The sequence below is a fragment of the Typopeltis vanoorti genome, chromosome 10, assembly GCF_054136105.1.
Source record: "Typopeltis vanoorti isolate ZY-2024b chromosome 10, IOZ_Tvanoo_1.0, whole genome shotgun sequence".
NCBI classification, from domain to species: Eukaryota; Metazoa; Arthropoda; class Arachnida; order Uropygi; family Thelyphonidae; genus Typopeltis; species Typopeltis vanoorti.
This window is the reverse complement of record NC_143558.1, coordinates 44,636,901-45,790,333: the sequence shown is the minus strand read 5'-3', so window position 1 is coordinate 45,790,333 and position 1,153,433 is coordinate 44,636,901. Positions and strand designations below refer to the sequence as shown.

The 1,153,433-nt window shown below is 36.2% G+C and overlaps 6 protein-coding genes, 1 long non-coding RNA gene, 2 other non-coding genes and 1 pseudogene across 9 annotated transcripts; 4 read left to right on the top strand and 6 right to left on the bottom strand.

Annotated features, from left to right (window-relative positions):
• Positions 1-100,074: 100,074 nt before the first annotated feature.
• LOC150102385 (uncharacterized) lies at positions 100,075-212,258 on the bottom strand. Its single transcript, XM_090399569.1, has 21 exons — positions 211,694-212,258; positions 150,273-150,418; positions 149,775-149,880; positions 143,564-143,727; positions 136,806-136,941; positions 135,531-135,782; positions 130,002-130,175; positions 129,030-129,155; positions 128,227-128,934; positions 123,929-124,177; positions 123,486-123,830; positions 120,119-120,364; positions 115,808-116,071; positions 115,458-115,697; positions 115,117-115,350; positions 105,721-106,039; positions 103,631-103,974; positions 102,633-102,843; positions 102,202-102,323; positions 101,853-102,067; positions 100,075-100,134 (listed from the first exon to the last, which is right to left on the bottom strand). Exons 1-21 carry the CDS (start codon positions 212,256-212,258, stop codon positions 100,075-100,077), a joined length of 5,226 nt encoding a protein of 1,741 aa, XP_090255695.1.
• A 22,756-nt stretch (positions 212,259-235,014) lies between these two features.
• On the bottom strand, positions 235,015-279,838 carry LOC150102384 (sperm-specific sodium:proton exchanger-like). Its single transcript, XM_090399688.1, has 24 exons — positions 279,612-279,838; positions 270,845-271,099; positions 262,881-263,021; positions 261,566-261,682; positions 259,591-259,861; positions 256,126-256,269; positions 253,928-254,099; positions 252,626-252,707; positions 251,483-251,670; positions 251,184-251,324; positions 250,850-250,947; positions 250,674-250,734; positions 250,272-250,550; positions 249,981-250,187; positions 249,475-249,660; positions 248,079-248,243; positions 247,765-247,890; positions 240,536-240,634; positions 239,618-239,797; positions 239,375-239,512; positions 238,488-238,685; positions 238,064-238,252; positions 235,567-235,758; positions 235,015-235,477 (listed from the first exon to the last, which is right to left on the bottom strand). The coding sequence occupies exons 1-24, from the start codon at positions 279,727-279,729 to the stop codon at positions 235,259-235,261; spliced, it is 3,966 nt and encodes a 1,321-aa protein (XP_090255814.1). The 5' UTR covers positions 279,730-279,838; the 3' UTR covers positions 235,015-235,258.
• A 25,116-nt stretch (positions 279,839-304,954) lies between these two features.
• On the bottom strand, positions 304,955-342,990 carry LOC150102383 (uncharacterized). The gene is made up of 4 exons (XR_016548944.1): positions 342,576-342,990; positions 330,419-330,565; positions 316,007-316,110; positions 304,955-305,215 (listed from the first exon to the last, which is right to left on the bottom strand). It is a non-coding gene; the product is annotated as an uncharacterized LOC150102383 (long non-coding RNA).
• A 50,718-nt stretch (positions 342,991-393,708) lies between these two features.
• On the top strand, positions 393,709-443,282 carry LOC150102381 (sodium-dependent glucose transporter 1A-like). Its single transcript, XM_090399567.1, has 4 exons — positions 393,709-393,780; positions 412,630-412,756; positions 423,881-424,039; positions 442,249-443,282. The coding sequence occupies exons 1-4, from the start codon at positions 393,709-393,711 to the stop codon at positions 443,280-443,282; spliced, it is 1,392 nt and encodes a 463-aa protein (XP_090255693.1).
• On the top strand, positions 432,206-432,320 carry LOC150102382 (U4 spliceosomal RNA; annotated as a pseudogene).
• A 5,200-nt stretch (positions 443,283-448,482) lies between the features above and the next one.
• On the top strand, positions 448,483-448,554 carry TRNAA-UGC (transfer RNA alanine (anticodon UGC)). Its single transcript has one exon. It is a non-coding gene; the product is annotated as a tRNA-Ala (tRNA).
• Positions 448,555-464,762: 16,208 nt separating this feature from the next.
• Positions 464,763-512,422, bottom strand: l(3)neo43 (cytochrome c oxidase assembly protein COX16 homolog l(3)neo43). Its single transcript, XM_090399484.1, has 4 exons — positions 512,129-512,422; positions 490,744-490,818; positions 473,702-473,779; positions 464,763-465,085 (listed from the first exon to the last, which is right to left on the bottom strand). The coding sequence occupies exons 1-4, from the start codon at positions 512,177-512,179 to the stop codon at positions 464,951-464,953; spliced, it is 339 nt and encodes a 112-aa protein (XP_090255610.1). The 5' UTR covers positions 512,180-512,422; the 3' UTR covers positions 464,763-464,950.
• A 35,577-nt stretch (positions 512,423-547,999) lies between these two features.
• On the bottom strand, positions 548,000-548,121 carry LOC150102378 (U6atac minor spliceosomal RNA). Its single transcript, XR_016548970.1, has one exon. It is a non-coding gene; the product is annotated as a U6atac minor spliceosomal RNA (small nuclear RNA).
• A 20,645-nt stretch (positions 548,122-568,766) lies between these two features.
• On the bottom strand, positions 568,767-1,048,646 carry LOC150102377 (glycogen phosphorylase-like). Its single transcript, XM_090399808.1, has 19 exons — positions 1,048,286-1,048,646; positions 987,493-987,594; positions 962,954-963,136; positions 956,277-956,411; positions 937,040-937,151; positions 909,100-909,182; positions 854,786-854,929; positions 835,178-835,270; positions 781,779-781,925; positions 753,717-753,880; positions 728,782-728,896; positions 692,430-692,531; positions 689,692-689,898; positions 675,815-676,036; positions 667,629-667,756; positions 638,521-638,655; positions 621,709-621,775; positions 607,335-607,521; positions 568,767-569,743 (listed from the first exon to the last, which is right to left on the bottom strand). Exons 1-18 carry the CDS (start codon positions 1,048,529-1,048,531, stop codon positions 607,357-607,359), a joined length of 2,550 nt encoding a protein of 849 aa, XP_090255934.1. The 5' UTR covers positions 1,048,532-1,048,646; the 3' UTR covers positions 568,767-569,743; positions 607,335-607,356.
• Positions 1,048,647-1,098,629: 49,983 nt separating this feature from the next.
• Positions 1,098,630-1,152,904, top strand: LOC150102376 (diablo IAP-binding mitochondrial protein-like). Its single transcript, XM_090399791.1, has 5 exons — positions 1,098,630-1,098,716; positions 1,115,060-1,115,207; positions 1,131,381-1,131,512; positions 1,142,795-1,142,926; positions 1,152,008-1,152,904. Exons 1-5 carry the CDS (start codon positions 1,098,631-1,098,633, stop codon positions 1,152,254-1,152,256), a joined length of 747 nt encoding a protein of 248 aa, XP_090255917.1. The 5' UTR covers position 1,098,630; the 3' UTR covers positions 1,152,257-1,152,904.
• Positions 1,152,905-1,153,433: the final 529 nt, after the last annotated feature.

Sequence of the window (1,153,433 nt, the reverse complement as noted above, 5' to 3'; positions counted from 1 at the left end):
CTGGGCGACCAAAGCAAATCACCTACCGTACTGCTACATGGCTCCTCTGACCCTTCGCCAAAAAGGGACATCAGGAAAACCCTCATTAACCTGATACTAATCACTCTCCTAATCTTGGTCTAGATGGTATTCCTCCAGTTGTGCTCAAGACTTGTGGTCCAGAATTGACACCTATCATGTATCGCCTATATAAAGTTTCATATTCTACTCGCATCTACCCAATAGCATGGAAGAAAGCCTACATGCAGCCTGTGCCCAAAAAGGGAGACAAAAGTAAGCCATCTAACTATCGCCCCATTGCTCTCACCTCAGTACTTTCAAACGTGATGGAGAAGATTATCAACAACCAGCTTATTCATTACCTGGAGACTCAACACTTAATTAGCGATCACAAATAAGGATTCCACCATTCTCGTTCCCTAGCTAATCTCATCCGCCTTTCGACACACGGAAAATTTGAAGAAACTGATGTTATCGTTCTCGATATTTCAAAGGCATTTGATCCTGTCTGCCACCGAGGCCTCCTGAACAAGCTGCATATTATGGCTTCCCCTCCTGCTCTCTGCGTTTGGATTGTCAGCTTCCTCACTGGTCGTCCATTGTGTGTCATGGTGGATGGCTTCCTGTCATCAGAGTTCTACATCAATGCTGGCGTGTCCAGGGCTCTGTACACTCATCCACGCTCTTCATCCATTACATGAATAACTTCATTTTTCTTTATTCAAATCCTATTCACAGCTTCTCTGATGACAGTATAATTTTCATTCCTCTTCCTCATTCGATAACCATGCAGTCCTCTAATGTTAAAAGCCTCATGATCTTCCATAACCAGTGACTTGAACACTGATCTCCTCAACATCCTGAAACGGGGTGAAGACAATTTAGTAAATGTTAATGCCAAAAAGAATTTTTTTTTAAATTCAAGCCTTCCTTATTACCCGCTAGAAAAATTTTACCTCATCCCCTTTCATATTTTGTCAAGTTTCAGTTTCCTTTCATGATCAACTTTTTTTTCTTGGGCTGACTGTCACATCCAGTTTACACTAGCGTAAACATATTACTTTTATAGCCTTCTTGGCCTCTAAAAAGCTTGGTTTTCTTTACCGTTCCGAACATTACTTCTCTTCCTCCCAACTCCTAATACTTTATAAATCTCAGATCAGTCCAACTTTGGAGTACTGTTACGACATTTGGAGTGAAACACCCAAGACCTCTCTAAGAATTCTTGATCATATTCATAATAATAGATGACTCTTCCCTCACAGACTCCCTTCAAACACTTTATCATAGGCTCTCTGTATGTTCTACAGGTACTTTCAAGGGCACTGCTCCTCTGAATTGGCTGCTACAATTCCTCCACTTTTTTCCTAACCATGTAAGAACTAGAACAGCCACTGACCAACACCCATATGCTGTCCAGCTCTAAACACACCGAACTAACTTCACATAAGCTTCCTTCATTCCGTCCATTTCTATTCTTTGGAACCATCTCCCCCGTATTGCTTTTCTCACTGAGTACAACTTTCTACTCTTTAAGAAACACAACAACAGGCTACATTTTCTCCTTAATCACTTTCCCAAACATGGCACTATGTTATAGGTCTGTTGACCTTTCAAGTGTGGGGATCATCATAAAAAAACATCCTGAAGAACGATGTACTTTTGAAATGTACATCGTACTTTTGAGAGTTGAAAACTCTCTCCAGAACAGAAATCTTATAGATGATTATAAACTAGAGCGGAATTTAGTAACAAGTGAAGTAAGAAACGTCGAAAATACTACTACCACCCTTACTAATAAAAAATATTTCATCTCACAGATTTAAACCTATCGATCGCCACTAATTTCAAAAAACTCTTTATGAGTAGTAGTAATTTTGCAAAACTAAAACAAAATAACCCCAAATCTCTCATTTAAGTAAGATGGCCTCTGACAGTGAAACACACTGAATGATCTTTTGTTCAGGAACTATAGAAGAAATAGTGTTGGCGTACTTAATGCTCCAAACTCAAGCCAATCCAGGATAGGCTTTGATAGAATCAAGTCCGTCTATGAAAAAAGAAAATTAGCTTTCTAAAAAACATCCTTCACTATCTATCAATGTATAATTCGAAACAGGAAGTATTCATCTTCAATTAAAAACACAGTTATCATTACTTTATAAAAGTAAAGACAAGAAGGGCATGAATTTTCAATAAGAATTGTCAATAACAGCTTCAGTACTGCCTTAAAAAATCAAGTAATAAGCCAAGAATAGTACTCCAGGAATTTACACACAAATAACTCTCTTGAAAAGTACGTAATACTTTTCTAAGCTCTGTGTCCGCGCGGTTAACCTAGTGGCTTTGCGCTTCGCAACCATATGACTGGGGAAGGAGTGTCCTAGGTTCGATTCCCGTCGAAGACACGAGGAATTTGAGGATCTGCCATAGCCAAGTTAGTTGGTCTTGGGCGCGGGCAGTAGGGTTTTTTCCGCCAGTTTATCTGGCCTTTTTCATAAGGCAAACCGGCACCGTGAACATACGCTGCTACAGTCAAAAATATATACCCCACAGTGGCAGGCTAGGCGACAGGTCGGTTGGGAGTGGTACTAACAAGAAGTCGCATCTAAGCATCACGCGGACCCTGCATAGGAAGCGGGAATAACGCGTAGTGAAAGAAGACTTTTCTAAGCTCTGTAGGTTTGAATCCAGGATCATTCTGTAAGATATCATTGCGCAAGAGTCACGAGGAAACTCAGTACATTAATAGAAACATGCTGAGGCTTGGATGGCATTCATGTAAATATTAATCAACCATTTTTGTCTCTTATGCCCTTTAATATTTACATGAATGCCATCCATATACTGTCCATAAATGGCAACTTACTTAGATATGCAGTTGACACGGCACAGTTGTAACCTATACCAACCTTCAAGAAACAGTAAAACAAACATAAAAAGATTAACTTTACTTTTCAAATTGGTTTCACAGCAATCCATTAACCTCGGCAAAGGATAGACAAAAATGATGTTTGTTAAAAACTCCAGATTTCAGTCATCATTTATTGAAAATCCAATAATTTACCGTGAAATAGGCTACAGCAGTGCAGCAGAAAAATGCTCATGTACTGCCATAATGCAGGTAAAATATCTCTATCTGCACGTAGATTACGATTTAAAGTGGACTAGCCACGGCAGCAAAACTATTCAAATTAGATATATAGTCCTACCTACCATCAAAACTCTGATATAAAACTGAAATGACATCCTTTTATGAATCAATAATCCGCTATGGTCTGACTACATAGCAGAAACTGAATAACACCTGTGTGTGTGTGTGTGTGTGTGTGTGTGTGTGTGTGTGTGTGTGTGTGTGTGTGTGTGTGTGTGTGTGTGTGTGTGTGTGTGTGTGTGTGTGTGTGTGTGAGAGAGAGAGAGAGAGAGAGAGAGAGAGAGAGAGAGAGAGAGAATTATTGTATAATTGGCATATTACACATGTGTAACAACTCTCGGCGGTCGTATGAAGCATTCCAGAGAAAACAGCAGAGTCTATATTATTCGTTATATTATGTGGCAATGCTACGGCACTACTACAAAACTCAAAAATACATAAATATACAGCGCAACACAAGAATCGACTTAACTTTATTTACTTAACTTCTTTTGTCACTACACAAGGCAATACATTTCCATGACCAAACAGTAAGCCGCTACTATATACGCTGCTTGGAAAGAATAGGCACTCCCATGGGCAATGCGCATCGTGCCATGTAGCAAGTCACATGTTTGTAGCTGGTAAAGAGGCGTTGTGATAGAATGCCATGTTGCAGGCCTATCTGTTCGGCAAATTGTTGACAAATTGGACCATCCCAGGTCAACAATCATTGATACCGTACTGAGATGGAAGCTCAGGGAGTCAACTGCAAGGGCTACACTCAGTAGATACACCACACGCACCGAACGTGGCCGTAAGGTGCTACAAATAATAATGTGTAAAAAAACCAACATTCGTCAGCCGACACGTTGAATGCGCGCAAAAACATTCAGATCCTAGGCTCACGACATGGATTTCCATAGTAGGACCGCATTGTGTGCAAGCCGCATATCACCTGAACCAACATTTCCTAGTTCCTAGATTTCCTAGTTCACAGTGGGATGTGGAAGCATGGAAAGCTGTGATATGGAGCGACGAATCAACCTACCTCCTTGCAGAGCAAACAGACGAGTGTGGGTGTGGCGGATGCCCAGTGAACATCTCTTACCAGAGTGTATAACCACAACTATGAAATTCAGAGGCGGCGGTATAATGGTATGGTCCTGTTTTTCCTGGATTGTCCACCGGACCTATGTTTGTGGTGCCAAGAAATTGAACTTCGAGAGGTATTTGAACATTTTGGACATGCAATGCTTCCTACTTTGTGGTGTTTCTACGGAATTGACCATTGTCTCTTTCAGCAAAACAATGCACCGGGTCATAAGGCGGGTGGCTGTAACTGCGTGGTTTGTAGACGTGAACATCATTACACTTGACTCCCCCCCCCCCCATAGAGCACTGATCTCAACTCTAATGAACATCTGTCGAATGAACTGGAGCGTCGGGTGAGGTCAAGGGACGTCCGCCCCACAATAGTCCAGAACCTCATTACATGTCTACAGGAAGAATTGTCCAAACTTCCCATTGATCGGTATTGCATGCTTGTAGAAAGTATGCCCAGTAGGATTGCTGCAGTCACCGCAGCGAAAGGAGGTCCTACATCTTATTAAAGTGGGCGTCATGGCCGTTTCTCACACTATGGTGTCCGTTGACTTCTTTCCAAGTAGTATTTTGTATGTCAAATGCATCTCCAGTGAACCAACAAACGATCTACACTTACATAGACCTTTAAGATTACCCTGTAGATTCTTTATACAGAAATTATAAATAGATGAGACATCCTGAAAATTACATCGTGCAATACGATTAAGTGATAATAAATTGTCAATTAATTAATATTTTCATCGAAAAACTAACCAGTAGCTTCGAGGATACTGTTTAAAATCGTGCTTATAATAAAATTACGCCACATAAATGATGCCACACATTGTGCGATACAGTTAAATAAGAATAAGTCAAATTATTATTTATTATTATTAAATTGTCATTATTCTGATGCATTATTGTCAAGTTGCAATTATTTCAGCTCACGTTTTTTATTTTAACTATTCCGACTATTCAATATATTATACCTTGACCCAACCATCACTTCAATATAGTTATACGGAAGTAGAAAAATTGATTTTTGATCAAGTTTCAGCTTTTGCAATGCTTTTTGAGTGTTAGAACTCATAATGAGTTCTTACACTCAGAAAGTCTTGATTTCTTCTCTTTATTTGAGTATATTGGCATCCATAGTTTTAATAAGAATTGGCACAAATAGCGTTTAATTTCTCTATTTAATGAACTAGTTACGTTTAATAATGTTTAGTATTCTAACAATTAAAATTTTCTAAATTTAGTGCCAGTATTTTAGAATTTTCATTAACATCATATATCACATTTTATGTATAATTTATTGTAACTTTTCATTGCGTTGAATGACCTGCCTTCTTGTAAATGTTGTATTTGAGACAACTTAGTGTTTGTAACTCATATTAAGCTGGGTACACACTTCCTGTACTAATCCTTGCAGTTTCTGACTATTGTTTGCAGTACGTTCATTCAGTTCTTCGCTTCTGTACATTATTCCTCTTCGCTTCTGTACATTATTCCTCTTCGCTGCCTTTCAGATTTCCTAAGCAATACCATCTTCACAAGTATACCTCATGGTAGGCCAGCGGTCTATAACCGTTCTCTTAGGAACGAATGTAAAACGCACCAACAATTATCCACATGCAACCTTCATTCTGGTACAACTATGCACAATATTCATATCGCACTCATATAGCTTACAGGCAAATATATTTTGCATGTGTGCTATTGAGAGTATTGGGGAAAAACGTGATTTGGATATTTTGATCATGTTCTTGGGGCTCCACAGTTGAGTATACATTAGATCTGCACGTTTTGATGGATTTTTTCTAATGTCTTTAGGTTTAATATAATTTTTCTTCGTTGTTTTGTGTACCATTGTTTGTATGACCACTCTTTGAATGAAATTTACTTTGATTTTAGCATAATTTAACTTTAATATGTTCGTTTTTATAATATTTAGTTACTCTTTCGATTTAATATTTTAAAAATTCACATACAATTTGTACTGAAATTTTTAGTTTAATGTTTCTGTTGTTTATTTAATTCCCTTACTACAGATTGCCAAATAAAGTTGAGAATAACAAAAATAACGGATTCGTTGTAGTAGTTTTTTTTTTTTTTCAGATCTAAAGTAGCAGAGTTTTAGCTTACTTTATTTAATTGTTGTTCTACTTTCATTATCTCATGAAATACGGAACTTCAAAAGTTTAAACAATCTAATAAATATAAATTTAATATTAAATAAATAAAAAATAATTATTCCTCACTCCATAAAATAGAAACTACCATTTTACTTCAATCAGCAGTAATATTTTTTTCAATGCACGATGTTAGGAATTTTGAATTTTCTTCGTTTGAATCATTTATTTTTTCATCCCTAATTCGGTTCATCTTTGAATACAACTTAGATATTGTTAGTAACACGCAATATTACAGTACTCTTATGTATACCTGTACTTTGTTTTCTACAAGACTCATAGTTTCTTTCATCCGACATTTTACCGCCAGGAAAAACGAAGAATTCGTTTTGGTTTAGCCTTTCCTGACGTTAGAGGCCTTCCTTCCTGAAGAGCTGCCAAGTGATGGCCGATAATGAACGCTTTCCTTGTAGAACGGTGGTATGCTAGTGCCAATGTAACGCCTTCTGTTGGCTAACATTTTCTGCGCATGCTCAAAGACTGCTATCAGGTTGTTCATTTCGTGGAAGATGCTGTCTTTTAGTGCATGTTGCTACAAGGACTAAGAGGGAGAGTGAAAAAAAAATGGAAATGGTTGTGAATCATTAGTGAAGGTTCGCTAAGCATGAAGACACTATTATGCATTTGCAAAACAATTGGCGGACAAATAAAAGTCGGCATTCTAAGCGAGAGATTTCGTTCGGATGGGATGACGTCATCCACTATAGTTTCCACCATGCAGACATCGTGTCTAAAAGGTCCCCAAAACATTCCCCGCTCTGAAAATAGATAAGACACTTACATTCGCTCGCGGGTTGTTCTGCAAACGCACTGAATAGAAGGATCTGTTATAAGCTCATTCTCAGGGGTTTGGTACAACAACGAAGGGACATTTGGAAATGTTTCAAGAACTATAATAGCTATAATTACTTCTGCTAAACAGCATAACAGTCCATTAGAAATATCTAGAGCACTGCCAGTTGCATGATAAATGCCATTTTTTCATATTGAAATAATTTGAATAACTCAACGATAGTTGAAAAAAAAAAACGATTTATAAGACGATCCCGAAATGAAATTCTATTCTGTTTGCTATAAAATACATTAAATGGTTTATAATTTCAATTACAATGAATTCACGAAATTGTTATTGTAGTACAAATATCTGCCACTAGAGTGAGCATCAATAGTATGCAAGTGCATTTCTGTTACGTATGTGATACCTTAAACGTCATCTTAAAACGCAGTTCTTTCTTTAAATTGTTTTCTAAGCTTTGTTGATATGTTTCATCTCAGTAAGCTGGATGAGTTTTTCATTATGCAACTTACTGAGCATCTTTTTACTATTTAGATTAAACAAAAAAAGAGAGATGAATAAATAGAGAAGTTCTGTTGCGCGTTTTATTTTAAATATTATTTCTTTATTTAATTACATTAAATTTATTAAAAATATATGTTTCTGTTATTTTATAACATCGTTTCCTTTATGTTATCGGAATGAATACAATATATTAAGTCAAATACTAAAATCATTCTTATATATTTTATCTTATATAGTTCATTCTGCGCGATCTTAACACACGATAATGTTACCTATACCTTTGTGTAAAAACAAATGAAGATCATAATCAAATATGCAAATTTAATCGATTGAGCAAAGAAGTTAATTAGCGACTTCGGCTGTTAGAAGGAAAACTTACAGATCACATACGTGCTAATTACATTAGCAGACGATCGAAAAGAACTGAATAAAAAAAAATCTTGCGGTACCAAAGTAATACCACTAAAAAAAGGTGATTAGTGTTCTAATTAAGGCGAAACGTCAAACTGCTTGAAGATTATTTGAAAATTTTACATTTCATACCTCCATATCATTAAGTTTAAAGAAAAAATTCTTATTCTTCCAAATATATTTTGGCTCACGAATTCGAATTATGACTTGGAATACAATAGAGTTCTTACCAACCTTTTTCGCTGTGTTGCATTTATTTTAGTGAGCTGCCATTGTACAGGGAGTAGCTTCCCCCTACAATTCCGTTTCTTTCCACTGTTGTTCTTCCGTGAAAGCGTTAGTTATTTTATCGTGACTAGTATTGTCTTCCTGCTATGCCCCTTTAATCTTGATCTTTTGTCATTGAACCGTTTAGGTAGACGTTTCAATGTAAAGTTTCCATTTCTAGTTTTGGACGCAACGAACATGTATTAGATTCTTTCCAACTTAAGATTGGTTATCCGTTTCCATAAGGAGAGTTTCGATTACAAGAATCTTCGATTTTTACTTTGACAATTTGGATAAAGCAGCCAAAGAACATACCCAGTTGACAGACATAATGCACTCTCCTCATAGAAGTAGTTCGTTTGTCTTAATCTAAACAGTCCGGCAATAATATTCGATTAAATATACAAGTTAGTTAAAAGTTTTCTCAGTAGAGATTGTATAACGTAGCACACCACAGAAATTTATAATATAATAATAATAATAATAATAAGCTAACGCCTTTTTATTTCCTTATAGGGAGTAGGAGAGGCCTTTTAACCCTATTTAGCCTTGATAGAAATTTAAATAGAAATATTATACCATAGAAATTTAAATGATTCTAAAATAATCTTATTACTACGATAATGCTTTTACTAAATTATTAAATTTGGTAACAGCATTAGCCATTATTGAAGAGAATGCTTCCATCCTTTAATTATCATTCAGGCTATAGACACAAGGTGCATTTTGCAAAATGCGTAAACATCTATTAAAGTGGTTTTTTTTGTTTCTTCCTCCATCTTACACATATTAATTCCCCTTCTGTCTGGAGGAATTTTAGTCAAATTAGCTATTTAAAATGCTTACAAAAATGTTTGTGAACATTTAAGTTCGAGTTTAAATCTGACAGATTTGCAAAATAACACAAAGCTAATACAAAATAATGATTCCGCATTTGAATGGACGGAGTCTCTGCTCAAATATTTTTATGTCTATCCCATCCACAGATGGTTGTAGACTTATTGCACATTTAGTACTTAGCTTGGCTAAGTATAGTTAGATAATCTTCATCATCTGATCTAAAAACCAAACATGGAACTTTATTTCAAGCCGCTTTTGGCCTCCAATAAGCAGGATGGAGGCTTTACATACTCTTCATTGAAGAGAGAGAGAGAGAAGCTATTCACACAGCCAACCATATGCCGACAAATGAAGAGATCACGAGTCAAAAATATGTGTCATAATCTCATGATTTTTAATTGGATTGCTTGATGTGAACAAAATCAGAGACAAACCTAGGAAAATTATACAATATTATTATCTCCTTCTCATATACATAAATGACTTCAAGCCTTGTCCACAGTTTTGTTCGTGATAGCTTTCTCCATTCCATCTACTAGTACAATAAACCCTGCAATGCTCATTTGTCGCAGTCTTCAAGATTATCTCTACTTAGTGTCCTAAACTCATTTGGTTGTTTGGGATTTACGGCTAATTTCCCTTCAGTTGAAAAGCCGTCATTAAGGTTCTTTGTGTCCTAACCGGAACTTTCCAACCAATATGTGTCATAATCTCATGATTTTTAATTGGATTGCTTGCTGTGAACAAAATCAGAGACAAACCTAGGAAAATTATACAATATTATTATCTCCTTCTCATATACATAAATGACCTCAAGCCTTGTCCACAATTTTGTTCGTGCTAGCTTTCTCCATTCCATCTACTAGTACAATAAACCCTGCAATGCTCATTTGTCGCAGTCTTCAAGATTATCTCTACTTAGTGTCCTAAACTCATTTGGTTGTTTGGGATTTATGGCTAATTTCCCTTCAGTTGAAAAGCCGTCATTAAGGTTCTTTGTGTCCTAACCGGAACTTTCCAACCAAAAAGCATCGCCAATGTTGATTCAGCTATGGAGGAATATCTCCATATTATACTTAAGTGGGAGTGATGAAAACTTACTTATCTTAAATGCTGCCAAAACAACTCAGCAACTTTGTGTTTCTTTTCTCGCAAAAAAGACCGCAGTTCTTCTCTCCTTTGTCTTTTATAATGTTCGTCTTAACGATCAAGATCAGATCTCTCTTATTACTTTTAGTCTTTCCAGGTATAATCAAGTAACTTCTTTAGCTTCCTCGGATTCCAAAAAACTTACATCTTTTTTTCGCCCAAGAGGCTACTTTTCAGCTGTCCAGCTGCTAACTTTCCACAAATCCCAAATCCTACTCTCGTGTGCTCTTTACATTTAGAGGAGGTCCACAAAGACATCTTAAAGTTCCTGATGCTGTTCAGAAGAAGGCAATTAGGCAAATTGATTACCTCTTTCTCTCTCTCTCTCTCTCTCTCACTCACACACACACACACACACATACACACACAACCACACACGGTCAGTTTCCTCATTGTACACAATCTCTTTCACAGATATATACATGGGCGCAGTTCAGTAGAACTGACATCCATCAAATACTCCTATTTCTATTAAATCTAAAGTAACACGAGCAACAGTTATTACCCAATATCTCTTTACAAGTTATTTGCTGACTCAGTGAACCTCTTTCTCCACATTCGCTTTCATTCCATCTTTTTATGTTGCTCCCATCCACGAAAGGTTATTCGCAAACATACAGCACATTTTGTACTGTGAGTGGGCTAAAGTTATTTTTCTTTAACAATTTTGTATATTTTTGTATTTTTTTAAAATTATTTTTACATAGTCCGAAAATCCTGTCTAGAGTCCAAACAGAACTCTTTCAAGCCACTCTAGGCCTCGAATAAGATGAGAAGTGGTCTCACACCAGGCGATACAACCTATCTCTCATCCGTCTCTCCTCTACCTGGATTCTGTGGAACGACCTTACCCGTGACATAGTCCTTAAAAACTACAATCTTCTCGAGCTCTTCAAGAGGAATATTAACAGATAACTTTTCTCCTGAGCGATGCCCAAACTGACGGCATACATTTACTATAGGATTTGCAGCCTGTCATGTATTGAAGAGATATAAGTAATTTTTTAAAAAATTATGTCAGTCCTCTATCCTAAAATGATGTTTATCTTACATCGGTGGCTATTTATCTGTACTTTTCCTTCCTGAAGAGAAGATGACGAGATAGTCGATTATGATCCCCTTTCAGTTGGCAGGAAAGGATGATTACTGAGAGAGATGTTATTTATGATCTGCAGAGTTTAAGTCCTTTTATTATGTTTCTTAAACTTATTGATTATAATTTTGGAGTAGAAATATGGTGTGATATCATATTGAATGCGACAACACGATGTACTTCATGTTTATTATTTCTGCTCTTTGGTTCAGAGGTTGGTTAATTTCAAAGTAACAATATGAGTGGTAGATGATATTTATCGTCCGGAGGTTCGCTACATGTTTTCACATTATTGAGCCAAAAGCACAAAAACATATGTTCATGTACAGGCGAGGGGAGGATGTTCCTGTTAACTTGATCCATCAAACAAAACAAAATAAGCCAAATCTCTGTAATTTTAATGCTTAGATTTCAGAAAAAGAGAACTATAGTTTAGAAAAGAGAACTTCCACTATTATTATTACCTTGATTGTGGAAGATTTTAGGATTGACATAATTCTAAAACCTAAATATTGTAACAACAATACTTTTCATCTCTGCGAAGGTTTGGATAATTCAGGCTTAAAGATCGTTTGTTTATTTCATTAAATCCATACGAAAAATTAATAAAGTAAAAAAAAAAGGCAATGCTCAAATAATAAACATACATTCGATTATGTAATGGTCTTAGACTTCCGACTTTTCTATTCTTAGGAAATGGTTCGTTATTTGGCATTTGTGTAACAAAGGCTGGACAATCAACGCAGTGACGGTTCCCTAACGAGCTCTTGCACGTGATCGCGAGTAGTGAGGACGTTTTGTCAATATATATCCTATCCTGTGCTAGTGGCTTTCGATATATTTCTGTTATTCTTCTCTTGACGTCGAATCTGAAACTTCATGGACTCATTCTGGATAACGCTAATCTGATTTTCCAAGTTAATATGATTAACTCCGTTTCTGAGGATTGTCGAATTACGGGAATTGTGGGATTTAGGACAGTGTCAGTTAGTTGCTTTGTAGACCTCAAGTATAGCTTTTTGTGTGTGTATGTGCGTGCGTGTGTGTGTGGGGGGGGGGACATTGTGGTGCAGTTACTCACACTTCGTTGGATTTTATTGTTACAGAAGGCAGAATTCTATTTTTTATCTGTTGTTGTTGTTGTTGCCACTATATATTGCATATTGGTTAGTATATTGTTATTGGTTTATCCACCGTTATCATTACCGAGTAAATGATTCATCTGCTGTTCGATTTTTTTCAGCATTCACTTATTCTGTATTGTGCTGCGGCTTTAGGAGTTTGGTTTTTCTCCTGATATTCCGGTTTTCCTCTCACAATCATAAAATCAACCTCTAATATATCTGCTTATATATACTTTTATGTATACTATACGTTTGGTATATAGTAAGAGATTGATTATTCGTTGAGTTTATGCCGTCACTCTAGTTGGATTTAAGTTTGCTGAGAAGGCTAACAATAATAATAATAATAATAAAAAGGAAAAAGAATGATGTTTGTTGGCAATATATGCTTATTGTTTTTCCCAGCAGTATTTGAAAACGATCATAACAATAAATTAAGCCTTAAGATTATAATTTATTTCTAATTACTATGTAATAGTAACCGTCCGCGCGGTTAGCCTAGTGGCTATACGCTTCGCCACCATATATCTGGGAAAGGAGTGTCCTGGGTTCGATTACCGTCGCTGACGTGAGGAGCTTAAGGATCTTTCTCAGGCATAGTCAAGTTAGCCGTCTTGGTCGTGGACAGCAGGGGTTCTCTCCCCAGTTTATCTGGGGTTTTTCCTCCCGCAAGCAGGCAAACCGGCCCCGTGAACACACGCAGCTACAGCCGTAGAATATACCGGGAGGCATAGGACTAGTCACCTTAACCTCGGGACGGGTACGACTTAGAAGGGCTTAAGATAGCTCTGTAACCGGCCAGTAGGCCTAACACGTAGAAGGTATAAGAAGAAGAAGAAGAAGAACATATCACATTAGAATAATAGATGTAAGAGTAACCACCAATTTGGAGATTGTTGTTATACAGATGAACCAAATGACCTACTAGGATTTATTTATATACTCTTTCTTTTTTGTCGTTTCCTGAGGAATATATCCCATATTTGTCCTTTACCCTATTTCTTCAAAATTCTGTAGTATTCACAGTTATTTTTTTTCTGTTGGAATATTTTTGTTTGATATAAAAATAGTTCACTAATAAATAAATAAATAATAAAACAAATGAAGATCACAAAGATAGTAAGAGATATTCAGTACCTGTTTTTGTAAAATAGAAAATCAGATGCATACTGCACATTAAATTATTCTCTTCATTCTGTTCCAATAACCTGAATCTTAAATTTTTAATCTTAATTCTAATAATAATAATTCATGGTTCTAAATTCTGCATTTTTTACTTATAAATAACATTTCAATCGATATAATTATAATAATTATAATTATTTACGAATAATTATATCTCTATTGAATAAGAAAACATCCAATAATTCAGTTTCAAACTTATTAAATAATTTTTTTCTGGAAGTGAAATTTCTGGAAAAGCGAAATTTCACTTCCAGAAAGCGAAAAACATAGAAAAATGTTTCATTTAAGCATTTTCTCCCGATATTTAAATAAATAAATGAATAAAAAATTCTCTAACCACCATATTTTCATATATTTCTTCAAAAATCTTTGAATCTTTCGTTGTATTTCTTACACAAGTATCTGAACACAGAGGATTGGTTTCCATGAGTTTGAACTGTTCGTACATAATGTAAATTGCAGTTCAATTATTTTGCAATTTACAATTTTCGGAAAACATAACTTTATGACACTAAAGAAGTTTGTTTCACTTCGTACTATATACGATGGCCTTCGTTATTATTTCCTTACGAAATCTATTCCAAAAGTATTCGAATTAGATGTATATTCTGATGCCAACCAGGCGCTCTTTATTAGACAGCTTAAACCAATTAACTCTTGAGTTGTCGCTTATAGCATGTCGCCAGTAGCAAGCCAATAATACTAAAAGGTTTTGTTTTTCTTGTGTATGATGTCTGAAAGCATAGGACAACGTATTTTTATTACATCTTATATTAAAATTCGTAAACTGGCTAGTGAAACATTTCATTTACTTAACGTAGCACGTAGAAATGCTTCTATAAGATATGCCCAAGTATTTGAGGTTATTTCATCGATTGCGAGAAGGAAGGTAATCGGCGTTCTTTGCAATCATCTACTTTAACGAAAGGACGAAATTGTGTTAAAAATGCGCCAGTTTAATTAGAGAGAATCGATTATTAACTGTACGCTCAACAAAATATGAGATTGAAATTTTCATGCAAAGTCTACTGCAACCCGATGAGGACTTTTTTTGATTAAAAATGAAACATCGCAAGTACAACCGTCTCCATGGTCACCAGATTTAATTCCTTTCCCTTTTTTGTTCCAGTGCAAAAAAAAAAAAAAAGAAACACCACAAATGCGGTAATGATGAGGATAGTAAACACTATTCTACAAAACACTTTTGTGCATCCTCAAAATCGATTTCGACAAATGTTTCTAACAGCGGCAATGATAGACAAAGTGTTCTGTTGCAGAAGACACTTAACGGAGTTTCGCGAATGCTCTGAGTCGCTTTTTTTTTATATATAATCGTTCCGATCACTGTTCGAACAAACCTCGTAAAATGTAATCTCTTTTTCTGTGTTGAACCTTCTCGCAATCGTAAATGTTTCTTGTCTGCTCTTGTAATAAGTTCTTAACCCCGTAACACAAGCATTAGTACTTTTAGGGGCGATGCGAAACCCTAAAAGTAAGAGAAGTGTAGTGTTGCGAATTACCAGATGTTTAATGTCCTAAAAAGTAGTCTATCACCTAGATGGCCTTCTCTTCAATCCATCTCCGACTTCACCCTGTTTTATTTTACGGACAGTATATGAAAACTTAAATTATGTCGTGATGAACGCATTATAAAACTGCATTATTTCTCTTAAAAATGTTAAGATAACTTTTATTAACATGTTTAAGCAAATGTTCATTGGCCTGACGGCTGTTTTGAACTGTCGATTCTCGTTCAGAGGCCAACTGAAGCTTAATGTATATCAATCACCCATGTTTGAAAGATGTATTTTCAGAGCTCAAGTATCACAACTGATGGGTTATGCCGGCTATTCGATGAGAACCAAAAATTCAAATCAGCAGTCAGGGCATATATAAAAGGCAAATGTTGGTACTGCTGGATGGGTTTCATTTGCTTTAAATAATACATCAAGGCAACTCATATCAATGGTTTGTATTTTCATAGGCTCTTGCTTTCGAGCCTCCAAGTTTAAAAGGTAAACTTTGTTTTCCTCTTTAGTATAAACGTATAATAAATGTTTGTTATCCTTCTTCTGAGTAAGATTTACTGCCATATTAAAACCATTCCGGCTGTTTTCTTCATTAATCAGAATGTCTATTTTGTTCAGCTTAGCGTCTTATTTTCTATTGATCGTCGACCAGTCTAGAGACATAAGATTTTGTTCACCCAGAATTACACTCGAAGCAACGAAGACTATGAACCTTTGTTTGTTAATTGTCTGTAGTCTTCTGCTCGGTTTGCCTATTTTGTGTGTGTGTCGGGGGAGGGGGGAGAATCAGAGAGAAAACTTCTAGCCATCTCCGTATGAGACCAGCTTCTATTCAGCTTGGAGAAACCCTTATAAAGTTTTTTCGTATCCTAAACGGGATTCTAACTCAAGTTTTTTTAACCAAAAGGCAAGATCGATATCAACTAAGTTGTAAATTGTTACAACTAAGACGTTTAAACATAATCCCTCTTTTATACCTTTGTTTTGAGATTTTTCGAGCATATTTTGATAATATGATAATATAGATAGCATTTATATAGCCTCCTTAGCTCAGTCGGTATAGACGAAGCCCTTCAGTCGGAAAGACTTGGTTTCGATTTCCGTCCGAGGAAACTTTATCTGGTCTCTTTCGACCAAAGGTGAGTTAGCCGGTGTCATACGGAGGTAGGGCCCCCCCCGGAAACTCTGGTTTTTCGTCCCCCAGAACAGGTAAACTGTCCCCGTGAACAACGCATCTACAGACATAGGATACACCGAGAGGCATCTTATCCTCGAGGCAGTCGCGGTTTCGAATCGTAATAGACCATGCCTAATATGAACATAAGGGCCGCTAGGGCTTAATATACGTATGAGGAGGAGGTGATAACGTTTATATAGTTAAGTTTATAAGTTAATTCTATAAAAATTTGGTGCTCAAGGAATACAAAATTTCATATATAGTAAAAAAATTATTTGTGATCCTCATAAAGTATAGGTTGCGAAATATATAAGAAACTAATATTAGAATAACTTTATGTACCTCCATAGCACATTCGGAAAACTACGGAAATATCTTTCTTTTCAATTAAGAGAAAAAAATTGGTTCAATTGAAATCATTAGGCTGATCTCATACGAAAGTGGTAGGACTTTTATGTTTCAGAAACATGGAATTTTTATGTCACATACAAACGAATCGGCCAGAGAACACACGCAGATAACGGGGAGAAATGGTGTTAGTAGGCAGTAGTTAATAGTGTGTAAATGATGGATAGTGTAGATGGAACTGTGATTCGCCTTTGGACTCCTTGGAAGTGTCACGTAATAATAATTAGTACTAAGACTCTATTAAACCTTAGGATACATTTGCGATTAAGTTAATTAAAGTAATGGTGAATTACATGATCATTTCAAGATTTTCTTTTCAGTCTTGATAGGGGATCTTATTTAAGCATTTTTGTGTTAAAATTGAAAGCTCTGAATTCATGCAGATTCTGTGATTGTCATTGTGATTACGAGTATCTGATTTGTATAAGTGTTGGGACCAATGTTAATTTTGGTATATTTTGGATTAAAATTCTTAAGTGATGTTTCTCATTTACCATTTGCTCTTTTGGTTCATAATTTCATAATTCGCTTTCGTAATGTCCTTGATTTATTGTCTGAGTTCAGTTTTTTTTTTTTCTTTTCTGAAACATTATTTACTTGCAGTGAAGTCGAGGGGGGGACATAATTAGTTTTTCCTGCTGGTAACTAAAATAACAGTACGTTAAAATTTAGAGATTCGCCATCAAAATTGCTAGCATAACTTAATATGACTATTTCTCCCCGAGCCGGGTGGATTAAAGGCTCCAAATCCCACTGTAACATTGATGTTAATGAATGTGCTAGATTGTTGTTTCATCAACGGTTTTGACACCGCTATATTACTTATTGGAACTTAAACTTTAGTATTAATGAGGTATGCGTTCCCAATTTTCACTGACACGATTGCCAAAAACAAAAAGATAAAAAATCATGGAGCTTGCGCTAAATTGTCTTAATTAGAATTATTATCTTCCTTTTCTTCTTTTGTTCTTGGTATATACTGTATGTTACATTTTGCTTTGAGTTTTATATATGATAGATGGATGTAAATAATTATTTTTTTCTTAGCGAATTGATTATAATCGTATAAAAATGGTTATTCCTTAATATTGTTTTTACAGCGAAGGACATTTAACGTTATTGTGATGCGATGTGTTCTAATTTTTGTTTGACGGTATCGTCCATCCAGTTAACTGCATGGTTAGAATATCCGCTTGGTATCCCACCGTGAGCATGAATGTTTTGTGAATGGCTTCAGGTGGTAAATGAATTTCACCCCCTGTTTCATTACTGGAGGAGAAATTTGAAAGAGTTCTGTTTTCGATCTCTAAAACAGAGATCACGAATTATCTAACCCGCTACTCTATAAATTTTTTAATGAAAAAGTTGGTTAAATTGTAAAGACAAATGATATCCTAATACATTTATTTATAACAGTATATTTTCAAATAATTTTTCGAACAATTTCAAAACCTACGAACATTAATTCATAGGTTTTGAGCCACTTCCCAATTTCCTTGTAATATCATATCATTCAAAGATGTTTGCAAGTAACTTTGCATTAACCTTTGTCAGTATTGTTTCTTCTTAAAAAAATGATGAAGTAAAAGAATGAAAAAAAATTAAGTTTCAAAGTTCATTTATATATCTAATTGCTTGGAAGTCTCAAACTGTAGCATGAAGAGATTTAGAAACAGCGCCTTCTTCTTGCATGTCTTGTTTAAATTTTTGTTTTATACGAAATATAAGAAAGCAGTAGATTGGTGAAGGGAAAAAGACAGTTCAAAAGTGGATGCAGAACAAGACATATTTTACTTTGTTATTACGCTATTGTACATGTAATCATATTATTAATATATTATTAATTTATTAAATAAGAGTGTTGGATTTGATTATAGTGTCAGAGGGTTTCAGTTAATGGCGTAACTAGTCTGCCTCGGGTTGATGACAGTGATCATGTAAACTCACTTGGGAAGTGACTAAGTTTATGAACGTTCCATTCAGAAAAGGTTACATGCTAAACTACAAAACAGGAAACTATAACCAACTGAAGAGTATACTAAGTTCAGTGGAATGGGATTCGTTGTTAAATGGGAAGCATTTAAAAAATACTTAAATGATGCAACATCAGAATGTCTCCCGAGAATTCGAAGAATAAATAGTAGTCAAATGGATGTGTAATCTTCTTAAGCAAGAGATTCGTAAGACAAGGATGCTGTGGAAGGAATACCGTGTGCATAAGGATGATGTCCGTTATGAAAATGATAAGCAGCAGGCCAGAAGAAACACAACTGTTTTATGGAAACAAAAGTCTGAGTATGAAAAGAACTAGCTCTGCGTGCTAAAGACAACCCACAAGAATTCTGTCGACATGCTGCAAGTAAAAAAAAAAAGAATGAATATGAAAGAATAACTCTTCTAAATGTAGAGAGCATGAGGGTGACCGATGCAGAAAAGGTTGTTCAACTGAGTGTCCTAAAAGCTATCAACCTGGTGTACGCGACATTGAGTTCACTGCTACTTCTTCACTGAAAGAAGAAACTCTAGTGTATTAGAGCAGTTGCACAAATTGAATAAAAGTTCAGAAATATGGACTGATAGGATATCAGCACTGTTACATAAAATGTGTTCAGCTGAACTGACCATTCCACTGACCAGCCTATATAATATGAGTCAGAACAGGGAAGATTCCGCAGGAATAGAAAGAATATATGGTAATTTCATTGCACAAGGGTGGTGTAAAGACCAATATATATCCAACTATCAACCAATTAGTATCTCAGAAATGGTGGTGAAGATTTTGGAAAAATTGGTTAGGGCTTATATTCAGAAATGGGTTGACAGTGAATCAGTGAATGTCATTTTGCCTCTTTGTAAGGTCTTGATAAGACTTCACTTGAACTATTGTGCGCAGGTCTGGTTTGCTGTTTTCCGTTCTGATTCATATACAGTGGAGAGAAAGTGCAGAGGAGAGTGTTAAAATTATATCAGAATTGTGGAATACTTATTATAAAGACAGACAGAATTTGTAGACTGCAGACACTAGCAAACAAGAGAAAGAGGAGTGATATGATTGAGACTTACAAACTTCTGAAAGGGTCATACAGGATTTCAATTGATGGAGGGTGAGGAAAGGACAAGAGGACATCCTTGGACGCTGAGAATGAATACCGCTAAGAAGGGAGTGAGGGCTAGATTTTTATCTCATAGGGTGGTGCGTGAGTGGAATGGATTGCCATGGGATGTTGTGTGTGTGCAAGCAGCGTGAATGAATTCAAGAACAAGTGTGATACCTGGTGCGTGTAGTATTTGATCTCCCTTGATGAGTCCCTGACTCCCTGGAAGTCTCTAATAATAATAATAATAATAATAATAATAATAATAATAATAATTGTTTTTATTTTTTAATAATAATTTTATTGATTGCTAAAATATTTACACACACACAATAAACATCTTCAGTGACATTGCAACTTATAATTTTACAGAATTCTGCACGAAGTGCTGCATTATCTACATTGGATTTCAATTAAAATTTTTAATAATACTTTTTTGCCTCTATATTATGTATTTACAACACATGTTCTTCTAATATTAACAATGAAGATTATGCAGAATTTTTTGTATTATAATAATAATAATAATAATATTATTATTTTTTTAAACTGTAATAACATTTTATTTATCATCATACAAAGTATTTACATATATACAATAAAGTATACTATTACATTTCCTGTTCAGTACAAATGTAGAGTACAGTGAATTTTTTAAATATAAATGTACATAATAAATTTAGTTTAATCCTTTATCCAAGTGTGAGCAAACAAAGTTTGCATCTGGAAAGATCTTCAGGACTGGAGTAAGATAGCACAACACCAGGCAAGTCGTAGCAAAGGTGGACCAAGCTAACATCACTCCTATCTCAGTATCTCCCATAATGCAAAACACATCTCCTTGCGGATATGTATAATGTTATGCATTAAGGGAAGGGCCACTAGCCAGACTAGTTTCGACCTTTATTGAGGTCTCTTCAGTGGGAGCCAGGCCCAGAAGTGGAGATACCAGGCAGAAGCAATGGCGAGGTCATCTTTACCTATAGGAGTTGCCAAATAAAGAGATAGATGCCAAAATAAAGAGAGAAATAAAATATGCCAAATAAAGAGATAGGAGTGATGCCAACTTGGTCCACCTTTGCTACGAGTTTCCCAGTGTTGTACTACCTTACCCCAGTCCTGGAGATATTTTCAGGCGCAAACTTTGTTTGCTCACACTTGGATAAAGGATTAAACTAAATTTATTATAGTCTAACCAAGTGAAAAATAAACTTTCAAAATGTACATATTTTTTTAATATCATAGCTTATTATTATACAGCATATTTACATATACACATTATTGTTATACACTTTACTGACTGTTTTGTTACATAATCTGCATTCTTTGATTATAAGGATATTTACAGCATATATTATACAGCATATTTACATATACACATTATTCTTATACACTTTACTGACTGATTTGTTACATAATCTGCATTCTTTGATTATAAGGATGACGTGTAGGTGAGTGAGTTGCATTAATCCCACCTACTTCGAAACTTGGGCTAGTTTTTATGAAGAGAGTGGGATTTAGCCTTCACTATTTATGTTGTTGATACTGTTTATGTATGGGATGTAGGCATTGGATGCTGGTGATTTGTGATGTGTATATTAGTGCTAATGGTATATTAACTTTGTTGGTATATTTTCCAGAGTTCTCGTTTAAATGTTCTGTAGTTATCTATGTGTTTTAAATTTCTTGGTAGGTTGTTGAGTTGCGTGGGTATATGGATGTGATCCACAAAATAACCGTATGAGTTGTTGAAGGGTGTAGGGATGTAGAGAGTTGTTGTAGGTCGTGTTATACGATATGTGTCTCTGTTGTTCGATAGGTGATGTTGAAGTAATCCCTTGTTAATCTTATGTAGTGTTTCAGGTTTTTTATACTCAGGATTCTGTGTGTCGCAATGTGCTGGTCAGATGTTGGTTGTTGCGTGTGAGGTGTCCAAATCACTGTCGACACAATTTTCCTATGTAATGTTTCTAATTTTGTTAGGTGGCTGTTTGATGTGTTTGCATAGACTGTTATACCGTATCTGAGTAGGGATTCGCAGATACTGTGTGATATAGGAGTTTTTTTATGTTGGATAGAATAATGTCTTTTACTTGGAAGAGTTTTGCTGCGATGATCCGGAGTTTGATATGTAGGTATTCTATATGTTTTGTCCATTTAAGGTGGCAATCTATGTATAGACCTAGGTATCTTGCATGTGTTACAGGTTTGATTTCGGGACATTAGCAGATATTTTTGTTATTAATGCAGCGGTATGTGTGACAGTGTATCGATAGTGGTGCGGGGCGCATGATTCTTGGGTTGTGTATTATCAACATCTGTGTTTTGGTGCCGTTGTTTAGAATTGCGTATTGGTAGAAGTATGTTGTGATTTCATTTAGGTCTTGTTGTGCTTTGGAGAGAGCCGTGTTGATGTCTGTGTGGATTGCTAGTAGTGCGGTGTCATCTGCGTACTGAAATATTTGACTTCTTATGGCCAGGTTATGAACATCGTTAATGTATATGTTGAACAGAGTGAGTGATAATACGGCGCCTTGAGGGACACCATGTTTTTTTTTTTTTTTGTATACCCCGGCTGTGACATGTACCTATTTTTGTTACTTGTGTTCTGTTTGAGAGGTAGTTCCTGAACCATGTATGCAGTGTTTCTCTTATATCTATTGAGTATAGTTTGGTATGTTCAAGTGTATCAAATGCTTTGGTTTAGTCAAGCAGTATAAGGACAGCGTACTTGTTTTTGTCGAGAGCTTTGTTTATTGTGTCGGCGATATCTTCTAATAAAGTGATGGTGCTTTTTTGTTTTCTGAAAGCCATATTGGTTTTGTGAGATGATGTTGTACTTCAGTAAATAGTTCTGTAGTCTGGTGTGTGTTATTTTTTCTAGAATTTTTTGAAATTACTGGTAGGGTTGCTGTTGGTCTGTAGTTCTGATTATCGTTTCTTTTACCATGTTTGTAAATTGGCGTAATTATTGCAGTTTGTAGTTGTTGTGGAATAATACCAGTGGCGAATATTATGTTTACGAGTCTCAAAAGTATTGGATTTATTTGTTCAAAGTGTGTTATAAGGTCTGTGAGTCTTAATTTGTCTATTTCTGGAATGATCTTTGGTTTTAGTTGTAAGAGTACTTCTTTCAGTTCCTGTTTTGTTACGGGTGGAAAACATAGTTTGTTGTTGACTTTGTGTCGGTAGTTTTTTGTTTATCGTTGGTAGTTTGTCTTTTTTCAGTTGTGTGATATTGTTTGTGAAGGCATGGTTGAATGAGTTTGCTAGTTCCTCTTGGTTTGTGTCCTGACCCAAGCTTTTTTGCAATAAAATCTTTTGCTGAAGTTTTCTTTTTTTGAGTTACTAATTCGTTGCGTGTAGTCCATGTTTCCTTCATGTTGTTGTTATATTCCATGAATTTTTGGAAGTAGTAGTGTCTTTTTGCCCTACGAATTTTTGTTGTTAGTTGATTTCTTGTGTTTTTATATAAGGTTTGTAAATGGGTGTCACTGGGTGCCTTTTTTAGTTTTTTCCATAGATTGTCTTTTACAGTAATACTGTTTAGTATGTCGTCATTTATCCATGGATTGTTGTCTGTTTGTCACCTCGTTTGTGTAGGCTTTGTTGCTTTTTTGTATATTTCTGTGAACGTTAGTTGAAAATTCTCGTATGATGTTACAAGATCATTTATTTTAAGTAGGCAATTCCAGTCAGTATTTTTACATGGTTATCGACAATGCGCTTTAATATGATCGAATTTTGTCGACTTTTGTGGTGGTGGTGGGGGGGGGGGGGTAGGTAACGTAATAAAACGAAGTTGAGATAAAGTAGTGATCGGCCATTTTGACTTTAATTACTGATGATGTATAATATATGTATGGATGGGAGCCCGTATGTTGATATGATCAATGCATGACTATTAATAGTTAATGATTATTAATAAATAATAATAATATATTATTATTATTTATAATATAATTATTATTTATAAGTTATAAATTGAGATGATATATCATATAAAATACATCGACACATTTAAAGAAAAAATTGTTAATCGAAAAAATATATTCAACTATAATACAACTATATCATCATCATCATCATCATTAGTGTTCTGTCTCTTGACAGGTCCAACGGCATCGCAGCGATATCTCTTTCTCCAATACAACTCTATATATCTAGTAAAACTGTTACTTTAGTTTCTCTTGTAATTTAATTCGTAACATAATTTTTTAGAAAATTATATTTTTTAGAAATCAAGTAATTTGTAATTCAAATGAATTCACCAATTAATTTTAACACACATACACACGCACGCATGAACAGAGGGAGAGAGAGAGAGAGAGAGATGTCTCTCTCTCTCTTTCTCAATACATGCTCAACTATGTATTGCACGACGACTGTATTTCTGTGAAACGTAAATTGCACATATGTCAACAGCGTATAGTCCATCTTTGATCACACGTTCCACTCTTCAAAAATTCCTATTATTACACTCGTTATGTCCGCGCGGTTAGCCGAGTGGCTATGCACTTCTAAACCATATGCCTGGGAAAGGAGTGTCCTGAGTTCGATTCCCGTCGCTGACTGAGGAGCTTAAGGATCTTTCACAGACATAGCCAAGTTAGCCGGTCTTGGGCGTGGACAACAGGGTTTTTACCCCCGGTTTATCTGGGGTTTTTCATCCCGCAAGCAGGCAAACCGGCTCCGTAAACGCACTCATCTACAGACATGAGACACATCGGGAGGCATAGACCAACCATCCTCGAGTCAGTTGCGAAGTCCAAGAATACTTGGAAAGGTCGTGGGCGCTTAAGCGCCAGTTAGGACCACTGATAAAAAAAAAATACACTCGTTATTATATTCCTGTTATTACACTGGCTGAGAATGTATCAACATATTTTCAGTCAATGGAATCGAGAATTTTGAATTATTCTCCTTTCAGGCGTTGCAACCATTCTCATGCTGGCTGTTGGACGCACTGTCTTTCTCTGGTTCATATTCGTCATTCTAGTTTGTTTCAAATGTGTTTGTTCTATTAGGGATGGGACTCTGTGTAGAAAATCCACTTAATGTTTTCATATAATTTTACTTACATCATACCGAAATAACCTTCAAAATGACTTGGTGCATCATCTTGTTGATAGAGATACCGGTCGGTACTATAAAACTTCCATAATATGTAGGAAACATTACGAACAATACTACTTTTCAAAATGTTGCGCATTCCTCAGTGTTCATTATCTCAGGCAAAGCTTCGAATTCATACCAAAAACAAAACCTCCATACATTATACTTTCGTCTCTAAACTTCGCAGTTGGGATGAAACACACGAATATAATCGTTCCATCATACCCATACTCATCCACCGATCGAAAAACAATTTAGCGTGATTCTTCATCCACATCACGGACTTTCAATGATCTACGGACCATTGACGCTGTCCCTTATACCAGTGACCTTGCGTTGTTGATTTTCATTGTGGATATTTCAATTATTTATAACTGTCCTTCCTTAGAAAAGGAAACTGTGTAGTTCTTTATGTAGTGTCGTACTACTAATTTGAATCTCTATAGATGCTTCAAACTCAGGGTTGATTGCTTCCACATCGGACTTCTGAAATTTCAGAATACCACCTATTTGACACTCTTTGTCTGTTGGTGTTAGCTAGCTACCGTCCCCATTTGACTAAAGTCTTTTATTAGTGTTAAGAACAGATGGACCACTGATGTGGCATCCTATGGTGGTATCCTAAGGATATATCTGTTTGCTTTATGTAGTAGTACAAGCGACGTGTGATGACAAGAACATGCACAGCACATTATAAACACGGAGGGATCCCTATATTCATTTCAAATGTTCGTACATTGGAAGACGAGCTGGAAGTAGCCTCTTAATGTAAAAAGGTATAATTTCTTATGTGATACATCCAAACTTTTCTTAGTCAAATTTTTTCCACACAGAAGAAATAGTGCTGTTTTGCATTTGAGATCCAGAATTCCACTCTTTTCGCTATATTCTTGATCACATAGCACGCGTGCGCGCGCGCGCACGCACGCACGCACACACACACGCACACACAGAGAGGGGGGGAGCAGGCAGGGATAAGTACAGGCATCATGTTTGAAAGTTTACACTTCATTAACGAATGTCAAATTTCACAGCTATTTTCCAAAACTTAAACAAAAAATCTTTTTCGGCACCAATGTCTTGATTTAATTCGGACTATATAATTATTCCTTTCTACCTACTTTTTCGTCTTTTTTTTTATCCTCATTGCTCGCTTTCTTCTTCATACAATGGTACTGATAATAAATAGAATGGTGTATGTAATCGTCCTTATGTGACTACTTCTGGCTCACTTGCTCTTCGCAGTTGGATGTTTACAGCAATTTTTTCTGACGTTTGAAAGCTGTTATTTCTTTTATTATCATGTCTGGATAAATTCTTTCGTTTCAGAACCCTAGACCATGTCAAAAATAAGAAAACAAAAAGTATTATATTACGTCATACTGAGAAAGATGTATTTGTTTACTGCTTGGCGCCTTGGTTCTTAGTGTTTCCCCATTTCCAGTGTTAAAGCTGCACTCAATAACTAAAGAAATTGTCAATCTCTAGTACACTGGAAACGTAAATCCTGCAGTATTATGAATTAGTGGAATGCTACATTAACTCTTGTGAAAATTACCTTTTCGCTACTAACTCATTCTAAATGAGAATACTGCACTTCAAGGGAGCACAAAAGAAATTTTAAATTTAGGAACCAGCCATAATATTGGTTTTATTGAATCTTGTTGCAGTTATCAGTAATTGATTCTTATTCCATAAAACTTTAAATATACTTTTCGTTAAATGTTTAAAAACTTTCGATTCGTTTAAATCATCGAAATATCTTTGTACCAGGGATGATCGTTTCATTTTCTTTGTAGAAAGAAGCTGAAAATAACTGCGTTTTAATAATGTTTATCTTTAAACTATCAGCTCAATATATGGTGTACAACATCGCAATCAAAATATGATACATTATAGAAAACGAAACATCGTATTGTGGAATTTAAACAGTTAAGCTATAGTTCTTATTCATTTTGCAAAGTAACTTAAGTGATCAAGAGGCTATTTCCTATCTAATAACTGGATGTGTTTTATTTCCAGTTTGTGGGAAGAAGAGCCGCCATTTTCGTATAAGTCAAGAGTTGAAAATCTCTTGTGCATGCTTATTGTGTCTTATATAACATTTCGCACCCAGATCTTTCTAACTAATGGTCACCATCCTTTTCCAGCTGCGCTACAGGAGCGTGCTTAGGTTACAGAAGAAAAGAGTTATCAAATCCCAAGGTGGGTCTCTCCCTCTTAAAAATATCATTTTTTGTTTTAGAAAATTTTAATTACTTGAATTAGCATAAAATTTAAAGTGTAACTTATAATTCTGATTTCTTTTTTTAAACGCTTCAAAACATTAACAGGGATTATTATAATTTAATAATGTACCGTTCTTCATTCCATATGAACTTTGTTAATCTCGAATACCATTAACTAATTAATTAAGCTGGTTATTTTTTAGCGACATCCACCCAAGGAAGGTTGTAAACGTATAGTACATTAGTTCCGTGAGTGGGCTAATTTCTTTTATTATATTTTTTACTTTTTTTGTATTTTTATTAATTTTTGCCTTGGTCTGGAAACCCAGCTGTAGAAACCATACTATACCATGGGACTTTTTCATGTCGCGTCAGTCCTACAATAAGCCCGGATAGGCTCCCCTGGGCCAGTCACAAAGATCCATATGAACGATATTGGAGCCTGCAGCCTATTAGTTCGAGAGCCGATACACTAACCCAGTGTTTCTGAACCTGGTCCGCGACGATGGGACAGGTGGTCCACAGGCAGACTTAAAATTAATTAAATAAATATATATTTTTTAATTATCCAAACAAAACAAATTAAAATTGAATAAATAAGTAAAAGTTATTGAAATCAAATGGAGACTTAAAAAAACCAACAAATAGCGTCAGAATATTCAAAGGCAGAAGCAATAAAACTAAATTGTTGTTCACTTCACCCCTATTTTATTATTCGACATTCTGCCACTCAATTTGTAGCGGCAAAATGACGAATAATAAAAGAGGGGTGAAGTGAACAACAATATAGTTTTATTGCCATAGACAGTATGACAAGATTTCTTAAATGCCAAAAAAGTGCCGCCCAGGGCGGATCTCCCCCCCCCCCCAGCTACGCCTCTGTAACTTAGTGGTCCGTAGAATTGTTTTAGGCATTTTACTGGTCCTTGGGCTTAGGAAGATTGAGAAACGCTGCACTAACCTATCGGTCATCCCAGCCCGACGAAGTTAATTACTTAGCCCACTTTTTGGACTTTTTCAAGTGTAAATGAGTTAACCAATCTCATACAGAGGTGGCAAGGGGGATTTTCAGGAAACTAACTCGGGATTTTCTTCTGGCAAAACAGGCACGCCAGCTGAAGAACACGCATAATTAACATATACAACATATTGGGCTCATAGCCTTACTTGCTTTGGTCGTAATTCCAACAACTCAACCAAACTTGGTTTATTCTACGAAACAGTCAATGCTCGAAGTATCCGTAGAATATCGGGCTGTACATTGTTGCTGGTGATATTTTGAATGCAAAGAATCACATGAGGTTTAATGTTCAATAATATTTAGCTACATTTCTTACAAAGCCTAAATGTAAACATTTTGTTATCTTATATGATCCAATACAATTGTTTGACTTCATTCGACGGAAGCAGGCTTGCTGAATGAAAAACCAGAGTTTTTCATCCCGCAAGAAGACAAACTAGCCAGAGGATGCGGCAGGAGAGTGACAAGACGGGTGTATTAAAATTGCCTCTAAGAGAGAGATTACTATACTATATATATATAGATAATGCAATCTTCTGTTGCCATGGAAACAGGAAACATTACGTCAAAATCGATGGAATATGCAGATAACAACGTACCAAAGTATCAGAGTCTGATGCAAAGTATAGTGTTAGCTTGTTTGAAGTATCAAACAAACAAACAGCCACTATCTTATTATATAGAAAAGCAAACCAAAATTCTTTTGGGTCAGCGTTGTTTACTGCATTGAACAATTATGGAGAAAACTGTCGCTGGATTCATTTTCGACGAGGAATTGATACGTAACCAAATATTTGTTGATTCGAAATCGACTCTTTTGCAATGAAGCAAAAGGAAATGCTTTAAGTATCCGGTGGACAGATTATTTCTTTAATGTTTAGTGAAATAGTTTGTAACATGATCGTCGTAAACCAATTTGCGTAACTAAAGAATAACTTCTTTCTATAATAATAAATACTTATAATTACAAGTATTTCTTTATTAATCCTCAAGAATACTTCATTCTCTTTTTGAAGCTAATATCAAACTTAATTTTAGTCATTTAATTAATGAATTCATTTATCTGTTAAGAAAATGGTATTTTTTGAGGTTATTATCTGAGTTTATGTTGCTATCCAGTAATTTCTTCCTCCATTTATATTCATACAAATGAAGAAAAAATGACTGAAATATTTACATAATAGGAATTTTTCTTCTACAGAAACATTATTACATGAACACAGTTAGTAACCATCTCCCTTAACGAGTCTCATTAAATCCAGCATTGTGTTGTTTTCCCTTCTACATCTTTGTAAACCTCTACACTCTATAGATTAATAATAGTTTGCTTAATAATTTCATTAATGTTAAACATATTCTTAGTCCATTTAGTTCCTTGTGTTAGTTTTAATGGATATTTCGAGCTATGCATATTAATTTCTCAAATATTCTATTCACTGAAACTACCATTAGTAACTTGCTTTATCAAACCTGAAGATGTTTATTTCACTGCCTCCTTTTTGTGTTGTATATTAAACTTTACATGAGGAAAGAAATATTAAAGATTTATGAACTGAACAAAAGCTAGGTAATAAATTTAGAATTTCATGACTCTCTCTGTGTGTTAACGTCTTTTCATTATCGTGTGTGTGCGTGCGAGAGAGAGTGTAAATGAAACATGTAAAAGTCCAATGTCTACTATTTTGTTGATTAGTGTCTCATGCCACAGTCCGAAAGGACACTGTCGGTTTGTTTTCATAGGTCTTTTCGATCGAAACTGTTAACTAATTTCAGTCGATGAATATATTTTCCTCTTAAAGATATAAAACTCGAGTTTTTTTTTCCAGCAAATCTAATATACTAGGAATTTACTTACATGTCAAACTACATAGACATTGTTTTTAGGCGCCTGCACAGTTATCCGTCCAATCATAGCCGCTGTTTTAGGAATGATTCACCGACCCCTATAGGATATGATAATTAAGATTATTTTACCTATAGAAGGATATAGTTAAATAGGATTATTACATATAAGTACATTCGATTTTACTTCCTGTCTTTGTCATCGCTACTCATTCGAAGTGTGTTAATAAATTTCTTGAAATTAGTCTTCTCTTTGAGTTATTATTTTTTATTATTATTAAATATATATTTCTCTCGTAAAATGAAAGGAAGTTCATTCTGTTTGATTTAATTTGTGTAAAATAGTATTCAATATTACCCGTAGTTCCTCTGCTTTTGAAATGAAGCCTAAGGTTTCATTTTCTGGGCGTATGTCTGATTTAAAATACATTTGAAACTATTCAAGTTATCAGTACTGAAATGTAGATTGCATATGAATTGCAAATAGTTATTATAATATTGTGTAGTTAAAAATAAGAGCTATTGTGCTGGTATTAAACTCGCATCTCTCTAGTAGCAAATGAAAGTGATTAGAACAGTTTGCAAAACTTTGTTTTTCTAATAACGTACGTCAAAACTGTAAGTCGAAGTTTAAATATTTCTTTAAGTACACTGCTTTCTGAGTTTTTAATTGTGAGAGCGAATTCAGCCTTAGCATGTAAGTGATGCCGCTGATCACTTACACGCTAAGACTTAATATACGACCTATTTGTTTTGGAGAACAGCTAAGGTTTATAAACAACTTTTGGCATTGTTTATAGAATCAAAGTAAACGAAAAACTGAAAGACTAATGTAATTTCCAATATTTACTCAAAAACGTTTTTTAAGGTTTAGATGTCTTGTTATTTTGCAGATAATTTGATTGTTAGAAAATAATACGAGGGGTTTCCGAAAATCAAGGTAACAGTTTTTTTTTCTCTTTATAATGGTGAAAGGGAGTGAGATAAAGATGGACAGATAAACCTGTTAATAATGTTCAAAAAGGCCGCCATTGTAGTGTGGCGCTACTGTCGCCTCACAGCTAATTGGAGTTATAACTTTGCGAGTGTGGTCCAAAACAGATGTCGGTGAAGTTATTCGTTTTTTGCAGGCAAAAAGAGCTTCATCAAATGACATTCATCGTGAACTGGTTGCTGTGTATGGCGAAAAAGTGATGTCAAAGAAGCAGATGTGCTTTTGGTTTTTGAAGATCGACATCGGACGGGCAAGCCTTCATCGAGCAAGATAGAAGACAACATTTTGCGCATTAATGGCATCGTTATTGAAGACCGGCGAGTGAAATTGCACAAGTGGTGAACTTGAGTTAGTCCACTGTTTACGAAATTGTTCATGATGTCCTTGGCTTTCAAATGGATGCTCCTGTTGGGTGCCCCGACAAGTGTCAGAGGAGTGCAAGGCAACACGTGTAGGAATATGTCTGGGGAATCTGTTGTGATACAGCAACAAAGGTGAGAATTTTCTTGCCCGCCTAGTCACAGGAGACGAAACGTGGCTTCATCACTTTACTCCGGAGAGGAAACAGGACCACATGACCTGGAAACATCCACAATCTCCCGTGTGCAAAAAATTCTAAACTGTTCCCGCTGTCCGAAAAGTCATGGCTACAGTGTTCTGGGATCGCCATGGCGCTCTGTTGGTGGACTTCTTGATGGAAGGAACAGTCAATGCATAGCTTTACTGTGCAACGTTGGACAAATTGAAAGCCAACGTTCGATGCAATCGACCGGGACTCTTGACAAGGATTTTGTTGTACTACAACGCGGCTTCACACAATACGCACACCACTCGTTGGGAAACTCTCTCGCATATCCTCCTCCTTACAGCCCAGACTTAGCGCCTTCAAACCTCCATTTGTTCGGCCCCTCAAGGAACATCATTTCGGAAGGCATTTTACTACGGATGGGGAAGTTCATCAGGCTGTGCGATGTTGATTAATGGGTGTGGACACGCACTTTTTCACTACTCGTATCGATAAACCGATCTATTGTTCGGACAAGTGCATCAATAAATTTACAGACTTTGTGAAGAAGTGGTGCATGTTCACTTATTTCTTGATGTATAATTTCAATTTACTATTTTAAACATCCTCAAGAGAAAAAACATGTTACCTTACTTTTCAGAAACTTCTCGTATTCATATTCTGAGGTGTAAATAGTTCTTAAAATTAACAACAAAAAATACTAGAATGATTAATTTGGGATCTAAAGAAAACACAATGATATAAGATTTATTTATTTTTGAGTAACTGAAGCACAATGCGACTCTGACATTTGTTGGCGAAAAAGATATTTGCTTATAGAAGGCAAAATATTTAAGTCTGGCTCAGTAAGAATGCAATATCACAAAAATAAATATTTTTCTATGAGCTATTTCTTTCTGTTAACGAGATTTGTTAGAGCATCCTAGTTTCATTTTTTTTTCTATTCAAGGTATAATTAAATATTTTTTTCATAAATACTCTAATGTGATCGTTGGTTTACGAAACTGTAGCGATTAATGAATATTTAATTAGAACTGCCTGTGAATCTCACATTATTTTTTTCTGTTTCGATCATTCTGCTTCAAACTGCGCTACAATATCATTAGTCTGTCTTTTACTTCCTTACTTTACACTTGAGATATTTCCATTTGCTCCTTCACCTAATTATGTTTTGGAAAAGTAGCTTACCGGAAGGGCGCGATGATGTCATTTTGTTTACCTCTACTAACCTTGTTTAGTTCAAACTATTAGTCGCCTACCACCATGAAAAATTAAATTATTCTACCGATTTAATCAGCATACCGCTTTTCTTCTCTTTCTCGCCGTGTTATTCACATACTCACACATGCATAGTTCAAAGCAAAAGTACAACTCTAAGGCTGTTTAGTTCAAAGGCAAAACAGATGACACGCTACACTTTCTCCTCTTCTCCACCTCCTCTTTGTTCCTCGATGCGGCTCCCCAGCATTGGTAAGAGGCCAATATTTTAAGCGTTGCTTGGACGAGCCATGAGGGAATAGTACGGCAACGAATCGATCGCTAGCCGTAAAGCCATACTTTTTGAAAGGGCTAAAACAACAAAGACGGGCACCACCAGCAGCAGCAAGAGCAGCATTAACCAAAGAAGACGCTTGCGCAGTTGAACCGTTTTACATTTTCCTTTGCGTTCATTTACTGATGGGTTTAAAAGATTAGATATAAATTTACTGCTGTGTGCCGTTTTTCTAAATGGGTTGAGCATATCTACCACTAGATGGCGCAACGTTGGTAGATGTCAGTATAGAAATTTTAGCTTAAAGAACTCAAAATGTAGAAACTGCAACAATGGACTTATAAATACATGATCTTAACAGATCGCCAATAATTATAATGTAAATACTCTAAACAACTGGCTTTCAATAAAGGAAACAAAATGGTTTTAAAATGCCAATTTATTAATCTCTCCTAATAGTCATATTTTTAAATCCTTTAAGATACAATCATAATTCTATATTGTTCAATTATTTGATTGTAGTCTCTTTTTATTCCTTACTTAAATAATCCTTGTTTGAAATGTATACTTTGATCTTCTTTTCCTAAATAGATTTCTGTTTAACACATGAATAGCATTTAAATAGCTATAAATGGGGTACTTTTTTTTTCTTACAATAAATGATTTTCTGAATGCAAAATATCGCCGAAGCCACGCTGTGTTTCGATACATTCAGTTTAATACTTTTTCAGTGAAACTGTAATGTTTGGAATTATAACAGAATAGTAAATGCTTAGCACTCATGCTCAGTTGAACAAGAAATCGAATTTGAATATTGTAATATCTCGGAAATTTAACATTCAATAGGATTCTGTATTCCTTTTCTCTCATGCGAAAACTAAAATATCTATGCATCTTTCATACATAGTTATGCCGTCCTCTGTTTTTATTTTCTAAAATAACAAAATATATCGATTGTAAGGCATTTTATGCATACTACAATACTTAATGTTCTATGCTGTGCTTAATTTCTCTCTCTCTCTCTCTCTCTCTCTCTGTCTGTCTATTTTCTTCCAGCATTCTGCTGAAATGCTTAGCAGTTGGGACTGCTTGCTTTTTTTTTAATGTTAAAACGATCTCAGCTGTGTAAAAACTCATTAGAATGTTACGATGAAACTTTGTCGCTTTAAACAGGCTTCATATATTTGAAAATTACAAAACATTTTGCTCTTTATATTTCCATCGCTCTCTCTCTCTCTCGCTCTCTCTCTTCATTTAAATCATTTTCAGTTTCATTTTTAACGTTACTATTTGTTTTTTTGCTCTCTTCTTTCTCGTTGTCTCCCTTCTTTCTTTTTATTCTTAATAGTAAGGCATGAATTTATATAAAAATAAAAAGTGGACATAACATCTTAGTTATAATTCTTACTGTTGATCATGTACAGTTTATCACAGATTGCATCGACCTTGAAATCTCCTTTTCAAGAAATTTCAAAAACCACTTTCCACGTATAAATTATACAGCCGTTTTTTTAATAGGGATCACGACGAATTATTGAAGCCGACACACCACTCTTCCACTGCATCCCTTACGGACAAGCCGGGCCCGAGAATATATTGGTGACATCAGTAACAACAGAGAAGGCAACTCGGACCTAGCTTTTATTCTCCTTCCACACACACATACACGCATCATAACATTGAATGAATTAAGAGCTCCATGCTTTACATAGAGGACAACTTCGCTTCTTCTACCATAAATGAATTTGGAAATCGCCCGTTAGATCTTTCCACATATCAGACTTTAATTTTTCGTCCAACTGTCCTCACACTTTACTGATTACAATATAAGTTAAAGCAAAACCACCTGGAACATGGGAAATGGCACGAATTAGCTATTGTTTCAATTATATTGTAATGGATCCTATACTTATATTGTAACGGTTTCTACAATTCATATATATATATATATATATACAGTAAAACCCGCAATATATGTTTTCCTGCCATTTACTTCATTTCCGTTGGTCCCGTCTTAAGGCCTATTCATAAGAATAGGCCTTAAGACGGGACCAACTTATTCTTATTTTCCCATCATTAACAACTTGATGCGGACATTATTTCCCGTGATTTGCGGTTTTTTCTCCGGTGGCAACAGTGATTTTCGAATCGATTTCCTCTCATTCAAATCGATTTCTGCGAAATCTGCGCATTTCTGTTCCCAGATGGCGTTGCTTTCGGCTGTAGTTTCGTTTCCGACATCACGGTGATTTGCACGCTTGCAGCAGTGATATAGTGATGAGCGATACCGTGATTTTTCAATCACAGTACGAATTGATACGTTGACGTTTTCATATCAGTAATTTTAAACTGTCAGTAGCTCGTGGCACCCTTAACGTGTTGTGATGTGATTTCACATTCGCAGTGCTGTATTGAAATCGGGAACAAGGATCATACACAAATTATGAAATCACATTCACACTTCTACCAAGTAACAGTTGTTACTCGTGAATATTAGATATCAGTGAATAAACCACAGTTCGTGAAATAGCTTCCAGTGTTGGTGTTCGTAGTCGAAATTCAGAAGCACGTGGTATATTGCAGAATTTCTGCCACGTAATTTAGAGTTTGATAGTTGCTTTCAAGTTGCGGTGGTGGATGATCCATGTTAGTAACATGGAGAAAAAAGACAGAAAATGTATTTCGGTAGAAGAAAAGATGGAAATTCTGCGACGTGTAGATTTGCATGCCGGAACACGTGTGCAATTAGCAAAAGATCTTGAACTCTCCGTGTGTCCACTTTGAACACGATAATAAAAAACAGATCAAGCATTGAACTCAATACAAAGCAATCTGGCACTATGTCAAAAAAAAACGAAAATAAACCGGACATCGACATACGATGAATTGGATAAACTTGTGGCGGAGTAGTTTGTTTCTACGAGAGCGTCTGGTATTTCAGTCGATGGTACTGTTCTCCGAGTGAAAGCTCTTGAATTTGCTGCGAGGTTGGGGATTAATGATTTTACTGCGTCAAATGGATGGATTAATCGTTTCAAGACTCGTCACAATATTGTATATAATCAAGTGTGTGGAGAAAGTAATAGTGTTGCAGGGGAAACTGTAAACCAGTGGAAACATGAACTAAAGACTATTATTTAGGACTACGAACCAAAACATATTTTCAATGTTGATGAAACTGGGCTCTTTTATAACATTCTGCCAAGTAAAACATTGTGTTTTAAAGGAAAGAAGTATCACGGTGGAAAACTCAGCAAGCAGAGGGGTAACTGTTTTGCTCCTGGTCAATGCTGATGGGTCAGAAAAATTACCTCCACTGGTAATTGGTAAATTTAAAAAGCCAAGGTGTTTTAAGAACGTGAAAAATCTGCCTACTAAGTGTGATGCCAACAGCACAGCATGGATGACCAGCAGCATCTTCACATCCACCATGCATGCTCTGTATTCTAAAATGGGGGCAAATCACTACTACTAAAAGACAAATGTCCTGTACCCTAAAGATCTGCTGCTCAGAAACATTAGATTAGTGTTCTTTCCCCCTAATTGTACAAGTGAGCTTCAGCCATTAGATCTGGGCATCATCCATGCATTTAAATGAAAATATAGAAAAATACTTGTTGAAAAAGTTGTGTTTATGCATGATAATGGTATGGACCCAAAACAAATGACCACATCAATCCTTGATGCCATGCATTATGTGACCAAAGCGTGGTTGCATGTTACTACTGAAACCATATCCAAATGTTTCCGGAAGGCAGGAGTTACGTTTCTGGAAGAGGAGGAACAACTACAGGAGGAATAAGAAGATATGTCAGAGCCCAACAACTGTTATGTGATGGATGAGTCCTCATTTCAAGACTATGTTGACGTTGATGCTGGTGTGATCACATCAATGGTACCAAGTGTAGAAGACATCCTTTCCAAACACTCTGGTGAAGAAGAAGAGGAAGAAGTGGTTGAAGAAGACTATGATCAAGAACCTACCGTCCCTACTAGTAAAGAATCAATGGACGCTATCTCTGTTTTGAGGCGGTAGCAAATGCATCAGGAGACGATGGGGCATTTAATGCCTTATACAGTGTGGAGAGGTAGGTGGAACTAATAAGAGTGCAGAAAAAGCAAAAACCATCAACAATTAAAGATTTTTTTAAGAATAGATAAATGTAAGTAATTGTAAATTCACTTATTTTCAGTTATTAAATTTTGTAATCTTGTATGTGGAGTCACATACTTGGAGTAAGTCATCTTTTAGCCTTTTTTAATATTTTTTACATTTCCTGCTATTTGCACTTTTTTCTATCAGTCCCCTGGAAAGTGTAAAAAAGGGGTTTTACTGAATATATATATATATATACAGGGTGTTCGGGATAAATTTGACAGTTTCGTAAGGAAAAAGAAAATCTTCTTTGTATCTATTAAATTTAATGAATTGACAAAAAAACATTACAGGCAGAGTTAATTACAATACTATCAACAAGATTTACTCAAAATAACCACCATTAGCATCGATCACAGCTTCAATTCTGCTTCGGAACCTCGAACAAGCTGATGCTACAGTCTCCCTGGGAAGGGCCGCAAAAACGTTTTTAATTTTATCCATTAACTGGGCTTTTGTATTACTGGAAGTGCGATTGGTGTCTTTTTCAACTGCGCCCCATACAAAATAATCCATGGGGTTAAGGTCTGGGGAGTTTGGAGGCCAAACATTTGGACTGGTGAAGTCGTAGAAATTTTCAGACAACCATTTTTGACTTTTCCCAGAGGTGTGGCAAGGGGCCGAATCCTGCTGCCATACATACGGCCTACCATTGGCTACCCTTGTTATCCAGGGCTTGACTACAGTTAGCAACTCCACGAACAAAGCCCGAATTCCAATGCCAGGGTTCTTCAACACCTGTTCCTGCAGATTTGCGAGGAATTCTGCTGTACGAACGCAATCAGATCGTCTGCTAGGGATCTTTCTTCTTGCTACATCCTCGTAGTCACCATTGCAAGTCTCTAGTTCATGCCTGATTGTTTTTACTGTATTCAGGGAGCATTGGGCAGCAGTCGTAATATCTTTATTTTGATGGCGGGCACGAATCATCATGATACAAGTTATTCTCTTCCATGATTCAGGTGGGTTCCAGCTATCCATCCTTTCTGACATCTTGTATATGAATGAAGAAGGGTCCAAACTTTTAAATGAAGAGAAGTGTGTGTTAATACATGTAACTTACGGAAAAATATAATTAATTATAAATATGTCAAATTTATCCCGAACACCCTGTATATATATATATATGTTTTGTTTTAAAATTTTAAAAGCAATTACAACAACACATTCCAAATGGTGAATGCTCTTTATAATATTATTTATTTATTTGAATTGAATTAAATACTGTTCAACTGTTCCTTTCCGAAAATCACTTGTTCAGTCATTTGTGACTGCTGAGCTGTTGAAATGTTCAGCGGTCTTTTTACAGACTCCCAAATTCCATCAGGAACATTATGGGTCTGTAAATTCTTTGCATTGGTTCATATCCTTGCTATTGGTCTTAGCAAAAGCTCTTCTTGTGGGTTGCATCCTAGCTGAATGATAGATTTCTGAACGATTTATCCTAAGCGTATTCCCGATCTATCTGAATTTTGTTCTTTTCTAGAGATCTTCGTTAGCAATAATTTGAGGCCATCATATTCAAAGAATACTCCGCAGACATCAAATTATGAATTTTGCAGATTCCTTTGAAGTCAACCATGTTTCCATTCCATCTAGAACTGACTTAATACACGCATTAAATATTTTTATTTTTGCATGTGTGAATTTTGCATTTTCTATAATCTATTAAGTTTAGCATATGCACTCCTTGGCTTTTGAATTCTTATGTCAAAATCTCTAGCTGCTCCTTCTGCGGATAAAACACCACTGTGATATGTAAAATTTGAAATGGTTTCAATTTTTTTTCATTTTCACTTGTACTTGGTACGTTGTTATTCACATTCGTTCTAACTTCGTTTATATTTTTGTATTTATTTTCAAACCAACTTTCGTCGATTTTTCTTGAAATGTGGTTATATTTCCATGTTTAAATTTCCGTAGCTGTTGCTATTATTCGTGTCGAAGTTTCCGAAACAGAAAACTACGTAGACGACATGTAATGCAGATAAATAATTTACTAGCTAGAATTAACTATTTGCAAGCCGGCGTTTCGCTAGCTTAAGTTAGCATTATCGGAGGCAGTTCAATACTACACACTCATTGAAGACACCTGCCTAAGAGAAATCAAGGAACAGTCTAGACCTATTTCCTTCCCAGGTGTCTACATGTGATGGCATTCCCTGCCAGTGGAACCGAATATTTCGGACAGATTGGAAGAACTACTTTGGTCAGAAAAAAATAACATAAAATACATATGGAATGGAAAATCAAAGAGTGAACTATCTCAACATATCTTACAGAAAGACCATTTCATAATATGGAAGAAAGCTAGGCTACTCCACAAATCCACAAACTCATTTAATTCGGTGAGACTGTTTCTGGAAGCCGCACAAGTTCTGCATAACCCAAGTAACTGTAAAAGAACGGACGGTATGATTTTACATTGATTTTGGCGCAACGCCCTATCTACCGATCAGCATTTATTTATTTATTCGTATGGGGCTCCTCCCTTTCCCCCTCCCCGTCCCTTTTGGGTGGGTTGAGCCCTCCTAATGAGGGAATAGGTATGTATGTATGTATATTGTTATTCCCTCATTATATTGTATTGTGACTCTAAATCCGTGTGTTCACGGGGCCGGCTTGCCTGTTCTCTGAGGGACGAATAACCCGACTTACCGGGTGAAAAAATCCTACACCTCTGTATGGGACCGATTAACTCACCTTTAGTCGAAAGAGACCAACTAAAAGTTCTTCACGTCATAAACTGTATTTGAACCCGTCTTTCCGACCAAAGGCTTCGTCTATACCGACTGAGCTATGGAACGCTCTTCCCATTAACATTAACAACAGGAATCACCACGACGAGCGCCACTATCGCCCTCCATCCACGTGACTATTCTTGTTATCTAGGTTATTTAGATTTGTGTCTTCAATGAGTATTTAGTATTAAATTGCCTCTGAGAATACTAACTGAAGGTAGCGAAACGTCGACATGTAAATAATTAAGTTTAGCTAGAAAATTTTCATTCCATGTCTACTTAGTTTTCTGTACCTGAAACTTCAACATGTAACGTGTTTAGTTTATTTTAAATATCTACACGTTTGCGAGCAATTAGACATATATTATCTGAATAGTCTAGATCACTCAGTGTTATTGTTATTTGTTTTCTATGATATTTCTCCGGTACGCGTAATTTCTATCTGTTGACATCTAGGTTACTTTATGTATTCTCTTAAGCTGGAAGATAGGGCAACCTATTACTAAATTATATTTAACACACAGTTCCATCATTAATTCACAATTTACATTCCTTACTCCCAAACAACACTTGCTCATTATGTCCTTCACTCCCTCATGATTTGTACCAACTTTAGCATTAAAGTCACCCACGAAAAGCATCTTTAGCATGCATCATTATCATAGTCTTATCCAATAGACTATAAACATTTTATCTTTCTACAAAAGATACATACTCTTGGCCTTCCAAATGTAGTTTTAAAATTAACTGTTAATATTCATTCTGAAGTTGGTTCCGATTCTGTCATTGCTTGACTAAATCTTTTGCTCATGAGGATTCCAACTCCATATTGATGTGTATTTGTTATATTAGACATCCCTGAATAAAGAAACACATTCCCATTGGAGCATTTTATTCTACCAGTACCATTCCATATGACTTCAGTAATCTCCTAATAATTCAATCTTATATTTTTCCATCTTATTCCTTAGTACTAATTTTCCTGTTTGATAGAGTGTTTAACATAACATTGCCGATTCATCTGGTAGTTTTCCAAGCTTTATTAGTCATGAAGGAATCCGTCAGATTTCTGCACTTATCTGACTTGAAAACAATATTTAAACTTTCAGAAACCTGTGGGTCATTATCCCGCAGAGTTCGTATTCTGTTGGTGACACTACTACCTTTTACAGCTTCCCGACATGCATTTTACGCACAAGCATTTCCTCTCGTGCAGATGTTTCAGTTATACAGCAGATACTCGGTTACGGAAACATGTTTTATTGATAACAAGTACTATCACGAAAGAGAAGGTTGGTATTCGAGTCGGAGAGGCTATATGTTATATACCATGAAATCAGGGACTTCATAATATTACGCATCACTAGCCCTTAGTATCTGAACGTTTCCCTAATCAATTAAATTTATAGCTACCGACAAAAACTGTTGCTGTAGATTAAATATATAAGTGACCCACTCTCCATAAATAATAGATTAATTTATCATTTAAAATGAGTTAGTTTTTGCAATGTTTATATGATCGCCGAAAATGGCACTCTTTTGGCATAAGATTTATTTCCTTCGAACTTGGAAATACTTGCTGTGATAATAGATATTGCGGCCAGCTAATGTAACGAACCTTGTTCCCCTATTTCATGCTTAATGGATCGAATAACCAGTCAGAATCAATGCTGAGAGTGCTGCTTTTCGATGTGGAAAAGATTGGTTAAACGGTGGTCATTTACCATGTCTTCCAGTGAGCAGTGTGTAACCATTTAGGTAACTTAACTGTTAAGAAACCATTGGCGCTGAAGTAGTTATTTTGAGGAATTCATATGTAAAAGTTTACTTTTTTACTTTTTGTTTTTAAAACAAGTTTATATTCCAGACTCACAACATGAATCTTTAGATATTAAAATTTATCGACTCATAAATTTCCTCGGAATTTTAGCGAAATCTTTCATAAATCTTTGCATGATGGAGGATTCAACTCTTAAACCTGTGCCATTCAGACTTTGATCAAATAGCTGAAAACATTTATGGGGGTATATCATTAAAGATGGGTGATCCTTACTTACAAACAACAGAGAAAATTCTATAAACAAGAATAGTGTTGGAGAAATATGATTGAATAGTTTGCAAAAGTCCCTGCGGTCCTCATAAAAATTTACAATGTATTTTATCGCAATTTCTATTCATTTTGTCGCAAATAATATTAGTGTGAATAGGTATGTGAAAATGACAAATGCATTTTGATGTAAATAGCTAATCTTATTTAGGTTTTTTTGTCATATAATCTTATATTATCCATGAACGATAAAAATTAATATACTAGCGCTGAATGTAAACATCTCACTTATTCAACACACCATTGATGTTATCCTGAACTTTGTTTCTTCTGTCTAACCTAACAATATCTGCTTGGACAAGTTTTCTACGAAATCGGTTTTGAAAATGATTTTAATAAAGTGAAAATATAAGCTTGTTTTCTGTGTTGTTCATTCTTTGAGAACAGTTGCTCGCATAGATAAGTAGTTCTGAAATCTAACATCATTATCCTTGCATAAGCAAGAAGATTGGGAGATTATAGATTTTTTTCATTCAATTTCTGTAACTATTTTTCATCTCCGAAATACAAGTACGTGTAAAAATACTGAATATATAAAGGAATGCAAATTATATCATAAATAAATCAAACTCGCTATGCTAAAAATTTCGTTTTCTTGTAGCACCATTCATAGTTAAATATAATACACTATCAGATAAGTAAACTTCTCAAGTCCGTCACCGAACTTTCAAACAAGGATCTTTGCTTACACATTTGCAAGCTTGCTTAGGTGAGAGATTAAATTCATCACAGGTGATACCACTACTCTGCTTATTAAAACGTTCCACGTTTTTTCCACATTACTAATGTGCTGTACGTTTACAACATGGGCGGGGAGTCACACAGAAAAAAAATTGAATTAATTATATAAATACTAAACTGGAACATGAATAAAAGCGAAGAAAAGTATCGCAACTCTTGCTAAAAATTAGCACTGAATTCCAACTTAAATGGTAACTGTTTGGTAACTTTAGTAAAATTAATCACCTAAGGGAAAAATCTAATGGTTTTCGGCAAAGGAAAGGAATATGGACGACTGGTTCTGGCTCAGTATTTGGGTATATCTACTATTAAAGGCCCTCTTTACTAATTCACTTCACAAGCTGAGTTCTGTGCATATATATTTGTCAAAATTGTTAATGTCATCTTTCAAATAGCTGTATATTACCGCAGCACAAATGTGTAATGCGGCATAGTGGTATTTACAGGCTGACTTAATGTAAATCCATTGCATTTCTGTAGTTGCATTAAAAAATCGGCTATTCATGGAAATGGCCAACTTTGACCTCAATAAACTCGTACGCTACTCATTTAGTTCCGATAAAATTTCATTGACAACATTGTGAATTTTCATGCCTACAATTAGTCCCACTGATCCTGTGTGACACATTAATGGGCATTCCATCATGGACATTCGATTGGATTTGATGATAGCTTTCAGGCAGTGCACCTAATCATTTCGGTCTGATAGAAACAAGTTGGGAGGACGTGAAGGATGGGAGGACGTGATATTTCGCGTAGTGATAGACAGCATGTACGATCTATTACTCACGTACAGGCACGAGATATCGTTGGAAATTTGTAATGCGAAAGATGCGCGAAAGTTCTTAGTACCTGAAAAGAGAAAGCTGCTCAGCTTCCAGCCACCTACCCAAACAACATTAATAAGTCTGAAACGATGCACTTCGATATTTATAACATAACCAAGTCCAGAAGACGTGACGCCGTTGCGTTGCTAATATTTAAACCTTTATTGCCACCATTTCCGCCTTGGATTGACGGGTCGGTCGCAACCCAGTGCATGCACAGATCCCCTGAAGAAAGGGCTAACGTTCATTATCATAACAGGCGTATCTCCTAGCGCCGAACCTATAAATAACAACCGGGGTGTCTACTTTAGAACAATATTTCTTGATATTTGTACCTTATAAGACAGAAATGGAAAATTGTGTGTTTCATTCCGACTTTTTAAGTTATTTTCGAATAAAATAAATCGAATCTCTAACATGCAAAATACAGTGCATGCAGTCTTGCTACACATTAACGCGAATGGCCATACATTTACTGCATTATGGACATTGCAGTGTAGTTATTTGTTATATATATATATATATATATGTTCGCAGATACAACTAAATAAAATATTCTTGTTTATTTATTTATTTATATTTTATTAAATAATTTTTCCATATAGAATTCGACAAGGCTCGTTAGCTACTAGTACTACTACCCACTACTACTACTGCTAATAATAATAATAATAATAATAATTATTATTATTATTATTATTATTAAATGAATACATTCAGAATTATATCTTAGTTGTATATAAACCATACTATGTATGCAACATAATGATAAAGATGATGGATTTTGAATTGCAATATAAATATAACAAGTATTTGATTGTACATATATGCAACGTATAAATTGTAATGGTACGTATGAATATTACGAAGATTGAAAAACTATTTAAAAGTGTTATTAATACCATTAATAATAATTGCATGTATTAATTTTACTGTAACAAAGTACTTAGCAATGAAATCTTTGTATCATGTGTTAAAAAAAGTGTAACTATTTTCAAAGATCGATAAGAGTATTTTTGTTATTGTTATTTAAAAAAACATTATTTAAAATTATTACCGATTTTTTTAATGTATTGTGAAAAAGTGAAATGGATGCATTCAGCATTCCCTACTGATAACAAAAAGAAGCTCCAAACGTCAATTTTGAATTAAAATAAACTGCAAATTGAAATATAAATGTAAATGGTAAAATGCAGAAATACTGTATAACTGTTTTAAAGTAAAACTCGTAAATTGTTCTTCTTGGGTTATTGAAAAATTTTGATTATCTTAATATTTTGATTATCTTAAATTATCACCAGTTGTGAATATTACTATCCTTGTTTTTTGAGAAATATTTGTAATTATTTGGCGCATCCAACCGTGGGCATGGAATTTCGTTATTGTCTTTAGGTGGGAGATACATTTTTTTTTAAAAAAAATCTTTAGCTCACCCACGGTACGCATGTACTGTAGGTTTACAAAAAACCTTTCTTGAATGAAAGCCACATAAAAAATGTCTTATCTACAACACTATAAAGTAAATTAATTTTAATTATTTATAACTATTTTGAGCCTCCTCAGCTCAGTGAGGATAGAGGAAGCCCTTTGGTTGGAAAGACCTGAGTTCGATTCCCGTCCATGGCGTGAGGATCCTTTATCTGTCTCTTTTGACTGAAGGTGAGTTAGCCGGTCTCATACGGAGGTAAGGTTTTTTTTTCATCCGAAACTCTGGTTTTTCGTCCCTCAGAACAGGCAAACCTGCCCAGTGAACAAACATAAATGTACAGTAAAAAATATATAGGGAACATTTCCCCTGCATTTGGTTCTTGGGGCTCCTATGCAGTATTAGCCCCAGTGTTGTATTATGGATAGATCCATAATTGCGAACCTTCAATATGAAGATGCCACCTAAGATGATGATGATGATAACTATTTCTATATATATATACACACACTAAGAATTCTGTCAATTTTGATGGACCTCTGATAGTAAATACAGAATTGCCAACATTATTTGCGTAACATTTGGCTGGTCATAGTTTTTATTTTAATCCAGTAACGAAAAGTCGAGAACGTTGCGTTACTTGCTATTGCTTGGAATTGCTTGGAATTATTGCTTGCTATTGCTTGGAAGCCTTGCCTTGCCAATTAATAGACTTAATAGGTGTGTTTTGCGGGATGTAAAAATCCAAGTTCGGAAGGATAAATTTCTCCACCTCGTATGAGATTAGTTAGTTCACCTTCATTTGAAAAGCCCATAAAGTATTCATCGATATCAACTAGGTAGTGACGGAGACCCCTGGTATATTAGTATTAGTAGTGTGTGTGTGTAGGATAAAAGTTAGCTAATCCGGAAACGCTGCTCTAGAAACAAGTCATGAAACGTTTTCAAACCACATCACGTCTCCGATAAGCACTGTGGCATAGATCGTGATATTTATAAATATCTTCAATACAGAGATTGAAGATATTCATCCGAACTCACGCTGTAATTATAACCCACAGTCTGCTGGTTGGAAAGCGGGTACCCACTTAGCCATATAAAATATATTCAAAAACATAAAACAGAAGAAACCATCTTAAAATATATTGAAGATTAAATATATGTATAGCATATTTAAGTTTCTTTCAACTTTCTTCAAAATTTAAAAATGTACTGATTATTCACGTCTTAATTATAGGATAAGACAGTGCATCTTTCGGATATTAATGAGGGAAAAAATGATGTGTGCGCCAAAGCACTCCACGGCAGCTTTAATGGACTGATGTCGGCTTTATTCTAACAAGTAAAATTATATATTAAAAGTTCTGTGCTAAACTTTCAACATGTTTCGAAAGGTAAAACATTTATATTCTCCAACAGGAAACTTTGTTGCTCTAACATCCTAACAAGACGATAACATTAAGATAACATAGGATTCTTCATCTGTGTCAAGAGTTACTTCGGTGTCAACACTCAGAAATCACCTTGCATACTTCTTAATTTTCTACAGAAGGTAGACACGAAACATCAATTACTACTTAGCATTCTGTATCTTTTGCCTAATAGTTTCCTTGGTTTCTTTTCACCGACTTTCCATCTTTTAAAGACGTTAGCCTGAGCTCTAATTGTACTGCAACCGCACACATCGATTGCCGACTAATACGGTGCGTTACGACATCTCGCTAAAAGTCGGTTTACTCTAAACTACCCCTTATTTCCAGTACTGCGTGCAAGTTTCGTCAATTGCCCTTAATGCCCTTGCCTTTATGCCTTTCTCTGTCACATGGTTTGTCACTGTAGACTGAATTTGAGACACTTGGGGATACTCATATAATTTTTACTCACATTAGCTCCTCAGTGACAGGGGACAGTAATTTGAACGTTCATTTTTGAGGACAGACAGCAGCAAAATATTTTTGCTGCGTCTCCCATTAAGCTTGGAAAGATAAATCAACTTATTAAAGACTGGTAAACGATGCTGTGGTGGTTGTCTCGTAAAGGAAGCTATTTTTGGTCCACAAATAAGACATGTTATTAGAGGTTGTCGGCTGGTTAGTTGTTGGTTTAATGTTACAAAGAGTCAACTAAAGACATGAGCCACATTGATTAGAGATAATGGCATATCACCAGGTTATGAAGAAAACAAGGAAGGTGCATGTACTCGTTTAAAGGCGGTGGTCGAGTGCTGAGAAATAAGAGCCCTGTTATTATATTTAATTAACTAATCAGCAGTTTAAACCGAAGGAAGACTTAGGATGTAACATGTTAATTAAATGTTAGTTCAGAGTAAAAGCATGGTGATATTTGGTAAATACAGTGTAAAGTTTCGCCAAAATATTTCTATTGAAGTAAAAATCGTATAAAAGAGATACATCCAAATATACTTGCTCCAATATTCTAAGATTTATATATGTTTGACTACTTCTTTGGGCATTAGTGTTCGGTATTGCTTGGAAAATCCTACACAATATAAACTGAACTCGACGATCATTACACATGAACAAGTTGAAATGTTAAGAGTATTTTAATTTTGTCAGTCCTAATAAATTTTACATAAATCTTAAGATCATAAAAGTACTAAAAAGCAATTCAGTTTCAATCTCTTCCCATCTTTCCTTTCTTGTTAGGCCCAATGGCCTGTCACAATTTTAGTTTTAATTATATTTTAATTTATTTGTAGATGTTGTACATTCAGGTTTGAATCCATCCCACCGTGAGCATGATTTTTTGAGAAAATCTTTAAGTGATAAGTGATTTCGTCACTACGCTAATAATACCACCCGGTTTATTGGAGGCCTGAGGTGGCTTGATAACGTTTCATTCCTGGCTTCTAGGCTATAACAGTTATCCCCTGATTTTCGAAAGAAAAGAAAATTTTCAACTCAATACCACACAGAGAAACATAATTTTTAGTTGGATTGTAAAGTCCGTAATTGCTTTGTGCACTAGATAGGACTCATATACCCAATTCTTTCCAACTAATGAGCACATGAGCACATGTTCGTCAGCGTTACAGAGACCATATAAAAAAAAAGTATTATTTTAATGGATGATGCACCTTTAGCAGGTGTCTGGTATATATAAATACAAAATACTATTGACAAGTATCTCTGTTTTTAGTATCTTATTATTACTAACGTCTTTAACTGTAATCATTATTTATTTTGAGACCGAGACAACTTTTATGACTTAATGCACGCCATTACATTAAGAATTCTTGAAATTGTACGTATGAGTAATTATATATTTAAAAGTAATAATATGATGACTTCAAGCGTACAGACATAAACACAGTAGTTTCCCATTCTCAACACATGAAAATGTTTCGTTTCCGCTTTTCCTAATGCACGTTGAAGCCGTTTGCCGAGTTTCTGCTCTCTTCCATTCTCTCATTAAAGCAATGATGCAGATCAAATTATTTCCGTCGCTGAATGAGAATTCATTCTCTTCTTCAACACCCTCTCGGCGTATATTGATTTTTATTAATGCAAAATACGTATAAATTAAAAATAATTCGCTACTACAAAATCCTTTTGGTGCCTCCGAATACTTTTGCTTGCACAATCTCTCTCTCTCTCCCTGGATCGTTGGCTGTGTTTAAATGCATACAAAGTACGGCTCATGCTTTTCATAAATATTTATGAAAGGAAACTAATAAGTTGTAATTAATTGCTAAACTTTCTGCAAAATATAACATTAAGTAAAGAAAGAGATGCTGTAAGAAATGAGAGCGAAATTTTATGTAACTAAAAAGAAAAAAAAATTCTAGACAAATTCAATAGCAGTAAAAATAAGAAACTATCCAAAGAAGAGAGGAAGAGAAAAACATAAAAAACTATATAAAAGAAAACATAAAAAGTTAACTAATGAAGATTCAGGTTAATGGTTCTCGAATTCATTACCGCGATGCCCCTTATGTTGAAAATGCCATATCATTTCCGCTTTTATAAATATGATCTTACACTTTTGAAATGGTGGTGGTTGGTCCGTTTTGCAGAAGAAAACAGCGAAGTTTTCACAGGGAAAAACTTCCAGTTACCTCCATCTGACAGAGATTAACTATTAACTTAGAAGAGTGAAAAATCCTTCACATCAATTGACAAACCTTTTCGTTTACTGATGTTTTAACCTAAATATTTCTAACCAAATGGCATGCATTCTTCTTATCGTGTTCTGAAAGTCTGATTTGAGTAAAACAAAGCCCCAGTAAACAAAAAAAAACTAAAACATTTTGTTTACAATTTAACTGTGTTTCCAATAGTTTAAGCATATTGCTGGCATATTTAATATGGGAAAAAACCATGATTTGAATGATTTGTATATCATAAATTCAGTCTTAAATTATTTCCGTTACTTATTTTCACTCATTTATGTAGTAAGTATTCTGCAGTGCTGAAACTCTTTTCCAAAATCTTGGAAATTCTGCATTAAGTAACTGAATGTCTTGGCAAGTAAGAGAGAATCTAGTTCTTTAGTTGATACAAAATATCCCATGAACATAATTTATTATTACTTTAAGAAATTTGAAAAAAAATTATGGCCAGTTTCAAATAAGTTATATAGATTTTTTAGTTTATATTGTATAAATATATTGTTTATTGTATATATTGTATATATTGTTTATTTTATATTATTTATATTTGCTTTAATTTTATCATACTATTATTTCTCCAATACTTACATGTGTATCATATAATGAAATAATTTTTGATAATAAAACATTTTAATTTTAGATTCCTGTTGTCACAGGACCTTTTTGAAGTTACATAGGTTCCTTCGACATATTATTAAAAGTATAAAGATGGACAGTTGACTGATTCTACTAGAGTTGGCTATTCATCTTTATAGGAGATGCACGTGGAGAATAACTTATTGACTTCGAGAACGGTGAGTTACCATAGGACACCATAGCAGTATCTCATTCCTAGCATTGGTAGAAGGACTGCATCACTCAAGCGTTGACAGCGTTTTCATAAAATGGAAGTGTGATCAAGAAACTTAAACCAAGGACCAAACGCGCAATCGAAATGTTGCCACGGAAATCTCTGAGATTAGATGCGAAAACCTTCAACCAGAAGTTTAAAGATTCTAAAAGAGATCGTGTTGGTGGTAGAACACTACTACACTATAAAAGCTTCAAAAGCTCAATTTCTACAGAAGGGAAGCTACATATGCACATACCATGCACTAATAATTGCTATCTCGTGGAAAGGCTTAGACTTTGGTTATGCATTTTCACCAATACATCCACTCTGGTCTTGCATACCATGCGCTGGATACCCGCCATAGAATACGGTGGAAGAAAGCCACGATAATACACCGTAGTAAATTCAAATACGAAAGGCTTTTCATGGAATCAGCTTCAGCCCTAAGAAACAATCCAAACCTCAACAAATTTGGTTGCATGAGACTGCCCCAAATTTGGGAAACCTACATCAGAAGACCTCCAGCCCAATCGCCCAAGAATACCAACATTGTCCGCTAGGGGGTACCATCAGGACTTTTAGGAGACAGAATAGCTTCCTGCTTCGTCCTCATTTACTGTTTGTTGTGCTTGCGTGCACATGTCTTGTTTTTAAGTTCCTGTGAAAATGGCAACGTGACGTTGCCGAAATATTGGAAATGTATTAAAATTTATTTTAATGTATATTCTAGTATACGTTGTAATTTCCTTAAGCTATTTAGTAAAAATATCAATAGCGTAGAATACACTATTATGACGAATATTGTAAGTTCTCCATAGAGCATTGTAAATCTGTATTCCGGAGTGACGTGACTTTTTTGAATCTGATGGTTGGGTGTAAGGATGTGTAATGATTGGAGCTGTTTCTGTTGGTGTGGACTTGGAAATTTTGTTACATTGCGTGAAAGTGAGAAACTCTGTTTTTTTTGTTCTGCAGCTAGGCAAACCTGCCAGAAGAACACACGCAATTTACAGCAAAAGAATTACTTATACGCATAGGGCTGACCGTCTTATCCTCGAATTAAGGTTACGAAATCCAAGGATACTTGGAAGATCGTGGACGCTTAAGTGCCATTTACAACCACTGATGATGATGATGATTCTTGGAGGTGAGCCCTAAACTACTTTTGGATAATTCATTACCTCATATATTGTGAAAAGTTCATGGAATAGACTCATGTCTCTTTGAACACGACAATTCATTATTTCATCAATACAGATGCTATTGCAATATGGTTTAAGGAAAATTATGTGAAAAAACTTGCTTGGTTTGCACGAGCCTTGATTTAAATCTAGCATAAGATACTGGAACGCCATGTACAGACAGGACCACTGCGCACAACACCTGAGCATCGAATGATAGTCATATTAGAGGAAGAATAGTCCAACATATGACTGCTATTATTGCAAACTGGTGAGCAACATGCCCAAAACAATGTAAAATGTGATCATACGAAAAGAAACATCCCATACAATTGGCACGTTGCGATTTTATATTTTTTAAATAAAATACAGTGAAATTCCAATATTTTCTACTGTATCTGTTTTTAATAGTAATTATTTTATCACAATAAGATATATGGTTGAATTTCATGGTCGACCCAAGAAGTCAAAGAAGCAGTACTTTTAATTAAAAAAAAACATACCAAAATCTCCTATCAAGTAAATTAGTATGTGCCCTGGGAGAATAGAAAAGGAAATGTCAGAACGCTAAACCACGTATAAAAGTAACAAAGCAAAAAACATTGGCAAGATAATAGAAGATAAATATCACGATTGTGGCGAAAATATTCTTGGATGCTATTGAAAAAGCTTAGAAAGGACGGAAAGAATACTGCAAAAAAGAAAGCAGCCATAAAAGAGACATAACTGAACATACAGATATTCTGGATGTCTTGAGTAATTACTTTGAAAGATTGTTAAACCAGATAAACAGTTACCATAGTAACCGATTACATTCCTCTTAAGTAGAAAACTACTCAAAAGGAATTCAATCAAGAGAACATATCAATAGGTGAAGTAGAAAAAGTCATCAGGAAACTGAAATGTGGAAGTGCAGCTATAGTAAGTGATATTCACCAAGAAATGCTCACATATGAAGTATAAAAGTTCACTTTTATACTTCATATGTGAGCATTTAGAAGGATTATTCATTAGTTGCATTTAGAAGGACCAGTCAGTAGGTCGAAATAACTGGAGAGCTATCATAGTACCCATCTATAAAATGGATATAAAACTGAACTTTAGAATTACAGAGGAATTGCCCTACTGATTATTCCAAGGAAGATTTTCGCAAGCATACAGAGGCTCAGAAAAGTTGTGGAAGAGAAACTTGGGGAAGAATAATCCTTTTTCACTTTAAGACAAATTGCTGAGAAATCATGGGAATATAACGAGGATCTGTTAATTTTTTGTAGATATGGATAAGGCATGGAGTATTCTTAAGATCAATGGAAAGTGTATATTTAAGTGTAAACCGAAAGTTAGAATAGATTGATGTATAAGAAGATGGTTTCCCGTAAAAGGCAAGGCAAAACAAGAGTGTGCTCTATTCCATTTCTTCGCAATCTATATGGACTATACTACGAAGGAAAGTGGCATTAAACCCTCATATCAAAAACCGAAATATTAAACTTGTTTCCTTAATTTATGCAGTTGATTTTATACTCTTAACACTCTTGAATAAATCCATGCAAAGTTTCCACGACTGGATATATGGCTGAAATTGAACTGAAACTAAACTGAAGAACTGCTGTAATAACAAATTTGATATAAACATTAGCAAATATATATATATATATATATATATATATATATATATATATATAAGAACCGTGAAAACAAATAGGAATAGAAACATCAGCTACATGGTGAATGGGAAATCCTGTAGAACTAGTAAAATATTTCATTATTTAAGCACAATTCTTAGTGAAGATGACAAGTTAAATTTGGAAATAGATAATGGAATAAGAAAGCTGGGATGACTGGGATTCACTTTTAATACATTTATACAGAATAAGAGAGAAATTAGCCAAAACACTTAACTCGCAGTATGCAATACAATGTTAAACTATTTTTAAAACTTACTCATTTAAGAGTAACTTTAGAAATGAAACATTCGATCAAACACTAAAAATTTCAGATATGATAGCTCTGGAAGAAATTAGGTGAGCAGATGATGTATTTATTTTCGTATTCAACAGTTTCAGTTTATACCATCATTCTTGTACTAATCCAAATCTATATTATGTTTAATACTAACTCATATAGCATTAGTGTATTTAATTAAAAATAAAAACAAAATAAATCCTCTAATGCCTTTTATTCCTAAAGAGAATTGCAGAAGATCCTTTAGTCCTAATTAAGTTTTTTTACAAGATTTTAATACATTGATCTCCACCCTTAACTCTCGGTGATAGCTGCATAGCTGATAGCTCATAGATGATATCAGAGACATTAGGGGAGACTACAGCAAACAACTGCTGCTATCTCGTGATCCTATATATCAACATTCGTATTATTGCCTGAAGTAGTGTGAGTTATACGGTAGATTTTCCTGAGCTGCGCAGTATTTTTTTTTGTTGTTTACACGAGGAGGGGAGTCTATTTGCCTGTGTGCCACAAATCGACAAATATGGTCATCTGAAAAAAAAAAGACTTAGTTCCTCTGGTCAGCAACTAGCGCTAACGTTCTTTCTTCTGTCCATCTAACGTTATGAAACCAGAAACGTTGTCGCAAAGTTACTCAAGTGTATGATGCAATTTTATCTGAATAATAACAAAGTAACAGCAAAATCATCAAGCGCATGATGAACAACATCAAAATATACGTCTATTCAAATCACACAGCATTGGTTTTTGCAGAATGCATATTTCCATTGAAATAATAAAATTAAAATTTTTTTTCTTAATAATTTAATATTTCTTCTTGAACTATTAAGATCTCAATAAAAAACCATGAACTTGTTATAACTCAGTCAACTTCATCCATATTTCACTCAGTACCAGCAACCAACATATCCTTCAATTTCTGTAAAAAGTAACTGAACAAGATTATCAAAATTTGTCCTCGGAAACCTTACGTTTACACCTTTACTTTAATAATTTACAGTATTAATTTAATAGTTTAAATTATTTCAAAAACAAAAATGTGTGCTTACCGAAGTATATTCCCGAGTATTTCAAGGTAACGTCAGAACTTCAGTCCCTGTTATTCAAGTGCTTCTTTATATCCTTGCGTTAATTTGTTTCGGTTTGCACGCTAAGCTTCGCATTACTCTTGTCTTCAGTGACATTCATTTTTGTCATCTAGTGCATGTTTCATTTCACTTTGGTTGTATCGTGTTTCCCTCTGAATATTTCACTATCAGTCATAAAAAAAAAATCTTTCGTGTTTCCATGATGTTCTCCATTGGAGGTTTTAAAATTGCAGTTATTAAGGATTTTGTTCAACGAAAAGACGCTGCAAATCGGGAAACATCAACTCTCTTTCATTATTCTGAAAGTTAGAAATAGCAGGAATAGATGAGGTGTCTTGTTATGTATTCTGAGAAGATAAATTCTTGAGAGTATTCGTTCTCTTTCAGTTCAGCTTGAATTTCTCTTCTTTCAGTCATAAGTGCTTGAATATCTTGGGCAAAGTTCGAAGAAGTTTAGCACAACTCAGAAACTATTCGTTGTATCGTATCTCATTACTGAAAGCTCTCTTCTTTAATCATCGATATTGACACACACACACACACACACACACACACACACACACACACACACACACACACACACACACACACACACACACACACACACACACACACACACACACACACACACACACACACACACACACACACACACACACACACACACACACACACACACACACACACACACACACACACACACACACACACACACACACACACACACACACACACACACACACACACACACACACACACACACACACACACACACACACACACACACACACACACACACACACACACACACACACACACACACACACACACACACACACACACACACACACACACACACACACACACACACACACACACACACACACACACACACACACACACACACACACACACACACACACACACACACACACACACACACACACACACACACACACACACACACACACACACACACACACACACACACACACACACACACACACACACACACACACACACACACACACACACACACACACACACACACACACACACACACACACACACACACACACACACACACACACACACACACACACACACACACACACACACACACACACACACACACACACACACACACACACACACACACACACACACACACACACACACACACACACACACACACACACACACACACACACACACACACACACACACACACACACACACACACACACACACACACACACACACACACACACACACACACACACACACACACACACACACACACACACACACACACACACACACACACACACACACACACACACACACACACACACACACACACACACACACACACACACACACACACACACACACACACACACACACACACACACACACACACACACACACACACACACACACACACACACACACACACACACACACACACACACACACACACACACACACACACACACACACACACACACACACACACACACACACACACACACACACACACACACACACACACACACACACACACACACACACACACACACACACACACACACACACACACACACACACACACACACACACACACACACACACACACACACACACACACACACACACACACACACACACACACACACACACACACACACACACACACACACACACACACACACACACACACACACACACACACACACACACACACACACACACACACACACACACGACAAAGAGATAGAGAGAGAGAGACGTACAACATTTGGTATTGCTCTTTAACGGTTTTAAGAACCGCCTGCTCTTGTCAAGAATTTCGAATACTTCTTAAAAACACAACAGCACTTACCTAGTTTCATCCTTGAGAACACAACACTTAATATACGATAATATGAACATAAGGCACGCATTTGCTTATCATTTCCTGAAACTCGTGTTCATTGACATACTTCGAGGCAAGACTGATCTTCAAAAATGGCTTGATATTCATTATAGAAAAAAATTTGAATAAAGAGGCTGTTCAAATTCATTCCATATATCGCGATTGTTAGTGTGCGTTTCTATATTGATCCCTTCTATAGAGAATATTTTGAAAACTAGTAAAAAATGAATTATTCCTCTCTCTTTCTTTCTTTCTGTCTTATCACTCTCTTATTTCTCTCATCCCTCTTTCTCTCTTATTTCTCTCATCCCTCTTACTCTCTTATTTCTCTCATCTCTCTTTTCTTTTTCATCTCTTTCCCCCTTTAAAATGAATTACGAAGGGGGGGGGTGAAAAGTTCTGATAAACGCCAGAACAAAAATGATATTAAAGCAGCTGATATAACCACAAGAAAAAAATATCTCAGACCCCTTTAACACTCATGTAACATCAAATTGTAATAATTTATTCTTTTTCTTTTAGGATATATATATAAGAAGAGTTGCTTTAATATCATTTTTGTTCTAGGTGTTTATCAGAAGTTTTCAGACCCCCTTCCGCCCGGTATATAGACGCAGGCTGTATATTTTTAACCATGTGCGAGCAAAGCTCTTTTTTGTCAGTTTTCTTCGTACACTGCATCTTTTACGAACCAGTTCTCGTTCCAGGCAATCATGCTGAAGTGAGGAAGGCAATCTGGTAAATGCGGACGTGATTAAGAACAAGAAGATTAACACCAGCGAAACGCTTATTGCAAAAGACGAATCCGATTCCTTATCCAGACGGGCGCTGCTTGCCTCGGACAATAAGTATTTGCTCATTTCTCGAGAACAGACACATTGTAACCATGCGACCATGCGATGGATACGAAAAAAAAATCCCTCATCGCTCAGGACGTAAATTAGTTAGGATGTTAGAAGTATAGAATGAGACAGGGAACAACGAGTCATGTCAAATACAATCAGTGATTGAGTTTTATTTGCACGAAGGACTTCCAACACATTTACTGATCGTGACACGATTGTATGTTGCACAGAAATATCTCAGTCTATTGTTATTGCCATACCCGATATTCCTCTTTGGATTTAGTCAACAAAAACACAAAGAAAGAAATATTTTCGAAGTCCAGAGATATTTATGCATTTATATGGTTAAGTCTGTATGCAAAGTGTATTTTTCCAAGAATGTGTTCCCTCTTGTCGGTTGCCAAATTAATTTTAATTTTTCGTAAATTCATCTCTCACCTAAAGACCTTTACAAGAATCCATGCCCACAGCTTGATTCGAATCTACAGCTTTTCTTTTAGATACATTTAGAAAACGTGCGGGTTTTAAAACATGCGTTTTTGAAAACATCCAGTTCATCCATACGACAGTTATTCCAGGATTCTGGGAAGAATGTTTACCAAATTACAATATCTCGAACGCTTGCAAAATTTTGTCAAGCTTTTTCAAGTTTTGTTTTCATTCGGAACGTCGAAAAATGCGTCGAAAATATATATTCTAATAACTTTGATCGTTTGCCAGATGGAATTTAATAAAATCTAGTATTTTGTCAAACATCAAAATAAGTTTACGTAATTCAATTTCGATTTCAATTGCAATATTTTAATGGTAACTTTAGCAAAAGCTATTCTAACGGATAGTAATAATTCCACATAGGGTAGGTGAAGTTTAATGAATTTGGTACTTATGTTCTCTATTACATTTTTTTCGAATAATTTCAGTTTTAGTTTCAGTTGGTTCATTTGTTGTGTCTCTGTGTTAAAATTCGACCAAATCAAATTATTTGACTCGCTGATCTATTTTTTAAAAGAATATCATCATATAATAGAGGTTTTTTCAGCATTATGAATTTATCACAGATTATGGCAATTTTCGCAAAAAAATAAAAAAAAATATATCGATAATCGAAAATTTAAAACTGAATCATTTCAGACTCTACTGTGTTGTCAACAATTACAATAATCACACGAGCCTGCTGATGGCGATGCATATTTGGTCACGTGCGTATGTTGTTATACATGTATTACAGTACACTCTTAGGTTCGAGATGGTTAATAATTTTCATTATAATTGGATCTTTTTATTAGTAAAATTTAACAAAAACAAGTGAAATTAGTTCTGATTGATCTAATTTAACAAAATGTGCTGTTAAGATCTCTAGTAAAATTTGCTGATTCTTTTCACTGTTGCAATCGAATCATCTCGTTTAGTTTAGTAGGGCTTCTTGAATTGCAGTGAACGCAAACTAAGGCAATGCATTTAGTGTTAATTATATGTCTGTTAATTTAGGCATTTAAAAATGCTGGTGTTAATCAGTTTACTTGTATTGAGAGATAAAAACTCATCTTCTCTCTCTCTCTCTCTCTCTCTCTCTCTCTCCCTCCCCTAGAGGCCGTTGGGATCCTTAGTGGGCTGGAATGGATCATCTAACACTTATTTTCCCCACCCACCCATCCCCATTAATGAGCTGAATAATGGATAACCGGTATTCGGCACCACCCCTCCTTCAACTCGAAATCGTTTCTACAGTGGCCGTTGACTGTGGTCTGATATATCATTTCAATTCACTCTAACCGATTCATTCGAAGCAGCATACATACACACATTGAAAGAGTATAACTGTATGTATATATTTTGACAGTGTCAACAAACAAGGTTTAAACTTAAGCACATTAATATCTTTAATGACACAAGAGCTACATAAAAGTGTATCGTATTTCTTCTGGATAATGACGAAATAGTGTTGAAGAAGCACTAATGTTTCTGAGATGCTTTAAGTGTGAAGGCGTTCTTTTTCTGTGTTGATAATTATGTAAGTAATTATGCTATTTTTTTTTCATGTTTCGTGTTTTCATTTGATGGGATTACTGTCGAGAAATCCATATATTAATTTTTCAGGGAGAAAAAAGCATTCCCAAGATAATTTATTAACACATAACACTGCAAAGAATGCAATCGTACAAAATGAAATAAAATTATGTTGCTGGAGTATTGCGGAAAACGTGTAAAAAGAAAATGGACAATTATAATTTGTAATTAAAATCTCAGTTTTAATCGTAAGTGGTGCGCATTAAAGCTTGCATTTTCTTGTTATCCCGAGGATTACATCATTTAAAATTTAAGTGTATTTTCTCTTGTTAACAACTGTATAGTTTTAAACTAACTTAAAAATATCTAACGCATTTCTTAACCAGGAAGTAGCACTTTTTTTTTTGAGCGGAAAAACCGTCTGATTGACTGAAGAAAAATGGCGTTGATTTTGGCATCCTGTTCGGTAGTAGAAATTCTGCCAAACAGGATGCCAAGTCAATTAATTTAGTGAGTCTCGTTGAGATTACTGGTCCTACTTTAGATATCCCTATTTTAATGGTGTTCGGATTATAAAACAAACGAATTGTATTTAAACTGTTCCTTCCGATGGTCTAGGAAATTTCTGTAAATTAAACTGTTAGGAAGCAGTGTCATGTATACTGATGAGTGTCTCATTATTGTCAACTAACAATATACTTAAAATTAGAAAAAAACCCAGTATACTTATAAATTAGAATAAACAGTGCATTTATAAATGAAATCCATAATGAATATAGAAACAAATATAAGCTACAAATAGACAGAAAAAATAACGAGGCTAATATTTTGATAAATTCACTAATTCAAATTGATGTTTGAAATCTGAAACACATACACACACACACACAACCGTTCAGGTCTTTGTTTTATCTTAAGAAACATCATTAGCATCTCTTAAATAATACCACATATACACAAATACGAGCTCATCACGCATTGAATGCGTCCGGATGATTACCACACTATTCTAGTTCATTTCTGTACTCAAACTCAGTTATCCTCGCTAAGCCAGTCTGATATGTTGTTAATAACATATGTACCACAAGGATGTCTTTGTTATGATGATGGAAGTCGTAAAGTTGGCACTGACGTCAGAAAATATCCATTATTACAGAGGATTAAACACATTTCTGTAGCTCTCTATACTAATGTGATACTCATCCTAACTATGGAATAAGCAAGGAAATATTTCACTCATTATTAATGATTTATATCCGAAATCTCGCATGCCATTACCTCGCTTTCAAAAGTCCTCTTTGTACTCGAGTATAACAATTTCTCCTTCATGCATACTTTCAATTTAGTTGTAAATCTTGGCCACAAACAAAGCTCAGAATCGGAATCTTATAGAGGAGTTAGAAAAGGGTTATGTCTTGCATAATACAGTATTTATTCATTAATCCCTAAGGAGCGATATGAAGCCTCGTATGTGTTTACTCCAACGTATACACTAGGTTAAAATTAGTATTGGGACAACACTGTATTTGCAAATATCGAAAGCTGCACACATCCACCTCACAGCATACGGTTCTTTCTTTGTCTCCGATCACACCTTCCATACCTCCTCATATACCTCCATCTGGCTCTCAGAAATGAGTCGGATATCTTGGACCGTTCTTCCTTTTATATGACCATCAGTCCATATAGCCCTTTGGAGGCACTCGACGTTATTATTCATTCTTCAGAGTGTTTTTTTTGGTTCATATAGGAATTTTACTTTAGGAGGGATTGCGTTTATTTGGAAAATTCTGTACATCCGCCTACATTAATCCTTTCAGGCACCAGAACCAAAGGTCAAAATCAATACCAAGAGAAACAGTCTCCAGATACACCTGTTTCGCTAAATTTCATAGTTAGGATGCACTATAGTTAAAGCATATTAAATATCACAAACTTTCAGTTCTCTACCGAACAATCACAATGATGTTCTTTACATCGGCGTAGTTTTAGTTTTTCATGGTTAGTTTTCCATGGTTGATGCTTATGTGCAGATGCACTTGTAGTCGACACTATGTAGTTCGTTTCATAGTGTTCCACGAATTTGCTTTTGTTTCAACATCTGATTTTTCAAGATTTCTGCGCACTCATTATTCTCTTGGTGCAGCAATATACATACCAGTATGTTTCATTTTAAAGCGAAGAGGTGTCCATTTTTTATGTCAATGGGTGTGTTTTGAATTTGAATATTTTTCTTTGTTACTTCGAATTTTTTTCTAGTATATTAATCCATGCTAAAACTGTTGCTTATTTTTATATAATTCTTTTGAAATTATTATATTAATGCGTACGTAAATATGTAATAAAATAGTTCAAGAATTCTCTTTTGAATTGCTTCTTGTACAAGAAAGATATTCTCTTGAAGATTTTTCATGATTTAAAAATAGCATTAGTTTTGCAAAACACACGTATTATCAATCCTGCTAACAGAATTTTGCCTAACGAAGAAACGTACATCTTTGCACTGCCGTGTAATGACATGACGTAGCTTTAAGGTTTCTTATATTTAACGGGCTTCTTAATTAAGTTAACTGACAAGCTTTAAGAAGTCAAACGTGTGAGTGAAGGACTACAGTTGGAACATTTATTTAAAAATGTTTCATAGTTAGGATGCACTCTAGTTAAAACATTCTTATCACAGGCATCCGGGAGATAATCTGGGAAGAAAGAAACTGCTATATACTGAGTGATTGCTACAAGTAAAGAAAAACTGTAAAGAAAAGAAAAACAAAAAATTATTACAATTAGCCAGTGGGTAATTTCTCGTACTTTTTTCGTTTTCTACCAAAGGTTTTCAGCCTTTGGTAGAAAACGAAATCAATTTTTTTTATCTGAATCGTACCCAAGCAGGGTTGTAGACCTATGTATATTACCATCGTGGTGTTGGATATGGTTCAGAACCTACAGAAGCTCTCTTCTAGAGGTCATCCACGGAACTTCCAAAACATAGGGATGGACATAAACTTGAAATTTATCTGCTACCTAAAAACATTCAAAATCATTACTACGGTGGAATTCGAATCCAGAGCTTATTGTTGGAGAGACAGACAGACAAAGGAAAGATGCACCGAAGCTATGTGTATCATATTCGCCTTTGAATAGCTGTAAGGCAATACTTCGTAAATTCCTGTTCGCTGTGCTCCAATTCTAGAAGTCGTTTATTATCAGATCCAATTTCAGAAGTACAATAACTGAAAGTCAAGTTCTGAAATTGAAATCAATCCGTCGCATTTCTTTACCTACATGCTAATGAAAAGTTGGTTAGAAACCCTTTTATCTAATTCTCTGTCAAATGCATAACCAAATTTTTCGCTGTGAAAGCAAAAACGCAATCTAGTATTTTGTTGGCTTTCTAACAATATTTGTCTTTGCCTTTTCTAGGAATGTCCTTGGCATTGTACATGACACAACAGACTTCTTTATTTATGGAAGTGTCTCGACACTTTCATAAATAAAGAAACTTTTATCATTCTTCATATGATGATGAGGTTATGCCTGAGTTTAGAGGATTCCGATTTTTTGTAGCGAAGAGTGAGCAACTAGAGTGAATAATTGCATCAGTCACACAACTCTGTCCATTGTTCTAGTGATGCACGTGACAACCAGTGTACAATACTTCTAATTGCATTGATGGATTAAATCGCGTTCTTTCCAGGCAGCCGACTGGATTCAACTTTGCTCTACGCTTCTTTATTTTTCGCTTTTAAGTGGAGAAAGTTGATAGAAAATGTTAATAGATGAAGTAATTCCGACATGGTGTATCAAATAAATATGATCACATATTTATTGTAGGATGAGGCCCCATCTTCTACTAACTCTTTGTAAATATTTATGAAAGATAACGGAACAAAACAATTGATTGATGTGGGTACAGAAAATGTACATTTCTCCACTCCAGCAATTGATTTTTTTTTATACAGTCACCTAATGAAATAATGCAGTCACCTAATAATGAAGTCGCCTAAATAAAACTTCTCTGTATATGATATTCTTAATTACTTATTTCCATTTTAAATGCTCCATTCTTAAGACTGATCAGTAATCCTTAAGAGATATATCCTAGAATTAGTGGACGTTTCGACACCATCTAGCATTATGAAATTTACAAAATACTGATACTGTGTTTTTGAAACTTGTCAAAATACGATCCTAGCAGTAGAAATTACAAACAGTACAACAATAAAAACAAAACTTATTTTTTCAATCGAGGAATTTCTTGTTCATTCCCGTAGTTGTTTTTCCAAATTAAATATATTTATTTATATGAATTAGCTGGTGTGACATAAGCATTCATTCTTTATTAAAACATTTCTCTTTCTTTTAGAGTTGTCACTGCTCTTGTTTGCTCAATATATTTTTCCTTTGGAACGTACAAAAGTTCCATTAGGAAAAGGAAATTTCTATTAGCCAAGAGCACTTTCGCTTGAGTTGCCGGTTACTATGGAAACCGAGCACCGAGGATAATACATAAATGACGGCATGCAATATTCATTTGATAATAGCATTCAAAATAACGATTGTTGAAGTTCGATTTAACTACATTAAAGTGAAAGATGGAATTTTAAACTAACTCAGCGCACTTCTTTGTAAAATGTACCTTTAGGGAACATCATTATCTTTGCAATGATTTCATATGATTTATATAATGTTTATATTTTAATATCTTAAAACTTGTCTTGTTTCATGAGAGAAGAATATTTGAAATCCATAAAATAGAATTTTTCTGATTGGTCCCTTTCAAACTTGATGTCACTGAAATAAAAAAGAAAAATATATATTTCACCCCGCCTTCTGTCAATCATGGAAGGTTTGTGAGACTTCCATATCAATAAAGTGATCATCCGATGGAACAACTCACCTTCCACTACGCGTCAAGTGCAGTCACCTTGGAAGAAGTTTGTAATTACCTATTATTCTTGGCTCTTTTATATTAATAACACAGACACACACACACACAAAGGACGGCCCTCTTACAACCAATCTTTCCCCCTAACTGGCCTCATTAAGTAAATTCATGAGTACACTTGAAAAGCAGATTATTGGCACTCATGTTCAGTGGCAAAAGTTTCCTTCCTCCGTTCGTTGCGAGAAAGACGGAACACTAGACGATCCACACCTGTCTAGAAAGAAAGTCATGTCTCATCACAGAGGATGTAATTAATTCTTGCCTTTACAGGAAAGCGGATATAATTTCTTTAAACGACTACATGGGATTAGTACATGGTATTGGATAAAAAAATATATTCTTTCATTATTTGTTATCGGTTAACTATAATGAAGCTGTCATCCCATTAACCGTATTTCTATGGAGAAGGATCAGGGACAATAGATAAACAGCCAATTAACAATATCCACAGCTAGATTCGGCATAGAGCGTCATCTAGTAGCAAATACTGCAACAAATACTCTTAAATTAATACACAGTATGATTGGCAGGATATTGGTAATACACTGCAATCACGTGATTTGGTTTCTTTTTCTTTACAATGAATACCAGTTAAACTTTCAGATATGAAACGAGATAATTACGCTGTCATTTGTGGTGATAATTAAGCTGAGACTTATGCAATGCAATGGATTTTCTTTTGTTTATTCACTCATCATTAGCTGTTGTTCTGTTCGTTGTGAGGACGGCAGGATGATTTATAATGTTATCTAATTAACCAATGGTAAAGTTTGAGTTAAGTTTGGATTCCCATAGGTAGCACCATTTTTAATTGTTTTTATACTTATTTACAATTATAAAAAAAACTCTATGTTATTTAGATATAACATCAATAAAATGTATTATTTTAGCGTTTATTATAAAGTATAAACTATTTAAAATTAAATAATTCTAAATTTTATATTTTTTTATATAAATATCTTTTATATTAAAAAACTTGTTTTAGTGGTTACCATGGAAATACCCAACATCCAAACATCCAAGCTTTCTAAAAAAAATATTTATTACTAAATTATTAAGATTTTTAATTTTTTTTTAAATATATGCAAATTTCGTAAATTCTTAGCTTTAAAATATAATTATAATTTTAAAGGAAAATTATCAAATTAAAAAGACCAATAAAAACAAACCCTTTTTTATCTTCATACGATGCTTATTCATAACTCTTATGATAGACACGAGCTTAAAAAAATGAAATTGTTTTGAATTTCCCCCCTCCTTTATAAAATGTTATTAGTTATGCATCTAGAAAATTTTACACAAGCATTTTTATCCGAAATCGACTGGTTTATTTATTTACTGGTTCTATCATTAGTAGGATGTCGCAATTGGACTTTGACCGCAGTTGACACATCTGCTTATGATACTAAATTCGTGTATGTTTTTGGCAGCCAACCTAGTTTACAATATTTATGAAGCTGAGCTATCACTCAACCACTGGAAAAATTAAACTTAAATGGTACTGAAAATAATATTGCTCGGGTGAAACCAAATCACTACGTATATGCGTATCAACAATGAAAACTTGTTTTAGTGGTTACCATGGAAACATCGAACATCCAGAAGTCCAGGCTTTCTAAAAAACTTATTCATTACTAAATTATTAACAGCGCTTCTTTATAATTGATGTCTCTGTTTACTTTCTCAGCCCATTATGCGGTAAATAGCCTTTTGCCTTCTATTTTCTTTTGTATCTTAAATAGATTTAATGCTAATGACACCGCTAGAATAAACTTATATGAATAAAACCTTCAAATACCTTAGCGGAAATTACTAGTAATATGTTGTCTGCTTACCGAAGATTAATGACATATTTTCTACCACATCACTTTCTTTTTTCTATTAACTGTACATGACTAGTGTTATAAATATACTCTGTTATCTTTTTTTTTATATTTTATAGTAATAAAAAAGTTATCTTTTCTAAGTACGTGTTTTATAGTCATAAAATGCTCATTTGTAACATTTTTTTTTAAATTTCTTGAACGCAAATTCATTATCGATTTTTTCATTTACTTGAAAAAAGAGGGGTTTAAGCAAAACTGAAGTAATTAATCTATATTTAGTTTACGTTGTTGGTGTCGTGGTGCTTTGATAAACAGTACATTACCTCGAGCAGTAATGATAGCAAGAAAGTCAACAAGGAAGCATTTAGGGATATTTGTAGACTGCATATCTTGCCTTAGCACGAATTTTTTTTCTCATTAATGGATATTCATACTCATCCTACACTTTCAAAATCCCATGCATTCATCCACTGTCATTTTAAAAGTTAGGAAGTTAAAGATGTGTGTACGGGCCCTTCGAAAAAATAAATATTTTTATCACTTATAAGATAAATGAAGTAACCAAACTACTCAATGTATTTTAATTTTTTGCAACTTTTATATGAATTCCGCCCATCAAAGGATTCAAACCTATATCACATTATTTATAGTGTCGTGGTTGATCCAGAAGCCATGATCTAGAAACAAAATATGGCTCTTTTTCACGTGTGACGACAAGCATACAACATACCAGTATCTTTAATCCTGAAGCAGGTAACAGCCCATTAATACTGAATTCCGCGTAATCAACATATTCCTTTCTAGAATGTACTTATCAGAGATTGTCTTACGTTATAAATTCCTTTTCTTGAAATTACTAAAATAAAAAGCCAAAAGTCTTCAGTTCGACGATGTAAAATTACATAAGCAAAGCGGATATTATATCCAGCATGATATTATACAAAGCCGAATGTAGAAACTATGAAGTTTCGTAAGAGAGCTTGGGAGAATATATTCCTCAGCATCTTCGAGTTGCCTTAGTGTGGACTACTTAAAAGACATGGGCGTAGCCCAAGCGTCTATATATTCGGCTTTTAGGCCAATGAAACCTTATCAAAATGGACTAATAAAAGGCGAATATATAGACGCTTGGGGCTGCGCCTATGTCTTTCAAGTAGTCCACACCAAGGCAACTTAGGGATGCCGAGGAATGTATTCCTGCAAGCTCTCTGGTCAACTTACGAAACTTTCATAGTTTCTACATTCGGCTTTGAAATAATGCCGGGTCTAATATCATTCAGAGTAAATAAAAAAGAGTGAAAACGTTTATAGAATTTAACAATTAGGTTACAAAATATCAAGCAGTATTAGTTGGTATTTTGGAATCCCAGGAGCAAATTCCTACAATTCCTTCAGTTAAATTAAAAGCTACACTAGGCTTACTTTCTTTCCCCCCCCCCCGGCTATTAGAGGCTTTTTATTTACCCGACGCATATAAATTGAGGAAGGTTTATACCCTTAATAGGTCGAAAAACATCCGATATTTTTATTTGTATTTTATTTCTATTTCACGAGATATTTTACATTGTTTTAGTAAATGTAATTTGAAAATATTTATTTTAAATTTCGTCTTATTTTGCTTAATATTTTTAGAATAAGTTACTGATATTGTAAGTTAATAGACAAGATTATCAACAAGTATATTCAGCAGCAGTTCAGTCAAGTCGTGAAAACATGAAAGCTATTTCCTTGGTGTGTCTTAACTGTTGCTATGGGCAACTGAAGACATATTACGTGATATTCTCGGTTTATGATTCTAAAGATATATGTAAGAGCTTTCTGTCCTTATAATGTTTACTCTTTTCAGCAGTTTCTGAAGAGATTTACTGCATGCTTAAGATCAAACTGCCTTACCTTTCCATATATTGCTGACAACTTTCTATAAGAAGCGTGACAGACAGAGAATACCGAACTCAATCACACTTGTAGTTACGATCATGACTAGGCATAGTATTGGCTGAAGGTGCAACGGTGTAGTCAGCGCAAAATGCAGCTGAAAGTTTCAATGCGGTTTGCCACTGAATTTTTAATGTTTTCGACTGTGAGACAGCATTTTATGTGCGTTACCTGTGGATGATTTCCAAAATTTAAAACTCCACGTGCAGCTCAAACTGGAGATTTTTTGACCATTAACTGTTATTTAGTAGGGAGACACACACACACACACTACTCATTCAGAAGATTTGATTCGTTCGAAATAATTAATTATTTCAAAATTTAATTTAAAAAATAGATAAATAGGTGTGCCCACAAGACATATTTTCCACTCATCCTGCGAAAAAATGATAATTAATTAATACTACTTGACTAATTATTTGTTGTTGGAAACAAGGGAGACTTGGAAACGATAATAAAGATGGTAATATACTTTGATTATTTTAAGCGATAAATGCAAATATTTTGCTTCCTTTATTTTGTCATTTGCACGGCACTAATTTAATCTCATTATTATTAAACTTTAATACAGTATATCAAGATACGAGCAAACCCACCAAAGAACACACGCAATTTACAGACAAAATATTATTTGGACGGTAAGTGGCGTTATGTATAGATAGTGGTAGAGACATTGTGTGTAGATGGAGAAAACTAAGCAGTGCAGATTAAGTGAGGTGTGTGTAGTAGACAATCCTATTATGAGTTCTGGATTATTTTAGGTGTCATGTAATAATAATTTGCCAGTTTCGCTGAGTGGATAGCGCCTCAGCTCTCCAAACCAATTGAGGAGTGGGGATCCTAGTGTGATATGGATGTTTGGGGATGGCTTCAGGTCGTGGATGATTTTCATCGTCCGGTGTTGTAACACCACCCTGCTTATTGGAAACTTTAAATGTCTTGATAAAAGTACCATATTTGGTCACTAGAACAGTTTCGTGATAATGTAATCCTTAACACACACGCGCGCGTGCGTGCGTGTTATTAGTTTTCAACCTTCCTTGGGTAAAATTCACATTAAAAAAAATTCACGAACGAACATTTCTCGTTCTTTATGTTGCATATCATTATTTAGTTCTCTGTTATATTAAAATACATTAATATTGGTATTGAAACCGATGTAAACGACGCCAAGCTACTATAATATCGAAAGCAAAATGCAAACAAAAATCACAATTCAAATGTCCTGAGAAGTCCGAAATATCCGAAATTTCAGTTGAACCATCTAATCTCATAGTACTTGCAGGATTTTGTTAATGATTGACTGATCTCTCCCGCTCAGACAATATTTCCTTAAGCACCAAGTGATCCCAGTATGCATTTCCTGATAAACTATAAAAATATTCCCATAATTCAATTTAGAACCATTTATAAATGTCACTCAAGTCATTAAGTCATTTTTTTCTAAAGTTTCTTTCTACACCTAATCCTTTCCTTATAAAAGTATCTGCATTTTCTCCACCATATCAATGTTCTTTCTTACGTAGTAGACTCTAAACTGTGTATATTATGTGAATCCAACCCTCGAAAGACTCAGCCTAGAATGCATTTCTATATTTGTGTATTAGTACTTCGGATGGAAGTAAGGAGTAAATAATTGGAAATCATTCTCTAGAAACCAAACATAGAACTTTCACAAGCTACTTCAGGCCTCCAGTACGTGGATTAGTGGTCTCACACTTGGCTATAAAATTCAACTCTCATGTAACGTACATGATATTTGATTCAAAGGCCTATTTATCTCGGTCCGCTCTTATCATGTAACTGATTACATGCTTCATTAACACGAATAGCGTGACTGGTGGAATGTGACCAAGGGCAACAATTGCTATCCATGTATATAATAATTTGTATTCAGCGCTGATGTTAAGCTTATAGGAACCGGTACCACAGTTCATTCAAGGATCTTTCGTTTTCTCTCTATGTCAGTATATGGATTAATTGTATTTCATCCGGTAATATGTTTGTCTTGAACTCATAATGTGTGTGACGTCTGTATAATCCTGTGGCACTTATCCTTTTGTACCATGTCCTTCTATTTTTTGCGACTTGATAATTCTGGATATTTTAGTACAGTGTAAAGGTGGTATACATCTTGAAACCTTTTAATTTTACAGTATTTTGATATTATAATACTCGTACATAAGACAGTGTGTGTGTATGTGTGAGTGAGACAAGACACACACACACACACACACACACACACACACACACACACACACACACACACACACACACACACACACACACACACACACACACACACACACACACACAGAGAGAGAGAGAGAGAGAGAGAGAGAGAGAGAGAGAGAGATTTCTCTATTTAAATCGGCATTTTAAAAATGTCACATAAGAATGACAGATAATTCATACCGAAGCGGCAAGTCTTCGTATATACTCCGGGAATGAGACTTAAGTTCAAATCCTATCTGACAAAATAATGACGTAGAGAGATCCGCGTGTCACAGTGCAGCAATACATTAGAGTGAAGGGGAGACAAAACTTGGAAAGCACGCGATACAAATATATTGAACAAATGCTGTAATATATTTGTTTCCATTACTAGATTTCTATATTGCTTTACGTTTCCGCACTGCATGAAAATAAAACAAGTGTACGTTACAAATAAAGGGATATTAGTAAGTTCTTTAGACAGAAGTGCATTACTAAGTTTCCTTAACCTTAATTTTTTTTGTTGTGTTAAAATTTCCAGACTCAAAAGTCTAATTGAAGGCAGCATTCCTTAGTTATCTCAGAGAATGTCAGCAAACGAATGCATTGAAATAAGATTAGCTCAGGATTAAACCTTTTTCATTACCAATTTAAGTATAATTATTTGGCATAATTAATTGTATGTATGCATAATTTAGTGATTGTTATTAACCAGTTTGGTGAATTGGTTAATAACATAAAAATTCATCGCTCGCCCTTGACCACATGTCCGTATGTGGAGGAATCGAGGCTTACTTGTGGTGGGAAGGATCTGATATATACTGCTTGTGTAAAAGTTCCATTTTTCCACTACGTCACTGTAACAGTGGAATTTCATATAGATCTTTATCAGCCAAGGATATATACCAAATACGTTTGTAAACATAATACATAAAATATGCCGTTAGCAGCCTAACGGCATATTTTGACTCGTGTTGTTGACTTAGTAGTTAAGTTGGAACAGTGAGTCTTTGTAGATGCCTCTACAAAGATTGAAGCATTCAGGAGAATGCTTCAATCTTCTAAGACTAGTGAAGTTAATTTGATGCAAATTAAGTTTTGATTTTTTTTTTTTTTTTAATCCTGAGACCTGAGTAGAATCTTAGCAGCTCACTTGAGTGCTAATCAGTGTGTCAACTTCCTGTTACTTCAGCTGCGAGCCCGATCGTAGTTTTATTTTGTTCTGTCGGAGATTAATTATCTCAAACAGCGCGTCACTAATCGCTATTCACAGGTCACAGGACCGGATTATAAGAGCACTCCCTCCCCCCCATCTTTCATTTCCCTACACCCGGCTCTTTCCTGTGCGAAATCTTTCGTTGGGGTTGTTGTTGCGAAAGTTATTTTGACAACGCCGAGATACGTGGCGTTCTAATAGAGTACGTGCGAGAAATCACGGGAAGCTACCGGAATGCGCAGTCATGGGAAATAAGAAAATGGCATGAAAATATTTTATTACAACATCAATTAGCGGTAATTATTAACGTCTTATTGAATTATGCCTTCCTTATAAAAGCATGGAAACTGTTGAAGCGAGTCATCATAGCGTATATATAATTCGAAATAATGCTCTTAGAGACTGAATAATTGACATTATTAATCAGCGTTATGGAAGATTTATTTGAAGATCTTCAGATGTTAAAATTCTCTTTTGGAATATTTGTGTGCGTGTGTGTAGAAGAAAATAGAAAGAAGGAGAGACTAATTTAATTAGTATATTTTCCATATTATCAGAAATGAGTTCAAGTTAGAACAAGGATTGGATTTCTGTGAGAAGTGCCCACTTATATTACGCTTAATGCAATAAGTTAAAGAACAAAGCCGATTATTTTAAATGGAATATTTTATTTACTATTAAAAGTGAAAATAATATCGAGTATTTTTTTTTTCTTTGTCATCAGAAAGTGAGTTATCTGGTATCAGTATGAACAGGATTTCTCCTTCAGGAAACTGAGATTTTTTTTTTATTCCGAAATATACGAACTAGACGGAGAGTACATGCCATTAACAGACAATAAACTAACATTTGATTTCACGGTCTCCAGTAAATAGAATGCAGGTTCCCAAGTGAATAGAGAGCCAATTTATCAGTGTTTATAGAAAATTAAACTGCTTTGGCGTCTGTGTCTGTCGAACTACAGGGCCACAGGGAAGTGAACTGACTCTTCTCCTCTTTATCTCTCTTTCTGCTATCGGATGCAAATCATTTACCATTTAAGAACTTTTACAAATATCCATGATCTCAGTGGAATTCAAACCCAGCGAAAACAACACGGCGTGTTAATTGCAAAGCGAAGGCGCCATCCATATTAGGTATATCACTGATTACAAGATTCCTCATAAATGTCAAGAAAGAGAATTACAAGTCGCTTGTTGAAGAACATTTCTATGCATACAAAGGCAGGGAATGTAAATTGTCATTCCAAATTCATATTTTGTACTGATGTAAACTTTTTATGAACAATCCAACAAGCTTAAACACTGATAGTAATCATAATAGTGATAGGAAACAGTTTCAATTGAGACACATATTCACGATAGAGAGCAAATGCAGAGCCAGGATGTTAGCCGATTTGTTTTTTCCATTGGTACAGAATGTGCCTCTGCGATAAATTAAAAATTCAAATGCATTATCATGACAATGTGATTTAGTTGAATTCAATATGCAGTTTCAACTTTTTTTTCCACCCACGAAGGATTGAAACCTATAATACATTATTATCCTGAGGCTGTTTTCTTTTTTACTTTACATTATATATATATATATATATATATATATATATATATATATATATATATATATATATATATATATATATATATATATATATATACAGGGTGTTCGGGATAAATTTGACAGTTTCGTAAGGAAAAAGAAAATCTTCTTTGTATCTATTAAATTTAATGAATTGACAAAAAAACATTACAGGCAGAGTTAATTACAATACTATCAACAAGATTTACTCAAAATAACCACCATTAGCATCGATCACAGCTTCAATTCTGCTTCGGAACCTCGAACAAGCTGATGCTACAGTCTCCCTGGGAAGGGCCGCAAAAACTGTTTTAATTTTATCCATTAACTGGGCTTTTGTATTACTGGAAGTGCGATTGGTGTCTTTTTCAACTGCGCCCCATACAAAATAATCCATGGGGTTAAGGTCTGGGGAGTTTGGAGGCCAAACATTTGGACTGGTGAAGTCGTAGAAATTTTCAGACAACCATTTTTGACTTTTCCCAGAGGTGTGGCAAGGGGCCGAATCCTGCTGCCATACATACGGCCTACCATTGGCTACCCTTGTTATCCAGGGCTTGACTACAGTTAGCAACTCCACGAACAAAGCCCGAATTCCAATGCCAGGGTTCTTCAACACCTGTTCCTGCAGATTTGCGAGGAATTCTGCTGTACGAACGCAATCAGATCGTCTGCTAGGGATCTTTCTTCTTGCTACATCCTCGTAGTCACCATTGCAAGTCTCTAGTTCATGCCTGATTGTTTTTACTGTATTCAGGGAGCATTGGGCAGCAGTCGTAATATCCTTATTTTGATGGCGGGCACGAATCATCATGATACAAGTTATTCTCTTCCATGATTCAGGTGGGTTCCAGCTATCCATCCTTTCTGACATCTTGTATATGAATGAAGAAGGGTCCAACCTTTTAAATGAAGAGAAGTGTGTGTTAATACATGTAACTTACGGAAAAATATAATTAATTATAAATATGTCAAATTTATCCCGAACACCCTGTATATATATATATATATATATATATATATATATATATATATATATATATATATATATATATTGTTTTACATAAACTGGAAACTCTGCTCTCGAGATCAAACATGGAACTTTTAGCATGCCACTTAAGGTCTCCAGTAAGTAGGATGGTGGTTTCACACCTAGCGAAGAAATTAATCATCTAAGCATGATCGTGGCAGGGTTCGAACCTGTAAGCCTTTGTTGGAGATTGGGTATACTCTGAACTCGGTGAACCAGGTCGCATGTTATTAATTCTTTAAATTTAGACCTTTTTTTTTTTTTTTTGCTATTGATGAGTGGCAAACAGATATTGAGGTCAATGCGAACTCATCTCTGAAAATTCTCCATTTAACGTTGTAAAGTAAAGTTTTTTTTTCATCTGATATTAATTTTTACTGGACAATAACAATGAAAATATTTGAATAAAATGCACCTAATGGAAGCTGAACGTTAGTGTGATAGAGCAAATGACTGAGTTGGTAATTGTTCAAAAAAAAAAAAAACAGAAAGAAAGAAAGAAAAGAAAATAATGCCTAGATCGAAAAGTTATAAAAAGAAGAAGACACAAGCCAAAAAAATTTTTGGAAGCTTAGGAATCCACATGTCGTATGATTATGTAATGAAAGATTGGACTGTGTACAGCTGTGCATGACAGTCGAATTGCACGCCAATAGCAACTGTTTTACATAAGAATCAACCAGTAGTAAATCCTGTCAATTTACTACTGGTTGATTCTTATATAAAAAATAAAAAAACGAACACACACATCGCGAACAAGAAAAGTAAGTATGGTCTTGAATGAATGCAAGTTCATTCAAGGCCAAAATCCACATTTCTTATTTCATTTCGATATTTTTCTTGTTTACTATGTTTACTAGTGTGTGTTCTTATTATGAAAAAAAAAATAATAAATAAATAAATATTATTAGTCAAATGTCATACGGGTTATGTCTCGTATACATAGAGACAACCGTGAGTAATTCTAAATAACTGTATGCCAGTATGTCAATTGTTCTCTAATAATAATCCTCATTCTGATTTACGCTCATGCGTAAACCCACACTTCACCGTGCAGGCATTCGAAACCGAAATCCCTTGGTTACTCCTTAGCCCATGAGTGTCTTATATCTGTCTTATGTGTGTTCACGGGGCCGGTTTACCTGTTCTGAGGGACAAAAATCCTGAGTTTCCTAGTGAAAAAATCTTCTACCTCCGTATAAAACTGGCTAACTCACCTTTAGTCGAAACTAATAATAATAATAATAATAATTTAATATAAATATCATAGTTTATCATTATACAGCGTATTTACATATATAAAAATAAAGACATTATTATTACATTTTATTACTACAAAAATTTAGTAACATATATATATATATATATATATATATATACGTTAAAGATACCAAGCAATTTTAAACCTGGTTTTTACTCCATTTCCCAAGTAAGCAAACAGACTAAAAGTCAAGTTTGCACCTGCAATTGATGCAAGTCTAACTGATCCCACAGGCAGTGCAGGACCAGGGCAACTCGTGGCAAAGGTGGAACAAGTTCCGATCACTAATCTTAATATTTACCCTTAATTTACCCTTAATGCCAAAACACATCTCCAAGAAGGGGATGTATGATGTTTTGTATTAAAGACAAGGGGCCACTACCCAGACCGGTTTCGACCTTTATTGAGGTCTCGTCAGTGGGAGCTAGGCTAGAAATAGAAATACCAAGATTTATACCAAGATTTAGTAATACAAAGCTTGTAAGTATTTCGCCAAAACAAGTTACCATAAGGTGTTTTAACCTTATTAAATAAAAATCTCTGGAGGAGATATAAATGTAGAAAGTATTTTTACCTTGGGTATAAATATGTTAAAGATACCAAGCAATTTTAAACCTGGTTTTTTACTCCATTTCCCAAGTAAGCAAACAGACTTAAAGTCAAGTTTGCACCTGCAATTGATGCAAGTCTAACTGATCCCACAGGTAGTGCAGGACCAGGGCAACTCGTGGCAAAGGTGGAACAATCTTGGTATCTTTAACATATTTATACCCAAGGTAAAAATACTTTCTACATTTATATCTCCTCCAGAGATTTTTATTTAATAAGGTTAAAACACCTTATGGTAACTTGTTTTGGCGAAATACTTACAAGCTTTGTATTACTAAATCTTGGTATTTCTATTTCTAGCCTAGCTCCCACTGACGAGACCTCAATAAAGGTCGAAACCGGTCTGGGTAGTGGCCCCTTGTCTTTAATACAAAACATCATACATCCCCTTCTTGGAGATGTGTTTTGGCATTAAGGGTAAATATTAAGATTAGTGATCGGAGCTTGTTCCACCTTTGCCACGAGTTGCCCTGGTCCTGCACTACCTGTGGGATCAGTTAGACTTGCATCAATTGCAGGTGCAAACTTGACTTTTAGTCTGTTTGCTTACTTGGGAAATGGAGTAAAAACCAGGTTTAAAATTGCTTGGTATCTTTAACAATTTTATACCCAAGGTAAAAATACTTTCTACATATATATATACATATATATATATATGTTACGGTTAAAGTGATAAATCCGGTTATTGTTAATAATTACCGGTTAAATTGAATAATTCTTAGAGGAGTCTGGTACATGTAATAAAAACATGTTCATAGGTTTTCATTCTCAATAGAAATTATAACAGCTTAGGTTAGGTTAGTTTATAATGAAAAAAGTAAGGAAAGTACTTCTTTTGCACTCAATGAAATCAGAAATCATTATAAACTAACCTAATCTAACCTCCATTTCGCATGGATAACTTGGATAGACGTTGTTGTTTGTCGAGCTTAATGATTGCGGGCAGATAAATGGGGATAACAAAAGTTGTTGTGGGCATATGATTGGGATAATAGATAAACATCAATGGAGAAAAACACTGATCATTTCCTCTCTGATTTATCTATTATCCCCATTCATCTTCTCGCAACAACTTTTATTTGTTATCCCCATTTATCTGCACGCAATCATTAAGCTAGGCTCACAACATCGTTTATCTTTCATCCCCATTAATCTGCCCACGACAAACTACGACTACACTCTGGTTCGACATGCGACATCCAGTTTAGATTAGGATAGGTTAGGTTACGTTAGGTTAGTTTATAATGTTTTCTGATTTCATTGAGTGCAAAAGAAGTACTTTCCTTACTTTTTTCATTATAAACTAACCTACCCTAACCTAACCTAAGCTGTTATAATTTCTAGTGAGAATGAAAACCTATATATAAAACCTATAAACATATTTTTATTACATTTACCAAATTCCTCTAGGAATTATTCACTTTAACCGGTTAAAGTGATTAATTCTCGTAAATTATTCACGTTAACAGGTAATTATTAATAATAACCGGTAATTATTAATAATAACCGGATTTATCACTTTAACCGTAACATTAAAGTGGAAAAGGGAGGGTGGATAGGGTATTTGTGTTCTTATGCTGATAAATGAGAGGAATTCGTTATGTTTTGGGAGGGGGGGGGAATCCCTCTCATTTTCCATCCTGCTATGATATCTATATAGTCTGTTTCAGCTCCGTCGGTCCCTAGATATCCCTTGTCAAATGGCAGTTTGATGACCATATCAAGTATGCAGAAGTGATTATTATACTTATATGTTATGTAGTTTGTTGACTGGGATCATATAATAATAATATAATATAAATACAGTAATCCTTCGATTAATGCGTTTTCGATTAGTGCGTCATTTTTTTTTTCGATACCCAAATTCGATTAGTGCGCCTATATACATCTTAAAAATAGATGTTACAGAATTTAAAAATTTTCTATCTATACATTTTTATGGCTAACTATTTTAAAAAATCACTCACCAGAATGAAATAATTTATTTACCGATTTAAAACATTTTACAAAGTTATTTTTAATGGCATACTACACTACTTCCATGTACACTATGTTCCAAATTTTTACCGCCAAAATTTATGTGGTCTGCTATAGTACGCCCACAGATTCGAGACCCTTCGATATTTCTGCTCATGTCACAAAAAGGAGAATCTATTCCGATAATAGGGTAATCAATCCATCTTCTGGGATGAGTTGTTTATTATTACAAGTCGGAAAATTAACTTCTGTTTTATGATCATTGTAGTTTTTAAAGTGGTAACTAGTTTGCTTGTATAACAGTTGGGAAATTTTATCTATAAAGTACGTGATTTCTCGTGTTGGCGACCAATTCGTACGTCCTTCATTTCTTCAGTGATAACGTCCAAGAGTTCATTAAATCTCATTCTGAAGAATTGAGTGATTCCGACCTGCTAAATTTAGATGCACAGCGGGAAGATCCCGAAGAATATGAAGAAAATTTAACCACTGATAGTCAGCCAAAAGAGATTTCACAGAAACAGTTTGAAAATATTTTTCGTACAATCGAAGTTTTTAAGCAGCAATGCTTGGAGGCTGACCCTGATGAAGAGAGAAGCAGTAAAATTTGCAGAAGAGTAGAAGAGGCAATAGGGCCATACCGTCGGTTGTATGAAAAAAAGAAACAGAATGCCCGCCAAATTACGTTAGCTCAATTCTTTGTTAAGAAGCAGAATAATAAATTTATATTCTGAATATGTTTTATTGTCTTTCAGCTTCATGGTTTCCTTTAACTAGGCCCTGAGTCATACCCTAATTCTTTTATTTAAAAAAATTAAGGATCAAAAAAGAAATCTGAGGAACGAATTATACATTTCCTCATAGGTTATTATATTCGATTAGTGCATTTCGATTAATGCGCCTGTTTTAAAGAACGCATTAGGCGCACTAATCGAGGGATTGATGTATCAACATATAATCACATAATAATATAATAAACGTGTGCGTGTGTGTGTGTGTTTGATAATGACAATTTTTTTTTATTCTCATCACAAATACAGAATATTTACTAATATACAACTGAAGTATTACTATCACATTTTCTGTTCACTATAAATATTCATTATAGAATGTTAAGTAAATAATGTTACATAAATAATAAGAAGAAATAAGAAAGAGAAAAACTATAGACAACAATCGGTAAATTTTAATAGTCGTCCTAAACAATTAAATACAAATTTTTATTATATTCTATCAAACCAGGAAGGAGTTATTATTATCATTTCGATTTCTTTTGACAATAAAAACGAAAAATAAAATAATCTTGCAACAGCCAATCTTGAAGGTAGGATTACTTTAACTATAAATATTATTGCATTGCATTGTAGCATATGATTGAATAAACATTCACCTCAAAATTATTTATTATTATTATGTGACACCTGCAGGAAGTCCAAAGACTCATCGAGGGAGGACACCTGCTCTATAACTCTCCGTCTCCACCACTCCACTAACCGCAGCTACCTTTATCATCTACACCAGCGCCATCTACCGCCGACTGTCACCACTATTTTCACAGACAATCACAAACATCCATGCCCGTGCGGGATTCGAACCCGCAGCCTTTTGGCTGGAGAACGGATACGCTAACCAATCGGCTATTTACACATAATATAGTTTAAAAACTATCATTATAGAATATTCGATCGTCGATATTCTGTTTTTTTATCGCGAGAACTATTATCATTCCTTTCTTCTTTTTATTATCCCTTTTTATAAATAACCAAGTTTCGGCTCTGGTCCACCTCGAACCTTGTGCTGTCAGATTCATTCGACAGAATCCACATTTTTTATGGTTTTCCGAACTTTTCTTTCATATGATTTTCATTGTGCTATAGTTTTGTTCCATCTTAACTTGTCATCTAACACGTCCTCTGCCAGTCATTTTAGCATCCTTTCTTCCACATGAAACAGTTTTAATTTGGTTTAATATCCCCGTTTCCTTTTTCTATCTTTTAGTCTAATATTTAATCTAATTCTCCATGTAATTCTTTATTTTTTTATTTATTAATTTATTATCCATTATTCTTTAGTAATTTGCCATATCTCTACTCCATAAGCTATGGAGTAGAGATATGGCAAATATTGTCTGGCCATTCCATTTGGTATTGTTTCAATTAGCCATGTATAGGGACGAAATGTGTGGAAACTATTTAATGCCATAATAACTCTGTTCTAGCTAGATGGAATTCAGTTTAATGTGGAATTTAGGATATACCTAAGTACGATGCCCATGTGAAGAGTTCAGTTTTGATTACAATCAGCGCATTTCATTGACAAAGTTTTAAAACAGTTCTGATAATAATTCTGTAATGACTACGTGGATTTTAATGGCATTTGTAAATTTAATTTCGTAAGGATTAAGAAGATTTCATGAGGTTGAAGTATTGTTATAATTGTGTTTTATCTCTTTTCAACTATATTGACGGCTAGGAAACCTGACCGTCTACAAATATTAAATAATATTTTCCTAACACGAGTATCATTACATTACTTTATAATTTTATCATTATATCGTCCGCTTAAGACTCGATATTTAGATCTAATTGATTAACAAGATGTTATTAGTTCGATTTCTTAATGGAACACGATGAGTTTTTAAAAGCCATCTCGGAAGCAATAATTTAAAGAAGAATTCTGATAACTTCATAGCACATGAAACCCAAAGGTATCGAATAAACAGTCCTTAATAGCATTTAATCATTGAGCCAGAAGAAAATACGCCATTGCCTGTTAATTCGACCCTTAAAAAAAGCTTACGGGATTCTTTTTAATTTGTAAAACTCGTTCACGACGTTTCGGAATTTAGTTTATTCAATTTTCAAAAAACGTTCTGTCGAATTAGCAGTATTAATCATCTAGCGTCTGTATAGCCATTTTCAACTTCATGGTCTTTGAACGGTACATAAATCCCAAATCTCACAATAGTTGCTAATTAGGACAACGCTAAAGACATTCTGTTGGTTTTCACACACACACACACACACACACACACACACACACACACACACACACACACACACACACACACACACACACACACACACACACACACACACACACACACACACACGCGTACTTACAAATACAATAAGCGATGCATGGCGGAGTTTTTTAATTATTTATGGCTTATTACGTTATGTATTTCTACCATCAACCGATTTAAGCAAGAAGAATCGGGACAAATTTATATCTGCAAGAAAAGTCTTGATTTATTAAGCTGTTCTCTGATATCATAAGCCGTCACTGGGAGAAAATATCTAGAGAAACAAAACAAATGAAAAAATGAATTAGAAGTACACAAAATTATGCATTCTACATAATCTTTCAATATAATAAACAGTTCCAAAATGCATTAAATTTACTAAGAAATAACAACAAATAACTGATATATCATCAGTTATTGCTAATTTTTTTGAATTAAGTTTATTCAAAGAAGTCTCCGACTATGTTATAAGAAACCTGAAATCCATGAGAATGCGAAAACTTTCTTGCTGCATTATTCTGCCGAAACCCTTTATTCAAGAATTGCCTTTCCTTGGTCAAAGCTCATGTCTTTCTCAACTGAAGACGTATTCACTCACATCCCAAAGCTCCCGTAATGATTGATGAGGGCATCTACTGCCTTTCAGAAGAATGACAGTAGTGAAGGAAGTTGACGAAGTGCTGTATAACAGCTACTCAGAAGGAAGCGATTTCCAATGGAAGTTGCTGGATGGGAGAAAAAAGAAGACGAAAAATGCCATTTGTAGGAGACTTCGTTGAAAGGGAATAAGAATAAGAAATAATGGGTAGCATTTTGTGATAGAAGAAAAAGCATAAGTGAGCGGTGATGGCCTCTATGAAGCTTTATTTGACGTGGCTGTTCTGTTTAGAAACTGGAAATTGTAGCTTATTAACCTTTAAAGGATTGCCTTCTATTGCACTGCGATTGGACACGATATTTTCACTACAGTTGGTAAAATCTGCTTTCGAATCCAATCTGGGATGCAAGGAACATTGATAGAGTAATTTTTTCAGCAGAAGGTAAGTTGCTAACCACTATATGCTTTTATTTTTGCTCCCCGAAAAAGACAAACTGGCTAAGGTTACCAAGTTTCAGAGCCTCATTGACTTTGGCCGTAATTGAAACTAATATAAACGACTTCAAACGGTCTATTTGACCTATTATTTATACAGTAGATGGTTTTCTTCTTTTTTTTTTTGTAGAAATGCTGTGACAGGCATAGCATTGCACTGTGTTTGAAAGTAAGCATTATATAATGTCATCTTTTATACGCTTCTACCAGGAAGTGTGTTAACCATTGACATTCGGGTATTTTTCTATATTGATCCATACACGAGAGATCGAAGAACCTATAAGCACATTAGTGCCGTGTGTGAGGTGCAGGTGAGGATTGATAAAGAAGGTTATTGACATTTTTCGTGAACAGCTGTTAGTTGTAGTTGTTTGGGAATACTTCATGAAAACGGTTCTTCAGAGAAGTAGATGGATTGCAAAAAAAAAAAAAAAAAAAGAGAGAGGGAAGCAGGTTCAGTGTGTTTGCAGTTGAACTGACAATGAATGTTAGGCAACTGACACTCTTGTTTTAACAGGCCCAGCAGAAAATGGTTGAATGATGTTTGCTAGCTCAGTGGAGAATTGAACATTACTTATGAGACAGAACTTGAAGTGAGTCTGTAAAGGAGAAATTACCGTGAGCTGAATTGCTTGCCTCTGATCTATTTAAGCAACTCGATTTCTGATTTTTAAACAAAATTAGGAACAAACAAATTAAAGAAAATTGTAAAATATAACTGGATAATATAAAAAAGCGAAGCTAAGATGGAGAGATGGTCTTAAAAACAACAACACCATATGGAGCTAAGCCTAATAGTGAAGAGAAAAATAAATTGTAATTATCATGCAATCTTTACCAGTCCAGACTACCAAAATATGTTTCTACATTCAATGTATATGACAGTTTTGGGCTTATCTGAAGAATATCCTTTTACTGTTTTATATGTGAGCAAGCTATGGCCCCCGACGTCTTGAAGATGACACATTAGTGTAGAAAAAAACTTCCTACCATTGGTAACAATATTAACCATACAAGCGGTTCTTTCTCTGTCGTGAAAACTATTTTATTAACACTAAATTTATTCTACTGCTTGTATTTCGTAGTTAGTTCCGCTAGCCACAGACGGAGAATGCCGACTAGATTGTAAACACTTACTTTTGCCACCTTGTACGGTTGAATTGTTTCTTAAGTTTGTTTTCGTTTTTTTTTTTTTTTTTCCTCTCCCTGCCATTCTGTTAAATAACCTCAGCATATGTACCGAAGTCCTGCTCAACTGAAGGTTCAAATGTTTACTTTAGCCTAGCAGCTGGGAGTACAACGGAGACTAATTTTAGTGTTTTCTTCCCTCTTAATTAGGTCTCGGCCCTTTTGCAGAGCAGGTGCTGAGGAGCAGCCAGAAATAGGCTTTTCTCAGTCAAGGGCTATTTTCTCTAAAGTCACGGCTGGAATGCTGGCTCCGAGCTTTGTCGTAAAGGCGAAGTTAAGCGAGGATGAAACCAGTCGCCAGGGTTGTTCGCCGTATTTAACCTTTTGCCAGGTCACAAATGAGATGAGATATTTATCACATTTCTCAAGTAGCTACTCGGTATTTGTTTAGTTCAACCTTACGGATGATGCACATGCGGCACACAAAGAATTGTTTCGTTGTATACAAAGCGGAATTGAGGAAATTATTTTAGAAGAGTCTAAATTTTAAGTTGAAAAATCAAAACCTTCCCACAATAACCTTCGGAAGACTTCGCTTTGAAATCTCTCTCTTCCTTCGCTTCCTCTTTCTATTCCTGGTTCACTGACCTGTATTACTTTCTCATTGAAAATTTTGAAACGAAGAATGATTCTCAGCAACATTTTTTTTTTCATTTAAGTTTTCTTTTATCTCATAAACCAATCTCCGAAAATCTCTTTGAAATGCTTAACCACAGCATTATAAACACAAACATTAAATATTAAAACTCCTGCTTATTTTGACTAAGCTATCTTTCAAACTATCTTTATTTCTAGTCTCTTTTAATAATTGAATGGATTCTGTTTGCTTTTACGACACATTCTGAAAAGAATATTCTTTTTTCGCTTCGCTAAAAAAAGCTACCGGGAGTTCATTTTTCACTTTGAATGTATTTCACTGCTGCTATCACTTGTGACTTATGAATCTTGTATAGCTTTCGCCGAGTTCTTCCGCATTTTACATTCTTCAAACTCGTCAAATAAGACAATAAGGTTGACAGTTCTCCAGTACTATTTCGATTTTTCTCTTTCTCATCCAAGTCCAATTTTTTGTTCATTTAGGCGATAGTAGTTGGAAATGATATAGCTGTGGTACGAGCTATAAATTCGTCTTTAGTGCAGTAATTTCAAAACTTCTATAAACATTTCTTCATGACGTTTTTCATTCTCTTTAAAATAATGTTCTAACTTTAAATATTTAATGGTAGCCTCCATTTTTAATAATGTAAGTCAACTTTCATTATTTCTGCTATTATGGTTTATATATATGGTTTATATATACTGTATATATAAACTTTTAATGAAATTGACTTACACAAGTGCCACATCACGCTTCCATGTTTCTATGGCAACTTGTTACGAGAGCGCAGAAATCGGTGCTATCTTTTACTGCTCTCAGAAAGATACAGTCAATAAAACATGCTCATTTTAAATAAACTACGTCATAAAGAAGAATATGCAACAGGAATTGTGTGCGATGAAGGATTGCATTTTAGTGCGATATGCACGCTAAAAAGCTATTCACAATATTAGTTAAAATAAAAGGAAATATTATTTCACGTGTTCTTAATGTTCTAAATGAACAGTGTATTTTACCTAATTCTGTTAGTGTTTCATGAATTAAGTTTGCTGTTTTGCGTATTTTTTTCTATATCGGTTTCGACCACTTCCTTTTGTAAAGATGTGAATTCGTATCCTGTCTAGCATACGAAGAACATTAATAAGGAATTTTTAACTGAAGGTGTCAGCCAGTCTCAAACTGTGGTGGAGTATTCTACCTCCCCGAAGATCAGATTTTTAAATCCCAAAAAACAGATAAAAAAGGCAGTTTAGCAGACATAATGCAATGGCCTCATGGCTTTACTTGCTTGGGACGTAGTACTAAACCACAACAGCATATTTTCTTGCAATTCGTTTCAGTTTATTGCATAATCACTTGAGAAAAGAATCATCTCTATCAAGATAGAGGAAACATAAAAAGGATTTTCCTTCTTTATCCTGATAAAAATTCATAGCAATTCATAATACGTGCTTATTTACATCAATTTATAATAAATGAATTATTTCAACGTTCAGTATATGTTAGTTTCACAAATCTTTCAAATCATCCAAAACTAACAACAAAAAAGTCTATGGTCTTAACCCGCTATTTATATTTCTTTCAGTAATTTGAAACCACGGAAACAAAGGAGAAAAAAATATTTTCTCCTTTGTTTCTGTGCAAGAAGCCTCTCCATATGAATCATTATGTCAGAACGATTTCGTACGCATCAGTTGCATTAAAAATAGCTCAGGATTTTGATAAGTCATCTGTGAAAAACTATTCTCTAATACGGGAAGCTTACATCTTTCGCTGAAATAGCAATCGAAGAGATGTGAACTATGAACATACTCGATTCACTGTATAAGAGATCTCTGGGAGAGCATGACATTTAACTGTTCTGTATGTTTAGCTGTTCAGATATGTACAGTTGGTAGTAGGAGGAGGATTGATCTAATGGTATCATACAAAATGATTGATGATGCGAGTAAAGTCGTGGTCGAAGTGGTGGTGTACTTTCAAAGGATCAAGCAGAAGGTAGTTTTAAAAACTTGCGAATTTTTTGCTACAAGTATTAAAAAAATAAAACTCACAGTCGTTTTGCAAAATATAGTTCGCGTATTTTATGCAAAGGTTAAGCATCTGTTATAGGATTTATTTTTAAACTTAACTTTCTGAATATTGAATTAACTCTTTCGCAATATGCTTTAAATCTGTAATATTGCAACAAGCATTGTCATTTTAATTTATAAAAACATTAATTAACAAATTGATTTGCAATTTTTGATATGTAAATTCCTTCTCTCTTGATATTTAAAAACCGGTCTGTGGTAATGGTCTATATCAGTGGTTTGAATTTCTTTGAAAAATTTATATCAATAAACAACCCACGATATAATACAGTATAATCCAATGAAGTAAATAACTAAATAATAATTAAGGATTTGCTGAAGATGACGAAATTATATTGTTTTTCATTTCGACAGATGGCGCCACTGAACAACACTCAATTCTCATTTTAAACATGCAGTTTAGCAAGTAGGTACAGGTTATCTGTCATCTCCAAATGGTGCTGATTTATTAGCTTTCTTCCAGAAAAAGATCTCATTAAGGATATTTGTTAATATAATGCAGAAGATAGAAATCATGGATCTATCATTTCTAAAATATCTATCATTTCTAAGTTTCTTTTCAGTATATCGTAACTAAGATGGATGCGTGAGAAAAATATTACCCGTAAAAAATTTCATGTATCCGTTACTTTTCATGGTTTTCTTAATCTGTTTTAGTTCCTTTTATTTGTTTTTTCTTTCTGACTTTGTTTCTAAGTTTGAGACATTGGTATGTTTTCTATGTTTAAATATGCCTTCTTGGTTCATTAAATAACGTCCACAACTACTTCTACAAAGCAGAATAGAGGTGGTTCCCAAAGGTCATGTACTGCGTGACTTTTTTTAAAAATTACTCATTTTATGGTTTTTAATTTAGAACGCATACCCATGGGATGGGGAGAGGATTAATCAAAGATTTTGTTATGACAAAACTAATTTTTTGTGTCTATTTTGAATGCTGTGAACAGGGCCGTCGCCAGAGTAGATCGCACCCTCAGGCAAACAATTAAATATCGCCCCTGATGGATTATAAGACAAAAATATAAGAAAATCTCCAATTGCTATTTTGTTTTTATTACAAGAGAAACATTAATGCAAAACGACTGCATAATAATATTAATTAAATGTTTGCTCTACGGGGATATCGTACAATAAAACTGTTTCTAAGTTCTTCTAAATTTAAATGATAAGCTACGTCCGCCTCTATCGATATAGTTGCTAGACCAACCAATCTTTCTTGGGTCATTGCTGTTCGCAAATAATTTTTAATCGGTTTAAGCTTGAAAAAACTTCTTTCCGCACTTGTTACGCTAACAGGAATTGTTAGCGTAGCGACGGCATTTACCGCAATATGGCTGAACGAGTGCCCTTATTAAGCCGCGCCGTGAGACAGTCTGCCTCTATGCTACAACCTGTCGACGGTACTGGACTTCACTTGAAAAGAAAGGGGGAAAAACAGTTAAACTGACAATGCTTATTATATCTATGATTAGGAGGAGTCCAATCATAGTCTAGTGACCAAATAAAGCGATTTTTTTAAAAAAATAATTTGATATGTCTTAGTGCATTAATAAGATATAGGAAGATCATATTCTGTAATAATGACCTTAGTAAAGAATGGAACTTTGGTCTATGCAGGATTCTGCAATGAATATCTTAATGAAACGTATAATTCTTAACGTTTATACAAATAGAAATTATTAGAAAGAGTTTTAATAATAATTAATTGTCGTATTAAAATAACTACGAGGATGGTCTGAAAAGTTCTCGGCCTAACAATGAAAAAACGAATTTATAATTTTAAAATTATTTTTATTTTTCAACATAATCTCCCTTAAGACTAATACATTTATTCCAGGGATGCTTCAGCGCCATTATCCCGTCCCTGTAGTGCAGTGTTTCTCAAAGTGTGGTGCGCGTATCCCCGAGGGTACGCAAAAGGTCTTCAGGGGGGTACATGACAATTTTCGACTATGCATCATTAACGCATGGAATCATTATTCAGAAAAAAATAATTATTTTAAATGTATATATCTCTCAATAAATTATATATTATGTGTGTAACTCAGTGGATGTGGCGTCTGCACACCGCACATTTCGAATTTAGTCGGCGACTAGAAGAAATTTTTCTAAGCCTTTTTTCGACCGATTCCCGAGTTCGTCGATCTCTGGCAGGGGCAAGCGGTTTTTTCTCCAGGAAACTCCGGTTTTTCTTCCCGTAAACTCAACAAAATCGACCGTAGAACCCACATTATTTCAGACATTAAATATATTGTTAGGGACCACGAGACGGCGGCACTTGTTAAGCCGTCTCTCTTCACTGCGTGTCGCTTAATTAGTGATAGCCTTGGGCCGGCTATCTCTGATTGGGTACCAGTAGAGATTGAACTGCCCACTCAGTCTCCAAAATTTAGATAGGGCTCACCTACTCCCTATACGGGAACAAAAAAAGGCGTTAGCTGATTTTTTTTTCTCCTATTCAAATTGTTAGTTACTATTGCCACGACGTTCACGTCCTGTAGATGGTAACTCGCTCCCTGCGGTAAACAACACGTCCTCCCCAACAGCGTCACTATACTAATGATGCAAGAAAAACAAGTAGTTTTATTGTATCACTGAATAAGGTACAGAGACATTTGCAGTCTGTGCAATATATTTCTCAACAAATAGTGCAATTAGAGACAACTGGGATAAAAACAGCACTAACTAATGAATCACATCTCCCCTCCAACAGAAATTGGTGTATAGACTCAAGCAAAAACCATGTTGCCAGTACAACATATGGTTTTCTTGACACCACCCCGTCGTGAACGTGTTAAATCTAAAATATATATAGTGAATGTGTTTCAGATATTATGGAATTCGGTTGAAGAGAATTAGCATTTCAACTGAACTATTGGCTTGCCTTTGTCTTTGGTTCGCGCGATCTTTTGTTAATTCCTCACCAATCATATGCACTTCTTGATAGCTGCTCTATCTCAACTGGCCTACCATTGCTGTCTGTTTCGTGCTCTCGTTTTACTTCTCATTAGTCATTTGTGAAGGATTGTTCATTACGTATCTCAAGTCTTGTAAATTACTGGTAATTTTTGCTTGAGATAATGGGAAAGAAGATGGAGCTATTTGGGCAGATGACTTTGATGGTGCACACAAGGAAACTATTCTCGATGCCAAAAGTAGCAATAGCCAATAGAAACTTCTTGGTAAGTCACACCATTTTAGTTTTTTTCTGAAAACTTTAGTTTCCAAAAATCTCCACATATATCTCGCACCACGATTTTTTAGCTTTAATTTTGGGAAAAAAGTGCGAGTTATATTCGAGTAAATACGGTAATTTTTTAGCTTTCAAATTCTAAAGTATGGATCACTGGTTAAAGATTAGATTTATAAAACGCACAAAAGAGAGTAATATAGCAGATACAAGTAGCTGTAAGTTGATATTGTATCTGGACCAAATGAAATTGATAAGGGTGTGTCATCTGACATCTCTAGAGAACCAACTAGGAAGAAGATGAAAAATCTTCGTAAGTCTGTTATGAATTACTTGAAATGTGGATTTTAATGGACGGGAAATGAAGAGGAACCTATTCCAAATTTTGTTCGTTTAAAAATAAATCATACTTTTCGTTTACATCAACATATAAATTCAAATAAAATAAACATTTACAATGAAATATACTTTATTTATTTATTTATTATTATTTTGATAAGGGGAATAATGGTAGTAATGAAAATTTGAGAAGGGGTACTCGGATATCTGATGTTTGAGAAACACTGCTGTAGTGGTTCTCAGTAAGATCTGCAAAATACCCCCCCCCCCCCCTACAGCTGCAATCACCTCTTGATTCGAAGAAAAACGCTGACCACCGAGGAAGAGTTTTGGGAAGAGACGCAAGTCAGGGGAGCCAAATCAGGGTGGATGTTCGAACAATTAACAGTGCAGATCCCTTAATTTTCCCATTGCCAAAACACCTTTGTGGCCAGGTGCGTTGTCCTGATGAAAGATGATTTTTTTCTTCTGCAAACCGGGTCTGTTTTCACGAATTTTTTCGTGTAGTCTAGTTAAAAGATCGGAATAATATTCCCCGGTTAGTGTTTTACCCTTTTCAAGATAATTAATAAACAAACTGCCTTTAGCTCCCAAAATACCGATGCCGTGACCTTTCCTGCTGATCGAATCGACTTTGTCTTCTTTGGTGCCGAACAACTGGCTTCTGTCCACTGTTTTGACTGCTGTTTGGATTCTGTTGTGTAATGGTGAATCCAAATCTCATCCGTAGTAATAAATCGATGCACAAAATCAGTTTTATTGCTGTTAAAACGCTCCAAGCACTGTTCAGAGATTTTCATGCGAGTGCGTTTTTGATGTGTTGTTGAGCAAGCGCGGCACCTATCTTGCACAAAGCTTTTTCATATGCAATTCTTCATGCAAAATATATCCTACACGTCCTTTTGAAATGCCTATAGTCTTAGCAATTTCACTCAATTTGACTCGCCGGTCATCCAATGTCATATCGTGCACTCGATCAATGATTTCTGGTGGCGTTACACTTTTTGGACGTCCTTCACGTGGATCATCTTCAAGGCTGTTATGGCCACGTTTAAATTAGGCAGCCCATTTCTTAATTGTCGACAATGAAGGAGAAGAGTGCCCATAAACTTTTATGAACTTCGAATGAATTTCGTTTGGCATTAATCCTTCTTTTACAGAGAATTTTATAACCTCACAATACTCAATTTTATCCATTTCAAGGGATGCAGACAGCACTTTGGCTTCAGACAGCTGTATAAAACAAACTACTTGATAGAATGACTTGCAATTTCATATAAATGCTTACGACAGATATACCAACTTTTAAAAAAAAAACTCTTGCCGATAGTGTTGCTATTTATGATCGAGGCCGTGAAATTTTCAGACCACCGTCGTATATATTTTTAATGATATAGAGCAGGGATGCACAAACTTGTTAAGGCCGAGAGCCGCAAAGTTCCACTGTTACTTATGGGAAGGCCGCCAAAAAAAATTTTTTAATTATCTACCATATATTGTTTATTTTATTTATACCTATCGTACTTTTTTGTATTTATACAAAAAAGGTAATAAAAAAGTAAGTGAATTTAATTTGATGCGTGACATTGCATTGATTTGACAATTGTTTTGATATTTGGTTCGAGTTTTGTAGTAGCCAACCGCAAAATTGATTCTAAATTTTCATCAGTCAAGCGGTTCCTATTTTTCGATTTGTTAATATTCATGACTGAAAAAGTTTGTTCACAAATATATGTTGAGCCAAAGAGGCTTGCACATTTTAATGCATTATCTAGCAACTATTTATAATTGTTTTTATCGACACAACGATAGAAATTTAATAAATTGCCTTCGTTAAATTTATTTCGCAGGCTCTCATCGTTTTGAATGTCGATGAGTTCAAGCTGTGCTGATTCGGGTGCATTTTCGGGCAAAATGGCAAAAGGATTGCTAAATAAATCTTGCAACGGTTTCACTTTTTTAAAATCAGAAAACCGATCCTTGAAGGCTGATATCAAGTTATCAATCTTTTCAACATACACAGTTTTGAAGTTGACATTGAACTTTGCAGAAACTTTCTTATAATTAGTAAAATGGATGCAATTCCCTGACTTCAGTTGGATTTGAAATAGATTTAACTTGCACTGAAAAGACAAAATGTGGCCGTAAAGTTGAGTAACCAATTGATCTTTGCCCTGAAGTCGCGTATTTACGTATTTAAATGATTAGTAACGTGAACCAGAAAGGCTAAGTCACATAACCAATCCGGATTTTTTATGTCAGGGGCGTAATTGTTTTTTTCAGTCATGAAGATTTCAATTTCATCAATTAAATTTAGGAACCGCTCCAATGTTTGTCCACGACTTAGCCACCTCACTTCGGTGTAAAAAATTAAGTCACCATATTCACTTTCAATGTCTTCAAGAAACGTTTTAAATTGTTGGTGATTAAGACCACGGGATTTTATAAAATTAATCGTTGAAACCACAACTTTCATGACATGTTCAAATCCGAGTTTCTTAGGGCACAAGCTTTCCTGGTGGATTATACAGTGGAATTGTATCAACTCATCGTCGTGCCGTCCCAGATGCTGTTTCAATAATGTTACCAATCCAGAATTAGTTCCTATCATGGAAGGAGCTCCGTCAGTCGTGATACCTGATAATTTTGTCAGATCCAAATCAATTTTGGAACACTGTTCCAAAAGCCCAGTGAACATGTCATTACCTTTCGTTTGATCTGACAATGAACTCATTCCAATCAGCTCCTAACTTACCTCAAACTCTTGCGTTATTCCACGTGCAAATATTAACAACTGGGCTGTGGAAGTAATGTCAGTTGATTCATCAATAGTTAATGAAAAATAGGCAAATTTCTTTGAATAAGATGTTAATTGGCCCTTTACATTTTCCGACATTGCAGTAATTCTTCTTTGCACAGTCATCCTGTTTAACTGAATTTTCTCAACATTTTTGGCTGATTCAGGAGAAAATTTTAGCTGCTATCTCAAGGCAATCTAACGAAATCTCCGTCTGTAAATGGTCGGCACCTTTTTGCTATAAGGCGATATATTTCAAAACTCATTTCTGTTGCGATTTCCGAATCTTGAATAGGTTTTGTAAACATCACTTGCTGACCTGTCAATTCTCGTTTCAAAAACGAAATCTTTTGTTTACGTAGTTCTTGGTAGATTTGAAAATATAGAATGCAGACTTTCATAGTGTCTCCTTATATTGTATTCTTTTGGTATGGCTACAGCACTTTTGCAAATCAAGCACACGATATTATTAAACGACTGCACAAAACCATATTTTTGGTCCAGCAATCATGAAATTGCCGTTTTTCATCCTGTAGTTTGCGTTTCTTACTTGGCCCTGCTTTATCCATTGTAGAATTTATTTTTTACCGTTTCCTAGGGGTGATAATTAATTGTAGCAACCGCACCTACGAAAACAAAATACTCATATGACAAATAGACGAATTATAAAATTTGTTAACATTATTACTAACCGATTATCGTAAGTAGACAGGCAACCATGACGTCACAGCTACTTTGCTTTGCGCATGTACCATTTTTAAAAATTACCCATCGTGTTACTTGTTAAAGTCAAAATAATACACGATGCGGCGGGCCGCCAGCAAATCAACGGAGGGTCGCATGCGGCCCGCGGTCTGTGCATCCCTAATATAGAGTAATAATCGGCGTTAAGTGTAAATAACTGAACTAAAACTGCTTAAGTCTGTGCATTCAAAATTTATTTCGTTTTCAACCAACTTTATGTATAGTTTTGATATCTTATTTCTTATAATCAGCATTCATCACCTAAAGCGGGTCTTTTCCGTGACTCAGTAAATTGCGATTATTTCAGAGTATGCCTAACACGTTTTCCTAACGGGTGAATGAAGATTAACGGTATTTTTATTTCTTATTTAATTGTATCCATTTTTCAGGACGCAGACTGTCGTCTCAAGGGCCACATATGACCCTTATGCATGTGATTTGATGCCATAATCTGTATACTGTTTAGCGGAGCAGTTTAATACCCCCGATGATTCACTCTAATTAACAGGATCGTGCTGTGTGGAGAAGCAATTAATAAGACACGAGTCCCCACCTTCCATACCAATAAAGGATAGCATCATATTATTACGTATTTGCTTTGCACGATATGCCCTGATAATATCCAGTTAACATTGCTAACGTATTTAAAAAAATATATATAAAAAAAGAACTTCGCTGAACACATTTGTGGTGATTTATTAATTTCCCAGGAGGCTTTTCTGGTTGTATGAAATTTGTTGTGTAGATTATTGTTATTGTCTACTTTAATTGAATTACGGAGTTTAAAGCTATTTACGCTCGAACATCCCTTGAGAATTGCATGAAGTCATTACTTAGAGCCCATCTTATTTCGTCTTGCTTTAAATATCAGGCTCACAGGCCTAGTTTACGATGACGTAACCAGGCTATTCATAATCTTACTCTTGGTAATGTTAGAATGGTTAATCTTATGTGCACAGTCTGTGTCCGTTAACGAGTGTGTTCTTTGGCTAGTTTGTTTCGCAAGAAAAGCTCACCGGTTAACTCATCTTCAGTGGAAAATCCTATATAAATGCTTCAGTTATAATAAGCGAATTGAATCCAAGTTTTTCTAACTCGAAGACACCACTGTTGTCTGTGTTACTGGAGACTCTCCAGTCAGAGTTAAAACCACTCCATTTTTTCCCTCCAATATTTTTAAATTTCGATGGACATTTCTAATGGTTAGAAATAACAGCTAAAAAAAAATTAAATAAAACCATTTTAGTTGAAAATTTTAATGTATAAATTTATATTAATTTTCTGCCAAGATGGTGCTGTTATAATGTTGTGCTTCTTACTTGATAGCATGTTTTCTGTCGAAGGTAAAGAATTTGTAGTCGAGTACTTTAATTGGAAATATAGAAATACCATAAAATACTTTAATTAGTGGGACGAATGTTAGTTTTTATTATTTCTTTCTTAATCGTTACTTTTTTTTTCTTTGTCTGATTAGCAGCTTGCATTCCCATTGGTAAATATTCCTCTTTTTTATTTTTTTAAAAAAGCTATCTTTTATTTAATTTTTCTGATCACTGGGAAAAGGTAAGGTTTTGCGACTGACTTAATATAATCTTGCTATCATCCCTACAATACCTTGCCATCAAAGACAGTTTGACATGTCTGTTTTAGGCAAATTACCACGTATGGATGAGTGTATACTAGCGCTTCGTGGGGATCACTTCAACGTAAAAGCTGGCCATCAGCACAGTGATAATTTCAATATAAAAATTTTAATTGAAACATTTAATTGAAAAGAGAAATCATCTCAAAGTATTTTAACATATTGTATACATCCTGTAGTTATTTAGAAATTATATATTACCACTTTATAACTCAAGCATTTATTCCATCACAGATTGTGGTGTACATTTTACTGAGAGTCGATTCTGTTTATTTCCTGAGCGCTGAATAAATTTCTTCAAATGTCTAGTCATTCTGTATGGTTGGCCGAGTGGTTAGCGTATCCAGATGAAGAGGCTGCGACTTCTACTCCCGCCAAGGGGATGGGTGTGATTGTCCTACTAACCAGTTACCACACGTACTGCTGTGACCTGCGTCTTTGCGCAGTATGACCTTTGATGTCTTTGCGCCATAAAAATCAAATCAAAAATATCATTGCGCATCCTACTATTAAAAAAAAAACCTACCAATTGCAACTCTCTATCTCTGGCAATAAAAGCGACCACATCCCCCCCCCCGCCAAAAAAAAAATAATATTTATATTTATTTATAATATTAATAACTTTAAATTTTAAAAGGAAACAAGTGGTTTTATAGAGTGAGTTTTTTCTTTTATTATTCTCAAAAACTAGAAATATGGGTAGATTCTCGTATAATCTTATAATCTCAGGTAAAATCTTATCAGTATCTCATTAAAAAAAAAAAAAAAAGAAAGAAACAAAAGAAGAAAAGAAAATATCGTCTCTTGGTCAGTGACTTTGGCTCTGAACATAAAAAATCGAAGTGCTCCTTTTTTCAGATATTCAGCTTCAAAACAGAGAAGAAATTACATTAACTACTCTTGCATTCGATATAGTAAGGAGATGACTAGGGGACAGCTACGTGCACAGGCACTGTGGAACTGCACACCCCCAATTTTTCTCGATATATAAATATATTTATTAATTTATTTATATTTGCTTGTACTATTTAATTTCATCATCAACAACAATCCTATGCAATTCTCTTATTTGTGTAAAAAATAATAAAAATCCAACTTGTAGCACTTAAGAGGGCGAAGGACGCTAGTAGCACAGGACGCTCGCAAGCATATGCACATCTCACCATGACGTGCATATGCTTGCGAGCGTAGCTTTTAGCGTAATGCGGCACTGTCCGTCGCGCAGTTCCACTGTTGTTTATATGCAGTTTACGCCAGTAGTAGAGTGTTCGTAGTACTTATCGTGTTTACTCCGTCTCTTTAAATGTTTGGACATTAAAATTAAAGGATTTAATTGTAATGTCCAAAAATTGTAAATCCATTCCTTTAATTACAATTAAACGAAGGATTTTATTTTTAAGTAATTTTGAATTATACTAAGCTGTATAATTTTATCGATAATAAACAATATTTTTTCATGTTTATTTTTTTTTTTAATTTTTACCATAATTTTGATGTTTTATCCAAACACGTATTTACAGTGTGTACTTACAGTGTGTTTGTATATTTCAAAAGTTGCAGCAACCCCACGATTTAAGCCACGACGAGCCGCCACTGGAGGTGACTGATCCAATTTGTGTAGAAATGGTATGAATGCGTCAATACTCTCGGGATTTAAGATAACACTCAAACCTTTATTCCATCTAAACGAGTTATCTGTATTTATCTGATCTGAAAGTTGTTTTTTTTAGAGTTAATCCACTGAACATGTCTTTTTTAATGTATCTTTTTCTTCTACAAGGGTATCGCATAACAACGCTCTCTTGCCTGGAGGATTTTGATATCAGTGTTTGCGATCAATGTTGTCGCGAAAAATTGTGAAGCCCACTTGCACAGTCTGTGCGAGAGACTCCTATACGAATGGGTTAAAAGTTATGATTAATTTGGCCTTATTTAAATACATATAATTACTAATTATTTCATTATTTTCATATTATTACATATAGTTGTATCTAATCGCAACCGATACGGTTAACTAAATTTTTTTGGAAATATTAAAAAAATGATTGTTGGATGCAATGTTTATATAAATATAAATTTAATTAACGTATTTTTTATTATAATTTTTATGCCTTCATTAGGATTAGAATACTATTAGTCTAATAATATTTAATTGAATCCAATAATATTCTTTTTAGGAGAAATAATGCTCGTGTTTCACGTTTTTAATTTCCGAAACATTCCCCAGGGTGTTTGAATTAAAGCACGCAAAAAGATTTAGATGCAGCTGTAATAGACAACCATCTCCTGGAATAACGTGTTCTTAAAGGTGTAAATTAAGAAGGCCCAATCAATGAAGCAAACACTGAATAAAGAAAACTATCTTTTTACGATAAAAAGAAAGAAATTTCACCTGATGGTTAAATATAATTGTAAAATATTTTTTTACGAAGTCGGCATTTTTGGATGAGAGCCAGAAAGAAATTTTATTTGTATAGGTCGTTTTTATTGATTGATTCACGTCTAGCTGCATTCTGAACTGAGTTCAATGATATTTATATAAAATATTGAATATTCACATTATTATATTAAAATGAAAGACAAATCGTTCAAATTCCTTGAATGATTTGTCTTTCATGAGAAAAAGGACATGTTTCCTCAGATATTATGGGTACTCACAGCAGCTTAGGCATGGACCTCATTCTCTGATCCTATGTGGCTTGTTATTGGATTTGACGCTATCAACTATTTTTTACTTTATTTGTTTCACCGTAATTTCTCAGTTGCTATTTGCTCTTCATGATCAGGTTTTTGCTTCATATTTTAGAATTTTTTTATAATCTGCAAGCCAGAATTTTGCCAAATTTCATTGGTATGTGACAGTAAGAAAAATCAATTTACATCATGTTCTCTGAAAGTAAATATTTCAAGTATCATCTTTTAATTTTGCTTTCATCAAACTTTCACTTGATGATGTAGTAGAATCGTATTTTTTATATTAATGGCTGTAATGACTTTTTAAATAGGATATTTTAATTGGATGGAAAGTTAATTATTACAGTTTTCAGGTATATTTGCCAGAAAATCCAGATTTCTTTCTTTTGTTTCTTCTTTTTTTTTTTGTAAAAGTGAATATTAGTTCATTTTGACAATTGCATTATTTTAAAATTTATTTTAAAAGTCGACCAAATTTTATCGTCTTATAAATCACTCGACTGCATTATTTCAGCATGGATTCTGAAACTTTTTGATTCTGTCAAAATCGGTTCGAGATCAGCGTGAAACTCGTTTAATTTTATTATGATTGGATCAATGGATTATTTGGTCGTTCTATCAAAACTTTAATTTCAAATTAAAATAGCGATTAATATTTAGTTAATTCTGATTGCATAGTATCGAAATTAAGATATTTGGAGATTTCGTGTTAGAAGAAAGAATAAGTGAGTGAATAAAGAACTCAAGTATGGAAACAATCATAGTTTGGTTTAAATTGCCAAATATAAAGTGTGTGAAATCTGAAACCTATAAATAAATGTTGTTAAAGATTCCAAATTTCACCAAAATTCGTCCTCTTGAAGCCAAATAACAAGGTCATTTCGTTTTTGCAGACTTTGCCTAAAAATGTCACTCAGAATAACAGATTAGAAAACTTTTGTAAGTTTTATGATTATACAAATACCTTAGAAATAAAACAAACACGCACAAGTTTTAAATGTTTATTAATATTGCCACTTTATACAATTGATAAAATGTATACAAAACGTTCTGCTCTTCATCAACAGTAATATATTCACTTTTTTAGTACTATTATTACAACATGTCACATAATAACTGTCAAATAGACATTTGGCTTGTTCGTGTTCCCAATCTCTACATCTTTCTATCAGGAACCCGTTTTCAAGAGTAGTTCAAATCACGGACGGTAGATGGCGGTACGTTACCGTTAATAAGTAGTGCTTTACATATTGCTGAAGTGAAATGGCAAATTTTTTATGATGTTTATATACACAACTACATTGTTCCTCTACTACTCTACAAATGATGTTGTTCAAAGTCCGGATACAAGTTCTACTTAAAGAGCGTTCTGCTTAAAGACAGTATAACCACTGTCACGTCTCAATCGTTTTCTACTTTTTTGCTTCTCCGAATGCATTACTACCGGACCGGACCTTGTATTGCGATCTGTGCTTAAATCAGCACACGGATTCAATTCCGATCCTGGAATCTGAATCCACAACAATGGATATAAGTAGTGCGTGCGTTCAACCTCTCATTCCACCCTCCCCCCAGACACTAAATACTGATATTCCTATCTGTACATTTAAAAAATAAAATAAATTCTTATTTTTTCAATATAACACTATTATTTGTTTCTTGCTGTGACCGCCCAGCTGGTCTTAAAAATATGCTATTTTGACCATCATAATGACTACTAAAATGAGCAGCCATTTTTGCCCAAATAATTGGTATTTTTATGCCATTTCGTTATTTAAACAGGAATATTATATGTCCTGATATGAATTTTTAGTTTGTTTTTCCCCCTTTATTTTTGTCTCTTTCTCAAAATTATATTTGTTCGTGTCGCCATCTAGCGTCAAAAACCGAATTAGAAAAAATATTTCTGTCTTTTTCAGACAGAATTCTGCAATTTTTACTGTAATCAAGAAGACAGAATTATGATTATCCCTGAAAGTAGCATCTCATTAGTAGGAAGATATTAATTAATCTTCCTAAATAAATTAACTACATAAATACTATAAAATAATGGTGCTGTGTTGCAGTCCACTACTCATCTATTTTATTTTAAATAAAACTCTGTTAGAACAAAGTGCTAGAACAGTTATATATATTATAGATTCATTTGTGATATAATCTGAAAAGTCTTTGTATTGGTTTCCATGTACATTCCCGGTAATTTCGCTTTAAAAAAATATGTTGATTAAATTCTATCGTAGTTCATAATCAGAATGAATTATTGCAATTATCACTCTTGTGACCTTAACATAAAAATAAGGTAAAAAACAATTTTGTTCTTTTGGCAAAACAGTGTCTCGAGAAATTTACAAAATCAAAGTCACGTGTATAAATCACGTGAATGCTTAACTCTTTGAAAAAAAAAATGTTGCGATTATCATTGTTCGAATCATTATAAATTTAAGCACAATTAATGTTTTAATTGTAACAAAATTCGAGTGAAATTTTGAAAATAAAATGGATGAAAAAATTCGTTACATTATTTCAATTTCACGTTGTGTCACAGGTATTGTGACAGAGAATTAAATAGTTACAGGGATTTTTTTTTATATAGAGTTAACAACAGACTCCAGCGTAAAAACATTAACAGCATTACGTAACAAAACGAGCAACACTCATTACAGATGTGCGGTACAAAAAAGTTTTAAGCAAAATATTACTTTTTAGTGACAAATAACAAAGTGTGCTTCTGTAGGAGAATGTCTTCACATTAGATCGAATCGTAGAAAAAATAGACTTTCACACCACACGAACTATATACAGGTTTGTTGAACTTCCCACTGGAAGATCTTGGCCCATTTTTAAGTACTTCACGCTTTTTTTTTTTTGCTTTCATGTTTCTTTATTGTTTTTTTTATCTTAGTTTTATTGATTATTACACTGTTGCACAGAATTCTTGTCTTCAAATCGCTCCACATCATATGTCTGTAGGAAGAAATATATTTCGTTTTAATAAATATCTTCTTTATAAGTATAACAGAATTGTAAACAAATACGTATTTGATTATTATGTTCATTTATTTGTTATATACAAAAATATACACATTTAAATATTATTTGATCAGCAAATTAAAATTTTCAAAAGATATCGTTTTGTGTATTTTTAAAAGAAGTCTGTTAAATTGTATTGTAGCAGTTGAAAATATTGTTTTTACAATTGAACTAAGTAATCGATGAATCTGACAGACAAATAAATATTGAAGAAAATAAATAGCGTATCTTTTCTCTCGGTATATTTATTCGGATTAGCTTACAAATAAAAATAATTGGATATAATATTCAAAATGTCTTACATGATCAAAATATATAAGAGGATTTGAATTCTAGAGTTTATTTCATTATTTCTCTGTTGGTTTACGTAAGAAACTAGAATTGCTGATGGTGGGAAAATAAGCGGGGAACACTTCTTACCGAGTTCGTTTCTAGATGACGGACTCACTTATCCTTATACACAAGCAGATAGATATTAAGCAGTTACAGTCAATAGCTTCTAATTAAAGCTTTCTAGGCGTTACCATGGTAACCAATTGGATTGTTTTTCTCTGCTCTCCATTTTTGATGTCCAGTAAGCCGCATGCACTGTTTATGAAATTCAATACTCTGGAGTATGGTTAATTATAGTGGCTGGTTAAATGCGGAATGTATTGCGTAGTTACGGCCAACAGTAGGTCTGTATTTCACATTATAGGTGAAAAATGTGAAATACAGACCTACTGTTGAAAAACCAAGACTTCAATCCCTAAGGTTAATGCTAAACAAATTAAGGTCGGATAAAATATGTTAGCTCAAAGTACAAGATAAATTGTAATGCGATAGTGTCAGGGTGGAGTCTTGTGAGTAATTATTTACAAAAATGTAAACATATATCGTATTCTGTTAGTTGCGTTCATATAAATTATGAGTCATTTGTCCTTTAAACTTTTAATATGCTTATGAACAATGATACGCCTCTGGCTATGTTTAGATATGATTACAGAAACATGTAAAATTATTTTACATGTTTAACAAATGAAAAATCCCAGTTTACGGAAAAGGACATCGTTAATACTCTACGGTGTTCGCAGTGGTATTGTGATTGTAAAATCCTGACTCAAAAGGAAGGAATGAAAAGAAAAGCTGTTCCTTGGTAATATACAAGGACCCAGTATCCTTTTATCATAGGATACGGTCCTTGTATTGTCTATGCTCTCTAATAACCAAAGATTCATACTATGGTATTCTAGGTAACGCAGCACTGGCTGCGTCAATGCAGTTCGTACGAGAAAGACCTCATGTTTCAATAGTATAACTCTCCTCAGGTGGAAACTGTGACAGCTTGAAATGAAAACAACGACATGATAGTAATGTATTAGCCATCTCATAGTCCAGCTTAACGTAATTGAATGTGTATGGAATGAATAGATGAGGAGTGTGAAAAATGACCCATGGAGATTGCTGGTTGCATTAAAAGATGTTAACATAAGGGAGAAATAGCAAACTACACGAAAGTAAGCTAATAGTTAGTCTATTAGCCACTAATAGACTAACTCCATATTAAGAATACGCATGTAGCAATGGATCTGAATTTGTATTCTAATACTTTTGGAAACATCATGTATTATGAATCGATGAAAATGAATGAATTGCTATGAGTAGAAACTTGCCTTGTAAGTGGGATTGTCGTAAGCAGATTCCGATGTTGTTCTTGTGATTGGAGCTTTGGCAGTGGATTGTTTTCGTAGTAGAATTATAAGGAGGACAATAAAGCCGAGACCAGCTACGGCTGCCACTATAGCCACTACGATTAGGGCTATATAATAAGCTTTGTTATCTTGCTCGTGACTTGCATCGGGACTTTGGAGTGCTTCGGCTATGTTAGCTGGAAAAAAAAAAAAAAAAAAGTTAATTAATAGTAGTGGAGAAACCATTTTCAAAGCAACATCTTACAGTTTCCACGATACTTAAATTTCTTTAAGCAAATCATAAATCACTTTAAAATGACCAAATGCCTACCTGTTGTCATTTCTTCTTTTTTCTTCCTGGCTTCAGGTGGCGCCACTTTTGTAATAAATTGAACTTCATCTGCAGTTAGCGTTTTGCCGTTAGTCAAGTACAAATCTACAGACACTTTATATCTAAAAAACAAAAAGAGATTATTACAATTTTTTAACAATTATTACAGATAAATTGACTTTATTAAAAGTCTCATGAAACAGTTCAAGGATTTTAAATCTTTGAAATTTTTTTTCAGATTTATAATCAAAAGAGATTTAGGTTGCTGGTAGTGTAAAAATCGATATATATTTTGCCAATATTTGGTGAATGAGTTGTTTTTTATTTGATCTATGATGCAAAACCTTACATGCATAATCATGATTGAATTTTATTTATTTAAGTATTATGGTGAGTTGATATAAAAAAAATTAATAAATAAATAAACGAACCTTTTGCCTGGCTTCAAACTCTCCAGTGTAATTCTACCATCCTTGGGAATCTTAAAAACTTGGGACTGTTCTCCATCAGGGTCGGATTTATAGGTAACTTTGGCCACGTGTACATATTTAGAAAGTGGTTCTGGCACTCCATGTAATGAGATTTCAGATCCAAAGGAACTGATCTTTTCTTGTCTTAAAGATACGTTGAAGTCATAATCATCTGTAAGAAACAGAATTAAAAAATATTCAAATCTTGAAATGTTTTATTCGTCATTTAAATTTAAGCTTTACATTCACTCATGAGACCAAAATTATTTACGACCACCAGCTTGTTTGCAGCCAACTAGACTGCACAGCTGGCCAAAAATCTGCTGGTGGTGGCGCTATTCTAGTGTGGGGATTATTATCCTGAACATCACTAGCTCCACTCATCCCCATTGAACACATCGTGACCGCTAATTCTTATCTGGAGATTGTTTCGGACCTGATATTGCCCTGCTCGTTGATAGTGTGGTCCGATGCATCTGGACGCTTCCGTTAAGACAACGCCCAGCGTCACAAGGCTCGCACTGTGCAAGCATGGTTCGAAAAGCAATTCATGCATTTCTGTGTGCCCCACTGGCCTCTAATTATCCTTATTTAATCCCATCGAACATTTTTGGGACCGTGTGGAAAGCTACATTTGTCAGTAGATGCCAGTGCCTCTCTCGGTCGAGAATGCCTCGCTCCAAAATACTTCAGGATACCGTCCATGTCTAGCGGAGTCACTACCAAGATGGGTGCTAGGTTATCTCGGCCAACGGAGGTCCAACGCTACTAGGTAGATGGTCATAATGTTTTGGCTCAATAAGTGTATTCATATATTTATGGGAGCAGGAACCCAAAGAGTTGACTTCGCTATCAAGGATACTTTGCCCTATAAAAAGTCCAGTATATATATTTATAGATTTATTTTATTGTCCATTACCTTTTGCTACTAAGAAAACGTGTAATAAACTGTTACTTACCTTTTCGTTTTGCTGCTGTTTTTGTTTTCACAGGATATCCCGACATTAGATGCGTTTGATAACCTTCCCTTGTGGTGAAGTCGAGATCAATCATATACGTTTCGGAAGGCATAAGGTCTCTCAATACGTATGACGTCACGTCCCGATGAATCATGGGTGATGTCTTCCACTCATCCATACTTTCGTCTACCGGTTTGTACTTGATCCTGTAGCCATCAATGAGTTTCTTCTCATCAGCACTGAAAGGCCTCCAGGTAAGCTTTACACTGTTCGTTGAGACGTTTTCTAAAGTGAGCATAGCATCTAACTTAATCACAGGTGGAAGGGTGGTAGTTGTCGTTGTGCTAGTTGTGGTGGTTGTGGTTGTAGTGGTAGGAATGTTTATAGAACTGGTGCTCATAATCATGTTGCTGCTGGTCGTTGTCATTACTGGAAAAATAAGAAAAAAATAATTAAAATTCATGGATATATCGTACTGTGTAGACCACTCCAGTATAGATACAAATGTTCGATGCTATAGAACATCGTTTCTCAAACTGTGGTACATGTACCACTAATGGTACATTACGTTATTTTTGGTGGTACAATTTTTACACAAAATATTTAAATAAATGTTCAGAAAAATGTATTTATTACCCACCATTTACTATTTCATTATAATGTAAAAGTTTCATTTACGAATATAAATAAATAATATAAATTTAAAATGTTTTATTCTTTGATTATAAACACTCCATTTGGGATGTACTGATTTTTAATCGGGAAATGCTTTTATGGTGGTGCATATATTTTTTAATTCATATTTATGTGGTACAAAATTTAAAAAGTTTGAGAACCTCTGCTATAGAAGGTTTAATCGGATATTCTTAATATCGTACTCAGTTTTCTCCAGATACATTTTTACTACTGAATAGATTCTGGACTGAACACTTTCCTCAATGACTGAATCCTCTATTTACCTCATTTATTCGTTTATTTCAATCCTGAAATGTGCCAAAAGTTGTGAAAAATTTTATAGACAAAATAAACTGCGTGCAACCTGTGTAGCTTGTTCGGTGTTATCGCCTAAATGAGGAATTTATCCTATTTTGGTTTGTTCATTTTGTAGGATACGGAAAGTGGGTTGGAGTTCTTGTATCCAGTAATAGTAAAATAAAAATTTAAAAATTGAGTGTAAGGTACGGCTTGCAAATATTATTTATTCATTATTTACCTTTGGCTGAGAAGAATTACTTTTAAAGAGAATAAAAAAGTTTATTCTTCGTTTATTTGATCATTTTAGGCCAGAGACATAATCCTGAATAATCTGGAGACTGATGATTGAGATTCACTCCTTGCATGAGGGGTGCTAAAGTAACATTCATAGTAAACTATTAGTTTGCTGACGTTGCATACTACTGATATTATCACAATAGTTTCTGCAGAAACTTAGTTTGACTTATTAACGTAACTGTAATGGATAATAAAGCTCGAATAGCCTCATGGGAGTTTCTATGATGACAGATTTGCAATCGAATTTTGTCATAGACAAATTGTGATTTTTTTTTTTTTTCAGGAAAAAAAAAAAGCCTACTTGCTGGAATAAAAGCTTGGTTTGTTAGTCCAGCCACTCAGCAACCTTGACCATAAGAACACACATGAGCATCATTTACAAATAAATAAGAATTAATATTAGGAACATTGCGTCTTATCCAGCATGCTATTGAAATGCAGTCAATTTCTGCAATGGTGAAAGGTAGAGAATGGTTAATTGCGATTTTCATCAAATTAGGGTTAAAAGAGTGCTACCATCTTTTTTTTGACAATAAAAAGGTGTTAGGATAATACTAGATCATTAATCTGTGTTTTTTTTTTAATAAATTATTTTAATGTTTCGGAAATCGTAAGCATTTAAATGAGAAGTAATACTTAAATATATTAGTATGTTTAAATAAATAATTTTAATTTATATATTTAATAACATAACTTGATAATTTATATTTTTAAATTATCAGCAGTAAATTACGATAAACATTGTTCTATGTTTCCTTATCCTAAGTAATATTTTCAGAACACTTGCCCACGCATCCAAAACACGTACTAAATTCTACACACCTGGTGGCATACGCAGTTTGTAGACTTCACTCTCTGGCCCTTCTCCTAATGCCTCGACCATGATGAGTAGTTGGAAGAAGTAAGTGGTGTCAGGTCTCAGACCTGACATGTAGTATTCAATATTGGCGGTGTCAAAGAGTCTCTTCGGCCTTGCAAATTTCTGCACATGCCATTCGCTACGAGGAATAGAATGATCAGTTGTGAAGTGTAGTTCGGCATGACCTCTTAATCCTACCATAAGAGAAGGTAAAGTGAATCGAACCCGGATCGTTGTTGAATTGAGAGCGACTACGCTAACATTCTGTAGTTCTTTGCCTAGAAATGAATGAGATAATTAGTTTAAAAAATGCAAGGGGGGGGAATGCTAATGTGAACAAAACTGTTTAGAAAAATTGAAAAAAAAAATTCCATTTGTAATTAATTTTTGTCTTTCCCAGTAATCAAAAGCATTGTCAGTATCTTTATAATACTCTGCTTGTGTTTTGCAAAAAGTAATACAGTACAACCAGCACTTTTATTTATTTATATTTTATATAAATAAGCAATAAATTTCCCAGTATGCAAAACGGCATCCCAGAATATCTTGTTCTAGATGTTACTTGATTAGTTATAAAATAAATATTGTTTAAAACGTGAAAGATTCGATACTGTTATAAGCAGCTGGATTGGTTGTTCAAAATCATCCCTAAACTGTCAGGTGTGCTTATTATGGGATAATAAGCAATCGTGTAAGTTGCACGAGTCCTAAGCAGTGGTGGCGCGTGGCTTGAAATCATGGGGTGCCGCAACTTTCGAAATATACATATACACTGTAAGTACAGTGTATACGTGTTTGGATAAAATATCAAAATTATGCTAAAAATTTTTAAATAATTAAACATAACAAAATATTGTTTATTATCGATAAAATTATACAGTTTGGTATAATTCAAAATTACTTAAAAATAAAATCCATTCTTCTTGTTTTGTTTCGAGCGAAAAGGTAATTAACTTTTTCCTTGGTGTTCGTGTGACTGTTGAAGAATTTTTTCTCCGTCGAAATAATCGCAAGTGCATTTAACCTATCCTGATTCTTTAATTGTAATGTCCAAATATTTAAAGAGACGGAGTAAACACGATAAGCACTACGAACACTCTACTACTGGTGCAAACTGCTTATAAAGAACAGTGGAACTGCGCGAAGGACAGTGCCGCATTAAGCTAATAGCTCGCATCTCACTATGACAGTGTTTCTCAAAGTGTAATACGTGGACCCCCGGGGGTCCGCGAAAGGTCTTCAGGGGATCCTTGGCAATTTTCGGCCATGCATCATTAACGCATGGAATAAAATTTAAGTTTGGGATAGTAAAACGTTCCTATTGTATCACTGAATAAGGTAGAGACATCTGCAGGCTGTGTAATATGTTTCTCAACAAACAGTGCAATTAGAGACAACTGGGATAAAAACCGGCACTAATTAATGAATCGCATGACCCCGCCCACATAAAATGCTGTATAGTAGACAATCAAAATCATATGGTGCATCGGCAACATATGGTTTTGTTTGAGTGAATGTGTTAAAACTAAGAAATATATAGTGAATGTGTTTCAGATATTATATAAGGAATTTGGTTGAAGAGAATTAGCATTTCAACTGAACTGTCGGCTTGCCTTTGTCAATTAGTAGCGCGATCTTTTGTTAATACCGCACCAATCATATGAACGTCTTCATAGCTGCGTTATCTCTACTGGCCTACTATTGCTGTCTGTTTCGAGTTCTGCTTTCACTAGCCATTTATTGAAGGACTGTTCGTTAAATACAGTAATTTTTTTTAGCTTTCAAATTCTTAAGTATAGATCACTGGTTAAAGACTGGATTTTTAAAATGCGCAAAAGAGAGGAACATAGTAGATACAAGTAGCTGTCAGCAACAAGAAAATGTTGATATTTTATCTGGATCAAGTGAAATTGATGTGTGTGTGTCGTCTGACATCTCTAAAGAACCAACTGGGAAGAAGATGAGAAAACTTCGTAAGTACGATATAAATTACTTGAAATGTGGATTTTCATGGACGGGAAACGAAGAGGAACCTATTTCATTATGTGTAATTTGCGGTGAAACTTTAAAAAATGAAAGCATGAAACCATGTAATTTAAATCGCCATTTTGAATCAAAACATAATGAATGCAAGGACAAACTTGTCGAATTTTTTTCAAAATAAACTAAAAAATTTTAAAGAATCTCAAAGAGTGATGTCGATCGTGTCAGGAGGTGAAAACATGAAGGCTTTAGAAGCTTCATATCGTGTGTCGCTACTAATAGCAAAAAGTGGTGCAGCGGAAACAATTGGTGAAACTTTGGTCAAGCCTGCAGCAAAAATAATAGCGGAAATTATGATCGGAGATAATGCAAAAAGATCTTTTGATCGGATTTGCCTTTCAAATAGTACCGTTCATCGAAGAATCACTGAAATGGCTGAAAATATAAAACAAACATTGTTATCCGATATACGTAAGAGTCGTTATTATGCGTTGCAGGTAGATGAATCCACCGACATTACAAATTTTGCAAATCTTCTAGTGTTCGTTAGGTACGAAAAAAAATCAAAAAATTCATGACGACCTTTTATATTGCCAACCCTTGCTAGAATATACAACAGGAGAAGAAATATTCAACAGTATAAATACCTTTATGCATCAAAACAAGCTTGATTGGAAAAGTTGTGTTGGAATAAGCACGGACGGAGCGAAATCCATGGTCAGATCTAAAAAAGGGCTTGTTTCAAGGATTCAAGCTGTTGCACCAAAAACCAAATGCAAAGTCGACACACTGCTGCATACACAGGGAGGCTTTGGCTACATATATGATGTCTACAGACCTAAGAAAAGTTCTTGATGAAGCTGTAAAAATCATAAATTATATTAAAGGCCGCCCTCTAAACGCCAGATTTTTCTCTGAACTTTGCAAAGAAATGGGAAGCAACTATACACAACTTCTTTTCCATACCGATGTTCGTTGGTTTTCTCGTGGAAAAGTCCTTACTCGTTTATTTGAACTTCGGAATGAACTACAAGTTTTTCTTGATGAAAAGTTTGAATTGAAAAATCATTTACATAATTGGAAATGGCTCAGTCAATTAGCATACCTGGGAGATATATTTACTGTATTAAATAGTCTTAATTTATCTTTACAAGGCAAGGAAATTTCTATATTTCATGTCCAAGATAAAGTGAACGTGGCGTTCACTTTATCTTGGCAAAAATGAAGTTATGGCAAAAGTGGTAATGGAGAATTTGACGCGTTTCCATCGCTTCATGAATTGCTCGCACATTCAAATGAACAAATTGATGATAATGTGAAAATTACTGTCATGCAGCATTTAAAAAGCTTACAAATGAATCTAGAAAAGTATTTCCCTGAATTGGAAATTACTATTGAGTGGATAAGATACTCTTTCAGTAAAAACAAATTTATGCCAAAAAGAGTCTATCGTCAATAGAAAAAGAACAACTTTTAGAACTAGCTTCTGATGGTTTCCTAAAAAATAAATACACCGAGAATATGTTATCATCATTTTGGCTACAAATACAGAATGAATTTCCTGAATTAATAGATAAAGCTCTAAGGTTCATTTTTCTATTTCCAAGTTCATATTTGTGCGAAGTTGGATTTTCGGCCCTTGTAGATATTAAGATGAAGAAGAGGAATCGCATTATAGATGTCGAACCGCATCTGAGATTGAAATTAACAACTATAGAGCCAAATTTTGCTGAAATTTTATCTCACCAGAAAGCAATTTCATTGATGATAAATTATTTCAAGTAAGTAAAACTTTATAGTATCTTTATAAAGTTTGTTCTATTAAAAATAAATCATATTTTTGTTTACATGAACTTACATGAACATATAAGTTCAAATAAAATAGATATTTATTTTTTTAATATTTTAAATTAATTTATTAATTTAATTAATTAATGCGTTTTAATTAATTAATTAATTTTTTAATTAATTGATTAATTTATTTTAATTGATTAATTTATTTTTAATTCATTGATTTATTTTTAATTAAATATTTACTTTTTTTATTAATTAATTAGGGGTACTTGGTAATAATGAAAATTTAAGACGGGGTTCGCGGATATCTGAAGTTTGAGAAACACTGCACTATGACATGCAGCGCTGGCTCGAGCAAATTTTTGAGTGTGGGCAAGATTTTTTTTTCCGCCCTTCGGTCGAAATCGTATATGTATATATAAAAATTATATATATATATATAATATATATAGTGAATAAATAAATAATAATAATAAATAAATAAAATATTTTTGGAAATATTATTATATAATGAGTACATAATTTTAACACAATTTATAAATATTACATAAATCACATTAAATATGACAAAACAAACATGAAGAAATCTAAATTAAGAATTAACAATTTTAATTATTTAAACAAAAAAAAAAAGAAACCTTTCTAACCTTAATTTTGGTAAAAGACTACTACTTCTTTTAGATCTAATATCTTGGCTGTCACTTTCAATAGATAAAGTGGCTAAGCCATCTAATCTCTCTCTTGGGACACTGCGGACCTCAAATAATTTTTAATAAGTCTTAATTTAGAAAAACTGCGCTCTGCACTTGCTTTGTAGTGATGTGTACACATTAGGAAAAAGACTTATGCAGTTATTTGCACAAATATGATTTAATACTTCTTTGGGAGAATAATTATTTGATATCTTCCGAGATAATATTTTTAATTCATCTATTTTTAAGTCGAAACAAGCTTTTTTTACTGTATCATTATCAAATTTTAAGTTACCAATGTTAAAGAGAAACCCAAAAATTGATTCATAATTATTTAGCTGTTTAAATCTCTCTCGGTAATTGATGTTACTGCTGAATCAAGAATTACATTAAAAAAATTAATTTGAAATGTCGCTCAAAATTAGTAACTGATTCGTCAGGACATACATAATCAAATTGAGTTTTTACATGTCGAGTTCGTGTGCTGTCGATAGTTGGGAAATCAGCATTTGACCCAATATTTAGAGCAAAGTTATGGGCTTGGTGCTTACCTTTCAAAAAATTATTTCGCTTCTGTATGACACGAAGAATTTTTTCTTGACATCTAATGATTTCAAGGCTTCCATAATATTGCAAGAGATATTTTTTGCAATTGTTTGCTAGATGCATTGACTTCACTTAGAATGTCATACCAAACAAATGTGCCAAATATAAACTTAAAAAAGAGTTATTATTTTTTTTTTTTGCTAACGAACTAGCTTCCAATTTTGTTTTAATGCCTTGTTGCCCAATTAAGCTGCCATCTTCTGTGATGAAAATTAAAGCTTCGTGTATTTCTTTTACTTGATTTCGTATTGCTTTTACAGCTTCAACGCGACTTTCCCATCACATCGTGCATAAAGGTTTTAAAGTAAAATGTTGGACGTGGTTTAGAACTTCCCATCGATGATTCGATGAAGAAAAGAAATTATAGATTGACTGAATAATATCAAAAAATAAAACCGTATCTACATTGCAGCTTGCTGCATCGCTCAATACCAAGTTCAAGGAATGCGTACAACACGGAACAAAAAATGCTCTAGGATTTTTGTTCCTTAAAAGTGCTTGTACCCTTGCATTCTTCCCACTCATATTTGACCCGTCGTCATATCCCTGACCACGGATATTTTAAATATTTAAGTTTTTTTTTCTTCTAATAATTTTAAAATTACTTCAGCCATACTACTTCTTGTTGTATTATTCATTTAAAGAAATCTTTTCTCTATTTGTATAATATCTTGGGTTTCTTCATTTTTTTTCTTTTATAGAGACATATCTTACAATTAAGGACATTTGCTCCTCCCTCGGAATATCAGTGGTGCAATCAACAATTACTGAAAAATACTTAGCATTCATTATTTTTGATACTTTTTTTTAAAATTCATTACTCAATATATTAATGATTTCGTTTTGTATTTAAATCTTATTTTTAAAAAAATCGATTTAAAACAGTTGCCTTCTACGGATTTTTACTATAAATAATTAATTTATACAATAATTTGAAAATTTGATAACTAAAGGTAAACTATAATTATCTAGGGCAATGTAAGACGTAAAGTATGCTGCCACGAGCGATTTTGGCATTTTAGCAAAATGCTCCTCTGGTTAATATGTTTATAATTTATAAACTATTGTCTTTAAAATTTTATGTCTATCAAAAAAATGTCTATCAAAAATCAAAAATAAGTACACAAATAAAAACAAAGTCAAAACTTGTCTCCAAAGTCACTTAAACACAGACTACACAATACACTCAGTATGTTTCACATTCAAAATTGAAATGACGCTGAAAAAAATGTAAGTGCATATCACGTTGTTTCGTCTATCCAAATTTGAAGCAGAATTTAAGAAAACGAACAGCGTAATATACACCTATGTTTCAGACTAAATATTTAGATAGATCAGTGTTTCTGAAACTTCAGATACCCCCTTCTTTAATTTCCATTATTACCAAGTACCTTATCAAAATAATAATAATAATAAATAAAAATATACTTCCTTGTAAATGTCTGTTTTATTTGAATTTAGATGTACATTTAAATGAAAAAAGAAAGATTTATTTTTAATAGAACAAAATGTATACAGGATACTATACATTTTTACTTAATATAAATAATTTATCATCAATGAGAGGAGTGAAATCCTGTTTCTGCAATATATTTGCTGTTGTGGAGGGCATATTGTTTACTGCAGGGAGCGAGGAGAATTCATGCATAATATAATTTTATATATATATATATATATATATAGACTATAAACGTTTATGAGATGCACATCGTATTATACTTTATGGGTTGTTTCCTTCAGTATCTAATAAGTGGGTTCTAAAATGTTTAGTTTTAGTATGTATGACTGTAATTTTTTTATTAATAAAATATAATAATCACATATTTAACTGTCAATGAGAAATGGCGCCTTTTTATTTATTTAGTAAACTAAATGCTGTATTTTTGTAAAATATTGTTGCCGTAATACGACTGAACGAGTGCCCTTATTAACACTCAGGAGCTCGCAGCGGTAATTTTGCAGCCTACGACGCGGTATATCTAAGAGATACAGTCATCACTAGTATGTGCTAAAATGCAAAAAAACATAAAGAAAAAACACCTGCAAATATAATGCATGATGGTACAAATTAAGTGAATATTGAATCCAACATTATTTCATAGCCGAATATAGAAACTACAAGAGTTTCGTGCCGAATATATAGAAACTAAACGTTTCGGCGGATGCAAGCATAAGTAGTGCCTTATGGGCAACTCGTAATAAAAAGACCCCAGACCTTAGTATTTTCAATAAATGTAAAGCACATCTTCTAGAGCAGTGCTTCCCAAACTTATGGATGTAAAGTCCCCCCCCCCCTTGGAAAAATTAAAATATTTCACGGCCCCCCCATAAAAAAAATCGTAATACAGACATATATTATTATATTTATTATATTTATATTCAATACAGTTCATATTCAAGATTTTGCGTTTGTAAGCTTTTTTTGTGCTTCTTATCAATACCTTTGAAATGAAACTTATACGAATAAGCATATATTTACTAATATTCATTAAGCGCCGAAATACGCAGGAAGCAAAATTTGTGAACGAACACCAATGTGTGATTTTTTCCATTAAAATATAAAAAAATAACATAAAAGAAATAATAAAAATGAAATGCGTTTCTTTTAAGATTAAAAAAAAAAGAACTTCTTAGTCTTAAAACATTAAAAATTTGTTTTCATTATTTCACGGATCCCTCAATAAAACTTGCGGCCCACAGTTTGGGAAACGCTGTTCTAAAGGACATGTATGATAAATAAGCCCTTTGGTTCTCTATTTCAGTAATACATGATGATTTATTTATTTTCAGTTACAATCTAGAAATTATTGAAACAAAGAAATATAAAGAATAAAAATGTTTGTTACAAAGTAACGCAAACATCGATAATGAAAGAAAATAAAACTAAACAAATGCATTTAACATTAATTAATCAGAATCTTCAATAGTTTGATTTACAAAACTGTCATAACAGTCATCGCAAACAATATTGCTATACTGAAAGCATAATACTTTTTACAATGCTTGCAAAAATATTTTGATAAGCGACTCGTTTTGGATGCATAGCACATAAAACATCTTTTTCTTTTTCTGTTTGTCGAGGGAGCCGTATCTATGTCGTCATTAGAATTTCCTTCAAATTGTGTCTGAAATTGATGAAGTTTCAGGTGTGAAGCCCTATTCACACCTGTAGAGATTTGTGAACGCCTTTTTATTTGTTCTGGCACTAACTGCATTACGAAATTTCTAATAAATATTCTGCGCCGTATTTTCACATTGTTGTTCAGCATATGAATAATCTGACCATTTATATTTATATTTATGAGCTATACCGACATCGGAGCTCGCGGTCTCTCTCAGATACAATTTACTATCAAATATCATAAACCTTTACAAAAAAAAAAAAAAAGCGTGTTCAACCAAACTGATAGCAAAAAAAAAAAAAAAGTGCGGAATGTCACTCGTAACATACGCACGCGCAGGTAGTCATGACCTTCAACCTATACAATAAAATATCTCTGTCAATTAGCAAGTATCTGTCGGGACCTCCACAGGGTCAAATATCACAAATCTTTTCATAACACATATTAAACCAAACTGAAAGCAACAAAAGTGCAAAATAGCACTCGTAATATACTCACGCGCAGCTACTCATGACCTTCAACCTATACAATAGATAGGTTAAAGAATATTCATGTGAACAGTTAGCATGTATCTGTCAGATCAGATGCGAGCGTCCGAGTGTTAAGCAGAGCCATGAGGCAGGCTGCCTCTATACTACACCCTGTCGCGGTACTGGTCCCAGCGATTATCAATATAAAAATAATTATTTGGAGCTTATATAATTAGAATAAAATATAATTATCTTTATAAATTTAATATTTTTTTTAAAATTTTTTCTGCCTCCAGTATAATTGTAACATAAACTCCAAGTTTTCCGCCTGCGGCCTTCGCCCATTTCGCCCCTGCCTCGCGGCGGGCCTGATGACATGCATATGCTTGCGCGCGCGTAGCAATTATGACACTGTGGTAAACACAGTGCTGCTAGCGTTTTACTTGTCTCATGCGGACGTAGCAAGGTTTTCCTTTGGGAAACTCTGGTTTTCGCTAGGACAAATTGGCCAGAAGAACACATGCAGGTGACACACAACTCACCGACCTCGTGGTCTCAGTTGCTTCGACCTTGATTTCAAACAGCCTCCAATTTTTATTTGCAAACACAGAACAATCAACTTGAGAGTTAAATTTGTGATATCTAAATGCATTTGGCAAATATCTGTTAGATAAAATAGTTGAAATACCTGGTTTTTCGGGTTCTTTGCACATCCAATGAAGACAGCAATCATCTCCTGGTAAGTGTCCCTGTTCTGCCATTTGAGGAGGACAAGGAAGAGAAGATGGAGGATGATCTTCTAGAGGAGGACATTTGTTCTCGCATGTTATGTTTCCATGAACACACACGCATCGTTTACTACAGTTTTCTGGGATTGCTTGAAAGTTGCTATATTTCTTGCCATTAAATAAGCAGGAGCCATCTAACAAACAAAAAGAGAAAGAAAAAAAGAGAGATTAAGACATTGGCAAATAATACCAATAAGCAATGAAATCAGTTAGCTCAAAGGGAATTTCAGAATATTCTTACCGTGTTTGCATTTGGTTGGAGGACAGCAATTGGGTGGAGTTGGTACAAAAAGTGGGTCTATTTCCCACTCCAAACATTCGCTCATGTGTGGTGGGAAATCCTGCGGACACTCCACATTAGCGCAGTCTACCATTAGATTTTGGCCACAGTGACACACAGCACGACAGCCATCGTAGAACTCTTCTCCAACACGATAATACTGACCGTTATATTCACAAGTGGCCATGGGGAGAGCAAGAGCTAAAAGTAATAGAGAAATTATTCATTAGTATTGATACATGAAAAAATCATTAGACAAAGAATCAAAGAATATAAGGATAATCCCTGTTACTTACGGTGAACAGAATTACTGCAAACGATATAAGGACAGAGGCAAGGATTGTTTGGAGTGATTAACAGAGGTTGTGGACACTGAGGAGTTGGATGATGTACGTTTTCTGGCAGTTCGGGACATCTTCCATTGCAGTCAACAAAAGTAGTTCCATTGGGATGCATTAAACAAGTACACATATGACTTTTGCAGCCATCCCCTAGCTCCCATTTATCTCCTAAATGTCGAACCTCGCCATGATTTAAAACACAAATGGCCTCTTCTACAGGAAACTTGGGCATTTCTGTGAAATTAAAGAAATATTTGTAATTTTTAGAAATAATGAGCAAAATATGAGCTACAACTTCAAAATTTATGTTTGCTTCAAACTCTACATTTCATTCAGTCAAATTTCATTTAGAAATAAGCCCTTAAGGAATGAACTTCTAGTTTGAGTAAGACGGGCGTGTAGTAGTTGTTAATGTTAGCAACATTCATTATCTCGAATCTACTAGTACTGTTTAGAGGAGAGTTTTGGAATCAAGGAATCGCTTGTCACTTTAAGCGTAAAAAGTAAGGTCAGCAGGTGCAACTTTTCACAATACCTTGTGAAGAATACTTCCAAAATTTTACTGCCAGAAATAGCTATACCAAATGAAAGATTTTGTAATTGAATGCGTTTTCGTTCGAAATAGCAATTAAACACCATAGTTCTCTATGTGAATTACAATACGTAATTTAATCTCCTTAATCTAATTTTACCTCTTTGAAGTAAAAGAGTAGAAGTCGGGTAATTAAAGTTAACCGAAAACGGCACTTTGAATTAATTTGCTAGATAAATAAGTGTTATTTGTGAAAATAAATAAGACAGAGGCCTAATTTCTCAAGATTTGATTTTAGGTTTTTTTTAGCAAATCACAGTTTATGTGATATTGATCCGTGATTGTAGACTGATATGAAAATAGAAGCCCTCGTAGTTCAGTGGCAACGACGATGCCCTTTAGTTGGTAAAAACCTGGGCTCGAATCCCGTCTAGGATAGGAGGTGGAAGTGTTTTTGATCCTGCAAAACAGGCAAACTTGTCAAAACTAAAGCTATGCGTACACTGTACTCATGGCCTCAGTTGTTTGGCCGCAATGCAAAAACAATCCATTTATATGAAGATTCACATAAAATATACGACATGGTGAAATTAATTTCCAATACTAGCGATACTTAATGATTTACTACAATCATGACTAAAACAGGGTTCTTAGTGTTCTTAATATTCTATACCGGGACATCATATAGAAGAACTTACCCCATTTCGCTATTCATGTTAAATAATTTGTTTATTTTCTGGGATGCCTATATCTACACAATAACTTACCTCCTCGGTTATATCCTTTTAGTTCTATTTTTCTCATTCCATAAAACTGGTTTTATATTCTTTATTAATCCTGCATTGCACAAATTCTTAGGCGCTCTTATTTTGTAGTAAAATTGTGTTTTTATGATTATTTATCTTTTGTTGTTGTTGTTGATGATGATGATGATATTGAAGTCTTGTTACCATAGCAATTCCTTTCGAATTGTCTTATTATCCCTTTACTCATTGATCATTAAATTGGACTCACAACTTCAGTATAAACATGTAACCCAATAATATGCTGAAACATGCTATATGATTTTATAATTAAGAATAGAATTGCATGTTTTGTGAAATTTATCGTCTTTTTTGCTACACAGATTACAAACTTAGAGTATAATCCAGGAACTTGATACCAAATATGGTGTTTTTTTCCCCCTTAAGTCACTTCCAGACTCCAATAAATAGAAGTGGTCTCACCCTAAGCAATGAAATTACTATCATCACCTAATAACTTCCTTAGTGGGTTTCGAACCTGCTTCCTAAGATGGAAAGCAGAGATGCTACTCGCTCGGATGATTGCTCAAGAATATCACCTGACATAGTGGATAATCATCGAAAAACATTATAGAAAATAAAATGTAAATATAGCTTGAATAAATTTTACAGACGCTAATAATTTAAACACCGCCTCCGTACCGGCCACGAAGGCGATGCAACATTTATCCTTCAGTTGGAAACACTTGGGTTCGAATCCCTTTAGAAAGCGAGGAACTTTATAAGGATTTTTGCATTTTTAATGAAAGTAAGTTAGTCGATGTCAAACAGGAAAGGATGGATTTTTTCCTCCTCTAAACTTTGATGGGTTTTTTTTTATTCTACAAAGCAAACCAGCCGCAGAACACACGCATTGTTATCTCATCATTCTTCCTCTTAACGTATTAGATTCTCAGTAGTCTGCCGTGGCCTAGCAGTTTCTTTTAGAAATCTAATGAATGCTACGATAGCGTAGCAATCCTATCTGCTTAGTCTAATTAGTATTCCTACTACGTCCTTATGAGACCTGCTAATTTTGAATCAGATGAAAAAAAAAAACCTTATAAAGAAGTTCTTCGCATCCTACAACTGATTCAAATGCAAGTTTTTGCAACAAGGGCATCGTCGATACTAGCTGAGCTATGGAGGCTCTAACACACGCAATGAACAGACATAATACACTGACCTCATGACTTGAACAATTCCAACTAAGGCAAGCTAAGAATTTAAATCATATAATACATCAATATTCACGTGTTCATCACGATGAAGTTCCTTCTTATAGCAAAAAAGTTGCTGGCTTTCTTCTAGATGGGAAAGGGTCCGACAAAGTGTTATCAATTGATTAACAGAACAGGTACAACTGGAATTGTCTGAAATTATTATGATGAATCATAATTCATCATATTCGCTTGGCATTTAAGACATATTTAAAGGAAATGTCAACAAAAAAATTTAAAACTTTGTAGTGATTAAATGAAAGAAAAAATAAGTTACAGTGTGTATCAAACCTGATAAAATCTCCCTAAAGGTTATCCTCATAGATTAAAAAAAAAAAAAAAAAAAAGTCCGATTCTTGTAATGCACTCCCTTTTTCTTTCTTTTTTTTTTCCGCTTTTCTCTAAGCTCACAATTTGTTCGCCAAGTCCAAAATTGGACCTTTTGGCGGGAAAATTGTGTGAGCAATTTATATGCAAACACGAAGGTGGCACACCTGACAACACGTAATTAATCTTTGTCCATACGGACGAACAAGAGACTCCATGTCGTCACTTCATACAAAGTACCTAAGATAACAAAGCATCTCTCTAAGAAAATAAGCAGTGAAAATAGCAACAAGTCGCCTCTAGTCGGGAGCCAACAGTAACCTCTCCTTGACCCTTCTTACAACGAACGTTGTTCTTTGAATACTTAATAAAATCCACCACACAAAAGATGGAAATCCATTAATAACAGCTCTGGCCTTAAGGCAGTTCCTCTTTCGAGCCGTTTTACAAGCGGATTTTTGTGATTTTTCTGTATCAGTTCTCTGAAATGTTTATTAAAATACCAAAGTCACGAGCGCGTTATCTCTCCTCCCTCTGACCTTCCCTACAAACGAAGAGTAAGACATCATACTTTCTAGTTTAACTCAGCATGTACGCCATGATCCGCTACTCTCAGAGCCCACATTACAACACAGCTGTGGTAAAATTAATGGAATATTAATTTAATATAACATAAATAACAAATGCATATAACTTAAGTATATAGGGAATATCCATATGTCGAGAAAGGTATTTAGTGCATCCATGGCAACCACAAGATTTTGAACTATTTATCTATCAAACTCTTTATAGCTATTTATTTTTTTAGTCGCACGGCAGACATTATCAAGTTCTGTTATGTCTGAAGAATATTTGGTCGTGTTTTATAATGTTTATCACAACCTCAGCCACGAAATTTTGTTAATGGGTGGTTCGACCAAAGCAATTAAGGCTGGGAGGCCAGTATATTCCACCCTTAGACCGGCTGAGTCCCCTAAATCACTCTAAGGGTAAGTATTTTTAGGTCTGATATGGGTGTTCACGGGACCAGTTTGCTTGTTTTGAGAGACGAAAAGTTTTGAGGATTGGAACCGACGTCTTTCCAATCAAAGGGCTTCGTCGAAATCCACTGAGCTACGGAGGCTCAATTACAACATAATTTCATAACTTTTGAAATGTTATTATGTGAAAAATAAATGTGATTTATGATTTAAAGAAAAAATAGGGTATGCAATGCAGTAAAAACAGGAGGGGGAATGGATACTCAAACTGTGATAAATCAACTAAGTTTTTAATTTACTTTTTAATGCATTTTAAACATCGAGTATTGCGATCTCTCCTATGTTTTTGTACACATTGGTTTATGCATTCTCTACAAACATCCCTTCAAATATTAATCTATCTTTTTAATAACAATATCACATATTTTACGTGCACTTACCTGGTTCTTCTTTTGCAACCTCGTCTTCCTCGCAGTGTGGTACGAAGCAACATGAATCATCTGGTGCGGGCCCCCATTGACAGTGCTCCAGTCCTACAGTATCGACGTAAACATCACACCTTTCTCGACACTCCAGCAATCCAAATTCGTGGCATATGCACTTATAATCGCATCCATCATAAAACACTTCGCCAACATCGTACGTCATGTTGTGATGAAAACAACCTTTGAATGAAGCCTTGACAGCTGCAAAAAAGAGAAAAAGAAAAACTGTGATGTTTATACTTGAAACAAATACCAGTTGATGACAGCTTTTGAGTCAACAACAGATGGAATCCAATCCATCAATTGAAACTGTCTCATTCACTAAGTTATGAAATTTTCCTAATTTTTGTAATTACAGAAAACGCTATAATGAACATTTGAAGAAACCACCTTAAACTAATTGTAAAGGCGAGGGGAAAAATCGGAGAAATTAAAATTACGCAACCTAAAAAGAAAAATGGGTTGTTTGTAACAGAGATTTGGCAAGCCATTTGAAATACAGTTCCGTGTTTGAGCAACCCTGTAACAATGTAAATGCAAATATGATTAATGGAAATAGAGAATATTACAAATCCATCCTAATTTCATTTTGCCCTCTTAATGCCTGATCTCTGATGAGAACTAGCAGTTGCAAACAGCTGTCAGACCAGTGAAACCTAAAAGCACTAATAAAAGGAGAATATACGGCCTTTTTATGCAGAATTTTCATGTCTTTTAGGTAGCGCAAGTCAGAGCAATTCCGATGCCAAAGTTTATATTCCTATAAGTTTTGTGGTCTATTTTCCATCCTTATTTCACAAGGATGGATAATAAAAATAATAAAGGACACAATGGATATTGTAATAGAATAACTTTTCTCATTTTCCCATAAGTACTATAATAATAATAACCGTGAAGTTTTTTGTTTGTTTGTTTATTATTATTATTATTCACATCACGTATAGAAATTATACATATTATACCATTCAACTTGTATAATTATGACAATATTTCACAATACAATTCAATGCACAGTACAATGTTACAAAATAAAATTCAAGTATTACTATCATATTCTGTTTGTACTAACACTTATTATGGTAAATAAAAAGTTTTCTCATATATGCAAGTAGAATATAATATATTTCGAATGGTTTCAAAGTTATGATAAGTAATTGGTTTAGAGTAATGTAAGTTAGTTAATGCAAATATGTGTAACCTAGGGCCGTAGCCATACTGGTTACTAGAAAACTAATTAGCTTAAAACAGACACTGAGAGTCCGGGGACCGCATCTAAGAGGGCTACCTTACCAGTTATAATAATGTACATGTTGATATTTTAATTCCTAATTGAATGAACCAATTTGTAAATCAATACGTTATGATATATGAGTTATAATGATCTCTTATACTATACGTTTAAAATTATTGTCAACATTCTTTAATCCCATAAGGTAGTTTCTCAATCTTTTTCTGAATACATATTCTGAGGTTATAGATTTAATTTCATTCGGAAGTTTATTATAGCTGCTCGTCGCAATGTACTCGAAAGATTTATGGAAAATTTCTCTGTTAGCCTTAAGTACTTCCAGCGTGTTTCGACCGCAGCGCAATCTATAGTCTACATTCTATACCAAGAAACTTCAGTGTTTCTTTTTACATATAACAGACAACCATCGAGATATAGTTTCTGAAATGGTAGAATATTATGAACGATATACAGATTATTAGTTGAATGTGCAAAGTCGGTAGTAGTTATGGCTCCAATTATTCTGTTTTCTATTCTTATTAATGGAAGAGATTGTTATAATAGTCTCCTCCCCAACAGGTAATGCTATATTGCAGTGAAGAATTTACCCAGGAATAGTATAAACATCTTAAGAATGCTGCATTTACAAATTTTTTAACATAATATATTCTGTTAATTATGAAGCTAAACTTATTTGTTAAGAAAGTGGTGTGGGAGTTCCACTTCAAATTGCTATCGATATGGAGGCCCAAATACTTGACGGTTTTTGTTTTTTTGATTAAGCTACATTTACAATTTAGAGTATCACTACATTTCCTTTCATACCATTTTATAGTTATACTGTGATCTAATTTGTCTGTTAATGTAAAGTACATATATCTCGTTTTGTCGGTATTAATGTTAAATCCGTTGTTGCTAAACCATATACTTAGTTTTAATATATCTATTAATCCGATTTTTTAGATTTTAGATTTTCAAGGGTTGTTTCGGTGTATACTAAAGCCGTATCGACAGAAAAGGATATCATTTTGCCAAAAAGGTTGCATTCACGTAGATCATTAACATATAGTATGAATAGGATGGGTCCTAGTACCGACCCTTGTGGGACTCCTTATTTTATTATGTTTGTTGTGCTTTTAAATATATCATAGCTGGTATATTGAAAGTACTAATAAAACTATCAGACACTGAACAAGAGAATTTTTTTTCTTCTAAATTTTACGTTGCATGCAATTCATAAAAACTGTCTGGTTCATTGTTCTGAATGTTACCATACCCTGCCGAAATAGCTAATAGCTCACTTCCTTGGATTCTCAAAATGCTATCCTTATGACAGTCGCGTAGGTACTAGTTTCCTGTTCACGTTAATTAACCGTTTACTAAGCTCCTATTTACAGTTTCTTAGAGGTCTCTGCAATTATTTCAGCCACTAGCTCTTTACTCCTTCATCCTACCCCAATATTGAGTATCCTATGTAATATTACGAACTTCGTATTGATGGTATAGAAATCACGTGATGTAGAGCTGAAGAGGATTTCGAATCTGACAGTCTACTTTTGAAATGAAAAAAAAAAAGTTACTGCATCTGCGAAGAAGTAGTGTATACAAATTTGAAGAAGCAACCCTAATAATGTAAACATGTTTTTTAGAATTCGCAAGTAAATTCTGGAGAGTTCCCAATTAAATGCCGTTAGTTGAAGTTTGAAGACTTGCATAAATGCGCGTTTGTCTTGAGTTAGCCTTGATCTGAAACAACAGCGTGACAAGGCTTGGTTCTATCTAAATGGCTTTTTAAATTCTCAGAATTCTTGATAGCTGATTACAACCTCTGTCACATTTTATTTTTTAGACCCTATAAGACGGGGGAAAAGGAAGAAGAAGAAGTAGAAATTCAGTATTGTTCTTCAGTGAGACACTATGAATTACAAACATTATCTCTAATTTTCTCAGACCATTAAAACACTAAAATTTTAATCCTAAAATATTAATAAAACTATTGTTAGCTTTCTTTTTTTCACTGTAAATAAACTGGTTTCGATATGCAAAAATATCAGCTTCAAAATATTCTAAGATAAGAAAACTAATGATTTCTACCTGACTGGAATGTTTTAACGCTAACTGTGTTGCTGAACACTGGTGTAGTCTCTCCATCCTTTCCATGAGTCGGCTTCATCACTTTAATGAAATACTGTGTGTTAGGTAATAGACCGTGCACAGTTACCTCGAACATATTTGGATAGACATTGCGTAGCTCATTTAATAGGAATTTCTGTTTGGTCCAAGCAACATTGCTGCCATTATTAAATGGGGCGTACCACACTTGAATGATGGCGTGTCCCATGTCTGCCCTCACTTCATCATCTCTCATCTGTAAAGTCATACGAATCCTGACTGAGGTTGCATTTTGGGCCAAAGCGGATTCCAGTTTTATCTTGAGTCCTGCAAAAAATGACCACATTTAGAACTAAATTCTCATGTAAGAGAGAGAGAGAGAGAGAGAGAATGTGCTGAATGTTTTCACATCAAACGAATTTTACCTTCCAAATTCTCCACTGTTTCTGGATCTCCTGGTGGCTCACAAAGCGTTATCATACAGCAAGAATCATTTGGATCTTGAACTTGCCTACAGCTGTCTCCAACAATGGCGTTGGAAGGACATCTTGGTTGGCATGTGATGTGACCCTGACCATCACAAATACATCGCGATTCGCATCCGTCAAAGAAATGTTCTCCGATGTTAAGTGTTTGATTGTTGAATTCACATCCTTCAAATCGAACAGGTTGGTCTAAAAAGAAAGAGTAATCATTAACATAATAGTTTAAAATTAACTAGAATTAAATATGGCATGTTAGGGAGACGCCATGAATATGAAGACTTAATTGCATCGTTATGTAACTTGTATAAGAATCGACTTTATTTTTTGTTAATGTAACAAAATTCTTGTTGGCGACATTTCACAGCTTATACACACCATGGGTGCGTGGCCAATTGGATGATGTACTAGTTTTCACCTTTATATATCAGTTGCAAGCTAGATTAAGTTAAAATGTTCATCCCTCCATGCAGTCCTGGCATGAGTTCTCCAGACTTCGATCTGTTCCTTAAGTGGAAAGAACCACTCCGTGAGAACTCTTCACCACCATCGACGAGATTTCGACTGAAGTGACCCGACTTATCAAATATATCAAAGCAAAAGAAAGTTTGCTGACAAGAATACGAGACCCACTTATACGTTGGACAGTAGCAAAATGGATAAATATTTATCCTTGCCACTAATAAATAAATGTTCGGTTTAATAAAAGAACTAGAATGCGCATAAAATTTGAAATGACCCTCGTATTGAAAGTTAAGGAACTTCACTGCCGAGATTAATGGCCGCTAATAATAATAATAATAATAATAATGAAGTCGTGTGACTCTTTCTTTCATGATGATAATAATTTTTTAGCTGATAATTTTTAGGTGTTAATTTTATCTTTGATCAGAAGCTAGATTTCACGTTTAATTGTTAAGATTTTAGATTGTAAACAATGTAGATTTTTGTTATTTCTACAATGCTGAATGTACTCGTAATTGGTTTAACCTGTACCCTAGCAGTTCATACTAAATGACCATGAGGCTTTGCAATTCATTGGCAGGTGTACATGAAAGGCCACACACACACGCGTGCGCACAACACGGATAGTCGAATGTTTTCCAATATGATCAATGTTATCTTGCTCATCAGAATTTACCGAAGCTTATTTACCAAGGGAACAAATGGGAGAAGTAGATAAGAAGATTTATAACTTAACTGCTATACACTCTGTCTAATTTAATCACACAACATTGCAGAGTTCGATTTCGACGGGTGGAAACTTGACACCGAGATAACATATGAAATCCCTAATGATTTGAATTTGAAGACATTAGAGGTACATTACCTTATGATATTAGAAGATAACTTCACACAGGAGAATACGACGATGAAAAATCGGAACCATTCTTGCACCTTGAGTGGATTAAAGTTTGGGAATATAGAAGCCATTTCAAAGCAACCTTAAATGTCCTTTGGTTGATGGCAAGTATGATTGTTTCGGAATAATTTTGCAAATATCATTAATAGATAGGCCACTTTTCACGAAAAGAATATACATCGTATCAATTCAAAGAATATACACGAAAAGAATATACATCGTATCAATTTCAATATAGCGTATATACGTAATTACTGCTTATTTGCTCGTATTTGAATATGGAGGAATTATTGATGCCATTTCAATTGAACGCTATCACAGAATATTCTAAAAAAAAGCATGGCGTAGAAATTGTATATACGTGAAGTGAGACAGAAAAAAAAAAAAAAAGCCAGAAATTAACCCAATTCTTTTCTTTGGAATCGAACCTTTATACGAGGTTTAAGGCGAACTTTCCCATACAGAAGAATATATTCGATAGTAGGAAAGACACGGGATTTATACAAAACAAGTCATCATGGAAAAGTGGGAAAACCCAAAATTCACTGAGGTTGAGAATGTTAAGTGTAAATGTCAGTATTTTTTTAATGTCACTGCCGCGCACAAGTTGTAAATCTACAGTACATTAGTGTCCTGGTAGACTAAGGATTTTTTTAAATTAAGTTTTGCAATTTTTATATTTTTATTCATTTTCGCACATTCCAGAAATCTTACTCTAGAGACCAAACATGGAACTTTGGTAAGCAGGTTGGTGGTTGTCTGACACTATACGATGAAATTTATCTCTCACCGAAAGTCAATTACGAATTTCGAATCCCCCCCCTCATTCCCATGGCGAGATTCGAAATCGTAGCTTATTAGTTTTTCTGGCGGATACGCTGACCACTCGGCCAACCAGGACGGAATGTCAGTATATAATTTTTTTTTTACTTCAGTGCCACTTGCGGAAGATAGTAAATCCACAACGTTTTAATAACATGAGCGTGGTAATAATTAGTTTCACACCGGTAGGTGAAAATCATCTGCCTATGTTAAGACGAGATATTTTCCACCGTCTGGTGCGCTGGGTGATATCGCAAGCAATGCACAACTTCATACACTAGGAATTTAGTTCTATCTGTCATCCTACATAATGCTTCATGGGAAGAATAATCTTGAAAATAATCTTCATCTTTATATCATGAAAGTTCACATCCTTCGGTGACTATCTCTGTAATAGCATGATTTTAGAACCCTTCAAAACCTTTTTTTTTTTTTGTTGATTTGATTGGTGGATCTTTCATACACAATTCTTTGTTAACAACATACGAGTTCTGTGAATATACTATCTTGACATGTGTTTTCAAATTTACATTTATTTCTTATAAACCTATCAAGATTTCTAACTTTTTTCAGTTATTAAAAATAAACGAAACCAACTTATGTAAGTCCCGCTGAAAAGATAATTAAATGACACAATTAGGCTTTGTACAAATCTTCAACCGCTGTAACTGAACTCTGACGACGTGAACCTTATCTATGTCGATGAATGATCAGTCCTATTTTTGCACATACTTCTGAGGGTTAGGTGCGCGTTTTTTTTTTTTCTTCTTTGTTTTAATTTTTGCTTTCATAGTATGGTACATAAATGGGAGAAAATTTGAATCAAGTAAATACATTTAAATATCTAGGAAGTGTGATTAGCAGTAATGGAAGATGTAAAAGTGATATAAAAGTAAGAATAGCGATGGGAAAAGATGCCTTTAAGAAAATGGAATTTATTCAGAAGTAAAATAGACAGAAACCTAAAGAAAAGACCAATAAAATGTTATGTGTGGAGTGTTGCCCTCTATGCAGCTGAAACTTGGACATTGAAGAAAGAAGAAATTAAGATTTAGGAAAGCTTTGAGATGTGGATTTGGAGAAGGATGGAAAAAAATCACATGGACAGATAAAATAACTAATGAAGAGGTCTTAAAAAGAGTAGAAGAAGAAAGAAGTCTGTTAAGGAGGATAAAAAGAAGCAAGGGAAACTGGATCGAACATATTCTGAGAGAGAATGGAATCATCAGAGATGCCATCGAAGAAAAAAGACGGAAAAAGACCCAGAGGAAGAGTAAGGAAAACAATGCTAGATGACATGCTCAATGGAGACAGGTACACAACCTTGAAAGAGAAGGCTGAGAACAGAAGAGAGTGGAAGGAAAGTTTCTGCTACTAAACGAAGAACTTGCTCAATTGCAGAATACTCAAGAAGAGAACAGTGCAGTGCACGTGCACAGTAATTTTCTTGGCGATTAAAACCGCGCTTGTGTATACAAGTTATTTCGACATTATAACAAAAATAAGAAATTATTATAATTTTATGTACGGAATTTATCCACAATTTAGCGAGATTTTCCCTTGTAAAATTTCGCTGGGCGCTTGGCTCGCAGCACACCTGGAATAAACCTCAAGAGGAATTACCATCGAGTTCAGTCCCATCCTATCGATCTATAGGGCCTTCATCGATGTATTCTTAGTGGAGAAGAAGTGGATACTTAGCTCTATAGGATGTCCATGATAGTCTTAGAAATGTTTCATGCGCATGTAAAAAGAAAAAGGATACAGAAGAGAAACAAAAGAAAGCCAAAGGAAACCAAACATGATCTCAGCCACTTGATTCTTCTATTTAGCGAGATGGAGACACAACAAAAAATAAAATATATTACTAAGAGAATATGGCGATTTCTTCTACTTAAAAATGAAAATTTACAGAGGTTTAGGTGTTTGGTCATTAGAACCTTGTTAAAATTATTGAACTATTTAAGACTACATAGGTATGGCGATAATATCACATTCAACATGCTGCCACTATCACTCATTACATGATAAAAGAGGAACTAATTAATGGACTTACCTTTCTTCATCCCCATCTCGTTGAGCATCGAATTATTGATGCCTTGCATGGAGTCATCTTCGTTCATTCCACCATCCTGTCGGGTTTCATTACTCATCATCATTCCATCATCATTAGACAAGGAATGCTCTGTCATTACCTCTTTATGAACTTTCCCAGGTATACTGTCACTAGGAGGCATTGTATTTAGTTCCGGTTTTTCTTCTGGAGCAATTTCCAGTTGTTTACCCTCGGTAACTACTTCGTTTCTAATTTCTTCGTCTTCCAGTCTTCTCATTTCTTTACCATCCGTCTGTGGAGACGTAAAAGGCATTATTGTCGTGGATGGTGTAGATGGCGCTTCAGTAATTTCCTTTTCCATTGTTTTTACACCTTCGGTTGTGTGCATTTCGGTTCCCAAACTTCTTGCAGGTTCTGTCGATGGGATGATTATATGTGGGACTAAGATTGGGATGGAAGTTGAGTTTTCAGGGCTGGATTCGCAAGCAAGGACTTTGCAACAAGGATCATTACTGTCTTGGATGATTTCGCACAGTGGATCATTCGTAGTCATGTCGTGCATGTTAAAGGGACATCTATTGTGACAGATGGTCTCCAAATCTTCTCCACAAAAGCATCGATGCTCGCAACCGTCAAAGAATATCTCTCCGGGACGATAGCTCTCATTTTTGTAGGTACACATGTTAAGCGCTCTACTTGTGGCATTAGCTGAAAGAAGGAGAGAGAGAGAGAGAGAAGTATTATTGTGTGTCAGTTGGCCTTCGCAAGCGATGATATATTAGGACAATGTTAGCATTGCTTACCTTTCTTGCATCCTTCACTAAGATGCATGGGATCTCCAACAAATCCGTGTAAACATTCACATGTTGGGTGTGCACCTTCTTGAACACACACAGCATTGGGACCACAAATCACGTTTTCACAGAGACCTACAAATGGACGAATATTTATAATTACACTATCTTATTTGGTATATATGTACGTACTATTTCCTATGACAGGCTACAATAAAAAAGAAAAAAAGTTATATTTCAGTTGTTTGGTTTTTCATTTTTAATTCAAATTTTATTTTTCATTTTAAATATTTTTACTTCTTTAATTTTATTTATTTTTTTAATTTTATCTAATTTTTGTAATTTAATTTAATTTTAATTGTTACTTTAATTTTTAATTAATTTTTAATTTTTAATTAATTTTTAATTTTTAATTAATTTTTAATTTTTATTTAATTTTATTTTTTATTTAATTTAAATTTTTTCTAATTTAAATTTTTTATTTAATTTTAATTTATTTAAATTTTTTTAATTTTAATTTATTTAAATTTTTTTTAATTTTAATTTATTTACATTTTTTAATTTTAATTGTTAATTTATTTTTAAATTTTATTTAATTTTAATTGTTAATTTAATTTTAATTGTTAATTTATTTTTAATTTTTATTTAATTTTAATTGTTAATATATTTGTAATTTTTATTTACTTTTAATTGTTAATTTATTTTTAATTTTTATTTAATTTTAATTGTTAATATATTTTTAATTTTTATTTACTTTTAATTGTTAATTTATTTTTAATTTTTATTTAATTTTAATTTGTACTTAATCTTATTTTAATTTTTAATTTATATAGAAATTCTCATTGCAACTTTCTCACGCGTTTAGCATGGACTCTAATGGTAAGACGATCCTAATACACTAAACAAGAAAATTATAAAACAACAATAAAAGAAATAAAAAAGAAAATGTATAAATAAAATGTTTGATGATAGTACCCTTACTTCTTCCTCTGTGAGGTTCCACACATACATCTCCACCGCAAGAAATACGACAACATTTCATAGTTGAAGGACAATCCCGGTCATGAACACATTCTGAGAAACAGGATATTGGATTGACAGTCGGATCCTCGAATATCTCAGGACATTCTCCTTCTTTGTTAGTATAGATGAGCGCTGTAAATGTATAAAAATGGAAACCAGTAAAGAAATGATGGGAGCATCACAAAAAGTGCATTCCCAAAATGGCATTATTGTATAGTAACAGTATTCATCAATCCAATAATTAAACCTAGAGCTATTATTAGTGTATGTATTGTAGATATGTTTTTTTTTTTTAAATTTCGAGGAAAAAAAGTCCAATTTTAACGAAAATTGAAATGATCCGACAAATTTTAATACTGATCAAATGTTAATCTAGAAATTCATTAAATATCACAAGTCCCTATGGATTATTACTGTCGATTCCAATCATTATGTCGAAAGTTTGTCAAATAGTAATGTGCCGATTGAAATCAAAATTTTAACCCACAAAGAACTGTTTTTTTTTATGTCCTTATTAAATTACAGAGTGCAACTATTATAATGTATAATGATCGATATGCCTCACCTGTTTGTGCTACTACAGATAGCACAAATGAGCCCTGTAAAAAGTATGGTGACTGTCAAAAGCTTTTATTACATAAATGACTTTTGGAAACGAAATATTCTCCTTGTTTCTATTCCGGTTTAAGATATTTTATCCTTCGGTATTAATAAATAACATTAATTTCTGGTTCCCCTCTCCTTATTTATTTTGTTTTGTTCTATTTGACTGGACTGTTGGCATCGTTGTTACCATATGAGTAGTTTGTGTGTAAGTCAGTTAAGGAATCACAACCACCATACTGCGAGTGTCACGTGGTTTGGGTTTTGTATGTGATTACATCGACAGTGTTCTTGTTGTTCTGCATGCTCATTAACCTAAAATGATAAGCGAAGGAAGGCAGCTGTCACGGAGAAGGAAGGAGGAAGAAACTACTCTTTCCTTGCATGGCTTTCTCTTTATAACAAAGTTCAAAAACATAAGAAACATGTAGATTTTTTTTTGAACTGCACGAGCCTGGGCGCCATAACGTCTTTCCTTAACACACTCCAAAATCATATAATTATTTTGCGACCGAAAATTCAAGCGATTAGGTAAATACTAATATTATAAACAACACACCAAAATGTACTCCATTATCATTAACATTTCATGTTTAATTTAATTTTATAATTTTCTTTAACATATATTACAAAATATATTGCACGAATTTAATTTAACTTTATTACTTATTTCAACAATCATCAAAAATAAACCGTTATCTGAACCTGAAATAGCATATCGCATGTGAGGAGGCGCTATCTAGTATCAGAAATCAATATATATATGTAGAAAGTTTTTTACCTTGGGTATATACGAGGTGGTATCAAAAAGTTTCGGGACTAGCTCTGTTTACGAGAAATTACTTTATTTATCTACGTTTACACACTATCACCTTCAAAACGGCCCCCTTGCATATCAATACAGCACTCCCAGCGTTCTTACCACTTCTGGAAGTCTTCTTTTCGAAGCATGTCAAGCACCTTCTGCGATTCGAGCTGGATCTCCGCAATGGTGTCAAAACGGTGACCTTTGAGCTGGATCTTCATCTTCGGGAAGAGGGCGAGGTCTGCAGGAGCCAAATCTGGCGAGTTGGGTAGGTGGGGAAATGAGATCATGTTGTTTCTGGCGAGAAATTCATGTGTGAGGAGAGCTCGGTGACAGGGTGCATCCAGTTTTTCGCGCACCACAGATCTGGTCGCTTTCTCCGAATGTCCTCTCTCTCAGACGCCTTAAAACCTGGTAGTAGAATTCGCTATTGACGGTCTGGTCCCTAAGGACGAATTCTCGATGCACAATGCCGCGAATGTCGAAAAAGACGATGAGCATGCACTTGGTCGAGCTGCGGACCTGCCTCCCCTTTTTCGGTCGTGGAGATGATGGGCTCTTCCACTGTGAAGACTGTTGCTTCGTCTCAGGGTCGTACCCGTACACCCAAGTTTCGTCACCGGTAATGATCCTCGAATTTCACGTTTTTTGAAACATGAATTTCGCGTTTGCTCTTTGTTCTAATTTGGTGTTCATGATGAAATCGCAGATGTGGTAACGCAGGTGGTCAGAATAGCATCAGTTGCACAGCCTCCCAATGTGCACAGGATGATGTCTTTTGGCACACTGACTTATGAAGGTAGGTGCTCCCTGTGACTGTGCGTGCAGCCTTGTGCTACCATCTGTTGGCGTGTTACAAACCTAGTCTCGAAACTTTTTGATACCACCTCGATACCACCTCGTATTATGTTAAAGATACCAAGCAATTTTATAAGCTAGGTTTTTAATCCTTTTTCCCAAGTAAGCAAACAGACAAGTAAGTCAAGTTTGCAGCTGCATGTAGTGCAACACTAGGCAACTCGTTGCAAAGGTGGAGTAAGCCCTGATCATTTTCCTTAGAATTTTCCCCTAATGCAAAGCACATTTCCTTGGGAAAAAGGATTAAAAACCTGGATTATAAAATTGCTTAGTATCTTTAATATATATATTATTTCTCAGTAGGTGAGAAATAATTAGTAGGTTATTTCTCAGTAGCTCTTCGTAAATAGCAAAACAAAAAGACTACTGTGGAAGGGAAATCTTTTTGTAAAGATTAAAGAAAGACAGCAAAATAATACGATACTGATAACTTGTTTACAACATTTATTGTTAAAAACGATTTTGCCTATTCAAGGATGTAATTTACGATAAACGTTGATGTCAGAAGCAGCTAAAAATAAGCAAGGATTCGCATGAACGAAAGCTTCCATTACTTAGTAAATGGCTTCAGACTGAAGCCAAATGATTGGGAACTTTCTGGTCGAGCTAACACAGAAAAACGATTTGTTGGCCAACTGATACGATTTAGTTTTTGTAAATGTGTAAGCAAGCATCTCTACCATTATTTTCCTTTATTTGATATCCTGAGTTATTTAGTGTCATTATCTTTTGCTCACTGTGTATATGATATTCTGAAGGGAAAAAAACATGCATAATTCCGGTTTGGGGATTTAAGGCCGAAGCAACTCAACCTATAATGTGTATTATGTCTGTTAATAGCGTTTGTGTGTTCTTATGGACAGTTTGTCGTTTTTGTGGGATGAAAAACCAAGTGTTTCGAGAGAAAAAAACTTCTACCACTGCTTGAGACCGGCCTTCAGCTGAAATGCCCATATAAGGCGATTCCCGTCCTAGAAGAGTTCGAACCCAGGTCTTACCAACCGAAGAGCGGTTCAGAACTCAATAAAATTTACTAAAGAGCAAGCCTCTGTTTAATTTAAAAATAAATAAATAATAATAATTACAAACGGTGGTAGAAGTTTATGTTATTTAATTTTTGTTTTATGTAACTCTCACGTACGAAAGATTTTTGTAAATTTATATAACGTTAGTACCGTAGGTGAGCTAAGGATTTTTGTCTTTTTTATATACAGTATTGTTTGTAGTTTTATTTATTTTTAGATTGTCTGGAAATCTTACTGTAAAGAAAATGGAACATTTACTTAGTTGTATAGCCTTATACTAACTGTCACAAAACTAAGATCTTGGATTGCGTGATTTTCTTATGATATAAATGTGTAGGTGTTCGATAAACCATCTGCAAAGACACTCCCATCTTTCAAGGACAAGCATCTATGTAGAGACAGCAGATGGTACAGAAAAAGTAATGTAAGAATGTAATGACTCACTTGCACTTGATGCTTTTATTTTTTCAACAACAAGAATTTTTCCTTAAGCAGAGTTCAAGTTCAGCGGGCGAATAAGATGCAGAGAGTGATCTGTTCAACTGGTGAATCCATTCCGTTTCTTTCGTGAACAATTTGTTGACAATTTGCAGCAGATTACTAATCGTGGAAATACAATACAGTATTATATTATGAACTGTACTTACTGCAAAGAATAGAACGCAGATTTCTTTACCATCATATGCCTAGATATAGAAATCAGCCCATGAGTGTCTAATGTTACTCTTATCAATACATAATGATTAAGAATCTTCACACACTCAGGCTAACTACCGTGACAAATTGAAGAAGTTCTAACCCTCCTCCCCTCGTCCCTCACCAAAAAGTGCCCTGTGTTATGCATGGAGTGGTTGACTTCATTGTCAGTCCAAGTGAGACCTGGAACGACGACCAAAAGTATCAAGATTTGAATACTTTGGCAACACCCTAATCAACAATGAAAATAATCAGCAGATATTTCGTATGTGCCGTCGTCTCTTTTGTTAGTGAAGGGTCATTATCATAAACTAGATGGCTACCGGTATATATGGTGCATCTCTAACAAGATGTACCATATTACACTTGTTATCTTCCTTCGGCATTTTAAATATAGCAATTACACGCTTCGTATGAAGTAAAATAAACGAGGTGTCCTATTCTGAGAGTTTGATTTTTTCACAACTCTTTTCATAATTTCAAATGTTTACTCTTCTGTACTACTCATGGGAGCCTTACAGAGTATGCATTACCACGATATTCAACTACGGTACTATGCTACATTTTCACTACTTGATGGAAATGGAAGCCAAAAAAAGTAGAAACTGACTTTTGACTAAATGTATTCACAATGTTATTAGCAATAAAATAAGTAAAAATAAAAAAATATTTAAGAAATGATTTAAAAGTACTTTGTTTCCTCTTGTAAGCACCATGTCATCAACAACTTTATAATTTTCACTTATGTTGTTGCGTCAAACCCATTTAACTATCTCTGAATGATTTCCGGGCTTCTGGCTCTGTTTTTATTGGTATCTTTTCGAATTCTTCATCTCAGAATTCTAAAAGACTGAGAAGCCAGTTATGCTCACTGCTTTAATAATCTTTTTTGTAAGCTTATCTCACCATCTTTGAAGGCTATATGATAGAGAGACTAGCTACATATCTATCTTTCCAAAGTTACTTAGGGCTAAAGAAGCTAAGCCTACTTCCTTTGGGGTATAAATAAGCATTACAGGATTTTTTTCCATCATTATATATAACCTACATAAATCGTTTACACACGAATAGTTGTTACATAACTGAAAATAATTCACCGCTTAGTATTTTAAAACAATTGGTAAAAATGTTATCGTATATCTTCATAAAACACAGTAAGAACTTAAACTAAAATATTCTTTTAATATACATTTTCCGAGTTTTGTAACACCTTTATTTTAAAAACTTTATAATAGAGAGTGTTATAGGCGACTTTTTGAACACATTAAAAATGATAATAGACTTTCATAATTTCAAAAGTCGTAAAATTGTTATTATTAAATAAAGTTCCATTTTTCTATTTATCTCGCGACAGTGATCGCTAACTTGATACAAATGATGAGTATTTATTTATCACCGAAATAGATTAAAATTCTCCAACGAAAAACTTGAGGGGGGGAGGAAGATTGTGCTCCCCGCAGCTTCAGAAACTAAGCGATCTATATTTAAATAAGTACTCACCATCTTCCCCTTCAACTTCCAAATCTTCCGACTTTCCTTCTGCACATCGGACGATGACGCAACACTCATCGTCTTCGGAAGGCTGTTCGAAACACAAGCGGTCAAGCTGCCGCGCCCCTCTCCGGTAATACGGCAACGTACATCTGTCACGGCAGTTTCCCTCATCATTTCCTTTACATAAACACCTCTGGTCACAGCCTTCGAAAAACTCCGCCCCGACGGGGAACGTGTGGTTGTTTCTCACGCAGCCATCTGTAAGGAAACACAAGAGATGCAGCAGGGAAGTTTGGGTGGGGTTTTAGGGAGGGGGGGAGGGGAGAGATGAACATAAGATGGAGAAAAGATCAGGGGGTTACCTCCCTCTGGCACTAAACTGTAAATATGTGTGCGTCATACAACCGTCGTTCGCTGCGACGACCTTAGACATGACATCAAGGACCTTGAGGTCAACTGCAATAAAACATGTGCACATACAATTACAGACACTGCGAGTGTCGGAAGCCTTTCTCACAACCCAGGTCAAGGAGTTCCCGCTATATTGAAAGGGGAATTTGAGCACAAAAGCACCACTGGTATACATGAAGAGAGGTTGAGGAAAAAATCCAGCACTGAAGGAAGAAAATATTTCCAATCTTTTTTTCTGAAAGAAAAAAAAAATCTATTTGTAGAGTTTGTCAATTCGGCCAACATTGCCTTAAAAGGTATGCGCACTGAGTAATAGCGGGTTAAAGACCTTTAGTGTGATCCCAGTCCACGAGACCCTTGAAGAAACTAGAGTTATCAGGAAGTAATCCCCAATAAGTGCAGGTTACTGCTTGTCTCCACCTTTCTCTGCAACCTTGATTTTTTTTTTTTTAACAAGTAGATTGTTTCCTCTCTCGCATCTGACACACTTTGGGAAGAAGGTTTGATATTTTACCATAAACAAACCAGAAATTCTGGTCCTCAATGCATGTCAAGGTTCCCGGTTAATACAAACTTAATACACTCTTTCGCATTCGGGATGTCTACAGGAATGTTATCTGCTCATCATCTCCAGTATTAGTGGCAGCCACATGTAGAAAATTACAAGACAATGCTATTTCATGCTCTTATTATTATATTATATTATATTATGAGAAAGAAAGAAACGACTTTGAATATGTTAGTGCCTCAAGGAGGTTAAAATTACATTTAGTTAATAATTTATACGAACTTTATTAACAGTTTTAGTTACTCTTCCTGGTTTGAGTTCGTTAAACTGATTTTGGTGTTGCACCTCCGTGAGGAGCTTACCTTCGGTGAAAATGGCAACAACCTCGGAGGAGGTTCCTAATTTCTTCGCCTCCATGTCTTCCCACACTGAGACCCGCACTTGGTAGGCAGTATGCGGTTTCAACTTAGTGATTGTCATCAAAGGAATGTTGCCAGCCTGGAACAAAGCAAGGTCATTATTAAAAGGCTTGGAAAATAAATAAGAAAGAAGCAAGTAAACAAACGGGACCTCTAAACTTATCAACTTCCTCTGAGTATTGTTGCTGAATGACAACTAATTCTACTTTCCTATAGGGCAATATTAATATTGCTAGCTGTTATATAACATAAAACTAATATTACAAATAGCAAATGTAACATTACTACTCATTATTAATAGTATTTGTTTTACTAGCTCAAATGTTATTATAAAGTGTGGAATATATTTTCTATACATTCTAACATTTGAATTATCCTAATCCTTAGTCTGACTTTAGTAAAAAAGAGAAGCACTTAATCTTAAACACCAATTACTATTCTAGACACATTACTTATATATATCTCATACCGAAGGGAGTGTTGTCAAAGTTATCGATTTAGTCTTAAATCTCCAGACAACAAGTCTGAATGAGAGTATTGTTTTGCTGAAAAAAATTCTACAGTGCCTTTAATGTCTAAATTTCAACGTAAATGTAGTTTAATGGTTATAACAGGATTATCCCCCCACCTCCCGCGACAATTCATCTAAATGCAAGTTTTCTTTTTATATTAGATATATGCAGTGGCAGCGCCCTCTAGTGCCTAAATTTCAACGTAAATTTAAAACATTTTCCCATAAATTTACACATTTTACAAAAAAAATTAAGCACGTCTTTTATTTTATTTTTTTAAATATGACTTTCTACTTTATAAAAGATATTTTACCTATTGTTGTTTTTTTCTTCGAAGTTCAGATACTTTTCTCTCTCTCTTTCTCTCTCTCACACACACACACTCACACACACACAACCTATGGCATATAACAATACCCTGCCCTCAAAAATAAAGTGAAATATGTGTAACCTCCCATCTCCTGAGCCATAAGTTTTACACACACACACAAAGAGCTCTATTAATATTATTTCACCACTTGGTTTTATAACACCAAATTAAACATTATTCAATAATAAAATCATTAATAATTATCAGTATTACTATTAAAATATATTACTCTGTATTGTAGTATCAATTATTTATTATAATTATCATTACAATGCAGTTATTAATATTATGAGAAAATTATAATTACGTATGACAATCACAAATATGATAATTACTGATCTTGAATGTATTATGCCTATTCCATCTTATATGGAGGTAATTGGGTTTTTTATCTCGCATGCAGACAAATCGGCTTTAGTACACACGCAGTTACAGACAATCAGATGTGTTCTACCCGATGGAATGTAAGGTGTAAATAGTGCCGTTATGTGTGTATATAGAATATAATGATAATAATAATCTGATCGTAGAATATTTAAATAGTATCCCATAATACACTGATAAAATATGTCCTACATGTTTTCTGCGTTTTCAGTTTAAGTATCTAAATATCTTGTTTTTATTTTTCATTTTCTTATATACTTGGGAATTAGTGTCAACATATACTTTTTAGATTGAGATTATGCTCTCGTTGATACCTTTAATCTGTCAAATTTATATTAAGTACATGTTTATTCATTTTTCTTCAACAATCAATTCTACTGAAGATATATTCACAGACTTTCTTGGATATTCTTGTAATATAGATTTTATGTGATGAGTTATATTAGTAAACAAATGGGGGAAATGATTTTGAAATTGTTATCTTAATGAACGCATCCTATTATGTTAACTGATATTTTTATAACTTGCTATGTTCTTTAGTCGGAAAAAATCAACACACATTTTGAAAATTAAAAAAAAAGAAAAGTTAAAAAAGAAAGAAAAAAACAATCATGTACTTTTGAAGACAATGGTTCTCGTGGTATATGTCAAACCCACATAAAGATCCAGGAGAATATTAAAAAAAAAAAAAAAAAAAGTCATTGAAAATAAACAGACATTAATCTTTGCTGTTTGAGAATGCAGTTTTAAAAAAGACAATGCATGGCACTTGTGGTCTCAACCCAACAATGTTTCAAATGTATGAATCAATCTACATCGTATCATTTGAAGGTCACGTGTCAAACAAGGCAAACTGCTTTTGCGTGCTATCATTAAATAAATCACTTCAAAATGCATCATTTTGAAGTGATAATGTCACCAGGTCAAAAACCTATTTTGGAATCCCCCCCCCGCGCGCACACACACACACACACACACACACAACCATTACAGAACAACAAACGCATATCTCCACGATATTCTAAAGAAGTTCAGAAAGAGAGATAATACATCTACTCAAGGATCTCAGTAACATCATGATACCAGAGTAATCAGCTACCGGAACGTGTCTGTATTATTTAATGCAAATATCAATTTAATGTTTTCTTTCCGGGTCATTATTCAGTCCACAAATCACTGAACCGCTTAAATGAAATTAGAACTTGACAAATGCTGTTATTCATAATGGTTTACTATCTACTTATATTTATGACATAAACTGTTTATTATTTATACATACACTTGCGTAAACCTGTGTAACTAGCATGCTGATTTAACAGTACAGCAGTTTGTATTTTGAATAAGAAATCTGTCAAGAACATGTATGATCCTGACATTTATGTGTGATAATATCTGTCCCATAAGACTTGAAATCTAGTATTTGTTCACGATATTTCCGACTTCTTTCCTTCTTCTGAAAGAAGCGCCCTCTACCGAGAATGTCCTGTATTGTCAAGACAAAAAAAAATTTTTTTTTTTAACTGATAAGTTAAACAATTAGTATTTCTACTAATTATCGAAACAAATAGTTCTAATTAATTTTACTGTTATTTTATTCTTTTTAATTATCTAAATGTTCAAACTAAACTCGTGTGTAATCATTATTAGAATATGTTCAATAATTTCGTTTGAAATTATCACTGATTTTTTTGAAAAATCGTTTAACTCCTTAATATTTCTTTATTGTGTTATAAAACAAGCCCACTTGTCGATTAACTTTTTAATACTTCTACGCACACATTAAAAATAATTTTTAGAAACATATTGAAAATATTAATTGAATAAAAAAAAAGAATTTAATCTAATCTATTATATAATATCATAATATTATATCATAATATAATTCTATCTACAGTTTCTTTGAAAGTTTCTTAGCTTAACAGCTTCGCTAAACAAAAGATCGAAATCTCAGTAACACTCTACAGGTTTTTTTTTTTTTTTTTTTTGCATTCTTCTTTACTGAATTCGCATTTAAACTGAAGGTAAGAAGGTACGCGGAATTATGCCGAAAAAACTAAGACTGTGCTGTAGTGTATTAATTCTGTAAATTGCATGTATTATTCTGGTGGTTTGCCTAGATTTTTCTGAAAGAAATCTCTATCATCTCAGTAGTTTAAATCGAAAGATTATTATTATTAAATTCAGTAAAAAATAGGCTGGTGGTAACAACAGCTTTGGTCTGCCAAATAGTACTTTCCAACCATTAGTACGAGTATATGCGAACAATCGATTTCTGGCCATTCCAAATCTCAGACACTATGTTATCATAACAAGACATTACTTTTCTAAAACGTACCCAACAACAATAACTATCCCGTATCAAATCGGACCTCAGCTAACATAACAAGTAGCTATAATAATGCATATAATAAAGCAACTGAGCAAAGTATTAAAATCTATCTATTACAAAAGTTATTATTAGTCTAATTGTATACTCAGATGGCACCTAAAATATCTTCATAAAAGCCAAACACGGGTTTGGAAAGATGTGAAAAAATTACTACTAAATATATTACTAACATTATTGCATTATTGTCATTATTATGTATACTTATATAAAAATGTACTCAGTATTCTATATTGCAGAAAATATAATATCTATATATTTATATACGAGGGTGGTCTGAAACGTTCTCGGCCTCGACCATAGATGGCAACACTATCGGCGAGAGATTTTTTTTTCTAAGTTGGTACATCTGTCATAAGCATCCATATGAAATTGCAAGTCATTCTATCAAGTAGTTTGTTTTATACAATTGTCTGAAGCCAACGTGTTGTCTGTTTCCCTTGAAATAGATAAAATTGAGTAATCGCATGGTTAAAAATTATTTCTAAAAGAAGGTTTAACGCCAAAAGAAATTTCGAAGTTCATAAAAGTTTATGGCCACTCTTCTTCTTCGTTTTCGACAATTAAGAAATGGGCTGCCAAGTTTACACGTAGCCGTACCATCCTTGAAGCTGAGCCACGTGAAGGACGTGCAACAAATGTAACAACACCAGAAATCATTGATCAAGTGCACGGTATGGTATTGGATGACCGGCGAGTCAAAGTTAGTGAAATTGCTGAGATTATAGGCATTTCAAAAGAACGTGTAGGATATATTTTGCATGAAGAATTGCAAATGAAAAAGCTTTGCGCAAGATGAATGCCGCGCTTGCTCACGGCAGATCAAAAACGCACACTTGCATGAAAATCTCTGAACAGTGCTTGGAGCGTTTTAACAGCAATAAAACTGATTTTGTGCATCGATTTATTACTACGGATGAGATTTGGATTCACCATTACACATCAGAATCCAAAAAGCACTCAAAACAGCGGACAGAAGCCGGTTGTTCAGCACCAAAGAAGACAAAGTCGGTTCCCTCAGCAGGAAAGGTCATGGCATCGGTGTTTTGGGATGCTAAAGGCAGTTTGTTTATTAATTATCTTGAAAAGAGTAAAACAATAACCGGAGAATATTATTCCGCGGTTATTGTTTTACTAGACAAAAAAATCTTGAAAAAAGACCCAGTTTGCAGAAGAAAAAAATCATCTTTCATCGGGACAATGCACCTGCCCACAAAAGTGTTTTGGCAATGGGAAAATTAAGGGATCTGCACTACGAATTGTTGGAACATCCACCCTATTTCCTAGATTTGGCTCCCTCTGACTTCAATCTCTTCCCAAAACTAAAACTCTTCCTCGCTGGTCAGCCTTTTTCTTCCAATCAAAAGACGATTGCAGCTGTAGAGGGGTATTTTGCAGATCTTACTGAGAACCACTACAGGGACGAGATAATGGCGCTGGAGAATCGCTGGAATAAATGTTGTATTAGTCTTAAGCGAGATAATGTTGAAAAATAAAAATAATTTTGAAATTTTAAATTCGTTTTTTCATTGTTAGGCCGAGAACTTTTCAGACCACCCTAATATATATCAAGGCTCTGTATGCATGATGGTAATAATTATTATATAACATTATTATGCATATAACCCGTGCACGTCTATGTAATGTATGTACTCATTTGTCATTCACCATCATGTACTTCATGCATTTAGGCCAACTGTTGCCTGCTTCGGTCTCAAAGCCATCGGCAGGTCTACTCAAAGGCCGACCTAGTCTTCTTCTTTTTTCGGATAGTTTATAATGAAGAATCTGTCAGTTATATTTTTCATTTCTTTTATGATCAAATCGGGTATATTTCGATGTTTTCCTCATAAATTTCATTTCAGCTGCTATTAATCTTTGATTATCCTTTTTGTTCTATGGGCCAAATTTCACTTCTATCTAATAATATTGGTAAAGCTAGGGTCATAAAGTTTTAGTTGAGTCTGGTGTTTTACAAAGTTAGGTTTAAGCACAAAATTTATTACGCATGTTATTTTTAGATATTTTGTAATTAATTTTCAATGTATGTCCTTTTCATCTTCACATGAAATCATGAATCCTAAATATGCAAAACAATTAACTTATCCCATAATTTTATTATTTTTGCTTATTTGACTTTTCTTGACCTTTAAGTCATTGTTTTGATTTTTCTGTTGAAATTCTCATTCTGAGATCTTCGCTCTTTCTTTTAGATTGAGAACAGCCTGCTGAAGATTGTCCTCAGAATCTATAATTACTACCGCCGTTAGCAAACAAGACTGTTCAAATTTACATTAGAGAATAGTTTATTAACTTGATATTTTTTTTTCTCTTTCATTTTATTACGATTTCATTTACATAAACATTAAATCGGGAGCATGTAGAGGACATTTCTGTCTAACTCCTTGGTTTATTTCTCTCCATGATGATAGCTCGGAGTTCATTCGTATCTCTATTTCATTATCTTCATATATGTATATATAATAGCTCTGGGAATGCTGTTTAATATTTGTCTTTCATGCATCTTTGTGCGCATGCATATATTGTAAATAATGCGTATGAATAAAGCTTGAACCATAAATCTAGAATTTTTCAAGCTTTGAAAGTTTCATACACGAAGCCATTTTATAAGATTGAATATTCGTTTTCGGAGACCATACGCATGTCTTTTACTCAATGGCGCCTGTCTTTCTTCTGGACGGGGAAAAGGGGGTGGAGAAGAAGGGTTCGCAATTTCTTATCGTGATTTGCACGGAAAATATTTAACGTATTATGTTTAAGGTTTCATATATTTACATAGACACAAGCATAGTAGCTGTTACTGTTTATACAATAAAAAAAAATGTCGGTGTCGTTGTACTAGCCGATAAATAGAACTGTTTCTCATTCGTAAAGAGGTTAAAGTAGCTTGACGACTTTCCGGCGACCTGTTAATTCCCCTCTGTGACCTCCCCTCCCCTCTTGTAGGTGTGTTCAGAATTGCGATCGTGTCGAACGACCTAAAAACACTCCGAAATGAAGCAGAGGTTAAAATCCTATCTACCTGCACTTGAATCCAGTCTTGCTGGTAAGAAGGATCTTCACTCTGGGGTCGGTATTCTACCACATAGCCAGACTCGTAACTTGGTAGTTTAAAATCGTCCCACGCAATAGTCAAAGAACTTGGTGACCTCTGGGTCACTAGAATTTTAGGTGCTGTTGGAATGGGGTTATCTGAAAGACAATTTAGACATATAAGGATTTGTTAAAAATTTTACAAAACATTGATTAGTATTTTTTAAAAGATGAAACATTTTGAATTCTTCGTAAATTTGAAAATATTGTACATTTTAAAGTAAAATTATTAACTCAAATCTACAAGTTAGATAGTGTATAATTATTCAGTTAGATTTAAAATATGACTATTCTGCACTCTATAAATAATAATAATAATAATAATAATAATAATAATAATAATTATACTCAATCATTAATAATAATAATTCAAAATATTAGAATCTGATATTTTGTTAAATTCAAAAGATGTAAATATCTTTTTCATATAAATGTGAAAAAAAATAGTAGTTTAAATTTTAAACTACCATTTCTGAAAATCATAAATAATTCGATTTAAATAATAAATAATATTCTAAATATGGATTTGTGTTTTCTAAATTTTTATTTCGGGTAGAAAAACATTCTTATGTACGATCTGTTACTTAAAACTGGTCAGAAAAACAGGAGGAAGAAAAGTTGCTGTGTTGTGTCCGTTTGTGCTGATTTATAACCAGCGGCTACTAAAATGAGCTACAGGGAGAAGCACCATAGTGGTTTCCTTTAAGTTGTTAGTCTATTTACAATGATGAATCTCCTTAGTTCATTTCGATGTCGTATGCGATTACAGTATTCCTGCATAAAAACAGTCACCCAGCATCGTTTACATTTTAAATTATGGTTGTACAGCGTTCTACTCGCACAGTTACACGACATTATATGGCAATCTCCCATCCACAGTCGTGAGGAGTTTTTTTATTATTTTTTTATTTTTGTGCCTTCATTATAGCCTACACAAAGTGTCTGGATTTTATCATAAGGAAATTATCTGAGAAAAGTGCCTACTACGACCAAGCTAAGTACTGCTATCAGTTCCACAAGTCTTATACCGTCTCCGTTTGTCTTCTATATCTCCCCCCCCCATCTCTGTCCCTTTTTTTTGTATTTTCTACTTACCTTTGCATTGATACTGAACACAGCATGGATCATTGGTGTCCGGAATTTCATGACAAGAAGGGTCACTGACAGAACCCGGTCGAAAATTGCACCTTTCCCTGCATTCAGTTTTACCATTTTGCATACATGTGCAAGTCTGATCGCATCCAAGATTGAAAGTCTCGCCTAATCCATACGAAGAAGTGTCATTCACTAGACAGCCATCTTGAAAGAAGTAAAAATAAAAGTTGAAATTAATATTAAATAAAAAATGGTACAATCAAGAATATTACACTTCTATTGTTTATCACTAATACTGAAGGATATAAGATTGTAATCTAAAAACAAATAGGTACTTAACTAATATTTATTATTTTATCGTTTTCACTGAAATTTAAGTATTGTAATTATGTTCATCATTAACGCAATAAGAAAATATCGGATTCTTTTTTATCTATTAAAATTTAGATTTTCGTCAGTTTAACAGTTTCAGGCGGGTTTGGCATAATAGCTGTATACAGTTTAGTTATATAATTCGTTTTATTTCTCTTAGTAATAATAGAGTAACTTATACTTTACTTATAGCTTACGATTTAAAATTGTAATTCGCTTAGTTTTTTTCTACAATTCTAAAAACTTATCACACACCTTCATGTATTCTATATCATAATAATACAATTAGGTGGTAACAATATCATTGGCATATTTTGGGGCGGTGAAAAAAAGGTATGATTCATTACCCTTGGAGGGTAATGGATGGCAATGCTGTACCAATGAAGTTTTAACTGAGGTTCGGCTGTTGCTGTTACCCTCCTGCCATGATCAGAGCTTTAATAGCTCATTAACACCTTATCCCTACACTGTCCTCTACAGATAACGGGGAATATGAAAAGCATTCTTGCTTCGCCCCTTTAAGCCAGTCCTTATAAGGATTGGCATATTTTATGCTTTAGAGCAGCGATTTTCAAACGGTGTGCCGCGAGATTTGTGAAAATAAATTAATTGAAAGAAATAATGTCGTAATTTGCGCATTCATTTATTAGTTTAAAAACGAAATTTTGAAGACAATGAAGAAAGTGAAGCTAGTTTTGCCCAGCATATCAGCAGCTGATACCATATCTAGTACTAGTTCTTCTAAAACTAAATTAAAAACCAACGTTCGCCATTACGACGAAAATCATTTGTCATTTGGCTTTATTTCCAGTCAAGAAGATCCGCCATGTCCTACATGCGCAGTTTGTGGCGAGAAATTAGCAAACAACGCTATGGTTCCAAGTAAATTAAAAAGACATTTACAATCTAAACATTCTCACTTGAGCGAAAAACCGGCTGAATATTTTACCGGATAAAACTATTCAAGCAAAAAGATAGACTAAATTTGTAACTGTGTGTGTCCGAAAAAGCCCAAGAAGCCAGTTACGCAATCGCAGAAATTGTTGCTAAAAAAAATGAAATCTCACACAATTGCAGAATCTGTAATTCTGCCAGCATGCTGTAAAATTGTTAATATCATGTTTGGCGAGGAATATGAAAAGGAGATTTTAAAAATTCGTATGTCAGATAACACTATTTATCGACGTATTCAGGATTTGGCCAAAGATGTTCAGTTGCAAGTGGCACCTCACATTAAAGAAGCAGATGTGTTTGCTATTCAGTTGGACGAATCAACTGATGTAACTGGTAAAGCTCAACTTCTAGCCTTCAGTAGATTTATTTATAAGGAAGATGTTATAGAACAGTTTTTATTTTGTCGACCATTCCCGGAAACAACGAAGGGCTTAAGATATTTTTGATGTTGTTGATAATTACTTTAATTGCCATAACTTGTCTGGGGATTCTTACATCAGTATTTGCACGGATGGTGCCCGCTCGATGTCAGGAAATGTTAAAGGATTTGTTACACTGGCTCAAAATAAAAATCCTAGATTTTTTTTACACATTGTTTTCTTCACAGAGAAGTATGCTTTAAAATCATTGGTACCCGAGCTTAAAAAAGTACTAGACGAGACTATCAAATTGTCAATTATATAAAAGCCAGGCCGTTACAGTGGAGATTGTTTGCAGCACTATGCTCCTCAATGGAAGCTTCTTACACGCAGTTGTTAATACATACAGAGATGAGATGGTTATCTCGTGGACGAATTTTATCAAGATTTTATGAACTAAAACAGGAAATTCTAATTTTTTTTTGACAACTCAACAATCTGAGTTATCAGATTTTCTTAGCGACGAAGTTTGGTGCAGTAAGGTTGCATTTCTTGCTGATTTATTTCAATCTTTAAATACACTTAATAAAAGAGTGCAGGGAGACTGTGAAAACATTCTTACTTCCACTGACAAAATTAACGCATTCAAGGAAAAACTAATGTTTTGGGAAGAAAGAATCAGAAAAGAAAATGCAGTAAATATGTTTGAACTAACGAAAAAGTGTAAACTGGATGAAAATGTAATAGATCTAATTTTACAAACCTTAAGATTACTAAATACAAATACTGAAAAAAATTTTCCCTGACTTGACATGTCATCCTTCGATTGGATAAGAGATCCATTTGTCATAAGCGCGTGTAAATTGGGAAATTTAAAGATTACAGAAGAGGACGAATTAACAGATATAAGAAATGACAAAAGTTTAAAACTAAAACATTCAACAATAGATACTACTTCGTTTTGGTTATCTCTAAGAAGTGAATTTCCCAATCCAAAAAAGCAATAGAAGTATTGCTTTTTTGCATTCTCCACGTCATATTTGTGCGAATCAAGCTTTTCCGCAATGAATATTATTAAGAACAAAAATAGATCGTGGCTAGAAGCCTTGGAAGATGATTTAAAAAGTATGCCTGTCTAAAATTCGACCTCGCACAAAAGACATTCTGAAACATCAAGCTCAGATATCTCATTACAATTAACTGCAAGTATGTATATTATTTAATACATTTAATATTCATTTGAAAAAAATCAATAAAAAATTTTTTAAATAATTTTGAGTATTGTTTTTCTTACTCAAAATGTCAAAAATATAGTTTATATTTTTTGGAGCAGAAAGGATAAGTAATTACTATTATTAATATCTTGTGTGTGTAAATCAATCAAAATTATGCCTATTTTTTGCCAGATCGTCAAAAAAAATTAAAAGAATATATTTTTAGTGTGCCGCAGAATTTTAATAATTAGTCTAGGTGTGCCATATTATGAAAAAGGTTGAAAATCACTGCTTTAGAGTAATGGTTAATATTTATGATTGTAAAATAGAAAATCGTTTATCTTTCGGTTAACTAACATTCATGATTTTAACCTTCAAAGTAATTACGGTCTCTGGTTGTAAAATAACTGGTTAATTCTTTTCAGCGGCAATTGTCATGCATCGCGAGAAATATGGCACGCGTGGGATTTGTTAATTGGTAGTTACATGAATATAAATGAGTGTCCTACATTAGAAATGCATTTTGATTTGCTATATTTATGTACATAAATATGCAGGGATTTTCGGGTTTCTTTTGATAAATCTCATTGTGCAGAGTTTAAATAGCACAATGATCTTATGCCTTTAGAATAGTGGAACTGGAATTGAGCTAATAGTAATCTTGATACTGGATTTTTATTACAGTTGAATAATATTGAATTGTTGATTCACAATTTCATTTTTTTTTTGTCTGTGAACATGGAAAAGATATAAAAAAAAAAAAAAACCAGGAGTGGTATTGGATAATTTTGTATGAAATAATAAAAAAAAACTAAAATTTATTATCCACGCTGAAACACATATTGCCTTTCATACGTAACTGATATAGGAAAAATATTATTTATTGAGAAACACATTCTAAACTTTGAATAAAAGCCTCGTGTAGGCTTTTATTCAAAGTTTAATTTATTTGTAATAAAATCCAAAAACATTCACGGCCGCTATGGGGGAGAGGGGGTACGCTATTGGCCAGTGGATTAAATTTTATGCCAGTTATACACAGTACATTTGCTAAATATCAATTGATGTCCTACATCCTACATTTTCTTTCTTTGTTTTTTGTATTTGTAATCAAACTGATTTCAAGTTGAAATTTTTAAATGACTGATCGTAGCCCACAACAATGGAAATAAAATCTCATAAATAACATAAAGCTAATAGCTTGTTCTGTTTTACATTTGTGTATTATTTATGTTCAACTAGTGACAATTTTTTTTATCACAAATGATCTTTAAGTTTCATTGTCGACTGAGAATAAAAACCTTAGATTATACTTCCTGAAGAAACAAAATGAAAAAGAACATTTGATTATACATGTAATTTTACTGACTTTTCAATGTACTTATTTATGTTTACTATTTACGAGACCTTTTCAGATATATTTTGAGCCTTTTTTTTATTTTCTTATTGGCGAAAAAAAAAAAAAAAACATTCGCCACAAAACGTTCACGATATTTTCAAAAAAAAACTGAATGTTATATCATTTTGAGTTTCCTTTCTATATTCGCTCATATTATTAAACCGACAGCCAACCAGATTCTTTAGGAAACCGCAAAGAAAACAACTAAACACCTCGCACAATCACAAATCCAGTTTCCCACACCTTTTCGAGAAAGGTTAAATCTGAAAAGAAAAAACTGTCCAATGAGAAGTTAGCAAAAGACAGCATAATGGGACACACCATAGTATTGCACAACCACCACTCCTTTTCGCTCAATTACAGGTCTTTGAACTACGTCAGCCCACAACATTGACAATATTTAGATAATGTGTTCCTTTCCAGGTACTTGCTGAATCATTTAGACGTGTTGATGTACGCCCAAGAAAAGGAGGGGGGGGGGGAAGCATCTCTCCAGAGAATTATTATTCCTTCTTTTTGAAACAAAATTAGATTCAATATCGCCTTTCATACGTAACTGATATAAGGAAAACATTATTTATTGAGAAAAAACCTTTTAAACTTTGAATAAAAGCTTGGTGTAGCATAATAAAAATATTCTTTCTTTTAAGTCAATGTTCAACGACTGTTTTTTATGCCAATGGGTGTATTCCATAGAGGACGTGGTGAAAGTTATATAGGAATTGTTTCGTGAAACACAAAAAATAAACTTACCTTTAGTTTTGACTATTATCACCTCTTGTTCACCGTTTTCCTCGACTTTTACAAAATATTGTGTGTTCGGCAGTAAGTCACTCAGTTTTGCTGTAGATTCTGTTGTCTAAATTCAGGAAAAATAAATAAATAAATACTGTTGAAAGTTCTTCGGTATGCTTTATTAGTTCATAGAGGTTTATTACTGAGGGTTTTTTAAGGAGTATCTTCGAAGATATTTTGATTACATAATTAACTTTCATTTTAAAAAATAATACGAATAAAAGAAAAGAAGAGATAATCTGTTTCCGAATTACTGAGTTAGTAAATTTGTTACCCAATCATTTTCTTTTATAAATATAATTACAACACACCGGAATTCCCTGATGGTGTAATGTTCATAATTATTTTAAACACGTGTTTTTCCTAGGGGAAAACTTAGTTGTCTTCAGAAACAATTAAAAGGTTGTACTACGAAAATTGCTGTCCGGTTTGACCTTCAGATCTCATTGAACTTACCTCCACTTCTTTCCAATCGGTGTGGCTTCCAGCGTACGATGTTGTATACATAACAGACGCTTGAGGGATTTCCTCTATCCGAGAAGAATGCCATCGAAGCGTTACTGAATTATGTGTGACTTCGGATCGTTGTATGAACAGTTTTCCTGCAGGTACGAACAGAACAAGGTTAGCATTAAAAACGAAATAAATGCCACAACTTAAAATGTTCATGTATTTTTTGTTGATTGGATTATTTTATTATTTTTTTTTAAATACAGATTTCAATTTGGCATAAATGAGATATTAAAAATGAAAAGTATTATGAATCCATCCATATTTTATAGCCATATATAGAAATTAGCTTAAAAGTTTCGAAATTTTAGAGCACTTATGAGAATAAGCTCTTCAATGACGAAGGTTTCTCATAAGTTCTGTGATCCATAACATCCTCCCTTTTAATATTTTTTTAAATTCATATTAAAGAAAGATTTGTGAAAAATTCGAGATTTTCTATTGTGGAAGGAAAAAAAAACCCTAATGTTATTGTTCAATAATTAGTTTAGCGGCATGCTAATATTAGATTTTTACTATTACGGTTATTTTCTTTTGATACGATCGTACATGTTCGCTTCGAAAAATAAAATGGTGTATTTGTTTGTTATTGTTTTATACGTTTGCTGATATTATTATTAAAAAAAAGAGTAGAAATAAACTATCTTTTTTAAATTTAAAAAAATCTGATAAAAACATACCCGATCGTTTCTAAGAAAATAAACTGTCTTTGTAGCTGATCTAACCTATTCATCAAATAACCTAAACCAAGCGAAGAAAAATAACGAAGAATAGCCACCACTCACAATGACAGTGGAAAAAAAAAAAAAAACTTGAGCAATAATTCTGTCAAAAGATCAGTAAACCGAAACGAGATTTGTTGCACTGTCATTCTGACAAATTTGGACATTACATTAAACTTCCTATTACTAGTTTGTAGAATATTGATAGATAATAGTACGAAGGGGGGAAAAAGTTCGTATAAACAAAAATGAAATTCCTTTCTTTAGGAACAAATCGAATTAGCCACGTTAACTGAAAATCCTATGAAAATACTGACTTTATCGCAGTTAAAATATAAAACGTCTGTCTTTAAAAATCCATTATTTATTGACTCTATTAAAAAGAACAGTCATCGTTAAAATGCTAATACTTTCATTAATCTTCCACTGTTTTGGAGATCTCTAATGTCTGGGCAAATACATTTAATCAATCCAAGACCGGCTAACTCGCTTTCAGATTAAAAAAAAAATTTTAAAAAAAAAATGAAGGCTCTTCCTGTCCTAGACAAGAATCTAGATCTAGCCAAAGGTCATCGTCGTAACCGAACTACGGAGGCTTTTCCTCTTCCTATCATAAATTTAGGCCAATTGGTCCCTTCAAATTCATGTCATCGCTTTTTTTTTTGGTCTTCCAACTCCTTTTTTTTTTGCATCTTATTTATACCTATACAATAATTTTGGTCTGTTATTTCCGTTTCTGTTAGTGTTACATCCATTTTGGTTTATATTATTTTTACATTCAAAGATGGTAAAATTGCTTCCTTTTTTTTTTTAATGGTCCCGCATGGTATATCCAGCTGTTTTTCCGAGAAATTTCATTTTTGCTTTGAATTCATTTTTCGTCATTATAATGGTCAGAATTAAATATTGATAATGGCAAATAAACATGTTTAGGTATATTCCAAAAACAGTTGATGAAAAAACGGAAACTACAGAATAATCAAATCATACAAAGGAATATGAAAATCTGAAATCTTGATAAAAAAATAGCACATGGCTTAAACAGACTACAAAAGATACGGGGCAATTTCAAAAAAAAAAAAAAAAGGAAAAAAAATATAGAAAAACTCAGATATTCTTTATTTCGAAAGATCCCAATCTTTGCATCGGATTAATTTTTATCTTAAAATTAATTATTGAGAAGAGAAGAGAATTTCAAAAAAGAAACAGGTAGCCTCTGTTGATTACGAGAAAACCATTTATAAAGTTAATTGCAAACAAAACTTTTTTTGAATATTAGAATTCAAAAAATATGTGAAAATATATGCTTAATTTTCAAATTTATCTCCAAACCTATTTAGAACAAAACAAAAATAGAAGTTATTAGTTTCAGAGGGCCAAATTGTATTAACTGCACTCAGAAAATGTTTGTAAAATCATCAAACGAAATCTCGCAAGTGCAATATGAAAAAAAAAAAAAAAAAAAAAAAACCAGGATTACAGTTTCTTATAGTGTTTATTTAAGATTTTTGATTTATCTACACTACTGAAAATCATATTTAAATGACGATTTTTAATAAGTTCTAGTAAACTAAAACAAAGGAGCTTTTCAGATGCCTGAAGTCCTGTTTGTCCTTAAACCTTTCTCTCCAAAACTTCATGAAATTGATTTAATGAAAGACCAGTTTATGACTAAGAGAAAATAAAAATCTCTAAAACAAACTATATATTCACATGAAAGAGCAGGATTTCGGCACACCTTCAAGTATTTGCAATTCTTATCACGTACTTGTGAACTTCAAATATATTACAGACGGTAAGCATTTGTGGGAGTTGAGTGCATTGTAGTGCTTGGTTAGTGCTGCAGTCTTAAACAATTGCTAGCTGTCTGGTCATCTGGCAGGTTTTTTTGGTCAAACAGGTTAGATATCATGACTATTATCGAGTTGGCAAAAGAAATGGAGACTTATGCTCCCTCGTGAGACACCACAAAAACTGGAATCCTTAGTTTATAAGTTATTCATCGCTTTACATACGTTATTACACATTTATATGTTTCTCATTGCCTACAAATATGCATTTTTAAACAGTTTATTTTATAGTTATTTTAATGCGATTTTAGAACATTTACATAGACGGGCACATGCAAAATGCAACACTGGTTAAAATTGTTGGTTGGTTGTCGAATGTAAATACGAATTGCTTCAGATGGCGTTGTCTTAAAATTGATATTATTTTCTTTAAATTTTTTTCTTTCTGAATTTCTTTCCTAAGGATGATTTTCCTGCTTGATAAATGTTTCTTATGTTCACTTCATTCTGAAAATGAAGGTTTGAATAAGCCCTGTATACCTTCTAGATATGATCGTTTTTCGTTAATCACGTACTCGGTCGAGGGTCGAGTCCCGCGAGATTTCCCCCCCCCCTCACGGTTCGACTTAAGGAGGCGATTCAAGGGAGCTCAACATTAAGCGAGCACATTGTAGAAATGGGAAGTGAGGTACTATTAGATTCAAAAACGAAGCTATAATATTGCATACAATCGATTTGGAGATGAAACGTAGTTTCATTGATTTCTGTATTATAATAATAATTAGGATTAATAGCGAAGAATTAATAATAAATACCAAAATGATTCAATATTTAAGTGATTTCCGAATTAAAAGTTGTTTATTAACGTAAAAGAATTAACTTTTGCACATCGTAGTCCCATAAATAAAAGAGAGAATATATATTTAAAAAAAAAGCTCTTTATACCCGTAGACAATGTTTTGAGGCTTAAAACTCTAAAAATTTTAAATTTTTATAATTTCAAGGCTTAAAACATTGTCGTAATCATTCCTCTCCTCATAGAGCAGATAGAATAAAATAAATCAAAATAGAGAGAGAGCAACTTTTTTTTGCCTAGTTGGCATATAAAACATTTGTTTTATTATCATGTTTTTAATACTATCCACGTGAAGAGTAGATACATGAATTTGCTTCTATTCATTACATAGTAAGGCCTCCGTCGCATAAGAGATATCAATACTATTATGTGTTTCGGTTTCATTATTTCATTTTTGACCTTTTTTTTTTTTCAATAAATCACGCTTGTAAACACTTTTTTTTACTTACAAACTCTGCATGAATTTAAACTTAAAAGTATATCTTTCCATATTTAAATTTCCGTACTTGTCAGTAGCATTCTTGTCGAGGTTTTTAAGAAACAAATTACGGAATAGGATTGCAATACATTGCTAGCAAAATGTTGGCTTCGAGTGATCAGGACTCTCAAAATACGCGACCTTTGGACTGAAAGGAAATTAAGACAGTGCAACAAAATTATTTAAATATTAAGGCATCATTTTTGTTAAAGAGGTTTGTATTATTTATACATTGTCTGATTTTTGTTGCATCCGATGGAATTGTAATTTTGTTTGTCAAAACAGCTCTCCTGCAAAATATTAATTTCCCTTTAGCCCACTAATACTAAAGACCAGATATCACTTACTAGGAGCACAAGTCATATCTGTCTTCAAGCACGTGACACATGACTTTTTTGGTCATTTCATATATGTCTTCAGTGAGTTGTCTTTGAAATGCATACATAATGCTTCCTTGAGCTATTGAAACCGTGGCTTAATGAAATTTAAACTGAAACAAAACAATCCTTTTGCGTATGTATTTTTCCTAGAAAACATCGATATGAATGATTAAGCAATTATGGAAACGATGCATGCTATAGCTTGAGGTTCATACTGAACTCCGAATTAAAAATTTAAATTCATCGTCACTGTCATTCTGCTCTTCCAGCATAAACTGCTAAATAAGATGTATCAAAGTTTGTTTGTCTTTTTAACGATCTTTTTATTCTTTCGGTTTTTCTTCACGATTAGTATCTCATTTGTGATTGACAAAGATTTCTATAACTTATCAAAATATGAAAGATTTAGCGAAGTCCATTACTGAGTATGTACCATCCGAATATTTAAATTTCTCTTTACATATCGCGTCACATTTTACAAACATGTTTGTGAGCATCTTTTCTATTTTTATCTAACATATCCAGACATTATACATATACCTGTCTATCCCATAAAGCAAACCATTTTTGCCAATTAGGAATGCAATTCGCTAACGTTGGTGAGTTTCAACTTTGTCCAATTATCTGTGTATATATATATATATATATACACATAAGCCGGTGCATGTTTCCTCCAAGTTGGAAAGACCTCGATTCGTATCTTTAGGACACGGATGAACTTAAACTTTATAAGATTTGCAACTGATGGTGTGTTCATCTCTTTTGCCGAACAAAATATACTAATCGCCTTCTTCTAATGAAACTCTAATAATCCTCTCTAAAACTTGCCTCCATTTATTTCTTGCTATTTTTTTTTAATTTTTCTTTAGTTACACATTATTATTATTCCTCTTTTTTTTTCTTTTAATTTTCTTTCTCCTTTATATTAATAATCATAATTTAAGTGCTGACATTGAAATCCACATTCGAAAGAATATAGGATGGCTATCCTTTATTCCTGTAGTTTATGTTTGTGAATTGACTGAGTTCTCCGACGCGCGCGGATGCGTTTTGTGAGATGAAACACTCGAATTTTTCAAGTTCGAAAAACCTTTTGTACCTCTATATGAAACAGTCTTCGCCATCAAAGCTCTTATAATCAGTCCGGGTAAATCTCAACTTTTATTGGAAAAGTCTAATAAACCTCCCGGCAAGTGGATTCCAACCGAAAGCAAAAACGCCTTAAATTTGAATCCTTCTTTAAATCGTTAGCACCTTCTTTACATCTTTTCGGAGGCATCTTCTTCACATATTGGTCAATCATTTGTCTTCTCCAGTAACCTACCATGCATCTTCTTCTTCCAGGGCCATTCTCAGCATATTAGGCAACTATTGTGCTTCTGAGTCACTAGTATTATCTGACCACTTTCATCCCTCGGTCGATCCCCTGCCGTACGTAGGTCTTCGCACTCATTTCTGTTCCTGTTTGTATTTTTTTTTTAAGTACTGTTTTGTAGTCTTCTGACTCTTCACTGATGAAGTTATTCTCTTCATTTATTGAAAAGACTGGTTGCTCTTCAGTGTCCCTCTTTCTATTCGATATTAGTTCATATAGAGAATATCATTTTTTCGTTCACAGTTTTCTCCATTTTATACGAATATGAATTGAATTCAGCTTATTTCATCAATGGACTTTTTTTCGTCTAATTTCGTTGATTATACTGTGTAGTTGTCCACCAGTTGCGACAAGATTTTCCCTTCTTTATATAAATACCTTACTTTGGGGCTTTAGCTCCATTGAACGCGTGCTTCCATTTTTTTTTTAATTTTCAGTATTTCTTCCCACTCTTTTTTTTAACATACATTGTAAACATGACAAAAAGTGTCCATTTAAACCATGGACATTTTTAACCATTCACCAAACTACAAAAGATAGAATTTTTTTTTCGGATCAATAAGAAATATTTCAGCAATGTCCCATTGAATTCTTTCTTTTGCTAAAATCCAAGCATATTGGCACTAAACTCATCTCTTATGTTATAAAGATAGAAAACCTGAAAACGCCTTCCTCCATAGGAAAAAGATCCATCAGCAAGTCGCGACAACTATGGCCGAAAGTTATTGACAATGAAGCCAGATTTATGTGCCTTAGTGGCATTTCATTAGCCATACTACTAGCAGATGTCTGATTACACTCGGTGTGTCGGCAGCTGATTTTTTTTTTCTTTCTAAGATTTGTTATCAGGTGTTCCACTTTACGTTCCTTTATGGAGAAAATACAGAAACGATAAGAGCGACATCTATATACTATTTTAATGTGCAATTGCAATGATTAATGAACAGTCTTAGCTAAACTCCCAATCGTAGCTTAGCATACAACGCGAATAACATACGCCATTCCTCATCCCAACTTGAATTACAAGTAACCCAGTCTTTCCTGTTGCACACCCGATTCATGTTACTGAACGAATATGTCTTGCGCTAGCACAAGAGCTGGTTTGACTGGTAAGAAAATGTCAAGGAGTTCACTGCTTGTAAGGCAGATAAACATAACAAAAATCTCGAAGACCTTGTAGCGTTTAGTTTATCCATTCATTATATAGATAGCTAATGATCAAATAGCTGTGATTATAGTAAACACTTAAGTTGAAATAATGAAACTCTAAGGACTTAATTTTAGGCCTTATATTATGTCGAAAATAATAGCAACAAATGTGGAAGCCATTGCAAAATAATCATTAAAAAGATGCAGTTGGTAGAATAGCATCCTTGTGCAGTGAGCACTACTCATTATCATAACAAATGAACTTAGAGCCGTTTTAACATATGTTTTGTATGCATAATTGTGTATATGAATTGAATCCTATCTAGGTGCCAGATTATTGCAATCAAATTGAGCCATATATGTATATTATTTGTATTCTGCAACCCAAATTTTGCTAAATTCGGCCAGAGTAATATACAGCATATAATGTATATATTTCGACACATTTGCCCCTTTATTCCCTGAAAATAATCATTAAAACAAAAGTTGAAATAGTCCGACAGATTTTTTTGTAAGAATTTAAAACCCCTAAATGCAATAAAAATCGATCTAGTCAGAGTCTCGAAATAATGTGCATACGGACGAACGATAAATCTATTAGTTTGCTTACCTATTTTACCAAGCGCTTCTAAAAATCATTCAACTATGTATAAATATTAATTTTAGTGGGTCCAATACAATGTTTTTCGGATCATGCCCCACCTCAACGCCTCAAACATTTTGATGCTTCCCCCCCCCCCCTCTAGCATGATAGTCAGCCAAGTTATGAAAAAGTATAATATAAATATGTACTTTAAATAAAAAAGGAACATAGGTAAAACTGTTTTTAATTTGACTTGCTTCAATGAATATACATTTTATATTACACTTTGTATATTATAAAACAAATCGAACTGAACTCGGGAAAATAAAATCCAAGTTAATGCGATTCTTGAGCTTGATGTCTGCTGCAAAGAGTTTTTACTTGAGGTACTAAATTTAGTCATTTTCAATCTCAAATAACCATGGTTTGTGGTATCCAGATGATTTCATTTTTTCAGTAGCAAGTCATTTACAGCACTAAAGCCACATTCAACTAAATATGACGACGGGAAGGGCAACAGTAATTTTCTTGCAATACTTGAATTTCGGTATTTCTCTTCTGTCTAGTCACAAAGCCATGCCATTGTTCCTTTTATGTTAAATAAATTTCTAATAGACGCATTAGTTTGCTTCTCTGAGAGTTCTTCTTGATACTGTATTTATGTTGATGCTGTACTAGTGATGTCAGCTTTTTTTCTCGGAAAGTCAGGATTGCAACATCGACAATTTATCGCCGACAGTGGTGATTTTTTTGAGTATATCGGTGATGAGGTGACGAATGCAACATCATTTTCTAATTGCCCACCAAAATATTCAAATTGCCCCACGTTGGGAAACACTGGTCTAATACAAGTATCTCTTGATTGAACATGATATTCACTTTAAAATATTTCTCTGTACGACGAAAGTAAAAGACAAAATACTGTCGACAGGTGAAGAAAGATCCAATTCTTCCTTTAACAAGTGAACTAAATGTCTCTGATGATGTGCCGACAACTTGTATTGATTCTCATTCCTTAGCTTGTTTTTTGCAGAAGTTGAACCAGTTTTAACCCCTTCATCTTCCCTGCAAACTTATCAGCATTGATAAAAACAAGTTTTGGCATCTTGTCTTGACAGTCAGCATCTTAAGTTAATCCTCTTCGACCGTATACATAACACTAAAACAGTGTCAAGGAAATGGAATATATAGGTCAATTATTTACTGGATGTATTTGAAGACACGCGTTAGCCACGTGTAATCATGTGTGTGTGTGTGCGCGCGCGCACGCACGCACACACACACACACACACACACACACACACACACACACACACACACACACACACACACACACACACACACACACAAAATTGCTACTTGTTAGCCATCCGTGGACTCTTATTATCTACTGACAACTGCCCCAAATCCATTCAGTCTTTGTATAGTGGCTGATGATTTACTTTGAAACCTGAATCCAATTAATTTGTTTCTAGACCAAATGAGGTGTATTGAGATTTAAAGAAAATAAATGAATAGAATTATATGTTGACTTGTGCTGACTGCACGCTATTTAACATATGAAGAACTACCAATAGATCAACACGGAAGATTTTTTTTTTGATGCACTAGAAAGTCCGGTGCTACTGGTCGGTTTGTGATAGACCGCTCTCTCTCTCTCTCTCTCTCTCTCTCATTTCTATTCCTCATGCTTTATGGAATTTCTTTAGTCGATCTAGTTCCGTCGTAGAATAATAGTTCGATTATCAGCGAATATTTCAAATACTGTTAGTACGATTTATTATGCTAAGTGATTTCTTGATCTGTGGTGCTTGGCTGTAGATGCGAAGTCATTAATTGAAATCGACGAATATTCTATATATACTATAAAAGGCATTATCTCTTTCTTTTGAAGTATTATTTAGATAGACAGCTTATATTCTGAAAGCCATATCGATATATTTTTGACATCTTCACGATGTCAAAAATATATGGAAAATTACTATTAAGCACAGATCGAATATGAGCTCTGGTGTTGGAAGGATTTAGGTTCAGTTCTCGTCATAGAGAGAGATGAATGATTATAAGAGATTTTCACCTAAAAGTGAGTTAGCCATTCTCATCAAGAAATAGTACGTATTTTCTCCTACATTGAAAATAACCACAGAACATACACACACTTTACAGGCATAATACCGTTGGCTGGTTGGAGTTATTTAAACTAATCAACCTATCTTAACAAAGTCTTCATTAGAACAGCAATCTTTTTGTCTCTTATTGCAGTCGTATCATCTTTTGTTGGAAGGACCTATGTTTCATTGTATGACAGACGCGGAGGAACTTTGATCAATTATTTTTCAACTGTAGCCGGTCTTAGATGGAAGTAAAAGGATTTTTCTTCCTTAACCAAAACACACGTAAATCGATAGATGTAATTAGTCCGCCTCATAACTAGAGCTATCTTGACATTAAGTCTAAATAATCACCTCAGTCTTACTGCAAATCAAACAAACTCACCTATAAATATTGACGGTTGTGACACGCATTTCAAAGCCGTAATTGCCAACCATAATAACAGAAACGGAAACCATTTATTAAAAAAATTAGACCGTAATTATTTGCATAAGATTCCGTTAAATCGGTACAAAACTCCTCATTCCCTCGACTTCATACGACTGGTGTTATCCAAATACACATATCACAAATCTCCGCTCTCAGGAATAGATTAAACTGTTGATACAACTAAATTTTAATGTAAATCGTCACCGACGAAAAGTTTTAAACGTTAGAACATTTAGCTCTGTTGGCAAGTTGGGGATTGCATAGTTCTGAAACCTTGCTCCAGAGCCCAAACATGGAACCTTTTGGAAGCCACTTCAGCCTCATAATAAGCGGGACACTGGTCTCGCACCGGGCGCTGAAATTCATCTCCCATCATCATCATCATCATCAGTAGCTTTAACAGGCACTTAAGCGCCCACAGTCGTCCAAATATCCTTGAACTTTTCAACCGTAATACGAGGATGAGGCGGTTACTCCTTTGCTTCTGTATTCTTGTCTGTAAATTGCGTGTGTTCTACTGGCCGGTTTGTCTGTTTTGAGGGACGAAAAACACGAGTTTCCGGGTGGAAAAACCCTCCGTATGAGACTTGCTAACTAATCTTTGGACTTGCTAACTAATCTTTATGAGACTTGCTAACTAATCTTTAGACGAAAGAGACCAGATAAAGGTTCCTCACATTCTAATCCAGGGCTTTCCGACCAAAGGGCTTCGTCTATACCGACTGAGCTACGAAAGCTCGAAATTCATCTCCCACTTAAATTTCTCATTTGGCCTTATATTGTTACAATATACTGGAATATTTTTTCAGACTGATTCATAAATTCCATTTGTAGTTATTTTGCTTTTTCTGATATTTTAATTTTAGTTAATATACAAAATCTTAGAGTTTCCAGGACGCGATCGGAAAAGTGATACGTGCTGATATGCCCTCTGACTGAAAACCTTGTTTCGAATCCCGAAAAAAGTGCGAAAAATTTTCAATTAGGGCTGAGTTACGCAATCTCAGATGAATGAGATTTTCTTTTTTCCGTTCAGCAATGCTGGTTTAGTATCTCACAAAGGAGACAAACCAGCCTGTGAACCCATGCAGTTGATAAACGTAATGCAGTCACTTCATGACTAAGTTTGTGTTTAAAAAATCCAATTTTCCTCTCTTGTAAGCAAAGGTAGCAAACTAATTCTGGAAAATGAGTTGGGGAGTTTGGTTCCTTACCACACTGAATTACACGGAACCTCAGTGACTAAGAAGATATATGTATTTAGATATTGCTTTGATAACAGATTTATTAAGTGTTTTAATCATCATTCAGGTCACTTTACTGCTTAAACGCTACCAATTGGTTGGCGTAAACATGTGTTTAATACAAATGGTGGTGAAGGTTCAAGGTTCCATATTGGCCCATTTATAAAACCATCATGTCTAAAACCACGTGTTTATTCATAACTTTATTCCTGAGAAATTTAGTCAGATGCTATCATTAAATTCGTTATGCGTATGATGTTCTGATACCGCTCTTGGCAGTTGAAGGGGAAGAGGGGGAAATTTTTCCGCTCCCGTTTAATTAAGATGACCACCAGGTGGCGTTATTGTGCACTTGATGACAAGCCGAGGATATAGAGTAACGCGATAATTTGCGATCACCAAGCTATGTCCAAATAACCTAGGTTCAGGATGCAACCTCTTTCTCTCTGTCTCTCTTTACATGATATTTTAAACTCGCTATGTGAACTCTGTATCTCTTGACATGCCTTAATAGACACTACATTGCAATCTGATACACATTCCCAATGCCTGTTTTCTAGCATTTGGCACTTTTAGCTGTTGTAAATGTAGAAATCATCGTTGTTTTATAAAACTTATGGTTATCATGAAATCCACACCTGCGGTTCTCATGAAAGATTCATCAATCACCATGGTGATTGTATAAAACTGGGTATATTTCAACGAAAGTACTTCTACGAAATTTGAACTAATTCTATGTTTTGTTTTATTCTGTTTTTGAATAATTATTGCAACCAGTTAAGCAAAAGAAAACTAATGTAGCTGTATATTCGATTATCTAGGCCTTGGTTATCCGAGGTTCGATATTATCCAACTGAAAATCTGGGTTATAAAAAGTTTTACCAGAGAAAGAAAATAACAAATAAAAAAATAACCATGAACCAGAGGTCAGCTACTCCCCTTTCCCCTCTTAATAAAAAATGCTCAGTGGAACACAAGAAACCTGTTTTTCGAGAAAGAACTTCTTTGTGTCAATACCTGGTTGTCACATCAAGACATGAAAAATAATATCCAATCATTTTTTTATTCCTTAGCTTCTGATTTTCATGCATGCATTCATTTTTTCACGAATCCATCTTTAACATTTGAAAATTAATATGTATTTTATTATATATTTGTTAACTACGATGTATATATATATTATTATTATTTTATTTATTATTTTTTTTTTTTGCATGTGTCCCTATTTACGCCTTTCTTGACTCATGAAGCTAAAATTAAAAAAAAAAAAAAAATGAAAGTATGAAATTCTCTTCATACAATCCTTATAACATTTTCATTTTAAATTCGTGTGATGAATGCTTCAGTGTTTCCATGACAACAACAGTACGTGCAAATTAGTGTGAGCGTATGTTTCATTAGTCGGCAATGTTAGTGATCAAATATGTTGTTATTTTTAGATATTCTACGTTTGAGTCTATCTTCCTCTACTAATTTTTTTTTCGTCCAGTATTTGACAGTTTTATAAAGTTTTCGAATAAATTTAGGAAGAAATATAAAGAATTAAAGGTTTTAGAGAAAAGACAGAATTAAAAAAAAAAGCATAAAAGAGTTTAGAATGGAGAAAGAAATTCAATGATAAACGCATAACTTGTAAAAATTATTAAAAGGAAAGAAGGTCAGTTGAAATAAAGAGCCAATCGAGATAACTGGTAGGAAAAAAAACAAGCTCCGTTAATTGGACCTTGGGGACAATCTTGAAAAAAACAGAAGGCATCTTGAGAGGCTTCTAAAACGTAGAAGTCAAGGGGCCATTAGGGCTATTCTTCGTTAATCAGTGCACTAGACGCAAGAAAAAATTTAAAAAAAAAATGAATGAAATAAGAAACAAAGAAAGAATAAAATACATGAAAAGAAAGAAACTAAAGAAAAAAAAAAGGCTGACCTGGAGGAAACCAGAAAGGATGATAGAAAATGACAGAAAAAAAATACAAGGAAGAAGAAGAAATGAGAGAAAAACACACGGGGGAAAAATTGAAGAATTTTTAGGCAATTTCTTTCTCTTCTAAATTATTTCGAAGTTAAAAATTCTTGAACATGAAATCAAACTTTCGTTTTGGTATGTTATGTATCCATAATATAAGATAAGTAATAATTTTTAATAGAGGTAATATATGGAATATATTATCTTTATTTAAAAAAAAAAAACAAGTTGTCGAATTTGATCAAGTTAACTTCTCAGTGTCCTTCATCTGAAATGAAAATTAGGAGGTGTCATTCATTTTATACTTGGAAAAGTGCGGGATAATCTGCAAGGGAAAGTCAGCAACAATAGCCGGAAGTTATTTGGAACGCGTAGCTACTCATGGATAACTGAGTTCGCCACGATCATCGCTGCGAGTATAAGACTGCAGTAATCACACTCAGAAGATCATCTGTTTTGACTGGATTATTTTCGATTTCCTGTACGTTTTGTGGTTATTATCGGTAACCATGACAACCCAATGGGACAGGAAAAGAAAAAAATTTCTGTGTTTCTCTGGCAGGCTGTTGAGGGAAGTGAGTTTGCTTTCTCCTATTCCTAAATTAAGTCCAAAAGAGGGGAACAACGATCTAGAAAGCACTTCAGAAAAAACTTTGCATTGCCCTTATGATTCAAGTTCTCTCGTTTTTATTGGTAGATGTCCAAAAATCAGCACATCCGCACTCCTTGTTCACACATTGTAACACCCACCACATCCCTATAATTAATATTCCGTGCGAACGTGTCGTGAGTCATTTGAAGTACGCCAACGTGAAGTAACACAAAAATGGCGCCAGAATGTCATTGTTGGGAAAGTTTGGAGAACGATGGGGGGGGGGGGAGACAAACAGGAGGTAAGTGCGAAGATGAAGGGGAAACTGCTTCTTTGTAGACATCTTTATGAAGTCTGAAGGGTATTCGTTCAGTAATTGCTTCCTTTTGTGGACTTTCCATTGACCTTAGTAAAAGGGAGTGAAGTGGCTTGAAGGGGGGGGGGGGGAAGGGAACCGTAGATATGAGAGTTTTCTAAGAACGTAATACAAAGAAGTACGTTTGTAAATAGGGTAGATGAAATCAGTGAATGAACGATGATAATATGCATATCTATAGCTGTCTGCTTTAGCAAATGTATTCTTCTAGTTTAATAGTTTCTAAAAGTATTTATTATTACCGCGTGATCCTCTCTTCCCTTTTCAGTAATGCTTGCCAAGCCGTGTCATTGAACATGATTTCTTTTTTTTATTTTATATTATTTCTATTCTGTATGATAGGCTTTACGAGAAGCGATTTATAAAATAGGAAAACATAATAGCTCTCCTCTTAGGTAATAGATGTCGCTGAAGTTTTGTTTGCAACTCGTTTCTCTTATTATTAAAAAAAAAAAAAAAATCTAATTTTCAACGAATTCAACGAATCACAGTGGCCTAGACGATTTTGCACACTGCACCAAAATGTTCAGCTACAATCTAATACTTTACATCACCGTATCCTTGATGATTACTTCATATTCAGGCTCTTATCCTGCTCATCTTTGCAACTTATCTCATACACTAGTTCAAAAGAAGGGTCCCAATCTCTGAAGCCGCATATTGATGTATCTCACGACTCTTCATCAGTGCAGTAATTCATGGTGCCTCCCTCCTCGTCGTGTCAACTCGAGAGGGTACAACACTTCAAACTGGAATATAAAGTCGCATCCCAGTGTATTTGCGTTACTTTTCATCCGTATCTGTCAGCACAAAGAATAATAATAATATCTATTGAATGTTACAAAAAAGAAGTGTTATTGGATTTTACGTGATACCTGGGCATCCTAAATCATTCTACTTAATGCTATTAACCTCTCCTGAAGAATGTTTGAAGAGTGTCAAATTAATTATTATTCTTCAACACGAGGATGCTCTAATAAGATTGCTTATTTCTTTTCTTTTCTTTTTTTTTTTTTTCGTACTAACATACTGGCAGTGGTAAACTGCTCACTTTATTTAAAAATTGTTCCATAAAGGGGTGCTTATTTCTAGCATAAATGAAACTGTCTTGTACTGAAGATAGATCATTAAAATGGATACCAGTTTGTCGGTTTTGTAAGGGGAAAAAACTAGTTGGTTTCCACTCTGCCTGAGACTAGTTTACTCAGCCTCTATTGAAAATACATAGAAAATGTTTTTTAGCGTCCTGAGCGGTATTACCATTTGGTACTTGTGAACCAATGATCACTAGATTCCAACTACCACGAATGTTCCAAGTTCTATTGTCTATACGATCGACTAATCATTCCAGGTCTTGTGCTTCCTTAATACACTAGAGGAGCATCTTAGCGATGTGTACAGGTGGAAGTTGGATTACCTTCTCCTCCTCTGACTACTCACGAAGTCCCTTAGGCTAGAGACAGATGGACTTTACAAACCTCTTAACCTCCTTTCTTGATAGATGACCATACAGATGTCTGCCTTATGACGAACGCACACGCTCTTAACGTGACTGCTGTTCTAAATACGCTCTTCGTTACATTCTCGTATATCGGTAGACGTAATGAATTTGCTTTATGCAGAGTGTAAATACACGCCTCCATGCAAAAGCCTAGTGGGAGAGGGAACATGACTTCTAACTATCGCACGTGTATGTTGAATTGTTTCTTTTAGTTTCATCTCGCGCTGCCTATCTTGACTGCAATCATGAGAGACGTGATGTACATCGCTTTCTACATGTAATGTTTCTAGACAAGAGCAGGGTAGACTCAAGCGACAGTGGTAGGCGTGCATTCTACATATAATAGTCAAAGAAACACTCCCGACTATTCCAGAGTAGAATAAAAGATTATGATCCACGTGACATTCGTAGATATTTAAAAGTGGGGACATAAAAAAATGGATTTTATCTACAAATAGGAATTGCACAGATGTACACTATTTCCCTCGAATTGTGCACCGCCCTGATTTTACCATCTCGTTTATTATCCAAAAAATATTGCATCCTTACACAACATTGCCCAAGTTCTGAATGATTAGGTAACATACTGTCTCTTCAAGCATGACTAGTCTTTCTAGTCATGCTTGAAGTTTGCTAAAAATAAAAAGTGTGCTTCCATGTCACCTAAAGAAATTTCATCATCCGATTTTTTCCTATTAGATATCTCATGAGAAGAAAAAATAAAAAAATAAAGTTCTGTCATTCTGAAAGCGCCTACAGAAAACAAGATAGATGTATAGGAAGGCATTTTATACTTGGTAGAAGAAAAGAAAGATAGAAGAACAATAAATCCCTATGATATAAAAATGCATGCAAGATAACACTGACATCTAAATATAGAAACATTAAAAAATCATTTTTATAAAATGGCTAGAAATTCAGGATTATAATGGTGTATACAATCAACCAGTTTAAGTGTAATGGAAATAGAAAAGAATTTGGAAGATCTAAAAAACAAATAGTGGTATAGAAAGGCTCCAAGAAGAAATGCAAATTTGAAAGAATAACTATGGATAGCACAGTGTAGATGTCAAAGATCGGGACAACAGAACAGTTTGATATTATAATTAACCTATGTTTAAGTACAATGATATCGAGTTTTGAATGCATCACGCTATTGAATCCTTTTCTTCAGAAAAAACACCTTCGAAGACTTGAACTATGGTTTGCAGATGGCTTGGTTGTTCCAAACAGACACTGGTTGAAAAACAAAAGAGATTTGATGGAAACAGATTAAAAACGAAAACTTGAAATTAATATTCTGAAAATAAGATAGTCGTAGTTGGAGAATTAAGTAGTAGCGGTGAGGATGAGATATATTTAGCGAAGTAGTGTGCCCTCCCACGATGAGTCCTTGGACTCCCTGGAGGTATCATGTAATAATAATAATAATAATAATAATAATAATAATAATAATAATAATAATAATAATAAAAAACAGGAAAAGAAAACTTCTAGATAAACTAGAGAACGTTTTGCAGGACAGAAATGGAAATGAGATGTGAGTATAGATTAGGTATAGGAAGCGCCGTATTTGTATATAAAAAAGTCTTTGCACGTGTGTGTATAAGATGGAAAGAGAGGAGTTTTGCGTCATAAAAAAATCATAAAAATTTCTGCAGTGTGAGAGGATATTTAGAAAGGTCAAAAATGAATAACCTATAAATTCACAATAAACATTAAGAAGATAAAATCGTAAAAGTTGGCTATAAGGAAGCAGGTAATCAGTAAATAGTTTTTAAGCAAAGGAAGTGTAATTAGGATTAGTAGAGCACGTCTAGAGATGCAACGAGAACAGACGGGAGCAATTAGAAAAGCCATGAAATGAAAATGTAGGAGTGAAAGGTGAAATAATAGAGTTCACCTAATATCTAAAGATGTGTGTGTCGCCATAGAAGGCGTACATACAGACTAAAGAAATTAGCCTAATACTATACATCATTATATTCAGGGCTTCGACTATCCTTCCTGTTTAAGAATTTGTGGAATAAACCACTAAAAAGATATTTGCGCGTACTAGAACTTCAGCGCGCATTAGCAGACTAAGTTAAGTCATTATGAAAAAAAAAATAAGACAGTTGTTGCAAAAATATGGTCATCCATCATCTATTTCGTTCTTTACTGCATAATTTAGTTGTACATTTCATTTATTTGAAGATTTTTTAATAAACGTGACGTCGGCTTAATCACCAACAAACAAAATTATTTTATTCTTTGGAAAGACATAAAACTCATTCAGTAGTGCTACGTATCTGTACATAAATTGATTGAGAATATTGCATCGAACAGTATTCCAAAAATGAAATCTGCATCCCTTGATTTGGGATCAACACTCCACTCTGATAAAACGTGACGTTGAAGTACAAACTAGTCACTGTAATTTCTTCGCAAACAGCACAATAAGAAATCGACATCGGCAGCCATATTGATGACGTCATCGAAACTAGATATGTTGGTGGCCTATTTATTCATTAGTAGTTTTGTCATTAGCATTACACTTAAGCTACTTTACTTACCGATGTCTGTCCCAACTGGAAATATCTCACACGGTCTCACCGGTAATGGTGTCATCATCCGGAGTTCATTTGCATGATGAAAATCTGGATTGATGTTCTCATTGGTCGTTCAACATTTTCTCTGCTACTCCTCAGTGGAACAGCCTAAGGGATTCACGATGTTAGTGCACTTCCGGCTCATCTTCTTTTTAGATCGTATTACGAAAGAGATAACCAGCAAGTCCATTGTATGCTTCGAGCGGATCATAAACTACATGGTTTGGTTCCTCATATTGTGATTTATGGAAACAAAAACCACATACAGATAGACAATTTTAAGTACGGAAAAAACAAGTTCTACTTTTTTGTAAAAGACGTTTTACAGTTATTTAAATAAGCCACACAAATATAGATAATATTACTAATGCCCCTCACTCCAATCGTTTTTTATTAAACTACTGAAGTATGACTTGGTAATCCTTTAACCATTTCGGAAATCGTAAGCCTGAATAGAATTAAGTGACCTGCTTAATCTAACTATTTCTATTGTGTTTTCTCTCTTATTATTTTTTTTCTCCACAGGAAACAATAGAATCGTGCTCTTAGAATGTCACTTTCGTTTATTTTTCTTTTCTTTTCGTGCAGACCCTCGTGGTTGTTAAGGCAACTCCTTCTGTGTGGGAGTAAACATTAAAGAGGAAAAAAGACTGCAATAGGAAACTCGTGAGGGTCTCTATTCTTAAAAGTAATTGTCAAAAGAGAGAACGAATTAGTTTCAAAGGAATAAAAGCAACTAACGAGATCAACGTAGATTTTTTTGAGGTCAGTAAAACTTTATTTTTTCTGTCTGTGGTCAAGGACCAGTTCATGTGTGCTTTTTTAGGGTGTGACTATACGTTGAACTTTAACATTTATATCGTAAGACGTGCAGTTATTTATTTAATTAATGAAACATTCTTTGTGTAAAAAGAAGCTAAGTTAATCAGTTCGGATAAGACATAACCGATATCCGAACAACAGAAACTAATTGAAGATAACAGAGTTAGTCGAGCAGCCGACCGACTCTCCCATCTTGAATCTTTTCAATGCTTCCTTTTCAAATCTTAAGTTAAAAGCAAGAAGCGACTTCCATGAAGAGAACGGCTTATGTAGGAGAGATAGAAGAGAGCTAACCAAACCACCCGGAACCACTGGTATGTCTCATGGCGTAGTTATAAACCTCATTTATGTCCTCTCGCCAAAGACCGGTTTCTGGACTTCATGCGAAGGTCAGAAGCCCACGTGGGTGTTGAGATCTGATAGAAGCAGCTTCAACCCTTAACCCTCGTCCACCTACACGGGTTAATAACCGCACGTGTAAAGGAGCGTAAAATGAAGAGGAACAAATTATCATCGTGTGCTAAAGTTTGGATGTCCAGGAAACCGAAATAACAAACGTCTCCCTCAGTCGCATGTTAGATGTAATTCCTCCATCCCTTGACCTACAAATATGCAAAATTCAGTTCCATTTCGGTCGCGGGGTTTAAACTAGGGTGTTGTTTATTGTGCAATCAAGAATTTTACGAGATAAGTACTGTGGAATCTAGAAGAGATCTCCAACTATTAATAATCCGATTAGAGGCATTTTTTCTAAGAGTGGTCGACAACAGAAATGACGTTGATGGGTCTAATGCCTGAAAAAGACAATGTCAATAAACACCATATATCATCTTTTCACCTTTCTTCTTTTAATTTTTGAAAGTTAAAATTCTGATTAGTTTAAGCTTCTTTTTTTCCCCTTTTATTTATTCAAAAATTGGCAAACTAAAAATAATTAAAAACAAAGGCACTTTTTAGAAAAATCCCTAAAATTTGAGTCTTTAAAATATGAAACATATTTTAATGAATATATTTAATCCAGTAGCTTTAGACTGCAATCTCAAAGCGACACCACCGGAAAGTTTTCGAACTAGTGGCTAATTTATGACTGTTTCTCCATAATACAGTTTTCGCTCTGTTTCATTCATTTATTAATGTGATTTTACGGACTAATATACAAACTAGAGGAAGTAAATGTGTTCTTTCTCCGTTTAGAATTGAGTAAAACATTTGTCTATTAAGTAAATCATCTACTCTGCCTTTGTTTATTTATGTATATTATAATTACATACGTTATGGAGTGTATCTAATAGGACATTCCTCAATAGCACGCATCAATTCTGTGCTAGCATTTTCACAATACTGAAAACTTGTGTTCGCATTTGGATTTATTTTTACTCCTGATAAATGACTGACTTCCTGTCATTTTGTTTTCCTTGTGTTTTTTTAAACCTCAATCTGTTAACATAACATGACCCGAAGAATCCGCCCCCCCCCCCCCACTATTATATGAGCAACTATCCTTTTCAGATGGTAATGGGACGGATCCTATTTTGCAACCTATTACCTCATGTGCACAGGCCACGAGTTGGCCATTTTTCCGGGACTCAAACATTAATTGCTGACCACCCCCAGGGTATTTAAAAGTAGGTACCGTTTTGTACTTCTCCGCCTACCGAACGTCGCACATGCCGCTGACTGGTAACGACCTTCCAAGAAACACGTTTTTCTTCGGGCAGACGGAAATTTCTGGTCTATCCCAGAAACATTGACTTACAGACCTGGAAGGACAAGAACTTTTCTCCTGCGGGTGTCCTATCTACGTAAGAAGAGATTCCCCTCCCTCCCCCTGTTTTTCTCAATTGGTTGCGTAACAGGTGTGAAGAGAACAAGGGGAAAAAATAGAGGTGAAGGGAAACACAGGAAATGATTCCATAGTAGACCCAGCAACACTTACCCACAATACTCCTGTTATCCGTGTCTGGATCTCTCCCGTCTTTCATAACAAGTTTAAATAATTTAAATCATTGCCCATTTCATCCACAAAGAGGGTACCAAATATTTCACACCTTTATCGTTTCATTTTTAAAAATGCTAGTTTCCCATTGCTGGTATCTCATTGGCATCCACATCAAAATCCCAGGTTGAATAGTAGAATCGGACAATCGGAATTATACAAAAATAGGTAAGCAAAAGGCATCTGAAATTTTTTTTTTAATATACGCTACATAAGAAAATGAAATTCTACACATAATTTCATGGACAGTCTTCTGAAATTGATGCTGCAGAAATTAAACTTTCTTCAATTAAGTCTAGTTTGATGGGCAGGAAACTTGTACAAATTATTACATAGTTTATTGATGGCGAAAACTTCGCTCTCGTGTAAAACGATAAGAATTATTTCATCTTGATTGATTCTATACGTCTTAGTACTAAGCTTTTCTTATTGATCTCAAGCAAAACCAGAATAATAGTTGGCTCATTGCAATGCCTGTCCAAAATTTCTCTAATTTGGAGAAAAGAACGTAAACATATGGAATGGTATCGGATGATCTTTGAAGAGAGTTTATCCAACTGTTGATCTCTTTGAATTAAAAACGGAATTAAAAAATAACATCAGATCTTCACACTGTAAACAACTGTTTATGAAATATTTCAACGTGTAATGCATTAGACAGTTAACTTACGAGAAAAAAAAAATGTAATCCCAAATTTTGTCCAATCCTGGGGAAGAAGATTCTAAGATTTTAGTCAATATTGTCCTCACTCCCTAACCAACAAACTGTGAGTTCAAATCACATCGCAACATGATTATTTGTGATGATTTTCAACCATCCTTCTTATTGGACGACTGAAGCGAATTGAAAAAGCATCACGTGTTAGTTCATGAGCTGGGCTAATGGATTATCTGAAGCCTCTCTAGTTTACTTAGTAAAAGCAATGTCCAATGATTGGGAAAACCTTGGATCGAATTCGTCCAGGACCCAAAGAACTTTTATAAGGACTTTTCAACTGAAGCTTACTGGAGGTCTGAAGTGACACTGGGCTATGTAAAAAAAATAATAAAATAAAATAAACAGCGAAAAATGCTTAGTACCATAGGTCACTATGGTACTATAGGCTTACTGAAACCTTGCATGTGCGTCAGATTAAAAAAAATAAATAAATAAATAAAAAAGAATGATAACCTACTATAATAGTAGGCTATTATCATTCTACTGCATTTTTCTATTATCTGTCTTTCTTGTGTGCTTTGATTTACTCTATATAAAACTACTGTTGAGTATTTTTAATGCATCCATCCTATTGGTTCCTCATTATTTACTTATTTGTTTTTGTCTGTCTATATTTAAGTTTTTTTTTGGTCTCTTAATGTGTTTTTGGTCTATTTTTCTTACACTCCAATGAAAACGCTTCTTTTAAGTTTTTTTTTTTTCTCGCTGTTATCACTTACTTATCAGGTGGATAATACACCTGGTAGTTCATCGGATGAATCAAGTGGTGGCAGTCGGGTCATGCACAGGGCAGAAACCAGTCCCGATCATTGAGAATGTTCAGCTTCAACCAGCTGCTCATAGAAGGTAGTTTGTGGGAGGTTGTGTAAGTCAGGAAGTGGAAAAATCTGAAATGCTTCAGGCTCCGGTCAACGTTTAGTGTAGAGTAGTTTATAAAAGGCGTCGGATGTGTGTGGACTCGCGTTGCCACGGAATTTAAACTATGTTTGGCCCACCTGTGGAACTGCGGTTAGTGAGGTCATCGAGTTCGTGTTGTTTACGGAAATAATACCGAAAATCAGGCGGGGGAATGCTACGGGACGACCCACTTTTGCGTGCTTTTGTTAATACACCAGTCTGGAAATAAATTTGAAGGTTTCCCGTTTTGGATGCGGCTAAATTTGGTTTGCTGTAAGACTGACTACACTCCTGAGCTTTCTGAAGTGTTTCAGATATTTATGAATGAATTCAATGATATAATTTATTTCTAACTTGATGTGTTTAACTGTAGTCGAAAGTTTAGGCGCCGATGTCGATATCCTTCGTTATTTCAATCGTAAAATCCTCACCGGAAATGGTCAAGAAAATACCCTGCTAGATGCTGACTGTGTGCTGCGCTGTATCTTCAAAATAGATTGTAGAACATAATTGTATTGCATTAGTATGATCCGCTATAGAAAACAGGTGTATGATTTTCGATGCTACGTATCTTATGCAGGCTGGTTTTTATTTTTTTTTAAATTAAAAGTGAATACGTCAATAATTTTGGCCACTCAAATTTTGCTTAATATCTATGTATCGTTCTAAGCCATCAGACATTGATCTGCACAGAATATGAAGTGATTTGTATTGGCAATAAGACCACTGATGTTATGAATGCTGGATTATTGCGTCTAGCATTTATATGTATGCTGAAGCCAGTTTGTCTGCCTGGAGATTGAAGGAAAGTTTCGCTGAAGAAAACATCTGATATTCTCCGACGCTTTAAGGGATGGGGGGGGGCTAGATAAACGTTTTTATCCTTAGAGGAATTGGATATTAATAAAAAAATTCTTCGTGAGTAAATATTGCATTATTTATGGAAATTCTGTAATTTCCATAAATAATGAATTTATTTATGGAAATAAATTACAGAATTTTAAATAATGCAATATTTACTCACGAAGAATTTTTTTTATTAATATCCAATTCCACTGAGGATAAAAACTTTTTCCATAAAACCTATAACGGTTTCGTACAAGACTTTTGGGTTGTTTTGAATTATGGCGGAAGCAACTAAAGCTATCAGACCATTGTATTAATTCTGTTAATTGTGTGTGTTCTTCTGGCTGGTGTGTCTGTTTCGTGGGATAAAAAAACAATTAATAGGAGGAAAAATCCTGCACCCTTGTATGAGGCTGGCTAGCTCATTTTCTGGTTCTTCACATCATAGACAGAATTCAAACCTCTAGGTCTTTCAAACTATTCGCAACTGAGCTATGATAAGGAAATCTAATAAGGGAAAAAAATCGTTTGTCCTTCCACTAATGTTCATGTTATAATTTTAATTAACTAGCATGAGCAAAGACAAATGTTTCTATGGTGGGAAGTATTATACAAGGTGGTTTCCGGTTGCCTTCCTTGTCCAATAGTATTTTATATCTATAGATGTGAGTTCACGGAACCTGTTTGCCTGTTTTGAGAAACCAAAAGAAAAATGAGTTTGAGGGATAAAAAAATCCTTCGGCTTCGTATTAGAAAGGCTAACTCACCTTCCGATGAAAAGCCCCGATAAAGGACCTTCGCATTATACACGGAATTCGAATCTAGGTCCTTCCAACCAGAGGGCTCTCTCGAAACATCTGAACTGCGAAGGCTCAATAAGAAATTGTGCTTTCTAAAAACTATCATTCTGTGTCTAGATGGGCAGCGATGTATTTCTGGAAGTTCCATTCACCAGTTAAACAAAGATGCATACGCATAGGATAATCAGGAGGCACAGTAGCATTTTGTTCTGTCTAGTCCATAACAGATGTGCCTCCAACTTGCACCAGTGAGACAACGCATTCTAGATAAAAAAAAGTAGAATGCTGTAGATAACAAGTTGAAAAGTTGAGCTCCTAACACTCTTTATATGCAGTGTTTCCTGTTACTCCCAGAAACGGAAACAGATCGAATATCTTGTTTATGCAGTTTTTAGATATACAGTACAATTATCATTAATTAAGTGAACTATTGAAAATTTGAAATCCTTAGTAAAAATCTCTTTCATAACTCACCTATTTCAAGAGACAATTACTCTAAAACGTTGATGATCTGTCATTCACCTATATTTCACTCGGGATTATTCTTGTTGTTGCATGCCCTACCTGTCTGGAAACACCTTAGACACACTCTTCACTGAAATGACAGATAATGTCATTGCACCTTTAGAATTGCTCCAGATAGATGACTGTCTTACGAATAAGGGCATTTTGTACAGATTAGTACAATAACGTATTATATCTGCGTATGTGCTTTTATATCCAGAGTGATATGCAGATTTTAGAGCACACAAATTAGCGAGAATATTCTTATGTCTTCAGCTTTGTTTTTTATCCAGGCATTATATGAACCACAGTGACTAAACTAAAACCCATGAAAGTTTTTTTTTTGTCATTTCAAAAGAATTACCAAATTTTTCAGTATTCCTGTTTTTTAGACATTATTATTAACGTGCTTATTATTAAAAGTATGGTCTACTTATTGGTGGCATTGTGAACTCATCTGGAACGCAGAATGTTCAAAAACGGACTCAAGTATGTGTCTTATTACTGAACCACAACCATAGCTCGCCTATTTCATTCTTGAGAACGTAACTTAGAGTTGTCTTGTAAATATGGAAGCATTAGGCCATACATTCGTCTTCAACAAACTTTTTTGTCATACAGAGTAGATTTATTCAGTTCACTTATGAAGAGAAAATAGAAAAAAAAAGAAAAAAAAAATCAAAATTCCTTCATCTGTTTAATATATTAAATAAACGATAGAAACAAAGTACTCTTGACAATAACATTTCTTTGATAAAAAAAAAAAATCTGCCATTATAATACGCCTGTGAGCTACTTAACAATATCGAACAATTTTATACTACATCAATAATGATATAGTGATAAAAATTTTCTGGGCTGTTAATGAAAAATTCCGAAACAAAAGCATCGTATTTATTTTAAGATATTTCGAGTATGTATTTACAGTAAATGTATTGTGGAGATAATATTTCTAGTGAAAATTGCGTTATAATTAGATCACGCAGAGGCAAACACCACTGACTCAATCATTGGCTCCTGCAATTTCATGTGTTGGATATACTACTTGGCATCGCCATCCACGTGAAGCTGCTTTTTTTTACTAATTTATTTTTGTAATTATTTTTGTAATGGGCACATCCAGCAGGAATAGCAGAGTGGATAGTTCTTTGTTAAGGTTATTTGTTATTTGTAATCCTACAAGTAAAAAATGCATGAGTGTGTACTTCGCTAGCCTAGTTGGCCCCGCTCTCCAACCAACAGGTTACGGGGCCAGGTAAAAATGAATTTAAAATATTAAGAAATATTTTAAATTCATTTCTTTAGCATGCCTTTTTAAGCAAAGATGCTTGACTCGCTAATCTTTTCATTTTCTTTAGTGTTTAACGATTAAAAAAAAAAAGAGGGAAAAGTTCATCTCCATTTCATCAATATGGTACGGAATTCGAGTGATTAATAAAAGCTGGAGTTTTACTCTTCCGCATCCATCGAAATATCGATACCCGTGCTGGTAGTGACATGCCCTGATGACGAACGACTATAGCTGTAGCATAACATGACGTCATCAAGCAGGTTGCTAAACACGGACATACCAACACCAGCCTTTTATTGCCTACCCGAGCAGGCAAACTAACATCGTATTGCTATCAGATCCACTGCTGTTCCACCACACTAATTCTCGCGGTATCCTAGACAACGAGGGAGGGATAAAGTAAGATAGAAGAACCGCAAACCATTTGTAACGCGGCAAAACACCTGGCCTCTATGTCTGCGTATAGCGGAACGCAAAGACGATACAGGTCATCAGTTAAGTTGACTCCCCTACCCCCGACCATCAGTAACAATCCCCTCGAATGGTAGTAATGGGAAGTAAGTCACGTATTCCTTTTAGTAATGGCCAAATAGTCCCGTAAGGGTGACACCAGACTAATATCGTGCCATCGCGACAGTAAAGCAAGCCCGTCTGTCTGGATGTGGTTTGAGCGGTGAAGGTCAAAGTGACGTAATATATGTCGGAATGATGAAATGTGACCTCTTTTCTTTTTTCCCTTCTTCTTCTGACCGAATAGTTCAGCTTGAAGTAAATTATAACAGACAAGAAATAATATTCTGGATTTAAAAATTTAATTATAATTTACTATTATAACTAACTGCAGAGCCTCCGTTACTCAGTTGGTTTAGACGAGCCCTTTGGTTGGAAAGACCCGAGTTCGAATCTCTTCTCTGATGTGAGGAACCTTTATCAAGCAAATGGTGAGTTAGCCGGTCTTATACGGAGGGTGAGTTTTTCGGGCGGAAACTAGGGTTTTTCGTCCCCTCAAAGCTAGTAAATCGGCCAGAAGAACACCCATATACAAACCTAGGGCACTACGGAAAAGAGGATCAGAACCCTGCTCCGTCAGATTTAGTTTCGAAATCCTGCACGAACGTGTGGGTCTATGCGTAAGTCGAGAAGGGAAGAAACTACTTAACCCCCCCCCCCCAAAAAAAAAAACTTTCTTAAGTTAAGATAATTTTTTGATAGTCTGTGAAATGGCTTCTATGGTATATTGTTCTAACTACCATGAAATGAAGAATAGAATGTTGAGTCACTCAAATGCATTCCTCTCTCTCTCTCTCTCTCCCTCTCTTTTGGAATCAAAACAAAAAGAATATCATCCTTGAGTTTTTAATGAATTGCTTCATTATTCTAATTTTAATTCACTCCAAGACTTTTGTGGTCCGGGACTTTTATTATTGTGGTTACCAAGTGCTTATTGCATTCTATGATATACAATGCAATATGCACTTAGCTACCACAGTCATCTCTCTCTCTCTCTCTCTCTCTCTCTCTCTCTCTCTCTCTCTCTCTCTCTCTCTCTCTCTCTCTCTCTCTCTCTCTCTCTCTCCCTGATGATTCGATCACGATTCTTGGATCTCTAGCAAAAACAGGTGGTGTCTGAAAATAATGATTCTGTCTCTTGTTCTCCACGAGTTGTTTTTTCTTTTCTTTTTTTTTTTTTTCAAAACTTGTCTATCTTCTTTTCTCTCCCACCTTCTTCCGTTACACTAATAACCTGGACTACGTCTAGAATTGCGTCTAATGCAACGTGATTACTCGCATATTTAGCACCTGCCCTCTTCAAGGTCAAACAATAATCTTTCGTTCGCTTTTTTTTTTCTTCGTTTTTTTTCTTTCCCTTCCTAAAAGAAGGAAGTTTAAAATACAACGAAATAAAAAAAAAAAATCAGTATAATTTGATAGCAGATGACTTTGATGGACCAATTGTCACATCAAAAAGACAACCGATCAAGTCATGAGTCCTTGTATTCTAGTACAATGTTTCGGCTTTTATTCATCTTTCTGTATCTGTGAAGTGTGAATGCCATCCCCACGGTGTCTGCCGCACCTCTCCCATTTGGAGGACACGGCAATAAAACGGTTCCACATAGTGCACTATAGAAAACCAAACAGTAACGCACTGACGGCTTTTGGATTGGCTGGTAATTAATCTCGTTGCCTAGAACTCCAGTACAGTGCATCTCGATTTTCATACTCACCATATAACTTAATAAACAGTTAATATGATTTTTTTTAATATTAGCATTTATATTTGAAGAGGTGACACTCATCTTGGTTCTCCTTCTTTCTCAAACTTATCAACGAACAATGTGCACCTGTTTTGGCTAGAAATATGTTATATTCATATAATAATTATAATGATTTATCGCCACTCAATAGATGTTTTAAAAAACTTTTCTAGTATTTCTTCTGCAGCAACTACAGCTTTTTCAAAGATTAATCATAAAGTTAGAACAAAGGCACACAAAGTATAATTTCTTAAAGGAAATCTGTATAACTCGTGCGTATTATGCTTTTTTTTTTTAAACGTATTAATATAATGTTATTGTTATCGCTGTTCGAACGAGAGAAATAAGTCCAACTAAGCTGGCAACAACAAGAATTTCCAAGAAATATCCACTTCAACTTTCTGCCCAAGAAATTCCATGTACTGGTTTGTTAAAGGATGTGAGCAGAAATGGTGTCGCTGTGAAAGAAGTGGTCTTGTTTACAAATGTTACGAGTGTTAAATGTATTTCGAAGGACATAAACTTACCCCATTCTAAAACGTAAAACAATCAAATTTGGAAGCATGCTGGTTGTCTAAATATACTAATAATAGTAGGATAACTAGAACAGTATCGGGTACATATTATGTTTCGTGGTGAATGATTTTCATCGTCCGGTGCGACATTACTTTGCTTATTAGAGATCTGAAGTGGTTTAAAATTCTGTTTACCCATTTCCAAATTATCTAATCCCTATCTATACACGGTACTAATGCACGTACCAGTAGAATTACAACAATTCGTGAGTAGGATTGGTATGAAATTTTTTTTGCAGCTTGTGTTTGTAGAAAAATATTGTGAGAAGCTTTTTCTACAGCGCAAAGACGAATGCGTGATGAGTGGTTAGTATGATGAGCGTCAAGTTGAACAGAAATGGATGTTGACTCATTGCTGTTCTATTTTTTTAAAAAAAGGATTGGCTTGTTAAGGATTGTGTAAGGCAATTTCAGGTCGCGAAATGAATGTGTTATGTATACGAGTCAATGGCATGCAATCACTGACCAGTTTGTTTTACGTAAGAGATAAAAAATATATATATATAGCCGCCCTATCAGGGACTGTATAAATCAACTTTATTTGCATATTAATCAATCTTCTAAGTTCGATTTCAGTCGCTGATTAGAAGAATCTTAGGTTCCTATAATCGGCGACTGAAATCCAACTTATGATGGTCTTTCTTCGGGCGACTCTAGCGCTATGGGGCCACATAACACCAATAATTATAATAAATTATAATGTGGTGTATATTATTACTACATAATACAGAGAATATCTGTCCACTGAACGTTGTAGTTATCTTGCTATACTAGAAAGGCAGCATCTAAAAGTGTATCCTGGCATGCTTTCTCCATTTCATCTCGAAGAGTAGCTACAATAATTTCGTTATCTGTTGTTGCAAAGATGCACGAACTTTATTTTGAGGGATTAAATTTATGAGGGAAAATAAAATAAATAAAATGTGACATTTAATCAGTCTTGAAGTGAAATATCCCCTCTATGTTTTGAAACTGTTTATTAAATTTCAGTGTTAAATGCTTTTCGGTATTTGTTTATTGTAAATACTGTATATATTTTACTTCTTGGTAAAATGGATAATCCAATTTTATTTCGTTGTCCGAGTACATTGTTTTAGAACATTAATTTGCTAATATCTGTTCTTAATAGAACAAAAAAAAAAATCGAATTAGCAACGAATAAACTCTGAGGGTGTTAATAATCGGATTAAGTGGATTACTGACATCATGATTATCATTATAATATTACCCAATATTATAGGAGAGGTATTCTGAAGATCGATTCGTAAGATGCTGATTATTACTCTGCACGTTACATTCGAATTGTATTAGGAAAGTTAATATTAGGATAATTTTCGAATTGCGATGAATTAGAATTGTATTTAATTAGACTTCAAAGTAATTACAACGAAATTTGTTATGAAGTATAAACTCACTCCATATTGTTGAAATTTATGTCTAAAAATATAATATTCTTTATGTTTATTATTCTCAATATATTTATAAACTAAGCGAATTCATTCGGAATCAACATCATAGTGGTAATTGTACTAACGAATTTTAAGGTTTAGTACAGAATTAGATCTGATTGACCGGGTGGTTGGTGCATCCGCTCTCAAACCAACAGTGAATTCGAATTACTTTCTCTTGAGCACGTACTGTATGTTTGTGAATGCCGTTAAGTGGGAAATGAATTGCATTTCTTGGTATGAAATCATCATCTCGCTTACTGGAGGCATGAAGTGTCTTGAAAAAAGTTCTGTGTTTGGTGAGAGCAAGGTTTTGGGATTAAATAATAATAATAAATAAAATAAAACAAAATTAATGCTGTTTAGATCGTCACGATAGAAGTGCTAGAGAGAACATGAAAAGGGCTGGGTTACTGACTATAGATATTTTCGCACACAAAAAAAAAGTAGATTAACATTCGGGTCATAAATAGTTCAGAGAAAACTCATCGATGTTAATGGAATGTTATGTAGCGTTTATCTTTTCATTTGTATAATTACTGTGTGGACACCCTTATCTCCACTATAACCTAATATCTGCATCCACCATCTCGTTTAAATTTGAATCCTCTCTTACATCATATTGAACATTTTTGAGAGGCGCTGACGTTCATGACGAAGTACGTCTAAAGAGCGTTAGAGTTGGTTAATTTATTAACAAAACTGAATTCATCTTTCCCAGGCTCTAAGTGGAGACGAATTCAATTAAATTTCCCACAGTGCTTCTCTAGTGTTTCAATCTTATCGCAGTAAATGTTTTCTGCGGGTGAATTCCCTGAACGATCTTTTCATTGTCTGAAAGTCTGGTTCATCCCGCCCACAGACATTGCTAACACAAAACAAGTTGCCAAAAATAGCACCATTTTGACAGCATAAAATATTGCAATACAGATAGAGCATCATAATTTATCATACGGGCAGCTTTTCTAAAAGAGCCATAAAATTTAGTATTCGCGATCTTTGAACTTTGCCTTGAGCTAAATGACTTGCACCACCTTTCATAAGAAAAAAAAAAAAAAAAAGTTTTGTTTTATTCTCATGGTGAATTCTCTCTGTTCGGGACCACGTCTGCAGCCGTCCCCAAAGTCACAATTCAAATAAATTTGCTATAAACTTTATGGATGTGTAAACAAATTCATAGGGATGGTCCATTGCATAAAGTAGAGATTTATAGACCGGTTAGTCTTCTTAGTATGATAGATTAAGTAATAGAAAAAATAATTAGGAATAATGTTCAGTATATCCTTACTTAATATGGATCGCTTCTTGAGCAAAGTAGCGTAATTTTTGTTAAAGTAATTGATTGTGACAAACTTGCTTACTTTTAGGGAAAAGCATGAGAGGAAAAATAGTGGCTTTTGATGCGACATTTGAATTTCAGGAAAGCTTTTGATAGAGCCTCCGTAGCTTAGTCAGTATAGACGAAGCCCTATGGTCGGAAAGACGTAGGTTCGTTTCCCGTCAGTGATGTGAGGAACCTTTATCAGGTCTCTTTCGACGAAAGGCGAGTTAGCCGGTCTGGTACGAAGATAGGGTTTTTTTCACCCAGAAACTCGGATTTTTCGTCCCCCAGAACAGGCAAACCGGTCCCATGAACCCCCACATGGATTACAGTCATGAACACGTCACAACCATGTGCCGGTCTCGAGCCTGGATAAAATTGGGGGGTTGGAGAAACTGCCCTGTAAAAATCTCACCTGGAATACTTTGTTGCCAATGCCTACAAAGTCACTTACGGTCATAAACGACTGAAAGGGAAAAACTAGAACTAGAAAGCTATTTATAGCGTTTCACATACGAACTCACTGATTCAAATTCGCCAAGTAATAGTGATGATGGGTAGGAAATTGGTTGACAGACTACAGGAAGTAATATTAAAATGGAGTGTTTTCTAAGAACTCTTTCTGGTAACCCATGGGTTTAGTGTTAAGATACTGATTAATAAAGTCATAAATGATTTAAGTTCAAATATTAAATTAAATATATTTCGGGTCTTATATTTTACTGGATAATCTTAAAAGATTGAAAGAATGGACGAGAGAGTGGAGTTTAGTGAAAAGTACAGTATATTGTGATTTGGTAATATTGGTACGGTATTTGAGGGATTTAAATGGACACGCTTTAGAAAAAAAATGAACATTAATATCTTCAGGGATTTAAGTTGAGGAATTGTATCATGAGCCTCCATAGTTCAGTCGGTTTCAACAATACCCTTTGATGGAAAGACCCCGGGTTTGAATTCCATCCAGCACGCAAAGAACCTTTATCGGAACTTTTCAACTGGAGGTGAGTTAGCCTGTTTCATATGGAGATAGAAGAGTTTTTCCCTCCGCCAGTATTTTTTAATCCCCCGAAACAGGCAAATCACAGAAGAACACGCGCAATTGCCAGTTATAATACACTATGTAGATACGATTAACCGCCCTATCAGTGCATTAATTAGGTTGCAAAGGAGTCAAGTTAATTGACTATGACAAGCCATTGAGCTTAACACATGGGAAAATGGGGTATTGTATCATGCTGGTATGATGTTCGTTCGAGTTCAGTCGAGTGTATTTTTAAATAAAGGAAACTTCTATTGCAGAAGAAAGGAAGCTCTGATATCGTTATAGAACTCTCTGGTCAGATCAGTAGTGAATTTACTGATGACAACTTTGCTCATCTAGATTTTTGATGTCAAGAAAATCAGACACGATTGAGTGGGTAGAAGGATTGTATTATGGTAGCTATCAGAATCTGTTAATTGTAATCTGACTGGGAACAGAGTGGAGATTTCATTGAAGTTTGTAACTTAGTTCATTGAATATATGTGGCAGATAAAATAACTGCACTTATTCGTTGCACTTGACTGAACCAGGTTTTATTAAATAACATTAAATGATATTCCAGTTTATTTTTACTGCTAGTGCTGAACATATGTGGAATGACTTTCAGCAACTGGTTATAGAAGCGATGAGTTTTTTGGTAGTTGTTGTGACTGGAAAACTGGTTCATAAAAATGTATGTGTAATAATTATCTCGTGTAATAGTGTTGAATTGGTCGGATTGTTGTCATATGTGTAAAATATGCATGCAAAAATATTTTAAAAATATATGAGAGAGAATTTTAAAATATATGAGAGAGAGAGAGAGAGAGAAAAGCGAGCTATGAGCAAATTTGCATTCATGTAATGTAACAATTTCTCAAGGTTCTTGTTCTCCTTCAAGATGTATAACCACTGTTTTTTATTTGGCACTAAGTGCCTATTAGGTTGGTTTTGTCCGTCCATCCGTACACAAGTAATATGTAATAATTACATGTACTTTCAAGGTATAATGAATTAGGATAATTTGTAGAGTTCATGTAGTTATGTAGTTATGTATAGTGGCATTAACATTATCACAGAATTTGAACCTAGAGCCGTTTTTCGCTTATGCAGTTTTTATGTGAATCCCGCCAACAAAAGACTGTAAGCCTATAGCAGATTGGTATCGCAATAATTAGCCTAAAGCTAATTGATGCGATAATACAGTCTCTAAAATCCTGCTTTAGAGACTAAACAATACTTTTTAAGTCATTTTACAGGCCTTCAAGAAGCAGGAGATATAAATGTTTTGCCTAATTTTGCCATCAAAGTTGTCCGGTTGAAACAACTAATCCTTTAGTACCAAATATCAATAAAATGTCTCCAGATAAAATCCTGGAGAAATTTGTGCACGGACGGACGGACAAAACCAACCTAATAGGTACTTAGTGCCAAATAAAAAACAGTGGTTATGCATCTTGAAGGAGAACAGGAACCTTGAGAAATTGTTACGTGAATGCAAATTTACAATTCAAATGTTGCATCAGCAGAGCATACCTTAATATACACTACCGTATGATAAGTGTATATTACCATTTAAAACAAAAACACTGCACTCCAAAAGGATTTTTATATTATTACGTTGGCCTTCAAAAACCCTAATTTCCACATAAACATGCCATTCACTCCTCCTCAAAGACGTCCAGGGCTGTAAATCTCCATAGACTCCGACTATTATTTTGCATCATGGGACAAGCACAACGGGATGAGACGTGATGTGTTTTTCCTTCATGTCTCGGATGAATCGTCATTAATATTCTTGTCATGGACTGAACAGGTCACGTACTATCCGATGGAGCAAGAAAAACATGACTTTAATGGTGAAAGATGCGACACGTGGCTTCAAAAATGGATGGTTAAATAAGTCTGAAAGATATCCACCGTCTGCATCTCCATGCAAGCAGAGGGTGAATGAGATTTTTGCGACATATTTAGACATATGCTCGTAATATGTTGAATAATAGTTAAATGTTGTGCAAGCTTGTTGCATAAAACTGATTCTTCCTTTCTGTTGATAGTCACTTTTTATTTTTTTATGAATTAGCGGGGAAAAAAAGGACCGAATAAATGTCTTGGCCTAAAAAGTTTCATATGTTTTGTTTTCGTTCTAACCCAGTGACCTGTGGATATTCTTTGTTAATGATAAATGCAGGTTATTAAATATTAAATATTGAATATTATAATATGGTTTAAATCCTTGTTTTAATCTCCTTCATTCGCGGTTTTAAACACCGTCCAGAGACCACCACCACTCTGCGTACTGAAGTGGCTTAAATAAGATGCGACACGTGGCTTCAAAAATGGATGGTTAAATAAGTCTGAAAGATATCCACCGTCTGCATCTCCATGCAAGCAGAGGGTGAATGAGATTTTTGCGACATATTTAGACATATGCTCGTAATATGTTGAATAATAGTTAAATGTTGTGCAAGCTTGTTGCATAAAACTGATTCTTCCTTTCTGTTGATAGTCACTTTTTATTTTTTTATGAATTAGCGGGGAAAAAAAGGACCGAATAAATGTCTTGGCCTAAAAAGTTTCATATGTTTTGTTTTCGTTCTAACCCAGTGACCTGTGGATATTCTTTGTTAATGATAAATGCAGGTTATTAAATATTAAATATTGAATATTATAATATGGTTTAAATCCTTGTTTTAATCTCCTTCATTCGCGGTTTTAAACACCGTCCAGAGACCACCACCACTCTGCGTACTGAAGTGGCTTAAAATTTCCATTTTTGGACTCTAGAGTTGGATTTTTGGATTATGTCAAAAAAATTAAATTAAAAAATGATAAAGTTTAATCTACTCGTGCTACCAAATGTACTACTATTGGTGTACAATCTGTCGTGGGTGGGAGTAACAAAAAAAAGTTTAATTGCCTTAAAATCTATAAATAAGAAGAAAACAATACCTTGAATGTAATAATAGTTAACAATTATCGTGTAATTCTACCTTTAAAATATTGCTTATTTTTATACGTTAAATAACAAAAAACATAATACCAAAACCAAACAGAAAAAAAAAAAAAACTTCCCAAAATAGATAAACCCATGAAGAAACCATTGAAGTATCAATGAAAGCTTAATGCTGTAGTGTAGACCGAGTTAAGCCTAAACCTCTCACCCTGACGTCATGAACTCATTTTGAATAGATTCTTGAACATTCCCAAATGTTTAACTGCTTAATTCACTCGTTAAGCAACACCAACATTCTTTTGAAAAGTAAGAACGTGAATTTATAACGTCTAACAGGAAGAAAATTCCAAACCAGTCACGAATCAGCCTTCCGATTCAAGAAGTGAATTCCATCTTACGTATATATTTGAATGCCGCCATTCCTACGGCAAACACTTCCCACTAATCCCAACAGCGGCCCCAAGAAGGGCCTCTAGTATCTGTGTTGGGTCATCGGCATGCTTATGACGCACTTCACTCTACCCCTACCAAGACGGGATGTCGTTGGCCTACCTCTCTTGAACACCTCAGCTCGCACTAACCGAGCCACGTGGGTAGGTTGATAGGGGTGGCCGGTTGTACCAGGTAAAGACGCTCCACTCCCGGATGAAGTATCGCGCGCGTTCCTGCACGTCAAGGTAACGTGTCCTACATAGACATACTGTATATGCATCTTCTTTACTTCCTATAGCCATATTTGAATTGTGCGTCCTTGGCCTTATATGCTGTACCATATAGGAACGAATGGAAAAACTCTTCTTAACATATTTTACTGCCTGGACATCAGTTTAGTTTCAATGAGCTTCACAAAAGAAGTCCTTCGACCCATAAATCCCATCATGAACATAGATTTAATGGTAGTTTCACAACAGGATATAAAACTCAATGTCTTTAGAGACGAATCTTTACTTGTAATTAGCTCTATTCATTATTATACGAAGAGAAATTGCAAGATTCACATGATTATTATTTTAACTCCTTTAATGACTCATTCAAACAGTTATAAACTTGTCCTTTACCATATTTATAATTTAAGGATTGGGTTACAGTGCAACTTCTTCGAAGTGGTTTAAATTTTCAAAGATATTTTACAAAAAGGTCATCTACTATTTGGAGTTATGGCAGAAGAAACTAAGTCTATGATGCGTTATATTTTGTATTATACATCTGTTAATTGCGTATATTCTGGCCGATTTATGTGTTTTGTGGGATGAACAATCTTTCCATCTCCCCCTCCCTCAATATGAGACTGGCTAACTTACCTTCAAAAGGTTCTTCGCGTCTTAGACGCATTTGAATCAAGGTACTTCCATCCAAAAGGCTTCGTCGATACCACCTGAGCTATTGAGGTTTACCAAAAAGGAGTAACCTCTCGAATACATGATGTTTTGATTCGATCGCGCTCCAAACATTGCGTCTGGGTCTCATTTTTAGAAAGGACATTGGTTTGTTATAAAATGCACAATAAGAACAATTAACTGATGAAAAACTAAAGGCGTGATAACAGATTTTATTGCAAACGAGATATTCTTTGTGGAGCTATAGTACAACTGTAGAGGTTTGGGGAAATATTGAATGATATAAAGCTGGAACAATCTAAACACAAACAGGATGGTATGTTTGAAATTAAGCAAGGAGAAAATAGCGAGAATAAATTGTCTAATGAAGTGGTTAATATGGATCGACCAGAAAAATATTTGAGAGGTACAGTACTTAAGAAATAAAGGTATGTCATTACAGTGCTCTTATTCAGAATTTATAGAATTATTAAGTAACAAAATTAGGCAAAAGTTTTCGAAATGGTGATCAGTCCGCAGTTCCACTGCTGTACCTGAAAGGCCTCTCTTACATATTAGAGGGTTCGGTCTATTTTACTCACAGGGACATCTTGGGAGAGTGTGGTTATTTTTCACACCGTGTGTGAAACATAACCACACACGTCCATGCCCACGGCGGATTCAAACGGCTTGTTGGTTGGAGAGGTGATCCATTAACCACTCAGCCAACCAGGCCAGCTTTGAAATTATACAAATAATTATATTATTGTATCATTTCAATTATATTACATTATGTTATATTAATTGCAGCTAAACCAACCAATGAAATGGCATTTCAGTAATCGTCTACTGAACATAAGTCAAAATAAATTGTGATAACTTGTATCGCGATACAAGAATGCTATTACGAAGCCCATTTTGTTTTATGACTGTCTACAATCATTCCTGTGCTTGTTTTTTTCAAGCTAATTTGTTCACTATCGTCTAACGATATTCAAGTTTTGCTTTTCTGGTATCTATTTTTGCTAATGCTTACGGAACAGGCTGTTGTGTTTTAATTGAAATGGTTGATGCTGGCAAGTATAATTAGTCAACTTCACCCTGCTTCTCAAAGGGAAGATGACTCAAATACAGTTCACGCATTTTTTTTATTAACGAAATACTTTAATACAAATCTCTTGCGATCAGATGTCACGGTTGAGGTATTTCTAAATTCTGTGGTCTTAAGCTGGTTAGTCTGTTTTGACAGAGGAATAGGGTTTTCTGAGATGAAATCCTCACTCCACCGTTTGAGACCGACTAACCCAGCCTCAATTGCAAAACATATAGAATGCAATTAACGCCTTGCAAATGGAAACTGAATTGTAAAATAAAATTCTCTTCTACTGTCTTTATTCGTATTTTATGCTCTACTTGTTCTAATACCATTTCGTGTTTTGTGAAAAAAAAAATATGGAATTACTAGTGATTGAATAACACGTTTGTTAAATACAGTTTGTTAAGAATAGTAGAAAATCTGATCGAGAGGTTGCTCAGTTTGGAAAGGAAAGTGGAAAAGATGGTAAAATTCCTTTTCTGGGAAATTGTAGGTGAAAGTTTGGTCAGAGAAAAACTAATAGTAGCTTAAAATGAGCTTTTACAAACGACTTTATTTGTACTTAGATGTGTTTATCTGGAGACTGGTTTCCTTACAAATCTGTTATTTGCTGCTTCCGTAAATAGCATCGAATTTCTTCTTTTTTTACCTGTTTTTCCTCCTTGCATACGTCAGGTGAACACATTCAATTAAGGAAAGTTCAAGGGTTTTTTTTTTCTTTCTTTCTGGGAATTTGTTAGAGTCAAACCTACGCATAAAAGATGGTCATAGGAAACTGTGCAAGATATATATAAAAAAAAAGCCGTAGGGTTGTATCCTTCATTTGTATGCCGATTGTCATCTATACAAGTCATCCTCCTTCGTGTGGGCAATAATAGAATCTATTTGAAGAATATTGAAGGAGTAATTCATTGCCTACGACATAGTGACTCCTGTATGAGCTCATATGTCCACTACGTGGGTTCGGATCTCCACCCAATGGATGTGTAATAGTGGAAATTACGAAACAGGTTGACCTTGTATAACTCATTATAGTCTGCTTTTATAGCAGAGTTCATTGAAGCTGTCCGAAGAATTGACTGCGTTTTGTACTATCGGAAACTTCAAAATACTTCATTAAAATAACAGAACCTTCAGTTTCTGCTGATTGTGAGCAAATAATCGTATATTTTGCACTCCTTTCTACTAATTAAAAATAAAAATATATTCAAAAACTGCTAAAAGGTTTCAACTGGATCTTGTTAATGAGATAAATAAGAAATTAGTTGATTGGTAGATAGCAAACTCTCCTCGCTTAATATAGGTCGGAAATATCTTAAAAAAAGTTACGTTTTTATTTTTTTAAGCAGGATTTCCGGATTATCAAACCCTTAGTCACCAATCACAAGTTGAAACCTAGTTTTATTATTTCCATTTAGATCTTGCTTTTGGATGATCTGACTCATTTAGAATGATCCAAAAGAGATATAAGTCGTAGAGGAAAGTGGAAATTCACATCGATATATTTACCACACATTATGATGTTGGAACTTATACACAATTCTTAAGTAACGAGGATTTAAAAGAAAGCTGAACGCGTATTTTAACAAGTTCGTCATAAAAAAGAAATCCTCGCGTAATGGCGCTGAATTCTTGCTCTAACTTCAGAGATTGTAGCAAACTTATTTTGAGCATAGATTAATATTATAACAGTGAAGTGGCATTTTTCTGAAAGAGTTACTAATATAAGTATATTAGTATATATTTTGGTTGGTAATGAATTTACATGATATATTAGTAAAAACTGAATTTAAATAAATACAAGATGGAGAAGACACTTAATTGAAATTAATTCAGGAATCGTTAGATAGAAATATATTTTGCAGTTGGCTGAACCAAGCTCTACTAGAGAATATCGTAAAAAGATGGTGAAGAAGAGAGAATGAATTTCATTTTTTACTGCTAGAATTCACAATATGCGGAATGCCCTTCAGCAAGTTATGGAGAATATACATTTAGGTAGTGTTTAAGACACATTTAGATAATTGTTCTGGATTTGGGTTCAGTTGAGGTTCATAATGTCAGTTATATCGATCAACTATACCAATGTCGCTATTGTGTTGCAGTGGGGTGCCTTTTCTCGCTTGTAGATTAAACAGTAATAAATGAAATGAATCATACAACATGAACTTTGATTGGTAAAAAATAACAGATTTCCCATAACAGCAAAAATTCGATGTTTTGGGAGAAATAAGTTAGATTAAGCCGAACGCTTTCTGCCTAAGACTGGTAGGCTACAACAAGCAATGTACTGTTATCGCTGCCATTTCGAAGGATTTCAACATTCTATTGACATTTGGAATTATTTTGTGGAGTATAGTAAAAAAAAAAAAAAAAGTTAATTTAAATAAAGTTAAATCCCCTTAGCAGAATGAGAAAGTGTATACCCTTAAGAATTTCAAATCCCATTGACTCCGATTTTTGAAAGGACCCCACTCAGTGGCGTATCTCAAAGTCTGTGCGGAACCTTTTGATTACAGTACGTGAGCCATAGGAGGCCAGCCTAATCGGCCAAGTGGAGAGTGTACCCGCTCTCCAACCAACGGACTGTGAGGTTAGAATCCCACCATGGGCTTGGATGTCTGTGTTATTAATTTTGCGTGGAAAGTACACATGCGACCAGTGGCGCACCCAGAAGGGGGCCAAGGGGGCCCTTTCCCCCAAAGAAAAAAGGAAAAAAAAACACTAGAAAATTTTCCAAACATCTTTTCCTAATTAAAATTCTTTTTTTTTTTTATTTATGTTGTGTCGTGTCTTCTATTTCTGTACTTCTTATGAATTAGCGATCATTGCAGATGCTCAATCATAGGTCGGATGCGATGCGTCGTGTGTATTCTCAAATCGTCTACTCAACCCGGTCCCCCCCCCCCAAGATTAAACTCTAAGTACGCTACTGCATGCGACCCTACCACTTCTTCACAGAACTAACTCGGTGAATACGAGAGGGACTGTACACTATTCATTACGAGACATCAAATGTGAACGAAAAAAAATCAGTGGAAGAGAGGGTCCCAAAAAAGTGGGAGATCGTGTGTGCATGAACGTACATTTTTTGCATAATCAGAGTGTATGCTTCTCGTCTACATTTCACAAAAAGAAAGCAAAGGTTACTGTTACTATTATGTTTGCATATGTTTATTATTTTTTAATGCGTCCGCGCGGTTAGCCTAGCGGCTATGCGCTTTGCAGCCATATGCCTGGGGAAGGAATGTCCTAGGTTCGATACCCGTCGACGACGTGAGGAGTTTAAGGATCTTCCTCAGCCATAGCCAAGGTCTTGGGCGTGGACAGTAGATCCCCCCCCCCAGTTTATCTGGGGTTTTTCATCCCGCAAACCGGCCCCGTGAACACACGCGGAAAAGTCAGGAATACTTTAGACAATCCCTCCAGCCATAGGTCTGAATTGTTAGCTATGCCAGTCCCAAGCACGGATAAAAATGGGGGGGGGGTTGAGTTGGTGCCGTACCTGCCCGTAAAATAGGCTCACGGCCTTTGAATCACCATACGAAATGAATGAATTATTTTTAATGATGCATTTCCCAAACTCTAAAACGTAATCTAAGGTCGCGTAATCTCTTTCCAAGTTTAAAGTTTAGAATCTTAGAAAACTAACCCATTTGAAACAAGACGGATTTAAAACATTTTAGTTGGAAACGATTTGTTTCATTTATGATAATTCCAACCACAAAAAAAAAAGAGTAGAGAAATTTATCATACATCAGTACCTTGAAAAAGAATACAGTAATTGAGGTGGTAGTCTCACTCACACCATGCGGTGGAAATCATCTCTCACCTCAAGACCTTCACAAACATCCATGTCAACAGTCGGATTCGAAAAAGATTTCTGAATTAGTTAATAGCATAAAAAAGCCAAAAAAAAAAGCATTTAGTTATATCTGAAGTCTATACAGTATACCTATTTTAAGGAGGTGCTTTACAAATAACCTTGTGGAAAAGGCCCTGATTGTATATGCAATTAAAAATAAATAAAAGTCTGTGCAAGAGGAATGAGGTGGGAGAACTTAAGCTAGGTTGTGTTATATTTGGCAGTGCTGTAACGAGGGCGTGGCGAAAAAGGCGCCTGCCACGGGCGCAACTAGGTTTGGGGCGCAAAACGTAAAAAATAAAAATAAATAAATAGATATAAAAGTCCGCTATTTTATATTGTATTTTTAAATTTCGGCAATACGCCACTTTAGACACACAAATACTGCAACACACTTCAACTCATTTTGATGGTGTTAATAGTAAGTATTTAACATATTGCATTTAGTAAAATTTAACTTGTTATATTTAAATTTTTCAAAATTTTTGTCATTTTTGGGTTGTGGGGCGCAAGTTAGACACTTGCCACAGGCGCTTCATACTCTTGTTATTGAACTGATTTTTGGATTTATATATAAACAACTCAACCCGAAGCAACCAAGGCTATGAGATCAGTGTATTATATCTGCTTAATTTCGTGTGTTCTTTTGGACGATCTGCCTGTTTTGTGGGGTGAAAAAAATGTTTCCAGGAGGGAAACTCCTCTACTTCTGTATAAGACGGCTAACACCTTCAGTTGAAAAGCCCTTCCAAAGGTTCTCCACGTCTTAGAAAGGATTCCAAACCCAGCTCTTTCCATCGACTGAGCTATGAGGATTCTAAGAATTAAACTACAAGATAAATTGTGAATCTTGTTCATTGTGTTCATTTTGTCGTACTAGGGTATTTTTTAGAATGTATCTTCTCTTCGTCTTTTTTTTTTTTTTTTTAGCTCAAAATGAAATTAACGATTTTTTTTTTTTTTTTGATACTCTGGTTGTTTCTTCCCAATGATCAAATGCCTTAAACACGTGAAAAATGGGAATATACAATCTATGGAGTTCATTCCACTGGCATTCGAAATGAACTATGTCTTCCTAAAGACTGATGATGAAAAATTATCTCCTTTGGAAAATACTTCCATTTTTTGAAAAACTATTTTTCTAATACAAAACTCAGATTGTGGTGCAGTTAAAGTTTGCCTGTTTAATTTGGTAAATCATTTTGTGAAATGTTTTTATCGATGACAACTCCTTAGCTTTATTATTAAATATTCCATGAAGGACTTGAAATCACGACTTTAGAAAATTGCTCCTCTTTGTGTATTCCAGTCAAATTTTTCGACTAAATTGAATGTTTGTTAGTTGAAGATTAATAATATATCAAAGTAGATCTGAAATTCGTATTATATATATATAAAGAGAGAGAGAATTACGAAACAGAATTTTATGAAATTACGAAAACTGAAGTTTATGGCAAATCAAAGTGGAATTACTTGTGGATAAGAAGTCGTTTGACCGAAACCAAATCTGCAGTTATCAGTTAACTTTATTTAGAATGGTTTAAACGTATGTACTTGTATAGAAGAATAAGTACTTTCCGTGTTTAACTAATTAAAAAAAGGAAGAAAATGAACCGTTTTCAAACTCTTCATGCATAAGAAAATTTTAATAATCCGTAAAAGGATAGAAAGAAAGAAACAAAGGCAGCAAAACACCAAGATGAAGTTGGCATAAACCAACCGGGTTAATTCTCAAAGGTCATTCTTGAATAACCATAAGAAATTCAAATATTCCACTCATATGAACAGGAAGTATACTACTGGGTCAGTTGATTTTACATCCCTCCCTTTCAACAGCTTCTCTCATCCCCCCCCCTCCAACTCCAATACCTCAACTCACCGGATAGGTAGGTAATTGTACACTGTGGTCACATCTCCAAACAACCGGTTTTTCTGTGGCTTTACCGCTGTGGGAGAATCTTTGCTTCCCATGGTTGACGCTTCCACAACTTCAACAAGAACAAAAATTCATTGCTCGCTAATAATTACAGATCACATTCCCCCTCCAGAGATACTAACTGAAAAAAAAAATCTTAGGTATTCAGCACAGCCAGTAGTGAGGACTGAATGGGACTGTCATAAAGCGAAAGTATTGCAGCATTCAGAACCACCTAGCGAGATGACTTTAATCACCTCTTTGCCATAGGTCATTGCACGTCATTCTTCGGTCACGCTATTCGGTGAATTGCAGTCCCCATGAATGGCGTATTTATAGGCTTAGTGAACTGGAAACATGTTGCTTGTATGCAGAGGGTTTCCACTTCACTTGCCATTTCGTCTGTTGGTAGGCCGAAGTGATGTAATATAACATTTAATATGTCTACTATAGGCAACCATGTCTAAATGGTATACAAACTAAGACAATAATACAATTCTCAGCTGACTTTCATCTGTTGGATTCGCACAAGTACTGTTTCGATATTTGGATGATGATGATGGATATTTGAATCAAACATTTACTGTAAATGAACTTTTTTGTTGTGGTTTCTGAAATGAAGTCTTTGCAGACCAGTAAACATATTGAATCGTGATCCGTTTCTAAAGTGTAAACCAAAAATTCCAACTTGCATAATAAAAATTATATCGGTCATGTATTCTAATCTCAAACTCGCCATCCGAATTACATGCCGGGGCTATCACGCCAGGTCAAAGAAAGCAAAATGTGTCATAGTACAGCGTGCAAAACCACATACTGGGAGTAATACATTGCTGACTGCTTGACTTGGTATGCTGCTTGAATACATTCCTCTCCCTTATGCTCTACATTTCGGCTTACTTTCCTTTCCCGCCCACATAATGTCCTTCGAAGCAACGGGGAGAGAGTTACACAATCATCCGTAGAAGATTGCTATAATCTTTGATAGATACCGGAGTTAAAACATAGTTCGAACTCCACCATATCAGTGAAACCCACAAAAGCACCACCCATCTACCACCCACTCAGAACACGGGAACTCTTCTGTTAGCATCAATCAAATTCTTCGAGTGTCCTTCACACTGGGGGATTCGTAAAGTGGGGGGAAGGGTTGTTCATGGCTAGAACGTATCAAACATTAAAGTTATCCAGCCCTGCAAATAGGAAGACCACCCTTCGTTAACTCAAGGTCATAAAGCTTCTGTTTCTAACGTCTGTCGGTGATAATCAGCGTCTGGTAGGCTAACGAGGTACCAGCATCTCTTGCAACCATTAAAGGCGTACGCTAACGCAGGAAAGTTTTATCTCACCTATGGATCACGTGATTGCATGACGAGGTGAATACACGAAAAGCAGATGTATATTCCTAGTGAAAGGCATGGAGAGATTTCAACAGAAGTAACTCCACCTGTCTAAACACTCAGCTTTAAATATGTACAGCGACTCACAGAAAACGAAGTAAGAGGCAGTAAGGAGAAAGGTGACATTTGGTAGTTAAGGTGAACTATATTAAGAGCAAGCAAGTCGTTTCACTCTAACACAGTTTCGGATCCCGAATAACCTTTAACCCGGACATCATTGTTACTGTGTTTAAAAACGGCACTATCGGGAGAGGCCTTATCCCCGGACGATAGCAACGCCCTGGCTAACGGATCCACCTCAGCTCAGATTCAAGGCCACCTAATTGATGCCTACTCAGAGGCTGCACCTGAATGCTCCAAGAAGGCAACTACTGACTTTGTCTCCCTGACTGCCACCAATCCCAAAGCGGATGCAATAGAAAGGATGGTGGAGGAGTAGGGGGGGGGAGAACTAACGAGCGTTGCATTTCGCCTGACCGTCCCCCCCCCATCCTACCTCTCCCTGATACTGGATTGGTTGACAGAACACCGCTCCTCCAGACAAACGAGGTCATAGTGTTAGCGGGCTCGTTGTCCTCTTCGTTTTCAAGGCTAAGGTCATTTGGCTTTGATCAAGTGAAGGGCGTTAAAAGAGAATGCATGGCGAACCACCAAACAATGAGTCCACGTGCGAATACTAGATCTGAAAACCCTTACGCTCTCCTCTGCCCCCCCCCCTCGGACAAGTCACAGATAATTCAAACTGTAAAATCGTTATGGAGGTCGCGTTCGGGGAAGAAACAAGAAGTCGTAAAATATATATATATAATAAACTGCATCGCCAATGTAAAAAAAATAGTTAGTGAATGACACATACAAGTGGCGCCTTTCAATTGAAGAAAAGTGGGAGGGAAGGGGATTTGGAAGATAGATAGAGAGAGAGAGAGGAAGTCAGAAATTAAACCATTCAGTGATAACATTAGCGGCATGCTGACGAAGATGTCTTTGTCGCAGGCTTTGGATACTTAGTACTTTCTGTTCTGCAGATATATATGCACAGAAAACACTACATTTCTGATCCGAAATTGAGAAAAGACAGAAGATAAGAACGGTGCCAAATATGAGAAAGATTACTGCACACAGACTGTTATAGTCGAGAGAAATGGGAGGTATTGATTACCAAAAATAAAGAGTAAGCAAAACTACTGGAAGAAAGATGCATACAAACTTTTGAAGATTTAAAACATTTAGTATAAATCTAAATTTGACTTGGCGAGAAAAAGATTATATAACGAGTTGATAACTTTTGTTTGGTGTCGCGAAAAAATCTTGAGTGTGGTTTGGTTTACTTAAGAGTTAAGATTTTTTTTCCACAAATACCTTTCTGTTATTAAAAAAGACAGAATAATTTATATAAACAAACATTTATAATAAATTAAAAATGTACAGTATATGAAAAAAGCCTCAAAATCATATTAACGTAGTTTTTCTCAAAACATAAAGCTCCGAAAAGAGCAAATAAAATTGGTCAATAGCCCCTATATATAAGTAATTAACTAGTCGTGAAGATACTTCATGTGCTAAAATTTGCTCACCCTTGGAGGAAGGATAAAATCATGAATATAATTTCTAGTCAAGTTTAATTTATTTTCTGAAAATAATTAAAAAAATTGCAATATCTTACTCATTTCTAGGTATTTTAATCATGTGGTGAAACACCAATTTTCCTCTTGTGTATGACAATACTAATACCATTAGTGCTATACTATTAGTTATTAATTTGCATTCTTATGAAATTTTTCACTTCAGTAATTAATATGGGAGATGGTATATAATATGGGAGATGGTGTATAATGTAGGCAGGAGTCATGTATAGTGTTTTGTTAGAAGTGTCCGAACTGGAATAGTCTTTCTGGGTGTTAAATTTCTACACTTAAAAGCTAAAGTTTCCAGTACCAATGGATCAGTTTTCTGTTTAGTGGAAATCCCGAGCAGATATGCCAAACGGGGTAAGAGGGTTGCTTCTGCATTAGTCTCAGAAATGATATATGATAACGAGTATGAGGCTGAACAATATTACTGGAGCTCAAAGGACGTCGTACCTCAGTTCTGTTGTATATAGTTAAGTGATCTTCAGTCAATTTTTGATGGTATACAGAAGTGGGAAATATGCGCTGAGTTACTGATTGAAAGCAAAAAACACATGCACTCATAAATAGACAGAAAAAAAACAGGTTGATATACAACTTGGCCCGAAAATAGAAATCTGTACCTAAGCCATGCAGCCTATCCGGCCTTAACGACAATTTTAAATTCAAGAGAGTAACTTTCATGTTCATACGCCACATTCTAGTAGACTTCTATAAATCACTTGGAAGCCTGTCATAGTAGGCGGGGTGATCTACATGCTTTTAGTGCTGCTGATAGGCTGAGAATTTGAATACCATAGTTAGCATGAAAAGATCCTTTCAAACTTCTGACTAGTGGAGAAAAAAAATTGAGGTGTTACCCAGGACTGACTCAAAAACAATTTTTTTTGTTTTTGAGTCAGTGCTCAACTTAGCTAGTGATCGTTGTTGTACTGCAAATTGTATACTCAATAGGCTTATCTCATAAATGAAGCATTACAATAATACCCAGGAGAAGCAAGTCGTGGTATCAGCAGTATATGTGTGTTCTTTGTAGCTATTCCCCAGAATTTTTTGAGTACAGTATTATCTCTTCTTTCTTGAAATCTTTTCTCTGATCTGTACAAGCAGTTAGTTCGACACCCGCTCGAGAATTATTCAAGCACCGGAAATACTAAAAAAAAAACATAATACATTTGAAAATCAACGGACTAAATTCAAGCCGCAGTATCCAGTCTCTTGTTTATGCTGTAGGCTTGCTATTTCGTTGTTGCAATTCGTTTACTATATTCTCCTATGACCATCTCTTTCTTCTTTAAATCTTATTTATATGTTGTCTCTTTGGTCAGTAATAAGCCACACATACCGGCCGCTGAATTAGAAACCTCGCAGAAATCAATGGTTTCCGTATAGGCATGCGACAACGATACCGATCCTCTTCAATTACCTGCGCATAGTTCGGTGAGATGTGGGTGGCTGCTTCATTAAATGCTTCGGTCAATTGCTGCACGCAGGAAGTTTGTCCGTAAAAGTCTTCTCAGACGACGGCGATCTCTTTCCTGACAGACTGTCTGAGGACCACAGTTACATCTCTTAGACCAGTAATGCGGGTTATTTTTCTACTGATTAAACAACTGGGATATCTCACCTTTTGAGGAACCAGTCAGCTCTGCTCTTTTCAAAATTGTGGATCTAGCGTTTTCCCATTGTGATCACCACTATTGACAATTACTGAAAAGCAGCATTCTTAAATAGTTACCTAGAACACGTGGTCAATCACATGACCAATTATTTTGAGTATACGCTGAGTAAGTGACTGTTACGTACATCTGCATAAAGGCTTCTAATTGAGTGACCGATATTTGTATGAAGTCAGCGTCTGGACTTACTCAATCCACCGCATGAGATTTAGTAGCGATCTGGTAATTCAGGCCTCAGTATTGTTTTTCGTTTATAAGGTAACGTGTCCTAGCTGATCGCACTGTCTGAATCATTATACTTCCCCCCCCCCCCCTCCTACCAACTGCAGTATTTTTGGAGAACAAAGAAATATTGACAGTTGGTTCATATAAAAACCTGAATGTTTTAATTTAGAAATTAAAACAACAAAATATTTTTGCAAGTTATTAATATCATGCTAATTAGCTTTCGGTTCGTTGTCCCCAAGTGTGTTGAAAATATAGGAATTAAAGTTGGCTCTGAAAGATCGTTAAGAGACATCAAAGAATCTCCCATTTCATTTATTCAGGGAATAAATAAATAATAATAAATAACAGATAATCAGGATAATTACTTTAACAGTAATAATAATAGTAATAATGTCTGAAGAAGTCGTCTTTATAAACTAATTTTTGCATTGACGTTGTCGCCCATGACTAAGGTCCAGCAGTATATTATAAACTATATCTGAATCAAACAGTTTTGGAATCATATTAAAAAATAAATATTTTGTTATATCCCACTTTTATGCATTTTTTCACAAGTAATACGTTTAGCCAAAAACTTATCGCATTTTGATTTACACAAGTGTAGCCTTAAAACATTTTATTTTATTATTATTTTTTATTTTTTTTTTTTTTAGGAATGCGTGTCCGGTAACTCCACTCCTTTCTCAATACGTGTAATCTTTGAGCAATTTCCTGAACACAAAAATTGTTTCCCTTTTTACAAACAGCAAACCTATCCTCATTTAAACTGATTAGATACGAATATTACTTCTATGGATGCATTTCATAAATTGAGATAGGTGTCTAAACAACAAAAAAGCGAAACGATAGTAAATATTATCTGGAGTAAATGCGAACTTTATTTCAGTACAATAGCCCTCTATTTATATCTAAAATTCGTCAAGTTTTCGATAAGAAAAATGGACAATAGAATGTGTTTTTGTATTTCACAGCTCGTAAATTGGGGTCGACCTCTGTTATGGTTGTCTCAAGGACTCCATCGAACCGGTATTTTCAGTGATTAAGAAGCGTGAATCCTAAACAACATGTAGTTCAAGAAAGTCATTGGTACCATCTTGATAAAACGCTTCATGGCATTTTCAGGAAGTTGTACATCATCACCGGACAATTCCTCCTCCTGCTTTTCATGGCAACAAATATTTTCTTAGTATTCTAGTTCGTGATTTCAGGTTATCAGCTTCAGTGACATTCCCCTCAAACAAGAATTGGGAGAAACCTTTTCCTTATTAGGAAATTTTTTTGAAGAGAATCGAAATTAGTTAAGAGTGAACTAATTGCCCATTGCTATTATTATTATTATTATTATTATTTACTAAAAGAACGCAACAAATCCTAGAGGGGAAGTTGATCGTTAAAAGTTATCACCGGGAAAGTCAAAAGAAATGTTTGTTTGTTTTTTTGAAAAAAAAAATATTGATTTTAAGAATAAAAATTTTTAAAAATAATACTAAAGAGAAGGAGAGGGATATTTCTCCTACTCAAAAGGTTTGCTATTACGAAATTTTCTAATTATTAAATAGCCTCTGCATGCGTGTTACTAAATAGCTGAGTATCATTTTTGAATATATGGCGCATAAGTGTTTGATGCAAGACTCTCGGTTGTTTGGAATTAATCTTGAGGCAAGTAAGGCTGTGAAGTCTGTCTAGGTGTCTCTTAATGTGTTTTTCTGGTCGATTTGTCTGTTGTGTGGGAACAAAAACTCGAATTTGTGAGATGAACAAATTCTTCCACTTCTGTGTGAGATTAACTAACTTACTTTCAAAAAAAAAAAAAAAAACTTATCAAGGTTCTCGATCTACACAAACGGGATTCGAACCAGGTTTCTTCCAAATAAAAGGCAATTTCAATAGCGACTTAAGCTATGGAGATTCCTTTTGATTCACATACTTACGGCTTATAATATATTAAACCCTAACCATTGGCGATAACATCACTGCAAAAAATTAGTTTTTGTTTTTAAACTTCACACACTTTTTTTCTGTAATTCATCATCATTATCACGAACCATGGACTCACTGCCCGTTGGTGTCCGATGCCTCCTTCACTATCTTCTTCCACCTTTCTTTGTCCAGTGCACGGTGTTGCAGTTTCTGTACATCCATTCCATACCAGTCCTTTATATCGTCTATGCATTCTCTGTATGGTCTACCTCTTCTGTTTAAACCATCCAAAATACCAAACATAAATGTCTTTATCTTCCGGTCCTCACTCATTCTGCAGATGTGTCCAAATAATTTCAGCTTCTGTTATATAATCTTCTGCATTAGATTCTGCTTTGGTTGTATCTTCCGATAGAGCTCTTCATTTGTGATTTTCTGTACCCATCCTATTCTTAGAATCTTCCTGTAACAAGTTCTTTCAAATGCCAAAATTCTTTTTCTTGATTCCTTATTTATTACTTATGTTTCAGATCCATACATTACACCACTGAAGATGTATGTTTCCAGTACTCTTAGTTTTGTTTGAGGCTGATCACTTTACTTTTCCAGATGTTATCCATGGCCTTCGGATTTGTTCTCCCTTTGCAATCCTGATCTTCATTTCTTTTTTACAGTCCAAGTGATACGTCAGTTTACTTCCCAAATATGTGAATCGTTCTACATTTTCTATATCAATTCCATCCACTTATATCTTTTGTTTCATGTTCTTCTCACCAAATACCCTTGTCTTCGTTTTTTCCAAATCCATAACAAGTCCAAATCTCTTCCCTTCCTCATTTAACAGTTTTCAATGTTTTTTGTAGTTCTCTTTCGTCTTCTTCAATAATAGCAATGTCATCTGCAAATCTCGCATTGTTAATTCTCATTCCTTGTACCGATATTCCTTTTGCATCTTCCTTCAGTTTGTCCATTGCTCTTTCTAAATGTGCGATGAAAATGCTTGGTGATATTGAGTCCCCCTGTCTAGTACTTCTGCTTGTTCTAAGCCATTTCCCCAAATCATCACCTATTCTAACTGCTGCAACTGCATTCTAATAAACATCTTTTAATATGTCTATTAGTTTTCTATCAATTTTTTCCGTAATTGTTTAGCGTATTTATTCGCGCCCGTATGTGTTCACTTTTTTTTTTTTTTTTTTGCAAGGGAGGTAAAAAAAATTGCCATCTTCGTTTCAGATGAGATTTGAACCAATGGTCTTGCCAATCATAAATCACGTGTTCTTCCTTAATAGTGTCCTGTCGGTTCCAGATTAAATGAAAGTTGTCTTAAGCATTTCATTCGGAAGATCCCAGACCATGTCAAAATAAATGGCATAGCAACACCTGGAGTTAACTGCAAAAAACTTCGAGGAGAGGAGGAGAGATATGGTAGATATTTAAAAGGAGTCCTTCCCTCGATGAGTCTTTGGACTCTCTTAGGAGCTGTAGAATAATAATAGTATTAAAATATCTCGTGGACCCACATACACAAAATGTATTACTATATGTAGAATTTGGAATCTCCGTTCAACATGCAAACTATTCATGCTCAATGCATTTCATATTTGCACAGTGTTTAATGACGCCTTCAACATCAGCCTACGGTTAAAGTCGATCTGCCTTGGTATTTACAGTAGAAACATGCACTAGTACAAAATGAGATAGCTTAGTGCATTGAGGAACTTTAACAACAGGGATAATCGCCATTTGAACAAAATTGTCTGCTCATAGTCCATAAAAATGATCAAAGGTTACGATCAACAGGAAGTATGCAGCCGTGTAGTGACCTGTAGGCTACAAAACCCCCCAAAGAAACGTCTCGCACATTGTAAAGTTATTCCTGACTTCCTGTGTCATGTGCACCGCTCGCCGAAGTTAAATTGTTCCACATCCCTCACCAGTCTAACAGGTGACACGCGACGTCTAAAACTCGCGTGGAGATTCGAGGTTACACGAGAACTACCGTTGGAACTCGTTGAAGCATACCTGCACTTTAAAGGGACACGATCAATCAGCCAATCGTGTTTGAGATTGAAGCCAGAGAAAAATTCTGAGATTTCTTTCCCCCTTCTCTTCTTCCTAAACCTAAATCTTAGCTTCGTCGTGCATATCGAAAACTTAAATTATTTACGGAAGAATTATGATTAGAAACATACGAACTTTTGAAATTGCCAAGTAGCAAAAAATTTGAACTTCCGGAACGATTATGAGCTTGGAAATTCTGGTAATCCAAAAGAATAAGATATGTGAAAACGTCTGTAAAGGTAGAAGAGTGAGAAATATCTGGAAATACCGATTAGCAAGAAATTTGAATTTTAAGAAATATGAACTTCCGGATATACAGAAGAGTAAGGAATTTTATCTTCCTGAATTACAGAAGAGTAACAAGTTTGAACTGGAATTACAGAAAGAGCAAGAAGTTTGAACTTCCGGAAATGCTGAAGAGTAAGAAATTTTAACTTCCGGAAATGCTGAAGAGTAAGAAATTTTAACTTCCGGAAATGCTGAAGAGTAAGAAATTTGAACTTCTGGAAATGCTGAAGAGTAAAATTTGAACTTCTGGAAATGCAGAAGAGCAAGAAAATTGAACTTGCTAAAAAGCGGAAGAGGGAGAAATTTGAACTTCCGGAATTACAGAAAGGATAAGAAATTCGGACTCCCGGAAAGGCATATAAATATGTCATTTTCATGAAGGTCTTTCATCAGTCAAATCAGTATTCTCAATCTTGTATTAAATGTGAATTCATTACTTCATAAGCTAATTGACCTTATACGCACTTCCGGATAATATAAAAAAAATTAACAAAAATCTATTGTAATTAAAGATTTTGCTATATTTAATCTAAGAAATAGGAGATCAATGAACTGCTGTTCCTTTTATATGTGATACACTAAACGAACAGGTGGGTGCCCCTGAGTTAACGTACCCGTTTCTTTAATCAAACGAATATTAATTGGCCAAAGAAGCCAGACCTGCTTGTTCTAGTTGTCTCAATAGTGGGTCAGTAGATAAAGGAAGAGCCAGTTCTGGCTGGATATCGCAAACCAACGAATGACATTAGACATTCATCCGTGTAACATGCGATGATAGTTCGTTTGTAAAGTTAAAACAAGAAATGACGGAAGAAGAAAAATGGGCTAACGAATCGAAAATAAAAGAAAGCTAATCCATCACAGCTCAGAGAGAAAGACTTGGTAATAGAGACAGAGGGGGGTTGACTAACTGGACAGTGAATTCCACCTCTTAAGGACGTTACCATTCTTTTCTCACTCAGCCTTTGAATAGTGATCAAGAACCGAAATTCCTTAAACCTATCATTCTCTCTCCGTAGAGGTCACAAGCAACGAGTCATTCCAAACACAATACCCAAAGAACAACTTGAAAAACCCACAGTATAATAATATGCACGTGTTCCTTCCCTGTCCATTTCGTATGAAAAGAGTTCTCTTTTACATGTAGGTTACATACGTGACGTCACAGGGATTCCATTCCATTCTTCCATTGTTGCAAAATTAGTAGTCATAGCAACCCAAGAACCAGTAATTTAATGTCGTTTTCACAAGATGGCTATCATGCGTGAGTGTTGCTATATTTATATTGAAACAATACTTGTATACCATAATAGTCAACGTGGATACTGAAATTTGGGAGGATACTTGGAATTTGTCAGTGAGGGAAATTGTTATTATTTTACAAACCGTATTTCCTACAACCTTGATGCTTTCTTTGCCATCATCGCCATATGATCTGTTTCTGGGTCAGTGGTTAAATCTGAAAGATCGTCCTTGGGGGTGATTTCCTTTCTTCCGTGTCACTCCTAAGGGCGGGCATTGACGTCTGCTGGGCGAACAAAAGAAAAGGAAGGTGAGACGTTATATTGGGAGAACTCCCAAGTCTGTTTATTTTTTTTTCTCTAAAAATAGCTTGTGTGTCATCGTAAGACAAGAACGGAACAAAAAGTGAAAAAAAAAAAGAACTATTTAAATAATTTTTTTAAATATTTTCCAGCAACATTTTTAAAATACTTTGTTGCATTTCGTTGAATTTTCATTGTTATTTTCTTTATTTAATCGCCATCTTGATACGCATGAGTGCAAGGAATAAACACCATCTGATCAAGAATAGACTACCAAGTCGGAAAAAGCCAAATCACGTGACCCTATCTTAGCTGTATATTCACCTAATTATATGGTATTATCTCTAGAGCACTTTACGCCTACAAACAATTTTAATAAAGCCGTTATTTCAACCGTTACTTGCAACCGATCGGATATCGATCAAGCAGATACGTTCGAGTTATGATAGAAACTTATAGGTCAACAAAAGTTACAATAATAACACACCAGGTGGATAATGCCAGCTGTACAAGTAATATTCTCGCTTGGCCTCAAAGTGAAACTTGTTAAGGCTGATCGTTCATTTTCCTCGGCTGCCACTCAAAGCGGAACGTTCTATAATTAATCGCCTTATACCCACTACCCCCCCCCTTTCCATCAAACACCGATCAGGTTAAACATGTTAAGCAAATTGATCAGTGACTGATGAGAAACCTATACCTGTTTCTCATTGAAACTAACTCAAAAGCAAAAGCTAGAAGAATACATGCGATTCTTATAGCATTGGTTGCTTGAGAACTATTATTGCAAGCAGTCCTTCCCAACTCATCTTGGAATATTTATTCTCTATAATATCCAAAGTCAAAGAACGCATAATTTTCGGAAGTAACATATGCAACCTTAGAGGATGTAGTAAGACTGACAAACTGGTTGCATTAAACCAATAATCCCTAACCTGGGATTAACCTATCCTAGTATGGAAAAGACGAAAAAGAAATTTCATGTTGTGTGTTACGATAGCATATACTGGCGCAGCTAGCTAGTTGTAATATTTATATTCACCCAATATTTTCTCTTGATAAATACTGTCCAATTCGATATATATATATTGACCTGATATCTTATTAGTTTCTAGATTTGGGTGTTGTCAAAAATGTTGAGGTACCTTACTCCAAGAAACTTTTTTTTTGGTCATTGGTCCTCTCTTCAATTCTTATAATAATCTATTTCTTGACCTTGAAGGAAAAATAAAACTGTCCAGTTTACTCTTCGAGTAGTTTCATACGATAGAGGGCGCCTACATTAGTGACGTGTGCTAGTGTTCTACAGGCAACGTACTAATATATTTATCAATTCTAAGAATGCAGATTTTGAAAAGCTATTCTTGAACAGCTCACATCATTAATTCGGTTTAAAAAATTTTACTTTCAATAAAAAATAAGATAAAAATCTAGATAAGATTGTAAAAACTTTATCTAAATCAATAAACGAAGTGTGTTGAAAGATAAGAAATGGTTATCGAGGTAACTGCTTTTGTGACTGTTTAGGGCTGGCTTAATGTGTTTTCGCCTTTCACTAGTTTTCTATTTAACAGGGAGGAGAAATTAGACCTTTCCACGTCACCTTTGGCATTAAGCTTGCGTTCTGCCCTACATACATAGATTCCACGTTAGTCTGGGTTTGTCCCACCCTTATCGAAAGGCAAATAGCTGGGTGGGATTTACCAACAGTGAGAAGCATACTTTTGTTCGACAATTACATATTAACTGCAGTGAATGCTTTCCTCATCCTGGTATAGAAATAAGAATGATTATTCTTTGTTCTGTTCTTCTTACTTATTTCATAAGTAGTATGTATATATATATATATATATATATATATATATATAGGGAAAAAAAACGATTTGATATTCATTATGGGTGTGGGATTGCATAATGGTAAATTGTACGTAAATTAAAAGATTTTAAGGGTTTTTTTTTGTTTGTTTCTAATCACTGAAAATAATTATTTTTGCGAACTGCTATTATTGGGACTGTAATGGCTTTTAACAAAGATCCTTAAAGTACTTGATTATAAGTATGTTATATAACCTATTGGTCATGTGTGTAATTTTGTCTTTAAGTTCACCCCCCCCCACACACACACACCAATGATGTGGTTAGGTTTTAGGGGGGGGGCCTTGTTCCAGTTAATCGATATTTCACACATTGAAGTCTGTTTTTTTTTTTAATCCCACGATTCATTAAAATCCCACAACTCAGCAAAGTCTATTAGACATGCATTCAACCTCGGAGACTGGTTGCTTATATCTTTGTACAGTCCGTGATAATGGCTTATGCAAATTATAAAATTAATCATAAAATAAAAGATAAGTAGGACAAAAAACACTAAAGATGAGGACCGCATATTCTGCAGTGATTTGGAATTAGATTCGCTTCACAAACTCATGACATCGGTTGTAGATATATATAAAAAAAAGCTTTCTGCTTGTAAGTTGCCATTGGAGTGACACGCAACATGCGCACCTGGTGACCAATGTACTTAAGGTGTAAATTTCACTTCTCCCTTTCTTACTTTTTTTTTTTTTTGCAATAAATCTTTCGTGACATAAAAAAGAACAAAGATGATATCACGTAAAAATTTACAAATGAAAGAAATTGGATGAAAAGATTGATTAATATTGAACATCTGTCTGTATCAATTTGTCATTTTCTTTATTTTAATTTTTCTTAGAATAATCAACTTTCTGACGATTTCGACGATTTTTTTAAGTTGGGCTACCTGAGTGAGTAGGTTTACCTTTCGTTGGTTTTCAAAACTTAAAACCGACTTTTCGCCCCCTTTTTCAGTAGTCGAGTGATTTAGTTTCATGAATAATAGTTGGACAATCTCAAAAATTAAAAAAAAAAAACGAAATAAATAATACTAAAAATAAAATAAAAATCTAAAAAAAAAATCCAACTTAAATCTTTATAGTCATTACGATGAAAAATATAAAAGGAGACAGAAATGAATAGGATGAACAATTATAAAATTGTACCATTTTCCGAATTTGTTGTCCAAAGTTTCAAAAAAAAAAAAAAAAGAAAATTGGATCATTGTATACGTGGTTAAATATCTAAATCGCATGTCATAGGCTCGGAAAAACGAAGCCAACAGGTAACTGCAAGGTTTGGTTTCTTTAAATAACCTACAAAAAGAAATTAGTACGAACCATGGGCAGAAACTGGAAATTCTTGATTCTGGGTTTTAAGACCTTGTCGGTCAAGAGGGGATCGGCCTGCAAGGATGACGGGTGATATTACCTGTTTGCACCAGGGTTTAAAGGAGATCATGGAAATGCAGAAATATTAACAACTTTTTAATCTGTTCTCCTCTCATCCCTTGCTATTACCTAATCTATCAGTAATTGTAATATTGATGGTGATAGCTTATATATAATTTTTATCATTAAAGGGCGTACCAGATATTATGAAATTCAAACACTATTAATATTCAATGACTAATTTTTGATAAGTTTTCTTCTGGAATGGTCAATTGTCAGTGTTTACGATGAGCTATATTGCATACCATTGTATCAATCCACCGATATATTGGACTACCTCTGGGTCTTTTTGCTACTATCAGTCACGTTTTACTATCCTTTCCTCTTCCCTTTGTTAAAGAGAAGACACCCTTTAATTAGTTATTTTCACTCATTCCTGCATGCATTTTTTACATGGTTCCGACTCATGAAAGATAATATGACTATAGCAAATTAGTATCGTGAGTAGACTATGGATTTTTTTATTTCTATAAAAAAACTTCATATTTATTATTTTTATAAATTATTATAATATTATAGACTAGAGTCCGCGCGGTTAGCCAGTGGCTGTGCGCTTCGCAACTATATGCCTCGGGAAGGAGTGTCCTAGGTTCGATTCCCGTCGGTGACGTGAGAAGTTGAAGGGTCTTCCTCAGCCATAGACAAGTTAGCCGGTCTTGGGTGGACAGTACGGTTTTTTTTTTTCCAGTTTATCCTGGGGATTTTCATCCCACATAGGATACACCGGGGTGTAAGGCTGACCACCCTATCCTGTGAACAGTTTGAAGTCCTCGACACCGCAAGATAAAAGAGGATAAAAAGAAGATGAGATTATAGAATAGAAATTTATTATAGAATTATTTCTATAATTCTATTTTTTATTAATTTTTATTTTTGGAACTTTTTCCATGGAAAAACGTTTTCATGCCACTTCAGCCCTCCAATATGCAGGGCTGTGGTCTTGCACCGAACCATGAAATTAGTGTTCAGTTCCTTTCTATTATCTTCATTTATAATGCGATTCTGGCATCAATGCATCTTCCAATTCCTCCTCGAATTTCCTCAACCTCTCATTTCTGTGATGATCAACTGTTTTAATTCTCTCAGATTCAAGTTAAGACTAATTCGAAAGCTGTGTTGTGTACTACTAGTTTCATGTTTCGACTCATTTATCTCTTACGCAACATACATGACTTTCCTCCTTACTTATTCTATTTATCTTGTTTCCATATTTAATTGCCTATCGTTACTAAAAAAAATTATACCTCAGTATCCGAAATGTTTTACTTGTTCTATAGATTTTCTCCTGAAAATACAGTTGGTCTATTTTCACAGCTTTACTCTTTTAAAACTGTTGATTTTCGTACTAAATTTGTGGCAGTAATTATTTAATTTGGCTCAAGACTTGTACGACAATTATTACATCATCTGTATAGAATAAAGAGCTCAGATAATCCCTTCCAAGGGATTATGTGAGTTCTTTATTCTGTACAGATGATTATTATATTATACTGTACGATTGATTTTACATCAAAGAATCTCTGTATATGTCCTTCCATTCTAACGTTTAAAGATCAATGTTGATTGGAAAGAGATAAAAACATAAGGGATTTAGACGACATATGAATAGAATTTGATACAGTGATAAATTTTTAATTATATACACTTTATTAAGAGACAATTCTTACACACACACACACACACTCATACGAAGATTGAATCAGCATCTAAACAATACCAACAGTATTATTTCCGGCTAGATTATCACAGTTTAGGTATCCGCAAAATAACCTACACATTCATATAGAAGTGGAGAGGAAGGTCTGCAAGTGTTGTCGAACTGTCTGCACACACACACACACACACACACACACACACACACACACACACACACACACACACACACACACACACACACACACACACACACACACACACACAGAAACCTGTTTGTGGTTATTGGAGCTCTGCTTGAAGTACCGCAGGGTAGCGACATCCCAGAAGCGGTGCATGCTTCGGTGATCACAGTCCAATAAGATGCGTTTATTTATTTTTTCTTATATACTAGAAGTTAATGGTTTAATTGATTCACTTTAGAGTATTAAGATTTTGTACTTTGATTTCCAGAGTTCGAAAGACAGAAACCAGGAATTAAATGAACATTATCTCTTAATAGGGTACGTCATTTATCTTCCAGCTGTTTGAATAAATTAAAGGGTGACGCTCTAAAACTATTCCAAGTGGAATTAAATATAAGGTCGAGAAGGCCCTCTTGTTTCTTTGCAATCAGTAGTTAAAAAAAAAAGTATTAAATGAAAACTTTGAAATAATTTTTTTTTTTCTGGAATTCTGATCATTAGAATCTTTTACAATATTAGTATTCTCTTGTCTTCCATTTTTTGAAAATCTTTTTTGCTATTGGGACATAATGATTTCTGATCGTTTAAAGCGATTAAGGGAATACTGATCGATGAAAGAAATAATCGAGTCAGAAAAACGTCAGAACAAAGAGGAATAAAAAATTAAGAAATCTATCCTTAAGATTTTCGATGAAATATACAGTTAAATGCCAATAAAAAAAAAAACAATAACTGAAATAGATAAATGCTATTGATCAAAATAAAGTGCAAGACAATAGAAGAACGGAATTAGTCTGTAATCATAACCAGAATGAAGACAACAGAAAAAAGGAAATAGTTTAGACTTCGTTGTGTGTATGTTAAGACTTGCAGTTAGAAATAAATTATGAATGGCTTTGAAATAAGTGCGTTCACAGAGTTTAGTTTAAAAATTAAATGTTTAACCTCAGATTATAATATAATGAGGAGTCAATTGAAAGTCATCATGAAAATAGTTTAAAGCATATAATACGTAAAAGAATTCTGATGATTATATTAATATAAGAAACAGAGAGAGAGAGAGAGAGAGAGAGAGAGAGAGAGAGAGAGAGAGAGAGAGAGAGAGACTGAATATCCTTAATATTCAGTACCGTTAATAGAGTTTTTTTAAAGTGCTAAAACTGTGTTTTAAGTTTTGAGAAATCTTTAAGGAATGTATCTTTCCTCTTTAGAAAGGATTCAGTCCACTTTTGAAGACAACTGGTAAATAACTCGATGGTAACTGAGATTTTTAGCGATAGCTAGTCAAATTTATAATGTGCATTATAACTAATATATAGAAAATCCGACCTTCACAGTGCAATACTAGAACAAACAGGGGATTAAACTATAAGTATGAGAATATCGCAATCATTGCAAGTCCGATATCCGAAGTAAAAATAAATAAATAAATAAAACTTACAAGTTTGTAAGTTAAGAGCGGTAATATTTACTCATATATTTGTTTACCTTCCAAAAAATACATTATAGAAAAAAGTGACTCAAGTGATGGTTACCTAGGCAACAGATGTTGAAGAATAGCCGAAGTAATATAACTGTTCGTATTTTATCATCTACTAATTATTTGCCTGTCTAAATAACTCAAAACTTATCTTATGAATAAATAGTTCAATATTTAAGGAAGTTTTTTTTTAAGACCTTTTACCTTGACAAATTCGTGTGTTATCATCACAGTGCAGTCCAAATTCGGTGTCACACGGTTGCGTAGGAGAACATGACTGCCCCGCTTGACGAACACAAATATGCCGACAATGACATTCGGGATCCATCATCGTCCTGTCACCAACACAAGGGACAAGATCTCCGGACTGTCCCATAATGGGATCACATTCACAAAAAGATTTTTCCGGCTTCACTTCCTCATCCAGGGTGAGCTTTTTTTCTTGTCGACCGTCTTCCACAAAACGCACGGTGGTGGTTTGTTCGTGATTTTGCTGTTCACTCGGGGGTTCGGTTGTCATGGTAACCTCCGACTCACCCGCGATCACTTTTGTAGATGTCTCCGTAGTTAGTAGGGTAGTCTGCGTACTCATGTGCTCACTTAAAGTTGTTTCTTGCCGATCAGGCGACTCGAAAACAACTGACGACGATGAAAGAGAAGAATTCACATCTTCGGTTGTGGAAGGTAGTTCCGACAGTTTCGTAATATTATCATGCTCCGTAGTTGCTATAGTGACTGTTGTAAGTAGTTCGGTTGTTTCTACGTTCATAGTACTCTCCGTCAAATTTTCTACGGTTGTCTGTGCAATTCCGTAAGCTCGTAAAGAAAGCAACACACACAATCCTTTCAAAATCCACATTTTTTTTTTTTTTTTTTTTTTTTTCAGTATCGGCGCGAGCTTACACGTAACCCTAGTTCGACGAACAGGGCAGAACAAAGGCCATCAGGAGACGCAAATCGTCCCGGCACCAGAATCACTATTCAGAAGAGCTCCTACTCCGTCAGCGTTCCCTGGTCGACTGGCTCCGTCGAGCGGTAAGAACAACTAGCAAAGCCTCTCAACGGCTGTCGGGATAGCCTGCAAAAGGAGGACTTGGGCGCTCGCCTGGTAGGTATTTGAACCCTCGGGCGTTGTGTAAGAAGCTTGTCCAAACCAGGATTCAGGGGTGGTTTTTCTACCCAGGTTTCAACGTCAGCTGCCGATACTGCAACCTACATTTTGCTCTACGTACTCCCTTGCTTTGCAGCTCCTGTCAGGTCAGTTGACGGAGATGGGATGATATCGATGTCCGGGTATGAATTTCAGATGGCGGAGTACTCGATACATTTTTTCGGATCATCTACCGCACGAATTAGCTCAACTAGGGAAGTCACAAAGGAGGGGGGGGGGTAGAATATAAGCTCTACTTATAACACCTGCGAGAAAGAGACTGACTATCTTTTCTGTTTCCTGTTCTGAGCACTAGATGCCAGTGAACGTACCCATAATCCATAGCGTTATAAACACGCACGCACGCACACACACGCACACACACACACACACAATGCATAACAGTGACTGTAAAACTATCATTCAAACCAAGTTTACCTTTAGCATATATTCCTTTCCGTATTTGCTTACATTTTTAAATAAGTGACTTGTATCGTGCGGAAATACGCGACAAGGCAAATTCCGTACTAATATAAAGTAATTCCTGAATATTAATAAAGCTATAACGTATCAAATGCAGAACGAATATTAGGAACTAACTTGCTCAGTGCTCCAATTTATCTTCGTTTAAAAGATCAAACTCAAAAAAATGAAAAAAAAAAGAGAAAAAGTGAAAAAAAATATTTAGAGTGAGGGGAAAGGAGAAATTCTATCAGATAATGGATAAAGGTGGGTATTTAAAAGATTGAAAAATAGTGTTACTTAATTTCATTGGCGTAGCTATGGGGGGGGGGGGGGTCCGCTCCGGGCGGCACTTTTCACGTGAGACACAATTCTATTTTTCGACAATTCTTTTATTTATGTTAACTAAGTAATTTTTATTACTTAATTAATAATTAGTTTTTAATAACTATACTTACAACTAAAATAAATATTAGCATAGTGTTTTAATTTATTTCCCTCTACGTCGTTTTGATTTTTTGTGGTATTTTTGATGTATATTGAGAAAGGCGGCAAACTCAAGAACCTCCCCAGGGGGCAAAAGCTCTAGCTACGCCACTGCTTAATTTATATGTACTAATATAAAATAATATATATATATGCCCATATAAAATAGAAAGACAAACTACTTGAGAGAGAGAGAGAGAGAGAGAGAAATAAAAGACAGAAAAGATAGAAGAGAAGTAGTGTGATAGAAAATGGGTATTACACCCACATATAGATGGAGTGACAGAGAAATACAATAAATGAAAAAAAAAAACCTCCATTAAGCCAACTATAACCTTTTTATCTTGGTTGCATTCTAAGGAAATACGATATGAATAAAGCCATGAAAAAACATTTAGTAGCCACTGCTGGATAGCTTGTTTGTAGAGTGAAGTGGTCATCAGCTGCTATTAGTGTAAGTGGGCAATAAGTGACCAGGAAATTTAGAGTGACCGTGCCCCAGATAACACTCAGAACAGGAAATGCTCTCTCCACTCTTCTCCCTGCTGTAGTTTTTAAATAGGATTGAATAGAAGGCGACCCACACATCCCCCACTTTGAATCCCTTACCCATCTTGTTGTTGACACCTAGAGCGAGGAATAGTGGTGGTAGGGGGGGGGGATCTAAGCTGCATAAAGCGCAATGACCTCTGATGAGAGTCCTCGTAAAGTTGGCGCAAAACAAGACTGATGACAGGCAATTTGCAGAAGTGTTTAAGGCAGCGAGAGGTGTCGTGTCCCTTTGTTTTCAACCCATACTTCCTCCTCCTTTATACAGATGAGTTCCCGAAAGTTTTACGTTATCAGATCTCTCATAAAACATTTTTTTAGTTGGCTGCCCTTTGTACAAACAAAAGCGTTCTATTTTTTTTTCCAACAAAATACGAATTGCCTAGTACGAGAACCATTTATAATGGCATGAAGTAGTTGTGTTGGCCTTGATGATAGTCTTTGTATTTATTCGTTTACATGTTTACATGGATAAACTAGTGCTTAATCAATCAGAAGCAGTAATTATCAAAATTTTCCTTCCTGACCTAAACAAATTTATTTATTTATATATTTCCACCTTTGATTATTTCAGCGGATCCATCTAGGTTTTGCTGATATCGTTATCAGCAAAAACTGGATCGGCAGTTTTATTAAATTATATAAAATATATAATTTAATAAAAATGTTCTTCTATTAAGATATAATTATGCATGACGCCTTTCTTCAATTCCCCTTTTATATTGTTTACAATGAGGGTTCCAAAATCGTCGAATTCGAGAACTTTTATATCGAAGTTTGAATTTGTGAATTCTGCAGCCAAAGTCAAAATTCTGTTTAGATGAACGTTGAACATTTGACTGGTTTAAGAAGACTTGAACTAGTTGGATGGTTGTTTGGTGGGAATTGCGGTCTAAATAACCATCGAATATTTTAATATTTTCATTTTCAATAACGTTTCCTAACTTGTAAAGTCCTTTGGGAACATACAGAAAACGTTATCGAAAATGAAAATACTAAAATACTATATTAGTTTAAAATTTAGACTGGTGGATATTTGGGACACAGTGTGCTGAACGTTACTATAAGCGAGCAGTAAGTGTGTAGTTTGTTGACGTGCTATACCAGAAAATAGTTGAATACAGCAGAAGAAAAAAATGCATGAAAAATTGATAAAATATAAAGTCTTAGAGACGGAATTTTCAATGAATTTGGAACCAGGGAGTAACAATAGTAACAATTGTCATAGGATTGCTAGGAGCAATACAAATACAATTTATGAAACCGGAAAAATCGCCTTGGTTGAAATATGAAACGGTACTGTTAGAGACATGTCATATTTTATATCGATATTTAATCGATTCTTAGCCTTTGACCTATTCTAGCTACCACACTTGTCAAACACGTCATTATAGTATTTTTTGTTACGTTTTTTTATTTATTTATTCTTTGATTGCAACTATTAACCCAGTGTAGAAATAAGAACAGCAATAATAATGGATACGCTAGATATGCCTTCTGTAGAACGAGGATGGAGTTTTCTCTTGAACTTCTATTGAAATGAAAAAATAATCAGGAGTAAGTGGTTCAATAGTCCATTTAAAACGGAAAAAAAAGTAAAGTTAGAAAAAATCTCTTGTATCTCATGTTGCGGTCCATAGTTAGATTTTCGCTCTGTCATTTAGGGATCCCTGGAAAATATTCGAGAACCGAGGATGTCAATGAGTGATATGAGCTTTCATGGCTCCGGATCCCTCTCTTAAGAGCAGCTGAGGCAAGCTTGCATTCCTGGATAAAATACTTTTTTCTCCATTTTCCTTAAAGGAGATAGGTCAGGGAGCACAATTTTGAGTATATCTTGAAAATCGAAACCATTTCTATAATGTTCTGTTTAAATATTCTTTTTATGCAATAATTATTTTAGTTTTGCATTTTGTAAATTTCCTTATGTCATATAATAATAATAAAAAAAGCTTGATCGTATGTTTAGTAGACCCGCTAATAATATTTAAATTCTGAGGGTTACGAGCGCAAAACATTTTTACAATGTTTACGTTCGGAACTTCTCACTTGATCCAAATCAGTTACAGGACGACGACGACGAAGAAGACGACGATTGTAACGAATAGGGAGTAACATAAGATGATGAATGTTAATAGGAACAAGATATATGGCCTAAATGACTGATAGGAAGAAGAACAACAACAAATAAAGTGCATAATGATGGAAGTTAACAGGAACAGGACACGAGGTCTAAATCAGTAACTGGAATAAGAAAATAAGAAGAGATAAATATAAATATGAACAGGAACAGGATACTTGGCATAAATCACTTTTAGGAAGAAGTACAAAAATGTGAATAAGGGTGATGAACATTTACAGGACACTTGGCCTAAATCAGTGATAGGAACAAGGAGGAGGAGCATTAATGGGAATTTGACATTTGGAATGGGACTTTTGGCTAAATCACTGATAGAAAGAAGAAAAAAATTAAAAGAAGAGGATAATGAAATGTTAACAGGAACATGACACTTGGCCTGAATCAATGATTCGAAGACAAACAGGACATTTTGCCTAAATGGTGGATGTCAACAGGAATAGGACACTTGCCTTAATGAACGATAATAGGAAGAAGGTGATGAACTGGGGCAGGACAGTTGGCCTAAATCAGTGCAGAAGTAATGATGATAAATGTTACCAAGCACAGGATACTTGGCCTAATTCAACGATAGGAAGAAAAACAGGATGATGAGTAGGAACACGACATTTGGCATAAATGAATGATGGGAAGAAGAAAAAAAAGATAATAATGGTGGACAGTAATTGGAACGGGACACGGTGTAAATCAGTGATAAAAAGAATAAAATAATGATGAACGGATACAGCATATTTGGCTTAAATCAATGATAGGAAGAAGACGAAGAAGAGGAAAAATAAGAACTGGATAATGTGAATGCTAACAGGGCACTTGGCCTAAATGAGTGACGGGAAGAAGATGATGAACCGGAACAGTACATTTGGTCATCTTATTATCAGTGATAATAGATGACGATGAACACTAACAGGACACTTGGCCTAAATCAGTGATAGAAAAGATGATGATAACAGGAATAGGAAATTTAGCTTAAATCAATGATAGGATGAAGAAGAAGAAGAAGAAGAGGAGGATAATAATGATAAATTCGATAGGAATAGGACACATTGTAAATTGGTGATAGGAAAAGAAGAAGAGGATGTGTACTGGAACAGGACATTTAGCCTAAATCAATGATAGAGAGGAGGAGGAGGAGAAGAATGAATGAGTGAACATTCTCGATAAACACACCGAAATTTGCTATAAATACTAAATACACTACACGTGTTTCGTTGTTTTATTCTCGTTTCTAATAGGAGTAATGCGGAAAAAGTAGTGTCATTTTGAGTGCTTAAATTTAAATGTAATTTTAGCATTGCCTGCGATTATTAAATACTAATTGATAAAAGAAAATAAAAACGTCTGCTGAAATATCATATCGAGTTGATGTTTAGGAAAAATGCCGTTGTAAAGAGCTCGAGACCTCAAAGATTGACTTTTTCTCTTTTTTTTTAATAATATGGACCATGAAAAAATAAATTGGTAGTCCGAAAGCTTGGACATCGTGTTTTTAATATCTGCGTGAAATTTACATCAGTATAGTGGCATACCCAAAAAACTGACGTTTTCTGAATTCACAGTTTTCAAATATTACAGTGCCAAGGCATCTCCTAGCCGAATATCACTTTACTAGCTACCGATAATTTTCAAAACTTAAATAAAATTTGAAAGCGCATTGCATGCCTACTTAATATTTAAAACAGTAGCTATTTACTACTGTATGTATACTTTCTTTTTTAATCAAGTTCTTTCCTAGATATGTGAGTACTGTCTGGATCCAACTCTGAAAATTATTTCATACGAGCAATAAGATAGGATTGAATTTTATGAACATTGAAGTTCACTAGAATATCCTCCACTGGAATTGTGGTGAGTGCTGGTTGATTTTGTAGACGCTGTGTTTCTTAATACGATTGTGAGCAAATAACAAAAGAGCGAGTGAAAGCACAAAGCTCGAGGTGGTAGAACTTCCCACTAAAGAACCTGTTGTATAACAAGAAAGGCAGATGATGTTTTGGAGTTAAGGCTGAAGCTAATGAAGCCTATTTTTTATTTCTGTTCATTGCGTGTTCTTATGGCTTATTCTGTTCTTCAAGATGAACTAACTTAGGGAAACTAAGTTAGTTTCCACTACCCTAAGAGACCGGCTAACTCTCCGTTGAAAAACCGCCCATCTATATTTTTATTTATGCGTGAAGAACAATCACAAAAACCATGCCCAAGATAGGATGTTTGTGAGCGGATTTAGCTGGAGACCGATGAGCTAACCAGTCGGCCAACCAGGCCGGCTGGGGTATGAGATGTTACTAACCAAATAAAATTGCTATCTAAATGAGCCCTACTTCAGAAAGATGATTAGGTATTTTAAGATAGTGGCTTCACAGAGAAAACATAGGTGTGATATTAAAGATTTTTACTTGCATATTACTTTTAGATGATATCTCTTATGCACGTAGAAGTGTTGATGTTCATGTTTGAGTGGAGGGGGGGGGGCTAAGAACATCATTTATCTTTTGAGTTAATGAGTAGATTACATGCAACTTAATCTCGATTTAATTAAGTTATCCTAATACGTTTAGTCGTTCATAATATGCCATTAAATGTTTTTTTTTTCTTTTCTGTAATTTTTCTGTTAAGAAATTATATTCGAATTCTCCAGTATATTCGAACTTATTTGTTCTGGTAAGGGATTTATCACGTACTTGTTACTATAATATTCAAATCCGTAGTTTTTCCCTATAGCTTTATAGGGAAAAACTATAGCTGCCCAACCTTTACGTCTAATTGCCAACGCTCTATTTAGCAACGCGTGTCAACTACAAGAAGTCTTTTTATAGATCTGTAATATCTCTTCATATCGATTATTGTCGATATTTAGAGATGCTAATATTTCACAGCGTACTATTTGAATATTAATGTATAATAAAACAAATTGCGTTCTTAATTTGGTCATAATGGATAAAATATTATTTTTGATGGACAAAATGTCTTTAATGGTCATACAGGACAAAATTTGTTCTTTATGTGGTCATATTAGACAAAATATTTTTTGATGAACAAAATGTCTTTAATGGTCAAAATTTGTTCTTTATGTATTTAATGGACCAAATGAAAAAAAATGTATTTAATGGTCACAGGACAAAATTTGTTCTTTATGTAGTCATATTAAACAAAATATTTTTTATGGACAAAATGTATTTAATGGTCACAGGACAAAATTTGTTCTTTATGTGGTCATATTAGACAAAATATTTTTGATGGACAAAATATTTTTGATGAACAAAATGTCTTTAATGGTCATACAGGACAAAATTTGTTCTTTATGTGGTCATATTAGACAAAATATTTTTGATGAACAAAATGTCTTTAATGATCATACAGGACAAAATTTGTTCTTTATGTGGTCATATTAGACAAAATATTTTTGATGGACAAAATGTCTTTAATAGTCATACAGGACAAAAGTTGTTCTTAATGTGATCATACAATTTTTTTTGCAACTGTTAGAATTTTATTCTGCAATCCAGTGATGACATTCAAATTATCTTTGAGAAAAGTAAAAATGCTGCTTTCTCAAATGATCATTGGATTTGCATTACGATAAATTCACGAAACCAAAATAGTTAAAGTGTGTGTCAGTCTATCTGGTTATCTTGATGCTGCACAAATTAAAATATTTAACATTCCATATCTGACTATGAACCCTAGATTGACCACCGAAGGCAACAAGAATAGAGCTCCAGTTGTATCGCTACAGAGAGCAGCTATCTAGAAAACAAGTCCATGCACTGATAAAGTTAACAAAACATTCAAAAATTATTTCACCTTACGTTGAGAAGTGCATGAAATAAGCATGTGTTGCTATGGAGACGTCAATAGACACTAATTAATATGGTTATGAAATATTGGTAAGCTCTTTGCTATCCGGTGTAACCAACACCGGATAGAACTGTAATTAATTATAAACTTGCACGTGTATTCAGTTATTTTCATTCGTATTTTCAATGTAAATTAATTAGAATAAATATTATTCAGTGAAGCTTGGAAACTTGTAATTATTAAAGACATTTTGTACTACCGTCTGCACGACTATTATACTATACGATAAATTTTAACAATTTAGTTGGAACAGAAGATTTGAAGCTTTAGAAAATTATAGTGAACCAAATTAAAACTAGAGTAGGTGTCTCAAGGAATGCACCTGCTCGCTCACAGTTTCTCCCGTTTATGATTCTGGTAACACTTCCAGTAGTGTGCCATGCTAGCATTGGTGATTCATGAAAATGATTCATAGAATACGAAAATGATTTAACCACACTTTTTGTCCTATTCAATCGTGGAATCTCAGCTCTATTTAGTATGTATTTTTCATTGGTCATAATGTTCAAAGACTATGGAAGAATCAGACTACTTTCAGGGAACGATTCACAAATAGTACACGAAAATTGAGAGAACTTAGGGAAATTAAAAAAAAAAATAAATAAATAAATAATGATAATAATAATAATAATACCACTTTATTTTAAACAGTTCTTGTTTTTGTTAATCCAGTTCGTTTCAATTAAATTTTACATTTCAGAATTTTAATTTGTATTTTGGTTAAAATATAAAAGGTTTCATTTTTATTCTAAAACTGAATATGTATGATTTTTTGTTTCCGTTTTTTGGTGGGAGATGATCATTCAAATTACTTTCCAAACGAATCTGTCCCTCACTAGACTGCACAGATTTCTACACTATATTGACTATTAAATATTATTTACTGCAACATATAATAATAATAAGTTTTTATAATAATTTTTATAATAATAATAATAATAATTTTTATAATAATTTTTATAATAATAATAATAATTTTTTATAATAATAATAATAATAATAATAATAATAATTAACAATGAAGATTATATAGAATTTTTTGTATAATTTTTTATTTTTTAATTTATTTTTATTTTATTATTATTTTTTTTTAAGTTTGAGAAAGAGTGATTATACATACAAATTTCTGCATTTGCTTATAAGGATTACGTGTTGATGAGCGAGGCAATTTAATCCCACCTACTTCGAAGCTTGAGTAAGCTTTTATGAAGAGAATGGGATTTAACCTTCACTATTTTCAGCTTCATTTCAATTCATTTTCAATTCATTCGTTTCAATTCATCTTCAATTCATTTCAATCACGCCTTCACTTCAATAATAATAATAATAATAATAATAATAATAATAATAATAATAATAATAATGTACCTGAGACAAATAAGGCCCACCTTATTTAAAATTTGTATAAGTTAGACAATTGTTTAGATTAATTGAACAACAGTGTTCATATTACATCTGTGGGATTGGATGGTATACCAGCTCGTGTTGTACGAGAAGCAGCTAAAGAATTGTCAGTACCCTTGACCATTTTGTTTAATTTGAGTCTCGGGTCTGGGTTAGTCCCGAGCGGGTGGAAAGAGGGGAAAATAGTTCCACTGCATAAAGGTGGTTCCAAGACTGCTGTTGTAAATTACCGACCGATTAGCATATCAGGAATCATTGTCAAGGTCTTAGAGAAATTAGTCAAGAAAAGAATACAGGATTGGATAGATGAAAATGGGATATTGTATGGGGGACAACATGGTTTTGTGAAGGGTAGATCATGCCTCAGTAACTTGCTCACGTTTTATAACACAGTGACGGCTGAACTGGATAGGGGTAATGGGTTTACAGTGATACTACTGGACCTTGCCAAGGCCTTTGATAGGATACCACATGGAACCCTAATCAGTAAACTGGAACAGATGGGTATAGATATAGGGTTGGTGAGATGGATAAGAGGGTGGTTGAAGGAGAGATATCAAAGAGTGGTTTATTCAGGAGTGGAGTCTAAAAGACGTCTTGTGACTAGTGGAGTGCCACAGGGCTCTGTTCTTGGACCACTGCTTTTCAATTTGTTCATCAATGATATTGGAAAGGATCTGAGAGGAAGTGTTCACTTGTTTGCTGATGATGCAAAGTTGGGTAGAGCAATTGTGAGTGCACAAGATGTCAAAATTTTACAGGATGATTTGGATAGTTTGGAGGACTGGGCTAGGAAAAATGGATGTCAATTTAATGTGGCAAAGTGTAAGGTTATGCACTTTGGGGTGAAAAGAATAGCAGCAGTATATCGCATTGGTGGAATCATACTCCAGGAGATTGATGAGGCCAGGGATTTGGGAGTGTTGGTGGATAGGGAGTTGAAGTTTAGGGGGCACATTGCAAAAGTAACTAAAACAGTTCACCAAATCACTTGGCTTCTGAAAAATACTTTAACATGCAGAGACGAACAAGTTGTTGTTCCTCTGTATCGAGCCTTGATAAGACCCCATCTGGACTTCTGTGCCCAGCTATGGGCACCAGGGTTTCTTCGTGATGGGGAGGAAGTGGAGAGGGTCCAGAGACGAGTGACCAAGATGATAGCAGGTCTGTGGAATGAACCTTATGAGAATAGGTTGAAGATTTGTGGGTTGCAGAAATTGGACGATAGGCGAAGGAGGGGTGATATGATTGAGACATTCAAATTACTGAAGGGTTTTTATAAGATTGATCCAGAAGATATTTTTGAAAATATGACTGGTGGTGGGAGGACTAGGGGCCATGCATGGAAGCTGGGAAAGAGATCCAGAAGATATATTTGAAAATATGACTGGTGGTGGGAGGACTAGGGGCCATGCATGGAAGCTGGGAAAGAGATCCAGAAGATATTTTTGAAAATATGACTGGTGGTGGGAGGACTAGGGGCCATGCATGGAAGCTGGGCAAGAGCGTGGTTGACAAGGGTGTTAGAGCTAGGTTCTTTAGTTGGAGAGTGGTAAATGAGTGGAATAAGCTTCCAGAGTCTGTTGTGGGTGCTACGACCGTGAATGAGTTCAAGGCAAGGTATGATAGATACTGTATGAATGTTGAATAGTTGTTCTTGACATGATGTTAGGGCCTCCCTCGATGAGTCTGTCGACTCCTTGGAGTTTCCCGGAACAATAATAATAATAATAATAAATTAAAGTTTGTATTATCACTAATTTAAAAAAATACAAATAAGAACAATTCTTGCAGTAATTTACATTTTAACCAAGTCTTTAAAAAAACACCTTGTATGGGCCTTATTAAACCATAGTAGTTTAATAAAGCCCTTGAAAAAAATTAAATATTTAAAAAAGAATATAACAATTATTATTAATTTTAATCATAATTATTAGCTTAAGAACAGTCATGACGGCATACAAATCTGCCACATTCTTCTTTGGTGAGACCAACACACTCTTCATGGTACCATTTAAGACACCGTGTGCATTGTCTCATATCAGCAACCTTTTCTTCTCTGCATCCATGGCAATACCATCCCTCTTTGTTCCTTTATTTTATTTTATTTTTATTTTTTGGTTCTTCCTGTTTTTTAATGGCAGCCTTCTCTTTCTTACTATCCTTTTCTTTGAAAAGATCTTTGGTCACCGGCCCTTATAATTTAACGCTTTTCTTCGTGGTGTTGCCTTTACAACTGCATAATTTGACGTTGGCATTAACTCCTGAAACGATGATTTCAAAGAGTTCTTTGTTTTTAGATTTGCCAATGGAATATCATCATCGGAGTTATCTGAATCACAAGATGGAGGATTAGGACATGTTCTTACAGGTACTGTTATTGATGCCGCCTCTTCTGCTGTTTGTTCCCATCTTGGTACTGGCTCAATTGTCGGAATCCGAAGATGTTGAGAAGTAGAGTCGAAACGGATGATGTTAGTCTTGGCTGAGAGACATAAGACTTGGGTTCGGTGTTAGAAGAATCGGAGTCGTAGATAATTGGACGCCTGCTAACATTCAACACAGAAGTTTAATAAGGCCCCATCAACAAATTTACTGGGCCTTATTAATTGCCGCGAACTAGATTAGATCACATCTATTTTCACGTAAAATATGAATTCAAATCAATTAAAGCATTTTTTATCATAAAACTGATTGTTGAAAGAACAATTTAAATATAAAAACAATGCGAAAAGAACAATATTTTTAATTAAAACTTATGAATTATTGCGGCGTAATATTATTAAACTGGAAGACACAACCACCTCCCACAAAGGTCAAGCTGACACAATACAGTCTCTAGACAATATGGTGCCACTGATTTGCCATTGTATTGCGTCCTTTGTGTGTGTGTGTGTGTGTGTGTAAGAAACCAAACCTGCGCAACTTACCGTAAATGTGATTTTTTTTTTTTAATGGGCTTTATTAGACGTTGTGCCTTATTTGCCTCGGGTACCTTAATAATAATGATAATAATAAAAAATAAAATAAATTTAGCTAATTCAAGAGCTAATGTTTGTCATATCAAAAAACCTGTAAGGAGTCATATTTCATATACCTTAATGTAAATTATTTTACAATGATTTTTATTGTGAGTAATATTAATAATAGAATATCATCTTCATTATATTCGGAAAATAAAGCACTCTTTCTACATTACCTGAGCGTGTCTGTTCTCTTTTATTTTGGAGTTTCTTATTGTTGGCTTTCAATATAGGAGGTCCGTCGCTGTGTAAACTAGTTTATACGTTCTGCACTACAGCAAACAGCAAACATTGTTTGACAAGTCACTGTATTTAAACAAGTTAAACTCTTGTTTAATGAGAAACACAAACAGCAAACAACGCTGTGAATTGAAGAGTACAGCAAACTGAGCAAAGTACGCCATGTTGTTAGCTTATTAGAAAATCTGTTTACCTTGTTCGCCCACGTTGTACATACTCGAGTATTGTAATTTAAAATAAGTTAGGTTAAACGAAGTCTATCAAGAAAACGATTCAAGATCGCATTTAAATTTTCCAGCTCATTGGGATTAGTGAAAACTGGAGATTGCCCACAATTACGTTCATGTTATTTTTATAACTTGGGCCAGAGACATTGCGTAAGCTTTCGCTGTTGAAGCGAAGAGCATCTCACACTTCCTCCATTCACTATGATTACTGACTGTCATTAATTCAATTTGTGTACTTTTCTCTCCTTTTTCCTTGTCCACATACACTTTTCAAACAACAGAGATGTTATTTGTGCTCCGACGTACCAACCCATCTTTAAACCAGAAATTTGTATTTTTTCTTGGAATTTTCACTTTTATTGTGCAAGTGTTGTGTTAACCACCCTTTCTTGTCTTTAGGCTATCAGAAATGACTGTCGAAAAGAGACAAAATATTTAAGATTCCTCTTAACAGTCTGTAACATATGCTTTAGGTTCGTTCCAGAAAAAATGTGTATGTGCGCGCATGTTTGACCTTGTGCATTGATTTGTAGCTTTTTAAGAAGGAAGGAAGAAAGAATGAGAATAAACCATTCTATTCATTCGCTTTCTTTTCTAAATTTTTTAGCCTGCAGACTACATTACAGAATTCGTTTACTAACAAGCAAAACTGGCCCAATTGTTTAACAAACCACCTGATCAAACTAAGACGTTTTTCGATTAAACCTTATTTTGAGATAATAAAGTAAGTTTCTATGTTATTTACTACTTTTATCAAAGAAATAGAAAAACAGCATATACCAGGGGAGAAATCTCCACGCTTGCTATGCTTACTGCGCAAGCTCATTAATTGAGAAAGCAGTAATATTTATTTGTTAATAAATGCATGCATTTATAAGCATTCCATTTAGGCTTTTATTTTTGTAGACAAAAGACGTCTTAAGCTTGCGTGGTAATAATTGAACTTTGCGTTGTGTATCGAAGGCCGGTGTTTGCTCGTCTAGTCAAAGCTACCTTGGCTTGCTCGGTTGTAGGAGCTTCCAGGTTCTCGCTGCAGCACTGTGATTTCATGCGCGCGCATAGCCATTTCCGCTCCCTTCACGTCGTATTAAACACAGGCCATACGCAGTTAACGTAGCTCTAGCCAGTGAGCTTCAGCCAGCCTTTACAAGTGTGCGTGTTGCTTGGGAAAATTAAGTTGCAACCAACTTTTTATGACGATGTTATTAACCAGTTCATAAAGAAGAACCGTAGGGTAGAATTTGTATTCAAGTAGCTAAATTGAAAAAGATAGAATATCATTTGTATGATTAAATGTACATAAATTTCTAAATATATAGTTTTAAATGGTCAGTAATTCATTATTCCTCTAATCAGACTTCAATCACACCTCTCACTCCCTCAATGATAACAAGAGCAAACCGGAATTTCAAAACCAGCATTCGCCCCTGGCATATACATACTACAATCCTCACTTGATCGAAGGACGATTGCCACATGAAAACAACTTTCCCCCTTTTATATTGAGACTTTTGAAGGCATGGGGGAGATGATTCCCGCGAAAAAAAAAGATTTAGTACCAAAAGTCGCCAATAGGGAAATTTTGGCGCTGGCGGAGCCGAAAACAAGCGGATAATTACATTAAAGGCAGATAAAATGGAATAATAATAACAATATTCTGATGTATATATATATATATATATATATATATACACTGTATAAAAATTAACCCATAATCAGGATAATTGTGGATACGTGAAATGAACAATATAGATATCGAAGTATTCCATTCTACTTAGCAATATCACAAGCAGATATGAGTAAGTGCTCACGTTTCTCTCAAGATCATTTTGCCCATAATATTTTTATATTATATAGAAGAACAAGAAAAACTGAAAAAAAAACCTATTGCAAACAAATGGTATGAACGCTTAAATGATTAAGTATAAAAGGGAGTTTTTAAATAAAGCTGTATTAATAAAGAAATGTTTCTATTTTAAATCCAGGCAACACAATTTCAATGACTAAAATGCAAACACGAGTTAAAACTCTGCCATTCACTCTCGTTCAAAACGAGTTTACAGATATGACAGATAATAGCAACAAACAGCGATATTTGTTCGCTGTGTTTCCTCTGATGTGAACTGTGAAAAAGAGATGTTTGAACTCGGTGATGCTAAAAGATAAAATTCCCAGAACTGAGATAAATAAACAACAGACTTGACAGTACACTGCCTAATGCGAATGGATTGCAATGGATCAAGTTCTTAGAATGGTTAAGAAGAACCAAAAGTCTTTGAAGTAATTAAATGTTCTAAATAGTTTTATTTCGCAAGTACAATACGTCTGCCGAGTGTTCAATATTACTTAACATCTTAAAATCAAATTTAATTAATGCAGATATTTTTCGTGAAGTTTGGATTCTTCATCAGATTTGTTTTTAAATAATTTCTATCCAAACTACTTGAATGAAAGAATCGTCCACTTCGAAAACGTGAGCACAACAGCTTCGATTGTTTCTCACCAGGAGGCGGGACATTTGATGATAACAATCGGTAACAAACTTCAATTAAACCAATATGGAAATGATCTGTGAAAAATAAATAAATTGAATTTTTCATATGTACATATATCCTTTCCAATTTTTAATTTCGATAAGATTTGTCCTGCCAGACCTAATTTTTATATGCGCGTAAAACAAAAGGAATCTAATACATTTTTAATGTTAATACATTTTTGGAAATGCATCTAACAATGCTAATAATGACTTTGAAAATAAAATCCTACAATAATAAACTGCGATAAAAAAAGAGATAAAACTGTAATGAACTCCTAAAATTTTAATTGCATTTAGAAGAGCACATTTTTTTAAGTGTGGTACTTCATAAATATAGGTCATTCATACCACAGCGTCTTTATGATACTGCATTATTGCGTTTCTCTTACGAAACAATCAGCAACTGAACATAGGTAATAGATGCCTCGATGCCACGTCTTGGAATTGTAATATCTTCACACATGCCCATTGTTCTTTTCAAAAACATTACCTTGCCAACCTGGAATAACAATTAGCTCCAAATGCTACGTAATTCAACTACCATCTAGTGTATATTATGTAACGGTTTGTAAGTATTGTATCTAACAATACTCGCTACAATTGAACTCTTATATCTCGACTGAATTAATTTCGTTTCTTCAAGCAGACATTTGTTACTTCAAGATGGGAATTTTTTAAGTTGTACAAAACATACTTGAGGAGTTAATGAGCCCCAAAAAGTTACCACAAAAGCATAAAGTCACTCCGAACGCAACGGTAATAATCATAGTTGTTCGGTCTTTTCACAAGCAAGCTAGTCAAGCAAGTGTTTGCGTATATCTGTGCGTTGACTTTTTTTGGATGAGTGAGTCTAAGCACCTTTGGTATTCCTCTATGGAACCATCTTTAGTGTTAGTCAGGGGACAACAATGCTTCTGTCACCGGAAATACGGCACACTAAACACGTGCTTCGTAAGACAAAGACCAGAAAATGAGCGGACGTTGTCCGTTGCAGTTGTAAATGGATTAGCTTGTCTCGTGTCCATCTCATCGGCAATGGAGAGAGGAAGGGAGGGACTCTATTATATATTCCAAGGTTGAAAGGTCACAACAACTTTCTTTAAGGTTAGCAAAGAGTAGATAATGACCTGCCTCTGCGTTCTTAGAGATTCAAATTTCATTTTTCTTTTTTGTTTGTTTCATTTAGGTGTAGGCGGATGGGCTGATGGGTGCATATAGAGGCATAACAACCGATAGATTGATTTTCGTAATCATTGACTTTTGCTCTCATTATTTCAACGGATTCTTTCTGAATACATCGTCCAATACTTCTATTTTAGGTCGTTCCTACATTTTGATTTTTGTGGTCTGCAAATTACTGGGAGGCAGCGCCCTCTGCACAGCTCAACCAAAACTGATGACTCTTTGCTGTTTGTGGGAATAAACGTAAATAAGTGTACAGAAATTCACACGCCAATGCTTACATAAAAACTGTACGCAACACTAGTTCCATAATTACTTGGATCTTCCCTGCATTGGTTGATGGGGCACTTTTCGTTTTTATATTGAAGTAATAACCAGTATTTCGAGTATTGAAGAACTATGGCAACAAAACAAAACAAAGGAAACAAAAAAAAAACGAGAAACAATAAAATGGAATAATGATTCATTATTTATTATCGGAAGGTATCACTTAATTACATAATGTTAGAATAATTAGCATCAGATATCCGAAAGTAAGGCAAAAAAAAAAAAATGGAGTTTGCAGATATCGGATTCCAAGAAGTAGAAGTGGAACATTGTTGGTATGATCATTACCTCTTCTGTTATTTCGATCGAGGAACAACAACAAAAAAACCAGTTGCTTGTGTTTTCATTCATGCATTTGCACAGGTCGTGTTGGTGTGCATACATTAGGCATATCGCCAGGAAAGGCATTTCCTACCCTTCTGTTCCGAAACACTTTATTTTTCTTACATGGCTGTTTCGAAATTCCAAAGTATAATAAAATTATGGTTACGTAGCCAGTCTAGGACTTGAGGGCCTTTATTGTTATATACGTAATAATAATGTACAACTGTTATGCGTATATATTATATAATGTAATAAAATTAATGTGTTGTTCATTTTATTAATTTTTATTATTACTGTTATTATTTCATATATAAAAGTTATCGAATTGTCACGTGAAAACTTCAGATTCCGATTGTAGGGGGTTTTGTAGAATAAAACACTTCATCTAAACACTTTCCAGATACAGGGCAGTGCGGATACCGACTGAGCTACAGAGAACTCGAAGGTTATAGCAACATTGCATTTTTATAAATTGAAATTCGAGCTGCTCTACTTCTTTTTAGCAATTGTTTTTGTATGGAGCCCACCTTCGGTCAATCAGCCATCCTGGTTGATCGAGTGGTTTAACTATTCGCTCTCTAACTAAACAGGTTATGAGTTCGAATCTCACTGTGGCATGAGTGTTTCTGAATGTCTTCAGACTGAAAATTTCACTGAGTCTGAGGCCAGCACAGTGATTACTGAAGGCCTGGAGTGGATCGAAGGACTGTGTTGCACGCTAGAGGAAGGATTCCGGATTATGTAACCCATAACCTACTCCGTATTGATGGGCTATAGGTTTACAGGATTGGATTCCTCTTTAAAAAAATACATACATTGTATAAAAGTTCTAAAAACTGTCGGGGTTAATGAATTATAATCTTATTAATCTCAACCCACAACTACATATTCTTAGCAGCTGTGTTTGTAACGAATTTTCATTCATGTCGAATGGATGAATGTCAAAAATATTCCAAAACTGGCACCTAATAGAAAATTGACTCATACTTTGCAGAGTTAATTTTTGATATAATATCTTTGTTAAGTAGAAATTACAAGTTTTTGGTATCATTAGAAACACAAAATAAAAGTGTTTCCCATATTTACAGGATAAAGTAGATATATATAAATCCTTAAGTTCAGGGGATAATAAATCCCTCATTATTTTATTTTAAAGCCGGATACGAAACTTGGAGATCGAAATCCATCGAAATCTAAGAGTTTCATGCCGAAGAACTATCGGCGAGTCCAGGCGTAAGTGATCACCTGGGTAGTACAACACTAGGGCAACTCGTTGCAAAGGTGGAGCAAGATCCTTCACTATCCTTAATATTTTCCCATAATGTAAAACGCAGCTCCTAGGAGATGTAATAATGCCTTACATTATGAGGAGAGGTCACTGCCCAGACCGGTTTCGCCCTTTGTTGAGGTCTCATCAGCGAGTAGGTAGACCTGGAACTCCAGGTCTACCAACTCACCTACTACCTACTCAATAAAGGTCGAAACCGGTCTGGGCAGTGACCTCTCCTCATAATGTAAGGCATTATTACATCTCCTAGGAGCTGCGTTTTACATTATGGGAAAATATTAAGGATAGTGAAGGATCTTGCTCCACCTTTGCAACGAGTTGCCCTAGTGTTGTACTACCCAGGTGATCACTTACGCCTGGACTCGCCGATAGTTCTTCGGCATGAGACTCTTAGATTTCGATGGATTTCGATCTCCGAGTTTCGTATCTGGCTTTAAAATAAAATAATGAGGGATTTATTATCCCCTGAACTTAATTTACGCGGCCGGAAAAATAGCCTCTTGGCTCTTTATCATATATAAATCCTGCTAGGAATGATTTCTTAAATAAAATTTAGTAAGACGAGAATTAGATTGGCGGTTTTGAAATAGCACGGGCTTCTTTTAATAGAGCCTCCGTAGCTCAGTCGGTATAGATGAAGCCCTTTGGTAGGAAAGACCTGAATTCGATTCCCGTGAGTGACGCGGGGAACCTTTATCTGGTCTCTTTCGATTAAAGGTGATCCGTATGCCGGTCTCATACGGAGGTAGAGGGTTTTTTCATCCGGAAACTCGGGTTTTTAGTCCCCCAGAACAGGCAAACCGCTCCCGTGAACACACATGGATTACAGTCATGGATACGTTCCAGCCATATGCCAGTCCCAAGCGTGGATAAAATTGGAGGGTTGGGGAAAGCAGTGGTGAACTACCCTGTAAAAATCTCACCACGAACACTTTGTGGGCAATGCCTACAAAGTCACGGTCAGAAACGACTGAAAGGGAAAAATAGGTATGTAATAGGTACTTTTTAATATAAACACAAGCCTTATAAACTCAAGGCGGTATTACAAGCTCGTCTAGAGGGGGAGGGATTTTTATATAAACACTCATGGCTACAACGAGATTCGAATCCACAAACTGTTCGTTAGAGAGCGAGTACACTACCTACTTAACCATCAAAGCCGGATTTTATCCATAATAATTGAAGAAATCACTATAGATTTTCAGTGTGCCATTTAATGTTATATATTTCATTCCTTATATAGCTGCTAGCGAATATATAATGACTATAATATATCTCTCCATTTCCTTAACAAAAATGAACTATGGAAACTATTGAAGTTTTCGCACAACATATGAATAATATTAGTGTGTATAAACGAGACAAGCATCTATATCACTAATTTCACGCGGTATTATTGTCTGTTCCAGTAAAGTAGAGTAATCTACTTCAGTGACAAGAGATCGCTGGTTTATCCTTTATCCAGATATGAGAGCTTGCCGCTTCTATATGGCGTTTTAAGTTTCGCTTACGCAACTTGAAACTACTGTCTAGAAGAGAACAGTTTACAGCGAGGAATCCACGAATAGGAAGAACGATAGTTTTCGCATATTGAGACACCGACTTAGAAGCTATATTAATGATCATGTGATAAATTTAAATTTTAAACAAAGAAATTGCTTTTAATTTTAAAAGATCGCTTGTAAGAAAATTAATCAGGTTGTTATTGTTTTTTTGTTCCTATACTAAGAGAAGATGGTGCGTCTGTCGTGTATCAGAAATATGTCGTGTACGGCCATAATTTCGATCGAATCAAATTTCATCAAAATTAGTCAATTGGTCCAAGAATTGTTCTTTTGTATTTTGCTCCGTATTCTAAAAAAATACATTCTCCTGTTGTATATTTATTATTTGTTTACAGGCTGAGGAGAAATAAGACATGAACTAGGTATTGTCTGTTATTTGCTTAGTAAAGCGATATTTCTCGATGTGTCAATTTAACTGCTTGATTTCTAAATAAATGTTCCAACATTCCCCAAAAAGTCATTAATTATCGTACAATTATGAGTAGGACGTCTGTCAGTACAGATAAAAAAAGGATAAAAAGTCAGTAGGATTAAAAAAAATTGCGAGTGTTCAATTTAAAAGAACAACATATAATTGAGACAGCATAAACAGGGATACTATGAAATGCGAGTTTTGGAAAAGTATGTAATTGGTTTGAGAATTAATTAGAAATATTAATTCTCAGACCACTCCCAATTCTCTTTTTCCACTTCTGTTTCGAACATTTGACTTGGATTTTTTTTTTCTTTTTTCTTCTAGACTTTCGGTTTAGGATTGTACTAATCTAGGAACGGTTGGCTAGTCAGTGATCACAAACCTTATAATAAACAACTCGAAGCTAAAGAAAAGAATGAAAAGAGGATTCAAAGATAGTAACAATTACATTACACATGAAACTAGAGCAATGAACTCTATAATGAATTTACAATGAAATATTAGGCGGGGGGGGAGTTCTTTATAGAATGAAGGCAGGAATATCTACGCGAAATATTAAAAAAATAGTTTCTCACTTTAACTCAATAATAAAGTTTAATTTAGGATTCGATTTTTTTTTTATCTTAGTGTTCAAATTAATCTTATTTGCATTTTGAAATAGTTAAAAATTTACTCCACGGCTATTGAAATAAAACATTAAGCTCTTCAAGGGCTAGTTCAACTCAGGAATGAACTAACTTTATCTGTTTCCCCTGGTTGCATGGGAAATACTTGTGTGTGCATATAATTTCCATAATAGCGATTTTTTTAATTGTCTGGTATTTTTAAATTATTTGATCATTTAAACTTTGAAACTTATTTCTCATAGAAACGAAACTACACTTTGTATTTAGTTTTTATTTCAAAAGTTTTATTTTTATTTATTATTTTTTTTTTTGAGAAATTTTAATTATCTTATTTTTGAATTTTTGTACCTTTCTATCGTGATAAATACAATTTTATTCTAAAAAAACGAATTAATCATTTAAATAAAACTTATTTATCTTTTTATATAAATGAGTTTGAGGTTATTTACCTTTCATTTAAATGAACATTGACAGCGACAGAAATATATAGCAAGTCCGTAATGCGCCTGCGCACATTTTATGTTTTGGAACAACAATGAAACATATTCGCTCGCACATTAAAAACTCAACTTTATTCGCATTTATTGTCGCCCGGAAGAATAATCACTGTCATATTTAAATAATTGTTCCATTAGTGCTTTCCTAGAAGTCAGGTTGTCTTTTGTTGTTAGAATTATACTGTGCCATGTTGTACGCCATTTCCAACGAGTTATAATCGGACCGCTGGCATTTCTTCCAGCTAATAATTATCGTTTGGTTTTTGCTGATAAATTAGGAAGTTAAGTTCTTTGCAGAGTTGCTCCTTTGCAAGTTAAGGATGTAAGTTGTAATTTGTCAATTGCCTTTGTCTACTATAGATCAAGGCTAATAATAAGCAAAGTGTTTTTTTTTTTATCAGAAATTATGTTTTCTACGTCTATATGCTAGCTATTTCTAAACGTATATTATTAGTTAAAAGAAACCGCTCAATATTGCGATGACTGGGATGATTTCAAAGATGGATAGACTGGTTTGAACAGTGGTGAACTGTTGTTTTGTTATTTCTTGTTCATGCAGTCCTTTAAAAAAAAAAAAAACAGTTAGCTCGATTTTTTTATTTTATTTGTATACTGAAAATAAATAAGCTTATTTTGCTTCTAAGTTACGATATGCATAAAAAAATAATAAATTGGAACAAATAATTCTATTAGTATGCGTGATCAATACTTGAACAATATAAAACATGCGAATAAAAAACGAAAAATATTTAGTTTTGAGTGGACTAAGAAAGTTAATAAATGGCGGCTTATTTGATTTACTACAATGATTACATTGTACAAATGTTACTAGAGGCAATGAGATCCATTTAGCAACATATGTCACACTATTCATTATTTACGTAGTATCTTCAATGGAAATCAAAGCGTCACACTAATATAAATTGCCATAATTGACCCATTGTTATCTGCATTGGAGTTAATATTTCTAATTAGCTTATCTATTGTTTGAGTTACACATGAGAAAGTGTTGTCAAAGTCATTCACCTCTCAAACCAGCATCGTTGACATATTTGAAACTCACTGAGCATGCCTGTAACTGATAAATTAGTGACGTGTGTGTTTGTAAGAGCTATTTTGGACTGAATGAATGTTCACCAGTAACGCTGTCTGTCAGCTTAGAACAAGTTTTTGAAAGGATATAACATGCTGTATAATGGGAATGGGAAGATGAGTATGAATTGGGCGTGGCATCGTTTTTGACATTTTATTGATTTGTATTTATTAGTATGCGGTCGGCCTTCTTGGGTCATCTTTCAAATTATTTATAAAAAAAAAATAAAAAGGCATTGGCCTTCTGTGACAGAGAATTTAAATCAACTTTAGAAAGATAGACAAGAGTTCGATTGAATTCCGGTACAATTGCCGTAACTGTCATTATTTTTAGCTAGTCTTAACAATAGATTCCCTCTTCTTTACGGTTTTATTTTCAACAAATCATAGTTTGCTATCTTCTTTACTGGATTCGGTACTGTTGTGCGTTATGGTCACAGATGTTTCAGGTTGGTTAGTTGCTAACAAAACACGTCCATTTGGTGGGGAACAATGACGAGATTTTCTTCTCACGACGTTGGTCTCCGTTGAAGTTGATCCGTTGCATGGAACTTCTGTGATTACCGAAAAAGTATTTCCAACGTCACAGTAATTCTTGGCAGCCTGAAATATAAAACAGGACATTACAAACAATACCACAATAACATTTTGTTTCAAATTAAATTCTTGCACTTATCGTTGCTTTGCTATACCTCCATAGTTTCGGCAGATACTTGAGGATTATCATAACCATTCAGTCTCGACATAGATGACAAAGCTCGGGGTCGATAGGGTTCTACAATGCAGAATTGTTCCAATTCTCTGTTGGAGCTGGATCTTGAACGAGGCGATGTGAGTAAATTTTTCCTCAGAAATTCAGCCGATGCTCCAATAAATGCACAGCTCTATAGAGAATTTAAAAATAAATCTGAATATTAACTGAATCATTGCAATATGTATATTAAATTGTGAATAAGCTCAATTATTTGAGGTTATGCTAGATAATTGAGCGATTGGAAATGTTCGTGGAGATCTAGGAACCTAACGCTAAGATACCAAAAATGTCAAGAAGGGTGATATGGAGATTTGGATAGCCCGTTGGAAGACATCAATCTTGAGCTCAAAGAGGCTGCTAGAAGATTCAGGAGTTTGTCCTGAATCCTCTAGCAGTCTCTAAAAAAGTCTCTTACAAAGCCCCAGATAAGCCAAACAACCATGGCGATCAACAGCACAGACTACATTGGCATTGGCGCACAGAACATTCAGTCCGTAGAGCTCTGAATATCCGTGATTTTGAGGAGCTATTCATGCTGATAAGCGAGTGTGATGGATGTCTGAGAATGCCTTATGCCCGAAATACATTATCTTGTGAAGTGTATTGACGGACATGTGATCTGGAGATGTTTTACCTGGTGCAGATTCACTCAGACCTCTGATTGTAATGCCGACAGATATGCAATAGTTCTGGATAATTAATTGATTCCTATACTGTGACAGTTTTTACTGGACAGACCAATGTCTCTTTTGCCACTGCGGCGGCCATGTCTTAATGCAGATAGTGTTGCAACATGGTTTAAAAAAAATAAAATAATTTAAAAAAAAAAATAATTGACAGATTAGGACTCCGTGCTGGCCTGCACGGAGTCCTAATCTCAGCCTAATAGATACCTCTGAGACAAATGGGATATCAGTTTGGGGCCAGAAGAGTGCATCCTACAATGGCATAGAGACTTGGTAGTTATGTAGAAGGAGGGACATTTAGAACAAGGCTAAAGGGGATCTCATACGCAATTCAGGCATGTGCAATCTAAGTTTTTTTTTTTTTTGTTTGTTTGTTTGTTTTGTTCTCACACATACAAGGCTATTTCGATACTTATTTCAATATTGTGTTGAATATTAATCTCTCTCTCTCTCTCTCTCTCTCTCTCTCTCTCTCTCTCTCTCTTTCTCTCTCTCTCTCTTTCATTATTTATATTATATATTTGAAATTATAGCGCCACTTGAAATATTTGAAATATTTAACACTTTCATTGCCAAGCTAAAAATTGGAATTTCGTGTGGTGGCCAAATTTTTTTTTTTATTTAGTTAGCGACGTCCACGCGATAACGCGTGATCGGTCGTTTGGTGAGAACTCGCATCCTGTGATTGCGCGATATCGTTCATTGCCAAGCTGAAAATTGGAATTTCGTGTGGTGGCCAAATTTTTTTTATTATTTTTATTTAGTTGGCGACGTCCACGCGATAACGCGTGGACGTTGGTGCGGGCTCGCATCGCGCGATATCGCGTGATTGGCAATGAACATGTTAAACTTGAAAAGACTTGAAATTTTTAAACGAAAAATTTTTAAATTTTTAAATCCTGTCAGTTTTTAAAAAAATTGACAGGATTTAATTAGTGTAATTCGAGGATTTAACTCAAGATTTTAATTCTTGGTTGGTTATTTCACGTGGGAAGAGGTGATCCTTAACTCGCCCTCGAAGTGGTGGCCTGATCTTCAAAGCTTCCTATTCTGTGGTCCTAATCGATTTTTTATGCTCGTAGATAAGTTTCCGATATTGTAGCTCCAATATCGATTCAGGTTCTATCTAGGATACCCCCCCCCCCTCCTAAAACTGCTTCCTAACCAACTCATTATTCAGGTCACTTGCTACGAATCCATCATGCTCCGCAATGTTTGTTTTTCAAGCACGGAATTAAAGCCCTTTCATCTCTTTTATAGATAAGTCACCTGAATCGATTCAGGTGACTTATTTAAGTCACCTGAATCGATTTCTCAAAAATGTTCCTTGCGTCAGCACGAGAATCGAACCTAGACCTTTATCAGCAGAAAGGAACATGTGATGCCATTCACATGACTGAACTATGGGAGGCTCTTCACGATGTTCCTCAGTTGAAATCCGTCCAGGAGGCAAAGAACACTTCTTAGAACTTTTCAACCAAACGATATGTTAGCCGGTTTGACATGGAGATGGTAGAGTTTATTCCTCGGGATTTTATTCCCACAAAACAGACGAAAACGACCAGAGAAGAAACCAGGACTATGGCGATAAGATTAAGCACTTTGTTTAGCAACAAATACGTTTGGAAACCACTTTGGCTACTCCACTGTAAGAATATTTTTAAGATTTAAAATTATCAAGGAGCACCCATCATTCACCAAATATTCTGAAACTGTAATTGCTAACTATGGCGAACACCAGCTACCTACCCCTCTTGGCGTTGTTCCTTCTGTAGATCTTTGAGTACTCACACGACGGACTTGGTGGAGTAGACATTGCGAAAAACTGGCTCGCAGCGTATCTCGACCATCATACTGACTCCATTCCATTTCGCTAGGAGCTGCATATTCAGGATAGCCAATAACCACCAATAGAGGACGCGTGGTTGTGTCTCCATCCTAAAAGAAAATAGTACTGTACAGAAATTCACTTAATCGTATGAGTTTTGTTACTTTTTGTGATATTTTCACGATTACAGAAACTTATGGCCTACATGGACTTCAGTGATTTGTAACTGTATTAGGCTCAAGTCTAACCAATATCAAAAATTTTGTGACAATATTTATAATTACATCGCACTAGATGTGAGTGGCGGTATTTTCTAATATTACACAAATAAAAATTAACGACTACCTGGAAGGTAAGAGAACGCACCACCCGCGGAACGTAAGTGACCCCTTTATATACATCGTTCGTATGATTGTCAAAAGCCACACCTTGAACGAGGATGACATCATCAATACCCGCGTCCACGTTGAAAATAGCAGCAGGTTCTAAATTTGGCACAAAGGCCTTCTCCATGTACATCATTACCCTATTCTGCGGCCAGTCCTGAAACACAAAAAAATTTGCTGAGTTAGTATTGAACTTGATGATAACCTCGTCATATTGCTCATTGGCATTCAGGATGTTTAACATAGGATTTATTTTAATATAAACCAGTACTGGAATTTTAATTTTATTTAATGTTTCATTAGAATTAAAGTACATATTTACAATGTTACTAATACAGAGATATATTTGTAGGGAAAAAAATGGTGGCTAACAAATAAACACTGTTTTCAAGTCGAAAGAAAGATAAACAATTCTGGAAAGAAGAAGCAGAAGAATTAATAAAGTAGAAGTGATTATAAAGATAACCTAATGGAACTAAAACATGAAATCATTGATCGACTTGGAAAAGCGAAAATTATTGGGCATCTGAAGAATAGTTTCCGAAGGGAAAAAAAAGTCTTAATCGTATTGTAAGAAAGCCCAGAATATGCGTCTTCTTTCCATTTACTCTGAAAGGTAAGTTTAAATAGATTCAAGATACTTGATGTAACAATCAAAAATTAACCCCTTAAGTATTGTTGTTCTGAGAATTAAGTAAGATATTGGAAAACTACGTGATGCTAATTAAGTTTTAATCATCGTAATTAGTATTTCTAATTCTTTCCTTTAAAATATAGAAGAAAATAAATAGATTAACTTTGAAATGTTAGTCCTAATTTCCCAGCTGCTCAAGATCAATTACCTACCATATAACTTGGATGATTCATCAGCACGAATTCAGCTATCCTCAAGGCACATGATCTGGCCAACTTGTATTCCAGTGATGGAGATTCTTGAAACGTCTTCAGGGCATCTTCAATACCCCGTTGAGGAATGTGAAATGCCTAAAGAAAGGAGGAAATGAAAGTTAAAGAAAAAGGAAACTTAGAACTATATGTATGTTTAACTTTCCTTACTGTTGACCATGTTTGTTAGTGTTTACATCTTACCTGAACTTCTGTTTCACAGACGGCGCTGGTAGCTCTAAGTTTTCCTGTCAACACTCCCAGTTCTCCTAGTATGTTTCCAGCAGTTAACCAATCCTCGAGGCGATCAGGGAAGGAGAACCAGTGAAAAGAGTCTGTGTTAGGAAGAGTTCCATCCTCACTGAAGGTTACCCTTCCTTCCACCTAAGAAAGAAAGAAATACTGTTAACTGAAGAATTCATATCAATTTCCTTTGGTTAGACTTAGTCTGGAGAATATCGCAATACTGAACATCGTTTTCCTTCACCATTGGCGTGCTTTCCTATCAACTGGATGCGTGTATTATAAAGTAAGAGGCAGTCCTTCCTTGTGAAGAATAGCAAGATTGGGCTTCTGACTCAATGTGCAATCTTAACCTTTCTTGTTTGTTCAAGCTAATATGTACCCCCATTAGCACGTTCCCAGTCAATAGATCTTACTAAAATGGCACACTATAAAAAAGACCTTTAGTAAGATCCAATAATGACAATTTGGAACTTAGACTGTATTCTGCATTGGCTAAAACTATACTGTATACCAATATCACATGATGTACTAAAATTCTAGGTATATTACAATGAGCTGGATCATTGTTATGGATATAGTTTAATTTTCTCAAATATATTTCCGATTTTTTTCCAGCTCTATAGCTTTGAGTCTTCAAATGAGGTAATGAGAAAGACAAAGCAACATAAATTTAGCAAAAATGACTGGTAATAAACTCCGATTTATTTTGTTGATTTTTTTCACTCGTTCATTCTATCTCTTTCACGCCAGTCCTTTTCCTATACATAACCCTTTCCTCCTCTCTGTTTTTTTAATTTTTTTTTTATATTATCGTTGTAATATAAGGAAAACTTCGTGTTCTGATCAATATATAAATGTAGCATTTTAAGTGCCTACCTTTACAAGTCCCACGGTGATCACATGAATTCCTGATGGTGGACTCCCTTTGCTCGCAATAGTTTCACCCTTTTTAAAGCGCACAACTGTCGATCTTTCCTGAAAGAGGAAAAAAATTCAATCATTTACCACACTACTAATCTGCAATCTCGCCATAACTTGTTTCAGTTGAAGTTAGTTTGCTAAACACACGCTCACGCGCATGGGTAAACGATTGAATTAACGTTATCGGCTAGTTTTCATGTTATAATGAAGATATTCATTCAAAACAGGCAATTTCCTTATTTGACTTGAGTACGTTGAGATAAAAATCTACAAATCCACAGCGTTAAGGATTATGAACTTCCATAGAGCATTCACTCTCAAAATCAGCCAACCATGATATCAGATGGTGTGTGTGTGTGTGTGTGTGTGTGTGTGTGTGTGTGTGTGTGTGTGTGTGTGTGTGTGTGTGTGTGTGTGTGTCACAGGGCCGTATTCATGGGTGTGCGAACTGTGCGGTGGCACAGGGCCCCCTCAAAGCGCAAAATATTGTAAAAAGAAAATTAAATTTTTAAATTATTATATAAATTAATATTATAATTATTATATAACAATATTATTATATAGAAAAATATATGTATATAATTTTACAACCAACTATTGTTGTTATAGTAAGCGAAATAAGAACGTAGCTAGATCGGTAGTATTTGAAACTACTCTAAGATATATAACAATATCGTACAACACTGGTGGCGAACCTATGGCACGCCCGAGAATTTTGCTGGCACGTCAACGATTTACATATGGTATCCTTTTATACGCCTATAAATTATTCAACCTTTTTTTTTTTAATTGTTACAATACGTTCAAGTTAAATCTTGTTTTACAGGACAGAGCAGCTATGAAGACATGAATTCTATTGGTGTGGTATTAACAAAAGATCACGCGACCCTTTAAAGACAAATGGAACCGACAATTTTTGAGTTGAAATGCTAATTCTTTTCAACCGAATACCATAGCATCTGTCATAACAACATTCACTATATATTTCTTAGTTTTAACACATTCACGATGGGGTGTCGTTTATCGTTCGGACAGAACTTCTCATTACCGGCGGGCTCTACTCACACAAAGTTTCAACCCTTGGTTGATTTTTATTGCCTTGTTTGCGTTTGAGCTGGAAGGGGAACTCACACAAGCATTATATGGCATGTTTCAATTCGTGCTAGAATTTTATTTGAAGTAAGCCTTTGTGATCTGTCATAATGACATCGAGAATTTCAAATGCAAACAAACACTTATTTCATTTAATTGAAAAATTAGAACAAGAGTTTTAGGTAGATACTGTGTTTCGTGCAATATATGGTTTTGCTTGCATCTATACAGCCTAGTTTCTGTGAGAGGGGTACATGTGATTCATTAGTTAGCACCTTTTTATTCCAGCTGTCTCTAATTGCACTATTTGTTCAGAAATATATTACAGACTGCAAAAGCCTCTATATCTTATTCAGGGATACAATAAAACTAATTTTTTTTTTCTTGCATCTGCAGTATATAATGGCTGTTGGGGAAGGCGTGTTGTTTTTGTGTGGGAGGTATATATGCAAAACGTTTTAATGTCTTTTTACGTAAAGTGAAATCAGGGGTGCCAGTTATACACGAGGGCAAGTTATATTCGACGGTAAGCGTTTGCCGACAAGTCGACATCCTTCTGTTGCTTCCCCTGCTCCGCTGACTTCTATGGTGAGTTACAATGCATAAATATTTTTCTCACTACCGTTTTTTTTTTTTTTCAAACCAACATCATTAAAATCAATTTAATAATACAATAATAAATTTTATACTGAATAATATTGTAAATTTTTGGTGATCAGAATGGGATATGTCAATGAAACTTACCACAAGTTAATTTAATGATGTTGGCTTGAGGAAACTACAATATTGTAGCATTAGTCCTGTGATTGATAACTAATTTAATGCGTACTTTTATATTTTTCAACATGCTACACCGTATATATAAGTGTACTAATACTCTTTATGATTATTCCATAATTAATTATTAATACTTATTCACTAAAATAAATTGTCAAAAGGCTTCACATCGGCGATACAAAATTATATAAATTAAGTGGATATTAAATCCGACATTAAACGTTAGTTTAATGTATGAACTTTAAAAAAATGGGAACGGTATTTACGAGTAAGTTTGTTGGGACTGGGCTTTCTAATACAGCAAGAATAAATATAAATACAGTCTTATAGAAAAAGAATTGAGAACGACTGGTCCTTAGGATTCCCTGACTTTTCCCTTTTCTAATCGCACGTGCGTTCATTATGCATTTCGCACCGAGCATCCGCCAGTAGGCAGAAATAAGCAGCGGCAAGTGCATTATTGTTGCGTATGTGCACTGTTTTGTTTTTGCTACTGTAAATGGGAATTATAAAGCTAATTTAATTTTGGCATATAATAAAATGTTGATTTTTTTTGAAACTATAAAAAATGCATTTGATTTAAGTTTTGAGTTATTTGTTACAGTTCTAGTGAAACATGGCTGGCGAAAATAGAAAACGAAAATTATCACCGTCAAGCAGCAGAGAGTTCCAAAGTTGGTGGACTGAAGAGTATGACATGATTAACAAAGACAATAAAGCAATATGGTGGTTTATGTTCCGGGACATTTGTGTGCAGAACGTCGTCAGTAAAACGGCATTATGAGACCAACCATAAATCGCTCCTTGAGAAAAGCAAGGACGAACAGAAAGAATTTATTGCTCGGGCAATTAAAAATAGGAATATCCAGTCAACAACCCTAATGAAATTTATCGGCAGTCGTTCAAATATAACTGCTGCTAGTTTTTTTGCCTCAAATGTAATTGCCAAACACAGGAAAACCTTTTAGTGATGGGGAATATATAAAAGAAGTACGGTTAAAATGCGCACCAGTTCTCTTTGAAGATATTGAAAACCAAAAAATTATTCAAAGAATAAAAGATATGCCTTTGGCTAGAAACACAGTGAAAGATAGAATCATAGAAATTGCTAAAAATATAACTCATCAGCAAAAAAATAGATATAAAATCTTCTGGTTTAATTTCTCTTTGTTTTGATGAGAGTACTGACATAACGTGATCAGCTCGTTTAGCAATTTTTATTCGTTATTCTGTTGGGAATAATATCGAAGAAGAATCGATGAGTTTAACATCATTAGCAACAACAACAAAAGGAATAGATATTTGCAACGCAGTTGTAAATGCACTTGCTGAAAGAGATATAGATCCTTCCAAAATTGTATCAGTAACTACTGGTGGTGCTCGCACTATGACTGGAGAGGAAAATGGGTTCGTCAATTTATTTACCAAATATATTGGACATTCAGTTCTGGGTTTTCATTGTATTATACATTGGCAGGTTTTATGCGCAAAGGCTAGTTTCAAGCCACTGGAAGATATTATGAGCATTGGAACAAAATTGGTCAATTGTATATCTGCACACTTTTTTAAATAAACGAAAATTTATTGAATTATTAAGTGAGGTAAACTCGGTGTACAATGGTTTACTTATGTACAACAACGTCCGATGGTTAAGTCGGGGGAAAGTTCTTCAAAGATTTGTTGAGTGTTTAGATGAAGTCAGACTTTTTTTACATAATGAGAAAATCGTTGAAAAATACAATCAGTTAATGAACGTCGAATGGCTTTCGAAATTAATGTTTTTTACTGATTTGTGTTTACATTTAAATGAATTAAATGTTAAACTGTAAGATGTTAATAAGACAATTATTGTCATGTTTGATTTAATCAAAGCATTCGAAGCTAAATTACCAATTTTTAATCGTGAAGTTATTTCCAATACCTCCCGATATTTTCCAAATACAAAACAATTCTTTGCAGATCTAGAATCCCATGAAAAAACAGATCAAGTTAAATTCACAAAAGAGTTTTCTACATAAATATAAAGAGCTAATAGGCTTCAATTCGGCGCCGCAAACATTATTTAAATTAAGGGGATATTGAATCCCACATTGTTTCAAAACCGAATAAGAAACTCAAAGATAGAAATCAGAGTTTCACTCCGAATATAGCGAACTATCAAAGTTTCGGCGGATTGTAGCGTACGCTAAAGCACTTAGTTCAACACTAGGGCAACTCGTAGCAGAGGAGAGTAAAGTTCTGATAATACTGATCAGAACTATATAACATTTAAAATATTATTGACCAGTCCAGTTACGGTCGCATCAGCAGAAAGGTCATTTTCCAAATTAAAATTAATAAAAACCTATTTGCGATCTTCTATGTCTCAAGAACGTTTGTCGTCCCTGGCAATAATATCTATAGAGCATGAAATTGCAAAAAAATTGAATTTTGATAGCGTTATAAATGATTTTATTGATAAGCGTATTAGGTTAAATAAAATTTCATATATTAAGATTCCTTTTAAATATTAAGTTGTAAGATTTAAAATAATTTATAATTTATAATTATAACAACTTATAATTTTAAATTATAAGTTGTTATACATATATTTCATTCTTTATAGTAAAAATGGATATTTTTTTTTCATATTTTATATTATTATTTATATTATGAAATAAATCATATTTATATGATATTTGTATTTATATGATAATGTGTACTTACATAATAAAATAATATATCATGTACATACAAACACATTTATTTTTTAACTAATTTTTTCCCCTTTACTTAAATTGATGCTAAAGAGCATACTTGTTTATTTATGTGCATAAATATTTTTCATATTTGATTTAATTAATTAATTAACAAAATATCCATTTAAAATTTCCATAAAAGTTACTAACTTTTAGGGGCCCTGCTTTTCCATTTTGCACAGGGCCCGGCCCCGCAAAATGTAGAAACGGCCCTGGTGTGTGTGTGTGTGTGTGTGTGTGTGTGTGTGTGTGTGTGTGTGTGTGTGTGTGTGTGTGTGTGTGTGTGTGTGTGTGTGTGTGTGTGTGTGCGCGCGCGCGTTCGTTCGTTCGTTCGTTCATATACAATGCAATATCCACATAAAACTTTGATATAACGAGTACTGTATATAAAAATATGGTTTTCATGATCATTGAATGCATTACGGTTAAGTAAAGGTTTAGATTCTTTATTTAGGTTGTCAAAAATGAGTAACAGATCCAGAGGTGGCGAAGCGGGGAGGGGTGCGATCCTCTAAGATAAAATAGTTTATGGATTTTTGTTTAAATGAAATAGAAACCTATTTATGTAAATATTAAATTGTAATAAAAGCGAAGAATTCTAAATAAATGTTATTAGCATAAATACGAAGAAAAATATCAGTAAAACAATCGCTTAAATAAGTAATTAATTTTTAGCATTTCTTTGTCTTCTTTTCGCAGCTATAGTCCGAAATCAGAATTATTTGAGATAACAGCACAGGAAACCGAAGCCAGTATATTATAAAAAACTCACCATCATTTGAAAAATCCTTAGAAAAATGTCTAAATAGTCACTTAAAAAAGAGCTTTCATTTTTTTCTCTGGCATTATAGCAGAATGCTACATTCACTGGACTACGTTGAATATAATTCAACGTTGAATACAAGGACCCTTATCTGTTGAAATCTTTTACAAAACTTTTGAACCAATGGCCAACGGGAAAAAATAGAGTAAACTGATGAGAGGTTCATTGGGGAAACCGGAAGCTTCAGTACTTTATAAGAATTTGCGGAAAATAGATGGTGAAAATTATTTTGAAATAAATGCAAATATAGCAGTATGCTACTGGAAACTGAGAACTTGGGCTCATTGCATTTTTTCAACGTCGAAAAATAGGATTATCTCCAAATGCGTTAAAGGTATTTTGGTTTACTTATATTCAGTACTGAGAGACAGAGAGAGATCATTTTTGTAAATTTTAATTAATAAAAATATTTAAGAAAAATTGGAACAAAAATTACTTTCCAGCCTTACAATTCAGAGCATTAAAGTATCATCGAATAATTAATTAAATAAATGAATTTATTAATTTATATGCATTCGATTAATTAATTGAATGCATTACGATTAAATAAAGGTTTAGATTCTTTATTTAGGTTGTCACAAAATGAGTAACAGAACCAGAGGAGGCGAAGCCGGGGGGGGGGGGGGCGATCCACTAAGATAAAAAAAGATGAAACAAGTAATCAGTTGTTGCAACCATATCCCTTAAACTAACAATTTAATATGCTAATTCGTCTTTGTCATTTGAATTTTAATCGCATGAATAAAACTGGGGATTGCTTCTGATTTATTATTATGTTGTGTTAAGATTGGAAGAAAATAAAAGCAAACTATCGTTTTTTTTTTTTTTTTTTATGAAATTTTCTTTAAGATTTACAGTTTTGGTTGCTACTCTAAGTTCGAATAGGATAGCTTTAAATACAACTCTGGGTTTGTATTTAAAAAAAAATAAATACATTTGCCCAGTAGACGGTGCTAAATTATTATTTGGAATTCTTGTTATATTCGCTAGATGGCGCCATTGTCCAAACTAAGAAAAGTATTATACTTGTAAAGATGTTCAGATGGTGTTGAGGATTCGGAATTAATCTTGGAACCATTTCATTTATTTTAAAGTCTCGTCATGCATTTACTTTTATTTAAAGATTTTTATCATATCAAAAATAAATTCCAGCAAAGTAAACAATATTATTTAAAATAGGAAATAGGGTTCATAACTTTTGGCATATAATGCTGCAAGTGTTAACAGATTCCTGAACAGATCTACTGCAGAAAACTAAGTTTAAAATAGTTTTTTTCAGAGGGAATTTAAAAACATTTTTTAAAGGTCTCGCTAATAAAATGAATATATTGACCTCTTCGGAGAAGAGACATAGTGCGACGATACTTAGATGTATATCGAAGATAGTGAGGTCACTGAACGATCTTAGTTTGTTTTATTTACGCTTTTAACGTTTCATTTTAAAGCTTAAATAAATTAAATTGAAAGATATTATAGCTTAAAACGAATAGCTGATACGACACAGAGCCTGTGAGAAAACTTCAACTACTAAACTACTTGTTCGCTCTTTGGATGAAACGCCTCTGAGGAGAAGATGATATTTTCCCAAACAACCCTAAGGATAATGATGTTCTCATATTCTAAAGAAAGTCATATTTATTGACGTGGGATTAAGGAATGCCAGTGAGACATTTCAACTCTACTCCATACGAGATTTAGCTCAAATAATTCAGTATTGTCCTCCTATTAAAAATTTTCCATACTCAATTATTTACCTTAATGAAATCGAATAATTCTTTGTTTCCAGCAATCCAATCCACGTTCTTCAAAATCTCAATAGCTGGCAGAGGCAGCATGAAAGTTGGAGCATTCACAAGTAACTTCATTTTCTTTTCTGTGGCCTACAGATATAAAACGTGACATACAATACTATAATAGATATAAATAACGTTTTAAGTATGTGAAAACGCTTAAAACATTTCGCTGATATCAACCTAATGATATCCATCGAATTCTTAACAATTTCATAAAATAAATTTTATATTCTGTGTATAAACTCAGCTATCCAAACACAAGGCACAGAACTTACTATGCTGAGCAACTCATACACACTATCTTCTAACAGACCAGACTCTTTAAGATGTTCCAGTTCATGTCGGACATAGTTCAGCACCAACCTTGAAGAATGTCTTGTTTTAATTGCAACGGCTACACCGGGATGTTCTTCTTGGATTAATGCTAATTCCTTCTTTATCTATGAAAGTAATACATCGTAAGATATAAATTCTGTATTATCTTTAAGGAGAATAAATATTAATAATATCGGTATTGACAATTAAGTTAAGCAAGTTAAATTATACAGAAGAAAGGTGGAAGTGGCAAAATATTTCAATTGTAAACAAGGGGAAGAGGGAAATCATATTTTAACTTTTGGAAGAGAATTAAAACTTTTACTGCCGATGAATAAAATGTATGGCTTAAAATTTATTGTATACGAATAAAGCGACATTCCCTGCATTCAAGACACCAGTTTTACACCGTTTTCAAAAATTCTATTTTTATTTTTTAAGTTTTAAATGTCTGAATTAATGTGGATTCTACGTTCGATGTTCCCGTAAACTCAAGAAAATCGACCGTAGAACCTACATTATTTCAGACAGTAACATATTCTGTAGGGCTAATGGCAGCACTTGCTTGCCGGTCTCTTCATCGGTGGCGGCTTATAATTAGTAATAGTCACCGACCAGCTATCTCTGATTGGCTACCGGTGGAGATTGAACTGCCCTCTCTGTCTCCAAAAGCTAGATAGGGTATAAAGGCTTCGCGTGCTCCCTATAAGGGAATAAAAAAAGGGGCATTAGTTTAGCTGTAAGTTTTAAATAAATAAAACGGAATGTTTATGGAAAAAAGAAGCCAAAATGTTTTAACGGATTCCTATCGGTATTTTGCATTATAAATAAGTAAATCTCTAACGACTGTTATTCCCAAAAGGAGTACGGAAAACTCTTTTTACTCCTAAACCTTTTGAAAATCAGTTGGCACCCGGTCTTCAATCTTGTAATTCATTTAAGGAATACCGACGATTTCAAGACATCGGGAGAGGAGGAGGACGAGAGGGAGTACGGTAGACAGCTTTCCCCATCTCATGTTGCTAACTCATTGTTTTTATTTTATTTTATTTTGTTTTGTTTTTCAGAAGGAAAACTGTACTTGCAGATAACTGGAGACCCGGTTAAGAAGAAAATAAAAAGCAAAAAAAAAAAAAAAAAGAGAGAAAACGTTACTGTAGTTCGTAACTAGAATCGAACTATAATAGTCTTTCTTTTAGCGTGGTAGCGCTGTGGAAGAGGTTAAACACGCACTCTGTTTTTTGTTAATGGACTCGGGCCTCTTCTCAATTTTTGAAGCTATTATAGTGAATCGTCAATCACTACTTGACTAAAAGAATCTGAAAATGTGCAATCAAGATAAAAACAGAATCTTACCTGGAGTCTGTTTTCTTCGCATATTTGTTTCAGCTGAGCTGCAATTGGAACATAATCCACAATGTCGTCAATCACCTTCAGAACTTCTTCCTGTGCTACCAAAAATCCGTGACCAATATCGTAACCAGAATATAATTGACGATTCACCCGATTTGTTAGCCATCCCAGAATCTTGTTGCACACCATCTAACAGAAATTACAACTGGAATTACAATATGAAAAAAAAAAAAAAGGTACATTAGTTAGCCATCAGTTTATATGTTAGGATTTTCTGCCTATCTGATATACATCTCGCCAATCATAAAGAATAAGACATCAATAGGATCGAACTTATAATAGCTCTTGTGATTGAATTAAGTTTTAATACAAAACAATATTTTGGAGTGATTTTAACCTGGATACCGATAGTGTTGTAATTTCACATGTGCACATAGTTCATTATAAACAAAGAAAACATTTTATTCAGAAAACGGAAAAAATTCTTCCAGGAAACTAAGACATCTTACCTGTACCAAATGAAAAAGACGAACAACACGAAGCAAACGAAGCATCCTGGAGCAACGGAGATAAAGAAGGAGATGACCCAAACTAGTCCAAAAGGCGAAGTAAAGAACTATGTCCAAAATCATATCTATGATAGAAATCGCCAAAATCAAAAGATCCAACTTATTCCAATGGCTCTGCCAGTATCCCTTCCAGGATAGTCCTAACACCTGTAAGAACAAATAGCAGTTATTACTAGCATCTTTTGAACATGAGTACAATATCTGGCATTGGAAAAGGGAAGGGATAATTACCTTCATCAACATTTCTAAAAAGTAGAAGGCCACAAAGAGTACATTGAGAAAGCGCAGAATAAGAAGATGATACTCGTCATTTTCGTTTCTGCCCATTATCACAACAATTTCCAGGTCAATGGCTATTAAGTTGAGTCCAATGACTACGTATACGGTACACAAAAACACAGGATGGTGTACAAGTTTCCATAATCCCGCACGACAGCCGGAAGTAGAAATGGAATTTTTCGCCTTCTTCTTCTTAATCACACGTCTATTGTGGCGTTCTGTTAATGAACTCTGAAAAGAAATCGGTATGAATGTATATTTTGACACAAAAATTATATATATTTATAGTTCCATTTTTATTTGTCCACTCCAAAAACTAATATAATCATAGAATTCGTATTGGAAGATACCTACCAACCACTTGTAGACTCGATGAATTTGCCAATGTTTCCTGAGTTCTTCAACAGTAATGAATCTGAAAACAGGAAAAAAATAACAATTCGTCATGTTGACTTCTCAATTTTTTCCCAAATATCCAATTTTAGCTAAAAATACCACTCGGATTGATGCCATCGAGTAAGGCCACTTACGTTCCTTCTTTGTCTCCAGCAGCATCGGCTGCACTCACCAAAGCACGGACGTTTTCTCTTCCTAAGAGTCCGTTTTCAAACTGCCTCCAGTAACTGAGCTGTAAAGATAGATTGGAGTGAAGTTACAAATGGAGATGTATTTTATTAATAGAACAATCCAATTTGGAATCATTGGAATAATTTTTGGAATGATCGGAATCATCAAAGAGTGATATAATGAAGCAAAAAATACAGAATTATATTTTTGATTGCATACCTCATCTAACTTTTAATTGTGAATGCGACTTCGAAGAAGCAGACTATAAAAATGCATTAAATTCTAGAAACAGTTTACCTTCTGTGCTGAAATAATTCTCAAGCGTGCTTCGTTCATCATTTCCTGTATTTCATGCGGGGTTGGTTGAATGACATGCGCCATCGTACACTCGGGACATGTGCTCAATCTTAATGGTGTACATTGATGTAAAGCATCATCCTGGAAAAGAAACACGCATTTGGTTTTGATAAATCCGATTAAATCTAAATCAGGCAATCTAATTATATTAAGAATTACTTATTCTAGCCTTTAATCGTATTGTATTTATTAATAACTAATCCATGAATATGTTAAAATAACTAAACCTAAATAACCACCTGATCATGATCATCACAGTGGCAGTAAGGGTCCTCAATAGTAGTGGACATCTCTACATATTTCCAGTCGGAATCGGAAAGTAGCTGGGAGTTCTTTTGGACAACGATGGCTCGCTGTTGAACATCTTTGAGATGCCTGACGGCATTTCCCATGTTGCACTTCTTGTGCACGGATACATCACTCATGCCTGCAATTGTAAAGTTTTGCTTTGTTACTAGTATTGTCTACTTTGAAACTAAGTTGTGTGGTTTTAAAGTGAAGTGTATTTATTCATATTCTCTCACTTTTTTCAAAGGAAAGAGGACAAGAGAATGCTAAGCCCATGGCTGTCAATGGTTTTAGAAACACTGGACCAAGTGTACTACTGCTGCCATCTCGCGGTTCTAAACCCCAACACTTATGTCTAGGATCGAACAAATAACAGTCTTTCTTCTGACAAAACAAAACAAAAAAAAAACCATATACTACTGCTATTCAGCTGTTAATACTTTCTTATCGGTCTTATACGGCGGTGGCAGAGTTTTTCGGTCCTGTAAAATAGGCAAACCGGTCAGAAAACCTTACGCTTTACACACACAACGCCCTGAACTCCATAGCCTTAGTTGCTTCGGCCGTAAACCAAAACAATGGAAATCATGTTAATGCGTATGTGACGTTCTCATTAATTTTCATTCCATTCTTCCACCAGTGCATGCTGAGTTTTGATATTAATTGATTTGATGAAATGTGGGAAAACTTGGAAACGCTATTTTACAGCGTTTTCTCATATAAGAAAGCATCTTGAAAACGGGTACAGTATTTGTCTGCGGTTCCACGTTGGAAAAAAGCCTCACCGACGTTATTCACAGCAATGTGAAATGGCAGAAAAAAAAAAAAAATCGCGGGAAAAAAAAGTACGCAAACATGTAAATTAATAGGGTTTATTTAGTGTGTATGTGTGTATATATATATATATATATATATATATATAAGTAATCTTTACATTATGATTCTATTAAAAACAAACGGTATCGGTGATAAAATGACAGGAATTATAATTATGTTGGTTTGTATTAGATGAAAAGCCTAAAAAATGGATAAAGGAGACAGCAAGAAACAGCTGTTAAAAAAGAAGAGAAAGAAAGAAGAAAGAAAATACCTACCTAGCACTTTCAATAAAGGCTTAATTGTAGTAGCGTTGAACAGCAAAGTTAACGTCACAATCCCAGCGACGTGGATCAGAATCTGTGAAATGAACATTTCAATATTAATTCTTTGAGTATTTGATTCATTACCAAAATGTATTCACAGAATGAACAGACCGCAAATTTATATTCTGTTAATCATGTACCACTTTGAGACATTGAATTTACTTATGTTTTAATGAGCTATTAGAATTGCTAAATTCAGTGCGTCTCATTTTATGTTAATAGTATGGTCGAAAGAAATTTTCGCGGTAGAGATAATTATCTCTGGATGCATCTGACGTCATGCATTACGAGCGCCAGAACAAGCACTTAAATCTTTAGGAGAGAGATGTGGAGCAAATCATACCTCCAACCTGGTGGCCTTTAATAAATACTAAACGCTTAAGCTTTTGTTAAGTTTTTGTTAAGTTAAGATGTGTTAAGCTTTTGGCCTGGCTGAGAAGAGAGAGGGATTCGACTCCCGTCTGGAACTGATAAAGCATTTATAAGTTTTTAAAGTTAAGGCAAGTCCTGTCTCATAAGGAGGCGACCCTTCCAGAACCTCTGCTTCTCATCTCGCAGAACAATAACACCAGAGAACACACGGAATTAACAGTCATAACAAACCGTTCTTAGTTGCTTCTGCTATAATTACAAGCAAAACCAAGTAACAAGTAATGGATTCCGCTAAAGAAGTGTTCCTCGTAGTCAAATGTTTCATATTGATGGTAAGAACTCGAATCTTTGAGATCTTAGGTAATCCTTTATCTCCTTAAACAATGTGAAGTTAAACACGTCTGAATCTTTCATCTCGGTTGAGTAAATCTTGCTTTCAGGAGATTTTTTTTTCCTGTCTGTATTTTCGAGTCTTTGTTCTACATGATGGAAATGATTTTCATCGCATTACTCTCCATCATATTTTATAATGCAATTTTTTTTAATTAATATTCATTTGCCGGTAATATTGCCATTCATTATGTTATTTATTCTGACGACGTAGCCTCTTTGGCGTTAGATTTTTATATTACCATGTAGCATGATAACCAATTGCAGTACAGACCCACTCTTTATTCAGAACGAAAAAAAAAAAAAAGTGCTAAACTCCAACCTGATCATGAAATGTCGATAGACCAACCATGATTTCGTAATATCTAAGAAAATGTTTCGGGCAAGAATCGGCACGTCTGGCCACATGGTAATCAATGATTAATGCAATAAACATCCCTATACGATGCTAACACCTTTCTTTCTAAACGATCAAATAGCCAAGCAACTTACCTTATGCCCCACCACATCTCTGTTGATTCCTGGATGCTCTGCCACCAGTAACGCTAGAGTTAAACCAACGGCACCACGCAAACCACCCCAAGTCATCACTACGGCATCCCTCCATGTCATACCATAACCCATTCTAGATAGAACGGGACTCAGGATGGTGATCATGAGTAGTCTAAGGAGAGAAAGATGAGAGGAAGTGTAACGATAGTTTAAATATAATGGTACCTTTCTAAAATTGTTCTATTTTATTAATAAGCAGTGTATCCTTTGATCTAAAAATCGAGACGTAAGGGGAAGAATTCATTATAACTAATTAATATCGCTCGCGTTAATTTCAGTCCTTTTATTTGTAGAATTTTCAGTTATGTTTCATAGTCATTTTCAATACAATTATAGGAAAAACGATCACAAAAAAGAAAACATCAATTCAGTTGAAAGCGAGCAATATTATTATTTATTTATTAATTAGTTATATTGTATGCGACATCCGATGAAGAGACTAGCAAACGAGTGCTGCCATCTCGTGTTCCCTACCCATAACAGGATATGTTGTTGTCTGAAATGGTGTGGGTTCTACAGTCGAATTTGTTCAGTTTATAGGATTAAAAACCAGAGTTTCCGGAAGGGAAAAAAAATCACTTGCCCGTGCTGGAGATTGACTCACTTGGAAACTGGTAAAAAAAAAATTCCTCTAATTGGTGACTAGACTTGAACTTAAGTCTTTCTTCGGGCGGATTAGCATAAAGAATTCAAACGCCGCTTACACTGACACAGGCCATATATGGAAAATATAAAGTGGAAATTCTAATACCGGGCGATCTTGCAAAAACTACGCGGAAAAAAGTTTCGTGATTCACTTTACACGGTAAAAATCATTCAAAACACATTTTTTAAATGTGAATCCCATCCATGAATGGTGGTAAACTTATAAGGACTACATAATGCAGAGATAGATTTTTTTAAGCCACTCCAGAGTGTTTCTGGTCTCAAACCAGCTGATTAAATTCATCTATCATCTAAAGACTTCACGAATATCCATTGCTCACGGGGGAATCAAACCTGCAGCCCAGACAGCGGATACGCTAATCGCTCGGTCAACCAGGAATTGCTTTTAAAAAGGTACTCACGTTAAAGTTACACTGAAAGTTAAGTTGTTTATTTTCATCTTTTCAGTCGGAAAATTGTTAAGTACCGATGTTCACTCGAGCAGGAAACAGTTGAGATCTTAATCAACATCCGTTTCTGTATTTGAATATTTTGTAGTTTATTATTGATTTTTGTCTGCTTGTTTGTTGGCTGCTTCACGTATTTGTTATTATCCACAAGGTCACTGCTTTAATCAAAACATTTAATATATAGTAGATTTTGACCGCCGTGGAGAGAGGAACTGAGAATAGAGAATTCTTTTGATTACGCCATCTTTCCCCCTCCCTTTACAATAAGATGAACTTTTAGACTTCAGTATAAGTGCAGTAATGTGACACACTAGGTGTAGTTATTGTTATCTCTCTTACATACGCCATCGTATATGAACCTTCCTTCATTTAAAAGCTTCTGCTGTTGTGTACGTGATAACCCTTTGACATCAATAGCCCAGCAATTATAGTCGTAGCCTTGCTGACGTACGTGCGTTTACTTCCACAACATTTGCAGTATATAACTCAGACACAATCGATGTTGGTGTACGGTACCTGCGTAAGTGTAGATTTAACAGATTTATGATACGACTTTTGTTGGCCAAGTTCAATTATCGTTCTAAATCACGTTCACGCGCTGCGTTTCGAAATTTGCGCTTACTTAGTGATTACGGTAGAGGAATTTTATTGTACAAACAGCTACCCGAACTACAGAGATCGTCACGAACATTGTCCCGGTTCTTAACCTCCTCCGTTCTGACATCTTTCATCGCAAGTTCTGTAATTCGCAAAGCGCTTAATTTATTTTGTTTCATATTCAGCTGTAGTTTACGTTGATTGTTATAAGCATGTTATTCTCTTTTTGTTTTGTACGTTTTGTATTATACGTGGAACCCATGGATCTTTCTTGCGTACGTAGATGTAACTAATATAAATTCTACAAATAAAAAATTACGACAAACAAATAAAAAAAAAAAAAAAGAAGCTTCGGTGAAAATACTTAAAATTCGAATTCTTAATAGGCAAGTAGTTTCAAAAATGAACTTTAAACAATATCTACACCTGAAGACTGTGATAGCAATGTAGGTTGCACATATGAGGAACCAATCTTGATTTTCAATGTAGACAGCTGCTCTTTCTGTGATCACTAGTCCTACTACAACGAAAATCACAGTATTGGCAAGATAGGCGAGCATCTCCCAGAATCTGGAAATTAAACATGGTATCCCTTAGTTACACAATAATATTGCATTCATTATTACTAATATCGTTACAGATTGTATAAAATTAAACTCTATACAGTGAATGAAGGATGAAGGACATTTAATTTGCTCTGGACAATAGATACACTCAGTTTGAACTAACATTCTAAAATATCGGATCCTAGGCTTGACTCGACTTAAGACTAGAAAGGATTTTGTTGTACTAATAAAGCCATTAACTTCTTATATTTTGACGGAGCAGTTAATACTGAACATAAAGTTAATATCCATCGAGAATGACTGCTACAATGTCTAAGGATCATGACCGAAAAAAACGTTTTGCAGTTAAGATTTTCTAACTTCCAGTTAATGATCATGTTGTGGTCGAAGTTCTAGTGATATTGTGACTCAGCTTTACGATGACACCTTGAAAAGCTTTATATTGGAATGCAGTGAGTTTTTATTTTCGATAGATTGCAGACCAGCAGAATGCCAAAGTAATCCAAACGAAATTGCAAGTGATAAAATTGTATTCTCAAATCCATAATTTCACTTCTCTACGTTGTTTTTAATCGTGGATTTGTTTGGACATTTTCCAATTTATGGGGCAAAAATTCTCTGAACGAACTCCTCTTATAAATTTTCCATTCTTTATTATTTCATAAAATTGTTTATAAAATGTTTTTTTTTTTTAATGAGTTATTTGTGGTATTAGAAAGAACACGCATGCAGAAAGAATGAATAGCAACCCCATCCACTTATTTGCTTGTTAATACCACGTGACAATATCGTCAAAAATTCATTTATCATTGATGTGTAGAAACACGATCGTTTGTTATGTGCGTAACTTACTGGGAATGAAAATTGATTTGTGCATTCTTTTGGAAATGAATTTCTTGTCGTGAGTGGTTAGTTACGGTTGCTTCTATTTGACAACATAACTCTGTGTTGAACTCCTGTGAAATTGCTCATACTGCAACCGAGAATACATCATCAAAATCAGAGCTGATAACACTAAACGAGGTATAGTGGAATGTGCTTGTCACGCAGTGTCGCTTTTATTTGTTTGTTTGTTCTGAGCATGCGCAATTATTTCTTTTCAGTGCTACACTATCTTTTGTGGCGTCATTAAATTAAAATAATAAAGGTGAATTTTAACACGCTATTCAAATGATTATTGATATATTGATCCTTAAATTATAAACGAGTGAATATTTTTATAATAATGTATATACAGGGTGTTCGGGATAAATTTGACAGTTTCGTAAGGAAAAAGAAAATCTTCTTTGTATCTATTAAATTTAATGAATTGACAAAAAAACATTACAGGCAGAGTTAATTACAATACTATCAACAAGATTTACTCAAAATAACCACCATTAGCATCGATCACAGCTTCAATTCTGCTTCGGAACCTCGAACAAGCTGATGCTACAGTCTCCCTGGGAAGGGCCGCAAAAACTGTTTTAATTTTATCCATTAACTGGGCTTTTGTATTACTGGAAGTGCGATTGGTGTCTTTTTCAACTGCGCCCCATACAAAATAATCCATGGGGTTAAGGTCTGGGGAGTTTGGAGGCCAAACATTTGGACTGGTGAAGTCGTAGAAATTTTCAGACAACCATTTTTGACTTTTCCCAGAGGTGTGGCAAGGGGCCGAATCCTGCTGCCATACATACGGCCTACCATTGGCTACCCTTGTTATCCAGGGCTTGACTACAGTTAGCAACTCCACGAACAAAGCCCGAATTCCAATGCCAGGGTTCTTCAACACCTGTTCCTGCAGATTTGCGAGGAATTCTGCTGTACGAACGCAATCAGATCGTCTGCTAGGGATCTTTCTTCTTGCTACATCCTCGTAGTCACCATTGCAAGTCTCTAGTTCATGCCTGATTGTTTTTACTGTATTCAGGGAGCATTGGGCAGCAGTCGTAATATCCTTATTTTGATGGCGGGCACGAATCATCATGATACAAGTTATTCTCTTCCATGATTCAGGTGGGTTCCAGCTATCCATCCTTTCTGACATCTTGTATATGAATGAAGAAGGGTCCAAACTTTTAAATGAAGAGAAGTGTGTGTTAATACATGTAACTTACGGAAAAATATAATTAATTATAAATATGTCAAATTTATCCCGAACACCCTGTATAAAGAGATTTGAAGAATATTTTGTCTCTCTTGAAAATATATGTTCTAGTCTTAACGGAACAAACTTCAACCATTCAAGAAAACTTTTTAAAAAAATCTGTTATAGAAACTTCTGGTTATAGTCATAAATTTAATACTTATGAGAAATTAAAACCAGCTGGAAAGTTAAGTTGTTTATTAAATGTCTATAAAACAATAAAAAGTTGATACAAAGGAGTCACCCATTTATTTATCATCATCATCTATGGAGTCAGCGACTCATCGCAGGAGGTCCTCCATCACACATAGCTCATCATACCGTGACTTGAATAACTTTACTGTTTTCACAGTAAAGTTATTCAAGTCTAAATAACTACACGCAAAAATCTACTCCTCACCCCCTTCTTATACAGCTTCGAGGGATGGCCTCTCGTTCTGTCTTCACCCCATTCTATGAAGGATCTGATCCACATTAATACGGTAATAACCCTTACTACTTATGTCTTGATCATGTTCCCCCCTCGTCTTTCTATCTACCAGACTCTGCAATTTGCATTTCCTCAATCTGTTTTCGTATTCAACATTCCAGGAACCACTTTAGTCAATCGTCTCTGAACCCCTTTTCAACATCGCTTCATCCTTTTGAAAACCCGATGACCAAATTTGTGCACAGTCATCCATATGCTCTCTGATGAAACTCTTATATAACGGACTCATAACATCCTTACTCCTACATGCCAGTGTTCTCCGCATCATATAATGCGCTGTGATGATTCTCACAATTTTAGCAAAAGTTTCAGAAATTTCAAGTTCTTATCCACCAATACTCTCAAATCTATCTTCTCCTCCACCTCCTCTAAGATATCCCACCAATCTTATACTCTGCATTCCATCTGCTTCCCAAACTTTAAAAAACCTTACACATTGTTTACATTGAACTGGTAGCCCCATTCAGAAAGTCTATTCAAGTCTACTTGCAAGCATTCTACTCCTCATAGTTCTTCCTAACCTTGCATCATCATTATCGTCATCTTCCAACGACTGTATATCACCATTCATGCCCTTCCTGACATCATTTACATACAAACTAAAACCTCAAAAAGTCTTTATTCAAAATACTTCAGGCAAAGTTTTAATCAGCACATGTAAAGTAGCTGCTGGTAGTAAAATAATATTATTCTATTTAACTTCTTACCTGTGAACAAAAGACTCGACTTCTGGGCTGATGCTGTCTTTCTGGGCACTCAGGACCATTCCTAAACACACTAGGGCCAACACGCCAGAAACTTCTAAAATATCTTCCGCCAGATAATAAGTTAAATAAGCTGCACTTAGAGTCACGGTGATCTCTGTAACTGCATCATTATAAATTCTAGAGAGACAGAATACTGCTAATTTTCCCATCAGATAACCTAAAAAGGGACCTCCTAGTGTAATTTGGCAAAACTTCAGGAAAATTCCTTCGGCTGTAATGAAATTATAAATAATAATGATAAAATTCGTAGATATGCTAGAAAATTACTTTAATATTATTCGAAGTAATCAACACTCTAAATTATAATCCTAGAATTCTGAGCTGGGAACCCTATTGAATCAGCAACAAAGTCCATTTTCATTGTCAAGATCGAGTTAATGTTTATATATATTATTATTATTATTATTATTATTATTATTATTATTATTATTATTATTTATACAGCTCATTTCTGATAAGATGTAGAGAAATGATTTTATTTAATCCTCTAGGTTAAATTATTATCAAGAGCGTCTTTATTTAATGAGTAACTCATTTTAAATATAAAATGTTTATGCATATGATATTGATCGGGAAAAATGAATTGTAAAATTAATCTTAAAAGTAAAAATTTTAAAAGAATTATGGTTTATGACTGAAGATAAATTTTCTAGTTTTCCATTCTCGTTAAAAAAAATAATAATAAAATAAAATAAAATAATTAGCCGCGCGCAGACGATAACGTGAAATGTTCAATTATAAATTGCCATGACAACAGTAAATACCGGAAGAGATTAAAAACTACCACTTATAATGAAAATTCATACTTCAAAAAACATTGCGTATCACTCCAGGCTAACCTTGTGTCCTTTTAACCCTGTGACTCTTTTTGTCAGAATGAATGGAAAGACGATCATCTCGTTGAAAAAAAAAAAAAAAAAAAAAAAAAAAAAACTTATCTTAATCTCTCGGTTATTGATTTAAATTCAGAAGTGCACATAAAATATTAATATTAATTAATTTCAGTATGCTAGTACCGCACGCATATGAATATCCTAAACAAAAGAAAAAAAAAAAATCTGTAATTAATTCTGTGTATGGGGGATAATTTGTTAATAAATTTCAGTTCCGCTACACACAAAATGACAGGAAATCCTATATGATTTAAAGTCGATGGCATTCCGGTAAGTACGAGAAGCATGTTTTATTAACAGATCAGGGATTTCCAGACTCCAGGCGGCAGGATACATCCGGTCGTGAATTCGTTTGAATCAACCCCCGAGCAAGGAAGATGATTAAATTTAATTATGTACGACCAGCGTTTTTTATTTGCTTTTTTTTTTTTTTTTTAAATTCTGGATTGGATGGACTTTTAGAAGCGGAAGTTTATTAATACCTTGAAAATTTCGGATTTGCGTATTTAATGTTAAAATATTTAAAATAATTTAAGGTATTCTTTATCGGCCAAAAACAAATAACAACAGACCTTGGAGTCGCTTTTTATCGTGCTTTTAAGCCGCTCTTGGCTTCGCGGTGAACAATTCATTGCATTAAAAAATAAAATAAAAATAAAAGATCTTAAAATTCTTCTTAAAAATGAGAAGAATTAAACGAAATTTTCTGCGAATTTTCTTATTTCTATCGTTGCAATGAAAGATGTGATGAATCGTTTTATCAGTGCTTGTGTGTAATTTGTCCAGAAGCAATAGTATTTTCTAATTAATAGTAATATTTAATAGTATTTTCTTCGTTTCATACTATTAAATATTACAAACTATCAAAAACTAGTATTAATCACGGAATATTTCATCGTCTTACTTTTTTATAGACAGAAAATCCTCCTTTCATATGCGGATATTTTTATGTATTTTTGCAGCAACAAGCCAAATTAAATAAATAAATTAAATAAAATTATATGTATGCGACATTGTAATACCTGTAATGCTTGCACCGGGCATTGCTAAATCAATCAACACGTCGTAGGCTACAATGGCAGATCCGTCATTCAACAGAGACTCCCCTTCAATTACCGTGGAAAGTATTTTCGATGTGCCTGAAAATAAAGTAATAATTGAATCAAGGAAATAATGATTACATCAAGTAAAGCACCGAATGATAATTAAAGCTCACAAAGAAAAAGTGTGGAATGTAGTAGATTCAAAGAGTACAAGAGAGAAAAATGACAAAAAAAAAAAGATAAGAAAGTTGGAAAAATAAAACACTCCATGGGTCAATATTTGAAAGATATTGAAGGGAAAGTTGGCATTCGCTTAACTTGGCAATGGCTTCAGCACCGCAACATCAGGAAAGAGACAGAAAGTTTGATACTTGCTGCTCAAGAACAGTATTACAAATGAATGCAATAATGGCGAAGACAGAAAAGCTCCGTAACGATAGCAAATGCTGACTTTGAAGAGATAAAGAAGATACAGAAGACCATCTAATTAGTTCCTTGCAGCTAGATTGCTCATACAGACTATAAACAAAAGTATGATCGGTTAGGCTAGATCGGAGATAGCAAAAGTCGTACACTGGGACTTGTGTTGGAATATGGTTTTCAAACTTGCATAACCGCTTGGGAACACAGTTGAAAATGCAAGGGTTTTGTGGGACTTTAAAATTCAGGCGGATAGACATCGGGAACATAATATGCCAGACATCACTGTAATCGAACAATGTGTGGTTTAATGATGTGGCAATACAGCAGAAGAAAAAGTGATTGAAAAACTGACCAAGTGTAGGGATCTAGAGATTGAAATTCAACCACCTTGGAACAAGAAAGCCACAACAGTTCCAATTGTCATAAGAGCGCTAGGAGTAATTTATGAGCAGCATTTATGAAACATCTGAAAACTGAGCCTTTGAATAAAGCCCAAATAGATCTCATACTGTTTAATGTTTTTTTTTTTTTTTGTTACTCTTTGACTATGAACTCTGTTAACCCAATATAAAAATAAGAAGATTGTTAAAATATGAATAGTTTATTCCTTTAAAAGCTACTTGATGAATGTGGTTTAGTTTGGCTTTTAAAAACGCAAAAATTTCGACTGACACATTAGTGTTAAGTTTTGTCACTATACATTATAGAATAAATAAAATAATACTTTATATACAGTATATATAATTAACACAGAAATGGTGTTTTGCATAAACTAATATTTTATTCTTAAGCAATGGCTTTGTCACTCTTGACTGATTATCGATTTATCCATGTATTATATATAGTGTAGTGTATTACAAATTTTGCTTGCCTAATTCTCTGAGCAAAGCCACTACTGCAACGGGATCGGTAGCACTGAGGATGGAGCCGAAAAGCAAAGCTGTAACCCACGTCCAATTATAAAAGACGAATAAATTCATGGAAAGAACAGCAGTCAGAGCAGCCGATATCACTAAATAATAGAAAAATAATGTATTATTAGAGAATTAATTAGAAAATTAGTTAATTGGTATAAATAAAGAAATAGATAATCTTAGCATAAGACAAGTAAAAGTTGGTTCAAATTAACAGAGGTTAATATTGATTTACTTATCGAAAGCTTAATATTGGTGCGTATGAGGGCGCTTCCGCTCGTAATTATTATTTGTTTATTTTATGTGTTTTATTATATATAAATATTTTTCCCCTTTGAAAATCCTCAGCGTGTGCGCGCTTTAGGCTCTTAATTATTATGTGACACCTCCAGGGAGTCCAAAGACTCATCGAGGGAGAGTGTGCCAAAACAGCATCGAACGATTATCCCCTTCCAACCACTAACCGCGCTCAAACTTGCTTAATTTTTTGCGACTAGCAGAGGCTCTACCAATCGACCAATCTTTATTATTATATATTTTATGTGTTTTATTGTATTATTTTATATTTATTTATTTATTGGTAGAAATACACTCATCTAAAACTCTCGATGGAACACACTGAAGTTTTTTAGGGGGAAAGGATGAAAAATCACAGTTATGTCACTGAATTTAAAATTTCTGTTGCGGGCTTGTAAAATTATCAACGAGGTTTCGCAAATGCCGCACAGTAAAGGTTCATAAGGGCGATTGTCTCTCAGGTGCATTATAAATTTCTTTCGCTACGTCTGTGTTTGTTTAGTAAAGTGAACGCTTAGAATTGTTTTGCCCCTGTCCCGGTGATGCACATTCCTCCCCCCCCCCCCCCTATTGACGCGCTCCTGGCTGTACAGATACTCGGAATTTTTCCCGTATTATTAACACCAAGAATGTGAAGCTTGAAGATCAAGTTTCGCTTGTTTCCAAGAACAGTCCAAATAACATGCTACTGTGAATTGCTAGAATCGGTTTCATTCAATAATTAAAAAGCGTGATTCCATCTTTTAAACATATTTGTTCAGTTTAATTTTACTCTGCAGATAGTCACACAATGAAAGCTCAATTTTTTTTTACTATTCGCTTTATCAGCGAAACTATTGCAGCAGTAAACTTATAAGACAATTTCTACACCTTTCACCTTCACAGGGTGTCATGAATTTTACGACAGGGCTCCTGACTTAAATATAATCCTAAAATTCATAATTTGAAGGTAATTTAATAAATCATTATTATATATGCACTTTACCACTTCTATATCCATGCAGAAGTTTACCTGAGTTTGCTTTGTTGCCGGGGAAAGATATTAATGATAATAGTAACATTCGATAGAACAGTAAATCTATAGAATACGGACAAAATTAGTACTGCGACAGTTCATATTTTTTATTTATTTTAACGTGTCCTCATCCATGAAAAGTTGCAAAAATACCATTCAAGAATAAGGGATTAGGTATTATGGAAATGATGCCTTACAGACCAAACATGAAACTTTCTTTTGAGGCTATTTCAAGCCTCCGATAAACGGAGCGGTGGTCTCACACTGGACAATGAAAATTCATCTCCCACGTAAGGACAATTACAAACATCCATGATCATGGTGAGATTCGAACCCATAACCTGGAGAGTAAATAAGTTAACCACTCTGCTGACTAGGTCGGCAAATTAGAACTTATAAATACATTTTTGTCAACTTTTGTTCGGGTTTGATTTGTGAATATATTTAGTTAAATAAATGCTAGTCAAGCGAAAAAATTGCCGTTTTCTTACTAGTTCTGTGGTTAACAAAGCAGAAAGTTTTATTCAACAGCACCCATTTTATTTAGTTGAAAGCGAGTCATGCAAGGATTTTTGAATTGCCACATTAGAATACATAAAGTTGCAACATGTTCTTATATGTTATGACATAAAAACATAATGAGAATACTACTGGCGCATGAAATTTTGGCAATACAGGAAGTAAAATGCAACTTAGAGTCAAGTACAAGTTTGCTGTAAGATGCCAAAGGCACATACACTAACTGATCTGAACTCAGGAGTTTGTGCTGCTTTAACGTCAGCCCCTTCAGTTATACTGCAAGTCTAGTAAGTGACATTTTATTTAATGTTCATATTTATAGGAATGAATACATATACATATTCATAATACTTTCGTGGGAAAATCGAATAGGAACGAAAAGCATGGATCGTTCACTCAGTGATACATAAACAATTCACCAAATATTAGTGATAAAATAATATTTAGGTGTGTATAATATAATGGTTAGGCCTGCGTGTCACTGTCGATTCATATGATATTTGAAAATAATAAAATTAAAAGCAACATTTTTAATTTCTGTAATTATCTGTTTCTGAAAAAGTATCTCTGTAACAGAAATGAACTTGCCCGAGACAATTCATAGCTCAGCGCCATCTTCCAGCTAAGTGACAAACTATCATCTTCCAAATATATATATTCATGTTAGCATGCGTCAACGAGCAAGAAAGGGGAATAGATCCTCTTTGGTTCTTCTTCTTCTTCTCTTCCGTCTAAGACGGGCTGAATCTTCTCTTGAGTAGGATCTTCCAGTCTTCTCTATTCCTTGCTGTTCGAAAAAGTTCCTTATATGTTCTGCATCCCGAGATGTTCTTTATTAATTTCAGCCAGGTAATTCTTGGTCTTCCAGGTCTTCTTTTTTCAGTTAGAAAAGTATTGATTAGGACGTTAGGAAGTCTGTCTGCATCCAGGCGTACAGTGTGGCCAAACCATCTCAGTTGTTGTTTTCTAATTTTTTTCTATTATTCTCTTTTTATACAATAATTCTTGTCTGACTGTGCTGTTTGTTTTCTTTTCTATCCAACTTGTTCTATTTATTTTTCTTAAGCATATTATTTCAAATGCCTGCAGTTTTTTTCTCCTCTCTTTTCGTAACTGTTCACGCTTCTGCCCCATAGATGACTGTTGGTATAATTATTGATTCATATAATTTCATTTTGGCTTGCTTAGATATCTTGTTTGTTTTCCAGATTTTCTGTAATTTTCCCCATGGTGGTCCATCCTATCGCTATTCGGTGTTTGATTTGCTTTGAGTTCATCTATTGTTTCTGTTAGTTTTGATCCAAGGTATATGAGTTGTCTACATGTTCTATTTGTTCTCCATTTATGGTGGCTGAGATGGTAGTTCTGTTCCTCCCTATTTTCATCACTTTTGTCTTTTGTATATGTATTGTCATGTCATATGTTTTACAGGTTTCGTTTAACTTGTTTATCAACCTTTATAGTTTGGGGTTCTTGCAATAAGGACGAGCTCATCCGCATATTTGATGTTACTTATGTTTAAATCATTGCCATCGATTCCGGGCTCATCGTCTATTGCCTTCTTTACAACTTCATCTAGATATATGTTGAATAGGCATGGGGATAATGGGCATCCTTGCATTACTCCTTTTTGGATCTTTATGGGTTCTGTTGTGAGTGTGTCCTTTTTAATTATCGAATTTGTCTTAGAGTAATATTTTATCAGAAACTGTATTATATATTTGTCTATTGCTTTTTCTAGTAGAACTTTAAGAAGGATTTCTCTGTTGATGCTATCGAAAGCTTGTTTAAAGTCCACAAAACAACAATATAATTCTTCATGGTCTTCCCAGCTGAGCTCTGCTAGTTGGTGCAATGTGAAAATCTGGTCTATTGTTGAATAGTTTCCTCGGAAACCAGCTTGTTCTATGCCTATCATTTCTTCATAGGTGTTTTTTTAATCTATTTTGTATAATTCTTATGAATATTTTATAGGTGTGGGAGAGTAAATTGATTGGTCTGTAATTTCTGCAGTCTCTTTTGTCTCCTATCTTGTATATTGGGATGATCTTTCCAGTCATCTAGGATCTCTCCTGTTTGTAGTATTTTATTGAATAGGGTTGTTAAATATTCTATTGATGTGCAGATTCCATATGACAGTTCAGTAGGGATAACAGTGCCATAACCAGTGCGTGGCGAAAGAGGCACTCGCCACGTGTGCAACTAGGTTTGGGGCGCAAAACATAAAAAATGTAAAAAATAAAAATAAATAAATAGATATAAAAGTCGCTATTTTATATTGTGTTTTTAAATTTCGACAATACACCGCTTTAGACACCCAAATTTTGCAACATACTGCAACTCATTTTGATGTGGTTAATAGTAAGTATTTAGCATATTGCATTTAGTAAAATTTAACTTGTTACATTTAAATATTTCAAAATTTTTGTCAATTTTGGGTTGGGGGCACAAGTTAGACACTTGCCACAGACACTTCACACCCTCGTTACTGTACTGAGGGATAGTATCAATGCCTGGTGTTTTATTGCTTTTCATCTGTTTTATTGCGTATCTAACTTCTTGTAAAAGTTTTGGGTGGTCGTTATTTACTTCTATTGTTGACATTGTAGTTTTGTTTCCTTGGTGAAAGATAGTCTTAAAATGGTATGACCAAATTTCTCTTATATCTTCAATATTCCCGATTTCAGTCATCTTGTTGTTTATCATTATTACTGCTTTTGCTGAGAATTCTTTTGTAATTTCTCTTATAGTATCATGGAAGACTTTTAGGTTGTTTTATTGGTATGCTTGGCATTTCTTAGCTTTTTCTTCTAACCATTTTTCTTTGGATTTTTTGCAGAGGTTATCAACTTTGTTTTTTAGTGCTCTGTATTGTTCTCTATTCTCTTCATTGTTTTGTTGGTTGACAAGTATCTTGGCCTCTCTTTTCTCTTCTATTGTAGCTACGATTTCTTGGGTTATCCACTGTTTGTTTATTTTGGGTTTGGTACCTAGAGTGTCTTTTGCAATTGATAACACTGTTTCTTTTCCTTCTTCCCAGTATTTTCCGCTGTTCTGGAAGATGGAGGGTTTTAATTTCAAGCACATCTGTTCTAAAAATCGACTTCTGCTTGAGCTGTCTTTTAGTTTTGATAGGTTGTTTTCTTCTTTTCTGATATTGTTTTTCCTGTTGAATTTTATCTTCACTTTGGCAGTTAATATTTTGTGGTAAGTGTCGAAATCAAAGCTTCTTAATGTTCGTACATTATTTACTGATCTTTTCCATTGTTTGTTTATGATGATATAGTCTATGCAGTTCTTTATATTACTATCTGGGAATGTCCATGTATATTTATTAGTAGGGCGTTGATAGAACAATGTGTTTGCAATCATTAGATCGTTTGCTTTACAGAAGTGGAGTAATTGATCTCCTCTGTCGTTAAGCTCTCCGTATCAAAATTTCCCCATCACATATTTTTTTGTCTGCTGTGAACTGTCCTATTTTAGCGTTAAAATCTCCGATCACTATCATGAGTTCTCTATTTTTTGGAATTATCTATTTCCTGTTGTTGTTCATAGAAATTTTCTATTTCTTCCTCTGAATGGTTACTGTCTGATGCATATATTTGGATTATTTTAATTGCTTGACTTTTTCTTTTGCTTGAAGTTTGGCTGTGATTATTTTAGGAGACACTGGTTAAATTTCAATTACTGAGTGTGTAAGTTTCTTCTCAATTAATAATGCAACTGCTTCTCTGTGTATGTTATCTTTTCTTCCTGAGACGTATAGTCTTCTGGTAAATCCATAAATCCATCCCCGCACTAATGTGTCTCTGATAAACCTAAAATACTCCATTTCAGTCTTTTTAAATTTTCTTGGACTAATTACAGTTTTCCAGGTCGGTATAATGATCTTATGTTGAGGGTGGCTACGTGTTTCACGTCCTTGACTGACCACATTGCTGATTTCTCGCCTACTCTATGTGGTCTTTGAGTAGGCGCGTCGGCTGTCCCGTACGCAGTAGCATTATCTGTTTGTAGACTTTCTCCGGCTCATGGAAGTTACTGGCATAATAATGTAGCTAGCTTGCCATGCTTCTGCTACATCATTTGGTCCACGGCTCTTTATTCTGTATTCAGAGCAACCCATTTGGGTTTCCTCCCATCCCCCAAGCTTTGGTTATTATAAAAGATATTTATTTTAAAAATAGTTCTATCTACTCTGACTTCACTGAAACTGAGCAGTTTATGTAAGATTTATGTTGTAAGAAAGAATTGTATCTTCTATATAAAAAAAGGAACATAAACAAGAACTTAAAGTTGTATGTAGAAATGAGTAGACAACTTAAAAAAAACCTCATTGGCAGTTACTGTTTTTAGAAAATTTGCTTTTTTTTCAATTAAAATGTTGAAGGTTTGAAATTAGTTAAAATAATATTTTTATTTGACTTTTTTTTTAAATTTCCTTAAGTTGGAAAGATTAGGGTTTGAATCCCTAAACGCAGGGCCGTTGTTAGGGTATATGGCACTCCTGGGAAAGCACTATTTTGCCGTCCCTTAAAGAAAATATGTAAAATTAAAAACACAAAAACGGTGTCTTTATAGTTGTGATGAAGTTTTCCCAATTTTTGCCACCCTTGAAACATGCCGCTTCTAGACATTCTTAGTTGGTTAGTGGATTACGACGGCCCTCTGATACGGAAGTTGAAAGGGTTTTTTTTTTTTTATCTCTCAAACAGACTAACTAGTTAGAAGAGCACGCATCTTATGAGCAAAATACATTCCTGAACATTTCGGCCCTTTCGATTCCCTTAAGGTCTTGGAAATCACCGAAGAATATTATTATCTGCTGTTACGTAGTAAACATAATAAATAAAGTAATATAAATAGAAAAATAATTAATATAATTTACGTAATCATAAGCTTTTAGTCTACAAAAGGAATTTATATCAAAAGAGTTAAAGCTAGTATGTATTTTGAAACTGAAATTTGAAGTGTGTATATATATCCAACCGTATTATCCTCCAGTTACTTCTTAAGTGAGGAAGGGAAATAACTTTAGTAGAAGTTATCATTAGCGATTTAAAAATGATCAAGGTTAAAATCGTTGAAAAACAAAACTGACAGTTGACAGAACACGTCGGCATTATAAAAGTACACGATGGATAAGACTGGAACTAGAAAGTAAGCCATGACACGATAGATAAGCTGTAAGTAAGCAGGAAATAAACGACTAGAAAATAAAAAGGAATCAATTAGATCAACCATGTCTAGGAAATGTATGGTTGAGGTAGCAATGGAGTAATCATTTAAAAAAATAAATTAAAAAAAAAACTTTTAGCGGGAAGTTAGTTGACAATGAATGATGACGGTTTGACCGCAAGGAATTTCAATGGCTCAGTTGTTTACATTCATCACAACGGATTAGATCGTTAAAAATAGCACCCTCTGTGATGTGGGTCATCAGCCTTGATACATCAAATTAGGTAATGTGGTGTTGCATTCAATGTGGAATTCTACGAATGATTCGAAGAATGCAAGATATTATTCTCCTAGTCGAATATTGATTAGTATTTCAACAAAGATTTGATCTACCAGTTGAAAACGAAGCAACATATATAAATCATTTGTGCATTAAATATTCTTGTTTATTTCGTTACGTATAGTAGATTATAAGGTAATAATTTGCTATACGTATTGTAAATTCACCAGGTGGCATTGCAGTCCACTAATATTACAGTGTGAATGCAAATAATACTTTAAATAACTTTAATTTTTAATTATCTATTGTTATTTATTTACTTATTTTTATTATTTATTTTTATTATTTGTGTTTTATTATTTATTTTTATTATTTGTGTTTTATTATTTATTTTTATTATTTATATTGCATATTTTAAGTTCTTTTTATTTTATTATTATTATTATTATTTTATTTATTTTGTATTTTAATGAACACGTAACAAGGATATGTACGAAAACTACAGATATTATTCTTACCTAAACATGCTGTAAATTGAAAATCTTATAAAATCAGAACCTTTATGAATAAACGTATTATATTGAAACGAAGGATAGGCAGATATTAACTGACATAAACATTTTACTTACATAAACCTGGAATGGCCAACACTGTGCACTGAAGAAATACCTTTGTTAGAGTATGTGCATCCATGGCGAAAGCCGATTCGAATATCAGTATGGGTAGAAACACATGCAAGATTAACTGCGGATGCATTCTAGCGAGGATTGTATATGCTTTTACTGAAGGAATTTTGGAAGATATTAGGCCAACTAAAGCACCACATATGAGCAGGATGACAGTGTACGGAAGTCGTATCTTTTTCAGTTGAAATCTTATCAAAGCTAGGGGGAAAATACAGTGAAAATATTTATTAGCCTTCTAATAACAGTTTTCAATTTTTTTGATATTTAATGTTTTTAAATAATTGATATGAGAACGTATTGCTTGATTTGTTGTTTTACAAAAGATTATTTCAATATTGAAGTCTGTAAATGCTTGTTGTGTAATGAATGCGACGCACACCGGTGATTGAATCAACTGGTTAGTCTCGAACCAGTCTTTTTTTTTTACGAAAACGTAATTATCAATATAAATTATTACAGCCATACATGAAAATCATTATAGTAACGTGTGCATAGATAATTGTTTCAAAATGTATTCATCAAAAATGAAAAAAAAAATTAATTAATTAAGGTAAACTTTTTTAGCTATTTTTTAAAAATTTAGCTAAACACGTACATATTAACTAAAAAGTTATCTAAATTAACTAAAACTTCATTTCTGGGAATTAACGAAGCCAGAGATTTGTGGTTGACAGGGAATTGAAGCTTAACAGCCATATTTAAAGAAACTGGCAAAACAGCACAGCAGATTACTTGAATTCTTTGTCCTTTATAAAGCTTTGATACGGCCTCATTTGGACTACTGTGCTTAGATTTCGTCGCCTGGGTTTCTTGGGGATGTTGAAGTGGTGGAGATAATTCAGACGTCGGTGATCAAAATCGTTTCAGGATAGATTGATGGTTAGTTACCAAAATTGACAGATAGAAGAGAGGGGGATATGATAAAAAAAATATACGATGCTAAAGACGTTTTATAGAATGGATGCAGGGTAAAGTTTTTAATTATAGCAAGACAGGACATCGTCGAAAATTGAGTAAGAGTGTAGTTAATAAGGACCCGATTTTTTTTTTTTTTTTTTTTTTTTTTTTTGCTACGAGGAGTGAATGAGTGGAGGATCGCTTGAAGTGATTTCGAGTGTATTGTGTGTGTTGAGGGGGGACATTTTAACTCTTGATAGGTGTGAATAATGATTAGTTTGGGCCTTGATGAGTTTTTGGGCTCTATAGAGATGTCCGATTATTATTATTATTATTATTATTATTATTATTATTATTATTATTATTAAAATTTTAGCTTAATTTATATACTTATATTTACGTATCACACACACACACACATAGACGCAGCGCTTAAAAATACTCTTTTGTGCTTTTCTCATTCTCAATAGATTAATGTAGCCAATTAAGAAATAAATATAGTATATGATAACATATAAGGTGACTAGACGTATAAGACAACCCCCCCCCCCAAAAAAAAATCTCTTTTCAAAATGTTTGTTTTGCGTTTTGTGGTCTTATACTTGCTGTATAAGAACACCACAAATTTTACGCTTACTGCTGTTCGCTTCCTACACACATTATGTTAATTAATATCTGTATAGCAATCACCTCAAGGTATTTTATTTATTGTAATTTATGAACAATGTCTCCCATTACAAGACGATTGGTCAAATTATTTATACCGGTCTTCGATTTCGTCTATCTATTGCAATCATGTAATCACCAGTAAGGTCTCATTAGAATTTAAATGAAAAAAACCACATGCTTGCTCGACTGAATACATGTATTAAATACAAATATCTATACAAAATATATTAATATGCTAATTCACCCAATATAAATGTTTTCTATCGCCGAATTCACTTGCTCAAATTTTACATACATCCGAAGTATAAGGTGACAATTGGTTTCAGCTTTTTATTTTTTCTTTTTCAAAGTCTGCTGTACTGAAACCAAAAGAATAATGCTACATACACAAAATATGGTTTATCAGAACAGCTGATGGAAGATTTTTTAAAAAATAAAAAAATAATAATAATAATCTCGCTTGCAAAAAGGTTGAAATTTATAGTACCCTACTGCTATGGGTGGGGCGACAGTTAGATGTATCGAATGGAAACACTGCTCTAAATTAAACAAGGAGGCGCACAACAGATGATAAACTTTCTTTTTGTTAAGACGTCACGAGTAAATTTCCACCGCTCTCATCTTATCTGGAAAGGATTTAAGTAAGAAATCCGTGTCAAGGTGGAATACGAACTCAGCTTGTTGGAAAAAAACGGGGGCATTTACCCTTAACTGCATAGAGACTACTGATGTAAATAACTTCCAACATTGTCTTAATTGACAACTCCTGATATTCAGTTCTTTATATTGTCTGTGGAATGAGATTGAAGAACAGATTAGCACACAGCAGTCATTCCCTATTTCAACCGTTCAGCTAGTCGCTGCTTTAAAGGAATGCTTTTTTTTTTTTAATTATAAATTAGTGAACAATCTTTCGAAAAAGGTTGCGGCTGTTATAAAGCAAAGATGGGAGTTTGGTTTCTCTCTCTTAATACTCGTGATCTTAATTTGCGTCTCCAAACAAAGAAAGAGTATACACATATTGCTAGCTTATGAACCAAAACCAGGAATGCAGGCTAAACAAAAGAGAACGACTAACTGAATACCATATTCACTGTTCAGATCCAATATATGTTAATGTCACAAAGTTTACGGAGACTGATGCTGCCTTGCAGAAGAAAACAAATCGAAAATATAGCGAGATACATTGATACGATATTCACTCTCAATCCACATACTACAATGCCATCCCTAGTCTTCTACAGAAAAGAAATCAGAAAATTCTCAAAAACATGAAAAAGCATCTTGTCTTGATAGTATCTCCCTATTGTGCTCCAGAACTAACCATATTGTTTCCTCCTCACTCTTTCTTACTCAAATGGCATCTACTCTACTGCTTGGAACAACCCTACATTTAGCCCATTCTGAAAAAGAGTGAGAAAGATCATCAACAGCAAACTTCTCTACCACCTAGAAACAGTCGATCAAATTAGTGACCGGCAGTATGGATTTCGCCACTCTCGATCCACTGCTAATCTATCCTTCACTATACCCACTTTTGGATTCAAATCACGGAAAGGTCGAGAAACTCACGTTTAGAAACAAGCATTTGATCGAGTCTGGTATAAAGGCCAGTTAAGTATCCCATAATCTGCCTTCGCATATTGAGGTAGGCGGTTTCCTCTACTTAGATGACCCCACCAAATGCAGGAGTATCCCAAGACTCTACTTTTACCCACTATCTTCTTTCTTTCTGTATATACATGATCTGATCTCATTGATTTCAGGTCCTATCCATACGACAAATATGAAGCGTACTGTGATAAGTTACACTTCCTTCCTCTTTACCATATAGTGCCCAATTATTAGAAGCATTAACATCAACCATAATCAATGCCCTAAAATCTGATCTCTTGACATATTTCAGTAGGACAAGGACAATCTTATAGACTTAAGTGTTACCAAAATTCATCCTAGTTTCTTGCAAGAACGATCTTACGGAACTTACTCTAAATAATACCCAGGTAACCAAACATATCCCTTCTTGGGTTGACATACACCTCCAGCTTTTTCTTGCACAAACACATCTGCACCCACCAAAAAACGTGTACTTTTTCGCTCAAGGCACTACTTTTCATCTGTGCAACTGCTGACATTGTAAAATTTCCAATCCGTCCAACCATGAAATACTGCTCATACATTTTTTGGTGGTGCACTTAAATCCTCTCTATGACTGCGTTATGTATTCAGAAGAGGACAATAGGACTAATTGATGATCTCTCTCTCTCTCTCTCTCATTCCAATCCCTCCCTCATGAACGTTAAATTTCTGCCTTATATTTGTTATTCAGGTACTTTCATAGATAATGCTCTGCTGATTTAGCCCCTGTCCTTCCTCCGTTTCTTCCAAAAAGCTGTAACAACAAGAGCAGCTGTTATGTCAATACCCATTTACGAAACAGCCACAAACTTACTGAACCAACTCCTCTTTCATTCCATTTACCTCTCTTCTCTGCAACAGCTTCCATCGCTCTGTCTTCAGCAAAAACACGTCATCAGATTCCTCCTTTGTTCCTATCCTCTACCGTCCCCCCCCCCTCTGTTCTATGTCACTCTCAGTAGGAGTTGCCTTTCTTTCTTTCACTAATGTATCCAATTGAATGCTGGTCTACGCTATCGATAACTTTTACCCTAAACCAATTTACGACATAAGGACTTTTCTACGGAAGGTGAGCTAACCGGTCTCTGACAAAGATTTTCCTCTCCATAACTTAATGTTTTCATCAGAAAAGCACATGCAATTTGCAGACATAATGCACCTTAGTTGGTTTGGTTGCAAAGACCTGATTTCGAACCCTGTCTTGGACTTGAAAAATCTTCAAAAGTACTTTTTAACTTAAAACGTTAGCCAGTCTCATAAGCGACAGCTTCCCCCCACCCCACCCCACTCTCCCAAAAACTGTTTTTTCCATCACGCCAGGGAAACAAATCCACTCAATTCACAGACATAACGCATTGACCTAAAACTATGACATCTGTAGTGGTGTATTTAATAGATGAAATTATTGTGTAGCCATAGGCATTGGAACTAATTACACGATGTTCCCAAGAATGAAGTGTAGCTAGGGTTATGGAGAGAGATATCTCCAAAATGTAAAATTTTCTTGTCTGGTTTTACACATGTGAGTATTTGCAGTACTACGCTACCTATAAAAAAATTTGAATTTCGTAAAAACCTTCGTAAAAAAGTCGCTGGTATAATGGCCACATGATGATAGCTAATATAAAAAAAGTATTAAACCTAAAAAAAACTCGAATAATTTCGTTGCATACAGATACATTTCGTCAGGAGCGTTCTTATAAGAGTAAATAGCTGGAGATGTATCACAGTAAACAATAACAAATAATGCAATGAATGAAAATTAAAATAAATAATGAACGTGTGAAAGCAAGTGTATAGCTGGTATTGTCACGTTCTACAACGTGATGCGTATCATAGACAAGATCTGCAAATGTGAATTTTTAATTAATGAAGACCAAACTTGGTGCAGGATGATAACTTGATGTCATCATCCTGCACCAAGGAATTTTTGGGTATGACCGCATAGTATTTCAGAAGCTTCTTTTAATTTCCTCACAGAACATCTATCTTCAATATACAACACTTTTTTTCCAGAATACCAGATGACCTTCATTACTATGTAAAGAAAAATCGGATTTATGTTTTTTCCTACCACTTTAAAAAAAAAAAAAATACTCTGGCATGTGGATTTCTTCGGAACTTCTGGTTTAACCATCCTAGAAAATGTCGCAGGAAAACAATGGATCTTAATGATCTAGTTTTTTGAGTGGTGATCAGGAGATTTTGGAGGCTTTAAGAATCTGGCGATATCGTACAGTGGAGGGAAAGCCATCTTTATCTCATAACTTTAAGGAAACAGAAAAATTCCATGTAAGGAAGGATGACTGCACCTTTGAACTTTTTAGTTATCGATACCTTGGTGAATTCGAAATCTTGCTTATCGCCTTGTTCCTATATCCATTAAGGGAAAATGTATGGATGAGGAAATTAAGTTCTTTGTATTTATTTCTTCCTTTCATGCTGGAGATATACACTTTGTTCCTTTGAGTCTAGAATATTCCTATTCTCTGCAAGGTGTGGTAGTGAGAAGAGGCATGTTGGGATCTGCCATTGTTAGTAGATTTTTTATACTGAATAAGTAAACTATTGTCTTTGGACACTTCTAGGAGAATGTCAAGGAAAGGTGATGTTCTGTTTTCACGTCCAAGAGTAAATTTTATACTGGAGTGTGGGCTGTTAAGATAGCTTTTGAACCGCTTCCAATACGTTGTTTGAACCTAGTGAGATGATGAAATCTGATGAAAACTTAAAGTAAGTATATATATAGAAAGTTTTTTTTTACCTTGGGTATAATATATATTAAAGATACCAAGCTATTTTAAATATAAACCTCGTTTTTTTTACCCCATTTCCCAAGTAAGCAAACAGACAAGTCAGTCAAGTTTGCGCCTGCAAGTGTTGCAAGTCTAGCTGACCCTGCACCTAGTGCAAGTCAAGGCAACTCGTGGTAAAGGGAGTATAAGCTTTGATCACTAGTCTTAATATTTACCTCTATCTCTCATCCTGAGATTTTTATTTAATAAGGTCAAAGCACCTTATGGTAACTTGTTTTGGTAAAATATTTATAAGCTCTGTATTACTTAAAACTTAGTATTTCTTAGCTTGGCTCCCACTGACGAGACCTCAATAAAGGTCGAAACCGGTCTGGGTAGTGGCCCATGCCTTTAATACATAGCATCATACATCTCCTCCAGGAGACGTGCTTTGAATTAATGGTAAATATTAAGAATAGTGATCAGAGCTTATACTCCCTTTATCACGAGTTGCCTGACTTGCACTAAGTGCAGAGTCAGCTAGACTTGCAGTAACACTTGCAGGTGCAAACTTGACTGACTATATATATATATATATATATATATATATATATATACACACACACACACCAGAATAGGCGAATAATAGTTAAGCATGCTAGAAGGTATGATGATTTTTATCACTATTTCTTTCGTTGCTCAATGAAGTCTAAGCTGTTTTAGATGACTAGTTCTACTTTTTCTGTTTGTTGCCACCACAAATAATATATATTTGGGCAGATTGTAGATGGGTGAATCTCTGGCATCTACAATGGAACTCAAAGGTACCGCTAGTTTATGAATATTACGAGTTAGATTACAATAGAGTTACTTATTCGATGTACAGAGAAAACACAACACTGGTAGATTCCACCATGCTTCTCACCGCCATGCATTTCAGAAGGCAGAATTAATCAAAAGACTATGCAACAGAGCCTACGACATCTCTAACAAATAGAAAAAAAAGAGAAAGTAAAAGAAAGAACTTCGTTACTTCACCCAGTGATAATCAATATTTTGCAAACCTAACCCAAGATATCGACTAATAAGACTTCAAAGGAGCACTCACCTTACATCTACAATGTTGATGAACAAAATTTCTCAGTTTCATCATGAGATAAAGGTCCCTTTCACTATACAAGATCTCCTGAATCTTACAGCCTCTGACATCTCATCCTACCCAAGAAGACAAGCGTCTACAAAATCCACTGTTTGTGAGGCATTGCTATGCTGGTAAAACGGTATGTTCAGGAGAAATCCGCATGTCAGAGCATTTTTAAGATGCGAAAAAAAAGCCAAGGTAGCTTTTCACACTGCCAATGAAGATCATTCGATAGTTTGACCAAAAAGAGAAATATCGTATGTTGAACATTACTGTTTTGTTACTAAATTTAAAGAAGCTTCTGAAATGCTATGCACTCATACTCAATGCAGTAACAACCATCCCATTATTCTGCACCAAGTTTGGTTTTCATGCATCAAAAATCTCACATTTCAATCCTTGGCTATGACATGCATTCAATGCGTAATTTAATTTTCATCGAGTGTATTCTTTCGTTGACGTCTCTAGCTGTTTAATACTTTTGTAATATAAGCATGCTCCTGACTAAATGCATCCCGTTAGCGCAGAAAATTAATACTCAAGTTGAATATTTCCAAATTTCTTAGCAATGGCTTCCAAAATTCAGAGTAACTGAAAATACACCATGGCTTGAATTACATTTATTGAATCAATTTCTTTAGAAAAAATTTATGCGAGCATTTGCAATTCTACTTTGATTAATAGTTCCTAAATATTGTACGTATTAGCTTTGAATAATCAGGTAGAATCACACTGAATAACAAAAAAAAAAAAAAAAAAAAAACGAAATAAATATAAATAATTAATGATCTGTAGCTATGAAAATCCTCTTAGATATCGGTTAATCGTATAGCGTGTAAAAGGATTGCATTAAATAAATACTTTTATATAGAAACCTTCCATTCTATCACTGTAACTTTGGCAATTCGAAGTAGTGCGTCTTTTTTTTTTTTTTACCGTTTTTTTTTTTTTCCTGCCAACACAAATCTAATCCAAATTTATTCTCATGATCAAAACTAGAAAGCAGACTTTAAATTGACAGATGAATAATTATTTCAGTCGAATAAGCTGTATTAGATCGCATTAAAATAATAATACAATGACTTTACTGGAAGGCAAATACTTGAAAAATACACAACCAGTACGTCATGAGTCTTATATGCTATTCATATTTTATCTTGTTTTTTCATAATCTTTAAATAAAAAAAAAAAAAAACTATGTTTAGGAGGGTTGTTTTTATGTGACTTGGAACATACTATTCATATCACATAATTTGTTTTTGACCATTCTTTCAAGAAATTTTATTCTGATAGTGTGAACGTAACTGTTCATTTACTAAATTGTGTTAAATAAAATAAAGCAAAAAGCTTGATCTCCAGGTTTCCCTTAAGTCTAAGCTTATAATTATGGTTGTTTGGTATTAGGGCTGAAGCAGCTAAGGCTATGAGGCCAATTAGGCCTAAACATATCGGTAGTGCTTTAAGAATTTTTTGTTGTTATTCTTTGAAATGGCAAACATATGCTGTCAGATTTATAAGTATTTTCCATGTACTTTCTGAAGTATCGATTTTTTTAAAAACCTGAATTAATACTTTAATAAAAAGGTATCTTTTCTCAAACAACGTATTCCAGTGAAAACTATATTCTTACCACCAGTCGCTGTGATAACCGCTAAAGAAAGAATAATATTTGCGATTTCGAAGGCTTCCCAGTCTTCATCGTCTGTCACAGATTCGGTAGTATTATCTTCGGTAAAATTTAAATCCATGATGCTGATGATCCCAATCCAAACAGAGCGTCACACATTCCCAGCTCCTTTGAGCTTCGTTTGGTGTCCTTGTGAGCGCGATGACGAAGACAAAAAGGGCAAAGATGTGTGTAGATATCACAGAAGTTAGTTTTGAAATGGGGTCACAAAGATGCTACTATCTCGTAGTAGCTTTTGCAATCCTTAAGTCGTATAAAAGGGTTGTTTCGTTTTGTTCTTACGACTCTCGAAAGATTTACAAGCAAAGATAAATGGGTAATGGTGTTGCGACTATCTGTTAAACAGAAATTTCAAGCTGAAATAATCCAGAAAATCACAATCTACTAATAATCATAACAATGATAATAAAATATTGGATCAACATCTGTAATGCATGGTTTAAGTGTGAAATTGTAAATAATTTTGAGTGGAAGAAGTGGTATCATTGTGAATGATAAGTTTGGAAAGCGATTTATACGAAGAACTTGATATTTAAATAAATGTTAAACTAAAGTGCGCTTATAATGCAACAGACTAATAACATATTTACAAAATGTCAGATACCAATTCCATGTATAGAAATTACTATAATGACAGTTCCTTGCTATTCAGAAGAGCAGCTCTTGCTTTCCTGTCATATGATTTTGTATTCTTGCAGAGCCCTGAATGATAATCAATAATCGGGAACAAAAAAAAGGCTCATAGAAAGCAAAAAAGGATGGGGTTTAGAAAGTACAACAAAGAATGGCAGCAGTCATGTAGAACTGGAAGATATCATGGTATGCTTCACTCCAGCCTCTGAACTTTTTTTCCTTCTAGTAATGGATCTAAATGAATCACCGTTCTCCTTAAGAAATGAATACTCTGAAACACGAAATATTTTTGAATAGTTAAATATCAAAAAAGAATCTTGTGTGTTTGCTTCTCCAAATTATAACACAAATTAAAAATTCGAAAGAAATATAATTAAAAAACTAAAGCCTTCATAAACTATTAATATGAAAACCAAAAAAAAAGTATTGTTCAACAGCCTTTTAATATTTCGTTCTATACATACAAAACCATAGTTTAAATCTGATCAAAAATCAGTCACAAAATATTGGTTTTACCATACCATAATAAACCTGATATGTTCCTATATTTAAATCGAGTAAACACTCAAAGTTTTATCATGATTCGAAGTGCATTTTCTACATGCCAAAACTCATTTCACCGCAAAATTCCTTCACAGTACAAGGCGCCCGTCTCTATCCTCATCACCTTCCGAATATTAGTCGTGCTCTGCGTGTGTCTCGTAGGACAGTGACAAGATTTTCCCCTTTAGTCGTCTAACCGCCGTAAGTTCCACTCCGTCTAGAACGCCAGGAAAGTATACAAGGAAACCACAAGGTAGGCAAACCGAGTAAACACATGCAATTAGACATTAGACATAATACAGTAGCCTTACAGCTTTAGTTGCTTCCGCTATAATTCAAACTAACTCAACCTTTTCGTATGCCAATGTTTGGAGCCAGGGCCGTTTCTACATTTTGCGGGACCGGGCCCTGTGCGAAATGGAAAAACGGGGCCCCTGAAAGTTAGTAACTTTTATGGAAATTTTAAATGGATATCTTGTTAGTTAATTAATTAAATCAAATATGAAAAATATTTATGCACATAAATAAACAAGTATGCTCTTTAGCATCAATTTAAGTAAAGGGGAAAAAATTAGTTAAAAAATAAATGTGTTTGTATGTACATGATACGTTATTTTATTATGTAAGCACACATTATCATATAAATACCAGAACAATGATTTATTTAATAATATAAATAATAATATAAAATATGAAAAAAATATCAATATTTACTATAGAGAATGAAATATATGTATAACAACTTATAAGATTTAAAAGAAATCTTAATATATTAAATTTTATTTAACCTAATGCGCTTATCAATAAAATCATTTATAAAGCTATCAAAATTCAAATTTTTTGCAATTTCATGCTCTATAGATATTATTGCCAGGGACGACAAACGTTCTTGAGACATAGAAGATCGCAAATAGGTTTTTATTCATTTTAATTTGGAAAATTACCTTTCTGCTGATGCGACCGTAACTGGACTGGTCAATAATATTTTAAATGTCGTAGTAATATTTGGATAAATATCAGATAAATTATTTGCAATTATGAATTTTAAAATATTAATGGGTGCATCTTCTGGATCAATATTTCTAAAAAGAATTAATTCATTGTAAAATGCAGATTCATCAATATATGTATTTAATTTTTGATACAGCTGTTTGCAGCAAAATTTTAATTCATTTTCTGTCATGTTTCTTATTAATTCTTTTTTTTGCATTTTGTAATACTTTACTTACTAAATTAACTTTTGACAGAAACTCATACCAAATTACAAGCCTTAGTATAAACTGAAATGAATCTATTTGTTCATATATTGAAACCACTTCTACTGTGATAGTATTATCCGATGCAGGTTTAAATAATTCTTTTAGTGCATTAAAAAATTCTGGAATTTGAAAACGTACAGCTCTAACTGATTCTATTCTACATTCCCATCTTGTATCACATAACGGTTTTGGAGTTAATTGTTTAACAAATTTCTTTAGTATGACCCAACGTGAAGTTGAGGCAGCAAATAATGTATTTATTTTTTGCATAACATTAAAAAAATGTATTGCTATAATTGATGATTTTGCGACATCCCCTAAAATAAAAATTTAAATGATGACAGGCGCAAGGAGTATAAAATGCCTTTTCGTTTTCATTTAAAATGTAAGCACAGACTCCCTTATATACTTCTTTCATATTCGCTCCGTTATCATACCTTTGCCTCTACAATCTGACAATTTAAGATTTAATTTATTCAAAAGCGATTTTATATTTTCATATAAAATCGACTAATGACACTTTACCAGTAGTGTCATTAGTTGTTAAAAACGTCAAAAAATGTTCACGAATTTCAATATCTGCTTCAAATATATGTAAAAAATCTAAAAATTACTGAAATTTACTCTTGATGACTAACATCAGGAGTACAATCGAGAATTATTGAATAGTACTTTGCCTGTCGTATCATATTTACAATATTTTGTTGAATTTTGGTTCCCATATCAACAATTAATTCATTTTGCACAATGGGTGATAGATACGAATTTTGTTTCTTACCTATAATTTTTTTTCCCGAACATCGCATTAAATGATCTTTTAAAAGTGGATCAAATTCTGCAATTAATTCTGTGATTCCAAAAAAATTACCATTATGGGCTGTGTACAAAGTATCAAAATTACCTCTAAAAGCTAAATTATGTTCGGATAAATAAAGAATTGCTGCTACTATTCGTCTTAAAACATTTCTTAACCGTTCTGCTTCACATTTTATGATATTTTGATTTGTCTGATCAATTGTATTGTGATTTTTTAAATTACATTCCATTTGTGTCCATGAATACATGCATTTCATGTGCACTGGATTTCGTTCGTGCGACTTTAATCTTTCACTTACATGTCGCCAGTCAGAAAAGCCATTATTAGATAAAAAATTATCATCAGAAGAAAATAATTTGCAATAAAAACAAAAAATAGAGTTGGAAGAGTTTGAATATACAAGCCATCTTCTGTTTAACTTCTCTTCATTTGCAATTTGTCCTACACAGCTAACAAGCTGTGGTAAAACATTTGCTGTCATCTTGTTGTCCTCTTGTTGTCATCTTTTGGAATCTCTTTCAGTCGAAGGAGACGGTGGACCACGTTGTACAATTTGTGTTAGTGTTGCGTTGTTCAAAATTTTGGGCCACGTTACTGGATCATCAATAGTAAATAGTTCGCCCTCCTCTGATGTCTCAGTTATAAGATCTTCAATACTCATTGTTTGACCAAACGCGTCATGTTCTCCGCTTCCTCTGAGTATTTCAGAGCTCTCATTATTAATTAATGTTGAAGCGAAGAACTGTTTGTAGTTATTTCAGAACTCCCGTTATCAACTGATATATCTGAACAAATATATGAGTTCAACTTCATAAATTTAAACAGCGAATTTCTTTGAAGTTCCTCAGTCGCTTCTTTTTCTTGTTTTCGCTTTCGTTTTTCATGCCCGCTTGGGTATTTTCTTCCATAATAATCTCTCTCACCACTAGTCATACTCTAGAATTAAATACGATAGATTTAATTATAAAATAAGTTAATAAATTAAAACAAAATTACTTACCTGATAAATAAAATATATCTAAAATAGATAATATTAGAAAATAAATAAATCTAATATAGATTGAAAACTGCTATTGAAGAAAAATTCTGATGTCGGATAACTAAAAACCAGTTTACAAAATATATTTTTTAAGATGTTTTGCAAGTAATGTCACATAAAAAATTGCCATGACAGTACGTGTATATACTTGTTCCTAAAATCATAAACTAAAATCAAAAAATTCCTTAAAATTATTAAAAACACCTGTTTTTAAATGCACTTTTCCCTATTTAACACTATGTTCTACGACAGTGGTGGCGAACCTTTTTATGTGCGCGTGCCAAAAGTTTACAAATCGAGTTGCTGACGTGCCGTGAAGTTTTTAATAGGGGAAAAATCAATATAAAATTAATTGCAGAATTTTATTGAGACAAGTTTAAAAATTAACATAGAATTTCATAAAAATGAACTCATAATTTGGCATACACATTGTCGTATACAAATCAATATCAACCTATTATCAATTTATTAATTTATCAATATCAATATATCAATTTATTAATGAGATTTTAGCTGTTGTACATTAGATGCCAAATGCTTTATATCAGGTTCATATTTTGTCACTTTTAGTAATGCACACGCCAAATGAGATTCATCAGTCATTCTATTTCTTAAACTGTTTTTTATAAAATTGATTTCGAAAAATAATGACTCGCAAGCATGTGTAGAGGAGAAAATTGATAATATAGCCATCGCTAGTTTCTTTAAACAACAAAAGGTTTCAGGAATCGCATTCCAGGTTTTCAATATTTCCTCTTCTGCATTCTTTTTAATTGCGCCCAATCATCGATCATTTTCCATTATTTCCAAGTCATTTCTCAAATCGACAAACTTTTGTTTCCATATAGAACTAGATTGAAAATCGATTAATTGCATTTGTATATCTTCCAAATTCAGCCACTCGAAAATCTCTTGAAGAAAATTCGTTGATTATCGACTGAATAACTGTAGAAAACTCTATTTAAATTAAGGGGATATTAAATCCCACATTGTTTCAAAACCGAATAAGAAACTCAAAGATTGAAATCAAAGAGTTCCACGCCGAATATAGCAAACTATCAAAGTTTCGGCGGATTGTAGCGTACGCTAAAGCACGTAGTTCAACACTAGGGCAACTCGTAGCAGAGGAGGCTGTATAGTTCTGATCACTATTATCAGAACTTTACCCACCTCTGCTACGAGTTGCCCTAGTGTTGAACTACGTGCTTTAGCGTACGCTGCAATACATCGAAACTTTTCTAGTTCGCTATATTCGGCGTGAAACTCTTTGATTTCAATCTTTGAGTTTCTTATTCGGTTTTGAAACAATGTGGGATTTAATATCCCCTTAATTTAAATAATGTTTGCAGCGCCGAATTGAAGCGTATTAGCTCTTTATATTTATGTAGAAAAGTCTTTTGTGAATTTAACTTGATCTGTTTTTTCATGGGATTCTAGATCTGCAAAGAATTGTTTTGTATTTGGAAAATATCGGGAGGTATTGGAAATAACTTCACGATTAAAAATTGGTAATTTAGCTTCGAATGCTTTGATTAAATCAAACATGACAATAATTGTCTTGTTAACATCTTACAGTTTAACATTTAATTCATTTAAATGTAAACACAAATCAGTAAAAAACATTAATTTCGAAAGCCATTCGACGTTCATTAACTGATTGTATTTTTCAATGATTTTCTCATTATGTAAAAAAAAGTCTGACTTCATCTAAACACTCAACAAATCTTTGAAGAACTTTCCCCCGACCATTGGACGTTGTTGTACATAAATAAACCATTGTACACCAAGTTTACCTCATTAATAATTCTATAAATTTTCGTTTATTTAAAACGAATATAACTTGCCTTTGCGTATAACTGGCACCCTTGATTTCACTTTACGAAAAAAGACATTAAAACGTTTTGCATATATACCTCTCACAGAAAAACAACACGCCTTCCCCAACAGCCATTATATACTGTAGATGCAAGAAGAAAAAAAAATAGTTTTATTGTTTCCCTGAATAAGGTACAGAGGCTTTTGCAGTCTGTGTAATATATTTCTCAACAAATAGTGCAATTAGAGACAGCTGGAATAAAAAATGAATCACATGTACCCCTCTCACAGAAACTAGACTGTATAAATTCAAGCAAAACCATATATTGCGTCGGAAAAACAGTATCTAACTAAAACCCTTGTTTTTCAATTAAATGAAATAAGTGTTTGTTTGTTTGATTGCATTTGAAATTCTCGATGTCATTATGACAGATCACAAAGGCTAACTTCAAATAAAATTCTACCACGAATTGAAACATGCCATATAAGCTTGTGTGAGTTCCCCTTCCAGCTCAAACGCAAACAAGGCAATAAAAATCAACCAAGGGTTGAAACTTTGTGTGAGTAGAGCCCGCCGGTAATTAGAAGTTCTGTCGGAACGATAAACGACACCCCATCGTGAATGTCTTAAAACTAAGAAATATATAGTGAATGTTGTTATGACAGATGCTATGGAATTCGGTTGAAAAGAATTAGCATTTCAACACAAAAATTGTCGGTTCCATTTGTCTTTAAAGGGTCGCGTGATCTTTTGTTAATACCACACCAACAGAATTCATGTCTTCATAGCTGCTCTCTCTTGTAAAACAAAATTTAACTTGTACGTATTGTAACAATTAAAAAAAAGGTTGAATAATTTATAAGCGTATAAAAGGATACCATATGTAAATCGTTGACGTGCCAGCAAAATTCTCGGGCGTGCCATAGGTTCGCCACCAGTGTTGTACGATATTGTTATATATCATTGGGTAGTTTCAAATACTACCGCTCTAGTGCTACGTTCTTATTTCGCTTACTATAACAACAATAGTTGGTTGTAAAATTATATACATATATTTTTCTATATAGCTTCAGGGGGCTCACTTTAGTGAGTACGGGTGTGGTAAATCCGAGGCACTTGATGCTAGTCCACGCCTTACTTAATGTAATATACATCTGTTATATTATCTGTAGACTGGTCCCTCCTTTTCCTCCCTTGTTTCTTTCTTTCTTCTCTTCTTACTCCTTCCCCCGAATGCTATTAGAGTATTCGAGGGGAATCTTTCCTATTGTGCTGTGTCATTTCGTCTTGTGCTAACAGAGAATTATCAAACACTGTAACGTAATCAGGCCATCAAAAAATATTTATACCGCATCGTCCGTCGCGCTGGTTATCAAGGGATGCGTTCATGTTTTAGGCAGAGGGACCAGTTCGAAAAATATGTTAAATTCTCCCTTAGACACCGCTCCTCAGCACTCTGCTAGAGGAAACTCCATCAATGGGCCCGTTACCCGTTTGGGGAGGTGTATGGGGCAGCGCAAAGAAATTGTTCTTCCAAAGGACGGAAATGGCACCAGACTATGGCTTTAGGCAACTGGAACATCTCTCTGACAGGGAGGGAGTTGGAACTGGTCGAGGAAGCCAAGCGCTACTGGCTAGACTTAGTCGGGCTTTCTTCGACCAAGAGGAGAGGCTCTGGAACTGTCGACCTGGATAAGGGAGTGGAAGCTCTACTACTCTGGTGTGAGCCCAACAATGTCCGCTCAGGTGGGTGTGGGGATACTCACAAGCCCTCAGCTGTAAGACTGTGTTGCTGAGTGGATCCCATTGGGGTACAGATATGTGTGTGTTAAGGCTTCAGATGAAAAACCATGATTTGGCTGTGGTGCAAGCCTATGCACCTAATCTGGAGTCAGAATACTCTGCCTTCCTAGAGGAAGTGGATATTGCTTTTGACAGGGTGGCAGACATGGAATCAGTCCTGCTAATGGGTGACTTCAATGCACATGTTAGAACAGATGACCAGACATGGAGGGGTGTGGTTTGGAGGAACGGCGCCCCTGACCTTAACGCGAATGGATTGAAATTATTGGACTTCTGCTGTACTAGCAGCGTGTCCATAATGAATACCTTCTTCCAGCCCCGCGAAGTCCATAAGTATACCTGGTACAGGGATACACTAGAACAAAGGTCTCTGATTGAGTTCTTTATAATCTCAGCAGACCTATTTTCCTCAGTGTTGGACGTTCGTGTGAGAAGAGGGGCAGAACTGTCAACTGACCACCACCTTGTGTGCACTCTACGGCTTCAGAAACCAGATGCTACCATCAACACTGGTAGGCCTAAGCAGCTATACCGTGTGAAATGGGAGACATTGGAAAATGAGGCTGTGAGGAAGAATTTTGCAGATGACATTTCCTCCAGGTTCAAAGAGATTCCCAAGCATACTGCAGATGTTGAGGGGGAATGGAAGCTGTTCAGAACAGCTGTCACTGCCTCTGCACTCTCATGCTGTGGCAGAAAGCGGCTCGGCGTGGCAGTGGGAAGTGAGAAAAGGACACCTTGGTGGAACCAAGAAGTCCAAAAAACTGTCCGGCCAAAAAAACGAGTCCTACCTAACATGGCTTAGGGTCAGGTCACCTGAGATGCGTTTGCGGTATGCTGAGGCAGCAAAGACAGCAAAACAGATGGCGTGGGAATCCTTTGGAGAAAGATTATATTCATCCTATGCAAATGTAAACAAAGTATTTTGACAGACCATCCGCTGCCTTCGAGGGAGGAAATCGTACACAGCAAGGGCAATTAAGGCCACTGATGGTGCACTTTTAACAACCGAGATGGATCTCCTCTACAGATGGAGGGAATACTTTGAGAGCCTTCTTAAGCCGGGTGGCCCAGCAGTTGTGGACATCCAAGAGGTGTAGATCGGGGAAATGACTAGTCTCACAGCAGAAGAGGTCCATTTAGCAATAAAATCGCTAAAAACAAGCAAGGCTGCTCGATGATCAAATTCGGCCCGAAATGCTAAAAGCCTTAAATCGAGACGGTGTTCTCTGGCTGACTCGAGTGTCAGGCTGCTTGGATATCTGGGAGAGCACCAAAGCAATGACAGACAGGCATAATAATACCAGTCTTCAAGAAGGGAGACCAGAAGGATTGCATTAACTATCGTGGCATCTCTCTCTCTGCTCAGCCTGCCTGGGAAAGTGTATGCTAGGTGCTTGGAAAGATGGTGTAGGAGCATAGTTGAGTCAAAGTCCCAGGAAGAACAATGCGGCTTTTGTCCTGGTAGAAGCACAACTGTCCAAATCTTCACTTTAAGGCAAGTCTTTGAAAAATCTTGGGAATATGCCAAGAATGTCTACACATGTTTTGTGGACTTGCAGAAGGCATATTACCGGGTTCCTCGGGATAAGCTTTGACAAGTAGTACAGGAGTATGGAGTGGATGGCCAACTATTAGCTGCCATCAAGTCCCTGTATGAATGCCCAGAGTTTTGTGTCAGGGTAAACAGCACAAAGTCTGAACCTTTCACAGTCTCCGTTAGCCTCCGCCAAGGGTATGTTCTCTCACTCCTCCTTTTCATAATATTTATGGACTGGATTGATAGGCACAGCCGAGGCAGTGAGCGTGTCAGAATTGGAAGATGTAGCATTGGACGTCTGCTCTTTGCAGATGACCTAGTTCTGCTTAGCTCTTCCACAGATGACCTCCAGTGGACCCTGGATAGGTTTGTAGCTGTTTGTGCAGACACCAGAATGAAGATCAGTGTGGCAAAGCTGAAACATTTGTGGTCTAAAAACAACCATCCCAGTGCACTCTACATGTAAGTGGAGTCCCAATGAGGTAGGTGGAGAAGTTTAAATACCTTGGGTCCATATTCACGAATGATGGAAAACGGGACGTAGAGCTAGTTACTCGAATTGGCTCAGCAAGCTCAATATTGCGGGAACTTGGCCGTTCGGTAGTATTGATGCGGGAGTTAAGCCAGAAGGCAAAGCTGGCTGTCTTCAATATAGTCTATGTCCCCATCCTCACCTATGGTCATGAGAGTTGGGTAATGACCGAAAGAATGTGGACACGAATCCAACCGGCTGAAATGAGGTTCCTTCCAGGAGTTGCAGATACAGGAATGTGTTAGCAGAGCTAATCTCAGGTCGTGTGGTCACTTAAACAGAATGGGAGAGGAAAGATTAGCAAAACAAGTGTTTTCTGCCAGGTTGGTTGTGGGGCTGACAAGACTCGACAGAGTCAGAAGCTCTGCAATTCGGGAAACCCTCATTACTCAACCGCTGCTTCTCCGTGTTGAGAGATCACAGTTACGTTGGTATGGGTACCTGGTCAGAATGCCACGAGACAGCCTCCCTCAGCAGGCCCTCTTTGCCAAGCCAGAGGGTAGGAGTCCACGTGGAAGGCCAAGGACTCACTGGATAGGTTATATCCAAAACCTTGGGTGGACACGTTTGGGAACCCCACCAGAACACCTGAGCTTGGTGGCATAGGATCGTGACCATTGGAAGTTCCTCTTGCAGCTTTTTCCCCCGCAACCCAATTAGGAAAGGTGGGCCTTGAAGATGTATGTATGTATGTATTTTTCTATATAATAATTATAATATTAATTTATATAATAATTTTAAAAAATTGATTTTCCATTTTCAATTTTTTGCGCTTTGTGGGGCCCTGTGCCACCGCACAGTATGTACACCCATGAATACGGCCCTGTTTGGAGCTTGGACCCAAATAAATTCATGTTGCTGGCTAGCGGAAAGAATGGATAGTGTTTGAGCTCTCTAACGAAGAGGGTATAGACTTGAATCCCAATAACAGATATTTGTTAAGATTGCTGGGGTGGTAAATGGTTTATTGCCTGGTGCGTGTGTGTGTGTGCCTTCACCCTCCTTAAATGACTAAAGTAGTTTGAAAAAATTATACATTATTTGATCAATAATTTAGAATTTACATATTATCCTAACTTTAATCTTGGCCTGGGGGAAATATAACACTTACCAAATTTTGAACTCTTGTCTTTTTTGAGTTGGCTCTTTATTGCTTCCAGATGATATGAATAACATAAAGAAGTCCCCCCCATCTTGAATGGCCTTCCTAATCTAAGATCACAATAAGAATACCAGAATATATAATTACTTTATACTAAATTAATATCATCATCATCATCAAATTCCTGCCATATACCCTCAAGGGGTGTATAGGATACAATAGTACTACATGAAAAATTTACATCGTTACCAACTTCCTATCTACAATTTTCCTCCAAATCAGTCTGTTACTTGTCAAGACTCCAACATTATCAGAGTTTACATTTCTATTGTCTAAGGCACTTTTTACCGTATCAATCCACCTATATCTTGGTCTTTTTCCTTACTAACCTGGCAGAGAACACTTGTTTTGCTAATCTTCCTCTCCTATTCTGTTCAAGTGACCATACCACCTGAGATTAGCTCTGCTAACACATTCCTGTATCCCAACAATGTCAAGTTCTTTCCTAATATCCTCATTTTTAATATGATATTGCTATTGATGCCATCTGTTCACGCCTCTAATCTTTCTCAGGACTCTCATATCTGTCTGCGGTCTCTAGTCTTTGGTCAAGTGTTTTACTTCTGACCCAGCTCTCAGATCCATAAGTCAAAACTGGTTTAAACGCTGTCTTGCATACAGCTAATTTAGTGTTTTGGCTAATTTCTCTCTTATTCCATATAAACGTATTCAGTTGACTTCCCACCATACCAGCTTTGTTGATTCTGTTGTCTATTTCCATATTTAATTTACGATCTTGATTAAAAATTGTGCCTAAATAGCTCAAATGTTTTACTTGTTCTCCATTCACAATGCAGTTGATATTTTCAATGTTTCTGCCTATTTTCATTATCTTTGTTTTGTTATTGCTGACCTTCATACCATTTCTATTACAACTGTTATTCAATTTATTCAGGGAATCTTGCAGACTTGCAGCGGATTCATTTAGAAGTATAACATCGTCTGCATAAAGCAAAGAGCTGACATTAACATATCCAATTTTCATATCAGGTTTAATACTACTTTCCTTCAAAATATGATCCATATAGATAATGAATAACAGAGGCGATAATGTACATCCTTGTCTGACACCAGATTTAACATTAAATCATCTTCCTGTACTTCCTTCAATTCTAACTGCTGACTTACAACTCAAATAAAGACTAAGTATTGCTTGATATAATGTCTCATTGACACCATATAACTGTAGCGTTTTGAATAGCTTCTCTCTCGGCACCTTGTCATATGCCTTTTCCAGATCTACAAAATTTAAATACAGATCTTTCTTATATTCTCGTGATTTCTCAACTGTTTGTCGTAAAGTGAAGATCTGATCCTGACAGCCTGTATTTGGCCTGAATCCAGCTTGTTCTTCACCAAGCTTTTCTTCCACAATTCTTCTCAACCGTTTTTCAAGTATACTTCCATAAATCTTACCAGGAACAGTCATTAGGGAAATACTTCTGTAATTCTCACATTCAGTTTTATTTCCCTTTTTATATATGGTTACTATGAGAGCCCTACTCGAATCATCTGGAATTCGTCCCTCTGTCCAGGCCTTCTGAACTATGCTGTGCAGCCACTGTAGGGCTTTTATACCTCCATACTTCAGCAATTCTGGTCGAATATAATCTGTTCCTGCTGCCTTTCCACATTTCAAGCCTTTGATGGAGTTTTCTACATTCAGGAATACATATCAAGTATGGATATGTATTCCTGAATGTATGCCTATTAAGTGTTTTTTACCACAGTGCTATCGCTGCTTGTTTCATTTAGCAATTTTTTTTCAGTAATTACTCCATACTCCAAGGATATCTTTTTCTCCAGTTTTCATGTCACCTTTATCATCTCTAATTCCTTTAACACACTCTTTCTTCCATTTCTGAGCTTCTTCAACAACCTCCAGAATATCTTGCTACCGTCTTGATATTTATTTTCTATTTTCTTACCAAAGTCTTCCCATAACTTTTGTTTAGCTAGTTTTACACAGTGTTTAGCATTCTTGTATTTGTCTCTGTATTCTGTAAGAGCACAAGCTGACTTATTTGCCAGGAACGTTTGATATGCTTTCTTCTTTTCCTTCACTGCCTCTTTAACGTCCTGTGTCCACCATGGAGTTCTGATTTTTCTATCCTTGCAGACAACCTCACATGCCTCTCTGGCTGAATCAGTCAATGTTTTCTTCAAGGCTAGCCACTGAATCTCCAAGGTTTGGTTCCTATTCTCAAACACTTTCATTTTTTCTTCAATAATCTTTGTGTATTTTAGTCTACAGTTTATATTTGTAGTCATCACTTCCAATTCCAAATCCTCTGTACTCTGGTGTCCTGCACCAGGAAGAAAACATCACTATCAACAATAATATAGTCAATGAGACTTTTCATATTCCTTGCTTCTTCTCTCCATGTGAATTTGTGCACATTTTTACGTTGGAATGTGTTAGAAATCCAAAAGGTATTTGCCATTATGATTAGCTTTGCTCTTTTCTCCAAATTTTCTGAAAATATTTTTGTATGTCTGACAATCATTTCCTACCCTGCTATTTAGATCCCCAACAAGGACCAACTTTAATTTTGTCATTGTGTCAGTTGCTTTCTCTAAAGCCTCAAAACGTTCCTCCATTTCTACCTTTGTAGGACCTTCTGTAAGACCGTAGGCACAAATAAGTCTTATTGTCCAGTTCCCCATTCTCATATTTTCCAAAACATTATACTTGAGACTGCCTGCCATTCAAGAAGATTAGCCTCGTATTTAGTACTGAATACTATGGCTACTCCTTCTTTTCCTTGATTGTCATTTCCTGAATATAACATTTTGTATTTATTGCTCAGAAAGATCTCACCAGTTTTTGTCTTTTTTGTTTCGGTCACCCATATTATGTCGATCTGGTACTTATCCAATTCCTCGGTTAGCTCCATTTCTTTGGTTTTGTTTTCAAGCTTATGTTGATAGTACCGATCTTGAACTCTGGTGATGTTGAGTTGGGGTAAGTTTTAGGATTTGTTCCAGTAGCTGACTTTTCGCTGTTTGCCCTGGTTCCCTGGCGAAAACAACGGTGGCTTGTTTAACCAGGCGATGCCCCAGCCGGCATGGAATTCTGTCATGTTGTACCATCATTTTATATTTTGGTTTAATCCAATAAGAATACAATTTGGTCGGCTAAATCCCAAATTGCTAGCCCATCCTCGTTCGTTCAGTATCCAGGTGGATACCTAACAGGGTGCACCACGAGAAGGTGAGGATTGGACATTAGGTCAGAAGCCCTGGTCGGTTCTCCACATTCTTTAAAGGCTATGTGGAGGTCTCCTCTCAGTTATACAGCTTTGACCGTTAAGCATCCCGAAATAAATAATTCTGCAGCAAATAACGATTTCGCTTATCTTCTTCTTCAGACAATGGAGTTAGTAGTCTTCATTCTGAAAGCATGATTCTCATTAGAACAATGGTTCTAGGCTGCTCAATGTCACATCATTTTACTCACTCAGTGGCGTAGCTAGAGCTGTTGCCGCTTGGGGCGGTCCCTGAGTTTGCTGCCCCTCTCAATACAGACCAAAAATACTACAGAAACTCAAAACGACTTATAGGAAAATAAATTAAAACACTATGTTTATTTTTGAAGTAAAACTTTAATTTCAACATTCTAAAATGTTATTTTTCTTGCTTTTCTGTTAGCAAAACCGTCGATGACATTGGCGAAGTCTATTTCATAGTAATGTAGGTAATTCTTAATCAAATTTTATTTAGAAAAACTCCTCTCACAACTAGCAACACTTACAGCAGTTGTGAGGAAAATTCGCAGTAGTATTACAATATTTGGAACTGAGTTCTCGAGACTATTTTAGAATTTACTGCAAAAGTTCAAAAAGGTTCAAAGTGCCGCCTTGGGCGGACGATCCCTTCTCCCCCCCCCCCCAAGCTACGCCTCTAAAAACAGATAATTAAAAAGTAATGGGTGAATTTACTTCTTAATTATCATATATATCTAGCGATTATTTTTCATGTTTTTATTTTATTGTTTTACTGTAAGATTTAATGTAATAGTATTTAATTATCCGTGTTTTGTGGTAGTAGTCTTATAGAAATGAACCACAAACCAACCAACTTGTGGTATAAAAAAATAAACTGAAAAAATAAAAAAAAACAAAAAAAAGTGTTAAGAATATTGCAGCAAATGAAAACTACCGTATCTACAGAAGTGGTAATTACAGTAGAATAGAGTGCAATAAAACACTTTGCAGCAGATAATTTATTTTTTTATTCTACGTCACTGCGTTACAAAGGTTACAACGCCGCGTGTGTGTAGATAAGCAATGTATGATTCAACCGACTTTGACCAAATTTGGGGAAAAAAAACAGTTCATTATGTCGATTTCTGTGATATGTTGTGAAATTCAATGCAATAGGACTAAACCAAAGGATTGTTATAGGAAAAGGCGCTGTCTCTGTAGATACCTCTACAAATTACATCCTTTACAGTTTTCATTAAGGTCACACCTTGATTCGATGTGTTAGCTCAATGGCCTTTCACAGCTAAGTAATATGGCTTGAGAAAAATCCTGATTAATGTTATGATCATTGGCGTACCCAGGGAGGAGGCCAAGGGGCCCTGGCTCCCCCCAAAAGAAAAAGGAAAAAATACTAGAAAAATTTCCAAAAATCTTTTCCTAATTTTTTTTAAATTTATGTTGTGTCGTGTTTTCTATTTCTATACTACTTATGAATTAGCGGTCACATAAGGGGAATATCCTCTGGCTCTCGGGAATCACGGCCGTTGTGAACGCCAAGCGAACGAAGTAGTGCTCGGGCGATACTTTGCCCGAGTCGGGCCAGAGATCACGGGTATCATGTATTGGCTATCACTGCAGATACTCAGTCATAGGTCGTATGCAATGCGTTGTGTGTATTCTCAAATCCTCTACTCAACTCGTCCCTCCCCCCCCCAAGATTAAATCATGAGTGCTCCTCCTCCTCCCCCCCCCCCAGATTAAATCTTGAGTACTCGGCCCCCTCCAAGATTAAATCCTGAGTGCGCCACTGGTTATGATAGGACAATTAATTCTACTTATAGTTTGCTTTATCTATCAATTGTGAGTGTTCGGCGACCAGTTTGTCTTGTAGATTGAAAAACCTTCTAAGAAAGGGGACGTGTGAAAACCTTTTTCCAACTGGTTAACTTGCCTTCAGTTCAAACGTTGTAAAGGTTCTTTGCATCCTGCGCATATTTATAATCCAGATTTTTCAGTTACAGAGGGCATCAGCGAGTTTTCATATGTATGTGTGTATGTATAAAGTTGAGCAAGGTGCTTAGAAAGCAAGAGAATGATTGCACTTTACAAGTGGCTACTTGGTTTGATGTTTCAGTTTAGAATGTAAATTCTCTTCTGAAATTCTTAATAGCTGCTATAACAATACCATTGTTTATTAAAGATAATTTAAGCAAAATAAAAATATTTGCTTCTAAAAGAGCAGACATTACCATTTTTACAAGTGGTACAGATATACTTGGACTGTGTTTTAATGATAATCTCATCTGCAAAAGATTGGAAATCTATAGAACATTACTGTGGATGGGTTAGGCAAATGCTAGAAAATCATGGAACTCTATTCTAGAGAACAAATTTGGACGAAGCGATTTCAATTTATAAAGTATACTAGTGGTCTCACATTAGATGAAAGTGTTATCCAATTAGCAATTCAACCCAGAAATAAATTACCATAATTTATTATGTACACCATTTTAAAATTCAAACAACTAAAATACGGGAATGCTGGTACAGTATAATTATAGACGAATAAAAAATAATTGAAACAAAGCAATGCCTTAAACGAGGACATGGAGTGCCTGTGTAGCTCTGTGGAAATGGGGGGGGGGGGTTTGCTTCTGTAACACTAATCACATGTTCGATTCTACTAGAGGGATTATGTATGCTTTTTTACAGCATGTTCCTGTGTTGGTTAATTTTTAACACAGCAGGTAGAATACCCTCCCCAGAAACTAAGTTTTTTTTTAAACCCAACAACTCCATAAAATCGCCCACAGAACTCACACCATTTCAGATAATAATGTCCATTAGTGTTTATGTGAGGTAGCCTACTTTCTGCACCCACGTGGCAATTTAATCAGTGAGGATTAAGGGTTGAGCCTAGCTGACTATCAATGTTTCAAAATGTTTGTTTGGATTTATGCCTCTTTCCTTTGGAAATAAATGTCTTACAACAGCAAGACAACTCATGGCAAAAGTAATACTTTTGCATTGAGTTGTTGAAACTAAAGTATCTGCATGTAGATTTTTTGGTTTCTAAGAGAAAACATGTTTGCTTTTGTGTTATTTAAAAATAAAATAAAGCAATCTATGTATCATTTTTGACAACATATCCAAAATTGAAACCTGCTAAATTTCTTTTCTGAAGTTAGTTTTCAAAGTAAGACCTGAAAAAGCTTACCAGGTGGTCTAAAAAGTTCTCGGCCTCGACCAGATGTCAACACTATCGCGAAGATTTTTTTCTAAAGTTGGTACATCTGTCATAAGCATCCATGTGAAATTGCAAGTTGAAACTACTTAATAGAAACCATTCTATTAAGTAGTTTGTTTTATACAACTGTTTGAAGCAAAAGTTATCGGTATCCCTTGAAATGGATAAAATTGAGTAATTGTGTGGTTATAAAATTCTTTGTAAAAGGTTTAATGTCAAAAGAAATTCATTCGAAGTTCATAAAAGTTTATGGACAATCTTCTCCTTCATTTTCGACAATTAAGAAATGGGCTTCCGAGTTTAAACGTGGCCGTACCAGCCTTAAAGATGATCCGCGTGAAGGACGTCCAAAAAGTGTAACACTACAAATCATTGATCGACTGAAAGATATATGGTATTGGATGACCGGCGAGTCAAAGTGCGTGAAATTGCTGAGACTATAGGCATTTGAAAAGAAGGTGTAAGATATATTCTGGATGAATTGCAAATGAAAAAGCTTTGCGCAAGACGGGTGCCTCACTTGCTCACAGCAGATCAAAAATGCAACTCTGAACAGTGCTTGGAGCGTTTTAACAAGAATAATAGATTTTGTGCGCGTCGATTTATTACTATGGATGAGACTTGGATTCACCAGTACACACCAGAATCCAAACAGCAGTTAAAACAGTGGACAGAAGCTGTTTGTTCAGCACCAAAGAAGACAAAGTCGGTTCCATCAGCGGGAAAGGTCATGGCATTGGCGTTTTGGGATGATAAAAGCATTGTTTATTAATTATCCTGAAATGGGTAGAACAATAACCTGGGAATATTATCCCGATCTTTTAACCAGACTAGATGGAAAAAAATTGTGAGAAAAGACCCGGAGTGCAGAAGAAAAAAATCATCTTTCATCAGGACAATGCACCTGCCCACAAAGGTGTTTTGGCAATGGGAAAATTAAGGGATTTGCACTATGAATTGTTGGAACATCCACCCTATTCCTCAGATTTGGCTCCCTCTGACTTCTATCTCTTCCCAAAAATAAAACTGTTCCTCACTGGCCAGCGTTGTTCTTCAAATCAAGGTGATTGCAGCTGTAGAGAGGTATTTTGCAGATCTTACTGAGAACCACTAGGGATGGGATAATGGCACTGGCATAAATGTATTAGTTTTAAGGGAGATTATGTTGAAAAATAATTTTTTTTTGGAAATTATAAATTTGTTAGGCCGAGAACTTTTCAGACCACCCTCATATATTTAGTGTACAAAAAAGATGTTCTTAAACGGATAAATTAGGAAGTCACCATATATTTTGCTCTTTAAGGAAACAATGAAAATGGTTTTGACTTTCTGTGGGTAAAAGCAACATAAAAAAACTAGTGGTGAAGTTACTTCACACTCATGCTTAAGCTTAACAAATTAATAACTGGGTTGGGTTGGTATTAATAAATGAGTTGTATTGATGTCTGGGAAATTTGGAGGACAGGGCAATACTTGGAAATCTTCCTCATATTCTGCAAACCATTCTCTCACAATCCAGGTAGTGTAGCATGGTGCATTATCCTGCTGAAAGAAGGCACAACCAGAGAATACCATTGCCATGAATGGATGTACGTGGTCTGCAGTGATGTTTAGGCAAATGCCATCTGCTTAAACATCACTGTAGGTTTTCTGCACATTTATGACTAGATCCAGGATTTCAAAGCAGAACATGGCCCAAAGCATTACACTGACTCCACTAGCTTGTTTTCATCTAACAGTGCATCCTGGTGTCAACACTTCCCCAGGTAAACGATACATGTATCTGGCAGTCCACATGGCAACAAGATTCATTGGACTAGACAACCTTCTTCCACTCATGCAAAGCCCACTTTTGATTCTCACATGCCCATTTGAGGAGTTTTGGCAGTGAGGCGAGGTTAGCATGGAAACTCGGAGCAGCCTGTGGCTACACAGCCCATTTTAAGCAGGGTTTGTTGTTCTGTGGGTTGTGACACATTACACCCGTCACCAGCAAGCATTTAAAAATTACTGGCGAGTTGCACTACAGTAACCCTTCTGTTGGCTCATACCATCTGGGATAGCCTTTGCACACTTTGAGCATCGACAAGCCATGGTTGGCCCACACCTTGCCAGTGGTTTGTCACTTTTCCCCTCCTCAGACCACTGTTTGAAGATACTCAACTATGGCTGACTGTGAGCACTCCCCACAAACCTTGACATCTCGGAAATGCTCTAAGCCTTCTGGCCATCACAATTTGACAAATTCGCAAAGTCTGCTACCTTTCCCATCTAAAGAAACAAGAATAAAAATGATTAACAGAGCACAGTATCATGTGTTATTTATACTGTTTCATGACCTGCATATGTGGTGGCATTTCTCTGCAGCTGCTTCGATATGCATGAAGACACACTGGTCATATTTTAGCTTTTCAGTGTATTCTGAAATGTATGGGAAGAAAGAACAAAAACAGATTAATTCATTTGCTCAGTTGTACATATCTGTCAGATTTTTAATTTTTTTTTTTTTTTTCAGATAACTGCATTACCAATACAACCAATATACTTTGTCTCTATTTTCATTATCTTTTTTTTTAACACTACTTCAAACCATACTTTCATATATAAATATAAATAAATAAATTATACAGTCATTCCATCTGGCAGGATGTAAGTCGAGTCAGACTTAGTCGATACATTAAATCAACATAGTTATATAGGGACTTAACAGTAATAAGTATACTCTCATTTTAATTTTTAAACCTTATTATAAACCTGTACTGTGTGTTACTGCCACTATAAAACAGGAGAATAATCACCGAAATCTTCCTCCACAATCACATCTTCATTATCTTCCCTGTGTGAACAATCAGGCTGTGGCTCTTCTGGTGTAACCTTTGTTTTTTTGATGAAAATGTCCAATGTGCTTTGCTTATTCCTCTTCTTCTTCATAAATTTGATCACAGCAAGCAAACGTATCATGTACCTTCTATTATTAAGTAGAGTTCAACATTGGGGTCCATGTCTTCAGCCATTTTGAGAACATCTCTAACTGCAAAGAACGTTTCTGCAAGACCCTTCATTGTAAATTGTTCAACTACCTCTTCCTGTTTCTCTTTTCCCTCTTCCTTTTCTCATTTTTCCTCTTCTGTAAGAGTTGTTCCTCCAGTTTGACCAATTCTTCGTTGGTCAACTCTTCAGAGGAACTTTGTATGAGCTGAATTATGCCGTCATCATTCACTTCGAGATTCAGATTGTTTGCTACGCTCATTATTACAAACTTCCAAAATTATCCAATTTTTCCACAAACTCCTTGGCAGCCTTCTCAGCACTTGCAGATTCCCATACATTTTCACATTATGCAGCTCAAAACATTACTTGGATCTCATGAACCAACTGGAAGAAGAGTTGAATTCGTAGTCATGGGTTCTGCTTTCTCCTTCAACATGTTGAAGAGACGTAGTGCCTTAGCGGTTATGGTCATGGTGCTAAGGGGTATGCACTTTTGGTTCAGGTCCATGATGCAAGTAGCTTTTTCATATCTTGTTGCTTCATCACTATCGTCGATTTAATGGAAGCAGATCCTTTCACAGCTTCTACAATTTTATTCTTATTTTTCAAAATGGTCGTCACTGCAGAATGAGACCATCCAATGTCATGTGCAATCATATTCACAGGCTTACCAATTTCATGTTGCTTTATAACTTCCAACTTTGTTTCAAGCTCAATTGCTCGCTATTTTTCTGTGATTCTTCACTAGGTTTTTTTGATTGTGCATGTAGGGGCCATGTTGCACAAAATACAGCGAAATATTTAATGAAAAATACACAAATAACCCATTTCTCGAATACAAAATGAACAGAGGAAGAACTGTTGAAGATACGTGCTGACTGCCAAGGGAGGTTGTTACTGAAAGCGCTGTTGCCACTGTGCATGCTTTACCTTATGCTCGCTTGTGTCTTGTTCGAAAGTATAGCCGAAAATGTTATTGAGACCATCCAAACTTATTGGATCACAGACGTATCTTCAAAAGGATGCAAGTCGAGGGATGACTATATATATATTATTTTATTTTATTTTATTTTTTTCCAAAAGCAAGATGGAGAAAATCCTTGTCTATTTCAGTGAGCAATTAATATTCTGATAAGCTAGGTAAATTTTGCTGTGTTGTCAGTTTACATATATGCTCATTGTGCATCATACAGTATTTGCTTAGAGATTTTTAGTCCATCAAATGTTTCCTTTATTATATCTCTCCCTTGATTCTCCTTGTATAAATAATCTGCTAGTCTTGTGAAGACTCAAACTTCTAATTCATTTCCTACCTACAATTGTCTTAAGCATTGCTTAAACAATGTCCATCGCACTTCTTTTATTGAATGATATGTGGAAATAGTTTTATTTAACATGTCTGTGACTGTTGATATTAATTATCATGCAGTCTGCTTATGAAGTCACATCATTATCATATATCGCTGATATCACAGCTGCTGCTACTTAAATATGTGCTTGTTGCAGGCACATATTCAAATCATAGTATATCCTCATCAGCTGATGTCTCAATCAGTATATGAGAATGCACATGCTATGGACTTGTATCTTGTGATTCATGTTTTGAATGTAGTTAATGGATCTTTTTTCCCTGACAATAACATATATTGGTTAAAATACACTGAAGTTTTAATAAATTATATATTTTTTCATGTTAACTGTCATAAATTTATGTCTAGTACACATGTACCTTAAAAACAACTGGTTTGCTGTTACTTCACCAAATGGAAGAAGACCAAAGTAATCAGTTTCCTTTGTATATGCATATTTCATGTTGTCACATTCTGTGTTGATTCTAAGAAATTAATATTTCAAACAAAAGTGCAGTTCAGGCATCTTTCTTTTTTTTTTTTTTCAATATTTTAGTTTTTCCATATGCATTATAAATGAATAGTTTTTATGAAATTCATAATGAAACTAAGAGTGCCAATAATGTAATAATGAAATTCACATATACAACACATGCCAGTACCACTTCAGGACATACAAGTGTATTGTGAAAGAGTCACTCTAGTTGATAGGCCTCTATTATGCCAAAAAATCCCTTTTGCAAGCTATAATCTTTTAAGGCTCACAGTTGATCTGGAAATCTTATGTATTTTGTATGGATGGCAAAAATAGTTATTCACTTATTCTTCATGTATAGTAGTATAAAGCCTTTATATTTGAATTATCCTTCATGTTTAAAATAAAGGAGAGCAGAAATGTTGAGGTCAGCAATAAAGCATTCCATGTTTTAATCCAATTTCTGAAAGCAGCAAAAACTATATAGTTAACTTCAAGTGGAAGGTCAAGTCCTAAGTATTTTTGATTTAATTAACTTAATTAAAACAGCATCTTTTGTAGACTATATTTGTTATATTAATGAATCAAATAATTAATAAACAATTAAAATAAACAATAGCAAATCAATAATGGACTGAAGCTGGGCTCAATGAATAGGTCACCCATTGCGAGTTGATTTACGTAGCTGGCAAACAGCTGTACACTGGAAAAAAAAATATATATATATATATTTTTTTTTTAAATAAAGATTTTGTTAGGAAGTTTTTTTTTTTTTCCCCAACTTTCAGAAAGCACTGAAGAACATACATAATATAAAAGCCCACTATAGACACTAGGTTTAAATTTGGCATATCTACAAGATCAATTGTACTTGTGGTTTCTTATAAACAGGACAGACAGGTAGGTTGAGAAAGATACACAATTTGAACATATCAAGAACATGGAGAACAAAAGGAAACACAGTTCTAGACTGGCAGCACACACACACAACCAAAACCAAACATCAAGTATTATGGTAAAAAACTAAAATGCTCTACATAGATTACAGCTTTTTCTCCAGTGCATTCAAGGAGTCAGCTGAAATGATTAAACATTCTCAACAGTGCAACAAAAACCAAGGGATGATTTCATGTCAAGTCTGGTATACTCTAGTTAAAGACGACACACACACAGATATGCGATTAACAGTAGTTCACAGCAGACCATGAACCAGCAAATGTGTGTTTCCATTGATATTCCTGTTTTCAGATATTTCACTGTGTACATTACCTGCTTGTAATCTGAATTTGTAGTTTATTCACTAACATCTCATGATATGAAACACATAAATTTCACGAAGTTGAACAATCAATAAATTATTTCTATCCCAGCTGTTTTACCTGTATTCATACCACATAAAACAGCTGGGATGGAAATAATATCGCATTTCCATTATGTCCTCACTCCACAGAAGTCTACATAAAAGTAAAGCTATTCTAATAACAAATGGTCTTTCTCATTAATTTAGCAAATTGGATTATCCAAAATATCAATGTTGTCATTATGTTATTATTATTTACATGACTTTTACATCTTAGAATGGTTCTCGCATAAAGGAAGTATTCTCCAGATAATGATACAGCATCCCTAATCACATTATGGAACTCCCAGTGACTTTTTGGGACATATCATTAAAAAATTATGGTGGGGGGGGGGTCTTGGGCAAGTGCATTTTTTTTTTGTTATTGCAAGTAAGATTTTACATAATTTGCTAAACCTTGGGCTGAATGGCCTATTACAATGAAGTAACTTGGCATTTTGAAATGTAATGTTCACTGGATAGAATGATCAACATCATTTGTGTTAAAAAAAAGTAATAGCTAACACACAGATTCCGGAGAACATAAGTGCATAACACTAGCCCTTGATGAATCCCTAACTCCCTGGAAGTCTCTCTTAATAATAATAATAATGAGGAACAAAGACAACTGGCTGTAATATATAAAAATTATTTCAAGACTTCATTTCCATACAAAATAATTATTTACATTGAGATAATTATGTAAATAATTATTTTGTGGAAATCAAGTCCCATATTCATGTGTTTGCTGATGATACAAAACTGGGGAGGGCAATAATTGATAAAGGTTAAAAAGTTGATAAATTTGTTTAAATCATCCTGCAGGATGATTTAAATAAATTGATGAGGTTAGATGATTGATGAGGTTAGATAAATTGATGAGGTTAGAGATCTGGGATTAATGGTGAACAGAGAGTTGAAGTTCAGAACACATACTACAAAAGTTGATAAAATACTCAAAGAATTACTTGGATGTTGAGAAACACACTAAAGTAAAGATATGGAAGTTATTATCCCTCTTTATTTAGCTGCATTTTGAGTATTATTCACAGATATAATCACCCGGGTCATTTGGGGATCAGGAGATAGAGAGGATTCAGAGATAAATGATCAAGCTAGTGATAGGTCTGAAGAATGCTCCCTATGAGGACAAGATGAAGGTGTACAGGTTTTAAAATTTAGTTGATAGGCAGGAAAAGAGGACATGATAGAAACTTAAGTTATTAAAGGAGTTCTATAAGAGCGATACAAAGAAAAGTTTTGAACACATGACAAATAGAGATCTAGGGTTTACCCCTGGAAGTTGGGTAAGAGTGTGGTTACTAAGGATGTTTATTTCTTGGTGGGTAGTGAATGAGTGGAACAGAATTCCCAGAATTAGTTATGAGTGGCTTGAGAATGAATGAGTTTAAGGAGAGGTATGATACGCAAGCATGGGTCTCACACAATAAGTCTTCTGACTCCATGGAGATACCTGTAAAATAATAACGTTTTAGAATTAAACAAGAAAGAGGTGTTGATTTACAAACATATACTGTGACTCTAAGAGTAGTATTTTATCTTTCATTGCAATGGTATACAGAAACTCTTATATCAATATTGAAAATAAAGTAAAAAATACACTAAGTTTTTAATAACTATTACAATTCTTGTACATGATATCAAAAAGAAATAAGTAAATCTAGCTATATTATTTCATCAGTTTTCATCTGTTTTATCTTGACTATTTTGTCTTTCATTTTCTCCAAAGACTGACTACTGTCCTCCCAGTCATTAATATCCATATTTTTAATTTTCTGGTGTGAAAGAAAACAGTTCCACATTAGACAATTGTAAATATTACAAATAAGAAAGCAAGAAATAAAAATAAACTTTTTCTATATGAATTGAAGTAAGCATTTACATTAATACATTTAATTAATGCATTTAACTCATATTTTAAATTTTGAACAAATTGCAGCCTGGGAAGGATCTGAATATTGCATCAAGGTGACAGAACAGGCAGTAAAAGACACTCCATTTCTTCCTACTGTTGAGTAATACCTATTTACAAGTGGCATCACCAGGTAGTCACTTCATCTATCACATTATCCCCAGTTTCAAATTTAAATGCAACAAAGTTGTATTTAAATTTGAAAGCTCAATTTATTTATATTAATTTATTATTCTTGGTAATAAGAAAGAACTTTTAGAATAAATTATATAATATGAAAACTCAGAACTTAATGTAATAAGATGTATTTATAAATAAATTTATTTATTTAAAAAAATAAATTTAATAATCTGGTCTTAAACAAAAATAATATTATTATGCACGCTCTCTAGGGAGTCCGAATATTCAGAGGGAGGGCCATTTTAGTCACTTATAGCTCTTCTTGAAGATGCACTTGCAACATATAACAGCAGCCAATTCCACACACAATCCATGAAAAGAATCTGGACCTTATATGCTTTTTAACATCCCTAGTTCCCAGGGATGACCCAAAGTTCTGCTTGCACCAGCCATAAACTTCAAAATCTTGTTTGTATCTGTAGTGCTTCCTGGTTAGTAAAGAGGACAATGTCTCTACTCTTCAAGCTTCAGAACAAAACATTTATGGTATGGCTCAGATTAACTAAGACTCAAATCCAATCACTGTACTAAATGTATAACATCTTTAAAAACCTTTTGTAGATAGGATACACATAAAAAATTAATTTTTTTCAAAGTGATTACCAAAACATCCTTTAGATTTTAAATCACTTTGTCATCTCCAATTCCTTTTATAGTGCTCCTTCCTGCATTTCCTAGCAAATTTGACTCTATGTGTACACTAAAAACTTTAAACTATGAGATGATTTTCTTTCAAGAAATCATGGTATTCTACTATACTGATATGTTATAAAATATACACTTGTGGGGAAAATAAAACTGCTGCTTTATATTCTGAAATTCAAACAGATTGGGATCAAATAACTTCAATCAGAATAAAAAAAGTAAGTCGCACAAAGTCTGTTAAAAAACATATTGGAACTGACGTGACTGCACAAAGAATAGAAGATGGGATTTGGAGTTTAATCTCCTTCAAAGTAAGTCCTCTACCCATTGTTGAAATCTGTGTTTGAAAATTTCTGTTTTTGTTTGTGGAACACACATCAAATCTGTAGTCAACTTTTCTTTTTTTGTTTTTTAAAGCATCAAGAACAAAGAGGAAAAAAAAGAAGTCACAGAGTTCAGTCTTATGAATATGGAAGTTGCACTGTATTTATGGTTCTGTTTCTGGACATGTTGATATATATAAACTCTGAAATACACTTTATGTTGAAAATTAAGTCATGTGAACCTATAGAAATTTCAACCTCTTCTACTATCTCATGCATGATTAAATGGTGACTATTTCAAATGAAGTGCACTTTTAAGTTTCACCCAAAATTTCATATTGATGCGTGTTGTCCCAAAATGGCACTGCACTTATTTTTCTACTAAATAAACTATTTTCTGTTTGTTTACATTGATTATTCGAATAAACTGCTATGATAAAATAAATCAGTGGGACTGTTTGTTTGTGTATTTAATAGTCACTGGGCCAGAACATACAGAATCAATAAGTGGCATATATATATAGGTCTAAAAACTATATATAAAAATGAAAATAACAATGTATATTATTTCTGGGAAAACTCCCATGTTACTCCTCTTTATAAACTATTATAATTGCAGCTATTTTGCCTGCTTCAGTTTAGGAGTACCCCTGTTTAAATGTCATTGGCTATTTACTCATGGATTCTTAGGGCATTATGAGTGTAGATGTACTAAAAAGTATATGTAGCCTAAGGAATAGAAAATTGCACATACCTTTTTCTGGGTGTTGTGGCTTTTCCTCAGTCTGCGATGTCGAAAACTGCAGAGTGTGTGTGTGGGGGGGTAGGCAGTTTGGTAGAATAAGTTAGAAAAACCCGGGTTTCTTTCGTAATATATAGAAACATATACTTTTATATAGGGTGGGGAAAAAAGTGAAAGGGTTAATTTTTTAAAATAGGGAGGGGGAAGGGGAAAGGTGGTTGACGGGGTGTGGACCGTTTCGACTATTCGTGGTCGTCATCTGAACACATTGGGAAAGTGGAAGCTATGTCAGGTCGGGTGGGTGCTTCTGCTTTAGAGGTGTTTGTGTTGTCTCCTATTGGTTGGGGTTGTGACCTCAATTTTATGTTGTAAAGCTTCCAAACCTCGGAGATTATGTAGGGCCTGTGTACATTGATAGAGTTCGCGTCACACTTTATAGCTATTGTTTCCGATATTCTGAGCATTGTTTCATTGTCTTGTCTGTCTATTATGATGGCCTTGTCTATCTGCGGGGTGTGTTTTTGTTCAAGGGCGTGAACAGCTATTTCTGTTTTTCCTGTGTTTTGTATATGATTTTTCTTTTTGATGTTGCGTTTTTTAGTGTTTAAATGTTCTGGAATAGGGATGTTACAGTCACGGAAGTGTTCTTGTAGTCTTGCCCATAAAGACCTGATGGTGGAACCTGTGTAGGTGATGTCACAGTCTTTTTGGCAGGGAAATTTATAGACTACATTGTGCTGTTCAAATATTTCTTTTTGTGTGTGAGGTTTGGTGGATTTTAGGAGAAATATTTGAACAGCACAATGCAGTCATTGGATATAGTAAGGCAAGGAAGGCAATGGGAAACTACCTTGCTCATAGTCATGAGCAAGGTAGTTTCCCTAGTATGGTAGCTTATAGCTATCCCCACCAGCCATGGTGGTAGCTATATGGCTGAGGGAAAGAATAGAATTGAATAAATGAAACATTTCTTAAATGTATACTAGGTAATATAAATAAATTACCTAGTATACACAATTATACTAGGTGTTTCATTTATTACCTATTGTGTAATATTTATTTATTACACAATAAGTAATAAATAAATTACATAGTAATAAATCACAGGCTAGACTGCGATAATTTAATTTTGGGCTTAATTTGGTAGAGTTTGTCTGATAATCTGCCAGTAATCTGTATGTAGTACAGGCAGATGATGGATGTTTGAGAGACAAACTGACCTAGCTGCAGTCTTCTGTTGGAATCCAACAGAAGACTGCAGTTGAAGTGTAAACGTATGTTGAAGTGTAGCTTCCATAACTGAAAGAGGTGGTATTAAATTTCAGAGGGAGCACTGAATGTTTCTATAGCTATAGACTTATTGCCTGAAGAGTACCTTGCAAGTCTGACTATATTATGCACCTTTTATAGTGATGCAATCTGATATATTTTAGTGAAAGCTCTATCACATACAACTCAGCTGTAGAGTTGTTACACTCAGTAGGATTTGTGTAGATATAATGCTGTCTGGAAATACAGCAAAAGATCCCACTAGGTCCTCCAATTCTGAGCCATCTGTGTAAACGAACACAAAATTAGAGTATTCAGTTCTATGAGCTTCAAAGAACTGCTGGGATGGAAAATTTCAGCAGCTTGCTGAAAGAAAAGTTATGTGGCAATCATACATGCTGACATGTATGATTGCCACGGTGGAAATGTGTTTGGTGGCATCTATGTTGCCTACCATAGCTGGCAACATAGTCTACTAGGGTAGGCAACAACACAGTGCCTATCTGAAGTTGTAGTTGGCAGTGGGTTCTTTGAAGTCTTTGTTAGATAACCAGACTGCAGTTCCAGTATTACTGGTTGTATACCAACTTATTGGGGATAGAGTCGAGGATCAGTAGACTATCTCAAGGTTTTGGGAAGAAATCATGATCAAGTGCTGATTTTTTTTTTTTTTTTAATAATGAATGAGTTATGTAATATTCTATCTGAATTACAAAAACTACAATTGTTTTCTTTGAATGCTGATAATGTATTCTCCTGTTGACAAAATTGTGACTCAGGCACAACTGTTATGAACAATACATCTACTACACATGTTCTTTAAATGTCTGGTTATTAATGTCTATACCAAGGAATACTGAAAAGCTGTTAAAAGATAAGCTTCATTTGAAAAAAAGCTAATTTACATAACAGACTTGTGTTTCATAATCACTACTGCAATGTGGATATTATTCCTAACTTCATAAAAATCATGATCAAATCCCTTACTGTACATGAAATAGATCAAAAAGCAAGCAAGGACTTATTAATAGATCAGTTACATCGAACTATAAAACAGTTCATTTCAAATAATGCTCAAATTATAGATCTTGAAAATAACCTTAAAAACAATCTAAGCTAGAAACATTTTGATTTAATCTATGGAATTTCATTAATTCCAGCCAAAAATTAACGATCTTTATTCACCGAACAATGAAACAATGATTTCTGTTGATGTTCATCTATTCAACATACTTCTCTAAGAAACTCTTCAATTCGTACATACAGAAATTTCCCTGAAGATATTTTTACTCAATAAGCTACAGGTTCATATCCTACTGCATGCAGAAGTTTGTGAACATTTTTAGGTAGTAAATGAATTTTGCTGCTTTATGTGAGGTGATTATCTAGGCAAATGGAGGTTGAAACAATTCATGCTTGGTTTCTAGAGCATGTTTTTGATGTTTATCTAATTCTCAGCCCAACAACAGTAGTAAAATATATTAGGCATACTGTTTATATACTGCACCAAATAGTTTATATTTTGCTGACTTTGCAAAAAGGTTTAAACACTCTAAATCTAAATAAAATCAGACCTAGATATGCCTTTTAGATTTTATTATCAAAGAGTGTATAGATTTATAAGTGTGAAAAAATTTTATATAAAATAAAGGGAAAGCTATATAAAATAATGACCTAGTTACACGTTCATACAGTCTTCCATACTTTAAGGAAAAAAATTGTTGAGGTCAAACTTCTGACAATGCTTTTAAACAATCTGCAGTGACAAAAGTATAAATGCTTAACACCATGAAGTTTATCTTTATTACTGTTGCATTCTGAAGTTACCCCTTTATTTTCTCTGATAATTGACAGAAAATATAACATTTAACAGTTGTTTAGAAGTACGTCAGTTACTTTTATCTTCTTCATCTTGGTAAAACACTAATTATGTCAATAGAGTATTTTTATAATTCTTTTGTGGTTCCACTTCTTTTCTGTTGATACCTATTTTCAATTCTGTTCAGTTTGCGATTTCTGAACATTAAGGCTATATTTTTATAAAACCACATAAATTTGGTTTGATTTCGGAATGAATGAGGTTGACTAGCCACAGGATTCTTAGGGCTGATTACGAATTACTGCAACAAAGCATCTTCAAACGTGAATGTTCATCCAACAAAAGCCCTGCAGCCTTACTGCATAGTATCTAAATGATGAACTTTTCCATTTCCAAAGTGTAGGAAACTGTAATTTCTAACTGTGCCTTTTTTTTTTTAATGTTTTTAATTCACAGTGTATACATGTAGTAATTTTAATGTAGCAGTGTTTGCACTTAAAAGCCACTGTTTGCAGAGTTATCGTTCAACTGTCTGAATTTTCCTATTGATTTCCTAGCTAGTTCATTAAATGTTTAACACTTTCACCATGTGAAATGTCTTTCTTTTTTTTTTCTTTTTCTTTCTTTCTTTCTTTTTTTTTTTTTTTTTTTTTTTTTTTTTTTTTTTTTTTTTTTTTTTTTACAGAAAACCAACGTATATTTGGCATAAATAGCAGATATTTTTGTATAGTTTGTAGAAGGAAGAACCACCAAATTTCTGGGAAGAAAAGCCCTCCTGTTGACATATGAGGGTGGTCTGAAATGTTCTCAGCCTAACAATGAAAAATCAAATTTATAATTTCAAAATTATTTTTCTTTTTCAACATAATCTCCCTTAAGACTAATACATTTATTCCTGTGCCATTATCCCATCCCTGCAGTGGTTCTCAGCAAGATCTGCAAAATACTCCTCTACAGCTGCAATCATCTCTTGATTCGAAGAAAAACGCTGACCAGTGAGGAAGAGTTTTAGTTTTGGGAAGAGACAGAAGTCAGAGGGAGCCAAATCTGGGGAATAGGATAGATGCTTCAACAATTCATACTGCAGATCCCTTAATTTTCTCATTACCAAAACACTTTTGTGGGCAGGTAATTGTCCTGATGAAAGATGATTTTCTTTTTCTTCAAACCGGGTTTTTTCTCACTAATTGTTTCGTCTAGTCTCGTCAAAAGATTGGAATAATATTCCACGGTTACTGTTTTACACTTTTCAAGATAATTAACAAACAAAATGCCTTTAGCATCTCAAAACACTGATGAGAAGACTGTCTTCTTTGAACAACAGGCTTCTGTCCACTGTTTTAACTGCTGTTTGGATTCTGGTGTGTAATAGTGAATCCAAGTCTCATCCATAGTAATAAATTGATGCACAAAATCAGTTTTATTGTTGTTAAAATGCTCCAAGCACTGTTCAGAGATTTTCATGCAAGAGCGTTTTTGATCTGCTGTGAGCAAGCACGGCATCCATCTTACACAAAGCTTTTTCATATGCAATTCTTCATGCAAAATATATCCTATACATTCTTTTGAAATGCCTATAGTCTCAGCAATTTCACACACTTTGACTAGCCAGTCATCCAATACCATAGCATGCACTTGAAGAATGATTTCTGGTGTTGTTACACTTTTTGGATGTCCTTCACATGGATCATCTTCAAGGCTGGTACGGCCACGTTTAAACTTGGCAGCCCATTTCTTAATTGTCAAAAACGAAAGAGAAGAGTGCCCATAAACTTTTATGAACTTCGAATGAATTTCTTTTGGCATTAAACCTTCTTTTACAAAAAATTTTATAACCACACGATACTCAATTTTATCCATTTCAAGGGACACAGACAACACTTTTGCTTCAGACAACTGTATAAAACAAACTACTCTATAGAATGACTTGCAATTTCATATGTATGCTTATGACAGATGTACCAACTTTGAAAAAAAAAATCAGCCCCTCGTGTATATATGTCCACGTGGTTAGCCTAGTGGCTGTGCATTTCGCAACCGTATGCCTGGGGAAAGAGTGTCCTAGGTTCGATGAGGAGCTGAAGGATCTTCCTCAGCCATAGCCATGTTAGCCTGTTTTAGGCATGGACAGTAGGGTTTTCCCCCCAGTTTATCCTGAGGTTTTTCATCCCTCAAAGCAGGCAAATCGGCCTTGAGACCTCACACTGCGGATATAGGATATACCGAGGCGTAAGGCTGACCACCTTATTCTGTGAACGGTTTGAGGTCCGATGATTAATAAACCCTTGACACCGCAAAGTAAAAGAGGATAAAAGGAAAACGAGATGAGATATATATATATTCCCCTATTCATACCTGAATAAACAATAATGATGTACTTGATAATGGTATTAAAATCAATCCAACATTAAACTCATCAATTGAGGTAAATCTGAATATTTGTTTTAAACTGGTATGGAAAATATCATGTTTAACACGTTCACTACCTCTGGCATAGTTTGTTACTGCATGCCAAGCACTTTCACTTCTTCAAGATCCGTACGAGTAATCTCGGCCGGCGGTAATCGACATATGAGTATATTGGTAGTTGGCTTGTGAGGCTCATATACCAACTATGAGTATACATACATTCACTGCTACGCTACACACACCAAGCACTTTCACTTCTTCAAGGTCAGTACGAGTAATCTCGTGGCCGGAGGTGATCAACATATGAGTATATTCGTAGTTGGCTTGTGAGGCTCATATACCAACTACAAGTATACCCATAGTTGGCAGCAAACGTGTTAAGTAAAAAAAGTATTTTCTTTTAAACAGATATCAAAAAAAAAGAAGTGGAGTGCCAATTCTTTACACACCTAATCACTTATTTCAGGTTTTGTCTGTAATGAACTGCAGTGATATTAAAAGGCTAGGGGGCAGAATATGTAGCATTTAGACCAGAAGTTATCACTCTTTTGAATATCTGTACTATAAAATCAAAAATACAAAGGATGGCATATCACAAGGGGTGGGGACATTTGTTTTAAAAAATATTGATCTCACTATAGCCAGCATGAATGGCCAAGTGGTTAGCATATCCGCTCTCCAGCCAAGAGGCTGCAGGTTCGAATCCCACCTAAACATGGATGTTTGTGATTGTCTTTCACCTTCGTGCAGTCATTCATACAAGTGAATAAACAATCTTCCAAGATGGACTGGGTTACCAGTCCATCTTGGGAGAAGTAGACCCAACCCTCCTGTAATGGGAAAGGCCTTCACCCTGTAGTGGGTGGAAAATAGGCTGATCATCACTATAGCAAAATCCTAGGGAACAAAGATACAATATGCTGTGGTAGACAGTTTGCTAGAGTGAATTTCACTTAGAATAGCATTCATGCTATGAAGGCTTTGGCTGGAACTTCCTCACAGTTTATTATAATGAAAGCATTCACTATAGCCACATTTGTTATAGTGACAGTCAGCTGTAAATAGTCAAAATAGTTAATTTCACATATTTCTGACATCATCATAAATTACATTCGAATTCTTAATACACATCTTGCTAATACACTATTACATAACTTAAATTGTGAAAGGTAAAAATTTTAAATAGGTGGCTTAAAGATTATACTTAGATAATAGAGAGGATACTTCCACATAGTCTTTTAGGGAATGCAGAGAACCAACCAGGACTTCTGACCCAATGTGCAAACTTCAACTTCTCACGGTGCATTCCAAACTATATATCTGGATCCTAAACAAATGAAGATGGGCTGGAAATTTGGGATTTATCTGACCAAACTTTATTCTGCACTGGCTTAAATCAAAAGAAAATGATATATGACAAAATTAAATGTCAAGCTGGGTGGGATATCACCTGGCCAAACAAGGCTCTGCTGTTTTTATGAGGAAATCAAAATAAAGAGTGAAAAGTCAGCTACTGGAAAATACTGGAAAAAACTCATCATCACCAGAACTCAAACCAGACACCATCAATAAGAAGTATCAGGTGAAAAAGAAGTGTAACTTGTAGAAAAATTAGAGAAATGTCATGTTGAAATAATTGGCATTATCAAAATAAAGAAAAAAAACTGTGATTCTTCTAAATAAAGACAAGGTGTTCTATTCAGGCAATAATGATCAAGAAAAGGAAAGATTAGCTATAATATTCAACAATAAACATAATCTACTTGGGCAGGCAATTTCAGGAAAGTAATGTGTGTTAACATCAAAATGGGGATTCAGACAACGAAATTTATTAGGGCCTATAGTCCAAATGATGGGATTATTAAAGAAAAAGGGTAGAAATTTTTCAAGCCATCAGAAAAGTCAGCTGACAAAGGGAAAAAGTTGGCCATTGCTAGAGATCTAAACAGCAGAGCAGGAAATGAACACCAGACATACAGAAATATTAGCAAAATTTGAACAAGAGCAAAAGGCAATAATAATGGTAAGCACTTACTGGTTTTCTGTTCAGCACATGGACTACTCATTAATAATACCATGTTCTAACAAAAAAAAAGTGCACAAATTCACATAGATAGAAGGCACAAGAAAAGTGTTCCTATGTTATATTGTTAACAGCGATATCTTCACAATGGTTCAAGATATACAGAAGATTTTAAATAGGAAGTCATCAACATTTAGTTTTGAGTAGGATAAAAATGAATGTCAAACTGAAAAGAAAAATATACACAAAAGTTTTAGAAGTTACTATGATGAAAGAACCTCAGTAGTTCAGTCAGTATAGATGAAGCCCTTTGGTCAAAAAGACCTGGGTTTGATTCTGGTCCAAAACTCGAGGAACCTTTATCTGGTCTCTTTCAACTAAAAGTGAGGTAGCAGGTCTCATATTGGTTTTATAACTCAGGTTTTTTGTCCCTCAGAATAGGAAAACTGGCACCGTGAACATAGACGAATCTAGAGTCATAAAATACATATTTAATCCTTCATTTTAGAAGGGCTCAACCTGTCCTAAGGGATGGGGGGGAAAAGGGGAACCCCATATGAAATAAATAAATAACTGTGATGAAGGCACTAAAACAGGTAAGATCCTGCTAATTGATAAAAATAGAATGTTATATTTGGACAACAGTGATGATAAGTGAAAGGAAGATGTAGTGATAGAATTGAATGTGAAAAAATAAGCTTTTGATTGTCAGACAATTTCAAGTATATTTATTTGGGCAAATTTAAAATGCAGAGTTAGACAATAAAACTTATTTGTACTGTAAACAATTTGAAAATGAAACTTATTTCTATGACATACAAAGGATTCCACTAAGTAAGAGGTGGAAGAATTTTTCAAATCATTAGAGACAAGCTAGTAGACATCAAGAAAATGGAAAAGTTATCTGTTGGAGATTTAAACAGTAAGATGTTTGGGGAAATTCGTAGAAAAGAGCAAAAGTAATAATAATGGTAAGTGCTTTAGTGATATAAAATATGAGCAAGGTAATTTAATCGGAGATGGTTTGATCACTAAAACAGAACAGGAGAGGAAAGAGTAGCAAAACATACATTTAATGCCAGAAAAAAAGATCCAGAGGAAGACCAAGATTCAAGGAAAATTGATGCAGTGTTCCTTTTAATAAATGTAAATAAACAATTGCTGTAAATACCATTGCAGTTCTGCAACCTATAAGCTTTAAAAAAAAAAAAAAAAAAAAACTGAGTATATGTCATTTGATTTACCTGAAGTGTGCACATTTTGATTTGAATGGCATCTTCTTGGAGGTTTAGGGGGTGGTGATCGTCCTTTGGAATAATAAACATCAGAGGAACTTAATCCTTGTAAACTGTAATAGTTGAAAAGTAATTATTAGCCCTATTATGTAAATATAAGACATATATATATATTGCTTATGATAAGTGATGACCTATGTCCTCTAAGAGAATTTGAAAGGAAGTGAGACAAATGATTTAGAGCATATGGTGTGAGGTAGAAGTAGGCAAGACAGGATATTTAGTGGGGTGTTGCTACAGACCCAGGAGCACAGAGGATGGGGACCAGGAGATGTTTAGACAGCTAAGTTTGGCAAATGCAAGAAGAATGATTGTTATGGGAGATTTTAACTTCAGTAGTATAAATTGGAGAGAGGAAGATGCATGTAGCAATAGGGGAATGGAATTTCTAGAATTCTTGAGGGACAGATGTCTTAGGCAACATGTAACAGAGGGAACAAGAGGTTCAAAAGTTTTGGATTTGGTTATAGCATCAGAAGAGTTGATAATAACTGAGTTGACGTCTCTCCCACCAGTTGGAGAGAGTGACCATATGGTGTTGACTTGGAAAATTAATAGACATGCAGGAGTATCAAAGAGACGGGAACTTATGTGGAATTATAAGGCAGGTGATTATAATAGTCTTAGACGTCAACTTCGGGAAGTTTCATGGAGGGAGGAATTGAAAGGCTGGGATATCACTAGAGCGTGGGAAATTGTGAAAGAATATTTGTTATCAGCAATGGTAAGTTGTATACCACGAGTGAAGAAGAGGACGCAATTTGGGGTAAAGTGGATGACAAACAATATTAAACAGGAATTGCATGCGAAAAAGAGGCTATGGAAGAGATATAAGGAGACAGGTGAAGAGAAGATGCATGAAGAATATAAGACACAGGCCAGAAGAGTGACTAGTGTGGTAAGGAAAGCGAAACTGGAATATGAGAGGAGATTGGCCCTAAGATCCAAAGAAAATCCTAGGGAATTTTTTAGCTATGTGGCCAGTAGGAGGAGAAATGACTGTGGAAAAATGATATTGTGGGATAAAAATGGGAATAGAGTGACTGATGCAGAGGACATAGTGGAATTGTTCAATGAACACTTTATTGGAATATTTCATCCTAGAGGAGTTGGTTATAATGCTAGAGGGATAGGACTAGTTTGAGGTCTGGAGTTACAGGAGGAGAGTGTGTTTCAGATACTGAGTACTCTGGATGTCAGTAAAGCTGTGGGACTGGATGGTATTTCACCACGAGTTTTAAGAGAATGTGCTAGGGAATTGACAGTGCCTTTAACATGGCTTTTCAATGAAAGTCTGGCTTTGGCGAAGGTGCCCAGGGAATGGAAGGAAGGTAAGATAGTGCCATTACATAAGGGTGGTAACAGACTGGAAGTGTCTAATTATAGGCCAGTCTGTGTGTCATCAGTAGTTGTTAAGATCTTGGAGAAAGTAGTGAGGGACCGTATACAACATTGGGCAGATGAGGGTAATGTTATATGTGAGAATCAACATGGATTTGTGAAAGGATGCTCTTGTTTTAGCAATATGCTAGCCTTTTATAATAAAGTGACAAGAACATGAGATGAGGGAAAGGCATATAGTGCAATTTTCTTAGACATGGCGAAGGCATTTGACAGGGTGCCACATGATAAGCTGATATTTAAGTTGCAGCACATGGGTCTGGATGTCAGATTGGTCAACTGGATTCAGGATTGGCTATCTGATAGGTATCAGAGAGTTGTGTATGGTGGACCAGTTTCCAGGAGGCAGAGGGCTACAAGTGATGTCGCACAGGACTCAGTACTAGGACCTATATTGTTTAACCTTTATATCAATGACATAGCCAGTGGATTGCAGGGGGATATTCAGTTGTTTGCAGATGATGCGAAGCTGGGAAGGATTATTAGTAATAGTGTAGATGTGGTAGCCCTGCAAGAGGATTTAAATAAGCTAGATAGATGGGCAAATGAATGGGGTGTCAGTTTAATGCAGCAAAATGTAAGGTCTTGAGGTTTGGGAAACATCGATGGGATGCTGCATACTCTATGGGAGGAGTTATACTGGAGGAAGTAGGGAAGACAAGAGATCTGGGGTTGATGATTGATAGAAACCTGAAGCTTAGGGGACATATTGCAAAGGTGGTGAAGGTAACACAGAGGATTGCTGCTATTATGAGAAGGACACTGACCTGCAGAGATAAGAGGGTTATCATTCCGTTGTATAAGTCTCTGATCAGACCACACTTGGACTATTGTTCTCAGATTTGGTCCCCAGGATTTGAAGGGGATAAATTAACTGTGGAAAGGATATAAAGACGGATGACAAAGATGGTTTCAGGACTGTACAATGTTAGTTATGAGGATCGGCTGAGGGAATATGGACTGCAGAGTTTGGTGGATAGAAGAAGGAGAGGTGATATGATTGAGACTTTTAAACTGTTGAGAGGTGGTTACAGGGTTGACACTGGGGAGTTCTTTCGCTTGGTTGAACAGCGGGAAGGAGTGATGACAAGAGGCCATCCCTGGAAGTTACGAAAGGAAACTGTGAGCAAGAGGGTAAGGAGTGGTTTCTTTGTGTGGAGGGTGGTTGAGCCGTGGAATGCATTGCCTGATGTAGTGGTGGGAGCGAGAACAGTCAGTGAGTTTAAAGAGTGGTATGATAGACTTTGTGTTTCTCAGGGGGGGGGGGACCTCCCCTCGATGAGTCTTTTGATTGCTTGGAGGCCTGAATAATAATAATAATATATATGTTGCAAAAAAGTTTGGGTATTCTTCAAAATAATAATATTCTTTGATATTTCAAAGTATCTGGAACTGATGTTTTTTTTTATGCGACTCCCACCAGAACGGTTGTAAATCTACAGTACATTAGTAGTGGGGTTGGGCTAAGATTTTTATTAATTTTGTGTGCATATATATATATATATATATATATATATATATATATATAATAAATATTTTATTATTTCTGTTTTTTTTTAATAATAATCCAGAAACTAAACTTGAAACTTTTTTTTTAATCTCTTCAAGCCTTAAATAAGTGGATAGTGATCTTGCACAAGGTGATGACATTCATGTTCCACCTAAAGACAATCAAAAACAAGTCTGTTGGTTTGAGGGAAATACAGTACAAGTAAAAGTTGTAATATATGAGAAATATGTCAGGGTTATTTAAAAGGAGAGCTGTATTAGGATGCATACACAGGATCAAGAAGATAAACCCAGTAGATATTAAATGTATGAATATATTATCATTGAACAGGATCTGCAAAAAAAGAAAATATTGTGGAGAATACGAGGCTAGTTCCATAAGTTTTTGGCCTGACTAATTTTTAGAGGTGATAGAAAGAAAACAACTATGTCACTTTTTAACATAATCTCCCTTCACTCCAACTCACTTTTCACATCGTTGAATTAACATTTCTATGCCTCATTTCACTCAATATTATCTGCAACTTTTCTTCCTCGAAGGTCTTTCTTCAGTTTTGAGAAGAGGTAGTAGTCACTGGGAATTAGATCTGGGCTGTAGGATGGGTGTTCAATCTCCTGGAAGCTACAGTCCTTCACAACAATAGCCATATGTAGTGGAGCATTCACGTGAAGCAGGCGAACACCATGACTCAGCATTCCTCATCTTTTCTCCTTTATGGCATGACACAGCTTGTACAGGAGTGAAGCATAAAATTCTGCATTCACAGTGGTATTCCTTTCCTTGAAATCAATCAAAAGAATTCCCTGGCAATCCCAAAAGATTGTTGCCATGATCTTCTTGGTGGACTGAGTGACCTTGGCTTTTCTCGGCAGAGCTTTGCCTGGTTTGTGCCACTCCATGATTCCCATTTTGGAAAGACAATCATAATAAAGGACCATGGTTTCATCCCCAGTGACAATGGATTCCAACATTTCTCTCTGATTCCCTTGGTAAGCTCTAAAAACTTGCAGGAACAGGTCATATGACGCTCCTGAATTGAAGAGAGAAGTCGAGGCACTGACCTTCGTTATGTGAATCTTCTGATGAATGATGCAAAAGATGGTTGTTATAAAAAGCCTCAATCTTGCTGAGATTTCTTTGAACTTCAGCCATCTGTCATTGAGCAGTTCCTCAACAGGAGAGATATTTTCCTCAGTCATCACTTCCACAGGCCAACCATCACGAGGATCATCTTCAATGCTCTCTCTCTCTAAGTGAAACTGTTTAGCACCTTCCTTCACAGTTGAATATGAAGGAGAAGCTTCCCCTCACAAACACCATCCAATCACTGTTTGATAGCACTTTGAGAGAGCCCTGCTTTAGTGAAAAACTTTATCACAGCATGGTATTCAATTTTTAACATTACAGCCACTTAGCGTGCTACATGTTAGTCAAACAATTGCCTCCAACTGAATGACGCAGGTAGAGAGTTGAAACTGGTACACTAATTCCCCATAGATGGTGCTATCTGTCATGCATGGCATTTTAAAATTGGAACAAATTTTGTATGTCAGGGCAGAAATTTTTTGAACTTACCTTGTATATATAAGAAGATAACCAGCCATTATTATTATTTAGTTTTACTCTTTTCCCCAAATTTTACCAAACATTTCTATATAGGATCCATTTTTTATTTGGCTTTTAAAATCTTCAACAAGAACCAGATTTTCCTTGATGTTAGTGCCCTCTAATAATGTAAAAAAATTTCTCTACTTCTTTCCCATTAGAAAATCTTTTGTGGACCAAAGGCACAAAATATTTTGTATTTTGGTTTCTATTTTTCTGGCAAATAAGTCAGCTTGTGCTCTTAGAGAATACAGAGACGAATGTAAGAAAGCTAAACACTGTGTAAAACTAGCAAAACAAAAGTCATGGGAAGACTTTGGTAAGAACATAGAAAATAAAAATCAAAAAGGTGGCAAGATATTCTGGAGGTTGTTGAAGAAGCTCAGAAATGGAAGAAAGAGTGTGTTAAAGAATTAGAGATGATCAAGGTGGCATGAAAACTGGAGAAAAAGATATCCTTGAAGTAATTACTAAAAAAAATTGCTAAATGAAACAAGCAGCGATAGCACTGTGGTAAAAAACACTCAACAGGCATTATATCAAGCAATACTTAGTCTTTATTTGAATAAGTCAGCAGTTAGAATTAAAGGAAGTACAGGAATATGGTTTAATGTTAAATCTGGTGTCAGACAAAGATGTACATTATCGCCTCTGTTATTCATTATCTATATGGATCATATTATGAAGGAAAGTAGTATTAAACCTGCTATCAAAATTGGAGATGTTAATGTCGGCTCTTTGCTTTATGCAGACGATGTTATACTTCTAAATAAATCAGCTACAAGATTCCCTGACTAAATTAAATAACTGTCGTAATAGATATGGTATGAATGTCAGCAATAAGAAGACAAAGACAATGAAAATAGGCAGAATCATTGAAAATGTCAACTGCATTGTGAATGGAGAACTTATAGAACAAGTAAAACATTTCAGCTACTTAGGCACGATTTTTAGTGAAGATGGTAAATTAAATATGGAAATAGACAACAGAGTCAACAATGCTGGTATAGTAGGAAGTCAACTGAATAAATTCATATGGAATAAGAGAGAAATTAGTCAGAACACTAAATTAGCTGTATACAAGATAGTGTTCAAACCAGTTTTAACTTATGGATCTGAGAGCTGAGTCAGAAGTAAAACACTTGACCAAAGACTAAAGACTGCAGATATGAGAGCCCTGAGAAAGATTAGGAGCATGAACAGATGCCATCAATGGCAATATCATATTAAAAATGAGGATAATAGGAAAGAACTTGACATTGTCAGCATCCAGGAATGCGTTAGCAGAGCTAATCTCAGGTGGTATGGTCGTTTAAACAGAATGAGCGAGGAAAGATTAGCAAAACAGGTGTTCTTTGTCAAGTTGACAGGAAAACCACGCAGAGGAAGACCAAGATATAGGTGGATTGTTACGGTAAAAAGTGCCTTAGACAATAGAAATGTAAGATCTGATAATGTTGGAGTCTTGACAAGTAACAGACTGATTTGGAGGAAAACTGTAGATAGGAAGTTGGTAATGATGTAAATTTTTCATGTAGTACTATCATATCCTGTATACCCCTTGAGGATACATGGCAGGAATTTGATGATGATGGGAGGCACAAAATATGCCTCAACGTCCAATTTACCACTCAGAAATTTGTCCACGTCACTCTACTTGAAACTGCCTACCGTTCAAGCTATTTATAGGCATGTTTAGTGTTGAATTCTAGTTACTCCTTCCTTTCCCCTGATCATATTATGTGAATATGTAAAAAATAAAATAAAAAATCATTAAAAACCTTGACCCTTAATGAATCATTATAAAATAAAAATTTTATAATGATTCATTCATCATAAAATTTTGTGCATGATTAGTGTACAGGCTAGGCTACCACGAAGTAATCTCGTCGATTGCACTAGGCTACCATAAAGCAATCATACTGCTGCTTCTTGATTATGAATGCATGAATTGTTATACCTATAAATAAATATGAATAATTTCTTTTTCATGTTATCTTTTTATTTTGATGTCTAGTGTTAGGGATACATATAACATCTACAGGGTTTTGTATCATGAAAACATTTATCAACACTTACAATATCGATAAATACAGTACAGTACTATAAATGTATATTCACTTCCTTATGATTTTCTTTAATAAAAATTTCTTTTCTCTAGTTTACTTTAGGAGCCTGTGTAGCTCAGTGGATGTGGCGTTTGCACACCACCGCGCTAGGCCGCACGAAGGAAGTCTTGGTTTCGAGTCTAGTCGGCGACTAGAGGAAATTTTTCTAAGCCTTTTTTCGACCGGTTCCCGAGTTAGTCGATCTCTGGCACGGGCAAGCAGGTTTTTCCTCCCGGAAACTCGGGTTTTTCGTCCTGTAAACTCAAGAAAATCGACCGTAGAACCCACATTATTTCAGACATTAAATAAATTGTGTTAGGGTTAGAGACCACGAGATGGCGGCACATTTGAGCCGTCTCTCTTCACTGCGTACCGCTTAATTAGTGATAGCCTTGGGCCATCTGTCTCTGATTGGGTACCAGTGGAGATTGAACTGCCCACTCAGTCTCCAAAAAGTTAGATAGGGCTAAATGGCCTCGCCTACTCCCGTATATACGGGAATAAAAAGGCGTTAGCTGTTTTTTTTTTTTTTAGTTTACTTTATTGTAAGAATATAGTATATATACATGCATACCATTCAAAATATGTATTAATTGACTGTTTATGTTATCAGTAAGGCTTCTGGTCAACAGTAACCTATTAGTAGTTAAGTTTTTGGGAATTCAAAAGTTAAACAAGGATTTTTGAACAATGCAGGTGGGGGGGGGGCGCTCCTAATTCTCGCATTGTTCAAGAACTGTACTTGCAGTATGATTTGAATAGGCTGGAAATGTGGACATGGAAAAATGGATGTCAGTTCAGTGTCGGTAAATGTAATCATGCACTTTAGCATGATTAGATATCCAATGTTGTATTATATTGGTGGGATTATGCTAGAAGAAACTGATCAGGCTAGGGATCTTGGTGTGTTAGTAGATAGGAAGTTGAAGTTCAGGGGCCATGTAGCAAATATTGCAAATACAACTTGGACTATTGTGTGCAGGTCTTGTCTTCTGGTTTCCATTGTGATTCTGATACAGTGGAGAAAGTGCAAAGGAGAATATTAAAAATGATATCAGGATTGTGGAATACTGATTACGAAGGCAGATTGAGAATTTGTAGACTGCAGATGTTAACAAACAGGAGAAAGAGGGGTGATATGATTGAGACTCACAAACTTCTGAAAGGGTCATACAGGATTTCAGTTGATGGAATTTTTTATTTATGGAGGGTGGAGAAAGGACGAGAGAACCCTGGAAGCTGAGAATGAATGCAGCTATGGGAGTGAGATCTAGATTTTTCTCTCATAGAATGGTGCATGATTGGAATCGATTGGCATGGGATGTTGTGTGTGCAAGAAGGTAAATGAATTCAAGAACAAGTATGATAGCTGGAGTGTGGCCTCTCTTAATGAGTCTCTGACTCCCTGGATATCTCTCTTAATAATAATAATTATTATTATTAAGAGAGATATCCAGGGAGTTAAGGATTAAACAAAATATGCCTGAGTATTTTGTTTGCATAGTCAGAAAAACTCGCAGTACTTCAGTTAATATCAAGTGATTTACCAAACATCATTCCTTACTGAATGGGGTAGGTATAGACAGTGAAATGAATAAGGCAAATAACATCAATACATAAATGTAGAATAGTGTGACAGTTTCCAAATTACCTGCAAAAATGATCATCAAAAAAGCATAACATTAATATAACATAACATTAAGACGGGGTCGGATGCATAACGGTGGAAGACAAGACGAAGCTAAGTTTTCATTACTGTATTTAGTTTTATTTCATTTTATTTAGTGTACTTAATGTTTTGTTTTGCTTGTAATTGTTTGTACTTTTCTTATTTATTTATACTCCCTAATACATTTAGCATTCATTTATTTTTGACACTAATTAGCGACACTATTTTGAATTAACGATTACGCTAGTAGTCCCTCGGCAGTAATGAATGATCGCAGATTCAGCTGCAGTCACAAATGGCGTATCACCAAGTCCTCCGCCATTTAAGCACTCCATTATAAGCAATATAATAAGGGAGTTTGTGGCATGCAGCACTTGCATGTATGCGTCTCGGGAATTGGATATCTGGCTTCTGAGAGTGAGGGGGGGGGGGGTTGTATGTGCATAAAGTACAGGCAGTGGGAGGAAATAAATGTAGTAGATATTTCAATAACCGACCTTGTTGCTCCAGGAACAGGAAATGAATACAGGAAGACAAGTAGTGTGATAGGAGAGAATGAAGAAAAAAATATGAATGAGAAAATAATAGTTGATAGTGTAGAAAGCGTGAATGACTGTGAAAGTTTAGGAGATGGTTTTGTTTGGGAGAGTGAATTTTGATTAAAAGTGACTGACCTGCAGAGGGAGATAGAGGAGCTGAAAGAGGAGGTGGAATGTCTTGGGAGAAGTATGAAAGATGAGGAGAATGGAAGAGATAAATGCAATGCAAATCGGAGTAGGGGAGGGAGAGAGAGAGAGAGAGAGAGAGAGTTTTGGGAATTATAGGAGAGGAGTGAATGGAAACAGTAGGAGAGAGGGAATGAGAGAGAGGTATGGAAGTACTAGAAGAAGAGAGAATGGAAACAGTAGAAGAGAGGGAATGAGAGAGAGGTATGGGAATCCTAGAAGAGGAGAGAATGGAAACAGAGGAGGAATGGAATGAGAGAGAGGCATGTGAGTGCTAGAAGAGGAGAGAATGGAAACAGTAGGAGAGAGGGAATGAGAGAGAGTATGGGAATGAAAGAGGAGAAAATGGAAACAATAGGAGAGAGGGAATGGTAAGAGGTATAATGTATGGGGACTCAATGATCCGTGGTGTTCAAGATAGGATGCGTGAGAAGTGTTTGCCAGGAGGAACGATAGAAAGTGTGGCTTTGGCAGTTAAGAGAGGCGAAAGGGTGGATGAGATGATTGTGATGGTGGGAACAAATGACTTGAGTGGTGGTGTAAATAGGGCAGCGAGAGATATGAGATTCTTGCTTGAGGTGGTATGAAAGAAGAACCAGAGAGGAAAGATAGTGTGTGTTGCCTAGGTATGATAATCACGAGCTGAGCAGAAGAGCAGTGATATTGAATGACATAATAGCTAGAATGTGTGACGAGAGAGGACTGGACTATGTGGATGCTTGGAATGCATTTGAGGACCGAAAGGAATTGTATGCAAAAGACCGCTTACATTTGAATGACGTAGGACGTAGCATGTGGAGAGATTGCTGTTCTGAACAAGTCAGTGTGTTCCACGGAGGATGGTAGCAGGGGTGGCCTCTTGTGGGAATGGGTACTTGGGAGAAGGGGGACGACATCAGCTAACACTGAGCCCAGTGCAGTCTAGAGGGGATAATGCTGGTATAGAAACAACGGCATTTATATGCTTTATACTAATGCCAGGAGTATCCGGAATAAGGGAGAGGAATTGGTGGCACAGATAGCATCAGCCTGGCCAAACATTATTGGGATCACTGAGACATAGTTGACAGAAGAGGTTATAATAACAGGAATAGAAGTCGCTGGGTACAGAATTTTTCGGCAGGATAGGAAGGGAAAGCATGGTGGTAGAGTACTGCTTATGATAAGTGACGACCTATGTCCTCTAAGAGTGGAGACTTTGGAAGGCAGTGGCACTAATGATTTTGAAAGCGAAAGCATATGGTGTGAGGCAGAGGTGGGCAAGACAGGATATTGAGTGGGGTGTTGCTACAGACCCAGGAGCAGGAAATGTTTAGATAGTTGAGTTTGGCAAGTGCAAGAAGAAGGATTGTTATGAGAGATTTTAACTACAGTAGTATAAATTGGGGAGAGGATGATGCATGTAGCAATAAGGGAATGGAATTTCTAGAATTTTTGAGGGACAAATGTCTTAGGCAACATGTAATAGAGGTAACAAGAGGTTCAAGAGTTTTGGATTTGGTTATAGCATCAAAAGAGTTGATAATAATTGAGATGACATCTCTCTCAACAGTTGGAGAGATTGACCATATGGTTTTGACTTGGAAAATGAATAGACATGCAGGAGTATCAAAGAGACGGGAACATATGTGAAAATATAAGGCAGGTGATTATAACAGTCTAACACGTCAACTTGGGGAAGTTTCATGGAGGGAGGAATTGGAAGGTCGGGATATCATTAGTGCGTGGAAAATTATGAAAGAATATTTGTTAGCAGCAATGGTAAGTTGTATACCACGACAAGAGGACACAATTTGGAGTAAAGTGGATGACAAACAATATTAAACAGGAATTGGATGCGAAAAAAAGGCTGTGGAAGAGATATAAGGAGACAGGTGAAGAGAAGATGCATGAAGAGTATAAGACACAGGCCAGAAGAGTGACTAGTATGATAAGGAAGACGAAACTGGAATATGAGGAGATTGGCCCTAAGATCCAAAGAAAATTCTAGGGAATTTTTTAGATTATGTGGCCAGTAGGAGGAGAAATGACCGTGAAAGAATGATATTGTGGGATAAAATGGGAATAGAGTAACTGATGCAGAGGACATAGTGGAATTATTCAGTGAACACTTTATTGGAGTATTTCATCCTGGAGTGGAGGAATCAGTTTTAATGCTAGAGGGATAGGGTAAGTTCGAGGTTTAAAGGTAAAGGAGGAGAGTGTGTTTCAAATACTGAGTACTCTGGATGTAAATAAAGCTGTGGGAATGGATGGTATTTCACCACGAGGTTTGAGAGAATGTGCTAGGGAACTGACAGAGCCTTTGACCTGGCTTTTCAATGAAAGTCTGGCTGCAGGAAAGGTGCCGATGGAATGGAAGGAAGGTAAGATAGTGCCGTTGCATAAGGGTGGTAGCAGACTGGAAGTGTCTAATTATAGGCCAGTCTGTGTGTCATCAGTAGTTGTTAAGATCTTCGAGAAAGTAGTGAGGGACCGTATACAGCATTGGGAAGATGAGGGTAATGTTATCTGTGAGAGTCAACATGGATTTGTGAAGGGGTGCTCTTGTTTTAGCAATATGCTAGCCTTTTATGATAAAGTTACAAGAGCATTAGATGAGGGAAAGGCATATACTGCAATTTTCTTAGACTTAGCGAAGGCATTTGACAGAGTGCCACATGATAAGCTGATATTTAAGTTGCAGCACAAGGGTCTGGATGTCAGATTGGTCAACTGGATTGAGGACTGGCTGTCCAATAGGTATCAGAGAGTTGTGTATGGTGGGGCAGTTTCAAGGAAGCAGACGGTTACAAGTGGGGTCCCACAAGGCTCAGTACTGAGACCTATATTGTTTAACCTTTATATCAATGACATTGTCAGTGGATTGCAAGGGGATATTCGGTTGTTTGCGAATGATTCGAAGCTGCTGGAAGGGTTATTATTAGTGCAGATGTGGTAGCCTTGCAAGAGGATTTGAATAAGCTAGATAGATGGGCAAATGAATGTGGGTTTCAGTTTAATGCAGCAAAATGTAAGGTCTTGAGGTTTGGGAAACATCGATGGGACACTGTATACTCTATGGGAGGAGTTATACTGGAGGAAGTAGAGGAGACAAGAGATCTGGTGTTGATGATTGATACAAATCTGAAATTTAGGTGACATATTACAAAGGTGGTGAAGGTAACGCAGAGGATTGCTGCAATAACGAGAAGGACGACGCTGACCTAAAGAGATAAAATGGTTATCACTCCGTTGTATAAGACCCTGATCAGACCACACTTGGACTATTGTTCTCAGATTTGGTATCCAGGATTTGAAGGGGATAAATTAACTGTGGAAAGGGTACAAAGGCGGATGACAAAGATGGTTTCAGGACTGTAAAATGATAGTTATGAGGATTGGCTGAGGGAATGTGGACTGCAGAGATTGGTGGATAGAAGGAGGAGAGGTGATATGATTGAGACTTTTAAACTGTTGAGAGGTGGTTACAGGGTTGACACTGGGGAGTTCTTTAGCTTGGTTGAACAGCGGGAAGGTGTGATGACAAGTGGCCATCCCTGGAAGTTACAAAAGGAAACTGTAAGCAAGAGGGTGCGGAGTGGTTTTTTTGCATGGAGGGTGGTTGAACCATGGAATGCATTGCCTGATGAAGTGGTGAGAGCAAGAACGGTCAATGAGTTTAAGTAGTGGTATGATAGACTTTGTGTTTCTTTGGGGGGGGGGGGCCTCCCCTCAATGAATCTTAATAGACTGTGTTTCTTAGGAAAGATCTCGCACGATGAGTCTTTTGACTCCATGAAGGCCTGAATAATAAATAGTAATAATGATTATTATGATTATTGATTATTATTTATCACCTCCAGGGAGTTCAAAGACTCAGCGAGGGAGGGCATCTGCTCTACAACTGTCTCGACCACTCACAATCAACCAACTAACTGCAACTACACAAAACGCATTCTATCGCTGACCACCACCCGTATTTCCACAGACAATCACAAACATCCATGCCCATGGCGGGTTTCAAACCTGCAGCCTTTTGGCTGGGGAGCAGATACGTTAACCACTCGGCCAGCCAGGCTGGCATTTTGTGTGTGGCTTTTTATAGAAATAACCATGCCAATGTCTATCTCACCACTTCCTGTTGGTAGATGCCATCCCATTGTCTATGACTGCTTATTCACAGGTTTCCTTGTTTATTCGCAGCTAACATCTGTATCCAGAGGCCATGGAATGCATTAATAATAGTAACAGTAATTATTATGGGCGTCACGTGGAAAAGTATGATGATGGCACATAGTGAGTTTGGGAAAATATCATATGCCTACAAGCTGAAAAGGTCAAGTCATTTAGGACATTACATTTAGTTAAACTAAAATGACATGCCTGAATTATATATCAATTACAGTCAAACAGGTCTATTAAACTTCTCTCACTGACTTCAAACCTTGTCCATAGCTTGGATCATGAGAGTATACCCCATTGCTCTTATTGATTTGACAAACTTTGTAACATGTATGCAATTATTTCAATATTCAATGGGATGATGACAATTCTGTCAACTCTGATGCTACCAACACACAATCCATCTTTTTTCTTTCTCACAAAATCTCTTTTTCTTCATCTTCTCACACCTGTGAAAATACTTAGATCTCTAGGCACGATCAAAACATTTCTTCATCTTCTTCAGAATTTCTTCTTGGACTTACTGACACAAGCATGTATGGAGACACACACATCAACTGCTTCCTCAGCCACTTTAAAACATGACTTCTAATTATTTAAATCCAAAATTTTCCCACCTGTTTTCATATTTGGGGTGGTGCATCAAAAACCTACCTACAAATGCTTGCTACTAATGAGAAGAGGACACTCCCCCTCTCTGGGGGAGGAAGACCAAGAGAAACCTCTTGGTCTCTCTCTCTCTCTCCAAACTATTTTCAAATAGATGCTTTGCTTATATTTTCATGGGTGGTACACAAATAAACTGGCTATGTTCATTACTGAACTTGCTCCAACATTTAAAAACACAAGCAGCAGACAGCCAACAACCAAATCATATTCTCATCCTTCTCTTTCATTCGATTACTTCTATTCCTAGAAACAGCCTTCCTCATACTGCTTATTCTAGGGACTGTTACGAGCTCTAGCTATTCAAGAAATGCATCAACAATTTCTTATAAGTGGCACTGATATACAAAGGGTCTTTCATTTCTGTGTGCTATATTAATAAAAATAAATAATTAAAAAAAAAACACACAACTGCACTATATCTGCATAATAGAATAACAATATGCAATCTTAGGTAATATAAATTATACATAAAAATAAGAGTTTATTATAAATATTCTATAAATACTTAACCTTGCTTTATTTTCTGTTAATCTCTGAGAAATATCAATGCTATTTTCACTAAACATGTTTCTTCTATGATGTTCAATTTTAGAACAATCTGTATTCATATCATCAACTTTATCCTGTAACATCTTCACAAAATCACCTTCTTCTGTTCTATGAAGAGAGATTTAATGATGAATCATCACTATGGAAATTTAATGAAAGGTTAAAGTATTGTTCATGTAGCACTTCACAGAACACTAAAGGAATACAATAATAATAAATACATAGTTTATTGGGTTACTAATATTTGACTGGCTTTCTAGCCAGTATCTTCAAAACACGATCGCAATTGTTATAAAACATTCAGCTAGGTTGTAGCAGAAACAAATCAAACTATAAGTGAAAAGGAACTAATGTCTAGGAGACCAGATAAAATGAAGGTTAATTCAGAGAAGTCAGGCTAAATGTGGTCTGAGAATGATTGTCTTTCAGATCTTTACAATACTCACTGAGATTACAGGAGTATTTTATAGGTGATAATGTTTCTAAAAATTGTCTCTCAGACCCGCAGGAAATCCGTGCAGCACAGCTGTCTTCTTCCATTTAATTCTGTGTGAAGGAGTGTCCAGAGCATGGATGCTAGTCCTGATTTTGCCACACAGATGATGTTCTTCATCTTTATGTTCTTCAGGGTGGATGTTAACAAATTTACCAGTTCCAAAGTAGGCTAAGTCATAAGCAAAGGGAACCTAATAAATTTCAGAATGTGCAGGAGAATGAAGATGATCCTTTGGGAACAGATGAGGGTTGCTAGCTGGATGTGTGGTTTGAAAATATCACAAAAATTATATTTATGAAGAACTTTAACTATCTTTTCAGATAGTTAAAATTTTCGAGATAGATGAGATGTGAATATTTTTGTTGTGATCTTCTGTGAGGGAGAGATAATGCAGTATTTTGTCTATTTCATAAAAGTTGTAGCCACTGATTTAAAAAAAAAAAAAAAAAAAGTCACAGAGATAACAGAGTTTCTGGCAAGGGATATGCCATCCTGTTAAGATTGATGATAATGTGACTGCTTATGCAAGTAACTTACAGTGTGTGGGCTTCTTACAAACATAAAAAGATAAATAAAACCATTTAGTAGTCAAGTGATCAGTGTAGAAAGGGAATGCAGTTGCTTGTTTCTTTTTTCTATAGTGGCATTTTTGGATGCTGACTGTATTGAATATACATTAAAATGTATGTAATGTATCTAAGCCATGGAGCATGCTGTTTGCCGATGACATTGTTCTATGCGAATCATCCCGAGAGAAGCTTGAAAATACCCTGGAAGAGTGGAGAAAGGCATTGGAGGAGAGCGGCATGAGAATTAACCGGGTGAAGACTGAATATATGTCAACAGGGAGTGACAAGGATATTGTCATACAACTCCAGGGTGAAAGGCTAATTTCAGGGAAGAAATTCAAGTACCTTGGGTCGGTTGTCGAGAGGAATGGTGACCTGGATGAGGAAATACAGCACCGACTAACATGCAGTTGGATGAATTGGAGGAAGATGAACAGGGTCCTGTGCGACAAGAGAATGAGTTGTAAGAGGAAAGGAAAGCTCTATAAGATGGTGGTGAGGCCGGCGATGCTCCATGGTGTGGAGACGTGGCCTATAACCAAGGCACAGGAGAGGAAGATGGAGGGAGCGGAGATGCGGATGTTGAGATGGATGAGTGGTGTGACAAAGAACGACAGGATAAGGAATGACTACATCAGAGGGACGGTTAAGGTGGGACCAATTGGCAAGAAGATACAAGAAAGTAGGCTGAGGTGGTTTGGACATGTTGAGAGGAAGGGTGAGGAGTATGTTGGTAAACGAGTGGAGTATATGGAGTTGGAGGGAAGGAGGAAAAGAGGCAGGCCCAAGCTCAGGTGGAGGGATAAGATGACAGAGGATATTAGGGAGAAAGGATGGAGTCTGAAGGATGCCCTGGACCGGAGAACTTGGAAGAGGAAGGTTAAAGATTCGTGTGCCGATCCCGTTTAACATGGGATAAGGCAGAGTGAAAGAAGAAGAAGAATGTATCTAAGCCTTGAGTCCAGCTAACAAATACAGAATCTTGCCATGAATACTGTTACTACTTCTGCACAGCCCTGCGCTGCCCACAGAATTGCACGAGCCTGGTACTATTATGACACTGTGCGCAGCCAACATTCACATGTTTATCAGTAAAAAGAGTTGTCCAGCTATAAAGATTAACATGCAGTGGGGAGATTATGAGAACTGTGTAGCTGCAATAGCACTTCACAAGTGAAATGTAGCCACCTGCTATTTTCAACATGATAAAAACCCTTGGGATTAGTAGGATGTCTGCATATCAGACAATTAACTGTTATAGCAATATAGAAGATGTATCTGACCACAAAATAACAGGTTGACCACGCTGTGTTAGAATGCAACAGCTTGTGAGAGCTGTGAAGACACACACCTCTGCCATAATCCTGTGAGGTAAGTGATGGTGCAAGAGATGAAAATTTCAGAGAATGAGGTCATGTACTAACATGATATGGGAGGCGGGGGGGGGGGGGGGGGGAGTGACAGCCTATCATTATTCTATGATATTTCCTAAAAACACAACTTATGTGGCAGACAGTGATAAAATCAAAGGCACTTCTCTGGTGGTATGCAAACAACAGACACAGAGACGTTCTCTTCACCAAAGAGAAAACTTTCACCATTGAAGAATCGGGTATATGGCCCAGATGGTCACAGAGCAAATGCCATACACCCAGAATGAGAAGTCATCACCCCACATCAGTGATGTTTTGGTGTTAGTGGTGGGGGGAGGGGGTATCAGGGGTTATCCAAATTGCATTTCTGTGAGAAAGGGTTCAAGACCTCCACATGCTGTCTTGATGCAAAGTGTATCAAGACAGCATGCTGGAACCTGTGGTACAGCCCCTGTATGATACCTTGTCTCACGGTAGGCAGCGAACCTGCCAATAGGACTCAGCCCCTGCAAATAAGGTGAGGACCATACAACAGTGGTTGGAGGCAAATGTGCCTAATCACGTATCACCATCTGATTGCCCATCTGGAAGTTCCGATATGAATCTGTTAGACTTCAAATTGTGGTCAAAGCTTCAGAGAGTATTCTGCAAGAAAGGACATCCCAGCATTGTCAGCTTGAAGGTAGATTTGGGGAGAACAGTGGCACCATTTCCATTGGAAGTGCTGCCATCAATATGTGGCCTCATAGACTTTGGCTCTGCATAAAGGCAAAATAGGTAATTTCAAACATTGAGTGCTGCTATATGCACTTTATACATGTGTATGTATAAAATGTATTTAATGACACTGTGGTAAAGTAATGGCAATATACATGTCGTTTGTACGTGCTGAAAACTGTAAATGATTTACTAATAGATTAAGGGTTTATGCGCTACTCAAGTTGCAACAGAATTTGTGGCTAGACTAGCAGTGGGGGGCTTGTGGCTTGAAATCGTGGGGGTGCTGCAACTTTCGAAATATACATACACCCTGTAAGTACAGTGTATACATATTTGGATAAACTATCAAAATTATGGTCAAAATTTAAAAAAAAAATGAAACATGAAAATTACTTAAAAATAAAATCCATTCCTTTAATTGCAATTAAAGGAATGGATTTACAATTTTTGGACATTACAATTAAAGGATTTAATTGTAATGTCCAAATATTTAAAGAGACGGAGTAAACACAATAAGCACTACGAACACCACTACTGGTGTAAACTGCATATGAACAACGGTGAAACTGTGCGGACAGTGCTGCATTACGCTATTAGTACAGTGTATATAATAGCTCTCATCTCACTATGACGTGCGTATGCCCTCCTAAATGCTTCAAGATGGATTTTTATTATTTTTTATACAAAATAAGAGAATTGTATAGAATTGTTGATGATAAAATTAAATATTACAAGCAAATATAAATAAATTAATAAATATATTTATATATCGAGAAAAATTGGGAGTGCTGCAGTTCTGCAGTGCCTATGCACAAGCATCCCCTGTAGTCTAGCCAAAGTATGTGGCCTCACAGACTAGTCTAGCCAAAGTCCATGAGGCCACATATTGATGGCAGCACTTCCAATGGAAATGCTGCCACTGTTCTCCCCAAATCTACCTTCAGGCTGACAATGCTGGAATGTCCTTTCTTGCAGAATACTCTCTCTGAAGCTTTGACATCTGTATCTAGGAACAAACTAGGAGTCTGGCTAAACAGTATAGCCAGACTGCTGGTTTGTTTGTGTGTATATCGTACTGACAGGGGTGCACCGGCAATATGTGCAATGCACACAGGCACCAGGATAGTAAATGCGCCAAAGATTTCAGGCGAGGAGGAAATACTTTAAAAAAAATATTACTCTTTAATTATATCAAAATAAATTACATTCTTTTTTAAATGTTAATTATATTTTATAGATCTGTCTTAAACAAATTATTTAGAATCACTTATTTGTTATTATTCCTTAAGATCTTATTTTATTCTGATCCTAGTTCTAACAAGTAGTTTAGCATAAACAAGTAAAAACTTGAACTTGCGTGAGTTTACTGTTTACAGGATGACGCGCATTTTAATTTGTTTAATCTTGTTCAAACTCGCATTTGCTCTAAACATATATAAGAAAATCTGCTGCAGGTTGTAGCTTTATTCTATATTCTGCTGTTATCAGCAGAATATAGGCAACATCTTGCAATGTACCTGAATTGTCATGAGAAAAATTTAAATCATTTGAACAATTACAAAAAATGGACGGAATTAATTACATCCCTAAAAAATAAAATTTATATTGATTATTTGCAGCAAACAGTTTTAGATAATGAAAGGAAATGTTGGTATGAAGTTATAAAAATAATAATTTTTGTAGTACAGTTTTTAGGCAAACAAAATCTAGGCTCTTCGTGGTAAAAGTAATAAATCTTACAATTGCAACAATGGCAATTTTTTAAAATGCATTGAGATGTTAGAAAAGTTTGATCCTTTTATATTGGAACACACGTGACATGTAGCTAATGATCCTGACTTTAAAAATGTGCCCTCCTATTTAGGAGATAAAATTCAAAATGAAATACTGTACTCACTTTATTGGCATGAAATATTAAAAATAACGTTTTTATAAAGAGTTTTTTTATTGGGGAGAAGGGCTATAGGGGTGCCAACTAAAGTTTTGCACACAGGCACTGGACACTACTGGCACACCCCTGGGTACTGACAGGGGCAGGCTCCCCCCATATGTGCAATGTGTGTGACACACACAAGCGCCAGGATAGTAAAGGTGCCAAAGAGGAGGAAATACTTAAAAAAAAAACATTTTTTTAAAGTGATTTTTTTATTGGAGGGGGGGGGATAGGGGTGCCAACTAAAGTTTTGCACACAGGTGCAGGACACTACTGGTGTGGTAGTGGGTATAGGGGCACCAAATAAAGTTTTGCACACAGGTGCCAGACACTACTGGTGTGCCCCTGGGTACTGAGTGCTTGTTTTCTAGAAATTTCACAAATTGGCTAGAGGAGGGGAGCGGGGGGACCATTGATGTTGTATCTAGATGTTTCTTATTTTTTCAAGACAAATAACCTGAATTCACAGTGAATATGTCAAGGGAAAATAGCTTAATAAAAAAAGAAAGAAAGGTTTTTTTTTGGTATTTTTATTTCAATCCAAGATGTACTTTATTTTATTTTTTATAATTTATGCACTTTTTTTTCCATTTTTTTAAGACTAAGATCCTGATCTATAACCTGGTAAATAAATGGTATTTTAAAAGACTGTTCATTTTTCTGTTATATTCTATTTGATCCATTATGACAGCTACTTTATTCTTATATTCTTTATACATTATATATATATATATATATTATATTTATTTATTACTGTTTGATCCATTATGACAACTACATTATCCTTATCTGTTTGGTTCTATATATATATATATATATATATATATATATATATTTTTTTTTTTTTAATTTTATTTTTGCTGTTGTATAAGTTATTAACAGCTATTGCTTTTGGTGAAATGCTACTACTATTGTCAGCCACTTAGAGACAGAGTATAGATCCCAAGATGAATGCTGATGATGGTTTCCAGAACAGATCTAAGAGTGATGACAAAATTATATCAATTGAGGGCAATGACTGCATTTTCTGTAAGTGGCTGTAATGACAAGTTCATTATTAGGTGCCAAGCCTCCCCTAGTACATATATATATATATATATATATATATATATATATATATATATATATATATATATATATATATATATATATATATATATATATATATCAGGAGGTATTTGAGGAGATAAATAACCTTCATGTCAATAAGACAGAACCTAATTACATCACCATGCATCTTAAGGGGAATGCTCCAGGGAATTAGCAGTAGCATTGGCATGCCTATTTAATAAGTCTTACAACAGCACAGGTTCCAAGATAGTGGAAAGAAGAAGATAAGGCTGTGGCTACAAACTATAGGCCAATCTGTATATCTGGAGTTGAGGCAAAGGTACTATAGAGAGAGAGAGACTGGTAAGAACTAGGATACAAAAATGGGTTGATAGTAGCAGTATTCTCTGTGGTTATCAGCATGGATTTATTAAAGGGAGATCATGTTTTACTATCTAACTTATGTACTATAACAAGGTGACAAAGGAGATGCATATACAGTGGTATACTTAGAACTTGCAAAAACTTTTGATAGACTACCACAATGATATTCTGAGTTGGATCGGTGACTGGCTGTCAGATAGGTATCAGAAAGTTGTATATATGGAGGTGTAGTATCCCAAAAGAGGAAGGTCACTCACTAATCGGGTGCCGCAGGGGTCAGTTGTGGGACCATTGTTGTTCAATTTGTATATTAATGATATTGGGATGGGTTTAGCTGGTGATGTGCAGACAGGGCCAGCACTACCATTTAGGCAAACTAGGCAACCACCTAGGGCACAAAACTTCAAGCTATGCTTTATTCATACTTTACTAAAATATCAAAATTAAATAGTGATATATGATTTAGATATCGATTCTTTTTCCTTATCCCTCACACATCACACTATTTTACTATTTAACTCTTGGTTCTTTTTTTGTTCCTTACCTAAATGATTTGAACTTACTGCTATTTAAAATTCAGTTAAGATAAATATTTTAAAATTTTAACATTTTAAAATATTAAATTTCGGTATTTTATAACTTTTTTTTTCTAAATGAATTATAACAGAGAATTTTCAAATTAATTAAAAAATAAAATAAAAAATGTCCTATTAATTTACCTGTTAATTAACCTGAAAGGCAATTTTATTTTGTTTAATGTCAATTAGAAACATTTTAGTTAATGAAATAAGGGACACATTTGTAAACTTTGCCTAGGGCAAAATAACCAGGCACAGACAGTGTGTGCAGATGATGCAAAAGTAGGGAAGAGAAATGTAGATTCAAGCAAATCTTATGGCATTACAGGAGAACCTGAATAGATTGCAAGAATGGGCAGGTAAGTGAAAATGGCATTTCAATGTTGCAAAGTGTAAGGTTTTGAAATTTGATAAGCAATGATGGGATGCAAAGTATACACTTGGTGGAGAAACTTTAAAGGAGGTAGAGGAGATGAGAGACCTGGGAATGGTGATGGACAAAGACCTGAAATTCAGAAGCATATTGACAAGTTGTGAAGATGATACATCAGATAATGGCAATGATGCAGAGGATCCTCATATGCCAAAATAAATGCCTTTGTATAAGGCCTTGATGAGGCCTCATATGGATTACTGTGCACAGATTTGGTCACTGGGTTTCAATGGGTGATGAGGATATGCTAGAAAGGGTATAGAGAAGATTTGCAAAGGTGGTCAGTGGTCTTTGGGAAGTGGAGCATGGTGCCAGATTGAGAATGTAAATTGCAAAGCCTCATGAACAGGAAAGAGGGAGGGAGGACATGATCAAGACACATAAGCTAGTTAGGGGTTGTTCTCAGGTTGATTTAGAAGAGATTTTTCATAGAATGAGAGAGGAAAGAGTAGAACAAAGGCCATTGCTGGAAACTGTATAACAAGGGTGTGAGCAGAGGAGTGAGAAATAGTTTCTTTACATGGAAAGTAGTTTGCGAGTGGAATGCATCGCCTGAGTGTTTTGTGAATGTAGACACACTGAATCAGTTTAATGCAAGGTTGGATGAGCTTTGTGTGTGTGTGTGATAGTGTGTACTACCTCCCATGATGAGTCTCTGACTCCAGATATTATTATTATTTTATTTATATATTTATTTATATATATATATAGAGAGAGAGAGAGTGGCTCATGGGCACATATCAAAAGAGTGGTTTATGGAAGAGTTGAGTCCATGAGAAGGCAAATGAGCAGTGTTCACAGGACTCAGTACTTGATCCTTTATTATTTAATTTGTATGAATGATATAAGAAATGAGTTCACAGGAAACATTCAGATGTTCCCTGATAATGATAAACTGGTAGAGCAATAGTAAATGAATGTGACAGAGATCCTGCAGGAAGACTTAAACAGACTAGCAATATGGGCAAAGGTGAATGGCCTGGTTTAATATGGCCAAGTGTCTTTGGGAAGTGGAGCATGGTGCCAGATTGAGAATGTAAATTGCAAAGCCTCATGAACAGGAAAGAGGGAGGGAGGACATGATCAAGACACATAAGCTAGTTAGGGGTTGTTCTCAGGTTGATTTAGAAGAGATTTTTCATAGAATGAGAGAGGAAAGAGTAGAACAAAGGCCATTGCTGGAAACTGTATAACAAGGGTGTGAGCAGAGGAGTGAGAAATAGTTTCTTTACATGGAAAGTAGTTTGCGAGTGGAATGCATCGCCTGAGTGTTTTGTGAATGTAGACACATTGAATCAGTTTAATGCAAGGTTGGATGAGCTTTGTGTGTGTGTGTGATAGTGTGTACTACCTCCCATGATGAGTCTCTGACTCCAGATATTATTATTATTTTATTTATATATTTATTTATATATATATAGAGAGAGAGAGAGAGTGGCTCATGGGCACATATCAAAAGAGTGGTTTATGGAAGAGTTGAGTCCATGAGAAGGCAAATGAGCAGTGTTCACAGGACTCAGTACTTGATCCTTTATTATTTAATTTGTATGAATGATATAAGAAATGAGTTCACAGGAAACATTCAGATGTTCCCTGATAATGATAAACTGGTAGAGCAATAGTAAATGAATGTGACAGAGATCCTGCAGGAAGACTTAAACAGACTAGCAATATGGGCAAAGGTGAATGGCCTGGTTTAATATGGCCAAGTGTAAGGCGATGCACTCTGGGAAGAAGGGATCGCAAGCCAGTGGCGCAGCCAGAGGAGGGGCCAAGGGGCCCGGGCACCCCCAAAAGAAAAACAAAAAAAAATACCAGAAAATTTTCCAAAAATCTTTTCCTAATTAATAAAATTCATTTTTTTTTATTTATGTTGTGTCATGTCTTCTATTTCTATACTACTTATGAATTAGTGATCATTGCAGATGCTCAGTCATAGGTCATATGCGATGCATAGTGTGTATTCTCAAATCGTCTACTCAACTCCCCCCCCCCCAGATTAAATCCGAGTGCACTACTGTTGCAAGCTGTGTACTATATTGATGGAAATGAACTGCAGGAAACTGATGAGGCCAGGGACTTTGGGGTGATTGCAGATAGAGAATTGAAGTTAGAGGAAATATTGAGAAGGTCGCCAAAACAGTACACAACATTACATGTTTGTAATGTTATGTACTGTTTTTTAACAGTACATAACATTACAAACATGTAACAATAACTTTTCTAATCCTGCTTGTGAGCAGAATTAGAGAAGTTATTGTTTTCCTATATACGGCTTTAATAAGGCCACATCTAATTAGTATCCTCGTAGGGAGTATTCAACCTGTCACTATCTTCGTCACTCATCTCTGAATCTTTTCAACCACCTCCTGGTTCCCAAGAAACCAAGGTGACCCAAAGTAGTCAAGATGTGGCCAAATCATAGTCTTATAAAGAGGGATAATAACTTCCTTATCTTTACTTGTTACCCACGATTATCCCCAAGTCTCTAGCCTCATGAATTCCTGCAAACCAATACCATCAATATGATACACCATAAGCAACCTTTTCAACCCAAAGTGCATAACCTTACATTTTGCAACATTGACAATTGACAATCATTATCCTTTGTCCGCAATGCCAATTTATTTAAATCATCCTGCAGGATATCTACATCACCTTTATCAATGATTGCTCTCCCCAGCTTTGCATCATCATCAAACAACTGAATATCCCCTCTTAAATCTTTCTCTATGTCATTGATATACAAATTAAAGAGTAGTGGTCTTAGTACCAAACGCTGAGGTACTCCACTAGTCACCATCATTTGCCTAGACTCCATCCACCATATACTACTCTCTGATGTCTGTCCATCAGCCATCCGCCTATCCATGCTACTAGCCTCATATCCATCCCCATCCTCTCCAGTTTTTATAATAATTGTCCTTGTAGTATGCTGTCAAATGCCTTGGCAAAGCTGAGCAGTATCATGGTATAGACATTTTTATCCAATTCTGCTGTCACTATTATAAAATGTGAATAAGTTACTAAGACAGGACCTACCCTTTACAAAGCCATGCTTGTCTGCTATAGAGTATTGCATCCCTATCCACCCACTCTTATATTTTACCTTTCAGCAACATTTTCAATACTTTAACAACCACTTCCAATATATTAACTGGTCTGTAGTTTGCTACCTGTCACCTTTATGCAATGGCACTATCTTACCCTCTTTCCACTCCCTTGGAACCCTGCCAGAGATGAGACTTAGATTGAACAATGAAAAAAAAAAAGAATGAATAAATGAATATAATGAACTAATAATGTCTGTTTTTATAAATATTGATTTCATGGTATTAGAAGTAATGCCATTTATTTTAAAATACCAGATACTAAAGGAGGTATTCAAATTAAACCATTAAAAATCATTTCAGATATGATACCAACATATAATATATTAATGAAGTTGCATGTAGACCATTTTGCCTAAATTAGCTTTTCTTATCTATATTTCTAGCAGATGGAACAGTGGAAAGGGTTCAGAAGCTAGTTCATAGGTTAATATCTCAGATATGGATATTTGCTATGAAGATGAACTGATAGATTACAGATTCCCTCAGTCTCTATCTTCAGAGCTCGGTAATTAGGAGGAAAAGGAGGGGGGGAGTGACAGAACTGACTTGTAACCTGACAATAATAGTTTACACTAGATAGATAAAGAATGGATGATAGAAAAATTAAAACATTTGAAAGGTATATGATTGTTTTATGCTCAACAAAAGCATACAGTATCTGTTGGGTGCCCGTAGAGCTTTTAAGAGACCCATGTCACTCCAGGTCTCCTTACATTGCAGTTTCACAGTATAACTCCAGTTATGGAACTCATCTCTGAAAGTTGCATAGACATGCCTTAAGCAAGAAATAAAGAAATGATATTTCATATTGAAAATTATACAGAGGAGTGGAATATTCTTAGGAGAGATGCACTAACACCAAATGAGTTTAGGAAATAAGATATTGTAACATTGGTACTCTGAACAGAGTTCCCAATCATGCGATTCCATGGAGGTCTGCAGTGTCAATGACATTCATTTATTTTATCTTGTACGATTATTATTAACAAACATTCTCGTTTTCTTAATAAAATACTAAGGTATACTATACTATATTTTAGTACATGCAAATACCTTATGATTGCAATAAAGTGTTCATACAAAGAAAGGAGCATATGACAATGACAAAAAAAAAGCCGAAATAATTTTCTAATGGATAAAAATTTAGCAAAAACGTACTTTAAGAATATTTTTGTTACATTTAATGTAATAATAACATTCTTGAAAAAATTACACCATGAATAGGAACTTACTTAACTAACTAAAAAGTATCATTAGCAAGAATTCTCAAAACTTTCTAAATTTTGTTTTTAGAAAACTTATTCGTTCCACTGCCCGATGTTCAACCCATATTATCTCTTCGAGTCCACTTGCTACATACAAGGCATATACAAGTTAAAAACAAATTTAAAAGAAACAGCAATGTATATATCACAAAACGATTTTTTTTTTTTTTGTTTAATTTTGAAAAACAGAACAGAAGAGCATACTTGAGTGAAAATTTTAAGCTGTCTCTTTCCTTCTGCATTGCTTCTTCTTTATCAGAAAACAAAAGTTCTGGTAACCGTAGCGCCTTATCTTCTACATTTTGAAAAAGAAAATGATCCTTATGGCGAGCATAATATGACAAACCATGGCAGGGATTTTTACAATTCAAATCAATCGAATGAGCAGCCCATAAATTATATTATAATACTTTTAGTGTCAATAGATGGCAGCAGCACAAAAAATCAATGATACTTATTTCTCAGAGTGGTGGTGGGGTGGGGGAGAGTGAGTAGAAGAGAAACAAAAACAAAACACTAAAAGCTAGTAGCATATTGATTGCAGTCAGTAACTACAAAGAGAGAAACATTTATTATCTAACACCCCCAGGGAGTCCAAAGACTCATCGAAGGAGAGCGTGCCAACAGCATCGAACGATTGATCACGTCCAACTACTAACCGCGCTCAAACTTGCTTAACTTTTTGCGTGAGCCATTAGTAGCAGAGGCACTACCAATCTACTAACCTTTGCTTTTTTGCAAGTTTTTTTATTTATTATTATTATTATTTAGCCGATTTCAGATTAAGTTTATTTTTGGCGTGGGCAAGAAGATTTTTATTTTCCAAGGAGAAATTTGGCGGAGAACAAAATCAACTGGAAGTCATTCATAAGTGTATACAAATAACTGCTCTTTAGGATTAGGAATACTGCTTTCCTCGAATATGCTGCAGGGAAAAACGCAGTGAATTGTGGCGATAATCAAAAGAAAATACTCGTGGACTGTTTACTAACAAAAAAGTTAAGACTAAAATAATGCCATCTGTTTCGTTTGTGGAGTGTAAAGGGCTTAGAGAATTTAATTGCCGTGTGCCTATAATTATGCTTTGTATGTAAATTGAGTCTGCTTTCCTGACTGGTTTGTACCTCTATAAGAGATGAAAACTAGACTTTCCGGAAAGAAAAATCTTCAACTCCATAGACCGGCTAACTAACCTTCAGTTGAAAAACGTGATAAAGGCTATTCACGTCTTAGACAAATTAGAACGCAGACCTTTCCAACCGAAGGCCATCGTCAAAACAGACGGAATTATGGAGGCTCTGATTCTAAACTGTAAAAAGTATATATTATTTTTGAAATAGCTTGAGTTCTGTGGTTAATTTTGGAGTTACAAGATTAAAAACTAGAGTTTTCCAGAGAGGGGAAGAACTTACTTTCACGAGTCAAAAGTAGACTTACTCGGGAACCAGACACAAAAGAAAGTCCTGAGAAACTTCCTTCACTTGGTAGCTAGAGCGTAACCAAAATAAAATGAACATCTAGCAATTAATTCAATTAATTTTGTTTTGTAATTACAAAACAAAAAATATTCATCTCAAACAAATAGTTTTTACAGTTCTCCCCTCTACTCCCAAGCAAGATGTTAAGCCCCTCCAAATAAAAACATATGGTTAAAGAAAATAGCTGATTTTTTAAATAAATAATAAAAAAACATGTATTGTGTTTATTTATTTATATAAAAACTATTCATCTTCCATAAACAAATTTCTATAATAGGACCGATAACTTCAACTAATAAAATTAGTGAGAGTTTTGCCTGCTACCATTAGAAATAAAATGCATTCGAGGATGTCTTATTATTGTTGTTGTTGTTGTTGCATTACATTATGTATTACTATTAGTAGTAGTAGTAGTAGAAATTGTAGTAGTATTATAAAAATAAATCAAATAAATCCTTCTAATCCAAGGCCTCTGTAGCTCATGGTAGTGACATTTGCATCCTCTGTGATAAGTCACCCATAGATAGATTTAAGTCACGTATAGTCGCCGAGTAGAGGAAATTTCACTAAGCCTTTCTTCGACAGGTTCTCGAGATAGTTGATCTCTACCACGGGCAAGCAGGATTTTTCTCTCAGAATCTCGGGTTTTTCGTCCCATAAACTTAAGAAAATCGACCGTAGAACTCACACTATTTCAGATTAACATATTCCATTAATGTTAGGGACCACAAGATGGCAGCTCTAATTTGCCAGTCTCTTCATTGCCTGCCAGTTACTATTAGTGATAGTCTGGGAGATAGTAGCCAACTATCTCTGATTGGTTATATGTAAAGATTGAACTGCCCACTCACTCTCCAAAAAATTGGATAGTGCTAAAACGGCCTCAGCTGCTCCTTATAAGGGAATAAAAGGCGTTAGCTGATTTTTTTTATTATTTTCATCTAATGGCTTTTGCTCTCTCAAGAATATCTATAGGGAAGAGATGAGGCCATTTTCTTCTTCTTAAGTAGCCTCTCCAATTTGGAGGGTATTAATAATGGTACACCAGCGTGTCTGATCCTGTGTCATTCTTTTGATTTCGTAATAGCTCTTGTTACTCGTCCATTTCTTTACATCATCAATCCAAGACGTTCTTTGTCTACCAGGAGATCTCCTCTCTAATTTTTCTTCCAGTATTTCCAGATACGTTTTCCCTTCTGATCCTCTTAATATGTGTTCTGCCAACTTGCACTTTCTCTTTATAAGGTCTTCCATGAGTGCTCTTTTGATTCCCATTAACTTCAATATCTCTTCATTAGTTATTTTCTCCTTCCAATAAATCTTCAGTGCTCTCCTATAGCACCACATCTGAAAGGCCTGCAATTTCTTGATTATGAATTTTACATATATCCACCTCTCACATCCATAATTTAATGTGGACCATTAGTGATAGTCTTGAGTCAGCTATCTATGATTAGTTACCAATGGAGATTGAACTTCTCCCTCAGTCTTGAAAAGTAACATATGGCTAAAATGGCCTCTAAAACACAAATGTATGAGTATCAACAGTATTCGATCAAAATGTAAAGGCTCATTATTCTTATTTCAGTCTGTTTATTTATTTATTCCAGAGATCATAGTAATTTAATATTCGAGAATGCTTCTTTTACTTTAGTTATTCTTGATTTTATTTCCATCAATGTTGTTCCATCTTCTGTTATCATCTCCTGAATAATTATAAGCCTTTACATTTTGAATGAATTCTGTATATTAGTGTTTTAGAGTCCATTTTAGCCATATGTTACTTTTGAAGACTGAGGGAGAAGTTCAATCTCCACTGGTAGCTGATCCAAGAGTATCACTAATTATAAAGTGTATCCGATGAAGAGATATTATAAAGAAATCATCTTTCTTTCAAAGATAAATCTTCAAGGAGATCAACGTGGTCAGCTGAATCAGAGCCATAATAAAATCATCAAATGATGACAACAAGCAAAAAGGATATTCTATATCATATAGATGCAACTTCAGGTTTAATAACTTCTGGCCAAGAATGTCAGACCTAGCAAAAGGATAACTTAAACCTTTTTACAGAAGGCATCAGATATTGAACCTTTCTAAGAGCTTTGTAACTGTGCTCACCTAGCTGATTCCTTATTGGAAGCAGCTGTAACTTGAAATGTTTCACTTTTGGTCCTAAGAGGGTTTTCAGATTATATAACATTATCGCAGTCATTGTGTACAAAATTATTTTTTTAAAAATGAATTAGCCTAATTAAAATAGAAAAGGTTTTCCCTCTAGCAAACTAGTATTTTTCTTTCCACAAATCAAACAAATTTTAAAGAAAATAAACTCCATAACAAAGCATAATAGGGTGGTCCTGCTATGATGTTATCATGGCATTAATTTTTTATTAATTCGATTTACTTGGTTGTAAGGTCATTAAGCCTGCTATATTAATGCGAAGATGAGATCAGATGTAACTCTTCCTTCTTTTTAAACTCTAGTCACCAACATTTAAATAGACCAAAAAAAAATTATAAATAAAAATCTCTACAGGTACTCACAGACAGTGGCCCAAGAATATCACTAATTATAAATGCATTCCGTGAAGCGAGACAGACAAGTGCCATCATCTTGTGGTCTCTAACACAGTATAGTATTGGTCTGAAATAGGGTTGGGCCCTGGGATCGATTTTCTTGGGATTACGGGACGAAAAATCCGCTTGCCTTTGCCCGAGATCGACTAACTCTAGAACAGGTCGAAGAACTGTTAGAAAAAGTTCCTTTTGGGCCGCCTACCCTTACGAATGCAAATGGCATTTACACAGCACTTCACGGGCCTGTTTTTTTTTTTTTTTAAACTGCTACCATAGTTTATTCTCTGTCAGACAAATTATGTATACACAGAAATTACATTTACAAAGAAGAAGATAAACAATGATATAGCACCATGACACAAGTTTCAGTGCTGAGTGCTGCATCCTTTTGCTACAATGAGTTATAAATATAAAACAATAATAATAATAATTTTTATTCATCTTCAAGAAGAGTTACAAATACTACTAATAAAATCAATAGTATTAAGTATAACAATAACACTGAAATTAATTACAGATGTACATTAAGAAACATGCAGTGAAGCCATATTAATATACGTAGCAGGACAGCATATTACGATGTGCAATGACATTTGCGTTGATGATGTGGTTGCATTTTAACATTTGTTTTGGAAATTATGCAATTAATATTTACATGTACTAAAAGTAAAACGGTTAATATATTTGCAGTATTGTGTTTAAACATATATACTTAACATGTTATGTTTTGAAATTAGTAAAGACATACACAATATCTATCTATCCCAATGGTTTTAACAGGCCTTTAAGGCCCACAACCTTCCAAGCATGCTTGGATTTCGTAACCGAAATACGAGGATAGAATGGTCACTCCTATGCCTCAAGGTATTCTTGGCTGTATCCCTGTGTGTTCAAGGGGCCGGTTTGCCTGCTTGCGGGATGAAAAACACCAGATAAACTGGCGGAAAAAACCCTACTGCCCGCGCCCAAGACCGGCTAACTTGGCTATGGCTGAGGAAGATCCTTCAGCTCCTCACGTCTCCGACGGGAATCGAACCTAGGACACTCCTTCCCCAGGCATATGGTTGCGAAGCGCAAAGCCACTAGGCTAACCGCGCGGACCATACACAATATCGAATGTATAATATTGAATGTACAAAGTATATTCAATATTAGGATAAATGCGTACGTTCTGCTACTAGCAACATTAGTAGTAGTAGTAATATTAATTTATTATTATCATTATCATTAATAATCATATTTAATAATATTTTAATAGTCATATTTTTTATTTATATTTATAAATAATAAGTAAATAATAATAAGCTAACGCCTTTTTTTATTCCCTTAAAGGGAGTAGGCTAGATCTTTTAACCCTATCTAGCTTTTCGAGACTGAGTGAGCAGTTCAATCTCCACCAGTAGCCAATCAGGGATAGCTGGCCTGTGACTATCATTAATTATGAGCCGCCACCGATGAAGAGACCGGCAAGCAAGTGCTGCCATCCCTTGGTAACTAACAGGATATGTTACTGTCTGAATTCATATGGGTTCTACGGTCGATTTTCTTGGGTTTACGGGATGAAAAACCCGCATGCCCGTGTCAGAGATCGACTAACTTGGGAACCGGTCTCGAAAAAAGGCTTAGAAAAAGTTCCTCCAGTCAGCGACCAGGCTTCAACTGAAATCAATTTTCGGGTGACCTAGCGCAGAAAATGCAAAGACCACTTCTGCTGAGCTACACAGGTCTATTTAGTTTTAGTTGTTTATTCATTGATCTTTGCAATATTTACACGTTAGTACAAGAAATAGCCTTGAGTAATTCCAAAGTGTTATTTTACAAAGTTCATCCCTGAAGTGTTGCAACTATAGTCCATTTTTTAAAATGATCATTTTTTAAATTTACTCTTTTAATGAGTCTTATCTGTGATTTATTATTATTTTTTTTGAATTAATGATTTAGGAAGTAAATGAAAGATATCTAAAGATGTATCAGTTCAGTACCAGTTAGCATATTTATTGTAACATATCTGTACATTCACATATTGTACATGGTACAGAAGTAATAATATTAATATTTTGTTAGTGTTTTCAGCTAACATACAGTTCAAATTACCCTGAAAATTAAAACTTACCATTAAAAGTTCACAAAGAAAGCATTGCAGTTGGAACAGTTAGAATAGGTGATGATTTGAGGAAATGATTTAGAACAAGCAGTGGTAATAGACGGGGGGGGGTAATATCGCCAAGCATTTTCATTGCACATTTAGAAAGAGCAATGGACAAACTGAAGGAAGATACAAAAGGAATATCTGTACACGGAACGAGAACTAACAATCGGAGATTTGCATATGACGTTATTATTGAAGAAGATGAAAGAGAACTACAAAAAAAAAACAATAAAAAAACACTGAAACTGTTAAGTGAGGAAGGGAAGAGATTTGGACTTGTTATGAACTCGGAAAAAACAAAGACAATGATATTTGGTGAGAAGAACATGAAACAAAAGACATAAGTGGATGGAACTGATATAGAAAATGTAGAACAATTCACATATTTAGGAAGTAAACTGACATATGACTTGGACTCTAAAAAAGAAATAAAGATCAGGATTGCAAAGGGAAGAACAAATCTGAAGGCCATGAATAACATCTGGAAAAGTAAAGTGATCAGCCGGCAAACAAAACTAAGAGTACTGGAAACATGCATCTTTAGCAGCGTACTGTATGGATCTGAAATATGAGTAATAAATAAGGAATCAAGAAAAAGAATTTTGGCATTTGAAAGAACTTGTTACAGGAAGATTCTAAGAAAAGGATGGGTACAGAAAATCACAAATGAAGAACTCTATCGGAAGATACAACCAAAAGAGAATGTAATGTAGACGATTATAAAACGGAAGCTGCAATTATTTGGACACATCTGTAGAATGAATGAGGACCAGAAGATAAAGACATTTATGTTTGGTGTTGTGGATGGTTTAAACAGAAGAGGGAGACCATACAGGGAATGGATAGACGATATAAAAGACTGGCGTGGAATGGGTGTACAGAAACTGCAACACTGTGCACTTGACAAAGAAAGGTGGAAGAGGATAGTGAAGGCATTGGACACCAACGGGCAGTGAACCCATGGTTTGTGATGATGATGATGATGATGAAAGAAAGTGATTACAACATGATAGACACATGCAGTTGAATGATGTTCAAAGTACGACCTGGAGGTATAAAATAGTACATAACGGAAATGATATATAGCGTGATTTTTAGTGTGTGTGTGTGTGTGTGTGTGTGTGTGTGTGTGTGTGTGTGTGTGTGTGTGTGTATTTCCAGCCGATATTCTATTTTGCATAAAGAAAAGCCTGAATTTCCTGAATAATAATAATGATAATAGCCGACTGGAGTAACTTTTTCTAAGCCTTTCCCAAGTTAGTCGAATAATAACAACAACAGGAGAACAGATACATGCATTCATGTTCAGACAGTTTCCAGGAGTGTTCAACTTCTGTTACTTTATCAGGTATATACATTTGGGTGCAAAGGTTTTTGTGGTTCAGCAGTTTGAGAGATAGATTCCGGTATTGAGCCCACATGTTTATTAAATACGAACAGGTGTTTCGTAAGTCGTATGACTTACATCATCAGGGTATAAAAAAAAGTTAAACACAACTAACAAAGATTAAATTCATAATCCATTAGATGTTTTTAAATGTAACATTGAAAAAATTGAAAATTTCGTTACTGAATGTTTGTTGGGACATTGTTATTTGTTGTCACGTTGTGTGCTTCACGTGTGTTATGTCCGAGATCTCAGAAAGGTAGATTTTTTTATGATTTCCGACTACACTTAGGTGTAATATCAACAGGAATTGTAAGCATTTTTGCCGCTTGAATTTCTTTGTGAAATAGTATCAATATATAGAGAGTATATACAAAATATATACAGAATAGAGAAAAGAGCACATTTGAGTCAATTTGGTTGAGACTGAGGCTAACAGAACAAAATATGCAATTGGGTCCTGCTATAGACCAGGTTATGGAATAGATGTTGGAAATAATATGCATCAGCAAATAGACGCAATGAGTGGAAGGAGGGTAATTTTTATGGGAGATTTTGAAGGAAGGAATTGGATTTTATGCGGTTATTAAGGGATAACTATCTGTGACAACATGTAATGAAAAATACTAAGGGTCAGAGAGTGCTTGACCAAGTAATTGCATCTGAGAATTTGGCTGTAACGAGTATGACCACGTTGCCACCAATTGGTAAGAGTGATCATAGGGTCTTGACTTGGCAGGTGGCTAAATGTGTGGAATTTTCAATTAAGACAGGGTGCATGTGGAATTACCGGGCTGGCAAGTATGACAAGCTTAGGGATTTGCTTTGTTCAGTGCCATGTCATGTAAAACTGTGAGGGCTGGATGTTGATAGTGCATGGGAAATGGTTAAGGAGTGTTTGCAGGAGGCAATGGTTGACTGCATACCTAAAGTCCACATAGTAAATCAAGAGGGTTAAATGGATGAATAACACTATTAAGCTTGAACTGCAAAAAAAAAAAAAAAACCAACAATTGTGAGGGAATTTAAGGAGAAAGGTGAACTGCTGGCACATGAACGATATAAAGTGCAGGCCAGAAGGAGTGTGGTAAGAAAAGCAAAAGCGGATTATGAAAGAAATTTAGCCATACTGGCTAAAGACAATCCCAAACAATTTTTTCGATATGTTGCAAGTAAAAATACAACAGAATGATTTTAAAGAATGCCGATGGTAGGGAGGTAACCGAATCAGTTGATATAGTGGAATTACTGAGCGAGCACTTTGCAAGAGTATATCATCCAGGTGGTGACATTGCAGAAATGAATGAACCAATACATTATACGGGAATCGTGGTGAATAAAGTGGGGGTGAGTAGTCTATTACAAAAATCAGTGTCAATACATCTGTGGAATTCGATAGTATACCAGCTCGTATCGTACGTGAAGCGGCTAAAGAATTGTCAGTGCCCTTGACCATTTTGTTTAATTTGAGTCTGGGGTCTCGGTTAGTCCGGGGGGGGGGAATAGTTCCACTGCATAAAGGAGGTTCCAAGACTGCTGTTGTAAATTACCGGCCGATCAACATATCAGGAATCGTTGTCAGGGTCTTGGAGAAAATAGTCAAGAGCAGAATACAGGAATGGATAGATAAAAATGGGATACTGTATGGGGGACAGAATGGTTTTGTGAAGGGTAGATCATGACTCAGTAACTTGTTCACGTTTTATAACACAGTGACGGTTGAACTGGATAAGGATAATGGGTTTACAGTGATCCTACTTGACCTTGCTAAGTCCTTTGACAGGATACCAGATGGAATTCTAATCAGTAAACTGCAGCATATGGGAATGGATATAGGGTTGGTCAGATGGATAGCAGGGTGGTTGATGGAGAGATATCAGAGAGTGGTTTATTCAGGAGTAGAGTCCAAAAGACGGCCTGTGACTAGTGGTGGGCCGCAGGGTTCTGTTCTTAGACCACTACTGTTTAATTTATTCAGTAAGGATATAGGAAAGGATCTGAACGGAACTGTTCATTTGTTTGCTGATGATGCAAAGTTGGGTAGAACAATAGTGAATTCACAGAATGTCAAAATTTTGCAGGATGATTTGGATAGTTTGGAGGGCTGGGCTAAGGAGAATGGATGTCAATTTAATGTGGCAAAATTTTGGGGGACTCGCTCTGGGGACCCTGTAACCCCTAGAGAGCACGTCCCCAGGGCGGTGGATAGGGGAGCCCACCATGTGCGTGTGTGTGTGTGTGTGTGTGTGTGTGTGTGTGTGTGTGGTTGGGTGGTCCGAATATACTGAATATGGACCGGTGGACCAACAGGGCCATATGGGGCAGTCATCTTGATTGTAAGGGAAGCGGCACTCCCATGGACACCTAGCTGGATCTATCCTCTCCTACTTTGAGGAAGATCCACTTATTTTAATCTTTCCTATAAGGCCTCATCAGCCAACTCTTCTTATTTTATGACCCTTATGCTATTAGAGTACTCGAGGGCCATGGGGTCTTTTAATTTCTGGTCTTACGACCATGCCCTCTCTATAAACCTTACTATAATTCTTCTATAATCTACTCTTTCCCCCTTCAATATACCCTATTCCTCCTATGGGTTTAAATTCGGAAGGTTAGTTCAGAAGCCTTAAGGTGGCAGCCCTACCACTGAACTATTCCATCGTCAGGCTACTCCCCTGACACGGAGAACATAATTCTATTTGTAAGTTGACAGAGAAAGATAATCGGATTGAATCTATGGGAAACGACCCTGAAATGGAAAAAGGAATAACGCAAAAATGGAAACAACAAAATATAATACACATAGCAAACTGGAATGTAAGAGGAATAGCATATAAAGAAATAGAATTAGACCAATTATTAAATGAATGAAATTTTAAAATAGCAGTAATCACTGAAACAAAAAAGAATTAAAAGGAATCATGAGATCCGAAAATTTTAATGTGATATACAGTGGAGTCGACAGAGAGCAAAGAGCACAAGCAGGAGTCATGATTTTTATTCATAACTCCCTTTCAAAACAGTTAAAACATTATAAATTATGGAATGAAAGAATAATAGAAGCTAGAATAAAAATAGATAGAGGCTATTTAACAATAATTGGTTTATATGCCCCAGAAGAGGGAACAGAACAGGATAATATTGATTTTTATAATCAGCTACAAAACACATACGATAAAATAAATAAAAATGATTAGGTAATTTTAGCAGAAGACTTAAATGCAAGAATTGGAAACCCGAAAATTAATAATAATATAGGAATACATGGAGAACATACTCTAAACAGGAAGGGTAAAAAATTGATTGACATTGTAGTTTATAATAACCTAAAAATAATGAATTCCTTCTATAAACATAAAGACACTTGGGCAGCAAGAGGATGGAAATCAATATTAGATTACTTTATATTAAATGAAAAGACATCAAAATTTTCACTAGATGTTAATGTTCACAGAGGATATGAAATAAGCAGTGACCACTTCCTTATTAAAATAAAATTAAGATTACCACCTAAATGGCTACAAGTAACAAGAACAGAAAGAAAAATTGAAACATTTGTTTATAAAACTAGACTATTGAATGACACAAATATACAATGGGTATATGAACAAAGAATTAACCAATATCTAGACAAAATAAAACAAAATGAAGATAGAAATAGAATGGCTTAATATAAAAACAATACTAAATGCAGCAGCAAATGAAAGCTTAGGCAAGACCAAAAAATTCAATAAAAGGAAAAAACTGAAGATCTGGGATGATACAATCAAAGAAATAATCAAAAAGAAAAAAGAAGCCTATCACAAATGGTTAAGCAGTAAAAGATTAGAAGATGAAATAGAATATAAAAGGATAAGAGCCATAGCTAAAAGAGAAATCAGAAAAAGACATAGAGAATCATGGAACAAATTTGTTTCTAATTTAGAACATGATTTAAATAAAATAAGACCCAATGTATATAAGATTCTGAAACACTTAAATCCAGATACCAAAGAAAGCATAAAATTAAACACCGAATCGAAATTAGAAGAATTTCTAAATTACTACACAGAATTGTGGACAGACAAGTATTTTAAAAAAAGAAAACTGGCAAACAATTAACGAAAATGAAAAGGAAATAACCAAAGAAGAATTAGAAATCAGCCCGAAAGAAACAAAAAATGGAAAATCACGTGGAGAAGATAAGCTAGGTTCAGAACTATATAAATACGCAGAAACAAGATTCAAAGAAAGACTCTTATTATTTTTAAATAAAATTTACTCAACTTGTATCTCCCCAATAGAATGGAAAAAAGCAATTGTGATTCCTATCTTTAAAAAAGTAATAGAGATGATCCTAAAAACTATAGCGGTATCAGTATACTAAATTCCTGTTACAAAATATATAGCAGAATCTCAAATAGCAAACTAATGAAATATTCCGAAAACTTTAGAAGTACAGAATGGATTTAGAAAAGGACGATCATGTAGAGATCCAGCCTTTTGCCTAAAATTAATAATAGAGAAAAGAAGAGAATACAATTTAGAAACACATATTGCATTTATTGACTTTGAAAAGCATTTGACAAAATTAAAAGAAACATATTATTTAACATATTAAAAGAAAGACAAATACCAAATAATATCCTAAAAGCTATCACAAGTATATATGAAAATAACCAAATACAAATAAGATTAAACCACGAGCTATCATATACTAGAGAGATAAACCAAGGGGTCCGACAGGGATGTCCTCTCTCAGCAACACTTTTTAATATCTGCTTAAACGAAATAATAATAAAATGGAATGAAATTTACATCGAGAAATTAAACTTTCTCCTACAGTAAACTTAAACACTCTCCTCTTTGCCGACGACCAAATAATAATTATAAATTCTGAAGATAACTTACAGAAAGCTATTTTAGATCTAAATGAGATATCCAAAGATTATGCTATGATAATATCAACAGAAAAATCAAAAACTATGGCCTTTAAAGGACAAGATCCAGCAAGAACTAAAATAGTAATAGATAACAAGATCTTAGAACAGGTGAATTCATTTAACTACATAGGATGTATGATCACATATGAAAATGAAAAAGATATAAACTTAAAAATTACAAAATATTTAAAAATAAGGTGTAATTAACCTTATATTTAAATCAAACCTAGTTCAAAAAAAAAAACCAGACTAAAAGTATACAATACATTAGCCCTACCAGTCTTAGTGTATGGAAGCGAAATCTGGAAAAACAAAAAGACAAACAAAGATTAACAACAGCAGAAATGAAGTTTATGAGAAAAACTGCAAAGTATACCCTATTTGATCACAAAAGAAATGAAGAAATTATGAAAGAATTAAACCAAGAACCAGTAATAGAAAAAAATTAAAAAATATAAACTCAGTGGATGTGGCGTTTGCACACCATCGCGCTAGGCCGCACGAAGGAAGTCTTGGTTTCGAGTCTAGTCGGCGACTAGAGGAAATTTTTCTAAGCCTTTTTTCGACCGGTTCCCGAGTTAGTCGATCTCTGGCACGGGCAAGCAGGTTTTTCCTCCCGGAAACTCGGGTTTTTCGTCCTGTAAACTCAAGAAAATCGACCGTAGAACCCACATTATTTCAGACATTAAATATATTGTGTTAGGGTTAGTCACCACGAGATGGCGGCACATTTGAGCCGTCTCTCTTCACTGCGTACCGCTTAATTAGTGATAGGCTTGGGCCATCTGTCTCTGATTGGGTACCAGTGGAGATTGAACTGCCCACTCAGTCTCCAAAAGTTAGATAGGGCTAAATGGCCTCGCCTACTCCCGTATATACGGGAATAAAAAGGCGTTAGCTGAAACATAAAAGGATGGAACACGTTCAAAGAATGAAAACAGAAAGATTACCAAAACAAGCATTAAAGTACAAGCCATTAGGAAAGAGAAAACCAGGACGTCCTCTTAAACGATTCAACGATATGCATAATGATGATGATGATGCATTTTGGGGTGAAAAGATTTTGGGGTGGGACTGTACTCCATGAGATTGACGCGGACAGGGATTTGGGAGTGTTGGTGGATAGGAAGTTGAAGTTAAGGGGCACATCGCAAAAGTGGCTAAATCAGCTCATCAAATCACTTAATTGCTGAAAAACCCCACCTAGACTACCTCGCTCAAATTTCGGCCCCAGAATTTCTTCTTGATGGGGAGAGGTGGAGATGATCCAGAGATGAGTGACTAAGATGTTAGCAGGTCTATGGAATGAACCTTATGAGAACATATTGAAGATTTGTGGGTTGCAGAAATTGGTTGATAGGCAGAAAAGGGGTGATATGATTGAGATATTCAAGTTACTGAAGGGTTTCTATAAGATTAATTCAGAAGATATTTTTGAGAAAAGGACTGGTGTTGGGAGCACTAGGGGCCATCCATGGAAGTTGAGCAAGAGTGTGGTTAGCAAGGGTGTTAGAAGTAGGTTTTTTATTTGGAGAGTTATGAATGAGTGGAATAAGCTGCCAGAGTCTGTTGGGGTGGCATGACTGTAAATGAGTTCAAGGGAAAGTATGATATATACTGTGTGAATGTTGAATAGTTGTTCTTGACATGATGTTAGGGCCTCGATGACTCTGAGGACTCATTGGAGTTGCCCATACTACTACTGCTAATAATAATAATAATAATATGACATCATCGTTCTTTTCCAATGTACTTTATGGCCAGTGGAAGTTATGTGGAAAGCCAGGCCTGATTTGTATTCTCTTTTTTTTCTGTCTTTTTTATGTTCTGCCATGCGGATTTCTTCTGACCTTCCCGTCTGGTCTACGTAATAAATGCCACAAGAACAATAGATTTGATAAACCCCTGGGTTTTTTTTATTGGATGGTGCGAAAGTTTCGATGGATGTAGGAATCTTGATATTTTTTCTATTATACATTGGTAGGTACATTTCTTTTCTTATTGGAGTAAACAAATTTAAAACTAAATATAGAATATCACAAGACTATCTTTGCTTTATTTTGCAACTTATTTTATCACCATAGGAATCCCAAGTAAAAAAAAACTTTACATTTTTTTTTTATGAAAGAGAATACAACACAGGAACTATTTCCTGATTAATATTCTGTCATTTCTATATATAAATAATCTCTTTACCAAATTTTTCCTTCCCTTATTCGTGCGTATTTTAGTACCACTTTCTTTTTGTTCTTTCCTTTTCTTCCAGTAGAATCAAATCACTTTCTGATTCGAATGTTATGTACACAGTATGTATGACAATTTATTGCCTTTGTTGATTTTTATGACAAATATTTCTGTTTTGCTTTTTTACAGCACGGAATTTTTCTATTGTTGTGTATGTGCATGTGTTGTGTGTGTGTGTGTGTGTGTGTGTGTGTGTGTGTGTGTGTGTGTGTGTGTGTGTGTGTGTGTGTGTGTGTGTGTGCGCGCGCGTGTGCGTGTGTGTGTGTTGTGGAGACACACACACACATTCGACCGGTTTGATAAGACCTCAATAAAGGTCGAAACCGGTGTGGGTAGTGGCCCTCCCATAATGCATAGTATTATACATAGTATTATACCATTTATTACACAATCAAATATAGACTACTCCAGGCATATATTCGTGAATAATTTTGGTATCTTCATTTTGCCACTCAAATAGTCCAAATGAAGCCAACTCGGATAATATTTTAATAGTATTCAAAATTTCTTTCGACTAAAGGTGAGTTAACTGGTCTCATACAGGGGATGGAGGGTTTTCTCCATCCCCTGTATGAGACCTTCGAAACAGGCAGACCTGTCCCGTGAACACATATAAATACTTATTCCTAATTCCTTCCTGATTTAAGCCCAGGGTTTTTCTCCCCAGTTTATCTGGGAGTTTTTCTCTTCTGCAAACCGGCCCTGTTACTCCTTATTCCTGGAGGTATCCTACTATGTCTGTAGAAGAGTGTGGTCACAGGGCCGGTTTGCAGAAGAGAAAAACTCCCAGATAAACTGGGAAGAAAAACCCTGCAGTCCACTCCCAAGACCAGCTAACATGGCTATATTAGGATCTGAGAAAGATACCAAACTAATCACGTCAGCGATGGGAATCGAACGCAGGACATTCCTTTCCCAGGCATATGGTTGTGAAGCACCATAACCACTCGGATAACAGCGCGGACATAAATACTTATATAAATACAGTTAGAAATACTTATGGCAAGGAAGGAAAGGGGAAACCACCTTGCGTCATATCTCCCTAGTAATTAGCTAGGGAGATATGACGCAACCCTCCCAAAGAGCAGAGCCCACCGTATTAGGATTAGGATTCCAAATTCATCAAATTGCATTACGTTAAGGAGGAATTGTTATATCATTCCGAAAAGTAGCTAATTATAAATTCGTGAGACATTTCTGTGTATTTATTGCGGGTATCCTCCCGTGATGAGTCTTCGGACTCCTTGGAGGTATCAGGAATAATAATAATAATAATAATAATAATAATAATAATAATAATAATAATTTATTACTCGGAAGAAATTTGTTTGCAATTTTGCTAAATTCCTTCTTCGAATAAAACAAATCTTCCATAATCTGGAAGATTTGTTTTATTCGAAGAGAAATATCGTTTCAAAATAGTTACTTTTCGTGTCTTCACTAATTTAACTAGAGCTTTTGACTGTATCAACTATGAATTGATAGCTGACTATCAATTCTGACTAGAAAATTCTATCGAAGATAAGTTTCATCAAAGTTCGTTTCATTTCGAGACCAATGCATGATAAGCAACTTAATGTGATCAGCAGTGACCAGTTGGGAAATAATCATAATGAAAACAGATAGTAAGACAAATTAGTGTCATAGTACCATACTCTTTTCTGTCATCATTGCAATAATTCTTTACCTTGTGATTGAAGAAGTTTCTTCTGGAGTTGAAATACCATGCGTGATGAAGGGAGCTCTTTAATTTTACTTTAACTTTACCAAAAATGCTCTTAATGAAAACAAAAAGCAACCATTTTTATATGTACCTTTGAAAGAATTGGCCTAAGTGTAAACGTGGAAAAGCGCAATAAGTGTTTCATCAACATGCGCAAGGCTGATTTATTGCAGGTACCTGTCATTCATGTCACACGCACATCCTAGAAAACACGAAACCGTTACCTATTTCGGTAGTAATTTCTCCGCATATGCTAGCAGTGATGAGAAAATTCGGCATCATCTCAAATGCGCAGGTGCTACTTTTGGAATTTGGGAAACCTAGTCTTTAATGGGCTGGGTATCCATGATGCAATCAAACGCTTAGTTTGTAGGACGGTTGTCATTTCAGATTTGCTGAATGACAGTTGCAAAATGTAGACCACATACTACAGGCACCTGAATAACCTTGAAATATACAGTACCCCGTGTGGGAACACCTGTGACCCACATCGGGCGCATCCCCTGGTGACGGATTGGGAAATGCTAGTCATAGTTTACTATGAAGGGTAGGAGGGAAATAAAATACCTCCAGCTGACCAACAGGATAGCACTTCTCTCATAGGCCAGTCTGGGCGCCTCGAAGGTGGCAGCTTCACCACCAGCCTCGGGTGCTGAAGGCTAATCCCCTACACACCTTAAAATTTCACCCATTAAAAGAAATAACAAAGAGATAGCTAAACTGCCTAAATGGTTAACGACAAAGCGAGGAAAAAGGTACATGACACGTGGAACATGGAACATTAAAAGTCAACATGGAAAAGAAAACAAATTAATATACGAATTTAAAAAATCAAGATTGGATATGCTAGCGGTCACAAAAACAAAAAAGAAAGGTCAAGGTTGCCAGGAAATGAAAGATGGATCTATTCCTTTCTATTCAGGGTTAAACCCGAGAGAATGGGGAAACAAGGGGTAGTTTGCATAATTAAACCAGATCTCAAAGAATATATTACTAAATGGCAACTAATAAATGAAAGGTTGTTGACAATCACTATAGATTTTAAATCAGATAACCAAGTAAGCCCAAGTGAGATGGTTTGGACATCTTAATCGAATGGAAGAAGGAAGAATAGCAAAAACAGTATACGAAAGTCAGAAAATAGGAAAAAGAAACATAGGCAGACCCAGGAAAGATTGGCAAAAGTAATTAAAGAAAAATTGGAAAAGAAGGGAATTAACTGGAAAGAAGCAAAACAACAAACCTGGACAGGACGGCATGGAAATCTCTTTGGCATCTCAACGCTTAAAAGCACAAGAGATCATAGACGACGAAGAAGAAGATGTACAGTACACGTTCTTCAAAGATTCTAGAAGATTCAAAGAAAAGACAGGCACAGTACATCTTCTTAAATAACACAATACAAGGATAATGATAAAAAAAAAAGTATTAAATTTTAATGGCCAAATATTTCTACTTGAAAATTACAGGTCATCAGCGGTATAGGGTATAACAAGAAAACTTAGATTATCTAAGACAGTGAGAGCTGTATGATGACATAAGTTGAACAGTGCATGTGGTCAACAAGAGTCGCATGAGATTGTTTATGCAATTTGATTTAATTTAATTAAAAAATAAAACGACAATAAGAACAGTAGCTCACCGGCAGTGACGTTTGCAACCGCTGCGCTGGGCTATCCAAATAATATGACAGGTTTGATTCTAGTTGCCGACTAGAGGAACTATTTATTAGCCTTTCTTCGACTGATTCCTAATTTTAGTAGATCTCTGGCACGAAGTCCTGTGAACTGAGGGAAATCGACCATAGAATCCACACTATTTCAGAAAATAACATATTGGGTTATGGTTAAAGACTACGAGATGGTGATTCTTGTTAGTTGGATGCCCCTTATAATGGCAAACCTGCCCTTACTGGATGCTACATACAACAACATTCTGCTGACTGTCCTTCTAAAATCCTTCAACACCACAGGAATCATGAAAACTCTTTAAATATTGTGCTGATACCGTATGCTCGAAACTACTAGCTAAGACCAGAACCGCTAGACATCAATGGAGGGATGCAATAGAATGAACTATCCCACGTGTCTTTGATCCCTATAAGTCTACTTTAAACAAGCATGAAACAATTTGGAGAGTTCTGATCCAATACAGTTTTGGCATCTCTGAACCAATGTCAAGAATCCTTTTAAAATATAATCTAGTGGTTACATTTAATTTCTCTAACAAACACACATCCCTCTCGTCTTCTAAAGATAAATGATCTCGCTTCTTTTGCTACCCGACGTCTACCAAGTTCTTTGTGACTGTCGGTTGTGCATGCCTTTTTATTCATTTTATTTATTTTTATTCGAATAAGCACTTCGTTTTGTACTATTAATGGTACTATTAATTGCTTGTTACTATTAGGTGAGAGATGAATTTCATCGCCCAGTGTGAGACCACTTTCACTCCAATATATTGGAGGCTTGAAACAGATTGAAAAAGTTCCTTCGGTCTCTAGAACAACTTTCTGCACTATGTAAAAAATAAATAAAAATACAAAAGAAAATATATACAAATAGCTCTCTCTCTCTCTCTCTCACACACACACACACACACACACACACACACACACACATATATATATATATATATATATATATATATATATACGTCCTTCAAATAATATCCCAAAAATAGAATTGAAAGCCTTAAAAAACGTTCAAAAGAACAAAACCATTGTAACATTGAAAGCCGAAAAATGCAATTCACCAGTCGTTTTGAAATCTACAGAAAACACTTCTAGGAGACACAAACACATATGAAAAACGTATATAAAATTAACAGAAATAGGAAAAAATCTTAACCACACAATCCTTTCGTAGTGAGAGCTACATTAAAAAAAAAGTTTTCTTTTCTTTTTTTTTTTTTTTTGTAAATGATATAAATAAATCAGTTAACACCTTTTATTCCCTTATAGGGAGTAGGCGAGGACTTTATACCCTATCTAGCGTTTGGAGATTGAGAGGGCAGTTCAATCTCCACTGGTAGCCAATCAGAGATACTCCCTCTGTCCAAAAAGAAACCGAACTTTTCGAAAATAGAAGAAACTAGTGGCGCCACTTGTTGTATCGTTTTGTTTTCGGAAGCAGCAACCTTCATTAGTGTTGTGTCAACTGCTTATGATGTTTGTTTCATTAGAAGCCGAGTTATAGTGCCAAAAATGAGTTCCAAACAGAGAGCTGCGATTGACTTTTGTGTTAAACTTGGTAAAAGTTTTACGGAAACGCATCAAATGCTTCAAAAAGCACACCGTGATGAATGCTTATCCTGTACTCAAATTTCCGAGTGGTTTAAGCGATTTGAAAGTGGTCGTGAGACACTTGAGGACGACGAAATGCCGGGCCATCCAAAAACTGGACTGAGCGAAGTTAACATCCAAAAAGTGCGTGATTTCATCAAAGTAAACCCGAAATCGTCCGTGAGATTGATTGAAGATGAATTGGTGATTCCAAAATCAACTGTGCACAACATTGTGACTGAGAATTTGAATCTTCGTAAATTGAATTCGCGATTTGTTCCCCACAAGTTGACGACGACCAAAAAAATGTATCGAATTGAACACTGCAAGGACCTCATTAAAACCGCTCGTAAGGACTCAAACTCCCTTGAAACGTGGTGTTTTGAGCATGAGCCCGAAACAAAGTGCAGAGAGTTGAGTGGAGACCACCAGAAGAGGGTCAACTGAAAAAGTCGCTTGGAGAAATCAAAAGTAAAAGCAATGCTGATTTGTTTCTACAATTCCAAGGGCATTATCCACAAAAAACGTTCCGCCTGGCCAAACGGTCAATGGTGTTTTATCTCGAAGTTTTGAAGCGATTGAGAATTCGTCGCGTAAGGCATGAATATCGCGATGACCGATGTTCGTCAAAACACACTGTAACACTTGGCACTATTATTATTATTATTATTGTTATTGTTATTATTATTATTTGACACCTCCAGGGAGTCCAAAGACTCATCGAGGGAGAGTGTGCCAACAGCATCGAACGATTGGTCCCCTTCCAACTACTAACCGCGCTCAAACTTACTTAACTGAGCCATTAGTAGCAGTGGCTCTGCCAATCGACCAATCTTTGCCATAAACAGTTGACACAACACTATTGAAGGTTGCCACTTTCGACAACAAAAAGATAAAACAGGTGGCGCCACTAGTTTCTTCTATTTTCGAAAAGTTCGGTTTCTTTTTTGACAGAGGATGTAGCTGGCCAATGACTATCACTAATTATAGGCAGCCACCGATGAAGAGGCTAGCAAACAAGTGTTGCCTTCTCTTGGTACCCAACCCTAACAGGATAAATTACGGACTGAAATAATGTGAGCACCACGGTTGATATTCTTGAGTTTCCGGGATGGAATACCCGAGTTTTCAGGAAGAAAAATCCGCTTTCCCGTGCCAGAGACCGACTAACTCGGGAATAAGTCGAAAATAGGCTTAGAAAAAGTTCCTCCAGTCGGCGACTTGAAAACCAAAGTCTGATTTCGAGCGACCAAACCGAGGACGCAAGCGTCACTTCACGAGCTACACATGTTTAATATAAATCCCGTCTATGCTAATAGCGCCTATGTTTTTTGTTTTTTTTCACGCAATCCTTTTATATTCTTTGTGATATAAATTCCTCTCCCTCGCTCGTTACTGTTCATTATAAGGGAAAAAAAACAATCACAGTGAAAAATTGCCACTCAATAAAATAGTTAACAAGTCCTCCCAAAAATTATCTGATTCTGAAATGAACATCCCTACTCGTGGTTCCAATTTTGCAATCTCTCAGTAAGATTGTAAAATTAGATATTATGGCACATGTGGAAATAGGTTCCCAAAGAATTCCAAGAGATACTACAGAATTTCTTCACATTCAAACGGCCTGTATACTTTTACAAGTAAAACCACCAAATAATATCCCGGAAATAGAAATGAAATTTTAAAAACATTAAAAAAAGCAAAAGCATCGAAAGCCGACAAAGGCAACTCAACAGTCGTTTTGAAATCTACGGAAACATACAAAAAATGAAAATGCTTCTAGGAGACAAAAAACACCAATGAAAACTAAGGAGATCCCACGAGATATTTCCATAATAAAACCAATAACTTAATTAAAAAGATACTGAACTGCTATGGGAGAAAATCGCTTTGAATCTAGACATCCTATTCTTCTAAGAATATATGGCATCCATAAACAGCATCAAGAAGACTTGCTATTAGGATCAATTGTTGATGCAAAATACTCTCCGACTTCTTTACTATCCAAGCATCTAGCAAACCTACTGAAATCTTACATCATGAAAACATCTTGTTATGTAAAAAACTCTATACACTTCATAGAAAATATCAACAATATCACATTGGCTCCTACTGATATAATTGCAAACTATTCCAAGAATAGAAACTATACAATAATTATTCAAGATATTTCCTTTATTTCTTTAAATCTGTCACGACATGCATGTCAGAAGGAGAATTCATTCCGAGATTAGAGTAATCAATGTGTTTTGTGGGATGAGTGTTTATTATTATACGTCAGAAAATTAGCTTTTCTTTTATGAAAATTCTACTTCTTAAAGTGGTAACTATTTTGCTTGTACAACAGTTGGAAATTTTACGTATAAAGCACGTGATTTCACGTGTTGATCACCAATTAGTAAATCCTTTATTTCTTTCTCCTCTTCAGCATGAATCGACTATTCTTGGCACATTGCCATCCCCGATCTATGAGCTGTGAGTGTACAATATTTGTACTGTACGCCCGCAGATGCGTACATCGATAATAGGGTAATCAATCCTTGTGGGATTGAGTTGTTTATTATTACACGTTGGAAAATTAACTTTTCTTTTATTAACATTGTAGTTTTTAAAGTGGTAACTATTTTGCTTGTATAACAGTTGGAAAATTTTACGTATAAAGAATGATTTCGCATCTTGGTGACCAGAAGCAAATTCTCCATGCTTGCTATTCAAGCTCATTAATTGAGAAAGAAGTAATATTTATTTGTTAATAATGCATGCATTTATAAGCATTCCGTTTAGGCTTTTATTTTTGTAGACAGAAGATGTCTTAAGCTTGCGCGGCAATAAATGAGCTTTGCGTTATGTATCGAAGGCCGGTGTTTGCTCGTCTAGACAAAGCTACCTTGGCTTGCTCGGTTGTAGGAGCTTCCAGGTCCTCGCTGCGGCACTGTGATTTCATGCGTGCGCGTAGCCATTTCTGCTCCCTTCACGTCGTATTAAATGCAATCAAAGTAGCTCTAGCCAGTGAGCTTCAGCCAGCTTTTAGTGTGCGTGTTGCTTGGGGATATTAAGTTACAACCAACTTTTTATGACGATGTTATTGACCAGTTCATAAAGAAGAAGAACCGTAGGGTAGAATTTGTATTCAAGTAGCTAAATTGAAAAAGATAGAATATCATTTGTAAAATAAATGTTGTATTTGTATGATTAAATGTACATAAATTTCTAAATATATAGTTTTAAATGGTCAGTAATTCATTATTCCGCTAATCAGACCTCTTACTCCATGAATGATAACAAGAGCAAGCGTGAATTTGAAGACCAGCATTCGCCCCTGTTGGTGACCAATTTGTACATCCTTTTAGGATGTACAAATGCCAACTGTTTATAATTTTTAGTTTATTCACGTTATTTCCTGATGAAGTGAAAGAAAGTATTTCACGAAACAAGTCGAAATATTAACATAGTTTATATTTGCTATCTTTGTTTGTGATATTATTATTATTATTACATGCCTTCTCCAGGGAGTCCAAAGACTCATCGAGGGAAGGCACCTACTCTACAACTCTCTGTCTCCATCAACTACACCAACGCCACATACCGCCCACCACCACCACTTCCACAGACAATCACAAACATTCATGCCCACACCGGGACTCGAACTCGCAGCCCTTTGGCTGGAGAGTGGTTAGCAAATATGCAAAATTAAAAACAAAAATCGGTGTCCTTATTGTCGGGACACAAAGTTGAAGCCCTTCGAAATGGCTACCCCTAGGCACTCACTGTCTTACTTTGCTTAGCTGCTTATGAAGACCCTGTCCTCCCACCCCATGTTTTGATGAATCAGGCGGCACGATTTATGGATATCTGAGAGATGTATTAATAGTCCAAAATATCTAAAGTGACTTTGTTTCCAGATAACCACCCATTTAATCATACAAACCCGAGGTCGTGCACTATATTAATTCAGAACTACGTAAAGCTAAAGAACTCACAAACGCGAACTGAATGATAACAAGAGCAAGAGTGAATTTCAAGACCAGCATTCGCCCCTGGTTGTCAGAATACAACTTGTATCTGTATTCTAGTTGAATATTTATAATATTAAATCTACAATTCAAGAAAAATTATGTGATACTGTTGAGTAATCACCTGCCTTTTCGGTTTTTAGTTTCATTAGTCGTTTTTACAACTCTCACGATTTCACTTGACATGTTTATTACACTGTTTATCGTAGGAATGGAAAAAGACATACTTATATTATTTCTTTTATCATATTTTCTATTGTACTTGTTGAGCCCATCCCAAGGAACTTAATACTTTGCAGGTTCCTTAAAAAGTGTTACGAGGTTCTTTATTACTAATTATCTGGAGCTATATCAAGTATGTAATTTCTCTTTCTTTCTTTTTCTCAACGGTAAGCTGATGTAGGATGATTTCTATATGTTCATAATTGAGTATACATATCCCCCCCCCTTTAAAACTCATGCAGATATGCAGTATTCAGATATGCAATTTAACATTCCGGCTTTGAAAGATGCAGATGACCTGAAACTGTTCCCGCATTATGTGCAGCCAGTTATTCTTGACCGTGATTAACGAATTCGTCGAAACTCGCGAATTTTGCATTCTATCTTAATTTTTTAGCGTGGTTAAGGCTTCCGCATAAAATCTCTATTATTAATTATGTTAACTGATTAACGTAATTAATAATAGAGATTTTATACGTAATTAATAATAGTGATTTTATCTCTATTATTAATTACGTTAACTGGTTAACGTAATTAATAATAGAGATAATCTCACAATAATTAAAAAAAATTGAGAACAAGAAAATACGGTATCTATCATCACCGTAATTTCTTTGGTATCTGATTACTAGTGGCGTACAACTCTTTATTTATTTTCCCATATCCATAAAGTGTGGGAGAGTGAAAGTGTCACTTGATAAATGTATCTTATTGACAATGCAAATAAACTACGAGGGTCGGGACTATTTTATCAGTTTTATAACATGGTAACAACGATACATGCGAGAGTGTGCTTTATATTTTTAAGGTACGGTCCGATTTCTACAGTCCGATCAGAATAAAATCAAACCGCTTAAGCAGGTTAACAACAGAATTAAATTCCAGAGGAATTCAGTACCATACTTTTTCACTCGGTTCTGAAAAAAATCTCAAGGTAGTGATTAGAGGTGTACCTGAGGATGTCTCCACCGACGAAATCATTACAGACCTGCACTCGGGTGATTTACCACCAATCAAGGTCAGCAGGATGACCAGGAGGGAAAAGACTCCAATGCCATTAGTGCTGATCGAGATCAGTCAAACCTATAAACACATATATGACTTGACAACCATCTGTGGATTGAAAATCTCAGTAGAACTGTTAAGGAAGAGAGCTTCTACTGGGCAATGCCATAGATGTCAAAAGTTTGGGCATGCCCAGAAAATTTGTAGGGCCGAATTTAAATGTTTGAAGTGTGGGGTTGGTCACCCAACGAACACCTGTTCTAAACCAAAATCTACCCCGGCCAAATGTGCCAATTGTGGCGGTCCTCACACATCCAACTACGGAGGATGCTTGTGCAATCCACGTAACAGGAAATCTGAAGAGGGAACATTCTCTCCTTCCATCAGTTCACCTACATCTGCGGCTACTTCACAGCCTCCTAAAGTTCAGAATAAAGACTCAGAAGCCCATCTGCTGAAAACTGAGGTCCCTCCAAAAACGACTCTAAATTGGCAGTCCAGGATATATGCGGATGTAACCCGCCCTAAACAGACATCTCTAGACCAGTCACCATCACGCCCAAATTTGACAGCTATCATTGCCGCGTCCCTGGCAAATATGCTATTAGATTTCAGCAGATCTAATCCTTCACAAAGTTCTGCTAACAGATTTCTAAAAGACACTCAAGTCATCATTTCAGCGCTCACTAATGAACGGTAAAAAAATTAAAACCAGAAGCCCTAGAGATAATAGCCTGGAATGCAAACAGCTTAAGAAATAAGATCCTAGAACTCGAAAATTTTGCCCACAGACATCGGCCAGATGGTCTATTAATAAATGAAACGCATCTAAGACCAGCAGACAATCCCAAAATTTATGAATATCAGTCGTATAGAACTGACAGATCAACCCACAGAGGTGGAGGCACGGCAATTTTCATCAAGAATTTTATCTCTCATCACTTCACAAACATCCCTCCTATCTCCAATCTTGAGGTCACTGGCATTGAGATTCTCACGAGTTCAGTAGGCAAATTAAAAATTTTTGCAGCATACCATCCCCACAAAAATCATTATTATTTTCGGATTTGAACGCCTTATTTGATACTGGAGAGCCTACCATTGTGGCAGGTGATTTAAATGCCAAGCATTCTACCTGGAATAGCCACTCCACTAACAAAAATGGACAGATACTACAGAACTATGCTGATTTCAACAACCTTCACGTAATAGGCCCTGCTGATCCCACCCATCACAACACCTATGGCAGGGCTGATGTATTGAACATAGCCATACTGCAGCACATCATACTCCAATACAATTTAATGACAATGAATGATTTATCACCAGATCATAATGCAATACGGTTAAAATTAGGAAATCTTGAAAAATTATCCCCACCCCCTCACTCATTTATTCCTTGGGAAAGGCTCTCCAAGGTGCTTCCAAAATATATTGGTCCTGTTCCCATCATTAAATCAAAAGAGGAAATTGACATAGCTGTCAAAAATCTAACAGAACAGATTACAGCAGCCTGTGCAGCAGTTACTACCTCTGCAACCACCCACAAATCCAACCACCTGCCTGAAGATACTATGAATCTGATTAGGGAAAAAATAGGGCTAGAAAAAGATACCATAACACTAGGGCGCCACAAGATAAACAGATCTTAAATAGGTTAAACTCTGCAGTGAGAGATGCACTCGCAGCTCATAGAACTCAACTCTGGGAAGAAAAACTGACCTCCATCTCCACTGACAGCCACTCTGTATGGAATCTTATCCGAAAGATCAAGAACAAAAATAAACCTCTTCCCCCTTTGCAAACAGATTCAGGTCTCATCCACACTGATGCTGATAAAGCTGAGGCAATAGCTAATCACCTTGAAAATCAATGCAAACCCGCATACGATCACCTTGACATTAGTCATATCTACAAGATACACCGTAATGTCAGATATTCGCTCAAGTCTGCTCCCACACATTCTACTCAAATTACACCCACCTCACCTGCTGAAATATATGCTATTATTCAGAAATTCAAAAATAAAAAGGCTCCTGGACCCGACGGTATCTCCAACAAAGTTATAAAACTTCTACCTCGCAAAGCTATTGTTCATTTGGCAAACATAATCAACTCCATACTTCACTACAAGTATTTCCCTTCCTACTGGAAATTGGCGTACATTGTTCCAATTCATAAACCTGGAAAGGATCCCACTTTGCCACAGAATTACAAGCCAATCAGCCTCATCTCTAATCTTGGAAAAATTGCTGAGAAGGTAATTCTTACTAGGCTTCAAGATTCTGTACTCCGGTTAAACATCCTGCCTGAGGAGCAGTTTGGCTTCAGACAGTTGCATAGTACCACACAACAAATACACAGATTGGTGGAACATATCATTACAGGTTTTAACTGGCGTCAATGCACTGGTGCTGTTTTCCTAGACTTAGCCAGTGCATTTGACAAGGTTTGGCATTATGGCTTGCTGTACAAGCTTATATAATCCGGTGTTCCAATCGGAATCATTCAACTCATCAAGACGTACCTCTGCGATAGACACATGCAAGTGAGATTAAGTGGAGTAGTGTCCTCACAGAAACACATCTTGGCTGGAGTTCCACAAGGGTCCTTACTAGCACCAATCCTATTCTCCTTATACCTGCATGATATACCACACAACCCACTATCTTCAATTAAAGCTCTTTATGCTGATGACACAGCGATATTGGCCAGATCATTAAAGCCTCACTTAGCCATCAAGAAACTGCAAGAAAACCTACTGCAAATAGAACAATATTTTGCCAAATGGCGACTCCAGGTGAATCCTCAGAAGAGCGTAGCCGTCTTATTCTCTAGAAGATCAGTGCTTCCCAAAGAAGATATTCTCCTCCTTAACACAAAAATTCAGTGGAAAACAGAGATCAAGAATCTCGGTGTAGTAATGGACAGTAAACTGACTTTCAACTCCCATATCAAGACTCTCTGTGCAAACACATCAAAAACCATAGCCCAGCTCTATCCGCTAATAAATAGAAGAATCAAACTTCTCATATACAAACTGATGGTTCGTCCAATACTCACCTATGCCTCACCGGCCTGGAGCCATACTTCAAACTCAAATATCATTAAATTACAACGCATTCAGAACAAGTGTCTTAGAATGATCCTGGGCGCTCCATGGTTCATCCGAACTGTCCAACTGCACCGCGACACGGAGGTCCCCTATATCTACACCTTCATGCAGACTATAGCAACCAAATTCTTTTCAAAAGCAACTGTGCATCCTAACAGACTGATCCAACTGGCCGCTGACTATGATGCAATGGACTATTCTAAGCACAAAAGACCTAAAACCATCCTCAACTCCCTCACTCACTGAGGATTAATCTCCTAGCCCACTCAGGGCGAGCAATATAGCTCATAAACTCTTTCTACTCACAGTCTTTATTAAGATAGCCGGGAATACGAAAAGCTTTTGCTTCACCCGTTAAGCCAGTAATGTTATTAGTTACTAGCTAACTTCCAGTTCGCCTTAATGAATTGGAAATGGTGTGCTTTCTCTTCTTGTACTGGAAGCAGTGATGATGTAATAATTCACTCACTTTGTTTCACTGGGATAAAACTTTGTGTCTGTGGGGGGGGGGACTCGTGCTGATCGCTGATCGATTGTGTTATTATCTTTTTTTTTCAGTGGCACAGTACCATAGAATATCATTTTATTTCCTGCACTACTATATTTATGTGTAAAAATGTAGTCATTTGTCCAGTAGTGATCTGATGATAATAATAAAGTATCAGCTGCTGGTCTAGGTAAAAATTCCTTCCATTAAAACTCATAGCAAACACATTTTCTGAGAGGGCGGTAAAACTGCAGACTGTTAATGAATTTAAGTGTGATATTATTATTATATGAGACCTCCAGGGAGTTTCTGAAAGACGTTTTGTATTGTCTAAAGCATATCTCACACAATGGGTCTCATGACTCCATGAACGGCCTAAATAATAATAAGTTAATACATTATTGCTCTGTGATAAACCAAAATAAGATTGACCTGTTAAACTAAACTAGCATGAACTCTAATGCCAATAAACAAATAATAAAGTACCTCAAAATGATCGAGAATTACGCGCTTGCTATTGGTGATTATAATATTGTAAATGTTATTAAGAGTAAATAGTTGCCAAGATAGTTCTGTGTTGCCAATCTTATCATCAAGATACATCCTCTGAATGCTGAGGTACCAGAGCAAGATAATGAATTCATCAAATCAGAATTGGCACTTGCAGACAACTGTTAGCAGAAGAAACCTGTTATTAGAAAACCAGAGTCTTGTTTTTAACACTAATATCTGTTGATCAACGGGTCTATATTATTAGAAAGGCATCCTTTAGAAAGTAAGATCAAAAAGAAATATAAAAAAATATTTTTATGGAAATATGAAATTATTGAAACAAATCAGAAAGTAAGATACTTGAGTATGATTAGGTCCAAGTTTGAAAAGAGGAAGAAGCTTGGCTAAAACAAGGTCTTGCTACTGTTCATATTCCATATGGTGAAGAAATTGTGTTGTTTCTTGATTTCATGGAGATCATGCAATAATAATATCCTTCATTCTGGAAACAGCAATTCATTTAGGCTATAGTTCTGTTTATATCATAAAGATCAATGATGGCAAAGTTTTCCTTCTAGGGAACAGTTCCTCCTTTCCAAGAAAAATTTATTTATTAATAAAATGAATAAAAAATTTAAAGAAAAGGCTTATTAAGTGCTATATTTGGAGTATGACCTTATATGGGTCATAAACATGGACAACTGGGAAGAAAAAAGCTAAAATGTTAGAGGCATTTGAAATGTGGTTATGGAGAAGAATGGAGAAAATAAAGTGGACTGAAAAAATTACGAATGAAGAAGTAAATACAAAGAGTTGAAGAAGAAAGGAGTTTACTGAAGACCATAAGACAAAGAAAGCATAACTTGATAGGTCATGTATTAAGAGGAGACAGCCTACTGAAAAGAATGATAGAAGGGAAAGTTGGAGGAAAGCGATCAAAAGGAAGGAGATGACTAATGATGCGTGATGATATAATGGGCACAAGAGGATATCAAGAAATGAAGGAGGAAGCAAGAAACAGAGGAAATTGGAGGAAGAGAATTTGCTGAGATATACCGTTTGATCTGTCAAGAGACAGAACACTAATGATGATGTCATTAGTGTTTTGCACTTTTATCACCCTCTCAAGTAATGCATTTTATGCACCTACTATTACCTTTAAAAAAAATTATCACTTCTTATGCACTATGTTCCTACAGATTCTCTCTCTCTATATATATATATGTAGTAAGATGGACATGAACAGATGAAATTCTGCAGGGCAGTGGTTGATTCATATACTTGTGCCCAGATTTAGTCACTGGGTTTTCAGAAGGATGAAGAGATGTTGGAAAGGGTCTAAAGGCGACTGACTAAGGTAGTTTCTGACCTCTGGAATGTCGAGTATGAGGAAAGATTGAGAAGATGTAATTTGCAGAGTCTGGTGGAGAGGAGAAAGAGGGCGGACCGAGCTCTACTTCGTTTGCCCAAGCCAGGCCAGAGATCACGAGTATTATGTACTGATGATCACTGCAGATGCTCAGTCATAGGTCGTATGCAATGCAAATTGTCTATTCTCAAATTGTCTATCTACTCAACTCTGCCCCCCCCCCCCCAAGATTAAATCTTGAGTCTCACCCCCCCTCCCAAGATTATATCCTGAGTGTGCCACTGACATGCTATATCTTCTTAAGGTGATATACTTATGCTGTTTGTTCCTCACACCGTGGTGTCCATTAGATTCTTTCCATGCAGCATAAGTTCTGACTACTACTTGTTAAGGGCACATTTTAGTTGAAGCTTACAAAATGCACTCTAAGATCTATAGCTGTTACTGTTAATACTGAAGCAGTGCTGATATTGTCAGAATTTAGCAGAATGAGCTGCTAAAATATGTTATAGTTAGCCTACAAGGATATGATGTACAAGTTATGTGGAATGGCTTCAAGAAGGCTGTTTATGAAACTATTTAGTCTGTTTTAGGGATTAAAGAGAAGCTAAAATTAATAAAGCTAATAAAGTGACAAATGCATTGGTTAAGGGTGTTGCATATATAGTGGTATATTTAGATTTTGCAAAGGCATTTGATAAATTGCCACATGACAAGCTGGTAATTAAATTAGAATGGATGGGGCTGAATAGAAGATTAGTTTGCTGGATTGGAGATTGGCTCTGATAGGTATCAGTGAGGTTGTCTGTACCAGCAAGTGGCGTACACCAAGGGTCTGTTTGTAAATTTGTATGTAAATGATATTTGGAGAGGTCTGAATAGTGATATGTAGTTGTTTGCAGATAATGCAAAGTTGGGAAGAGCAGGAGTAGAGAGGATGCTGTAGCTTTGCAAAAGGATTTGAATATACTGGCTGAATGGGTAAATGAGTGGGGATGTCAGTTCAATGTTACAAAGTATAAGGTTTTGAAATTTGGGAAGCAGAGATGGGATGTAGAGTACACACTTGGTGGAAATATCTTGGAAGTAGTAGAGGAGATGAGAGATCTGGGAGTGATTGTAGACAAGGACTTAAAATTTTGGGGACATAATACTAAAATTGTGAAGACTACAACACAGCAGATAATGGGAATGATGTGGAGAGCACTGACTTGTAGAAGTAAGATGTTATAGTTCCCTTGTATAAGACTTTGTTTAGGTCACATACGGATTACTGTGCACAGATTTGGTCACCTGGTTTTCAAAAAGATGAAGATGTATTGGAAAAGGTTCAGAGACGATTGACTAAGGTGGTTTCTGGTCTGTGGAATGTTGAGTAGAAGACAGATTGACAAAATGCAATTTGCAGTAACTGGTGGATAGAAAGAGGAGAGAGATATGATCGAGACATATAAGCTGCTAAGAGGTTATTACCAGATTAATGTCGGGGAGATTTTGCTCAGAATGGATGAAGATAGGAAGAGAACAAGAGGACATCCCTGGAAGCTGTATAAGCAGAGTGTGAGCGCAGAGACAGTGAATATATTTAAGGTGTAGTATGATAAACTGTGTGTATAACAGTGGACCTCCCACGATGAGTCTTTGACTCCATGGAGGTTTTTCTTTTTATAATAATAAAACAGAATTTTTTGAGCATTGAGGAATACAACAATTGTGGAAAGTAGAGAATGCAGGAAGAGACTGGAAGAGCATCCAAATAATGAGAATAAACTAAGATATATAGGGAAATTAATTAACAAGTAAAAGCATACTTGAAAATAGATAAAAACTTCGGCTTAACAGCATGAGAAATCAGATAATGCAATTAGAGAGATAATAATCACAAAGGACTATTATGAAGTTATTAATAGGTTATTTAGGAATAGAGAGAATGGAGTCAAGTTATTAAAAGATAAAAACAAAAACACAACTGAAAGTCAATATATCATGCCTGGTGGGCAGAGTGTTTGATAACATAGTAAACAATATTCAGGCTTGTGGCCCAGTTATCCTTAGTGAACACCAGCCTAGTTCCATTTTTCAATTTGATAGCAGTCCTGAATAAGATGGATTCATAATATCAAACAAGATCTTATAATAGAATTGGCTTATAATGACATTAAGCAGCAATGGATGCTCAAGACAAACATCTTAAGAAAAAGCTGTTTGATATGGTTAAACCTCTATAACTATTTATATAGAGGTTAAATCGCTATATAAAAGAATCTCAAGCACCATGGTTGCTTGAGAAACTTTTTATGTATATATTATTATTATTAAGAGAGGCCTCCCTTGATGAGTCCCTGACTCCCTGGAGGTCTCTGTCTGGTAATAGCATCAGAAGATCTATCTATAACTATAGTAGCAACTCCACCTCAGATCAGGGTAAGTGACCATGCAGTCTTGTCCTGGGAGGTTGCCCAACAATGAGTTTATGCAGAACTACAAAGCTGGCAATTACAACAAATGTAGGCGGCAACTTGGAGGTGCCCGTGGCATAAGAAACTACATGGAATGAATGTCATTAGTACATAGGAGGCAGTCAAGGATTGTTTGAGTGAGTCAGTATTAGACTGCATTCCCAGGGTCAGGAGGATAAACCAAGTAGAGATTAAGTGAATGAGTAGCAATATAAAGCAAGGACTGCAAAAAAAAGAAAGCATTGTGAACGGAATATAAACAAAAAGGGGATCAGCATGCTCAAGAACAATATAAAGCACAAGCGAGAAGGATAACTAGTATGATAAGGAAGGTTAAATCATTTGAGAGAAAGGCTAAGCAGGCCAAAGTAAATCAAAAGGAGGTTTTTTTTTTTTTTTTTTTTGCTATATAGCAAATAAGAGAAAGAATGATTATTGAAAGATAACTTTACTCAATGGTGATAGTAGGAAAGTGACAGATGCAGAAAAAACAGTTCAGTTACTTAGTGACCCTTTTGTAAGCGTATCCAGGTGGGTGACTTTCCAGTTACTGAGGTGATAGAGACTGATGTGAGCACTGAAGTAGATGAATTAGATGTACTCAGTATATCGAAAAATATCAATGCGAATACAGCAGTGTGCAAGTGAACTGGCAGTGACTGTGATGAAGGTGTTTAATCCAAGACTCAGCTCTGGCAAGGTTCCAAGGTAGCAGAAAAAGGGTAAGATAATTCCATTAAACAAAGGAGGCTTCAAGACAGAAGTAACAAATTACAGACCAATTAGTATCTGCCTCAGTAATTTATTCACATTTTATAATAAGGTGACAGCAGAATTGGATAAAGGAAATGGCTACACAGTGATGCTACTGGACCTTGCAAAGGCATTTGACAGAGTACTGCATGGAAAACTATTACATAAGTTGGAGCAAATTTGAATGGATATAAGGCTGATTGTATGAATTTAGGGGTGGGTGGGTGGGTAGGTGGCTGATAGATAGGCATCAGAGAGTGGTGTATGCTGGAATGGAATCAAGGCAAATGAGGGAGACTAGTGGAGTGTCTAAGGACTCTGTATTAGGATTACTACTCTTTAAATTGTGCATTAATGATATAGCTGAAGATTTTAAAAGGGGACATTCAGTTGTTTGCAGATAATGAAAAACTAGAAAGGGCAATAGTTGATAAAGATGATGTATATATCCTACTGGATGATTTAAATAAATTGTGGGTAAAGTGTGGGCAAAGGACAATGGTTGTCAATTAAATGTTGTAATTTATTTATTTATTCATATGCAAATAACAAAACATGCAGTACAATACACTGTCATTTTAAAAACCAATAAAATAAAAAGTTATATCCAGTGGTGAGCTATGGAAATTTTAACAAAGGGCTTGCATTGTCAAGCAAAAAAAAACATATTTCACATAAAAACTTTTATTGATACAGCTTGTGTACAAATGCCAATCAAAAAGTATGAGGAAACAATCAACCTGTAAAGGTTATCATTTTTAACAAATATTTCATGATCTAAACATGAAATATTTGCACACAATCATCTGTGTTAATTTATCTTACATAAGAAAAACATTTTTTTACTATCAAAATATAACAAGAATAAAATCTTTTATAATTGCACATATGCAACAATAGTTTGCATTTTTTATAAACAAAATAAATTTGTTTTGTTTTCGATAGAAATTTTTATGACAAACAATCTATAAATAATAAATAAATATTATCTAAACACAATAATAGTGAAAAACGTTATATTTCTCTTTTCTTTTTATACTTAAAGTGATAATCGATGGTTTTATCATACGATTGGCTACCAGAAGGGAGAAGGGTAAAGATAGTGCATGCACTTATTTTATTTTCAAACTTGGGAGCATTCATTATAGAGGGAGTTGAAACAATGATTCCAAATACTCTATACACTGTCGAATAGACTAATTTTTGTTAGGCTACCATATGAGTTTGTTGCTTAATATATTTCAAAAAATTGTTTTTTTTTTTTTTCTTTCACATCATATTCAATCACAATATGAGGACTGTCATTTACCCCTTTTAAAAAGCATGTCTGCATATACGCCATGATCCGTTCATATTCTATTAAGCCGAGACCAGAATTTTGGTGGAAGGTTTGAGCAAGCATCAAATTTGTTTTTTGTAATTTGTAATTTGTTGCGATAAAATTTTATAATATCATCTGTCTAACTCTCTCACTGTTCTTGTCACTTTTGCTTCACGTCAAAGTTAGATTGTAGTAGTTGTTGGGCTAATTGTAGAGGTGGATGTCTCGATCTCAATTGTTGTACACTTAAGTCTGGGAGATCTAAGTGTATTGGTAGGGCTGTATTCTCCAGGATTTTCTTATACTCCTGTAAGAGTTCTTTAGTCCTGCACACACTTAGTGGAACAATGTTGCTAAGAGCCAAAAGCCAGTGTGTGGGCATTGATTAAATTGTGCCAGAAATCAGTCTCATTGTATTATTTAATTGGTTATCAATAAGTTTAACATGCATGCTATTTAGCCACACTGGTGAGCAGCATTCTGCAACAGTGAAAACTAGTCCGAGAGCTGTAATCACAGATTATTGGCTGTTGCTCCCCATATCGTGCCTATTAGTTTTTGTATTATTCTGTTCTTAATTTAGCAGAAACATTTGTTAGGTGTTGCTTATAAGAGAGTGTGCGGTCGAAGGTCACATCCAAATACTTTGGAAACTTATTGTGTTGTAGTAAGCATCCTTCAAAGCAGATATGTAAAGTACATCTGCCATGTGATTCTTAAGGTGAAAGCTTGATACTTCTGTTTTATCTGGATTGAACTGGAGCCTCCCTTTTTTGTAATATTCACTTATTGTTTTCAGATTGTAAGGTTTTGTAAGTACCTCTTCAGCCTGACTCATGTTTTTTGTGTCGAATGGCAATTACAGTGTCATCAGCATAACAGAACTTGCATGAGATGGTGGCAGGCAGGCAGGTTGTATGTGTATAGATTATAAAGTAAAGGTGCCAATACCGACCCTTGTGGAAGACAATTATTAAGTTTTCATTGTTGAGACATTTTATTTCCTAATATAACTTGGAAGAAACGTTCCGAGAGCATGGAGGAAATTAAGTGTGCAGTCCGTTTACATGGGACAATACTGAGAAATTTGTATATAAAACCTTCACTCCATACTGTGTCATAGGCTGCTGTTAGGTCCAAGAAGACATCTGATGTTTTTTTCTTGCTTCTAGAATCCAGCTTCTATGTATGATGTTAAAGTGAGCACTTGATCACAGCAATCATGTTTCTAAAATCAGCTTGTTTGATCGGGACATGCTGCATTGCTAGTGTGGACAATCTGTTGTACAGAAGGCATTCTAACATTTTATAGGTGCAACTTAATAAAGCAATAGATCTGTACTTTTTGGCTCCTGGAGCAGTTTTCCAGGTTTAAGAATAGCAACTGTTTTTGACTTCTTAAATTGGTTAGGTAGTTGGCCAGTCAATAATATGTCAGAAAATAATTCAGAAAGCCATTTTATAGTATTTGTGTTATTAATCAAAAATTCAGGATGGATTTTTGATTAATAATGACTTTGACATCTTTTATGATGGCTTTTACTTCATCTGTAGTGAAGATTGAGGCATATTATGAGAAAGCTGGAGCATTTGTTTTTAATGCTCTAAGTTCTTTCTTAACTTTCTTGGTATGTTCATGGTCCCTTGGTGCCCTTGCCATATTAACAATTTGATTAGCTATTTTCTCAGGAGAGATCGTTATGCTTTTTTCTTTTAGGTAGATTAGTTGTGGATAGTTTTTGGAGAAGTTTCCAATCTTTTTTACTGATTGTTTGAAGTCAAGATTTTCCACCGTATCAATCCATTTTGTTTTTCGAGATGAATTCAGGTAGTAATTCATCTGCTATTTCAGGATCGATCTTCTTCACATTTGAGGAACTCTCTATAAAGAGCCATTTGTTTTAACGATACAGTTCTGTCTACAGAACTCAAATATCTGCACCATACATTCTTGTCCAATTGCTACAATTCCTAAAAATAAATAAAATACTACATAGCCCCATTAATCCTCCCTTCTCTAATACACAGGAACACAACATTACCATTTCTATTCCCTATGTCATAGGTACATCAGCAAAAATAGCCAAAGTACTGATGAAATATGGCCTTCACACCACATTCAAACCTCATGTTAAACTAGCAACTCTGATCTGCTCACCTAAGGATAAACTTCATCCTCTAGCACACCCTGGAGTGTATGAAGTTCCCTGTGACTGTGACTTGGCCTACTATGGGCAAATAGGAAGATCAGTTAACATCTGCCTTGAAGAACATAAAAAATACATTCGCTACTATTACTATGGCAAGTCAGGATTGGCAGACCATGCTTTGGACACCCCTCCACACAGGATTAGATGGAAGAAAATGAATATGCTATTTAGAAGTCGTTACAGATCTGAAAGATTATTTTTTGAGTCAGCCATGGCTATGAAGAATTCTTCTAACCTGAACAAATATGGTTGCATTAATTTGCCAAAAATCTGGGAGACTGTTATCTTAAGAGCAACTCCTACATAGCTGTAATGTTTTTTTTTTTTTTTTTTTTTTTTTTTTTTTTTTTTTACATTAGAGGGTGCCAAAATAGGACTTTAGCCCATTACAATTGTATTGTTTCACTTACTGTTGCATATACAAGGTGTGTTGTGCTCTGATGATGCTGATTTGAAATTCAGCAAAATATAAACGGTTAGTAAAACATCTTTTGATAAAATTGTTAATACCATCAAAAATAAATCTTGTTTTTATAGTATGTTCAAAAATTACTGACTGTAAATTAGAAATTCTGAAAGCAAAATTTTGCGCATAAAGTTTTTTTTATTATTATTATTATTATTATTATTATTACGGGTATCTCCATGGAGTCAGTAGACTCATCGCGGGAGACCCAAACTAGCAAAACAATATCTGTCATATCTCTTCTTGAATTCATTTACAGATGAAGAGGTCACAACAAAGTCAGGCAATGAATTCCACTCATTCACCACCCTCCAGGCAAAAAACCTTGTTCTGACACCTTTGTTAACCACACTCTTCTTTAATTTCCAGAGATGACCTCTTGTTACTATGCATGTGTGCTTCCTTTTTGATTGGTATGTGTGTGCACAGCTTAGAAAGAACATTTGTTTTCAAGACTCTTGATACCAAATGCATTCAAGTGTTGTTCATTAATGGTATGCACTATGATAGAGTCAGCACACCAAACAACATCCTTCTTTTTACAATTGACTTTACTTACTTGATTTTCATTATGCACTTACCTGATTCTGTGGTTTGTTGTTTCTCTGTATGTAATTTCCTTGTGTAACTTCTGGGAAAAGGCTCCATGTTTACTTGTCCTTTCCTCTTGTTTCTCCCCATCAAAAATTTCCCCAGGATCCATCTGGTAATTATCTCTGAACAGCTTAAATGTCTCAGTCATATCACACCAGTTTCTGTACCAGTATCTGTCTTCTTTTTGTCTACCTTCTACATGCCCAGAATCTGTCTTCCTTATAGCTAGTGTTTCACAGTTATATCATTGTTTCCTTACTGTCCTTTATATTCTCCCCTGAGTTTATTCATCTCTTTAAAAATTCCTGAGTACATATAGACTATTGGGCTTCAATTAAAATGACTGTTAATTCCATTTAATTGACTGTTAAAATGGAACCACCACATCCTTATTACTGCTGACCAATGACTTTTTCATTATTGCAGTAGGCTTCTGGGTTTCCTTCAGTTCCTTTAAAATGTGTTCCCAGAATTTCAAATTTCTGTTCACCATCACTGCAACTAAGATTCCTAACCTCCTGCGCTTAGTAATTATCCATGTTATCATTCAAATCCTTTAGTTAACCAAATTCTGTCTCCTAGTCATCTCGACTTCTCCTACCTTAACATTTCAAGTAATGTAGGAGATTCTCCTTGATTACCATTTCAGGAAACAGACTGCACTGTAATTTATCAAGAAATTTTCATCATTGTGTCTTTATTTTATCTCCCACACTTTTGGAAGATAAAATTTTTCTACTGTAAGGCTCTCATTAAACAATCAATCAAAAATGCCCTCAGCTCCTCAGTATTACTTAGCAACACATGGCATTATGTCATCAAGTTTCACCATCTTATTAATTTACCTAACATCGTGTATATATATATATATATATCTGGTTCATTCACATGTTATGCTCTTCATGCAAACTGTTTATCTCATGCTGTCTTATATTTCTTTCATAAACACTCACTCCATTTTTCCAGTGCTTGCTTAATTTCATTAATCATCCATTTCACTCTTGTCTTGTTTATTCTTTTATATTATTGGTATATATGCTGTCCTTCTGAAGTCCCAACTGTCATATCTATATATCATCCTGGAAAGTCAATGAAGAAATATTGGAGTGAGAATATCAAAGTCCACAAACTGAGATATTATCAGGAGGAATATTGGTTACGAGGGGCTGATTGTGAGAATGTGAATTACAAGGCTTGGCAAATGGATGGAAAAGAGGTGATATAATTGAGACTTATAAGTTATTATTATTATTATTTTTACGTTATACCTCCAAGGAGTCCAAGGACTCATTGCAGGAGGGCACTCTGCTGCACCCACATCGGACCCCCCCCCTTAATACACACAACTATCATCAATGCCATCTACCACCCATCACCACCACCAACAGTTTTTTTTTTTTTTTTCTGTAAATTGCGTGTGTTCTGAAGGCAGATTTGCCTGTATGCAGGATGAGTTTCCAGGAGAAAAAAATCTACTATCTCCATATGAGATCAGATAACTCACCTTCAAATGATAAAGCCCATATAAAAATTCCTCTCTTCCTGATGAGAATCAACCTTAGGCCTTTTCCAATCGAAGGGTGCAATATACCATCATTCTTCTGGTTGTGCTACAGATGCACTTAAGTTAGTGAAAGGAGCTTTCAAATTTATAGAAGAGATTTTTTTCTTATCTGTAAATTTGAGAATTTAGTGGGTGGCAGATGAACAAGAATTCGGGCTTTCTAGTAGATGTGATAATATAATTTGCCATCCTTTTTTAATTAGATATTTGTAGGTCATTGCCTTTTAGTTATTTTGATATTCATTATCATAATGGTGCCTCGTTATTATTATTTAAGATTTCCATGTGTTTATGAGACTCGTCATGGGAAGTGTATTTTAGATAACAAAAAGTCTGTTGTACCACTCCTTTCTCATTTGTTGCCTGCATGTTCACCACCCTCTCGGGCAATGCATTCCATGCTCCTATTACTCTCCACACAAAAGAATATGGAACTATACAGAATAACTTGTACAGAATTTTTTAAAAGATAATTATCAGTTAAGTACCAGATAATTTTTTTTTCATCTCTAGATCAATTTTTCGTATGTTTACACATGGGTGCACTTTTTCCATTTGTGTTCCTTTTTCAGTCATGATTATATTCTACACCAAAAACACTAAAAATTATGAAAGCATATGAATACAAATACATGGCACATCCATGTTCAACAGTAAGGAAGGTGAATGTATGCATCACATAGGTTGTCTTCCTTACAGAGGAATGTTAGCTGGTATGTAAGTAGTGTATGCATGGTAAGTAAAATTATTATTATTATTATTATTATTATTATTATTCAGGCCTCCAAGGAGTCAAAAGACTCATCGAGGGAGGTCCTTCCTAAGACATAAAGTCTGTCAAGACTCATCGAGGGGAGGTCCCCCCCTGAGAAACACAAAGTTTATCATACCACTCTTTAAAGTCACTGACCGTTCTCGCTCCCACCACTCCATCAGGCAATGCATTCCACGGCTCAACCACCCTCCACACAAAGAAACCACTCCTTACCCTCTTGCTCACAGTTTCCTTTCGTAACTTCCAGGGATGGCCTCTTGTCATCACCTCCTTCCCGCTGATCAACCAAGCGAAAGAACTCCCCAGTGTCAACCCTGTAACCACCTCTCAACAGTTTAAAATTCTCAATCATATCACCTCTCCTTCTTCTATCCGCCAAACTCTGCAGTCCACATTCTCTCAGCCGATCCTCATAACTATCCTTGTACAGTCCTGAAACCATCTTTGTCATCCGTCTTTGTATCCTTTCCACAGTTAATTTATCCCCTTCAAATCCTGGGGACCAAATCTGAGAACAATAGTCCAAGTGTGGTCTGATCAGAGACTTATACAACGGAATGATAACCCTCTTATCTCTGCAGGTCAGTGTCCTTCTCATAATAGCAGCAATCCTCTGTGTTACCTTCACCACCTTTGCAATATGTCCCCTAAACTTAAGGTTTCTATCAATCATCAACCCCAGATCTCTTGTCTCCCCTACTTCCTCCAGTATAACTCCTCCCATAGAGTATGCAGCATCCCATCGATGTTTCCCAAACCTCAAGACCTTACATTTTGCTGCATTAAACTGACACCCCATTCATTTGCCCATCTATCTAGCTTATTTAAATCCTCTTGCAGGGCTACCACATCTGCGCTATTACTAATAATCCTTCCCAGCTTCGCATCATCCGCAAACAACTGAATATCCCCCTGCAATCCACTGGCTATGTCATTGATATAAAGGTTAAACAATATAGGTCCTAGTACTGAGCCCTGTGGGACCCCACTTGTAACCCTCTGCCTCCTGGAAACTGCTCCACCATACACAACTCTCTGATACCTATCAGACAGCCAATCCTGAATCCAGTTGACCAATCTGACATCCAGACCCATGTGCTGCAACTTAAATATCAGCTTATCATGTGGCACCCTGTCAAATGCCTTTGCCAAGTCTAAGAAAATTGCAGTATATGCCTTTCCCTCATCTAATGCTCTTGTAATTTTATTATAAAAGGCTAGCATATTGCTAAAACAAGAGCGTCCTTTCACAAATCCATGTTGATTCTCACAGATAACATTACCCTCATCTGCCCAATACTGTACACGGTCCCTCACTACTTTCTCCAAGATCTTAACAACTACTGATGACACACAGACTGGCCTATAATTAGACACTTCCAGTCTGTTACCACCCTTATGCAATGGCACTATCTTACCTTCCTTCCATTCCCTGGGCACCTTTGCCAAAGCCAGACATTCATTGTAAGGCCACGTTAAAGGTATTGTCAATTCGCTAGCACATTCTCTCAAACCTCGTGGTGAAATACCATCCAGTCCCACAGCTTTACTGACATCCAGAGTACTCAGTATCTGAAACACACTCTCCTCCTGTACCTCCAGACCTCGTACCAGTCCTATCCCTCTAGCATTAAAACTGACTCCTCTAGGATGAAATACTCCAATAAAGTGTTCATTGAACAATTCCACTATGTCCTCTGCATCAGTCACTCTATTCCCATTTTTATCCCACAATATCATTTTTCCACAGTCATTTCTCCTCCTACTGGCCACATAGCTAAAAAATTCCCTAGGATTTTCTTTGGATCTTAGGGCCAATCTCCTCTCATATTCCAGTTTCGCTTTCCTTACCACACGAGTCACTCTTCTGGCCTGTGTCTTATACTCTTCACCCATCCTCTCTTCACCTGTCTCCTTATATCTCTTCCATAGCCTCTTTTTCGCATGCAGTTCCTGTTTAATGTTGTTTGTCATCCACTTTACTCCAAATTGCGCCCTCTTCTTCGCTCGTGGTATACAACTTACCATTGCTGATAACAAATATTCTTTCACAATTTCCCACGCACTGGTGATATCCCGGCCGTCCAATTCCTCCCTCCATGAAACTTCCCGAAGTTGACGTCTAAGACTATTATAATCACCTGCCTTATAATTCCACATAAGTTCCCGTCTCTTTGATACTCCTGCATGTCTATTCATTTTCCATGTCAACACCATATGGTCACTCTCTCCAACTGGTGGGAGAGACGTCAACTCAGTTATTATCAACTCTTCTGATGCTATAACCAAATCCAAAATTTTTGAACCTCTTGTTCCCTCTGTTACATGTTGCCTAAGACATTTGTCCCTCAAGAATTCTAGAAATTCCATTCCCCTATTGTTACATGCATGTTCCTCTCTCCAATTTATACTACTGAAGTTAAAATCTCCCATAACAATCATTCTTCTTGCACTTGCCAAACTTAGCTGTCTAAACATCTCCTGGTCCCCATCCTCTGTGCTCCTGGGTCTGTAGCAACACCCCACTAAATATCCTGTCTTGCCTACCTCTAGCTCACACCATATGCTCTCAAAATCATTTGTCTCACTTCCTTCCAAATTCTCCACTCTTAGAGGACATAGGTAATCACTTATCATAAGCAGCACCCCACCACCACGCTTTCCCCTCCTATCCTGACGAAAAATGCTATACCCAGCGACTTCTATTTCTGTTTTTATATCCCCTTCTGTCAACCACTTCTCAGTGATCGCAATAATTTTTGGCCAGGCTGATGTTATCTGCGCCACCAATTCCTCTCCCTTATTCCGGATACTCCTGGCATTAGTATACAGCATATAAATGCCATTGTTTCTATACCCAGCCTTATCCCTTCTAGACTCCACTGGGCTCAGTGTTACCTGACATTGTCTCCCTTCTCCCAAGTATCCATTCCCACAAGAGGCTACCCCTGCTATCATCCTCCCTGGGAAAAATTATTATAAAACTTACATTTTTTTTTGATAGTCCTTTCAGCATAATTTATGTAAGTTGAATTTACACAAGTCAGGGATTGCCTGTATGCCTGTATATATATATGTGTGTGTGTGTGTGTGTGTGTGTGTGTGTGTGTGTGTGTATATATATATATATATATATGGAACTACAGGGCTGATGATTATATCAAGTGCTTATAAGGCATCTTGAAGTAGTTATCTACATAAGAAACTGCAAGGGTAGGACTAAGGATAGAAGAATAAATTCATTAGAGATGACAAGCATTATTAAATAGGAATTGGGAAAAAAAAAAGATGTGAAGTGTATATATGAGGAGAAACATTATCACCAAGTTCATGAGCAGTACAAAGCATAGATAAGAAGGGTAACTGACAGCATGATAAAGAAGACAGAATCAGATTATGAGAGGAAATTATCTGAGCAGGCAAAGGCAATTCCAAAGAATTCTTTTGCTGTGTGAGGAGTAAAAGGAAGATTGACTATGGAATCATAACTTTAATGAGTGCTGATGGTAAGGAGGTGACAGATATGAGAGGGACTAATGTGAGAACAGAGGTGGATGATTTGAAAGTGCTTAGGATATTACAGAATTTTAATGGCAATTCAGCCATGAGATATCATCCTGTGCATTATGAGAATGTGCAAGGTAGATTGCTTAGCTCTAATAATGACCTGGTGGTAAATGAAGAAAGCCAGTTAGTCTTATTGCATAAATGATGCACAAAAACAGTGGTGTATCAAATTATAAAGCAGTATTTTATAATGCTTGTCATCTCTAATGAATTTATTCTTCTATCCTTAGTCCTACCCTTGCAGTTTCTTATGTAGATAACTACTTCAAGATGCCTTATAAGCACTTGATATAATCATCAGCCCTGTAGTTCCATATATATACACACACACACACACACACACACACACACACACACACACACACACACACACACACACACACACACACACATACAGGCAATCCCTGACTTGTGTAAATTCAACTTACATAAATTATGCTGAAAGGACTATCAAAAAAAAATGTAAGTTTTATAATAATTTTACTTACCATGAGTCTAATTTCTCTAGTATCTTAAAGTCATTAAGATATTAGAGAAATTGGTCAAAGCCAGAATTTATGAATCGGAACATGATACTGTATATGTGGAGAAGCATGGTTTTGGAAAGGATTCGTTATGCCTTGGTGATTTACTATCTTTTCATAATAAAGTGACAGTCGAGAACGTAATTGATGGCGATGGTGGTAGTAATGTTGTAGTTGGAGAATTAAGTAGCAGTGGAGAGGGTGAGATGCATTTAGCAAAGTAGAGTAAAGTGCCCTCCCACAATGAGTCCTTGGACTCCCTGGAGGTGTCACATAATAATAACAATAATAAAGGAAATGACTATATGATAATGCTGTTGGGCTTTGTAAACATTTAACAGAATATTGCGTGAAGCTGTATTATTATCAAGTTAGTTAATGGATAAGGGATGACTGTACTCGTGACCTGGCATACTAACTGACAGGAAGATCTATTGACATCTGCCTTGGTGGACACAAAAAATACAATCACCACTATTGATAATGCATGTCAGGATTGTCATGGCATGCTTTGGAAACCATCTTCACACAGGATAAGATGAAAATAAAAAAAAAGTACTTCACAGAAATTATTATAACACAGAGAGATTGTTTTTGGAATCTACAATAGCTATAAAATATTCCCCAACCTCAAGAAGTATGGCTGTATCAATTTATCAAAATTCTAGAACAGTAACTTTAAGATCAAATTAATACCTCCAACCCTCTCTTTATCTAACAATAAATGGCACCATTTAGGACTTTGTGGCAGGGAATTTGAGCTGTGCTGAAGAAAGTCCTTATTAATTGGTGAATAGTCCGTTATTTCTACGTTTTTGTAGCTAAGTTGTTTTCTGGAATATGAGTGTCCGTCAGTGGTTGTTTTTTGAAGTTAGTTGTCGCGATATTGTGTATTTTGGTTACCGAGAAGACGGGATCGGAATCGAATGCATAACGGTGGAAGACAAGACGAAGGATAAGTTTTCATTATTTAGTTATTTCATTTTATTTATTTATTTATATATAGTGTACTTAAATGTTCTGTTTGAAATTGTTTGTACTTATTTAGCGTTTATTTTTTGACAATAATTAGCGACACTATTTTAAATAATGGCGGCAGCGGCAGTTAAAATTACAAATGGCATATCGCCAAGTCCCTTCCCATTTAAGGACTCCATTTTGCACGATATCATACAGGATTTTGTAGTATGCAGAACTTGCGGAATGTATGCTTCCCGGCGATTGTATATGTGGCAGGAGAAAGAAGGGGGGAAAACGTATATGCGCAAAATGCAGGCAATGGGAGGAACTTGGTGATTTAGAAATGACCATAACTGACCTCGTTGAGTCAGAGATGGGAGATTCTCCATGTAGAGAGATGGGTATGACAGGTATGATAGAGGGCGAGAGAAGTATAAATAAAATAATAAGCGTGGGGAGTATGGAATGGTTGAATGATTCTGAACTTTTAGGAGATAGTCTGAATTGGGAGGATGAATGGCAAACAAGAATGGCTGACTTACAGAGAGAGATAGGTGAGCTGAAAGAGCAGGTGGAATGTCTGGGAAATGAGATGAGAAGTGTGAAAGATGAAATTAAGCGAATGGAAGAGACGAATGCAAGGTGAATCTGAAAAGGAGTGAGAGAGAGTTATGGGAATGAGAGAAGAGGAGAGAGAATAGTAACAATAGTAGAGGAGAGGGATTGAGAGAGAGTTATGGGAATGGCAGAAGAAGAGAGAATAGGAACAGTATAAGAGAGGGAATGAGAAAGAGTTATGGGAGTGATAGAAGAGGAGAGAATGGGAACAGTAGAAGAGAGGAAATGAGATAGAGTTGTATGAATGATAGAAGAGGTGAGAATAGGATAAGTGGAAGAGAGGGAATGAGTGTCAGATATAGGAATGATAGAAGAGGAAAGAATGGAAACAGCAGCAGAGAAGGAATGAGAGGAATGCAAGGGAGCACAGGGACTAGAGATAGAGTGATGTCAGGAAGGCAGGTAAGTAGGAGGAGCACAGAGAGAAACTGTTACAAGAGAGAGAGTGAAGGATGCATGTGAGCAATCAAGGAATATGGTGGTAAGAGGTGTAATGTATGGCGACTCAATGATCCGTGGTGTTCAAGATAGGATGTGTGAGGAGTGTTTGCAGGAGGAACGATAGAAAGTGTGGCTATGGCAATTAAGAGAGGTGAAAGGGTGGATGAGATGATTGTGATGGTGGGAACAAATGACTTGAGTGGTGGTGTAAATAGGGCAGTGAGAGATATGAGATTCTTGCTTGAGGCTGTACGAAAGAAGACACAGAGAGGAAAGATAGTGTGTGTGTTGCCTAGATATGATAATGTCGAGCTGAGCAGAAGAGCGGTGATATTGAATGGCATAATAGTGAGAATGTGTCAGAAGAGAGGATTCGAATATGTGGATGCTTGGAGTGCATTTGAGAGCAGAGAGGAATTGGATGCGAGAGACTGCATGCATTTCAATGAGGAAGAACGTAGGCATCTGGAGAGATTGCTGTTCTGAATGAGTCAGTGTGTCCCAGTGTGGATGGTAGCAGGGGGTGGTCTCTTGTGGGAATGGGTACTTGGGAGAAGGGGGACAACATCAGGTAATGCTGAGCCCAGTGGAGTCTAGAGGGGATAATGCTGGGTATAGAAACAATGGCATTTTTATGCTTTTATACCAATGCCAGGAGTATTCAGAATAAGGGAGAGGAATTGGTGGCACTGATAGCATCAGCCTGGCCAAAGATGATTGGGATCACAGTGACGTGGTTGACAGAAGAGGATATAATAACAGGAATAGAAGTTGCTGGGTACAGCATTTTTCAGCAGGATAGGAAGGGAAAGTGTGGTGGCAGTGGTGGAGTACTGCTTATGATAAGTGATGACCTCTAAGAGTAGAGGCTTTGGAAGGCTGTGACACTAATGATTTTGAAAGCATATGGTGTTGGGTAGAGGTGAGCAAGACAGGATATTTAGTGGAGTGTTGCTACATTGCCAGGACAAAGGAGCACAGAGGGTGGGGACCAGGAGATGTTGAGACAGTTGAACGTATCAAGTGCAAGAAGAACGATTGTTGTGGGAGATTTTAACTACAGCAGTATAGATTGGGGAAAGGAAGATGCATGTAACAATAAGGGAATGGAATTTCTAGAATTTTTGAGGGACAAATGTCTTAGGCAACATGTAACAGAGGGAACAAGAGGTTCAAGAGTTTGGGATTTGGTTATAGCATCAGAAAAGCTGATAATAAGTGAGATGACATATCTCCAATCAGTTGGAGAGAGTGACCATATGGTGTTGACATGGAAAATTAATAGACATGCAGGAGTATCAAAGAGACGGAAACATATGTGGAATTATAAAGCAGGTGATTATAATAGTCTTAGATGTCAACCTTGGGGAAGTTTCGTGGAGGGAGGAACTGGGCCGGGATATCATTAATGTTTGGGAAATTTTGAAGGAATATTTGTTAGCAGCAGTGGTAAGCTGTATTCCACGAGTGAAGAAGAGGACACAATTTGGAGTAAAGTGGATGACAAACAATATTAAACAGGAGCTACATGCAAAAAAGAGGCTATGGAAGAGATATAAGGAGACAGGTGAAGAGAAGATGCATGAAGAATATAAGACACATGCTAGAGGAGTGACTAGTATGGTAAGGAAGGCGAAACTGGAATATGAGATAAGATTGGCCCTTAGATCCAAGGAAAATCCTAGGGAATTTTTTAGCTATGTGGCCAGTAGGAGGAGAAATGACTGTGGAAGAATGACACTGTGGGATAAAAATGGGGAAAGTCTGACTGATGCAGGACATAGTGGAATTGTTCAATGAACACTTTATTGGAGTATTTCATCCTGGAGGAGTCAGTTTTAATGCTAGAGGGATAGGGCAAGTTCGAGGTTTAAAGGTACAGGAGGAGAGTGCGTTTCAAATACCGAGTACTCTGGATGTTAGTAAAGCTGTGGGACTGGATGGTATTTCACCATGAGTTTTGAGAGAATGTGCTAAGGAACTGACAGTGCCCTTGACCTGGCTTTTCAATGAAAGTCTGGCTTTCATTGAAAAGCCAAGTTTTCAATGAAAGCAGCAATGGTAAGCTGTATTCCACAAATGAAGAAGAGGACACAATTTGGAGTAAAGTGAATGGCAAACAATATTAAACAGGAGCTACATGCAAAAAAGAGGCTATATAAAAGTCTGCGGGAAAGGTGCCCGTGGAATGGAAGGAAGGTGAAATAGTGCCATTGTATAAGGGTGGTAGCAGACTGGAAGTGTCTAATTATAGGCCAGTTTGTGTGTCATCGGTAGTTAGTAAGATCTTGGAGAAAGTAGTGAGGGACCGTATACAGCATTGGGCAGATGAGGGTAATGTTATCTGTGAGAATCAACATGGATTTGTGAAAGGACGCTCTTGTTTTAGCAATATACAAGCCTTTTAGGATAAAGTTACAAGAGCATTAGATTAGGGAAAGGTATATACTGACATTTTCCTAGACTTAGCAAAGGTATTTGACAGGGTGCCACATGATAAGCTGATATTCAAGTTGCAGCACATGGGTCTCGATGTCAGATTGGTCAACTGGATTCAGGATTGGCTGTCCGATAGGTATCAGAGAGTTGTGTATGGCGGAGCAATATCAAAGAGGCAGAAAGTTACAAGTGGGGTTCCACAGGGCTCAGCAATGGGACCTATATTGTTTAAACTTTATATCAATGACATTGTCCATGGATTGCAAGGGGATATTCGGTTGTTTGTGAATGATGCGAAGCTGGGAAGGGTTATTAGTAATAGTACGGATGTGGTAGCCTTGCAAGAGGATTTGAATAAGCTAGATAGATGGGCAAAGGAATTGGGGGGGTGTCAGTTTAATACAGCAAAATGTAAGGTCTTGAGGTGTGGGAAACATCGATGGGACACTGTATACTCTATGGGAGGAGTTATACTGGAGGAAGTAGAGGACACAAGAGATCTGGGGTTGATAATTGATAGAAACCTGAAATTTAGGGAACATATTACAAAGGTCGTGAAGGTAATGCAGAGGATTGCTGCAATAATGAGAAGGACACTGACCTGCAGAGATAAAATGGTTATCATTCCGTTGTATAAGACTCTGATCAGACCACTCTGAGAACAATAGTCTAAGTGTGGTCTGATCAGAGTCTTATTGTGGAAAGGGTACAAAGTGGATAACAAAGATGGTGTCTGGACTGTACAATGTTAGTTATGAGGATCGGCTGAGGGAGTGTGGACTGCAGAGTTTGGTGGATAGAAGAAGGAGGGGTGATATGATTGAGACTTTTAAACTGTTGAGAGATGGTTACAGGGTTGACACTGGGGAGTTCTTTCGCTTGGACGAACAGCAGGAAGGAGTCATGACAAGAGGCCATCCCTGGAAGTTACGAAAGGAAACTGTGACAAAGAGGATGAGTAGTGATTTCTTTGTATGGAGGGTGGTTGACCCATGGAATGCATTGCCTGATGGAGTGGTGAGAGCAGGAACGGTCAATGCATTTAAGGAGTGGTACGATAGACTTTGTGTTTCCTAGGAGGTACCTCCCTCGATGAGTCTTGATAGACTTGCTTTTCTTAGAAAGGATCTCCTGCGATGAGTCTTTTGACTCCATGGAGGCCTGAATAATAATAATATCATTCATTACAATTTTAAACCATTCCCAGTATTAACTAATTGTTGCTCTTTGTGTACTGTAGCAAACTGTTTGTGCTTTGAATATGCTGGGTATAAAACCAGCATAATATCAGCAACTATGTGAATAATGTTTTTACTTTATGTCTTGTATTTTGAATGAAACTGTAAAAAATCTAAGATGAACTATCAATCCAAGCATTTTTACACATCTTTCTTTATAAACTTCGATGAAGCCACATCTGGATTTCTGCATGTAGAACCAGTTTTCCTAGATTCCATGTAAGATGATGGAACGGATCCCAAGTGTATCATATGGAAGGTGGAAGAGTTTTTTCCTTCTTGTAGCTCACATTTTTGATCCCTCAAAAGCAAACAGGCCGTTACAACACACCCACAATTAACAGACATAATACACTGGCCTCATAACCTGAGTTGCTGTAGCTATAAATCCAAAGCAAGCAAGCAACCAACCAACCTGAGTGTGCTGGGGGGGGGGGGGAACAAGAGGCTATCCTAAGCAGTTAGTTATATAAGGAATGAATCATAATAGACATTTTTTGCTTGAGTGTTGGGTGCATGGGGTTGCTAGATATAAGGGATATAGGGAGGATGATTAAGTTTAAGATTAAGATCAAAACTTCATAGATACCTAATGTTAATTAATCTTCCAAAGTGAAATTACAGGAAAGTATTATGCAAAAGCTGCTACATGAGAACATCAAGAGTAAGTATCTTGCATATAATTAACTTGTTCAAATTTGGGATGAATTAATGCTTGTAAGGGATATTGTTATTTTAACAAGTTTCATCCAGAAGTAAAGCAGTAAACTTTTATTGTTTTATTGTTTGAGGTCAAGAAGAAAGCTTCTTTGTATAAAGTTTATATTTGTTTAATTATTTGTCAGTTAGTAAAAGTAATTTATAGTTAATGAATTATAAATCAATCTAATATTTGCTTATTTCAAAATGGCAGGTTTCTTTTGATGTAAATCTTCAAAAATGCCAGTAATGACACCAAAAACACTTCGCTATGCACATACTTTCAATCTTTATCTTGCTTTTTCATCTGTGGTAAGTCCATTTCTTGATTGCAATATATTCAATTTATAACAATTATCTTGACAAAATCAACTAATAGTATAAATTTTTTTAAAGATATAATTATTAGCACTTCAGATGTGAAACCAATATATCTTGCAATGAATACATTGATCTTTTTTTTTTTATGTGAAGTATACTTTTTCTTTAATATAAATATGTTCTTGAAAGTTATTCCAGTAATTAAGTGCAGCAAAGGAGCATCTAACAAAGTCATTAAATATAGTAAGCAAATACAAAACCCACCCATGAAATAACCTTTAAGGGATAGGAGCAACATAAAATAAAAAAAAAACGTCTTATAAATGTTTCTGATGATTATGAAAATCACAGGAGACAGCTTGGAGCTATATTGGAATAATAATAATAATAATTATTATTATTATTATTATTACCCCAAGACCTCATGGAGTCAAAGACTCATCTGGGAGGTCCTTTTATCACACATACATCTCGTCATACCGTGCCTTAAAAACACTCAAACTCCTTGCAGATACCAAGGAGTTTGAGTGTTTTTAATGCCTTGCCTGAGAGTGTGGCAACGCATTCCAATCATTCACAACTTTGCACGAAAAAAACCTGCCTCTCACTCCCCTACTCACTCTCTTTATACAGTTTCCAGGGATGACCTCTGGTTTTCCCCTGATCTCCCACTATTCTCTGTAGAACTTCTCCACCATTGATCTTATAACAACTCCTTACCAACTTGTAGGTCTCTATCATATCTCTCCCTCTTTCTCCTCTCCACCAGACTCTGCAAATTACATCTTCTCAACCTTTCCTCATACTCGACATTCCAGAAGTCAGAAACTACCTTAGTCAGTCGCCTTTGGACCCTTTCCAACATCTCTTATCCTTCTGAAAACCCGGTGACTAAATCTGGGCAATAGTCCATGTGTGGCCTTATACAACAGAACAAGAATCTCCCTACTTCTACACATTAGTGTCCTCTGCATCATTCCCAGAAGCCTTTGTGTTGTCTTCACAATTTTGGCGATGTGTCCCCTGAATTTTAGATCCTTATCCACTATCAACCCCTAGATCTCTTATTTCCTCTACCTCCAACAATATATTCTCACCAAGCATAAATTCTGCATCCCATCTTTGTTTTCCAAATTTTAAAAACTTACATTTTGCAACATTGAACTCATATCCCCATTTCCGTGCCCAATCACTCAATTTATTCAAGTCTTCTTCCAAGGCCACAACATCCTCACTACTCTTTATGGTTCGTCTAAACTTTGCATCATCTGCAAACAACTGAACATCTCCATCCAAATCTTCGCCAATATCATTAATATACAAGTTAAATAATAATGGCCCTAAAACAGCCCCTGAGGCATTCCACTAGTGACTTTCCTTTTCATGGATATCGCACCCCCATACACAACTTGTTGATACCTATCAGATAGCCAGTCTCCAATCCAATGCACTAATCTAATATCCAACCCCATCTGCTCTAGTTTGACTGTCAACTTATCATGACGTACTCTATCAAAAGCTTTTGTGAAATTCAAGTATATTACTGTGTATCCTTCTCCTCTGTCCAAGGAAGCAGTCACTTTATTGTAATAAGTAAGTAGATTACTAAAACATGACCTCCTTTTAGCAAATCCATGCTGTCCATCAAAGATAATACCATTGTTGTCAACCTAACTCTGGATCCTAGTTCTTTCAAGCTTCTCCAACAACTTAACCACAACACCTGAAACACAGATAGGCCTATAGTTTGATGCTTGAGTTCGATCACCTCCTTTATGAAGTGGCACAATCTTGCCTCCTTCCACTCTTTAGGAACTTGACCAAGTGCAAGACTTGTATTAAAAAAATATGTCAAGGCAGGTGTCAACTCCCTGGCACATTCCTTCAGAATACGCAGTGATATATTATCAAGTCCCACAGCCTTATTTGCATCTAGTTTACTCAACTCCCCAAACATCTTTTGCTCACTTACAGTCAGTCTCTCCTCCCCATCATCAACTGCTCTCAATCTCTCCATGAAGTTACATTCACTAGATTGAAAGATCTTTATGAACTGCTCATTAAGTATCTCCACCACACATTCTGCAACAGCTGTCTTTATACCATTTTCTCCAATCAGTGTCATCCTTCCATAATCATTCTTTCTTTTGCTGGCTACATATCGAAAGAACTCCATAGGATTCTTTTTGGCTTCATTAGCTAACTGCTGTTCATGCCGCTCTTTAGCTACTCTCACTAACTAAGTCACCCTTCTTGCCCTGGTCTTTGTAGACCTCATAAAATTGGTTATTTCCACTTCTCTTGCTGCCTCCACAATGCCCTTTTTCTCTGTATCGCATGCTTAATCTCTTTATTCATCCATCTCACACCTACCTTATTTAACCTTCTCACCCTTGGAATACATTTAGACATTGCATCTACTAAACAGTTTTTGAAAATCCCCCAAGCTACATTGATCTCTTTTCCAGCTAACTCCTCATTCCACGTTACACCTGCAAGCTGTCCCCTGAGCTCTTCATAATCACCCCCCCCCCATGTAGTTCCACATATACCCTTTTCTCACAGGGGTCCTTGCTGCTGGCAACCACCCAGGTAATCACCTTATGGTCACTCTCACCAATTGGTGGATGATTTGACACCTCATTTATAATTATATCCTCTGATGAGATGACCAAATCCAAGACCCTTAATCCTCATGTGCCCTCTGTTACATACTGTCTGAGGTAGTTATCCCTCAAAAACTCAAGAAACTCATTTTCTTTACTTCCAGTTGCTATCTCATCATTCCAGTCTATATTGCCATAATTAAATTCGCCCATAATGATCACCCTTTTCTTAATTGCTAATTTGACTATACATTTCACTATCACCACCATCCACATTACTAGGTCTATAACAACATCTCACCAAATATTTGATTCTTCACCTCTATCTCACACCATGCTGCCTCAAAACCACTGGCCCTATTTCCCTCTTGCATCTCTACCTTGTATGGACATAACTTTTTCTCTAGCACTCACCGTCTCTTTTTACCCCTTCTATCCTCACAAAACATATCATACCCTTCCATCTCTATTCCTGTCAGGATGTTGTCTTCATCCAGCCATGTCTCACTTATTCCAACAATCTTTGGGTGAACAGACGCAATTAGTGCAACCATTTCATCTGCCTTGTTCCTTATATTTCTAGCATTGGTATACAAACACAACAGCTCATTTCTGGATCTACAGCTAGTTCCACTGATACCACTCGCTCGATGTAATCTCTCCATGCTAGACTGGGGCCATTTCCCTTTCTGCATCTTCATTTCAGAACCCTTTTCAATTCCAACTGTTTCTTCTTGATCCCTGGTCATCCCATTCCTTTCCTGCCTACACATGCTCTCACCTACTCTTGGAGCATCCACCTTTCTCACGCTGTGTACCCCTGTCCACCCTGAGCCTCCCCATTTCCCTGCTCCTCTTGCACACCCATTCTCTCATTTTCTATACTCATACAACTCACTTCCCCATTCATAACCACTTCTTCAATCTCTCCTGTCTTACTCTTCCACATCACTCCCCTCTCGATCTGATTCATTCTCTCTATTCATTTCTCAAGCTTCCAGCAGCAGTCTCTCCAAGTGACTTATACCCTAACCACGCAGATGCAGTCCATCGCTCCCATACAGCTAACCTTGTCCCTCAAACTTTTTCCACACATTAACAAACCGTACTCCCATCTCCTCACACATTTCAGCCAGCATATCATTCATAATCCTTGCTCTCCACCTCATTTCACCACAGTCATACCTAGGCAACACACTGACTACTCTTCCTGTCACACTATTTTCTTTTATCCTTCCAAGCAGCCTCCTGATATACATTCTGTCATGCTCTTTGTTCTCTCTCAAATCATTTGTACCAATTAATACTATTAACTCTTTTGCTCGCTCCCGCCTCATATCCAATGCCTCAATCACTCTACTCATTTTACCACCTGGAAAATATACCTTGTGCATTCTATCCTCTAGCACGCATTTAATAATGGAGTCGCCATACAATGCCACTCGCTCATCTTTTGTTAACTCTTTCATGCCATCATGATTTATTTTAATAGTTTTGACCTGAATTCTCTTAATTTCATTCCGCATCCATTTCATTTCTTTCCTCATCCAATCCAATTCAACTTCCGAATCCCGCGACACATTCTCTCTATCATTAAATCTTTCGAACTTTTTAACTTCTCGGCCCCCTTCTTCTCACTTTCACTCTCATTCATCCTTCTTTGTTTCCGTACTTTCGGTCCCACATACATCTAACTTTCGCTATCATTCTTCTCACTTTCATTCTCATTCATCTTTCTTTGTTTCAGTACTTTCAGTCCGACATGCGTCTAACTTTCACCATCATTCGTTCTTTTTTTCGCTATCATTCATTCTTTCGATTTTTTTCACTTTCGATTTCTGCGTCACGCCATTTCTAGTTTCATTCGTTCTCTCAATTTCGTTTCTTTCCGCCACTCTCGCCTCACTTTCGTCCCTTTTAACATCTGGTATGGTTTTCAAATCGCTCTTTTTCTTTTTTAATTGATTTTTTAACAATTTTTCGCCTCTCTTTCCACCATCCTTCTCTTTCACACGTGCTCACGTTCCCCACGACATTCTCGTTACTAACACTTTCTGTCATCAATTTCATATTATCATTCATCAGTTCCTCGTTCAGGTCACACTTCGCACATACCCTTCCTCCATCCAGACTAAACATCCACAAATCATTTATGTAATTTATGTAATCGAAGCAATACATATAACAGACCTCACACTTAACAAAACGACTGAAATCTAAATTAAAATCATGGAATGACAGTGCTGCTGCCATTTTTTTTTTTTTTTCACTGCAGGTTACTAGGTCTAATAATAACGATTTCGTAATTAAGTTTAGGCAAGAAAAATCCTGCACACTAATAATACTGGTAGCGCACAACGTTTACAGCCACTCTTACTCAAACAATTATGCATATATACTTAATTATCCCTACAATAACTTATCTCAATCAGGAGCTCTTCTCAGACACGTCCACAGCGCTTGGCTCACTAGTGCCACCTCGAGATGACATATTAATAGTGGTAAGGATTGATGTATTAATAGTGGTAAGGAGATAAATGCTACATGGAAACTGACCAAACAGTATATAACAACATTGATGTGTGAATGTATTTCAGAGGACAAAAGACTGGATAAAGTAGATTTAAAATGGATGAATGAGGGCTTAAGCATGAAATCTGGAATACTTTGAATGTACAAGATGAATAATGGTAATAATCAGTTACATGAAGAGTATAAAGAACAAGCCAGGAGAGTGATTCAGTTAGTAAGGAAAACAAAAATACAGTGTGAGTAGAAATTGGTAAATCAGGTGAAGAAAAACCCTAGAGAATTTTTTAGATACATGTCAAGTAGAAGGAAGAATGATTATGGTAAAATGATGTTAATGGATGAAAGTAGTAGAATGGTAACTGCCACAGAAGACATTGTTGAGGTATTCAGTGATCAGTTTATAAGAGTGTTTCATCCTCATCAGAGTGGAATCATGAGGAACTTATGTGTAGAGGACTTAATTGTGAGTGAGCAGGAGGTATTTGAGGAAGTAAATAACCTTGATGGCAATAAGGCAATAGGATTTGATGCCATATCACTACATTGTCTTAAGGGAATATTCCTGGGAATTGGCAGTAGCATTGGCATGCCTGTTTAATAAGAGTCTTACAACAGCACAGGTTCCAAGGGGGTATTTTAGAGGCAAGAAGGCACAATTGTTCTACTGCATAAAGGGGGATAAGGCTGTGGCTACAAATTATAGGCCAATCTGTATATCTGGAGTCATGGTGAAAGTACTAGAGAGAGAGATTGTTGAGAAGTAGGATACAGAAATGGGTTGATAACAGCAGTATTCTCTTGGTTATCAGCATGGGTTTGTTAATAGGAGATCATGTTTCACTAACTTACTTATGTACTATAATAAGGTGACAGATACTGTGGACATGGGAGATGCATATACAGTGGTGTACTTGGACTTTGCAAAAAGCTTTTGATAGGCTACCACATGACAAGCTGGTAAATAAATTGAAACAAATGGAATTGGATAACAGACTTCTGAGTTGGACCAGTGATTGGCTGTCAGATAGATATCAGGAAGTTGTGTATGGGGGGATGCAGTATCCTTTCGGGATACTGCACCCCCCTACACATGAGAGATCTAGGAGTGATGGTGGACAAGGACCTGAAATTCAGGGGTCACATTGCCCAAGTTGTGAAGACATCACATCAGATAATGATTGCAGAGGACCCTGACTTGCAGAAATAGAGAGGTTTTGATGCCATTGTATAAGGCCTTGATCAGGCCTCATGGATTATTGTGCACAGATTTGGTCACCAGGTTTTCATGGTGATGAGGATATGTTAGAAAGGTGGTCAGTGGTCTTTGAATGTGGAGTATAAGGACAGATTGAGAGAATGTAAGTTGCAAAGCCTCATGAATAGGAAAGGGGGGGGGGATATGATTGAGACATATAAGCTAGTCAGGGGATTGTTATCAGGTTGACATTAATGGTGGCTTGTCCATATGTGCTGCACGGCTGCAGCCCATCCAGTATAAAATGAAAGTTCCTGTTTTATTATCGCTATTCTTAAATTTTTATATATTTATCTAAAAACCATTATTTTCTTGTTTATATTGCATTACTGCTCAATAGTATTTTATATAATTCATTTTGTAGCAATAGTTGTATTTTGTAGTAGTCAATGTGCTGTGTGGGCTAGTATCAGTACTGGCTGTGCTAGTATACTCAGCGCTGGAGCTGCATTCAATGCGGACCGCACCAAACTGCTACCTAGTGGGGATAACGTAGTGGGGGGTAATGCATGATTTACATGCAGTTTGGGCTGGTAGCATTGTAGCCCAAGATATGTTGCTATTACACGAGCAAAAACAACACAAATTAGCGTTGTTGTTGTTATTATTGTAGATAAATATTGTGCCGTTTTTCTTTTTTCTATTTAATTCTAGCATTTCATTTATATCTTTGTAGAAATTAACGAAGAGAAGGATTCTGTTAAATATTGTTAAATTCTGTTATATTTCAGTTTTATTAATGATATAATTTTTTTCAATCCATATTGATTTTTTTTTTTTTTTTTTTTACTTTTATTGCTACAGGCCCACCACTACAAATTCTTAGGAGCTGCCACTGGTTGGCATGGAAGAGATTTTTCATAGAATAGGAGAGGGGGATAGAACACGAGGTCATCACTGGAAACTATATAAGGAGGGTTATATAGTTTCCAACAGAGTCAATATATTATTATTATTATTCAGGCCTCCAAGGAGTCAAAAGACTCATCGAGGGAGGTCCTTTCTAAGACATAAAGTCTGTCAAGACTCATCGAGGGGAGGTCCCCCCCTGAGAAACACAAAGTTTATCATACCACTCCTTAAACCCACTGACCGTTCTCGCTCCCACCACTCCATCAGGCAATGCATTCCACGGCTCAACCACCCTCCACACAAAGAAACCACTCCTTACCCTCTTGCTCACAGTTTCCTTTCGTAACTTCCAGGGATGGCCTCTTGTCATCACTATAAGGAGGGTGTCAGCAGAGGAGTGAAGAGTAGGTTCTTTGCATGGAGAGTGGTTGGTGAATGGAATGCATTGCCTGAGGGTGTTGTGAATGTAGACACATTGAATCAATTTAAAGCACAGTTGGATGAACATTGTGCGCAATAGTGTATGCCTCCCACGATGTCTCTGACTTCATGGAGGTGAGATGTTAATAATAATAATAATAATAGCAGTGTGATATATGAGCATTACTTGATGACAATTGTAGTCTGCTTAGCTGTATGTAAAGTGGTTATTACCTGAAGAATTTTATGTTTTGTATGAGTCCCACCCATCAAAGATTATTAGCCTGCAGACTAGTATCAGTACTATAGGTGGGCTAAAGGTTAGATAATCCAGAAGTAGTTCTAGAGACCAAACACAGAACTTTTTCAAGCCACTTTGGGCCTCTAATAAGTAGAGTTGTTATTTCACACCAAGCACTGAAATACATCTACCTTATCTAAAGACATTCACAAAATGTCCATCACTGCAGGCAGCAAGGCAAGCAGTCACACAACAGAGATTATTGAAGTTATAGATACTTAAAAAAAGAAGGCAATCACAGTTTACAACAACCATGTTTAAATAGAACTTCTATAACCAAAGTTTAAGAAGTTAAATTTAAATAGGAAGTAATTAAAGATAATTAAAAATAAAAGCAATAAAAGAATAAGAAAAGTTCTATTAATAGAAAAGCTTTATTATTATTGTTAGAGAAATTACTGATAATAATAATGTTTAGAAACAAATGTTCATTTATTTGGTGACATCTAAAAGAAATGAATGCCAAAAGATAATAAATAGTTACAATAGCTTGAATACTGTAGTTGTAAATTTAATATTCATATTACAGGAATCCTGTGAATGGTTTGAAGTCCAATGATTAATAAACCCTTGACACCACAAGGTAAAAGAGGGAAATAGAAAGATGAGATGAGACTACAGGAATTACATATCATGCAGGACAATGGAAAAGGCTTTGAGTATAATGTGAATATATTTAAGGCACAGTATAATGATCATGTATCAACAAAGGGACCTCCCAACAATCAGTCTTTGACTCCATGGAGGTATGAACATAACTGGTAATTAATTTACGGAATTAACAACGCATATAAAGTAAATTAATTAAAGATAACTTTAATGAATCACTTCTATATTTCGACAATGTCACATTGTCATCTTCAGGAACATAAAATGTGACATTGTCGAAATATAGAAGTGATTCATTAAAGTTATCTTTAATTAATTTACTTTATATGCGTTGTTAATTCCGTAAATTAATTACCAGTTATGTCTAACCAACGTATAAGTCTTACCACTAGAATCATGGAGGTATGAAGATGAATAATACTAATAACCTTCAAGGAACTGTGTAGCTAAGCTGACACAGGCAGATGCTCTATAGCATTTGAATTCTCATGACATTTATAGAATACTAGCACTTCTTGAATAGAAATAACATTCACTTAAAAAAAAAATAGTGTCTAATGCTGACATTGGTTGAAGGAAAGCAGTATGAGGGATTGTTTAAAAAGTTTGGTAAATTTCCAGTAGATGGCGACACAATTTGTTCATTTATACCAGTGTTGGCACATATCATCTTTTTCATGACTCCTGGCAAAATTTAAGCCATGTGTGACATGTAATTCTCATTTGGCAAACATTTAAAATGACTATGTTTGCATTTTCATAAAAAATGGAGAAAAACGAGTTTCGTGCAGTGATAAAACACTTTTATTTGTGGACTGCCATGCAGATCAAAGCTGAATTAGATGCAGTTCATGGGGACTCTGCACCAATTAAAGACTATTCATTTTTGGATAAATGAATTTAAACGTGGTCGTAAGTCCATCGAAGATGAGGTGCGCTCCAGACACCTGACTGAGGTCACTACGAAGGAAATTATTGACAAAATCCATGGTATTATCATTATGGAAGACTGTGTGGGAAAAAATTTTCTTCAAACGAGGATGTCATCAAAGCTGTCAATAACTATTATGCAAAATTTGACAAATCCTACTTTTTAGATGGGATGAAAAAATTGGAAACTCACTGGACCAAATTTATAGACCTTGATGGATGATTATGTTGAAAAATAAAGGTGATTCTTTCCAAAAAAAAAATGTGTTTAACTTATTTTTTTACCAAACTTTTCAAACAACCCTTGTAGAATAGTTACTGATCTTAACTTTGGAAAGATGTTGATGATACTGAAATTGATAAAGATGTAATAGAAATTTTGGCAATGAACACTGAAGTAATAGCATCAAACGTCTTTAATTAGCACTTCAAGGATTTGCATCTTCTAGAAGAGTGTTTAATCAAAAAAGAAACTGTTTCTGTGATTACAGAATATAGTCCATCACTCAGGCTGCTTATGAACAGGATTTCACATTTCTGTGAGAAGGAAGAAGAGTAACTTCAGCAATAATGCAATACTTGACCAAACCTCACAGCACGTGAGTCCTGCCAGTACACTAGACCTAGAATTTGCGTTCTGTCTCGCTGACCATTGAAGTAATGAAATTAGAGAATTTTATCCATTTGAGTTTAGCAGGCATACAATGCCACTTCTACAGAATGTTAATGTGTTTTTTGAAAAACTATATTTGGGACTTTGTATCTATTTAACACATAAAATGACTTCTGGAAAATGTATTAAAAAATAATAAAAATTATTATATCTAAGCACCTCTAGGAGTACTCATCAAAGGAGGACCCATTGCAAGTCATCTGGTGTCATGTACAATGCCTAAAAATGCCTTGTATCTTTCTTGAAAACATTTGCTGAAAATACAGATTCTATTCACTCATCACATGCCATAAGAAAACTACACGCTTCCTAACCACAACCTTACTCAGCTTCCAAGAGAGTGATCCCAAATTCTCTTTCTCTTTCCACCTGCCATGAGTTGTATGGTTCCTCTTGTACCTATAATGTAAAGATTCTTACTGTCAAGTTGAATATTTCTGTCATACTCTCAATCTGTCTTCTATTTCTCAATCTCTGCAGACTATATTCCTTCTTTTCTTCATATATTAAACTCCAAGGGGCAGATAGCATTGTCACTATTGATGACTATTTCATTGTTTTATACTCCATTGAACCTAGGTTACACTATCTGAGCATAACAGTCCACTTGTGTTCTTATTAAAACTTGTAAAGTGGGAAATAACTTCTTTATTCCTACAGACTAGTAGTATTTCTTGTAGACAGGCTTATACATTGGTTATGCATTACTAAATCACTTAAGGAATTGACAACGTAGATAGTAGATAAGAATATAAATTAAATTACACTTTAATAAATATTTCCGATATTTCGGCAATGTCATGTTGCAATCTTCCAAAGGAACTTACAAAAAAGGCATGTGCACGTAGGCACTACAACACAGGAACTGAGAATGAATTGACGAAGCTATTGTTCTCCTAAAAGTCCTGATGGTGCTCCCTAATGGGCTAAGTAGGTGTTTTTGGCCATTGGGCTGAAGGTCTGCTGATGTTAGTCTCCCAAATTTGGGGCGGTCTTATACAACCAAATTTGTTGAGGTTTGGAGAGTTTCTTAGGGCTGAGATTCAAAATTGCAGTTATCCAGTGTGATTACTTAACCACCTTAGCAGTAGTCTCTATATTTTAACTTGCTGACTGCTATCACCTCTAGGTTTCTAGTTTCGTTATTAACCACTTGCAGCAAATTCTTTTAATATCATACTCAGCCTGCAAAATACATAACTTCGCACTTAGTAATAACATTGCACTGATGTCTGGTAAGAATTGCATATGGAATCAGTCTTTTCAAGATCAGCTGAAAGGATTCTATATCATGTGTGTCTGTGTCCTTTTTTGCTCAATCCAACTTCACATCATTAGAATATAATTGGAAATGATCCTTTACACCATTTCTTATGTTATTAACATATACATTAAACAGCAGTGGTCCAAGCATAGCACCTATTTACCACATAGATGACTCTTTTTATTAGTCAGCGTGGCTATACATAAATCTGGTCACCTGGTTTTCAGTGTGAGACACTGGAGAGGGTCCGGAGGCTAGTGATTAAGACAATATCAGGACTTTGGACTGCTAGCTATGGAGAGAGAGGTTGAAAAAATGTGGATTGCACAGTTTGGTGGAAAAGAAGTGATATGATAGAAACATTTAAGTTAGTGAGAGTATTTTATTGGATTAATCCAGATGAGATTATAAAAAGAGTAGAAGATGAGAGGGGAAAAGCCAGAGGAGGTCATCCCTGGAAGTGATGTAAGAGTGAGGGGTGTAAGGAGTAGATTTTTTACGTGGAGAATTGTCAGTGAATGGAACACATTACCAGAATGTGTTTTTAATGCAAGGAGTGTTAAGAATTTTAAGATTCGGTACAATAAATATGTTGTCAGTTGAATGAACCTCCCATGATGAGTCTGTCGACTACATGGAGGGTGCAATAATAATAATAATTATTCAGTTTGGATTCAGCCACTTTCATTGATAGCCATGTCACAAGTCTATTTACGCACCTATCTCTTGAGTTTATACACACCTTCCATGCAGAATCTTGTCATGAATTAAACATGCCAAGAGATTATATTCCTGGTTAAATCCTTTATCTAAGTGTAAGCAAACAAAGTTTGCACATGAAGTAACTTCAATTGTATATAGGCTAATGACTTCACATCACTTGCCTTGAATAAAGGATTAAACCAGGAATATAATTTCTTGGCATCTTTAATGCATAGTATAACCAGGTGGAAAACTTTCAACAAAAAAAGAAAAAAAGAATCTTGTCAGGTGGCAAAGTCCAGTAGTATCATGATATATAGCAGATATATATATAGTAAGTGGTGCCAAGAGATTATATTCCTGGTTTAAAGATTCCAAGAGTGATCAAGGACAGGTATGGTGGAAATTTCACAACCAACAAGTGGCTTGGATAAGACTGGTTATAGACCTAAAAATGAACTGTTCTATTTGTTAACAAATGCCAGAAGTATCAGAAATAAGATATATGAAATAGTTTCACTGATTGAGTTTATTCATCCCCAGATCATTGGAATAAGTGAAATATGGTTGAATGAAGATATCCTAATGGGAATAGCAACAGAAGGATACAGTATTTTTCATGAGGATAGCAAGAGGAAAATTAGTGGCAATGGTTATGAGGCAGCGTGGTGTAAATTGGAGGTTGACAGGAAGACATATTTAGCTGGATGTTGCTATAGGCAAGAAAATGTGGAGGGCGGTGATGAAGAAATGTATAAATAACTTGGATTAGTGAACAAAGAAAGTAATTATTATGGGAAATTTTAATTATGGCAGTATAGATTGGAATAAAGTGATAGCATTTGGGAATAAGGAAAATGAATTTCTCGAGTTCTCGAGAGATAACTATCTCAGGCATGTTCAGGAGGGCAGGTGAGGATTGAGGTTTTAGATCTGATCATTTCATCAAAGGATGTAATTCTGAGTGGGGTTTTGCACTTTCCTTCAGTTGGTGAGAGTGATCACCTGGGTTGTTGATAGCCATATGCAGACTTCTGTGAGGAAAGAATATATGTGGAAGTACAAGGGTGGTGATTATGACTTAGGGGATAGCTTGAAGCTATAACATGGAATGAGGAGGTGAGTAGTAAAGAAATAAATGCTGCTTGTAAATTGACAAAGAAATACATAACAGCATCAGTGTGTGAATGTATTCTGAAGATCGAAAGGCTGAATAAGGTAGGTGAAAAATGGATGAATGAGGGGCTTAAACATGAAATCTGGAAGAAGAAGGCACTTTGGAGGCAGTACAAGATGAATAATGGTAATAATCAATTACATGAAAAGTATAAAGATCAAACCAGGAGAGTGACTCAGTTAATAAGGAAAACAAAAGTGCAGTATGAGCAGAAATTGGTAAATCAGGTGAAGAAAATCTCTACAGAGTTTTTTTTTTTTTTAGATGTTAATGGATAATGATGATAAAATGGTAACTGCTGCAGAAAATATTGTTGTTGAAGTATTCAGTGATCAATTTCATCTTCATCAAGATGGAATCATGTGGAAATTAAGTGTAGAGGACATAGGAGAGGATGGCTTAATTGTGAGTAAGCAGGAGGTATTTGAGGCATTAAATATCCTAATATCAATAAGATGATTGGATTTGATGTCATATCCAATGTGTCTTAAGGGAATGTTCCAGGGAATTGGTAGTAGCATTGGCAAGCCTGTTTAATGAGTCTTACAACAGCACAGGTTCCAAGGGAGTGGAAAGAAGGCAAAAATGTTTCACTGCATAAAGGTGGTGGTGATTTTAAGTTGTGGCTTAAAATTAGGGTCAGTCTGTATATCTGGAGTTGTGGTGAAGGTACTAGAGAGATTGTTGAGAAGTAGGATACAGAAATGGGTCGATAACAGCAGTATTTTCTGTGGTTATTAGCATGGATTTGTTAAAGGAATATCATGTTTTACTAACTTATTTATGTACTCTAATAAGGTGACAAATATCTTGGACAGGGGAGATGCTTATACAGTGTTATACTTAGATTTTGCAAAAGCTTTTGATAGACTGCCACATGATAAACTGTTAAATAAACTGAAAGAAATGGGGACTGGATAGCAGACTAGTGAGTTGGCTGGCTGTTAGATAAGTATCAGAAAGTTGTATATTGGGGTTCATTGTTCCAAAGGTGGAGAGTCACTAGTAATGTGCAGCAAGGGTCTGTATTGAGGCCATTGTTGTTCAATTTGTATATTAATGATATTGGGATGGGTTTAACTGATGATATGCAGCTATTTGCAGATGATGTAAAATTGGGAAGAGCAATGCATGGCCTTACAGGAGGACTTTAATAGATTGCAAGAGTGGGCAGGTAAGTGGAACTGCCAATTCGCTGTTGCAGTGTAAGATTTTGAAATTTGGTAAGCAACAATGGGATGCAAAGTATACACTTGGGGAAACTTTAAGAGAGGTAGAAGAGAAGAGAGAATTGTGAGTGGTGATGGACAATGACCTGAATTCAGGAGCCATAGCAATTGCACAAATAGTGAAGACATCACATTGGATAATGGCAATGATGCATAGGACCCTGACATTCAGAAATAAGGAGGTTATGCTGCCAATAATCCATGTGAGGCCTTGATCAGGGCTCACATAGATTATTGTGCACAGATTTGTCACTGGGTTTTGATGGTGATGAAGATATGTTAGAAAGGATCCAGAGAAGATTCACAAAGTTGGTCAGTGGTCTCTGGAATGTAGAATATGAGGACAGATTGAGAGAATGTAAATTGCAAAGCCTCTTGAATGGGAGGAGGGGGGGATATGATTGAAACAAATAAGATAGTCAGGGGTTGTTATCAGGTTGACATGAAAGAGATTTTTCAGAATGGGAGAGGAGGTGTAGAACAAGAAGCTATCCCATGGAAACTGTATAAAGATGGATGTGTGCAGAGGAGTGAAGAGCAAGTTTTTTGCATGGAGAGTGGCTGGTGAGTGGAATGTATTGCCTGAGTGTGTGTTTGTTGTGAATGTAGACACATTGAATCATTTTAAGGCATGGTTTTATGAGCATTATGGGTGATAGTGTGTGTGTACCTCCCACAGTCAGCCTCTGACTCCATGGAGGTCAGATGTTAATAATAATAATATATCCTTTCCCTTTCTGCGATCACTCTATTGCAAAATGTGAAAATTACTAAATCACAAAATTAAAATTACTAAATAAGATTCACTTTTGATAAACCAGTGCAGATCAACGTTCTATCTACCATTCTCTGAATTCAGGTCCATCCAATTATACACAGGTTAGGAGCATTGTTAATTCCTTTGCATATTTTCCTTTACGATATGAGCCAATATCCCAACCAGTCTTTCTATATGCTTGTCAAGCCTATCAGAGAGGCTGTTAAGCTTGTTACAAGAGATTGTGTCATAAGGAGCATTTCACAAACCTGTCACCAGCTTGGTCACTTGTTTGTGAATCCTCTCCACCATTTCCTGATCCTCAAGAAACCCATGTGACCAAATCTGTGAAGATGTGCAGGTGTTCAAAGCAGTCAAGATGTACTGAATCATAGTCTTATAAAGAGGTATAATAACTTCCCTATCTTTACTTGTCAGTGTGTGTGTGTTCAACATCCAGGCGATCCTATGGGCTATTATTATTGTTATTATTTAACAGGCACCTCCATGGAGTCCTAATACTCATCATAGGAGAACCAAACTATCAACACAATATTTATTGTACCTCTTCTTGAAACCATTAACAGACAAAGTATTCACAACTAACTCAGGGAACCCATTCCATTCATTCATCACTCTCCAAGCTAAAAGTCCTCATGCCCTTGCTAATAGTACTCATACCCAACTTTCAGGGATGACTTCTTATTCTGCAACTCTAAGCCAAGTGCAGAAACATTTTCCCCTACATCAGTCCTATAAAATCCTTTAAGTAACTTGAATGTTCCTGTCATATCCCCCTGCCCCTTTTTTGCAACCAATTTTTGCAACACAAAACCCTCAATCTATTCTCATAGGGGATATGATTGAGACAAATCACTCATCAGACACAGATCATTCATCATTTTGGTCACTTGCTTCTGGATCCTCTCCACCACTCATACCCAGAAACCCAGGCGACCAGATCTGAGCATAGTAATCCAGATGTGGTCATATGAAGACTTTATAAAGAGGAATCTGAGCTACCTGTGAGAAGCTACCCTGGCTACTTGTAATATGCTCTCCAAACTTCAACTCTATCTACTACTACTACCTCCAAATCCCTGGCTTCATCTGTTTCCTGGAGTAAGTACAGTTCCCTTAATTTGGGAACTGTAATCAAATTACACAGCTTGTAATCTTTGTATCTCAAAATGCATTATTTTTCTACATTAATATGACATCCATTATGTTTGTCCATACTGTCAGCCTATTTAAATCATCCTGCAAGTTCTCTACATCATCTCAATTAACTATTAACCTACCTAACTTTGCATGATCAGCAAATATCCCTGAATATATTCTATCACATTATTTCCTATGGAAGTATGGAGCTCTATGGCATACCACTAGTCATCTACCTTCTCCATATCCATCATATCTTCCTTCATATCCATGCCTATTTGTTGTAGTTTTTCTAACAGAGTTTGTGGTATCTTGTCAGATGCCTTTGCAAAATCCAGCACTATCGTTATGCCAACTTTTGCAACATGTTCTCCGAACTTCAACTTCACAGCAGCTTCTCATATCAATTTGAATCAATTTCTCATATATTAGAACTATACAGGGTGTTCGGGATAAATTTGACAGTTTCGTAAGGAAAAAGAAAATCTTCTTTGTATCTATTAAATTTAATGAATTGACAAAAAAACATTACAGGCAGAGTTAATTACAATACTATCAACAAGATTTACTCAAAATAACCACCATTAGCATCGATCACAGCTTCAATTCTGCTTCGGAACCTCGAACAAGCTGATGCTACAGTCTCCCTGGGAAGGGCCGCAAAAACTGTTTTAATTTTATCCATTAACTGGGCTTTTGTATTACTGGAAGTGCGATTGGTGTCTTTTTCAACTGCGCCCCATACAAAATAATCCATGGGGTTAAGGTCTGGGGAGTTTGGAGGCCAAACATTTGGACTGGTGAAGTCGTAGAAATTTTCAGACAACCATTTTTGACTTTTCCCAGAGGTGTGGCAAGGGGTCGAATCCTGCTGCCATACATACAGCCTACCATTGGCTACCCTTGTTATCCAGGGCTTGACTACAGTTAGCAACTCCACGAACAAAGCCCGAATTCCAATGCCAGGGTTCTTCAACACCTGTTCCTGCAGATTTGCGAGGAATTCTGCTGTACGAACGCAATCAGATCGTCTGCTAGGGATCTTTCTTCTTGCTACATCCTCATAGTCACCATTGCAAGTCTCTAGTTCATGCCTGATTGTTTTTACTGTATTCAGGGAGCATTGGGCAGCAGTCGTAATATCCTTATTTTGATGGCGGGCACGAATCATCATGATACAAGTTATTCTCTTCCATGATTCAGGTGGGTTCCAGCTATCCATCCTTTCTGACATCTTGTATATGAATGAAGAAGGGTCCAAACTTTTAAATGAAGAGAAGTGTGTGTTAATACATGTAACTTACGGAAAAATATAATTAATTATAAATATGTCAAATTTATCCCGAACACCCTGTATTTTCTAATCTGAAGAAAGAAGATCCAGAATGCCGTATAAACAGCACTGATGTATCGGCTCTTCTATTTCTCATGTATGGGTTCTATGTGTATATATATATATATAAAAGATTTATCTATCTATCTATCTATCTATCCACAGAATCAACTCCTGGCTGAGCAGGGCTACTGCATTATAATCCACTTTCCAGCATAGAAGTGACACCCTCCCCCAAAGAAAGGGGGAAGAAGGATTGTTGTGCTTAACAGTGCGAAAATTAATCAGCTGACACTCTCATGTAAATAGATAATATTGTGCTATAGTAACTCCTATGTTCTTTCACATTTATGTTCTTATACTGTATCATGTTAAAATAACTCTTAATGGCTTTAATCTAAAAAAAAAAAAAAAATGCGACTTTGATGTAACATACCTCAACAAGAGTATGAGGATGTAACCTCTCTGCCTGACTGCAGAGAACCAAAAACCGGTGAATCCTGTAAATAAGATTGTTATGTTCACAATAATAATAAAAAAAAAAATCTATCTATCTATATATATATATATTTAGGGAACACTCTCAGTATTTTGTCTTCCTTTTTATTCTGCATATCTTCTCTGAATAAACTGTATCCATCACATTCTATTCCTGTATGCATACCCTCTTCTGTCAGTCAGGTGTCACTAAAGGTAATCATTTTTTACTTTAGTGACACACATGATCTGACTACATTTATCCATGTTAATAATTCCTTGCCGTTATACCTAATGCTTCTGACATCAGTTAACATGCATAGTAACCAACTACCAAGCTGATAGATAATTCAAGCAACTCTTAAAAACCTGACCTACTCAGATAAGTAGCCTGAGTTGATTATTTAACCAACTTCTCTTCTCTACTGACAAAACCTGTACTTAGGTTATTCTTAGTATTAAATCACTTATTTAATCGAAAAACTTTGAAACATCAATAATTAACAACATAGAGCAAATGTGATATCTCTTAGTACTAATCAATGGTTGTTTTTTTTAATAGGGATTAAGTATAGCTATAACAGGACCTACTCTCTTGGATCTTCAGTATTCTGTGGGTGAAACTATAGAGCACATGGCATATATATATACAGCACGTTTTACTGGTTATTTTTCTGGCTCTGTTTTAGGTATTCTAAATAATATTTTTATTTTACTAAAATATAATTTGGAAATAGCAATGAATCCGTAATTGTTTTGTATTATTACAGTATCCTGTACATACAAGTAAATGATCATGATGATGAGAAAATGTGGAAAGTTAGAGAATTTTAATTTTTCTTAAATGGGTGTTTGCTCAGTATGAAAATATTTACTGTAGCATCCACATTACTGTGATTTTTCTTTTGGAATGCATTAAAAAAGTGATTGAATCTGCTTGACTGTGATTTTGCTAGGCATGTTTTTTTTTTTTTTTCAATTCAAAGGAGTAAAATTTGATAACACTTGTAACAACAGGTATACAAGGATAGAGCAAAGCACAGAACTGTAAAATAAATATTAAACAGAAATGCACACTAAGTGTATTTTTTCACATGTGCTATCCTTGTATACTTGCATAATTATGTATCACAGATTTTCTTTTGTTTGTTTCCAATTAGTCAGAGAGAAAGGATAAATCATCAGTTTTTCATTTTGATGTTATACAGTATATCAGGATATGTTATGCAGGGAGCCCCAAAGACTCATCGAGGGAGGCAGCTGCTCTACAACTCTGTCTCCACCACTCAATCCACCAATTGACCACAACTACATCAACACCATCTACCTCCAACCACCACCACCTCTATTTCCACTGACAATCACAAACATCCATGCCCACGGCAGGATTCGAACCCGCAACCCTTTGGCTGGAGAGCAGACATGCTAACCACTCAGCCAGCCAGGCTGGCAAAGAAAGTTCCGTCGAGGTGAATATTTTATATAGCTAATGGAAATGTTTGATGCGTCTCAAGTGACTGTTGTTAATATCTCTAAAATAGTGTTTCCCAGAGTGTGGTCTTTAGGAGATATGTGGCAATTTTTCTTTTTTCTCTTTTATATTTTTATGGTTTTATTGTTTCAGATAAGCGTAGCTCTTTTCTATAAATAATTTTCAGTAACTAAAAAAATTCAAAAGGAAGGTTTAATCAAAATGCATATGCACCAACTGAGCTTTACTAGGATCATCCATATGACCCCTTTGTGTATGTGTGTGTCAGTCAGTGATGTCTAGTCTGCAACTGTGCCATTTCATATTCAAATTGTACTGCCTAGACTAAAAGCAGTGTATTGCCGTTTGAATATATTGCTTGTTACTATCTTTACTTCATACAGTAGGCACAGTGGGCATTTGCATGTGACTGATTATTAAACTGAGAAGAAAACTGTTTAACTATTTTGAGGCACTTAAAGTACTCATGGATTTCACAAGATTCAACCTTTTAGGACCTGCATGTGATTTCATTCAGTGAATGTTTCAGAAATGATAAAATATGGGAGTACAAGTTTAGAACAACTTATTGGAGAAAGTTGACGAAGAAATTAATTTGGTATTAATTCATATTAGAATTAATAGCATATGAACAGCTATTAATTCTGCTATGGATGTTAGATGTTGATTATCATTCATGTCGATTCAGTGAAAAAAAATAAATAAATAGAGGTCTAAAGCTAATAATTCTCATCATCAATGGTAACAGGCACTTAAGCCACACAACCTTCCAACTATTTTTCGACATTGCAACCACAGCCGTAACTCGAGGATAATTTGCATTTTGGGACGAAAAGATTAGCCTCAGTAGACCACATTGGTGGAACTGTACTCTACTCCAGGAAATTGATGAAGCCAGAGATTTGGAGTGTTAGTGGATAGGGAGTTGAACTTTAGGGGCACATAGCAAAAGTGGCTAAATTAGCTCATGAGATCACTTGGTTACTGAAGAATACTTTGACGAGCAGAGACAAGCAGGTTATTGTTTCTCTTTATCGAGCCGTGATAAGACCCCATCTTGACTACTGTGCCCAGATCTGGACACCAGGGTTTCTTCTTGATGGAGAGGAGGTAGAGAGGATCCAGAGGTGAGTGACCAAGATGGTAGCTAGTCTATGGAATGAACCTCATGAGAATAGGTTGAAGATCTCTGGGTTACAGAAATTGGTTGATAGGCAGAAAAGGTGATATGATTGAGGCATTCAAAGTACTGAGGGATTTTTATAAGATTAATTCAGAGGAAATTTTTCAGAACAGGTCTGGTGGTGAGAGAACTAGGGGCCATCCATGGAAACTGAGCAAGAGTGTAGTTAGCAAGGTTGTTAGAACTAGGGTTTTTACTTGGAGAGTGGTGAATGAGTTGAATAAGCTGCCAGAGTCTGTTGTTGGGTACCATGACTGTGAATGAGTTCAAAGCAAAGTATGGTAAATACTGTGTGAATGCTGAATAGTTCTTGACATGATGTTTAGGGCCTCCCTTGATGAGTCTGAGGACTACTTGGAGTTGTCTGTAATAATAATAATAAGGTTGTTAGCCCTATGCCTCCCGGTATGTCCTATGTCTGTCAATGTGTGTGTGTGTGTGTGTTCACAAGGATGGTTTGCCTGTTTTGGGTGATGAAAAACCCAAGTTTCTGGGCAGTTAGCCAGTCTCTGTATAAGACCGGCTAACTTACCTTTCATTGAAAGAGACCAGATAATGTCCTCACATCACTGACAGGCATTGAACCTAGGTCTTTCCAACCAAAGGTTTGGAAACCAATCTATATTGATTGAACTACAGAGGCTCTAAAGCTAATAATTAACTAATTAAATTTAATTAGTTAATTAGATTACTCAGCAAATATTTTGCCTTGGTCATTAAGGCATCTTCATGGGCATAAAGAGGTATATTGAGTGCATGTGCATGCAGACACACTGGTAAGAAGGCAAACACAGTGATTGTAATGGCAGGCTCTTATAGTCCTACCTGTGCTGCCCTCTATGAGTGCACTGATGAACACTTGCTGAAAGTCTCAAAACGATGGTCTCCCAGATTTTTGACAGTGTGATGCAGCCAAATTTGTTTAAGTTTGGGGAATGTTGTAGTGCTGTGGAAGATTCTAGATATAGTCTTATTATTATTCCAAGATCCCCGTGGAGGTCCCTTTGTCGTAAACACAACTCATAATTTTCCCCCCTCCCCCCACATCTCCCACATTCTATGAAAAACCTCTCCAACATTAATCCTATAGCAATCACTTACCAACATGTATGTCTTTATCATATCACCCTTCTTCTTCCTATCCACTACTCTTCAAAGTGCATCTTCTCAACTTTTCTTCATACTCAATATTCTGCACCAGAAATTACCTTAATCAATTGCTTCTTGATCCTTTCCAGTATCTCTTCATCTTTTTGAAAACCAGGTGACTAAATCTCTGCACAGCAGTTTATATGTGGCTTTATCAAGGCCTTATACAGTGGAACCAGAATTTCCAAGCGTTTCTCTTATTTAAGTCTCTTTTTGTATAGCAGGGAGTTTTTTTCCATTGGATCCAGTGATCCATATCCATGGCATGGTCTGGTATCCCAGAACAACTGTAGTGTAGATGAAATATTTTTTGTATTCATCAAATATTAGCAGTTCTTTAGGAGAATAGATCTTACCAAATGGGTCTTTATCGGTATACAGAAAACCTACTCCCGTTGGTAGATACATCCACCAACCTATCTCACCACCTCCCCTCCCAGTAGTATATTATGTTATTACAACCTTAGCAAACAGAGCTAGAACCATTTGCTTGAACCACAACACCCTTTACACTGAAATCAATTGCATTCGGGACATATTTTTTACCCAGTGGCTTCTCCTTAACAAAAGCAACAGAGAACTTCATGCATCTGTCCAACCCAACCACCCCAAAATCCAGAACACAAAAAATCCATAGTCATTTCCTACATCAAGGGCACCTCAAAAAAAAAAAAAAAAAAAAAAAAAAAAAAAAAAAAAAAATCATTGCCCACATTCTTAAAAAGTATAGCATAGAGACATCCTTCAATTTTTGGTATTTCAATCTTTACCAAAACTTTTCTCTCCTTACCTACTCACCTAAAGATCCGCTCCACCATCTTACCTTCTGCTCTTCAATATCTTAACCACCACTCCTGAGATACTGATAGATACCTGAAAACCTCTGGAGCCAACTAAACAGATTTAGGACAAGGCTGCTGTGTCCACTTACTACATTTGTGAGGAATTTCACAGTCATTATTTTTTGTATGTGGTGCTGCACAAACTATGCACCACATCACTGATGACTGCCCAACACACTCCTTCCCTGGAAGCCTCAGGAACTTTCATTTACTCCCAGATAGTGTTATTGATTGGTTAACTGAACTGTCAATCTGTATATATTTTTGCTCATTAATTTCTTGTATATTAACCTATTCACTACATAAATGGGCACAAAGAAATATATTGAGTGTATGCACTAAGGTACGCTAGTAGGAAGGCAAACACAGACTGATCATAACGACTCTTACAGTCCTAACTGGTGCTGTTATAGATACTTGATACTAGGAGATCAGCATTTTGCTGAAGGTAGCAAAATGCTGATCTCCTAGATTTGGGCAGTGTGATGCCACCATATTTATTTAAGTTTCTTTTATTTAATGTTAAGCAAATTAAATTATTTACTTAAATAAATTTTATTTACTTAATTTATTTAATGTGCTGTAGCAGATTGTAGCAGTTCCAGAAATGGTCTCTGATTTAACTCTGTTTCTGTGTAGGGAAAAACCTCCTTCTTATACAGATTTAAATCCGAGAGACTATTTCTGGAATCTGCCACAGCACTACAACATTCCCCATAGTTAAACAAATTCAGCTGAATCTGGGAGACCATCATTGAGACTTTCAGCAAGTGTCCATCACTGCACCTGTAGAGGGTACCAGTTAGCATCTTGTAGGAGCCTGCCTATTACACTCAGTCTGTGTTTGCCTTCCTATTTGTGTGCGCATGAAAATGCCTTGGTGACTAAGGTAAAATATTGGCTTAGCAATCTAATTAACTAAATAAATTTAGATAATTAATTATACATCTGGTTCTTTCCCCCCCCCCAAGCATCAACACAAGCTATTAATTCTGTACAAATCCATCTAACCATAGAATATTGGTTGGGGTAATGCCTTTTAGAGCTCTTAAAAATACTTCACTTGGTACAGAAGAGTGCAGTTAGGTGAAGTGATGACTCATCTTTCAACAATTTACTCTGCTCTCTTTGAGACAGACATTTAATTTTTGCTGCTTGCATTTTGTACATATATTTCTTGTTCACAAATATTACTGTTCATCAGAATTGGCAATGATAATTCTTCCACTTCTTTCTAATTCTGCTAGTAAAGAATTTGAAAAAGTTAAGAATTGCCGTCTGAAAAAAATTTGCAGTGTGTCAACAGCAGAGCTGTTCCTGACCCCATCTATGACAAGAATGCATAGTAGTAAATTTATCATCACAAACAGTCAATGCACTTAGTTGTGGACATAATTTTGCCATCGCACCCAAAAAACTATCGTTTTTAAAAATTATTGTATTGTACACCCACAGTTCATAGAACCAGGACTGGCAGATTTGCCAAGAATAGTCACTTCATGCTGAAGAAGAGAAAAAAATAAAGGCTGTATGAATTGGTCACCAACATGCAAAATCACGAGCTTTCTACGTAAAATTTTCTAACTGTTATACAAACAAAATACTTACCAATTTAAAATCTACAATGTACATAAAAGAAAAGTTAATTTTCCAACATGTAATAATAAACAACTCATCCCACAAGATGGATTGATTACCCTATTATTGGAATGGATTCTCCTTCTTCTGACATGTGCAGAAGTGTCGAAGGGTCTTACATCTGTGGGCATACAGTTGAACTTGCATCCCATAACTAACAGCATTTGGTTGGATGTGGCTAATATTCTAAGTTAATTGAAACCTTCCAAGGATAACAATCCACCAAAAGAAATATCAGTGTTTAAAAAGCTATATAAGAATAAACAAATTATTGTAACTATAGCTGATAAGGGAAATGCTACTGTCATTATAAACCAAGCAAAATACAACAGAAAAATGAATGACTTATTGAGGACTCCTCCACTTATCAGATCATAGATTGAGATCCTACAAAATCCCAAAACCAAAAAAAAAAAGTGTGCAAATTATTAAAAAAGTTACATCCTGACCTAAAGAAATTATCAAAAAACTTAAACCTTATCATATCTCTAAAAATCATAAACCCAATACCTCCTTTGTCCAATAATAGATAGCATAGACAGCCCCACTTACAAACTGGTTAAAGATTTATCTAAATCATTTTCCTCCCTAACAGACAACTCTTACTCTCATCTATTAAAAATTATTTGTGCTGTAAAACATTAATAGAAAATCTATTCTATTATTCTATTGAAACTGACATCATGGTAAGTTTCAATATCATCTCACTTTTCACTAATGTACAGTGCTGGATTAAAACCTGTGGAGGCCCTAGACAGTCGAAATCTCGGGACCTCCCCCCGCAACCATCACTACTGTACATTACACGAACGTAGGTTGCACTGAAATTTTTAACTAACTGACAGCTGAGAGAAAATGAGCTTTTAAGAGACAAACTGTAATGTGAACCTGATGTCTATGGTTTATGTACTTTAAGTTGTTAATGGGTACATTATATTAATATAGTATTTTCTCTATAGAGTCTTTAATGTAAAATTTTCAGTTCTTTGAGTTGATTCATTTTTTATATCTTTTGGAAACAATTTAAGAAAGCTTGATTGTAATTTTCTTTCAAGATCAAATCAATATTATTTTGATCCGTTGTCACAGGGTCCCTAAACGGCATGGAAATGCTCATAGGCCTGTGCCTACTCTGCCTATTTGATAATCTAGCACTGGTAATGTACCCTTGACAGAGACCTTTGACCTTATTAACCCCCCCCCCTCTCCCAACATAATAGAATTATTCAAACTCACCATATATGCAGCTCATTTTCTATGGAAAGACAAAATATATAAAAAAGACAAAATGCTATATGGAGCATTTTGAAAACTGAGCACTCAACACAGCCACACTAAAACCAATATTTTGGTTGCGCTATGTTGATTATGTGTTTGCCGTTTGGCTTTATGGTCCAGACACATTAGCACATCTTAACAGCCAACATCCTAAAATCAACTTTCACCATAAAAAAAGAAAGTAATAATAGTCTCCCCTTTTTAGATACGCTAGTGACATGACTTCCTTATCCTTCTCCATCTACAGAAAACCCACTCATACTGATAGGTATTTACATAAACAATCACACCACCATCCTTCCCAACAGTATGGCATCCTCAAAGCAATACTCACTTACTCACTGAGCCAGGGATATTTGTTCAAATGATACAGCCCCTGAAACTGAGCTCGGAGACCTTCACAACACCTTTATAGCCAATAGCTACATCTATTTTACATCTACATCTATATTATCTATTTTACATGGGCTATAGCCCATGTAAAATAGATAATATATTACATGCACCCCCCCCCATCCCTCCTACCAACACACAGAAAAACCATTCCCATCTCATACATTAAGGGTACATCAGAAAAAAAAATAGCCAAAGTTCTCTGCAAATATGATCTTAGACTACTTTACAACTCTTCATTCAGCTAGTTACTTTCACATGCTCTAAAAAATCAACTACATCCTGAAGCGTATTAGGATTTTGCATTTTGAAGAAGCATAATGCTGTTTACTGTATTGGTCAAGAAGATTGGATATAAAGTTCCTTATGTCTGCAGTTTAGCCTGCTTTGGATAGACTGATAGATCAGTTAACATCTGCCTTGAAGAACATAAAAATTACATCTGGGATCATCTTATGGCAAGTTAGTATTTGCAGACCATGCTCTGGATACTCCTTCGCATAGGATCAGATGGAGAAAAACATCTCTATAAAAACATCCGTCCTACCAACACACAGAAAAACCATTCCCATCTCATACATTAAGGGTACATCAGAAAAAAAAATAGCCAAAGTTCTCTGCAAATATGATCTCTAGACTACTTTACAACTCTTCATTCAGCTAGTTACTTTCACATGCTCTAAAAAATCAACTACATCCTGAAGCGTATTAGGATTTTGCATTTTGAAGAAGCATAATGCTGTTTACTGTATTGGTCAAGAAGATTGGATATAAAGTTCCTTATGTCTGCAGTTTAGCCTGCTTTGGATAGACTGGTAGATCAGTTAACATCTGCCTTGAAGAACATAAAAATTACATCTGAGATCATCTTATGGCAAGTTAGTATTTTCAGACCATGCTCTGGATACTCCTTCACATAGGATCAGATGGAGAAAAACATCTATATTACATAAAGCACATCTGTCACATCATTACATAAAAAAACATCTATATTACAAAACAACTTTATTATATAAAGTTGTTATAGGTCTGAGAGGCTATTCTTAGAAACAGCATCAGCCATGAAGCACTCTCCCAACCTCAACAAATATGGTTGCATTAATTTACCAAAGATTTGAGAGACTATCGTTTTTAAGACCTAGTAGCCAAGATCTGGGAGACTATTGTTTTCAGACCTAGTAGCCAGACTTCTCTAAATTAACTCTATAGTTATCTGACCAATAGAGGGTGCCATGTAAGGACATTAGGTGTCAGTTGCAATTTAAATTCTTTCTATAATTACTTAGTTTAGTGCTGTGTTTGTATCACAGTTATCATTGCACTCTGATGATGCTGGTAGAAAACCAGCAAAATATTGGTGAGTTAAATAAATATATATTTTTCCTCTTGGTGTTGGTTATGCCATTAAGCATTATTATGAGGAATCTTCCTTCTTATGTGCTTCCTAAAGAGTACAATATGTAGGCGTTCCCTTCCAGTGTTAAAAAGTTTCTTTTTTTTCTACCCATCCATGGTACTAACGTACTACAGGCCCTCAGGTATGGAATTATCATTAAAAAAATTTCTTTGCAGCAACTAATTGATTTTTGGTTTTCTGAAAGATATCAGTATATTATACGTAGGCTGCTTAATAAGTAATAAGACTAATTTTACTGTCGCGAAACCACTCATCACAATATTAATTTCTTTGGAATAAAGAAATGTTGCTGTCTGTATTAACAAAAGAGGTTGATAGATGCCGTATACGGGTTGATGTGCCAGAGTGTCACATGACTAAACGCAAACTTGTTTCGGTGCACCTACAAGGAATTAAATTTTGTGTGCGTTTGCAAAAATCGGCATCGGACAAGCTTAAGAAGTTGTCGCCTTCTTGTTCCAGTCTTTCTTTCCATTCTGTGCACACATCCACTCGATGCTGCATTTGCTCTGGTGTCAAGAGTTTGGGAATCCATCGGGCGCAAACACGTTTCAGTCCCAAATGAGTGAACACTTCCCACAGAAATATTCAGGACAACATGCAGCTGGCGTACTGTAATTCTGCAATCCTCCTTGATGATAATCACTGCTGTGTTGATCATTGTCTCTGTGATGGACGTTGAAGGTCTTCCCTCACGTTCAAGATCTTCAACATTTTGCCTTCCTTCCTTAAAAGTTTTATGCCAGCGAAAAACACTTGCCCTCGACATTGCTTCATCGTGGAAAGCTTTGCGTATCATGTTAAAAGGGTCCGATGCCAATTTTTGCAAGTGCACACAAAATTTAATCGCATAATGCTGTTCCAGGGATGCTTCCATTTTGACGACTCGTTGCGGTTCGTAGGCGTGCCGAAACAAGCTTGTGTTTAGTCACGTGACACTCTGGCACATCAGCCAGAGTGTCACGTGACCAGTATACGCCATCTATCAACCTGTTTTGTTAATACAGACAGCAACATTTCTTTATTCCAAAGATATTAATATTGTGATGAGTGGTTTCGCGACAATAAAATTAGTCTTATTACTTATTGAACAGCCCTAGTACATGAACCCATAATGTCTCAGAACAGGAAGGTAGCTAGTAGTGTGTGACAGAGTATTGTTCTTAGGAAACTTTTCAGCTTATTTACTAATGATATTTCTTGTGTCTGATGGGAGACGTTCAGTTGTTTTCTGATGATTCAAACTTTGTGAAAGTCTATAAGGAGTGATGATGTTGACGTCAAGTCAAAAGGAGTTAAACAGACTTTCACCTTGAGCAAAGTAGAATTGCCATTTTGTTGCTGAGTGGAAGATTTTGCATTTTGAAGAAGCATAATGATGTTTACTGTATTGGTGGATGAGAAGACTGGATTTGGAGATGATGGTTGACCTGAAGTTCAGAGGATGTGTTGCAAAAGCTGTTAAAGCTACACATATTTCTGCTGTAATAATGAGAACAAGTAGTGAAATGATAGTTGTATCAGTGTGCAAGGCTTTAAGCAAGCCATGTCTGGACATTTATGTGAAATATAGTCATCTGGTTTATGTTATGATAGGAACTGCAAATAATCCAGAAATGAGTAACAAAGAGAATATTTTTATTTATTTTGTATGTTTACCCCCCCCCCTCCCATGGTCCTCCACCGTCCCTCAGGACAGATTGAGCCCTCCTAATGAGGGATTAAGTATATGTATTTTTATGACTGTAGATCTGTGTGTGTGTTCACCGGTCAGTTTGCCTGTTCTGAGGAACAAAAAAAAAAAAAAAAACTATCTCCGTATGAGACCGGCTAACTCACCTTTGGTCGAAAGAGACCAGATAAAGATTCCTCACATCACTGACAGGAATCACACCCAGGTCTTTCCAACCAAAGACTTTGTCTATACTGACTGAGCTACAGAGGCTCTGCAAAGAGAATATCATGACTCTGGAATGTTGCTTATGAGAAGAGGTTGAAGAAATGTTAATTCCAGAGCTTAGTGCATAGTCAGCAAGAGATATGATAGAAGTGAATTTGATATAAGGATTTTATGGGATTAATACAGAAGAAAAGCAGAGAGGAGGAGAAGAACAGGAGTTATCTCTGAAAGTTGCATGAGGGAGCAAGAAATAATTTTTTACTTGGAGAGAGAGAGAAAGATTAATATGTTGGTCGCATAGCCAGAATGTGTTGCAAATGTGATGAATGTGAACATATTTAAGGTGTACATGAGACAGATATTTCTGATTAAAACAGTACCTCTTACAATGATTATATTGATTACAGGAAGATCTAATAATAATAGTAATAAAATATTAGTAATCAAGGATAATGATGATGATGACTGTGAGATATAAAATTTAAATGCAGCTTACATTTTAATTATATCTTTATTTTTAGGTGGAATTTTGTTAGATTGTTTCGATAGACAACCTCTTTTGATAGGAGGCCTTATATTAGTAGCAGCAGCATCGTTTGCAGTTCCCTGGTGTCCAAATCTGATTGCTCTTGTTGTGACTATGGCTTTATCTGGCCTTTCAATGGGTGTTATTGAAACAGGTAAATGTTTTGTAATTCTTTTATTGTATTCCTGTTCCAGCAAAAACCTCATGCATGAGGTTTTTGCTGGAATTACAGCATAGTATATTCTACTATTTAGTTATCAGTATCTTTTTTTTTTTTTTTTTGCTCATAGTAGTATACTTGTATAGCTCAGGATTTGAAAGTCATCATCATTATTATTATTACTACATATTTACTCTCCAGCCAGGGCCGGATCAAATGTCAGCTTTTTGGGCCTCAAACCGAGGCCCTGCACTCAGAGGGCCCTACACTTTCAAATTTCTAAGAAAATTTGACAATAGAATTTTTGATGTTTCAGAAATGTATTGATATGGAAAATATTTTAATTAAATTTATATTGATTCTTTGTCCTTTTATCATTGCCAGTACCATACTGGCAATGATAAAAAGCACCAGCAAGTATGAGTAGCCCCACTAATAACTTTTTCCCAATGCTCTGCAAAACCTCCAGCCAGCCCTGTCTCCAGCCAAAAGGCTGTGAGTTTGAATCCTGCCATGGGCATGGATGTCTGTGATTATCTGTGAAAATACTAGTGGTGGTTGTGGTTGGTGGTAGATGGCATTGGTGTAGTTGCAGTTCATTGTAGGAGGATTGAATGATCCCCTCCTTTGATGAGTCCTTGGACTCCCTGGAGGTGTCATGTAATAATAATAATAATTATTACTCAGGCATTTCCATGAAATCCAAAGGCACATTACTGAAGTTCCACATTAACCATTATTCACACAATATCCATCATACCTCTTCTTGAATTCACTGACGAAACACTGAAAATAGCCTCTGGCAACTCATTTCACTCATTCACCAGTCTGAGAAAAATATATGATCTTCACATCCTCATACCAACCACACTTCTCTATAATTTACAGGGTGAGGCTGGCTCTTTCTCTTGTCATGTCTGTTGAAAATTTTCTTCTGCATCAATCCTATAAAACCTCCTTAGTAACTTATATATCTGTCATATCATATCCTACAAACTTTCAATATATCCTCACAGAAAGCATTCCACAGACCTGACGCTATCTTGGCCACGTACCTCTGTTTCCTTTCCACCATGTCCTCGCCCAGTAGACCAGATCTTTGTGCAGTAGTACAGATGTAGTGGTTTTATCCTGCTTTGAGAGGATAATAACTTCTTTACTGCTTTTCAGTGTGTTCTTTATCATCCAAGTAATCAAGTGAATTTTTTGGCAATTTTTGCAATACATTCTCTAAGCTTCAACTCCATAATTATCCCAATTTACAGCTTCATCAATTTCATGTAGGCCAGTTTTCAGCATAGTATACAGCTTGTAATCATTTCATCCAAAGATGCATAATCTTATACTTCTTCATCAAATTCCTGACATGTACCCTCAAGGGATGTACAGGATATGATAGTGCTACATGAAAAATTTACATCATTACTAACTTCCTATCTACAATTTTCCTCCAAATCAGTCAGTTACTTGTCAAGACTCCAATAATATCATTATCAGATCTTATGTTTCTATCATCTAAGGCACATTGTACTGTATCAATCCACCTGGTCTTCCTCTGGGTTGTTTTCCTGCCAACCTGGCAGAGAACACTTGTTTTGCTAATCCTTCCTCGCCCATTCTGTTTAAGTGACCATACCACCTTAGATTAGCTCTGCTAATGCATTCCTGGATGCCAACAATGTCAAGTTCTTTCGTAATATCCTCGTTTTTAATATGATATTGCCATTGATGCCATCTGTTCACTAATCTTTCTCAGGACTCTCATACCTGTGGTCTCTAGTCTTTGGTCACGTGTTTTACTTCTGATCCAGCTCTCAGATCCATAAGTTAAAACTGGTTTGAACACTGTCTTGTATATAGCTAATTTAGTGTTCCGACTAATTTCTCTCTTATTCCATATGAATTTATTCAGTTGACTTCCTACTATACCAGTTTGTTGATTCTGTTGTCTATTTCCATATTTAATTTACCATCTTCAGTAAAAATCGTGCCTAAGTAGCTGAAATGTTTTACTTGTTCCACAGGTTCCCTGTTCACAACACAATTGACATTTTCAACAATTCTACCTATTTTCATTGTCTTTGTCTTTTTAATGCTGACCTTCATACCATATCTATTACAGCAGTTATTCAATTTAGTCAGGGACTCTTGCAAACTTGTAGCGGATTTATTTAGAAGTATAACATCGTCTGCATAAAGCAAAGAGGTCACATTAACATCTCCAATTCTGATATCATGTTTAATACCGCTTTCCTTCATAATGTGATCCATATAGATAATGAATAACAGAGGGGATAATGTACATCCTTGTCTCACGCCAGATTTAACATTAAACCATATTCCCGTACATCCTTTAATTCTAAATGCCGACTTACAACTCAAATACAGACTAAGTATTGCTTGATATAATGCCCCATTGACACCATACAACTGTAGCGTATTGAATCGCTTCTCTCTTGGCACCTTGTCATATGCCTTTTCCAGATCAACAAAACTTAAAACAGATCTTTGTTATATTCCCATGCTTTCTCAACTATTTGTCGTAATCTTATAATCTTATATTTTGCTACATTAAACTGGCAAACATTATTCTTTCCCCATAGTGCTTTATTTGAATTTTTGATTTATTTTATTTAAATCATGCTGCAGAAGCCTCACATCATCTTTATTGCCTTAACCTGTTTGGAATCATCAGCAGAAAATCATTTCCTGTATCATTCATATACAAATTTAACAGCAATCACCAAGAGCCCAGTGAACATCTCTACTTACCTATCTTCTCCCGGACTCAACTTAGCCATATGGTGTACTACTGTAATTGGGGACCAAATGGAAATTGATATGAAGGTCCGGTTTATGTAACAGAATTTCATGTGTATCCTGGTGAATGCCTTTACAAAGTTCAGCAACATCATCATGTAGTCATATCCTTGATCCAACTCAACTGTCACCTTATTGTGAAAAGTGAGTAAATTGCAATGGTAGGACTGACCTTTTGCAAAATTATACTGAACCCATAGAGCACCATATTACTGTATCCATTCCTGAATTCTGTTTCAAACGAAGGTCTCCAATGCTTTATCTACCATTCCTAAAATACTAATCCACTTCAAGTGAGAGGTAGCAAATTATAAGTGGATTAGTATTTCAGGAATGGTAGTTAAAGCATTGGAGACCTTGGTTTGAAACAGAATTCAGGAATGGATACAGGAGTATGGTGCTCTATGGGTTTAGTATAATTTTGCAAAAGGTCAGTCTTACCATTGCAGTTTACTCACTTTTCATAATAAGGTGACAGTTGAGTTGGATAAAGGATATGACTACATGATGATGTTGCTGAACTTTGTAAAGGCATTCACCAGGATAAACATGAAATTCTGTTACATAAACTGGACCTTCATAACAATTTCCATTTGGCCCACAATACTTTTCTTGAGCTGAGACTGAAATTAAAATAGCCTGGTCAGAGGCACTACCAATTCCTTTCACTTTCCTGTCATATATTAGCACCGCACTATCACCTCCTCCCACAGATGGTATCTGACTCTCCAGGCAGGGTCACTCAGTAACTTTTTTTTTTTTTTGTCTACTTCTCTCAGTACTACTAAAATTATCCTTCCATAATCATTTTTCTAAAACTCACTATGTAATTAAAGAGCTCTTTGGGATTTTCTTTGGTCTGTTTGGCTAATTTCCTCTCATAATTTAATGTTACTCTTATTTTTACCCCACTGGTCACACATGTCTTGCCTATGCTTTTTATTTCATATGATCATGCTGGTCACCTTTCTTCTTATATGCCCACCAGAACTATTTTTCTTCTTTGCAGCTTCTTAATGATGCAACCCATCCATATAACTCCTACCTGATATATCTTCCTGATTCTGTAAACTGTTCTTTATTGGAATACTGATAACATGTTAATTTCAGTTCTAGTCAATACAGATACTGCCTCATTCAAACACCTTTAGCCAGTAATCATCAAACCACACATTAAACTTGTTCAGTTTCTGTAATCAACATTCTCAGGCAATATATTATACTCACCCGTCATTTGCCAAGCAGAATCCCAAGTTTCATCACGCTGCTATAAACTGCTTTCAGGGAAGGCCTCATATTTCATCCATTCTCCATCCACTCTGTAAAAAACTGCTTCTGCACCAAAATGGTAAACCTAAACCCTTTGCCAAATTATGTCTCACTCATGTCATTCTTGCTGTATCTATCCACAAGGCAAAACAGTCAGTTTTCATGCTTATCATTCCAGAGACCTGACACTACTATAATCCTTCCTGTCTGGACTATTTCTAAAATCTCTTCATCTTTTAATTTTCTTAAAAAGCAGACAATCAAATATGCAATCCAATAATCCATTATATGACCTGATTAAGTTTTTTTATAGTTGGAGTATTCTTATTTATTCTTTACTTTAAGAGTATCTTACTCTTTTCTTTAGGATTCTTGCATTCATTTAATGTTGACCTCATTTCAGTTTGTGACCTGAGATATTACATTCAGCATTTTTGGATCATTTCCATTCTGACACTCATCCACTTACTTTAAGGATACCTTCACGCACTCACTTGTTACCATCCTGATATCTCTAGTTTCCTTGATTCTGCAAATCTGCTCTTTTTCACGGAGTTTGTTGTGAAGTTTAATAGTCATAAGGTGGTAGAAGAATGCAGATCATGAACAAAATAATAGCCAGAATGTATGAGGGTTGAGAGGCTTAGAGTTATATAAGTTTGGAGAAAGATTCAGCATGCGGAGAATGTTTTTTTTTGAACAAGTATGGAAGAGTGTGTGCACATACATGCGTGTACCCACCACTTGCCAACCAAAATTCCCAAATCTGCATGCATGCACATTTGGGGAATTTGGATTTTTTTGGCTGCAATTAAGCAGTAGATTAAATGTAAACAAGGAGAACTGAAATTTTTAGTGTGTGTGTGTGTGTGTGTGTGTGTGTGTGTGTGTGTGTGTGTGTGTATGGTGGTTGTGGGGGGTGGGGAGAGATAGCAGAATGTCTTCATTGAGATGAGAGCTGTAGCAGAAGAATGCTGGATTATTTCTCAAGGTTCGGTTGAAAAGACCAGTGCTGGGCTTATTGTTAAGATAAACTTTGGATATGTACTGCTTTGTTTATAACCACAAAAGAGGCTCTGTAGTATCCAGTGAGCATTTCCACTGTAAAAGGATATTTAGGATATATTTCTTGTTGGAAGAAATGCCCACTAGGTGGTACACGACCTACACTGTCCTGTGAAATGGCACACTTACCATTCATGTCACCATTATGATAGCACTTAAAGAGAAAATTGACCTCATGGCATCAATCTTCTCCTCTAACTTCTGCATATGTGACAAATGCAAGTTGCTTCTGCCATACTGAGAACTATATGCCTCCTGTGAGTTTTTGGGAAAAAAGACATCAGAAGAATACTAAACAACTTAGACACTAAAAAGTCTTTCTCTCTGATTACTTGCCACATGTCATAGTACATGGCTCACTCTCTTTGAGTGAGCCACTAATGTAAGCGTACTTCAAGGCTCTGTTCAATCACCAACCCTCTTTCTTTTATACCTGCTGCTAATCACCACTAATCTCATCCCCAGGTTTGCAGACAAGTAATATACTTCGTTTATCCTACAATACCATCAAAATACAATTTTTTTTTTTTTTTTTTTTCGAGTGCGATCTCTCAGCTCACCTATCCTTACCCTTAGTGAACACATAAATCACCATACAAAATCTGAATTTCACTGAAAAAGTTATATAATAATAAAAATAAGATTATTATTACAAAAGCCGATAAAGGAAATGCAACAGTTAGCATGAATAAAGAAGAGTATAACAGAAAAATGCAAGATCTCATATGTGACAGTTCCACATATCAAATTATACATCGAGAGCCTACGATGTCTCAAAAGAAAAAAAGACCGAAAATTACTGAAAAAAGTGACATCATGGCCCAAAGAAATCATCAGGAAAATAAAACTAATTCATGTTGAACCACTCCGCATTTATGGATTACCAAAAATCCACAAAACTGATATTCCCCTACGCCCCATAGTTGATAACATAGATAGTCCCACGTATAAACTGGCCAGGCATTTAGCCAAGTCGCTTACTCCCCTTACTGGCAACTCCTCTACTTTTGTAAAAAATTCAATCCATTTCAAAACACTGGTTAAAAATCTAATCCTAAAAGATTCAGACATAATGGTTAGTTTCTATGTCACCTCCTTATTTTACCAATGTAACACTTATAGACACTCTTGATTTAATCAAGTCTAAATTTCCCCCAGATATTTTTGAATTATTTCAATTTACCATGAATGCAGGTTACTTCACATGGGGAGGAAAATTCTACAAACAGATTAATGGTACTGCTATGGGTTCCCCTTCTTCCCCCCCCCCCCCCCATTAGCAAATTTTTATATGGAACACTTTGAAAACAAAGTACTTACCACAGCTACATACAAGCCACAAGTGTGGTTATGCTATGTAGATGATGTGTTTGCCATCTGGCCCCACGAACAAGACACTTTGGATGCTTTTGTCACATACCTAAACAGCCAACACCCCAAAATTCACTTCACAGTAGAAAAAGAATCAAATAACTGTTTACCATTTCTTGACACATTAGTCACCCACCTTTCAGATGGATCACTATCTTTTTCTATTTACAGAAAGCCTACACACACACACACAGGAAGATACCTACATAAACAATCACATCATCATCCAGTCCAACAGTATGGCATTTTAAAAACACTTACACACAGAGCCAGAGCCATTTGTTCTAATGATACAGCTCTGACCACTGAACTCCAATACCTGCGCCATACGTTCTTAGCCAACGGCTACAATCCCTACAAAATAGATAAAATACTACATAGGCCCATTACTCTGCCCTCCCCTAATACACAAGAATACAACATGACCATTTCTATTCCCTATATCAGCGGTACATCGGAAAAGATAGCCAAAGTATTGTTGAAACATGGCCTTCGCACCACTTTCAAACCTCATGTCAAGCTGGCAACTCTGATCTGCTCACCTAAGGATAAACTTCACCCTTTAGCACACCCAGAATGTGTATGAAGTGCCCTGCAACTGTGACTTGGCCTATTATGGGCAAACAGGAAGATCAGTGAACATCTGCCTGGAAGAACATGAAAGATATATTTGCTACTATTACTATGGCAAGTCGGGACTGCCATAGTAATATGCTTTGGACACTTCTTCACACAGGATTAATAAACTATATACACAATATAGTATAATAAACTATAAAAGTATCAGCGACTACTAGTGTGAGCTAATGCAAGTAGTCCAAGTACGTAGTACAAACTCAGGCAACTCGCAGCAAAGGTGGTAAAGGTCTGATCACTATTCTTGGTATTTTCCATAATGTAAAACACATTTCCTGGGAAATGTATGCTGTTATTACATTATGGTGGGAGGTCACTACCCAGACCCGTTTCAGCCTTTATTGAGGCTTCATCAGTGAGTAACTAGACCAAATTAATACCAAAGGGTATAGCGAAAAGAACGTATATACTCTGCTATACGAGTTGTCAAAAAGGTGCACCCATTAAATTACTTAAATATAAAGAGCCAATAGGCTTCATTTCGGCGATATAAACATTATTTAAATTAAGGGGATATTAAATCCCACATTGTTTTAAAACCGAAATGAAGCCTGTTGGCTCTTCATATTTAAGTAACTTAATGGGTGTACCTTTTTGACAACTCGTATAGCAGAGTATATAAGTTATTTTCGCTATACCCTTTGGTATTAATTCGGTCTAGCTACTCACTGATGAAGACTCCATAAAGGCTGAAACCGGTCTGGGTAGTGATCTCCCGCCATAATGTAATAACAGCATATATTTTCTAGGAAATGTGTTTTACATTATGGAAAATACCAAGAATAGCAATCAGAACTTTACCACCTTTGCTGCGAGTTGCCCGAGTTTGTACTACATACTTAGACTACTTGCATTAGCTCACGCTAGTCGCCGATACTTTTATAGTTTATTATACTATATTCGGCATGACTCTCTCTGATTCCAATCTTTGAGTTTCTTATTCGGTTTTAAAACAATGTGGGATTTAATATCCCCTGATGAGACCTCAATGAGGGTTGAAACTGGTTTGGCAGTGCTGTAGCCAATGAAGTTTAACTGAGGCTTGGCTATTGCTAATATGAGTACGCTCTCTTAAGGTTTTTGCCTTAAGGGAGCAATTTGATTCTCCGGTGAAAGTGTTTTCTGGTATGGCTCGGTGAGGGGCTTTGTCAGTGAATGCTTTTCTCTGGAGTATGAATGGTTCTGCTCAGAGGTGGTGGTGGATGGAAGGCTATCACTAAGTGGAGCCAACGCTGAGATGGACGGTCTTTCGCCCACTATTGAGTGGCCTAGGGATCGTCCGAATTTTTAGAGACAGCTTTACTTATTCATAAGGCTGAAACCGGTCTGGGTAGTGACCTCTCACCATAATGTAATAACAGCATACATTTCCTAGGAAATGTGTTTTACATTATGGAAAATACCAAGAATAGCGATCAGAACTTTATCACCTTTGCTGCGAGTTGCCCAAGTTTGTACTACGTACTTGGACTACTTGCATTAGCTCACGCTAGTAGTCGCTGATACTTTTATAGTTTATTATACTATATTCGGCATGAAACTCTCTGATTCCAATCTCTGATTTTCTTATTCGGTTTTAAAACAATGTGGGATTTAATATCCTCTTAATTTAAATAAATTAGTTTAATCCTTTATCCAAGTGTAAGCAAACAAAGTTTGAGGTAATATGTTATGGACAGAATGAAATATTAAGGTCTTGGACTGTAGAGGGGTGGTGACAAGGAAATGTATAGGCAAATTATTATGGAAAATAAGAAATGGGATGATAATTATGGTGATATAGATTAGATCGAAGAAATCATCTGGAAACAAAGAAAATGAATTTCTCAAGTATTTGAAGATCAGCTGCCTTAAGCAGTACATAACAGAGGATGCATGAGGATCAAGGGTTTTGGATTTGATTATTTCATCAGAGGACGTAATTTTAAGTGGGGGTATCGAAACTATCCAGTTGGTGAGAGTGATGATAAGGTGATCACCTGGCTTGAGTGATCATGAGGTGAAAAGTAGGTGAGAAAGTTCAGCAGTGAGAGCAATGTCACATGGCCCAGACACATTGAATACATTTTTAGTGCATCTAAATAGCCAGCACCCTAAAATCCACTTTACAATGGAACTAGAAGCCAATGACTGCCTACCCTTCCTGTACACACTGATCACACGTCTTCCAGAAGGTTCCTCATCACTTTCGGTTTATAGAAAATCCACACATACAGGGAGATACACAAACAATCACACCATCACCCTTCTCAACAATATGGTATCTTAAAAACACTAACCCATAGAGTTAGAGCAATCTGTTCCAACGACATTGCTCTCACTGCTGAACTTTCTCACCTATGACACACCTTCTTAACCAACGGTTATAATCCCCATAAAATAGATAACATACTAAATGCTACCCAGAAATCCCCTCTATCTACCACAGAAGACTACAACAAAACTATCACCATCCCATACATTAAAGGCACATCTGAAAAGATATCTAGGGTACTTAACAAACACCAACTATGCACAGTATTTAAACCTTATGTAAAATTAGCAACTCTCATCCATTCACCTAAGGACAAATGCACTCCTTTATCACATCCAGGAGCCATCAAGCCTACTACAGACAGACAGGAACAACTGTGGACATCTGCCTCAGTGAACAATAAAAATATATCTGACACTTTCGCTATGGCAAGTCAGGTCTGGCAGACCATGCTTTGGATAGCCCTGCACACAGGATCCATTGGAAAGAAACAAAAGTAATGCACAGAAGCTTCTACAAGTCAGAGAGGTTGTTCCTGGAACCAACAGAAGCCTTAAAACATACTCCAAACCTTAACAAATATGGCTGTATAAATCTATCAAAGATTTGGGAGACAGTCATCTTAAGACCAAATTAATATTTATTACTTTTATTTTATTTCATTTTTTTGAACTTTCTAAGACTATCATGTGGACTACTATTTCAAAACTTTGAATTTTTTTTTTTTTTTTTTAAACCTAGATGGTGCCATATTAGGACTTTAGTCTTGTGTTGCACGCTGCAATTACTTTTACTAGTCCCACTGTTACACCGGATTGTGGTTGTTTTGCATTTGTAACAAACTTTGCGTTGTGTGCTCTGAAGATGCTGGATATAATACCAGCGAAATATTAGCTTTTAAGTTAATAAATAGTTATTTTCTTATCCATCTATGTTCATATCAAACCGTGAAATCTATTACAAAAAATCTATGAATTGATATTATACAGTTAATTTAATAAAGCGAAATTATAAACTTACATAACATTTAATGACTTTTCTGTTGCTAAGTACTGGTAGAAAGTTGCTTTATAGAAGGGCTATAGTGTGTACATTTAATGCTGCACAGGCAATGCTCAAATCATTCCTCAATCTATTTCTCCCTTTTCGATTTGATATTATTTAAGGCAGAAAATAGAGTTTCACAAGAGTATGTAAAAGAGAAAATTGTTAGAAGAGCTTTAGCAAAGATTTTAAGAGCATGAAAATTTTCGGGAAGGCTATTCCACATGCTTAGAATTTCACAGTCTGAATTTTTACATATGGTATCATGCAGATGTCCCCGCTCAAGTTCTTCTAATTCATTTCTAAGAGTAATAAACATTCTTTTCCATATAAGATTACACTGGAAGTCGGCTAGTTGCATTTCTAGATCTTTTAAATCCAACTCAAAGCTATCTAATTTAAGATCCATGAATTCTGTTTCATCAGGATATTTTATGAAATGGATTGGTTGTTCCAACATTAGAAATTGCTCAAATCTAGAAGAAAACTGCTCAGTTACTGACTTTAGAACTTCGGTAGATTGGTTGACATGTTGTTCACGATTTTTGGGGCTGATTTCATTAAAAAACATTTTCACTCTTGGGAAATACTTAAAATTGTTACTTTCTAAATCCTGTTGAAATATTTTGAGTTTATTCTCAAAGCTCTTGATCGTGCCAAACATAACATCAACAGATTTTCCGAAACCTTGCAATTGTATATTAAGTTCATTCAGGTGCAATGAAAAATCTGTGAAAAATATCAGCTTACTGAGCCAAGCAGAATCGTTCAACTGAGAAAATTCGTGCTCCATGCCCTTCATATTTAAATATAATTTAATTTAATTTAAACATCCAACAAACCATTCAAGTACTTGGCCACGACTCAACCAACGTATATTATTGTACATTAATAGACCATTGTACACTGATTCAACTTCACTTAAAAGTGAATTAAATTCTCGTTTGTTTAAAGCACTGGCAGCAATAAAATTAGTTACCTTTGTCACAATTGTCATCACATCATCCTTTAAGCCTGATTTCGCACACCTGATGTATAATACATGTCTCCTGATGTATAACACAATGGAAACAAACCAGGGGATGACCAACATATTCTGTAAATTGTTTGATAAAACCGACATTATGGCCAACCATATTAGGCACACCATCAGTTGTAATCAAAAATATTTTTGATAAATATATTATCTATCTGTTTCATACGGAACACTTTAACAACACAGTCGCATATGTCTTTACCTGTCGTGTTTTGAGGGAAAATTTTCTAACTTTATCAATTCCTCGTGCATAGAATCACTGCGAACATACTTTGCAATGAAATTGTGCAACGTGAACAATGGCATGAGTTCAAGTCTTGCCGTATTTGATTTTCTACACTAGCATTCATTGATATAACTCTGTCTTTAATAGTATTTCTACTTAATGGTAACGCTTTCATGTGCTTTACAATAGCTTCCTTATTATGAAAGTCCTCAAATAAAAATGGTGCACACTTTACGAAAGCTTCTTTAATATAATCACCATCACTAAGTGGTTTCCCATGTTCAACAATAGTATGTGAAATACTGTAATTTGCAGCTACTAAATTTGAAGGTCCTGAAACAAATTTAATTAAAGTCCCTGATTGTGATTCTGCCAGTTTTAGATGTTGCGATATGTATTCTTTAGTTTTCTTTAAAGTTTTTTCTAGGAGCCATTTGTGCTTAGTTTCAAAATGTCTTCTTACATTCCAAATTCTATTCACAGATAGCTCATACACAATTTACAGAGAACTTTATCGCCTCTATCAATAACACCATATTGTTCAGTGCAGGCATCTTGGAAATTTCTTCCATTTCCTTTCTGTGATAATTTTAGTTTTTTATTAGTGCTAACTGCCATTGTAAAAGGGTTCACAAATTAAAAAAGAGCACAATTATATACAGCGGTAATTAAGCAGTAATAATTAATAAGAACTAAGAATTACTAGAAATGAATTATACACCAGCAACTCAAATTACTTAAATGGCAGACCATGCAAGACTACAACTATGTTTTTCAGCAGGGTTGCCAGATTTATTACTGGTACGTTCGTAGCAACCTTGTTACGTTTTAGTCACTATCATGCTACTAAACAGCAGCTATTTAGTAGGTTTTGTTGCGACGTCATCGTAAGTTGTTACTATTTGCATTATTTAACAAAATTAACTGAATTTTGTTAAATTCAGTAAATTTTGTTAAATAATGTTTTCATTATTTACTCAGATAAATTCAATATTTAATCCTGCGAATTATATTTTCTCTTAAAGTGGTTTTAAATATGTTTAAAACTTGTATTACTCAGTCGGGAGACTTGGAATGCATGCATGAATGAATTTCGCACAGAAGTCAAATGAAAACTTTAAGTTTATAATATATATATATAAAGAACATATTTATAAGTTTGTATCATATAATATTGATAATTTTTATAAGTTTTTATAATATCATATGACTATGCAGAAATTATAATGATTAAGAAAGAAAATGTAAACTTAAAATGCACGTTGTTTATAGGCTAGTAACAAAATAAAATAGAAATAAGCTAACTAGAAAATAAAATAGAAATAGGCTAACTACAAAATATAATTCTTTCAATGAACCGAAACCTACCTTCGCCTTAACTGAGAGCGATCTTACACGATTTATCGCAGTTTTTTTTTTTATCAGAATACCAATATCTTTAAACATCCAAGGTGTGTCACCTGAAACCCTCAAGTGTGTCAGTGCTGACACGCGTGTCATAGGTTCGCCATCACTGGATTAGACCCTCTGCAGCAGTTACCAATCTCCAATTTCATCCATTAACATCATCTTGCCAAAATCCTTCTTCTTTCTGCTTGCCACGTATCAAAAAAACTCCCAAAGTTTTTCTTGGCCTGATTTCTGCTCATACTGCAATTTTGCTGTCCTCACCAACTGAGTCATTCTCCTGGCCTGCCTTTGTACTCTTCATGCAACTGATTACAGGCATACCCTGGTCATATGATGGGTTAGGTTCCACGGCGTTGTTATATAGCAAATTTTGTCATATAGTGAATCACTGTCTTTTTTTTCCTTCCATTCTTTTTTTCATGCATGTAATGGTTTAATAACATTTTTAAGCAGTAATATGTATGCATAAATTACATAAATGAAGCATTTATTTATACTTCAGATACGAAAATGAAAAAGAATAATTTTTGCAAACAAAAAAAGTTATTTTACATAGCTTGACTTGAGGAAACATGCCAACCAGTTTGGTCATCAATCTGTTATTATTATTATTATTATGACACCTCCAGGGAGTTCAAAGACTCATCGAGGGAGAGTGTGCCAACAGCATCGAACGATTGACCCCCTCCCAACTACTAACCACGCGCAAACTTGCTTAATTTTTTGCGAGCCATTAGTAGCAGAAGTTCTACCACTCGATCAATCTATATCACTAAATTTTTTCCATTTTGGCAATAAGATTGTTACATTTCTAGATAACTGTAGTATTAACTCTTGTAGCAGTTTTCGCTTCACTTAGATTGGGGGTTTAACAACTGTAACAACATTAGGGCACAAGGTAGCATAGCCTACAACATGTCTTCTTTGTTTCACTGGAGCAACATCTCCCTTACTTTGAATTTTATCTGCCACTATTAACAACAATAAAATAAAATAATAGTTATAAATAGTTTATAATTCACTTTGAAATGCTAAAACTGAGAAATGTGATGAGCAAAGAGATCGTAAATGAACTAAGTTCACAATACTGTACATTGCAACTCCAGATATACAGATTCATGGCATTGTGTTGTTAAAACAGTCATATGAATGAATGCATTGGTCTTAATTGAAAAGCACTGTATAATCAATTCATCGTAAAGCAAGCATCATAATACAGGGTATTACTGAATTACCATTATTCATGTAGTGCCTTCTTCCAAATTTGATGCTGATTCCCTCACTTGTCCACCACCTACCTTCTTCAGCCTTTTGAGTTTATAATGTATTCACACATCGATGCTGTTAAGTATTTCATTGTCAATTTCCAAGCAGCATTTTTTTCCTTTTCACTCAACTCCTCATTCCATGATATAGCTTCAAGCTGTCTCCTAAGCATGTCATAATCAACAGCCTTGTACTTCCACATATATCTTTTCCTCACAGGAGGCATCATATGGCTAGCTACAACCCAGATGACCACTTCATGATCAATCTCACTAATTGGAGAGAATAATAATAGATTTAGTTTAATCCTTTATCCCAGTGAGATAAAGGTCGAAATAAAGGTCAATAAAGGTCGAAACTAGTCTGGGTAGATGGCCAATCCCTTTAATGCATAACAGTATACATATCCACATAGGAAATGTGTTTTGCATTATGGGAGATACTGGGTTAGAAGTGCCTGGTAGCTTGCTCCACCTTTGCCACGAGTTGCCTTGGTGTTGCACTACTTACTGGATAAGATAGTACAACACTATATTTAGTCCTGAAGATATTTTCAGGCGCAAACTTTGTTTGCTCTCACTGGGATAAAGGATTAAACTAAATCTATTATAGTCTAACCTAGTGATAAATAAATTTTCAACATAATTGGAGAGAAGTCTAAAGCACCACTCCTAGTTACATCCTCTGATGAAATGATCAGATCTAAAACTCTCAATCCTTCATGCCCTCCTTTATTTACTGCTAAAGATAGTTGTCTCTCAAGAACTCAAGAAATTCATTTTCCTTATTCCCAAATACCATCTCCTTATTCCAATCTATATCACCATAATTAAAATCACCCATAATAATCCCCCCTTCCCTTGTTCACTAACCGAACTTGCTGACACATTTCTTCATCACCTCACTCCACATTCCTTAGCTTATACCAACATCCAACCTTCACCTCATATTACACTGCCTGAAAACCATTACTACATCAGCAGTACTCCCTCTCTCTTCTTACCCTTTCTATCCTTGAAAAAAATACTGTACCCTTCCATTTCCATCAGGATATCATCTTCATTTAACTTTCACTTATTCCAACACTTTTTGGGCAAATAAACTCAGTCAGTAAAAAAATTCATCTACTCTATTTCTGATACTCCTGGCATGGGTGAATAAATGCAGTATGTATCCCACAATGCAAAGTACATCCACCCCTTTTGGAAGCGTATAATGCAGGGTATAATGGAAAGAGCCACTACCCAGACCAGTTTTGACCTTTATTGAGGTCTCTTCAGTGGGATCAGACCCAGGAGAGAACCCTGCAGTATGCAGGGTTCTTTCCTGGGTCTGATCCCACTGAAGAATCCCAATGAAAACTAGTCACAGTAGTCCTTCTTTGGGACTCTACTCCTGAATAAACTACTCTCTGATATCTCTCCATCAACCACCCTTTTATCTACCTCACCAACCCTATATCCATCCCAATGTGCTGCAGTTTAACTGATTAGAATTCCATGTGGTATTCTGTCAAAGGCCTTTGCAAAGTCCAGCAGTATCACCATAAACTCATTACCTTTATCTAACTCAGCTGTCATTGTATTATAAAACGTGAACAAGTTACTGAGTTACTGTTGCCCCCCCCCATACAGTATCCCATTTCCATCTATCCACTCCTGTATTTTGTTCTTGTATACCACATTAGTGGAACTGTACTCCAGGAAATTGACAAAGCCAGAGACTTGGGAGTGTTAGTGGATATGGAGTTAAAGTTTAGGGAGGCACATAGCAAAAGTGGCTAAAGCAGCTCATCAGATCACATTGTTTCTCTTTATCAAGTCTTGATAAGATCCCATCTTGACTACTGTGCACAGATCTGGGTGCCAAGGTTTTTTGCTGATGAGAAAGAGGTGGAGAGGATCCAGAGGTGAGCGACCATGATTGTAGCAGGTGTATGGAATGAATCTTGTGAGAATAGGTCGAAGATTTGTGGGTTACAGAAACTAGTTGATAGGTAGAAAAGGTATGATATAGAGACATACAAATTACTGAAGGGTTTTTTACAAGTTAATTCAGAGGAAAGTTTTCAGAACAGGTCTGGTGATTGGAGAACTAGTGGCCATCCTCTAGTAAGAGGATAAGTAACTGAGTAAGAGTGTAGTTAGCAAGGGTGTTAGAACTAGGTTTTTTGCTTGAAGAGTGGTGTTTGTGAGTGAATAGGTTGCTAGGATCTGGCAACCTATTCAGGGCAGGTACTATGACTTTGAATGAGTTCAAAGTAAAGTATGATAGATACTGTGCAAATGTTGGATAGACTCATCAAGAGAGGTCCTAAATGAGTCTAAGGACTCCTGGGAGTTGCTTGTTATCCTAATAATAATAATAAAAATTAAGGTTCTGTAATATGTGATGCACCTCCATTTCATTTACCTCAGTGCCCATATAAGCCTTTGTCTCTCTCGTTACTGCAATATCTCCACCTGGATGATGTACTCTTGCAAAGTGTTCAGTTAGTAATTCTACTAATTTGATTGATTCAGTTACCTCCCTGCCATCGGCATTTATTAAAATCATTTTGCCATAAACATTATTTCTTATACTTCCAGCATATTGAAAGAACTGTTTGGGATTATCTTTACCTGCATTGCTAATTTCCTTTCATACTCTGTTTTTTCCTTTCTTACCACACTGGTTACCCTTCTGGCCTTTGATTTGACTGCTCATGTACTTGTGTCACCTTTCTCCTTGAATTCCCTCCACAATTTTTTCTTTTTTTTTTGCAGATCCAGCATAATGATGATATTCACCCATTTAATTCCCACCAGATTTACTCTCCTGACTCTAGGTATTCAGTATGCCATCCCTCAAACACTTCCCATGCACTATCAATATCCAGCTCTCGCAGTGATAAGCTTAGGAGGTTACTTGGATCAGTGCTATAACACTGATCCAAGTAACCTCCTAAGCTTATCATATTTATCAGCCCTGTAATTACACGCATACTGCTTCTTAACTAAAAAATTCCACACATTTAGCCACCTCCTGGTCAAGACCACATGATCACTCTCTCCATTTGGTAGCAATGTGGTCATATTAGTTACAGAGCAATTCTCAAATTACTAGATCGAGCACTCTCAAACCCTTAGTATATTCCGTTACATGCTATCTCAAGTAATTATTCTTTAGTAACTGCATAAATTTCATTTCTTTCCTCCCATGTGTCCTCTCTTCCTTTCAGTCTATGCTCCCATAGTTCAAATCCCCCATAATAATTACATGCCCTCCACTGAACCATGAACATCCAGCTGTATATTTTGTTCTGCTAGTCTCTATTTCACACCAGATAGCCTCAGATGTGCTATTTTCACTGGCCTGCAGTTGAATTCTACTCTCCTTAGTTACAGTTCATTGGCCATCATCAGTAACCCATTGTTTTCTCTCTATCCTCCCTGAATACACTGTACCCTTAACATTCTATCCCACTAACTATATCTTCTGTCAGCAACTCACTAATGCCAATAACCTTCAGCCAGGAGTTCCTGTTGGCTAGAGTTTTTTTTATAATTTTTTATCATTCAAGATGCTATCATACTGCTCTTCAGTATAGTTTTAAGAACTGTTGTTATCCTTGTTGTTAGCCTTCTTCCAAAAAACTCTTTGCTCATCTGAGATTTAAAGAATATCTACTCTCAATGCAGTGTTTTATAATCTTTATCAATTTTTTTGTGACATATCTTTCTAAATTTGTGTATATTGTAAATGAGAATAACTCTAGTTTTTAGGAATAGGCCTGCAGTTACTTAAGAAACATTTTATCTTTATAGGTCTGAATGTGTGGTGTCTAGACCTGTGGGGAAAAGACAATCCTCCATTTATGCAAGCACTCCATTTTAGTTTTGGACTTGGGGCACTCATAGCACCCCTAATAGCTGAACCTTTCCTCTCACCTATTTGTAAAGAAAATAATCTGACAGAAAATAGTACACTACTAGAAATGGTCATGATGGAAGATGAAAACAATAATGAGAACTGTATTTCAGCTGATATCAGCATAGCCAATAGGACTATAGGAGAATACGTTCCTAACATTGCATATGCATACACAATCATAGGAACATACACATTTATTGTTGTTATTTCTTTTCTAACATTATTTATCATTAATCGTACAGAAAGGCACGAAAAACCAAATCAAGACCAAGATAAAATTGTGAAGCCAAGTTTAATCTTTACAGTCACTCTTATGGGACTGGTATCACTTTTTTTGACTATATTTTGTGGAATGGAAATGTCTTATGGACAGTTCCTAACAATATTTGTAGTAAAAGGAAGTTTAAAACTCTCAAAATCCACCGGTTCCTTTATGACATCAGTATATTGGGGTACTTATACATTTAGCAGGGGGTTTTCTATTTTCTTGGCTACAAGAATGCCTACTGTTTTGATGATAACTATTGATATGATTCTTATAATGATTGGAAGTGTAGTTCTTGTCATATTTAGTGAACATGTAATTGAAGTGTTGTGGGCAGGAACAGCTCTGTTAGGTCTTGGTACAGCATCCCTTTTTGCAGGAACTGTAGCATGGACAGAAAGATATGTAATTGTTACAAACAAAGTGGCAGCTATGTTCGTGGTTGCTGCATCACTAGGAGGAATGATAATGCCAATTATTGTAGGTCATGTCATAGATTCGCATTCACTAGCTTTAATGTATATTATATTAGTTTGTAGCTGTAGCTGTGTTATATTATTTATTCTAATTTGGCAAATAGCTAAGAGGCATGGAGAAAAGTATTGCCAAAATGAAAATGTAGTGAAAGAGAGAAAGTTATCTTATGAAAGTACAAAATTTTAATTTTTAGAGCACAGATGGCTTCCACTACAGCAAACATCATTATAACAAATTACTGAAAAGTCCCTCAGGCACTGTTATTATTCTAAAAGAAATTCACTATAGCAAACTATTCACCATAACAAATAATTCTTATTGATCTTCAAAGTTTGCTGTAGTGATGGTCATCTGTAGTCTCAGTGTACATTTTTAAATAAAATAAATGAACTAAAGTTCACACAATGAGTCTTTTGACTCCATGGAGGTCTGGATAATAATAATAATTTTTGTTATCCTGTGGGTGATAATATAATTAGACCAAGCAAAAAATACCCACAATTAAAATATTCCATATTTCACATAGAACAAAGAATAGTAATATTATGTGCAGCAGTATATTTGACAAACTATAAAGAAATTGTGAATATAGGCTTGCTACTTTTATACTCTAAATATAAGACCTTATTTTTTTAAATGAAATTTAAACATAAACAAATTTTAATATACATTATCATCATCATTAGATCTCAATCATTGTGAGAAGTGCGTACTAGAGATGGCATATAGCAAGCTCAGGGTACTTGATATAAGACCTATGTTCTTCACTAGGAATAAAAGCAGATCTTCCAGAGTGTACAACCAGCCTGGTTGGCTGAGTGGTTAGCATATCCGCTCTCCAGCCAGGCTACGGGTTCGAATCCTGCTGTGGGCACGGATGTTTGTGATTGTCTGTGAAAATACCAGTGGTAGTGGTGGGCAGTAGATGGCATTGGTGTAGATGATACAGTTTGCTGTAGTTGATGGATTGAGTGGCAGAGCCAGAGTTGTAGAGCAGGTGCCCTCCCTCAATGTGTCTTTGGGCTCCTTGGAGGTGTCAAGTGATGATAATAATAAATAAGGCAAGCCACAGGGGCAGTGAATCTGATAAACACTTGGAAATCCAAATGGAGAAAACTTCTCTTTTGATTTACATTTATTTTATATCCAAAATAAATGTAGTTCATCCCAGAATTTGGTTTACTTTAGAAAAAGAAGAAAACAACAAAATAGTTTTGGATCTGCTAATTCTTTGTCTACCTGGTGGATGCCTACAATTCTTGGTATTTCACAAGAAGACTGATGCAGGCTGCTATATTCATGCAGAATCACACTGTTATCTTTCTAAAAAAGTTGGGACCATCAAGAGCTTAATATATTATGTCCACTCTTTATGTTCTACAGGTAAGCTTCTACAAAAAAAAATGCATCGCTTACTTTTGTCAATTGGTATCAATGAAGCATGCAGCATCTATAGAATCATTGCCTCTTCTGCTCAGGAGGAAATCACTCGTATTCCATTGCCTTATTTGAAATGAATATATGAACATATAAAAATTGTAAAGTCTCTAAACATTTTTATGGCATTTTATCATGTCAGAAAATCTCCTTTCTCTCATCTCCAGAGGGAAAGCTTTCTCTACTTTGTTTTGTGTTTACCAAATTCTTTGCAGCTGTGGCTTGTCTTCTCATGGACAATCTGTTTTTATCTCACATGAAGAACATAAATCTTACATCAAGTTCTATGGACCTGAACAGTCTGGGCTTGCTGAAAATGCCATCTGTACTAATCACAAAGTATTCTGGAATAAGATTAAAATCCTGTAGAAGATTTCTCATAGAACAAATTTTATAAGGAAACTTGTGAAATGTTACTTCACTGCCCAAACTTAAATTGATATGATGATTTAAGTTTATCCTTTATGAAGGATAATACTTTTAAAATCTCATAGAAAGGCTTTTACGTTGATTACACATGATTATTAATTAACTTAAGGAATTAACAACGTACACTAGAATATAAATTAAATTAAACTTTAATCTATATTTCCAATATTGAGACAACGTTACGTTGCCATCTTCAAAGGAACTTACAATAAAAACACATGCATGCAGGCACTATACACAGTAAATGAGGAAGAAGCGAGGAAGCTATTGTTTCCTCCTAAAAGTCCTGATGGTGCCCTCTAGCAGGCTATGTAGGTATTCTTGGCCATTGGGCTCAAGGTTTCCTGATGTACGTCATCCAAATTTGGGGCAGTCTCATGCAACCAAATTTGTTGAGGTTTGGCATGTTTCTTAGGGCTGAGGCTGATTCCATGAAAAGTCTTTCAAATTTGAACTTGCTACGGTATATTATTGCGGCTTTCTTCCACCGTATTCTATGGCATACATCCAGAACATGGTCAGAGTGGCTATACTGGTGAAAACAGATGTAGTCCTTGTGTTCTGAAATTTTGATATTCGCTGTCCTGCTTGTTTTTGATGAAAGTAGGACAGCTGCAAGGGACCTGGTATACACCAGGTAGGTCTAGGGGAAGTGGTTGGTCTTTAGTGGAGTGGATAAGGGATGCCAATTTCCTATATGGTCTGTAACAAGAGGTCAAGTCATGTTTTTTTAAGATTTTGGTAATTTTTTGCGAGGTGCCTCAGATGTAGGGAATGGTGATGGATTTAGAGTAATCCTTGTTGTCAAGGAGGGGGGAGGGTTGTAGTTTACTGATTTCAATATTTTTTGGATTTTTTTGGGGGGGGGGAGGGGTAGCCATTGGCTGAGAAAGTGTTGAGGATGTGATTTAGTTCAGTGGTTAGGACATTGTCATTTGAACAGATTAGTTTAGCCCTGTTGTGCAGTGTCTTAATAACTCCATATGGTTGTGAGGGAGGGGAGGGGATTGTTGGTGAATGTATCTGCCTGTATGGGTGGGTTTTCTATAAACTGAAAAAAAACCAAGGTTCCATCAGGCTGGCTGATGACTAGTGTGTCTAAAAAAGGGAGGCTGTTGTTTTCCTCTTTTTCCACAGTGAACGTGATTCTGGGATGTTGGTTGTTTAAGTGTATTAAGAAGGAGAAGAGTGTATCAGAGCCATGTGGCCAAATAGCGAACACATCATCAACGTAGCGAAGCAACATGGTTAGTTTTTGTGGGGCAGAGTTTAAGGCTTTCTCTTCAAAAGTCTCCATAAAGAAGTTGGCCAAAGGTGGGGAAGAGTGGTGAGCCCATGGCTGTCCCCTCTATTTGTTTGTAGAATTTTCCGTCAAACAAAATAGCACAAAATAGCCTGAGTTCATTGTGAACTGAAATAGGGCTGGGATATCGGGAGGAAATTTAGCTTGGATTAGCTCTAAGGGTTCCTTGAGTGGGACATTTGTGAATAAGGAGGAGACATCAAAACTGATCAGTATATTGGAGTGTAAGGTTTTCTATGCTGGCTTTGAAGTGGACTGATTTTTTTTATGTGTGATGGTGTGTTGCCAGTATATAGTGTGTGAGCGCTTTGGCCAAATGTTTAGTTAATTTGTATGTGGGGGAATCAATGCCATCCACTATGGGATGTAATGGCACATTTTCTCATGTATTTTTGGGAATCCATATAGGGAGTATACAGTTAAATGGTTTTAATTTGTTAGTAACATTTACAGGCCAAGAAGTGACCTTCTTAAGGAGCCTATGGAGTTTTCTGATTTGTGAGTTGGTGGGATTGTATTCAATAGGGAGGTAAGTAGCCCAATCTAATTATAGAGCATTAAGCTTACCTGTGTAGTCTATTTGGTTGAGTACTATGGTGGAGTTTCCCTTATCTCACTTTGGTGATTACTATTTTTTTGTTTTTCTTCATTTCCTGCAGAGCTTTAATTTCACTATTGGATATGTTGGTTTTTGGGGGGGGTCTTGCTTTGGTGAGAACACAAGCTACATCCAGTCTGATATCATTGGCAATGTGCTTAGGAAGGTGGTGTATCCCGCATTCAATCTGGATCGTTATATCCCCAGCTTGTATTTTTCTGGGAGCAATGGCAAAATTCTGGCCATGTGAAAGAGCGATGAGTGCTGCAAGCTTCAATGTAACTGAAGAAAGGTTGACTACAGCGTTGGTCGTTGGTTGGAAGTTTTGTTTCTGAGGTCAGGTTTTTTTAATTTCTCAAATTTCTTGATATGTCGACCCCGTATTTTTTGAAATTCTTTATCTGCTGCTATGCACGAGACATCATATAAAATTGACCAAAGCTCGTGATTTAACGTGTTAGATCACGAGTTTTTGTTTGCGTCAGCTAGGAGAACTCACGTGGCAGCAATTTGTTCCCATAACAGAGCATAGCTGGCGTAGTTATAAATTCGGAGAGCCTTTTGTGAAAAGAAACTGTGCTTAAATTTCACACAATTTGGGATTATTTGATTATCCTGGCAGCGTTTTAGAAAGGTCAGACGATTCAGTTGTCTTAATAACTTCAGCTTCATTTTACCGTATCGGCAGGCCTAGCGTGCAATAGAATCTCCATGGATGATAGTAATTTTTGTAGAAAGGCTTATACGTTGATTACGCATAATTATTAATTAACTTAAGGAATTACAACGTACACTAGAATATAAATTAAATTAAACTTTAATCTATATTTCCAATATTTTGGCAATGTCACGTGGCCATCTTCAAAGGAACTTGCAATAACTTCAGCTTCATTTTACTGTATCGGCAGGCCTTGCGTGCAATGGAATCTCTGTGGATGATAGTAATTCTTGTAGAAAGGCTTATACGTTGATTACACATGGTTATTAATTAACTTACGGAATTTACAACGTACACTAGAATATAAATTAAATTTTAATCTATATTTCCAATATTTCGGCAATGTCACGTGGCCATCTTCAAAGGAACCTACAATAAAGACACCTGCATGCAAGCACCACACACAGTAAATGAGGAAGAAGCGAGGAAGCTATTGTTTCTCCTAAAAGTTCTGATGGTGCCCTCTAGCCCAACGGCCAAGAATACCTACAGGCTATGTAGGTATTCTTGGCCGTTGGGCTGAAGGTCTCCTGATGTACATCATCCAAATGTATTCCAGTCTCATACAACCAAATTTGTTGAGGTTGGACATGTTTCTTAGGGCTGAGGCTGACTGATTCCATGAAAAGTCTTTCAAATTTTAACTTACTTGTTACGGTGTATTATTGTGGCTTTCTTCCACCGTATTCTGTGGCTTGTATCCAGAGCATGATCTGCAAGACCAGAGTGGCTATACTGGTCTTGCAGACCAGTATAGTTACCTGGATACACGCCACAGAATACAGTGGAAGAAAGCCACAATAATACACCGTAGCAAGTTCAAATTAGAAAGACTTCATGGAATCAGTCAGCCTCAGGCCTAAGAAACATGCCAAACCTCAATAAATTTCGCATGGCATTTGGGGGTGTAGCTCAGTGATAGAGCGTTCACTTTGCATGTGAAAGGCCCCGGGTTCGATCCCCGGCACCTCCACAATATTTTTTGCCGGCCTGGTTGGATGAGTAGTTAGCGTATCTGCTCTCCAGCCAGAAGGCTGCTGGTTTGAGTCCCGTTGTGGGCATGGATGTTGGTGATTTTCTGTGAACATACTAGTGGTGGTGGTAGTCGGTGGTAGATGCCATTGGTGTTAGATGATGAAGGTTGGTGGAGTAGTGAGACAAAGAGTAGTAGAGTAGATGCCCTCCCTCGATGAGTCTTTGGAGGTATGATGTAATAATAATAATAATAATAATAAAATAATAAATTTGGTTGCATGAGACAGCCCCAAATTTGGGAGACGTACATCAGGAGACCTTCAGCCCAACGGCCAAGAATACCTACATAAGAGGGTGCCATGAGGACTTTTAGGAGAAACAATAGCATCTTCCTCATTTACGGTGTGTAGTGCCTGCATGCAGGTGTCTTTATTGTAAGTTCCTTTGAAGTAGGCAGCTTGACGTTGCCGAAACCTTCGAAATATAGATTAAAGTTTAATTTAATTTATATTCTAGTGTACGTTGTTAATTCCTTAAGTTAATTAATAATCATGTGTAATCAACGTATAAGCCTTTCTACGAGAATTACTGTCATCCACAGAGATTCCATCGCACGCAAGGCCCGCCAATATGGTAAAATGAAGCTGAAGTTATCAAGACAATTGAATCATCTGACCTTCCTAAAACGCTGCCGGGATAATCAGGTAATTACAAATTGTGTGAAATTTAAGCACTGTCACACGTCAGCTATGTTCTGCTATGGGAAAAAATTGCTGCCACGCACGTTCTCCTAGCTGATGCAAACATAACTATTCGGGTGTTTGAAGAAGAGCTTTCTAACACGTTAAAGAATTTCAGAAAATACGTGGTCGACATATCAAGAAATTTGAGAAATTAAAAAAGAACCCGACCTCCGTACCAAAACTTCCAACCAACACTGTATTCAACCTTTCTTCAGTTATGTTGAAGCCTGCAGCACTCATCACTCTTTCAGGTGGCCACAATTTCGGAATTGCTCCCAGAACAATACCAGCCAAGTATATAATGATCCAGATTGAACGTGGAATCTGCCACCTTCCAAAGCACACCACCAATGATAGACTGGATGTAGACCACCAAAAACCAACATATCCAATAATGAATATAAAGCTCCGCAGAAATGAAGAAAAACAAAGAAATATTAATCACCAAAGCGGATAAAGGAAATGCAAACGGACTACACAGGTAAGCTTAATGCATTATTATTATTATTAGATCAGGCTACTTACCTCCCTACTGAATACAATCCCACCAACTCACAAATCAGAAAACTCCATAGGCTCCTTAAGAAGGTCACTTCTTTGCCTGTAGAAGTTACTAACAAATTAAAACTGTTTAACTTTATACCCCCTGTATATATGGACTCCCAAAAATACATAAAGAAAATGTGCCATTACATCCCATAATGGATGGCATTGATTCCCCCACATACAAATTAACTAAACATTTGGCCAAAGCGCTCACACACTATACTGGCAACACACCATCACACATAAAAAACTCAGCCCACTTCAAAGCCAGCATAGAAAACCTTACACTCCAAAATACTAACATAATGGTCAGTTTGACGTCTCCTCCTTATTCACAAATGACCCACTCAAGGAACCCTTAGAGCTAATCCAAGTAAATTTCCTCCCGATATCTCAGCCCTATTTCAGTTCACAATGAACTCAGGCTATTTCATTTGGCAGGGAAAATTCTACAAGCAAATAGAGGGGACAGCCATGCGTTCACCACCCTCCCCACCCTTGGCCAACTTCTTTATGGAGACTTTTGAAGAGAAAGTCTTAAACTCTGCACCATAAAAACCAACCATATGGCTTCGCTACGTTGATGATGTGTTCGCTATTTGGCCACATGGCTCTGATACACTCTTCTCCTTTTTAACACACTTAAACAACCAACACCCCAGAAACAAGTTCACCTTGGAAAAAGAGGAAACAACAGCCTCACTTTCCTAGATACACTAGTCATCAGCCAGCCTAATGGAATCTTGGTTTTTCTGTTTATAGAAAACCCACCCATACAGCAGATACATTCACCAACAATTCCCCCCCCCCCCTTCGCAACAATATGGAGTTATTAACACACTACACAACAGGGCTAAACTAATCTGTTCAAATGACAATGCCCTAACCACTGAACTAAATCACATCCTCAACACTTTCTCAGCCAATGGCTACCACCCCAAAAAAATATTGAAATCAGTAAACTACAACCCTCCCCTTGACAACAAGGATTACTCTAAATCCATCACCATTCCCTACATCCGAGGCACCTCGCAAAAAATTACCAAAATCTTAAAAAAACATGACTTGACCTCTTGTTACAGACCATATAATCCGCTACACTAAAGACCAACCACTTCCCCTAAACTTACCTGGTGTATACCAGGTCCCTTGCAGCTGTAAGCTGTCCTACTTTGGCCAAACAGGCAGGATAGCAAATATCAGAACACAAGGACTACATCCATTTTCACCAGTATAGCCACTCTGGTCTTGCAGACCATGCTCTGGATACATGCCACAGAATTCTGGTGAAGAAAGCCACAATAATACACCGTAGCAAGTTCAAATTTGAAAGACTTTTCATGGAATCAGCCTCAGTCCTAAGAAGTATGCCAAACCTCAACAAATTTGGCCTTCGGCCCAACAGCTAAAAATACCTACATAGCCTGCTGGAGGGCATCATCAGGATTTTTAGGAGAAACAATAGCTTCCTTGCTTCTTCCTCATTTACTGTGTGTAGTGTCCTGCGTGCACGTCTTTATTGTAAGTTCCTTTGAAGATGGCATATTGGAAATTGAAATATTGGAAATATAGATTAAAGTTTAATTTAATTTATATTTTAAAATCTGCCAATCTTTCCTAATTTGTTTAGTTGATTGTATACATATTTTTGCATATGATTAGGAAAGTGTTAATAATTTTTTTGCCTTACTGTAGCTACTATGGTGGTGCTTTTTTAGAATTTTCTGGTATTTGTTTAATTTGCTGTTTTCAAAGAGCATTTCAGAGTATCAACTGAAATGATGAAGTTCATCATTTCAGAGTAAACAAAAAACAAGGGTTGATTTTACATCAAGTCTGTTCTTTCTTAATCCATCATAATACACTTGTATCTGCCAGTAATATACAGCAACCCACGAACCTGCAGCCAGCATAATAGCAAATACACACTTTCCATTCTTTAAAATTTTCTTTAGTTTATTCATGTTATTTCCTGAAGAAGTGAAACAAAGTATTTCACAAAATTAATCAAAATAAAAACATAGTTTCTATTTGACATCTTTGTTTGTGGTTTTATACTGTAAAAAATCCTGTCCTTCTCATCCTTCCATTAGGACAGGTTGAGTCCCTTAATGAAGGACTTATGATACGTGTGTAGAGGCTTAAGTGCTGTGAGGACATCATGTTGGAGGCTTAATGGATTTTTTACAACACTCAAAAAGAATTAAAATAGAATATAATACTTCCTATATTTCATCCTAGTCACTACAACATCTACGGGGATTACAAAAACAATTAATGTAACATATACACAAATAACAAACAATACTAAGCCCAACCATGTGGGTGACACTAAAGTCCTATCTAGGTAGAGCGCCCTCTAAGGGCAGTAGTAGGTGGACTGGAATGTAAGGTGGGAACTCTGGTGATGAGTGTTTCCCAAATCTTTGGAAGCTTAATGCAACCGTATTTATTGAGATTTGGTTGGTTTTTGAGAGCTGCTGCTTCTAAGAAAAGTCTCTCTTTCTTGAATTTGCTGTGGTGGAGCATGGTGGTTTTCTTCCATGATACCCTGTGGGTGGTGTCCAAAACATGGTCAGCCAAGCCTGAATGGCCATAGTTGTGTTTGAAGATGTACGACTTGTGTTCCTCTAGACGGATGGATGCTGATCTGCCTGTCTGTCCAAAGTATGCCAGCTTACAGGAACAGGGTACTTTGTAAACTCCAGGCAGAGAGAGAGGAGGGAGCTGATCTTTCGTAGAACGGATAAGGGTAGCAAGTTTGCGGTGGGGCTTATATGCTGTGTGTAGGTTGTACTTTTTTAGTATCTTGGCTATTTTTTCGGATGTGCCACAGATGTAGGGTATGGTGATGGCATTTTTAAAATCTTGAAGAGAAGGACAGGGAATGGGGGAGGAGTTGATTATTTTTTTGATACTGTGATCGCTGTAGCTTCCTAGACACCTTAGTCACATGCCTGCCTAATGATACACTTACCTTCACCATATACAGAAAACCCACACACACAGACAGATACATTCACAAACTCTCCCACCACCACCCCTCTCAACAATATGGCATTATTAAAACCCTTACCAAGAGAGCCCACAATCTTTGTTCCAGTGGAACCGCCCTCACTACTGAGCTTAACCACATACACAGCACTTTCCTCTCCAATGGCTACAGCGATCACAGTATCAAAAAAATAATCAATTCCTCCCCCATTCCTCGTCAACAAGATTTTAAAAATGCCATCACCATACCCTACATCCGTGGCACTTCAGAAAAAATAGCCAAGATACTAAAAAAGTACAACCTACACACAGCATATAAGCCCCACCGCAAACTTGCTATCCTTATCCGTTCTACGAAAGATCAGCTCCCTCCTCTCTCTCTGCCTGGAGTTTACAAAGTACCCTGTTCCTGTAAGCTGGCGTACTTTGGACAGACAGGCAGATTAGCATCCATCCGTCTAGAGGAACACAAGTCATACATCTTCAAACACAACTATGGCCATTCAGGCTTGGCTGACCATGTTTTGGACACCACCCACAGGGTATCATGGAAGAACACCACCATGCTCCACCACAGCAAATTCAAGAAAGAGAGACTTTTCTTAGAAGCAGCAGCAGCTCTCAAAAACCAACCAAATCTCAATAAATACGGTTGCATTAAGCTTCCGAAGATTTGGGAACCACTCATCACCAGAGTTCCCACCTTACATTCCAGGCCACCTACTACTGCCCTTAGAGGGCGCTCTACGTAGATAGGACTTTAGTGTCACCCACATGGTTGGGCTTAGTATTGTTTGTTATTTGTGTATATGTTACATTAATTGTTTTTGTAATCCCCATAAATGTCGTAGTGACTAGGACGAAATATAGGAAGTATTAAATTCTATTTTAATTCTTTTTGAGTGTTGTAAAAAATCCATTAAGCCTCCAACATGAAGGACTTATGATGCATCCCCTAAGGGCAAGTATTCGTGACTGTCGATTCGTGTGTGTTCATGGGTCCGGTTTGCCTATTCTGAGGGATAAAAAACACACTACCTCTGTATGAGATTGGCTAACTCACCTTTAGTTGAAAGAGACCAGATAAAGATTCCTCTCGTCATGGACGGGAATCGAACCCAGGTCTTCCAACCAAAGGGCTTTGTCTGTACCAACTGAGCTATGGAGGCTCACTGTAAAAAATACCATTCATTATTTCCCATTTTAACTCATTGTTTGAAATGGTAAATCATTTCAATGGTTGAATACCATTTCAACACATACTTGAGCAGTATACTGACCACTGTCCTCATAATACTACAACAGCCAAATCACTTTGAAAGTGCTTTAGTGCAGAGTGTTGCGCCAAAGTCTTGTTTCAGGACCATTTTTAACATGTATATTAATGAAATTGGGACAGGCTATTAAGCCTGCTCAGTTTGTGCACTCTTTCATTAATAACACCTCATGAATTTCTATTCTTGACTGATCACCGAAGTTAAGCAAACCTGAGCGCAGTAAGTACTTGGGAAGGTGCTACTGATATAACAGATTTAAGGTGTTAGAGAAAGAGGTGATGAGGACTAGAATTTAGAATTGGTGTGATAATATCAGTATTCTCTATGATGGTCAGCATGGGTTTGTTTCGGGGGGGGGGGGTCATGTTTTAGCAATCTGCTTAGTTATTACAACAAAGTGATGAATTCACTGGATAAGGGAGATACATATACAGTGGTATACTTGAATTTTTCAAAGGCTTTCATAAATTGCTTATCATATACAATTTATCAAAGGATAAATTGCATATGATAAGCTGATAACTAAACTGAAATGGATGGGATTGGATAAGAGGTTAGTGAGTGGGATAGATGATTGGGTTTCAAATAGGTATCGGTTGGTTGTGTATAGGAGTAAGTGGTGTCCCAAAAGAGTAAGATCTGCAGGGGGGGGGGGCAGTTTGGGGGAAATTATTGTTTAATGTGTATGTTAATAACACTGAGACAGGCTTAACCAGAGATATGCAGTTCTTTTCTGATGATGCAAAGTTGGAAAAAACTATGAGAAACAGAGCAGATGTTGTAGCCATTCGGGAGGATCTCAGTAGACAATAGATATGCAGTGCGTACACAAAACTGAGCAAGTGAATATGAATAGGAGAGTGTTGCAAAGTGTAAGGTTTTGAAACTTGATGTGTAAGGTTGGGATGCAGAGTGTACATTTATTTGCAAAAGTCTGAAGGGATGGAAGAGATGAGAGTGGGCAGAGACTTGAAATTTAGGGGTCACATTGCTAAAATTGTAAGAATATCACAACAGATTATGGCAATAATGAGGAGGATCATGACATGCCGAGGCAAAAAGGTTATGGTTCCCTTGTATAAGACCTTGAACAGGAAGAATGGTGGTCCATATGGTCTATTGTGCACAGTGTCCCCTGGGGCATGAGAATATATTAGAGAAGATCTAAAGAAGATTCACTAAAGTCAGTCCATTCTATGGAATGTGGATTATGAGGAAGGATTGAGGGAATGCAACTTACAGAGCCTTGTGAATAGAAGAAGGGAGGGAGGGGATGTGATTGAGACATATAAATTGGTGAGGGAGATTTTCATAGAGTAGAGGGAGACCCAAGACATGGTTTGATTATCTTTTTTGCATCAGTGTAGCCCTCTCATAATGAGCCTTTTGACTCCATGGAGGTCTGATGTTAATAATAATAATAATATTGTTATCTTTCACTCTTATCAACACTTTTTTGAATCCATCCAAATATTTTTGTTATTTCAAATAATTTTTTCTAATTATACCATAACTACTGCTAACTCTCCTATTCATATTCACTTGCTCATTTTGTGTGCACATGCATTCTATCACTTCATCACACTTTCAATAATGAAATGCCACGTGAACTGCTCTTGACTCACTGCAATGTTTACCTCACAAGACTATGTTTACCTTGATACTTTTTCACTGTTTCGCTTCCATCCACCAGTCATCTAACTCATGTTGCATGCATTTTATTTCATCTTTTAACCTCACCAATTCTGTCTTTAATTCCTACAATTTCTTGTCTGCAACAACTCATATTCTCTTTCTTTCCATCATTCACACTTTCTTGCCTGCCACTCTTCACACTCCTGCACTCATTGGTGCTCCCAACTAACTTATCCATGTATTTAGGTACTTGAGAGTGTTATTTCGAAATTCTATTTTTTGATTAGAATGTCTCTTTTGATTTATCTTTTAGAATTTTACCTTTATCTTTTACTTTTTTATGCTTTAGAATTTTAAATATTAAAATTGGCTTTAAATTTCATTTAAAGAATATTCAAGACTTATCTGCATTAGTAACAAGCTAATGCTATTACACATTTCTGAGCACATCTAAAACATAGGCTTTGTTACTAATGCAGTTTTCAATTGGTGTTATTCATTAAAAATTACTCTTAGTAATTTCTTATATATATAGATTTTTTTTTTTCGTTCATAAAAGTGACTTATTTGGTATTTAAATATTTTTTTTTGTTCTACTTATCTTTCTCAGGTTTTTTTTCTGTACTTATTTTTTGAGAACCTGAACACTAAAAGTTTTATGATTAGAATATTTTATGATAACAGTGAAAGATATTTCCAGTCTTTGAGAGTAAGTAATATGCATGCTACAAAACGTGTTGTGGGCTTACTGAAAAAATTCATTAAGTCTAATTATGAAAATGTTGAGAAAAAATTTTCTTATTTGCTTGGCTAATATGATTATACATTTCACTCACTATTATCCACATTACCAGGTCTATAACAACATCCGACTAAGTACAGCAATCCCTCGATTAGTATGCCTAATGTGTTCTTTAAAACAGGCGCATTAATCAAAAATGCACTAATCGAATAAAATAACCTATGGGAAAAAGTATAATTCGTTCCTCAAATTTCTTTTTTTGAACCTTAATTTTTTTTATAAAAGAATTAAAGTATGTCTCAGGGCCTAGTTAAAGGAAAACCATGAAGCTGAAAGACAATAAAACATTCAGAATATAAATTTTATTATTCTACTTCTTAACAAAGAATTGAGCTAATGTAGTTTGGCCAGCATTTTGTTTCTTTTTTTCATACAACTGATGGTATGGCCTTATTGCCTCTTCTGCAATTTTACTGCTTCTCTCTTCATCAGGGTCAGCCTCTAAGCATTGCTGCTTAGAGGTTGACCGAAAAATATTTTCAAATTGTTTCTGTGAAATCTCTTTTGGCTGATTATGGTTAAATTTTCTTCATATTCTTCGGGATCTTCCCGCTGTACATCTAAATTTAGCAGGATGGAATCACTCAATTCTTCAGAATGAGATTTAATTAACTCTTGTACGTTATCATTGAAGGGGAGAAAGAAGTAAAGGACGAATTGGTCACCAACACACGAAATCACGTGCTTTATAGATAAAATTTCCCAACTGTTATACAAGCAAAATAGTTACCTTTAAAAACTACAATGATCATAAAAGAGAAGTTAATTTTCTGACATGTAATAATAAACAACTCATCCCAGAAGACAGATTGATTATCCTATTATCGGAATGGATTCTTCTTTTTGTGACATGCACAGAAGTGTTGAAGGGTCTCGAATCTGTGGGCATACTATAGCAGACGACATAAATTTTGGCGGTAAAAATTTGGAATATAGTGTACATGGAAGTAGTGTAGTATGCCATTAAAAATAACTTTGTAAAATGTTTTAAATTGGTAACTAAATTATTTCATTCTGGTGAGAGATTTTTCAAAATAGTTAGCTATAAAAATGTATAGATCGAAAATTTTTTAAAATCTGTAACATTTATTTTTAAGATGTATATAGGCGTACTGATCGAATTTGGGTATCAAAAAAAAATAATGCACTAATCGAGGGATTTCTGTATTTCATTCTATTCACCTCTATCTCACACCATACTGCCTCAAAACCACTGGTACCATTTCCCTCTTTTATTCTCTACTTTGTAATATTGACATAACTCTTTCTCTATCATCAATAGCACTCCCCATTCCCCTTTTACCCTTTCTATCTTCATGAAACTAATCTTCAGGTATCAGAATGTCGTCCTCTTCCAACAATTCATGAGTGAACAGAACTCAATTAATGCAACCATTTCATTTGCCTTGTTTCTTACACTTCTAGCATTTGTATACAAAACATAACAGCTCATCCCTGAATTTATAGCTAGTTCCACTGATACCACTTATTTGATGTGACTTCTCCATGCTTAATTCAAGCCATTCTTTTTCTCCTTATTCATCTTAGAACCTTCTTCAAATCCAACTATTTTCCCTTGATCCCAAGCCATCCTCTTCCCTTTTTGTCAGCATGCACATTGACATCTTGTTGGAGCATCAACCTTTCTCAAGCTGTGTTCCCCTGTTTTCTTATTTATCTTAAATTGAGCCTTCCCGTTTTCTTATTTGTCTTGAACACTTGCTCTCTCATTTATCTTGTTCACTCTACTCATTCTACCTCCAGGAAAACAAACCTTTTGCATCCTGATCTATTGTCTTGTCTACAAAACTCATTACCTCTTCAGAAAACACAATCATGATTATTAGTTTCTTTGGAAATACTCGAAAACATTTTCATAGGGTTCTGTTCTTTGGTTTAGAATTTTATCTAAATTTTGATAAGTTCCAAATTGTAACCATCATCTATTTTGGGATGATTCTCAGAAATTGAAAAAAAAAAAAAAAAAAAAAATGTAAATTTTGCCCGAAGAAGCTTGTTTTAACAAATGATAAATTCATGTAAATCAACAAATACTTCCACTATTCTGATATGGAAATAAAGACAGGAAAGGTCCTGAGAAAGTGTTCATTAATGGAGAAATGATTGAGGAACTCAGCAAATTTGAGTAACTGGAATCCATTATCAGTGTTAAGAACTGCTGCTCAGAAGAACAAACCTTTTAGGAATGGTTAGAACAACAGTCAGAGACTATTCTAAAGTTGGGAAGGACAGTTCTGTCACTACAGGAAAAAAGTTGAAGATTCTGGATGCAGCTACTTGGAGCTTAAAGAAGTCTGATAGGAAAAAGGACCCGATTCTGAAAACCATACAGGAGACTGCTGTGGATCTCATACACTGAAAGCAAACAAATGGATTGGTCTTAGAAAGGATCAGTAGAACTTTAAGATTTCTTAAAAGTATTGACAGAAAAAGCTCAACTTTGGACATATAGAAAAATAGGAAAGAGAACTTCTCAAAATAGTAATAGAAGACAAAAGTGGTAGAGACTCTCAGTGAGAGGGATGTATGGTAAGTCTAGAATGACTGGGCTTCAGAAAGTTGAAATCTCAAAACCTACAAGAATTTGCATGTTACATCACCAAGCTGTGGATCACCATATGGCATCTGCTGATGTCCAGTGAAATTATGATAATTCTGACATGGCATCATAGATTTTTCCTTTTCAAAAACCAAACAAAATCTACTGCAGTTTTCTTTGCAGAATGTAACTTTTAGACTAAATTACCATTTTATCAAAATATAAATACTTAATCCAAAAGTTATATTTTGCAGACATTATTATATAATTTTTTTAACCTACAAGGGAACAATAACAAATCAAAACTTGTTTAATTCCTATGCATATACCTGATTCTTTATTTTCCCTTGATCTTGATATAATCTCTAATACCACTAAAACTTTTTGGACAGATCTTGCCTCTTTTTCATTATTCATTTTGACAAAACTTATAATTATCAAAAACATTTAAACTAACATTATTAGAATAATTACCAGAGGGTTTGTTATTGGTTATAATTTCAGAAATATACAAAATCTGTCAAGTGCATTTAGCAGATTTTTGTTGTATTCGAGTATAATTTGGAGGTTAAAAACTTGCAAGGGGATTTACTGGATTACAATCATTTATAATCTGATGAACAGCACATACATTCAAGTGCATTTACAGCATTTTGGTCATATAAATCGTGACTATTTAGATTTATCGGATATGAACAATTAAGGTTACAAAGCTTTATTATTATTATTATTATTATTATTAACATCTTTATTATCCATGGAGTCAAAGACTCATCATGAGAGGTGCACACTTACAAGTCATCTAACCATGCCTTAAACTGATTCAGTGTATCCACATTCATAATACACTCAGGCAATGCATTTCACACACCAACCACTCTCCACGTAAAAAAACCTTCTTCTCACTCCTATGTTCACATCCTTCTTATACAGTTTTCACTGATGGCCAATCCTCTCCCATTCTATGAAAAATCTTTTCCATTTCAACCTGATAACAACCCCTGACTAGCTTATATGTCTTAATCATATCCTCCACTCCTCCTATTCACAAGGCTTTGCAATTTACATTCTTTCAATCTGTCCTCGTACTCCACATTCCAGTGACCACTGACTACCTTTGTGAATCTTCTCTGGACACTTTCCATCATATCCTCGTCACCATGAAAACCCGGTGACCAAATCTGTGCACAATAATCCATATGAGGCCTGATCAAGGCCTCATACAATGGAATCATAACCTCTCTATTTCTGCATGTCAGGGTCCTCTGCATCATTGCCATTATCCAATGTGACGTCTTCAAAACTTGTGCAACTCCTAGATCTCTCATCTCCTCTACCTACTTTGCATCCCATTGTTGTTTACTAAATTTCAAAACCTTACTTTGCAACATTGAACTGTCAGTTCTGCTTACCTGCCCATTCATGCAATCTGTTGACGTCCTCCTGTAAGACCATAACATCTGCTTGATTCTGCATTGTTCTCCCCAGTTTTGCATCATCTGCAAACAGCTGGATATCACTAGTTAAACCTATCCCAATATCATTAATACACAAATTAAAGAACAGTGGTCCCAGAACTGAACCCTGTGGCACACCACTAGTTACCTTCCTCTTTCGGAATACTGCACGTCCATATGCAATTTTCTGAAACATATCTGACAGCCAGTCATTGATCCAACTCAGAAGTCTCTTATCTAATCCCACCTGTTTCAATTTATTTAACAGCTTGTCATGTGGCAGTCTATCAAAAGCTTTTGCAAAATCTAAGTATACCACTGAGAACCTCCGTAGTTCACTCAGTATAGATGAAGCCCTTTGGTGGAAAGACCTGGGTTCGATTCCTTTCCTGACCTGAGGAACCTTTATCTGGTCTATTTCGACTAAAGGTGAGTTAGGCAGTCCCATACAGAAGTAGAGGATTTTTCTAATAGAAATTTGGGATTTTTTTCCCTCAGAACAGGCAAACTGGCCATAAGAATACACATAATTAGCATAAATGATACATTGCCTGTAGGAAACTACAGTTGGCCCCCTGCTGAGGGACTATAAAATCAGGCAAGAAAACCAATGGACAAATAGTCCGGCAGCACTCATAGCAGTGTACTGAAAAAAAGGACCCTGTCCCACTAAGGGATCAAATTAAATAATAAAAAAACTAAAGTATACCACTGTATATGCATCTCTCTTGTCCAAGACAAATGTCTTGGACAAGAGAGAGGCATATGATTTACCTCATTATAGTACATAAGTTAGTAAAACATGATCTCCCCTTAACAAACCCAATAAATACTGCTGTTATCAATCCATTTCTGTATCCTACCTCTCACCAATCCCTCTAGTACCTTCACCACAACTCCAGATATACAGATTGGCCTATAATTTGTAGCCACAGCCTTATCACCACCTTTATGCAGTGGAGCAATTTTACCTTTCCACTCCCTTGGAACCTATGCTGTTGTGAGACTTTTTAAACAGGCATGCCAATGCTACTGCTAGTTCCCTGGAACATTCCCTTAATAAGATTCATTACAGGAATGTTCTTCTTTATTCAAATGTCTCCAGTTCACTCACAATTAAGCCATTCTCTCCTATGTCTTCTACACTTAAATTCCTCATAATTTCGACCTGATGAGGATTAGATCCATCCTGAACTTGACTGATTTTTATCAGTAGATTATATTCTATAGTTTACACTTAACTGTGGAGAGAACTAAAAAGAGCACAAGATGGACTTTATTTTTTCCATATGCATTATAAATTAATAGTTTTTATGAAATTCATAATGAAATTAACATATCCAACACATGACAGTCCACAAAAAATCCACATCTTCCAGATTGTGGGTTTTTTGGCATAATAAAAAGTGTCATTCTAACAGCCTCTATTATGCCAAAAAATCCACAATCTGGAAGAGGCAACTGCCTGGGAAATTGCTTCTTCCCAGGCAATTGCTTCTAATCTTATAATTTTATATAATCTTATAAAATTATAAGGAATATAATCTTATATTCCTTATAATCTTTTAAGGCTCACAGTTGATCTGTGAATCTTGTTACATATTTTGCATGGATGGCAAAAATAGTTATTCACTTATTCTTCATGTATAGCAGTATAAAGCCTTTACATTTGGATTATCCTTCATGTTTAAAATAAAGCAGAGCACAAATGTTGAGGTCAGCAATGAAACATTCCATGTTTTAATCCAATTCCTGTAAGAAGCAGAGCATAGTTAACTTCAAGTGGAAGTTCAAGTCCTAAGTATTTTTGATTTAATTAACTTAATTAAAACAGTTTTCTCATCTTTTGTAGACTATATTTGTTATATTAATGAATAATAATTAATAAACAATTAAAATAAACAATAACAAATCAATAATGGACTGAAGCAGGGCTCAATGAATAGGCTCGTGCATTGCGAGTTGATTAACCTAACTGGCAAACAGCTATGCACTGAAAAAATATTTTTTTTTTTTAAATAAAGATTTTGTTAGAAAGTTTGTTTGTTTTTTCAACTTTCAGAAAGCACTGAAGAATATACATAATATAAAAGCTCACTGTAGACACTAAGTTTAAATTTGGCTTCCCTACAAGATCAACCGTACCTGTGGTTTCTTCTAAACAGTACAGACAGGTAGGTTGGGAGAGATACACAATTCTGAACATATCAAGAACATGGAGAACAAAAGGAAACACAGTTCTGGACTGGTAGCAAACACAACCAAAACAAAACATCAAGTACTATGGAAGAAAACTAAAATGCTCTACATAGATTACAGCTTTTTCTCAAGAGCATTCAAGGAGTCAGCTGAAATGATTAAATATTCTCAACAGTGCAACAAAAACCAAGGGATAATTTCACATCAAGTCTAGTCTTCTCTAGTTAAAAATGACACACACACATACACAGTTAACAGTAGTTCACAGCAGACCACGAACCAGCAAATGTGTGTTTCCATTGTTATTCCTGTTTCCAAATCTTTCGCTGTGTACATTACCTGTTTGTAATCTGAATTTGTAGTTATTCACTAACATCTCATGATATGAAACATAAATTTCACGAAGTTGAACAATCAATAAATTATTTCTATCCCAGCTGTTTTATGATGAATACAGGTAACACATTTCCATTATGTCCTCACTCCACAGAAGTTTACATAAAGAAATGCCTATTCTAATAACAAATGGTCTTTCTCATTAATTTAGCAAATTGGATTATCCAAAATATCAATGCTGTTTTTATGTTATTATTATTTACATGACTTCTACTTTTTAGAATGGTTCTCGCATAATGGAAGTATTCCCCAGATAATGTTACAGCATCCCTAATCACATTATGGAACTCCCATTGACACTTCTTGGGACATATCATTAAAAAATTATGATTGGGGGGGGGGGTTCTTGGGCAAGTGCATTTTTTTGTTGTGGCAAGTAAGATTTTATATAATTTGCCAAACCTTAGGCTGAATGGCCTATTACAATGAAGTAACTTGGCATTTTGAAACCTAATGTTTACTGGATAGAATGATCAACATCACTTGTGTTAAAAAAAAGTAGTAGCTAAGACACAAATTCCAGAGAACATAAGTGCATAACACTAGCCCTTGATGAATCCCTAACTCCCTGGAAATCTCTCTTAATAATAATAATAACGAGGAACAAAGACAACTGGCTGTCATATATAAAAATTATTTCAAGACTTCATTTCCATACAAAATAATTATTTACATTGAGATAATTATGTAAATAATTCTTTTTGTGGAAATCAAGTCCCATATTTATGTGTTTGCTGATGATACAAAACTGGGGAAGGCAATAGTTTATAAATTTGTTTAAATCATTCTGCAGGATGATTTAAATAAATCAGCAATGTGGACAAAAAATAATGATCATCACATTAGTGTCAGAAAATGCAATGCTATGCACTTCAGGTTGAAAAGGTTATTATATACTATGTATCACATTAATGGTACCAGATTGCAGGAAATTGATGAGGTTAGAGATCTGGGATTAATTGTGGACAGAGAGTTGAAGTTCAGAGCACATACTACAAAAGATGATGAAATATTCAAAGGATTACTTGGATGTTGAGAAACACACTAAAGTAAAGATACAGAAGTTATTATCCCTCTTTATTCAGCTGCATTTTGAGTATTATTCACAGATATAATCACCTGGGTCGTTTGGGGATCAGGAGATAGAGAGGATTCAGATTGAATAATCAAGCTAGTGATAGATCTGAGGAATGGTCCTTATGAGGACAAGATGAAGGTGTATGAGTTTTAAAATGTAGTTGATAGGCAGGAAAGAGAGGACATGATAGAAACTTAAGTTATTAAAGGAGTTCTATAAGACTGATACAAAGAAAATTTTTGAATATATGATAAATAGAGATCTAGGCATTACCCCTGGAAGTTGGGTAAGAATGTGGTTACTAAGGATGTTTATTTCTTGGTGGGTAGTGAATGAGTGGAACAGACTGCCAGAATTAGTTATGAGTGGCTTGAGAGTGAATGAGTTTAAGGAGAGGTATGACAGGCATAGTGTGTAGAAAGGCTAGCATGGGTCTCCCACAATAAGTCTTCGAACTCCATGGAGATACCTGGGGAGGTATCTCCATGTAAAATAATAACGAATTAAACAAGAAAGAGGTGTTGATTTTACAAACACATACTGTGACTCTAAGAGTAGCATTTTATCTTTCAGTGCAATGGTATACAGAAACTCTTATATCAATACTGAAAATAAAGTAAAAAATAAACTTCAGTTTTTAATTTACTATTTACAATTCTTGTACATGATATCAAAAAGAAATAAGAAAAGCTAGCTATATTATTTCATCAGTTTTCATCTGTTTTATCTTGTTTTATCTTGAATATTTTGTCTTTCATTTTCTCCAAAGACTGACTACTGTCCTCCCATGGTCTAGGACCACGAATGTTCTCCCAGTTATCAATATCTATATTTTTAATTTTCTGGTGTGAAAGAAAACAGTTCCACATTAGACAATTGTAAATATTATAACTAAGAAAGCAAGAAATAAAAATAATTAAACTTTTTCTATCTGAATTAAAGTAAGCATTTTACATTAATACATTTAATGAATGCATTTAACTGATATTTTAAATTGTGAACAGATTATTTCCTGGGAAGGATCTGAGTATTGCATCAGGGTGACAGAACAGTCAGTAAAAGGCACTCCACTTCACTCCCTCATGTTGAGTAATACCTATTTACAAGTGGCATCATTAGGCAGTGACTTCATCTATCATATTATCCCCAGTTTCAAATTTAAATGCAACAAAGTTGTATTTAAATTTGAAAGCTCAATTTATTTAGTATTAATTTATTATTCTTAGTACTAAGAAAGAACTTTCAGAATAAATTATATAATATGAAAACCCAGAACTTAATGTAATAATATTATTATGCACACTCTCTAGGGAGTCCGAATATTCAGAGGGAGGGCCATTTTAGTCAGTTATAGCTCATCTTGAAGATGCACTTGCAACATATAACAGCAGCCAATTCCACACACACAATCCATGAAAAGAATCTGGACCTTATATGCTTTTTAACATCCCTGGTTCCCGGTGATGACCTAAAGTTCTGCTTGCACCAGCCATAAACTTCAAAATCTTGTTTGTATCCGTAGTGCTTCCTGGTTAGCAAAGAGGACAATGTCTCTACTCTTCAAGCTTCAGAACAAAACATTTATGGTATGGCTCAGATTAATTAACACTCAAATCCAACCATTGTACTAAATGTATGACAGCTTTACAAACCTTTTGTAGGTAGGATATACACAAAAAATAATTTTTTTTTTCTTTAAAAATTTTTTTAAAATTAATTAATTAAAGTGATTACCAAAACATCCTTTAGATTTTACATCACTTTGCCATCTCCAATTCCTTTTATAGTGCTCCTTCCTGCATTTACTAGCAAATTTGATCTGCTATGCGTACACTAAACATTTTAAACTTTGAGATGATTTTCTTTCAAGAAAATCATGGTATTCTACTATACTGATATGTTATAAAATATACTACAACACTTGGGAAAATAAAACTGCTGCTTTATCAGTGGGGCTGTTTGTTTATGGATTTAATAGTCACGGGGCCATAACACACAGAATCAATAAGTGGCATATATAGGTCTAAAAATTATATATAATATAAAAATCAAAATAATAATAATCATAAATGAAATCGCCGGTTAACCTAGTGGCATTGTGCTTCACGACCATATGCCTGGGGAAGGAGTGCTCTAGGTTTGATTCCCATCGCTGATGTGAGGAGCCTAAAGATCTTCCTCAGCTATAGCCAAGTTAGCCAGTCTTGGGCATGGACAGCAGGGTTTTTCACCCCGCAAGCAGGCAAACCGGCCCGGTGAACATACAGGATACAGTAAGGCAAGGAAGGCAATGGGAAACTATCTTGCTCATAGTCATGAGCAAGGTAGTTTCCCTAGTATGGTAGCATACCCCCACCAGCTGTGGTGGTAGCTATGTGGCTGAGGGAATAGAATAGAATAAATGAAACATTTCTTAAATGTATACTAGGTAATAAATAAGTAAAACAGCATAAAACCAGTGTAGGCTAGACTGCGATAATTTAATTTCGGGCTTAATTTGATAGAGTTGATCTGATAATCTGCTAGTAATCTGTATGTAGTACAGGCAGATGACGGATGTTTGAGAGACAAACTGACCTAGCTGCAGTGTCTGCAGTCTCATTTCCCTTAATCCAACCAGACTTGGAATCCAATGGAAGTGTACATTAAAGTGTAGACTCCATAACTGAAAGAAGTGGTGTTAGATTTGAGAGCACTGGATGTTTCTATAGCTATAGACTTATTGCCTGAAGAGTACCTTGCAAGTCTGAATATATTATGCACCTTTTATAGTGATGCAATCTGATATATTCTAGTGAAAGCTCTATCACACACAACTCAGCTGTAGAGTTGTTACACTCAGTAGGATTTGTGTAGATATAATGCTGCCTGGAAATACAGCAAAAGATTCCACTAGGTCCTCCAATTCTGAGCCATCTGTGTAGCCATCATAGGCCTACTTGCTGCAGATGCCTTGCCAAAGTTTGTCGAGATATCTATGTACCTATGCTCAGTAGCATAGCTAGAGCTTTTGCTGCCCCTCTCAATATACACCAAAAATTCTACAAAAAGTCAAACACAACGTAGGGAAAGAAATTAAAACACTGTGTTTTTGTTTTATGGAGACTGCAACCATGTTAGAAGTGGTTACTTTGGTTTCCCAATGTTTCGGCCTTCATATTGGTGTCATCATCTGCAGTATACAGATATATATATATATACAGAGACAAGCTATATTACATTTCACACAGTATGCCAAAGAGACAATGATGTGATCGATGGTTTTCTACTGGCCTGATCTCTAGTGAAGAATGAATAAATAAATAAAAGAAAATAACTGCATCAAAGCTGTGTTATATTTATGGCATCATCAGCAAACAATTTCATATAGATAGTTTTATTACAGCAAACATGGTGTCCTAATTTAACATGAGAGTTGTTATATTAGTGTTAAGATCCTGAATTATAAATTTTAATTAAGATTGTTAATTATAAATAGGACAGAGTCCTATTTATAATTAAATCTTAGGTAGAAAGGTTATGTGGGTAGAATATGTGCCTTCCATATTTTTGGGATTTTTAGACCATCATTATTGTTAAGATTAGGGTGGTTGATAAGAATTTCACAGTCCTCCTTAAATTTGCATTCATACCACGTTTTGGTTTGATGTAAACAACAGATGCCTTTCCAGTCAATTCTATGTAGATATTCTGGGCATAATCAGAAAGGTGGATTTACCATAGTTATTAAATTTAATGTACCTTTTATGTTCCATTTTTTTTACATAGGAATTGTGCATCCTGTTTCACCTATATAGGGCAAATTACAGGTACAATGAATACGGTATACTCCAGCAGAGGAAGGTGGATCCTTGGATGAGTGGAGTAAGTTCTTTAATTTTGCAGGAAGTTTAACGGTGGCATTAAGATAGTATATCTGTAGTATTCTGTTTATTTTATCTGATATCCCTTTAATGTATGGAATGGTTACAGTTTTATTGCAATCTAGTTTATTTTTGTTTTTAAGTGAGGTCTCGTGAAGAATTTTGTTGATAGCATTTTGGCTGTAGCCATTTTCAGGAAAGTATTGCTGATAACTTTTAATTCATCTTTAAGTGCTTATTCATTGGAGCAAATCTTTAAAGCTCTGTTTTTTAGTAATAAAATTGTATGCAATGGTTCTCTGATGTTGTTGTAAATAAAATGTAGCTTTAATATAGTTACTTTATTTTATTTATTTTAGTTTTTATATTTTTTACTTTATTTTATTTTTTATTTTCACTAGAGGTCGGGCCAATAGAATAACCGTTGATTGAATCATTGTCTCTTTGGCAGTATACTTCAGATGATGACGTTGATGTGGGAGTCGAGGCACCGGGAAATTGAAGTAATTGTTTCTAACATGGTTGTGGTCTCCATAATTTGTCTGAAATGAATGCTGATCATCGTGTAACACTAAAGGAAAAGTTTAAAATGGTTCTGTTTTCATTGAATTTAGAATGACTCTCTCTCTCATAAAAGAATATAAACTGTCAAGGCTACATCGAGACTGGATATAGTCTCGATGTAGCTGGTGACTACAGCTCACCAGCTCAATGAGCTGGTGAGCTCACGATGCACGTGATAGCTGGTGAGCTCGTGAGCTCACGAGCTCACCAGCTCTTAGACATGACACCCATACAGAAAGAGTATGGGTGTCATGTCTAAGAGTCTATTTTCTCCCACTGTATGCTGTCCCTCCTTCACCTTTGAAATACTACAATTAATAAACTTAAAAAAGGTTTAAGCTTACAAGGAATAAATTTGACCACTGCTTATGATCAGATTGATTCCTTGCCAAAGAATGCTTAATCTAAAATCTCCCTTTTTTGATCTTCTGTGGCTTAAGATTTCCTTCCCTCATTTTGTATCGTTTATCTGCTGTCTTTACTGTTTTCTCCAATTCTGAAAATTATTCTGACTTCTCATTTTTGCAGCTCAATTTCATTCAATCCAGATTCCCCAAACAGTGAAGTCATCTTCCTTGGTGACTTTTCCACATGTCCACAATTCTAATTAACTCCCTTTTTCCAATTCCATTGACCAAGCAAGAAGAGAGGCAGAGATTTTTGCTACAACAATCAGTGGTCTAAAATATATCATTGTCTAACAGAATTTCCAACAGTCCTCTTCACTCATCTAACACTCTGTATTGCTTCTTAACTAGTTATACTTCCAGGTACACTGTTGAGGTGACTACTCTTCTTGGTTCAGATCACAGTCTCATCCAAGTTAAGCTGGTGATCTTGTTACGCCTACATTTCTCACTGTCCAAAAAGTCCCACCTTGTATCTAGGTCATGGTTTCCCACAAAGTGTGCCAGGGTAGTCCAAGAAAAGAAAACAGCCTATCATATGTGGCCTGAGACAAAAACCTTTTAAAGCTATGATAAAAGGTCCAAAGTCTGATTTTGATAAGACTAAATGTAGAAAATTGTCCACCTTTTCCAATGCCATTTGTGCATTTTTGGTCCCTTACAAAAGCTTTTGGGTGTAACTTTTGTCCATCTGTGGTTCCTCTTCTTTCTTACTCTTATCATAGTACAGCATCATCATCACTTGAAGATACAGCTGCCATCCTGACTTCATTCTTCTCTTACAGTTCTTCCACAGATGAACAAATCAAATCAAATCACCTCCTTTACCTAGAACATTGCATCACGTGCATCCTGCAGCCTTTTTGCCAGAAAGATATCAGGAGAATCTTGAAAACATCTGGATACCAAAAAGGCTGCTGCTCCTGATGGAATCCCAGCTATTGTGCTCCTGAGTTAACACTATTTCTTTATTGTCTATACACTATTACACTCAGCTGCTATTCACCTTAAAACATGGAAGTAAGCCCATATATAGCCAGTTCCTAAATAAAGGTGATGATTGTCTACCATCAAGCAACTGACTTTGCTTTCACATCACTTTTGTCTAGATTAATAGAAAGGGTTAATAGTCACTTCTTTCTCACTAATTAGTTAGCACCAGTATGGATCTCAACAGTTGAGATGCACAGATCTCCTTGCTTACATTACCATCTTTGGACATTCACCATAGAAAGTTTGGAGAAACCTTGTGCTGTCATGAATGCAGGTTGAAGTATTTTCAGGACTGCATTATACATGTCGCAAGGAATATAGGCTTGCCTTAGTATTCCATAATGCTTTGCATTATGGGATACTAAGGCAAGTGATGTGAACTCTTAGCTTCTTTATACGAGTTGCCCCAGTCCTGAAAATCCTTCAGGTGCAAACTTTATTTGCTTACACTTGGATAAAGAATTAAGCCAAATATATAATTTTTTAGTATCTTTAATTTAAATATGGAAATATACAACAGAATCAACAAAGCTGGTATAGTAAGAAGTCAACTGAATAAATTTGTATGGCATATGAGAGAAATTAGTTAAAACACTAAATTAGCTGTATACAAGACAGTGTTGAATGCATTAGCAGAGCTAATCTCAGGTGGTATAGTCGCTTAAACAGAATGGGTGAGGAAAGATTAGCAAAACAAATGTTCTCTGCCAGGCTGGTAGGAAAAAGACCCAGAGGAAGACCAAGATATAGGTGGATTGATGCGGTAAAAAGTGCCTTAGAAGATAGAAATATAAGATCTGATAATGTTGGAGTCTTGACAGGTAACAGACTGATTTGAGGAAAATTGTAGATAGGAAGTTAGTAATGATGTAAATTTTTCATGTAGTACTATCATATCCTGTATATCCTTGAGGGTACGTACATAGCAGGAATTTGATGATGATGTTTATGTTTATTTTAATTGTAAGTATAGTTGTTGAAAATTAATTATTAATTAAGTAATAAAATTACTAAGTTAACATAAATGGAATAATCGCTGAAAAATAAAATTGTCTCATGAAAAGTGCCGCTGGGGTGGACTGCCCCCCCCCCCCACCCACCCACGCCACTGCCTATGCTTGAATGGAGCTGATTTGCAAGCTGACCTGCTGTGGTGCATCAATTATGTTTTGCTGTGATAATCAAAAATCTGTCTTCATACTCTGTGGCTGAGCGAGGGCAACCTCTTAGCAAACAAGTAGAACACATTCCATTGGTTTGAAATGCTGCCCCGAGCCTGGATACAATGTTATGTGAGATTTCAAACTGTTTGGCAATATCAGTAATTCTGCAGCCTTCTTCAAGCTTTCCAATAATTCTTCCCTGCAAGAAATCATCTAGATGATATTTTTGAGACATTACAAAACCTCCAAGTTTGCAACTTTACTATTTCTTCATGAAAAGAGCTGCCTTCATACACAATTTGCTCAGCACAGCCTTTTGCCTTTTATCCTGTTGAGTGCTACCACAATGTTGTGAGAGCTGCATTACAGTTTGGGGGTGGACATATTCCATACTGTAATGTCCTTAGGAAATTTGTAACTTTTGTCAAAAACATTTTTTTTGTGTAATATAATTTATTAGTTGCTGGCAATAAATTTATATCCACATTTGTCTGCAGTCATGAAAGTTTTTTCATATACAGGTAAAAATGTAGTTTGTCCTTAGCTTTTGGACACCAGTGTAAATAGGAAACCTTCATTTACATGATTAATGTATCCCATAAAAATGCCATGCTAAGTGAAAACATATTAACCAAAGCAACGAAAAAACTAACTCCTCCATGAGCTTTCAAAATCTAACTTTTTTTTTTTTTAAACACGTTTTTACCATTTTTACTGATATAAAAGATGAAGCAATAAAAATGGTAACAATCTATATAAATATAAAGAATAATAAACTGTTTGAAACAACTGAAAGTTTATTAAATACTGCATAATATGCATTCATGATTATATATGCAAGTGTATTTAAAAGAAAATCATTTGAGAAATACATGTACAGTATTTGAACAATGTAATTTGCAAATTGTTTCTTTTTCTGTGTGTACATCTTGCAGTAGCAGCTCATGGCTTTGTCTACATTAAAGCAGATCTGCATACTACGATCAAGGTTGGGGTCAACATATATAAAACTGTTGTTTTAAAGTTCCAACAGTTCAAAACTTAAATTCGCTATTTCACTTTTCTTTTTATCTATAGTCAATGTCGAAGTACTTTTTTAGTATAAAAACCTTTATATATATATTGACCCCAACCTTGATCGCAGTATGCAGATCAGCCTTATATAAAGTACTTAAACTGCAGTACTAACCATGATCACATTTATGTTTGCTCTGTTGCCATGGTAACTAAAGATGAGGCTTCTTATGTAGTTGCATGCATCATTTGAAATTATGAAGCAACTTTCATCAAAAACACCATGTTCAATGAATTTTGAACCCATGTTAGAAAACTGGGATATCAATTTATTATCAGTATTATTAATTCTAATAGCATGTATTAGAAACCGTGTAATGTGAGGGATTCCTATATTATATATTTAATATTTCTTCATATGATGTCATGCTGAAATAACTGCTATGTATCATGCAAACTATGAATTCCACTTATCAATACAAATTTAGTGATTAGGATCCCTCACACTTCCTTACTTCATATGAGGAAGAAGTGGAGGAATTTTTGAACCATAAGAGAAAGCAGATGGCACAAAGAAAATAGAAAAGCTGGTCATTTGAGATCTAAACAGCAGGGAAGGAAATGAATCTAAGGCATGCAGAAATGTTTTGGGAAAATCTGAAGAAAAGGGCAAAGCTAACAATAAATGGCAAGTGCTTGCTAGATATCTGTTCAGGACACAGAAAAGTCTTACTGCCTATGTTATTTTTGATGATATAGTAGGTGAACATATTCATTCAGGATACAAAAAGTATTAGAGGATTTGAAACTGGAAGTGATCATCGCTTATTTTAAACAGGATAAAAATATCACATTGAAAAGAAAAATATATAACAATGTTTTAAAAAGAATTAAAGCTGAGTAAGTTTTACAGATATAAACTGTTGATATTTTCTTTGAAAACAAGAAGCAAACCTTTGAGTTTCAGTGGCATAATCTAAAGAAAACATGTAATTCAGCTAAGGAGGCATGTGGTAAAGTCATGGAAGACTCATAAGAATATAGAAGATGAATATCAGGAGAACAGAAAAATGTTCTGGGAGGGAGGCTAATGAAAAAGTTTAGAAATCATATTTCCAATCCATTTTTTCAAAACAATAGCTATAAAAAGCAATTAAGGGACAATAATTTAAAACTGTAATATTATTACTGACTAATTCATGCTAAAATACTATGTCAATAATCTATGAAAGACATACATATTTGTTAAAAAAAATGAAAATTCCTTACATGATAGAATTTTTTGGATTGCAGAACTGGATTTGGCTAACTCAAAATACAATATAATCACCCAAATTCATTTCAATTAAAAAAATATTGCTGACTAGTGTCAAGAATGAAACAGTCAAAATGACCTCAATATAAATGCCGATGTAATTCTTGCATGCATGTACACACATTATGATTATACATACGTCATATTCACTTTCCAAGGTGACTTCATCTTTTTTCTTCATTTTTATTCCCATCTTTTCTACATTCTCTGCTGAGAGCTGTCAAAAAATAATTTCCCTTAATTTCCTTAAACATAATTCTCTGATATTAATTTACCTCACTAGTGGTTAGAAAATATTCTACTTAACAGACTGCAGGTACACTTTATATTAAAAATATATATATATATATATAAAATAAAATAAAAAATAAAAAAATGAGCAGATACCTCCTTCTCCATTATATCCATTTAATGAATCAATTAGGAAATTAGGAGGAATTAAGAAGGTAAGCATGCAATCTGGAAGAAGAAAGCATTGTAGAGGTAGCATAAGATGCATAATAGTAATAATTAGTTGCATGAGGAGCAAAGATCTGGCTAGAAGATAACTTGTAAGGAAGACAAAAGTGCAGTATGAGCTAATCAGGCCAAGTCCTGGAAAGTTTTTTGATATGTGGCAAGGTAGAAAAAAGAATTATGGAAGGATGATGTTAATGGATGAAAATGATACCGATAACTGCTGCGCAAGATACACACAGCATGCAATATATCGAGGTATTTCATCCTCATAAGTGTTGGTTTTGTCTTTCGTTCAATATTATATTTGCTAGTTGTTGGTTGACCCCCACATTCAAACATAAAGAAAATTTTTATTATACTGTGCCACTCTATGTTTGAATTCACACAATTATTGTGAAGGAATCAAGCATCAAATAGCACAACAGCTACATGAACTTACTACAGGCCAAAATTTTCTTACTTATACATAGGGTTTCCCTCAGGATTCGTATTTTAATGAGCGGTACAATGAAACTGAAATTAGGTAAGCACAAGAATCAAGTTAAACAAGATATTTAATACGCTCTCAAAATTATTCTTACATAAGAAACAAGAACTCTATTAAGATCAATACAATTAGAAAATAATTTATGCATTCTATAAAGTATTTAGAATCTACTCAGCTGAGTGCATCATTTACTGCTAGAACTTATATATGAGGCTTTCACAATTCTCATCCGTTAGGATTTTAACTTAGGTTCACTTTAAACAACATCAATATTAGCAAAACACTTAAAAATTAATTCTTTTTTAGTCTCATAGAATAATCATAAACTTAATTTTATTAAACATTTAGCTGGCATCATCAATATCTATCAGAGGATTAAAATAGTTCTTAAAAGGCTCAGTCTTGAATTTACATATACATTGTGAGATAACACGTTCAAACACATTCTAGTCCATCAATGAAGTTTTTCACATTAGTTTCACAAGGAAATGTTTTATAATATCACTCATTCAAGCTTGACTAGCTGGCTCCAGCAACACGAAATTTGACCAAGTTCTCCGGACACAAGCAACACTATCACACGTTAGTTATAGAATAGATATTCTTACCGGTATGATCATCATAGCTTGCACATTATGGAAAACTTTTACACTTCTAGGCACTCAATAATCTTCCACTACAGGCAACACAAAACTTATAGTATCCCTGAGTTCAATAACTTATTTGTTAAGACTGGAAAATGTATTTTCTTGCTCGTAATAACTTATCTTAAGATAAATCTCGATCATATTATTATCCTTTCACTCGAGTAAATTCCTTTACAAGGTGACAGGAAACTATAAATAAATGAGTTCAAAGTAAGATTCATTAAAATCGGAACAAGTTTCCAAATTTTTGTTATGTCGTACAATCCCAGGTTAGATCACATCTCACGACCTTCCTACACGCTCTCCATTTTCCTTCTGGTTCCATCTTCTTATATCTCATAAATCCTCTCTCTTTTTCCCGTCCAAACTTGTTTTTTTTTTTTTCACTCTTTCAGTTTACAATGAAATTCCCACGTGATCGTTGTACAGTTCCCAATGCTAAGGCATGCGCTATCTCAAAATAACTTAGTCTTCTGACAGCAGCCAATCAAGTCACATTAGCAGAGTCCCTTAGAAATACTTTCACTTTCAGTAAGAACAAATAAAATGCATATATTACAGTTCACTTAGGATACATTTACAAGTTAATATAAAGAATTTATATAAGATAAATAACTAAAAAAAAATTACAATTATTATTTCAACGAACCAAAAACAGTAAGTGTTTAAATTACAATTTACTTAGGAGCAAACTTAGCTCAGGAAATGCAATTCATGTTAAATCATGAATGAAGTATTAATAATCATAAAATTCTTCATTCAAAATTTAACAACAGATTGAGGAGTTAGAGTGTACACAGGATGAGAGCTTAATGGTGATTAAGCAGGACGGGATATATATAGAGAGAATTAAGTAAACTTTATCTCTCGGGGGATCCTGTAACCCCTAGAGAGAGTGCATCCCCTGGGTGGCAGATAGGGGAACCCACCATGTGTGTGTGCGTGTGTATGGTGGGGTGGTCCGAATATACTGAATAAGGACTCGTGGACCAACAGAGCCATAAGGAGCAATCATCTTGATTGTAAGGAAAGCGGCACTCCCATGGACCCCTAGCTGGATCTATCCTCTCCTTCTACTACTTTGAGGAAGATCCACTTACTTTAATCTTTCCTATAAGGCCTTATCAGCCAACTCTTCTTATTTTATGACCCTTATGCTATTGGAGTACTCAAGAGCCATGGGGTCTTTTCATTTCTGGCCTTACAACTATGCCCTCTCTATAAACCTTACTATAATTCTTCTATAATCTACTCTTTCCCCCTTCAATATACCCTATTCCTCCTATGGGTTTAAATTCGGAAGAAGGCTAGTTCAGCAGCCTTAAGGTAGCAACCCTACCACTGAACTATTCCATCGTCAGGCTAGTCCTCTAACATGGAGAACATAATTCTACTTATAAGTTGACAGAAAAAGATAATCAGATTGAATCTATGGGAAATGACCCTGAAATGGAAAAGGTAAAACAAAAATGGAAACGACAAAATATAATACGCATAGCAAACTGGAATATAAGAGGAATATCATATAACGAAATAGAATTAGACCAATTATTAAATGAAAGAAATTTTAAAATAGCAGTAATCACTGAAACAAAAAAGAAATTAAATGGAACCATGAGAACTGAAAATTTTAATGTGATATACAGTGAAGTCGACAGAGACCACAAGCAGGAGTCATGATTTGGATTCATAACTCTCTTTCAAAACAGTTAAAACATTATAAATTATGGAATGAAAGAATAATAGAAGCTAGAATAAAAATTGATAGAGGCTATTTAATAATAATTGGTTTATATGCCCCAGAAGAGGGAAGAGACCAGGATAATATTGACTTTTATAATCAGCTACAAAATATATATAATAAAATAAATAAAAATGATTACATAATTTTAGCAGGAGACTTAAATGCAAGAATTGGAAACATGAAAATTAATAATAATATAGGAATACATGGAGAACATACTCTAAACAGGAATGGTAAAAAATTGATTGACATTGTAGTTTATAATAACCTAAAAATAATGAATTCCTTCTATAAACATAAAGATACTTGGGCAGCAAGAGGATGGAAATCAATATTAGATTACTTTATATTAAATGAAAAGCCTTCAAAATTTTCACTAGATGTTAGAGTTCACAGAGGATACGAAATAAGCAGTGACCACTTCCTTGTTAAAATAAAATTAAGATTATAGTTCGCCCACCGATTAGAGGTCCCTCGACACTTCTGCGCATGTCAGATAAAGGAGAATCCATTCTGATAATAGGGTAATCAATCTGTCTTCTGGGATGTGTTTGTTTATTATTACAGGTTGGAAAATTTAACTTTTCTTTTACAAACATTGTAGTTTTTAAAGTGTAACTATTTTGCTTGTATAACAGTTGGAAAAATGTACATAGAGTATTAACAAAATTAAAAAAGGTATAGCATAAAACAAAAATTTAACTAAGTTTATTTTTAAGAAAGTTTTCTATAAAGTAAAAATAATTATACAGAAAAACAGAAATTTTTTCAAATGAACTTTAGATATTCTAAACTTACAGTTGAGAGAACTGAGACACTTTAATGTCCTAAACCGATTAATTATTTATGACTTGTTGTGACTCTTAACAAACCCATGCAAAAAAAGGTTGGAAAAAATACCATTATCAAATCCTTTCAATCTTCATAGTCATCTGAATCGCCATCACTTTCACTTAAATTGATCACCAAAGGTTCACATAATTCTTCGATAATTCCGTCTCTGTCCGAATACATATTTTTCAATGAGGTGACATGAAAGCAATATTTTCCCCAGTTTTGAACTGTAATACTTTCAATCGCCTGTTCTGAAAGTTTAAAAAAGTTTCAACATGTCAATATCTCCAGTTATGTTGCTATGGCTAATGAAACTTTTCACTTCTGCCCAAACATACTCAATATTATTAATATCACAATGATATGGTGGTAGCCTCAAAGCTAGAAATCCATGCTCTTTGAGCATCGTGTTGAATTTAAATAGTTTAGTTGTGGGCGAGTTTCTTTTGACCAAATTAAGCAATTCAACTTTTCGCATATTTGGGGAATGAGAAATGTTATTTGCAGAGAGCCAATCCATAAGAACTTGCTTCTTATTAGACCAATTTAGAACCTTGTTTAATCGAATAGAGCGATATGAAGCATTATCAATTATAACAACAGCATTTTTAGGAAGGTTTGGAATCAGTTTTTCTTCTGCCCACTTTTCGAAGATCGTAGAATTCATTTGCCTATGGTAATTGACTTTATATAGTAAGTTTGAATTCGGTAAAAAACCCATTTCTCCACCCGCACACAAAATTATTATGTGCCGCGAGGCATTTCCGGTTTGTAGCACTCCACATTCTTCTTTAGACTGCCAACATTTTCCATAAGTTAAATTACTATCAATCCAAGTTTCATCTAGATAGGCAATCGGTCTTTTCTCCTCCCTGAAACGTCTTATTGCTCTCAAATCCAGCATTCTAGATAAAACAATGTGACTTCGTTCCATGATAAGTTTCCTTTTATTCTGAGACTTTTTAAAACAAAATCCAATTTCATTATGTATTTTCCTTAAAGTTTTTCTTTTCCAAGGAAAATAAATTTTTTCTTCAAGCACTGGAATCAATTTCGGAACAGTTGGCACTCTTTTCTTGACCACATAAAATTCGTGAATAGTTCTTCTTATAACGTCTACATCAAAATCATTCAAAGCTATGGTTTTGATTGTTTTCTTTACTCTGGTGCTTTTTTTAGGAGATTTAAATTTTGGCTTACCTTCACCTTTTGATTCCCTATGAATTCTTTTAACAGTCGACCCCGATATGCCTGCAATTGCACTTGCACGTTTTATGACTTGAGAAAGGGGAACAAGGAGACTATTCTTTTTCACAGAATATCAGTACATTATTCAATATTCTTTTGCAAGAACTACTGAAACATTTAACAACAGAACTTGTTGACTGTACTGGATCCATCATACAAATTAATAATAAAAAATAATGCAAAAAAGAGACAACAAAAATCAAGCTAGTACAGTGACAGACAATTCGTACATCCTCCATTTCTTTCTTCCCTTCAGCATGAATTGACTATTCTAGGCAAAATGCCAAGGAGAGATCTACAAACGGTGGGCGAACTATATCACCTAAATGGCTACAAGTAACAAGAACAGAAAGAAAAATTGAAACGTTTGTTTATAAAACTAGACTATTGAATGACACAAATGTACAATGGCTATATGAACAAAGAATTAACCAATATCTAGATAAAATAAAACAAAATGAAGAAATAGAAATAGAATGGCTAAATATAAAAACAATACTAAATGCAGCAGCAAATGAAAGCTTAGGAAAGACAAAAAAATTCAATAAAAGGAAAAAACTGAAGATCTGGGATGATACAATCAAAGAAATAATCAAAAAGAAAAAAAGAAGCCTATCACAAATGGTTAAGCAGTAAAAGATTAGAAGATGAAATAGAATATAAAAGAATAAGAGCCATAGCTAAAAGAGAAGTCAGAAAAAGCCTGAGAATCATGGAATAAATTTGTTTCTAATTTAGAACATCGATTTATATCAAATAAGACCCAAAGTATATAAGATTCTGAAACTCTTAAATGCAGATACCAAAGAAAACATAAAATTAAACACCGAATCAAAATTAGAAGAATTTCTAAATTACTACATAGAATTGTGGACAGACAAATATTTTAAAAAAGAAAACAGGCAAACAATTGACGAAAATGAAAAGGAAATGCAAAGTGTAAGGTTATGCATTTTGGGGTGAAAAGATTAGCAGCAGTATATCACATTGGTGGAACCATGCTCCAGGAGATTGATGAGGCCAGGGATTTGGGGGTGTTGGTGGATAGGGAATTGAAGTTTAGGGGGCACATTGCAAAAGTGGCTAAATCAGCTCATCAAATCACTTGGCTTCTGAAAAATACTTTAACAAGCAGAGACAAATAAGTTATTGTTCCTCTGTATCGAGCCTTGATAAGACTCCATCTAGACTACTGTGCCCAGATATGGGCACCAGGGTTTCTTCTTGATGGGGAGGAGGTGGAGAGGATCCAGAAACGAGTGACCAAGATAACAGTAGGTCTGTGGAATGAACCTTATGAGAACTGGTTGAAGATTTGTGGGTTACAAAAATTCGTTGATAGGCAGAAAAGGGGTGATATGATTGAGACATTCAAATTACTGAAGGGTTTCTATAAGATTAATCCAGAAGATATTTTTGATATCTTCTGGATTAATTCTGGAAGCTGGGCAAGACTGTCATTAGCAAAGGGTGTTAGAGCTAGGTTTTTTACTTGGAGAGTGGTGAACGAGTGGAATAAGCTGCCAGAGTCTGTTGTGGGTGCTATGACCGTGCATGAGTTCAAGGCGAGGTATGATAGATACTGTGTGAATGTCGAATACTTGTTCTTGACATGATGTTAGGACCTCCCTTGATGAGTCTGTTGACTCCTTGGAGTTGCCTGTAATAATAATAATAAGTAAAGAAGAATTAGAAATCAGCTTGAAAGAAACAAGAAACAGAAAATCACCTGGAGAAGATAAACTAGGTTCAGAACTATATAAATATACAAGAACAAGATTCAAAGAAAGACTCTTATTATTTTTAAATAAAATTTACTCAACTGGTATCTCCCCCAATAGAATGGAAAAAAGTAATTGTGATTCCTATCTTTAAAAAAGGTAATAGAGATGACCCTAAAAACTATAGAGGTATCAGTATACTAAATTCCTGTTACAAAATATATAGCAGAATCTTAAATAGCAAACTAATGAAATATTCCGAAAACTTTATTTTAGAAGTGCAGAATGGATTTAGAAAAGGACGATCATGTAGAGATCCAGCCTTTTGCCTAAAATTAATAATAGAGAAAAGAAGAGAATACAATTTAGAAACACATATTGCATTTATTTACTTTGAAAAAGCATTTGACAAAGTTAAAAGAAACATATTATTTAACAAATTAAAAGAAAGACAAATACCAAATAATATCCTAAAAGCTATCACAAGTATATAAGAAAATAATCAAATACAAATAATATTAAATCATATACTAGAGAGATAAACCAAGGGGTCCGACAGGGATGTCCCCTCTCAGCAACTCTTTTTAATATCTACTTAAATGAAATAATAATAAAATGGAATAAAAATTTACATCAAGGAATTAAACTTTCTCCTACAGTAAACTTAAACACTCTCCTCTTTGCCGATGACCAAATAATAATTACAAATTCTGAAGATAAACTACAGAAAACTATTTTAGATCTAAATGAGATATCCAAAGATTATGCTATGATAATATCAACAGAAAAATCAAAAACTATGGCCTTTAAAGGACAAGATCCAGCAAGAACTAAAATAGTAATAGATAACAAGATCTTATAACAGTTGAATTCATTTAACTACCTAGGATGCACGATCACATATGAAAATGAAAAAGATATAAACTTAAAATTGCAAAATATTTAAAAATAACAGGTGTAATTAACTCTATATTTAAACCAAACCTAGTTCAAAAACAAACCAGACTAAAAGTATACAATACATTAGCCCTACCAGTTTTAATGTATGGAAGCGAAATCTGGACAATAAAATAAAAAGGCAAACAAATATTAACAGCAGCAGAAATGAAGTTTATGAGAAAAACTGCAAAGTATACCCAATTTGATATTATGAAAGAATTAAACCAAGAACCAGTAATAGAAAAAATTAAAAAATATAAACATAAATGGATGGAACACGTTCAAAGAATGAAAACAGAAAGATTACCAAAACAAGCCTTAAAGTACAAGCCATTAGGCCAGGACGTTCTCTTAAACGATTCAATGATGACTTCTAAGGCCAGAACAGGCCATGCTAGGCCTAAATCCTTGCTACACATGATGATGATGATGAGTAAACTTTGTCAATAATGTAGTAGGCCTGACATGTCACTGCATGTTTTAAGGAAATGTTCCAGGGTGTTAAATGCAACCTCGGTATGTATAGTTTATAAAGAAGGTAAAATTGTTCCACTTCAGAAAGAGGATGATAATACTGAGGTTAAAAATTATAGTCAAATTCTGTTAACTCAATGCTGGGATTCCGAATAAATTGATAACAGCATGTTCTCTATGATGATTTTTTTTTTTCCTGTTAAAGAAGATCATGCTTTAGCAGTCTACTTGTGTTCAACAAGCTGATATGGATAAAGGAGGTGCACATACACTTTTGGTGAGCTGATGTGTGTCAGATATCCTCAGCCAGTTCTGTTATGAAGAAAGAAAAGAGCAATGTGCTAATGGAGTCTATTTTGGGGCCACTGTTAATCTGTATGTTAATGATATTAGGACAAGTTGAACTGGAGTTATACAGCTGTTTGTAGAACGATGGAAAGAACAATGAGTAGAGCAGGTGATATGGCCTTGTAGGAAGATCACGATAAACAGTGTGAGTGAGAAAGCAAGTGGAGTTACCAGTTCAATGTTGCAAACTGCAAGGTTCTGAAATTTGGTAGGTAAGGATAGCATGCAAAGTATGAATTAGTGGGGAAATTTTGAAGGAGGTATAAAAAATGAGGGATCCAGGAGTAGTGTTGAGCAGTGCTATGAAGTTTAGGGGGTAACACTGTGAAGATGTTTTAGTGTAAAATTGTGATGACATCACATCAGAGTATGAGCAATCACGAGGAGGACCAACATATGTGGAAGTAAAGAAGGTATAGTTCCACTGTATATGGTATCGATCCTACTCTACACAAATTTGGTGGCCTAGATTTCACAGGGATGAGGATATACTGGAAAAGGTTCAAAGATGATTAACTGAAGTGGTTTCCTGTTTCTGGAATCTGAGTTCAAGCTGAAGACTGCTATCTGCAAAGCCTCATGAATAGGAAGGTTTAAGGTGTAATTGAGACATGAGTTAGTAAAGAGTTACTACATTAATGTAAAAGAGGTTTTTTTTTTTTTAATGGAGGCAGACAAAAGCAGAACAAGATGCCATCCCCAGAATCTTTATAAGAACAGTATTAGCAAGGAGGTGAGAAGCAGGTCCCCTACATGGAGAGAAGCTGATGAGTGGAGCATATAGTCTGAGTGCAGAGATGGTGAATGATTTAAGACATGGTTTAGTGATCTTTGGTGTGATAATTCAGGACCTCCCATGATCACTCTTAACTCCATAAGGATTTAATGTTAATACTACTACTACTAATAATAAATGTGTGTACTGGTTGGGGAGGAATCTGTTCTTTCCTAAATTCTCATCTGTTAGAGACTGAAATGAATGGGGATGACTAGAAAATTATTTCTCCATCATACGAATGTGATGAAATAAGAATATTTTAATACATTTTCCACTATGCATGCACTTCTCATGAAAAAGCACATCAAATTATGAATGAAAGAACACTATAGCAAATGCAACAAGCAGTATTAAAAAAAAAAAAAAAGCCTAATTATACAGTAATCCCTCGATTAATGCACCCCCCCCGATTAGTGCATCATTTTTTTCGATACCCAAATTCGATTAGTGCACCTATATACATCTTAAAAATAAATGTTACAGAATTTTAAAAAATTTCTATCTATACATTTTTATGGCTAACTATTTTAAAATATCACGCACCAGAATGAAATAATTTAGTTACCAATTTAAAACATTTTACAAAGTTTTTTTAATGGCATACTACACTACTTCCATGTACACTATGATCAAAATTTTTACCGCCAAATACAACTTCTCTCATACATTTTAAGAACATTTAAACTGGCAATAGAAGCAACATCTGGTGAGAATTCTATGACATTAGTAGAATTCTGGAAGAAATTTAATGTTAAATCTGCTATTGAAAATATTCAGCAATCTTGGAATGAAATTACTGCTAGCAATATGCGAGCTGTTTGGAAGCACGTTCTTCCACATTGTGCAAAAGATTTTGGAAGCTTTTCAAATGAAATGGATAATGCTGTTGAGGAAATTGCCAACATCGAGCAGGAACTGGGTTTTGATGAGATTGAAAATTATAACATCCAAGAGTTAATTAAATCTCATTCTGAAGAATTGAGCGATTCCAACCTGCTAAATTTAGATGCACAGCAGGAAGATCCCGAAGAATATGAAGAAAATTTAACCACTGATAGTCAGCCTAAAGAGATTTCACAGAAACAATTTGAAAATATTTTTCATACAATCAAAGTTTTTAAGCAACAATGCTTACAGGCTGACCCTGATGAAGAGAGAGAGAAGCAGTAAAATTTGCAGAAGAGTAGAAGAGGCAATACGGCTATACCGTCAGTTGTATGAAAAAAAGAAACAAAATGGCTGCCAAACTATGCTAGCTCAATTCTTTGTTAAGAAGTAGAATAATAAAATGTACATTCTGAATATGTTTTATTGTCATTAAAATGAAAAGCCAAAAGGCTAGTTTTCTGGCAACTTAATAGATATTAAAGGGATAAAAAACCCTTTAATATCTATTAAGTTTTAATATCTATTTTTATCCCTTTAATATCTATTAAGTTGCCAGAAAACTAGACTTTTGGCTTTTCATTTTAATTACAAAATATAAGCACACCTTTATGGCATTTGTATAGTGAAGGTATGTAAGTTCTTTTCACTAAGCTTGGATATCTTCCAGGTCTACCTACTCACTGATGAGACCTCAAAAAAGGTTGAAACCGGTCTGGGTAGTGACCTCTCCTCATAATGTAATGACAATATTACATCTCCTAGGAGCTGTGTTTTACATTATGAGAGAATATCAAGAATAGTGAGGGAGTCTGCTCCACCTTTGCTTCGATTTGCCTTCGCCGATAGTTTTTCGGCATTGAAACTCATAGATCGTAGTTCTCGATCTTGAGTTTCACTTACTGGCTATATAACAACATAGGATTTTTATCCCTTTAATATGTTTTATTGTCTTTCAGCTTCATGGTTTTCCTTAACTAGACCCTGAGACATACCTTAATTCTTTTATAAAAAAAATTAAGGTTCAAAAAAGAAATCTGAGGAACGAATACTTTTTCCCATAGGTTATTTTATTCGATTAGTGCGTTTTCGATTAATGCGCCTGTTTTAAAGAACGCATTAGGCACATTAATTAAGGGATTGCTGTATTACTTATTACACCAGTTCTCTGTAGAGAACTGGTTCATAATGTTCTATAGGCTTCAATTTTCTGGATAACTGAAATCTGAATGCTTTCATGAAAGCAGACTCTGGACAGAACCTCATAGAGTGAGTGCAAAACTCTGATGAAATTCTTCCATCAAAAGAAATGTGTGACAATGTTTAAATCTACAGATTTGTAGAAGCTTAATGATATTTTCTATCATCTATGCAATGTCTAGAAGGTCAACAGATTGAATGTACATTCAACTTGTTCTAAAGTTATATCTTTAACATGTACGTTTCACTGATACTCAACTTGCTTAGTGATGATATATTCAATGTGTTTTTTTTTTCTTTTTAAACATGGCTTGTATTTAATTCTCAGCATTCATCTCATCACTCCCAGTGTTATCCAAATGATGCTGTGTTATGCTGTTGTTCTATTCTAGTTAACTGAGAGTACAATTTATAAATATGTAACTATACTGAACAGCATAATATCCAATACTAGTAACTAGTAACATTACTGGCTTAATGGGTGAAGCAAAAGCTTTTCATATTCCCGGCTATGATAATAAAGCTATCTTAATAAACGGGTGAAGCAAAAGCTTTTCATATTCCCGGCTATCTTAATAAAGACTGTGAGTTGAGAGAGTTTATGAGCTAAGTGCTCCCTCTGAGTGGGCTAGGAGATTAATCCTCAGTGTTGGGGTTTAGGATGGCTTTACGTCTTTTGTGCTTAGAATAGTCCATTGCATCATAGTCAGCAGCCAGTTGGATCAGTCTGTTAGGGTGCACAGTTGCTTTTGAGAAGAATTTGGTTGCTATAGTCTGCATGAAAGTATAAATATAGGGGACCTCCGTGTCCTGGTGCAGTTGGACAGTTCGGATGAACCATGGGGTGCCCAGGATCATTCTAAGACACTTGTTCTGAATGCATTGTAATTTAATAATATTCAAATTTGAAGTATGGCTTCAGGCCGGTGAGGCGTAGGTGAGTATTGGACGAACCATCAATTTGTATATGAGAAGTTTGATTCTGGTGCTCAGTTTACTGTTTCTGTTAATTAACGGATAGAGCTGGGCTATGGTTTTTGATGTGTTTGCACAGAGAGTTTTGATATGGGAGTTGAAAGTCAGTTTTCTGTCCAGTACTACACGAAGATATTTGATCTCTGTTTTCCACTGAATTTTTGTGTTAAATAGGAGAATATCTTCTTTAGGAAGCACTGATCTTCTAGAGAATAGGACGGCTACACTCTTCAGGGGATTCACCAGGAGTCGCCAGTTGGCAAAATATTGTTCAATTTGCAGTAGGTTTTCTTGCGGTTTCTTGATGGCTAGGTGAGGCTTTAATGACCTGGCCAATATCGCTGTGTCATCAGCGTAAAGAGCTTTAATTGAAGATAATGGGTTGTGTGGTATATCATGCAAGTATAAGGAGAATAGGATTGGTGCTAGTAAGGACCCTTGTGGAACTCCAGTCAAGATGTATTTCTGTGAGGACACTACTCCACTTAATCTCACTTGCATGCGTCTATCGCAGAGGTACGTCTTGATGAGTTGAATGATTCCGATTGGTACACCGGATGATATTAGTTTGTATAGCAAACCATGATGCCAAACCTTGTCAAATGCACTGGCTAAGTTTAGGAAAACACCCCAGTGCATTGACGCCAGTTAAAACCTGTGATGATATGCTCCACCAATCTGTGTATTTGTTCTGTGGTGCTATGCAACTGTCAGAAGCCAAACTGCTCCTCAGGCAGGATATTTAATCGGAGTACTGAATCTTGAAACCTAGTAAGAATTACCTTCTTGGCAATTTTTCCGAGATTAGAGATGAGACTGATTGGTCTGTAATTTTGAGGCAAAGTAGGATCTTTTCCAGGTTTATGAATTGGTATTATGTACGCCAATTTGCAGTAGGAAGAGAAATATTTGTAGTGAAGGATGGAGTTGATTATATTTGCTAAATGAACAATAGCTTTACAAGGTAGAAGTTTTATAACTTTGTTGGAGATACCATCGGGTCCAGGAGCCTTTTTATTCTTGAATTTCTGAATAATAGCATATATTTCAGCAGGTGAGGTGGGTGCAATTTGAGTGGAATGTGTGAGAGCTGAATTGAGCGAATATCTGACGTTACGGTGGATCTTGTAGATATGACTAATATCAAGGTGGTCGTATGCGGGTTTGCATTGTTTTTCAAGATGATTTGCTATTGCCTCAGCTTTATCAGCATCAGTGTGGATGAGACCTGAATCTGTTTGAAGAGGGGGAAGAGGTTTATTTCTGTTTTTAATCTTTCGGATAAGATTCCATACAAAGTGATTGTCAGTGGAGATGGAGGTCAGTTTTTCTTCCCAGAGTTGAGTTCTATGAGCTGCGAGTGCATCTCTCACTGCAGATTGAACCTGTTTAAGATCCGCTTGTCTTGTGGCGCCCTGGTGTTGTGGTATCTTTTTCTAGCCTTATTTTTTTCCCTAATCAGATTTATAATATCTTCAGGTAAGTGGTTGGATTTGTGGGTAGTTGCAGGGGTAGTAACTGCTGCACAGGCTGCTGTAATCTGCTCTGTTAGATTTTTGACAGCTGTTTCAATTTCCTCTTTTGATTTAATAATGGGAACAGGACCAATATATTTTGGAAGCACCTTGGAGAGCCTTTCCCAAGGAATAAATGAGTGTGGGGGGGGGGGATAATTTTCCAAGATTTCCTAATTTTAACCGTATTGGGTTATGATCTGATGATAAATCATTGATTGTCATTAAATTGTATTGGAGTCTGATGTGCTGCAGTATGGCTATGTCCAATATAAGTGTTGTGATGGGTGGGATCAGCAGGACCTATTACATGAAGGTTGTTGAAATCAGCATAGTTCTGTAGTATCTGTCCATTTTTGTTGGTGGAATGGCTATTCTAGGTAGAATGCTTGGCATTTAAATCACCTGCCACAATGGTAGGCTCTCCAGTATCAAATAAGGCGTTCAAATCCGAAAATAATAATGATTTTTGTGGGGGATGGTATGCTGCAAAAATTTTTAATTTGCCTACTGAACTCGTGAGAATCTCAATGCCAGTGACCTGGAGATAGGAGGGATGTTTGTGGAGTGATGAAAGAAAAAATTCTTGATGAAAATTGACGTGCCTCCACCTCTGTGGGTTGATCTGTCAGTTCTGTACGATTGATATCCATAAATTTTGGGATTGTCTGTAGATCTTAGATGCGTTTCATTTAGTAAAAGGACATCTGGCTGATGTCTGTGGACAAAATTTTGAAGTTCTAGGATCTTATTTCTCAAGCCGTTTGCATTCCAGGCTATTTTCTCTAGGGATTCTGGTTTCAATTTTTTACCGTTCATTAGTGAGCACCGAAATGATGACTTGGGTGTCTTTTAGAAATCTATTAGTAGAACTTTGTGAAGGATTAGATCTGCTAAAATCTAATAGCATATTTGCCAGGGACGCGGTAATGATAGCTGTCAAATTTGGGCGTGATGCTGACTGTTCTAGGGATGTCTGTTTTGGGCGGGTTACATCCGCATATGTCCTACACTGCTGTTTTTGAGTTGTTTTTTGGGGAGCCTCAGTTTTCAGCAGATGGGCTTCTGAGTCTTTATTCTGAACTTTAGGAGGCTGTGAAGTAGCTGCTGATGTAGGTGAGCTAATAGAAGAGGAGAATGTTCCTTCTTCAGATTTCCTATTACATGGATTATGCAAACATCCTCTGTAGTTGGCAGTGTGAGGACCACCACAGTTGGCACATTTGGCCGGGGTAGATTTTGGCTTAGAGCATGTGTTGGTTGGGTGACCGACCCCACACTTCAAGCATTTGAATTCGGCCCTACACATTTTCTGGACATGCCCAAACTTTTAACATCTATGGCATTGTCCAGTAGAAGCTCTCTTCCTTAACGGTTCTACCGAGATTTTCAATCCACAGATGGTCGTCAAGTCATATATGTGTTTGTAGGTTTGACTGATCTCAATCAACACTAGTGGCATTGGAGTCTTGTCCCTCCTGGTCATTATACTGACCTTTATTGGTAGTAAATCATTCAGGTGCAGATCTGTAGTGATTTCGTCTGTGGAGACATCCTCAGGTACACCTCTGATCACTACCTTGAGATTTTTTTCAGAACCAAGTGAGAATGTATGATACTGAATTCCTCTGGTATTTAATTCGGATGTTAACCGACGATAGTCCATAACAGTCTTGGGGTGAATTTTAACAACATCTGTGACATCTTTGCATTGTGGTAAGAGATCTTTAAGTTGTTCATTGTATTCCTTAGTGACATCCATTTATTCTTTTCACGCAGAATAATCGGGGGGAGGAGGATCTTTTCCCTTGAGGAGGTAGGAGAGTCTGGGGCAGAGCCATCTTCTTCCATTACATCCACATTTGGTGGTTCGGAGGTCGCAGTTTTGCGCTTTTTGTGTGCGCGAACCTCCTGATAATCAGTGTGGTCAGTAAGGGAATGATCTTCAGCCATTGTTGCTTTTTAAGTAGCACTGTCTTGAAGTAGTTCTAAAAGTTGAGCGTCGTCTGAATCAACTTCTTGTATTTTGTGAACTACTACCTTGCCTGGCCATTTTGTGTGAAGCAGATTTCCTATATGCTTGAAAATGCCAGGAGCTGCTTGAAGTTAAGTTCCTCATACGGTGCATCTATGGTTGGACTCACGTTTTGTTCTGTGGAGCAGGACATGACTTTCCTTTTCCACAGTATTGTAATAATAGACAGTTTCTAATGCAGTAGCTGGCGCAATGAAACAATGGCGATGCTGATGGCAGTAGCCCTAGCGTATCGCCATTGTTTTGAAAAAAGGTTGACTTACATACTAAGTTGATTTCTTGAACCTGTTTGAGAACCAAACCAGTTGACTATACCAGTAGGACTATTCACTGCCAATAAATATACTTGTTAAATTCCTTGAATCACATTTTATATCAAATGTCAGAATCACGAATCATATATAAGCACTTGGCAACCGCCATTTTTCTCAATCAATATCCAATACAATAAATGATGCATACTACAATTACAGTTAAGCATCATGCAGATATGGTGAATCATTTAACTAAATAGCATGCAAATACAACAGAGAAAGGAAATAAAGACTGATATGATGATGAGATATGATGAATGAATTAACTAAATGTCATGCACATACAAATGAGAAAGGAAATAAAAATATAATTATATGAAATGATCATAATATATTTTTATATAACATTTCTCAGCTAAATGATATGCAATAGGAACTATTAGTAAGTCCCATTTTGCTTTATGTTTCCTTTAGTTGATGTAATTATTATTATATCAATCCCCTAATCAGTATCAGAACAAAGAACTAGAACTTTTTAAAAATTCACCTCAGCTTTTAATTTTTTTTTTGGTTGCCATTATTTCCTGTTAATTTATTTTAAAAACAAATATTAATATGCAGAAACAAAACTATTCTTACCATTTCATTCTTACGAAACTCATATCTTAGAGAAGCAAAATACCTTAATCCAAATGATCCTCCAACCACCATAATCTATAAAGAAAGAGCAAAAAATTCAGATCTTTACACGTAAAATAATCAAGAAATATTCTAATTCCTCATAGTGAGTAAGCAAAACTCACCCAGTCCCACTACACCCTGCAATAAATTGGCAGGCAGTTATTGACAGCTGAGCTCATTGCTGTCAATTGTTTTCAAGACTGAGGGATGAGAGTACAGTAGCTGCTGTCATCTCATGATCCCAAACCCCAATTCATGTCTGAAATACCGGGAATTCTATGGTAAATCAGATTTATGGGATCAAAATCCATGATTCCAGGAGGGAACCTGTTCCCTGCACAAAAGATCAACTAGCTTGGGAACCAGATGAAAAAGTTCTTCCAGTGGGAAATTAGAAACGAATGAACTTGTAATTTTCTTCTTATGGTGAGGCATTATGGAACCAAAAATGTTGCCAAGTTACATAAGAAATATTCAAAGAAAAAAATTAACTAAACTTTTACTTCAAGATTTAAAAATATCAATGTATAAAATTTTCTGAAATATTTCAGAAAAATTTCTCAGTTTACTGTTGTTTTACTATTACTGTGATTACAAATTTCCTTTTGGAATACAAGTCGTTTATGATTTTAACATTACAGAGGTAGCAAGTTTTTTTTTCTCTAGAAAACTGAGGCTTTCCATCCTGTATTATAAGGGCAAATCAGCCATAAAAAAACAATGGCAGATAATTTAAGATAAAAATAACATTAGTAGTGGTAGCAGTAGTTGGAGGATTAAGTAGTAGGGATGATGAGTTGTGTATAGTGGAAGAGGGCATTCCTGCAGTGAGTTCTTGGAGGTGTCACATAATAAAGATAATAATGCCTTGCTATCTATTCCTAAAAGTTCTATTCAAAAATTAAGGAATCTTCTAGAATATTTTTTAGTCTTATGCCACAAAAATAACTTGCAAAGACTACTTGTAACTTTATCATACCCTATATAATGATCATAATTAAATGCTTTGAGTTGTATAGCTTTGAAATTACAAAGCTTAGCAGAATATAAGTCAACCTCACTCATGAGTTCTGCCAATGCAACTACTGTCCACTGTTCCAATACTACAGTGCAATTAGAAGCCAGCCTGGCTTGCCAAATGGTTAGTGTATCTGCTCTCCAACCAATAGGCTGCAGGTTCAAATCCTGCTGTGGGCATGGATGTTTGTGATCGTCTGTGTGTGGGGTGGGGTGGGGGGTATTTCATCACTTAGTATGAGACAACTATGAGCCTTCCTGAAGTGGCTTTGAAAGTCTCATGCTGGTCTCTAGAGCAGGATTTCTGGATATCTGGTAAAAAAATAATAATAAATAAATAAATAAAAATATTCTTAACCCATGAAACAAATGTATTATAAGTTTACAAATAAACCTTTCATTGATGAGACACAAAAAAGAAAGAGAAAGACAAATCTCATCTAGTTGATGAGCCTTCCAAATCTGAAGCAAATCTACTGATACAGAGTGGTGAAGGGAATAGCACAGAGTCGATGCAGTGTTCCACGTGTCCTACAGATTTATTTTAGTGAATATTAGTCATGTTAGTAAAGACTTTTGGTTATATCTTATTTACTTCAGATTGTAAAATGCAGTGTGTATGCATTTATTTCAAAAATTCAATACGGAATACCGTTTAGAAAGCGTTTTTTCATGGCATCGATGCATATATGGAAAATGGCAGCTAAGGTTTCCTTGTTCACCGAGTTAAGCATGAAGGATTTTGTACAATATAGTGTAGTGTATATTCTATGTATTCATTACCAATAGTGAATGGGTTATGATACAAAAGCACAAGTGGTGAGAAAATTTATCGTAAATGTTCCGTGTGGAATACAAGAAATGCAAATTGTGTGGAAAGTGGGAAAATGAAGTCACAAATATTAACAATCTATGGAAAGATAGTGAAAGTGTTCTGGAGAATGTGGAAGTAGTGAATGAATGAGGTGACAGTAAGAAGTGAAACAGCATGTTTAAATGATGTCTTTCACAGGACAGAATGGAAGACATGGCGACTGAAGAAACAATTCTTGTATAGTATACGAGGCTGGTCTGAAAAGTTCTCGGCCGCGACCATAGATGGCAACACCATCAGCAAGATTTTTTTTTTCTAAATTCTATTTGTCATAAGCATCCATGCGAAATTGCAAGTCATTCTATCAAATAGTTTGTTTTATACAGCTGTCTGAAGCAAAAGTGTTGTCTGTATCCCTTGAAATGGATAAAACTGAGTATTGTGTGGTTATAAAATTCTTTGTAAAAGAAGGTTTAATGCCAGAAGAAATTCAATCAAAGTTCATAAAAGTTTATGGGCACTCTTCTCCTTCATTTTCAACAATTAAGAAATGGGCTGCCGAGTTTAAACGTGGTTGTACCAGCCTTGAAGATGATCCACGTGAAGGACATCCAAAAAGTGTAACACCACCAGAAATCATTGATCAAGTGCACGATATGGTATTGGATAACCGGTGAGCGTGTAAAATTGCTGAGACTACAGGCATTTCAAAAGAACGTGTAGGATATATTTTGCATGAAGAATTGCAAATGAAAAAGCTTTGCGCAAGATGGATGCCACGCTTCCTCACAGCAGAACAAAAACACACACTCACATGAAAATCTCTGAACAGTGCTTGGAGCATTTTAACAAGAATAAAACTGATTTTGTGTATTGATTTATTACTATGGATGAGACTTGGATTCAAAATTACACACCAGAATCCAAACAGCAGTCAAAACAGTGGACAGAAGCCGGTTGTTCAGCGCCAAAGAAGACAAAGTTGGTTCCATCTGCAGGAAAGGTCATGGCATCGATGTTTTGGGATGCTAAAGGCATTTTGTTTATTAATTATCTTAAAAAAGGTAAAACAATAACCGGGGAATATTATTCCGATCTTTTAATCAAACTACAGGAAAAAATTCATGAGAAAAGACCCAGTTTGCAGAAGAAAAAAAAAAAAATCATCTTTCGTTAGGACGATGTACCTGCCCACAAAAGTGGTTTGGCAATGGGAAAATTAAGGGATCTGCTCTATGAATTGTTGGCACATCCACCCTATTCCCAGATTTGGCTTTCTTGGACTTCTATCTCTTTCCAAAAATAAAACTCTTCCTCGCTGGTCAGAGTTTTTCTTCAAATCAAGAGGTGATTGAAGCTGTAGAGGGGTAGTTTGCAGATCTTACTGAGAACCACTACAGGGATGGGATAATGGTGCTGGAGCATCGCTGGAATAAATGTATTAGTCTTAAGAGAGATTATGTTGAAAAATAAAAATAATTTTGAAATTATAAATTCGTTTTTTCATTGTTAGGCCGAGAACATTTCAGACCACCCTCATACAGTGGGTGGGAGAATGAAAGAAAAAGTGAATGAGGAAAGTATGTAAACACATAAAACTGTAAATAAGGAGAAGGTATTGTATGGAGATTCAATTATAAGAGATATGGTATACTTAATGAGAAAGTGACAAAAGCATGTTTCTCAGGTGGAAAGATCAAGGATGTTAGTAAATTAGTTTGCAAAAGGGAAAAGTGAGTTGACTGTTTGCCAGGAATAAATTATTTGAAAAGGGAGAAATACACAATGAGAGAAGATATGATAGAAGCAAAAAACTGAATAGTAAGGAAATAAAGATTGTGTCTGCTGCCTCAGTATGATATGACAGGGTTGAGAAGGGCATCATTGCTAATGAGTCAATGAGAAGATTGTGCAGGAGGAATGGTGTACAGTTTATGGATTGAATTTGATTTTGATGGACAAAAAGACTTATATGTCTGATGGACTACATTTGAATGATTTTAGAGTCAGATGTTTGGAAACAATGTTTAGTGAGAGTCTGGAAGGGCAAAAACTAGGGAAACTAGAGATATTGGGTGGGGATGCAAACAAGCATCTGGCCATCCCTGGGATAAACGAGTGTGTATAGAAATTATTATACAATGCTAAATGCAATTAGATGGGTTTCAATTTCAAGTCAGTTGGTAACTGTAGGTCCAAGGAGATGTTGAAATGCACATACATGAATGCCAGAAATAAGGGAGAAGAGTTTTTTTTTTTTTTTTTTTTTTTTGTCATTGGTCAGCTTGACTTGGCTGATGCCAATTCATAGGCATCAGCAAGACCTGGTTGACAGAAAATGATGTAGTTACATGGATAGAATGTAAAGAGAGTACTGTATTTTCAGGGAGTATAGAGTGAAATATGACAAGAGGTGGAGTATTGCTGATGATAGCTGAAGAGCTACAACCAACAAAATTAGAAATTAAAAAAGATTTTAAGTCTGGGGGAGACGGTACATATCAGGCTGTCTGGTGTGAGATAGAGGCCAATTGGACAACATATATTATTGTTGCTGCAATAGACCAGGAGGTCCACAGTCTGTCAAACTGAAATTAGCATAATAAGTATAAGCCAAGCAATTATTATGGAGGCTTCAACGATGGAGACATTGACTGGAGGGGGAGGATAAAGGAGCCATGGCAAGATGGAAGTGGAATTTATACAGTTGCTAAGGGATAATTACCTGAAACAACATCTTATAGAGGAGGCCAGGGGTTTGAGAGCATTGGATCTGGTAATAGCATTCAGAAGATATATCCATAACCAAGGTAGACAGAGTATTTACATATCAATGTAAATACTCTGCCTCCAATTGGTGAGAGTGGCCATGCAGTCTTATTCTGGGAAGTTGCTAAACATGGAACTCTCTGTCAAGAAAAGGTTCATGTTGACTATAAAGCTAACAATTATGACAGACTTAGGAGGCATCCTGGAGCAGTGCCATGACCTGAGAAATTACAAGGAAAGAATGTCAGTAATGCATGAGAAGTGGTCAGGGGATTGTTTGAGAGTAGCAGTATCTGACTGCATATCCAAGGTCAGGAGGATAAACCAAGTGAGGATTAAATGAATGAGTAGAGATATAGAGCAAGAGCTGCAAAAAACACTGTGGAGGGAATATAGAGGAAAAGGTGATCAGCATATTCATGAGCAGTACAAAGTGCAAGCAAAAAGGGAGCCTAGCATGGTAAGACCAAATCAGATTATGACTGAAAATTAGCTAAGAAGGCCAAAATAAATCCAAAAGAGCTTTTTGTTATGTAGCAAGAGGAAAAAATGACTATGGTTGGATGACTTTAATAAATGCTGATGGTAGGAAGGTGACAGAAGTAAAAGAAATAGTTGAACTGCTGTGTGATCATTTTGAAAAGGTGTATCATCAAAATCACTTGCAACTGATGATGTGACAGGGGATGCATGTCAAAACTGAGGTAGATGAACAGGAGGTGTTCAGTATATTGAAAAATATCAATGTAAATAACAGCAATGGGACTGAGTGGCACGTCAACACATGCACTATGTGAATGTACAAGAGAACTGGTATTGCCTCTGATCAAGTTGTTCAATCTGAGCTCTGACAAAGTTCTAAGGAAGTGGAAAGAGGGTAAGATAGTTCCACTACATAGAAGTGTCTCCAAGACAAAGTAGTAAACTACAGACCAATTAATATATCAGTAATGTTAAAATGTTGGAAAAGTTAATTAAAGGTAAAATCCAACAGTGGGTGGATAGGGGATAAGATATTTTATAGTTGGCAGCACAGCACTGTAAAGGGGAAGCCTTGTCTTAGTAATTTATTCATAATTTATAATAAACTGCCAGTAGAATTGGATAAAGGAAATAAATGGCTGCACCATGATTCTTCTGGACTTTGCCAAGGTATTTGACAGAATACCACATGGAAAATTATTACAAAAGCAAATGGGAATGTATATGAAGCTAGTACATTAGATAAAGGGGGGGGGTGATAGAGAGACACCAGAGAATAGTGTACAGTGGAGTGGAATCTAGGAGAATGATGGTAACTAGTGGAGTACCTCAGGGTTCTGTACTAGGGCCACTATTCTAATTTGTATATCAATGATATAGGGAAAGATTTAAGGGAGGAGGAGAAGATATTCTGTTGTTTGCTGATGATGCAAAACTGGATAGGGGGCAATAGTTGATATAATGTAGATATCCTACAAGATGATTTAAATAAATTGTCATTGTGGGCAAAGGATAATGATTATCAATTTAACATTGCAAAATGTAAGGTGATGCACTTCGAATTGAAAAGGTTGCATACTGTGTATTACACTGGTGGTACTGGATTGCAGGAAGTTGATGATGCACTTGGAGATAATGGTGGACAGAGATTTGGAGTTCAGATGGCATATTGCAAAAGTTGCTAAAATAGCTCAAAGGATTACTTGAATGTTGAAAAACATGCTAATAAGTAAAGGTAGAGAAGTTATTATCCTTCTTTATAAGGCTATAATTCAGCCACATTTTGACTACTGTGCCAGATTTGGTCACCTGGGTTTCTTGGGGGTGATAGAGAGGATTCAGAGATGAGTGACTGCTCACAGGTCTATGGTATGCTCCCTATGAGGATAGGTTGAAGGTGTGTAGGTTACAAAATTTAGTTAATAAGTAAAAAAAAGGGGACATGATAGAAACTTATAAGATATTAAATGGGTTTTATAAAATTGATACAAAGAAAATTTTTCAATACATGACAAATAGAGAACTAGAGGTCATCTATGAAAGTTGTGCAAAAGTGATTAATAAGGGTGTGCAGACTAGATTTTTTGTGTGGAGTGGTGAACAAGTAGAATGGATTGCCTGAATTAGTTGTGATTACCCTAATGGTGAATAGGTTTAAGGAGATGTATGTGTGCATATAAACGTTAGAGTAGGGTCTTTTTTGACGAGTCTCCAGACTTAATAATAATAGTAATAAATTCAAAGATATTTTCTTACAGTTCTATATAATTTCTTTAAACCACGCTAATCTGGATGCTAAAAAAAAACAGTTGCAAGATTTACATTATTATTATGGTACATATTAGTTCTGTGGGTTATTTTGATTTATTGCTGAAGTAACTAAGTCTATAAGGGCAGCATGTTATGTCTGAGAATTATGGATTCAGGCTGGATGCCTGTCCATGGGATGGAAAACCAGTTTCTGGGAAGAAAAATCTTGCCATTTCTACATGAGGTGTGGAATTATCTAACTCTTGCCAATATTTTGAAAATAATTAAAAAATGGAGGTCCTTTGTATAAAAGAACCAGGATGAAAGCCAGCTATAGAAACAACCTCAGCAGAACTGAAGTACCATCAATATATGGAACATCAGTAGTTTTTTACATTGATACTAGCAGAAGAATTTGACATTTTATCTAATTATTAAAGCCAATATTTTGGCTGAGTCACAAAGGTATCTTCAGACACAAAGATATGTACATGAATACAGGCAGATGCATAGCAGGCAAACAGTCCTGAATACTAAATGGCATAATCTTACTATCTTAACTGACACCTTCTATGGGAAAACGTAGCAAGGTCTTGATTGTTGGGCCAACATTCTCATAAATAAGTCTCCTTTTTGGCAGTGTAAGCAGCCATAATTATTTAGATTAGAGGAATGTTGTAAAGCTATGGTAAATTTACAACAACAAACACTCTCATATTTAAATCTACATCTCCATAACAGAGAACCCCCCCCTTCGAATAAAATATGATCTGAATCAATAACATGGTCTGCAATCCTACAACAGCAGCTGTTGATCAGATACTCAATGTATTTTTCATGTTTATTAAGACAGCTACTGGCAGTTCTTCTAGTATGGTCAAAGTACGTATATTTGCAGGAGCAAGGAATCCTTTACACAAGTATGATCTAGGTATCTAGGTGATGGACAGGATCTTTTGGAATGGATAAAAGTAATTAATGTTTCATAAGACTTGAAGTTCATGTATTATATTTTAAGGGCTCACATTAATTTTTCAGAAGTACCTTGGATATATGTATTGTATATGATAGCATTTTTATTATTATTATCGTTATTACCATCAGACCTCCATGGAGTCCGGAAACTCATCGCAGGAGATCCCACTCTAATGCACACAGCTCATCATTCCTTGACTTAAATGAATTCACTGTCTCTACAGTCACCACACTCTCAGACAATGCATTCCAATCACCCACCACTCTCAATGCAAAAAATGTACTCCTCACCCCCTCCTTATACAGCTTCCAGGGATAACCTCTTGTTCTCTGCCCCAATCTCCAGACATTCTATGAAAACTCCCATCCACATTAATATGGTAATTACCCCTTACTAACTTATATGTCTTGATCACATAACCCCCCTCCTCCCTCTATCTACTAAGCTCTGCAATTTACATTCTTTCAATCTGTCCTCATACTCTGCATTCCAGACATCAGAAACTAACTTAGTCAATTATCTCTCCAACAACTCATCACTCTTTTGAAAACCAGGTGACCAAATCTGTGCGCAGTAATCCATGTGTGGTATGATGAAAGCCCTGCACAATGAAACCAAAACATCTTTATTTCTACATGTCAGTGTTCTCTGCATCATTCCCATAATCTGCTGTTGACCTCACAATTTTAGCAAAATGTCCACAAAATATCAAGTCCCTATCCACATCACCCCCAGATCTTTCATCTCTCCTCTAAGATATGCCCACCAATGCTATACTTTGTATCCAATGTTTGCTTCCCAAATTTTAAAACCTTACACTTTGCTACGTGAAGCTGACATCATCACACACATTCATCCATTCATACACTCTGTTCAAGTCCTCTTGCAAGGCTACACCTGCTCTACTTCTCGTAATTCTCCTCAACTTTGCATCATCTGCAAATAACTGCATATCCCCATTTAAGCCTCTTCCAATGTCATTTACATATAAATGAAATAGAATTTCCCCAAAACTGACCCCTGGGACACACTACTAGTGACTTTCCTCATCTCCGATATCACTCCTCCATACACAACCTGCTGATACCTCTCAGACATGCTAATCTGCAATCCAATGCACTAATCTACCATCCAACCCCATCTGTTCCAATAGAGCTAGAACTACCTGTTCAGGTAGTTCTAGCTCTATTTGCTCCTCTGGTGAGGAGCAAATAGAGCTTTCTGCCAGGCTTTCTACAAGGATATTAGTAGTTATTTTTTAATAACTACTACTAATATCCCCTACTTCAGAGACACTCAGTATGTGATCTTAGATGATACTGTATATGGCTTGGCCAATTTAATAAAAACTGCATTCCTCTCTTGATTGAAATGCTGACCAGAACATGGCATATAGCAAGAAAGGTGTTATGCTGTGGAGGGGTTTTTATCTCCGGGAAATTCAGGTTTTAAATCCAGCTAAACAGGCCAGAGAAATGCATGAAATTTACAGACATAATACACTGGCCTCATAGCCTTAGTTGCTTTGGCTGTAAATCAAGGCAACCAACCAACAACATATAAGTGGGTCAGCAGCCCTCAAAAGATAAGAACATATAAGATGACTATGGCCTATACGGAATGTAGAAAGTACCTCTTCTATTTCTATGTAGACTAGACTGCCAGTGCTTAATTTCAGGCTCAATCTCAAGCAATTTTTTGTTAGTGCTTGTTGCCAGGATTACTGCCACTGATTAATTAACTTTGCTCTTATTAACTGTCTGTAGTCTGTATAGGAGACTGACAAACAGTATGTGGAAAAAGTATAGTTGCATGTGAAGTTTCCTTGATTTCAATGTGGCTAGGTACCCAGCAGAATCAAGCATCTAAATAAAGGGTCCTCATTGGATACAATAATTGCAGAACATCATAAAACAATGGATGTGCCATGCACAGGAAAGGCCTGTAAAGAACTCAATGAGTCTCTATAAATCATACATTTTTGACAGCAGTTTTCTTTTATCTACAGATCATGCAGCTGAACAGTATAGTTACTACATGTAAGTGGAATTTGATTGGAGACAATGCACTCAGGGAAAAAAAAACAGCAGCACAGACAAATGGCAGCACATTATATGGTTGCTGGTGATTAGCACCTGAAAGATAAGTCTTTTTTTTGTAATTTAGGTAATAATAATTAATTAATTCATGTGGTTTATCGTTTTATTTGGGTGTGTGATAGACTGAGTTATTTAGTTTTAAGTAAACCATTTATTTTTTGTGTAAATTCGATATTGTCAGTATGGTACCTATGCATGATAGAACAATGGCAGCAAAGACATCATCACTGTTAGGTGAATTGAATTTACGTGATTTTGTTCAGTGCAGTGTATGTGAGATGTATTTGTTACGAAAGCTGAAGGATTTATGGAAGGAGAGTGAAACTGGTAAGTGAATGTGTAATAAATGTTTTAAGAGTGAGTGTCAGTTGGATGGAAAGAACAAAGCAGGTGTTAGTAGAGTAGACAGTATCAATGGCAGACTCAAAAATATTAATGTCGGAATTAATGCTGAATGTGCAGCAGTGGAAATGCAGAATGAAATGGACCTAAATAAAGAAATAAGCTTGTACGTAATCATTCACAGGAAAAGTGGAAAATCAAAAAAAATTAAAGAATCATCAAGAGATTAGTTGGGCTGAAAAGAGAAAGAAGCAGAAGGTTCAAATAAGTATCAAAATCACATGAATAAATGAGAGAAACAAGGTAAGAAGAAAATTTTGTATGGAGATTCTATGATCAGAAGAGTACTTAATGAAAGTGTAACAAAATCCCATTTTCCTGGCACAAAAGTTAATAATATTAGTGATGCTATCTGGATGCAGAAAGAGAAGGTAAAAGAACTGTCTTGGTTGGCACTAATGATCTTTGTGCATTGCAGAAGTTGGCTAAGAGGAAAAAAAGAGGGGATACGATAGAAACATTTAAATTACTTAATGTTTTAGCACTTGGCTACAGAGGGCAAAATGAGAGGTCGACCCTGGAAGTTTAAGAGTGTAGTTAGTAGGGCGGGGGGGGGGGGGGGAGGACTAGATTTTTTGCTTGGAGAGTGATGAATGAATGGAGTCAGTTGCCAGAGACGGCTGTGAGTGCTTTGTCTGTTAATGGGTTCAAGAAAAGATGTCATAGATATGGATAGTTGGGTATCCTGTGATGATTCTTTGGACTTCATGGAGGTGCCTGTACGATAATAATAACCAACAAAAGGCTCAGATTACTCGACTGTGTGTGTGTGTGCGTGCGTGCATGCATGTCTCTGTTAAACCAGTACACTGATAATAAAGTATATAAATTCACCAGCTGGCACAAAGAAGCTACATAATGGAATGCAAACTTGCCAAGGAGGTGTCATCATCAATATTCATACCAACAGCTTGCATAATTTCTTCACACAGATATACCAAACAGGTGAATGGCAGTTTGCACTTCTATGTAGGGAAAATTACTAGTCACATAGGATGCTTAGGCAATATCTTTATTTTTAGGACATAGTCAAGTGATACCTGTTTCCATCAAAGCTATGGAGCAAGTTCATCTGCTTCAATATAAAGATTCTGAATGAACAATGTGCAAAATGTATTACTATCAGCTATCTATTCCTATACCTTGATGATGGATAAGATTCAACCACTGCAAGATACTCTCCCTTGCAGAAACAGACTTTAGACCCATAATCTACTCCAACTGAACAAGTGCACAAAAAGAGGTGAAGCAAGAAAAATCAATCAGTACCCCCATTATGTTGAGGGCAGAGCAAAAAGATATTCAATCCCTTCCCCTGCACTTTTCTCTTTACTGAAAAATGCATGCAAGGAATGTATGTCTTCTTTCAAAAATGAGTCCTAAGAACTTGGCTTCTGCTGTTGCTAATGGCATTTGTATCAGCCTTAACTGTAGGACAGAGTGAAGTTTCAACATGCATTTAGTCTTAGTGATGGTTTACACTCATACTAAAATTTACTGGAATGAACACAGCAGAAAGAGAAATAATTAAACAGTAGGTTTAATCATTATAATTAAGCTTGCAGCATGACTCTTTTTAGAATCAGCAGCAAATTAAAAAAAATAGCCTAATCTTAATAAACATGATTGTGTTAAATAATTGTGTTTAATAATAAGGTGAGACACCTTTTGGCAACTCGTCTGGGTAAATAAGACTTCTCCATTGCTTCCACCTTAGTATCCCCACCTCTGGGTCTGACTCCCACTGACGAGACCTCAATAAAGGTCGAAACCAGTCTGGGTAGTGGCCCATCCCTTAATGCATAGCATTATACATGTCTGCAAGGAGATGTGTTTTGCATTATGGAAGATACTAAGACAAGTGGTGATGAGAGCTTGGTCCACCTTTACCACGAGTTGCCTCAGTCCTCACCAAGGTAGCATTTCCTTTGTCTGCTTTTGTTATGATAATCTGGCTGTTGTTCTGTAGCTCTTTTATGGCAATGATTTCCTTATGTGGGATATTATTTTTGGGAGGCTTGGACTTGATTAGAATGTTGGCCACATCTAAACATATGTTGTTGGCTATTGTTGCAGGCAGGTCGTATAGTCCTCATTCGATGGACACCATTATTTCGGCTTTTGGAACTTGTTTGGGAGTCATGGCAAAATTGTGCCCTCGACTTAAAGCACTAGTGGCTTCTTTGCTTAAGGTGAGCAACAATAAATTCACGACGACGCAGTCTTGTTGTAATTGCGGTTGTTCTATAGTGTTGCGTTGTTGGAGATTATAACACTAGGGTTATAACACCAGCGAAATATCAGCAATAAGTTAATAAATTAATTATTTACTTAGTTTCTGTGTCCTAATATATACCGTTAAAAAATAAACAACAATAATAACAAGTTTAATTTCTGATCAAATAATTATACATATCAAATGTAATCACAAGATTCATTTATGAAAGGTAATTCTTAGTCTTTCTCAATCACTCAACTTGGTTTCTAATATATTCTTTCACACTTAGTTAGACTTTTCAAACAGCACACTTTACATTACAACTATCAGGAAGTTATACACATCACATGAATTCGTTAGGTGCGCTTAACATTCCCAATTTAGTATCTATCAAAATACTAAATACATGTATACAAATATATCTCTCAGAATCTCATTCCTTTCAATACTTAATCATAATCTAGGCAATAATATTTATACAATCCACCTCATTGAATTTCAAACATTCCAATGGTATGATTTCAGGAACATACTCTATCATAAAATTCAATCATAAGTACACATATAATCAATCAGAGAAATTTCAATAGCTCAATATTTTCTCCAAGGGAAATTAACTGCATTCATGTTTCTAGTTCATTAGCTATTTCACACTTTTATGAGAAATGTTAACATTCTAAATACTGTCTCCTTAAACTAGACAATTTAGCAGTTCGATAGGGAATTCTTTCTTAAATCACAAACAAATTATGAATAAACAGACTCACATGGGTCCCTTCCTATCTTGCATGCGTCTTCTGTCCTTCTTTCCTTATTCTGGTGCTTGAGGGGGGGGGGGTTCTTCTCCGTTCCGTGTTTTGGAATTTTCCTCGAAGCGTTATAGGGCACCGATGAATAGTTGCGGCAGCTGGCAGGATACAGGGTAAGCTTTTCCGGCGTCTTGAACTGTCCGGTGAAGAATCTCTGCGTAGGTCAAGAAGTCGCATGCTTACTCGATGTCAGGACCAATACGGCAAGATTTCTCCTTAACTTATCGCCTCCAGATATCTTCGGCTGTGATTGGAACGACTATCAGTGGCGGGCCTCTCGGTCTTCCCCACCGGAATTTACGACACCTCGGTCCTCGATCTCTCCTGGATGGATCACTCAGGATGAAGAAAAGGAAGTCCCCTCTCATCTTTGAACCAACCCTTTTATACACCACTGACGAGATCATATACACCTCTGCACTTAATCAAAAGTGCAGAGTCCCTGCACTTTTGATTAAGTTTTTGGAACCCCTAGTGTTCCCTAGTGTACAAGTCTTTCTAGTAGTTTAGAGAACGCTGTATAATGTTTCTCAAAAATTCGCCGACAATCTTACTTCCTCCCTTTACTGCCTTAATCTTGCCTATGGGCCTTTCTTTTTGATTTGCACTGCACCCTTTCAATATTAACCTTGAAGGTCACCTGTGAGGGTCTTGCACACAATCTTCAAAAGACATGCCGAATTTCAGACGATGCTCTTGGTTTCAATACTTCTACATCCCTTCTTAAACAATGAGTGAGTTAATTTCCTTTGGGCTTATTTTGCTCTTTATACAGATGGCTTTACATAGGTGGTTAAAATATACATTTTTACAAAAAAAATTCAGGTGAATTCCTACTGTAAAAAGTCGATGTTTTTAGATAATTTATTTTGGCAACATCGAATTTTTACAGCAGAATAGTGCAGTAAAACTATTCTGCTCTTTTCCTTCCTCAGGATGCTCCCTATTTCAATGTTATTAAAAAATAACATCATGGAAATGGCATTAGGTTTCAAATCTTTCCAAGATGAAAGGAAGTTTTACAAGGATGTTTTAAGTAAAGCTGGGGTAACCAGTTTCATATTGGGACAACAGAGTTTCTTCTGAATATACTCTGGTTTTTCATGCCATTCAAATAGGCCAAAAGAACAACATAATACACTAGACTCACAGACAAATGTATTAGTTACTTTAGTTGTAATTTCAAGTAATCCAACTCCTTGTTGATGAAAAATAACCTTTTAAAAGGTTCTTTATATCCAAAACAAGATATAAAGAACCTTTATATCCTGTTTTGTATTTCAGATCCTTTATAAACATTTTGTATTTCAGATCCTTTATAAACATTTTGTATTTCAGATCCTTTATAAACAGGATCTGAACTCTGTTTCTAGCAACAATCTTGCAACTGTGTTCTGGAGGTGTAGCAGAGAGAATAAAGCAATATCAAGACTAATGTTGGTTACTGAAAAAAACATTGAAGAAATGTAAATTGGAGAGTTTATAGGTGTATGAGTGAGATTTTTAAGTTACAGGAAATGTATGCATAGTGTGGTGGGTAGCACTGGAGAGAATAAGACTATCCCTGGGAGCAATATAAGAGTGTGATAAAAAGGACAATATGGAGGGTTTTTTTACTAGTGGAAGACAAACAGAATGCATTTCTGGAGTATATTGAAAATGCTAAGGGTGGAAATTAATGTAAGGTTCAATATGACAGCTATGCTGATGGTGTACTGAAACATATGATGCTTCAGTACACCAGCAGAGTGTATTTTATTAAACCCCCCCAAAAAAAAAAAAAGCAACACAGTTGTCAATACTGAACCTGAACTTTAACATTGCTATTTTCCGTGTTAATGAAAGTGTGTTTCGATGAACTAAAAATACACTGCTAACTTTGTTTTCTTGTTGTTGTTTTTTTTTTAAAAAAGCTACCAGACTTTGCACTAAATGAGAACTAAAAAGATAAGATCTCGTTTTACAGTTGTGGAATGTATAAAGCTCATGTTTTCCAAATGGCAACTGTTCATAAATGGAATGACCTGATTAGCTGAAATCCTGTTCCAAGGTGAATTACTACTTTTTTTTTTTTTTTAATTCAAAAGATATTCAAAAGGACAGAGCTTGAAAAACCTGAAACATTAAGTGCGATTTAAAAAATAAAGCAGGAACTCTGAAAATAGCAAGATTCAAAAGCTTGTTTCTTATTATTAGTATCCACCTCTTACATAACATTTTCTAAGAGTTGCACTATTCAACCAATTCAACTCAATTAGGAATGCAGGCATTTCTTTCAATTGCTAAGTTTCCCTGAAAAATTCAGACTATCTAGACCAGTGGTCACCAAAGTGGTCGATATAACATTGTTAGGGGTCAATTCAGGCTCAGGGGTAGAATGGGGGGTCATGGAAAAATATAAGACATCATTATTCTTTAAGACATCATTAAAAATATTAGACATCATTAAATCATTTTAAGTCGCCGAATTGAAGCCTTTGGCTCTTCATATAATTAGTAATATAAGACATCACTGTACGGATAATATTTAATTCGGTTATCATTTTATTAACAGAATTATTCACTCTTAATTGCGTTGTCATTAAGACAACGCAATTAAGAGTGAATCGTGGGAACAGTGACATGAATAGGACCTATAAGATGGAGTGAGGTCATGAAAATAGTTACGGAGGTCAATCAAGTAGGCTAAAATGACGTATTTACCAACAACTGTCTTTTTTGCTTGTCCTATTATAATTGCGTAATAGTAAAATAGAGGGGGTCGAAGTCAAGAAACTCTTGAAGGGGGTCGACGGTCAAAGAAGTTTGGCGACCCCTGATCTACACTAAAGTCAGGAAAATGGCATGCTTTCTTTAGAGACCTCAAAGGACATATATTATTCAACTGATTTCAATCAAATTTGGATATATGGTGATATCTTAATTATCTGACCTTCAAAACAACCAAATTCTCCGTTAAACCACTGAATCAGTTCTCTCTCTCTCTCTCTTAGTGGGAATCCCACCCATGAAAAGTTAGAAGCTTACAGTGTATCAGTATTAGTATTGGGGGGGGGGCTAAGTTTAGATAAATAATCATAACATATTAATAACGTAATCACTTATGTTAATTTAAATATTTTTATTTGTAAAATTTTCAGCTAAGTTCTATGGTCATTGTCAATACGATTATAGGAAAATACAAAAAACACAATTCAACTGAAAGCAGTGATATTAGTGCATTATCAGCTGCAGGAGAATAGCTCCATCTACATTAATAGATATACAAAATAAATTACAATAAAATAATTTAGTTAATAAACTTTTTAAATATAAACAAATTAATTACAAATTAAGAAACACATGAATGGTGAGTCTTAGTATAACTTCCCAAAATTAAGAAAGTTTTAGGCAATCATTTTTGTTCCGATTTGGGTTGTGAATGTGTGCTTCACATTTAAATTAATGTGATTCTGTTATTAATATCTTCCTACTATGTGTTAGGCCTACTGGATGTTACAGAGCTATCTTAAACCCTTCTAAGTTGTACTGTACCAAGGATAAGGTGACTAGCCCTATGCCTCCCGGTGTATTCTATGGCTGTAGCTGCATGTGTTCGTGGGGCCGGTTTGCCTGCTTGTGGGAGATAAAACCCTGCTATCCATGCCCAAGACCAGCTGACTTGGCTATGTCTGAAAAAGATCCTTAAGCTCCTCACGTTGGTGACAGGAATTGAACCTAGGACACTCCTTTCCCAGGCATATGGTTGCAAAGCACATAGCCACTAGGCTAACCGCACAGACTCTGTTATTAATACGTTACAACAAATTCTTCCTCTTACGTCTTGATTTTTACATTTTTGTTTGCTTTACAGAAAGCATATTTTAAAGTTAACATGTATGTTAGGAAAGGAACTATTAAAGACAGCAAAAAGTATAAATAGATTAATTTTTCTAAAATTTTGCAGAAGAGCTCAGTTGATTCCAATTTGTTGCAAAATTAAATTTTTCATTCGCCTTAACAGATGTGCAAGTTTTTAACTGCTAATTTATATCAGATCTGAGAAGAAAAGAAACTTATTTTTTTTAATCAATTGTAATACTGATTTTATTACAACTGAATTATCTAATATATTATTTGTGGAAGAATTTAATACTATTTATTAGCTGAATTCAAAGAACTCTTGTAATTTTTTTCTGTCTGTTAAAAGTTTCAAAGTCTACTGAATAAGAAAAATAAGCATATTAATAACCAGTTTGACTCATCAAAAACTGTCATAAATATTTAAGGCCATCTTCTATCTAATGATGAAATATCAGTATTATTAAAGGATCAGACTATGCAGTAGCTCCAAACACCATTCCAATCATGTACTTTGTGTATAATTTACCCCATCTAGACTACTGTGCCCAGATATGGGCGCCAGGGTTTCTTCTTGATGGGGAGAAGGTGGAGAGGATCCAGAGACAAGTGACCAAGATGATAGCAGGTCTGTGGAATGAACCTTATGAGAACAGGTTGAAGATTTGTGGGTTACAAAAATTGGTTGATAAGCAGAAAAGGGGTGATATGATTGAGACATTCAAATTACTGAAGGGTTTCTATAAGATTAATCCAGAAGATATCTTTGAGAATAGGACTGGTGATGGGAGGACTAGGGGCCATACATAGAAGCTGGGCAAGAATGTGGTTAGCAGGGGTGTTAGAGCTAGGTTTTTTACTTGGAGAGTGGTGAACGAGTGGAATAAGCTGCCAGAGTCTGTTGTGGGTGCTATGACCGTGAATGAGTTTAAGGCAAGCTATGACAGATACTGTGTGAATGTCGAATAGTTGTACTTGACATGATATTAGGGCTTCCCTCGATAAGTCTGTCGACTCCTTGGGGTTGCCCGAAATAATAATAATAATAATAATAATACAGATAAAGGCCTTCATAACCAATCATATAATTCAATAAATTAAAGATACCAAGAAATTATATACAACTTTTGGACTCTACTCCTGAATAAACTATTCTCTGATATTTGTTCATCAACCACCATCCTATCCATCTCACCAACCCTATATCCATCCTTATGTGTTGCAGTTTACTGATTAGAATTCCATGTGGTATCCTGTCAAAGTCCAGCAGTATCACTACAAACCCATTACCTTTATTCAACTCAGCTGTCACTAGATTAAGTTTTGACAAGAGTAAGGATTTAAGACTTCCTGAAATAAAGTTGAATCCTGTTCTAGTTTAAGCGTTGTCTAACAAACATGCCCACGAAATCAATAATTATATGAACAATGAGCTAAGTAAGAATACCTAGTTATCTGTTTTCAGTATTTTATTATCCTACCAAAATTATAACAGTAAAAATGTAATTAGGGAATATTTTAGTTTGATGGATTATTATAAATTTCCGGAAATATAACTATTGGGTACTTTATACATGAATAAATATGTCTTACTTATGGATAGGGTATAATTGATGAGATATTGTTTAAATAATTGATATTTATTACAAATTGTGTTATATTTGTAAATTGTTTTTATAACTTCATAATTTACAAGAAAACCAAAATATCCCCTAATTGTTTTGAGCAGTATAATAAAATCAAGGATAACAATAAGTGAGCATTGCTATAGTCCTATAACAAGATCAACCTGTCAGTGCAATTATTTTTACTAGTTAAATAATTACTTTAATTCCTCTATCTCATTAATAATCACAAAGAAGCACTTCTCTTTGGCTAAACTTTTCTAGAATTTCAAAGATCTAACAACATGTTAATACCAACAAAATTACCTCAATGGCATTGTCATAAGTTCAATTACCAGTAAGGCCATGGGACTTTCTTCCAGACATGTGGTGATATACCACATATCTGGAAGGAACGTTCCAAGGAATTAATAGCTTTAACACACATTTTTAATATGATTCTTAGATTAGCTCAGGTCCCAAAGGAGTGGAAAGATGGCAAAATTGTTCTGCTTCATAAAGGGGTGATAAGACAAGGCTTTGAATTATAGGCCAGTCTGATTGTGTGGAGTTGTGATCAAGGTGTTGGAGAAGCTAGTATGGACAAGAATCCAGAACTAGGTTGAGGACAGTAGAATTCCCTTTAATGAACATCATGGGTTTGATAAAGGAAGATCGTGTTTAGTAATCTGCTTACTTATTACAACAGGTGATGAATACATTGGACAAGGGGGGGATGCATATACAGTATGCATCTCCCTTGTCCCCCTTAGATTTTGCAAAGGCTTTTGATAAACTGCCACATGACAAGACAGTAGTCAAACATGTGAGTTGGATAGTAGATTATTATTATTAATGATTATTATCAAGATTAATCCATTGGATTGAAGATTGGCTGTCTGATCAGCAGGTTGTATATGAAGGAGTGATATCACAGAAGAGGTAAGTCACTAATGGTGTGCCCCAGGGATCTGTTTTGAGACCATTCATTAATTTGTATGTAAATAAATTGGAAAGGGCTTAAATAGTGATATACAGTTGTTTGCAGATGACACAAAATTGGGGAGAGTTATGAGAAGTAGAGCTTTGCTAGAGGACCTAAATAGATTGTCTGAAAAGGCAAGTGTGTGGGGATGTCAGTTTAATATTGCAAAGTGTACAGTTTTAAAATTTGGGAAGCAAAAATGGAATTCGGAGTATAGGATTTGTGGGGATATTTTAGAGGAAATGGAGGAGATGAAAGATCTGGGGGTAATGGTGGAAGGGACTAGAAATTTCATGGGCATTTTTCTAAAATTGTAAGGACAACACAGCAGATTATGTGAATGGTGCAGAGAACACAGACATGTAGAAGTAAGGATGTTTTGATTCCATTGTACTAGGCTTTGATCAGGTTGCAAATGAATTACTGTGCACAGATTTGGTTGCCAGGTTTTCAAAAGGATGATGAGATGTTAGAGAGGGTTCAGGATGACTGACTAAGTTGGTTTCTAGTCTATGGAATGTGGAATATGAGAACAGATTAAGAGAATGCAAATTACAGAGCCTAGTGGATTGAACGAAGAGGGGAGACATGATCGAGATGTATAAGTTGGAAGGGATAATTACCAGATTATTGTAGATGAGATTTTTCATAGAATATCAGGAGACAGAGAGAGAAACAGAAGCCATCCCTGGATGCTGTATAATGTGCATGTGAGCAAGGGGGTTGGAGTTGATTTTTTTGCACATGGAGAGTGGTGGGTGATTGGAATGCATTGCCCGAGAGTGTAGTGAGAGCATAGGCAGGGAATGCATTTAAGATGAAGTATGATGAACTGTGCATGTGAGAGGGGGACCTCCCACAAGGAGTCTCTTGACTTCATGGAGGTCTGCAATAATAATAATACAATTTTAATATTTGTTAATTATGTCCTCATACATGATGCATTTGGAGCATCATGAAGAAGGGATAAAATTAGCTTGCATTTTCTTAATCAGTGAAATACTCAAGGCTTAAAATTGGCTGCTGTTACATTATTTCAGCTTACCAACCTACTCCAAGGCAAGAAAATATTCCTCCCTTGCCGGCAAAGGTTGGTCGATTGGTACAGCCTCTGCTACTAATGGCTCAGTTAAGTAAGTTGGAGTGTGGTTGGTAGTTAGAAGGGGGCCAATCGTTCGATGGTGTTGCCACACTCTCCCTGGAGGTGTCAAATAATAATAATGGAAAACTGGATAAAATAAATTTTTAATTAAATAAAAAAAAAGAGGGGGGAATAAGAAGTTGAAAATTTTTGAATGCTAGTAGAAAATTTGGGCAAGTTTTTTTTTTGTCATAATTTTCACCCATGAACGATTGTAAAACCCATGGCATATAAGCTAATGGCAAGGAAACCTTTGTAATGACGATAAGACAGTAGACGATTTTCGTCGCAAGATCACAGGTTTCCTTACTCAGAAGCCCGAACAGGTTTGAAAAATTACATGGGTTGCGTTCATGAATTATCTAACCAACTCTAAATGTATGACAGGTTTACAATCTTTCCTGAATGGAATTCACATAAAAGGTTCAATGAATTACCAAGAACGGTGCTCCATATCGTACAAACTTGCTTCTTAACAAACTAGACATACGTATTTAATGTATGCTATCCTGTTTTCATAAATTAATAACACAACATTCTGGGATTTCAACGAAGCTGGTTCATTTGTGTAACATAAGAAACACTCTATAGTTATATGTAGATACACTAGATTGTTCTAATATTGACGGTACTCATGCTGGATTAAATACAATTATTCAAAAATTAATAACATCTTCGGATTCGAAGTGCATTTGTAATTACACAACAACCCCAACACATGGAAAAAGCACTGCATAAGCACATGGGCTATCTGCGATATGAGCGCCACTCCTAGGTACGTCGTTAAGTTTCTTAATCAACATTTTTTTTACCCAAAAAATGAGGAGTACTCTTTCAGCAATAACTTTTCTTCACCAGCTATCTCTCATCCAGACTCCTGTCTCATGAAATGTCATCACTATCCAGGAGGTTCACTATTATGGATCTCTACATGAAATCCATAATGTGCAGTAGAAAGATAAAATAGTGAACCTCTAATCTCTTCCATCTCTTAATTAGTATCCTCTGTCGTTTATGGTTGAGTGCATAAGAGACGATGGTTTTTAAACTGCTAACGCCTTACAGCGAGTAGGCTAGGCCGTTTTAACCTTAACTTTTTCGAAACTGAGGGGGGGGGAGGGGAAATTTGATCTCCATCGGAGGCCAATTAGAGATAGCTAGTCCAAGACTAACACTAACCAGGGTGACCACCCAGCAAAAATAATTCGTACTAACTTATGCAGGAAAAAGGTACCAGATCTGAAAAAAAAGTACCAAATTTTCATTTGCTTTCATTTCACCCTATTTACGACATTTTATGATATTACTACCTTATTATCATAGATGAAGTCAATGTTAAACTGCTAAATTAACACATGTACAACTAATATGAAAAGAAAAAAAAAGTCAAAACTCACCTCACTATAGTCATCTATGAGTCCAAGAGCTGCAGTTGTCAATCATCATAATAGAAGTCCTAGTTGTAACTCTAGCACTAAATATGTGTGTATTAATTTACCATATAATTTTTAGTTTCATTTTAGTGTTTAAAATAATGTAATTAAATTTTCAATTATTTATTATGCTATTTACGTATATACATGGGTTCCCACCCACAAGAAAAACACTGGAAGTATTTATTCATTATTTTTTATCAGATTTTGCTAATTCAATTAACTCTTCGGAAATAGTAAAATCTGCAGCTGAGGAATGTTTCAATTTTTCTTTTGTCAGAAGGAGTCCATTCACCAAAGGAGGATTTTTTTTTTTTTTGAGATTTCATTGCGTGAATCTACAGCCAACGCATTTTTTATAAGATAGTTATATTTAATGCGTCCACACTCTGTTTTCTTAGCAATTTCACTATCAGTTGCAATTGTTTTCAATAGAGTTGGAAGAGTATCCATAAGCCACAAAAGCCGATTGTGTTCGGCATCCAGGGTCGTTCCTTTGGTTCGCGCCTCCTCAGTGCAAAATTTTTGTGCCCCCCCATTCCATTAAAAATTAAAGGATCCCGAAGTACAATAACACGTTACGAATCATTTTATTATACTGCACATTAAGAGGATTATATATTAAAATAAAGAAAAAACACAAATAGTAAAAAAAAAAGTTATTTTTTTATAATAAACAAACACACTCCTGTAATGTAACATGGAACACGACAAGAAAAGAAGAAGACTCTCAGAATAACTCAGCGTGCTATGGAACGTAGGATTTGTAACATCAACAAAATGGAACATGTTAGAATCACGGAACTAAGAAAGAGATCAGGCATAAAAGATATGGTAACTGCAGTATATGAAGGCAGGATGGGATACGCAGATCACATAGCCAAAATCAGGAATAACAGATGGACACATAGAATATTTAACTGGCAACAAGAATAAAGAGATAACAAGGAAGACCACCTAAAAGATGAGAAGATCCAATAGTGAAATCTATGGGTATAACATGGAAGAGAGAGGCTCAAGATCGAGATCGTTGGAGGCATCTTTGTGACCTGCACTCATGGAGAAATTCTGAGTGAAACACAGGTCCATCAAGAAGAAAACTCAAGAAACTCCTAGAATGTTTGTTCAGTGTGCTGAGAGCAGCGATTAAAGTAAGTTGTGTTGAAGCTCGTACCATTTATTTAACTACCCAGTGACTCAACCCCTCACTAAAATCTCTCACATTCGAAGGTGACAAATATGCACAAACATTTCAGTGTATTATTTATTCCCTATTTTTTATGAACGTGTTCGATTATATCGCCCCTAAATTGTGCCGCCCGGGTTCATTGCACCCTTTTCACCCTTGTACGGAAGGGACCCGTCTGCATCATATGACCATAATCTTAATTCTGCCTCATTAATTTATTTTTCCGACTGATATTTGGAACTGGATTTAAACAACGATATTATACCTGGTGAGCTTCTTTTAGATTCTACATTCTGTTAGTGTTTTGGAGTGTTTGCATAACGAATCAATAGATATTTGCTGCCAATAATGCTTATATCACAAAACTTACAATAAGAAGTGTGTCCTTTAGTTTTACCTGAATAAATCCAGGATTTAAGCATGGGATCCGCCAACCATTCTTCTTTGAATTTTTGCTTATATAATTTTTTCATCTTTTTAGATGAATCTTACAAACCTGAATTTGAATCATTACTAGCATCCCTTTCTCTTTTATCTGTATTATCTGTGTGAGAAGTTTCTTGTGAGTGGGAAGGGTAGCTCGTTTATGTACTTTACTGACTCGTGCACTACACATTTTCCCCTGAGATTCAGAATAAAATCTAAATGTAGACAGTTTTTCTTGCCACTTGTCCATGTTCTAAAGGAAAATTTAAATAATATTTTCGATGAAGAATTCTTCTATTTTATTAACAAGTTTTTGTTAATAAAATTAATAAAAATACTGGACTTATAACGCTCGAGAAGTGTTTGAATAGCAAAGAATATATTTTCATTGGCTAATGCCAGTCGGATTGCCTGAGTACGGGATCGTGGAGGGGGGGGGGAAGAGAAGACTAGCGAACTGTGAGAAGGGTAGGTAAAAAAAAAGAGTGAAATCATATTCTTGTGTCACTGAATGTAACATACAGGGAGGTAGAAGAGAAAAATATTCAACTCATATGTCTAACTTTCATGTTGTTGTTATTGTTATTATTCGGAAGAGAAAAAGTACTAGATCTGTTGGTGAACGTACTAGAACACTAAAAATTTATAAAACGTACTAGATCTTCTTCTTCTTCCTAATGTGGAATATAGAATATGGTCCTCTATTGTTTAATTTGTACATCAATGATATTGGAAATACCTTGAATGGAAATATCCACTTGTTTGCTGATGATGCAAAATTGGGAAGAGCGATAATCAATTCAAATGATGTGGATATTTTACAGGATGACTTAAATAGGCTGACGCTATGGACTGAGGTAAATGGCTGTCAGTTCAACGTGGCTAAGTGTAAGGTGATGCACTTCGGGAGGATGACATCGCATGCTGTTTACTATATTAACGGAACTGAACTGCAGGAAGTTGATGAGACAAGAGACTTGGGAGTTATTGTGGACAGAGAACTTAAGTTTAAAGGGCATATTGCTAAGATTGCCAAAACATCACATCAAATTACATGGTTGTTGAGGAACACACTAACAAGCAGGGATAGGGAAGTTATTATTCCACTCTATAAGGCATTAATAAGGCCGCATTTGGACTATTGTGCACAGATCTGGTCGCCAGGATTTCTTGGTGAGGCGGAAGTGGTAGAGAGGATTCAGAGGCGGGTTACAAAGATTGTTGCAGGTCTGTGGGATGTTCCCTATGAGGATAGATTGACGATCTGTGGGCTCCAAAAACTAGCTGATAGACGTAGGAGAGGAGATATGATAGAGGTATTTAAATTGTTAAAGGGATTTTACAGGATTGATACTGATGATATTCTTAAGACCAATACAGGATGTGAGAGAACGAGGGGCCATCCCTGGAGATTGTGTAAGAGTGTGGTTAACAAGGGTGTTAGGACTAGATTTTTTACTTGGAGGGTTGTGAATGGGTGGAATGCTTTGCCAGAACTGGTTGTGAATGCTTTAACTGTGAATGAATTTAAGAAGAGGTATGACAGGTATTGTGTAAATAATGGTTAGTGTGTCAATGTCGGGTCTCCCGCGATGAGTCTTTTGACTCCATGGAGACACCGTTAAAATAATAATAATAATAATAATAATAATAATAATAATAATAATAATAATAATAGGCCATGAGGCCTGTTCCTATCACTAACAATATCAGGTATCCGGTGAACAGAAGAGGTTCACAAGTGCCGCCATCGCGTGGTCGCAGAACGTTACTGTCTATAAGGGTGAAGCAAACCGCTTTTATAATCCCTGCTATCTGATAAGGTTACTGTGTAGCAGTGGTAGCCGGTGAAAATTTTAAGTGGGGTGCTGCATATACAAAAAAAAAAAAAACAATAACTTTTTTTTTGCCTAATCAGTAACGAATTTATTAATAAATAAATTTACATATTAAGAATTGCTTTATTAAAAATATTTCATCCTCACCACGAACAAACACCAATAATAAAAGTTTCGTATGAATAGCGATGACAAGCGCAAACGAATATCGGCATTAGACTGCAGTGCATTTGTTTCGTGTAACGATAATTGAAAAAAATTGTTGAAAATATAAAATATTCTTTTTATATTTTCAACAGCGACACTCGTCATAATTCAGCCTTGTATCTATAATAAATATATAATTATTTGTTATTTTAACACTTTTAACAACCGAGAAGAATATCCTCCATAGATGGCGGGAATACTTTAAGAGCCTTCTTTTAACCCAGGTGGCCCAGCAGTTGTGGACATCCAAGAGGTGCAGATCGGAGCAACGTCTAGTCTCACAGCAGAAGAGGTTCATTTAGCAATAACATAGCTAAAATCGGGCAAGGCTGCTGGCGATGATGAAATTCGGCCCAAAATGCTAAAAGCCTTAAATCGAGACGGTGTTCTCTGGCTGACTCGAGTGTGTCAGGCTGATTGGATATCTGGGCGAGCCCCAAAGCAATGGCAGACAGGCATAATAATATTGGTCTTGAAGAAGGGAGACCAAAAGGATTGCAGTAACTATCGTGGCATCTCTCTGCTCAGCCTGCCTGAGAAAGTGTATGCTAAGTGCTTGGAAAGACGGTGCAGGAGTATAGTTGAGTCAAAGTTCCAGGAAGAACAATGTGGCTTTCGTCCTGGTAGAAGCACAACTGACCAAATCTTCACTTTAAGGCAAGTCTTTGAGAAATCTTGGGAATATGCCAAGAATGTCTACATTGTTTTGTGGACTTGGAGAAGGCATATGACTGGGTTCCTCGGGATAAGCTTTGGCAAGTAGTACAGGAGTATGGAGTGGATGGCCAACTATTAGCTGCCATCAAGTCCCTGTAAATATGCCCAGAGTTTTGTGTCAGGGTAAACAGCACAAAGTCTGAACCTTTCACAGTCTCCATTGGCTTCCACCAATGGTGTGTTCTGTCACCCCTCCTTTTCATAATATTTATGGATTAGATTGATAGGCACAGCCAAGCCAGTGAGTGTGTCAGAATTGGAAGATGTAGCATTGGACGTCTGCTTTTTGCAGATGACCTAGCTCTTACACAGATGACCTTCAGCAGACCCTGGATAGGTTTCTAGCTGTTTGTGCAGACACCGGAATAAAGATCAGTGTGGTCAAAACTGAAACATTTGCGGTCTCAAGACAACCATCCAAGTGCACTCTACATGTAAGTGGAGTCCCAATGAAGCAGGTGGAGAAGTTTAAATACCTAGGGTCCATATTCACGAATGATGGAAAATGGGACTTAGAGCTAGATACTCGAATTTGCTCAGCAAGCTCAATATTGCGGGAGCTTGGCCATTTAGTAGTATTGAAGCAGGAGTTAAGCCAGAAGGCAAAGCTGGCTTTCTTCAATACAGTCTATGTCCCCCATCCTCACCTATGGTCATGAGACAATAGGTGAGGATGATGACCGAAAGAATGCTGACATGAATCCAAGCGGCTCAAATGAGGTTCCTTCGAGGGATTGCGGAGCTCACAAGACTCGACAGTCAGAAGCTCTGCAATTTGGGAAACCCTCAATACTCAACAGCTGCTTCTCCGTGTTGAGAAATCACATTTACGTTGGTGCAGGCACCTGGTCACAATGCGTCAAGAGAGGCTCCCTCAGCAGGCCCTCTTTTACCAAGCCAGAGGGTGGGAGGTCACGTGGAAGGCCAAGGACTCGCTGGATAGATTATATCGAAAACCTTGGGTGGACACGTTTGGGAATCCCACCAGAACACCTGAGCTTGGTGGCAGAGGATCGTGACCATTGGAAGTTCCTCTTGCTGCTGTTGCCCCCACAGGCCAATTAGGAAAGGTGGGCCTTGAAGATGTATGTATGTATAAATAAGATTTACAAAAATAGTTCGCCATGAACAGCACCAATAATAAACGTTTGATATCTCACAGAAATAAGGCGCGTAAGCATACTAAAGATACATTGCTATTTCAGGAGTGTCGGAATGACGTAACGTGTAATGACAAGCGCAAAGGAATATCGGAGTTAGATCGCAGTGCATTTGTTTCGTAAAGTAAAGCGTTACTCGAACAATTCCAATTTTTAACTATTCAATCAATGTCAAAACATAAGCTGTAACCTTTAACATGTTGTATTGCATTTATATAATGTTGTAAGCATTGTTATTATTTATAAACACAAACAAAATTTAATTTTTTCATTTTTTCCTTGCGGGTGCTACAGTGTCGCTGTGCTTAAGTACGGGCTGCCACTGCTGTGTAGTGGAAAGTTTATGAGCTTTACTCCCACCCACTTGGGCAGAACTAAGTGCTCTGCCCAAGTGGGTGCGAGTTATCGATCCTTGTTAGGAATTAGGATAGCCTAAGACTCCTATATTTGGAGAAATTTGATTCATCATAATTTGCCTGCTTGTTGTACTAGATCATTTGGATATGAAGACGATGATGAGAAGAACTTTACTGCTAAAGATTGCAGGAAAGAGCAGATATAAGGGATATTTGTGTTCCGATGAAGCTGAACTCATCGGGACACAAACTGAATATGATGAACTCATACTAAGCTCATCGACTCCTTTCTAAAAGACTGGAAATTTCAAATTAAGCTGCGCGGTCGCAGATCCTCTTTGAAACGAATCTCTGCAGATGTTCCTTAAGGCTCGCTACTTTCGCCGATGCTTTTTATGATCTTCATTGCAGACGTCCCTAGCACGACATCAACCACCATAGCTTGTTATGCGGACGATATGGCAATTCTGAGCAGATCTCTCAGATCGCATCTAGCTTACAAATCGCAACAACAAATCTAGAAAAAAAGGTTCAGAAATTGAAGGATTACTGTAAATGCTAACAAAAGCATTGTCATTTTTTTACAAGAAGAAAAACATTCCCCCCTACGAAGAGATCAAACGTTTCAACACAGCTATTCCATGAAAATCCAAAACCAAATATCTAGGTATACAGCTAGATAACCGCCTCAATTTTAACCCTCGCATCGTCTATGCCTGCAAGAAATCAAATTCCGCAATTGCATAGCTCTACTCTCTTCTCAATCGAAGAAGCCAAGTCAACACTGAAAACAAGATACTGATCTACAACACAATAATTAGATCTACTCTAACGTACGGATCACCGGCTTGGAGTTGCACTTCCCACAGCAAAATAAAAAACTACAAATTATCCAAATCAAATGCCTCCGCATGATATTTGGTCCTCCATGGTTTGTCAGAATGGTAGCATCTCGGTGGAGGAGAGCATTCTGACATATTTCACCTAAGCAGCTAGTCATCGCAATCAACTCATTCGAGAGTCATCTAACTACGATGAAAACGACAGGTGGAAACACTAGCGCCAGAAAGCGGCTCTTCTGGTCGGTATATGCGCGCCCACACTGCCCTGACTTGGGTGGGCCAAGTGCTCTGTAATCTCTCATTAAATTAACCCAACTTCGTAGAGATGAAGGGATTATAATCTAAGGAACTGAGATCCATCCAGCCATAAAAGTCAACAGTGTATGTATTATATGAGATCTTAAGTTTAAGGGACGAAAAACCCGAGTTTCCAGGAGAAAAAAACTGATTTCCAGTTCCAGAAATCGACTAACCCAGGAACCGGTAGAAGAAAGGTTTAGAGAATGATTCTCTAGTTGGCGACTAGATTTGAACTTAGGTTTTTCTTTGGGCGCCATAAGAACCTGTGTAGCTCAGTGGATGTGGCGTTTGCCAACCACGGCGCTTGGCCGCACGAAGGAAGACTTGGTTTCGAGTCTAGTCGGCGACTAGAGGAAATTTTTCTAAGCCTTTTTTCGACGGTTCCCGAGTTAGTCGATCTCTGGCACGGGCAAGCAGGTTTTTCCTCCCGGAAACTCGGGTTTTTCGTCCTGTAAACTCAAGAAAATCGACCGTGGAACCCACATTATTTCAGACATTAAATAAATTGTCTTAGGGTTAGGGACCACGAGATGGCGGCACATTTGAGCCGTCTCTCTTCACTGAGTACCGTTTAATTAGTGATAGCCTTGGGCCATCTGTCTCTGATTGGGTACCAGTGGAGATTGAACTGCTCACTCAGTCTCCAAAAGTTAGATATGGCTAAATGGCCTCGCCTACTCCCGTATATACGGGAATAAAAAGGCGTTAGCTGATTTTTATATATATATATATATATATATATATATAAAGTGTCAGTGTTTTCTCCTAAAACCATTCTCACTTTCAAGCAAGCGTTTAACATCGATTCTATTCGATTCATTTTGAATGACTGCATGCATAACAGTTGTTTATTCAGCAGAGGATTTTCATAAAATTTTATATTTCGGATCTATATTGATGTTTTCTGTAATCACTATTTTCCATTTAAATAGGATCATTCTTCATGAAAAAAACAGAATGAGACAATGTATCCTGACAATGAGGTCTTCATCCATGGGAACGAAGCAAATCCATTACAAGCTAATTGTAATTATTGACTAAAGGAACCTTGTCCGAGCCTTTTTTCGATCGGTTATCAAGTTCGTCAATCTCCGGCATGGAGAAATGGATTTTTTACTCTGGAAACTGAAATTTTTAAAATTATCGAGGTTCAACTAAATGCACTATGAAACTCACATCATTTTATGCAATAATATATAATGCAAGGTCAAGGATCACAAGATGCGGAAATTATAAAAAAAAATCAGCTAATGCATTTTATTCCCTAACAGGGAGTAGGCAAGGCCGTTATACCCTATCTATATTGGAGACTGAGTGGGCAGTTCAATCTCCAGCGGTAGCCAATCAAAGATTGGCTGAAAGCTGGCTGATGTCTATCACTAATTATAGGCGGCTACTGATAAAAAGATCAGCAAACAAGTGCTGCCACCTCTGGGTGCCTAACCCTAACAGGATACGTTATTGTCTGAAATAATGTTGGTACTACGATCTATTTTCTTGAGTTTACAGGACAAAAACCAACTTGTCCGTGCCAGAGATAGACTAACTCAGGAACTGGTTGAAGATGGGCTTAGAAAACGTTCCTCCAGTCGGCGACTAGACTTAAACCTAGGTCTAACTTTGAGCGGCCAAGTGCAGAGGATGCAAGCACCACTTCCACTGAGCTGCATAGGCTGAAATTATTTGCCATGATATTTTCCCTCGTTTGAGTAGCATTTTGAGTTTATTTATTATTATTATTATTAATAATAGTAGTAGTAGTAGTAGTAGTATCTGATTTTAGGGGAACTATTCCTAGTCTTTGCATCAGTGGGTTAATATAGTCAACATATCTGGAAGGCCTGGTAATTTATACATTTCCTTTTCACACTCTGATTTAATTTTGCAATCTTGATCCAAACATAAATAATGAATGAATTTTGAAACCGTTCACAAGGAATGATTTCAATTATTTTATTACAAAAATAAAACTTATTACATAAATTGCATGTAATATGGTACCCTGAGTAGTCTGTGCAGGCACATCAACCCTATGGAAACGGCACTTGCTGCCGTTTGTTTGGATTGTCAAATACGACCATTCTAATTCTGATACTTGTCATTAACTAGTGGAAATTTTTTAAGCCTTTAGCACACAGGATCCCGAATTACTCGATATCTGTCATGGGCAAGAATGATTCCCCATTCTGGAAGCTGTAGCTTTTACCCATGCGTGTATATCGACCCCAGTACTCATAGAATTTCAGAGAATAATACGAGTTTTAGAATTTAGCATCAAGAGATGCAGTAGTTGTCCACCATTATTATTTTTGTTGGATGCTAATTAAAATCATTGTGAGTCCTGGCCAATATCTAGTTGAGTGGCAAAGAGTGGTGATTGGCTTTCTACCTGTTTTCAAAAGTTAGATAGGACTAAATCTATTCTGCAGCCTTTGGAGATTAAAAAGCGTTAGCGAATATAATTATCCAACGGCTGGTTTTTTTAACAAGTGTTCCCCGGTTTTGCTTACATAATACCACTTACCTGAATTTTTCCACATTTACCACAGATGTTATAAACAGTAGATTACATGGAAAAATCGTGTAATTAATAATGGGCATAACCAGTGGTGGACTGGCCAGGGTGTCAAGTAGCCAGATGGCAAGTGGGCCCCCCTAATGAAGTAGGCCCTTAAACATTAGACAATATGTTAAAAATGTTAAACGATCTTTTAGTAGCTTGAAAATATAATAGAAGTTCCAATATTATTACTGTATGCAACTAAAATGTTAATAAAATAATTTTTCGAGCATACTCTATATTTAATATAATAAATAATATTGAGGCTTGTGTAGCTCAGTGGAAGTGGTGCTTGCATCCTCTGCTCTTGGTCGCTCGAAGTTTGACTTAAGTTCAAGTTTAGTCGCCGACTGGAGGAACTTTTTCTAAGCGCTTTTCTTTGACTGGCCCCCGAGTCAGTAATCTCTGGCATGGAAAAGCGGGTTTTTCATCCTGGAAACTCAAGAAAATCGACCGTAGTACCCACATTATTTCAGACAGTCACCTATCTTGTTAGGGTTAGGTACCAAGAAATAGCACCACTTGTTTGTCAGCCTCTTCATCGGTGGCTGCTATAATTAATGATAGACATGGGCCAGCTATCTCTGATTGCCTGCCGGTGGAGATTAAACTGCCCACTCAGTCTCCAAAAGCTAGATTAGGGTATAAAGGCCTCGCCTACTCCCTATAAGGGAATAAAAGGCATTAGCTGATTTTTTTTATTTAATAACTTTGAAAATATAATTCTGTCTCGGGTTATGTAAGGCCGACTCGTACATTATATAGACTCGGATATTCAATACTCGAATGCGCATTGAAGTTTAGGTGGGAAAATCCCATCTTGGGATCGTGACGTGCAGCCAGAGTCAACTTTATATTGATCTACTGCATACATTGCAAAGACAGCAAATATTTTTCATTGCGTTGGCCTCAATTTGAGTGTGCTCTGTCTGTTACCTCTTGCATATGTATTTTATAAAAGGTATGTATTTAATTAATATTTTTTATATACTCTGATCCTATGTTCTTTAATTTAAATGTAATGTATTTTCTTTCATTGTATAAAATTAGTACAAAAATACTAGATAGTAAATATATTTAAGTCTCAAATAAAAATATACTGTATATGCATAATGCAAGTTCAATAAATAATAATACTTGCTCTAAAATTACCATGATTGTTACAATTGTTAATAATAGATGCATCTATAAAGAATATTTCCACTGATTTGTTCTTGCTGCTTAATTGTAATTGTAGATGTTCATTTTTCCCAACGTGGAATATTTTAAATTAAGTTTTAATTGCAGGAATATTATCCCTACCAGCATGGAAAAGAAAAGCATAAATCTGAATCAGTGAAAAGCAAAGAACGACATGAAGCAGAAAGGCAGGAATCAGTCAAGCGATGCAGATCGATTACAGATTTCATAATACCACAACGACCGTCCACATCAATGTACATTTCTGCAACAAATAATCAAGAATCAAGATACAATACGCATGGTGATGATGCAATGTGTTATTAATTACAAGAACAGGAAAGAGCTATTCTGAATGTAGAGACAAATACAATAGCATCCTTTACTCACCAATCCAGGCCCAGTATTTCTTCTGGCTTCATTGTTCCGGTATATTTCCTACCTATAGTAGCAACATCGGAGCATATAGCTTCAACTAGTTACAAGGAATCAGATATACCTTCAGGCATAAATGTCTTGTGACAAGTGAGCCCATGGTTCGTGATGATGATGATAAATGACTTGGTTTCTGATGCACATTCTATAAATGAACCTACACAAAAAATGAAAGATTAACTGCTAGAATCTTTCTATATCCATCATGAGCAAATCTGAAACAGCTGTTTGCTGAACATCCATTCCAGCAACGTCATGATCTGCCTGCGCGTTTGTATTAGAGGAAAGTTATGAATGACTCAGTCTCAAGAAAATGGCTAACATATAACAAAGAAAACGGGTGTTTGTGTTGTTCATACTGCTTGGCCTTTGAGTCTCCCAAGACTTGTAATCCATCACCCTTTGTACGAGGCTTTAGTGAGTATAGGCGTATTGGCCGGAGCTTGATTTTACACGAATCGACAAAACGTGTCAGAAATGTTCAGCAATTTATGAGTGTCGTTAATGATGGCACCTTAGATAATTTTTTTGCATCGTCACTAATTAAAAAGAAAGAAGTAGTGTTGAAGCAGAGGAATATTGTCATGAGGATTATAGACATCATAAAGATGTTAGACAAAGAAGTAATTCCATTTTGAGGTTATAGAAATGAATCGGCCTGAACTCTGGATCATGAGGCTCAGAATCATGGCAATTTTTTAGCTACAGTGCAGATGGCAAAATATGATCCATTATGGCAGCTCACGTTTCTGCAGTACAAAACAAGTCTACGCAAAGAAACCAATGATTAGAACAACAAGGAAAGGCTCAAAGTAAAGGCCGTGGTAGACTTGATACATACCTGAGTAAAACAACTATTAACATGTTAATCTAAATTATGGAGAATATGATAAAAGATAGCATCATCTGTGAAGTTTCTCAAGCAAAATATTATTCTATTCAAGTTGATTCAACAGAAGATAATTCATGTATCAATCAGTTTAGTATTATTATTCGGTATATGCTTAAAGGTGTTATCTGTGAGCGACTACTTTCAATTGTGCGAGTAATGATGGTACAAGACTGGGACTTTTTACACAATGGTGCTATGCCCATGCCTTGAATTTGGTGATAACTGAAACAACAAAATGTTGCGTGCCTGCAGTTTCTTTTTTCAATTTGCTCCAGAATTTAGCAACTTTTTGAAAACATCATACAGGAGAATGGCTGTAGGGAAAGAATTGTTGGAAAACATCTAGGACAAAAAAAAAATGAAACAATTAAAGCCAGTTGGTGACGTTGGTGATGGTCAGGAAAATCCAATGCAGTAACAACTATATTTGGATATTTTGATGATGCCGCTATCAGTACGTTTGTAAATCTATTGACATGCTTATCAATGATACTAGATTCACACAAGTTTGATACAACAACTAAACAAGAAGCAAATGTTTTACTTCAATGTTCTCTGAAGTTTGAAACAATATTGATAGCATTTACTTACTTGTATATATTTGAAACTAGAGCCTTGTTATCAAGTTATTTATAGTCAAGTGGTTTAGATATGCTTACTGCATGGAGTTTAATAGATTCAGCTACAACAGGGTTGAAGGAACAGACAAGAACATTTAATAACGTTCACAGCAAGGCATTGAAATTTGTAAATAAATATGATACAAGATTTCACATTTGAATATGGATGAAAATCAAACTTTGGAAATTGACTCTTCTGACATAGCATTGCCCGATAAGAGGCAGAAGAAGAAGAAGATAAGCTTATAGAATATGAAGGAAATTTCTCAAATTCTCTAGCTGATTTTTTAGTAAATGTGTTTAACCTAATAATGGACCGCATTACTCAGTCACTAGATTCATGGTTTGTACAACACAAAACGTTTTATAAAGATTTATCCTGCTTAGACCCAGCGAAGTGTAAAACTATTGCAGAGAGGGACCTTGAAGATGAAGAATTGGAAGGTATTATTAAGCTGTCTTTACAAATCAGCGAAGATCAAGTAATATTGGAATTGTTTTCTTTTACTTCGAACTTTGATATATTAAAGCTATTGCTTAATGCTGGTGAGAATATGGATTTCAGTTGCAACAAGGGCAAAATTTGCATCACTTGCCCATCACGTATACTAAAAATTCTGGCATCCAACAGACTTCACGACAACACATATGATAACTTTTATGAACTTTATAAAGTCATCTGCACACTATCAGTTATGAAATCCAACGTGAGAGGACATTTCAAAGCTAAAGATCACAAAGACTGGCTAAGCAATTCACGGTCCGAGGAGAACTTTGAATCATACATGTTGCTATCCATTGAAAAGTAAATGAATTGGATGGAGAAGCAATTATTGACAGATTCGCATAATCATCTAGTGAATTCAAACGATTGCTCTTAATATAGTGGAATGCATGAAATATGCTTTAAGAAAAATCAGCTAACGCCTTTTTATACCCGTATATAGGGAGTAGGCGAGGCTGTTTAGCCTTATCTAACTTTTGGAGACCGAGTGGGCAGTTCAATCTCCACTGGTACCCAATCAGAGATAACTGGCCCAAGGCTATCAAATTAAGTGGCACGTAGTGAAGTGAGACGGCTCAAGAAGTGCCGCCATCTCGTTGTCCCTAACCGTAATTATTATTTCAGACATTAAATACTCGTATTTAATGTGTGAAATAATATGCGTTTCACAGTCCATTTTGTTGAGATTCCGGGACGAAAATCCCGAGTTTTCGGGAGAAAAAACCCGCTTGCTCTTGCCAGAGATCGACTAACTAGGGAACCAGTCGAAAAAAGCCTTAAAAAATTTCTTCTATTCAAGGACTAGATTCGAAACCAAGAAGTCTTCCTTCGTGTAGTCAAGCCCCGTGGTATGCAAAAGCCACAACCACTGAGATACACAGGCTTATATGCTTTTGAACTACCTATTAATGTGTAATATGTTCAGTACAAGTAAAGTATTTAAAAATATCCACCATTTATTTAAATGGTGGATATTTTATAAAAATTAAATTATAATAAGGCTATCATTTAATTTATAAAAATTAAATGATAGCCTTATAGTTGTGGGTGAACCCCCTTTGTCTACTAACAACAAATATTTTTATACCCAGTCCGCCACTGGGCATAATTACTAATAGTAGTATTATCTGAATATTATGAGTGTCTGTTTCTCAACATGACAACAAAATGAACCTTGCTGATGGAATTTTTAATGTAAGTATCCACACAAAGGGCTAACTTTACATGGTGTTCTTTCTTTGTAATAGATCAAACAAGGTTTACTTTGAAAACGCTCATGTGATTTTCAAAGAAAAAGCCCTAACTTAAATTTTTCCTAAATAAAGTCCTTATATCTTTTTAAAAAAATAACAACCATCTTATCATAACCAAGACAGATAAATGCAAAGCACTGGTAGCACTCAAGAAAGTTATATTATTACAGTAACAGTAAGCCTTTCTGCCGTTTGACAGCTCCAGTTATTGACCCTTTTAAATTCGTCATTGGGAGTTTGGGATCACTACCAGTGCAGACTTTAAGAATGAATCGTAACTACCAGACTATCTTCTAAAACTTTTAGGACTAAATATTTGTTTTTACTTTCTTTGAGGAATAAAGTGAGTTAGCAGATTCTGTTTATTTGTTTATTTTTAATGCGCATTAAAAAACATAAAGAGAATGAGATGTGTAGAGTACTACAAGAACACATACCGGCTATTGAATTAAAAACTTTTATTTAATACCGTATTGGATCTCCTTTAGCCAGAATTAGAGCACATATGCTGTTTGGCATAGATTCCAGGTGTTGGAATGCATCTACCTCTACAACATACCAGGTGTTCATCAGAGAATCCTTTCATTAGCTCAGAATTGATGGAAGTGGACTTTGTTCCGGATCTCTATTTCTAACATGTTCCATACATTCTCAAAGGGGTTCAGATCCGAGCTTTGTGGTAGTTAGGGATGATGGTGGAAGTTGCTATCATGGTCACTGAACCACTGCTGAACAATTCTTGTGTGATGGACAGTTGTTGTCCACGAAACAACCGTCATCTGCTGGATAAAAAGTCAACATTGTAGAATGGACTTGATCTACAGCAATGATGTTCAGATGTTCCTTAGAGAACACCCTACTATCCAGGGGGACCTGTTCAGTACCAATAGAACATGTCCCACACCATGACACTGCTTCCAGAAATTTGAGTTATGTGGTCAAAGCAGTATGGGTTCATTGCTTCATGACTCCAGCCAAACTCTGCCTACCGTCGGTACATAACAAGATCTATCGTGACTCGTCGAACCACATGACCTATTCCACTGTATTGGCGTCCGGTCAGTATTCCTTTCACCACTCTAGACGAACTTTCCGGTTCTTCATAGATATCAGAGGTTTCTGTATAAGTATGCGACTGCCAATACCGATCCTCTTCTATTTCCTGCATATAATTCTGTGAGATATAGGAACATCGTCATCATCATCATCATCAAATTCCTGACATGTACCCTCAAGGGGTATACAGGATATGATAGTACTACATGAAAAAATTTACATCATACATCGTTACTAACTTCCTATCTGCAATTTTCCTCCAAATCAGTCTGTTACTTGTCAAGACTCCAACAATATCAGATCTTACATTTCTATCGACTAAGGCACTTTGGACCGTATCAATCTACCTATATCTTGGTCTTCCTCTGGGTCGTTTTGCTGCCAACCTGGCAGAGAACACTTGTTTTGCTAATCTTTCTTCGCCAATTCTGTTTAAGTGTCCATACCACCTGAGATTAGCTCTGCTAATGCATTCCTGGAAGCTGACAATGTCATGTTCTTTCCTAATATCCTTTTTATGATATTTTAATATGATAAAAAGGATATTAGGAAATTTAATATGATATTGCCGTTGATGCCATCTGTTCACTAATCTTTTTCAGGACTTTTATCTGTGGTCTCTAGTCTTTGGTCAAGTGTTTTACTTCTGACCTAGCTCTCAGATCCATAAGTTAAAACTGGTTTGAACAATGTCTTGTATACAGCTAATTTAGTGTTCCGACTAATTTCTCTCTTATTCCATATGAATTTATTCAATTGACTTCCCACCATACCAGCTTTGTTGATTCTGTTGTCTATTTCCATATTTAAATTACCATCTTCACTAAAAATCGTGCCTAAGTAGCTGAAATGTTTTACTTGTTCCACAGGTTGTCCTTTCACAACACAGTTGACATTTTCAATGATTCTGCCTACTTTCATTGTCTTTGTCTTTTTAATGTTGACCTTCATACCATATCTATTACAACAGTTATTCAATTTAGTCAGAGAATCTGAGAATCTTGCAGACTTGTAGCGGATTTATTGAGAAGTATAACATCACACACATAAAGCGAAGAGCTGACATTAACATCTCCAATTTTGATATAATGTTTAATACCCCTTTCCTTCATAATATAATCCATATAGATAATGAATAACAGAGGGGATAATGTACATCCTTGTATCAAAACCAGATTTAACATTAAACCATCTTCCTGTACTTCCTCAATTCTAACTGCTGACTTACAACTCAAATAAAGACTAAGTATTGCTTGATATAATGCCCCATTGACACCATATAACTGTAGCGTATTAAATAGCTTCTCTCTTGGCAATTTGTCATATGCCTTTTCCAAATCGACAAAATTTAAATACAGATCTTTGTTATATTCCCATGCTTTCTCGACTATTTGTCGTAAAGTGAAGATCTGATTCCTGACAGCCTCTATTTGGCCTGAATCCAGTTTGTTCTTCAGCCAGCTTTTCTTCCACAATTTTTCTCAATCGTTTCTCAAGTACACTTACATCGATCTTGCCACGGACACTCAGTAGGGAAATACCTCTGTAATTCTCACATTCTATAATTCTCATTTTCTGTAATTTCTCTGTAATTTATTCATTCGGTAATTCTCTGTAATTCTCACATTCTGTAATACCTCTGTAATTCTCACAATTTTCCCTTTTTATATATGGGTACTATGAGAGCTCTAATCCAACCATCGGGAATTCGTTCCTCTGTCCAGGCTTTCTGAACTATGCAGTGCAGCCACTGTAAGACTTTTATACCACCATACTTCAGCATTTCTGGTCGAATATCATCTACTCCTGCTGCCTTTCCACATTCCACATTTTAAGATATAGGAACATCCTTCATTAAATACTTCAGTCAATTACTACGTACAGGAAGTTCTGTCTTTTCGTACAAGCCTTTTCAGACAAACGCGATTTTATTCCTGACAGACTGCCTTTGGAGCACAGTTACACCTCTTAGACAAGCAACGTGGAGTATCCTTCTAGTAACTAAATACCCGGGATATCTCACCATTTCATAATTTGCTATGCTATTTCCAAAATCATTACTCCAATAATAGCCACAGTGAACCCTTTTTCGAACTCCGAAAGATTCTTTGTTTTTTCCCATTGTGATCATACCATTGACGATTAGTAACCCCAGCAGCATTCTTAAACAGTTATCTAGAACACGTGGTAATGCATGTGACCAAGTACAATGTATTTTGCATATATGCTATTAAGTGACATTATTACTATTATTATTATTATTATTATTATTATTATTATTATTATTATTATGTGACATCTCCAGGGAGTCCAAAGACTTATTGAGGGAGAGTGTGCCAACAGCATCAAACGATTGATCCTCTTCCAACTACTAACCGCGCTCAAACTTGCTTAACTTTTTGTTGAGCCATTAGCACAGAGGCTCCACCAATCGACCAACTATTGCTCCTCTGTATAAAGACGTCTTATTCAGTGGCTATTACGTGAAATACATAACGTGATCATGTGGTGTTCTATTTCTCTGGTGATATAAAATGAGCTAATAACTATTTTTTGATAATTTCGCTAGTGATTTTAAATAATGTGAGGTTTGTGATAGGTTATAGATTTAGTTGTTTAAATCTTCAATGTTTATATAAAATATTGCATATTTAAGGGTTTAGTAATTAAACACAACACACACAGCAGTTTCTTTTTGTCGATGATACTGTCTCTGCAGTCTGAAACTCTTCTTTCTCGGACCTGTATCCAAGAATTAAGTTTACTCTAGAAGACTATAAGAACCTTCATTTCGCAAACATTCTCAACTTAATGGGAATGTTAATACATAAGGCATCTTAATGGGAATTTTCGAAGAAAAAAAAATACTAATCTAGGTTCATTGTGCACAAATGTTATGCGTCAGATCTTCTCTTCTAAAATAATTAGCATTTAATATTACTACTTCCATGTCTGTATATTTCTTAGATATGTATTAAGAATGGTAACGTTTCTGATCTTATCTCAAAAGTAACATATCTCCACAGCCTCTCTCTAGTTTTCCCCAAGAAGAAATTTGTAGGGTCTCTATTCCACATGTCAAAGGCTAATCCAAAAAGCTTGCTACATTTCTAAGTCAAATCAGTCATTAAGTCTCATTCCATATGATTGGAATGAGATCTCTCTCTCTCTCTCTCTAGTATAGAGAGATCTATGTAGATCTATATAGAGATGTACCAAGATTACAGTTAGTTCCTAGACTTATGATATATCAAGTTTCTTCAGTCTTATCTTTCTAAGAGTTCGTAGGGAAAAGAAAGCCATGTTTTGTTAGAAAGTTTATATAAAGAATGCTGTAATGCTCTTATTCATCAATCAAGCTTAACAGGAAAGATCACTTAAACGTTTCTGGTTTTAGAAAGTTATTTTCCTTAATGCCACAAATAATGTAGTATTTTTTCCACAACAGTCATTTCAGTTTAATTTTCCTTGAACTCAATAATGGTTTAACACATCGAGTTCTCCTCTGGAGTTTAACATTCTACATTTTAACATGCTCGTCATAATTTTTAATTGTAAATTTCTTTTATTTTATTTTCGATTTTCTTTTATTTTATCTTCGATTTTTATTTTTTATTTTCATTTAACTATTTGTATACATTCATAATGAACAAGAAACTCAACGGGAAATTATTTTGCATTTGTAAATAAAGTAAAATTAAAATAAATAATTCCGTAATGCCATTTTATTTCCCAAAGGAATAGACGAGGACATTGACGCTATTTTATTTTTATTTTATTTGAAGAATGGCAAGTAGCGAACTTCCATGGTTAGCTGTCGCGAATAGATAGCTGACCCAAAGCTATGATATGCACCAAGAGAGGAGCAAATTGCAGACAGCTACCGAAACCTCACGATCTGTAATCATATATATATATATATATATATATATATTCCGTGAGAATAAATTTTACCTCCCTTTGATATAGAGATCGACTTAATTAGAACCCCAATGAAAAAAATCTAGAAAAAGTTCTCTGTTCAGCAACTTTCAACAAACTTATAACAGTCTCTGTCTTTTAACAGTCTAGCTGCTCTAGCACAATGAAATCAGATGTCATCACTACAGTATTACAATTCATAAAATCATATATTCTTTACTGAAGTGAATTTTATCTGTGGTTAATTTTAAATCATCCACAAATCATTCATCTATAAATCCGACTTCAGATAAGATTTGTAGATGAATTAGTAATATTGTCTTCTGCTTGGCTGCACTTTGGCTTACTGTTCCTCTTGCCAAAATTCTTGGGTGCAACTTTTATTATTCCACAGTTTATCTGTTTGCATCAGCATTGTTTCATTGTGGCTGACCCTAGGTAGGCTGATCTTCTGGCATTAGTCTGGCTGATCTTCTGGCATAATATATATATTTTTTCATATACACACAGTGTATAAGGAAAAATCCTATATAATAAGGATGAAACGTCGTGTTATTAATTAAAATAATTGTTATAATCTCATTCCAGTGTTCTGTCTTGGTAATAATTAATGTAATCACAAAACATTCTAATTGCACAGGATTTCTTCAGCTGTAAACATGCAAACCAGTAGACAAACAGTAAACAATAACAATGATGATAGTGCCACTATGTAGGTATAGAAGAGACTGGTGTTTTATAAAATATTTATAATAATTAATTGCTCTTTGCATTGTTCAGCACGGTGTGTGTATTTTGGCATTCATCTGTACATGTTTGGCTGATGATGATGATGATGACTATATGACTATGATGTACTCAGGCAGGTTGATACTTTGGTTTATATTTAGATGTTTATGATCTAATGCCAATTCCAAGGATTCCTAGATATTTTTTCATGATGCATTGCAGAGGTGTAACAGGACCTATTTATGCCATAACACTTGACACTCATTGCTGAAGCGTGTTGTGGGTTATATATATATATATATGACCAACTTAAATTATTCTTTACTGTACCAAAAAACAACCCACTGCATGTCCTCTCAGATCTTTCATTGGAGAACATTAGGAGCAAAGTTTATTAGGGTGGGTATTGACACGTTTTTTTTATCCCATAGGTTATTTCAATTGTGCTCAAAATCATGACTAATGATATACAAAGAATGGTAATTCTGCTGCCATAATTTCCCATTCATTCACTCAACTGCATGGGCTGTTATTCTCATCTGGTAAATGACGACATGAGTAATGCTTATGTATACATCATCCCTTAACTGGAATATCTCGCCTACTCCCTATACGGCAATAAAAATGCATTAGCTGATTTTTCTGAATATGAATTTATTGTATCAATGCTCTTACTTCCAACTCCAAAAACAACCCAGAAGACATTTAAGTATCAATCATCACTATGGATTTCATCACCCAAGATCGATAACTGATTTAGCTAAGGCTACTGTTCTTTGGTCATAAGCTATCAAGCAGATTGAAATGACTCGTTTTACTCATATCGTCACTCCTAGTTGTGTTTTAGCAATCTATTACTTATTATAACAGGATGACAAATTTCTGGATTTGGGGATCCATATATTATAGTTCATATATTTTACAAAGGCTTTTGATATATTGCCATATGACGATTTGGTAATTAAACGGAGATTAGAAAATATAAGAAGATTAAGGCATTGAGTAAGAAATTGGCCATGTAACAGATAATACCAGGGGAGTGATATTTAGAAAAGTTACTTCAAAAAAAAAAAAAAAACAGCTTACGCCTTTTATTTCCTCTTATAGTGAAGAGACAAGCTCGTTTCAGCGCTATGTAACTTTTGAAGACTAAGTGGGTAGTGAAATCTCCACCAGTAGCCCATCAGGAATAGCTGGCCCATCACTATCACTAATTATAAGCGGCATCTGATGAAGAGATGACATGTATCGCTAGTCCATGATCCGTATCCTATTGTCTGTAATATTGCGGGTTATAAGATTGATTATTATGCGTTTAAAGGACGAGAAAGGAATTTATCGAAGGAAAACCGCTTACTGGTGCCAGAGATCGACTAACTCTGGAACTAGTCCAAGAAATGCTTAGAAAAGGCTCTAGTCAGAATGATTAGAGCCTTTTCTAAGCATGATGATTAGACAAGAACTTGTCTAGGGCAGAGGATGAAACGACACATCCACTGAACTACACAGGCGATTTGTTTAAGATAGTTATTTTAATAATTTATATGTTAATGATATAGGTAGAGTTTTAGATGAGATATTCAGTAATTGTGACTTTACACGAGGAGCGACTAGACTCATTTTATCGACTACCAATTCGGCCACTGAATTAGAAGCCTTTATGCAGATGTATGCAGACGTCATTTATGTAGCGTATAAGAAAAATACTTGGTTACACGCATCACCACATGTTCCAGAAAACTATTCAAGAATGCTGTTGGTCAGTAATTGCCAATAGGTTTAATTACAATGGGAAATACAAACAATTTTTCGGAATTCCTGTGGGTTCGAATCCCGCTTGGGCATGGATGTTTGTGATTGTCTGTGAAAAAATATTAATGGTGGTGGTCGGCAGTAGATGGCGTTGGTGTAAATGATGACGGTAGTTGCGATTCGTCGTAGTTGGTGGATTGAGTGGTGGAGATGGAGAGTTGTGGAGTAGGTGTCCTCCCTCGATGAGTCTTTGGACTCCATGGAGGTTTCAGGTAATAATAATAATTCGATATTCGGCTTATCTTGAGTGCCAGTCTGGCTGGAGCAATGATTTAAAAAAAAAAAGCACTGCTGATTGGATTCTCAAAAGGTAAGATATCTGGTTGTTTAATCAGTGTAAAAATAACCGACTTTGTCTAAGAACCAAAATAGTGGTCCCAAGACAGTCTGCCATCTTCTGAGAAGGTTTGTATGGACAAACAACTTGCTGCTTTCAGCAACTGACCAAAGCATTTAATGAAGGTTATGCACAGGTAATTGAAGAGTATTAGTATCATTAGACACATGCCAATATGCTAACCACTGAATCCTGCGAAATTTGTACTTCGGTGGTCGGTATGTGTTGGAAAGTGTAAGGTTCGAAATTTGAAGTCCGCAGATCACATGCACGCTGTGATCCCTAAATATCCGGCATTCCAAATACCTCATCTCTGACCTCATCTTATGATATGATATACCTTATCTTATTCAGATATACTTAATAGTCGTGCACACTGCTTGTCATCTGGAGACTTCAAATTTCAAACTTTACACATACCTACTTCGAATTGATAGTTGACTCAATGAGATAAGTAAGAATTTGAATACCATTGACTCCTTAACCTCACGTCAAATCTAGTTGCTGACTAGAGGAACTTTTTCTAAGCATTTTTTCGACCTGTCCCCGAGTTAGTCGATCTCTGTTACGGGCAAGTGGGGTTTCACCCAGAAACTTGGGGTTTTGGTTCTGTAAACTCAAGAAAATCGACGGTCGAACCTGCACTATTTTCAGACATTAACATTAAAAATATTGTGGTGGGGGTTGAGGACCACGAGATGGCGGCACTTGTTAGCCGTCTCTTTACTGCGTGGCGATTAAGTTAGTGATAGCCTTGGGCAGTGGCGGACTGGTCGGGGTGTCAGCTAGCCCGATGCCCCCCTCCCAACCTTAAACATTAGACCATATGTTTGCAACTAAAATTTACGTTGTATTACTATTTTAATAAAAAAAATTAGATGTGCATTTGATGGCAAAATATGACCACATTATGGCAGCTCACGTTTCTGCAGTACAAAACAAGTCAACACAAAGAATCAAACAATTAGAACAACACGGAAATGCTCAAAGTAAATGGCGTGATGGATTTGTTACATACCTGAGTAAAACAACTATTAAAATGTTAATGCAAATTATGGAGAATACAGTAGCATAGATAGCGCTTTTGCTGCCCGAGTTTTCCGACCCTCTCAACACACACCGAAAATAATACAAAAAGTCAAAACGACGTATAAGGAAATAGTGCTTTAATCTATGTTTAATTTTTGAAATAAAACTTTAATTCCAACATTTTAAATGTTATTTTTTTGCGTTGCGGTTAGCAAAATCGTTGATGGTATTGGCGAAGTCTATTTCATAGTAATGTAGTTATTCTTAATCAATCAATTTTAATTTAGAAAAACTCCTATCACAACTAGCAACACTTACAGCAATTGTGAGGATAATTCGCGGTAGCATCACAATATTTGGAAGTGAGTTCTCGAGACTGTATTTTACAATTAACTGCAAAAGTTCAAAAAGGTTGAAAGCACCACTTGTGGCGGACCACCCCGTCCACCCTCCCATAGCTACCCCACTGGGAGAATATGATAAAAGAAAGAATTGGTCGTGAAGTTTCTCAAGCAAAATATTATTATATTCAAGTTGATTCAGCACAACATAATTCATCCAACAATTAGTTTAGCATTATTATTCGGTATGTGCATAAAGGTGTTATCCGTGAGCGACTACTTGTGCCAAGCAATGATGGTACAGGACAGGAACTTATCGATCTATTGACTGAAACATTACAGCATCTTAAAATTGATCCCGAAAAATGTTTATTTGATAGTACAAATGGAGCTGCAAGCAACTATGGCCAGTATAATGGTGTACAAAGTAAAATTACTGATGTGATTGATCAACATGTTCATATCTGGTGTATGCCCATGTCTTGAACCTGGTGATAACTGAAACAACAGATGTTGCATGCTTGCAGTTTCTTTTTCCAATTTGCTCCAGAATTTAGCAACTTTTGTGAAAGCATCATACACGAGAATGGCTGTATGGATAGAAGTTGTTGCAAAACATCCAGGACAAGAAAAAATGAAACGATTAAAGCTAATTGGTGAGACAAGATGGTCAGGAAAATCCAATGCAGCAACAACTATATTTGGACATTTTGATGATGCCGCTGTCAGTACTTTTGGAAATCTATTGACATGCTTATCAATGATACAAGATTCAGACAAGTTTGATGCAAAAACAAAACAAGAAGCAAATGTTTTACTTCAAAGTCTTCTAAAGTTTGAAACAATATCGAAATCATTTACTTACTTCTATATATTTGAAACTACAGCTCCATTATCAACTTATTTACAGACAAGGGTTTAGATATCTTTAATAGATTCAGCTATAACAAAGTTGAAGTAACAGACAAGAATATTTGATAACGTTCACAGCAAGGCAATGGACTTTGTAAATAAATGTAAAGAAAAGATTTCACAGTTGAATATGGATGAAAATCAAACGTTGAAAACTGACTCTGGAAACAGGATTGCCAGATAAGAGGAGGAAGAAAAGAATGGCAGATGAGATTACAGATGATAAAATAAATAAAATAAATCAGCTAACACATTTTATTCATTTATAGGGAGTAGGCGAGGCCTTTATATCCTATCTAGCTTTAGGTGAACAGTTCAATCTCTACCAGTAGCCAATCAGAGATAGCTGGCCCATGTCTGTCACTAATTACAACAGCCACCAATGAAGGGGCCGGCAAACAAGTGCTGCCATCTCTTGATACCTAACCCTAACAAGATGTCACTGTCTGAAATAATGTGGGTGCTATGGTCGATTTTCTTGAGTTTACGGGATGAAAAACCCGCTTCCCATGGCAGAGATCGACTAACTCGGGAACCGGTCAAAGAAAGGATTAGAAAAGTTCCTCCAGTTGGCGACTAGACTAGACTTGATCTTAAGTCAGACTTCAAGCGACCACCTTTAATTGGTCACTCGAACTCTTCCACTGAGCTACACAGGTCTTATTGATGAAGGAAATTCCTCAGATTCTCTAGCTGATTTTTTAGTAAATGTGTTTAACTTAATAATGGACCACATTATCCAGTCACTAGATTCATGGTTTGTACAACACAAAAAGTTTTATAAAGATTTATTTTGCTTAGATCCAGAAGTTTAAAACTATTGCAGAGAGGGACCTTGAAGATGAAGAATTGGAAGGTATTATTAAGCTGTCTTCACAAATCAGTAAAGATCAAGTAATATTGGAATTGTTTTCTTTTGCTTCGAACTTTGATATATTAAAGCTATTGCTTAATGATGGTAAGAATATGGATTTCAGTTGCAACAAGTGCAAAAGTTGCATCACTTGCCCATCACGTATACTAAAAATTCTGGCATCCAACAGACTTCATGACAAGACATATGATAACTTTTATGAACTTTATAAAGTCATCTGCACACTATCAGTTATGAAATCCAACGTGAGAGGACATTTCAAAGCTAAAGATCACAAAGACAAGGCTAAGCAATTCACTGTCCGAGGAGAACTTTGAATCATACATGTTGCTATCCATTGAAAAGTAAATGAATTGGATGGAGAAGCAATTATTGACAGATTCGCATAATCATCTAGTGAATTTAAATGATTGCACTTAATATAGTGAACTGCCTGTTAATGTGTAAAATGTTCACTACAAGAAAACTGTTTTAAAATATCGACCATTGATTTAAAATTTAAAAATTCAATTATAAAAATCTATTTACATTTAGTATCTGCTGTACACTGACGGTAACATGTACAATATATGTATGCCAAATAGTAAAAAATAGACATTTATTTCGCAAATATTTTAATTGTACCTTTTTCCGAGTTATGTATTTTTTGGAAAATTTTATTTATTTCTTATAAAATTTAAATGATAGCCTTATAGTTGTGGGTGGGTGGGTGGGCCCCTTGTTTTTCCAGACAACCAATATTTTTAGACCCTGTCTGCCTCTGGCCAACTATCTCTGATTGGCTACCAGTGGAGATTGTACTGCCCACTCAGTCTCCAAAAGTTGGAGACTGAGACTGCTTAAGATGGGCTTAAACAACCTCGCCTACTTCCTATACAGGAATACAAAGGCATTTGCTGATTTTTTTAAATACCTTTGTATAAAAGAGCATGTTTTTCGAATTGTTATTTTCACATAATTTATTACAGTAAGTTACCAGAGAACTAAAGTTATAAATCGAACAAAGCAAAAATAACAGATGTGAAATGTATCAAAACAACATAAAACATTTTAAAAAATCAGCTAATGTATTTTATTTCCGTATAGGGAGTAGGCAAGGCCATTTTAGCCTAACATTTGGAGATTGAGTGGGCAGTTTAATCTCCACTGGTAGCCAATCAGAAATAGCTGGCACAGGGCTATCACTAATTTAGTTGGCTAACAAGTGCTGCCATTTCGTAGTCCCTAAACCTAACCCTTGTTTATTTTTTTAATGTCTGAAAATAGTGTGGGTTCAACAGTGGATTTTCTTGAGTTCGGGACTAAAAACCCAAGTTTCCAGTAGAGAAAAAAAAAACCTGCTTGCCCGTGCCAGAGATCGACTAACTTGGGAACTAGTCAAAAAAAGGCTTAGAAAATGTTCCTCTAGTCTACCACCAGATTTGAAATCCAGTCTTCCTTCGTGCAGTCAAGCACCATCTAGTGGAAACACCACTTCCAATGAGCTACACTGGATCTAATAAAAATGATCCACTGATCATTTTTTATTAATATCACACGAACAGGCCATGACTTTAAAAGGTGATTTTGTCTTTCAAGGGCCTATGGCAATGGAAAAAAATCTAAAAAAAAAAAAAAAATCGCTAATGCCTTTTATTCCCAAAAGTAATAGAAGCCATAACTAACTTTTTGAGATGGGCAGTCATCTCCGCCCTTAGCTGTCACTGATAGCTGGTTACAGACTATGAATGATCCAAAGGCATCCAGGAAATAGAGTACAGAAGACAAATGCTGCCACCTTATATTTCATAACTGTAACAATATATATCATTATCTGAAATAGTGTGAGTTCTACAGTCGATTCTCTTGTTTTAAGTTAAAAGCTTGAATTCTGGGAAGAAAAACCATATTTGGCCAAAGATCAACTAACTCGGGAAGTGGCTGAAAAGAGACCTATGAAAACATTGTAGTCAGTGACTAGGATTGAACTTAAATTGTCTTTCTTCCATTGGTCTATCACTGCGAAAGCAACGGCATTTCTGAAGGCCTACACAAGCATTACTTCAAATGCTAATTTGCCCTTTTAAAGTCACACCATCCATTTGGTATCACAAACACACCACCAAAAAGACCTCTGGCCTGCTCCCATCGAAAATCTTTTAAAGGCAGTGGCACACCTTAAAAAAAAAAACTCACTCACAAATGCACATAAATACTCCCACCAAACCCATTCCCAACAATCTTCCTCTGCATGAGGTTGAAGTTCGGCCCTGCCATCAGTAGGATTTCATGGCCAATTAATACCTAGACATATATTTTCAGAGCTTGATATCTTTAGAAAAGGTGCCAACCTTAAAAAATTTTTTGATTCTTTTATTGACCAAGATTAAGGAACTGCATGTTATGAAAATTTGGAAATTTTCAGTTGAATGGTCTATTCCATACTAATGTCCCTTTCCCTCCTTCATAAGGACTTTTCAATTGAAGGTGAGTTAGATGGTCTCAGATAGAGGAGGGGAGGGAGTGCCCCTTCCCAGAAACTAGTGTTTTTCATTTTCATTCCACAAAACAGACAAACTAGCCAGAAGAATACAAGCAATTTTACAGACAATATAAAATTTTAAATTTCATAATATAAAATAATCAGTTATCTCTTCCTTTAATTCCATTTAGAAATCTCAACCTTTAACATTTATCTATGAAAGGCCTTTAGAAAAGCTGTTGGACTATTTGGGGTTATGGTTATTTTATATTATGACATTTAGAGAAAACCAGCAGTTAAATTTAATTCTTTTGCATGATTTGCTAAAAAGAACACTTAAATGTTTAAGAGAATTTAGACCCAAAGTTGGACTGTTAATTTTCTTATGATGATAAGAAATCTGTAGTTGTTTTCTGGAGTTTCTTTCATACAAGATGTCTTTCTTCAGCAGGAACCTTGTCTTGTGCACCTTTGAACTTGTCATCAGAAAACTTAACCACTTTTCATAAATGTGTAGTCAATCTTAATCATTTTGATAGATGTGACATAGTTAAGGATGAATTTCACATCAGAAACAGATATGAGAATGTGCAATATTTATTGAAATTTATTGAAATTAGCAATATTTATTGAAATCACTGAAGAGAGTAAGAATGAAAGTTTATTTTTTCCTTCTGAGCAGAAAAAAGAAGTTGGTTTTAGTTCTAAAGGGGAAAAAAAAAATTCTCTAAACTTTTATTTGGAGAGTTGATGTCTAAAACTATGTTTATAATTTAAGATAAGTTTATCATAATGTAAACTTGTTATGTAATACAGTCATAGTATCCTATGCACCCATTGAGGGTACCTACCAGAAATTTGATGATGAGATAAGCTTATTATTATTAGAGTGGCTTTATTTTTCACACTTTTATTTTTCATTTAATTAAGCAGCTAACTTTTATTAGGTCCAGTCGAATTTGATCTGTCCCCTTTAGTCTTATAATGAAATACTTAATGTCCATCCTTGCATAATACATGGCTCTTTTAATACATTTTAATGAATTTATCGAAGTATTTTCTTTTTGGTATTTAGAAGCGTGGTGATTTCAATTCTTTTAATTATTAAAGAGAGAAGATTTTTGAAATGATAGAAAAGATTACCATTAGCTAAATACACCTCTATGATCAAACTTCTGTATTCCATTTAAAAGGAATTTCAGCAGAGAAATTTAAAATTTTTGACAGCAGGATGTAAACAACTGTTGCAGCCAAGAGACACACAACCATTCAGTTAATTTTTTTTCAATTTTTAATTATGTACATGTGGAATTACAGATGTGATTATGACAGACACAAGCTGAGGATCATGCTTGGAGCAGTGACACAGCATAAGAATCTAGAAGGGATAGATGTTAGCAGCACATGGGAAATGACGAAAGGATTTTTGAAGAAAGTAGTTTCAGCTTGTACACCAAGAGACAGGAGGATAAAAAGTAGGAAGGAGCTAGACAGATGAATAACATCATTTATCAGGAACTGCAAACAAAGTTGTGGTATAAAGAGAACATAATCAGCAAGCTCACAAGCAAGATGAAGCATATGCAAAAAATGGTGACCAGTATGGTAAGGAAAGTAGGAAAAAAAACCCATCTGATTATGAGAGAGAACTGGGAAGTACAGACTTGAGAAAATACCAGAGTTCTGCTGTGTGGCATGCAAAAGGTATAACGATTATTTGTGTGTCATCAGTAGTTGTTAAGGTCTTGGAGAAATTAGTGAGGGACTATATACAGCATTGGGTAGATGAGGGTAATGTTATATGTGAGAATAAACATGGATTTGTTAAGGGGGTGCTCTTGCTTTAGTAATATGATTGTCTTTTATAATAAAGTGACAAGAGCAGTTGATGAGGGAAAGGCATATACTGCCATTTTTTTGGATTTTGCAAAGGTGTTTGACAGGGTGCCACATGACAAGCTGATATTTAAGTTGCAGCACATGGATTTAAATGTTGGGTTAGTCAAATGGATTCAGCATTGGCTGACTGACAGGTATCAGAGAGTTGTGTATGATGGGGGCAATATCAAGGAAGCAGAAGGTTACAAGTGGGGGTTCCACAGGGCTCAGTATTTGGACCCTGTATTGTTCAATCTGTATATCAATGATATTGTCAATGGATTGCAAGGGGACATTCAGTTGTTTGCAGATGATGTGAAGTTGGGAAGGGTTATCAGTAATAGTGCAGATGTGGCAGCCCTGCAAGAGGATTGTCTTTTATAATAAAGTGACAAGAGCAGTTGATGAGGGAAAGGCATATACTGCCATTTTTTTGGATTTTGCAAAGGTGTTTGACAGGGTGCCACATGACAAGCTGATATTTAAGTTGCAGCACATGGATTTAAATGTTGGGTTAGTCAAATGGATTCAGCATTGGCTGACTGACAGGTATCAGAGAGTTGTGTATGATGGGGGCAATATCAAGGAAGCAGAAGGTTACAAGTGGGGGTTCCACAGGGCTCAGTATTTGGACCCTGTATTGTTCAATCTGTATATCAATGATATTGTCAATGGATTGCAAGGGGACATTCAGTTGTTTGCAGATGATGTGAAGTTGGGAAGGGTTATCAGTAATAGTGCAGATGTGGCAGCCCTGCAAGAGGATTTGAATAAACTAGACAGATGGGCAAATAAATGGGATTATCAGTTCAATGCAGCAAAATATAAAGTCATGAGGTTTGGGATCCATCGATGGGAGAATGCATACTCGATTGGAGGAGCTATACTGGAGGAGGTAGGGGAGACAAGAGATCTGGGGTTGATGATTGATAGAAAACTGAAATTTAGGGAGCATATTGCAAAGGTGGTGAGGGTAACTCAGAGGATTGCTGCAATACTGAGAAGGATGCTGACCTGCAGAGATAAAAGAGTTATCATTCTGTTGTATAAGGCCCTGATCAGACCACACTTAGACTATTGTTCTCAGATTTGTTCCCCAGGATTTGAAGGGAATAAATTGACTGTGGAAAGGGTACAGAGGCAGATAACAAAGATGGTTTCAGGATAATATGAGTTATGAGGATCGACTGAGAGAATGTGGACTGCAGAGTTTGGTGGATTGAAGGAGGAGAGGTGATATGATCGAGACTTTAAACTGTTGAGAGGCAGCTATAGGGTAGACATTGGAGAGGTCTTTCACTTAGTGGAACGGTGGGAAGGAGTGATGACAAGGGGCCATCCCTGGAAGTTACGAAAGGAGGCTGTGCGCAAGAGGGTGAGGAGTGGTTTCTTTGCATGGAGGGTGGTTGAACCTTGGAATGCATTGCCTGAGAGAGAGAGGTTGGAGTGGGGACGGTTAATGGGTTCAAGGAGTGGTATGATAAACTTTGTATTTCCTAAAAACAACCTCCCACGGTGAGTCTTTTGACTCCATGGAGGCCTGGATAATAATAATAATAATTTTAATAAAAAAATTATGGTAGGGAGGCGACAGAAGCAGAATATATAATACTGAATGACTTGAAATACTGAATAATCACTGTGAGTGGGTTTCGTTCAGGTGCAGACAATGCAGTAGACGATGTGACAGGGATCGACATGTCCACAGGTAGACAAAATAAGTGTTTAGGATACTGGGAAATATAATGTGAATAAAGCTATGGGAATGAATGAGATATCAGCTGTGCTTTACAAGAAAGTAAAAGGGAATCAGCAGGTCTTCTCGCCAAGCTACTTATTTTAAGTCAGTTTTGGTAAGGTGCCAAGGAGGATGAAAATAGTTTGATTGCATAAAGAAGACTTCAACCTAGCAAATTACAGACTAATTGGTATCTTAGGAATTGTATATCTTAGGTATGAAAAAGTTGTTCAAAGACTTCAGGAATGGGTGGATAGGAATATGGGAAAAGCATTTTAATTGGAAAAGGATGATTTTGTAAAAGGCAGGTCCTCAGTAATTTACTCACATATATAGTAGTGGAAACTCAGTCGGATAAAGGAAATGGCTATAATGATGATGCTACTGGTCTTTGTTTTCAGAGACATTCAATAAGCTATTACATGGATCTCTGTTACATAAACTGGAGCAAATGGGAGACAGATATGAAGCTGATGCTATGGATAAGAGGGTTGCTGGCATATAGACCAGAAAGAGTGTATATGAGAGAAATGAAATTCAGGAGAAGACAGGCACTAGTAGTTACTACAGGGCTCTAGTTGAGCTGTTGATATTTAATTTGTACATTAGTGATACAGAAAATGATTAAGGGAAAATATCCATTTGCAAAAGTAGTTGGAGCAATAATTAATAAAAATGATATAGAGCTCCTACAGGATGATTTAAACTGACTTGTAGAATGAACAAAAGATAACAGCAGCCAGTCTAATGTGGCAAAATGTAAAGTTACACAGAGTGTAAGATGGAAATGGACTGCAGGAAGCTGATGAAAGTAGTAGGGATATGGAAGGGAATTGAAGAAGCCAAAGTGAGTTGCAGATAGGGAGTTGAAGGTTACCGAGATATTGCAAATGTGGCCAAAATAGCTAACTGGATTACCTAGATGTTACAGAACATATTAAAAACAGAGATAAGGGCATTGTTTTTTCTTTATAAGGTTGCATATGTATTACTAAGGGGGATTCCACAGAGGGTCGTCTGATGTTGTGATGTTTGGGATTATGGCAAAAGCAGGTAAGGCTATGAGGCAAGTGCATCATGTCTGTTAATTGCGTGTTCTTCTGGATAGTTTATTTGAAGTTCTGCTACCACCATATGATACTGGCTAATGTGCCTTCAGTTCATAAGCCCTTGTAAATGATAGATGGAAAAGAAGGGATATGAAAGACAACTCTAAGTTTTAAAGAAGTTATATAGAGTAGGTGCTGAAGAAATTTTCTAATGCATGACACAAAGGAAGAGAACAATGGATCACCCCCCCCTGGAAATTGTAGGAGTATGGTTAGCAAGAGCATGAGAATTTTTTTTTTTTTCTTTGAGAATTGGTGAACGTGTAGAATGGACTACCACAATAATTTATCACTCCTTCATCAAGTATGTGCCTAATTATGGAATCACTGTATGAGGCTATCTCCTTTCTCTTCTCTGTCTACTCTTTCATACCCCCCCTTCATTTCTCTTGCACTTTTAACTTTCTTTCTCTTCTATCATGAAACAGTTTATCCATCTTGAACTTGCATTCTATCTAGTGTAAGCACAATCATCCAGGTGTAAAGGCTTACGTGCTAAGAGAAATTCAGAACAATAAAAGAGCAATGAAAAGGATTAAAATTTTTAATCCTTTCTCAGGTAAGCCTCTAACATGTGTAAGCAAATGATTTCTTTCATTATCTCTACTTCCAACCTCTTCATTTGCCAACATTTCATTCGTATCTTTTTTTTTTTTTTCACATATTGTCTAATCAAGTACATTTCTTTCACCTTCATTCACCTCTATATTTGCATTTCTACTTTCTTACTCTTTAATACTTATATTTTCATATCCTTTGGTCACTGTCATTCACAAACATCACTATAGCTTGCTCCCCGCATGACATGCCCTTGACAAAGCGAAAACTCTGTAGTATTGGTGAATGACAATGTGAATGTGCGAGTGTGGATGAAGGAGGTAAGAATACAAAATGTCATCCACACTCGCACATTCACATTGTCATTCACCAATACTTGGTGAATGACAATGTGAATTGACGATGTGAATAATGAATTGTTGAAAGAAATGCACTTAAATAGGTGATATTGTTATTATTATTCAAGATCTCCATGGAGTCATAATACTCACTGTGGGAGGCCTATTTTAAGGTCCACATTCCATAAAAAATGCCACCCCTCATCCTCTCCTCTTACTTACCACCTCTATTTGTACATTCCAGGCATGACCCCTTTTCCTTGCTCCTTCCTCTTGTTCTATCATACAAAAAAACTCCCCAGTGTCAAACCTCTCTTATCTCTCAACATTTTAAATGTCTCAATCTTATCACCTTTTCATTGGTTTACCAGACTCTGCAGTCTGCATGCCCTCAGTCTATTCTCATAGTTAACATTGTATACAATCCTGATATTATTTGTTATATGTCTCTGCACCCGCCACAAGGTTAATTTCTCGTTTTCAAATCCTGGCAATGAAATTTGTGCACAATAATCCAGATGTGCTTTGATCAGGACTTTATATAATGGAATCACCAGTCTTCTATCTCTGCTGGTCAGCATTCTTCTTACCTTCACTATATTTGTGATATGTCATCTAAAGTTAGTTTCTATCGATCATCAACCCAGCATTCGTACCTCCTGAACTTCTTCTAGTACAGATCCTCCAACAGAGTATGTAGCCTCCCATCGATGGATCCCAAACTTCAAGACCTTACAATTAGTCGTAGTAAATTGAAACCCAATTCATTTGTTTATCTGTCCAGCTTCACATCATCTGCAAACTGCTGAATATCTCCCTGTAATCCTTTGACAATATGATTGACATAAAGTTAAACAGTACAGGTCCCAATACTGAGCCCTGAGGGCCTCCACTTGTAAACTTCTACTTCCTTCATACCACTCCTTTGTACACAACTCTAATCTATCAGTCTATCATACATATATCATATCAGACAGCCAATAACCAATCCAATTCACTAACCCGATATCTAAACACATATGCTGTAACTTAAACATCAGCTTATCATGTGGCATCCTGTCAAATTTCTTTGTAAAATCCAAATTATTTGTTATTATTATTACGTGACACGTCCCAGACTCATCGAGGGAGGGCACCCATTCTACAACTCTTCATCTCCACCACTCAATCCACCAACGGCATCTACCACCACCACCATTAGTGTTTTCACAGACAATACAAACATCCATGCCGATGGCGAGATTCGAACCCGCAGCCTTTTAGCTGGAGAGCGGATATGCTAACCACTCGGCCAACCAGGCTGGCAAAAAATTGGTTAAGTGCCACGAAGTAAGTGGCAGTGTCTTAACCTTATATGTATTAGGCCCAGAGGCCAGTCTGTCCTTATCAAGGGAAGTGCTAACCTTCTCTCCTTTCATACAACACAAATGGCAGTGTTGTGTCGGAAAAAGCGATGAGTCATCCCTTTTCCCACCCAACATTAAGTTACCTCAAAAGCAAGGGATAAGGACATGCTTGTGCCCCGGATGGGAAGTGTACCGTATAATGTCCTAAGAAAATGTAAACATCCAGATGTGTAAATTCCGAACATTGTTAAGATAGCCCATAAGTTTATTGAGATAGTAATTGTGAATGAATTAAAGTAGAAAGCCATGTAGTATTAACAAATAAATATGTATAAGCCAAGTTTAAGGTATGTAAAGACAGTTTGTAGCCACGGCGTGCAATCGGCTGCCGCCGTATGCATGATGACACCGCCGAGTGAGGGAGCTGTTCTGGAGTATAAAAGTTTCGGCGGGAGTTCTAATCGCTCTCTTTTTTTCTTGTCTCTTACCTTGGATTGCTTGTGTCTCGTCTCCGAGTTTTGTCGGCACCAAGTTTCTTATAGGAGAGTTATGTAGAGCTTGCCGCCACGTGTAGCAAGGATCTCACCTTGCTATGCATGTTACATTGGTCAAAGCTGCAACTACAATGTGTTCAAACACATTTTGGAGAAAGAGCTGCTGATGAAATCCATGTCAGCGTAGAGATCTGTGCATGAGTGTTTTTGGTTCGTGTAGAACAAAGCCAGCCATCAGAGGAGGTACAGTGAACAGATCAGAATACCTAATCAAAGCAAGAACGGAACAGTCTGCAATTTGGACACTTTTGTCTACCGCTAAGAGGAAAACATACTAGGCTCCAGCTGAACAGGAGGCCGAGCTCTGAACTGTTTAAGTGATTTAAGAAAAGTAATGTCATATGTTCAGAAAGTAATTGAATGTTAACAGATATCTTGGGGGAGAGAATTAAGTGGAAATAAGTACTATTGTCCTAAAGATTTATTGAATTGTCTAGTGTTTATATGTAAAATGTTTCATGTATGATATTATCAGGTAACTTAATTGTGAGAGTCTGAGGATAGATATATGTACAGAAGTGAGGAATTTATGTCTAGTAAGAGATCATAGTGCAGAAGTTTAAATGTGTTTAATTAAGTAAGGGGGAACCCAGACTCTTTTAAGGTTAAGAATTTAAATAACATGTATACTTGTCTTTGTGAAATAATAAATGTGTTTCTTTTACATAATCAATTGAGTTTGTCATATCTTCTGCAGATTTGAATTACAGTTTGGAAAATATCGTACCATGCATTAGGGGGAACCAATAGTGATATGTGAATGGGGACCACAACTGCATGTATCTTAATCCCTACGATTTTCCTTAAGTATTTTAGATAGTGTATCAGAATTTAATTGTTGGCTGGCGCAGTCTTAAATCTATACAAATTTGTCGGCAACCGAAGTCTGAGAGTAAGAGATACAAAACTATAAGTAAAGAAAAGTAAATTAAAGATAAAATAACGATAAAGAAGTCAGCATGAGAAAAACGGGGATATAACAGGCAGTATATGCCTTTCCCTGATCAACTGCATTCGTTACTTTATAATAAAAGGTAATTACATTACTAAAGCAAAAGTAGTGCTTAACATATCCTTGCTGACCCTCACAGCTTACATTATGCTGTAAATACTCTTGTACTAATTTCTCCAAAATCTTAACTACAGAAGTAACACAAACTGACCTGTAGTTTTTCACTTCCATTCTACTACCATCCTTATGCAATGGGACTATATTATACTTCTTAGGCACTTTTCCCATAGCCAGATTCTTATTGAAACATTCCCATAAAACACATGGTAAATTCCATCCAGTCTCATTGCCTTAATAACACTGAATAACTTAGTATTTGTAACACACTCTTCTCTTGCACTTCCAAACCTTCAACTCTTCCCATTCCTCTACTAACAAAACCCTCTTTTCCAGAATGAAATATCATAATAAAGTGATTGTTAACATCTCAACTATGTCTTCTGATTCAGTCAGGGCCAGTCCGAGAGTATCTGATGCCCCTAGGCAAAGAAAATTTAGGCGCCCTATACATTGTCTCTCTACATATATTTTGTCATACTCACACAAGCACACGTACACCTACACGTGTGGATATTTATAAAAATAAATAATCGCTCCCAGGCAATTGCCTAGATTCGCCTAATGATAAAACCGTCCCTGGCATGTCACTCTTCTCCCATTTTCATTAAATTATGTCATTCTTCCACAATCATTTCTCCTACTACTGACCACATAATGAAAGAATTCCTTTGTATTTTTTCTTCGATCTCAGGGCTAATCTCTTCTCAATTCAAATTTTGCCTTCCTTACCATGCTAGTCACTTTGCTGGCCTGAGTCTTATATTCCTCATGGAATTGCTCTCAATCCCTGTCCTTATATATTTTCCACAATTTTTTTTTCAGCTGCAATTCCTGTTTGATATAATTAGTTATACACCAAATTATGTTCTCATTTTCACTTGAGATACATAACTTACCATTGCTGCTAATAAATATTTTTTCACTAGTTCCCATGCACCTATGATACTTGCTCTTCCAATTCTTCTACCCATGGAACTTCCACAAGTCAATTTTTAAGACTGTTATAATCACTTACCTTATAATTCCACATAAATTCCTTTCTTCTCATCTTTTTATACTTCACATTAATTGACTTCATATCCAATTTGCATTATGGCAAACTAAGTCAATTAATGTGAAGTCATTAGCCTCTATATATAAACAGCCTAGTCTTCAAGATATTTCATGTGCAAAAGTTTGTTTCCTTACACCTGGATAAAGGATTAAACAAAAATATAATATCTGGGCAAGTTTAATTTAAATTTTGGTATGGCATAATTGTTATCGCCTTCATGTCAGTTGTAAGTCAGACTGAGTACAATTGTTGTGTGCAAATTTTCTGTTTTCTGGTATTCTTGTTTGGCAAAATAAAATTTCAAAATGGAGATGGAATCTAAATCACACTGGATATCACACATTTGCACGAACCAACAAGGCTACATATTTCAAGGATGTATCTAATCTTATGGAAGAGTATGAATTGTAAGTGCTTCCTCACTCCTTATAGAACCACTCTGTTGGAAATGCTTCAATATCAATGATGATAATGTTCCTATTGAAGTGACCAATCTTACTATCACATCAACAAAAAGGTTTTTTGACAGCAATACAAGATTTGATAAAGTGGAATGGAAATTATATTGAAAGCCTGTAAATATACTTTAGTTAGATAATTCCAGTTAATTATGTAATATTTAGGGCACTGTTAGCACACAAAGATGAATGCAACATGTGAACTGTTAAAAAAGATAAGTATTAGTAGTGAGGAAAGAAATTATTGCATTTATTTTGTGACAATACGGGTTTTTAAGTTTGCACTATTCACTATAATTGTGTGGTATTTTTCTTAGGCTTTTCATGTCTGAGTATTGTCTCCACATGTATTGATTATATTTAACATGGTAGTCACCAGTTTTACTAGTACACTTGGCCATCTCCCATTTAAAGACTATGTTACTCATAACCTAGTTGATAATTTTGTAGCGCTATGCATGCAATGTGTACGCATCCTAGTGTTTAAAAATGTGGCAAGTGCGAGACAGGAATGTGCATGTGTGCATGAAATGTAGGCAGTTGGAGGTGCTGGGAGACAAGTGTCTTGACCTCAGGATTTAGTACTGGTAGAGATACTGCTTTGGAAATGGGTAATTTTTAGTTTGTGGATGCTAGTAGTGTGTTGGAGGATGGAGAAAATTGTAAAGATTTACATAAAGATTTAGCATTAGCCAGTTTAGTGGATAGAGATGGTTAGTCTGATGGCCATGATTGTGTTTGTGAATTCAATTGAAAGCAGAATACATGGAGAAAGAAACAGAACTCCTGAGAAAGGAGAAGGAAGGAATGAAAACTGAGTTGAGGAAGGTGAATGAAGATCTTGGAAAGATAGAGAGGTTGGCTAGTGTGAGAGGAACAAGAGTAGGTAAGAGAATGGCATTAGAGAGCAAGGGGGGGGGGGGGAGAGAGAGAGAGAGAGAAAGGCAAGAGAATGGAAGAAACAGTGGAAGAGAGGAAATTGCAGAAAGATGAGAGAGTGTAGGAGCAAGGGATAGAGAGGTGAGAGGGAGAGAAAGGAGAGAGAGAGAGAGAGAGAGAGAGAGATTGGAAGCTGTAAGAGTCAGGGATGCCAGTGAGAGAAGGAAGAATGAATCTGGTTGGAGTGTCAAGTATGGAGATTCGATGATTTGAAGTATGCAAAGTAAAATACTAGAGGAGTGCTTGCCTGGTGGAATGATAGTGTGGCAATGACACTGAGGCGGAATGAAAGTGCGAAGGAGATGAGAGTAATGGTCGGGACATCATGTTAGAGGTTTAATGGAATATATATACTAGAAAAGGATTAAAAACTAATTTTAATGCTTCCAATATTTTGTCTCAGTCAGAGACATCTTCGGGGATTACAAATAACTCTTGTAACATATACACACACACAAAGACAACACAATACCAAATGAAGCACATGGGTGACTCTATAAAGGGGAATTGCAGAAGAAAAGGAGATTATGGAAAACATATAAAGAGAGAGGTGGAGAGCAGTTGGATGAGGAATATAAGGCTCAGAAAAGTGATTAGTATTGTAAGGAGAGCAAAATTAGAATATGAGAGGAGACTGGCACTGCAATCCAAGGAAAATCCCAAGGAGTTTTTTTGTTATGTGGTGAGTAGGAGGAAAAATGATAGTGGACAGATTATCTTGCTGGGTACAGATGGGAATCAGATGACACAGTTGAGCTATTTAATGATCACTTTATTAGGGTGTTCCATCCTGGTACTACAGGCTTTATTCCTATAAGTATAATGAGAAGTGAAGTGTTAGAAGTAGGCTAAATGTCAATAAGGCAGGGGAAGAGATTTTACCATGTGTTTTAAGGGAATGTGCTAGGAAACTGACTGTGCCATTAACTTGGATGTTTAATGAAAGTCTTGAAATTAGGCAGGTTCCTGAAGAGTGGGTAGAGGATAAGATAGTTCCATTGTATAAGGGTGGTTGTAGAATGGAGGTATCAAACTATAGGCCTGTTTGTATTTCTTCTGAAGTTGTTTAGAATTTGGAAAAATTGATGACAACTCATATACAGAATTGGACACATAAGGATAATATTATTTATGCAGGCCAACATGGATTTGTTAAAGTGTGCTCTTGTTTTAGTAATCTGGTTACTTTTTACAACAGAGTAACAAGAGCAGTGAATGAGGGTAAGGCATACACTGTCATTTTTTGGATTTTTCAACTGCATTTGACAGGGTGCCACATGACAAGTTGAATTTTAAGTTGCATCATATGGCTTTGGTTAATGGAGTGGACTAGTAATTGGCTTTCTGAAAGATATCAGAGATTTGTATATGGAGAAGCAGTATTGCAGAGTAGGAAAGTTTCAAGTGGAGTTCCACAAGGTTCATTCCTCAGGCTGTTGCTGCACAATATTTATGTCAGTGATGTCGTTACAGGAGTTCAGTTGTTTTCAGATGATATGAAGCTTGAAAGGGTTATACAGTAATAGTGCTGATGTTTTGGATCTTCAAGAGGATTTGAATAAGCTGGAAAGATGGGAAAATGAATGGGGATATCAGTTTATTACAACTAATTATAAGCTTTTAAAATTTGGTATCCAAATATGGGATGCTTCATATTCACTTAGTGAAGTTATACTGGAAGAAGTAGAGGAAGCAAGGGATCTTGGAGTGATTGTGGATAGAGATTTGAAGTTCCAGGAACACGTTGCAAAAGTTGTGAAGATATCTCACAGAATTGCAGCAATGTTGAGGATAACATTGACCGTAAGAGATAAAACTGTGCTGGTCCCATTGCAAATAGCTTTAATCAGACCACATCTGTATTTCTGTGCTCAGATCTGGTTACTAGTATTTCAAAGGGATGAAGTAATCTTGGAGAGACTGCAGAGGCAGATAAAAATGATATTATGACTGTACAATGTTGATTATGAAGATAGACTGAGGGCATGCAGACTGCAGAGTTTGGTGAATAGAAGGCAAAGGAGGGGGTGATATGATCAAGACATTTAAGTTGTTGAAGGGTTATCATCGTATTAACACTGAGGAGATTTTTCACATGGTAGAATGAGGGAAAGAAGCAAGGACAAGGGGCCATCCCTGGAAGTTGTAAAAGGGTAAGAAGTAAGTTATTTATATGGAGAGAGCGGTTGGAGCATGGAATGCATTGTCTGAGAGGGTGGTGAACATAGACTATGGATGATTTTAAGGAGTGGTATGATAGACTTTGTGTTCTTTCTTTTAAAGAAATTGTGTCATAGTTTTATGAATTATTGACATAATTCATAAAACTATGAAAATAATTTATTATAAGGCCATATATTTCAGTCTGAAAATTACAGACCATCTTGTATCAACTGTTTTTTTTCCACTAAAGATGGTATGTAATTTTCAGAGTGAAATATATGGCCTAATAATAAATTGCTACCTTTATCTTGTGTTTATTATTATTATTATTAAAGAGAGACCTTCAGGGTGTCAGAGACTCATGAAGGGAAGCCACATACTACACACACCAGCTATCATACTTATTCTTGAATTCATACACACTGCTTGCACTCACAACATCCAATGGCAATCCATTCCAATCATGCACCACCCTTTGAGAGAAAAATCTAGCCCTCACACCCTTCTTGGCGGCCTTCATTCTCAGCTTCCAAGGATACCCTCTCATCCTTTCCCCACTCTCCATAAATTGAAAAATACCATCAACTGAAATCCTGTATGACCCTTTCAGAAGTTTGTAAGTATCAATCAGATCACATCTCTTTCTTCTGTTTGCTAGTGTCTGCAGTCTACAAATTCTCAATCTGTCTTCATAATCAGTATTCCGCAATCCTGATATCATTTTTAACACTCTGCTTTGTACACTCTCCAATATATCAGAATCACAATGGAAACTAGAAGACCAGACCTGTGCAGAATAGTCCAAGTGAGGTCATATCAAGGCCTTGTAAAGAGACAAAATAACATCTTTATCTTTTATAGGTGGAGGTTTCTGTGGTTTAGAAGTTAATAAGGCATATTCCAGTAATCGAACCACATTTTATTTTTATTAAGCTAAAAGCACAATAAAGAAATAAAACCCGACAAGTTTTATAAGTCGTTTGACTTACATCTTCAGGCTAAAAGGTAACTGAAAGTTAAAACAACAAAAAAGAGAAATTAATAGTTCATACTACACAGTTGTAGCTGTCTGACTGTTTATAAAATTAAAAAATCAGAATGCAGATTCAAAGCAGTGCTAAGTTTAACAATGCTGGATGATGCTATGTTCTGTTGTTTACGATCATAATGTCTGAGGTATATTTTTTATCAAAGCTGACCAAACTTGGTGTAGAATTAAGCTATTATTTATTGCATTGTGTTGGAATTCTAAGCATGTTTGCAGCTTCTTTAAATTTCCTTATGTAACATTTTTTCTATATATGACATGTTTGTTTTCTGCCAGAGTACATTGTGCCCAGTGGAAGTGGTATGGAAAGCTAGACCTGATTTGTGTCCACTTCTGTTTTGTACATCCTTTTGGTGTTCAGTCATGCATATTTCCCCAGATCTTCCTGTCTGTCCAATGTAGCAGATGCCGCAAGAACATAAATTTTATAAACACCTGGTTTTTTAAAGAATGATGTGCAGGTTTCGGAATATAGAAATCTTGAAATTTTTTCCAGTGGCAGAAAGGCTACTTTGATGTTATGTTTGTTTAGTAATTTAGCCATCCTGTCTGTAACATTCTTGATATATGGAAGTATGATGGCGTTTTTCAAATCTTGTTTCTGTGGGATGCTTGTAGGAGGTGTGTGTAAGATTTTTTTTGATAGTCTTGGGTTCATAACCATTTTTTTTTGAGGATCTGTGTTAAATATTCCAATTCTTCATTTCTCCGTTTTTTTTTTTTTCCAATTCTTCATTTCTATATTTTTTTGCGAAGGGTGGTGGTATGAGGCTGCATTAAGAAATCTTTCTGTGTTGGTGGGTTTTCTATATATTGAGAAAGAAGGTTTATTAAAAAGTTTATTTAAAAGAAAGTTTATGGTGTGACGCTAGTGTCGCCATAGCACGTGGCGGTGAATTTGAGCTGTGGTGAAGATAGTGAGTTTTTAATCGGTGAATAGTCTGTTTGTTTTACGTTTTTGAGTGCTAAATTGTTTCTCTGGAATACGAGTGTACTATAGTGGTTGTTTTTGGAAGTTAGTGCTGTCGGGATATTGTGTATTTTGTTTTCCGAGAAGACGGGGGCGGATGCATAATGGTGGGAGACAAGATGAAGCTAAGTTTTCATTACTATATTTAGTTTTATTTCATTTTATTTAGTGTACTTAATGTTATGTTTTGCATGTAATTGTTTATACTTTTTTTATTTATTTATACTCCCTAATACTTATTTAGCATTTATTTTTCAAACTATTTTGAATAATTAATGATTACACTAGTAGTCCCTCGGCAGTAATGAATGATGGCAGATTCAGCTGCAGTTGCAAATGGTGTGTCGCCAAGTCCTCCGCCATTTAGACACTCTATTATAAGCAATATAATAAGGGAGTTTGTGGCATGCAGTATTTGCAGCATGTATGCATTTCCGGAATTGGATATCTGGCTTGTGAGAGAGGATGGGGGGGCATGGGTGTTTAAAGTGCAGGCAGTGGGAGGAAATAAATGCAGCAGATATCTCAATAACCGAACTTGTTGCTCCAGGAATGGGAAATGAATACAGGAAGATGCATAGTGTGATAGGAGAGAATGAAGAAAAAAATGTGAATGAGAAAATAATAGTTGATAGTGTAGAAGGTGTGAGTGACTGTGAAAGTTTAGGAGATGGTTTTGTTTGGGAGAGTGAATTTCGATTTAGAGTGACTGACCTGCAGAGGGAGATAGAGGAGCTGAAAGAGGAAGTGTAATGTCTTGGGGAGAAGTATGATAAGTATGAAAGATGAGATTAGGAGAATGAAAGAGATAAATGCAAGGCAAATAGGAGTAGGGGACAGAGAGAGAGTTTTGGGAATGATGGGAGAGGAGAGAAATTTGTTAATGATAAAAGAGGATAGAATGGAAACAGTAGAAGAGACGGAATGAGAGAGAGGTATGGCAGTGCTAGAAGAGGAGAAAATGGAAACAGTAGGACAGAGGGAATGAGAGAGAGGTATGGGAATGAAAGAAGAGGAGAAAATGGAAACAATAGGAGAGAGGGAATGGTAAGAGGTATAATGTATGAAGCTTCAATGATCCGTGGTGTTCAAGATAAGATGCATGAGGAGTGTTTGCCAGAAGAACGATAGAAAGTATAGCTTTGGCAGTTAAGAGAGGTGAATGAGTGGATGAGATTATGACGGTGGGAACAAATGAATTGAGTGGTGGGGGTGTAAATAGGGCAGTGAGAGATATGAGATTCTTGCTTGAGGTGGTATGAAAGAAGAACCAGAGAGGAAAGATAGTGTGTGTGTGTATATTGCCTAGATATGATAATGACGAACTGAGCAGAAGAGCAGTAATATCGAATGACATAAGAGCTAGAATGTGTGACAAGAGAGGACTGGAATATCTGGATGCTTGGAGTGCATTTGAGGACAGAGAGGAATTGTATGCAAGAGACCACTTACATTTGAATGAGGAAGGACGTAGGCATCTGGAGAGATTGCTGTTCAGAAAAAGTCAGTGTGTCCCAGGTAGGATGGTAGCAGGAGGGTTGCCTCTTGTGGGAATGGGTACTTGGGAGAAGGGGGGGGACGACATCAGGTAACATTGAGCCCAGTGGAGTCTACAGGGGATAATGCAGGGTATAGAAACAACAGAATTTATATGCTTTATACTAATGCCAGGAGTATCTGGAATAAGGGAGAGGAATTGGTGGCACTGATAGCATCAGCCTGACCAAAAATTATTGGGATCACTGAGATGTGGTTGACAGAAGAGGTTATAATAACAGGAATAGAAGTTGCTGGGTACAGCATTTTTCGGCAGGATAGGAAGGGAAAGTGTGGTAGTGGAGTACTGCTTATGATAAGTGACGACCTAAGTCCTCTAAGAGTGGAGAATTTGGAAGGCAGTGACACTAATGATTTTGAAAGCATATGGTGTGAGGTGGAGGTGGGAAAGACAGGATATTTAGTGGGCTATAGCTACAGACCAAGGAGAACAGAGAGTGGGGACCAGGAGATGTTGACAGTTGAGCATGACAAGTGCAAGAAGAATGATTGTTATGACATTTTAACTACAGTAGTATAAACTGGGGAGAGGAAGATGCATGTAGCAATAAGGGAATGGAATTCTAGAATTCTTCAGGGACAAATGTCTTAGGCAACATGTAATAGAAGGAACAAGAGGTTGAAGAGTTTTGGATTTGGTTATAGCATCAGAAGAGTTGATAATAATTGAGATGACATCTCTCTCACCAGTTGGAGAGAGTGACCATATGGTTTTCACTTGGAAAATGAACAGACATGCAGGAGTATCAAAGAGACAGGAACGTATGTGGAATTATAAGGCAGGTGTTTATAATAGTCTACGATGTCAACTTGGGGAAGTTTCATAGAGGAAGGAATTGGAAGGCCGGGATATCATTAGTGCGTGGGAAATTATGAAAGAATATTTGTTAGCAGCAATGGTAAGTTGAATACCATGAAGAGGACACAATTTGGAGTAAAGTGGATGACAAACAATATTAAATAGGAATTGGATGCGAAAAAAAGACTGTGGAAGAGATATAAGGTGACAGGTGAAGAGAAGATGCATGAAGAGTATAAGACACAGGCCAGAAGAGTGACTAGTATAGTAAGGAAGACAAAACTGGAATAAGAGAGGAGATTAGCCCTAAGATCCAAAGAAAATCCCATGGAATTTTTTAGATATTTGGCCAGTAGGAGGAGAAATGACTGTGGAAGAATGATATTGTGGGATAAAAATGGGAATAGAGTGACTGATGCAGAGGACATAGTAGAATTGTTCAATGAACACTTTATTGGAGTATTTCATCCTGGAGGAGTCAGTTTTAATGCTAGAGGGATAGGGCAAGTTCAAGGTTTAGAGATACAGCAGGAGAGTGTGTTTCAAATACTGAGTACTCTGGATGTCAATAAAGCTGTGGGACTGGATGGTATTTCTCCATGAGTTTTGAGAGAATGTGCTAGGGAACTGACAGTGCCTTTGACCTGGCTTTTCAATGAAAGTCTGGCTGTGGGAAAGGTGCCCATGGAATGGAAGGAAGGTAAGACAGGGCCATTGCATAAGAGCAGTGGCAGATTGGAAGTGTCTAATTATAAGCCAATTTGTGTGTCATCAGTAGTTGGTAAGATCTTGGAGAAAGTAGTGAAGGATCGTATACAGCATTGGACAGATGAGGGTAATGTTATCTATGAGAGTCAACATGGATTTGCGAAGGTGCGCTCTTGTTTTAGCAATATGCTAGCCTTTTATGATAACGTTACAAGAGCATTAGATGAGGGAAAGGCATATACTGCCATTTTCTTAAACTTAGCGAAGGCATTTGACAGGGTGCCACATGATAAGCTGATATTTCAGTTGCAGCACATGGGTCTGGATGTCAGATTGGTTAACTGGATTCAGGATTGGCTGTCCGATAGGTATCAGAGAGTTGTGTATGGGGGGAGTTGAAAGGAAGCAGAGGGTTACAAGTGGAGTCCCACAGGGCTCAGTACTGAGACCTATATTGTTTAACCTTTATATCAATGACATTGTCAGAGGATTGCAAGGGGATATTCAGTTGTTTGCAGATGATGCAAAGCCGGAAACAATTATTAGTAATAGTGCAGATGCAGCAGCCCTGCAAGAGGATTTGAATAAGCTAGATAGATGGGCAAATGAATTGCGCTATCGGTTTAATGCAGCAAAATGTAAGGTCTTGAGGTTTGGGAAACATCAATGGGACACTGCATACTCTATGGGAGGAATTATACTGGAGGAAGTAGGGGAGACAAGAGATCTGGGGTTGATGATTGATAGAAACCTGAAATTTAGGTAACATATTGCAAAGGTGGTGAAGATAACACAGAGGATTGCTGCAATAATGAGAAAGACACTGACCTGCAGAGATAAAACAGTTATCATTCCGTTGTATAAGACCCTGATCAGACCACACTTGGACTATTGTTCTCAGATTTGGTCCCCAGGATTTGAAGGGGATAAATTAACTGTGGAAAGGATACAAAGGCAGATAACAAAGATGGTTTCAGGAGTGTACAATGATAGTTATGAAGATCGGCTGAGGGAATGTGGACTGCAGAGTTTGGTGGATAGAAGAAGGAGAGGTCATATGATTGAGACTTAAACTGTTGAGAGGTGGTTACAGGGTTGACACTGGGGAGTTCTTTTGCTTGGTTGAACAGCGGGAAGGGGTGATGACAAGAAGCCATCCCTGGAAGTTACGAAAGGAAACTGAGAAAGAGGGTGAGGAGTGGTTTCTTTGCATGGAGGGTGGTTGAACCATGGAATGCAATTGCCTGATGGAGTGGTGAGAGCGAGAATGGTCAATGAGTTCAAGGAGTGGTATGATAGACTTTGTGTTTCTTAGGGAGGGGAGACCTCCCCTCGATGAGTCTTGATAGACTTTGTGTTTCTTAGAAACGACCTCTCACGATGAGTCTTTTGGCTCCACAGAGGCCTGAATTATAATAATAATAATTATAATTATCCTTTTCATTGACTTCTAATAGGAAGTGAAGAAAAGGAAGTTTTCTAAGTTCGTCTTGTTCTAAAGTAAATTTTATATTCTTATGTAAATTATTCAGGTAAATTTTGAAAGCAATGAGTTCATCTGTTGTTCCTGGCCAAATGAGGAAAATGTCATCTACATAGCATAGCCAAATTTTTGGTTTTTTATGATAACTGATTAAAGCATTATTTTCAAAATGTTCCATAAATAGGTTAGCTAAAGCCAGAGAGAGGGAAGAGCCCATAGCCAATCCTTCTTTTTGTTACCAAAATTTGTCTAAAAAATGTATTATTTATACAATGTTTATAACGATCTACGATGTCCGGAGGAAAGAGGTGTTCAAGGAAATTCACAGTTTCGTTTCTTGGAACATTTGTAAATAGGCTGATAACGTCCAAACATGCTAAGATGTCTTAAGGGCCAATGTAAATATCTTTTACCTTCTCAATAAAATGTGTACTGTTCTTGATGAAAGATGTTTTTCCTGTGTGAGGTAAAATCATGTTAGTGAGATGTTTTGCTAAATTAGAGGATTATTGCAGATAAATTGCAGAGTTCTACAATCTACAGGTTACAACTGTATAGTTCTACAGGCTAAAACTGTGTAGTATGAACTATTAATTTCTCTTTTTTGTTATTTTAACTTTCAGTTACCTTTTACCCCTGAAGAAGTAAGTCACAGGACTTACAAAACTTGTCAGGTTTTATTTCTTTATTGTGCTTTTAGCTTAATAAAAATAAAATGTGATCCAATTACCGGAATATGCCTTATGAACTTCTAAACCACAGAAACCTCCACTTACAATTAAATGTTCATGGTGAGTGCTTTTGGTATAAAGTTATGCAACTAGAGAATTTATGTATTAAACATCTGAATTTCATCAACTGTCTTATATTCTTATTCCAATGCAGAGATAACGAAATCATACCTAAGTTCATCCAAATCAAGTATGCGTTCCATACAAATAAAGCTAACAGAATTTACCGAAGAATGGAACTAGCAATTCTGAGAGAAAGAATTTCAGCCACTAGATCAGAATTAGCACAAATTTGCCGAGATACATTTTCTCTACATGACGAGTTAGCCACATCTCTTCCATCCGACCTGTGGAACGGAACAACATAGATACCATCACATATAACAAAGCTGCAGCAATTTCTGATTGGAAGAAGCATACTGTAATCAAAAAAATTAACTACTTACTTCTTCATGAAAAACAAAAACAAGGAAAACACCTAGATTATTCCAAAGTAATTATTAACCTTTCTTCAAGAGTCCTATCAAGAACTGAAAAAAATCTACTCATGAAAGGTTTCAACTTTGCCTTAACACTACGTTTCCTACCAAAAACTGACATAATCGCTTAAACAGAAAAAGGAATAAGAAATTTACCTGGTGATACATCAGATCTCATCCGCATACAGAGCTTTACTAATGCAAAGCAAATTACCTCAAAGGAACCTTCCTTACACGGAATACACATCCCTCAAAGAACTAAAATAAGACAAAAATATCGTTATAGTCAAAGCAGATAAAGGGAATGCAACAGTAGTTTTGAATTCTGAAGATTATAACAATAAAATGAAAATTCTTCTTGAAGATTTTAATACCTATAGACCTTTAGACAGAGATCCCACATGGCGTGCTCACAATAAAACCAATGATCTAATTAAAGAGATGCCTAATTGGACTGAAGAACTTAAAAGAACTCTACAATCAAAACACCCATTAGTTCCAAGAATTTATGGTGTACCAAAAATACATAAGATAGGTATTCCCTTAAGACCGATAGTGAATGAAAGAGACTTTCTGACCCTCTAATTTAGCAGAACATCTCACTAACGTGATTTTACCTCACACAGGAAAAACATCTTCTTTCATCAAGAACAATACACATTTTATTGAGAAGGTAAAAGATATTTACATTGGACCTTCAGACATCTTAGCAAGTTTGGACGTTATCAGCCTATTTACAAATGTTTCAAGAAACCAAACTGTGAATTTCCTTGAAGACCTCTTTACTTCGGACATCGTAGATATTTATAAACATTGTATAAATAATACTTTTTTTATGTATCAAGACAAATTTTGGTAACAAAAAGAAGGATTGGCTATGGGCTCTTCCTTCTCCCCGGCTTTAGATAACCTATTTATGGAGCATTTTGAAAATAATGCTTTAATCAATTATCATAAAAAAACAAAAAGTTGGCTACGCTATGTAGACAACATTTTCCTCATTTGGCCAGGAACAACAGATGAACTCATTGCTTTCAAAAATTACCTGAATAATTTACATAAGAATATAAAATTTACTTTAGAACAAGAAGAACTTAGAAAACTTCCTTTTCTTGACATCCTATTAGAAATCAATGAAAAAGATAACAAACTTTCTTTCTCAATATATAGAAAACCCACCAACACAGGAAGATTTCTTAATGCGGCCTCACATCACCACCCTTTGCAAAAAATAGGTCTAATATAAACCCTGAGGGACAGAGCTTATAATATTTCCAGCACAGAAAAAAGAGAAATGAAGAATTGGAATATTTGAACACAGATCCTCAAAAAAAATCTTCCACACACACACCTCCTACAAGCATCACACAGAAAAAAGATTTGAAAAACGCCATCACGCTTCCATATATCAAGAATGTTAAAGACAAGATCGCTAAATTACTAAACAAACATAACATCAAAGTAGCCTTTTTGCCGCTGGAAAAAATTTCAAGATTTCTATATCCACCGAAACCTCCACATCATCCTTAAAAAACCAGGTGTTTATAAAATTTATGTTCTTGCGGCATCTGCTACTTAGGATAGACAGGAAGATCTGGGGAAATACGCATGAATGAACACCAAAAGGATGTACAAAACAGAAGAGAACACAAATCAGGTCTAGCTTTCCATACCACTTCCACTGGCCACAATGTACTCTGGAAGAAAAGAAACATGTCTTATATAGAAAAAAGTGTGGTGTGAGATAGAGGTGAATAGAATCAAATACTTGGTGGGATGTTGTTATAGACCTGGTAATGTGGATGGTGGTGATAGTGAAATGTATAGTCAAATAAGCCAAGCAAATAAGAAAAGGGTGATCATTATGGGTGATTTTAATTATGGCAATATAGACTGGAATGAAGAGATAGCAACTGGAAGTAAAGAAAATGAGTTTCTTGAGTTTTTGAGGGATAACTACCTCAGACAGTATGTAACAGAGGGCACAAGAGGATTAAGGGTCTTGGATTTGGTCATCTCATCGGAGGATGTAATTATCAATGAGGTATCAAATCATCCACCAATTGGTGAAAGTGACCATGAGGTGATTACTTGGGTGGTTGCCAGCAGTGCAAGGACCCCTGTGAAAAAAGGGTATATGTGGAACTACAAGAGGGGTGATTATGAAGAGCTCAGGAGACAGCTTGCAGGTGTAGCATGGAATGAGGAGTTAGCTGGAAAAGAGATCAATGCAGCTTGGGGGATTTTCAAAAAATATTTAGTGGATGCAATGTCTAAATGTATACCACGGGTGAGAAGGTTAAATAAGTTAGGTGTGAGATGGATGAATAAAGAGATTAAGCATGCAATACAGAGAAAAAGGGCATTGTGGAGGCAGCATAAGAGAAGTGGAAGTAACCAATTTCATGAGTTCTACAAAGACCAGGCAAGGAGAGTGACTTGGTTGGTGAGAGTAGCTAAAGAGAGGTATGAACAGCAGTTAGCTAATGAAGCTAAAAAGAATCCTAGGGAGTTCTTTCGATATGTAGCCAGCAAAAGAAAGAATGATTATGGAAGGACGACATTGATTGGAGGAAATGGTATAAAGACAGCTGTTGCAGAATGTGCGGTGGAGATACTTAATGAGCAGTTCATAAAGATCTTTCAATCTTGTGAATGTGACTTCATGGAGAGATTAAGAGCAGTTGATGATGGGGAGGAGAGACTGACTGTAAGTGAGCAAGAGGTGTTTGGGGAGTTGAGTAAACTAAATGTGAATAAGGCTGTGGGACTTGATAATATATCATCGCGTATTCTGAAGGAATGTGCCAGAGAGTTGACAACTGCCTTGACATATTTTTTTTAATACGAGTCTTGGACTTGGTCAAGTCCCTAAAGAGTGGAAGGAGGGCAAGACTGTGCCACTTCATAAAGGAGGTGATCGAACTCAAGCATCAAACTATAGGCCTATCTGTGTGTCGGGTGTTGTGGTTAAGTTGTTGGAGAAGCTTGTGAGAACTAGAATCCAGAGTTGGGTTGACAACAATGGTATAATCTTTGATGGACAGCATGGATTTGCTAAAGGGAGGTCGTGTTTTAGTAATCTACTTACTTATTACAATAAAGTGACTGCTTCCTTGGACAGAGGAGAAGGATACACAGTAATATACTTGGATTTCGCAAAAGCTTTTGATAGAGTGCCTCATGATAAGTTGACAGTCAAACTAGAGCAGATGGAGTTGGATATTAGATTAGTGCATTGGATTGGAGACTGGCTATCTGATAGTATCAACAAGTATCAACTTGTTGTGTATGGGGGTGCAATATCCAGGAAAAGGAAAGTCACTAGTGGAGTGCCTCAGGGATCTGTTTTAGGGCCATTACTATTTAACTTGTATATTAATGATATTGGCAAAGATTTGGATGGAGATATTCAGTTGTTTGCAGATGATGCAAAGTTGGGACGAACCATAAAGAGTAGTGAAGATGTTGTGGCCTTGCAAGAAGACTTGAATAAATTGAGTGATTGGGCAAGCAAATGGGGATGTGAGTTCAATGTTGCAAAATGTAAGGTTTTAAAATTTGGAAAACAAAGATGGGATGCAGAATTTATGCTTGGTAAGAATATATTGTTGGAAGTAGAGGAAATAAGAGATCTGGGAGTGATAGTGGATAAGGATCTAAAATTTAGGGGTCACATCGCCAAAATTGTGAAGACAACACAAAGACTTCTGGGAATGATGAGGAGGACACTGACGTGTAGAAGTAGGGAGATTCTTGTTCCATCGTATAAGGCTTTGATTAGGCCACACATGGACTATTGTGCCCAGATTTGGTCACCTGGTTTTCAGAAGGATGAAGAGATGTTGGAAAGGGTCCAAAGGCGACTGACTAAGGTAGTTTCTGACCTCTGGAATGTCGAGTATGAGGAAAGATTGAAAAGATGTAATTTGCAGAGTCTAGTGGAGAGAAGGAAGAGGGGAGATATGATAGAGACCTACAAGTTGGTAAGGGGTTGCTATAGGATCAATGGTGGAGAAGTTCTACAGCGAATAGTGGGAGATCAGGGGAGAACCAGAGGTCATCCCTGGAAACTGTATAAAGAGGGTGTGAGTAGGGGAGTGAGAGGCAGGTTTTTTTCGTGCAGAGTTGTGAATGATTGGAATGCCTTGCCTGAGAGTGTGGTGTCTGCAAGGAGTTTGAATGTGTTTAAGACCCGGTATGATGAGATGTGTGTGAGATAAAAGGACCTCCTAGATGAGTCTTTGATTCCATGAGGTCTTGTTTAATAATAATAATAATAATAATAATAAAACTGTTGCATAAGGAAATTTAAAGAAGCTGCAAACATGCTTAGAATTCCAACACAATGCAATAAATAATAGCTTAATTCTACACCACATTTGGTCAGCTTTGATAAAAAAATATACCTCAGTCAGACCTCGGACATTATGATTGTGAACAATAGAACATAGCATCATCCAGCATTGTTTAAACATAGCACTGCTTTGAATCTGCATTCTGATTTTTTAATTTTATAAACAGTGAGACAGCTACAATTGTATAGTATGAACTATTAATTTCTCTTTTTTGTTGTTTTAACTTTCAGTTACCATTTACACCTGAAGATGTAAGTCAAACGACTTACAAAACTTGTAGGGTTTTATTTCTTTATTGTGCTTTTAGCTTAAAAAAAATAAAATGTGGTCCGATTATCGGAATATGCCTTATGATCCTTATCTTTACATGTGAACTTTCGTTTCAGATTGCAATTATCTTTTGAGTTGTATTTGCAATTTTGCCGCATGTCCCCTAAACTTCAACTTCTTATCTATTAACACTCCAAGATCCTTAGCCTCATCAGTTTCTTCAAGCCTAATCCCACCAATATAATACGACATTGGATATCTAATCATGCCAAAGTGAATGACTTTACATTTACTGACATTGAACTGACACCCATTTTCCCATGCTCAGAATTCCAGCCTATTCAAATCATTCTGCAAAAGACTAGACTGTCGTGAGACAGGTTAGTTCTACTGATGTCTAGTCATTGCGATAGTAATCCTGCTCAGTACAAGAGGAACCGCAGGTTCGGACACTTGGTACATGTGCTTGGTCAAGATTTAGGGGACACATAGCCAAAATTGTGAAGACAACACAAAGGCTTCTGGGAATGATGTGGAGGACACTGACGTGTAGAAGTAGGGGGAGATTCTTGTTCCATTGTATAAGGCTTTGATTAGGCCACACATGGACTATTGTGCCCAGATTTGGTCACCTGGTTTTCAGAAGGATGAAGAAATGTTTGAGAGGGTCCAGAGCGACTGACTGAGGTAATTTCTAACCTCTGGAATGTCGAGTATGAGGAAAGATTGAGAAGATGTAATTTGCAGAGTCTGGTGGACAAGAGGAAGAGGGGAGATATGATAGAGACATACAAATTTGTAAGTGGTTGTTTTGGATCAATGCTGGAGAAGTTCTACAGAAAATAGTGGGAGATCGAGGAAGAACCACAGGTCATCCCTGAAAACTGTATAAAGAGGGTGTTAGTAGGGGAGGTGAGAGGCAGGTCTTTTTTCGTGCAGAGTTGTAAATGATTGGAATGAGAGTGTGGTGTCTGCAAGGAGTTTGAGTGTGTTTAAGAAATGGTATGATGAGCTGTTTGTGTGATAAAAGGACCTCTGAGATGAGTCTTTGACTCAAAGAGGTCTTAGGGTGGTAATAATAATATCAGCAGCATTCCTGATTACCCTATTTATCTTTGCATCATCAGCAAATAACTGTATGTCACTTGTCAAATCCTTCCCAATATCATTAATATACAGATTGAATAACAGTGGACCAAGCACTGATCCTTGTGGTATACCACTTGTAACCTTAAACCTTGCAGACTAAGATCTCCCATATACCACTTTTTGATAGTCAGTCAGCCATCCTCTTATCCATGCTAATATTGTATAACCTAAATCCATTTTCTCCAATTTATGCAGCAGTCTACCATGCTGTATTCTGTCAAAAGCCTTAGCAAAACATCAAAAGTATCATGGTGTATCCATTCCCCTTGTCTAGTTCAATGGTAACATTGTTATAAAATGTAAGCAAGTTGCTAAAACATGACCTTCCCTTAGAAAAACCCATGTTGTTCATTGCAAAGTAGACATTCATTGTCAACCCATTTCTGAATGCGGGCCTTAACCAATTTTTACAAAATCTTCACCACCACTCCTGAGATACTAATTGGTTGATAGTTGGATACATCAGTCTTTGCACCACCCTTGTGCAATGGAATTACCATACATTCCTTCCATTCCTGCAGAATCTTCCCTGTTCTGAGACTCATATTAAACATCCTGGTCAATGGAATGGCCAGTTCAGCTGAACTGGTCATTCTTTTGACCAGGATGTTTAATTTATCTTGTATTTACGTGTAAATAATTCATAAAGACTTTGTGTTGACCTCCCACGATGAATCTTGTAAATCTATGGAGGTCAGGAAAATAACAATAATAATAATAACATTCACTTTTTTAAGTCATTTCAGGGTTCCAACAAGCAGCTAATACTTTCACACAAGGTAATGAACAGGCACATTCACAAACATCTTTATCATCATGGAATTTGGAACATAGTCTGTCTGGAGGAAAGTGAAAACATTATTCACTTAGGCACCAAGCCAACACTTAAGGGTTAATTTAATAATGCTTAATTTAGGATTAAATCAAGTCTATCAAGTTTTAGTCTAAAATTCTAAAAAAAAATCAAAATTTTTATTGCAGTCAAACACAACAAAAAAGACCATGAAGACAATTAAACAAATATTTTACATAGAAAAGACAAATTAATAAACATTTATAAATCAAAGATGAAATCAAATGATAAAAAAATAATAATAACAAGAAGATTAGACTTGAAATTCTATATAGGTATCTTTTGTAATCTTAGCAGTGAATACACAGTAGCTAACACCAGTTTTCAAAGGTTCTTTGTAAACAATCTGATCAGCTTTTTTATTTATTTTATTTGTATTGTGTTTAATATATTCCGATCCTATGTGTACTATAATTAAAAGTTCTGCAGACAATTAAGAAATTTTGATTATGAGGGAAGGGTAAAAATATACATCATGGTACACACAAGCACCATGTGTGAGTATTTTTTCCTCCATAAGCTAAATAAGAAGATCGACAGAGTAACAGAAATAATTTTATAACTTGCACATATTAATAAAAATAAACTTGTACATTAAGCAATTTTCACTACAGTTTAACTTTAGCTAAAAATACTCTTATCAATATACCACTTAAGTTAACAAAACTGACAAAATCATTCACATGTTTCATATAAAAATTTATTTTTCATTTAATAAAATGCATATAACAAATATGTTGATTAATAGATTAATCAATAATTACAGATAAAATTATCATTTCAGTGCAATTTACATGAAGATTTACTTAACAGCTAACCTACAAAAGGATAATGAATCATGTGTTCAAAGTTCACTTCAAAAATTTATACATACCATACTTCATATGGTATAAAATATCTCTAGGGCTTTATTTATGTATCTAAATTTATGCAGCTTATAATGAAATAAATTCTAAAATGAACTATCATAAATGCAGTTTCTGTACATGAACAATTTTAAAACACAGGCAAGAGGGGTTCCTTGTTGATGCCAAGCTTTTTTTTTTTTTTTTTAACCTGAAAAACAAAAAGTAAATAATCAGCACTTTGCTTTTACAGTTAAACTGTTTATATTCAAAGAATTGGATTACTGAAATTATTATTATTATACCTTCATGGAGTCAAGAGACTAATCACAGGAGCTTTCTGCTGTCATGCACAAATGAACTATGAACAATGAACCTGTCTTAAATTTGTTCATCATATCTGCACTCGCCACCCGCTCTCTAAGCCTACTCACACATTCCTTGTTCTATTATTGTCTCTTTCTCTCTATTTCTATGAACAATCTCTTCTGCCTTTAACTGGTTTGTTTGTTTTTTGATTTACAGCTGAAGCAGCTAAGGCTATGAGGCAAGTGCACATTGTGTGTAAACTGGGTGTAACCTATCCTACATAGTGGAAACAGGATGCACCATTCTAACAAGAAAAGATGAGCACAAAACACGACATTAAATTCCTTTGGTATGATAAAAAAAGGCCTTTAGACCATGCACCTCAAACATGTCACAGAATCAACTGGAAAAGCAGCACCAAGTTCCTACACAGCATCAAAATCCGGTTTGAAAGGAAATTCAAGGATGCTTCTGAGATACTGAAACATCATCCTAATCTCAACAAGAATGATGAATAAGTAATTCCAAGAATCCGGAGGACTTATCGGCAACCTATATTACTGCAACTATATTATTAAGATAAGAGGACTGTAGAGATGTGTTTGATGTAGTTCCACTGTAAAATTTTTTTAATCATCTGTATATTATATAAGAAGAATGGAAAGTTCTGATAAACACCTGGAACAAAAATGATATTAAAGCAACTGATATAACCCAAGAAAGAACATACTAGTAGCCAACATACTAGTTATGAAGGTAACTTATATTCTTATATCCTTGTATGTTCTTTCTTGTAGTTATATCAGTTGCTTTAATGTCATTTTTGTTCTATGTATTTATCAGAACTTTCCATCCTCCTCTCATACTTATCTATATAATTTTATTTATGTTAATTAATTATTATTTTGACACCTCCAGGGAGTCCAAAGACTCATCGAGGGAGGGCACCTGCTCTACAACTCTGTCTCCACCACTCAATCCACCAACTGACCGCAACTACACCAACTCCATCTACCGCCGACCACCACCACTAGTATTTCCAGAGACAACCACAAACATCCATGCCCACGGCAGGATTCGAACCTGCAGCCTTTTGGCTGGAGAGCAGATATGCTAACCACTTGGCCAGCTATTACATGTACCAATGCCCATGAGAGCTATGCCAGCAGTAGCATTGCTACCCTAGCTGGGCAGGTCAAAGGAGAGGTGCCAGATTAAGAGAGATACTCCAGTCCTCCAGGTTGGTGTTTAAGCAAGAAGCTGGTAACCTTTCTCATAAAAAACAGATACTCATTCAAAGGAAAAGCAGGATGAATTTACTGAAAACAATAACACCAAGAAAATGGGCAGCGATTTGGAATAATGGATATATTAAATGGTGCCACATGGAATGTTAGAGGTTCAGCCAGGAAAGAAACAGAACTCAACAAACAGTTTAAAAAAAAAAGATACATATGACAGTATTAACTGAAACTAAGAAAAAATTAAAAGGACCTGTCGAAATGGCAGATTATGTAACGAAACACAGAATAAAAGAGTAGGCTGTGGTGTAGCTATAATGATAGATCAAAAACGAAAGACCAGAACAGAGAGCTACACTTTTATTAACAAAAGAACAGCAAATGTGAGATTGAAATTTGAAAGAGGCTACCTAATGATAATAGGAATATATGCTCTGGAAGAAAGAAAAATAAAAGAAAGTGAATTATTTTATAATGACTTAGAAAAGCTGAGAAGCACTATAATTAAAATGATTATTTAATAATTGCAGCAGACTTTAATGCTAGAGTAGGGAACCGAAATATACCACAGGTTGTAGGTAGACATGGAGAACTTTTAAATCAAAATGGAAACAAATTGAGAGATTTCTCATCATTTTATGAATTAAAAATCACAAACACATATTTTCAGAAAAAAAGATATCCATAAATATACTTGGCACATCAGAGGACTACAATCATTAATAGATTATATAAATGTTGACAAAAAAACTATCTTCACCAATGAAATGATATATATTCAGATCATTATCTGGTAGACTCAAAAATAGCAATACAAGAAAAATAGAAATCACAAAAACCACAAGAATCTAAAGAAAAGAAAAATGTAGAAAGAAACTACAAAAGGAAGATAGTATTAGGAATCTATATCAAAACCAACTGACTACAACAACTCTTCTCAAATTCCAATTTTTTTCTGACATAAAAGAAGAATAGAAAAATATATGCAGCTTAATAAAACAAACAGCAGAAGTTCTCAAGACAAAAACAGACCAAAAGAAAAAAGGGTGAAAATATGGAATGATAAAATAGCAAAAGTAATAGAAGAAAAACATAAAGCTTACAAGCTACACTTGCAGAAACAAACACCAAAATCATTAGAGGCTTATAAAAATAAAAGAAATATTGCAAAAAAAACATTGTAAGAAAAGCTCACCAAAGATTCTTGGGATAGATTTATTAGTAATATTGAAAATTATCTACATGGTCACCAAAACAGTATTTATAAATTATTATTATTATTCTTATAGATAAACTTATACATTGGTTATACATAGCTTTTAATTTTTCAGGAAATGACAATGTATACTAGAATATTATTTCAATTAATCAATATATTCCTATATTTCAGCAATGTTGCATTACCATCTTCAGGGATCACAAAACAATGATATCTGCATGCAGGTACTAACACTAATCAAATGAGCTGAAGAAAGGCAACTAGAGCCAGTCTTAGAATCCTAAAGGTGCCCCCTTAGCAGGTTAAATTGGATTGTCTTAGCCAATGGGCTGATGTTCTTAGAATGCAAACTTCCCAAATCAGGGGCAGTCTCATGCATCCAATTGCCTTCCAGAATACACTGGAATAGTAGGATAGTTTATAGCCAAACAGGCAGGACAGACAATATCAGGATATCCGAACACAAGGACTACATCTGGTTTCACCAATACAGCCACTAAGGACTTGCTAACCATGCATTGGGCACCCACCACAGAATACACTGGAAGAAGGCCACTTTATTACTCTGCAGCAAGTAAAAGTATGAAAGATTATTCTTGGAATCAGCTCAGCTCTAAAGAACTTCTCAAATCTCAACAAATTTGGGTAAGACTACCCCAAATTTGGAAAGCTTGCATTCTAAGAACATCAGCCCAACAGCCAAGACAACCCAATTTAGCCTGCTAGGGGGCACCTCTAGGACTGACTTTAGTTGCTTTCCTTCAGCCTCATTGCTCATTCACCCTCATTGCTTAGTGTTAGGGCTTGATTGCACATATCATTGTTTTGTGAAGATGGCAATGTAAAATTGCCGAAATATAGGAAGGTATTGATTATTATTATTATTATTACTACCCAAGACCCCATGGAATCAAAGACTCATCTAGGAGGTCCTTTTATCATACACACAGCTCATCATACCATGCTTTAAACGCACTCAAATTCTCTGCAGACACCACACTCTCAGGCAAAGGCATTCCAATCATTCACAACTCTGCATGAAAAAACCTGCTTCTCACTCCCCTACTCACACCCTCTTTATACAGTTTCCAGGGAGATGACCTCTTATTCTCCCCTGATCTCCAACTATTTTCTGTAGAACCTCTCCAGCATTGATCCTATAACAAACCTCTTACCAACTTGTAGGTGTCTATCATATCTCCGCTCTTTCTCCTGTCCAGCAGAATGCAAGTTGCATCTTCTCAATCTTTCCTCCTACTCGACATTCCAGCGGTTAGAAACTACCTTAGTCAGTCACCTCTGGACCCTTTCCAACATCTCTTCATCCTTCTGAAAACCAGGTGACCAAATCTGGGCACAATAGTCCATGTTTTGCCTAATCAAAGCCTTATACAATGGAACAAGAATCTCCCTACTTCTACAAGTCAGTGTCCTCCGCATCATTCCCAGAAGCCTTTGTGTTGTCTTCATAATTTTGGCTATATGTCCCCTAAATTTCAGATCCTTATCCACTATCACCCCCAGATCTCTTATTTCCTCCACCTCCGACAATATATCCTCACCAAGCATAAATTCTGCATCCCATCTTTGTTTTCCAAATTTTAAAAATTTACATTTTGCAACATTGAACTCACATCTCCATTTCCGTGCCCAATCACTCAATTTATTCAAGTCTTCTTGTAAGGCCACAACATCTTCACTACTCTTCATGGTTCGTCCCAACTTTGCATCATCTGCAAACAACTGAATATCTCCATCCAAATCTTCATCTATATTGTTAACATACAAGTTAAACAGCAATGGCTCTAAAACAGACCCCTGAGACACACCGCTAGTAACTTTCCTGGATATCGCTCCCCCATACACAACTTGTTGATACCTATCAGATAGCCAGTCTCCAATCCAACCCACTAATCTAATATCCAACCCCATCCACTCCAGTTTGACTATCAACTTATCATGTGGTAATCTATCAAAAGGCTTTGCAAAATCCAAGTATATTATTGTGTATCCTTCTCCTCTGTCCATGGAAGCAGTCACCCTATTGTAATAAGTAAGCAGATTACTAAAACATGACCTCCCTTTAGTAAATCCGTGCTGTCCATGAAAGATAATACCATTGTTGTCAACCCAATTCTGAATCCTAGTTCTCACAAACTTCTCCAACAACTTAACTACAACACCTGAAACATAGATAGGCCTATAGTTTGATGCTTGAGTTCGATCACCTCCTTTATGAAATGGCACAATCTTGCCATCCTTCCACTTCTCAGGAACTTGACCCGGTGCATGACTCATATTAAAAAAATATGTCAAGGCCAGCGTCAACTCACTGGCACATTCCTTCAGAATACGTGGTGATATATTATCAAGTTCTACAGCCTTATTTACATCTAGTTTGCTCAACTCCCCATACACCTCTTGCTCACTTACAGCATCCATTATCATTTCCTGAAAAATGAAAAGCTATTATTATTATTATTACATGACACTTCCAGGGAGTCCAAGGACTCGTCGTGGGAGGGCACTCTACTTCGCTAAATTCATCTCAACCCTCTCCACTACTACTACTTAATTCTCCTACGATGACATCACTACCATCAGAGCCATCTTCCACCCTTCATAAGCAATAACAGTATTTTTGTCTGTAAATTGCGTGTGTTCTGAAGGCCGATTTGTCTGTACATGGGATGAAAAATCCAGCTACCTCCATATAAGATTGGCTAACTCACCTTCAATTGAAAAAGTCCATATAAGGAATCTCCCTCATCATGATGAGAATCGAACCCAGGTCTTTTTCAATCGAAGGGTACAATGCTCCACTATTCTTCCGATTGCACTATGGAGACCTCCAGGAGTCAGGGACTGATCAAGGGAGGCCCATACTACATTCATACACCAGCTATCATGCTTATTCTTGAATTCATTCACACTGCTTGCACACACAACATCTGATGACAATCCATTCCAATCATGCACTACTCCAGTGGTTCCCAACCTTTTTCCACCGTGTACCCTTTTAAACCCATTTCTATAAATTGTACCTCTTGTTTTTAAAATAGCTGTTTTTAAATACTGACAATTTTGTTCGGTGCCTATCTTAATGTAAAATAGTGGAAATGAGGTAATGACTTGGGAAAGGAAAATTACTACACTAAAAGTACAAATCACAGATTTAATTTTATAATATTCGTAACACAGAAATAAGTATAGCTTCATATTAAATATTGATAAAGATGATCAAGTATTTAACAAACTTTTGATTTATTGTTATTAATAATATTTATTTGTGTTATCTGGAAAGTCTGTAATAATTGGAATACAGATCACTAGCCGATTGAAACATTGTTGGTGAGATTGTTGAACTTGCTCTGATGCACTTAGTTTCTTGAAATCAGGCTCAAAAGATGCAAGATACATTCTTAAATCTGGACTTGCATTAAGCTTGTTGCGGTACTTATTTTTTATGAAGGTGTAAGAAGAGAAGCTGTCTCCATTAGTTCAGTATTAGTAAATGGCAAGAGGTATTTGAGTGCCTTCTCACTGAGCTGTTTGTATTCCTCACTGACATCTACCCAGAAGGTAATAAGATGCTTTCTTTTAAAATCAGATTTTAAAGAAGAATCGGTTGAAAGTTTAGCTTCTTTGAAGAATTCTTCATTGAAGGGATCTGCAATCCAATTGTTTTCTTTTCCACATTGAGGGAAGTACTTATAAAAGGATACTTTGAGACCTTCAAAGTGACTTAAAATATTCTCTTTCATGTTTTGGGATAGGTGCAAGTCATTCTCAGATAAGAAGTTGTGCAGAGTTTCAAAAACCTTAGGCTGAACTCTTTCAATACACACTTTCCAAAATCCAGTTTTTTAATCATTGACTCAATTTTGTCAGTTACTTTGAATATAGTGATTGAGCTATTTTTAAGTCCCAAGTTGAGTTTGTTTATTTCTAGAAAAATACCTGATAAATATTTTATTTATTTTATTATAATTTTTTTAATTCATGACACCTCCAAGGAGTCTGAAGAGTCATTGAGGGAGGACACCTATTGTACAACTCTCCGTCTCCACCACTACACCAAACCTCTACTAATCAACATCAGTGCCATCTACTGCCCACCACCACCACAGCTAGTTTTTTTTTTTTTTTTTTTTTGTCTGTAAAATGTGTGTGCTAAAGGGCCAATTTGTCATGAGGGATGAAAAACCCAAGTTTCCAGGAGAAAAAACCCTGCTAGCTCCTTATGATATCGGCTAACTCACCTTCAATTGAAAACGTTCCATATAAAGAGTACTCCCATCATTATGAAAATCGAACTTAAGCCTTTCCAATCGAAGGGCACAACGTACCGTCGTTCTTCCAATTGTGCTACGGAGGCACTTGTGCAAGACTTTCAAGCCAATCACTGTCATGAAACTTTGGAGATGGAAACTGACTTCAAAAAAAAAAAAAAAACCTGGCCTTCATGTCTAAGTTCAAACAGCCGTGTAAGTACTTTACCATGAGATAGCCACTGAAAATAATGTCTTTCTTTGTTTTTATACGTAGGATGTTTAGTTTCTAAATGTCGTATGAGTAGGGAGGGTTTCCTGCAACTGTTGGATAATACTTCCCCACACACAACACACAAAGAGTTAGGACAGTCATCATCCCCTACAAATGAAAACCCATATTTAACATACTCTACACCAAGGTTTCCCAAACTGTGTTCCGCAGAAGGTGAATAGTGTTCTGCGAGAAGTTCTCCTGGAATTCGTCATTTTAGTTTTCTAAGCATTTTTCATGAATAAATATTTTATGGTGGAAATATTCTGAGGAGAATAATATTCGTGAATATGTCGAAAAGCTCAGACCCAAAATGCCTAATAACATCTCTGTAGCAAATGTTAGTGACCAAGCCATGTATTTTTAAATGTGGAAGTATTCATGAATTATTGTTAATTTTCACACATCGAAACCTTTCAATATTTGGGAAAGGGAATACTGCGGTTTATGACCAGTCATAAACCGCGGTATTAGCCTCGGGCCTGGGTGAGTCCCAAGGGGGTGGAAAGAGGGGAAAATAGTTCCTCTGCATAAAGGTGGTTCCAAGGCTGCTGTTGAAAATTACCGGCCAATCAGCATAACAGGAATTGTTATCAAGGTCTTGGAGAAAATAGTCAAGAGGAAAATACAAGATTGGATAGAAGAAAATGGGATACTGTATCGGGGACAGCATGGTTTTGTGAAGGGTAGGTCATACCTCAGTAACTTGCTCACGTATTATAACACAGTGACGGCTGAACTGGATAAGGGTAATGGGTTTACAGTGATTCTACTGGACCTTGCTAAGGCCTTTGACAGGATACTACATGGCATTCTAATCAGTAAATTGCAGCATATAGGGATGGATATAGGGTTGGTAAGATGGATAGGAGGGTGGTTGACGGAGAGATATCAGAGAGTGGTTTATTCAGGAGTAGAGTCCACAAGATGGCTAATGACTAGTGGTGTGCCACAAGGATCTTTTCTTGGACCACTGCTGTTTAATTTGTTCATTAATGATATAGGAAAGGATCTGGGAGGAAGAGTTCATTTGTTTGCAGATGATGCAAAGTTGGGTAGGGCAATAGTGAATGCAGGTGATGTCAAAATTTTGCAGGATAATTTGATAGATTGGAGGTCTGGGCTAAGGAGAATGGATGTCAATTTAATGTGGCAAATGTAAGGTTATATACATTTTGGGGTGAAAAGATTATCAGCAGTTTACTACATTGGTGGAACTGTACTCCAGGGCACATTGCAAAAGTGGTCAAATCAGCTCATCAAATCACTTGGTTGCTGAAGAATATGTTGACAATGCAGAGACAAGCAGGTTATTGTTTTTCCTCTGTATCGAGCCTTGATAAGACCCCATCTCGACTACGGTGCGCAGATTTGGTCACCTAGGTTTCTTCTTGATGGAGAGGAGGTTGAGAGGATCCAGAGGCGAGTGACCAAGATGATAGCAGGTCTGTGGAATGAACCTTATGAGAACAGGTTGAGGATTTGTGGGTTGCAAAAATTGGTTGATAGGCGGAGGAGGGGAGATGTGATTGAGACATTCAAATTACTGAAGAGTTTCTATAAAATTAATTTAGAAGATATTTTTGAGAACAGGGCTGGTTGTGGGAGGACTAGGGGACATCCATGGAAACTGGGCAAAAGTGTGGTTAGTAAGGGTGTTAGAACTAGGTTTTATACTTTGGGAGTGGTGAATGAGTGAAATAAGTTTCCAGAGTCTGCTGTGGGTGCCATGACTGTAAATGAGTTCAAGGCAAAGTACGATAGATACTGTGCGGAAGCTGAATAATTGTTCTTGACATGATGTTTAGGGCCTCCCTCAATGAGTCTAATGACTCCTTGGAGTTGCCCATAATAATAATAATAATAAAAATTGCCTGCAAGCGGATTATAACAATGAGTAGTATCCTCTGTTCTCAAAACTGAAGGAAATGACATCTGTGTAGCAAATGTCAGTGACCAATCAGCAAGAAAGTATAAAGAAAGTTTTTCCACTAAAATTGAAGATCAAGGTAGTCTGTATCCAGTTCTCAAATCTAGTAATGCTGAATACTTTCTTCACAAGTTCATATTGTAGGGTGAAAGTTTCGAAACCATAGTGCCATGATTTTTTAAAAGTAATAGGCCTGCAGATTTAAATTTTAATATGAATAAGAGACAAGGGACTTTGTTTAATTTTTGTATTAAGAAATCTGTTATTGAAGGTGTTTGTGATGCAACAGATGGTGAGTCATCCACCACCAGCCTACAAAGCAATCTCCAGGATGTACAAAAGGAGGGGAAAACTACCAGCACACAGGAGAAAAAGCCTGCATTCCCTGGTAAGTACAGTACTTATATATTATAAATTTTTGGTGATCAGAATGGGATATGTCAATGAAAATCAGCAATGAAAACAAATTAATTTAATGATGTTTATGTTTAATTAATTATTAATCAATGATCGATTATTAATTAATAATAAAAATCAGCTAAATTAACAATTAATTATTTATTAATACATTACAAAATATGGGAACTGAATCTGCTATTGACATTATTATTATTATTAAACAAGACCTCATGGAGTGAAAGACTCATCTAGGAGGTCCTTCTATCTCACACACATCTCATCATACCGGGCCTTAAACACCTTCAAACTCCTTGCAGACACCACACTCTCAGGCAAGGCATTCCAATCATTCACAACTCTGCACGAAAAAAACCTGCCTCTCACTCCCCTACTCACACCCTCTTTGTACAGTTTCCAGGGATGACCTCTGGTTCTCCCCTGATCTCCCACTATTCTCTGTAGAACTTCTCCACCATTGATCCTATAACAACCCCTTACCAACTTGCAGGTCTCTATCATATCTCCCCTCTTCCTTCTCTCCACTAGACTCTGCAAATTACATCTTTTCAATCTTTCCTCATACTCGACATTCCAGAGGTCAGAAACTACCTTAGTCAGTCGCCTTTGGACCCTTTCCAACATCTCTTCATCCTTCTGAAAACCAGGTGACCAAATCTGGGCACAATAGTCCATGTGTGGCCTAATCAAAGCCTTATACAATGGAACAAGAATCTCCCTACTTCTACACGTCAGCGTCCTCCTCATCATTCCCAGAAGTCTTTGTGTTGTCTTCACAATTTTGGCGATGTGTCCCCTAAATTTTAGATCCTTATCCACTATCACTCCCAGATCTCTTATTTCCTCTACTTCCAACAATATATTCTTACCAAGCATAAATTCTGCATCCCATCTTTGCTTTCCAAATTTTAAAACCTTACATTTTGCAACATTGAACTCACATCCCCATTTGCTTGCCCAATCACTCAATTTATTCAAGTCTTCTTGCAAGGCCACAACATCTGCACTACTCTTTATGGTTCGTCCCAACTTTGCATCATCTGCAAACAACTGAACATCTCCATCCAAATCTTCGCCAATATCATTAATATACAAGTTAAATAGTAATGGTCCTAAAACAGATCCCTGAGGCACTCCACTAGTGACTTTCCTTTTCCTGGATATTGCACCCCCATACACAACTTGTTGATACCTATCAGATAGCCAGTCTCCAATCCAATGCACTAATCTAATATCCAACCCCATCTGCTCTAGTTTGACTGTCAACTTATCATGAGGTACTCTATCAAAAGCTTTTGCAAAATCCAAGTATATTATTGTGTATCCTTCTCCTCTGTCCAAGGAAGCAGTCACTTTATTGTAATAAGTAAGTAGATTACTAAAACACGACCTCCCTTTAGCAAATCCATGCTGTCCATCAAAGATTATACCATTGTTGTCAACCCAACTCTGGATCCTAGTTCTCACAAGCTTCTCCAACAACTTAACCACAACACCTCACATCAAGGTTTAATTATAGCATTGCATCAAGTGCACAATGGAAAATTTTGGGAAATGCCATCAGTGACCACAGACCCATAATAATAACACTAAACTTCAAGACTGATCAAAAACAGCAAATCAAAAGGACATGGAACTTTAGAAAAGCCGACTGGACAAGGTTTACTCAAATCTTGGAGGGCCTCTGTTAAGATGAACCTGTCTCTGGAAACCTTGACAGAAAATTACAAATCCTTACTTCACACATCAGTAAAGCTGCCAAATCAACAATACCAAGAGGCAAATGTAAAAATACCTGGATACCATACTGGAAAGATCACAATATTGATTCAATGACTGCAGAAAGAGACAATATCAACGAACAATTCAGAATTAATAAAACTGATGAATACAGAAAGAAATTAATGGATATAACACAATAAATAGAGCAGGAAATTTGGAAGTGCAAACAAGAGAAATGGGCAGAGTTTTGCAGTATAACCTGGATCCAAGAAAAGACAGCCAACACTGGAACATTATTAGAATCCTGGACAACAATATCAAAAAAGAGAACCAACAGAAAACAAACTTCATCATAAATGCTGGGAAACAAGCTATTACAGATCAAGAAATTGCAAACACACTGGCAAAAACCTATTCAAACAACTCCAAACTTCAGTATAACCGAGAGGACAAGACCCTCAATACACAAGTGAAATGCTAAAACAAGCAAGAACATACCAAACTAATGACATCTTCTCTGAAGAATTTACACTAAGTGAACTAAATTCATCACTCGAGAAAACTGCACCTAATAAATCTCCTGGTAATGATCTTATCTTTGGTCATAACACCTTGGCAATAATATCAAAGAACAACTTCTGGACATTCTCAATACCTCTTGGCAAACAGGCAAACTTCCAAAAGAATGGAAAAGATCAGTTATTGTACCCATCCTGAAACCTGACAAAAATGCTCCAGAATGTCAAACCTATAGACCTATCGCATTAAACTAGCATACTCTGTAAAATTACTAAAAGAATCATACACTCCAGGCTCATGTGGCTGACAAAAAATAAGAAAATTAACTGCTACCAAACTGCCTATAGAGCCCGTCATTCGACAACAGATCAATTATTCCACTTCTGCCAAACAATAATAGACTAATTTCAGGAAAAACCAACAAAAAAGATAACTGCCATATTCCTTGATATGACTGCTGCTTTAAATCGTGTTTGTATTCCATGGTATCGGAATTAGAGGAAACGCTTTAATCTGGATTGTTGATTTCATTAGAGGAAGGAAGATCAAAGTCCGAATCAATGCAGCAATATCAAGAGAGCGGAGAACCTGGGCTGGTGTTCCCCAGGGCTCAAGTACTCAGTCCCTTACTATTTCTTTTATATGTCAATAATATTCATCCCTACCTTACAGAAGACACAAAAGTAGCTTGTTATGCAGATGACATAGCCATCTGACAAATCAAAGAATCAGAGGAGATTCTAAACAAATCCATGAGAGGATTAGAAAAATGGTCAGATGAACTTAAACTCAAAATCAACCCAGACAAAACAAAACTAAGCACCCTTAGTACAGACAGGAAAAACAGACATTCTTACAATTCCAAAGTCATGATCAACAACAAGCTAATTGACAAATCCAAAATATCTTGGTATTACGCTTGATCTGGAATTACTTTTTCACAACACATTTCTAACACTTCCAACAGAGCTGTAAAAAAATTAAATATACTGAAAAGGCTTTGTTGAACAAATTAGGGTGCAAAGCCAAAAATCCTGAAAACCACTTACACTACACTAATAAGGCCAATAATGGAATATGCAGCACCTATCTGGTCACATTCATCCTCATCAGTAAAGGAAAAATTAGACAAAATACAAGCAAAAGCATCCAAGATTATCATTGGTGCAGTCTCATCCACTAACAACATCAGAGCCCAAAAGGAATGTGGGCTTGACCTGCTGGAGGACAGACGAAAATTTGCCGCCATATTCATAAATAATATCAGAAGCTACCAAAGCAATCATATCTCCCTAAAAACTTGTGAACATTGGAATCAAAAATGCAGATTTTGCAGATCATTAACTTTACAATATGATGACACTATCAGGAAATAAATAGGTCTTTATCAGCTAAATGCCCACATAAACAAAGAAACCCTATTTTCCAGTCCTTTACCTTCAAATACCTCCATAAATCTAAACCTTACCAAACTCTGTACAAAAAAAAATCAAAAGAAATGCTCAAATAAAAAGGCCTAAATATTATCAGCCTTCTTTCATCCTCCAAACAGATTATTTGTTATACCAATCGTCAGACACCAGAAAGGTGAAAAACTTTCAATAAAAGTTGGATCTGGGAGAATCGCTTCCAATTTTATCAGCGAACTTTACACAATAAATAAAGCACTCGAAGCTTACTGAAAATTATCATCATCTCAACAATCTGAGGGAATTATAATTTACAGTGACTCAAGATCAGTTATGGAGGCAATCAAAAATGGCAATACCAAGCTCACACAAGACACCCATAAACTCTTAAATCAACTAAAGTGTTTAGAAAAAAAGTTGCATTTTACAATGGATTTCTGCTCATGTAGGCATTGATTGCAATGAAGCACCTGATAAATTAGAAAAGAGGCCAGAGAACTCAGCCAAGAAATTCACATAATAACTCTTGCTGATGCTGACGCACTAGCAAAAGTTAAACTAATTCCACTGAAATCAATGATACAACAACAAATTCCCAAAATCACTGGCAGAAAGACCTCCACCATGATAGCAAGACTACAAACAGATCAATACAGATGATACGAGAACATATAGAGACTGCCACAACGCCCCAATACTGAACTGACACCCACTCACATCTTTACCTGTCCAGCAATTACAGCAGCCTTGCAAGAAATAGATCCTAATCCTGAACAACAGCTCTATACAAACAAAATCATCGACATAACCAATGCAATTCAAGGAGCACACGGAAACATCTATGACTCTTCAAAGGACAAGACAACAACAACAACAACATTACAAAATAACCATGGTGTTCCATGAAAATTTCAGGATTTGTGAAGTGTTCCGTCATCGGAAAAGTTTGAGAAATGCTGCTCTACGTAGTATTTCCTTTTCTTCTGTGTAGTACTTGAGGCACGTGCCTTTTTACAATCTGGTGTGGGTGTACTCATAGCTGTGGACACGTGCTGAGAAGTACTTGGCAATGGGTTATAATCCACATCAAGTTTTGGTTTTTTTAACTGTTCCTGTTTTCAACCATTGATCCATAACTGACAAGCTTAAAAATCATTGATGATAATAACTAAAACTACGTTCATTAAACAAAATAAACTACTTGAAAAAATCACAATTAAAGACAACGCACTTACTTATTCTCAGTCAATAACTGAACTGATCAAACAGTCTGGCTATGGATATATTTATATTTTTGGAGAGGTTTTAGAAACATCGCAAATGGAAGTCAGTGGAAGGTTCGTTATTGCAAAGATTATTTCTTAGTAACATGCGATTGTTCTGAAAAGGAGGATGGGTGACAAAAGTGACGCATGGACTGTGCGTAATGATTGGTAGAAGAGTGGTTTGGGGGAGGGGTTCATAGCCAGGCCCTCACCAATCATCATTTGCTAATGTGAGCGAGTTTTGAAGTGTCTCCATTAGTGGTGAGTCAAACTTAACATTTATTGTTCCATAACTAATGTTTTGCATTTTGTTTACTTTACTTGTTTTTCTTCCATTACTGATTATTTTTTGTGTACCTCTGAACGGCCAAGCATGTACCCTGGGGGATATGCATACCACTGGTTGGGAACTGATGCACTACTCTATGAGAGAAAAGGGTCCCATTTTAACAATTTACTTGCATTTTATGATAGGGTAATGGGTGTGTTAGATAAGGAAGAATCATATCCAGTGATATTCTTGGATGCAAAAGCGTTTGATAGATTATGACACAAGTTGGTGTACAAGCTGCAGAAGATGAGAATAGATAATATAATAATTAGATGGATTGGCTCTCTGAATAATACCAGCAGGAGAAGTGTCTCAAAAAGGAGGGTAATCAGTGGCATGCCCTTGGGTTCTGTTCTTGGCCCCTAGTGTTTAACTTGTTTGTAAATGATATATCATGTGGACTGAGTGGGGAACTTCATTTGTTTGATGATGCAAAGTTGGGAAGAATTATAAGTAGCATTGCTGATGTTAATTATCTTTAGAAAGATTTGATTAGACTTTTTACTTGAACAAAGGAGTGGGGTTGTAGTTTTAATATTAATAAGGCTGTTGTGCAAGGTGTTGCATTTTAAAGTGCAGAAATATAAGGCTGTGTACTATATTGACGGTACTATACTGCAGAAAATGGATGAGATTAGAGATTTGGGAGAGATGGTTTATAGTAGACTGAAGTTTAGAGGGCATATTGCAAGTGCTGCAAAGGCTGCATTATAGTGCTGCTATGATAAGAAGTACTCTAACATGTAGGATAAGGAAGTGGTTGTGCTACTGTATACAGCACCGGTCAGACCACACTTGGACTATTGTGCTCAAATTTGGTCACTTGGTTTTCAGTGTGATATGGAAACATTGCAGAGGACCCAGAGATGAGTGACTAAAACAATATCAGGGCTTTGGAATGGCTATGAAGAGAGAGAAGTTGAAGAAATGTGGATTGCAGAGTTTTGTGGATAGGAGAAAGAGGTGCCACAGTAATACACCGCAGCAAGTTCAAGTATGAAAGACTATTCATGGAATCAGCCTCGGCCCTTAGGAACATGCCAAACCTCAACAAATTTGGATGCATGAAACTGCCCCAAATTTGGGAAACTTTTATCAGAAGAACTTCAGCCCAAAGGCCAAGAACTACCAATATAGCCCACCAGGGGCACCATCACGACTTTAGGAAAACACTAGCTTCCTAGCTTCAGTCTCATTTGCTGTTATTAGTACTTGTGTGCACGTGTCTTTTTAGTAAGTTCCCAAGAAGATGGCAACGTGACGTTCGCCGAAATATCGGAAAGTGTATATTAAAGTTTATTTAATCTATATTTCCAGTATATGCTGTCAATTCCTTAAATATTAGTTATCATGTCTAACCAGCGTATAAGCCTCTCAACAAGAAGAATGGAGAAAGAGGTGATATGATAGAGACATTTAAGTTAGTGAGCGAATTCTATCAGATTAATCCAGATGAGATTATAAAAAGAGTAGAAGGTGAGAGGGGAAAAACCAGAGATCATCCCTGGAAGTTATATAAGAGTGTGGTGAAGAGGGGTTTGATAAGTAGATTTTTTACATGGAGGATTGTCAGTGAATGGAATGCATTACCAGAATGTGTTGTTAATGCAAGGAATGTTAAGGATTTTAAGATTCGGCATGATAAATACATTGTCAGGCGCAATGTATTTATCATACCATTTGTCAGTTAAATGAACCTCCCAAATTAGTCTGTCGACTCCATGGAGGGTGCAATAATAATAATAAAAATCTAGCCTCCCCCCCCCCTTCTTAGCAGCATTCATTCTCAGCTTCCAAGATGCCCTCTTGTGCTGTCCACCCTCCATAAAATGAAAAATTCTATTAAATGAAATCCTGTATGACCTTTTCAGAAGTCTGTAAGTTTTCCACAATCCTGATATAATTTTTAACACTCTCCTTTGTACTCTCTCTCTCTCTCCACTGTATCAGAATCACAAAGGAAACAAGGAGACCAGACCTGCACACAAAAGTCCAAGTAATGAGGTCTTATCAAGACCTTCTAAAGTGGCAAATTGACATCTTTTATCTTTACATGTGAAAGTTCGTTTCAACATTACAATTATCTTTTGAGTTGTATTTGCAATTTTTGCTACATGGTCCCTGAATTTCAACTTCTTATCTACTAACACTACCTAGCCTGATCAGTTCTTCTAGCATAATCCCATTAATATAATATGACATTGTATATCTAATCACATCAAAGGGCATGACCTTATATTTATTAACACTGAACTGATAGTGATTTTCACATGTCCACCATTCAAGCCTATTCAAATCATCCTGCAAGTACTGCATATCAGCACCATTCCTAACTAACTACCTAACTTTGTATCATCAGCTAATAGCTATATGTTGCCTGTCAAATCCTTCCAATGTCATTAATGTACAGCTTGAATAACAGTGGACTAGTTCATTGGTAACATTGTTATAGAATGTGAGCAAGTTGCTAAAACATGACCTTCCCAAAGTATACATTTCATCGGGGAAACTATAAAGAAAGAGGAGATGAGAAATCTAGGAGTGATGGTGGACAAGGACCTGAAATGCAGGGGCCACATTGCACAAGTTGTGAAGATATTGCATTGGATAATAGCAATGATAAGGCCTCATATGGATTATTGTGCACAGATTTGGTCGCTGGGTTTTCATGGTGAAGAGGACATGTTGGAAAGGGTCCAGAGATTCACAAAGATGGTCAGTGGTCTCTGGAATGTAAGTTTTAAAGTCTCGTGAAAAGGAGGAAGAGGGAAGATATGATTAAGACACATAAGTTAATCAGAGGTTGTTATCAGGTTGACATGGAAGAGATTTTTCCTAGAATGGGAGGGTGGGGGTAGAACAAGAGGCCATCACTGGAAACTATATAAGGAGGGTGTGTGAAGAGGAGTAAGAAGCAGGTTTTGTGCATGGAGAGTGGTTGGTGAGTGGAGTGCATTGCCTGAGTGTGTTGTGAATGTAGACTCATTGAATCAGTTTAAGGCATGGTTAGATGAGCATTATGTGCAATAGCGTGTATCTGCTAAGATGAGTCTCTTACTCCATGGAGGTCAGATGATGATCATCATCATAATAATAATAATGGATAATATTTCTGGGAAAACTCCCATGTTACTCCTCTTAACAAACTATTATATTTACGGCTATTTTGCCTGCTTCTGTTTAGGAGTGCCCCTGTTTAAATGTCATTGGCTTTTTACTCACAGATTCTTAGGGCACTGTAGATGTATATTTACCAATAAATATATGAAGCATAAAGGAAGAGAAATTTACACATGCCTTTTTTCTTGGGTGTTGTGGCTGTAACCCCCTTCCCCCCTCCCCTCCCCTCAAAAAATCAGTTACTGTTCTCAACCCCTTTCACCCTTTCCTACCCTATATAAAAAATGCTGTGCCCATTCCTAATAATATAATATATATGTATACATATATTATACAAAAAAGCTGTTTTTTTTTTCTATTTTAATTCTCCCACATTGCCCTCCCACACACACACACACACACTTCCTTCCAATCCAAAACACCATAACTGCAGTAGTATGCACATCGCAGAAAAAAGAAGACAAGCCACAACACCCAGGAAAAAGGTATGTGTAAATTTCTCTTCCTTTATGCTACATATATTTATTGGTAAATATACATTTACAATGCCCTAAGAATCCGTGAGTAAAAAGCCAATGACATTTAAACAGGGTCACTCCTAAACAGAAGCAGGCAAAATAGCTGTAAATATAATAATAATAATAATAATAATAATAATTGTAAGTAAAGTAATTATAATTACTCCAATACATGTGTTTTTGTCTCAATAAATTCTACACAATGAATGCTGATTACCGTGTAACCTTGAAAGAAGGAATGCGGAAAGGAAGTTTAGAGTCTAGTAAACAGGAGGATGCATGTGCTTACCACATTGAATCTTTACTTCATGGAAGTCATAATAATTTTTCTTTTAATAACATAAGTTCTGCTAAAATCACTCCATCCTTAAAGTTTACAATCTAAAACCTATTTTATAGTATTAATGGGTAGTACCATAATAGCAGGAAAAAAATTTTATATACTATAATTTGAAATGGAGATGCAGTAGTTTTAAGACAGTATGGTGTGAGGAAGAAATAGGCAGAATAAGATATTTAATTAAATGTTTCTGTAAGTTGGGGCATTTGGATAATGTCATAAACATATTAAGCAACTTGGCTTATTGAACAAGAAAAAGAGAATCATTGTGTAATGGTTTTAATTATACAGACTAGAATGAACAAATGACATTAGGAAATAAGGAAAATGATTTGGAGATTTGAGGCCAAGCATCTTAAGCAGTACGTAATGAAGGACATGAAAATTGAAAATCACATCATTGGAAGATGTAATTCTGAACAGAATGATGAATCTCCTGCAAGTTGGCAAAAGTGACCACAACTGTCCACCTGGGTGACATACGAGGAATCCTGTTAGGAAAGGTAATTTATTGTAATTATAATGCTGGTGATTATGGAAAACTCAGCAGAGTTAGTTATGGAGTGAGGAGTTGCTTATAAAGTTCTATGCTGTTTGCATGCTACTAAAGAAATGAAATAATAATAATAATAATAATAATTATTATTATTATTACTAATAAGTAACTTCTTCAAGGAGTACAAGGACTCGTTGTGGGAGGGGACTCCATTCTGTGCAATCCACCATCTCCATTGCCTCATCCTTCTATCTACGCACACTTACAAGCAGCCATGTCTTGAATGTGTTCTAGAGGTCAGGATATTAAATTGGTAGTTGTGAAATGGATAAACAGAGAGATAAAGCATGCAGTCTAAAAGAAGAAGAAGAAAATTGGAGATAACATAGAGTGAAAAAATAACTTCCACTGCTTTGGAATTTGGCATCCTGTTAAACAAGTACATCAATGCTGTTGTGAATTCTCTGAAACATTCCTTCAAAATGTGGTGATATATCAGCAAGCCTTACAAGACTTATTAACATCAAGTTATTAGTATCAAGGATTATGCAATAAATATTAAAGAAATATAAAAAAAAACTTAGTATGCCCATAGTACTTATGTACTATAGGTTTACAATGTTATTCAATGAGAGTCCCATAATTATAATACTAATAAAACATTATTTGGGTTTAAGCATTAGGATCCCTGTTGTTTAAGTATATTCATAAATGATTTAAATATTAAAGAGTACAATTTCTCTTTGTTGATGATGTGAAACTAAGCAGAGTGGCCAATTGTTACTTCAAATAACCTAAGGTCTTCAAACGATGATCAAGGATTAGAAGAATTGTTCAAAATTTATTGGGGGTTAAAATTATATATTAATAACTGCAACCATGTGTAACTGTAAGAAGATAATATAAGATGAATGAGTGAATAAATACAAGGATTTGAGAAATGTGTTCATAGAAAATTTAAGTTCAGCAATTAATAGTAAAATTTATGCACACATACTTTAAAAAAGGTTGAGATCCAATCCATTTAAATTTATTTAACAGCTTGTTGTGTGGCAGTCTATCAAAAGCTTTTGCAAAATCTAAGTATACTACTGTAAATGCATTTCCCTTGTCCTAGACATTTATCACTATGTTGTAGTATATAAGTAAGTTAGTAAAACATGATCTCCCTTTAACAAACCCATGCTGACAACCACAGAGAATACCTCTTATTTCTGTATCTTAGTTTTTACTGGTCTCTAATACCTTCACCACAACTCCAAATATACAGATTGGCCTATAATTTGTAGACACAGCCTTATCACCACCTTTATGCAGTGGAACAATTTTACCTTCTTTCCACTCCCTTGGAACCTGTGCTTTTATAAGATTCTTATTAAACAGGCATGCCAATTTTACTGCTAATTCCCTGGACATTCTCTTAAAATCTGTGATGATATGTCATCAAATCCTATCTCCTAATTGACATCAAATTAATTTATTTCCTTATATACCCTCTGTTCACTCAGAATTAAGCCATTCTCTTCTATGTCCTCTACACTTAAATTTCTCATGATTTCACCTGATGAGGAAACACCTGAATACCCCAACAATGTCTTCTGTAGCAGTTACCAATTTACCATCATCACCACCATCCATTAACATTATCTTACCATAATCATTCTTTCTTCTACTTGCAACATGTCTAAAAAACTCTCCAGGGTTTTTCTTCACCTGATTTGCTAATTTCTGCTCATATTGCACTTTTGTTGTCCTTACTAAATGAGTCACTCTCCTGGCTTGTTCTTTATACTCTTCGTGTAACTGATTATTACCATCATTCATCTTGTATTGCCTCCAAAGTAATCTTCCAGATTTCACGTTTAAGCTCCTCATTCATCCATTTTACACCTACTTTATTCAGCCTTTTGGCCTTCAGAATACATTCACACATTAATGCTGTTATGTATGTTTTTGTCAGTTCCCAAACAGCATTTATTTCTTTACAGTTCAACTTCTCGTCTTGTTCCATGCTATAGCTCCCAGCTGGCTTCTAAGCTTTTCATAATCATCAGCCTTGTACTTCCACATATATCCTTTCCTCACAGAAGTCTGCATATGGCTAGTCACAACCCAGGTGATCACTTCTTGATCACTCTCACCAACTGGAGGAAAGTCCGAAACAAACCCCACTCACAATTACATTCTCTGATGAAATGATTGGATCTAAAAACTCTCGATCCTCACGTGCTCTCCTTTACATGCTGCATCAAATACTGAAGAAATTCATCTTCCTTATTCACAAATGCTATCTCTTCATTCCAGTCTATACCACCATAATTAAAACTGCCCATAAAAAACACCCTTCCTTTGTTCACTAACCCAAGTTTTTTTATACATTTCTTAATCACAATCTACATTCCCTGACCTATACCAACATCTAACTAAATATGTCCTCCTGTCAACCTCCATCTATATATATATATATATATATATATATGTCTACCTTATGTGGATATAATTTTCATGCTACCATCAGCACCACTCCTCCTCCCTTCTTGTCCTTTCTATTCTCAAAGATAACACTGTACTTTTCCATTACAATTAGGATATCATCTTGTTTCACTTATTTCAACAATTTTGGGGTATATAAACTCAATCAGTGAAACAATTTCATCTTCATCTCCCTTATTTCTGATACTTCTGGCATTTGTAAATAAACATAACAACTCAATTTTAGATGTATAACCAATCCTACCCAAGTCCCTCATGCTCATTCCACTACACATGCTCATGCCTAATCACCTTTATCACCACAACCACACATATATCCTTTCAATCTCGACTTCTCTGCTCATCATAATCTATTCCATTTCTGTGCTGATCATCCTCAGACATACATTCACTACTACTTCCAACATCCACTCTCCCCATGCCAATTCTCCATATCCACCAGTTTCTCTGTTCCTCTTATATTACCATTCTCTCTTCATCTCTAACACTGCTGCTATTTCCATTGGCAAGAACTTCTGTCTCTTCAAAACCACTCTCCTGATATTTTACTTCATCTCTTACTCTGATCTCTTACTTACATCACACACTGCACTTGCATCTGTTTCTCCAGTTCACTCACTCCAAAGCCACTGAAATACAATCTATCACATCAGCTCTGCATGCATACCATTCATAATTTGGCTCTCTGTCTCAACTGATCGTTGTCATCACTTGGCAATACACTGACAACATTTCCCACTATGCTGTTATCTTTCTCTCACTTCAAAAGCCTTCTAATATTTGCCCTTACATTTGCCTTATATAAGGCGAATCTAAGGGTAAATATTAGAAATCATTACTGAAATCATTTGTCCCCACAATCACCACTAATTCTCTTGCTCAATTTTTCCTCATGTCTTCCTCGATTTCTCCTCATGAATTATCTTGCTCATTCTCCCTCGTGGATAGCAGACCTTATGGACTCTCTCATTAACCAATCCTTTGACAATGATCTTCATACACTGCTATTCTCGAATCACTCGTCACCTATTTTACCCCCCCCCCTTTTTTTTTCTTTCATTCTATTATTTTGCACACTTGTTTCCACTAAACATCTAATATCACTTCATAACATATCACTGAATATCTTTTTTATCAAATCTTGCATTCTCATCCTCTGTCACTCGCACTGTCTCGGTACCTATTGTTTTGCCAAGCCTTCTGTTTCCTCATTTATACTTCCTTTTGCTCCTTATAATTTACTTTCACTTCTTGCATTCTTTCACTCCCTCAGTCTCACTAGCTTTTGTTCCACATCTGCTTCTTTTATTTACGCTATCTTTTATTTCTTTAGTCTGTTTTACAATCATTAACTCATGGTCTAACAAAATATTGCACTTCCTACAAATCCAAACTTTCTCTCATCTCCTGTTCAGTCAATCTCTCAAACACATCTCTCACATTTTGCCACACATACATATTACACTCATGACACTGAACCATTTTTGAAAAGTCAATGTTGTTAGTGGCACTTGATTTTCACAATGGTCACCTAGTTGCATCAGTTGACACCTGCATGGTTGACCTCGTGAGTACTGCCATTGTGTTCTGTTCAAAGAAGTCAAGATATAAAATTCAATTAATAAAGTTAATAACAATTATCCAAGGCCAAAAATCACTCAGACATACTGTCAAAATCAGCAATAGTATAATAAAATTCAAGCAATATTGCCAATTATTACACAAAATAGCACATATCTTTTTTGGAAGCTCTTTACTAACACTCAGCACTCTTTACTTACACATGCTAAGTATTAATAAAGCTGAACCATGTATGTGGCCCTCCATACATATTATGGTCATAACTTATATTATTATTATTATTATTATTATTATTATTATGATTAACATCTGACCTCCATGGAGTCAGAGACTCATTGTGGGAGGTACACACTATTGCACACGATGCTCATCCAACCGTGCCTTAAAATGATTCAATGTGTCTACATTCACAACACCTTCAGGCAATGCATTCCACTCATAAACCACTCTCCATGTAAAGAACCTTCTCCTCATCCTCTGCTTACACCCCTCCTTATACAGTTTCCACCAATGGCATTTAGTTCTACCTCCCCCTCTCCCATTCTATGAAAAATCTCTTCCATGTCAACCTGATAACAACCCCTGACTAGCTTATATGTTTCAATCATATCCTCTCCCTCACTTCCTCCTTTTTCAGGTATCCGGAGAGTTCATTGAAAAGGCAATTCATTGAATGAATCATTCATCGAACGACAATTCGTCGCAAATGCAATTCATTGAAAAAAACAGTTCACCAAAAATTTAAAATTTTCGAAGATGTTATGAGAAAATTGATCCATTTAGAACAAAACCTGAACCGTGAATAAGGAGATTACAATGCTACTTTCACAGGGAAAAATTATAGAACAATATGGTTCTTATAGTCTTTCTTGTCCGATAACTGTTTCATGTCTGTTCATGGGACTGATTTGCCTGTTTCTGGAAGAAAAGCTCAGCCGTATCTATATTATGCCTGCTAACTTACCTTTAGCAGAACAAGACTGATAAAAATTATGCATAAATGGATCCAACTACCCAGGTCCTTCTAACTAAACGGCTTCGTTTTTACCGACTGAACTATGCGGGCTTCGTTATTATTATTGTTGCTAGTAGTAATATGCACCTTCAATACAGCAATTATTATGGGATGAATTTTACTCAGATTTGCTATTTGAAACTTTTACAAGAAAATGTTGAACCGTTCCAGTTTTCAGTTCAGCTATATTCGAGGTGACAAAGAAATAATGTGTCCAAATTATGTACTGTATTACAAAAACTCTCTGAGTTAAATGACTTAGTAGAAGTTGTTGGTACAAGAAGCTGTCTGTATGGTTCTGTTTTTGTTCTAAATGGATTATTTTACCATAACATTATCGAAAATTTAAAATTTTCGGTGAATTGTTTTTCGATGAATTGCATTTTTGAAGAATTGTCTTTCGATGAATTGTTCATTCGATGAATTCGCTTTTCGATGAATTTTCCTGTAACCCTTTTTCACGAGGCTTTGCAACTTACATTCTCTCAATCTGTCCTTGAACTCCACATTCCAAAGACCACTGACCACCTTTGTGAATCTTCCAGAGAAGATTCACAATTGGAATTGAAAAAATGAAATCCATTTTTCTTTTCACTTTTAGGATAAAAAATATACAGAACAGCCTTCAGCAACAGGTTACAAAAGCAGCAAATTTATGTGCATGATAATAAATGATTATCTAATTATTATTATTATTATTTCCAGCCTCATTGGAGTCATATGACTCATTATGAGAGGTCAACCTCAGACAACAAAAGTCCATCACACCACTCTCTGTTGGTCAATGTCCTCCTCAATTTTTCTGAGATGTCTTCACAACCTTTGAAATATGTCCACTGAACTTCAAATTTCTATTTATAATCAGCTTAAGATCTCCTAGCTTCTTCCACTTCTTTCAGTATAATTTCACCAAGTGAGCAGAAAGCATTCCATTTGTGGATCCCATATTTCAAAACCTTACATTTATTTGCACCAAACTGATGTCTCATTCATTTGTTCTCCTTTTCATCTTATCCAAATCCTCTTGTAGAATCAGAACAATTACTGATAACCCTCCCAAGCTTTTGCATTCTGCAAACAACTGAATATCTCCCTGTAGTCCAGTGATAATATCACTGACATAAAGATTAAATAGTAATGGTACCAGTATTGAACACTGTAGCACTCCACTTGTATCCCTCCTACTCTGTGATACTGTTCCCCATATACCACTCTCTAATATCTATCAAAAAAGTCAAGTTACCAATCCAATCCACTAATCTAATATCCAAAATGATATGTGGTGTTGGATTCTGATTATATAGAGATTGAAGTAATTATTATTTGTTTCAGAATCCAACATGATCTTCCATCACATAGGCAAAACTTGTAAATATTATTTAATGTAAATCACTTATTTTACAATTAAATATTCATATAACTACCTTAATTTTGTCTAATATTAAATTAATTATTCAAAGATATATGTATTAATAATGAAAATACTGTATTAAATATTATTAAGTTATTTTATTTATTACTATGTTAATATTATAGAATTTGTACTTGATAATTTTAACTGCGTATTAATTGAAATGTAAATATTCTCTATTTATTTCTGTTATAGATTTTTAGAGTTATGCAATAGCTCAATTTTATTATATTTTATTTGTTGTCATGGAGATGCATGAAATAAACAAGCACGAGTCGAATAGAAGGTGACCCTCGGACTGAAAGGAGAGGAAAAGAAAGAGAAGATTTTTAATTAGAGAGAAGAGAGGAAGTTTTTGCGGAGCGGGAAGGAAGGTAGGATACAAGCAAAGGAAGTGGAAGAAAATTATAAGTTCTCTAGGGCAGAAATTCATGAGAATAGTGTTTAGAAGTGAGCCAAAACATAGTGAATCATATACTTAGCTGCAAGAGAAATCAGCGGTGTTGTATAGGAAAATTAATGCCGTATCCGGATAAATAAAGAACTGGACATTCAATGGAAAATTTTGATTAGTTCCAGTTAGTCTAGGATTACGTCTTAATTCTATGTTGCCCTGAGAAGAATTATATTGAAATTAACTAGCTTGAGAAAAGTAAACAAGAAAAGATATCAGTGCCTTATCGATGTGTTTTTTTTGAGTAGTGAAGCGCAATTAACAGTAGTTCAGTTAAATCGTTGGAGAATTTTTATTAATGTGTTCCGCTAACGTAAATAAGTTAATTCATAAGTGTGCTCACAATTAATTGATGTATTGAAGATTGTATCTGGTAAGAGTAGTCATATTTGTTTGTTTATTCTAACATTAACATATCTTCGAAGTTCAAAGTCCGAAATAAGATTGCTTGGAATATTGTCTACCTTGATTAGTGCTTCCTGTGAATTTAAACATTAAGTACAGCTGATGGATATGTGGAGACTGATTAAATAAGAAGTTTCGTTTTATTAACTTGAGTTAAGAAAGCTTGTGATTTTGAAGCTGTGAATTGTATGTGAAAGTTTAGAATATTGAATTGGCATGAGTGACTTAGCAATATGTATTAAGTTAATTGTATTGTTTCATTTTAAAGCAGAATTCTTGTATTTGTTATATATATCATATATTAAATGTTTTATTTTGTTAATCTAAATATTGTGTTTGCCTGAATTCCTTTTTATTGCACCGTTCATAAATATTCGAATCTTGCAGGAACCCCATGTGGAATAGTAAATAATTCGGCGTAAATAAATGAGGAGACTGCTAACTTAATTAAGAATTGATCCTACTATTTTATATAGACTAATCTAAAAATAGGGTGGCGCAGTATAATCATAAATTTCCCTACTTTTGAATCGGTGATCAATTTGCAATTAGTTGTTATATTGTTAAGAGTGACTTGAACCAAGATGGTGGATTTAGAACATAACATGAAAATAGAACGTCACGACAGTGGCAACTTAAATACCAAACTTGTCATGTGACATCCTGTCAAATGCCTTTTCAGAAATCCAAAAAAAATGAAAGAGTACATTATCCTCATTCACTACTCTTGTTACTCTATTATAGAAGACAACTAGATTGCTAAAACAAGAGCATCATCATCATCATCATCATCAAATTCCTGCCATGTACCCTCAAGGGGTGTACAGGATATGACAGTACTACATGAAAAAATTACAATATTACTAACTTCCTATCTACAATTTTCCTCCAAATCAGTCTGTTACTTGTCAAGACTCCAACATTATCAGATCTTATATTTCTATCGTCTAAGGCACTTTGTACCGTATCAATCCACCTATATCTTGGTCTTCCTCTGGGTTGTTTTCATGCCAACCTGGCAGAGAACACTTGTTTTGCTAATCTTTCCTCTCCCATTCTATTTAAGTGACCATACCATCTGAGATTAGCTCTGCTAACGCATTCCTGGATGCTGACAATGTCAAGTTCTTTCCTAATATCCTCATTTTTAATATGATATTGCCATTGATGCCATCTGTTCACGCCTCTAATCTTTCTTAGGACTCTCATATCTGCGGTCTCTAGTCTTTGGTCAAGTGTTTTACTTCTGACCCAGCTCTCAGATCCATAAGTTAAAATTGGTTTGAACACAGTCTTCTATACAGCTAATTTAGTGTTCTGACTAATTTCTTTCTTATTCCATATGAATTTATTCAACTGACTTCCCACGATACCAGCTTTGCTGATTCTGTTGTCTATTTCTATATTTAGTTTACCATCTTCAGTAAAAATTGTGCCTAAGTAGCTGAAATGTTTTACTTGTTCCACAGGTTCTCCATTCACAACACAGTTGACATTTTCAATGATTCTGCCTATTTTCATTGTCTTTGTCTTTTTAATGTTGACCTTCATACCATATCTATTACAACAGTTATTCAATTTAGTCAGAGAATCTGAGAATCTTGCAGATTTGTATCGGATTTATTGAGATATCTTATAACAACCCCTTACCAACTTATAGGTCTCTATCATATCTCCCCTCTTCCTTCTCTCCACTAGACTCTGCAAATTACATCTTTTCAATCTTTCCTCATACTCGACATTCCAGAGGTCAGAAACTACCTTAGTCAGTCGCCTTTGGACCCTTTCCAACATCTCTTCATCCTTCTGAAAACCAGGTGACCAAATCTGGGCACAATAGTCCATGTGTGGCCTAATCAAAGCCTTATACAATGGAACAAGAATCTCCCTACTTCTACACGTCAGTGTCCTCCTCATCATTCCCAGAAGTCTTTGTGTTGTCTTCACAATTTTGGCGATGTGTCCCCTAAATTTTAGATCCTTATCCACTATCACTCCCAGATCTCTTATTTCCTCTACTTCCAACAATATATTCTCACCAAGCATAAATTCTGCATCCCATCTTTGCTTTCCAAATTTTAAAACCTTACATTTTGCAACATTGAACTCACATCCCAATTTGCTTGCCCAATCACTCAATTTATTCAAGTCTTCTTGCAAGGCCACAACATCTTCACTACTCTTTATGGTTCGTCCCAACTTTGCATCATCTGCAAACAACTGAATATCTCCATCCAAATCTTTGCCAATATCATTAATATACAAGTTAAATAGTAATGGCCCTAAAACAGATCCCTGAGGCACTCCACTAGTGACTTTCCTTTTCCTGGATATTGCACCCCCATACACAACTTATTGATACCTATCAGATAGCCAGTCTCCAATCCAATGCACTAATCTAATATCCAACCCCATCTGCTCTAGTTTGACTGTCAACTTATCATGAGGTACTCTATCAAAAGCTTTTGCAAAATCCAAGTATATTACTGTGTATCCTTCTCCTCTGTCCAAGGAAGCAGTCACTTTATTGTAATAAGTAAGTAGATTACTAAAACACGACCTCCCTTTAGCAAATCCATGCTGTCCATCAAAGATTATACCATTGTTGTCAACCCAACTCTGGATCCTAGTTCTCACAAGCTTCTCCAACAACTTAACCACAACACCTGACACACAGATAGGCCTATAGTTTGATGCTTGAGTTCGATCACCTCCTTTATGAAGTGGCACAATCTTGCCCTCCTTCCACTCTTTAGGGACTTGACCAAGTGCAAGACTCGTATTAAAAAAATATGTCAAGGCAGGTGTCAACTCTCTGGCACATTCCTTCAGAATACGCGGTGATATATTATCAAGTCCCACAGCCTTATTTACATCTAGTTTACTCAACTCCCCAAACACCTCTTGCTCACTTACAGTCAGTCTCTCCTCCCCATCATCAACTGCTCTTAATCTCTCCATGAAGTCACATTCACAAGATTGAAAGATCTTTATGAACTGCTCATTAAGTATCTCCACCACACATTCTGCAACAGCTGTCTTTATACCATTTCCTCCAATCAATGTCATCCTTCCATAATCATTCTTTCTTTTGCTGGCTACATATCGAAAGAACTCCCTAGGATTCTTTTTAGCTTCATTAGCTAACTGCTGTTCATACCTCTCTTTAGCTACTCTCACCAACCAAGTCACTCTCCTTGCCTGGTCTTTGTAGAACTCATGAAATTGGTTACTTCCACTTCTCTTATGCTGCCTCCACAATGCCCTTTTTCTCTGTATTGCATGCTTAATCTCTTTATTCATCCATCTCACACCTAACTTATTTAACCTTCTCACCCGTGGTATACATTTAGACATTGCATCCACTAAATATTTTTTGAAAATCCCCCAAGCTGCATTGATCTCTTTTCCAGCTAACTCCTCATTCCATGCTACACCTGCAAGCTGTCTCCTGAGCTCTTCATAATCACCCCCCTTGTAGTTCCACATATACCCTTTTTTCACAGGGGTCCTTGCACTGCTGGCAACCACCCAAGTAATCACCTCATGGTCACTTTCACCAATTGGTGGATGATTTGATACCTCATTGATAATTACATCCTCCGATGGGATGACCAAATCCAAGACCCTTATTCCTCTTGTGCCCTCTGTTACATACTGTCTGAGGTAGTTATCCCTCAAAAACTCAAGAAACTCATTTTCTTTACTTCCAGTTGCTATCTCTTCATTCCAGTCTATATTGCCATAATTAAAATCACCCATAATGATCACCCTTTTCTTATTTGCTTGGCTTATTTGACTATACATTTCACTATCACCACCATCCACATTACCAGGTCTATAACAACATCCCACCAAGTATTTGATTCTATTCACCTCAATCTCACACCATACTGCCTCAAAACCACTGGCCCCATTTCCCTCTTGCATCTCTACCTTGTATGGACATAACTCTTTCTCTATCATCAATAGCACTCCCTCTCCCTTTTTACCCCTTCTATCCTCACGAAACACATCATACCTTTCCATCTCTATTCCTGTCAGGATGTCATCCTCATCTAACCATGTCTCACTTATTCCGACAATCTCTGAGTGCACAGACGCAATTAGTGCAACCATTTCATCCGCCTTGTTTCTTATACTTCTAGCATTGGTATACAAACACAACAACTCATTTCTGGATCTACAGCTAGTTCCACTGATACCACTCACTCGATGTGATCTCTCCATGCTGGACTGGGGCCATATTCCTTTCTGCTTCTTCATTTTAGAACCCTTTGCAATTCCATCTGTTTCCTTTTGATCCCTGATCATCCCATTACTTTCCTGCCTACACATTCTCTCACCTCCTCTTGGAGCATCCACCTTTCTCACGCTGTGTATCCCTGTCCACCCTGAGCCTCCCCGTTTCCCTGCTCCTCTTGCACACCCATTCTCTCATTATCTATACTCATACCACTCACTTCCACATTCATTTCCACTCCTTCAATCTCTCCTGTCTTACTCTTCTGCTCTTCCACATCACTCCCCTCTTGATCTGATTCATTCTCTCTATTCACTTCTCTACCTTCCAGCAGCAGTCTCTCCAAGCGACTCACACCATAACCACTCAAATGCAGTCCATCGCTCCCATACAGCTCACTTCGTCCCTCAAACTCATTCCACACATTAACAAACTGTACTCCCATCTCCTCACACATTTCAGCCAGAATATCATTCATAATCCTTGCTCTCCGCCTCATTTCACCACAATCATACCTAGGCAACACACTGACCACCCTTCCTGTCACACTATTCTCCTTTATCTTTCCAAGCAGTCTCCTGACATTCATTTTGACATGCTCTTTGTTCTCTCTCAAATCATTTGTTCCAATTAATACAATTAACTCTTTTGCTCGTTCCCGTCTCATGTTCAATGCCTCAATCACTCTACTCATTTTACCGCCTGGAAAACATACCTTGTGCATTTTATCCTCTAGCACACCTTTAATAATGGAGTCGCTATACAACGCCACTCGCTCATCTTTTGTTAACTCTTTCATGCCATCATGATTTATTTTAATAGTTTTGACCTGCATTCTCTTAATTTCATTCCGCATCCATTTCATTTCTTGCTTCATCCAATCCAATTCACCTTCTGAACCTCGCGACACATTCACTCTATCATTAAATCTTTCTAACTTTCTAACTCTCGACCCTCTCTTCTCACTTTCCCTCTCATTCATCCTTCTTTGTTTCCGTACTTTCGGTCCAACATACGTCCAACTTTCACTGTCATTCTTCTCACTTTCACTCTCACATATCTTTCTTTGTTTCCGTACTTTCGGACTAACATGCGTCCAACTTTCGCTATCATTCTTCTCACTTTTACTGTCATTCATCTTTCTTTGGTTCAGTACTTTCGTTCCAACATGCGTCCAACTTTCGCCATCAGTCATTCTTTTTTCCTGATTTTTTAAAATTTTTTCGCCTGTCTTTCTCGCCATCCTTCTCTTGCAAACGTGCACTCACGACACAATCGGTACTAGCACTTTCTGTCATCAACTTCATATTCGCATTCATCAATTCCTCGTTCAGGTCACATTTCGCACACACCCTTCTTCCATCCGCACTAAACATCCACAAATCATTTATGTAATCGAAGGAATACATATAACAGACTTCACACTTAACGAACCTACTGAAATCCAAATTGAAATCATGGAATGACAATGCAGCCGCCATTTTTTTTCTCTGCAGGTTACTAGGTCTAATATTAACGTTTTCGTATTTAGTTTAAGCAAGAAAAAAACCCCACACTAATAATATCGGTAGCGTACAACGTTTACAGCCGCTCTTACTTAAACAATTACGCATATATACTTAATTATTCCTAGTAAAACTTATCTGAATCAGGAGCTCTTCAAAGCACGATCGTAGCGCTTGACCCACTAGCGCCCTCCTTATTCAATCATTAATGATAATTAGCAACTTGCTCACATTCTGTAATAATGTTACCACTAAGCTAGACTCAGTGGTAACATTAGGGAATGGATACACCATGATATTTGGATTATGCTAAGGCTTTAGACAGAATACAGCATGGAAGACTTGCATAAATTGGAGAATATAGGTTGGATTGTAAATTATTAGTGTAGATAAATGGATGGCAGACTGACAGATATCAAAAAAGTAGTAAGTATGAGGGTAGTCTGAAAAGTTCTCAGCCTAACAATGAAAAAACAAATTTATTATTTCAAAATTATTTTTATTTTTCAACATAATCTCCATTAAGACTAATACATTTATTCCTCGTTCATCATGTGCCATTATCCTGTCCCTGTAGTGGTTCTCAGTAATATCTGCAAAATACTCCTCTACAGCTGCAATCATCTCTTGATTTGAAGAAAAACGCTGACCAGATAGGAAAAGTTTTAGTTTTGGGAAGAATAGAAGTCAGAGGGAGCCAAATCTGGGGAATAAGGTGGATGTTACAACAATTCATAGTGCAGATCCCTTAATTTTCCCATTGCCAAAACACCTTTGTGGGCAGGTGCATTGTCCTGATGAAAGATGATTTTTTCCTCCCTGCAAACTGGGTCATTTCTCACGAATTTTTTCATCTAGTCTGGTTAAAAGATCGGAATAATATCCCTGGTTATTGTTTTACCCTTTTCAAGATAATTAATAAAAAAATGCCTTTAGCATCCCAAAACATCAATGCTATGACCTTTCCTGCTGATGGAACCGACTTTGACTTCTTTGGTGGTGAACAACCAGCTTCTGTAGACTATTTTGACTGCTGTTTGGATTCTGGTGTGTAATGGTGAATCCAAGTCTCATCCATAGTAATAAAGCAATGCATAAAATCAGTTTTATTCTTGTTAAAATGCTCCAAGCACTGTTCAGAGATTTTCATGAGAGTGCATTTTTGATCAGCACAGCACCCATCTTGCACAAAGCTCTTTTATTTGCAATTCTTCATGTAAAATATATCCTACACGTTCTTTTGAAATGCCTACAGTCGAAGCAATTTCACGCACTTTGACTCGCCGGTCATTCAATACCATATAGTGCACTTGATCAATGATTTCTGGTGTGTTACACTTTCTGGACACCCTTCACGTGGATCATCTTCAAGGCTGGTACAGCCATTTTAAACTTGGCAGCCAATTTCTTAATTGTCGAAAACGAAGGAGAAGAGTGCCCATAAACTTTTATGAACTTTGATTGAATTTCTTCTGGCATTAAACCTTCTTTTACAAAGAATTTTATAACCACACAATAATCAGTTTTATCCATTTCAAGGGATACAGACAACACTTTGTTTCAGACAGCTGTATAAAACAAACTACTTGATAATATGACTTACAATTTCACATTGATGCTTATGTATATACTCATTTCCCCTATATACCCTTGTATATAGGGGATATGAGTCTGAAAGATAACCAGTGGTGAAACCAAAGAACAGTTCTTGGTTTACTGTTGTTTAATCTGTACATTAATAACAGTGGGAATGATTTGACAGGAGACATACAACTATTTGCTGATGACACAAAGATAAGCAGGGTAGAATTTCTGGAATTCTTGAGGAACAAATGTCTTCAGCAGCATAATAGAGGAAACCAGAGTTTTGGATTCGGTCATAGTAACAGAAGAGCTGATAATAACTGAGATGACATCTCTCCCACCAGTTGAGGAGAGTGACCATGTGGTTTTGACTTGGAAGATGAACAGACATGCAGGTGTATCAAAGAAAAGGGAACGTATTTGGAATTATAAGGCAGGTGATTATAATAGTCTTAGGTATCAACTAGGGTCAGTTCCATGGAGGAAAGAACTGGAAGGCCAGGATACCATTAGTGCTTGGGAAATTGTGAAAGAATATTTGTTAGCAGCAATAGTAAGCTGTATTTCACGGGTAAAGAAATGGACACAATTTGGGGTAGAGTGGACGACAAACGATATCAAACAGGAACTGCAGTTGAAAAAAGAGATTATGGAAGATATATAAGGAGAGGGGTGGAGGACAGATACACGAAGAATATAAGATGCAGGCCAGGAGAGTGACTAGAATGGTAAGGAAGGCAAAACTGGAATATGAGAAGAGATTGGCACTAAGATCCAAAGAAAATCCTAGAGAATATTTTAGCTATGTGGCAAGTAGGCGGAGAAACAATTGTGGAAGAATGACGTTGCAGGATAAAAATGGGAATAAAGTGGCTGATGCAGAGGACATAGTGGAATTGTTCAATTTATCAGAGTATTTCATCCTGGAGGAGGTTTTAATACTATAGGGTTAGGGCAGGTTCAGGGTTTACAGGTGCAAGAGGAGAGTGTGTTCCAAATACTGAGTACTCTGGATACCACTAAAACTGTTGGACTGGATGGTATTTCAATACGGGTTTTGAGAGAATGTGCTAAAGAACTGACAGCTCCGTTGACCTGGCTTTTCAATAAAAGTTGGCTATGGAATAGGTACACAGGGAATGGAAGGAAGGTAAGATAGTGTCACTGCATAATGGAAGTAGCATACTGGAAGTGTCTAATTACAGGCCTGTTTGTGTGTGACCAGTAGTTGTTAAGGTCTTGGAGAAATTAGTGAGGGACTATATACAGTGTTGGGCAGATGAGGGTAATGTTATCTGTGAGAATCAACTTGGATTTGTTAAGGGACGCTCTTGCTTTAGTAATATGATTGCCTTTTATAATAAAGTGACAAGAGCAGTTGATGAGGGGAAAGGCATGTACTGCCATTTTTTTTGGATTTTGCAAACGGTGTTTGACTGTTTGTGTGTGATCAGTAGTTGTTAAGGTCTTGGAGAAATTAGTGAGGGACCATATACAGCGTTGGGCAGATGAGGATAATGTTATCTGTGAGAATCAACTTGGATTTGTTAAGGGACGCTCTTGCTTTAGTAATATGATTGCCTTTTATAATAAAGTGACAAGAGCAGTTGATGAGGGGAAAGGCATGTACTGCCATTTTTTTTGGATTTTGCAAAGGCGTTTGACAGGGTGCCACATAATAAGCTGAAATTTAAGTTGCAACACATGGGTTTAAATGTCGGTTAGTCAAATGGATTCAGGATTGGCTGACTGATAGGTATCAGAGAGTTGTGTATGGTGGGGCAGTTTCAAGGAGGCAGAGGGTTACAAGTGGGGTTCCACAGGGATCAGTGCTGGGACCTGTATTTCAACCTTTATATTAATGATATTGTCAATGGATTGCAAAGGGACATTCAGTTGTTTGCAGATGATGTGAAGCTGGGAAGAGTTATCAGTATTAGTGCAGATGTGGCAGCCCTGCAAGAGGATTTGAATAAACTAGACAGATGGGCAAATGAATGGGGGTATCAGTTTAATGCAGCAAAATGTAAGGTCTTGAGGTTTGGGACACATCGATGGGATGCTGCATACTCTATGGGAGGAGTTAAACTGGAGGAGGTAGGGGGGAGACAAGAGATCTGGGGGTGATGATTGATAGAAAACTGAAATTCAGGGAGCGTATTGCAAAGGTGGTGAGGGTAACTCAGAGGATTGCTGCAATACTGAGAAGCAAGCTGACCTGCAGAGATAAAAGAGTTATCATTCCATTGTATAATCCCCTGATCAGACCACACTTGGACTATTGTTCTCAGATTTGGTCCCCAGGATTTTAAAGGGGGGATAAATTGACTGTGGAAAGAGACGGATAACAACGTTGATTTCAGGACTGTACAATATGAGTTATGAGGATCGACTGAGAATGTGGACTGCAGAGTTTGTGGATAGAAGAAGGAGGGGTGATATGATCGAGAGTTTTAAACTGTTGAGAGGCAGTTATAGGGTAAACATTGGAGAGTTCTTTCACTTGGTGGAACAGCGTGAAGGAGCGATGACAAGAGGCCATCCCTGGAAGTTACAAAAAATAGGTTGTGTGCAAGAGGGTGAGGAATGGTTTCTTTGCCTGGACGGGGTTGAACCTTGGAATGCATTGCCTGAGAGAGTGGTTGGAGTGGTATGATAAATTTGTGTTTTCTAAAAATGACCTTCCACGATGAGTCTTTTTGACTCCACGGAGGCCTGGATAATAATAATAATAATAATAAAATTACTCAGCAAAGCTGGTATGGTGGGAAGTCAATTGAATAAATTCATATGGAATAAGAGAGAAATTAGTCGGAACACTAAATTATACAAAACAATGTATACAAGACAGTGTTCAAACCAGTTTTGACTTATGGATCTGAGAGCTGGGTAAGAAGTAAAACACTTGACCAAAGACTAGAGACCGCAGATATGAGAGTCCTGAGAAAGATTAGAGGCGTGAAAAGATGGCATCAATGGCAATATCATATTAAAAACATGAATATAAGGAAAGAACTTGACATTGTCAGCATCCAGGAATGTGTTAGCAGAGCTAATCTCAGGTGGTATGCTCACTTAAACAGAATGGGCGAAGAAGGAATAGCAAAACAAGTGTTCTCTGCCAGGTTGGCAGCAAAACGACCCAGAGGAAGACCAAGATATAGGTGGATTGATACGGTACAAAATGCCTTAGACGATAGAAATATAAGATCTGATAATGTTGGAGTCTTGACAAATAACAGACTGATTTGGAGGAAAATTGTAGATAGGAATTTAGTACTGATGTAAATTTTTCATGTAGTACTATCATATCCTGTACACTCCTTGAGGGTACATGGCAGGAATTTGATGATGATAATGATGATAAAATCACTCAGGAATGCGGCTGATATGCAGTATTGCGGAATGATTTGAATAAGCTGCAATTATGGGCATGTAGAAATTACTATCAGTTCAATGTTAATAAATATAAGGTCATGCACTTTCGTGTGATTAGATATACAATATCTTATTATATTAATGGGATTATGCTAGAAGAAACTGATCCAGGCTAGGGATTGAATTCAAGTGTTGCCCAATGAGTGATATTGCTCACAACGAGTCTTTTGGATCTACTGAGGTTTGTTAATAAAAATAATAAGATAATAATGAACTTTCCATCACAATATTTTGTTTTTGTAGACTATATTTTGACAGTAGTGCAGATTTCCTAGAATATAACTCATCTTACATGGATAATTTTCTTTTTTTACTTAGTTTTGAGTGGTATCCTTTGTTTCACCAGGTGGAGGAAGTGCCTCCCAAGTTGGCTCTACACCCCAAATTTCTCGAGCATACTGGGCAATGGTACGATCACTTGAGAATTTCCCAGATGAGGCAATGTTCATTATGGCCATCTTAGCCCATTCTTCAGGATTCTGAAATTAAAAGAAGCATAAGTAATTCCAGTATCTCTTAATACATTAACATTTATATATGGTAATTTTGTTACTGATACTGATAATTACTCATGTTTATTATTTATGGGTGGAAACAGATATGTACAGATAATAATTAACTTTTCTTTAGCTATCGTTAACTACAAGCATACCTCGGTTAACATTACCTCTGGTAATGAAGCCTCAATATAACGAAGTCTGCAATTTCAAGCCCCATTTTACATAAAAATATTAAAATTTTAAGGTCAACGCCCGGCAATCATCCAATTGGCGAACAACAGCAACTCATCACGTACTCCCAAACTGTGGTGTGTCTGTTTTAACAGTTTCGCGTGTCATCCACATAATTTAGTCATTACTTACACTTCGTAGGGTGTGTTTTGGTGTGGTGCATTGCAATAAATGGTGTATGTTCTCTGATAGCATTATTGTAGAATTTGTAAATATTAATATTTAGTTAAAATGTCAGAATCAAGGAAAAGAAAAGCAACGTGTTTTCATCCCTTTCAACATGTTGAAAGGGGTGAAGAAAATCCGATGTGGCACATTCTTTAGGATTAGTGCAGTCAACTTTAACGACCATACTTAGTCAATAAAAAAAAATAAAATAGTCTGCTCAGAATTGTACAGATGTCACAGCAGAAAAATTAACTCACTTAAGGAGTGCAATTTTAGAACAAATGGAGAAAATGTTAAGTTTGTGAATAGATGATATGTCACAACGTGATATGCCTTTAACTCAAGAAAAAGCATTATTTTTGTTTAATCACCTGAAATCTAAACAAACTGAAGAAATTGAGGAAAATTTTGCAGTTTCTCATGGTTGGTTTGAGAAATTTAAAAAACGGGCCAGAATTCATAGCGTAAAATTATCAGGAGAAGCTGCAAGTGCAGATGTTGAAGCTGCAAATAAGTTTCCAGAAAAAATAAAGGAAATAACTGAACATGAAAAATTTTCACCGAATTTGGTGTTCAATATTGACGAAAGCAGTTTGTTCTGGAAATGGTTACCATCAAAAAGCTTCATTTCTATTGAAGAAAAATCAGCAGCTGGATTCAAAGCAGCCAAAGACTGTTTAATGTTATTCTTTGGATCAAATGCCTCTGGCGATTTTTTATTAAAATTGTTATTAGTTTACCATTCAGAAAATCCGAAAGGGTTAAAAGATAACATAAAAATAAAAATGAATTTACCTCTAATATGAAAAACTAATAGAAATGTGGATTACCAAGGATTTATTTACTGATTGGTTTGTTAACCATTTCTGTCCAGAAGTGAAATAGCATTGCCAAAGAAATAATTTTGAAGAAAAAGCTCTTTTGTGTTGGACAATGCTCCATGACATCCTATCTATCTATCCCAATGGCTTTAACAGGCCTTTAAGGCCCACAACCTTCCAAGCATGCTTGGATTTCGTAACCGAAATACGAGGATAGAATGGTCACTCCTATGCCTCAAGGTATTCTTGGCTGTATCGCTATGTGTTCAAGGGGCCGGTTTGCCTGCTTGCGGGATGAAAAACACCAGATAAACTGGCGGGAAAAACCCTACTGCCCGCGCCCAAGACCGGCTAACTTGGCTATGGCTGAGGAAGATCCTTCAGCTCCTCACGTCTCCGACGGGAATCGAACCTAGGACACTCCTTCCCCAGGCATATGGTTGCGAAGCGCAAAGCCACTAGGCTAACCGCGCGGACTCCATGACATCCTACTGATCTTAATAGTATGTTAGACACATGCATTCCTGTCAAAGTTGTTTTCCTTCCAGCAAACACAACTTCCCTGATTCAACCGATGGATCAGGGAATAATAGCAACATTTAAAGCTTATTACATTAATAAGCTTTAAATGTTGTACATTAAGCAATTTAATCGAACTAAGAAATTTATTAAATGCAGAAGATGATGGTTTTTCAGTGGAAGATTTAGAAAAACTTGTTAGCAACAAAGCCAAATAAAATGAAGATGAAATTAAAGAAATTCCTACTGAAAAAGTGTTAGCAACCAAAGATTTAAAAAGGTACTCAAATGACATTGAAAATGTTTTACATTTTTTCAGTGAAAATGATCCTGATTTAGGAAGAAATGTTATTGTTAAGTGATCAGTGTTAAATGCAATAAATCCATATCTTCTTCTTTAGTATTCTGCAATTGAGCAGGTTCTTCTTTTAGTAGCAGAAACTTTCCTTCCACTCTCTTCTGTTCTGAGCCTTCTCTTTCAAGGTTGTGTACCTGTCTCCATTGAGCATGTCATCTAACATTGTTTTCCTTACTCTTCCTCTGGGTCTTTTTACATCTATTTTTCCTTCGATGGCATCTCTGATGATTCCATTCTCTCTCAGAATATGTCTGATCCAGTTTCCCTTGCTTCTTTTTATCCTCCTTAACATTCTTTCTTCTTCTACTCTTTTTAAAACCTCTTCATTAGTTATTTTATCTGTCCATTTGATTTTTTCCATCCTTCTCCAAATCCACATTTCAAAGCGTTCCAAAATCTTAATTTCTTCTTTCTTCCATGTCCAGGTTTCAGATGCATAGAGGGCAACACTCCACACATAACATTTTATTAGTCTTTTCTTTAGGTTTCTATCCATTTTACTTCTGAATAAATTCCATTTTCTATTAAAGGCATCTCTTCCCATCACTATTCTTGCTTTTATGTCACTTTTACATCTTCCATCACTGCTAATAACACTTCCTAGATATTTAAATGTCTTTACTTGATTCAATTTTTCTCCATTTATTCTGATATTCATATTTGCCTCTTTTCTTGCTATTTTCATTATCTTTGTTTTTCTGATGTTAATTTTCATTCCATAATTGATACAGGATTCCAGTAATCTGTTCAACAGATGTTGTAGTCCTGCTTCAGTGTTTGATAGTAATGCCTTGTCATCTGCATATCTTACTGCAAATATCTGTCTACCTCCAATCTTTATTCCTTCTTCCGAATTCTCCAGTGCTTCTTTTCGCATTGCTTTGGAATACACGTGGAACACAACTGGTGACAGAGAAGCATTGTCTTACTCCTCGTCCAATGATACCTGGTTCTGTTGTACCATATATGTCTCTGACCAAGGCAGTTTGTCCCATATATAGAAATAATTAGCCTTCTGTATTTCCAATCTATATCATATAGGCAATTGTTAAATGAAAGAGAAAAAAAGCATAAACAATCAACTTTAGATTCGTATTTTAAAATGTCGTGATTTTATCCTTGTTAGGTATCTAATATTGACTTTTTATTTAATAAAGCTTTTCTTTTTTCAGAAAAAAGTCTTTCATTTTCTTTACGTACGAACATATCCCTATTATGGCAATAGTATTTTTATCTCTGAGAACGAAGTTTTGTTTAAAGTAATTTCGTGGAATGCATCCTCTTCGTTAATCGAGATATGACTGTAGTATGTTGCTTTGGACAATAAGACATCTCTACAGGTACAAGAACAGCAGATATGTATGTACATGCAGGAACATGTACATACATATCTAACAACATAAAGACAAACAGAAACTGATTTCAAAATGGTGTGACCCTACAGTCCCAAGTGCAGCCATAAAACTGTCAGTGCATACCACTGACAGTTTTATGGCGATAGTTTCCCAGATATTTCGTGGAGTGAAGCAGTCATACTTAAGCTTAGGAGAATGAAATGGAGCTATTTCAGATGATTCCAAAAAAAATCTTAAATATCTCTTTTTATATATATGTTACATAAGTTATATAATATACTCACTGGTGTCAAAAACCAAAGGACAAACACTATTTCTGAAGATTACAACTGCTAATTCAGATGAATCAGCTTGTGGCAAATAACTGATGATTTTGAGTAAAAAGTGGACCACATTCAAATTTTTAAATCATGTGAAAAGAGGTCATGTGGTAGTACTCGACAAGATAAAAGGCAAACCTCCACTAAGCAAAATGTGTATGAAGGAAGCTCTTTTCATGAAGGAATAAAGTTGCAAACTTGAATGTCTTGTAATGTCGCAAAGATTTCATCTTCTAGGAGAATTATTGGAAAGCTTGAACATGGCTGCAGAATTACTGATATTGTCAGAGAGTTTGGAATCTCACATAGCATTGTGAGATTCCAAATTTCATTTGTTTGAAATGCTGGGCAGCATTTCAAACAAATGGAATGTGTTCCAGATGTTTGATAAGAGGACACCCTCACTCTACCAGAGTATGAAGACAGATTTGGATTATAATTATAACAGCAAAACGTAATCAATGCACCACAGCTTGCCAGTTGGCTCCATTCAAGCAGAGGTGCAAAGGAGAGTATTCTGTAATCTTTACAGATGAGAGTCGTTTTAGTCTTTCTGCCAACTCTAGTCGACACGATCTGGGATGAAAGCGGTACTGCTTACCATCATGAGAATGTCCTTGAAAGGGATAGATGCAGTGGTGCTGGGATCATGGTGTAGAAAAGAATTATGCTTAATGAATGCACGGAGTTACAAGTGTCGGAAAAAAGGCACTATGACTGGTGAATGATATTGTAATGAAGCTCTTTAACACTATGTTCGATTGTTCTGTGGTGCTATAGGCCAATAATTCATTTTTTGGATGATAATGCCACACCATATCATACAGGAGCACCGAAGATACTTGTGGAAAACAAGATATTAATCGAATCAAGTGGCCAGCACACTCCCGAGATCAAACTCCCATAGAATACGTACGGAGATGACTTGCTTCTCGAAATTCCCTTCTAGAAAACAAACAAGGCCTTATCTTTGCTCTGAAGGAGGAGTGGGCCAGTTTGCCTCAAGAACTCCTGAATCAATTGGTAAGAAATTGTGAGGACTGCATAGCAGTTCAGGGTGGCCATATTCCATACTGAAATGTCTCTCCGCATAGTTTTCTGTAAGCACTGTACATTAATTGCTTAATTAGAGCCGCTAGTGGGTCAAGCGCTACGAACGTGTTTTGAAGAGTTCCTGATTCAGATAAGTTTTACTAGGAATAATTAAGTATATATGCGTAATTGTTTAAGTAAGAGCGGCTGTAAACGTTGTACGCTACCGATATTATTAGTGTGGGGTTTTTTTTCTTGCTTAAACTAAATACGAAAACGTTAATATTAGACCTAGTAACCTGCAGAAAAAAAAAAAAAAAATGGCGGCGGCATTGTCATTCCATGATTTTAATTTGGATTTCAGTCGGTTCGTTAAGTGTGAAGTCTGTTATATGTATTCCTTCGATTACATAAATGATTTGTGGATGTTTAGTGCGGATGGAAGAAGGGTGTGTGCGAAATGTGACCTGAACGAGGAATTGATGAATGCGAATATGAAGTTGATAACAGAAAGTGCTAGTACCGATTGTGTCGCGAGTGCACGTTTGCAAGAGAAGGATGGCGAGAAAGACAGGCAAAAAAATTTTAAAAAATCAGGAAAAAAGAAAAAGAGCGATTTGACAACCGTAATGGATGTTAAAAGGGACGAAAGTGAGGCGGAAAGAAGCGAAATTGAGAGAACGAATGAAAGTAGAAATGGCGTGGTGCAGAAATCGCAAGTAAAAAAATCGAAAGAATGAATGATAGCGAAAAAAGAATGACTGATGGCGAAAGTTGGACGCATGTTGGAACGAAAGTACTGAACCAAAGAAAGATGAATGACAGTAAAAGTGAGAAGAATGATAGCGAAAGTTGGACGCATGTTAGTCCGAAAGTACGGAAACAAAGAAAGATATGTGAGAGTGAAAGTGAGAAGAATGACAGTGAAAGTTGGACGTATGTTGGACCGAAAGTACGGAAACAAAGAAGGATGAATGAGAGGGAAAGTGAGAAGAGGGGGTCGAGAGTTAGAAAGTTAGAAAGATTTAATGATAGAGTGAATGTGTCGCGAGGTTCAGAAGGTGAATTGGATTGGATGAAGCAAGAAATGAAATGGATGCGGAATGAAATTAAGAGAATTCAGGTCAAAACTATTAAAATAAATCATGATGGCATGAAAGAGTTAACAAAAGATGAGCGAGTGGCGTTGTATGGCGACTCCATTATTAAAGGTGTGCTAGAGGATAAAATGCACAAGGTATGTTTTCCAGGCGGTAAAATGAGTAGAGTGATTGAGGCATTGAACATGAGGCGGGAACGAGCAAAAGAGTTAATTGTATTAATTGGAACAAATGATTTGAGAGAGAACAAAGAGCGTGTCAAAATGAATGTCAGGAGACTGCTTGGAAAGATAAAGGAGAATAGTGTGACAGGAAGGGTGGTCAGTGTGTTGCCTAGGTATGATTGTGGTGAAATGAGGCGGAGAGCAAGGATTATGAATGATATTCTGGCTGAAATGTGTGAGGAGATGGGAGTACAGTTTGTTAATGTGTGGAATGAGTTTGAGGGATGAAGTGAGCTGTATGGGAGCGATGGACTGCATTTGAGTGGTTATGGTGTGAGTCGCTTGGAGAGACTGCTGCTGGAAGGTAGAGAAGTGAATAGAGAGAATGAATCAGATCAAGAGGGGAGTGATGTGGAAGAGCAGAAGAGTAAGACAGGAGAGATTGAAGGAGTGGAAATGAATGTGGAAGTGAGTGGTATGAGTATAGAAAATGAGAGAATGGGTGTGCAAGAGGTGCAGGGAAACGGCGAAGCTCAGGGTGGACAGGGATACACAGCGTGAGAAAGGTGGATGCTCCAAGAGAAGGTGAGAGAATGTGTGGGCAGGAAAGTAATGGGATGATCAAGGATCAAAAGGAAACAGATGGAATTGCAAAGGGTTCTAAAATAAAGAAGCAGAAAGGGAAATGGCCCCAGCCCAGCATGGAGAGATCACATCGAGTGAGTGGTATCAGTGGAACTAGCTGTAGATCCAGAAATGAGTTGTTGTGTTTGTATACCAATGCTAGAAGTATAAGAAACAAGGCGGATGAAATGGTTGCACTAATTGTGTCTGTGCACCCAGAGATTGTCGGAATAAGTGAGACATGGTTAGATGAGGATGACATCCTGACAGGAATAGAGATGGAAAGGTATGATGTGTTTCGTGAGGATAGAAGGGGTAAAAAGGGAGAGGGAGTGCTATTGATGATAGAGAAAGAGTTATGTCCATACAAGGTAGAGATGCAAGAGGGAAATGGGGCCAGTGGTTTTGAGGCAGTATGGTGTGAGATAGAGGTGAATAGAATCAAATACTTGGTGGGATGTTGTTATAGACCTGGTAATGTGGATGGTGGTGATAGTGAAATGTATAGTCAAATAAGCCAAGCAAATAAGAAAAGGGTGATCATTATGGGTGATTTTAATTATGGCAATATAGACTGGAATGAAGAGATAGCAACTGGAAGTAAAGAAAATGAGTTTCTTGAGTTTTTGAGGGATAACTACCTCAGACAGTATGTAACAGAGGGCACAAGAGGAATAACGGTCTTGGATTTGGTCATCTCATCGGAGGATGTAATTATCAATGAGGTATCAAATCATCCACCAATTGGTGAAAGTGACCATGAGGTGATTACTTGGGTGGTTGCCAGCAGTGCAAGGACCCCTGTGAAAAAAGGGTATATGTGGAACTACAAGGGGGGGTGATTATGAAGAGCTCAGGAGACAGCTTGCAGGTGTAGCATGGAATGAGGAGTTAGCTGGAAAAGAGATCAATGCAGCTTGGGGGATTTTCAAAAAATATTTAGTGGATGCAATGTCTAAATGTATACCACGGGTGAGAAGGTTAAATAAGTTAGGTGTGAGATGGATGAATAAAGAGATTAAGCATGCAATACAGAGAAAAAGGGCATTGTGGAGGCAGCATAAGAGAAGTGGAAGTAACCAATTTCATGAGTTCTACAAAGACCAGGCAAGGAGAGTGACTTGGTTGGTGAGAGTAGCTAAAGAGAGGTATGAACAGCAGTTAGCTAATGAAGCTAAAAAGAATCCTAGGGAGTTCTTTCGATATGTAGCCAGCAAAAGAAAGAATGATTATGGAAGGATGACATTGATTGGAGGAAATGGTATAAAGACAGCTGTTGCAGAATGTGTGGTGGAGATACTTAATGAGCAGTTCATAAAGATCTTTCAATCTTGTGAATGTGACTTCATGGAGAGATTAAGAGCAGTTGATGATGGGGAGGAGAGACTGACTGTAAGTGAGCAAGAGGTGTTTGGGGAGTTGAGTAAACTAGATGTAAATAAGGCTGTGGGACTTGATAATATATCACCGCGTATTCTGAAGGAATGTGCCAGAGAGTTGACACCTGCCTTGACATATTTTTTTAATACGAGTCTTGCACTTGGTCAAGTCCCTAAAGAGTGGAAGGAGGGCAAGATTGTGCCACTTCATAAAGGAGGTGATCGAACTCAAGCATCAAACTATAGGCCTATCTGTGTGTCAGGTGTTGTGGTTAAGTTGTTGGAGAAGCTTGTGAGAACTAGGATCCAGAGTTGGGTTGACAACAATGGTATAATCTTTGATGGACAGCATGGATTTGCTAAAGGGAGGTCGTGTTTTAGTAATCTACTTACTTATTACAATAAAGTGACTGCTTCCTTGGACAGAGGAGAAGGATACACAGTAATATACTTGGATTTTGCAAAAGCTTTTGATAGAGTACCTCATGATAAGTTGACAGTCAAACTAGAGCAGATGGGGTTGGATATTAGATTAGTGCATTGGATTGGAGACTGGCTATCTGATAGGTATCAACAAGTTGTGTATGGGGGTGCAATATCCAGGAAAAGGAAAGTCACTAGTGGAGTGCCTCAGGGATCTGTTTTAGGGCCATTACTATTTAACTTGTATATTAATGATATTGGCAAAGATTTGGATGGAGATATTCAGTTGTTTGCAGATGATGCAAAGTTGGGACGAACCATAAAGAGTAGTGAAGATGTTGTGGCCTTGCAAGAAGACTTGAATAAATTGAGTGATTGGGCAAGCAAATGGGGATGTGAGTTCAATGTTGCAAAATGTAAGGTTTTAAAATTTGGAAAGCAAAGATGGGATGCAGAATTTATGCTTGGTGAGAATATATTGTTGGAAGTAGAGGAAATAAGAGATCTGGGAGTGATAGTGGATAAGGATCTAAAATTTAGGGGACACATCGCCAAAATTGTGAAGACAACACAAAGACTTCTGGGAATGATGAGGAGGACACTGACGTGTAGAAGTAGGGAGATTCTTGTTCCATTGTATAAGGCTTTGATTAGGCCACACATGGACTATTGTGCCCAGATTTGGTCACCTGGTTTTCAGAAGGATGAAGAGATGTTGGAAAGGGTCCAAAGGCGACTGACTAAGGTAGTTTCTGACCTCTGGAATGTCGAGTATGAGGAAAGATTGAAAAGATGTAATTTGCAGAGTCTAGTGGAGAGAAGGAAGAGGGGAGATATGATAGAGACCTGCAAGTTGGTAAGGGGTTGTTATAGGATCAATGGTGGAGAAGTTCTACAGAGAATAGTGGGAGATCAGGGGAGAACCAGAGGTCATCCCTGGAAACTGTACAAAGAGGGTGTGAGTAGGGGAGTGAGAGGCAGGTTTTTTTCGTGCAGAGTTGTGAATGATTGGAATGCCTTGCCTGAGAGTGTGGTGTCTGCAAGGAGTTTGAATGTGTTTAAGGCCCGGTATGATGAGATGTGTGTGAGATAAAAGGACCTCCTAGATGAGTCTTTGACTCCATGAGGTCTTGTTTAATAATAATAATAATAATAATAATAATAATAATAATAATAATAATAATAATAATAATTACGTCCTTAGGAAATTTGTAAATTTTGTCAAAATCATATTGCAATTTATGAAATTTATAGCTCATTTTTTGTGTAATGTAATTTATTAGTATGCTGGCAATAAATTTGTCTGCATTTGGCTATATCATGAAAATATTTTCATATGCAGATAAAACTGTAGTTCACCTTAGCTTTTGGACACCAGCGTATTATGAGTGTTACAAGAAGCAGTAGTAGATGTAGTGACGTAGATTTTTATAAAAGTGCTTTTGTGTGATAAGTGAGGCTGGAAAAGCTGCTACTGTGGTATTACAATTTTAAAAGTGTTCGCTTCGGTTGTTGTTTTTATTATTATGCAGGTGCTAGTTACATTACAAAAATGGTGGCAGTTAAGAAATGTGCACCAGTGATGCAGAATGTTTCGACTTGGAGATTGAGTTTTTCCCTGGACTTTTCACAGTGGATATGCTGTGACAAATGTTACATGTATGCACCTAGAAATGTTAAAGATTTATGGAATGCTATGTTAAATGAGAAGGAACACATTATAGTGTGCGAGAAGTGCAGTGAAAGGTTAGGGCATTCCAATAATGAGAATAGTGTTACCAGGAGCAATCAGAAAATGAATGGATGGAAGTACTGACAATGATAGTAACAGAAGTGATGTGAAAGAGATTAGGTGAGAGTTTATGAAAATGAAGAGTGAAGTTAAACACATGAAGGAGGTTAATCAGAAGAAGCAAATATGTAAAGATGCTAGGATGGCTTTATATGGAGATTCAATCATTAAAGGAGGTAAATAAAAAGGTACACAGTTTTCCAGGCAAAAGCATCAGATATTCATGAATGAATATCTGATGCTTTTGCCTGGAAAGAAAGAGGGAAGGAAGGAGGGAAGAGGTATCAGAATTAGGGATTGTGGTAGACACAAATGACTTTGATAGTGATACCAAGAATGTGGAAAGGGATTTCAAGAAGTTGTTGCAAAAGGTGAAGATAATGTAGAATGGGGATAACAAGGATAATGTGGTACTCAGTATATTGAAAAATATCAATGTGAATACAGTAGTGAGCATGGATGGTATGTTAACTCATATGCTATGAGAACGTGCAAGTGAAGTGGCCATGCCTCTGATGAAGTTGTTTAATTTAAATCTCAGCTCTGGCAAGGTTTCAAGGGAGTGGAAAGAGAGTAAGATATTCAATTACATAAAGGTGGCTCCAAGACAGAAGTAGCAAATTATAGACCAATTAGTATATCTGAAGTGGTGTTTAAAATATTGGAAAAGTTGACTAAAAGTAAAATTCAGGAATGGGTGGATGAAGCATTCCATCTATGTATCACAAATTTCAAAACATTTTGTTGAATTAAACTGACATTCATTTACTCACCTTTCAAGATACAACTGAAACGCCAAAACATCCACACTATTACTAATAATCCTTCCAAATTGCATGTAATATGCAAAAAACTGAATACCCCTACAGTCCAGTGCTAATATCACCGACCTGACAAATACTGAATAGTAATAGTCCCAGCACTGAATCCCATGAAACTTCACTTGTAACTTTCCTACAAGTTACAAGTGAAGTAACTTGTGTGAAGTAACCTGATACTGCTCCCCTGTATGCAATTCTCTGATATCTATCAGAAAGCCAGTAGTTATCAGTTCAATCCACTAACCTGATATCTAACCGCTCAGTTTAAACTTAAAAACCAAATTGTCACATGGCACTCTATCAAATGCCTTTTCAAAATCATTGTATTATTAAAACAAGAGCTCCCCTTAACAAATCATGTGGGGCTAAATAAATAATACTGCCCTGGTGCCCATTCTGTATATAAGGTCATACCTATTTCTCCAAAATCATAACCACAGAAAAAATACATACAGGCCTATAGTTTGAGAGTTTATTTTTTGCTTGGTTAGACTATAATAAGTTTAGTTTAATCCTTTATCCAAGTTTGAGCAAACAAGTTTGCACCTGAAAGTATCTTCAGGACTGGGGTAAGGTAGTGCAACACCAGGCCACTCGTTGCAAAAGTGGAGAAAGCTCTCATCACTTCCATCTCAGTATCTCCCATAATGCAAAGCACATCTCCTTGTGGATATGTGTAATGCTATGCATTAAGGCAAGGGCCACTACCCATACCGGTTTCGATCTTTATTGAGATCTCGTCAGTGGGAGCCAGGCCCAGTAGTGGAGATACAAAGGCAGAAGCAATGAGAGGTCATCCTAACCTATAGGAGTTGCCAAAGGGTGTGCAACATAAAGGTCGAAACTGGTATAGGTAGTGGCCCTTGCCTTAATGCATAGCATTACACATATCCGCAAGGAGATGTGCTTTGCATTATGGGAGATACTGAGATAGGAGTGATAAGAGCTTTCTCCACCTTTGCAATGAGTGGCCTGATGTTGCACTACCTTACTCCAGTCCTGAAGATACTTTCAGGCACAAACTTTGTTTGCTCACATTTGGATAAAGGATTAAACTAAACTTATTAAGGCCTATAGTTTGATACCTCCATTCTGCCACTACCTTTATGCAACATCACTATCTTACCTTTTACCCACTCTCTAGAAACATGTTCTGTTGTAAGACTTTCATTAAACAGCCAGTTAATGAAACACTCAGTTCCCTAGTACATTCCCTTACAAGTAGAAAATTTTCATCTAGTTCCCCTGCCTTACTAACATCTAGCATACTCAGTATTTCAAATGCATTCTTTTCATTCACTTCTAATGCTTCATCCCTCCTTATTCCTCTCTAGGAATAAAGCCTGCTTTACCAGGATGGAACATTCTAATAAAGTTATCAAATAGCTCAACCATGTCATTTTCCCTGGTCACACTTGTTTTGCCAGAGCTGTTATAAAATTGAACATTTATTTAAATAGGACTTCAAGACATTAATTACACCATCGTAATTAAATCATAATGATTGCATATCCTCTGAAACTCTGGGAGATTTTGATTCAATAATTGTAAATAATTTAAAATAAAAATTAATAACATTAATATTTTAGGTACAAACTAATTAAACATCATCCTTCTAGTTTGAGGCTCTTCCATGAAGTGAAACTGATTGTTGTCTCTGCTCTACCTTTTGAATGATGCCTATTATATCACTGATGTGAGATAACCTGTCTGAAATATTTGAGTTTCATATTTTCATTAAACTTTGTTTTCTTTATGGATACATGTTTACATCTTAATTTATTATAAATATTATACTCTTAATTTCAGGGTATATTATTGTTTACATAAACTGAGCATAATATCCCAAGTTTTAATCAAGTCTGATATCAGTTTCCTTAATAACATGATTGATATATATTTAATTTAATACTTCCAGTTGGTTGGTTTAAGCGGATAGTGTCTCTGCTCTCCAATATGCCATAAATCATAACTACAAATACAAAAAATGTTTCAAAGATTTTTGTTTCCATCCAGCAGGATACTCTGCTCACAATAAGTTTTTCCTTCTATTGGCCACAGAAAAAAAAATGCTTGGATTCTCTCATACTCTATTTCCCCCCCCCCCTCTTTATTATACTAGTTACTTTTCTAGTGTGACCCTTTATATTCCTCATTCAACTTTCACCTCTCTCCTTATATGCCTTCCATAATCTCTTTTTCTTCTGCAAGTCCTGTTTAATTTCTCTAGACATCCATTTGACTCCAAAATGTCATCTTCACTAGTGATAAACAACATATCACTGCTGACATTTAGTTTTTTTCTTACATATCTCCCATGCACTAATGACATCTCTCTTCCTTGAAATTCTTTCACCCACTGTAGTGCTTCCAGCTGGTTTCAAGGCCTATGATGATAGTTTCCTGCCTTATAATTATAATTTTGTCTCCCTTATTATATTTCATTATGATAAATAAATCCTTGTTTAAATTTCTGTTCCAGAAACCTCAACATGAATATGATAAATAAAATCTAATTTATTAACAGAGTTGTGTGCTATTGCATAAGATGGACCATTTTTAGAAAGCAAGAGTTCATCACTATTGAAAGTATGACTGGACATTTGATATAGTTGTTTCTTGTTAATGGCAAGCTGCTCCAAGTGTAACTCACTCCTGGTGGCTGGATATTCCTAATGGCCATCCTTATAGTTGGTTGTTAATATCTTGTCATTGTTTTTATCTTTGATTTTGCTCCAAATTTCTTTAAAGAAAGGATAATGCATGAAAGGTTTTAATCAATAAACAGTTCAGTCAGTAAGTTCCAAAAACTGTTCAGTGTTAAAGTGGTGAGGACTGGATGGGGTGAGAGGTTCCATTTGGTTCTCTGCATTCTTTATAGGTATGTGGAATAAAAATCTCCTAGTTCAACTTCAATTCTTTCATTTCAAGAACACATAATTAGATGTGAGACAAACTAAAATAACATACAATTGCAAAGTATACAAATACTCAGAGTAATCTCTAAAAACGGCTAAAAATTCCACAAAATTATAATAAATAACCAATTTAGTACTTACTGTGAACATCTCACTAACTCTTTCTTGACTCTTAATGTAAGCATCAAAGTCAGCAAACAGGTAGAACCTAATCAGGATAACAGATTTAGCCCCAAAATCAGTTCAAGCACAGTAACTTAAGAAAAAAATACTTAAAGCATACTGATTCAGCTTTCTCAGAACACTATGTATGAGTAAAAGTGCAAAAATATTTCTAAGTTATTATTATCATCATCATCATATCTCTAGAGAATCAAAAGACTTAGCATAGAAGATCCCATCATCACAAACACAGCTCATAATACCATGCCGAAAATGCATACCATCTCTGCACTCACCACACTCTAAGATAATGCCTTAGAGTGTAGAAATGACAAATCATCTATCACTCTCCATGAAAAACATCATCTTTTTTCAAAACATCACCTTTTCAGCTCACAGTCTCTTTATACAGATCCAGAGATAGCCTCTTATTCAATACTTGTCTTCCCCCACTTCCCATTCCATGATAAACTTCCAAGTTACTCTAGTAATAACCTATTACCAATTTATATGACTCAATCACATACCCCCCCTGTTTGGCCAAAGTAGGACAGGACAGCAAATATCAGAATCTCAGAACACAAGGACTGCATCCGATTTCACCAGTACAGCCACTTTGGGCTTGCAGACCATGCTCTGGATACTCGCCAGAATAAGGTGGAAGAAAGCCACAGTAATTCACTGTAGCAAGTTCAAATATGAAAGGCTATTCATGGAATCAGCCTCAGCCCTTAGGAACATGCCAAACCTCAACAAATTTGGATGCATGAGACTGCCCCAAATTTGGGAAACATACATCAGGAGAACTTCAGCCCAAAGGCCAAGAACACCTAAAATATAGCACGCCAGGAAGCACCATCAGGACTTTAGGAAAATGGCAGCTTCCTTGCTTTGTTTCTCATTTGCTGTTGTGTAGTACTTGTGTGCAAATCTTTATCTGAAGTTCCCATGATGATGGCAACGTCATGTTGCCGAAATATTGGAAAGTATATATTAAAGTTTGATTTAATTTATATTTCTAGTATACGCTGTCAATTCCTTAAGTATTTAATAATCATGTTTGACCAGCATATAAGCCTTTCTACAAGAAGCAGTATACCACATTGGTGGAACTGTACTCCATGAGATTGATGAGGTCAGGGATTTGGGAGTGTTGGTGAATAATGAGTTGAAGTTTAGGGGGCACGTTGCAAAAGTGGCTGAATCAGCTCATCAAATCACTTGGTTACTGAAGAATATCTTGACAAGCAGAGAGAAGCAAGTTATTGTTCCTCTGTATCGAGCCTTGATAAGACCCCATCTTGACTACTGTGCACAGATCTGGGTGCCAAGGTTTCTTCTTGATGGGAAGGAGGTAGAGAGGATCCAGTGGCGAGTGACCAAGATGATAGCAGGTCTATGGAATGAACCTTATGAGAACAGGTTGAAGATTTGTGGGTTGCAGAAATTGGTTGATAGGCGGAAAAGGGGTGATATGATTGAGACATTCAAATTACTGAAGTGTTTCTAGAAAATTAATTCAGAGGATTTTTTCAGAACAGGTCTGGTGGTGGGAGGACTAGGGGACATCCATGGAAACTGGGCAAGAGTGTGGTTAGCAAAGGTGTTAGAACTAGGTTTTATACTTTGGGAGTGGTGAATGAGTGAAATAAGTTTCCAGAGTCTGCTGTGGGTGCCATGACTGTAAATGAGTTCAAGGCAAAGTACGATAGATACTGTGTGGAAGCTGAATAATTGTTCTTGACATGATGTTTAGGGCCTCCCTCAATGAGTCTAAAGACTCCTTGGAGTTGCCCATATGGGTATTAATTCACAAGTGAAGTTTGAGGCTATTTTGCCAGCTTTGGTTTTGATTTGTGTTTCCTCGCCTCCAGGTAGAGTTAGAAAAACCCCTGAACCTCCTTGGTTAAGTGCTTCATCAGATGATCCATCAGTGTAGGCAATGACATGGTTTAGATTTTTTAAGTGATGTATAGTGTCAAGTCCTTTTTTTATTTTCTTCCTGTGAATCCTTTTTTGAACAAAATTCTAGGAAAGTTAAGTTTATCATTGTGTTTTTTGGTAGAATAGTGGAAAGAAATGGCTCTTTGTTTATTTCAATGGACAGGTGTTCTAAGCCAATCTGTTTTCTAATTTCATGATCGTATTGTAAAGTGGATGATCTCTTTAATCTAGATTTTCTTGTCCAAGCATCGAAAGTCCTGAGTGAGATGTGATCCTGTCGCTTGCTCCTGATTCTGTTAGTGAGTTTAAATGTGGAGAGTTTTCTTCTGTCTTCTAATATGTGAAGCCCACACTCTTGCTGATCTTTTAAACTGTTTGTGGATGAGACTGCACCTATAATAATTTTTGCTGCTCTTGATTGTACTTTGTCAAATTTTTCTTTTGAGCTAGTAGAAGCTGAAACCCAGATGGATGATGCTTATTCCATAGTGGGTCATATGAGTGCAGTATATGTAGTTTTGAGTGTCTGTATTTGGTTTTGCACCCCACTTTGTTTCACAAAGCCTTTTGATGATATTAAACTTTTTAAGAGCTTTTATTATAAATATTTGTAATATGTGTTGTAAAGCTCAGTTCAGTATCTAGGGTTAGGCCTAAGTATTTTGGAGACTGTTTTTTCTATTTTGATATTATATATTTTGATTTGGGAGTTGTAGTGTAATAGTGTCTATTTTTTCTATCAGCAGAGAAGATGCTCAGTTTTGTTTTTTCTGGGTTTGTCTGTAATTTAAGTTCCTTTGCCCATATTTATAAGCCTTTTATTGAATTATTTAGGACTTTTTCAGATTCCCCGAGGATTACTGCTTGTGTGCCAGATTGCTATATCATCTGCATCACATGCTATTTTTGTGTCATTTATTATGTGAGAATGGATATTGTTCATACAGACAAGAAATAGAAGTGGGCTTAAGACAGAACCTTGTGGGACTACAGTCCAAGTTCGATGCAGGTCGGAATAAATTCCATTAACTTTTACTCTTATTTTTCTTCCTTTCATGAAATCTGAAATCCAAAGTAATGCACTTCCCCTTATTCCAGTATAGTATGCAATTTTTATTAACTTTTGTCTCCAAACGCGATCGAAGGTAGCTGTGAGATCCAAGAATATTGCTGTTGTCTTCTTTGGTGGTTTTTCTTGAAAGCCATCTATGACTGATTGGCAAAGATAAAATAATTGATCTTCTGTATTATGCTGAGACCTGTATGCAGTTTGGTAGAAGTTGATCTTGTTTTTTTTTTTTTTTTCTAAGAGCCAGTTCATAAGTCTTGTATGTATTATCCTTTTGTTTAGTTTACAGAGAGTGCTAGTCAAAGCTATTTTTCTGTAGCTTTTACAGTCACTAGGGTTTCTGTTAGGTTTTAGTAAGGGTATAATGACTGATGTTTTCCAGATTTTTGGTAGTTTACCTATATACCAGGAAGTGTTTGAATTTCAGAAGGTAGTTTTTGGCTATTTTTCCCAGTTTCTAATCATGTGTCCAAAGATAATGGAGAGGAGGAAGAGGGGGAGACCTAGAAGTTGGTAAGGGGTTGTTATAAGATCAATGGTGGAGAAGTTCTACAGAGAATAGTGGGAGATCAAGGGAGAACCAGGGGTCATTCCTGCAAACTGTATAAAGAGGGTGTGAGTAGAGGAGTGAGAGGCAGGTTTTTTTCGTGCAGAGTTGTGAATGATTGGAATGCCTTGCCTGAGAGTGTGGTGTCTGCAAGGAGTTTGAGTGTGTTTAAGACATGGTTTAAGAGATGTGTGTGTGTGATAAAAGGACCTCTCAGATGAGTCTTTGACTCCACGAGGTCTTGGGGTAATAATAATAATAATAATAAGATCAATTCTGGGTGATTTTTCAGGGTCAATTTGACTGATTGCTGCTTCTAAATCTGTCATTGTGAGGTCCTGAGTAAAGATGTCTTCAGATGGATAGGTTCTGGATTGCATTAGCAGATGTTTTGCAATTTTCCTGCACTTTGTCTTCTTTGTTATATTGCAGGTTGTTTACTTTAGAGTAATGTTTGGCTAGTATTTGCTATCTGTTTGTTGCTGTAGTATTAATTCCTGAGGAGATTGTGTTTGAAGAGTTATCAGTATCTGGAAGTGTTGTGAGTCTTTTCTTGGATCTAGTCTATTGCAGAATTCTTCCCACTTTTTTTTTTTTTGTTCGCAGTTCGAAATTTCATCTTCTATGTTTTGAGTTAATTCTATTAACTTCTTTCTGTTGTCTTCTGTATTATTTTGTTTTAACTGTTCGTTGATATTATTTCTTTCAGCGATCATAGTATTGATATTATGATCATTCCAAAATGGAACCCAACGTTTTTCCCTAGTCCTCTGGGAACTGAATTTTTTGCAGCTCTCTGTATGTTGCTAGTTAATTCTAGTAGTTGCTGATCAAGTTATTTACTAGTGGGTGTGGCAGTGCAATATGTTTCTAATAGCTGTGTGTATTTAGGCCAATTTGCTTTTCTGCAGTTCCAAGGTCTTTTTGTCTGTGGTTTTTGGTCTAACTGCAAATTAATGGTAGTGATAGCATTCTTCAGCAGTAGATTATGAAATCTCAAGTCTTACCCAGTGGGTAAGACTTGAGATTTCATAATCTACTGCTGTGATGTCAAATGCTGATTCTGTGCATGTTGTTTTTGACAGGTATGTATTTTGCTTGTTGTTTATGATCTCAAGGCTTAGATCATCAATTAAGTCTTCTATTTGTGCTCCTTTCCAATGTAGTTGTGGGGAGCCCCAAGTTGGGCTTTTGGCATTTAGATCTCCTAAAAGGATCTTTGTATCTGATCTGATCTGATCCATGAAGGGCTTCTGTTCTGATTTTACACATTCTATCCAATTTTGTTTATATTTGTTTAGTTATTCTTCTGCTGATTTTATTTTTAGTTCTTTCAAAATATCTTTGTTCATTTTTTTTTTTTTGTCTAATAATGTATATTTTATGGTTCTTCTCATGAATCTCATTTCACTTGTTTTGATTCATTATCTTGTTTATGTATTGCCCAAATTTTGCCACTATATAATAATATAAGTACTGCTAAAGTATTGTATATTTTTGAGCATGTTTCTTTTCGTATAAGATTCAGACTGCATGTTCTATTTATTAGGCCTAATCTGTAAAAATTTTGAAGTTTTTATGTAGTTTCATATCTTTTTCTCCTTCAAAAGATATTTCACATCCAAGATAATTAAAAGTATTTATCTGCTCTATTATTTTATTATTAATAACTATTATTTTACTTCTGAATGGAGTCTGACTACAAAATTCATTATTTAGGATATCAGGTGTTGGTCATTCAGTTTACACATTCTATCCAATTTTGTCTATATTTGGTGGATAGGAAGTTGAAGTTTAGGGGGCACATTGCAAAAGTGGCTAAATCAGCTCATCAAATCACTTGGTTACTGAAGAATACTTTGACGAGCAGAGACAAGCAAGTTATTGTTACTCTGTATAGAGCCTTGATAAGACCCCCCATCTAGACTATTGTGCACAGATTTGGGCACCAGGGTTTCTTCTTGATAGGGAGGAGGTGAAGAGGATCCAGAGATGAGTGACCAAGATGATAGCAGGTCTATGGAATGAACCTTATGAGAACAGGTAGAAGATTTGTGGGTTGCAGAAATTGGTTGATAGGCAGAAGAGGGGTGGATATGATTGAGACATTCAAATTACTGAAAGGTTTCTATAAGATTAATTCAGAAGATATTTTTGTGATAGTGGGAGGGAGGGTGGCAGGAGTACTAGGGGGCCATCCATGGAAACTGGGTAAGAGTGTGGTTAGCAAGAGTGTTAGTGCAAGGTTTTTTACTTGAAGTGGTAAATGAGTGGAATAAGCTGCCAGAGTCTGTTGTGGGTGCCATGGCTGTGAATGAGTTCAAGGCAAAGTATGATAGATACTGTGTGAATGTTGAATATTTGTTCTTGACATGATGTTAGGGTCTTCCTCGATCAGTCTAAGGACTCCTTGGAGTTGCCCGTAATAATAATAATAATAATAATAATAATAATAAAATGGCACTGTTTTCATTTTTTCTATAGATATTTTCATTCCAAGCCATTCTACTATAATGTTAAATTATATATTATTCTTTGTAAATTGTCTTCCTTATCTAATATTATTACCTGATCATCTGCAAATAATAACATATTTATTTTATTATATTGGGAAATTTCTATACCTGGGTTATTCCCTCTATTTTCCACATTCTCTAGAAATCCAGATGACCAAATCTGTGCACAATAATGCAGATATGGTCATATCAGAGTTTTATAAAGAAGGGTAATTGATAGTTAGTTTCTTAACCTCCAAGTGATTCTTTGAACTATTCTGCCCACTTATGCAATATGGTCTCAGAACTCCCTGCCAACAATCTTTTCCAAATTTATTTCTTCAGTTTGCCACAGTGTAATCCCATCAATATAAGACAACAGGTTACAATCATTTTGGCCCAAAGCAATTAAATCTGTGCACAGGAATCAAGAGTCATATCAAAATCTAAACATTACACTTTGCCACATTAAAGAGTTCTTTCACTAATTGTAGCAAGTAAAAGGAGAAATATGGAAGAATGATTTTAAAAAATGCTGATGGCGGGAGGTAACAGAAACAAACTAAATAGTTGAATTACTGAGTGATTGTTTTGCAAGGGTGTACAAACTACATGACAATGTTAGCTGCAACATCGACTGATGAGAGAATTGAGATTGAAATAGTGGAGATGCTTAAAAAACTGCATAACCTCAATGTGAATGTGGCCATAGGATTAGGTGGAATATTGAACAGTATATTGTATTACAAGAATGTGCAAAGAAATTATCAGCTCCTCTGACCAAGCTGTTTAATTTAAACCTGAATACTGGGAAGGTGCCAATGAAAAGAGGGCATATAGCCCCAATGCATAAAGGAGGCACCAAGATATAGGACAATCAGCATCTCAGGAGTGGTGGTTAAGGTATTGAATAGGAATATGATACTTTATGGGGGCAACATAATTTTGTGAAGGGTGGGTCTTGCCTTAGCAGTATACTTACTTTTTATAATAAAGTGACAATGGAGTTGGATAAGGGAAATGGCTACTCAGTGATACTGCTGGACTTTGCAGAGGCATTTGACAGGATTCCACACAGAACTCTGTTACATGAACTGGGGCATATGGAGATGGATATGAATCTGGTGATTTGGAATAGAGTGTGATTAGTGGACAGACATCAAAGAGGGATTTAAAGAGAAGTTCAGTCCAGGAAAAGGCAGGTGACTAACAATTTAGTGCAGGGCTCAGTTGTTTAATTTGTACGTGAATGATATAGGAAATGATTTGATAGAAATATTCAGTTGTTGTTTTGTTGCAAAACTGGGAAGAGCAACAACAGTAAGTGAAGATGATGTAGAGATCCTACAGGACGACTTAAATAGATTAGCAACATGGCTGCCAGTTTAATGTGGCTAAGTGTAAGGTGATGCACTTTGACAAGAAGAGATCACAAAATGTGTACTATATTGATGGGAATGAACCACAGGAAATTAATAAGGTCAGGTACTTTGGCAGTGACTGTGGACAGGGAGTTGAAGTTTAGAGGACATATTACAAAGGGAACCAAAACCACAAAAAAGAGTATTTCGTCAACAAAAGAACACACTCACAAGCAGGGATATAAAGGTTATTGTTATCCTTCATAAGGTATTAATAAGGATACCTGGACTACTGTGTGCAGATCTGGTCATGCAGATTCTGTGGAATGAAGAAGTCGTGGAGAGGATCCAGAAGCAAGTGATAAATATCATGGCAGGTCTATAGAATGAACCCTATGAAGATAGATTGAAGGTCTGTGGGCTTCAAAAACTAGCTGATAGGTGAAAAGAGGAGACATAATAAAAGAAGCATATAGTTATTAAATTGAATGCTTCATCAGTGAATGACTAAGAAGAGGTATAAGAGGTATTGTGTGAATAATGGATTTTTCACAATGAATCTTATGACTCCATGGCTATAACTGTATGATAATAATAACAATAAACTGTAACTGGTAAACTGGTAAAAATGACTAGACAGAAAACAGAATGTCCTCTAGTCACTCATAAATAACATTAAGCTTACAAAAATATTAGAGCAAGAGTACTTCTAGTTAGAATTTTTTCAAAAATTCAAGTTTAGAATTTTTTAAGGAAAGCGAAACTGGAATATGAGAGGAGATTGGCCTTAAGATCCAAAGAAAATCTGAGGGAATTTTTTAGCTATCTGGCCAGTAGGAGGAGAAATGACTGTGGAAGAATGATATTATGAGATAAAAATGGGAATAGAGTGACTGATACAGAGGACATAGTGGAATTGTTCAATGAACACTTTATTGGAGTATTTCATCCTAGTGGAGTCAGTTTTAATGCTAAAGGGAATAGGGCTGATTCGAGGTTTAGAGGTACAGGAGGAGAGTGTGTTTCAGATACTGAGTACTCTGGATGTCAGTAAAGCTTTGGAACTGCATGGTATTTCACTAGGAGCTTTGAGAGAATGTACTAGAGAACTGACAGTGCCTTTAAACTGGCTTTTCAATGAAAGTCTGGCTGTGGGAAAAGTGTCCAGGGAATGGAAGAAAGGTAAGATAGTGCCATTGCATAAGGGTGGTAACAGACTAGAAGTGTCTAATTATAGACCAGTCTGTGTGTCATCAGTAGTTGTTAAGATCTTGGAGAAAGTAGTGAGGGACCGTATACAGCATTGGGCAGATGAGGGTAATGTTATCTGTGAGAGTCAACATGGATTTGTGAAAGGGCGCTCTTGTTTTAGCAATATGCTAGCCTTTTATAATAAAGTTACAAGAACATTAGATAAGGGGAAAAGCATATACTGCAATTTTCTTAGACTTAGCGAAGGCATTTGACAGGGTGCCACATGATAAGCTGATATTTAAGTTGCAGCACATGAGTCTTGAAGTCAGATTGGTCAACTGGATTCAGGATTGGCTGTCTGATAGTATCAGAGAGTTGTGTATGGTTGAGCAGTTTCAAGGAGGCAGAGGGTTACAAGTGGGGTCCCACAGGACTCAGCTGGGACTTATATTGTTTAGCCTTTATAACAATGACATTGTCAGTGGATTGCAAGGGGATATTCAGTTGTTTGCAAATGGTGCGAAGCTGGGAAGGATTATTAGTAATAGTGCAGATGTGGTAGCCCTGCAAGAGGATTTGAATATTCAAAAGGATTCAAAAGGATGAAAATCTTTTCATCCTTTTGAAAACTAGGTGATCAATCTGTGCACTATAGTTCATATGTGGCGTAATCAAGGCCTTATACAATGGAACCAGAATCTCCTTATTTCTCTAAGTCAGTGTCCTCCACATCATTGTCAGAATTTGTTGTATTGTTCTGACAATTTTGGCAATGTGTCCTCTAAATTTTAGATCCTTATCCACTATCACTGCAAGATCTCTTCTATCCTCCACCTGCAACAATATATCCCCACCAAGAGTAAATTCTACATTCCATCTTTGTTTTCTGAATTTTAAAAGATAACATTTCAGAACACTGAAATGACATCCCCACTCCTGTGCCCAGTCACTCGCTCTATTAAAGTCTTCTTGTAAGGCCCACAACATCAGCTCTAGTGCTCACAGTTCTTCCCAACTCTGCATCATCTGCAAACAACTGAATATTCCCATTCAAACCTTCCCCAATAACATTAACATACAGGTTAAGCAGCAATGGCCCAAAACAGGCCCCTGAGGCATGCTACTAGCGGCTTTCATCTTCTGGGATATTGCTTACACAACCACTCTAGTTTAATCTATCAAAAGTTTTTGCAAAATCTAAGTATACTTGTCCTGGTGGTGGCGGGGTGCTTGTGCATTCGAATGATCTTATAGATGTGAGCTATACCAGTGGAAGCATTACTACTAGCAAGGCTTCCCAAGCTGGACAGGTCACGAATGAGGGATAAGCTCAATCTCCAACCTAGAGGACCAGGTTGGGGAATGAGCATGGGTCAGACAACCTCATCGCATAAAAATTCAACTAGTCATGATACATGTACCAAGTGATCTTCACTAGATCGACTTAAATGGATATCGACCAAGGCCTTGGAATAATGGTTTATGAATAGGTTCGTGGAATTTTAGAAGCTTGTACAGAGTTGGAGCATTTCAAGAAATCATACATGAACTAAATAGATATAAAATGGATTTAGTAGCAATACAAGAGACACAACTTACAGAAGAAGGAAATTTGAAGAAAGAGAACCTTTGCTACTTTATTATTATTATTATTAAGAGAAGCCTCGAGGGAGTCAGGGACTCATCGAGGAAGGCCACATACTACATGCACCAGCCGTCATACTTATTCTTGAATTCATTCACACTGCTTGCACATACCATATCCAATGGCAATTCATTCCAATCACCTTTGAGAGAAAAATTCAGCCCTCACCCTCTTCTTAGTGGAATTCATTCTCAGCTTTCAAGGATGCCCTCTTGTCCTTTCCCCACCCTTCATAAAATAAAAAATTCCATCAACTGAAATCCTGTATGACCTTTCAGAAGTTTGTACATCTCAATCATATCATCCCTCTTTCTCTTGTTCGCTAGTGTCTGCAGTCTACAAATTCTCAATCTGTCTTCATAATCAGTATTCCACAATCCTCCTATAATTTTTAACATTCTACTTTGCATTCTCTCTCTCTCTCTACTGTATCAGATTCACAAGAGAGACCAGGAGACCAGACCTGTGCACAATAGTCCAAGTGAGGTCTTATCAAGGCCTCGTAAAGAGGCAAAATAACATCCTTATCTTTACATGTTAAAGTTATTTTTCAGCATTGCAATTATTTTTTGAGTTTTATTTGCTACATGGCCCCTGAACTTTAACTTGCTATCTACTAGCAAGTTGAAGTTATGGTGGAAACAACTCTGATAAACATGAATTTGGAACAGTTTCATCACTGGGAAAAAATATTGTGGCCATCTCTGATCAAATTTGAAGCCTTTAATGAAAGAATAAGCAAGCTAAGAGTACAAGCAAAATGATTCAAGATGACAGAAGTTTTTTCCCACTTGGTTAGACTATAATAAATTTAGTTTAATCCTTTATCCAAGTGTAAGCAAACAAAGTTTGCACCTGAAGTATCTTCAGGACTGAGGCAACTCATGGTAAAGGTGGCCCAAAGCTCTTATCACTCCTTGTTTCAGTATCTCCCATAATGCAAAGCACATCTCCTTGCAGACATGTATAATGCTATGCATTAAGGGAAGGGCCACTACCCAGACTGGTTTCAACCTTTATTGAGGTTTCTTCAGTGGGAGCCAGACCCAGAAGCGGTGATACTAAGGCAGAAGCAATGGAAAAGTCATATTTACCTTTGTTTGCTTACACTTGGATAAAGGATTAAACTAAATTTATTATTTATTAGATTCAAGATGACCTTTATTAATGCACACGCACCTACAGAAGCTGCAGAAGAGTCAATAAAAGATGAATTTTATGAAAAATTGGAATTAATCCTTGAAAAAATTCCCCAGCAGGATATAATAATTTTATTAGGTGATTTCAATGCAAAAATTGCAAAAGAAGAAATTTATAAAAAAAAATTATTGGAAACCAAAGCTTTCATGAAGAGACAAATATTAATTAATTAATAATTAATCCAGATAATAATTAATTCATAATAAATATACACAAACAAACATGTAAATCTCCTGATGGTCATATATTCAATCAAATAGACCATATCATAATAAGTAAAAGAAATAGAAATTGCATTCAGAATATCCCGAGCTTCAGGAGAGTTGAGTGTGATAGTGAGAATTTTTTATTTGGTGCCATACTTAAGATTAAAATACACTAACTATTTTTCAGCACACATGCAAATCAACTGAGATACAATATTAACAAACTAGATATAACAGAAGAAATATGAGTGTGCATTAAAACAGAAACTGAAAAATATGCAACTGGAGGAGAATGAAAATATTGAAACATCTGGAATCATATCAAGGATGGCATAAAAGTAGCAGAACAAAACTCAATTGGAATTCAAAGTAAAATACAGCATAAAAAAATGGTTCAATGAAGAATGTGCAGTAAAGAAAATGAAAAAAGATAGAAGCATTTGGCTTAATAACTCAGCTGATATTCATGCTACTCTGAGATACAAACAGAGCAGTAAGGAAGCCAATAAGATAATAAGACAACAAAAAAGAAAATTTTTTCATGAACAGATTGAAGAAATCCAGAAATACTTTACAGTAAATAATCCCAGAAAAATCTTCCATGAAACCAAAAACCAGATCCACATATGAAAACAACAGTAATCAACAATAGCAATGGACAATTACTAGCCTCTATAGATATATAGAGGCTACTAATAAAACTAAGTCAAAGGCACTTGAATAAACAATAAACTCCTAAATTGTGATGAGCCTACTGTGTATTTCAAATAGAATACTTATCATACTTGTCATCCAAAAATAATTAAACCTTCCTTAGTGGAAGTAGAGGAAAGTATAAAGCATAAAGTAAAAGAAGAGATACCCACAGAATGGAAAGAATCGCTAATCATTCCAGTTTATAAAAAGGGAGACAAATATGAATGCACTATAGAATGATATCTATTCTTATCAAGCCCAATTTGCATTCTCTCTCAAGTTGATCTTTCTAACAATTTCCCCACTACATCTGATAAACAACTGGCCTAATAGTCTGACACCACTGACTTATTTTTCCCTGTTTTTGCTCTTCTTGGGCTGTAATTAGTGCTATGATTGTTTAAATGTATAAACCAAGTCAAAGGCACTTTGACTTGGTTTATACATTTATTCAATATACATAGCAATATGACAACAGGAGTGATAGGTGATATAGGGATATAATATAGGGATATGATATAGGGTGATATAGAAGTGTGGACATGTTATTTGATGCATGTGTAAGATAGGTGATTTTTCTGATTTCTCAAGTTTTTTTTATATTGGTTAGTGTATTTTTTAGTATATTCTTTTAATTTTTACTGGATTTACTAATATATTTGTAAATATATTAAAATATATTAAAAATTAAAACATATTTAATTATATTAAAATAGTTTTTAAAGATGGTGCCAAAACTCCAGCAGAACAATAGAGAATTTTATATGTTATAAAAATAAAAACTGGATTGCAGTGCAAAATTGCATTTTGTATGGCCAGTTCTGATGAAAAAAAAGTTTAAAAACCATCCCTTAGAGCAGCATTTCCCAAACTTTTCAGTCATTGAACACTTTTCATCTCACAATATATTTAAAGAACACTTATATACTCCACACCACCAGCACTGTGTAAATATGCAAGAATATGTTAGCAGAAGTTACTGGAGGGGTCATAATCACAATATTAGCAAAGTGATCTTCAAGTCTTTGTTCACTACCATTCCAGATCTTTTATTTCCTTCTGCATAATTTCCCATGATTGATCTCTATAATCTGCATTAGTGAGTCTGGCTCTCAATGATGAGACCTGAATTAAAGGTCAAAACTGGTTACCATACTGATTACCCTTCTGACCTATACTTTGTAATGATTGCATCTTGTTGATCATATTTTTCTTTGCATTTGAGGATAAAGAAGAGCAGTATACAACTGATGGGCGGCATTTGAATGAGTTAGGATGTAAGAATCTGGAGAGAATGTGTTCTCAGGACAAATGAAAGTATTTGTGCAGGGAAACTAGAATTGCCACTGTGGATGGAAGCAGGGATGGTCTCTTGTGGGAATAGTCACTAGGAAGATGGAAGAACATATGGTGTTATGCAGAGTCAAATGGAGTATGGAGGAATTTATTAATAGGTATAGAATACTGACAGTGCATTGATGTTGCATTATACAAATGCCAGGAGCATTAGGAATAAATAAGATAAACTAGTGGCATTGATATCCTGAGCCAGTTTGAAGATTATTGGAATAAGTGAAACATGGTTGACAAAAGATGACATAACTGACAGGAATAGAAGGGTATAGTGTATTTCAGCAGGATAGGAAGGGCAAACACAATGGTAGAGTATTGCTTATGATAAGTGATGAGTTGTGTCCTCTCAGAGTGGAGAATTTGGAGAAAAATGGCACTAATAATTTTGAGAGTATATGTTGTGAAATGAGGGTAGGCAGGATGGGATATTTAGTGGGATATTGCTATAGGGCAGGGAATACAGAGTTGGAAAAGCAGGAACTTGCCAAACTCAACTGCTGAAATGTTTCAACAGTTGAGTTTGGCAAGTATTCAATGAGCAATTATCATGGAAAATTTTAACTACAACAGTATAAACTGGGAAGAGGAAATGAAATGTTGTAGTAGTAGTAGTAGTAGTAGTAGTAGCAAGGGAATGGGATTTCTGTAATTTTTTTGGGAAAAATGCCTCATGCAACATGTAGTAGGAAAAAAAAAGAGCATCAAGAGTTTTGCATTTAGTCCTAGCATCAGAGGATCTAACTGAAATGTCATCCCTACCTCCAGCTGGAGAGAGAGTGACCATGTAGTCTTGATCTGGGGAATGAATAGACATGCAGGAGTATTGAGAAGAAAGGAATTTATTTGGAATTATAAGGCAGTTGATTATATAATAATCTTAGAAATCAGCTCAGGGAAGTTCCACAAGCGGAAGACATAGAAAGTGACCAATGCAAGACATAGTGGAGTTATTAATGATCACTTCATTGAGAAATTTCATTCTGGAAAAGATGGTTATTATTACTTAGAAGGATGGGGAGGATTTATGGTTTGGAAGTGCAAGAGGAGAGTGTGTTACAAGTACTTTGGATGTCAATAAAGCATAGGACTGGATGGGATCCCCCCCCCCCAGCATGTTTTAAGAGAATGTGCTAAGGAATTAACAGTTCTGTTGAACTTGGCTTTTCAATGAGAATCTGGATATGGGAAAAGTGCCCAAGGAGCAGTGATAGAATGGGAGCATTAAACTATAGAATAGTTTGTATTTCTTTTGTAGTTGTTAAGATTTGAGAAATTAGTGAGAGATCATATACAGTATTGGACAGATGAGAGTAATGTTATCTGTGACAGCATGGATTTGTTAAGCGATGCTCTTGTTCTAGTTATCTAATTGCTTTCTATTATAAAGTAATAAATACAGTCTGAGGGAAAGGCATATACTGTCATTTGGATTTTACAACGGCATCTGACAGGGGGGGTCACATGATAAGCTGATATTTAAGTTACAGCATATGGGTTTAGATATCAGGTTAATGAATTGGGTGAGGATTGGCTTTCTGATAGATATTATTATAATGAAGCAGAAGTTTATGAGTAGAGTCTCTCAGGGTTCATTACTGGGTGTATTGTTTAACCTTTATATCAATGATATTGTCAATGGATTACACAGAGATATTCAGTTGCTTGCAGATGATGTGAAGCTGGGAAAATTAGTAGTAATAGTGCCGATGTGATAGCCCTTCAAGAGATTTGAAGAAGCAGGACAGATGGGCAAATGAATGGGGTTTTAGTTTATTGCAACTAAATGTAAGGTCTTGAAGTTTGGGATCCATCGATGGGAGGCTGCATACTCTGTTGGAGGAACTGTGCTAGAAAAAGTGGAGGAGGCAAGGACTTGAGGGTCATGATTGATAGAAACCAAGTTTAGGTGACTTATCACAAAGGTAGTGATGGTAACCCAAAGGACTGTTCGAATGCTGAGAAGGACACTGACCAACAGAGATAGAAGAGTGGCAATTCTATTGTATAAAGCGCTGATCAGATCACATTTTTATTACTGTGCTCAGATTTAGTCACCTGGATTTGAAGGGGATAAATTAACCTTGGAGAGGTGCAGAGATCAAAAATGATATCAGGACCATACAATGATAGAAGAAGGAGAGGTGATATGATTGAGAAATTTAAACTGTTGAGAAGTAATTACAAGGTTGGCACTGGGGAGGTCTTTCATATAGTAGAACAAGAGGAAGGAACAAGAAGAGGTCATCCCTGAACTTAACAAATAGAGGTGATGAGTGGCTTTTTTGCATGGAAGGTATGTAGTAATCACCAGCTCTGTAATTCTGCATAAATTCACTCTTAATTGAATATTCCACATGTTAAGCCACCTCTCTGTCAAGCCTTCATTATTATCATTGATGAAAATGTGGCCTCTCCTCCATCCAATATGTTTCCATAGTTGAAGTCCATAGTTAGTGTAAATGAAACTTAAAAACAAAGCAGTCTCAGAAATCTCAATTATCTACCTACCACTGATGATGGTGGTGGTGGTGCATAGCTTTGGAATGGCTTCTTGCTGGTCACTGGCTAAAGCCGAAGTTTGGCACAATGCTGGTGGTTGTGGGTTTTCATCTGTTACTGAGTAGGGCCAAAGTTTGATAGTATAGTGTTGTTTGGTTGAACCACAGATGAGCATCCTGGAATGATTTTGACTTAGAGTGGTCTTTTCTGATAATTCATAATTTCTGGGAAATCTCTGTGCCTCCTTCACCCTCACCAATTTGTCAAATTGGGAAATGACTGTCATCATAATGTAAGGCATTATGCAAGCTCTGAAGAGATGTGCTATGCATTATTAAATACAAAGGGCAACTCAAAGAGAAGTCAACTTCTCTTTTTACATATATATATGCACACAAATAGCTTGTGAAGATTTGTACAAAATATGCAAAATTTTTATATCAGCATAAGGAAAGAAAATTTGAACTTTGCATATTATTTATTTTGCTTTTTCATGCCAGTATAAAACATAAAATATATATGAAAACAACAGTAACATGAAAAAATATAATTTCTTATAATAAAAGTACACAAATATCATACCTATCATGGTTTAAAAGAACATCTGTAACATCTCTAAACTGATGTACATTATTAGGAGTAAAGTAACCATTGGTGATCTGATCAATTGCTTGTTTAAGTTCTGGATTCCTATTATAGTACTCCCAGGCATTATAACTAATATAATAAAATACAATATTGAATTTAACATGTTTTCAGACACATTTCTAAATTTTCATATTTTCTTGAAAATATGAAAATTTAGAATTATATATATACATTATACCAAATTTAGTGTTTGACCACAATGTTTATATATATAATTTTAATATATATTTTAATTTTATATATATTTTAATAATGAAATCAATACAATATTGATTGTATTGATTTCAAAAACAAAAAAATACAGTGAAAAAAGGCTGTATTAGATACAGTCACTGTCATTATCAAGAAATCATGTCACTTGTATAGGTTTGTGTGTAAAAAACTTTTTCATTTTTTCTAAATAAAAGTCATGTGAATATTTTGGAAACAATGTTACAGCTGAGAAGTGTTATGAATAGATTGTTACAGATGCAAAAATGAGTTACTTTGTTTATTTAGAAAAGTCAGGAATATCAGAAATAGGAGGAATAATTTAATAATTCAGTAATAGAAGTAAAATTAATTAATTTAACTAATTAATCCAGAATGTTGTTACAAGAGGATTTGAACAAAGCTTTGGGAAAATAACGATACAGGCAGTCAGTTCAATATTTTCAAGTGTGAACACATGCGCTTTGATTAGAGGAGATAGAATAAGGTGTGATATATTGTTGGAACTTCACTCAAGAAAATGGAGATGAAGGTTCTGCAATTATCGGTGGATAAGAAACTGAACTTCAGTTCCTTATCCATCATACTGCAAAATGTAAACCTTAATCAAAAAATCACCGCATTAATGCTGGGATAGGGAAGTGACACTGCTATATAAACCATTGATCAAGATATATATGGATTTCTTTGCAAAGATAGAGTTATCTGCATAGCTGGATAAAAATGAAGTGATTCGATTCGAGAGAGAGAGAGAGAGATAGAGAGAGCAGAGGCAAGTGACTACTGTCTCAGAATTCCAGAATACTACTATTATTATCCCAAGACCCCATGGAATCACAGATTCATCCTGGGTCCCTTTTGTCATACACACAGCTCATCATACCGCACCTTAAACACATTCAAATTCTCTACAAAACACCATGCTCTCAGTAATGCATTCCAATCATTCACAATTCTCCATGCAAATAACCTGCTTCTCACTTGCTATCCATGAACAGCTTCCAGGGATGACCTCTTGTTCTCCCTCAATCTCTCACTATTTTATGAAAAACCTCTTCAATGTTAAACCTTACTTATATGTCTCTATCATATCACCTGTATTCCTCCTATCCACTAGACTTCAGCAAATTGCATTACCTCAATCTTTCTTCATATTCAGCATTCCAGAGATAAGAAACTATTTTGATCAAATGCCTCTGCCTTCTCCATCTCTTTATCCTTTTGAAAACAAGGTAACCAAATCTGTGCACAGTAGTCCATATGTGGCCTAATCAGAGCCTTATACAATGGAACCAGAATCTCCTTACTTCTACAAGTTAGTGTCCTCCACATCATTCTCAGAATTTGTTGAATTGTCTTTGCAATTTTGGCAATACATCCCCTAAATTTCAGATCCTTATCCACCATCACCCAAAGATCTCGTATTTCCTCCACCTCCAACAATATATTCCTATCAAATGTAAATTCTACATCCCATCTTTGTTTTCCAAATTTTAAAAGATAACATTTCAGAACACTGAAATGATAACCTCACTCCTGTGCCCAGTCACTCAGTTTATTCAAGTCTTCTTGTAAGGGACAACATCTGCTCTAGTGCTCACAGTTCTTCCCAACTTTGCATCATCTGCAAACAACTGAATATTCCCACTCAAATCTTCCCCAATATCATTAACATACAGATTAAACAGCAATGGCCCTAAAACTGATCCTTGAGGCACACCACTAGTGGCTTTCCTCTTCTAGGATATTGTTCCCCCATACACAACTTGTTGATACCTGTAGTCAATCTCCAATTCAGTATACTAGTCTAATATCCAATCCTATCCAGTCTAGTTTGACTATCAACTCATCATGCAGTAATCTATCAAAATCCTTTGCAAAGTCTAAGTATACTACTGTGTATCCATCTCCCATATTCAATGCTGCTCTCACCTTATTGTAATAACTAAGTAGATTACTAAAACATGACCTTCCTTCAACAAATCTGTGCTGTCCATCACATCAAAGATAATATCATTGTTGTCAAACTAATTCTGGATCCTGATTTTCACCAGTCTTTCCTATACTTTAACAACAACACCTGAGACACAGATTAGTCTATAATTTGATCACCTCCATTATGATGCAGTACAATCTTGCCTTCCAAAGTTGACCCAATGTAAGACTTATATTAAATAAATATGTTAAGGCAGATGTCAACTCCCTGGCATGTTCCTTCAAAATGCGTGCTGATATATAATCAAGTCTCACAGCCTTATTAACATCAAGTTTGCTCATTTTCCCCACCTCTTGCTCTCTCATGGTCAATATCTCCTCCTTATCATTCACTACTCTCAAACTCTCCATGATATCACATTTGCAAGGATGAAGGATGTTTATGAACTGCACATTAAATATCTCAACTATATCCTCCACAGCAGTTGTCCTTATACCATTTTCTCTAATCAATGCATCCTACCATAATCATTCTTATTTTTGCTGGCTTCATATCAAAAGAACTTCCTGGGATTTTTTTGGCTTCATTAGCTAACTTCTGCTCATACTGAACTTTTGCTACTCTTACTACCAAAGTCACCCTCCTCGCCTGGTCTTTGCAATCCTCATGAAATTGGTTATTACCACTTATGCTGGCTTCATAATTCCTTTTTTCTCTGTATTGCATGCTTAATCTCTTCATTCATCCATTTCACATCCACCTTATTTAACCTTCTGACCCCTTATACATTTAGACATTGCTTCTACTAGATAGTTATTGAATATCATGCAAGTAGCATTGATCTCATTTCTATCCAACTCCTCATTCCATGCTACAGCTCCAAGCTGTCTCCTGAGCTTCTCATAATCACCAGCTTTGTAGATTCACATATACCCTTTCTTCACAGAAGTTCTCACATGGCTGGCAACCACCCAGGTTATCACTTCATGGTCACTCTCACCAAATGGAGAGAGATTTGACACCTCATTTATAATGACATCCTCTGATGAGATGATTAAATCCAAGACTCTGTATCCTTGTGTGTGTCCTCTGTTACATACTGCCTGAGGTAATTTTCCCTCAAAAACTCAAGAAACTAATTTTCTTTATTTCCAGTTGCTATATCATCATCCCAATCTATATTGCTATAATTAAAATCACCATTTTATTTAAATCACCCATAATTATGATCACCCTTTTCCCATTTACTTGGATAATTTGTTAATACATTTCTTGGTCACTACCATCCACATACTAGATTTATAGCAACATCCAACAAAGTATTTCATTCTATTCACTTCTATCTCACACCATTACCACTATTTCCCTCTTGCATCTTGTATGAGCATAACTCTTTTTCTGTCATCAATAACACTCCACCTCCCTGAATGTTTGGTATGAAGAGAGATTACAGGAATGTTGGCAAGTAAAGCTTTGCAGATATGATAGAGACATATAAGTTGGTGAGAAGAATCTACTGGATAGATTATATAGGATAAGAGATTATAAGAAAATAAGCAGTCATCCCTCAAAACTGTATAAATTTTTGTAAGGAAGTGAAAAGATTTTTTTTTTCAGGGAGAGTGATGAATGAGTGGAATTTGTTGCTGAAGTGGATGGTGAATGACTCAACGCTTAATATGTTCAAGACAAGATATGTATCAGGGTTTATAAAGAGTTTGTCCTCTCACAATGAGTCTTGTGACTATATTATATTAAACTAATACTAAAACACTGGTATAATTTTACTCACTAGATGATTATAATTGTAATCAGAATAAAGGTATACCAGTGATTGTTACACTCATACAGGTGTATACAACCACTACAGATTCAAGTAAAGATGAGGTCTAAGAATTTACAGCAGTTTGCAACAAGTAGTAATACAGTACTGATAAACAGATCTTCTCTTGATTAATATCAAGAGAATTGGAGTTTTGTGTTGAGAACTGTTGTTTTATTGCAAACACTTGCTTTCAACAGCATAAAAGAAGATTGTACATGGATTTCACCTAATGGAAATACAGAAATCAGATACATTATATTGTTGCCAGCAGAAGGAAGAGGAATGCTATCCAAGCAGCAAATGTCCAATCATGATCTGTCCAACAATCTGCACCAGGTGGTGCAGATTGTTGGACAGATCATGAATTATTGATAGCTAGAGTTAAACTGAAATTAAGAGCTAAGAAGAAACAAAAGGACAGTATCAAATTTTATTTAAATCTTATAAATGGAGCATTTAAAGTAGAAGTTGGAAAGAAATGAAAAGTCTAGAAAATAGAATTAGAAGAACTATGGGAAGAAACAAAATGTACAGTCATAGAAGCAGCAAAGAAGGCTCTAAGTAAAGCAACAAGAAAGAAAGATTGTAAATGGTTGCCAGAAGAAGCTATTCAAATAGCAGCAGAAAGAAGAAAAATGAAACTTCAGAGAAACAAAGAAAGAGTTAGACAACTGAGTGCAGATTTCCAAAGACAGGCTAGGAAAGATAAGGAAAAATATCTAAACAAAAGGTGCAAGGAAATTGAAGAAAGCAACATTATGGGTAGAACAAGAGATCTGTTTAGAAAAATAAATCATGTTAGAGGAAAGGTTATCGCTAGATTAGGAGTTGTAAAAAGTAATTTGGGAAAATGTCTGATGGAAGAAGAAGCAGTGAAAAAAAGACAAAAAATAGTATGTAGAGGATTTGTACAAGAAAGATAATAATATGAAAGGAGAATTTGAAAGAAGAGAATTTGTTGAGGAACTCATGATAATGAAAAATGAAATGATATCAGCAATGGAACAACTGCCAAAAGAAAAAGCTCCTGGAATTGATGGTGTGTCAGTGGAATTATTGAGAGCAGCTGGAGATGAGGTAGTGAATATATTGAATGAAATTTGTCAAGAGGTTTGGAAGAAAATATACTGGCCTAAAGATTGGAAAACACCATCATTCATCCCAATTCCAAAAAAATCAAATCCCAGAGATTGTGAGAATTATAGAACCATCACTTCAATTTCACATGCAACTAAAGTTATGCTGAAATTGATCAACAAAGGTTGGAGTCATATGTAAATAGAGAAATGCTACAAGGACAGGCAGGCTTTAGGAGAAGTAGAGAAACTACAGACCAAATAGTAAACATAAGATGGATTATGAATAGAACAAGAGAATTTCAGAAGGAAATATTCATCTGTTTTATTGATTATAAGAAAGCTTCTGGCTGCATGGATCACAACAGACTGCAGATTGTAATGAGATTCAATGGAAATACCTGAACATCTAATTCTCTTGATAAGAGAGCTGTATGACAACCAAAAAAATTCAGTAAAAATAGTCTTCGGAGAAACAGACAGTGTTCGACTGGAAAAGGGAGTGCGCAGGGTTGTATGCTGTCACCCTACCTTTTTAATATTTATAATGAATATATCATGAGAGTAACTGATTTAGACAAATATCCAGCTAGAATTAAGATTTGTGCTAGAAAAATAAATAATTTACGATATGCAGATGATACAACCCTCATATCAGCAACTAAGGAAGATCTGGAGCACTTGATTTTATTGATTAAGATGGAAACTAACAAAGCCAAGCTTAATTTAAACATCAGCAAAACAAAAGTTATGGCTTCTGGCAATTTAAACAAATTTATAATAGAGGGAGATAAAATAGGAATCATTGAAAGTTATGATTTACTGGGATTCATAATCAGAAATTATGGTAACTGTGAAGATGAAACTAAAAAGACAATCATGAGAAAAAAAGTGATGTTAAACCTGACAAAAAATTATGAAAGATAGAGGTGTGAGTAAGACCACGAAAATTAGAATTGTCAAAAAAAAATGGTATTTCCAGTAGTGATGTATGGATGTGAAAGCTGGATTATTAAGAAGGAAGACAGAAAGTGAATTGATTCATTTGAATTATGGGTGTAGAGAAGACTATTAAGAATCACATAGACTGCAAAAATGATCAATAAGAAGGTTTTAGAGAATATGAAGATAGAATGCTCCTTGGAGGCAAAGATCACTCAACAGAAGTTGATGTACTTTGGACATATTATATGAGCTAATGAATCATTGGAAAAGGCAGTTGAATCTGGGAGGTTTTTCCACTATGATTCTAATCTCCTGTTAGGAAAAACCAAAGTCTTAATTTACAAGTGTTTTCAAGTATTATGTTTGGATAGTTCATAAAAAATACATTTGGAAAATAACCAGAACAAAATATTAGCGTATAAAGCCAGGCTGGCCGAGTGGTTAGCGTATCCGCTCCCCAGCCAAAAGGCTGCGAGTTCGAATCCCGGCATGGATGTTTGTGATTTTCTGTGGAAATAGCGCTGGTGGTCAGCGAGAGATGGCGTTGGTGTAGTTCCGGTGGATTGTGAGATAGAGTTGTGTAGTCCTTGGAGGTGACAAATAATAATAAATTTCCACCATTTATTTATTTATGAAGCGCCTCCGTAGCGCAATTGGAAGAACGACGGTACATTGCGCCCTTCGATTGGAATAGGCCTAAGTTCGATTCTCGTCGCGACGGGAGGAATCTTTATCTGGTCGATTTCAATCGAAGGTGAGTTAGCCGATCTCATATGGAGGTAGCAGGGTTTTTTCTCCCGGAAACTCGGGTTTTCATCCCGCATACATACAAATCGGCCCATCAGAACACACGCAATTTACAGACAAAAATTACTAGTTGTGGTGGTGTTGGAAGTGGGCGGTAGATGGCGTTGATGGAGATGATTCGTAGTAGAGGTTAGGTGTAGAGAGAATTGTAGATGTCCTCCCACGATGAGTCTTCGGACTCCTTGGAGGTATCAGGAATAATAATAATAAAAATATAAATGACAGTTAAGGGGTATCTCTTTGTTTATTGCTTCATTTCCTGGCAGAGGAAATAGGACTACTCTTTTTTCAGAAAGAGTAGTACTAGGGGAGATGATGCAAACCAGCCATTTTTTGTAGTATGTTAGGGACAGATTAAACCTAAATTCATGGATGATTACTGATAGCTATTTTCATTGCACTATAGGACAATTATCATTGATTATTTGATTTTTTTACTTTATATGCCTGTGAAAACATTAACGTAAAGAGCTGAGTACAGAGGAATTGTATGTGAGAGACCACTTACATTTGAATGAGGAAGGATGTAGGCATCTGGAAAGATTGCTGTTCTGAACAAGTCAGTGTGTCCCAGGGAGGATGGTAGCAGGGTGACCTCTTGTGGGAATGGGTACTTGGGAGAAGGGGGACGACATCAACTAACACTGAGCCAGATGGAGTCTAGAGGGGATAATGCTGGGTATAGAAACAATGACATTTATATGCTTTATACTAATGCCAGGAGTATCCAGAATAAGGGAGAGGAATTGGTGGCACAGATAGCATCAGCCTGGCCAAACATTATTGGGATCACTGAGACATGGTTGACAGAAGAGGTTATAATAACAGGATAGAAGTTGCTGGGTACAGCATTTTTCGGTAGGATAGGAAGGGAAAGCATGGTGGTGGTGGTGGAGTACTGCTTATGATAAGTGATGACCTATGTCCTCTGAGAGTGGAGACTTTGGAAGGCAGTGGCACTAATGATTTTGAAAGCGAAAGCATATGGTGTGAGGTAGAGGTGGGCAAGACAGGATATTTAGTGGGGTTTTGCTACAGACCCAGGAGCACAGAGGGTGGGACCAGGAAATGTTTAGACAGTTGAGTTTGGCAAGTGCAAGAAGAATGATTGTTATGGGAGATTTTAACTCTGTAGTATAAATTGGGGAGAGGAAGATGCATGTAGCAATAAGGGAATGGAATTTCTAGAATTCTTGAGGGACAAATGTCTTAGGCAACAACAGGTTCAAGAGTTTTGGATTTGGTTATAGCATCAGAAGAGCTGATAATAACTGAGATGACATCTCTCCTACCAGTTCGAGAGAGTGACCATATGGTTTTGACTTAGAAAATGAATAGACATGCAGGAGTATCAAAGAGATGGGAACATATGTGGAATTATAAGGCAGGTCATCATAATAGTCTAAGACACCAACTTGGGGAAGTTTCACGGAGGGAGGAATTGGAAGGCCGGGATATCATTAGTGCGTGGAAAATTATGAAAGAATATTTGTTAGCAGCAATGGTAAGTGGTATACCATGACAAGAGGACACAATTTGGAGTAAAGTGGATGACAAATAATATTAAACATGTGAAAAAGAGCCTATGGAAGAGATATAAGGAGACAGGTGAAGAGAAGATGAATGAAGAGTATAAGACACAGGCCAGAAGAGTGACTAGTATGGTAAGGAAGACGAAACTGGAATATGAGAGGAGATTGGCCTTAAGATCCAAAGAAAATCTTAGGGAATTTTTTAGATATGTGGCCAGTAGGAGGAGAAATGACTGTGGAAAATGATATTGTGGGATGAAAATGGGAATAGTGACTGATGCAGAGGACATAGTGGAATTGTTCAATGAGCACTTTACTGGAATATTTCATCCTGGAGGAGTCAGTTTTAATGCTAGAGGGATAGGGCTGGTTCGAGGTTTAGAGGTGCAGGAGGAGAGTGTGTTTCAAATACTGAGTACTCTGGATGTAAGTAGAGCTGTGGGACTGGATGGTATTTCACCATGAGTTTTGAGAGAATGTGCTAGGGAACTGACTGCCTTTGATCTGGCTTTTCAATGAAAGTCTGGCTGCGGGAAATAAGATAGTGCCACTGCATAAGGGCGGTAGCAGACTGGAAGTGTCTAATTATTGGCCTGTTTGTGTGTGATCAGTAGTTGTTAAGGTCTTGGAGAAATTAGTGAGAGACTATATACAGCGTTGGGCAGATGAGGGCAATGTTATCTGTGAGAATCAACTTGGATTTGTTAAGGGATGCTCATCTCATCTCATCTTCCTTATACCCTCTTTTACCTTGCGGTGTCGAGGGTCCATCGATCATCGGACCTCACTCCGTTTACAGGATAAGGTGGTCAGCCTTATGCCCCGGTGTATCCTATGGCCTGTAGTGTTGAGTTCTCAAGGCCAGTTTGCCTTCTTTGCGGGATGAAAAACCCCAGAATAAACTGGGGAAAAAACCCTGCTGTCCACGCCTAAGACTGGCTAACTTGGCTATGGCTGAGGAAGATCCTTCAGCTCCTCACGTCACCGACGGGAATCGAACCTAGGACACTCCTTCCCCAGGCATATGGTTGCGAAGAGCATAGCCACTACGCTAACAGCGCGGATTAAGGGATGCTCTTGCTTTAGTAATATGATTGCCTTTTATAATAAAGTGACAAGAGCAGTTGATGAGGGGAAAGGCATGTACTGCCATTTTTTTTGATTTTGCAAAGGCGTTTGACAGGGTGCCACATGATAAGCTGATATTTAAGTTGCAACACATGGGTTTAGATGTCAGCTTAGTGAACTGGATTCGAGATTGGATATCTGGTAGGAATTGGAAGGTTGTGTCTGAGGTAGCGATACCAAGGAAGCAGATAGTTAGAAGTGGAATCCTACAGGGCTCAGTACTGGGACCTGTAGGATTCCACTTATCTGCTATCTGCCTCTGCACCCTTTCCTGGGTTAATTTATTCTCTTCAAATATCATGGATCAAATCTGAGCACAGTACACCAAGTGTGGGGTAATCGAGGCTTTATATCAATGACACTGTAAATGGATTGCAGGGGGATATTCAGTGTTTGCAGTTGATATGAAGCTGGGAAAGGTTATTCGTAATAGTGCAGATGTGGTTGCCATTGAAGAGGATTTGAATGAACTGGATAGATGGACAAATGAATGGGGCATTCAGTTTAATTCAGCTAAATGTAAAATCAAAGCATGGGATACATTGATGCGAGTCTGCATAGTCTGTTGGATGAACTGCACTGGAAGAAGTGGGAGAGGCAAGGGATCATAGGATGATGATTGATGGAAACCTGAAATTTAGGGAACATATTGCAAAGGTGGTGAAAGTAACCCAAAGGATTGTTGCAATGCTAAGAAAGATGGTGACTAGAAGAGAGAAAAGCGTTGTCATTCCATTGTATAAAGCCTCGATTACCCCACACTTGGTGTACTGTGCTCAGATTTGATTCATGATATTTGAAGAGAATAAATTAACCCAGGAAAGGGTGCAGAGGCAGATAACAAAACTGATATAAGGACTGTACTATGTTAGTTATGAAGATAGGCTGAGGGAATGTGGACTGTAGAGTTCAATAGACAGAAGAAGGAGAGGTGATATGAATGAGACTTAAACCACGAAGAGGTAGTCACAGAGTTGACACTGAGGAGTTCTTTCGTTTGATGGAACTGGGAAAGAAGCAAGGACAAGGAGCCATCCCTGGAAGTTATGGAAGGAAGTTGTGAGCAAGAGGGCAAGGAGTTGTTTCTTTGCATGGAGGGATATTGATTGAATTATAATTCACTGAAATTAAAGATCCCAAGAAATTATGTTCTTAGTTTAATCCTTTATCCAAGTGTAAGCAAACAAAGTTTGCCCGTGAAATAACTTCATGATTGGGCAACTCCTATATAGAAGCTAATGACTTACATCACTTGCTTAGAGTCCAATATTGCAAAGCACATATACTTACGGACATGTATAATGCTATGCACTATTGGAAGGGTCAATACCCTGACCGGTTTCACTCTATAAGTGAAGGGAAGTCTCCAAGAACTCAAGCAATCCCCCTGAACTCAGCAAGTGCGATCAACCTGAAAGATCATTTCACTCAGCGACACGTCCACCATACCACAGAGAGGAACCATCACCAGTGGCTCTACCCAATGGTAGGTTCACCCACAACACTGAGCAGAGCCATAAACTCAGCAGTGGCTAAACTCAGAGAGAGGCAAAAACCTGCCAATGAGCAGAGCTGCTCGGTTTCGACTTTTATTAAAGTCTCATCAGTGGGAACCAGATCCAGAGGTGATACTCAGGTTGAAGTAATGCATAGATCATATTTCCATATATAATCAGCCAAAAGGTGTCAAACCTTATTACTAAAATACTCTGGATTAGAGATAGATGTTGAAAGTTTTTCCACTTGGTTATACTATAAATTCAAGATAGCAAGATATTATAATCTTGGTTTAATCCTTTACTCAAGTGTAAGCAAACAAAGTTCATGCGTGAAGTAACTTCACAAACCAGGAATATAATTTCTTGGCATCTTTTATAGTATAACCAAGTGGGATACTAAGGCAACTGATGTGTAGTCATTAGCCTCTATATACGAATTGCCCAGTCGTGAAGTTACTTCGCCCGCAAACTTTGTTTGCTTACACTTGGATAAAGAATTAAAAATCATCATCATTGGACATCCACAGATGCAATATGATCACGCCGATGCTCAGTGATGTGCCATACCAGTCCTCGCCATGTAGTCCTGTTGTATGCTCGTATTTATTAGTCCCGAGGGGGAATGAAAAGAGGGGAAAATAGTTCCACTGCATAAAGGTGGTTCCAAGACTGCTGTTGTAAATTACCGACCGATTAGCATATCAGGAATCATTATCATGATCTTAGAGAAATCAGTCAAGGAAAGAATACAGGATTGGATAGATGAAAATGGGATATTGTATGGGGGACAACATGGTTTCGTGAAGGGTAGATCATTCCTCAGTAAATTGCTCACGTTTTATAACACTGTGACGGCTGAACTGGATAAGGGTAATGGGTTTACAATGATTCTACTGGACCTTGCCAAGGCCTTCGACAGGATACCACATGGAACCCTAACCAGTAAACTGGAGCAGATGGGGATGGATATAGGGTTGGTGAGATGGATAGGAGGGTGGTTGATGGAGAGATACCAGAGAGTGGTTTATTCAGGAGTGGAGTCTAAAAGAAGGCTGTGATTAGTGGTGTGCTGCAGGGCTCTGTTCTTGGACCACTGCTTTTCAATTTGTTCATCAATGATATAGGTAAGGATCTGAGAGGAAGTGTTCACTTGTTTGCTGATGATGCAAAGTTGAGTAGAACAATAGTGAATTCACAGAATGTCAAAATTTTACAGGATGATTTGGATAGTTTGGAGGACTGGGCTAGGAAAAATGGATGTCAATTTAATGTGGCAAAGTGTAAGGTTATGCACTTTGGGGTGAAAAGAATAGCAGCAGTATATCACATTGGTGGAACTGTACTCCAGGAGATTGATGAGGTCAGGGATTTGGGAGTGTTGGTGGATAGGGAATTGAAGTTTTTTTTTTTGGGGGGGGGGGCACATTGCAAAAGTGGCTAAATCAGCTCATCAAATCACTTGGCTTCTGAAAAATACTTTAACATGCAGAGACAAACAAGTTGTTGTTCCTCTGTATCAAGCCTTGATAAGACCATAAGACCTCATCTGAACTACTGTGCCCAGTTATGGGCACCAGGGTTTCTTCGTGATGGGGAGGAAGTGGAGAGGATCCAGAGACGAGTGACCAAGATGATAGCAGGTCTATGGAATGAACCTTATGAGAATAGGTTGAAGATTTGTGGGTTACAGAAATTGGCCGATAGGCAGAAGAGGGATGATACGATTGAGACATTCAAATTACTGAAGGGTTTCTATAAGATTAATCCAGAAGATATTTTTGAAAATAGGACTGGTGGTGGAAGGACTAGGGGCCATGCATGGAAGCTGAAGAATATGGTTGACAAGGGTGTTAGAGCTAAGTTTTTTACTTGGAGAATGGTGGATGAGTGCAATAAGCTGCCAGAATCTGTTGTGGGTGCTACGACTGTGAATGAGTTCAAGGCAAGGTAGGATAGATACTGTGTGAATGTCGAATAGTTGTTCTTGACATGATGTTAGTTAGGGCCTCCCTCGATGAGTCTGTCAACTCCTTGGAGTTGCGCGCACACACACACACTATCCATCCATGTCACTGACAGTCAGCCCATTCCTTTTTTCCAGGAATTTTACCTTCTATTACTGTTCTGAGACGTCCTCCATCCATCCTTTCAATGTATCCGAAATATTTTAACTTTCCTCTGTCAATATCTCTAAGGAGTCTTAAAGTTCTATTGATCTTTTCTAACACCCATTCATTTGTACACCTTTCAGTATATGATATCCTCAGCAGCCTTCTATAACACCACATCTCAATCATCAGCAGCTATAATTTTCTTACTGACTTCTTTAAGTTCAAAGTCTCACATCCATAGGTCGATGTTGGAGAAACAACTGCATCGAAATCCTCAACTTTGTTCCCATGGAGATAGATCCATTCTTCCAAATTATAGACATATCTCTGACTGTTTTTTAGCCATTCCTAATCTTCTTCTGACATCTTCTGAATAGTAATTCTTCACATTTATAATAGATCCCAGGTAGTTAAACTTGCTGACCTCCTCAATTCTTTCTCCATTAAGATACTCTTATTTCTCAAGAGCTTCCCTGTTTTGTATTTCCTTGAGAATCATAATCTTTGTCTTAATAGGACTGAGCTGAAGTCCTCTATTATTACTGATTATGTTAACCTTATTTGTCCTAGTTCTTCCTTGTCATTAAAGAGGGGTAAGGTATCATCAGCATACTTCAGATTACCGATCGATCTATCACACATACTAATTCCTGTCTTGAGTTCATCCAATGCTTCGTGCATGATGTCCTCAGCATATATATTAAACAAGTGAGGAGAAAGTAAACATCCTTGCCCAAACTCCCTTTCCAAATGAAGCCAATCAGTTAATCCAACACTTGTTCTTACTGTGGCTTCTTGCTCCCTGTATAAGTTGGCTATCAACCAGATAGTGTGTTGAGGAAGATCCATTCTTTTCATTACTTCCCACAGTTGCACATGCTGAACACAATCAAAAGCTTTAGAGTAGTCTAAGAAACACATTAACAGAGGGAATCTAAATTCTTTCTTTATATTTTTAAATCTTTATATTTTTCTATGATCTGCCTAAGGCAAAGGATCTTCTGATTTCTAGTGCCCTTATTGTTCCTAAAATCTGCTTGTTCCTTGGGCATCTCTGCCTCAACTTTGGACTCAATCCTATTTAGCATTAAAGGATATAGCATAAAGGATTAAACTAAGAACACAATTTCTTGGTAACTTTAATTTATAATATAACCAACTGGAAAAACCCTCAATATATATCTCTAATCCAGAGTATTTTAGTAAAAAGGTCTGACACCTTTTGGCTACTTGTATATAGAAATATGACTTCTGCATTATTCAACCTTGGTATAGCTTCTGGATCTGGCTCCCACTAATGATGCCTCAATAAAGGTTGACACCAGTCTGGGTAGCGATCCTTTCCATAATGCATAGCTTTATACACGTTCATAAGGATACATGCTTTGCATTATGGGATACTAAGGCAAGTGATTCAAGTCCTCTATATATGAGTTGCCAAGTTGTTAAGTTACTTCACATGCAAACTTTATTTGCGAGAGGACGCTCGTGATGCAGCAGTGTGTAAGAAGTGCTCCACAGATTCAGATAAGTTATTCTTAAAATAATTAATTGTACATGAGTGATTGTTTGAGTAAGAGCTGCTATAAAAGTTGTGCGCTACTAGTATTATTAGTGTGTGGGATATTTTGCTTAAACTTGATTACAAATTTATTGTTTTTGGACTTTAGAGTAGTAACTAGTGGTTGAGACTTTAGTCGTTTCGTGAGGTGTGCTACATGTATTCTTTTGATTACATAGATGGTTTGTGGACATTTAGGGCTGATGGAAGGAGGATATGTGCGAAGTGTAAGCTAAATGAGGATTTGATGAGTGCTAATATGAATATGATGACAGAAAGTGTTAGCAGCGAGAATAATTATCATCGCGGGAGGACACCTACTATACAACTGTCTCAACCACTATACCGAACCTCTACTACCAATCATTCCCTTCAACGATCTACCGCCCACCACAACTAGTATTTTTTGTCTGTAAATTGCGTGTTTTCTGAAGGGTCAATTTGTCTGTGTGTAGGATGAAAAACCTGAGTTTCCGGGAGGAAAAAACCTTGCTACCTACGTATGAGATCAGCTAACTCACCTTCGATTGAAAATCGTCCACATAAAGATTCCTCCCATCACGATGAGAATCGAACTTAGGATATTCCAATCGAAGGGCGCAATGTACTGTTGTTCTTCCAATTGCGCTATAGAGGCGAATGTGGCAGAAAGAATCAGTGCGTGTTCAAAAGAGAAGCATGGTATGAAAGGGAGGCGAAAAAATCTTAAGAAAGCATTAAAAAAGAAAACGAGTAATTTGAAAACCATAATGGATGTAAAAATAACAAAAACAATGTGAACGTGGTGGAAGGAAACAAAATTGAGAGAAGGAAAGAAACCGGAAATAGCGTGACGAAAGGATCAAAAGAGGGAAAAATGGAAAGAATGAATAAAAGCAAAAGTTGGATGCATGGACCAAAAGTACAGAAGAACCTCAAAAGGATGAACGAGAGTGAAAGTGTAAAGCGGGAGTCGAGAGTTTGAAAATTTGAATGATAGAGAGAATGTGACATGAGATTCGAATGTTGAATTGGGTTGGATGAGGCAAGAGATTAAATGGATGCAGAGTGAAATTAAGAAAATTAGGGTGAAAACGATTAAAACAAATCATATAGGTATGAAAGAGTTAACGAAAGATGACTTAGTGGCATTATGTGGCGACTCCATTATTAAAGGTATGCTGAATGAGAAGATGCACAAGGTATGTTTTCTAGGCGGTAAAATGAGTGGAGTGATTGAGGCATTGGATATGAGGAGGAAGCGAGTGCAGAGTTGATGATTTTAATAGGTACGAACGACTTGACAGAGGTCAAAGAGCAAGTCAGAATAGATATCAGGAGGCTGCTTAGATGGATAAAGATAATAGTGTGACATGAAGGATAGTAAGTGTGTTGCCTAGGTATGACTGTGGCAAGATGAGGTGGAGAGCAAGGATTATGAATGGCATGTTGGCTGAAATGTGTGAGGAGAGCGCAGTACAATTTGTTAATGTGTGGAATGAGTTTGAAGGATGAAGTGAACTGTATGGGAGTGATGGACTGCATTTGAGTGGTTACGGTGTGAGTCATTTGAAAAGACTGTTGCTGGAAAGTAGAGAAATGAGTATAGAGAATGAATCAGATCAAGTGGGAGGTGACGTGGAAGAGCAGGACAGGAGAGATTGAAGAGGTGGTTATGGATAAGGAAGTAAGTGGCTTGAGTATGGAAAATGAGAGAATGGGTGTGTAAGATGAACAGGGAAACAGGGGAGGCTCAGGGTGGACAGGGGTATACAGCATGAGGAAGGTGGATGCTCAAAGAGGATGTGAGAGCATGTGTAGACAGGAAAGGAATGAGATGACCTGGGATTAAGAGGAAACCGTTGGAATTGAAGAGGGTTTTAAAATGAATAAGCATAAAGGGAAATGGCCCCAGTCGAGCATGGAGAGAACACCTCGAATGAGTGTTATCAGTGGAACTAGCTATAGATCTAGGAAAGAACTGTTGTGTTTATATACAAATCTTAGAAGTGTAAGAAACAAGGCAGATGAAATGGTTGCACTAATTGAGTCTGTACACCCAAAAACTGTTGGAATAAGTATGACATGGTTAGATGAGGACGACATCCTGACAGGAATAGAGATGGAAGGATATGATGTGTTTTGTGAGGATAGAAAGGATAAAAAGGGAAGGGGAGTGCTATCGATGATAGAGAAAGAGTTATGTCCATACAAAGTAGAGATGGAAGAGGGAAATAGTGAAGGTGGTTTTGAGTCAGTATGGTGTAAGATAGAGGTGAATGGAATGAAATACTTGGTTGGATGTTCTTATAGACCAGGAAATGTGGATGGCAGTGACTATGAAAATTATAATCGAATTAGCCAAGCAAATAAGAAAAGAGTGAACATTATGGACGATTTTAATTATGGCAATATAGACTTGAATGATGAGATAGCAACTGGAAGTCAAGAAAATTAGTTTATTGAGTTTTTGATGGATAACTACCTCAGACAGTATGTAACAGAGGGCACACGAGGATTGAGGGTCTTGGATTTGGTCATTTCATCAGAGGATGTAATTATAAATGAAGTGTCAAATCACCCACCAATTGGTGAGAGTGACCATGAAGTGATTACCTGGGTGGTTGCTAGCAGTGTGAGGAGCTCTGTAAAAAAAGAGTATATGTGGAACTACAAGGGGGGGGGATGATTTTGAAGAGCTCAGGAGACAGCTTGCAGGTGTAGCATAGAATGAGGAGTTAGCTGGAAAAGAGATCAATGCAGCTTGGGAGATTTTCAAAAACTATCCAGTAGATGCAATGTCTAAATGTATTCCAAGTGTGAGAAGGTTAAATAAACTAGGTGTGAAATGGATGAATAAAGAGATTAAGCATGTGATACAGAGAAAAAGGGCATTATGGAGGCAGCATAAGAGAATTGGAAATAACTAATTCCACGAGGACTACAAAAACTGGGCAAGGGAGGTGACTTGGTTGGTGAGGGTATCTAAAGAGAGGTATGAACAGCAGTTAGCTAATGAAGCCAAGAAGAATCCTAAGGAGTTCTTTTGATATGTAGCTAGCAAATGAAAGAATGATTATGGAAGGATGACACTGATTGAATAAAATGATATAAAGACAGCTGTTGCAGAAGGTGTGTTGGAGATACTTAATGAGCAGTTCATAAAGGTCTTTCAATCTTGCGAATGTGACTTCATGGAGAGATTGCGAGCAGTTCATGATAGGGAAGAGGGACTGACTGTAAGCGAGCAGTGAGCAAGAGGTGTATAGGGAGTTGAGCAAACTAGATGAAAATAAGGCTGTGGAACCTGATAATATATCACCACTTATTTTGAAGGAATGTGCCAAGGGGTTGACTCTGGCCTTCACATATTTTTTAATACGAGTCTTGCACTGGGTCAACTTCCTAAGGAGTGGAAAGAGGGCATGATTGTACCACTTCCTAAAGGAAATGATAGAACTCAAGAATCAAACTGTAAGCCTATCTGTGTGTCAAGGGTTGAGTTAAGTTGTTGGAGAAGCTTGTGAGAATTAGGATCCAGAATTGGATTAACAACAATGGTATTTTTGATGGGAAGCATGGATTTACTAAAGGGAGCTCATGTTTTAATAATCTACTTACTTATTACAATAAGGTGACTGCTTCCATGGACAGTGGAGAAGGATACACAGTAATATAGTAAGATTTTGCAAAGGCTTTTGACAGATTACTGCATGATAAGTTGATAGTCAGTGTGGAGTGGATGGGGTTGGATATTAGATTGGTGCATTGGATTGGAGACCGGCTACCTAATAGGTATCAACAAGTTGTGTATGGGGGAGTGATATCCAGAAAAAGGAAAGTTACTAGTGGTGTGGTTCAGGGGTTTGTTTTAGGGCTATTGCAGTTCAACTAGTATATTAATGATATTGGTGAAGATTTGGATGGAGATATTCAGGTTTGCAGAAGAAGCAAAGTTGGGACGAACCATGAAGAGTAGAGAAGATGTTGTAGCCTTACAAGAAGAGTTGAATAAATTGAGTGATTGGGAACAGGAATGGGGATGTGAGTTCAATGTTGAAAAATGTAAGGTTTTAAAATTTGGAAAACAAAAATTATTAATATTATTATTAAGAGAATCCTCCAGAGAGTCAGACTCATCGAGGGAGGCCACAAACTACACACAAACCAGCTATCATACTTATTCTTGAATTCATTCGCACTGCTTGCACTCACAAGATCCAATGGCAATCCATTCCAATCAAGCACCACTTTCTGAGAGAAAAATCTAGCCCTCACAACTTTCTTGGCGGCCTTCATTCTCAGCTTCCTCATGTCCTTTCCCCACCCTCCATAAATTGAAAAATTCCATCAAATGAAATCCTGTATGATCCTTTCAGAAGTTTGTAAGTCTCGACATATCACCCTTCTTTATCCTGTTTGCTAGTGTCTGCAGTCTACAAATTCTCAATCTGTCTTCATAAGCAGTATTCCACAATCCTGATATCATTTTTAACACTCTCCTTTGTACTCTCTCCAATATATCAGAATCACAACAGAAACCAGGAGACCAGACCTGTGCAGAATAGTCCAAGTGAGGTCTTATCAAGGCCTCGTAAAGAGGCAAAACAACATCCTTATCTTTACATGTGAACGTTCGTTTCAGCATTGCAATTATCTTTTGAGTTGTATTTGAAATCTTTGCCACATAGCCCCTAAAGTACAACTTCCTATCTATTAAGACTCCAATCAGTTTCTTCTAGCCTAATCCCACCAATATAATATGACACTTGATATCTAATCATGCCAAAGTGAATGAATCCTTTCTTTTAGGCTTACACGGTGATCTGAATTCATTTTTTTAAATTATGGAGACAATTACCATGTTTGAATAAAAACTTTAGTTTAATATAACTAAAATCTACATTCAAATTTATTAAACTAAAGGTTTTATTCAAACACGGTAGGTGTCTCCATAATTTTCAAAAATGCAGCCAAAGTGAATGACTTTACATTTACTGACAATGAACTAACAGCCATTTTCCCATGCCCACAATTCCAACCTATTCAAATCATTCTGCAAAGACTGCATATCAGCAGCATTCCTGATTACCCTACCTATCTTTGCATTATCAGCAAATAACTGTATGTTTGAATAAAACTAAAGGTTTTATTCAAACACGGTAGGTGTCTCCATAATTTTCAAAAATGCAGCCAAAGTGAATGACTTTACATTTACTGACAATGAACTAACAGCCATTTTCCCATGCCCACAATTCCAACCTATTCAAATCATTCTGCAAAGACTGCATATCAGCAGCATTCCTGATTACCCTACCTATCTTTGCATTATCAGCAAATAACTGTATGTCGCTTGTCAAATCCTTCCCAATATCATTAATGTACAGATTAAATAACAATGGACAAGGACTGATCCTTGTGGTACATCAGTTTTTTTTTTTTTTTTTAATCTTTGTACTGGTTATGGGCTTTACTACCCTTACATCACTTCCAGACATTTCGTCCAGACTTGATATAGGCTTTAAAAGCATTTTACTCTATGCCTGTTCTAGTTATCATTGTAGTCATTCTCTGGTGGCAACGCCATGCCACCAGGGTGCCCCGTAGGGCCCTCAAGGAAAGAACTTTTTTATCCTTTTGCATAAGCCCAAGCTGTTTTAAGTCCTTATAACTATCTGCACTCCATACACCATGTAAAGAGATGGTGGTGCTGGTAAACCTCGGAGTTGCCCCATGCTCCTCCCATATCTTACTAACTAGATCTGGGTTATTTTTATAATAATATACTTTATTATTATGGCTATAGGCTAGTGGGCACCCTGTTCCCACCACCTGGGTATCAACTACCCAAACATCACCAACTCTTTTAATCACTAAGTCTGGCTTAAGCAAGCCCACAGAGGTCCTATAATGTGGTTCCACTGCAGTCTCCCAACCTTTGTTCTTAAAGCGGTTGTTCAGAATGGAGACCACAGCATCATGCCTCCTCACGCGGACCCCATGGGTGCAGAAGCAACACTGGGCTATATGAGACAGTGTCTCACTGTAGTGGTAGCCAGCCCTACATTTGAAATCATCACTACCCCATCGAGCTGTGTAGGCTCGAGTAGGCAGGGCATCGATCCTCGTCCTGATAAGGTCAATACACTCGAACCCAGAGAGGAGTCTGGTGCCATCCCTTACCCAATCATGCTGGGGAGGCACCAGATATGAGTCTTTTAAAGGATAACAGTGCAAACAGAGATGCCCATCTCTTGTCTTATGCAGGTGATGACTCGATTAAAGTACCTTGATAATGGGAGCAGCCTTTAGCTCGCCTAAAGTCTTCTTGTATTAATGGGCTGCAGATAGCCTCTCTGCAGACGGGGGAAAGAAGATAGTTCTAACTGCGTGATTCTTGACAGCCGCAGGCGTGGGATCAGCCATCTATGTGATGGAACCCCAAGACCTCCATCCTTCATTCTCGCATGGAAATATGCAGTAGGAGTGTCAGGCGGCAGGCGGAGCCATGATCTCACGGCTGAATGGATAGCCCTGTCCATTCGGGACAGTACCAAGATATATGTCCTACCAAGCACCAACTTGTGGTAAAAGCGAAGTAGGAGATAGTAGGAAAGGAGAAACAGTCTTTGCTGGGGCTTGAGAGGAACGTTCCTCAAAGAAGCGATCCCAGCTTCTCAGATCCCCCATATACCACTTTTTGATATCTGTCAGTCAGCAATCCTCTTATCCATGCTAATATTGTATAACCCAAACCAATTTTCTCCAATTTATGCAGCAGTCTGCCATGCTGTATTCTGTCAAAAGTGTTAGCAAAATCCAAAAGTATCATGGTGTATCCATTCCCCTTGTCTAGTTCAATGATAGCATTGAATAATATAAGCACGTAAATACAAGAAAGATATTTAATTAACCAAATATTTCGGTCTGGAAATAGCAGACCATCTTCAGTGGCACTACAAGAACAGTTTTAAAAGAAAATACAAGGTGGCACTACAAAAATTCTTGTAGTGCCAATGAAAGATGGTCTGCTATTTCCAGACCGAAATATTTGGTAAATTATATATCTTTCTTGTGTTTACATGCTTATATTATTCAGTCTTTATGTCATAAGTATCCTTAAAACAACAATGATAACGTTGTTATGGAATGTGAGCAAGTTGCTAAAACATGACCTTAATAAACCCATGTTGTTCATTGCAAAGTAGACATTCACTGTCAACCCATTTCTGAATGCGGGCCCTAACCAATTTTTCCAAAATCTTCACCACCACTCCTGCGATACTAATTGGTCAATAGTTGAATACATCAGTCTTTGCACCACCCTTGTGCAATGGAATTACCATATATTCCTTCCATTCCTGCAGAATCTTTCCTGTTCTGAGACTAGTATTAAACATGCTGATCAAAGGAATGGCCAGTTCAGCTGAACTCTTTTAGCACACGTGCTGATATTCCATCACTCCCTATTGATGAATTTTTATTCAGTTTGTGCAACAGCTCTAATACCTCAGCCTCACACACCTGCGTTTCTTCATCAAGTGAAGAGGTAACAGTGAGCTCAATGTTGCATTCACCAGGTTGATAGCTTTTAACGAAATGGGCACTCATTAACTGAACAATCTCTTCTGCATCTGTAACCCTCACACCATCTGGATTTAGAAGAGTTATTCTTTCATATTCATTCTTTCTTTTACTTGCAGCATATTGATAGAATTCTTGTGGGTTGTCTTTAGCACACAGAGCCAGTTTCTTTTCATAATCAGACTTTGCTTTCCGTACAACAGTTGTAACTATTCTAGCCTGCTGCTTATAATGTTCATAACGGACATCATCCTTATGCAAACGGCATTCTTTCCACATTGTCCTTTTCTTACGAATCTTTTGCTTAATAAGATTACACATCCATTTGACTTCTACTCCATTTATTCTTCAAACTCTCAGAACATATTCTGATATTGCATCATTTAAGTATTGTTTAAATGCTTCCCATGCACTGTTGATATTCTTTCCATCGAGCAATTGATCCCATTCCACTGAACGCAGTAGTATACTCCTCAGTTGGTCATAATTTCCTGCTTTGTAGTTCAGCATGTAACTGTTTCTGAATGGAATATTCATAAACTTAGTCACTTCCTAAGTAAGTACCGCATGATCACTGTCACCACTGGAGGCAGAATAGTTACGTCTTTAACTGAAACGCCCTCTGACACAATAATCAAATCTAACACTCTTTGACCTCCAGTTCCTTCTGTCACATGCTACTTGAGGAAGTTGTCCCACAACAGCTCAATAAATGCATTTTCATTCTTCTCATGAGATTCTACCACTACCCAATCAATATTTGGATAATTAAAGTCTTCCATTATGATTACTCTTTTCGCGCTCACCTTTTCTATTTGGTGATGCATTTCTTCATCACCATCAACTGATCCACCAGGTCTGTAATAACACCCCACTATGTAATTTGTCTTGTTAGATTCCACCTCACACCAGATGGCTTCACGCTCACTGCCACATGAAATATTGTTAGTAGTATTACTACATTCATAGGTCTCAACTCTAACTGGATTTAAGTCATCCAATATCAAAATGGGATGCAGAATTTATGCTTGGTGAGGATATATTGTTGGAGGTGAAGTAAATAATAGATCTGGGGTGATAGTGGATAAGGATCTGAAATTTAGGGAACACATAGCCTAAATTGTGAAGACAACACAAAGGCTTCTAGGTATGATGCAGAGGACACTGACTTGTAGAAGTAGAGAGAGATTTTTGTTCCATTGTATAAGGCTTTGATCAAGCCACACATGGACTATTGTGCCCAGATTTGGTCACCTGGTTTTCAGAAGGATGAAGAGATGTTTGAGAGGATCCAGAGGTGACTGATTAAGGTAGTTTCTAACCTCTGGAATGTTCAAGTATGAGGAAAGATTGAGAAGATGTAATTTGCAGAGTCTGGTGGACAAGAGGAAGAGAGGAGATATGATAGAGACCTACAAGTTGGTAACGGGTTGTAATAGGATCAATGCTGGAGAGATTCTACAGAAAATATTGGGAGATCAGGGGAGAACCAGAGGTCATCCCTGGAAGCTGTATAAGGAGGGTGTGAGTAGGGGAGTGAAAAGGAGGTTTTTCAAGAGTTGTGAATGATTGGAATGCATTGCGTGAGAATGTGGTGTCTGCAGAGAATTTGAGTGTGTTTAAAGCACGGTAAGCTGTGTGTTTGATAAAAGGACCTCCTAGATGAGTCTTCGACTCCATGGGGTCTTGGATAATAATAATAATAAACGATTAAACCAAGAACATAATTTCTTGGCATCTTTAATTTATATTATATTATAGCGAAGCAGAAAAATTTTTCACATCTATCTCTAATCCAGAGTATTTTAGTAATAAGGTATGACTGGATAAAACAAAACCTGCTAATTACAGAGATATTAGTCTATTGAATACATGCTACAAAATATATAGTAGAATACTTAATGAAAAATTTTAAATATACAGTGAAAAATATTATTAGAATGTCAAAATGGATTTAGAAAAGGACATTCTACAATGGATGCAGCTTTTTGTTTAAAACTACTTATAGAAAAAATAAAGAGAATTTAATTTAGAAATTCATTTTTTGTTTATAGACTACAAAAAAGGCATTTGACAGAGTAAAAAGATATATACTGTTTGATATATTACAAAAATAAATATACCTAATATTTTACTACATACAATACTGAATATATACATAAGATAATGAAATAAAAATAAAAATAAATGAAAAGAAAGTCTGAAAAACAATATAAACCAAGGAGTAAGACAGACATGTCTTCTGTTTCCAACACTTTTTAATATTTATATTAATGAAATATTAATACATTGGAACACCTTAAACAATCCAGGTATAGAAATTTACCAGAATAACAAAATATATATGCTATTATTTAGAGATGATCAGGTAATAATAGATAAGGAACAAATTTACAAAGAGCAATATACAATTTAAATGTTATAGTAGAACAGTTTAAAATGAAATATCCAGAGATAAAACTAAAACAATGGCATTTTGTGGACAAACTCCAGTTAGAAGTAAGACAGTTATTAATAATAAAATAATAGAAGAGATAAATACTTTCAGTTATCTTAGATGTAAAATATCTTATGAAGGAGAAAGACAAAAAATTAAAACTTCTACATTTTTACAGATTACAGGCCTGATAAATAGAACACTCAATTCAAATATAGCACAAAAAGAAACATGCTTGAAAATATACAATACTTTAAGCAATGCCCACGTTATTATATGCAGGCAGTGAAATTTGGACAAGAAGGTGAGGAGAGGTTTCTTTGCATGGAGGGGGGGGGGTTGAACCATGGAATGCATTTCCTGATATACTGGTGAGAGCAAGAACTGTCAATGAGTTCAAGTTGTGGTATGATAGACTTTGTGTTTCCTAGGAATGTCCCTCCCACGATGAGTCTCTTGACTCCATGGAGGCCTGAATAATAATAATAATAATAACAACAAACAAGACAAACAAATAAAATAAAAACAAGTGAAATGAGATTTATGAGAAGAACTGCAAAATACACATTATTAGACCAAAAAACGAACAAAGATATTTTAAAAGAACTAAAAACAAAATCAATAGAAGAAAAACTAAACAATTATAAAAATTAAAATGGATAGAATGAGTTAAAGTTCTCTGTTATTACTGATCTTGTTAACATTGTCAAGAATTAGTCGTAGATCTTCCATGTCATTATAAGCATACCTCAGATTACTGATCAATCTACCTCCTATCCTAATTCCTGTCCTGAGCTCATCCAATACTTCACGCATGATGTCCTCCACATATATATACTAAACAAGTGAGGAGAAAGTAAACATCCTTGCCTAATCCCTTTTCCAACTTGAAGCCGGTCAGTCAATCCAACACCTATTCTTACCATGGCTTCTTGCTCCCTGTAAAAGCTGGCTATCAACCTGATAGTGTGTTGAAGAAAACCCATTCTTTTCATTACTTCCCACAGTTTCACATGCTCAACACATCAAAAGCTTTAGAGTAGTCTAAGAAACACACTACCAGAGGGGTTCTGAATTCTTTATATTTTTCGATAATCTGTCTAAGGCAAAGGATCTGATCTCTGGTGCCCTTACCTTTCCTAAAACCTGTTTGTTCCTCAGGCATCTCTGCCTCAACTTTGGCCTTAATCCTATTTAGCATGATCTTGAATAAAATTTTGCTTGCATGAGATATTAAACTAATAGTTCTATAGTTCCAGACCAAGCAGTAGAATTTAATCTGTTTCTGCTATGTGATCTACTCTGCTTGGTTAATATGGAAAGGTAGTTGACGGCAGCGCTATCAGTAGACCTTACTCAAGCATTTGATAATGTCTGGAATCCATTTCTATTCCACATCCTCCAGCAAATTGGTGTGGGTCAAAAGGTGCTATCCATTATCAAAGAAGTTTATACCAATTCAACTACCTGCCTCCTAGTTAATGGGTTCCTGTCAGACCTGGTCAAAAATCAAAAAGGAGTCAACCAAGGTTGCCCTCTTAGTCCATTACTCTTTGCGTTGGTTCTTGAACCTTTCTTTCAGGAAGTCAACAATATGCGCGATGTGCAAGGCATAAACAATTCTTTCAACTAGGAAGGAAAATAAGGTATTAGCATATATCGATGATGTAGTGGGCACTTTGAAGGATAATGATTCCATATACACCGTTTTTGGTATTTTGTAAAAATTCAGCAAGATCAGTGGATTAACTACCAATGCAGACAAGACAAGACAAAATTAAAAGTTTTTGGAAAGTTGGATCTCAGAGGCATTCCTTTTGGACTAACCCCTAAGAGAGAACTCTTCATTATACTTGGAATTCCCTTCTCCACTTACCCAATATTACCAGTTCAAGAACTTATATACAAGAACATCAAAACCTTAGAAGACTGGAAAATAGGGACACTTTCTTTTTCTTCTAAAGCCATAGTGCTCAAAACCATAATCTTTCCTGCTCAGTTTGCATAATAAATATTACAGACATCACAGAAGCTGAAGAAAAGCAGTTATATAGTAAGCCTGTGCAATTTTTTTGGTCCAACCAATACCAAGAAGTTAAAAAGGAATTTCTTCAACTATCAAAGAAGCATACAGGATTTGGGCTTCCAGTCTTAAAATTTTGCTATTTAAGCAATACAGCTTCAAAAATCCATAAAATATTGCAGACAAATCACACATATGCAGACCTTCTCCAGTACTGCCTGTGATTTCATCTTCCCCTGTTTGGAGTAAATGATTATAAAGGTGCAAAAGCTGAAATCCTGAATACTACAACATTCTGTGCTTAACTCTAAGACTGCTACAACATTGATATTCTTTCCATTAAAAAAAAACATATAAAATTTGGTATAAAGAATTCTTTAATTTCTTTCACTGCGAACATCTTCCACAGTTGGGTACTGACAACAATGCTTTGTTTCATAATTTATTGAAGTTCCAAGGATATCCTAACAGGAGGGATCTTGCTTGGAGAATTGCATATGGTCACCTTCCCGTCAATGCCATCAAATGGAGGTACTTTAATATCGAAGATCCAATCTGTGATATCTGTTACCAACTGGAAACAGTAGGACATGCATTCTACAGCTGCCCTGCATATTTGGTTCAGATTATGTAATGTGTTGAGCATTCCATTACTTACAGCAGAACAGGTTATTTTTTGCAGTACCTACCACCTGTCAGCAATGGGCTCTTAATTCAATGTGGTCATATGGTGAACTGCACGGATGACTGGAGAGCAATTCCAGACAGAGAAGGCCAACTAGGCAGTTAACTCAGATAAGGCTAACACCTGGGTAACAATCAATCATCTTTGTGCTTTAGTTGCAATTAGTGTTTTTTTCGTTGTTCATCTACATGAGATAGGTGAAAAAGGAAAACTGACAGCCTTTGGCTATATGATGATACAGAAGAGCTGAAGCCTTTTCTCTATCTCTCATACTATCTATGTCTTTTCTTTCTCCTAATACTATCAGACTCTCTTGTACCTCTGTACTAACCACTCTAATCATATGATGACCACTCCTTTACTTTTCACCTGAATAAAGTCAAAACCGGTCTGGGTAGTGACCCTTCCCATAATTCCTATCATTATACATGTCTGTAGGGATATGTGATTTGCATTATGGGATACTAAAGCAAGTGATGTGAAGTCATTAGCCTCTATATATATGAGCTGCCCAGTTGTGAAGTTACTTCATATGCAAACTTTGTGTGCTTACACTTGGATAAAGGATTAAACCAAGGGCATAATTTCTTGGCATCTTTAATTTATAGTACAACCAAGTGGAAAAACTTTCAACATATAATTCACTGCATTAGTTCTAGCTTAACTCCTCTTTAACAGAATAATCTCATTCTCCTTCCACTACCTAGGAACCATGCATGTTTCGAGACTCAAGCTGAACAACCATGTCAGGAACACTCTTTAGCATTATCCTTCAGTATCAGTACTGATATAAAAGTGTGGACTCTCACTTTTCTTCTTTGCATTCTAATCGCTTCACTAATATCTGTGATCTTCATTTCAGGAAAACGATGGGGAACAAATTATCTATAGAATAAAATAAGTTGTAAAAACCATTACTACACCTACTCTGTAGGGAAAAATAATTTTATTATGAAAAATAACAATTACACAACAGATAGCATTAGCATTGCAGTTTTTTTCCCTCATTCAGCAAACATTTCATTCAAATACATCCTTCAAACATCTTGGATGTGCTGTATCATATACAAAAGAAGCTAACATTGATATCAAAATTTCAAACTTTCTAAAGATAAAGGAATGATCAATAATATTTTCAAACCTAACTGTTCAAAAGAATATAAGAATAAGAATTTATAAAGTTTTGACAAGCCCTTCTCTACTGTACAGAAGTGAATTATGTACCATAAAAACTGCAGAAGAAAAAAGAATAGAAACTGGAGAAATGAAATTCCTGTGAAGGAAAGCAAGCCATACTCACTGGGACAAAAAAAAAAAAAAAAAGAACAGAAATATGTTAAGAACTAAAAATAGACTCAGTATTGGACAAATTATATACATACCGAAAGAAGTGGATTGAACATATTGAAAGAATGGACAATTCAAGACTACCCCAAAAAATGCTCAGTTGGAGAAGATAGAAATCAGAGATAACCAAGGAAAATATGGAATGAGACCAGAAAAGGCCATTGAGCCTAAATTCCTGAAAGGATAATGATGATTCAGCAAACATACCACTAAAATAGGAACTGATACCCTTGAAAAATGACTGTTGAGAAAAACAGTATTTTGAAATGAATGCATGAGAGGTAAACCTTGTGACACCTAAACTAATTTATATATTGTTAATTTAAAATTTCACTACTACTCAAAATTAGCATTTACCCTCTTCGTTTCAAATCTTCAACTTCTTCTACTGTCATTCCAAAAATAAAGATGTTTTCAGGACCCATCTCTTCTCTCATTTCAATATTAGCTCCATCCAGGGTACCAATTGTTAAAGCGCCATTGAGCTATGGAAAGAGCAAAAATATTTTAAGCTTTTGTGTGAACCTGTCGACTTGTTCAGACAGACAGACATAACATAGAGTTTTTCTTAAACACATAATATTCAATACTGATGAGTAACTGGAAAAAAAAATTTTTTTTTTGAACAGTGTAATTTAGTTTATAGTTATAAAAATAGCAAAATTTTGCTAGTTAATTTTAATGATCAATAAATATTTACCTAAAAATACTTTTTGTTGGCATAAATTATGATTAATCTTAAATCTATTTATTATTATTATCACCATCAGCCCTGCAAGGTTAATAATAATAATAATAATATGAAACTCTCTGATTCCAATCTTTGAGTTTCTTATTCGGTTTTAAAACAATGTGGGATTTAATATCCCCTTAATTTAAATAATGTTTATATCGCCGAAATGAAGTCTATTGGCTCTTTATATTTTTATAAAGAGCCAATAGCTCTTTATAAAACTTGTTTGACCTCGTACAGCAGAGTATATAAGTTCTTTTCACTATACCCTTTGGTATTAATTTGGTCTAGTTACTCACTGATGAAGCATCAAAAAAGGCTGAAACCGGTCTGGGTAGTGACCTCCCACCATAATGTAATAACAGCATACATTTCATAGGAAATGTGTTTTTACATTTCCTAGGAAACGCGTTTTTACATTATAGAAAATACCAAGAATAGCGATCAGAACTTCCACCTTTGCTGCGAGTTGCCCAGTATTGTACTACGTACTAAGACTACTTGCATTAGCTCACGCTAGTAATCGCCGATGCTTTTATAGTTTACTATATTCAGCTTGAAACTCTGATTCCAATCTTTGAGTTTCTTATTCGGTTTTAAAACAATGTGGGATTTAATATCCCCTTAATTTAAATAATGTTTATATCGTTGAAATGAGGCCTATTGGCTCTTTATATTTAAATAATAATAATAATAATAATGTAATTTTTTCTCTTTCCTGTATAGTTCTTTTCATCAGAAAAAATCCCCACACATTACAGAAAAAAATAATAATACAGACTAAAAGTCTCTAATTTTGTATCTGTAATTGTTCTATGACAAAATCATTAATTATTGTTATACTGAGTATGGTTGGTTAGCCCACCATTAAAGGCAATTGCATAAATACCTCAAATTACCCAAATTTTCAATTTAAACTAAATTACCATATACAGTATAAAATTGATTATGATTCTTTGCCATTCAGATATATATACATACATATATACATAGATATATTAGAATTCATATTTACTCGGTTAAAATAATATGAAAATTAATAAAGTTTAAATGACTAAACACTGAGAATAATAAAGAATGAGGTTTAAGAGGAACACTACTAGTTTCGTTGATAAAACAACTTCTTCAGGTGTCCAAGTACAAAGAATAATATACAAAAAACAACAGAAACATTACATATTAACGACAACAGATCTACTATAAACTGTAGTACAGTTTAAACTGGAGTACGTGTTATAGTTCCAGCTGTATGTAACTGCGTGTGTGAGATATCGTGAGAATGCCAGTACTGGACAGCAGAAATGTGCGCATCAGATAAATTGTAGCTAAGGCTACAATTTATCTGATGTGGGTTGAATCGAGGGAAATTTCTTTAGATTCGAGAATACATCTCTCAAGTTCATCATAACATTTATGAATGTTTGAAGTTTGAAACCAGTCTATAAGATGTTGGCAGCTTTCATCAGAGTTTATTGAGAATAGGACGTGGCTGGAGAGAGAGAGCACTAGCTCAGGTTCTGTTGTAGGAAATATCTCTTTTGTGATCCTCAACACGGAAAAAGATAGATTTATCAGTCTGTTCATAATAAGGCTTTCCATGATTACAAATAATCTTGTAAACTTCTGGGTACTGAAGAAAGTGATGTTTTTCTGTAGGTCGACTGAGGATGGAACAGAGTTTAGAAAACGTAGTGAAACATGTTTTGATGTTGAACTTCTTAAGAATTTTAGCCAGTTTGGGAGAGAGGGAACTAATAAAAGGCAAAGAGATATAGGCTCTGGGGGAAGAAGAGTCTTCCATAGCAGGTTGACGACAGTGGAAAAGAAATTTCTCAATATTTTTTAGAGTGAAGCCATTGTTGAGAAAGGTCCTTTTTAGTAAATTAAGTTCATTTTGAAGTTCTATCTCATCTGATAATAATGATCTGGCTCGATGTGCCAGGGTGGAAATAATGCCAAATTTCTGTGGAGGATAGTGATGGGAAGATGCATGAAGGTATCTGTCCGTATGTGTAGACTTTTTGAAGATGGAGATTTTGATATTGTCAGAGCATCTTGTAAGTTTTAAGTCTAAAAAAGTGAGACAATTGTTGGTTCATAGGTGAATTTAATCTTGTCATGAAAGTTGTTAAGATGATCCAGAAAAATATTGAGGTCATCTAGGCCGTGCTCCCAAATGAGAAAAACATCATCAATAAAACAGAGCCAGATTTTAGGTTTTAGTGTTGATGAACTAATCACTTTTTCTTCTAAGTCTTCAAGAAATATATTTGCTAGTACCGGAGAGAGCGGGCTGCCCATAGCTAATCCTGAGTTTTGTTTAAAGATCTTGTCTAAAGTATCCTGAGTTGACACAGGGGGAGAGTAAGGTTAAGAATTTCTTAGATAAGTTGCTCTTGAGGAGATTGAGAACTTCCTGGGTTGGAACATTTGTGAAAAGAGACACTGTCGAAACTTGCGATTAAATCTGATTTGTTTAGTTTCAGTTCTTTGATCTTCGAAAGGTAGCTGAATTTTTTATATAAGAAAAAGATTTTCCTGTTAGGTGTTTTAAGGAAGAGGCGAGATATTTAGACACGTTGTAATTTGGTGATTCGATACCTTCTACTATTGGTCTTAGGGGAGTATGGATTTTATGGATCCTCGGAAGTCTGTATAATCATGGGATTGAAGGGTGCACAGATTTGAGAGAAAGACAGATGTGCCTTGGTAATTCTGAAGTAGTTTTTAGAAGATTGTTGGTCCTGTTATGAAATTCTCTATTGGGATCACTATTAAGTTCAGAATAAGTGTCTGTCTCCAATAATTTAAGTATTTTGTTGTGGTAGTCAGTTTTGTTCAGGATGACTGTGGCATTCCCTTTGTCAGCTGGGAGAATTATGATATCTTTATTCTTCTTTTAAGTTTTTAATGGCTAATCTTTTACTATGAGAAATTTTATCAGGAGTGGGTCTTGCATTATTTATCGTGAATATAGCTTTCATATGTAGAAGGTTTGCTTCTTGGGTTGGTAGTGAGGATGCAGCTTTTTCTTCCCATTCTCTTTCTTCTGCCGATGAAAGAGAATGAGAAGATTTGTTTATAACTACTTTTTTAAACTTAAAATTAAATTTAAAATTAAACTTATCAAAAGGTTCGATTATCTTAGATGCACGCAAGATCATTCCTCATCTAATTATGCTTCTACCTTTTCTAAAAAAGTAGTTATAAACAAATCTTTCCATTCTCTTTCATTGGCGAAAGAGAATGGAAAGATTACAAAGGGCCTCAATTTCGTTCTCGCACCTACTTCCATATCCTTCATGAGGAACTTTTCCTCATGAAGATAAAAAAAGTTGCATCCTCACTGCCAACCCAAGAAGCAAATCTTCTACGCTATATTCACAATAGAAGAGCAAGCATTGGCTTCGATACACAATTCAAAGCTCAATTATTGCTGCGCAAGCTTAAGATGTCTACAAAAATAAAAGCCTAAATGGAATGCTTATAAATGTATGCATTTATTAACAAATAAATATTACTTCTTTCTCAATTATTGAGCTTGCGCAGTAAGCACAGCAAGCTTGAGAATTCGCCACTGCTAACAGGATAATCTTCTTCTTATATAAAAAAATTCAGTTGACTTCGTTTTGAAGATCTCAAACTAAACAAATCAGATTTAATGGCAAGTTTCAACATAGTGTCTCTTTCACAAATGTTCCAACCCAGGAAGTTCTCAATCTCCTTAAGAGCAATATCTAAGAAATTCTTCGCCTTACTCTCCCACTGTGTCAACTCAGGATACTTTAGATTCGAGGACAAGATCTTTGAACAAAACTCAGGATTAGCTATGGGCAGCCCACTCTCTCTGGTACTAGCAAATATATTTCTTGAAGACTTAGAAGAAAAAGTGATTAGGAGCAAACTCGACTTACTCGTCTGTTTGCTTACTTGGGAAAAAGGATTAAAACCAGGTTTAAAAAAAATTACTTGGTATCTTTAATATATATATATAGATAGATAGATAGATATTTTATACACACAACAATGTGATAAATTCCTTGGTTAAAGGAGATGCATATACAGTGATGCACTTAGATTTTTCGAAGACTTTTGACAGAACTGCCACATGACAAGATGTGCAGCTAAATTGAAACAGATGGGCTAAGATAACAGACTAGTGAGTTGAATAGTTGATTGTGTGTCAGAGTGGTATCAGCAGATTGTGAACAGAGGCATGTTATCCCAAAAGAGAAAGGTTACTAATGGAGTATCACAGGGATCTGTTTTCATTATTGTTTAACTTGTAAGTTAATGAAACTGGGACTGGCTTAACGTGGAGATATGCAGGAGTCTATGTGAGTGAAGCTATCAGTTTAATGTTGCAAAGTGCAAGGTCTTGAAATTTGGCAGGGATGGTTAGGAGAGTATTAATGGGGAAAATTTTGAAGTAGCTGGAAGAGAGATCTGGAAATGATGGTGAACAGAAACTTGAAATTTAATCTTACATTGCTAAAATTGTAAGAACATCACAGTGGATTATGGAAATAATGAGGAGGGCATTAACATGCAGAAGCAAAAGATTATGGTTCCCTTGTATAAGGCGTTGATCAGGGCCACATATGGACTACTGTGTACAAATTTAGTAACCTGGTTTTCGAGGAAATGAGGATGTTCTGGAAAGGGGTCCAGAGAAGGTTTATTAAGTCAGAATAAGGTCTATGGAATGTTATATATGAGGAGAAATTGAGGGAATGTAATTTGCAAAACCTTGTGAATAGAAGAGGGGATATGATCGAGACATATCCCCTCTTCTTTTATTCACAAGGTCCATACTCCCTCTTGCAAACAGTTCTTTGACTACATTGAGGTTAAATGTTAATAATAATAATCATGCCAAATTATTTGGTTCCTTGCATCCTTCTCAAGATACAGATTATACTAATGCTGTGACTATTCCCTATATCTGGAGCACCTTATTAAAAATAGTCAGAACATTAAAAACCTCTTCACTGTTTGTCAAACATTATATGATGCTGTAAGCCCTCAGAAAAAAAAAAAGAAAAAAAAAACACTATGTATCACTGCAACAAATACAAACTTTAAAGACTTTTTTTTGTTTTTGGAATCAGGAATATATTCAAAAAACCAAGCAAATCTATCGAGTTATCCCAAAAGTAATGTTTTTTTTATGCTGTATGTGTCTCAGCTTGTCTACACATGAATTTTTAAAGCTTTATAAGTACTGTCAAGCTGAGGCAGCCTCATTCTAAGGAGTTCCACCTTGCAAGAACATCATATACAAGTTATTGTTTAAATAATTCTTTATTACTATGGAGGTCACTGAAGAGTTAATTAGGCACATCATGCTTTATGAATTCAAAAAAGGCAACAATGTTGCTAACAATACAAAAAAATGTGCAAGAAGTATGGCAATAATGTTTTGAATGTGTGAAAGTGTCATCGATGGTTCCAAAAATTTTGACAAGAGGACTTTAGCTTGAAAGACTGCCCTAGATCTGGGCACCCTGTCTCTCTCAATAATGGTATGATGCAAGCTGCTATTGCAAGAAATGGCAACACAACTGTTGAAGATTTAGCAAAAGATCTTAATTCATCCTCATCAACCATCCATTGCCATTTGACATTACTTTTGGGATGACCTTATATATAAATATGGTAGTGTTAAACTTCCCAAGATCTGAAAAACAATTATTCTTAGACTTTCAATTATTGTGTCTTTGTGTGTTATTACAATTTTTTTATTGTATCTCAGAAGTCTCTGTGACAGAGACAAATACTGGAACTATTATACCCGTGTTTATTTATTTTGGGGCTGTTCTTATTCCATTAAATCTAATTATGAGCTCAACCAGCACTTAAGCCTTAATAAACATCTCGACATGTAAGTATTTGATCGTACCCTATAACACACTCCTAAAAGGAACAAACTTAATGGCAGAAGACAATTATACAGCAAATGCAATTCTAGGACAATTTATGGTGGTGAGAAGAATTTTTCTTTCACGAGAGTGATATTCCTAGCAAACTCTATAATGAGGAAAATGCGCAAAGGCAAATAATACTCAATCAAAAAAAATGGGATCTGCTTAGAGTGTCACATAATGGAGTAACCTCATTTTTCATTTCTTTCTTTTTCTTTATTTGCTAATTATGTAGTTTTTTAGGAGTATCTTTTGTGTATTTTGATTCTTATTTATGGAATCAGCCTCAGCCCTAAGAAACTCTTCAAACCTCAACAAATTTGGATGTATGCGACTGCCCCAAATTTGGGAGGGCTTACATCAGCAGACCTTCAGCCCAACGGCCAAGAACACCTACTTAGCCCACTAGAGGGCACCATCAGGACTTTTGGAGAATAATAGCTTCATATCTTCATTCTCAGGTACCGTGTTGTAGCGCCTACGTGCACGTGCCTTTTTTTTTGTAAGTTCCTTTTGAAAATGGCAACGTGACGTTGCCAAAATATCGGAAATATTTATTAAAGCGTAATTTAATTTATATTCATATCTACGTTGTTCAATTCCTTAAGTAATTTAATAATTATACACTACCATTTACAGATTATCAATACTGCAGCACTATATGCAAAACATATCATTATTATTAACAGACCTCCATGGAGTCAAGAGATTCGTCATGGAAGGTCTCACTCACTCACTCACACACAGCTCATGGTACTTTGACTTAAATACATTCACCGTCCCTGCAATCATCACACTCTCAGGGAATGCATTCCATCACTCACCACACTCCATGCAAAAAATCTACTCCTCGTCCCTTGCTCACACCCATCTTATACACTTCCAGGGATGGCGTCTCGTTCAACCTTGTCTCCGGATATTCTATGAAAAATCTCATCCACATTAATCTGATAATTATCCCTTACCAACTTATATGTTTTGATTATATCTCCCCTCTTCCTTCTATCCACCAGGCTCTGTAATTTGCATTCCAGCAATCTGTTCCTCATATTCCACATTCCAGAAACCAACTTAGTCAATTGCCTCTCAACCCTCTCCAACATCTCATCCTTTTGAAAACCTGGTGAGTAAATCTGTGCACCGTAATCCATATACAGTCTGATTAAAGTCTTGTACAATGGAATCAAAACGTCTAATTTCTACACATGAGTGTTCTCCACATCATTCCAATAAAATATCCAGAGAATTTCAGGTCCCTTTCCACGATCTGTAACTCCCAGATCTTTCATTACTTCCACCTCCTCTAAAATATCCCCACCAATCCTACACTCTGCATCCCATCTTTGTTTCCAAAATTTAAACCTCACACTTTGCAAAATTAAATTGACATCTCCACATACTCGCCCATTCAGACAGTCTATTTAGGTCCTCTTGCAAAGTTACATCTGCTCAACTTCTCATAACTCTCTCCAACTTTGCATCATCTGAAAACAACTGTATATCACCATTTAAGCCCTTTCCAATGTCATTTATATACAAATTAAACAACAACAATGGCCCCAAAACAGATCCTTGGTACATGCCACTTGTGACTTTCCTCTCTGGGATATCGCTCTCCCACACACAACCTATTGATACCTATCAGACAGCCAATCTCCAATCCAATCCACTAATCTATTATTCAACCCAGTCTGATCCAATTTAACTACTAGTTTGTCATGTAGTAATCTATAGAAAGACTTTGCAAAATCGAAATATACTACTATATATGCATCCTCCTTGTTCAATGTATTCGTCACCTTGTTATCCTTATTTTTATTTATTTATATATTTATTTTTTTGTTACTTTCAAAGGCTGTCATATATGCAAATTAAATGTCACTTACCATAAATTTCATATTACCAGTTCCTGAAGCTTCTGTTCCTGCTGTAGAAATCTGCTCACTAAGATCAGCAGCAGGCATAATTTTCTCAGCCAGAGTAACTCTGTAGTTTTCTAAAAAGACTACTTTCAGCTTATCTCCTACTTGAGGATCAGTATTCACAACATTACCAACAGCACATATTAGTTTAATAATTTGCTTAGCCATATGATAACCTGGTGCTGCCTGAAATAAAGAAATATGAAATTATTAAATTGTAAAATATTAATATAGAATAATAAAGCAAAACACAAAAAGCACTAGGATTTACTTGGATTAAGTGAATATAAATACACTTAAAACATTCAACTATTTAAAGCTATGATAAAACATCATAGCTTTTAAATATGTTAATATGTTTCTTGTAACGTCTTTTAACATGTTACAAGAAACTCATGAGGCTAGGGATTTTGGCATAATAGTGGATAGGAATTTGAAGTTCAAAGGTCACATAGCAAAAATTGCAAATACAACTCAGAGGAAAATTGTGACATTGAAGTGAACCTTGACATTAAGGAAAAAGAAGTCATTTTGCTTCTTTACAAGGCCTTGATAAAACTACAGCTGGACTTCTAGATTCCAAAGAAATAAAGAAGCTGTGGAAAGGGTGCAAAGAACAGTTATAAAATTTAGATCAGAATTATAGAATTTAGATTATGAGGACAGATTGCAAGCATGTGGACTACAGACTCTGGTTAGCAGAAGAAAAAGGGATGATATGAGAGAGAGGTCTATGAACTTCTGAATGGGTGTCATAGGATATCATATGATGAAATTTTTTGTTATATGGAAGGTGGGGAGAGAACCTGGGGGGGGGGGTAGAATCCATGGCAGTTAAGTTTGTTCGCAGTTAGGAAAGGGATCATCAACTTATATGTTCAGTCATATTCCAACTTCTTTTTCTACTCACAAGGCTCTGCAAGTTACATTCCATAGACCTGACTCTGACTTAGTAAACCTTCTCTGGACCCTCTCCAGAACATCCTTATTCCCTTGAAAACTAGGCATCCATGATGATCTCCATCATCATGGAGATCATCATGGATGATCATCAGAGCAGTCCAATATCCAGGAAAAGAAAAGTTACTAGTGGTGTGCTTCGGGGTTTGTTTTAGGGTCATTGCTGTTTAACTTGTACATTAATGATATTGGTGAAGATTTGGATAGAGATATTCAGTTTGCAGATGATGCAAAGTTGAAACGAACCATGAAGAGTAGAGAAGATGTTGTGGCCTTACAAGAAGACTTGAATAAATTGAGTGATTGGGCACAGAAATGGGGATATGAGTTCAATGTTGCAAAATGTAAGGTTTTAAAATTTGGAAAACAAAAATGGGATGCAGAATTTATGCTTGGTGAGGATATATTGTCAGAGGTGGAGTAAATAAGAGATCTGGGAGTGATAGCGGATAAGGATCTGAAATTTAGAGGATACATAGGCCAAGATTGTGAAGACAACACAAAGGCTTCTGGGAATGATGCAGAGGACACTGACTTGTAGAAGTAGGGAGGTTCTTGTTCCATTGTATAAGGCTTTGATTAGGCCACAGATGGACTATTGCACCCAGATTTGGTCACCTGGTTTTCAGAGGGATGAAGAGATGGAGAGGGTCCAGAGGCAACTGACTAAGGTAGTTTCTAATCTCTGGACTGTCAAATATGAGAAAAGATTGAGAAGATGCAACTTGCAGAGTCTGGTGAACAGGAGGAGGAGGGGAGATATGATAGAAACCTATCATATACAGCAATAATGCTGGAGATGTTCTACAGAAAATAGTGAGAGATCAGGGGAGAACCAGAGGTCATCCCTGGAAGCTGTATAAGGAGGATGTGAGTAGGGAAGTGAGATGCAGGTTTTTTCATGCAGAGTTGTGCATTGTTGGATTCTGAATATATAGAGATTAGAGTAATTATTATTTGGTTTAGAATCCAACATGATCTTCCATCACAAAGGCTAGGCTTGTAAATATTATTTAATGTAAACAACTTATTTTACAATTTAATATTCATATGGTTACTTTAATTTTGTCTAATATCTAATTATTTAATCAAAGATATATGTATTAATAATGAAAAGATTGTATTAAATATTATTAAGCTATTTTAATTATTACTATGTTAATATTATAAGAATTTGTATTTGATAATTTAACTGCGCATTAATTGAAATGTAAATATTCTCTATTTATTCCTATTTGTAGAAGTTTAATGTTATGCAATAGCTCAATTTTATTATGTTTTGTTTTGTTGTCATGGAGACGTATGTAAGTAAGCGAGCATGTTTTTGGAACACCACGTGAGGAGAAGGTTTATTGAAAAGAATTTTAGAAAGAAATCACGAGAATAATTTAGGCGGGAAGAACAGATATATAAGCGATGAACGCTGAAATTATTATTTAATTAAGAGAATTAAGAGAGAGAGAAAGGAGAGGATTGGCATTAGGTTGGAATCGGAGCATTCGGCATTCGGGAATCACAGTGCGATAATAGCGAGTCGGCAAGTCACTCAAGCAGCTAATAAAGTCTACTAGTCGAGAAGCAGTTAGCTAATAAGTTGTAGAATAACAATTATAGCTACGGAAAACAGCTGAGAGACTATTAATTAGACTAGGGATACTTAAATTGAGATATAATTTCAGGGCCGACCTGTCAAGGACACACAGAATCTTGAAATAAAGCATCGAGTAACTAGAGAATAGTACAGGCTATAAAATTGAAGTTTACCATTAGCTGTGTTTAGAATTGTAGTGTCTAAAGAATTAATTGAATGCCGGAAGAGTGAACAACTGTGCATAGAAAACCTCAAGTTAAGGAATTATTGTGTGTTGCCTTATTTCATGAGTGATCAGTAGTACTTTATGCAACATTTGTTTATGTGTATTGTGACCGATGATTAATTCAGTTATTACTTAGAAGATTTATTTAATGAGTGCTGTTTAATGTTTAAGGTGTTTACAGTTATAAAAAGTGTTTGCGTATAAGATGATGAAGAAAGAAGATTGTCGGTAAGATTATTCCAACCGTTAATATTCCTATACAGAGAAGTGTGAGAGTTTCATCCTAGAATTTCCTTATACTAACAGTAACTATTGAGGAAGTTAGCTAAAGTGTAAATTTAAAAGTGTTTGTTTGTGAAGAGGTATTACTGCAATTTTTGTTGTATTTGGAACTTAAGGAACTGTGAGAAGACTGTATTATAGAGATAACAGATTTACCATTATATGAGTTGAATGATTGAATTTACCTGAGGAGTTAAAATGTTTGTGATATCTTAATTACTGATTTGAATTTAAGTGTAAAATTTGTGATTCTAAAATTAAATGTTTGTTTTTGTTAATCAAAAGTTGTATTTTGCCTGAATCTCTTTTACTGCACCATTCATAAAATATTTGAACCAAAGCGGGTGAATTAAGTAAGTCAAATATACTCGGCCAGTATATATTTTAAGGAGAAATAGTTGAAGGTTGATTTTTCTTCAATTCTTGAACTAATTCAGATATAGAGCGGCGCAGTCTTTAAATATAAATTTTCTCTATATTTGAATTAGAAACCAACTAGCAACTTATTATTTTGTTTAAGAACATCATAGTGATTAACATGTCGGATCCAAAGTATAGATTAAGAAGAAGTAGGATCCAACAGCATGATTAGAATGCCTTGCCTGAAAGTGTGGTGTCTGCAGAGAATTTGAGTGTGTTTAAAGTACGGTATGATGAGCTGTATGTTTGATAAAAGGACCTCCCAGATGAGTCTTTGACTCCATGGGGTTTACTGTAATAATAATAATAATCATATCCTCTCATCCATCCAAGCTAGCACGGGTGAAATCAAGGCTTACAGCCAATTAATGCAGTCAGGTTGCCACTCCTTGCTGCATCCACCAAGGACAGTATTTCTGACTGTAATCTGTGTATGTTAATGGGGCCGGTTTGACTGTTCTGGAGAACGAAAAACTTTAGTTTTGGGGAGGGAAAAAACCCTACCTCCGTATGAGACCAGATAACTTAGCCAAATGTGACCAGATAAAGGTTCCTCATGTCGATGATGGGAATTGAATCTGGGTATTACCAACCAAAGTGCTTTGTCTATACTGACTGAGCTACTGATGGAGGCACAATCCAAATCCTGATTAAAGCCTTGTACAAGTATTATTGCCATAATCTGTTGTGATGTTCTTACAATTTTTAGCAATGTCCCTTCCAAACTTCAACTCTCTATCTACCATCACTACCATTAATCTTCCAGCTCCTTCAAAATTTCTCCATTAATTATATACTCTGCATTCCAACCTTTCCTGCCAAATTTGATGTCCTTGCGCTTTGCAACATTAAACTAATAGCTCAACTCACATAGACTATTGAGATTCTCTTGCAAGGCCACAACATTTGCTCTACTTCTCATAGTTTCTTTCTTCCCAACTTTGCATCATTGGCAAACAGCTACACATCTCCAGTTAAGCCAGTCCCATGTCATTAAAATACAAGTTAAAAAAATAATGGTCCAAAACAGAAGCATTGCAATAACCTACTCTTTCATTTCTCTTGTTTTCTCAACAAACACATCTGCCACATTCATCCATCCATACATAAAATTATCTTCCTGACAATGAACAAACTTAGTAAGAGTCATCACAATGCTAAACACACTTGACTTTTGCATATGAGTCTAGTTGTTCTAGTTCTTACCACAATTGTTCTTGTAGATTAGCTTATACATTGGTAACTATCCTATCCCAATGGCTTTAACAGGCCTTTAAGGCCCACAACCTTCCAAGCATGCTTGGATTTCGTAATCCGAAATACGAGGATAGAATGGTCACTCCTATGCCTCAAGGTATTCTTGACTGTATCCCTGTGTGTTCAAGGGTCCGGTTTGCCTGCTTGCGGGATGAAAAACACCAGATAAACTGGCGGAAAAAACCTTACTGCCCGCGCCCAAGACCGGCTAACTTGGCTATGGCTGAGGAAGATCCTTCAGCTCCTCACGTCTCCGACGGGAATCGAACCTAGGACACTCCTTCTCCAGGCATATGGTTGCGAAGCGCAAAGCCACTAGGCTAACCGTGCGGACTATACATTGGTAGCACATGACTATTAAATTATTTCAGGAAATTACAACATATACTAAAATATTAATTAAAAGAAACTTTAATCAATACTTCTTATATTTCAGTAATATTCACATCATCATCTTCATGGGAAATTAAAACTATAACATTGACCCCACTCGTTAATCAATGAGTGGGGTCACTTTCTCAGCAAAATAACATGCAAGCAAACCACCCAAGCCAAAGAATGATAAATTTCAGAATTACATCACAAGTTTATTTATGTACAAGAGGAAACTGATTCCTGAAAAAGTAAGCATAATGAAATTTATTTATACATCATAAAGGCAAAATTGAAATATGAGAAAAGATTGGCTCTTAGACACAAGGAAAATCCTAGGGGATTTTTTAGCTATGTGGCCAGTAGGAGGAGAAATGACTGTGGAAGAATGGCATTGTGGGATAAAAATGGGAATAGAGTGACAGATGCAGAGCACATAGTGGAATTGTTCAATGAACACTTGATTGGAGTATTTCATCCTGGAGGAGTCAATTTGAATACTAGAGGGATAGGGCAGGTTTGAGGTTTAGAGGTACAGGAGGAGAGTGTGTTTCAAATACCGAGTAGTCTGGATGTCAATAAAGCTGTGGGACTGGATGGTATTTCACCACAAGTTTTGAGGGAATGTACTAGGGAACTGACAGTGCCTTTCACCTGGCTTTTCAATGAAAGTCTAGCTACAGGAAAGGTGCCCATGGAATGGAAGGAAAGTAAGATAGTACCATTGCATAAGGGTGGTAGCAGACTGGAAGTGTCTAATTATAGGCCAGTTTGTGTGTCAGCAGTAGTCAGTAAGATCTTGGAGAAAGTAGTGAAGGACCGTATACAGCATTGGGCAGATGAGGGCAATGTTATCTGTGAGAGTCAACATGGATTTGTGAAGGGGTGTTCTTGTTTTAAGCAAAGGCATCTGACAGGGTGCCACATGCTAAGCTGATGTTTAAGTTGCAGCACATGGGTCTGGATGTCAGATTGGTCAACTGCATTCAGGATTGGCTGACTGATAGGTATCAGAGAGTTGTGAATGGTGGAACAATATTAAAGAGGCAGAAGGTTACAAGTGGGGTTCCACAGGGCTCAGTACTGAGACCTATATTGTTTAACCTTTATATCAATGACATTGTCCGTGGATTGCAAGTGGATATTCAATTGTTTGCAGATGATGAGAAGCTGGGAAGGGTTATTAGTAATAGAGCAGATGTGGTAGCCCTGCAAGAGGATTTGAATAAGCTAGACAGATGGGCAAATGAATGGGGGTGTCGGTTTAATGCAACAAAATGTAAGGTCTTGAGGTTTGGGACACATCGATGGGATGCTGCATACTCTATGGGAGGAGTTAAACTGGAGGAAGTAGGGGAGACAAGAGATCTGGGGTTGATGATTGATAGAAACCTGAAATTTAGGGGACATATTGCAAAGGTAGTGAATGTAACACAGAGGATTGCTGCAATAATGAGAAGAACACTGACCTGCAGAGATAAAATAGTTATCATTCCATTGTGCAAGACTCTGACCAGACCACACTTAGACTATTGTTCTCAGATCTGGTCCCCAGGATTTGAAGGGGATAAATTAACTGTGGAAAGGGTACAAAAGCAGATAACAAAGATGGTGTCAGGATACGATGTTAGTTATGAGGATCGGCTGAAGGAGTGTGGACTGCAGAGTTTGGTGGATAGAAGAAGGAGAGATGATATGATTGAGACTTTTAAACTGTGAAGAGGTGGGTACAATGTTGACACTGGGAAGTTCTTTCGCTTGTTTGAACAGCAGGAAGGAGTCATGACAAGGGGCCATCCCTGGAAGTTACGAAAAGAAACTGTGAGAAAGAGGGTTAGGAGTGGTTTCTTTGCATAGAGGGTGGTTGAACAATAGAATGCATTGCCTGATGAAGTGGTGAAAGCGAGAACAGTCAATGCGTTTAAGGAGTGGTATGATAGACTTTGTGTTTCCTAGGAGAGACCTCCCTCGATGAGTCTTGATAGACTTGTGTTTCTTAGAAAGGACCTCTGTGATGAGTCTTTTGACTCCATGGAGGCCTGAATAATAATAATAAGAAGAAGAAGTATATTCTAAGCATTGGATTATTCTCTCATACCCTCTCTGACATTGATATTACAGCAATCTAAACTCTCACCAGATACAGAGATACCAATTCCCTTCTCATTGATAGTTTTTGGTTTCCTCCTTTTCTATATGTTCTTGTCATAAAACATTTTTTTTTCCTTTAAAAACATTTAAGGCCTCAAAAGAAAAATAGTTTCTCTTCTCATCCTGCTTTCTTTCACTTTGAATCCAAGTGGTTCAGTTCCTCTCTCTCTCTCTTCAATTTTTAATGAGGAAAGTAAATTAAATATGATAAAAAGAAGATGACAGAATAAGTAAGACTAATGCCATGGAGTAGTTGAATAAATATGAATGGAACAAGAGATAACGTAGCTAAAACAATCTGGTAGCATATAAGACAGCTAACCACTGATTGATGATCTAGATATTCAAGTTCTCAGGAAAATTAGAAGAGTAAACGAAGGGAAGACAATACTAAAATAAAGATATTTTTAAAAATAAGTTGTTTCAAGATTGGATACAGAACAAGTAGACATATCAAGAGTGAAATACAAATAAACATAATTTTCCATGTGGATCTTCCCGACAGTGGGATATAAAATATGTCATAAGATTTCTCTGAATTCTTGCCATTATTTTCTCAGTGCAAATGGTATGACACTAAGAGAGAAAGGGAATGGAATGTTAAGGAGCTTGCTTTTGAGGTGACTGATGAAAGACATTTATTATGATATTTTCCATTTTTTTTTTTTTTTTAAGAAAAGAAGGATGATATCAAATGCAATAGAATTAGAAATGGAAAGAGCATGAGGACTAAAAAAGAAGTATGAGTGTGGGATAAACAAAGTAAATAATTATTACCCTCATCCCAGGATCTGACAATACTAAGGTGTGAAGAACAACTTTTCCTCCTCCCAGCTACCTTCCTTCCCATCAATTTTAATTATATTCCAAATCACTATCTTTCATTCTTTCTTTCTCATATGCCTTCTGTTGGCCACCACCACAAAGAAAACTAATGCAACTTGATCTAAAAGAGGGTGGCTATTTTCTTTTAGGTCACCTGAGATGCTGAGAAACAATGTGTGACTTATGGCACCTAACAAATCTAAACCTCGGAAATCTAAAATAAGGATGGACATGATGTTAATACAATCAATCTAATGTATGCTGAGTTTTGTGGTCAGTCTACAGTAACGAAATCCCCTTTGCCTATACCTTCACATTGGCAAGCCTGTGAGATGTCCTGGATATATTCTACAGCTAATAGTATTAAACCATCAGGCCAAAGGAAACCATTCTCCAGTGAACCCACAGGGGAAGAGGCTGAAGTGGAACATCTGTGTCTCTCTGAGGAAAAGCCAAGCATCTTTACATTAAGCACCACTAGATGGTGGATGAAGTTCATATAGTGTAACAATTTGAATTTTCATCCTATAACTTAGCCCATTTCAAAGCTGCTGTACCCAATGATATTCAAAACAAAAACAAACATAATGCAACTATGCTTGCTAGGAAAGGAAGACAGTGCTGTCTTTCATAGACATTTCTATCTTTCTTTTCTGCTCATATTAAAGCTAAAATAGTTGCAAGAAAATTATCAGCAATATAAAAACTTATTTTGTTAATTTTGTTGGAATCATAATCAATTAGATAAGAAAGTGTGGCAAATGTGATTAAGGTCTTCTGCAAAAGATATCCAGTTAGAACAGAAAATAATATTTCAGATTGGTAAAAGCAATTTAATTTAAAGTTGAAACAAGAAATATGTAGTTATGGAAATGAAAGTGAATGAGCTGAAAGTATTGAAATATTCAGTCATCTAGATACTAATAAGGAAGTAGAATTAGAAATAATTTCCTCAAGTGATAACCAGAGTGATGTTGAAGTAATCTAATGAACGCAAATATCCGATATAAAGTTAATTAAACTCTATGCTGCATATAGTACTACAGCAGTCTATTAAACAATCTAACTGTAATAGTCTTTTGACAATATAAAACTCTCTCTGAGAAGTAATGTGAAAATTATAATTTTTATTCCTTTCTTTTAGGCTTGCACGGTGATCCGAATGCATTTTTGGAAATTATGGAGACAACTACCATGTTTGAATAAAAACTTTAGTTTACTATTACTAAAATTTTACAATTCGACGTTTCGACCTTTATGTTAAGGTCATCTTCTGGAGCGTACAAATATACACAGGAAACAAGCTATACTACAATCATACTGGTTCGTTAAAGACACTGACTAACCGCTACCACAATTGTTGGCCTGACCTCTGGTGGAAAAAAAAAAAAAAAAAAAAATATATATATATATATATATATAAAAAAAAAAAAAAAAAAAAATTATACATCAACGCTAAAGTCCTATTATTTGTGTTGTCTACTATATACATATATTAACATTATATTAACATCATTCCAGCCAGTTGGAGTGGAATGGTTTCTAATAATAGCAGATTGGCTAGAGTCCTGACTTGTGTTGAATCTTTCAAATTAGGTTGGCTGAATGTGTGCCATCCAGATCCTTGGAATTTTCATACCATCTTTATTGTTGATATTTGGGTGGTTTATCAGGATTTCGCAGGATTCTTTAAATTTTCTTTCGTACCATGTTTTTGTACGTTGTAAGGAGCAGGTGCTTTTCCAGTTGATTTGGTGTAAGGTGTTGAGTGCGTGGTCTGAGAGGCCTGCTTCACCATAATGGTTATATTTAATGTGTCTAATGTGTTCTTTTTTGCGTATAGGGATTGTCCGTCCTGTTTCACCAATGTACGGTAAGTTACAGGTGCAGCGGATGCAATAGACTCCAGGATGTGCTAATGGGAGGAGAGGGTCCTTAGAGGAGCTGAATATGGTTTTAAGTTTAGTGGGTGGTTTAAAGGTGGCATTAAGGTTATAATGTTGTAGGATTCTGTTGATTTTTTCTGATAACCCTTTAATGTATGGGATGGCTATGGTTTTACTGTAGTCTAGATTCGTTTTTGTTGTGGTTTTATAGAGTATTTTATTAACAGTATTTTTGTTATAGCCATTGTTTATGAATGTGTCACTAATGATTTTTAGTTCTTGTTTCAGGGCTTGCTGGTTAGAGCAAATAGTTGTGGCTCTGTTTTTAAGGGTGTTTATGACTCCATATTTTTGTGCTGGGTGGTGATATGAATTCGCATGTATGTATTGGCCCGAACTATGTTAACCAAGACATTCTACAAACACTTGAAAGAATTACTGACAATTCGGCCAAGCATACCCTGGAAAAGAACAAAGAAAAACTCGAGAAAAAATTTCACAGGTTGAAACAACGGCAAAATATGGCGGCCAATCAGAGGACTTCCTCCCCGAGAAACAACAATGAACAACAAACAAGGGAGACAAGGAGCGACCAACCACCGACAAGCAAGAACCATGTGATCAACTTATCAAGCCACACCCTGAACAACGGCGAACTCACGCTGCTGAATAAAGGACTGAACTACGCAATAGCGCCTAAAAAGGTAAACAAATTAGATTTTATCTACCACATTGAAAGAGGCATCAGATCCCTACCTAACAACATAGCAGACAAAATACGACTAGAAACCAGTAATGTCCTAAATACCAAGAAAACCATACAGAATAACCTGACTAAAACAGAATTAGCAGCAATTAAATCGTTAAAAGCCAAACAAAACATAATAATAACGAAAGCTGATAAAGGCAGTGCCACTGTTGTCCTTGACAGGTCAACATACATACTGCAAATGAACCAACTAGTAGCCGATAACAACACATATAAAATGGTGAATTATAACCCAACAAAGAGGATAAAGGATAAAACAGAAAAACTATTAAAGTCCGTCACTTCTTGGCCACCAGACACAGTTAAAAAACTCAAACCCCACTACACCCCCCCCCCAGAATATATGGGGTTCCGAAAATACACAAACAAAATGTGCCCCTTCGACCAATAGTGGAAGGAATAGACAGTCCCAATTACCACCTAGCCAAGAAATTAGCGCCAATACTCAAGGAGTTGGTAGGTCATTCCCCCTCCTACGTAAAAAACACACAACACTTTATAAACATAATCAAAAACATAACACTCGACAAAGATGACTTATTAGTCAGTTTTGACGTTTCTGCCCTTTTCGCTAATGTCCCCATCAATGACACAATTCTCCTACTACAGAACAAATTTCCGCCCGACATTACGGCCCTCTTTGCCCACGTACTAAAGTCCGGTTACTTCGTGTGGCAAAACAAATTCTACCTACAAAAGGAAGGTACGGCCATGGGCTCACCATTATCCCCCCCCAATCGCGAACTTCTACATGGAAACCTTTGAGCAAAGGGCTCTTGATTCCGCCACGCTTCGACCGACAATCTGGCTCAGATACGTTGACGACGTGTTCGCGATCTGGCCGCACGGTCGACAAACGCTAAACACATTCCTCAGCCACCTAAACAAACAACACGAACGCATACAATTTACCATCGAAATCGAAAACCAAAATTCGCTCCCGTTCCTAGACACACTAGTTACACGTCTTCCTTCAGGCAATCTATCCTTCACAGTCTACCGAAAACCTACACACACGGGCCAATACATACATGCGAATTCATATCACCACCCAGCACAAAAATATGGAGTCATAAACACCCTTAAAAACAGAGCCACAACTATTTGCTCTAACCAGCAGGCCCTGAAACAAGAACTAAAAATCATTAGTGACACATTCATAAACAATGGCTATAACAAAAATACTGTCAATAAAATACTCTATAAAACCACAACAAAAACGAATCTAGACTACAGTAAAACCATAGCCATCCCATACATTAAAGGGTTATCAGAAAAAATCAACAAAATCCTACAACATTATAACCTTAATGCCACCTTTAAACCACCCACTAAACTTAAAACCATATTCAGCTCCTCTAAGGACCCTCTCCTCCCATTAGCACATCCTGGAGTCTATTGCATCCGCTGCACCTGTAACTTACCGTATATTGGTGAAACAGGACGGACAATCCCTATACGCAAAAAAGAACACATTAGACACATTAAATATAACCATTATGGTGAAGCAGGCCTCTCAGACCACGCACTCAACACCTTACACCAAATCAACTGGAAAAGCACCTGCTCCTTACACCATACAAAAACATGGTACGAAAGAAAATTTAAAGAATCCTGCGAAATCCTGATAAACCACCCAAATATCAACAATAAAGATGGTATGAAAATTCCAAGGATCTGGATGGCACACATTCAGCCAACCTAATTTGAAAGATTCAACACAAGTCAGGACTCTAGCCAATCTGCTATTATTAGAAACCATTCCACTCCAACTGGCTGGAACGATGTTAATATAATGTTAATATATGTATATAGTAGACAACACAAATAATAGGACTTTAGCGTTGATGTATAATTTTTTTTTTTTTTATATATATATATATATATATATATTTTTTTTTTTTTTTTTTTCCCACCAGAGGTCAGGCCAACAATTGTGGTAGCGGTTAGTCAGTGTCTTTAACGAACCAGTATGATTGTAGTATAGCTTGTTTCCTGTGTATATTTGTACGCTCCAGAAGATGACCTTAACATAAAGGTCGAATTGTAAAATTTTAGTAATAGTAAACTAAAGTTTTTATTCAAACACGGTAGTTGTCTCCATAATTTCCAAAAATATAATTTTTATTATTATTTGGTAATCTCCACGGAGTCAACAGACTCATCATGGGAGGTCTACTCAACCCAACAACATGTCTATCATAATGAACTTTGAAACTATTTACACTACCTGCACTCACAACACACTCAGGCAATGCATTCCTCTTACTAACTTACTAATAACTCTCCATGTAAAAAATCTGCTCTTCGCTCCCTTCTTCACCACATCCCTATACAACTTCCAGAGATGGCCCCTCGTTCTTCCCATCTTAACGTCCACTTTTTTTTTATAAGTTCTTCTGTATTAATCTGATAGAATCCCTTAACTAATTTGAATGACTCTATCATATCTCTTCTTTTCCCTCCTTTCCACCAACCTCTGTAATCCACATTCTTCATATTCAACACTCCAGAATACTGATATCACTTTAATTATTCATCTTTGGACCCTCTCTAGTGTTTCCACATCACAATGAAAACTAGCTGACCAAATCTGAGCACAATAGTTCACATATGGTCTGACCAATGCCTTATATAGATGCATCACCACATCTCCTTATCCCTACATGTCAATGTATTTTTTTTATCATAGCAGTAATACAACGTGCAGTCTTTGCAACACATGTGATATGCCCTCAGAACTTCAGTCCACTGTCCACCATCACTCCAAGATCCCAAATCTCATCTGCTTTCTGAAGTACAGCTCCACCAATACAGTATGTAGCCTTATGTCTCTGTATCCCAAAGTATAACACCTTGTGCATTTATTAACATTAAAACTGCAACCTCACTCATTTGTCCAAGTTAAAAGGCAATTCAAATCTTCGTCTAGAGAATTCACATCAGCACTACTCTTGATAATTCTACCTAACTTTGCATCGTCAGCTGTGAAATGTAATAACATAAAATTAATTTACATGAATGTCATTTTTCAATCAGTATTTGCAAACATCTTATATCTCTAATATAAATGTAAAAACAAAAATTAATCAATATACTAACCTTTCCACCAATCATGACAGTTCGGGGTACAAACGGTGCATTTGGATTTGCTTTAATACGATTATACATGACAATAATATGAAGACAATTGAGTAATTGTCTTTTATATTCATGAATTCTCTTCACTTGAATGTCAAACAACGAAGCAGGATTAATTTCAATTTTATACTGTTTTTTTAACAGTTCAGCTAACTTTACTTTGTTTTCCTATCAAAAAGAGAACAAAAATTATCACAGCTCACAAAACTTTTTATTACATAAACATGGCAAATACATAACAAATGAGATCAGAAACTTAACAAGGAAAGAAGAACATCAGTACAGTAAAAAAAAAATCATAAATTAAGTAAGGTAAATATTTAATATGAGTTATGTGTGTGTGTGATATCTTTAATTTGAGGCTCCTTGAAGAACCTGTGACAACATTTAAAATCATTATTTTCATCATATTAACATAATTAAATCACCAATGATCCAAAGCACATTGCTGATTTCATATTATAGTGTAATAAATGTGTCATAATATTGACTTCATTCTTTTTACTTTTGCAACTGTACTAATCAGTATTAATAATGTATACTGCATTTGATACAGAGACTTTCAACCAATAAATATAAAAAAATAAAATAAAAAATGGCAATTTCCATCACGAGACCTGAAGAAAAATTGGAATTATAAATTTTACTCCACTACTTGTTTGGAACAGATACTTACAGAAATCTCATACACAAAGTGCTATTTTCTAATCTTGCTCCACAACAAAATCTTGACATTCACTACAGGACTTCAGTTTCCATCTCTTACATTAGTAGACTTTTATCAAAACTGCTAGTTCCTTCAAAGCTCATGACGTCAGGATGGCTTTCAAGTCCATTTTGACTGTACAAGGTTTATTGCATTTGCTTAAAGACCTCAACCAATAAATACGTATAAACATCCGGGGATCACCAGAGGCATTTCATTGGAAGGTTTGGGTAAAGAAAGCTCCACTTCAGATAAGATATTTTTACTAATTAATTGTAAATAAGTGTGTGTAAGAGTGTGTAATAAGTGTGTGTAAGAGTTATGGCAAAGATTGTATTGTACGCTTGCAGTGTTTATAGTGTGTTGGCTTGTTTGCTTAAATTTGTTTACAAAATTGATAAACTTCGAGCAGTGTATAGTAACTGGCAAAAGAAAAATGGCAGCAGCTCTGCTTTTACAAGAGTTTAATTTTGATTTTAGTTGTTTTGTGAAATGTGATGTGTGTTATATGTATTCGTTAGATTATGTAGATAATTTATGGATATTTAATTAAAATGGAAGGAAGGAGGGTGTGTGCAAAGTGTGATCTGAATGAGGAGTTGATGGGCGGTAATGTATTGGTAACTGAAGGTGTCAATAGCGAGAAGGCCATGAGAAGAATGAGTGCTTGTCTGATAGCAAAAGTGACAGTGTAAAAAGAGTAGCAAAAAATTGGTAAAAAAGTTTTGAAAAAGCAAATAAGTGATCTGCTGAACTTAATAGTCAATGGTAGCAAACGAAACGATATGAAGGTGACAGACGTTGCAAAACAGAGTGCAATTAATGGTAAGGTGGCAAGCAGCATTTATGACAAACAACTGTGTATGACTGGTTAAAAAATTAAGAGAGTGAATGAGAGCAAAAAAATGACACAAGATTTGAAAGATCTTGTGTCATTTTTTTGTAAATGACACAAGATCTGTGTGTCATTTACATTTATATGCAATAAACTCTTTTGCTTAATAAGATAAGGCAAAAGATGAAACAGATGAATCAGATTAATATTTGACCTTCTACCTTCAGCTTAGTAAATCATTAACTCTAATGATGTAAAGTAGCCAGCATAGATTCCTAATCTAAACCTAATGAAACATTTGTGGGATGAAGAATCATAACACGATTCTTCATCCCACAAATCTAAATGTACATTAGACAGCTCTTTTCATGAATGGATTAATGCTTTGAAGGGGATTAAATAGAGCACAGTGTGATCAACTTTTACCTGTTCTCCATGATGCAGTGAAGAATTTTATAGCAAAAGGTAGGACATATTATTAATTTTTGTTAATATACACTGTCCTATCAAAAGGACAGTGTATATTTTTGAAGTAGAAAAATCTAAAAGGTTAACAGAAGTTTGAATTTTTAATTTTTGTTTCCTACATATAATCCAGTTTTCTCTGTAGCAAAGTTAAAAAAAAAAATTAAAAAGAAAAGGAAACACCAAAAGAAAAATAAAAACAAACACAATATATAAAAAGCATCTAGACCTCATGGTAATCACTTAGATATTTAGTATGCTTAGTGAATTTCATGCACTGCACTTAGTTACTACAGCTAGATTTTGAATGCTTTTTTTTTTTTTTAATTTTAATTTTTTTAATAAAATGTAATAATTTTCAAGTATCTTGTTATGAGACATACGGGATATTTCTAGTATTATTTCATGTGTTATAAAGAATTGGCCAGTATTTTTTTTTCATCATTAACTCTAAAATGATTTACTAAACTGAGTGTAGGTTTATTATTCATCTAGAAGACAAATTTATATAATTTTTCATTTAAAATAAGGAAACACCGACTTATAAGAAGTGAATATATAGATATTATTTCTGGAAAATTTTCCATTATAAAATTTAAATGTAAGATTTCTGCTATTGAAAATTCAGTGAATAAAGATTCAGCGATGATTTTGCAATGAACTATATATAATTAAAATCTAGGAATAACAAACCTGTTTTATTTTCTGGATTTCTCGTACAAAACCCTTATCAGTCACTAAACTTTTCAACCGCTTCAGTTCATCAAGATGAGTAACCCATTTATCACCAATACGCTAGATATATATACAAAACACATGGTTAAATAAAATTAAACACACTAAAAAACATATATATATTTAAAACAAACTCATAGGCAATAAATTTATAAGTGCTATCAGCTGAACATATTTCAGTCATATTTGTAATTCTACCTAGTGAATTTTAGTCCACAAAGTTTTATGTTCTTGCCTTCACAAACATTATTATTGCATGACACCTCCCTTGAGTTCTAGGATAATGCAGGAGAATATGCAATTGGCTGTTGGAGAAATTTCTTTCAGGTAGCAATGCTTGCATTATAAAATGTTAGCTATATCAAGTCTGATGTTATTGGCAAAGGCAAGAAGCAAGTGGCAGATGTTACCTTTCTATATACAGCATGATGTCTAAAGATGGAACTTGTTGAGATGTTACTGCAAACTTATGGCTCAGGCAAAGGATGCTAATCGCTACTTTGTCGAGTCTGTTTGATGAAAGATTAGCAACTTGAAAAGGCTTCAAGCATAACATAGTTATATTCGAAGAAATATAACTATAAATCCATTAGCTTGTCAAATGCACGTGACCTTATTATCATAAGTAGATTACTAAAACATGGCTTCCTTTAACAAATCCATGATGTCCATGAAAGAAACTGCAACCACTGTTAACCCGATTCTGGATCTACACTTAGTCAATCTCCAACTTCTCCAACACTTTAACCAAACACTTCATGTGCTAGGTGGTTAAATACTTTAACCCAAACTGGTCTATAATTTGAAGCTCAAGTTCTGTCACCTCCCTTATGAAGCAATACAATCTTGCCTTATGTCCACTCTTTGGGAACATGGCCCAATGCAAGACACATATTAAACAAGTATGTCAATGCAGATGTCAATTTACTGGCACATTCCCTCAAGACACATCGTGCAATATCATCAAGTCCCATAGCTCCTCAAGTCGTCATGAATTCAATCAATGCAACAATTTTGTTCCCCTTATTTCTGGTATTCCTAGCCTTTGTATACAAACATAATGGTTCATTTCTGATCCATATTTCACTAACATCACTTATTAAATGTGACTTCTCCATGTCTTTCTCAAGACATTTCTCTCTCTCATTTTGCAAAGGCTTTTGATAGATTTCCGCATGACAAACTAGTAGTTAACCGATGGGGGTTGGATAGTAGATTAGTGCATTGAATTCGAGATGGGCTTTCTGATAGGTATCAGCAGGTTGTATGTGGGGAAATGATATCCCAGAAGAGGAAAGTCACTAGTGGAATGCCCCAAGGATCTGCTTTGGGACCACTGTTGTTTAATTTGTATGTAAATGACACTGGAAAGTGTTATTTTTTATTACTTTATATTCCCTCTTTTTTATATATATATAGTATATTAACTATTTAGTCTACCGGCTGCACCTTTGTTAATAATTATACTATATACTTATGAGGTGATTTATTATATAAATCTCTTTTACTAACAATTATTTTTATTTTGACTCCGAGTGTCCCTATATGTTATTGTATTGCACAAAAGTTCACTCCAATTGGTGCAGTGACTTTAACTATCTCTTTCAGAATCCAACTAATCATTGACTCAAAACCAAGTACAAAATAAACACATTTAATAAAACTAAAACAATATATATATACACTTCTAGCAATAATACATAACTATAACTACAGATTATATGGATCCAAGGCCTTATTTAAAAATATAAACTTACTCTTAAGACTAAACACTTTTTCTTTCACAATCACAAAAAAATGTTCATAGTCTTTTTCTCTTTCTGTTAAGGCTCTTTTCCAGAAGTTATACAGCTCTGTACTTCATTTTCAGGATCCTTTTCATCAATCAATGTAACACACATAAAAGTCTTCTTGACTAAATCTTGTTTCCTTTTTAATAGCAATACTCATCAGATCAGGCATCCTTAATACCTATAAATCTTCTTAATCAATATATTTTCTAAACATTCACTTTCAGGCATCCTTAATACTTATAGAACTTCCTTATCAATATTTTCTCTAAGAAAAACATTCACTTTAGAATGTAAGCAACAAGTTCTTCTTTCATTCACAATACTAAATGACAGTCTTAACTTTTTCCACTTAAAAAAAACTTACAGTTTCAAGATTCCCTTTTATTCATTACTTATTCCTCCTCGAAACCTATTATTTCCACTATTCCTTTTTCGGAATACACTATAAAATTTCTTCCGACTGCCACACACAAAAAAATCAAGTTCCTTCCAACTTAAATATTTACCGGCCAGTGTTCTAAAAACTTCCGAACGCTCTCTTGTTTTCAACCGTTACTTGGATACGCAACGCTTTCCTTGTCAGCTGTCAATCACACATCAAATCCTCTCCGGGAGCATGCGGACTCCACAAAAGTCAGAAACTACGCACTGCAATAAAATGGCTGACTCGCTGTATCCATTAGCGCTAAGAGAAAGTCTTTCACAAAACACAAAATTCAACATTTTTAAACAACAACAAACTTTCTTATAAGTAACACAAATATTCAGTTTAGTAAGTACATCAAAATTTTTTTTTTTACTTCTTTACATGTTACTTCTAATATAACATTTTCATAACGAGCACATCACAAGTGCAGACACTGCGTGTATGAAAACAAAACTAACAAGCATAATTAATACGTAAAAATATTCAGAATTTTTAATATGATTCTTTTTACAAAAATCTGGAAAGGACTTAATTGGTGATATACAGTTGTTTGTAGATGATGCAAAGTTGGGGAGAGTTATGAGAAGCAGAGCAGATGCAGTAGCTTTGCAAGAGGACCTAAACAGACTGTCTGATTGGGTTGGTGTGTGGGGATATCAATTTAATGTTGTCAAGTGTAAGGTTTTAAAATTTGGGAAGCAAAGATGGGATGCAGAGTATAGGATTGGTTGGGATATTTTGGAGGAGGTGGAGGAGATGAAGGACTTGGGGGTTGTTTTTCTAAAATTGTGAGGATAGCACAGCGGATTATGGAAATGACATGGAGAACACCGATGAGTAGAAGTAAGGATGCCCATTGTACAGGACTATGATCAGGCCGCATATGGATTACTGCACACAGATTTGCTCACAGGTTTTCAAACAGATGATAAGATGTTGGAGAGGGTTCAGAGATGATTGACTAAGTTGGTCTCTGGAATATGAGGACAGATTGAAAGAATGTAAATTACAGTGCAAGTGGATAGAAGGAAGAAGGGAGACTTGATCGAGACATATAAGTTGATAAGAGGTGATTACCAGATTTAGCATGGATGAGATTTTTCATAGAATATCTAGAGACAGGAGGAGAATGAGAGGCCATCCCTGGAAGCTGTATAAGCTGGGTGTGAGCAAGAGGGTGATTAGTATATTTTTTTGCATGGAGAATAGTAGGTGACTGGAATGCATTGCCTGAGAGTGTGGTGAATGCAGGGACAGTTAGTGCATTTAAGTCACGGTATGGTGAGATTGAGATCTCCCATGATGAATCTCTTGACTCCATGGAGATCTGTTGATAATAATAATTATCCATCCCTGAACCCTCTCCAAACCCAAATGCTCCCTCCCCATACATACATTCTGCACTATTCCATTCCTTTCTTATCTGCTCACACATTTACTACTACTCTGAGCATTGACCTTTCCCATTCTGTGTCTCCCTGTGTTCACCTGACTCCCCCATTCCCCTATTTGTCTAGCACTTGTTCTCTCATTCTCTACACTCATGCTACCCACTTCTCCATTCATAGGCACTCATTCAATCCCCCCCTCCTTCTGTACTTCTGCTCTTCCAGATCACCTTGCTTGCATCCATTGTTATGTTCATTATTATCATATCTAGACAACACACTGACTACTTTTCCTACCATACCATTATCTTTTATCTTCTTAACACATTTTGATATTCATCCTTACATTATTTCCAATCAAGCCGTTTGTTCCTAATACCACTATTAATTCTTTTGCTTGCATACTCCTCAAAGTCAATTCCTCAATCCACTCATTCTACCTCCTAGAAAACAAGCTTTGTGTATCCTCTCATTCACTACACCACTAGTAATCAATCTTAAGTCTTCTCTTCTCTTCTTCACTTTTCCATATGTGTGTATGGAAATCTTACTAATCTTGGGTTATTTTTTCACTGTTATTCATCTTGCTATCTTACAATCAGTTGCACATACTTTTTTTTTGTTGTTGTGAGTCATGCTGCTTGTAATCTTGCCATTAATTGCACTCGCTTTCTGCCATCATTCTTGCACCCTTTCTTATCATCAGTTGCACTTTTTCTTCACCATCAGTTTTGCATGCATTCTGAACATTAGAACAATCATTCTTGACATCCATTTCACTTATGACCCTATGTTTCCAACTCTGATTTCAACAAGCCTCATGGACCATCAGCATATCACACTTTCTGCATACCCACACTCATTCTCTCTCTCTCTCTCTCTCTCTCTCTCTCTCTCTCTCACATTCAACCTCTCCACATAAGCATCCACAACATCTCTTCATTCATACATATTACATATGGCACTGTACCATTCTGGAAAAATCCATGCCATGCACTTTGTCTTTCATGCTGACAACACAACAATTACCTCTCACTGCCATTTTGTTCCAAAGTACTAAAAACAAAAAAACAGAGAATTTAAAATAATTCTGTATAACTAATGTAACCAAACACAACATTCCAATTATAAATATCACACAGCGCACTAAATCTGAAAATTACAAAATATCCATCACACAATAAATATAAAATTAATTTATCTTGCTGCAGCCCATACAATGATCATTGTTATACACTTGCCAAGGAATATCATTCTGTATATATCATTATTACTTTTCTGATTATTTTCTTTTTAGTTAAAAACTAAAATATAAAACATTTTATAGTTTAGTTCAAGTCTGGTTTGAAGCTATTTTGAGGCTATATTTGATCAACCAAATAACAAAAAAAAACTTGTCTCATGGGAGCTTGAAATAAACTGTTGTAAATTTCAAGCTCCCATAAGACAGTTTTTTTTTGTTATTTATTATTATTATTATTATTCAGGCCTCCATGGAGTCAAAAGATTCATCGTGGGAGGTCCTTCCTAAGAACATAAAGTCTGTCAAGACACATCGAGGGGAGGTTCCCCCTAAGAAACACAAAATCTATCATACCACTCCTTAAACTCATTGACCATTCTCGCCCTTACCACTCTATCGGGCAATGCATTCCATGGCTCAACCACCCTCCATGCAAAGAAACCACTCCTCACCCTCTTGCTCACAGTTTCCTTTCGTAACTTCCAGGGATGGCTTCTTGTCATCACTCTTTCCCGCTGTTCAACCAAACAAAAGAACTCCCCAGTGTCAACCCTGTAACCACCTCTCAACAGTTTAAAAGTCTCAATCATATTGCCTCTATTTCTCTATCCACCAAACTCTGCAGTCAGCACTCTTTCAGCCGATCCTCATAACTAACATTGTACAGTCCCAACACCATCTTTGTTATTTGCCTTTGTACCCTTTCCACAGTTAATTTATCCTCTTCAAATCCTGGGGACCAGATCGGAGAACAATAGTCTAAGTGTGGTCTGATCAGAGTCTTATACAACGGAATGATAACCCTCTTATCTCTGCAGATCAGTGTCTTTCTCATAATTGCAGCAATCCTCTGTGTTACCTTCACTACCTTTGCAATATGTCCCCTAAACTTCAGGTTTCTATCAATCATCAACCCCAGATCTCTTGTCTCCCCTACTTCCTCCAGTTTAACTCCTCCCATAGAGTATGCAGCATCCCATCGATGTGTCCCAAACCTCAAGACCTTACATTTTGCTGCATTAAACTGACACCCCCCATTCATTTGCCCATCTATCTAGCTTATTCAAATCCTCTTGCAGGGCTACCACATCTGCACTATTACTAATAATCCTTCCCAGCTTCGCATCATCTGCAAACAACTGAATATCCCCTTGCAATCCACTGGCAATGTCATTGATATAAATGCTAAACAATATAGGTCCTAGTACTGAGCCCTGTGGGACCCCACTTGTAACCTTCTGTCTCCTTGAAACTGCTCCACCATACACAACTCTCTGATACCTCTCAGACAGCCAATCCTGAATCCAATTGACCAATCTGACATCCAGACCCATGTGTTGCAACTTAAATATCAGCTTATCATGTGGCACCCTGTCAAATGCCTTTGCTAAGTCTAAGAAAATTGCAGTATATGCCTTTCCCTCATCTAATGTTCTTGTAACTTTATTATAAAAGGCTAGCATATTGCTAAAACAAGAGCGCCCTTTCACAAATCCATGTTGACTCTCACAGATAACATTACCCTCATCTGCCCAGTGCTGTATACAGTCCCTCACTACTTTCTCCAAGATCTTAACAATTACTGATGACACACAGACTGGTCTATAATTAGACACTTCTAGTCTGTTACCACCCTTATGCAATGGCACTATCTTACCTTCCTTCCATTCCCTGGACACCTTTGCCGAAGCCAGACTTTCATTGAAAAGCCACGTTAAAGGTACTGTCAGTTCCCTAGCACATTCTCTCAAAACTCGTGGTGAAATACCATCCAGTCCAAAAGCTTTATTGACATCCAGAGTTCTCAGTATCTGAAACACACTCTCCTCCTGTACCTCTAAGCCTTGAACCTGCCCTATCCCTCTAGCATTAAAACTGACTCCTCCAGGATGAAATACTCCAATAAAGTAGACATTGAACAATTCCACTATGTCCTCTGCATCAGTCACTCTATTCCCATTTTTATCCCACAGTCATTTCTCCTCCTACTGGCCACATAGCTAAAAAATTCCCTAGGATTTTCTTTGGATCTTAGAGCCAATCTCCTCTCATATTCCAGTTTCGCTTTCCTTACCACACTAGTCACTCTTCTGGCCTGTGTCTTATATATTTTTCACGCATCCTCTCTTCACCTGTCTCCTTATATCTCTTCCATAGGCCAATCTCCTCTCATATTCCAGTTTCGCTTTCCTTACCACACTAGTCACTCTTCTGGCCTGTGTCTTATATTCTTCACGCATACTCTCTTCATCTGTCTCCTTATATCTCTTCCATAACCTCTTTTTCACATGCAATTCCTGTTTAATATTGTTTGTCATCCACTTTACTCCAAATTGTGTCCTCTTCTTCACTTGTGGTATACAACTTACCATTGCTGCTAACAAATATTCTTTCACAATTTCCCACGCACAAACGATATCCCGGCCTTCCAATTCCTCCCTCCGTGAAACTTCCTGAAGTTGACGTCTAAGACTATTATAATCACCTGCATTATAAATCCACATAAGTTCCCAACTCTTTGATACTCCTGCATGTCTATTCATTTTCCAAGTCAAAACCATATGGTCACTCTCTCTCCAACTGGTGGGAGAAATGTCATCTCAGTTATTATCATCTCTTCTGATGCTATAACCAAATCGAAAACTCTTGAAATTTGGTTGAGTATTTTTGAGATTAATGTATTTTTAATATATTATTGTGGTTTTTACTGAATTTATTATATTTAGTGTATTTATTAACATATTTGTTAATAAATTCAGAGATAAGCACATGCAATGAGAGAAGATATGAAGGAATTGCTGACAGAAGCAAAAAAAGAAAAGTGAGAAAGTAAAGAGTGTGAGTCTGCTTCCTTAGTATGACCATGTAAGACCGAACTGAGAAGAAGGGCCATAATTGCAAATGAGTCAATGAGAAAACTGATTAGGAGGGATGGTGTGCAGTTTATACAGTAGATGTGTGAAGCGAATTTGATGGGTGAAAGGACTTGTATATGCCTGATGGAATGCATCTAAATGGTTTTGGAGTTAAATATTTATAAACAGTGAGAGGTTTGAATTGCAAAATCAAGAAAACTAGAAGAACTCATTGCTATAACAAATGAGTGTGTGAATTATGCAATGCCAAATGCAGTTACAGTTTCAAATCTAAATAGATGACAGTCTAAATTGGTAATGACATTAGGCTAGGGTAAATGTGGGGCCAAAGAAATCCTGAAATGCACAGACACAAATGTCAGAATATCAGAAATATAGGAGAGGGGTTTTATGGGATCAGTCTGTTCCATTTGACCAAAAATTATTGGCATCTGCAAGATGTGATTGAAAGAATTGAATCTGATCTTACAGATGTCAATTCAATTCGGATTGAATCTGAATCTGAATTGAATTTGATTGACAGAAAATAATATAGCTACATGGGTAGAATGTAAAGGATAATGCATTTTCAGGAAGGATAGAGAGAATAAGACAGGAGAAGGGTATTGCTGATGAGAGCTGAAGAATTTCAACAAACAAAAACAGAAGAGACAAAGAATTTTAGATCTGAGGAAGATGGTTCATTTGAAGCTATCTGGTGCAAGATAGTAGCCATTGGGACAAAATATATTGTTTTGTTGCTGCTATGGACCAGGATGGGTTTACAGAAAGATGCATCAACAGATTAGCACAATAAGTGCAGGCCAAGCAATTATTATGTGTGTGTGTGTGGGGGGGGGACTTCAACTATGAGGACATTGATTGGAAGGAAGCATAGAAAGATGGAATTTATACATTTACTAAAGGATAATTACCTGAAACAGCATGTCACTGAAGAGACCAGGAGTTCAAGAGTGCTGGATCTGGTAACAGCATCAGAAGATGTATCTATAAATACCATAGTATACACTTCGCTTCAGATCAAGGAAAGTGACCATGCAGTGTTGTGCTGGCAGGTTGCTAAACATGTAGAATTCTCAGTCAAGAAAGGGTTGATATCGAACAGAGGCTAATGAAAGAATTGCAATAGATAAGCTAGAGATAATTACCAATTAGTATTTCAGGAATGGTGGTTAAAGTATTGGAAAAGTTGGTAAAAGGTAAAATCTAGGAATAGGTGAATGGGAATATGATGCACTACAGCTGGCAGCATGGCTTTGTAAAAGGTAGGTTGTGACTTAGTAATTTACTCACATTTTATAATAGTGTCATAGCAGATTTAGGTAAGGGAAACGGCTACACCATGATACACCATGAACAGTTGCCCAGTAGACTGTAGAATCAGATGCAGATCAACGAAAAAGGAGGAACTTATGTCTGCACAAATGCCAGGAGCACCAAGAACAAGAGAACTCAGTTTTTGCCTTGGTGAATATAATGTATCCTAGATTGTTGATATTTGTGAAATGTGACTCTCAGAGTCAGATGTAGTAACTGGAATCAAGTCTAAAGGATATAGCATTTTTAGGAAGGACAGATGAGAGAGAAAAGGAGAGAAGTGATACTCATGATATTAGATGATATGTCCAGTTAGGGTAGAAACTATTGTAAGCAATAATAGTAATAATGTTTCATGTAGCAGTCATGAAATATTATTACTGGAGGCTATCTGGTGTGAATTGAGACTAAGATAAAATATATGGTGGGTGTTAATACAGACCTCGTGGTTCAGTTGATTGAGATGATAAAATACAATGCATTTCATCCTCTCAAGCATGTGAAGCAGCATATGAAAGAAGGAGCTTAAGGTCAAACAGTATAAGATTTGATCATTGTGTCAGAAGAGGTTGGTCTCAAGGTACACATGTTGCTGACAGATGTGTACTAATAAAACTCAGGAAATGCCATTTATTCTTACCAAGTCCAATGCAAGACCTTGTCGTGGCTCCTGGGCAACATTTTACAGCTAAGTTATGCAAGGGCAATAAAAAGTGAGTTCCCAACACTTTCAAATTGGGACCAGTCAGCTAAGGAAGACAACCCTAACAGAAATCAATTTGAATGTCCAACTCCAGAAATCCTCCAGGATTCCTGGGGTATTTCCTCAGGAAATTTGAGAAAGCAAAAATTGCCAAACAGAGAAAACAATAAAAAATGGCAAATGTTTTAAGGATTTGAGAATTGGATCATGAACGTATATTATTCTTTATCGGTGGAGCCCTAAGGATGCTGCTGGAGCAGTTACATAAATATAACTTACATAGGGGTAGATGAGGAGAGAGCTTTCAGCAAAGCAATGGCAAAAAAATTCAGAGGGGAGAGATGTTGTTGGTGCATAGTAGGTGGTCAAGGGGGTGTTTAAAGAAAACAGTATCTGAATGTATACTTAAGAGTCAGAAGGATAAATCAGGTAGGAGTTAAATGGATGAATTGCTTCATTAAGCAGGAGTTGAAGACAAAGAAAAAGATGCAGATGGATTATAAAAAAAAAGGTGATCAACATACCCATGAGAGTATATAAAGCACAGCCAAGAAGGACCGGTATGGTAAGGAAGGCCAAAGTTAATTATGAGAGAAAGCTAGCTGAAGAGGCCAAAAGAAACCCTAAGAAGTTATTTCACTATGTGGCAAGTAAAAAGAGAAATGACTATGAAAGGATGACTTTATTTGATTTATTTCTTAGATGATATAATGGCTGTGAGTCCATGGATAAAAATTGGGAGGGATTGAGATGGTGCCATACCTCCCCATAATGGTACCATTTCAATCCCAACTAATTTTTATTGGTATCACTACCTCTGGGTCTGGCTCCCACTGACAAGACCTCAATAAAGGTCGAAACTGGTCTGGGTAGTGATCCTTCCCATAATGCATAGCATTATACATACCCAAAATGGATATGTGCTTTGCATTATGGGATACTGAGGCAAGTGATGTGAAGTCATTAGCTTCTATGAGTTGCCCTAGTCTTGATTATATTTCAGGCTAACACTTTGTTTGCTGACACTTGGATAAAGGATTAAACCAAGTATATAATTTCTTGGTATCTTTAATTTATAGTTGGATAAGGGAAATGGATACTCGGTGATACTGTTGGACTTTGCAAAAGCCTTTCATAAGATTCCACTCTACTGCATAAATTGGAGCAAATGATGGGAATGGATATGAATCTGGTGATTTTGATTCAAGGATAGCTGATGGACAGTATCAAAGAGTGGTTTATGGAGGAGTCGAGATCATATAAAGGCAAGTGACCAGTGGTGTAACGTAGGGCTCAGAACGTGGTCCTTTGTTGTTTAATTTGTATATCAATGATATAGAAAATGATTTGACAGAATATATTCAGTTGTTTCTGATGATGCTAAATTGGAAGAGCAATGGTAAATGAATGTGATGCAAAGATCCTGCAGGATGACTTAAATAGACTTGCAGTATGGGCAAAGATAAATGGCTGCCAATTTAATGTGGGCAAGTGTAAGGTGATGAAATTAAAGGTGATGATTCCTTCCCTCTTTGGGAAGAAATCAAAAGCAGTGTACTATATTGATGGAACTGAACTGCAGGAAATTGATGACGGCAGGGACTTGGTTGTGATTGTGGGCAGGGAGTTCAGGTGTAGAGAACATATTGCAAAAATAACCAAAACAGCACATCAGATTATGTGGTTGTTGAAGAACACACTAACAAGCAGAGATAGAGAGAGGTTATTGTTCTCCTATATAAAGTTTTAATAAGACCTCATCTAGACTACTAGACTGTGCACAAATCTGGACTCCTGGATTCCATGTTGATCGAGAAGTTGTGGAGAGGATCTAAAGGCAAGTGACAAAGATTGTGGCAGGTCTGTAGAATGCTTCCTATGAGAACAATTGACGATCTGTAGGCTTCAAAAATTAGTTGATAGATGAAAAAGAGGAGACATGACAGAAGCACTTAAGTTATTAAAGTAGTTTTATAGGATTGACACTGAAGCTTTTTATAGTACATGGCAAGAAGGGTGAGAGAAAAGGATCACAGGAAGTTGTATAAGAATGTGGTTATCAAGGGTATTAGGACTTGGTTTTTGATTGGAGGATGATGAATGGGTGGAATGGATTACCACAGGTGGTTATAGGTGCATCACCAGTGAATGAGTTTAAGAAGTATGATGGGTGTTATGTGAATTATTGCTGGTGTGTGTGAATAAATGGATCTCCCACAATGAGTTTTCTGATTCCATGGAGATACCTATATTATTATTATTAAGAGAGACCTAAAGGGAGTCAGAGACTCATCGAGGGAGGCCACATACTACACACACACACCAGCTATCATACTTATTCTTGAATTCATTCACACTGCTTGCACTCACAACATCCAATGGCAATCCATTCCAATCACACATCACCCTCTGAGAGAAAAATATAACCCTCACACCCTTCTTGGCGGCCTTCATTCTCAGCCTCCAAGAATGCCCTCTTATCCTTTCCCCACCCTCTATAAATTGAAAAATTTCATCAATTGAATTCCTGTACGATCCTTTCAGAAGTTTGTAAGTCTTAATAATATCATCTCCTCTTTCTCCTGTTTGCTAGTGTCTGCAGGCTACAAATTCTCAATCTGTCTTCATAATCAAAATTCCACAATCCTGATATCATTTTTAACACTCTCCTTTGTACTCTCTCTCTCCAATATATCAGCATCACAACAAAAACCAGGAGACCAGACCTGCGTACAATAGTCGAAGTGAAGTCGTATCAAGGCCTTGTAAAGAGGCAAAATAACATCCTTATCTTTACATGTGAATGTTCATTTCAGCATTGCAATTATCTTTTGAGTTGCATTTGAAATATTTGCCACATGGCCCCTAAACTTCAACTTCCTATCTATTAACACTCCATGATCCCAAGCCAAATCCCAGCAATATAATATGACATTGGATATCTAATCATGCTGAAGTGAATAATTTTATATTTACTGACATTGAACTGATACCCATTTTCCCATGCTCACAATTCCAGCCTATTCAAATCATTCTGCAAAGACTACATGAGTTTAAGGAGTGGTATGATAGACTTTGTGTTTCTTAGGGAGGACCTCCCCTCGATGAGTCGATGGACTGTGTTTCGTGGGAAGGACCTCCCACAATGAGTCTTTTGAATCCATGGAAGCCTGGATAATAATAATAAATAATAATAATATCAGCAATATTCCTGATTATTCTACCTATCTTTGCATCATCAGCAAATAACTGTATGCCGCTTGTCAAATCCTTCCCAATATCATTAATGTACAGATTGAATAATAGTGAACCAAGCACTGATCCTTGAGGTACATCACTTGTTATTTATTTTTAATCTTTGTACTGGTTATGGGCAGTGCTACCTTTACATCACGTCCAGACGTGATATAGGCCTAAACCTTTACAAGTGTTTTACCCTATGCCTGTTCTAGTTATCATTGTAGTCATTCTCTGGTGGCAACACTGTGCCACCAGTGTGCCCTGTAGGGCCCTCAAGGAAAGAACTTTTATATCCTTTTGTATAAGCCCAAGCTGTTTTAAGTCCTTATAACTGTCTGCACTCCATACGCCATGTAAAGAGATGGTGGTGCTGGTAAACCTCAGAGTTGCCACATGCTCCTCCCATATCTTACTAACTAGATCTGGGTTATTTTTATTATAATTGACTTTATTATTATGGCTATAGGCTAGTGGGCACCCTGTTCCCACCACCTGGGTATCAACTACCTAAACATCACCATCTCTTTTAATCACTAAGTCTGGCTTACGCAAACCTGCGGGCGGAGGTCCTATAATGTGGTTCCACCGCAGTCTCTCAACCTTTGTTCTTAAAGCGGTTGTTCAGAATGGAGACCATGGCATCATGCCTCCTCATGTGGACCCCATGGGTGCAGAAGCAACACTGGGCTATATGAGACAATGTCTCACTGTAGTGGCAGCCAGCCCTACAGTTAGAGTCGTCACTACCCCATCGAGCTGCGCGGGCTCGAGTAGGCAGGGCATTGATCCCCGTCCTGATAAGGTAATTATACTCGAAACAAGGGAGGGGTCTGGTGCAATCCCTTACCCAATCATGCTGGGGAAGCACCAGATATGACTCTTTTAAAGGAGCACCATCTACAGAATAGTGCAACAGAGAAACCTTGCAGACTCAGATCCCCCATATATCACTTTTTGATATCTGTCAGTCAGCCATCCTCTTATCCATGCTAATATTGTATAACCCAAACCAATTTTCTCCAATTTATGCAGCAGTCTGCCATGCTGTATTCTGTCAAAAGCTTTAGGAAAATCAAAAAGTATCATTCTCCTTGTCTAGTTCAATGGTAACATTGTTATGGAATGTGAGCAAGTTGCTAAAACATGACCTTCCCTTAGTAAACCCGTGTTGTTCATTGCAAAGTAGACAATCACTGTCTCTTGATGAATTCTTATTCAGTTTGTCCAACAGTTCTAATACCTCGGCCTCACACACCTGCGTTTCTTCATCAAGTGAAGAGGTAACAGTGAGTTTAATGGTGCATTCACCAGGTTGCACCAAGCTATCATGTCCGCAAGGAGACCCACATCTCCTTGCGGACATGATAGCTTTTAATGAAATAGGCATTCATAACTGAACAACCTTTTCTGCATCTGTAACCCTCATTCCATCTGGATTTAGAAGAGTTATTCTTTTATATTCATTCTTTCTTTTACTTGTAGCATATCGATAGAATTCTTGTGGGTTGTCTTTAGCACACAGAGCCAGTTTCTTTTCATAATCAGACTTTGCTTTTCATAGAACAGTTGTGACTATTCTAGCCTGCTGTTTAAAACGTTCATAACGGATGTCATATTTATGCAAACAGTATTCCTTCCGCATCGTCTCCTTTTCTTACAAATCTCTTGCTTAATAAGATTACACATTCATTTGACTCCTACTCTATTTATTCTTTGAATTCTCGTGACATATTGTGATAATGCATCATTTAAGTATTATTTAAATGCTTTCCATCCAGCAACCGATCCCATTCCACTGAACTCAGTATACTCCTCAGCTGGTCATAATTTCCTGCTTTGTAGCTCAGCATGTAACCTTTTCTGAATGGAACATTCATAAACTTAGTCACTTCCCAAGTAAGTACCCCATGATCACTGTCATCAAGTGGAGGCAGAATAATTATGTCTTTAACTGAAATGCCCTCTGACACTATAATCAAATCGAACACTCTCTGACCTCGAGTTCCTTCTGTCACATGCTGCCTGAGAAAGTTGTCCTGCAACAGCTCAATAAATGCATTTTCATTCTTCTCATGAGATTCTACTGCTACCCAATCAATATTTGGATAATTAAAGTCTCCCATTATGATTACTCTTTTCACCCTCATCTTATAATATTATACACATTATACAATATAATAATAATAATAATACTGCTATACAAGAAATGAGTGGATAACAGAGGAATCATAGAAAAGAAAGATCACATGTTTGGAATAGGCTTCATTGTAAATATGAGAATAAAACATCTTATCATGGACTTCAATGCAAAATCCCTTAGAATGTGTACATTATGGATCAAAGGATGTTTTTTTTTAAGTTTTATCTGTGCACATCCAACTGAAGAAAAGAGTATGCTGAACAAAATTTATTTTATGATGATTTAGATCAAATCTATGACGGATACTAAAATTATCATAAGTAGTATGATACTACTTTAGGTGATAACTAAAATTAGCACCTGAAGTAGTTCAGGACTGAGGCAACTCGTAGTAAAGGCGGATCACCACTCATTGCCTCAGTATCTCCCATAATGCAAAGCACATCTGCTTGCAGACATGTATAAAGCTATGCATTAAGGGAAGGGCCACTACCCAGACTGGTTTCGGTCTGGGTAGTGGCCCTGACGAGACCTTCATTGAGGTCTCATCAGTGGGAGGCAGACCCACAAGTGGTGATACTAAGGCAGAAGAAATGGAGAGGTCATATTTACTTATACGAGTTGCCAAAAGGTGTACCACCTTATTATTAATTTACTCTGGATTTAGAGAACAGTGGCGAATTCTCCATGCTTGCTGCACAAGCTCATTAATTGAGAAAGAAGTACTATTTATTTGTTAATAAATGCATGCATTTATAAGCATTCCATTTAGGCTTTTATTTTTGTAGACAGAAGACGTCTTAAGCTTGTGCGACAATAATTGAGCCTTGCGTTGTGTATCGCTTGCTCATCTAGTCAAAGCTACCTTGGCTTGCTCGGTTGAAGGAGCTTACAAGTCCTCGCAGTGGCACTGTGGTTTCATGCGTGCGCATAGCCATTTATGCGTCTCACTCTGTTGCTTAAACCACAGGCCATACGCAGTCAACGTAGTTATAGCCAGTGAACTTCAGCAGCCTTTACGTGTGCATGTTGCTGGGAAAATTAAGTTATGACCAACTTTTTATGACAATGTTATTGACCAGTTCATAAAGAAGAACCGAAGGGTAGAATTATTTTTTTTTTTTAAACTAGTAAAGTTTATTTGTAAGTTTCCTATAATAGTACAAAACGTTGAAAAATCATATGTATAACCTAAGAGCAACAGCTCATCCAGGTTACGATATGCATAAAGTTACAAAAATTTATGTAATTCATTTTCATTATATACATATATGTACATTCATATAATATACATATTACATATTATTATAATATAATTACATAATAAAATCGTAGAAGATATGCTAATATGTACAGAGAAAGTTGCATAACAATTAATTAGGAACAAAATAAAGCAGTTAAATAACATTAAAATTTTTATGATCTTTGAATACAAATATGCTAAAAAGCAATAATTTATACAATTATTTTGAACAGAGATTCCTCATTTCTGTGGGAAAATAAATACTTGATTAGAGTTTTGTATTTGTTTGGGTTAGTTTCATTTCTTATTGTTAAAAGGTAGTGTGTTGAATACTTTTGGCACTAAATAAGTATAATATTTGTGTATTGCTATATCTAGAAATTGTGTATATCTAAAAATAGTAAATTTGTATTCAAGTAGCTAAATTGAAAAATATAGAATATCATTTGTAAAATAAATGTTGTATTTAAACGTGTGGACAGACTTATGTGTTCATCGAACATGTTGTTTATTATTTTAACAGTATAATAGAACACAGAAACAAAGTAAATAATTAATTTATTAACTTGATGCTGATATTATAACCAGCAATAGATAGAGGGCGCCAAAATCAGGACTCTAGTCTTTGTGTTGCTGCTACAATTTTGTTTAAGTACACCATGTTGTTTTAGTCTCACGTATTGTGACAAACAGTGTTTTTGTGCTCTGAAGATGCTGGTTATAATACCAGCGAAATATCAGCATCAAGTTAATAAATTAATTATTTACTTAGTTTCTGTGTTCTATTATACCGTTAAAATAATAAACAAATGTTGTATTTGTTTGAGTAAATGTACATAAATTTTTAAATATATGGTTTTAAACGGTCAGTACAGGTAACCCTCGTATAACGCAGTATACAACGCGGTTTCAATATAATGCAGTCTACAAATTGTAGTAATCCTTGTTCAACGCGGTATACTTATACAACGCGGTTTTGACAAAAACAGTCTAGAAATTGTAGTAACCCTTTATCTTTTCATATATTTTTCACTACACGACTTAAAAATCAGATTTTATCTTCGTTAAATTTGTGTTTGCCTGTATCGCGCAATCTCTGATTACTAGATCAAGTAGTTATAAGTAGCGAATTTATATTAGGGGAAACACCCTTTAACATGCATGTATGTCAATTGTATACCGTATAAAGTATTTATTATTGAAAATTGTCTTTGTTTTCTGCCAGGAAAGCCATTAAAAATCATAAGTGTGTTATCTCAAGCTGAGCACTTTATTTTCTGGTGAGTAACATACATAATTAATGCTTTTTTTATGTAAAAAAAATATTTTTATAGTAATGGCCACAAATTGCATTGAAAGGGAAAAAATGAATATTGAAAGAAAATCCATCTGGAAGGAAATTTCTCTCGAAGAAAAAAAATTAAAATCATTTAATTAAGGGATATTATTAAGGGATAACTATCTGCGACAGCATGTAATGGAAAATACTAGGGGTCAGAGATTGCTTGATCTAGTAATCAGATTTTGGATTACTAGATCAAGGATTTGGGTGTAACGAATATGACCACATTGCCACCAATTGGTGAGAGTGATCATAGGGTCTTGACTTGGGAGGTGGCTAGGTGTGGAATTTACAATTAAGACAGGATACTTGTGGAATTATCAGGCTGGTAAGTATGACAAGCTTAGGAGTTTGATTGGTTTCAGTGGCATGGCATGTAAAACTGCAAAGGCTGTATGTTGATAGTGCATGGGAGGCAGTTAAGAAGTGTTTGCAGGAGGCATATGGTATATCTGACTGTATACCTAGAGTCCAAATAATAAATCAAGTAGGGATTAGATGGATGAATAACACCATTAAGCTTGAGCTGCAAAAAAAGAAATAACTGTGGAGGGAATTTAAGGAGAAAGGTGACCTGCAGGTACATCAATGGTATAAAGCCCAGGACAGAAAGGTAACAAGTGTGGTAAGAAAAGCAAATAGGGTTATGAAAGAACATTAGCCATGCAGGCTAAAGAGAATCCCAAACAGTTTTTTCGATATGTTGTAAGTAAAAGAAAAAAAAAAGTATATATACAGCTGATTGATTTTAAAGAATGCTGATGGTAGGGAGGTAACCGAATCAGTTGATATAGTAGAATTACTGAGTGAGCACTTTGCAAGAGTATATCATCCAGGTAGTGACATTGCAGAAATAGAAGAACCAACAGATTATATGGGAATTGTGGTGAATTAAGTGGAGGTGAATAGTCTATTACAAAACCTCAATGTCAATTCATCTGCAGGATTGGATGTTATTCCAGCTCGTGTCATATGAGAAGCGGCTAAAGAATTGTCATTGCCTCTGACCATTTTGTTTAATTTGAGTCTTGGATCTGGGTTAGTCCCAAGGGGGTGGAAAGAGGGGAAAATGGTTCCACTGCATAAAGGAGGTTCCAAGACTGCTGTTGAAAATTACAGGCCATCAGCATATCAGGAATCATTGCCAGAGTCTTGGAGAAAATAGTCAAGAGAAAAATACAGGATTGGATAGATGAAATGGGATACTGTATGGGGGACAGCATGGTTTTGTGAAGGGTGGCTAAACTGGATAAAGGTATTGGGTTTACAGTGATACTGCTGGACCTGGCTAAGGCCTTTGACAGGATACCACATGGAATTCTAATCAGTAAACTGCAGCATATGGGGATGGATATAGGGTTGGTGAGATGGATAGGAGGGTGGTTGATGGAGAGATATCAGAGAGTGGTTTATTCAGGAGTAGAATCCAAAAGACGACCTGTGACTAGTGGTATGCTGCAGGGTTCTGTTCTTGGACCACTACTCTTCAATTTGTTCATTAACGATATAGGAAAGGATCTGAGAGGAAGTGTTTATTTGTTTGCTGATGATGCAAAGTTGGGTAGAGCAATAGTGAGTGAACAGGATGTCAACATTTTGCAGGATGATTTGGATAGATTGGAAGACTGGGCTAAGGAGAATGGATGTCAATTTAATGTGGCAAAAGTGTAAGGTTATGCATTTTGGGATGAAAAGATTAGCAGCAGTATATCACATTGGTGGAAGCGTATTCCAGGAGATTTGTGAGGCCAGAGATTTGGGAGTGTTGGTGGATAGGGAGTTGAAGTTCAGGGGGCACATCGCAAAAGTGGCTAAATCAGCTCATCAAATCACTTGGTTGCTGAAAAATACTTTAACAAGTAGAGACAAACAGGTGTTATTGTTCCTCTGTATCGAGTCCTGATAAGATCCCATCTGGACTACTGTGCCCAGTTATGGGCACCAGGGTTTCTTCGTGATGGGGAGGAAGTGGAGAGGATCCAGAGAAGAGTGACCAAGATGATAGCAGGTCTGTGGAATGAACCTTATGAGAACAGGTTGAAGATTTGTGGGTTGCAGAAATTGGTCGATAGGCAAAAAAGGGGTGGATATGATTGAGACATTCAAATTACTGAAGGGTTTCTATAAGATTAATTCAGAAGATATTTTTGAGAATAGGACTGGTGATGGGAGGACTAGGGGCCATACATGGAAGCTGGGCAAGAGTGTGGTTAGCAAGGGTGTTAGAGCTAGGTTTTTTACTTGGAGAGTGGTGAATGAGTGGAATAAGCTGCCAGAGTCTGTTGTGGGTGCCATGACTGTGAATGAGTTCAAGGCGAGGTATGATAGATACTGTGTGAATGTCGAATAGTTGTTCTTGACATGATGTTAGGGCCTCCCTCGATGAGTCTATCGACTCCTTGAGTTGACCATAATAATAATAATGGATCGGTTGAAAAATGGAGGAAAAAGCAGTTGTTGTAAGGACTTTGAATTTAAATGAATCAATAATTCAAACAATCAAACACAATGAACATAAAATCCGAGAAAGCGTTTATTGCTGGGTCAATGGTAAGTGCAAAGCTTGTTGCTCGTGTAAGTAATTTTCTAAGAGAAAAATGAAGAAATCTCTAATGATTGGGAAAGAAGATGCGCTCAAAAGAAAATTCTTTTGGATGGAAATCTTATTAAACAGAAAAATCTCAACGTTTATAAACATTTATAATGCAGACCAGGTTTTCAATGCTGATGAATCCGGGTTATATTGAAAAAAATGCAAAAACGCACCTATATTTCGAAAAGTGAAAGATCAGCTCCAGTATTCAAAGTTTCCAAAGACAGAATTACTCTACTGTTTTGTAGTAATGCATTAGGTGATTAACAAAACTAATGTTTATTAACTGATCCTCAAATCCTTGTGCTATGAAAGATTAAAATATGCACTTATTTTTATTTTGACTAAAACATTTATGCATTACATGCAATGAAGCTTAATTACAATTTGTAATTTTTATAATTTTGTATTATGTATTTGTGTCATAGTTTATATGTTTTCTTCACTCACATGAATTACCTGAATTAACTAAAAATATTTTTTTGTAGGATATGTCATTGTTGTTTATATAATTTTTTTTTTAAAAAAACGATTTCGGAACATAACCCTACTTTTTTGTATACGATCTGAATCTCGCATAATACGATTTATATAATGCAGCATTTCTATGAAACCTAACATCCGCGTTATACTAGGGTTACCTGTAATTCATGATTCCGATAATCAGATTTCAATCACACATCTCACTCCCTGAATGACAACAAGATCAAGGGTGAATTTCAAGACAAGCATTCGCCCCTGTTAGAGAAAGACGGAAATTTATTTTCCACTTGGTTAGACTATAATAAATTTAGTTTAATCCTTTACCCAAGTGTAGGCAAACAAAGTTTGCACCTGAAGTAGTTAAGGACTGAGGCAACTCGTAGTAGTAACTAAATTTATTATAGTCTAACCCAGTGGAAAATAAACTTTCAACCATTGGGAAATATAGCTTACATAATGAGTCCAATGATAATGGGAACAGACTGATCAATTTTGCTTCTTTGGAAACATGACTGTTGGCAGTACAATATTTATTCAAAAATCTGCATAAAATGGAAGTCTCCTGATTGAAATACCTTCAACCAAATTGATCATATCTTAGTAGATGCAATACATTTTTGTGTTTGGATGCCAATAACTTGAGGATGTCAGATCCAACAGAGGGATAAATATTGGCTCTGACCACTATCTAGCTTCTCAAATGCAAAGTGTATGGATCCTGTGCCAGAAAGTTTAATAATACAAGAATGAAAAAATCAGAAGTCAAAGCGAAATGTGGCGATAAAATTAATGAAAGTCTATCTATTCTAAATGATAGTGTCAATGACCTGGGAAACTTTTAAGAATGTCATAGTGACAACAGCAAATATGGTAAATGCAGCAAAGAATTCACATTTGTAAAACTGTAGAGGAATATTGTATGGACAGAAAGGAAAAATAAAAGGAGTGCATAAGAATAGAAAGAAGAAACACTATGAGGACAAACTTAAAGAACTAGAACATCTCTGAAGTATAAATGAAAACAGGACCTACTATCCAAAGTTAAACAGAAGCCGGAAAGACTTCCAGCCTAGAACAATGCTATGTAGGGACGGGGGGAGGCATGAGTGGGAATGAAAGGATACTAGAAAGACGGGTAGAGCATTTTGATGAACTACTGAATACTAATATATCTAATCAACTGGATGACATGGATGAAACAGAGAGTCAAACAGAAGATATCTAGAAGCAGCTGAACCAATACCAACAATTGCTGAATTGGCAGCACCAAAAAAAAAAAACTTAAGAACAATAAGGCTTCAGGAATAAATATGATACAAGCAGAATTAATAAAAAATGCAGGTACAGAATATTTCAGGCAGCTGTGCCAACTGACAACCACCATCTGGATTAATGAAACAACCCCAGACAAGTGGAATCTGAGTATAATATGCCTTATACATAAGAAAGGCAATGTATGGCAGGAAAAAGACCCAGAGGAAGACCAAGATATAGGTGGATTGATATGGATGAAACAGAGAGTGCATTAGAAGACAGAAATATAAGATCTGATAATTCCAAGTCAGTCTTGACAGGTAACAGACTGACTTGGAAGAAAAATGTAGATAGGAAGTTAGTGCTGATGTAAATTTTTCATGTAGTACTATCACATCCTGTACACTCCTTGAGAGTACATGGCAGGAATTTAATGATGATGTAATGATCTGCTCTAATTATAGAGGAATCAATTTATTATGCATAGGGATCCCAGATATCCCATAAAATATGGGATCGTCCCGTTTTTGGCTAATGCATCCCGTTGTCCCAAGAAAACTCTTTAGGACAGCTTTTTGTCTTGTATTTTCGAGTTCAAGACTGAATAGCAAAATCGATGAGTTATAATTTCTATTCTATTACAAACATCGCTTTCCATCATTACAGGGAACTGTAGACGTGTTGTTATTTTCTCAAGGCGAGTGATGACAACATTGCAACAATGATAAGTTCGTTAGAACAGTGAGTAATAACAATCTATTTTGTATCTATAATAGTAAGTAAAAACCATTTGAAGGCAACTTAAAGTGGCTTAATGAAAATATGCAGCCTAACAATTTGATTTACTATTTGTTTACTTATACTTAGTAAAGCGTGTGCATAGCAAACCTTACCACGCACACTTGGAAAGTAAGAATCATTTTGTAAGACTGCCATATGTGATAGATGCGCATACTAAACTTTCATCCTCAGTCATAAGTGTCCCATATTTTTTTCCAATGTATCTGGGATTCCTAATTATGCACCACCTGTAAAGTTTCTCAAACATTCTATTAAAGAGACTTTACCCCTATGTAGAGAATGCTATTGGCAATTATCAATGTAAATTCCATCAAAGAAGATCTACAAATGACCATATTTTTACTATATGCCAAATACCTGAAAAATGAACTAAATTTAGACTTGAAGCACACCATCTCTTCATAGATTTCAGGGCTGCATATGATAACATAATCACTGCATATCTAATTGATTTTATTTAATGAGCTCAAGGAGAGATATGATAGATTGTGTGGATAGGTTGGGTCTCCTGCAATGAGTCTTCGTATAATATAATACACAGAGGTGCCTGCATTATTATTATTATTATAAAGGCCTGTGTAGCTCAGTGGAAGTGATGCTTGCATTCCCTGTGCTATACCCGAAGATAGACTTATACTTCAAGTCTAGTTGCCAACTGGAGGAACTTTTTCTAAGTCTTTCTTCAACCAGTTCCTGAGTTAGTTGATCTCTGACACAGGCAAACAGGTTTCTTCTCTTGGAAACTCGGGTTTTTTGTACCATAAACTCAAGAAATTGACAGTAGAAGCCATATTATTTCAGACAGTAACATATCTTGTTAGGGTTAGGCACCATGAGATGGTAGCACTTGTTTGCCAGTCTTTTCATTGGTGGCCACCTATAATTAGTGATAGAAATGGGCCAGCTATCTCTGATTGGCTACTGGTGGAGACTGAACTGCCAACTAAGTCTCCAAAGGCTAGATAGGGTTTAAAAGCCTAGCCTGCTCCCTATATGAGAATAAAAGGCATTAGCTAATTATTATTATGTTGTTGTTGTTGTGGTTATAGCCTGTCGGTGTTTAGGGACAGCTATATACGCCACCATCTAGGGAAATAACTATGAGCAAGGCGGTTTCCTGTTACCTTCCTTGCCATACTATATCCTATAACTACAGCCTGTGCATTCACCGGTCCAGTTTGCCTACTTGCAGGACGAAAAACTCCAGATAAACTGGGGGGGGGGGGAATCCTGCTGTCCATGCCCAAGACCGGCTAACTTGGCTATGGCTGAAGAAGATCCTTAAGCTCCTCACGTCGTTGACGGGAATCAAACCTAGGATTCTCCTTCCCCAGGCATATGGTTGTGAAGCGCATAGTCACTAGGATAACTGCGTAGACTATTATTATAATATAATAATAATAATAATTTATCGCAATGAAGGAATTACAGATACCTTAGAAACGCATTACCTTAGTTAAAGTTACAATGAGAAAAACTCAATGTCAGATTAAAATGTGAAACATGTTGTCTGATCCAATACATATAAAAAATGGTGTTCAACAATGGGATGCTTTAGCTTGCTTATTGTTTAATATAGTGTTTGAAAAGGTTTTCAGAGATACTAGTATTAATACAAGAAAACTATCTTCCACAAATCAATCCAAGTTTCTGGAATATGCAGATGATATTGATAGTATAGGAAGAATGCAAAATACAATGGTTTTTTTGAAAATAAGATATATTTGCAAATTACCCAAGAAAATACAAAATATATGCAGTAATAAGAAAAACTTGAAATGATGATGATCCTTCTCAAATTGAAATCGGTTCCTATAAATTTGAAACCATATGTAGCTTTATATTATTATTTTTATTATTATTCAGGCCTCCATGGAGTCAAGAGACTCATTGTGGGGGGGGGGGGGGGTTCTTCCTAGGAAACACAAAGTCTATCATACCACTCCTTTGCATGGAGGATTTGTGAATCCTCCATGCAAAGAAACCACTCCTCATCCTCTTGCTCACGACTTCCCACTGTTCAACCAAGCAAAAAAATTCCCCAGTGTCAACCCTGTAACTACCTCTCAACAATAAGTTTTAAAAGAGGTAAACAGTGAGTAGACATAACTATACATAATAAATAACGGAAAAACTCACGTAGAAATATTATTTAATGGTATAATTTTCGCCTGTGTGTCACAGGCGAAAATTATACCATTAAATAATATTTCTACGTGAGTTTTTCCGTTATTTATTATGTATAGTTACCTCTCAACAGTTTAAAAATCTCGATCATATCACCTCTCCTTCTTCTATCCACCAAACTCTGCAGTCCATATTCCCTCAGCTGATCCTCATAACTAACATTGTACCGTCCTGAAACCATCTTTGTTTGCCTCTGCACCTTTTTGACAGTTAATTTATCCCCTTCAAATCCTGGGGACCATATTTGAGAACAATAGTCTAACTGTGGTCTGATCAGGGTCTTATACAACAGAAAGATCATTCTTTTATCTCTGCAAGTCAGATTCCTTTACAGTATTGCAGCAATCTGATAGGTTACTTTCACCACCTTTGCAATATGCTACCTGAATTTCAGTTTTCTATCAATTACCATCTCCAGATCGCTTGTCTCCCCTACCTCCTCCAGTATAACTCCTCGAATCGAGAATGCAGACTACCATTGATGTATTCTAAACTTCAAGAATTTACATTTTGCTGCATTAAACCGATACCCCCATTCATTTGCCCATATGTCTAGTTTATTCAAATCCTCTTGCAGGGCTCCCACATCTGTACTATTACTAATAATCCTTCCCAGCTTCACATCATCTGCAAACAACTGAATATCCCCCTACAATCCACTGACAATGTCACTGACATAGACAATACAGGTCCTAGTACCGAGCCGTGTGGAACTCCATTTGTAATCTTCTGCCTCCTTGATATTGCCCCACCATACATACACCTCTCTGATACCTATTAGACAGCCAATCCTGAATCCAGTTGACTAACCTGACATCTAAACCCATGTGCTGCAACTTAAACATCAGCTTGTCATGTGACACCCTTTCAAATGCCTTCGCTAAATCCAAAAAAATGGCAGTATATGCCTTTCCTCCATCAACTGCTCTTATCACAATATTATAAAAGGCAATCATATTACTAAAGCCAAGAGTACCCCTTCACAAATCCATGTTGACTCTCGCAGATAACATTACACTCATCTTCCGAATGCTGTATATGGTCCCTCACTAATTTCTCCGAGATCTTAACACCTACTGATGACACACAAACTGGTCTATAATTAGACGCTTTCAGTCTGCTACTGCCTTTATGAATGGCACTATGTTATCATCATTCCATTCCCTGGGTAATTTCCCTGAGTCAAACTTTCATTGAAAAGCCAGGTCAATGGAGCTGTCAGTTCTTTAGCACCTTCTCTCAAAACCCATGGTAAACTGTCATCCAGGACAACAGCTTTACTGACATCCAGAGTACTCAGTATTTGGAACACACTCTCCTCTTGCACCTCCAATACTCGAACCTGTCCTATCCCTCTAGTATCAAAACTTACTTCTCTAGGATGAAATACTACAATAAATTGTTCATTGAAACAATTCCACTATGTCCTTTGCATCAGTCACTCTATTTCCATTTTTATCCCACAATGTAATTCTTCCACAATCATTTCCCCTCCTACTGGCCACATAGCTAAAAATTCCCTAGGATGTTATTTGGATCTTAGTGCCAATCTCTTCTCATATTCCAGTTTTGCCTTCCTCACCATTCTGGTCACTCTCCTGGCCTGAGTCTTATATTCTTCAAGCATCTGCTCTTCATCCTGCTCCTTATATCTCTTCCATAACCTCTTTTTCACCTGCAGTTCCTGTTTGATATTGTTTGTCATCCACTTTACACAAAATTACGTCCTCTTCTTCACTCGTGGAATATATCTTACTATTGCTGTTAACAAATATTCCTTCACAATTTCCTAAGCACTAATGATATCCTGGCCTTCCAATTCCACCCACCATGGAACTGCCCCAAGTTAATATCTAAGACTATTTATAATCACCTGCCTTATAATTCCACATACTTTTCTTTGATACTCCTGCATGTCTGTTCATCTTCCAAGTCAAAACCACATGGTGACGCTCTCCAACTGGGAAGAGAGATGTCATCTCAGTAATTATCAGCTCTTCTGATGCTATGACCAAATCCAAAACTCTCGAACCTCTTGTTCCTTCTATTACAAGTTGTCTAAGACATTTATCCCTAAAGAATTATAAAAATTCTATTCCCTTATTACTACATGCATTTTCCTCTTCCCAGCTTATACTTGTTGTTGTTATGTTCCACCGAGTCGTTTTTGACTCCTGGTAATTCTATGAACATACATTCTCCATTCAGATCTGTCCCTGGCCATATCTTTCAGAATTTCCAAGTGCATTCCAGTTGTGCTTCTTTCACTCCATCCACTCATCTAATTCTTGGTCTTCCTTTCCTCCTGCTTCCATCAACTTTAGCATAAGCATCATCATCTTCTCCAGACTGTCATTTGCTCGCATAATGAAGTGTGACAATTTTTGCTTGATGGGGAGCAATCTGTCTTTATTCTGTCTATCACTGATTTATTGGTTTGCTTTGCAGTCCATGGTATTCTTAGTAAGCATCTCCAAACCAATAATTCAAATGTATCTATCTTCCTTCTTTCACTCCTTCTCAGGGTCCAACTTTCACATCCATACAGTACCACAGGGAATACCATTGCTTTCACAATTCTGATTTTTGTTGCGAGGCTAATATCTTTATCTTTAAAGATAAATTTATTAGCCTTAAAGACAAATTTAAGCATAAACAATGCTTAAATTTGTCATTGCTTTCCTTTCTGAAGTAATAATCTTCTTCTAACTTCATCAGTACAATAACCACCTTCAGCAATTTGGGATCCTAGGAGCACAAAATTGTTAACTGCTTCCATTTTCTCCCCATCTACTTCAAAATCATTAAGTTCACATGTTGCCATAACTTGTCTTTTTGAGGTTAAGTTTAAGACCATATTTAGTACTTTCTTCTTTAACTTTCATAATAAGTTCCCCCAAATCTTCTTTGCATTCTGCTAGCAAGGTGGTATATCTGCATACCTCAAATTATTAATATTTCTTCCCCAATTTTAATTTCAACTGAAGATTCCTCCAGCCCTGCCATTCTTAAAATGTATTCGCTGTACAAGTTAAACAGGTATGGAGATAAAATACATCCTTGTTGCACCCCTTTACCTATTGTGAAATACTTTCTCCAAGATCTATTCGGACAGTAGCTTTTTGTTTATAATAAAGATTCCTCAGAAGGATAATGAAATGCTCTAGTACTCGCATTGTTCTTAACACATTCCACAATTTCACATGATCTACAGTCAAAAGCCTTGCTATAGTCAAAGGAACAAAGGTAGACATTCTTTTGATATTCCTGTGCTCTTTCTATTATCCATCTCACATTGGCGATTTGATCTCTTGTTTCTCTGTCTTTTTGAAATCCTGCCTGTTCATTTGGCATTTCTCTCTTCATGAATGGTTCAGTCTTTTCTGAATGATCTTAAGTAAGGCTTTACTTGCATGAGAAATCAGTGCTATAGTTCTGTAATTTTCGCACTCTCTTGCATCGCCTTTCTTCAATAAAGCTTTTATAAACTGATTTTTTCCATTCCCTAAGCCATGTAGTTGTTTTCCAAATTCGCTGACATAGTGCTGTTAAAATTTTAACTCCCAGTGCTTTGAGCAGCTCAATAGGTATTCCATCTCCTCCTGGTGCTTTCTTACTGGATAGCTATTGCAGTGCCCACCTCACTTCACTCTCCAGCAGTACTGGCTCCTGTGTATAATCCTGCTCTTCAAATTTCTCAGTAATTTTGGAGTCCTTTCTGTAAAGGGCTTCTGCATACTCTTTCCATCTTTCTTTGACGTCTGCAGCTTCTGTAAGATATCCTTTGTGTTTACTTTTCAATATTGTCACCTTGGCATTAAACTTCCCTGTTAGTTCTCTGATCTTTTTGAAAAGATCCCTTGTTTTTCCTTTCTTGTTTTGGACTTCTATTTGTTGGCATTCATGGTTAAAGTATTTTTCGTTGTCTCTTCTGGCTTGTCGTTGAAACTCTGCATTCAAATGCCATACTTCCTGCAAATTTCCTGTGGCCTTCAGTTTCCTCCTTTCCTGAGCAGTTTTGATGGCATCTTCTGACAGCCATTTAAACTATTTTCTTCTTACAAACTGTTGGAATATTCTTCTTTGCTTCTGTTTTAATTATATCTTTAATCTCTTCCCATAGTTCATCTGGTTCTCTTTCACACAAATTGAGTATATTGAATCTGTTCTGTATACTAATATTGTATTCAGCTGGTATATTTCCAAGATCATATCTGACCGACATTTGTGTTGTTTTCAGTTTCCGTAATTTACATATCGTAGCCACTAATAACTCATGGTCTGTTCCACAGTCTGCTCCTGGAAAAGTCTTGACAGACTGAATTGCACTTCTCCAGCTTCTTTGTCCAAGTATATAGTCAATTTGATTTCTGTATTGCCTATCAGGTGATATCCATGTCTATAATCTTCTTTTGTGTTGTTTAAAGCAGGTGTTAGCAAAAAACAAAGAATTCTGTGCACAAAACTCAACTAGTCTCTTCCATGCAGTGTTCCAAATACCTAAACCAAAACGACCTGTAATTCCTTGTTCCTCAGTCTCTCCCACTTTTGCATTCCAACCTCCAGCTTATACTGCTGTAGTTAAAATCTCCCATAAGAATCATTCTTCTTGCACTTGCCAAGCTCAACTGTCTAAACATCTTCTGCTCCCAACCCTCTGTGCTCCTTGGCTTGTAGCAACACCCCCACTAAATATCCTGTCTTGACTGCCTCTGCCTCACACCATATGCTTTCAAAACCATTAGTGTCACTGCCTTCCAAAACCTCCACTCTTAGAGGACATAAGTCATTACTTATCATAAGCAATACTCCACAACTGCGTTTTCCCTTCCTATCCTGCCGAAAAATGCTGGCTGACTACATATTCCAATCCTCTCTTCTGACACATTCTGGCTATTATGCTATTCATTATTACTACCCTTCTGCTCAGCTCATCATTATCATACCTGGGTAACATACACACACTATCTTTCCTCTCTGTGTTTTCTTTTGAACAACCTCAACAATTATATCATTGGTGGTGCTGATAGCATCAGCACCACCAATTCTTCTCCTTTATTCTAGATACTCCTGGCAATAGTATAAAGCATAAAAATGTCACTGCTTCTATACTTATCATTATCCCCTCCATACCCCACCGGACTCAGTATTATCTGATGTCGTCCCTCTTCCCCTAAGCACCCATTCCCACAAGAGGCCACTGCTGCTATCATCCACCCTAGGAATTCTAGTTTCCCTGCATTAACACACTTAGTTGTTCAGAAAACAGCAATCTCTCCAGATGCCTACATCCTTCCTCATTCAAATGCAAGCAGTCTCTTGCATACAGTTCCTTTCTGTCCTCAAATGCCCTCAAGCAACTACATATTCCAATCCTCTCTTCTGACACATTCTGGCTATTATGCTATTCATTATTACTACCCTTCTGCTCAGCTCATCATTATCATACCTGGGTAACATACACACACTATCTTTCCTCTCTGTGTTTTCTTTTGAACAACCTCATGCATGAATCTCAGATCTCTCACCACCTGACTTACACTGCCTCTCAAGTCGTTCATGCCCACCATTACAATCATCTCATCCACCATTTCATCCTGCTTAATTGTTATAGCCACACCTTCTATTGTTCATCCAGGAAAACACTACTCTGGCATCCTATCTTGCACACCATGGATCATCATGTCTCCATACATCGCACCTCTTACTACTCTCTTTCTTGATTGCTCGCCTGCATCTGTAACTCTCTCTCTCTCCAGCTGACCCTTTGGTTCCAGTACTCTTTAGCATTCTTCTCATTCCCTCTCTCTGACTGTTTCCATTCTCTCCTCTTCTATCATTCCCATAGCTCTCTCTCATTCTCTCTCTCTTCTAATGTTTCTATTTTCTCCTCTTCTATCATTCCCATAAATCTCTCTCACTCATACACTGATTCACCTTGCATTCATCTCTTCCATTCACTAATCTCATCTTTCACACTTCTCATCTCATTCCCAAGACATTTCAGCTCATCTCTCTCTCTCTCTCTCTGCAAGTTAGCCACTCTTACTCACCATTCATCTTCCCAATCAAGACCATCTCTGAAAACTTCACAATCATTCAAGCCTTCCACACTTCCCACTCTTATTTTTTCATTCATATTTCCCTCATTATCTCACCTTCTATCACACTACTCATCTCACTCCAAGCTGAGATTCTCCTGCCCCTGATGCAACAAGGTTGGTTATCGTAAAATCTAACTCAATAAGTTCTGTCCATTGTCTTCATTTTGCACATATATGCATTCCCCCTTCTCTCCCACCACATATCCAGCCGTGGAACACATAACACACCACAAAATCCTGTAGTATGTTACGCAAAATATAGTCCTTAAATGGGGAGGACTTGGTGACACACCATTTGTTGGAGCAGTGGCTGCTGCCATCATTCAACTAGTGCCGAGGAACTACTACAACTAAATGCTAAATACTATGTTATACTCTACTGTAAGCTAATATACTTACGCGATATTATATATAAGTATAAACTATATTTAACTATACTAAATAACCCAAAAATAACACGCTATAAACAACAACTAAACTCGAAAAGCAGCACTACTAAAAAACACTTGTATTACTGAAAAAAAATGTAGCACAATTCGTGACACAAGTCACACTATACGCTGTTTAAGAAACACTTTTTTTTATCACAGCTCAAATCCATCGCCATATACCTGGGATTGGAAGTTAATTATAAAAATGACATCAATGTTGAAATTCAAAGGACATTCTTTCTGCAAATAGATGTCTCTGTGGACTTAGGAAACACTTCGAGTCACATTTGATCTCAAGAAAAACCAAAATAATTATGTACAAAGTGTTCATAAGATCAGTATTAACACTTATTCCTCTGTAAACTGGGTATTATCCATGGACGATGAAAGACTGTTGGGTTTATTTGAAAGAAGGATTCTCAGACATAATTTTGGAGCAGTACAAGAGAATGGGATGTGGAGAAAAAAGATACAATTATGAACTGTATAGATTATTTAATAATCCAGAAATTACTAAGTGCATTAAAATCAATATATTAAATTGGGTAGGGCATATTATATGCATGGATAATAACAGAGTTGTTAAGAAGATATTCACTGCTAGACAAGAAGGAAAAAGGAAAATTTGAAGGACTAAATTTAGACGGAAAGATGGAGTGATTCAGAATATCAAGACTTTGGAAGTTAAAAACTGGAGGAACTTCGCAATGAATAAGGAAGGATGGCAGAAGTTTCTGAAAAAGGCCAGGTCCCACAAAGGGCTGTCAAACCAATGACTGATGATGTCGGAAGAGGTCTCTGTTAAGAATGTGACTGTTTTGCCACCAGTTGGCGACAGTGGCAGTTTTCTTAAGCAGCATGTGAAAGAAGGAAATCAAGGTCAAAGATTGTCAGATTTGATCATAGTGTCCTCAGTTAAGGGTGTGACTGTTTTGCTACCAGATGGTGACAGCAATCATTCTGTACTGACATGGCAAATAGCTATGTATATGGATATTCCAATTAGGAAATGTTACATACTGAACTAAAAAGCAAGAAATTATGACAAACCGAGGAGAATACAATGTTCAATACCATGGCATTAGTTGTTAAATAGGAAGGATATCAGCATTGCATGAGAAGCTTTGAAAACATGATTAAATAATGCAGTATATGGATGTGTCCCTAAAGTTCAAGTAACAAATAGTTAGGAGTGAAATTGATGTCCAACCTTATTCAGCAGAGACACATAAGAAAAATACATGTATTTATATACACTGCTTCAAAAGAAGTCAAGGGACACCATAGTATGAGGAACCAACAGCCATGGTGCCTAGGTTCTATGTAGGACCTACTTTTGCTGCAATGACTGCAGCAATCCTACCGGTACAAGCATACGATACTGATCAATGGGAATTTTGGACAATTCTTCCTGTTGGCATGTGATAAGGTCTTGAACTGTTGTGGGACAGACATCCCTTGACACCCCCTCCCAACACTCCAGTTCATCCCAGGGATGTCAAATAGTGTTGATATTAGGGCTTTATATAAGCCAGTCAAGTGTGGTGACATTCATGTCCACAAACCATGCAGTCACAGCAGCAGCCTAATGACACAGTGTATTGTCTTGATGAAGAGACAATGGTCAGTTCTGTAGAAACACCACAAAATAAGAAGCAATGCATTGTCCAGAATGTTCAGATACCTCATGAAGTTCAATGTTTGTGATACCATAAACAGAGGTCTGAGACTAAACTAGGAAAAACAGCACCACAGCATCACACCACCACCTCCAAATTTCATAGTTGGGGTTACACACTCTGGTAAGAGACATTCATCAGGCATCTGCCACACCCACACCCATTCATCAATTCGGTAAAGAGTGTAGCATGATTCATCACTCCATAATGCAGCTTTTCAAGCTTCCATGTCACCACTGAAGACAATGATGCATGTTGGTCCAGGTAATGTGAGACTTGCATACTGCAGTCCTATTATGGAAACCCATGTTGTGAGCGCAAAAACTGTCTTTCTAAATGTTTTTGTACAGATTCTTGTTCTAGTTGATGCCTGAAACTCTGCATTCAATGTGTTAGCCAACAAATGGCAGTTTTTTACATATTATCCTTTGCGGCATCCTGTGATCATGTTCAGTGAGCGTGGTGGGCTTACTGCAGGTAGCACTTGTAGTTGGCTCCCTGTGCTTCCATTTCAGTATGGTATCAATGAATGCTGATCTGGGATGGCACTATTTTTTAACAGTTTGCTGAACAGACAGGTCTGCAACATGGCATCCTATCAACTGTTTGAAACTGTTAGTTCCCATTTCATAGTCATTTCACCCAAACACAGTTGAAATGATTTGGGAGCATGATATTCCTCCAATTTATACTGGCTACAAACATGTGATTCATTACACCATGTCAATTGGGTGTCTGCTTTGACTTCTTTCCAAGCAATGTACTAATGATATAGGTAAAGACCTGACAGGAGATATTCAGTTGTTTGCTGATTTATTTTATTTTTTATTTATTTTATTTATTATTATTATTCAGGCCTCCATGGAGTCAAAAGACTCATCGTGGGAGGTCCTTTCTAAGAAACACAAGTCTATCAAGACTCATTGAGGGAGGTCCCTCCTAGGAAACACAAAGTCTATCATACCACTCCTTAAATGCATTGACCGTTCTCGCTCTCACCACTCCATCAGGCAATGCATTCCATGGTTCAACCACCCTCTATGCAATAAAAAGAAGCAAAAGAACTCCCCAGTGTCAACTCTGTACCTACCTCTCAACAGTTTAAAAGTCTCAATCATATTGCCTCTATTTCTTCTATCCACCAAACTCTGCAGTCCACACTCTTTCAGCCGATCCTCATAACTAACATTGTACAGTCCCGACACCATCTTTGTTATTCGCCTTTGTACCCTTTCCACAGTTAATTTATCCCCTTCAAATCCTGGGGACCAGATCGGAGAACAATAATCTAAGTGTGGTCTGATCAGAGTCTTATACAATGGAATGATAACCATTTTATCTCTGCAGGTCAGTGTCCTCACTACCTTTGCGATATGTCCCCTAAATTTCAGGTTACTACCAATCAACAACCCCAGATCTCTTGTCTCCCCTATTTCTTCCAGTTTAACTCCTCCCATAGAGTATGCAGCATCCCATCGATGTGTCCCAAACCTCGAGACATTACATTTTGCTGCATTAAACAGACACCCCCCATTCATTTGCCCATCTATTTAGCTTATTCAAATCTTCTTGCAGGCTGCGGGAAAGGTGCCGCAGCCTGCAAGAGGAAGGAAGGTAAGATAGTGATGATACAAAGATAAGCTGGGCAGTCAGAGATGCTACTGATATACAACATTTACAGGTTGATTTGAATAGGCTGAAAGTGTGGACAACAATAATGCCAGTCAATATTTGTAAGTGTAAAGTAATGATAATTAATCACTTTGACATGATGAGATTTTCAATGGCATATGATGTTGGTAGGATTATGCTCAGAGAAAGTGATGAGGCTAGGGATCTTCGAGTTATGTGGATAGGAAGTAATGTAAAAAGAACTGCAACATACAGTTTAGGATAATTGCAATGTTGAAACAAAATTGACAAGTAAGGATGGAAAAGAAATTTTGCCTCTACAATGCCTTGATATGAACACAGCGCCATTGAAGGGTGTAGCATAGAGGCAGCCTGCCTCAAGGCGCGGCTTAATAAGGATGTTCATTTAGCCATATTGCAGTAGGCACTGTCGCTATGCTAACAATTCCTGTTAGCACAGCAAGTGCGGAAAGAAGTTTTTCCATGCTTAAATTGATTAAAAATTATTTGCGAACAGCAATGACCCAAGAAAGATTCGTTGGTAGCAACTATAATCGATATAGGCAGACATAGCTTATAATGTAAATTTAGAAGAGCTTAGAAACAGTTTTATTGTGTGATATTCCCATAGAGCAAGCATTTAATTAATATTATTATGTAATCATTTTGCATTAATGTTTCATTAATGTAATAAAAACAAAATAGCAATTGGAGATTTTCTTATATTTTTGTCTTATAATCCATCAGGGGCGATATTTAATTGTTTGCCTCAGGGCATGATCTAATCTACCGACAGCCCTGTATGGACCACACCTGAACTACTGTGTCCAGATTTGATCTCCTGGGTTTCAAGGTGATAAAGAAAGTGGGGAGAGGATGCAGAGTTACAAAGATGATGTCAGGATTGTGGAAAGTAAAGTAGAAGAGCTTATAAACAATGAGGACAGATTGAGAATATGGAATCTGCAGAAAATGTTGGTAAAGAGAAGAAAAAGGAGTGATGTGATAGAAGCCTAGAAACTTCTGAAAGGGTGATAAAGGATATCATTTGAAATTTTTCTTCATATGGAAAGTGGACGAGGAAGCATCCATAGAAGTTATATTTGTGTACAGTAAGAAAGCGATAAGAACCAGATTTTTCTCTCACAGAGCAGCTTGACCTCTTGAAGTGGTGAGTAAATCTAGTGTGAACGAGTTTAAGAGAAAGTATGACAGCTGGTGTGGGTGATATATTACCTACCTCAACGAGTTTTTGACTCCTTGGAGGTCTATAATGATGATGATATTAATAATACTATTTCTATTGCTACCAACAAATAAGTTATATGTCGATATGTCCAAAGAGACTACACATCTTCTTTTATTTCTGAAAATTCCTTAAGCCATTTAAAGAAATTTGTTATTATTTAGCAGATAAGCATATTAAGAACTTACATTAGTTATTTCATCTGCTAGCAGAGGATTACAAAGTAATAGCCAACGACGAGGAGTAATTCCGTTAGTCTTATTCTGAAATTTCTCTGGCGACAACTCATAAAAATCTTTAAATCTGCAAAGAATCAACATACATGAAAATTATGATCCTCTACATGGTAAGTATGGTAAGTATCCAAAATTTCAAAAAATTCTGGTTATGAAACAAATACAGGAAGAAGAAGAAGAAAGCAGCTAAAAAAATGTAAATGATCTTTACCACATTTCAGAAAAAGAAGTTTCCGGTCTTCGATTTAGTTATGATATGTTTAATCATAACTAAATTGAAGACTGGAAACTTCTTTTTCTGAAAGAGGAGGGCCTCCCAGTGATGATGTTGGCTACTTTCATTTCATTCCTGTTTTTCTAAAATCTTTTTTCTTGTATTATTTGCTCTGCTCCTGAGTCTATTTTTGTTTTCCTATTCTCCAGACTGAGAGAATAAGAAATTACTGGGATTCAACACCATGTTGCTATGCAGTATGACATGTAAATACCCCTGGAAAGTGGGATCCTGGTGGTCTTGCATATTATTGGTCCTGTTTATCTTGGCTGGACATGGCTCAAGGCTTGCTACAGTGATGGTATAGCATCCAGGATAATTGTAATGTTTCACTTCTGAGTGCATTTACTGCTTGCCAGATAGTAGCATCAATTTTTGGCTCCATGGTAGGAAGTGATTTATAATGTCAAACCAAAATCTCGTTAAGTGCAGATACCACAGATATCTGTCTGATAACAAAAATAAGAAACAGAAAATATCTAGCATGCATATATATACATAAACACACATTTTGTATATATGGTGGTTTTTCCCTTTCAGTTGTTTCCAACTCTGTCTGATAACAAAAATAAGAAACAGAAAATATCTAGCATGCATATATACATAAACACATGTTTTGTATATATGGTGGTTGTGGTTTCTCCCTTTCAGTTGCTACCAACTCTTGTAGGCATTGCTCACAAAGTGTTCTTGGTGAGGTTTTTACAGGGTAGTTCACCATTGCTTCCCTCCCATTCTTTTATCTGAGCTCAGGACCGTCTTATGGGTGGGACGTATTCACGACTGTAATCCATATGTGTTCATGGGGCTGGTTTTCCTGTTCTGGGGGACAAAGAAACCCAAGTTTCCAGGTGAAAGAAACCCTACATCTGTATGAGACCAGCTAACTCACCTTTTGTTGAAAGAGACCAGATAAAGGTTCCTCACATCACTGACAGGAATGGAACCCAGGTCTTTCCGACGAAAAGGCTTTGTCTACGCTGACTGAGCTACGGAGGCTCTGTGTGTGTGTGTGTGTGTGTACACATGGAGATAGACAAACATGTTTACCCACTCACCAATGGTGAGTAGCTGCAGATTGAACATGGAATATGGAATATTTTTTATTTAATAAAAACTGGCTTCCTAAGAAAAAGTTTTAAGCTATAAGAAAATGGAAGAATATGAGAATATGTGTAATATAAAGGGCCATTCTAGTTACAAAAAATTAATGGAACAAATGATATTTTGCAACAACAAATCTATGTTGTTTCTTTTCTTTTCTTTTTTTTCCTATTCTTCTTATTTATTGACATCTTGGAATATTTCTGACACAAAGGAAATATCCTCTAAACAACAATAGCACTAATAATCACTTTATGGAACTTCTGTTGACTAATGGGACACATTAAAAAAATGGAGCTGTGTGTGTGTGTGTGTGTGTGTGAGGGGGGGGGGAACAATTGTCAAGTAAATTTTTTTCAGTGATGAGTAAGAATTTGAATAATTTGTCAAACAATACATATACAGTGCTTGGAAAGAAGTCAACGGACACCATAATGTGAAGAACTAACAGCCATGGTGACCACCTTAATAAGATGTAGAACCTCCTTTCACTGCAATGACTGCAGCAATCCACCAGGAGTATACTTTCCACATGTGTATAACAGAGATTAGTGAGAATTTTGAACCATTCTTCCTGTAGGCATGTAATGAGGTCTTGGACTGTTGTGGGACAGATGTCTGTTGGCCTCGCCCGGTACTCCATTTCATCGAACAGATAGGGTTGAGATCAGGACTATGTGGAGGCCATTCTAGCATGATGATGTTCATATTCACAAACCACGCAGTAAGAGCAGCAGCCTTGAGACGTGGTGCACTGTCTCGCTGAAAGAGACAATAGTCAGTTCCATAGAAGGCAAAAAAGTAGGAGGCATTGCATTGTCCAGTATGTTCAGATACTTCTTGGAGTTCAATGCTTGTGGCACCACAAACAGAGGTCCGAGACAAAACCAGGAAAAACAGGACTACACCATCACACCGCCACCTTCAAATTTCATAGTTGGGGTTTACACACTCGGGTAAGAGACATTCATCAAGTACCCATTCATCTGCTCAGTAGAGAGTGTAGCGTGATTCATCACTCCATAACACAGCTTTCCCAGATTCCATGTTCCACTGTACACTCTCTTTGTACCACTGAAGATGACACTGTATGTTGGTTTTGGTAATATGGGGGCTTGCATATTGAGGTCCTATCATGAAAATCCATGTTGTGAGCCTTGGTTATTTCTGAATATTTTTGTGCAGATTCCTATAGTAGTCAAGACGTAGCCAAATCACAGCCTTATAAAGAGGGGATAATAACTTCCTTATCTTTACTTGTTAGCATGTTTTTCAACATCAAAGTTATTCGTTAAACTATTTAACCAACAAGTAAGCCCTCTGAACTTTGTCCACCATTATCCCCAAGTCCCAGGCCTCATCAGTTTCCTGCAAACCAATAGGATCAATATTATGGGTTCTCAACCTGGTTGTGGGTCGTAAGTGCATTCAAGATTGGGAAGAGAGTGGTGGGCACCAACATTTTTTTCTATGAAAATTTATACTTGCTTATCATATCCAATGATAGCAATTAACAAATAATTAACTATGAAAGTAGGATAAATACACATATATTTATAATAAATTTAGTTTAATCCTTTATCCAAGTGTGCGCAAACAAAGTTTGCGCCTGAAAGTATCTTCAGGACTGGGGATACTTTCAGGTGCAAACTTTGTTTGCACACACTTGGATAAAGGATTAAACTAAATTTATTATAGTCTGACCAAGTGAAAAATAAACTTTCAACACATATATTTATTATACAACTAAATTAAAATCGCACAATAAGCAAAAACATTTTCCTTACTTGGATAAAACAACAGCCTTTTTCCTAATTGTTGTTGAATTTATAGATTTGTTGTTTTTTATTTGGATTACTCATTATACAGCAAATTTTTAAACACGAGAAAAGAATGTATGGTCAAAGTGTGCTGACAACACCGGTGAAGTGGTGACACATCCCTCAAGTGCACAGTTGCCAGTAGACTAAATACATAAAACACATGCACAAAATTGGCATAACACTTGCACTCGAATATGGAGGCATTACTAGATGTTCATAACATAACATAAATGTTAACATTTTTTTACGATTTCAATAAATATTATTACTAGTGAGTACAGGCATGGCAAACCCAAAGCACCTGATGCTGGACCATGCCTTACTTCATGTAATATACATCTGTTATATTATCTGTAGACTGGTCCTCTACCCTTCTTTCTTCTCTTCTTGCTCCTTATCCCCAAATGCTATTAGAGTATTCGAGGGCTAGGAGTGAATCTTTCCTATCTTGCTATGTCATTTCGCCTATTGCAGCAACCAAAGGGGGAAAGCTAGCCCCAGTAGGTGCTGGTCCCAAGCCCGGATAAATGGCGAGGGTTGATGTCAGGAAGGGCATCTGGTCATAAAACTTCACTGCCAGCTCTAGATATGATTAAATGAGTCAAAAAGAAAGTGATGCTAGGGCGTACCCCCCTTAAGCAATGCACACCATGTCACCCTACAGCTGCGAGAAGTTGATGAGGGCTACTGCATCAAGGGCAGGTGCAGTTAAAGAAGCGAGCCCAGCAAGTGGAGAGAATGTTGCGAGTTAGAAAGTTGAATGTTGGAAGCATGACTGGAAGGGAAAGAGAGAGATGGAGGACATGATGAGGAAGTTGGACATTTTATGCATGCAGGAGACAAGGTAGAAGGGGGAAAAAGGTGAAGGAACTAGGAGACGGGTATAAATTGTTCTACTCTGGAGTGAATAAAGAGGGAAGAAATGGTGTCGGAATTGTGGTGTGTTGCAGAATGAAGGGCGAAGTACTGGAAGTAGGTAGGAGGAACGACAGGATCATGTGAATGAAACTGGGTCTTGGAGAAGAGCAACTGGTCGTCTTATGTGCATACGCCCCACAAGTTGGCTGTACAGCAAAAGAGAAAGATGAATTCTGGAAAGTGCTAGATGACAAAATGAGGGAAATGGAAGAAAACGAGATGGTGATTGTCAGAGGAGACTTGAACGGATACGTAGGGAGACAGAATAGGGACTGTGAAAGGGTGCATGGTGGTCACGGAGTGGAAATGATGAACTAGGAAGGAGAGAGGATTTTGAACTTTGCAGTAGCGTTTGATCTGGCAATTGTGAACTCCTTTTTCTGTAAGAGAGAAGAGCATTTGATAACATTTAGAAGTGGCAGCAATAGTTCACTGATTGACTACATTTTGACTAGAAGAAAACATCTTAAGGCAGTAACAAATTGTAAAGCAATTCCAACAGATCAAGTAGCACAGCAACATCAGCTGCTGTGCGCAGACTTTAAAATAAAGTCGAAGATAAGAATATTTGGAAGCCATGAGAGGAAGAAAATTAAGTGGTTTTACTTAAAAGAAGAGAGCGTGAGGAACCGTTTTAGGGAGAAGGTGTTAGAGAGGATTTTGGATGGACTAGAAAGTGTACAAGACTGGTGGAGACATAATTCAAAAGTAATTCTAAGCTGTGCAATTGAGGTGCTTGGTGAAACACCTAGAAAGATTAGAGAGCAGAAGGAGGTTGGTGGTGAAATAATAATGCAAGAAGTAGTGACGGCTAAGAGGAAGGCAAAGCAGAAGTGGGACGAGTCAAGACTGGAAGAGGACAGAGAGGAATACAGAGAGAAGAAGCGAGAAGCCATGAGAGTTGTTGCCCAGGCGAAGGCCATGGCATATCAAGACCTTTATGATCAATTAGAAACAAAGGAAAGACAGAAAAAGATTTATCGATTGGCAAAATATAGAAATAAGGCATCAAAGTGAGGCAGATCAAAGACTCTGGAGGATGGAGGGATGTGAATATAAAAATAGATGTAGAATATACTTTGAAGGGCTTTTGAATGAAGAAAATGCAAGGACTCACAGAGAAGATGGAGAGCCTTATGAGGGAATGGTGCAGAACATTAGCAGTGGAAGTGAAGGAAGTCATAAAGAGGATGAAGAATGGAAAATCGGTGGTCCCTAACAGGATTCCAGTGGAGGCATGGAAGGCACTGGGGGAAGAGGGAATTAACCTGCTGTGGGACCTGTTAATAAAAGTTGGTCAACAGGAAAATATACCCGAGGAATGGATGGAAAGTACTCTTGTCCCCATCTACAAGAGTAAAGGGGATGCACAAGACTATAAGAATTACAGAGGAATAAAGTTGATGTTCCACACAATGAAAATCCTAGAGTGGGTTCTTGATGGAAGACTGAGGAAGGAGGAGGAGATTGCAAAAGGAGCAATTTGGCTTCATGTCTGGTCGATCGAAGACAGATGCTATCTTTGGATTATGATAGATGATGGAAAAGTTTTGAGAGAAGCAACGGGAGCTACATCTGGTATTTATTGATCTGGAGAAAGCATATGATAGAGTGCCAAGGCAAGAAGTCTGGAAGTGTCTGAGGGAGAAGAAGGTACCAGAGAAATATGTCAGGTTGGTGCAGGAGATGTACAGAAATGTGAAGACAAGAGTTTGAACCTGCCTGGGAGAGACAGAAAGTTTTCCAGTGACAGTTGGCTTGCATCAAGGATCAGCATTAAGTCCATTCCTGTTTAATATTGTGATGGAGGTGGTGACGGAGAAGGTGAGAGAAAATGGCCTTGGACTATGTTGTATGCAGATCACATCATGCTGTGTGCAGAATCAAGAGAAGAAGTGGCAACTAAACTGGAAAGTCGGAGGAAAGTACTGGAAGAGAGAGGTATGAGACTGAGTAGAAGTAAGACAGAGTATATGTGTTGCAAAGTGGATGGCAGCCAGGAGACAAATCTGGAGCTGAAAGGAAATGTCATCAGGAAGGTCAGTGGCTTTAGATATTTAGGTTCAACAATGAAAGAGGATGGTGAGGCTGAGCAGGAAGTGGGATGCAGGATGGAGGAACTGGAGAGAGAGAGAGAGAGAGAGAGAGAGAGATGGCTGGAGTGCTATGCGATAAGAGGGTGCCGATCAATCTAAAAGGCAAAATCTACAGGACAGTAGTGAGACCAGCTATGACGTATGCTATGAAAACTGTGGCACTGAGGAAAAATAACATCAGCAGGATGGAGGTAGTGGAGATGAGAATGCTTAGGTGGATGTGCAGTGTGATCAGAAAGGATCATCTGAGAAATGACTATGTACAGGGAATGGTGAAAGTTACGAACTTAGGATCAAAGATACAGAAGGCAAGGTTGAGATGGTTTGGTCTCATGATGAGGAGGGAGGAAGAGTATGTGGGAAGAACGGTCATGCAGATGGATGTGCAGGGGAGGAGGAAGCACGGACGGCCAAAGAAGAGATGGAGGGAGATGGTGGAGGAGGACTTGAGGATGAAGAACTTGGATGTGGCTACAGCCCATGACAGGAAGTTGTGGAGGAGACTCACTACAAACAGTGACCCTACTTAAGTTAAAGCTGCAGAAGAAGAAGATTATTACTAGGTGAAGACATATTTTCCTGTTTTAATTTTATTTTTTCTTATTTAATAATTGACAGCAGGCCTATACCCATGGGTGCAAATGCTCCATGAGCGCATTTGCAACCATGGGTATAAGGTTGAGAACCGCTGATCAATATGTTACACCATATGCAACTTTTCCAACCCAAAGTGCATACCTTACATTTTACAACATTAAATTGATAATCATTATCCTCTGTCCACAATGCCAATTTATTTAAATCATCCTGCAGGATATCTACATTACCTTTATCAACTATTGCTCTCCGCAATTTTGAATCATCAGTAAACAACTGAATAGCCTCTCTTAAATTTTTCCCTTATGTCATTGATATACAAATGAAAGAGTAGTGGCCCTAGTACCGAACTCTGAGATACTCCACTAGTCATCATCAATCTCCTAGATGCCACTCCACCATATATTGCTCTCTAGTGTCTGTCCATCAGCCATCACCGTATCCATGATACTATATAATATTGTATGGCAAAAAAAAAAGTACTGAACTTTGATACCCCCTTCAGTACATGCAGTATGAGATATGCTGTTCGACTGCATGCACATTAACAAAAGAGCACGTGTAGAATCTATGCCATTACATTTAGCTGTAGTAATGGTGTCGACATTGGAAGAAAAGATGTTTATTGCTGAGCATTATTTTTGTTCATCCAGAGTTGGTAGAGCAAATGGTCCAAGCCTATGTTGAAGGAATGGGTATTCCACCATGACCAATCTTCAAGCCTTGATGAAATGGATAAAATTACACGATATGTACAGTAGATGTCCCAAATCTTTGTTCTCTAAGATGACAGAGAATCTTAACATGTGCTAAAAAAAAGCTGTCTTGAAAGACAAGGTGCCAATTAGAGTACATAATCTACCATCGTTAATGCTTTATTTGACTAAGATTCCACTGATAGTTGTGGATACCATCAGGTGTAAACATATATTTTTTTGTTAATAAACCCATTTACTCCATAGCATATATTGTTGTAGTTATTCAGTACTGTTTTTTTGCACTATACTGTATACATATATTATATATGGTAAGGCCCCACCACCTTATGACAATTTGCTTTATGGCAATCCAGTCATACAACAAGTTTCCTTAATAATCAGTGACCTTTGATTGGTATGACACACTGGTTGCTCAAATAACAGTTTTAGCAATATGATACTGCTGTCAATCAACCAACACACAGTTTTCATGGACTCAGTTTGTTTATAACAGCACTGCATTTCATTTCATTTTGAATTATGTACTTCTATTTATAGCTACCATTTTATTTTACTGTTGTTAATAATAGCAGTAGACAGACTTGCAATTCTTTGGAAAGAAAGAATTAATGAACATCAACACTACATTGAATATATGATATCTCAAAAGTCTGGTGCAGAACAGCATAGTATTGACACTAAACACAGTATCTGGTGGGATGAAGCTCATCTTCTCAAGAGATGTTTTAAATATAAATACCTTTTCAAAGAAAATTGTGAAGCTAATTTTATCCCTTAGAAATTAATGTTAATAAATAATATTAAAACTATTTTTGATGTTTACAGAAAATGAGAATCTCCCTAACAATTCTCTCTCTCTCTCTCCCAAAAGTTTGGAAGATTCTCATTTTATGTAAACATCAAAAATAGTTTTAATATTATTTATTAACATTAATTTCTAGCATGTGGCAAACAGTTTTTAATTTGTAAACTGATTGTTGATGATTGTTGTTTTTAACATAATGATGATGCATCATTATTTTCAGTACAAAATATTTGTATTTTCATTAAAGTATTTATTACTGTGGTTATCACGTAATTTTGTTGTTTTATAAATCTATTACATTAGATTCTAACATTCAAATTATTAAATTTAGTGATGGTGCATCAAACGCTGAGACAGGTCACAGGCTAAACTTACCTTGTACTGATGTTGTTACAGTTGTTAAAAACAAAATTTTTATTTGTGAAAATAATTCTAAATTTTTTATTTGCATAAATGGTTATGCACATGTATGACTGCTTAAAAATATACTTGCATAGTACAGTTAATAGGTGCTGAAGAACATCTGTGCTATGCAAAGCCACACTGTTCAAAACATTATTATAATGTATTATGGCATAATGCATTCCGGATAATTACAGTATTATTATGGATGTGTGTGTGTGGGGGGGGGGAATAATAATAATAATAATAATAATAATAATAATAATAATAATATTTTATAATATCTCCATGGAGTCTGAAAATAATAATTACACATCATTTGGTTACTGCAAGCTCACCAGAAATACTAATTAATGCACACAGAAAAATTAAAAAGGATTAAAATAAAATGAAAAAAAATAGTAAGATTTTTATTGTTGATAACTGAACACAAGTTTTTATTTAGAAAAACTGTATTTAAATAATGTAGTTTGCACAGGTGTTTTTCTTCATTTTCTCCATATGCATATCTTTGTAACATCGAATAGCATTTTGGAATGCTTACCAAATTTTAATGCTTTTAATGCTTTAATGTTTCATTCAATGTTAGGATCTATGTCCATAATAAAAGCAGTTGAAAGCTCATTAAATGAAATTCTTTTGTAGGTGCTTCAGTGACAGTTTCATGTAATTTATTTTTCTCTTCTTCATATTTCGTTCAGTTTTTGTTCTAGTGTTTGTTAACCATTTACATTTTTCAGTTCACATGCTTTGTTGCATTTCCTCTTCCTTCATAACTGTGCATAAAAGGTTACTTTTATGTAATAAAAAAAAAAAAAAAATTTCATAGAGTGACCATGGCTTTTTCTGCACAAACGTTGAAATTATACTAAAAAGTGCATTGATATGGTTGTTACTGCAATTTGCTAAATCATCACAGTATTGTTTTAGTAGAGTCATAATGTTGCTGCAGCACAATACAGTCATCATCATCATTTATTTATAATTTTACAATCATAAATAGAGAAACCAATCAAAACAAATAAGTAGTCTGTGTACATTAAGATAGGACTTGGAGGTTGTTATAACGTGAAGGAAAACCAGGCTTCTCTGTCATATGCTAATTGACAGATCTCTGATGCAGAGAGTTGGAGGGAAACAGGGAGAATATTGCTGATGTATTTCCAATATGGAGTTCGGGGTCTGCCTCTTTTTCTTTTTCCATCTGTAGGAGCATAGAGGACTAGAGCATCAAAGGATACAGAGGGCGGATATCAGAGTTGGTGGCCGAGCCATTTTATTTGGTTTCTTTGAACAGTGCTGACTCGAGGATCTTGATGGGTTTCATCTAATATAGAAGAGTTGGGAATGTGGTCTTCCCAGGAGTAACCCAGGATATTTCTTAGACAAGTAGTTCCAAAGCTATTTATAATATTGGTTGCTGCTTTTGTTGAGATATCCTGGTCTGGGAGCCGTACAGAAAGATAGAGTGGCTAGTGCACTCGCAAAGACAAATCTTTGTCTCCTTTGAGATGAGGCTCTACTTCTATACTTTATTAAGACTTCTGTGGAACTGCAGTGCTTTCTGTTTTCTTGTCTGTTAAGGAGTCTGAGATGCGTGATCCAAGGTATACAAAGTCCTCTACTTTTTCAAAGTGATCATCTTGATTTATATATATGTGCCCATCTGCCTGATGTTTTAATATCTTTGTTTTTTGGGAGTTTATTTTTAGTTCAAATATTTCTGCAGTTCTCCAAAGGCAGTTGAAGTGGTTTTGTTTTAGTAGAGTCGGAATGTTGCTGCAGCACAATACAGTACTACTCTTAAAAATTTTTCAAATTGTTAAAAACTATAAACCATGCTATAGCAAAACTGCATACTGTTTAAAACCATACTATGCAAGGTATTGCTGTATCATTAAACTACATACATGTACAAGTGGAGGAGAGAAAAAAAAGAAGGGACAAAAAGACAATGATGTGCTATAACAATGGTGGTCTGTAACCTAATGTGTCATATGATTGGGTATGCCTGCACGCACGCGCACACACACACACACACACACACACACACACACACACACACACACACACACACACACACACACATATATATATAGTTTTTTTTTAATCATCTAATGCAACAGGTGAATGGTCAATACAGAAAATTTCACTATTTTATTCAAGGAAGAAAGGTTTGGAAAGACTGGCAGGATCTCCCAAAACAGTTAAAGAACTGTGAACTATTTTTTATGGCACAATATCAATCACATCAGCAACATTCAGAGGGACTACTGCAAGTGACAACGTCATTAAATGGTTTTGGAGTTAGATGTTTGGAGAAAGTATTGTTTAGTGAGAGTGTGGTAGTGAAAAACCAGGGACACTGGATATTAGGGAGGATGGAATTAAGCATGTGTTTGGCCATCCCCTGTGGTAAATGAGCATGGTACAATAATGATTATGCAATCCGAAATCTGAACAGGATTGCAAAGGTCTTCAATTTAAATGGGTTGGTAATGACATTACATAAGGGTAACTATGGGTACAAAGGGATGTTGAAATGCATGTACACGAGAAGAAGTATCAGAAATAAGGATGAGGAGTTTTTGGCATTGGTAAGCTCAACTTGGCCAAAAATTATAGGCATCAGTGAGACCTGGTTGACTAAAATTATATGATTACGGGGATAGAATGTAAAGGATACTGTATTTTCAGGGAGGATAGAAGGAACAAGATAGGAGGTGGGGTATTGCTGATGATAGCTGTAGAATTACAACCAGCAAAATTAGAAGTTAAAGAGGATATTAGGTCTAAGGGAGATAGTTCAATTGAGGCTGTCTGATGTGAGATAGAGGCAAATAGGGCAAAATATGTTGTTGGGTGCTGCTATAGATCAGTGGGGGGGGGGGATCAACAGGAAGATGTAGATGCCATGTATCGGCAAATCAGCACAATGAGTGTAGGCTAAATAATTATCATGGGAGATAATTATTTAGCAAATAGCATAGCAGATAGCACCATCAGAAGATATATCAATAACCAAGGTAGACACTCTATCTCCAATTGGGGAAAGTGACCATGCAGTTTTGTTTTGGGAAGTTGCCAAACATGTGGATTTCTCTGTCAAGAAGGAGTTTATGTTCAACTACAAGGGTGGTGATTATCTGAGACTCAGGAGTCATCTTGGAACAGTGCCATGGCTTGAGAAGCTACAGCCTGCTTGAGAGTAGCAGTATTAGACTGCATACTCAGGAGGATAAACAAAGTTGGAATTAAGTAGATGAGTAAGGATATAAAGCAAGAGCTGCAAAAAAAAGAAAACATTGTGAAGGAAATCTAAAGAAAAAAGTGATCACACATACTCATGAGCAGTACAAAGTGCAAGCAAGAAGGATGACTAGTATGGTAAGGAAGGCCAAATCAGACTATGAGAGAGAATTAGTCAAACAGGCCAAAGTAAAAGTAAACCCAAAAGAGTTTTCTCATTATGTAGCAAGTAAGAAGGAAAATGACCATGGTAAAATGACTTTAAACAATGCTCATGGTAGGAAGGTGACTGAACCAAAAGAAATAGTTGAATTGCTGAGTGATCATTTTGCAAAGGTGTATTAATATTACCAATTTTACCAAATATTAATTAATATTTTATAAGTTAATAATTATTAACAAATTAATAAAAATTAATATTACCAAAATTGTAAAGGTGTACCAATTAATATATTGGGAGTAGTTAAAATATTGGAAAAGTTGGTGAAAGGTAAAATACAACAGTAGGTGGATAGAAATGCAATACTCTATAGTGAGCAGCATAGTTTTGTAAAGAGTAGGTCCTGTCTTAGTAACTTATTCACATTTTATAATAAAGTGATAACAGAATTTGATCAAGGTAATGGCTACATCATGATACTGCCCAACTTTGCTAAGGCATGTGACAGAACATCACATGGAAAATTATTACAAAAATTGGAGAGGATGGGAATGGATATAACACTAGTAGTATGGATAGGGAGAGGGCTGATGGACAGACTCCACAGAGTAGTATACGGTGGAATGTAGTCTAGGAGAATGATGGTGACTAATGGAGCACCTCAGGATTTGGTATTAGAGCCACTACTCTTTAATTTGTATATCAATGACATAGGAAAAGATTTAAGAGGGGATATTCAGTTGTTTGCTGATGATACAAAATTGGGGAGAGAAATAGTTGATAAAAGTGATGTCTATATTCTACAGGATGATTTAAATCAATTGGCAATGCAGAAAAAGGATAATGGTTGTCAATTTGATGTTGCAAAATGTAAGGTTATGCATTTCAGGTTGAAGAGATTGCATATGGTGTGTCATATTGATGATATTGGTTAGCAGGAATTGATGAGGCTAGGGACTTTGGGATAATGATAGACAAAGAGTTAAAGTTCAGAGAGCATATTGCAAAAGTAGCAATATTGCAATAAGTTGCAATACTTTCCTATATGTGTTAAACTGAAAATGATAATGATCCATTTGGAAGTTGCATCACTAGTTTATCTAGAAAGGAAAGACAGTTGTTACTTTTTTTTCCTAGTGTGAAGTTTATTTTAGGATGTTGGCTATTAAGATGCACTAGTGCAGCCAGACCACTGGTTTAAACGTAGCTGTGTTGAGTGCTTGATTTTCAAAATTTTAGACGTAGAAGTTGGCTAATGGAAGTGAAGAATGAGATCTAGTTTGTATATTTTTGATTTTCATATGAAATAACCAGAATACCTGATGAATTTGAATAATTATGTCAGAGGGGAAATGTTTCTCAATAAGGTCAAGGGTTTCTTCAAAGTTGCATTGGTGAACAATGAAGTAATGTCAAATCTAATCATGAATCCAGACTCTATCAGGATAATTTTTTTTTTATTAATATTTAAAGTGTGCAGAGTTTTTAATAAAAGAGGGAAAGTTGCCTGTGGGGGTGGGGAGGAAGTGATTTGGACAAATGTTTGACCAGTTTGTAAGTGAGGTTATCAACTGAGTGGTTAGTGCATCTGCTCTCCAACTAACAGACTGAGAGCTTGAATTCTATCATGGGCATGGATGTTTGTGATTGTCTTTAGGTAGGAGATGAATATTGTCACCTGATGTGAGACCACTACCCTGCTACTGAAGGGCTGAAATGCTTTACTCTAGAGACCAAATATTCAACTTTTTTGAAATTAATTCAAAAAGTTGCATATTTGCTCTCTAGAGTAGGATTTCTAGATTTTGTCAAGAATGAATAAAAATATGAAACAAAAAATATATAAAATGAAATAATAACAATATTTTAAAAAATTCTTAAGCCCAACCTACAGTTTTAATCTACTATAAGTTTATAATCTTTCATGGACCAAAAATAGACTGGTCCTTATTCTGGCAAGCTATTTCCCCTGATTTTATAATCTCAATTCTTAGATTATTACATCTGGAATAGTTAGTATATGCATAAAATGTTAACAATAGTAATGCACTGTATAAGCCAATTTAGACACTGTAGACCTGAATTTTTTTTTATGTGGGTGTTACTACAAAAGGCAGCAAACCTATAGTACATCAGTGCTGTGGTGGACTAAGTATAAATAATCTAGGAATCCTACTCTAGAGACCAAATGTTTTTCCAGCCACTTCACTGTGATAAAAATGGCCTACACCTAAATATTTTTCACAAACATCCATGCCCATACTGGAATTTAAATGGGCAGCCTTGTTATCAGACAGAAGGTAGACCAACTTAGCCAATCAGTACAACACTCCAAATTACCAACAACAGACTTGGTGTGGTGTGGTCAGCAAATAGGAACTAAGGCTACAAAACCAATATATTTGTTCATTCTCCTGTTGGTTTGCTTGTTTAGGAGGATAAAAAATTGTGTGTTTAGGTATAGGTGCTGTAAGAGCCCAAGTTAAACATTTAAACAGAATGAAAATAGCACAAGAAATGAATTAAACAATAGTTTAATGCTTAACAATATTTCATCTCTTTCACAGATACATCTACCCTACCGGAAGTATAAGGTAAATTGTAATACATAACACAAAGTAAAGTAAATTTTAAGCTAAAGTCTAGCATCCTAGCCACGAAGGGTGCTAGCAGAAAGCCTACATTGTAACTCAGGATGCCTAAGAATTACTGTTTCCTGCAATATGAGAGTTTAACACATCTATACATTATTTAAATTAGTATGAGTTTCATGGTCAGCTGAAGGTTATAGAAAAAAAAGGCTCTCACATTTGAATATGCTGCGGTGAAGCACTAGTTTTTTTAATTTTAATCTCCTCTCTCTCTCTCTGTGTGTGTGTGTGTGTGTGTGTGTGTGTGTGTGTGTGTGTGTGTGTGTGTGTGTGTGTGAGTGAGTGAGTGAGTGAGTGAGTGAGTGAAATGGCATCTACATCTATAGTCATCTTTACAGATGTATTTTTTATGGTCTTCCAAATAGATGTTAGCTGATCCTCCAGTCTGTCCATAGCAAGCCGAACTGTAGGAATAAGGAACCCTTATATACACTAAGGATTTGATGGGATTATATTTTTTTTTCTGATAAACCCTGAACACAGGGAATAGAGATAACATAACTATAATTTATATATAGAGAAGATGAAGAATTGAGGGAAGGATAAAGTATTTTGGTAATTCTGTTGTTGTAGCAATTAAATAAGAGTGTGGCATATATAGTACAGTACAGCTGTGAGAAATCACTGGAAGAAAAACTGGCAGCTTCATTACTCAAGAGTTTTAATAATATCATACTGCTGGTGACAATAAAGTTTGTGAATATATCTTCCAGTGTGAGTAGTTTTATGTATACTGTAAAAGAGAGGTGACCATTTGGAATATGATTTATTGAAGTGTCTGATGTTAATCTCTTTTTCATAGTAAAACGGATTGGATGTTGATAACTGAGGTGAAGGAAGAATGTGCATAATGCTTCTGGACTGTGAGGACAAATTGAGAAAGCATCACCATTAGCAAGATATAAGGTGTGAGTAGGATTTATCAAGATCCTTCTATCTGGCTAAAATTTATTGATGATATTATTAATATTATATTATTATCCCAAGAACCTACCAAGTCACAGATTCATCTAGGAGGTCTTTTTTGCCATACATACACATACACACACACACACACACACACACACACACACACACACACACACACACACACACACACACACACACACACACACACACACACAGCTCATCATAGTATGCTTTAAACACATTCAAATTATCTGCAGACACCATGCTCTCAGATAATACATTCCAATCATTCAAAACTCTCCATGCAAATAAAACCTGCTTCTCTCCCCTGCTCACGCCTTTCTTATATAGCTTCCAGGGATGACCTCTTGATTTCTCTCAATCTTCCACCATTTTATGAAAAACCTTTTCATCGTTAACACTATAACAAACTGCTTATTAACTTGTTCATCTCTATCATATCATCCCTCTTCCTCCTATCCACTAGACTATCCAAATTGCATCATCTCCACCTTTCTTCATATTCAACATTCCAGATATCAGAAAATATTTTGGTCAATCACCTCTGGACTATCTCCAAGATCTCTTCATCCTTTTGAAAATTAAGGGGCAAATCTGTGTACAGTAGTCTATATATAGCCTAATCAGAGCCTTATACAATGGAATAAGAATCTCCTTACTTTTACAAGTCAGTATCCTCCGCATCATTTCCAGAATTTGTTGTGCTGTCCTCCCAATTTTGGCAATATGTTCTCTAAATTTTAGATCCTTATCCCCCACACCAAGATCTATTATTGTCTCCACTTCCAACAATATATCCCCACCAAGAGTTAAATTCTACATCCCATCTTTGTTTCCCAAAGTTTAAAACCTTACATTTTGTAACATTGAACTAGCATGTCTACTCTCATGCCCATTCACTCAGTCTATTCAAGTCTTTTTGTAAGGCCACAACATCTGCTCTACTAATCATAGTTCTTCCCAACTTTGCATTATCTGCAAAGAACTCAATATTCCCACTCAGATCAAACAGCAATGGTCCTAAAACAGACCCCTAAGGCACACCACTAGTCACTTTCCTCTTCTGAGATATTGCCCTCTCCCATACACACTTGTTGATACCTCTATCTCCAATCCAAGGCACTAGTCTAATATCCAAGATTAACTAGTCTAATATCCATGATAGACTAATTCATGACAAGCTGACAGTCAAACTACAGTGATTATACAAAAACCTGTGCAAAGTCTAAGCATACTACTGTGTATTCATCTCCTCCATCCAATGCTGCTACCATCTCATTGTAATAATTAAGTAGATTACTAAAACATGACCTCCTTTAGCAAATTGATGCTGTCCATCAAAGATAATATCAATGTTTTCAACCCAATTCTGGATCCTGATTCTCACCAGTCTTTCCAACACTTTAACCACAATACCAAACACACAGGCTGCTATTAATTTGATGATTGACTTCTCCTTTACAAACTGGTACAATGTTGCCTTCATTCCTCTCCTTTGGAACTCGACCCAATGTAAGACACATATTACAGAAATATGTCAAGGCAGATGTCAAAACTCTGGCACGTGCTTTCAAAATACACAGTGATATATCATCAAGTCTTACAGCCTTATTAATATCAAGTTTGCTGAATTCTCCATATACTTCTTCCACACTCAGAGTCAATCTTTTCTCCTCATCATCCACTAATCTCAAACTCTCCATAATGTCACATTATTATTATTATTACCCAAGATCCCATGGAGTCAAAGATTCATCTAGGAGGTCCTTTTATCATAAACACAGCTCATCATACCGTTCTTTAAACACACTCAAATTCTCTGCAGACACCACACTCTCAGGCAAGGCATTCCGATCAATTCATAACTCTGCATGAAAAAAAACCTGCTTCTCACTCCCTTACTCATACCCTCTTTATACAGTTTCCACGGATGACCTCTTGTTTTCCCACTATTTTCTGTAGATTCTCTCCAGCATTGATCCTTACTAACTTGTAGGTTTCTATCATATCTCCCCTCTTCCTCCTGTCCAACAGACTCTGCAAGTTGCATTTTCTCAATCTTTCCTCATACTCGACATTCCAGAGGTTAGAAATTACCTTAGTCCGTCACTTCTGGACCCTTTCCAACATCTCTTCATCCTTCTGAAAATCAGGTGACCAAATATGGGCACAACAGTCTATGTGTGGCATAATCAAAAGCCTTATACAATGGAACAAGAATCTCCCTACTTCTACAAGTCAGTGTCCTCATTCCCAGAGGCCTTTGTGTTTTCTTCACAATTTTGGCTATGTGTCCCCTAAATTTCAGATCCTTATCCACTACCACCCCCCAGATCTCTTATTTCCTCCACCTCCAACAATATATCCTCACCAAGTATAAATTCTGCATCTCATTTTTGTGTTCCAAATTTTAAAAACCTTACATTTTGCAACTCACATACCCATTCTCGTGCCCAATCACTCAATTAATTCAAGTCTTCTCATAAGGCCACAACATCTTCTCTACTCTTCATGGTTCGTCCCAACTTTGCATCGTCTGCAAACAACTGAATATCTCCATCCAAATCTTCATCAATAATATACAACTTAAATAGCAATGGCCCTAAGGTGCACCACTAGTAACTTTCCTTTTCATGGATATTGCTCCCCCATACACAACTTGTTGATAACTACCAGATAGTCAGTCTCCAATCCAATGCACCAATCTAATATCCAACTCCATCCACTCTATTTTGACTATCAACTTATCATGCGGTAATCTATCAAAAGACTTTACGAAATCTAAGTTTATTACTGTGTATCCTTCTCCTCTGTCCATGGAAGCAGTCACCTTATTGTAATAAGTAAATAAATTATTAAAACATGACCTCCCTTTAGCAAATCGATGCTGTCCATCAAAGATAATACCATTGTTGTCAACTCAATTTTGGATCCTAGTTCTCATAAGCTTCTTTAGCAACTAAACTATAACACCTGACAAACAGATTGGGCTATAGTTTGATGCCTGAGTTCTATCACCTCCTTTATGAAGTGGCACAATCTTCCCGTCCTTAGGAACTTGACCCAGTGCAAGACTTGTATTAAAAAATATGTCAAGACAAGTGTTAACTCCTTGGCACATTCTTTAGAATACTTGGCAATATATTATCAAGTCCCACAGCCTTATTAACATCTAGTTTACTCAACTCCCCAAACACCTCTTGCTCAGTCTCTCCTCCACATCATCAACTGCTCTCAATCTCTCTCCATGAAGTCACATTCACAAGATTGAAAGATCTTTATAAACTGCTCATTTAGTATCTCCACCACACATTCTGCAACAGCTGTCTTTATACCATTTTCTCCAATCAATGTCATCCTTCCATAATCATTCTTTCTTTTGCTGGCTACATATCATAAGAACTCCCTAAGATTCTCTAGCTAACTGCTGTTCATACCGCCTCATTAGCTACCCTCACCAACCAAGTCACCTCCCCCCCCCCCTTGCCTGGTCTTTGTAGTCCTCATGGAATTAGTTATTTCCACTTCTCTTATGCTGCCTCCATAATGCCCTTTTTCTCTGCATTGCATGCATAATCTCTTTATTCATCTCTTTCACACCTACCTTATTTAACCTTCTCACCCTTGGAATACATTTAGTCATTGCATCTACTACATAGTTTTTGCAAATCCCCCAAGCTGCATTACTATTTTTCCAGCTAACTCCTCATTCCATGCTACACACCTGTCTCCTGAGCTCTTCATAATCACCCCCCCCCCACACACACACACTTGTAGTTCCACATATACCCTTTTCGTATAGAGGTCCTCACACCGCTGGCAACCACCCAGGCAATCACCTCATGGTCACTCTGACCAATTGGTGGATAATTTGACACTTCATTTATAATTACATCCTCTGATGAAATGACCAAATCCAAGACCCTCAATCCTCGTGTGACTTCTATTACATACTGTCTGAGGTAGTTATCTTTTTCTCATTTTCTTTACTTCCAGTTGCTATCTCATCATTCCAGTCTATATTGCCATAATTAAAATCGCCCATAATGATCACTTTTTTTCTTATTTGCTTGGTTAATTTGATTATACAATTCATAGTCACTACCATCCACAGTACCACGTCTATAACAACATCCAACCAAGTTTTTCATTCCATTCACCTCTATCTCACACCATAGAAGTATTTCATTCTGTTCACCTCTGTCTCACACCCAGTTGAGCATGGATCTCTCCATGCTAGACTGGGCCATTTCCCTTTCTGCTTATTCATTTTAGAACCCCTCTTCAATTCCAACTGGTTCTTCTTGATCCCAGGTCTTCCCATTCCTTTCCTGTCTACACATGCTCTCACATTCTCTTGGAGCATCCACCTTTCTCATGCTGTGTACCCCTGTCCACCCTGAGCCTCCCCGTTTCCCAGTTCATCTTGCACACCCATTCTCTCATTTTCAATACTCATGCCACCCACTTCCTCATTCATAACCACCTCTTCAATCTCTCCTGTCGTACTCTCCTGCTCTTCCACATCACTTCCACTTGATCTGATTCATTCTCTGTACTCACTTCCAGCAGCAGTCTCTCCAAGCGACTCACACCATAACCACTCAAATACAGTCCATCGCTCTCATACACATTCACAAGGATGAAAGACCTTTATGAACTGCTCATTAAATATCTCAACTATATCCTCTGCAACAGTTGTCCTTATTATTATGTCCTCCAATCAATCCCATCCTACCATAATCGTTCTTATTTTTGGTGGCTACATATCAAAAGAACTTAACAGGATTTTTTTTTTTTTTGGCATCATTACATAATTGATGCTCATACTGAACTTTTGCAACCCTTACCAACTGAGTTACCTTCCTTGCCTGGTCTTTGTAATCCTCATGGAATCGGCTATTGCCACTTCTCTTATGCTGCCTCCATAATGCCTTTTCCTCTGTATCACATGCATAATCCTCTTCGTTCATCCATTTCACACCTACTTTATTTAACTCTTTAACCCTTGGAATACATTTAGACATTGCTTCTACTAGATAGTTCTTAAATATCCCACAAGCTGCATTGATCTCTTTTCCAGCTAACTCCTCATTCCATGCTACATCTACAAGCTGTCCCCTGAGCTCCTTATTAAATCACTACACCAGCCTTGTAGTTCCACATATATGCTTTTCTCACAGAGGTCCTCACACTGCTGGCAACCACTCTGGCAATGACACCTCATGGCCACTGTCACCAACTGAAAGGTGATTTGACACCTCATTTACAATTACATTCTCTGGTGAGATGATTAAATCCAAGACCCTCAATCCTCGTGTGTCCTCTGTTACATACTGTCTGAGGTAGTTGTCCCTCACCCCCACCCAAAAATACTCAAGAAACTCATTTTGTTTACTTCCAGTTTATCTCATCATCTGGTCTATATTACCATAATTAAATTCGCCCTTAATGATCACCCTTTTCTTATTTGCTTGGCTAATTTGATTATACATTTCATAGTCACTACCATGCACATTACCAGGTCTATAACAACATCCAGCAAAGTATTTCATTCTATTCGCCACTAGCTCACACCAAACTGCCTCAAAACCACTGGCACCATTTCCCTCTTGAAGCTCCACTTTTTATGGACATAACACTTTTTCTATCATCAAATGGCACTCCACCTCCATTTTTACCCTTTCTATCTTCATGAAACACATCATACCCATCCATCTCTATTCCTTTCAGCTTGTTATCCTCATCCAACCATGTCTCACTATGTCAACAATTTTTGAGTGACAAACTCAATCAATAATGCTACCATTTCATTTTGCTGGCTACATATCGAAAGAATTCCCTAGGATTCTTTTTGGCTTCATTAGCTAACTGCTGTTAGCTAATGAAGCCAAAAAGAATACGTCTCTTTAGCTATTCTCACCAACCAAGTCACCCTCCTTGCCTGGTCTTTGTAGACCTCATGAAATTGGTTATTTCCACTTCTCTTATACTGTCTCCACAATGCCCTTTTTCTCTGTATCGCATGCTTAATCTCTTTATTCATCCATCTCACACCTACATTATTTAACCTACTCACCCTTGGAATACATTTAGACACTCCATCTATTAGATAGTTTTTGAAAATCCCCCAAGCTACATTGATCTCTTTTCCAGCTAACTCCTCATTCTATGCTACACCTGCAAGCTGTCTCCTGAGTTCTTCAAAATCATCCCCCCCCCGCCCTTGTAGTTCCACATATACCCTTTTCTCACAGGGGTCCTCGCACTACTGGCAACCACCCAGGTAATCAAATCACCTCATGGCCACTCTCACCAATTGGTGGATGATTTGACACCTCATTTATAATTACATCCTCAGATGAGATGACCAAATCCAAAACCCTTAATCCTCGTGTGCCCCCCTGTTACATACTGTCTGAGGTGGTTATCCCCTCAAACACTCAAGACACTCATTTTCTTTACTTTCAATTGCTATCTCATCATTCATCTATATTGCCATAATAAAAATCACCCATAATGATCACCCTTTTCTTATTTGCTTGGCTAATTTGACTATACAATTCACTATCACCACTATCCACATTTCCTGGTCTATAACAACATTCAACCAAGTATTTCATTCCATTCACCGCTATCTGCCTCAAAAACACTTTCACTATTTCCCTCTTCCATCTCTACTTTGTATGGACATAACTTTTCCTCTATCACCAATAGCACTCCCCTTCCCTCTTTACCCTTTCTATCCTCACGAAACACATCGTAACCTTCCATCTCTATTCCTATCAGGATGTCATCCTCTTCCAACCATGTCTCACTTATTCCGACAATCTTTGGGTGCACAGATGCAATTAGTGCAACCATTTCATCTGCCTTGTTTCTTATACTTCTAGCATTGGTATACAAACACAACAGCTCATTTCTGGATCTACAGCTAGTTCCACTGATACCACTCACTCGATGTGATCTCTCCATGCTAGACTGGGGCCATTTCCCTTTCTGCTTCTTCATTTTAGAACCCTTTTCAATTCCAACTGTTTACTCTTGATCCCTGGTCATACCATTCCTTTCCTGCCTACACATGCTCTCACCTCCTCTTGGAGCATCCACCTTTCTCATCCTGTGTACCCCTGTCCACCCTGAGCCTCCCCGTTTACCTGCTTCTCTTGCACACCCATTCTCTCATTTTCTATACTCATACCACTCACTTCCTCATTCATATCCACTTCTTCAATCTCTCCTGTCTTACTCTTCTGCTCTTCCACATCACTCCCCTCTCAAGCTGATTCATTCTCTCTATTCACTTCTCTACCTTCCAACAGTAGTCTCTCCAAGCAACTCACACCATAACCACTCAAACACAGTCCATCGCTTCCATACAGCTCACTTCGTCCCTCAAACTCATTCCACACATTAACAAACTGTACTCCCATCTCCTCACACATTTCAGTCAGCATATCATTTATAATCCTTGCTCTCTGCCTCATTTCACCACAGTCATACCTAGGCAACAACACACTGACTATCCTTCCTGTCACCCTATTCTCTTTTATCCTTTCAAGCAGCCTCCTGATATCCATTCTGACACGCTCTTTGTCCTCTCTCAAATCATTTGTACCAATTAATACTATTAACTCTTTTGCTCACTCCTGCCTCATATCCAATGCCTCAATCACTCTACTCATTTTACCGCCTGGAAAACATACCTTGTGCATTCTATCCTCTAGCACACCTTTAATAATGGAGTCACCATACAACGCCACTCGCTTATCTTTCGTTAACTATTTCATGCCATCACGATTTATTTTAATAGTTTTAACCTGAATTTTCTTAATTTCATTTCGCATCCATTTAATTTCTTGCCTCATCCATTCCAATTCAACTTCCGAATCTCACGGCACATTCTCTCTATCATTAAATCTTTCTAACTTTCTAACTCTTGATCCCCCTCTTCTCATTTTCGCTCTCATTCATCCTTCTTTGTTTCCGTACTTTCGGTCCAACATACCAACATATGTCTAACTTTCGCTATCATTCTTCTCATTTTCACTCTCATTCATCTTTCTTTGTTTCCGTACTTTCAGTCCAACATGAGTCCAACTTTCGCCATCATTCATTCTTTTTTCGCTATCATTTATTCTTTCGATTTTTTTCACTTTCGATTTCTGCATCACGCCATTTCTAGTTTCATTCGTTCTCTTAATTTCATTTCCTTTTGCCACTCTCGCCTCACTTTCATCCCTTTTAACATCTGTTACGGTTTTCAAATCGCTCTTTTTCTTTTTTACTGATATTTTAACATATTTTCTCCCCTCATTCCCACCATCCTTCTCTTTCAAACATGCACTTATTTTTCCCGTGACATTCTCGCTACTAACACTTTCTCTCATCCATTTCATATTTGCATTTATCAGTTCCTTATTCAAGCCACACTTTGCACAAACCCTTCTTCCATTAACGAAACGACTGAAATCTAAATTAAAATCATGGAATGACAATGCTGCCGCCAATTTTTTTTTTTCCCCCTGCAGGTTACTAGGTCTAATAATAACGATTTCGTAATTAAGATTAGGCAAGAAAAATCCCCCACACTAATAATACCGGTAGCGCACAACGTTTACAGCTGCTTTTACTCAAACAATTATGCATATATACTTAATTATTCCTAGTATCACTTATCTCAATCAGGTGCTCTTCTTAGACACGTCCGCAGCGCTTGGCTCACTAGCACCCTCTAAAACTGATCTGACACAATCTCTCTCCAGCCAGTCTTACAGATAATCAATTTCTATATAGTGTCTTTTCTAGAGATATTTCCATCAGCATTATTCAACAGAACTGACACCTATCATTTCCCTCAATTCTTCTAAACCTACACGTTCATTCTGTTTATCTGTGATCAGAACAGTTTTTTTGATAAAGACTACAACCTCAAGCTCTTCAAAAAGATGATGAACAAATTACTTTTCTCATAATTTTTTCCCACTTGTGGTATACATTTATTATGAGTTCTATAGCCTCTCATATGATATTTAAAAAAAAAGTTATAAAACAAGTTATAAAAACACACATTTATGTTACTTTTAAAATGCAAGTAACATGAATGAAAGATGTGTATAATTGAACAATTATTTGAAACAAGCAAAAAAATATGCTTACATATCATTTTTAATTATTTCTGAATGAATTGCAGCAACACCATTCACAGCATGAGAACCAACAATGGCCAGATGAGCCATATTAATTCTTTTTACTGATCCTTCTTCAACTAAGGACATTCTTCGTAACCTGTCATTATCACCAGGCCATTTATTAGCTACAATCTATAAAAAAAATGAAAAATCAGTCAAGCTTTCATTTTTTTATGTATGAATAAGTATAAACAAGACAGATGTAAAAGAAACAGATTCAAACTACTGAAAATAGCATGAAAATGACTGCCTTGACAGATATTATTATTATTACCCAAGATCCCATGGAGTTAAAGACTTATCTAGGAGGTCATTTTATCATACACACAGCTCATTATACCATGCTTTAAACACACTCAAATTCTCTGCAGACACCACACTCTCAGGCAAGGCATTCCAATCATTCACAATCCTGCATGAAAAAAACCTGCTTCTCACTCCCTTACTCATACCTTCTTTATACAGTTTCCAGGGATGATCTCTGGTTCTACCCTGATCTCCCACTATTTTCCATAGAGTCTCTCCAGCATTGATCCTATAAAAACCTCTTACCAACTTGGTAGGTCTCTAATTTCCCCTCTTCTCCCTGTCACCAGACTCTGCAAGTTGCATCTTCTCAATCTTTCCTCATACTCAATATTCCAGAGATTAGAAACTACCTAACTACCTTAGTCAGTCGTCTCTGGACCCTTTCCAACATCTTTTCATCCTTCTGAAAACCAAATTTGGGCACAATAGTCCATGTGTGGCCTAATCAAAGCCTTATACAATAGAACAAGAATCTCCCTACTTCTACAAGTCGGTGTTCTCACATCATTCCCAGAAGCCTTTGCGTTGTCTTCACAATTTTGGCTATGTGTCCAATAAATTTCAGATCCTTATCCACTATCACCCCCAGATCTTCTATTTCCTTCACCTTCGACAATATATCCTCAACAAGCATAAATTCTGTATCCCGTTTTTGTTTTCCAAATTTTAAAACCTTACATTTTGCAACATTGAACTCACATCCCCATTCACATGTCCAATCACTCAATTTATTCAAGTCTTCTAGTAAGGCCACAACATCTCTACTCTTCATGGTTTGTCCCAACTTTGCATCATCTGCAAACAACTGAATATCTCCATCCAAATCTTCATCAATATCATTAATATACAAGTTAAACAGCAATGGCTCTAAAACAGACCCCTGAGGCACGCTACTAGTAACTTTCCTTTTCCTGGATATTGCTCTCCATACACAACTTGTTGATACCTAACAGATAGTCACATCTCCAATCCAATGCACCAATCTAATATCCAACCCCATCCACTCTAGTTTGACTAACAACTTATCATGCGAAAACTATCAAAAGCCTCAGCAAAATCTAAGTATATTACTGTGTATCCTTCTCTTCTGTCCATGGAAGCAGTCAACTTATTAAAATAAGTAAGTAGATTACTAAAACATGACCTCCCATTAGCAAATCCATGCTGTCCATCAAAGATAATACCATTGTTGTCAACCCAATTGTGAATCCTGGTTCTCACAAGCTTCTCCAACAACTTAACTACAACACCTGATACACAGATAGGCCTATAGTTTGATGCTCGAGTTCTATCACCTCCTTTATGAAGTGGCACAATCGTCTCTTCCTTAGGAACTTGACCCAGTGCAAGACTCATATTAAAAAAATGTCAAGGCCGCCGTCAATTCCCTGGCACATTCCTTCAGAATACATGGTGATGTATTATAAAGTCCCTCAGCCTTATTTGCATCTAGTTTTCTCAACTCCCCATACACATCTTGCTCACTTACAGTCAGTCTCTCTTCCTCGTCATCAACTGCTCTCAATCTCTCCATGGAGTCACATTCACAAGATTGAAAGATCTTTATGAACTGTTCATCAAGTATCTCCACCACACCTTCTGCAACAGCTGTCTTTATACCATTTTCTCCAATCAACCTTCCATAATCATTCTTTCTTTTGCTGGCTAGATATCGAAAGAGCTCCTTAGGATTCTTTTTGGCTTCATTAGCTAACTGCTGTTCATACCTCTCTTTAGCTACCCTCACCAACCAAGTCACCCACCTCTTATGCTGCCTCCACAATGCCATTTTTCTCTGTATTGCATGCTTAATCTCTTTATTCATCCATCTCACACCTACCTTATTTAACCTACTCGCCCTTGGAATACATTTAGACACTCCATCTATTAGATAGTTTTTGAAAGTCCCCCAAGCTACATTGATCTCTTTTCCAGTTAACTCCTCATTCTATGCTACACCTGCAAGCTGTCTCCTGAGCTCTTCATAATCATCCCCCCCCCTCCCTTTGTAGTTACACATATACCCTTTTCTTACAGAGGTCCTCACACTGCTCATGGTCACTCTCACCAATTGGTGGGTGATGACACTTCATTTATAATTATATCCTCTGATGAAATGACCAAATCCAAGACCCTCAATCCTCGTGTGCCCTCTGTTACATACTGTCTGAGGTAGTTATCCCTCAAAAACTCAAGAAACTCATTTTCTTTACTTCCAGTTGCTATCTCTTCATTCCGGTCTATATTGCCATAATTAAAATCGCCCATAATGATCACTCTTTTCTTATTTGCTTGGCTAATTTGACTATACATTTCACTATCACCACCATCCACATAACCTGGTCTATAACAACATCCCACCAAGTATTTGATTCCATTCACCTCTATCTCACACCATACTGCCTCAAAACCAGTGGTACTATTTCTGCTTGCATCGCTATTATGTGTATCTTGTGTATTATGTATGTGTGTGTTTTGTGTATGTGTATTATGTGTATATCATCTCCAAACGTATATTGGAGAGTACCCGCTAGAGGGATACATGGTGTGTAGTGTTTTCAGAGAGCTCCCAAAAGCTAAGTATTATTTTGAGTGAAAATTGGAATATTGGTTTAAATCTTAACGTAGTATTGTTTATTTTTGGTAGCTTGTTGTGTCTGTGTGATTTTGGTGTGAATTCCGTTTTATTTAACTAAGTATTTTTAAAGATATGTTTCATAGAATAGCATATGGAGCCAATGCGACGAAAAATAATGATGTATGCTTTTCTGAAAGAAGCTGAAGTTTGTGTGGAAAATGATAGTGGTGGGGGACTGTGCAGAAAGTGTAAGGAAAGTGAGTAATTAAAGCATGTGTCAGGTGATGAGATTGTTGTGGATGAAGAAAGCCAGAATGTGATTGAAAATAGTGGCTTGATAGGGAATTGCGATGTTGTACAAGACAGCAATGAGAGTGGTGATCAAAAACAGAGCAAAAGCAATTATACAGAGAGAGAAAATGGTTTAAATGATGAAAAGAATGAAAAATTATTTGTAAGAAGTGAGATTGCAAGGTTATGCGGAGTAATACACAGTCCGCAGCGGTAGTTGGAGCACATGCAAAACTCTTTCCACAGTGCCTCGGCTAATGGAAATAAACAAGTCTTTGAAAGAAAAAATAAGTATAAGTGGGAGAGTTTCAGAAATGAAGGAAAGAGTGTTCTACGATGACTCGTTATTAAGAGGTGTGATAGATGGGAGTTTAACTAAATCATACTTACCGGGTGCGAAATTTAAGGATGTAAGTGAGCGTATTAGAACGCAAAAGCAGAGGGTGACAGAATTGATAGTTGTGGCGGGTACGAATGAAATGAAAGGAGATAAATTTTTTATGAGAGAGAACTTGAAAGTATTGTTAAAGGTAGTGAAAGAAAAGAGTGACAGAGTTAGGATGGTGAGTCTGTTGCCACGGTACGACAGAGAGGAGTTTAGAAGGAGGGCCATAATCGCAAATGACTTTATGCGCAGTTTATGCAGACAGTGTGGTGTGGAATGAGTTTGATGGGCGAAAGGATTTATACAAGATGGATGGCCTGCATTTGAATGGATTTGGTATGTGGAGACTGGAAAAAGTGTTGCTGAATGAAGCGAAGATGGATGTGCAGAACCAGGGAAACTAGAACTACCAGGGACGGGGGAGGGGGATATGCGGACATCAGTGAGACAGTTGAGTGTAAGAATGTATATAATGTACCCAAGCCAGTACAAAGGACAAGTAATCGGAATGGGATAGTTAGAATAATGCACCAAGATAGGGGTGGGACAAAGGGACCTCTGCATTTCATGTGTACTAATGTCAGGAGTATTAGGAACAAGAAGGAAGAATTTTTGGCCTTGGTTGGCTCTTCCTGGCCACAGGTTATTGGCATTAGCGAAACATGGCTGATGGAAGATGATATAGTTAGTGGGATAGAATGTGTAGGTTATAGTGTGTTTAGGAGGGACAGAGAGAGTAAAATGGGGGAGGAGTGTTATTGATGATAGCTGATGAACTGCAGCCAAGGAGAATTGAAGTTGTATTGCAGGGTAGTGAAAAGAGCTCATTTGAGACTATTTGGTGTGAGATTGAGACTGGCAGAACAAAATATACAGTTTGGTGCTGCTATAGACCAGGTGATGGAATAGATGGGAGAGATAGTATGCATAAACAAATTGAGGAAATGAGTGGAAGGAGGGTAATTATTATGGGGGATTTCGACTATGGTAACATTGATTGGAAGGAGGAGAGGGCACATGTGAGGAAGGAACTGGATTTTATTCAATTATTAAGGGATAACTATTTGAGACAGCATGTAATTGAAAATACTAGGGGTTTGAGAGTGCTTGACCTGGTAACAGCATCTCGGAATTTGACTGTAATGAATATGACCATGTTGCCTGCTATTGGTGAGCGTACTCATAAGGTCTTGACGTGGGAGGTGGCTAAAGGTGTGGAATTTTCGATTAAGACAGGGTGTATGCGGAATTATCGTGCTGGTAAGTATGACAAGCTTAGGAGATTGCTTCGTTCAGTGCCATAGCATGTAAAACTGCAAGCGCTGGATGTCGATAGAGCATGGGAAATGGTCAAGGCGCATTTACAGGAGGTTATACCTGATTGTATACCTAGGGTCCGAATAGTAAAAAAAGTAGGGGTTCAATGGATGAATAACCATTAAGCTTAAGCTGCAAAAAAAAGAAACAACTGTGGTCGGAATTTAAAGAGAAAGGTGACCTGCAGGCACAAGAATGGTATAAAGAGCAGGCCAGAAGGGTAACGAGTGTGGTAAAAAAAAGCAAAAGCGGATTATGAAAGGAAACTAGCTATGCAAGCTAAAGAGAATCCCAAACAGCTCTTTCAATATGCTGCAAACAAAAAAAAAAACTGTACAGGGCAGAATGATTTTAAGGAATGCCAATGGTAAGGAGGTCACTGAAACGGTCGATATAGTGGAATTACTGAGCAAGCACTTTGCAAGAGTATATCATCCAGGTGGTGACATTGAAAAAATGAAGGAATCATTCCATGTGGTATCCTGTCATTAGTTTATATGGGAATTGTGATGAATGAAGTGGAGGTGAATAGTCTATTACAGAACCTTAATGTGAATACATCTGTGGGATTGGATGGTATACCAGCATGGGTCTGACGTGAAGCGGCTAAAGAATTATTAGTGCCCTTGACCATGTTGTTTAATCTGAGTCTCGGATCTGTTTTAGTCCCGAAGGTGTGGAAAGAGGGGAAAATAGTTCCACTGCATAAAGGAGGATCAAAGACTACCGTTGCAAATTACCGACTGATCAGCATATCAGGAGTCGTTGTCAAGGTCTTGGAGAAAGTAGTCAAGGGAAAAATACAGGAATGGATTCATGAAAATGAGATACTGTACGGGGGGGACAGCATGGCTTTGTGAAGGGTAGATGATGCCTCAGTAACTTGCTCGAGTTTTATAACACAGTGATGGCTGAACTGGATAAGGGTAATGGGTTTACAGTGATACTGCTGCACCTGGCTAAGACCTTTGACAGGATACCACATGGAATTCTAATTCGTAAACTGCAACATACGGAATGGATATAGGGTTGGTGAGATGGATAGGTGGGTGGTTTGTGGAGAGATATCAGAGAGTAGTTTATTCAGGAGTAGAATCCAAAAGACGGCCTGTGACTAGTGGTGTGCCATGGGGTTCTGTTCTTGGACCACTGCTGTTTAATTTGTTCATTAACGATATAGGGAAGGATCTAAGAGGAACAGTTCATTTGTTCGCTGATGATGCAAAGTTGGGTAGGGCAATAGTGAATGCAGAAGATGTCAAAATCTTTCAGGATGATTTGGATAGATTGAAGTTCTGGGCTAAGGAGAACGGATGTCAATTTAATGTGACAAAATGTAAGGTTATGCATTTTGGGGTGAAAAGATTAGCAGCAGTATACCACATTGGTGGAACTGTACTTCAGAAGATTGATGAGGCCAGGGACTTCAGAGTATTGGTGGATAGGGAGATGACGTTTAGGAGGCACATTGCAAAAGTAGCTAAATCAGCTCATCAACTCACATGGTTGTTGAAAAATACTTCGACGAGCAGAGACAAGCAAGTTATTGTTCCTCTGTACCGAGCCTTGATAAGACCTCATCTCGACTACTGTGCCCAGATTTGGTCACCTAGGTTTCTTCTTGATGGGGAGGAGGTGGAGAGGATCCAGAGGCGAGTGACCAAGATGATAGCAAGTCTACGGAATGAACCTTATGAGAACTGGCTGAAGATTTGTGGGTTGCAGAAATTGGTTGATAGGCAGAAAAGGGAAGATATGATTGAGACATTCAAATTGCTGAAGGGTTTCTATAGGATTAATTCAGAGGATATTTTTGAGATCAGGACTGGTGGTGGGAGAACTAGGGGACATCTATGGAAGCTGGGCAACAGTGTGGTTAGCAAGGGTGTTAGAGCTGGATTCTTTATTTTTAGAGTGGTAAATGAGCTGCCAGAGTCTGTTGTGGGTGCTCTGACAGTGAGTGAGTTCAAGACAAGGTTTGATAGATACCATGAGAATGTCAAATAGTTGTGTGTTCATGATGTTTAGGGTCTCCCTCAATGAGTCTAAGGACTCCCTGGAGTCGCCCATAATAATAATCATCATAATAATAATAATAATAATATATTACTATAAGATTAATCAAAATGAACATAAGATTAATATTTTTTAATTTAGCCAAAGGAAATGAAAATTGGCAGTAAGAAAGTTAATTTTTTGGATAGTATATTTTTTAATAATATACAAAACTTTATATTTGCTAGAGTTGTCCAATTATATAAGTGCCATAGTAGTTGAAAGATATGAACTTTCTGTTTTTTGGACTAATCCAATAGTCGTTTTAGGTCTTGCTAGACCTGTGATCACTAGAGAGTCAACATTTAAGTCTTTACTGAAGCCCATTTCTAATAGCTAAGCCAAAATGATTCATACTTGATAAAAACAGCTAATTCTATAAATCACCACTAATGCATTAAAGGTTCACTACCTTTCATACGTGCGCACGCATGCACACACACACACACACACACACACACACACACACACACACACACACACACACACACACACACAGTTCACATGTACATAGCCTATCACAGGGATCCAAATTAAACTTTTACAGATTTTATATAAATGGTGAGAGCTAACACTATCAAACTGAGTATATAGCGTTCTTTGACATTCATAACTTATAGCAGCATTAAGAAAGAAAGAAAGCATGAGTGGCAGAAGAAATGGGAGTGGATATTAAAGGGAACACAACTGATGAAACAAAGTAAATATGAACACTAACATGAAAGAAAGTATAACCCAAAAATGCAAGAGGGGGGGGGATGCAGAGTGAATGAAATGCAAGATGTGAAAAAAAAAAAAAAAAGTTTATTATTATTATTATATCACACCTCCAGGGAGTCCAAAGACTTATCGAGGGAGGACATATATTCTATAATTCTTCATCTCACTACTCCACTAACCTTTATCCAACACCAGTGCCATCTACCGGCGACTACCACCACTAATACATCCATGCTCATGCTGGGATTCAAACCCGCAGCCTTTTGGCTGAGAACAGATGCGCTAACCACTCGACCAACCAGGCTGCAGAAAGGAGATGAAACATATGATGAATGAGATTAGAATAATGGTAGAAATTAATGGAAAGGTGAGAACAAACAGAAATGGAAAAACAGCATAGAAAAATAGGTGGTAAATGACTCATAGTAGTAGGTAAATTTCCACGTAGCACTCATAGTAGTGCTACGTGGAAATTCCATTGGTAAAGGTATGGTGAATGAGAGGATTTACAAACAGAGTTTACAGGTCCCTGGAACAATGCAGTGAACTAAGTGGAAACTTTGGAGGGAAGTCGCCAACAGTTATCTATCTATCTGTTTGTCAGTTGATGGAATATTACTTAAATGCAGAAACTGTTTTACTGCAGAAAATTACTTGGGGTTAAGAGAAACAGTATTCAAATCATCTAGAGAGTGATAAATTCAGTAAAAATGTTTTATTATTATTATTATTATTATTAATATTATTTTTATCTGAGACCTCCAGGGAGTCAAAGACTCATTGAGGGAGACTATAAATCACCCAAACCAGCTATCATACGTTCCCTTAAATTCATGCACTAGATACACTCAATAACACTAAAGGCAAACTATTCCACTCACTCACTGCTCTGAGAGAGAAAAAGCTAGCTCTTACCCTTTTCTTGACTGTGAACAAACTTAACTTTCATGGATGTCCTGTGTTTTCTCTCACCTGCCTTCCATATAATGAAAAATTTCATCAATCGATATATTATAACACCCATTCAAAAGTTTATGGATCTTTATCATATCACCCCCCCCCTCTCGCTCTCTCTCTCTCTCTCTCTCCTGTTAATCAGAGTCTGCAATTCACATGCTCACAATCTCTTCTCATAATCTAAATCCCATAAATATGGATATAATTTTTGTAATTCTTCCTTGCACCCTTTCCACAACTCCTATATATCCCCTTGGAACCTAGGAGACCAAATCTGCACACAATAATCCAGGTGTGACTTATCAAGACATTATAAAGAGGCAAAATGATTTCCTTATCCTTACATGTCATGGTCCACTTCAACATCGCAATTATCCTGAGTTGTATTTTTGACTTTTGCTATGTGACAATTGAACTTCAAATTCCTACCCACCATTATTATGCCAAGATCCCTAGCCTTATCAGTTTTTTTGTAGCATAACCCCACTAATATACCATTGAAAATCTCATCATGCCAAAGTGCATAACTTTACACTTATTAACATTAAACTGACAGCTATTATTGTTTGCCCAAATTTCCAGCATATTCAAATAATTTTGTAAATGCTGGTTATCAGCAGCATCCCTGATTGTCCTGCCTATCTTCACATCACTGGCAAACAATTGCACATCTCCTACTAAATCTCTCCTGATGTCATGAATGTATAGAATATTAAATGTATAGATTTTGCTAATGAATGCATTAGCAAAATCCAACATTATCATAGTGTATCCATTCCCTTTATCTAATTCAACCATAACACTGTTATAATATGCTGCTCTTTACAGTGTATAGCTTATTTGCCTACCCATTTCTGTATGCAAATTCTTACCAAATTCTCTAAAATCTTCACCATAACATCAGAGATACTGATCAGTCGGCAGTTAGACAACAGTTGTTGCACTACCCTAGTACAATGGAACTATCATATATTTCAGGGAGGATAGATCTGGTCACTATTTCACACCAGAAGAGGTCTGGTGTGAAATAGTGACCAATGCAACCAAATATATACAGTTGGTTACTGCTACAGGGGGTGATATTGAATTCATGCATCAGCAAATTAGTGCAATGAGCACATGGTCAGTGATTATTATGGGGGATTTTAATTATGGTGATGTCAATTGGAAGGAGGAAATATGTGGCAAAAAGGAAATGGAATTCATACATCTTCTATGAGATAATTACTTGAAACGGCACATAACTGAAGGGACACTTGGTGTGAGAGTGCTGGACCTGGTCATTAGTTCAGAGGATATATGCATAAGTAAGGTGTCCTCGTTACCTGCAACCGGTGAACGCGATCATTTTGCAACCTCCCATACTGACTTGGGAGGTTGTAAAATTTGTGGATTTCTCTTTTAAGAAGGGGTATATAGGAACTACAGGTTAGGCAATTATAACATGCTTCGGAGTGAGCTTGCAGCTGTCCCATGGCAGAACACATTGTAGGAGAAAGAAGTTGGCAGTACAAGGGATAAAATAACTGGGTATCTGAAGAAGGCAATATCAGATTGTGTCCCCATGGTCAAGAAGACAAACAAGGTAGGAATTAGATGGATGAGTAGTAGTAGTAGTAGTAGTATCAAGCTTGATCTGCAAAAAAAAAGAAAATGTTATGGAGAATTTACAAGGAGAGAGGCAATCAGTACACCCATGAGCAGTACAAGGCTCAAGATAGGAAGGTTACCAGCATAGTAAGAAAAGCTAAATCAAATAATGAAAAGATCTTAGCCAAGGAGATCAAGGGTAATCCCAAAGTGTTCTTCCACAATGTGGCAAGTAAAAGGAAGAATGACTTCGGAAGGATAACTTTAGCGGGTGCTGATGGTACTTGGGTGACAAATTCAGATATAATAGTAGAGTTACTGAGTGATCACTTTTCAAAAGTCTATCACCCAAGTAAGGATAACTCTGTACCTAGCAATAACTAATGTGAGAATTGAAGTTAAGAAATCAGAGGTCCTGAATATATTGCAAAATTTAAATGCAAACACTGCTGTAGGTTTAGATGGAATATCAGCTCGGGTGTTCTGTGAATGTGCAAAGGAATTGTCAATGCCTCTTACTTGGTTATTTAACTTAAGTTTAAACTCTGGTATGGTCCCTAGGGAGTGAAAGGAATGCAAAGTAGTTCCTACATAAAGGCAGCTCTAAAATTGCGGTAGTTAATTACAGACCAATCACCATCTTGGGAGTGGTGGTAAAAGTATTGGAAAAGTTGGTTAAAGACAAAACTCAAGAATGGGTGGAACAGGATATGATACTCTATAGAGGCAAACATAGTTTTGATAAAGGTCGATCCTGCCTTAGCAATTTATTAACTTTTCAAAATTATTGAGGCAGGTGAAAGTATTGTTAAAGGTAGCGAAAGAAAAGAGTGACAGAGTTAGGATGGTGAGTCTGTTGCTGCGGTACGACAGAGAGGAGACAGGAGTTTAGAAGGAGGGCCATAATCGCAAATGACTTTATGCGCAAGTTATGCAGATGGTGTGATGTGGAATTCGTGGACGTGTGGAATGAGTTTGATGGGCGAAAGGATTTATACAAGATGGATGGCCTGCATTTGAATGGATTTGGTGTGCAGAGACTGGAAAAAGTGTTGCTGAATGAAGTGAAATGGATGTGCAGAACCAGGGAAACTACAACTAAAACAAGGAGGGGGGGGAGTGGATATGCGGACATCAGTGAGACAGTTAAGTGTAAGAATGTATATAATGTACCCGAGATAGTACTAAGGACAAGTAATCGGAATGGGATAGTTAGAATAACGCATCAAGATAGGGGTGGGACAACGGGACCTCTGCATTTAACGTATACTAATGCCAAGAGTATTAGGAACAAGAAGGAAAAATTTTTGGCCTTGGGTGGCTCTTCCTGGCCACAGGTTATTGGCATTAGCGAAACATGGCTGACGGAAGAAGATATAGTTAGCGGAATAGAATGTGTAGGTTACAGTGTGTTTAGGAGGGACAGAGAGAATAAAATGGGGGAGGAGTGTTATTGATGATAGCTGATGAACTGCAGCCAAGGAGAATTGAAGTTGTATTGCAGGGTAGTGAAAAGAGCTCATTTGAGACTATTTGGTGTGATATTGAGACTGGCAGAACAAAATATATAGTTAGGTGTGGTGGAGATAGTATGCATAAACAAATTGATGAAATGAGTGGAAGGTGGGTAATTATTATGGGGGATTTCAACTACAGTAACATTGATTGGAAGGAGGAGAGGACACATGTGAGGAAGGAAATGGATTTTATTCAATTATTAAGGGATAACTATCTGAGACAGCATGAAATTGAAAATACTAAGGGTGTGAGAGTGCTTGACCTGGTAATAGCATCTCAGAATTTGACTGTAATGAATATGACCATGTTGCCTGCTATTAGTGAGAGTGATCAAAACTGCAAGGGCTGGATGTCGATAGAACATGGGAAGTGGTCACGGCGCATTTACAGGAGGTTATGGCTGATTGTATATCTAGGGTTCGAATAGTAAAACAAGTAGGGGTTAAATGGATGGATAACACCATTAAGCTTAAGCTGCAAAAAAAGAAACAACTGTGGAGGGAATTTAAAGAAAAAGGTGACCTGCAGGCACACAAATGATATAAAGTGCAGGCCAGAAGGGTAACGAGTGTGGTAAAAAAAGCAAAAGCGGATTATGAAAGGAAACTAGCTATGCAAGCTAAAGAGAATCACAAACAGTTCTTTCAATATGCTGCAAGCAAAAAAAAAAAAAAACTGTACACGGCAAAATGATTTTAAGGAATGACGATGGTAAGGAGGTCACTGAATCAGACGGTATAGTGGAATTAGTGAGCGAGCACTTTGCAAGAGTATATCATCCAGGTGGTGACATTGCAGGAATGAAGGAACCATTAGTTTATACGGGAATTGAGATCAATGAAGTGGAGGTGAATAGTCTATTACAGAACCTTAATGTAAATACATCTGTGGGATTGGATGGTGTACTGGCACGGGTCTTATGTGAAGTAGCTAAAGAATTATCAGTGTCCCTGACCATGTTGTTTAATCTGAGTCTCGGGTCTGATTTAGTCCCGAAGGTATGAAAAGAGGGGAAAATAGTTCCACTGCATAAAGGAGGATCCAAGACTCAAGGTCTTGGAGAAAGTAGTCAAGGGAAAAATACAGGAATGGATTCATGAAAATGAGATACTGTACGGGGACAGCATGGCTTTGTGAAGGGTATAATCATGCCTCAGTAACTTGCTCGAGTTTTATAACACAGTGATGGCTGAACTGGATAAGGGTAATGGGTTTACAGTGAGACTGCTGCACCTGGCTAAGGCGTTTGACAGGATACCACATGGAATTCTAATCCGTAAACTACAACATATGGGAATGGATATTGGAAAGGGTTTGTGAGATGGATAGGTGGATGGTTTATGGAGAGATATCAGAGAGTAGTTTATTCGGGAGTAGAGTCCAAAAGATGGCCTGTGACTAGTGGTGTGCCGCAGGATTGTGTTCTTGGACCACTGCTGTTTAATTTGTTCATTAACGATATAGGGAAGGATCTAAGAGGAACAGTTCATTTGTTCGCTGATGATGCAAAGTTGGGTAGGGCAATAGTGAATGCAGACGATGTCAAAATCTTGCAGGACGACTTGGATAGAATGGAGTTCTGGGCTAAGGAGAATGGATGTCAATTTAATGTGACAAAATGTAAGGTTATGCATTTTGGGATGAAAAGATTAGCAGCAGTATACCACATTGGTGGAACTGTTCTTCAGGAGATTGATGAAGGCCCGGACTTTGGAATGTTGGTGGATAGGGAGATGAAGTTTAGGCGGCATATTGCAAAAGTAGCTAAATAAGCTCATCAACTCACTTGGTTGTTGAAAAATACTTTGACGAGCAGAGACAAGCAAGTTATTGTTCCTCTGTACCGAGCCTTGATAAGACCTCATCTCGACTACTGCGCCCAGATTTGGTCACCTAGGTTTCTTCTTGATGGGGAGGAGGTGGAGAGGACCCAGAGGTGAGTGACCAAGATGATAGCAGGTCTATGGAATGAACCTCATGAGAACAGGTTGAAGATTTGTGGGTTGCAGAAATTAGTTGATAGGCGGAAAAGGGGAGATATGATTGAGACATTCAAATTGCTAAAGGATTTCTATAGGATTTATTCAGAGGATATTTTTGAGATCAGTGGTTAGCAAGGGTGTTAGAGCTGGGTTCTTTACTTGTAGAGTGGTAAATGTGTGGAATAAGTTGCCAGAATCTGTTGTGGGTGCTATGATGGTGAGTGAGTTCAAGGTAAGGTATGATAGATACTGTGAAAATGTCCTATAATTATCTGGACATAATGTTTAGTGCCTCCTTCGATGAGTCTAAGGATTCCCTGGAGTCACCCATAATAATAATAATAATAATAATAATAATAATAATAATAATAATAATAACATCTGAGTTGGACAAAGGAAATGGCTACACAGTGGTACTTCTGGATTTTGCTAAGGCTTTTCACAAGATACCAATGGAATACTGTTGTGCAAATTGGAGCAGATGGGGATGGATACTAAACTGGTGATATGGATAGGAGAATGGCTCAGGGAGAGATACCAGAAGGTGGTGTATGGAGGAGCTGAGTCCAGGATGAGGCAGGTTACCAGTGGTGTGCCTCAGGGCTCTGTGCTTATGCCATTGTAATTTAATTTGTACATAAATGATACAGGAAATGGCTTAAAGGGAAATATTCAGTTGTTTGCTTATGATGCAAAGTTGGGTAGGGCAATAAAAAGCAAGCTGATGTTGAGAGTTTGCAGGATGATTTAAATAAGCTGGCAAAATGGACAAAAGGTAATGGATGTCAGTTCAATGTGGAAAAGTGTAAAGTTATGAATTTTGGGATTAAAAGATTACCAGCTGTGTACCACATTGATGGAATGGTACTCTAAGAGATTGATGAGGCTAGGGACTTAGGGGTGTTGGTGGATAGGGCGATGAAGTTCAGGGGATACATTGCTAAGGTGTCCAAGATTGCACATAGGATTACTTGTTTATTGAGGAACACACAAATATCCAGAGATAAAGAGGTTATTATTCCCCTTTATAAAACACTGATACTTCCACATTTGGATTACTGTGCTCAGGTCTGGTCACTTGGATTCCTTGGAGATGAGGAGGTTGTGGAAAGGGTTCAGAGGAGAGTGACTAAGTTGGCGAGTGATGTAAAAAATACTCCCTAGATTGAGAGATTGAGAGCTTGTGGATTGCAGAGGTTGGTTGATAGGTAGAGAAGAGGGGATATGATAGAAATATTTAAATTACAAAAAGGTTTTTATAAGAATGATGCAGCAGAAATGTTTCAGCTGTGTGATAGTGATGGAAGAACAAGAGGTCATCCCTGGAAATTAAGGCAAAATGTGGTTAACAAGGGAGTGAGAACGAGGTTTTTTGTATGGAGGGTGGTGAATGAGTGGAATGCATTGCCTGACTCAGTTGTCAGTTCTTCTGTAAATGACCTCAAAAAGAGATATGATAGATATTGTTTTAATAGTTTGGGTCTCCGGCGATGAGTCTACTGACTCCATGGAGATACCTGTAATAATAATAATAATTCCTTCCATTCCTGTGATATCATTCCAGAGCTGAGACTCAAGTTATATAAAATGTAAAAGCCCTAGCTAATTCAGCTGAACCTTCATTTAGCAAACATCCTGATATTTCATCTGCCCTATTGATAAATTCTAATCCAGGTTATGCAATAGTTCTTCAACCTCATGTTTATGTACCTCTAACTCTTCATCCAATGTAGCAGTAGCACTGTTCACCATGTTACATACACCTAGTTGACATACCTTAGCAAAGTGAGCACTCATTAACTGAACAATCTCATTAGCTTCTGACACTAGAGTACCATCTGTATTCAATAAAGTTATTCTTCCCCATTCATCCAACATAATGATATTTTTGGATTGCCTTTAGCTTGCATAGACAATTTCTTTTAATACTCTGATTTGGCTTTCTGCACAATACACAATACTTTTCTAGCCTGAGTTTTATCTATCTCATAACTTCTCTCATTCTTATTCTCAAAATATTCTGTCCACTTCATCTTCTTCTTGTTGTGGATCTCTTGCTTAATAAGGTTGCACATCCATTTCACTTCCAACCTATTTATTCTTCAAACACTAGGGATACATTCAAATACCTCATTTAAACACTTTTTCAAGGATTCTCATTGTTGACATTTTTCCCATTCTGTAACTGATACCATGGGACCAAAGATATTATTATTATTATTATTATTATTATTATCCAGGCCTCCATGGAGTCAAAAGATTAATCCTGGGAGGTCGTTCTTAGGAAATACAAAGTCTATCATACTACTCCTTGAACCCATTAACTGTCCCGACTCCAACCACTCTCTCAGGCAATGCATTCTAAGGTTCAACCACCCTCCACACAAAGAAACCACTCCTCACCCTCTTGCACACGGTCTCCTTTCGTAACTTCCAAGGATGGCCCCTTGTCATCGCTCCTTCCCGCTGTTCCACCAAGTGAAAGAACTCTCCAATATCTACCCTGTAACTGCCGCTCAACAGTTTGAAAGTCTTCATCATATCACCTCTCCTCCTTCTATCCACCAAACTTTGCAGTGCACATTCCCTCAGTCGATCCTCATAACTCATATTGTACAGTCCTGAAACCATCTTTGTTATCTGCCTCTGTACCCTTTCCCCAGTCAATTTATCCCCTTCAAATCCTGGGGAACAAATCTGAGAACAATAGTCTAAGTGTGGTCTGATCAGGGCCTTATACAACGCAATGATAACTCTTTTATCTCTGTAGGTCGGCGTCCTTCTCAGTATTGCAGCAATCCTCTGAGTTACCCTCACCACCTTTGCAATATGCTCCCTGAATTTCAGTTTTCTATCAATCATCACCTCCAGATCTCTTGTCTCCCCTATCTCCTCCAGTACAGCTCCTCCAATCGAGTACGCATTCTCCCATCGATGGATCCCAAACCTCAAGACTTTACATTTTGCTGCATTGAACCAATAATCCCATTTATTTGCCCACCTCTCTAGTTTATTCAAATCTTCTTGCAGGGCTGCCACATCTGCACTATTACTGATAACCCTTCCCAACTTCACATCATCCGCAAACAACTGAATGTCACCTTGCAATCCATTGACAATATCATTGATATACAGATTGAACAATACAGGTCCCAGTACTGAGCCCTGTGGAAACACACTTGTAACCTTCTGCTTCCTTGATATTGCCCCATCATACACAACTCTCTGATACCTATCAGTCAGCCAATTAAGAATCCATTTAACTAACCTGACATTTAAACCCATGTGCTGCAACTTAAATATCAGCTTATCATGTGGCACCCTGTCAAACACCTTTGCAAAATCCAAAAAAATGGCAGTATATGCCTTTCCCTCATCAACTGCTCTTGTCACTTTATTATAAAAGACAATCATATTACTAAAGCAAGAGCACCCCTTAACAAATCCATGTTGATTCTCACAGATAACATTACCCTCATCTACCCAATGCTGTATATAGTCCCTCACTAATTTCTCCAAGCCCTTAACAATTACTGATCACACACAAACAGGCCTATAATTAGACACTTCCAGTTTGCTACTGCCCTTATGCAGCGGCATTATCTTACCTTCCTTCCGTTCCCTGGGTACCTTTTCTTCAGCCAGACTTTTGTTGAAAAGCCAGGTCAACGGAGCTGTCAGTTTTTTAGCACATTCTCTCAAAATCCGTGGTGAAATACCACCAGTCCAACAGCTTTATTGGTATTCAGAGTACTCAGTATTTGGAACACACTCTCCTCTTGCACCTCTAAACCCGGATCCTGCCCTATCCGTCTAGTATTAAAACCTCCTCGAGGATGAAATACTCCAATAAAATGCTCATTGAACCACTCCATTATGTGGTGTTCAATGAGCACTTTACTCCCATTTTTATCCCATAATGTTATTCTTCCACAATCGTTTCTCCGCCTACTGGCCACATAGATAAAAATTCCCTAGGATTTTCTTTGGATCTTAGTGCCAATCTCTTCTCATATTTCAGTTTTGCCTTCCTCACCATTCTGGTCACTCTTCTGGCCTGCGTCTTATATTCTTCATGTATCTGTCCTTCACCCCCTCTCCTTGTATATCTTCCATAATCTCTTTTTCAACTGCAGTTCCTGTTTGATATCATTTGTCATCCACTTTACACCAAATTGTGTCCGCTTCATCACCCGTGGAATACAGCTTACTATTGCTGCTAACAAATATTCTTTCACAATTTCCCAAGCACTAATGATATTCTGGCCTTCCAATTCTGCCCTCCATGGAACTGCTCTTAGTTGATACCTAAGATTACTATAATCACCCACCTTATAATTCTACATACGTCCCCTTTTCTTTGATACACCTGCATGTCTGTTCATCTTCCAAGTCAAAACCACATGGTCACTCTCTCCAACTGGTGGGAGAAAGATGTCATCTCAGTTATTATCAGTTCTTCTGATGATATGGCCAAATTCAAAACTCTTGAACCTCTTGTTCCCTCCATCACATGCTGCCGAAGACATTTGTCCCTCAAGAATTCCAGAAATTCTCTCCCCTTCTTACTATTTGCATTTTCCTCTTCCCAGCTTATACTACTGTAGTTAAAATCTCCCATAACAATCATTCTTCTTGCACTTGTCTAGCTCAACTGCCTAAACATCTGCTGGTCCTCATCCTCTGTGCTCCCTGGTTTATAGCAACACCCCAATAAATATCCTGTCTTGGCCACTTCTACCTCACACAATATGCTTTCAAAACCATTTGTGTCACTGCCTTCCAAAGCCTCCACTCTAAGAGGACATAAGTCATCACTTATCATAAGCAGTACTCCACCACCACGTTTTTCTTTCCTATCCTGTCTAAAAATGTTGTACCCTGCCACTTCACTTCCAGTTATTATATCATCTTCCGTCAACCACATCTCAGATATCCCAATAATCTTTGTCCAGGTTGATGCTATCAGCACCACCAATTCATTTCCTTTATTTCAGATACTCCTGACATTAGTATAGAGCATAAGAATGTCATTGCTTCTATACCTATCATTGTCCCCTCTCGATGCCCCTGGGCTCAATGTTTCCTGACATCATCCCCCTTCCCCCAAGCACCCATTCCCACAAGAGGCCATCCCTGCTACCATCCACCCTGGGAATTCTAGTTTCCCTGAATTGACACAGTGACTCATTCAGAAAACAGCAACAATCTTTTCAGATGCCTTCGTCCTTCCTCATTCAAAATGCAAGTAGTCTCTAGCATACAGTTCCCCTCTGTCTTCAAATGCCCTCCAAGCATCCACGTATTCCAACCCTCTCTTCTCACGCATTCTGGCTATTATGTGATTCAGTATTGCTGCTCTTCTGCTCAGCTCGTCATTATCATACCTGGGCAACACACACACACACACACACACACACACACACACACACACACACACACACACACACACACACACACACACACACACAATCTTTCCTCTCTGCGTTTTCTTTTGCACAACTTCAAGCAAGAATCTCAGATCTCTCGCTGCCTGATTTACACTGTCTGTCAAGTCATTCATGCCCACCATCACAATCATCTCATCCATCCGCTCACCCCCTCTTAATTCCCATAGCCATATTCTCTATTGTTCCTCCAGGCAAACACTCCTCATGCATCCTATCTTGCACACCATGAATCGTTGAGTCACTATACATTACACCTCTCACCATTCCCTCTCTCCTACTGTTTCCATTCTCTCCTCCTCCATCACTCCCATAACTCTGTCATTCCCTCTCTTCCACTTATTCTATTCTCTCCTCTTGTGTTATTCCCATAACTCTCTCTCATTCCCTCTCTTCTACTATTCCCATTCTCTTCTTCTATCATTCCCATACATCTCTCTCTCTCATTCCATCTCCTCTACTGCTCCTATTCTCTCCTCTTTTAGCATTCCCATACCTTTCTCATTCCTTCTCTCCTGCTGTTTCCATTCTCTCCTCTTCTCTCATTCCCAAAATGCTCTCCTCGCCTATCCTTCCCAAAACTCTCCCTCTCTCCTACTCTGATTTGCCTTGCATTTATCTCTGCCATTCTCCTCATCTCATCTTTCATACTTCTCATCTCATTCACAAGACATTCCACCTCCTCTTTCAGCCCATTTATCTACCTCTGCAAGTGAGTCATTCTAAATCGAGATTCACTCTTCCAAACAAAACCATCTCTGAAACTTTCACAGTCACTCACACCTTCCACACTATCGACTATTATTTTCTCATTCATATTTTTTTCCTCATTCTCTCCTATCACACTAATCATCTTCCGATATTCATTTCCCATTCCTGGAGCAACTAGGTCAGTTATTGATATATCTATTTCATTTATTTCCTCCCATTTCCTGCATTTCACGTACACACGCACTCCCCCCTCTCTCACCAGCCACATATCCAATTCCCGAGACGCATACATGCCGCAAGTACTGCATGCCACAAAGTCCCTTATTATATTACTTATAATGGAGTTCTTAAATGGCGGAGGACATGGCGATATGCCATTTGTGACTGCAGCTGAATCTGCCATCATTCCTTACTGCCGAGGAACTACTAAAGTAATCATTTACTAAAGTAATTATATATAAAGGCTAAATAAACACTGTATTATATATATATATATAAATGCTAAATGTATATATACATATATATAAACACTATATTCATCTATACCAAATAGCGAATAACTTATCTTTTCTTCAGCCACCAATACTCCCGACTGTGACCACACGTTCTTGATAACTCAAAAATAACACGATATATAACACGAAACTCTAAAGCAGAACCTCTAAACAACACTTGTGTTACTGATAAAAAAAAAAAATGGAGCACAATTCACAAAGGAATTCACACTATACACCTTTTAAAAAAACACTTTTTTTTAACAACAGCTCAAATCCACTGCTGCATGCTTCAGCGACCCTTCTTCTAAGGTGATCATAATTTCCAGCTTTGTAATTCACCATGTAACCTGTTCTAATGGGAACATCAATATAATTAGATACTTCATAAGAAAGCACAATATGATCACTATCACCAACTGGTGGTAAAATAGTCATATTCTTAACAAATCCAATGCTCTTTGACCTCAAGTTCCTTCTTTCACATGGTGCTTGAGAAAGTTGTCTCTCAACAACTCAATAAATTCCTATTCATTCTTATCATGAGATTTCTCTTCTACCCAATCGATGCTTGGATAATTAAAGTCACACATAATGATCACTCATTTAGCACCCATAAGGCTAAACTGGCAATACATTTCTTTGTCCCCAACTGAGCCACGAGGTCTGTAGCAACACCCTACTACATATTTCATAACAGATATTACAGATAACAGATAATAATGGTGACAATTCAGGTGAAAATAATTGGGTCTTAGTAAATGGCCTTCAATAGTAAGGATCCCTTGTTTGGTTGTATGTCATACACAGATTCTGATTTAACCTGTCTATCAGCTGCAGTATGTTTTCACATCCATACTAGTATGGATTGAAATTAATGGCAAGACTGGATACTGTATCTCACTTCACAAATGTTCCTTTAGATGAACCATTAGAATGACTCCAAAATAACTTTCCCACAGATATTCTTCATCTCTTCAATTTTGTCTTTCATTTAGACTACTCCACCTATCAGAACATATTTTACCAGCAAACCGGAGGTGCTACCATATAGTCCATATAGTTTGAATTCCATATTGAAGATACCCTTGAAACTTGGGTGAAAATTTTATGAAAATAAAATTCTTACATTATCCCAGTGTTATTTATTGTATCTGAATCATGTCTGATTACATTCCAATTCTTTGTTACAGAAAGCAACATTCAGAGGAGAGTCTTCAAAGTGGGAGAGGTTGTGAGGAGGAGGGTACCACAAATTCCAATGTTGGGACCCTTGTTGTTTAATATATTCATAAGTGATTTAGGTTCAAATATTTATATTAAAATTTCTCTCTTTCTAATGATGTAAATCTGAATAGTATAGTCAACTAGTCTGATAACTTAAGTTCTTCATGGTATGATCTTAAAATACTGGAATGATGGACAGGGAAGTGAGGTTTAAAATTTAATGTGAACAAATGCAAGTATACTACATTCAGTAAGAAGAGAATACTAGATAGATGGCTGTTGAATGGACAGGCTTTAGAAAAATTTAATGAATATAGAGATGTTGGTATTGTGGTTGATGAAGAATTAAAGTTTAGGAATCCTACTGATAAGACAACTAGTAAAGTTCAGCAGACTGTGGGATTACTTAAGAGAGAATAAGAAAAAAGAAGTAATGATGCTATCACACAGGATTTTAGTCAGTCAATATTGGAATATGGCTTCCAGCTTTAATCACCAAGGTTTATAATGGATGCCAAGAAAATCAAGATTATTCGCAGAACCCTGCTCCATTTTTCAAAGATCTGAGGAAGATTGAACAAAGTTCCATGTTTGGTCTCCAGAAGTGGAGTTTCTGGACTATACAAGTGAGTTATATTTATATTATATTTACAATCATGGCTTGCATCAAAACTAAAAGGAAATGCATCTTCTAATTGAGTGAAATTATTGGTCGAATTGGGTCATATTACTTCTAAATTCTAAATTGAAATCATACATTTAGTTCCATATTTTTTTTTTACTAGAGGATAGATATAGGCATTTAGAGATAAATGCATGTTTTCTAATTGCATTTACTTCTAAGTTCCATTTTTTTAAGTTTTTTTAAGTTCCAACTAATTGCATGTTTGTAAGCTAAGGTTGTTAATATAACCCAAAAATTAATTGAAAAAACAATAAAAATCTTTAGCTCATCCCCAGTACTAATGTACTATAGCTTACAATCCTTCATGGTTGACATAAAAAAAACCATGCATGCTGCTTTAGCTGGATATATGTCTCTGATAGAAGGACCAAAACAACAATAGTAATAATAATAATAAATGTAAGGTTTTGAAATTTGGAATTCAGACGGGAGAAGCCTACGTACACTATTGGTGGAATTGTACAAGGAGGCAGAGGAGTTAAGAGATTTTGGGATAATCGAAGATGATTTGAAGTTACTGTAAATTAATTGCTGTAAAACTAAGACACTGACCATCTGAGATAATAGGATGGTGGTGGTGGTTCCATTGTATAAAACCCTGATAAGACCACATTTAGATGATCAGATCATATCATTAGAATTTGAAGGAAATGAAACAACTTCTAAAGAGGATACAAAACACATAACAAATATGTCATAATTATTATTATTATTACTATTATTATTACCAACCCAAGAACCCATGGAGTCAAAGACTCATCTGGGAGGTCCTTTTATCACACACACAGTTCATCATACCGTGCCTTGAACACATTAAAACAACTTGCAGACACCACACTCTCAGGCTAGGCATTCCAATCATTCCCAACTCTGCACGAAAAAAACCTGCCTCTCACTCCCCCTACTCACACCCTCTTTATACAGTTTCCAGGGATGATCTCTGGTTCTCCCCCAATCTCCCACTATTTTCTGAAGAACCTCTCCAGGATTGATCCTGTAACTGCCCTTTACCAACTTGTAGGTCTCTATCATATCTCTCCTCCTCCTCCTGTCCACCAGACTCTGCAAATTACATCTTCTCAATCTTTCTTCATACTCGACATTCCAGAGGTCAGAAACTGCCTTAGTCAATTGCCTTTGGACATTTTTCAACATCTCTTCATCCTTCTGAAAACCAGGTGACCAACTCTGGGCACAATAGTCCATGTGTGGCCTAATCAAAGCCTTATACAACGGAACAAGAATCTCCCTACTTCTACACGTCAGTGACCTCCACATCATTCCCAGAAGCCTTTGTGTTGTCTTCATAATTTTGGCTATGTGTCCCCCTAAACTTCAAATCCTTATCCACTATCACCCCCAGATCTCTTCATTCTTCCACCTCCAACAATATATCCTCACCAAGCATAAATTCTGCAACCCATCTTTGTTTTCCCAATTTTAAAACCTTACATTTTGCAACATTGAACTCACATCTCCATTTCCGTGCCCAATCACTCAATTTATTCAAGTCTTCTTGTAAGGCCACAACATCTTCGCTACTCTTTATGCTTCGTCCTAACTTTGCATCATCTGCAAACAACTGAATATCTCCATCCAAATCTTTGCCAATATCATTAATATACAAGTTAAATAGTAATGGTCCTAAAACAGACCCCTGAGGCACTCCACTAGTGACTTTCCTTTTCCTGTATATTGCACCCCCCCCATACACAACTTGTTGATACCTATCAGATAGCCAGTCTCCAATCCAATGCACTAATCTAATATCCAACCCCATCTGCTCTAGTTTGACTGTCAACTTTTCATAAGGTACTCTATCAAAAGCTGTCATGAAATCCAAGTATATTACTGTGTATCCTTCTCCTCTGTCCAAGGAAGCAGTCATTTTATTGTAATAAGTAAGTAGATTACTAAAACATGACCTCCCTTTAGCAAATCCATGCTGTCCATCAAAGATAATACCATTGTTGTCAACCCAACTCTGGATCCTAGTTCTCACAAGCTTCTCCAACAACTTAACCACAACATTTGACACACAGGTAGGCCTAGAATTTGATGCTTGAGTTTGCTCAACTCCTTTATGAAGTGGCACAATCTTGCCCTCCTTCCACTCCTTAGGGACTTGACCGAGTGCAAGACTTGTATTAAAAAAATATGTCTAGACAAGTGTCAACTCCCTGGCACATTCCTTCAGAATACGTGGCGATATATTACCAAGTCCCACAGCCTTATTAACATCTAGTTTACTCAACTCCCCATACACCTCTTGCTCACTTACAGTCGGTCTCTCCTCCCCATCATCTACTACTCTCAATCTCTCCATGAAGTCACATTCACAAGATTGAAAGATCTTTAGGAACTGTTCATCTAGTATCTCCACCACACCTTCTGCAACAGCTGCCTTTATACCATTTTCTCCAATCAATGTCATCCTTCCATAATCATTCGTTCTTTTGCTGGTTACATATCGAAAGAACTCCTTAGGATTCTTTTTGGCTTCATTAGCTAACTGCTGTTCATAACTCTCTTCAGCTATCCTCACCAACCAAGTCACCCTCTTTGCCTGGTCTTTGTATACCTCATGGAATAAGTTATTTCCACTTCTCTTATGCTGCCTCCATAATGCTCTCTTTCTTTGTATTGCATGCTTAATCTCTTTATTCATCCATCTTACAACTACCTTATTTAACCTGCTCAACCTTGGTATACACTTAGATATTGCATCTACTAGATAGTTTTTGAAAATCCCACAAGCTGCATTGATCTCTTTTCCAGCTAACTCCTCATTCCATGCTACACCTGCAAGCTGTCTCCTGAGTTCTTTATAATCATCCCCCCTCTTGTAGTTCCACATATACCCTTTTCTCACAGAGGTCCTCACACTGCTGGCAATCACCCAGGTAATCACCTCATGGTCACTCTCACCAATTGGTGGATGATATGACACCTCACTTATAATTATATCCTCTGAAGAGATGACCAAATCGAAGAACCTCAATCCTCACGTGCCCTCAGTTACATACTGTCTGAGGTAGTTATCCCTCAAAAACTCATTTTCTTTAAAATTAAAATAATAATTAAAATCGCCCACTATGATCACCATTTTTTCTTACTTGCTTGACTAATTTGATTATACAGTTCATTATCGCCACCATCCACATTACCTGGTCTATAACAACATCCAACCAAGTATTTAATTCCATTCACCTCTATCTCACACCATATTGCCTCAAAACCTCTGGCACTATTTCCCTCTTGCATCTCTACTTTGTATGGACATAACTCTTTCTCTATCATCAACAGCACTCCCCATCCCTTTTCACCCCTTATATCCTCACGAAACACATCATACCCTTCCATCTCTATTCCTGTCAGGATGTCATCCTCTTCCAACCAAGACTCACTTATTCCAATAATCTTTGGGTGAACTGATGCAATTAATGCAACCATTTCATCTGTCTTGTTTCTTATACTTCTAGCATTTGTATACAAACAACAGCTCATTTCTGGATCTACAGCTAGTTCCATTGATACCACTCACTTGATATGATCTCTCCATGTTCGACTGGGGCAATTTCCCTTTCTGCTTATTCATTTTAAAACCCTTTTCAATTACAACTGTTTCCTCTTGATCCAAGGTCATTCCATTTCTTTCGTGTCTACACATGCTCTCATCTCCTCTTGGAGCATCCATTTCTCACGCTGTGTACCCCTGTCCACCCTGAGCCTCCCCATTTCCCTGCTCCTCTTGCACACCCATTCTCTCATTTTCTATACTCATACCACTCACTTCCTCATTCATAACCACCTCTTCAATCTCTGCTGTCTTACTCTCCTGCTCTTCCACATCACTTCCTGCTTGATCTGATTCATTCTCTCTCACTCTACTCACTTCTCTACCTTCCAGCAGCAGTCTCTCCAAGCGATTCACACCATAACCATTCAAATGCAGTCAATCTCTCCCATACAGTTCACTTCTTCCTTCAAACTCATTCCACACATTAACAAACTGTACTCCCATCTCCTCACACATTTCAGCTAGCATATAATATCTGCGGAATGTTGGTTATGGGGATAAACTGAAGGTATGCAAAACTAAATATCAAATTTTGTATAAATCTCCCTCTTATTGTCACTAAATATGCTGGAAAAGTTTTGGTAGGTCCTTCTCAAACTATTAATTATATCTAAACTTCTATGTATTTTATCTGAGAAGTACAAACTAAAAATTGTTCTGCCTCACCTGAGGAAAGTGAAATTTTTAAGTGCCTCCGTAGCACAATTGGAAGAACGACTGTACATTGCGCCCTTTGATTGGAATAGGCCTAAGTTCGAATCTCGTCGCGATGGGAGGAATCTTTATCTGGACGATTTCAGTCGAAGGTGAGTTAGCTGATCTCATACAGAGGTAGCAGGGTTTTTTCTCCCAGAAACTCGGGTTTTTCATCCCGCATACAGACAAATCGGCCCTTCAGAATACACACAATTTACAGACACAGAATACCAGTTATGGTGGTGGTGGGCAGTAGATGGCATTGATTCGTAGTAGAGGTTCGGTGTAGTGGTTGAGACAGCTGAAGGTATCCTCCCGCGATGAGTCTTCGGACTCCTTGGAGGTGTCAGGAATAATAATAATATAATAAAAATTAAAAAAAAAACATTTTCCTGGTAAGTATCCATTTAGTTTCTAGTTTAAACATTTCATAAAATGCTGAAAGGTACATTATAGAGTTTCTTTCCACAGTCCTACACACAACAGAACTCTATTCTGAACTACTGATTTACATCAGGCAATCAGTGTAAATATCAGACAGTACTACTCTTCCCTCAAAGGTATGGTGACCTCTTTTCACTCTACTGATGTTTTTCTTGAATAATTGAAGTTGTAGTGTCCCTGAATGAAAGCATGAAGGCTGTTCCAGAAGACAGAAAGAAAGAGGAGAATGAGAAGTTGGGTTGGGTAGATCTGGATGAAGCCATACAATGAATATTGGTTAACTGGTAGCTACGTGCTTTTACAGACTTAGAGGAAAGTGGAGGAATGATGGAGGCCAGTTCAGCAGTATAATACTCATGAAAAGACATAAGGGAGAAACAAAATATCATTTAACTGAATTGCCTTTTTCTGGAAAGAATTAAAAATTTTTAGGTAGGTTTTTTGGTGCATTAAATGTGAGAATAGTACTCCAAGGCTGAGCGGATGTGGGATTTGTACCATGTTACCAACTGTAACAAACACATGTATAGGTAAAGGTGTACAGAAATAAGCAAAATGGCACAAAGTTGTAATGTATGGTCATAATCATATCATCAGCAGCCTAATACAAAAAAAAGAGGATGATGATAATAATGATGATTATCATCACCTGATCATTGCCTGTTTTGTATCAGATCCAATGGGCTATTATAACCAAGTAACTTGGCCTCTAATGAACCTGATATAGCTAATGATAAGGCAGCTAATGCTATCTACATTGTATGCTATGGCTGTAAATTGTATTCATCTAACCAGTTTGTCTCTTTTACAGGATGAAAAACTCAAGTTTCCAGGAGAAAAAACCATGATAACTCATTTTCAGTTCAAAAGCCTAATAAATATTCTCCATATCTTAGGATTCAAACCAAGGTCTTTCCCACTAAAGGGCAACATCAGTACTAACTGAGCTACAAAGGCAAGTGTCATAATATACTTCTCGTCATAATTATATACTAGATATTTTTCATTAAAATAATTACATAAATTCACACAAGAAATACCTACTGCTAAGTGGTTAGCATTTATTTCGTATATGATTTCCAGATGTCGTGGAAGAAGATTACCCAGCATATCAGTAGGCCATCTTTCAAGTGCCTCAGGCAAGACTGTATGGTTTGTATAAGCACATGTCTTCACAGTTATTTCAAATGCCTTAAAAAAAAAAATAAATAAACATATTCCATTAAATGTTCAAATGAAAATTTTAAATTTAACTTAATGCTGAAACAAAATGAAGTATAATATTTTCACAGGATTCCATGGAGTTGTAACTTTATTACAGAGGTATTTTTATTTTCATTAAAAAAAAAACTGTTTGGTTGCAGCATTTCCTTTCAGATACTTAGGCATCTGAAAGGACATGCCGATCTCTCCTAGAAACAGAAATAATCTTTCACTTTGATCTCTTCTTAGAAATAAGTAATTATGAATGATTACATAATTACTTATGTAATCATAAGTAATTATGTTTTTCAAATTCATTTATCATATATACTTGCTGAACAATACATAAATCTAACAGATAAGCTTAGGCGTTGATGGTTATTCATGACTTATTTTTCACGGTATTAAGAACACTACAAACACTTTTAGCAACAAAGATGTTTTATTAACGTTAATATTTCGCTGATTTTCAAATCAGCATCATCAGAGCACAACACACATGTAAACGCGACAGCGAGTGAGTGACACAATATAATTGCAAAAGACAAAAGATCTAAAGTCCTATTTTTGGCGCCCTCTAACGAAAAAAAAAAAAAAAGCAGTTACCCAGGAGTTTTTCTTAAGGTTAACCGTCTCCCAAATTTTTGGCAATTAATGCAACCATATTTGTTAAGGTTGGGAGAATTCTTCAAAGCCATTGCTGAATCAAAAAAGAATCTTTCAGATCTATAACGACTCCTAAATAGCACATTTGTTTTCCTCCATCTAATCCTGTGTGAAGGAGTGTCCAAAGCATGGTCTGCCAGTCCCGACTTGCCATAGTAATAGTAGCGAATGTATCTTTCATGTTCTTCCAGGCGGATGTTCACTTATCTTCCTGTTTGCCCATAATAGGCCAAGTCATAGTCACATGGAACTTCATACACTCCTGGGTGTGCTAAAGGGTGACGTTTATCCTTTGGCGAGCAGATCAGAGTTGCCAGCTAGACATGAGGTTTGAAGGTGGTGCGAAGGCCATGTTTCAACAATACTTTGGCTATCTTTTCCGATGTACCTCTGATATAGGGAATAGAAATGGTCATGTTGTATTCTTGTGTATTAGGGGAGGGCAGAGTAATGGGCCTATGTAGTATTTTATCTATTTTGTAGGGATTGTAGCCGTTGACTAAGAACGTATGGCACAGGTACTGGAGTTCAGTGGTCAGAGCTGTATCGTTAGAACAAATGGCTCTGGCTCTGTGTGTAAGTGTTTTTAAAATGCCGTACTGTTGGACTGGATGATGATGTGATTGTTTATGTAGGTATCTTTCTGTGTGTGTAGGCTTTCTACCATTTCTTGACACATTAGTCACCCGCCTTTCAGATGGATCACTATCTTTTTCTTTTTTAAAGCATTTTAAAAACACTTACACACAGAGCCAGAGCCATTTGTTCTAACAATACAGCTCTGACCACTGAACTCCAGTACCTGCGCCATACGTTCTTAGTCAACGGCTACAATCCCTACAAAATAGATAAAATACTACATAGGCCCATTACTCTGCCCTCCCCTAATACACAAGAATACAACATGACCATTTCTATTCCCTATATCAGAGGTACATCGGAAAAGATAGCCAAAGTATTGTTGAAACATGGCCTTCGCACCACCTTCAAACCTCATGTCAAGCTGGCAACTCTGATCCGCTCGCTAAAGGATAAACTTCACCCTTTAGCACACCCAGGAGTGTATGAAGTTCCATGTGACTGTGACTTGGCCTATTATGGGCAAACAGGAAGATCAGTGAACATCCGCCTGGAAGAACATGAAAGATACATTCGCTACTATTACTATGGCAAGTCAGGACTGGCAGACCACGCTTTGGACACTCCTTCACACAGGATTAGATGGAGGAAAACAAATGTGCTATTTAGGAGTCGTTATAGATCTGAAAGATTCTTTTTTGAGTCAGCAATGGCTTTGAAGAATTCTCCCAACCTTAACAAATATGGTTGCATTAATTTGCCAAAAATTTGAGAGACGGTTATCCTAAGAAAAACTCCTGGATAACTGCTTTTTTTTTTTTTTTTTTTTGTTAGAGGGCACCAAAAATAGGACTTTAGATCTTTTGTCTTTTGCAATTATATTGTGTCACTCACTCACTGTCGCGTTTACATGTGTGTGTTGTGCTCTGATGATGCTGATTTGAAAATCAGCGAAATATTAGCGTTAATAAAACATCTTTGTTGATAAAAGTGTTTGTAGTGTTGTTAATACCATGAAAAATAAGTCATGAACAATACATAAGTGAATTTTCAAACGAAACAAGTATTACAAACCTAAAGTACATTCTTCTTTCTATGGCTCTACATAGAAAGCCTTGGCCTCCTAGATGTGTCGCTTTTGACCTTGTTTCTCCATGACCTTACTTCTCCAGTTTGAACATTACAATATGATGCTATCTTGAATAATAGTATCTATTCATCTTGTTTTTCCTCGTGGTCTTTTACCAAGAATTTTACTAGTTATTGTCTTCTCAAGAATACTGTCATTTTCCATATTAAAAATATCCAGCCCACTGAAACTTTTTGACCCTGATTATATTTAGATATTGTTGATTCTAGTTCCTCCAGAGACCATTATCTTTCATAAAGCCAAATATTTTTCTAAGAATTTTTATTCAAAAGGTGATTTTTTTTTTAGGGTTATTATAAATGTATAGCATATTTTGTACCATAGTTAGGTTAAGGATTTTTTTTTTTGCTGTTTTGATCAATTTTTATATATTTTTTGCAATTTTTTATGTATTTTTTTACACAGTCCAGAAATCCTGCTCGAGAGACCAAAGATGGAACTTTTTAGCCATTTCAGGCTCCCAAGAAGGCAGTGGTTTCACACTGATTGAAGAAATTCATCTCCAACCTAAAAACAATCAAACATCTATGCCCCACGGCAGGATTCAAATCTGTGACTTGTTGGTTGGAGAGGGCAGACTAACCACTCAGCCTATGAAAATTCTCCATGCTCACAATAAATATCCAGGTTTCACAATCATAGGTAACAAATGGACAAATTATCAATTTATATATTTGTAATTTAATTCTTCCAATGCAAAACTTTTGAGATGAACACACATGAAAGAGAATAAAAAGCCTAATTACTCCTCTTTATTCAATTCTGCACTCCTGCCACCTCATGTGGTAGAAGCACAGTGTGATCATTACTCCTAAATATTTGAATTGTTCCACGCTTTTTATTAAAAGAATATTTATTTTCATACTTGTATCAGTTAACTGATTATGCTTGGTATTAATCATCATTTTAGTTTTTTTCTTGATTGATTTATAGTCCTATGTTATATGCTGATTTTTTAAATTCCGAACATGTTTCATTCTGCTTTCTGTTTGGTTCTTGATATGATATACATACACATAATAAAAGAGAAAGATATTGAATTGAATGCTTTCATTTTCTTTTATATGATGCAAAAGGACTTTGTTAATTAATGAGAATGAGAAATTATTATTATTATTATTCAGGCCTCAATGGAGTCAAAAGACTTAACGTGGGAGGTCCTTCCTAGGAAACACAAAGTCTAACAAGACTCAACATGAGAGGTCCCTCCTAGGAAACACAAAGTCTATCATACCACTCCTTACACTCATTGGCTGTTCTCACGATCACCACTCTATCAGGCAATGCATTCCATGGTTCAACCACCCTCCATGCAAAGAAACCACTCCTCACCCTCTTGCTCACAGTTTCCTTTCATAACTTCCAGAGATGGCCCCCTTGTTATCACTCCTTCCCACTGTTCAACCAAGTGAAAGAACTCCCCAGTGTCAATCCTGTAACCACCTCTCAAGAGTTTAAAAGTCTCAATCATATCACCTCTCCTTCTTCTATCCACCAAACTCTGCCGTCCACATTCTGTCAGCTGATCCACATAACTAACATTGTACAGTCCTGAAACCATCTTTGTTATCTGCCTTTGTACCATTACCACAGTTAATTTATCCCCTTTAAATCATGGGGACCAAATCTCAGAACAATAGTCTAAGTGTGTCTGATCAGGGTCTAATATACAACGGAATGATAAAGCTATTATTTCTGCAGGTCTCATTATTGCAGCAATCATCTGTGTTACATTCACCACCTTTGCAATATGTCCCATAAATTTCAGGTTTCTATCAATCATCAACTCCAGATCTGTTGTCTCCCCAATTTCTTCCAGTATAGTTCCTCCAATAGAGTATACAGTGACTCATCGATGTGTTCCAAACATCAAGACCTTACATTTTGCTGCATTAAACCGACACCCTCATTCATTTCCCCACCTGTCTAGCTTATTCAAATCCTTTTGCAGGGCTACCACATCTGCACCATTACTAATAACCCTTCCCAGCTTCGCATCATCCACAAACAACTGAATATCCCCCTGCATTCCACTAACAATGTCACTGATATAAAGGTTAAACAATATAGTTCCCAGTACTGAGCCCTGTGGGACCTCGCTTGTAACCCTCTGCCTTCTTGAAACTGCCCCACCATACACAACTCTCTCTGATACGTATTGGACAGCCAATCCTGAATCCAGCTGACCCACCTGACATCCAAACCCATGTGCTGCAACTTAAATATCAGCTTATCATGTGGCACCCTATGAAATGTTGTTGCTAAATCCAAGAAAATGGCAGTATATGCCTTTCCCTCATCTACTGTTCTTGCAACTTTATTATAAAAGGCTAGCATATTACTAAAACAAGAGTACCCCCTTCGCAACTCCATGTTGACTATCACAGATAACATTACTCTCATCTGCCCAATGCTGTATATGGTCCCTCACTAATTTCTCCAAGATCTTAACAACTACTGATGACACACACTGGCCTATAATTAGATACTTCCAGTCTGCTTCTGCCCTTAACCCTGGACACCTTTTCCATAGCCAGACTATCATTTAAAAGCCAGGTCAAAGGCACTGTCAGTTCCTTAGCACATTCTCTCAAAACTCGTGGTGAAATACTATCTAGTCCCACAGCTTTACTAACATCCAGAGTACTCAGTATGTGGAACACACTCTCCTCCTGCACCTCTAAACCTCGAACCTGCTCTATCCCTATAGTATTAAAATTTACTCCTCCAGGATAAAATACTCTAATAAAGTGTTCATTGAATAATTCCACTATGTCATTCTTCCACAATCATTTCTCCTCCTACTGGCCACATCACTAAATAATTCCCTAGGATTTTCTTTGGATCTTAGGGCCAATCTCTTCTCATATTCTAGTGTCAACTTCCTTACCATACTAGTCACTCTCATGGCCTGTGTGTTATATTCTTCATGCATCTTCTCTTCACCCCTCTCCTTATATCTTTTCCATAGCCTCTTTTTTACGTGCAGTTCTTGTTTAATATTGTTTGCCATCCACTTTTCTACAAATAATGTCTTCTTCTTCACTTGTGGAATACAGCTTACTATTGCTGCTAACAAATATTCCTTCACAATTTCTCAAGCACTGATGATATCCCGGCCTTCCAACCCCCCCCCCCTCCATGAAACTTCCCCAAGTTGATGTCTAAGACTATTATAATCACTTGTCTTATAATTCTACATACACTCCCATCTCTTTGATACTTCTGCATGTCTATTCATCTTCCAAGTCAAAACCATATGGTCACTCTCTCTCTCCAACTGGTGGGAGAGATGTCATCTCAGTTATTATCATCTCTTTTGATGCCATGACCAAATCCAAAACTCTTGAACCTCTCGTTCCCTCTATTACATGTTGCCTAAGAGATTTGTCCCTGAAGAATTCTAGAAATCTCATTCCCTTATTGCTACATGCATCTTCCTCTCCCCAATTTATACTGCTGTAGTGGACTACAAATTGAAAATTTTGTTTGTCTTGAAGAAAAAGTGAGTGAGTAATTATTTCTGACATTTTGAAACTGAATATTAACTAAAAATTGACATCTCACCCTCCAGTTTTTCAAGAATTAGAACTGCATGCTGATAGGCTAATTGCACGTCATATGGACATACAGCATTCATATATGTAAATTTATTTATAGCAGGAAAACAATATTCCTTGAAATGTTCTTTTTTATAACCAGCATCAGTGGTTTCCCTGATTAATAACCATCAAAAAAAACCAGCAAGCATTCTGGAGTTCCAATTACCTAGGTACCATTGTTACCTGCAAACAGTGCCCTGATAGAACTGTTTTTTCATCACTGACAATAGTACCCAAGGTACTATTATGATTATGTATACTCCAAGAAGTCCAAAGACTCATTGAGGCAAGACTGTTTTAGTCTTCTTCTTTTCAGTCATTTTTCTGTCCACTGCTAGATGAAGGCCTCCTCCAGTTCCTTCTAACTTTCTCTGTTCATGGCAACGGTTGACCAATTTTTCCCAACAAAATTTGACAATTCATCACTCCACCTTCTTTTAGGATGTCCTCAGCCTCATTTCCCTTCTTTTGGAATCCAGTCCGTTAGTATGGTGGTCCATTACTCATCTCTTCTGGATAGATGCCCAGCTCATTTTAGTCGCTTGTAGTGAAGAATGATGTCAGTGACAAGTTTGGCTTCTTATCCAGGTGTTTTCACTTCTTATCTTTTAATGTGATGCCTAGCATCAGCATCTCCATTTTTCTTTGAGTTGTTGCTAGTTTATTTGTCAGTGCTTTTGTTAGAGACCAAGTTTCACAAACATATGTGATGACTGGAAGTATACACTGGTTAAATGTCTTCCTTTTTAAATAGTGGGACATCATTGTTTTGAAAAATGCTTTTCAATTTTCTGAATGCACTCGAGGAAAGTTGAACTCTTTTATTTATTTCGAGAGTTTAATTAAACTAAACTTATTATATTCTATCTATTTCCTTTTGGAGTCCACAGTTTAGATCAATGAGATGACCTAATTATGTATATAAAGAGACTCTTTCCAAGAAATTGTTTTCTATTATTATGTTTTTTGGTGTTACAAAATGATTAAACATGATTTTAGCCTTTTTCTCTGTTTAATTTTAGACCAATTTTTCTGCTATCATGATATAAGCCTTCTATCATTATATTAAGGTCTCATGGAATGTTTGCAAAAATTATATCATCTTCATATCTTAAATGTGTTAAGTTTCTGTTATTAATTTTTATACCAAGGTTTGTCCAGTTTATACGTAGGCTGTTCAATAAGTAATAAGACTACATTTATACAGAAAACAGATTACCTTTAATCGTCATCATTTACATGGTCTTTTTCGAAGTAACTACTGTGAGACGCGATGCATTTGTCCCAACATTGTGTCCACATCTTAAACACATGTGTGAGTCCGTTTTTTGAGAGTTCTTTCAAAACCGCCTCCGCAGCTTTTACACATGCTTTGTTGCTTTCAAAATAGCGGCCTCTTAGTGGTTTCTTGAGCTGAGGAAACAGCCAGAAATCGCACGGTGCGAGATCACGACTGTATGGAGAGTGTGGTAGGATATCTGTGTTGTTCTTCTGCAAAACGTCCACTACACAACCAGCAATATGTGGTCTTGCATTATTGTGGTGTAATAAGAAGCCATTCTTCAGCAATGGACGCTTCCTTTTGACGTGCTTGATGATAATCGCTGCTGTGTTGATCATTGTCTCTGTGATGGACGTTGAAGGTCTTCCCTCACGTTCAAGATCTTCCACATTTTGCCTTCCTTCCTTAAAAGTTTTATGCCAGCGAAAAACACTTGTCCTCAACATTGCTTCATTGTGGAAAGCTTCGCGTATCATGTTAAAAGTGTCCGATGACGATTTTTGCAAACGCACACAAAATTTAATCGCATAACGCTGTTCCAAGGATGCTTCCATTTCAAAGACTGGTCGCACCTCGTAGATGCTCCGATGAGCAATTGTGTTTAGTCACGTGACACTCTGGCACATCAGCCCGTATACGCCATCTATCAACCTCTTTTGTTAATACTTACAGCAACATTTCTTTATTCCACAGAAATTAATATTGTGATGAGTGGTTTCGCCAGGGTAAAATTAGTCTTATTACTTATTGAACAGCCCACGTATTATTAAATATTTCTTCAAGGACTGCTGTAAAGATTTTGGGCGATAGAGTCTCCTTATTGGACACCTCTTTTCAATTGATATTTTATTGCTACTCGTGTGAAGTTATATTGTTGCTGTTGCAGTGTGGTATATTTCCTGGAGGAGGTCCATATATTCTCCAGGAACTCACTGATTCTGGAGTGCTTTGATTATTGCATTAGTTTTGATGGAAATATATGCTTTTTCATAATCAATAAAGGCTAAACAGAGAGGCAATTGTTTTTTTTCTTCTACTTTTTCTATTATTTGTTTTTGAGGTGAAAGAGTGGATAAGATTATTGTGATGGTGGGATCAAATGACTTGAGTCGTGGTGTAAATAGGGCAGCGAGAGATATGAGATTCTTGCTTGAGGTTATACGAAAGAAGACACAGAGAGGAAAGATAGTGTGTGTATGTGTGTGTTGCCTAGGTATGATAGTGATGAGCTCAGCAGAAGAGCAATGATACTGAATGGCATAATAGCGAGAATGTGTCAGAAGAGAGGATTAGGATATGTGGATGCTTGGAGTGCATTTGAGAACAGAGAGGAATTGTATGCAAGAGACCGGTTGTATTTGAATGAGGAAGGACGTAGGCATCTAGAGAGATTGCTGTTTGGAAAAAGTCAGTGTGTCCCAAGGAGGATGGTAGCAGGGGTTGCCTCTTGTGGGAATGGGTACTTGGGAGAAGGGGGGGGGGGGGAGATGACGACATCAGGTAACACTGAGCGCAGTGGAGTCTACAGGGGATAATGCTGGGTATAGAAACAACGGAATTTATATGCTTTATACTAATGCCAGGAGTATCTGGAATAAGGGAGAGGAATTGGTGGCACTGATGGCATCAGCCAGGCCAAAAATTATTGGGATCACTGAGACGTGGTTGACAGAAGAGAATATAATAACAGGAACAGAAGTTGCTGGGTACACCATTTTTCAGCAGAATAGGAAGGGAAAGCATGGTGGTGGAGTACGGCGTATGATAAGTGACGACCTATGTCCTCTAAGAGTGGAGGCTTTGGAAGGCTGTGACACTAATGATTTTGAAAGCATATGGTGTGAGGTGGAGGTGGGAAAGACAGGATATTTAGTGGGCTATAGCTACAGACCAAGGAGAACAGAGAGTGGGGACCAGGAGATGTTGAGACAGTTGAGCATGACAAGTGCAAGAAGAATGATTGTTATGGGAGATTTTAACTACAGCAGTATAAATTGGGAAAAAGAAGATGATGTAGCAATAAGGGAAAGGAATTTCTAGAATTCTTGAGGGACAATGTCTTAGGCAACATGCAACAGAGGAAACAAGAGGTTCAAGAGTTTTAAATTTGGTTATAGCATAACAACAGTTGTTAATAACTGATATGACATCCCTCCCACCAGTTGGAGAGAGAGTGACCATATGGTTTTGACTTGGAAAATGAATAGACATGCAGGAGTATCAAAGAGAAGGGAACTTATGTGGAAGTCAACTTGGGGAAGTTTCATGGAGGGAGGAATTGGAAGGCCGGGATATCATTAGTGCTTAGGAAATTGTGAAGGATTATTTGTTAGCAGCAATGGTAAGCTATATTCCACAAGTGAAGAAGAGGACACAATTTGGAATAAAGTGGATGACAAACAATATTAAACAGGAACTGCATGCGAAAAAGAGGCTATGGAAGAAATATAAGGAGACAGGTGAAGAGAAGATGCATGAAGAATATAAGACACAGGCCAGGAGAGTGACCAGTATGTTAAGGAAGGTGAAACTGGAATATGAGAAAAGATTGGCCCTTTGATCCGAGAAAAATCCTAGGAATTTTTTAGCTATGTGGCCAGTAGGATGAGAAATGACTGTGGAAGAATGACATTGTGGGATAAAAAGGGGAATAGAGTGACTGATGCAGAGGACATAGTGGAATTGTTCAATGAACACTTTATTGGAGTATTTCATCCTGGAGGAGTCAATTTGAATACTAGAGGGATAGGGCAGGTTCGAGGTTTAGAGGTGCAGGAGGAGAGTGTGTTCCAAATACTGAGTACTCTGGATGTTAGTAAAGCTGTGGGACTAGATAGTATTTCACCACGAGTTTTGAGAGAATGTGCTAAGGAACTGACAGTGCCTTTGACCTGGCTTTTCAATGAAAGTCTGGCTATGGAAAAGGTGTCCAGGGTTGAAGGAGGTAAGATAGTGTCATTATATAAGGGCAGAAGCAGACTGGAAGTATCTAATTATAGGCCAGTTTGTGTGTCATCAGTAGTTAGTAAGATCTTGGAGAAATTAGTGAGGGACCGTATACAGCATTGAGCAGATGACGGTAATGATATCTGTGAGAGTCAACATGGATTTGTGAAGGGGCACTCTTGTTTTAGCAATATGCTAGCCTTTTATGGTAAAGTCACAAGAGCATTAGATGAGGGAAAAGCATATACTGCCATTTTCCTAGACTTAGCAAAGGCATTTGACAAGGTGCCACACAATAAGCTGATATTCAAGTTGAAGCACATGGGTCTGGATGTCAGATTAGTCAACTTCATTCAGGATTGGCTGTCCAATAGGTATCAGAGAGTTGTGTATGGTGGAGCAATATCAAAGAGGCAAAAGGTTACAAGTGGGGTTCCACAGGGCTCAGTACTGGTACCTATATTGTTTAACCTTTATATCAATGACATTGTCCGTGGATTGCAAGGGGATATTCAGTTGTTTGCGGATGATGCAAAGCTGGGAAGGGGGTTATTAGGGTTAAGTTTAATGCAGCAAAATGTAAGGTCTTGAGGTTTGGGACACATCGATGGGACACTGCATACTCTATGGGAGGAGTTAAACTGGAGGAAGTAACAGAGACAAGAGATCTGGAGTTGATGATTGATAGAAACCTGAAATTTAGGGGACATATTGCAAAGGTAGTGAAGGTAACACAGAGGATTGCTGCAATAATGAGAAGGACACTGACCTGCAGAGATAAAATGGTTATCATTCCGTTGTATAAGACTCGGATCAGACCACACTTAGACTATTGTTCTCAGATCTGGTCCCCAGGGATTTGAAGGGGATAAATTAACTGTGGAAACGGTACAAAGGCAGATGACAAAGATGGTGTCAGGACTGTACAATGTTAGTTATGAGGATTGGCTGAAGGAGTGTGGACTGCAGAGTTTGGTGGATTGAAGGAGAGGTGATATGATTGAGACTTTTAAACTCTTGAGAGGTGGTTACAGGATTGACACTGGGGAGTTCTTTCACTTGGTTGAACAGCAGGAAGGAGTTATGACAAGGGGCCATCCCTAGACATCACGAAAGGACACTGTGAGAAAGAGGGTGAGGAGTGGTTTCTTTGCATGGAAGGTGGTTGAACCATGGAATGCATTGCCTGATGGAGTGGTGAGAGCTAGAAAGGTCAATGCATTTAAAGAGTGGTATGATAGACTTTGTGTTTCCTAGGGGGGACCTCCCTCAATGAGTCGTGATAGACTTGTGTTTCTTAGTAAGGACCTCCTGCAATGAGTCTTTTGACTCCATGGAGGCCTGAATAATAATAATAATAATAATAATAATAATAATATGATAATTGTGTTAAAGCCAGAATGGAATCTGGTTTGTTCTGCTAGTTGATTTGAGTCTTGAATAGGGTTAACCTCTTTGTTATTACTTTTGTGATAATTTTTTACAGATTAGAGAGGATACAGTTCTTTACTTCTTTGTCTCCTTCTTTAAATAACAGTAATCAGAGTAGCATTTTTCCAGTTTTCTGATATCTTTCCCTCTTCTAGCAAAGATTTAGTAAGTTTGTGACATGGTAAATCATGTTGTTTTAATTCATTTAAATCATTTAATTAAAACAACATAATTAATTATGTTGTTTTTCCTAATTAATTCTATGTGAATTAGGTCTTCACCAAGACATTTTCCGTTTTTCATTTGTTTTAATGCTTGTTTCATCTAAGGTGAATGGGGGATGAATTCCATATGTGATAGGGAAGAATTATTTATATTTGATTTATCTATTGAAGGATAACTATAGAGTTTTTTTTAAAATTCTTCTAGTCTGCTTAGGAGTTGTTCTTGGGTCCTTATTGTAGTTCCATTCTTATCTTTTATTGCAGTTATTTGACTTTTACCAACTGACAAATGTTTTCTTAGTATTTTCATATTTTTATTGTTTTCAATTGTTTCTTTTAATTTTTTAGTGCTATAAGATCTTATTTCATTTCGCATATTTTTCCTTATTGTTTTGCATAGTTCTGTATATTCTATTTTAGAAGTTAAGTTTTACTTTTATTCGTATTTTGTCTCTTTTTTAGTAGTTGTAAAGTTTATGGTCTTTTTTGTTGTTTTTGAATTCGTTGGCTGCTGAGATTATTACTTCCCCTCGGTTTTTTCTAATTTTATTTATGTCTTCTTCAAATATGTTTATTAAGTCTAGTTTCTGATTGAAACAACAAAAGTCTAAGTTTTTATTAAGTCTAATTTTTGAGTGAAACAACAAAAAAAATCAAGAAGTCAAAACTTCTTGATTTTTTGTTGTTTAGCCTTTATATTCTTTCCAATTTGCAGTTTAATTTAAGTTTGGCTCTCTCACCAGTCAATGGTCACTTGCTGTTTTTACTTGATTTAGTACTGAGGTATCTTAAACTATTTTTTTATTATTGCACAGTATATAATCTATTTCATTTTTTATTTCTCCATTTGGACTTCTCAATGTCCATTTTCTTTTCGGGGCTTTCTTAAAAAATGTATTCATAATGTAAAGCTTGTTATTGATAGAGAATTCTGTAAGAGCCATTCCTGAGTTGCTGCTTGTACATATACATATGGTCCTATTATGTCTATTTTGTGAGAGGGATGACCTACTTTGGCATTAAAATTACCCATTATTATTAGCAAAGTTTTAATTGCCATTTCTTTTTTTGTCTATAGTGTGCTGCAGTGAGTCATAAAATGCTTCCATCTCTTCATTAGTGTGGGATGAGGTTGGAGCATATATTTGGGTGATCCTGATTTTAAGTTTGGAGTTTATTTTAAGTGTGATTTCTAATATTTTTTCATCTGTATAATTAAATTCTTCTCTAAGGTGTATAATTGTTTCCTTAATTAGAAATCCTACCCTGTATTGTCCTTTTGTTTTCCCATATTAGTATAAGTAACTATAAATTCACACATGTGCCACAGTAATTAACCTCTTAATAATATGTAAATATTTCGTCTTAAATATCATAAGACATCATCAGTACAGTTAAAAACAATAACAATTACATTAAAGCATTAGTGTGCATGCTTACATTGGAATCCCTCTAAGTATACAGTAGCATGTTTAAGGACTAAATACTATTGGGCTGTAATTAAATTAAATTAAATTGGGCTTCTTCTTGTGTAGGTTGAGGGTGGGATTTGAACCCATGACCTGCTCACTGGAGATCAAGTATGCTCAACCACTAAACCAACCAGACCTTTCTAATAGCTTTCTTTCTCTCTCCCCCTTCTAACCATGTAACAAGTTGATTTAAGATATCTATCCCAAACTTGGAAGTAGAGTTATTGGGTAACACTTCAAGAGGAAGGTTGTTCAGAGGAAGATGTCATCAAAGAGGTTTGCAGCTGGCTGTGAAAGGATGTTGGGTAACAGCCACTACTCATATTTTAACATGCTTAGTGGAAAACATACAAATGATGGATACTAGTTCAGTGAAACAGCACCTGTGGAAGTACTTAAAATGGAAACATATCATCTCTGAGATAGCAGCTGAAGTGTATCAGTAAAACAAAGAGAGCATTAAGCAGCTAAACTGTTCTCTCTTTCTCTCTCTCTCTCCTGAATAGTATCAAGAATTTTTAGGGAAGCTTTTGAATGGACATATTTGAGATTTGTACAGGGCTGATAATGGAATCATAAAAAGTAGTATTTTGAGTGGAAAACGATGCCAAGAGGATGAGGAAGATGTTTTGTAATGTGTTCATGTCAGAAAGGTTGGAGGTAAATGTCAGTCCAAGAAGAGATCTGAACCTATCTAGCAATTAGTGTATTATTAAAGGTAAGCAAAGATGAACTGAGATTCTTTTTATATGAAAGAAAGAAGGCAAAAACGTCAATGGAAGCAATGAAGGATACTAGTTTATCGTTATGCCACTGAGGATGAAGAATGAAACAACAGCCTTGTGTTTAAATGCAGAATGAAGCATGAGATGTTTGTGTGCTGCAAGGTTTACCAAATGAGTAGGGTGAAAAATAACATCAGCAAAGCAAAACTATGGATTGAGTTATTAGTCAGTGAGAAAAAGTAATTTATGCATAACAGTAAAAGAGTAGCCCTGTGGCACTCCTGCATTGAAGAAGTATGACAAGAAGAAACTCAATAATCAAATGAGGCTCAGAGCACAAACGACAGAAATGTATTTTGATAGCAATAAAGTTCAAGAATTTGTCCTTACCCAACTGGAGAATGGCAAGGAGATCAATGTTTAACACATTACTTATGGAAGATCTAAGTTTGAGAAGTACATTATTTGTCAAATGAAGAAGATGAACAGGATATGCCACCATCAGCGAAATGATGCACAGGATTTGAGGCTGGTGAGTATATAGGAGAAAGAGGATAAATGAAAGTACGGAGCCCGTCACTGGGAGTAAGTATGAGAAAAGATTCACCATAAAGAAAACATATGAACTATCTGCCATGATAAGTAATGAATAAATGGAGAAGAAACTCATGACCTAACTGCAAAGGACAGATGTAGATGGTAGCGTGGTAAAAAGACCTCTACATCAGACCTAACCAAATGCCTTGGAAATGTCACAAGCAATTATGTGAGTTTCTCTAAACATTTCCATAGCTTGTGCCCAAAGGTGGGTAAAATTAGCTAGGGAATCAGTTGTGGAAAAAGGGCATAATCCATATTAGTGATCAGTGAATAAGTGATGAATCTCCAGGAAGTGATTGACTGTTGATAACTTTTCTTTTTTACTGTTTTCAAGAGAACTGATGTGATCATAAAACATAAAACAAATATAAATACATAATATATAAAAATACAATACATAAAATCAAAACTTAATATAAAACCATACAGCTGAAATGAAGATTATCAGAAAAACTGAAAAGTATACACTATTCGATCACAAAAGAAATGAAGAAATTATGAAAGAATTAAACCAGGAATCAGTAACAGAAAAAATTAAAAAAATATAAACATAAATGGATGGAACACGTTGAAAGAATGAAAACAGAAAGATTACCAAAATAAGCCTTAAATTACAAACCATTAAGAAAAAGAAAACCAGGACATCCTTTAAGAGATTCAACGACGACTTCTAAGGCTGGAACAGGCCACCTAGGCCCAAATCCTTGACAAGCATGATGATGATGATGAACAATAATTTGATGAGTGACCTTTATCTCCCTTTTTGGGAGTGTGCTGAATATTTGCTTGTCTCCATGCTGTTGGGTATATGCCACATGAATATGACAGTGTGTACAGATGATATAGGATAGGTGCTAATTATGAATGAAAAATTTTAAACAGAAGATATCATCTTCTGTTTAAAACTGTTTAAATTTTTCATCTTCTGCCAAACTATTAGCAATTCTTTTGATGTCTTTCTGATGAAAATATTATAGGAAGTATGTAGTGAGCTTTTTTTTTTTTTTTGGAACAGTGGGAGGTAATTTGCCTTGGTCATCTATACAGGAGTTGAAGATCAATGATGCAAAATGAAGGAGGTAGGCATATTTTTGATGATGCCACAAAGGTGCCATTTTTTATATTATTATTATTACACCCTCCATGGAGTTGGCAGACTCATTGTGGGAGGTTCATTCAACTGACAACACATTTACCTTACAGAATCTTAAAATCCTTAACACTCCTTGCATTAACAACACATTCTGGTAATGCGTTCCATTCATTGACAATTCTCCATGTTAAAAAATCTACTCCTCACAACCCTCTTCACCACGCTTTTACATAACTTCCAGGGATGACCTCTGGTTCTTCCCCTCTCACCTTCTACTCTTTTTATAATCCCCTCTGGATTAATCTGATAAAATCCTCTCACTAACTTAATTGTAAATGAAAAAGCTTCACGCAAGTTGGGTGCCACGCTTGCTCACAGCAGATCAAAAATGCATGAAAATCTCTGAACAGTGCTTTGAGCATTTTAACAAGAAAAAAACTGATTGTGTGCATTGATTTATTACTATGGATGAGACTTGGATTCACCCTTACACGCCAGAATCCAAACAGCAGTCAAAACAGTGGACAGAAGCCAGTTGTTCAGCATCAAAGAAGACAAAGTCAGTTCCATCAGCAGGAAAAGTTATGGCATTGGTCTTTGGGATGCTAAAGGCATTTTGTTTATTAATTATCTTGAAAAGGGTAAAACAATAACTGGAGAATATTGTTCTGGTCGTTTAACCAGACTAGATGAAAAAATTCTTGAGAAAAGACCTGGTTTCTTGAAGAAAAAAATCATCTTTCATCAGGACAATGCACCTCCCCACAAAGGTGTTTTGGCAATGGGAAAATTAAGGGATCTGTACTATGAATTGTTGGAACATCCACCCTATTCCCCAAATTTGGCTCCCTTTGACTTCTGTCTCTTCCCAAAACTAATAGTCTTCCTCGCTGGTCAGCATTTTTCTTCGAATCTGGAGATAATTGCAGCTGTAGAGGGGTATTTTGCAGATCTTACTGAGAACCACTACGACAGGATAATGGCGCTGGAGTAATGCTGGAATAAATGTATTAGTCTTAAGGTAGATTATGTTGAAAAATAAAAATAATTTTGAAATTATAAATTTGTTTTTTCATTGTTAGACTGAGAACTTTTCAGACCACCCTCATATTTGCCAAAGCATACCATGACATTATCCTCTGCATCTCCTCACCAACAGCAGCAGCAACAAATTGCATATTTTGTCCTATTGGAATCTTTTACACCAAATGGCTTGAAATGCACAGTTTTCACTGACTGATCTCTTCCTGAACTACTATTTTTAGCTGTTTATAAATGTCTACCACCATCAACAATATCTCCTTCCCCATTCATTTCTTTCTAATTTCCCTAAAAATACATATTAACAATGTGTTTGGGAAAAAAGATAAGTTTTCAATATAACTTACTAGTTTTTGCTACAGTTTGGAGGAACCCAGATAGAAAGTATTGTTTGTGCATAGTTTGCATTTGTCAAATTTGCACTCCGACATAATATTTTGGTATATCTTCTCTGCAAGGAAAAGTGAAATAGTGCAAGAAAGAGTACAATGAAAGTCGATTGCTCGAGCAAAAATAAGTTTTATTTCATGGAATATTTTTGAAGAATTTTATGCGTTTCACTGAAAATTTATTTAATTAGTGATACTGAGACTGAATGCATATTAATTATCAAGATTGTTATTAGGTTTTGTAGTAAATTTTGTGTATAACAGTTAACAGAGGCAAAAATGGTAATATGAATTAGGTCAACCACATCGGTTGACCTAGTTCTTATCATTGGTGGTGTGGATTTTATTAAGATGGTTCGTTGTCGGGAATGTAATATGTATGCATGAATGAATGTGGCAGATGTGTTTGTTGAGTGATTAAACAAGGAAAGTGGGAGAGTGACAGCATGCAGAAAATATAATATATTACTGAATTGTGGTGATTTGAATGAAAGTTGGAAACCAGAAGTGAAAAATACTAGATAAAAGATGAAAGGCAGTGATGGATGGAAAAATCATAGCCAGAAGAGTGAATATGAGAATACGAGTGTGGAGAATGTCACTGTGAATAGAGAAATGATTAAGACAGGAAAACCAAGAAAAATTGTGGAAGTGTACTTGATTGACGAAGTAAGAGCTGGCATGTACAGAATGAACTCAGATGTATGGTACATACGAACTGAAGAGTGTGAAAAAAATAAAATGACAGATATTGCAAAAAAAAAAAAAAAAGTAGCAAATGACTCAAGAATAGCAATATATGGAAATTCTATCATAAAAGGTCTGGTGGATGAGAGGGTGCACAAGCCTGTTTTTCCATCAGGGAGGATGAACAGGATGATCGAAACTTTGGTTATGAGAAGTAAGCGTGTGAGGGAGTTGCTGGCTATAGTTGGATTTGGTTGGGCATAGGGAGAATGTGAGGATGAATATCATGAGAGTATTGAGCGGAGTTAAAGACAACAATGCAGCAGGAAGAGTAATTTGCATGTTACCCAGGTATGAAAATGATGAGTTGTGGTGGAGAACAAAGATCTTAAATGGAATGTTAGCAGAAATATGTGAAGAGAAAGGAGTGCAGTTTGTGAATGTGTGGGACAAGTGGAACTATATAAGAGAGAGAGAGAGAGAGAGAGAGAGAGAGAGATATGAACTGCATCTGAATGGTTTTGGAGTGAGTCATTTTGAAAGACTGCTGCTGGTAGGAAGTGTAATGAGTGATGCAAACAAGGTATTAGTAAAAGTCAAAGACAATGTAAATGAGCAGGAGAGTGAACCAAAAGAGAATGATGTGATTGCGAATGAAGAGGAGAATGTGAGAATAGGAATGCAAGCTGAATAGGAAAATGGGATGTGCTAGGGAGAGACAATGTAAAGAAAGTGGAATCTGAAAGCAATAATGAATGCAAGTGTGTAGATCAATGATAGTGAACCTTTTTACCCAGGTGTGTCAAACATCTTTTTTTTTTAAATATTGATGTTGTTGATGTGCCACTTGCATACATGCATTATAAATTTAACTACTTAATCATAGATGGTGACTTATACATATCATATTAGACTATTTATTTAATAGGACATTGATATGCAATCTATGAATTCATATTATACAATTAATTTAATAAACTGAAATTATTTAAATTAGTTTTTTCATCAGAATACCAATATTTTTCAACATCCAAGGTGTGTCACTTGAAACCCTCAAGTGTGTCAGTGCTAACACGCGTGTCATAGGTTCGCCATCACTGGTGTAGATGGTCAGAAAAAAATGAACTGTTTGGAATACATGGGGGGGGGGATATGGAACAGAAGGTAAGCCGACAGGAGTAGGTGAAAAGAAATCACAAATGAGGACAGCATGAGTGGGACTGGTTACAGACCAAGACATGAATTGTGCTTAATATGAATGCCAGGAGTATCAGAAATAAGGGAGATGAAACTGTTGCATTGATTGAGTTTATGTGCCTGAAAATAGTTTGAAAAAGTGAAACATTGCTGGATGTGAATAATCTCTTGATGAAAATACTGGAAGGATATGTTTTTATGGATAGGAAGGTGGAGGGGGGGGATACTACTGATGATATGTGGGGAATTTAATTATGTTCACACAAGAGGGGAAAAAAGTGGCAGTGGTTTTGAAGTATGGTGTGAAGTGGAGGTTGATAGAATGAGGTATGTGGTTGAGTGCTGCTACAGGCCAGGGAATGTGGAGAGTGGAGACAAAGAAATGTATAGTCAACTTGGATTAGTGAGCAAGCAAAAGGTGATCATTATGGATGATTTCAATTATGACACTACTCTTCATTCCAATATTGACTGAAACGAAGAGATAGTGTCAGTGAATAAGGAGAATGAATTTCCTGAATTCTTAAGGGACAATAGTCGTAGACAATATGTAATGGAGGAAACAAGAGTATTAAGAGTTTTAAATGAAAATACTAAATTGTAAATGAAGTATCTAATCTTCTCATAGTTGGTGAGAGTGATCATGAAGTGATCACTTGGGTTGTAGCCAGTCATATGAGAATTTCTATAAAGAAGGGATATATGTGGAACTAGAACTACATGGATGGTAATTATGAAAAGCTTAGGAGACAAAGGCAATGTGAGCATTGATCAGTGGTGGCCCATACATAAGCACTGCGACACTGCAGCATCCCCAAGGAAAAAATTAAAAAAATTAAATTTTGTTTATGTTTATAAATAATAACAATGCTTACAACATTATATAAATGCAGTACAACATGTTAAAGGTTGCAGCTTATGTGTTTTGACATTGATTGAATAATTAATAATTGGAATTATTCGATTAACGCTTTATATTACAAAACAAATGCACTGCAATCTAACGCCAATATTTGTTTGCACTTGTCATTGCATGTTACGTCATTCTTACACTGCTCATTGCACGTTACATCATTCCCACACTGCTCATTGCACATTACGTCATTCCCACACTGCTCAAACACCAGTGTATTTTTAGTATGCTTACGTGCCTTATTTCTGTGAGATATGAAGCATTTATTATTGGTGAGTGTGCGTGGTGAACTACTTTTTGTAAATCTTATTTTATTTTGTTAAAATAACATATAATTATTTATTTATTATAGATACAAGGCTGAATTATAACGAGTGTCACTGTTGAAAATATGAAAAGAATTATATTTTTTCAATTATCGTTACACGAAACAACTGCACTGCGATCTAAAGCCAATATTCGTTTGAGCTTGTCGTTGCACATTACGTCATTAGATACACTGCTGTTTGGGGCAGGGTATCTAATGACGTAACGTGCAACGACAAGCACAAATGAATATCAGCGAACTTATGCCTGCACTAGTTATTACTGTGAGATATGAAACGTTTATTATTGGCGCATATTCGTGGTGAACTATTTTTTTGTAAATCTTATTTTTTGTTAAAATAACATATAATTATTTATTTATTATAGATACAAGGCTGAATTAAGACGGTGTCACTGTTAAAAATATGAAAAGAATTATATTTTTTCAATTATTGTTACATGAAACAAATGCACTGCGATCTAACGCCGATATTCGTTTGCGCTTGTCATTGCTATTGATACAAAACTTTTATTATTGGTGTTTGTTCGTGGTGAGGATGAAATATTTTTAATAAAGAAATTTTTAATATGTAAATTTATTTATTAATAAATTCATTACTGATTAGGAAAAAAAAGTTTTTTTTTTTTTTTTTGTATATGAAGCACCCCCACTTAAAATTTTCACTGGCCGCCACTGGCATTGATCAAGAGCTATTTAACTGCAGCAATGTCTGCATGTATTCCAAAGGTGAAAAGGCTAAAGAAGGTAAGATTAAGATGGATGAATGAACAGATTAAGCAGGAAATCTGGAAGAAGAAGAAAAAGAAAAATGCACTGTGGAAACAAAACAAGATGAATGTTTGTAATAATCAGTTGCAGGAAGAGTACAAAGAGCAGGCCAGGAGGGTGACTCAGTTGTTAAAGACAACAAAAGTGCAGTATGAGAAGAAATTAACCAATCAAAACCAAGAAAAATCCTAGTGAGTTCTGATAAGTGGCAAGTAGAAGAAAAAATGACTACAGGAGCATGATGCTAGTTGATGAGACTAGCAGATTAGAAATCAATGCAGAAAGTTACATACTGATAACTGAATACTTCAGTGAGCAGTTTATCAGTATATTTCATCCTTGTGAAGGCAACATCATGTGAAGCTGGAGTGTAAAGGGTATGGCGGAGACTGATGAAGATATGTGAGAAATTAAGTAAACTTGATGTTAATAAGGTGGAAGTACTTGACAATATATGAAGGAATTCTCTAGGGAATTAACAGTAATTTGGGCATGCCTGTTTAACATGATTCTTACAACATGGTGAGTCCCAAAGGAATGGGAGGCAGAACAAGTTGATCCATTTCACAAAAGGAGACTGAGGCTACAAATTATAAGCCAATCTGTGCATATGGGGTGCTGGTTAAGGTGTCAGAGAAGTTGATGAAGACTAGGATTTAGGAAAAAAATCAGCTGATGCCTTTTATTCCCATACAGGGAGTAAGCAAGGCCATTTTAGCCCTATCTAACTTTTGGAGACTGAGTTGGCAGTTCAATCTCCACTTGTAGCCAGTCAAAGATAGCTGGCCCAAAGCTACCACCAATTAAGCAGCACGCAGTGAAGAGGCAGCTCAACAAGTGCCACCATCTCGTGGTCCCTAACACAATATATTTAATGTCTGAAAAATAGTGTGAGTTCTACGGTCAATTTTCTTGAGTTTATAGGATGAAAACCCCAGTTTCAGGAGAAAATACCTGCTTGCCCATGCCAGAGATTGACTAACTTGGGAACCGGTCAAAAAAAGGGTTAGAAAAATTTCCTCCATACACTGACTAGATTTGAAACCAAGTCTTTCTTAATATGGTTAAGCATCGTGGTGGGCAAACACCACATTCACTGAGCTACACAGGCTCTAGGATTTAGAATTGGGTTGGTAATATATATATATATGTGGAACTGTAAGGTTGGTGATTATGACAAGCTTCAGAGACAGATTGGAACTATAGCATGAAAAGAAGTTGAACAGTAAGGAAATAAATGCTGTTTGGGAACTGACAAAAAAATACATAACAGCATCAATGTGTGAATGCATTCCGAAGGCCAGAAGGCTGAATGAGGAACTTAAGCATGACATCTGGAAGTAAAAGGTACTTTGGAGGCAATACAAGATGAATAATGGTAAGTATCACATGATTATTACCATTATTACATGAAGAGTATAAAGAACAAGTCAGAAGAGTGACTCAGATAGTAAGGAAAACAAAAGAGCAGTACAAGCAGAAATTGGCAAAACAGGCAAAAAAAAACCATAGAGTTTTTTAGATATGTGGCAAGTAGAAGGAAGAACGATCATGGTAAGATGATATTAATAGATGAAAATGGTAGGGTATTTCATCCTTATCACGGTGGAATTATGAAGAACTTAAGTGTAGAGGACACAGAAGAGTATGGAGTAATTGTGAGTGAGCAGGAGGTAATTGAGGAAATAAATGACCTTGATGGCAATAAGGCAATAGGATTTGACAACATATCACCAGACATCTGAAGAGAATGTTCCAAGGAATTAGAAGTAGCATAGGTATGCCTGTTTAATAAAAGTCTTAAACAGCACAGGTTCCAAGAGAGTGGAAGGGGGTCAAAATTGTTCCACTGCATAAAGGTGGTGATTAAGGCTGTAGCTTCAAACAATCTGTATATCTGGAGTTGTAGTGAAGGTACTGAAGAGCTTGGTGAGAAGTACGATACAGAAATGAGTTGATAATAGTAGTATTTTCTGTGGTTATCAGGAAAAAAGGAGATGCATATACAGTGGTGTACTTGGATTTTGCAAAGGCATTTGATAGACTGCCACATGATAAGCTCTTAAATAAATTGAAAGATATGGGATTGGATAACAGACTTCAATCAGTGACTGGCTGTCAGATAGGTATCAGAAAGTTGTATATGGGGGTACAGTATCCCAAAAGAGGAAGGTCACTAGTGGTGAATTGAAGGGGTCAGTTTTGGGCCCATTGTTGTTCAATTTGTATGTTAATGATATTGAGATGGTTTTAACTAGTGATATGCAGCTGTTTGCAGATGATGCAAAATTGGGGAGAGCAATGCAGAGTCAAACAGATGTTACGGATGTGGGAAAATTTTAAAGGAAGTAAATTAAATGAGACATTTGGGAGTGATGGTGGAAAAGGACCTGAAATTCAGGGGACAGATTGCACAAGTTGTGAAGACATCATATCAGATAATGATGTGGAGGATCCTAAAATGCAGAAATAGAGATGTTATGATGTCACCAGATAAGACCTCGATCAGGCCTCTTATGGATTAGTGTGCATAGATTTGATTACCAGGTTTTCATGATGACGAGGATATGTTGGTAAGAGTCCAGAGAAGATTCGGAAAGGTGGCCAGTGGTGTTTGGAATGTGGATTACAAGGACAGATTGAGAGAATGTAAGTAATTGAAAGAATACAAGTAATTGCAAACCTTGTGAATAGGAGTAAAGGGGGGGGGGATATGATTGAGACATATAAGCCAGTCAGGGGTTGTTATCAGCTTGACATGGAAGAGATTTTTCATAAAATCAGAGGGGGGGGGGGGGTAAAACAAGAGGTCATTGCTGGAAACTGTATAAGGAGAGTGTGAGCAGAGGAGGGAGGAGAGGTTCTTTGCATGGAAAGTGGTTGGTGAGTGGAATGCATTGACTGAGTGTGTGTTGTAAATGTAGACACATTGAATCAGTTTAAAGCACAGTTAGATCAGCACTGTGTGCAATAGCGTGTACCTCCTACGATGAGTCTCTGACTTCATGGAGGTCAGATGTTAATAATAATAACTGTGGTTGATAAAGGATATGCATATAAAGTAATGTAGTTGGATTTTTTAAAGCTTTTAATACACTGCCATATGACAAGCTAGTAACTAAATTGAAAAATATGGAATAAGATTACAGACTGGTGAGTTGGGTAGCTGACTAGCTATAAGACATATCAAGCATGTTGTATATGGAGGAGTGGTATCTCAAAATAAGAAAGCCAGAAGTAAAGTGCCATGAGGATCTGTTTTGATTCCATTATATTTAAACTTGTACAATAATGACATTGGAACCAGTTTAACTGGAGATGCACAGCTGTTTGCCAATGATACAAAGTTGGGAAAAACTATGAGAAGTAGAGCAGAGTAGAGTAGATGTGGTCTTGCAGGAGGATTTCAACAGACTATATGAATGTGCACATGAGTGCAGCTAAGTTTAATGTTGCAAAATTTTGAAATTTGGTAGGCAAGGATGGGATGCAAAGTATACAATTAATGGTGAAAGTTTGAAGGAGTTGGAGGATATGAGAGATCTGAAAGTGGTGGTGAAGAGAGGCTTGAAGTTTAGGGGTCACACTGCTAAAATTGTAAGAACATAACAACAGATTATGGCAATAATGAAGAGGACATTGACATGCAGAAGCAAAGAAGTTATGGTTCCCTTGTATAAGGCTTTGATCAGGCCACATACAGACTACTGTGTGCAGATTTGGTCACCTGGTTTTCAAGGGAATGAGGATGTTCTGGAGAGTGTCCAGAGAAGGTTTGCTCAGTATCAGGTCTATGGAATGTCAGTTATGAAGAGAGAGATTGAGGGAACTTAACTTGCAGAGCCTTGTGAATAGAAGAAGAAGGGATATGATTAAAACATATAAATTAGTGAGGTGTTGTTACTAGATTAATGTGGTGGAAATTTTCATAGAGTAGAAGGAAGCAAGGGTATAACTAGAGGCTATCCCTGAAAGCTGTATAAGGAGGGTGTGAGCCAGGGGGAGAGAGAGAGAGAGAGAGAGAGAAAGAGAGAGAGAGAGAGAGAGAGTGAGAGAGAAGCAGGATCTTTGCATGGAGAGTGATTTGTGGGTGGAATGCATTGCATGAAAGTGTGGCAAATGTGGAAACTGTAAATGGGTTTAAGCCACAGGCACCTTTCGATGATCCTTTTCCATGAGAGTATAGATCTCCCGAGATGAGTGCTTTGATTCCATGAAGGTGAGATATAATAATAACAATAAGTAATACTGTTACCCTCACAGTATATCTCCCACTAACTATATTATCTGCCAGCCATATCTCACTAATGCCAAAATCTTTTGGCAAAGAATTACTAAGCAGAGATAGTTGTAGAAATTTTTTCACTTGGTTAAAAAGTAAATGGAACTTGTATTCCGAACCAAGTAATACCCCGAACTCCTCCCCCTTGTTCTAAATGCTTCTGGCATTAGTGTACCTGAAGTACAGTAGCCTCTTAGACCCACAACTATCCTTATACATTTTATTTAACTCTCCCATTCTGATTTGTTACTTTCAGCTTTTGTTCATTCTCACAGTCACTTTCTACCTCCATAAATAGCTCTAGTTTACCTGATTTTACCCTGATTTTTATAATATCACTCCATTAAGTAGCACTTTTTTTTCAGGCTTTGAGCACCAAGCTCATTCAAGTGCAAGCAGTTCACTTTTATAAGTCCTTTATTCTATTGTATCAAACTCATTCCATACTGCCACAAATTCCACATTATTCCTCCTGCATAACCTATGAATTGACAATTATAGCTATAATTGTCTTATAGTAATTATAACTATAATGGCCAATATCATTGGCAATTATAGCTCTCCTTCTCAACTTGCCTGTATCATACCTTGGTAACAGACTCACTATTTTTACTCTTTCACTCTTCTCTTTTGCTACTTTCAGTAACTTTCCTCCCTGTCATACACCCTCTGTTCAAAAAGAAACCAAACTTTTGATAGAAAATAAAACACAGGCCGATTATAATTATTCAAATAATTTATTTCAATCAATATGCTTTCCCTCAGCTTCAATACAGTGTTTGGCACAGTCAATTAATTTGTTAAATAAGTTTTTTTATATCGGTTTTTGGGATACTGTTGAGGGGCATGGTTACTGCCACTTGAATGTTTTCAATGGTGTCTTATCACTTTCCTTTCATCAAATGAAAGTGTCTTATCACTTTCCTTTCATCAAATGAAGTCGAGGGAAGAGAAAGAAGTCACAGGGTGCTAAATCAGGTGAATATGGCAAGTGATCCAACACACAAACTTGGTTTTTGCTCAAAAACTGTCTCACAAGGTTCAAACAATGAGATGACCAGCTGCCTGCATCACAATATTCATGCTGTACGCAATGAATTCTGGCTATCAATCGCTTCAAAATTTCGAGATAAAACTCACCGTTGACCGTTTGGCGATGCAGAACGAATTCTTTGTGGATAAGGCCCTTGGAATGATAGAAACAAATCAGCATTGCCTTTACTTTTGACTTCTCCAAGCAACTTTTTTTCAGATGATCCTCTTCTGGTGGTCTCCACTCAGCACTCTGGTGCTTTGTTTCGGGCTCATACTCAAAACACCACATTTTGTCACCAGTAACGATTGTTTCAAGGACATTTGAGTCCTTACGAGGGTTTTAATGAGATCCTTGCAGTGTTCCATTCGATACATTTTTTGGTCATCAATCAACTTGTGGGGAACAAATCGCAAATTCAATTTACAAATGCCTGAACTCTCAGTCAAAATGTTGTGCACAGTTGATTTTGGAATCCCCAATTCATCTTCAATCAATCTCACGGACAATTTTCTTTGATGAAATCATGCACTTTTTTGGATGTTAACTTCGCTCAGTCCAGTATGTATAAAGACAAAGTTTCACTTTGTCTTTTTACATACTAATAGTCTTGCTAACATTGTCAATCTCTGCAGCTGGGAAGCATAATTCAGACTCTCATAATTCAGGAATTCACAAAATCCCTTAACAAGCCTGACAACACAACTCACACAGAAAAAAGAACATCAACTGATGAAATTAACATGAATTGGCAAACATTCAAGAATAGATCAACGAAGCAGCCAAACATACACTCCCACAATTAAAAAGGAAAAGGAATAAACCTTGGATAAATAAAAAAATATTAAAGTTGATGGAACAAAGAAAAACAGTTAAAGAAGAAATCTGAATATAAAAGCATGAATAAAGAAATAAAAAAGAATGCAAGAAAGCCAAAGAGGAATGGATTAAGAATAAATGTAGAGACATAGAAAACCTTGATAGAAAATACAGAAGCAGAGAAATTATCAAAAGATTGGAGAAATGACAAGCAGGACAAATACAGTAAATCACACAAGTGTCATTAGAGACTCAAGAGACCATATTCTAATGGATAAAAAAGAAATCATGGAAAGATGGATTGAATACACAAGGAAATTATACAAGCAACAAAGAAATAATATTCCTGAACAAACTGATTTAGAAGGATCCCCAATTTTACTTTGTGAAGGTGAAAATGCCGTCGGAAAACTAAAACCACATAAAGCTGCAGGAATAGATAATATCTTGGCAGAATGGTTGAGGGCTCTCGATGAAGGAGGACTGAAATTTCTAACAAAATTATGCAATAAGATTTACAAGACTGAATTTCTACCCAAAGATATTATTCACTCAATTTTCGTTCCAATTCCCAAAAAAACAAAAGCTACAAGATGGGAAGCGTTTAGGACAATTAGCCTCATTAGTAGTATAAAAAGTCCTCCTATATGTTATTCTTGAAAGAAATAAAAGAAAAATAAATATAGAAATAAACGATACACAAAGTGGCTTCAAGGAAAATATAGGTACAAGAGAAGGTATTTTCAATGTAACAACCATCATGGAAAGATATCTAGAAAAACAAAAAGATGTGTACCTCTGCTTCATAGATTACAAAAAAGCATTCGACAATGTTCAACATGAGCAATTAATTGAAATCCCTTCAAAAATAGCCATGGACGGAAAAGACATTAGGCTAATAACTAATCTTTACTGGGAACAGACTGCATCTTTGAGAATAAATAGAGACCTCAAAAGAATTCCCAGTTCAGAAAGGTGTGAGACCAGGCTGTGTCTTGTCTCTGATTCTCTTTAACCTGTACATACATACATACATCTTCAAGGCCCACCTTTCCTAATTGGGTTGTGGGGCAGCAGCTGCAAGAGGAACTTCCAATGGTCACAATCCTCCACCACCAAGCTCAGGTGTTCTGGCGGGATTCCCAAATGTGTCCACCGAAGGTTTTGGATATAATCTATCCGGCGAGTCCCTTCACGTGGCCTCCCACCCTCTGGCTTGGCGAAGAGGGCCTGATGAGGGAGCCTCTCTTGTGGCATTCTGACCAGGTGCCCATACCAACGTAACTGGTATGGGACCTCAATACTCAACCGCTGCTTCTCAACACGGAGAAGCAGTGGTTGAGTATTGAGGGTTTCCCAAATTGCAGAAATATTTAACCTGTACACAGAAAAAATATTTAATAAAATTAGTAACCTCAAAGGAATCACTGTAGGGAGCAGAAATAATAATAACCTAAGATATGCAGATGACATGGTTCTTCTAGCTGAAAACAAATATGACCTCAAGATTCTTATAGATAAAACCATCAAGTACATCGAACAGTATGACCTCAGTTTCAACTTCAAAAAGACAAAAATTGTGATAATGTCAAGAGAAAAGGAAATACCAAAAATATGCATCAATATAAAAGGAAATAAATTAGAACAGATGCAAACATACATATACCTCACTGGTGGCTTAAGGAATTTACAACGCATAAAACAGATATTAATATTCAATATTTCGGCAACGTCATGTTGCAATCTTCAGGAAGATACAAATATGGTATGTGCACACAGCCACTAACAAAAGCAAATGAGGAAGAAGGCAAGAAACTAATATTGTTCCTAAAGTCCTAATGGTGCATCCTAGCAGGATAATTGGGTTGTCTTGGCCGTTGGGCTGAAGTTCTTATGATGTAAGTCTTCCAAATTTGGGGCAGTCTCATGCACCAAAATTTGTTGAGGTTTGGAACGTTTTTTAGAGCTGCTGATGATTCCATGAATAATCTTTCGTACATGAACTTGCTGCGATGTATTATTTTAGTTTTCTTCCAACAAATTCTATGGCATGGTCTGCAAGCCCAGAATGGCTGTACTGGTGAAACCAGATGTAGTCTTTGTGTTCTGAAATCCCGATATTCGCTGTCCTGCCTGGTGTATACCTGCAAGGGACCTGGTATACACCTGGTAGGTCTAGGGGAAGTGGTTGATCTTTGATAGAGCAGATAAGGGATGCCAACTTTTTATATGGTCTATAATTTCTTGTTATAACATATAACTTCTTGTTATATGACAAAAAATATGATTTGGGTCATATTTTTTTAGGATATTGGTTATTTTCTCAGAGGTGCCCAAGATGTAGGGGATGGTGATCTGAAAATTGTCCTACTTTGGCCAAACAGGCAGGACAGCAAATATCAGGATTTCAGAACACAAAGACTACATCCGGTTTCACCAGTACAACCACTCTGGGCTTGCAGACCATGCCATAGATACCTGCCATAGAATTCGTTGGAAGAAAACTAAAATAATACACCGCAGCAAGTTCAAGTACGAAAGATTATTCATGGAATCATCATCAGCTCTAATAAACGTTCCAAACCTCAACAAATTTGGATGCATGAGACTGACCAAAATTTGGGAGACTTACATCATGAGAACTTCAGCCCAACGGCCAAGACAACCCAATTAGCCCGCTAGAGGGAACCATTAAGACTTTAGGAACAATATTAGTTTCTTACCTTCTTCCTCATTTGCTTTTGTTAGTGCTTGCGTGCACATACCATATTTGTATGTTCCTGCAGATGACAACGTCATGTTGCTGAAATATTGAAGGTATTCATTAAAGTTTATATCCGTTTTATGCATTGGGTAATTCCTTAAGTCAGTTACCAGCTATGTATGACCAACGTATAAGCCTTGCTATAAGAATTTCGATCATCCAAGAAGAGTCCATCACACGGAAGGCCTGCCAATAAGGTAAAATGAGGTTGAAGATATTGAGACAACTAAATTGTCTGACCTTCCTAAAACGCTGCTGGGATAACAAGGTAATCCCAAATTGTGTTAAATTTAAGCACCATTTTACTTCACAGAAAATTCTCCATATTTATAACTGCACGAGCTTCGCCCTACTATGAGAACAAATTACCGTGACGCGTGTTCTCTTTGCCGACAAAAACAAAACATTATGGGTACTAGAGGAAGAGCTTTCAGATACGCTTGGCCATGACCTTTGGACAATTCTTTATGACATCTCATGCGCTTCGGCAACAAAAGAATTCGAAAAAATACGTAGTCGGCACATGAAAAAATATGATAACTTGATAAAGAATTCTACTTCCGTAGTTTTGAAGCCTTAAGCACTAACCGCACTTTCACATGGCCACAATTTCACCCTAGCTCCTAAGAGAATACCTGTCGAGGAAATAATGATCCAAATAGAACGTGGGATTCACAACCTTCCTAACCATATTGCCAACAACGTCAGTCTGGATGTAGCCATGTTCTCATCAAACCAACTTCTCATCAAATCAAAAACCAACTTATCCAAAGATGAAAATGCAGCTCTACTAGAAATGAAGAAAAACAAAAAAAAATAGTAATCACCAAAGCGGATAAGGGAAACGCCATGGTGGTTCTCAACCAAAAGGACTACACAGGTAAGCTTAATGCTTTATTATTAGACCATATTACCTACCTCCCTATTGAATATAATGCTACCCCAGCTCTCGGATTAGAACTCTTCACAGACTCCTTAAGAAGAGTAACTTCTTGGCCTGTGGAAGTTACTAACAAACTAAAACCTTTTAACCCCCCCCTCCGCGATTATATGGACTTGCAAAAATACATAAACAAAATATGCAATTACGTCCCATATTGGATGGCATTGATTCCCCCAAATATAAATTAGCCAAACATTTAGCCAAAGCGCTCACACATTATACTGGCAACACACCATCACACAAAAAAACTCAGCCCACTTCAAAGTCAGTATAAAACCTCTCACTCCAACACACTAACATAATGGTCAGTTTTGACGTCTCCTCCCTATTCACAAATGTCCCACTCAAGGAAACCCTAGAGCTCATCCAAGCCAAATTTCCACCCAATATCGCAGCACTATTTCAGTTCACAATGAACTCAGGCTATTTTATTCGTTAGAAAAAGGATTGGAATTGCAAAGTAAACTTTCAGCAATATGAAAAATCTAATGACATCTAAAGAATTAAATCTGAAAAACTAAGAATCTCCAAATGTTACATATGGTCCACATTATTATATGGAGTAGAGACATGGACACTCTCCAATCTGAGTGTGAAAAAATTGGAGGCCTTTGAAATGTGGATGCTGCGAAGAATTATGAAGATATCATGGAAAGACAAAAAGACAAATGAAGAGGTACTAGAGATAGTAGGCATAAACAGAAGTCTGATAAAAGAAATTAAAAAGAGAAAAGTCATCTATTTTGAACTTATTCTCAGACATAATTGCCTACAAAGGACACTTCTCAAAGGAAACTATTGAGGGAAAGAGAAGGAGAGGAAGACAAAGACTGGAGTGGATGAAAAATATAGAAGACTGGATCTATGTCTCATATGACGGATGCAGCAGAGAGGCACAGAATAGAATATGGTGGAAATACATGGTAGTCAACTGCCTGGAGGGAGAAGACACCTGACAGGACAGGAATTACCATACAAAATTCTTTACTTTCCCCTCCTTGCTTAGTTGAACATTTCTTTTCCTCATTTTTTTTTATCTCATCTTTCTTTCCCTTCTGACTGTACCACTCAGCAACTGCTTCTACATTCACTCAAGGTCAAACTTTGTCCTGTGAAGGGTTTCCATGTATGTTCTCTCTCTCTCTACCCCATTTCAACCAACCTCTATTCTTCCTATCATGAATGCTATCATTCTTATGTTTGTCACTTTTACTCTCTCTCTCTCTCTCTCTCATTTACTATCCATTATCTCTCTATTATACAGACTTTTGCACTTATCCCTGCTCTTTTGACTTGACACACACTTCTGACACTTGCTCTCAAAATATTTCATGCATGCTCTCTCACCACTCTCACTTCCAAACCAAAAATGGTAGGGCAAATAATTTGTGTTGAGACAATTAATATTTGGAAAGTTAATGTAGAAATATTTTTTGCATGGATTTTTGTTCTTTTTTTTTGTGTGTGTGTGTGTGAGAGAGAGATGTCTTGTGATTTTTTTCTGTTATTGTTTTTCTGGAGATTTTTCTAGTACACTGTGTAACTGGATTTTAATAGTATCTTTTATGGTTAGTGATTACAAGTACAGAATAAGGGTATTCAGTGTGGAAGTAAAAGACTTATGAACATGCCTTCAAAGCAGAAAGCATCCAGTCACTTCTCCATGCATTGCCTTGACAGCATTTCCTGTATAACATTATACTCAGATTTCCTTCGCATATGATCAAGCAGAGTAAATATTGGCAAGATTATCTGATAGCTAACTGAGAAGTCTCTTTATATTTTACCATCAATTTTTGTCCCATCCAGCTTGTAGAACCATTTTACTGTATCCATGAATGGAAAAGCTGCCAACTACCTAGTTGGTTACAATGTGTATTAAGCATATATACTTGTGAAGGCATCATCAATGCTGTATGTTAAAATGGGGTTCACAAAAACAGGAGCCCCTGCTCTAGAAACAAAATAGAACAAAGCAAAAAGCAACTTCAAGCTTACAATAATCAAGGACATCTACTATCTAAATGTTCTCTCCAGCCATGCCTGTTTTACAGGGAAAAACAAAAATCCTAATTATTCAAATTAAGTGGATATTGAATCCAACATTATTTCATAGCCAAACATAGAAACTATAAGAGTATCATGCCAAATATAGATACTATAAAAGTTTCAGCAGATACAAGCATATGCCAACCTTTCATGACAGGCAACTCATAGTAAAGATGTAGCCAGCTCTGATCACTGTCCTTAGTATTTTCCCATAATGTAAAACACATCTCCTAGGAGATGTATGATGTTATACATTATGGGGGGAGGTCACTACCCAGACCGGTTTTGACCTTTTTTGAGGTCTCGTCAGTGGGAGCTAGACCAAGAATACTCAGGATGAAGTGATACAGAACTTGTACTTTATGATACGAGTTGCTAAAAAAGGTGTCACATTACAAAAGGCACCAAAAATTACTGAAAAAGAGAGACAAGAGATTGGCATATGCTTGTATCTGCCGAAAGTTTTATAGTATCTATATTCGGCATGAAACTGTTGTAGTTTCTAGATTCGGATATGAAATAATGTTGGATTCAATATTCACTTAATTTAAATAATTTTGCATTGCCGAAGTGAAGTTTTTGGCTCTCTTTTTCAGTAATTTTTTGTGCTTTTGTAATGTGACACCTTTTTTTAGCAACTCGTATCATAAAGTACAAGTATCACTTCATCCTGAGTATTCTTGATCTAGCTCCCACTGACGAGACCTCAAAAAAGATCGAAACTGGTCTGGGTAGTGACCCCCCCCCATAATGCATAACATCATATATCTCCCAGGAGATGTGTTTTACATTATGGGAAAATAATAAGGACAGTGACCGGAACTTGCTCCACCTTTACTATGAGTTGCTCGTCATGAAAGGTTGGCGTACGCTTGTATCTGCCGAAACTTTTATAGTATCTATATTCAGCATGAAACTCTTGTATTTTCTATATTCGGCTATGAAAGAATGTTGGATTCAATATCCACTTAATTCGAATAATTTTGCATTGCCGAAGTGAAGCTTTTTCGGCTCTCTATTTCACAAAAATCCTAAGTTTCAGGGAGGTAAAAGTTTTGGGAACAGAAGCATTATCAAGAAGAAGAGGAATCTTAAATAGAATATATTATCTCTTAATAATGGTCTTCATTTCTGGTTCAAGTTGGGACAGAACATAAAAAATAAAAAGGGAAAAAATAATGTATACTTTCCCATGCTAAGCAATAAGTAAAAGCTGTTTATGTTTATATAGGCTATAGTATTTTAGGCCTCTCTGACTACTTGCATACAATTAAGAGCTTCATTTTTTACAAGTCTCAAAGCATTTTCATTCAAGTAACAAAGTGCAATAATTATTTACTCTCTTTAACTGCAAGACAGTTTCTCTTCTCTTCAATGATGATGATGTTTGATTTGGCATTTATTTACAAAGAAGTTCATTTCATCAACATTAAAAGTTTGTTGTGATGAAACACTGCTTTGAATAATAGTGGAAATTGGTTTATTGGTTTGCTGGTCTAGTTAGCAAGGTGGATAGTGAGCTTATACTCCAATCAAGTGGCCATGGGTTAGAGTTAACACGTTTGCTGCCAAGCTCCTTGGGCATGGTTTGTTACCGCACGCCAAGCACTTTCACTTCTACAAGGTCAGTACGAGTTATCTCGTAGCTGGCTTATCAGACAGAATTTTGTTTCGTACGCCAACTACGAGTAAGCTCGTATCCTCCCCCCCCCCACACACACCTATGTCTTACATGCGCTGACGACTGTGTAACTTGAGTTCAGAGTCGGTGATGTTCAGCATTCAGTGCAGTAAGGTTTATTGCATCTAGTCTTACAATTATTTAAAATTATCTAAATAAAAACCTTCAATTACACCATGGCCAGTAAAAGAAAGCTTACTAATGAAGAATCAGAAGCTTACACTAATATGAGCGATGGTGAATGGAATGAATTATTTGGTTCCGATTCCAAAGATGATTATAATCCTACAGATGACTCTAGCAATGACTCAGATGATGATATATCATATATAAATATATGTATATGTTGAAAAAACTTCAAAAAATTGTTTTATTTGCATTAACAAACACACAGTTTATGCAACAATACCTCTTATAATATACTATAGTTTTGCTGAAATTATTTTCCTTCTGCCAAGCCCCCAGACGTGCTCTCCACTTTATTCACAAGCCAAGGGTACAAATTAACGTGGTTATATTATGGGTTAACTCATGCTTGGCATAGGAGGTCAGTAATCGACATACAAGAATATTTGTAGTTGGCTTGTGAGGCTCGTATACCAACTACAAGTATACTCATAGTTGGCAGAGAACGTGTTAAAACCTCAAAAAGATAAGTGTAATTTTATATTCATGTGAGCTGACATCAATAGCTTGTTAATTAAATTTTGTTGTGTGATTGGTACAATTGTGTATTTAATTAAATTCCATGTGTTTCTTCTGTGTAGCTTTGAGAATGACAAAATGGTACTGAGACGTACGTTGCCACAAAAGACAAATGCAAATATTGATTTTTCAAAAACTGTGAGATGTTGTGAATGCGATATGTATGTATGCTAGGGAAGATAGAGGTTATCTATGTGGAGAGGATTAACAGAAGAGATAAGAGTGTAGGTGTATGTGTAAGAAGTGAAACATGCTTATGGATTATGAGGTATCTTGAATACAAGCAAGTAGCAGGCAAAAGGCAAAGCAGGAGATCATGAATGTAGCTACAGAGTATGCAGGATTGATGATATGGTTGAGTGCATGAAAAATGGAGCTGATATTAATGGTAAGACAGCAGGTGCAACTGGTGGTGAATTAACGGCAGTGAGTGGTAAGACATTGGGCATGCAAGGTGGCAGGAATACAAATAGCATAAATGGCAGTGAGAAAGTAATTGAAAAGATGAAAGCAGAGTTGGAGAAGATGAGGTAGAATTGAACATATGAGAAATGAACTACTAGTGAGCTGGGTAGTTGACTGGCTGTCAGCAGATTGTATATGAAGGAATAAAATTGTAGGATTGATAGAGTTCATCATAACGCTAAAGATGGATGCAGATCTTATGATCTGTTCCAGTCTCATTTTTAATCTAATAGATTTTTTTGAGGTCTACCTGGTCTTTTCTTCCCAATTGATTTATATTTATTATCAACAGAGTTCAATTCCCCAAAACTGTCAGAATAAGTCAGATGTGGTTGGATGAGGATAACATTCTTACAGGAATAGAGATAAAAGAATATGTAGTTTTTCATGAGGATAGACAGAGCAGAAAGAGAGAAGGAGTACCTCGGGTGGTAGCAGAGAAGCGATGCTCCATCCAAGGTGAATATTCGAGCAGCAAATAGTGACACTGGTTTTGGAGCAGAATGGTATTTGGTGGAGGTGGACAAGATGAAATGTTTAGATGGATGTTGCTATAGAACCAGTAACATGGAGGGCAGTGAGAAGGAAGTGTATAGGCAAGCTGATCTGGCTAATAGAAAAAGGGAAATTATTAAGAGCAATTTCAATTATGGTAACATAGACTGGAATGAAGCAACAGCAAAGAGAGAATGATTTCTAAAGTTTTTGAGGAGCATTATCTTAGGTAGTGTGTAACAGAGTACTGTCTCCAACCAAGATGTGAGACCTCTCAACACTTCTGCTCATGGCAGAAGAAGGCGAATCCATTCTGATAATAGGGTAATCAATATTATATGTCAGAAAATTAACTTTTCTTTTATGAAAATTGTAGTTTTTAAACTATTTTGCTTGTACGACAGTTGGAAAAATTTACATATAAAGTAAGTGATTTTGCATGCTAGTGACAAATTTGTACATCACCTTATTCCTTTCTCCCTTTCAACATGAATTGATTCTTCTTGGCACAGTGCCAGCCAAGGTTCTTGCATCTGTGGTTGGATAGTACACAAAGATGAAGGGTTTTAGATTTGATTATCTCATCACATGATGTTATTGTAAATGAGATGCAAAGTCTTCCTCCAGTTGCTGAAAGTGATCATGGCCAGTCATATCAGGACTTTGTGAGAAAGGGATATATGTGGAACTATAAGGCTGGTGATTACGACAAACTCAGGAGGTAGCTTGCAGCTATATCATGAAATGAGGAATTGGATGCGAAGGAGATCAATGCTGCTTGGTCCCTACTCAGTAACTATCTAGTACAGGCAATGACTGTGTGCAAAGGTCAGAAGATTAACTAAGGTAGGTGCAAAATGGATGACAGAAGAGGTAAAGTATGCAATCTGGAAGAAAAAGGCATTGTGCAGGGCAGCACAAAACGAATGGCAATAACTAGTTAGATGAGGAATAAAAAGAACAAGCAAAGAAGACAACTCACTTATAGGGAATAGCAAAAGTGCAGTATGAGTGGTACTCAGCATATAAGGCCCCAAAGAAATCCTAGAGAGTTTTTTTTCAATATGTCACCAGTAAAAGGAAGAATGATTATGGAAGGATGATCTTGGTTGATGATAATAGCAGAAAGATAACACTGAGGATATAGTAGAGATGTTAAAGGAGCAATTCATTAAGATATTCCATCCTTATGAATGTAACACAATTCAGTACTTGAGAGTAGTGGATGGGGAAGGAAGTGCCATTGATAGTGAGTGATCAGGAGGTATATGAGGAATTAAGTAAACTTGACATCAATAAGGAGTTGAAATAGAACAAAGTTGTTGAGATCAAGGTTTTAGAGAGGCTGGTGATGACCAGGATTCAGAACTGGCTTGAGAGCACTAGAATTCTTGGAAGGTTGGCCGAAATATTCTAAGAAAGATTGTGTTTTAGCAATTTGCTTACTCATAAATAGTGTGACAAATGCATTGGACACTGGGGGATTTGTACACAGTAGTCTATTAAGATTTTTCAAAGGCATTCAACAAACTACCACAATGATAAGCACACTTAAATTGGAACAGATGGATTGGATGATAGATTAGTGCTCTGAATTGGAGATTTGCTGTCTGATAGGTATGCAGCAAATTGTATATGGAGCAGTAATATCTCAGAAAAGAAAAATCACTAGTCGTGTGTCCTATGGCGTATCACTAGTGACTTTCTTCTTCTGTTTTGGGATCACCATGTTTAATTTGTATGTAAATAAGATTGGGAAGAGCTTGATTGGTGATATTCCATTATTTTTGCATGATGCAAAGTGTGTGTGGGGGGGGGGCTATCAGGAGTAGAATGGATGTTTGTAGCCCTGCAAGAAGATTTGAAGAGATGGCATGAATTGCCAAATAAGCAGTGGGTTTAGAAGAAAGGATGGCAAACACAATATAAGATTGGTGCAAATATCTTAGAGGAGGTGGAGGAAATGAAAGATTTGGAGATGATGGTAGATGGGGAACTGAAATTTTGGAGACATTTGGCTAAAATTATGAGGGCAGTACAGTGGATTATGGCAATGATGCAGAGAATACTGACATGTACAAATAATGATATTATGATTCCATTGTACGTATAAGGCTTTGATCAAACCACATATGGATTACTGTGCACAGATTTGGTCACCTGGTTTACAAAAGAATGAAGAAACGTTGGAGAGGGTTCAGAGATAATTCATTATTATTATTATGCAGCACTTCCATGGAGTCTGGAGATGCACTTTTTTTTTTTTTTTTTTTAATGTTGAGCCCATACACAGGAGGTTAGTTGATTGGTCAACCTATAATACATTAGTACCGTGTATGGGTGGTGGGTTGGGAAAGGAGGAATTTGTTTACATTTGATTTGAATGACTTTAAATTGTATTCGTTAGGAAACACAGCAGGTGGGAGACTGTTCCACCGTGCGGTTGCAGGGATGAAGGAAGAGGAAAAGAAACTTGTTCTGTTTGTTTCTAGGTGAACTGTGAAGGGATGTTGTGCAGCAGCTGTACGTGTTCCAATGAGTTTAGTACTGAGCAGAGGAATTATTGATGATATTTCCGATGAGCATTTCCCATGGAAATATTTGTAGAATATACATACTGCAGAGACCATATGTCTGTGTGAAAGAGGGGGGAGGCAGTTGGTAAGGGATGGATCATTGATGTCTAATTGCTCTCCTCTGTATTGAGTTGAGCATTTTGAGAGAGCTTTTTGGGGCCCCATCCCATATGTGAGAGCAGTATTCAATAGTTGGGCGGATTCGTGACTTGTATAATGTTAATAGCTGTTCGGGGGTGAAGTAACGTTTTGAGCGAAAGAGAAATCCTAGTTTTTTTGAGGCTGAGGATGCAATGGTTGAGATAAGTTTATGCCAGGAGAGGTTTGATGTGAGGGTGATTCCAAGGAGTGAGATCTCAAACTATCTGGAGATTTGGGTATCATTAAAAAGGATATTGGAAAAAATGGTTCTTTTTTTTATGGGAAATAGTACAGAACTGGGTTTTATTGGCGTTGAAATTTATGAGGTTATCTGAACCCCATTGGATGATGGCTTGGAGATCGGAGTTGAGGGTTGCGGTGGTTGATGCTCTGTAGGTTGAGGTGAGTTGTGTAGGGTAAGGCTTATCAAATGCAAGCGAAGAGTGAAGTGTGCTGTCGTCTGCAAAACTGTGTATTGGGTTGGAGGTCAATTTCAGTAGGTCATTGATATATAGCAGGAAGAGGGTTGGTGAGAGGACAGAACCTTGTGGGACCCCAGCATTAATTGAGTGGTGAGAGGATAGGGAGCCGTTAAAAAAAAAACTGGCGATCCACCTACAGAAGCCCTGGGTCAGACCGAATGATGGTAGTTTGCCTAGTAGGCCTTTATGCCAGACCCAGTCAAAGGCTTTGGAGATATCTAGTGCAACCACTTGAGATTTGTCAAACCTCTCCATAGCCTTCGTCCAGAGATGGGTGACGTATGTGAGTAGATCTCCTGTTGATCGGCAGTGGTGGAATCCATACTGGCTGTCATTTATTTGGTGAGTGTCTTCAAGATAGTGTAGGAGTTGGGAATTGATGATTTTTTCCATTACCTTCGACTGGACGTAAGGTAAGCAAGATAGGACGGTAATTGGAAGGAAATGACTTGTCACCCTTCTTGGGGATGGACTGAATATAGGCCAATTTCCAGTTTGTGGGATAGATTCCAGTGGAGTAGGAGAGTATATATAGGTGACATAGGATAGGGGTCAGTTCTGGAGCACAAACTTTCTGAACAATTGGGGGAATTGCCATCGGGCCAGGAGACTTTTTTGTGTCTAATTTGGATAGTATTTTTCGGATCTCATCCTGGCAAAAGGATATGAGGGGGTCATTGTATGTTGAATGTCTGGAATGATTGGGGGACATTTACCATTGTCAGTTATGCATGCATTTGAAGCAAAGTATGAAGCTAGAAGATTGGCTTTTTTTCTGTGGATGATGATGCAGTAGAGCCATCGGGGTGTGATAGGGCTGGGAATAGTGTTGGACAGAAATTACGGCCAATTGCTTTGGTGAGAGACCAAAAGGCTCGGCTCTGTTTGGACAGGCTGCTAGTTGCCTGCTTTTTGCTCTTTCGAACTTTGTTTTGGAAGTATTGATTTTTTTTTTTGCATTTATTACGGGCTTCGGTGTATGCTTTGAAGGAGGATGGGGTTCATGATTTCAGCCAGTTGTGGTATGTCTGGTGTTTCATCTCTACAGCCTTGGCACATCTTTTGGAGAACCAGGATTTCGTTAGGGAATGGCAGTTCAGGGTGCTGTGTGGAATGTATGTATTCATACCGGTGAGAATTACTTTGGTAATAAGCTCGGTGCATATGTTTGGATTGGAAGGCCAGAAGCAATAGTCCAACCATGGGAATGCATCATAAAAGTTGCGGAGGCTGTCCCACTTGGCACTGTTATAGTGCCAAACTACTCTTGTGTGGGAGTGTCTGTGTGAACGTTGTTGCATGGGGGAGGAGATGAGCACTAGGTTGTGGTCAGAATTGCCCGGGGGGGGCTCACTATTTTCATTGGTCATTGGTGAAGAAGAGATCTAGGGTGTTTGGGGAGTGGTTTGGGTTATCAGGTATTCTGGTTGGCATCTGGACTAGTTGTGTAAGGTCGTTAGTGTTGGCAAATGTTTTGGCAACTCTGTCTGCAAGATCTGTACAGCTGGAGGAGAAAAGCCAGCTAGTGTTGTGGACATTAAAATCTCCTAGGAGGATGGTTTCACTGTTGGGAAAGTGGGATTGGAGAAAGTAGATTTTTAGGGAGAGGAAATTAAGGAGCTCAGGGTGGTTGGTTGTGTTGGGAGAGTGATAGAGACAGCAGATGAATTGGACTGAGTGGGGAAGGGATATTTTCAACCAAAGGAGGTCAAAGTTGGGTGCTCTCTGGCAAGGTATGTCAGAGCAGATGTATGCACAGACACCACCCTTGGGACGAAAGTTGTTGAAGAGTGAGTAGTTTGGAAGGTTGAGATGAGTGGTGTTGCTGGGAGGTGAGATTTGTGTCTCTGCCAGGAAGAGTAGGTGGGGTTGGTAGACTGTAGGTGGTAGTGGACACTATTCAGGTTGGAGTTTAGGCCACAGATGTTGGTGAAGTGGATGTGTAGGGTTTTGTGTGTCGTATATTGGACCGCATGGGTCTTACACATTTCCTATGCAGAGCCTGTATGCTGGTTTCCTTGGTGGCTGCTAGTGGCATCACTTGGTTTTTTCACCAGTTTATCTTGTCTGTAGTTGATGGTCCAGTTGTTGTCACCGTTTTGACGTTTTTCTTCAAGTTGTCTTCGAAGCTGGAATCTTTGTTCCCTTTGTTCAAATGATAGGTCTGGTTGTGCACGTATGCGTGATTGGGGGCAGGTGTCTTTGAACTTGTTGTTGATCGCTGTTATTATTTTTGATGAGGTAGTCGGCGTGTCGCAAGTCACTTTTACTAGGCGCAGAAAGTTCATACCATGCTTCCTTTTATTTATAGGCCTGAAACGGTAGCACCTGGCGATATTCTTAGGATCAATGTCGCATTCTTCAGCGAGTTTGTTGATCTCCTCTTGTAATGATTTTCCGTTTTCCATCAGGAAATTCAAAATGATGGCGTTGAGTTTTTTTGTTTAGCCTTCATCGAGTCGTTTACCGTTGCTGCGATTAGGTCACGAAGTTCTTTCACTGGTGGAGTGGAGCTTGCGTTGCGCTGGTTTTCAATTTGTTCTAGCTTAGTTTCGACTGCCCATATCTTGGTGGTAAAAGTTTTATTTAATGCATTGATGTGCTGTTCAAAGTTTTCGATATGTTTACCTATGTTCAGTAGTTGTTTTACCAAAGGGAGACACAGCAAACAGAAGAACTGCTGGTTAAGTTCGATAAGTAACTTTTGCATAGCTTCTTCAATTTTCATGCAGGAAGCGCGCAACCAGTGGCAACAGAATTCACAGAATATGCCCTTTTTTCTGTCTGTGACACCAGTTTTGTAGCTGCGGCACGTAGGTATGTCAGTGGCGGTCAAAGGCACTGAGCTGGCGAGACTTGTGTGCTCATTTGCCGTTGGCTTTTGATGCCGCCATCTTTGTTGCATACGGTAGGCATCGTGTGTGCTTACACGATGCCTACCATACTTTCCAATTCTAAATCAGCTTACACGTGGCTGATGTAGAATTGGAAGAATAGTTGGATTAATACACTATAAGTACTTACAATTTGTAGTGAAGTATTCGGCTGTTCATTAACCACTGTTAGGTTTCCGTTTGATGGCTAATTTCAATGGGCAAACACTCGTAATAACTGTAAATTGGAGAGCACAAATTTGAAGTAGCTTATTCACTGAAGCCGCCTGGCAGACCCCACTGTGGTAGACCTGCAATAACTTTTACACAAACAAAATCTATCATACCTCTGCTTAAATTCATTCACTGTCAGGGCACTCACAACTATTTCTGGCAATCCATTCCACTCATTCACCACTCCTATGCAAAAATCTAGTCTGTACACCCTTCCTAACCACACTGTTACAAAACTTCCATGAAACCATAGTTCTCTCTCTCTCTCTCTCTATTTGTCATATACTGAAAAATTTCCTTTGTAGAACCCCTTTAATAACTTATAAGTTTCTATTTTGTCCCCTCTTTTCTGCCTATCAACTAAACTTTGCAACCCACACACCTCCAACCTATCCTCAGAGAGTGCATTTCACAGAGCAGTCACCAGCATAGTCACTCATTTCTGAATTTTCTCCACAATCTTGTGATTCCCAAGAAACCCAGGTTACCAAATCTGTGCACATTAGTCAAGATGTAGCTGAATCATAGCTATATAAAGAAGGCAAATAATCTCCAAATCTTTACTTGTTAGCCTGTTTTTCAACATCCAAGTAATCCTTTCAGTTATTTTACCAACTTTGAAAATACGTATTCTGAACTTCAACTCTCTCCCTGCCATTCCCCAAGTTCCTAGCCTCATAAATTTCCTGAAATCCAGTACTATCAATGTGATATATAGTACGTAACCATTTCAACATGAAGTGTATAATCTAACATTTTGCAACATTAAACTGATAATCATTATCCTTCACCCACCATGCCAATTTACTTAAATCATCCTGTAGGATATCTACATCACCTTTATCAACTATTGCTCGCCCCAGTTTTGCACCTTCAACAAACAAACAACTGAATTCCCCCCCCCCAAATCTTTCTCTATATATCACTAATATCAGCATCAAATTCTTGCCATGTACCCTCAAGGGGTGTACAGGTACAGGATATGACAGTACTACATGAAAAATTTACATCTTACTAATTTCCTATCTACAATTTTCATCCGTATCAGTCTGTTACTTGTCAAGACTCCAACATTAACAGATCTTATATTTCTATCCTCCAAGGCACTTTTTATCATATCAATCCACCTATATCTTGGTCTACTCTGAGTCGTTTTCCTGCCAACCTGGCAGAGAACACATCTTGCTAATCTTTCCTCTCCCATTCTGTTTAAGTGACCATCCCACCTCAAATTAGCTCTGCTAACGCATTCCTGGATGCTGACAATGTCGAGTTCTTTCCTAATATCCTCGTTTTTAATATAACATTGCTATCGATGCCATCTGTTTGTGCCCCTAATCTTTCTTGGGACTCTCATATCAGCAGTTTCTAGTGTTTGGTCAAGTGTTTGACTTCTGACTCAGCTCTCAGAATCCATAAGTTAACACTGGCTTGAACACTGTCTTGTATACAGCTAATTTAGTGTTCCGACTAATTTCTCTCTTATTCCATATGAATTTATTCAATTGACATCCTACCATATACCAGCTCTGTTGATTCTGTTGTCATCATCATCATCATCAAATTCCTGCCATGTACCCACAAGGGGTGTACAGGATATGATAGTACTACATGAAAAAATTATATCATTACTAACTTCCTATCTACAATTTTCCTCCATATCAGTCTGTTCCTTGTCAAGACTCCAACATTATCAGATCTTATATTTCTATTGTCTAAGGTACTTTGAACTGTATCAATCCACCTATATCTTGGTCTTCTTCTGGGTTGTTTTCCTGCCAACCTGGCAGAGAACACTTGTTATGCTAATCTTTCCTTGCCCATTCTGTTTATGACCATACCACCTGAGATTAGCTCTGCTAATGCATTCCTGGATACTGACAATGTCAAGTTCTTTCCTAATATCCTCATTTTTAATATGATATTGCCATTGATGCCATCTGTTCATGCCTATAATCTTTCTCAGGACTCTCATATCTGCGGTCTCTAGTCTTTGGTCAAGTGTTTTACTTCTGACCCAGCTCTCAGATCCATAAGTTAAAACTGGTTTGAACACTGTCTTGTATACAGCTAATTTAGTGTTCCGACTAATTTCTCTCTTATTCCATATGAATTTATTCAATTGACTTCCCACCATACCAGCTTTGTTGATTCTGTTGTCTATTTCCATATTTAATTTACCATCTTCACTAAAAATCGTGCCTAAGTAGCTGAAATGTTTTACTCGTTCCACAGGTTGTCCATTCACAACACAGTTGACATTTTCAATGATTCTGCCTCTTTTCATTGTCTTTGTCTTTTTATTGCTAACCTTCATACCATAGCTATCACAACAGCTGTTCAATTTAGTCAGAGAACCTTGCAGACTTGTAGCGGATTTATTTAGAAGTATAACATCATCCGCATAAAGCAAAGAGCTGACATTAACATCTCCAATTTTGATATCATGTTTAATACCACTTTCCTTCATAATGTGATCCATATAGATAATGAATAACAGAGGGGATAATGTACATCCTTATCTCACACCAGATTTAACATTAAACCATCTTCCAGTACTTCCTTCAATTCTAACTGCTGACTTACAACTCAAATAAAGACTAAGTATTGCTTGATATAATGCCCCATTGACACCATATAACTGCAGCGTATTGAATAGCTTCTCTCTTGGCACCTTATCATATGCCTTTTCCAAATCGACAAAACTTAAATACAGATCTTTGTTATATTCCCATGCTTTCGCGACTATTTGTCGTAAAGTGAAGATTTGATCCTGACAGCCTCTGTTTGGCCTGAATCCAGCTTGTTCTTCACCAAGCTTATCTTCCACAATTTTTCTCAATCGTTTCTCAAGTATACTTGCATAGATCTTGCCAGGAACACTCAGTAGCGAAATACCTCTGTAATTCTCACATGCAGTTTTATTTCCCTTTTTATATATGGGTACTTTGAGAGCGCTACTCCAATCATTGGGAATTCGTCCCTCTGTCCAGGCTTTCTGAACTATGTAGTGCAACCACTGTAAGACTCTTATACCACCATACTTCAACATTTCTGGTCGAATATCATCTACTCCTGCTGCCTTTCCACATTTCAAGCCTTTGATGGCTTTTTCTACTTCAAGTATAGATATGTATTCCTGATTGCATGCCTGGTCAGTGTTTTTTACCACTGTGCTGTCATCACTGCTTGTTTCGTTTAGCAGTTTTTCAAAGTAATTACTCCATACTTCAAGGATATCCTTTTTTCCAGTTTTCATGTCACTTTTATCATCTCTAACTCCTTTTACAGGCACTCTTTCCTCCATTCCTAAGCTTCTTCAACAGCCTCCAGAATATTTTGCCACATTCTTGATATTTATTTTCTATATTCTTGCCAAAGTCCTCCCATGACTTTTGTTTAGCTAGTTTTACACAGTGTTTAGCATTCTTGCATTTGTCTCTATATTCTCTAAGAGCACAAGCTGACTTATTTGACAGGAACTTTTGATATGCTTTCTTCTTTTCCTTCACTGCCACTTTAACTTCCTTGCAGACAACCTCACCACATGCCTCTCTGGCAGAATCAACCAATGCTTTCTTCAGAGTTTGCCACTGAATCTCCATTGTTTGATTCCTGTTCTCAAACTCTTTCATTTTTTCTTCAATAATCTTTGTGTATTTTAGTCTACAGTTCACATCTGAGAGCTGCTTAACTTTTATTCGCTTTAAAACTTTCTTACATGTTATTCTTTTCAATATGAAATTCAATTTTATCCTGCTCAAGACTAAATAGTGATCACTTCCAATTTCAAATCCTCTGTACACTCTGGTGTCCTGCACCAAGGAGAAAACATCACTATCAACAATAACATAGTTAATGAGACTTTCTTATTCCTATCCTCTTCTCTCCATGTGAATTTGTGCACATTTTTATGTTGGAACATGGTGTTAGTAATAACCAGTCCATGTCCTGAGCAGAAATCCAACAGGTATTTGCCATTATTATTAACTTTGCTCTTTTCTCCAAATTTTCCCATAATATTTTTGTATGTCTCACAATCATTTCCTACTCTGCTATTTAGATCCCCAACAAGGACCAACTTTTCCTTTTTCATTGTGTCAGTTGCTTTTTCTAAGCCTCAAAAAATTCCTCCACTTCTACCTTTGTAGAACCTTCTGTGGGACCATAGGCACAAATAAGTCTCATTGTCCAGTTCCCCATTCTCATATTTGCCCACATTACTCTACTTGAGACTGACTGCCATTCAAGAAGATTAGCCTCGTATTTTGTGTTGAATACTATGGCTACTACTTCTTTTCCTTGATTGTCATTTCCTGAATATAACATTTTGTATTTATTGCTCAGAAAGATCTCACCAGTTTTGGTCTTTTTTGTTTCAGTCACCCCTATTATGTCGATCTGGTACTTATCTAATTCCTCGGCTAGCTCCATTTCTTTGCCATTCAGGCTTCTTACGTTGATAGTAGCGATCTTTAACTCTAGTGATGTTGAGTTGGGGTTTGTTTTCAGATTTGTTCCAGTAGCTGACTTTTCGCTGTTCGCCCTGGTTCCCTGGCGAAAACAACGGGGGCCTTGTTTAACCGGGCAACGCCCCAACTGCCATGAAATTTTGTCATGTTGTACCATCATTTTTTATTTTGGTTTAACCAATAAGAATAGAATTTGGTCGGCTAAATCCCAAATTGCCAGCCCATCCTCGTTCGTTCAGTATCCAAGTAGATACCCAAGGGTGCACCACGAGAAGGTGAGGATTGGACATTAGGTCAGAAGCCCTGGTCGGTTCTCCGCATTCCTTTAAAGGCTATGTGGAGGTCTCCTCTCAGTTATACAGCTTTCACCCTTAAGCACCCCGATTCTGTTGTCTATTTCCATATTTAATTTACCATCTTCACTAAAAATCGTGCCTAAGTAGCTAAAATGTTTTCCTTGTTCTATAGGTTCTCCATTCAAAATGCAGTTGATATTTTCAGTGCTTCTGTCTATTTTCATTGTTTTTGTCTTGTTATTGCTGACTTTCATACCATATCTATTACAACATTTATTCAGTTTAGTCAGGGAATCTTGCAGACTTGTAGCGGATTTATTTAGAAGTATAACATCGTCCGCATAAAGCAAAGAGCTGAGATTAATATCTCCAATTTTGATATCCAGTTTAATACTACTTTCCATCATTATGTGATCCATATAGATAATGAATAACAGAGGGGATAATGTACATCCTTGTCTGACACCAGATTTAACATTAAACCATATTCCTGTACTTTCTTCAATTCTAACTGCTGACTTACAGCTTAAATAAAGATGAAGTATTGCTTGATATAATGCCCCATTGATACCATAAAACTGTAGCATATTGAATAGCTTCTCTCTTGGCAACTTGTCATATGCCTTATCCAGATCTTTTTCCTTCTGCAACTTTTCCCACTTAAGTAGGGTAGCTGTTTGTAGTGAGTCTATCTGTAGATATCTCTCCACAACCTCCTGTCTTGGGCTATAGCCACATCAAAGTTCTTCATCCTCAAGTCCTCCTCCACTATCTCCCTCTATCTCTTCTTTGGCCTCCCGTGCTTCCTCCTCCCCCTGTACATCCATCTGCATGACCTTTCTTACCACATACTCTTCCTCCCTCCTTATCACATGACCAAACCATCTCAACCGTGTCTCCTGTATCTTAGCTCCTGAGTTCGTAACTTTCACCGTTCCCCTTACATAGTCATTTCTCAGACGATCCTTTCTGGTCACACCACACATCCACCTTGGCATTCTCATCTCTACTACCTCCATCTGCTGATGTAATTTTTCCTCAGGGCCACAGTTTCCATAGCATACGTCATAGCTGGTCTCACTACTGTCCTGTAGATTTTGCCTTTTAGGTTGATCGGCACTCTCTTATCGCATAGCACTCTAGCCATATCTCTCTCTCCAGTTCCTCCATCCCACTTCCTTCCCAGCTTATCAACTTTTACTTCTGCTCAGTCTCATACCTCTCTCCTGCAGTACTTTCCTCCAACTTTCCAGTTTAGCTGCCACTTCTTTTGATTCTGCACATAGCAAGATGTCATCTGCATACAACATAGTCCAAGGGGCATCTTCTCTTACCTCCTCTATCACAATATTAAACAGGAACGGACTTAATGCTGACCCTTGATGCAAGCCAACTGTCACTGGAAATCTTTCTATATCTCCTGGGCAGGTCCGAACTCTTGTCTTCACATTTCTGCACATCTCCTGCACTAGACTGACATATTTCTTCAGTACCTTCTTCTCCCTCAGACACCTCCAGACTTCTTGCCTTGGCGCTCTATCATACACTTTCTCCAGATCAATAAATATCAGATATAGCTCCTGTTGCTTCTCTCAAAACTTTGCCATCATCTGCCGTAACCCAAAGATAGCATCTATCGTCGATCGACCAGGCACGAAGCCCAATTGCTCCTTTGCAATCTCCACCTCCTTCCTCAGTCTTCCATCAAGAACCCGCTCTAGGATTTTCATTGTGTGGAACATCAACTTTATTCCTCTGTAATTCTTACAATCTTGTGCATCCTCTTTACTCATGTAGATGGAGAACAAGAGTACTTTCCTTCCATTCCTTGGGTATATTTTCCTGTTGACAAACTTTCATTAACAGGTCCCACAGCAAGTCAATTCCCTCTTCCCCCAGTGCCTTCCATGCCTCCACTGGAATCCTGTCAGGGCCCACCGATTTTCCATTCTTCATCCTCTTTATGGCCTCCTTCACTTTCACTCTACTAGTGTTCTGCCCCATTCCATCATAAGGTCTCCATCTTCTCTGTGAGTCCTTGCATTTTCCAGATCTACAAAACTTAAATATAGATCTTTGTTATATTCCCATGATTTCTCAACTATTTGTCATAAAGTGAAGATCTGATCCTGACAGCCTCTATTTGGCCTGAATTCAGCTTGTTCTTCACCTAGCTTTTCTTCCGCAATTTTTCTCAACCGTTCTCAAGTATACTTGCAAAAATCTTACCAGGAACACTCAGTAGGGAAATACCTCTGTAATTCTCACATTCAGTTTTATTTCCCTTTTTATATATGGGTACTATGTGAACTCTACTCCAATCATTGTCCCTCTGTCCAGGCCTTCTGAACTATGCAATGCAGCCACTGTAAGAATTTTATACCTTCATACTTCAGCAATTCTGGTTGAATATCATCTACTCCTGCTGCCTTTCCACATTTCAAGCTTTTGGTGGCTTTTTCTACTTCGAGTATGGATATGTATTCCTGAATGTATGCCTGTTGTGTGTTTTTTTTACCACTATGCTATCACTGCTTGTTTCAGTTAGCAATTTTTCAAAGTAATTTACTCTATACTTCAAGGATATCTTTTTCTCCAGTTTTCATGTCACCTTTATCATCTCTAATTCCTTTTACAGCACTCTTTTCTCCATTTCTGAGCTTCTTCAACAAGCTCCAGAATATCTTGCCACCTTCTTGATATTTATTTTCTATGTTCTTACCAAAGTCTTCCCATGACTTTTGTTTAGATAATTTTACACAGTGTTTAGCTTTCTTACATTTGTCTCTGTATTCTCTAAGAGCACAAGCTGACTTATTTGCCAGGAACTTTTGATATGCTTTCTTCTTTTCCTTCACTACCTCTTTAACTTCCTGTGTCCACCATGGAGTTCTGATTTTCCTATCCTTGCAGACAAACTCACCACATGCCTCTCTGGCTGAATCAATCAGCGTTTTCTTCAAGGTTGGCCACTGAATCTCCAAGGTTTGGTTCTTGTTCTCAAACTCTTTCACTTTTTCTTCAATAATCTTTGTGTATTTTAGTCTACACTTCACATCTGAGAGCTGCTCAACTTTTATTTGCTTTAAAACTTTCTTACATGTTTTTCTCTTTGCTCTTTTCTCCAAATTTTCTCAAAATATTTTTGTATGTCTGACAATCATTTCCTACTCTGCTATTTAGATCCCCAACAAGGACCACCTTTTCCTTTTTCATTGTGTCAGTTGCTTTCTCTAAAGTCTCAAAAAATTCCTCCACTTCTACCTTAGTAGAACCTTCTGTGGGACCATAGGCACAAATAAGTCTCACTGTCCAGTTTCCCATTCTGATATCTGCCCACATCACTCTATTTGAGCCTGCCTGCCATTCAAGAAAATTAGCCTCGTATTTAGTGTTGAATACTCTGGCTGCTACTCCTTTTCCTTGATTGTCATTGCCTGAATATAACATTTTGTACTATTAACATAAGCGGCCATTCAGGCCGCTTATGTTAATAGTACCGATCTTTAACTCTGGTGATGTTGAGTTGGTGTGGGTTTTAGGATTTCTTCCACTATCTGAATTTTTGCTGTTTGCTCTGGTTCCCTGGCGAAACAACAGGGGCCTTGTTTAACGGGGCCAGCATGAAATTTTGTCATGTTGTACCATTATTTCTTTTGATTTAAGCCAATAAGAATACAATTTGGGCACCTAATCTCAAATTGCCAGCCCATCGTCATTCGTTTAGCATCCAGGAAGATATCTAACAGGGTGCACCACGAAAAGGTGAGGCGTGGACATCAGGTCAGAAGCCCTGGTCGGTTCTCCGCATTCCTTTAAAGGCTATGTGGAGGTCTCCTTTCAGTTATACAGCTTTGACCCTTAAGCACCCCATCACTATTATGCAAATTGATAAACATTTATAAAGCAGTGGATATAGTACAGAAACCTGAGGTACTCCACTAGTAACCCCCTCATTCTTCTAGATTCCACTCCACCATAGATACTCTCTGGTGTCACCCTGTCAGCCACCTCACTCCCCCTATCCAATCGACAAAGGTAGTTTTGGATCTCTGGAATATTAAGTATGAGGACAAATTGAAGGAATTCAAATTGCATAGCCTAATGGATAGAAGGTGGAGGAGAAGGGACATGATTGAAATATAAGTTGGTAAGGGGTAAATTCCACATTGATGTGAATGAATTTTCACATCCACAGTCAACCACATTAATGTGGATGACTTTTTTTTTATAGAACAGCGGGAGACAGAGTTAGAACTAGAGATCATTCCTGGAAGGTTTATAAGGAGGGTGTGAAGAGTATCTTTTTGTGTGAAGAGTTCCAGGCAACTGGAATGCATTACCTGAAAGTGTAGTGAGTACAGAGACAGTGAATTAAGTGATAGTATGATGAGCTGTGTCATCATACCATCAGGATGAGGAGTCTCTTCACTCCATGAAGGCTGATGATTATGATAATAAAAATAACATCCATTCAAAATTTAATAGCATTACTGCACTATTACCTGTAGATTTTGGTGCTATTTAAAAAAAATCAAAATTATTAATTTGTTTGACACTTAGTAAAACTAATTTAAAATGATAACACTCAATTACTTAGTTTCAAAATCTGTAATTGCTTAAACAATTTATGTAGTTACATTTTAATTTCTAACAAAAATTTTTTTAACCTTCCATTTTTTCAGAACCTCTTTTAGCAAAAGTGGATGAAATATACAGAGCAATAACAATTAATATCAGAATGCAAATCTTTTAAAAATATTAAATTAACAAAACTTAAACTAACAAAATTAACACAGTGAATGGTCCAAACAGTATTCCATAGCATATCTGTCTTCTGTTGGCATGTGAGGAGATGAACACATACATGTCAATAAGTGTACTATGAGTACTTACATAGTGAACATTGAATGTTATTTCTTATTATAAATGGTGTTAATAGGAAAGCGCAAAAATCAAACTGCATGTAATAAGCATAACTTGTGCATTATAATTAATATTCAATATGCCTCAAAAATTATAAAATTATGCAGCTGAAACTGGTGATGCAATACAGTAATCCCTCAATTATTCTACCACAGTGAAAGAGAAATTTGCTGGTCAGATAAATGAAATATTGGAATCTTTGCAATATGTACAAGATGTTAGTTGACACAATAATCCATTCATGAGCAAGATATTTTCAGGCGCAAACTTTGTTTGCTCTCACTGGGATAAAGGATTAAACTAAATTTATTATAGTCTAACCTAGTGAAAAATAAACTTTCAACATCTTTCTCTAAATCCAGAGTAATTTAAAAAAAAAAAAAGAAGGTGGCAAACCTTTTGGCAACTCCTATAAGTAAAGATGACCTTGCTACTGCTTCTGCCTGGTATCTCCAACTCTGGCCTGGCTCCCACTGAAGAGACCTCAATAAAGGTCAAAACTAGTCTGGGTAGTGGCCAATCCCTTAATGCATAACAGTATACATATCCACAAGGAGATGTGTTTTGCATTATGGGAGATACTGGGATAGGAGTGTTGGTAGCTTGCTCCACCTTTGCTACAAGTTGCCTTGGTGTTGCACTGCTTACCCAGGTAAGATAGTACAACACTATATTCAGTCCTGAAGATATTTTCAGGCGCAAACTTTGTTTGCTCTCACTGGGATAAAGGATTAAACTAAATTTACTATTACATTCATGAGCAAGTTAACTGAAGACCTGTTTATTTGAGGGTAGGATAATTGAGATATCACTGCAATAAAGTAGGAAAGAATATGTGCAATCATAAAATTAGTTTGTTATTTTAAAACAAAATACAGCATTAAAAATGCTTAATTTATCAGAATATATACCTTTTTCCAAGGAACCTTCATAATATCTACCAATATACGCATTAATTCTGGGATTGCAAGGGCAGGATGGGTGTCATTTAGCTGAATGGCTACCTGAAATAACACATTAACATTGATGATATAAGCAGATTATAGATTAGAGATATTAGATAATACAAATTTATAATATTAATAATATTATAAATTTATAATATTTATTTATAAAATTTATAATATTAATAATATTATAAATTTATAATATTTATTTATAAAATTTATAATATTATCAAATTAATTATTATTATAATTACGGCTATTATAGCCTGTTTTTGTTTAGGAGTGTCCCTTGTAAAGGGACACTCCTAAACAAAAACTGGCTATAATAGCCATAATTATAATAATAGTGTTTAAGAGGAGTAGCATGGGAATTTTCCCAGAAACTATACCTAATTAAATTAATAATATTAAAAGGGGGAAAACAACCAAAAGAGTTTTCCCAAAAATTTGAGAAAACTTGTTAAAATCTAAATGTATCTTTGAGGATGAGGGGAATTAAGAGGTCTAAAAGGGCACTTAAATCTTTAGATGCTCAAAAAATTACTCTGAAAGCAGAGCAATCAAGATATACCAATATATAAAAATTTTTGGAAAAACAATTGGAATGGACGAATCTTTCATAATACGTCAATGGATTTCAAAACAGATTCCCTAATAATGTAAAATTTGATATTCTTGAGACTGACTGGACATTGTGGAATGTATATCTAGGTTGTGGTAGACTGTTTCTGGTTATCTGTCAGATAACCTGGTTATCTGTCAGATTAACCACTTCTTTTGAGATAACATGCAATACATGTTATAAGGAGAGGGAAGATACTATTCTATTATATAAGGAATAGTCTAATATGAAACCTTCACATACATACTTGTACCATGCTTAATGATATAAATATGTCTCTGGAAAAAAAAAAAAAGCTAGCTATGTTAACAGAATCCTCATTAAAGGAGATAATATGAAGTATAGGGATAGGTTCCTAAATAAAACAAAATAGACATATTTCAGCCTTATTTTATTTTTTTTTTTAATTTTATTAAAACTTATGTTATAAATAATGGGGGAAGAACAAGAGGTCATTCCTAGAAGCCATATAAAAGAGAGCAAAGAATAGTGAGAAGCGGGTTTTTTTTTGCATCGATAGTGATAAATAATTGGAATGCATTGCCTGAGAGTGTAATGATATAGAGAATTTGAATGTATTGAGGGCATAGTATGATGAGCTGTAGGTATGACAGAGGAATCTTCCATGATGAGTCTTTGTAGGGGGGATCTGGGAATAACAATAATCTTCTTTTCACTTTTTATTGATTAACTGATTGTGTGGTCAAAAGAAGAATTTTGAAAAAGTATTTAAAACATGAATTAAAACTTAATAACATGATGATTTTGCAAAGGCATTTGACAGAATACCACATGGAACTCTGTTATGCAAATTAGAACAAGTGGGGAAAGATATGACACTGGTTAACTGGATAAGAGGGTGGCCGCTGGACAGATATCAAAAAGTGGTATATGGAGGGACTGAATCAAGGCAAAAACAGGTGACTAGTGGTGTGCAGAAAGGTTCAGTACAGGGATCACTGCTGTTTAATTTGTATATAAATGATATAGGAAATATTCGGTTGTTTGCTGAGTAGTTAATCAAAGCAATGTGGAGAGCTTGCAGGACAATTTAAACAGGCTGTCAGTATGGGCAAAATTTAATGGGTATCAGTTTAATGTCGAGAAATGTAATGTTATGCATTTCGGGATAAATAGATTACAAGCCATGTATCACATTGATGGTACTGTACTCCAGGAAATAGATGAAGCTAGAGATTTAGGGGTGGTGGTAGACAGAGAGTTAAAGTTTAGAGGTTGCTAAGTAGCCCATAAGATTACTTGACTATTGAAGAACACATTAACAATTAGAGATAAGGAAGTTGTTATTCCTCTTTATAAGGCCTTGATATGCCCAAATTTGGATTACTGTGTTCAAGTCTGGTCCTCTGGGTTTCTTGGAGATGAGGAAGTGGTGGAGAGGATTCAGAGATAAGTGGCCTGTGGAATGTTCTATATGAGGATAGATTGAAGGTGTGTGGATTGCAGAAGTTGGTCGATAGGAGAAAAAGAAGGGATATGATAGAAACATTTAAGTTACTTTTATACGATTTTATAAGATTGATGAAGGGGAAATGTTTCAGTAGATGGTTAGAAAGACCAGAACAAGAGGTCATCCAAGTTGAATAAAGATGTGGTCAGCAAGGGGGGGGGGGGTGAGGACTAGATTTTTTGCTTGGAGAGCTGTGAATGAGTGAAATGGATTTCCAGAGTCAGGTGTGAGGACTTTGTCTGTTCATGGGTTCAAGGCAAGGTATGACACACTGTGTGGATAATTCTGACTACCTTTCATATCACACTATTATCTTTTATCCTTCTCAACAACCTCTTGATAACCAGTCTTACATTCTCCTTGTTCCCAATCTAGTCATTTGTCCCTACAACCACTACCAACTCTTACTTGCTTACTCCTCAAAGTTATTTTTTATAATTCTGATGATGAGAATAGAAAACTCATCAGTAGTTAACCACACATGCTTGGAGATTAGGTACTCTGTGGTAAAGACAATAATTCCTCAGAGGCACTTCCAACAAGAATAAAAATTTTACAGTAAGGCAGGAAACAGCATCATGAAAGACAGTGCATTTGAGTGCATATGAGATAGAGGCCTACAGGACAAAATACACAGTTAGTTGTTTCTACAGGTCGAAGTATAAAGGAAAATGTAGGTAACATGCAATGGCAGATTAACTCAACGAGGATAGGGTGAGTAATTATTTTGTCATTGCATGCCATCTACATTTTCATATATAGCACAGATAGATAGATGCACACTGGAAGGAATTTTTTCCTTTACAAAGGGGAAGAGAGAGAGAGAGAGAAGAAATAGAATTTATGTAGTTAGTGAGAGATAATTAGCTAAAACAGTATGTAATGGATAATTTTCCATTAAGAGGTCATATATGTGAAATTACATGTTGGTGATGAAAAACTTAGGAGACAGCTTGGGACTGTGTAAATGGCATAAGAACTTGCAAGGAAAAGAAGTTGTCTTTACTGTGCACCCACAGATGCGAGACTATTCGACACTTCTGTGCATGTCAGGAGAAGGAGAATCCATTCTGATATTAGGGTAATCAATGCGTTTCATGGTATGAGTGTTTATTATTATACGTCAGAAAATTCGATTTTCTTTTATGAAAATTCTAGTTCTTAAAGTGGTAATAACTATTTCGCTTGTACAATAGTTGGAAAATTTACATATAAAGCATGTGATTTCACGTGTTGGTGACCAGTTCATACGTCCTTTATTTATTTCTCCCCTTTCAGCATGAATTAACTATTTTTGGCACATTGCCAGCCCTGGTTCTATGAACTGTGGGCATACAATACCTTATCCATGGGGAAATGGTAAAGAGGTGTTTAAAGAGAGTGGTATCAAACTGCATACGTAATGTGAGGAAGAAAAATCAAGTGGCAATTTAATAGGTTCATAGCTTCATTAAGCAGGAGCTGCAAGAAAAAAAAAGTTGTGGGGACAATATAACTTATTATTTTTTTTTTTTTATCTGCAAGCTCATGAATAGTACAAAGTACAAGCAACAAGGAAGAAGAGCAAAATCAGATTATGAGAGGAAACTAGCTAAGCAGGCCAAATGAAATTTCAAACAGCTCTTTTATTATGCAGTAATTAAACTAAAGAATGATGACAGATGGATAATTTTAATGAATATTTCAATGAAAAGAAGGTGAAAGAAGCAAAATAAGCAGTTTTACAACTGAATTTTCAAGAAACGTTTCATGGAAATTAAACACACCATACAGAGGAAAATGTATGTGGTAATAAGGAAATGGACTTTCTAGAATTTTTGAGGGACAAATGCCTTAGGCAACATGTAATAGAGAGAACAAGAGGTTCAAGAGTTTTGGATTTGGTCATAGCATCAGAAGAGCTGATAATAACTGAGATGACATCTCCCCCCCCCCCCCCATTTGATGAGGGTGACCATGTGGTTTTGACTTGGAAGATGTAGACATGCAGGATATTAAAGTAAAGGGAACATATGTGGAATTAAGGCAGGTGATTACAATAGACTTAGATATCAACTTGGGGGCAGTACCATGAAGGGAGGAATTGGAAGGCTAGGATATCATTAGTGCTAGGAAAATTGTGAAGGAATATTTGTTAGCAGCAATAGTAAGCTGTATTCCATGAGTAAAAAAGCAGACACAGTTTGGTGTGAAGTGGATGACAAACAATATCAAACAGGAACTGAAGGTGAAAAAGAGATTATGGAAGAGATATAAGGAGAGGAGTGGAGAGCAGATGCATGAAGAATATAAGACTCATGCCAGGAGAGTAACTAGTATAGCGAGGAAGTCAAAACTGGAGTATGAGAAGGGATTGGCACTAAGATCAAAATAAAATCCTAGGGAATTTTTTAGCTATGTGGCCAGTAGGAGGAGAAATGACTGTGGAAGAATGACATTGTGGGATAAAAATGGGAATAGAGCGACTGATGCAGAGGACATAGTGGAGTTGTTCAATGAACACTTTATTGGAGTATTTCATCCTGGAGAAGTAGGTTTTAATACTGGAGGAATTGGACAGGTTCGGGGGGTTTAGAGTTGCAAGAGGAGAGTGTGTGTTTCAAATATTGAGTGCTCTGGATGTGAGTAAAGCTATGGTACCGGATGGTGTTTCACAATGGGTTTTGAGAGAATGTGCTAAAGAACTGACAGCTCTGTTGACCTGGCTTTTCAATGAAAGTCTGGCTGGGGAAAGGGTACCCAAAGGAAGGAAGGAAGGTAAGATAGTGCAACTGCTTAAGGGTGGTAGCAGACTGGAAGTGTCTAATTATAGGCCAGTTTGTGTGTCATCAGTAGTTGTTAACGTCTTGGAAAAATTAGTGAGGGACTAGATGCAGCGTTGGGCAGATGAGGTTAATGTTATCTGTGAGAATAAACATGGATTTGTAAAGGGGTGCTCTTGCTTTAGTAATATGATTGTCTTTTATAATAAAGTGAGAAGAGCGGTTGATGAAGGAAAAGAATATACTGCCATTTTTTTGAATTTTGCAAAGGCATTTGACCGGGTGCTACATGATAAGCCGATATTTAAGTTGCAGCACATGGGTTTAGATATCAGATTGGTCAAGTGGATTCAGGACTGGCTGTCTGATAGGTATTAGAAAGTTGTGTATGGTGGGGCAATATAAAAGAAGCAGAAGGTTACAAGTGGGGTTCTAAAGGGCTCAGTACTGGGACCTGTACTGTTTAACAATACAGATCAAAGAGGGTGAGGAGTGGTTTCTTTGCATGGCGGGTGGTTGAACTGTGGAATGCATTGCGTGATATCAATGATATTGTTATATCAATAATGGATTGCAAGGGGATATTCAGTTGTTTGCAGATGATGTGAAGCTGAGAAGGGTTATTAGTAATAGTGCAGATGTGGTGGCCCTGCAAGAGGATTTGAATCAACTAGACAGATAGGTAAATGAATGGGGATATCAGTTTAATGCAGCAAAATGTCAAGTCTTGAAGTTTGGGATATGAGGGTGGTCTGAAAAGTTCTTGGCCTAGACCATAGATGGCAACACTACAAGGAAAAAGTTTCTTTTTCTGAGTTGGTACATCCGTCATAAGCATCCATGTGAAATTGCAAGTCATTATATCAAGTAGTTTGTTTTATACAGCTGTCTGAAACAAAAGTGTTGTCTGTATCCCTTGAAATGGATAAAATTGAGTATCATGCGGTTATAAATTCTTTGTAAAAGAAGGTTTAATGCCAAAAGAAATTCATTCGAAGTTCATAAAAGTTTATGGGCACTCTTCTCCTTTGTTTTCGACAATTAAAAAATGACCTACTGAGTTTAAACGTGGCCTTACTAGCCTTGAAGATGATTCACATGAAAGATGTCCAAAAAGTGTAACAACACCAGAAATCATTGATGAAGTGCACGATATGGCATTGGATGACCAGCGAGTCAAAGTGTGCAAAATTGCTGAGAATATAGCATTTCAAAAGAACATTTAGGATATATTTTGCATTAAGAATTGCAAATGAAAAAGCTTTGTGCAAGATGGGTGCCGTGCTTGCTTGCAGCAGAGTTCCATCAGCAGAAAAGGTCGTGGCATCGGTGTTTTAGGATGCTAAAGGCATTTTGTTTATTAATTATCTTGAAAAGGGTAAAACAATAACCAGGAAATATTATTTCGATCTTTTAACCAGACTAGGTGAAAAAATTCATGAGAAAAGACCTGGTTTGCAGAAGAAAAAAAATCATCTTTCTTCAGGACAATGCACCTGCCCACAAAGGGTGTTTTGGCAATAGGAAAATTAAGGGATTTGCACTATGAATTGTTGGAACATCCACCCTATTCCCCAGATTTGGCTCACTCTGACTTCTATCTCTTCCCAAAACTAAAACTCTTCCTCGCTGGTCAGCATTTTTCTTCGAATCTGGAGATGATTGCAGCTGTAGAGGGGTATTTTGCAGATCTTACTGCACACCACTGCACGGACGGGATAATGGTGCTGGAGCATCGCTGGAATAAATGTATTAGTCTTAAGGGAGATTATGTTGAAAAATAAAAATAATTTTGAAATTATAAATTCGCTGTTTCATTGTTAGGCAGAGAACTTTACAGACCACCCTTATACATTGATGGGACGCTGCATACTCTATTGGAAGAGCTGTACTAGAAGAAGTAGGGGAGACAAGAAATCTGGGGGTGATGATTGATAGAAAACTGAAATTCAGGGAGCATATTGCAAAGGTGGTGAAGGTAACTCAGTGGATTGCTGCAGTACTGAGAAGGACACTGACCTGCAGAGATAAGAGTTATCATTCCGTTGTATAAGAACTTGATCAGACCACACTCAGACTATTGTTCTCAAATTTGGTTCCCAGGATTTGAAGGGGATAAATTAAGGGGATAAACTGTGGCAAGGGTACAGAGGCAGATAACAAAGATGGTTTCAGGACTGTACAATATGAGTTATGAGGATTGGCTGAGGGAATGTGAACTGCAGAGTTTGGTGAATAGAAGGAGAGGTGATATGATCGAGACTTTTAAACTGTTGAGAGGAAGTTCCTGGGTGGACAGTGGGGAGTTCTTTCGCTTGGTGTAACAATGGGAAGGAGCGATGACAAGGGGAGGCGGCCATCCCTGGAGTCTGCAAAAGGAGGCTGTAAACGAGAGGATGAGGAGTGGTTTCTTTGCATGGCGGGTGGTTGAACTGTGGAATGCATTGCGTGATAGAGTGGTGAAAGCAAGAGCGGTTAATGAGTTCAAGGAGTGGTATGATAGACTTTGTGTTTCCTAGGAAGGACCTCCCATGATGAATCTCTTGACTCCATGGAGGCCTGAATAATAATAATAATAATAATAATAATAATAATAATAATAATAATAATAATAATAATAATAATAATACAGGAATGAATAAAATGGCAGTTCAATGACTCCAATATTTTGTTTGTCAAAGAGACATTACTGATCATTCAATATAAAATTAACGTGCACAAGCAAAATAAAGAAAATGAAAATGATTAGTCTAAAGGCATAATGATAAGATACCATCTATAATGATAAGATACTGTAATTCCTATGACCTGCTAGCAACCAAGGTTATCTATGAGTGCTAGTAGATAACCTTGGTTGCTAGCAGGTCATAGGAATTACAATTTCCAATATCTCTGAAGTCTCACATGTCCACATTTTATTAATTTAGATTTCAGTATTAAGTTCAGCTATTTATTCTAAAAAAGTCTTATGTGATACTTGTTGTAATGAAGCATAGCAGTTTCCATTTGCTTTTCTTGGTTTCATTTAATTACTTGAAATGACATAGGATATAAAGATGAATTCTTTATATCCTATGATAGGGTTTTTATATCCAAAGCGAGCTCTCTGGAGCCCTAAGGCTCCACAACTGAAATTCTAGGGCTCCATGAATCTTGTTTACAAACATTCACTTTTTTTTTAAATAATGAATCGAATGCTATATTTGTTTGTTTTATAGCTATTTTTTGTGAGCATATGCCATGTTTTGTCACCAGTAGCGATTGTTTCAAGGAAGTTTGAGTCCTTATGAGCAGTTTTTAATGAGGTCCTTGCAGTGTTCAATTCGATACATTTTCTGGTTGTCGGTCAACTTGTGGGGAACAAATCGCACATTCAATTTATGAATACCCAAACTCTCATTCAAAATGTTGTGCACAGTTGATTTTGGAATCCCGAATTCATCTTCAATCAATCTCACGGATAATATTTTTGGATGTTAACTTTGCTCAGTCCAGTTTTTGGACAGCCTGGCTTTTCATTGTTCTCAAGCGTCTCACGTCCACTTCGAAACCGCTTAAACCACTCGTAAACTTCAGTATGGGAAAAGCATTCGTTACGGTATGCTTTTTGAAGCATTTGCTGCGTTTTGGTAAAACTTTTACCAAGTTTAACACAAAAGTCAATCGCAGCTCTCTGTTTGAAACTCATTTTCCAACCCTTTCTTTTAAGGTTACACGGTGATCAGCATTCATATTTATGAATTTAGGGACACAAAACACATGTGTTGAAAAGATTATTTTACTGATTAATAATAAAATAATAACTTTACTTTTTGACCCCTGTATTGAGGTCATCTTCAGAAGGATACATGTGTATAAGAACAAGCTACATGCTGTTGCACTCTATATAAGTAAATTATATCTACGTTGTTAACTAATCTTTTTTCTTTGCCTGCTCTCTAGTGATAAAAAATAAAAAATAAATAAAATAAAATAAACAAAAATAAAATAAAAACTACAATAAACTCTGCTAAAGTCCTCATGTACTAGGATTCTTCTTGAATTATATAGTTTATATTGTTATATTACAAATATCTTCTGGATTTGTATAGTACAGGTTGCTATTGAATATTCAGGAGGGGGGGGGGGGAAAACACTTCATCAAGTCTTCTTGTATTGAGATTTTTCTTCGTGGTTGCTATGAAGATTGTAGATGGGTACTCCACATTCTTGGAATTGTTAGACCATCATTTTTATTCAGATTGATAATGTTTGAGCATTTCACATGCTTCCTTGAATTTCCGATCGAACCAGGTTTTGGTGCAGTGTAGGGACTTGGTACCTTTCCAGTCAATTCTGTGGTATGTTTGGAGTGCATGGTCAGAAAGGCCGGTTTTTCCAAAATGGAGGTATTTTATGTGATGTTTGTGTTCATCCTTTCTGATTCAGATGGTTCGCCCTGTTTCCCCTATGTATGGTATGTTACATGTGCAATCTATTTTGTAAACCCCTGGGTGGGCTAAGTGTGGCAGGGGATCCTTGGAAGAACTGAGTAGCTGTCTTAAGTTTGTCAGGGGTTTAAAGGTGGTTTTGATGTTGTATTTTTTTTTTTTTTAAATTGTTTCTTCCGGCCACGTGTTAAATGATTTAAGTAGTTAAGTAGTTTTCTTTTTGTTACGTTGCGTGGGGTTGTAATTTACCATTTGGTAGGTGTTGTGGTCCGATACTAAATGGCTCATTTTTTCAATGTAGGTTGTCCGATAAACCAACAGTGGCATTCCCTTTATCTGCTTTTGTGATAATAATAATGTCACGGTTATTTTTTAGGAATTTGAGGACCAGTTTATCTGCTTTGTTTAGGTTTCTTAATTTTTTGGTTCAATTTAGTAAACAGGCAGTTTCCATCTGTATTTTGTCAGCTAAATTGGCGGAGAGGGATCTTAAACCTCTCTCGATATGATATATTATATCTAGTTTATCTACTGACCTCGGAGCAATGGCATAATTTAAACATTTCTCCAGTAGTGAGAGTTCACCTTGTGTGAGGTTGTAATCCGATTGGTTGATAACCAGACAGTGGTCCAATGGTGGTTGGTTGCTCCTAACTGCATTGTTGGGTGATTGGCTGCTCCTTCCGTTATGGCGTCGTAATTGTCTTGTGCTTTCCTGTAGTTTTAATGCTTGAAACTTTGTTATTAATTGTTCTTTGTTTTTGAGTAATAGGTGCTTGGCCGAGTTGTCTGTGATCCTGTCAAGAATATTCCAAATTTCAAGATCTATTAGTTAGCTCTGACATAACTTCCCTTTTCACCAATGTCCCAATCAATGATACTATCCTACTCTTACAGAACATATTTCCACACGACATCACTGCTCTCTTTGCCCCCATACTCCGTTCGGGATATTTCGTGTGGCAAAACAATTTTTACCTTCAAAAAGAGGGTACCACCATGGGCTCACCACTCTTCCCCCCAATAGTGAACTTTTATATGGAAGATTTTGAGCAACGAGCTCTAGAATAGGCGTGCCTAAAGCCCAAAATTTGGCTCAGATACGTTGACGATATTTTCGCCATTTGGCCTCACAGCCACCAAGCACTAGATACATTCCTTAGCCACCTGAACAAACAACACAAATCATTCAATTCACCACTGAAATTGAAAAAAACAACTCTCTTCCATTCCTAGACACATTTGTCACACGTCTTCCTTTGGACTGTCTCTCCTTCTCAGTTTACCGCAAACCTACACACACAGGCAAGTACATACACAAAACTTCCTATCACCACCAACACAAAAACTAGGGGTCATAAGCACCTTTAAACACAGAGCTCAAACCAATTGTTCAAATGAACAAGCTCTTAACCATGAATATGAGACCATCAAACATACTTTTATAAAAAATGGATACAGTATAAAAACCATTCACAAGATCCTCCACAAAGATACTACTAATAACAAAATAGATTGCACATTTTGGAAAAACCAGCCTTTCTGACCATGCACTCCAAACATACCACAGAATTGACTGGAAAGGTACCAAGTCCCTACACCGCACCAAAACCTGGTTCGATCGGAAATTCAAGGAAGCATGTGAAATGCTCAAACATGATCAATCTGAATAAAAATGATGGTCTAACAATTCCAAGAATGTGGAGTACCCATCTACAATCTTCATAGCAACCACAAAGAAAAATCTCAATACAAGAAGACTTGATGAAGTGTTTCCCCCCCCCCCCCTCCTGAATATTCAATAGCAACCTGTACTATACAAATCCAGAAGATATTTGTAATATAACAATATAAACTATATAATTCAAGAAGAATCCTAGTACATGAGGACTTTAGCAGAGTTTATTGTAGTTTTTATTTTATTTTTGTTTATTTTATTTTATTTATTTTTTTTTTTTTTATCACTAGAGAGCAGGCAAAGAAAAAAGATTAGTTAACAACGTAGATGTAATTTACTTATATAGAGTGCAACAGCATGTAGCTTGTTCTTATACACATGTATCCTTCTGAAGATGACCTCAATACAGGGGTCAAAAAGTAAAGTTATTATTTTATTATTAATCAGTAAAATAATCTTTTCAACATGTGTGTTTTCTGTCTCTAAATTCATAAATATGAATCATTTTCCAACCATTCGACAAATCACACTGTCACTCTTGGCATTATAGCTCAGCTTCTAATGAAACAAATGTCATAAACAGTTGACACAACACTAATGAAGGCTGCCGCTTTCGACAACAAGATACAACAGGTGGCACCACTGGTTTCTTCTATTTTCAAAAAGTTCGGTTTCTTTTTGGAGAGAGGATGTATATTGGATGTAATTATGGATGTGCATGAAACTCCCAAGGATATATTATTATTATTATTATTATTATTATTATTATTATTACCCCAAAATCTCATGGAGACAAAGATTCATCTGGGAGGTCCTCTTATCACACACACACACACACATACACACACAGCTCATCATACGGTGCCTTGAACACATTCAAACTACTTGCAGATACCACATTCTCAGGCAAGGCATTCCAATCACTCACAACTCTGCACGAAAAAAAACTGCCCCTCACTCCCCTACTCACACCCTCTTTATACAATTTTCAGGGATGACCTCTGGTTCTCCTCCGATCTCCCACTATTTTCTGTAAAACTTCTCCAGCATTGATCCTATACCAACTTGTAGGTCTCTATCATATCTCCCCTCTTCCTCCTGTTCACCAGACTCTGCAAATTACATCTTCTCAATCTTTCCTCATACTCGAATTACAGAGGTCAGAAACTGCCTTAGTCAATAGCCTTTGGACCCTTTCCAACATCTCTTCATTCTTCTGAAAATCAGGTGACCAAATCTGGGCACAATACTAATCAAAGCCTTATACAAGAATTTTGGAACAAGAATCTCCCTACTTCTACATGTCAGTGTCCTCCACATCATTCCCAGAAGCCTTTGTGTTGTCTTCACAATTTTGGCTATGTGTCCCCTAAATTTCAGATCCTTATCCACTGTCACCCCCAGATTTCTTATTTCTTCCACCTCCAACAATATATCCTCAGCAAGAATAAATTCTGCATCCCATCTTTGTTTTCCAAATTTTAAAAACTTACATTTTGCAACAGTGAACTCACATCTCCCTTTCCGTGCCCAATCACTCAATTAATTCAAGTCTTCTCATAAGGCCACAACATCTTCACTACTCTTAATGGTTCATCCCAACTTTGCATCATCTGCAAACAACAGAATATCTCCATCCAAATCTTCACCTATATTGTTAATATACAAGTTAAATAGTAATGGCCCCCAAAACAGACTCCCTGAGGCACTCCACTAGTGACCTATCTTTCCCTGGATGTTGCTCCCCCATACACAACCTGTTGATACCTGTCAGATAGCCAGTCCAATCCAATGCACTAATCTAATATCCAACCCCATCTGTTCTAGTTTGACTATCAATTTATCATGAGGTACTCTATCAAAAGCCTTTGCGAAATCTAAGTATATTACTGTGTATCTTTCTCCTCTGTCCAAGGAAGTAGTCACTTTATTGTAATAAGTAAGTAGATTACTAAAACATGACCTCCCTTTAGAAAATCCATGCTGTCCATCAAAGATTATACCATTGTTGTCAACCCAACTCTGGATCCTAGTTCTCACAAGCTTTTTCAACAACTTAATCACAACACCTGACACACAGATAGATCTATAGTTTGATGCTTGAGTTCGATCACCTCCTTTATGAAGTGGCACAATCTTGCCCTCCTTAGGGACTTAACTGAGTGCAAGACTCGTATTAAAAAAAATATGTCGAGACAAGTGTCAACTCCTTGGCACATTCCTTCAGAATACGTGGCAATATATTATCAAGTCCCACAGCTTTATTAACATGTAGTTTACTCAACTCCCCATACATATACCTCTTGCTCACTTACAGTCAGTCTCTCCTCCCCATCATCTACTGCTCTCAATCTCTCCATGAAGTCACATTCGCAAGATTGAAAGACCTTTATGAATTGCTCATTAAGTATCTCCACCACACATTCTGCAACAGCTGTCTTTATACCATTTTCTCCAATCAATGTCATCCTTCCATAATCATTCTTTCTTTTGCTGGCTACATATCGAAAGAACTCCTTAGGATTCTTTTTGGCTTCATTAGCTAACTGCTGTTCATAACTCTCTTTAGCTACCCTCACCAACCAAGTCACCCTCCTTGCGTGGTCTTTGTAGACCTCATGGAATTGATTATTTCCACTTTTCTTATGCTGCCTCCACAATGCCCTCTTTCTCTGTACTCATGCTTAATCTCTTTATTCGTCCATCTCACACCTACCTTATTTAACCTTCTCACCTTTGGAATACACTTAGACATTACATCTACTAGATAATTTTTGAAAAGGAAATATAGATAACCATAATTTGAAAATCTCCCACTTAACAATCAATACAACTAAGCACCTATAAAAAAACAGCACATAGCACCCTATTTAGGATTTTAAGCTTTCAGTATAACAATTTTGAAATCCTTTGTTTTGCCTATAAACACATTACAGTTTTGTATGTTACTGCATCCTGGATGACAGATGTCCTCTTTGTCAGAGATGAAGTCATTACACTGTTGCTTAATTCATTCCCACGTATTATGCTTTATTTCCATAAAATTCCATCATGAGGTATAACCATCACTTACACCCACATACATACATCACGTGGGTGATCATTTCTCAAGGGTGTATCATCTAGATGAAGTTAATGTAGTGACTAATATACAAAAGCCCTTCCAGAACTAACACCAATTCAGTATCATCTCTTCAATATATCCTACTCAACGGCATCTACCCGACAATATGGAAACAGGTTCACATCCAGCCCATCTTAATGAAAGGTTATAAAAGTCAAATCATTAAACTACTGACCAACTGCTCTCACTTCTGTTCTCTCAAAAAATTATGGAGAAGGTCATCAACAACCACCTTTTGAACCACCTAGAGACATGCCAACAAATCAGTGACCAACAGTATGGATTCTGGCACTTACAATCTACTGCTGATTTTCTTGCTTTCACCACCCACCTATGGACTCAGGCCATGGAGAAATTTGGAGAAACTCACGATTGCCCTCGACATCTCAAAGGCATTTGATCGAGTTTGGCAAAGGGGGCCTACTCACCAAACTGCCATCCTATGGTCTGCAAATGGATTACCAACTTTCTCATTGGCCGCTCATTACCCTCACTCTTTTTCTATTGTATATAAATGACCCACTCTCACAGGCTTCCAGTCCTATCCATAGCTTTACCAACGACAGTGCACTCCATTCCCCCTTTTCATTTGACAAACCTGTTAGTGATTAAGTATTAGAATACTCAAGATCTACCATTATCAGAGACCTGAATTCAGATCTCCTAGCTATGTCTCATTGGGGAACGGACAACCTTGTAAACTTCAATGCCACCAAAACCCAGTTTTGTCTGATCTCTCACAAGAAGGAGCTTGCATCACTCTCCCCTTCCCTTCAGTAATACTGAGATATCAAAACATGATCAGATTTCTCTTCTTGGACTGAATTGTACCTCTGATCTTTCCTGGCAAAACCATATTTCAACTATAGCTTCTGCAGCTGCCAAAAAACTTAGAGTACTTTTCTGCACAAGACACCACTTCCCACCTTCTCAGCTGCTAACCCTATACAAAGCCCAAATCTTACCAGCCATTGAATATTGTTCCCATATTTGAGGTGGTGCACCAAACTCCTCTCTAAGATTGCTTGCTTCTATCCAGAAGACGGCAATCTGTTAATTAATGATCCCTCTCTCACAAACCCACTTCAATCCCTCACTCACAGGTGTTCAGTTTCTGCTTTGTGCCTCTTCTACAGATACTTTCATGAACAGTACTCTGCTGAATTAGCCACGATTTTTTCCCCACTGTCCTGCAAAACCTTTACCATGAGTTGCCTCACACTTGCATTACGTGCAGGCACAAACTTGACTTACTTCTCTGCTTGCTTACTTGGGAAAAAGGATTAAAACTTAGCTTATAAAATTGCTTGGTATCTTTAACATAGTATATACCCAAGGTAAAAAACTTTCTACATCTTACTCTCATCCTGAGATTTTTATTTAATAAGGTCAAAGCACCTTGTGGCAACTTACTTGAAACAGCACATAACTGAAGGGACACATGGTGTGAGAGTGTTGGACCTGGTTATTGGTTCAGAGGATATATGCATAAATAAGGTGTCCTCGTTACCTCCAATTGGTGAAAGCGATCATGTGGTATTGACTTTGGAGGTTGCAAAATCTGTGGATTTTTTTGTTAAGAAGAGGTATATACGGAACTACAGGTTAGGCAATTATAACAAGCCTCGGAGTGAGCTTGCAGCCATCCCATGGCAGAACATATTGCAGGGGAAAGATGTTAGCAGTGCATGGGATAAAATCAGCGGATATCTGAGTAAAGCAATATCAGATATTGTCCCCATGGTCAGGAAGTCAAACAAGGCAGACGTTAGATGGATGAGCAGTAGTATCAAGCTTGACCTGCAAAAAAAAAGAAAATGTTACGGAGAATTTACAAGGAGAAAGGCGATCAGTACATCCATGAGCAGTACAAAGCTCAAGCTAGGAAGGTTACCAGCATAGTAAGAAAAGCTAAATCAGATTATGAGAAGACCTTAGCCAAAGAGATCAAGGGTAATCCCAAAGAGTTCTTCCACTATGTGGCAAGTAAACAGAAGAATGACTTTGGAAGGATAACTTTAGTGGGTGTTGATGGTATTGAGGTGACAAAATCAGATGTAATAGTCGAGTTACTGAGTGATCACTTTTCAAAAGTCTATCACCCATGTGAGGATATCTCTGTACCTAGCAATAACTAATGGGAGAACTGAAGCTAAGAAATCAGAGTTATTTAATATATTGCAAAATTCAAATGACACTGCTGTAGGCTTAGATGGAATATCAGCTTGGGTGTTGCGTGAATGTGCAAATGAATTGTCAACCCCTCTTACTTGGATATTTAACTTAAGTTTGAACTCAGTATTGTCCCTAGGGAGTGGAAGTTTGGCAAAGTGGAGCCACCCTTTGCATAAGGGTGGCTCTAAAACTGCAGTAGTTAATTACAGACCAATCACCATCTCAGGAGTAGTGGTAAAAGTATTGGAAAAGTTGGTTAAAGACAAAATTCAGAATGGGTGGATCAGGATATGATACTCTATAGAGGCCAACATGGTTTTGTTAAAGGTAAATCCTGCTTTAGCAATCTATTAACTTTTCATAATAGAATGACATCTGAGTTGGACAAAGGAACTGGCTACACAGTGGTACTTCTGGATTTTGCTAAGGCTTTTGACAGGATACCACATGGAACACTGTTACGCAAATTGGGGCAGATGGGAATGGATACTAAATTGGTGATATGGATAGGAGAATGGCTCAGGGAGAGATACCAGAAGGTGGTGTATGAAGGAGCCGAGTCCAGGATGAGGCAGGTGACCAGTGGTGTGCCTCAGGGCTCTGTGCTTGGGCCATTGTTGTTTAATTTGTATATAAATGATATAGGAAATGGCTTACAGGGAGATATTCAGTTGTTTGCTGATGATGCAAAGTTGGGTAGCACAATAAAAAATGAAGCTGGTGTTGAAAGTTTGCAGGATGATTTAAATAAGCTGGTAGAATGGGCAAAAGTAATGGACGTCAGTTCAATGTGGAAAAGTGTAAAGTCATGTATTTTGGGATTAAAAGATTACCAGCTGTGTACTACATTGATGGAACAGTACTCCAAGAGATTGATGAGGCTAGGGACTTAGGGGTGTTGGTAGATACGGAGATGAAGTTCAGAGGACACATTGCTAAGGTGTCCAAGATTGCGCATAGGATTACTTGGTTGTTGAGGAACACACTGACATCCAGAGATAAAGAGGTTATTATTCCCCTTTATAAAGCATTGATACTTCCACAATTGGATTACGGTGCTCAGGTCTGGTCACCTGGATTCCTTGGAGATGAGGAGGCTGTGGAGAGGGGTTCAGAGAAGAGTGACTAAGTTGGTTAAGTTGGTGAGTGATGTAAAAAATGCTCCCTACATTGATAGATTGAGAGCTTGTGGATTGCAGAGGTTGGTTGATAGGCAGAGAAGAGGAGATATGATAGAAACATTTGAATTACTGAAAGGTTTTTATAGGATTGATGCAGGGAAAATGTTTTAGCTGTGTGATAGTGATGGAAGAACAAGAGGTCATCCCTGGAAATTAAAGAAAAGTGTGGTTAACAAGGTTTTTTGACTGGAGGGTGGTGAATGAGTGGAATTCATTGCCTGACTTAGTTGTGAGCTCTTCATCTGTAAATGAATTCAGGAAGAGATATGACAGATATTGTTTTGCTAGTTTGGGTCTCCTGCGATGAGTCTACTGACTCCATGGAGATACCCATACTAATAATAATAAAATTTATAAGCTCTGCATTACTTCAACCTTGGCATTTTTAGGTCTGGCTCCCACTGATGAGATCTCAATAAAGGTCGAAACAGATCTGGGTAGCGGCCCTTGTGTTTAATGCATAGCATCATACATCTACGCAAAGGGATGTGCTTTGCATTAGGGGAAAATACTAAGGAAAGTGATCGGAGCTTAACTCCACCTTTACCACGAGTTGCCTCAGACTTGCACTACGTGCAGGTGCAAACTTCACTTACTTGTCTGTTTGCTAACTTGGGAAAAAGGATTAAAATCTAGTTTATAAAATTGCTTGGTATCTTTAACATATATATATATATATATATAAAGTATTTTACCTTGGGTATAATAAATGTTAAAGATACCAAGCTATTTTAAACCTGGTTTTTTACTCCATTTCCCAAGTAAGCAAACAGACAAACAAGTCAAGTTTGCGCCTGCACGTATTGCAAGTCTAGCTGACCCTTCAAAGTAGTGCAAGTCAAGGCAACTCATGGTAAAGGTAGAATAAACTCTGATCACTATTATTAATATTTACCCTTAATGCACAATCCATTTCTTTGAGGAGATGTATGATGCTATGTATTGCTAGTTTGGGTCTCCCGCGATGAGTCTACTGACTCCATGGAGATACCCGTAATAATAATAATAATAATAAAGGCAATGGGCCACTACCCAGACCAGTTTTGACCTTTATTGAGATCTCATCAGTGGGAGCCAGGCTAGAAATACCAAGATTTTAGTAATACAGAGCTTATAAGTATTTTACCAGAACAAGTTACCATAAGGTGTTTCAACCTTATTAAATAAAAATCTCAGGATGAGATATAAATGTAGAAAGTATTTTATCTTGGGTAAAATAAATGTTAAAGAATTAATCTGTTTAAAATAGCTTGGTATCTTTAACACACACACATATATATATATATATATATATATATATATATGAAAGAATGATCATTGACTCGGAAAAATGAAGACAGGCAAGATAGTGCCTTTACCTAAGAGTGACTGCAAGCTAGGGGTAACAAATTACAGTCAGTCAGTATCTCAGAGGTGGTGGTTAAATTATTGCAAAACATGGTTAAGACCAGAATTCAGAAATGGGTGAATAGGAATGATAATTATCATTCCTATTATATAACTTTATATATTATTTTATATTATTTTATATATTACTTTATATATTATATAATTATATATTATATATAACAACAGATTATAACATGTTGAGAGCAGCAAGATTGTGAAGAACAGATCCTACTTTAGTAATTTATTCTCTTTGGCCAATAAAGTGTGAAATGAGTATAATAAAAGAAATAGTAGTTCCATGATATTACTAGACTTTGGCCAGTGGTATGCCACTAAGCTCTGAATATGAACTGATTCTTCTTAATTTGTGCATTTTGGGAATAACCTGAGGGAGAGATTATCTAGCTTTTTGCTTGTAAGGCAAAACTCGAAAGGGCAATAATAAAAGTGATGTAGAGATTCTACATGATGATTTAAAAAGCTTGATAGGATAAAGGATAATAGTTATCACTTCAATGTGGCAAAGTGTAAAAGTATGCATGCACTAGATGCTGTGTTACGCTGATTGGATTGCACTCCAAGAAATTGAAGAGACCAAGGAATTTGGAAGTGACGGTAGACAGGGAGTGGAGGTTAAGATGATATATTCTCTGCTTTTAAAACATGATAAAAGCAATACAATTTATTGTTAACAATAACTGATATATAAAAGTAAGATATTTAAAAGCAAACAAACAAACCTTATCTGGAAAATCATCAAATGTTGTTCTAACAGCCTGTTTAGATCCAAATTCTGAAGACCGATACCGACGAACAATATCATTTAATGTTGCAGCGACCATGAAATATTCTTGTTTTAGCCGAAGCTCTTTTCCTTCAAAAAACTAAAAACATTAATGGTATTACATTGTGCAGCTATAATATCTATGGATTATAATGCAATACCAAATAAAAACTAGCATATAAAATTTTTTTTATTTCATTTATTAAAAGTATACACTAAAATGTACTAGTATATATTAAATGTGATTCTGCTAAATATTCAATTACAGTATAAAGTATGTACCATTCTGTATAAACTAGAATATACTATTTTCATGCACCAAGAACATGAAAATCCCATCTTGATGTGAGTTAAATATCAAAAAGAGCACTATCTGACAAACTTCAACAGATGCATTATAGCAAACTTATAAAGTATAATAAATTTAGTTTAATGCTTTATCCAAGTGTAAGCACTTGGATAAAGTATCTTCAGGAATGAGGCAACTCGTGGTAAAGGTGGACCAAGATGTTGGAAGTTTTTTTTCACTTGGTTAGATTATAATAAATTTAGTTTAATCCTTTATCCAAGTATAAGCAAACAAAGTTTGTGCCTCAAGTATCTTCAGGACTGAGACAACTCGTGGTAAAGGTGGACTAAGCTGTCTAACCAAGTGAAAAAAACTTCCAACATCTTTTTCTAAATCCAGAGTAATTTAATAATTAGGTGAGACACCTTTTGGCAACTTGTATAGGTAAATATGACTTTGCCATTGCTTCCACATTAGTATCACCACCTCTGGGTCTGGCTCCCACTGACGAGACCTCAATAAAGGTCGAAACCAGTCTGGGGTCCCTCCCTTAATGATTAGCATTATACATGTCTGCAAGGAGATGTGCTTTGCATTATGGGAGATACTAAAAACAAGTAGTGATGAAAGCTTGGTCCATCTTTACCAGGAGTTCTCTCAGTCCTGAAGATACTTCAGGCACAAACTTTGTTTGCTTACTTGAATAAAGGATTAAACTAAATTTATTATAGTCTAACCAAGTGAAAAAAACTTCCAACAAACTTACAAAGGAAGTTGTATCACAGTACTGGAGTGATAACCTTAATTTGAAATAAACCAAACCAATTACTCAACAATTCAACTTCAACCTTAAGGTCAACCAGTGAAGTATGCATATATATCATCATCATTAACAATTCTCAATCAACTGCTAAATGAAGGTCTTATCAAGATTTCTCAACTTGGTCTGACCTGGGCTGCTTGTTGCTATGTACACTTCAACATGTTTCCTGATTTCATCCCCTCCATTGGCTAAATGGCTATCCTCTACGTCGTTTACAGTCTCTGGGTGGGGTCTAGTTTATTATTTTTGTTATTATGATTTTAGTTGATCATTTATTATTTATTAGATTACTCAAAATATTATTTTATCAATTGTAAAAATAATATTTTGAGTAATCTAATAAATAATAGATTACTCAAAATATTATTTTGAAATCTCCTAACCTTAACAAAGATGGTTACATTAATTTGCCAAAAATTTGGGAGACTATTATCTTAAGAGCAACTCCCACATAGATGTAATTTTTTTTAACATTAGAGGGTGCTAAAATTAAAATAAAATTAAAAATTTAGATCTTTTGTTCATTGCAATTGTATTGTTTCACTTACTGTCGCATACAAGCATGTTGTGCTTTGTTTTTGATTCCTTTTCCTTCTCAATTCATTGCTAGAAAAACTCTGCAGTTAAAAGCATGTTGTGCTTTGATGCTGATTTGAAATTCAGTGAAATATAAGCAGTTAATAAAACATCTTTTGATAAAATTGTTTGGTGTTGTTAATACCATTAAAAATAAGTCATGCACATCTGGACTATTGTGCTCAAGTTTGGTCCCCAGGATTTGAAGGGGATAAATTAACTGTGGAAAAGAGTGCAGAAGCAGATAACAAAGATGATATCAGGACTGTACAATGTTAGTTATGAGGATATCTGAGGGAATGTAGATTGCAGAGTGTGGTAGATAGAAGAAGGAGATGTGATATGAATGGGAAGTTCTTTCATTTGGTGGAACAGGAGGAAGGAATGAGGAAAAAGGACCATCCCTGGAAGTTACAAAAGTAAGTTATGAGCAAGAGAATAAGGAGTGGTTTCTTTGCATGGCAGGAGATTGAACTGTGGAATGCATTACCTGATAGATGGCTTTCCACGATGAGTCTTGTGACTACGGAGGCCTGAATCATCATCATAATGATAATGGTTTTTACCAAATGCATTCTATGCCAGTCTCACATGTTTGTCTATTTCTCCCTGGATTCTCCCATCATTTGTAATCTTTTGACCCAAGTAGATGAAGTTATCTGCATTTTCCAGCATTACATCAGCATATATATCTGATTTATCTGTGAAGTTGCTGCACATTACTTTAGTCCTCTCCAAGTTCAGCATTAGTCTTGTTTTACTTTTGTGTGCTAGTTCCCAAATCATGTGTGGTAATTGAGATAGAGTATTGGCAAAAATACAATGTCATCAGCAAAACATAGATGGATAAAGGCAGTCTTCCATTAATTTTGATTCCTTTTCCTTCTCAATTCATTGCTAGAAAAACTCTGTAGTTAAAACGTTTTGATGATATGGCATCACCTCGGTATACTCCTTTCCTAATTATGACAGTCTTTCTATCTTCAAAACACCTCAATGTTGCTATCGCATTCTCATAGATGTGGTGATAATTCTAATGTAGTTGTCATCTATGGAGCAAGACTTGCGAGTTAATGGCCATTAATGTTCTTATGGAATTGAATGCTTTGTCATAGCCAATTAATGCCAAGAAGAGTGGAGTCTGTATTCGTTGGACTTCTTTATTAGTTTTCATAGTATTGTAGGTGATCTATGGATGCTGAATCCACTTCTGAAACCTGCTTGTTCATGTGGCTGAGCAAAGGATAGCACTTTCTCCAGGTGGTGCAACAGCATACCTGTGAATACTTTTAAATATATATATCAGTGGTGTCACGTGCCCATTTCGGTTGGGTATGCTGTTGTGGGTTGTGCAACCCGTGCTACAAAATTCACATCACTTTGACTTTAATGCTTAATTAAAGGATTAAAACAAGAATGCTTAGGATATTATAGAATATCCTAAGCACATCAAATTCATTATCTTTATTCTTGCATTAGGCAATGTAACCTACACTGTAATATTTCCACCCTGACAGTACACCCTCGCAAAATGGTCAAAAATGGTCAAAGAAGAATTTGAGTGCTGATGGTAAAGAAGTAGACCATCAGCACTCAAATTCTTCTTTTACAGGTCGCATAAAGAAAGAGCTCTTTTGGATTTTCTTTGGCCTGTTCAGCTAGACATCTTTTCATCTGCTTTGCCTTTACCATGTTGGTCACCTTTCTTGTTTGTGTCTTGTACTGCTCATGAGCTTGTTGGTTATCTTTCTCTTTATATACTCTCCACAACTTTTTCTTTTCTGCAACTCCCACTTCATGATGCTATTTCTCCCTACCTAACATCCTGCTGACTCTTCGTATATGGTTAATATACTGCTTACTTCAAACAACATTTGACTATCTCCCATGCTCTGCTAAAATCTTTTCCCTCAAGATTCTAAAACCACTTTCCAAGTTGGCTACTCAGTTTGTCACAATCACCTAGTTTGTAATATCAAGGAGAAATAACTTACTTTGTAATTGGAAGGAGAAATAATCACTCTGTCTAGTCAGAAGCACTGTCAATGATACCTTTATTACCACCAAGTTCTCTGATGCTCACCAGATCCAACATTTTACATTCCAGGTCCTCTCCATTACATGATGCCTCAAGTAATTATTTCTTAACAGCTATATAAATTCCATTTCTTTCCAGTCTGTGACTATTTCTCTTTCCAATCTATATTCCCATGGCTGAAGTTCCTAATAATTATTATTCACTTTGCAATCATTATGTTAATTTGTCAATGCACATCACCTACATTCTCACTTTCACCTCCTGGCATATGGTAACAACGAGCTACATATAGTATTTCACACTATTTGCCTGCAGCTCACATCAGATAGCCTCAAATGTACTGCCCTCTGCATCCTTGTCTTCATGCTTAACTACATATTTTCTTTTTTTTTTTTTACTTCAATTCTTCTACTATCATTAGTCAAAACTTTCCTTCCATCCTATTTCCTCTATCTTCTCTGAAAATACTACACAGATTGAATTCTATTCCTATCATTATAATCAGGGTTTGAGAAATTATACAAACCTTAGGAGACAGCTTGGAGCTATAACGTGGAACAAGGAGTTGAGTGGTAAGGAAATAAATGCTGCATGGGAACTAACAAAGAAATACATAACAGCATCAATGTACGACTTTATTCCAAAGGCCAAAAGGTTGAATAAGGGAGGTGTAAAATGGATGAATGTGGAGCTTAAAAATGAAATCTGGAAAAAAAAGGTACTTTGGAGGAAGTACAAGATGAATGATGGTAATAATCAGTCACATGAAGAGTATAAAGAACAAGCCAGGAGAGTGACTCAGTTAGTAAGAAAAACAAAAGTAGAGTATGAGCAGAAATTGGCAAATCAGGCAAAGAAAAACCCTAGAGTTTTTTTTTTTTTTAGATATGTGGCGAGTAGAAGGAAGAATGAACATGGTACAATAAAGTTAAAGGATGAAAGTGGTAAAATGGTAACTGCTGCAAAAGACATTGTTGAGGTATTCAGTGATCTATTTATAAGGGTATTTCATCCTGATCAGGGTGGAATCATGAGGAGATAGGAGAGGATGGCTTAATTGTAAGTGAACAAGAGGTTTTTTGAGAAAATAAATAAACTTGATGTCAATAAGGCAATAGGATTTGATGACATATCACCACACATCTTAAGGGAATATTCCAGGGAATTGGCAGTAGCATTGGCATGCCTGTTCAATAAGAGTCTTGAAACAGCACAGGTTCCAAGGGAGTGGAAGGAGGGTAAAATTGTTCCACTGCATAAAAGTGATGATAAGGCTGTAGCTTCAAATTATAGGCTGGTCTATATCTGGAGTTGTGATGAAGGTACTGAAGAGATTGGTGAGAAGTAGGATACAGAAATGGGATGATAACAGCATTATTCTCTGTGGTTATCAGCTTGCGTTTATTAAGGGGAGATCACGTTTCACTAACTTACTTATGTACTATAATAAAGTGACAAATACCTTGGACAGGGGAGATGAATATACAGTGGTATACTTAGATTTTGCAAAGGCTTTTGATAGACTGCCACATGATAAACTCTTAAATAAATTGAAACAGATGGAATTGGATAACAGACTTCCGAGTTGGATCAGTGACTGGCTGTCAGATAGGTATCAGAACGTTGTATATGGGGTGCAGTATCCCGAAAGAGAAAAGTAACTAGTGTTGTGCCACAGGGGTCAGTTTTGGGGCCATTGTTGTTCAATTTGTATGTTAATGACTAGTGATATCCAGCTGTTTGCAGATGATGCAAAACTGGGGAGAGCAATGTACAGTCAAGCAGATGTTATTGCATTACCAGAGGACTTGAATAGATTGTATGGTTGGGCAGGTAAGTGGAACTGTCAGTTCAATGTAGCAAAGTGTAAGGTTTTGAGATTTGGTAAGCAATGATGGGATGCAAAGTATACACTTGGTGGAGAAATTTTAATGGAAGTAGAGGAGATGAGAGATCTAGGAGTGATGGTGGACAAGGACCTGAAATTCAGGGACCACATAGCACAAGTTGTGAAGACATCACATTGGATAATGGCAATGATGCAGAGAACCCTGACATGCAGAAATAGAGAGGTTATGATTCCATTCTATAAGGCCTTTATCAGACCTCGTATGGATTATTGTGCTCAGATTTGGTTGATGGGTTTTCATGGTGACAAGGATATGTTGGAAAGGATCTATAGAAGATTCACAAAGGAATCAATGCTCTTTGGAATGTGGAGTATGAGGACAGATTGAGAGAATGTAAGTTGCAGAGCCTCATGAATAGGAAGAAGAGGAGGGGGGAGGGATATGATTGAGACATATAAGCTAGTCCTCGGCTGTTATCTGGTCGACATGGAAGAAATTTTTCATAGAATGGGAGAGGGAAGTAGAACAAGGGACCATCACTGGAAACTGTATAAGGAGGGTGTAAACAAAGGAAAGGAGTAGGTTCTTTGCATGGAGGGTGGTTGTGAGTGGAATGCATTGCCTGAGTGTGCTGTGGGTGTAGACACATTGAATCAGTTTTGGTTTGGTTTATAGTTTATTTGGCACAAAAACTACAAAGGTCATACTGTGCCATACTAAAGGTTACAACATTAGCATTTACAGAAAATTGTAAACAATATGTCTGTACAAGAATCTAGTTTCACAAAGCAGCATCTCTAGGTAAACAGAATTGCTATAGAGAGCACAGCAACACACAAAGTCAAAGGTTATTACAGTAGTGCAAATACAGTTAACAATATAAGTTAATACATAATATATGAAACACTGAGCCAAGGAATGCAGTATCTACATATATGTAAAATTATAATAGATGCCTTTATTGCAGTACAAAAATAGGCAAAAAGGGATTATTATACAATATGCATGGATGAAAATTAAATTTAGCAATGCAGTAGAAACAGAATTTAGAATACATATAAACAGAATTACTAGAAAGTACACAAATAGGTAAGATGTCCTACATGATTATTCGAAAAATAAAGTAGTAAATAAGATGCATATACAAAATGTATGCTAAGTGATGCAGTATCTACATATAAACAAAATTACTGCAGAGGTTTCAGCAGTACATAAATAGATAACTATAGGTTAACATATGTATATACAAAACAAGTCAAGGAAAGCAGTGTTTACATCTATTTAGATTATAACAAACATTATTATACTAATACTTAAAGAGTCAGAAAGGAATTATTATACAGCATTGATGCATAAAATTTAAGTTTAGCATTATGGTATTTACATATTAACAAAATTACAGCAGGGTGATACAAATATACAAGACCAAGGCCCATGGTAATACATAATTAGTCAGATTCAACCTAATGAATAATATATATGTATAAAAGTTAAGTTAAGCAAAAAAAAAAAAATTTACATATAAACAAATTTATGATCAAATGTGTTTGTACAAATTAATTCTTTCTAAAAAATTAAAAACATCATGCAATTTGCCTGAGTCTAGCATTTCCCTGAGTGTGTATGGCTTGGTTAGATAGGTGAAAATTTCATTCTTCTCTCATGTAAATTTTTGACAATGTACCAGAATATGATGAATAGTGAGATGTGTGTTGCATTTTTCACATATGGGAGGGTCATCAGCTCTCAGTAAATGAGAATGCGTAAGGTGACTGTGACCTATGCGCAGCCTAGCAAGGACAACCTCCTCCCTTCTCTCTGTACGTTGACTAGAATGCCAGTGTTTAATTTCAGGTTTAATGTTATATAATTTGTTTGTTGATGTTTCTTGCCATGTTAACTCCCACTATGCAATTAGCTTTGATCTTATAAGTAGTCTGTATATGGAACTGTTAAATAGTATGTGAAGAAGGTATGGGCTGATTTAGCAGCTGCATCTGCAGCCTTATTTCCTTTGATTCTGATGTGGCTGGGAATTCAGAAGAACTGAACATTGAAATTAAGGATTTTCATTTTGTGAAGCAGGTGTAGCACTTCATAAAGTACTGGATGAGGATTATACATAGGAGAGGAGATAGCCTGTAAAGAGCTCAATGAGTCTGTATAAATTATACACTTTTGGTAGCAGTTTTCTTTTATATGCACAAGTGCAAACTGAATGGCATGTAACTCTGCTGTATAATTACTGAAGTCAGGTGGGATCTGATTTGAGATAATAATGTCAGGAAACACAGCAGCACAGCCAACAGAGATGTTAGTTCTTGAACCATCAGTATAGATGGGTAAGAAATCACCATGTGCTGCTCTGTGTACATTAAACAATTGCAGGTAAATGGATGATGGGGTATAAGATTTCTGTAGCTGACAAAGTGAGAGGTTGAAGGATGGTATGCAAACCTGCCATGGAGGAATGCTGTTATGTTTAGTGTAGGTAATGTTGTCAATATTTATACTAACAGCTTGCACAGTTTCTTTAATACGCATACCAAAATGATGTATAGAGTTTGATGTGTGTGTGTGATATTGAGCTTCCCAATGCAGAGAGAAGATACTATTCCATGTAGGGTGATCTGGGAGAGATTTTATTTTTAGGGCATAATTAAGAGACAACTGTTTCCGTCGAAGTGATAGAGCTGGTTCATTTGCTTCTACATACAGACTTGGAGTGGGTGAGGTGCACAAGGCACCCGTAGCTATCCGTATACCCCGATGATGGATGGAATCCAAACATCATAGGTTACTCTGTCTTGCCGAACCATAGACTTGGGACCCATAATCCAGTTTTGAACATATAAGTGCACGATAAAGACGGAGCAATGAAGCTCTATCAGCATCCCACTCAGTAGAGGATAGAGTGCGAAGAAGGTTCAAAGTTCTTTTGCACTTTTCTCTTAGTTGATGAATGTGTGCTAGAAATGTGAGTTTTCTGTGAAAAATGAGTCCCAAGAACTTAGTTTCTGTAGTTACTGGAATAACAGTAGGTCCCATTCTTAGTTCAGGATCTGGGTGATGAGTGCGTTTTCAACAGAAATGTACACAGACACTTTTTTCTGTTGAAAACCTTCTTTTTCTTCCTTTCCAGGCTCATAGGCCAAGTGGCCTGTTCCGGACTCAATTCCATCTTTTTAAGGGTCTTCCTCTGCATCAAGTACCTTTTGGGTGTTAATTTAGAATTTGTTTAGGTATTCTGCTTCTATTCATTCTTAGTATGTGTTCTTTCCATTTTTCTCTATAGCAAATCACTGTTTCATTTAGGGAGGTTGTAATTCCAAGTTTTTTTCTGATTTCGCTGCTTTTTATTTTGTCCATTATTGTGACTCCTTCAGTTCTGCGCAGAAATTTCATTTCAGATGATTCGATTCTTCTTTCATCTGCTTTTTTTTATTGTCCATATCTCACTGCCATGAAGTAAGGTTGGTTTAGCAACTGTATTGTAGATTCTTATTCGTGTGTGTTTTTGTACATAATTGGGTTTAAAAATTTTAATTTATAATGCCTGTTACTTTTAAAAAGTTTGATATCTTTGGTTCTATATCAGCTTCATTTTCATATGACATTGTGCAACCTAAATATTTGAATGTATTTAATTGCTCTATTATTTTGTTGTTTATTACTATTTTGCTTCTTATTGGATTAGCACTTTTGAAGGCCATGACTTTTGTTTTGTCTGTTGATATTTCCATACCATGTGTTTTTATCAGATTATTTACACTCCATAATGATTTTTGTAGTTCATCTTCATTATTTCCAAGGATTATTTGGTCATCAGCAAAAAGAAGAGTAGCTAATCTGGTGTTACGGTTTATCTTGAATCCTCCTTCATTAGTTATCTTCCATTCTTTTATGATTTTATCTATGTATATATTAAATAAAACCGGTGAGAGAGAGCAACCCCACGTACTCCTGGTTTCCAGCTTGATGTTGAATTATTGTACTTCACAGATATTTTATTATCTTGATATATATTTATAAGGCTCTAAAGAGTTGGTTTGGCATTTCATATTCCTCTAGGATTTCCCATAGTTTTTCTCTGATAATTTTATCAAATGCTTTGGTGTAATCTATAAAAGCTATGTGTGTGTGTTTCTATGTTCATTTCTCTGTGTTTTTCAATTAATAATTTTAACGTAAATGCAGAGTCTATGCAAGACCTGCCTTTTCTGAATCCATTTTGCTCTTCTATTAATTTTGGGTCTACTATACGTTTAAGTTTATATGCTAAGATTTTTGCATATACTTTATAACAGATACTAAGTAAGCTGATTCTACGATAATTGTTATAGTTAAATCTCTTAATCAGATTTGTGTACTTTTTTGTAGATGGGAATAACTATTGCTTTGGTCCAATCTTGTGGGCATTTTCCCTCTTTCCAGATCATATTATAAAAGTTAAGTAACCTGAGTGAGAATTCAAGTCCTGCATATTTGATAAGTTACAAGTTTATATTGTCTTCTCCTGGAGCCTTTCCTGTTTTGCTTTGGGTTAATGCTTCTGTTAATTCTTCTAGGGTGATGTTTTCCAAGTTATTAGAGATGTTTACAAATGGTAGTTTTCTGTTTTGAATGTTTTCACCATACCATAGATCTTGGTAGTGATTTTGCCATGTTTCTATTATAATGATATTAATATCTGCTTTCTCTCTAGTTTCATTGCTTAGATCTTTGGGGATTTTATATGCATTAGGTCTTTTGAGCATATAGTCTCTCTCTAATTTTGTTACAAAATTGTTCCATCTGTTTCTGTTTATTCTCTTGCATGCTGCTTTTGCTATTGCTTTTTTTTTCTGCTGTATTCGATTTTTGATTCTATTGTTTTTAGGTTGAGCCAGTTTTTATATGCTTTTTTCTTTTCTTCAATAATGCATTTAATTTCATCATCCCAGTCCCTAAGGCCTCTTTTTCTTTTCCACTTTTTCTTTGTTCCTAAACTTTCTTTTGCAGCTTCTGTCATTATGGTTTTTAGGTTTGACCATTCTTCTTCTATGTTCTGATTTTGTTTTATATCTGTCATCCAGTTCTTTATTCTTTTTTGGTATACAAGTCTTTAATGCTACTGTCATCCAAAAGCCTAACTTTGAAAGATTCAAAATTTCTATTTTCCTTGTGCTTTTTTGTTGTTTTCCATCTTGGTTCCCATTTTATTTTTCCAATTAAAAGGTAATGATCTGATTCTATTTCAGATCCTCTGTATACTATTGTATCTATTATCATTTCAGACATTTTGATATTGCTGATTATGTAATCAATAAAGCTTCTTGTGTCTCTTGCTTCCCAGGTGTATCTGTGGATGTCATTATGTTTGAAGAAGGTGTTCATTATTTTAAGGTTATTGCTTATAGTTAAATCTCTTAATCTATTTCCATTTCTATTACAGTTAAGTTCTCCGATAAGTCCTATGTTTAGTTTATATGGTTTATTGCCAATTCTTGCGTTGAGATCTCCTATTACCAAAATGTGATCCTTAGGAGTGGTCTTATTTAATATGTTCTGCAGTTGGGTGCAGAAGTTTTCTGAGTCCTCCTCTTTTCCTTCTTCAGGTGCATAAGTTCCAATTACTGTCATATAGCCTCTGTCTATTTTAATTCTCATTTCTATTATTCTATTGCTCCAAAAGTTGTAATGGATTATATTATTTCTAAGAGATTTATGTAGAAAGATCATTACACCAGATTTAGCTCTCTCTTCTGTTTTTACCCAACTGTGTATATAGATATAATTTTCAGTTTTGTCTCTTCCTCTCTGCTTTTTTTCAGATTCTGTAATTACTGCTATTTTTACATTTCTTTCTTCTAGTGCCTGGTCCAGTTCTATGATTTTGTGGTGGATGCTTCTCACATTCCAGGTGGCTATATTCCAATAGGTGTATTTCTGCTTTTTTTTTTGTTTTCGATAATTTTCTTCTCAAATCCTTATTCCAAGCCGGCTCGTTACCAAAAAGGTCTGTCAGTTTACTATCTTCATGAGTCTTTTTAGTGGGCTAAAGAAGCGTACACAGACACTGTTTTCTGTTGAAAACCTAAACCCATTATTAAGAGCCTACAGAGAGACATGATCAATTGCTTGCTGAAGTTGTCTTTCAATTACCCTCATGTTACGTGAGTGACAGTGAAGTGAGTAAATTGTGAAGTCATCAACATATAGAACATTGTTGAAAGTTTATTTTTCACTTGGTTAGACTATAATAAATTTAGTTTAATCCATTATCCAAGTGTCAGCAAACAAAGTTTGTGCCTGAAAATATATTCAGGACTGGAGTAAGGTAGTACAACATCGGGCAACTCGTAGCAAAGGTGAACCAAGCTAACATCACTCCTATCTCAGTATCTCCCATAATGCAAAACACATCTCCTTGCAGATATGTATAATGTTATGCATTAAGGGAAGGGCCACTACCCAGACTAGTTTCAACCTTTATTCAGGTCTCTTCAGTGGGAGACAGGACCAGAAGTAGAGATACCAGGCAGAAGCAATAGCGAGGTCGTCTTTACCTATAGGAGTTGCCAAAATGTGTGCCACCTTTTTATTAAATTATCCAGATTTATATTAAATATCCAGAGTAATTTATTAAATTACTCTGGATTAAATTACTCTTTTTATTAAATTACTCTGGATTAAATTACTCTTTTTATTAAATTACTCTGGATTTTAATCCAGAGTAATTTAATAAAAAGGTGGCACACATTTTGGCAACTCCTATAGGTAAAGATGACCTCGCCATTGCTTCTGCCTGGTATCTCTACTTCTGGTCCTGTCTCCCACTGAAGAGACCTCAATAAAGGTCGAAACTAGTCTGGGTAGTGGCCCTTCCCTTAATGCATAACATTATACATATCTGCAAGGAGATGTGTTTTGCATTATGGGAGATACTGAGATAGGAATGATGTTAGCTTGGTTCACCTTTGCTACGAGTTGCCCGATGTTGTACTCCCTTACCCCAGTCCTGAATACATTTTCAGGCGCAAACTTTGTTTGCTCACGCATGGTTAACGGATTAAACTAAATTTATTATATAGAGCATTGTCTACAGTGGAAGGAAGCTGTTCAATGATTGAGTTGATTTTAATAGCAAAAAGGGTTACACTTAAGACAGAGCCTTGGAGAACACCTTGTTATTGATGATATGGTCGAGATAGCGTACTTCCCACTCTGACTTGGAAAGTTTGCCTGGACAGAAAGTTTTTAATAAATATAGGGAGGTGTCCTTTGAGACCTAGGTTATAGAGGTCTTTTAATATGCCATATCTCCAGGGCTTTCCATGTCAAAAAAAAACAGAGACAAGACTGGGAGAGGGGGACACCAGTGAGCCAAGCGCTGTGGACATGTCTAAGAAGAGCTCCTGATTGAGATAAGTTATTCTAGGAATACTTAGGAATGCATAATTGTTTGAGTAAGAGCGGTTGTAAATGTTGTGTGTGACAGTATTATTAGTGTGGGGGATTTTTCTTGCCTAAACTTAATTATGAAATCATTATTATTTGACCTAGTAACGTGCAGGGAAAAAAGAAAAAAAAAATGGCGACAGCATTGTCATTCCAGGATTTAAATTTAGATTTCAGTCGTTTCGTTAAGTGTGAGTTCTGTTATATGTATTCCTTCTATTACATAAATGATTTGTGGATGTTTAGCGCGGATGGAAGAAGGGTGTGTGCAAAGTGTGACCTGAATGAGGAACTGATGAATACAAATATGAAATTGATGACAGAAAGTGTTAGTAACGAGAATGTTGCGGGAAACATGAGTGCACGTTTGAAAGAGTAGGATGGTGAGAGAGAGGCAAAAAATGTTAAAAAATCAGTAAAAAAGAAAAAGAGCGATTTGAAAATCGTAATGGAAGTTAAAAGGGACAAAAGTGAGGCGAGAGTGGCGGAAGGAAACGAAATTGAGAGAACGAATGAAACTAGAAATAGTGTGATGCAGAAATCGAAAGTGAAAATAATCAAAAGAATGAATGATAGTGAAAGTTGGACATATGTTGGACCGAAAGTACAGAAACAAAAAAGGATGAATGACAGTGAAAGTGAGAAGAGGGGGTCGAGAGTTAGAAAGTTAGAAAGATATAATGATAGAGAGAATGTGCTGCGAGATTCGGAAGTTGAATTGGAATGGATGAGGCAAGAAATTAAGAAAATTGAGGTCAAAACTATTAAAATAAATCGTGATGGCATGAAACAGTTAACGAAAGATAAGCGAGTGGCGTTGTATGGCGACTAAATTATTAAAGGTGTGCTAGAGGATAGAATGCACAAGGTATGTTTTCCAGGCGGTAAAATGAGTAGAGTGATTGAGGCATTGGATATGAGGTGGGAGCGAGCAAAACAGTTAATAGTATTAATTGGTACAAATGATTTGAGAGAGGACAAAGAGCATGTCAGAATGGATATCAGGAGGCTGCTTGGAAGTATAAAAGAGAATAATGTGACAGGAAGGGTAGTCAGTGTGTTGCCTAGGTATGACTGTGGTGACATGAGGCAGAGAGCAAGGATTATGAATGATATGCTGACTGAAATGTGTGAGGAGATGGGAGTACAGTTTGTTAATGTGTGGAAAAAGTTTGAGGGACAAGGTTAGCTGTATGGGAGCGATGGACTGCATCTGAGTGGTTAGGGTATAAGTCACTTGGAGAAACTGCTGCTGGAAGTTAGAGAAGTGAATAGAGAGAATGAATCATATCGAGAGGGGAGTGATGTGGAAGAGCAGGAGAGTAAGACAGGAGAGATTGAAGAAGTGGATATGAATGGGGAAGTGAGTGGTATGAATATAGAAAATGAGAGAATGGGTGTGCAAGAGGAGCAGGGAAACGGGGAGACTCAAGGTGGACAAGGGTACATGGTGTGAGAAAGGCTGATGCTCCAAGAGGAGGTGAGAGCATGTGTAGGCAAGAAAGGAATGGGATGACCAGCGAACAAGAGTAAACAGTTGGAATTGAAAAGGGTTCTAAAATGAAGAAGCAGAAAGGGAAATGCCCCCAGTCTAGCATGGAGAGATCACATCGAGTGAGTGATATCAGTGGAACTAGCTGTAGATCCAGAAATGAACTGTTCTGTTTGTTTACCAATGCTAGAAGTATAAGAAACAAGGCAGATGAAATGGTTGCACTAATTGCATCTGTGCACCCAAAGATTGTCGGAATAAATGGGACGGTTGGAAGAGGATGACATCCTGACAGGAATAGAGATGGAAGAGTATGATGTGTTTCGAGAGGATAGAAGGGGTAAAAAGGGAGGGGGAGTGCTATTGATGATAGAAAGTGTTATGTCCATACAAAGTAGAGATGCAAGACGGAAATGGTGCCAGTGGTTTTGAGGCAGTATGGTGTGAGATAGAGGTGAATGGAATCAAATACTTGGTGGGATGTTGTTATAGACCAGGTAATGTGGATGGTGGTGATAGTGAAATCTATAGTCAAATTAGTCAAGCAAATAAGAAAATGGTGAATCACCATTATGGGTGATTTTAATTATGGCAATATACACTGGAATGATGAGATAGCAACTGGAAGTAAAGAAAATGAGTTTCTTGAGTTTTTGAGATATAACTACCTCAGACGGTATGTAACAGAGGGCACTTACTGTCTGAGGGCACACCAATTGGTGTCAAATCATCCACCAATTGGTGAGAGTGACTATGAGGTGATTACCTGGGTGGTTGCCAGCAGTGCGAGGACCCCTTGTGAGAAAAGGGTATATGTGGAACTACAAGGGGGGGTGATTATGAATAGCTCAGGAGACAGCTTGCAGGTGTAGCATGGAATGAGGAGTTAGCTGGAAAAGAGATCAACAGCTTGGGGGATTTTCAAAAACTATCTAGCAGATGCAATGTCTGAATGTATTCCAAGCGTGAGAAGGTTAAATAAGGTAGGTGTGAGATGGATGAATAAAGAGATCAAGCATGTGATACAGAGAAAAAGGGCATTGTGGAGGAAGCATAAGAGAAGTGGAAATAACCAATTTCATGAGGTCCACAAAGACCAGGCAAGGAGGGTGACTTGGTTGGTGAGAGTAGCTAAAGAGAGGTATGAACAGCAGTTAGCTAATGAAGCCAAAAAGAATCCTAGGGAGTTCTTTCGATATGTAGCCAGCAAAAGAAAAAATGATTATGGAAGGATGACATTGATTGGAGAAAATGGTATAAAGACAGCTGTTGCAGAATGTGTGGTGGAGATACTTACAGTCATGTGAATGTGACTTCATGGAGAAATTGAGAGGAGTTGATGATGGGGAGGAGAGACTGACTGTAAGTGAGCAAGAGGTGTTTGGGGAGTTGAGTAAACTAGATGTAAATAAGGCTGTGGGACTTGATAATATATCACCGCGTATTCTGAAGGAAAGTGCCAGAGAGTTGACACCTGCCTTGACATATTTTTTAATCCGAGTCTTGCATTTAGTCAAGTTCCTAAGGAGTGGAAGGAAGGCAATATTGTGCCACTTCATAAAGGAGGTGATCAAACTCAAGCATCAAACTATAGGTATACCTGTGTGTCAGGTGTTGTGATTAAGTTGTTGGAGAAGCTTGTGAGAACTAGGATCCAGAGTTAGGTAGACAACAATGGTATAATCTTTGATGGATAGCATGGATTTGCTAAAGGGAGGTCATGTTTTAGTAATCTTACTTATTACAATAAAGTGACTGCTTCCTTGGACAGAGGAGAAGGATACACAGTAATATACTTGGATTTCACGACGGTTTTTGATAGAGTTCCTCATGATAAGTTTACAGTCAAACTAGAGCAGATGGGGTTGGATATTAGATTAGTGTATTGGATTGGAGACTGGCTATCTGATAGGTATCAACAAGTTGTGTATGTGGGTGAGATATCCAAGAAAAGGAAAGTCACTAGTGGAGTGCCTCAGGGGTCTGTTTTAGGGCCATTACTATTTAACTTGTATATTAATGATATTGGCAAAGATTTGGATGGAGATATTCAGTTGTTTCCATATGATGCAAAGTTAGGACGAAGCATAAAGAGTAGTGAAGATGTTGTATCCTTGCAAGAAGACTTGAATAAATTGAGTGATTGGGCAGGGAAATGGGGATATGAGTTCAATGTTGCAAAATGTAAGGTTTTAAAATTTGGAAAACAAAGATCTGATGCAGAATTTATGCTTGGCGAGAATATATTGTTGGAGGTAGAGGAAATAAGAGATCTGGGAGTGATAGTGGATAGGGATCTAAAATTTAGGGGACACATCGCCAAAATTGTGAAGACAACACAAAGGCTTCTGGGAATGATACGGAGGACACTGACATGTAGAAGTAGGGAGATTCTTGTTCCGTTGTATAAGGCTTTGATTAGGCTACACAGATTGTTTATTATTGTGCCCAGATTTGGTCACCAGGTTTTCAGAAAGATGAAGAGATGTTGGAAATGGTCCAAAGGTGACTGACTAAGGTAGTTTCTGACCTCTGGAATGTTGAGTATGAGGAAAGATTGAGAAGATGTAATTTGCAGAGTCTGGTGGAGAGGAGGAAGAGGGGAGATATGATAGAGACCTGCAAGTCGGTAAGGAGTTGTTATAAGATCAATGGTGGAGAAGTTCTACAGAGAATAGTGGGAGATCAGGGGAGAACCAAAGGTCATCCCTGGAAACTGTATGAACAGGGTGTGAGTAGGGGAGTGAGAGGCAGGTTTTTTCCGTGCCGAGTTGTGAATGATTGGAATGCCTTGCCTGAGAGTGTGGTGTCTACAAGGAGTGTGAATGTGTTTAAGGCTTGGTATGATTAGATGTTTGTGTGATAAAAGGACCTCTTAGATGCCCTTCGGGTAATAATAATAATAATAATAATAATAATAATAATAATAATAATAAGATGTTCTCACTTCAGAAATGCCTCTCATATACAAGTTTCTAACCAAACTAAATGGTCTAAAGTTGATCGATGTCTACGGAAACCACATTGTGTATTGGAAAGAAGACTGTTGCTTTCTAAATACCGGAGAAGTCTAGCATTAACCATTTTGTCTAGTATCTTACAAAGACAGCTGGTCAGATAATTATTTGCTTGTGTTGGATCTTTTCATGGTTTTGGGATAGCAATAACAATTGACTTATGCCAAGAATTTGGAAACTCTTCCTTTGCAAGTATTCTATTGTATAATAAGAGAAGAAGATCTATAGAAGATGATGGTAGATGTGTTATCATTTCATAATGGATGTCATCGGGTCCTACTGTACTAGGGTGAGATTGTAGGAGAGCTCTTTTTAGTTCCTCCTTGACAAATGGCTGATTATATGGCAGAAGAATGTTGGTAGAAAAATTAAGCCTGTGTTTCTCTTGCTGCTCTTTCAGTATTAAAAATTCTGGAGAATATGAAACTGTTGCTGAGATTTTAGCAAAAGTTTCTCCCAAAGTATCTGCAATAGTTTTGGGAGCAGCAAGAACACTTACATTATAGTCTAAGGTGGACAAACAATGTGTACTATATCTGCCTTTCATTTTCTGGATTTTATTCCATACAATTTTTGGACTGGTCATTTGATTAATTGATGTAGTAAATTGGATCCATGATTGTTTTTGACTCTGACGTCTTACAAAACGTGCTTTGGCTCAAATACACTTGAAAGTTATTAAATTTGATGTGGTGGGGTATATATGAAATATGCTCCATGCTCTGTGTTGATCTTTTTTGGCTGCCTGACATTCTGGGTTCCACAAAGGCTTTGGATAGACTGGAAATTGAGATGATGTTTTTGGGATGGAGGTTGTTGCTGCCTGGACAATGCATTTTGTTATACATTTTACAGAATCATTGATAGGTGTTTGACCGATGGCATCAGCATTAAATTTTGCAAGATGAGAGAAAGTGTTCCAGTCAGCCTGGTCCAGTTTCCACACAGGCATCTGTGTGAGTGAACACAGTTCCTGTGAAGACATTGTACAAAGAACAGGAAAGTGATCAATTCCATATATGTTCTCTTCAACGCCCCACATGAGCAGTGGAAGAATAGAAGGGGAACAGATTGTAAGATCAATTGCAGAATATGAGCAGGTAGGCATATAGAATAAAGTATTGAGTTTATTATTTAGAAGGGAAAGCTTGTTGTTATCAAGAATTTTTTCAATGATTCAGCCTCGTCTATTAGTGCATTTTTGGAAATTATGGAGACAACTACCGTGTTTGAATAAAAACTTTAGTTTACTATTACTAAAATTTTACAATTCGACGTTTCGACCTTTATGTTAAGGTCATCTTCTGGAGCGTACAAATATACACAGGAAACAAGCTATACTACAATCACACTGGTTCGTTAAAGACACTGACTAACCGCTACCACAATTGTTGGCCTGACCTCTGGTGGAAAAAAAAAAAAAAAAAAATTGTACATCAGCGCTAAAGTCCTATTATTTGTGTTGTCTACTATATACATATATTAACATTTTATTAACATCATTCCAGCCAGTTGGAGTGGAATGGTTTCTAATAATAGCAGATTGGCTAGAGTCCTGACTTGTGTTGAATCTTTCAAATTAGGTTGGCTGAATGTGTGCCATCCAGATCCTTGGAATTTTCATACCATCTTTATTGTTGATATTTGGGTGGTTTGTCAGGATTTCGCAAGATTCTTTAAATTTTCTTTCGTACCATGTTTTTGTACGGTGTAAGGAGCAGGTGCTTTTCCAGTTGATTTGGTGTAAGGTGTTGAGTGCGTGGTCTGAGAGGCCTGCTTCACCATAATGGTTATATTTAATGTGTCTAATGTGTTCTTTTTTGCGTATGGGGATTGTCCGTCCTGTTTCACCAATGTACGGTAAGTTACAGGTGCAGCGGATGCAATAGACTCCAGGATGTGCTAATGGGAGGAGAGGGTCCTTAGAGGAGCTGAATATGGTTTTGAGTTTAGTGGGTGGTTTAAAGGTGGCATTAAGGTTATAATGTTGTAGGATTCTGTTGATTTTTTCTGATAACCCTTTAATATATGGGATGGCTATGGTTTTACTGTAGTCTAGATTCGTTTTTGTTGTGGTTTTATAGAGTATTTTATTGACAGTATTTTTGTTATAGCCATTGTTTATGAATGTGTCACTAATGATTTTTAGTTCTTGTTTTAGGGCCTGCTGGTTAGAGCAAATAGTTGTGGCTCTGTTTTTAAGGGTGTTTATGACTCCATATTTTTGTGCTGGGTGGTGATATGAATTCGCATGTATGTATTGGCCCGTGTGTGTAGGTTTTCGGTAGACCGTGAAGGATAGATTGTCTGAAGGAAGACGTGTAACTAGTGTGTCTAGGAACGGGAGCGAATTTTGGTTTTCGATTTCGATGGTAAATTGTATGCGTTCGTGTTGTTTGTTTAGGTGGCAGAGGAATGTGTTTAGCGTTTGTCGACTGTGCGGCCAGATCGCGAACACGTCGTCAACGTATCTGAGCCAGATTGTCGGTCGAAGCGTGGCGGAATCAAGAGCCCTTTGCTCAAAGGTTTCCATGTAGAAGTTCGCGATTGGGGGGGATAATGGTGAGCCCATGGTCGTACCTTCCTTTTGTAGGTAGAATTTGTTTTGCCACACGAAGTAACCGGACTTTAGTACGTGGGCAAAGAGGGCCGTAATGTCGGGCGGAAATTTGTTCTGTAGTAGGAGAATTGTGTCATTGATGGGGACATTAGTGAAAAGGGCAGAAACGTCAAAACTGACTAATAAGTCGTCTTTGTCGAGTGTTATGTTTTTGATTATGTTTATAAAGTGTTGTGTGTTTTTTACGTAGGAGGGGGAATGACCTACCAACTCCTTGAGTGTTGCCGCTAATTTCTTGGCTAGGTGGTAATTGGGACTGTCTATTCCTTCCACTATTGGTTGAAGGGGCACATTTTGTTTGTGTATTTTCGGAACCCCATATATTCTGGGGGGGCGGGCGTAGTGGGGTTTGAGTTTTTTAACTGTGTCTGGTGGCCAAGAAGTGACGGACTTTAATAGTTTTTCTGTTTTGTCCTTTATCCTCTTTGTTGGGTTATAATTCACCATTTTATATGTGTTGTTATCGGCTACTAGTTGGTTCATTTGCAGTATGTATGTTGACCTGTCAAGGACAACAGTGGCACTGCCTTTATCAGCTTTCGTTATTATTATGTTTTGTTTGGCTTTTAACGATTTAATTGCTGCTAATTCTGTTTTAGTCAGGTTATTCTGTATGGTTTTCTTGGTATTTAGGACATTACTGGTTTCTAGTCGTATTTTGTCTGCTATGTTGTTAGGTAGGGATCTGATGCCTCTTTCAATGTGGTAGATAAAATCTAATTTGTTTACCTTTTTAGGCGCTATTGCGTAGTTCAGTCCTTTATTCAGCAGCGTGAGTTCGCCGTTGTTCAGGGTATGGCTTGATAAGTTGATCACATGGTTCTTGCTTGTCGGTGGTTGGTCGCTCCTTGTCTCCCTTGTTTGTTGTTCATTGTTGTTTCTCGGGGAGGAAGTCCTCTGATTGGCCGCCATATTTTGCCATTGTTTCAACCTGTGGAATTTTTTCTCGAGTTTTTCTTTGTTCTTTTCCAGGGTATGCTTGGCCGAATTGTCAGTAATTCTTTCAAGTGTTTGTAGAATGTCTTGGTTAACATAGTTCGATAGTTCTAATTGTAATTCAGAAACTAGATTTTGTGTTGTAGCTAGGTTTCGGCAGGCTGTTTGGATCTGTTCCCTAAGCATTGCTTTTTCTGTGCGGTCATAGATACGAAGTGCCTTAGCGGACATAAATTTCGTTTTTAGCCTGATGCAGATCGGAATGAGGTTATTGTCTCTGCATCTCTTTAAAAAGGCCAGCCGATTGATCAGAAGAGAAATACGAATCTTTAGCTTACCATAGCGATTGCAGCGCTTGTGGGTATCATTTCCATGGATGATCTGAATCCTTTCTTTTAGGCTTGCACGGTGATCCGAATGCATTTTTGGAAATTATGGAGACAACTACCGTGTTTGAATAAAAACTTTAGTTTACTATTACTAAAATTTTACAATTCGACGTTTCGACCTTTATGTTAAGGTCATCTTCTGGAGCGTACAAATATACACAGGAAACAAGCTATACTACAATCATACTGGTTCGTTAAAGACACTGACTAACCGCTACCACAATTGTTGGCCTGACCTCTGGTGGAAAAAAAAAAAAAAAAAAATTGTACATCAGCGCTAAAGTCCTATTATTTGTGTTGTCTACTATATACATATATTAACATTTTATTAACATCATTCCAGCCAGTTGGAGTGGAATGGTTTCTAATAATAGCGGATTGGCTAGAGGCCTAAAAAGGTAAACAAATTAGATTTTATCTACCACATTGAAAGAGGCATCAGATCCCTACCTAACAACATAGCAGACAAAATATGACTAGAAACCAGTAATGTCCTAAATACCAAGAAAACCATACAGAATAACCTAACTAAAACAGAATTAGCAGCAATTAAATCGTTAAAAGCCAAACAAAACATAATAATAACGAAAGCTGATAAAGGCAGTGCCACTGTTGTCCTTGACAGGTCAACATACATACTGCAAATGAACCAACTAGTAGCCGATAACAACACATATAAAATGGTGAATTATAACCCAACAAAGAGGATAAAGGACAAAACAGAAAAACTATTAAAGTCCGTCACTTCTTGGCCACCAGACACAGTTAAAAAGCTCAAACCCCACTACGCCCGCCCCCCCAGAATATATGGGGTTCCGAAAATACACAAACAAAATGTGCCCCTTCAACCAATAGTGGAAGGAATAGACAGTCCCAATTACCACCTAGCCAAGAAATTAGCGGCAACACTCAAGGAGTTGGTAGGTCATTCCCCCTCCTACGTAAAAAACACACAACACTTTATAAACATAATCAAAAACATAACACTCGACAAAGACGACTTATTAGTCAGTTTTGACGTTTCTGCCCTTTTCACTAATGTCCCCATCAATGACACAATTCTCCTACTACAGAACAAATTTCCGCCCGACATTACGGCCCTCTTTGCCCACGTACTAAAGTCCAGTTACTTCGTGTGGCAAAACAAATTCTACCTACAAAAGGAAGGTACGGCCATGGGCTCACCATTATCCCCCCCCAATCGCGAACTTCTACATGGAAACCTTTGAGCAAAGGGCTCTTGATTCCGCCACGCTTCGACCGACATCTGGCTCAGATACGTTGACGACGTGTTCGCGATCTGGCCGCACGGTCGACAAACGCTAAACACATTCCTCAGCCACCTAAACAAACAACACGAACGCATACAATTTACCATCGAAATCGAAAACCAAAATTCGCTCCCGTTCCTAGACACACTAGTTACACGTCTTCCTTCAGACAATCTATCCTTCACGGTCTACCGAAAACCTACACACACGGGCCAATACATACATGCGAATTCATATCACCACCCAGCACAAAAATATGGAGTCATAAACACCCTTAAAAACAGAGCCACAACTATTTGCTCTAACCAGCAGGCCCTAAAACAAGAACTAAAAATCATTAGTGACACATTCATAAACAATGGCTATAACAAAAATACTGTCAATAAAATACTCTATAAAACCACAACAAAAACGAATCTAGACTACAGTAAAACCATAGCCATCCCATATATTAAAGGGTTATCAGAAAAAATCAACAGAATCCTACAACATTATAACCTTAATGCCACCTTTAAACCACCCACTAAACTCAAAACCATATTCAGCTCCTCTAAGGACCCTCTCCTCCCATTAGCACATCCTGGAGTCTATTGCATCCGCTGCACCTGTAACTTACCGTACATTGGTGAAACAGGACGGACAATCCCCATACGCAAAAAAGAACACATTAGACACATTAAATATAACCATTATGGTGAAGCAGGCCTCTCAGACCACGCACTCAACACCTTACACCAAATCAACTGGAAAAGCACCTGCTCCTTACACCGTACAAAAACATGGTACGAAAGAAAATTTAAAGAATCCTGCGAAATCCTGACAAACCACCCAAATATCAACAATAAAGATGGTATGAAAATTCCAAGGATCTGGATGGCACACATTCAGCCAACCTAATTTGAAAGATTCAACACAAGTCAGGACTCTAGCCAATCTGCTATTATTAGAAACCATTCCACTCCAACTGGCTGGAATGATGTTAATAAAATGTTAATATATGTATATAGTAGACAACACAAATAATAGGACTTTAGCGCTGATGTACAATTTTTTTTTTTTTTTTTTTTTCCACCAGAGGTCAGGCCAACAATTGTGGTAGCGGTTAGTCAGTGTCTTTAAAGAACCAGTGTGATTGTAGTATAGCTTGTTTCCTGTGTATATTTGTACGCTCCAGAAGATGACCTTAACATAAAGGTCGAAACGTCGAATTGTAAAATTTTAGTAATAGTAAACTAAAGTTTTTATTCAAACACGGTAGTTGTCTCCATAATTTCCAAAATTGCATTCGGATCACCGTGCAAGCCTAAAAGAAAGGACTCGTCTATTAGTGTTCGCACTACCCCATAGAGTATGACTGTTAAAGTCACCCATCAAAAGAATGGGTTCAGGCAGTTGCGAGATAAGGTTATCAAGATCAATTTCGTTTAACTCAGCATTAGGTGGTAAATAAATTGAACATACTGTAATAAGGAATCCCAGAGAAGCAAATCGCTACCGCTTCCAGAGAAGTATTAAGTTGGACCTGATGGAAAGGAGTATGACTGCCCACAAAGATAGCTACTCTTCCATGAGCAGGACCATCTCCAGTTCTATCCTTATGTACAACAGTGAAATTCCTAAAGGTACAGTCCTCATTGGGTCTTAAGTAAGTTTCCTGTAGACAGAAACAGAAAGGTTTGTGTTTCTGCAACAACATATTGATATCGTCAATATTCTGGTGGATCCCACGACAGTTCCATTGTAAAAATTTTTCTATTGTTTTGATTTTATTGACTTGTCAGGTTTTCGAGAGGTTGAGGGCTTATCTTTGTCAGATTTATATTTATCCACTGTTTTAGGGAAGTATGGACGGCCAGTGTCCATCTCTTCCTCTGGTAGAGTGTTCAAAACATCAAATGTGTTAGGGTCAGTTGGTATGTTTTCAGTGGGTATCGAGGTATCCATTTTTTTCTGTGCAAGTGTCTGGTGGTTTATCTTTGAGTGAAGTCTCCACTGTAATTTTTTGACAGATCAGTTTTCATTGAATGGGACCATTTTTCAAGTTGTCTCTGGAGTAAGGCTATAGGTCTTGTAATTAATGCGCTCAACAGAGAAGCATTTGCGATCGTAAAGTTCAGATATGGTGAAATTATCAAATGGTGGAATAGACATACATGTTTGAGTTGCTGTTGGCACTGTTTTAATTGTTACTTTTTCAGCATAAGAGGATCGTAGAACAGGTGTAATGGTAGCTAGTTTTCTTTTTTGCATCCTGATATGTTATGTTTTGTTCTGTTTTTATTGTTTGTATCTCTTTTTCATCTCTCCATTTCTGACATGCACGAGAGTATGCTGGATGATCTCCCTGACAGTTGACACATTTAGCTTTTTTTTCACAGCAAGATTTATTTTCATGTTCTTTAGTACCACATCGAGCACAGGTAGTAGAACCATGATAGGCAGTTTGAGCATGTCCATTTCTTTGACATTTAAAGCATCTCAACAGATTAGGGATTATATTCTAATAGGATAGCTGAGATACCCTGCTTTTACAGATGTCGGAGGCCGAGGCGTATCAAAAGTAAGGATGATGTTCTTGGTTGAGACCAGGTGACCATCTCTGCATATCAGGGTGCGCCTCACACCCATCACTCCTTGATCTTTAAGCTCTGAACATATCTCCTCATCAGGAACCTCAAGGCGATATCACTGATATCACTCCTCTACTGGAATTGAGTGTTCTGTGAGGTGTTACTGCAATTTATATTCCACCCATTATCATTGCTCTCAGTAGTTTCTTGGAATGTTGTTTGCACATTGTTTCCATGAGGATATCACCAGAACGCAATTTCTTGACAGTTTTGGGAGGTCCTGCCAATCCTTCTAAACCTTTTTGGATAAAGAAGGGTGACATTTTCCCAATTAGTTTTTCACCTGTTGCATGAATGATTAAAAAGGTTGGTACATTTTTGTTAGTATCCGATATCTTTTGTTTCTTACTTCTGTTTCCATATGCAGTGTCGATATTATTAGTATTTGGTTGGGACTTTGTTACGGTCCCTGAAACATTTGAGGATGAAGAATTCATATTTAAAGAATTTTTAATTTGGTGCCAGAGCTCCCCACCCACCATGGAGCCACACATGGAGGCCCACTACCCGGCAAGCAAAGACTGTGCTCAGGAGTAGAACACTAGTGCTACCCTGGGTGCTATACCAGCACTGCAGCAGGTCTAGGATCCCCCTTTCTGGATGTCCATGGGTCGTGCCACACGGCAAACACGGCAGCAGGGCATTGGCTCCCAGTGATGGTGGTCTGGAAAAAGGATAATGAAAAAGACTCAGGAGAAGTAGAAGAAAGAATACGGGAAGAAAAGTAAAGAAAAAGAGGAAGAATGAAAAAGGTCAGTCATCACTGGGAGGTCCCCTCCACCACGAACAGGTGCCCCAGATGGAAGGGCTGAATCAGTTTAAGGCATGGTTGGATGATCATTGTGTGCAATAGTGTGACCTTCTGTGATGAGCCTCTGACTCCATAGAAGTCAAATGTTAATAATAATAATAATAATAATTAGTAATAGTGCAGATGTGGTAGCCCTGCAAGAGGAGTTGAATAAACTGGAGAGATGGACAAGTTAATGGAGGTTTCAATTTATTTTAGCTAATTGTAAAGTCTTGAAGTTTGGGATACATCAATGGGAGGCTGCATACTCTTTTGGAGGAACTGTTCTGGAGTAAGTGGGGGAGGCAAGGAATCTAAAAGTGATGATTGATATAAACCTGAAATTCGGGGAACCTATTGCAAAGGTGGTGAAAGTAACCCAGAGGAATGCTGCAATACTGAGAAGCACTCTGACCTGCAGAGATGAAAGAACTGTCATTTCATTGCATAAAGCCTGATCAGACAAGACCTGGAATATCATATCCTAGATTTGAAGGGGATAAATTAACCATGGAAAGAGTGCAGAGGCAGATAACAAAAATGATATCAGGACTGTAACAATGTTAGTTATGAGGATGGCTGAGGAAGTGTGACCTGCAGAGTTTGGTAAATAGAAGGAGAGGTGATGTGATAGAGACTTTTAAATTGTTGAGAGGTAGTTACAGGGGAGTTTTTTTATTTGGTTGAATAGGAGGAAGGAGCAAGAACAAGAGGCCATTCCTGGAGGTTGTGAAAGGAAATTGTAAGCAATAGGTTTCCTAGTTTCTTTGCATGTAGGGTGGTTGAACTGTGAAACATGTTGCCTGATAGAGTGATGAGAGCATGAACAGTCAATGGGTTCAAGGAGTGGTATGATAGACCATGTGTTTTCTAGGGTAGGCCTCCCACAATGAGTCCTGTGACTGAATGGAGGCTGAATCATAATAATAATAATAATAATAATAATAATAATAATAATAGTAATAATCAGAGCCGGCGCTAGGGTCTTTGCCGCCCGCATGCAATTTCTATCTAAGTGCCCCTGTAACGATCCAGGCATGTGTGGTTCTTTTACGATAATAAAAATTTAAATTATTTGAAATTTCTTAAATAAATTTTGACAGAACAGCCACACGTTGGTTCGCTAAACGTAACGAACTGGGGGTGTTGACTAGCCAGGATAATCATTAAAAATCCGAATATTCAAAAAATTCTCAAAAGTTAAAGCAAATTTTGATAAAGCCACTTCACTTTAATCATTGAATATAATGATACAGAAATTATAGCCTTCTCACCGACATCGCTAACAAAATTAAAATGAATTTTAATTAAAGTTAAAATTTATTTGAACTAAAGCTTAAAAAATTTTTGCATTTTACTAAATTTTTAGTAAGTTGTAAAAATTTTTTAATAATTTTTATAAGTAGAACTATCTTTTAGGAAAATAAAAGAAACTCAAGATAGATGAGAAAATAAGAAAAGAATTCAGAAATAATAATTAGAACATTTTATTAATATTAATATAAGTATTCAAAAAATAAAATCTTTACAGAATAACAGAAAATAAATTAAATTACATAAATATACTTGACATTTTTTTATTAAAATTTTAGACTTCTTGATTTCATATTCACCAAATTAGAAATAATAGTCTTAACGTCTAATTCCGCACATACATCATTTTCAATAGCTATTAACGCCAAACTAACAAGCCCTTTTTGTGACATACTTGTTCTTAAGTAGGTTTTAATCAATTTCAACTTGGAAAAGGAACGTTCACCGCTCACTACACTAAGGTTAATAGTATTCTTAAAGCAATTGAAAAGTTAGGGAAAAATAAATTATTGGACACAGTAAAATTAAGAATATCGAAAGGGTTTTGAATATTTAAATTATCCTTTCGAAAAATATCCTGGAAGGCACATAACTCATCATATAGGTCTATTCCATTTATCTTTATTATTGCTGTCCATCAAGAGAATCTCTAAATCGTCACAATTTTTTCGTAAATCTTCGTTATTAATTTGTAGTAATCTATACAAGAAATAAATTATCATATGTTTTTAGTTGTTCAAAACGTTCTATTAACGAACACATTGCAACGTCTAGAAGTGTATAAAACACATTCACTCTAAATTTATCATCTGGCAATTGTAGCATTACGTCATGATGCTCATAGTCAAATTGTCGTTATCTTCTTTTGTCATCGAACTTCCATTTCAGTTTTAAATTCTTGTTCTCCATCCACCTCTTCACTCAGTTCTTTTGCCGTTTTTAGAACTTCTTTAAAATTTGTATCTGATCGATATTTTTGTAAGAATATTTTTAAGTTTTCGATAGATTCTAAAGCAAGTTTAATGTTCATATTTTTGTCTTCAAGCATTTTACTCACAGGCATTATTCTGTTAAGTAAATCATGCCAAATTATAAGAGAACAAATAAATTTGTAGTACTTCATTTTAGCACATAATGTTTGTGCTTCATGTTGAATTTCTTTATTAAAATTTTCATTATTTAAAATTTCAAAAAGTGCATCATAAAATTCTCCTAAGTTATATCGTAGAGGGCGGATTGCATTAATTTTACTTTCCCATTGTGTTTCTGTTGGCTGTTTCAATGTTAAATTTTTTACGAACTTTAAAAGGATTGCTCAATGTTTGTAAGAGAATGAAAAAGAAATTATAGAAAACTATAAAGTATCTGCGACACTAGCGTTAGCCAATGCAAGTGACCCTAGTACGTAGTACAATACTGGACAACTCATAGCAAAGGTGGTGAAGTTCTGATCACTATTCTTAGGTTCTTTCTTTTAGGGTTACACAGTGATCAGCACTCATATTTGTAGATTTAGGGACTCAAAAACACACGTGTTGAACAGATTATTTTATTAATTACAAATAAAATAAAACTTGACGTTTCGACCTCTATATCGAGGTCATCATCGGAAGAATACAACTGTATACAGAACCAAGCTACATGCTCATGCTTTCTATATCAGTAAACTAAATCTATGTAGTTAATAAATCTTTTTTCTAGCCTGACCTCTAGTGATAGAAAGGAAAAACAAAAATAAATAAAGAAAGAAATAAAATTATAAAAAAAAAATTAAAAAAAAAAAATAATAATAATAATAAATAAAAAAAATATATATATATATAAAAAAAAATATATATATATATATATATAAAAAAAAATATATATATATATATATATATTATAAATAGATAAATGCAACTACAATAAACTGTTAGAGTCCTCATGTATTAATATTCTGGATAGTTACAAAATGATTTCTTTCAGTTGCTATTGAATGTTCTAAACACTTCACCAGGTCACCAGGTTGTCTTCTTGTAGTGGGAATTTTTGGTTGGGATTTTTGGTTGAGATTTGGGTTGAAATGCTCAAACACAACCCAAATCTCAACAAAAATGATGTCCTCACCATTTCAAGAATGTGGAGAATCCATCTACAACCTGTATAACATCCTAAACTAGCAGTAGAAAAATTTCCACTACAAGAAGACAACCTGGTGACCTGGTGAAGTGTTTAGAACATTCAATAGCAACTGAACGAAATCATTTTGTAACTATCCAGAATATTAATACATGAGGACTCTAACAGTTTATTGTAGTTGCATTTATCTATTTATAATATATATATATATATATATATATATATATATATATATATATATATTATAAATATATATATATATTTTTTTTTTTATATATATATATATTTTTTTTTATTTTATATTTTTTTTAATTTTTTTTTTATAATTTTATTTCTTTCTTTATTTATTTTTGTTTTTCCTCTCTATCACTAGAAAAAAGATTTATTAACTACGCAGATTTAGTTTACTGATATAGAAAGCATGAGCATGTAGCTTGGTTCTGTATACAGTTGTATTCTTCCGATGATGACCTCGATATAGAGGTCGAAACGTCAAGTTTTATTTTATTTGTAATTAATAAAATAATCTGTTCAACACGTGTGTTTTTGACTCCCTAAATCTACAAATATGAGCTATTCTTAGGTATTTTCCATAATGTAAAAACACATTTCCTAGGAAATGTATGCTGTTATTACATTATGGAGGGAGGTCACTACCCAGACCGGTTTCAGCTTTTTTTGAGGCTTCATCAGTGCGTAGCTAGACCATATTGATACCAAAGTGTATAGCAAAAAGAACTTATATACTCTGCAGTAAGAGTTTCCAAATAGGTGCAACCATTAAGTTACTTAAATATAAAGAGCTAATAAGCTTCATTTTGGCAATATAAACATTATTTAAATTAAGGGGATATTAAATCCCACATTGTTTTAAAACCGAATAAGAAACTGAAAGACTAAAATCAGAGAGTTTCATGCCGATATATATAGAAAACTATAAAGTATCGGCGACACTAGCGTTAGCCAATGCAAGTGACCCTAGTACGTAGTACAATACTGGACAACTCGTAGCAAAGGTGATGAAGTTCTGATCGCTATTCTTAGGTATTTTCCATAATGTAAAAACACATTTCCTAGGAAATGTATGCTGTTATTATATTATGGAGAGAGGTCACTACCCAGACCAGTTTTAGCCTTTTTTGAAGCTTCATCAGTGAAAAGTGGGATTTAATATCCCCTTAATTTAAATAATGTTTATATCGCCGAAATGAAGCTTATTAGCTCTTTATATTTAAGTAACTTAATGGTTGCACCTATTTGGAAACTCGTACTGCAGAGTATATAAGTTCTTTTCACTATACACTTTGGTATCAATATGGTCTAGCTACTCACTGATGAAGCCTCAAAAAAGGCTGAAACCGGTCTGGGTAGTGACCTCCCTCCATAATGCAATAACAGCACACATTTCCTAGGAAATGTGTTTTTACATTATGGAAGATACTTAAGAATAGCGATCAGAACTTCACCACCTTTGCTACGAGTTGTCCGGTATTGTACTACGTACTAGGGTCACTTGCATTGGCTAACGCTAGTGTTGCCGATGCTTTGTAGTTTTCTATATATCGACATGAAACTCTCTGATTCCAATCTTTGAGTTTCTTATTCGGTTTTAAAACAATGTGGGATTTAATATCCCCTTAATTTAAATAAAAGAAATTATATATTTCTTGAATAATTGCAAAGAAACTAATTGTATCTGCATTCACTTTGGCTGCATCGTTAATGATTAAATTTAGAGTATGAGCAGCACATGGCACTTAAAAGGCTCAAGGATTTTTGTTTAAAAGCAAATTTTGGAGCCCATATTTTTTCCCTTTCGTATTTGCCCCATTGCCAACCCTTGACCTCACATGTCTTCAATGGGAATATTCCATTTTTCCAGTTGTTCCACTATTGTTGCACATAAACAATGTCCTGTGGAATCTAATATATCTGCAAAACCTAAAAAGTTTTCCCTGATCTTGACAATTCCATTGTCACAGGAAACAAAGCGAATAATAATGGTCATTTGTTCTGTTTTACTTGCATCAGGTGTGCAGTCTAAAATTATGGAATAATATTTAGATTTTCAAATTGATAATAAAATTGTATCCCTGATTGCATTACTTAAAGTTTCCAATATTTCATTTTGTACTCTATTGTTTCGTTGTAGGGCCATTTCAACATGATTTTCCATAACGGGATCAAACGTCACAAACAGTTCGACCAATTTTAAAAAATTGCCGTTATTCCTTTCATGTAATTTATCAGATGATCCGCAAAAAGCTAAATTATGGCTACCAAGGAATTTTACAATTTCAATCAAGCATTCTAAAACACTCGTCCAATGTTTCTTTTCCATTTCATACATGCTTTGAGTCTGGCAATCAATAGTAGTTTTGTTTTTTAAATTTTTTATCAAGTTACTTCCATTTTAAGAAAATTTCATGTGAGCTAAACTAGTCTCATGTCTATACAAAGTTGTACTTACATTTCTCCAATCGTTATAACCTTCTACAAGACTACTTGATTCAGTAGGTGCAAAAAGTTTGCAACAAAAGCAAACAAAAAATAATTTAATGTTTCGGAATAAATGAGCCATGTTCTTGGCAAGAGCTCCACATTTTCCATTATAATACGTGTCGCCAAATTTATGACCATATGTATCTCTGGGATATATTATATTTTTCTTTTGAACAGGCCCCATTTCAATTAAAACAACTCGTAATATTTCATCAATATTTCCCCATTCACCTGGATCTTCTAAATTTACAGAGACTAACAATGAGTTAGTTTCATGGTCAAATACAACTAAATCTTCTCCTAACTGTTTTTCACTTAAATCCTGCATCTTATTGTCTTGTTCAACAGTTGTAATAGTACTTTCATGCAAACTGGATGATAAGCACGGTTTGTCAACTCTGATTTCTGACATATCGAGTTGGTTACAATTTGCATCAGAATATTTTAATATTTTAACAGATTTATTAAGAACCCCAGTTTGTTTCTTAATATCTGCTTCTTTCGCAGCATGACGCTTATGATTTTGTGCACCAGATAACTTTTTTTAATTTTTAATTCCATTTCTATTTTATACCCACAAGAAATTATTACACAATACGACACAGAGACGAAACAATAGTCCGCACTGCGCTACTGTTAGTAGCCTATTGAGATGCGTACTTTTATAAATCTACTGTTGCTATCCTGTCATTACTGCGACATTGTAAAATTTTATTATTATTTTAACTTTGTATACTTGTAATTTCTATTAATTACTTGTGATGTCTTTTTTCTTTACTTTATTATACTTTATTCTCCGTTATTCTAATGTAGCTGTGTGCGCTTTCTCTCTCTCAGAATCTCTCTTGTTTATATTATTATGTGCTATGTTTACAAGAAAGTCAAATAACATTTATTTACATTACTATGAAATGTACACGAATTTAAACATTAGGGAGATTGCTTTCTCTATCCTTCTATAAAAACTCTTTAGCAAAATTTAGAACCTTTTTTCTTCAACTTTAAAATACTTTCTTTAAAACAAAACGTTATCTACTCTCAGTTTACAAATTTTACTTATTAAATTCCAAGCTTACTCACAAAGAGGTTACCTAAATCTCTCTCTGTTAAGTTATCTTTACAAATTTGATATCAACTTCTAACATGCCAATTGATTCTCTTATGGACACTTCTTAACCTTATTAAACATTAAACATATATCTTAAAAGTCTTTCTAATACAACTATAAGAGGAATTATATAAAAGTTTTGAACTTACAAAGGCTCTGTATCTCACAATTAGTCAAAGTGTTTCACTAAAAGTTCTATAGCAATTCTTTCATCTCAGATCTTCATCTGGAATTTTGGCTTCGGCTATATCAATTGGGAATGTGGCAGGACTCATACAGTTCCAGAAAAATCTTATCTCCCACGGCAAAAAGAAAAACTTACGAGCGAAGATACTTCGGGAAATTTGCCTCGCCTTTTCTCCTCTACTTGAGCTCGCCGAAAATGCCTGGATGACTGCCATCTCAAGTAGCTTGAATTGCCGCCTCTAAGAAACTGAAAATGCCACCTCCAAGAAAAATGAAACTGTTGTCAACTGTCAATCAGAATCCCTCTGGACTGGAAATTTTTCTCTTCTACAATGTTTGGGACTTCTCCTTTTGGCAATTTGAAAGCCCTATCTGTAGCCTAGAAGTTGTTTCTCTCTAGCAACATCTCAAACCGAGAAGCTCCTTTCTGGAAGTGGAAAACTCCTCTCTCAACCACTGTCTGGATCTGGGATGCTCTCTGACGATGTCTGGAACCGAGCAGCTCTGTCTCTCTTCAGCAACATCTGGGACCGGGCAGCTTTAGCAATGTCTGGAACTAAGCTTCCTCCTCTTTGACAGCGTCTGGAACCGGGCAGCCTCTCCAGTCTCTCTGTGGACGTCTCTGGAACCAGAGCCCCCTCTACTTCTGCAGCAATCTCTGGATCTGTGCAGCCCCTTCTGTTTGCTTCAGTCCCTTTTTATTATACCTCCTCTGAGACCTTGAATGAAGTTTGGCAACTTCCAAAGAATCAGTATGATTCTTTCATCTTAAGTTTCAAGTTCGGCACGCCTTTTGTTCTCCTCTGCTTTCTTTTAATTGTAAGTTGCCAGCCATCGGAAAGTTGTTTGAACCTTTCTGACTGACTTAGCAGATGTTTACACTTAGAGCCTGCAAGCTTTCTCATACAAACAAATTTCAATAACAATCTTTCTAATGCTGCCATGTAGATCTATTACATGCAGCTTTGGCGATATAAACTTTGCCTTTGTTTTTAACACTCTAACATATTCTTATTAAAGCAGTATGTATTATACAGTTAACTTCCAGAGTGTTATTTACAATAACATCTAAAACAAACTATACAGAGACAAACAAAGTTTATTTTTACAATATTCACATGGGACTTAACCTAAGTAAACAATCGAATGTAATGTGCTTTGGAATATTTAAGCTACAATCGAGTTTTTACAGTACCATATGACTGGTTACGTAGCAACATAACCAGTCATATGGTACTGGTTATGTTGCTACTGGAGGCAAGCATTTAGCATGCTCTCGCTGCAAAATTGTAAACAGCTGGCAATATACAATTTTTTTAAAATTTTTATTTGGTGTATCCGGCCTTATTTATTTTATTATTGATCATTCTAAGAATTTTTTGTTTTTATGATAAAAGTTTTGTTTCTTAAAAATGAACTTATGACCTGGGCCCCGGCGCCCCAAGGACCGTATGCTCGCTTGCACCGAGCCTGGTAATAATATTATTATTATTAAGATGAACTACATGGATTTTGGTTAAAGCATCTAACCAGTCTACATGGAATGGCCGAACAATTTAATTATTTGTTGCAGTCAGGCTCAGTGGAAGATGGATGATATCTGGAGTACTTTTCTATTCATGAAAAATAAGGATAAGGGTGCAGATCCAAGTAACTATCATCCAATAACATGCCTATCAACTATGCTTAAGCTTTTCATTGCGATCATAGCAAATTCCATAAAACACTACTTATCAGATAATCTGACGAACAGAAAGCAATTTTCAAAAATCTAGAGGAAGAAAAGGTCAGATCCTTATTAATAAAATGATCCTCAGAAATTCAAAAAGACAAAAAACTAACTTAAACATGACATGGATAGAATATAAGAAAGCATTCGATTCCTTTCCACACTCCTGGATCCTGAAATCACTACAAATTGGAATTAACAAAAACATATGTTCATTTCTGGTTGCTGCTATGAAATCATGGAAATGAACTTTAATAGTTAATTTAACTAAGTAAATAATTATTATATATTATTTTTATATTTTTATTAATATTATAATTAATAAATAACTAAGTAAATTTAAATAAGTAAAAAAAAAACTAAGTAAATAATTAATAAATTAATTATTTACTTAGTTTTTGTGTTCTATTATACCGTTAAAATAATAAACAACATGTTCGACGAACACATAAGTCTGTCCACACGTTTAATAGTTAATATTGAATAATTCGGAGATATCAGCATTAAACGTGGAATTTTCCAAGGTGATTTCTTATCACCATTTCTTTGATACCTTTATCTATGATTTTGAAGAAAACAAAAAACAAAACAAAACTGGATATGAAAAATTCCTAAATATAATATTAAAATTTCCTATCAGTTGTATATGGATGACTTGAAGTAATATGGAAAATCGGCACAGCAAATAGACTCTTTACTGAACACAGTTTGTATTTTCAGTCAGGACATCAAAATCGAATTTGGTTTAGATAAATGTGCAAATTTATCTATTAAACGAGGAAAAATTAGGGACACTAGCAATTTTAATTTTGCTCAAGAGAAATATATAAAAGCAATTTAAGCTAATGAACACTGTAAATACCTAGGAATATTAGAAGCCAGTAATATTCTCCACTGGAAAATTAAACAACAGGCAGCAGCAGAATACACCAAAAGAGTTAGAAATATTCTGGAAACAAAACTAAATGGATTAAACACAATTAGATCAATGAATTCTTGGGCTATACCAGTGATCTGATACACAACTGGCATAATAGATTGGACAAAAGAAGACCTAGACATATTGGACCACTAAACTAGAAAATTAATGAATATGCATCATGCACTACATCCATGAAGTGACATTGACTGGTTGTACCAACCAAGGAGAATAGGTGGACAGAGTCTGCTGAAAGTGAGACAGACTGTGGAAGAAGAAATTAGTTTAAAAAGTTACAGCGACAATAGCTCTGAGCAAATGCTTCAAGCAGTTACACAAGAAGGCTTCTAAAAGCACAGGAAACAAATCTGATTACAAAAAGGAATAGCAGAATAACCAATATGTGCGCTAGAAAAAGAAACCCTCGAATGGCCAATTTCTTCGATTCTGAGGAAAATACTAACGTGAACAAGATATGGCGATGGCTACAATATGGATATATTGAAAAAGAAACAGAAGGATTTATTCTAGCAGCTCAGGAACAGGCATTATAAACTAATGCAATCAAACCAAAAATTTTGAATATCAATAACAATAGCAAATGCAGATTATGCAATCAGAAAGATGAGACTATAGAACATCTAATCAGTGCCTGCAGCAAGATAGCTCAAACTCCTTATAAATACCACCATGATCAAGTGATCAAAATAATTCATTGGCATGTATGAAAAAAAGTATGGCTTTCCTATTTCTGATAACTAGTGGCAACAGAAAAAAGAGACAATATTGGAAAATGACATCACAGTTATCAAACATCGACAAGTTTGGATTATTGATATTGCTGTACCCAGTAATAACAACATTAACCACAAAAAACTGAAAAAAATTGCTAAATATCAAGATCTGGCAATCAAAGTTGGCCAGCTGTGGCTTAAACACACCAAAGTCATCCCAATAGTTATTGGTGTACTTAGTGCAATCTCAAAAAATTGGGAGAAGACTGAATAATGGCAAAATTAACAGTCCTCACAAATTATTGCATATAATTTAAATGAGGCTGTTTTAAATTCTATTAATGATGCTCTATATTTATATATAAAATGAAATAATATATATATTATATGATATTATAATACCATATTATAATAGATCTTCAATTATTATAATGATACATTATAATACCTTGGGGGATGGGGAAACTTCACCCAAGCAAGTGCAACCCTAAGGTGGTAGATGAGGAAGCCCAAGCAGGCCATTCCGAATAATGAATAATAAAAATGGACCAAAAGTGCACTTCAGAACCATGGTCAGGAAAAATGCTGTAGACCACTGTAAAGATACTAGCAAGCAGAAGAAGAAAAAAGCCCCCAGTCCTGCGCAGTTCTTTGCAATCCCACCAAGGTGATGGTGGTGGTGAGGAATCTGCAAGAGCAGGGGGGGGTAGCAGGTCTACCTTCTTCTGCGAGATTCTGGAAATTCGACCTTATTTATTGGTTCTTTCAACACTTGAACAATGTCCTTAGACTCCCATAATGATTTACTGTTTTGAGAACTGCAAAATGTAAAGTTTGATGTCCTTGCTATTTGTGAAACCCAAAGAAGCTCTGAATTAACAGGCAAAATGCAATCAAATCTCTTGGGAGCTTCAGATAATGCTACAAGGGTTGAAGGAATTGGCTTCATCATAAACAAAAAGCTAACTAAAAATATTATTTCTTGCACAATTCCATTCTGAACAACTAGGAACACAAAAATTAAAAATAGGAGAATCAGTAACAATAAAAATAATAGTAGTCTATGCACCTACTTCAACAGTAGACAAAGAAGAGAGATAGAAAAATTCTATGAACACCTATGAGAAATTACAGAACAAAACAACATATGCTATAGTATTTCAATGCAAAGATTGGTACAGGATCTATTGAAGATAAATACATTGGACCATGGGGGAAAGGGGAAAAGAAATGAATGAGGCGAACTCCTAGCAGAATTTGTTGAAGCAGAAAGGCTTTACATTATGAACAGCTTTATTTAAAAAGAGAACTGGAAAAGAATGCACTTGGCAATCTCCAAATGGAGAGGCAAGAAATAAAATTGATTTATCCTAACAAATTGCAAAAGAATAGTAAAAAATGTTGAAATCATTGGAAAAACCAATTGTGATATTCATTTAGATCACAGTCCAATAAGAGTCACCCTCAAAATACATAAAAAAAATGAAGAATGCACATGAGCACAGTCCAACCATAAAAAACGCTCAAACAGATAAATTCAGAAATTAGAAAAATTCTACATTAGAATTTAGAAAAAATTTGGAAGAAACTGACTGGAAATTAAAAAATGACATTGATGAAGATTTAACAAATTTTAATAATAATTTCTTCAACTGCAAAGAAAAAGCCTCCTATGAACTTCCTCCTACAACACCAGAGAGCACCCATCAGTGAGAACAATAGAACTATTGAAAAAAAGAATAAAACTGAAAGATACAGGAAAAGACCATTTAGAATAAAAAATTATCTGTAAACAACTGATGCAGAATATCAAATATGACTATAATATATAGTCGTCTTTGATATTCTGCATCGAAGACGACTATAATATGTATAAAATGCCAAAATTGGCAGAAGCAGCTAGCCTTTGTAGTAGCCTAAAAAAAGGTAGAAAAAGAATAAGTCTAAAGTTTACCAAACGACCAGCCTCTGCCAGCAAAGGTTGGTCAACTGGTACAGCCTCTGCTACTAATTGGCTCACGCAAAACGTTTTAAGCAAGTTTGAGTATAGTTAGTAGTTGGAAGGGATTCAATCGATCAATGGTGTTGGCACACTCACCCTCGATGAGTCTTTGGACCTCCTGGAGGTATCACATAATAATAATAAGTTTAAATAGCCACTACCATCAGCCTTCATGGACAATCAAGGAAACAGGGACACAAACAGAGATGATTATGAAGAGCTGAGGAGACAGCTTGTGGGTGTAGCATGGAATGAGAACTTAGCTGGAAAAGAGATCAATGCAGCTTGTGGGGATTTTCAAAACTGTCTAGTAGATGCAATGTCTAAATGCATTCCAGGGGTGAGAAGGTTAAATAAGGTAGGTGTGAGATGGGTGAATAAATAGATTAAGCATGCAATACAGAGAAAAAGGGCATTGTGGAGGCAGCATAAGAAAAGTGGAAATAACTAATTCCATGAGGTCTACAAAGACAAGGCAAGGACGGTGACTTGGTTGGTGAGAGCAGCTAAAGAGAGTTATGAACAGCAGTTAGCTAATGAAGCCAAAAAGAATCCCAAAGTAATGAACAGCAGTTAGCTAATAAAGCCAAAAAGAATCTTAAGGAGGTCTTTCAATATGTAGCCAGCAAAAGAAAGAATGATTATGGAAGGATGACATTGATTAGAGGAAATGGTATAAAGACAGCTGTTGCAGAATGTGTGGTGGACATACTTAATGAGCAGTTCACAACGGTCTTTCAATCTTGTGAACGTGACTTCATGGAAAAATTGAGAGCAGTAGATGATGGGGAGGAGAGACTGACTATAAGTGAGCAAGAGGTGTAAGGGGAGTTGAGTAAACTAGATGTTAATAAGGCTGTGGGACTAGATAATATATCACCACGTATTCTGAAGGAATGTGCTGGGAGTTGACACCTGCCTTGACATATTTTTTTAATGCAAGTCTTGCACTGGGTCAAGTCCCTAAGGAGTGGAAGGAGGGCAAGATTGTGCCACTTCATAAAGGAGGTGAGCGAACTCAATCAAACTATAGGCCAATCTGTGTGTCAGATGTTGTGGTTAAGTTGTTGGAGAAACTTGTGAGAACTAGGATCCAGAGTTGGGTTGACAACAATGGTGTTATCTTTGATGGATAAAATGGATTTGCTAAAGGGAAGCCATGTTTTAGTAATCTACTTACTTATTACAATAAAGTGACTGCTTCCGTGGACAGAGAAGAAGGATACACAGTAATGTACTTGGATTTCACGACGGCTTTCGAATGAGTACCTCATGAAAAGTTGACAGTCAAACTAGAGCAGATGGGGTTGGATATTAGATTAGTGCATTGGATTGGAGACTGGCTATCTGATAGGTATCAACAAGTTATGTATGGGGGGGGGGTGCAATATCCAGGAAAAGGAAAGTCACTAGTGGAGTGCCTCAGGGGCCTGTTTTAGGACCATTACTATTTAACTTGTATATTAATGATATTGGCAAAGATTTGGATGGAGATATTCAGTTGTTTGCAGATGATCAAAATTATTTCATTCTTTGACAGAAAATCATTCACAGTGTTTGGTGAGGTGACCCAAAATCCAGTTTGAAACTTTTTATTGAGTTATGCGGAGAAATAAGAATAATCACATGGACAAAGCATAAAGAGGAAGATGTTGTAGCCTTGCAAGAAGACTTGAATAAATTGAGTGACTGGGCACGGAAATGGGGATATGAGTTCAATGCTGCAAAATGTAAGGTTTTAAAATTTGGAAAACAAAGATGGGATGTAGAATTTATGCTTGGTGAGGATATATTGTTGGAGGTGGACGAAATAAGAGATCTGGGAGTGATAGTGGATAAGGATTTAAAATTTAGGGGACACATAGCCAAAATTGTGAAGACAACACAAAGACTTCTGGGAATGATGCAGAGGACACTGACATGTAGAAGTAGGGAGATTCTTGTTAGGTTGTATAAGGCTTTGATTAGGCCACACATGGACTATTGTGCCCAGATTTGGTTACCTGATTTTCAGAAGGATGAAGAGATGTTGAAAAGGGTCCAAAGGCGACTGACTAAAGTAATTTCTGACCTCTGGAATATCGAGTATGAGGAAAGATTGAGAAGATGTAATCTGCAGAGTCTGGTGGATAGGAGGAAGAAGGGAGATATGATAGAGACCTACAAGTTTGTAAGGGATTGTTATAGGATCAATGCTGTAGAAGTTCTATAGAAAATAGTCAGAGATCAGGGGAGAACCAAAGGTCATCCCTGGAGACTGTGTAAAGAGGGTGTGAGTAGGGAAGTGGGAGGCAGGTTTTTTTCGTGTAGAGTTGTAAATGATTGGAATGCTTTGCCTGAGAGTGTGGTGTCTGCAAGGAGTTTGAGTATGTTTAAGACACAGTATGACGAGCTGTGTGTGTGATAAAAGGACCTCCCAGATGAGTCTTTGACTCCATGAGGTCTTGAGGTAGTAATAATAGTAATAGTAATAAAGAAGACATCAGTAATTGCATACCCATGTGTCTATTATCATATACATATAAAATATTCACTAGAGTCATTCTAAACAGAATACAAACCTCCATCAATTAAAATAGCTGCAAAGAACAGGCCAGTTTCAAAAAAGGCTTTTCAGCAATAAACCACATTCAAACTACTTAATTAACAGAAAGATGCAGAGAATACAAGATGCCACTTTGTTTTCTTTGTTGAACATAATGCAGTATTCTACGCTTTAATAGAACAAGGAGTAGAAATAACATATATCCAGCTCATAAAAGACATTTACACACACAAAAAAAAAGGCACAACAAACATCACCCTTTTCAGTCACCTGATTAAAATTAAGTAGAGGAGTACGTCAGAGCAACATCTTATCACCTAATCTCTTCACATTTATCTGGACAGCATCATTCAAAAACCTGACATGAAAGGTGGAATAAACAATGATGGTGAAATGTTAAATATTCTATTATTCACCGACAATGTTGTATTAATATTTCACTCCCCTGAACTCTTACAATCAATGCTGAATCTAAATTACATCGACCTCAGACAATCTATAAAAATGAATAATGACATATCAAATGAAATAGCAAGGAGAAAAAGAACTGCTTGGATGAGCTTTAACAAAATAAAATCAACAATTGCCAACCAAAAAAATATAGAAATAAGAGCCCATCTTTTCAATAGTCATTATTACCAGCATTAACTTATGGCAATGCAACATGGAACACAACTTTAAAAGAAGAACAAAAGCTAATAACTCAACATGCAATAGAAAGAAGAATGTGCAATATAAATAAAATAGACCACATAAGACACACAGAAATCAGAAAGAAGTCTGGACTCAAGGATTTAATAAAAGCAATCTACAAAATCAAAAGTAGATGGGCAGGACATCTCACCAGAATGAGAGACAACAGGTGGAGAGTCAGAGTAACAAATTGGTATCTGAGAGACACCAAAATGAAACATGGAAGGCCAGACTTAAGGTGGGAAGAACATGATCAAGAAAGGCTCAAGACAGGAATAGCTGGACTCTTTACGACCTGCAGTCATGGAGAAATACTGACTGAAATCACAGGTCCATCAAGGTAATATTATAATACACAACCACTCTTTTACCAATTCATATTATGGACAAATAAAATTTTTTTGTTACCAGTAGATTTAAGTAATTTTCTGCCCTATGACCCTTGGTCAAGTTAAAATTCCTCCCATTATTCCAGAAGCTTCTGGTATTAGTATACATAAACTGCAGTATTTTCTTCGTGTCCTCAGTCTCCCTCACACCTTGTGTCATCTGTTGCACTCAATTTTAGAACTAAGGAGCTATATTCAGCATTATTTGATTACTCTTCCAGTAATATGCCTCAAGTATGCCTACATACACATTTACTGGATATGCCGAGCCCCCCCCCCCCCCCGCTCTCACACACGCCACCAGCAGTAGCACACTCAGGATTTAATCTTGTGGGGGGGAGAGTTGAGTAAACTATTTGAGAATACATACCACACATTGAATACGACCTATGACTGATTATCTGTAGTGACCAGCAATACATGATACCTGATCTCCTCTGGCCTGGCTTGGGCAAACGCTCTCAATCTACCCGATCACTACTTCGTCCATCTTGCGTTCACAGCGGCCATGATTCCGAGAGCTACAGGGAATTCCCACTTTATGTGACTGCTAATTCATAAGTAGTATAGAAATAGAAGACATGACACAATGTGAATAAAAAAATGAATTTTAATTAGGAAAAGATTTTTGGAAACTTTTCTAGTGATTTTTTCCTTTTTCTTTTAGAGGGGGCCAGGGCCCCTTAGCCTCCTCCCTGGGTGCACCACAGGCCACCAGAACTAGTTTCTCCTAATTCTGCATTTTGGAAAGCTCACTGAACAACACTTTCTCAAGACATCTAAACACCACATCCATTCAAATGCACAACCATTAGCTTTATTTATATACGAGGATAGTCTGATAAGTTCTCGGCCTCGACCATAGATGGCAACACTATCAGCAAGATTTTTTTTTCTAAGTTCTATCTGTTATAAGCATCCTGCGAAATTGCAAGTCATTCTATCAAGTAGTTTGTTTTATACAGCTGTCTGAAACAAAAGTGTTGTCTGTATCCCTTGAAATGGATAAAATTGAGTATCGTGCAGTTATAAAATTCTTTATAAAAGAAGGTTTAACCAATAGAAAACCATTCAAAGTTCATAAAAGTTTATGGACACTCATCTCCTTCATTTTTGGCAATTAAGAAATGGGCTGCCGAGTTTAAATGTGGCCTTATCAGCCTTGAAGATGATCCACGTGAAGAATGTCCAAAAAGTGTAACACCAGAAATCATTGATCAAGTGGACGATATGGTACTGGATGACCGGCGAGTCAAAGTGCATGAAATTGCTGAGACTATAGGCATTTCAAAAGACCATGTAGGATATATTTTGCATGAAGAATTGCAAATGAAAAAGCTTTGCAAGATGGGTGCTGCGCTTGCTCACAGTAGATCAAACACGCACTCACATGAAAATCTCTGAGCAGTGCTTGGAGTGTTTTAACAATTATTTATTGCTATGTCAATTTATTATTATGGATGAGACTTGGATTCACCATTACACACCAGAATCCAAACAGCAGTCAAAACAGTGGACAGAAGCCAGTTGTTCAGCACCAAAGAAAACAAAGTCGGTTCCATCAGCAGGAAAGATCATGGTGTCAGTGTTTATTAATGATCTTGAAAAGGATAAAACAATAACTAGGGAGACTAGACGAAAATATTCATGAGAAAAAACCCGGCTTGCAGAAGAAAAAAATCTTTCATCAAAAGAATGCACCTGTCCACAAAGGTGTTCTGGCAATGGAAAAATTAAGGGGTATGCGCTATGAATTGTTGGAACATCCACCCTATTCCCCAGATTTGGCTCCCTCTGACTTCTATCTCTTCCCAAAACTAAAACTCTTCCTCGCTGGTCAGTGTTTTTCTTCAAATCACGAGAGGATTGAAGCTGTAGAGGGATATTTTGCAGATCTTACTGAGAACCACTACAGGACAGGATAATGGCGCTGGAGCATTGCTGGAATAAATGTATTAGTCTTAAGGGAGATTATGTTGAAAAATAAAAAATAATTTTGAAATTATAAATTCGTTTTTCATTGTAAGGCCAAGAACTTTTCAGGCCACCCCGTAAGTCCTGCTGTCTATCAAACTCAATCCACAAAATTCTTCCTGCACAAGTTTTTCATTGACTCATTTCCAATGATGATCCTTCTTTCTCAACTGACTCATAATCTTTACTCTCTTACTCTTCTCACAACCACAACTCTCATATCTTCTTACATACTTCACATTGCGTGCAGATCATTTGCACCTTGTCAACTCATCTCTTTCACTTTTCCTCTCTGCATCTTAACAGCAACATTAATATTCTTAATCTCTGTCCAGAAAAACACAATTTCATCATGCTCTTAACAAGCTCTTCTCTTATCATTGGTATTGATCTCCATTCCACTTATTATAGAATTTAAGAACTATTTAAGGTTATATACGTAGGATATTAGATCCAGCATTATTTCAAAGCTGAATGTAGAAACTATGAAAGTTTCATAAAAATAAGTTGACCAAAGAGCTCACGGGAGTACACACACTGGCATTCATGAGTTGCTTTAGCGCAGACCACTTAGAAAACATAGGCGTTGCCCAAGCACTTATATATTCGCTTTCTATTAGTCCATTTTAATAAGGTTTCACTGGCTTAACAGCTGTTTCGACCTGGTTGGTTCTCCTCAGAGACAGGCACTGTTTAAGTAAAGCACCTCTCTAAAAATTAGGCAATCTCCCAGACCACTCCCTACAAGTGACTAAAAGATCATCCAACTCAGTGTTTGTTCCACTCAGTGACAGGTTCACCCCCTACAGTGAGCAGAACTGCTCATATTCCAGGGAAAAGCACCCACCAACACAGCCCAGATAGAGGCCCTGCTGGAAAAGAAAATGCCAATCTGTGGCGACTCAAATTGCTCTCAAGGCAAAATTCTCCTCTCACTCTCCTGTAATCTTAAGCCCCCCCCCTTCAGTGGGAGCCAGACCTAGAAGAAATAAGGAAGAAACCTTAAGACAGCAAAAACTTTCTTTCAGTACTAAGGAACTTGAAATGTCGGAAAGGTGTATTTTTCATAAGTGAATTCTTGATTGGTGAGTAAAAGTATTTACTAATATAAAGAGCCAAAAGGCTTCAGTTCAGTGATGCAAAATTATATAAGTGGATATTAGATCCGGCATTATTCCAAAGCCGAATGTAGAAACTATGAAAGTTTTGTAAAAATAAGTTGACCAGAGAGCTTACAGGAATACACTCACCAGGATTCATGAGTTGCCTTAACACTGACTACTGAGAAAACATAGGTGCCTAAGCATCTATATATTTGCTTTCTATTAGTCCATTTTGATAAGGTATCACTGATCTGATAGCTGTTTCAGACTGGTTGGTTCTCCTCAGCCTTTTGGCTGTTTATTTTAATAAAAAACTATTTAAGGTATTTAGGAACTATCTAGTAGAAGCAATATCTAAATGTATTTTAAGGGTCAGAAGATTAATTAAGGTATTAATTAATTCCTTCCTTAATATTATTAACATACATTCATCGCTGTTGAATGTATGTTAATAATATTAAGGAAGATTTGAATAGGGATATTCAGTTGTTTGCAGATGATGCAAAGTTGGGAAGAACTATGAGAAGTAGAGCAGATGTTGTGGCTTTAAAAAAACTTGAATAAACTGAGTGAATGAGTACAGAAGTGGGGGGGGGGGGAATACTAGTTTAATGTTGCAAAATGCATGGTTTTAAATTGAAAACAATAGGATGTAGAATTTACTCTTTTGGGGGATATATATGTTGGAGGAGGTAAAGGAAATGAGAGATCTTGGGGTGATGGTGAATACTAATCTAAAATTAGAAGACACATTATCAAAATTGTGAGGACAACACAATGAATTCTGGCAATGTGGAAGCCACTGACTTGAAGTAAGGAGATTCTAGTTCCATTTTATAAGGCCTTGATTAGGCTGCATACAGACTACTGTGTGCAGATTTGATTTGGTTTTCAAAAGGATGAAGAGATATTGGAAAGGATCCAGAGATGAACTAGGCAAGTTTCTAGTCTCTGGAATGTCAAGTATGAAAAAAAAAAAAAAAGATGCAATTTGTAAGTCTAGTGGATAGGAGGAAGAGGAGGAGTAATATGATAGAGACATGCAAGTTGGTAAGGGGTTGTTACAGGATTAGCATTAAGAGGTTTCATAAAATGGTGTGAGATGAGGGGAGAACAAGAGGTCATCCCTGGAAGCTGTATGAGGAGGGTGCAAGCAAGGGAGTGGAAAAAGTTTTTTTGCATTGAGAGTTGATATGACTCAATGACTGGAATGCACTGCCTGAGAGAGTGGGGTGTCTACAGAGAATTTGAATGTATTTAAGGCTTGATATGCTGAGCTGTATGTATGACAAAGGTTCCTCCTGCGATGAGTCTTTGACTCCATGGTGGTCTTGGGATGATGGTAATAATAATAATAATTGTTATTATTATTATCATTTTATTATATATATATATAATTAAGATTTTAAGTCTCTAGGTATCTTCAACTCCAGGACTCCAGGCACTTGACAGTATTCAACTAAGTTCTTATTTTAAACTGTTCAGAAGACTGAACTGCTTTTTCCATCTGCTACATCAGAATTAGAACCACAATTCTTGCTTGAAGAGCAGAGATATTATCCACTCAACCACTGAAGCCAATAATGGTGTGGTTTACAGAATCAGTCTTTAAAAAAAAATAATCAGAATAACTAAACTTTTATTTCAAAAATGAAAACCAATAATTGTGGTGCAGTTATTTATTCTATTGCAATGAAAAATCAAAACTGACAAAAGAAAGAAAACATTAAAACATCGTTGAATGTAAGTTTCAGAGTTTGAGAAGCATCTTACTCAGCACTCTTATGAAGAAGGATCCAAAAAAAAAAAAAACTTCATCATGATTAATAATTTTATTTATGATAAGGATGAAATATTTATTTCACACTAAATAACCAAACTAATTTTTATCAGGAAACACATTTTGTAAGTGAAGTAGTGTGTGTGTGTGTGTGTGTGTGTGTGTGTGTGTGTGTGTGTGTACACACACACACACACACAGATTCTTCAATCTTGGCCATGAACTGCTGCAGCAAGTATTGCATTACCTATATAACTGCCGGTGATCAGTTGGTATAAGATTTACCAGCTTAATCAACAATAATTCCCCCTCAATCAACAGTGAATTAATCAGTCTTGTAGGAATTCTCCAAAGAAACTATAAAATTATTCTTGTATACTCATCTCCTCGTTAGTGTTCATTAAAAATTTAGTTTTACTGAGAAAGTGGTAGTAATTAGGTAATTTGTGATGTTTGTGTGATTGCTGCCTAAGGTCAACAGGCATAAAGTTGATAAAAATGTACTACTAATAAAGAAAAACTGTAGGAACAGATTCTCTTATCAAGAAAATATACAATTCATGATAAAATTATTTGCATGAGAAATGTAGAGTTCAGGCTGAAAGGCAAAGAGCACATTTGAAACTATTTGTTTGTCCTGTTTGACCAACAAAAAAAACTATGTCACTGGTCACTACTACAGACCAAGGTTGCAAAGGAAGATATAGTAGATGCATCAGCAAATTAGCTCAATGAATATAGAGTGAGTAATTATTTACAGGAGGTGGGGGACATTGCTATGTGTTTACTAAGAGATAATATATATAAATAATATGTAATGGAGGTCAATCCAGAGTCTGGGAGAACTAGATTTAGTGTTGACATTAAAGGATTTGTCCAGAAATAAAGTAGCCAATTTGGTGTAAACAGCAAATCATTATGCAAGTCTTGACTTGGGAGTTAACAAATCACATGGAATTTTCATTTAAAAAAAAAAAGTGGTATATTACAGAGCTGGTAATTACAAAAGACTTAGAAGACAGCTTGGAGCAGTGCAAGCATAGGAAACTATAAGGAATGGATATTAGCAGTGAGAGAATGAAGGAAGTAATAATATTAGATTGCATACCTAGACTCAGAAGGGTAAATCAGGTAGGAATCAAATGGATGAATAGCATCATTAAGCAAAATCTGCAAAAAAGTGTTATGGAATTAATATATAATAAATTTAGTTTAATCCTTTATCCAAGTGTGAGCAAACAAAGTTTGCACCTGAAAGTATCTTCAGGACAGGGGTAAGGTGGTACAACACCAGAGCACTCCTTGCAAAGGCAGAGCAAGATACCAACACTCCTATCTCAGTATCTCCCATAATGCAAAACCCATCTCCTTGCGGATATGTCTAATGTTATGCATTAAGGGAAAGGCCACAACCCAGACTAGTTTCGACCTTTATTGAGGTCTCTTCAGTGGGAGCCAGTTTCAGTGGGAGCCAGTGCCACCCTTTTTTTTTAATAAATTACTCTGGATTTAGAGAAACAGGAATTAATAGGAACTAATAGGAATTAACAGGAACAAACAGGAATTAATATAAAGATAGTGACAGTAAGGCTCAAATAGCACAAAGCAGAGGCAAGAAGGATGACCAATGGTAAGAAAGGCAAAATCAGATTATGAGAGGAAACGAGTTCAGTAGGCCACAGATGATCTCAAAAAAGTCCATTCACTAGGTGGCAAATAAAAAGAAGAATAATTATAATAGGATAATCCAAATGGATGCTGATGGCAGAAAGGTGACTGAAACAGAAGAAATACTTGAATATCTAAGTGTGAGGATGTATCATCCAGGTAGCAATGTTGCAATGACAGATGTGGCAGAAACTGCTGCAACAAAAGAAGCAGATGAACTGGAGGTCCTTAGGAAGCTACAAAATCTCAGCATAGATACTATACTACCACAGGTTGGACTGGTGGGGATACTGGTCATCCAATCCACTATATCATAAGAATGTGCAAAGTAGAATCCAGCAATGGTAGATGACAAGTGGTGTACCACAGATTACTGAATTTGGCCTGTTATTTAATTTGTACATTAATAACATAGGAAATGATCTACAGGAATATCCAGTTGTCTGCTAATTCATCCACAATTCTCCATGTAAATAATCTACTCTCACACTCTTCTTCACAACACTCTTACACACCTTCCAGGGATTGGCTGTTCTCACCTTCTACTCTTTTTATAACCCTCTCTGTATTAATCCAATAAAATCCCTCACTAACTTAAACCTCTATCACATCAACTCTTTGTCTCCTATCCACCAAACTCTGCAATCCACATTCTTTCACCCCTCTCTCCATAGTATTTCAGAGCCCTGATAATGTCTTACTCACTCGTCTCTGGACCCACTCTAATGTTTCCGCGTCACAATGAGCAAATATAATCCAGTTGATGCTGGGTTATTTGTTCAGATTTAGCTACCTACTTTGGACAAAGTAGATGAGATATTAATTACAATTTGATATAATATGATCAATGTATATTTTTGCTTAAGAATCAATGGAATCTTAATATTATTATTATATTTTTGTTAATCTCCCCACATGCACGCACACGCGCGCACGCGCACACACACACACACACACACACACACACACACACACACACACACACACACACACACACACACAAGAAGTTGCAATACCTGCAGAATATCATTGTCATGTGAAGCAGAAGTAAAAGCTTACTAATCTTTTTCCTGAACAGCTGAAGTTCACATCCTAATCAAAGGGAATCATCATTACTGATTGGGCAAAAGAAACTCCTGAAACGAGGAATGCCATTCTAGAGAAAAAAAAAAAATGTAGTAATCAAAAATATTGAGGTAGATGGATGCTTGGAGTTTGATGATGGATTATAAACAGATGTTTTCTAGCAGCAGCTTGTTTTTGAGAGAAATATAACATCTATAAGAAAGTGACTTGAGTGAATCTGTGAAAGAATGGCTCATCTGTTAATTACTGCCTCTTCTGGATAGTATAAGAATTTTTAGAGAAGTTTTGGTGTGCCATCCCAAATGTGAGAATAGTATTCTAATTTTGGTAAATGGAATTTATAATGTTAGAAGTTGTACAAGTAATCTTGAGTGGAAAAATATATCAAGTTTACTGGAGGCAGAAGAAGAAATTGATGTGATGCCTATGCCAAGAAAGGCTAAACGTCTAAGTTAACAAAAAGGGAAACCTGCCTTTATCTGGCAATCTCAGAGGTAAGAAGTGAAGTGAGATGAGATCTTTCTTGTGATAAAAAGCAAACTGCAGTTGGTAGCAGTATTAGTTGACAAGATTATTATTAGCCATTAGAGAATGGAAAGAGGTAATGATTAAGTCAGTGGTTGTAAAAGATCTTGAAAGGTGGAATGTGTGGGCACTACAAAGCTTCTCCAATTATTCCTATTAACAGAGAGACCTCCAAGGAGCCAGGACTCAATTGAGTGAGGTCACATACTACCTGCATCAGCTGTCATACCTTGTCATACTGTTCTTGAATTCATTTACTACTTGCACATACAACATTCAATGGTAATTCATTCCAATCATACACCACTCTAGGAGAGAAAATCTAGCCCTCACACTCTTCTTTACAGCATTCATTCTCAACTTCCAAGGATGCCTTGCATCCTTTCCCCACATTCCATAAAATGAAAAATTCCATCCACTGAAATCTTGTATGACCATTTCAGAAATTGTAAGTCACAATCATATCACCCCCTCCTCTTTCTCCTGTTTGCTGGTGTCTGCAGTGTGTAAATTCTCAATCTATCTTCATAATCAGTATTCCATAATCCTAATTTCATTTTTAACTCTCCATTGCACTTTTCCCACTGTATCAGAATCACAAAGAAAACCAGGAGACCAGACCTGCACACAATAGTCCAAGTGAGCCAGGACTCACTTATCAAGGCCTTGTAAAGAGGCAAAATGACTTCCTTATCTTTGCATGTCGAGGTTCATTTCAGTATTGCAATTATCCACTGAGTTGTATTATGTTTTCTTTTCAGCATTGCAATTATCTTTTGAGTTGTATTTGCAATCTTTGCTATATGGCTCTTGAATTTCAATTTTCTATCTACTAACACTCCAAGATCCCTAGCCTGATGAGTTCTTCTAGAATAATCCCACCAGTACAATATGACATTGGATATCTTATCACACCAAAGTGCATGACTTTATATTTACTAACACTGAACTGATAGCCATTTTCACATGTCCACAATTCCAGCTCATTCAAATTATTCTGCAAGTACTGCATATCAGCTACACTCCTGATTACCTTGTCTGTCTTTGCATCATCAGCTAATAGCTATATGCCACAGATCAAATTTTTCCCATATGAAGAAGAGAAATGAAATGTGATGACATCAGCAAAACTATGGAAAGAATTTGAAGGTCAATTATGTGTAAGAGTAACAGCTAAAAAGTAAGCGACTCTTGGGGAACCCAGGCAATAGTGGAGAAATCTAAAATTGTTTGTCATGACATATTGTTAAAATGATAGTTTGCTAAGTCTATGTTTAATTAAATTTATTTAATTAAACATAGACTTAATTAATAAGTATATTAAATTTAATTAAGTCTATGTCAGACTTAATTAAATGTCCTGGAAATGTATGTCAAGCATCCTTCTCCAAACCATTTTATAGATTGTGTCAAAAGGTGGGTTCTGATGAGTTCTTGTTTAGCTTATAAATCTAAAGAAGCAGAAGGGATGTAAAATAGTGATATCAAAATAGAATGATAAATAGAATGAAATAAACGATAGGCCCAGTTATATTTCTAGAGATGTAGTTAAGATGAGCTTCTTTAATATTAAAAACAAGATAGCTTGATAATTACTGAATTCTTTATGGAGGCCAGCATAAAAAAGTATTGCTTCTGCCAATTAACTGCATTTCATAACAATGTGACAAATACACATGCAATGATATAAACTATGCAAAGTAATTTGATATATATACCAGTATGGCAATTTGATATTCCCATATGGGGAATATGGACAGATAACAGATTACAACAGAGGAAATTTGGCTGGCAGGTAGATTTTAACAGCATGTAGAGTAATGAGAAATCGGTCTCTCTTGTAATGCATACTTTCTTGTATGCATTACAAGAAAGGTCACTACCAAGATTGTTTTTGACCTTTATTGGGATCTCATCAGTGACAGCTAGACCCATAAGAAATACCAAGGTTGAATTAATGTGCAAATCATATATTTCCCCATATACAAGTAACAAAAAAGTGTATCACCTTATTGGAAATATATGGCGGATTGAAATACCAAGGCTGAATTAATGCAGAAGTCAATAATAAATTTAGTTTAATCCTTTATCCAAGTGTGTGCAAACAAATTAGGCCTGAAAGTATCTTTAGGACTGGGGTAAAGTGGTACAACACCGGGCAACTCCTTGCAAAGGTGGAGCAAGCTACCAACACTCCTATCTCAGTATCTCCCATAATGCAAAACACATCTCCTTGCGGATATGTATAATGTTATGCATTAAGGGAAGGGCCACTACCCAGACTAGTTTCGACCTTTATTGAGGTCTCTTCAGTGGGAGCCAGGCCCAAGTGGAGATACCAGGCAGAAGCATTAGCAAGGTCATCTCCTCCTATAGGAGCTGACATATGGTGTGCCCGGTGTTGTACCACTTTACCCCAGTCTTGAAGATACTTTCAGGTGCAAACTTTGTTTGCACACACTTGGATAAAGGATTAAACTAAATTTATTATAGTCTGACCAAGTGAAACATAAACTTTCAACATCTAATGCAGAAGTCATATATTTCCTACAAGGTGATACATATTTGGCTACTTGTATATGGAAAATATATGACTGCTACATTGATTCAACCTTGTGTCTCTTCTGGATCTGGCTCCCACTGATGAGACCTCAATAAAGGTCAGAATGAATCAGTCTTCATATCAAGATATCAGAGGCTGATATCTTGATATGATATATGTGCAAACTTTGTTTGCTTTCATTTGGACAGAGGAGAAAAAATTATATATATATCCCTGATTCACACTCACACGTAGACCTATACTTTTTACCGTGTAGACATTCAGAACTGAAATCCTATGGGATAGGTTGGTTACTCCTTATTCCTGGAGATATCCTATGTCTGTAAAAGAGTGTGTTCGCGGGGCCGGTTTGCTGCTTGAGAGAAGAAAAACCCTGCGGTCCACGCCCAAGACCGGCTAACTTGGCTATGTCTGAGAAAGATCCTTAAGCTCCTCATGTTGGCGACAGTAATTGAATTGAACACAGGACATTCCTTTCTGCATATGGTTGCAAGCATCGGCTAACTGCGTGGACTATATATATATATATATATATATATATATATATATTCAGTTCAATATATATATATATATATATATATATATATATATAGTCCACGCAGTTAGCCGATGCTTGCAACCATATGCATATATATATATATATATATTCAGTTCAATATATATATATATACAGTTCAATGTTGTGAAATACATTTTACACTTATATATGTATCAATGAAATGCAGAATGAAAAGCAAATAAATGCAATACAAGAAGTTCAAGAAAATAGCAACTTTTAAAAAAATATTTTTTAAGTTGTAAATGGAAGTTAGAACTCTACTTATGTTATGCTCTCTGAAACCATATACAGTCAACTCTTATTATAGCAAATTCATGTGACAACAGGAATAGTTTATAGTGGAGGGTTTGCTAGAATGAAAGTTCTTTAGAGCAGGCTTGCCTGATTATTCTTTTCAATAACATAAGGGAGGGAGCAGGGAGAAAGAACAGTAGGGAGGGAGGAAGGAGGAAGAGCAGAAATACATGCACACATACACAATATATAGTTAAGTTTTGTAAACATGAAAAAAATTTGTGTTTTGAAAATTTTGAAAACATGAAATTTTTTTTAATGTTAATATACAGTATTTTGCTTTCATGAAATCTCAAAAACAAGTAATCTTTTACTTACATTGTCATTGGGATACAAAACCCGAGAGATATTCTCTGCTACGTTTCGATCCAGCACAGCTTGAATGTATTCTCCATTGTTAACTGTAATTAAAATGACAATTGTATAAACTGCAATTTAAAGTGAAATAATAAATCAAAATAAATTTAAATTATTTAAATCTAAATTGTTTATCAGCAAGTAAATCTAATTTGTTTATCAGTTTCTTTTAAGCTGTATGCATACAACTGTGTACTCAGAGAGCCCTTTGCCTTTAAATAAGAATACAAACCTAAAACATTGAGAACTCTAAAAAAAAAAAAAAATCACAACTTTCCAAAAACTGCACTTGCCCCCGAACAACATTACTTACAATAGTCATATATTAATAATGTAGTAAAGTTGTATTTTGTGAAGATAGAAAGGGCAAAAAGGGAGGGGGAGTGCTATTGATGACAGAAAAAGAGTTATGTCCATAGAAGGTAGAGATGCAAGAGGTGAAATAGTACCAGTGGTTTTGAGGGAGTATGATGTGAGACAGAGCTGAATAGAATGAAATACTTAGTTGGATGTTTATAGACTTGGTAATGTGGATGGTATATAATCAAATTAGCCAAGCAAATAAGTAAAGGGTGATTATCATTATGGGTGATTTTAATTATGGCAATGCAGACTGGGATGATGAGATTAGCAACTGGAAATAAAGAAAATGCGATTCTTGAGTTTTTGAGGGACAACTACCTCAGGCAGTACGTAACAGAGGGCACACGAGGACTGAGGATCTTGGATTTGATCAGCTCATCAGAGAATGTTATTATAAATGAAGTGTCAAATCATCCTGCAGCTGATGAGAGTGGCCATGAAGTGATTACCTAGGTTGCCAGCAGTGTGAGGACTTGTGTGAAGAAAGGGTACATGTAGATCAAATTAATACTTGTTTTTTCTCTCTCTTTATCCAACAATAGATGGCACAAATTAAGACTTTAGTTTCTTGTGTTGCCCATTACAATTTTTTTAAACTAGACCCATTGTTATACCAAACTGTTGTTGTTTCATGTACTGTGACAAACTGATCTTGTGCTCTGAAAATGCTGGATATAATACCAGCGAAATATTAGCAAATAAGTTAAATAAATAATTTTCTTATATTCTGTGATGGCCAGCCTGGTTAGCATATCTGCTATCCAGTCAATAGGCTGCAGGTTCGAATCCCACCTAGGCATGGAGGTTTGTGATTGTCTTCCACCTTCATACATTCATTCCTACAAGTGAATAAACACTCTCCCAAGATGGAGTAGGTCACCATGGGAAAAGTAGACCCAACCCTCCAACAATGGAAGAGGCCATTACCCTAGCAAGGGAGAAAAGTTACAGGCTGAAAAAAAAAAAATTTTGTGATGTGAATTGATACCTTTAAATAAACTGTGATGTACTGCCTACACATAAGTATTTTTATGTTTAGAAATAATGTATTTAAATGACTGGTCCCTGTATTTAGGGGTCTCATATATATACTTTATTATTATTATTATTTGACACCTTCAGGAAGTCCAAGGACTCATCAAGGAAGGGCACCTGTTCTACAACTCCGTCTCTACCATTCAGTCACCAACTGACTGCAACTACACCAATGCCATCTACAGCCGACCACCACTGGTATTTCCACAGACAATCACAAACATCCATGCCCAAGGTGGGATTTGAACCCGCAGCCTTTTGGCAGCAGAGCAGATACATACGCTATCCACTCGGCTAACCAAGTCAGTTTTCAAAGAAGGAAAAAAAGTCCCCCCCAAACCACACACACACACACACACACACACACCAGTACTATATTTCTTTTCACAACAGTCAATGACTTTCCTTTCATTATATAATGACAACTGAATGGTAAAAATAGTCCCTTGAAAGTACTAAAAAATGGACTACCACAGGGCTCTGTGCTAGCTCCACTCCTTTTTAATTTATACATTAGCAACATGCCACAAACCTCTTCCTGAAAGTTTGCATATGTAGACAATCTGCTGTTGGCAACTCAGACTAAACACCTGAAAGAGGCCAAGACTGTGTTCAGCTCTGACCTTGAAGTTCTGTACAACTATTACACCAAAATGGTGTCTTTGCCCAAATCCCTCTAAGACTGAAGTTTGCACATTTCACTTGAACAATCATCAAGCTGATAAATGTCTGAAGGTCTCATTCAGAGGGTGGACTTTGAAGCACAACCCCAACCCAAAATATTCTGTAGTCACCTTAGATCACTCTTTAACCTTCTAGAAACACCTGGAAAATGTTTGCCAAAAGCTAAAATCTAGGAATAACATCATCAGGAAACGTGTGTTTGGGCTTGGGGGTGGGGGTGGGGGAGGACAGGAGCAAACACTAACACGTTGACTGCCACGGCAATTTTCAGAATTTGGGTCTCAGAAGCCAATTTTAATTATATCAAGTTATTCAAAACCCTAATTATAATGCATAGAAATCACCAAAAAACATACAGAATGTGTTTTTTTGGAAAAAACGGTCTCACGAGTTATTTCATAGTTGGCATATGTAACAGAAAGTTCTTCGCAGTAACCAACTATGAGTTAATTCATAATTAATTCATGCTTTGACTTGTCGTTGTTTCGCTAAAGCAGAGTTAGCGATATGCGTAAATTCGTCAGTAGTGAATCAAACTTAGTCGAGTACGTTACATTTACTTCTTTCTTCAATATTTTGTTTTATAATTATTATTATAATGTATATTTATAATCCCACAATATGGATAAGAAAAGATCACTGACTCAAGAAGAACCTGAGTACTGTTCTATTATTTTGTATTTGATTTTCACTGTATGAATAAATTTTTCATGTACGCCAGCCTTGATTTTTTGTTCTCTTCTTAACAGGATAGAAGCCAACTATCCTGTTAAGCTTATATATTACAAATATACTCGCAGCTGCATGAAAAAGGCAAGTCCAGCAACGACAAGATAACTCGTAGTCGGCCCTCTTGGCCAGATCGCCTACTACGAATTATCTCGTAGTTGGCAGTCAACATGCTAAAATCTGCTGCCCATGCCTTAGTGTACTATTGTGCAGAATATTGTGCTCCAGTGTATTTGAGTCATAATGTCAGCAAGGTCAACGTGCAACTTAATGATACCATGAGAATCATCACAGGTTGCATAAATTCTACACCTGTTGAGTAGTTACCAAAACTCTCTAACATCATACCACCAGACATAAGGGGGAAAACTGCTGCTAACAGAGAGTGGATAAAAAGTATCTGAAATAACAACTTATCCATCCATGAGGACTTCCAAAATGTATCATTTTATTTGTTTGAAGTCCCTCAAACATCTGGTTGCCAGATTAGCAACCAGATATTCATTCTCTTGAAACTGAATGGAAGAATCGCTGGCTACTTCAACAATAAAAAATGGACATCTCATTACAGACCAGCACAATAGAGGCCCCTGGCTTTGACCTGTCCAGAGACAGCAATGGAGCACACTCAACTGCCTGAGGACAGGCCATGCCAGATGTGCTACCATGATATACAAGTGGGGCCTGCGTCAATCCCCAACATGTGACTGTGGTGCTAATCAACAGATCGTCAATCATATTATTTAGGACCACCAACTAGGGAGTTTTCAAGGCACATTCATTGACCTATTCCAGGCTACCCTGGATGCAATCCAACGGATTGCAGATAATTTGAAATTAAATTTGTAATTTTTAGCATATAGTTTTAGTATATATATATATTCACTTTTTCTATTTTTATCTCTCTATTTGCAGAAACCCAATCCATCTAAAATGTATGTATGTGATAACATATTTTTATATTGTAACTTAATGCACTTTATCACACATTAACCTACATTATTTTCTGCAACAAAATTCAAAATTGGGAGAAAAACCATTTCTCTCAATTTTTAATTCTCTAAAGTCCAATACCTTAAAGCTGTCAGATAAGACAACAGTTACTGTATTTGCATATACTTATTTTATGCTATATTATTATTATTATTATTTTATATGGGATATCAATCTCAATGGAGTCAAATGACTTTATATGGGATATCAATCTCAATGGAGTCATTTGACTCACAATGATAGATATTGTGAGTCAAATGACTCACAATATCTATCATTGTTGGTTAAGATGAGGCAAGAGATGAAATGGATGAGGAATGAAATTAAGACAATTCAAGATATGTATAGAAGAAAGAAAATGATGAAAACAAATAATGTTGGTATAAAAGAGATAACGAAAGATCCACGAGTGACATTGTATGGAGATTCGATTATTAAAGGTGTGCTGGATGAAAGGATGCACAAAGTATGTTTTACTGGAGGTAGAATGAGTAGAGTTGGATATCAGGAGGTTGCTGAGAAGATAAAAGAGAATAGTGTGATAGGAATGGTACTAAGTGTGTTGCCCAGGTATGACAGTGGTGAGATGAGATGGAGAGCAAGGATTATTATTTTTTTCTTTTCTTTTATGCATTTTTGAAAATTATGGAGACAACTACCATGTTTGAATAAAAATTTTAGTTTAATTTAGATTATTATTATATAACACCTCCAGGGAGTCCAAAGACTCATTGGAGAAGAGCACCCACTCTACAACTCTCCGTCTGCACCACTCCACCAACCACAACTACCCTCATCATCTACACCAATGCCATCTACCACCGACCACCACCACCACTAGTGTTTTCAGATAATCACAAGCATCCATTCCCATGGCAGGATTCAAATCCACAGCCTTTTGACTGGAAAGCGGATAAGCTAACCACTTGGTCAACCAAGCCAGCAATTATGAGTGATATGTTAGTGGAAATTTGTGAGGAGAAAGGAGTGCAGTTTGTTAATGTATGGAATGAGTTCAAAAGACAAAGGAAACTGTACAGGAGAGATGGACTGTATTTGAGTGGTTTTGGTGTGAGGCTCTTGGAGGGATTGCTGCTGGAAGGTAGAGAAGTGAGTGCAGTGAATGAATCTGATCAAGTGGAAAGCAATGTGGAAGAATGGGAGAAAGGTAGAGGTGGGCAAGACAGGATGTTTAGTGGGGCATTGCTACAGAACCCAGGAGTACAGAGGGTAGTGACCAGGAAATGTTTAGACAGCTGAGTTTGGCAAGTGCAAGAAGAATGATTGTTATGGGAGATTTTAACTACAGTAGTATAAACTGGGGGGAGGAAGATGCATGTAGCAATAGGGAATGGAATTCTAGAATTCTTGAGGAACAAATGTCTTAGGCAACATGTAATAGAGGGAACAAGAGGTTCAAGAGTTTTGGATTTGGTTATAGTATCAGAGGAGTTGATAGTAACTGAGATGACATCTCTCCCACCAGTTGGAGAGAGTGACCATATGGTTTTGACTTGGAAAAGGAATAGACATGCAGGAGTATAAAAGAGACGGGAACGTATGTGGAATTATAAGGCAGGTGATTATAATAGTCTAAGACGTCAACTTGGGTAAGTTTCATAGAAGGAGGAACTGGAAGGCCTGGATATCATTAGTGCGTGGGAAATTATGAAAGAATATTTGTTAGCAGCAATGGTAAGTTGTATACCACGAGTGAAGAACAGGACACAATTTGGAGTAAAGTGGATGACAAACAATATTAAACAGGAATTGTATGCAAAAAAGAGGCTGTGGAAGAGATATAAGGAGACAGGTGAAGAGAAGATGCATGAAGAGTATAAGACACAGGCCAGAAGAGTGACTAGTATGGTAAGGAAGACGAAACTGGAATATGAGAGATTAGCCCTATGATCCAAAGAAAATCCTAGGGAATTTTTTAGATATGTGGCCAGTAGGAGGAGGAATGACTGTGGAAGAATGATATTGTGGGATAAAAATGGGAATAGAGTGACTGATACAGAGGACATAGTAGAATTGTTCAATGAACGATTGGAGTATTTCATCCTGGAGGAGTCAGTTTTAATGCCAGAGGGATAGAGCAGGTTCGAGGTTTAGAGATACAGCAGGAGAGTGTGTTTCAAATACTGAATACTCTGAATGGTATAATTTCACCACGAGTTTTGAGAGAATGTGCTAGGGAACTGACAGTGCCTTTGACCTGGCTTTTCAATGAAAGTCTGGCTGTGGGAAAGGTGCCCATGGAATGGAAGGAAGATAAGATAGTGCCATTGCATAAGGGTGGTAGCAGACCGGAAGTGTCTAATTATAGGCCAGTTTGTGTGTCATTAGCAGTTAGTAAGATCTTGGAGAAAGTAGTGAAGGACCGTATACAGCGCTGGACAGATGAGGGCAATGTTATCTGTGAGAGTCAACATGGATTTGTGAAGGGCGCTCTTGTTTTAGCAATATGTTAGCCTTTTATGATAAAGTTACAAGAGCATTAGATAAGGGAAAGGCATATACTGCCATTTTCTTAGACTTAGCCAAGGCATTTGACAGGGTACCACATGATAAGCTGATATTTAAGTTGCAGCACATGGGTCTGGATCTCAGATTGGTCAACTGGATTCAAGATTGGCTGTACAATAGGTATCAGAGAGTTGTGTATGGTGGGGGGTAGTTTCAAGGAAGCAGAGGGTTACAAATGGGGTCCCACAGGACTCAGCTGGGACTTATATTGTTTAACCTTTATATCAATGACATTGTCAGTGGATTGCAAGGGGATATTCAGTTGTTTGCAGATGATGCAAAGCTGGGAAGGATTATTAGTAATAGTGCAAATGCGGTAGCCCTGCAAGAGGATTTGAATAAGCTAGAGAGATGGGCTAATGAATTGCGGTGTCGGTTTAATGCAGCAAAAAGCAAGGTCTTGAGGTTTGGGAAACATCGATGGGATGCTGCATACTCTATGGGAGGAGTTATACTGGAGGAAGTAGGGGAGACAAGAGATCTAGGGTTGATGATTGATAGAAACCTGAAATTTAGGGGACATATTGCAAAGGTAGTGAAAGTAACACTATGCAATAATAAGAAGGACACTGACCTGCAGAGATAAAACAGTTATCATTCCATTGTGCAAGACTCTGACCAGACCACACTTAGACTATTGTTCTCAGATTTGGTCCCCAGGATTTGAAGGGGATAAATTAACTGTGGAAAGGATACAAAGGCAGATAACAAAGATGGTTTCAGGACTGTACAATGATAGTTATGAGGATCAGCTGAGGGAATGTGGACTGCAGAGTTTGGTGGATAGAAGGAGGAGAGCTGATACGATTGAGACTTAAACTGTTGAGAGGTGGTTACAGGGTTGACACTGGGGAGTTCTTTAGCTTGGTTGAACAGCAGGAAGGAGTGATGGCAAGAGGCCATCCCTGGAAGTTACGAAAGGAAACTGTGAGCAAGAGGGTGAGGAGTGGTTTCTTTGCTTGGAGGGTGGTTGAACCATGGAATGCATTGCCTGATGGAGTGGTGAGAGCGAGAATGGTCAATGAGTTCAAGGAGTGGTATGATAGACTGTGTTTCTTTGGAAGGACCTCCCACGATGAGTCTTTTGACTCAATAGAGGTCTGAATAATAATAATAATAATGACTTGAAGAGGTGGTTATGAATGAATAAGTGAGCGGCATGAGTATAGAGAAGGCGAGAACAGGTGTGCAAGAATGACAGGGAAATGTGGAGGCTCAGGTTGGACAGAGGAACACAGAATGAGAAAGGTAGATGCTCTAACAGGATAAGAATGGATGTGTAGACAAAAAGGAAAGGGGGGTGCATTAATTGAGTATGTTCACCCCAAAATTGTTGGAATAAGTGAGCCATCCTGACAGGAATAGAGATGGAAGGGTATGATGTGTTGATGAGAATAGAAAAGGTAAAAAGGGAGGGGGGGGTTCTATTGATGATAGAGAAAGAGTTATGTCCATACAAGATAGAGATGCAAGAGGGAAATAGTGCCAGTGGTTTTGAGGCAGTATGGTGTGAGATAGAGGTGAATAGAATGAAATACTTAGTCAGATGTTGTTATAACCTGGTAATGTGGATGATTAGTAACTAGGAAATGTATAATCAAATCAGCCAAGGAAATAAGAAAAGAGAAATAAGATTGTTATGGGTAATTTTAATTATGGCAAAATAGACTGATGAGATAACATCTTTACTTCCAGATGAGATAGCAACTGGAAGTAAAGAAAATGAGTTTCTTGAGTTTTTGAGGGACAACTACATCAGACAGTATGTAACAGAGGACACAAGAGGATTGAGGGTCTTGGATCTGATCATCTCATAAGAGGATGGAATTATAAATGAGGTGTCAAATCACTCTCCAGGTGAGAGTGATGAAGTGATTACCTGGGTGACTCACAGCAGTGTGAGGACCTCTGTGAGAAAAGGATATATGTGGAACTACAAGGCTGGTGACTATAATAAGTTCAGGACACAGATTGCAGGTGTAGCATGGAATGAGGAGTTAGCTGGAAAAGAGATCAAGGTAGCTTGGGAGATATTCAAGAACTATCTAGTAGAAGCGATGTCTAAAGGTATTCCAACGGCCAGATTAAATAAGCTATATGAAATAGATGAATGAATAATGAGATTAAGCATGCAATACAGAGAAAAAAAGGCATTATGGAGGCAGCATAACAGAAGTGATAATAACCAAGAGGATTACAAAGACCAGGCAAGCAGTTAGCTTGCTTGCCTAGTCAAAAAAAAAAAAAAAAAGAATGATTATGAAAGGATGACATTGATTGAAGAAATGGGTATAAGGACTGCTGCAGAAGATATAGTGTGGAGATACTTAATGAGCAGTCATAAAGGTCTTTCATTCTTCTGAATGTGAAATTATTGAGAGACAGAGCATTTGATGATGGAGAGGTGAGACTGACTATAAGTTAGCAACAGGTGTATGGGAAATCGAGCAAACTTGATGTTAATAAGGTTTTGGGACTTGATAATATATCACCACATATTCTAAAGAAATGTGCCAGGGAGTTGACATCTGCCTTGACATATTTTTTTAATGTGAGTCTTGCACTGGGTCGAGTTCCAAAGGAGTCAAAGTAGGACAAGATTGTGCCACAGAGTGGATGGGTTGGATATTAGATTAGTGCATTAGATCGAAGACTGGCTATCTGATAGGTATCAGCAAGTTGTGTATGGGGGAGCAACACGGAAGAGAAAAGTCACATCACTAGTGATGTGACTAGAGGCACATCACTAGTGATGTGCCTCAGAGGGTCTGTTTTAAACATTACTGTTTAACTTGTATATTAATGATATTAGTGAAGATTTGGATGGAGATATTCAGTTGTCTGCAGATACGCAAAGGTGGGATGAACTATGAAGAGTAGAGAAGATGTTGTGGTCTTACAAGACTTGAATAATTTGAGTGAATGGGCACCAGAATGGGGATGTGAGTTTCAATGTTGCAAAATGTAAGGTTTTAAAATTTGGTAAACAAAGATGGGATGTAGTATTTAGACATATTTGGACAGGGTCCAGAGTCAACTGACTAAGGTAGTTTCTGATCTCTGGAATGTCGAATATGAGGAAAAGTTGAGAAGATGCAATTTACAGTCTAGTGGATAGGAGGAAGAACGGTGATATGATAGACACCTACAAGTTAGTAAGGGATTGTTATAGGATCAATGTTGGAGAGGTTTTATAGAAAATGGTGAGAGATCAGGGAGACCAGAGGTCATCCCTGAAAGCTGTATAAGGAGGGTGTGAGCAGGGGAGGGTTTTTTTGCATGCAGAGTTGTGAATGATTGGAATGCTTTGCTTGAGAGTGTGGTGTCTGCAGAGAATTTGAGTGTGTTTAATGCACATTATGATGAGCTGTGTGTATGACAAAAGGACCCCCCCCCCCTAGATGAGTCTTTGACTCCATGGGGTCTTGGGATGATAATAATAATCTCTGCTTGAGTTCATTCATTCCATTCATTCACTACTTTCCAAGAAAAAAATCTAGTCTGCACACTATCACCAACCACACAACTTCCAGTGGTGACTCTTGTTCTCTCCTTACTGTTCACTACTTTCCAAGAAAAAAATCTAGTCTGCACACTATCACCAACCACACAACTTCCAGTGGTGACTCTTGTTCTCTCCTTACTGTTCATGTATTGATAAATTTCTTTTGTCAATCTTATAAAATCCAATTAGTAGTTAACTTATAAGTTTCTATCATGCCTTCCCTCTTCGCAGCATGTCAACTAAATTCCACAATGCACACTCACTTTCCATCTGCCCTCACAGGCAGCAGTCCACAGGCCTGTGAGTCGTCTCTGAATCTCTACACCACCTCCTGATTTCCAATAAATCTGTGCAGAGTAGTCAAGATGTAGCCAAATAATAAAGATAGAGGGATAATAAACTTCCTATCTTTACTTGTCATTGTACTTCAGGGTCTGAATGACCCTTTGAGCTCTTTTGCCAAATTTTGCAATATGCACTCTGTACTTCACATCTCTGTCAATCATCACCCTCATATCTCTATATTCATAAATTTCCTCTAATCCAGTATCATCAACATGATGCAAAGCACATACTCTTTTCAACCCAACCTTACAACATTAAATTGCTTATCATCATCCTTTTCCCACAATGCAATTTTTTTAAAATCATCCTGCAGAATATCTACATTGCCTTTGTCAACTATTTTACCTCACCAGATATGCAAACAACTGAATATTCCCTCTTAAATCTTTCCCTATATCATTAATATACAAATTAAAGAGTAGTGGCCCTAATACAGAATTCTGAAGCACTCCAACAGTTAGCCTCATTCTCCTAGATTACACTCCAGCATATACTGCTATCTTGTGTCTGTCTGTCAGCCATTCCCTCTTCCATCCATGAGCTTCACATCCATTCCCATTTGCACCATGTTTATAATAGTTTTCTACATGGTATTTTGTCAAATGCATTTGCAAGGTCTAACCATATCCTTTATCCAATCCCCCCCCCCTCATCACCTTATTATAAAATGTGAAAAAATTAATAAGTCAGGATCTACTTTTTACAAAACCATGCTTCCCACTGTCCCCCCACATGCACTGAGTATCATATTCCCATCTATCAGTTCTTGAATTTTTCCTTTAACCAACTTTTCAAACACCTGAACCACCCATTCCTGAGAAATTAATTTGCCTGTAATTTGCCATTTCTGTCTTGGAGCCACCATTATATAATGGAAATATCATGCCCTCTTTCCACTTCTTGGAACCTTGATTAGAGCTCATATTTAAACAACTTCATTCAGAAGCACTGCCAGTTCTCTTGCACATTCATGCAGTACATGTCAGCCCATATACTGCACATTCATGCAGTTGACATACCATTCAATCCCACTGATGTATTTACACTGATGTTTTTCAATATGCTGAGAATTCATCTATCTCAACTCTGATATCAGTCTCTGTCACATCAGCAACTGCAAAATCTCCACCTGGATGATACACCTTTGTAAAGTAATCAAGTAACCAACTATTTCTTTCACTTTTGTCACTTTCCTACCAGTCATCCTTCCATAGTCATTCTTCCTGTTAGTTCCTACGTAATGAAAAAAACTTTTTCTCTCATAATCCTATTTAGCCTTCCTTACTATACCTACTACCCATTCTTGCCTAGGTTTCGTATTGCTAATAAGCATACTGGTCATCTTTTTGTTTATATTCCTTCATAATGCTTTTTTTTTCTTTTTTTTGCATCTTTAGCTTATATCACCACTCATGTTTAATCCCTATTCAGTTTTCTCCTGACCTGGGGTATGCAGTGATATCTCTCAAACAATACCTGACTGTGTCCCATGCACTACTGACATTCTTTTCTTGTAGCTTCTTGTGCCACTGTATTATTTGAAGTTGCCATCTTAGTTTGCCATAATTGCCAGCTTTGCAATTCTACATAAATCATTTCTTGACTTAAAATTCCACATGATAAGTAACCTCCCATGATCACTTTCCCTAAACAGAGGTAGAGTTCTTACTACAGTTAGGGATAAATCTTCTGAAGTTAATACAAGATTCAACATTTTCAAATGCCTAGCTTCCTGTATCACATGTTATTTCAAGTAATTATCTGTTAGTAAATGTATAAATTCCATTTCCCTTTTGTCATGTACCTTCCTTCATCTAATTTATAATCCCATAGTTGAAGTATCCCACGATGCTTGGCCTGCACTTATTGCTCTAATCTGCACATACATGGCATTTATATCTTCATCTTCCTCTAGACCTCCAGATCAACAGAAACAACCAACAATATATTTTGTTCTATTTGCTTCGATCACACTAGATAGCCTGGAAAGAAGCACCTCTCTCAGATATAAAATTTTTCCTTAACTTCTATTCTTGTTGGTTGAGGTTCTTCAATAGTCAGTAGTAATATTTCCCCCCTCCTACTTATTCCTTCTGTCTTCTCTGAAAATACAATAACTTTTACATTCTATCTCCTATACATTCTCTATCAACTAGGTCTCACAGATGCTGAGAATTTTTGGAGTAGAGCTGACCAATATGAAAAACTCCAAAACTCCTCTCCTTGATTTCTGATACATCTGGCAATTGTGTACATTCATATCAGCATCCACTTGGACCACAGTTGCCCTTACATAAATGGCATTACCAATCCATTCAGATTAGAAATCTGAGACACTGTACCCATCCAGGGATGCTAGACACATGCTTGATTGTATGCTCACTAATATCTCTAGTTTCCCTGATTCTGCATTTCCAATCTCTAAATAAACAACATTCTCCAAACATCTCAAACTTTCAAATCATTCAAATGCAGTTTCATCAGGCACATACAAGTCCTTTTGTCTATCAAATTCATTCATGCATCTAAAAACTGCACATCATATCTCCTGCACTATCTTCTCATTACTTTATTAGCAATCATAGCCTTCTAAATTTTGTCCTATTATAGTGAGGAAGCAGACTCACAATTTTTGCCTTCTCACTCTTCAATTTTGCTCCCCCCCTACACACACACAACTCTTTGACATAAGGAGTAGAGTTTGTTGCCTTGGTCAATATGTTGGGACCTCAGAATGTAGGAAATAGTGAGACCTGGCTATAAGAATCAGACATGCTTACTGGTTGAGTGCAAAGAGTACAGTATTTTTAGGAAGGATAGACAGGATAGGAGAGGAGGGGGGTGTGCTGCTAATGATATCAGATGACTTCAATCCAGTTAATGTTGAGACCTATGATTGTAACAGTCAGAACCCAGCACTAGGGTCTTTGGCGCCTGCATGCAATTTCTATCTAAGCGCCCCTGTAACGTTCCGGGAATGTGTGGTTCTTTTACGATAATAAAAATTTAAATTATTTGAAATTTCTTAAATAAATTTTGACAGAATAGCCATACCAACACCGGGGGGTGTTGATTAGGCAGGATAATCATTAAAAACCCGAATATTCAAAAAATTCTTAAAAGTTAAAGCAAATTTTGACAAAACCACTTCACTTTAATCGTTGAATATAATGATACAGGGATTATAGCCTTCTCACCGACCCGAATCGCTAACAAAATTAAAATGAATTTTAATTAAAGTTAAAATTTATTTGAACTAAAGTTTAAAAAATTCTTTCATTTTACAAGTTAGTAAATTCTTAGTAACTTGTAAAAAATTTTTAATAATTTTTATAAGTAGAACTATCTTTTAGGAAAATAAAAGAAACTCAAGATATATGAGAAAATAAGAAAAGAATTCAGAAATAATAATTAGAACATTTTATTAATATTAATATAAGTATTCAAAAAATAAAATCTTTACAGAATAACAGAAAATAAATTAAATTACATAAATATACTTGAAATTTTTTTATTAAAATTTTAGACTTCTTGATTTCATATTCACCAAATTAGAAATAATGGTCTTAACGTCTAATTCCGCACATATATAATTTTCAATAGCTATTAACGCCAAACTAACAAGCCCTTTTTATGACATACTTGTTCTTAAGTAGATTTTAATCAATTTCAACTTGGAAAAGGAACGTTCACCGCTCGCTACACTAAGGTTAATAGTATTCTTAAAGCAATTGAAAAGTTAGGGAAAGATAAATTATTGGACACAATAAAATTAAGAATATCGAAAGGGTTTTGAATATTTAAATTAATTCATAACTCGTCATATAGTTCTATTGAATTTAAATCTTTATTGTTGCCGTCCTTCAAGAGAATCTCTAAATCGTCACAATTTTTTCGTAAATCTTCGTTATTAATTTGTAGTAATCTATACAAGAAATAAATTATCATATGTTTTTAGTTGTTCAAAACGTTCTATTAACGAACACATTGCAACGTCTAGAAGTATATAAAACACATTCACTCTAAATTTATCTTCTGGCGATTGCGACGTTTCGTCATGATGCTCATAGTCAAATTGTCATATCTTCTTTCATCGTTGAATTCCGTACCAGTTTTAAATTCTTGTTCTGCATCCACCTCTTCACTCAGTTCTTTTGCCGTTTTTAGAACTTCTTTAAAATTTGTATCTGATTGATACCCTTGTAAGAATATTTTTAAGTTTTCGATAGATTGTAAAGCAAGTGTAATATTCATATTTTTGTCTTGAAGCATTTTACTTATGTTTATTTTACATCAATGGGGATGTTCCATTTTTCAATCATGCCAAGTTATAAGAGAGTAAATAAATTTGTAGTCCTTTATTTTATTTATTTTAGCACATAATGTTTGTGCTCCATGCTGAGTTTCTTTATTAAAAATTTCATTACTTAAAATTTCAAAAAGTGCATCGTAAATTTCACCTAACGAGGGCGGATTGCATACTTTTCCATCGCATTTTTGATGGCTGTTTCAATGTTCATTTTTTTACGAACTTGAAAAGGATTGCCCAATGTTTGTAAGAGAATGAAAAGAAATTGTATATTTCTTGAATAATTGCAAAGAAACTAATTGTATCTGCATTCACTTTGGATGCATCATTAATGATTACATTTAGAGTATGAGCATCACATGGCACATAAAAAGCTTGAGGATTTTTGTTCAAAAGGAAATTTTGGAGCCCATATTTTTTTCCCTTTCATATTTGCTAGTCATACCCTTGACCTCACATGTCTTCAATGGGGATGCTCCATTTTTTCAGTTGTTCCATTATTGTTGCACATAAACCACGTCCTGTGGAATCTGATATATCTACAAAACATAAAAAGTTTTTCCTGATCTTGACAATTCCATTGTCAGGAAACAAAGCGAATAATAATGGTCATTTGTTCTGTTTTACTTGCATCAGGTGTGTAGTCTAAAATTATGGAATATTATTTATATTTTCGAATTGATATGTATCCCTGATTGCATTACTTAAAGTTTCCAAGATTTCATTTTGTCTGTCTTTACTCAAATAGTATACCCTGTTGTTTCGATGTAGGGCCCTTTCAACATGATTTTTCCATAACGGGATCAAACTTCGCAAATAATTCGACTAATTTTAAAAAATTGCCGTTATACCTTTCATATGATTTATCAGATGATCCGCGAAAAGCTAAATTTTGGCTACTAAGGAATTTTATAATTTCAATCAAGCATTCTAAAACACTCGTTCAATGTTTCTTTTCCATTTCATATATGCTTTGAGTCTGGCAATCAATAGTAGTTTTGATTATTAAATTTTTATCAAGTTCCTTTCATTTTAAGAAATTTTTCATGTGAGTTAAACTAGTTTGATGTCTATGCAAAGTTGTACTTACATTTCTCCAATCATTATAACCTTCTACAAGACTACTTGATTCAGTAGGTGCAAAAAGTTTGCAACAAAAGCAAAAAAAAAGAATTTAAAGTTTTGGAATAAATGAGCCATGTTCTTGGCACGAGCTCCCCATTTTCTATTTTTCTATTATAATACGTGTCACCAAATTTATGACCATATGTATCTCTGGGATATATTATATTTTTCTTTTGAACAGGCCCCATTTCAATTAAAACAACCCATATTTTTTCAGCAATATTTCCCCATTCACCTGGATCTTCTAAATTTACAGAGACTAACAATGTGTTAGTTTCGTGGTCAACTACAACTAAATCTTCTCCTAACTGTTTTTCACTTAAATCATGCGTCTTGTTATCTTGTTCAATAGTTGCAATAGTACTTTCATACAAACTGGATGATACATGGTTCTTCAACTCTGATTTCTGATGTATCGAGTCGGTTACAATCTGCAGCAGAATATTTTAATATTTTAACAAATTTATTAAGAGCCCCCAGTTTGTTTCTTAATAACTGCTTCTTTCGCAGCATGATGCTTACGATTTTGCGCACCGGATAACTTTTTTTTAATTTTTGATTCCATTTCTATTTTATACCCACAAAAAATTATTACACAACACGACACAGAGATGAAATAATAGTCCACACAGCGCTGCTGTCAGTAGCCTACTGAGATGTGAACCATATGACTGCCTAACTAGCAACAAATGTTTTGTACGAAAATTCGTTTCTGCACATAAAAACCGTTCACCGTTTTACTTTAAGACTGCAGCAGACAGAACATTCTGCAGGCAAGTTTAGCCTGTTCTCGCTTCAAAATTGTAAACAGCCGGCTGATCAAAGAGGCAGCCATATACAATTTTTTTAAAATTTTTATTCGGTGTATCCATCCTTATTTATTTTAATATTGATCATTCTAAGAATTTTTTGTTTTTATAATAACAATTTTGTTTCTTAAAAATGAACTTATGAACCATGCTGGCAGAAGCAGGCATGCGGGCACTGCATGCCTGCTTCTGCCAGCCCTCGTAATAGTAGTAAACAATTTTTCATGTGGCAGTGAATTTGAAGCCATATGATATGAGGTGGAATCTAACAAAATCAAATATATAGTGGGAGTGTTGTTACAGACATGGTGAATTGGTTTCTAGTAATGAAGAAATGCATCACCAAATAAAGATGATCGGTGCAAAAAGAGTAATCATAATGGGGAACTAATTATCCAAACATTGATTGGACAGCTGTGATATCTCATGAGAAGAATGAAACTGAATTTATTGAGCTGTTGCAAGACAACTGCCTCAAGCAGCATGTGACAGAAGAAACTTGAGGTCAGAGAGTGGTAGATTTGATTATAATGTCAGAAGGTGTTTCAGTTAAAGATGTAACTATTCTGCTTCCAGTTGGTGACAGTAATCATGCAGTACTCACTAGGAAAGTGGTTAAGTTTATGAATATTCCATTAAGAAAAGTTGCATGCTAAAATACAAAACAGGAAATTATGACCGACTGAAGAGTATACTGAGTTCAGCGCAATGGTATTGGTTGCTGAGTAGGAAGAATATTGAATGCTTACTGAATGGGAAGAAATTTTAAATGATGCCATATCAGAATGTGTCCCGAGAGTTCAAAAAATAAATAAGTAGGAGTCAAATGGATGTGTAATCTTATTAAGCAGGAGATTCGTAAGAAAAGGATGACGTGAAGGAATACCATGTGAATAAGGATGATGTCCGTTATGAATATTATAAGCAGCAGGCAAGAAGAGTCACAGTTGTTGTATGCAAAGCTAAGTCTGAGTATGAAAAGAATCTGTCTCTACAAGCTAAAGATAACCCCAATGAATTCTATTGATATGCAGCAATTAAAAGAAAGAATGAATATGAAAGAATAACTCTACTGATTGCAGGTGGTGTGAAGGTGACAGATGCAGAAGAGGTTGTTCAACTATTGAGTACCCATTTTGCCAAAAGCTATCAGTCTGGTATATGCAACATTGAGTTCAGTACTACCTCTTCACTGGATGAAGAAACTCAGATGCATGAGGAGGTATTAGGGCGGTTGCACAAACTGAATAAGAATGCAACAATAGGGATGGATGGGATACCAGCACTGGTTCTAAAAGAGTGTTCAGTTGAACTGGCTATTCCTTTAAACAGGCTATATAATTTGAATCTCAGAACAGGGAAGATTCTTTAGGAATGGAAAGAATGTAAGGTAAACCCATTGCATAAGTGTGGTGCAAAGACTGATGTATCCAACTATCGACCAATCAGCAATTCAGGAGTGGTGGTGAAAATTTTGGAAAAATTGGTCAAGGCTCACATTCAGAAATGGGTTGATAGTGAATCTCTGCTTTGCGATGAACAGCAAGGGTTTACTAAGGAAAGGTCATGTTTTTTCAACTTGCTCACATTCTATAATTATGTTACCAATGAAAGTTATGCCACGGTTACCTTAAAGACCAGATTGAGAATTTGTAGACTGTAGACACTAGCAAACACACAAAAAAAAGGAGGGGTGATATGATTGAGACTTACAATCTTCTAAAAGAGTCATGCAGGATTTCAGTTGATGGAATTTTTTATTTTACAGAGAATAGGGAAATGATGCAAGGGCACCTTAGAAGTTGAGAATGAATGCTGTAAAGAAGTGAGTGAGGGTTAAATTATTCTGTCATAAAGTAATGCATGATTGGAATGGATTTTCATTGGATTTGTGTGCACAAGCAGTTTGAATGAATTCAAGAACAAGTACAACAGCTGGTGTATGTGTAGTATGTGGCTTCCCTCAATGAGTCCCTGACTCTCTGCAGGTCTGTCTTAATATTAATAATAATATACTTTCTCACTGCATATTTCTCACTTTTCAAAATCATTTGCACCTGCCAAAACAATCACCTCTTTCACTTCACCCTTCTGTAAAAGAGCAGCTTCACTAATATCCTGGATCTTCACACCTGGAAAACATGCTTTCCTCACTTTCTAATTAAGTACACCTTTTTATCATTGAATCTACATACAGGGTGTTCGGGATAAATTTGACAGTTTCGTAAGGAAAAAGAAAATCTTCTTTGTATCTATTAAATTTAATGAATTGACAAAAAAACATTACAGGCAGAGTTAATTACAATACTATCAACAAGATTTACTCAAAATAACCACCATTAGCATCGATCACAGCTTCAATTCTGCTTCGGAACCTCGAACAAGCTGATGCTACAGTCTCCCTGGGAAGGGCCGCAAAAACTGTTTTAATTTTATCCATTAACTGGGCTTTTGTATTACTGGAAGTGCGATTGGTGTCTTTTTCAACTGCGCCCCATACAAAATAATCCATGGGGTTAAGGTCTGGGGAGTTTGGAGGCCAAACATTTGGACTGGTGAAGTCGTAGAAATTTTCAGACAACCATTTTTGACTTTTCCCAGAGGTGTGGCAAGGGGTCGAATCCTGCTGCCATACATACGGCCTACCATTGGCTACCTTTGTTATCCAGGGCTTGACTACAGTTAGCAACTCCACGAACAAAGCCCGAATTTTAATGCCAGGGTTCTTCAACACCTGTTCCTGCAGATTTGCGAGGAATTCTGCTGTACGAACGCAATCAGATTGTCTGCTAGGGATCTTTCTTCTTGCTACATCCTCGTAGTCACCATTGCAAGTCTCTAGTTCATGCCTGATTGTTTTTACTGTATTCAGGGAGCATTGGGCAGCAGTCGTAATATCCTTATTTTGATGGCTGGCACGAATCATCATGATACAAGTCATTCTCTTCCATGATTCAGGTGGGTTCCAGCTATCCATCCATTCTGACATCTTGTATATGAATGAAGAAGGGTCCAAACTTTTAAATGAAGAGAAGTGTGTGTTAATACATGTAACTTACGGAAAAATATAATTAATTATAAATATGTCAAATTTATCCCGAACACCCTGTATAATACTTTCTCCTTACTTAAAGTTTCCTGCACTTTATACTTTTCTCATTCACTTTTTCTTTCATTCTTTCTCTCTCTCTCTCTCTCTCTCTCTCCTGCTATAGCACTTGCCAAATGTTTCTCCAGTCACTTGAGCCAACATTTTGTGCTGTGAAGGACTGCATATAAACGTTCTATTTCTCTCCTCAGTGTAACCTCATTATCTACATTATTGTAGTTGCAGCTACTTTCATATTTTTATTCATATTGAAGAATACATGAGGGTATGGTGAAAAGTTGTGATAATCACCAAGAAGGAACTGAGGTAGAACCATGTAACTAATACACATTTCTCATGAGGTGTTATGCACTTGTTACAATGCTGCTGCATCATTTGCAATCCTCTGAGAAAAATGTCTTTCCCTTGCACAAATCAATCCTCAGCTGCAGATATGACTTCATCTGTGGTAAATTTTGTTCCTTTAAATTTGGGAACAAGAAATGGGCAGATCTAGTGAATAGGGTGGGTGAGGCAGAAATTGAAAGCCCAAGTTGTGTATTGTCTATTGGATTTCATGAGCAGTGTGAGCAGGTGTGTTGTCATACAAAAGCAACATGCCTCTGTTCAGTTTCCCATGGTGTTTTTCCTTCAGTACCTCCTTCAATTCCTTCAAGAGCTGTTGAATAAACTGCTGCTGTAAGTTTCATTTTTTTTTTGAGGTACTCGGTAGGATTACACCATCCATATCCCAAAAGACAATGATAAGAGCCTTCCCTGCTGACTTGGGTTTGGAACTTCTTTGACTGGAGAGGACTTTTGTGTCTCCACTCCAATGACTGTTGTTTGGTCTCTGAGTCATAGCAATGAAGCCATGTTTCATCAACAGTCACAATATGAGCCAAAATATTTTCACCTGATTTCTCAAAATGACTCAAAATCCCTTGAGATGATAGCACATGCTCTTTCTTTTGGTCAGCATTCAAACAATTGGGGACCCACTTCACTGAGAGCTTCTGCACGTTCAGATGTTGATAGATAATGACCCCCAACCTCATTCCCTGGATACTGCAGAGTCTTCAATGTTTATGGCTGTTTTAGTCATAAACATCAAGTTTTTCGTGCTATAAGAAAAGTCCACAACTGAGATTCACCAAACTTTGTGTAAGACTTTTAGAGGACTGTGTCCCAGTACCCAGTATCCAACAGTTGCCAGGTGGGTGGTCAAATTTAAAACTGGGTGTCCTGAGAACAGATGTGGACTTTTCTTATAGCACGAAAAACTTGATGTCTTCACTTCCGTGTCTTCAAATTTATTCAAAACCTCTGACATGTCTTCATATATCTCCTAAAAGAAAAAGAACAAATTATTACAATTTCATGAAACATGGGGATTGAAGGGTTTTACAATATGTTCTTTCTTGTGGTTATATCAGTTGTTTTAATCTTATTTCTAGGTGTTTATGAGAACTTTTCAACCCACACTTGTACAGTATCATTTACTATTTCCACTTCATTTCCTCAATACTTTAACTGTACTGACTTACATTATTAATATCAGTTACTGCATTTTCCTGCTTTCAATATCAATTGCATTTGACATGCCCTCTCTCTCGTCATTCTTGCTTTCATACTACAAATCATTCACTCTCAGCAATGAAAACATTGAATATGCAACATCACACTAAATGCCTAATATTGAAATCACTGAATATCAAAGTCTTGGTTCCCATTTTTCTCTTATGCATCAGTGCCATGTAGAATACTTTTTTAAACAATATTGCATAAGATTCCCAATTAACCAACACACTCAACTACAAATGATAAAATAAAGAAAATACACCAATAACAATTAGCAATATTGTGAATTATTATTATTAATACCCTAAGACCCCATGGAGTCAAGGACTCATCCAGAAGGTCCCTTTGTCATAGACACAGCTCATCATACCATGCCTTAAACACATTGAAATTCTCTGCAGACATCACATTCTCAGGAAACACATTCCAATTATTCACAACTCTGTATGCAAAAAACTTGCATCTCATTCCCTTGTTCACACCTTCCTTATACAGCTTCCAGGAATGTTCTCCAATGATCTCCCACCATTTTATGAAAAACCTCTTCAACATTAATCCTTACCAACATGAACACCTCTTTCATATCACCCCCACTTCCTCCTATCCATTACACTCTACAAATTGCAATGTCACAACATTTCTTCATATTCAACATTCCAAAAATCAGAAACTATTTTGGTCAATTGCCTCTGGTCACTCTCCAACATCTCTTCATCCTTTTAAAACCAGGTGACCAAATCTGTGCACAGTAGTCCAGTGTGGCCTAATTAAAGCTTTATTATTATTACGGGCGAATCCAGGGAGTCCTAAGACTCATTGAGGGAGGCCCTAAATATCATGTCCACACAACTATTCGGCATTCTCACAGTATCTATCATACCTTGCCTTGAACTCATTCACTGTCATAGCATCCACAACAGACTCTGGCAGCTTATTCCACTCATTTACCACTCTAAAAGAAAAGAACCTAGCTCTAACACCCTTGCTAACCACGCTCTTGCCCAGCTTCCATAGATGCCCCCCCCCAGCTCTCCCACCACCAGTTCTGATCTCAAAAATATCCTCTGAATTAATCCTATAGAAACCCTTCAGCAATTTGAATGTCTGAATCACATCTCCCCTCTTCTGCCTATCAACCAATTTCTGCAACCCACAAATCTTCAACCTGTTCTCATAACGTTCATTCCATAGACATGCTATCATCTTGGTCACTCACCTCTGGATCCTCTCCACCTCCTCCCCCATCAAGAAGAAACCTAGGTGACCAAATCTCGGCACAGTATTCGAGATGAAGTCTTATCAAGGCTCGGTACAGAGGAACAATAACTTGCTTGTCTCTGCTCATCAAAGTATTTTTCAACAACCAAGTGATTTGATGAGCTGATTTAGCCACTTTTGCAATATGCCCCTAAACTTCATCTCCCTGTCCACCAACACTCCCAGGTCTCTGGCCTCATCACTCTCCGGGAGTATAGTACCACCAATGTGGTATACTGCTGCTAATTTTTTCACCCCAAAATGCATAACCTTACATTTTGTCACATTAAATTGACATCCATTCTCCTTAGCCCAGAACTCCAATTTATCCAAATCATCCTGCAAGATTTTGACATCTTCTGCATTCACTATTGCCCTACCCAACTTTGCATCATTAGCGAACAAATGAACTGTTCCTCTTAGATCCTTCCCTATATCGTTAATGAACAAATTGCAATGTCACAACATTCTTCATATTCAACATTCCAAAAATCAGAAACTATTTTGGTCAATTGCCTCTGGTCACTCTCCAATATCTCTTCATCCTTTTAAAACCAGGTGACGAAATCTGTGCAAAGTAGTCAGTGTGGCCTAATCAAAGCTTTATTATTATTACGGGCGAATCCAGGGAGTCCTTAGACTCATCGAGGGAGGCCCTAAATATCATGTCCACACAACTATTTGGCATTCTCACAGTATCTATCATACCTTGCCTTGAACTCATTCACTGTCATAGCATCCACAACAGACTCTGGCAGCTTATTCCACTCATTTACCACTCTAAAAGAAAAGAACCTAGCTCTAACACCCTTGCTAACCACACTCTTGCCCAGCTTCCATAGATGCCTCCCCCCCTGGCTCTCCCACCACCAGTTCTGATCTCAAAAATATCCTCTGAATTAAGGGTTCTGTTCTTGGACCAGCAGTGGTCCAAGAACAGAACCCTGTGGCACACCACTAGTCACAGGCCATCTTTTGGAATCTACTCCTGAATAAACTACTCTCTGATATCTCTCCATCAACCATCCACCTAACCATCTCACCAATCCTATATTCATTCCAATATGTTGCAGTTTACGGATTAGAATTCCATGTGGTATCCTGTCAAAGGCCTTAGCCAGGTCCAGCAATATCACTGTAAACCACTACCCTTATCCAGTTCAGCCGTCACTGCGTTATAAAACTTGAGCAAGTTCCTGAGACATGATCAACCCTTCACAAAGTCATGATGTCACCTGTACAGTATCTCATTTTCATCAATCCATTCCTGTATTTTTCCCTTGACTACTTTCTCCAAGACCTTGACAATGCCTTCTGATATGCTGATCGGCCAGTAATTTGCAACAGTAGTCTTTCATCCTCCTTTATGCAGTGGAAGTATTTTCCCCTCTTTCTGCACCTTCAGGACTAAACCAGACCCCGAGATTCAGATTAAACAACAAGATCAAGGGCATTGATAATTCTTTAGCTGCTTCATGTAAGACCCGTGCAGGTATACCATCCAATCCCACAGATGTATTCACATTAAGGTTCTGTAATAGACTATTCACTCCCACTTCATTCATCACAATTCCCGTATAAACTAATAGTTCCTTCATCTTTCAATGTCACCACATGGATGATATACTCTTGCAAAGTGCTCACTCAGTAATTCCACTATATCGACTGATTCAGTGACCTCTTTACCATCGGCATTCCTTAAAATCATTCTGCCGTGTACAGTTTTTTTTGCTTGCAGCATATTGAAAGAACTGTTTGGGATTCTCTTTAGCTTGCATAGCTAATTTCCTTTCATAATCCACTTTTGCTTTTCTTACCACACTCGTTACCCTTCTGGCCTGCACTTTATACCGTTCGTGTGCCTGCAGGTCACCTTTCTCTTTAAATTCCCTCCACGGTTGTTTCTTTTTTTGCAGCTCAAGCTTAATGGTGTTATTCATCCATTTAACCCCTACTTGTTTTACTATTTGGACCCTAGGTATACAATTAGCCATAACCTCCTGTAAATGCTCCTTGACCACTTCCCATGCTCTATCGACATCCATCCCTTGCAGTTTTACATGCCATGGCACTTAACCAAGCATTCTTCTAAGCTTGTCATACTTGCCAGCATGGTAATTCCACATATACCCTATCTTAATTGAAAATTCCACACCTTTAGCCACCCCCCAGGTCAAGACCTTATGATCACTCTCACCAATAGGTGGCAACATGGTCATATTCATTACAGTCTAATTCTCAGATGCTATTACCAGGTCAAGCACTCTCAAACCCATAGTATTTTCAATTACATGCTGTCTCAGATAGTTATCCCTTAATAATTGAATAAAATCCAGTTCCTTCCTGACATGTGTCCTCTCCTCCTTCCAATCAATGTTACCATAGTCGAAATCCCCCATAATAATTACCCTCCTTCCACTCATTTCATCAATTTGTTTATGCATACTATCTCCACCATCTATTCCATCACCTGGTCTATAGCAGCACCCAACTGTATATTTTGTTCTGCCAGTCTCAATCTCACACCAAATAGCCTCAAATGAGCTCTTTTCACTACCCTGCAATACAACTTCAATTCTCCTTGGCTGCAGTTCATCAGCTATCATCAATAACACTCCTCCCCCCCCCCCATTTTATTCTCTCTGTCCCTCCTAAACACACTATAACCTACACATTCTATCCCACTAACTATATCATCTTCCGTCAGTCATGTTTCACTAATGCCAATAACCTGTGGCCAGGAAGAGCCAACCAAGGCCAAAAATTCTTCCTTCTTGTTCCTAATACTCACCAATCAACCCTATCTTGATGCATTATTCTAACTATCCCATTCCGATTACTTGTCCTTAGTACTGGCTTGGGTACATTATATACATTCTTATACTCAACTGTCTCACTGATGTCTGCATATCCACCCCCCCCACTCCCTGGTAGTTCTAGTTTCCCTGTTCTGCACATCCATCTTCACTTCATTCAGCAACACTTTTTCCAGTCTCCGCACACCAAATCCATTCAAATGCAGGCCATCCATCTTGTATAAATCCTTTCGCCCATCAAACTCATTCCACACTACACCGTCTGCATAAATTGCGCATAAAGTCATTTGCGATTATGGCCCTCCTTCTAAACTCCTCTCTGTCGTACCGCGGCAACAGACTCACCATCCTAACTCTGTCACTCTTTTCTTTCACTACCTTTAACAATACTTTCAAGTCCTCTCTCATAAAACATTTATCTCCTTTCAATTCATTCATACCTGCCACAACTATCAATTCTTTCACCCTCTGTTTTTGTGCTCTAATACTCTCATTTACATGCTTAAATTTCGCACCCGGTAAGTAAGAGTTAGTTAAACTATGGAATTATACGTGTATAATGGAACCTTCCATTATACAATGGAAGGCTCCTTATTTCTACAAGTCGGTGTCCTCTGCATCATTCCCAGAATTCGTTGTGTTGTCCGCACAATTTTGGTAATGTGTCCTCTAAAATTGAGATCTTTCTCCACCATCACCTCAAAATCTCATTTCCTCCACCTCCAACAATATATTCCCACCAAGCATAAATTCTCCATACCATCTTTGTTTCCCAAATTTTAAAACCTTACATTTTGCAACACTGAACTGTAATCCCCACTCCTGTGCCCATTCACTTAATCTATTATTATTATTATTATTATTAAACAAGACCTCATGGAGTCAAAGACTCATCTAGGAGGTCCTTTTATCTCACACACATCTCATTATACCGGGTCTTAAACACATTCAAACTCCCTGCAGACACCACACTCTCAGGCAAGGCATTCCAATCATTCACAACTCTGCACGAAAAAAACTTGCCTCTCACTCCCCTACTCACACCCTCTTTATACAGTTTCCAGGTATGACCTCTCTATACAAGTCTTTTTGTGAAGCCAGGAGATCTGCTCTACTCCTTATAGTTTGTCCCAAATTTGCATCATCTGCAGACAACTCAATATCTCCATTAACAAAATTTCCCCCAATCTCATTAACATACAGGTTATACAGGAATGGCCCTAAAACAGACCCTTGAGGCACACTACTAGTGACTTTCCTTTTCCAGGATACTGCTCCCCCATACACAACTTGCTGATACCTATCAGATAACCAATCTCTGATCCAATGCACTAGTCTAATATCCAACCACATCCACTCTAGTTTGACTATCAACTTATTATGCAGTAATCTATCAAAAGCCTTTGCAAAATCTAAGTATATTACTGTGTATTTATCTCCTTTGTTCAATGAAGCCATCACCCTATTGTAATAAGAAAGTAAATTACTAAAACATGACCTCCCTTTAGCAAATCCATACTGTGCTTCAAAGATACCATTGCAGTCAACTCAATTTTGGATCCTGGTTCTCATTAGCCTCTCAAACATGATGTTGGAGGCTTAATGGATTTTTTACAACACTCAGAAAGAATTAAAATATAATTTAATACTTCCTATATTTAATACTTCCTGAAGTCCTATCTAGGTGAAGCGCCCTAACCACGTGGGTGACTTTAGTGTCACCCATGTGGTTGGGCTTAGTATTGTAAGATTTGTGTGTGCATGTTACATTAATTGTTTTTGTAATCCCCGTAGATGTCCTAGTGACTAGGACGAAATATAGGAAGTATTAAATTCTATTTTAATTCTTTTTGAGTGTTGTAAAAAATCCATTAAGCCTCCAACATGATGTCCTCACAGCACTTAAGCCTCTACACAGAGAGCCTCTCAAACACTTTAACCACAATGACTGACACACAGATCAGGCCTATAATTTGATACTAGAGTACTGTCGTCTTTCTCTCTTATGAAACGGCACAATTTTGCCCTCCTTCCACTCCTTTGTATCTTGATCCAATGCGAGACTCATATTAAACAAATATCTCAAGGCAGATGCCAACTCCCTGGCACATTCCTTCAAAATACGTGGTGATATATATTACCAACCACAGCCTTATTAACATCAAATTTGCTCAATTTCCCCTACACCTCTTACTCACTTAGTTTCTTTCAGCCTCTCCTCATCATCAACTGCTCTCAAACTGTCCATGATATAACATTCACAAGAATGAAAGACCTTTATAAACTGCTAATTAAATATCTCAAATATATCCTCTGCAGCAATTGTTCTTATACCATTTTCTCTAATGAATGTCACCTTCCATAATATATATTTTTTTTTTTTTTGCTGGTTACACATCGAAAGAACTCCCTAGGATTCTTTATGGCTTCATTAGCTAACTGTTGCTCATAATTCACTTTTGTACCCTAAAAATGCAAGTCACCTCCTTGCTTGTTCTTTGTAATCGAATTGATTATTACCACTCCTGGTATGTTGCCTGCATAAGAATATTTACTAAAAATAAAGACTTATCTGAACAATATGCACACAATGCTGTAGTTTCAAATGATGACACTTGCACCACATCTATTATTTTTTTATAATTTTTAATTTAACTAAATTTATATAATTTTAATGAAAGATTTATATAATAAATTTATAATTTTTCAACCTATAATTTTTAAAATACTTACAAAATTTAAGGTTGAAGTTTTGAGGAGATTTGGCAGACCATAAACGCATAGTGTTGACATAATTATTACGATATCCTGGTATGGGGTTATCATAGGGCATGGCATAAACTGTCTAAAAATATGTAAATACATATCAGATAAAATTGAAAAAGAATAATTTATTTAAAATAAAGGATAACTACAATTGTGAGAATACACAATTCAATTTAAAAATCAAAACTGTTATATATTTGCAGAAGGAATGATGTAGGATTTGTGGATCTGTTGTCTGTGTTTGATGGAAAGAAGGATTTGTATAATGCTGATGGACTGCATCTAAATGGGTTTGGTTAGAGGTCTAGAAAGAGCTTTGTTCACTGAGTATGATGAAGCACAGATTCAGGAAAACATATGCAATTAGGGTGGAAGCGGGAGAGGTTGTGTGAAGGCACCCATGAGGCAAGTGAGTGGGAGAATGAGAGATAGTAGAATCTAGTCTCTCTCGAGCAAAAATATTGAACAGGGTAGTCAATTCGGGAAGTAAAGGTGGGTGGGGCTTAAAGTGGATGATGCAGTATAAGTATACTAATGCCAGAAGTATCAGGAACAAGAGAGAGTAGTTTTTATCATAGGTTGATGCAAACAGGCCAGGGATTATGAGCATTAGTAAGACTTGGCTAATAGCAGATGATATAGTTACAAGGATAGAATGTAATGGGTTTAGTATTTTCAGGGAAGATAGGATGAGGGAAAGGTACTGCTGATGATAGTGGATAAATTACAGCCAAAAACAGTAGAACATAGGTGGGAGAGTGGCTGTTCATTTGAAGTAGTCTGGTATGAGATCAAGGACAACGAGATAAAATATACAGTTGGTTGTTATGATTATTATCATTATGGGCAACTCCAAGGAGTCCTTAGACTCATCGAGGGGGGGACTCTACACCTCATGTCAAGAACTATCCAATATTTGTGCAGTATCTATCATACTTTGCATTGAACTCATTCAGTCATGGCAACAACAGACTCTGGCAACCTATTCCACTCATAAACTACTCTGCAAGCAAAAAACTAGTTCTGACACCCTTGCTAACTACACTCTTTATCAGTTTCCATGAATAGCCCCTAGTTCTCCCACCAACACACCTGTTCTGAAAAATTTCTTCTGTATTAATCTTGTAAAACTCCTTCAGTTTTGAATGTCTCAATCATATCACCCCTTTTCTGCCTATCAACCCGTTTCTGTTACCCACAAATCTTCAACCTGTTCTCGTAAGGTTCATTCCATAGACCTGCTAACATCTTGTCACTCTGCTCAAAGTATTCTTCAGTAACTAAGTGATCTGATGAGTTGCTTTAGCCACTTTTGCTATGTGCCCTCCTAAACTATAGTAATCCACTAATACTCCCAAGTCTCTGACTTCATCAATTTGCTGAAGTACAGTTTCACCAATGTGGTATGCAGCTGGGAATCTATTCACCCCAAAATGCATAACCCTACACTTTGCCACATTAAACTGATATCCATTCTTCTTTGCCCAGTCTGCCAATCTATCCAAATCATCCTGCAAAATTCTAACATCATCCATATTAACTACTGCTCTACCCAACTTTGGATCATCAGTAAACTGAACAGTTCATCTCAGATCCTTTCCTATATCATTAATGAACAAATTAAACAGTAGCAGTCTCAGAACAGAATCCTGCAACACACACACCACTAGTCACAGGCCTTCTTTTGGACTCTACTCCTGAATAAAATACTCTCTGGTATCTCTCCATCAACCACCCTCCTATCCATCTCACCAACCCTATATCCATCCCCATGTGGTGTAGTTTATTGATTAGAATTTCCATGCAGTATCCTGTCAAAGGCCTTTTCAAAGTCCAGCAGTATCATTGTAAACCCATACCTTTATCCAACTCAGCTGTCACTGTATTATAAAACGTGAGCAAGTTACTGAGGTATGACCTATACCCTTCACAAAACCACGTTGTCCCCCATACATTATCCCATTTTCATCTATCCATTCCTGTATTTTGCTCTTAACTAACTTCTCCAATCCTTTGACAACAACAACTCCTGATATGCTGATCAATCGGTAATTTTCTACATCAGTCTTGGAGTCTCCTTTATGCAATGGAACTATTTTCCCCTCTTTCTACCCCTCGGGACTAATCCAGAGCTGAGATTTAGATTGAACAATATGGTCAAGGGCACTGACAATTCCCTCGCTGTTTCATGTAAAACTTGAGCTGGTATATCATCCAATCCTACAGCTATTCGCATTAAGGTTCTGTAATATGCTATGCACCTCCATTTCATTTACCTCAGTTCCTGTATAAGCTTTTGGCTCTCTCATTTCTGCAATATCACCTGGATGACATACTTTTGCAAAGTGTTCACTTAGTAATTCTACTGTTTCGACTGATTCAGTTACCTCCCTACCATCAGCATTTCTTAAAATCATCCTGCCATATATGTTCTTTCTTTTACTTGCAGCATATCGAAAGAAATGTTTGGGATTCTCTTTAGTTTGCATTGTTAACTTCCTTCAATCATCTGCTTTTGCCTTTCTTACCACGCTAGTTACCCTTCTGGCCTGTGCCTTGTACTGTTCATGTGCCTTCAGGTCACCTTTCTCCTTAAATTTCCTCCACAATTGTTTCTTTTTTTGTAGCTCCAGCTTGATGATGATATTCATCCATTTAACTCCCACTTCATTTTCTCTCCTGACTCTAGGTATGCAATCTGCCATTACTTCCCTCTCCTTTACCACTTCCCATGCACTATCAACATCCATCCCTTGCAGTTTAACATACCATGGCACCGATCCAAGCAATCTCCTAAGCTTGTCATTTTTGGTGTAGGCTTAGTCTTGTGGTTACTTCTCTTACAAAATTTATAGTGCCACAGATGCAGTTCTACTTGCTGGCCTGGTTGGCCACGCGGTTAGTGTGCCTCAAAGGCTGCAGGTTCGAATCCTGCCTTGGGCATGCGCGTTTGTGATTGTTAGTGAAAATACTAATGGTGGTGGTGGGCAGTAGATGCCATTGATGTAGATTAGTGTTTCTCAAAGTGTGGTACGCAGACCGCTGGGAGTCCATGAAAGGTCTTCAGGGAGTCCGTGGCAATTTTCGGCTATGCATCATTAACGCATGGAATAAAATTTAAGTTTGAAATCGTAAAACGTTCCGTTTGTATCACTGAATAAGGTACAGAGACATCTGTAGGCTGTGTAATATGTTTCTCAACAAACAGTGCAATTAGAGACAACTGGGATAAAAATGGAACTAATGAATCGCATGACCCCTCCCACATAAAATGCTGTATAGTAGACAATCAAAACCATATGGTGCACCGGCAACATATGGTTTTGTTTGAGTGAACGTGTTAAAACTAAAAAATATATAGTGAATGTGTTACAGATATTATATAAAGAATTCGGTTGAAGAGAATTAGCATTTCAACTGAACTGTCGGCTTTCCTTTGTCAATTAGTAGCACGACCTTTTGTTAATACTGCACCAATCATATGAACGTCTTCATAGCTGCTTTATCTCTACTGGCCAACCAGTGCTGTCTGTTTTGAGTTCTGCTTTCACTGGCCATTTGTTGAAGGACTGTTCATTAAATATGGTAATTTTTTTTAGCTTTCAAATTCTTAAGTATGGATCTACTGGTTAAAGACTGGATTTTTAAAATGCGCAAAAGAGAGGAACATAGTAGATACAAGTAGCTGTCAGCAACAAGAAAATGTTGATATTTTATCTGGATCAAGTGAAATTGATAAGTGTGTGTCGTCTGACATCTCTAAAGAACCAATTAGGAAGAAGATGAGAAACTTCGCGTAAGTACGATATAAATTACTTGAAATGTGGATTTTGATGGACGGGAAATGAAGAGGAACCTATTCCATTATGTGTAATTTGCGCTGAAACTTTAAAAAATGAAAGCATGAAACCGTGTAATTTAAATCACCATTTTGAATCGAAACATAATGAATGCAAGGACAAACCTGTTGAATTTTTTCAAAATAAACTAAAAATTTAAAAGAATCAAAAGTGATAGCGATCGTGTCATGAGGTGAAAACATGAAGGCTTTAGAAGCTTCATATCGTGTGTCGCTATTAATAGCAAAAAGTAGTGCAGCGGAAACAATTGGTGAAACTTTGGTCAAGCCTGCAGCAAAAATAATAGCGGAAATTATGATCGGAGATAATGCAAAAAGATCTTTTGATCGGATTTGCCTTTCAAATAGCACCATTCATCGAAGAATCACTGAAATGGCTGAAAATATAAAACAAACATTGTTATCCGATATACGTAAGAGTCGTTATTATGCGTTGCAGGTAGATGAATCCACCAACATTACAAATTTTGCAAATCTTCTAGTGTTCGTTAGGTACGAAAAAATCATAAAATTCATGATGACCTTTTATATTGCCAACCCTTGCTAGAATATACAACAGGAGAAGAAATATTCAACAGTATAAATACCTTTATGCATCAAAACAAGCTTGATTGGAAAAGTTGTGTTGGAATAAGCACAGACGGAGCGAAATCCATGGTCGGATCTAAAAAAGGGCTTGTTTCAAGGATTCAAGCTGTTGCACCAAATGCAAAGTCGACGCACTGCTGCATACAAAGGGAGGCTTTGGCTACATATGATGTCTACAGACCTAAGAAAAGTTCTTGATGAAGCTGTAAAAATCATAAATTATATTAACGGCCGTCCTCTAAATGCCAGACTTTTCTGTCAACTTTGCAAAGAAATGAGAAGCGACTATACACAACTTCTTTTCCATATCAATGTTCTTTGGCTTTCTCGTGGAAAAGTCCTTACTTGTTTATTTGAACTTCAGAATGAGCTACAAGTTTTTCTTGATGAAAAGTTTGAATTGAAAAAGCATTTACATAAGTGGAAATGGCTCAGTCAATTAGCGTACCTGGCAGATATATTTACTGTATTAAATAATCTTAATTTATCTTTACAAGGCAAGGAAATTTCTATATTTCATGTCCAAGATAAAGTGAATGCCATGTTGGCAAAAATGAAGTTATGGCAAAAGTGGGTTGGTAATGGAGAATTTGATGCGTTTCCATCGCTTCATGAATTGCTCGCAAGTTCAAATGAACAAATTGATGATGATGTGAAAATTACTATCATGCAGCATTTAAAAAGCTTACAAATGAATCTAGAAAAGTATTTCCCTGAATTGGACATTAATATTGAGTGGATAAGATACCCTTTCAATAAAAACAAATTTATGCCAAAGGGTCTATCGTCAATAGAAGAAGAACAACTTTTAGAACTAGCTTCTGATGGTTTCCTAAAAAATAAATACAGCAAGAATACGTTATCATCATTTTGGCTACAAATACAGAATGAATTTCCTGAATTAACAGATAAAACTCTAAGGTTCATTTTTCTATTTCCAATTTCATATCTGTGCGAAGTTGGATTTTCGGCCCATGTAGATATTAAGACGAAGAAGAGAATCGCATTATAGATGTCGAACCGCATCTGAGATTGAAATTAACAACTATAGAGCCAAATTTTGCTGAAGTTTTATCTCACCATAAGCAATTTCACTCCTCTCATTGATGATAAATTATTTCATGATAAATCTTTATAAAGTTTGTCTATTAAAAATAAATCATATTTTTTGTTTACATGAACATATAAATTCAAATAAAATAGATATTTAATTTTTTAATATTTTAAATTAATTTATTAATTTATTAATTTTAATTAATTAAGGGATACTTGGAAATAATGAAAAGTTAAGAAGGGGTCCGTAGATATCTGAAGTTTGAGAAACACTGATGTAGATGATGCAGTTCACTGAAGTTGGTGGAATGAGTGGTGGAGACAGAGTTGTAGAGTAGGTGGCCTCCCACAATGAGTCTTTGGACTCCTTGAAGGTGTAACATAATAATTATTATAATAATAATAACAAATTACTAGTAACTCTTCCCAACTGCATATCATCTGCAAACAACTGAATATCCCCTTGTAATCCATTGGCAATATCATTGATATAAAGGTTAAACTATACTGGTCCCAGTACAGAGCCCTGTGGGACCTCACTTCTTACATTCTGTCTCCTTGATACTGCTCTCTGCCCCCCCCCCCTCATACACAACTTTCTCATACCTATCAGATAGCGAATCCCAAATGCAGTTCACTAACCTGTCATCTAAACCCATGAGTTGCAACTTAAATATCAGCTTATCATGTGGTACCCTGTCAAATGCTTTTGACAGGGTACCACATATCATGTAGTAGAAGGAACATCTAGTTCCTTCTACTCAGTGCAGATGCAAAAAAAGGTGCCAGTACTTACTATGAAGATGTTATTACAACAACTTCTGCAATTTTAACATATTCTCCAATATATCCTCATAGTCTCTAGATCGCTTCTTGCTTTTGGTATCAACTGCAGAATGATGACCTCAGAGCAGCCATGAGTCCACATATTTGCTAGGGTTGAACTGAGTGAGAGGAGGTCTTACTATCCTGATGAACATCAGTACAGAAATTGTCCGTACAAGCAGAGATGACCTAGATGAAGTTACTATAAGATTCATCTGAGAGAAACCCCCTTCACATTCACTGGAAGATATTGCAATTGTGCCCAAAGTGTGCTTTAGAGGAAGTAGTATGTCCGGGACTTTATTTTCTTGAAGATATTCACGGAAACCAGGATCTGCTTCTCTTTCATTTAAGCGAAATTTACATGCTAACTTTTTAATTTCAGCTTCACCAAATGTCAGATACTTCCCAGGATTTTCTGGCTAATACTTGGAATTTAAAATCTTAGCACATTCAGGCAAATCAGCATCATCTCCTTCAAGCAGACACTTTCCAACAGCTTCTTTCAGACTTTTATAGAAAGCAGATGAACTTATTGCAGGACTGTGTCTTTCATTTTTGTGGAGCTCAATCCCTTTGAACTTCATGTCCTTCTGACTTTGAAGAGAAATACTGTAGTACAGACCAGGATTTTCAATTCTTTCTTCAAAACGTTGAACTGTATTCTTTATCTTCCTGTCTGCTTTGTACAAGTCAATATTTCTCTCTTGTAAATCTAGACAGTTCACTAAGTTCTTGGAGAGCATCACACATATGGCCCAAATCAAGAACAAACTCGCATGATGTTATTTTTCTTAAAAGGCCCTCATAAAGAAAGCGATCTGTTTTGTTTCTTCTGCTGTCTTCTTTTGCCTCCAGAAAGTGATGGACAAGGGCTTCAAAATCTTGCCACACTGCAGAAACAGTGCGAAAGCTAGATGCAACCCAGCGAGCGCTTAAAATTCTGTCAATTTTAAGAAGCTGAGGTTCTAGAGTTGCTGCACATTCCTGTAGTTCCCTAGCATTCTTAGGTGAAGCATGATAAGTCACATAAAGTTTGTCCATGAAACTCTTAAAGCGATTCACTCCTGCCACATCGCCCACTGTGTCACTAACAAAAAATTCAATGCGATGGCTAGCACAATGCCAGAAAATAATACTAGGAAACTTCTCTTGCATTAGCCTCCATACACTATTACGCACACCAAACAACATGGCTGCACCATCACAAGTCACAGACAATAAATATTCCTTTAACCATCTTACCTGCCATTATGGATCAAATACGCATTCTCATATGCTTCGTATCCATCATATATTTCAATGTAATATCAATCGTATTACAATTTTAATATGCACTTCGCATCCATGATAACCTTCACATCTATAGACGTCTTAGCCAGAAGCATGGTTAAGTAATCTTTAAATAATCCTAAACACTCAAGATGACTAATTAAAGAATTTAGAATTCCTCTAGCAGTTACGTCTGATAATTCGATCAAATCTAGGAAAAGACTCACAGGAGCCGAAAGTTCATGAACAATAACAATTAATGTTGTTGTTGTGTTACTCACAGTTGTCAATTCATCAATAAGTAATGATATCTTGTTCTTGGAGTTCACTATATTGTCTATTAATGTTTTTCTTATTTCATTTGCGATATGGCTCGCAATGTTAATGCAAGCATTTGCAGAATGAAGAATATATCCCATGTCCAGGCCATTAAGTTCCTGTAAACTTATTTCATCTTCAAAGTTGTTAAATAATTGATTTCTCCTCGCAACTTTGTAAGCGGTTCGAAACACTTTTCCTGTTACGTCTTTATTATGAGACAAAGTATTTAGAAAAACTGTCTCTAATGTTCCGTTTTTTGCTTCAGATTTTATTTTTTGGCATGCTCCTTATGATCGTAAATCTTTTTTCTTAATGACATTAACTGTTGTCTGCGAGATTCTCCAAAATGACTGATTTTATCATTTGCCAACTCCACTGAAATTTTTGTTCCCATGTGTTCATCAACGGCAAGACTTCTGACGTCACTACACACTTTACAGCCTAACATTTTATTCTTGACATACAGCCACTCATTTCTCTCACAGTAATTTTTCTGCAAAAGTGTCCAATATTCAAGCCAATCATTATCAGAATCTGCTTCCTTTTGACCACGTGGATCTTAAGTCTTGGTTTTGTGATCCTTTTCACCAAGCGTATTTTCGGTGCTAGTTTTCTGTTTTACAGGATCACAAGTAGATTCAACAATTTCTGCTTCTTCGGACTTCCTTTTTTTTTTTACTCATTGGCATAAAGTAACTACTTATTTTATTCATTTTGAACAATGATTGCACTGATTTAACTTAGATTAATTCAAAATTCATGTGAACGCCTGCCTGTTGCAGAGTGAATATTGAATTGATATTGGAAGCAATCATAAGTGAATACAACTTCCTGTTTCCAGTTGCGTACCAACCTATGAAACAGGAAAGCAGGGTACCAACTTATGAGTAATCAAAACTGAAAATTCAATTTGTGAACACAGTACCATCTACCAAAATATTTATAATACAGTTTGCTGTCAATAAATCGAAAATTTTTAAAAACTTTAGAAAAAAGGTGCCGGTACTGATTACCATTGCGTACCGCCAGAAAAGAAGCACTGCTTCTACTACATTTTATAAAAGCCAATCATATTACTAAAACAAGAGCACCTCTTAACAAATCCATGCTAACTCTCACAGATAACATTACCCTCATATGCTCAACTCTGTAAATGATCCCTCACTAATTTCTCCAAGATCGTAACAACTACTGTTGAAATACAAACTGGTCTATAGTTTGAAATTTCCAGGCTGCTACCACCCTTATGCAATGGCACTATCTTAGAGCCATTAGCTTAGTGCTTGTGCTGATCCTCCACACCTTGGATATTTTTTCCATGGACAGACTTTAATTCAAAAGCCTGGTCAATGGAGCTGTCAGTTTTTCAGCACATTCACTCAAACCCATTGTGAAATCCCATCCAGCCCCATTTCCTTATTGACATCCACATTACTCAGTATTTGAAACACACTCTCTTCGTGCATTCTAAACCACAAGTTTGCCCTATCCCTCTAGTATTAAAACCTCCAGGATGAAATACCATAATAAAGTTAAAAGTTTATTTTTCACTTGGTTAGACTATAATAAATTTAGTTTAATCCTTTATCCAAGTGTGAGCAAATATTAGAAGTGTGAGCAAATGATAGGAGTGATGTTATCTTGCTCCACCTTTGCAACGAGTTGCCCGGTGTTGTACCTCCTTACCCCAGTCCTGAAGATACTTTCAGGCGCAAACTTTGTTTGCTCACACTTGGATAAGGATAAAGGATTAAACTAAATTTATTATAGTCTAACCAAGTGAAAAATAAACTTTTAACATCTTTCTCTAAATCCAGAGTAATTTAATAAAAAGGTGGCACACCGTTTGGCAACTCCTATAGGTAGAGATGACCTTGCTAATGCTTCTGCCTGGTATCTCCACTTGGGCCTGGCTCCCACTGAAGAGACCTCAATAAAGGTCAAAACTAGTCTGGGTAGTGGCCCTTCCCTTAATGCATAACATTATACATATCCGCAAGGAGATGTGTTTTGCATTATGGGAGATACCGAGATAGGAGTGTTGATAGCTTGCTCCACCTTTGCAAGGAGTTGCCTGGTGTTGTACCACTTTACCCCAGTCCTGAAGATACTTTCAGGCCCAATTTGTTTGCACACACTTGGATAAAGGATTAAACTAAATTTATTATACCCCAATAAATTGTTCATTGAACAACTCCACTATGTCCTTCACATCAGTCACTATTACCATTTTTATACAACTTCCACAACCATTTCTCCTCCTGCTGGTCATATAATGAAAAAATTCCTTAGGATTTTCTTTGGATCTTAGGGTTATTCTCTTCTCATATTCCAGTTTTGTCTTCCTTACCATACTATTCACTCTCCTGGCCTAAGTCTTATATTCTTCATGCATCAGGCTTCTACCCCCTCTTCTTATATCTCTTCCATAACCTCTTTTTTTACCTGCAGTTCCATTTGATATTTTGTCTTCCACTTTACACCAAATTGTGTTCTCTTCTTCACTTGTGGTATACAGCTTGTTACTGGTGCTTACTGATATTCCTTTACAGGTTCCAAGCATTGATGATATCTCACTCTTGCAATTCCTCCATCCATGGATGCTCCAACTGATATCTAAGAATATTATAATCATCTGCCTTATAATCCACATACATTCTTTTCTCTTTGATACTACTGCATGTCTATTCATCTTTAAAGTCGAAACCACATGGTCACTCTCTCCAAATGTGAGCAGAGATGCCATCTCACTTATAATCAGCTCTCTTCTGATGCTATGACCAAATCTATAACTCTGGAACCTCATGTTCCTTCTACTACATGTTGCCTAAGACATTTGTCCCTCAAGAATTCCAGAAATTACATTCCCTTATTACTACATGCAGTTTCCTGTTCCCAGTTTATACTGCTGCAGTTAAAATCTTCCATGACAATCATTATTCTTGCACTTGCCAAGCTCAACTGCCTAACCATCTCCTGTTCTTCACCCTCTATTCTTTCTGGCTTGTAGCAACACTCCACTAAATATCCTGTCCTGCCCTCACACCTCTAGCTCACACTATATGCTTTACAAACCATTGGAGCTATTGCCCTACAAATCCTCTATTCTGTGAGGACATAACTCATTGCTTATCATAAACAATACTCCACCACTGCATTTGCCCTTCCTATCATGTCAAAAAATGCTATACCCTGCTACTTCTAATTCTGTCAATATATCATCCTCTGTCAACCACATCTCAGAGATCCCAACATCTCTGAGATGTGGCTGACGTTAGTATAAAGTTAGTATATCTCCTGGTATTAGCATAAAGAATTAAGGCATTGTCACTGTTTCTATACCTATTATTATTATTCCCTCCAAACTCCACTGGATTCAGCATTACCTGATGTATTCCCCTTCTCCCAAGCACCTATTCCTACAAAAGGCCTCTTCCTGCTAACTGATAATTCTAGTTTCCCTGCATTGACACACTGATTTGTTTAGAGAGTAGCATTCTGTCCAGATGCCTATGTCCTCCCTCGTTCAAATGCAAGCTGTCTCTCACATACAGTTAATTTCTGTCCTCAAATGCCCTCCAAGCATCCATATATTTCAAGTCTTTCTTTTGATACATTCTAGCTCTTATACTATTCATTACTGATGCTCTTCTCCTCAACTCTGCATTATCATACCTGAACAACACACTCACTATTTTCCCTCTTTCAGTCTTCTTCTGTACAACCTCAAGCATGAACTTCATATCTCTTGCCATCCAATTCATACTGCATCTCAAGTCATTCATGCCCACCATCAAAATCATCTCATCTACCCTTTCACCTCACTTAATTGCCATAGTCACACTATCTATTGTTCCTCCAGGCAAATACTCCTCAGGCATTCTATCTTGCACACCATGGTTCATCGAGTCTCATACATCACACATCTCACCACTCTGTTTCTTCCTTGCTCAACTGCATCCCTCACTCACTCTCTCTCTCTCTCTCTCTCGTTTCTAACACTTTCTTTCTTTGTTCCCCTACTTACCTGTTGTCCTCTCATCTCTCCATCCCCTACATTTTCCAGCACTGTCTAACATTTTTCTCATTCTCTCTCTTTTACTGGTTCTCCTATTCTCTCCACTTCCATCATTCCTCTAACTCTCTCTCTCACTTCTGCTCTGATTTGCTTTGCATTCATTGTTTCCAGTTGACTAATCTCATCCTTCATGCTTCTCAGCTCATTCCCAGGAATTTCTTCTTCTTTCAGTGTATTTGTCTTTCTCTCTCTCTCTCTCTCTCTCTTTCTCTGCAAGCTGCCTACTTTTGCTTGTCATTCATTCTCACAATTAATACCATCTTCGAAAACTTCAAGATGTTTCAAACTTATTATACTCCCTACTTTTATTTTTTCATTCACATTCTGCTGATTATCCTCACCCTCAATCACACTATTCATCTCTCTTTATTGGCATTGATCCGTTTCTGATATAACACTACCAAGGTCCATTATACTAACGTCTAAATCAAAGTTCTTCCCATTTTCTACATTTTCCACATATACGCACTCACTGATCTCACCTGCCAAATATCTAACTGCCAAGATGCATTCATGCCGCAAGCACCGCATACCACAAAATCCCGTACTATGCTGTGTAAAATATAGTCGTTAAATGTGGAGGGAAGACTCGGTGATAAGCCATTGACAAACTGAACTTGTTTGTCAATGGCTTAATAGTGTTGAATAGTGGCTGCTGATCTCACTGTTCAACACTGCACAAAGAACTAAAGCACTAAGAACTACTACAAATGATAATGAAATATTACGTTTTTAAGTACAATTTCCCCAACTGCAAATCACCCACAGACTATACATTGTATCTAGCTTAGATGCCCAGTAATTTAAAGTAAAAAACTAATAAATAACATCGAAAACTTATCTTTTTTTTTTTCACTGCTACCTCTTAACATCCAACTATTACCTCGCTGTTTGGTAGATTATCATCATCATCATTGATTATTATCATCAAAACTCCATGGAATCATGAGCAAGGATGGAGAATGAAAGAAAGAGTGAATGGGAAAAGCATAAAAGTGTGATAAACTGGGAGAAAAGAGATAGTATTTTATGGGGATTCGATGATAAGAAGTATACTTAATGAGAAATTGATGAAAGCATGCTTTCCAGGTGCAAAGATAAAGGATGTCTGTGAAGCTTTAAGTCTGAAGAAGAAAGACGTGAATGAATTAATTGTTTCGGCAGCCACAAATGATTTGAAAGGTGAGAAATATGCAATGAGAGATGATCTAAAAGAGTTGTTAGAAGAAGCAAAAATGAAGAGTAAGAAAGTAAAGACTATGAGTTTGCTGCTTCGATATGAAAAAATAGAATTGAGAAGAAGGACCATAATTGCCAATGAGTCAATGATAAGATTATGCAAGGGAATGGTGTGCAGTTTATAGATGTGTGGAATGAATTTGACAGACATAAGGACTTATATATGCCTGATTGACTGCACTTTAATGGTTTTGGAGTTCGGTGCTTGAAGAAAGTGTTGTTCAGTGATAGCTTGGAAGTACAAAACCAGGGAAACTAGATATATTATGAGTGATGCAATCAAGCATGTGTCTAGCCATGTGCTTGGTGTTTGAATGCAGAAATGACTATGAACAGCTGAGTGAATTTTCTCAGATTTTGAATTTGAATGGGTAGGTAATGACATTATGTAAAGGAAACTGTGGGTCCAAAGGGATGTTGAAATGGATGACATGAATGTCTGAAGTATCAAAAATAAAGGAGAGGAGCTTTTAGCATTGGTCAGCTCAACCTGGCCAAAAATGATTGGCATCAGCAAAACCTGGTTGTCAAAGAATGATAGTTACAGGGATAGAATGTAATGGATATTGTAGATTCAGAGAAGATAAAAGAAATAGTGCAGGAGGATATTATTATTAATGATAGCTGAAGAACTTCAACCAACAAAAATTGAGGCTGTCTGATGTGAGATAGAGGCCAACAGAACTAAATATATTGTTGGTTGCTACTATAGACCTCGGGGTCCAGAAGAAAATGTGGACAACATGTATCAGCAGATTACCACAATGAGCACAGGCCAAGCAATTATCATGGGAGACTTCAACTATGAGGATATGGATTGGAAGGAGGAAAGGGGCACATGACAAAATGGAAATGAAATTTATACAGTTACTAAGAGATAATTATCTGAATCAGCATGTGATGGAAAGGACCATGGGTTTGAGAGTGCTGGATTTGGTAGCAGCATCAAAAGATCTATATACAACTGCAGTAGTAAGTAACTCTACCTCCGACTGGGGAAAGTAATCGTGCAGTCCTGTCCTGGAAGGTTGCTCAACATGTGGAAATTTCAGTCAAGAAAGGGTTTGTGTGGAACTGTGAAGGCGATTATGACAAACTTAGGAGGAAACATGGAGCACTGCCACAGCATAAGAAACTGCACGAAATGAATGTTCATGAAAGTGCATGAGAAGTGGGCAAAGATTGTTTGAGCAAGGCATTATCAGAGTGCATACCCAGGGTAGGAAGAAAAAAACTGAGTGGGGATTAAGTGGATTATAGCAATATAAAGCAGGAGCTGCAAAAAGAAAGCATTACAAAAGGAACAAGGTGATCAGTATGCCCATGAGCACTATAAATCACAAACAAGAAAGTTAACTAGCATGGTAAGGAAGTCTAAATCAAATTTCAAGAGGAAATTAACTAAGCAGACCAAAGTAAATCCAAAAGAGTTTTTTTACTACTTAGCAAGCAAGAGAAAGAATGATTATGGAAAAATAACTTTACTCAGTGCTGATGGTAGGAAAGTGACAGAAACAGAAGAAATAGTTCAGTTACTAAGTTATCACTTTGCAAGGGTATATCATCCAGGTAATGACTTTGCAATTAATGAGGTGAAAGAGTCTGATGTGAGCAATTGAGGAAGATGAACTTGAGGTACTCAGTATATTGAAAAATGTCAATGTGAACAGAGCGGTGTGCTTGGATGGTATGTCTGTACATGTGCTACAAGAATGTGCATGCCAACTGGCAGTACCTCTAATGAAGTTGTTTAATCTAAGTCTCATCTCGAGCAAGGTTCCAAGGTAGTAGAAAGAGGGTAGCATAGTTCCATTACATAAGGGTGGCTCTGACAGAAGTAGCAAATTATAGACCAATTAGTATCTCTGGAATGGTGGTTAAAGTATTGTTAAAGTTGGTTAAAGGTAAAATCCAGCAATGGATGGATGAATGGGAATACAATACAATACCTTTTACACAGCCTGCCATAGAGTATTCCTTATATCCCTTATCTAATTCTGCTCTCACTCTATTATAAAGCATTTGTAATTTACTAAGGCAGGACCGATAGAGTGAGAGCAGAATTAGATAAGGGAAATGGCTACACCATGACACTGCTGAACTTTGCAAAGACATTTGAGAGAATACCGCATGTAAACTGTTATATAAGTTAGAACAAATGGGAATGGATATGAGACTGGTGTTATACGTCCAGCTTCCACCACTCACACTCCACCAACTGACCGCAGCTACACCAACGCCATCTACCACCGATCACTACCACCACTAGTATTTCCATAGACAATCACAAACATCCATGCCCACAGCGGGATTCGAACCCGCAGCCTCTTGACTGGAGAGTGGACATGCTAACCACTTGGCCAGCCAGGCTAGCAAGGAAGACGTTTAGTTGCATACCAATGATGCAAAAGTGGAGAGGGTAATAGTTGATAAAGGTGATGTAAATATCTTATAAGATGATTTATATACAGCCTGTGTAGCTCAGTGGAAGTAGTGTTTGCACTCCTCATTACTAAACTGCCTGAAGATAGACTTTAGTTCGAGTCTAGTCGCCGACTAGAGAAACTTTTTCTAAGCCTTTTTTCTACCAGTTCCCAAGTTAGTTGATCTCTGACATGGGCAAGCAGGTTTTTTTCCTCCTAGAAACTCAGGTTTGTCATCCCGTTAACTCAAGAAAATTAACCGTAGAACTCACACTATTTCAGACATTAAGAATATTGTGTTAGCATTAGGGATTCAAGGTTTTCTACTCATTTTATTATTATTATTATTATTATATCACACCTCCAGGAAGTCCAAAGACTCATCAAGGGAGGGCATCAACTCTACAACTCCTCATCTCACCACTCCACCAACCTTCTTCATCTAACACCAACGCCATTTACTGCCAACTACCACCACTAGTGCTTTCACAGTCAATCACAAACATCCATGCCCACGGCATGATTCGAACCTGTAGCCTTTTAGTTAGAGAGTGGATATGCTAACCACTCGGCCAACCTTGGCAAATTGCTCAATATACTTCTTTTTTTTTTTTATCAGTAACATCAATTTTACAGCTGCAGCAGTTTATATTATCAATGGGTTTGTAAGAGATTGATGGCACTACACTGGCAGGACACAAGGTGCTCGTCTGTCATTGACCTTTGTTGCTGCTGTCATTTTTGCTTCGCATGGTAGGCATAGTGGGCACTTACACATAACTAATTTTTAATTGAAAAGATAACTAATTTGATGTACTATAATTACTTACATATTGAGCAGAAGTAATCAGCTCCTTAGCTGATTACTTCTGCGCAATTGCCGTTAAGATTTTCATTTATTGATTAACTTGAACAAAAAACACTTACAATAATGATAAAATATGGAGCGCAAGTTTAGAGTAGCTTATTCACAAATTCCACCTGTCATATATGATATACAGATTGGGAAAAAAAATCCTATTGATGTCTGATAAGAATGACTTTCCCAGATTTTTGGTGAAGAGGGAAGTGATTCCAATTTAAATTACAACAATGCAGCAGGCTTCAATGCTCTCCTTAAATAAATGTTCAAATATGAAGTGACATTGGTAGAGAAGGCACATTCTAGACCAGAACATTCTATGGTCAGTGTCAATTCCATCCTGTATTAGCCTAGATTTCTCAGATTTCTTATTAATAATGTAAGATTAGTATTCTTGTAATTGTTTCTCTATAGAACATTTGGTTTGCTCAAAATAGGAGAGATGACAATAACAGGGAACTTGATAGATGCCAGAAGGGAAAGTGGAGGTTGTTTTATTTAGAAAGGAATCACAACAAATGTAGCCATGAGGTTGTATTTCTTGAAGACTTTGAAATCAGTTTGAAGATACTCAAAATAAATGGAAATGGAACTCTGTAACTGCTTCAAGAAGGTTGTTGGAAGTAAACTTGTAGGACTCAAAAACATGCTGTATAGTCTGGCAAGAGAAAGGGGGGGAAGCCATTCAGCTGCATAATGCACTGGACATTTGTAGCTTGATATCTTGTGGGTTAGAGCATGCAATGTATGTTGGATGGATCTCCGACATACATTGCATGAACTATCTCAATTCTACCACATATCTACCTCATCAGATGATGAAGGTAGATGTGTGGTAGATGGAGATAGTTCATTAGAAAGAGGAATGGGAGAGTTAGATATCTAAAACAAGCCACTTTACTGTTCTTTTCTATTTCCATTGTGAAATTTATTTGGAGGTATTGGCTATTTACTTTGTCTAGAAAAATAGCAGGATATTCATTATAAGGTTTAATGGAAAGAATACAGCACAGAGGAACAATAAAATAAAGTTTATTAGATCCTATCTTCTGTCTCAGTCACATTGTCAGAGATACAATCTCAAAAATATATAATCACACACAAAAGAACTTAAAATAATAAGTGGGAAAAAAATATACTAAAAGCCTGAAGTCCTATGAGGGGGTACTGTTGACTGGTCTTAGCTGTTGGGTGGGAAGCCTAACAATTAAAGTTTCTCAAATCTTAGGAAACTTAACACGTCCATATTTATTAAGATTGGACTGGGTTCATAAATCTACTGTTGATTCTAAGAAGTCTTTCAAGTTTATATTTGTTGCAGTGAATCATAATAGGGTTTTTTTTTTTTTTTTCATTTGATTCTGTGCTAGGTATCCAAACCATGGTCAACAGACCAGGCTGACCATAGTTATAGTGGCAGATGCATTTCTTGTGTTCTTGTAAGCAGACATTGGCATATCTCCCAGTCTGACCATAATAAGATAATTTGCAATTTACAAGGAACTTTGTAAACAGAGAGGGGGAAGTTATGGATCTTTAGGAGAGCAGATAAGTTTCAGATGAGGCAGCCTGCTTCAGATGAGGTTTGAAAGTCAGTACAGAGATTATATTATTAATTTTTATTTTTTAGACTCGTGGCTATTTTTTCTGAGGTGCTCAGGATACAGGGAATAGTAATAGCATTACCATAGCCTGTCTGTTTGACAAGAAAGATGTGAGGAGCAGGGATGAAACACCAAGTTAATCTTCTTAGTATTGTAACCATTGGCTAGGAAGGTCTAGTGATAAAGGAGAGTTCAACTGATAACACCATACTGTTGGGGGGGGGGGGGTGTATGCATCTACCTGTGTGAGTGAACTTTCTGAAAACTTTGTATCTCAATTTCTTTCACTTATTGTTTTGAGTTCTTTTATGTGTGCTTATACAATTTTGAGACTGTATCTCTGACAAATATAGGATCTAATAAACATTTTGTCATTCCTCTGTGCTGTATTTTTTTTTAATTAAATACTAGATAGTAGCATATTTTCATTATGGGGACTAGATAGCAAAACATCATTTATGTAACATACCCAAAAGGATGGTTGAGCTGTATATGGAAGAGAAAAGGATTTCTTCTAAGTATTCTAGACATAAGTCCACAAGTGCAGGAAAAAGTAGACTTTGCATCTAAATACTTCCATCTATTCATTAAGTGGAATGCTTACAGCAATGAGAATGAGAGTTTTTTCAGTTGCAGAAGTTGGTTGACAGGTGGCAAACAGAAGATGCAACAGAAATGTATAACAAGAGATCAATCCTGGAAACCGATTAAGAGTGTGATTATCAAGAATGTTAAGGACAAGATGTTTCACTTGGAGAGTGGTGAATGAGTGGAATGGGTAAGGTCATGTTGTGAATACTTGTTCATGAATGAATTCAAGGAGAAGTATAATGCATATTGTGTGAAGTGTTTGTATGGGCTTCCAGTGATGTGTCCTTAGACTTCATTAGCAATGCTTGTGCAATACTAAAATTAAAACGTAACCAAATCTCATGCAAACTGTTACATGAGAGTGCATTAAAAAAAAAATTTTTAAAAAAGTTTCAAAGCCAGAAGGAAGATTTTTAAGTGCATTGTACTAACCATAAGATATATGCTTTAAAATAAAATAAATAAAAAAATAATTAAAAAAAAACTTACTTGAGTATCCACCCATTTACATTCTCCAGAAGGTAAATGTTCAACACGACCACAGAATTGAACTGGGAACATAAATTCTGGTCTTGCCTTTTCCCAGGGATTTCCATACCTCAACCAGTCATCAGGTTCCTCTACCTACAAATTGTTACATACAGAGAATTTTATAATAGATATATATATAAAAAAATACATCATAGTATCAATTCTGGACCAATATTTTCCAATAATTTCCTAAAATGTACCTCTAGGGATATAGAATGTGGTAACCAAAGAATTATGATTGAAGTGATCAATTTTCTTATATATTTTTATTATTATTATTATTATTATTATCATCACTCAAGTTTCTAATTTGATCCACATTTAGTTTTATATTTAAATAGTCCTAACTGCATCAGTCCAACTCTTAAGTATCAAATACATATAAGAAGATAAGGAGTTCTTATCAAATTAATGTTGAAGAGATTTTTAATAGAATGTTGAGAGAGAGAGAGGGGAACAATAAGTGTTCATCCTTGAAGATGTATAAGGAGGGTGTGAACAAAGGGATGAGAAGCAGGTTGTATCCATTGGGGGAGGGTAAATGATCCGAATGCACTGCATGATAGGGTGGTGTCTGTAGAGAAAATGATTGTGTTTAAGGCATGGTATGATGAGCTGTGCATATGACAGTGGGAGAACCTTCTATGATGAGTCTGACTCCATAGAGTTGGAAGTTTTTCACTCAGTTATCCTGTAAATTAAAGATGCCAAGAAATTATATTCTTGATTTAATCCTTTACCCAAGTGTAAGAAAACAAAGTTTGTGCCTGAAGTATTTTTCAGAACTGGGCAACTTGTATATAGAAGCTAATTACTTCACATCATTTGCCTTAGTATCCCATAATAAAACACACATATCCTTACAGACATGTATAATGACATGCATAATTAACTCTTTGACCCTTCACAACTGGCCCTTCCCAAAATGCATAGTATTATACATGTCTGTAAGGATATGTGCTTTGAATTATGGGATATTAAGGCAAGTGATATGAAGTCATTAGCTTCTGGCCACCACCTAGATTGGTTTTTATCCTTACTGAGGTCTCATTAAGAGCTAGACCTAGAAGAGATACCAAGGTTGAATTAAAGCAGATAATGGATAAAGGATTAAAGAAGAATATAATTTCTTGGTAAGTGTAATTTAACTTCTAACCAAGTGAAAAAACTTTCTATAACTATTTCTGATCTATATTATTTTAATAATGAGGTCATACACTTTTTTTCTTATGAATCATGCATATATGTTTCATAAAAAGGGCAATTTACATTAAAAAAAAATTAAAGTGGATATTATCCGTGAAAGGTTGTAAACTTGTAATAGAGTGACAAGTTTACATAAAGGTTAGATAATAAAGGAATTCTGCTCTACAGGCTAAACATATCTCTTTAAAACCCCTTTCAAAGCTTGAAACTGGTTTTAAAGCATGAAGGGGGGGAATCCCCCCATGCAGTCAATGACTCCATGAAGCAGTGAAGTTGAATGCCGATGCTGTGCTCCACATAATCCCAAAAATGTTCAGTTAGATTTAAATCAGGAGAATTAAGTGGCCAAGGAGCATATCGAAGCTGGTCCTTGAAGATGATCCACGTAAAGAATATCCAAAAAGTGTAACAACACTAGAAATCATTAATCAAGTGCACAATGTGGTACTGGATGCGAGTCAAAGGGTGAAATTGCTAAGACTATAGGCATTTCAAAAGAACGTGTAGGATATATTTTTGCATGAAGAATTGCAAATGAAAAAGCTTTGCACAAGAAGGGTGCCGCATTGTTCACAGCAGATCAAAAACACTCACATGAAAAATCTCTGAACAGTACTTGGAGCATTTTAACAAGAATAAAACTGATTTTGTGCGTTGATTTATTACTATGCATGAGACTTGGATTCACCATTACACACCAGAATCCAAACACCAGTCAAAACAGTGGACAGAAGCCAGTTGTTCAGCACCAAAGAAGACAAAGTCGGTTCCATCAGCAGGAAAGGTCATGGTATTGATGTTTTGGGATATTATTCCAATCTTTTAACCAGACTAGATGAAACAATTCGTGAGAAAAGACCCAGTTTACAGAAGAAAAAAATAATCTTTCATCAGGACAATGCACCTGCCCACAAAGGTGTTTTGGCAATGGGAAAATTAAGGGATCTGCACTATGAATTGTTGCAACATCCAACCTATTCCCCAGATTTGGCTCCCTCTGACTTCTATCTCTTCCCAAAACTAAAACTCTTCCTCGGTGGTCAGCGTTTTTCTTCGAATCAAGAGGTGATTGCAGCTGTAGAGGGATATTTTGCAGATCTTACTGAGAACCACTACAGGGATGGGATAATGGAGCTGGAACATTGCTGGAATAAATGTATTAGTGTTAAGAGAAATTATGTGGAAAAATAAAAATAATTTTGAAATTATAAATTTGTTTTTTCATTGTTAGGCCAAGAACTTTTCAGACGACTCCCGTAGCTTTCTTATATTTGTCTTTGTATTCTTTCAGTGCATCTGCTGACTTACATGTTCTGAACTTTCAACATGATTTCTCCTTTTCCAAGGCTACTCCTTGGCTTCTTGAGTCTACTGTGAAGTTTATATTTCCTCCATCCTTGTAAACAACTTCACATGTCTCCCTGGCTTAATAAATCAATATCTGCCTCAGATTTTGCATGTGAGCCTGCAAGGTTTGGTTCTTGTTTTCAAGTTCTTTCTTTTTTTTTTTTTTGAATAATAATAACTAATATACACTAGAGAGTAGTGTATAATGAAGTGGAATCTAGAAAAATAAGGGTGAGTAGTAATATCTGGAGGCGCTATGTACTAGGATTGTTACTCTTTAATTTGTATATTATTATACAAATTATATTTTGTATAATAATATATAAATGCCGGCCTGGTTGGCCAAGTGGTCAGCGTATCCGCTCTCCAGCTAAAAGGTTGCGGGTTTGAATCCCGCCATGGGCATGGATGTTCATGATTGTCTCTGAAAATACTAGTGGTAGTGGTGGTCGGCAGTAGAAGGCATTGGTGTAGATGATGAAGGTAGTTGTGGTTGGTGGAGTGGTGGAGACGGAGAGTTGTGGAGTAGGTGCCCTCCCTCGATGAGTCTTTGGACTCCCTGGAGGTGTTACGTCATAATAATAATAATAATAATAATTATAATTATATAGGTAATGATTTTAGGGGGAGGGATATTAAATTGTTTGCCAATGATGCAAAACTGTGGAAGGCAACAGTTGATAAATATGTATGATAATTTAAATAAAGTGGTGGTGTTGGCAAAGGATAATGGTTGTCAATTTAATATTATAAAATGTAAGGTTATGAATTTAGGATGAAAATATTGCATACTGTGCATCATATTGATAGCACTGGATTGCAGTAAACTGATTGAAAGTGAACATTTCAGGAAAGGTATGATATATGTTGTGTATAAAGGTTAGTGTGGGCTTCCCACAATATATCTTCTGACTACATTGATATATCCATATAAAAATAAAATTTGACTTTCACTATTTTTAAAAATTTTGTATATCATTTTTCTTTTCAATATAATTATCATCATCAACAATAACATACTCAGTAAATCTTTTCTTTAAAAAAAAAAAAAAGATTATTTTCATTATGGTGGCCTTCAGTGCTCTGTTTACTAATACATTATTGCCCAGCCTGCATCCATTCAAAAACTACACTATAAGCAGCAGAGAGGAAATGTTGTAGCATACTATGTTTGTGGCTTGTACACTTCCTATAAATTAAAAATGTAGCAAGTAATGTTTATATGTACATGAAATGCAGGCATTGAGAAGCACTAGGTTTCTTAAGAGTTAATGTCTCTGGCTCTAACAGTAATGAACAGAATGTGATGGAAATAGATAAGTGCCAGTATACAGATATGAGTAGTATGTTGAGGGTGAGAAGATTAGATAAGAGACATTATTTGACTGGACCTTAAGATAGTGAGGCAGAAGGAGATGATCTGAAGGATGGTTCAAATGAATTTATTGTTTGAATATATGTCAGGTGAAAGCAGGATGTGTGGAGAGAAAGAAATAGTGAGAAAGGAAATGGTTAAGCCATGAAGAATGAGGTGGATGAATGGAGAAACATTAAAAGATTTTATATGTTCATTTATGCAAATAATAGTTTAAAAATAGCAGGTATAACTGAAAATAAAAAAGCAGTGAGAGAAGAATGTGAGAGAATGGAGAGACAAGAAAAGCGATGAAAGGAAATGAGAAAGTCAAGAAAGAATGACAACAAAGGATAGAAAGATGTGACTAATTTAACCATCGTAATTTAAACAACAATTTAGGTGTAAAAATGGATAAATGTGAAGCTTAAGAATGAAATCTGGAAAAAGAAGGTACTTTGGAGCAAGTACAAGATGAATAATGGTAATAATCAGCTATATGAAGATTATAAAGAACAAACCAGGAGGGTGACTCGGTAAGTAAGAAAAACAAAAGTAGAGCATGAGCAGAAATTGACAAATCAGACAAAGAAAAAACCCTAGAAAGTTTTTTTGATATGTGGCAGGGAGAAGGAAGAATAATCATAGTAAGATGATGTTAATGGATGAAAAGCAGAAGACATTGTTAAGGTATTCAGTGATCAATTTATGAGGGTGCTTCATCCTGATCAGGATAAAATCATGAACAACGTAAGTGTAGAGGAATAAGAGAGAATGGCTTAATTGTGAGTGAGCAGGAGATACTTGAGGAAATAAATAAACTTGATGTCAATAAGGCGACAGGATTTGATGACATATCACTATACATCTTAAAGGAATGTTCCAGAGAACTGGCAGTAGCATTAGTGCGCCTGTTTAATAAAAGTCTTGTAACAGTACAGATTCCAAGGAAGTGGAAGCAGGGTAAAATTATTCCACTGCATAAATTTGGTGATAAGGTTGAAACTTCAAATTATAAGCTGGTCTGTATATCTGGAGTTGTGAAGGTACTGGAGAGATTGGTGAGAAGTAAGATACAGAAATAGGTTGATAACAGCAGTATTTTCTGTGGTAATCAGCATGAATTTGTTAAGGGGAGGTATGTTTCACTAACTTATGTACTATAATGAGGTGACAAATACCTTGTAGAGGGGAGATGCATATATACAGTAGTGGTGTACTTGGATTTTACAAAAGGTTTTGATAGACTGCCACATGACAAGCTGTTAAATAAATGGAAACAGATGGGATTCAATAACATACTTCTGAGTTGGATCAGTGACTGGCTGTCAGATAGGTATCAGAAAATTGTATATGGGGGTGTGGTATCACAAAAGAGAAAGGTTATCACAAAAGAGTAAGCTGCAAGTGGTCAGTTTTAGGACTATTGTTGTTCAATTTGTATGTTAATGATATTGGAATGGGTTTAATTAGTAATATGCAGCTGTTTGCAGATGATGCACAACTGGGAAGAGCAATGCAGAGTCAAGCGGATGTTATGGCCTTACAAGAGGACTTGAATAGGTTGCATGAATGGACAGGTAAGTGGAACTGTCAATTCAATATTACAACCTGTAAGGTTTTGAGATTTGATAAGCAACAATGGGATGCAAAGTATATACTTGGTGGGGAAAGTTGAAAAGAAGTAGAGGAGATGAGAGATCTAAGAGTGATGGTGGACAAGGACCTGAAATTCAGGGTCAACATTGCACAGTTGTGAAGACATCACATCAGATAACGGCAACGATGCAGAGGAGCTTGACATGCAGAAATAGAGAGGTTATGATGCCATTGTATAAGGACTTGATCAGGCCTCATATGGATTATTGTGTACAGACTTGGTTGCTGAGTTTTCATGGTGATGAGGATATGTTGGAAAGGGTCCAGAGAAGATTCGTAAAGGTAGTCAGTCATCTTTGGAATGTGGAATACGAGGATAGATTGAGAGAATATAAGTTGCAGACCCTCATGAATAGGAGGACGAGGGAAAATATGATTGAGACACATAAGGTAGTCAGGAGTTGCTATCAGGTTGACATGGAAGAGATTTTTCATAGAATGGGAGGGGGAAGAACAAGAAGCCATCACTGGAAACTATATAAAGAGGGTGTGTGTGTGTGTGTGTGTGTGTGTGTGTGAAAAGGAGTGAGAAGCAGGTTTTATGCATGGAGAGTGGTTGATGAGTGGAATGCATTGCCTGAGTGTGTTGTGAATGTAGACTCATTGAATCAGTTTAAGATATGGTTGGATGGGCATTGTGTGTATCTCCTATGATGTGTGTCTCTCCCCATGATGTGACTCCATGGAAGTCAGATGTTAATAGTAATAATAACTGTGGCCTAAAACTCCAAAGAATATGTATGAACACACTCAGCCTACATAATTTCATTTCAATTTCTCAAGCAAAGGGGCTCTAGGCAATAATTTCAGCTCTTATTTCACAGAATGGTCACCACTAATACCATTTTTTTTAGCATAAAAATGAAGCAGATGACCTTGATATGAAGGTTGAAATGTTGGTAATTATTTTGGTTTATATTATAACTACCATGTTATTACTCTAGCATGGTAATTTTCTTCATAATTTTATTATAATTAATGCTGATCACCATGCAACTATGAAGGAAAGTATTTCAATAATTTTTATTCTGATAAAGAAAATATAATTAATCCAAAGTTATTTTCTCACCTGCTCACCATTTTCAATCCTTTGTGCAAATATACCATATTCATATCTTATTCCATAACCATAAGCTGCAAGGCCAAGAGTTGCCATAGAATCGAGAAAACAAGCAGCTAATCTCCCAAGCCCACCATTACCAAGCCCAGCATCCTCTTCAATATCCTCTAATTCTTCAATATCTAATCCCAGCTAAAAGAGTACAAATCTATTAATAACTTCGAAGATGCAAAAAACAGTATTTTTTTTTTATTTTTATTATTTTTTTTGTTGTTGTTAAATTTACCCACTTCTGAGGTACTTTTTTTTGTTTGCTGTAAATAAGCAAAGTTAAAAACAGAACAAATGATAATGGTTTAACATTTATTCTGTTTTAATTTCAACAGATGACAATGATAAAGTTTATTTACATATAGTATTTTTAAATATATACAAATTGATTAAAACATTATTACTATAATGTTTTAATCAATTTTTTTAATTCTGTTTTAATTTCAACAGATGACAATGATAAAGTTTATTTACATATAGTATTTTTAAATATATACAAATTGATTAAAACATTATTACTACACTGTGTGATAAAATTCAACACAAATACTGAGTATATTCTTTTTTATTATTATTATTATTATTTTTTTTACAAATTTGTATATATATATATATATATATATATATATATATATATATATATATCATCATCAGCTATTGTTAATCCACTGCTGGATGAAGGCATTTCCAAAGTAACTCCAAAACTGTCTGTCACTCTTATAAGCCTGACTGGAAAAGGCCTAAGTTCGATTTTCATCATTACGGGAGGAATCTTTATATGGACTTTTTCAATTGAAGGTGAGTTAGCAGATCTCTTACAGAGGTAGCAGGGTTTTTTTTTCCTGGAAACTCGGGTTTTTCATCCTGCATACAGACAAATCGGACCTTCAGAACACAAGCAATTTAAAGACAAAAAAATACTACTTGTGATGGTGGTAGATGGCATTAATGTGGATGATTGGTAGTAGATGTTCAGTGTAGTGGTGGAGACGGAGAGTTGCAGTAGGTTTCTTCCACGATGAGTCTTCAGACTCCTTTGAGGTGTCACGAATAATAATAATAATATTATCAATCCATTGTGATTTTGGTCAGCATTGTGGTCATTTTTCCTCTATTTGCAGATATACATATATATATATATTATATACACACCAATAAAAAAAATAAAATAAAATAAAATATATATATATATCAGGGGTGAATATTCCAGGTGTGCTAGGCGTGCAGTGCTTATCCACTGAATAGCAGCAATATTGCTGATATTATATTTTTGCATTTATTCCTGTTAAAGACTCCCCTAATTGTTTCTCGACTTTGATTACTAAAAGTAAACACAATCTAGTAGAAGACACTTTTCAGTGTGTAAATATTGCATCACATTCGCATTAATAGCCTGGGTGCATGTTCAAAATACATATATTATTATTATTTGACACCTCCAGGAAGTCCAAGGACTCATCGAGGGAAGGCACCTGTTGAAAGTTTATTTTTCACTTGGTTAGAGTATAATAAATTTAGTTTAATCCTTTATCCAAGTGTGAGCAAACAAAGTTTGCGCCTGAAAGTATCTTCAGGCCAGTCCTGAAGATACTTCCTTGATGACTCATCAAGGAAGGGCACCTATTCTACAACTCTGTCTCCACCATTCAATCACCAACTGACTGCAACTACACCAATGCCATCTACCACCGACCACCACTGGTATTTTCACAGACAATCTCAAACATCCATGCCCACAGCGGGATTCAAACCTGCACCTTTTGGCTGGAGAGCGGATACGCTATCTATTCAGCCAACCAGGCCAGCAAACATGCATACACCTTTGAGTATAAAAAAATGTCTAGATGGTGCAGAGGGTCAAATTCTTAGTGTTCTAGTAGTTTTAAACTGCTCAGAAGGTGAGGTAGGGTGAGACAATAGCATCTAGAAGTTGTGATTGGTTATTGTGTCAACCAATAACCAATTAAACGTTGTCATTTGTCATAAGTCGATGTTCTTGTGTTCTGAGTTTCACCTGTTTTGCATGCATGAAGTGTGAACGGATGTGGTAGGCAAGTCTTTAGTATATAATTTTTGATAAATTTATAACTTTTTTGCCCATATTTTGAATGGGAAACAGTATTGTAGTCAAAGGAGGTAAGCCTCATCCTCCTCTTCCAAATTTTACACCTTTGAGTAATTCAAATATATCAACCAAATATAGCATTCTCCTTCATTATTGTTTTCTAATATACAGAATCTTAAAACAAACACATTGTCTCCCACTCTGCACAGATTTGCTTTCAATGAATTGATAAATTGCCAGCCTGGTTGGCCGAGTGGTTAGTGTATCCACTCTCCAGTCAAAGGGCTGCAGGTTCGAATCCCGCCATGGGCATGGATGTTTGTGATTGTCTCTGGAAATAGTAGTAGTAGTAATGGTGGACAGCAGATGGCGTTGGTGTAGATGAGGTTGAGTAGTGGAGACGGAGAGTTGTAGAATAGGTGCCCTCCCACGATGAGTCTTTGGACTCCCTGGAGGTGTCAAATAATAATCATCATCATCATCGAGGGACGGCACCTATTCTACAACTCTCCGTCTCCACTACTATGTCCAAACCACCTATCCCTTCTAATTTTGATCGATTTAATTAGAGTTCTTGTTTCGTTTATCTCTCTCAGGACTTGTTGGTTTGATTTTTTTTTTTTTTCTGTCCATTTTATTTTGTTCAGGTAGCGCCAGCACCACATTTCAAAAGCCCCAATCTTCTTACATCTTCTCTGCCTAGAATCCAGGTTTCGCATCCATACAGTGCAATGCTCCATATCAGTGTCTTTACTAATTTTATTTTTCAATTGTATGTTGAGTTTTTAAAATGCTTTTCATCTTAGAGAATTGGAGTTTTGCGTTGTTTATTCTTGATCTTATGTCTTCTCTTGTTCTGCCATCTTCTATTATTAGGCTTCCTAAATATTTCAAGAATTTCACTGTTTATTTGTTTCCTGCTGATGTCTATTATTATTATTATTATTATTACGGGCAACTCCAGGGAGTCATTAGACTCATCGAGGGAGCCCCCAAATCATTTTCATCACAACTATTCGACATTCATACAGTATCTATCATACCTCGCCTTAAACTCATTCACTGTCACAGCATCCACCACAGACTCAGGGAGCGCATTCCACTCATTCACTACTCTAAAAGTAAAGAACCCAGCTCTAACACCTTTACTAACCACACTTTTGCCCAGTTTCCATGGATGTCCCCTAGTCCTCCCACAACCAGCCCTGTTCTCAAAAATATCTTCTGAATTAATTTTATAGAAACCCTTCAGTAATTTGAATGTCTCAATCATATCTCCCCTCCTCCGCCTATCAACCAATTTTTGCAACCCACAAATCCTCAACCTGTTCTCATACGGTTCATTCCACAGACCTGCTATCATCTTGGTCACTCGCCTCTGGATCCTCTCCACCTCCTCCCCATCAAGAAGAAACCTAGGTGACCAAATCTGAGCACAGTAGTCGAGATGAGGTCTTATCAAGGCTCGATACAGAGGAACAATAACCTGCTTGTCTCTGCTTGTCAACGTATTCTTCAGCAACCAAGTGATTTGATGAGCTGATTTGGCCACTTTTGCAATGTGTCCCCTAAATTTCAATTCCTTATCCACCAACACTCCTAAATCTCGTGCCTCATCAATTTCCTGGAGCACGGTTCCACCAATGCAGTAAACTGCCTCCCATCTTTTCACCCCAAAATGCATAACCTTACATTTTGCCACATTAAATTGACATCCATTCTCCCTAGCCCAGACCTCCAATCTATCCAAATCATCCTGCAAAATTTTGACGTCATCTGCATTCACTATTGCCCTACCCAACTTTGCATCATCCGCAAACAAATGAACTGTTCCTCTCAGATCCTTTCCTATATCATTTATGAACAAATTAAACAGCAGTGGTCCAAGAACAGATCCTTGTGGTACACCACTAGTCACAGGCCGTCTTGTGGACTCTACTCCTGAGTAAACCACTCTCTGATATCTCTCCGTCAACCACCCTCCTATCCATCTCACCAACCCTATGTCCATTCCCATATGCTGCAATTTACTGATTAGAATTCCATGTGGTATCCTGTCAAAGGCCTTAGCAAGGTCCAGCAGAATCACTGTAAACCCATTACCCTTATCCAGTTCAGCCGTCACTGTGTTATAATACGTGAGCAAGTTACTGAGGCATGACCTACCCTTCACAAAACCATGCTGTCCCCGATACAGTATCCCATTTTCTTCTATCCAATCTTGTATTTTCCTCTTGACTATTTTCTCTAAGACCTTGATAATGATTCCTGTTATGCTGATTGGCCGGTAATTTTCAACAGCAGCCTTGGAACTACCTTTGTGCAGTGGAACTATTTTCCCCTCTTTCCACCCCCTTGGGACTGACCCAGTCCTGAGGCTCAAATTAAACATAATGGTCAAGGGCACTGACAATTCTTTTGCCGCTTCACGTACGACACGAGCTGGTATACCATCCAATCCTACAGATGTATTGACATTGAGGTTCTGTAACAGACTAGTTACCTCTACCTCATTCATCACAATTCCAGTATAAGCTGTTGGTTCCTCCATTTCCGCAAGGCCACCACCTGGATGATATACTCTTGCAAAGTGCTCGCTCAGTAATTCCACAACATCGACTGATTCAGTTACCTCCCTACCCTCAGCATTTTTTAAGATCATTCTACCATGAGCATTTTTCCTTTTACTTGCAACATATTGAAAAAACTGTTTGGGATTCTCTTTAGCCTGCATGGCCAATTTCCTTTCGTAATCTGCTTTTGCTTTTCTTACCACCCTTGTTACCATCCTGGCCTGAGCTTTATACTGTTCATGCACCTGATGGTCACCCTTCTCCTTAAATTCCCTCCACAATTGTTTCTTTTTTTGCAGCTCAAGCTTAATAGTGTTATTTATCCATTTAACCCCTACCTGATTTATTATTCGGACTCTTGGTATACAGTCAACCATTGCCTCCTGCAAACAGTTCTTGACCACCTCCCATGCACCATCAACATCCAGCCCTTGCAGTTTTACATGCCATGGCATTGAGCCAAGCACACACCTAAGCTTGTCATACTTACCAGCCCGATAATTCCACATATACCCTGTCTTAATTGTAAATTCGACTCCTTTAGCCACCTCCCAAGTCATGACCTTATGGTCACTCTCACCAATTGGTGGCAACAAGGTCATGTTTGTTACAGCCACATTCTCAGTTGCAATTACTAGGTCCAGCACTCTCTGCCCCCTGGTATTTTCCAATACATGTTGCCGTAGATAGTTGTCCCTTAATAACTGCATAAAATCCAATTCCTTCCTCCCATGTGCCCTCTCCTCTTTCCAGTCAATATTACCATAATTGAAATCACCCATAATAATTACCCTCTTTCCATTCATTTCTTCTATTTGCTTATGCATACTATTCCCACCATCCACTCCATCACCCGGTCTATAGCAGCACCCAATTGTATATTTTGTTCTGCTAGATTGTATCTCACACCAAACAGCCTCAAATGTGCTTTTTTCCCCATCCTGCAGTTCAACTTCTATACTCCTTGGCTGAAGCTCATCAGCTATCATCAATAACACTCCTCCCCCCTTTTTATTCACCCTGTCACTCCTGAACACGCTATACCCATCGCATTCAATCCCACTAGCTTTATCATCTTCTGTCAGCCATGTTTCACTAATACCGACAACCTGTGGCCTGGAAGTGCCAATCATGGCCAAAAACTCTTCCTTCTTGTTCCTAATACTCCTGGCATTAGTGTACATGAATCGCAGAAGCCCATTTGTCCCATCCCTACTTTGATTCCTTATACTAATTATCCCATTCTGATTTGTTGTCCGTCGTACTCGCCCGGGCATAATATACTCATTCATACACTTAACTGCCCCCCCTAAAGTCTGCATATCTACTCCCCCCCCTCTTAATAAATCTAGTTTCCCTGAGTCTGTACATCCACTTCCACATCATTCATCAACACTCTTTCAAGTCTCCGTACACCAACTCCATTCAAATGTAACCCATCCATCTTATATAAGTCCTTTCGCCCATCGAACTCATTCCACACATCCACAAATTCCACACCACTCTCCATGCATAACCCACGCATAAAGTCATTGGCAATTATGGCCCTCCTTCTAAACACTTCGCTGTCATACCGCGGTAAGATACTCACCATCCTAACTCTCTCACTCTTCTCTTTTGCTACCTCAAACAACTCCCTCACATCCTCTATCATTTCCATTTTGTCCTCTTTCAAATCATTCGTTCCTGCCACTATTATCATCTCTTTCACCCTCTGTTTTTGCAGTCGAATAGATTCGCTGACGTCCTTTATGTTCGCACCCGGCTGGTACGACTTCGTTAAACTCTCAATTATTACGCCTCTTAATAGCGAATCCCCATACATGCTCTATATTGATAGGGATTTTGCCTGTAACAATGATTTTAGTCTTATCTGTGTTGATTTTCATTTTATATTTTTCAAGATTATTATTTAATAATTCTAGCATTGTTTTTAACGTTCTTCTGTTTTCTGCTACAAGAGCTATGTCATCAGCAAATCTTATACACATGACTTGCTCACCATTTATCTTTATGCCACTATTTATTTTATCTTTAGTTTCCTGAATGGCCGTTTCAATATATAAATTAAATAAAAGTGGTGAAAGTATACATCCTTGTCTTACTCCACTCCTTATATTTATTATTTTCTCCTTATCATTGATTTTAATCCATCCATTTTGATTTTTGTAAATTTGATAAATTATTTTCCTATCCCTTAAATCTATGCCGATATTAGTTAGACAATTTAGGAGTATTTGCTGGTTTACTTTATCAAACGCATTCTCTAAATCAAGTAAGCAAATGTAAGTATTTTGATTAAGGTCTAATCTTCTCTCTATTATTGTTCTTAAACAGAGTATTGCCTCTCTTGTTCCTTTATTCTTTCTGAATCCAAATTGGTCTTCATCCAATAGACAATCTATTTTTGAATAAATTCTATTTTGAATCATTTTTAGTGGAATTTTGCTAAATTGGCTGCATTTGTTTGCATTATTCTTTTTTGGTATTGGAATTATTTGATTTCATAAACTCCTTTGGTATTTCTCCTCTATCATAGATTTGAGCTATTAATTGTTAATAGCTCAAATTATCAGTTTTTGTCTCATCACCCAGATTTTGTAGCAGTTCTATAGGAATATTGTCTACACCTGGACTTTTTCCCTTACTCATTTTGGACAGTGCTTTATCAAATTCTTCTCTCATTATTGGGGGTCGTACATTATCTTCATTTTGATTTTCTATGCTCGTCGCCATTATAGAGATTTTCAAGATAATTCTTCCATTCCATTAATATATCCTCAGATTCTATTAGTAATTTTCCATTTTCATCTTTGATGGATGGCATTGTTTTTGCTGTTCTTATTAAATTTGAAAGTTAGTTTGTTAATTTCTTTATAGGCTTTCTCTATGTTTTCTTTTTTAAATAATTCATCTATGTTATTACACTGTTCTTCCAGGTATTCTTTTTTGGGATGTCTACATTTTCTTGTAATTTGATTTTTAAGATATTTGTATTTGGCCACATCTTCTTCTTTAATAATAATAATAATAATAATAATAATTAAAGTATTCAAAGTTATCCTACAATTAATTGCATTAGACCAATTAAGATGAGCACTAATGTGCTATACACTCTTAAAACTTTCATACATCAATAAAAATGCAATTATATGATCAAACTGACGTGAATTTTAGTGCAGGTTGCATAAGCGATGACAGCATTCCCAACTGAAATGAGCACACGATGCCACTGATATATATATATATATATAAGTATATATACACCAATATATATAAGTAAAATTCGGACTTGTGATGAGTGGTAAAGCTGGGGAAAGTCTTGATCATTACGCAGAATGAATGCTCGCTTATACGTATACTTTTAGAACACATTCATACGCATTTCACTGATGTAACTCTAGTGATGTTATTTATTTCTGAAAAACTTGACACAAACTTGCTTTACAAGATTCTTGAAACTACAAAAACATTATAATTTGCCTTCAAACACTAATGTTGTACTTATTCTTTCACTTCGGGCACATTTAAAAAAAATGGATACCACACACAGCGGAAACTTTTCTAATCAAGTCCTAAGCGTCGTCTGCTTCTGTCACGACTGCAGCGCCTCCTCGCCAAAGTACACAGTTTTAAAGAGAATTCGCAAGTCTTTGTGACAAAAATCTTTACAGCTCCCTTTGGGGGAAGCACATCCGTCACAGGAGTGTCGATGTTGCATCTAAAAAAAAAAACTCAGGCGAGTAATTGACTCTAAAATACAAGAAATGAGGTGAGAGCTTTATGGTGCGATGCAGCTCCCACACACACAAAAAAAAACTATATAATTATCATTAACTAAACATCAAGAAAATATATAATCATTATTAAGAAACAAGCCAATAGCATTAATTAATTATATCAGTTTTTAATCTGGAAAGGGCATCAGCGTTACCGTGACGACTACCCTTTCTATATGTAACAGTCAGATTATAACGTTGTAGGGCTAAAGCCCATCGGGACAACTTGGCACCATGAGGGGCACTTTTAGTTAGATAGGTCAGAGGGTTATGATCTGAAATTACCTGTATTTCAGCACCAAATACCCATGTGTCAAACTTTTTCAATGCCTCCAAGACGCAAAAAGCTTCCCTTTCAATGGTTGACCATTTCATTTGACAGGAATTTAGTTTCTTACTGAAGAAAGCAATGGGCAATTCTTTTCCTTGTTCGTTGTTTTGAGCTAAACATGCGCCAATTGCTGTTGCTGATGCATCCGTATACAACTGGAACGGCTTGTCGAGATCTGGAGTATGCAAAGAAGGCATTTTTATAAGCTCTTCCTTGAGTTTCGTAAAAGCTTCATCAGCATCAGTAGTCCAAGGAATGTTGTTTGGGACACTTTTCTTAGTCAGATTTGTCAGTGGTAATACAATTTGGGAGAATTGTGGTATGTAGTCACGGTAGTAGCTAGCCAGTCCAAGTAGACTTCTTACTTCCTTCTTTGTTGCTGGTGTCGCTAAACCTTTTATAACCTCGACCTTCTCTGGGTCTGGAGAATGTTGACCGGATCCAATCAAATGACCTAGGAACTTCACTTGATTTTTCCCGAATTCGCATTTTTCTAGGTTTACTGTTAAACCCACCTCTCTTAATGTTTTGAAGACTTCATCTATGTGGGTGAGATGTTCAGACCATGTTTTAGAAAATATAGCCAAATCGTCGATATAAGATCGGCAGTATGCCTTATGAGGAGCTAGTGCTTTATCTAATGATTTCTGGAATGTGCTTCCAGCGTTCTTCATTCCAAACGGTAAGACATTCCATTGATAGTGACCAGAATGCGTCACGAATGCGGTGAAGGGCTTTGCTTCCTTTTCCATAGGGATTTGCCAATATCCCTTGGTGAGGTCAACTACAGTGATAAATCTTGCTTGTCCTACCTCAAATAATAAATCTCTAGCTATTTTCATTGGATAAGCATCTGGAATAGTAAAACTATTCAGCAATCTAAAGTCAATGCATAGTCTGACACTTCCATTTTTCTTAGCCACACAAACAACGGGATGAGCCCATTCACTGACACTTGGCTCAATGAGACCCATATCTAACAGTTCTTTGACTTGTCGATCTACTTCCTTTTGTAGAGTGATTGGCACCCTATAGGGTTTGAGTCTCTTAGGGGAACAGTTCTCTGTAACTTTGATGGAGTGTCCATCAACTTTGGCATGACCAGGTTTGGAACTAAAAACATCTGCATATTTCCGGAGGATGTCAAAAAGTTCTTGTTTTTGTTCTTCCGTCAAGAGAGCTTCCATATCCTCAAGGTGTTTCCTAATATCTTCAACTGATTTATTCATCTTGTCAGCAGGTGCATAGTGGAGTGTTCCGAAATCTTCATCTAGTTCGAAAACTAGACCGACATGATTAATTCTTTGAATATATGGTCGAAGCTTATTTATGTGGAGCTCCCTGATACTTCCATCCTTCATCTCAACCTTCGCAGAATGTGGTCTAGTAAGTTGGACGACTGTAGCAGGTCCTGTCCAAGTATTTAGAAGCTTATGAGAGGATGAAGGTAACAATACTAAAACCTTTTCACCAACCATGAAGGATTTTTCTTTGGAACGAAGATTATATCTGGAGGAGTATTGTTCTTGAGACCCTTTGGCATTCTCGGATGCAATTTCATGAGCTTTTCTTAGATTTTCAAGAAGCTCTTGTAAATAATTTTCAACCGAGCGAGAGGCAGCAGTTGGGATGACTCGTCCACCAGTCCAAATTTCTTTTAACAAAGATAAGGGGCCTGGAGGTAATCTTCCATATACCAACTGGAAAGGTGATAACCCAGTAGTGCTATGTGGTACTTCTCGGTATGCGAATAGAAGATAGGGAAGATGTAAATCCCAGTTTCTTCCATGTTCCTGTATATTCTTATTCATCATCTCTTTTAAAGTTCTGTTCCAACGTTCAACAGCGCCCATACTCTCAGGATGTCCTGGAGTGGAAAAACGTGGAGCTATGCCTAGCAGATCTTCAAAAGCTTGAGTGAGTTTAGATGTGAAATTCGTACCTTGGTCGGTACAGACCATTTTAGGAAATCCAGTCTGAGTAAATATCCTCATTAGAACGTTACATGTAGTTTTAGCACTTATTTCCTTGACAGGTATGGCTTCGGCCCATCTAGTGCATAAATCAACAGCACATATTATGAATCGATGTCCTCTTCCCGATGGGGGTTCTAACGGTCCGATACAATCCACGCTCCATACCTCAAACGGAGCTTCTGGTCTGACGATAGGTCGTATGGGGATTCTATCTCTATATGTAGCAGTCCTTCTCATTTGACATTCCTTGCAGCTTTCGCAATATTTTTTCACGTCTTGTTTAATGGTAGGCCAAAAGAATGAGTACTTGATTCGCTGACGGGTTTTCTTTTCGCCGAGATGGCCAGCAAGAGGGATTTCATGTGCCATCTTTAAGACATTCTCTCGTTTCACATGCGGTAGCACTACTTGTCTAATATTCTCGCCACAAATATGTTCATTATGAAGCAGAACCCCATTGTCAAACGCATAGGAATTTTTCTGTCTTTTTGCCCATTCAAAACACCTTCGAAGCGTCTCATCATCCTTTTGAAGTTTGCCGAATTCGAATTTTGTTTTTTCTGGTATACACTCATTTTCTTCACCTGGTGGGGACTCTATCGTACTTACTGCCAATGCTGTACTGGTTATTTTCGAAGGCATGTCTTCATCTTCATCATCTTCTGACCGTTTATCGCTTAAATCTTTTAATTTCAGAACCGGTGTCTCCCAATGATGACTACTCTCATGTAGCTCGACGCTTTCGACCAGCATTTCATAGGCAGAGGAGCTCAGTAGCAGATCGGTAACCAGTTTTCTTGAGACAGCACATGTGACTGGAACATTACCATGTAAATTATCATCAATTTTCATTTCAAAAATCCTTAAGGGTGTTATTTCATTTTCTCCGAAAGCAGAAGATATTTCTATCTTACTTTCTCCATCATGGGGTGTATCTGCCACTAAATCTTCGCGCACTACCGGTATTTGCGCTCCCGTATCTATTATTCCATTTAAAACCCTACTTCCACATTTGATTTTGACCACCTTCAAATCATCTACATTTCGATCAATGTCCACTGATTTGGATACTGGAATGGAAATTTTGGCAGTCAACACACCTGATTTATCGTCATTCCCAGTGGTAGACGTTTGAACTAGGTTACTGTGTGCTGTAGTAGGAGTACCTTTTGATTGACTATTTTTCATACAAAACTTGGCAATATGACCTTCCCTTCTACAAGTAAAACAAGTTGGTTTGTAGTGAGGCTTGTATGAATCATCATTTCGCCACGGCTGGTACCATCTCGGTGGACTTTGAGAGGGAGATAACTTATTTTTGAATGTTCGCTCAGCAGGTGGAGTATAAGGTCTAAACTTTTCAGTAACCTTGTCCTTCGGAATAGCTCCGATGGGCTTCCTGGATGTACTACGAACACTGTCGTATTCGTCCAATCTGTCAGCTAACTTAGTTGGAGAAACGAATTTTGTCCAGTCGTCTAAGAGATGTTCTCTCACTTCATGTGGTACTTTCTTCTTCAGTTGATCCGTAATAATTAGATCTTTTAACCCTTCAAAATCCTTGATATCAAGGCCACCAATCCACTCTTCGAAATAATTAGTTATTTCATAACAGAAATCCCTCCAAGATTTTTCAGCAACCTTTTGGTGCATCACAAACTTTTTTCTGAAACTTTCAGGATTCAGTCTAAATCTCTTTAGTAGAATTGTTTTAATATATTCATAATCTTCGCAATTTTCTTCTGACTCTCTACCAATTAATTGGACAATCTCAAATGGTAACAAAGTCAAGAGACATGATATCCAGTCTTTAACATCTATTTTTGTTCTCTTAGCTTGTCTTTCAAACAGGGATAGGTATATCACAATGTCATCCTCTTGTAATCTAAACCTAGGCATTAGCTTAATTAGTTCAAGACAATATGGTTTATTGTCACTGGATACTGGAGTTGAGGTTGGTTGAACACGCGCTTCAATTTCCAGTTTCTTCAACTCGAACTCCATTTGTTCTCTTTTCTGTTGGGCCCCCAATTCATCTTTCCGGCATTGGGCTTCTAGTTCTTCCTTCCGCCGTTGAGCTTCTAATTCTTTCTTCATCAGTTCTTCCTCGAGTCTGGTACTAATAATCGTCTCCAACATCCCTTTAACAAATTCTTCTTCATAAAATTTACTTCCCGTAATAATCATTTTAAGATCTATCACTTTCATTTCAACAGTTGGCTTCTCTCCCAATTCTTCAGCCAATTTACGTAAATCTTCCTTTCTACCTTTGGTTAAATAAGTCATGGTGCTAAACAATAACTCTCTTTACTGATAAAAAAAAATCACCCTAAAAAAAAGAATCAATTGCACTTTTTTTTTTTCTTTTTTTTTTAAAAGCCCAAAAAGAGATGTATACATTTGGCGATTATGGGACTCATAATTAAATTCAACATATCATTTGTAAACATAGATAAATCTTACAATATTATCAGATAAAAACTTCAACTACACAATTTACTACACTTTCAAATACACAAATATATATATATATATATATATATATATATATATGTGGATATATAAAAACAAAACAAAAAAATAGTTCCGATTTTACACCTCTACTATATAATAACTGAAATCTCGAAACAGAACTATCAAAACAGTATGCAAAAATTAACTATGATAACACTGTCGTGTTCTTTCTCTGGCGAGAAATCACAAGTTCTGACTGTTCCAAGATGGAACTAACATGCAAAACAGGACAAATCGGTAACTGCAGAACAAAATAAATTTAAAATGAAAAAAAAAACAACTATTCTGAACTATCTGGGACGAAAATATAGCTTGAACACTGGCGTGTTTTTCATTTATCCAAACTGTTGTACTACTGTTCCAGGATGGAACAAAATTTGAATACTGACGTATTCTTTCTCTGGCGAGAAATCAAAACTACTACTGTTCCAGGATGGAACAAACTACGAACACTATTTTTTTTTTTTTTTGTTTTGTATTAGAACAGACTTTCGCCCAAATAATCAAAATAGAACTCTAAAACATGGGAGCATGCATTTACATAACGAATTGCTCTCACCTTGTAGATCCTGTCGACTGCGCCAGTAAAATTCGGACTTGTGATGAGTGGTAAAGCTGGTGAAAGTCTTGATCATTACGCAGAATGAATGCTCGCTTATACGTATACTTTTAGAACACATTCATACGCATTTCACTGATGTAACTCTAGTGATGTTATTTATTTCTGAAAAACTTGACACAAACTTGCTTTACAAGATTCTTGAAACTACAAAAACATTATAATTTGCCTTCAAACACTAATGTTGTACTTATTCTTTCACTTCGGGCACATTTAAAAAAAATGGATACCACACACAGCGGAAACTTTTCTAATCAAGTCCTAAGCGTCGTCTGCTTCTGTCACGACTGCAGCGCCTCCTCGCCAAAAGTACACAGTTTTAAAGAGAATTCGCAAGTCTTTGTGACAAAAATCTTTACAATATATATATATATATTTTTTACAAATATATTAGTAAGAAAGTAATGTATTTTTTCCCCCTCAAAATACATAATTTATTTAACAATGACTTACATGGACTTTTAATATGCCATCTTCAGCAAGTATATTGTGAATTTCAAGTCCCCATCATTCTCTATACACTTTCTCCATCAGTGAGTGAGACAATGTTACAATTATGGAAAAGTCACTACTGTATCGATGGAGCTCATCATCAATGACATATTTCAAATCCTCATCATCTACAAAATGGCAAACTTAGAATGTATCCTTCAGAGGACCAAACAGGTGATAGCCGAGGGGTGTCAAATATGGGCTATGGATAGAACTGGGAAGATCACTCCAACCAAATGTTGCATCTCTTGTAAACAAACTGAAGTGAGGTCATTTGTCATGGAGGCCTCATTCATGTTTCTGATAAGCTGAACTCTATGGATGCTTTTTCAAATTCTTCAACATCCCGCAGTTGTGAATTGATTGTGGTGACTCTCTCCAAAAATGTCAACAAGCAAGACTATCTATCTGACAACACAGCTGTCATGACTCGGCTCACAGAATGCTGTCTTTTGAATTTCTTCCTGTGCAGTGAATTCAGATTTTTTTGTTTCAGGATCATAATGGTCAATCTGTTTTCATCACTTCATGTGTAGAGGCTTAAGTGCTGTCAGGACATCATGTTGGAGGCTTAATGGATTTTTTACAACACTCAGAAAGGATTAAAACAGAATTTAATATGTCCTATATTTCGTCCTAGTCACTAGTACATCTACGGGAATTACAAAAACAACTAATGTTACATAACACAAATATCAAACAATACTAAGCCCAACCACGTGGGTGACACTAAAGTGCTGTCTAGGTGGAGTGCCCTCTAAGGACGGTTGCAGGTGGCCTGGAATGTAAGGTGGGACCTCTGGTGGTGAGTGTTTCCCAAATCTTCAGAAGCTTAATGCAACCATATTTATTAAGATTTGGTTGATTTCTGAGAGCTGCTGCTGCTTCTAAGAATAGTCTCTCTTTCTTGAATTTGCTGTGGTGGAGCATGGTGGTTTTCTTCCATGATACCCTGTGGGTGATGTCCAAGACATGGTCAGCCAAGCCTGAATGACCATAGTTGTGTTTACAGATGTAAGACTTGTGTTCCTCCAGGCGGATGGATGCTGATCTGCCTGTCTGTCCAAAGTATGCCAGCTTACAGGAACAGGGTACTTTATAAACTCCAGGCCGAGAGAGAGAGAGAGAGAGAGAGAGAGAGGGAGCTGATCTTACGTAGAACGGATAAGGGTAGCAAGTTTGCAGTGGGGCTTATATGTTTTGTGTAGATTGTACTTTTTTAGAATCTTGGCTATTTTTTCAGATGTGCCACAGATGTAGGGTATGGTGATGGCATTTTTAAAATCTTGTTGACGAGAAGGACGGGGAATGTGGGAGGAACTGATTATATTTTTGATACTGAGTCAAAAAAATAATCAGTTCCTCCCCCATTTTCCATCCTTCTCGTCAACAAGATTTTAAAAATGCCATCACCATACCCTACATCTGTGGCACATCTGAAAAAATAGCCAAGATTCTAAAAAAGTACAATCTACACAAAACATATAAGCCCCACTGCAAACTTGCTACCCTTATCCGTTCTACGGAAGATCAGCTCCCTCTCTCTCTCTGCCTGGAGTTTACAAAGTACCCTGTTCCTGTAAGCTGGCATACTTTGGACAGACAGGAAGATCAGCATCCATCTGCCTGGAGGAACACAAGTCTTACATCTGTAAGCACAACTATGGTCATTCAGGCTTGGCTGACCATGTCTTGGACACCACCCACAGAGTATCATGGAAGAAAACCACCATGCTCTACCACAGCAAATTCAAGAAAGAGAGACTATTCTTAGAAGCAGCAGCAGCTCTCAGAAATCAACCAAATCTTAATAAATATGGTTGCATTAAGCTTCAGAAGATTTGGGAAACACTCATCACCAGAGGTCCCACCTACATTCCAGGGCACCTGCAACCGCCCTTAGAGGGTACTCCACCTAGACAGGACTTTAGTGTCACCCACGTGGTTGGGCTTAGTATTGTTTGATATTTGTGTTATGTTACATTAGTTGTTTTTGTAATCCCCGTAGATGTCCTAGTGACTAGATCGAAATATAGGAAGTATTAAATTCTGTTTTAATCCTTTCTGAGTGTTGTAAAAAATCCATTAAGCCTCCAACATGATGTTTTCATCACCTGTGACTATACATAAAATAAAAGCACCTCTGCATTCCTGTTGGGCTAGAGGAGCTCTATATATATATAGAACTCCTCTAGGGCTCCAAAAGAAAAAGGAAAAAAAACACTAGAAAATTTTTCAAAAATCTTTTCCTAATTAAAAATCATTTTTTTATTTACGTTGTGTCATGTCTTCTATTTCTATACTACTTATGAATAAACGGTCACATAAGGTGGGAATACCCTATACTCTCAGGAATTAAGGCCGCTGTGAACACAAGGCAAACGAATCTAGAGTAGTGCTCAGGCGGAACCCAAGCGCTACTTCATTTGCTGAGCCAGGCCAGAGGAGATCATGGGTATCATGTATTGGCGATCACTGAAGATGCTCAGTCATAGGTCGTATGCAATCATAGTGTGTAGTATTCTCAAATTGTTCTACTCAACTCGCCCCCCCCCAGATTAAATCATGAGTGCTCACACCACCCACCCCCAAGATTAAATCCTGAGTGCGCCACTGCAAGCATCTATAAAAGCTGTCATTTTGAACCATTTGTGTGCTATACTCAAGTGACCAATCAGAACCACTCACTGTGATGGAACTAAAAATTTGTCACTTTTTATTATAAAAAATTATAATTTTAAAATTCAAATTATATCACCCATTTTGCAGATGTATAATGATACTGATAAACGTAATAATGTTGGTATAAGAAGTTAATATTGATTATACATACGCTCATGAGACAAATGATATGACCTACCAAGTAGTCTGTTTGGTCTCCTTTGGCTGCAATAACTGCATCCATTTTGGCATTGACTCCACTAGCTCACGGAAGATGTTCTGAGGTATTCTGAACCAACTAGACAGAATAATGTCCCAGAGTTCAAGACAGAGTGAGACACTGGTGTCAACTGGCAGATGTTGCATTCCACATGATCCCACAAATGTTCAATGGGATTCAAATCAGGAGAATTAGGAAACAGAGAGACCACATGGAATGCTTGGATATACTCTTTAAATTATGCTTCCATAGTGCAACCCTTATGACATGAGGCACTGTCTTGCTGGAAGAGTCCAGATCATTGGGCCACTGTCACCATGTAGGACAATACCTAGTTTGAAACAATTCCCAAGTAATAATTAGCAGTGAAAATGTGTTCAATGTGAGCAGGCCTGTTTCCAACCAAATGTGCAGCGTTTGACCAGAAACAAGCCAGGTGGTCATAACATGTTGGCCCACGGTGTATCTTATGAAGGCAAAATTTGGCATAACATATAAAGATGAGCGACGGTGCCATTAAAATATATAGTTAAAAATCATATTGTATAAAAATGTACTCATATGATTAATAGTATTGCTTCATACAATTTTTGTCACCAGTGCAAGTGCTGAGTTTATTTTATTTTATTTTTCTTTTAATAATCAGATACTCCAATTAATTAGAGTAAGTACTATACATGTTTTAATTTAGGCTTCATTGTAACTTCTGGTTTTTACATATTTTTTATTTCATTTTCTTAAAAATAATAATGGGCAATTTTACAAGTACAGTAAAATCCTTATTGTGACATAGCATAGCAGCATAAAGAATTATTAGTGCTTTACCAGATGTTGATTATAGGAACCACAAATAATAATTATATTTAATCATTAAAATAATTGTCTAATTTACAAAACTAAATGGGTGGCCTCTTGTGGGAATGGATACTTTGGAGAAGGGAGACGATGTCAGGTAACACTGAGCCCAGTGGAGTCTAGAAGGGATAATGCTGGGTATAGAAACAATGGCATTTATATGCTTTATACTAATGCCAGGAGTATCCGAATAAGGGAGAGGAATTGGTGGCACAGATAGCATCAGCCTGGCCAAAAATTATTGCGATCACTGAGACATGGTTGACAGAAGGGGATATAACAACAGGAATAGAAGTTGCAGGGTATAGCATTTTTCGTCAGGATAGGAGGGGAAAGCATGGTGGTGGGGTACTGCTTATGATAAGTGATGAACCATGTCCTCTAAGAGGCTTTGGAAAGAAGTGAGACAAATGATTTTGAGAGCGTATGGTGTGAGGTAGAGGTAGGCAAGACAGGATATTTAGTGGGGTGTTGCTACAGACCCAGGAGCACAGAGGATGGGGACCAGAAGATGTTTAGACAGCTAAGTTTGGCAAGTGCAAGAAGAATGATTGCTATGGGAGATTTTAACTACAGTAGTATAAATTGGAGAGAGGATGATGCATATAGCAATAGGGGAATGGAATTTCTAGAATTCTTGAGGGACAAATGTCTTAGGCAACATGTAACAAAGGGAACAAGAGGTTCAAGAGTTTTGGATTTGGTTATGGCATCAGAAGAGTTGATAATAACTGAGTTGACATCTCTCCCACCAGCTGGAGAGAGTGACCATATGGTTATTATTATTATTACTATTATTACGGGCAACTCCAAGGAGTCATTAGACTCATCGAGGGAGGCCCCAAATCATATTCATCACAACTATTTGACATTCATACAGTATCTATCATACCTCGCCTTAAACTCATTCACTGTCACAGCATCCACCACAGACTCAGGGAGCGCATTCCACTCATTCACTACTCTAAAAGTAAAGAACCCAGCTCTAACACCTTTACTAACCACACTTTTGCCCAGTTTCCATGGATGTCCCCTAGTCCTCCCACAACCAGCCCTGTTCTCAAAAATATCTTCTGAATTAATTTTATAGAAACCCTTCAGTAATTTGAATGTCTCAATCATATCTCCCCTCCTCCGCCTATCAACCAATTTTTGCAACCCACAAATCCTCAACCTGTTCTCATACGGTTCATTCCACAGACCTGCTATCATCTTGGTCACTCGCCTCTGGATCCTCTCCACCTCCTCCCCATCAAGAAGAAACCTAGGTGACCAAATCTGAGCACAGTAGTCTAGATGGTTTTGACTTGGAAAATGAATAGACATGCAGGAGTATCAAAGAGATGGGAACTTATGTGGAATTATAATGCAGGTGATTATAATAGTCTTAGACGTCAACTTCAGGAAGTTTCATGGTGGGAGGAATTGTAAGGCAGGGATATCATTAGTGCCTGGAAAATTGTGAAAGAATATTTGTTAGCAGCAATGGTAAGTTGTATACCATGAGTGAAGAAGAGGACACAATTTGGAGTAAAGTGGATGACAAACATAATATTAAACAGGAATTGCATGCGAAAAAGAGGCTATGGAAGAGATATAAGGAGACAGGTGAAGAGAAGATGCATGAAGAATATAAGACACAGGCCAGAAGAGTGACTAGAGTGGTAAGGAAAGCGAAACTGGAATATGAGAGGAGATTGGTCCTAAGATCCAAAGAAAATCTTACGGAATTTTTTAGCTATGTGGCCAGTAGAAGGAAAAATGACTGTGGAAGAATGATATTGTGGGATAAAAATGGGAATAGAGTGATTGATGCAGAGGACATAGTGGAATTGTTCAATGAACACTTTATTGGAGTATTTCATCCTAGAGGAGTCAGTTTTAATGCTAGAGGGATAGGGCTGGTTCGAGGTTTAGAGGTACAGGAGGAGAGTGTGTTTCAGATACTGAGTACTCTAGATGTCAGTAAAGCTGTGGGACTGGATGGTATTTCACCACGAGTTTTGAGAGAATGTGCTAGAGAACTGACAGTGCCTTTAACTTGGCTTTTCAATGAAAGTCTGACTTTGGCAAAGGTGCCCAGGGAATGGAAGGAAGGAAGATAGTGCCATTGCATAAGGGTGGTAACAGACTGGAAGTGTCTAATTATAGGTCAGTCTGTGTGTCATCGGTAGTTGTTAAGATCTTGGAGAAAGTAGTGAGGGACCGTATACAGCATTGGGCAGATGAGGGTAATGTTATCTGTGAGAGTCAACATGGATTTGTGAAAGGGCACTCTTATTTTAGCAATATGCTAGCCTTTTATAATAAAGTTACAAGAACATTAGATGAGGGAAAGGCATATACTGCAATTTTCTTAGACTTAGCGAAGGCATTTGACTGGGTGCCACATGATAAGCTGATATTTAAGTTGCAGCATATCGGTCTGGATGTCAGATTGGTCAACTGGATTCAGGATTGGCTGTCTGATAGGTATCAGAGAGTTGTGTATGGTGGAGCAGTTTCAAGGAGGCAGAGGGTTACAAGTGGGGTCCCGCAGGGCTCAGTACTAGGACCTATATTGTTTAACCTTTATATCAATGACATTGCCAGTGGATTGCAAGGGGATATTCAGTTGTTTGCGGATGATGCGAAGCTGGGAAGGATTATTAGTAATAGTGCAGATGTGGTAAACTTGCAAGAGGATTTAAATAAGCTAGATAGATGGGCAAATGAATGGGGGTGTCAGTTTAATGCAGCAAAATGTAAGGTCTTGAGGTTTGGGAAACATCGATGGGATGCTGCATACTCTATCGGAGGAGTTATACTGGAGGAAGTAGGGGAGACAAGAGATCTGGGGTTGATGATTGATAGAAACCTGAAGTTTAGGGGACATATTGCAAAGGTGGTAAAGGTAACACAGAGGATTGCTGCAATTATGAGAAGGACACTGACCTGCAGAGATAAGATTGTTATCATTCCGTTGTATAAGTCTCTGATCAGACCACACTTGGACTATTGTTCTCAGATTTGGTCCCCAGGATTTGAAGGGGATAAATTAACTGTGGTGGTTTCAGGACTGTACAAGGATAGTTATGAATATCGGCTGAGGGAATGTGAACTGCACAGTTTGGATAGAAGAAGGAGAGGTGATATGATTGAGACTTTTAAACTGTTGAGAAGTGGTTACAGGGTTGACACTGGGGTATTCTCTCGCTTGGTTGAACAGCGGGAAGGAATGATGAGAAGAGGCCATCCCTGGAAGTTACGAAAGGAAACTGTGAGCAAGAGGGTAAGGAGTGGTTTCTTTGCATGGAGGGTGGTTGAACCATGGAATGCATTGCCTGATGGAGTGGTGGGAGCGAGAATGGTCAATGAGTTTAAAGAGTGGTATGATAGACTAGGGGGGGGACCTCCCCTCGATGAGTCTTGACAGACTTTATGTTCTTAGGAAGGACCTCCCACGATGAGTCTTTTGACTCCATGGAGGCCTGTTAATAATAATAATAATAATAAATATTACAAATTGTAGTTATTATTATTATATTATTGGTTGAAGGTGATCAACCTTCAATTTGATCAACTGCACCTTAAATTCATTCACATTTCTAGCATTCACAATATCCAGAAACATATTCTATTCACTCACTGCTCTCTATGTTGAGTCTCTTCTTCTAGGAATACATCTTCCAGGAACAGCTTCTCATTCTTTCCTTCCTGACCTCTAGTCTATGCATAATTCCTTCTGTATAAATATTTTAAAATTCCAGAGGAAGTTTTTATCACTTGGTTAAAGTATAATATTATATGAGGAACTTCACATTCATTTGCACATTTCTTCCTGCTGCAGTTATTCAGTGAATAATTTGCACCTGGATGATATGCCATGACATAGTAATCTCTCTCTCTCTCTCAGTAATTCAACTATTTGTTCAGCCACAATCATTTTCCCACCATCTGCATTTGTTTATCATAGGTTATATTCTGCAATCATTCTTCCTTTTACTCACCAAAAAAGACCAAAGATCCCTCTAGGATTTTCCTTGCTCGGCTTTATTTTTATTTATTTTTTTTTTAAGGCAAGCATTATATTATTTAAGTCTAAACAATCTGGTATGGATGTTTGGACATTGATTTCCACTCATGTTGATGTTTAGAGGGATAAAACAGATATCTAAAGCTAATAATTAAATTTATTTATAAAATTAGGTTAACAAAGTCAATATTTTGCCTTTGTCACCAAGGCATCTTCATAAGCACAAAGACATTGAGCATATACATGCAGGCACATAAGAAGGCAAACACAGAATGATTGTAAAAGGCAGACTCCTATAGCCCTAACTAGCACTCTTTATGGGTGTGGTGATGGACATTTGCTGAAAGTATCAAAATGATAATCTCCCAGATTTTTGGCAATGTGATGCAGCCAAATTTGTTTGTGTTTGGGGAATGTTGTAGTGCTGTAGAAGATTCAAAAATAGTTTCTCTGATTTAATCTGTTTTTGTACATGAGGGAGGATTTTTCCATTGGATCTGGTGATCTATATCCATGACATGGTCTGCACCCCAGAAGAACTGTAGTGTAGATGAAGGCCAAGTCTAAAACAAGTTTGTCCCAAGAAGGCTTTTACAAACATCCACATCTTACCAGATGTGTCAAACCCACAGCTGCTGTAGTCAACAAGTAGTGAGTATTCTATGAGCTGCACTACTGAGGCAGTATTGATTTTTGTCTTCTTTATTATGCTGGTCACGCTTCTTACCTGTATTTTGTACGACCCATAACATTTTGCCTTATATTTTTTCTACTACATTTTCTTTTTTATGCAGCTTCTGCTTATTGATGTCCCATCTGATTTATCATCTTAATGCTAGGAAGACAGTCCAACAGCCATTCCTGTAATCGGATTACTAATATCCATCCCTAACCAATTTCAATAGTAGTTTGTCATGTAGTATTCAATCGAACAACTTCACAAAATCAAGACAAATTATTATGTATTTATCTTCCCTATCCAATACACCTAGAATATAGTTAGGTACTAAAACTTCTCCCTAACAAATCCATGATGCTGTTTAGAAAGTGGCCTATTCTCATCAATACAAGTATGTATTCTGAGTCAGACTCTCTAACACCTTCACTACTACACATGATAAGATTGGCTTATAATTTGACACCGCTGACTTGGATCCTCTCTTATGCAGTGGCACTATTTAGCTTAGCTTTCTTATTTTTCTTGGACTGCTTCTATCACTTAACTCTTGTTAAATGATAATGCCCTTAACAAACAAGGTAAAGGCATTTCCCTTGTATATTAACTTAATGTACATGATAATACAGTGCACAGATTTACTGCCTGGTTTCATGTAGATGTGGAAATGGTGGAAAGAATTCAGAGATGAGTTACCAAAATGGTAAATGATTTGTAAAATGCTCTAAGAGGATAGACTAAATGTTTGTGAGTTAAGAAATTTAGCTAAAAGCAGAAAAGAAGGGAACATGATAGAAACATATAAGTTACTAAAGGGATGCTGAGAAATTTTCCAATGCATGAATGGATTGGAAAGAAGGCATCATCATTGACATTGTGGAACAGTGTAGTTATCAAGGGTGTAAGGACTGGATTATTTGCTTGGGGGGGGGGTGCTGAATGAGTGGAATAGTTACCAGGGATGATCATTTGATTGCTATGTTGGTGAATGATATTAAGAAGAGACAGCATTATGTAAAATTTTAATGTGTCCCTCACACAATGAACTTTTGGGATGCCATGGCAGCTTGCATTACAATAATAATAATATCCCATCCAGTTTTACTAACATCAAAGCTTTCCTGAACTGATGATAACCCTTTTTTATTAATAGTGTAATTCAATCAGACTACTCCTAGCCTATCCACAACTTCAAATACAACAAAATACTCAGTAAATATTTTCAGTATAACTTCAGCATATGTGACATTTCGTCTGTATCCACAAAAGCAAGTCTTTCATATTCAATCTTCCTTCTACTACAAAAACTAGAATATTTCCTAAGATTTTGTTTAGCCAGAGCTAAGTTAGCAAAAGGAATTTACCAGAGATGTGTAGAGATTTTTCAATGAGTAGCAGGTTTTAAAGAACAAATTATCTCTGAACTTGCTGAACTTAGGTCTAGTGAGTCTGCAATGAGTCTTTTGACTCCATGGAGGTCTGAATAATAATAAAACATTAATGTCACATGAATTTAAGGCAAGTATTGTATTCAGATAACTAATGTAGCTGCCCATGATAACTTAAAATAATATTAAGATTAACAATGACAAATGGACATTTGCTGAAGAACTTGTCCATTAATTGATAATCCACATTAATTTTCAGTTTTCCAAAATATTTGTACAATTTTTATTTCAGCTATTTTTTTTTCAATTCTTAATAAATAAGAAAACACTGACCTGATATATTGCTTCATCACATGTATTCTGAATTCCCAAATTGATCATTGTATTTGTAAGAGTTCGTCCCATATAATATTCTAATGACAGATAATACACTCTCTGTAAAAGACATTATACAAATATTTTGAACTGTTCTAACATAACTACTGAAAAAAATACAATCAAAAACTAGAAAATGACAAATTTACATAAAGATAAATGATCTTCAATAAATTAATTTAACTAAAATACAGTAAATGGCTTGCAAGCTCTAGAGAATGATATGACTTCATCAGTATAATTATTTATCATATTCTTTTTAACACCAATCATCATGTTGGAGGTTTAATGGAGTATTGACAGCGTTAAGAAAGGGATTAAAAACTAATTTTAATGTTTCCAATAGAAAAGTTCATCTCAGTCAATGACACATCTAAAGGGAGTACAAATAACACTTGTAACATGCATGCACGCACGCACTACCCAATGAAACACATGGGCAACTCTAAAGTCCTATCTAGGTGGCGTGCCTTCTATCGGTGTTTGTAGGTGGTCATGGATGTAAACTGGGATCGCTGATGATTATTGTTTCCCATATTTCAGAAGTTTAATGCAACCATATTTGTTTCAATTAAATTGATTTCTGAGTGCCACTGCAGATTCCAAAAACAGTCTTTTCTTTTGAAGTTTACTATGATGGAGAATGGCGGTTTCCTTCCAGATGATCCTGTGAATGGTATCCAATACATGGTCTGCCCATAGTAGTGATTACAGATGTAAGATTCGTTTTCATCTAAAGAGATGGTGGCTGATCTACCTATCTGTCTAAAGTAAGCCAACTTGCAGGAACAGGGTACTTTCTATGCTCCAAGCATTAATAGGGGGGGGGGCTGATCTTTGCCCCACCAGAAACTTGGTAGCAAGTTTCTGGTGGGGCTTAAAAGCTATGTAGAGGTTATCCTTTTTTTAAAGACCTGGCTATTTTTTCCCAGATGTGCCATGGATGTGGGGAATGCCGATACATTTCTGAAATCCTTCTGAAGGGATGGCCAAGGAATGGGGAAAGGATTGATTATTTTTTAAATTCTGTAAGCACTGCAGCCATTGGATATGTATATGGTTCAGTTCTGTTGAAAAAGAGGTTCCACTGGAACAAAGATTATAGATATTGAATACAGATAATCTTTTGTTCCAGTGGAACCTCTCTTTCAACAGAATTCAACCATATACATAACACCTTCGTATCCAATGGCCACAGTGCTTACAGAATTTTAAAAATAATCCTTCTTGCTTGCACTTGAGTATGCTGATCACCTGTTTTCTTTATATTCTCTACAGAAAACTCTACAATGTTTTTTCTTTTTTTTGAAGCTCTGGCTTTATATCTCTACTCATCCACTTAATTTTCACTTGGTTTATCCTCGTGACCTTTGGTATGCAGTCTGATACTGCTTTTCCCAAATAATCGCTGACCACTTTCCCATGCACTACTGATTTTCTTTCATGTATCAAGCCATGGAATTGCTCCAAGATGCCTCCAAAGTCTGTCATAATTACCAGCATTATAGTTCAGCATAAACCCTTTCTTGACAGAGAACGTATCTTTAATAGATATGTCTTGGTTACAAATGAATGAAATAAAGGAAAAATTTTTGTTAGGATAAATAATTGATTTCAAATTTTGGAAAATAAACTAGAAAGCAGGAAAGGTGAAAGCCCCAAAGACCTGCTAGTAAAGAGATAGGAAAATTCTTGAATAGTATATAATGAAGTGGCAAGTGACTGTTCATATACTAAGAAAGAGAATGCAAACAATAAATGATTATTGAACAAGACATGGAAACTCTGAAGAAAGGTTTATAACAGTATTTGAAAATGCAATCTCAGAGAATTAAAGAAATTCATTACAGAAATTATAGAGATGAAGATAAGTTATTTAAAAGATCTGGAGAAAATATGAGAGAAATTACTGCAGCGTTTGGTGGATAGAAGGAAGGGGGGGGGGACATGATCGAGACATTTAAGCTATTGAAGGGTTATTATCATATTAACACTGAGAATGTTTTTTACATGGTAGAATGAGGGAAAGGAGCAAGGACAAGGGCCATCAATGGAAGTTGCAAAAGACAGTGGTCAGTAAAAAAGTAAGTTTTGTGCATGGAGAGTAGTAGGAGCATGGCATGCATCATTGCCTGAGATGGTGGTAAAAGTGCAGACTGTGGATGAATTCGAGGAGTGGTATGATACTTCGTGTTGACTAGTGTTGACTTTAACATGATGAGTCTTGTGACTCCGTGGAAGTCAGGAAAATAATAATAATAAAAGAGCATACTGCTAACTGAAATGATAAGACTGCTGAAAGATTTAAATATTACAACTAATACCTAAAAATGAAATAATAAACATAACAGAAGAGATGGGGAAATGGAAAGACATACATCAATGACAATATAGCAATAGAAATGCTTAAGACTACTAGAGAATGATCATTAATAAAGCAACAGAGAGTGAAAAGAATTCCCAGATGAGGAAAAAAAGCAATAATAACCAAAATTCCAAAGAAAGGCAATCTCACAAAATGTGAAAATTGGAGATGAATTAGCCAACTGTTAGTATTTGAAAAAATAGTATTACTTTAGAAATTAATTTAGAACCTCCTTATACCTAAACTTCATAGGTTTCTGCAAAGCTTTTAGTGGTAATGATGAAAAGACATTTCAAATAATTATTAGATGCTATGGAATTAAAAATATTTTGACCAGAATGTATAAAAAATTCTGAGCTACATAAACAAAGTAAAAAGGAATGAATCATCATCTTCATCTTCCTTTTATTCTCTTTTACCTTGCAGTGTCAAGGGTTTATTTATTAAGCATCGGACTTCAAACCTTTCACAGGATAAGGTGGTCAGCTCTATGCCCCGGTGTATCTTTTATGTCCATAGTGTTGAGTTCTCAAGGCCGGTTTGCCTGCTTTGCAGGATGAAAAACCCCAGGATAAACTGGGGAAAAATCCTGCTATCCACGTCCAAGACTGGCTAACTTGGCTATGAAAAAGATCCTTCAGCTCCTCACATCACTGACGGGAATCGAATTTAGGATGCTCCTTCCCCGGGCATATGGTTGTGAAGAGCACAGCCACTAGGCTAACTGCGCGAACAAAAATGGAAATTTCAGTAAAATAAAAAGATGTAAACAGAATTGAATTTGCCACCTAATGAGAACAGACAGAGGAGAAATTTCATGAGATCCCAGAAGTAAGAAGGAAAGACTGCCAACTAGGCAAATAACAGAAAAAAGAAGTAAAGATGGCCAAATGGGAGAGGAGCTGGAGAAAAAGAGAAAGAATTAGTTCCAAAAGACAGGGAGAAAAACTAAATCTTGGCTAAATATATATATATATATATATATATATATATATATATATATATATATATATATATATATATATATATATATATATATATATATATATATACAGGGTGTTCGGGATAAATTTGACAGTTTCGTAAGGAAAAAGAAAATCTTCTTTGTATCTATTAAATTTAATGAATTGACAAAAAAACATTACAGGCAGAGTTAATTACAATACTATCAACAAGATTTACTCAAAATAACCACCATTAGCATCGATCACAGCTTCAATTCTGCTTCGGAACCTCGAACAAGCTGATGCTACAGTCTCCCTGGGAAGGGCCGCAAAAACTGTTTTAATTTTATCCATTAACTGGGCTTTTGTATTACTGGAAGTGCGATTGGTGTCTTTTTCAACTGCGCCCCATACAAAATAATCCATGGGGTTAAGGTCTGGGGAGTTTGGAGGCCAAACATTTGGACTGGTGAAGTCGTAGAAATTTTCAGACAACCATTTTTGACTTTTCCCAGAGGTGTGGCAAGGGGCCGAATCCTGCTGCCATACATACGGCCTACCATTGGCTACCCTTGTTATCCAGGGCTTGACTACAGTTAGCAACTCCACGAACAAAGCCCGAATTCCAATGCCAGGGTTCTTCAACACCTGTTCCTGCAGATTTGCGAGGAATTCTGCTGTACGAACGCAATCAGATTGTCTGCTAGGGATCTTTCTTCTTGCTACATCCTCGTAGTCACCATTGCAAGTCTCTAGTTCATGCCTGATTGTTTTTACTGTATTCAGGGAGCATTGGGCAGCAGTCGTAATATCCTTATTTTGATGGCGGGCACGAATCATCATGATACAAGTTATTCTCTTCCATGATTCAGGTGGGTTCCAGCTATCCATCCTTTCTGACATCTTGTATATGAATGAAGAAGGGTCCAAACTTTTAAATGAAGAGAAGTGTGTGTTAATACATGTAACTTACGGAAAAATATAATTAATTATAAATATGTCAAATTTATCCCGAACACCCTGTATATATATATATATAATAAATTTTTTAACTTGGGGATATTGTATATTAGGATAACCAAGTAATTTTAAATTTATCTAATTTATATTTTAAACCTAATCCCAAGTATGCAAACTTAATTGTTTGCATACTTGTTTGCATGAGGGTTCAGAGAAGAGTGACCAAGTTGGTGAGTGATATAAAAAATGCTCCCTACATTGATAGATTGAGAGCTTGTGGATTGCAGAGGTTGGTTGATAGGCGAAGAAGAGGGGATATGATAGAAACATTCAAATTACTAAAAGGTTTTTATAGGATTGATGCAGGGGAAATGTTTCAGCTGTGTGATAGTGATGGAAGAACAAGAGGTCATCTCTGGAAATTAAAGAAGAGTGTGGTTAACAAAGGTGTCAGAACAAGGTTTTTTGCCTGGAGGGTGGTGAATGAGTGGAATTCATTGCCTGACTTTGTTGTGAGCTCTTCATCTGTAAATGAATTCAAGAAGAGATATGACAGATATTGTTTTGCTAGTTTGGGTCTCCCGCGATGAGTCTACTGACTCCATGGAGATACCCGTAATAATAATAATAATAATAATTTACTTGGGATTAAGAGTTAAAATAACCAAGTTTAAAATTACTTGGTTATCCTAATATACAATATCCCCAAGTTAAAAAATTTATTACATCTATATCTCCTCCAGAGATTTTTACTAAAAACAAATACACCTTGTTGCAACTTCTATAGGTAAAGTTGATAAGGCTCCGTATTGCTAAAACCTTGGTATTTAACAGGCAGAGCAGTGATTATAGCTGGAGATTTTAATGCCAAACAATCAGTCTGGAACAGCAGAAACTCAAATATTAACGGAAGAATACTCAACTCTTGCACCACATCAAGAAATATAACAGTAATAGGACCCACTGAACTCACACATTACAGAGCTACCGGACGTCCTGATGTACCAGATATAGCTATATTAAAAAACATAGTGCACAGCTATCAGATACAAGCAATCAATGACTTAAGTTCAGATCATAACCCCATCATATTACAACTAGGCACCATACAAGATTAAACAGAAAACACCACCACATTTATAAATTGGAAACAACTTCCCTCAACCTTCCAGGAAAATCTTGGTCCAATACCGCATATAACATCTGCCGAATAATAAAATTAGTTTAATCCTTTATCCAAGTGTGAGCAAACAAAGTTTGCGCCTGAAAGTATCTTCAGGACTTGGGTAAGGTGGTACAACACCAGGTCAACTCATTGCAAAGGTGGAGCAAGCTACCAACACTCCTATCTCAGTATCTCCTATAATGCAAAACACATCGCCTTGCAGATATGTCTAATGTTATGCATTAAGGGAAGGGCCACTACCCAGACTAGTTTCGACATTTATTGAGGTCTCTTCAGTGGGAGCCAGGAGTGGAGATATTGAGGTCTCTTCAGTGGGAGCCAGGCCCAAGTGGAGATACCAGGCAGAAGCATTAGCAGGTCATCTCTACCTATAGGAATTGCCAAATGGTGTGCCACCCTTTTTTAATAAAAAGGGTGGCAAACCATTTACCAGTTACTTTCAGGCGCAAACTTTGTTTGCTCACACTTGGATAAAGGATTAAACTAATTTTATTATACTCTAACCAAGTGAAAAATAAACTTTCAACATCTTTCTCTAAATCCAGAGTAATTTATTAAAAAAGGGTGGCACACCATTTGGCAACTCCTATAGGTAGAGATGACCTGCTAATGCTTCTGCCTGGTATCTCCACTTGGGCCTGGCTCCCACTGAAGAGACCTCAACAAAGGTCAAAACTAGTCTGGGTAGTGGCCCTTCCCTTAATGCATAACATTAGATATATCTGCAAGGAGATGTGTTTTGCATTATAGGAGATACTGAGATAGGAGTGTTGGTAGCTTGCTCCACCTTTGCAATGAGTTGCCCTGGTGTTGTACCACCTTACCCCAGTCCTGAAGATACTTTCAGGTGCAAACTTTGTTTGCTCACACTTGGATAAAGGATTAAACTAATTTTATTATACTCTAACCAAGTGAAAAATAAACTTTCAACATCTGCCAAAGATGTAGAAAAAGCAGTGAAGACTCTTGAAAAACAACTGCTGACAGCTATAACACAGGTAACAAATATAACCAAATGTACACCATCAAATAAACTTCCACAGGATATAAAATGTCTTATCCAAGAGAAAAAACAGATTAAGAAGACAATATCAGAGAACAATGGACCCAGCAGATAAACAAGCAGTCAATAAAGCAACAAACCAGGTTCGATATGCCCTAAAGGACCACCGTAACCAACTCTGGAATAACAAAATTCTCCAATTAAACACAGAGGATCAATCAATATGGAAAATGATGAAATCACTCCGTTCAAAGCGTTTTACATTTCCTCCAATCCAAGGTGAATCTAATGTTGTCTACAACGACGAGGAAAAAGCTGAAGCATTTGCTGACAGTTTAGAAAAACAATGCAGCCCCAATTATATCAATACAGATATAAATTTCATAAGTAAAATTCACACCCAAGTGCGTAAAATAACTCAAAATGCCTCAATCCAATCCAATAACAAATCCATGTCACCATCAGAAGTATATGAGATTTTAAGAAAACTAAATAACAAAAAAGGCTCCGGGTCCAGATGGAATGACAAACAAGGTACTCAAGTTACTTCCCCGCAAAGGGGTTATGCATCTAGTAGCCATCATTAATGCCATCCTCCGGCTAAATTATTTCCCACAGCGATGGAAAATTGCCGACGTTTTCCTAATTCCCAAACCTGGGAAAAATACACAGTTTCCTGAAAATTACAGACCAATCAGCCTTCTTTCATGCATAGGTAAGATAGCCGAACGCGCTATTCTCACACGGGTTCAAGAGGCAACAGATATCAACCATATAATTCAAGATGAACAATTCGGCTTTAGGAAATATCACTCCACAACACTACAAATTTACAGAGTTATCGAACATATAAACCAAGGGTATGAATGGTACCAACACTCTGGAGCAGTTTTTCTAGACATCACTCAGGCATTTGATAGAGTGTGGCATCATGGACTAATTTTTAAACTACATGAAGTTGGTATTCCATTGCCACTAGTGCTACTTATCAAATCATATCTAAATAACAGAAAATTTAAAATAAAACTCAACGGTATCAGATCCACAGAGAAGAGAATCATGGCCGGAGTACCTCTTGGCTCTCTACTATCTCCCCTACTCTTCTCCATATACATGGCAAATCTCCCCAAACTGTCTCCAGCTATCACCGCTCTGTATGCCGACGACACAATCATTATAGCCAGATCCCTCGTCCACACCTGGCCACAATCAAGCTGCAGAGAGCAGTCAATGAATTGGAGGATTGGTACACCAAGTGGCGTATCGCAATTAATCCAAACAAAAGCTCTGCAGTACTTTTCACCAGACGTAAAGCAGAACCGAATACAAGCATACAAATGTTTGGTAAAATCATCCCTTGGCGCAATTCTACCAAATATCTGGGAATTCATCTTGATAGATGTCTAAACTTCAAGTCATATATGGACAGTGTTGCCACTAAGGCAAGTCAGACTATAGCACAGCTATATCCACTTTTGAACAGGAACAGCTTCCTAAGCATAAGCAACAAAATCCTCCTTTTCAAATCAGTAATCAGACTGCAACTAACTTACGCCTCTCCAACCTGGGGGTCACACGACTAAAAGCAACATCAACAGACTTCAGATAATACAGAATAAATGCCTAAGAATGGCATTTAATGCCCCATGGTTCATCAGAAACATCCAGTTACATCAAGACGCCAATCTTCCAGATATTAAGACCTACATGACAAGCATTGCAGAGAAATTCTTCACAATCACGGATAATCACCCAAATCAGCTAGTTCGACAGGCAGCAAACTACAAGCCCTCAGATCGTTTCAAACATAAAAAACCGAAATCCTCCATCGCAAGAGAAAGCTGATACAGCCTCAATGCTCACAATGAGCAGGTAAATTACCCACAATAATCTCATCACCCACAATCTAAAATCCAGATGAAGGGATAAAGAGTCAAGGAGTCAGTCCATCAACCAATTAAGTTCAAAGTTCAAATTTCAAAACCTTAGTATTTAGGGTCTAGCTACTCACTGAGGAGACCTCAAAAAAGGTTGAAACCGGTCTGGTTTCAACCTTTTTTGAGGTCTTTTGAGGATATATATATATAAGCCTCTGTAGATCAGTCAGTATAGACCCACTGGTCAGATAAACCTAGGTTTGATTCCAATCACTGATGTGAGGAACCTTTATCTGGTCTCTTTCAACTAAAGGCAAGTTAGCCAGTCTCATTTGGAGGTAGGAGGATTTTTCACCCAGAAACTCAGGTTTTTTTGTCCACCAGAACAGGCAAACTGGCCCTTGAACACATGCATCAACATAGGACATAGAACACACCTGGAGGCATAGGGCTAACCACCTTATCCTCGATAAGGTAGCAGTTAAGTGAATAGAAATCCTCAACACTGCAAGGTAAAAGAAGAGGGAAGGAATAAGAAGATGATATATATATATATATATATATATATATATATATATATATATATATATATATATATATATATATATATATATATATCTGTAGAAAGTATTTTACCTTGGGTGTAATAAATGTTAAAGATACCAAGTTATTTTAAACCTGGTTGTACTCCATTTCCCAAGTAAGCAAACAGACAAACAAGTCAAGTTTGCACCTGCACGTATTGGAAGTCTAGCTGACCCTCAAAGTAGTGCAAGTCAAGGCAACTCATGGTAAAGCCAGGTTTAAAATAATTTGGTATCTTTAACATATATATATATTTATTTTATTTTATTTTTAAATAAATATTTAATGACTTTAAACCGAGATAAAATATTAAGTTTTAATGAAAATGATACTAGTTTCAGCCTTTTACAGCCTTCGTCAGGTATCCACTAAAGGTAGAACACAATAATAAAAACTGAAGTTACAAAAAACTGAGAATTACAGGGGCAAAAAGAGCAATACATAATTGACACAGAAAACGTTTTATTTTTCAAGTTGTTCTATCTAACGTACTATTGTTTGTTGCATGTGTGCTTGCAAGTTCTCGTGAACGCCAGTATTGAACAATTGCAGCATGGCTATCAGGGATGTTGTAATTCAAATTGCTGTTCAAATGTTCAGGATTAAGGAGGATTTCCCTGGACTCCACGAGTTTCCTTTCAAACTCATCACTGCAGCGAAAACTGTTTTCAGATTTATCCCAGCATACTGAGTGACTCTGTAGATCATCATGAGGATTGTTTGAGAAAAGAACATGACTGGATAGTGCAGATGCATGTGATCTTTTATAGGAGATGTCTCTCTTATGCTCCTCTGTACATAGTTCAATAGATTGTTAGTCTGTCCGAAATAAGGAATATTACAATTGCACCAAAACTTGTATACACCTGGAAATTTCAGGTTGTGAAGAATAGGCTTCGGATGGCTTATAAGAGAACGGACTTTAGGGAGTGTAGTGAAAAACGTCCTGATGTTGTATTTTTTAAGGACTTTAGCCAATTTATTGGAGACTGAACTAATGTAAAGGATTAAGATGCTACCTTTAAAATCAGTAGTTTCCGTTGTACAGTGCCTAGGAGGATCCAGAAGAAATTTCTTAATGGTTTTTTCAGAATAGCCATTTTGTTTAAAGATAAGAGAAAGGTGATTAATATCTTTTTGGAGCTCATCTGGTTCATTTAAAAGAGAGCATGCTCTGTGTCCTAAGGTAGAAATAGTTCCGAGCTTTTGTGGTGGAAAGTGATGAGATTGACAGTGCAGATATCTGTTAATATGAGTGGGTTTTCTGTATATAGAGATTTTAAATCTATCAGAGCATCGTTTAAGAATTACATCCAGGAATGGAAGGCAGTTATTTCGTTCTAGTTCGGCAGTGAATTTTATATTAGAATCTTGGTTGTTAAGATGATGAAGAAAATCCATGAGAGATGTATGTCCGTGACTCCATATAATGAAAATGTTGTCAACATAACGTCTCCAAATCTATTGAACTACGTATAGAGGAGCATAAGAGAGACATCTCCTATAATAGATCACATGCATCTGCGCTATCCAGTCATGTTGTTTTCTCAAACAATCCTCATGATGATCTACAGAGTCACTCAGTTTGCTGGGATAAATCCGAAAACATTTTTCACTGCAGTGATGAGTTTGAAAGGAAAATCGTGGAGGCCAGGGAAATCCTCCTTAATCCTGAACATTTGAACAGCAATTTGAGTTACAACATCCCTGATAGCCATGCTGCAGTTATTCAATACTGGCGTCCACGAGAACTTGCAACAAACAATAGCACGTTAGATAGAACAACTTGAAAAATACAACGTTTTCTGTGTCAATTATGTATTGCATTTTTTTGTCCCTGTAATTCTCAGTTTTTTGTAACTTCAATTTGTATTATTGTGTTCTACCTTTAGTGGATATATGAATAAGGCTGTAAAAGGCTGAAACTAGTTGTATCATTTTCATTAAAACTTAATACTTTATCTCGGTTTAAAGTCATTAAATATTTATTTTTTAAAATGTACCATAACAACCGAGCAGAAGCTCAGGAATACATACATATATACATATATATATATATATATACATACATACATACATATATAATATTAATAATAATATAATAATATTTACTGATATATATATATATATATCAGGAAATTGTGATTTTCTAGACCAACATGGAGTCATAGAGGACAACACTAGAACACAAACTCTATCATACCATTCCTTAAACTCATCCACCATTTGCTTCTCTTTTTTTTTGACGCATTTCTTGCACATCACTTTTAAACTTTAATGAGATTACAGTAGGATATTTAATATAGTTTCTCAATTACTGAACTCAGTTATTTTAATTTTTTTTTTTAAAGCAAAGATTTATAATGAAAAACGAAACAAAAGATGAAATAAAATGCAACATATAGTATCTAATGATTCTTTTTAGATGTTTTTCACAAAATGCGTCTATTAGATTTGTTCTGTCTAATTACTGTTATTGTTAACACCAAACCTTCATGGAGCCAAAAGACTCACTCATCATGGAGAGATACACACTGCCACATGCATATAAGTCATCAAACTGTGCCTCAAATTCACTTAATGGATATGAATTCCCAATACTCTCCGGAAATGTATTCCACTCACTAACCACTAAACAAACAATTGTGTGCAATCCATATGAGCACTTATTAATAAGCAAGTTCAGTGCAGTACTTGACAGCTTGACATTTGATAGCACTTGTATTCTCTAATTTTGCATCATCTGCAAAAACAGCTGCATATCTCCAGTTAAATGTCTCAACATACAAGTTAAAAAAGAAAGGTCTAAAAACAGACCCCTATGGCACATCACTAATGTCTCTCCCCCCCCTTTAAGGATACCATGCTAATTTCTGCTTATTTCTGCTCATATTGTAGTTTTGCTGTTCATACCAAATGAGACACCTTCCTGTCCTGTTCTTTATATACCTCATGCAACTGATTGCTACAATTATTCATCTTGTGCTGACTCCACAGTATCCTCTTCTTCCAAATTTTGAGCTTAATTCCTTCAATTCAGTCTATTGACCTATGTATTTCATAGGTCAAAAGACTGAATAGCTATTTTATTCAGTCTTTTGACCTATGAAATACATTCACACATCAATGCTGTTAAATATCTTTTGGTCAATTGCCATGCAGCATTTATCTCCATCCTGCTTAACACTTCATTCCATGCTCTAGCTTGAACCATTTCCTAAGTCTTTCATAATCACCAGCCTTGTAATTCCACATATATGATTTCCTCACAGTAGTCTTCACTCTCACTAACTGGAGGGAAGTACAAAATCCCACTCACAAATGACATCTTCTGATTAAATGATCAGATCTAAAACTCCCAATCCTCATGTGCATCCTTTTACATACCACTGAATTGTCTGTCAAGAACACTAAAAATTCATTTTCCTTATTAACAAATGACAAGTCTTCATTCCAATATATACTTCTATAATTAAAATCACCCATAGTAATCACATTGAAGTACCTCCTTAGCGCAACTGGAATATGACAGCACACTGTGCCCTTCAGTAGAAAAGAACCGAATTTGAATATAAAGATTCCTCTCATAATGAAGAGAGGAATCTTTATATGGGCTTTTTCAACAGAAGGTGAGTTAGCCAATACGAAGGTAGTAGAGTTTTTTCTCCCGGAAAATCAAGTTTTTTCATCCCACATATAGGCAAATTGCCCATGAGAACACACACAAATGACACACAATATATATATACTAGTAGTGTATAAACGTGTTTGGGCAAGGGCAGGTGTGGTGAGGAAATCACAACCAACAAGTGACTTAGATAGAACTGGTTATAGAAGTAAAAATGAATTACTGGGTTTATTAACAAATGCCAGAAGTATCAGAAATAAAGGAGATGAAATGGTTTCACTGATAGTGTTTATTCGCCCCAAAATCATGGTTGGTTGAAGATGATATCCTAACAGTAATAAAAATAGAAGGATACAGTATATCCTTCTATTTTGTGAGGATAGAAAGGTCAAAAAAAAAAAAGGGAGAGTGCTTCTAATGATAGCAGGAGAATTATGTACACATAAGGTAGCCATCAAGAGGAAATAGTGGCAATGGTTATAAGACATATTTAGTTGGATGTTGCTATAGGAGAGGGAATGTGGAGGATGGTGATGAAGAAATGCATAAACAACTTTGATTAGTGAACAAAGGAAGGGTAATAATTATTATGGGTGATTTTAATTATAGAGATATAGACTGGAATGAAGAGATAGCATTTGCAAATAAAGAAAATCAATTTCTCAAGTTCTTTAGAGATAACTATCTCAGGCAGCATGTAAAGGAGAGCACACAAGGATTGAGAGTTTTAGACCTCATCATTTCATCAGAAGATGTAATTGTGAGTGGGATTTTGCACTTTCTTTCAGTTGGTAAGAGTGATCATGAAGTGATTACCTGGGTTGTGGCTAACCATATGCAAACTTCTCTGAGAAAAGGATACATGTGGAAGTACAAGGATGTTGATTATAACAAGCTAAGGAGACAGCTTAGAGCTATAGCATGGAATGAGAAGTTGAGCAGTAAAGAAATAAATGCTGCTTCGAAACCGACAAGAAATACATAACAGCATCAATGTGTGAATGTATTCCAAAGGTCAAACAGCTGAATAAGGTAGGCATAAAATAAATGAATGAGGGGTTTAAGCATGAAATCTGGAAGAAGAAGAAAAAGAAGACATTTAGGAAACAGCACAAGAAGAATAATGGTAATAATCAGGTAAATGAAGACCATAATGAACAAGTCAGGAAAGTGACTCAGTAAGGAGAACAAAAGTGCAATATCAAGCAAAGTAAATCAGGCAAACAAAAACCTCAGAGAGTTTTTTTTAGATGTGTGGCAAGTAGAAGGAAGAATGATCATAGTAATGATGTTAATGGATGAAAGTGGTAGAATGGTAACTGCTGCAGATGACATTGTTAAGGTATTCAGTGATCAATTTATAAGTGTGTTTCATCCTGATCAGGCTGGAACTTAAGTGTAAAGAAGACATAGGAGAGGATGACTTAATTGTGAGTGAACAGGAAGTATTTGAGGAAATAAATAAACTTGATGTCAATAAGGCAAGAGTATTTGATGGCATATCACCATGCATCTTAAGGGGATGTTCCAGGGAACTGGCAGTAGCACTGGCATGCTTATTTAATAAGTCTTGCAATAGCACAGGTTCCAAGGGAGTGGAAGGAGTTTATATGGTTCCACTGCATAAAGGTGGTGATAAGGACGTTGCTACAAATTATACACCAATCTGTATATCTGGAGTTGCGGTGAAGGTACTAGAATGATTGGTGAGTAGCAGAATACAGAATTGGGTTGATAACAGCAGTATTCTCTGTGGTTATCAGCCTAGGATTATTAAATAAATGAGATCATGTTTACTTATGCACTATAACAAGAAGACAAATGTCTTGAAGGGAGGAGCATATACAGTGGTATACTTAAATTTTTTTTTATTATTATTAGACACCTCCAGGGAGTCCAAAAACTCATCGAGGGAGGGCACCTGCTCCACAACTCTGCCTCTGCCGCTCAATCCACCAACTGACCACAATTATACTAACGGCATCTACCCCTGACCACCACCACCACTAGCATTTCCAAAGACAATCAGAAACATCCATGCCCACAGCAGGATTTGAACCTGCAGCCTTTTGGCTAGAGAGTGGATATGCTAACCACTCAGCCAGCAGGCTGGTTAGCAGCTGTTTGCAGATTTTGCAAAAGCTTTTGATAGACTGCCACTGACAAACTGTTAAATAAATTGAAAGGGATGGGATTGGATAACAGTTCTCTTGAGTTGGGTCAGTGACTGACTGGCTGTCAGATAGGTATCAGAAAGTTGTATATGGGAGTGCAGTATCCTGAAAGAGGTAGGTCACTAGTGGTGTGCCTCAAGGGTGAGTTTTGGGTCCATTTCTGTTCAATTTATATAATAATGATATTGGGGTGGGTTTAACTAGTAATATGCAGCAGTTTGCAGATAATGTAAAATTGGGGAGAGCACTGCAGAGTCAAGCAGATGTTATGGTCTTACAGGAGAACTTGAAAAGATTGCATGAATGGGCAGGGAAGTGGAACTATCAGTTCAATGTTGCAAAAATGTAGTGGTTTGAAATCTGGTAAGAAACAATGCGATGTAAGTATACACTTGTTGGGGGAAACTTTAAAGGAGGTAGAGAAGATAAGAGATCTGGGACTAAGACCTGTGGAGTAAGACCTGAAATTAAGGGGCCACATTGCACAAGATGTGAAGATGTCACATCAGATACTGGTACTATGCGTAAACAAAGAGTGATGATGCCATTCTATAAGGCCTTGATCAAGCCTCATATAGATTATTGCCCATATATTTGGTCACTGGGTTTTCTTGGTGATGAAAAGAATATGTTAGAAAGGGTCCAAAAATGATTCACAAAGGTGGTCAGTGGTCTTTGGAATGTGGAGTATGATGAAAGATTGAAAGAATGTAAATTCCAAAGCCTCGTGAATAGGAGGATGAGGGGGGAGGATATGATTGAGACATATAGGGTTGTTATCAGGTTGATGTAGAGAAGATTTTTCATAGAATGGGAGAGGGGTGTAGAACAATACAGGCCATCACTGGAAGTTGTATAAGGAGGGTGAGCAGAGGAGCGAAGAGCAGATGCTTTGCATGAGAATGAAGACATCACATTGGATAATGGCAATGAGTGAAATGCATTGCCTGAGTGTGTCGTGAATGTAGGCACATTATTATTATTATTATTATTATTAATGACCTCTATGGAGTCCGATACTTATCATGGGAGATACACACTATTGCACACAATGCTCATCCAACCATGCTTTAAACTGATTCAATGTGTTTACATTCACTACACGCTCAAGCAATGCATTCTACTCACCAATCACTCTCCATGCAAAAAACCCTCTCCTCACTCATCTGCTCACACCCTCCTTATACAGTTTCCAGCGATGGCCTCTTGTTCTATCCCCCTCCCATTCTATGAAAAATCTCTTCCATATCAACCTGATGACAACTCCTGACTAGTTTATATGTCTCAATCATATCCCCCCCCCCTTCCTCCTATTCACAAGGCTCTGCGACTTACATTCTCTCAATCTATCCTCATACTCCACATTTCAAAGACCACTGACCACCTTTGTGAATCTTCTCTGGACCCTTTCCAACATATGCTCATCACCATGAAAACCCAGCAACCAAATCAGTGCACAATAATCCATATGAGGCCTGATCAAGGTCTTATATAATGGCATTATAACGTCTCTATTTCTGCATGTCAGGGACTCTGCATTGTTGCCATTATCCAATGTGACGTCTTCACAACTTGTGCAATGTTGTCCCTGAATTTCAGGTCCTTGTCCACCATCACTCTTAGATCTCTCATCTCCTGTACTTCCTTTTAAGTTTCCCCACCAAAGGTATAGTTTGCAATATTGAATTGATAATTCCACTTATTTGCCCATTCATGCTATCTATTCAAGTTCTCCTATAAGGCCGCAACATTCGCTTGACTCTGCATTGGTCTTCCCAGTTTCGCATCATCTGCAAACAGCTGCATATCAACTGCATATTAAACCCATCCTAATATCATTTAACATACAAATCGAACAATAACAGTCCCAAAAGAGAGCTTTTTTTTTCTCTGAAAAACCGAGTTTTGGTCCTATAAAATCCTTTTGAGAAATTAACACCTTTTATTTACAAAGAGGAGTAATGAATCTCATTTAGCATTAACATTTTGAAGAAAAAGCAGCCACTCATCCTTCAAACCTTTTCGGAGAGTGAGCTCAAGTTATCAATGAATTATTTTTGGGAAAGAGAATACAGCAAACAACAAAGAGCTCTAAAACCCAATACTCGTATTATTGTCTTTAATCGTGTCAGTGTTTCTCAAAGTGTGGTATGCGTACCCCAAGGGGTACGTGACAATTTTCAGCTATGCATCATTAACGCATGGAATCATTACTAAGAAAAAAAATTAATTTAAACGTATATATTTCTTAATAAATTATATATATTGAGGGGAGGAAAAAAAATATATATATATAATTATATTACATATGAATTCTTCTACTCAAATTGCGAGTTGCTATTGCCCCTGCCATTCACGTCGGGACGATAATAAATCACTCCCTCCGCAACAGCTACTATACTGCAGATGCACAAAAAACAATGAGTTTTATTATGTCCCTGAATAAGGTAAAGAGACATTTACAGGCTGTGTAATATATTTCTCAAGAATCACATGTCCCGTACCAGAGAAACTGCTGTATAGACTCAAGCAAAACCATGTTGCCAATACAACATATGGTTTTGTTTGACACCACCCTGTCGTGAACGTGTTAAAACTAAGAAATATATAGTGAATGTGTTTCAGATATTATGCAATTTGGTTGAAGAGAATTAGAATTTCAACTCAATGTTTAAATGAGAGCCAACTCAATTGTCGGCTTGCTTTTGTCTTTGAGTCACGCGATCTTTTGTTAATACTGCACCAATCATATGCACGTCTTCATAGCTGCTCTATCTCTACTGGCCTTCACGCTCTGCTTTCACTTCTCATCAGTCATTTGTGAAGGATTGTTCATTATGTATCTCAAGTCTTGTAAATTACTGGTAATTTTTGCTTGAAATAATGGGAAAGAAGATGACGTTCTCTGGGTAAATGACTTTGATGATGCACACAAGGAAACAGCTCTCAAGGTCGAAGTAGTGATGCCAAATAGGAGCTTCTTGGTAAGTCATACCCATTTTCAGTTTTTTTCTGAAAACTTTAGTTTCCGAAAATCCCCACATATATCTTGTACCACGATTTTTTGCTTTAAGTTTGGAGGAAAAAATGCAAGTAATATTTGAGTAAATATGGTAATTTTTTTAGCTTTCAAATTCTTAAGTATGGATCATTGGTTAAAGACTGGATTTATAAAACATACAAAAGAGAGATTTTCTTGTTGCTTACAGTTACAAGTAGCTGTAAGCAACAAGAAAACGTTGGTATTGTATCCCTCTCATTAATGATAAATTATTTAAATTAAATAAAAATTTGTATCTTTATAAATTTTGTTCTATTAAAATTAATCATATTTTTGTTTACATGTACATCTAAATTCAAATAAAATAGACATTTACAATGAAATATAATTTTTTATTTAATATTATTATTTTGATACGGGGGGGTGGGGGGGGGGGTACTTGGAAATAATGAAAATTTAAGGAGGACATGGATATCTGAAATTTGAGAAACATCGATACAAGTGATATGGCTAATTTTTTTTTTTAGATATAGCATTAAGAACACAAGATGCTGGAGGAAACTCTCCTTTCCTGTGCCAAAGATAGAATAACTCAGGAAATGGTCAAAGAAAGATGTAAAAAATCCTTTAGTCAGTGAAATTGAACTTATAGCAGTCTTTCTTCCTGGAGAAGGTGGTATAGCAGTATGGAATGTCATTGCTATATAGGTACCAGAACATATACAAATATATATTAAGGGGGCGCTAGTGGGTCAAGCGCTACGAACGTGTTTTGAAGAGCTCCTGATTCAGATAAGTTTTACTAGGAATAATTAAGTATATATGCGTAATTGTTTAAGTAAGTAAACGTTGTACGCTACCGATATTATTAGTGTGGGGTTTTTTTCTTGCTTAAACTAAATACGAAAACGTTAATATTAGACCTAGTAAACTGCAGAGAAAAAAAAAAAAAAAAAAAAATGGCGGCGGCATTGTCATTCCATGATTTTAATTTGGATTTCAGTCGGTTCGTTAAGTGTGAGGTCTGTTATATGTATTCCTTCGATTACATAAATGATTTGTAGATGTTTAGTGCGGATGGAAGAAGGGTGTGTGCGAAATGTGACCTGAACGAGGAATTGATGAATGCGAATATGAAGTTGATGACAGAAAGTGCTAGTACCGATTGTGTCGCGAGTGCACGTTTGAAAGAGTTGGATGGCGAGAAAGACAGGCAAAAAAATTTTAAAAAATCAGGAAAAAAGAAAAAGAGCGATTTGACAACCGTAATGGATGTTAAAAGGGACGAAAGTGAGGCGGAAAGAAACGAAATTGAGAGAACGAATGAAAGTAGAAATGGCGTGGTGCAGAAATCGCAAGTAAAAAAAATCGAAAGAATGAATGATAGCGAAAAAAGAATGATTGATGGCGAAAGTTGGACGCATGTTGGAACGAAAGTACTGAACCAAAGAAAGATGAATGACAGTAAAAGTGAGAATAATGATATCGAAAGTTGGACGCATGTTAGTCCGAAAGTATGGAAACAAAGAACGATATGTGAGAGTGAAAGTGAGAAGAATGATAGTGAAAGTTGGACGTATGTTGGACCGAAAGTACGGAAACAAAGAAGGATGAATGAGAGGGAAAGTGAGAAGAGGGGGTTGAGAGTTAGAAAGTTAGAAAGATTTAATGATAGAGTGAATGTGTCGCGAGGTTCAGAAGGTGAATTGGATTGGATGAAGCAAGAAATGAAATGGATGCGGAATGAAATTAAGAGAATTCAGGTCAAAACTATTAAAATAAATCGTGATGGCATGAAAGAGTTAACAAAAGATGAGCGAGTTGCGTTGTATGGCGACTCCATTATTAAAGGTGTGCTAGAGGATAAAATGCACAAGGTATGTTTTCCAGGCAGTAAAATGAGTAGAGTGATTGAGGCATTGAATATGAGGCAGGAACGAGCAAAAGAGTTAATTGTATTAATTGGTACGAATGATTTGAGAGAGAACAAAGAGCATGTCAAAATGAATGTCAGGAGACTGCTTGGAAAGATAAAGGAGAATAGTGTGACAGGAAGGGTGGTCAGTGTGTTGCCTAGGTATGATTGTGGTGAAATGAGGTGGAGAGCAAGGATTATGAATGATATTCTGGCTGAAATGTGTGAGGAGATGGGAGTACAGTTTGTTAATGTGTGGAATGAGTTTGAGGGACGAAGTGAGCTGTATGGGAGCGATGGACTGCATTTGAGTGGTTATGGTGTGAGTCGCTTGGAGAGACTGCTGCTGGAAAGTGGAGAAGTGAATAGAGAGAATGAATCAGATCGAGAGGGGAGTGATGTGGAAGAGCAGGAGAGTAAGACAGGAGAGATTGAAGGAGTGGAAATGAATGTGAAAGTGAGTAGTATGAGTATAGAAAATGAGAGAATGGGTGTGCAAGAGGAGCAGGGAAACGGCGAGGCTCAGGGTGGACAGGGATACACAGCGTGAGAAAGGTGGATGCTCCAAGAGGAGGTGAGAGAATGTGTAGGCAGGAAAGTAATGGGATGATCAGGGATCAAAAGGAAACAGATGGAATTGCAAAGGGTTCTAAAATGAAGAAGCAGAAAGGGAAATGGCCCCAGTCCAGCATGGAGAGATCACATCGAGTGAGTGGTATCAGTGGAACTAGCTGTAGATCCAGAAATGAGTTGTTGTGTTTGTATACCAATGCTAGAAGTATAAGAAACAAGGCGGATGAAATGGTTGCACTAATTGTGTCTGTGCACCCAGAGATTGTCGGAATAAGTGAGACATGGTTAGATGAGGATGACATCCTGACAGGAATAGAGATGGAAAGGTATGATGTGTTTCGTGAGGATAGAAGGGGTAAAAAGGGAGGGGGAGTGCTATTGATGATAGAGAAAGAGTTATGTCCATACAAGGTAGAGATGCAAGAGGGAAATGGGGCCAGTGGTTTTGAGGCAGTATGGTGTGAGATAGAAGTGAATAGAATCAAATACTTGGTGGGATGTTGTTATAGACCTGGTAATGTGGATGGTGGTGATAGTGAAATGTATAGTCAAATAAGCCAAGCAAATAAGAAAAGGGTGATTTTAATTATGGCAATATAGACTGGAATGAAGAGATAGCAACTGGAAGTAAAGAAAATGAGTTTCTTGAGTTTTTGAGGGATAACTACCTCAGACAGTATGTAACAGAGGGCACAAGAGGATTAAGGGTCTTGGATTTGGTCATCTCATCGGAGGATGTAATTATCAATGAGGTATCAAATCATCCACCAATTGGTGAAAGTGACCATGAGGTGATTACTTGGGTGGTTGCCAGCAGTGCAAAGACCCCTGTGAAAAAAGGGTATATGTGGAACTACAAGGGGGGGTGATTATGAAGAGCTCAGGAGACAGCTTGCAGGTGTAGCATGGAATGAGGAGTTAGCTGGAAAAGAGATCAATGCAGCTTGGGGGATTTTCAAAATATATTTAGTGGATGCTATGTCTAAATGTATACCACGGGTGAGAAGGTTAAATAAGTTAGGTGTGAGATGGATGAATAAAGAGATTAAGCATGCAATACAGAGAAAAAGGGCATTGTGGAGGAAGCATAAGAGAAGTGGAAGTAACCAATTTCATGAGTTCTACAAAGACCAGGCAAGGAGAGTGACTTGGTTGGTGAGAGTAGCTAAAGAGAGGTATGAACAGCAGTTAGCTAATGAAGCTAAAAAGAATCCTAGGGAGTTCTTTCGATATGTAGCCAGCAAAAGAAAGAATGATTATGGAAGGATGACATTGATTGGAGGAAATGGTATAAAGAAAGCTGTTGCAGAATGTGTGGTGGAGATACTTAATGAGCAGTTCATAAAGATCTTTCAATCTTGTGAATGTGACTGCATGGAGAGATTAAGAGCAGTTGATGATGGGGAGGAGAGACTGACTGTAAGTGAGCAAGAGGTGTTTGGGGAGTTGAGTGAACTAGATGTAAATAAGGCTGTGGGACTTGATAATATATCACCGCGTATTCTGAAGGAATGTGCCAGAGAGTTGACACCTGCCTTGACATATTTTTTTAATACGAGTCTTGCACTTGGTCAAGTCCCTAAAGAGTGGAAGGAGGGCAAGATTGTGCCACTTCATAAAGGAGGTGATCGAACTCAAGCATCAAACTATAGGCCTATCTGTGTGTCAGGTGTTGTGGTTAAGTTGTTGGAGAAGCTTGTCAGAACTAGGATCCAGAGTTGGGTTGACAACAATGGTATAATCTTTGATGGACAGCATGGATTTGCTAAAGGGAGGTCGTGTTTTAGTAATCTACTTACTTATTACAATAAAGTGACTGCTTCCTTGGACAGAGGAGAAGGATACACAGTAATATACTTGGATTTTGCAAAAGCTTTTGATAGAGTACCTCATGATAAGTTGACAGTCAAACTAGAGCAGATGGGGTTGGATATTAGATTAGTGCATTGGATTGGAGACTGGCTATCTGATAGGTATCAACAAGTTGTGTATGGGGGTGCAATATCCAGGAAAAGGAAAGTCACTAGTGGAGTGCCTCAGGGATCTGTTTTTGGGCCATTACTATTTAACTTGTATATTAATGATATTGGCGAAGATTTGGATGGAGATATTCAGTTGTTTGCAGATGATGCAAAGTTGGGACGAACCATAAAGAGTAGTGAAGATGTTGTGGCCTTGCAAGAAGACTTGAATAAATTGAGTGATTGGGCAAGCAAATGGGGATGCGAGTTCAATGTTGCAAAATGTAAGGTTTTAAAATTTGGAAAACAAAGATGGGATGCAGAATTTATGCTTGGTGAGAATATATTGTTGGAAGTAGAGGAAATAAGAGATCTGGGAGTGATAGTGGATAAGGATCTAAAATTTAGGGGACACATCGCCAAAATTGTGAAGACAACACAAAGACTTCTGGGAATGATGAGGAAGACCCTGACGTGTAGAAGTAGGGAGATTCTTGTTCCATTGTATAAGGCTTTGATTAGGCCACACATGGACTATTGTGCCCAGATTTGGTCACCTGGTTTTCAGAAGGATGAAGAGATGTTGGAAAGGGTGCAAAGGCGACTGACTAAGGTAGTTTCTGACCTCTGGAATGTCGAGTATGAGGAAAGATTGAAAAGATGTAATTTGCAGAGTCTAGTTGAGAGAAGGAAGAGGGGAGATATGATAGAGACCTACAAGTTGGTAAGGGGTTGTTATAGGATCAATGGTGGAGAAGTTCTACAGAGAATAGTGGGAGATCAGGGGAGAACCAGAGGTCATCCCTGGAAACTGTATAAAGAGGGTGTGAGTAGGGGAGTGAGAGGCAGGTTTTTTTCGTGCAGAGTTGTGAATGATTGGAATGCCTTGCCTGAGAGTGTGGTGTCTGCAAGGAGTTTGAATGTGTTTAAGATGCGGTATGATGAGATGTGTGTGAGATAAAAGGACCTCCAAGATGAGTCTTTGACTCCATGAGGTCTTGTTTAATAATAATAATAATATATTAATCAGAAAACCGACGATTTTAGCTGCCTCCTATTATCAACACTTAAGGGTGTAAGCATGTCATCTGCCAGCATGTTAGAATTATCTCAGGATTCATTATTATTATTATTATTATTAAGAGAGAATTCCAGGGAGTCAGAAACTGATTCAGGGAGGCCATATTTTTGCACCAACTATTATACCTGTTCTTGAATTCATTCACTCTACTTGCACACATAACATCCAATGGCAATCCATTCCAATCACACACTACTCTATGACAGAAAAATCTCGCCCTAATCCTCCCCCCTCCCTTCTTGACAGCATTCATTTTCAACTTTCATGGATGCCCTAGCATTCTTTCCCTACCCTCCATAAAAGAAAAAATTACATCTACTGAAATTCTGTATAAATCTTTCAGAAGTATGTAAGTTGCAATCATAACACCCTTCTTTCTCCTGTTTGCAAGCATCTGCAGACTACAAATTCTCAATCTGTCTCCATAATCTGCATTCCACAATCCTGATATTATTTTTGACAATCTCTCCACTGTATCAGAATCACCACGGAAACCAGGAGACTAGACCTGGTGCAATAGTCCAAGTGAGATCTTATCAAGGCCTTGTGAAGAAGTAAAATGACTTCCTTATCTTTACATGTCAAGATTCAATTTCAGCATTGCATTATTCTCTGAGTTCTATTTACAATTTTTGCAATCTGACCCTTGAACTTCAACTTCCTGTCTACGAAAAACTCCAAGATCCCTGGAGCTTCATCAGTTTCTTCAAACATAACCCACCATTATAATACAACATTGGATATCTAATCACACCAAAGTGCATGACTTTACATTTATTATCATTGAAATGACAGACATATTCACATGCCCACAATTCCAGCCTATTCAAATCATTTTGCAAGTACCATACCAACAGCACTCCTGATTACCCAACCCATCTTTGTATCATCAGTAAAAAGCTTTATGTCACATGTCGAATTCTTCCCAATGATGTCATTAATGTACAGATTGAATAACAATGGACCAAGGACTGATTCTTTAGGCACACCACTGGTAATCTTGAATCTTGCAGATTCACCCCACATATGCCAATTTTTGATATTTGTCAGTCAGCCATCTTCTTATCCATGCCAACAGTTTATAATCCAATCACATATTCTCCACTTTATGCAGCAGTATTGAAAGGGGTTCAAAAGCCTTAGCAAAATCCAAAAATATCATGATGTCCATTCTCCTTGTCTAACTCAGTGGTAACATTATTATAGAATGTGAGTAAGTTGCTAAACATGAAACATGAAAGTTGTGCATAGTAAACCCATGCTGTTCACTGCAAAGTAGAGATTCTGTCAACCCATTTCTGAATACAAGCCCTACCCAGCCTTTCCAAAATCTTCACCACCACCTCTGTGATATTGACTGATCAATAGTTAGATACATCGGTCTTGCACCACCCTTGTGCAATGGGATTAACATACATTCTTTCCACTCCTGTGGAATCTTCCCTATTCTGAGACTGAAATTATATAGCCTGATAAAAGGAATAGCCAGTTCATCTGAACACTTTTTTAGCATTCATGCTGATATCTCATCAGTTCCTATTGCAGAATTCTTATTCAATTTGATAGCTTTAGCAAAATGGCTGCTCATTAGTTGAAAACTCACTTCTGCATCAATCACCCTTATACCATCGGCATTCAGTAGAGTTATTCTTTTAAATTCATTCTTTCTTTCATTTGTAGCATATTGATAGAATTCTTTTAAGGTTTTTAACTTGCAGAGTTAGTTTCTTTTTATACTTGGATTTATCTTTCCATACAACACTTGTGACTCTTCTGGTCTTGCTGCTTATAATTACCATCATCCTTATGCACATGATATTCCTTCCATATCTTTTTCCTACAAATCTCTTGCTTTATTATATTACACACCCATTTCACTCCTACTCTATTTATTCTTCGAACTCTAAGGAATACATTTCGATATCGTCATTTAAGTAATTTTTAAACACTTCCCACACACTGTTGAATCCTTCCCATCCAATAACTGATGCCATTGCGCTGAACTCAGTATACTCCTCGGTTGGTCATTATTTCCTGCTTTGTATTTTAGCATGCAAACGTTTCTTAATGGAATATTCATAAACTTAGTCACTTCCCAAGTGAGTATTGCATGATCACTGTCACCAACCAGAGGCAGAATAGTTATACCTTTAACTGAAACACCCTCTGACACTATAATCAAATCTACCACTCTTTGACCTCAAGTTCCTTCTGTCACATGCTTCTTGAAGAAGTTGTCTCACAAAAGGTCAATAAATCCAGTCATGCGATTTCATAGCTATCCAATCAATGTTTGGATAATTAAAGTTCCCATTACGATTACTCTTTTCACGCCCATCTTAATTATTTATTGATGCATTTCTTCATCACTAGCAACACCTCACTGTGTATTTAATCTTGTTAGACTACACCTCACACCAGATGGTTTCAAACTCACTGCCACATGAAAAATTGTTACTAATATTATAGTCAAAGGTTTCAACTCTAACTGGATTCAAGACATTTAATATCGTTAGCAGTACACCTCCTCCTCTCCTGTCCTTCCTAAAAATACTGTACTCTTTGCACTCAATACTAGTCAGCACATCTGCTTCTTATAGCCAAGTCTCACTAATGCCTATAACACAGGGTCCCAATATATTAGCCAAGGCAAAAAACTGTACTCCTTTGTTACTGATACTCCTAGCTTTTATGTACAGACATAATAAATTAACTGCATGCTCTTTTGTATGCACTTGTCTGTGGTCTGCATGACACAGTTCGACAACTAGCAGATCTCTGTTCTTATCTAGTTCCTTATTTATGCACACATTGTTACACATGCTTAATAGTTTCGAACAGGACAAACACAGAATCATTATCTCTTCATAATCGTTTCCATAATAATAACCATTCCCATCATTAACACAGTTATCTAACATTGTTGCTCTTACACACAGATTCTCACAATTCCTCCCATCAGAATTTAGTTTCCTGACTCTCTGTGTGAGGTCTTATATCAATTAATATAATTTTTCAAGATTCCTGATGCCAAGCACATTCAAGTGTAGGCTTACTGTCTCATACAAATCCAATCTTCCCTCAAACAACTCACTACACACATCCAAAAACTCATATCCATTCCTTCTACATAGCCTATGCATCAAAGCATTTAACATCATAGTCCAACTTGATTCATTTTTATCATATCGAGGTAATATACTTACTATTTTCACTTTCTTACTCTTGCCTCTTCCAACAACCAACCCTTTCTTGTCCTCTCTTATATTGAACTTGTCGTTAGTGCCTATTACAATTACAATCCTGTACTTGAATAACTATTATGCTATCCAAATTTGCATCATCAGTAAACAACATCTCCCTTTAAATAATTTTCTATATCATTTATGTACAAATCAAACAATAATGGTCCAAGTACAAAGCCTTGTGGCACACCATTAGTTACATGCTTTCTCCGTTGCTTCAGTAATGTATTACCTTTTTATAAAATAAAGCAAGAATCGAGATGGATAAAGGGAATGGCTACATGATGATACTGGTGGATTTTGCAAACCTTTAACAGAATATCTCTTGGATTAATGTCATGAAAACAGGAATAAATGGGACAAATATGAAATTGGTGATATGGATATGTTGGTGACTGATGGACAGATACCAAAACGCAGTGTACGGAGGAGAAGAGTTCAGGCAAGTAAATTGTCCGAAAGAAATAAACTGATGGTGTGCCACAAGGCTTTGTGCTTGGACCATTATTGTTTAATTTGTACATAAATGATACAGGAAATTATTTGAAGGGAGATGTTGTTTACCGATGATGCAAATTTGAGTAGTATAAAATAGGCAGACATCAGTTTAATGTGGAAAAGTGTTGTAAAGTTATACAGTTTGAAATTAAAATGTTACAAGCCATCTACCACATTGATGGAACTAAACTCCAGGAAAATAATGAAGCTATAGACTTGGTGGTTGGTAGATAGAGATCTGAAGGTCAGAGGGAATATTGCTAAGCTGTCCATGGTAGCTCATACTTGGTTACTGAAAAACGTGCTAACATGCAGAGATAGAGAAGTTATCATTCATCTTTATAAGGGTTTGATATGTCCACATTTAGATTACTGTGCTCAGGTCTGGTCACCTGGATTTCTTGGAGATGAGATAGTAATTGTGAAGATTCAGAAGCAAGTGACCAATTTGGCGAGTCTGTGGTGTGCTCTCTATAATGATAAATTAAAGTTTGCAAATTGGAACAGTTGGTTGATAGGTGGAAAACAGAGGATATTATAAAAACCTTTAAGTTACTAAATAGGTTTTATTATTATTATTATTCCGGACAACTCCAAGGAGTCGACAGACTCATCGAGGGAGGCCCTAACATCATGTCAAGAACAACTATTCAACATTCACACAGTATCTATCATACCTCGCCTTGAACTCATTCACAGTCATGGCACCCACAACAGACTCTGGCAGCTTATTTCACTCATTCACCACTCTCCAAGTAAAAAACCTAGCTCTAACACCCCTGCTAACCACATTCTTGCCCAGCTTCCATGTATGGCCCCTAGTCCTCTCACCACCAGTCCTATTCTCAAAAATATCTTCTGGATTAATCTTATAGAAACCCTTCAGTAATTTGAATGTCTCAATCATATCACCCCTTTTCTGCCTATCGACCAATTTTTGCAACCCACAAATCTTCAACCTGTTCTCATAAGGTTCATTCCACAGACCTGCTATCATCTCAGTCACTCGTCTCTGGATCCTCTCCAGAGACGAGTGACTGAGATGATAGCAGTAGTCTAGATGGGATCTTATCAAGGCTTGATACAGAGGAACAATAACTTGTTTGTCTCTGCTTGTTAAAGTATTTTTCAGAAGCCAAGTGATTTGATGAGCTGATTTAGCCACTTTTGCAATGTTCCCCCTAAACTTCCCTATCCACCAACACTCCCAAATCCCTGGCCTCGTCAATCTCCTAGAGTACAGTTCCACCAATGTGATATACTGCTGCTATTCTTTTCACCCCAAAATGCATAACCTTACACTTTGCCACAATAAATTGACATCCATTTCCCTAGCCCAATCCTCCAAACTATCCAAATCATCCTGTAAAATTTTGACATCCTGTACACTCACAATTGCTCTACCCAACTTTGCATCATCAGCAAACAAGTGAACATTTCCTCTCAGATCCTTTCCTATATCATTGATGAACAAATTGAAAAGTAGCGGTCCAAGAACAGAGCCCTGCGGCACACCACTAGTCACAAGCCGTCTTTTGGACTCAACTCCTGAATAAACCACTCTCTGGTATCTCTCCATCAACCACCCTCCTATCCATCTCTCACCAACTCTATATCCATCCCCATCTGCTCCAGTTTACTGATTAGAGTTCCATGTGGTATCCTGTCAAAGGCCTTGGCAAGGTCCAGTAAAATCACTGTAAACCCATTACCCTTATCCAGTTCAGCCATCACTGTGTTATAAAACATGAGCAAGTTACTGAGGCATGATCTACCCTTCACAAAACCATGTTGTCCCCCATACAATATCCCATTTTCATCTTTCCAATCCTGTATTCTTTTCTTGACTAATTTCTCCAAGACCTTGACAATGATTCCTGATACGCTAATCGGTCGGTAATTTATAACAGCAGTCTTGGAACCTCCTTTATGCAGTGGAACTATTTTCCCCCTCTTTACACCCTCTCGGGACTAACCCAGACCCGAGACTCAAATTAAACAAAATGGTCAATTTATAGGATTATTGCAGAAGCTAAATATTTCAGCAATTGTTATGGCAGAACAAGAGGTCATCCTGAGTAAGCCAACAAGGGTGTGAAGAATTTTTTGGTTAGAAAGTAATGAATAAGTGGAAATCATTGCCAGAGTCACTTATGAATGCTCCACTTGTTAATGAGTTCAAGAAGAGTTATAATAGATATTATATGGATAGTTTGAGTATCTGGTGCAAAGACTTCATGGTGACTCTATGGAGTCTTTGGACTCCATAGAGGCACCCGCATAATGATAATAATAATGACCAACTACCACTTATTGGTTCTTGTTAGTTTTTGTATGTTATTACAATATTAACATTGTATTCCTGATTATGTGGCTGACACGAAATATTGAAATCAATTAAACTTGTTTAACTATTTATCTTTGTGCTGTGAATTATTCCATTTAAGTGCAACATGAAGAATGATAATAATTTTTAAAAAAAATAGCAAACTGATCATAGAAATAATAATTATTATTATTATTCAGGCCTCCAAGGAGTCAAAAGACTCATCGAGGGGAGGTCCCCCCCCTGAGAAACACAAAGTCTATCATACCACTCTTTAAACTCACTGACCGTTCTCGCTCCCACCACTCCATCAGGCAATGCATTCCACAGCTCAACCACCCTCCACACAAAGAAACCACTCCTTACCCTCTTGCTCACAGTTTCCTTTCGTAACTTCCAGGGATGGCCTCTTGTCATCACTCCTTCCCGCTGATCAACCAAGCGAAAGAACTCCCCAGTGTCAACCCTGTAACCACCTCTCAACAGTTTAAAAGTCTCAATCATATCACCTCTCCTTCTTCTATCCACCAAACTCTGCAGTCCACATTCTCTCAGCCAATCCTCATAGCTATCCATGTACAGTCCTGAAACCATCTTTGTCATCCGTCTTTGTATCCTTTCCACAGTTAATTTATCCCCTTCAAATCCTGGGGACCAAATCTGAGAACAATAGTCCAAGTGTGGTCTGATCAGAGACTTATACAACGGAATGATAACCCTCTTATCTCTGCAGGTCAGTGTCCTTCTCATAATAGCAGCAATCCTCTGTGTTACCTTCACCACCTTTGCAATATGTCCCCCTAAACTTCAGGTTTCTATCAATCATCAACCCTGGATCTCTTGTCTCCCCTACTTCCTCCAGTATAACTCCTCCCATGGAGTATGCAGCATCCCATCGATGTGTCCCAAACCTCAAGACCTTACATTTTGCTGCATTAAACTGACACCCCATTCATTTGCCCATCTATCTAGCTTATTTAAATCCTCTTGCAGGGCTACCACATCTGCACTATTACTAATAATCCTTCCCAGCTTCGCATCATCTGCAAACAACTGAATATCCCCCTGCAATCCACTGGCTATGTCATTGATATAAAGGTTAAACAATATAGGTCCTAGTACTGAGCCCTGTGGGACCCCACTTGTAACCCTCTGCCTCCTGGAAACTGCTCCACCATACACAACTCTCTGATACCTATCAGACAGCCAATCCTGTATCCAGTTGACCAATCTGACATCCAGACCGATATGCTGCAACTTAAATATCAGCTTATCATGTGGCACCCTGTCAAATGCCTTCGCCAAGTCTAAGAAAATTGCAGTATATGCCTTTCCCCTCATCTAATGTTCTTGTAACTTTATTATAAAAGGCTAGCATATTGCTAAAACGAGAGCGTCCTTTCACAAATCCATGTTGATTCTCACAGATAACATTACCCTCATCTGCCCAATGCTGTATACAGTTACAATAATGGAAAAATTAGAAATTAGCTTGAAAGAAACAAAAAATGAAAAATCACTAAGAGAAGTTGACTTATAATCAGAATTATATCAATATATGGGAATATGAAACAGAAGAAGAGATACTCTTGTTATTTTAAATAAGTATACAAACAACCCACTAATGAAAAAAAAAAAAAAAAAAAAGCAATATCGCAATAGGAATGTGTGTGTGTGTGTGTGTGTGTGTGTGTGTGTGTGTGTGTGTGTGTGTGTGTGTGTGTGTGTGTGTGTGTGTGTGTGTGTGTGTGTGTGTGTGTTTTGTTACACTTTAAAATATTCCAAAGACTTTATTCTGGATGCACAGAATTTAAAGGAAAAAAAATCGTTCGTGTACAGTTCCACCTTTATCTAAAAATAAAAAAAAACAAGCGCGTGCAATCTAGAAACATGCATGTTTATTGATTTCGAAAAAGCATTCAATAAAGTAAAAATAAACATTTTAATTTGCTATGAAATTCATTTCTCCAAATTAATTTGGAAAAATAACAAATAGCTATTATCCGAGGGGTTTCCGAAAAGCAAGGAAACACATTTCCCCCTCTCTCTCTGTTAAAAACAGGGCGGGCAGATAAACCCGGTAACAATAACGTTCAAAAAAAGCTCCATTGCAGTGTGGCACTACAGTCGCATCTCAGCTATTTCCAGTTGAAAGATGGCGGCTACTGTGCAAGTGTGGTCCAAAACAGGTGTCGGTGAAATTATTCGTTTTTCGCAAGCAAAAGTGGGCTTCACCAAGTGACATTCACCATAAACTGGTAGCTGTTTTGGTAGAATGAATTTAAAGAGGGCCGTGGTGACATTGAAGATCGACATCGTGATGGCAGGCCTTCGCCGAGCAAAACAAAAAACAACATTTCGCGCATTAAGGGTCTCGTTCTTGAAATTTGAAGTTTGTTTCAAGGTCGATCTTTATGGTGAAACAGCTACCAGTTATATAAACTGGTAGCTGTTTTGGTAGAATGAATTTAAAGAGGGCCGTGGTGACATTGAAGATCGACAGCGTGAGGGCAGGCCTTCGCCGAGCAAAACAAAAAACAACATTTTGAGCATTAAAGGGTCTCGTTCTTGAAATCTGAAGTTTGTTTCAAGGTCGATCTAACTGACCATAATTGTGGCAGCGGGAGTATTTCTTGCGTTCACCAAAGTGGGATTTGGTAGATCTCCCAGTTTGTTCATAATAAGTTGCAAAAATAAGGAACCTTGTTCCTGTTACACCAGAGAGGGGGAAGAGGATCGATTTTTAGGGTAGCAGATAAGGTCCATCGGTTTCAAATGAAGCTTGAAAGCAGAGCAGAAATTATATTATTACCTCAAAGTTCTGGCTATTTTTTGAGGTGCCATGCAGGGCCGTTTCTACATTTTGCAGGGGCCCCTGAAAGTTAATAACTTTTATGGAAATTTTAAATGGATATTTTGTTAATTAATTAATTAAATCAAATATGAAAAATATTTATGCACACAAATAAACAAGTATGCTCTTTAGCATCAATTTAAGTAAACGGAAAAAATTAGTTAAAAAATAAATGTGTTTGTATGTACATGATATATTATTTTATTATGTAAGTACACATTATCATATAAATACGCCAGAACAATGATTTTTTAATAATATAAATAATAATATAATATATGAAAAATATATCCATTTTTACTATAAAGAATGAAATATATATATAACAACTTATAAGATTTAAAAGAAACCTTAATATATTAAATTTTATTTAACCTAATACACTTATCAATAAAATCATTTATAACGCTATCAAAATTCAAATTTTTTGCAATTTCATGCTCTATGGATATTATTGCCAGGGATAACAAACGTTCTTGAGACATAGAAGATCGCAAATAGGTTTTTATTAATTTTAATTTGGAAAATGACCTTTCTGCTGATGCAACCGTAACTGGACTGATCAATAATATTTTAAATGTCGTAGTAATATTTGGATAAACTTCTGAATGAAATTAAATCTATAACCTCAGAATATGTATTCAGAAAAAGATTGAGAAACTATCTTATGGGATTAAAGAATGATAAGAGATCATTATAACTCATATATCATAACCAATTAAGGTATTGATTTACAAATTGGTTCATTCAATTAGGAATTAAAATATCAACATGTACATGTACATTATTATAACTGTAATATGTGTAACATATTACAGTTATAATAACACATATTTGGTTACACATATTTATACACATATTTATACACTTGGTTATACATATTTATACACTTGGTTACACATATTTGCATTAACCAACTTACATTACTCTAAACCAATTATTTAATATAACTTTGAAACCATTCGAAATATATTATATTCTACTTGCATATATTGTCATAATTATACAAGTTGAATAGTATAATATGTATACGTGATGTGAATAATAATAATAATAAATATCCGACAAATTATTTGCAATTATGAATTTTAAAATATTAATGGGTGCATCTTCTGGAACAATATTTCTAAAAATAATTAATTCATTGTAAAATTCAGATTCATCAATATCTGTATTAAATTTTTGATACATCTGTTTGCAGCACAATTTTAATTCATTTTTCTTATTAATTTCATATCATAAAGAAATCCAAATGATTTTTGGTGAATTTCATACAATTCAAATCTTTTTTTGACAGATTGTAGAGCAGTATCTAAAATTACAAAAAAGAAATTTATCCTAAAATTATCTTTGTTATCACCTATGTGTGATTTCATCAGGCGTTTCATAATCAAAAAATACTTTTCTTCGACGTACTCGACTTTCTTTAAATTTAATTTCTATTTCTAATAGATTTGATAGTTCTTTAGCAATCTCAAAATCCTGATATTCTCTGCTCTTCAAACTACTGCACTAACTCTTTAATATGCTCAGTTGCTATGTCTATGGGAATTTTTGCATTTTGTAATACTTGACTTACTAAATTAACTTTTGACAAAAGCTCATACCAAATTACAAGCCTTAGTATAAACTCAAATGAATCTATTTGTTCATATATTGAAACCACTTCTACTTTGATAGTATTATCCGATGAGTTTTAAATAATTCTTTTAGTGCATTTAAAAATTCTGAAATTTGAAAACGTACAGTTCTAACTGATTCTATTCTATATTCCCATCTTGTATCACATAACGGTTTTGGAGTTAATTGTTTAACATAATATGTCCCAACGTGAAGTTGAGGCAGCAAATAATGTATATATTTTTTGTATAACATTAAAAAAATTTATTGCTATAATTGATGATTTTGCGACATCCCCTGAAATCAAATTTAAATTATGACTGGTGCAAGGAGTATAAAATGCCTTTTCGTTTTCATTTAAAATGTAAGCACAGACTCCCTTATATACTCCTTTCATATTTGCTCCGTTATCATACTCTTGCCCTCTACAATCTGACAATTTAAGATTTAATTTATTCAAACGTGATTTTATATTTTCATATATACCTTTACCAGTAGTGTCATTAGTTGAAAATGTCAAAAAGTGTTCATGAATTTCAATATCTGCTTCAAATATATGTAAAAATCTAAAAATTACTGAAATTTGCTGCTGATGACTAACATTAGGAGTACAATCGAGAATTATTGAATAGTACTTTGCCTAGTATCATATTTACAATATTTTGTTGAATTTTGGTTCCCATATCAACAATTAATTCATTTTGCACAATGGGTGATAGATACGAATTTTGTTTCTTACCTATAATTTTTTTTCCTGAACATCGCATTAAATGATCTTTTAAAAGTGGATCAAATTCTGCAATTAATTCTGTGATTCCAAAAAAATTACCATTATGGGCTGTGTACAAAGTATCAAAATTACCTCAAAAAGCTAAATTATGTTCGGATAAATAAAGAATTGCTGCTACTATTCGTCTTAAAACATTTCTTAACCATTCTGCTTCAAATTTTATGACATACTGATTTGTCTGATCAATTGTATTGTGATTTTTTAAATTACATTCCATTTGTATCCATGAATACATGCATTTCATGTGCACTGGATTTCGTTCGTGCAACTTTAATCTTTCACTTACATGTCACCAGTCAGAAAAGCCATTATTAGATAAAAAATTATCATCAGAAGAAAATAATTTGCAACAAAAACAAAAAATAGAGTTGGAAGAGTTTGAATATACAAGCCATCTTTTGTTTTGCTTCTCTCCGTTTGCAATTGTCCTAACAAAGTGAGGTGTGGAAAAACACCTCTTGTTGTCATCTTTTGGAAAATCATTTTCAGTCGAAGGAGACGGTGGACCATGTACAATTTGTGTTAGTGTTGCGTTGTTCAAAATTTTGGGCCATGTTACTGGATCATCAATAGTAAATAGTTCACCTTCCTCTGGTGTCTCAGTTTTAGGATCTTCAATACTCATTGTTTGACCAAACGCATCATGTTCTCCGCTTCCTCTGAGTATTTCAGAGCTCTCATTATTAATTAATGTTGAAGCCGAAGAACTGTTTGTAGTTATTTCAGAACTCCCATTATCAACTGATATATCTGAATACAGTGAGCACTGAGGATTTAATCTTGGAGGGGGCTTGAGCACTCAAGATTTAATCTTGCCGGGGGGGGGGGGTGTTGAGTAGACGATTTGAGAATATATTACACATTGCATACAACCTATGACTGAGCATCTGCAGTGATCGCCAATACATGATAAGTATTATAGAAATAGAAGACAACATAAATTAAAAAAATGAATTTTAATTAGGAAAAGATTTTTGGGAAATTTTCTAGTGTTTATTTCCTTTTTCTTTTGGGGGGACCAGGGCCCCCTGTTCCCCTCCATGGGTGCACCACTGTCTGAACAAATATATGAGTTCAACTTCATAAATTTAAACGTGAATTTCTTTGACGTTCCTCAGCCACTTCTTTTTCTTGTTTTCGCTTTCGCTTTTCATGCCCACTTGGGTATTTTCTTCCATAATAATCTCTCTCATGACTAGTCATACTCTAGAATTAAATACGATAGATTTAATTATAAAATAAGTTAATAAATTAAAACAAAATTACTTACCTGATAAATAAAATATATCTAAAATAGATAATATTAGAAAATAAATAAATATAATAGAGATTGAAAGCTGCTATTAAAGAAAAATTCTGATGTTGGATAACCAAAAACTAGTTTACAAAATATATTTTTAAGATGTTTTGCAAGTAATGTCACATAAAAAAATTGCCACGACAGTATGTATATATACTTGTTCATAAAATCATAAACTAAAATCAAAAAAATCCTTAAAATTATTAAAAACACCTGTTTTTAAATGCACTTTTCCTTATTTAACACTATGTTGTACGACAGTGGTGGCAAACCTTTTTATGTGCATGTGCCAAAAGTTTACAAATCAAGTTGCTGAGGTGTTGGCGCGTGCCAAATATTTACAAATCAAGTTGCTGACATGCTGTGAAGTTTTTAATAGGGGAAAATTTAATACAAAATTAATTGCAGAATTTTATTGAGACAAGTTTAAAAATTAACATAGAATTTCATAAAAATGAACTCATAATTTGGCATACACATTGTCATATACAAATCAATATCAACCTATTATCAATTTATTCATGAGATTTTTGCTGTTGTACATTAGATGCCAAAGGTTTTATATCAGGTTCATATTTTGTCACTGTTAGTAATACACACGCCGAATGAGATTCATCAGTCACCTATTTCTTAAACTGTCTTTTATAAAATTCATTTAAAAAAATAATGACTCACAAGCATATGTAGAGGAGAAAATTGATAATATAGCCATCACTAGTTATTTTTATATTTATTCTTACTGTATTAGAGGGCCCAGTCCCAAGAAACTTACTCGTAAATTACCGTTCCCATTTTTTTAAAGTTCATACATTAAACTAACGTTTAATGTTGGATTTAATATCCACTTAATTTATATAATTTTGTATTGCCAATGTGAAGCCTTTTGGCTATTTATTTTAGTAAATAAGTATTAATAATTAATTATGGAATAATTATAAAGAGTATTAGTACACTTATGTATATGGTGTAGCATGTTGAGAAATATAAAAGTACGCATTTAAATTAGTTATCAATCACAGGACTAATGCTACAATATCGTAGTTTCCTCAGGCCAACATCATTAAATTAACTTGTGGTAAGTTTCATTGACATATCACATTCTGATCACCAAAAATTTATAATATTATTCAGTATAAAATTGATTATTGTATTATTAAATTGATTTTAATGATGTTGGTTTGAAAAAAAAAACGGTAGTGATAAAAACATTTATGCATTGTAACTCACCACAGAAGTCAGTGGAGAGGGAAAGCAGCAGAAGGATGTCGGCTTGTCGGCGAATGCTTACCGTCGAATATAACTGGCACCCCTGATTTCGCTTTACGAAAAAAGACATTAAAACGTTTTGCATATATACCTCCCACACAAAAACAACACGCCTTCCCCAACAGCCATTATATACTGTAGATGCAAGAAAGAAAAAAATTAGTTTTATTGTATCCCTGAATAAGGTACAGAGGCTTTTGCAGTCTGTATAATATATTGTAGAAGCTGGGAGGGTAATGGATGGCAATGCTGTACCAATGAAGTTTAACTGAGGCTCGGCTGTTCCTGTTACCCCCTGGGGTGCAGAGATTCGAGAGTTTTAGTTCACTCTCTTAAGGTTTTTGCCTTAAGGAAGCAATTTGAGTCTCTGTGGAAAGTGTTCTCGGGCACGGCCCAGTGATGGGCTTTGTCGGTGAATGTTTTTCTTCGGAATATGAGCGGTTCTGTTCAGTGGTGGTGTGCGGGTGGATGGCCATCACTGAGATGGACAGTCTTTCGCCCACAATTGAGTGGCCTAGGGATCGTCCGAATTTTTAGAGATGGCTTTACCTTAACATATGGCAGTCTGTGTAATTAGAGCTGTCTCTAATTGCATTATTCTCAACAAATAATGCAATTAGAGACAGCTAGAATAAAACGGTGCTAACTAATGAATCACATGTACCCCTCTCACAGAAACTAGGCTGTATAGATGCAAGCAAAACTATATATTGCACCAGAAACACAGTATCTAACTAAAACTCTTGTCTAATTTTTCAATTACTTAAATAAGTGTTTGTTTGATGCATGTCTAATGTCATTATGACAGATGTCAAAGGCTTACTTCAAATAAAATTCTAGCACGAATTGAAACATGCCATATAATGCTTGTGTGAGTTCCCCTTCCAGCTCAAACGCAAACAAGGCAATAAAAATCAACCAAGGGTTGAAACTTTGTGTGAGTAGAGCCCGCCGGTAATGAGAAGTTCTGTCAGAACGATAAACGACACCCCGTCGTGAATGTCTTAAAATTAAGAAATATATAGTGAATGTTGTTATGACAGATGCTATGAAATTCGGTTGAAGAAAATTAGCATTTCAACTCAGAAACTGTCGGTTCCATTTGTCTTTAAAGGGTCGCGTGATCTTTTGTTAATACCACACCAATAGAATTCATGTCTTCATAGCTGCTCTCTCCTGTAAAACAAAATTTAACTTGTACGTATTGTAACAATTAAAAAAAAGATTGAATAATTTATAAGAGTATAAAAGGATACCATATGTAAATCACTGACATGCCAGCAAAATTCTCGGGCGTGCCATAGGTTCACCACCCGTGTTGTACGATATTGTTATATATTTTAGCGTAGCTTCAAATACTATGGCTCTAGCGCTATGATCTTATTTCGCTTACTATAACAACAATAGTTGGTTGTAAAATTATATACATATATTTTTCTATATAATAATATTTTTTATATAATAATTATAATATTAATTTATATAATAATTTTTAAAAATTAATTTTCTTTTTTCAATTTTTTGCGCTTTGCGGGGCCCTGTGCCACCGCACAGTTCACACACCCATGAACACGGCCCTGGTGCCATGGATATATGAAATAGTAATAAGCATTACTTTAAGCCATATGTTGAGAGAATGTGAAGTGATGGAAGGATAACTTCTTTTTTTTTTTTTTTTTTGGCACTGTAGCCACTGAATAAGAGTGCGGCGAATAAAGGAGAGTTCAGCTGTGAGAGAAGCCTGATTGAAACAGAGATTGTAGGTTCTACAAACAAGAGCTTTAATAATACTATATTGTTTTGGGGAGAGGGGGGGAGAATACGGGAAAGTTTGTATATGCATCCTGGTTTACAGAAAGTGAGTACCATTAGGAAGACGTATGATTGGAATATCCCAAAAAAAGGCAGGCTATTGTTATTTCTTTTTTTTTTTTTTATAGTGAACTGGATTCTGGTATCCTGACTACTCCTTCCTCCTCCACCTGACAGTCAGGATTCCAGAATCCAGTTCCCAGAATCTGAGCCATGTGTCCAAATGCAGAACACTTCAGTGTAACTCGATAGAATGTTCGATGATGGCAGTATCAAGGGCATGTTTTTTTTTTTTTTTTAAATGCTCTATATAAAAATTGGCTCGAGGAGGAGAGAGAGCAATGAGCTCTCCTCTGCCTCCTCTAGCCAATTTAGAAATCAAAAGATGAACAATGCTTGGCTGGAAACTGTTTTGATGACTATAGCCGACATTAGAGAGCCATTTACCGCTACGTCTAAAAAGGGAGAAAGTTTTTAATCCCTATATTGATATATTGCTGTGAAACATGAACATGAAATTTAAAGGAAATTCAAAGGCTAAGACAACTCAGTTCTTTAATTAACATCAAATGAAAGAATTAGGAAAAACAGTGTGGGATCTTGATATTAAGTTTGCATTGAAAATATTGCTGTCGTCGATATATCATAAAAGTAGAAAACAGTGATGTGCTGAGAAGTTTTTGTTTTGAGAAATTTGGCTTTGAACCTGTATTTAGTTTAGCAGTGGCGAATTCTCCCTGCTTGCTGCACAAGCTCATTAATTGAGAAAGAGGTAATATTTATTTGTTAATAAATGCATGCATTTATAAGCATTCCATTTAGGCTTTTATTTTTGTAGACAGAAGACGTCTTAAGCTTGTGCAGCAATAATTGAGCTTTGCGTTGTTTATCGAAGGCCTATGCTTGCTCGTCTAGTCAAAGCTACCTTGGCATGCTCGGTTGTAGGCACTCCCAGATCCTCGCTGCGGCACTGTGATTTCATGCGCGCGCATAACCATTTCCGCTCCCTTCACGTCGTCTTAAATACAAGGCCATACGCAATCAAAGTAGCTCTAGCCAGTGAGCTTCAGCAAGCCTTTACAAGAGTGTTGCTTGGGAAAATTAAGTTACAACCAACTTTTTATGACGATGTTATTGACCAGTTCATAAAGAAGAACCGTAGGGTAGAATTTGTATTCAAGTAGCTAAATTGAAAAAGATAGAATATCATTGTAAAATAAATGTTGTATTTGTATAATTAAATGTACATAAATTTCTAAATACTACATATAGTTTAAAATAGTCAGTAATTCATTATTCCGCTAATCAGACTTCAATCACACCTCTAACTTCATGAATGATAACAAGAGCAAGCGTGAATTTCAAGACCAGCATTCGCCCCTGGTATTTAGAAACTGTCTTGGACAGGATAGAAATAATGGATATGACTAAAAACTATGTCGCAGATGATGTGTCCACGTCGCCAAGACATTTTCAATTTCATTACACATAAATACAGTGATAATTCCAACAACTGCATGAACACTGAAGCCTAATTGTATACAAAAGACCACAGAGGTAACGAACGACTGCGGCCTCATTTACCTATACACAGATATTATCAATTTAATGCGATAAAAAAAATGTTGAAATTGATTTTCTAGAGAATAACAGTAGAATGGAAAACGGCCATAAGGTATGCTAAACAATTATAACAGTATATAATGATAAGCCATGTGACGATATAGTAAACACTGTATAACAAAGTCGTAATAAAATCACTGCAAATATTGCTTTCTTCTTAATACAAATTTCGATGGATATTAATAATATTTATATTAAGAAGAAAGCCAATAAAAAAACTAGAAAAATTATTGAAAAATTGAAATACTAAAAAAAATCTACAAAGATTACTGACGTCTTTAAATAACCCTAAGCTGGCATTAAAATTTCTGATTGTTTGAATTCGCCTTGTTCTTCAATCTTCCGTAAAAAATTCAAAATTCTCCCGATCTTTGGAGCTTCTTGTATTCAGGTTTTGAAGGATAATTTTTATGACTTTCAGGTACCAAGATTTTCTTGCTATGGCTTTGTCTAAATTTCAAATATTTTTGAAGGGAGACACAAATTCGCCGGTTTCGCAAACACTGAATTTGTCAACAGTTTCCGGAAACAAATTTAATGTACTCTTCCTGACGCGGATCAGTTCATTCACGCTAGATAGGAAACACTTGCATAACCTGAAAGAATGCCAATAGCCTACACAGTTTTCTTTTTAATGCAACTTGGAAAGGGAGTAGAAATCATAAAGGGTGCAATGCTATGTTACGTTAAGGGGGTCATGGTAATATGAGTTCGATATTAAGAGAGCAGCAAAAACAGTATTAAACATTAAGAACACAAACAGTGAAACACCTTGCCCTTCAACGTCCTTTAGTATATAATAAAATAGGACGTGTTCCTCTGGAAAGAGCTTCCAAGTAATGCGAGCAGCTACAACAGGAGCCAAATATGGACGTCGTAGCTGAATGTGTAGATCAGTTTTTTCGTCTTAGATAAAAATGGAGAAGGCGTGCAGCAACTACAGGCTAAATGCTGAGCTGTTATAACAACAATCACAATCTGTATGTGATTGTTGTTATAACAGCTCAGATCTGTGCCACAAAGATAAAGGACAGACATAAATAAATAACACTGGTCTTTCATTTAGGCACCAAACTTAGCTTCATACTTAATAAAAAATAAACAAATAAAAGAACATGAAAGATTAAACAAAGGTCAACCCAAAAAGGTATGAAGGACCAATTCTTTTTAAATATTGATTCCATGATTAGTTTGACGGTAGCTAATATATGCAGCAAGGTAACGCAGCATACGAACTAGAAAACAATACTCGGGATCCAGGAATGTTTAGAGAATTTTCCAGTGGGGAAGAATGATGCTGTAACTGGACATTTATATAGTGATACAGTATAATTAAAACCTAACCTTTTTTTTGGGGGGGGGGAGCTGGCAGATAGCTAAAATGATAGTGTCTCCGCTTCACAGCCAGCAGTGGATTCAAATCCCACAATGGTTGTAAATTATTTAGAACCATCGAGGCAGCAGATGATTTTCACAGCTCGAGGTGAAATCACCACCTACTCTGCTTACTGAAACCTGATGTGGCTTAAAGTGCTTTGGTCTTTAGAGTCATATTCCCAGATTATCTAACGCCTTTTTCAGCATGGTAATGATGTACTATCTAAGGGGGTTGTAAAGTACTGAAAACACCTACAGCAAAAATTAAAGCAACTGATAACCACAAGAAAGAATATACTGTATCAGAGTTATCAAGGTAACTTATATTCTTATATCCTCGTAAGTTCTAAGAACATAAGTTACCCTCATAACTCTGATACTAGTATATTCTTTCTTGTGGTTATATCAGTTGCTTTAATATCATTTCTGTTCTAGGTATTTATCAGAACTTTCCAGACCCCCCCCTTCGTGTGTGTGTGTGTGTGTGTTAAAGATACCACGAAATTTTATATTTAGCTTTAATTCTTTTCCCAAGTAAGCAAAACAAAGTTTTGCGCGTGAAATATATTCACGTCTGAGCTACGTGTATATAGAGGTTAATGACTTCATATCACTTGCCTTAGTATGTATCCCATAATGCAAAGCACATTCCTTTTGGGATTGTATAATGCAATGCATAATGGGAAGAGTCACTATCCAAGACCGGTTTCGACCTTATTTTGGTATGTTTAAGTCCAAAAACTCGGGCGATCCCTCAACAATGAGTAACCCTAGGATCATTAACTCAGTGGAAGTTCCACAAGAAGAACCTTCAGCGGTGGCTATGCCCAATGGCAGGCTCACCCCACCAGCGTGCTGAGCCGCTCATATCTCAGAGAAAGCGACCACTTCAGCGCAAAAGCACGCCAGTGGGAGCTCGACCCGGAAGAGATATCAAATTTGAAGTAATGCAGAAGTCATATATATCTCATATACAAGTAGACAAAAGGAGTCTGACCTTATTAATAAAAATCTCTGGATGAGATTTTCACAGATCTCTGAATGAGAGAAAGATGTAGAAAGTTTTTTACCTTGGGTAAACCCAAGGTAAAAGGTGTTTCTCTTTATACCTTAAAGAGAAAAACCAAGTATAAAATTTCTTGGTGTCTTCAATGTATAATAAACACAAGGTAAAAAACTTATATATATATATATATATATATATATATATATATATAGAAAAAAAATATATAAAAAAAAATTTTTTTCTATATATTTTCTATATAGAAAATATATAGAAAAATATATAAAAAAATATAAAAATAAATATATATAGAAAATATATATATTTTCTATATATTTTCAAATTTTTAAAATTATTTTCAAAAAGCAAAACCGTATAATTTATTCATTTTGCCATCGAAAATAAAAAGCATTACTTTAATTTACTTTTGTTTCACTAAGTATTGCTTCATCGCATCCATCAGTGTCAACAAATGATAAGTACGAAAGCATATTCCATATATATATATATATTCTTATTATTATTCCTGATACCTCCAAGGAGTCCGAAGACTCATCGCAGGAGGACACCTACAACTGTCTCAACCACTACACTTAATCTCTACTACAAATCATCTCCATCAACGCCATCTACCGCCCACCTCCACCACCACCACAACTAGTATTTTTTATCTGTAACTTGCGTGTGTTCTTAAGGGCCGATTTGTCTGTATGCGGGATGAAAAATCCGAGTTTCCGGGAGAAAAAACCCTGCTAACCTCCGTATGAGATCGGCTAACTCACCTTCGATTGAAATCGTCCAGATAAAGATTCCTCCCGTTGCGACGAGAATCAAACTTAGGGCTATGTACGATATTTTATCACCAAGCACACGTCATCGGCGCGTGCTTGTGTTTCGATTTAAAAAAAAAAGTTTCAGATTTACTAATTATATGAAGAGCCAAAGGCTTCAATTATGGGATGTAATATCCCTTAACTTAAATAGTTTCAGATTTATTTTCCAGGGAAGGGGTTCCGCATTATCTAATCTCAACTCCTCCCGCCATGTTACTATCCTTCATGAAAACATTCCTACAATGTTTTTAGCGAAATAAAATAAATTAGAGCGCCTTTTATGCAAAATATTAATGATATTTAAGGATAAAATATCATTAACACAAAGAACTTAAAATAAGCAAGCCACGACGTTGATTAGAATATTAGTGCTTTATTATTATTATAAAGTGTCTTAGTTGCCTTCATAATAAGTTATAACCGATTATGAAATTAACACAAAATGACAATAAGAAAAGATTGTATTTTATAACGTGTTATTTCTCGCAGAAGCCCATCTGATAGCCTAAACAACTACTCCCCCCCCCCGCTCCCCAACTGATATGATAGAGGTCTATAAACTTTTCGGAGGTTGTTAGAGGATTTTTTTTTCTTCTTTATATGAAAGGTGTGGAGAGGAAAAGGGAAGTTAAGTTTGATGCAGTTAAGAAAGGCGTAGGAACTAGATTTTTCTCTCAGAGTCGTGAGTGGGATAGTTTGCCTGTCGAAGTGAGCGCATCTAATGTAAATGAGTTTAAGAAAGGTATGATAACTGGTGTGGGTGATAAACGGCCTCTCTCGATGAGTCCTTGACTCCCCGGAGGTCTAATAATAATAAAACCAAAATTTAAATTTTTCGGTAGCATATATTAAAATGCTGATTTAATTGTAATCAATAACAATTAAATGTAATAACTCGGGAACACCTTAAGAAATATTTAATAAACTTGTTTGACAGTGTTTAGTTTCTTAAATTGTACATATTTGGTCTGATGTATTAAAATAAGGAACTTTTATTGTTAAAAGACCAGAAGATAAATGATAAAATATACAAAAAGCCAACAAGTTTCACTAGCCACTGTCTAGCATTTTCAAGGCTGAACTGGTGTGAAAACAAATGCATTAAGTTACATGTAAAACATACACTTTAGTAACTGTTAGGCCGTTACATTTGATCATTCGTGTTTGATGGGTTGCATGTGTTCGAATGCTTCAGTCAGAATCCGGTACAGGACCACGTGTTGTGTAGTTTTTTGCATATTGTAGTTCTGTTGAACTGAGAGAGATGATGAGATTTTTCCACGTCTTTAAGAATAATACCTTGATTTCTATTTAACTTATTGCCTGTGCGTAGTACCACAGGGGCTTCTTTTAAAGTTCTGTGTCTGTTGTCATTCTCGATGTAAGGCATAGAACTGTTTTTCCAATCTATAACGTGATTTGATGTTGAGAAATGATGAGCTAAACCAGATGTGATGATTCAATTATGATTGACATCCCCCACATATTCCTTCTGTCTTATTTCAAATATAATTTAAATTATATTATAATTTACGGAGTGCCTGTGTAGCTCAGTGGATGTGGCGTTTGCACACCATCGCGCTAGGCCGCACGAAGGAAGTCTTGGTTTCGAGTCTAGTCGGCGACTAGAGGAAATTTTTCTAAGCCTTTTTTCGACCGGTTCCCGAGTTAGTCGATCTCTGGCACGGGCAAGCAGGTTTTTCCTCCCGGAAACTCGGGTTTTTCGTCCTGTAAACTCAAGAAAATCGACCGTAGAACCCACATTATTTCAGACATTAAATATATTGTGTTAGGGTTAGAAACCACGAGATGGCGGCACATTTGAGCCGTCTCTCTTCACTGCGTACCGCTTAATTAGTGATAGCCTTGGGCCATCTGTCTCTGATTGGGTACCAGTGGAGATTGAACTGCCCACTCAGTCTCCAAAAGTTAGATAGGGCTAAATGGCCTCGCCTACTCCCGTATATACGGGAATAAAAAGGCGTTAGCTGATTTTTTTTTTTTTTTTTTTTTTTATTATCATTTAAATCTTTCTTACATTGGTCAGACTTCTAGAAGTTTTGAAATAAGACAAAAGGAACATGTGGGGGATGTCAATCATAATAGAATCATCACATCTGGTTTAGCTCATCATTTCTCAACATCAAATCACGTTATAGATTGGAAAAACAGTTCTATGCCTTACATCGAGAATGACTACAGAATGACTATTACTTAATTTCAAACGTAAATTTAATTCCAAAGCGTGTTTTGTTCTACATTTTTTTTTAAATATAACGTGAAAGAAAATCCTATTGCACATAAATATCTCGAACAAAACGGCATTAAACATTTTATTTGATCTTTATGAAATTTCTTTAAAATCATTTTTATCCTTAATCCAAAAGTTGATTAAAGTGTTTCTGAGTTCATCTATTAAATTTCTGTCACAAGAAACTTATAAAAGTTGCTCTTTTTCTACAGAAGAAAGATATTCTGGTACATAATCTGAAGAAAATGGATTCGTGCTCTAGTTTTCTTTTTCATAATCTACTGGGAAATACAATTTAAAATTATGTATTAACTGAAAACAATGATTTTTTATGTTAAAAGACGTTTAATTTTCTTGACCAAAAAGCTCTGGAAAGACTTTTAATGGGATTATATTGATCAAATGCATATAATAAACAACTATGTTATACCAACTAGTTTCACCAACTAACGCTGTTGGCATCTACAATAAAAAACTGTTACAAACTATAATCAACCGATTCCAATTATATTAAACAAAGAACAGAGCGCGTACAATACATGCATAGAGCGTGCATGATATCACTTGTTGTTATTTAGGAACGTTCTATAGTTGACACTATAATTCAGTTCTGGCGACTTGAAAGATCTGATAAGGGTTTTCCAGATCACGGGCAAGATTAGTACTTGGTTCCTGTTAAGGTTTTGTATATACACCGGGAAACTGTTGTGGCCTCCTTAAAAATTCGGGAGCGGAAGTCCTCCTCCATGTAAGGAATTGTGCTTCTATCCCGCTCTATGGTATTGTTCGTTCTTGAGAAATGAAAAGCTAACCTCGATTTTTCTTCTCTGTTATTATTGATGTCACCTATGTGTTCCTTTTGCCTAATTTCAAGGCTCCTTGAAGTTTGGCTGATGTAATTCAAGCCGCACGAGCAGGGTATGTTATAAAGTCCAGCATATTTGGAGAAAGGATGACTATCTTTTGGAGATCTTAAGAGTTGTCTAATCGTTTCTGTAGGTTTAAAGGCCACTCTTATTTTATGTGGTCTGAGGAGTCTAGCAATCTTTTTGGAAACTGTCCCTAAGTATGGAATGACGATGGTAGAAATATAACCTGTATCATCTTGTTGTCTTTGTCGGGGTTCAGAAAAAAGAATCTTGTGGACGAATCTTCGAGGAAATCCATTCATGGTAAGGTTGGTGGATATCAGGGATAGTTCTTCCTGGAGGTCTTGTTGATCTGTTGTAAGGAGGGAGGCATGGTTCTTGAACAATGTGTACAATAGTAAGTTTCTGAGAAATGTGGTGGAAGGAAGTGAAATGTAAATAACGTCCTATGTTGGTAGGTTTGCGATAAACTGAGAGGTTGACACCATCGTTCGGAAGCTTCTTAATTAAAGTGTCCAGAAATGATAATTGGTTATCTCTTTCAAGTTCTAGAGTGAATTTGATTGTGTGGTGTAGAGAGTTAATTTTGTTAAGAAAGTCGAACAGGTCCTTTTTTGTGTGGTTCCAAACGATAAAAATATCGTCCACGTATCTCCACCATACTGTGGGTTTCACATTATGGGTAAATACCAAGAACAGTGAACGGAGCCTGCTCCACCCTTACTACGAGTTGCCTCTGTGTTGCACTATACCAGGTAGACTATGAGTTGCTCTGGTGTTGTATTATCCAGGTATTTGCTTACGCTTGGACTCGATGATCTTTATATAGTCCATATATATATATATATATATATATATGTACTATCCAAGTATTTGCTTACGCTTGGACTCGATGATCTTTATATAGTCCATATATATATATATATATATATATATATATATATGTACTATCCAGGTATTTGCTTACGCTTGGACTCGATGATCTTTATATAGTCCATATATATATATATATATATATATATATATATATTTTTTTTTTTTTTTGTTTTCTAAAAATTATAACTATCCAAGTTTGCTGGACGTGTATATACGTCCAGCAAAGAAATGGTACACTTACATCAATTTCATGGAATACAGCAGTATTCCTGTTACAGCAGTTCCTGTTAGCTTTATATTCTAAGGAAAGAACAATGTATTTCAAATGGAAGCGGGAGGCCTCACAAATTTTTCAGCGGACTCTAGTTTTTATGTTATGAATTTAATGTTTATAAATAAGTATTTTATTTCGCAACTATTATTATTATTATTACGGGCAACTCCAAGGAGTCCTTAGACTCATCGAGGGAGGCCCTAAATAACTACTCAACATCCACACAATATCTATCATACTTTGCCTTGAATTCACTGACAATCATGGCACCCACAACAGACTCTGGCAACTTATTCCACTCATTCAACATTCTCCAAGTAAAAAACCTAGTTCTAACACCCTCGCTAACCACACTCTTTCCCAGTTTCCATGGATGGCCACTAGTCCTCCCAACTATAACAATGTTTTTTTTTTTTCATTTATTGTTGAAATGTGGCCCCATAGAGAGTGAGGTCCCCAGCTTGCGCATCATGCGCCTAATGGAATGCGGCCCTGCCCTAAATCCACAGTATGGTGGAGATACGTGGACGATATTTTTATCGTTTGGAACCACACAAAAAAGGACCTGTTCGACTTTCTTAACAAAATCAACTCTCTACACCACACAATCAAATTCACTCTAGAACTTGAAAAAGATAACTAATTATCATTTCTGGACACTTTAATTAAGAAGCTTCCGAATGATGGTATCAATCTCTCAGTTTACCGCAAACCTACCAACACAGGACGTTATTTACATTTCACTTCCTGCCACCACATTTCTCAGAAACTTACTATTGTACACATTGTTCAAGAACCATGCCTCCCTCCTTACAACAGATCAACAAGACCTCCAGGAAGAACTATCCCTGATATCCACCAACCTTACCATGAATGGATTTCCTCGAAGACTCGTCCACAAGATTCTTTTTTCTGAACCCCGACAAAGACAACAAGATGATACAGGTTATATTTCTACCATCGTCATTCCATACTTAGGGACAGTTTCCAAAAAGATTGCTAGACTCCTCAGACCACATAAAATAAGAGTGGCCTTTAAACCTACAGAAACGATTAGACAACTCTTAAGATCTCCAAAAGATAGTCATCCTTTCTCCAAATATGTATGCTGGACTTTATAACATACCCTGCTCGTGCGGCTTGAATTACATCAGCCAAACTTCAAGGAGCCTTGAAATTGGGAAAAAAGAACACATAGGAAAAAGAAGAAAAATCGGGGTTAGCTTGTCATTTCTCAAGAACGAACCATACCATAGAGTGGGATAGAAGCACAATTCCTTACATGGAGGAGGACTTCCGCTCCCGCATTTTTAAGGAGACCACAACAGTTTCCCGATGTATATACAAAACCTTAACAGGAACCAAGGACTAATCTTGCCCGTGATCTGGAAGAGCCTTATCAGATCCTTCAAGTCGCCAGAACTGAATTATAGTGTCAACTATAGAACGTTCCTAAATAACAAGTGATATCATGCACGCTCTATGCATGTATTGTACGCGCTCTGTTCTTTGTTTAATATAATTGGAATCGGTTGATTATAGTTTGTAACAGTTTTTTACTTTTTAGTGCCTTACATCAGTTATGTACCCTGAAGATGCCAACAGCCTTAGTTGGTGAAACTAGTTGGTATAACATAGTTGTTTATTATATGCACTTGATCAATATAATCCCATTAAACGTCTTTCCAATGATTTTTTATATTTGATACTAATTCATGTCTTAAGGTTAAATTATTTTCTCCAAGAAAATTTCCTAAAGATAGTAGGAAACAACACCTTTTATCCAAGTCTTTGATGATCAACTCAAGTTTTTTTATTGTTGCATTTACTTTGTCATTTAACAGTGAAAAGAGTCACATCTGGTCCTTGTAAAGTTAAAATCGGATCATTAAGTATTCCAAAAATATCAGTTAATCTAGCTAACCATAATTCATCAAAGAAACATTATTTTAATTCACATTTTGAATCGCAAAGGAAAACTCGCACTTCGGATCGAAGTTCAAAAAAAGACGATTTAGAACTTTATCCCTTGACATCTAACTTCGCCATGCGGTAGCAGTTTTTCGTGATCGTAACTCAAGTTTTATTGTTGCATTTACTCTATCATTTAATAGTGAAAAGAGTCACATCTGGTCCTTGTAAAGTTAAAATCGGATCATTAAGTATTCCAAAAATATCAGTTAATCTAGCTAACCATAATTCATCAAAGAAACATTATTTTAATTCACATTTTGAATCGCAAAGGAAAACTCGCCCTTTGAATCGAAGTTCAAAAAAAGACGATTTAGAACTTTATCCTTTGACAACCATCTAACTTCGCCATGCGGTAGCAGTTTTTCGTGATCGATGCCCATCTCTTGGCAAATTTATCGGATTTAATAAAAATTAACAATCTTAAATGATCAAAAACAATTTGCAGTTCTTCGGGTATTGGCTTTTTTTTTACTTCGATTGACGCAGACCTTTACTAAATCCTCATCGCTGCACAATAAGTTACTGACGCAGAAATGCGTACTGACAACACTGCCGTGTTTTTCCAGGAACAGAAAATAACGCCAGATAAGACTCGCTCAAGATTTTAAGCTTTTTGAGAAATATATATAGCTATCCGATCGGTGGTTGAACAAACAAAATATTGAAAATCAACATATGATTGGGCAACTCCTGCTAGATTGAAGAAAAAAAAAATTAAAATATGTAATCATTTAACTTTAGAGGGGGGGGCGGGTATAGTTCGCCCACCGATTAGAGATCCCTCGACACTCCTGCACATCTCAGAAAAAGGAGAATCCATTCCGATAATAGGGTAATCAATCTGTCTTCTGGGATGTGTTTATTATTACAGGTCGGAAAATTTAGCTTTTCTTTTACGAACATTGTAGTTTTTAAAGTGTAACTTTAAAGTTTTTAGCTTTTAAAGTGTACAGTGCTTGTATAACAGTTAGAAAAATGTACGTAGAGTATTAACAAAATTAAAAATAGGTATAGCATAAAACAAAAATTTAACTAAGTTTATATTTAAGAAAGTTTTCTATAAAATAAAAATTATTATACTGAAAAACAGAATTTTTTTTCAAATGAACTTATATATTCTAAACTTACAGTTGAGAGAACTGAGACACTTTAATGTCCTAAACCGATTAATTATTTATGACTTGTTGTGACTCTTTTAACAAACCCATGCAAAAAAAGGTTGGGAAAAAAATACCATTATCAAATCCTTTTAATCTTCAGTCATCTGAATCGGTGTCTGAATCGCCATCACTTTCACTTAAACTGATAACCCAAGGTTCGCATAATTCTTCTCTCGATAATTCCGTCTCTGTCCCAATATATATTTTCCAATGAGGTGACTTGAAAGCAATATTTTCCCCAGTTTTGAACTGTAATACTTTCAATCGCCTGTTCTGAAAGCTTAAAAAGTTTCGACATGTGAATATCTCCAGTTACTTTGCGATGGCGAATGAAACTTTTCACTTCTGCCCAAACATACTCAACAGCATTAATATCGCAATGATATGGTGGTGGCCTCAAAACTAGAAATCCATGCTCTTTGAGCATCATGTCGAATTTAAATAATTAGTTCTGGGCGATTTTCTTTTGACCAAATTAAGCAATTCAATTTTTCGCATATCTGGGGAATGAGAAATGTTATTTGCAGAGAGCCAATCCATAAGAACTTGCTTCTTATTAGACCAATTTGGAACTTTGTTTAATCGAATAGTGATATGAAGCGTTATCAATTATAACAACGGAATTTTTAGGAAGGTTTAGAATCAGTTTTTCTTCTGCCCACTTTTCGAAGATCGTAGAATTCATTTGCCTATGGTAATCGGCTTTGTATAGTAAGTTTGAATTCGGTAAAAAAACCATTTCTCCACCCGCACACAAAATTATTATGCGCCGCGAGGCATTTCCGGTTTGTAGCACTCCACATTCTACTTTAGACTGCCAACAATTTCTATAAGTTAAATTACTATCAATCCAAGTTTCATCTAGATACATAATCGGTCTTATTGCTCTCAAATACTGCGTTCTTGATAAAACAATGTCACTTCGCTCCATGATAAGTTTCCTTTTATTCTGGGACTTTTTAAAACAAAATCCGATTTCATGAAGTATTTTCCTTAAAGTTTCTCTTTTCCAAGGAAAATTAATTTTTCTTTAAGCACAGGAATCAATTTCGAAACAGTTGGCACTCTTTTCTCGACCACGTAAAATTAAATTCGTGAATAGTTCTTATAACGTCTACATCAAAATCATTCAAAGCTACGGTTTCGATGGTTTTCTTTACTCTGGAGCTTTTTTTTTTTTTTTTAGGAGATTTAAATTTTGGTTTACCTTCACCTTCTGATTCCCTACGAATTCTTTTAACACTCGACCCCGATCCGCCCGCAATTGCACTTGCACGTTTTATGACTTGAGAAAGAGGAACAAGGAGACGATTCTTTTTCTCAGAATGTCAGCACATTATTCAATATTCTTTTGCAAAAGCTACTGAAACGTTTAACAACAGAACTTGTTGACTGTACTGGATCCATCATACAAATTAATAATAAAAAAATAATGCAAAAAAGCGACAACAAAAATCAAGCTAGTACCAGTACAGCGACAGACAAGTCTTTCGCTGTACTGGTACTAGTTAGTTCGAAATCACGACATACCGTGATTTCGCATGTTGGCGACCAATTCGTACATGATTTCTTTCTCCCCTTCAGCATGAATCGACTATTCTTGGCAAAATGCCAAGGAGAGATCTACAAACGGTGGGTGAACTATATCTTTAATATTTTATTTTTCATAATTTCATAAATTTAAAAAAATTCAACCGTCTGTTATTTACATATCACCAAATCCTTTTTCACCGGTTGAGAAACGCTGTTATAGTGCATTAGTATCGTGGATGTGCTACGGGTTTAGAAAATCCAGGAGCCCCTGCCCTAGAGATAAATATGAAACTTTTAAGCCACTTAGGACCTCCAATGAGTAGGGTGGAGCTGATGACGATCTCACATCGAACGATAAAATGAATCTACTGCCTAAATTATATTACCTCACGATCCCTCCTTAATTAAATCAACACCTTTAACTTCTATCTCACAAATTCACCTTACGAAAGTGAGTTACGCTTTGGAAACATGCACGTTAAATTCCAAATTACGTGAAAAAGTCATATGTGGTTAGCCATGCACCGCAACTAATGAGATAAACGGCTGATTTACCCAATGTGCTAGAAGCCACTTAGAGTAAAAGAATAATCAGATTAGAATATAGTTTCCAATTTTAAGGCGCTTGTTTAAATACAGAAATCCTCTTTTTCCCAATATTGTTTAATTACTTTTTAATTTTTCTTTTGGAAATACTTTTTTTCTTTATAATCTATAATCTCTCTCTATAATCATAATACCTCGTGAATTATGGAGATATCAGTCCTCCCACTCAAAAGAGAAACAGGACGATGTGAGCACAATACAGTTAGCCAGCAGTCGTACTACTTAGGCGGAATCTTAAAAACATTTTATATGAAAGTTTTGCCCAAAGTTTTTTTTAACAGTCATCTTCTAATTAAGCACTTTTAATATGTTACTAGTAAGCCGAGTAGTTAGCGTATCAGCTCTCAATCGACAGGCAACAGTTCAAATTTCACCGACGGCATGGATATTTGTGATGGTCTTTTTAGATGAGAGATGAATTTCGTCAGCTGGTGTGAGATCACCTGCCCGCTTATTGGAGGCTTGAAAAAGTTTCATGTTTGATTGCTCTAGAGCAGAATTTCCCGATTATGTAAAAAATACAAAATTAACAAAGAGCATAAAAATTCTTAGCTCAACCACGGTGCCATAGGTTTACATCCTTTTGTGATTTGAAAGACAAAAGGCAGTACAAACTGTACGATTACACTTAAAAAAAGTTTATAAAACAGTTTATAGTTGACAGTAAATGAGTTTGAATAGTAGAGTGTTGTGTGTTTAAGGCAGAGCAATCTCGATCCATGATTACATAGAATTCCTGAGTGAAAATAATGATTATATGACAGTAATAACTGTTTAAGCTATCAATTTGTAATTAACTCTTTCAGGAAGATCTCATTTTGATTATAAATGAAAAAGATTTCTCAAATGACACTATCAATCTCGTTGGCTGGGTAGTTAGCATCTCTGCTCTCCAACTGATGGAATATTGGTTCGAATCCTACTGCAGCATGGATGCTGCCGAGTGTCTCACTGCAAGACCATTGCCCTGATTACTAGTGGCTTTGAATGGCTTAAAAAAATGCATCTAGTCTCCAATGGCAGGATTTCAGGATTATGTAATGCTCAGCATGCCCAGGTACATAAAACTGTTAATTTTCACATGAAAATGAAAAACTATTTCTTAGCAAGCTCATATACGCTTTAATCTCAGAGTGAACTCTTCTGTTTTTGTATTGCGCTATAAAGATTAGTACTTTTGGAAGTTTAAAAAATAACAATAAAGACAATACTTTTTTCTTTTTTTTTTAATTCATTTCAGTGGTTAACATCTTTGGGGAAGGTGCTCTTGAAATAAGTCAATTCCTCAAATAATAGAGCTTGAGTAATGCAGTCTCTATGGTTGAAAGGATCTAGATTTGGATCATGTCAATGATATGAGGAAGTTTTAAACTGAAGGTGAGTTATCAACTGTCATTAAGAGGTAATGCATTTTATTATCTTCCTAAAACAAGTTTTTGCTCCATGCAAAACAGATAATCATAAGCTGTCGTTTAAAATTATGGCCGAAGCAACTTAGGCTATGAAGTGTATCATGCCTGTAAATTGCGTGTGTTCTTTTGACCGATTTGCCTGTTTCAAGGGATGAAAAACCCTACCAACTCCGTATGAGACTAGCTAACTCATCCTCTGACAAAAAATCGTGTCCTTGACGGGATCCAAACTCAAGTCATCGATGGGCAACCGAGAGATAATATACGTAGTTCCTGGCCTTCGTTACTTCATCATAATATTAAACAAACTTAGAGGGTACTTATATCAAATATGTAGTATTATGTGAAATATTAACATTATTCAGAGGAAGATTCAGCAGCTTTAGACAAACTCACCTTAAGAAAGGTATATACCATCAATACACTTAAACTCTTCATTGTTATTTTAGTGAACTGCACCATTATACTGAATTTTTATAGCTGAATGTATGCTGATAGGTAACAGAATTAAAAAAAAAAAAAAGTAAATTGCCAACTCCTTCAGAAAATTGGCAGCCGATGAATGGCAATTCCCTTTTCCCCATACCAACGATACAAGAAAGGCTTCCAAACTCAATAAATCTAGAAGTCCTTTATATCGTCTCTGGATTTATTGTTCATGCTGCTTCTTTAATAATCTTTGATTTAAAAAAAAAAAAAAAGCTTTTATGTTATGGAGCACTCTAGATTAGAACATGTACCCATCTTTTGTCTTGAATGTGTCTTTTCGGGAATGATTGCTCCAAAAAATTTATCTCCAAACTGTATAATTAATGGCAAAGTTCAACAAGGTCTCATTTTCCTACCTATGCTTTTCCTTCTATATATCAAAGTCCAAAATACCAGATAACTGCAGATAGAATCTACAGTTTTTCTAATTACAACACACTCATTTTTTTTCAATTGACAATTGCACAATACAAATCTAAAGTCTGCGTTACACTACAAAACAGAATTTCTACATCCCTGTATTCTGGTCTCTAAACTGTTCTTCCCATAGGTTCTGGATAACAGTGCTAATTTCAATTTCAGCAAATACTCAATCCTGCCTTATTGTACAAAACAAAAAAAAGACACTTTTTTTTCAGTCTTACTTTTGACAATACCCAAATCTCCAGACAAATGATCTCTTTTGCGATAACTTCAGTCTTTCTCAGCTTAACCATATTAAAAATACTGCCACTTTAGCATCATAGAGATCTTGTTTTCTCATAAGCAAAAGCTCAAGACATTACTTCTGAACATCTAACTCTAAAACAAATCCCAAATCTATTCAATCACTGAATGCCATTTTTATGCTTAGAGAAGTGCCTTGAACTTACTGAGGAAAAAAAAAAAAAATACCACAGAGAAGAGGATAATTATTTAGTTAACAATCCATCTCTTGTCAATTTTTTTACTCCCATCTCTCTCTCTCTCTCACACACACACACACACACACACACACACACACACACACACACAGTCTCTGTTGAGTGCATTATCCACAAATTTTCTGGGTCACCATTCATCAGAATTAACATTAGCAATTCCCCTACCCCCCCCCCCCCAGCACCATCCTCTAAATTTGGTAAAACGCATGCAATAGGTATTCAATAATCTTTTACAGTTCAACTCCTAACTCAGAGAACAGATTTTTCTTTCTCTTTATTCATTCTTTCCACTGTTGTTTTTTGGAACAGTCTCTCCTTTTATGTATTTTCTAAGAGTATAATCCATAGGTATTGAAATTTAATAATAATAACAAAAAGTGTACTGTTTTCATTTTTCTTTAAATGGAACCATAAAAAATTTAGCAATGCAGAGAGCCCATAACCATTGATGCCTTGGAATCAATATCCTCCTGCATAAAAATATGGCATAATAAAAAATACACAGAACAGCCATTTGTTCCAAATCATAATTCAAAATGAATTGCAATATAGCTTAAATACTTTTAATAGCAGGGAACACCTAAAATAAATAAATAACCATACTAAAGGACATCTAAAAATAATAATAATAAAAAAACCTTAAATACCAAGTACAAAATTACCATAAACAGTACCAGGAGTACAGAGGACACAATGGCAATGTAAACATGCCTATTATTAACATAGGGAAAAACATGCAGCTAAATGAGAAGAAACCCCAAAATTATACATTCATGGATCAATATGGAAAGACCAGACTAGTAGGCAATGTCCCCAACAATGTTCATGCAGTAAGATATAGAAATACTTCTATGTTCAAAAGAACTTAACAAGTGATAAAGTATTATGCTGCAAGCAATGTCTTTATTATTAGGTACTTCTAATTTGAACTGAAACCTGCAACTCGAAATATACAATTAAGTAGTATTCAGAAAATTTTAAAAAATTCAGAAAATTACCATGGGTTAAAAATTTGTAGCAAACAAGTCTTCCTTGAGAGACAGAGTGTGTGTGTGTCTGTGGAATTCTGACATATGTAAGCAAATATATCACCTTTTCCCAAATGAAAGGAATTCACTTTTAAATGATGAACAGAAATTTCTTTTATTATTATTATGTGACACTTCCAGGGAGTCCAAAGACTCATCGAGAGAGAGGGAACCTACTCTACAACTCTCCGTCTCCACTCAATCCACCAACTACAGTGAACCTCATCATTTACACCAACACCATCTACTTTCTACCACCACCACCACTAGTATTTTCACAGACAATCACAAACATCTATTCCCACAGTGGGATTCGAACCCACAGCCTTTTGGTTGGAGAGTGAATACACTAACCACTCGGCCAATCAAGCCAGCAGGTTATTTGATTAACCATATTTGACATGCTGTTAATGGATTGGCTTGCTAATCTATTATCAAATATGTTAGACAAGAATAATATAGTTTAACTTATATGCTTGATAACATGTCTGTCTTGGTTGCATCTAAAGCTATGAAACAGTATTAAATCTGATTAACATAGACTGCATGGATAAGCTAAAGTAATGAGCAGTGAATGAACTACATATTGGTGCAAAACCTGACTGAATTGTAAAGGATTACCTTTAAAAACATTAAATAATAAAAGTGGCCAAAGCAATAAATATGAAATATTGCAGGCAACTATGTCACTGCTTATGGATGGAATAATATATTTGCCTTTGATTTTTAATTTGTGTGTTGAGGCTTAAGTGCTGTGAAGAATTCATGTTAGAGGTTTAATGGAATATTAACAGCACTGAGAAAGGATTAAAACTAATTTTAATACTTCCAATATTTCGTTTCCATCACAGAGACATCTTCACATCTTCGGGGATTACAAAAACTTTTTGTAACAACACATACACAAATACAATACAAAGTGAAACAAAAGTCCTATCTAGGTGGTGCACCCTCTATGGGCATTTGCAGGTGGCCTGGGATGTAAAGGTTAAACTTCCCAAAATTTGGGAAACTTTAATTATCAGAGATCCCTCTTTACATCCCAGGCCACCTGCAAATACCCATAGAGGGCACACCACCTAGATAGGACTTTAGTTTCACTTTGTATTGTATTTGTGTGTATGTTGTTACAAAAAGTTTTGTAATCCCCAAAGATGTCTCTGTGATGGAGACGAAATATTGGAAGTATTAAAATTAGTTTTAATCCTTTCTCAGTGCTGTTAATATTCCGTTAAACCTCTAACATGAATGGATTTTTAATTATTTATTATTATTCATATCATACTATGGGATTTACATTTGTAGACAAACTAGACTAGTACCAGGAGTACAGAGATCATTTTAAGAAATATAACAGATCTAGAAAGATAATGTTTTCTTTATCTTAAGAAAACAAAGTCTTACTAGATTAAGGTTTTTTTTTTTTTGTCTCTCTCCTTAAATAGTAGGCAAGCAAATAAAAGTTATACAGCAGCCATATATGTGGTTTGCTGATTCCAATTTTCAGTATATCCAAGTAGCATGCTGGATTACTCATTAATCACAGCTAAGTCTCTTAACATTCTTTCATCCCACCCTCTTCAACTGACCAAATTATTTCAGGTCAATAATAATCATATAGTCATCTAGAAATAGTATCCTAGCACTCACACTGCCAGGAGGCTTGACCTTAACCGATATTGCATTTTAAGCAAGTATATATCTGAGTGGATAGTTGAATGGTTGAAAGGTGGGGGGGGGGGGGGTCAGAAACTAGATGATGATGATTTGTGGTTTTAATGGTGCAAGGACAGCAAAGGTCATACTGCACCATATCAAAGATTATAGCAGTACACAAGGTAAGACAATCACAAACATCCATGCCTGCAGCAGAATTCGAACCATGACCTGTTTGTTAGATCACAGGTATGCCAACCACTCAGCCAACAGGCCAGCTCAGAAACTAGTGTAAGATATCTAGAGATCAGCTCTTCGAGATAAAGCAATGCTTGCAAATTAATACAAACATCTGGATGAAATGCATGTTTGGAGAATCTGATTTCAATAATTTTATTATTCAAACTTTTAACTGATTTATTTAAAATACTTATTTTATTGATACTAATGTTTATTATATCTATAAAATAAATTTAAAATTCACCACTATAAACAGACAAGAAAAAAATTAACAGTATATGTATACAGAACGATCATGTGCATTTTTATTTATGATACATTTAGAAAGTAACTATATCCTCTAATTAAAAAAAAAAAAAAAAGATTTCCTGAATACAGTTTTGTACACTGCCATTAATTGCAAACATGCAACTTATTGGTAAACGAAAATATTTTAATAACTTTTAAATTAATATTACATAAAATAAAAAAAAGCTACCATTTCAAAATTTTAAAGACCACTCAAATTCAGAATTGCTCTTCATTTGGCTTCAAATGAGAGTTTCTGTGCGATCTAGTAGTAAACATACTTATAAGATTTAATTATTATATTAAGGAAGACGGCAAGTTGTAGTGGTGTAGTGTGCCTTCCCACGATGAGTCTTTGCACTTCTCGGAGATGTTGCGTAATAATAATAAGATATGAATATTTTGATCTTAACTGCTCAATTTAATGTACTAAGCTCTAAGGTATTCTAAGCATTTTCTTTCCTTTTGGTTTATAATTTAATATTTGTTTTGTATGCATAATAATTTGTCCGTTAAATGTTCTATCCAGTTCTGTTTATTTTTTTATTCTTATTAATGATTTTAACATATCCTCCTTTCAGAATATGTATACTTTGGAGTTTTTTTCATACACAGGACTTTTTTTTTTAAAAAAAAAACTTATATTGTGTTAATACTTTTCCATACAATATTTTACTTCCCTGCTTAATGCAGGAAATACTAAAGTATTCTATAAACATGCTTATCTAAATTAAGATGGCTAGTACTGTTTTTACCTTCGTGTATTTGGCAACCAAGATAATTAAAAAGATATGGTCTTAGTTGAATGAGAAAGGTTCAGCTAAGACCAAAAATATAAATACTTCAATATATTGAATGTAACCACATTGGTCGTTAAAATAAGCAGACAACAAAATGAATAAATTAAGCAAAACAATCCGTAAGTTTTGTTAGAGCAGGAACTAATAATAAACTGCTAAGCACCAAACATCATCCAAGAACTGTAACAATCACAGTTACGTCCCGACAATCAACAGTTTTCCGAAGAAAACGAAAAGTATTACGATATTTCATTGCACCAGCGTTGAGATATGAAGATTTCCAAACTCTGTAAAGCAAACTTAAAAACTTTTTAATCGATCTGACTGACTGAATTTGAGTGACTTCATAAAATTAGTTAAAATTCCGCTATATCAAAAAACTATTATACAGGAGAGCAAGAAAATGTCCCATCCTATATTTACTGAAAATGTTCTCTCTTTGAATTGTTCAATCCTATTGTTTTCAGTATATTAATTTTCTAAAGTTTTTTTTTTTTTTTTTTTTTTCACACAGAAAATATGACGACATGCATGAAATTTATGACACTAGTTACAGAAGTCCAGTAACTAACCTTCGGATCTTTTTCATAGTAATACTGCTGAGTCCTGATCCACCGGCTGACTAAATAATCCTTCACAGTGTGTGCAAGGGCAAAGTAATAATCTCTAGCAGTAGCAACATTACGGTCTTTAACTAGAGTATAATGTAAATGCCGATTGTAAGCTTTCTTTAGATTTGTTACATCTTCAACACCAGTTATTGCTCTTACACTAATCTGTTTCCGCTTGTCCATATCACTCTTGGGCGGCGCTGCCATTATTAATCCCTAAGATATGAAACCTGAATATTCGAATTCGGAGAAATTAAAGAAACGGCCCGCAAACAACCCAGCTAACGATGCAAATACCACTCGCACACACACTACCTCGATCTACTTTACACAACTCGATGATCCAGCGGACAATCAAGGTCGCGCCTGCGCACAAAATCCTAGAGCTCAGTCAATAAACGTTGCCAACCCTAAGAGAATTCCGCCTTGAATTTACATAAAAAAAGAGTGAAAAAATAACGAACATTTTGGGAAAAGCTGAATTAATTAGAAACACATAAATTTTATCGTGTATAAGTCTTATTAATATAAGACTTATATTAAAAAAAAAAGAAAAATTACACTATCCACAGTGCCTTAGTTGTCTCTGGAGCATATCCAGCCATCTTAATTCTACAGAAAGTTGTCGTTGATTAATTAGATATTTAGTGGTGTAAATACCGCTTTAACCAAGGAATAATTAATGTGAAAGAATAAATAATCAAGTTGAGATGCTGTTGACGGTGTTTAGATCCACACACAATTAATTCCGTCGATGAACTGTTTTTAAACATCATTTTCAAACTTGTTGCGACATTGTTCCCTGCTATCTACAAGTTTTTTTTTTCTTTTTTCCCCCCTGATTTATTGTTTATTCCTTTAATGCTTCTATCGCAAAATGAAATCATTCCTACCAAGTAATCTGCAGAAGACTGATTTTACGTCAACTGTAATGCTGGAGAAAATCGTTCTTTAACGTGCCAAAAGAAAGATGACTGGAGCAGATCCATCTACAGAAAGTTGCTGTTGTGAGTCCAGTTGAGGTAATGAAGATTCTCCCATTCCAACAATCGAGTTGTTCAATCAGATCATGTGTGTGTGTGTGTGTGTGTGTGTGTGTGTGCGCGTGTGTGTGTGGCGGACATTTTCCTGCAGCACAAAAGTGGTAATGAAAGCGTATGAATGCGGAGTGAGTGATGAACGGAAAGGTCGAAATGCAGGCGTGAATAAGACTAAAAAAATAAATGAATAAAAAAATAAAAAAATTCGAATAATCAGAGCATGTCAGAAAACAGAACAAAACGGTGGTAGAGGAAGTGTACAATAAGGTACAAGTGATGAAAGAAGTAGCGTACATATATAGAGTCCCACACCGGACAAGGAGTGAGCTAGAACAGTCTGAAGAAACGTCTGATGAGTGTTGTAAAGAAGAGAAAAGGTTGGCAGGAAAAAAAAAAAAGATATGAAACAAAGCTAATGGTATTCAAAAACCGCCAGACCCAACCCATAGAAATTAAATATCTCACTATCCAACATCCAACCTCCTAAACAGTACACAAAACGCAGATCCTAAAAGCACAACCATCACACTGGCGAAAACAACACGCCATCTGATTTCAGTTCGATGCTGATCAAAGTTGGAATAGCCATACAAACTACCTACACAACAAACTCTGGATAATAGCGAGAAAACTATATCAATTAAAAGACATTACTCCGACACGCATAAAAAATACTAATCTAAAAAGTATTATGCGAAATTTATGGCACGCAATCACATCATACGCATTCTGCAAACTTAATATTAATCTATTATAAATATATTACTCGTATATAATAAATATATTTTATTATATACGAGTTAATGAATTAATTAATATTCTAATAAAAATTATTATTATTATCAATCAAAAAATTATTATGAATCACACCCAATAAAGGTTTTAAATACTATAGACGTAGTATGGTTGGAATCTATAACCGAGAAATCCTTCTGTAGAGGCATGGAAACTGTCAAGCCACGTTAGGCCTCCACCAGACAATATCATTGTCGCATACATTCGCATGTTCTCAAGTATATCTCTCTAACCATGGAATAATCTCACCATATAGGCGATTAATGTCATTCAATATACTTGATGAGAATGTGATGAAATCATGCTTCTCGAGAACGATGATTAAAGTGAGTAATCCTGTTGGAATGGGGAAAAAAAAAAAAGTCGATAGTTTTGATGAGTACAAATGATTTGAAAGGAGACGGGCATAGATAAGAGAGGGTATGTATACAACAGCATTATCAGAAAAAAAATAAGATTTGAGAAATGATACATTTCTTACAGTAAAAGATTAAGTATACACACAGATGTGTTTGTCTAAGAAAAGGAGAAAATATCAAGCTAGTATATAAGAAATATATTTTTAATGAAAACATGAATGTCACAAATGGCTGCATACAAAAGAAAGACAATTAGAAATGTCCTTGATTCATACCTCTTAAAAATAAACACAAAAGATTTTGCGATATCTGGTGCAATTTCAGACCATGCTTACGTTAATGCGTCCTTCAAGGATTCCCGATTAGTTCCTGGGGAAGTCATTGGAGATACCTTATAAAGCAGCCACACCTTGACAATCTTGGCTGTGTGCTTAGGATCAGTATCCTGCTGAACGACTCATTGGCTTCCAAATTCTCAGATGTCTGTAAATCGGCCTGCAATACCGTCACATTCAAAAATATATTTGCTTTCGTCGGTAAATATTTTCCAAAAATCAAAGTCTTTGTTGATATACTCTTTGGTAAAGTTAAGTTTTTTTGTCTGATTAATTCAGGTTATTAGAGGCTTTCTTATGGGAACTCTACTACCATTAAATCCTTTAGATCGAAGAATTCTTTGCACACTCTCGGCATGTCTTACCAGTCTTCGTTGCAATATATTCCGTTAATTTTGGAGCAGATATTTTCAGATTTGACTTGGCTCCTTTTAGAACACTCGAGCATCTCGATCATTTAATACTCTTGGGCGACCACTTCCGGCCGATTCGGAATTCCAAATAACAGTTTGGACACTTGAACGTTTTTTTTCACAATTGAACTTTTTTTTTTCCCCATTTCGCAATTGTATTATCACATTTCTCATGTCCAGAGAAATTTCTTTTCGTGGATTCATTAACTGGAACTTGACTACGACATAAAAGATTAACTTTTCAGCAGTGTGATGCAATATCGTTTTCTAATTGCTTAAATAAGAACGAGTTCGTATGATGAAACAGAAATACATGTGCTGTATGCAGATTTTTGGGACGTGATTTTCGAAGTTATTTGCATATTCTTGTGAATTTATTTTCTTTCACTCATTTATTATTTCACATATTTGTTGTTGTATTCGTAAATATATAGGAGGAAATACAGAAGCAAAGATACGAATATATTAGTCAGAATGTGAACTGAGAAAAGCCATGATAGCAAATAAGTCAATGCATGGGTGATGAGGGTATACAGGATATATGCAGTGTCTGATGGATAAAAGTGCATGGCATTAGAATCCGGTGCCTAAAGAAAGTGCCGGTAAGTGAGAAAGCATACGGATATCCAGAATCGAGGACACTAGAATATTAATCTCTTATTACAGCTATTAAGATCACGCGAATTGTCCTAAAGAATATATACAGTGTAGCGAATGTATACAAGTCTGCTTCTGATATAAGTGTAAGAATGGGAAAGATCAAAAAAAAAAAAGTTGAATGAAGTATCTCAAATTATTGATCAGAATAGGATGGTCATTAATGAAGACAACGATACTTGTAACTCTAAGATATTATTGCAGCGCATGTATACTAAGCAGCACAAAAGTTGATGGGGAAAAGTTTTTGCCAATGATTAGTTTGCTAGCCAGAGGAGGATATAGTCACGCTGATAAAGTTTGAGATATATTGTATACAACATTGCTTATTATTTCTAATAAGCAATGCTGTATTTCCAACAGGGAGAAAGAGAGGAATCAGCAGGAGTTTGCTGGTGATCGCAAAAGAACTCGACCAACGAGACTGGAAATTAAGTATTGCGTTTGAAGCTCTCCAATGTGAGAGGCCAAGAGGATATACATACTGTTATAGACCTAGGGATGCAAAGGAATATGCATACAAAATGTATCGGAAAATTAGCTTAAAAAGCACAGGATTCAGATATCTGTATCCTCAAATTTAAAAGCACAGAAGAGTTTAAATATGAGAATGCAAACTGAAAGTTTTGAGGACAATGTTGGCCAGAACAAGAAAAGACAGAAAATAAATATGAATATAAGGAAGTTTTTGAAACTAGAAAGCATTGACGAAATGCTTATAAACTCCTATTTGAAATAGTTTGGATATATAATGAGAATGGATTATGGTTGACAACTTCACTAAAGGTGGTTTTAATGCATGGCAAACAGAATCGAAGTTCATTATTCAGAGAGAATTCACTAAGTGCCATGATAGTTATAAGAATTTGTTAGTTGGTTGCAGTTTGTTGAATTTATCTGATAGAAGATTGAATTGAAGTTTATAAATTAGGTCCAGCCACTTAACTTACAACTATAAATTAGGTGTAGAACATAAAAGAGAACATAATAAATATAGTGAAGAAAACTGTTTCTGAGCATAACAATTTCTATATCTCAGTTTAAGCAGTGAGTTAATGGGCTTTAAGAAAGAATTCGATAATTGCTATATATCGAGAATACGCTGATTAAAATTTAATTTTAATGATTATCTCATTTAGCACTGTTGAATATGTTAACATTGTTACATGTCTGTGTATAAATGTGTATACAAAATAAAATAAAAACATGGGAAAAAAAGGATGTAAGAAAAACAAATTGAGAGTAAAAAGTTATGCAAAAAGAATAAGCCAACTTACACGTAGAGTTGAGAATTTCGCGTTACGTATCAGCTTTACCAGAGTGGCGATTATTTGCCGCTCCCCCTTTTTTTTTCTCCTTCAGTAGTGTAAGTCAGGGCCGATTTTATCATTAGGCGAACCTAGGCAATCGCCTAGGGGTACTAAGACTCCGGAGGCACCCCCGAAGTCTTAGAGACAATAAGAAGGCATATACAGTATGTATGTATATATATATATATATATATATATATATATATATATATATATATATATATATATATATATATATATATATATATAAGGAGTTGGACAAGGGGAATGCGTTTTATTATCATTGTTGTTTTGGGATCTCCTCAAAAATTGTCGTGCAAGAAACAAATGACCACTGTTTCTTTTTCATGTCAGCTGCCTTCTCATGTCACAAAAAATCCCTCCACTTCTTCCTTAGTAGAACTTTCTGTGGAACTGCAGGCACAATGTGCACTGCATTATGGGATACTAAGGCAATTGATGTGAAGTCATTAGCCTCTATATATAAGTAACCCAGTAGTGAAGTGACTTCACGCGCAAAATTTGCTTATACTTGGATAAAGGAAGAAACCAAGAATATAATTTCTTAAGATATTTAATTTATAGTATAACCAAAAAAACTTGCAACATCACGCCACTCTCTTTCACACAAATGTTCAGGTTCAGCTATGTGTATTTTCTACAAATATTTCCACAGACAATGGTTACTAAAATTAGCATCAATAATTCCTCAACTCTCTTCTAAATCTCTTATTCGGAGGTAGAGGTGTGATGGTATGGTCCTGTTTTACCTAGTTTGACCTTGGACCTCTGCTGATGGTGCCACGAACAGTGAACTCCGAGAGGTATCTGAACATTTTGGCCAATGCGATGTTTCCTACTTTGTGGCGTTTATACGAAACTGACCATTGTTTCTTTCAGCAAGGCAATGCACCGTGTTATAAGGCCACCGGTATAACTGCACGGTTTGTAGACATTAGCGTCACCACACTTGGCTGGCCTCCACAGAATCCTGATTACAACCCTACTGGACATCTGTGTGATGAACTGGAGCATCGGGTGAGGTCAAGGGATCCGCCCCCCACAACATTCCAACCACATTACATGCCTACAGGAAGAATGGTCCAAATTTCCATTGATCGCTATCGTACGCTTGTGGAAAGTATGCCTCGTAGGACTGCTTGTAGTCCTACGGGGCATAATTGCAGTCAAAATTGAGTGCAGTCATCGCAGCGAAAGGAAGTCCTACATCTTATTAAGGTGGGTGCCATAGCTTTCTTCCTCACAAATATATATATATATATATATATATATATATATATATACAGTATATATTATATATAAGGAAAAGGCAAGAAAAGATAAATCGTCAAAACCTTCCGCATTAACCTTTACAATTACACGTGGTTTCCCACCTCACTACTGTCCATTTCTATCATCAATCAGCAAAAACATACATATTTTCCTAACATAAACTTCAAACTTCGTCTTCTTCAAGAACTATTAATTTCATTTTCTCACTTGCATAGTAAAAAGACTGTCTCAAAGGTGGCATTTTTGAATATGTTCATTCCGAGTAGTATTGACCCACGGTGGCCAAACTGCGGCTCGTGAGCCGCATGTGGCTCTTCTTAAGTTTTTATTGCGGCTCAACTAACAAATAAAAAATATTTATAATTTTTTTAAATTTTCTATTGTTTTGAATTTAATTTTTTTAATTAACTACATTGCTGTTCGGCAATGTAGTTATATTTATATTACCTTGTCATAAAATTTAAAAAGACACATTAAAAGATACAGAAGAATCAACTGACATTACAGAACAACCACATTATTCGTTTCGTTCTTGAGGACGGAGTGACGCGAGAAGAATTATTAGATTTAATAGCATTAAAAGATAGTACACGTGGTTGATATTAAGGAAGCTTTTGATGTTGCCCTTAATAAGGTTCCAAAAAGTAAATTTATGGCTCTTAACAATTTCTGGTAAGTAACTATGGCTCTTGCTGCCAAAACTCTGGCCACTCCTGATATAGACGATGGATCATGGATAGATGACAGACTGTGTAATGTTACCTAAGGCGGATCATGGATAGATGACAGACTGTGTAATGCTACCTAAGGCAATCGGTCTCTACCGAATCCTGGAACTCTGTGGGCGTATGGTATATTATCTATGGTATGTATGGTATACTAATAATAATGAGTTATTAATATACCATAACAGAGACTCTCCAAATTAGAATCTCCCATTTATTTATTTAATTTTGGCTAAAATCTCCCAGTTCCATTCTATTAAATTCATTTCCTGTCTGTATCATTCATGTAGTGGAACCAGTTGCAAACACTCTGGATTTCCTTCCTATAAAATGTTGGAGAATTTATTTATTTTATCTACTAGTATTTTATTTTTGACTCAACTGAACTGATCTAGAAGATAAATATGCCACCGAGCATTTGCAATCATCAATATGGCTTCGAAAGCCAAATTTACAATTTGGCATCTATCTTTCGAAGAATTGTAGGATAAGTTGGTTAGATGTATAAAGATTTTTACAAAGTAAATTATTCTACACAAGAATTTATATTCTTGCGTTAATCCTTTACCCAAACGCAGACGAGTACACAAAGTTATAATGTGAAGTTCACGACTTACATTTTTTTTAATGTGAATTCCGCCCACGAAAGGTTTTTATAACTCTATAGTACATTCGTATCGTGGGTGGGCTAAGAATTTTTTCTATTTTCTTATTAATTTTATATTTTTATTACTTTTCATTACCCTGCTCTAGGAGACCAAACATGGAACTTTGTCAAGCCGCTTCAAGCATCTGAGAGGGGAGATGAAATTCATCTCGATAAATATTTTTAACACAGAAACAAAAGAAAAATTAAATAACACTTTATTTACAAATAAAATCCGCCATGAATATTTTAAAAAGAGGATAAACTGGCTTATTTGGACATTTTACATTCCCATTCCCCCTTCTGGCGAATTTACTACTTCTCTGAATCTACTACTACCATAAATCAATCTTCACTGGCCGATATATACTATATACTTCTGCTCATCATTCTTCTCAAAAGATAGGCATTATATAGAATCCATTTAACTATCCCTAAGGACCTCCAGCTAGAAATTTATAACATTCAAAGTATTATACTAAAAAAATAGTTTATCCACAAGACAGATAAAACAGATCTGTGATTCCTATACAACAGCTCCAAGAAACAGTACAAAGAGTTCAGAGTTCCGATATGAGGAATTCACATCTCCTGCATTTAACCCGTTTCAATAATCTGAAATAAATATTACTTAATACCAACATTATTTTCAGTAAAACTCCATCTTGGCTACCTTACTATAAGGACAGACGGCCTCCTCTTATCCTTCCAGGCATTTACGTTTACCAAAATTACCTGTGATTGTAATCTTTATTTTGGACGAACTATTTATTCTGCTAACGCCTTTTTTTTTTTTTCCCCGCAGTATAAGAAGTAGGCAAGGCCTTTTTTTTAGCTCTATCTTATTTTAGAGATTGAGTGGACAGTTCAATCTCCACTGGTAGCCTTTTTTCGACTGGTTCCCGAGTAAGACAAATGTATTTGGACACCTAGTTCTGGTGAAAAACATGCGCTTTAATTATATTTCTAGTACCAAATGGGACACTTTTGGCCTGAATGAGAGCAACTACCCTTTTCGCGCTTTCAACCAATTTCTGATATGTCGCAACAGAAATATTCTTCCATTCCTCGGGAAAAGCTACCTCCCCCCCCCCCAATTGCTGAGGCTGATGATAAAGGCCGCTGTCGTCTGAAGCGAATTCGGCGTTCTAAATTCGTTCCAAAATATGTTCAATGCGGTTGAGGTCCGGACTCTGAGCTGGCCAGTCCAACACTTCAACGTTGTTTTGTGTAAACCAGTCTTGGCCACGCAGTGCAGTATGGCATGGGACATTATCGCGCTGAAACATGCAAGGGTCACTGCTGAAGTACTTCCACAACGTCGGAAGCATGACGTTGTGCAAGATGTCCAGGTAGCCGTCAGACTTCATGATTTTCTGCATGGACAAAGCACATGAAATATCTCCATACCATTACCGAGCCTACACCAAACTTGAAAGTTGGAATGATGCAGTCCTGCTGGAACCGTTCCCCGGGTAATCTCCAAATCTAAACACGACCATCAGAGTGAAACATTTGGAAGCGTGATTCGTCGCTACACAGAACCATTTTCCAATCATCTACAGGAAACGTCCAGGAACGGTGTGAAAGACACCCAGTCAAAACGTCGTTAGCATTGAGTAAGTGATGTGTGGCTTGTTCATAGCAGATATGCATTGGTAACCTAAGGCATGCATCTCTCTGCAGACAGTTCTAGTACTGACAGATGTCCTTGCAATATTTTCCAGGTTGACTATCACGAACGAGTTCAGTCTCGAAAATTCCGAGACGTCGATCTTGGTCAGTGAGTGTCAGTAGACTTCCAGGGCGTTTTCCTGCTGTGGTAGCACCATCAACTTCCCATCTATGGATGGCATAAGAAATGATAAATTTCGGTATACTAAGACGTGCAGCAATGTCCGACAGAAACACAACGAATGTGACAACCAACTACCATCCCACGTTGGAAGTCTGTCAGTTCGACTGAACGTGGCATCTTGACTTCGAGTACAGTGCAAAACATACAGCACATCCCACCTTTTATTACCGGACTTACGCAGACACTCCCTGAATATTTGTATGTGGTAGGATCCAAAATTTGCATCGCACAAGGTGTCCGAATACTTTTGTAAACGTGTGTGTGTGTCCAGGTATTGATTCCATCTCTCTCTCTCTCTCTCTCTCTCTCTCTCTCTCTCTCTCTCTCTCTCTCTCTCTCTCTCTCTCACACACACACACACACACACACACACACACACACACACACACACACACTCAATCACTGCAGTTTTATTTACATTTTACATAACCTGGAAACCCTGCTACCAAACATGGAACTTTTGCAAGCCACTTCACGCCTTCGATAAACGGAGAGTTAGTCCTCACACCCAAAGATAATCACAAACACATCCATGCTCAGCAGGGATTCGAACCAACAGCCTGTTGGTTGGAGCGCGGATACTCGACTCAATCATTCACTCAGGATGAGCAAATTATTATGCTTCCAACTTTTCAAAATCCATGAAATATCAGCGTTCATACATCTCTTAAAGATGACAGGTTCATGCCTTGTTTAGGAGTTTCGGAAGTGTCACGAAATAATAATAAATAATAGTAATAGCATTTATTGTTTAAAATGTGAAGAAGCATTAATATCGTAACAGTATTCTCAAACTTAAAAAAAAGTACTATCAACAGATTAATATCTGTCGACGGAATTCTGATGCTGCTGTGAATTACTATTTAAACTTATAATGAATAAATAAATCAACGAATAAACAGAATGAATTACTTTCGGATCACAAATTAATATACAACTTTCTAAAGGAATTTCTCTTACATTCATAAATATTCCCCACATAAAAAACAGATAATGAATTACTATTTATCTATTTCTGCTAAACGCAATAAAAATATTATGCTCGCTTAGCACGAGTATGTTTAAATAAAGAATACTGATTAAATAGACATATTCATTGGTGTTCTGGAAAATAATGACAACAGTGGCATAGTTCGCTGTCCGATTTATTCTAACACACACACACACACACACACAGCTGCCATGTTATAAAATATAAAATTGTATTTAAAAAAAAATGAAGAACGCACGCGCGCACACGTTAAAAAGTATTAAATTATGACAAAAATTATCCCTTGCTACTATTAGGAGTTTCTAATCCATCGATGAGTCTTGACTGCAGGGGGTGTTCGAATAATAATAATAAGATAATGATACTGGCAAGTATTGCTAGGCCTCTTTTGCATATTAAATTTCATGGATACGTTATGAACCATTAAAAATGATATGCAATTTAAAACGGAGTTGTACCAAAACTCAAACTAAACAAATGTTATATTAGCATATCTGAAACTTTACTCATAATTCGGGACATGCAATAAACAAAACTAACCTTTAGATTCTTATCATAATAATATTGCTGAGTTCTAAGCCAGTCATGAACAAGCTTATCTGCAACTGCATACGAAAGAGCCATATAATAATCTCGATTAGTAGCGACATTACGATCTTTCGCAAGAAGGCAATGTAAGTGCATATTGAAATCTCTTTTTAAATCTGTTACAGTTATTGTCTCGGCTAATCCGCGAACAGTAATTTGTTTGCGTAGTTCTTTGGCCTTTGTTGAAGGCTTTAATGGCGCACTGGAGAAATCTTCCATTAGATTATATTATAACCATACAACTAAAATATCACTTCTGATATCAACCTATAATTCTAATGTTGCAATAAATACAGCGACAATGCATGTAACTTAGTTATTCCGTAAACAGATTTTACATATCTAACAAACAATTTATGAATTACACATTTCTACTTCCTGCAAAATCTTAAAGAGCATTTCATCATTTCTGCTTATCCGACACTTTTCGAACAGTATTACTATAACGAGTTCTCGTGCAAAGTGAATTAGCTAAGTAGCACTAGGAAGCGCTGCCTTACACCTTGTCAGAAAAAGAAACAAAAATTACTGAACTAAGCTTACGAATTTTGTTTCATCAGGATTACGAAAATAAAACTAAATACTTCAACCGAGGGAAATTAAATATTCAAAATAAATTCTCCAACCGCATCTCCCTAAGGAACTGAATAAAATATAAACTTTGTAGGAAACAATAATGCTTTTCCTGTGGAAATGGCAGAACAATATAGAAAGAAATGCAATGAAGAGATAAGGTTAAGTGGTCAGAGAAGCAGTACAAGTACAAGGATGTCAGTAATTAGTATACGGTGAATACAAAACAAGCGAAATAAGTTTTTCATACTGATGGTAATGATACTATTCTAAGGAAACAGGAAGTTGAGGAATCAGTACTTCAACCCAGTTCCTTGAAGGTCAATGAGGTAGAAGTCTATGATTGCTTAAGTCATATTGATGTGAATAAGGCTATTGGACTAGATGGAATTTCACCACGTGTTATGAAAGAATGCGCTAAGGCTGACACAGAACCAAAAGTGGCTTTGTGGGAAGACAAACTGGGATGTCAATTTAACGAGAGTTTAGTGCCCTCAACAATCCCTACTGAGCGGAAAGAGGGCAAAATTATTCCATTGCATAAAAGAAGCAAAACGGATGTTTCAAATTACAGACCAGTTTGCATTTCTAGAGTGGTTTTTGAGATCTTGGAGAGATTGGTTAGGAATAGAATACAAGATTGGGTGGACAAGGAAAAAATTCTGTATAGAGGGTCAGCATGGGTTTGTTAAAGGGAAGTCTTGTTTTAAAGATTTGCTTACATTTTAAAATAAGGTGACTATCGTCCTGGATAGGGGTGATTCATATACAGTGATACTTCTGGATTTTACAAAGGCATTTGATAGGCCACCACATAATAAACTTATATATAAGTTAAGGCATCGAATAGCAGATTGACTTTCTAATCGATATCAAACGGTTGTGTATAGAGGTGCCAAGTCTCTCAGGAGGAGAGTTACCAGCGGAGTCCCACAGGATTCTGTTCTAGGACCACTGCTGTTCAATTTGTTTGTTAATGATATTGCGAGTGGTCTGCAAGCTGATATCCAGCCGTTTGCGGATGATGCTAAGCTAGGAAAAGTTATTAGGAATAATGAAGATATACTAGTGCTTCAGAACGATTTGAATAAAAGTGGCTCTGTGGGAAGACAAACGGGGATGTCAATTTAACACCAGTTAATGTAGGGTTTTGCATTTTGGATCTCAAAAATGTAAAGCTGCGTATCATATTGGAGTTGTTTTATTATAGTAGGTGGAGGAAGAGTGTGATCTTGGGATATTGGAGGATAAAGAATTAAAGTTCAAGGGACATATTGCAAAAATAATAAAAACAGCACAAAGAAATGCCAGTATACTAAGAAGAACACTGACAAGTAGAGATAAGGATGCGGTCATTCCGCTATACAAGGCTTTGATTAGACCACATCTGGACTACTGCGCATCGATTTGGTCACTTGCGTTCCTAGGTGAGAAGCAAGCTGTGGAAAAAGTTCAGAGGCGAATAACAAAAACAATATCAGGGTTGTAGAATACTGACTATGAAGAGACAAGTAGAGAGAATGTGGATTACAGATACTACTCAATAGGCGGAAGAGGAGCGATATGATTGAGGCATATAAATTGCTAAAGAGTGCTTATCAAATAGATACCGAGGATATTTTTCAAAGGGTTGAAGGAGAGAAGGGGATAGAGGCAAGAGGTCATTCTCTTGGAAGTCGTATAAAGGTGTGGTGCGTAAGAGAATGCGGCATGACTTTTTTGCATGGAGAGTGGTTGGTGAGTGGAATTTATTGCCAAATGAGGTGGTGAGTGCGGAAACATTGAACCAATTTAAGATGAGGGATGACAAACATTATCTCTGTTAGAATATATCTTACTATTGCCTCCCTTGATGAGTCTTGACTCCAGGAGGTGTTTGTATACTACTACTACTACTACTACTACTACTACTACTAATAATAATAATAATAATAATAAATGTAAAACTAGCAAGAGGCATGTCATCGATAGGGGGCATGAAAGCGAAACTTGCTTATCAAGGAGATGGAGTGATACAGAAGCGGATTTGCGGAGATTCACTGGACAGAGTCAGGGATGATGAAAGGTAAAAGAACCATCTGCTCTAGGAACAGTAAAAAATATGAAGCAGGGGTTGGACTTCTTCTCAGTAAAAGAGAAAGAAACGCATTATTAGGATACAAGCCAGAAAATGAAGAATGATAAACGCAAACTCAGCAAGGCGATTTCAACATCAATGGTACAGGTCTATTCACCCACTTTAGAAAGTACTGAAGAAGAAGAAGAAATAGAGTTCTCCTATGATAACTGAGAAACAATCTTCGAATCATTACTGAACAGAGATATACGGATCATTGAAGGAAACTGGAATGCCAAGATTGAAATGGACAACTAGGAACAGGAAAGAATAATGGACAAATATGTATATGGAAAAAGCAATAAAAAAAGGAGGAATAATGCTGGAGTTTGTCTGGAAGCATGGCATGGTAAAATGCAATTAAAAAATCTAGCTAAAAAACCAAAGTTTTAAAAATGGATATGGCGATCACATGATATTGGGAACCTGTAAACTATGATTTCAACGAAAACTTCGACGCTGCTAGATTGATATAGTCCGTCCCTTGCTTATGAACATCATGTTTTGCGCTGTTCTTCGTTCTTCCTTCTTCCATAAAGAAATTGAAGAATTTAAATCCATTACGGAAAAAGAATTGGAAGATAGAAGCAACAGAATGGTGTCTGCGATTAAGAAGGCGAAAATGGAGGAAGAATATAGAGCAAACTGCAGCTAAGTAAAGAAGACATTTAGAAAGGTGATTAGATGAGTACTGCAAGAAGTAAAGAAATTGATCACGAGAAGAGAAGTATACAGCATGAACAAGAGAAGTATAAAAGGCTATCCGAAATATTAAGAAGAAATGGAGCTCAAAGTAAAGAAAAGCATGAAACATGATATGAGTGAAATCCGGGTAAACACAGGGAAAACAGAAGAGAGAGAGAGAGAGAGAGAGAGACTACGGGACTAGACCATAAATCATCTGAAAAACCATAAAAGCTCAGAGAATGATGAGATCACAGGCGAAATGCTGAAGCACGGCTGCGAGATGATGATGATAGACTAAGGACATCGTTATGTAACACATGAAAAGAAGGGAAAACACCAAAATAATAGACAAGATAAACTTAATGAACTGCAAAAATTAGAACAAATGCCAAACCGTGTAATGTGGGAAAAGTACTTATGATGATATTAACAGAATGAATAAGGAGTTTTTCCACAATTGATGTTGAGATTAATTGTGGAAAAATTTCCAAGGTAAATATAAATATTCATGCCATCTTTGTTGACTTTGGGAAAGCATAGATTAAAAATTTTGGTAATGGGCTGCACTCGAATCTTGCAGAGTAGACAGCAACCTGATATGTCTCTTGTTCCGGAATATCAACAATAATGTAGAGACTGGCGCGAAAAACAGTGGAAAAACAGAAAGATTGTTCCAGATAGTGAGAGGCAAGAGACAAGGATACTCTATATCCCAGAGTATCTTTATCATGCTTTTGGAAAGAACGATGAATTTTACAACAGTAGGAATTTCGGTTTAGGTGGGATAAAATAATGATTGATTTAAGATTTGTAGATGAAATGGTCATCCTTGAAAAAGAAGATGAAGATGAAAAAAGATATAGATAGATAATGAACATTGAAAAAAAACTAAAATAACGATATTTTGAGAGAAGAGCACGAATGAGAAAATAAAGATCAATGGACATGATCTGGAAAAGATCTTGGATAACATAAGCAAAAGTAAGCCAATAGGCAATGAATAAAAAGATGTAGGAAAGCAGCAAACTTTGGCACAAAGCTGATAGTACTGGAAATATCCATATTCAGGAACGCTCTCTATGTACGTATATAAGACATGGGCAATAGTCAACGACTCTGTGAGGCGAATATTGGTATTTAAAAGAACGTTCTGCAGAAAGAGTCTACTAATTGGATGGATGAAAAAGCATTGAGTAAAGAACTCTATAGAAAGTAAACGGAACTGGAAAGCGACTCTAATGCATCAGTTACAATAATTAGAAGGAAGTTGATTTTATACAGGATGAATGACAGAACAATTAAATTTGTTATTCGGTAGACTGGACAGCATAAACAGAACAGGAAAGAGTGGTTAAACGATGCAAAGAGGTGGTGTGGAAAACGTTTACAAGGGTTGAAGCACCTGGCAATGAACAAAAGGAATTGGCAGAAAATAGTAAATGGATGTTAGACCCATGGACACATATAATGATAACACAGTCCAACACAATTTTTGCTCTTTTATATGAGACTTGTTTTTTACTAATTTGGGTGCGCTGATTTCAAATATCAAACCCCATTTTTCTCTATCACGTCAGGTTTTTCCTCTATGGCATTTTCTTTTTGCTAATTTGTAAGTTTTTGATAGTTTTAAGGAGGCAGTACTATTTAGAGGATCAAAAACATCGTTTTTTTAATATTATTTTCTGAAAGTATGTACTTTTAAAAATCTGTTCCTAACTTTTTATCAAGAAATTCGAAAAATTCCCGAAGATATAGCCTGTTATTCAAAGCGGTGCGCAGATCAGAATCGGAGCGCTCACCGCTCTCGCTTGTTAGTAAACGAATAAATGCGTAAGAACCTGTAACGGCACTACTGGCGCTTTAAATGCGAGAGAGGCCGATAATTAGATACATAAATACTTAACAATATTCATTAAAAATTGCAAGAATATTTATAAAAAAATAACAATTTTACTTACACCTGAGTTTTAGGGAATAAAGTTTTGTTTGTAGCAATTTCTGCTGTGTGTTCTGTTTTGGCAATCCCTTTGAATACTCCAACAGTAGTGGGCCATCATGTCAGAATCCCATCTTCCTTGGTACCGATCTTCCATAGTTTTTAAGTCTTGATGAAATCTTTCGCCTTGTTCATCGCTTGCAGCACCTAAATTCTCGGGAAATCTATCAAGATGACTGTATAGGAAATGAAGCTTTATGCTCATGTTGCAACCTAGGCGCTGGAAATTTTCAAGCATTGTTTTCACTAGATCTTTGTAATTGCACGCTTTTTTGTTTGCAAGAAAATTATTTGCAACCATCGTAAATGAAGTCCAGGTCTCTTTCTCAATTTTGTTCATAGAGTTGATGAAATTTGGGTCTCTCATTAAAGTTCTAATTTGGGGTCCATCAAATACACCGGCTTTAATTTTTTCATAACTAAGTCGTGGAAATTTTTCACATATGTATTGGAAACAGTCATCTTGCAAATCTAAAGCTTTAACATACTGCTTCATAAGACATAGTTTGATGTGTAGAGGTGGAAAAATGATTTTTTCTCTGTCGATTAAAGGTTGATTTATAACATTCTATTCTCCAACATTTAAGGATATTCTAAGAGGCCAATGTTTCTGACTCCAGTGTTGGTTTCTAGCTCGACTATCCCACAAGCATAGAAAACAGGGAAACTTTGTATATCCTCTTTGAAAGCCAAGTAAAAACTTCACCATTTTAAGATCCACACAGATGATCCAGTTATGGTCTGTATATTTTAATAACTTCAGAACCTTTTTAATGTCCTCATATGTTTCCTGTAAGTGGACTGAATAGCCAATAGGAATTGAGCCATATACATTCCCATTATGTAGTAAGACACACTTGAGACTTCTGCTTGAACTGTCGATAAATAAATGCCACTCATTTGGATGATATTGTACAACACTCATTTCAGTCAGTAAACCTGACACATTGTTACAGTAAACAAACCCAAACTCGTATTTAAAATATTGTATACAAGATTACTTTCCCTACTACGATAAAAAGTTATCTTCGTATCTTGCTCCAGTAAGTTTTTTATTTAATCTTGAAGCTAACAATTCCGATGATTCCTTTGATAGGCCCAAATCTCTTATTAAATCATTCAATTCCGCTTGAGTAAAATGTTACGGTCCAGAACTAGAAATTAAATTTTCATTGTCTAAATCAACATCCGGGTCTTGCTCCTCAAGAACATCTGGCATATCCCGATCATGCTCGTTCTCAAGTAAAGGAAGTCCTTTATAAATTGGCACGGCTATTTCATTGGAATGAGTAACTGGCCGAATTGCTGAGTCGAGATTTGGATACACAATTTTTTTCTTATTCTTCTTATTATAACCAGAAGTCTGAACTAAACAAAAATAGCAATCATCTACGTGATTTTTCGGTTCACGCCAAATCATTGGAATGCCAAAAGCTAATTTTTGGCGTTTTCCCATGCTCCACTGTCGTAAATTTTCTACACATGACTTACACACTTTATTTGGAGCCCATGACTTGTCCTGATCTGCAATTGTTACGTCAAAGTATGCAAAGTACACTTTCTTAACGAAATCAGTGATATTTGTCCTTTGACTTGGGAAAACTAACCGGTCACTGTTCGCAAATCAGAAAAAGATGAACCAAACACAGGAACACGTGTTTTATTACTGCAATAGAACACGTATTATATTTTTTAATCGAGAATGCGCTAAGCCATCTCTTTTTTAAACCAAAAAAGAGATGGCATAGCGCATCAGCACTCATCTTAATTAGTCCAATGCAATTAATTGCAGGATAACTTTGAATACTTCTGCATAGAGTGGGGGAACAATCTGTTTTATGATTGATTAGAAAACAACAGTAAAGGAGAATTCTATATTTGGTTGATATATTTGAAATACTCAAAGATGAAAATATATGAACCATCATTTATAGGAGATGCGAGAATAGGAAAGAATAAGTGTGAGTTGAAACACTTTCATTAATGGTAAACGAATTAATAATTATCATTTGTGATATATGTATGTCCTATAAGCTGCTGGGTAGAGCGAATAGCATGAACCTATAAATTCTAAACATGAAGAATTGAATTTATGATAGCATAATTAAACAAAAAACCTTATGAGAGAGAGAGAGAGAGAGAGAGAAAGTATTGCAGGAATAAATATGGTTTGATGGAGCAGCAAATCATCTCGAAAAATTTGTTGCACAAGTTATATGTATTTCTCTGGTTTGTGTATATTTCGCTCCGTTTTCCAAGAATTTTATTTTGTTTACTGAGACTCGGTATACATAACATTCGATCATTATTGGAATTACCCACAGTTTCTGGAATCCTAAATTCATTAGTTTTTTTTTTTTTGTTTGTTTGTTTTTGTATCAGCGGTTCTTCTGTCTTATCAACCTCACATATCCATAAAAACAATTAGCATTTTTCTCCTAACATCCATTTTCAAATTTTCAGTTCCAGAAAACATGTGTAACAGCTGTTTGTATTAAAGCCATCGGATATAGTAATCTCTCAACTCATGACAACTTTCAATTGGATTGGTTGACACAATAACCAATCACAGCCGCTAGGTGCTGAGTGAGTTCAAAATTTAAGCTCACCTAGTCACGCCTTCTCAGCGATTTAAAAATAATACAACACTAAGAATTTGACATGTTGCGCCCTCTTTACATCTTTTCGAATGGCTCAAAGGTGTTTGCATTTTGAAAGCACACCCTGGCTATTAACGCGAATGTGACGCAATGTTTATGCCACAAAAAGCGCCTTCTTCATGAAGCACTAATACTTTATTATCCTTGTGAAGAGGACAACGAAGCATTAGTACAGTATATTGTGTTCAATTTTAGGAATCGCGGGAAGTCTGCAAACAATTGGGTGAATCTTTAACGGGAATAAATGCAAAAATATAATATCATTGATACTGATATTTCGTGGATGAGCACCACACACCTAGCACACCCGGAATATTCGTCCGTGATATGTATATATATATATATATTAAAAAAGAATTGAATGACATAAACCGAGAGAAAAGGAAAAATGTTTAATAGTATCACACAACTAGTTTCGGCTTTTTACAGCCTTCTTCGGGTGTTTTTATAAAAGAAAGAAAAAAAAACAAACATTAAACATTGAAGATTAAAACTGTAAACATCACAGGAAAGACACTATACATATTTAACGTGAAAACGTTGTAGTTAACGTATTCAAAGCTGTTCCTACGTTGGCCACATTGTTGGGTGAGTGCGTGCGTATAGCATCTCGTGAGCGCCAGTATTTGATCACAGCAGAATGAGAGTCTGGGAGATTATAACTTAAATTATTATTTAAATGTACAGGGTTGAGGATGATTTCTCTAGATTCTACAATTTTTTTCTCCAATTCGTCATGGCAATGGAAAATGTTGTTAGATCTATCCCAAAGGATTGTATGACTATGGTTTTCATCATCAGAATCGGCCAAAAAAGGATATGGCTGGATAAAGCACTGCCACGTGTTCTATTGTAAGCGATGTCCCTTCTGTGCTCCTCCATGCGCAATTCAATAGCCTTATCTGTCTGACCAAAGTAAGGAATGTCGCAGTCGCACCATATCTTATACACACTGAGATATTTTAGATTGTGATGGATAGGCTTTGGACGGCTCACTAGAGAGTGGATCTTAGGAAGCGGAGCAAATAAAGTGCTAATGTTATATTTTTGAGAACATTGGCTAATATTTGAGAGAATGAGCTTATGTATGGTATAGATATATTGCCTTTAACATTATTCATTTCTTCAGTATGGCGATTAGGATGATTAAAAAGGAATTTTTTAGTAATTTTTTGAGAATAATCATTCAGTCTGAAAGTAGATCTAAGAAAATTGATTTCTTTAAGAAGTTCATCTGGGTCGTCAAGAAGAGAGCAAGCTGTATATCCCAAAGTATAAATAATTCCAGGTTTCTGAGGAGGGAAATGATGGGATTGATTATGGAGATATCTATTGGTGTGTGTAGGTTTTCTGTACATCGAAATATTAAGTTTTTTTCAGAAGAACGGGTCAATTTCACGTCCAGGAAAGGCTGGGAACCGTTAGTTTCAAACTCGTATTTTTAAAATACGATGTTGTATTTTTCAAAAAATACAACGTTGTATTTTAAAAAATACAACGTTTTCTGTGTCAATTACGCATTGCATTTTTTGCCTGTAATTGTCAGTTTTTTTGTAACTTCAGTTTTTATTATTGTGTTCTACCTTTAGTGGATACCTGATGAAAGCTGTAAAAGGCTGAAAACTTGTTGTATCATTTTCATTACAACTTAATATTTTATCTCGGTTTAAAGTCATTAAATATTTATTCTTTAAAATAAATATTTAATGACTTGTACCATAACAACCGAGTAGTAGCTCAGGAATATATATATACTGTATATATATATATATATGTATTGTCATACTCACACAAGCACACTTACACCTACACATGTGGATATTTATAAAAATAATAAATAAAGAAATGGAGAAAAGCAAAAATAATGTAGGATCATCAGCGAACACCAGGACGGCTTTACTTATTTCAGTTATTATTAATCAAGGATTTACTAATTTTTTTCGAAGGTTGTAATTTTCCCCCGAACTATGTAGCAAAATATATATATATATATATATATATATATATATATATATATATATTAGCCAAATACTGTATATCAAAGCTGGCTCTAAAGGTTTAATATACGAGGTGCTACCCAAAATTTCGGGGAATTTAAACAGCGAGTGTGGACTAGTTGTAGTACGGCCTTCGGTCGCTATAAACGGCGAGTAATGCACATTCGCTTTGCAAATAAAAATGCCAACAACTGGACAGCTGAGGCGCTGCGTTCTTCGATTACGTGCCTTTCTGTAGCGTCGTGTTTTATTGGTTTGGCGATGGTCTTCTCCATCTGAAATGGTGGATTTTACGGAGTAAAGAATCTGCATCATATTTTGGTGCAACCTTAAAAACATTGCTCCAGCAACTGCGACAAAGCAGCAATGGCACTCAAAGTCGTGTGTAACGTTCGTAGCAATGTCAAGTCAGTATTGATTTTTTTTTGACATCTAAGGCATTGTCCACAAATTTTACCTCTCCTATGGTCAACTGTCAACTGAAAGTTTTATTGTGAGATTTTGAGGCAGCCAAGAGAGAAAGAAATTGACCTATATGTCCAGAGAAGTGGGAGTACAACGACTGGGTTCTCCATGGTGGAGAACCCAGTCAACGACCTTGACGTTGATGAGAAATCTTCAAATGTCCTGACTTCGAAAAATATGATAGTCATTTCCTATATCCCCTTTTCGCCTTACTTTGCCCTCTGCGACTCTTTTTCTGTTTTCCAAAATGAAATTCCGGCTGAAAAGGCATCATGTTGGTCCCAATTCAGGAGCTCCAAACAAAATCGCTGGAAGTGCTCAACAGTCACACTTGAAGACTTTTAGGGATGCATAGAATCACATAATAACTGAAAACATTCCTAAGTAAAGGGTGCATTTGGTTCAAGAAGCAAACTATTACACTTACTCGCTGCTCTGTAAGAGAAATATCTAGATCTTACCCCTGTCTTAACCGCAAACAAACTCAACTTCCCTGGATGCCCTATATTTTCTCTCTTTCTCTGTCTCCCTACCTTCAATATAAGGAAAATATTCATCGCACGATAACCTACAGCACCCATTCAGAAGTTTATATACCACGAACCACGATCGTATCACCCATCTTTCTCCTGTTAACCACAGTCTGTAGCCCATATATTCTCAGTATGTCCTCACAATCTAAATTCCGTAATCCCGATATAATCCTTGTAACTCTTCATTACACCCTTTCCACAGCTTCTTTTATCCCCATGGAATCCAAAAGATCAATTCTGTGCACAGTGATCCAGATATGATTTTATTAAGGCCTTGAAAAGAAACAAAACAATTCCTTATCTTTTCATATGAAGGTTTGTTTCTACGTTGCAATTATTCTCTGAGTTGTTTCTGCAGTTTTTGATATATGTGACCTCTAAACTTCAAATTCCCACCCACTATAGAGCCTGGACTCATCAGTTTCATGTAGCATAACCCCCGCTAATATAATATACCGTTTGAAATCCCACCACTCCAAAGTGCATAAATTTATATCTACTAATGATAGTTGAGAACTTTCCGGCGTATTCAAATCATTCTGTAATTCAAGGCAGCAGTAGCATTCTTGATTGATCTGCGCATCCTAATAACCTAATATTCTAAATATACAGATTGAAGGACTGAACCCTGTGGTATACTACTGGTTACCATAATCTAGAAAATTGACACCCACTGTATATCACTGTTTTGTTATCTGTCAACCATCCACTTATCTAAGTCAAGAGCTTATATTCAAACCCATATTCGCTAGTTTATGCAACATTCTTTCGTGTGATATCTTATCAAATGCCTTAGCAAAATCCAATAGAATCATACTACATACATATACTTTATCCAATTCGGCTGTAACATTTTTTATAAAATAAGAGCAAATTACTAAAACATGACCTCCCTTTAGTTAACTCATGATGCCCTTGCAGGGAATAGCTTGTTTGTCTACCCATTTTTGTATGAGAGTTCTTACTAACTTTTCTAAAATCTTCACCATCACACCAGCGATGATGGCAAGTCGATAGTTAGACACATCGGTTTTTCCACCACTACCATTGTAGAAGAGAACTATTATACATTCCTACCCTTCCTCTCGTATTATTCCTCGCATTAGGCTGACTTATGTTATACAAACGTCAAAGGACTAGCCATTTAGGCTGACCATCCTTTAGTAAAACTGTTGATATTTCATCTGCCCTCTTGCAGAAATCTTCTGCAAGTTATGTAAGATATCCTAAAATTCATTTTCATGCACCTCTATCCCACCAGAAAAAAAATCAGCTATCACCCTTTTATCCCTCATATAGGTAGTAGGCGATGGCTTTTTAACCCATTTCTAGCTTTTCGAAACTGATTGGACAGTTCAGTCTCTACCAATGGCCAATCAGACCCAAGACTATCATTAATTACAAGCTGTACCTAATGAAGAGACTGGTAAACAAGGTGCTGCCACCTGTTGGTAACTAAATCCTCACAGGACATGTTATTTTATGAAATAATATGGATTCCACGGTCTACTTTCTGAGTTTACAAGGAGAAAAACTCGGTTGACCATGCCAGAGATCGATTAACTCGGGACATCGTCGAATAGAGACTTAGAAAAAGTTCCTATAGTCGACGACTAGACTTGAACTTAAATCTATCTTCGAGCGGCCTATCGTTGATGATACAAACGTCACTTCCGCTGAGTTACACTGGCTTCATCTCTATCTATTCATCCAATACAGTAGTAGCATTGTGGACCATGTTAGATACAACTTGTTGATATATCTTAGCAAAGTGAGTACTCATGTATTGAACAATTTAATTAGCTTCTGACACCACAGTACATCTTCATTAAGTGGTTATTCTTCTGAAGTAGTTATTCTTTCATTCTTTCTGAGCATACTGATAAAATTATTTTAAATTGCTTTTAGCCTGCATAGACAATTTTTTTTCATACTCCGATTTACCTTGCCGCACAATACTCATAACTTTTTTGGCCTGCGCTTTACATAGTTCTTAACCATTATCACTGTTGCTCTCGTGATATTCCTTCCACATCATCTTCTTAAGGATCTCTTACTTAATATGGTCGCTCATCTATTTCACTCCCACCCTGTTTGTTCTTCGAACTGTGGTGGGATCATCCAGATACTAAGCAGATTTTCAAAGATTCCATTGCTGATATTTTCTCATTCAGTAACCAATACCATTGGACAAAAGATAGTATTCTAATAGGACCATAAGTGGTGCCATCCCATTAATGTACCTGATCCAATAATTTATTCAATTTGTTTAATTGAATAAATTAGTCGGGTGTTGGATTCTAATTATGTAGAAAATAGAATAAATGTTGTTTGATTCAGAATCCAACATGATTTTCCGTCATAAGAACTATATTTGTAGATACTATTTAATGTAAATAACATAAATTATAATTGATATTATATAACTACCTTAATTATGTCAAATATTTAATTGCTTAATCAAAGAATTGTGTTAATGGTAAATAGATTCTGTATTAAGTATTATTTAGCTGTTTTATTTATTGTTTTGTCAATATTCTAAGAATTTATATTTGTGATTTAACTACGCATTTATTGAAATGCGATCATTCTATTTATTCCTTTTGTGAAAGCTTAATGTTATGTAATAACTCAATATAGGTATAGCGTAATGTAACATTCGCGAGAATGTTTACGTCTATCGGTTGTCATGGAGACGCGTGAAAATAAACGGGCGCGTGTGAAGGGAGCGTTTGTGGAGAAGAGAGAAAATAGATACGTAGTTGTAAGTGAGGGTCGGAACGGAACTTTGGAACTATAAGGTAGCAAGGAAGTAAACTAAAGAAGTAGATGTAATTAAAAGGTTCTTAGGGAAGAATTGAGTAGATATTTTTTTCCATAAGTGAATCTTATAGTTGGCTGAAAGCAAAGTCAGCCGTAGTAATAAAGGAAATTATTGCCGTAATCGGATAATTAGAGAACTGGACATTCAAAGAAGAATTCTGAATAAATCCAGTCAGTCTACAATTACGACTTATTTCTATACTACGAAAAAAGGAATTGTACGGAGTTAAACTAGTTGATGAATGAAAAATAAGAATAATTAATGTACCTTATAGTTTTTATCTGGAGTTTTGAAGCGCGATTAATAAGGCTTAGTTATAACCTTGGAGAATTTTTATAAATGTGTTTCGCAAGTATGATAAATACAAATTGAAAGTGTGCTCACAAAATATTGGAAGTACTGAAGATTATTTCTGGTAAGGACAGTCACATTAGTTTATTTCAGTGTATGAAGATTTAAGTATTAGTTCCGTTGCGCTGTTTGTAACATTAACTGTAGCTTACCATCGAGGCTGAGAGTTGAAACTATAGACATTGAAATGATATCTACCGTGGTTAGTGCCTGTTATGAGTTAATCGTAGAGTGTAGCTGAGAGACACAAGGAAACTGTTTAAATAAGAATTTCTAATGTAATAAGTTGAGTATAGGAACTTTGTGATTCTGAAACTGTGAAATTGTATGTGAAAGTTTGGAAGATTGATTTATTGTGAATGACTTGACCTGATGTACTAGCTTGACTGAGTTATCATATTTAAAAGTGGAATACATGTATTTTGTTATATTACCATATATTAAATGTTTTGTTTGTTAATTTAAATATTGTATTTGCCTGAATTTCTTTTTACTGCACCGTTCACAAAAATTCGGATCTAGCGGGAATCCCAGAAGGAAAGAAAATAAATACCATCGGCCTGAATGAGTGAAAAGACTGCTAACTAATTTTGAATTAATCTTACTAATTCATATAGACTTATCTAAGGATGGAGTGGCGCAGTATAATAGAAATTTCTCTACCCTTAGATCAGTGATTAATTTGCAATTAGTTTTCCTTTAATTTTATGAAAGTGACTTTTAGCAAGATGGCGGATTTAGAACATAACATGAAAATAGAACGTCACGACACGGGTCACTTCTAATAACACTATGGGATCTGTCATTGGGTAAAACATTAAGTTAATGATTATGCTCTGTGATAACCATTAGAACAATGGTATTATTCTTATCAGCTATAGTGATGACAGTATAGTTATATAATAAAGAACGACGAGCTTACAGTTCTAAGAAAGGAACACTCGAAGGAAGAGTTTCACTTTGTATACTATCTGGACACCTTCAAACTGTTTGTTTCATCTCTGTGTCTGTGATTCTCTCGTGTCTTTCTCCGCATGTACCATAATTTTAGAAAGAAAGAGACTTTACTAGTCATTACCAATCTCTGTTCACAACAAATCGGTTATAAATTTAACAAATAAATCATTGACACACGATGAGTTAATGTATTTTCTTAAGGTCCAGATTTGGTTTTTATCTCCCTGACAGCTTCTTTACTTGAAATTATGGTAGGTGTGGAAAAAGAGATTCGACAATTATGAACAGATTCCATAAAGCAGGACTTTCTCCTTTGAATATACCTTTCCCAGAAGTGCAAGTCATTCGTTCTTTACCCCACGACACTAATATTTTCGTCGCTAGAGTAGTTGAGGATGATGCCGCTGTTCTGATGGATATTATTATTATTACCATTATGTGACGCCTTCAGGAAGTCCAAAGACTCATCCAGTGAGAGTGTGCCAACAGTATCGAATGATTAACCCTTTCCAACTACTAACCGCGCTCAAACTTACTTAACTTTTTGCGTGAGTCATTAGTAGCAGAGGCTCTACCAATCGACCAGCCTTTGCTGGCATATCACGCAGTATAACTAAATCCTATTGAAAGACAGGCCAACCTAAACAAATTAAGTAAACTGTTAGATTAAGTATATTCATGGAATAATAACACTATAGAAAAACTGCAGATTCATCATAATAGTCATCTACATATCTATGGCCTCCTCAAGGTTTAAAAAAGTCCTTATCCGTTACGTCTCATAGGTTGTATCGGCTGTTTCTCACTTACCTTCTCGATAAATATCTTTCTAATCTATTACTTTCTCATTGTCCAAGTGAGTTTCTATTAAAAACTGTATAGTCGTCAAAGATAAACTACGTTTGGAGATCAACGTTTGCTGGACAATTAAATAATGTTTTCATTTATGTAGTTTCTCTGTTCAACAACAACATACCACCTACTGAAACATAAATTCTTACAAGCCGATTCCCCTGAGGACATTGTTAACTTATATAAATTAACATCAATGCAGGCTATTTTAAGTGACAGAATAGATTACACTAACAGATTGAAAGAACAGCCGTGGACAGTCCTATCTCACCAGGTTTGGTTGATGGTTTCAGTGAATATCTGGAAAGTTAAATCTTCATTATCATTTTCCTTCTACCTTATATCTGGCTTGAATTCGTGGATTATGCAATGTGGTTCTAATCGGAGACAGAATTACTGTAATTATTGTATAAAACCTACTCCATGTACTCCCCTATCAATTTCACCATTGAAAGTGAGTCTAACAAGACTTCCCTTTCTGAACATTTTAATAATCTTTACTTTCCCATGTAGTGTTCAATTTTGTGTTTATAGAAAACGTTCTTTCAGTAGCATATACATCAATGTCTTTACACTTTCCTCCATTACAAATGACAAGTATTATCAAAACTCTTATATAGAGAGCTCACACAATCTGTTCTCATGATTTTCTTCTTTTTGTATAATTCAATAAAATAAAAATAACCTTGACTATTAATTGATATAACAAAACCAGGATCCAGAAAATTATCGATGAATGTCATCTCTCAAACAGACTACAATCTGAAAATGACTTTCCATGTCCTACCCCAAAAGAACAGCAGAGTATATAGTGTGGTTTTTTGCAAGTATAATCACGTTTTAAAACCAGCTTGGACAGTATCTTCTCTTCTACCATCCACCTAAGAAAAAGTACCACCTTTCTTCTTGCCTGGTGTCTGTCAAGTTTTTTTTTATTTTGGACAGATAGTACCATACTACTGTGATTAGAATCCAAGACCATCATATCTACATTAAATTGTTACAGCCTAAAAAGTTTGGTTTTGTTTATCATGCCATTGACAATAGACACAGAGTGCTTTGGAATCAAATCAAGATTCTTCACTCCAGTAGATTGAAATCTGATTGTCTGTGTTTTGAAACTCCTGAAACTTTACATCTGACAAATCCTATCAATCCTGATTGTATGGCAGCTTAAGTTTTGGGAATAATCGCGATTAATTTATTTTTCATTTGTTATTTATTTATTGCATGCACACTGTTAGGCTGCCAGAATAAAACCGTTCTGATTCCAATCTCTGGCATGTAGAAGAGATTTTTTTCTACAGAAAAACTGACCATGGAACTTATACTGTTTCAGACAATAATATATGAGTACTGTGTTAGGATTAGGAACACCGAGAGGATGACAGGTGTTGTGCACTCTCTTCACCAGATGCAATTTAATGTCACATAGTTTGGGCCAGATATCTCTAATTGGCTATGGATGGAGACTGATTACTCCTTGGTGTCCAAAAGATAAATAAGGCAAAAATTACCTCCTTACTTCCTGTGGGACATTAAAATCCACATTATTCCACGGATGCTTCTTCTTCTTCTTCTTCTTATTATTATTATTATGAAGGCCTATCTAGCTCAGTGGAAATGAGGTTTGCATACTCTGCACTTGGTCGAAGATGGACTTAGGTTAAAGTCTATTCGCCAACTAGAGGAACTTTATCTAAGCCTTTCTTCAACTGGTTCCCGAAATCGTCGAACTTTGGCACCGACAATAGCATATCCTGTTAGTGTTGGGGACCACGAAATTGCATCACTTGTTTTCCAGTCTCTTCATCAGTTGCCGCTTATAATTAATGATAGTCTCAAACCAGTTATCTCTGATTCCCTGCTAGTGTAGATTGAACTGCTCACTCAGTTTCCAAACATTAGATGCGGTTGAAACAGTATATCCTATTCCCTATAAGAGAATAAAAGCTGTTAGCTGATTTATTATTATTATTATTATTATTATTATTATTATTATTATTATTATTATTATTATTATTATTATTATTATTAATAAGTTACATGACCATCTATTTGAATTACAAATGCTCTACATTGTGTCTCTTTGAACTCTAATAGTGCATTCGCCTGTTGTCTCAGCTGTGACTGAGATACCAGTAAGTAAGCCTATGCTACATGGTTCATGTCTTATGAATCATATTTTGAAGGTGATTAGCCGGTCTTTGCTTCTGTTATTTCCCTACGAATGATTTTGGTACATAGGATGAACTATATTGGAATTCTGTGATAGAGTTAAACCAGGAGATATCTGCATGGATCAGTGTTCTAAGAAAGAATAGGTTGGGAGTGAAATTTACATGCAACCTTATTAAGCAACGATTCATAAGAAGATGACGAAAGAATATCGTGAGAACAAGAGTGAAAGGAGTTATGAAATATGTAAAACTCAGGCCAGAAAAGTAATGAGTATTGTGTGGAAAGCTAAATCGGAATAAGAAAAGAAATTGCTTATGCAAACTAAAGGCAAATCAAAAGAATTTTATCGTTATACTGCAAGTAAAAGAAAGAATGAATGTAGGAGAATAACTTTATTGAATGCACATGGTACTCTAGTGTCAGAAGCCGAGTGCTCACCTTGCTAAGATATATCAGCTAGGTGTATGTAACATGATGTACAGTACTTCTAAATTGGATGAAACGTTAAAATGTTGCATGAAAATGAGGTTGAAGAGCTGTTGCATAACCTGGATAAGAATTTGTCAATAGGGACATTATTATTTATTTATTTAGCGTATGATGATATAACGTTAGATGATGATATGGTGCATACTTCTAATATGGAACGTTAGAAGTATACACCATAAAATACAGGAATTAGACCAAACCTTGAAAAAACAAAAACAAAACAAAAACAAAAAGGAACAAATGAAACCGAGAATTATATCTATCTTTATAGTGGAGTAAAGATGGAGGAAAGAGCAAAGTCAGGAGTAATGACGTTCTCACATAAATGTTTGAGAAGAAATATATTATACATTACAACTACTGGAATGCTAGAATCATGGAGACAAGACTAAAGATACATAGAAGATATTTGACAATGATAGACACTTATGCCCCAGAAGAGGGAAAAGAAAAAGAATCAGAGAAATTTATCAAGAACTACAAAAGATTATAGATCGAATAAACCCTTCTGATTATATTATAATAATGGATGACTTAAATGCAAGAATTGGTAACACCTCACATAAACCTAACATAGGACTAATAGGTGAACCAACATATAATAATAATGGAAATAGATTAAGAACATTCACCCTATACAAAAATTATAGAATAACGATTACCTACTATAAACATAAAGATATTCACAGATTTATCTGGCAGGCAAGAAATACAAAAAGCATTGTAGACTATATAATAGTTAATATGAAATTATCAAATATTATCATAGACACCGGAGTATATAGAGGAGCAGAGATAGAATCAGACCACTACTTAGTGGTAGGGAAAATTAAATGGAAAATAGTATGGGATGGAAGAAAAAAATCAAAAGAAAATAGAAATACAGAACTATATAAAACTAAACTCTTAGACGATGAGAATATAACAGGCCTGTATCAGAATAGAATTAGGGATTGGTTGAGTAAAGTTTAGGAAAGCAGCTCAGTGCAGGAAGAATGGTCAAACATCAAATATATATTAGAAAATGCTGCAAGAGAGAGTTTGGGAGCAAAAAGAAAATAGATAAGACACAGAGTTCTGAGACAATGGAACAAAGAGATCAAACAGGTAATTGAAGAAAAAAAGACAGCATATAAACAATGGTTAAATTTAAAACAGATGAATCATCATTGAATATAAAAGGAAAAGAGCAATAACAAAGCGAGCTTGTAGAAAAAAATAGAGAAACGTATGAAATTTCATAGCAAAATTAGAACGGGATTGCACATTAAAAAGACCTAATACATATAGAATCCTCAAACAAATGAATAATGATTTAAAAGAAAGAACAAAAATTGATATGATCAAACCAGAACTTGGCAGGACCATTTCCAGAAGCTATGGCATGATAAATCCTTGTTTACATACGAAGAACTACAAAATACCCTCAAAGTAGAACAGCAAGTTACCAGAAGAAGATAATATAAACACAGAACTTATTAAATTTGCAGGTAAAGAATTTAACTTCAGATTTCTAAAATTTATAAACCAAATATACAAAGAGGGAAAATCCCCAAAAAGCTGGGGTAGAGCTCTAGTGATACCAATTTATAAAAAATGTCTAAAAACAGATTGCAATAACTATCGTGGCATCAGCCTACTCAATAGATGATACAAAATATATGCAAAAATGTTAACAAACAAATTAATATCTTATGTAAAATCACAACTGGGAGAAGAACAGAACGGATTCCGTAAGGGAAGATCATGTATAGACTCAGCTTTTATCTATGCAAACACACATAGCTTTCATCGATTATTTAAAAGCATTTGACAAAATTCTGAGAAATAAACTATGGGAAACTCTAAAGGAATACCACATTCCAAACCAGCTACACAATGAAATAATGAAATAGCAATAAGGCAAAATGATATCACATCCACTTGGAAACCAATAAATCAAGGCTGTCCTCTATCTTACTATATTAGATAAACTTACTCTATTAGATACAAAAAGAAATAGTGATATAATGAAAAATCTCAAAATCAGTCCCATAACAAACTCAATGATCAAATATAGGAAAAAGTTGGCTAGACCGTATATCAAGAATGCGGAGAGAAAGGCTACCAAAAGAGATCTTAACATATAAACCTAGAGGAAAAAGGAATAGGGGACGACCAAGAATAGCATGGACTGAGTCCGGAACAGGCAGAGTAGCCTAGCGCCTGGATAGGAAGATGAAGAGACGATGATATAACGGCCATGAGGCCCCTTTTTACGGGGAAGTACAGAAACATCTGAATCCCCCCCCTCCAATTTTATCTGGGCTCGGGACCGGCATAGCTAACGAATCAGGCCTATTGCTGGGTCTTAAGTATTCCTGACTGTAATCCGTGTGTGTTCACGGGGCGGTTTGGCTGCTTGCAGGAGGAAATACCCGTGGTAAACTGGGGAGAAATACCTTGCTGTCCACGCCCATGATCAGCTAACTTGGCTATGTCTGAGAGAGATCCTGAAGTTCCTCACGTCGGCGACGAGAATCGATTCCAGGAGACTCCTTTCACAGGCATTTAGTTGAGGAGTGCATAGCCACTCGGCTAACCATGTGGACATTAGGGACAGATGGAATATCAGCGCGTTTGCTAAACGAATGTTGAGCCAAATTGGCCATGAAAGCCATTAATATGGAGTTTGTCCACACTTTCTTGCTATAATGACCTTCAATATTTCGAAAAGATTCGCTTTCCATTAGTCTTTGGTAAGCTGCTGTGCTGCTGCTGCAGTAAATGTCTTCCATTTCTTCCAAACGAGTAGTAATGATGTCGAGCATTGCTGATGGGCGAATTAATCTCGCTGCAATTGGCACTCCAAGTCATCCCACAGGTGTTGGGTGTTGTTGAGATCGGGGATCTATGCAGGCCAGTCAAGTTGTTCAACACCACACAGACTTCGAATTTGGGGAGGGAATATTGCATGTTGATAAAGGAAAAGGCCTTCACCTAACTGTTAGCCATAAAGCTAGAAGACCAGAAATGTCTACAGTTGTCATTTCAGGCTGCAGCTTTAAAATTTCCCATCACTGGAAGAAGAGAAGAGAACCAGCCAGAATAATTTAAATAGCCCCAGACAATGACATTTTATCCATGAAACTTCGCCGCTGGCGCAATACACTCGGGAAAGTGGTGTTCTCCTTACGTCTGCCAAACACAGACTCTTCCATTGGACTGCCACATAGTGAAGAGTGATTCATCCATAGTTCAACAGTTGTGAGCTATGTACCACTTCATCGAACGCTTGGCATAGCACTCGCTGATGTTGAGCTTCTGTGCTGCTTCGTGGACATGAAACTAACGTTCTTCAGCTATCGACGAACAACTGTAGTGCAAGAATTGCATGATTGCAAGACCACGTGCTCTCTTTTATTTCCGTATGAGCCAGTTGTGATGTATACAGTCATATCCACCACAACAAAAGGTGTGTCTGGATATTTTCGATAAGATAATGTATACCACGTAAAAGGCTGTTGACTAAATGAGGGACATGCAGGACCATTGTAATCCACTAAGCAAGCGAAGCAATGCCTTGCAGCAGCAAGTTTGGATTGTGGCAAAAAAAAAAAAAATTGCCATTTTGCTTTTTCCGTTGAACACGTTCATTGCCATTCATGCGATATCGCGTGGACGTCGCTAACTAAATAAAAAATTAAAAAAAATTTGGCCACCGCACGGAATTCCAATTTTCAGCTTGGCAACGACCGCTCATAGCACCAAACGGCCGATCACGCGTTATCGCGTGAACGTCGCTAACTAAATAACAAAATTAAAAAAAAATTGCCCACCACACGAAATTCCAATTTTCGGCTTGGCAATGAACGTGTTAACCATGAAAACACCGTTTCCTGTTTCTAATTTTACATCTTTTCTTGAATTTAGTGGTGGCAGTATAGCACTTACCTAGGTACGACATACATTCTAACGGTCCCGAGGATATGAGACTGGAATAAAAACTGTTGCCTTGGATGACATTGTGTCTGATGGACAGGTATTAGAGAGTATTAAATGGGGAGGGCAGAAGCGACGGTAAACTACAGGATTTAAGGTGACTATTGATGTACTTCAGGGATGAGGCCTTGGACTATTTTTTTATCAAATTATACATTAATGATATTGAAAGATCCTGACAAGAGTTGCCCAATTGTTGCTGATGGTGCAAGGTAACCAGATTTGAGTAGTTTGGAATTGGGAGGAAATGATAAATATTATGAATTTAGTCTTAAGGGTAAAGTAATGATGCACTTTGTTGTCATGAATTTTCCAATAGCATTTGGTGTGTGTTGGACTAGATTCTTTGGCAAAACTGATAAAGCTAGGGTTATTGGAGTCATGATGGGTAGGAAGGTGAGTTTTAAAGGTCACATAGCAAAACAGCAAATAGAACTCAGAGGATGATTGTGATGCTGAAACGATCATTGACATGTGAGGATAAGCTATTCTTGCCTCTTTACAGGGCCTTAAAACGACCACACATGGATTACTGTGCAGAAGTTTGATCTCCCTGTACTGAGGGATGAAGAAGCTGTGGAATGGGTGCAAAGAAAAATTACAAAGATCACATCAGCATTATGAAATGTTGATTGAAAATAGATAGTATATGGACTGCCGACGTTGGTAAAGATGAGTGATTGATTTCAAGCCTTCTGAAATGATGTTAGAGGCAATGGCGGACTGGCCAGAGTGTCAGCTAGCCCGATGGCAAGTGGACCTACCTTAAACATTAGACAATATGTTAAAAATGTTAATGACTTTTAGTAGCTTGAAAATATAATAGAAGTTAGAATATTATTACTGTATGCAACTAAAATTAACGTTCTATTACTGTTTTAATAAAAAAAATAAAATAATAAAATCATTTTTCGAGGATACTCTATATTTAATATAATAAATAACTCTGAAAAAATAATTCTAATTCGGATTATGCAAGGCCGACGCATACGTTATATAGGCTCGAATATTGCGACTGTGCAATGGAGTTCAGGTGGGAATCCCAGCCTGGGATCGTGACGTGCAGCCCGAGTCAACTTTGTATCGAGTTACTGAATACAGTGCAAAGACAGCAAATATTTTTTATGACGTTGGCCTCAGTTGGAGTGTGCTTCGTCAGCTCTTCACCTTGTGCATATGTCTTTTATAAAAAGGTATGCATTTAATTAATTTTTTTTGCATACTGTGGTCCTATGTCCTTTAACGTATTTTCTTTCATTGTATAAAATTAGTATAAAAATACTAGATAGTAAATATATTTAAGCTGCAGTCTCAAATAATAATATATACGCATAATGCAAGTTCAATAAATAATGATACCTTTTATTTACTCTACAGTTGAAATTATTGTGATTGTTAAAATTGCTAATAATAGATGCATCTATAAAGCATATTTCCACTGGTTTGTTCTTGCGGCGTAATTGTAATTGTAGATGTTCATTTTTCCCAACGTGGAATATTTTAACTTAAGTTTTAATTTCAGGAATATTACCCCTACCAGCATGGAAAAGAAAAGCGTAAATCTGGATCAGTGAAAAGCAAAGAACGACAAGAAGCAGCAAGGCAGGAATCAGCCAAGCGATGCAGATCTATTACAGATTTCATAATACCACAACCACCATCTACATCAGTGTACAGTTCCGCAACAAATAATCAAGAATCAAGAAACAGTACTCATGGTGATGATGCAATGACTTGTGAATTACAAGAACAGGAAAGAGCTAATTTGAATGTAGAGAGAAATACAACAGCATCCTTTACTCACCAATCCAGGCCCAGTACTTCTTCTGACTTCATTGTTCCGGTATCTTTGCTACCGTAGTTGCAACATCTGAACACACATAGCTTCGACTATGTGTTCAGATGTTCAGATAGTTACAGGGAATAAGATATACCTTCAAGCATAAATGACTTGTGACAAGTGAGCCCATGGTTCGTGACAATGATGATTATGATGATGATAAATCATCATAATCATCGTGTTGTACGAGAAGCAGCTAAAGAATTGTCAGTACCCTTGACCATTTTGTTTAATTTGAGTCTCGGGTCTGGGGTAGTCCCGAGCGGGTGGAAAGAGGGGAAAATAGTTCCACTGCATAAAGGTGGTTCCAGGACTGCTGTTGTGAATTACCGACCGATTAGCATATCAGGAATCATTGTCAAAGTCTTAGAGAAAATAGTCAAGAGGAAAATACAAAATTGGATAGAAGAAAATGGGATACTGTATCGGGGACAGCATGGTTTTGTGAAGGGTAGGTCATGCCTCAGTAACTTGCTCACGTATTATAACACAGTGACGGCTGAACTGGATAAGGGTAATGGGTTTACGGTGATTCTACTGGACCTTGCCAAGGCCTTTGACAGGATTTCACATGGAATTCTAATCAGTAAATTGCGGCATATGGGAATGGACATAGGGTTGGTGAGATGGATAGGAGGGTGGTTGACGGAGAGATATCAGAGAGTGGTTTACTCGGGAGTAGAGTCCACAAGACGGCCTGTGACTAGTGGTGTGCCACTAGGATCTGTTCTTGGACCACTGCTGTTTAATTTGTTCATAAATGATATAGGAAATGATCTGAGAGGAACAGTTCATTTGTTTGCGGATGATGCGAAGTTGGGTAGGGCAATAGTGAATGCAGATGACGTCAAAATTTTGCAGGATAATTTGGATAGATTGGAGGTCTGGGCTAAGGAGAATGGATGTCAGTTTAATGTGGCAAAATGTAAGGTTATGCATTTTGGGGTGAAAAGATTAGCGGCAGTTTACTGCATTGGTGGAACCGTGCTCCAGGAAATTGATGAGGCACGAGATTTAGGAGTGTTGGTAGATAAGGAATTGAAATTTAGGGGACACATTGCAAAGTGACCAAAACAGCTCATCAAATCACTTGGTTGCTGAAGAATACGTTGACAAGCAGAGACAAGCAGGTTATTGTTCCTCTGTATCGAGCCTTGATAAGACCCCATCTAGACTACTGTGCTCAGATTTGGTCACCTAGGTTTCTTCTTGATGGGGAGGAGGTGGAGAGGATCCAGAGGCGAATGACCAAGATGATAGCAGGTCTGTGGAATGAACCGTATGAGAACAGGTTGAGGATTTGTGGGTTGCAAAAATTGGTTGATAGGCGGAGGAGGGGAGATATGATTGAGACATTTAAATTACTGAAGGGTTTCTATAAAATTAATTCAGAAGATATTTTTGAGAACAGGGCTGGTTGTGGGAGGACTAGGGGACACCCATGGAAACTGGGCAAAAGTGTGGTTAGTAAAGGTGTTAGAGCTGGATTCTTTACTTTTAGAGCAGTGAATGAGTAGAATGCGCTCCCTGAGTCTGTGGTGGATGCTGTGACAGTGAATGAGTTTAAGGCGAGGTATGATAGATACTGTATGAATGTCAAATAGTTGTGATGAATATGATTTGGGGCCTCCCTCGATGAGTCTAATGACTCCCTGGAGTTGCCCGTAATAATAGTAATAATAGTAATAAATGACTTGGTTTCTGATGCACATCCTATAAATGAACCTACACAAGAAAATGAAAGATCAACTGCTGAAATCTTCCAATATCCATCACGAGCAAATCTGAAACAGTTTTTTGCTGATCGTTTGTATGAGAGGAAAATTATGAATGACTCAGTCCCCAAGAAAATGGCTAATATATAACAAAGAAAATAGGTGCTTATATTGTTCATACTGCTTGGCCTTTGATTCTCCCAACACTTGTAATCCATCACCCGTTGTACGTAGCTTTAGTGACTACAGACGTATTGGACGAAGCTTGAATTTACACGAATCGACAACACGTGTCAGAAATGTTCAGCAATTTATCACTGTCGTTAATGATGGCACCTTAGATAATTATTTTTGCATCTTCACTTATTAAGAAGAAAGAAGTGTTGAAGCAGAGTAGTATTGTCATGAAGATTATAGACATCATAAAGATGTTAGACAAGCAAGCAATTCCTTTTCGAGGTCACAGAAATGAATCGGCCTACGCTATGGAACATGAGGATCTGAATCATGGCAATTTTAGCTATAGTGTAGTTGATAGCAAAATATGACCACATTATGGCAGCTCAAGTTTCTGCAGTACAAAACAAGAATCATACAATTAGAATAATAAGGAAAGGCTCAAAGTAAAGGCCCTGGTGGACTTGTTACATACTTGAGTAAAACAACTATTAACATATTAATCCAAATTATGGAGAATATGATAAAATAATTAGTCGTGAGATTTCTCAAGCAAAATATTATTCTATTCAAGTTGATTCAACACAAGATAATTCATGCATCAATCAGTTTAGTATTATTATTCGGTGTATGCTTAAAGTTGTTATCTGTGAGCGACTACTTTCAGCTGTTCCATGTAATAATGGTACAGGACAGGGACTTTTTGATCTGCTTACTAAGATGTTTACAGCATCTTAAAATTGATCCCAAAAAATATTTATCTGATAGTACAGATGGAGCTGCAAGCTACCATGGCCAGTATAATGGTTTACAAAGTAAAATTACTGATGTGGCTGATCAACATGTTCATATATGGTGCTATGCCCATGTCTTGAATTTGGTGATAACTGAAACAACAAAATGTTGCATGCCTGCAGTTCCTTTTTTCAATTTGCTCCAGAATTTAGCAAAGTTTTGAAAACATCATATACGAGAATGGCTGTATAGAAAGAAGTTGCTGAAAAACGTCTAGCACAAGAGCAAATTAAACGATTAAAGATAATTGGTGAGATATTGGTGATGGGATGGAAAATCCAATGTAGTCACAACTATATTTGGACATTTTTATGATGCCACTGTCAGTACTTTTGTAAATTTATTGACATGCTTATCAAAGATACAAGATTGGGACAAGTTTGATGCAAAAACAAAACAAGACGCACATGTTTTATTTGAAAGTTTTCTAAAGTTTGAAACAATATTGATAGCATTTACTTACTTGTATATATTTGAAACTACAGCCCCCTTATCAAGTTATTTACAGACAAGTGGTTTAGATATGCTTACTGCATGGAGTTTAATAGATTCGTCTACAACAAAGTTGAAGAAACAGACAAGAACATTTTATAACGTTCACAGCATTGGAATTTGTAAATAAATGTAAGATTTCACAGTTGAATATGGATGAAAATCAAACATTGGAAATTGACTCTTTGGAAACAGCATTACCAGTTAAGAAGCAGAGAAGGAAGAGGAGAATGGCAGATGAGCTTATAGATGATGAAGGAAATTCCTCAGATTGTCTAGCTGATTTTCGAGTAAATCTGTTTAGTTTAATAATGAATCGCACTGCCCAGTCTCTAGATTCACGCTTTGTACAATACAAAAAGTTGTATAAAGATTTATCCTGCTTGGACCCAGCAAAGTTTAAAACTATTGCAGAGAAGGCCGTTGAAAACGAAGCATTGGAAGGTATTATTAAGCTGTCTTCACAAATCAGCAAAGATCAAGTAATATAGGAATTGTTTTTAATCAAAGCTATGTATTAAAGCTATTGCTTAATAATGGTGAGAATATGGATTCCAGTTGCAACAAGTGCAAAATTTGTAGCACTTGTCCATCGTGTGTACTAAAAATTCTGGCATCCAACAGACTTCATGACAAGGCATATGATAACCATTATGAACTTTATAAAGTCATCTGCACAGTATCAATTACTCAAGTTTGATGTAAAAGAGGATATAAAAGAGGATATTTTCAAAGCTATAGATCATAAAGACAAAGCTAAGAAATTCAATTCACTGTCTTAGGAGAACTTGAATCTTACATGTTGCTACCCATTGAAAAGGACGTGTTAGATGAATTGGATGCAGAAGCAATTATTGACAAATTCGCACAATCGATTAGTTTGAATTCAAACGATTCCTCTTACTATAGTGGAATGCATGGAATATTCGTTTGAACTATCTGTTAATGTGCAAAATGTTCAGTACAAACAAACAGTTTAAAAATATCTACCATTTATTTAAAATTAAAAAAGAAAAAATTTTAATTCAATTATAATGATCTGTATTTACATTCAGTATCTACTATATACTGCCAGTAACATATACAATATATGTATACTAATTACTAAAAAATATACATTTATTTCGCAAAAATTTCAATTGTACCTTTTTTTTTTTCACTTATGTATTTTTTGAAAATTTTATTTATTTCTTATAAAAATTAAATGATAGCTTTACAGTTGTGGGTAGGCCCCCTTTGTCTCCGGGCAACCAATATTTTTAGAACCAGTCTGCCACTGGTTAGAGGATACTGGTGTTGATGGAGATTTCAGTTATATGCCTCAAGAGTTAATCTGTGTGTGTGTGTGTGTGTGTGTGTGTGTGTGTGTGTGTGTGTGTGTGTGTGTGTGTGTGTGTGTGTGTGTGTGTGTGTGTGTGTGTGTGTGTGTGTGTGTGTTTTCACTTGAAGGTGAATTAGCTACTATCATACGGTTTTCTTCTCCCGCGTATACAGGGAAATCGTATCGTCCCATGAGAACACACCCAATTTACAGACAAAAATACTGTTATTGATGTTGTTGTTCGTGGTGGACGTTGGTGATATCTTGGTAGTAGTGTGAAATTAAAAAATTAAGTAGCAGTGGAGACAACGAGATGTATGTGGATGAGTAGAATAGAGTGTCCTCTACCAGCTTGGACTCGTTGGAGGAGTCGCATTGTAATGCTAATAATAATCTGTCGAAGTTAAGTTTGGAAAGTTAAGAAAAGGATGAGAGCTCAATTTTCTCTCAGAAATATACCGAAATGAAACGGTGATCTATTTAGAATGACGTTTATTATTATTATTTCAGATCGACAGACGTAAGCCCATTATAGGTTCGATTCCAGTCTCGGACACTCTAGGAACTTTTCAGGTATTTATTCAGTCGATTGCCGAATTATTTGACTTTTAGCAGAAGCAAATAAGATTATTTTTCTGAGAAAAGGTTTTTTTTAATCCAAGTTCTTAGAAAATCTGACTAGAATTTCCCCTATTTCAGACAGCTGCATGAGTGCTAAGATTTAGGATCACGACTCTTACTAGTATACCAATTCTTGCCATACTGTCTCGAAAATCATGATTCGAGTCGCCGACTAATGAAACTTTTTAGGGTTTTTTAATCATTATTTTTTTTCCCAGATAGATTCCTTGTTCGTCGATCTTTAGCTCAGCAAGTAGGATTTTTCGCTTGAAAACAAAGGGCATTTAAATATCCAGCTCTCTAAAAAAAAAAAAAAAAAAAAAAAAACTTATTCACACTGTCAGATCAAAATCTACCTGTTAAAATTCATGATGACGATATGGCAGTAGTTATGTGTCATACTGTGTTCTCTCATGACTAATGATATCACTGACTTTCTTAGGCTCAGTTGTCAGTGATGGCAAAGGGTGTAGTCCTGCTGTCCATATATCTTCTGTAAGTTATTTAGGCTAAAAGAAACTCTCCTGCTCTTCCTTGGATGATTAAAGGATTCAAGAAGATTTTTATTTAAAAAAGTCCCTTTGGCAATCGCCTGTGTAGCTCAGTGGAAATGACGTGTGCCGTCAAAGGTGCTCGATCACCCGAAGCAAGAGCCTCATAAGTTAAATTCTAGTCGCCGACTAGAGGACCGTTTACTAAGCCATTTTTTGACCGGTACCAGAATTAATCGATCTCTGGCATGCGTAAGCGAGTTTTTTCTCCCATAGACTCGGGTGTTTCATTCTGTAAACTCAAGAAAATCGACCGCAGAAACCACACTATTTTCAGACCGCAAACATATTAAGAGGATCAAGGACCACGAGATGACAGCACTTGTCAGCCGCCTCTCTTCACCAGATGCCATGAATAATTGGTGATAGCCTTGAGCCAACTCTGTTTGAGTGGCTACCAGTGGAACTTGAACTGCCCACTCAGTCTCCAAAAGTTAGATAGGGCTAAAAACGGCCTCGCTTACTCCCTATATTAGAAAAAAAGGTGTTAGCTGATTTTTCTGCTTCGAAATTGATGACAGAAGTATATATTCCAGAACATTCATTTTTTTTTAGAAACGAATATAATCAGAATGGAATAGAATATTTGAACTGAAGACGATTATGAAAACTCCATTGTAATTTGGCATTCGCCATTATGGAATGCTGAATACCCACAAATCATATATCTTGGCAGAAAGAATGTTGCATTATGTAATGTGACAATTTAAGATTTTTCACCACTCAACTGGCCAAGAAGTATATATATATATATATACGTACAGGTTACCATGGATGCGAAGTGCCTATTGAAATTTTAATACCATTGATATTACATTGAAATATATCACTAAAAAAAAACACGTACTAACCACAGTGATAACTTTTAATACATAAATATTTCATTCCAAGTATCTTGGGAAATTATTACAATGGAATCTCTATATGCGTGCAGTACCGTGTTATAGAAGTAAATTCAAAACAAATAATAATAAAAAAAATTAACATATATAAAGATTATTTTACACAATTTTGTATGACCAGTTCCCATACTTTAGGAAGAGTAAGAACGTCGTTGCGGTTTAAATTTGGTCTGTGTAGTAGGGCTTCAGCACTTTCTTTATATAAACGTTCATATTTACATATTTACATCTATGTAAAAGTTTTGACATCTCCCAATGGATCCTATGGTTTGGATTTTCAACTCCGTGTTGGGAGAAACCAGATTTCTGCGGTTTGAAAAGACGAAAGTAGTCTTGATGTTCCGAGATTCGTTTCTGAACAGATCTACCTGTCTGACCAAAGTAAGACAATTCGCAGGACCATCGGATCTCATAAACGCCAGCTAACATCAGAGGTGAGAGTTTGTCCTTAGGAGAAGGTAACAAGTTATAGATTTGGTTGATGGGTTTGTAAGTAGTGGCAAATTTGTATTTCTTCATAATTTTTGAAAGACGTTCGGAGATGCCTTTGACGTAAGGTATGGGAATCCTATGGATTTCTCGTCTGGGTTGATGTGTTTGGGAAGGTGACTGATGATTTTTTGAGTTGTTTTAAGATTATATCCATTTAGTATGGTTGTATTTTTGATTATTTCTAGTTCTTGGTTTAGAGAATCTTCAGAGGAGCAGAATTTGTGTGCTCTGAAAACTATGATTTAAGGATGCCAAATATCTGAGAGGAAGTGAATGTAGCGACCTGAAAATGTAGTCTTGCGATAGACAGACGTGGCAATGGAACCGTCTTCATTTCTTTGAATGTGTAAATCCAGAAAGGAGATACCCTGTGGAGATTATTTTTCTAGCGTAAATTTGATGCGATGGTGAAGAAGGTTTATTTTATCTAGAAACTGTTGTAATTCCTGTTCGGGATGATCCCAGACTGCAAAGACGTCGTCGACATATCGTAGCCAAATTTTTGGTTTGGGTTTCAAAGTGAAAATTTCTTCTTCCAGGTGTTCTAGAAACAGATTTGCTAAGTTTGGTGATAAAGGAGATCCCATTTCTGTTCCTTCTTTCTTCTAAATTTTACCTTTCCATGTGAAGTAACCGGATGTAATAACAAATTTGAATAATTGAGAGACATTCAACTGTTAAAAACTGACTTGTTAATTAGCTTCGACATTGTTACCCTCTTCACGAACATTCCCCATAAAGAAACAATAGAATTACTAACTCAAAAATTTCCGTCTGATATTGTTGAATTATTCAAATTTGTTATTACATCCGGTTACTTCACCTGGAAAGATAAAATTTACAAGAAAGAAGAAGGAACCGCAATGGGGTCTCATTTATCACCGAACTTAGCAAATCTGTTTCTAGAACACCTGGAAGAAAATAATTTTACTTTTGAACCCAAGCCAAAAATTTGCTACGATATGTTAACGACGTCTTTGCAGTCTGGGAGCATCCTAAACTGTTTCTAGATAAAATAAACCTTCTTCACCCTCGCATCAACTTTATGCTAGAAAAAGGATCTCCACAGGTTATATCCTTTCTGCATTTACACATTCAAAGACAAGAAGACGGTTCCATCGCCACGTCTGTCTATCACAAGCCGACATTTTCTTGTCGCTACATTCACAATTCTTCCTCTCATCGTCCATCTCAGAAATTTGGCATCATTATATCACTAGTTTCCAGAGTACACAAATTCTGCTCCTCTGAAGATTCTTTAAACCAAGAACTAGAAATAATAAAAAAAACATCCATACTAAATATAATCTTAAAACAACTCAAAAAATCATCAGTCAATCTTCTCCACACATCAACCTAGACAAGAAGGCTATAGGATTTCCATACCTTACGTCAAAGGCATCGTCTTTCAAAAATTATGAAGAAATACAAATTTGCCACTACTTACAAACCCATCGACCAAATCTATAACTTGTTACCTTCTCTTATGGACAAACTCTCACCTTAGATGTTAGCTGGCGTTTATGAGATCCCATTGTCATGCAAATTGTCTTACTTTGGACAGACAAGTAGATCTGTTCAGAAACGCATCTCCGAAGTAGGGTTGCTACCTGTCCCGAATTAGGCGGGACATCCCAAATTATGTATTCAATCTTTTAATTTTGTATTAGGTTAGAATTACATATTAACTTTGGCTTTTTCATTTTATACATTTAGAGGAGAGGACGGCTTTCATATTCGATAAGTGTGTCCCTCTTTGGACTTACCAAAAGGTCGCAACCCTACTCGGAACATCAAGACCACATTCGTCTTTTCAAACCGCAGTAATCTGGTCTCTCTCAGCACGGAGCTGAAAATCTAAATGATAGAATCCATTGGGAAAAGTCGAAACTTTTACATAGATCTTTATATAAACATGAACGTTTATATAAAGAAAGTGCTGAAGCCTACTACACAGACCAAATTTAAACCGCAACGACGTTCTTACTATTCCGAGCATGAGAAATTGCCATATAAAATTGTGTAAAATTATCTTTATATATGTTAATTTTTAAAATTTTTATTATTATTATTTTTTTTTTCAAAATTTACTTCTATAACACGTTACTGCACGCATATTGAGATTCCAGTAATCATTGTTATTATTATTCCTGACACCTCCAAGGAGTCCGAAGACTCATCGCGGGAGACATCTACAACTATCTCAATCTCTACTACGAATTATCTCAACAACGCCATCTACCGCCCACCTCCACCATCACACCTAATATCTTTTGTCTGTAAATTGCGTGTGTTTTGAAGGGCCGATTTGTCTGTATGCGGGATGAAAAACCCGAGTTTCCGGTAGAAAAAACCCTGCTACCTCCGTATGAGATCGGCTAACTCGCCTTCCATTGAAAATCGTCCAGATAAAGATTCCTCCCGTCGCGACGAGAATCGAACTTAGGCCTATCCAATCGAAGGGTGCAATGTGTACCGTCGTTCTTCCAATTGCGTTACGGAGGCGCTTAACACTTCCCCTGGAGACTCAAAATCATGTGCCTTAACAGTGTGTTATTCCTAGTATTGTTTGAATTACTGTACTGATGATTTCTCAAGATACTTGGGATGAAATATTTATGTATTAAAAGTTATCCCTGTGGTTTAATTACGTGTGTTTTTTAGTGATGAATTCACCACAGGTGTCATTATATAAAATTGAAATATATGATGGATACGAAGTGTAGAAGATTTTATCCATATTGATGGCGACGTGGTTTTAAAACTTGTTTTACTAATATATTAGAATGGTTGGCTGATTGTAAATGAAAATCTCGCATTATTTATGTTCATAAAGAAAGTGATGTGTTTGATCAATGTATGTTGAAAAATGTCGAAGGATTTTTATTATCCCCAGGAAAATGTTCTTTGCTTATCTGAGGTCAACAATGAAGGAATTTTATTTAATAAATGTGATTTCTGAAGCAAAATTTTTGAAGAAGATTTAGAGTGCGATGCATGAAATATTTTTGAAAATCAGTATTTGGTACCTGATTTACATCCTTAGAATATTTCTACTAGCCCTATATGTAACATTCACTAGGGATTGTTCCTATACGATGCAGTAGGTCTCCACCTTTGTTCTTATGTAAAAGTTCTGAAGCGAACTCTTCTTTGAAGTGTGGAGAGTGAAAGGAAATATTGGACAGGTGGAGCTAGATTATCCACTAATTCTTTATGGCCTACATATGGTTGCCTCTTTTTTAAATAAAGAAATTGATTTTGATTTTAAAGATATTCCCCCTTTTTATTATGAATTATTTGGTAGTGCAAGTGATGTTTGCATCCTCTGCACTCGGCCTTCAGAAGATAGACTGACTCTGCATCCTCTGCACTTGGCCTTCAGAAGATAGACTATAGAACTTTTTCTAAACCTTTATTCGACCAGTTTCAGAGTTAGTCAATCTCTGGCTAGGGCAAGCATGTTCTTTTCTTCTGGAATAGCGGATGTTTTTCCCGTAAACTCAAGAAATCTCGCCCGTAGAATCCACACTATTTCAGACAATAAACATAATGGTAGGGTTAGGGACTACGACGAGATGGCAGACTTGTTTGCTAATCTCTTAATTGGATGTCACTTATAATTAGTGACAATGTTGGACCAGCTATCCTGGACTGACCAGTGGCAATTGAACTGCCCATTCAGTCTCTGAAAGTTAGATAAGGCTAAAACGGTCTCGTCTACTCCTCATAAGGAAATAAAAGCCATTCGCTTTCCTTTCCTTTTTCTTTCTTATTCGTTTTTTTTGATGGTAATAAGAAATTGTATTCTGTATATTCCTTGAAATATGACAGTCGTCCATATCCTGTCATTTTTCCAAGATCAGTATCTTCATCTTATCCACCATCTTAAAGATATAGAATTTTGCATGTTCTCTCTCTCTCTCTCTCTCTCTCACCGAGCCTTGATGGGCTTGGTCTCTGTATCCAGTAGAATGATTTCGGTATAAACAGTGAGACCGACAGCTAACATTGAACTGGATATTTTGTGAGTATAAAGATACTGATCAGAGGCGCACTCAGGATTTAATCTTGGGGGTGGGGGAGGCGATTTGAGAATACACACTACGCATCGCATACGACCTATGACTGAGTATCTGCAATGATCGCCTCTGGCTAGGCTCAGCAAACCAATTAGGGCTCTGTCGGCCCAAGCCAGTGACATCAACAGGTTGGAGCATTAAGTCTCCGTCTTAAAGATATAGAATTTTGCAGGTTCTCTCTCTCTCTCTCTCTCTCTCTCTCCGAGCCTCTTTAGTAGCGCCTTGATGGGCTTGGTCTCTGTATCCAGTAGAAAATGGGGTCTGTCTTGAACATGAGGCTTAATAGCCCCTTATTAATCCTCATGGCGAGGCTTAATAAGGGCGCTCGTTTAGCCGTATTACGGTAGGCGCCATCGCTACACTAACAATTCCTGTTAGTGTAGCAAGTGGAGAAAGAAGATTTTCTAAGCTTAAACTGATTAAACATTATTTGCGAACAGCAATGACCCAAGAAAGATTGGTTGGTCTGACAACTATATCGACAGATGCGGACATAGATCATAATTTAAATTTAGAAGAGCTTATAAACAGTTTTATTATTCGATATCCCCGTAGAGCAAACATATAATTAATATTATTATGTTATCGTTTTGTATTAATGTTTCTCTTGTAAAAAAAACAAATTAACAATTGGAGATTTCCTTATATTTTTGTCTTATAATCCATCAGGGGCGATATTTAATTGTTTGCCTCAGGGCGCGATCTAATCTTTTTAGGAACACCTCGCACCAATTCCAGTTACAGGTAGTCAATGATCTTAGCTCCGACCACAATCCGGTACTACTAAGCCTAGGCGAGGAAACAGAAATCATCCCCAGGCAGTCCTCCACAAATTTCAAAAAGCTGAACGCTACTCTCCGCAACCTCACAGGACCCGTTCCAACCATCTCCTCACCTACAGAAATAGATACAGCGATCAGAAAACTGGAAAGCACAATCCAAGCTGGTCTAGCTGGAGTGGTAGCGGTGGAAGCTTCCACCGTTACCACTCCTGCTCAAGCCAACCTGTTCCTAGAAGAGATTCTAAAGCTCATCTGCAGCAAAAACAGGATCAGACGCCGTTACCATACAACACTGTCCCCCCAGGATAGACAAGAGCTAAACAGGGCGACACACCTAGTCCGATATGCGATCAAAGAGCACAAGAACCAGCTGTGGGAGAAGAAGCTAAGCTCCTTAAACACCAAAGACAACTCATTGTGGAAAATGACTAAAGCCCTTTGCAGCGACCGCCCCAACATTCAGCCAATCCAGGGAGAAAGGGGCATGGCCTACCGAGACGACGAGAAAGCAGAAGCCTTCGCGGACGCCCTGGAACTGCAATTCAGCACAAACTATGCGCATGCGGACTTGCACTTCATTGAAAAAATACACAGGCATGTCTGCTGTGCACTCCATCAAACCAGCAGCCAAGAAACCACAAGCTACGCTACATCAAAGGAAGTACACCAAATCATCAAGAGCCTCAACAACAGAAAGGCCCCAGGTCCTGACGAGATTTCAAACCAAACAATAAAAGCACTCCCCCAAAAAACTGTTATGCATCTAGTGGCGATCATCAACGTGATACTAAGACTCGACTACTTCCCCACTCGCTGGAAACGGGAGGATGTAATCCTCATCCACAAACCCGGAAAAGTACCTCAATTCCCCCAGAACTATAGACCTGTCAGCCTCCTATGAAATCTGGGAAAAATCGCAGAAAAGATAATTCTGAACCGCCTACAAAACCAAACGGACAAGATCGATCTAATCCCAAAAGAACAATTCGGATTTCGCAAAGGCCACTGCACAACCCAACAGGTCCACAGACTTATAGAATTCATAACTACTGGATACAACACACAGGTGCAATCTTCCTGAATGTGGCGAAAGCCTTTGACAATGTATGGCACAAAGGCCTCATCCACAAACTAATAGCTGCAAAATACCACTAAACCTTGCCAAAATCATAGAATCCTATCTGAAAGACCGAAAATTTCAAGTTAAGCTACGTGGCCTCAGATCGTCCATGAGATATCACAGCAGGTGTCCCGCAAGGCTCCCTCCTATCGCCGCTACTCTTCAACATTTTCATCTCAGACATACCAAACACAGCATCAACCACCATGGCTTTCTATGCAGACGACATGGCGATACTGACCAGATCACTCAGACCACACAACGACTACAAGACGCAGCAACAAATCTTAAAGAATGGTTTCAGAAATGGAGGATAGATGTCAACGCCGACAAGAGTACGGCCATACTCTTTACAAGAAGGAAAGCAACCCACCACGGAGCAGTCACGATGTTCAACACTGATATCCCATGGCAAAAAGAAGTAAAATACCTGGGAATCAAACTGCATAACCGACTCAGCTTCAACCCCCCACATCTCACACGCCTGCAACAAAGCCAACTCAGTAATAGCTCAACTCTACCCGCTACTCAACCGAAGAAGCAAAGTCAGTACAGAAAACAAACTAACAATATACAAAACAATCATCAGACCTATACTAACGTACGAATCGCCGGCATGGAGCCACACCTCCCCCAGCAACATCAAAAGACTACAGGTACTACAAAATAAATGCCTCCGAATGATCTTCGACGCCCCGTGGTTTGTTAGGAATGCTCTCCTCGAGCAAGACGGAAACATGCCAGATATACCTTCATATCTCAACCAGACTGCTGCCAAGTACTTCGCCCAGACATCACTCCATCCCAACCAACTCATTCGCGATGCATCAAATTATGATGAAAACGACAGATGGAGACACAAACGCCAGAAGGCAGTTCTGATCATCGCTTCAAACGATTCTACACAGCCCTATTTCGGGCGAGCCACGCGCTCAAAAATTTCTCATTATCAATAATCACAATCTAGCGATGAGGGGGATAAAAATCCAAGGGATTTACGTCCATTTCACCATTTAAGTTAACAGTTAACAGCGATCTAATCTGGCGACTGCCTTGGCCCGAGTACTACTTCGTTCGCCTTGTGTGTACAGCAGCCGGATTTCCTAGAGCTATAGGGTATGTGACTGCTAATTGATAAGTAGTATAGAAATTATTATTATTCAGGCATCCTGGAGTCAAAAGACTCATCGTGGAAATAAAAGATACGACGCAACATAAATTTAAAAAAAATGAATTTTAATTAGGAAAAGATTTTTGAAAAATGTTCTAGTGTTTTTTTTTTTTTTTCCTTTTTCTTTGAGAGGTGGGTGCTGGTAACCCCTTGGTTCCCCCTCTGGGTGCGCCACTGATACTAATTAAAGTTTCCAAACGCAATTAACGAGATGACGTACGAGATGCCTCGTACAGAGGGGCCAAAAGTCATATTTTTACTCATGATTGTGCACTGGAAATCGTAATAGCAATTACATTTCACTTATACCATGTGTCTTTGGACTCCCTGGAGGTGTCAAATAATAATAATAATAATAATAATAATAATAATAATAATAATAATAATAATAATACCACTAAAAACAGCCAAAATAATATATTAAGAAAAACTGGAAAGTATTTTTCAAATTTTTTTTTTTTTTTTGAAAGTACTTTAAACGCGACTTAAAAAGAAAGAAAAGATTTTCTTTCAATTTTTCGCCATATCTGGTGAGGTCCTTCATCAAAGAATCAGAGGTCGCTGAATAACATGGCAGCGTCCTTGGTTAGAAATGTTACACGCTTTTGCAGCGTCCTTATTGGGAAATCATGTGTTCTGGATGCATCTTTTTTCAGGTAACGACAGATGTCAGACATGGAACACGTTTATGGAAAATGCAACCTAAAAAAAGAACGGACGTTATCAGTTTAACATAGCCACCTTTTTCAAAAGCTGATACTTCTATGATGACTCACAGCACAGGTCAATAGGAATTTTTATTAATTACGTAATTAGCAAAACAAAATAAAACGCAAGGGTAATTTATGTGTGGTAATTTTCAAAATGATCAGCGGATTATTCTGTTCTGCATTGATATTCTAGAAGCTCGTACGTTAGTAATGTCGATGGGAACGCAAAGATTAATTCGAGATTATTATTATTATTTATTATTTCGGGTGACTCCAGGAGTCCTTAGACTCATCGAGGGAGGCCCTAAACATCGTGTCCACACAACTATGCGATTTCATTCTCACAGTATCTATCATACCTTGCCGTGAACTCGTTCATCGTCATAGCACCCAAAACAGACTCTGGCAGCTTATTCCACTCATTTACCACTCTAAAAGTAAAGAACCCAGCTCTAACACCCCCTGCTAACCACACTCTTGCCCAGCATCCATAGGTGTCCCCTAGTTTTCCCACCACCAGTCCTGATCTCAAAAATATCCTCTGAATTAATCCTATAGAATCCCTTTAGCAATTTCAATGTCTCAATCATATCTCCCCTTTTGGTTGCATCATTTATGATTTTTTTTTTTTAAAAAAAAAGGCTACATATGTGTTTATTATTATATGTACTGTTATAGGTAGTAGGATTTTTTCTCCCGGAAACTCGGGTTTTTCATCCTGCATACAGACAAATCGGCCTTTCAGAACACATGCAATTTACAGACAAAAATACTAGCTCTGGTGGTGGTGGGCAGCAGATGGCGCTGATGTAGTTGATTGGTAGTAGATGATCGGTGTAGTGGTGGAGACGGAGAGCTGTACAGTAAGTATCCTCCCACGATGAGTCTTCGGACTCCTTGGAGGTGTCACGAATAATAATTATGTAATACCTCCAAGGACTCATCATGGGAGGGCACTGTACTCCACTCCATTATACACATCTCACCATCTTCCCTACTTATTATTATTATGTCATACCTCCAGGGAGTCCAAAGACTCATCGAGGGAGAGTGTGCCAACAGCATCGAACGATTGAACCCTTCCAACTACTAACCACGCTCAAACTTGCCTCTACCAATCGACCAAGCTTTGCTGGCTTGCTTAGTCATATTTTGTAGTTAATATTAGATATTGTAAAATTGGTTTTCAGAATTTCCTTTCGCCAGCATGAAACATATAAATATTTTTTTAACATGGAACAACACGCACAAAGATATACATATTTCAAGAATTCTTTCTTTAAATGTATTTTTTTATATATTTATAATATATTTTAAATATATTTCTTTAAAGAATTCTTATTTTTTAAATATACAGGGTGTCAACATTAGACCTTCCTGGTTACTTAAGTGTATGGACCATGGTGTCAAAATAGCTTTGACATTTGACAAAAAAAGGTTTTGTCAAAAATATTCTGGATGAAACTTGTAAAGTCTCTGTAACATTTGAACAACACAAATCTTACATATTTCTGCATTTCGATTTTTTACCGTTCTTTGAAACTAGGGAGGCCCAATGTGGACACCCTGTATATATTATCATCATCACCTTAAAGAATTGTTTTAAATAGCAAAATGTTAATGAAATTCCTTACAAGGTATTGTTAAATAGTACATTTTATAAGTGGATAGGAACATTATTTACTATTCACTAACCTAGGAAAGGAGCATCTATGAAACATGCAGATTTAGTTTTAAAAAAATGCAAGTAGAAAGCATGGACCGTTTTCTTTTAGCTGAATTTTTTTAAGGATTGTCTCATCATCATCATCAAATTCCTGCCATGTACCCACAAGGGGTGTACAGGATATGATAGTACCACATGAAAAAATTATATCATTACTAACTTCCTATCTACAATTTTCCTCCAAATCAGTCTGTTACTTTTCAGGACTCCAACATTATCAGATCTTATATTTCTATCATCTAAGGCACTTTGTACCGTATCAATCCACCTATATCTTGGTCTTCCTGTGGGTCGTTTTGCTGCCAACCTGGCAGAGAACACTTATTTTGCTAATCTTTCCTCGCCCATTTTGCAAAGGTGACAATACCACCTGAGATTAGCTCTGCTAACGCATTCCTGGATGCTGACAATGTCAAGTTCTTTCCTAATATCCTCGTTTTTATATGTGATATTGCCATTGATGCCATCTGTTCACGCCTATAATCTTTCTCAGGACTCTCATATCTGCGGTCTCTAGTCTTTGGTCAAGTGTTTTACTTCTGACCCAGCTCTCAGATCCATAAGTTAAAACTGGTTTGAACACTGTCTTGTATAACAGCTAATTTAGTGTTCTGACTAATTTCTCTCTTATTCCATAAGAATTTATTCAATTGACTTCCCACCATACCAGCTTTGCTGATTCTGTTGTCTATTTCTATATTTAATTTACTGTCTTCAGTAAAAATCGTGCCTAAGTAGCTGAAATGTTTTACTTGTTCCACAGGTACAACACAGTTGACATTTTCAATTATTCTGCCTATTTTCATTGTCTTTGTCTTTTTATTGCCGACCTTCATACCATATCTATTACAACAGTTATTCAATTTAGTCAGAGAATCTTGCAGACTTGTACGGATTTATTTAGAAGTATAACATCATCCGCATAAAGCAAAGAGCTGACATTAACATCACCAATTTTGATATCATGTTTAATACCACTTTCCTTCATAATGTGATCCATATAGATAATGAATAACAGAGGGGATAATGCACATCCTTGTCTCACACCAGATTTAACATTAACCCATCTTCCTGTACTTCCTTCAATTCTAACTGCTGACTTACAACTCAAATAAAGACTAAGTATTGCTTGATATGATGCCCTTTTGACACCATACAACTGCAGCGTATTGAATAGCTTCTCTCTTGGCACCTTATCATATGCCTTTTCCAAATCGACAAAACTTAAATACAGATCTTTGTTATATTCCCATGCTTTCTCGACTATTTGTCATAAAGTGAAGATCTGATCCTGACAGCCTCTGTTTGGCCTGAATCCAGCTTGTTCTTCACCAAGCTTTTCTTCCACAATTCTTCTCAACCGTTTCTCAAGTATACTTGTATAGATCTTACCAGGAACACTCAGTAGGGAAATACCTCTGTAATTCTCACATTCAGTTTTATTTCCATTTTTATATATGGGTACTATGAGAGCTCTACTCCAATCATCGGGAATTCGTCCCTCTGTCCAGGCTTTCTGAACTATGCAGTGCAGCCACTGTAAGACTCTTATACCACCATACTTCAGCATTTCTGGTCGAATATCATCTACTTCTGCTGCCTTTCCACATTTCAAGCCTTTGATGGCTTTTTCTACTTCAAGTATGGATATGTATTCCTGCCTGCATTCCTGGTCAGTGTTTTTTACCACTGTGCTATCATCACTGCTTGTTTCATTTAGCAGTTTTTCAAAGTAATTACTCCATACTTCAAGGATATCTTTTTCTCCCGTTTTCATGTCACCTTTATCATCTCTAACTGCTTTATCATCTCTAATTTTGCCACCTTCTTGATATTTATTTTCTATATTCTTGCCAAAGTCCTCCCATGACTTTTGTTTAGCTAGTTTTACACAGTGTTTAGCATTCTTGCATTTGTCTCTATATTCTCTAAGAGCACAAGCTTACTTATTTGATAGGAACTTTTGATATGCTTTCTTCTTTTCCTTCACTGCCTCTTTAACTTCCTGTGTCCACCAGGGAGTTCTGATTTTTTTATCCTTGCAGACAACCTCACCACATGCCTCTTTAGCAGAATCAATCAGTGTTTTCTTCAGAGTTTGCCACTGTATTTCCAAGGTTTGATTCCTGTTCTCAAACTCTTTCATTTTTTCTTCAATAATCTTTGTGTATTTTAGTCTACAGTTCACATCTCAGAGCTGCTCAACTTTTATTCGCTTTAAAACTTTCTTACATGTTAATCTTTTCAATACGAAATTCAATTTTATCCTGCTCAAGACTAAATAGTGATCACTTCCAATTTCAAATCCTCTGTACACTCTGGTGTCCTGCATCAGGGAGTAAACACCAATGTCAACAATAACATAGTTAATGAGACTTTTCTTATTCCTTGCCTCTTCTCTCCATGTGAATTTGTGCACGTTTTTATGTTGGAACATGGTGTTAGTAATAACCAGTCCATGTCCTGAGCAGAAATCCAGTGGATATTTGCCATTATTATTAGCTTTGCTTTTTTCTCCAAATTTTCCCAAAACATTTTTGTATGCCTGACAATCACTTCCTACTCTGCTATTTAGATCCCTAACAAGGACCAACTTTTACTTTTTCATTGTGTCAGTTGCTTTTTCTAAAGCATCAAAAAATTCCTCCACTTCTACCTTAGTAGAACCTTCTGTGGGACCATAGGCACAAATAAGTCTCATTGTTCAGTTCCCCATTCTCATATTTGCCCACATTACTCTACTTGAGACTGACTATCATTCAAGAAGATTAGCCTCGTATTTTGTGTTGAATACTATGGCTACTCCTTCTTTTCCTTGATTGTCATTGCCCGAATATAACATTTTGTATTTATTGCTCAGAAAGATCTCACCAATTTTGGTCTTTTTTGTTTCAGTCACCCCTATTATGTCGATCTGGTACTTATTTAATTCCTCAGCTAGCTCCATTTCTATGCCATTCAGGCTTCTTACGTTGGTACCGATCTTTAACTCTGGTGACGTTGAGTTGGGGGTTTGTTTTCAGATTTGTTCCAGTAGCTGACTTTTCGCTGTTTGCCTTGGTTCCCTGGCGAAAACCACGGGGGTCTTGTTTAACCGGGCGACGCTCCAGCCGGCATTAAATTTTGTCATGTTGTACCATCATTTTTTATTTTGGTTTAACCAATAAGAATAAAATTTGGTCAGCTAAATCCCAAATTGCCAGCCCATCCTCGTTCATTAGTATCCAAGTGGATACCCAACAGGGTGCCCCACGAGAAGGTGAGGATTGGACATTAGGTCAGAAGCCCTGGTTGGTTCTCCGCATTCATTTAAAGGCTGTGTGGAGGTCTCCTCTCAGTTATACAGCTTTGACCCTTAAGCATCCCTTAAGGATTGTCTTTGTTTTTTTGTTTTTTTAAAAAAAAAGCAACTAATTTCATGCTTCCTAATTGCATTTTTACTAACCCTTTCCCCAGGTCACTGAGGTAAATAATGCCTGTAGATAGCTACTGACGTAATGACATACACGAAATTACTGCATAAGATAAATGTGAAAATGATTTGAGAATCAGATCTAGATGCATTTTTATGTAATGATACTTTCTTTATATATATATATAAGAAATCTTAGGCAAGATAATAGAAGTGGTGCATGTGTATTTTGGAAAATCCAGTTTTTTTTTTACTTATGCTAGTACACAAACTAGAGTGGAAGCAGCCAAATGAAACAGCATGTGGGCCCATTATAATGATTATGAAGATAGATTGAAAATTTGTTGGCGGCAGACACTAGCAAACAGGAGAAAGAGGGGGTAATGTAATTGAAACTTACAAACTTCTGAAAGGATTATACAGAATTTCAGTAGATGGAATTTTTCATTTTATGGGTGGAGAAAGGACACAAGGGCATACATTGAAGTCAAGAATGAATGCTGTCAAGAAAGGGTATTAGGGCTAGATTTTTCTCTCATAGAGTAGCATGTGATCAGAATGAATTGCCTTTGGATGTTGTTTGTGAGCAGGGTGAATGAATTTAAGAATAGGTATGAGCTGGTGTGAATAGTATGGCCTCAATAGATGAGTTTCTGACTCCCTGGAGGTCTCTCTTAATAATAATAATAATCCTGCTCATTAGATAAAATCTTATAGACGTTCCTTTCCCCAGGTCAGTGAACAGTAAATAATGTCTGTAGATAGCTTAATAATGACTTGCATAAAATTGCTGCATAAGATAAATGTGAAAATGATTTGAGAATCAGATATAGATGCATTTTTTTATGTAATGATACTTTTTTTTTTAAATAAGAAAGCTTTAGGCAAGCTAATAGAAGCAGTGCATGTGTATTTTGGAAAATCCAGTTTTTTTTTTTTTTTTTTTACTTATGCTAGTACATAAACTAGAATAGAAACAGCATGTGGACCCATTATAATCCACTAATCAGGCCAGCCATCATGAAATTTTATTTATTTTGGTGTTTGAAAACCTTACAAAAATTTGTAACAACTGCCCACAGTTATTATAATGATTAATGTATATAATGTTATGTAGTTATTGTATGAGAACTTTTTTTCTGATTGGTTATGCAGCAGTATATTGGTTTTTATGCACAGCTGTTCTCATTGATTGTTATGATGATATTATTTTTATTATTACATGACACTTCCAGGGAGTCCAAGGACTCATCGTGGGATGGCAAACTACTCTACTTCGCTAAATACATCTCATCCTCTCCACTACTACTTAATTCTCCAACTACGACACTACTACTACCATTTATCGCCCATCATCACCAGCAACAGTACTTTTTTGTCTGTAAATTGCATGTGTTCTGAAGGCCGATTTGTCTGTACAAGGGATGAAAAACCCTGAGTTTCCTGGAAAAAAAAATCCTGCTACCACCATATGAGATTGGCTAACTCACCTTGAACTGAAAATACTCATATAAGGTTTCCCTCATCATGACGAGAATCGAACCTAGGTCTTTACCGATCGAAGGGCACAATGTTCCGCTGTTCTTCCAATTGCACTGTGGTGGCTTCAAATATTTTTCTCTTGAGTTACGAAGAAACACTTGACATTCTTTGAAATTTTCACAAAGAACTAAACATTTAAATGGATGGCATCATTCATATAATTAAGTCTAATACAGTTTCATTAATAAAACTTCAATAAGCTGCAGCACTACTTTGCCAAGTTGAGCTCATTATTACTGCTAGCTGTGACAATGCTACTGCTGCCCATAGGCAAATAGTGCACTGATAAAAATTTGTGAAATATTAATAAAATTAATAAATATCATTATCAGAGAATGTAGAACAAGGACATGCAGTGAGTTAAAAGACTTCTGAATGACTCCTATTTTGGCATCCTCTAGCAAAAAAAAAAAAAAAAGAAAAAAAAAGCTATGCGGGAGTTTCTCTTAGGATAACAGTCTCCCAAATTTTTAGCAAATTAATGCAACCATATTTGTTAAGGTTGGGAGAATTCTTCAAAGCCATTGCTGACTCAAAAAATAATCTTTCAGATCTGTAACAACTCCTAAATAGCACATTCGTTTTCTTCCATCTAATCCTGTGTCCAAAGGATTAGGTGGAAGGAGTGTCCAAAGCGTGGTCTGCCAGTCCTGACTTGCCATACTAATAATATGAATGTATTTTTCATGTTCTTCCAGGCAGATGTTAACTGATCTTCCTGTTTGCCCATAATAGGCCAAGTCACAGGGCACTTCATACACTCCTGGGTGTGCTAAAGGGTGAAGTTTATTCTTAGGCGAGCGGATCAGAGTTGCTAGTTGCTAGCAAACTAGCAACTCTGATCTGCTCGCCTAAGGATAAACTTCACCCTTTAGCACACCCAGGAGTGTATGAGGTTCCCTATGACTTGGATTATTATGGTCAAACAGGAAGATCAGTTAACATCTGCCTGGAAGAACATGAAAAATACATTCGCTACTATAACTATGGCAAGTCAAGATTGCCAGACCACGCTTTGGACACTCCTTCACACAGGATTAGATGAAAGAAAACGAATGTGCTATTTAGGAGTCGTTACAGATCTAAAAGATTATTTTTGAGTCAGCAATGGCTTTGAAGAATTCTCCCAACCTTAACAAATATGGTTGCATTAATTTGGGAGACTTATTTTAAAAGAAACTCCCACATAGCTTTTTTTTTTTTTTCGTTAGAGGGTGCCAAAATAGGACTTCAGATCTTTTGTCCATTGCAATTGTATTATTATTATTATTAACACCTGACCTCCATGGAGTCAGAGACTCATCATGGTAGGTACTCACTATTACATACAATGCTCATCCAAACGCGTCTTAAACTGATTCAGTGTGTCGACATCCACAACACACTCAGGCAATGCATTCCACTCACCAACCACCCTCCATGCAAAGAACCTGCTTCTCACTCCTTTGCTCATACCCTCCTTACACAGCCTCCAGCAATGGTCTCTTGTTCTACTTCCTTCTCCACTTCTATGAAAAATCTCTTCCATGTCTACCTGATAATAACAACAACCCCTGACCAGTTTATATGTCTCGATCATATCCCCCCTCTTCACGAGGCTCTGCAACTTACATTCCCTCAATCTGTTCTCATACTCCACATTCCAAAGACCACTGACCACCTTTGTGAATCTTCTCTGTACTCTTTCCAACATATCCTCGTCACCATGAAAACCCGGCGACTAAATCTGTGCACATTAATCCACATGAGGCCTGATCAAGGCCTTATACAATGGAATCATAACCTCTCTATTTCTGCATGTCAGGATTCTCCGCATCATCGCCATTATTCGATGTGATGTCTTCACAACTTGTGCAATGTGACCCCTGAATTTCAGGTCCCTGTCCACCATCACTCCCAGATCTCTCATCTCCTCTACTTCTGTTAAAGTTTCCCCACCAAGTGTATACTTGGCATCCCATCATTGCTTACAAAATCTCAAAACCTTACACTTAGCAACATTGAACTGACAGTTCCATTTACCTGCTCACCAATTTCTCTCTCCAGGACCTTCACCACAACTCCAGGTATACAGATCAGCCTATAATTTGAAGCTACAGCCTTATCACTGCCTTTATGCAGTGGAACAATTTTACCCTCCTTCCACTCTCTTGGAACCTGTGCTGTTGCAAAACTCTTGTTAAACAGACATGCCAATGCTACTGCCAGTTCCCTGGAACATTCCCTTAAGATGCATGGTGATATTTCATCAAATCCTATCGTCTTATTAACATCAAGGTTATTTATTTCCTCAAATACCTCCTGCTCACTCATAATTAAGCTATTATCTCCTATGTCCTCTACACTTAAGTTCCTTATGATTGCACCCTGATCAGGATGAAATATTGTTTCACTCACTCACTGTCCCGTGTGCAAGTGTGTTTTATTATTATTATTATCATTCAGGCCTCCATGGAGTCAAAAGACTCATCGTAGGAGGTCCTTTCTAAGAACATAAAGTCTATCAAGACTCATTGAGGGGAGGTCCCCCCAAGAAACACAAAGTCTATCACACCACTCCTTAAACTCATTGACCGTTCTCGCCCTCACCCCTCCATCAGGCAATGCATTCCACGGCTCAACCACCCTCCATGCAAAGAAACCACTCCTCACCCTCTTGCTCACAGTTTCTTTTCATAACTTCCAGGGATGGCCTCTTGTCATCACTCCTTCCCGCTGTTCAACCAAGCGAAAGAACTCCCCAGTGTCAACCCTGTAACCACCTCTCAACAGTTTAAAAGTCTCAATCATATCACCTCTCCTTCTTCTATCCACCAAACTCTGCAGTCCACATTCTCTCAGCCAATCCTCATAACTATCCTTGTACAGTCCTGAAACCATCTTTCTCATCCGTCTTTGTATCCTTTCCACAGTTAATTTATCCCCTTCAAATCCTGGGGACCAAATCTGAGAACAATAGTCCAAGTGTGGTCTGATCAGAGACTTATACAACAGAATGATATCACCTGCATTATAATTCCATGTCAGTGTCCTTCTCATAATTGCAGCAATCCTCTGTGTTACCTTCACCACCTTTGCAATATGTCCCCTAAACTTCAGGTTTCTATCAATCATCAACCCCAGATCTCTTGTCTCCCCTACTTCCTCCAGTATAACTCCTCCGATAGAGTATGCAGCATCCCATCGATGTTTCCCAAACCTCAAGACCTTACATTTTGCTGCATTAAACTGACACCCCATTCATTTACCCATCTATCTAGCTTATTCAAATCCTCTTGCAGGGCTACCACATCTACACTATTACTAATAATCCTTCCCAGCTTAGCATCATCTGCAAACAACTGAATATCCCCTTGCAATCCACTGGCAATGTCATTGATATGAAGGTTAAACAATATAGGTCCTAGTACTGAGCCCTGTAGGACCCCACTTGTAACCCTCTGTCTCCTTGAAACTGCTCCACCATACACAACTCTCTGATACCTATCAGTCAGCCAATCCTGAATCCAGTTGACCAATCTGACATCCAGACCCATGTGCTGCAACTTAAATATCAGCTTTTCATGTGCACCCTGTCAAATGCCTTTGCTAAGTCTAAGAAAATTGCAGTATATGCCTTTCCCTCATCTAATGTTCTTGTAACTTTATTATAAAAGGCTAGCATATTGCTAAAACAAGAGCGCCCTTTCACAAATCCATGTTGACTCTTACAGATAACATTACCCTCATCTGCCCAATGCTGTATATGGTCCCTCACTACTTTCTCCAAGATCTTAACAACTACTGATGACACACAGACTGGCCAATAATTAGACACTTCCAGTTTGTTACCACCCTTATGCAATGGCACTATCTTACCTTCCTTCCATTCCCAGTGTTGTGCTCTGATGATGCTGTGTTGAAATTCAGCAAAATATAAGCAGTTAATAAAACATCTATTTGATAAAATTGTTTGGTGGTGTTAATACCATTAAAAAATAAGTCATGAGCATCATTTTCCCAGCCAAGTCAGAATTTTCATCCGCTGTGTGTTACACCTTTTGTAACAGATATTTTTATAATAGGATGTCATTAGAACATAACCAAAGTCTTTCAAAGCAGCTGATTCCTAATTTGAAAGACTTGACAAAGAGAGCTGTTCTTCATAAACCAAATTCAAACGCTCACAAACCCTTAGGCTTTCTCGTTTTAGAGAATATCAGGCAGTGCTTACTAGCTGTAATGTTGTTCATATTGCTAATTTGAAATATGTTTCACTCTATTCTCTGCCAAGTTAGTCTAAACTTTTCCGTTTCCGTTTTCCTTCCAGAATCCATGTTAAAGGTAATCTTGGAATCTCTCTCTCCCCCCCCCCCCCCCCAACCATTCTCTTTCTTCATCTTATATATACATAGAAGGAAATAAATTCTCATTCAAGAGAATGAGAACTAGATAAATATTATTTTTGTAATGTTTACATACAACATAAATACAGTTTGTCACTGTAAATAGGTATATTTACAAAAATACAATATATTTGTTTATCAAATGTTTATCAATAATTGGAAAATGTATTATAAAATTCTGAATGTAAACTTCTTATTCAGCATTAAGTTAGTTAATACTGAATAAGAAGTTTTTTTCACTTAAATTTAAAACCAACTTTAAAATAGTTTAATTTTTACTTACAAATAAGAATATCTAGAATACATATAACATTTCTAAACTTAATTTATTTTTTTATTATTTATATATTTTTTTATAGTAGTACTATTATAGTTTTATGTAATGTTATATCTTAACTATAGAATCATGTGTGCACCACAGTAAAAAATTAATTTATTATACAGATATTTCATGTTACATAGCATAAGACATCATCAGTGTAAAAAGTGAACAACCACAAGGAATTTGAATAAAGAAAAAGTAGAGCACATGCATTAAATTGGAAACCCTCTATGTATGCAGTCATGTGTTCTTAGGTTAAAACTATTATGCTGAAAATAAGATTGAAATAGATGAATATTCTGCATTATGGGAAGGATCACTACCCAGACAGGTTTCGACCTTTATTGAGGTCTCATCAGTGGGAGCCAGACCGAGAAATGATACCAAGGTTGAAATAATGCAGAAGCCATATTTCCTGCTATAATGCAGAGTATTTTAGTAATAAGGTGTGACACCTTTCGGCTACCTGTATATGGAAATATGACTTCTGCATTACTTCAACCTTGGTATGACTTCTTGGTCTGGCTCCCACTGATGACACCTCAATGAACATCGAAACCAGTCTGGGTAGTGACTCTTCCTGTAATGCATAGCATTATACATGTCCATAAGGATATGTGCTTTGCATTATGGGATACTAAGGCAGGTGATGTGAAGTCATTAGCCTCTATATACAAGTTGCCCAGTTGTGAAGTTACTTCACGTGCCAACTTTGTTTGCTTACACTTGGATAAAGGATTAAACAAAGAATATAATTTCTTGGCATCTTTAATTTATAGTATAACCAAGTGGAAAAACTTTTAACAAAAAAACACTTTGAAATTACAAATTTATTTAATACAGTTGAGGATGACAATTTTTCACACAGTCATTGCAGTTGAGGTTAAGTCAATGAAGTAGTGCTTCAACACTTTCTTTCTATAAAACATTCATGTTTATATATGGATTTATGTAGCAGCTTTGTGCTTTTCCTTTGAATCCATATCTTCTTCTTAACTATTCTGCAAATGAGCAGGTTCTTCTCTTAGTAGCAAAAACTTTCCTTCCACTCTCTTCTGTTTTGAGCCTCCTCTTTCAAGGTTGTATACCTGTCTCCATTCAGCATGTCATCTAGCATTGTTTTCCTTACTCTTCCTCTGGGGTCTTTTTCCTTCGATGTCATCTCTGATGATTCCATTTCCTCTCAGAATATGTCCAATCCAGTTTCCCTTTCTTCTTTTTATCCTCTTTAACAGACTTCTTTCTTCTTAAGACCTCTTCATTAGTTATTTTATCTGCCCATTGATTTTTTTCATCCTTCCCCAAATCCACATCTCAAAGCTTTCCAAAATCTTAATTTCTTCATTCTTCAATGTCCTAAGGGCAACACTTCACACATAACATTTTATTAGTCTTTTCTTTAGGTTTCTGTCCATTTTACTTCTGAATAAATTCCATTTTCTATCAAGGGCATCTCCTCCCATCTCTATTCTCGCTTTTATGTCACTTTTACATCTTCCATCACTGCTAATCACACTTCCTAGATATTTAAATGTCTTTACTTGATTCAATTTTTCTCCATTTATTCTGATATCCATATTTGCCTCTTTCCTTGCTACTTTCATTACCTTTGTTTTTCTTGTGTTAATTTTCATTCTATAATTGATACAGGCTCCAGTGATCTGTTCAACAGATGTTGTAGTCCTGTTTCAGTATTTGATAATAATGCCTTGTCATCTGCATATCATATTTCAAATATTTGTCTACCTCCAATCTTTGTTCCTTCTGAATTCTCCAGTGCTTCTTTTAACATTACTTCAGAATGCATGTTAAACAAAATTGGTGACAGAGAACAGCCTTGTCTTACTCCTCGTTCAATGATACCTGGTTCTGTTGTACCATATATGTCTCTCAACATGGCAGTTTGTCCCATGTGTAATGAAATAATTAGCCTTCTGTCTTTCCAATCTATACCAATCTTTTCCATTACTTCCACCATCTTATCCCATTTTACAAAGTCAAAAGCTTTTTCAAAATCTATATAACAGATATTAACTTCTTTATTCACTTCCAGACTTCTTTCACTTATTATTCTTAACAGTCCAATCACATCTCTTGTTCCCCTACCCTTTCTGAAACCAAACTGATCTTCTCCAAGAAATTCTTCCACCTTAGATGCAATTCTCCATGTTAGAATTCTCATAAGTATTTTTGATAAATGAGAAATGAGGCTTATTGTTCTAAAATCCATGCAGTTCACTGTATTACTTTTCTTTGGTATAGGTATAAATATTAAGGTCATAAAATCTTTTGGTAATTCTCCTTTGTTATAAATTAAATTTATTATTTTGGTTATTTCTTCAGGTCCTTTCTTCTGAAGTTGTTTTCAGGAATTTTTCTGGTATTTCATCTATTCCTTCTGCCTTTCCATATTTTAGTTCTTTAATGGCCATTTCTACTTCTGTCTTCAAAATCTCTGGACCTAGATCATCTTCATTTACCTTCTTTATATCTTCTAATGGCAACTCATTTGGTCTATTTTCCTTGTCATATAGATCTTCAATGTATTCTTTCCATCTCATTAGGATTTTATCTTCTTCAGTTATGATTTTCCCATTCTTATTTTCTATGCCTCTAGCTTGAATTCCATTTCTCTTCGGATTCATGCTTCTTGCTTTTTTGTACAAAAGATCATACCTTCCAACTCTCACAATTTTCCATTTCTTCACATTGTTTTTTAAGCCAATCTTCTCTACTTCTTTCTGCTTCCCTTCTCAATTTGTCATTCAGGGTTCTATATTGTATTTTCCCTTCTGGGATGTCTTTATTTTTCCATTTTCTTCTTTCTTGCATTAGAGAAATCATCTCATTAGTTATCCAAGTTTTTTTTTTTTTTATTATTATTATTTTAGCTCTTACATATCCAATTTCTTCTTCTGCAATCTTCTTTATTTTTTCTTTAACTTGTTTCCATTTCTTTTCTGGATCTTCAGTTTTGACAAAACTTGTTTCCTCTAATTCTTTCTCCAATCTATTTCCAAATTCCTTGGTATTTTTTAATTTCTCTAAGTTCCATTTTTTCCTTTTCATAGCTTCTTTTATCTTCTTTAGTTTCACATTTATTTCTATGAATAGTAGGTTTTGGTCAGAGTAAATATCAACCCCAGGATACGTGCATGCATTTTTTACACTATTCTTGTATCTTTGCTTTACTATAATGTAATCAATTTGATACCTTTCTGTATCTCCTGGTTTTTTCCATGTGTATAGTCTTCTCTTAGATTTTTTAAACCACGTATTCTTAATTATTAGCTTATTTTCTTTACAGAATTCCACTAACCTTCCCCCCCCTCTCTCATTTCTATTACCTGGTCTGTATCTTCCTACTACACTCCCATCCTCTTTTTCCCACAACTCCATGCCAGTCTCCCATTATAATCATATAGTCTTTGCTTTTTTTCTTCCTTAATTAGTTCTTGTAGTTGTTCATACCTGCATTATTGTTATGTCCACCGGTTCAGCCTTCAATTTTACCACCATAAACCTGTCATTCAGACATCTTATGCTAATTTAGCTGGCCTGGTTGGCCGAGTGGTTAGCGTATCCGCTCTCTGGCCAAAAGGCTGCAGGTTCAAATCCTGCCGTGGGTATGGATATTTGTGATTGTCTGTGAAAATAGTGGTGGTCGTCAGCGTTAGATGGCACTGGTGTAGATGATGAAAGTATTTGAGGTTAGTGGAGTGGTGGAGACAGAGATTTGCAAAGCAAATCTCTGTCTCCACCAAATAACTATAAAAATCACCTATTCCTTCCCATCTGACTTCACAGAGCCCTATGATATCAATTTTTCCTTTGTCCGTTTCTTGTTTGAGATTTTTTAATTTTCCACATCTGTTCATTGTTCTTACATTCCATGTTGCAATTTTGATTCTCTGGCAATCTTTCATTTTCAGTTTGTTTATAGCATGTTTTAAGTCATTTTTAGAGGTTTGATCAGGAGAAACATCAGCACTTGAAGCGTTCTTATTTCCCGATATTGTATCCATTCCAATGTGCACCTTCTTTTCCTCTCTGTGCCAAAAGATGCCACCTTGGTTTACTGAGCTGGTAGCTGCCCCCTTATAAGTTCTATCCATTGCTACTAACATTTTCTAGGGATATTAGTGGAGTGGTTTCCCATTGCCTTCTCCACTGCAGTGCTCCAGCAAGTACTAGTAGAGCTGCTGCCCTCTACCAGCTAGAGTAGAAGTTGGGAAAAGGAGAGACACCCTCGGGCCTCGAGTACTCTAATACCCTCAGGGTCAAAGTAAGCAAGAGTCAGCCAAGTGAGGCCATATAGGAAAGAATATAGAAGGAACCTGACACAAGTAAGTGGAAGCAATGTCATGCTCAGCTCAGGACCCCGTGACCGCTAACTACATACTCCAAAGATAGGACCCCTGAGGATTTGGATCCATATAAACATAAACATTTATAAAAAAAAAAAAAGTGCTGAAGCCCTACTTCATTGACCTAACCGCAATCATAATGACTGCCTTACTATTCCTAAAGTGTGGGAAATTGTAATTTTTAACTGTATTAAATAAATTTGTAATTTTTTTTCTTTTAATTCATCCATTTTAATTTTATTTTCAGCTCAATAGTTTTAACCTGTGAACATGTGACTTTATTCATATTAATGCACACACTCTACTGTTTCTTTATCCAAATTCCTTATTGTTCACTTTTTGCACTGATGATGCCTTATGATACTTAAGACGAAATATCTATATAACAAATTTTATTTTTACTGTGACAAGTGTGATTCTATAGTTGTGGATACTCCACAGGTCTGATTATACAAGAAAATGTTATAAGTTAATACTCCTTTCATATGTTTACTTTTTAAGCTAATTCTATGCTATTTTTGAATTTCCGTGATAGACAAAATATTTACAAAAGAAAGTATCAGTGCCTGTCATTTAAAAAGCCAGGTCACCTAAAGAAACTTTCAAGTTCCATCAATTTAGTATTTCCATTAATTGTATTTTGTGATAAAGAAGAAACTACAAATGATAAGCTATTCCTTAGGGTAAGTAAATTGCCTTTCCTATATTTTAACTTTTATCTGGTTAATAGATATATTAACCACCCAACCAGGTCAAAATCGATCCAATATATTAAATTCATTCATCTGAAAAAAAAAATAATAATAAAGAAATCCAGATGTTATCCTCTTACAATTTTAAAGATGTTATGTAGGATTGATTCTCTAGAATTCTGTAAACTTCAAATAAATAAATAAAATAAAATTTTAAAAAACTTCTGGCTGAATGAGCTTTCACAAGCAGCTGCAATGTAATGAAACAGTCTAGTGCTGACATATAGTATAACCTACTTATAGCAGTCTTTAAAACTATGTTCTCACGTTGGTTTACCCTTTTTTTATTAATAAAAAAAGTTTTCAGTAGAAAATCCCTGCTAATGAAGCTACTTATTCTTGCCTGAAAAAAAATTAAAAAAAATACTTCTTTTTAGACAAGATATGAATTAAATTTTTTGTATCAAAGTGGCATGTAAACAAAACCACCCTTAAAGACATATATTCAGAAATAAAGACTTTTTAATATGTAAATAAATAGTTTTTGTTATATAAACATCAGTATTGAATTTCAAAATATACTTCAAAGTAAGGGTCAAATCTAGATAACTGGAAGTATAAAATCTCCACATTTCACATTTACGCTGAGCAAATGATGGGATATAAACTTGGGTCTTATCTTCTAGATGTTTAGTTTAATGTTTTAATCCTTCCTTTTTGTGTTCCCTCTTTTTTAAAAAGTTCTGATCTGTTTTGGTCTTCCTTTTCTAAGTAACACCAATTATGACCACATGGTGTTTCTGTTAGCTGCTACTGCTATTTCCACCTCTTTTTCATTATTGCTTTGCTTTGCTTGTGAATAGGGGCCATATTCAATTCATTGACATTGATCTTGTAACTAGCTTAACTCTACACCCTGGTTTATTATATGTAAAAGAGCAGGGAACTTGTGTTATTGGGCAAGGTCAGCATAATATCTGAATACATTTCAGTCCACATTACCCAATAATACAAGTTCCCTGCTCTTTTAGATATGATAAACCAGGGTGTAGAGTTAAGCTAGTTACAAGATCAATGTCAATGAATTGAATATGGCCCTATTCACAGGCAAAGCAACAATGAACAGAGAAAGAGTTATGTCCATACAAGGTAGAGATGCAAGAGGGAAATGGGGCCAGTGGTTTTGAGGCAGTATGGTGTGAGATAGAGGTGAATAGAATCAAATACTTGGTGGGATGTTGTTATAGACCTGGTAATGTGGATGGTGGTGATAGTGAAATGTATAGTCAAATAAGCCAAGCAAATAAGAAAAGGGTGATCATTATGGGTGATTTTAATTATGGCAATATAGACTGGAATGAAGAGATAGCAACTGGAAGTAAAGAAAATGAGTTTCTTGAGTTTTTGAGGGATAACTACCTCAGACAGTATGTAACAGAGGGCACAAGAGGATTAAGGGTCTTGGATTTGGTCATCTCATCGGAGGATGTAATTATCAATGAGGTATCAAATCATCCACCAATTGGTGAAAGTGACCATGAGGTGATTACTTGGGTGGTTGCCAGCAGTGCAAAGACCCCTGTGAAAAAAGGGTATATGTGGAACTACAAGGGGGGGTGATTATGAAGAGCTCAGGAGACAGCTTGCAGGTGTAGCATGGAATGAGGAGTTAGCTGGAAAAGAGATCAATGCAGCTTGGGGGATTTTCAAAAAATATTTAGTGGATGCAATGTCTAAATGTATACCACAGGTGAGAAGGTTAAATAAGTTAGGTGTGAGATGGATGAATAAAGAGATTAAGCATGCAATACAGAGAAAAAGGGCATTGTGGAGGAAGCATAAGAGAAGTGGAAGTAACCAATTTCATGAGTTCTACAAAGACCAGGCAAGGAGAGTGACTTGGTTGGTGAGAGTAGCTAAAGAGAGGTATGAACAGCAGTTAGCTAATGAAGCTAAAAAGAATCCTAGGGAGTTCTTTCGATATGTAGCCAGCAAAAGAAAGAATGATTATGGAAGGATGACAGTGATTGGAGGAAATGGTATACAGACAGCTGTTGCAGAATGTATGGTGGAGATACTTAATGAGCAGTTCATAAAGATCTTTCAATCTTGTGAATGTGACTTCATGGAGAGATTAAGAGCAGTTGATGATGGGGAGGAGAGACTGACTGTAAGTGAGCAAGAGGTGTTTGGGGAGTTGAGTAAACTAGATGTAAATAAGGCTGTGGGACTTGATAATATATCACCGCGTATTCTGAAGGAATGTGCCAGAGAGTTGACACCTGCCTTGACATATTTTTTTAATACGAGTCTTGCACTTGGTCAAGTCCCTAAAGAGTGGAAGGAGGGCAAGATTGTGCCACTTCATAAAGGAGGTAATCGAACTCAAGCATCAAACTATAGGCCTATCTGTGTGTCAGGTGTTGTGGTTAAGTTGTTGGAGAAGCTTGTGAGAACTAGGATCCAGAGTTGGGTTGACAACAATGGTATAATCTTTGATGGACAGCATGGATTTGCTAAAGGGAGGTCGTGTTTTAGTAATCTACTTACTTATTACAATAAAGTGACTGCTTCCTTGGACAGAGGAGAAGGATACACAGTAGTATACTTGGATTTTGCAAAAGCTTTTGATAGAGTACCTCATGATAAGTTGACAGTCAAACTAGAGCAGATGGGGTTGGATATTAGATTAGTGCATTGGATTGGAGACTGGCTATCTGATAGGTATCAACAAGTTGTGTATGGGGGTGCAATATCCAGGAAAAGGAAAGTCACTAGTGGAGTGCCTCAGGGATCTGTTTTAGGGCCATTACTGTTTAACTTTTTATTAAAGTTAAATAGTAATGTATATTAATGATATTGGCGAAGATTTGGATGGAGATATTCAGTTGTTTGCAGATGATGCAAAGTTGGGATGAACCATAAAGAGTAGTGAAGATGTTGTGGCCTTGCAAGAAGACTTGAATAAATTGAGTGATTGGGCAAGCAAATGGGGATGCGAGTTCAATGTTGCAAAATGTAAGGTTTTAAAATTTGGAAAACAAAGATGGGGTGCAGAATTTATGCTTGGTGAGAATATATTGTTGGAAGTAGAGGAAATAAGAGATCTGGGAGTGATAGTGGATAAGGATCTAAAATTTAGGGGACACATCGCCAAAATTGTGAAGACAACACAAAGACTTCTGGGAATGATGAGGAAGACCCTGACGTGTAGAAGTAGGGAGATTCTTGTTCCATTGTATAAGGCTTTGATTAGGCCACACGTGGACTATTGTGCCCAGATTTGGTCACCTGGTTTTCAGAAGGATGAAGAGATGTTGGAAAGGGTGCAAAGGCGACTGACTAAGGTAGTTTCTGACCTCTGGAATGTCGAGTATGAGGAAAGATTGAAAAGATGTAATTTGCAGAGTCTAGTGGAGAGAAGGAAGAGGGGAGATATGATTGAGACCTACAAGTTGGTAAGGAGTTGTTATAGGATCAATGGTGGAGAAGTTCTACAGAGAATAGTGGGAGATCAGGGGAGAACCAGAGGTCATACCTGGAAACTGTATAAAGAGGGTGTGAGTAGGGGAGTGAGAGGCAGGTTTTTTTCGTGCAGAGTTGTGAATGATTGGAATGCCTTGCCTGAGAGTGTGGTGTCTGCAAGGAGTTTGAATGTGTTTAAGACCCGGTATGATGAGATGTGTGTGAGATAAAAGGACCTCCTAGATGAGTCTTTGACTCCATGAGGTCTTGTTTTAATAATAATAATAATAATAATAATAATAATGAAAAAGAGGCAGAGCTAGCAGTAGCATAATTGGTGTTAGAAAAGGAAGACTGAAACAGATCAGAACTTTTTAGAAAAGAGGGAACACAAAAAGGAAAGATTAACACATTAATCTTTCCTTTTTGTGTTCATCTGAACATCTAGAAGATAAAATTGAATGGAACATGCTGAATCATTCTACTTGGAACTCAAGTCAGTTGAGTAGGATAATTCTTTGGTATTACTTCATATGAATCACAAGGAGAAAACACTATGAACACTGCTACAGGAAAGAATTGTCAATATTAGGCTGGAATTATCTGAAATGGGCAAAAAATCTATATGCTTATCATTCATAACTGTCTAGCAAACTACCTTTGAGATTCATTAAATAGATTATCTATAGTTAAAATGCACAAAATTTTGCATGTACACTTTGCAGGTTCATTCTTTCATCATCTGTACATGATGAAAGAATGAACCACAAATCTAATGGATAAAAGAATGAACTACCAGCAAGCAAATATCTTCTTGATAAAGTTATGGACAACTTGTCATCTCTCTAAGTCTCTCTCTCTATCTCCCTCTTTCTCTCATGAACAGAAAGAGGGCATAGCAATGAAATCTTTGATTTTTCCACACTTAGCAATTATTATTTAGAATCCTTTGAAAAGATAGCCAATGAAAAATACCACACAATGTTTCAAACATGGCTAAGGTATGTTGATGATATTTTCCTTGTCTGACTGGGTTCCAAAGAAACACTTCATAGTTTTACAAACTTCCTAAATAGCTTAAATCACAAAGTATGTTTCACATTAGAAGTTGAAGTAAACAGGCCAGTTACTGATCAAAACTATCTCTATCTTTCAAAATATACAAAAAAAAATTCAATACTTGAAGATATTTACATGCTACTTCCCACCTCATCCTTTGCCAAGAAGCAAGGTGTCATAAAAATATGCATAAATACAGCAATCACCAAATGACAACAAGAAATGGATTACCTCAAGAAAATATTCTTAAAGAATGGCTATAATCTTAAAACTATCAATAAAATTTTACAGAAGCCATCAAATGTTTCAACACAAATATGAGAAAACACAGAAAAGGTGCAGTATCTCTACCTTACATTAAAAAAAAAATCACAGATATAATTGCTAATGTGTTAAGGCAATGCAACTTAAAATTGCCTTCATGCTAATTGACAAATCTCTATGATACTATTATATTTCAGTCACCATAACAACCTCTTTCACCACTTAAGAGACAAGGTGTATATAAAATTTTCTGTACATGCAATATCTGTTAACTTCAGGATAATGGGATGCTCAGAAGAGATTTGTATGAAAGAACATATTAAAGATATGGAGAAAAGGTGAGTTCACAATTCTGGCCTAGATTTTCATACTACCATTGAAAAGCATCAGGTACTTTGGCAACTTACAGGAATGCCATATGTTAAATTCAACAGTTTTGTTTGCAAATTCAATGAAGCCACTGAAATGACAAATTGTCCAACACTGTGCAACAAAAATCAAGGCCTTATTTTAAACCAACTTGGTTAGCATATATAATAGACTTAAAAAGGGAGAGAAAACCAGGTTATGCTAGACATTACATAGTGCAGTTCAGCGCAAAGCATGTCAATTTAATGATATTTCTATTTATGACAGTTTATGTTTTAAGAATTAGTCTGTTACTTTTTTTTTTTTTCAAGTTAAAATATTTTATTCCTGATGAAGTATGCCATAAAGTGTAGGGAATTTGTTGACTTCAACAATGATAGATTGGGTCTCCCACGATGAGTCTTGGGACTCCATGGAAGTGCCTGTGTAATAATAATAATTAATGTCAAACAAATGATTAATAATTAATATTATTGTTTTGTTTGACAGGATAACACATGGAATCCTGATACATAAGTTACATCAAATGGGTATGGATATGAAAATGGTGTTGTAAATAAGAAAGTGGTTGATGGAGAAATACCAAACAGTAGTTTATATACAGGTGCACAGTCCTGTAGAAGTCCTGTGACTTGTGGCATGCCACGGGGCGCTGTACTTGATGACTACTGTTATTTAATTTGTTCATTGTTGATATAGAAAATCATCTGAGGGGAAATATTCAGTTGTTTGCAGATGATGCAAAATTAGGTAGAGTAATAATCAACAAAGATGATGCTGATATTTTACAGGAAGATATAAATCATCTTGTTAGATGCAAAAGTTTGGGATAAATAAATGACAAGCTGTGTACTACTACATTGATGGAACTATACTCCAGGAAATAGATTAAGCTAGAGATTTAGGGATGTTGGTAGATAGAGAGCCGAAGTTTAGACAACATATTTCTAAGGTAGTAGTGCATAAGATTGCTTGGCTATTGACAAGTAGAGAAAAGGAAGTTGTTATTCCTCTTTATATAGTAGCCCTGATACAGTCACATCTGTATTCCTGTGCTCAAGTTTAATCTCCTGGGTTTCTTGTGAATGAGGAAGTGGTGGAGAGGATTCAGATGTGAGCAGCCAAGATGATGAGTGGTCTGTAGAGTGTTCCCTTTGAGGATGTGTGGACTGCAGAAGTTGGTTGATAGGTGAAAAAGAGGGGATATGATAGAAACATTTAAGTTACTTAAAGAGTTTTATCATATCTCCTCTTTTTCACCTACAGAGGAAATGTGTCAGCACTCAGCTGGGGGAGGGGGGGGGGGCAGAACAAGAGATCATACCTGGAAGTTGAGTAAAAATGTGGTTAGTAAGTGCATGAGGACTCGATTTTTCTCTTGGGGAGTGGTGAATAGATGTAACGGGCTGCCAGAGTCAGTTGTTAGTGCTTTGTGTGCTGATGGGTTCAAGAAGAAGTATGATAGATTGTGTGGATAGTTTGACAAAAGTTACGAGAAAATATAATATTCTTACTCCTGTAAGATTTGTTTGCTTTATGGATGTTATATGAAAACATCTCATACTTGAAATTAGATATTAAAAAACAGGATATATTGGCTTCCTGAAAGTACATCTGGGGACAGTGGGACAATTTTTGTGTAAAAAAGGCAGATGGATACCCTATTGTATGCAGAAGTTTAACATTATTCAGAAGGATCCTGTGGCTAGTACTAGCAGTGTCATGTTCTGAAAGGATGGGTTAATGACACTAATTTAGTTCGGTGTATGATTGGTGGAAATATATCTGTTGATGCAGCAGCTAGTTTGCCCCAGATATGATAAGTTGCAGTTACAGGGAGTTTAATAGACTCCATGTAAGCAATAACAGCTATACTTTACCTAAGTCTGAAAATTGAAATGATAACACTAGCCATAAAATCCTTTTGAATAATGCTAAGCTTCTACATAGAAGCACTTGCAGATCCAAACATCTTTTCAAAATGCTGCAGTTGTTCTTCAACCCTCAATCTCAGTGATGGACTTTCTTTGTGAAAAATATGGGAAGTTGGCTAGAAATTGTATTTAATTTTTTTAAATATATGTTTGTGCATATATATATATATATATATATATATATATATATATATATGTATGTATGTGTATATATATATATGTATATATATCAAATTGATCAGCTAACACCTTTTATTCCCTTATAGGGAATAAAATAGGCAAGGCTTTTTAATCCTGTCTAGTTTTTGAGACTGAGTGGGCAGTTCAGTCTCCATTGGTAGCCAGTCAGAGATAACTTGCCCAAGGCTATCACTATTTATAAGTGGCAACTGATAAAGAGACTTTCAATCAAGTGCTGCCATCTGCCATCTCTTGGTACCTAACGCTAACAGGATATGTTCTTGTCTGAAATTGTGTGGGTCCTACGGTTGATTTTATTAAGTTTATGGGATAAAAACCCAAGTTTTCAGGAGGAAAAAATCAGCTTGCCCATGGCAGAGATCAACTAACTCAACAACCAGTCAAAGAAAGGGTTAGAAAAAGTTCTTGCAGTCAGCGACCAGGCTTGAACTTAACATGGAAAGGCCTGTGTAGGTGTGTGTGTGTGTGTGTGTGTGTGTGTGTGTGTGTGTGTGTGTTGAGACAGTATGTGGTGCAGAACTTTTCTACAGATACAATCAGTAAGTTATGTGCTCTGTGTTGAAGTAATGGCAATTACCTATTACATCTGCATTTTGCCATTATAGTAAACAAAGCACAAAATGTAAAGTTCCAAATTTAAATGATCATCGTATATAAACCTCTCATAATATATATTCATTACAGAAATAAGTAAGTTTTTCTTTATGACATCAGTAATAGCATTTTCTGTTAGTTTGCTGAGGCAGAATGTAGCACAGAATTTCAGAAATTATAACATAGTGAAAATACACATGTTTATTTTGCAATGAAATCATGATGCTTTCATATTACACCTGCATTTGTCATTGTTATAAACAGAAAAAAAATGCCAATCAGCCTAAGTTAACCTCTTAATATCTATGACACTACACACTACATTCACAGAAGGAAAAGACCTTATAGCTTCAATTCTAGTCACTGATTAGAGAAAATTTTTGTACACTTTTTTTTTGCTATCTTCCTGAGTTAGTTGATGTTTAGACAATATTGTGTATAATAAAATATTATCTTTAATGGGATGACATCAAAATCGTGTCGAATCCAATGAAAATCTTACTTGACATGATATGTAATTAGATTTTTTCCTCCAAGGTATTTAACCCCACATTTCAGAAGAATCAAACATATAACTCACACATTGCATTCAGAGAATAATACAAATTTTGTTATCTAAGATTAGGAATGTGAGATTATGGTAGCTGTCTTTCATACTCTTATGTAGCTTTCATCTTTACTAGAGATCGCACTTATCCTGCAGCATAAAGATGGAGACAGGCTATCATTTATTTCCAGAAAAGTTAGAGCTAAAGCCACTTATTTTCCTAGAATAAAAATGTGTAGATCATTATATATAAAAAAGTTTTGCGACATATTTTTATTATTTTTTTTATGACAAGATTTGATAACAGACAGATCATAAATTTTTTGAGACATGCTATGGCAGGAAGTGATGACAATTCCATGTTATACGTGTATTTTCCATTAAAACAAGCAAAATAAGAAATAACACACACACGCACACACACACACACACACACACACACACACAAATTCATAACAACCATTTACAACAAATGCCTAAAGAGAGGACGATTTCCTTCAATATGGAAACACTCCAAAATTATACCTATAATCAAACCAGGAAAAGAAACATCTGACGAAATTAACAAATACAGACCAATCAGCCTCATAAACGTTGCTGGTGGGACTAGAAAAACTTCTAATAAACTGAATAATGCACCACGTCTACTCAAGAAACTTATTAAGCAGCAATCAATACGCATTCAGACCTCAGTCTAGTACAGTAGATGCAATATGGAAGTGAAAGAGTTCGCAGAACACAGTCTACAGCAAAAAAAAAGATGTACTACTGATTTCACTTGATGTACAGAGGCTGTTGAATAAGTTATAAGACTATATTTATACAGAAAACAGATTACCTTTAATCGTCATTATTTACATGGTCTTTTTTGCGAAGTAACTACCATGAGACGTGATGCATTTGTCCCAACGTTGCATCCACTTCTTAAACACATGCGAAAGTCCGTTTTTTGAGAATTCTTTCAAAACCGCCTCCACAGCTTTTGCACATGCTTTGTTGCTTTCGAAATGGCGGCCTCTTAGTGGTTTCTTGAGCTGAGGAAACAGCCAGAAATCGCACGGTGCAAGATCAGGACTGTATGGAGGGTGTGGTAGGATATCTATGTTATTCTTCTGCAAAACATCCACTACACCACCAGTATGTGGCCTTGCATTATTGTGGTGCAATAAGAAGCCATTCTTCAGCAATGGACACTTCCTTTTGACGTGCTGTACCATTGTTTTTGCTTTCTTGAGGGTAGGCGAAGACGGATGCTTCCATTCACTGCTTTATTGTTTCATTGTAGGGTCATAGTGATACAACCAAGCTTCATCTGCTGTAATGATGCGTTTAAGAAGTTGTCGCCTTCGTGTTCCAGTCTTTCTTTCCATTCTGTGCACACATCCACTCGATGCTGCATTTGCTCTGGTGTCAAGAGTTTGGGAATCCATTGGGCGCAAACATGTTTCAGTCCCAAATGTTCAGCCATGATTGAGTGAACACTTCCCACAGAAATATTCAGGACAACATGCAGCTGGCGTAGTGTAATTCTGCGATCCTCCTTGATGATAATTGCTGCTGTGTTGATCATTGTCTCTGTGATGGACGTTGAAGATCTTCCCTCACGTTCAAGATCCTCCACATTTTGCCTTCCTTCCTTAAAAGTTTTATGTCAGCGAAAAAGACTTGCCCTCGACATTGCTTCATCGTGGAAAGCTTCGCGTATCATGTTAAAAGTGTCCCATGCCGATTTTTGCAAACGCACACAAAATTTAATTGCATAATGCTGTTCCAAGGACGCTTCCATTTCGATGACTGGTCGCAGCTCGTAGGCGCGCTGAAACAAGCTTGCGTTTAGTCACGTGACACTCCAGCACATCAGCCCGTATATACGCCATCTATCAACCTCTTTTGTTAATACAGACAGCAATATTTCTTTATTTCACAGAAATTAATATTGTGATGAGTGATTTTGCGACAGTAAAATTAATCTTATTACTTATTGAATAGCCCTCGTACAAGGAGCCTTCAATGCTGCTTGGTGGCCAGCTATAATCAATCAATTAATAGATTTAAAATGCCCTAAAAACTTACTCAACCTTACAAAAAATTATTTTTCAGACAGAAGAGCAACCATGACACTAAGAAACACAACTGTAACGAAAAAAGTCAAACGACTTTTTTCGTCTGCATGGTTCCTGCTGTGGGCCAGGTTTCTGGAACATCCAGTACGACTCGCTTTTAAGACTCCCTGTCACCACTGAAACAAAATTCATAGCCTTTGCCAATGATGCAATGATAATGATTCAGGGACGCGACGGCTTACGGTTAGAAGTAATGGCCAACGAAGAACTCTTTAAAATTGCAGAGTGGGCACGCGAGAAGAAAGTGACCTTCAATAGCACCAAGTCTAAAGTGCTCCACATCTCACGAAAAAAATCAAAACAACCTGTAACAGTCTTCCCAAACAGAGAAGTTCTCGAGGTAGCCAGTGAGCTAAAATACCTAGGAGTAACAATAGACGAAAAATTCACCTTCAATAAGCACATCTCATATGTTGCCGAAAAAAAGCTTACAAATAATAAACCTTCTAGCTGAGTCGGCAAAGATTAAGTGGGAATTAGGCCAACGAGTGCTGAAAACGATATATACCGGTGCTATACTACCACTGATATCTTATGCTGCACCTGCCCGGAAACATACACTAAAATCAAAGATAAACCGACAAAAACTAAACAGAGTTCAACACCTTATAGCCATACGCATAATCAAAGGATACAGGACAATATTATTATTATTATTATTATTATTGTTCCAGGCAACTCCAAGGCATAACCTTACACTTTGGCACATTAAATTGACATCCATTTTTCCTAGCCCAGTCCTCCAAACTATCCAAATCATCCTGTAAAATTTTGACATCCTGTGCACTCATAATTGCTCTACCCAACTTTGCATCATCAGCAAACAAGTGAACACTTCCTCTCAAATCCTTTCCTATATCATTGATGAACAAATTGAAAAGCAGTGGTCCAAGAACAGAGCCCTGTAGCACTCCACTAGTCACAAGCCGTCTTTTAGACTCCACTCCTGAATAAACCACTCTCTGGTATCTCTCCCTCAACCACCCTCCTATTTTGCAGCTCTAACACCGATCTGCCTGAAAATACAAGAATTATCTCTTATATATGAAGCCACTTCCGGAAGATATATCGAAAGTTGCAACATCGATCCAAATTGCTACAAACGTCTGCTTCACTACAGTAAGTGGCCTCACCCAGCAAAGAAAGCAAATATTAAGGAGAAGGAAAGCTCTGAAAGTGACGAAATCCAAATATACACTGACAGAAGCAAAACCAAAAGGAATGTCGGTTGTTCGTTCACTGCATACAACAGACAGTCCATAATACAAGAACGCTGCTCTGGATTGCATCCTCTGTTCCAACAACCAAGCAGAACAACTTGCTATAGTTCAGTCACTCACATATTTCCAGGAATTAGAACTCAACACCTCTCAGCAAAAGACAGCAACAATCTACAGCGATAGTAGAAGCACTATAGACGGCATAAAAAATCAGAACAACCATATTGCATTGATAGAACAGACAAGAAATCTGGTTCGAAATCTCACTCTAGAGGAATGGGAAATCAATTTCTGCTGGGTGAAAGCGCATACTGGAATAGCAGGAAATGAGAGAGAGTGGATCACTTGGCTAAAGAAGCAGCTAAAAACGAACGGCTAGAAACAAGTTACCAGACATTCTCGAAATCTGTAATAAAAACACTTGCAGAAGAGAAAAGCCTAGATGTGTGGGAAGAAGAATGGAAAACATCAAAAAACGGTTCAACAACAAAAGAATTCTTTCCTAGTATCAGAAACAGACTCCGGCTGAAAAGACTCCATTTCTCCAGGTTTAACCACGCTACTAACGGGACATGGAAAACTAAGACACTACCTTCACAGATTCCATATCCTGGAATCACTATCGTGCATTTGCAGTCCACACCTTCAACAGACTGTTGACCACATACTTTACGACTGTCAGCTGTTGGACTCCATCTGGATGCCCCTAATACAACATGTCATCACTTCTGGAGACAAGTGGCCAGTGTCAAGACAGAGACTTATTGAAAATTATTACATAGAATTAACTAAATTTTCTAATAAAATCAATTTCCAGTCCCTGTGATCTAACATAAATACTGTTATTATGTGAATTATACTGTATAGTGTTAATATATGTATATATAAAAATTTAAATGTAAATATGAAAATTAATACAAAAATATAAATAGAAATGTTAATCAGTACTTATAAGCTACATGTAATATAAGCATTGTAATGTAATGGAGCATGTAGGAATAAATTACCGCCTGGTAGGGTTACTATTGGAAGGAAAACACACACACACACACACACACACACACACACACACACACACACACACACACACACACACACACACACACACACACACAGAGTTGACCCTTGAACAAAGCGGGGGGTTAGGGGCACTGACCCTCCCCTCGTGTTGTTTGAAAATCCACACATATCTTTTGAACTCCCTAAAAACTTAACTACTAATAGCCTACTGTTGAGTGAAAGCCTTACTGATAACATAATGAGGAAGGACGTAGGCATCTGGAGAGATTGCTGTTCTGAACGAGTCAGTGTGTCCCAGGGAGGATGATAGCAGAGGTGGCCTCTTGTGGGAATGGATACTTGGGAGAAGGGAGATGATATCAGGTAACACTCAGCCCAGTGGAGTCTAGAAGGGATAATGCTGGGTATAGAAACAATGGCATTTATATGCTTTATACTAATGCCAGAAGTATCTAGAATAAGGGAGAGGAATTGGTGGCACCCATAGCATCAGCCTGGCCAAAAATTATTGCGATCACTGAGACATTGTTGTACTGCTTATGATTAGGGTACTGCTTATGACATTGGGGTATTGCTTATGATAAGTGATGACCTATGTCCTCTAAGAGTGGAGGCTTTGGAAGGAAGTGAGACAAATGATTTTGACAGCATATGGAGTGATGTAGAGGTAGGCAAGACAGGATATTTAGTGGGATGTTGCTACAGACCCAGGAGCACAGAGGATGGGGACCAGGAGATGTTTAGACAGCTAAGTTTGGCAAGTGCAAGAAGAATCATTGTTATGGGAGATTTTAACTACAGTAGTATAAATTGGAGAGAGGAAGATGCATGTAGCAATAGGGGAATGGAATTTCTAGAATTCTTGAGGGACAAATGTCTTAGGCAACATGTAACAGAGGGAACAAGAGGTTCAAGAGTTTTGGATTTGGCTATAGCATCAGAAGAGTTGATAATAACTGAGTTGACATCTCTCCCACCAGTTGGAGAGAGTGACCATATGGTTTTGACTTGGAAAATGAATAGACATGCAGGAGTATCAAAGAGACGGGAACTTATGTGGAATTATAATGCAGGTGATTATAATAGTCTTAGACGTCAACTTCGGGAAGTTTCATGGAGGGAGGAATTGGAAGGCCGGGATATCATTAGTGCGTGGGAAATTGTGAAAGAATATTTGTTAGCAGCAATGGTAAGTTGTATACCATGAGTGAAGAAGAGGACACAATTTGGAGTAAAGTGATATGTAAAATGTAAAAGTAAAATGACAAACAATATTAAACAGGAATTGCATGCGAAAAAGAGGCTATGGAAGAGATATAAGGAGACAGGTGAAGAGAAGATGCATGAATAATATAAGACACAGGCCAGAAGAGTCACTAGTGTGGTAAGGAAAGCGAAACTGGAATATGAGAGGAGATTGGCCATAAGATCCAAAGAAAATCCTAGGGAATTTTTTAGCTATGTGTCCAGTAGGAGGAGAAATGAGTGTGGAAGAATGATATTGTGGGATAAAAATGGGAATAGAGTGACTGATGCAGAGGACATAGTGGAATTGTTTAATGAACACTTTATTGGAGTATTTCATCCTAGAGGAATCAGTTTTAATGCTACAGGGATAGGGCTGGTTCGAGGTTTAGAGGTGCAGGAGGAGAGTGTGTTCCACATACTGAGTACTCTGAATGTTAGCAAAGCTGTGGGACTGGATGGTATTTCACCATGAGTTTTGAGAGAATGTGCTAGGGAACTGACAGTGCCTTTAACCTGGCTTTTCAATGAAAGTCTGGCTTCGGCAAAGGTGCCCAGGGAATGGAAGGAAGGTAAGATAGTGCCATTGCATAAGGGTGGTAACAGACTGGAAGTGTCTAATTATAGGCCAATTTGTGTGTCATGAGTAGTTGTTAAGATCTTGGAGAAAGTAGTGAGGGACCGTATACAGCATTGGGCAGATGAGGGTAATGTTATCTGTGAGAGTCAACATGGATTTGTGAAAGGGCACTCTTGTTTTAGCAATATGCTAGCCTTTTATAATAAAGTTACAAGAACATTAGATGAGGGAAAAGCATATACTGCAATTTTCTTAGACTCAGCGAAGGAATTTGACAGGGTGCCACATGATAAGCTGATATTTAAGTTGCAGCACATGGGTCTGGATGTCAGATTGGTCAACTGGATTCAGGATTGGCTGTCTGATAGGTTTCAGAGAGTTGTGTATGGTGGAGCAGTTTCAAGGAAGCAGAGGGTTACAAGTGGGATCCCACAGGGCTCAGTACTAGGACCTATATTGTTTAACCTTTATATCAATGACATTGCAAGGGGATATTCAGTTGTTTGCGGATGATGCGAAGCTGGGAAGGATTATTAGTAATAGTGCAGATGTTGTAGCACTGCAAGAGGATTTGAATAAGCTATATAGATGGGCAAATGAATGGGGTGTCAGTTTAATGCAGCAAAATGTAAGGTCTTGAGGTTTGGGAAACATCGATGGGATGCTGCATACTCTATGGGAGGAGTTATACTGGAGGAAGTAGGGGAGACGAGATCTGGGGTTGATGATTGATAGAAACCTGAAGTTTAGGGGACATATTGCAAAGGTGGTGAAGGTAACACAGAGGATTGCTGCAATTATGAGAAGGACACTGACATGGAATTATAATGCAGGTGATATCATTCTGTTGTATAAGTCTCTGATCAGACCACACTTGGACTGAGTGTTCTCAGATTTGGTCCCCAGGATTTGAAGGGGATAAATTAACTGTGGAAAGGATACAAAGACGGATGACAAAGATGGTTTCAGGACTGTACAAGCATAGTTATGAGGATCGGCTGAGGGAATGTGGACTGCAGAGTTTGGTGGATAGAAGAAGGAGAGGTGATATGATTGAGACTTTTAAACTGTTGAGAGGTGGTTACAGAGTTGACACTGGGGAGTTCTTTCGCTTGGTTGAACAGCGGGAAGGAGTGATGACAAGAGGCCATCCCTGGAAATTACGAAAGGAAACTGTGAGCAGATGGGTAAGGAGTGGTTTCTTTGCGTGGAGGGTGGTTGAACCGTGGAATGCATTGCCTGATGGAGTGGTGGGAGAGAGAATGGTCAGTGAGTTTAAAGAGTGGTATGATAGACTTTGTGTTTCTTAGGGGTGGGACCTCCCCTCGATGAGTCTTGACAGACTTTATGTTCTTAGGAAGGACCTCCCACGATGAGTTTTTTGACTCCATGGAGGCCTGAATAATAATAATAATAATATACAGTCGATTAACAGATATTTTGTATGTTAAATTATATTAAATATAAATATAAATAAATTAATATAAATTATATAAAACATTATATTATTATAACATGTAGTAATCCAAACAATAAATTGCAGGACGCTGATCCATCATCATTGACTCATGCATTTCTCATTAAACAAGCCTGTGTGCATGTTGTGGAATCAGCAACAAGAGTTTTAACTCAAGTAACTGTTGCATTATTGGATGCACAAGAAGAGTACAAAAAGGTATGTAACAATCTTTGTACTGGTGAACTCTCAGTATAGCAAACTTGCAGGGAATACAGGAATAGTTCATTATTGCTATAGTTATAATAGTATGCTGCTTATGGACTTCATTTGGGACTTTTAGTAGTTTGTTATAGTGAGAGTTGACTGTATTAAGCTGAGTACATATTAGTTCCATACAGATATTGTATTTTTCCTAAAAGGTACACTATTAATGTTCATAAAACACACACACGCATGCACGCGTGTGTGTCTTTTATGAACAGGACTCTCTGAACAATTGGACTAAATGAATTGGAAGTTCATTTAGTCCACCTCCACCACCACCAGACTTCACAGTTAAGATGATGCACTCAAGCTACTGGCATTCACCATGCACTCTTGTTTACCCAGCTGATCAAAATATGGTGTAACATGATTCATTGTTCCATGTCATAGACTTTCAACACTTGACAAACCAGTCATGGTGTCATTTATTCCAGTGTAGTCTGTGATGCTGATTTGGCTTACATGCAAATATCCTTCCAGAGAAACTGAGATATGTAGTTCTTGAAGCTACTGTTAGAATCTTTGAATTCCTAGTTGATTATTTTCAGGCTGGATTGCTAAGATTTGTTCCGTCTTTTTGCTCCTATTTCCGTTGGCTGATAATGTTGCCTACACTTGATTTTGCATTACTCATATTGCTATTTTTAGGAAGATGATGACATAACTAAAATGATTTAATTACCATTTCCTATATTTTGCAAAAGTCAAACTGGCTTCATCAAGAAATTATATAAAGATGTTTACATGCTGGATACTACATAAGTAAATGAAACTGAAATGAAGACACTTAAGAAGCCTTAAGTTCTAAACTACACTACCTAGTGGGCTTGATTGGATACTCAAGTTTAGGACTTTAGACTTTGCTTCTTAATTTCAGTCTCACTTTCTGATGTAGCCACCGACATGCATATATCTTTATCTGTGTATAGTTTCCCCTGATGACATCAGTATGACTGGCAAAATATAGGAAATGGTTATTAAAGAGTATTTTAGTTATAATATCATCTGGGAAATGAGATAAGAACTGTGAAAGATGAGATTAGGCGGATGGAAGAGATGAATGCAAGGCGAATCAGAGGAGGAAGAGTAAAGAATGGAAACAGCAGGAGAGAGGGAATGAGAGGAATGCAAGGGAGCACAGGGACTAGGGATAGAGTGATGTCAGGAAGACAGGTAAGTAGGAGAGCACAGAGAGAAACTGTTACAGGAGAGAGAGAGTGAGGGATACATGTGAGCAATTGAGGAATAGGGTGGTAAGAGGTCTAATGTATGGGGACTCAATGATTCATGGTGTTCAAGATAGGATGCATGAGGAGTGTTTGCCAGGAGGAAAGATAGAAAGTGTGGCTTTGACAATTAAGAGAGGTGAAAGCATAGATGAGATTATTGTGATGGTGGGAACAAATGACTTGAGTGGTGGTGTAAATAGGGCAGAGAGAGATATGAGATTCTTGCTTGAGGTGGTACGAAAGAAGACACAGAGAGGAAAGATAGTGCGTGTGTGTGTGTGTTGCCTAGGTATGATAATAACGAGCTGAGCAGAAAAGCAGTGATATTGAATGGCATAATAGCGAGAATGTGTGAGAAGAGATGGTTGGAATATGTGGATGCTTGAAGTGCGTTTGAGGGCAGCAAGGAATTGTATGCGAGAGAGACCGCTTGCATTTGAATGAGGAAGGACGTAGGCATCTGGAGAGATTGCTGTCCTGAACGAGTCAGTGTGTCCCAGTGTGGATGGTAGCAGGGGTGACCTCTTTTGGGAATGGGTACTTGGGAGAAGGGGGACAACATCAGGTAATGCTGAGCCCAGTGGAGTCTAGAGGGGATAATGCTGGGTATAGAAACGGTGGCATTTTTATGCTTTATGCTAATGCCAGGAGTAAGGGAGAGGAATTGGTGGCACTGATAGCATCAGCCTGGCCAAACATTATTGGGATCACCGAGACGTGGTTGAAGAAGAGGATATAACAACAGGAATGGAAGTAGCTGGGTACAGCATTTTTCGGCAGGATAGGAAGGCAAAGTGCAGTGGTTGAGTACTGCTTATGATAAGTGACGACCTATGCCCTCTAAGAGTAGAGGCTTTGGAAGGCTGTGACACTAATGATTTCGAAAGCATATGGTGTGAGGTGGGGAAGATGGGATACTTAGTGGGGTGTTGCTACAGACCAAGGATCACAGAGGGTGGGGACCAGGAGATGTTGAGACAGTTGAGCGTGGCAAGTGCAAGAAGAATTATTGTTATGGGAGATTTTAACTACAGCAGTATAAATTGGGGAGAGGAAGATGCATGTAGCAATAAGGGAATGGAATTTCTAGGACAAATGTCTTACGCAATATGTAACAGAGGGAACAAGAGGTCCAAGAGTTTTGGATTTGGTTATAGCATCAGAAGAGTTGATAATAACTGAGATGACATCTCTCCCACCAGTTGGAGAGAGTGACCATATGGTTTTGACTTGGAAAATGAATAGACATGCAGGAGTATCAAAGAGACAGGGACGTATGTGGAATTATAAAGCAAGTGATTATAATAGTCTTAGACATCAACTTGGTGAAGTTTCGTGGAGGGAGGAATTGGAAGACCGGGATATCATTAGTGCTTGAGAAATTGTGAAGGAATATTTGTTAGCAGCAATGGTAAGCTGTATTCCACGAGTGAAGAAGAGGACACAATTTGGAGTAAAGTGGATGACAAACAATATTAAACAGGACCTGCATGTGAAAAAGAGGCTATGGAAGAGATATAAGGAGACAGGTGAAGAGAAGATGCATGAAGAATATAAGAGACAGGCCAGGAGAGTGACTAGTATGGTAAGGAAGGCAAAACTGGAATATGAGAAAAGATTGGCCCTTAAATTCAAGGAAAATCCTAGGGAATTTTTTAGCTATGTGGCCAGTAGGACAAGAAATGACTGTGGAAGAATGACATTGTGGGATAAAAATGGGAATAGAGTGACTGATGCAGAGGACATAGTGGAATTGTTCAATGAACACTTTATTGGAGTATTTCATCCTGGAGGAATAAATTTTAATACTAGAGGGATAGGGCAGGTTCGAGGTTTAGAGGTGCAGGAGGAGAATGTGTTCCACATACTGAGTACTCTGGATGTTAGTAAAGCTGTGGGACTGGATGGTATTTCACCACGAGTTTTGAGAGAATGTGCTAAGGAACTGACAGTGCCTTTGACCTGTCTTTTCAATGAAAGTCTGGCTGAGGGAATGGTGCATAAACCTTTAATCTACCAGTAAATCATTTACAGCTTTCAGCACATACAAATCACATGTATACTGCTCAAAACAATTAGGGGATATTTTGGATTTCTTGTAAATTATAAAGTTATAAAAATAATTTATAACTTTATAAATGAAATGAAACTTTGTATTATAAAAATAATGTTTCCTGTACACCCCTTCAGGGTACAAGGCAGGAATTTGATAAATTAACTGCGGAAAGGATACAAAGGTGGTGTTGGGGGGGGGGGGGGTAAGGGGCTCTGTCACCCCCCAAAGAAAAAGTAAAAAACATGAGAAAATTTTCCAAAAATCTCTTCCTAATTAAAATTTATTTATTTATTTATTCGTATGGAGTTTTCCTCCCTTTTTCTCCTCTGGCCTATTAGGGCGAGTTGAGCCCCCTAATGGGGGGGGGGGTTAAGTATTTATAGCTGTAGATCCGTGTGTGTTCACAGGGTCGATTTGCCTGCTTGCGGGATGAAAAACGCCAGATAAACTGGCAGAAAAAACCCTATTGCCCACGCCCAAGATCGGCTAACTGGGCTATGGCTGAGGAAGATCCTCAAATTCCTCACGTCTTTGATGGGAATCGAACCTGGGACACTCCTTCCCCAGTCATATGGTTGCGAAGTGCACAGCCACTAGGCTAACCGTGCGGACATTAAAAAAAAATTTTTTTTTATTTTTTTTATTTATGTTGTGTCATGTCTTCTATTTCTTTACTACTTATGAATTAGCGATCATTACAGATGCTCAATCATAGGCCGTATGCGATGCGTAGTGCGTATTCTCAAATCATCTACTTAACTCGCCCCCCCCCCCTCCAATATTAAATCCTGAGTGCACTACTGACTCTACCAGACATCTTTATATAAAGGAACTACATTTCAGAGCTACCAAGAATATCTAATAAACTGAAAGAATGCAGTTGAGAATACAAGCAGGGTATGTGCTATGTTTATTGCAATTGTTGCTATAGATTTGCAATAAAAGCTTGGTAAATTGTCCTTGGTAAAGGTGTTTGATTGTTTCCTATCCCTAAGATAGTAATATAAGCATTTATAATCCAGGTCTTTTATGAAACTAAATTACTCTTGCCTCTTAGTCAAGAAATTTTGTCAAATCTCACTGATGAGACCTCAATAAAAATGTTTTGACTCACCATAATGATCCCCCACACACACATGCTAATACGACTAAGACACGTTTTGAAAAGTCTTAACATGATTTTGTACATAGTTGCATGTTCTACACTGTTGTATATTAAGAATATTTAAAAATAAATATGTTACATTTGTAAATTATTTTTATCATCATCATTATCAAATTCCTGCCTTGTACCCTGAAGGGGTGTACAGTAAACATTATTTTTATAATACAAAGTTTCATTTCATTTATAAAGTTATAAATTATTTTTATAACTTTATAATTTACAAGAAATCCAAAATATCCCCTAATTGTTTTGAGCAGTATACATGTGATTTGTATGTGCTGAAAGCTGTAAATGATTTACTGGTAGATTAACGGTTTATGCACCTTTCAAGTTGTAACAGTATTTATGGCAAGCCTCTGTAAAAATGAAAACAAGAATATAATTTCTTTTACAATAAAACTTATATTAAAACCTACCAGCTTCGCCAGCAAACTGTCTGGCTTTTTCAAGGCGTTTACGGAGATATGAAAACTAGTAAATGCAAATTGAAAGGAACATAAAAAACGTTGTAAACCAACTAGTAGCTAAGGTTACACATTCGCATGACAGAGAAGACTTATTGTTCTCATTCATTATCACGTATGTGTGTTTGTTGTAGACATGTAATGTGATTACTGGCTAGCTGTAGTTCAGATTGATTGAGAGAGAGGATCAGGTTTTTCCATGAACTGTTTAGAATTACACCCTGATTTCTGTTGAGGTTTCCGCCAGTTATTGACACTATTGTGGCTTCCTTAAATAAATGATGCCTGTAGTCGTCATCGAGATATGGCACGGAGCGGTTTTGCCAATCTATCGTGTGGTTAGATGTACAGAAATGATGTGCTAAGCCGGAAGAGATGCTTCTGTTGTGGTTTACATCACCAACATGTTCTTTTTGTCTAATTTCTAAACTTCGTGAAGTTTGTCCGATGTAGGCAAGACCACAGGAACAGGGAATGTAATATACTCCTGGATATTTGTAGAACGGCACTTTATCTTTTGGGGATCCTAAAACTTGTCTGATGTTGGTAGTTGGTTTGAAGACCACTCCGATGTTGTGGGCTCTTAGTATTCTTGTTATTTGATAAGAAATTGACTTGATGAAAGGTATCACTACAGTAGAAATGTGCTGACAGTGGGATTCTTCTTGTCTGGGGTTGTCATTGTATAGATATTTTTTGATGATGTTTTGAGGATATCCATTTTGTGATAATGTGTTGGCTATTAGTGAGAGTTCAGTCTGTGTATCCTCCTCTTCTGATATAAACTTTTTGGCTCTATGTTTCAACATGTGGATAATGCTCAGTTTGTGTGGCTTGTGATGGTTTGAAGTATAATGAAGATATCTTCCGGTATCTGTGGGCTCTCTGTAAAACCTGGATATTTGTTTTACAGAAACTTGACCATCATCATCACAAGACACACAAACTGAGCATTATCCACATGTTGAAACATAGAGCCAAAAAGTTTATATCAGAAGAGGAGGATACACAGACTGAACTCTCACTAATAGCCAACACATTATCACAAAATGGATATCCTTATTTTCCCCCTTTATTTATTTGAGACTGAAGTCTTATTTTTGTTGTTTAAAAATGAAAAGATGTGTTGTTAAAAAATTAAAAGTGATGGAGTTTGCCTTGTCAAAATTTAATTATTGAATTCAATTTTTAATATATATATATATATATATATATATATATATATATAATAATCTGTGTCAACAGTACTCATAACATGGTATTTTGGTATTTAATGTTAATTATGTTAGAGAGTGGACAGTTCAAAATATTATTGCACTATAATATATACTGTGTGTGTGTATGTGTGTGTGTGTGTGTGTGTATATCAGGGGCAAATATTCAGGGTGTGCGGTGCTCATCCACCGAATAGCAATATTGCCAATATTATATTTTTGCATTTATTCCCATTAAAGACTCCCATAATTGTTTCCAGACTTTGCGTGATTCCTAAAAGTAAACAAAATATGCTAATGCTTCATGAAGAGGACACTTTTCACCACGTAAACATTGCATCACATTCTCGTTAATAACCCAGGTGTGCACTCAAAATGCATATTAGCATCAAATTCTAGTAATTTTAAACTGCTCAGAAGGTGAGGCAGGCTGAGCTCTAAGCTATTGCACATTGAGGCTGTGATTGGTTATTGTGTCAACCAATCCAGTTGATTGTTGTCGTTTCTCATGAGTTCATGCTTTTGTGATCTGAGTTTCATCTTTTTTGCATGCATGAAGTGTGAACTGACATGGTAGGCAAGTTTTTAATATATAATTTTTGATAAATTTATAACTTTTTGCCCATATTTACAATGGGAAACAGTATTGTAGTCAAAGAAGGTAAGCCTCATCCTCCTCTTCCAAATTTTACACCTTTGTGTAAATATAGTATATTCTCCTACCAAATACAGTATTCTCCTTCATTATTGCTTTCTAATATACAGTATCTTAAAACAAACATTGTTCCCCACTCTGTGTAGATTTGTTGCAATTATTTGATAAATTAAAGTATTCAAAATTATCCTACAATTAATTGCATTAGACAAGATGAGCACTGATGTACTACACACTCTTAAAACCTTCATACATCAATAAAAATGCAATCGTACAGTCAAACTAATGTGAATTTTATAGTGCAGGTTGCATAAGCCACGACAGCACACCCAATCAAAATGGACATGCAATGCTACTGGTGTATATATATATATATATATATATATATATATATATATATATTTGTATACACACGCACTGCTTGGAAAGAAGTCAGAGGACATCCCATGGGAAGGTGCATCGTGCCATGTAACGAGTCGTGTTTGTAGCCACTAGATCGGAGGATACGGTGCTTCCAAGTCAGTGCAACTGTGTCCCGGTGAAATTTCTGTGAGAAGGGAACTGATGAAGTTTGAAAGAGGCATTAAGATAGGATGCAATGTTGCAGGCCTATCTGTTTGGCAAACTGTTGACATATTGGGCCATCCCAGGTCAACAATTAGTGATACCATACTGAGATGAAAGTTCAGGGAGTCAACTGCAAGTGATGCCCACAGTGGATGACCCACCTCACTCACTGAATGTAACCGTAGGGCGCTACAAAAGATAATATGCAAAAACTGCCATTTGTTAGCCAGCAGAATGCAGGACTGCAATATGCAAGCCCCACATTACCCGAACTAACATGCATCATCATCATCATCATCATCATCTTCGGTGGTGCAAAGCATGTGTACAGGAAGCTTGGAAAGCTGTGTTATGGAGTAACAAATCATTCTCATCCTCTACTGAGCAGATGGACGGGTGTCGATGTGGCAGATACCCAGTGAATGTCTGTTACAACTTTGAAATTCAGAGGTGGCAGTGTAATGGTATGGTCCTGTTTTTCCTGGTTTGAGATCAAACTAGGAAAAATGTCCAAAACCAGTTCAATGTTTGTGGTGCTACAAACATTGAACTCCTAGAGTTGTCTGAACAATGCAATGTTTTCTACTTTGTGACGTTTCCATAGAAACAACTATTGTCATTTCTATGGAACTGACTATTGTCCCGTTCAGCAAACAGTGCACCTTGTCATGACGCTGCTGCTATAACTGTGTGGTTTGTGGACATGAACATCACCACACTTGACTAGTCTCCACAAATCCCTGATCTCAACCCTGGTGAGCATTGTGGGATGAACTGGAGTGTTGGGTGAAGTCAAAGAATGTTTGCCCCCCCCCCCCACACACAACTGTCCAAGACCTCATTACATGCCTACAGGAAGAATAATCCAAAATTCCCATTGATTGCTATCTTACCCTTGTGGAAAATATGCCCTGTAGGTTGCTGTAGTCATCGCAGCAAAACTAGGTCCTACGTCTTATTAAGGTGGGCACCATAGCTGTTTGTTCTTTGCACTATGGTGTCTGTTGAATTCTTTCCAAGCATTGTATATATGTACATACCAGTGAAAATTTTAAGTGGGGGTGCTGAATATAAAAAAAAAAATAATAATAAAATAAAATAAAAAAAAAATAAAAAACTTTTTTTTCCTAATCAGTAACGAATTTATTAATAAATAAATTTACATATTAAAAATTGCTTTATTAAAAATATTTCATCCTCACCACGAACAAACACCAATAATAAAAATTTCGTATCAATAACAATGACAAGTGCAAACGAATATCAGCGTTAGATCGCAGTGCATTTGTTTCATGTAACGATAATTGAAAAAATATAATTCTTTTTATATTTTCAACAGTGACACTCGTCATAATTCAGTCTTGTATCTATAATAAATAAATAATTATATGTTATTTTAACAAAATAAAATAAGCTTTACAAAAAATAGTTCACCATGCACACGCACCAATAATAAATGTTTCATATCTCACAGAAATAAGGCACCTAAGCATACTAAAAATACACTGCCATTTGACGTAACGTGCAATAACAAGCGCAAATGAATATCGGCGTTAGATCGCAGTGCATTTGTTTCATAATCTAAAGCGTTAATCGAACAATTCCAATTATTAACTATTCAATCAATATCAAAACATAAGCTGTAACCATTAACTTGTACTACATTTATATAATGTTGTAAGCATTGTTATTATTTATAAACACAAACAAAATTTAATTTTTTCATTTTTTTCCTTGGGGGTGCTGCAGTGTCGCAGTGCTTATGTACGCCACTGGTACACACACACACAGAGAGACACATGCAAACAGAGAGCTGTTTCTTATTAAAGTCTTAGTCTTTCACAATCAGAGTGAATTGTTAAGTTAAAACAGAAAAGAGCATTTTACTATACATTTAAAAGAGTAAAAGATATCTAATTTTTGTAAGAAATTTACTTGATGGCAAGATATATGTATATATGTGTGCATATTAGAGTTGAGATGAACTATTTCTCTCACTCTTGTGCACATACACATATATCTTTTAGAACACCTGTGCAGAGTTTATGTATAGTATCTTAAGTATAAACTATGCACTGGCCAACTATGCTGGCAGCCTGGTTGACATTTGTGTTTTTTTTTTTGATATATTGGTGGATTCCAATCTCATTGCATGGATGATTGTAAAATGTCTTTTTTTTGGTGATAGATGATTTTCATTGCTTGGTGGGAGACTGCTTGTCATATTGCTTGTTAGAGACATGAAGTGGCTGGCTTGTCTTGAATTTGTTCTCTAAAGCAGAATTTCTTGATTTTAGCTAACTCATAGCTAAAGTGTGCTGTCAGTTTACCTTTTCTGGGTAAGATTGTACCCCCCCCCCCCCCAAAAAAAGGTCACTTGGCATTTTCTGAAATCAATTATTACTATAATAGCATAGTCTATCTCAATAATCTGCTATGCTTCATCTATCTCTCAAATTTGTTTTCAGGTCAGTTTGTCTGTTTTGTGGAAGGAAAAATCCTGTCATCACCAAAAGAAAACCAGCTGACTCACCTTCAATTGAAAACTGTTTATTATGCTCATCCCCCCCCCCCTCCTGGAAATGAATTTCAAACTGAGGTCTTACCAAGGGTACATGTCAGAATGACATGTACCCTTGGTAAGTGAGTATTATATTTTTAAGTCTTACTGTCCATGGAGATATAAACATCAAGAAAATCCAATGTTGAGTTAAGTGTAGCCTAAAACCTGTTGTAAGAGTAAGCAATAGTAGAAATTGAAAGAATTTAAATTTTCTTTCAATTCAATAGAAGAATTCAAAGAAAATTTATCTATTGTGTATTTAGCAGGAGGGAAATAATGTAACGAATGTAGAACCAATTTTAATCTAGGCTAGCATTAAATTGCTGTGAGGTGCAAAATGGTCTGATTCTGTATTAAAATATATCATGGAAAGTCAATCTGAAATCTGCTTTGTATTTCTTACAACTCCTCTCCATCCCATATACCTATAGGCAGTAATCAAATGTACTGTGGATTCTTTACATATCCTCCTTTTCCACATGCTCAGAGAATTTTGTAATCACATTACAATTTTGCATTTTTCCAAACTAGCTGCCAATGTATTTTTTATGGAAATGTTGCATTTTCCTAATTCTGTTTAGGTGAATCTTATTTCATAATCCTGTGTAGTATATAGTTTAGTCTATTAGGTATAGACTAAACTAACATTTAGTCTCCAATCAATGAATGACTACTGTACCATTCCATTTATTTTTTTTTTTGTATCATTGCTCCATTGCAATGTCCTGATACTTGTCACTCACACTTACTGCTTAATATGTACTGTCTCACATATCACCATACTCTGTCTGTCAACTGTGACAGACAGAGTATGGTGATATCATTAAACATTAGTTCAGTACTTAATATAATATGAACTGAGGGTGTATAAATAATATATTTGGATCTTAAATAATATAACAGATTTGCTTATGTGTATGTGAATTTTTTCTTACTGTCCTTACTTAAATGTTTGTTGTAACACCCATCTGCAAAACATATTGTTTTTTTTTAAATTATGGAGCTAATCTTAACTGAATATTTTACATTTTAGTTAATAATAAGACAATATCATATGAACGAAAATTGCATTTCTAACAAACAGAAGACAGACAACTGCATTCTACTTTTTTAAAGTATTAAACAGAAAGGAAAGATGTTTATAGTTACAAGAATTTTTTTCCTAGACTTCTAAGCATAATGTTCACACTGAAAATCATTGATTTCCAATTAGTAATCAAGGTAGGTTTTTGCATTTGTATAGTTGATATATTATTTGGATGTAGTCATCAATAAATTGTCAACAAAAATCAAGATTCATAAATTGGTAACTTTTTTTAAGACTTTAGAAAGCCTTCTGATATTAATGGATCAAAACATTTTAATCCTTGGAATTGAAAAAGAAGAAGATAATGTATGGGATTTAATCATCACAGTTAAAGGTGAAGTCGAAAACTTGAAGAAACAAATACTTGTAAGTATACAAAAATTATTAGTTTTTCATTACTTTATAGGAAAGATATCTTTGTATATTTTGTATTTCTCAAAGCACATTAGTGCTGAAAATTTCTAGGAAGCTGAGTCTTCTATAGCAAATTTGCAGGGATACAAATTTGAATAGAATAGTTTGCCATACTGTTTAGTTTGCATTAGGAGATTTCTTTTAGCATGGCATTTTACCTTCAGAACTTTTTAGTAGCATCTTATAGTGAACTCATCATCAGGAGTGGCTGTATAGAGTCCACGACCTTCCAAGCATCCTTGAATTTTACAATCATAATTCAAAGATAAGATGGTTAGCTCTATTCTTATAAGTATTCTTTTGTCTGTAAATTGTGTGTGTGTGTGTTCTACTGGCTAGCTTGCCTGAATGCCGGATGAAAAATCCAAGTTTCTGGGAGGGAAAACACTGACACCATCTAATTCATCTTCAGTTGGAAAGCCCTGATAATGGTTTCTAGACAGGATTTGAACTCAGGTCTTTTTAATCAAATGGATTTATCTATACCAACTGAACTGGGGAGGCATTATAGTGAACTAGTTTATTATGGCATTAGTACAGTCACCTCTCACTGTGGCAAACTAAAAAGACATCAATATCGCCTTTCATTTCAAACATTAACAAAACTCTTGAAAATAACAATTTGATTAATTATAATATGATAAAAGAATTGCTTTGTTTACCAACACTAAATTTTAGAGATAAGAATTCAGTTTGGCTTGCTGCCTGTTGGAAATAGGACTTCTTTGAAAGGGTAATACATACATTCTGGAAATTTACTTCAGATTACAGAAAATCTAAATTTTTCAGAAATATCAACTGATCATTTCTATGATCAGTTGATGTTTCTGAAAAATTGACCTTAGTTAGGTTTTCTTCAATACAACTAAAGTAATGTTAATGTGAAGAAAGTCACAAAAACAATGCAACATATGTCATTCACTCAGAAAGACCTGGGTTTGAATCATGTTTAGCAAAAAGCAGTTGGAGAACACACAATTAACAGGCTGTCAACATATATCACAATAGCATTAGAACTGTGAGTGACTAACACTGCTCCAGATAGTAAACATGGAACAAATACAGGTCTTACTGAGTGACGGGCATATGTTGCATTGTTCTTGTGAATTGTGTACTGCCCAGAGATATTCACAAATATACATGCCCATGATGGGCTTTGAAGCCTATCATGGGCTTGGAGAGTGGATATGCAAACCACTCATACAGGTCAGATTTTTAGAAAGCATTATTAATATTTGTAAGATGAAACAGGGAAACCAGCCAATGAGTAACTGTCAGTGGTGGCCCGTACATAAGCATTGCGACACTCCCAAGGAAAAAATTAAAAATTTAAATTTTGTTTGTGTTTATAAATAATAACAATGCTTACATTATATAAATGCAATACAACATGTTAAAGGTTACAGCTTATGTTTCGACAGTGATTGAATAGTTAATGATTGGAATTGTTCGATTAACACTTTAGATTATGAAATAAATACACTGCGATCTAATGCAGTGTTGATATTATCACGTTCAACCAATCGCAGTCAGACTTGCCAATATTCGTTTGCGCTTGTGACTGCACTTTACAAGTCATTCTGACACTGCTAGTTTGAGCAGTGTATCATATGCTTATGTGCGATATTTCTGTGAGATACAAAACTTTTATTATTGGTGCGTGTTCGTGGAGAGGGTGAACTATTTTTTGCAAATATTATTTTATTTTGTTAAAATAACATATAATTATTTATTTATTATATATACAAGGCTCAATTATGAAGAGTGTCAAAGTTGAAAATATGAAAAGAATTATATTTTTCAATTATAGTTACACGAAACAAATACACTGCGATCTAACACAGTGTCAGAATTATCGCATTTGGGTCAATGCAGCCACTCACCGATATTCGTTTGCACTTATGATGGCACGTTACAAGCCATTCCGACACTGCCTCTTTGAGCAGTGTATCGTATGCTTGCGCATTATTTTTGTGAGATACGAAAATTTTATTATTGGTGTCTGTTCATGGTGAAATATTTTTAATAAAGCAGGTCAAAGCTGTATAACTGAGAGGAGACCTCCACATAGCCTTTAAAGGAATGTGGAGAACCGACCAGGGCTTCTGACCTAATGTCCAATCCTCACCTTCTCGTGGTGCACCCTGTTCGGTATCTACTTGGATACTGAACGAACGAGGATGGGCTGGCAATTTGGGATTTAGCCGACCAAATTGTATTCTTATTGGTTAAACCAAAATAAAAAAAGTGAGGGTACAACATGACAAAATTTCATGCCGGCTGGGGCGTCGCGCGGTTAAACAAGGCCCCTGCTGTTTTCACCAGGGAACCAGGTCAACCAGCAAAAAGTCAGCTACTGGAACAAATCTGAAAACAAACCCCAACTCAACATCAGTAGAGTTAATGATTGCTACTATCAACGTAAGAAGCCTGAATGGCAAAGAAATGGAGCTAGCTGAGGAATTAGATAAGTACCAGATCGACATAATAGGGGTGACTGAAACAAAAAAGACAAAAACTGGTGAGATCTTTCTGAGCAATAAATACAAAATGTTATATTCAGGCAATGACAATCAAGGAAAAGAAGGAGTAGCCATAGTATTCAACACAAAATACGAGGCTAATCTTCTTGAATGGCACTCAGTCTCAAGTAGAGTAATGTGGGCAAATATGAGAATGGGGAACTTGGACAATGAGACTTATTTGTGCCTATGGTCCCACAGAAGGTTCTACTAAGGTAGAAGTGGAGGAATTTTTTGATGTTTTAGAAAAAAGCAACTGACACAATGAAAAAGTAAAAGTTGGTCCTTGTTGGGGATCTAAATAGCAGAGTAGGAAGTGATTGTCAGGCATACAAAAATGTTTTGGGAAAATTTGGAGAAAAGAGCAAAGCTAATAATAATGGCAAATATCCGTTGGATTTCTGCTCAGGACATGGACTGGTTATTACTAACACCATGTTCCAACATAAAAATGTGCACAAATTCACATGGAGAGAAGAGGCAAGGAATAAGAAAAGTCTCATTGACTATGTTATTGTTGATAGCGATGTTTTCTCCCTGGTGCAGGACACCAGAGTGTACAGAGGATTTGAAATTGGAAGTGATAACTATTTAGTCTTGAGCAGGATAAAATTGAATTTCGTATTGAAAAGAATAACATGTAAGAAAGTTTTAAAGGGAATAAAAGTTGAGCAGCTCTCAGATGTGAACTGTAGACTAAAATACACAAAGATTATTGAAGAAAAAATGAAAGAGTTTGAGAACAGGAATCAAACCTTGGAGATTCAGTGGCAAACTCTGAAGAAAACACTGATTGATTCTGCCAGAGAGGCATATGGTGAGGTTGTCTGCAAGGATAAAAAAATCAGAACTCCCTGGTGGACACAGGAAGTTAAAGAGGCAGTGAAGGAAAAGAAGAAAGCATATCAAAAGTTCCTGTCAAATAAGTCAGCTTGTGCTCTTAGAGAATATAGAGACAAATGCAAGAATGCTAAACACTGTGTAAAATTAGCTAAACAAAAGTCATGGGAGAACTTTGGCAAGAATATAGAAAATAAATATCAAGAAGGTGGCAAAATATTCTGGAGGTTGTTGAAGAAGCTTAGGAATGGAGGAAAGAGTGCTGTAAAAGGAGTTAGAGATGAAAAAGGTGACATGAAAACAGGAGAAAAGATATCCTTGAAGTAATTACTTTGAAAAACTGCTAAATGAAACAAGCAGTGATGACAGCACAGTGGTAAAAAACACTACCCAGGCATGCAGTCAGGAATACATATCCATACTTGAAGTAGAAAAAGCCCTCAAAGGCTTGAAATGCGGAAAGGCAGCAGGAGTAGATGATGTTCAACCAGAAATGCTGAAGTATGGTGGTATAAAAGTCTTACAGTGCTTGCACTGCATGGTTCAAAAAGCCTGGACAGAGTAATGAATTCCCGATGATTGGAGTAGAGCTCTAATAGTACCCATATATAAAAAGGGAAATAAAACTGAATGTGAGAATGTGAGAATTACAGAGGTATTTTCCTTCTGATTGTTCCTGGCAAGGTCTATGCAAGTATACTTGAGGAATTGTGGAAGAAAAGCTTGGTGAAGAACAAGCTGGATTCAGGCCAAATAGAGGCTGTCAGGATCAGATCTTCACTTTACGACAAATAGTCGAGAAAGCATGGAAATATAATAAAGATCTGTATTTAAATTTTGTCAGAAAAGACAAGGTGCCAAGAGAGAAGCTATTCAATACGCTACAGTTATATGGTGTCAATGGGGCATTATATCAAGCAATACTTAGTCTTTATTTGAGTTGTAAGTCAGCAGTTAGAATTGAAGGAAGTACAGGAAGATGGTTTAATGTTAAATCTGGTGTGAGACAAGAATGTACATTATCCCCGTCTGTTATTCATTATCTATAAGAAGGAAAGTTGTATTAAACCTGATATTAAAATTGGAGATGTTATTGTCAGCTCTTTGCTTTATGCGGATGATGTTATACTTCTAAATAAATCCGCTACAAGTCTTCAAGATTCTCTGACTAAATTGAATAGCTGTTGTAATAGATATGGTATGAAGGTCAGCAATAAAAAGATAAAGACAATGAAAATAGGCAGAATCATTGAAAATGTCAACTGTGTTGTGAATGGAGAACCTGTGGAACAAGTAAAAAAAAAACATTTCAGCTACTTAGGCACAATTTTAATGAAGATGGTAAATTAAATATAGAAATAGACAACAGAATCAGCAAAGCTAGTATGGTGGGAAGTCAATTGAATAAATTCATATGGAATAAGAGATAAATTAGTAGGAACACTAAATTAGCTATACAAAGTCAGTGTTCAAACCAGTTTTAACTTATGGATCTGAGAGTTGGGTTAGAAGTAAAACACTTGACCAAAGACTAGAGACCGCAGATATGAGAATCCTGAGAAAGATTAGAGGCATGAACAGATGGCATCGATGGCAATATCATATTAAAAACGAGGATATTAGGAAAGAACTTGACATTGTCAGCATCCAGGAATGCGTTAGCAGAGCTAATCTCAGGTGGTATGGTCACTTAAACAGAATGGGCAAAGAAAGATTAGCAAAACAAATGTTCTCTGCCAGGTTGGCAGCAAAACGACCCAGAGGAAGACCAAGATATAGGTGGATTGATACGGTACAAAGTGCCTTAGACGATGGAAATATAAGATCTGATAATGTTGGAGCCTTGACAAGTAACAGACTGATTTGGAGGAAAATGGTAGATAGGAGGTTAGTAATGATGTAATTTTTTTCATGTAGTACTATCATATCCTCTATACCCCTTGAGGGTACATGGCAGGAATTTGATGATGATAAATTGGTTACTAATTAGGAATTTTTTTTTTTTTATATGCAGCACCCCCACTTAAAATTTTCACCGGCCGCCACTGGTAACTGTTCATAATCAGTTGAACAGATCAACTTTTAAGAAGAATCTTTAGAAGACGAGTAGAAAGGCTTATGTGTTGGTGGCACCTACTAGTTTCTTTAATTGTATTGATTCACAAAACAGAATGATAAGAAAATAATTAATGTTTATTAACTTATTACCTGATATTTTATTAGCATCTTCTAAGCACAAGAACAGTTTATCGCAGTATACAAAACAACAATTTGGTATAACAGTGGTGCTAGTTTATAATTTTTTTTTTAACAAAAAACACAAGGAACTAAGGGCCTAATTATTATTGGATAAAGAGAGAGAAAACAAGTATTAATTAGATCTTAAAATGACTGTCTCCCAGATATTTGGCAAATTAATACAGCCATAATTGTTGAGGTTTGGAATATGTTTTAAAGCTAATTCCAAAAACAATCTCTCTGACCTATAATGATTTCTGTGTAGCACTTTTGTTTTCTTCCATTTGATCCTGTTTGAAGGCATGGTCTTCTAGATCCAACTTGCCATAAAGATAGTGCCAAATATATTTTTTATGTATTTACTAAAATTAACAGCCAAAAGGCTTCAGTTTGGCAATGCAAAATTATATAAGTAATATGGATATTAGATCCAGCATTATTTCAAAGCTGAATGTAGAAACTATGAAAGATTTTTAAAAATAAGTTGACTAGAGCGCTTATGGGAATTATGATAAATACGCCTCTTCGACTTTTTGCGTTCCTTAGTACTGAATGAGAGTTTGCTTATACAGCTTCCAGGGATGGTCTCTTTCTCTTCCCCTGTCTCCGTATGTTATTCTGTGAAAAATCTCATCCATGCTAATCTGGTAATTACCCCTTACCAACTTATGTTTCACTCATGTCTCCCCCTCTTTCTTCTATCTGCTAGGTTCTGTAATTTGCATTCTCTTGATCTGTCCTGATATTCCACATCCAGACCAGAAACCAACTTAATCATCTCTGAACCCTTTCCAACATCTCCTCCTTTTGAAAATCTGGCAACCAAATCTGTACACAGTAATCCATATGCGGCCTGATCAATGTACAATGGAATCAGAACATCCTTACTTCTACATGTCAGTGTTCCACATCATTCCCATAATCTGCTGTGTTGTCCTCACAATTTTAGCAAAATGTCCATGAAATTTCATGTCCATATCCACCATCACCCCAGATCTTTCATCTCTTCCACTTCCTCTAAAATATCCTCACCAAACCTATACTCTGCATCCCATCTTTGATTCCCAAATTTTAAAACCTTACAATTTGCAACATTAAACTGACCTCCCCCCCATTCAGACAGTCTATTTAGGTCTTGCAAAGATACATCTGTCTACTTCTCATAATGCTGCCCAACATTTCATCATCTGCAAACAGCTGTACATCACCATTTAATCCTTTCTAATGTCATTTACATACAAATTAAACAATGGCCTCAAACCAGACCTCCCATACACAACTAACCTGCTGATACCTATCAGACAGCCAGTCTCCAATTCAGTGCACTAATCTACTATTCATTCCCATCTGTTCCAATTTAACCATTAGTTTGTCATGTGGCAATCTATCAAAAGCCTTTGCAAAATCTAAATATACTACTTTATATCATCACCTTTCTATAATAATTAAGATTGCTAAAACATGATCTTCCTTTAGCAAACCCATGCTGTCCATTAAAGAGAATTTACTGCTGTTGACCCAATTCTGAAAACCAGTTCTGAATCCTTGTATTCACTAGCTTCTCAAATGCCTTGACCACAACTCCAGACAAGCAGATTGGCTTATAATTCAAAGCCTTAGTCGTATCACTCCCTTTATGAAGCAGGAGAATTTTGCCATCTTTCCACTCCTTTGGAACCTGGGCTAATCTGAGACTCATGTTATAAAAGTAAGTTAATGCTGTTGTTGACTCCTTGGAACATTCCTTCAAGATGTGGTGTCTTGAGGGAATGATCTTGTTGACATCAAGTTTTACTTAATTTCTCATATACCTCCTAATTACTTGCCACATTGATTTTTCCTCTCATTCCCACTGTTCTGAAGTTCTGCATTATGTTTCAATCACAAGGATGAAATACTTTAATGAACTGTTCATTAAAGTATAATGAAATAATTAAAGCTAATACTGTTTAGGATATTGGCAATTTGGTTTACTTGTGCTATCCAATTTTTTTTTTTATATATTTGTTTAGTTTTTCTTGTACTGATGTTATTTTTAGTTCTTTAAAAATATCTTCAGTACAAGAAAAACTAGACTTTTTGGTCTAATAATGTGTATTTTACAGTTCTAATTTTATTTATTTTTATTTGTATATTTATTGCCCAAATTTCACTGTGATATAATGATATAGGTACTACTTCTAAAGTATTGTATATTTTTCAGCATGTTTCTTTGTGTACAAGATTAGGATTGAGAGTTGTATTTATCATGCCTATGATCTGTACAAATTTTGAAGTATTTAATTTGATATCACATCCAAGTAAATTAAAAGTATATATTTATCTGTCTTATAATTTTATTATTAATAACTATTTTACATCTAACTGGAGTTTGTCCACAAAATGCCAGTGTTTGATCGATAGATATTTTCATTCAAAACTATTCTGCTATAATGTTTAAACATATATTTAATTATATAATTCTCTTTGTAAATTGTCTGCCTTATCTGTTTATATCATCTTCAAATAATAACATGTTTACTAAAATAAAGAGCCGAAATTTACAGTTCAGAATTTATCCTTAAATATATATCCTTCTGCCATTTTTTTTATTTTACTTAGGTTGTCCTTTAATTCATTTTTTGTTCTTATATCAAAAATCATTTTGTAAAGTTTTTAGTGTAATTTTTTTTGGATGTTAGTATTGTCTGTCCAAAGATCTGAAATAATCTAAAAATTCTTTTAAATCTATGTCATAATTTATACCTGCATTCATATGCTTTAGTATTTTAGAGGCACTGCATCTTATTTTGTATATATCTTATTCTAGGTATGATGCAAACTTTTCTCAGCTTTCTCTTTTAACTATTGCTATCTTTTTGATTTCTTTATTTGATTTTATTGTCTTGTTTTTGACTACTTAACTATATTTAAAAGTTAGTTTTTTTTATTTTCAATTGTTTTTCTGTCATTATCCCATATATGTACTTTTTTGTGTGTCCCTAGACTTTCATATGCTGCCATTCTTTCTCTATGTCTTCATTTTCTTGTATTTTTCTAAATAGTTATTAATCCTCTGTTGTTATAAATTTATTATACTTAAATCCTTTAATAGTCTTACTTTATAATTAGATTCAGTTTTTCTTTTTCTGTAACCGGTTTGGTGGAAACCTTAATTTTGTCCGCACAAATAATGAATGTATCTATTTCTAGTCGCCTCCTAATATTGACATCAAGAAGCTTGCTGCTAATTCATTTACTATAAAGCAGTCTATTATTGATTTGTATATGTACAAAAATGAATCCCAACAGATGCTTTTTTTTTTTTTTTTTATAGAGTCCATGTTATAAAAAGAAAGTACTAAAGTAAATAAATACCAAGGTTATCATATCCACAATACTTATTCAAATATATCTGGTCAGTCTTATATACTAATGGTAACATTTCTTTCAGAAATTAGAAAGTCAAATGATGTCAGCAGAAAACTTAATAAATGCAGCTGCAGAAAATGCATTTAATTCTGGAGCTGAGTATGCAGGAATTGCAGCAAATGAAAGATTATTGTTATCACAACAGCATATTAAATGGAACAAGGAAAAGCTTAACAAACTAGAAAGGGAAATTAATTTAAAGGAAGTTGAAACAATACGTCACACAGTAGATAAAGAAAATGAAAAGCCTCACAAGGAAAATAATAGATGATAACATCAGTCTAAGTAATAAATATTCTATTGTACATAAAAATTGTTTGATATCAAGAGATAAAGCTGTCAGGGAAGTGTTGCAGCCTGTTCAAAACAATAAATAAATAAAAAATTTGTGTGTGCCATAAACAATTAAATGAAGTAATAAGTTTTTGTTACACAAGGTTTAAACATAAGATTAATTTGCAGCATAATATTTGTATATGCAAGAAGATGAGAAGGCTCTAGCCCATCCATCTTTTAAGAGGGATGTATTCTTCTGTGTCAAAATCTCAGTGCACTGAGTTTATCATTGTTCCTGAAGTGGTCAACTCTTTATAGTATTTCAATAAAATGTAGAATTAAAGTAAGACTATAAAGAGCCATCAAATTGCACTTGATTTAGCTGATTACAGTCCGACTAGAGCCATATCTTTCAGCAGAATGCAATGAAGATTACAATATATTAATATGGCAACAATGAAATTGTTTTTATTGTGTATTAAATTTTTCTTACGGATAAAAAGCAAATTAGTAGATAATAGTACAAAAGTGAGTTTCAATTGATAATGTGTAAATGATTGATGTAAATAGGCTATCAATTAGATGTATCAGCTTTAAAAATAACATAGCATTTTATTTTTATAATAAACAGTTATATCCCTTATCTTTTAGGAAATCCTAACACATGCATGCATTATTATGCTCAAAACAGTTAACTGGTGAAAAATCTCAGTTGATATCTGTTAAAGAAAAGTAACATTATTTATAAAATTAAAGAGCCTACATATAAAATAAATATTTTCTATTTATACCCAGCTTTTTTTTTTTTTTTATGTTGTTCCCACCCATAAAAGGTTTTGTAAACCTATAGTACATTTTGTACTGTGGATTAAGGATTTTTTTTCCCTATTTTTAATTTATTTTTTTACATAGTTTGGAAACCCTGCTCTAGAAACTAAACATGGAACTTTTTCAAGCCACTTCAAGGCCTCTAATAAGCAGGGCGATGATCTCACACCAGGTGATCACTATCACAAACATCCAAGTCCACAGCGGGATTTGAACCTACAGACTGTTGGTTGGAGAGCAGGTATGCCAACCAGGCTAGCAAAGGCTTGGGGTCAAATGAATTTTTCCTGTAACTCAATCCATGGACTATCTTTATCATCTCTGAAATTCTTCCTCTCCCCTTC

Bases quoted from the DNA above. Each gene is read 5' to 3' on its own strand.
- LOC150102376 (XM_090399791.1), top strand. From the start codon at position 1,098,631: ATGGCAGCGTCCTTGGTTAGAAATGTTACACGCTTTTGCAGCGTCCTT. The intron at 1,115,208-1,131,380 runs GTAAGTAAATTG...AATAAATTGCAG, and splicing joins ATGATAAGCTATTCCTTAGG to GACGCTGATCCATCATCATT. The intron at 1,131,513-1,142,794 runs GTATGTAACAAT...ACTTTTTTTAAG, and splicing joins CACAAGAAGAGTACAAAAAG to ACTTTAGAAAGCCTTCTGAT.
- LOC150102384 (XM_090399688.1), bottom strand. From the start codon at position 279,729: ATGGATTTAAATTTTACCGAAGATAATACTACCGAATCTGTGACAGAC. The intron at 254,100-256,125 runs GTGTAGATATTG...TTCTCTCCTTAG, and splicing joins ATTGCTATCACAGTCTTCAG to ACTACTCATGATCACCATCC. The intron at 252,708-253,927 runs GTAAGTTGCTTG...TTCATTTCACAG, and splicing joins GAGATGTGGTGGGGCATAAG to ATTCTGATCCACGTCGCTGG.
- LOC150102377 (XM_090399808.1), bottom strand. From the start codon at position 1,048,531: ATGGCAGCGCCGCCCAAGAGTGATATGGACAAGCGGAAACAGATTAGT. The intron at 854,930-909,099 runs GTAAGTAAAAGA...TAATGTTTTTAG, and splicing joins TTTTGTATCCCAATGACAAT to TTTTTTGAAGGAAAAGAGCT. The intron at 753,881-781,778 runs GTAGGTATTTCT...TTTTTTTTATAG, and splicing joins TAAATGCTAACCACTTAGCA to ATTGTAGCTAATAAATGGCC.
- LOC150102381 (XM_090399567.1), top strand. From the start codon at position 393,709: ATGCCAGTAATGACACCAAAAACACTTCGCTATGCACATACTTTCAAT. The intron at 393,781-412,629 runs GTAAGTCCATTT...TTTTTTTAATAG, and splicing joins ATCTTGCTTTTTCATCTGTG to GGATTAAGTATAGCTATAAC. The intron at 412,757-423,880 runs GTATTCTAAATA...CTTTATTTTTAG, and splicing joins TTTTTCTGGCTCTGTTTTAG to GTGGAATTTTGTTAGATTGT.
- LOC150102385 (XM_090399569.1), bottom strand. From the start codon at position 212,258: ATGAACGTAGAAACAACCGAACTACTTACAACAGTCACTATAGCAACT. The intron at 135,783-136,805 runs GTAAGCTCCTCA...GTTTCCTTACAG, and splicing joins TGTTGCCATTTTCACCGAAG to ATGGCTGCGTGAGAAACAAC. The intron at 102,068-102,201 runs GTAGGCATTTGG...TTTTTTTTCCAG, and splicing joins AAAAGAAGAAATGACAACAG to CTAACATAGCCGAAGCACTC.